Below are 1,153,433 nucleotides of genomic sequence, written 5' to 3' on the forward strand. Positions count from 1 at the left end.
GGTTGGCGTCTATGTAATTTTAATGTAATTTACACTGAGAAGTTAGAGTGGAATGTGCATTCCCAGATGAAAAGATGACAGCTAATCCCCGCTACCAAAACCCGAACCGGTTGCAATTGATTCCAATTCATAGCAACCCTGTAAGAACAGAGTAGAACTCCCCCATAGGGTTTCCAAGGCTGGTAGCCTCTTATAATCATATGTCCTATTTTTCAGTTCTTTCCGACGTCTTTCTATTGTAGTTGATCAATACACACAACCGAAAAACAAACACGTCGCCCTCCGGTGGATTCGGATCTCATTGCTACCCTATGGGATAGAGTAGAGCTGCCCCATAGGGTTTCCAAGGAGAGGCTGGTGGATTTGAACTGCCGACCTTTTGATTAATAGCCAAGATCTTGACCGTTGAGCAACCAGGGCTCCTATACTCAACACCTGCAAAAGAAAAATAGTTTTTGGAGCTTTTATGTCCAATGAGCTGTGTTAGTAAAAACTTTGGATTATAATAGACATCTAGAGTCGTGGATATTGTCTTTTACCAACTTTGGACTCCTTCCCCCAAAAGTTCGTAAGTGATGTGTTTAGTTCTTCACTGCTCAGTTTCTTTTTTCTTAACTCTACCAAAAACCAAACCAAACCCATTGCTGTAGAGTCGATTCTGCCTCATAGCGACCACATAGTACTCAGTAAATGTTAGTTATTATTTTCCTCACTTCTTTATTTAAATCTCTTCATTTTTTAGGAAAAATTGTGTTTAGTTTATAATCTAATGTTCTAATCTGTATTATTCTGCTTGGTGTGGAAACTCTTGTTTATGTGTGTGTCCAGCTTGTCCCCTCCATTACATACTCTTGTATTCAAGAATTTTCTACCGCACTTAATCAGGAGACTTCCTGTCATACTGATGAATCTCAAAGGAACTTTACCCCAATCCTAATAAGAATTATTACCTACTTTTATCTTCTCTACTTGTATCTAAAATCTAGTACCTTAAGTCTTTCTTTTTCTCCCTCTTTCTTTCGGAACTTCTTTGTCTTGATTGTTTTGTGGTTTCACAGTGATTAAATCTAGGTCTGGATTTCTTCTTTTTTGTTGTTTTTGGGTTTTATTTTGTTTAACTATGCTTGGGATTTAAAGGGATTCCTGAATGTCAGGATTAATGTCCTCCAACAATTATAGAAAATTCTAAGCCATTATTTTCTTCAATGTTGCTTATTCCCCATTTTCTCTCTTCTCTCCTAGAACATATACAGACTTTCTCACTGTCTTAGGCTGGCTTCGCTAGAGAAGCAAAGCCAGTAAAGCATTTTATATATATATGTATATATAAAACAAACAACAACAACAACGAAACTGTTGCCGTTGAGTTGATTCTGACTCAGAGGACTCTATAGGACAGAGTAGAACTGCCCCATATGGCTTCCAAGGAGCGGCTGGTGTATTCGAACTGCCAACCTTTTGGTTAGCAGCCAAACGCTTAACCTTATTAAAAAAAAAAAAAAAACCCATTGCTGTCGAGTGGATTCCGACTCATAGCGACCCTATAGGACAGAGTAGAACTGCCCCGTATAGAGAGATTTATATCAAGGAAATGGCTCACATGGTTATAGAGGCTGGAAAATCCCATCCTCTACATAGTATTTTTGGCGATATCAGCTGTTACTATAAGAAATAAGGCTTTCTTTCAAGGATTAGCTGTGTCATCTTTACTACTGGAAGCAGAGCCATCAACATCTTTAAGACTAACCAGATTTGAAAACCAATTTAGAAAACTCACCCTTAGCGTTTTGTTTCTCTGGAACTACCCCCGGTTCCAAATGTCTTAGGCTGGGTTCTCTAGAGAAGCAAAACCAGTAAAGCATATACATATATATATGGAGAGATTTATATTAAGGAAAAGATTCACACAGTTGTAGAGGCTGGAAATGTGGGTCAGGCTGGAGGCTTCTCCTGACTCATGTAGCTGAAGGGGCTGGCGAGCCCAAAATCTGCTGGTTAGATGGCAGGGCTCTGGCTCACAGGCTGCCCAACAAATCCCAAGATTGGCGAGCAAGATAGCAGTAAGCTGCTAACTCAAATCCCAAGAACCAGAGGCCAGACAAATAGGATCCAGGGTGCGAGCAAAAGCTCACAAGCCTTGCCAGAATATCCACTTATATTTGATGCAGGGTGTGTGCCCAAGGAAACTGCCTTTCAACTGATTGGTTACTCACAGCATATCCCATTATGGAGGTGATTGTAATGGAGAGGAAAACCTGGACACACATATATAGAAGAGTTTTCTGATTAATGTGGGCCTACTGGATGCACTCTCCTGGGATTTGAAATTGGAATGTAGAGACACTGAGACTGAAGGAATGTTGACAAAATTACATTAATTGCAGCTCAATAGATATATGGTCCACAAGCTGCTGTTGCTGAGACCCCCAGAGCTGCTTTACTTTTTTCCTTGCCTTTTATTCCTTTCTCTGCCTAGAGTTGGATTTTTTTTTGCCAAAAGAGCCTGATTTACAAGTCTACATTGTCATAATACAAAAAAAAAAAAAGTAGAATTCTAGCTATTAATCACTCAGCTGATTATACATTATGAACTGCTTTTTATACTAGCGTGACTCAAGTATCTGTCTTCCCTCACCCCACCTGTATGGTTGACCTTTTTTAAAAATTTATTTGGGAAACAGGAGGCAGGATGGTTGCAGTGTTTCAGTGCAGGATCTACAGTTAAATTGCATGGGTTCACTTCCCTACTCTAACACTGTTGTGTGATCTTGGCCAAAGTTATTTTAATTCTCTGTGTCATTTCCTGGTCTACAAAATGGAAATAGTAAAAATAGCTAAATCATAGTGCTATATGATCGTAATGATATTATCTATGCAAAGCACTTAGTGTAATGATTCAATTGTTGTTGTTACATGCTTTCGAGTCAGTTCTGATTCATAGCAACCCTAAGTGCAACAACGAAACACTGTCCAGTCCTGTGCCATCCTCACAATCATTGTTATGCGTGAGCCCGTTGTTGCAGCCACTGTGTCAATCCATCTTGTTGAGGGTCTTCCGCTTTTTTGCTGACCCTCTACCAAGCATGGTGCCCTTCTCCAGGGACTGATCCCTCTTGATAACATGCCCAAAGTATGTGAGTGACATATCCTTACCATCCTTGTTTCTAAGGAGCATTCTGGCTGTACTTCTTGCAAGATAGATTTATTCCTTCTTTTGGCAGTTCACAGTATATTCAATGTTCTTTGCCAACACTATAAATCAAAGGCATCAGTTCTTCTTTGGTCTTCCTTATTCATCTCCAGCTTTCCCATGCATGTGAAGCGACTGAAAGCACCATAGCTTGTTAGTCCTCAAAGTGACATCTTTGCTTTTCAACACTTTAAAGAGGTCTTTTGCAGCAGATTTGCCCGATGCAATGCATCTTTTGATTTCCTGACTGCCGCTTTCATGGGTGTTGATTGTGGATCCAAGTAAAATAAAATCCTTGACAACTTCAGTCTTTTATCCATTTATCATGACATCGCTTATTGGTCCCAAAAACCCACCCAAAAAAACCCATTGCCGTAGAGTCAATTCTGACTCATAACGACACTATAGGACAGCGTAGAACTGCCCCTAGGGTTTCCAAGGAGCGCCTGGTGGATTTGAATTGCTGACCTTCTGGTTAGCAGCCATAGCACTTAACCACTATGCCACCAGGGTTTCCTACTTATTGGTCCAGTTGTGAAGATTTTTGTCTTCTTTATGTTGAGGTGTCTTTGATGTCATTCCAGAACTCGTCTCATCTTCAGTCATTAGTGTTCAAGGCATCAAATCTAATCTTGAGATCGTCTCTAAATTCAGGTGGGATATATTCAAGGTCATACTTTAGCTCTTGCAGACTTGTTCTAATTTTCTTCAGTTTCAACTTGAACTTGCTTATGAGCAGTTGATGGTCTGTTCCCGCATTGGCCCCCAGCCTTGTTCTGACTGGTGATATTGAGCTTTTTCATCATCTCTTTCCACAGATGTAGTTGATTTGATTCCTGTGTGTCCCGCCTGGCAAGGTCCATGTGTATAGTCACTGTTTATGTTGGCAGAAAAAGAGTTTGCAATGAAGAAGTCATTGGTCTTGGCAAAATTCTGTCACTCAATCACCAGCATCGTTTCTATCACCAAGGCCACATTTTCCAACTTCTGATCTTTCTTCTTTGTTTCTAAATTCCAATCACCAGTAATTATCAGTGCATCCTGAGTGTATGTTCCATTAATTTTAGACTGCAGAAGTTGGTAAAAATCTCCAATTTCTTCATCTTCAGCCTTAGTGGTTGGTGCATAAATTTGAATAATAGTCATATAAACTGGTCTTCCTTGTAGGCATAGGGATATTATTCTATCACTGACAGTGTTGTACTCCGGGATAGATTTTGAAATGTTCCTTTTGACAGTGAATGTGACTGACGCCATTCATCTGCAAAAGTTGTTATTCCCAGCATAATAGTCCATATGATCATCCGATTCAAAATGGCCAATACCAGTCCATTTCAGCTCACTAATGCCTAGGATATCGGTCTTTATGCATTCCATTTCATTTTTGACAGTTTCCAATTTTTCTAGAGACATACTTTGTACATTCCAGGTTCCGATTATTAATGGATGTTTGCAGCTGTTTCTTCTCATTTTGACTCGTGCCACATCAGCACAGAAAAGTCCAGAAAGCTGGCTCTCTCCATATCATTAAAGTCGACTCTACTTCGACGAGGCACCTCTTTCCCAGTCGTACGTAGTTTGAGTGCGTTCCCACCTGCAGGGCTCATCTTCTGGCACTATGTCAAACAATGTTCCGCTGCTATTCGTAAGGTTTTCATTGACTAAATCTTTTCAGAAGTAGACCACTGGGTTCTTCATCCTAGTCTGTCTTAGTCTGGAAGCTCAGCTGAAACCTGTCCACCATGGGTAACACTGCTGGTATTTGAATACCGGAGGCATAGCTTCCAACATCACAGCAAGATGCAAGCCCCCACAATACGACAGACTGACAGACTGACAGACTGACAGACATGTAGGGATCATAAATGGTAATACCATAATAAACAAAGAAAATATTGAAGATGTTTAGGATTTCATTTTACTTGGATCTACAATCAATGCCCATGGAATCAGTAGTCAAGAAATAAAAAATGCATTGCATTGGGCAATTCCGCAAAAAAAAAAAAACTGTTGCCATCGAGTCGATTCCAACACATAGGACAGAGTAGAATTGCCCTATAGAGTTTCAAAGGAGTGCCTGGTGGATTCAAACTGCTGACCTTTTGGTTAACTGCTACACCACCAGACCTTTTTAGTGTTAAAAAGCAAAAATGTCACTTTGAGGACTAAGGTGCGCCTGACCCAAGCCATGGTATTTCAGTCACCTCACGTGCATGAGAATGCTGGACAATAAATAAGGAAGACGGAAGAAGAATTGATGCCTTTGAATTATGATGTTGGTGAATATGCCATGAACTGTCAGAAGAACGAACAAATGTGTCTTGGAAGAAATATAGCCAGAGTACTCCTTAGAAGCAAAGATGGTGAGACTACATCTTGCAGACTTTGGGTATGTTATCAGGAGGAATCAGTCCCTGGAAAAAGACATCATGCTTGGTAGAGGGTCAGGAAAAAAGAGGAAGATCCTTGATGAGATGGATTGACACAGTGGCTGCAACAACAGGCTCAAATATAGCAATGATTCTAAGAGTGGTGCAGGACTGGGCAGTGTTTCGTTCTGTTGTACATAGGATAATTATGCGACGGAATCGACTCGATGGCACCTAGCAACAACAACCGTTATCATTAATATTGTTATGACCCTCCTAAGTTTTTCCACTTTCAGCTGCTTCTTTTGCTACTCTTAGCTCTGCCTTGTGCCTCTGCTTATTTGAGGACTGGACACCATCTAGAACTCCAGGATTATCACACCTCCAGGTGTGATACTGCCACTGCTAGCCTTACTTCAAAGGAGAGGTGAGGCACGGAAGCATGAGTAACAAACTGCACTGGAGCCTATTGGCTAAGTAGAAGGAATTAGAATATAGGAAAGGATTCAAAACATGATGTAAAACATGGCTGTTAGCAGAGTTCAAGTGATAGGAAAACTTAAGTTCTTCGTATAGCATCTCTTCAGAGGGACTTTGCTTGATGTCTTGCAGTTTTGCCATCTCTCTATTTTACAAAGATACCCACCATCTTGAAATCTTCCTACTAAAGCTCCGAAATGAAATCTTTACTTTGCTCCAGGCAGTGTATCCTCCCTCTATAGTATGGGAAGAAACCAAAATAAAGTGTTGTTTTTACATGAGTCTCTATAATTTTACATCTTTAAAATCCACTGGGTCCCTTGCTGGATCAGTTATAAGCATCTTTGGGTAATAGTCTTCACTTTGCACATCTCCGAATGGTTCCAGCCTTTTTCACTCCCAAGTTACCCAGTGTTATGGATCAGGTTGTGTCTTTCCAAATTGTGTGTTGGAATCCTAACCCCTATACCTGTGGATGTAATCCCATTTGAGAGTAAGATTTTCTTTGTTATGTTAATGTTGCCATATCAGTGTAGGGTGTGTTTTAAACCAATCACTGTTGAGATATATAAGAGCAGAGTAGTAGTAGTGTTGCCCAGTTAGGGTCCGTGCCCTGGAGCAGTCGAGCCAATGAAACATACTCCAAGTTAGAAAGAGTGAGAAAGTTTATTCAGGAGGTGTATATGTCACCGGAGACCTCAGCAGCACAGACTGTCTCTGTGGAGTCCCAAAGAGCAATTTTACATTAAAGCTTATATAGAATTTTTACAAGGGTTAGAATTGTCTTTGTAGCCTGCAGATGGCATGGCTGGAGGAGTTATTCATTATAAGATAATGCCAAAAGACTAAAGAGATACATGCCCAACATCACCTTACCAGGCTAAAGATATACAGGTCAGACATCAGGTCTCTGATTTTTCTGTTGGTGGTTGGACAGAACAAAACAAAGTAATTTGCATCAGATCAAAGAAAGAAAGAAATCATTAGCATTAGGTCAAAACAAAGTCATTAGCAAAGGTATGCAAAGGAGGAGGCAGGCAAAGGAAGGAGAAAAACTTAAATGTTCATCATGGCCTTAGTTACATCGAGCTGTCGGTCGCCCATTTTGAAAAGGAGAAAACACACTGGGGTGTATTAGGGTCACGGAAGGCATAGAAGAAAGTGGGTACAGGGGGAAGACTGACACTGTCTGAAGAAAGCCGAGGTAGACCAGTCTACAAGACCTAGAACTCCAAGGATGGCCACCAGCTAGAGAAGCTGAAATAAGAATTTTCCTCCAGAACAGAAAGTGCTCCCCTAGAGTATGTGCTCTGAATTCAAACTTCTAGACTCCTAAACTGAGAAAATAAATTTCTGTTTGTTAAAGCCACCCACTTGTGCTATTAAGAAACTAAGATACCTAGTATTCCTAAGATTGTTTCTTCATCCATTAAATGAGGGTAAGGAGGGTTACTCACACTCAAGGATTGAGAGGGACTCAAATGAGATATTGTATGTGGTTACATACCACAGGGCCCAGCACATAAAATGTAATCATGAGATAATATTGTAGAATTAACAGTTGTTGTGTGCTGTTGAGTCGATTCTGACTCATAGTGATCCAATATGACAGAGCAGAACTGCCCCATAGCATTTCCTAGGCTGGAATCACTACAGAAGAAATTGTCACACCTTTCTCCCTCGGAGAAGCTGGTGGGTTAGAACTACTTGGGTAGCAAGGAGCGCTTAACCATTGCAACACCAGGGTTCCTTAAGAATTAACAACCATAGGTAAATGGTCTAGTAAGTGCTATACAAAGGGCATTGTCACGGGAATGGTTGCCTCAGTGCAGGTAATAAGGGGTGTATTGTATTTAGAGGGTTTAAGAACAATCATAAGTGATCCATATTTATGCGTATTCCCAAGAAAGGTGATCCAACCAAATGTGGAAATTATAGAACAATATCATTAATATCATAAGCAAGCAAAATTTTGCTGACAATCATTCAAAAACGGCTGCAGCAGTATATCGACAGGGAACTACCAGAGATTCAGGCCAGTTTCAGAAGAGGATGTGGAACCAGGGATATCATTGCCGATGTCAGATGGATCCTGGCTGAAAGCAGAGAATACCAGAAGGATGTTTTAAAAACCAAAAAACCAAATCCAGTGCCGTCGAGTCGATTCCGACTCATAGCGACCCTATAGGACAGAGTAGAACTGCCCCACAGTTTCCAAGGAGCGCCTGGCAGATTCAAACTGCCGACACTTTGGTTAGCAGCCGTAGCACTTAACCACTACGCCACCAGAGTTACCTGTGTTTTGTTGACTATGCAAAGGCATTCAACTGTGTGGACCATAACAAACTATGGATAACACTGCGAAGAATGGGAATTCCAGAACACTTAATTGTGCTCATGAGGAACCTTTACATAGATCAGGAGGCGGTTGTTCAGACAGAACAAGGGGATACTGATTGGTTTAAAGTCAGAAAAGGTGTGCATACCTATTCAATCTGTATGCTGAGCAAATAATACGAGAAGCTGGACTATATGAAGAAGAACGGGGCATCAAGATTGGAGGAAGACTCATTAACAACCTGCGTTATGCAGATGACACAACCTTGCTTGCCGAAAGTGAAGAGGACTTGAAGCACTTACTAATGAAGATCAAAGACCACAGCCTTCAGTATGGATTGCACCTCAACATAAAGAAATAAAAAATCCTCACAACTGGACTAATAAGCAACATCATGATAAACGGAGAAAAGATTGAAGTTGTCAAGGATTTCATTTTACTTGGATCCACAATCAGCAGCCGTGGAAGCAGCAGTCAAGAAATCAAGAGACGCATTGCATTGGGTAAATCTGCTGCAAAGGACCTCTTTAAAGTATTGAAGAGCAAAGATGTCACCCCGAAGACTAAGGTGCGCCTTACCCAAGCCATGGTATTTTCAATCGCATCATATGCATGTGAAAGCTGGACAATGAATAAGGAAGACCGAAGAAGAATTGACCCCTTTGAATTGTGGTGTTGATGAAGAATATTGAATATACCATGGACTGCCAAAAGAACAAACAAATCTGTCTTAGAAGTAGTGCAGCCAGAATGCTTCTTAGAGGCAAGGATGGCGAGACTGCGTCTTACATACTCTGGACATGTTGCCAGGAGGCATCAGTCCCTGGAGAAGGACATCATGCTTGGCAGAGTGCAGGGTCAGAGGAAAAGAGGAAGACCCTCAACGAGGTGGATTGACACAGTGGCTTTAACAATGAGCTCAAGCATAACAACGATTGCAAGGATGGCTCAGGACCGGGCAGTGTTTCATTCTGTTGTGCATAGGGTCGCTATGAGTCAGAATCAACTCGACGGCACCTAACAGCAACAACAAAGAACAATCATTAGGCCAACTTTTACAGTCTGCTTTTTACTATCACTATGTGCCAGCGATTCTAAACAATGTCAGTGATAAAGTGTTTCTCCCTGAAAAATATTTTGTTGGTGTAAATTCTAAACAATTGCTGTAGTTGCTGTTGAATTTTGATAACCACAGCACTACATATTCTGGTTAAATAGTGGCTTGGAATAAACCATGAAAATGCAGTGATTATAAAGACAAAACACAGAACTTCAGTTATTTCAATTATATCACACCATGAGTCTAAAATCAATTCCACAGCACCTAACAATGACAACAACAGCAATGATCACTTGGAGTTTTTATCGTGTTTTAAATTTAAAAGAGTAAAACTGACTGCCAACAGCTAGGCATAATATTTTTGTTTATTAAGTGCAAATTTTGGTGCATACATGAAATAGGCTACTGAATTTGACAATCTTTAAAATTAAAATATCTTTTAAAATATTTATCCTTGCTTCTTATTTAATTGCTGTTCATTTTTAATGTGCTATTCGTTAATGCAGTAGACTAATGTATTTCCCTTTAATAAAAATATTTAAATACAATTTAAAATGACTAATCCATTATTTCTCTCCTTTTCTCTTCACTGTAAAATTAATTTATTAATTACTCTTTACTAGCATGATTATAAGGAGCTCTGATGGTGCAGTGGTTAAGGTGCTCGACTGGTGACTGAAAGGCTGGTGGTTCAAAACCACTAGAGGCTCTGAGGGAGAAAGATGTGGCAGTCTGGTGTTGTAGAGATTTATAGCCGTGGCAACCTTATGGGGTGGCTATGAGTAGGAATCAACCACCTCAATAGCAGTGGGTTTTAGCATGACTATAAAGTTCAGTAAAAGACAATCTTCAACGTCTGAATTCACTTCTGGCCATTACTATTTATTTTATTTCATGAGTATTTTTGAAAAGAATATTGTTGTAGAGAGAAGGAGTATGTTAAGAAAATGACCTGCTCCAGGTGTCAGATATGCTAGGTAAGGTTGTATAAATGCCTCTCACAAAAAAAAAAAAAAAAAAACACGAGCATAAGTTCATTTATACACAATGTTGTCATAGTCTGTAACTATTACTCTGGGTTTGATTTTGAAAGCCTTAGGCTTGCTCATGTTCATTTTCCTGAGACTGGTAATGTAAATTACCAAACATCTCCATGTAATGCAGTATGGAAATATTTCAGTAACTTTGAGGATTTTTAACACTGCTGGAAATTCTGCAAAGTTTCCACTTTTCCATTTCTTGTCTGCTTTGTCACCCAGGTGTTTTAAGGTAGTGAAAAGTAGTAGTGTTGGGAAAATTCAGACTTTTTTCTTATTTTTTTTTCTTTCTGTTTTTAATGAATCCAAATCATTAGAGGCTTAGAAAGCCTGTTTTTGCTAGTAGGGATACATGTATTTTTCTAAGGTTGGTTAAAATATTCTTACCATGAGGAAAAAGAGTGTGCAACCATGACAATACAGTGCTTTAACTATACAGTCTCTATATAAATTTCTCATATGAGACTTACTACATTGTAGTGTAGAGCCTCACCCAGTAATTGGGAATTCCTCAAGGGTAGAGATCATATTTTATTCATCTGTTGATGCACAAGTTCTGGCAGGTAATATGAGTTCAATAGAGATGTAATGAATTATTGAATGAATGAATGAATGAGCATCGAGCACAAGTTCACAGGTTTCCAAGTTCACACCACAGAGGACAAGATGAAGTTATCATGATTGTTCAAATATTGAAGCTCTGTGAAGAAACTAGAATTCCAGTGGTGGTTTAAATAGCTAGACTAGAATGCTGATAAAATTTTCTAAATATAAGTCTTTGAAGGATTCTCAAATATAGGAGTAGGTTGACTTCCATAGTGATTTTTAATTAGGGTTCCCTGAGAGAATAGACAAAGGGAAAATAAAAATAATAATGTAATTTATGATGCTCTATATTTTAAAAAATCCTTTGAAGTTCTAAGTATTAATCAAGCAGAACAAATAAGAGTTCTAGGGAAAATGAGAAAGAATATTCCTACAGTTCCTTTCAGTAAACACTGATTGAACAGCAAACATCAGTAATGTGAAACATGACCAAGACACAGTCCCTGTTTTTGCAGGACATACAGCGTGATATGTGTAAAAACAGCAGGGCGAGGGCATCTGACCTCCTCTAACTTCACAATGAAGAAGGAAAGTCAAGATCAACAGCCCAAGAAGGATCGCTATGAGGCGGAGATCAGACATGCCTCTACTACCATCCCACCTTTTTTTTTTTTTACCAACTCTGACACCAACCATCTCTTCCACGGCACTCCCTACCTCTCTGCTGAGTTTGATAATTCTTTGCAATGGCCACATAGACCCCACAGACAATACTCACAATTACAAGGCTTATTAGAGAAATAACAGGTTACAATTCAGATTCAGGATACAGTTCTTCCATCAGACCAGCTTCTTTTCAGCTGTGCCCACAGGCAGGTCTCTCTCTGGCCCCTCAGCCTCTGCTCAGGCCAAGTGTTACAAGCCTTGGCCTGAAGGCGATCAGGTCTAGCTCTGTAAGTTGGCAAACCTAGTTCCACCAAGTGTCCAGAGCCACCCTACTCCACCAGCAAGTCCCCTGCTCCAAGGCACTCAGGTTTCTTGCTCCGTGGGCCAGGAAGCCCACTGTGCCATCTAACTGCTGGTCTCCTAGTTCTCCTGCCACCATTTCTTTGCCACTGCTTCCACCACCTTCCGGTGTTACAGCTCTCACTCTCTGTCTTCCGTGTTATGGCTCTGCCCTCTCCCTCTCTCAGTGTTTCCCTTTAAGCCTGGAGGGATGGCAAAACTGACCAGTCCCCTTGTTAAAGTTCCATATACCTCATTTGCATAGTCCTACCTAGTCATTTATGAAGATGCGGCATCAGGATTGGAGAAAGACCCATTAACAACCTGTGATATGCAAATGACAGAACCTCGCTTGCAGAAAGTGAAGAGAACTTGAAGCACTTTCTGATGATGGTCAAAGACTATATACCCTTCAGTATGGATTACATTTCACATAAAGAAAACAAAAATCTTCACAACTGTACCAATAAGCAACATCATGACAACTGGAGAAAAGATTGAAGTTCTCAAGGATTTCATTTTACTTGGAGCCATAATCAATGCCCATGGAAATAGCAGTCAAGAAATCAAACCACCTATTTTGTTTAGCAAATCTGCTGCAAAAGATCTCTTTAAAGTATTAAAAAGCAAGGACGTCGCTTTGAGGACTGAGGTGTGCCTGACCCAAGCCATGGTGCTTTCAATCACCTCACATTCATGCAAAACCTGAACCACGAATAAGGAAGACCAAAGAAGAATTGACGCCTTTGAATTTTGGTGTTGGCAGAGAATATTGAATATACTATGGGCTGCCAGAAAAACAAACAAATCTGTCTTGGAAGAAGTACAACCAGAATGCTCCTTAGAAGCAAGGATGGCGAAACCATTTCACAGACTTTGGACATGTTATCAAGGGGAACCAGTCCCTAGAGAAGAACATCATGCATGGTAAAGTAGAGGGTCAGCAAAAAAGAGGGAAGACTCTCAGTGAGATGGATTGAGACAGTGGCTGTAACAAGAGCCTCAAACATAGCAAAGATTGTGAGGATGGCACAGGACTGGGCAGTGTTTCATCCTGTTGTACGTAGGGTGGCTGTGAGTCAAAACTGACTTGACAGCACCTAACAATAAACCAGTTATTTGGTGGGAGTTACAAAGACTGTGGCTAGAAGGACTGTATTAGGTAATTCACTACATTGTAGTAGGGGAAGCAGATGGCTAAGGAGGTAATTTAAAAACAGTATCATAGGTATTATAATAATATGGTTAAATTTTGAGAAAGAAATTGAGATTAGAGATGATTCAATAAGAGGAATTTATATAAATTCAATGAAGAAATTATAGTTTACATTATGGTATTATTTACAATAGCAAAAAGATGGAAGCAACCTAAGTGTCCATCAACAGATAATTGGATAAACAAACTGTGGTACATACACATAATGGAATACTACGCAACAATAAAGAGCAATGATGAATCTTCGAAACAGCTCACAACATGAATGAATCTGGAGGGCATTATGCTGAGAGAAATAAGGCAATCACAAAAGGACAAATATTGTATGAGACTACTGTTATAAAAATTCATGAAAAGGTTTACACACAAAAAGAAACAATCTCTGATGATTACAAGGGAAGGGAGGGGTGGAGAGGGAAGAACACTAACTAGACAATACCCGTTGCCGTCAAGCTGATTCCGACTCATAGCAACCCTATAGGACAGAGTAGAACTGCCCCATAGAGTTTCCAAGGAGTGCCTGGTGGATTCCAACTGCCGACCTTTTGGATAGCAGCTGTAGCTCTCAACCACTATGCGACCAGTGTTTCCAAACCCATTGCTGTCGAGTAGATTCCAACTCATAGCAACCTTGCAAGACAGAGAAGAACTGCCCCATAGGGTTTCCAAGGGGCAGCTGGTGGATTCAAACTGCCGACCTTTTGGTTAGCAGAGTAGTTCTTAACCACTATGCCACCAGGGCTCCCATCTAGACAATAGATAAGAAATAGTAAATTTGGTGAAGGTTAAGACAGTACACAATACTGGGGAAGCCAACACAACTTGACCAAGGCAAGGTCATGGAAGCTCCATAGATACATCCAAACTCTCTGAGGGACCAAATTACTGGGCCGAGGGCTGGGGACCATGGTCACAGGGAACATCTAGCTCAATTGGCATAACATAGTTTATAAAGAAAATATTTTACATCCTACTTGGGTGAGTAGAGTCTGGGGTCTTAAAAGCTTGTGAGGGCCATCTAAAATACTCCACTGGTCTCATCCCCTCTGGAACAAGGGAGAATGAAGAAAACCAAAGACACAAGGGAAAGATTAGTCCAAAGGACTAATGGACAACAATTACCACAGCCTCCACCAGGCTGAGTCCAGCATAACTAGATGGTGCCCAGCTACCACCACTGACTGCTCTGACAGGAATCACAATAGAGGGTCCTGGACAGAACTAGAGAAAAATGTAGAAAAAAATTCTAACGCACTCACACACACAAAAAAAAACCAGGGTTGGTGGTCTGACAGAGACTGGAGAAGCCCCAAGAGTATGGCTCCCCACACTCTTTTAACTCAGTACTGAAGTCATTGCAGAAGTTCACCCTTCAACCAAAGATTAGACAGGCCCATAAGACGAAAAGAGACTAAATGGGCACACGAGGCCAGCGGCAAGGACGAGAAGGCAGGAGGGGACAGGAAAGTTGATAATGGGGAAACCAAGGTAGAGAAGGGAAGAGTGTTGCCATGTTGTGAGGTTGGCAGCCAGTGTCACACAACAGTATGTGTATTAATTGTTTAATGAGAAACTAATTTGCTCTGTAAACTTTTATCTAAAGTACAATTAAAAAAAAAAGATCATAAAGCACAGTCAACATAGCCAGTTATTTATATTTGAATATTCAAACGTTTTCAAAGATTTTCTTCTTCAAAACATCCTTGCCTGGGGTCAAAAGCTAGACGTAAGCCATATTCTACTTTTTTATTCAAAAGAGGTATTTACTCGAGCACAATTATTTGGGAGAGCAAAAAGTAAAATAAAGCAAGAGTTGAAATTTAAAAAAATATAGTTTATTTGATGAACGATGAACCTGAGTATCAATAAAAAGATAAAGTTCTGGAGATCAATATAAAGATGCAGAGCATAGTATACTCAGATTTAAATACTTTGCAGCCATTAAATACCATGTTTTGGATCACTATCTAACTATATGGTAAAATACAATATATGCGAGGCTGCTAATCAGCTGATTCAAAGTCCCTGGGTGGCCCAAATGGTTTGGCACTTAACTACTAGCCAAAAGGTTGGTAGTTCAAATCCATCCAGTGGCACCTTGGAAAACAGGCCCGGTAATCTGCCAGTCACATCCTTGAAAACCCTATGGAGCAGTTTTACTCTTCATATGTGGGGCCACCATGAGCTGAAATCAACTTGAGGGCAAAGAACAATAACAACAATCAGCTAATTCACACTGATGTGTTCCTAAATAGTTGTTAAAATGTTGAGATACTTCTTGTTGGTTAATAACAGCTACTCTGAGCCCCCAGAGTGTCCCATACCACCCCGGCCCTTCCTCTGACACACTGGGCCTCTCTCACCATGTGTTATGGATTGAAATGTGTTCTCCAGAAATGTGTGTCAACTTGGCTAGGCCGTGATTCCCAGTATTGTGTGATTGTCTACCATTTTGTCATTTGATGTGGTTTTCCTAGGTGTTATAAATCCTACCTCTATGAAATTAATGAGGCAGGATTAGTGGTAGTTATATTAATGAGGCAGGACTCGTAATCTAGAAATTTAGGTTGTGTCTTAAGTAAATCTTTTTTGAGACATAAAACAGAGAAGTGAGCAGAGACACCTGAGGACCTCATACCACCAAGAAAGCAGTGCTGGGAGCAGAGCGTGTCCTTTGGATCCGGGATTCCTGTGCAGAGAAGCTCCTCAACCAGGGAAGACTGATGATAAGCACCCTCCCCCAGAGCCAACGGAGAGAAGAAAGCCTTGCCCTAGAGCTGGCACCCTGAATTCAGAGTTCTAGCCTCCTAGGCTGTGAGAGAATAAATTTCTCTTTGTTGAAGCCATCCACTTGGGGTATTTCTGTTACAGCAGCACTAGGTAACTAAGGCACCATGTATTTAGCTATAGAGTCATCATCTGGAGCCCTGGGACTCTGCTTCAGTGAGGCCAGCCTGTGCCATATGGGTTCTTAATTATTTTCAGTATCTCTTCCTGGATATATTAAAAGGTAAAAAAGTGGGCTACAAAACACTGTGTAGAATACGATACCACTTTTGTAAAATAAAAAGTGTATGTGAATAGATACATAGTTATTTCTGAACAATGGTGTATTTACAGGTGATTACATTTTGCTTATAATATTTCTATATATTCTGAATTTTAAAGCATTTTTATACTATTTTATAATTGGAAATATATACACACATAAATACATATAGGTGTGTATATATATAGATATACCTAGAGAGAGGGACATAAAAGCTATCAGATTAGTAACCTACGTAGTGTGCTATGTCTGTATCCAAATATTATTCCAAGTTCTAAAAAAATGGGCAAACATCTCAACTATTCTGGCAATCATCAATTTTATTCTCAAAGCCTTCCTGTTGAACTGATATTGTTTTTAGGGTCAAGGTGGTGTCCAAGTATCAGAACACCAAACCAAGTCATTACGCAAAGGGAGTATTTAGGATTCTGAGTTCTATTACTGGCCTGGGAAAAATGTATTAAAGGTCAGGATCTGGGGGAAACAGATACACAGATAGGAAATGAGGTCAAGAACACATGGAGGAAAGAATTTCTTGCCAAGTCAAATTCCAGAACACAGGGCAACATTCAAAATGCTAAGTTGAGGTCGGCTGAGGTAGTAGAAACAACATAATTCAGGTTTTGGAATTTCATTAATCGTAGAGAGAAGATTTGGTTCTGGATCTCAGGTTAAGTCCTGTGATGGTTGTGTGATGATTGCTGGAGGGATTGATCCTGAGAGAAATATCAATAGCAGTATGATGTCCCTTGAGTTGCATTCTCTCCTTGCTCAACATATGAGTGTGTTTTTAGGACTGAATTAATGGAGAATCAAATAAGTCAATATATCATCTAGCTATAGACTATTTTTTTTTTTTTTATAGACTATAAGTGGATTAATGGAAACAGAAAGCATTGTTCAACACTCATGGTCTTGACTCATAATGAGACCACTTTAAAGATATTGCTAACCTGAGCGGTCCTCAACGGGGAGCGATTTTGCCCTCTCACCCCCAGGGGACATTTGACAATGTCTGGAGGCATTTTTAGTTGTCAGAACTTGGGGAAGAGCTGCTGGCGTATAGTGGGTACAGACCAGGGATGTTGCTGAACATTTTATAATGTATAGGACAGCCCTCCCCCTACTTTGCACCTGTAAAAAAGAATTATTTGGCCCAAAATGTCAATAGTGCTGAGCCTGAGAAACTTTGCTGCAGACGAATGCTATAGTTGAAGGGTGCTCAGCATTCTTGGGTCATGTTCCATGCCTAACAATAACATTGCCATGTCCTTAAACAAACAGTGTTGGTTTGAGAAAACCGTACAGTAGAGGGCAGTGATAAACAAAATTTTTTGTTATATTATCATTTGTCCTCCAGAGTTTTCTTCCCTTTTTCTAATCTTCTTAAACCCCTAAAACAAAAATAATAATAAAAGCAAAACATTAAAGCTAAAGAAAAATTTTTTTTCTGTATTTTTGAGAGAAAACACCATATTTTACACTACGGCATATTCAAGATTTGAGAATAGAAGTCTTGTATATAGGGACCATGATTTTTTTAATCTTCTTATATGCCCTGAGCACTGACATCTGCAACATACTACTATTTAGAAAAAAAAAAAAAAACTTACCATTTGGATCTAAATACTGAAAAGCTGAAATATATCATCTAATACTTCTTTGTATAATTGATCATACTAGCCTGGTCTAGGATTTAATAACCTTATTTTTGGGAATTGCTGAACCCAGCAATCTTTAGTTTAAGCATATGTTCCTTTCTGATTGATTCAATGGAATTCAGAGACATCGATTCTCCTTGCATTAGTACTCTCTATGCTCAAGAAAGTTTTAAATTATATCCTTAGTCTTTTTCCAAATCAACTAATTTCAATAACATGAATCTTAGAATATCTGCTCTGCAACCTATGTATTATACACAAAAATTAGTTACCTCACTGTGCATAAAGGACCACTGTTAACATTTGTTACGGCTTGAAGAAAGAGACCCAGGTCCTCTTTGTTTACTGTATCTGAAATAAGAAAATACTGAACTTGCTACTTGCATTTTACAATGTTAGGTTACTATTTATGTACCACTTCAAGTCATCCTCTGGATGGAGTTTGTGTTATCTATAACAGTGAACATGCTTGGCTGCTAACCAAAAGGTTGAAGGTTTGAGTCCACCCAGAGGTACCTCAGAAGAAAGGCCTGGTGATCTAAAAAACTTCCAAAAAATTAACCACAAAACCTCTTATGCACAGTTCTGCTTTGACACTCATTGGGTCACCATGATTCAGAGTTAACTCGATGACAACTGGTTTTTCTGAGTGCTTGCTTCTAGCATTTGATATAGAAATCAAAAATTTTCCCACTTTGGTTAAATTTGTAACATTAATTATACACTTATAGCGTATAACCCTAACCTTAGTGCTAACCCTAACTCAGTTATCGTATGACAGCATTTTTGACTCTTCTCATCCTTCGGAAGATGAACATATTGGAATCTCTAAGTTTGTTATTTTGGTTAAGTATTTCCATATTTATTTTCATGCATTTGTGTAAAGTCTGTGTATAAAGTTAAAATTTTCTTTAAACCTTGCTTTATTTTTTCCTTGTCATTGCTTTGCATTCTAAATATTCTAAAATTTTGTTTTGATATTTTTTGCCCTAAAGTTATTTTACTAAAGAATTTTTAATTTCTGGGTGGTTGTGGGAATTTTCTTTCCATTTTTGTTGATTTCTAATTTTGTCGTTGTGATCAGGTAATACATTCTGTGTTGTTTCTGTATTTTAGAATTTATAACTTTTTTTGTGGCCTAGCATACAGTAAAATTCTGTAAATGCTTAAAGGAATTGAAAACTTGTTTTTGTTTTGAGGATATAGATTTCAATATCTGCCTATAAGCTCTACCATACTGTTACTTTATATTCTTACATTTCTATCTGTTTAATTTTTGTGTTCTGAGCTACGTATTGCTGCCATTGTTTTTCTGTTGTATTTTTAACAACTGTGGGCTTCCGAATTTTGAAGCTGTTATTTGTTGCATAAAGATCCTTGAGAGAAATTTATGATAAATTAAATCCTTCATCATTTTGAAGTATCCATTTTTTGTTTCCCTTTAATTGTTTTCACTTGGACTTCTTAATTGTCTAATCCTAATACTGCCAAAGGATCCCTGATGGTGTCATTGTTAAGCACTGGGCTGCTAACTGAGGGATCAGTGGTTGGAACCCACAAGTGGTTTCACATGAGAGAAGACCTAGAGATCTGTTCCTGTAAAAATTTATAGCCTAGGAAACCCTATCAGGGCAGTTCTGTTCTGTCCTATAGGGCCACTGAGAGTCAGAATCAACTTGAAGGCACACCACCACCATAATACTGTAAACCCTAATTTTCCCCATAGGATCAGTATTTCTTTGCCCTTCCTTTTACTTTCAACCTTTCTGAGTCGTATTATTTTAGGTATATCTCTTGTGTCTAGTATTTGATAGCTACTATTTTATATCCAATCTAACAGATGAATATATTCCATTTCACTTATGAAAGTACACATGTTGACATTTAGTTCTGATTTCATATTATTTTCTGCTTTTAGTGTTTCCTTTGTTTCCCACGATTTCCAAGCAAAGGAACATTTTTAGAGCAAAATTTAAAGCCTAAAATATTGAAAAAAAATTCTTCCTAATCATCAGTTGCAACACTTCTGCTCAGCCTAATGCTGGTGTTCTATTTTAAATTAAGGATAACATTAGCCACGATCTTTATCCTTCATCATAACCAAAAAAAACCCGTTGCCATCGAGCCAATTCCAACTTATAGCGACCCTGTAGAGCAGAACAGAATTGCCCCGTAGAGTTTCCAAGGAGCACCTGGTGGGTTCGAACTGCCAGTCTTTTGGTTAGCAACCGTAGCTCTTAACCACCAGGCCCTCAGGGTTTCCCAGATCATCATACCCATGTATAATCTTCTTGGCTTTCTAGCTTTGATTTTGATTGAGCATTTTGGACAATTAGCCACTTGATTAGAATGTGCCAAATATAAGACATTATTTTGTCCTGTGGATGTTCCCAACTATTCTGCATTGGGAAGAAACTGCTTTCTTTCTCTCTCCCACTCACCACACTTTCTATAGTAAAGGCACATAGGACAATCTGGGAGAAAAACAGTTCACGACTATCTACTTGTGTCTAAACATTCATAAATTTTAGAGCTATCTTTCCCAGTTATTATTATTACTACTTTTATAGTGAGTTCTTTGTTTAAATGAGCTTTCCCTCTCAATCTTTTAAAGTTCAAGGTTTTAAAGCCAAGGTTCATTGAAATATTTAAGAAAATATTTTAACCCCTTATGATCCTACCACCGATATAAACTTACTTCCAATAGGAACCATGCTCCTCTTTTCTCCTCATACCTCTCCTTCCCAGTCCACATTAGAGACACACAATATATAGACATACACAGCTTTATTTTTAAGATTGAGCAACTATATGTTGCCTTCTCTACAGTCAGCTTCAGCGTTATCCATCTTCATTGTAAATTCTTAGATAGATATGTTAATAAATGCAACTGGATGATGATAAACATTGAACAAATGGTGCTTTTACCATGAACATTTCATTCTTATGGAAAATTTTCAACTGGAGAAAAGAATTATGGATGGTAACACATTTATTTCAAGATTACAATCATTAATTGACTTGATTTATCAACAGGAAAATAGAATTTCCGCATATCTTCAAGCTTGACTTTTAGCCCAGAGTGAGGCAAATACACACCTCTTTGAGTTAATTTTGTTTGCAGCTGGATTAGTCATAGTTTCCTTATACTCTGCAAAGATATCATCAGCTATTAACCGTTTAATTTCCATTTTCTCAAAGATTTGTTTGAATTAATTCACATATTTATTATTTACCCTTAACACAAAAATCTAACGACTTCAGAAGTGATTAACACTTAGAAAAGTGAAAGTTAAAAAGATCAATTTTAGCTGAACAGCTTATTACTGTATGTAGAAACAAAAGCAAGTTTTGAAGGCCCAACTTTGCAATTGGGTCATATAAATGAAAAATATAATGTAGTTTTGAAAGGTTGTTTGGGGTCATTAAAATATTGAAATGTCTCCAAAAAATGATTTCTTATGCAATGCTGTTGATTAAATATTGTTTATTGCTTTTACTACTATGGCAATACCAGAGATAAATTTTGACTTTAATTTCTCTTAAAACTTTCTACAGTGTAAAAAAAAATAAATTTTTTTTTCTATAGTGTAGTAGCTTCAAAATACACTGTGCTTTTTTTGTTGTTGTTGTTCTTTTTAACTTTTATTGGTGTATTGATTAGTAGCATGCACCTAGGAGCATGGGGTCAGTGCCTCTCTTTTGGCTGTTACTGGACTCCTCTTTGCCTCAGCTTCCTAGGGATAATAATAATTCCTACTTCATAGGATTGCTGTGAGAATTAAAAGTACATATGTAAAGTTGTTGAAGAGGTCCTGATGTTTTTAGGCACTATAATAATGTTGTGGAGCCCTGCTGTTGCAGTGGTTAACAGCTCGGCTGCTAATCAAAAGTTGGCAGTTCAAATTCACCAGCTGCTCCTTGGAAACCCTATGGGGCAGTTCTGCTCTGTTCTATAGGGTTGCTATGATTTGGAATCAACTCTATGGCAATGGGTTAATAACAATGGTAGCTATTTTTTCTCCAATTAAAAAAAAAAAAAAAAACCTGTTCCATAGGGTTCCAAGGAGCACCTGGGGGATTCAAACTGCCAACTTTTTGGTTAGCAGCTATAGCTCTTAACCACTACTCCACCAAGGTGTCTCCAATATACACCCTTATGGTTAAAACCGTGGGTCCTGGAGTTCAGCAGGCCTGTGTACTAAACTCATTTCTGCCATGTATTGCCAATGGGACCTGGCAAGTAACTTATTCACTCTCCTCTCCCCTCCCAGCTCCTATCTTTCCATCTGTTACATGAAGGTAATAATAAATACTCTCCTAATATGGTCTGAATTGAGTACAGTAGAGCCCATTGGATGAAATGCTGAACATAACACTTGCCACGTGGTAAGCCACCAGTGGTACCCAGAACTTCCAAATATGTTTTAGCAAGTCTTTTCAATGTTTTTGAAAGGGCAGATTTTCAGGTGAACAGAAGTGAGGAAATAACAAGAAATGTAGTCTATGCTCAATGGTATTTTTAGGTGTACAAAGACTATGACTTCCTTAAGTGCCTATCTGTTGGGGGTCGACAGGAATAAAAATTGCTTTGACTTGAATTAATACAGCTCTGTGTCACTCTTTCCTTACTCCAAAGACCCTTCGATTCAAAGTGTCCTCATTCATTCACATGCTGATTCTGTGCCCATCCTCAGACCCAGGACTGACAACTACCAGGGCCGGCAAATGTCTACATGGGAAGGCTCTCCTTCCAAAAGTAGTTTCTCCACCAACAAGCCACCATTACAAATATCATTCCTTATAAAAACTGTCTTTCATAGGAGTTTTCAAAAATCACTATATTTGTGAATTGGTTTATTCATTATCTCTTAACAGCTAAGAGCAGCGGATCAATATAGGGTAAAATTTTAACCAGGAACAGAATAAAGAGGATTTCAAAAGTCTGGTTTCTTTTATGGGGTGCACAATCTGGTTAGCAGACTGAGAAGCTTAGTAATCTTCTTTAAATTTAAAACACAAAAGAAGAAATTATTCTTTTTTTATATATTTCAAAAATATAGCAGCTTTAAAAATAATGGACCATACTTTTAGAATTATTATAAATTTTTGTTAATAATTTATAGATCAAGAAATCATCTCTTTAAAATAGTTCCTGTTTACATTGGCTAAAAATAACCCCTTGGAAAAAAAGCTCAATTCAGGATTAGAGGTCAGTGCAAAGAGGAACATGACTCACAGAAATCGCATGAAATTATAGTTCCATCTGAAAAGGCAAAAGAGAGTTATTTGTATTAAAATTTATACTACACATACATTCAGAACTTTCTCCCAGCTGTGCCTAATTCAAGGCGTTAGGTTTCATCTCCCTGCATAAATTGGGCCACTAGTCTCTCGAAAAGTCTCACTTTGCCTCCAACACCCAGGACAAAGCACAACCTTTTCCATGGGAAGTGTTTAAACATTTCTTTCCAAAGAATTTGCTGCTAATGTAACTTTGACCCTGTGTACATATCTAAGTCGCTGTCATAGTAACACTTGTGCTTCAAATATTGAATGTTCCTGATTTACTCTCATTGTTGTGCTTAGCTCTGTACTGTCTTAACAGTTCTGCAACATGGATTATTTATCTATTTCTTCACAACAAATTAAAACTTAGAGGCTTACAGCAGTAATAATCATTTATTATCTCTTGCAATTTCTGTGGTCAGGAATTTGGGAGCTAATTGTCTAGGCAGCATTTCTGGCTCAGGGACTCAAATGAGGTTGTAGTCAAGATGTCGTTCAGGGCTAGTCCAGGGCAACAGTTATCTGAAGGCTTTTCTAGAGCCGGAAAATCTTCTTCCAAGGTGGCTCTTTTGCGTGGATAGTAATTGGTTCCAGTTGTGGAAATAAGCCTCAGTTCCTCTCCACATGGACCTCTTGGTAGACCTGGTTGAGTGACCGCATCTCTCGGTGGCTGGCTTCCTCCAATGTGAGCAATCCAAGATAGCAAGGCAGAGGCATCAGGAGCCTTTATGACTTAACCTCAGGAGGCATACACTGTCACCTCCGCCGTTCCCTAAGAACAGCCCAGATTTATTGTGGGAGGAGAATTCATAAGGGTGTAAATACTGGGAGGCGAGATCATTGGGGACCATACTGGAGATTGCCTACCATGCAGTGTAAAGCTATGTTCTGTTCTCCAGGACTAGGCACTGTTTCATGTCTCCTAACTGGGCTTTTCTATTTTCTGAGAACTCTAACTGGGCCCATCCCTGTCTTTTCTGCCTTAGTGGTTTATTATAAATCTAGGTTCTGGCTACTCCTACTCTTCACTATTTAGCTAACTGAAAAACAAACAAAACCCAAACCCCTTGCCATCAAGTCAATTCTGGCTCATGACAACCCCATATGTTACAGAATAGAACTGTTCTGTAGGGTTTTCTTGGCTGTAATCTTTATGGAAGCAGATTGCCAGATCTTTCTTCCACTGCACTGCTGGGTGGATTGGAACAGCCAGCCTTTTGGTTAGTAGTCTAGCACATACCTTTAGCATCACCCAGGGAACGTTAGTTAAACTAGGACCTGGGAAATCCAAGCCTTACTTGAAATTTACTTCTCAATTAAGTCCTTCAGAAAGTAGTGACCAGTTTTAACCCCCAGTGAATAATTAGCTGGTGAACTTAGACCATGCCTTTGGCTTTTCAAACTTAATCCCATTACATTCGTCAGTGTAATACTTTTTACAGTCATTTGGAATTTTATACAATTCCTTCTTTTGGATAAAAAATATGTATTGGGACAGAAGAAAGAATATTAACTTCATTGAAGTGCACATTGTCTGGTTAACCATAACGATGGAACTTTTTCCCTAAGCTGCATACCTAAGCTTGTCATCTTCAAAATTGTCATTTATTTGGATTGTAGATCATGATTGTATATTCTAGGTCTACTCTAGAAAACAAGTCTGACGTGGAGGAGATTATCGTTTACTGTTCTTAAAAGTAGGTTTGGATTAGTCTTTTTGATTCAAAGAGGAGTTTTCCTTGATAAGAAACACTTTTCCATAACAGCAGAGTGATGAATGGTGTAGTACACTATAAGCCAGGGTACTTATACAAGAATGTGGTAAAATGGTAATTCTATAACTGATTCGACCAAAAGATTTCAGGATTAATGATGTAGGAATCTCTAAGAAGAGGTGCTTATACAAAAAAAAAAATTTTTTTTTTTAAGAAAGTGGTAATATACCACTTTTAGAACAAAACATGGATTTTAAGAATTTATAAATCTCTAAAACGAAAACTAAAAGTCAATTTAGGTAAATATTGGATCTGTAGACTTGTTTACTAGATAATAAATTTTACAACCTGACTAAATAATAATTCATGACTTAAAATTGTTCCAAAAGTATATTTTGGAGTAAATGTGCTGTAAAAAATAATTCTTTCTTGTAATTCATTTTTTTTTTTACTATATTTGCTATAATTTAGGTTTAAATCCATCAATATACACTACAGTATGGCAAAACATCTTTATAGGAAATATGTCCCTGCTTTAAAGCTGAAATCCTTAGATGATATTAATAAACTATGTATCGGTGACATTTACAGGAGATATCATTTCCCAATAAAAATTGCTGCAACTGCCTCTTTGGGCTAGCTATAGGAGTTTATTTCTAGAAATCTCCAGTAAAATACTCTTGAAGCTTTAAAAATCAAAAATACTGGGAAGGTGTACTGAAATATTTCCTCCTTCTCTTCCACAAGTCCTAAATTTCTCAGTCAGCATCTTGTTTGTCTTTTACTCATTTGCTCCTTAGAATTACCTCAAAACCAAACCTGTTGCTGTCAAGTTGATTCCAACTCATAGTGACCCTGTAGGACAGAGTAGAACTGCCTTAGAAACCCTATGGGGCAGTTCTACTCTGTCCTATAGGATCGCTAGGATTTGGAATCGAGTCAACGGCAGTAGGTTTTTCGGGTTTAATCTTGATGAGTGGCAGACTGCCACATCTTTCTCCTGCAGAGCAGCTGGTGGGTTTGAACTGCTGACCATTTTGTTAGCAGCTGAACAGTTAACCACTGTGCCACCAGGAATCACTTCTTAAGAGTTAGGAAGATAAAATCAAAGAAAAGATCATATGAAAAGACAAAAGATCGCAGGAAGTAAAGAAGAAGGCAAGAGGTCTGCCTGGAAAATTGGAACTGCTTAGAACTTGGAAACTAAAATTTAGTTGCCAAGATCTTCCTCCATATTTTTTCTTTCTCTGTCTTTCCAAATCATATTTGCCATGATATAGATTAAGTTTTTTGAGACTGCAAAATGACTCAGAGGAAGGATGTTTACTGAAAGCATTCAGGGGGAAGTAGAGAAATGTAGAAACTACATTTCCTGGAGATATCATTTCCCATTATACATTCCTGAAACAGCTCATAGTCAGTCCCCCAGAACCAGGATGGTATCCTACTGTTTACTACTCATTCATTCATTCAACTGAATGCCAGGCACTGTTCTAGGTACTGGATATACAGAATGAGCAAAATACTTGTCCTCATGTAGCAGACTTTACAAAATATAGTACATATGGTGGTGCTAAGTGGATGGAAATAGTCGGGTGAGTGGGGGTTGCTACTTTAATTTGGATAGGCAGGGAAGACATGACAGAGAAGGTGACCATTATGTAAAGGGCTGAAGGAGTTATACATGTCAGTCAGGCCAATACTGGGGGAAAGATATCTCTAGGTAGACAAGACAGATAGTAAAAAGCCCTGAGGGAGAAACATATGTGATGTGTTATAAGAGTAACAAGGAGCCTGGTATGGATGGAGCAATGTGGGAAAAGGGAGCGTATAAGAACCAATAAAATTTCCTTAAAGCTATTTGTTCAGAGTGATGTCATTAGAACTTCCGCTAACCCAATAGGTTTATTAGAAATCTATCATCAAGCAAGGATGTAGCTATCACTCTGAGGGCAGGAGATTATGGAATTATCAGAGAACCTCATTTGTACCATTCCAGGATACTTCCTAGAGGTCATTTTATCTTAAACATCTTCAATGATTGTACCTTAAGTATCCCTTTTTATATTGTGTCTGGATCATTGTAATGGCTCCGCTTCCCTTTTTTTCTTTAGAAAAAGAGACCAACCTCCATAATAGTCCAAACTATGTGGTCACGCATGTAGTTACTGGCTCAGCAAACTGATAAGACCCTTGTGTTTTACTTTCTCTGGACAAATGTACTATTACTTTAAAATATGCTACTATCACTGTTAAATAACTCTCAAAGTTTGCTAAACTATTGCTGGGTAGGATTTTATCTTAGAAAATTAATAGAGACATACTCAGGTTTGTCATGCATAAACTCATTTAGTGTATTGTAAGGCAGTCGTTTTTTTAAGGCAGTCGTGGTAAAGCACGCAAGTAAGTCCTCAGGACATTCATCTAGAGCTGAAGACTCAGAATGAACAGTTACAATTACGATGTTAATTCAATGGTTAGAGTCCATATCTTTAGGCTTCAGGTTTACTTTTTAAAGAGAGGTCTCGGGAGGAAGGCTTAAGCATGGCTTGAGTTAAGCAGAGGTCCCTCGTAGCTACGCGTCCAAGGTCAGTGGCAGTGGACAGAATCTCAGGTCCAACTCTGCCTTCTCTCAGTGAGTGGACAGAAATTTAGGGTTTATATGTAAATTTGTCACCTCGGCTCCACACAAGGGCCAATGGGACTTCAAAGACTAGTATGTCTTTTCTCCAAGGTTAGAGAGTAGCCAAAAGATACATCTTCTTTTCAAGGTTAGAGATTAGGAAGTTGTTTAGATTTTTGTTATGTTTTCTTATTTCACAGCATGCTGGGTCAAAGTGAACCTAAGTTTCTTTATGTTCTTTATATGCTTCTATGCCAAAATTCAGAAAATTTCTGAATAATTTTTTATGACATAGGTTACTAATGACTCACAGTTAATGTTAGAGAGTCTCACAAAGGTATACATATTTCTATTTCTATGTGCATATTATGAGTGGTTATATATGTGTGTATTCTAAAAGCATAATAGTGGCTTACACCTTTTGGGATTTGGGATCATTATATAAACTTACAGAATATTTATCATAAGTAAACACTACAGGCAATGACCAGTTTGCCTTATAACTTAGTGTACTAAAGAAAATTTTTTGACTCTTTTTGGATATGAATTACAAATCTAGCAAGTCCCATTAAGGAACTAAGAAGTGGGTCAGGAGCCGTAATGAACTTGGTCTCTCTCCTTCTTGCCAACTTGCAATTGACGAAGGCCAACTGTAAAATCTGAGTCTGTTACCTTATTTTCCACCACAATTTGGTGAAGTCTTGGGAGGATCATCAGATCCTGAGAACAGCAGAGGGGATAGCAGGCTGAGGAATAGGTGTACATGTAAGACCTCCACTATCTTACTTTCATTTCTGATCCCTAATTTTCGCTTTAGTGTTCAGGGTTGTTAGAGCTGTTCATACCAGATCTGGTTTTGATTCAGAACACTTTGTTGTTTCAGGGAGATTATAAACCGATTCTGTCTGATTCTAACCTCCAAGAGACCAGGTCATCCCTAACAATCTCATATCTTTTCTATTGTTGTTAGGTGTTATTGAGTCAGTTCCAACTCGTAGTGACCCTATGTACAACAGAACAAAACACTGACCAGTCCTGCAGCAGCCTCACAATCATTGCTCTGTTTGAGCCCATTGTTGCAGCCACTGTGTCTAACCCATCTCGTTGAGGGTATTCCTCTTTTTAGCTGACCCTCTCCCTTACCAAGCATGATGTCCTTCTCCAGGGACTCATCCCGCCTCCTACTGCACCTTGTAAAAAGTGTAAGGTGTACTGTGTGATTCCAACTATATGACATTCTGGAAAAGGCAAAACTCTAGAGACAGTAAACAGATCAGTGGTTGGCAAGGGCTCAGAGGGAAGAGGGGCAAGAATGAATAGGTGAAGCACCGTACATTTTAAGAACACTAAAATTATTCAGTATGATACTGCAATGGTGGATATATGACATTGTGCATTTGTTAAAACACATAGAACTGTACAACACCAATAGTGGACCCTGATGTAAACTATAGGCTTTAGTTAATAATAATGTATCAATGTTGTTCATCAATTGTAAAAAATGTAAGATGTTAATAATAGGAGAGAGGGTATGTGGAAAGTCTCTGTACTTTCTGTACAATTCTTCTGTAAACCTAAAACTGCTCTAAAAAATGAAGTGTATATAAATATTTTGTAATGTAAAATGTCCTTAGGAATCAATTTGAAGGGGTTGTTACTGGTCAAAACTGGGACAGATAAATGATGGAGAAGGAAAAACTATTCCTTAAGTAGAATGTCAGCTAATAAATGTTGAAGGAATGATAAGGTTTGAAAATTATCATTTGGTAACAATCATGGTAATAATTCCGGCAAGAATAATTAATGGATGCTAATTTTTTAAAAAAAAACAAGTAGATAAAAGTGTGATGAGATATAGGCTTACTTAGATAGTCTCAAAGGATCCCCTAACAAAATACATATTTAATTAAAAGGGAAACAGAGTAATTTTACAGTGGAGAAACTTGGCAGGAGTGACCATAACAAATAATTAATGTTAATACCAACAGAAACAGAGAAAACCGGTATCACATGCTTCGTGATATGATGGTCTGGAAGAACACATTACTTCTGCAGTATATTTGACAAAATGTATAATCTGAATGCAACATGGGGAAATATCAGGAAAATCCAGATTGAGGTGTCTTCTACAAAATAACTCACCTATAATCTTCAAAATTGTCAAAGTCATGAAAGACAAGAAAGGCAGGGGAAAGGTTCCGGATCAAAAGAGACTGAAGAGACATGGCTACTAAACGCAACATATGACCCTGGATTCCATTATGGACCAGTTTTTTTTGTTTGTTTGTTTTGCTTCCTTTCTTTAAAGATATTATTGGGAAAATTGGGAAAAAATTGTAAAGTCTTTAAATCAGTAGTTTGAATCAGTGTTAATTTTCTTATTTTCATAATTGTACTATAGTCATATAGGAGAATTTTTTACCCACTAACGGCACTGGTTTTTGAGGAAATACCCACTGAAGTATTTGGCGCAGAGAGTCATCATGTCTGTAAATAATCTTAAATTGTTCAATATAGATACGTTCATAATATATATACATATACATATACGCATATGTAAAGGAAGCCTGTGAGAGTTGGAACTCAATGGGACTGCTTTGTCTTTCTGGGTCTCACAAGTTTTCCACCTTTGATAGGGTGCAGTTCTACCACTTTTCTGTTGCTCTTTTAGCCACCCAATAGGACAGGGTGGAACTGCCCCAAAGGGTTTCCAAGGAGCGGCTGGTGGATTCAAACTGCTGATCTTTTAGTTGGCAGCCAAACTTTTATTGGTTGTTGTCATTAGATGCCACCGAGTTGGTTCCCACTCACAGCCACTCAAAATACAACAGAATAAAACATTGCCCAATCCTGTGGGATCGGTCCCTTCTAAAGATATGTCCAAAGTATGAGGCATAGTCTCACCATCCTTGCTTCTAAGGAGCATTCTGGCTGTACTTCTTTGAAGACAGATTTGTTGGCTTTTCTGGCAGTCCATATTCTTCGCTAACACCAAAATTCAAAGGCGTCAATTCTTCTGTTGTCCTTATTCATTGTCCAGCTTTCACATGCATGTGATGCAACTGAAAACACCTTGGCTGGGGTCAGGCTCACCTTCCTTCAAGAAATGACTTCTTTGTTTTCTTAAAACTTTAAAGAGATCTTTTGCAGCAGGTTTGCCTAATGCAATTCATCCTTTGATTTCTTGACTGCTGTTTCCATGGGCATTCATTATGAAGTCAAGTAAAATGAAATCCTTGAAATTTCATTATTTTCTCTGTTTGTCATGGTGTTGCTTATTGGTCCAGTTGTAAGGATTTTTGTTCTTTTATGTTAAGGTGTAATCTATAATGAAGGCTGTAGTCTTTGATCTCTGTTGGTAAGTGCTTCAAGTCCCGTTCGGTTTCTGAAAACAAGGTTGCGTCATCTGCGTATTGCAGATTGTTAATGAGTTTTTTCCTCCAATCCTGATGCCATGTTTTTCTTCATATAGTCCAGGTTCTATGATTATTTGCTCATTATATGGATTGAATATGTGTGGTGAGAGAATACAACCCTGACACACACCTTTCCTGAATTTAAACCACACGGTATCCACTTGCTTGGTTTGAATGACTGTCTCTTGGTCTATGTACATGTTCTGCATGAACACAATTAAGTATTCTGGAATTCCCATTCTTCAAAATGTTATCCATAATTTGTTATGATCCATACAGTCAAATACCTTTGCATAGTCAATACAACACAGGTAAGCCTCTTTCTAGTATTCTTTGCTTTCAGCCTAGATCCATCCAACATCAGCAATTATATCCCTCTTTCCAAGTCCTCTTCTGAATCCACCTTGAATTTCTGGCAGTTCCCTGTCAATGTATTGCTGCAATCACTCTTGAATGATCTTCATCAAAATTTTACTTGCATGTGATATTAATGATATTGTTCAACAATTTCCATATTCTCTTGGATCACCTTTCTTTGAAATGAGCACAAATATGCATCTCTTCCATTCAGTTGGCCAGGTAGCTGTCTTCCAAATTTCTTGGCATAGACAAGTGAGCGGTTCCAGTGCTGTATTCATTTGTTGAAATACCTGATTTGGTATTTCATCAATTCCTGGAGCCTTGTTTTTTGCCAATGCCTTCAGTGCAGCTTGGACTTCTTCTTTTAGTACCATTGGTTCTTGATCATATGCTACCCCCTAAAATGGTTGAACATAGACCAATTCTTTTTGGTATAGTGACTCTGTGTATTCCTTCCATCTTCTTTTGATGCTTCCTGCATTGTTTAATATTTCCTCATAGAAGCCTTCAATATTGCAACTTGAGGCTTAAATTTTCTCTTCAGTTCTTCTTGAAAAATGCCATGTGTGTTCTTCCCTTTTGGTTTTCTAACTCTATATCTTTGCATATTTCATTATAATACTTTACTTTGTCTTCTGGAGCCACCCTTTGAAATCTTCTGTTCAGCTCTTTTACTTCATTTCTTCCATTGACTTTAGCTACTCAAATCTCAAGAGAAAGTTACAGAGTCTCTTCTGAAATTTGTTTTGGTCTTTTCTTTCTTTCCTATCTTTTCAATAACCTCATGCCGTCTTCATGTATGATGCCCTGGATGTCATTCCACAACTTGTCTCGTCTTCAGTTATTAGAGTTTAATGAGTCAAATCTGTTCTTGAGATGGTCTTTAAACTCAGGTGGAGTATACTCAAGGTCATACTTTGGTTCTCATGGACTTGTAGTTTTCTCCACCTTCATCTTGAACTTGCATAGGAACAATTGATGGCCAGTTCCAGTGTTGGCCCCTGGCTTTGTTCTGACTGATGATATTGAGCTTTTCCAACATCTCTTTCTACAGATGTAGTCAGTTTGATTCTTGTGTATTCCGCCTGGCAAGGCCCACCTGTATAGTCACCATTTATGTTGTTGAAAAGAAATATTTGCATTGAAGAAGTGTTTGGTCTTACAAAATTCTATTATGCGTTCTCCAGTGCTATTTCTCTCACCAAGGCCACATTTTTTAACTATCAACCTTTCTTCGTTGTTTTCAATTTTTGCATTCCAATCAGCAATAATTATTAGTGCATCTTGATTGCATGTTGGATCAATTTCAGACTGTAAAAGTTTGTAAAAATCTTCAATTTCCTCATCTTCAGCATTAATGGTTAGTGCATAAATCTGAATAATAGTCATATTAACTGGTCTTCCTTGCAGACGTAAAAATGTTATCTTATCACTGACAACGTTGTACTTTAGGATAGATCTTGAAATGTTCTTTTTGACAATGAATGAAACACCATTCCTCCTCAAGTTATCATTCCTAGCATAGTATAACAAATGATTGTCTGATTTAAAAAGGCCAATACCAGTCCATTTCAGCTCACTAATGCCTAGGATATCCATGTTTATGCATTCCATTTCGTTTTTGATGATTTCCAGTTTTCCTCGATTCATATTTCATGCATTCCACTTTCCTGCTATTATTGGATGTTTGCACCTATTTCTTCAAATTTTGCGTTGTGCCACGTCACCAGATGAAGGTCCCAAAAGCTTGACTCCACCCACTTCGTTAATATTGACTCTACTTTGAGTGCCTTTCAACCTGAAGTGCTCATCTTCTGGCACTTTATCAGTGTTCTGTTGCTATTCATAAGGTTTGCACTGGCTAAATCTTTTCAGAAGTAGACTGCTGGGTCCTTCTTCCTAGTCTGTCTCAGTCTGGAAGCTCAGCTGAAACCTGTCCACCATGGGTGACCCTTCTGCTGTTGAAAATACCAGTGGTATAGCTTCTAGCATCACAGCATCAAGCAAACCACCACAAAATGATAAACTGACAGAAGTGTGGTGAAGTGGTCTTGTAGTCCCAACATAATCAGCATGAAAAACTACTTTGATCTCCGTGAAATAACTTTAAAAACTAGTTCTAGTGACAAAACTCCTACCCATATGCATTAATAAGTCAGTTTGCATAGTATCAGTGTGATTAGATCACACAGTGATATACCAAAAACCAAAAACCCAGTGCCGTCGAGTTGATTCCGACTCATAGCAACCCTATAGGACAGAGTAGAATGGCCCCATAGAGTTTCCAAAGAGTGTCTGGTGGATTCAACCTGCCGACCTATTGCTTAGCAGCCATAGCACTTAACCGTTATGCCACCAGAGTTACCCACACATAGCTTAGTATAAAGTAGTAGCTATTTTTAAAATATTTTTTAATTGCCATGGACATGCCTTAATTTGGGATTAACCTTATTTTTTTCCCAGAATTATTGATCTCACCAAAATTCAAATATGACTGGCAGCAAGTATTCTAACCCCAACCCTACTGCCGTTGACTAGTTAAAGTAAAAAAGGAAATGCAAACCGAAACAAGAATGGAAAGGCTTTAAAATGTCGAAAACTCATTTATTATCTCGTAGGAAAAAATTCGATAGCCTACGTGATCAAGAAAAGGAAAAGAATCAAGATATCCAAGAAAGTATGCAAAATGGAAATGCCATAGCACCGAAAGAGAAAATCATGAGACTCAGTAAATTCACAAATAAGAAATAAAAAAAAAAACTGACCTGAGCAATAGTGAAGAAGAATACAATATGCATAAGGAAATCAATGACAAACTAGTTAAAGAGTTTATCCATTTAAAGAACATTTCAGATGAGGAACAGCACGAGAAAATTTGATCTGCCTTGAAATTGTATAGTCTGTGTAAGAAATCAGAGGCTTGATAGAGGTTTTCTTAAATCGGCAAAAATCTTAAACATTTACATGATATTAACAATGAAGAGCTGTGAAGCTGCAAGAAGCTTGTCCATGATATTAATAATGAAAACAAATTTTCCACATATAGATTTCTCTCTACAGAAAATAATACTACAAAGTCATTGTCATGTAAAGAGCCAATCAAAAGAGGTACAGCCAAAAATATAGTGAAAAAGGAGTAGTTCAGAGATGGGTCAGGCAGCTAATTAATAAAAAATTAAGCTGTCTTTCTCTATTTTGTAATATTTGTGACATTTGTCACTTTTTAAAATTGTAAATTTGTGATTTGTTTTTCATTCTAAATACATATTTACATTTGTGCTTAATTTTGTTATTTATTTATTTTTTCTTAAAGGAGACCTCAAAACTGTATGTTTCAGGGTTTATCGCACTAGTCAAGAAGAGTTATTGAACAGACACTGAAATTTCAATGTATAAATATTAGTGATTGCATTTTAACAAATGATATTATCTTTATTTTACAGATGTAGGATTTATTCTCTCAAAAGAGCCCTGAGCACTGTGATTCATAAAAACATAGTTTTTAAAAAATTAAAATGGTGTTCAGAGATCTCAAGTTCTCCAATTATGATTGATTATTGCATTTTTAGGCAAATATCACATACTTTCTACATTTGTTTGCCGACAGTTCCCTTCCACCCAAAGGTGTTTTTATAAGCACACTATGCTGATTTGTTTTACAGCAACTTGTAAAAAAAATTAGCATAGCGGCACTTATGAAAACACCTCTGGGGGGAGGGCCGGGTTGGCAAACAAACATCAAACAAACTTAGAAGGTGTGTGATATTTGCGTAAAATATGGTACTTGGAAAGGTGCCCAATCAATTAATCCAATCAAACAATTAAAAAAACACTTGATTAAAATATGAAGATGAAATGCCTGTTGGTAAAAATATAAGGAACCTGAATTTGAAATTTTTTCCTGAATGAATTTTGTGTTTATAGCCACAAAGACAAAATGACTATATGTATGTGCTTGTATGTTGCTCCTTAGAAGCAAGGATGGCCAGACTATGTCTCACATACTTTGGACATGTTATCAGGAGGGATCAGTCCCTGGAGAAGGACATCATGCTTGGTAAAGGAAAGGGTCATCGAAAAAGAGGAAGACCATCAATGAGATGGATTGACACAATGGCTGCGACAATGGGCTCAAGCACAATGATTGTGAGGATGGCTCAGGACCTGGCAGTGTTTCGTTTGGTTGTGCATAGGGTATCTGTGAGTCATAATCAACTCCATGGCACCTACGAAAAACATACTTAGTAATCACAAATATGGTATTTAATGGCTACAAGGTATTTGAATCTGTGGGTAGATTATCCCCTGCATCTTTATATTGGTCTACAGAATTTTATCTTTTTGTTGATACTACATGTTCATCATTCATCTAATAAAACTATGGAGCCCTGATGTCACAGTGCTTAAAGGCTTGGCTGCTAACCAAAAAGTCAGCAATTTGAATCCACCAGCGCTCCTTGGAAATCCAAAGGGGCAGTTCTATTCTTACTGGGTCGCTATGAATTGTAAATGACTTGACCACAATGGGTTTGGTTTTTTTTCTTTTTTTAAAACTTGCATATGAATTAAACTGTTTTAAACAACTATAATTTCCAGCATAGTCATAGGTTCAAAAACATTTTTAGCTCAAGGGTTGATGAGAGCAGGCCCCAGGCCAAGTCATAGGTGGCTTAATTACCACAAGTCTTTTTCTTAAAAGGTGGCAGTTTTTAATCTTGCCTAATTTTTTTTTTAATAGCAAAAGTCCTGGTTATAAAATAATAAAAATTATGGGACAGAAGGTTATCTAAACCAACCTTGTCCCCCTCTGTACTGCCCCACTTTAGTAAAAAGATAAATAAAAATAATAATTTGTAAACAACTTATAAATATTTTCTTTTAAACACTTGTTAGAGGTTTTCCTAACCTTTTTATTTTTATTTTCGGAAAAAACAACTTTTCATAAGTCGACACCACAAATTTTCCCATGCTCAAAGCGATTCGTGATGTAAAATTTGGATAGAAACTGCAATCCCTACCTTGGCTAGTGAAAGAACTCCAGCTTGTGGCTGACTCCTTACTCTATCCCGCAGGTTGTTGTTCCTCGGTGCCTTGGAGTTGGTTCCGACTCCTAGCGACCCTATGCACAACAGAACGAAACACTGCCCGGTCCTGAACCATCCTTACAATTGTTGCTATGCTTGAGCTCATTGTTGCAGCCACTGTGTCAATCCACCTCGTTGAGGGTCTTCCTCTTTTCCGCTGATCCTGTACTCTGCCCAGCATAGTGTCCTTCTCCAGGGACTGATCCCTCCTGACAACATGTCCAAAGTATGTAAGACGCAGTCTCCCCATCCTTGCCTCTAAGGAGCATTCTGGTTGTACTTCTTCTAAGATTTGTTCGTTCTTTTGGCCGTCCATGATATATTCAATATTCTTCACCAACACCACAATTCAAAGGCGTCAGTTCTTCTTCAGTCTTCCTTATTCATTGTCCAGCTTTCACATGCATATGATGCAATTGAAAATACTATGGCATGGGTCAGCTGCACCTTAGTCTTCAAGGTGACGTCTTTGCTCTTCAACACTTTAAAGAGGTCCTTTGCAGCAGATTACCCAATGCAATGCGTCTCTTGATTTCTTGGCTGCTGCTTCCATGGCTGTTGCTTGTGGATCCAAGTAAAATGAAATCCTTGACAACTTCAATCTTTTCTCCGTTTACCATGATGTTGCTCATTGGTCCAGTTGTGAGGATTTTTGTTTTCTTTATGTTGAGGTACAATCTATACCGAAGGCTGTGGTCTTTGATCTTCACCAGTAAGTACTTCAAGCCCTCTACATCTTCAACAAGCAAGGTTGTGTCATCTGCATAATGCAGGTTGTTAATGAGTCTTCCTCCAACCCTGATTGCCTGTTCTTCTTCATATAGTCCAGCTTCTCAGATTATTTGTTCAGCATACAGATCGTATAGGTATGGTAAAAACATACAACCCTGACGCACACCTTTCCTGTCAGTATCCCCTTGATCCTCTTGATCTATGTAAAGGTTCCTCATGAGCACAATTAAGTGTTCTGGAATTCCCATTCTTCACAGTGTTATCCACAGTTTGTTATGATCCGCCCAGTCAAATGCCTTTGCATAGTCAATAAAACACAGGTAAACATCCTTCTGGTATTCTCTGCTTTCAGCCAGGATCCATCTGACACCAGCAATGATATCCCTGGTTCCACGTCCTCTTCTGAAACCAGCCTGAATTTCTGGCAGTTCTCTGTCGATATGCTGCTTCAGCCATTTCTGGATGATCTTCAGCAAAATTTTGCTTGCGTGTGATATTAATGATATTGTTCTGTAATTTCCACATTCGGTTGGATCACCTTTCTTGGGAATAGGCATAAATATGGATCTCTTTCAGGTAGATCTGGTAAATGACAAAGTCTTTATCTGAACTTTGACTCTGTGGCCTCATTCTCCTCAATGTTCTGTCTCCATTATGTCCACTGCAAGGATGTCTGTTTCTATTATTTTTCACTAACTGTAGACTCTTTCTTTGTTACATTCACAATCTTAAAAAGAGAGTCACAGGATCACAGCTGGTGCCTACCAAAACCACAGCATTTCTAACGAGCAGAGTTCTTAGAAGCTGCTGGGCCAGGTCTTCTGTGCATGATCCAAGATGTTTTGGCCAGATTTCCACAGACATGTGACAGAAAACAAGGCAGCATTCAGGCAAAATACTAGTTATAACTATATAATTTAGCCTTAAACAATCACTTTAATAGATTGACACAGATTTTTGGAGATTATGCTAAGGGTATATTGTATGTATTAAACATTTATGCATACCAAATTAAAATTAAGGCGATGACTATACACACATGCCTAGGCAGCACATATTGTGAAATAATGAAGTAACTGAAACGGAAAATCAAAACCAGCTAGGCTGGAATGCAGAGTAGGCTGTGATATTGACTTCAGACTCCTAACCAAACATTGTAATTACTACATTTTATTCATAATATATTTCATTACCATACTTCATCTGAAATGACCAGATAATATCACCGCTGCTAAGACCCTGGACCACAGCCAGTCTTCCAGCATTTCCGAGATCTTTAATGCAACCCAACACCACTGTGAACAGGATGTGGAAGCAGCTGTTGCACTAAGCTGAAAGGGGGCATCTGCAACCGTTAGGCAGAGGAAACAGCAAACTCTACAAACCAATTAACAAGTAATGCAATCACGCCTTCGACACAACATAATCTTTCTAGTCAAGAATTTACTTCTTTAAGCTAAGACAGACTTGGAAATGAAGTCATCATTTCCCAATAACAAACTCTCCTTCGATAAAATTTGAGAATTGTTCATTTATTCATACATTTGTGTCAGTTGCCTAAGTTTTAGTCCCAGTATATGCGATTTCTGAAATCACTCTTGTTGGTAATTACAGAAGAAGGAGCCAGGGTTAAGAATATAAAAGGGAAGTAAATCAAATAGAAGACAAAGAGTACTTTCTTTTACAACTAAGGTCTGGAAAAGATAAAGGATATTAAAGAGAAGCGTATTCAGTTCTTATAAAATGTGAAAGTGAGCTGAGTTAGGTACAAAAGAAGCTGGTGGAGATGAACTAGGGGTTCAGGAACACAGGACCAGAGAGGAACAGATTGGCGTGTAGATGTCAGCATCTCAAAGTCATCAAATCAGAAAGTCGCTAAACATTTAGATAAAGGGCTAGAAACAGAAAAAAAAAAAAAGGTATTTTTAATTGGAGATGGGAAATGTATTAACTAATGAATGATACTGATCTTTCTCCCTGTCTTCTAAAACCAATCTGAGCTTCATCTGGTCAGGTTCTTCCCCTACAATGAACCTCAAAATGTGTCTGGTCTCCTAGACTGGTCTTTGGGGGCTTTCATGATGCACTATTAGAAGGCAGGATGTGGGAAGAAAGAGAAATAATTCGAGGACTTTTTTTTTTTTTTTTATAGTGATGAGGACTAAAACTTTCATGGAAGTTTTTCAGAGTTTCCAGAAGAGAGGCACAGGAGTTACCGTATGAGAAAGACACTGATGAGACAGAGAAAGAAGATTTTATGTATTGCAATAGATTATATGCCCCTTCATGGAATTCAAGAAATATACGTGAAAAGCTTAAATTATTTTAAAATTACTTCTTTCATTGTTGTATTCTTTCATCTGCATTGCTGGTCTAAGGCTGGACCTCATGGATTACAAATCTATAAGCATTACAGTAACTGGTACATAACCTTCAATGTGGTCGAACAGATAGGCACGTCTTGTTGAAACTTCAGGGAAGAGAGAGAGCCTAAATAGTGAGCTAGGTAGTAAATAAAAAAATAATAGTACAAAATCAATTGTTACTTGCTTTTATTAATCATCATTGACCTTGTCTTTAGTGAGAATAGTTTCTTTTCTGCTTTGTGTAGGGAACATAAAAGTTAACAGCTTTTACAAATTAATTTCTGATTTCAGCGAATCTATTCTCTTTTTCTCAACTACAAACTCTCCTACACAAGAATTTTCAAGGACACGACCTCTAAAGTTCAGGAACTACTATTGTAGTTTCCAAAATTTGTATTACTCACCTCAAATTTGTCTTGGAAGAAGTACAGGCAGTGTGCTCTTTAGAAATGAGAATGGCGAGACTTCATCTCACATACTTTGAACATATTATCGGGAGAGAGCGGTCCCTGAAGAAGAACATCATTGTTGCTGTTTGTTACGTGCTGTCGAGGTGATTCTGACTCATAGTGACCCTATGCACAACAGAGCGAAACACTGTCGGGTCCTGCGCCATCCTCACAATTGTTGCTATGCTTGAGCCCATTGTTGCAGCTACTGTGTCAATGCATCTGGTTGAGGGCCTTCCTCTTTTTTGATGGCCCTCTACCAAGCATGATGTCCTTTTCCAAGGACTGATTCCTCTTGACGACATGTCCAAAGTATGTGAGATGCAGCCTCACCATCCTTGCTTCCCAGGAGCATTCTAGTTGTATTTCTTCCAAGACAGATTTGTTCATTCTTCTGGCAGTCCACGGTATATTCAATATTCTTTGCCAACATCACAATTCAAAGGTGCCAATTCTTCTCTGGTCGTCCTTATTCATTTTCTAGCTTTCACATGCATATGAGGTGATTGAAAACACCATGGCCTGGGTTAGGTACACCTTAGTTCTCAAGGTGACATCTTTGCTTTTTAACACTTTAAAGAGATCTCTTGCAGCCGATTTGCCCAATGCAATGCATCTTTTGATTTCTTGACTGCTGCTTCCATGGGTGTTGATCGTGGATCCAAGTAAAATGAAATCCTTGACAACTTCAATCTTTTCTCCATTTATCATGTTGTTTCTTATTGGTCCAGTTGTGAGGATTTTTGTTTTCTTTATGTTGAGGTGTAATCCATACTGAAGGCTATGGTCTTTGATCTTCATTATTAAGTGCTTCAAGTCCTCTTCACTTTCAGCCAGGAAGGTTGTGTCATCTACATAATGCAAGTTGTTACTGAGTTTTCCTCCAATCCTGATGCCCCATTCTCCTTCATGTAGTTCAGCTTCTTGGATTATTTGCTCAGCATACAGATTGAATAAATATGGTGAAAGAATACAACCCTGAAACACATCTTTCCTGACTTTAAGCCATGCGGTATCCCCTTGTTCTGTTGGAATGACTGCCTCTTGATCCATGTACAGATTCCTCATGAGCACAATTAAGTGTTCCAAAATTCCCATTCTCTGCAAAGGACATCATGCTTGGTAAAGTAGAGGGTCAGCAAAAAAGAGGAAGACCCTCAATGAGATGGATTGACACAGTGGCTGCAACAATGGGCTCAAACAGAACAACAGTTTTGAGGATGGTGCAGGACCAGGCAGTGTTTCATTCTGTTGTACATGAGGCCGCTATGAGTTGGAACCCACTTGACTGCACCTAACAACAACACCTCAAGTACACAGCTTCCTTTCTCTTTCCACATATTTTAAAAACATAAAATACCAACACACAAATAGCCAGACAGTGTACAGATAGACATATACAGTTGCCCCTCCTCCCACACAAACTTACATACTTCTTTGGTTATTGGCACAACTAAAAAAAAGTGGAAATAAGGAAGATTAATAGTTCATTTCCCTTGGCCAAAGCCAAAGATTTAATGGCAGTTCTTCTTTAAGCCTCATGATTTTAGCCATTATGAGAAGGATTCTGCAGCTCAAAATATAGTTAATGAAGGTCTAGATGTCTGGACAAAATGGAACTTCAGTATTGTCACAGCCTGAGCTGAGTAAGTGTGGTAAGAGATCTGAGTATGGCTAAAGAGCCCAGCTTCCAATGGGTATTATTTGTGGCCACTTGGATCTCAAGCATATAAAGACTAAAGGCACAAGGGAGCCATCATATTGAATTAGCAGTGGTTGAGCCCTGCTGGAGAAGCAACTATTTGGAAGGCATGCCTGATTAGGCCAAACACAGGCTTATATGTCAGATTGGTTTTCCAACAACAATATCTGGTTTTAGGAAGCCTTCCCATAAGATGGGTAATCTTATCAGAGATGCCACTGAACCCATGCCCTGTGGCTCACATGTGTGGTTCAAATGGAGTAAATATCAAAGACAGGTCCAAACTTTGCCCTTTGCATTAGTCCCAAAACTAAAGTGAACTTCTATTAAGTTTTCTTTCAACTTTAAATAATGAATATACAAGAGTTTCCCAAATTCTGTCTAATTGTATTTTCTGAACAAATAGTTTTCTGTGGGAAATTTCTTTTTTTGTGTGTTCTCTTATGTAATTGAGCCTTTCTGAAGATGGTGAGGCCAACTGATCTACACTATGAGAAATACTGAAGAAACTTGTTCCCCTGCCACCCCGTGCCTGCTTTCCTACAAACATGAACTAGTCAATCAAGATGAATTCCTTACTTCCCCTGACTGGAGTCTTCTTTCAACTGAAATTCCTAATTCTCTCTGGGAAGTTCCGTGGTAGCTTCTGACCTATCTGCTACTTCAGTTCAATTTTACTTATCACCACACCCTTAAAAATACTATCTTTTATCTCAGCTCTAATTGTAATTAAAAATCTTCAGAAAGATGTTTTTCTATCTTTAGAATTAAGAATTAGTTGAATAGCTTTAGCTATATTTCTATTCCTTTTTTTCAAGATTGGGAAGAGGCAGGAAACTGACTCTTGTATGTGCTTGAAGTCCCTCTCCAGCACCACCACCACAGCTCCTTTGGAACCAGTGCCATAAAGGATTCTCTTCTTTCCTCCTGAGAGTGTACAGTTCAAACCCAGGTGCCTTAGTTACCTAATAGAAATACCCTAAGTGGTTGAGTTTTAAGAGGAGAAATTTGTTTTCTCACAGTTTTGGAGGCTGGAAGTTTAAACGTAGGGTGTGGCTCTAGGGAGAGGTTCTTCCTTGTGTATTTCAGCTTCTGGTAGCTGCCAGCAATTCTTGTAGATGCATCTGTCTCATCATCTGTCTTTCTCTTCTCCCTGTGTGTGTATCTCTGTGCCTAATCTGCTTTTTGTAACTCAGAATTGATTAGATTTAGAACCCACCCTAATTGGGTGTAATATAATTAACAGAAAAGAAAGCCCTGTTTCCAAACAGGATTACATCTATAAGAATAGGTGTTAGGATTCCAACACATATTTTGGGGAGACACAATTCAATTCAAAACACCACGGATATTAGGTTTTCCCAACAGGACACTTGTTGGGTTGGAGACAATTTTGTCCTGGTGAATCAGGTGTATAATCTTTCATTCTGTGAACACACCTATAGTGAGAGTGCGTCTGTCTGCCTTTGCTATCCAAAGCATCTTCATCTTTCTATTGGCCTTCTCATTCCCCACTCCACCCCTCATTCTGAATTTCCCGGGTATATAGGATATGTCTAAGAAAAGTAAATGGCACCAGTACATTTGAAGTTGTTGTTGTTAGGTGCCATTGACTCGGTTCCAACTCATAACAACCCTATGCACAACAGAACGAAACACTGCCTGGTCCTGAGCCATCCTTACAATCGTTGTTATGCTTGAGCTCATTGTTGCAGCCACTGTGTCAATCCACCTCTTTGAGGATCTTCCTCTTTTCCGCTGACCTTGTACTCTGCCCAGCATGATGTCCTTCTCCAGGGACTGATCCCTCCTGACAACATGTCCAAAGTATGTAAGATGCAGTCGGGCCTTCCTTGCTTCTAAGGAGCATCCTGGTTGTACTTCTTCCAAGACAGATTTGTTTGTTCTTTTGGCAGTCCACGGTATATTCAATATTCTTTGCCAACACCACAATTCAAAGGCATTAATTCTTCTTTGGTCTTCTGTATTCATTGTCCAGCTTTCACATGCATATGATGCGATTGAAAATACCTTGGCTTGGTTCAGGTACACCTCAGTCTTCAAGGTGACATCTTTGCTCTTCAACACTTTAAAGAGGTCCTTTGTAGCAGATCTACCCAATGCAACGCATCTTTTGATTTCTTGACTGCTGCTTCCGTGGCTGTTGATTGTGGATCCAAGTAAAATGAAATCCTTGACAACTTCAATCTTTTCTCCATTTATCATGATGTTGCTCATTGGTCCAGTTGTGAGGATTTTTGTTTTCTTTCTGTTGAGGTGTAATCCATACTGAAGGCTGTGGTTTTTGATCTTCATCAGGAAATGCTTCAAGTCCTCTTCACTTTCAGCAAGCAAGGTTGTGTCATCTGCATAACACAGGTTGTTAAAGAGTCTTCCTCCAATCCTGATACCCTGTTCTTCTTCGTATAGTCCAGCTTCTCATATTATTTGCAGATAGTGACTGCCATACCTTTTTCCAGCATGGAGATACACCACTCAGAAGTTCATAGTGCATGTAACGTTGGATTTTGCTGGCTCATATCAGTCATTTCCACCTCTTGCAAGGATTTGAGGCCATGGCATTCTGCTTAAGTTGAGAGAGGCTTGAGAAAGTGTGAGGGATAACTCTGATGGATGGCAGATATTTGCTGTATGTACATCCTCCCCTTACTTCCTGTATTGAGGAAAAGGCCTCCAGACTTTCACTACTGTGTTAGGACTTACATAGCCTGAGACACTCCATTCCTTCCACTTACTAAGTGAGCCATAAGTTACTCAGCCTAATTTCCAGTAACCACTGAAGAAGAGACAAACCCTCTTCTCTATGATTAACATGCAATTGATGAGTCACTTATTTATTCACTTCCTTACAGGCTAATTTTACTATGTTATTGAACTTAAACTGTTGCACAGAACATCTATATTAGATAACTTTCCCTACTGTCTCCTCAAGTCTTATTCCCTAATACTTTATATATCATGTTCTCTGTTAAAAGATTGATGCTAAACAAAGATAACTAAAAGAAAACTTAAAAAGTCATAAAATGACATTTTTTATAGAAATTGAAAAATTCATAAATTAGCTCAATGTCTATAAGAAAATGCTTATCTATCACATACCTTAGGTTTTGGTATAGCTTGCTTAGAAACAATTTTCTAACAGAAAATCAGATTCATGGTATTTTAAATGGACCTATAGTCATTTGTGATAAGTTCTGAAAGTCTTAAAGGTCACAGTTAGAAATAATAAATAAATCTACATGCTGTCAACATTTTCTTTTATTTAACCAAGCTAATTCACTGATGTCCTTCTTAAGACCATGCTAAGAAACATATTAGTGTGTTTATGCATGATTTTTAATAATGTTACTTGAGAGATTATTTAAGCATTTTTATGGGTGCTTAGGTAGAGCACAAAACTATTATGCAGGATGGGATTAGCTATGACTTGCTCCATATTTTTACAGCTTGAGGCCCCGGCTGGCAAAGGATCATAAAGGAGGGGAAAGGGTAAAAAATTCCAGAAATCTAATGAATGTCTATTCTAGATGGCCTTATTCCATGTTCTCTCTTCTTTGTGAAATGATGCTTCTATTTTCCAAACAAATTTATAAAACAAGTGCCTTTTTTGTTCATATACTTTCATAGCAATTATTTGTATTGTAAGGATTCAAAGGTCCAATCCTTATCCTTAAGTCAGTGATATTGTCATGTTTGCTTAGCTTCCAAACAATTATTAATTCCTTTGTTTTAAAAAGCATGACACAATTTTGCTTGTTTTTTTTCAGTTTGAAAAATGTTATTTAAGCTAGTCATTTAATGAAAATGGAACCCTCTTGCTATCTCTGGTAGAAGAATAAATTTTATTTCCCATGTGCGTCAAATGATGACAACTGAGCAAATGTTAACAGCTGCCAAGCCATCCACTCAACTTTCTGCTTATGCCATACAAAGAAATCATTTTCAAGATGCAGACTTAAGGACCTTATATTGTGTTCACATTGACATTTGTGAATTAAATGCTAAAGAATGTTCTACCCCAGACTCTAGTTATACCTTTCATCCCTGGGAAACCCATAAAAATTAATGCATTAAGTTTTGAGAGAGCTAATGTATTTCGTTTAACTGCAATGTGTTTTGTAGATACTAGAAAGCATTTTTTGTTGGTGGTAATGGTGTTTGTTTTTTTATTGAGGTATAATTTACATACTGCTCTGAGTTTTGAGAAATGCATTCACAATCAAGATATCGAACAGTTCTATCATCCTCCCAAATTCTCTCATGTCTCTCTGTCATCATCATTGGCTCTCTCCAAATCCAGCCTCTGGCAACTGTTTTATGCCCCTATTGTTTTGCCATGTTCAGAATAGCATATAAATGGAATCAGACGTTGTGTAGCTTTTTGAGTCTGGTTAAAAATTAGCATAATATATTTGAGATTCATTAATGCTTTTGTGTGTATCAGAAGTGTATTTCTTTCAATGGCCAAGTAGTTTTCCATTGAGGGATATACCACAGTTTGTTAATTTATTTACCAGTTGAAGGTCATGTAAGTTTTCTCCAACTTCTGGCAATTACAGGGAAAGCAGCTATAAACATTTTATAGCTGTACTTGAGTCAAAATAAATTTTCATAAAAACAAAATCCCTAGTAATGAGATAATTGGGATTTATGGTGACTATGTGTCTTTTTTTTTTTTTTATGTGTCTAACTTCATAAAAAACTGCCAACATATTTTTCAAAGCGACTGTACCATTTGTATTTCCTCCAGCAATGCATGAGAGCTCCAGTCACTATGTGAACTGGGGTGAATTGTGTCCCACAAACATACATGTTCAAGCCCTAACCACCAAACTGAATGAGATCTTATTTGGAAATAGGGTCTTTGCAGATGTAATCAAGTTAAGATGAGGTCATACTGGATTAGGATGGACCCTAAACCCAAAGACTGGTATCCTTAGAAGAGGAGCAGAAAACACATAGAGACACAAATGCAGAGAATAAGCCATGTCAAGATGGAGACAGAGATTGGAGTGATGTGGCTAGAAGCCAAGAAATGCTTGCCGGGAGCCACCAGAAGCTAGGAGAGAGGCATAGGATGATATCTCCCTCAGAGCCTCCAGAAGGAACCAACTCTGAGGACACCTTGATTTTGAACTTCTAGCCCTCTAAACTGTGAAAGGATAAATTTATGTTTTTTTAAAACACCTAGTTTGTATTTCACATCCTGGCCAACACCTGGTATAATAATTACTTATTTTTAGTCTTTGTAATAAATGGGCAGGGTGATCTCATTGTGGTTTTAATTTGCATGTCTCTAGTAGGGTCGCTATGAGTCGGAATAGACTTGATGGCACTGGGTTTGGTTTGGTTTTTGCTTAAAGACTAATACCATCAATAAGTGTGATAAATGGAGGAAAGATTGAAGTTGTCAAGGATTTCTTTTTACTTGGATCCACAATCAAAGCCCTTGGAAGCAGAAGTCAAGAAATCAAACGACATATTACACTGGGCAAGTCTGCTGCAAAAAGACCTCTTTAAACTATTAAAAATCAAAGATGTCACCTTGAGGACTAAGATACTCCAGATCCAAGCCATGTTATTTTCAATTGCGTCATATGAATTGAAAGCTGGACAATGAATAAGGAAGATGAAAGAAGAATTGACGCCTTTGAATAACGGCCTTGGGGAAGAAAATTGAATATTACCTTGGACTGCCAAAAGAATGAAGAAGTCTGTCCTGGAAGAAACACAGCCAGAGTGCTCCTGGGAAGAGAGAATGGTGAGTCTTTGTCTCATGTACTTTGGACATGTTATCAGGAGGAGCTAGTCTCTGGAGAAGGACCTCATGCTTGGTAAAGTGAGGGTCTTTCTGAAAAAGAGGAAGGCTTTCAATGAGATAGATTGACACAGTGGCAGCAACAATTGGCTCAAACATAGCAACAGTTTTGAGGATGGTGCAGGACTGGGCAGTATTTTGTTCTTTTGTACATAGGGTTGCTATGCATAGCACCTAACAATAATGGAGACTAGGTAATGATGTAGGATATAGCTTATGAGTTTATTTGCCCCCCCATATGTCTTCCTTGGTGAAATTATTCTCATTAAAAGGTTAATTTATTTCCTTATTATTGAGTCTTGTGAGTTTGTAATATATTTCTTTTTTTTTAATTTGCTTTTCTTTTTTTTTTTTTTGGTAATATATTCCTGGTACAACTTCTTCGTAAGATACGTGTTTTGCAAATATTCAGTTCCATTTTTTGGCTTTTATTTTCATTTTCTTAAGAGTGTCTTTCAAAGAGCAGAATTTTTTTTTTAATTTGATGAAGTTCAATTTAACTTTTTTTTCTTTTATGTGTCATGCCTTAATGCTATTGTTGTTAGTTCCCATTGAGTTGACTATGACTCATGGTGACCTTATGTATAACAGAACGAAATGTTGCTGGCCTGTGTCACCTTCATGATCGTTGGTATGTTTGAGTCCGCTGTTGCAGCTCTTGTGTCATTCCATCTCACTGAAGGTTCCTTTATTTTCACTGACATTTCACTTTACCAAATATGATGTCCTTTTCTAGTGATTAGTCTTTCTTGATGTTGTGTCCAAAGTAAGTGAGCTGAAGTCTTGCCATCCTCCACCCTAAGGAGCATTCTGATTGTATTTCTTCTAAGACTGTTTTGTTGGTTCTACTGGAAGTCCAGGCTATATTCAATATTCTTTTTCAAAACCACAATTTGAACGTATCCATTCCTCTTCTTCCTTCCTTTTTCATTGTTCGGCTTCTGCACGCTTATGAGGTGATTAAAAAGACCATGACTTGGGTCAGGCACACCTTTGTCATCAGTGACATCTTTGTTTTATAGAACTTTAAAGAGGTCTTTTGCAGCAGATTTTCTAGTGAAATACATCATTTGATTTCTTGACTGCTGTTTCCATGGGCATTGAGGTTGGATACAAGTAGAATGAAATTATTGATGACTTCAATCTAGTTTCTAATTAAATAGTTAATACACAAATTATTTTGCGACATTCATTGCCAACCATGCGATGTGTCAATACTCTCTCCTTCTTCACCTTAGTTTTCCTGTTTCCATTCATCCAGTTTTCCTGTCCCTTCTTGTCTTCTCATCTTTGCTTTTGGGCTGGTGTGCCTATTAGTCTCATATACACGATTGGAATATGAAGCATGACCCTCATGTGTGTTATTGTTGGCCCTATAGACCTATCTAATCTTTGGCTAAAGGGTGAACCTCAGGAGTGACTACAGTACTGAGTTAAAAGGGCTTCCAGGGGCCATACTCTTGGGATTTCTCCAGTCTCTGTGAGACCACCAAGCCTGGATTTTGTTCCATTGGTCATGAGTCTGTCATTGTACCAGTACCAGGCTGTTTTGACTACTGTAGCTCTATAGAAGGTTCTAAGGTCAGGTAGCACAAGGTCTTCTACTTTGTTTTATTCTTTAACTATTCTTTACCTAACTGGAGCCTCTTTCCTTTTCATATAAAACTAATGATTAGTTTTCCCATCTCATTAAATAATGCTGTTAGTATTTGGATTGGGATTGCATGTATTACTTTTATAATTTAACAAAATTAAAATTTAAAATTGCTGCCTGAGGAAACTTCAGCTTACTTATCCCTCCATCTCTAGGTCTTCTCCTGTAGCAAATTCATGGTCAATCAAGTAAAACTTCTCAGGTAACTATCTTTGATAATTTATGGACTTCTGTACCTGGAGGCAAGGTATGATCTCAATGCCTTCAAGTTCTTTTTGACTCTGTACATATACTCATATGAACCTATATTCCTACATACTAAATGGTATAAAAATTTATGGCACTTTTTAGTCCCTAATATTTCTCTCCCATGTGTGACTATCTCTGTAGAATTAAAGAGTATTTTAGAATACAGCCTTGAGTAAATGGCAATCATTCAAATAATTTTGGTATTGAAAATTCTCATGAACACAGAAGAAACTAGTATGTACAAATTGTAGTAAAAATAAAGATGATGGGGAAAATAGTGAGCTAATTGTCATGTCAAAGCAATATTGCTTGCTAACCTGGAAAACTCCATTTATAGCTTATTCATTAATTTCTTGATCCATGGGGCCCTGGTGGCATAGTAGTTAAGTACTGTGGCTGCTAACCAAAAGCTCAGAAGTTCAAATCTACCAACTGTCCCTTAGAAATCCTATGGGGCAGTTCACTCTATCCTATAGCATTGATGTGAGTAGGAATTGACTCGACAGCAATGGGTTTTTTATATCTCTGCTTTCTCAGTTCATTATATGTAATATTTCCTTTCTATCTCAGAATATCTGAAGTACTCTAGCAGTCTCCTTATGCTTAAAAATTAAAGTTGAGGAAATAGGAAAAGTAATGAATGCCTTCTATTTCCTTTTATCTTCAGAATTTTTTAGAACAAGAACTAAAGGCACTAGAGGTAATGTTTCCATAGAAGTTTAATTAATTTAAATGTGGAATGAAATTTAAGTATTCTACAAAGATAACTAGAGCTATATTATTCCTTCACCTGTCACAACAGGTGACCGCAGCCACATGGCCCAAAAATAAATAAATAAACTTGATACACATTTGAGCCACTTCACCTTCTGAAGCTGAACTTCAGCAGGAAGAATCAGAGCTCTGTGTTTCATAAATATTCTTCTACAGTGCCTTCTATACAACCATATTCAATATTGCAGTAAATATGGTTTGAAAACATTGCCTTGTATATTTTTGGTAAATACCCCAAGAGTACAATGAACTAATTATCACTACCTGAGGCCTGAATAGCAAAGAGAAAAATAACAACACCCTCTTCATCCTGCCTTTGAGCTTCAGGAAATTTAAAGATAAAAATACCCTTCTTCCTGTACGTGGGGAATGTGGTCCAGTTACCCAGTGACAGTTAAAAATAAGGCTTAGTCTATAAGGAACGTATTTAGTATGATCTGCTCATATAAGTTTAGCCATATGACTTGATAACTTACAAAATGGCTGTGAGGACAGCCTCTAATCAAATGGTGCTGGTACTGGGAAATGGTTGAGAGTATGGGCTCTGGAATTAGACTGCTGGGGCCCTTGTCTCTCCTCCACTATTACTAGTTAGGAACATCGGTGAGTTAGTTTCTTTAAAGTCAGCTTCATCAGACTTAAATGCAGTACCTACTTCATAGGATTGCAGAGAGGATGAAAGAAAGGGTTGCTTGTAAAGTGCTTAGCGTAGTGCCTAGCACATAGTGGTTTATATTTATTAGACATGGTGATATTAAATACGTTCAGGGCCCGTTTCTAGCATTCACTGAAACTGGAAAAGTCTTTTTTTATTTTAATTTCCATATGCTTCCGCGTTACAGGCTTACAGTAACTTAAAAAAAAAAAAAAATCCCATTGAAGACCAAGAGTAGTTAGACAGAAATGTAACTAATTGTCAGACTAACTAGATCAAAGAAAATTGTGGCTCTGAAGTAAACATAATTGAAAGTAGTTTTTATAACTGCCATGGTTTCTGGGAAGTAGTCAAAGGTCCTAACGTCAGTGGTAGATAATCCAGAGTGGACTACTTTTACAGTTTCTGATGACCCTTCGGCAATTCCAGGCAGTTAGAGCCTACCTTTCACTTCTTTCTGGAGACTGCCACTCTGAAGAATGAGGAAACAGTCATGAAGCTCCCCTCCCACCTCTAGCCATAATAGTTGGTGGCTGGGAGCTAGGCAAGCGGGGGAAGTACAAAGGTAAGAGGAAAGGATATGGAGGGTGAGAAGAAAATTTTATGAACTCTATATTATTGTGAGATTATATAACAGCAGACTTGCTTTTTTTTTTTTTAATGCCCGAGACTTAAGGGAGAAAAGGAAGGAAAAGAACTAGCATTTATTAATCAACTAACAGGTGCTTTGTTTACATAATTTCACTTAATTTTTTATGACTCCTACAAGGATGTACCAGTCAGGATGGGTAGGCCATCCTGTGGTAACAAATCTCCGTGGCGTACAACAGCAAGGTCTGCAAGTCCTGGGGATTCTCAAAGGCAGCCGTTGTCCAGGCAGTGGCTTAGCCTTGCCACCCTGTGTCATATCAACACATGCTGGTCCCAGAAGAGGAAAAGACTTCTGTAATGTTTCACAATGCCAATAAATACTCATTCCAAGAAGTGATATATTACTTCTACTCACATTTCATTAGTCAAAGTGAGTTACATCACCGTGTATAATCTCAGAGGGGCAGAGAGAATCAGATAATGGTAAGCAACACTCACGTCTACAACCAAAAGTGACTCCCTATTTTGAAAATGAAGAGCCTGGAATTCAGAGAGAGGTTGACAACTTTGGCAAACTCACACTGGTCATATACGGTGTATTAGAATGTAAAACTTCAAAATCTATATTCTTTCAAAATCTATATTCACAGATAATAATTTTCACATTTATATTACTGTAACACTCAGAACAAATATATTTTCCACTTAAATCAGTGTAGATGTGAGCATTATAAGTTATTCCATTGCCAGATAAGTACAGATAGGTAGGAGAATTATTGTAAAAAAGACTAATCTAATAATGTACTTTGGAGTGAGCTATTCTTATCTGTTATTGATATAAATGAGATAAAACAGTTTCATTTTTGCAGGGTAAGTTGTCTTTTTAAAATTTCTTTCGGTTTGTTGTTTACTCAAGTATTTTAGCATGCGTGTGTCTGGAAGAAACCTCCACCATGCCCTTACGGCAGAGTAAAGCCATGGCATAGTTCAAAGAAAGTGCACCAATTAGACTAAGAACATTTTCCAGACGCAAGGGATCCTTCTCCACATTTCGAGCATGGTCTATGGATCAGTGAAGATAGGAGTTCAAAGGGACTAGTCAGTTCAGTGAAGTCAGTACCTTGGTTACCCATTAAATTTGCCTTTGTAAATAAAATACAGTGAGTTTCCCTTTGATCTTATGAAGATAGTCCAACACGCTATACATAGCACAGAGATGAAAGTAGGCGAGTCTGCTTAAAATGAAAATGTGCCACCTAGGGATAAAAAGTGTTCAAACTCTTTGGAGCAAAAGCGGAAGTAATCTTGCAAGAAATGTTCTTGTTTTGCAATATTTTCTGAAGGCATTTGTTACTAATTTCAGGTTATTTTTGATTAATATAAATAAACCTGTTGGGTACGGCAAAGAAAACGTTATATAACATCAAGCCACACGTAAGATCAATGATTTATGATTGGGTATATGTATCTGTTTTTATCTTGTTTTTAAAAGTATATCTAGCTTTTCTATTATTTCACCAAGAATTCTTCCTCAACTTCTTCTCTGGTCAGGACATTTAATTTTTTTAATTTAATAAAATATCTCCATATCCTTCTATTTTATCTCACCCTGGCTAGTTGACATGCCCTGCTTTATTACTGGTAGATGGTGTTGTATTAAAACATAGAAAATAGGAAAAGTTAGATCATCACTGTCCATGTCACTAAGCCTCTCCTCGCTGATGGTAGCTTTCTTCTGGTACACTTTCCTCTTCACATGTCAAGTTTGGCTCCCAGTTTTTAACAAATCCTAGACAATTTGACACTTAGTTGATATTCTGGGGACTGGCATTTTGCTACAGAATTTCTAAAGGTCAGAATCCTTCCAGGGCCTAAAGGAATGAATTATTATTAAGGGAACTGTCAACCTAGGTAACAGGTGAAAAAAAGTGGACTGAATGGTGGACAGCAACTGGCTCCACCTGCATTCGTTTCACCTGTTTGGAAAACTGACCCTGGTTGAGGAAGATAGATGTACAATAATTCCTGTACCTCTTTGTGGCACACAGCTGGCCATTTTATATTCTTTTTAGGTTTGTTGTGGAGGGGGAACCCTATGTTTTTAAAACACTGAATTATCCATCGAATCGAGTTTGGGCTTTCAGTATTTACATGACTGCATTTTTTTTTTTTTTTTTTCCTGACAATTCTAAAGTGTAGGCATTTTTCAACTGGGCACCCTTGTTTTCAGCTATCATAAACAATGTTTTTCCTTTTCTATTTAGAAATTATTTTGACTAAATTAAGCTCCGATGTGACAATGTGTTTCCTGAAAGTTAAAATAGATTCCTACATTTTTTTTTAATTACTTTAACAACAACAAAAAAAAATAGACAAATGCAGAAATACAATTCTGTATCTATAAACCAGGTATGGTAGGCAGAATAATGACCCCTAAAGACATCCAAGTCCTAATCTCTGGAACCTGTGATTATGTCAACTTACATGGATAAAGTGACTTTTCAGATATGATTAAGGTCCAGGTAGGCCCAACCCAATTGCATGAGTCCTTAAAAGAATCTTCCCAGCTAAGGAGAGGATCAGAAGGAGATGTGACTATATAAGAATGATCAGAGAGATGGGAGGAGGGGACCACTAACTAGCCAAGGAATGCTGGCACCCTTTAAGCTGAAATAGGGAAAGAAATGGGTTGCCCTGTAGAGTCTCCAGAATGGAATACAACTCTGCCAATACATTAATTTAAACCCAGTAAGACTCATGTAGGCCTCTGATCTATAGAACTTTAAATTCGTTTTGTTTTAAGTCACTAAATTTGTGGTAACTTGTTACAGCAGCAATAAAAAAGTAATATAGGTTTTGCAAAGGCATTCGACTGTGTGAATCACAGCAAATTATGGATAACATCTCAAAGAACGGGAATTCCAGAACACTTAATTGTGCTCATAAGGAACATGGACATAAACCAAGAAGCAGGCATTCAGACAGAACAAGGGGATACTGAGTGTTTTAAAGTCAACAAAGGTATGCGTCAGGGTTGCATTCTTTTATCACACTCATTCAATTTGAATGCTGAGAAAATAACCCAAGAAGCTGGACTATATGAAGAAGGACACAGCAGTGGGATTGGTGGAAGACTCACTGACAAAGTGCGATACGCAGGTGACACAACCTTTCTTGCTGCAAGTCAAAAGAACTTGAAGCTCTTAATGAAAACCAAAAAAAAAAAAAAAAAAAAAAACCCACTGCCGTTGAGTTGATTCCCACTCATAGCGACCCTGTAGGCACTTACTGATTAAGATCAAACACTACACCTTCAGTATGGATTACGCTTCAACATAAAGAAAATAAAAATCCTCGTAACAGGACCAATAAGCAACATCATGATAAATGGAGAAAAGATTGAAGTTGTCAAGGATTTCATTTTACTTGGATCCACAATTAACACCCATGGAAGCGACAGTCAAGAAAACAAACCATGCATTGCATTGGGCAAACCTGCTGCAAAAGACCTCTTTAAAGTGTTAAAAAACAAAGATGTTGCCTTGAAGACTAAGGTGTGCCAGATCCAAGCCCTGGTGTTTTCAATTGCCTCATATGCATGGGAAAGCTGGACAATGAATAAGGAAGACCAAAGAATTAATGATTTGAATTATGATGTTGGCGAAGAATATTGAATACACCATGAACTACCAGAAGAATGAACAAATTTGTCTTGGAAGAAGTACAGTCAGAATGCTCCTCAGAAGCAAGGATGGGAAGAGTTCGTCTCACATACTTTGGGCTTATTATCAGGAGGGACCAGTCCTTGGAGAAGGACATCATGCCTGGTGAAGTACAGAGTCAGTGAAAAAGAGGAAGACAGTCAACAAGATGGGTTGACACAATGCCTGCAATAATGGACTCAAGCATAACAATGGCCGTGAGGATGACAGGACCTGGCAGGGTTTCGTTCTGTTATACATAAGGTCACTATGAGTTGGAACCAACTTGGTGATACCCTACAATAACAACATAGATCTTGGTACCAGGCATGTCCATGTAGACATACAATATGCTAAGTATTGACTTTTCCTTTTACTAGAGAAAAAGAAAGTTCTAGGATTGTGATTTAATTATAATAAATTTGAAAAATAAAGCCACATACAAAATTTTTAAAATAACTTTTTATGTTCAGGAGTTATATTTCTTTTTTTGTTTGATAGTGAATACAGCTATGGATTTTTCTAATAATAAAAATAACACAAAATGTTAATGCAATACAGAAAATATAAGTAAACAAAAAAAAAATCCATTTGAAACCTTTCCATCCTTAAATATCTGCCATTAACATTTTGGTGATCTTCATTTCACACATCTCTTTATTTGTATACATGCACTCACATTGATAAAATTTTTATAAATGGAATTATGCCACACTTAATCATGGGTAACTTTTTTTATTTTGAAGTATATAATTCATACAGCCCCCATGTGTCTGTCAGTTTGTCATACTGTGGGGGCTTATGTGTTGCTGTGATGCTGGAAGCTATGCCACCGGTATTCAGATACCAGCAGGGTCACCCGTGGACAAGAGGTTTCAGCTGAGCTTCCAGACTAAGACAGACTAGGAAGAAGGACCCGGCAATCTACTTCTGAAAAGCATTAGCCAGTGAAAACCTTATGAATAGCAGCAGAACATTGTCTGATATAGTGCTGGAAGATGAGCCCCCAAGGTTGGAAGGCACTCAAAAGATGACTGAGGAAGAGCTGCCTTCTTAAAGTAGAGTTGACCTTAACCACGTGGATGGAATAAAGCTTTTGGGACCTTCATTTGCTGATGTGGCACGACTCAAAATGAGAAGAAACAGCTGAAATCATCCATTAATAATCGGAACCTGGGATGTATGAAGTATGAATCTAGGAAAATTGGAAATCATCAAAAATGAAATGGAATGCATAAACATTGATATCCTAGGCATTAGTGAGCTGAAGTGGACTGGTATTGGCCATTTTGAATCAGACAATCATATAGTCTGCCATGCTGGGAATGACAACTCAAAGACAAATGGTGTTGCATTCATCATCAAAAAGAACGTTTCAAGATCTATCCTGAAGTACAATGCTGTCAGTGATAGGATAATATCCATACGCCTACAAGGAAGACCAGTTGATACGACTATTATTCAAATTTACACACCAGCCACTAGGGCCAAAGATGAAGAAATAGAAGATATTTATCAGCTGCTGCAGTCTGAAATTGATTGAACATGCAATCAAGATGCATTGATAATTACTGGCAATTGGAATGCGAAAGTTGGAAACAAAGAAGAAGGATCAGTAGTTGGAAAATATGGCCTTGGTGATAGAAACAATGCTGGAGATCGAATGATAGAATTTTGCAAGACCAATGACTTCTTCATTGCAAATACCTTCTTTCACCAACATAAACAGCAACTATACACATGGACCTCGCCAGATGGAACACACAGAAATCAAATTGACTACATCTGTGGAAAGAGACGATGGAAAAGCTCAATATCATCAGTCAGAACAAGGCCAGGGGCCGACTGTGGAACAGACCATCAATTGCTCATATGCAAGTTCAAGCTGAAACTGAAGAAAATCAGAGCAAGTCCACGAGATCCAAAATATGACCTTGAGTATATCCCACCTGAATTTAGAGACCATCTCAAGAATAGATTTGATGCATTGAACACTAGTGACTGAAAACCAGACGAGTTGTGGAATGACATCAAGGACATCATACATGAAGAAAGCAAGAGGTCACTGAAAAGACAAGAAAGAAAGAAAAGACCAAGGTGGATGTCAGAGGAGACTCTGAAACTTGCTCATGACCGTCGAGCAGCTAAAGCAAAAAGAAGAATTCATGAAGTAAAAGAACTGAACAAAAGATTTCAAAGGGCCTCTCAAGAAGACAAAATAAAGTATTATAATGACATGTGCAAAGAGCTGGAGATGGAAAACCAAAAGGGAAGAACACGCTTGGTGTTTCTCAAGCTGAAAGAACTGAAGAAAAATTCAAGCCTTGAGTTGCAATAGTGAAGGATTCCGTGGGGAAAATATTAAATGATGCAGGAAGCATCAAAAGAAGATGGAAGGAATACACTGAGTCATTATACCAAAAAGAATTAGTCGATATTCAACCATTTCAAGAGGTGGCATATGATCAGGAACCGATGGTACTAAAGGAAGAAGTCCAAGCTGCTCTGAAGGCATTGGTGAAAAACAGTGCTCCAGGAATTGATGGAATATCACTTGAAATGTTTCAAGAAACGGATGCAATGCTGGAAGTGCTCACTCCTCTATGCCGAGAAATTTGGAAGACACCTGCCTGGCCAACTGACTGGAAGAGATCCATATTTATGCCTATTCCCAAGAAAGGTGATCCAACCGAATGTGGAAATTATAGAACAATATCATCAATACCACACGCAAGCAAAATTCTGCTGAAGATCATTCAAAAATGGCTGCAGCAGTATATCAACAGGGAACTGCCAGAAATTTAGGCCAGTTTCAGAAGAGGACGTGGAACCAGGGCTGTCGTTGGTGATGTCAGATGGATCCTGGCTGAAAGCAGAGAATACCAGAAGGATGTTTACCTGTGTTTTATTGACTATGCAAAGGCATTCCACTGTGTGGATCATAACAAGCTATGGATAACACTGCGAAGAATGGGAATTCCAGAACACTTAATTGTGCTCATGAGGAACCTTTACATAGATCAAGAGGCAGTTGTTTGGACAGAACAAGGGGATACTGATTGGTTTAAAGTCAGGAAAGGTGTGCCTCAGGGTTGTATTCTTTCACCATACCTATTTAATCTGTATGCTGAACAAATAATCCAGAAGCTGGACTATATGAAGAAGAATGGGGCATCAGGACTGGAGGAAGACTCATTAACAACCTGCGTTATGCAGATGACACAACCTTGCTTGCCAAAAGTGAAGAGGACTTGAAGCACTTACTAATGAAGCTCAAAGACCACAGCCTTCGGTATGGATTACACCTCAACATAAAGAAAACAAAAATCCTCACAACTGGACCAATGAGCAACATCATGATAAACGGAGAAAAAATTGGAGTTGTCAAGGATTTCATTTTACTTGGATCCACAATCAACAGCCATGGAAGCAGCAGTCAAGAAATCAAAAGACGCATTGCAACGGGCAAATCTGCTGCAAAGGACCTCTTCAAAGTGTTGAAGAGCAAAGATGTCACCTTGAAGACTAAGGTGTGCCTGACCCGAGCCATGGTATTTTCAATTGCATCATATGCATGTGAAAGCTGGACAATGAATAAGGAAGACCAAAGAAGACGCCTTTGAATTGTGGTGTTGGCGAAAAATATTGAATATACCATGGACTGCCAAAAGAATGAAGAAATCTGTCTTAGAAGAAGTACAGTCAGAATGCTCCTTAGAAGCAAGGATGAGGAGACTGGGTCTTACATACTTTGGACATGTTGTCAGAAGGGATCAGTCCCTGGGGAAGGACATCACGCTTGGCAGAGTACAGGGTCAGTGGAAAAGAGGAAGACCCTCAACGAGGTGGATTGACACAGTGGCTGCAACCATGAGCTGAAGCATAACAAAGATTGTAAGGTTGGTGCAGGACCGGGCAGTGTTTCATTCTGTTGTGCATAGGGTCGCTATGAGTCAGAACCGACTCAACGGCACCTAACAACAACAACAATTCATACAGAAAAATATTAATGTGTAGATAATAATAATAAACACCTGTGCATCCACCCCTGAGGTTCAGAAATATAACATTAACAGCACTGTGAAAAATGGTGTTAGGGCATCTGACCTCCTCTAACTTTACTACGGAGAGGAGAGAGAATCAAGATCAACAGCCCAAAGCTGATTTCTATGAGCTAGAGGTCAAACATACCTCCTCTCTCCCACCATTCTACCAGTTCTTACACCAACCATCCTTCCTATGGCACTGTCTACTTCACTGCTGAGTTTATTAATTTGTTGCAATGGCCACACGGAACTCACAGACAATACTCATGATTATAGAGTTTATTAGAGATTTAACAGGTTACATCTCAGGATCAGGATCAGGAAGGCACAGTGTTATGACTGAATTATGCCTTCCCAAAACATGTATTGTAATTTCTAACTTCTATGCGTGTGGTTATAATCACATTTGGGAATGGGTTGTCTTGGTTATGTTAATGAGACAAGACTAGTATAGTGTGTATCTCAAGTCACTCTCTTTTGAGATACAAAAGAGATTAAACAAGGGAGCAGAGCAGAGATGGGAGAAGACATATGCCAAGCCGCATGAAGACTGTCCAGGAACAGAAGCTCAAAGAGACAAAGACCTTCCTCTAGAGCCAAAGGAGAGATAAAGCCTTCCCCTAGAGCCAGCACCCTGAATTCGGATTTCTATCTCCTAAGCTGTGAGAAAATAAATTTGTTTGTTGAAGTCACCCGTTTGTGGCATTTTTGTTATAGTAGCACTAGATAACTAAGACACAAAGGCTCTCTTCTTCAGTGTGGGACAGCTCACTCTGCTCCTCTCAGCTGTGCAGGGCTCCTCTCATCCCCCTGAGGACAGGCTTCTCTTGGCTACCTCAGAACATGCCTTCTGTCTTGGTCCTTGGCCTCCACTCAGGCCTGCCCTGTGCCTTGCTTGGACAAGTGTTACAAAGCTCTTTAGCTCCACCAGTAAGTGCCCAGTGGCACCCCACCCTGCCAGGAAGCCTTTTGCCTGAAGACACTCAGCTCTCTTGCTCCATGGGTAGGCAAGCCTAGCTCTGCCAACAACTGCTCAGAGGCACCCCACTCCGCCAGAAAGCATCCTACCCGAAGGCTTTCAACTCTTTCGCTCTGTGGGTCAGCATGCCCATTGTAGCTGTCTTGCTCTGTGGGCTGGGAAGTCCACCATGGCATCTCACACTGGTATCCTGATTCTGCTGCTGCTGTTTCTCTGCCACTGATTCTTGCTGTCTCCAGTGTTACAGCTCCGTCTATCTCCTGGGTCTAGAATGTTCTCAGCACAGGGATCCTGGGTCCAAAGGATGTGCTCCACTATTGGATCTTCTTTGTTATTTGTAGTGAAGTCCCTCCTTCCTGCCTCTGGGATGGCTCACTTTAAGTGGCGCATGATGGTAAAACCAACCAATCCTCTCGTTAGAGTCCTATACCCCTTATTTACATGATCTCACCATCACAAGTGTGCCACGCACCTTATCTGCATTATTAGCAAGACATCCAATTCCCTTGGTGGGCCACAAGCACCTTATTAGCATAGTCCTTTCCATCATTTTGTGGAGAGTTACAAATCTATGCATGCCTAAAAGGTCCATATTAAGGAATTCACTGCACCCCAAGTACTCAGAGAGCCCTGCCTTCTGTGTTTTCCCAATCGCATTTTCTCCCCTTTCCCCCAAGAAATAACCACTCACTTGATTTTTGTATTACTCTTTTTCTCATTTATTTTAACAATAATTTTACCACTTATGTATTTATTCCTAAACAATTATATTTTTACTTTTGAAAAACTGAGCAGAAAGCCAGACTTATCTGTGAAAAGAGTAATATTACTGCTATTAAATGAAGGTTCCAAAATCTCTACGTCTCATATTGCAGCTTTAGCTTCCACTTAGTCTGTTCTGAAAAAGTCAGTGGGCAAGTCTTGGTTAAGGCCTAGGATCGTAAGACTCATCAACCTTAGGACATTGGACATGGATATACTGTGGCTCGGGACTAAACGTTCAACAGAAATATGGTCAAAGGAGTTACTCTATAATTTTTGCTTCTAAGTCACTCATGGCCTGTGCAACCCTCAAGAGTGCTGTTATGTGGGGTAAAATGAGTCTTTCTTAAATGACCCAGGCTAAGGGCACAGAGGAGAGAGCAGATACCTGACCAGTATGTGAACAGGAAAAGTCAAGCACAGATACAAACTTGGGCCAGGCTCATCCAGACATTGTCTTCTGCCTAAATATTTGTTACAGTGGCTTCATGAGTCTTGGTGATGAGACCCTTCAGCCTGTCTGACTCTTGCTCCGAACCGGCTGCCCTCTAGTCAGGTGCACAGGTGTCATCCTAGCATCTCCATGCACCATTACCCTGGACATCTCTTCTTTCTCTTGTGCTGAGTGTTGGATTCCCTGTTGTCTAAGTTCCATGCCTTCCTCTTTCATTTTTTGGTAGAACACATCCTCTAATGCAGAAAGGTAAGTGAGAAGTAAATATGTTGAGATCTTACAAGACTAAAAATATCTTTGTTCTATCTTCATACTTAATATTTCAGTGGGGTATAGAATACTAGACTGGCAATAAATTTTCATCAAGATTTTGATGCCATTGCTCTATTTTTCCATTTCTTTTTGTCTCTATCTTCCACATTAAAGGTATTCCTTGGATGCAGTGTATGTAGTGTCAGATAGGACACCCAGTTAAATTTGAATCTCCAATAAAGAGCGAATACTTTTTAGTGTAAGTATATTCCAAATATTACGTGGGACATACTATACTAAAAATATTATTTGTCATTTATCTGAAATTCAAATTTAACTGGGTGTACAGTATTTTTATTTGCTAATTTTGACATAGGGTTGCTGTGAGTCAGAATCAACTCAAGGGCAATGAGTTGTTATTAATTCTGACAATCCTCCCTGTATACCTTGGTTACTTTATTATGATTTGGGGATTTAAAAAGTAGTTGGAAACTCTGAGCATGTAGGTGGGTTTGTTGATATTGGGCTTTAGCAGGGTGAACTGGACAGGCTGTTGTTGTGGAATCCCTGATGATAGTATCTTTAGTCTTTTTTCTTGGTGGGACAGATTTCCTAGAGAAGAATCTTCCAATGGCCTTTCTAAGCTGTCTGTTCTGAGAGCTCATTAGGGAAGTGGGGACAGGGGAGCTCCTGTATTCAGGACTCAACGGCATTATGGACTTTTAATCATCCTGCTTTTGGTAGGAAGCCCACTCTGACCATGGAAACTCTCCAGGGAATAACTCTTTAGCTAGGATGTAAAGGGGCAGCTTTCCAGTGCGGGACAGAGAAGAGAACTAGGATTGAAACTGTAGCCTATGAACCCTTATTTTAGCCAGGTCACTTCATCAGAGGTTCCTGGTGTTGCTAGGTTCAGTATTTTTCAATACTATCCAAAGTAAGTCGAGGAATTCTTACAGCTTTTATCACTACTTGAAATTCGGCTTTCTTCAGTCTACTAAATCAGTTCCCACTCATTCATTTGCTTTTCTAACTTTTTTTTTGGTGGGGGGCGGGGAGGCAGGGAGAGAGCTATAACCTTTTTTGTCCTTTTTATTCTTGTAGATTTATGTCTTTAAAAACCTTTTTCCTTTAGTTTCGGTGAGATTTGGGGAGCATAGCAAAATTAGATGCCTCTGCCTGTCATCTTGGAACTCAATGGTCAACTTGGAACTCAATGGTCTCTTAAAAATTTACTTTTTAAGATTGTTTACTCTTATAAGGCATGGAAAAAATAGATAGATCATCATTAGGTTCCTCCCATAAACCTTGGGTATGTGTCAGATAAGCCAAACTATTCTGCGATAGAGGAATTAAAAATCATTTATAGTCACTTAAGTGATATGTTAAATCATGTCCAGATGTAAATAGACACAGAGGGAAGAAGGCTGTGAATATACTAAATCTTAATAGTAATTGTCTCTGGGGTTAGATTATGGGTGGATATTTTTCTGCTTTCTACTTTTCTCAACTTTCCAAATTTTATATCATTTGTGCATTTATAAATAACAGCACATATCAGAAAGACTTTTGCAAATTCTGAAACACTCTACCAACATTTTCCTGAATTTCTTGTGTGAAACATTACTCATGAGAGAGAATCCCAATGGTTAAATATGTTTGGGAAATGCCAAAAATTCTATCAGAGGCTTTGTTTTGTTCACTTCTGTGCTCCTCTAGCACTCAGGAAAATGCCTGGCAAAGAGTGGGTGCTTGGTATACAGCATATTTTATTAATTCTAAGGCACACTTTTTTTTTCATGTTTTAACACCATTGCTTATATCCATTGGCATTATTCAATCACGGTTGGCTGAGTGGCAGTTAGGACTTACCTTTCATTAGGTATATATGCTTGAACATGCTTGTTATTTCTGGTGGAATTACACTTGAAACCCGTCAGTATTTCAGCCAGTGAACCATTCAAGGACCATTGGAGGAAGAACTGAGTCCTGACTGCCATCTGAAAACATACCTTTGACATATTTTAGTAAGATCAAGGAGGTGCCAGCATCAAAACTTGGAGAAAAGATGTCACAGGGGCTTGGAAGAAAATCCCAGACCACTTCTCAGAAATGCTGCAATCTCAATGTTGTTGTTGTTGATGGCACAGCAAACACTATTTGTGGAATAACATGGATATCCATGACTCTGAGTAAAAAACCATCCTGTGTATGTAAAATTTAAATGTGAAATAGCGGTAGGAATATCTTATATGATTTATTTTCCTTTTAATGTATGTGTAAGAAAATATCATATGATGAAAATCATTGTCTAAATAAGTCTAAGAGGGTGCTTTTAGTGCCATCATATACACACTCATGTTCATCGCAGCATTGTTCACAACAGCAAAAAGATGGAAACAGCCTAGATGCCCATCAATAGATGAATGGATAAACAAACAATGGTACATACACATAATGGAATACTACACAACCATAAATAACATTGATGAATCTGCAAAACATCTCACAACATGGATGAATCTGGAGGGCATTTTGCTAAGTGAAATAAGTCAGTCATGAAAGGACAAATATTGTATAAGACCACTACTAAAAAAAGTCATGAAAAGATTTACACACAGAAAAGAAACAATTCTTGATGTTATGAGGGAGGGGAGGGGAGGGAAGGGAGGGAGGGGAGGAAGGAGAGGGAAAAACACCAAGTAGATAATAGGTAAGTGGAAACTTTGGTGAAGAGTAAGACAGTACACAATACTGGGGAAGTCAGCACACGTTGACCAAGGCAAGATCATGGAAGCATCATAGACACATCCAAACTCCCTGAGGGACCAAATTACTGGGCTGAGGGCTCTGGGGACCATGGTCTCAGGGAACATCTAGCTCAATTGGCATAAAACAGTTCATAAAGAAAATGTTCTATCTTCTACTTGGGCAAGTAGTGTCTGGGGTCTTAAAAGCTTGTTAGTGGCCATTTAAGATACACCACTGGTCTCACTCCATCTGGAGCAAGGGAGAAAGAAGAAAACCAAAGACACAAGGGAAAGGTTAGTCCAAAGGACTAAGGGACCACAATTACCACAGCCTCCATCAGACCCAGTCCAGTACAACCAGATGGTGCCTGGCTACCAACACTGACTGCTCTGACAGGGATCACAAAAGAGGGTCCCAGGCAGAACTGGAGAAAAATGCAAAACAAAATTCTAACTCACAAACACACACACAAAAGACCATACTTACTGGTCTGACAGACTGGAGAAACTTCGAGAATACGGCCCCTAGACACCCTTATAGCTCAGTAATGAAGTCACTCCTGAGATTCACTCTTTAGCCAAAGATTAGAAAAAAAAAAAAAAAGATTAGACCGCCCCCCCCCCCCAAATGAGACTAACTGGGTACACCAGCACAGGGGCAAGGACAAGAAGGCAGGAGGGATCAGCAAGGCCGGTAATGAGGAATACAAGGTCAAGAAGAGGAGGGTGTTGACATGTCATGCAGTCGGCAATCAACGTCACAAAACAATATGTTTACTAATTGTTTAATGAGAAACTTGTCTGCTCTAAAGTACAATTAAAAAAAAACTTAAAAGAACCAGCGGAATTTAAAAAACAAGTGTGCACAGTAAAAAGGATGTAGGAAAGACATAAAATTAGGCGATTACCTCTTGGTGATTAGCTGTTGCTACTGTTAGATGCTGCCGAGATGTTTCAATTCATAGTGACCCCATGAGACAAGGTAGAATTGCCCCAGAGGGTTTCCTAGGCTGTAATCTTTTCTGGAGTAGGTCACCAGATCTTTGTCCCTTGGAGCCACTGGACGGGTTTGAACTGCCAACTTTCATTAGCTGAGGCCTTAACTGTTTGCGCCGTCGCGGTTCCAGTAGCTGACCATATTTTCACTCTCCTCTGATATATTATTTTCTATATAAAAACTTTCAGTACTTATTGTGAGTTTTTGACTGGGCTCAGTGAGTCCTGCATGAATTTGGAATTGAGGAAATAAAGATTGAGATATGGATAATGGATCAGAGCAGAGACATGCAAGGAGTGTTTAGAGACCTAGAAGCCAACAAAACTTGATATCAGCCTGATTTAATATGTTAACAGAAGTTAAAAAAACAACTGCAAATGAACGAAGGGATTAGTCAGCGTTAGAAGGATGGAAGCACGAGAATCAGAGGCATGTATTTTCTGATTCCATCCAGGGTGGTAGTAAGTACACAACCCTTTTCTTGCCCCTTGGCAGATAAATTCTTCATGTGGACTGATGTCGCCAGAGTTTGGGAAAACTTATTCCCCAGTCCTGATGTGACGGGTTCCCTAAAAGAAACACTTCTCGCCTCTCTTTCCCCTATTCACTACTTCCCATAGGAAGAGAAGCGTTTTGTCTAATAAATGAAGTTTGGAAGAGAAAGATGACATTCTCTGTTTCCTGTCCTTCTCTACTTCTTTCTGTCTTTCTCTCTCTCCTCTTCAGAAGCCAGTCTTCCCATAGGACATATGCATCTTGGTCTTCCCTACTGCCCTGTGGTAAGGTGCCTGGCTGTGGAGATGACTAGGTCTGAATAGCTGTGCCAGTGACGGGTTGGTTGGTCTAACTCAGTGGAGAGACATAGCTAAAGCTGTGTTTTCAATCTAGCCTCATTAGTAATAAAGTGACATTTTGAGCTCCATCTGTTTGACTCCCATATTTGCCTTCTAGTTGGCTCCAAACTTGGCGGGGAAAGAAAGGATGCTATCTGCTAGCCATTGCTAAGGCCTGGCAGACATATCAGATTGTCTCATGCTGATGTCATTAGATCTTCAAATTGTATATCTAACTCCCCTTGTTCTGATTCCCTGCTCATCAAGACAAGCAGCCTTCAGATAATAATCTGTCTGTTTATGAGCCTGTCAATAGAAAAATAATGTGATCACCATAAGATTTTAAGTGTCTGGTCTCCTCAGCAGTTCTATTTCTCCTTGTAAATTAAGACATTGGCATTTTCTTTGATACTTTAGTTTTCAGAGCTTGAGTTAAAGTGCATCTGCCCTGAAGAGATGGATCTGTTGATAGAATGACCTTGGAAGTTGTGAGCAAAATAGTCAGGCAAAGCTGTGAGTGATGCCGGAATTCAATCCGATATTCTTTTAATAACAGGAAGAGTAGTGTAGTTTGATTCATGTCGGAAAGTGCAGGATTGCCTTAGGTTCAAAGGCTTTTAGACCTACCTCTGAGAACATGTACTTGTCTTAAGAACTAAGGAAAGCAAAATCCAATTAAGAGATGTGGCTCCCTCCATAGGAGACTCTAATCTGACTTGAAACTTAGATAATGATGTGATTCACAGCTAACGGATTTGAGCCACGTGAAGTTTTTATCTTTCAGGTTTGAAGCCCTTGTTATCACCTATTCTGACCTAGAGGGCTCAGTATGTTCCATCCATGTCACAATGTCACAGATATTGTCAGGCCCCGGAACTATCCTCATGTTACTGAAAAGCTAAGAAGGCAGCTCCAACAATTATGTGGGGACCACTAACCCAAATGTTGGTTGTTCGAACCCACTCAGTGGCACCATGAAAGAAAGGCCTGGCAATCTGCTTCTGTAAAAGATGACAGCCAAGAAAACCCCATGGAGCAGTTCTACTCTATAACACATGAGGTCGCCATGAGTTGGAATTGACTCCATGGCAATAGGTCTGTTTGTTTGTTTTATACCTCCTACAATTCTCTGAGGTGATATAAATATTTCCTTTTGTGGAAAGGCATCTTTCAGACCTGAGAAATTTTTTAATTAATTGTAGAAATGTTTAAAAGAACCAAAATGTAATATTAATATTTTTACATTAATAAAGGCCTACATATTTGCTATTTTAACAATCCGTAACGAACAAGAGATTTAATCCATTAGAAAAACAGGTCAGCCTTGTTAACACTATTTTCAATTGTCTAATGAGAACTGATTTATAATTGTATGTTTAATCTGAATATGATTAGGTTTACATATGGTATGTGAACATTTAAGAAAACTTAAAGGTCACCTTTTCCGAAGTTTCATTTATTAATTTTATAAGTATTGCTTAAATATTTTAAGTTTGTTAGATAATTTACATACGGATAGAAAGAAATTGAGTCTATTACATATATTAACACAGATTAAAATGTTACAAGGAATTTAATTCACAAGGTTTGTAACTGGTTCTAAATAGTAATCAAAACCAAAAACCAAACCCACTGCCATCAAGTCGATTCTGACTCATAGTGACCCTATAGGACAGAGTAGAACTGCCCCATAGGATTTCCAGGCTGTAAATCTTTACAGAAGCAGACGGCCACATCTTTCTCTGTGGAGCCACTGCTGGTTTTGAACCGCCATCCTATTGGTTAGCTACCAAGCACTTTAACCACTGTGCAACTACGGCTCCTTCTGTAAACACTACAGCCTAGAAAACCCTATGGGGTAGTTCTACTCTGTCACATGGGGTCACTATGAGTTGAAATTGATTTGACGGCATTTACCAACAACGATACCTACCATGGGCTGTTGTAAAGCTTAGAAGTATTATATGAAAAGACCTGGTACAAAATTGGCCCTGAATGAATAGTATCTATGATTCTTAAGGTAGTGGGAACAAAGGGTATGTGTGTGTTTAGGTGAGAAGAGATTAGTTTCTGCAGTGGATTGAGCACGTGTGTATATGAACACTGCCTTGACAACATGCCGCTGCAGTGACTCATGGCTGGCTGCCAAACAGAGGCTGTAAAGGACCTGGTGCAAAGTCAGACGGTGATCTGTGTGGTGTACGTGATACCCAAGGAGACTTATAGCTTCAGACTTCCTGGGAAGTGGAAGCTCTGGCTTCATACAATCTTTTGGAGATCATATACCCTATATCCCATTGGGACAAAAACTCCCAGGAGAAAAATCGGAAAACCCAACAAACGTCCACATAGATTTTGAGCTGCCTACCTAATTCCTTAAGACTCCCTTCATTTACCTGCCACATGCCCAGTGGGTACCTGTCTTTTTTCCCATGATTACTTGAGGCAAAGTATCAGACTTTGAACTCTTTTATGGGGACTATAAAAAAAGGTGAGAAGGCATTGGTGTTTCAGAGGCAGAATTTTTGCCTTGCATGCAGAAGACTTGGGTTTGATTCCTGGACGAAGCACCTCACGCAGAGCCACCACTTAGCTGTCAGTGGAGGCTGGAGTGTTCTAATGCTAAACAGGTTTCAGCAGAGCTTTCAGACCAAGAAGGACTAGGAAGAAAGGCCTGGTGATCTACTGCTGAAAATCGGTCAGTGAAAACCATATGAATCACTAATGGTACAATCTACAACCGATCACGGGGCTAGAGCAGGACTGGGTATGGGATGGCCATGAGTTGGGGGTCTTCTCCACATCAGCTAACGACAAATAAAGTTATCTAATATATACTGTTGTGGTTGATGAAGTTCTGAAACAGGCATTTTATATCAGGCCCCCAAACTAAATATAGCATTCAAAGAATCAAATAGAATGATCTAGAATTTACCTAGTAGCCACAACAATGGACTCAAACATACCAGCAATCATGAATACGGCACAGAACCCAGCAACATTTTCTTCTGTGACACATAAGGTCACCATCCATTGGAGCCAACTCAATGGCAACTAACAACAACACAACAGAATTTACCTGAAAAGACAGAGAAATCAAATGTGCTGACAAGATTTGGAAGCAAAAGAGTGCGGTTATTTAGAGACCTCACCTTTTTGCTTCCAAACGTTGAAAGCCGTATGAAAGGAAAATGATATCTCTTTCATTCACAGTCTTACTGAAATTCACGGGTTTTCAGTGAAGTCTTTGTACCTCTAACAGAGATAGGGTCTAACGAATAGAAAGAAACTGACACCAATTCCATGAAGTAAATAACACCAAAATCAAATACTTTACCATCATCCCAAAGATACTTTGTTGGTATTTTCGGTTTGGTGTGCCAAAAAATCCCAAATTTTCCAGTTTTTTGATAAAGTATTCCATCGAACTTTTTCCAACCTGGCCTAGAGAAACTCAATCTTTTAAACATCAAGTATACGTTGATTGTCTCTAAGAGTTAATGACACTTCTTATCATGATTAAATTAGGATTCAATTGTAGTTTTGGTTAGGTGAAACTTATTTTTTTTATTATATTATTTTAGAGAAATTTTTTAAACTGAAAACTATGGTTATGGAGTACCTTCTATTTACCAGAACATTGCTAGATACTAGGGTATTTGCAGAAAGTAGGCTACCCTGGTGGCCTAGTGGTTAAATGCTACAGCTGCTAAACAAAAGGTCGGCAGTTTGAATCCACGAGGCAGTCCTTGAAAGCTCGATGGGGCAGTTCTACTCTGTCTCATAGGGTCACTATGAGTCGGAGTCGACTCGACGGCAATGGGTTTAGTTTGGTTTTTTTTAGTCTACAGTCTAGTGGGAAATATATACAAACAAATAATTAGAGAGGTTTACACAGGATGTTATGGGAGCATCAGTGAGGCACACTAAATTCAGCCTGTGACCAACCAAGAGTTAAACTTTAGGCCTACTGTGTTGAACATGAGCCCTTGGGTAGTGCAAATGGTGAACATGCTTGGCTGCTAAGTAAAAGGCTGGAGGTTTGAGGCCACCCGGAAGTGTCTTGGAAGAAAGGCCTGGTGATCCACTTCTGAAAAATCAGCTAATGAAAACCCCATGGAGCGCTGTTCTACTCACACACACACGTAGGGTTACCATGAGTTACAATGGACTCAGCGGCAACTGGTGCTGAGCAGGCCAGCAGATTGCCAGGAGGAAGCGGGATGTGCGGCCCTGGAAGTTCAGAGCAAGCTAGAGGCTGGAGCTGTAGCTCCAGGGACTACTCACAATTATGAAAAAGTCTAATGGCTCTGAGAAGCGTTTGTCATTCATGTAAATGCTACACTATTCTTCATGATTAATTTCAAGTGTACACAGAAATGCAGCATTACATATAAAATGATTTTTAGAGTGGCTTAGGATTTAGTTTAAAAAAGGCTTTTAATAATGGGTTTGGCCAGGAAAATATGCAGAGGAAGCCAAGTTCTAAAACACGATAGTTTCTAGTCTCAGTTGTATAGAGGCCTTGGACTAACCCTATAACACAATCCATGAAATTAGTGAAAAATCAATGACTTTAATGAAAATTGTGAAATGAAAAATTAGTCACAAAAAAAAGGGTGAAATGTTTCAGTTTTAACTTAGTTCATTTAAATATATTTTAGTTTTTTACAGACCTATTTAAAATTGTGATTTTCTGATTATAATGGGTATACATTTTTAGTAGAAAATTTGGAAAAATGTAGAATATTATGTAGAAAATAGTAAAATTACTCATAATTCTACCTTAATATTTTGATATTTTCTACACTATATGTATACACATGCATGTGTGTCTGTGTGTGTGTTTTCTTGTCCATTTTAATTGGGAGACATGAAAAATATCCTCTGGTCATTATTCCTTTAAAAACAGGGTAGCACCATAGTTTAGTAAAAAAAAAAACAAAACTCATAATGTGAACAGCCAGTAAGTTGCTTAACCTCTGAGCCTGGTTTACCTGGTTTAACATTCCAGTCTTATTGTTTATGGACGTATTATTTGGACAAAGTTATTTACTGTCAGTAAACAGTTTCCTTGTCTGTGAAATGGTGACAGTAATACATATTGTACATGGTAGTTAGGATGATTCAATGAGATAATGCATGTAAAATCAGTAAAAATTGTGTATTAGGAAAAAATAGACAAGGACAGAGATAAAAGATAGCTGTGGAAGTCAGTTGGGAATAGGATGGGGACCTAATTTAGGTAGGGTCAGCATGCCTGATATCTTGGAGGAACTCTTGAAGATGAGAAAGAGGTGGTCATGAGAAGATCAGGAGCAAGGATGTTCCAGGCAAAACGCACAGCACATGCAAAGGCCCGGGGCAGGAAAGAGCTGGATGTGTTTGAGAAATCAAGCCTTGACTAGTGGGGCTCTAGCACAATGACTGAGGGAAAGAGGTTGGCAATACATGTAGGGGCAATAGTAAGGAGTTTGCATTTTATTCTAAATGCGTTGGGAAGGCATTTCAGGATTTAAGTGTATGGATTACCTGATCTTATTTATATTTTATGGATCTCATCCTACTTTTTCATGGAAAATGGGTTAGGGGGGAGCAAATATGGATCTGGTGAAGGCTGTGGGAACAGTCCAGGTGAGGGAGGAATTTGAGATATACGAGGGTAAGTCAAAAAGTATTGCTACAAAATCGTACACAAAAAACAAAATGTGACGCTATTGCTTCTGGATATATCCTCCATCTAGTTCTATACACTTCTGAAGGCAGTGTTTCCATCTTTCTAACCCTTCCCTGAAGAATTCTGTGCTCTTTGACTTATACCAGGTCAAAATGGCAGTTTTGGTATCCTTGAGGGACTCAAATTATGTTCCTTTTAAATGTTCTTTGAGTTTTGGGAATAAAAAGAAATCTGAAGGGGCAAAATCATGGCTGTAGGGTGGATGGCGTAAAGTTTCTCAACAAGATTCTGGTAGGACAGGCCTTGCTACCCTCAAAGAATGAGCAGGTGCATTGTCCTGATAGAAAAAATCCCTCCGTGCAAGTTTCCTGGCCTTTTTCTCACCACTGTAGTTTTAAGTTTTCTTAAAACTTCTTCATCATAAGCCCCCGTGATCATCCTGTGTCCTTCACGAAAATCTATCAAGACTACCCCTTCCTTTCTCTCAGTGCCGTCGAGTCCATTCCGACTCATAGCGACCCTATAGGACAGAGTAGAACTGCCCCCTAGAGCTTCCAAGGAGCGCCTGGCGGATTCAAACTGCTGACCCTTTGGTTAGCAGCTACCCCTACCCCTTAAAAAAACCCCTTAGGAATCCTAAAAAACAGTTGCCATAATCTTCTGAGCAGTCTTCCCTTTCTTGGCTCATCTTTGAGGTCTTCCTAAAATGTTTGGTCCATGTAAAAACTGTTGTTTTATGTTGGGCAGCATTCCCATAAAATTGTTGCAAAGCTCCAATGATTTGCAGAGATGTCCACTTGATTTTTGTTAAAAATTTGATATTAGCCCTGATCTCAAAATCATTTTTTTCCATGGCACAAAAAGTACCCATTTTTTTTTTAGAAGGCACCCTAACGAGACCAAGACAAATGTACTATTGAGAGAACTTGTCTGTAGCCATCCACTGATCACAGAGACACGTTCAAACATGTTTTGTTTGGAATAAACCCGTGCATGTATGCACTGGAATCCTAGTAGCGATACATTTTTGACTTACCCTCGTATTTTGCAGTAGAATTTATAGAGTTTTCTGTTAGAGTGAATACAGCGTGGGGTAAGAGAAAAGGAAGAACAAAGAATAATGTCTAGTCTTCTGGTTGAAAAACAGTTTGAATGAATGGTGATGCCATTTACTACTTACTGCAAAGGGGTGAGAGCCTTCCTCTCCTGAGAATTCCATTTCGTACATGTTCAGCTTGAGACATCCTGTAGCTGGTTGGATACTAGAGCCTGGAGTTCCTAGGAGAGGAAGCCTGGGCTAGAGATGTACATGTAGGAGTCATCAGGATGTAAACGGAACTTAAAGCTTGGGAGCTGAATGAGATTGTATAAGAGAAGGGCGAGACTGTGGAGGAAAAGAAAAGGAAGGAACAAAACTGGAAGGAATGAAATGGCTTAGGAAATGCAGCTGCTCCCCATCCGTTATCTCGTGGTGACCTGCAGGGAGAAAGGGCTCTTGAAATTAATCCTGCTGTCTCTTTCTTGGGTTAATTTGGCGGAGTAGCGGGGAGACAGTAGGGGCGTATACTGTAGCCTTAAATAGAAGCAGCTGCTGGCTCTTCCGCGTAGTAATTTGAAGACTAGCTTTAGCGGAATAATTTTGTTAAATAGGTGAAATAGTTTAAAATATTCTTATGGTGAAATGTGTATAACTTTAGGCCCTACCAATATGGCTTTTAAAAAAGTTGAATAAGTATGGGAAACTAATTTGTTCTGTGAACTGTCGCCTAATGCACAACAAAAATTAATAAAATAAAAAATTGAATAAAGTAGGTTTACAGAGGGTAGTTTCTAGTAGAATTGAAATGTTTCTAGGGTATAAAAATCTTGAATATTCTAGCTTCTTCTGTCTGAGTTCAAACAATAAGCAAATGCTATTATTCAAATTCTAAAGTACTATACACTCATTAATTATAAATGACCATTTCAATTTGTGCTTTCCACATTGCTATAAAATAAAGTAAAATTTATATTGGCAGTTTCTATATATACTATGTGTCTGACAGTAAGTGATTTGCTTTGGTTTACATTTCAAAAAAAAAAATCTTTTTTTTTTTCCTAGAAAGAAATAATTTCATAAGCCAACAATACCTTAAAAATGATTTACTGTGAACTAGGAAACTTTTCTTTTCTCTCCTTCTTCAGCCTATAAGCTGGGGAACTGTTTTTTCTTTTTTTTTCCCCTTAAGGAATGAAAGAGATGAGAATCTAAAGCACCCCTGTTATGGTCAGCACTGAAGTTCCTGGGGTAAAAAACAAGTTCAGCAAGTTTTAAAGAAAAGACCTGTTCGTGAAGTAAAAAAAAAAAAAAGAAAAGTAGAAGGCAAATATTTCCCTTAGTGCTCAGTGGAAAAAGGAAAGTTTCAAGTGACACATCAATGTTCCATCACTTCTCACCTGAAGTGCTTTTAACTCAGAGAAGAGGGAGACAACAAAGAAAATAGATTTGAAATGGGTACTGGCTTGAGTTTACATCAGCAATTTTTTTTTTTCACAAAATAAATTAAGAATTTTATTTTATTCAGCATTTCTGTTCTTTTGCCATATAAAATATAAACTCATACAATCATTTTGGATATGTTTTACAGTGGTATACAAGAGTTAGGAATAATAACTAAAAAAGAAGATATTAAAAGTGTAGTAAAGATGATTGGGAGAGAAGCACATTCTTATAGCCAGACCCGTTGTGTGTTTGCAGTGAAGACTGAATCTCTTCATCTCTCGGACATCTTTTTCACAATGCAGTGGTGCCTCTGAAGGCTTCATTTACCTCCCGGAAGAAAAGAGAGGTCTGGACGTGTTGGAATTGACACAGGCTTTTGGGATGAGCCTCTAGAGCAGAGGGATTTTCTCAGCAGTGGTCCTGGTCTCTAGGGCATTCGTTTTGAAGAGGGAGTAAAGGCGATCAGTTTTAGGTCTGTGAAAGTAACTGTGAGAAAGGTTGATTTCTGCTAGTCATGGTCCTTCCAACCCAGCTCCAAAGGAAACTACAGGTGTCCCCAGTTCTGTTCCAATGACTCTGTCCTAAATTGGTTCTGACGTAAGTTAAATACCTCATTTTTTTTCTAGTTTTCATTATTGTTGCCTTTTATTATCAGTATCTTCATAAATCTGATTTTTATTTGTCTTCAGGGGTTGGAAACATTACATATAAACTTACAGATACATTTTAATACGTATAACCCACTGCTGTCGAGTCGATTCTGACTCATAGCGACCCTATAGGACAGAGTAGAACTGCCCCATAGAGTTTCCAAGGAGCTCCTGGCGGATTAGAACTGCTGACCTTTTGGTTAGCAGCTGTAGCTCTTATCCACTACGCCACCAGGGTTTCCTTAATACATATATACATACATAAAAATATACACAAATCATAAAAGTTTACTCCAACAATGAAGAGTTGGATAAGGTCTGCATTTTGTCCGTTGTGGTAATAACGTCACTCGTGGAAGGTTCTGGATCATCTGGATTTTCCCTGGGAATGGGGATGGTGTTTCTTGTCAGAAAATTAGTGAGAGTTGTCTGTATGGTCCTTTTCTTTGTTTTTTTCATGTATTTTGCAGTAACATCTCACTGCTTCTGAAATCTGCATAACAACTTTAGCAAAGCCATCAGTGTTTGGGTCCATGTTTTCAAGTAACTGAAGCCCCTGATTTAGTTTAGAAAATTAAATCTATACAGCAGTGTTTTCAACAGCAAATTATAAAATTGGATTTCTGTGAATGAACATCTGAGAAAGATAACCTCAGCAAATTACATACTGCAACATTGTATGTAGTACATATTACAACAAGATTTTTAAAAAAATGAACGGTTGTTAAGTGTGGTTAGTTGTAACTCGAATATATCATAAGTCGAGGACTACTTGTAAATAAAAACTCACGTAAAAATAATTTCTAACATTAAAGTACAGGGAGACCAAAGTTCGGGGAGACCAACCACTCTGATCATGAACCTACGAAAAGAGTGCTGTGCTGACTAGATGAGGACCTTGTCACCCCTATACATACACATCCTTCTACCTCTTTAACTAAAGAAGAAATGGAAAAGTCCATGGGAAAGTAACAACAATGAAGATGAACCACGATTTGCCTAGATTTCCAAGAGCACCATGGGTCCTGAAATGGAGGCCAACAATGGCAACAAAAGCTGAGTTGGTATAATGGAACCTGTGTCTGTAGAACAAAGTACTGGCAATACTCTGAGATTGGGTGAGGTGAGCTGGGATCTTGATGACAGGAAGGATGGTATAAAAGCTTGCAGTTCAAATGAGGAAGCAACAACAGTGCTTGTTATTATATCACGCCTTTCCTCCTGCAATCGTATTCTCTCATGATGGTGTGGCCGCACAGTTTTCATTCAGGGGTTATATTAAAAACATTTGATACTATTATGGTCCAGGCACCTTAGAACGGATATTTTCGGAAGCCTTGGAGCAGATCCTGGGGGACGTGTGCTGCCCTGACATTAATGCTTCGTTTTCTAGCTAATGCAAAGGTTTGGGGAGGGCACAGGGTGGCTGGGGAGGCAAGGGGGTTCAGAACTAGCTGTTGAGCCAATTCCCACTTACAGTGACCCATATGTCCCAGAGTAGAAGTGTGCTTCATAGGGTTTTCAATGACTGATTTTTCTGGAAGTAGATCACCATGCCTTTTTTCCCAGGTGCCACTGGGTGGACCCGAACCACCAGCAGCAGAAGACATTAACCATTTGTACCACCTGGGGGGCTCCGAGTGGAAGCTATTTACCAACTAGTTCAGAAGGATTCAATACTTGGATGACCAGCACGGCCGTGTCAATGCTTGCTAGATGAATATAAGCTCTGATGAAATTAGACAGCAGGTCCCAAACGTTCCCTCTGGAAAACTTGAATCAATGGTGTGCAGCATATTTTTTATGTTTTAGTTCAGTCAATATAGCTGAGCATGCTTTCTTGATTATTCACCAGGTATTTATTTTACTAAGCATTAAGCTTGATAGTAGGAAACATTTTAGAACTACTTACTTTGAAACGTTCTTTATACGTCAGATCTATAAACAAAACTGAATCATCATCAATGGGCTTGTATAGCTCAGAACTGAGGTTTCATTTATGCCTTGAAGCACTTTAATGTATACATGCAGTTGAAGTATTTCGGGGTCATTATACATAAAGATTGGGATCGTACTGATTTGGCACAGCCTTTCCAAGCATGGTTTGTAAAAAGATAATCACAATTAGCAAATTAACTGTGTTGATCATAAAGTATAAACGTTACTAATTTGAAAGACTGATTTTTTTTTTTTCTTTTTGCCATTGATGCAAGTGGGAGAATAAAGTGAGTTAGGTGTACTGGCTCCTAAAGTGAACCTCAGTTATGGTCCTGGCCACCATGTTCAGGTGGATGGCTATCCTGACCACCCAAAATGGAGCATGCGCACAAGGCTGTTTGCCTACACTCAGGTGGAGTTACTTTCTAACCTCCTAACAGTGCCCTGATGACTAAGGGCCACATTTTTGGCGGGGGGAGGGGGGGTGGGAGGGGTGGGAAGGGCGGGGATAAGGACTTGCAGTCTTCAGAAACAAGACTCACTCTCTCAGTCCAAATGGGTGGCCCAAAGCTTCCTTGATTACTGAAAGAAGGAAAAAAATTATTAATGAACTTGGAAGAATTTTCTGTTTTTGAGAATTAAAGGTGGAATTTAGTCCTCTCTCGGGTGCTTTTCCGCAGAGATAGAAGGATAATTTAAAAACAAAACAACTGAAAAAACCAAGTTATCTAGTACTGCTGTAACAGAAATACCATAAGTGGGTGGCTTTAAAAAACAAATTTATTCTCTCACAGTTCAGGAATTCAGGGTACCAGCTATAGGGAAAGGCTGTCTCTCTGTAGGCTCTGGGGAAGATCCTTGTCTCTTGTCGATCTTCACATGGGTAGCAACTACCTTCCTTCCTTTTGTGTTTGCTCGGCTCTGTGTCTATACTAGGGCCCTGGTGGCAAAGTCGTTAAGAGCTCTGCTACTAACCACTAAGTCCAGCAGTTTGAATCCACGTGCCACTCCTTGGAAACCCTATGGGGCAGTTCTACCCTGTCCTATAGGGTCCTTATGAGTCGGAATTGACTCTATGGCAGTAGTTTTTTTTGTTGTTGTTGTTATGCCTCAGAACTGATAAGATTTAGGCCACACCCTATAATGATCCCTGGTGGTGTAGTGGTTAAGTGCTACGGCTGCTAACCAAAGGGTCAGCAGTTTGAATCCGCCAGGCGCTTCTTGGAAACTGTGGGGCAGTTCTACTCTGTCCTATAGGGTCGCTATGAGTTGGAATCGACTAGAGGGCACTGGGCTTTTTGGTCTCCTATAACGATAGGGCCTCATTAACATAACAAAGAAAACCTTCTTTTCAGACAGAGTTACCTCCATAGGTATACAAACAACCAACCCATTGCCTTAAACAGTAGATTCTGAATCATAGTTGACCCTAAAGGACAGAGTAGAACTGCCCCCATAGAGGCTCCAAGGAGCGCCTGGTGGATTTGAACTGCTGACGTTTTGGTAAGCAGCCATAGCACTTAACTGCTATGGCACCAGGGTTTCCTCTACATTTTTGGGGAGGGGGGGACAATACAATGCATAACAATGTATTTCACATTTTCTCCCCTCAAAGAATGCATTCCTGATGGATTGTTGAGTGCTTCCACCTAAGTTCTCTGGTTTTTAAGGTAATAATACAGAAAGGAAAACCCTGGTGGCATAGTGGTTAAGTGCTGCAGCTGCAAACCAAGAGGTCGGCAGTTCGAATGCACCAGGTGCTCCTTGGAAACTCTATGGGGCAGTTCTACTCTGTCCTATAGGGTCACTATGAGTCGGAATCGACTCGATGGCAGTAGGTTTGTGGTTAATGCAGAAAGTCCAGATTTAGGTCACCAGTGAGGGATGCAGATGCAAAAGAATCTTCTGGTTCCCACTTTTCTCCGTTCCAGCCACCCCATTCACCCTTTCCTTCTGATTTCTCCTCCTTTTCTTATTTTGATCTCCACTTCTCTCTTCTCTTCTTTCCTCTTCTTTTCCCTTCCCTTCCTTTCCCTTCCTTTTCAATCTCAATTTCATTTTTCTCTCTCTCTCCCTCGCTTCCCCCCTCTTTTTCCTGTTCCTTCTCCTTCCCTCTCCCTTTCCGTCTCTTTTCCCTCCCTCCTTTCCTGCTGTAACCCCTATCCCACAATACTTTCTTAATCTTTTCCCTTCTATTTAGTGGCTTCCCCACATACAATTGAGCACAATAATGAAAACTTTTTTTTGAGAGTCTGTGTGGGTATAGGAGATAGGGTGTTTAAGAAAGGTTTTATGATGCAGATACTGTAAAAGATTTAAAATATTAAAATATCCAGCTTTTCTATAGATTATTAGAAATGTAAATATGTATGTATATACGTGTGTGTACACACATAAAAAAAACACACATGGATTAGATTAAATAAAATGTGCCTTTGAGCTGCTAAGTAATTAAACTAAGTGAACACTCATGATTTGTTTTATCATTTTTACATTAAGATAATTCCTCAGATGGAGGATAATTACAGAAGAAGCCTAATTAGCTGCTCACAGACCATACTCGTCTGTTCTGATGCATTAATTTCTTTTTTGTTACAGTTGTTGTATTCATCAGGGGTTGTTAAGTGTTTCTTTTACAGTACTCTTGTGGAGGATGCATATGGCAAAGTCAGGAGGTTAACTCATGAGAATGAGTCAGTTACTTGAAATGAGTTTGATATTTCTAGTCCAATTCATTGCAGTTTTATTACCTGCATTGCAAAAATTTCTAAAAGATCTGACACTCCTGTTAGTTTTAGCAGAAAACATGTCTTTTGGAAATCATGCCTTTCTTTAGGTCTATTCAACTGAAAGTCTTAAGAGTACTTGTACTAAGCTGCTATTGATTACTGATGTACTAATTGTTTTCTGATGGCTGTCCAGTCATAAAAATCATAGTGTCGTTACTTTTATAAATGAAAGAATAGGTTAAATGTATCATGATTTATGGGCTTGAGTCTGAATTAACAGAGAACATTAGCAGCTACTAATTAGCACAGATTTATAAAGTACAACGGCTCCTTGATGAATCTTCAGTGTACCCCCCCAAAAATTACAAGCCTAAGTGTGAATGTAGACTCATAACCACTCTTAACCACTACACCACCAGGGCTCCTAGGTACACTCAGAGAAGTGAGTATGTGATTTATGGAACAGTGAAGGTGCTGTGGTTAAGCATTCGGTTGCTAACCCTAAGGCCGACAGTTATAACCCACCAGCCGCTCCTTGGAAACCCTATGGGGGCAATTCTACTCTGCCCTATAGGGTCGTTAGGAGTTGGAATCCACTCGACAGACAGCAACGGGTTTTGGTTTGGGGACTAGTTCTAAAGCTCTCTTAAACACAGAAGGCATTTAGTTTTCTTTTTAATTTTTAAAAAAATTTAAACAAATGTAATATAAACTAATATTGTAAACCTAGCTTTGACCCTTAAAAATTGAGATGTGACTTGTCATTATCAAAACACTGAATTGTTATAATACAGTTGAAGGACATTTCCCCATATAAGTACTTAATGTTGTGTTTAGATTTAAGAAAAGGATGTTGGGTCATAAATTTACCTCTAAAAATTGTTACGAGTAGCAATTTCTGTCAGAACTAGAAAGGACAAAAGTTTAAGTAAGGAATATACTTGCTCAAAGTTGGAACTACCCAGACCCACCCATTGCCGTTGAGCCGACTCTGACTCATAGCGACCCTATACGACAGAGTAGATCTGCCCCATAGAGTTTCCAAGGAGCGCTTGGCGGATTCGAACTGCTGACCCTTTGGTTAGCAGCTGTAGCACTTAACCACTACGCCACCAGGGTTTCCGTGAGTTGGAACTATCATATTAAAATTAAAGAAGCTATATCGACTCAACAGCACTGGGTTGGGTAATAGAATATTAAGGATAAAAAGTTCTTTCTTACCCTCCAGGTGAATAGCCATTGTTGTTGTTATTGTTGTTGTTAGGTGTCGTCAAGTTGGCTCCAACTCATAGCGACCCTATGCACAGCAGAACAAAACACAGCCCTGTTCTGCGCCATCTTCGAATTGTTGTTATGCTTGAGCTCATTGTTGCAGCCACTGTGCCAATCCATCTTGTTGAGAGCCTTCCTCTCTTTTCTGGCCCTCAACTTTTTACCAAGCATGATGTCCTTCTCCAGGGACTGATCCCTCCTGATCACATGTCCAAAGTATGTTAGACTAGCCTCACCATCCTTGCTTCTAAGGAACATTCTGGTTGTTCTTCCAAGTCAGGTTTGTTCATTCTTTTCACAGCCCATGGTATATTCAATATTCTTTACTAACACCACAATTCAAAGGCATTAATTCTTCTTCAGTCTTCCTTATTCATTGTCCAGCTTTCACATGCATATGAGGCTATTGAAAACTTCATGGCTTGGGGTCAGTTGCACCTTAGTCCTTTGCTTTTCAACACTTTAATAGGTCTTTTGTAGCAGACTTGCCCAATACAACACATCTTTTGATTTCTTGACTGCTGCTTCCAAGGGTGTTGATTCTGGATCCAAGTAAAATGAAATCCTTGACAACCTCAATCTTTTCTCCATTTATCATGATGTTGCTTATTGGTCCAGTTGTGAGGATTTTTGTTTTCTTTATGCTGAGGTGTAATCCATACTGAAGGCTGTGGTCTTTGATCTTTACCAGTAAGTGCTTCAAGTCCTCTTTATTTTCAGCAAGCAACGTTGTGTCATCTGCATAGTGCAGGTTGTTAATGAGTCTTCCTCCAATCCTGATGCCCCGTTCTTCTTCATATAGTCTAACTTCTCGAATTATTTCCTCAGCATACAGATTGAATGGGCATGGTGAAAGTATACAACCCCGACACACACCTTTCCTGACTTAAACCACGCAGTATCCCCTTGCTCTGTTCGAACCACTACCTCTTGATCCATGTACAGATTCCTCATGAGCACAATTAAGTGTTTTGGAATTCCCATTCTCCATAATATGATCCATAATTTGTTATGATCCACACAGTTGAATGTCTTAGCATAGTCAATAAAACACAGGTAAACATCTTTCTGGTATTCTCTGCTTCCTGCCAGGGTCCTTATGACATCAGCAATGATATCCCTGTTCCACATCCTCTTCTAAATCCACCTTGAATTTCTGGCAGTTCCCTGTCAGTACACTGTTGCAGCTGCTTTTGAATGATCTTCAGGAAAATTTTGCTTGCATGTGATATTAATGATATTGTTTGATAATTTCTGCATTTGGTTGAATCACCTTTCTTGGGAATAAGCATAAATACGGATCTCTTACAGCCGGTTGGTCAGGTAGCTGTCTTCCATATTTCTTGGCATAAGTGAGTAAGCACTTCTAGCACTGCATCCATTTGTTGATACATCTCAATTGGTATTCTGCCAATTCCTGGAGCCTTGTTTTTCACCAATGCCTTCAGTGCAGCTTGGACTTCTTCCTTCATTACCATCGGTTCCTGATCGTATGTTATCTCCTGAAATGGTTGAACGTCGACCAATTCTGTTTGGTATAGTGACTCTGTGTATTCCTTCCATCTTCTTTTGATGCTTCCTACATGGTTTAATACTTTCCCCATAGAATCCTTCAGTATCGCAACTTGAAGCTTGGATTTTTTCTTCAGTTATTTCAGCTTGAGAAATGCTGAGCGTGTTCTTCCCTTTTGGTTTTCCATCTCCAGGTCTTTGCGCATGTCATTCTGATCCTTTGTCTTCTCGAGAGGCCCTTTGAAATCTTCTGTTCAGATCTTTTACTTCATCATTTTTTCCTTTTGCTTTAGCTACTCACCATTCAAGAGCAAGTTTCAGAGACTCTTCTGACATCCTAAATTGGAATGTTATTCAGGGAAAACAGAAGCAGGAGCCCAGTAATTGGTACTAGGCCAACAAAGTGGGGCAAATAGGGACAGGCTGCAACTGGGGGACAAAGGGGCTTGAGGAAGCCCTGGGTGCAAGTAGGTTGATCCTTCCAGTTAGACCATCTGCAATGTCAGGGTTGTTTCAGGATCAGAGCGAGTTGAGACTGTGGGGTTGGGGGGGAGCATCAAGAACTTAGCAAGTGACTATTAAGGAAGATAGGGGCTGGATCACTATCTTTGATAGGGCAAGGACATGGGGAATTCTTTCCTCAAATTCTTTTAAAGGACTCACTAATAGGAGCCATACCAATAGTCTTGTCTTGATAGAATAATGCCAATGTTAGCATTACCACCGTAACCTATTTTAGTTAGAACTACAGAAGATTAAATCACTCAAATATTGACTGTTAAAATTAGGAGTCTATTAATAGCTATTTATTGGCCACCTATTTTTTGCTCAGTATTGTTCCAGGAAGATACATAACTGTACAAAGACAAAATATATAGTCCTTGTCCTCAAGGACCTTACAATTTGGATTACCACAGGATTTTAACACATGTGACATTAGACAAATGGTGGCTGTCTTGTCAACTATTTGACAGCCAGCACTTAGCATAGGGTCTGGCACTTAGTTGGCATTCAATTACTAATTGGTCAATGAATGAATAAAGAGTATAATACTAAACATTAGTTAGTTATATCATAAATGGGGTGGTATCTACTACATTCTATGAGTATTTGAAGAATATGGTAATTCACGTTGTTCATATTGTAGAAGAGACCTGATAGTCTAGGAAAAACTTACACGGAGCCTTGATGGATTTGTAGATGTCTGGGAAGACAGAAGAAGATAGACATTTCAGAAAAGGAGAATAACATAAGTAAATAATGTACATTGTCTACTTCATTTCTGGCCCCCAGCAGCAGAGTAACCCTGAGCTGGAGCTTCTACTCTTCCATCCATACACTTATTCCTGCTTTAAATTCTGGGCTGATTTCTGTTCTTGGTCAGGGAAACTCAAGGAGTCTTAGATTAGTAACTTCGGTGACATTTTTTAGCCTCTCCTTAATAATTATGTACGAATTTGATGTCCCACTTGTAGTATCTGGACTGAAACTTTTGTAACCCTAGCTATGAAGAGAGGTAGGGACTGGGATTCACAAGGACTCACCATTAGTGAAGTATCGCTACTGGTTGCAGCATTCTGGAAAAAGCACCCTGGGTGGATGAGCCTGAGGAGGAAGAGAAATGTAAGATGTCATTTGTATGGAGCAGGAGAAGGTAGCTTCGGGAATAAAGAGGAAAAAAAATGTTTTGTTTTTTAATTAGCTTTATTTTCTGCTAGGCATCTAAGCCACTGGGAAAGCGGGTTGTTTTTTAAAGAAGAAATCTGTTGGGAAGAGGCAGCAATCTGGCCACATATAGAGCAGAAATCCTCCTGTCCTCCCTATTCCCTTTCTCCTTAGTGCTTCTGACATTTGTGAAGCTACTCTTAAGTCCAGCAAAGCTTTTTATGAGATCTTTAGCCTTGCCAAAGTAGATGGAAGGTTTGTTATGTATTTTTCTCTCTTAGTTAAGTCTCATTCTGTAAGCTTCCATTATACTTGTGCAAATAGAGTGTATTTCCTTGGTTGTGCGGCTTTGCCCTGTGATTTTGTCACATTAACTGATGAGTCTGACAGGACTGTGCAGGATAGTGCTGGGGACTGCTGAGCCGGGAAGGTTTGGGGGATGGCCCAAACTGGGAAAGTTGGTCACTTAGGATGGCTGGAGGACATCAGTAAACACAATAACTGAAGAGACAGTAGAGCTTGTTGTCAGAGAGATGGCCACCATAACAAAACATACCACAAGGGGGTGGCTTCAAAGAACAGAAACTTATTGTCTCACCTTTTGGGAAGCTAGAAGTCTGAATTCAGGGCATGGCTCTAGGGGAAGGTCCTTTGTTTATTTCAGCTTCAAGTAGCTGCCTTCAATCCTTGGGGTTCCTGGGCTTGTGGATGCATCTGTCCTGTGTGTGTCTGCATGTGGCATCTTCCCCTGTGTGTGTCTCTATTTCTATTCTGCTCCTTTTATAACTCAGAAGCCATTAGGTTTAAGATTCACCCTACTCTGATATGACCTTATTAACATAACAAAAGAAAACTCCTACTTCCAGACAGGGCCATCTTTAAAGGTACAGGGATTACAATTTTAACACATATTTTGAGGGGGAACACAATTCTACCCATACCGTGACCTAGTGTGAAGTTCAAAATCAAAATGAGGATGAGAAAGAAAGACAAATAACAAAGACAGAGGTAGGGAAACTGAATATTGAAGAGCATCAGATGTGAAGAGCTGATTACAAAAGCTATTCAGAGCTAATGCAAAAGTCTGGTAAAATGCCTGTCTTTCTTCAAGTTTGCTGTGAAATGTAGAAATGAGGACAGTGGCTTGAAGTAGATATGGACTATTCAGGCTTTGATAAAGAGCACTGAATTCTCCAAATGAATGACCTCGGATGCTGGGTTAGGTCAGAGCAGATATGAGGAGGATACTTCAGTGCTGTGATCAAATTCAGGTTCCTTTAGTTTCCTCGTCTTTCTATCCCTTTGCTCCTCACCTCTACTTAGCTGCCAAGTCCTTTGAAATGGCGCAGTATTTCTCTATAGAGACTGGTATTTCTCAAAGTGTGTTCATTCAAATATTAGATCTATGCAATGTTGATAGGAGATTTTCTCTCTGTCTTTCACACACATGCACATACACACACAGATTACTTAATCAAATATATTTAGGAACTACTGGGTTATACAAAGTAAAAGAAATTTCTTTCCTACACAAATTTCTTAAAAAATTCTAATATGCTGATGAGACTGCAAATTTCCTAGGAGGGGAAAATAACAGTATTTCCTAAATGCATTTGCCTATAGAACACTCCCCCAGAACTTTGTTTAAATCTGGCAAATCATTTTCTCTTTACTGAGCTCCGTTCTATATGCTTCTATGAGAGCAATCTTTAAACATTTATTTCTAGGCACTGTGTTGGTGTTTTTAGCTACTGTAGACTCTGAAGCCAAACTACCCAGTACTGAGTTTAGGCTCTGTACCTTACTTAACAACTGTGTGTCCTGGGATATGTTACATGACCTACCTCAGTTTCCTTTTATAGAAAATGGGTTGTTTTGAGGATTAAATTGTCAACATTTGGCCAATACTTAAAATAGGTTCTCACATATAGTTGTTGTTGTTGTATGCCATTGAGTAGATTCTAACTCACTGCAACCCTATAGGACAGAATTTCTAAGCCTAAGTCTTTAGGGAAGCAGGCTGACACATCTTTCTCCTGAGTGGCTGGTGGGTTCAAACTGCTGACCATTTGATTAGCAGCCAAGTGCTTAGCCACTGTGCCACCAAGGGTCCTAGTCACATATAGTAAGCAGTATAAAAAAAAATCTGCTTTTCATATTAAAAAAAAAAAAAAAAAGCACCGGAATTTCTCTTAGGGAGAGAATAGGAGAATTGTGTGAAAGCTGAGACCTCTAGGTCATAGTCTGGCAGAACACCATAAAACAAAAAGGGATGGCTATGTCGGCAGCATGAGAAGTTACCACGAATTTGAGGTTGGGGTGTAAGCAGTAGGAAGGAAGAATGGAGAGCGGGGCCCGGCGAACGTGGAAACTGCAGGGAAAGGTGACTGGGAAGACATAGCACTAGAGTAGCCAGAGAACATTGCTAATATTAGCTTTTGTGGTGGTGCTGGAGAAATCCTTCAGGTTCCCTGACACCAGTCAAAGGTAACTATGAAGGTAGGTTTGTGCTGGTGGTAGTACTTTGAGAGGGGAGGAATCTTTTTCTAAAAACTTCAGAGAAAAGAATAGTATGCATGGGGTGACGAGATGATCGATATACTGACTTAATTCAGGACTCTAGAAGTGTTCCCCTTCTTGCCCTATCCCAAGAATCACTAGAGGGATTGCAAGGGGAAAATGAGTTACCCACTGCTTACCGGAAGGAAGCTCAGGATTCTATTTAAATCTCAAAGGGCAGTGTGACCCCAGCTAAATTTAGGTCACTCGCATATAATAATACTTCAGGAGGTAGGTAGACAGATAAGGAAACTTAGGCTTATGAAGTTGAGGTCATCAGCTCATGACCACATTACTCTCAAGTGGTGGAGCCAGAATTCAAATCCAGGTCTTACTTCAAAACTGCTGTTGGTCCTTATGTTTTCCTTCTACTCTTGTCTAAACCCTTCCTTGGCTGCCATTGCCCCTGAATAAAGTGAGAGCTCCTCATCCTAGCATTTAGGATGTTATTTATTCTGGAATCCACAGATTTCCCACATCTTAACATTTATGAATCTGGATGTTATGGTCTAGGGGAATTTCTCTGGGACTGTAGTTTTTCTGTTTTGTTCTTGATTTGCTTTTGTAGGGACCAGAGTTCATTTCCCTGGACCAGCCTCACAGACTGGGCCTCCTCGGGGAGTGGCTCAATCCCCTCGACATGGAGGGGGTCTTTTCTTGCTTGTGTGAAGCTTTCCATGTTTTCTGCTGCCCAACCCCTGAGCCACTGAGTTCTGACCATCTGCCAGGGCACCTGCTTATTACCATTTGCTGGGCCTCTCTGATGCTGCCATCTGTCTTCCTGCCAAGATTTCCACCTAGCGCTGGCCAACACATTCTCCTCATACTTGGTTCCGCTAGACTGCCTGCATTTACATTGCTTTTTGATGGATCTTCCCGCAAGTTCCAGTCACACCCTAATTGATTGCTCTAGTTTTTAGGTTCTGGCCCTCCATGCTTGCTCCCATAACCGAATATGTTTGGGAAACCTTGCACATATAGCAAACGTGGTAAGTTCATGGGATAATTGGGAACACTGACCTGAATAGAGTGAAGGTTGTAGAGGGGAGGAGGAAGAGGAGGTGATTTATATTATCATTCGTATACTTGCAAGTTGGTGACAGTAAAAGCAAGAAAGCAAGAAAAGATTGAGAAGGAGAGTCCACTTAAGTAACATAAGTTTTCAGCTGCTTTGTTTTCAGTTTTTATATCTGATCTGAGGAATGGCTGCTGGGACCCAATTAAACAATTCAACATATGGCCAGTCCTGCAGCCCAAGCTGGCTGGTACCACCTTTTAGACTAAGGACTCAGCTACTATGGAAAGGTTGATGGTTCGAATTCACCCACAGTCACCATGGAAGACAGGCCTGGTGATCCACTTCTGAAAGGTCAAAACCACTGAAAACCCTGTGAGTAGTTCTACTCTGAAACTCATGGGGTTGTTATGAGTTGGAATTGATGCTATTTGATGGCAACTGGTTTGTTTATTTGCTTTCCCCCAAAGTGAGAACCAGCTCATTTCCACATGGGCAGACTTAGAATGACTCCTCTCTGGGCCAAGTGCTAAGGTGACAAAGACTCACAACAGTATTAAAAAAAAAAAAAACTCATACACACAAAACAAAACAAAAAATCCAGATAATTTAACTGCTACCAGTTACTTTGGAAATAGCAAAGATGCCACTCTGAGGACTAAAGTGTACCTGACCCAAGCCATGATATTCTCAATTGCCTCATATGCATGAGAAAGCTGGACAATGAATAAGGAAGACCGAAGAGCAATTGATGCCTTTGAATTATGGTGTTGGTGAACAATATTCAGTATACCATGGACTGCCAGAGAACAAACAAGTGAGTTTTAGAAGTAATACAGAATGTTCCTTGGAATCAAGAATGGCGAGACTTCATCTCATGTACTTTGGACATGTTATCAGGAGGGACCAGTCCCTGGAGAGGGACATCATGCTTTCTAAAGCAGAGAGTCAGTGAAAAAGAGGAAGACTCTCAAGGAGATGGATTGACACAGTGACTGCAAAAACGGGCTCAAACCTAACAACGATTGTAAGGATGGCTCAGGACAGGGCAGTGTTTCATTCTGTTATTTATGGCATTGCTATGAGTCAGAACCAACTCAACAGCACCTAACAACAACAATCAATTTTGGAAAATATTTGTTAAATTTTCTAAATAAAAAATATTACACTCCAAGTTTTTTCTCTAGTCAGTTACAGTGAATACTATTACTGATAAAGCGAAGAAATGTATTAAAGAACTAGAAGCACTTGGAAGTTCTACGTCCCTGATGAGATACTTCTTCCCTTGTTACTATGAATAACCCAGTAGCTTCTGAGTCAATTCTGACTTATGGAGACACAATGTGTCTCAGAGTAGAACTGTGTTCTATAGTGTCTTCAATTGCTGATTTTTCAAAAGTAGATCACCAGGCCCTTCTTCTGAGGTACCTCTGAGTGGACTCAAACCTCCAACCTTTTGGTTAGCACCCAAGCATGTTAACTGTTTGTACCACCTAAGGACTCCATTATTGTAAATAGTAATCAGTTAATATTGCCTTCAAAGAAAGAAAACTGACAATACACAGATAGTAGAACATAATAGCAATTGTTAGAAATGATCTTCTTTGTCGTGAAAACAAGTGCAGTGTCATCACTAAAAGATATCAAGGTACTAAATTTCTTCGTTATTCATCAGTCAATCATTTATGCATTCATACTATGAAATACGAAATGAAAATTCACTGTATCTCTAGTTTGCCTTACATGGTTATGGCTAATACACACCCCAAGGCAAAACTAAACCCACTGCCATTAAGTTGATTCTGACTCATAGCAACCCTATAGGACAGAGTAGAACTGCCCCATAGAGTTTCCAAGGAGCATCTGGAGGATCTGAACTGCCCATCTCTTGGTTAGCAGCCATAGCACTTAACTGCTATGACACCAGGGTTTCCAACACACACCCACACAAATAGTAATTTAGGAATACAAAGTCTAAGTTTCAACAATAAAGCTTTTGAAAAGGCTGCATTATAATCACAACATCACAATTATTTTTGTTACATAATATGGTTAGTTTATATTTAGTGGGGTGAGAACACTTGTAAAGTGAGTTTTCATTAGCTAACTTAAAAATCATCTTAAGAATGGCATGTTTTATCTAGTACAAATAAGTAAATGTTTTATTTGTACAGTGGAGTAATCTAAAGGCTTTAACACACAGCAACGGAACTGAAGAGGCCACTGATGAAGACAGCCATCTAATATTCATGATAACTATTTGTTTATCATTCCCCTCGTTGTTTTATTGTAAGCATGTCAAGAAGCTGAAGTAGTAGTATAATAGACTAATTCCTGAGTGATCTTTCTTAGAAAAGCAGGGTTTGGCAGCTGTTTGTAAACGGAGCCTGTATTCTTTCCTTTTCTTTACAATTTGTTTCAGAGAACTGTAAATTAAGACTGCTTACAAAGGGAAAAGAGTTCTTAAGTTGTATAAATTTCACTGTCTGAAGAGGAAGTATGCTAATGAAATTATAAATCCTTTGAAAGTTGAAATTATGTCAAAACTTTTGGTATTTCCTAGCACAGTTCTGAGTTTGTAGCAGCAATTCAACAATATTTATTGACTAGGATTGGATTATTTTAACAAAGTCAGCTGGTGAAATGAGTCCAAATCTCTGAACTTTAGACAGAGGCTGGGTTTGGGTAAACTTTAAGCAGGGAGTGCTGTAAGGATTTATAGTAGGGGGCTGATTTGGGCAATCCTCTAACCAAGTGTGGTGTACAAATGCAAATGTAGGTAAGGAGGGTTATACATTTACGGCATGGGGTAGAAAGGATGTGATTGGAGTTTTCCTCATGGTCTGTTGCTTCTGCAAGCAGGATCCTGCTTCTTTGGCTCTCTTGGCAACTGAGCACCATTGCTAAGTGGTGCCACAGAACTTGACTAAAAGCTGGGTTGTTTTATAAGGAGCCCTGGTAGCACACAGTTAAGTGCTTGACTGCTAACTGAAAGTTGGCTGTCTGAACCCACCCAGTGCTCCTCAACAGAAAGACTTGACAATCTGTTCCCATAAAGTTTACAGCCTAGAAAACCCTATGGGACAGTTTATACTCTGTCACATGGGGTCACTATGAGTTGGAATCAACTCAGTGGCACCCAACACCAGCATCCACTCAACATCCTTAGGTGGTACAAGCAGTTTGTAGTTGGCTGCTAACCTACAGGTTGGTGGTTCAAACCTAGCAGCTCCTCGCAAGAAAGTCCTGGTAAACTATTTTCATAGAGATTACAGCCAAGAAAACTCTATGGCGAAGTTCTACTCTGTAGCACATGGGATTGTCATGAGTCGGAATTAACTTGACGGCAATGGGTTTGGTTTTTGCGAGCATCCATTCCTTTCCTCACTCCCCTACCACTAACGCTTCAAACAGAAATCTGTGTTCAGTTATTCTCTTCTTCTGTTTGGCATTTTGCTTCAGAGAAAACTGGCCCAAGGCACAAGGAATGCACCTTGACTACTTTTAATCAGTCCTGGTAGACCCACAACCCATTGCCAATTTCCAGTGCTTAACCACTATGTTACTAGGGCTCCTGTTAGACCCATACTCCTTGCCAGTAACTAGTTCATATGTGGGTTATGTGATCTGGACCTAGCCAGTGAATCATAAGGGACAGCCTGCTGCAAAGCTCCTGGGAAAGGTTTCCCTGATCCTATAAGAGACTCACAGAAGGAAATGGCTTCTTCATTCTCTGGATCTGCTAGCAATTGGATGTGATGTCTGGATTTGCACAGCTGTCTTGTGATTATGAGGCGAGCTAGACCAAAGCACTAGCTGATACATTATAGACATCAGAGAAGTAAGGTGGAAAAAGAACTAAGGCCTTGACAGCATTACTGAGTGAACGAATCACTACTTCTGGACTTATTGCTATGGGAAATAGTATATTGACTTATTCACTTTTTGTGTGGCACTTTGAGTTTTCTGGTTTGCATAGGGTCGCCAAATTTAACAAGTAAAAATAAAGGATGCTGAGTTAAATTTGAATTTCAGATAAACGGTGAATAGTTTTTAGCATACCATAAGATGTCCAACAAGATATTTGTCCTATGCGGTATATGGACATAAAAAAAAAAAAAAATTTTTTTTTTTGGCTGTTATGTGAAATTTCAATTCAAATTTAACAGGTAATCCTTTATTTTATCTGGCAACTCTATACTTTCAGTTAAAAGCAGTCTACTTAATTCAGTGATGAAAAGCTTTTCTCAGGTCCTATAGGGTTGCTATGAGTCAGAATTGACTCCACGGCAGCGGGTTTGGTTTTTGGATACTTCCTTCAGAAGAAAAGGTTAAGGTATATATATACTTCTACCCGTTACAGTTTGAATATACACATGTGAAACACAACCTCACATTCTCAAAAATTAATCGAAAATGCCTAAAATATTTTTCTTCCTAAGGCTTGTCAATAAATTCCTGCTCAGATTTGAAATTTTATCATAACACATATTAACAGTGGAAGAAGTCAGACAGACCTTAGATAGAATCTCAGCTTCCTTACTTATTAGCTATACAGCTCTGGACAAATTTCACTGTGTTTCACTGTATACATGAGATCATGTATCTCACGTAGGATGAGATGCATTGTATAAAGCATTTATTAAGTCAGGCACATATTATTTGTTCGATGCATACTAGTCCTCTTTCCAGTACCGATTGTGAGAAACCATCTTAGGTATAATTTTAAGATCCTTTACTAAGAAGTGGAGCCCTGGTAGCACAGCAGTTAAGAGCTCAGCTGCTTACCAAAAGGTCGGCAGTTTGAATCTACCAGCTGCCCCTTGGAAATCCGTGGGGCAGTTCTACTGAGTCCTGTAGGGTCGCTATGAGTTGGAATCAACTCGACAGCAACAGGCATACTAAGAAGCAATAGAAACTCATTCATCCATTCAAACCCCTACACTGTTCCTTCCCCCGTCCATACTTTTCGAAGAATGAGTGGAATAAGATATGGTCAAATAAGGTGCCTTGTGGGGTGAGGGACTTGTATTACCTTACTGCATAGATGAAATTTTTCTCCTGAGTCTGGGGCTGACACATATGAGATTGTTCAGTAAATGGTAGATATTATTAATAATACAATAATAATTATTATAAAGAATATTATTATCTAAATGAAAAAGAATCATTTTGCCTTCTCCTGGAGTGCAGGGACTATCTTATTTTTAGTATCTTCAGCAACTGGCAGAATGGGTGCCACACACTCAAATGACACACATTCCACAGAATTGACTTCCTCCCTCATGGGCAATGAATAGACCCTACGGTCCTCCTAATGTGCTTTCCCACATTCAAACCATCATGTTCATACTGTGATTTTTCTACCCTCAGAAATGACAGCTGTGATGTCAGAATGACAGCTGTGGTGTGGGTCTTACTGTTCTTCTATAATCCTGGAGAAGAGAAGAACTGGAGAGGGAGGGAATGACAGCTGCCCTCAAGGAGCCGGAGGGCTGTCAGATGGGAGAGGGGCTTGCTCACACTATAAACTCCAAAGGGCAGAACTAGGAACAAGCAGTAGAAGTCAAGGGGAGGCATGACCAGGTTTGAATAATCAAAGTTGCCCAGCACTACAATGCCTCAAATGTGGTGAGGTCTCCTCTACAGAACGTGTTGACTCACAGACTCTAATGAACATTATAGCAGTAACTGCAGCTTTGTTTTCTTCCTAACTTCTAAAACGGGGCTATTAACCCCAATTCATCAACTCTCAGGTGAGGGATCTGATCCAGCTAAACCTGAAGAGACTGCTGTGTTAGTTTTCAGGCAGCTATAAAGAGCTAGTCACAGTGGTCTTCAAATTTTGCTGCAGATTAGAATTACCTAGGGAACTTTGAAAAATCCCAGTGCCTGGCCACACCTGCAGTGATTCTGATTTAATTGGTGTGGGACATGGCCTGAGCATACAGGTTTTTTCCAAAGCTCCTCAAGTGATTCTAAGGTGCAGCAAATTTGAGAACCACTAAACTAGTTTGAAAGTCGTGCTTCTGGACTTCAGTTTGGAATCTGATTTAAATAAAGACATAATATTGAACAACTCCTTTAACTTCTATTAGTCCCATTAAAAAAACAAAGCAAAACATTGCCCTCGAGTCGATGCTGACTCATAGGAACCCTAGAGGACAGAGTAGAACTGCCATGTCGGGTTTCCAAGGACCGACTGGTGGATTCGAACTGCCAACCTTTTGGTTAGCAACCAAGCTCTTAACCACTACAGTCCCATAGCTCTTATTTATGAAAAAGAGAAGGACCTCTAAAGCATCTTCCTCTAAAACTTTATTATTCTAGGGCAGCTGGCTCTTAAAGATTCATAAAGTGAAGACCGGGCACTTCACCGCCTTCTAGAAATAGTAGAGGATCTCTGTTCAGAGACATGGGGATCATTTGTACTGCTCCGGCATGTTTTGGTCTGTTTTCATGGTAGCCATAGACTCCTCTCACCGGTGTGAGTAAAGTACGGCACCAACAGCATTCGAATGGCCCTTGTTTTACCATTAAACCAGGCTTACACTTCAATTTGAGAAGAAAATCATAGAGGATAAAAGAAAGTGGCTTTCTCTTCTCCATGATACCAGAGGATGCTTGGTTATCACAGTTGTAATCATCCAGTGGATGAGTGGCTGTATTTCTTTGTACTCTTTCCCCTTGTAGTTTTTTTTCCCCCTGAAGGTGTTGCCTGCCTTTCAGTTAACTCGTATCTGTTAATGAAGTTTAAAACATGAGGCATAACACTTCAAAATTTCAGGGGGAGAAAATGATCCAGTGATTTTTATTTTTATGGGAAAGCACTTTTGGAAGGATAACCTATTATTATTTTAATATTTCCTGAAACTCTAATATAAAAAAATTCAGTTTTCCAAAGATCCACTACTATTCATACATTTCAAGATAAATAACCCAGTTAAAACTCGAGTCACCTTATTGGGAGAAATTTTAAAAACTTGGCATTACTTGTGCAAGTGTTAAAAAAGTTCTCTTCCTCTTGTTGATGTCAGTCCTGGACACGCATACTCTTTGATATTTAAGTATATGCCATTAGTGCCTTATGGAAATGAGAAAGAAGTGTTTTTTAAAATCCAGGAGGGGTACAAAGCAGAAGGATCACTGGGCACCATGGCAGTGACAAATCACAGGAGGTGGTTTCACAAAGGTTGTGAAAACTAGTTCCTCATTGCAGGAATTGGGCTGGGCCACTCCTTCACCCCCCTTCTGAAACACAAATATTTTCATATAATAAAAGCCTGTTTCCCTATGGTTATAACCCAGCCTCCCCTCCTCCGACACTACCATTTTAAAGGGGTTTACTGCGCGTACGTTTCCAAAGTTCCTAGGCTTTATCTCTTTCCGGACGGTGTCTAGGAGAGGTGAGGCGCCCCTTTGGGGACTCACGCCGGGTGCGGGGACAAGAAACACCCACTAGGACCCAACCCCGGCAGACAGCGGCCCGAGCATGCGCTGAGAGTTTGTGCAGCTGGCCCCGGCTGCCGCCGCTGCCTCGTCCGGACTTGGCGAGGACTTGGGAGGGACAGCGGCGCTGGGAGGTGGCTTAGCAGAGACTTTCCAGCAACTGCTGCCCGAGACTTTTTTTTTTCTCCCCTTTTTCCCAGGAGGCGACGGCGGCGTGGGGAGAGGAAGAGAAAAAAGCGTCTTAAGTTGGAGCCAATGCAGCCCCTCGGCTCTTCAGGAGGAGCGTCCTTTCTCCAGTGAGCCCCCGCCGTGCGTCCCCGACTGTCCCCGGGCGGGAGTGGGGCGCGGGGCCCACTGCCGACGGTGAGTGCCGCGCGTCTCCCGTTCTTCCTGCCGCAGTCCCGCCAGGCGCTGGCAGCTCTCGGCGCCGTGTGCTAAAGCACTTAGAGGTGGCTCGGGGCTCCGCGCCGCGCGCTCGGCCGCCGCGCTTCCCCTTGCGCCCTGCCGGGGGCGCGCGCGGCGACGCGGGCCGGCGGGCGGCAGCGCTGGGCTTTGTGCTCGCCGGCCGCTCCGAGCACGGGGTCGCGGCCCGGCCGGGGGTCGGGGGGTGGGGGTTGGGAGCGCGCAAGCCCCGCGTCTGCACCGCTGCGCCGACCCTCATTCCCCAGCGCCCCGCCCGCCCCCCGCCCCAGGCTAATCCACCATCCCCACCCGAAAACCTCATTTCTCACGTTCTTCCAAAGAAATCCAAATCGCCGGGCGGAATCCCAGCTCGGCGCGGCGCCCCCTCCGGCCCCGCGCGTTCACACCAAGCTGCGGGACGGGGTGAGGGGCGCGGGACTTGGGGGCCGGGAACTGCCCTTTTCCGGAGGGCACTCGGGCTTTCGGGCTCGCCGGCGGCGCCTATGACGTGTCCGGGGTGGGGTGGGGGGGCAGTCTGGTTTCTAACCTTTGGGACAGTTCCGAGCAGAGCTGTCCCAGAGTAGGGAGGTTTTTAAAGAGCGTCTCATCAGAATGCAGAGGGCACTGCCGCATGTCCCCTGAGAACCGAGTCCATGTGCGTCTTCCATTCATCCCGGGAGTCGATCTTTTCTCTTCCCAGCAGGTGTTATCTGGAGTCTGTCTGTACTTTTGGGGGAGTTTCGATCACTATTTTGACTTTAACAAATGATTTTTGATGAAGCGATGTCTCGGGTGAACTAGATTTCGTACCCTCTGGACGCAGCTGAGGGCTGGCCAAGGAGGGCTGGGCCGGGGGTGGGGAGCGCGGTGGTGTGAGATCTCCCGTTGTCCCTTGCAGATCGCTGCTGCCGTTTTGCCCGCGGGGGTAGGATGTGGTGAAAGGATGGGGCTTCTCCCTCCCCGAACTCACAATGGCCAGAGAAGATTCCGTGAAGTGCCTGCGCTGTCTGCTCTACGCCCTCAATCTGCTGTTTTGGGTAAGTCAAACAGTTCCACTGCAGCAACAGGTGGGGACGGCTGGACCCGGTTTTTTACAGTCACCAGACAATGCGCCAAAGGGCATGGCTAAGCATTAATTAATTACATGGGATCACACCCTCCATTTTTCAGAGAAGTCAGTTTTGACCTTCTTAAAATGCCTTTGATCTAGCGCAAGTTCCATTTGTAATTAGAAAAAAGAAATCCGCCACTGGAACCTAGTAGCAGTAAAATTAGACTTGGAGTTAATCTGGGGATATAAATAAATGCACGTGCTTGTGCTTGTAGATAAAAAAATCATGACATACTACTTAGGGAACCGCGCGTTTTCAGGAATTTCAGATAACTGTGCAAGCCATAAATTTTTTCTTTACGTCATTTTAGCCAATAAAACCTGGTTGGAGCAAGCAGTCTCAGCATGTTTTTGTAGGAATCCATACCCAGATATCCTATCAAGATTGAGCAGATTTTTCTTGGGATTCCATACAGTCTGAAAAGGTGGTTTTCATGTAACTGTTTCCAGGCTGGCAAAGTGTTAGGGAATTTTCTGTATGCTTTTGGAAAAATCCCATAACCATTTAAGGAAATAAAATACCTAAAATTTAACAAGCTTGTGGAAATCTTTATGCTGTATGAGCTAGTGACTTTTTATGCTGTATGTCTGGGCATAAATTTTTATAAAGTGTTATTAATAATCACATTAATATTTATAAAATTTATAAGGAAAATCTAAAAATTGAAACTTTCAAAGTTGCTTTAGGAAGCTGTCCTGCTTGAATAGATTCTTTTTGCCATATTTGTGTTCTTTTAATGATTTATATTTAAAATGTTCTGATAGAAATTTTAATGTGCAATTTATTTATTTGGCTAGCTCGTTCACATTGACCAACCTTTTTTCATAGGACTGCTACATGTAATCTGTGTTATTGTTGTTGTTGTTAGGTGCCGGGGAGTCGGTTCCGACTCATAGCGACCCTATGTACAGCAGAATGAAACACTGCCCGGTCCTGTGCCATCCTCACTATCGTTATGCTTGAGCCCTTTGTTGCAGCCACTCTGTCAGTCCATCTCATTGATGGCCTTCCTCTTTTTCATTGCCCCTCCACTTTACCAAGCATGATGTCCTTCTCCAGGAACTGATCCCTTCTGATACCATGTCCAAAGTATGTGAGACATAGTCTCACCATCCTTGTTTCTAAGAAGCATTCTGGTTGTACTTCTTCCAAGACAGATTCGTTCATTCTTTTGGTAGTCCGTGGTATATTCAATATAGGATGACATTTTGGTAAAGCTGCTCCTTATGGATGGCATCATTTTAGGGTGACAAATTAAGCCTTACTACAGTGACTGATGGAAAAAATATCTGAAATTCCAGCATTTTCTTTTCTTAACATGAAAATTAAAATACTGGGTAATTAAATTTACCATTTGGAAATGTAAAATCACTTTATTGAGCTACCTTAAGAGGCACATTTTGAAGTGGGTTGTTAAATTACCTGCTTAGCTATAAGGCATGCAGATTTGGATGTCTTTCTTTAAAATGTGTAATTATCACTCCTACTTGCTAGTTTATCCCTTTTCCACATTATATTTTCTAGTTATAGAATTATCACATTTTATAACTGAAAGAAGCTTTAAAGATGACCTGGTCAAACTTCCTTCCAGTGTGGATGAGGAAACTAAATATAGGTGGAGTGCCTTGCTCAAGGCCAGATTGCCCGCTGGTGACAGTACCAGGAACGGAACTCTGGTGTTTTGCCCCAGGCAGTGTCTTTAACATGCAGCTGTACGGAGTTTTGCATCTTGGATTTACTAAGATTTTTTTGTTCAAGAAAGAATAATGCTTTGGAAAGTTTCTTAATAGTCTGTATTATGAGTGTGTGTGGGGGGGTGTGGGTGGAGATAAATAAAAATGTTTAAGAAAAATGTTGCTCTGCTGAGAAATAAAATTTGCTTAACATCTACTCTTTACATTCTTCCAATGCTCTTTGTGCCTCGGAAGAATTTAAAATGCTCTTTTATTGTTGTTATCGTGTATTTCCACTTTGTAGGTGTGTGTGTTCTGTAACCTATCTGTCTATTTTGGCTGCTTCCCCCTTTCGCCAGTTTTGAGTGCCTTCCCCTTTTGCCTATTCTCCCAACATCGCCCCTCCTCTCCTCCAGCAAAGTAGCCCATGTTAACAACCTAGTAGGTATCACTTGGTCTTTTTCTTTGTTTCATACAAAGTTACATTGCTCATACCTATCCATATATGGAGCCCTGATGGCCCGGTGGTTGAGAGCTCGGCTGCTAACCAAAAGGTCAGCAGTTTGAACCCACCAGCCACTCCTTGGAAACCCTGTGGGGCCCTTCTACTCTGTCCTGTAGGGTCACTATGAGTTGGAAACGTCTGGACGGCAACAGGTTTGATTTTCTGGTTTTTTTTCTTTTGGTCCATATATATTCATTCAAATACATGTAGACTCACAATTTTTTGTTAATTGTTTTTGTCATTTGGGTTAGATTCCCAGGAGTGGAATTGCTATGTCAAGGGGTATGTCGTAACGCCACCAACAAAATAGTTAACATTTATTTAGTTCCTACTCTGCAAGAGGCCGTAAAAAAATGTGTTTAATATATTTTGTCCTCAATGGTTTGTCTGTTGATTTCATGTGTGGTATCTCTTGCTACACAATAGTTAAAAATGTTATAACCTTACATACATCCTTCTGTTCTCTTAAAGCACCTGCATTTCTCGTCTTGTTTAAGGATTCTTTTTCCATATGAACTTTAAGATTATTTTATCCGATTAGAAATTTTGCTGGGATTGTATGAGATGTGTATGCTCATGTTGAGAACACTGGTGTTATGCTTTTGATGGTAAAACAGTTTTTGTGGCTCCCATGTTTAATTACCGAGTCAGAGGCATTTTGGAGCCTGAGCCGATAACGTTCTTAGGCTCTCCCTTCCATTACCCCCCATCTAATTCACAAAACAGCCCTACAAAATTGTGTCCCTTTTTTTTTTTTAATTCCAATTTTATAGATAAAAAAAACCCTTGTACCCACAGAAGTTCAGGAACTTGTTAGTACGTACCAGAACAGGGATTCAGAGCCCAGTTTTCCCCCCTAAGTGCAGCAAAAGCTATACTACCGGCAACGGGAGTGAATTTATTTGCAGCTGAGGAGTAACGTAAACATCCTCAGTACGAAGGGATTAGTTGTGCACCTGCCCATTCCAAGTCCTCTGAGCAGTGCTTCTCAAACCTCAATGTGTGCAGGAATTGCCTGAGCATCTCGTAAAACTGCAGATTCTATTTTATAGGACCAGGTTTGCTCCTGAGTCTGCATTTCTAGAAAGCTCTTCTGTGATGCTGCTGCTCCTGGTTCCCCACGTTGAAGATTAGTACTTGTTTTTGTTCTTACTGGAATTAGAAGTAGAACAAACCCATGTAAACTATGAACCCACTTCTTAAACCAGACTTCACATCCTGGGTGTGGAGAGGGTGATCGTTTTTCCCTTTGCTTTTGCAAGATTGAGAAACCTGCCCTCGTTACCTGTGGGCTCAAAAGCTGTAGCCTTTTTCTCCTCCCTCAGCATTTTTGACAGACCCGTTCATATCTGTTTCTACTGTGTCGAGACTCTCTTCCCTTCTCTATCACGCAAAGATTTTAGGGAAAAGGAAAGTAGTTCTTAATTGGGAAAACACTGAGAACCTATACTACTTTGTTTTGTGTTCTGGGGGTTGAAAATCAAATTGAGTGATTTTGTTTTTAAAGTAAGTAAATACTTAAATATCTTGAATATTTAATTTTTTGATAACTGTGAGACATCAATGTGTCTAAAAGTAACAATTCTCAGCACATTCAAGATCTCTTCATTGCTATGGATTCAGTCATCGTGATTTGCCATGTTGAGTGGCTCTCCCATGTTATGTCGAAGCATGATCTCAGTACAGCTGTATTGGGATTGGTAGAGGGGTAATAGGGTTTCTAGGTTTGTCATGAATGTTGTGGACTTGTAATAGGAGGGGGATTATAGGGCACATAGGGGGCGTAGGACATAGTACACATGAGTAAACTGTCCATTGAGCTCCTTTGAGACCATGATTCACATTCTGTCCATGATGGAGCAAGGAAATGAGTTACCGTTTCTCCAAAAATTCTAAACTTTTACTATTTTAATGGCATGTAATTTGAATCAATGAATACTTTCCTCCAATTTTAAAGACAATGTCTGTGGCTTTATGAGTGCTTATTGTTCTTAGATGATAATTTTCTGCTATTACAAATATGAGCAAAGATTCTCTTTGAAAATTCCTAAAATTGGTTAACACATCATACTTCAAATATGTGTACTTTATTATTTTCTAAAAGGATAATATACCACCTGTAGTTTTTAGCTCCCATTTCTCACAGTCAAATAAGAACTGTTCTTTTTTTCTTACTGTTAGGATACTAGCAATAGGGAGGAACTACCCTGTTTAACAAGTCCCTGTTGGGTACATATGGTTAATGCACTCTCTACTCACTGAAAAGTTGGTGGTTCCAGTTCACCCAGAATTACCTCAGAAGAAAAGGTCTGGTGATCTACTTCTGAAAAATCAGTGACTGAAAACCCTGTGGAGCTCAGTTCTACTCTCACACACATGGGGTCACTACCAGTTAGAATCAATTCGACAGCAGCTGGTATTGGTAAACCCAGAACCACCAGTATTGGTACCCTGATTAAATGTGAAAATAAACTTATAAATAAAAGCCTAAGAAGTAGACAGGAAATCTAGTTTACACTTTTAGAGGGTGTCTCAGTTATCTAGCACTGCTATAACAGAAATATCATGAGAAATTAATAAGCAGAAGTTTATTCTCTCGCAGTTTAGGAGGCCAGAAGTCTGAATTCAGGGTGCCATCTCCAGGGAGCTCTGGGGGAAGGTTCTTGTCATCAGTCTTCCCCTTGTCGAGGCGCTTCTCCTTGCAGGGACCCTGGGTCCAAAGGACTGCTCCTCCGCCCAGTGCTTCACGAGCTAGCATGAGGTCCCTCTCCTCTCTATTAGCTTCTTTCTTTTATATCTCAAGAGACATTAACTCAAAATACAACCCAACCCTGCAGATTGAGTCCCACCTCATTAACATAATTGTCTCTAATCCTGCTTTGTTAGCATCAAAGAGTTTAGGATTTACAACACATAAGAAAATTACATCAGATGACAAAATGGAGGCTAGCCACACAATACTGGAATCCATAGCAAGGGGATGTGCTAGGCAGATGAAAGAACAGAAGGCTCAGTCCTGGGCTTCTTTTTCTCTGGCCACTTCTAGTGAACCTCACATGTTTGACCCGTGTAGGCCCTGAAGAGTTATCTTCAGATAAATCATAGCCACCCTCCCTGTAGAAAAGAGTAGAATGCCCCTTTATAAGGTTTCCAGAGCTGTAATCTTTACAGAAGCAGACTGCCACATCTTTCTCCTGTGAAGCGAGCGGCTGGTGGGTTCTAATTGCAGACCTTTCGGTTGGCAGCCAAGTGCTTAACCACCGTGCCGCCGGGGCTCCTGGCATTTCTATAGTCATACATTAAAAAAAAAAAAGGACTACTTTTAAAATTGTTGCTCCCCAGCTTTACACTATGAATGGCATAAATGTTTTCTTTAACTCACCCTGAGGATTAATGAAGAGCCCGCCAACGAACAACCATTGCTTTTTAAAAATAAACTTCATTCTCAGTGGAATTGTGATGTCACCATCAAAACTTAACTTGATTTTTAACCATGGTGAATTCCTTTAGTCTCGGGGGCAAAGCTGATACACTTTTTTGTACAGTGTGGCTCCGCTGAGCAAAGACTGGAGCCATTGCATGCTTCCTAAGGAATGCTTTTTAAGAACAAGTGCAGGGATGATTCTTTGGCGTGCATCCCCGCTGCAGCCGGGAACAGTAGGCCCCTCACTCACCCGCCTCCACCCGGAGACTAATCACAGGCTGGGCAGTTGGGAGAGTGGAGGTTACTGCAGTTGGATTGCTCTGAAGCTTCAGGGTGCAGGGCGGCATTTTCCCCTTCTCTTATCTGCCGGGCCTGCAGGGTGGCCATATAACTTAGCACCTAAACCCGACCATGTTCAGAGTGAACTGATGGGAATGCCTTCGCTAATAACAATTGCACCAGGACAACAGAAGCTTAGTGTGGAGCTCTCCTGGTCAGACTAGAATGCATGGTTACCCTAGCTGTAGGGCAACTTGGCGCTCTAGAACACTGTCAGTAGAATAGGTAATGAGTTAGTTCCCGGGTACCACAGATCATTCAGCTCTAATCAGTGCAGGCTTATGCCTAAGTGATACCCACAATCAGCAGACCTCATTTCAGCTGTTATTTACATTGCCTGTTTTTTCCTAGAATTAGCAAATAGTGTTACCTGTTTTCCTTCTTTTCTGCTGGTCATACTCTGGTGAGGCATGAACTGAGAAAAAGGCAGTGGGGAGCAGGCATGGAAACGTAAAGGAGACCTGTGTCTTGGCAGCGCTTACACTGGGCTGCCCACCTCTGAATCAGGGATTGATCTTACTTTTAGATAGATTAGATAGATAGATAGATAGATAGACAGACAGACAGATAGACAGATAGATAGATGGATGGATGCTGTCACATCAGCTCTGACTTACCGTGACCTTATGTACAACAGAATGGAGTGTTGTCATACCTGCATCATCCTCACAATTGCTGACATATTAGAGTCCGTCTTTGCAGCTATTGTGCCGATTCGTCTCAGCCTCTCCCTCCTTGGCTGTTTATGTCACCAAAATGATGTCTTCCTCTAGTGATTGATCCCTCCTGGTGACATGTCGAAAGCGAGTGAATCAGACAGTGTTCTGGTGTGATCTGTAGGTTTTTATTGGCCAGTTTTTGGAAGCAGATCACCAGGCCTTTCTTCCTAGTCTGTCTTAGTCTGGAAGCTGCACTGAAACCTGTCCACCATGGGCGACCCAGCTGGTATTGGAGTACCAGTGACACACCTTCCAGCATCATAGCAACGGGCAAGTCACCTTAGTACAGCAAGCTGATAGACTGGTGGTAGATCTTATCTTTACCTTCTAATAAAGAACTAATTGAATCCTCGAGAAAAATTAAAGTGCTTCTAGTCCAGTTTCTCCATTTTCAGGATGATGAAACAAGTTCTGAAAGTTTGAATTACTTGCCCAAGTTTTCTTTGTAGAGACAGACCTGTAAGACAGACCTAAGATCCAGATCTCTCTTTCGAATCCTGCTTTTTAGTACCAGATTTTACATAAAAAGAAAGGTGCTTTTAGAGATCTATCATCCTTGAACAGAAATTCTTTTGTGTCACTGTCACCTTATGTGAGACTATGTTATGTATGGCAGACATTTGAAGTATTTAAAAGTTTGTGTTTTGACTATTTTGTGCAAACTGTAAGTATACATTTGATAGTAGATTGAAGGAATTTTCATACATATACAATTCTGATTTAGAAAACAACTTGATCCAAGACTTGTTTTTGCATAATTAGATTCAAGCAAACCCAGAATATGGGCCCAACACAGCAGATTTCATATTTCTAAATTTGTTGAGAGCTAGCAGTTCCTAAGTGCTTTGCAAGACAGAATGTAGCAAGAGCCCTGTAAGTAGTGTATTAAATACATTTCTGTATTTAATACTTGTATTTAACACTTATGTTATTTTCTCAGTGGTCCCTTAAACTTAAAGTACTATTTTGTAATATGGGCATAAACATAAGGAGGAGTAAGCCTAGTTACATATGTTAATTACAATGTCCCTAATAAGTTAGTCATCATGAGTCAGAGGTGAAGAATTATTTTTGTAACTAATTTGGAAAATTAGCAGAAAATGCTGTTATCCATAAGGAGTCCTGAATTGCTCACATAAATTGGGCCACTAGATTTAATAACATCAGGATTAGCTATTGAGGTGGCCTGTTCTCATTTTTTGGAACCCCAGTGGCATCGTGGTTAAAAGCTACGACAGCTAACCAAAAGGTCAGCAGTTCGAATCCACCAGCAGCGCCTTGGGGACCCTATGGGGCAGTTCTGCTCTGTTCTGTGGGTCCCTGTGAGTCAGAATCAACTTGATGACAACGAGTTTGGTTTTTTTGGTTTCGGTTTTGATTTTAGTTAAGCTTTTTGCTGTGGGCACGCACTCTAATTGTTGTTACTGCTATCTCTTTCTCAACCCAGTGAGTGAAATCACTTTTTGAGAATGAAACTGTGCTCATCCATTTAATGCTGCTGGAATTGATACCATAAGAAAAAGCAGTTGATTCTAAGACTTGCTTGTTGACTGTGGGATAAGGCTTTGTGTTGATATTATTTATTTTGACTAATGTTCTATGCACAGCTGCAATACTTGGATATGCTCCTATAAAAAAAAAAAAAAAAAAAGGCAGCAGGGCAGAGGAGAATCCAAAGTTTGTAGTTTAAAGAATTGTTGAGAACACCTAAGCCAGCTTCTAACCCGATGGATAAATCTTTGAGCCAGTCATTCTGTAAGCATCTCTCTACTGAAACACTTCCAGTGGTAGAAACTTCATTCTTATTAAAGCATGTCCCAGTTTTGTTAAAGATCTTTAATAGTTAGCTTATCTACTCTTTTAAAATCATTGCCCTTTAATTATTCTTTCGTTTACTCATCTAAAATGTATTAGGCTACACTGCTGTGGCTGGCAGTCTACTACCTGATGGGAATATAAAGATGAGTAAGCAATGACCTGTGCCTGCAAGGAGCTTACGGTTCTCGTAGGATGAAGTCAAGTCAAACCAAAGCAAACCCATTGCTACACAGTCGGTTTTGACTCTGGTCAACCCCAAGTATTGTAAGTGGAACTGCTCCATAGAAATTTTTTTGCTGTAATCTTTATGGAAGCACATTGCCAGGCCTTTCTTTCACAGTACCCTGGGTAAGTGCAAACTGCCAACCTTTGGGTTAGTAGTTGAGCGCAAACTGTTTGAGCCAACCAGGGACCTAATGGAGTGAGATGTAACTGGGTGCTGTCTAGTCAATTTCAACTCATAGCAACCCCATGTGACAGAGTAGAACTGCCCCGTAGGGTTTTCTAGGCTGAATCTTTATGGGAGCAGATTACCATGTCTTTTTCCCGTGGAGCCACTGGTTGGGTTTGAACCACCAACCTTTTGGTTGGATGAAAATGGGAAACAATGTGATAACTGCTCTATGAGATCTGTACAAATGGTATTGAGAAGGAGGAGGCCAGTGGGCAAGGAGGGAGTTGGGAGATAGCCTTACACTACAGCTGATGTTTGAGTTGGCCTTCAAGGATAAGTAGAGGTTGCTTGGTGATGAGGGTGAGAGGGTGGGAAGGCTGAGGCAGAATGGCGTTCCAGGCAGAGGGAACTGCACTGAGGCACTGAGCGAAGGCAAAGAGGCATTGGGAGATCTGTAATGGTGCACTCTCCATTTGGAGAAATGGAAGTAGTTGTTTGTGGTTCAAGTACAGAATGTGTGTGGGAAGGAGCTGGCAGGAAACAGTGTTGAAGAGAGGTTAAAGGATGACTGCAAAGGGCCCTGCTAAAGAGTTTAGACTTTATTGTCTAGGAGGGAGCTGGGGAAGAGAGAGTAGGTGTTGGGGAAGAGTGATAAGGGGCAGTGATTGAATTCTCCCTTTCTACCTGGGAGACCTGGGCTTGAATCCTGGCCAATGTATCTCATGAACAGCCACCACCTGTCTGTCAGTGGAAGCTTGTGTGTTGTTATGCTGAACAGGTTTCAGCAGAGCTTCCAGACCAAGTCAGAGTAGAAAGAAAGGCCTGGCAATCTACTTTTGAAAAGCAGCCAGTAAAAACCTGATGGATCACAATGGTCTGATCCACAAACAATCATGGGGATGGTGCAAGACCGGGCAGCATTTTGTTCTGTTGTGTGTGGGGTTGCCATGAGTCATGAGCCAACTCCGTGGCAGCTAACAAGAACACATTATAGCATTATAAGCAGAAGAGTAATGTGATCTATGTTTTACAACGGTAACTGAAGGATGAATTCGAGGTGGAATGTGTGAGATGGAAGTTTCTATTACAGGGTGATTGTGGAGGAATTCACCAGAGGCATTGCAGGAACAATTGGTGGGACTTGAAAGGAATTCGAAGTAAGGCTGAGGAAGAGGGAGGGGGTCAGGTTTCCTGCCAGATTGTCAGTTTGTGTGACTAAGGAGTTGATTATGCCATTTATTGAGATAGGAAAAAAGGGTGGGAAGGACAGGCAGGCTTTGAAGGGGGATGGAGAGGGGTTCAGTTTTAGAGATCTTGATACCAAGAATGGAGCCCTGGTAGCGCAGTGGTTAAGAGATAGGCTGCTAACCATAAAGGTTGGCAGTCCAATCAACCAGCTGCCCCTTGGAACCCTATGGGGCAGTTCTAGTCTGTCCTATAGGGTTGCTGTGAGTTGGAATCGACAACAACCGGTTTTGATACTGAGAATGGCCGTGGTGGTTCAGGAGGTAGAGAGGTCACAGTTTGATCCCTCTGCCATTTGGTAGACCTTCAAATATCTGACGCTTCCATTTCTGAACTGATTTCAGAGTAGTATAGTCTCCTAAGCTGACTGAGAAAGATTAGGAGATAACTCTAGGTTAAGTGACTTGAGGTAATAAAAGGTAATATGTATAGAACGCTTCTTTTTTTTAGTCACAGAAATTTTCTATGAAGTAGGTATGGTTATTACAACATACTATAGATGAGGAAACTAAGGCTTAGGAAAGATTGAATGGCATGCCCAGTGTCAGCTGGAATTCAGACCCAAAGCTTTTCTATTCGGTGGCTTCCCATTGTCAGTACGATCAAGACCGGCCGTTTAAAATGGCCTCTCAGCTTCTGGTCTGATTGGCCCTGCTAACCTTTTCATTCTCATCATGTGCTACTTTCCCTTCCTTGAACGCATCATGTTGCCTTCCTCTCACCTTGGGATTTGCTGCTTTTTCTAATTAGAATGTTCTTTTTCATCCCCCTCCTAACCCCTGCTAATTAATTGGATAATTATCCTTTAGATTTCAGCTCTCTTGGAGAAAATCCCTTTCACTCTTGGAGTAGGTTAGGCATCCCTGAAATGGGTTTTCATGGCACCTTGTGCTGTTCCTTCCCGCCACTTACCACAGTATGCAGTTACATATTTATTTCTCTGCGTTGATTAACGTGTGTCATCTTCACCAGGTTCATTGCACCATAGAGTAGAGATGGTGGCTCTTTTGCTCATCAGTGTATCTCTAGCACATTGCACCAAAAAACCCAAACCTGATTCCAACTCATGGCGATCCCATGTGTTTCAGAGTAGAACTGTGCTCCATAGGTTTTTCAATGGCTGTGATCTTATGGAAGTAGGTCACCAGGCCTTTCTGTCCTGGCATTGCCAACCTTTCCATTAGTAGTTGAGCACAAACCATTTGTGCCAACCAGGAACCTAGCACAGCGCACAGAACCTGGCAAAGAACAAGGATCAATACCTGTTTTTTGAATGGAAGAATGACGTCAAAGCCCCAGACTTTTAACCATTTTATCGTACAAGAAATGCCTTGGACTAGTCTAATAGAAATACTCATTTTCATTGTGATGGAAGAACTATGGACAATGACAGCGATTGAAAATATATCATACGAAATGAAGAATGAGATAATTCATTGACACTAGACTTAGGGCTTTGACGTTGAAAACTGGCTAAATAGACTTTAAGAAATTAGAAGATGGAGAAACCAAGAATGGCCATTTCTTTGAAAAGTGATAAAGATAGGCGAGAATTATTACAGGTCGAAAGAATTCAAGGTAATTTAAGTAAAATAGCAGGTCACTAGATTTCCTGTCCCTGTGACAGACTAGGAAGAAAGGCCTGGCAGTCTACATATAGCCAAACCAAAAAAAAAACAAGCCCAGTGCCATCGAGTCGATTCCAACTCATAGCGACCCTACAGGGCAGAGTAGAATTGCCCCATAGAGTTTCTAAGGAGCGCCTGGCGAATTCGAACTGCCGAACCTTTGGTTAGCAGCCGTAGCACTTAACCACTACGCCACCAGGGTTTCCACATGTAGCCAGGTAGAAAGAAAACAGCCTCAGATCTAATCAAAGAGTCCAGGGATCTCTGCTAGCCCTATGTCTGACCTACTTGGTAACTTTTATTAGGTTTATAATGTATTCTTGACTCACGACAAATGAGAATAATAATAAACCCATTGCTGTTGAGTTGATTCTGACTCATAGTGACCCTATAGGACAGTGTAGAACTGCCCCATAGGATTTCCAAGAAGCAGCTGTTGAATTCGAACCATTGACCTTTTGGTTAGCAGCCAAGCTGTTAACCACTGCACCACCAGTACCCCTAGAATAATAACTAGTCTAATTTTACTCTAAACTGTAGTTCCAGGTTCCTAACTTATTTTAGGCCATGGACTTCCTTGACAGTGTTGTGAAGCGTATGGACCCATTTTCAGAATAATTTTTTTTTTTAACACACACAATAAAACAGTGGATTACAAAGGAAATTAATTACCTATCCACAGATTAAGAGCCACCGAGCCCGCAATGGTCAAAGAGTATAGTTCAGACATTCAGAGAAACCTCACTGTTAAAAACTTTTCTCCCATTTTTGGCAGCCCTTGAAGATCTCTGCCTGGAGACCCGTTATTTCTATAGGGTTGTTAAGTGGTGGTACTCTATCATGCCTTCTGTTTTTATTAGCAGAAATTCTTTTACGGGAAATGTTCTGTCCTTAAGTCTTTGTTTCATGCTTTAGTGTATATAGGAAAGATAGGGTAGATACTGGATTATCAGTTTTCTGACTAATGAGCTGAGTATCCAGTATCCTACAAAAGTGACCAATGAGTTTCATTTAAATGTTATTATGAGTTTTTAGATTTTATCATATTTGATATGGTTCAAATCATTAGTTATTGTTTGATTCTCAAAAGCCCTTTCAAGTTAGCCCTGTGTCTTTTTGACCACCTCAGCAGTATTTGATTGCTTCGCTGCTTTCGAGTATGACAACATGTTCTAAGTTCGTTTTAGGTATTTGATAATCTACCTGTTTTCTGGCCTCCTTGTCTTGAGTAATTCCTGTCCTGAACCTGGAATCAGCCATTTAATAGTGTACTTTTTCTGCATCCTGTTGAGTGGTGTTCTATTTAGTAGCTATGGCATGACTACAAAATGAAATGGCAGATATTTATAGCAATAATAAATTTTAACAGTTGGTAAAGGGTGATTAGGAAAAAGCATAAAGATTATGTAATGAAAATTATTGAAGTTTGATCATTAATCCTGAGCTAATGTTGCATAAATCCTTGGTAACCAACCAGTTTGTATTTTTTTCTCCCCAGTTAATGTCCATCAGTGTGTTGGCAGTTTCTGCATGGATGAGGGACTACCTAAATAATGTTCTGACTTTAACTGCAGAAACAAGGTAGGCGTCGTAACTAATGATTAACTTCTTCCATCAGGCTTTTTCCGATGCTGGTTTTTAAGTAACTTTGTCATCAGCTGTTTAGGTGATAGTGCTGTCCCATAATCATTCGGTAAGTTGTTCTTGCCCCTGGGTACCTTTGTTGTGGACACTTGCGTTTTTAACATTCTCATTAAGGTGTGCCAGTGGTCCTAGAGAGGGTCAGGGGGCAGCAGGTTTCTAAGGGTATTTCAGCATATGGTAACACCAGCCACCTGCACTCTTGACTGTGTGTTGGTCACATCATATTTGCATATAAACCCCAACCAAACCTGTTGCAGTCCAGTCAATTCTGACTCATAGCAACCCTACCGGACAGAGTAGAACTGCTCCTCATAGAGTTTCCAAGGAGTGGCTGGTGAATTCGAACTGCCAACCTTTTGGTTAGCAGCCAAGCTCTTAACGACTGTACCACCAGTTGACTGTGTCTTGCATATAAAGGACAGTTACTTATTTCTGCATATTTCTGCTGTTTTTCTCTAGAAAATCACCCTCGACTTCTCCTTACCTTCGTGATCCTGACTTAATGAAAACCAAACACTATAAGGGCATTCTTTTACCTAGTTTCAAGGGTTGGCCCATTGACATCATAAGCGGCATATTACTTAACTTCTTGCAGCCTCAATTTGTTTGTCTCTGATTGGCAATTGTAACTTACAGCTCTAAATTGTCATAAGGATTAAATGAAGTACGGTTTTGTAAAGTCCTTAACATAATGGGGAAACCCTGGTGGTGGAGTAGTTGAGTACTACTGCTGCTAACCAAGAGGTCGGCAGTTGGAATCCACCAGGCAACTCCTTGGAAACTCTATGGGAGGGTTCTACTCTGTCCTATAGGGTCGCTATAAGTCAGAATCGACTCGATGGCAGTGGGTTTGGTTTTGGTTTTTTAGCAATTAGGAAGCCTCTGATAATGGGATTTTTTGTTATTATCACTCCTACGTTCATGGCTCTTATTAATAGATTTTCCATAGTGTTCTAGCAGAAATCATCTCTTTCCTTCCTTCTTCCTTTTAATATAAACAGCTTTTCATCTGCATAGCAGCCTCCCACATTTTGGGGGGAGGACTAGTTGTCAGGCAGAAGTAAAGGGTTACATGTGGAGTCCCAGGTCAGAGAAGAGAAGGGACATTTCTCCCAACTGGGAAACAGCAAAGGGTCCCAGGTTTTACTCAGGTTTCAGAGCTAACAGTAGATCCACTTCTTGTGGGAGCCTACCAGCAGCTCCTCAGGAGAAAGATGATGGCAGTTTGCTTCTGTAAAGATTTACAGCCTTGGATACCCTATGGGACAGTTGTGTTCTGCCCTATAGGGTTACTGTGAGTCGGACTTGACGGCAATAGGTTTGGATTTTTTTGGTTATCTTATAATTGAAATGAGTTGCTAGGGTTGTGTAGGGAGTTCAAGGGAGTTCAGAGCTGATCATGGAAAAACATATGACCCAGAGATAACAGCTTTGTACAATAAGCAATTTATTGGGGCCAATGCATTTATTGACAACTACACGTAGGGGGCAGTCCCCCAAAGCAGGAGGTCTTCCAGAGGGAAAGAAGCTCCCAGGGTAAAGGAGAAGGGAGATAGGGAGAGGCTTACATATGCCTAAGGAACGTCCTTCTGCAGCAAGGCGTAGAGTCTGTGTCATAGAGCCCCAAGGACAGCAACAACTTGGGCATCCTTGCAACTACAGGATTTTATCTCACCTAAAAAATAAAAATAAAAATAAATTTTTTTTTTTTGTTTTTTAAAGCTAGCTAGCAGATGTCGAGTGCAGTTTCATGGGGTACGTAAAGCCCACAGGCTCTAATTGGTCAAAATCTGCTTTTGGGGGCTATTTTTAAAAGAACTGGATGTGTGAAAATTTGAGTTTGGCACTGGTCGGCTTTTTTGGGCTAATAAGCCCAGCCTGTTTGGAAGAAATAACCTGGAGTCAGTACATAGAGGGCATCTTTGGCTCATTTATATAACAGAATGCTACCACTTGTACGCAAAATCAGCCAAACAGAAACAACAGTAAGACGAGCAAGCAAATAAAGACACAGTGGTGCAGTTGTTTTGGAAACAGCAAGCCCAGCTTTGAGGGGTTATCTTTAAATGATGATTTAAAGAGTTACCAATAAAAATCACGATTTTGTCTTGTGCTGTGTCTTGCTTGTATTTTGATGATATTTTTGTTTATAATATGATGTTCTTCTTTCAGGGTAGAGGAGGCGGTCATCTTGACTTACTTTCCTGTGGTGCACCCAGTTCTAATTGCCGTTTGCTGTTTCCTGATCATTGTGGGAATGTTAGGGTACTGTGGAACGGTGAAAAGAAATTTGTTGCTTCTTGCATGGGTACGGTGTTTATATCTTCCCTTTATTATTGTTAGAAAACCCAACCAGTAACGTGTTCTTTTCTAATCATTCCACGAGATACGGGGGTAGGGGACTGTGATAGCAGTACTCTAATCTGGGGTAATTGTTCAGCATCATGTGACAGGAGACGTTCTTTCCATGAGAGATGATTTCAATGCAAGCATTTTCTGTACTCAGACTGCGAGGTGTGGAAATGTGTATGTTACTTAATTATTTCACTCAGGCTCCGTGTTAAAATTTCCATTTGAAAGCCTGAGCTCTTTCCAGGCTCAGGGGCCTTATTACCGTTCAGAAAGACCCTCAGGACTCGAGTTTAGAAGTCACAATGGAACTGTGTTTCTTTTTTCTTTTTTTCAAAACAAACCCACCGTATAAATGCATGTAAAAATCCAGGTGGTTAACATAGCAGACATAGATTATAATCCTGCTACTCTCTCTACACGATTTGGCGGATATAAAAAATATTATTATTATTTTTTAATTCTGAAAGAGTTAGACTAAGTTACTTCTTAAATTCCCTTTGGCCCTCAAATTCTGACTCTAAAACCTATGATTAGACTTTTCATTCAGAAAATTGGCAAACGTTTTAACAGTCAAAATTTGAGTCAATTGAAAACATAGCTTTTTAGAAGAGGATATGATACACTGCATGCTAGTGGTCCCAGGTAGTGAGGCTAACACATTATTGCAGACACATGTTGTTGTTGTTGTGTACAGTCGAGTCAATTCCAACATGTAGTGACCTTATAGGACAGAGTAGAACTGCCCCATAGGGTTTCCTAGGCTGTAATCTTTACGGGAGCAGATTGCTAGGTCTTTGCTCCCATGGGGAGGCTGGTGGGTTCAAACCGCCAACCTTTTCGTTAGCAGCCAAGTGCTTAACCATTGCGCTACCAGGGCTGTTTTGCAGACACATGAGACTCCCGGAAAATTAATTCTGTAAGTATATTCCTTTCTGTAGTGTACTTGTAAACTGGAGCTCTGAAGGGAGAAAAAGCCCTAATTGTTATATCTAAGGAATTCCATGAGGTAAATACTCCCAGTGTGGTCGATTTCAAGCTACCAACGGAACATCACTGAATGTGGGTTGGAGTTGGGAAGAGATGAGCATAAATTATCTCTCAGGAGCTGGCTCCCGCACACGAGTGCTTGATGGCTCCCACCTCAAGCCAGTTAAAACACAGTCTTAGTGTGAGGTCAAACTAAAGCTTTGAATTTCACAGCAGCAGCCTGCGTCGATGTACTACTAGGCTTCTTGGAGCATAGCTCTTCAGGCCCATGAGTGGAAAACGAAAATTCTGTAGAAAACAAACGGCACTCAGAAAAGGGGACCATGCCTGCTGTCGTATTTCTCTCCATGTGGGTATACTGTGCAGTGGAAAGGAGAATGGTAGAAGGGTTTGAAATCTTATTTTCCAACTTAAGATATTAGGGCAATAATTTCTTTATTTATTTTTTAATTGTGCTTTAAGTAAAAGTTTGCGATCAAGTCAGTCTCTCATACAAAAAGTTATATACACCTTGACGATGTACCCCTAGTTGCTCTAATGAGACAGCACACTCTTCTCTACCCTGTATTCCTCATGTCCATTCAGCCAGCTCCTGTCCCCCTCTGCCTTCTCATGTCCCTTCCAGACGGGAGCTGCCCACATAGTCTCATGTGTCTACTTGAGCCAAGAAGCTCACTCCTCACCAGTATCATTTTCTGTCCTATAGTCCAATCCAATCCCTGTCTGAAGGATTGGCTTTGGGAATGGTTCAGTCTTGAGCTAACAGAAGGTCTGGGGACCATGACCTCTGGGGTGGGGCAATAATTCAAATAAACACTAAGGGACTTTCTATGAAACTTCTGTAATTTGACGGACAGAAAATTGATTTCAAACTTATTAAAAAATCTCAGAATCTTTTCTTAAAACGACAGTCTTGCAATACAATGATGTCCCACTTATATAACTGATTTAAATGTGGCTGCTTTTCTGTTCCCTTCCTACAACTTGTGCTGTTCTGGATGGATCCTGGTCAGGGGACTAGGATGAGGGTGGGAGTGGAGGCATTTGATGTAATCACAAAGGCTTTTTTAGGAAAACCATTTAAAAACGATTGATGCATTCCATTAGACTGCTTAAATGCTAATAGAGTAAGTAGACAAAGTAATTTGGGCTGCTACTTCAGGACAGGACGGGTCATAGACACTCATGAATGAAGTCCAGCTTGTGCTGCTGGAAGGAGCCTTATGATGCAAAGGTGACAGGCAACTGCGTTCTAAGGGATACTAACTTATTCATTCTTCAAACACCTATTGAGCACATATGTGCTACTAGCTATTGCCCTCAGACTAGTGCGTATTACAGGCAATTCAACTACTCTTTGCTAAGACCTATAATAGGGTGTATATAGCTCCAGTGAGGCCAGAAATGAGGAGATCCAACCTCAGCTCCAAGGTCAGTGCCAGCCTCTGGGAGGATAATGAGTGTAGATTGACACTGCTTTTCCCCATCATTCCCTTTGCTTGTTGAGTCTATTTCACAAACCTTTTGTCCCATCCTGTTTTGTGTGCCCATGGTCGCTGTCTACATCTTGTTTGCTCCTTAGGTTGACAGCCTGTGGAAGCTCATTCCCTATTCCTATTTGGCTGCCTCTCTGCTTCTGGTAAGTTTCTAGGTCTTACTCAGTCTAGCCTCAACTCAGCTTCTCTGCTGCTACAGAATGGTCTGTGGTCTCTACTCTCAGTTACCCGTCACTCAACCAATATACATTTGGTTGGCTTCTCGGGCCATTTCTTCTCTGACTTCCTTTCTAAAGCCCTTGCCTCTAAACAGTTGCCAAGTCCTGTAGGTTCTGGTTCTATAATCTTGGGATTCTGTCCCCTCTTTTCTGTTCTCATTTGGAATGCCCAAGTTCAGGCTGTTCTTGATGACTTGCTCAAATGGGTGCAGAGTACCTTAACTAATCTTACTGCCTCTCTTGTCTCCCTCTAGTATACCCAAAAACAGTGGTGCTAGGTTAATCTAATGCAACCATGATCATATAACTCCTCTGTTCTAAGACTTTGAAAGACTCCCTAATGGATAATGAAGTATTTATAGATACCTCAGCCTTGCATCAAGACCTTCTACATAAAACCTTCATCTGCCATTTTTACCTTCCTTACCTACTTCATTATTCTTTGGTCAAACTGTATTTTCTGATCCCTAACCAGACTTCCTTGCCCCTTTTTTCCCTGTTTTTATCTTTCTGTCTGCTTAAACCAAACTAAACCCATTTTCATTGAGTCGAATTCTAACTCGTCGCAACCCGTATAGGACAGAGTAGGACTACACCGTAGGGTTTCCAAGGCTGTAAATCTTTACAGAAGCAGAGTGCAGCGTCTTTCTCCTGAGGAGTGGCTGGTGGGTTCAAACTGCCAACCTTTTGGTTAGCAGGCAAGTCCTTAACCCCTGTGCCACCAGGGCTCCTTTTCTGTCCACTTATCAGGAAATTTCTCCTTAATACTTTTTATCAAAATATTACCAGCTCATTAAGACTTGTCTGAAATGCCACCTCTTGAACTAATGATAATGATGATGATAAAAAATAGTTAACGTTTCTCTGGTCCTTACTGTGTGCTAGACACTGTTCTGAGAGCTTTATATGAATTAACTAATTTTATCCTTTTCACGATTCTAATGAGATAGGTACTATTGTTATTCCCATAATAGAGATGAGGAAATGAGGCATAGGATGGTTAATTGACTTGCCTAAGTGTGCATAGCTAAGAGATAGAAGATTTGGAATTCAGAGCATGGCAGTTCAGTTCCAGACAATGTATGTGTAACAACTTCACTTTTTTTTTTAACCTGTGTAATTGTTGCCTTTTGTTGCCTTGTCCTCAGTGCCTATAGATAAGTCTGCCATTATGTAAAGCATTTTACATGTGATCTTCATTTTAAACCTGACAGCAGTCCTCTGAGATAGGTAATTATAAATAAAGCTCAGAGAGGTTCAGTAATTTGCCCAAGGTCACTCAGCAATAAGTGGTAGAGCTCAGATTCAGACCTTAGCGTTTCTGAGTGCCAAGCTCATGCTCACTGTGCCTTTACTGATGTCTCTAATAGACTCTTCTCAACCTTTGAAGTCAAGTATGTTGTCCTTAGTATACACTTCCTATTTTTATAATCAGCCCAAACTACCAGAGTCTAAACAGCTTGATGATATGAACCATTCGCCTTGTCCATTGTTTTAATAAATGGTTATTAAACTGAATAATGGTCAGGAAATTGAATAGTAAGAGTAGGGGTAAACTAGCGCATCAGATTGAGGATGGTGCCTGAAGTCATTGAAGAGAGTGAGGTTTTAAAGGAGGAGTCTGGCTGTGAGATAGGCTTAGGCTCACAGGTTTAGGCTTGCTAAGGCTTGTTAGGCTTGTTAAAGGGGGAAACTAATGCAAAATGTGACATACTGTTAGGCCTTCGGCAAATGTTTGCAAGGCAACTCCATGGCTTTTCCCTTTGTGCCTTTAGTTTTTTATTCTGATTTAAAAAAAAAAAAAAAACTTAGAAGGTTCTTTATTTAAATTTTGGATGTAGATACTTAAACAAGCAGAATGCATTCAACCCAGCTTGTCCATTTCCCTGTATTCAGAGCCTTGTTTCACTTTCAAAACCGGTAAAGATTAGGGTAGTGAAGCTTTTTTTTTTTAAGACAACCAGTATCTCTGAAGGCTGCCACATCTCAAAGAGTTCCTAAAAAAAAAAATGCTTGCAGCTGGGCTGTGGTGGCATTCAAGCAAGAGTTCAAATGCCGTTATTTATCAGATTGATTGAGAAAAAATGAGAGAGCCTCAAACCAGATTTTTATAACTATTATACCAACCCCCGCACCCCCCCAAAAAAAACAAAAAACAAAACACTTTAAGAGGCCACCTTTTGGAAAACAGAAAGCATTTTTGGTGAACTTTGGTCATGAATTTGACCTTTTTACGGAATTATTGATAGGAGCCATTAAGCAAAAATCCATTGCAGTCAAATCAATTCCGACTCATAGCAACCCTATAGGACAGAGTAGAACTGCCCAATAGGGTTTCCAAGGAGCAGATGGTGGATTTGAACTGCTGACCTTTTGGTTAGCAGTCAAGCTCGTAAGCACTGACAAGCCATTAAAACATTCTAATTTAGGGCTTCCAAATAAAGTAAGGAAATCCAATTAAATTTGCATTTCAGATAAATGACAAATAATGTTTAGTATAAGTATATCCCATGCAGTATTTAGGACATACTTACACTAAAACATTATTTGTTGTTTATCTGAAATGAAAATTTAATTGGGCATCCTGTATTTTTATTTGCTAAATCTGACGACCTTACTGTAATTATATTTGTGCTTAATAAACGTGAAGCTGTCATAGAACAAAAAGTTTTCTATATGTCTCTGGGGAGATTAAGAAGAATTTGATTCTAATTTTATTGGAGAGGCAAGCCAAAATAACTAGACAAATAAACCTGAATATGCCATGACTTTCAAGGTAATTTCAGTAGCAGGAATTCCTTCTCTCCTTAAAAGACATATTGAAGCTAAATGGAAATTGGTTTTAAGCCTTAGATGGGTACTTCCAAAGGCTTTTAGCTGTAGACTAAATGAAGTTCATTTGTTATTGCAATTCTGCCTTGCTATTAACACAGGCATTAGGAGAGCAGTGGCAGCTCAGGGGGAATGTAAACAGATTGAACAGACGTGTTTACACTGTCGACAACAGCTGCGTATCACCATCAGGAGATCATCATTTGTCAGAGTGTGATGCTGATACATGTTCAACTGCTGGGAAACTGGAAACCCTGGTGGAGTAGTGGTTAAGAGCTGTGTCTGCTAACCACAAGGTCGGCAGTTTGAATCCAGCAGCTGCTCCTTGGAAACTCTCTCGGGCAGCTCTACCCTGTCCTATAGGATTGCTATGAGTTGGAATCTATGCAATGGGTTTGTTTAGGGTTTTGCCAGCAAACTAATTAGGCAAGTGCTGGTCAGAAAATTCAGTTGGAAGCACCTGTACATGTTGAAGACTAGCAGGCTATATTTAATGGGGTAAATTTTTTTTTTTTTCAGTTTTATTACTCGAGGGATTTTGCATATGTCTCTTAATTGTGTGGTGGCGCGGTGGATAAGCCCTTGGCTGGGAGAAAGATGAGGCAGTCTGCTTCCATAAAGATTACAGCTGCAGAAACCCTCTGGGGCTGTCCTGTTCTGCTCCATAGGGTTGTTATGAGTCAGAATTGACTCGATGGCAATGAGTTTTTTTTTTTTTAATTGATTGTGTGGAAGCATTTTTAAAGCTTTTTAAAAATATCAAGTGATTGAACCAGATCTGAAATCATCCTCTTAGTGGAAATCAAGTAGATGTTCAATGGCCATGAAGAAATTTCTCCTTCTCAACTTCTTGTTTAAAATTGTAATGCAAAACTGGAGTATCTTCAGATAGTATAACAATTTTCTAAAAATTCTCTGTTTAAGGACTTCTCTTATGTAGTAAACATTTTAAAATTATATCGATAGTCATAAGTCATTAAGTTAAGTTAAACTGTTAAGTTTAACATCTTTGCTTATTTTCTGTTTATTTATTTTTTTTGGCTGATAGCCTAGCGACTTCATTTCCACATTACGGTCCATATCACTTACTGCGTTTTTAGCACCTGCCCAGCATTTTACCTTTGTTTTCTCAGAAAATACTCAAAGCAACTGTATGTGGTTAGAACGATTTTACAGATGAGGGAAGGTAACATGCCCAAGGCTGTACAGCTAGTAGTTTTCGAGGGTTTGAGTATAGTCTACGCTCAAAGCTCGTGCTTGTTTGCCTACACTGCACCGCTGTTACAATACATTTAATTAAATACTAGAATATTTCTGTAAGACTTAAATACACTTCATTTATAAAACCAAGGCATTCCGTTGTGATTTCACTTTAAGGAAAACAAAAACAAAAACAAAACCTTTTAGTATTCTTATTATAAAAGGAACTCTAAAATTCAACCGTAGTTGTCATTCTCTCACAGAAATTTTATTGGGCATTATTCTGCCAAAGAACCTGGCAGTTTTTCCATTTTCTTCTCTCTTTTCCAGACTCCTCTATTCCCCTATTCTTTACTTTTCTTATTAAACATCTACTGAGTACCCAGTCTGTGACAGACACTTGAGATACACAGATGAAAGGGGAGAATAGAAAGAAACCAACAAAGCAAAATACAGTATTCAAGTTATAAATAAATTACTGTGTGAACACAGAATGAAGAGTGATTGGAGACTTCCAGAAGGTTTCATAGGAGCGTCATTTAAGCTGGATGTTGAAAACGCATAGAAGTTTTCAAGTGGTGAAGGGGAGGGAAGGGGATTTAAAGCAGCATGAAAAATGTGTGCAAAGATAGGTATGAAGGGAATGGCAAGTTTAGGCAAAACTTAGAAGTTCGGCGTGGCTGTGGTGTTTGGTGCTTGATGAGAAGAGGAGGAAGTAGGTAGACTTGCAAAGACCTTTGTGGGAAAGTCTGATGTCATCCCTTGGGCTATAGAGAGCCAAGGAGCCCCGATGGCACAATGGTTAAACACTTGACTGCTAATTGAAAGGTTGGCAGTTCAAACCTACCAGTGACTCTGCAGGAGAAAACACCAGGAGAAAAGACCTGGCAATCTGCTGTGGTAAAGATTACAGCCTACGAAACCCTATGGGGCAGTTCTACTGTGTCATGTTGTTGTTGTTACGTGGTAGTGTTAGGCAACTCATACCCACTGCCGTCGAGTTGATTCCAACTCATAGCTACCCCACAGAACAGAGTAAAACTGCCCCATAGGGTTTCCAAGGAGCACCTGGCGGATTCAAACTGTTGACCTCTTGGTTAGCAGCTGTAGCACTTAACCACTACACCACCAGTGTTTCCTAGGCAACTCATAGCGACCATATGTATAACAGAACAAAACGTTGCCCAGTCCTGCGCCATCCTCGCAATCTTTGCTATGTGTCAGCCCATTGTTGCAGCTGCTGTGTCAGTCCATGTCGCTGAGGGTCTTCCTCTTTTTTGCTGACCCTGTAACAAGCATGATGTTCTTCATGATAGTAAATCCAAAGTAGGCAAGACGAGGTCTGGCCGTCTTAGCTTCTCTGTCATATAGGGTCTCTATGAGTCGGAATCAAATCAAATTGAGGACAGACAGCAACAACAACATAGAGAGGCAATGGATGTTGTCACTGTGGGATGAAATGATAATTAAGGCACTGGCAGGCCAGTTAGAAGTTACACTGTAGCCTTAGCAAGCCATGACAGGGATATGAACTAAGTAGTCTTTGCTGAGGTAGAGTGATGTATAAAGAATTACACATGGTAATAATGTTTCTGCTACTTCGTATCAGGAAATAAAGTATTCTTCTACACGTATTTGTACATTTTTTCATGAAATAAAATATCCTTTCAAGACATACATTTTGTTTTGACTGGTTAAGTACAATTGTTTAAAAGCTAGAGTTTTAAAACTTAGCTGCTGAATTCCTAAAATCTCAAACACAGGAAGCTGAGTAAGTAGTTAGGGATTTCTTGATTCAGATTCTTAGTTTGCACAGCTAGTTTTTGTATGCGATAGAGGGCCCCCCCACTTCCGGGCTAGTAGGTGCTCAAAGCCTGTGCTTGTAGCCACTTCTCTTTCTTAGTATTACTGTTTTGACTGCTTCTGCCGTGCATCAGAAAAGCATGTAAGCAGATGTCTTTGAAAGTAAGCGCTATGTCAGAGCCTAGGGTTCAGGACGATTGTGTAATATCCATGGCCTTAGTGTTAGGTCATCGTGATAGTTATTTTGGGTGCTCGTTGGACATTTTTGCTTATTTCAGTGGTGGCACAGTGGTCAAGCGATCAGCTGCTAACTGAAAGGTCTGCGCTTCAAACCGTTGTAGGGTAAAAAACATCACAGAGTTTAGTAAAGCAAAAAGAAAGTTCTATTCGGCATATATTCAAAAAGGCAAAGGTGGGAAACAGACAAGCATGCTGCCAGAGCCGTGTCTGCCCAAGCCAGGGAGTCATCAGAACTATCAGTATGTATTAACGTTAGAGATGGGCAAAATCATTGAAAACTTCACCTTTTCCCAGATGGCTAGAAACTGTGATCTAACATTTCGAATCGTCTTCCTTAATGATCATTGGTACAGGTTTCAGTAACAACAGGCAGGAGGGTCTTCATTGGTCCAACAAATTCTCTATTCACTAAATACTAATAGATAAAGATGAGAGTAGAAAGTCTTTTGTGTTCCATCTGATTGGTTTATGTGAGAGGTTCCCTAAAAGATATTTTCCAAGATATCCTAGCTATTGTCTTTATCTCGGGGCCCAGTTGATGAGTCATCCTGTGAGCTCAGCTTCAGCCAGGTCACATTCTCTATGCTCAAGGACAGGGCATAACTTTAATATTATTTCCGAAATCAAAACCCACCAGCCGCTCCATGGGAGAGATGTGGCAGTCTGCTTCCATAAAGAGTACAGCCTTGGAAACCCTGTGGGGCAGTTCTCCTCTGTCCTGTAGGGCTGCTATGGGTTGGAATCGACTCGACGGCAACAGGTTTTTTTTTTGGCAAAGTTTTCATTTTCTCATCTACTTCCACAGTGTCTGTTTACTGACTTCCTTTGGGAAACATAAAATAATAGACACTCATTTAAAATGATTCAGATGTTTAAATGACTCAGGAAACAGTATCCCTAACTGTAGAGAAAGTCATAATAAGAGAAGGACAAATAACACCTTTTGAGGAGGAGAGAATTAAAACGCTGAAGCCAAAGAGGAAAATAGCTTTCAGATAAACTTTTTAGAAAAATAATATTTAGTGCTTACTTTGTGTGGTATGTCCAATGCAATGGATGGCTAAATAACAAATTTCGATTCAAAGTAAAGCAAGCTTTTTTCATTAAATTTCATACATTTAAAAAACTAACTTTTTCAGAATTGTGATCTATATATCCTTCCCCTTTGGTAATTGGCCCTGCTTATATGCTCAGATTAAGATGAATCTTCTCAGCTCAGATAACAGAAACAATTATTTAAATTTTATTTAACATATATAAACACTATAGGTGTATCACTTAGTATTACTGTTAAGTAATAACACTGAATTATTCTAAAATAAGTGGTTATTGAATTTTCTTTAGATTAACTGATTTTAGTTTTAAAACTTTAAAATTTGGAGACTACACATTTCCTCAAAATAATTACATTTTTATAGCCATTTCAGAAACGTATCTATAAGAAGATGTGAATTTCATTAGGTGATATTTGTCAATGTAAGAATTTTTCTTAAGTAAAAAATTTAATAGCTTCAGTGTCTTCTCTGTGAAACAAGCATTTAAAATATTTAAAAATTTCGTATCCTGTGCAGGATTTATACAACTGAGTTGAAGGCATGGACTGGTAACTGTTAACAGGACAGTTAGAGGTTTGCGTCTTATAATGAAAACATTTCAATTCTAAAATTTCTCTTTTCGTTATGAAACATACTTTAAAAGAACTCTAAGGAAAAATAGACCGTGTCACTGAAAACATTTAATAATAGGACGTGGGGAAGTGTTACCTGAGCTGAGACTTGATGGGGAAGGAAGAGAGTGGGGGAGAGGAAAAGATGAGTGAGGGGTGAATGGGGGCGAGGGAAAGAGCAAAGGGGTATGAAAGGCCCTTGCTGGGGGCAGGGAACAGGGCTAGGGGATAGGGTGAGGTGGGGTGGGGCAGCAAGGTATCGTGAGGAACCGTGAGGAACCGAAAGGCTAGTGGACGAAGTGTTGGCAGTAAGATTGGGAAGCTCAAGGTGTCCTTAGAGAAGGGCACATGAATGCCATTGGGTGGGTGTGTGCCAGGTGTAACAGGGCCGAGAGTTGGCTGCATGAGCTGGGGCCAATTTAGGAAGGGTTTTGAATGTCATTATCTGCAGCTCGAAGTTTTGTGAGTCAAAGAGCGACAGGATCTGATGTGTCTTTTGCTCCATAACCCTGGTGGCAGTGAATGTCCTTGGCAACTTCTAAGCCTTTTGCTTACTTACCTGGGAGAAAAAGATTACCTGGTCCTGCTACTTTGGGTCAAAGAGGCATCACATATAGAAAACCCTTTTTAATGGTACAGAAGAGAAAATACAAGAGGTACATTTATATGAACAGTGCGCCTTTCCTGATTAAAGGTGTTCATGATGCGAAGCCCATCAAACGTTTTAGATTGCTTTTCCCAGATACACATTATAAGTAAAATTATGTAATCTGGATGGTTTAAATTCAGATTTGATAGCAAACATATGATCAGAAAGCTAAGCTAGGATCTGGGAAGCTTTGCATTAGGGAGACAAGCCAGAGGCAAGGATCATTGTTGAAAGGTTAAAACAGTAGTTCTTTGGAATGCCACAGTAATTTTCCAGCCTGGGAGAGGGGGACTTCCGTAAACAAATGACTATTATGGGAGGATTGTGGAGAACTGCTTAACTTGTTTGAGAACAAACTTTGCAAGCATGTTAGAGGCCAACAGTTACCTGCAGGTAATGGATATGCTCCTTCCAAATCATCAAGATCTGTTTATAAAAGCAGGGCTTCTAGAGGCTTTACTTTTCAACATTGTTATAATTTAAATATTTGTTGTAACGTAAGTGCATTCTTTTTAAACAAAAAAATCATTCCGCAATTCCTGCTATTTAATTCACGTTGGTCTATTAATTAGACTGCATATCTGATGTTTTAGCAATTTTGTTGAGAATTTAATGATTTTATCATCATTCATGCATAGTTTTCTTTCCCTGAACCTTGACCATGTCCGTGAATCACGTAGCAACCTGTTTCAAAAAGAGCAGTGAAGAGAATATATTTTTGGGTTACAAAAAGATATTATTTGCCTGACTAACAAAACAAAATAAAAACAACTGTCCACTTGTAATAAATATTGGTGTATGTAGATTTATAAAATTTAGAGGAAACATTTCCTCTAATACTCTTTTTAACAAATAGAGTTTGTGGTTTTTCTGGAGAATATAGAAACGAGTTAAAATGAATACCTTGTGTCTGAAAAAGGTTAAATAAAAGAATATGATTTAGAAAAAGATACTTTCATAGATATCCGAGTTATTCCGTTGCCGTTGAGTCGTTTCCTACTCAGAGACCCTGTGGGACAGAGTAGCACTGCCCCACAGGGTTTCCAAAGCTGTAATCTTTACGGAAGCAGACTACCACATCCTTCTCCCCTAGGAGAGGCTGGTGGGTTTGAACTGCCAATTTTTTGGTTAGTATCTGAGCGCTTAACCGCTGTGCCCCCAGGGCTCCATCAGAATTATAGATAGATTAAAAAATTATTGGCAGATAGTAAAAGTTTTCTCTCTGCCTAATCAGACATCATCTTTTCAAATTTCCAGTTTCCTAACCTCTTATCTTGTAAAGGTGTTATAAAGGTGACTGATCGTGAACTCATGCTCCTCTTGGGTTTGGGAGGGGTCTAGCCATTTGGTTGGGTGGCACAACATTTAAGCCCTCAACCACTAACTGAAAGGTTGGCAGTTCGGACCATTCAGTGGCTCCACAGGACAAAGACCTGGCGATCTGCTCCCATAAAGATCACAGTCTAGAAAACACTGTGATGCAGTTCTACTTTGTCAAGTGAGGGTCACTGTGAGTGGAAACTGACTCGATGGCACCTGACAACAACAGCAACCATGGAGACACAACCTAGGTCAGAATTGAGTCTGGTATTATTTTGGCGACATTGTTTAGGATATTTATTTCCAAGGCACCTTCCTACTTGCGCCTTCATGCCTGGGTTCTGGAGATGAGGGCTTTGTGTCACATTCTGAGGAACGACATAACGATATGCAGAGACAGCCTCTTCAGAGACCAGTAATACCTTGTAAATCTTTTGAGATCTGGCTGAACATACAGACTTGAGCCGATCTAGCTTACAAAACAACAGAAGCTATATCCGTGGTGACCTTTCTAGCGTATCCAGCTATTTCATTGCCTCACCCTTAACTTATTTTATTTTAATGGTTTAGCTCTCCTGATACAGCTCATTGACCTGGGAACTCGTAGCCCTTGGTTCGTTTCTCGGATCCTGGCATAACACATTTCTGTCCGTAGTTTAAATAGCTTACTAATTTGAATTTCACCAACATCTTTGATAATTAACTAAGCAGTGACCAGTGTAAATACAGTTGAAAAAAGGGGTATGTAAGCTAACTGGGTTAAGCTAATATACGCTTTAAAAGATGAGAAATATTCTTCTGTATTTGTTCACGTAAAATCATGAACAAAGCTTACCGTTGTTATTGTTAGTGGCTGTTGGGTATGCTCCAACCAACCCGTGGCAACATTACGTATGACAGAATGAAATGTTGCCCGTTCCTGCACCATCTATGTGATTCTTGGTATGTTTGAGCCCATTGTTGTGCCTCTTGTGTCAACAGCTTACCATTATTTTCTTACCTTAGTTTGAATTTCCACATGTACTTAGGAGTTACAAGACTTTATTTCTTTAAAAACTGGTGTATAGTTCTAGGCTTTTTCTAAATTTGGCTGACTTCATTCCAATTATGATTCTTAAAAAGAGAGGCTCTTTAATGTTGCCTTTTCTTTGAAAATTGGTAAATGATTGGCCTTCAGAAAGGACCAGACCTGGGCCTGCTATTACATCTTTGTGAGAATTGGCTAAACAGAGGCTCCGTGTGCGTGTGTTTTAAGCAGCAGGTACTCTCCTGTGTTAGTATTTTAGTCTCAGTGAACTCTTAACAGAATGTCGGCTGTTCCATTATCTTGTACAAATATTTGGCACTGGAATTCCCTTATTTACTAACTATAAGTAATATAATATTTTTAAACCTCCTACAACCGGGAAAGGAAAAATAAACAGCTGACAGAGAGATACTTAGCACTGAAAGCTTGCAGAGTTTAGTATTTGACAGGATAGAGACTGGAGTTTATCATTTATCATTTGGTGAACGCAGGCCTTTCATTGTGCTTTTTGTTTATTAACAGTGTTGGTTGTTCAGTATGTAGTTAGGAGTCAGAAGGTACCCTGTTTTGAAATATGAAAATGTCTAGTAAAGAATGTTTTATTTTGAAATAGTTTTTTTATTTGAGGGTGAGGTGAATCTACGGTTGTACTGATTTTCCAAGATAAAGCAAATCTGACTTTTCTGGTTTTAAATTACGTTGAATGTTTCTTAGGAAAAAACTGAGTTTTCAGTTATAAATTAAGAGAGAAAAAAGCAATTTAAAAGAACTTTTATAGGGTTTACAGTTTTTACCTTTCTCACAGTGAAATATATTCTTACTGAGGGTGTTCTGATACTTAGTTGTCTGCCTGCCTGCACAAGGAAACTTACGCATAAGTGTTCAGAGAAAATATGAGAATTTTGTTGTACTAGGCAAAAGTCATTTTCCAGGTAGCATTTATAGGAAAACAGTTTGAAAAACCACTGCATGTCCATTAGTCTTTGTGGCGAGTTGGATGTAGGTTTTTTTTTTGGGTTTCCTTTAGATATATCTCTCTCTGAGGCCCCTCTCAGTAACCCTGGATGAAATGAGGATGTAAAGGTTTACATCCGTAGGATATATTTTCTCCAAAAATGCTCTTAGGAATCAAAAACATTTTTTTCCTACATGTCTCACGTGCTTACCGAGTTTAATACTCCAACAAATAGACATTCAATTAATTGACTTTTTAGGGTGGATTATTTTTTGTTTTCATTAGATTCATAAAAGTTAGAAATGAAAATTTAAAAACCAATCTAATTCCCCCAAAGTGAAACTTATTTGAGTTTATGTAAATGCAACTATTACGATCTTTGCAATTTTGTTAATAATCAATTATTAGCAATGAAAATGTAAATAAAAATCAGTTAGTTATTATTTTTAGTGCCATTATAAATGCTCAATTTAATGGATCTTTTTAAGCATTCACTGGCAACATGCCACTATACTTCATCATAAAAATTGTAAAATGTGAATAGGAACAAAAATTAATTTTACTAGTGGAAAGAAAATGATATGAGTGCCTTGATATAAGTTTAATATAAGTTTAAAGTATAAAAAGAGAAGAGGGCGTCATTATCTGTTGTAATTTGTCAAGGATTTTGACCTGGCATTTAAAGCAGCATTTGTGCCTTGAATAGCAGTAATAACCCCTGCTGTTGTTGAGTCGATTCCAACTCATAGTGACCCTATAGGACAGAGTGGAACTGCCCCATAGGGTTTCCAAGGAACACCTGGTGGATTCGAACTGCTGACCCTTTTGGGTAATAGCTGTAGCTCTTAACTACTGTGCCACCAAGGTTTCCTGAATAGCAATAGTAGGTGGGAAAAAAGAATTTTTTGCCATCCTTAAAATTTTCATATTTTGATAAGTCATTTTGTTCTCAACTGAAGCTCAAGTATTTAAGGTCAAAGACGAGCACATAGGGTTTTTAGGTTATTCCTCTTTAGCTATGAACCCTGGTGGCACAGTGGTTAAGCACTTGGGTGCTAACCGAAAGGTCAGTGGTTGGAACCCACCAGCCACTCCATGGGAGAAAGATGTGGCTGTCTGCTTCGGTCAAGATTTACAGCCTTGGAAACCCTATCGGGCAGTTCAGCTCTGTCCTGTAGGGTTGCTATGAGTCAGAATCGACTCGATGGCAATGGGTTTGGTTCCCTCTCTAGTTAAAGACAAGAAGGGCTTTGTACAATGCATGTGGACAGGCACTTGTGTGCATGTGTGCTCTGTGGACACAGAAGTTGGATTATTATGATGCTAACAGTTTTTTAACAGTAACAGCAGCAGCAACAATGTCACTAATGTAATATATACTATGTGCCAGGCACTACGTGCATTCCATGTATTAACTCATTAAATCCTCCCAACTATATTAAAAGGTGGGCGCTATTGTTGTCACCCTTTTACAAACCAGAACACTGAGGCACAGAGAGGTTAAATGACTTGCACAACTACGAAGTGGGAGAGCTGGGGTCTGAATCCAGGAAGCCTGGTTGCAGAGCCTGTCCTCTGAAAAATTTAGTGCTCTGTTGCCTGTCAGTCATTGGTGAATTGCGCCCGGCTCCATTTTCTTTTTTTTTTTAATGGAGATAATGATATTTTTTGTAATTTTTTTGAGAATAAATGATATTGTATATGTAAATCTTTGGCACAATAAATGATTTGTGTGTGTGTGTGTGTATATATATATGCACACACATACACATTTACATATACAGGTATATACATGTTATTGGTATATACAGGTGTATACATGTTTTTGTTAGATGCTGTCAAGTCGGTTCCAACTCATAGCAACTCTGTGGGACAGGGTAGAACTGCCCCACAGGGTTTCCAAGGAGTGGCTGGTGGATTTGAACTGCCGACCTTTTGGTTAGCAGCTGAGCTCTTAACCACTATGCCTCCAGGGCTCTGAGACACAGATATATACATAGAAGTATATTTTATTGTTATATACTTGTTATTTTATATACATGCAATACTTTCTTACACACACACGTATCTCATCAGAAATAAATTCAGACTTCCTTCATTGAATGAAATTGTGAAGATAGAATTCTAAGCTCCGTAATTTTATGACTGAAATGAACTGTCATGGAAAATAACAACCTACACTGATTTGAGCAGACCCAATAGATAGTTTTAATGAGCAATATTTCTGGAGAGACCAGGAGCCCTGGTGGCTCAGTGCTTAAGAACTCAGGCTGCTAACCAAAAGGTTGGCAGTTCGAGTCCACCAGCAGCTCCTTGGGAGCCCTATGGGGCAGCTCTACTCTGTCCTATAGGGTTGCTAGGAGTCGGAGTAGACTCGATGGCAGGAGGTTTGGTTTTCAATGGATAGTTTTAATGAGCGATATTTCAGGAGAGACCTAAATTTATAGGCAGGGCCTGGCAAAAGAGGCCTCTGGGTAGAGTCCATAAACCACATTCAAGTATACACTTTTTGTATTTTTTACAGCACTCCTATTTTGAGCTACTGAGGGTATATTTAGCAAAAGGAGAAAGGTACCTGTGCGTAATTGCTACCCACTCACTTTAGCTTGAGTCACCCTCAAGTATAATTGGGCTACTTAAAAGTTTTAGCCTTATTGAATTACTTTTTCTATATAAAAAAGTATTTTAAATTCCTAGCTACTAAGTTTTTTTGCTTTGGTGTCAAGGTTTCAGGGCAGCTATTGTTTGTCTTAATTTTTCTTTTTTTTTTTTAAGAGTGCTTCATACACATAATTTGAAGGGTTAATTTAGTTCTAAAAGGCTTATTATGAAAAACAGCAGTGCTTCATCCCTACCATTTCCATCTCCCAAGGCCAGCCACTTTCAATTTGTTTTAGCTGATTTCTTTGATATTTATTTCCGTATCTCTAAATCGCATGTAACTCTTCTTACTCTTTTAGTTTTAGGCGCTATCCATTGGCTTCCCCTTATGGAAAATGAGAAACTGGCACTCCTTCCTGCCCTTGATCCTCCTCTCCCCCAGACACACATACATACTTCCCATCTCGACTCAACACGGACAGATGGTTTTGGTTAGATCATTATTCAGTGTTTATATCATTATGATTATGTAAATGGTGTTCACAGCTGGGCCAGGTAACTTTGCCCTCCTTTCCTTCTTTCCTACCTTCTTTCCATTCCTTCCATTCTTTCTGGAATACTTTGTTTTTCTCAGAATTAATAAATTGTGTTGTTTTTTTTTTTTTTTTGATATTTCTATGTATGTATGGCTAATTCAACTTTAAATTCCCTCTGATGTTAATTTTCTTTTTGTGTATTCAAATACATTGGGCATTCTATCAATGATCTTTTTTAGAAGAAATCTATCTCAGAACATTCTAGACCTACTCCAGTCTAGGTCGGCTGGGATTATCTCCATTGTTAGTTATCTCCTCACTACCATTCTGGATTTCCTTTGCTTCTCTTGTGTCAGATCCCCTGTTTCCTGGATTCCAAGTTAGTGTGTTTTCCTGTTTATTCTCTCATTTTAGAGAGCACATCTGCCAGTAGCTTCCAGAGAAAACATTCATAGGAGATAAATTTTTAAACGCCTGATGCCTGAGTATGGCTTTATGTGTACTCTTAGATGTTAATTTTGATGGTTATAGAGTTATAGTTTGGAAATCATTTTGTCACAGAATTTTGAAGGCACTGTTCCACTGTTTTCTCTCTCCCAACATTCTGTTATTTTGGTTATTTGTTTTGAGCCTTTGTAGGAAAGGTATGTGAATTTGGACTTCAACTCTCCGTGTCCAGTACTGTACTTTATCCTCTGCTGTGCCTAGTGTTCCCCCAGTCCTGAGACTCTTTGTTTTAATGTCTCCACTGGATAAACCCCCAAACCTCTGTATTTGTGGGGTGGGGTAGCTACCCAGCTTCATAGTGTGGGAGAGGAGAACTGAGGGTCTAACTTCTTAAACATATTTTCAAGAGTCCCTCTCTTTTTCGTAGTGCCTCCGTGCGCTTCCGGAGATAGCCGGAATCATCAATTCCGCAGCATTTTGAGGGCTCCGTGATATGAATCAGGTTGTTGCCCAGCTTACCCCACTGCTGGGTTACTAGTAACCAGTTGCCTTCAGATCATCTCCCATGTGTGTCAGAACTGTGTTCCACAGGGTTTGCAATGATATATTTTTCAAAAGTAGATCACCAGGCCTTTCTTCCAAGGATCCCCTAGGTGGATTCAATCCTCTAACCTTCAAGTTAGCAGCAAGTACGTTAAGATTATTATTCAGCTTTTTGGGGACTTCTGAGTCGTTTGTTCCGCTTCTATCTACTTTGCACTTTCTAAAATGTTCCTAGGAAGCTCTTGACTCCTTTTCCTTCTTTGTCTTATGGGTTTTCGTCTTTTAAAATATCCCTTTAATGTTGCTTTAGTGACATTTCAGCAGCCCTGATGGCACAATGAGTAAACCCTTGACTGCTAACTGAAAGGTTGGCAGTATGAACCCCCCCAGCGGCTCCATGGGAGAAAGACCTGGGGATCTGCTTCAGTAACGATTACAGCCAAGAAAACTCTATGGAGCAGTTCTCTGTCATATGGGGTTGCTGTGAGTTGGAATCAACTCAGCGGCACCCAGCAACAACAGCGGTGACATTTCAAGAGGGAAAAGGTATAAGTCATGTGTTCAGTCTGTCTTCTTTAAGGGGAACCCCAGGGGTGATGGTGTCAGGGAACCAGATCGTTTTAAAAAATAAATATTTCATTAAGAAAAGGACCTCTTTGAGACTTGACTGTTTTGTCTATATGCTTGTAATGAGGTGAAATAATCTTTAATAGGGAGAATGAGTCTGCTTTGTTTCTATCGGGGGATGCCGTTGCCCACAACTCACCAGGGCTTTCATAGGAAGGTGGGATTTCATGCCCCTCCCCCTTCCAATGGACAAAGGGACTAATAACCTATGCCATTCTTGCCAATCTGTGGCCCAGTTTTAGTTAGTTTAGAATAACAGACCAATTGGTTTCTGTACTTCAAAAAAAAAAAGTTAGGTTCTCCACCCCCCACACCCTTTCTGCCTTAGTTTCCTAGTGAATAAGAGGTTTTCAACATGTTTTGAAAAACACCAATTATATTCTCACTGAACATGGTTTTTACTAGAAATTTTACCAAATAGTTTAGGGGATTAGAAACAATGGTAGCACAAAAAGTAAGCGCTCAGCTGCTAACTGAAAGGTTGGTGGTTTGAACCCACCCAGAGGCTGTATGGGAGAAAGATGTAGCAAACTGCTTCTGTAAAGGTTACAGCCAAGAAAACCCTGTGGAGCAGTTCTGCTCTGTCACGGGGTCGCTATGAGTCAGAATTGACTTGATGGCACCCAACAACAACAATAACAACAGATTATGGGGTTAAATGTACTTTATTGGGGGTGGGATTGATAATTTCAGGAGGATGAACAATTTTACTCACCTTCATCCTCTAATTTTAGTTATACCTTATTCAAATATGTATTGGGTACCTTCTGTGTACCAGGTAGTATGTTAGGTATTGAAAACATATGGTACTTTTGCTCATAGAGTTTATGGTTTAATAATAATGGCCAACATTTGGGGGAGTGGTTACATGGAAACCCTGGTGGCGTAGTGGTTAAGAGCTCGGCTTCTAACCAAAAGGTTGGGAGTTCAAATCCACCAGGTGCTCCTTGGAAACCCTACGGGGCAGTTCTACTGTGTCCTGTAGGGTTGCTATGACTCAATGGTAACAGGTTTTGTTTTGTTTTTTACATGCTGCAGCTCTGTGCTTGGCACTTTACTTCATTGAATCCTTAGCACAACCCTGCACAGTAGTTTGAGTTTATTAAATCTCATTTCGTAGATGAGAAAACTGATGCCTGGTAGTTTGTCCAAGATCATCCAGATGGTATGTAAAGAGCTAGAATCTGAAACCAGGTCTATTTTGTCTCAAAGCCCACATTCTTTCATTTGTATTGCTTAAAAAAAAACTTTGACATACCTTGTCCTACCTAATCCCCTGATCTTTTGTCTAACCCAGTGAGGGCACTCAATTTTTAACTGAAAGGTGATTATTCTCAGTTTTTGAGGTTTGGTGAAAATTGCTAATTAATTAACATCATTTTGGGAATGTTTCCCGTTATCAGTGTCTCTTACTTGATGCGGTTTTTTTTCCAAGAACATATGTTTAGGGTATAAAACTTCTTTGTAGAACACAAATTTTAGTTTCTTTAGAATAGAGAAACTTAGCTATTTCAAGGAACTCTGTATTGAATAATTTTTAAAGGACATAAAATACTTTGTAATGCAAACAATTACATTCTATTTTCCTTGTATAAACACACTTTTTTTCCCGTATGTTTAGTTGATTGTAGTTCAGGAGAGAAGAGGAATGTCTATATATTGAGTCTTTTATTTAGCTAGGTAAATTGTCTTAAATGATTAAAGGCATGGTGGAGTCTCATAATATAATCCACAAAAAGACTCATAGTGAAACAGAGGGACAGAGTTATAAATAGTAAATTTGTAGGCAGAAGTCAAGGAAGTTGAATGTTAACAAGAAACTCAGAGTTCAAATGAGTCAGAGAAACCCAAGGAAATGCTGAAATTGTTTTTTTGATTGGTAACCGATCATTATTGCCACCAACATTTATTGAATACCTGCTGTGTGACAGGTACTGCTGGGCTTTGGGGATAAAAAATGTTTAAGGACAAGATCCCTGCCAGCCAAAACTGACCGACTGGCGATTAAAGTGAACACTGTGACTTGTTGGTAAAGCAGCCAAGTGATTTAAAAGTGGAAGCCTCTGAAGCCTGAAATACAGCATATGGGAAACTCTACTACGCAGAAGGAAGGAGAAAAGTAAAATGGTAAAGACCAAGCAGTGAAATACTAGAAAACAATTACGAGGAAGAAACTGTGGCAAACTGCAGGGAATGAAGGAAGGCCAGGTACAGGAGAAAAAGAAAAGTTAATATGGGATTGTATTTCACAAACCAGAAAAAAAGAACATTTCTATAATGCTGTACATTTTCCAAAGCATCTTCACATGTATGAGATCAATCATGACAACAGTGAGGAAGACTTTATTTTTATCTTTATTTTATACTGGTAAACTGAAGCCAGAGCAGTTAATGATTGACCAAAGATCCCATAGTCTATTTCAGAGCTGGGTTTGAGCTTTGATCTTTTGACTCCAAATTCAGAGGTCTTTCCACCATTCCAGAAGGAAAGCACACAAGGAGAAGAGGGGGGCACGTTGCTTTGCGAGCTGGACTGGCAGGGGCCATTTTTTCAAGCCATGTGTAGTGGAAAAGTGAGACGTGCTGATACCAAGCCTATCTTAGTCATCTAGTGCTACCATAACAGACATACCACAAGTGGATGGCTTTAACAAAGAGAAATTTATTCTCTCACAGTCTAGTAGGTTATAAATCCAAATTCAGGGTGTCAGCTCCAGGGGAAGGCTTTTTCTCTCTTTTAGCTCTGGAGCAAGATTCCTTGTCATCAATCTTCCCCTGGTTAAAGAGCTCCTCAGGTGCAGGGACCCCAGGTCCAAAGCATGCACTCTGCTCCTGGTGCTACTTTCTTGGTGGTATGAGGTCCCCAACTCTCTGCTTGCTTCCCTTTCCTTTTATCTCTTGAGAGATAAAAAGTGGTGCAGGCCACACCCCAGGGAATCTCCCTTTTCCTTGGATCGGGGAGGTGACCTGAGTGAGGGTGGTGGTACAATCCCCCCCTCATCCTCTTGACATAAAATTACAATCACAAAATGGGAGACAACCACACAATACTGGGAATCCTGGCCTAACCAAGTTGATACACACATTTTTGGGGGGACATAATTCAATCCGTGACAAAGCCAGCGAACCAAAGAGTTGCTGTCAGGTTGATTCTGACTCATGGTGATCCCATGTCTGCAGAGTAGAACTGCTCTGTAGGGTTTTCAAGGTTTTTGAAAGCAAAAGCCCAGGCCTTTCTTCTGAGGTGCCTCTTGGTGTGTTCTAACCGCCAACCTTTCAGTTAGCAGTTGAGTACTTAGGCCATTTTACTACCCTACCAGTGAACACCGCTGGGGGAGATAAATGCATGCGTCCAGTGATGTTGAGGACAGCAAACAATTTTGTAGTGAAATGTGATGTGAGATATACTTTATACCATAACAGAGCTCAGCTGGAGATACTGCTTAATTCCTTGCTAGTTTCGTTTTGTTTGAAACTATGGCTTAACACCATGCTTTACAGATGTCTCAAATCCAGCCCTTAAGTTAAATACTGGTTGAGTGACTCTGCGCATGCAGTAATCAAGAGGATGACTTTATCCAGGACCCAGGGCTCACCGATAAAGAGATTTTAGTTTGACCTAAAATGCAGTTGACCTTCGTATGTTGTATTATGTATGGATTTGACATTTCACGTTTTCCTTGGAGTTAGAAGACTGAATGTGTCAGGCTGAAGCAATAACAACAAAACAAAGGGAGATGACCAGGAAGCTGCAGCAAAATATATAGAAAAAGTTTTGACTTTAATTTGTTCCATGAAAGTTTTATAATGTTGGTGAAACTGATACTTTCAACCCCAAGGCCAAATAAATGTGCTCCTGAGTGTTAGCAGAATAAAGACAAAGAAACTTTTACATGAGAGAACTTGCCTCAAATGAATCCACTAGAAATCTGAAAGATACAATCATTTTGGATCTTCTTCAGAATTAGGAGGATTCAGCTCATGTGGACCAGTCCCTCTCTCCCCATCCGCAATGACTGGTCCAGTCTTGTTTTTCAGTTTGAAGTGAGAGATGCTTTGGATACACATGCTTTACATTTGCTTTCCTGCCTGTGTATAAGTTATGGTATTACTAGCCCATTGTAAAGCTCGCTTTGAGGAACCAAAGACTCTTGTCACCCTGCTGTTATGACACTGTTGTTTTGATCCATAGACCTAGGAGAGTTGCTCAGGCATTATACACATCTGGGCACTTCCAGATGGCTCTGTTTTGGGGCCTTCCTGTTGGTTCTGCTGCCTTTGTAACCTGGGCAGTGACTCCAGGAGGTAGGTAATGAGGTGACTCAAAAGGAATTTTGTTATCTAGTGCCGTCTAGTCAATTGCAACTCACGGCGACCCCGCGTGTGACAGAGTAGAACTGTTCCGTAGGGTTTTCTTGGCTATAATCTTTACGGAAATAGAGCGCCAGGGCTGTCTTTCCACAGTGTCACTAGGTGGGTTCAAACCACCAACCTTTCAGTTACCAGATGAGTCCAAAACATTTGCACCACCTGGTGACCTCAAAAGAGGTTTGAACGGTTATAAAATCACTCCACAACACCCTCCTTACGTGATTATCCCCAAGGCAATGTCAGGGTATCCCTTAATCCCTTTCTATCAGCAGTACACACAACTACCATCCATGTCCATGTTTTATCTTTAGAGATATCTTGTTATTTCAGGGCTGCTTTGATTTTCATCGTAACCTGATGTCAATTTTGAGAAGAATTTAGGTTAGGAACAGAAGAGGAGAGCAAAGGTATCCCATAATGTTATTCTTTCCCAGAATCTCATATTCTCCTAGGATCTCTTTCGATCTCATTAAAGAAGATTGATCTGGCATATAGTTACAGCATCTTTGGTCACTTTGCAGTTTTAATACTATTTTTGTCTAGTAATCTCTTAAGTAAAGCATTAAAGAGAGTTTGGAGAAAAACTGACTTAGAGTTTACAAAAGTTCTTCTAATCGTTATATCAAGGCTGAAATCTTTAAAGTAAGGCCTAGAAATAGTAACACTTGGAAATGAGCTCTGAGGAGATTGAAGCTGAACATGAGTATTACATATGCTGAAAATAAAAGTAGCTGGTAAAATGGTATTCACTCAAGGAAATATTGTTTTATTTTTGAACCAATTTTTTTAAGCCATGTTATTATCTATGAGATTATGTAGTTATATATTCTGCATGTTATATTTGAAAGAAATAAATGAAAACTAATAGAAGGGATTTATTTTTTGAAATTATGAGGGACATATCATGGAAGTAGCAGAACATCCATCCAGTTTCTTCCATCCCTTTCTTTCTTTTTTTTTTTCGCAAAAATTACAGGCAAAGAAACTTAAAGTTCAAGTCCTGATGACTCAGAATCCTAAATCAGTCCACTTTTTTCCATTTTCTTGCTACCATCCTGGTCAGCAGTCTTTTATTTGGTCTTCCTAATCACAGCCTTGCTTTCCTACAGGATGTTTTTCACAAAACAGCTGGAATTATGTTTTTATAACTTACATTAGATCATGTCACCTGCCAGGGGATTTTTATTGCAGCTAGAATAATATCCAAAATCCTTTCCAGGGCCCATAAGCCCTCTCATGATCCGGGTTCTTGTACCTCTGAATGCCATGGTCATCTGCTTGAACTTCTGTACCCCTCCGCCCTGTCTGTGCTCCAGTTAGCACTGAGTCCTTAAGTAAATAACTCACCTTGTGGTGCTGTGTTGCACCTCATGTTTCCTCTTCCTGCATTGCTTTTCCACAAATCCTAGCAGGATTGACTCCTGTCATTACTGACTCTTCTGAAACATCACCTTCCTAAAGAGACATTTCTTGATCACTTAGTCCAAGATGGCTCCCCAGTCTTACTCTCATTCCACCTTGCTTTGATTTCATCCATTGTTTTTTGTGTCACACATTTATTGAGCACCCACTGTGTGCTGAAGAACACAATAAATTGCCTATCCTCATGGAGCTTTTATGCCAATAAAGAGAGATTATTGATTATCATCACTACCTGGTACCCCTGACCCTAAATGGAATGGAAGATTTATGAAAGCAGGGACGTTGTTGTATTCCTGTTGGAATTAGTGAAGAGAAGTTTCAGAGATCTCATTCTTTCCCGTACCTTTACTACTTGTCTCTGTATAGTTACCTCCACAGCTGGGGAGGTGGGAAGGAATAGCACAAAGAACACTGCCACAGAATATGCCAAAACTGACTATGCATATTTCTTGTGCAAATCACAGTATCTATTTTTGGTGTTAATTTTCTCGTCTGTAAAATAGGTTCTCTTGAGGAGCGGCTGGTGGATCCGAACTGCCAACCTTTTGGTTACCAGCTGAGCGCTTAACCATGGTGCCACCAGGGCTTCTTATTAATTATGAAAGTACTTGGTAAATAGAAAAGTATTTTTTGTTTGCAATAGTAATCATCATCATCATCCTAGTAATTTCCATTTACACCCATGAGCACCTGAGGTCCAGATCTACATTTCTAGTAGTTTAACAAACATTCCCATAAAACACATCTAAAATGAATGGTTCCTCTTCCCACAGGACTATTCTCTATTTGGTCAAATGTATCTTCCTCCCTCAGTACCTAGGTCCAATCAGTCAAAATGTGTTGTCAATTTTTCTCTGGTTACATCTCTTGAATCTATTCTTTCCCTTACATATTTGCAAGACTACCATCTAACAAAGTTCAGGTCCTCACCAAATGTCTCTCCTTTGCTGCCTTCTAAGGGACCCTTCAAGGAGCTCTGGTGGTGCAATGGTTATGTGCTCAGCTGCTAACCAAAAAGATCTGGTAGCTCTGAAGGAGAAAGACCTAGTGATTTACTTCCATAAAGATTACAGCCTAGGAAACCCTACGGGGCAGTTCTCTGTCACACAAGGTCAGTATAAGTCAAAAACCGCCTGGAAAGCACCAAACAACAAGGGACCGTTCATCCCCTGGTCTTTTCTTTCCAATCCATTTAGAACTGTGCAGTTATTTAATCTGAACTCAATATTTGTTTTATCTTCTCGTTCCCCTATTCAAAAACTTTAAAAAAGATGCCACCTCAAGACCTACAGGATAGATTTAGAACCCATTAGCTTTTTACTTAAAATTCTCCATAATCTGGCTCCAGTCTACTTTTCAAATTTGATCTTCTACCATTCCTCTTTATGACCACCCACTACAGCTAGGTAGATGTTTCCTGTTTCCTAAATATTTATTTTACTTTCCTGCCGCCTCTGCACAATTGTACATATTTGTTTGGAATTTTCTTGTCTCTCTTTTCCAGTCCTCTTCAATTTTCAGGCCTGGCACACATCTCTCACAGGACCCCTCTGAATTTTTATCTTCATTTCTGCTTTTGACATTGTATTCACCTTTGTTATTTCTTTGCCTACGTGTGCCTTATCAGAAGTTCTGATATTCTTTTATATATCCCAGGTGCCTTCCACATAATAACCAAAACCAAACTCATTGCCACTGTTTTGATTTCGATTCATAGTGACCTATAGGACAGAGTAGAACTGCCTCATAGGGTTTCCAAGGAGCACCTGGTGGATTTGAACTGCCGACCTTTTGGTTATAAGCTGTAGCTCTTAACCACTACACCACCAGGGTTTCCTTCCACATAATAGGAACTTCTTATGCTATTATACATATTAAAGCATGATCAGTAATTGAGATTTTGCTGTATATTGTAGTTTCCTAAGAATGGAAGGGAGGTCCCCTTGCCTGGAATGATTTAATATCTGCTCACCTCATCTCACCCACTTTGAAAAAAAATTAGGTCAGTTTTCTCAGCCACAGTATGGAGAACTTGATATATTCTATCAAACTATAACATACAAATTCTAGCTTAACCTAATGAAAGTATTGGCATTTATAAAATGTTTGTCCCAGAAGATGCATAATAAACCATGGTCCACTTAGGTGAGTATTGAATGTTGTCTGCAAGATGTTGCTGAAATTTCACCCATCTGTTCTTGAGGAAGGTTCATGAAAATGCGTCTCTGTTTACTTTTCCATCAGATAAACGTAACACTGAAGAATATTTAGCTTCCCTCTGATGACCGTGCTTTACTTGAATTCTAAACTAACAGCATAATTTTCTGTTCTCCTGCAGTACTTTGGAAGTTTACTTGTCATTTTCTGTGTAGAACTGGCTTGTGGTGTTTGGACATATGAACAGGAAATCATGGTGAGTTCAAGACGGGAGTAAACACAATCTAAAACAATACCCAGTTTAGCATTCTAAATCTGTTACTTTGGAGTAATTTAGACACATTATTACTAATTTGTGTATTTATCGCCATGAGTTGGAATGGACTGAAGGGCAGCTAACAACGGTAGCAACATGGTACATGATAACAGTGAATAGGCCCAGTACTTCTGAAAAATACCTTTCCTGTGTCTATTCTAGCTAAAGTACATTTCCAAACCATGATTTGTAACATTTCACGGGGTATCCTATGTGGTGTATGTCTTTGATTCCGTAGAGTTTTAAAACATGTATATAACTGAGTAAAAATACTGCTGTGTTCTAAAATGAATTTTACCAGTGTATAACAGGAAAGATTTCGCATTTGCAGCCAGATTTTCTGCGAGTACTTCAAAATCTATGCGAAAGCCTTATAAAATGCTGACTTCAGCAGTATACCAAGGAGGAAGCACGCTTCTCCTGTGTACCAGGAGCCAAAAAATCTTCCGCTTTTTAAGGAGTGTGTTTGAAGAGTTGCTGTATGTTAAGCCCAGTGTCGAAACACTCTCAGAATCTGAGACTTGATACTTGGAAACAACTCTTGAGCATTTTTTCTCTTTTCTTTTAGCAGTTGAAGCTGCTGGAACAACTTGTATAAATATGTTAGAGTGAATGAGGATAAGACTGTCTCAGTCTCAAAATGTTACCACAGTTTGGTTTAGCAGTTGCACTTCACATTGCTTGCACTGGGTAATATTACTTAATGCTTGCTCATTTAATTGGTGCATTTATCACTAATGAGGTCATACACCTTTCAGTGTCTGAATGCTGGCTGTCTTCCTGGAGGCAGGCCACAGTTTTCCAATGTAAGCGTCTGGAATAATTTTGTTTCGCAAGAGGTGTTTTTCAGTATATGGCCTTGAACCATCTGCATCAGGAGTCACCCAGGGAGATTCTTAAAACAAAAAGAAAAAGTATTTTCAGGCGGCAGCCTAGATCTGCTCAGTCAGAATGGAGGGGAAGACCAGGGAGGAAGGGGCAGGGGACTGGAGATTTGCATTTGTGACAAGTTTCCCCGATCCACTGCCAATGCCGACTCACAGCGACCCTATAGGACAGACTAGAACTCCCCCAAAGGGTTTCCAAGGCTGTAATCTTTCTTTACAGGAGCAAACTGCCACATCTTTCTCCCACCCAAGCTCCCTAAAAAAAAAAAAAAAAGCTCCCTAGGGACTCTTATATTGTAAAATTTGAAAACCGTTAAGAAGAGAGGGTGGTTATTTGTTTCAGAGGGAAGAGAGGCATTTTGGCAGCCGTATAATCAAACTGAAGTTGTATCTAGTACTGATTCAGTTATTAAAGACTCTTTGACAAATCTGCTACTCTCCTTTGAGACTGTTTTAAGTACTAAGTGATAATGAGACGTATAGATACGCTGTGTACTCCTGTTTACATGTGAACGATGTTTTGGCACCTCCACACATCTAAACCCCTGTAAAAATACTTGTGCTTCCACGGTATGACAGCTCTCAGTAGGAAGACAGGATTTATGATCGTTCTTCTCTCTATTAAAAAAACGAAAACTCAAGGCAGGTTCTAACTAGTTTAATATTAAAAAAAAAAAAAGAACTTTCTTCAAAATTAAATCTGCCATTAGAACAGGCATTTTATTGCTGTCTTTGAGAATCATATTTTCACTCCGTTCCTAGAAGTTTTATATCATTAACCACTGCTGTCGAGTCAATTCCAACTCGTAGCGACCCCATAGGGCTTCCAAGGCTGTGAATCTCTATGGAAGCAGACTGCCACATCTTTCTTTCTCCGAGCCCCTGGTAGTTTTGAACCGACAACCTTTTGGTTAGCAGTTGAGTGCTTTAACCACTGCACCACTAAGCTCCTTAATTACCCAAGTGAAAGAAATGGCTCCAGGGACTTAGTTTCTATGTGTTTTATGTAAAACGGTTGTCTCTATAATTTTTCTGTTTCCAAATGATAAATTTATCTCCTTGACATTCAAGCAAGGGACAATAAATCTTATAATTGATTCTTAATCCCCTTACCTTAGCTTTGATTTTAGAGATAAATTTACCTTCTGTAGATTTTTAAATGGATTTATAGAGTATGTGTAATATTAATGTTTGTGAAATCTTCTAAGTTATAACTAGTTCTAAATGAGTTCAAGTATTTGAAAGGAAATGTTTTAATTCTAATATAATTCTAAGAAACACGGGAAAACTGAAAGGAATTCGTCCTTTGTTTATTCTGTTGAGGGGCAGTCTGCAGATAGCTTTTCAGTATCGCAGAGGTACTAGATGGGTGGGTGCTGCCATTTTGGTTGAAGGCATATATAACTGTTTTGCTCGTGTGTGTCTGCCCCATTAAGTTACCAGGATAAAACAAGGGTTGTTTAAATGTGAACTGTGGAAAATAGGCCTTTAGAAAAGAAGTTTGTCAGATTTTTTTTTTTTTTTTGCTTTTACCCTAATAGCAGTGTGAATGAAAAGTGCCATTAAAGTTTATTATCTGCCAAATTTTGCAGAAGCCAGCCTTCACATAGAATGAGCTTTGTGCTTTTGGCTGTTCCAGGCAAGTAACTAATAAATGTGTGCTCTACTTTATGGCTAGATCCCAGTATTTTGTGCCAGAACCTCAGTGGTCTTCCCTGTTTCTTGCCATTTTTGGTCTCAGATCAATTGTGGTCACAGTGGGGAAACAACCTATATTTTATTTTGGAATGTAACATAAAAATGACTGTTCTAATAACTGAAATCAGACAGTCTGTTTCCCTATATTTCTGTTGTTTATACACATTCACCTCTTAAAAATATTCTTTCTTTAGATAAAATCTGTCAATAATATGAATTGTTTCTGATTATGAATTCCTAGGGAACTTATCTTCTGTCCATGTACTTTATGCCCAGAAATGTATGAGATAATACTGATTTACAGTCAGTAGTTTGAACTTTGGTTAATCCCTTGAATCAGGGTGTTTTCTTTGGTACTGTATGTTTCCAAGTCATAAAATGGACAAAGCGGAATTTCTATGGTCAGCCATTTTAAAACTACTTCTATTGCTAGTACTGTTTTTTTTAATTAATTGTACTTTAGATGAAGGTTTACAGAACAAACTAGGTTGTCATTAAACAGTACACGTATTGTTTTATGACATTGGTTAACAACCCCATGACATGTCAGCACTCTGCCTTCTCAACCTTGGGTTCCCTATTACCAGCTTTCCTACCCCCTCCTGCCTTGTAGTCTTTGCCCCTGGGCTGGTATGCTTCTTTAAGTCTCATTTTGTTTCATTTTTTTGTGTCTCATCTTTGGCTGAAGGGTGAACCTCAGGAGTGACTTAATTACTGAGCCAAAAGAGTGCCTGGGGCCATATTCTCAGGGTTTCTCCAGTCTCTGTCAGGCCAGTAAGTCTTGTCTTTTTTTGTGAGTTAGAATTTTGTTCTACATTTTTCTGCAGCTCTGTCCTGGACCCTCTGTTGTGATCCCTGACAGGGAAATAAGTGGTGGTAGCTGGGCGCCATCTAGTTGTACTGGACTCAGTCTGGTGGAGGACATGGTAGATGTGGTCCATTAGTCCTTTAGACTAATCTTTCCCTTATGTCTTTAGTTTTCTTCATTCTCCCTTGCTGTTGAAGGGATGAGACCAGTGGAGTATCTTAGATAGCCCCTCACAGGCTTTTAAGACCCCAGACGCAACTCACCAAAGTAGAATGTAGAACATTTTCTTTATAAACTATGATATGCCAATTAAGCTAGATATTCCCTGAGACCAAGGTCCCCACAGCATTCAACCCAGCAGTTCAGTCAATCTGGGAGCCTGGGTGTGTCTGTGGAGCTTCCATGACCCTGCCTTGGTTAGGTTGTGCTGGCTTCCTCAGTATTGTGTATTGTCTTACCCTTCACTGGAGTTACCACTTATCTCTTGTCTATTTAGTGTTTTTCCCTCCCCACACCTCCCCTCCCTTGTAACCATCAAAGATTGTTTCTTTTTGTACACAAACCTTCTCATGAGTTTTTACAGTAGTGGTCTCATATAATATTTGTCCTTTTGTGATTGACCTGTTTACTCAGCATAATGTCCTCCAGATTCATCCATGTTATGAGATGCTTCGCAGATTCATCATTGTTGTTTATTGTTGCATAATACTCCAGTGTGTGTACGTACCATAGTTTGTTTAACTAGTACTCTCTTTGAAGCAGCCCTAATCTTGAGTTTCATCTGGGCTGTATTGACTGAACCTCTTGTTTTTCTCCTTTTTACCTCTTCATCTTTACTTCATTTGTTAAGTGCTAAGCTTGCTTCACTAAGCCAGGTCTCTATTATTCCATGAAGCAAACGTGGATGTATGCCCAATTTCCCAAGAGTTGCTTTATTGCCACACAGGTAGTGAGACTAGGATTTGTATACCTCAGTTTCCGCTCTGGCCGTAGAGATGAACCATAGAATGATATGCTGATCCGATTTCTAGCCAGCTGCTGTATTGCACACCTGAAGGTCTGTCAAGATTAAACATGTTAATGGACATGGTGCTAGATGACTTCAAAATAGAAGCACAAAAATGCCTGAAGTTTTGAGAACTGTTCTTTCTAAAATTTTAGTATGCCCCTTAAATCCAATTAAAAAAAATTTTTTTTATTGTGCCTTAGGTGAAAGTTTACAGAGCGTATTAGTTTCCCATTCCATAGTTTGTACATAAAGTGTTCCCTGACGTTGGTTTCATTCCCCACAATGTGTCAGTGCTCTCCCCATTTCCGTCCTGGGTACCCCGTTTTCTCTTGTTCTGATTTTCTACCTCTTCCTGCTTTCTCATCTTTGCTTTTGAGCAAATGTTGCCCTTTTGATCTCGTATAATTGATTGGTGTAAAGGACACGTTCCTCTCGGGTGTTACTGTTTGTTTTATGGATCTGTCTGTGGTTTGGCTGAAAGATGGTCTCCGGGAATGGCTTCAGTACCAGTTCAGAAGGGTATCATAGGGCCATAGTCTCAGGAGTTCTTCCAGTCTTTTATCAGACCAGTAATTCTGGTCTTTTTTGTGAAATTGATTTTTTGTACTGTAATTTTTCTCCTGCTGTATCTGGACTCTCTACTGTGATCCCAGTCATAGTGGTCAGTAGTGGTAGCCGGGCACCATGTAGTTCTTCTAACCTTGGGGTCATGTAGGCTGTGGTTCATGTGGTCCATTAGTCATTTGAACTAATTGCTTCCTTGAGTCTTTAATTTTCTTTACTTTGCTCCAAACGGTAAGAGACCGATAGTTGTATCTTAGATGGCTGTTCACAAGCTTTTAAGGCCCCAGAAGCTACTCACCAGAGTAGGATGCAGGACTTTGTCTTTATGAACTATGTTGTGTCAATTGACTTAGATGTTCCCCGAGTCTTTGTTTCTTCACCTTCAAGCCTAGGAACTTCGTCCCGCGAGGTGTTTGATTATGTCTAAGAAGTTGCCCTGACTGTGGCCCTTATGTGCTCTATTGTCTATGTTAATATATAAGCAGCACCTACAGCTATGTACATAGAAATATCCACCACCAAACCTGTGTCTGCAGGTTGATGTGTTCCCTTACACCCTCCCATAACTCTTGGCATACCTATCTACCTATGCATCCATTCATAAATTACTGTTTGTTAATATTGCTGCAGAATTGTCTATGCTATTGTAATTACCGTTGTCACCCTTTTTTTTGCTGACATTTCCTATATTGTGCATTGCCTTCTTTGCCTTCACCAATGTTGACTCATGTCTTCTGTCTATTTGGTAGTTTTCCCACCCTGGTAACCATCAAAGAGTTTTTTCTTTTTCTGTGTGTGAACCTTTTATTATTATTATTTTCTATAACAGTGGTCTCATATAATATTGGTCCTTATATGGTTGACTTATTTCACTCAGCATAATGTCCTCCAAATTCATCTATGTTGTGAGATGTTTCGTGGATTCGTCATTATTCTTTATCATTGCATAGTATCCCATTGTGTATGTGCCACAGTTAATCTATTCATCTGCTGATCGGCACCTAGGTTGCTTCCATCTTTTTGCCGCCATGAACAGTGCTGCAACGAGCATCGGTGTACGTATATCTATTCATGCCACCGCTCTTGTTTCTTTAGGGTACATACCAGGGAGTGGGATTTCTGGGCCACATAATATTTCCATTTCTAGCCTCCTAAGGAAATGCCATACTGTCCTCCATAGTGGCTGCATCATTCCACACTCCCACAGTGTACAAGAGTTCCAATCTCCCCGGAACCTCTCCAACATTTGTTATTTTCTGTCTTCTCCATTAGTGCCAGTCATGTCGGGATGAGATCGTATCTCATTGTAGTTTTGATCTGCATCCGTCTAATGTCCAGTGATTACGAACACTTCTTCAGGTGCCTGTTAGCCACCCAAACATCCTTCCTGGTGAAGTGTCTGTTCATATCCCCTGCCCATTTTTTTTTGTTTGTTTTAATATAAAGACCAAAGTTTATTAGTGGTTTCCGGCAGTGGTCGGGAGGGAGGGGAAAAGGAGGACTCGTTGCTTAGGAAACACTGAGCTTCTGTTAAGGGTGATGAAAAAATTTGGGAATGGATGATGATGATGGTTGAACAACATGATGAATGCAATTAATGTCACTGAACTGTACATGTGAAAAATGTTGAAATGGCAAATGTTTTGTTACATATATATTTACCACAACAAAAAAATTAAAACATATTATCCTCGAAGGATGCCATCAAGGAAGTGAAAAGACAACCCACAGAATGGGTGGAAATGTTTGCAAATCATATATCTGATAAGGGGTTTGTACTTGGAATGTATGAAGAACTCTTACAGCAAAGGATATGGACAGACATGTCTCCAATGAAGACATGCAGATGACGAACAAGTACATGAAAAGATGCTCAACGTGGTCAGTCATCGGGGAAATACGGATCAAAACATAACAGGCTAACACTTGACACCCACTTAGATGGCTGTAATCAAAAAGATGATTACAACTGTTGACAACGATGTGGAGAAATTGATATCCTCACAACACTGATAGTGGGACTGCAGAATGGTGCAGCCACCTTAAACAATTGTCTGGTGGCTCCTCAGAAGGCTCAACACAGTTTGCATATGACCCAGCAATTCTCCTAGCCATATACTGTATTTTATGCAAATAACACCCCACCCATTCCTCCCCCCGTGAGGCAGCCCCGCCACAAGCATTTGATGCTAATTTTTTTTTTAAAGCTACATGTTAAAGAGGCTAAATCCAATTTTTGAAAAGTGTTTAGGAAATTACTCCAAAATGAAGCTTGACTGAAGCTAAGCTCTTTTTCTTTTTATTCTTCTCCCTTAGTTTTTGAGCCCTGGTGGTGCAGTGGCTAAGGGTGCAGCTGCTAACCAAGAAGTTGGCAGTTCCAATTCACCAGCCAATCTTTGGAAACCCTATGGAGCAGTTTTAGTCTGTCCTATAGGGTCTCTCTGAGTCAGAATCGACTCGATGGCAAGGGGTTTGGTTTTTTTGTTTGTTTATCTACAGTGATTCTAAAGAACAACATTATAGCAGTATGAAATCAAATCAGAGGTCATTTCTCTCAAGGGATCACTTGGTATGAGTAGCTTTTCAGGTGTTTGTATAGAATGCATAGATGACTACTTGTTTGGAATTTCCTTGAACTCAGTATTGGCACTACAATCATTTCTGATGATTTTGCTTAGTATAAAATGCTGTGCTTAAAATTCATCAATTGCAATATATTTCAAGTATGTGTGTGCGTGGTATGTGCGTATATCTCTGGGAGTGTGTGGGTGTTACAGTTGTTGATAATATGCTTTTTGTCTCCAGGTTCCAGTACAGTGGTCAGATATGGTCACTTTGAAAGCGAGAATGACAAATTATGGCTTACCTAGATACCGGTGGCTTACTCATGCTTGGAATTTTTTTCAGAGAGAGGTAAGTGCTCAGATTTCTGAGGTAGAGAGCATGGAACAAGTGGCACACTTTGAAAACAAATGTCCAAAACTTTGGCTCTGGTAATTTTCTCTGTGCTGAAAAGTTAAGCCTATGATTCAGTTACCAATGGTGCAATTCATTGTTGAGAAATCCCTCAAATAACTCTGTGCCCTACTTTCCTTCCCATCTATAACGTGGCCCCTTCATTTCACCTGATTGATTTATATTTTCCAATTTGTGAAAAGCCATTTTGCTAAACTGCTGTGAAGTTTCCATTTAAGGAGAGGTTACTTAGTAAATATTCAAGTTCTTTTTGAATTGATAATTTTTCATGACTTTTAAAGCATCTGTGATTTAAAAATCCTTTTAATTTTTTAAAAATAATGCTGCTCATTTCAGAATTTGAAATAAGGGCATGAGCTTTCTAGTCAGAAAGACCTTAGTTCAAATCCTGGCTCTGCTGCTTACTATAAAGTGAGCTTCTATAATTTACTTAACATCCCTAAGCCTCAGTTTCCTTACCTGTAAAATGGGGATAATAAAATAAAATTACTGGTCTCCTTTTGTTGTGGAGAAGATTAAATGAGATCATCAGTCTTTTTTCATTTTAGAATATGGTTATTAACAATAACTTTTACAAAGTATAGGCTCCTCTGGCTTTTCTTACCCAACTACAGTATAGCAAGGCAGTCATCTTCTCAAATGAGGATTGTATTTAGATGTGTAAAATCTAGTGGCTTGAACTTAACCATCAATTTTGCTTCAAATCAAGCTCTGATCCCAAATGAGTGTCAATGTCTCCAACCTTCCTTGGTTGGAGGGACGTTCCCACATGACCACATGTAGCGGTTTCCTTTAATTTCTCTTATACCTGGGTCATAAAACATTTGAGAATCAGTATATTATCCGATGGATATCCAGCTATCTGCTCAGTTATTCTTTCTTGTATATGAGCAGAGGTTCAAATCCAGGACAGTCTCCAAATCTGGCTCTTTGTTTTACAATTGTTGAGATGGTGAAAATTATCACTGTTAACACAGATTTCCTGTTTATTTGAATGCTTCCTGACTTTGTTTACTGGGCATTTGTCCTAAAAACAACATGAAGGTAAAATAACTGAAGCATTAGGGAATTTATAGTAAGCTCTGATCAGGGCAGGAGCTTCCAAGAGCTCTTTATTTGATTTGTGATGTAGACCGTGATAATCCCCATTAAAAAACAAAGTGTTTCTTTTCTTGGTGGGGCGCCGCCTAGATGGACAATGTACCAAAACCAAAAACTCACACCTAGTGCCGTCGAGTCGATTCCAACTCATAGCGACCCTATAGGACAGAGTAGAACTGCCCCATAGAGTTTCCAAGGAGTGCCTGGTAGATTTGAACTGCTGACCTCTTGGTTAGCAGCCGTAGCACTTAACCACTACACCACCAGCGTTTCTGACGATGTACAGGCATTGCAAATGGTAGCACACTTATTTTTAGATTTGTCATATGTGAAGTTCCCTCCTTCATGTCATAGGCCTCATTCACCCAAAAGAAAGTGGTGAAGAGTTTTAAAAGCCCCTTTTCTAAAATAATTAAATTTTAGAGCTGAAAGCAACCTTGGCCAAGCCCCAGTTTTCCTGACTCCTAATGCAGTGTCATTCTGTGTATGTGTATCAAGCTGGTGGAATCTCCTTTAAGCTCTGGTGGGATTTATTTTGTAACTTTCAGAAAACAAACCCCCCTTTTTTTTTTCCTTTTACGGAGAGAGTGGGTGGAGTATGTGCTTTGGAATAAATACGCCCTTCCACACGCTGGTCTGTGACCTGGGCAAGTAGCTTGACCTTTCAAAGCCTCCATTTCTTCAAATGTAAAATGGCACAATGTTAGCAAGAGTGGCACTGTCTCACAATAAAAGGAGGCAGAGATAGGACGGAGGAACTGTAGCCCATGGCATTGTTTGATGTAGTAATGGGTTTGCTTCAGGGAGCCCTGAGGAAGTTTCAGTACAAATTCAGTGTCTTCTGTTGAAGGAGAAAAACAATGATATAAAAAGAAAAAGCATTTCAGCGAGTTATTAAAATTACAAAAAAAAAAATGCTTTGGCATTGAAAGTAATATGCTTACGTTATTTGGAGAAGTCGTTCATGTGGAGCACCTCACTTCCAGACAAGGCCAGATAAATGGCTGTTGCACTGTGGATGGAGTTAGAGTGTTCCAAGAACTGTCCTTCTGTCATCAACATAGTAAGAACACATATCATCAGGAACTGAGAAAAATGGTTTTCTCTGGGTTCCAGTATTTAAAAAGGCAGACTCTGACACTAGTAGTTTATGATTTTAAGAAAGCGATGTCTTTTTGTTACACGTGTTTTCCATGGATAATCAATTTAAAAAATATGTAGTGTCAAATTGTATTTGTGTTAATTGGGGGTGTTTGCGATACGTTTGTGGCTTTTAGAGTGTTATAAAAGGGAAATACTAAAGATAAAAAAGAAAATATCTCAGAAAATCTTAGTATTACTCATAAAAAATAGCTTTCAGTAATTCATTTATAATACTGTTTAGAAGATTTTTTCTTTCTTTTTCTTTTTTTAAATTAGCTATTTAAGAAAGTGAAAAATGCAAAATCATTTATAGTGTTTTTGTTCTTTCACTTTGAGTGAGATGTTCAGAATTCTTCAGAGTTGATTTTAGGTAAACTTTGAAATGGTAGTGGGTTGTGATACCTTATGATGCAATGTTAATACTGGAGACGGACCTATCTGTTGAACTACATAATTTGCAGAGTCAGTCACTCTTGGCAAAATTCTTCTCAGTGACTGCCCATATTTCTTGCTTTTGACTGTCTGGAAGAGTAAACTCCTTCTGCCCAAGGACTGAAAATTATTCATCATAGTTAATTGTTCTGAATCCAATCTACATATATCCTTAAGCAGTGCTCCTAAACATGGAGCAGAGAAAATTTTTGCAAATCTTTGGTGAAATAAGAAAAAGTTGGATTTTTTTTTTTTATTCAACCCTTTTTTTTTTTTTCCGAGTTAAAGGCACATCCTTTCTTCTGAGATTATGGTGGTAAAAAGTGATAGTTTATTTTAAAACTCTCACTTGGTTGAATAGAAATTAGTTGGCCAAACCTGTGTTTATATCTCAAATATTTTTGCAAATTTCACTGGCTCGTGAATCCAAGTCTGGTGATCTTTGTGGTGCAGCCTTTGGTCAACAAATCTTTCTGCAGAGATATTGGAAACTTTTAATATAATGTCTGAATTTATTGAGCAATTAAACCAATACTAAATGATATATGGAGCCCTGGTGGCGCAGTGGTTAAGAGCTTGGCTGCGAACTGAAAGGTCATCAGTTTAAACCCAGCAGCCTCTTCAAGGGAGAAAGATGTGGCAGTCTACTTCCATAAAGATTTACAGCCTTGAAAACCCTGTGGGTTGCTATGAGTCAGAATCAACTCGATGGCAACGGGTTAGGTGATACATAAATAGATTGATCACCTACTCTTTAGTGGTTAGGAGCTTAATGATAAAGATATTTCAGCTTTTTTTTTTTTTAATTATAATGTGTATTAAATCTGTTGCTGTATGATCTTTTGTAGAGGATCTTGCAGTTAGAGAATGAGATTCAGTCTTGCCTGATCTGTATTATGTGTTAGGAGCATTACTGTTTAGACTTGTTCCATTATGGAGTGATTGGTTAGCCAGGGTGTTCCTTCACTGCATTTCAGTCAGCAACATAGACCGTACATATATCATTAGGTGATGACAGAAGTGGGTTTAGCTCTGGGTACAAAAATTTAAGAAATCTAACATTTAATCTCCTATAAGTTAAGAAAATATTTTTGTAGTAGAATGAGCCTGACCAGTCATTCTTTTTCAGTTTAAGTGCTGTGGAGTTGTGTATTTCACCGACTGGTTGGAAATGACAGAGATGGACTGGCCCCCAGATTCCTGCTGTGTTAGGGAATTCCCAGGATGTTCCAAACAGGCCCACCAGGAAGATCTCAGTGACCTGTATCAGGAGGTAAGGCTGTCTGGGGTTAAGTTGTCACAGATGAAAGTTTTCTTATAATAACTTTTAAGTGAAGACTCAGCACAGTGCCACTGAAATTTTTCCTTTTCCGTCTAAATATAAAGGGCCTTAATTTTTTTCTCTGATATGTGATAGAACAGATAAAGCCTAAAATATCCATGTAGAAATCTGGACGCTAATCACATTTTAACAAAGGAAAGCGACAAAGACCACGTTTTAGAATGGAATAGCTCATTACTTGGATTTTAAACTAGAACCAAATTATCTAGAACCAAATTCTGTTGCCACTCCCTTTGCAAACAGACACATGCAGAGTTTTTAGCTTACACTGAGTATTCAGGAAGACAGGGTTTGGAGTTTCTGGGTAGAATATGTTTAGGGCCTCCACATACCCTCAAATGTATGTGAAAAAATCAACAACAAAAAGTCACTGTCCAGAGAAAGTGCTGCTGGGCTGCTTTTCAGTTCTCCATGCTGGCTAGTGATTAGTGATGTTGTTTTTGGTGAGCTAGTTTGATGAAGTTTTATACTCAGTGGATTAAAACCAATCCTCGAGTACCCAAGAAACTAGCATATTTGTGTTTATTGGGAGAATTTGTCGCAATCATTAGTATTCCTTATAGGCAGAAATTTTCCTGTTCCTTCATTTTGAGTGGTGATTTTTAAACTTTTTTCTTAGCAATGGAATCCTGTTTTCAAATTAAAATCTAGAACTCCGCTGTTGAAATTATTAAATAAAACTAAGATTTCAGTGCTACATTTTAAGTGCTCAATAGCATGTGCGACCAGTGACTCCTGTGTTGGACAGTGTAGGTATAGGACATTCCCATCGCTGCAGATAGTCTTACTGAGCAGTGTTGATCTAGAATGGAAGCTCAAAATGTAGATCAGAGAAAAGTGAAGCTGCTCAGGGTGAGGGGGCTGGCAACCTCCTCCAGGTACATCTCCAGGGAAGTACCTGAGTACCACAGAGCCCTGTTGAGAACCTTTGGCTTAATATAAAGTTAACACCGTTATTCATAATACAACTCACATGTATAGTATGGTGTTAAGGAAATGAGGCATTAAAACAAAACACAGCAGGATTTATAAAAATACACATCTGAGATTCCAAGATATATAACCTTAATAGGTTACACATTTCCCCCCAGGAATACTATTATTGTTAAAACATCCCTTAAGCTCTCTTCCAAAGTAAAAATATACAAAAATTGGTTTCTTTAATTTATTATGTAAATTAACTACTTTGAAAAAGAAAGCTGTGTTTTACCTCTACACATGGTCCAGTCCATCTTATTCATGTATTTGATATCAGTAACTTTTGGCTGTTTAAAAAAAAAAAAAAATCATCTCCTCCTGAGGCTCACCCTTCAGCCAAAGATTGGACAGGCCCATAAAACAAAACGAGACTAATGGGGTACACCAGCCCTGGGGAAGGACTAGAAGGCAGGAGGGGACAGGAGAGCTGGTAATAGGGAACCTAAGGTTGAGAAGGGAGAGTGTTGACATGTTGAGGGGTTGTTACCCAATGTCATAAAACAGTATGTATAATAACTGTTTAGTGAGAAACTAGTTTGTTCTGTAAACCTTCAACTAAAGTACAATAAAAATAATTTTAAAAAAAGGAAAAAAAAATCATTTCCAAGGACAAAAGTATGTCACGTTTAAGGGTATTCAAAGTAAAGTGCTTTGGGTTCTGAAGGTATGCCCCCTCAAAAGAGTTTCAGATACATTGAAACAACTGAATAACTCAGGTTGTTTATTAATTTATTTATTTATTTTTTAATTTTTATTGTGCTTTAAGTGAAAGTTTACAAATCAAGTCAGCCTCTCATACAAAAACTTATATACACCTTCCTATATTTTTTATATACTCCTAGTTGCTCTTCCTCTAACGACACAGCACATTCCTTCCCTCTACTCTATATTTTCGTGTACATTTGGCTAGCTTCTGACCCCCTTTGCCTTCTCATCTCCTCTTCAGACAGGAGCTGCCCACATAGTCTCATGTGTCTACTTGATCCAAGAAGCTCACTCTTCACCAGTATCATTTTCTATCCCACAGTCCAGTCCAATCCCTGTCTGAAGAGTTGGCTTTTGGAATGGTTCCTGTCTTGGGCTAACAGAAGGTCTGGGGACCATGACGTCTCGGTCCTTCCAGTCTCAGTCAGACCACTAAGTCTGATCTTTTTACAAGAATTTGAGGTCTGTATCCCACTGCTTTCCTGCTCCCTCAGGGGTTCTCTGTTTTGTTCCCTGTCAGGGTAGTTAGTCATCGGCTGTAGCCGGGCACCACCTAGTTCTTCTGGTCTCAGGCTGATGTAGTTTCTGGTTTATGTGGCCCTTTCTGTCTCTTGGGCTCATAATTACCTTGTGTCTTTGGTGTTCTTCATTCTCCTTTGCTCCAGGTGGGTTGAGACAAATTGATGCATCTTAGATGGCCACTTGCCAGGCATTTAAGACCCCAGATGCCACTTGCCAAAGTGGGATGCAGAGTATTTTCTTAATAGATTTTTTTATGCCAGTTGACTTAGATGTCCCCTGAAACCATGGTCCCCAAACCCCTGCCCCTGCTGTGCTAGCCTTCGAAGCGTTCAGTTTATTTAGGAAACTTCTTTGCTTTTGGTTTAGTCCAGTTGTGCTGACCTCTCCTGTATTGTGTGTTGTCTTTGCCTTCACCTAAAATAGTTCTTATCTACAATCTAATTAGTGAAAACCCCTCTCTCTCCCTCCCTCCCCCCTCTCGTAACGATCAAAGTATATTTTCTTCTCTGTTTTAAAAAACTATTTTTCAAGTGGTCTCATATAATATTTGTCCTTTTGCAGCTAAGTTCATTCAGCATAGTGCCTTTCAGATTCCTGCATGTTATGAAATGTTTCATGGATTCATCATTGTTCTTTATTGATGTGTAGTATTCCATTGTATGAATATACCATAATTTATCCATTCACCCGTTGATGGGCACCTTGGTTGCTTCCATCTTTTTGCTATTGTAAACAGTGCTGCAGTGAACATGGGTGTGCATATATCTGTTTGTGTAAAGGCTCTTATTTCTCTAGCATATATTCCAAGGAGTGGGATTGCTGGATCGTATGGTAGTTCTATTTCTAGCTTTTTAAGGAAGCGCCAAATCGATTTCTGAAATGTTTGTACCATTTTACATTCCCATCACGTTGTTTATTTTAAAAAGTAGTCACAGTACTTTTAGACATGTCTCACAGTACTGAGAAGCATTGTTTTTGTATGTTATCATTTTAAACATATTATGTTTAGGAGCATTTGACTTTGAATGAAAAAGAATATACAATAGATAGATATTTAACAAAGGATTGCTGAGTCATTGTCTCTGGGCTCCTCAGTGATTATGCTGCACCTTTTTTTTTTTTTATCTGAGTGAAAGCTGAATTTGGCTAATGTCTATAGTAGGGATGGTCAGCTAACAAATGCAACAGTTAAACTCTTGTTTACATTTCTGTTGTGAAAGGTGTGTTTAAAAATGTAGTTTTGGTAAGACCATTTCATAACATAGAAAACAGTACTTAATATTTGTTAGACAACATTAAATGCAAACATCCTTGGGGATGTTCAGACACATTATAATTTACCATTAAGTGTTAAAAGAACAGATGGTTACTGTATAGATGTAAGTGTAGACACGTGAATTGAAATCCATCAACTCTCCTAGGGTGAACTTAATCTATTTGTTGGTCTTTAGCAAGAAGGAGCCCTGGTGGCTCAACAGTTAAGTGTGGGGCAGTTAACCAAAAGGTCAGAGGTTTGAACCCATCCTGTGGTTCCACAGGAGGAAGGCCTGGTGATTTGCTTCTGAAAAGGTGGTTGTTTTGTCCCATCAAATGATTCGGATTCATAGCAACATTATGGGACAGAGTAGAACTGCTCTATAGGGTTTCCTCAGCTGCCAAGAAAACCTTACGTCACATGGGGTTACAATGAGTCTAAATTAACTCAACAACACCTAACAGCAGCAGCAGCAATTCCTAGAAAATTATTGGACTTCAGTACCATGTCTAATAACTTCTACCTTCTTTAGTGATTAATACTGATATAATTATAACCAATTTTGATCATGAAATGGCACAACAGGAACCAATTTCTAAATCTTCCAAAAAAGTCCAAATATGGACAAATTTTCTTCAATTTTACTTTACCTTAGTTGAAAAGTGTTCAGTTTAATATTTAACAACTTTCTTGTAAAAATACAATTCTTTTTTACTGGTTTGTCTTAGATTATTTTCAACTGGTAATGTTTCTCATTCTCTAATAGCACCTTATAATGGGATGCTTTGCTTTTGGAATTCTTGTTCTTATGATTCCTTGTTCCATGATTTTTAAAATGGAAAGAAGCCACCTTATCGTGCATATGAAAATTGATGGCCCAAATTATCTTTAAAGTGTTTCATATTTTCATCAAAAGACCTTCAATAGCAAGCTGCCATTGTCATTTATGAGATGTCCTTTAGACACAAACTCCTTGCAAGATGGGGGTTCATTATATCAAAGTAATCTGCTTTTGCATTTTACAGCTAATAACAGATACTGGTATTGGTATAATGATATATGCATAATTATATGCATTATACGCGTAGTTGACTTACAAAAGTGGATCATTTAACAGCTTCATGGAACATGTACAATTAAAGTCATAATTAAAAATAAGACATAATTTCACTTTGCCCTAGAGAACATATGTTTCCTGATTGCACTGCATCCAGAGATCATCCACTAGGAAGACGAGAGTTCTAGAAGGAGAGACAAGTGAGAAATGGCTGTAGGTATTTTGGATATTTATTCTGCAGTAGAGAAAACTAAGGGGGGCTATTTTAGATGTCTTTAAGTATTTGCTAGTTCATAATTCAGCACAGGAACTAGACTTATTCTTTGTTGCTCCAAGAGCCAGAAGTTACAGGAAGGAAATTTTGAATCAATAGAAGGAAGACCTTGCTCATCGAAATCTGTCCAATTGTGAGACGAGTTATCTTGTAAAATAGTGGGCATCTCATCTCTCAAAATATTAAAGTCAAGGTCAGATAACCATGTCATTGGTGGTGTAGAATGGGTTTTTAAATTAAATATGAATCTGGATTAGATGAACTTCAAGGTCCCTTTTATCTTTCCTGTTCTGTGAGCTCAGAGATAAGAACTGGCTTTCCTTCTGCAATCTTTCTTAGTTCTCTGCCATCAAGGAAATAAATCATTCTCTACCATCTGGTGGCCTGCATGGTCCCTGACCCAATACTATTTTATGACACATTTTGACACCTGTAAAAAATGACAGAGCAGAAATACGGCAACAATTGTACATTTTAGAAAAAAATTCCATCAGCAATATTATTAGGTTTGGTATACAGTGCCTCAGAATATCCATAATAAGCTGCATACTTGTATAAAAGTATAGGTTTAAAACTTACAAATGAAAGTACCTCTTACCATCAGTTTGGTCCTGTCACATTCACTCATTCAAAATATTTGTTGAGTTCCTACTGGTTTCCTGGCGTTATTCTAAATGCTGGGGATAGAGTGGAAAGCATTGTGGATAAAATCTCTTCTCATGACACTTATATTCTAGTTACAGAATATAGACATTCAACAAGAAAAGAGAAGAACAAACAACACTAGAAGAGAATTGCAAGTGCTGATGAGCACTTCGAAGACTGAACAGGGTGATGTGACAGAGAGTGACTTTGTTGAAGAGGGAGCTACTTAAGATAGGATGGTTAGGAATAGCCATTCTTAGGAGGTGTGATGGTTAGTTTCATATGCCAACTTGAGTAGCCCAATTATATAGTCAAACGCCAATCTATATGTTGCTGTGAAGGTATTTTGTAGATATGGTTAACCTCTATAGTCAGTTGACTTTATTTAAAGGAGATAATCCTCCATAATGTGAATCGGCCTCATCCAATCAGAAAGCCTTAAGAGCAAACACTGAGCTTTCCCAGAGAAGACATCCTGCCTCAAGACTGTAGCATGTATAACACCTGCTGAGTTTCCAGTTTGCCAGCCTGCCCACAGATTTCAGAATCCAGTCTGCCACGTCAGCTCCTGCCTAAGTTCCCAGCCTGTGGCCCTGCCTTATGAATTTCAGACTTCCCAGTCCCCACACGTATGTGAGCCAGTTTTTAAAAATAAATATGTATCTCCTGTTGGTTCTGTTTTTGTGGAGAACCCTGACTGATACAGGAGATGACGTTTAAGCTGAGACTTTTCATGAAACCATACAAAGATCCGGTGAAGGGTATTCTTGGCCTGAGGAACTGCAGTACAAAAGCCCACCCTCAGGAGGCCTGGGTCAACAAATTACTGACTGCCTGTTAGCTTGCTCTTTTTTGGAATTGTTCCCATAGCCACACTTTCTGAATACTAGGTACAAGATTTGGACTCAGGAAAACAACAGATGTGGAATTTAAGTTGATAAAATACAGGTCTAGAATGTATCTCTTCCTTTTCTCACCTGCTGAGTTTTAAATCATCTCAGTTACTAAAGCGTTGTGTCTAGACATGTTTTGGCGAAGAAATGAAGAGAGAAAGAACAGATAAAAAGGAGGGAAGGTGAAAAAAAAGTCTTTATACAGCAGGGATTCCCAGTCTCTTCCCCATGGACCTGGGCTGTTTCTGGGTGATACTGCTGAAATTATTTTCGATATTTTATATGTGTTTTTCAGCATATGGGATCCATAGCTTTCAACAACTCTTTCTGAGTTTCCATGTTTACAATTGTGAGGAACAACAGTGGTAGAGGATATTCACAGTGCTCACCATCTCAGGTGTGCCGTGAAGCCTAAACAGTGCCATTCTGCTTCTTGGCTTTAAAAAAAATAAATGGAAGTAAATAGACTCACTATAGAATCTCTACTTCAATGGACCAACTAAAAATGTAGAATAAGGAGGGAAAGAGTAAATTAAAATGTGTCACCAAAGATACATTTCTTTCTTTTGTAGTTAGAAGAAAGACTGCTATTAAAATACATTGGCTCAGCTTCTCAGGGAAAAGTAGTCATCACAGATGTCCATGTAAGAGCCAGACGGGGAGATAGAAGTTCTCCAGGCAGCTGTGTGTCTTTGGACACAATTCCTTTAACTCCTTAGGCCTTGAGTGTTCCATGTGTTGAGTTTGAACGTCAAATGCTTTTAATTATTTCCTTAATAACAAAAAATTTTGCCCAAAACCATGTCTCCTTCTTTAGATGGCCATTTGTTTCTTCTCCCAACACCATAAAACGTCTACAAGTTTGAAAAAATCCAGTTGCCTTCAAGTCAGTTTCAACTTGTGGTGACTCCCATGTGTGTCAAAGTAGAGCTGAGCCCGTAGAGTTTACAATGGCTGATTTTTCAGACGTAGATTGCTAGGCCTTTCTTCTGGGTAGACTCGAACTGCCAACCTTTCAGCTAGCAGCCAAGGGCATTAACCATTTGCACTACCCAGCACTCGTCTACATTAGAGAAGGTAGAAATTCATGCTGTCAATCTTCAACCAGATTGCGGGACCTGTCTTTGACAAATAGTATTTATTTTATAACCTATATACATTTTTTCTGGCATTACCTCAGCCCTCAATACTCCTCTGCTGTTAACAACTTCCACCAGTTAGAAAGATGAATTGATGGTATATGTCTATTTGTTTTGACTAATAGAAACAGCTTTTTTAATTTTCACATTCAACAGAGTATACACATAAATAATATTTCCTCACACTTCTGAACCAGAGGTGGAGAAATTACAAAGTGATTTGGGCACAAAAGGGCAAGGCTGAAGACTTTCTCCATATCTTTTCTCTAACACATCCTAGTTACGAGGTTGACTGTTTTTCTCCCAGGGAACCCTGTTGTTAGGTTGATAACAAGATTCTTCTTAAAATTCTTTTAGAACCAAGTAAATTGCCATCCCCTCCCCACTTAAAACAAAACAAAATAAAAGTAGGGCAAGTGTTAAAAGAGAAGTCCAAGGCACAGGTATACAGCTCAGGCCCCAGCTGGGTTCTGGCCAGCCGCACCAACCAGAAGCTGGTCAGATCTGCATAGAACTGGTCCCTATGGCAGTGGCTGGAATAAGAGGTAGAAATAAGATGATCTGGAAGTGGTACAAGAGAGTGCCTGGCCTAGAGAGCTTGTCGTTAGTTGCCGTGGAGTCAGCTCTGACTCATGACCACCCTGTGTACAACTGAATATCTAGTCCTGCACCATCTTCAGGATCACTGGTGTGCTGGAGTCCATTGTTGTAGCCACTGTATATTTTGAGTGCTTTCCCACCTAGGGAGCTCATCTCCTAGTGTTATATCTGATGATATTCTGTTGTGATTCACAGAATTTTCATTGGCTAATTTTCAGAACTAGACTACCAGGACATTCTTCCCAGTCCGTCTTCATCTAGAAGCTCTGCTGAAACCTGTCTACCTTAGGTGACCTTGCTGGTATTTGAAATACTGGTGGCATAGCTTCCCCTATCACAGCAACATGCAGGTACAACAAATTGGCAGACAGGTGGTGGTGAACTGTAGTCCAGACCCAAGGCTGTCAAGTCAATTCTGACTCATAGTGACCCTGTAAGTCAGAGTAGAACTGCACCATAGGGTTTCCAAGGAGCAGCTGGTGGATTTGAACTACCAACCTTTTGGTTAGCAGCTGAATGCTTAGCCACTGCGCCACCAGGGTTCCTGAACTAAAGTAGGCGATCCTTAGTCATCGTGTTTCTGACTGAGATATGCAGTGGTAGCGCATTGTAGTGGTAGTAACTTATTAGGATTTCTGGAGCCTCTGAGCAATCTAAAGGATAAGTAAGTGCTAGCCAAGAGCAGGAAATATTTGGGTGGTATGAGGTTGAAAAGGACATTTCCTAGCAAAGAAGCTATGGTGCAAAATTAGAAATGGAAGCAAGAGAGCCCACAGGATGTGAGTAGGGGATGTTGACAGGGCTGGGCAGGGCAGGGCCTGTACCATGAAGGTCCTTGTCCTGCTAAGACATTCAGATTTCATACTGAAGCCTGGGAGTAGTTGCCAGATAAAAAGGCAAACATGTTCATAAGTGTGAAGCATTATCATGAAAGGAAGGTTCAAGGGCAGAGTAGACACAGATTGCCGATTTATTAAAAATGGAACTCCATCCTCCCAGAAACACACACAGCTGCCTACGGTTTACTATCTCAGCAGCTTTCGGGCTCAGTGGTTGTTTAGATGGAATATCCCCAAGAAGTTCCATTCACAGGGTTCTTTTCTATAAAGTCAAAGACATTCCCTCCCACCTCAATGCTTACGTCATTATCTCCTCAGCAACTGCTGGTGGATCAGGTTGACTCTGACTTGGGGTGATACCTGTTTTATCATCCAAAGCCCTGCAGGACCAGTGTGGGCGTGGTGGTGGTGAGGGGGCATTCTTTTATCTTCATGCTTTGCTCATGCACTCGTCTGCCTGTTGTGCTTCAGGAATACAAATGAATTCTTCTCTTTCGCTCTCTCTTGACGTGGTCAACTGTGAGTTTCCTGTTACCTATTCACTATTCAATCTGTGTTTCTTCTTGTGCTTTATTAATAGAGACTTGCAAATTTTGCCCTTAGAATTGACTGCTCTGAAAGCCATTATAATAGTTTGGCCTGAGAAAGTAACTCACAAGGTAGCAATTGGAGAGAATGTGTTTAAAAAGCATTATGTTACTATTGTAGAGAATGAGTTGAGGTGGGGGATTGAGTGAGGATCTGGTCTGGGAGCAGGGAAGGGAAGGATTGCAGGGAGTTCATGTGAGTGATTATAGGGCTGGAATTCAGGTGGCGGCCTTGAGGATAAAGAGAGTGAAGGAGTGTGAAAGATGATAATGAAGAGGCAGAATAAACAAGAGGAGGTAATGAATTAACTGTGGGGAATGAGTGGCAGGGAAACCACAAGGGTGCTGGACGGGTCTTGGATTTGGACGCTGGATAGATGAAGGAGCCATTTTTTGAGAGCAGAGGTTGGATTTGATTAGTTCCATTTTGGAAATGCTGCCAGGAACTCCACGTGCACAAGCCTAGTAGGCAATATGGGCTGACAAGACAGTTAGAGATAGGAATTTTGCATGTATTAACTAGGGAAAAGGTTAACCCAAAACACAATAGCTTGAATAAGGTGAGAGTTCAATTCTCTTATAGACCAGCCAGCTGGTCTGACTGCCAGGCAACTGTGTTGCACACATTCATCCGGAGACCCAGCATGGTGAGGCAACATCACCTTTTTTAATACCTGTCTTCCAAAGTTGCTTCTGGTAGTCCCCAATTGTATTCAGTGGTGAGAGGGAGAGGGAGTTGGAAGGAGCACATTCAATGCATTAAAGCCTGTGCCTATCACCTCTGCTCACATTCCATTGGTGGGAACTCACGAGTTTTGTTTAACTACAAGAGAAGCTGGGAAATGTGGTCCCTGGCTAGAAGGCTATGTTCCCATGGACAACATTTTTACTATGGAAGAAGTGGAGAATGGATTTGGGGGTGTGAGGACTAACAGTTTACACAGGTGTCATCATAGTATATATGTCAGATGAAGGCATGGTGGAGATAAGACCACACAAAGAGATGATGTCATATATGCAGCCAAGGATGGAGCTCTGGGGAATGACAACACTTAGGGGCAGAGAAGGACACACTACATTTTAGGAAGAGAAGAAACAGAAAGGTGTGTCCTGAAAGTCAGGGGAGGGAAGATTTTTAGAAATGAGTTTTTCTTTTGGTGAGGTAGCGTGTTTCAAAAGTTAAGATGGCTTTGAAACTGGACTCTCTGGGTTTAAGACTTGGATCTGCTCCTTACTAACTCTTAGTTCTTGGGCAAGTTTTTAGCCTCTTTGTGCTTCAGTATTCTCATCTGTGAAATGGAGATAATAACTCATGTCAGAGGGTTATTTGGAGAGTTAAATAAATGATCATATGGAAAGTTCTTAGAATAGTGCCCGTTTGCAGTATATACTACCATTAATTGCTGGGAGCTAAAGCAAATTGATGGAAAAGTACGCATTGGATTTTTCTTACAAGATACATATTTAGAGCTCAGCCGTATGAGGCCATACACTGTGGACTGCCAGAAGAATGAACAAGTCTGTCTTGGGAGAAATACAGCCAGAGTGCTCCTCGTAAATGAGGATGGTGAGACTGTGTCTCACATACTTTGGACATGTTATCAGGAGGGACCAGTCCCTGGAGAAGGACATCATGCTTGGTAAAGTAGAGGGTCAACGAAAAAGATGAGGACCCTCAACAAGATGGATTGACACAGTGGCTGCAACAACGGCCTCAAACATAACAACGATTGTGAGGATGTTGCAGGACTGGGCGGTGTTTTGTTCTGTTGTACGTGGGGTCACTATGAGTCAGAACTGGCTGGATGGCACCTAACAACAACAACAACATGAGCAACTATTTTACGTGCATGACCTCATTCAGACCTTAAAGCATTACTATGAAGAAGTTACAGTATTATTATGTCCATTTTACAGACGAGAAAAGAAAGGCATAAAGAGGTTAAGTGACTTGCCCAGTGTGATAGAGCTGATGAGTGGCTCAGCTCAGATCTATTTAATGCCAAAGCTCATGCTTTAGACACTAACCTTTTGAGATGTGGCATACATGGCCTGAACAAAGCTGAGTGTTGTATAGAGTTTTTTCACTTCCAAACTTCAATATTCTTATCTAATAAGGTAATGGTTATCTGCCCTGCTGGTACAAACAGTTAATCACTTGGCTACTGACCTGACCAGAAGGTTGGCAGTTCATACCCACCCAGCAGTTCTGTGAGAGCGTGCCCTGGCGGCCTGCTTCCGAAAAGATTAGCCTAAGAAACGCTATGGGGCACTTCTACTCTGTCACATGGGGTCGCTATGAGTCGAATTGATTTGACAGCACCCAGTAACAGCACCTTGTTGTTGTGTTACAAAGATAAATTGACGTACTGCAGGACAAACCCTTACACAACATGCAGCACATATTAAACACAAATCTCTGGTGAGCGGTGTCTGCTAATGATAATAATGACAGTGATAACAGCAGTTTAGTAAGGTATTTATTAAAGTCAATAAGAAAAGTAGTCATCTATGATTGGATTTTTAATAAGCTAATTTGCCTCTTGTTTTGCTTGTGATGACAGAAAAGTATGTATTTTTCGATTTTATATATTTGGTCTTGCCAAAGGTAGATTTTGTCAGGCCTAGATTTTTGGGATTGGATCTGGTTTTTCACACTGCTTGTTTGAACACCCTCCAGCTTGCTGTAGTCAAGCATTTAGGGTAGACGAAAACACCACCAGTGAGAGAAAATGTTGGAATGAGCACTTTGTGAATATTCTGTTCACTTGGGAGGGGGAAACCCGCTACTGCTGAACTGTCCTGGAGAGTGGCAGCGGCACTCACTGAGAAATGGTCAGCAAGCCCAGTCTTTTAAATCTGGTCACTCTGCCTATCTAATGAGGACATTGTGAGGACTAAATAAAAAAATGAAGGGCTGCCATGTATTTAGAAATAGTAAGAAGACTTTTTCTCCTGCATTTCCTATGTATGGGTTTAGTTAAAGCTGCTCTTAAGAGAATAGGCTATCCTCAGTGAATTTTACTACTTGCTGTTTAATGTTTTTATTTTTTTAAGGAAGGACTAATTTCCCTGAGGAGCTTAACATTAGCAGTAGAGAACTTTTGGCTCAACCTTGTTAAGAAGAATGTAGAGTGAACTCACGAACTGCTATCATCATTTACTTCTTCAGTTCTAGAAGAAATAAGGCTGAAGATTATGTATTTGTACTGTGATGAGTAACACAACAGTTTCAAACTAGAGAGTCATGTTTATTATAAAAATCAATTACAAAAATATCAATACTGGAATTATCGGCACCTAGATTTTATCTGGTGGATTCCAACTGCCGACCTTTGGTTAGCAGCCATAGCTCTTAACCACTACACCATCAGGGTTTCCAGATTTTATTTATACTTTATCTTCACAAGTACATTAAGAGCTGCTGAATTCTTTGATGTGGCCTGTGAATATTGAGAACTGAGACGCCATGGATGTACTTCCAATTTTAGAAAACTCATTTTGGAGATAGATCAGAGAATAATTTCAAAGTATATAATTTCCACATTGAAGCCGCAAGTGAAATGAGTCACCCTGACATGCCTTCAAATAGGTTCCCGGAAATGTAGGGATTAGTACCTTTGCTCTGAGGTAGCATTAATATTTACGGTTAATAGTTGACTAGAGTTTTAATATTACAGCAAGTGAAGTAAGTTAGCTAACTTGTCTTATACATTTGAATTATCTGAGGTTATTAACATAGAGCCAAAAACAAACAAACCAAACTTGTTGCCGTCCAGTTGATTCTGACTCATGGCAACCTTATAGGACAGAGTAGAACTGCCCCATAGGGTTTCCAGGCAGCTGGTGAATTTGAACTGCTGACCTTTTGACAAGCTTTTAACCACTGCACAGCATAGGGCTAAGATAACTGTATTTAGGTAGAAAACGTATTCAAGTAAAATCACCTCAGAGTATTTTTGTTTTGAGAGAAGCAAATGAGTACAATTTACTTCTTTCCTATTTGGAGTAAAATATCCTTTGTGGAATGGAATGCAGTTTTGAACTCTTAACATTTCTGTTTACTCTCTTGACCTCACTCAACAAAAGTGTTTGTTTATACAACTAAATATCTATAGTAGTACAATAGATTTTATATATATATATATATATATATGTTTTTAGAATTAGTGTCCTGCTTCTCAACAAAAAGTGTCCGAGTTGACACTAAAAAGTATAAACTTTATGCACAATTACTAGACTGGCTCAGAATAAACACAAGGCTTGCGCTCAATTGAATCACTTTAATAAAGATGATGCAGAATAACAGAAAACCTGGAGCTGTTTCTAAGAAGAAGGTAGAGTGGCTGAGGAGAAACCTGGGGAAATACTGTCTCCTCAAGAAGAGGAATATTCTTTTGGAAAGCTAACTCTTAAATTTAAGTAATTGATAATTCCATATGGTTTTCATAGGCCGATTTTTCAGCAGTAAATTGCCAGGCGTTTCCTCTGATGCATCTCTAGGTGGACCCGAACTTAAAACCTTTTGATTAGTATCGGAGCATGTTAATTGTTTGTACCACCTCAGGAATCTGGTCTAAATGTTAGATTGTTTTATAGCAGTGGTTCTCAACTTTAGGACTGTTGGTGTTGTATGTCAGACAGTCAATTTTGACTCGTAGCGACACTATAGGACAGAGTAGAACTGCCCCATAGGGTTTCCTATGCTGTAAGTCTTTACTGGAACAGATTGCCAGATCTTTACTCCTGCAGAGCAGCTGGCGGGTTTGAACCGCTGACCTTTTAGCATCCTAGTGCTCAACCATTGCGCCATGAGAAGGAATAGACTCATCATAATCACTTGGGCAGGATTTTCAAAAGGTGCACACCTTCATCTCTCCTCCAGCTTCTCGTAGGCTTTTCCTGTTGAGAGTCACTGTCTTAAACTTTATGAATCAAGTATTTTGATTCCATTAACTGATACAGATTGTTCGTTTTCACTAACTAATTTTGACTGTATGTAAGGCATCCAAAGTAATATTGACCGTCTTATTTTTTTTTATTTCTTTTACAGGGTTGTGGGAAGAAAATGTATTCCTTTTTGAGAGGAACCAAACAACTGCAGGTGCTAAGGTTTCTGGGAATCTCCATTGGAGTGACACAAATCCTGGCCATGATTCTCACCATTACTCTGCTCTGGGCTCTCTACTATGATAGAAGGGAGCCTGGGACAGACCAAATGATTTCCTTGAAGAATGACACGTCTCAGCACTTGTCCTGTCACTCGGTAGAGCTGTTGAAACCCAGCCTGTCAAGGATCTTTGAACACACATCCATGGCGAACAGCTTTAATACACACTTTGAGATGGAGGAATTATAGTGGATATCAAGGAAGGAAATCACAAGATTGTTTTTTTGGACTTGTGAATTTTCAAGCACACACTTATCTGCTTCAGAAATGTGTACAAATACAAATGTTGCCATCAAAGAATGCTTAAGCATATAGTTATCTACCCTTTAAAATGAAGAGGGAAAAGTTTCATATTGTAAGTCACCACCTGGACATACTGATAATACCCTTTATAATGTCGGGGACAGATCTAACACCAACTTTATTCACTGTGTAAGATTTTTACTGAGTAGAGTTATGCCTTGAGGTGGCATGATTTGACCAGTATTTCTACATCCATGAAAATGGGCCCTGCTATAGTGGTGTTGGAGCTAGAGTAAGGTTTGATTTACTTCCACAGTTAGTTTATAAAGTACCAATTAACTGCTAACATAGAAAGTTAGACAGTACTAATGACTTTTATTATTTGGTGATGTATTTTTTGGAGGGTGAATAGTTTATATATACATAAGAAAACTCTGAAGATTGGCGACTACCTAAATGTGATTTTTTTTTTTTTCTGGTCACTCAAATATTGTTACCACTTAAAAGAGAAACTAACGCATTGTCTTAGACTGATCAGGGATCTATGTGTATATAAGAGTCTGTGTGAAGTCTGTATAATTCAGTAGATTCCAGTTCTAATAACTACTAAGAATAACAATTGAGAAAAGCATAAACTTGTCCTGTATAGCACCATTTTTTAGCCTTTCCTGTTAAAAAGAGCTTTAAAATTCTGTCTTGGGTTTATATAACATACGTAACTGTTAATTTAAATACTTAACCACAAATTTTGAAAAATTACCAGTGTGATAAATAGGAAAAATTATCAGTGTGATAAATTACCAGTGTGATAAATCATTATTATTCAGAATGTAGTCTGGTCTCTAGGAAGTATTAACAAGAAACTTTATACGTAAGTTAATTCATTCAGTAAAGACTTTGATGCTAATTTTTTTCCAAAGCTGAGACTCTCTTTGACACTAAATGCTTTTTAAAGGAGCTTATCTTTGCCTTCCCAAAATAAGAAGAGTCTCCAAGTCTGAATTTAATTCTCAGAGAATAATGTCCCTTTTCTTCAGCAAAACGCTGTGGGAATCATTAAAGTAAGCGACGTTTTAACTTTAACTAGAGATTGTTTTTGCTTTATTTCACTGATGAAGATGCTGTGGTGAATTACACAGATTATTAAATTTTTTACAAGAGTAAAATATATTTATTTGAAATGGGAAGAGTGCATTTTACTGTATTTTGTGTATTGTGTTTATTTGTCAGATTATTGAAAGAAAATACAAGTGTCAATAAATATTTTTTAGAGCAATAATTTGTGGCTGATTTTTACATATTACAAGCATTGTCGTGGGAAGAAAAATATGAAAAATGAATTATTGTATGCACTATTCCTAATGATTTCAAACTGGAATGACTCTATAAGAGTGTGTATCTTCACCAAGAAAAGATACAAAGATGCCTATTTTCAGATTAATGAGTTGTGCCATATAATTTTAAAAATATGCCCATTTATATTAATTTATCTTCTCAGTGCTTTCATATCCCAGTTATTATAGCTATGTTATTATAGCTGTTAAAATAAAATGAGTCTAAGGAATATAATGGAAACCCTGGTGGTGTAGTGGTTAAGAGCTACGGCTGCTAAACAAAGGGTCAGCAGTTCGAATCTGCCAGGTACTTCTTGGAAACTCTAATGGCAGTTCTACTCTGTCCTATAGGGTCGCTATGAGTCAGAATTGACTGAACGGCACTGGGTTTGGTTTTGTTTTGTTAAGGAATACAATATTTGAAATTAAATAACAGACTTAAATCTCCATGGATTCAGATAAAAAAAAAAAATGAGAGAAACACACGATCAATCAGGATTAAAAGAATCCCTTTTTATAGTTTCGTTAACATTCAAATTCCTCATAATTTTACCTAAAATTAGCCACCTAATTGAGACAGTCATGACTCTTACTTGGATTATTTAAATAATGGCCAAATTTGGTTGCTTCTCTTTTGATGTGTCTCCCAGACACAAGAAGAACAAACACGTATTGAGCTCAAGAAAAAAATCCTCAAATTATAAAATACCAGTTGATTTCTACCTTTTTAGGCTTCAAATATTTTGATATATTACCTGATTTACTACCCTCTAGAATAGTCAACATAAATTTAGACAATCATATATGATATACTTGGCTTAATGGGAATAAATGACATTTATAGCAGTGGTCCACAAAGGCCTCTTATGGTAGCAATGCACCTGGAATAATAAAACTGAAGGACTAAAAAGTCTACTTAATGCAGTGGAGCTGAGGGAGTTCACTGGTTGGGTACATTGCAAATAAAGTTGTTAACTGTTTCTTGGGAAATTTTTAAGCTTTCTTTTGTAAAATCACTGTCTTTAAAATAAAAACTCAAGAAGATTATTTGTAGATTGGTTACCAGTCAATTCAAACTGCCCCAGAGACTCAGCAGTGGCAGTAAGATATGGTCTCTATACTCAAGCACTGAAATGTCTGGGTGAGAGACACTCAGGCTAACCACAGATAAAATAAATACAGGCAAATGCCATGAGTGGAGCCTGCTTAGGAATAAGAGCCAGATGAGTGGAATCAAGACTGCTACCCAAAGGAGATGACCTTCAAGCTTGGTCAGAAAGGAGGAGTGGAGAACATTCTACGAGCCATCACTGAGATTAAAAATTGTACATTATCTTAGAGGGCATGACAGACCAAGAATGCTTGAAGAGATACCATAGGAAAGGAAATGGGTGAACATTGGAATTTGGGGCCTCATTCCGTAGGCCGAAAGGAGAGTCACTGAAGGCTTTCAGAAAGCGAAGTGATTTGTGTTTCAGAAAATTAATGGCATTAGGCAAGTGAGAAACTGGAAGCAAGGAGGCAGGTATACCCCATTACACATCCCCCAAGAGTAGGACATCACTCATAACATACCTGTTGCCGACTCATAGCTACCCTATAGGACAGAGTAGAGCTGCCCCATGGAGTTTCCAAGGAACACCTCGTGCATTTGAACTGCTGACCTTTTGGTTAGCAGGCATAGCACTTAACCACTACTCCACCAGGGTTTTCCATATGTATAGTCTAGGTAAATGGGTCACCTGGAGTTGTAGACTACAGGGAACCCTGAGGGGAGACTAGCTCTATCGCCATTGCTGTGATCCTAAAAAGGATGATGGAAGTCAAAACAGAGTGGATAAAACATTACAACAGGGTGAATCCACAAAAACTGGCAGCAGATTGACCTTGGGAAGTGTGTGACAAGGAATAGAAGAACTGAAATTTCTAGATTTTGTACCTGGTAAATTGGCAATGGCGTTAACCTAGATAGAAGGCTCTGGAGGGGGAACAGGCATGTGGGAGGGTAATTAATTTGGTTTGGGACATAGTGAGTGGTGTTGCCTGCAGGACACGCAGATGGAGATGGCTACAGGCGGCTGTAAATTTCAGTCTGGAGCTCCGGAGAGTTCACTGTCGTGCCTGAGAATTTTTATGCATTGCTTTCCCATCTCAGGAAGCCTGACAGAAAATGGGCTGAGAACCAAATGTTATATGAGGAGAATCTTAAGCAGGATGTTAAAAGAGTTGCCTTTTGTCTGAGCTCCCACTCCTGCTGATGAGTCAAGGGAGGTAAAGCAATGAGAAACAAATACACAACTGAATCTTCTGTGGCAAAAGAAGCCACTCCCTTTAAAAAAATACTGCCAACTGCAATGCTGCTTCACTCAAGCCCCTTTCTTATTCTCATCCTGTGCTTCACAAATGGATTCTCTCTTATTAACTGAGTTCATTTTTCCTCACATGCAAACACATTCTAGAAACATGCATGGGCAAATCTTTGATTTCATCTTAAAAGCTTGTATTCATTTATTTTCCATTACACTATGCTGTTTCTGGAGTCCCTAGGTGTCACAAACAGTTAATGTGTTCCACTATGAACTGAAAGGTTGCAGGTTCCAGCCCACCCAGAGGCAGCTCAGAAGGAAGGACTGAAGAGCTCCATCTGGAAAGTCAGCCATTGGAAATTTCATGGCACACAGCTCTGCTCTGACACACGTGGGGTCGCCAGGAATTGGAGTCAACTCAATGGCACCTGTTGTTTTTAGGTTATTGCTATCATTTTTTATCTCGTACATTCATGGGTGCCTACTAAGTACCAGGCACATGGTGTTAGGTGCTTTACATGTGTTTTTTCTGCTCTTCACAACTCTTTGCCACCTGTGGGCATCATTAACTCAATTTTACAAAAGAGAAAGAGGAACTTGGAGAGATCAAGTAAATGTATTTAACTAGTAAGCAGCACTCTACCTGCCTCCTGCTCCATTTTGTGATATGGGCATCTTCAGCAGCCTGTGATGAAGCTCAGCTACATCCTTTCACAAATAAGACAGATTCTCCTCCATGTGAATCAGTGCCCTCCAGGCACAACTGGTCTCCAAATCCTGTTACTTCTTCCTTCAAAATGACTCTTCTCTATATCTAATTTTATTCCTCCTACTATTTATAAGAAGGAGCCTGGCTGGCACAACAGTTAAGTGCTTGGCTGCTCATTGAAAGGCTGGCTGCTGACGAAAGACCTGGTGATCTGCTCCCATAAAGATTTCAGCCAAGAAAACCCTATGGGGCATTTCTACTCTGTCACATGGGGGCCACCATGAGTCAGAGTCGACAGCACTCAACAATAACAACTATTTCCCAGGCCCCTGGGTAGTGCGAACGGTTTGCACTCAACTCGTAATCTAAAGGTTGGCAGTTTGAATCAGCCCAGCAGTAACATGGAAAAAAGTCCTGATGACCTACTTATGAAAGGTCAGAGCTATTGAAAATCCTAAGGAGCACACATCGGGACACCATGAGTCAGAATCCACTTGATGGCAAGTGGTGGCAGTATTTAGTAGCTAGTATTTTTGATGCAGGAAGCATCAAAAGAAGATGCAAGGAATACACAGAGCCACTATACCAAAGAGAACTGGTCAATGGTCAACCATTTCAGGAGGTAGCATATGATTTGGAGCTGATGGTACTGAAGGAAGAGGTCCAAGCTGCACTGAAGGCATTGGTAAAAAAGCTCCAGGAATTTACAGAATACAAACAGAGATGTTTTAAGAAACACATGTAGCTCTGGAAGTGCTCAGTTGTCTATGTCAAGAAATTTGGAAGACAGCTACCTGGCCAACTGACATGCCTATTCCAAAGAAGGCGATCCAACCCAACACTGAAATTATCGAACAGTATCATTAATATCACACACAAATAAAATTTTGCTGAAGATCATTCAAAAGCAGTTGCAGCAGTACATTGACAGGGAACTGCCAGAAATTCACGACACATTCAGAAGAGGACTTGGAACGAGGGTTATCACTGCTGGTTATCATTGCTGATGTCAGATGGATCCTGGCTGAAAGCAGAGAATATCAGAAAAATGTTTACCTGTGTTTTATGGACTGTACAAAAGTATTTGACTGTGTGGATCATAACAAATTATGGATAACTTTGGGAAGAATGAGAATTCCAGAACACTTAATTGTGCTCTTGAGGAACCTGTACACAGATCAAGAGGCAGTAGTTCTAACAGAACAAGAGGATACCGTGTGGCTGAAAGTCAGGAAAGGCATGTGTCAGGATTGTATCCTTTCACCATACTTATTCAATCTCTATGCTGTGTACATAATCCAAGAAGCTGAACTCTATGAAGAAGAATGAGGCATCAAGATTGGAGGAAGACCCATTAACAACCTGCATTATAAAGATGACACAACCTTGCTTGCTGAAAGTAAGGAGGACTTGAAGCACTTACTGATGAAGGTCAAAGACCACAACCTTCAGTATGTATTACACTTCAGCAAAAAGAAAACAAAAATCCTCACAACTGGACCAATGAGCAACATCATGATAAATGGAGAAACGACTGAAGTTCTCAAGGATTTCATTTTACTTGGATCCACAATCAACAGCCATGGAAGCGGCAGTTAAGAAATTAAAAAGCATTCCGTTGGGCAAATCTGCTGCAAAAGACCTCTTTAAAGTATTAAAACCAACAAAGTCACCTTGAAGACTAAGGTGCGCCTGGCCCAAGCCATGGTGTTTTCAATCTCCTCATATGCATGTGAAAGCTGGACAATGAATAAGGAAAACCTAAGAAAAATTGACACCTTTGAACTATGGTGTTGGTGAAGAATATTGAATATACCATGGACTGCCAAAAGAACGAGCCAATATGTCTTGAAAGAAGTACAGCCAGAATGCTCCTTAGAAGCAAGGATGGCAAGACTATGTCTCACATACTTTGGACATGTTATCAGGAAGGATCAGTCCCTGCAGAAGGACATCATGCTTGGCAAAGTAGAGGGTCAGTGAAAAAGAGGAAGACCCTCAATGAGATGGATTGACACAGTGGCTGCAACAATGGGCTCAAGCATAACAATGATTATGAGGATGGCACAGGACTGGGCAGTGTTTCATTCTGTTGTACATAGGGTGGCTATGACTTAGAACTGACTCAATGGCACCTAACAACAACTATAACATTTTATTAAGACTTAACTAAATTTTCCCTGTTTCAGTTTAAGTCAATTTCACCTGGACAGAGTTGAACAAATCAAATGCTGAGCCTGCTCATTGGCGTGATGCATTAAGGGCTTGCCATGATTTAGTAAGCTAGGCAGTCAGATGCAGTATCTCACCCATTCTTCAGCGATTTTCTTCTCCTCCCATTGACAGCAACTCTTCTGTGATCCCAGAACATTTTCCTTCTTATTCTTAAAAGAAGATTTAATAAAATAGGCCTACAAATAATTATCTTTGATCCACTAGGAAAGATAGAAAGCACCTGTTACTGTCCGGGGCAGGAGCAAGTTCTCTCTGTTTTGTAACTCATTGTTCACATGCTTGTCAAAGGGTAGGATCCTGTAACTATGACTGTTACAAGAAAAAAGAAATAGACGCAGTTTCCAGAGTTCGTAAGTAAGCCTTGGGCTATTACTTTTTATATATTATGGACTAAGTGTGTGAGAATTTAACTGCCCTTGTGTTGTTAAGTTCTCCACACCAGCACAGTTTAAAAATCTATTTCCCTCTGGAAAACTGTGCTCTGGCAAAATTTGAAAAAAGAGAATTGCTGTGGTGAAGACACAATGTGGTTCAACAGGAATAAATCTGACAATGAGATGTCTAATGATACCTCCTAATTCCCTTCTGTTCTCTCCTGGTTTTCCTTGGAATTCATCTTCTTATTTTCTCTTGCCGAGTTTGAGACCAATTCAATTCTATTCAGCAGAACGCATTGAGCATCTGCTATGTAGAATAAGTGGGGCTGGACACACTAAAGATCAGAAGAAAAACATAAAAAAAATAATCCCTGCCTCAAGGAACTCACAATTTAGTTGGAGAGATTGGGCAAATAGACATGGAGGAGTTAAGTAGTGCCTGGTACAGCTTCTGGCACACTAGTTGAACTCATTAAAGTGTGAGTTGAATTAAACAACACTGAAAAATAGTAAATGCAAAAGTAAGTAGTACAGAGATAGGATTTCAGAGAAAGTAAGAGAGCAAAGTGGGCATATCGTGGGAAGATTTTGATGAGAAAAAATGAGAGGGATATTTCAGGTCAGGCTAATTATAAACAAATCAAAGAGGTAAGTGTGTGCACAGCGTGTGTCCACTGTAAGGAGGAGACCATTCTGACTGGAGACCATGAAGAAGATAAAAGCACTTAGAGTGGGGTCAGATAACAATGGGCCTCATAAGAATTTTCGTCTTTATTCTGAGGACATGGAGAACACACGAGTGTTATCAGCAGAGCTGTGCTTTATGAAGTCTACACTTGAATAGCATGCAAAATCAGACTGGAAGGAAGATGCTCATAGGGAGACCTAAATGTTGAAATGTGGGAATTGGGTAATGACAACTTGAAGTGTTCTGGTTGCTGTGTGATTGAGAAGAAAGACATAAACAGTGTGAAGAAGCAGAAAACAATGGGAATGCAGATTATGAAGATGAACGAAGAAGAAGAAATAAAAATCGACTCCATGATTTAAACGTCAAAGACGCAGGAGAATGCGGTTCTACTGACAGTTAAGGAAATTAGAAGGCAGAACCAGTGTGAAGATTTTGTCTTTGACTTGAGTTGCAGAAAACTGTGGAAACTCAATCACACAGTTTTTAACAGGAGAGACTCGGGTTAAAAATGGGTATTCTTAGAGTGGTAAGCTTAGATCCTGGAAGATCACTGGATGTCTCCTGTCAACCGAGCAGTAACCTGCCCTTTTCTCGTTCTTCAGTGCTTCATAGGAGACACCCAGAACAAATTCCTTGGAATTCCTTTCTTGTAGGCATGGGCGGATTAATCGGTAAACACAGTATGTATTGGCTTACAGTGAGCGAGGTAGTCTCGGGCTTAATTATGCTTACTAATCTGCAGTGCACAATTTCACTTGGGTTTCTGTGGTGAAACTCGGGTGCAATTGTGCACTACAGATTAGTAAGTAAGCACAGTTAAGGCCATGCCTACCTTGCTTATTGGATAATCTGTCCCTGTTTGTGTCGTTTCAGAGTAGGTTATTCCAATGAGAAGCGCTTGTATGAAGTTTGGAAGGCTCAGTCCTCACTTTTTTTCCCTGTGTCATCTGTAGACAGGCAGCTGAGGTCATTGATGGCTGCACCCCTGTGAGCTCTCTCTTCTAGATTTCCTGCCACTTTTTGGGTCTACTTTTGCTTCCTCCAGCCCTACAATTATGTCAGCTTCTAGTTCCCTGTGTTAAATCCCTTTCTATTCAAAATTCCTAGGCTGGAGCACTTTTTCCTCATGATCCCTGAGACAAAAACACATTTAGTGTAAAGAGAAATGGCTGAAATGGAGCCACATTTTTTGTGTTGGGAAAGAAATAAATAGAACCAGTAAGAGACACAGAGAAGGAAAGTCCAAAAATTATGAAAATGAGCACATCATGTAATAAAACCTAAACAAGGAAATAAATTGTGAGGTAAGGGATGGCTTTTATGAGATAAATGGACAAAATAAAGAAAATAAGACTGCAAGCTGAGAAAAAGATATAATATTTGTCAAAGTAGAGGATAACTTGCAGGAATTCAGTTTAAACATAATGATGTCCCCACATTCTTAATTACAGGTAAAATTAGCATGATACTATCAAAATATTAGGTCAACATTATATCTGGTGGGATGGTATGATAATCAAGATCACTGGAACTAGATTGTGACACTGATAGAAACTCTGAATTATGTTTCCCCAAATTATGTGTTGTAAATCCTGACCTTTATGACCTGTTTGACTATACAAAGGCATTGGACTGTGTGGATCATAACAAATTATGGATAACCTTGTGAAGAATGGGAATTCCAGAACACTTAATTGTGCTCATGAAGAAATGGGACATAGATTGAGAGGCAGGCATTCGAACAAAACAAGGGGATATTGCAAGGTTTAAAGTCAGAAAAGATGTGTGTCAGAGTTGTATCCTTTCACTATACTTATTCAGTCTATACGCTGACCAAATAATCCAAAAAGCTGGACTATGTGAAGAAGAATAGGGCCCCAGAATTGGAGGAAGACTCATTAACAACCTGTGTTATGCAGATGACACGACCTTGCTTGCTGAAAGTGAAGAGGACTTACTGATGAAGGTCAAAGACCACAGCCATCAGTATGGATCACATTGCAACATAAAGAAAACAAAAATCTTCACAACTGGACCAATGAGCAACATCATGATAAAAGGAGAAAATACTGAAGTTGTGAAGGATTTCATTTTATTTGGATCCACAATAACACACATGGAAGCAGCAGTCAAGAAATCAAAAGACACATTGCATTGGGCAAATCTGCTGCAAAAGGCCTCTTTAAAGTATTAAAAAGGAAAGATGTCACTTTGAGGACTAAGGTGCTCCTGAATCATGCTATGGTACTTTCAATCACCTCATATGCATGTGAAAGCTGGACAATGAACAAGGAAGACCGAAGAATTGATGCCTTTGAATTATGGTGTTGGCGAAGAATTTTGAATATGCCATGGACTGCCAAAAAAATGAACAAACCTGTGTTGGAAGAAGGACAGCCACAATGCTCCTTAGAGGCAAGGGTGACAAGACTTCATCTCACATATTTTGGACATGTTATCAGGAGGGATCAGTCCTTGTAAAAGGACATTGTCATGAATTGAATTATTTCCCCCCAAAATATCTGTCAACTTGGCTAGGTCATGATTCCCTTGTATGATTGTCTACCATTTTATCATCTGACATGATTTCCTATGATGTAATAAGATGGATTAGCGGCAGTTATATTGATGAGGTCTACAAGATTAGGTAGTGTCTTAAGTCAATCTCTTTTGAGATATAAAATAGAGAAGCGAGCAGAGAGACATGGAGACCTCATACCACCAAGAAAGCAGCACCGGGAGAAGAGAGCATCTTTGAACCTGAGGTTAATGCACTGAGATGTTCCAAAACCAAGTGCAGACTGATGACAAAAACCTTCCTCCAGAGCGGACAGAGAGAAAGCCTTTTCCTGGAGCTGATACCCTGAATTTGGACTTGTAGCCTATTAGACAGTGAAAGAATAAATTTTTCTTTGTTAAAGCCATCCACTTGTGATATTTCTCCTATAGCAGCACAAGATGACTAAGACAGACATCATGTTTTGTAAAGTAGAAGGTCAGAGAAAAAGAGTAAGACCCTCAAGGAAATGGACTGGCACAGTGGCTGCAACAATGGACTCAAGCATAACACTGATCGTGAGGATGGCGCAGGACTGGGCAGTGTTAAGTTCTGTTGTACATAGTGTCACTATGATTCAGAACTGACTCAATGGCACCTAACAACAACAACATTCCTGTAGTTATAATCCCATTGGGAGATGGGTTGTCTTTGTTATGTTAATGATGCAGGATTGGTGTAGGGTGTATCTTGATTCAATCTCTTTCGAGATATAAAAGAGATTAAACAAGCAAGCAGAACAGAGATGAGGGAAGAGAGATGCCAAGGAACTAAGAAGCAGAAGTTGAAGAGATAAGGACCTTCTTCCAGAGCCAATAGACAGAATAAGCCTTCCCCTAGAGCTGGTGCTCTGAATTCAGACCTCTAGCCTCCTAAAACTGTGAGAAAATAAGTTTCTGTTCGTTAAAGCCATTCACTTGTGGTATTTCTCCTATAGTGCACAATAGAACTAAGAATTTGGTACTGGCAGAGTGGGGTGCTGCTCTAACAGATACCTAAAATGTGGAAGTGCTTTTGGAATTAGGAAATGAGCAGATGCTGGAAGAGTTTTAAGTTTTCAAATAGTAAAAGTCTAGATTGCCTTGAAATGACTGTTGGTAGAATTAGGACGTCAAAGACAATTCTGATGAGGGCTCAGAAGGAAGTGAAGAGCGCTACAGAGAAAGTCTCTATTGTCAGAGAATACATATGTTGTGAGCAAAAGAATGTTGCTGGAAACGTTGATGTTAAATGTGCTTCTGGTAAAGCTTTAAAAGAAAATGAAGAACATATGATTGGAAAATGGAGGAAGGGTAGTGCTTTTTATGCAGTGGCAAAGAACTTGTCTGAATTATGTTCAGATGTTTGGTGGAAGGTAAGTGATGTACTTGGATATCTGGCTGAGGATACTTCTAAGCAAGATCTTAAAGGTGCTGAGTGATTTCTCATTGCCACTTAAAAATTAACTGTGCAAAGTGAAAACAGAGCTTAACTTGGAAAATTCTAAGGACATGTGTCCTGGAATGTTCACCAAGGACGTTGCTACAAAATCTTTTGTTAAAGAGATTAGGCCTTTGACCTAACCATCTATGACAGCAGAAAACTCATCAGCTTAGACTGAAGGGGACAAAGAAAGAACGAAAGCGGGCTGTCTGCCTCTTGAAATTCTACAGGCAAGAAACAGGCCAAAGGAGTTACATCTGTTGTCCTCTAAGAAAAGGACCATCCCTGGAGCAGCTCAGAAATCAACAGAACTGTTGAAAGGAGCATGGGAAGTAGGTTCCTTCTCAGTTTTGAAAGGACAGAGCCTCCTAGGTTTAAAAGAGTTGAATCTTCACGAACTCAGTTCTGGAGTGTGGGGCTGCAACTAAAGTGTGCCAGGGGAATGGATCTGCTGCCCAAAGCTGAGGGATCAGGTCTGCCATGTCCAAGGGGCAGAAGAATGGGGCCTCCTGGGGTTGAGAGGGTGGGGTTACCACTAAGATAGACTAGGAGAATGGGGTTGCCTAAAGCTGAGGGGTAAACCCTGGTGGTGTAGTGGTTAAGTGCTACGGCTGCTAAACAAAAGATCGGCAGTTTGAATCTGCCAGGCGCTCCTTGGAAACTCTACGGGGCAGTTCTACTCTGTCCTATAGGGTCGCTATGAGTCGGAATTGACTTGACAGCAGTGGGTTTGTGTTTTGATAGCTGAGGGATCAAAGTTGCCATCGCAGAGGGCCTAGAAGATGGAGCTGAAGCCCAGGGCAGAGGGTCTTCCACCCAGAATCCAGAGGTTGTGGCCAACACCAAGAGTCTGGAGGGCAAGACCATTGCCCAGATGGTCTTAAAGAACAGAGGATTATTTTCAAGCCATGGGAGCTAATGTAAATTGTTCTGCTGGGTTTTGAACTTTCTTGGTGCCCATTATCCCTTCTTTCCTTCCAATGATCTCATTTCTGATGGAAATGTCTACCTTGTGCTTGCTCCACCATTGTACTTTGGAAATGGATAACTTGTAGTCTAGATTTCACAGGTTCACAGAAGAAGAGGAATTTGCCCCAGGATTGAATATACCTAAAGTCTCACCCGTATTTGATTTAGATGTTTCAGAAGATGAAATTTTGGACTTGGAGTTGATTCAAGACTTTTACGATAATGTGATGGGGTGAATGTGTTTTGCATGTGGCAAGGACATGAATTTTTGGAGTCCAAAGGGTGGAATGTTCTGTGTTGAATTATATCCCCGCCCCCAAAATATGTGTTGTAAATTCTAACCTCTATGCCTGTGGTTATAAGCCCGACTTGAATGAGTTGTCTTGTTATGTTAATGAGACTGAATTAGTGTAAGGTGTATCTTGAGTCAATCTCTTTTGGGATATAAAAGAAATTAAATAATGGAGCAGAGGAGAGATGGGAGAAGGTTGATGCTAAACCACATGGAGATACCCAAGGAACCAGGTAGCAGAAGCTGAAGATACAATAACATTTCTCCAGAACCATCAGAGAGAGAAAGCCTTCCCCAAAGCCAGTGCTCTGAATTCAGATTTTCTAGTCTCCTAAACTGTGAGAAAATAAATTTATGTTTGTTTAAAATCCTCACAACTGGACCAATGAGCAACATCATGATAAACGGAGAAAAGATTGAAGTTGTCAAGGATTTCATTTTACTTGGATCCACAATCAACAGCCATGGAAGCAGCAGTCAAGAAATCAAAAGACACATTGCATTGGGCAAATCTGCTGCAAAAGACCTCTTCAAAGTGTTGAAGAGCAAAGATATCACCTTGGAGACTAAGGTGCGCCTGACCCAAGCCATGGTATTTTCGATCACATCATATGCATGTGAAAGTTGGACAATGAATAAGGAAGACCAAAGAAGAGTTGAAGCCTTTGAATTGTGGTGTTGGCGAAGAATATTGAATATACCATGGACTGCCAAAAGAATGAACAAATCTGTCTCGGAAGAAGTGCGGCCAGAATGCCCCTTAGAGGCAAGGATGGCAAGACTGCATCTTACATACTTTGGACATGTTGTCAGGAGGGATCAGTCCCTGGAGAGGGACATCATGCTTGGCAGAGTACAGCATCAGCGGAAAAGAGGAAGACGCTCAATGAGGTGGATTGACACAGTGGCTGCAACAATGAGCTCAAGCATAACAACGATTGTAAGCATGGCGCAGAATCGGGTAGTGTTTCATTCTGTTGTGCATAGGGTCGCCATGAGTCGGAACCAACTCGACGGCACCTAACAACAACAACAACAACAACAACAAAAAGCCATCTACTTGTGGTATTTCTGTTATAACAGCACTAGATAACTAAAGACAGATGGAGAACCGAGGATTTGACAAAGTCCTGAATTAATACAGGGAATCTATAGTACTATTCTTACCACATAAAAGCAAATTGATTTTGGTGGTCTTTACTACTTGTTCTGGCAAGCGGTGGGGAGAAAGCCAGATTAATAGTGATATTCTAGATTTACAGGAGGAGAAAACATCTGAACAGTCGTGCAATGGCATCACCATTTGATTATGTTTATAATAGTCCACATAATTCAACAATGTTCATCTGTCTTTGGTATAGATGACATAGGTGAGCTAAATGAGGATGCGGAAGAAATATCCACTCTTTAATTTTTCAAGTTATATGGTGACAGTAATCTCTGGAATATCATTTGTGATTTTCTAGTGGCTTTCCAATGGCTTCCATTTGCCCCTTCCTACCTCGTTTTTTTTTTTTTTTTTTTTTACCTCGTAGTCCTTACTCTAAGATCAAGGAACTACAGCGGGGATTCTTGTTGCTGAGTGTAAGATTTGTGCCCAGAACCTGTGTAGTTAAACACAGGCGAATTCATGTACCCACTCATTTCACTGTGAGATGGACTCTGACTTTAAGAGTCCCTCCTCTTCATCATTATAACAAAGGATTTCTGAATCCTTTAATGTATGTTGCTGACCTGCCTAAGCCCCCATTTTGACTACCAGACCACAGTGACATCTTGAATCTACAGGACTTAGTGTTAGTATAGAGCCAATCCAATAATCTCTGAAAAGCCTGGGTTTTTCTCTTTCCCTAGTACAAAGCAACACGAGTGAATGACTACAGGTGCCTTTGGGGGAACTCAAGCAGGAAGATTTACAGAACCTACTTGTGACAGTATGGCAGGGGTATTTTTCCGGGAGTCTTGTTTCTCTTTCATTTAAGGGGCTCATGTCTGTGAATTGGCTCAACTCTGGGAATTGAGTAAGAGATTGTGACTCTCCATTATGTTGATTAAAGTCAAGACTCTGTTCACAAGAACCAAAGTGTTTTCTTTCTTACATTACAGCTTGTCCATTTATCCACATTTATTCTAATTAAAAAAAAAATTGTCAATTCCAACTCAAGGTCAGAGTAGAACTGTGACCCATAGGGTTTTTAATAGCTGTGATTTTTCTGAAGTAGGTCACTAGGCTTTTTTCCCACAGGGCCACTGGCCAGATTTGAACCATCAGCCTTTCAGTTTGCAGCCAAGTGTTTAACCAATTGCACCATCCAGAGTCTCCATATTTGTTCTTGGCATAATTAATTAACTACTATCAAAGATCTCTGTGGATCAACTATTTTGATTACTGTTCTGGTCATGCTCTCCATTCTGGTAACCAATTCCATCTGTTCCTTAAGATTAAGAATGAGGGAGTTCATTTCAATAGTAGCATCTCTCAACATCATTCTTGGCCTGAAGTGTACTAAGCTTTTCTAGGATGTTGGTCCTTTCCTGACCAATGTATTTCTCAATGAGGTGTTCTTAAGGAAGTGTTCTTTGACCACTCCCTTGGGACAGAATTAGTGGATGAGTGAGTTCGTCATACATAATAAATTCACTCCAAATTCCTGTCTCCCTAAGCTTTGAATTATTTCACCTATAATATACCAAAGATGTTTTGACATCTTGATTTCATTTAATTTGAATGCATGCATATACAGGATAAGTATTAAACATAAGTGGATAATGTAACACAAATTTTAGGGTCATATTTGAATGTGGAAAGGAAAGAAGAAAAATGAAATCTGCAAAGCTGCATCTATAATTATAGTGCTTCATTTCTTAAAAATAATAAAAATATCTGAAACAAACAAGGCAAAATATTAACATTTGTTGGCTCCTAGTGGTGTGAAGACAAGTGTTGTTTATTCTTTTTACTTTTCATTATTTTCAAAATATTTCATGTTAAATTTTTTTTTAAACAAACAATGCAGATGAAGCCAATGGTTGTAACTAAATATGTTTGCAGTACAGATCACATTTCAAAAAGATTGCAAAAGTTCAAAGAAGTGATATTTAAAATAAAGGCCATTAAAAGGAATTTATTACAAAAATTGACTTCTAAGAAGACAAAAAGGGATGAATAAATAAGTTTATGTTTTAATTTAATTTTTTTTTCAATGAAGAGTTTCTAATTCTGAATGCATTTTTACTAGTTTGGTAAATCAATTTGGCCATTATGAAGGTTTTTTTTTTTTTTTTTTTTTTTTTCCCATTTATTCCTGGAGACCAGCAGCTTTTCTAGGGATGCCTTTCTCTTCCTTTATGTTAAAAGACACTAAAGCTAAAAGCAATGACAAATTTAAGTCTGATCCTACAGTTATCTCAATAACCAACAACCAGCAAATACATTTTGTTTATGTGATTATTTGTAGAGTTCCTCAAAACAAGAGTTTTATGTGAGAAGGTAATCTTTAATTTGATCAAGTCAGCTTAGAATTGACTCATTAGTATTGTCCTTGTCAATGAATTCATTAGAGAGATATGAGGGTAGAAACTTATGCTTCGAATACTCATCTGACTGAGATTTTACAGATATTCCCTGAGATTTTTCTGTGTCTGTAATTCAGATATAAAAGGGCTCACACCAATAATAATAAAAGAGGAGAAAGATTAAGCTCTTAATAATCAATTAGAAAAGTAAAATATAAGAAAAGCTGAATCAGGCATATGGGACTATATAGAGACACATAGATAGAAATGGTGTCTTGGAATAAAATGTGGTGAGGTCATACAATATGTGAGCAAATTGAAAGCAGAACATTCAGGGTCACCTGAGTAGATGCATTCTGTCATCAACCTCAACCATTGATGTCTATTCACCTGTTCCCATCAACATACCAATAACAGAGTGAGTAAATAAGAATGGTTTGTGTCATAGTCCTAAACCAACCAAACCCACTGCTGTCTAGTTGACTCTGATTCATAGCAACCCAAAGAACAGAGTAGAACTGCTTCATAGGTTTCCAAGGTTGTAAATCTTTACGGAAGCAGACTGCCACATCTTTCTCCAGTAGAGCAGCTGGTGGGTTCAAACTACTGACCTTTGGTTAGCAGCCTAGCACTTTAAACATTGTGCCACCAGGGCTTCTCTGTGATACTCCTAAAATGATGTAATGTAAAAGTGTTTTTCACATGCTTTATTTTATTAATGCTCTCTTCCATCCATGGGGTGGGCAGACTTTAATTTAGAAATGAAGAAATTAAGTCTTAAAAGGCTGGATAAATTTCCAAGGATTCACTGCTAGGTAGTAGTACATCCTGATCTGCCTTTTTACATGTGTTCTCTTGGTTTTGACCTTACAGTTGCGGACTGATTGGGGAAGATTTAAATTAATCCTCTTTGGGAGTACTTTATGGAGCAGAGAGAATATTGGCACTGCCCCTAAGTTTCATGTTTCATTTTCAGAAATACTAATCAAAGTAGAAGGAGCGCTGGTGATGTACAGTTAAGCGCTCGTCTGCTAACCAAAATGTGGTTAGTTCAAACTCACCCAGAGGCTCTGTGGGAGAAAGACCTGGTGATTTGCTTTCATAAAGATTACAGCCAAGAAAACCCTATGGGACATTTCTATTCTGTTACATAGGGTGTTGATGGTTGGAACCGACTCAGTGACACCTACTAACAACAACAATCAAAACAGACAGAGCTTTGTCCAAAGTGGCTGAAGGTGGGAGATGTTAACCACACTTTTCCGTGTCACAAGATTTCATTTCTGTGTGAAGAGAAGATGATACCGATTCCATTCTTTCTTAATACATTTATCAGATTTGATTTTTTTTCTCTTAAAAATAAACAGTAAGAATATTGGGAAAGAAGCAAAGAAGTTTCCGGGATAAACTGAATGCTTCAAAGGTCAGCGGAGCAAGGGCAGGGGTTTGGGGACCATGGTTTAAGGGGACTTCTAAGTCAATTGGCAAAATAATTCTATTATGAAAACATTCTGCATCCCACTTTGAAATGTGGCGTCTGGGGTCTTAAATGCTAACAAGCGGCCATCTAAGATGCATCAATTGGTCTCAACCCACCTGGATCAAAGGAGAATGAAGAACACCAAGGTCACACGATAACTAAGAGCCCAAGAGACAGAAAGGGCCACATGAACCAGAGACTTACATCATCCTGAGACCGGAAGAACTAGATGGTGCCTGGCCACAACTGATGACTGCCCTGACAGGGAGCACAACAGAGAACCCCTGATGGAGCAGGAGATCAGTGGGATGCAGACCCCAAATTCTCATAAAAAGACCATACTTAATGGTCTGACTGAGACTAGAGGAATCCCGGCGGTCATGGTCCCCAAACCTTCTGTTGGCACAGGACAGGAACCATTCCCGAAGACAACTCATCAGACATGAAAGGGTCTGGACAGTGGGTAGGAGAGAGATGCTGATGAAGAGTGAGCTACTTGTATCAGGTGGACACTTGAGACTGTGTTGGCACCTCCTGTCTGGAGGGGGGATGGGAGGATAGAGAGAGTTGGAAGCTGGCAAAATTGTCATGAAAGGAGAGACTGGAAGGGCTGACTCATTAGGGGGAGAGCAAGTGGGAGTACGGAGTAAGGTGTATATAAACTTATACATGACAGTTTGACTTGATTTGTAAACGTTCACTTGAAGCTCAATAGAAGTTAATAAAAAAAAAAAAGAGAATTGAGCAGAGAGGAGAGGGACTTCATTACCACCAAGCAAGAGCCAGGACAGGAGCATATCCTTTGGACCTGGGGTCCCTGTCCTGAGAAGCTCCTAGGCCAGAGGAAGATTGATGACAAGGAGCTTCCCAAAGAGCCAACAGAGAGAGAAAGTCTTCCCCTGGAGCTGGCACCTTGAATTCAGACTTCTAATCTCCTAGATTGTGAGAGAATAAATTCCTGTTTGTTAAAGCCAAAAAAAAAAAAAAAAAAAGAATATTGGGAAAAAATGATTACACATGATATGAATGTGCACACAGCATTTTCTGTCTTCATTATGCAATCGTATTATCTATTGCTTCCTAATATAGTACTCCAAAATTGAGTGGCTTGAAACAACATACATGTATTATCTCAGTTTCTGAGGGATGCTAAGCTGGATGGTTCGGGCTCAGGGTCACTAATGAAGTTGCAGACAAAATGTTATCTGGAGGCTCAACTGGGGCTGGAGGATCTGCTAGAGTGACTTTGTTTACTCACACCACCGGCAAGTTGATACTGGTTGTTGGTTGGAGCCCTCAGTTCCTCTCCACATGGGCTACCTCATTACATGCCAACTGGCTTTCCCCAGAACAAGTGATCCAAGAGAGAATGAGAAAGCACAAGAGAGAACATTCAAGACGGCAGCTACAGTCTTGTTTATGACTTAATGTTGAAGTGACATCCCATCATGACTTCTAAATTTGATTCATTAGAAGTGAGTTAGTAAGTACAGCTCACTCTCAAGGGGAGAGGAGTTAAGCTCCACCTCTTGAAGGGAGGAATATCCAAGAAATTGTAGATATATCTTTAAAAGAACCACCATGCTTTGCCCAAATTCTTAGCTTTTGTAGAAGAAAGCACATAAAATAGATTTGCTTCTTTTCTGCTGGTTCGCATTCTGGTAAAACTGATAAAAACTCTCCTGTCGTTTCTCATTCTTTCCCGATAATTTCTTCTGTTCCCTATGCTGCCCCCTCCTCCTCAGCTGGCATTAGAATGTTGGAGGGCCACCAGCTGCTGTAGGCCTCTTCTTCATCTACGCTATCACCTTCCTAGCTTACTCGGTCAGTGGCCTTTTATATCGTCTCTAGTCTCAAAATTCTTATATTTCTATCTGCACCCCAACCTCTGCTTAGAAATCCAGTTTTATATATCCAGCTGCTCCTTGATATCTTCACACAGATCCCATGAATTTAAAATGTACCAAGCTAAAAGAGAACTCTTGATTTTTCCCTCTCTCCCAGCCTTCTTTTTCTTAGTAAATTGACCGAGCTTAAACTCTCTCTGTTTTATATCCCATGTCTAATCTCTTGGCAAGTCCTGTCTGTGCATACTTCAATATAGTAGCTTAATCTACCAACCTGTCTCCATCATCACCACCACCACTCTGGTCCACCTTACCTCTACCTCTCACCTGGACCCACTGTAATAACCTCCTAATGGGTCTCCTTACTTCTTCTCTGGTCCCTATACGTATTCTTTATATTGCAGCCAGAGTGCTGCTTTTAAAATGAAGTCTCCTCTTGATGCTCCTCTGTTAAAACTCTGAATGGTTTTCTGTCTCAGTGAAAATAATAAACCCAAACTCCTAGCTGTGACTTAGAATATTTTATATAGCCTTGTCCCTGCCCATTATCGAGTCACATTGGTCTTTATGAAGCCTGTATTTGCCTGAGAGCCTTTGAAAGGCTATTCCCTTGGCCTGGAAGGGTCTTTTCTCTTCCTGGCTGGCTCCCTCTATCATTGAGGTGTCAGCTAAATAACATCTCTTTGAAGAGATCTCTTCTGACCCACTCACTCAAAAGTAGTCACCCAGGCATTTTGTATCACGTTTTCTTGCTTTACTTTGCTACAGAATGCTTATCACTGCCTGACATTTTTCTTGTTTACTTTTGTCTCCTCTTACTAGAATGAAGACCTGGTGGTGCAGTGGTTAAGAGTTCTACTGCTAACCAAAAGGTCAGCAATTTGAATCCATCAGCTGCTCCTTGAAAAACCCAATGGAGCAGTTCTACTCTGTCCTGTAGGGTCACTGTGAGTTGGAATTGACTTGATAGCAACGCATTTGTTTTTTTTTTGCTAGGGTATAAGCCTCTCAAAATCACGGATCTTGTTTTTTTTTTTCCACTGCTCCTTCCCCACATGGCCTAAAACAGCACTGTCTTAGTTATCTAGTGCTGCTATAACAGAAATACCACAAGTGGACGGCTTTAACTAAGAGAAATTTATTTTCTCACAGTCTAGTAGACTAGAAGTCCAAATTCAGGGCATCAGCTTCAGGGGAAGGCTATCTCCCACTGTTGGCTCTGGAGGCAGGTCCTTTTTGTCTGTCTTCCCCTGGTCTGGGAGCATCTCAGTGCAGGGACCTCAGGTCCAAAGGATGCATTCCACTCCTGGCACAGCTGTCTTGGTGGTAGGAGATCCCCCTTCTTTGCTTGCTTCCCTTTCCTTTATCTCTTATAAGATAAAAAGTGGTTTTTTACAGCCCACACCCAGGGAAACTCCCTTTACATTGGATCAGGGATGTGACCTGAGAAAGGGTATTACATCCCACCCTAATCCTCTTTAACAACAGGCAGAGATTATGATTTATAACACATAGGAAAATCGCAACATGGAGGACAACCACACCATACTGGGAATCATGGCCTAACCAAGTTGACACATATTTTGGGGGGACACAATTCAATCCATGACAAGTAACTACCATATACAAGGCTCTTTTATAAACAGCTGTTGAATTCATTAAAGAATGAGTGAGGAGAAAAATTTTTTTCTCATATATAAAAAAGGGACAAGGATTATAAAAGGATAGCTAATATTTCAGGGAAACATTTGAGCTCCTGTAGGCCCTGGTGGAGCAACGGTTAAACACTTGGCTGCTAACCAAAAGGTTGGTGATTCGAACATACCCTGTAGGTCTGCAGGAGAAAGACCAAGACATCTGCTTCCATAAAGATTTCAGCCAAGAAAACCTTCTGGGACAGCTCTACTCTGTCTCATGTGGTCACAGTAAGTCACCTAACAAAAACAACAACAACGGCCCATACACAATACTTAGGTATATTAGCACAAACTGTGTGTGAGTGCATATCTGTGTATGTATGGTTATATGCATGTTTGTATGTGTGCATATAATGTGTGTGTGTGTGTGCATCTGTGTGTATCTTGTATGCCTCTGTGTATACAAGGCCATCCTGATTGATAGGCAGATTAGGCAGGCTGGGCAGAATAGACAGTTCCCTAGAGAATACTCAGGGCCACAGATACCTTCTTTCTCAATATTAATATCTCTCTAGAGATCCATTACGTTTAAGTGGGCTCTTTTCAATTGCAAATATCCTTGGAGTTTCATCAGTCATCTGTATCTTCTTATGAGTTACAATTAGATTGTGTTCCTTCTAGCACTTGCTGGCACCAACAAGAGATAAGCACTGAATGGAAGAAGCTCAGAAAAGGGAAACTGGAGAAACCTGAATCAGTGGTGGGTGGGTTGCTTGCTGAGGTGAAGTCTCCTGGATTATCTCTCTGGATCACAGGGATTCTCCCTCATCCATAGGATTGGGTGACACTGGAGAATGAGAGGAGAGTACAGAGAAGGAAGTAAGAGGAAACCAATGAAAAACTCACTTGTTCTCACATTTTGCTGAGTCATCCACGATATGGTTTAGTGAAACCCTGGTGGCACAGTGATTAAGCCTTCGTCTGCTAACCAAAAGGTCAGCAGTTGGAATCCATCAGTAGTTCCTTGGAAATCCTATAGGGCAGTTCTACTCTGTCGTATAGAGTAGCTATGAGCTGGAATCTACTTCATGGCAATGGATTCTTAAGAGCTAAGATCATTCCTCCTTTTATTCAGAACAATTAAAAGGCAAACTTGTTCCCAGGAGACACAATCACTCCATGTGTGCACAAGCCAAGGACAGCAAAGGGGCACATTCAGTGATTGTTTCAGGCTCTGTCACATGTAACCACACAGTGAACCCTTCAGAGAGGTGCCTGTATGTGCCACAGGGGTAGTGATGCTCCTCCTACCAAGGACCTTTTCCTTTCCATGCACTCTGATCTCATGCCCTCCCTTCCTCAGACTTCACTTCTTATATTTCTCCTCTCTTTCCTGCAACTACAACCTTGTCTTCCCTTCTAGACCTTTCTTACACAGATTTGAACACACCTCATTATAGCCTATTAAATTGAGAAAATAAGAAATCCACCCGCTTTCACCTCACGTGGCCCTTAGAAACCTCCTTACCCGTGAGTAACACTTCAGGGTCAAGCAGCTCAGGAAAGTTTTCTATACTCACTGCCTTTAACCCATTCGGGGTTTTGTGCCCATCATATTATATCATCTGCTTTTGATCAGTTGAACAAAATTCACTCTGGCTCTAAATCTCTCAAACTCTTTCAGTTCTCATCTTGCTGGACATTTCAGCAGCATTCAGTCAGCTGGCCCTTTCTTTCCACTTGAAACCCATTCAACACTCTCATGGGCTTCCTCCCTCTTTTCAGGCCACTCTTTCTCAGACTTTTCTGTAGTGCTTCTGGATCATTGTAGGAATCCTTCTACCCTTTCCTTGTTTCTCTTGGATTTAAATACCTCCTCTATGCTGCTGATTCTTAGATGAATAACTCTCACATCCTCTTCTGTGCTGTGTATCTTACTGCCTGCTTAAAGGTGGCTAAACTTGCATGTTTGGAGTTAGAGTAAGAAGCCTTGGTTTCAATCCCAGTCTTGCAACTTATTTGCTGTGTGACCCTAGGTAAGTTGTGTAACATTTCTGTGTCTTTATTTCTTGTTCTATAAACTAGAGCCAAAAAACAAACCGTTCCCATAGAGTCAATTCTGACTCATAGCGACCCTGTAGGACAGAGTAGAACTGCCCCATATGGTTTCCAAGGAGTGCCTGGTGGATTTGAACTGCTGATCTTTTGGTTAACAGCCATAGCTCTTAACCACTATACCACCAGGATTTCCATAAACTAGAGAAGCAAGTGGTATATAATTCATAAGATCTTTGTGATGATAAATGAATTAATACATTTAAAGAATTTAATTACAAGCATTTACTAAGTACTTACTAATTCTTCTTCTTACTGCTATTATTTGACTCCTCTTTTTGGATGATTCACGGATATGTTAAATAACAGAATGCCTGATCATCTCCTGAGCCACTAGCTACTAAAATCATAACCTTTCAACTTTCTTAGGTATCTCTCATTCTGAAACCTAGCATTACCAAGTCTCTTTGACTTTACCTCCAAAATGTCCCTTACATCTTCCAACTCTCTGCTACCACTACTTTAAGTCTCTCACTTGAGTTACTGCAATCGATTCTTAATTGGTCTCCTTGCTTCTCCTCCTGTCTTTTTTCCAACTCATTCTTTATTATGTAGCTACTGTAATGATCTTTATTAATTCTGGGTGAAAAAAATGGTTTTGTGCTTGGCTACTATTTGAAAGGTTGGCAGTTCGAACCCGCCCAGAGGCTCCTCAGAAGGCAGGCCTGGTGATCTGAAAGGTCACAGCATTAAAACCCTATGCAGCTGTTCTACTCTGCACACATGGGGTTGCCATGAATTGGGGAAATAACAACAACAACAACAAGAATGATTATTAAAAAGGGTATATTGGACCATGTAACTTTTCTGCTCAAAATTGTCCATGGTTTTCCATTGACAGAATTCAATACCCTTATGCTGACCTATGAGCCCATACATACATGTCCTCTGCCTGGTACACTCTTTAATTTCTAGCCTCTCCTCCCTTCATTCACTGTGTCTCAACCAAACAGGTCTTCTAACACTTTTCCAAAGGTTACAAGAGTTTTTCTATTTCATGGATTACAGTTTTGCTTCATGAGTCTGCCTGGAGTGTTTTTTTCTCCTTTTTGGTTAATTCTCGCTTCTCCTTTGTGTTCCACCTTAAATGTCACTTCCTCAAGGAGAACTTTTCTGAACCTTGAAACTTAACTCAGGGCCTATCTGTTATTCCTCTTGTAGTACCCTGCTATCTTCCACTATGGCACCACAATTTGCAATTATATGTTATCTGTGTATTTATTTGCTCCTTGGTAGCCTTCCCAACCAGATGCAAGCATTATAATGGCAGGGATCATGTCTGTCTTATTCACTGTTGCGTCTCAAATGTCCCAGCACAGCATCTGGCATATATAAGGGGCTGAATAAATATTCGTCAAATTAATAAAATCAATGAATTAAATGTGGTTGACATAAATAAAAAGTGATGAAAATACAATTAGTCCTGTAACTCAGATATAAGCAAGTCATAAAATATTCCTAAAGATTTTGCTTTTAAGTGATGGAGTCCAGAATTGTGTCTTGTACACAGCTTTAAATAATAACTAAACAATGCTTAATTTTATTGTTAAGAAAATGAAAGACTATTTTTAGAGGGTGAAATACATGGGCGTTACAGTCAGACTTCATTTAAATTCCATCCTAACTATTTACCAAGTGGTGTGAGGTCCAGCAAGTTGGCTCTTAGTTCCTTTGCTTGGAAAATGGTTATCTTAACACCAGCTTTGCAAGGTTGTTGCAGAGACTCAAATGGAAGTGAATGGTTCATGTGGGTTGCTTAATGAATACTAATTAGCTGTTATTTTTACTGAAAAACCTTTATTTTGGAACTAGGAGTATGAAAGGGAAAGAAATATAAATCAAGAGTAAGTCTGTTAATGTCTTTAAAATAGGTAGAAAAAAATTGACCAAAAAAGTCATGAAATAAGAAGTAATAGAAAGGAAAAAAATAAAACCCATGAATTTTACAGAAATCAAGTTGATTGATTCGTTACATTCCCAGCACAAACACAGACACTGCTTCCTAGGCCTAGAATTCTCTCTGCTTCTCCTTTAAGTTGACCTCAGCTTAAATGTCTTTTTCTAGCAGATGCTGAAGGAAAGAAATAAAAAATTTTTTTTTTTATTTCTTTCCTTCAGCATCATATTAAGCATCCCTCCCCTGCATCACTTCTTTGCTAATCTGAGAATCCTATATGTTTTGTCCTAAAACATAGTTCACTGAAAAAATTTCGTTTAATTAAATTTCTACTAGTTTTTTGGTCCAGGTCAAAAAGAAGACTCTAAATACCAAGGAGGGAGGTCTTATTATCGATCCATCCCTAGCATCTAGCATAGTGCCTTGAATGTAGAATGTTTTCTAAAAAGAAAAGGAATGAATAAATTAGCTACCTGCACAGCCTGTGTTTCATTACGTCCCTTTGGGAGACATTTTGAGTCATCACTGAAGTATGATGTGAGAGTCTTGCCTTAAGGAAATCTCTTTGTTGTTAAGAAAACCTCTTGAAATTTGTGTAATTTCAAGGTGTAGGCATTAGACTATGTAATGAGGGAGCTTAAAACAACTGTCTGTAGATTCATCTCATACTGTTTAATATTCAGGATGCGCTGAGGATTCCCTTTGAGGGAGGGGATTTTGCCTCCATCCTCTTGGCGAACTTCCAGTTCTCGGCATAGTGTCACATATTATGGTTAACATTGTTTGGAGGATGTGGGCATAGACATTCTTCTATGATCCTTATAAATTAAGGAGCCCTGATGGTGCAATGGCTCGGCTGCAAACCAAAAGGTTGGTGGTTTGAATCCACCCAGTGCCTCCGTGGGAGAAATACCTGGCGATATGTTCCCATAAAGATTACAGCCTAGGTTCAAAGTCACTTAACAAGGACAACCAAGAAAGTGACTCTGCTATTTTTTTCTTCACTACGGAGAAGACTAGGGCAGAAGCTCATAGATACATCTTGAGAACAAGGGTTTAATAACTCCTGGTGTCCTCTTTGATTTCACGGTAATAGACCAGAAGGATACTTTGCCTTTCACAATCCACTAGCAGATATAGTTAGCTTAAATTTTAAAACAAATTTACCTAAGGAATTTAGGGTTACATTTTTAAAAAACTATCTGTTGCTTTACTTAAGACAACCTGGAACAGCACGGGTTCTCAATATATTTGTAAGTTAATAAATGGTGAATTTCTCTTTTTCACGTGTGCATGAAAATCGTCGCTCTTCTAGTTCTTCCCTTTACTATTTACTGCAGGTTCAGGCTTTCTAACGCATTGAAGCTTTACAGGAAAGAAAATTGCTGCTTGGTAATCCTAGGAATGCTACTTTTGAGAGTTCTTTTCACTGAGATTCATTTAAAAGCGTAGACATTGCTACATTATAATTTTCTACAAGCAACAAAGGAAAAAAATTTAAAAAACTGAAGATGTAATGATTACTGCCAAGAAAAATTTCCTTCCACATTTCATTAAAATTCCTTTTTCATCAAGAGATAAAACAAATGGAACTTCACATTCTGCCTGTCACAATGTTTGTGTGTGTGTGCATGTTCACCCTTCCCTCTGATCTTTTCTTTCCTGAGTTTTACTGGAGACATGAAAGAGGTTTCATAACAAAATCTCTACATAAATGATATGGTTCCTCTATTATTAAGAACAGAAATGTACATAAAAGATATGTCCTAAGAATGGTATCAAATATTCTATTACTTTACGTGTTTCTATTATGAGGGATTTACTGGATGCTCAAGTTAACTTATTGGTATGACTTTCTCTTATGTTGCAATAAATCATTTATCAAGGTTGCGCTTTTATGGTACATTTTTGTTGTTGTATATGTTTTGCTGTCAATTATGAGAAGAAATGGAGAAGTACAGTTAATTAAAAAAATAATCATTCTAAAGTTCATTTACATTAGATTTCTGACTATAGAGATAATAAAAGGACATATGAATCAGAAACACAGGCACTCAGACACAGAAACTGAGGCGTTTATACCCTCAGACTTCTGGCTTTGGCCTTATTTTCCTAAGTCGAGCTTATTATACTCATTTTAGCATTCAATCTGAATTTTAGATTGAGATAATTATTGTAATTTGAGGACACAGGTGATGGGGGAACATCTTGAATTAATTTCATGTAGTCCTACAGAATACATAACCTATATGATAGTAAATAACTAGTAAAATCTAACTAAATTATTAAATTCTTTGCCAATAAACAAATTCTAGATAAGATAACCAAAGAACATTGGTACAGTGTTGCATGCATTGTATGTCTCTTTTCAAACTCCATGTCTCTCAGAGAGTATGTTGTTGTTGTTAGTTACTGTTGAGTCAGCTCTGACTCATGGCAAATTTACGTATAACAGAATGAAACATTGCCCAGTCCTGGGCCATCTTCATAATATCGGTTGTATCAAACCCCTGTTCCTCTAGTTACTTACGGATCCATTTTCCAATTATCTCTGAATGTTGGGCTCGTGCACACTTGGATGAACAAATGCACTTTGTTTAAGACCCTAGTGGGACTGCCTGATGTTACATATATGCTTCCTTTTCAATGGATAGTGTAATTTTAGATGAGAGTTTACCTGTTGTATATTCTGACTTTGAAAAAGCAGAAATGAGATACTTCATGCTTCTGTTAGACAATTTGATATATTTAAAATAAGAAAAAGAAGTTTCATTGGGGTAAAGTTTTACGATTTATCATCATCCTTAATAGGATTTGACAATGATAAATAATATGTAATATTGATTTTCCCATCCATTTAAAAATCTTAATTGCAACTTAAAATTTCATGTAAAAGAAGTGTTGGATGCTTACAATGAACAATGAATTTACTTTTGGAGAGGTAGGAGAGATTGAAATGGAAGGTAAAGGGATGTTATTAATAGGCTAGTGTTATTTTGGAACATAAAACAAGCAAATGATGAAAACCAAAGAAGTTTTATAGCAAGTAGTTACATCCCAAGTACCGTTTTAAAAGGTACATTAAATTTTCTACAGTTCTGTATAAATCAAATGTCTGTGTTTACACCTTTATTGAAGCTTCCTATTTTATTAGAAACAAATAAAACTATCAACGGCCTACAGAAATATTCTGGAATTCTTTGCGAGGATGGAAAAATCCAAGGGTATTTTTAAAGGCATCATTCTAATTTGGTATATTGAATTATGCAGTCATTTTGCCTATCTGAATCGCCCTTCATCTTATTTTTCAAGTGGTATTAAATGCCAAAAGGCAGTTCACAGTCATCCTTTGAAATTTTTGCCGCTAGAAGACCCTCAAAGAGGTGGATTGACACAGTGGCTGCAACAATGAGCTCAAGCATAACAACGATTGTAAGGACGGTGCAGGACCGGGCAGTGTTTCATTCCGTTGTGCATAGGGTCGCTATGAGTCGGAACCAACTCGACGGCACCTAACAACAACAACAACAGAATTTCAGGAAGATACGAAAGATGATGAAGGGTGGGAATTGTGGTTATTGACGTTAACTCCAAAATATTCCTGTCACATTAGTATCAGCCTCCAGGACTTGGACTGTGGGCCAATTAGAGGCTGCAGGCTATGTTTACAGCCCTGATCAACAAACTTGAAATTTTTTGGCAGGCCTTGTTCAAAAAGCAAAGTGAGACGTGGTGGATACTCCAACACATAATGCTTTCCGTTATTTCCCAGCTAGTTTTCGTTTTAATTTACTCATAGTCAATCAGGAAGCAGTTGTTGGCAGCACACTCTTTAAGATTAGAAATAAAGTTTAGACCAAAGAAAATGGGAAGAGCTATCGATTGCCTTGGATCAGACACTGCAACCAAGGCAAAAAAGGGCATGGATATAACCAAGCTTTTTTCTCCTTAATTTCTTTTTACTTATGTTTTTCTGTAAAAGAAGAAATAGCATTGTATTTCTACAAAAGAGAATTCTACCATAGAGATGCATGATCTGATATTTAAAATTAACATTCTCTAAACTAGGAAAATCAAGACCCACTTTTTTCAGTGTTAAAGTTTTCTCAACAGAGAACGTGGCTAGTAAAAAAAAGTTCCCTAAAAATTGATACATATAAACTGATTAGTACTGGTACCAGTTAAAACCAGATGCGGTCAAGTTGATTCCGACTCATGGTGACCTCATGTATGTCAGAGTAGAACTGTGCTCCATAGGCTATTCATTGTCTGATTTTTGGAAGTAGATTGTCAGGTCTGCCATCTGAGGCACCTCTGGGGTAACTTGAACCCCCAGCCTTTTGGTTAGCAGCCAAGTGCGTTAACCATTTGCACTGTCCAGGAACTCCATTAGCACAGCACCTGGCTTAAATTTAGGACTCAAGAAGTATTAGCAATGATTACTACTGTTGTTATTATTATGAGTATTTCAGGGTTGTTATTATCATCATTATTTAATGCTCACAGTAAATCTGTTGCAGAAACTGTATATTAAAATGAGGCATTAGGATTTTATTTCTGTGGGTTGTAAGTTGGTTTCTCACCAGGTCGGCTGTAAATAAAAATAACACGCATAAGTCCCGATTGAATCCTATGATGTTCGCAGGGCTTCGAACCAGTTTGTTCCAGTTGGAGCAGCTGCTGAGAATTTGCATTTCCACCCTCAGATATACTGAATCAGAACCTGTGTTTAACAAGATCCCCATGTGATTCTTACGTATAAGAAACTTTGAGAACTACTGCTCTACTTAGTGATTCTGTGAATTGGTCCCTAACCAGCAGTATTAACACAGCCTGGGGACTTGTTAGAAATGCAAATTCTCAGCAGGGGCTCGAAACAGAATGAAAATGGTTCTAAGCCCTGGATGCTCATGACATTGTTACTTTTGAAATTTTTATTCCAATGCCTCTAATTAGGAAATTTAATAGATTTCTCTGTTCAGAAGCAAGGCCTGTGCATCGGCTTTTTCAACTCTCCCATATCTCACTACCAATCCCTTATTCTGCTCCTTTAGGATTCTGCTCTCTGTTGTGCAGGGAGCATGACAGACTTCTGAACAATTTATCAGTGCTTGAGTGCTAAAAAACTGATAATAGGTTAAGATAAATACCCTTTGCTGCTGTAATGTATATGTTGAATAGGAGAATGGAATTGATCATCTAAACCAAACTCACAAATGCTGGATTGTCAATTAGAATAAAAGTCCAAGGATGGCTCCCTGGCACCCTGTAGCTCTTTGACTCTTGCCTTCCAGGGCTCCTTCAAATCTCTCCCACATCTTTGGTTCCCACTCCCCAGTATCCTTCAGCCAGTCCATGCTTTGGAAGTGACATAAGCCACCTGGGACTACACTTTTGGTGAGGGCTCCTGAATACGGGCTTATCTTTTCTTTCTAAACTTACACCTTTGTTGTCCCTTTCTCTCAGATATTTTGGTGGGTTTAATCAGATGAATTAAGAACCCCTGGTGGTGCGGTGGTTAAACATTCTGCTACTAACTGAAAAGTCAGTGGTTTGAACCCACCAGCTGGTCTGCAGGACAAAGATGTGGCAGTCTGCTTCAGTAAAGATTTACAGCCTTGGAAACCCTATGGGGCAGCTCTACTCTGTCCTATAGAGTCACTATGAATTGGAATCACTGGATAGCAAATGGCTTTATCAGATGAACTAATTTGAGCTGGGTATAAAGATTCATGGCAGCTGTGTGTTACCACTCTTGAAAAATTATTTTAATAGCTTTCTTCGTGTTCTCTGAATCTATGGTAGGCAAAGTAGAGTAGATACTTGAGGAAAGGCTTTCTTCCATGTTCAGATCATAAACCAGAAGCTCTCCCTCCCTTTTTGTTTTGTTTTATTTTCTATTCTTTCTCCATGAAGGAAAGGGTTTATGTGCCCTGTGTCTGGGTGGAGGGCTGGGGAGTGGCATAGAAAAAGGACCATTATTTAAGGGCTTTAAAGATGGATTTAAATATGTGATGGACAGAGTTTAGAAAGTACCTTGAAGAACAATCAGTTGATGTAACCTCTTCTGAAGAGACTTCTTCAGGAGATTAAAGCAGAAAAATGACTACCAGTATGGCAGGAGAATTCTTGTAGTATAAGAGTATGAAGAGCAGTGTGAGGCAGAAAGGACTTGGAGTTGTTATCTGGTATATACAACTCCTTGAGGAGAACTTGGTCTGGATTTTAATCTATATTTCTCCAGCATCCATTACAGTGTCCGGTCCATAGTATGCACTAGAGTTATATGAAGAAGGAATGATAGTTGCCTAATGCATTTCCATAGAAAACCAGAGAAAAAAAATAGAGAAAGGTGGAGAATAATCTACTAAATAATGTTTACAGCTTGAAGAGAAAGGAGAGGAAAAGCAAGGGGCAGTAAAGAGCGAAGACTCAGAGGTATAGTATGTACTTGATATTATTTTCAACTAAAATCCTTTTGCAGTAAATATATTTTATGATTGTCTTAAGCAAAATTTCTCTTTGAAAACAATAATTCCTTACAAGTTAAAAAACAAACAAACAAACAAACAAAAAACCTCTTTCGAAGTGTTTTACTATCTTGTAAGCCACCAGCTGAGGTGGATAGAATTTAAACTTCCATTTTTTAATATTATTATAGTGTGCTATACTACACTTGTGTTGAAAATTCTAATGATGTTTATGTAGTACAAAGCAATAACCGTTCTTGTACCTGTGAGTTAAAACAAACACCTTAATGACACTCTAGGGAAGGGGAGATATATTTTTTTTATGAAACTCTGAGGGCTCATCTATCCGATATCAAGACTCTTTTTCTTTTTTTTTTGATCAGTGTTGCTGGCAGACGTTGATATAACTCCCTGGGGGCTATTTTCAAGCCAACATTGTGACTAGAAGGAATAGGGTATAGGAATAAGGAAGTGTGTTGAACCTTTTTAAAGCAGAGTTGGCACCTCAGTGAATCAAGGGCTATGAAGGGAAAGAAACAAGGAAAAAAAGAAGTGATTATGCACCAGAGGAATTATGTCTATCACTAGTTAAAGTCACGTTCTTTACTAAATGATTTACTCTGTCTTTTTCTTCCTTTTTTTAGTAATATCGTAACATTTCCTTGCTTTTGCTGCCCTTCAAGATATTAAGGAAAAGCCATCAGTGTGTGCAAATTTAAAAAAATGAATAAAAAATATATATGTATGTTTACGTGGCTGTCCAGTCGGCTGTGATTGATGGTGATCCCATGCATGTCAGAGTAGAACCATGCTCCGTAGAGTTTTCGGTGGCTGATTTTTCAGAAGTAGATTGACAGATCTTTCTTCTTAGGCACCTCTGGGTGGACTCAAACTGCCAGACTTTTGGTTAGCAGCCAAGCACATCAACTGCCGATACAACCCAGGTACAATGTGTATGTATAAAATACATAAAGCAGCACATATATATGTATACACACACACACACACGAACACACACACACACGTAGTCAGACAAATAAACTACTCTGTTTTCCTAGAGAGAAAAGAGTCCTTGGCTAAAGACTTAATTGAATTCTGGCTACTCCTCTGTCAGTGTGTCGTACTGTGGTGGCTTGTGTGTTGCTGTGACACTGGAAGCTATGCCACCAGTATTTCAAATACCAGCAGGGTCACCCATGGTGGACAGGTTTCAGTGGAGCTTTCAGGCTAAGAGAGACTAGGAAGAAGGACCTGGCTATCTACTTCTAAAAAAACTGACCAGTGAAAGAAAACCTTATGGATAGCAGTGGAACACTGATGCAGTACCGGAAGATGAACCACTCAAAAGAAGATGGGGGAAGAGCTACCTCCTCAAAGTAAAGTCCACCTTAATGACGTGGATGGAGTCAAGCCTTTGGGGCTTTCATGTGCTGATGTGGCACAACTCAAAATGAGAAGGAACAGCTGAAAACATCCACTAATAATCAGAATGTGGAAGATACGAAGTATGAATCTAGAAAAACTGGAAGTAATCAAAAATGAAATGAAATGCATAAAGATTGATATCACAAGCATAAGTGAGCTGAAATGGATTGGTTTTGACCATTTTGAATCAGACAATTATATGTTTGCTATGCCTGGAATGACAAATTGAAGAGGAAGAGTGTTGCCTTCATCCTCAAAAAGAACATTTCAAGATCTATGCTGAAGTACGATGCCGTCAGTGATAGGATAACATCCAAACACCTACAAGGAAGACAAGTTAATATGACTATTATTCAAAATTACGCACCAACCACTAATGCCAAAGATGAAGAAACTGAAGATTTTTACCAACTTCTGCAGTCTGAAATTGACCAAACCTGCAATCAAGATGTGTTGATAACTACTGGTGATTGGAATGTGAAAGTTTGAAACAAAGAAGAAGGATCGGTAGTTGGAAACTTTGGCCTTGGTGATAGAAATGACTCTGCAGGTCTAATGATAGAATTTTGCAGGACCAACGACTTATTCTTTGCAAATATCTTTTTTCTACAATATAAACAGCTAAATGGAATACATGGGCACAAATTGAACGCATCTGTGGAAAGAGAATGGAGAAGCTCAGTATCATCAATCAGAAGACAGCCAGAGGCCAACTGCAGAAGAGTCCATCATATTCAAGTTCAAGTTGAAGCTGAAGAAAATTACAAGTCCATGAGAGCCAAAGTACCACTACAGCATATCCCAGCTGAAATTAGAGACTGTTGCAAGAATAGATTTGTCGCATTGAACACTAATGATGGAAGACCAGAGGAGTTGTGGAATGATGTCAAGAATATCATATATGAAGAAAAAAAGATGATTAAAAAGACATGAAAGAAAGAAAAGACAAAAAAGGATGTCAGAAGAGATTCTGCAACTTGCTTTTGAACATCAAGTAGATAAAGCAAATGGAAGAATGTTCAAGTAAAAGAGCTGAATGGAAGATTTCAAAGGGTGGCTTAAGAAGACAAACTAAATTATTACAATAAAATGTGCAAAGACTTGGAGTTAGAAAACAAAAAGGGAATTACATGTTCGCCATTTCTCAAGCTGAAAGAACTGAAAAAAAATTCAAGCCTTGAGTTGCAATTTTGAAGGAACCTACGGGGAAAATATTAAATGACACAGGAAGCATCAAAAGAAGATGGAAGGGATACAACACACTGTACCAAAAAGAAGTAGTCAATTTCAGGAGGTAGCATATGATCTAGGACCAATGGTAATGAGGAAGAAATGCAAGTTGTACTGAAGGCATTGGCAAAAAACAAGTCTCCAGGAACTGGTGAAAAACCAATTGAGGTATTTCAACAAATGGATGCAATTCTGGAAGTGCCCACTCTTCTATGTCAAGAAATTTGGAAGACAGCTTCCTGACCAACTGGCTGAAAGAGGTCTATATTTGTGCCCATTCTAAAGAAAGGTCATGCAACAGAATGTGGAAATTTCAAACACTATCATTAATAGTGTAAATTGTTGCTGAATATAATTAAAAAACATTTAAAACATTACATCAACAGGAAACTGCCAGAAATTCCAGCCAGATTCAGAAGAGGATATGGAACAAGGACATCATTGCTGATGTCAGATGGACCCTGACTGAAAGCAGACAACACCACAAAGATGTTTACCTGTGTTTTATTGACTATGCAAAGGCATTTGGCTGTGTGGATCATAACAAATTATGGATAACATTTTGAAGAATGGGAATTTCAGAACACTTAATTATGCTCATGAGAATTATGTACATAGGCCAATAGGCAGTCATTTAAACAGAACAAGGGGATACTGCATGGTTTAAAGTCAGGAAAGGTGTACGTCAGGGTTGTATCCTTTCACCATACCTATTCAATCTGTATGCTGAACAAATAATCCAAGAAGCCAGACTATATGAAGAAGAATGTGCCATCAGGACTGGAGGAAGACTCATTAACAACTTGCATTATGCAGATGACACAACCTTGCTTGCTGAAAGTGAAGAGGACTTGAAGCACTTACTGATGAAGATCAAAGGCTACTGCCTTCATTATGGATTATGCCTCAACATAAAGAAAAAAAAATCATCAGAGCTGGACCAATAAGAAACATCATGATAAATGGAGAAAAGGTTGAAGTTGTCAAGGATTTCATTTTACCTTGATCCACAATCAACAGCCATGGAAGCAGCAGTCAAGAAATCAAACAACATATTGCATTTGGCAAATCTGCTGCAAAAAAACTCTTTCAAGTTTTGAAAAACAAATGCGTCACTTTGAGGCCATGCATAGTATACTCAAATGCCTCATATGCATGTGACAGCTGTACGATGAATGAGGAAGACCAAAGAAAAATTGATGCCTTTGAATTATGGTGTTGGGGAAGAACATTGAATATGCAAAGGACTGCCAGAAGAAGGAACAAATTTGTCTTGGAAGAACTACAGCCAGAATGCTCCTTAGAAGCAAGAAGAGCGAGACTTTATCTCAAATATTTTGGACATGTTATCAGAAGGGACCAGTTCCTGGAGAAAGACGTCATTCTTGTTAAAGTATAGGATCAGTGAAAAAGAGGAAGACCCTCAACTAGATGGATTGACAGTGTCTGTAACAATGGGCTCAAACATAGTAATGATTTTGAGGATGGTACAGCCAGACAGTGTTTCATTTTGTTGTACAAAAGGTCATTATGAGTTGGAACCAACTTGAGTGTACCTAATAACAACAACAGAACTTCTCTTTGTTTAACACAAGGTGTGACCCTTAAGAATTACAGGGCTCATACAAACACTACAGAAAATGGCATGGTGCTTCCTCAAATGCTTGACATAGAAATACCTTGTGATTCAGAAATCGCACTCCTAGGTATTTATTCTAGAGATATGAGAGCAGTGACAGGAATAGATATATCTACACCCATGCTCATTGCAGCATTATTCACAATAGTAAAAAGATAGAAACATCCTAAGTGTCCATCAATGGATTAATGGAGAAAAGAAATTTGGTACATACATGGAATGAAATACTACACAACAATAAAGAATAAGATGAGTTTGCAAGAATCTTTTAACATGGATGAATCTGGAGGACATTATTCTAAGTCAAATAAATCAAACACAAAAGGACAAATATTGCATGATACCACTTTTATAAAAAGTCAAGAATAAGTATACTCGCAGAAAGCGACGTACTTCATTGTTACCAAAGATGGGAGGGGGAAGGAGGGGGAAAAAAAAAAAGATAGTAGGCGTATGATAATTCTGCTGATGGGAAAGGCAATACCCCGTGTAGGAAGTCAGCACAACTTGACCAAGATAAATGAAGACACTGAAAAGTATGCAAGAATAAAGGACAAGTATGGTAAATGGGGAAACCCTGGTGGCGTAGTGGTTTTGTGCTATGGCTGCTAACCAAAGGGTCGGCAGTTCAAATCCGCCAGGCGCTCCTTGGAAACTCTATGGGGCAGTTCTACTGTTTCCTATACGGTCTCTATGAGTCAGAATTGACTTGACGGCATTAGGTTTGGTTTTGGTATGGTAAATGGTATAACATATACTATCTTGCAACAACAGTAATAACAAGCAAAAAACCTATAAGTGGTTACATAGGTAGATATGTATGCTATATGAGTGTGGGAACGTGTATGGTTGTACGTGCATGTGCACATATACGTATATTTGTGGGCATATGTGTATACATGTTTGTATGTGCTGCATGTATACTCACATATACAGTAAAGCACATAGGATCAGTTAGGAATACTTCCTAAACCTATCTAAACACCTTATGGGACTGATTTATTGGGCTTGAAGGCTCAGGACCACACTCTCACAGGACAACTAGGTCAATTGGCGTAACTTAATTCACAAAGATAATTGTCATGGTTTGAACTACGTCCCCCCAAAATGTGTGTATCAACTTGGTTAGGCCATATGTGGTTGTCCTCCATTTTGTGATTGTAATTTTATATTGAGAGGATTAGGGTGGGATTGTAACACCACCTTTACTCAGGTTACGCCCCTGATCCAAGGTAAAGGGAGTTTCCCTGGAGCGTGGTCTGTACCACCCTTTATCTCTCAAGATATAAAAGGGAAGGGAAGCAAGCAGAGAGTTGGGGACCTCATACCACCAAGAAAGCAGCACCAGAAGCAGAACGCATCCTCTGGACACGGGGTCTCTGCACCTGAGAAGCTTCTCAACCAGGGGAAGATTGAGAACAAAGACCTTCCTCCAGAGCCGACAGAGAAAGAAGGCCTTCCCTAGAAGCCAACATTCTGAATTTGGACTTGTAACCTACTAGACTGTGAGAAAATAAATTTCTCTTTTTTAAAGCCATCTGCTTGTGGTATTTCTGTTATGGCAGCAGTAAATAACTAAGACAATAATGTTTTACGTCCTACTTTGGTGAGTAGCATCTGCAGTATTAAAAGTTTGTGAGCGACCATCTGAGATAGAATTATCGGCCTCTTTCTGTCTGGAGCAAAGGAGAGTGACAGAAACCAAAGACTCAAGAAAGAAATTAGGACACAGGATTAATGGCCCACATGAACCATAGCCTCTACTAGTTTGAGAACAGAAGAACTACGTAGTGCCAGGCTACCACCACTGACTCTTCTGACCAGAGACACAATAGAATGTCATGGTTATAATGGGTGAAAAATGTAGAACAAAACTCAAATTCACAAAAAAGACCAGACTTCCTGGTCTGATAGAGACTAGAGGAACCCTGAGACTATTGCCCTAATATACCCTTTTAACTTGGAATTGAGACTACTTCCAGAGGTCATCTTTCAGCCAAGCAATAGATTGGCCTATAAAATAAATAATACCACCTGTGAGGAATGTGCTCCTTTAAACAACTATATGAGAACAAACAGCCAATATGTATCCAGAAGCAAAGATGAAAAGGCAAGGAGGAACAGGGAAACTGGATAGATGGAAATGCGGAAGGCAGGGTGGAAACAATGAGAGTGCTAACCAATGTCAAGGAGCAATTTGTGTATGAATTGTTGAACAGAAATTCAGTTTGCTGTGTAAACTTTCACCTAAACCACAATAAAATATTAAAGAAAATAATAATAAAGAAGTGTACGGCTCAGGACCAGCTCTTACTTCTTTCTCCTTGTGAGCAACACTGTGCGTGGGGCAAGTGGCATGCAGTGTACAAGCTAATACACTGTGGGCCACATGCTGCTGGGAGCACTCTATTTGCAACGATTACAAAAATCAACTGATTTTAGCAGATTTTTTTTTTTATGACAAATAAAATCTTGCAATATATTTAAATTTTCAGTTGGTAGCTACGGAGTTGTCATCGTTGTTTGCAAAAATGACCATTTAAAGGAGTGGCACTTTTCTTTCTTTAAATGACACAAACACTTCTATTAAAGTCTCTGGCTAAATTTCCAGTTGTTAGCAGGAAGCTGCTGTCTGACCAGTTTAGACTAGATTTAAGTGTAACATGGAGACTCATCAAGTTCTTTGAGATTGTGTTATAGGGTGTGATGGTTAATTTTATGTGTCAACTTATCTAGGCTATGGTTCCCATGTTATCATATATACATAAAGTCACTTGTTCTGTTTCTCTAGACAAACCTTACTAAGACACAGGCTTCCTCAAAATATGTTTTATGCATATGGAGCTTCCTTGCTCCTTGATTTTAGAAAGGCAGGATGTCTGAGAAAAAAGGGCAACATACAGCCAACCATGTCATCCTGTTCAAGCATGCACATGATTTATTTAAGTATTCTCCAAAAGTCTATTTTTTCCAGCATAATGCAGATATTATGCTACCCTTTGAAATAATATATATGAATCTCAAACAAAATTGTCAAAAACAATGGCCTTGGTTACTCCATATGGTACACAGAAATAATTACATTTCACTTACAGTACACAGATGCACTTAACACAGTTGTCAATAATCAGTCACCACCAACACAGTATATTTGAAAATCACCTAAAACAGCAAAACGTTTTTTTTTTTTTCTTTTTCAAAATTCTAAAGAAAGTAATAGTTTTGGATAAACAATAAGTTGAAAGAGGAGGCAAAAATTGTTAATTGAAATAATCTAACTGCATTTCTTTTATTTAATATTAAGACCATGAAAAGAAAACTTCACATTGGGAAGCAAAACACCTAAATAGGTCTGCATTGTGGTTTTCTTAGTCTAGCTTTAAAAAGTTTTTCAATAAATGCCATCAAAGAAGTTTCACTATACATTTGCTCTAGAAGCGTACAGTGACATGAGGCAAGTGTTAATAATTGTTAATATTCACGCTGTTGGAAGATTAGTAACTTTTTAAAATACATACTAGGAATAAAGCCAGATCTTCCCAAGGGATAGTAAAGTTTATCTTACTTTCATTCAGCAAATATTTATTGAGCATCTACTGTGTGCATAGCACTGTTTTAGAAGCTATTCTAGAAATGGGAAGCAAGGTCAATTTCTGGCTTTACTTTAAAATGGTTCAATTAATTTCACTTTTATGATAAATTATGATAAGCATTTAAAAATCCCTATAATAGAGGGATAATTATTAACTCTTTCCACGTATGGAAGCTAAACTTTATTCCTTACAGTGGTGGTTTGGAGTGAACAAAACTTTTTATTTGATGTAAAACTTTTTTACACTGTCACGTGCGGATGTATCTGCAGATATATTTTTAGAGATGAAAAGGTAGAAAGAGTTTTCATTTAAATGTACATAGAGATCAACTTTGCATCATCAAACTCTTGTCCTCCTGATGCAGTGGAGAAAATTGCTCCTTGGAATATGCAGGAAACCTTCTGAGATTAATTTGTGCTGCCCTCCTGAATGGTGTGGAGATGGTTCTTTCATCAAATATTGCTACATAAAGCACTCCAGTTTATCCCTGCATTTCAATTCACATCAGTTATTCTCAAAATGTATTTGAGATCTAAAGCAAAATAAATAATATATCAAGTAAAATTCTGGGGTCATTGATCCTGTTCTATGAGTCCCAGCCAACTGTTTTCATGAAACATCTAGTAATATATCCAATATCTGGCTTTTCCATAACAACAAAGAGGCTAGAGATAATTCAGAGATGTCAACTCCTTTTTTTCCCAAAGCTTTGACAAGGGGATTGATGATAATTACTTGCAAAAGTATGAAAGTCATTTGAACTACAAAAGCTAGTCCAGTTGATGGTGATACACCCAATACAAAGGTGCTACAGAAATACAGGAACAGATAATGGACGTTATCACATGAATACAGCCGACCAAAGGATATTATTGAAAAACGTTTATGGCATAATAGTTTTGGATTTAAAAAGCTACCTCAAACTTGGCCACACCAGAACTTTTTCTATGAATGTAACTCATACTGTATCTATGAAGACCTGGAAAGTACAACAACAAAAAATCCTGATTCCTGATACAACAGGTATACAATGAATTATTGCAGTTGTAACAGTATCTAGGTGCAAGGTGAAACGATAATTAATACTAACTATCTGAACACTTTTTTTTTTTATCTGAACACTTTAGCTTTACTAATGAGCATCCCCGTGAGAAATACTGCAGCTCTAAAAGGAGTTTATTTGCACAGCCCACCATAGAACATGAATGATCGGCTTGTTTTAAGTGCACAGAAATTCCGCCTTTCTACAATTATAGTTTATCATGCCTATTCTGAAGACAACGCAAGGAAACTGAGATCACTGCTCCAAAGAATTCTAGCATGCATTATGATGGTATTTCCTTCAGTCAATACAAATGTATTACATGAGTCCTTTTTTTTTAAATATGTAATAATCTTCATCATAGCCAATGCTTATGGTTTTAACAGGAAAAAAAATTATCAAAATGTTTCCATTTTTTGTGGTGGCTGTCGTTTTGCATTCAACTGGAACATTATGTTCAAAGATTTATTTTATTAAAAAAGAGTTCTGGTCCTAAGAAGCATGGATAGGTGGCATTTCATTGTGCTCATTCACAAAGTCAAAGGGCCACAGAATATTTTGCTGTCTAACAGGTCGAAGTCTGTCTGGAAATGCCGTTTGGTGGTCTTGTTCACATCCTCAAGTTCAGGAGCTATGTTTTGGTCTCACTACCAACCTCCTTGCTTCACCGTTTTAATCTGAGAAAGGTTTAGCGTTTCTTCTTTCTTCCGCATTAAGGATTCTTTTCACAGCCCAGGCTCACATTCTCTTAGACTTTATTCCCATTTGTTTTACAAAGCAGACACTCGAACAATATTCCCTCCTGAGTATTCAGGAGATTCTGGCCTGTCATCTCCTTCTGGTGTGGTTACTGGAGGTGTTGGGATGCTTACTATTGCTGTAGTCACATAAGGTTGTTCACAGTTTAGTTTAACACACTCTTCCATTTTGGCATTTAAACTTGACCGGCTGATGAGAAAAAAAAAAAAAAAAAGATTTAAGAAAGTAAGTTGTTTCACTGAATTTTTTTTTTTCCATACAACTGAGGTATATGTTTTAAAGTTGATAAGTAAAGGAGACCTAGTTGTGCAGTGGTTAAGTGCTTGACTGCTAACTGAAAGGTCAGTGGTTTGAACCTACCAGTGGTTTCAAGGGAGAAAGATGTGGCAGTCTGCTTCAGTAAAGATTTACAGCCTTGGAAACACTATGGGGCAGTTCTGTTCTGTCCTACAGGGTCGCTATGAGTTGGAATTGACTGGACAGCAGTGGGTTTCGTTGGTTTGGTGAGGTGAACATTAATCAGGTCACTAACATTAAATAGATACCTAAAAGCCAGCTCAATTTGGTTCAAACAGTGTTTTTCAAACAAAGTATATAAAAAAAACCCTATTCCACAAAAATGCAAGAAAAAGGGTCAGGTAAGTTTTCGGGAGCCTGGGCTGAGCAAAAAATAGATAATTCTTTAAGACAGGACCTCTGAGAGGTTTGAGAAACCATTTTAAATGAGACATACTATCTAGGTCTTATGGATTGAATTGTGCTCCCCCAAAATACGTATTGTAAATCCTAATCCCTACACCTATGGTTGGAGCCCTGGTGGCATGGTTGTTGAGTGTAGCTGCTAACCAAAAAGGTTGGCAGGTCTGAATCCACCAGCTGCTTCTCAGAAATCCTATGAGGCAGTTCTACTCTGTCCTACAGGATCACTAGGAGACGAAATGCTTTTGGTTTTTCCGTGTACCTGTGGTTATAATCCCATTTGAGGGCGGGTTTTCTTTGTTATGTTAATGAGGCAGTATTAGTGTGGGAAGTGTTTTAAATCAATCTCTTTTGAGATTAAAGAAGAACAGACTAAGGAAGCAAGCAGGGGTGGGGAAGATAGATGCCATGCCACATGAAGATCATCAAGGGGCCAAGGAACAGAAGCTAAAAACAGACAAGGACCTTCCTTCAGATTGGACAAAGAGAGCCTTGCCTTAGAGACGGCACCCTAAATTCAAACTTCTAGCCTCCTAAACTGTGAGAAAATAAATTTCCGTTTGTTAAAATCACTCACTTGTGGTATTTCTGTTACAGTAGTACTAGATAGCTAAGACACTAAACTAGAAAAAGTAAACAAACAAACCCACTGCCGTTGAGTCAAGTCCGACTCATTGTGGCCCTATAAAACAGAATAGAATGGCTCCATAGGGTTTCCAAGGCTGCAATCTTTACGGAAGCAGACTGCCACATCTTTCTCCCACAGAGTGGCTGGTATGTTCTAATAGCAGACTTTTTGGTTAGCAGCCAACCACTTTAACCATTGTGCCACCAGGGCTCCTTGGCCACATGTTAAAACCCCCAAAAGTTAGTTATTACTATCTCATACTTCAAAGTGTTCCAAAGTGGCATTCTTGCATGAATTTTATACACTATGCAGGGAAGTGGGAGAAAGGAGAAGGGGCGAAAAGGTATAAACAGAAGCTTAAAAACATTTTTATTTTCACAGAAAACCATTAAAATGTTAATATATTAAGATTTTCTTTCCAAACTTCTCCACTTTCTACTTTGCTTTGTGATAATGTAAACTCAGGGGCAGAATATCTTAGCGATAGAAATCTTTCATTGCTCCCAATTTGAATGTGCTGGTCCCAGAGAATTCTGGATCCCATCCAAGTTTTCAACAAAGGTTGTTGAATGCTGGCAAAGAAGTAGGGCTGAATCAATAGACTGATATTCTAAAAACAGAAGCTATTTCATGTGATGAAAAAAGTAAAATTATTTTTAAAAATTTGTACCATTTAAATGTACTACTTACTATTACACATATATGTTTATGGTAAATACAAATAGTAAATAAAGAAAAACAAAGGGAAAATATAAATATCAAAATATCACTTACATTGTCCCTAAACCAGAGATAAAGTTTTAACATTTCACTACTTTTTTTTTTTTTCCATGTTGGATTGATTTTGTGTTTGCTATGGTCAAAAACACCTTTATGATCAAAATTGCCTGTTGATTCAAGAGTTTTGTGTAGGCATAGTTTTGATTTTCACTGGTACATGGAATGTGTTGATGTAGTTTTACGTGCTGCCGGATAATTTTCAATCATATCCATGCCAATTTTGTCTGTCTTTTTCAGTAGTGTTGACTATTATTTCAGGCTCCTCGAGTTTACATAAGGGACCCTTGAGTATATAGGTCCTGGCTCAAAAAGAAAAGAATGTGGTGTTGAAGAGGCAGAAACACATTTGTGTGTGTCCGACCGTCTTTTTCTTTCTACCCTCTTGATGCTGATACAACGGGTACTTCTGACCCTTAATGACTATGCCAGTACCCCAGTTTTCCTACCTGTTACAGCATCAGTTTTGTCTCATTCTAAACCCTGACAGCTAGAATTTAGGTGCTACAGAGATAGCAGCATGACTGACAAACAAACGCATAGCTGTGGAGTTGATTCTGGCTCATAGCGACCCTACAGGACAGAGTACAACTGCTGTATAGTTTCCAAGGAGAGGCTGGTGGCTTCAAACTGCCGACCTTTTGGTTAGTAGCCTTAGCTCGCCATAGCTCTTATCCACTCCGCCACCAGGGCATGACTGAAGGAGGAGCTATAACCTGTGAGCCAGCACAGGCGCGTATACACAACTCAGGTTCATTCCAACAGGTACCTGTTCGATAGTGGTGTTCTCTCCACACATCTGATCTGAATCGTACTGAGTTCCTGCACGCTGCCTCGGTGGCTCCCTGATACGTTGGCATTTGGGATGCGGAAAGTTTTTTTGTGTCGTCGTGAACAGCAAGTGCTAGTGACTCCTTGTGACGAGAGAGAGGGACTGTGACTTGAAGGGCGATTGACAGTTGAAACTTCCATGCAGCTTTCTTCAAAGACTTGTTCATCCACGAACTCGTGATTCTGCTCCACGTTTGTGAGAGCATGTAAAGAAAGCACAGAAACACAATTTTTTTAATTAACAGAAAAGGAAATGCATGGCAATGCTTTGAGAACTCAACTATGCTCCATGCATAGACTCTATCCAACAGATAACTAACACTGTCTTCATAAAGATTAGGATATCAAAGGCCCTTCTTTTTGCCATTTGTGTGGATGTAAAACCCATCCAGTTTGACCCTGAGATGGATACATGCAGGCTGATTTAGTCTATTAATTGACTGACTTAATCTTGAAATGTTATTTGCTAATGTCAACATAAAATCTAATCATTATAAACTAAAAACAAAAAAAACTAAAGATACCTTTAAAAACCCTTAAACTATTACAAACAAATACAGAAATTACCTCGAGGGAACTTACAGATTCACACTGACTTTATATTTTTAAATGGATTGAAGCAATGGAAAAGAGACCATTTTAAAAGAATGCCCCAAGTCAGATTGTCTGTTACATATTAGCAAATATTTTCACATGGAATTGAAAAGATTTTCTTATTAGAAAATGAGATACTTAACACACTTCTCATTTTCTTAGATTCTCCTCTAAAATCCCAAGCATATAGAAAAATAGGATTCATTAGTTAAATAAGTAAAATACATTTATCTGCAAAATGTGTCACTTTATCTTTGACGTGGAAAGAGTTAGCACTGAACTTTTGTGGTCTGGTATCTTATTTTTGGGATCCATCATTAACTCCACTCATGATCTATGCCTGCATGCAGAGTTCTTCCACCCGACCTTCTTGAATTCCATTCCAGAAACAAAGAGTGATGGTCCTCATTTCACATACACTGTTTTATAGAAATGAGGTATACATTTTGCTTTAAAAATTTTCAATGAAGAATTGCCTTCTAAAATGCCAAAGCAAGAATTTAACCTCAGAAATACAAGTGAAAACATTTTTGTTCTGACCTACTGGAGAATGATTTCAATCACTATTTTCCTTTCGTGTGGGTGGGAATAGTCTTATAATGGAAAGCTTTGCACATACCAAATTCCACTTAGCCATCTTTCATCCTAAAATACTAGTAAAACAATTGAAGCAATTCACTGCCTAATAGAAAATAGATTGTTTAGTTACTTGTTTGGTCGTTTCTTTGCTGAGACAAGCATTTTGAAAGAAATGAAATTTACCATTTTACTGTTTAAAGTTCAGAGAAAAATGTAATCAGAAAGGACAGAATTTCACATTAAATATTAAATTTCAGAGAAGAAATATAATGCACAAAGGATTCACAATTTGTTTTATTTTCTTGTAATGCACTTTTCACACACATAGCACAAGTTACAAGGCATGAGATACTAATGTCCTCACCAGGAATTAGAAGTGAAGAAGCCATTCTGTTGCTCGTTACCGTGATATCTTATATACAGCTCAATTTAAACTGTAGCAATTTATGTTAAGTAATTTTTTGCTTAAAAAATCCTAAATGATAAAATATTGGCTAAAAGCAAAGAAAAACTGGGATAAACATAAACATATGCTATTATTAACATATCACTTAATCTTTGGAGATTTAACATAATATTATAGATAGACATGTTCATAACTTTATTTAAAATGCAAATGTAATCATTTAACAACCCTGTTAAAACCCTTAAAAAACTTTTCATTTATAATGAAATAAAGTCCAAAATCCTTCACATTGCCTCGGAGGCCTGGATTATCTGGCACACCTGCCTTCACCTCTGCCTCCTCTTCTCCCATGCTAATAACCTCTCCTTCTGGCCAACCACAAACTTTTTCACATCCTCTTAGGCCAAGTTCTTGCCTTTCTTTAGGTAAGCCTATCACCTTGGCCCCTCCATTTCTTTGCCTAATTATCTCCTGGTCAGTCATCCTTTCGTTCTTGTTTTGGACTGAATTGTGTCCCCCACCTCGCCCCACCAAGAAAACAAAAATACATGTTGAAGTCCTAACCCCTGGGACATGTGAACATGACCTTGTTTGGAAATAGGGTCTTTGATGATGTTGTTGTTGTTGTTAGGTGCCGACTCACAGTGACGCTATGCACAATAGAATGAAACACTACCCGGTCATACACCATCCTCAAAACTGTTGCTATGCTTGAGCCCACTGTTGCAGCCACTGTGTCAATCCATCTCATTGAGGGCCTGTGTTATCAGTTAAATTAAGATGAGGTCATGCTAGAGTAGGGTGGGCACTAATCCTATCTGAGTGGTGTCCTGATAATAGACGAAAAGAGACAGACACACAGAGAGGAAGGACAGCCATGTGAAGACATGTCTGCAAGCTAAGGAGTGTCTAGGGTTACCAAAGCCAGGAAAGGCAAGAAAGAATCTTTCCCTGGAAACTTGGAGGGAGCTGGGAACTATGGACATGTTGATTTGGACTTCCAGCCTCCAGAATTGAGAGACAATATAATTTCTATTCTAATAAGCCACCTAGCTTGTGATCCTTTGTTATGCAGCCCCAGGAAGCTAATAGAGTTCTCAAGTTCTTCCAGGAAGCCTTGCCTGATCCCGTACCTTCATGACTCTGTTCTCTTTGCCTCATTCCACTGTGACCCCATCATTGCTTCTGTTGCCCACTGCCCTTCTCCAGTAAATCAGTGCTTTGTCCTATACATGGAAACTCCACGGCGGAAGGGGCCATGCCTGACTTCACGGTGTATCTTGAGTCTGGCTCACTGTCTGTCTTCACACAGTAGGTAAATAATACATATTTGTTGAATAACTAGATGACTAAATGAATAAATGGGTGGACAATATACTGGAATTCAGAATTGAAATATGCATCTCTGGTAAGTCAGTGAGCCAACCTGATTTAAATATGGTGAAAGTCTTTTCTGCTCTGTAGTCACAGACTGATTCCTACCAACAAGCTGGCTGAGGGGTGGGTGCTTTGTCAATTAGGAGGTCCTGGTAAATGCAGAAATGCCAACTCAGTCTTCAACCCCGAAGGGCATAGCACCAGTTAAATGTGTCATTTTTCTTATTAGAACATTTTTTATTATCTTTTTATCTCTATTCATTATGCCTGTGAAAGAAATGCTTATATTCAGTTCTTTTCTTTTTTTTTTTTTTTTTGTTACTGATATTAGTATTTTCTTCATCCAGGAATCAGTAACATTTGAACTATATTTTTTTGCCCTTGTTTTTTAATCACCATTTTAGGAATCAGGAAAAAAAGATATTTTGTAAGACTTGCAGTCAGCTGTTAGAAGACAACTTTCCAACAGCATTTAGCTGATATATATATATATTTTATTGTACTTTAGGTGAAAGTTTACAGAACAAGCTAGTTTCTTCTCACCAAACAGTACACACATGTCAGCACTCTCCCTTCCCAACCCTGTGTTCCCTATTACCAGCTTTCCTGTTCCCTCCTACCTTCCAGTCCCTGCCCCAGGGCTGGTACACCCTTTAGTCTTGTTTTGTTCCATGGGCCTGTTCAATTTTTGGCTGAAGGGTGAACCTTAGGAGTGACCCCATTACCGAGCTGAAAGGGTGTCTGGGGGCCATACTTTCAGGGTTTCTCTGTCCCCGTCAGAAATTCTAACTCAGAAAGACCAGACTTGCTGGCCTGATAGCTGATGTCTTAAAGAAAACAACTAAGGCTAATAATAATGCCTAAGTACGTATCTACAATGCCTTCTAAGATGAAATGGGCTCAAACATAGCCATAATTGTGAGGATGGCGCAGGACAGGGCAGTGCTTCATTCTGTTGTACATAGAGTTGCTGTGAGTTGGAACCAACTCAACAGCACCTAACATAACAACAAGTTGGAATGGCACTGTGGTCTTCCAAAGTCATTTCGAATATCGTTTTTTTTTTTTTCACTTTTTAGTATGTTTTCCAGTGATGCAGACAGTGGACTCACACTTGGAAGCATTAAGCAGTCACAAAACCAAATGGGATTACTGTCCTGTGACATGCGCAGCAGGCAGGCAGGCAGGCCGGCTCCTTACCGTGGTTTTTTCCAGGCAGTGAAGCAGGTGGTGGTGCTGGGTTTCAAAGCTGGAGCCGGATTTGCTCACAAAGGCTTGCTCTTCCTCTGAGGACTGTTAACACAGAGAAGACAAGGGTGCTTCCTGGTTTATTTTGCAAACAATGAGAACCTCAGTGATACATTTCCACAGGAGAGATCTGGCCTATTTTTTTTTTTAGATTAAAGGGCAGCTTTTTTTTTTTTTTTCTAAAGCAAAAGAGACAAATGTGTAGTTGCTTTTAAGTTTGAAGCTTGGTATTGACATTTCAGTCAAATTAGCAGTCTTGTCTTTTAGATACGCCTCCCCGAATTGAAAATTTAAATTGTTTTTACATTCAACTATCTTTGTAAGCCTGGAAGCCATTGTTTTTGGATAACAAAATTTAACCTAATACTTAGATAATCTCGAAACAACTACCTCAAGGCTACTTTGTAAGTAAAGATAATTGCAATCTTAAATATTAAAGCAAAGTTTTGAGGTAAAAGTAAAGTTTCTGAATTGTATTTTATACTGTGTGAACTTCATAACACAGAGTAGTGTGTTCTTCTCTATTAAACATAAAGGAAGTCATCACGTCATCCCCCAAAGAACTTTTAAGGAACATAAATATTTTTGAAATAAAAATAAATTAGGTGTTTGAGTTTCTGAGAATGTGTTGACTTCTCCCATGATAACATGAGTCACTGCAGAAATACTACCCAGTCATGAATGGGAATCTTGATTTGCTGCCAACATCCCACAGCGGGGTTTCAAACCTGCTAGAGCCAACTGGGGAGTCTCTGTGTGGTGAAAACAGTTAATGCGCTTCATTGCTAACTGAAAGCTTAGAGGTTTGAGTCCATTCAGAGTTACCTCATTAGGAAGCCCTGGTGATCTACTTCCAAAAAAACCTGTCATTGAAAACCCCATGGAGCACAGCTCTACCGATACGAGCGGGGTCTCCATGAGCCTGAATTGACTCAAGGGCAACTGGGTCAGAGCCAATTGTGATGCATAGCATGAAGCTATTTAAAAAAAAAAAGGATTCTTTTGTTGTTTCAGTAGCCTTTTTCATAATTACCCACAATAAAATTACATGGTTAAATAAAACTAAATCGATCTCACATCAATACATTGAACCTTTGAGAATACGGAGTGCTTGACTGTACCTGTAGCTGATTACTGAGTAAGCCATTCCGTTTGCTCTGCATGTAAGCGTTTGCACTGCCACTTTTGGCTGCCCGGATCCTAGCCAGTCTGGCTTTCTATGGAAGAAGAAAAATGAATGTCCCGTTAATACTTACGTATTGTATTTCTTAAACCAGAGAATGCACTCTTGGGTAAGTCCTAATGTCAGCATACATATTTTTAACAGTTGGTTAGATTTTCACATGTAACTATTGAGAATTAAATTTTCACTATTTTGAGGAACTCATTTTAGTATTTATCAGCAAAGTCAACTAACCCCGTTGGAGCTGGGTTATGCATTTAAGAACAGTAGTTAAGTCTTTACAGTCATTATCATTTCTGTCAATTGTGTGAAGAGAAAAATAGTGGTATTACTTTACTCATATTTTCACTTATCCCAATCTGAGTGCCTTAATGAAATGAAGACCAGTAACCAAGAGAAGCAGCTGCCAGCTCTTCTCTTTCATTTAAAACTAATGTTCTTTTTAAAATTACTACCTATGTTCCAGGAACCAACTGCCTGTTTTTTTTTTTTTTTTTTTAAGAACCATTACTCAGCTGTTCTCTACCCTCAACTGTAAAATTTTGTTTTTGCAATTATCTTGTAAAATTGGCCAATGTACACCCCATGCTGAACAATACGGGTCTCTAAAAATTCTAATGATTTATTTTGACTATTGGCATCGTGTCAATAGCGAATGTACGTAAAGAAGTAATTGGGATGGTTTGGACAAGAACTTTCCTGGAAACTTACCCAATAAAGTCTCCTTTTTGCTCCCTTTGTAAACAACCCAGATAAAAACCAACTTCAGGCTCCAGCCATGGAATGTTCTTTTTAATAATATTTTTAAAAAGTTTTTTTTTTTTTTTAAATGGAGGATGAATATATGCCTATGATAAAAATCTTAATAGTACAAAAGTACACAAGACAAGTAAGTCTTTCTTGGTCCTGGAGCTGCCCTATACCACAGAACTTACCTACCATCTATAGGTAACCCTGCTAGAATTTTTCAAAGCATATTAAAGCAAATATAAACAAACAAATAAATAAATCCACGAGTATACACACATATGTTTTTACTCAGCTGGGAGAATACTCCTCACATTTTCTTCACTTAGCTGTTTTCACTTAATACTTCTTAAGAGCTCCTTCCATATCTGCATGTATAGATCCACTTCTTTTGGTTACAGATGTGTGTAATAGACGACCAATTAAAATGTATCATTATTATTATTATTATTTTGGCATTTTGCCACTACAAGCAATGCTGCCTGCTTTGAACGTCATGGTGAGTTTATCTGCAAGACAAATACCTGGAAGCAGAATTACTCCCGGATTAAAGGGTATGTGGTCTGCGTGTGGGAAATCCTGGTGGCGTAGTGGTTAAGTGCTACGGCTTTTAACCAAAGAGTCAGCACTTCAAATCCGCCAGGCACTCCTTGGAAACTCTACGGGGCAGTTCTACTCTGTCCTATGGAGTTGCTATGAGTAGGAATCGACTGGACAGCACTGGGTTTGGTTTTTTGGTTGGGGTGCGTGTGTGTGTATGTGTGTGTGTGTATGTGTGTGTGTGTGTGAGAAAGAGAGAGAGAAATCTTGGTAGGTTTTACCAGATTTCCCTCCACCCAAGATGCTCTTCCACCCACAGCACCTGAAAGCAGCACGAAGATGTTCCAGTCCCTCTAAATAGCATTAAGATCTCATTTGGCTTCAACTCCGCCTCTTCCCCCTTCCTCCCTAAATTTATGCTTCCTGTTTGCTGATTCTAGGTTAAAATGATACTTTGTCCAAAGATCATATTTATAAGTGATGGGAAAAATAGACAACTTTTACCCTTTGGTGGCAATATAATGTTTCAATCACTCAAAACACTGAGACCATAGTAGAGAATGAAGTCAGAAGGCTGAAACTTTTCAGTGTCAAATGCTGTGCTGTGAAGCTAAGGTTCCAAGCCAGGCTCAATAAAACAATGGCTAGTGACAAAAACACTTGGAAATGACTTAGAATTGACCTACTAATTCAGAAATAAGCAATTTACATATGCATCTGGTTTCCAGAAAGGAGTCACTGTCAAAATTTCAGTTCCAAAGTTTCTTCGATTTCGTGGAACATCCATTGCTTTTTTGGTTCTTCTCTCAGTCTCTTTCCTTCCCTCCCGCTTTTTTTTTTGCAACTACTGTGCGTAATTATGTTGCCTAAGCTATAGTTACTAACTCAACTATGTCATTTTTTTCTCTCTATCTCCAAACATTTAGCAGCAGTATTAGGAAAGATTATTTGCATTCTTAATGACACATACACATTAAGAAAATTACTGCCCAGCAGAGGAAAAAGACGTAAATTTCTCACAACGGAAAGCCTACACTTGGTGCTAATCACTCCTATAGAAGTAATTTTAAGCTTAGGAAAAGAGTAGCATTTGTTTTAGAGACAGAAGAATAGCCATTTTGGCTAGCTCATGTACTGTGTTAGGAAAAGAATCTGCCATCGCAATTTCAATCCTGACTTTTCCTACACTTTACTACAACACTATATGAGTTAATTTGTTTAACTGGTCTTGTAGAGCACCACACCAAATGTCTGTTGAATGCTAGCTAGCCTTTATGATCTGTGATTACATCTTTGTTCCAGCAGGTAATTGAGGGAAGTTATTTTACAATGATATTTTAGAAAATTACTTTACTCCTGACCCACTCAGTGTGACAATGTTGGCAGCTCTGGCTGTGCAACTGGGAGGTTAAAAGAAAACCAACCACTGCTAAAAAGAAATGTATTCCTTTCTGCCTCCTTACTCTACTTTCATATTATGAAAATTAAAGTTAGGTTTTAGTAAATGTTTTAATGGGTTGGAATCGAGTCGAAGTCAATGGGTTATCTCTGTCTATACGGAAATCAGGAAGTCTTCCATAAATTTAATTAAAAATAAAGTTTATATTATCCGTGTACACATATAAAAATAGCCATGCAGAACTTGAGGTCTGCATCCCACTGCTCTCCTGCTCCTTCAGGGATTCTCTGGTGTGTTGGGATGCAGTCCTCAAATTCTCATAAAAAGACCAGACTTAAAGGCCTGACAGACTAGAAGGATCCCAAAGGTCACGGTTCCCAGGCTTTCTGTTAGGCCAAGACAGGAACCATTCCAAAAGCCAACTCTTCAGACAGGGATTGGACTGGACAGTGGGATAGAAAATGATACTTGTTAGGTGTGAGCTTCTTGGGTCAAGTAGACACATGAGACTATGTGGGCAGCTCCTGTCTGGAGGGGAGATGAGAAGGCAGGGGGAACAGTAGCTGGCTGAATGGACACGGAAATACAGGGTGGAGAGAAGGAGTGTGCTGTCTCATTAGGCAGAGAGCAACTAGGAGTATACAGTAAGGTGTATATAAGGTTTTGTATGAGAGACTGACTTGATTTGTAAACTATAACTTAAAGCACAATAAAAATTAAAAAAAAAAAGAATTACCATATGGCCACATGATCTAGCAATTCCACTCCAAGTTATATACCCCAAATAATTGAAAGTAGGTACTCAAACAAATGCATGTACACAAATGTTCATAGCAGCACTATTCACAATAGACAAAAGGTGGAAACAGACCAAATGCCCATTAATGGATGAATGGATAAACAGATTGTGGCCTATACATTTCATTTGTATGAAATATTTCAATGAGATCCAGAATAGGTAAATTCACAGAGATAGAAAGCAGATGGTTAAAAAAAAACGCTATGCAGCTATTTTCAAATTATTCATCTGTATTTTTATCTTCTTTGGGAAAAATTGTCTTATAAATGTATTCTCTCCCTGTACCTCAATTCTTCATAAATTCAGTTTTCCTAATCCGGTAAACTTATCAGTGTTTCTCAAAGTTGTTTCCACAGGACTAGTAAGTATTATAGGCAGAACCCAAACCAACCAAACCGAATAAATACTAACTAGTTCTGTGGTCAGGAAAAGGCTGGGAAATGATTGAGATATTACACCCATTTCTTTGCTGCTGGATTCCTCACAGTATTTCATATGTTGACCTCCACTGTGAAGACAAGATGGGGATGGATAGAGGGTCCAGATTTTCTCTAACTAATTCTACACAGAACACTTTTACTTTTGAGCAGTCAGAGGCCAGCATGCAGTGCTACGCAATGGTTTTCAGTAAGGTAGATTATTTTTTTTAACGACGCCAAACTTCGTTTTGTAAATGCTGCCATGTATCCTCTAAGAGTGGAAGCAGAGACCAGGAAGCCAATCAAAGAACGATCTCTAAGTCAAACACTAATGAGACAGTGAATTCTTTGAAGGAGCATCCATCTTCTAAACCAGGCGTGAGGCAGACTGGGGGAAGCTAAAAAACCAAAAAACCAAACCTGTTGCCATGGAGTGTATTCTGACTCATAGCGACCATATAGGCTTGAGTAGAAGTGACCCATATGGTTTCCAATGTTGCAATCTTTATGGAAGCAGAATGCCACTCTTTCCCCCCAGAGCAGATGGTGGTTTTAAACCACCGACTCTTCAGTTAGCAGCCCAGTGCTTAAGCACTGTGCCACCAGGGCTCAGCTACTGGACCATTTTGCTACCATATCAAAACATGTCTACAATACTTTGGGAAAATAAAGGTACCTTGGGTCAGTGGCATCACTAGGGTTGGTGTCATTCAGTATGGTAACTCATGGTGTCACATCCCCCACTCATGAGCAGGGCTGCCTGGCCCACCCTGTCCCTGCACAGGGTGGAGCGCTGCACCTGCCCCACCCCTTGTGGCCCTGCCTTTGCCCTTGGGGCTCCATGCAGCTCCTCACCTCTCCCATTGGCCAAGTAAGAGTCTCTCCTCTCCACCCAATGGCAGGCGCTGCAGCTTGGCCACCTGCACATTGACTGGTTGGTGATGGGGGGTAATGTGTGTGTGTGTGTGTGATGAATTATCGCGCTGGGTGATGGATGCCACTACCTTGGTGGCTCCTTCCTTGGTGGCCCTTTCCCTGGAGGCCCTACCTGCTGCCACTGCCACCACTGCTTCCACTGATCCTGATGTCACTTTGGTGTCACCCCCTCTGACAGTGTCAGGGGAAGTGGTCCACGCTCCCACACTCCCCTAGTAACCTTACTGCCTTGGGTAGCCTTAAAAATGAGGTAGAGAATGGCTCGTCTCTTTGTAATCTGAGAAAAGTCCTTATTCCTCAAATATTGGCCCAAGTATTCCCTATATTATTTAGTCAGGGAATTTTACTCTTAGTTGTTTCTTTCATTTATGGTTTATCAGCTTCTGAAAATTTAAGGAGTTTATTTGAGTCTTTCCATTCAGTAAAGAAAATAGCTCCTTCAGAAATGAGAAAACTCAGTGTCAAACAATGCTGAAGAGACAGAGAACAAGAAAGACAGTGGGAGATAGCCCAGAATTCTCAGCCCCAGAGCTTGGTTAATCCTGGAGATAGTACAGTGGGCAGAAACAGTGCTGGGAACTGTGGTAGTGGAAGGGACTTGGCTTTGAGAAAGCAACAAGAGGGCTAAGTAGAGAAGAGGTGGGACCTGACAGAGGGTCTAGGAGGCTACCAGAGACAAATGTATGCTTCTCAATATTGTTTTCACCTGGTCCTAGCAATGTCCACCAAGCCGTAGTAATGGAGGGCACTACCAAAGTGAACAAGACTTGTCATTCATGCATTCATTCTTTCACCCATTCTGAAAGTCTTAAGTGCCTGCCTATTTTGTGCCAGGGTATGACATTGTTGAGAATACGGGGTTATTTAAAACAAACAAAAAAAGAAGTCAGACAAACAAACAGGGGTTTAGGGTAGGAACTGGATTTTTTTTTTTTTTTTTTTTAGTAATGAATAATCTAAGAAAGATCATTCTCAGGCTCTAGCAAGGAGTTATTTCTCACCTTTTGATTATTCTAATATCCTGTAAAAAAATTCCTGAACGTACTCGACAACGATTCCTAAAGTGTGATCCCCGACCAACAGTATCAACATCACCTGGAAACTCACAGAAATGGAAATTCTCAGGCTCTAACCCCAAAACCATGAAAGAAGATCATCTGATTCAATCTAGCAACCTGTTTTAACATGCAAGCTCTCCAGATAATTCCAATGTATCAGAAGTTTAAGAACCACTACAGTAGGGTGTAAAAATGGACAGACTGAATATTGGTTAACTTACCTTTCTCTGTCAGTGTCAAAACCCTCAGGTGGAAAGTCAAAAATTTACTCACACTCAGCATTGGCTCTTTGGTTTGAAACTTCTCACTGTATAAAGAGACCTGGTGGTACAGTGGTTAAAGTGCTCCACTGCTAACCAAAGGGTTGGTGGTTCAAAACCACCAGCAGCTCCACTGGAGAAAGACACGGTAGTCTGCTTCTGTAGAGATTTACAGTCTTGGAAACCCTATGGAGTGGCTATGAGTCAGAATTGACTGGATAGAAGTGGGTTTGTAGGGTCACTACAAATCAGAATTGACTCAATGGCAATGGGTTTTATAGGCAACTCTGTAAAGATATATAGTTCTAGTAATCCAGAAGTTTTCTGTCTTAGACTTTAATCAATAGGTATGTGAGTATGAGGAGCCCTGGTGGTGCAATGGTTAAGAGCTTGGTTGTTGGAACCCACCCAGTGGCTCTGTGGGAAAAAGACCTGGCCATCTGCTTTTGTAAAGATTACAGCCTAGAAAACCCTATGGGGCAGTTCTACTCTGTCACATGGGATCACTGTGGTGACTCGCTGGCACCTAAAGACAAAAACTACATGTCAGCATGAGTAAGTTGTCTGTAAAATGGTAGTAACTTCCTTGGAAGTTGATTGTGAAGATTATAAATAACATATGTAAATCACCTGGGAGAGAATAAAATCTTCAGGGAGGGTTGTTTTTGCTGTTAGTATTATTAAGTTATGATATAATTACTATGATTATATACTAAATGCAATTTGTATTTTGAAGCAGGGTAAGCTCCTGTTTCAAAATATCGGCCTTCAATACAATTCGACAACATATCAAAAAAATAATTCACCATGACCAAGTGGGATTCATACCAGGTATGCAGGGATGGTTCAGCACTAGAAAAACAATTAATGTAATCCACCACATAAATAAAACAAAAGACAAGAATCACATGATTTTATCAATTGATGCAGAAAAGGCATTTGACAAAGTTCAACACGCATTCATGATGAAAACTCTCAGCAAAATAGGAATAGAAGGAAAATTCCTCAACATTATAAAGGGCATTTATACAAAGCCAATAGCCAACATCATCCTAAATGGAGAGAGCCTGAAAGCATTCCCCTTGAGATTGGGAGCCAGACAAGGATACCCTTTATCACCACTCTTATTCAACATTGTGCTGGAAGTCCTAGCCAGAGCAATTAGGCTAGATAAAGAAATAAAGAACATTCAAATCAGCAAGGAAGAAGCAAAAGTATCTCTATTTGTAGATGACATGATTTTATACACAGAAAACCCTAAGGAATCCTCAAGAAAACTACTGAAACTAATAGAAGAGTTCAGCAGAGTATCGAGGTACAAGATAAACATACAAAAATCAGTTGGATTCCTCTATACCAACAAAAAGAACATTGAAGAGGAAATCACCAAATCAATACCATTTACCGTAGCCCCCAAGAAGATAAAATACTTAGGAATAAATCTTACTAGAGATGTAAAAAACTTATACAAAGAAAACTACAAAACACTTCTGCAAGAAACCAAAAGAGACCTACATAATTGGAAAAATATACCTTGCTCATGGATAGGAAGACTTAACATTGGAAAAATATCTATTCTACCAAAAGTGATCTATAGATTTAATGCAATTCCAATCCAAATTACACCAACATTTTTTAATGAGATGGAGAAACAAATCACCAACTTCATATAGAAGGGAAAGAGGCCCAGGATAAGTAAAGCATTACTGAAAAAGAAGAACAAAGTGGGAGGCCTCACTCTGCCTGATTTTAGAACCTATTATGCCACCACAGTAGTCAAAACAGCCTGGTACTGGTACAACAACAGATACATAGGCCAATGGAACAGAATTGAGAATCCAGACATAAATCCATCCACATATGAGCAGTTGATATTTGACAAAGGCCCCAAATCAGTTAAATGGGGAAAAGACAGTTTTTTTTAAAAAATGGTGCTGGCATAACTGGATATCCATCTGCAAAAAATTGAAACAAGACTCATAACTCACACCATGCACAAAAATGAACTCAAAATGGATCAAAGACCTAGATATAAAAGCTAAAATGATAAAAATCATGGAAGAAAAAATAGGGACAACTTTAGGAGCCCTAATACATGGCATAAGCAGTATACAAAACATTACTAACAATGCAGAAGAAAAACTACATAACTGGGAGCTCCTAAAAATCAAACGCCTATGCGCATCCAGAAACTTCACCAAAAGAGTAAAAAGATTACCTACAGACTAGGAAAAAGTTTTTAGCTGTGACATTTCTGATCAGTGCCTGATCTCCAAAAGCTATATGATACTGCAGAAACTCAACTACAAAAAGACAAATAACCCAATTAAAAAATGGGCAAAAGATATGCACAGACACTTCACTAAAGAAGACATTCAGGTAGCTAACAGATATATGAGGAAATGCTCGTGATCATTAGCCATTAGAGAAATGCAAATCAAAACTACAATGAGATTCCATCTCACTCCAACGAGGCTGGCATTAATCCAAAAAACACAAAATAATAAACGTTGGAGAGGTTGTAGAGAGACTGAAACACTTATACACTGCTGGTGGGAATATAAAATGGTACAACCACTTTGGAAATCGATTTGGCGCTTCCTTAAAAAGCCAGAAATAGAACTGCCATATGACCCAGCAATCCCACTCCTTGGAATGTATCCTAGAGAAATAAGAGCCTTTACACAAACATATATATACACCCTTGCTCATTGCAGCACTCTTTACAATTGCAAAAAGATGGAAGCAACCAAGGTGCCCATCAATGGATGAATGGATAAATAAATTATGGTATATTCACACAATGGAATACTACGTATCGATAAAGAACAGTGATGAATCTGTGAAACATTTCATAACATGGAGAAACCTGGAAGGCATTATGCTGAGTGAAATTAGTCAGTTGCAAAAGGACAAATATTGTATAAGACCTCTATTATAAGAACTTGTGAAATAGTTTAAACAGAGAAGAAAATATTCTTTGATGGTTATGGGGGTGGGGGAAGAAAGGAGAGAGGGAGAGGGGTATTCACTAATTAGATAGTAGATAAGAACTACTTTAGGTGAAGGGACAGACAAGATACAACACAGGCGAGATCAGCACAACTGGACTAAACCAAAAGCAAAGAAGTGTCCTGAATAAACTGAATGCTTCGAAGGCTAGCATAGCAGGCGTGGGGGTTTGGGGACCATGGTTTCAGGGGACATCTAAGTCAATTGGCACAATAAAATCTATTAAGAAAACATTCTGCATCCCACTTTGGAGAGCAGCGTCTGGGGTCTTAAACGCTAGCAAGTGGCCATCTGAGATGCATCAATTGTTCTCAACCCACCTGGAGCAAAGGAGAATGAAGAACACCAAAGACACAAGGTAATTACAAGCCCAAGAGATAGAAAGGGCCACAAAAACCAGAGACTACATCAGCCTGAAACCAGAAGAACTAGATGGTGCCCGTCTACAACCGATGACAGCCCTGACAGGGAACACAACAGAGAACCCTTGAGGGAGCAGGACAGCAGTGGGATGCAGACCCCAAATTCTGGTAAAAAGATCAGACTTAATGGTCTGACTGAGACTAGAAGGACCCCGGTGATCATAGTCCCCAGACCGTCTATTAGCCCAAGACAGGAACCATTCCCAAAGCCAACTCTTCAGACAGGGATTGGACTGGACAATGGGATAGAAAAAGATGCTGGTGAAGAACGAGCTTCTTGGATCAAGTAGACATTTGAGACTATGTTGGCATTGCCTATCTGGAGGGGAGATGAGAGGAAAGAGGAGGTTAGAAGCTGGCATAATGGACAGGAAAAAAGAGAGTGGAGGGAAGGTGTGGGCTGTCTCTTCGGGGGAGAGCAATTAGGAGTCTATAGCAAGGTGTATATAAATTTTTGTATGAGAGACTGACTTGATTTGTAAACTTTCCCTTAAAGCTCAATAAAAATAATAATAATAATAAATCGGCCCTATCATCTGTCACTGCACAAATTTAGTTTTATTTTGGCAAATACATTCTACTTAGTACATCTGCTGAATGACTGAGTGCATGGAGAATTCTATTAAAGTACAGTTACCAATTGTGGGGGTAGAAGAGACATGTCATACTTTAAGCTTTATATTCACCCACACCTCAGTGATTAGTTAGGATTTATTAAGGGTTGATAGAAATGGGATTAATGATGTGTTCTCTTGGAAGGGGTGGGGTGCGTAGGGGAATCAGGAAGAGTATTTGGTAGGGAGACCAAAAAAAAAAACCAAACCCATTGACTGCCATGGAGTTGATTCTGACTCATAGCAATGCTATAGGATAGAGTAGAACTGCCCCATAGGGTCTCCAAGGTGGTAATCTTTGCGGAAGCCGACTGTCACATCTTTCTCCCACAGAGCAGCTGGTGGGTTCAAACCACAGACCTTTTGGTTAGCAGCTCAGCACTTTATCCACCAAGGCTCCTTGGCAGGGAGAAGAGCCTAGAAAAAGGAAAGGATCCTGAGAGTGGAGAAGGGAATATTCTCAAATGCGTACTGTGTTTATCGCAAGCTTTTGCTTGAGGCTGGAGTTGGCAATGGGATTAAACAGTGAAAAATCTGGTTAAATAAAAACAAAAACAAAAACATTTTGTAATATTACTTGAATGCACTCCACAGCAACTGACTACTCCGACAATGTTACTTATTAGTCAGCTTGGCTGATGTCTTTATGAATGAGCTGCTTGCTTGACTGAATTAGCTGTTTCCACACCACTTCAGTATTTTGCAAATCACCCAGCCCCAGATACGTGTAAAGTATCTTAGCCTGATTGGTGTTTATTCAGATTTTTAAAAATATCTTGGGAAGGAAAATAGGAACTATCCTTTGGTAACTTACTCAGTTCAGTCTCTACGGTTCTTTCTTAGATGATTATGCTCAGTTTACTGGTCACAGACTATTTACTGGACACATTAAACTAGCTATTACATACAGTTTTACTAAGTAAATTTTTCTAATAGTCATGATATGCAAAATTCATTGTATTATAGCAGAAACGTAGAATACAGCAGATGTGTTAAAGACACCAAAAGGCATTAATAAAACAGTTTCCAATTTAGTGTACTTTTACAACATCACATTTATTTCTTTTTGCATTCTAAATTCATTCAGGCAAAAGGCTTCAAAAATATTCTAAGATTTTCTGAATTGATTTGTTTGTTGTAGATGTTAGAGTTTGAAAAAAATACAGAAATTCTTGGGATTGTTTTATATGACAGCTTTGTACTTCCTGAGGTTTTCATATAGTTCCCTCTTATATTAGAGAGGGGGCCCTAGTGGCATAGTGGTTAAGAACTCGGCTGCTAACCACAAGGTCGAAGTTTGAATCCACCAGCTGCTCCTGGGAAACCTTGTGGGGGCAGTTCTACTCTGTCCTATAGGGTCTCAGTGAATTGGAATCTACTCGATGGCAAAGGGTTTATTAGAAAAGGAGTTTCTAGAACTAAGATAGACCAGTGGTGGGTAGCTTAGTTTTTCACAAACAATGTTTGTTTGTGTCCAGGAGAGGGATTACAGCTGTGAGCAGGGCCATCAGGTAGTATATGAAGGCCCCTGGTGGAGTGGCCAGTTGTGGCTGAAATCCTTCCAGCTCTGCTTGCCAAGTTGTGTAGCCTGCGTGTGACTGCAGCTGCCCAGCCGTTGTTAGGTGCCGTCAAGTCGACTTTACTCATACCCACCTCATGTGACAGGGTAGAACTGCCCCCATAGGGTTTTCTAAGATGTAATCTTTATCGGGGTAGATCGCCAGGTCTTTCTCGTGCAGAGCCACTGGGTGGGTTCAAATTGCCACTCTTTTGGTTAGCCAAGCCCTTAACTGTTATGCCATGAGGGCAACTGCTCAGAGTACCTTCTTCTAATCCTTGCAGCTCATTGGATAACCCGTTTTCTATATATCCACATTAACTAGACTATTATGACTCTTTCCTACAGTAAATGGTCTAAGACTAGGTATTTGTCCAAAGGTGGAGGTCTGTAAAAGTAATGACAAGGCTGATGGAGTGATTCTTTGCTAAAGGAAGAGGGTCTCTGACAATGGACACGAATGAGTTCTCTATATAATATGCGACATGACCATACAACACATGAACTTAGTAACAACCCCAGCGTTCACCTATGTGAATAACTTTAACTTTCCAAAGAATTATTTTATATGACTTGATGCTTTATTAAAGAGGCTGATACTGTTCAAAAGCGTATTTAAAACCTTGTTTTAGAACTTACCTACAAAGCCAGTTACAAACTGCATCAAAATCTCTCATGCTGTTTTATAGTCACCCCCCATTACCCAGCTTATACATCTGCTTGAGTCATTATTATATGTGGTTTTGGGATTTTTTTTTAAAAAATGAATCTATCCTTAAAGGAACAAATAGTGACCTTGAAGAATACTGGAAACATTGAATCATAAGCCCTGAAGAAACTATAAAAAAAATTTTCCAAAATTATTTCTAAGCAACAAGGGCTCTGTCTCCCAAGATGACTATTTGGCCAAAAATGGGCAGGCAGTGTGCTAAAGTCAAGTATTTCTGTGAGTCAGCCTATCATAGTGTCCAGGTGTGTGAACCTGGGAGCCAGACTGGCCTGGACTGAATAGTAGTAGCCCTCCTTCTTAGTAGGTATGTAACCTTAGAATTGCTCAATTTCTGAGTACCTTAGGATTCTCATCTACAAAATAGGAATAATAATGGGAACTGATTCCTACAGTTGTTGTGAAGATTATATGAATTTGTTTCCTGAAAACCGTTGGACCAATGCCTAGCACATAATAAGCCATCGGTAAATGTTAAGAAGGTCCCTGGGTGGCACAACAGTTTGTAAACAGTTTGTGCTTGAATGGTAACCTGAAGGGTGGCAGTTTGAACCCACCCATTGGGTGGGTTACAGCCAAGAAAACCTTATGGAGCAGTTCTACTCTGAAACACATGAGTTGCCATGAGTCACAATCAACTCCACGGCAACAGATCTTTTTGTTTAAATTTTTAAATATTAAATACTGTTAATATTATTATGTTACTTCATATTAATATGATGGATCTATACAGATGCACATATACATTTGCATTTAACCTAATCTTATTGTGAGGTAGGTATTGTTTTCCCCATTTTACAGAGGAGCGTGTACTATGCTTACTCTCGGAGGGACTAATTAACTGGCTCAAGGCTCAGAGAAGCAGTAAACTGCCCTTTAACAGTCCTCATCTGCTGGAACCAGCTTGACCCCTGATGGACGGAGGCTAAACAAATCAGATCTAGACATCTTAGTCTAATAAAACTTTCCAAGAAGCCATCTTTGATTTTACTACTGTCATTAGTGTTGTCTACCAATTCTTTTTTTTTCTTTTTACTTCTAGTAGGATTGCGTTTCTTTGAACCTAGACATGGCTATGTGACATGCTTTGGCTAATGCAATAGAGATGGAAGTGAGTCCACATCTAGATGAGGGCTGTAGTGTCATTTTACCCCTCCTTGAATGACTACAGAAGTACAGTGTTAAGATGGAGCATACATTACTGGACCTCTGATGGATCTGTAGCATGACTGAGAATTATTCCTTGTCGTTTTAAGTCACTGAGATTTTAAGTTTCTTCTTACTGTAATATAACTCAGCTTGTCCTTAGTGATGCAACTACTGAACAAACCAGGAACACTGAATAGCCAGTAAGGGATTATGAAGCTTATTATAAAAAGTAGTAGATGCTAAGTCATGGCGGCAGAGAGCTGAACACACACCTTCTGTGCCCTCCGTTTGTCTGCTCGTTGATTCTGGTGGTAGATCCGACTGAAGTTGGAGACAATCACTGGAACAGGTAGCGCAATGACCAAGACCCCACTTAGTGAACAGATGGAACCAAAAATCTTCCCTGCTATGGTTTTGGGTACCATGTCACCATACCTGGAATAGAAAAAAAAAAAAAGTATATATATATATATATATATTTTTTTTTTTTAAATCACAGAAAGACAATAAACTACTTGTATTGCTTTAAGTCAATTACTTTTTTAGATATATTGATTTCTATTTCATGATGGCAATATACATGACTTCAGACTTTCATAAGCTAGAAATTATGAATACCTGAATATAAAATCTGTCTTTCACCCTTGCAGAAATTGTTTCTAACAGAAATCTCTGACTGGAAAATATTTTAAGCCACATGGCTTAGTGATAGTGCTTCAATTTGTTCTTTATATAATATGACATGGCTCTTAATACTTATTTGATAGTCAATATTTCCTCGCTGAATTTTACACTCCAGATAACACACTTTCTAGTTAATTTTTTTTAAAACATTGGATTTGGTATGAAATTTAAGAGGAAAGATTAGTACATCACATTTCTTTCAAGAGATATAATCACTATAAAATAAACATTTCAAGGTCCACATGAATCTGTACTTGGAAATCCAATGGAGTTTCTCCACGCTAATCTTACTCTCTCATTTGCGTTTGGCATAATTGTCCACTCTCTCATTGAAACCTTCTCTGCTCTTGGCATCTATATGAGCAAATTCCCTTAGTGGTCCTCTTGCTTCATTGACTGCTTCATTTCCGTCTTCTATTCTGGCTCCTTTCCCTTATTTGGTTTTTACATCTTGGAGTAATTTAAGGCTGAGGCTTGAGTCCCCTTGTTTTCTCCATATAAACCCCCTCCCTCTGTGATTTCATCTCATCCTATAGCTTTAAAACTATCTAGATGCTGCCAATTCCCTGATTTATATTAACAGTCCTGATGTCTCCTCAAAAGTCACTCATCTCTCCTGTAGTCTTTTGTGATTATCCCTACACTGGGCATTTAAGAGGCAATTAAAACTTAGATCACCAAAATGGAACTCTTTATCTCATTTGTCCCTTTGGCCCATCTTCCCCCAAACTTTTTCCTCCCACAGTTGGCCACCTCTAAACAAATGGGGCTAGCAACCACCCAGTTGCTCAGGATCTTTGCTTCCAGTCTAGCCATCTGGGAAGCTGAAGCAGAATGTGCAGATTATGTTAATGAGGAAACAGTCAAATCTAAAGGAATTTAGAAGATGAATGAAAAAGGCATGAAGACTTTCTTACTATAGGGATACGTGAGTAGGATTGGAAAGTCATCTCCTTTTTCTAAAATGCTGTAAGCACATGAGCCAGTTTCTGACTGCCGTGGTTCACATCCACGCACAGCCATATATTATAAATATCTTTTCTCCCTTTAAGGAGGCCTAGTGGTGCAGTGGTTAAGCACGTGGCTACTAACCGAAAGGTTGGTGGTTGAAACCCACCAGCCGCTCAGCGGGACAAAGATATGGCAGTCTGCTTCCGTAAAGATTTACAGCCTTGGAAACCCTATAGGGCAGTCCTACTCTGTCCTATAGGGTCACTATGAGTTGGAATCGACTCCACAGTAATGTGTTTTTTCCCCTTTGCACTGATTATGCATTAGGTGCACACACACACACTCACACACACACACACACCACTTACAACACAGCTTAAAAACAAAAAAGAATTTGATTTTATGCCTATCAATTAAGATTTAGAAAGGGTTTCTCAAAAAAGGAAAGTAAACGAAAATTCAATTATTTGTTATAGCCAGAGGGGACAGGAAGTGAGTTCATGTTATTAAAACAAGCCTTGAATAGCTAAATAAATACCTCATGTAGTTTCTCCTGTTCCTGACAGATTTTTAAAAACCAGTGTTTATTAGGAGCCCTGGTGGTACAGCGGTTAAGACTCCGGCTGCTAACCAAAGAGGTCAGCAGTTCGAATCCACCAGCCACACCTTGGAAACCTACGGGGCAGTTCTACTGTGCCTTGGTAGGGTCACTGTGAGTTGAAATCGACTGGATGGCAATGGGTTTCGTTTTTTTTGAGTACTTATTAAATGCTTTTTGTATCCTAGTCTCACTACGTTATGGGGCAGAGAAGGTCAGTGCACTTGTGATTATTAGAGAAAAATTAAGGGCTACACTGTGTGGTATAGTTCAATGCTCAGTAAGAGTACAATAAGACAGAAGAGTGGTAAGTTTACACAGCAGGTAGGAGTTGGGGAATCCTGTACACAGAAAGCCTACGCCTAAAGGAAGCAGGGAGAAGATAGATTCAGGGGACTCGGTGACTCTGGACAAATTAATAAAGCATCTTTCATCTCATTACTCTTGGGAAGAGAGACAAGAGTTTTCCCACGTTACAGCAAACTAGGATGGTCCTGTTGTGAGGACAAGGCAGAGGGGGATGGTGACAGAGCACAAAGGGGCAGAACAGGCCGGGGTGTGAAGACAGTCCAGGTTTTCCTGTGATCATTCATGTGAGGGCAGCCTGAGACCTTGGCTGTTTCCCGAGGAGCACAAACTACCTCCTTTCACATCAGTTGCCATCAAGTTGACTCTGACTCATGACGAACCTGTGTGTGCCAGAATTCAACTGTGTGCCACAGGGGTTGCAATGGCTGATTTTTTGGAATCAGATTGCCAGGCCTTTCTTCCGAGGCACCTCTGGGTGGACTCAAACCTCCAATTTTTCAGTTAGCCAAGCACCACCCTTCCAAGTACCTCTTGGGAATGTATATATTACCCTTTGGGCTCTTCTCCCTGCTCCTCTTGCCTTTTCAAGATCGGACTGCTGTTGATATTTGTAATATTTTAAGCATATTTCACCAGTTTGAATATGTTGGAAAATAAAGAAAAATGCACAGTGTGATTTGTATCTCGTCTTATATTGTCCATTTTCGTGTCTTCTCATTTAGGAATGACCTTGAGAAATGAAAATGGAAATTTTCTCTGTAAACTTAGAATTGGGCACAGAATCTGCTGGGAATGAGAAGTAGTTCTCTGGTGAGACCAGCTTCTTTCCTTTGTTAAACAAAGGACCTTTAAACTAGCATTGAAACTCATACCCAGTACCCCAGTGCCGTCAAGTCGATTCCGACTCGTAGCGACCCTATATAGGACAGAGTAGAACTGCCCCGTAGAGTTTCTAAGGAGGTAGACGATGTTGTTGTTTTTTTTTTTTTTTTCAAACTCATAGCAAGGGGCAAAACAACATTATATACCTAAGTAATCCTACTTCTCTAAAGCTTGGTGGAAGAAAGCTTCCAGACAGAAAGCTTTGTAAAGAGAAGTGACACTTATACTGGCTAAATTATCATTTAAAGTTTAACTATTGCCTACAATAATGCCATATTTTCATGATTCTTTCTATCCTGGGCACCTTGTTTTCGGGTTGGTATTTTATTCTTTACATTCCATATAAATGCATACTTTCATTTTTCTGAGTCATTATCCTTAACTTTATGCTAAACAAAGCACTATTATACATTCCATTTGTTCTGCTTGTCTTCAGAATTGAATATTATTTCTCCAGTCTTCAAAAACCCATTTCCCTGCCCGGCCACAACCGATGACTGCGCTGACAGGGAACACAACAGAGAACCCCTGAGGGAGCAGGAGAACGGTGGGATACAGATCTCAAATTCTCACAAAAAGACCAGACTTATTGGTCTGACTGAGACTAGAAGGGCCCCAGCAGTCAGGGTCCCCAAACCTTCTGTTGGCCCAGGATAGGAACCATTCCTGAAGCCAACTCATCAGACATGGATTGGACTGGACAATGGGTTGGAGAGAGATGCTGATGAGGAGTGAGCTACTTGCACCATGTGGACACTTGAGACTATGTTGGCATCTTCTGTCTGGAGGGGAGGTGGGAGGGTAGAGGCGGTTAGAAACAGGAAAAATGGTCATGAAAGGAGAGACTGGAAGGAGGGAATGGGCTGACTCATTAGGGGGAGAGCAAATGGGAGTATGCAGTAAGGTGTATGTAAGTTTATATGTGAGAGACTGACTTGATTTGTAAACTTTCACTTAAAGCACAATAAAAATTATTAAAAAAAAAACCCATTTCCCAAAAAGAGTTACCCTAAAACATTGCATAGATGTGGTTTTATTTTCTTACAGACTCCCCCCATCCCATATTTAATAAAATTGATGAAAAAACTACTTAGGGCCCACAATGTCAAATTATGTAAATATAAAAACCAAAAAAAAAAAAAAAAGCCCGTTGCCATCAAGTTGATTCTGACTCATAGCGACCCAATAGGACAGAGTAGAACTGTCCCATAGAGTTTCCAAGGAGCGGCTGGTGGATTTGAACTGCCAACTTTTTGGTTGACAGTCAAGCTCTTAACCACTGCACCACCAGGGCTCCAATGTAAATATAGAATTCTTTTAAAAATACAAGAAAACAGAGGAGAAGATAGCATACTATAAGAGAATAATTATCAAGAGTTCTATATAACACAAATGAGCAGACTTGAAATTTGCTAGGTGATAGAAAGTTTTCTGCATATTTCTTCTCTTACTTTCTCCTGCTTCATCTGAGTTTCCCTTTTCCCTATAATCACCATGTTGTTAGTAGAGTCATGCAGTTTTCCTTCTGCTCCTTATTTGCCCTGGACATCTGCCAAGGCTTACATTGATGGCTCCCCTTTCTCCTCACGTCAGTTAAAAAGGTAAGATATGGATGTGTTATTCACACAAAAATATTCATTTTAAATTTGAACATATTGCCCCCAAATACTTGGTAAATTTTCTATCTTTTGCCACATGTTAAAGATCACATTGAACGGAGGACCAGTTCTCTAGAAGAGAGTCAATTTTTGGTTCTCAAAGCTTTTAATTTTAATCTGATCTATTACGTGAAAGATTCGTGCACAATCTTGGCAGTATGGCACTCATTCTGTTTTCTCAATGTCAGAATAGTGGTTAAATCTGGCTAATTTAGACAAAAGACCTAGAATGAAGACATGAGTTCTGAATTATCAAGTCATATTGGAATAGGTTGGAAAGTGTGCATAAATTTTAAACATAATACACTTTTAAGCCCAATTTTATTAATATCTACTCCATTTTTCCCTCTTTGGAATTTTTCCAGAAATTTTATGGCTAGAGGGTAGCTGCCTTTAGATTTCAATAGCAAAATATTTCCTTGAATTTTCTCCAACGCATTCTTTGAACGCAATCCTGTTACCTTACTAGTCCTATTCACTTCACTTCAATTTTTCTTTTTTTGTCTGCAGAGTGTAAATGTAATCTCCTTACAAAGGAGAAATGTTACAGAAGGCAAGCTTCTCCAGCTGAGACATGACTTCTCTCTGTGAAGCTATCTCCCAAGGAGACTGAGACAGAAAAAAAAAACCATGTATTTTAAAAACAGTCCTGAAGGTAGAGATTTTCATACCACAGGAAGAAAATGTTGATTTTAAAACAAACCTCAATGCTTATGTCATTCAATCTCTCTCTTTTTCTTTTTACAATAAAAAAAGTCTTAAATTGCTAGGTATGAAGAATTGAGTGAATGGAGTCTGACCAGCTGCACAGAAGTCCAGAAGCATCCTGTATGTTGTATAGGGCAGGTGCTGGCTCAAGGAAGACTTCAGCAATTTCAATCGTTAAAAACAAAACCTAAGATCTGTGTTTGGGGATGTAGGCATTCGAAAAATACGCATTTTTAAAAAGTTCGGTGAAAGTTAGTGGATGTGTATAATATTCTGGAGAAAACCACTAGCTGATTGTGTGTGTGTTTTCGTCACTGATTTTGTGTTTACATTTTCCTCATAGACCTGAGTGCTGATCAGGGAGGCTGAAGAAACAATTTCTTCTGACCTGGAAGCTGGGTCACTTCTCAACTAAAAATTCTACCCCTTAGGGTCTCAGGAGTGATGTTATCCATGGATTTTCTGCCATAAAGCTTGGGATTCTAGAAGGATCACAGTTTGATGGATAATTTTTATAGTAGCTGCAATGTTTGCAAATAGCAAACAACTTTTTTTTTGAGTGTTTCTATGTAACACCTGTTGTGTACAGAACTTGCTTGCCAAAGGGGCCCTGGTATTACTTCGACAAGAGTCAGATTTCTCTTTGACATTTTAAAATCAATGTTTGTCTAAAAATCTCCTTGATTTTGCCTCCTTTTCTCTATCTTACCTGTCACTAGACTACCCTGTCTCTGTTGGAAAGCTTGAGAATTTGTTGGACTCTCTCACATACATATTTATTTATTCTATTCTCTCGTCTAAGCCAGCTTATGAGCTACTATTCTTTTGGGAGCTCTGCTGGCGCAGTGGATAAGAGCTTGGTTGCTAACCAAAACGATGGGCAGTTTGAATCTACCAGGCAGTCCTTGGAAACCCTATGAGGCAGTTCTACTCTGTCCTATTGAGTCACTATGAGTTAGAATCGACTGGACGGCAACTGGTTTTTGGTTTATTCTTTTAATACACTACCCGTCTGTCAATTTGTACTGTGGTGGCTTGCATGATGCTATGATACTGGAAGCTATGCCACTGATATTTCAAATATCAGTATCAGTGGAGCCTCCAGACTAAAATAGACTAGGAAAAAAGGCCTAGCAATCTACTTATAAAAATTTGCCAATGACAACCCTGTGGATCATGACAGAATATTGTCTGTTATAGTGCTGGAAGGCGAGCCCCCTATGTTTAAAGGTACTAAGAATACACAGTGGCTGCAACAATGGACTCCAGCATACCAGTGACCTTGAAGATGAAACAGGACTGAGCAATGTCTCATTCTGTTCTACACAGGGTCACCATAGGTCAGAGTTGACTTGACAGCAACTAACAATTCTTTTAAACTATATAAGCGTATTTTTAATCTTTTCCATTGTTCATGACACTAATAATTTTAGCATAGAATAAATGAAAGGGGAAGTCAGGAGTCCCACTCAAACTGGAGATTCTTACCCAGGATCCATGGACATGTAGAGACTCCATTGATGGAATTCAGATGGGTCAAGGAACTAAACATAGTGTACGTTTTCACGAAAAGAATTCTCGCGGCTTTTATTAAACAATAAGCAGTGTTATGGCCCAAATAATGTTATAAATTTCTGATTTACACATCTAAGGAATATTAATATGTATATAGTTAATATACAAAGTCTGAAAACACATTTTACAAAGGGAATGCTATAAAAATACCACCATTATTTTACAACTGCAAGTATACAAGATACCCACTAGGGGGCATAAAAACCTAAACGAAAGTTCGGAAACTAGGCTCTGGTTTTCACACGCTGAGAGGAGAAAAGTATTTCCAGTAAATTGCTTGTACCAATTCCATATCTTTGCCTACACACATTCAATATTTAGGACATATTTTGGGCAACTTATTGCTCTGGAAATAGTTGAACAGGAAAAAAAAAAATCCCACCAATTTCATAAATTGCGAAGGTGTTTCCAGAAAGATGCAGAACAATTCTGACAGCATTTTGTGTTTCTGTTAGAAGGATAAGTCATTTTTGGTAGTGTGAGATCTTACTACAGCGTAATTTTAAACAAGGTACCCTTTAAGCAGGGCTCTTAGTGGGAAAATTAAGGGGAAATTAGAGGAATGGTTTTGTGTACAGAAAGAGGAAAATCCAGGAAAGGAGCTAACATGCTTTTAACTCATCTGCTCACATTTATACAATAAGCTCTCATTCAGCTAGATTTCAGCAGGGCTTACTGACTGTACCCCTTATTTAGCCTGTGCCTTTAAAAAAAAAAAATTCTTGCCAGTTTCATTTTTTTCTCCTGCTTTTAGTCTATTATATAATAAAATGAGGGCTTTAAAGGTTATAAATGCAATATTTGATTGTGACCTAATATTCTAACAAAATGTTTCTACCTAAATAAATACCATCAGTGAAAGTCTTTATAGTTGCTTTTAATGTTTTATTTTCAAAGTATGATTTTCAGAGTCCGTGTTTGTAACACTTATTTTAGCCTTTGATTTTTTAAAAGTTATGCAAATATTTGTACAATGGATTCTTATGAGGCACACATTAAAAAAACACTAGGGTCTGGCTTTCCCAGCTGTGGGACCAGCGGAAATATTTTCCCCTCTCTCCTGCCCTGGGATCCTAGTCTTTGTTGCGAAGGCTATCCTTTCACCCTCACGTATCTTTGAGTCTGATCATGTCATTCCCCCGCATAAAAGCCTTCGTTGTCTCTCCGTCACCTGCAGGAAAAAGACTAAGCTCCTTAGCATGATATACACAGCTCGTCATGACTTGGCCATCTCATCCCTCATCGCTCATTCAGACATACTCTGTGTTCCAATTGAAACAAATAACTCTCTATTACTGGACTGTACCATGTCCTTCCATTTTTCCATACCTTTGTAATACTGTTCTTTCTAGAATATCCCTTCCCATCCCCACTGCATAAATTCTTTGGATTGATTCAGCACAAACATCAATTCTTATCTGGAGAATTTCCTTAGTATTTTATCTCTGTCCCATAAGAGCAATGTACTCCCTCTTCTATACTTCCAATGCTGCTTGCGACTAGTAGAGTACGATTTGTTTTTTTACAGTTTTATCTTTCCCACTAAATTCTGAGGTCCATGAGGTCAAGGATCATGTCATCATTACAAACCTAAGACTAGCAGAGGCCTTCTCCAGTGCCTAACAAATAGTCGATAAACACTTATTGCTTAGATAAATCTTCCAGGGAGAGGCCTGACGATAAACAATAACTATGGGAGGGAGCAAATGGAGACACATATCTACCATTCTATTTCTCTTAACCAGAATTCCTATTACTTGCCCAGACCCAGTGTCATGGATTGAATTCTGTCCCCCCAAAATATCTGTCAACTTGGTTAGGCCATGGCTCCCAGTATTGTTTGACTGTCCACCATTCTGTCATCTGATGGGATTTCCCTATATTGTAAATTCCATCACTATGATGTTAATGAGATGAATTACTGGCAGTTACACTGATGAGATCTACAAGATTAGATCGTGTCTTAAGCCAATCTCTTTTAAGATATAAGAAAGAGAAGTGAGATAGAGACAGGGGGACCTCATACCACCAAGAAAATAGCTCCAGGAGCAGAGCGAGCCCTTTGTACCTGAGGTTCCTGCGCTGACATGCTCCCAGACCAAGGGAAGATGGATGAAAGGACCTTCCTCCAGAGCCAACAGAGAGAGAACGCCTTCCTCTGGCACTGACGCCCTGAATTTGGACTTCTAGACTATTAGACTGTGAGAGCATGAATTTCTCTTTGTTAAAGCCATCCACTTGTGGTTTTTCTGATAAAGCTAAGACATCCAGCATCATCTCATATTCTCAATTTTTCTCATCTCCACTTTTTCAGTAGTGACTGAATTTTTCTCCAGGTACTTAGATGAAATTCCCAGCGTTACCTGGTTCTGCACTGCCAATAAATCCTATTTTTTATACCCAGAAAAGTCATTTTTAACTTAGATTATTCTAAGTGGAAACAGAGAAATGGAGAAACCTGGCAGCTTCCAGTTTCTCCCTGCATTCCATTGTGGCATGCTTCACAAACATGCATCTGACCAGGATTTTGAAACACAAATCCCCCCAAAATATGACAGAATTTTCAATCTTCAAAAGCACAACAATTTGAACAAATGCTGATCCCTTGTTCTCTGAATCTCACTTATCCTGGGAAATTGCTGGATCCCTCATATCCCTCTATTCTTTGTAAGGCTGCTAAACTTAAAGAAGGGACAGTAGTAACTCTGAAAATCCCATTGGTGGGTATCCATTTCTTTTAACAAAGTCCTCTCTGGTTATACCCTGGGGGTATATCCATCAAGCAAATCCAGGGCCCAACAAATGGCTGGCCATTTTGGCTACAGGCTGATAGCACCACCTTCTATAAGATGCATGATTTGATTTTGTATCCCAAGGGGTTTCATCTGCAACATGGTCAGAGCTGCTATCACATTGGGGGTTTTCTTTGGTCGCTTGCTGCCGTTGCTTCCATGTCTTCCATCCTTTGGAAGGTAAAACTTTGCTGGATGAAGCTCCCCAGTGTGCATGGTTCCCAGTCACTGCTACTGCTCTGCAGGCTGTCACCCAAGGAGCCAAATCCTTATGCCATTTTGACAGTTCTGTTCATAAATCTGTTTCCTTATAACCAACTACTTCTTTCACTTGCTGACACCACTGGAATTGTGAAATTGTTCACTGCTTGATATCCATTCAAAGACTCTTAAGTGCTTTTGTCGTGAGAAGAAGGAGGAGCCGGTTGCCAGGTTTATGCCCACAGTGTCAGCCTTACAGAAGACTTTCAGTTAGGGAGCTTGAAGCAAGAAGTGCAGACATTAATACAGCATGTTTTCATTTTTTCTCACCTGAGTTTACACAGGCTAAAACCCATTAGCGATTATAGGCCTCATGACATCTATAAGATGTCTTTCATTATTTACCTATTTTATTTTGAACTGTACATTCTGAATTACTTATGGATTATCCAGTAATGACCTAATGCATCTCTTGTTTCTAATTCAGCCCAGGAAGGCCTGATAATTTTGCCATCTATTGTCTACTTCTTAAGTAATACTGAGAAAAGTGCAAAAAACAAACTGTACCAGAGATCATTGTAGTTGTGTTGCTGGGTCTGTTGATTCTGACACATAGCAACCCCATGTGACAGAGTAGAACTGCCCCATAGGGTTTTCTATGCTGTTATCTTTGTGGAAGCACATTGCCAGGTCCTTCTCCTGTGGAACTGCTGGGTGGATCTGAAACCCCAAATTTTCAGTTAGCATCCAAGCACTTAACCATTGAGCCATAAGAGCTCCTTACCAGAGATAGAGACTGGGCTATTTGGGCAAAAAATTAGACCCTGTTTTGGAAGTAGCAGTGTCTAAGATGTTGGTACAGCAAATACAAGTTGTGTCCTTCCTAGTCGACCTGGCCATGCCCACAGTATTCATATCCCCAAATACCAAAATGTGATCTAACAGCAATCCCATGACCAGCCTGGAGCCCCTCACTCAGGTGACAACCCCAGGCCAGGCCTGGGTTCAGCGCGTTCTGTGCGAGAGCCTTGGGGCCAGTTTGGAGTTAACCACCACAGGGCAGTTTTCCACTGATTATTCAGTCAGGCTACCTGCTTGCCTTGTTCCTTCCTCATCTACACATCGCTCTGCCTAGTCGCTGACCAGGAACTGCTTCCCTGCTAAAAATCCCCAAATTCTTTAAGCATAAATAACTTATTACATTCCTGTTTCATGTAAACCATCGCAGCTCTTCAAGTACAAAAAGAAAAGAGATCAGAGAAGGTGCAATTTAACCTCCCAAAGACAGCTGGAAATTTCCAGTCCAATCCCCGCCTTCAGTTGAACCTGGGAAAGATTTCATAGTCTTAAACAAAGTTTGATTTTGATGATAAAACAAGGGTCTATATTTACTTTTGAGATGATTTAGAACCATTCTATTCTGATCGATGAGAGACAATTTATCTCCTAAACGTGAATGAAGGTATTATATACACATTTTGTATTTAGGTCCTTTTGTTTCTTTTTAGGAGGTTAAAGCATTGATAGAATGGTTATTCTTTCTCTTAACTATGCAAATTAGGGTATATCCAGGAAAAATATAAGCAAAGGAGTTCTTAAATAAATTCATGGCTCTACCTCTATGCTTCTAATTTGTCAGATTTCTGTCTGAAAATGCTCTTGTGTTTGCATTCTGATTGTATCCAGTTAAAAACAACAAAAACAAACAAAAGACAGAACAAAATGGTACACCTCCTTAAACAATAAACCAACTTAAAAGAAAATTATATTAAAAAAAATTATCTAGTCTTCATTTTAAGAGGAAAAAGGAAACAAATCATATGAAAATTAGTTGACACTAGAAATTAAAAAAGAAAATTCCAGAAAATCTCACATTCCAAGTACATGTAATGCATAGCTATGTATATCTCTTTGTATATTGCTATCTATACTTAATTTGACTGGCAGTTATAGCAGATTATAAGCATAACACTTTGCTTATAAAATAATATTATTTGTATTCAGGATCTAACCAGGAACACTGCAACCATGTCAAGTAGCTACAACAGAATGGAGTTAATGGAGGGCATTTTTTGCACAGGTAATGGATGAGCTGGGAAACCAAACAAGGGTCTGGAAATTATTCCAGAAGTTAGTAGCAGTCTAAGCCCAAGGGTAGGGTCCCCTGATAAAAAATGGATCCTCACCAGGCCGTGATGGAAGGAGGTGGAGCCAAGGAGGAGGGTCAGCTGCTACAGGGTAAGATGCAAAGAAGGAGGAGAAATACCCTGGCTCCTCCCCTAATCTCCTGCCAATGCTTCCCGCTGTTGAACTGGCAGAAAACTAGCTGACAAGCCAGCCTGGAAAATGGAGCTTGCTGGGATCTCCATAGTTAGTAAGAAGAATAACCAAAATGGAACCCAAGGGCTTTTTTTTTCTCTAAAGATGTGCTCTGCCCACCTCATCGCCGCTCACTGCTAAGGTTCATTCCATTTCTAAGATGTTATGACCCAGATGCAGAGCTTTATTTTGCTGACTGACCCCAGCCTTCCCCTAAAAGTACCCAATTAAATGTTATGAAAATTAAAACCCCACCAGTGTGACTGTTAGGACCTCTCCAGATAGCACCACCCTGTGCCATGGCATCTATTTTTTGAAATACCACAAGCAAATCAGCCTTTCTACCTAACCTGTTGCCGTGGAGTTGATTCTGACTCACGGTGACCCTGTAGGACAGAGTAGAACTGCCCCATAGGGTTTCCAGGGAGCGGCTGGTGGATTTGAACTACTGATCTTCTGTTTAGCAGCTGAACTTTTAACCACTGCACCACCAGGGCTCCTTTCTACCTTCAGGAGTAAGGAAGAGTTGGACCTTCTACTAGAGCAGGCTCGAGGCATTTCAGTTTCTGTCAAGGTGTGCATTGGAATCCCTTGTAAATGAGAACGAGCTAAAGAACCCAAAAATCTGTGAGGAAAAAAATGCCAAACATGAAGCAACACTAAAAAGGTGTCCAATTAGATCTGACGATTGTAAAATGTTCTCCTTGTATGAAATGGGCACAATGAGTAATAAAAACTGGTCCCTGGGGCTTCCAAAGTGAGTGATGACTAAGTGCTGGCAAGAGGCTTTTAATTAGAATAAATCATTTCAGAGTTGCATCCTTTAGGAGATCACTGAAAATGCCATTAGTAATCAATTAAAAAATTAAAGTCATATTTTAAGGGCAGGTGAGTGTGTGTAAAACCAAGTTGCCTTTAAAAATGAACATGGTTCCACAATTAGTCCAGTTGCTCATGGCCTCTTTGCTGCAGGAGTTCTCATTTCTGTTGTTGTTGTTTATTATGGTAATGAAAATAGAAAGTCTATAGCTAAACATGTCAGAGCGTGGCTGTAAGTTATAAATTTAAATAAAGAAAAAATATTCTTATGCATAGAGGAGAATATAAGATTGTGGATGAAGGTTTTGGCAATAAAATGAAAATATATGATGTGTGCTTTAAATTAAAAACAAGAAAGAACATAGTGGTCCCATTTAGTCATCATTAACATGAGTAGCTAAAATACTCTGAAAATTTGTTTTATAATTTGAAGCTTCTGCTACTAATGAGGGTTTATGATAACGGTTTATTTACAGTGGTAGGGTAAAGCCTTTTGGGGGCTTTCTCTCCCTCTTAACCTGATGCCTTAACCTCAGACACCAGTCACTATGTGGTCAATGGTGGCTGATTTTCATAGTGCAAAACGAAGCTTAAAATTGAAAGAGCAGAAAGAAAAAAAAAAACTTAGAATGTTTGCTAGTGTTTTTATACGTACAAATAAAACTGTCTGCTTAGATCAAAGCACTTAAATTAGTGAACTCCATATATGAAAAAGGAAAAATATGTTAGAGCAAATAGTAAAGCCTAAAAGGAAATATCCTTTTCAAATATAATTTTCTTCTTGCCTTTCTGTCTCTTTTCCTTCTTTCCTCAAAAATTTATCTAGTTCCTGAGTGGGGTAGGTCCCTGGGTGGTATTAATGGTTTGTGTTCAACTACTAACCTAAAGGTTGGCGATTCGAACCCTCCTAATGTTTTTTTAGAGGCACAATGGAAGAAAGGCCTGGCAATCCGCTTCCATAAAGATTACAGCCAAGGAAGGCCTATGGAACAGTTCTATTCCATAACACGTTGGTTTACCATAAGTTGATATCTACTGGACAGTAACTGGTTTGGTTTTTTATTGTTGTTTGTTTGTTTGTTTATAATGTGTGGGGTACTTTAATGGTGATATTAAATTGAATTCTTGCTTCTTTTTTAAAGATCTCACAGTTAAGGAAGGAAGTTAGAGGAATCAAAAATAACTGAATTCTCATTATCTCAGATTTCTAAATATTTATGTATTTTTTCCTCCTACCTCTAACATGCCTAAGGTTATTGTTTGGATTTCTGGTTCTTTCTGATCTAACTTCTGCTGCCAACAGCTATTAATTATCTTGTTTCCACCTCCTGCTATTCACCCTAAGCAGGAAAACCCCAAGGGCTGACTCTACTCAAGCTGGAGACAATCCTGTTTCTCATTCTCAATTGTCTCTGAACTTTTTTTTTCAAAGAGATGTAAATAATGTCACTAGGTTGCCTACGTTGCTCCTAATACACTCATTTAGAGCTCTTTTTCTATAAAGGGCAAGATGGAAAATATTTTAGACTGTGTAGGTCACATGGTCTCTGTCCCAACTAGTCAACTCTGCCATTGTAGTGCAAAGTAGCCATGGATACTATATAAAGGGATAAGGGGGATTGTAATCCGATAAAACTTTATTTTGGACACTTGAAATTTGAATTTCATAAAATTTTAATGTATTATAAAATATTCTTTTGACTTTTTTTGTAACCATTTAAATATGCAAAAACCTTTCCTAGCTGAAGGGCAGTACAAAAACAGGTGATGGGCTGGCTTTGACCCATGGGCTGTAGTTTGCCAACCCCTGATTTAGAGGAATTGTTCTCTGTGCAATCAGCTCACTTTGGAAAGGCTAAATGTTGTTTTCCTCCAGACTAGCTTGAACCCTTTCAACAAAACATTATTTCAACACTGTTAAACGGATTTCTTCAAACATCTCATGCTTTCTTAACTTTAGGGAATGCACCTTTTGGGGAAAGAGAGAAGAGGCACCTCTGTATCCTGGCCCATCTACCCCTTTCCTATGACTGCCCTGTCCACCATTACAGGATACTTCTCTTGACAGGCTTATAACAGATGAAAGGGAGAATGAGCTGACTGCCCTGGCTGCTGTCTACCATTCATGTAATTTTGGGGTGGAGGTTGAGAGCTATTAAGGCCCCAAAACTCTACTAAGCGGTGGAAGTCAGAGAATAACAGCACTGGTTCTTGCACTTTAGAGACCTCTAATCGGAGAGAGGCAGCATAGGAAAAAACAATGAAATATTATAACTGCTGAAACAGAGGTAATCATGGAATTCCTTGGGAGCTGAGAGTACTTGGAAAATACTTCCAAAATAAGGCAAGATTTGAATTGAATCTAGAAGAATGAAAAGGAGTTAGTCAGGTGATAAGGCAGGGAAGTGCTACCCTTTTAGGCAACTCTTAGCAGCAGGGAGAGGCATATGGTTTTATGTCTATGGGGACACTGAGATGACTTCCTGACAACTACGTGTCTCTAAGCATCTTTGCTTACTTAAATTCTACAATTAGAGATTAATTCTGTTTAAGAATTCTTCTTTTTGCTAAAATGCAGTTATTGCTGAGAGTGGTCGCACGTTACGCCTCTGAACTCAATGCGTATCTCTTTGGGATTGAATATACATATTGAATTATTTTTTGAAGGTAGGCTTTAATGGCGAGAGCTAGGTGAGAAGTGACATCTAAAAAAGGGACAGGGCCCAGAAATGAAGGCTGGGACACTGAAATCCAGATTAGACTGCTTAAAAGTTTTACCCACGGCTGGTTGTGCCTAAGATTTTTCGTGGACTGACTTTTGAAAGGGTGTTTGTTTGTCTAGCAAGAGTGAACGGAGCCAGCCATTATGCCTTAGAGACCCTGTATTGATCTTCACAGACAAACCACTAAATAGGACTTGACTGCTACACAATGGAAGATTAATTCTCTCTTCCAAATAAGCCCACAGTGGGCATGTCAATATGCATTTATGATGCCTCCCTCTTTGCTGAGGAGAAGAGAGCATAAGATCTCATAAACAAATTAATGTCGGAAAGTTGTTTTTCATAAATGAAACTCTATTACATGAGGTAAGAAAAACAAATTTTTACCTAACTTCCTAACTTTATTCATGGCTTTTGAGTTACTGTTTACACATAAACCCCATTGCTGTTGTGTCGATTCTGACTCACAGTGACCCTATAGGACAGAAGAGAACTGCCCCATAGGGTTTCCAAGGAGCACCTGGTGGATTTGAACTGCTGACCTTTTGGTTAGCAGCCAAACTCTTAACCACTACACCACCAGGGTTTCCTGTGATTTTACATTTAGAAGGAATAAAATGTTAAAAATCCATTTTTTCTTAGCCTTAGTGAGGCTTCCTTATTGAAAAGTCCCAAGAGATTGTGAAAAATTTGAAATAGTAGTGAAACTAGGTAATTCCGAGTTTTTGCTAGCCTAAAAAACCCACTGCCATTGAGTCAATTCCAACTCATAGCGACCCTATAGGGCAGAGTAGAACTGTTCCATAGAGCTTCCAAGGAGCACGTGGCAGATTCGAACCGTTGGCCTTTTGTTTAGCAGCCATAGCACTTAACCGCTACACCACCAGGGTTGCTAGCCTAGGCATATGAAAATCTTGAGTGGAATTTTGCTTAGGCATGCTATGTCAGCGGAATAGTAAGGAAGTTCTGTTCATCAGCTAATTATTTCTCTGAGTGAGCTCAAAGAATTTCACATTTTTAAATGATTTCTTAACTGATCATGTATAGATACAAGCTTAGATCACTAATTTGTAATTAATGACAACATTCAAATGAGTCTACAAGTGGTTTTTGACAAAGATAGACAGTAGAAAACCCACAGGGAAAGTTACATGTTGTCTTTGATAGGAAGCCAGAAAATATTTTGGCTCCTTATGAGGAGTCATCACTGTATACCCTACTGTAGTATGGTACCATTAATAAATGAGAATATTGGACCACGGTGGTATGGGGTAATTTTAAGGTCTAAGATTTTTCTCATGGTATGTGCAATATGCTGTTTTAACAATCTCTCAGTTTTCCTACTGAAAAACAAAAAAAACCCAACCAAATCCATTGCCGTTGAGTCAATTCCAACTCATAGTGACCACATCGGCTGTAGTAGAACTACCCCATAGGGTTTCCAAAGAGCGGCTGGGGGATTTGAACCTTTGGCCTTACGGTTAGCAGCTGAGCTTTTAACCACTGCCACGCTAGTGTTCAAAAACAAAAGAAATCTTCAAGTAACTAATTCTAGTAAGTGACTAACAATAAAGTTAATGAGTTTGTTTTAGAGCTGTTTTTGTGTGTAGAACATCCACCTTTCACATTGTAATGTCCTCTTCTGAGAGCTGGGGCATCTCACTTTCATGGAGCGATGGATTAAGAAGAGTATTCAGCAGTTAAGAGTTATTAACTACAGGCAAAGAGATAAGTGAAGCAGTATTTTTTTTTTTTCCCCTCAAATTGGATATTTAAAGCCTAAGCAGTTTTAGAGGTGCACAATCACTCCTTAACAATTTTTTACGTTACTTGGTTATGCAACTACTAGTTTTCTTTTCCCTCAAAACCGATGTTAACATTAAAGGAGGCCTGGTGGTGCAACAGTTAAATGCTTGGCTGCTAACTGAAATGTTGGCAGTTTCAAACCCAACCAGAAGCTCCACAGAAGAAAGACCAGGCAATCTGCTCCCATAAAGATTACAGTCCAGAAAACCCTAGGGGTCGCTATGAATCAAAAATTGATCCAATGGCATCTAGAAACAACAACAGTGTTAACATCTCTAAACAAAACAAAACGGATGGAAACAATCTTATTCTAAACGCCTCTCCCAGCCCCTGCCCTGTGAAGCAGGGAGAAGAGAGTCATTCCCAGTAGCCACCTCCACCAACCAAGAGCTTCTTTAGTTAGTTAACCTTGATCGGTAAGAGTTGGGCTTTGTCTCTTATGCCCTAAAGGTGAGTGCCAAAGTCGGGTCAGAGAAATGAGTGAGAGGTATATTTGATCTGTGCTATCATCAAACTGTTTTTTTTTTTTTTTTAAATTATTATTACCAATCATTGATTTCTGATAACCCAATATGCCTTTAATCATCTCACGGGCTATTTAAAATTTCTGACATGTTGTTTATGACTTAACTCACTTGAAAACTATATATAAGGTATTTATACACACACACACACGCACACATGGCAGTTCCCACGTTACCAATGTCCAACCTATGGACAATTTGTTCTTGCCCTTTACTGTTCTGTAAATTTGCCCTCACTCTGAAACGATTGAACCAATCCCTACTCACAAGAAATTCTTTATCACATTCACCTTCACTTGCTGTACGTGCAGCTTTTAAATCACTAAAAATGCTTTGAGCCTTTTCTTCCGCTAAAGTAAGGCTAAATAAGAATATATGCACCTGTTCTGATTGACCTACCTACCAATCAACCTAAAGTCTTTAAGGCATGGTTAGGTACGGATCTTGTTCCTAAACCGGGGACTGCCTGTACATACATATAGATGGGTGTTGTAAAATCCAAACAAGAAAGGAAGGATGTCTCAATTACCAAAGGCTAGAAATGGCTACTGTAATGAGATCTTTCCTCTTTATGTTCTACTTCATTGTGCTGTGATCTTCCCAGGGGAAGGTAAATGTTATAAAAATTAGATGCGAGCAAACAGGAAGACCAGACAAAATAAAACTGAATATTGTTAATTTCTTATGACTTCAAATTAATATGCAGTTCTGGGAACAAGAGTTCAAAGATCAAAAATAACAACTGGTAAGCTACATCACTGTGATTAGTTGTCTCTGTGGGTAGATACTTGCAAGCACAATATTGGCTCATCGTGTGTTGCAGTACAAATCTATGAATTATATCTGAGCACTTTTAACATATTAATTGCACTATTTCTCTAATCAACAAATGTTTTAAGTCACACAATCAGATAAAAATTGTAATTAATTTTCTTTGTCAAAACTTTGTTATCATCTAAAGGAAGTTTTATCTGATCAACGGAAGTAGCTGGCAAATGAAAATTCTCAATAGCACCATTCTCAGTGGAAAACTGTAGGAAGGAAATAACATTTTTAGGAAGAAAATGAATAAAACAAGTGAGTTGTTGAGCGAGACTGAAGGCAGCATAGTTCTATACGACTCAGAATTGTACATCAAGTGTTGGATTTTCTTGTACTGGTTGTACATCTAATATCTATAGAGATTAAACAATGATTGATATGTTCAAGAGAGCATTGTAAGATAATACTATCCCCCAGATATGAGCAAAAGCCGTATTTTCCCTCATTAGCTCTCCAGGAATAAGCTATTATTCCAAGCAGAAAAATGTGTGTCATCAAGATGATACTCTTGCTGGACTTGTTCATATTTGCTTTGTCTGAATTTGCTTCTGATATTCCAGGAAAATTAAACAGAACCGAAGTAAGAATGGTATGTCATCACAATCCAGACCTTCTGAAGTCCTTACCCTCATGGTTAAGGCTGCAGCTCACATAACTGATACCATTACAGTCCAACCTCCTGGTGACAAGTTCTGCAATCCCCAGCTGAACACTTGTTTGAGGAAAAATGTGATACAAAAGATTTCTAATTAGGAATCTTTTCCAATTAGGATAAGGGAATCATTTGTATCAGGGTTTTACCTGGGGGCACTTGTCACTATTCATGTCCATCTCTGATGGCACGTTTGCCCAGACTTGTCCCTTGCAAGGACTTAGCTAAAAAAGAGCCTGATTGTCGAACACTGAAGTAGCATGCTCAATTGCCAGGCACTACAGTAGTATGCTCCTTGTTACTCCATTTTATCTGAAACAACATGACTTTGAGTTATTTCTTTTTAATCTTTGTAAGACCTGAAGTCAGAAGACCTGCAGTCAAGTTTGGCTCTGTCTCCTACTAGCCGTGTGACTTCCAGTAAATAACCTAACCTTTCTGAGACTGGTTCCTTATCTGTAAAATGTGGGGATGGGATAACAATAATAGCTCTTTCTATATCTCAATTTGTGATGAAGATCATTACTCTAAACTGTAATGTCTTTGTCCAGGCAGACTGTTTGCTGTTGGAGGCTGAGTTAGTGCATGCAGGCTGTATAGACTCTCAGGGAGCTTCGCTCAAGAAGGGATGAATTGCAGTAATACTGGCGAGTTTTAGTCTGGCATAAGTGATGTTTAGGAGCCCTGGTGGCACTACGGTTAAGTGATCAGCTGCTAAGCAAAAGGTTGGAGCTTCGAACCCACCAGTGCCTTTGTGGGAGAAAAGACCTGGTGATCTGCGCCTGTAAAGATAACAGCCTAGAAAATCCTATTGGGGAGTTCTACTCTGTCACATGGAGTTGAAATTGATTAGACAGCACCAAATAGCAATGAATAACCAGTTGACAGTGTCAGAAGGGGTAACACCAAGATGACTGTCTACAAAAATATCTCTGTAGTTAGTTATGAGTAGGAATCAACAGTAATGGGTTTGGTTTTTCTTTGGTTTGGTAGTTATAACAAAAACATTTTTTCTAAGCTCAGCTTACATGTATCAATATACCTATAAGGCTAAAACTCTATGCCGATTTACTTTTTGAACCTTCTAATGCAGTTTTTTTTTCTTTTTCTTTTTTAAATGCAATCTGGCCAGACCTATCACTATTACTTAATTACAGTGATGCTTGGAATCACCTGGTTTCGTCTGCACGCGCTGGAAGCATGTGGCCTTGTTTTCACTGATGCTGGTATTTTTTTGTTTTTTAAAAATTTTTATTGTGCTTTAAGTGAAAGTTTACAAATCAATTCAATCTCTTATACAAAAATTTACATACACCTTGCTATATACTCCTAACTGCTCTCCCCCTAATGAGATGGCACATTCCTTCCCTCTACTGTCTATTTTCGTGTCCATTCAGCCAGCTTCTGACCCCCTTTGCCCTCTCATCTCCCCTCCAGACAGGTGATGCCAACATAGTCTCATGTGTCTACTTGGTCCAAGAAGCTCACTCCTCACCAGTGTCATTTTCTATCCCATAGTCCAGGCCAATCCCTGTCTGAAGAGTTGGCTTTGGGACTGTTTCCTGTCTTGGGCTAACAGAAGGTTTGGGGACCATGACCTCCAGGGTCTTTCTAGTCTCAGTCAGACCATTAGGTCTGGCCTTTTTACAAGAATTTGGGGTCTGCATCCCACTGCTCTTCTGCTCCCTCAGGGGTTCTCTATTATGTTCCCTGTCAGGGTAGTTAGTCATCGGTTGTAGCAGGGCACCATCTAGTTCTTCTGGTCTCAGGCTGATGTAGTTTCTGGTTTATGTGGCCCTTTCTGTCTTTTGGGCTCATAATTACCTTGTGTCTTTGGTGTTCTTCATTCTCCTTTGCTCCAGGTGGGTTGAGACCTTTTGATGCATCTTAGATGATGCCAGTGTTTTTATAGTCACTGATTTTGTCAGGTTTTCTGATGTTTTAGCTACAATATTACAGCAATAAGTATTCGTGAACTTATATGAATAGCTTTTTTTAGAATGAAAAAAATGAAGTCGTAATTAAAGGAAAAAAAGGAGTGATATATGGGATTACAATTTATAAGTAACATTAGTATAAAAAACATCACTAAGGATTCTGTTTGGTCTGATACGTGGAGGAGTTTCATGGGATGTGACACCATGACTTACTACACTGGGTGACACCAAGCCTAGTGACACCATTTCCTGGTGGTGCAGTGGTTAAGTGCTCTGCTATAGTTTGAACCCACCAGCCACTCCACAGGAGAAAGATGTGGCAGTCTGCCTCCCTAAAGATTTACAGACTTAGAAACCTCATGGAGCAGTTCTACCCTGTTCTATAGGGTCATTATGAGTCAGAATCGACTGGATGACAATGGTTCTGGTTTGGGTTACAATATAAGGACTTTATATGGAAAAAGACATTTATAATAAACGCATTACCCCACAATGATGTGTTTACCCCACTTTTATAGGGAAGGGAAGGAGGCTTAGAAAGGCTAAGTGTCTGCAGGGAGGATTGCAGGATAGGCAAGAAGGGCTAGGTGGCTTTGGCCTTAGATTCTTAAAGGGCCTCAGCTTTTGTCTTTTGACCCTAGTTATAAATGTTGTTGTTGTTGTTAGGTGCTGTCGAGTGGGTTCCCACTCATAGTAACCCTGTGCACAACAAAATGGCCCAGTCCTGTGCCATCCTCACAGTTTTTGCTATGCTTGAGCGCATTGTTGCAGCCACTGTGTCAATCCTCTCGTTGAGGGTCTTCTTCTTTTTCGCTGAGCCTCTACTTAACCAAGCATGATATCCTTCTCCTGGGACTGATCACTCCTGACAACATGTCCAAAGAATGTGAGACGCAGTCTCGCTGTCCTTGATTCCAAGGAGCATTCTGGCTGTACTCCTAAGACAGATTTGTTCACTCTTTTGGCAGTCCACGGTATATTCAATATTCTTTGCCAATACCATAATTCAAAGGCATTAGTTCTTCTCTGGTGTTCCTTATTCATTGTCCAGCTTTTAAATGCATATGAAATGACTGAAAATACAATGGCTTGGGGCAGGCGCATCTTAGTCCTCGAGGTGACATCTTTGCTTTTTAACACTTTAGAGAGATTTTTTGCAGCAGATTTGCCCAATGCAATGTGATTTCTTGACTGTTGCTTCCATGGCTGTTGCTTGTGGATCCAAGTAAAATGAAATCTTTGACAACCTCAATCTTTTCTCCATTTATCATGATGTTGCTTATTGGTCCAGTTGTGAGAGTTTTTGTTTTCTTTCTGTTGAGGTGTAACCCATACTGAAGGCTGTGGTCTTCGATTTCATCAGTAAGTGCTTCAAGTCCTCTTCACTTTCAGCAAACAAGGTTGTGTCATCTGCATAATGCAGGCTGTTAGTCTTCCTCCAATCCTGATGCTCCATTCTTCTTCATATAGTCCAGTTTCTTGGACTATTTGCTCAGCATACAGATTCAATAGGTGTGGTGAAAGGTATGGGGCAGTTCTATTCTGTTCTATAGGGCCACTATGAGTCAGAATTGACTTGACAGCAATGGATTTTTGTTTTTTGGTAAAAGGTATGGTGACGCACACCTTTCCTAACTTTAAACCACTCAGTATCCCCTTGTTCTGTTCGAATGACTGCCTTTTGACTTATGTACAGAGTCCTCATGAGCACAATTAAGTGTTCTGGAATTCCCATTCTCCTGGATGTTATCAATAATTTGTTATGATCCACACAGTTGAATGCCTTAGCATAGTCAGTAGAAGACAGGTAAACATCTTTCTGGTATTCTCTGCATTCAGCCAGCTAGTTATAAATAACGCTATGCATATAGATATTGTGCATGCTCATTGGTGGCTGAGCTGGGATCTGGACCCAGGCATTCTGGACCTCACAGCTGAAATAAAAGCCTTTCGAAGAAGCAACTGGGATACATTCTGAATCCTTAAGGAAGTTTAGGCTCAGCTGTCACTCCAGGGACTTGTAGCTGGTTTTTGAATTTCCAATTTAAGATTACTATTTCTTTCACTGTTCTTCTAGTTTAAAATCAAACCAAATTTATTTTCTTAGGTGGAAATATTTTGTAATTTTCATTATGAGCTTTTGTTTGCTCTCCTTATCTAATATCCTTTTATTCATTTATATTCTTCCTAGGCTATAAAACTTTGTTTGAAAATACATTTCATAAATCCAAAATTCAAAGAAAATCTACAAAAGTGAAGTTTTTAAAAATTAAATGGGCTCCTTAGATACAGGTACAAATTAGACCTACCACGACAAAAATAAATAGCTTTCATATCTGGTCCTTTTTGATAGAAAATAGAGCAAATCAGCAACTGAATCAGATTTCATCAGTTTCTTTTAATCTTTTAAACTGAGAAAGCACCTGAGACATCAATCACAGAGTGGTATAAAAGCAGGAACAAACTGGCTCAACCCCCTGCTGAGAATTTGAATTTCTAATAAGTTCCCTGCTGAGAATTCGCATTTCCACCCCTAGATATACTGAATCAGAATCTACATTTTAACAAGATCCCCAGGTGATTCTTATGTATAACTTCCTAGGAATTTGTTAGAAATGCAAATTCTCAGCAGGGAACTTGTTAGAAATGCAAATTCTCAGCAGTGGTTTGAACCAGAATGAAGTGGTTTTAAGCCCTGTGCAAAAACACCCAGAATCTTCTTAATTTTCCAGAAAGGTATTTAGAGTCTTTGTTATACAGTAAAGGAGCCCCAGTGGTACAGTTGTTAAAGGGACCAACTGCTAACGAAACAGTCAGCAGTTGGAACCCAACAGCTGCTCCTTGGGAGAAAGATGTGGTAATCTGCTTCCATAGAGATTTACAGCCTTAGAAACCCTATGGGATTGCTATGAGTTGGAATCAACTCAGTGGCAGTGGGTTTTTGGTTTTGGTTATACAATAAACTCTTCTACTGTTCACTTGAGCTTGTGTATTTTGACTTATTCATTTATTGACTTGCCTGATTAAAACCAGGTATTTAAATAAACTGATCCTAACTATTACTTTTTTTTAAAACTATTACTACAGAATTTGGCGAGCCCTCACATTAAATGGAACCACAATAAAAAATAAAATCACCCCATTAATCAGTTATGGACTATTTTTGCACAGAAACCATACCCTCAAGGAATAGAACCAGAATGTTCTCTGAACTAAATCTGAACAGAACTTCTGTAAAATACGAAAACTATTTAAAGTCCTTTTACTTATTTCTAAAAAAAAAATACAAAGAATTTATGTCAAATCCTCAGTGGCAAGAAAGGCTATTTCCTTATGTGACCTGATGTAGGGAGCCCTATGGGCTCTTTTTCCTGGTGTGACATTCTCCACAGCCTATTTGGGCCCAGTTGTTTTCATAAGAGAATAGGATTTCTTTTAATGTGGGCTTTGGTGTTTCTTAAATTAAGTTTAGAAAAAGACAGCTTCATAGCTATCAGACATTGAACTGTTGTAGGCATCTTGGTAAAGCCAATACAAGTCACTGAAAATAAAATGTTGAATTCACTGCTTTGCATAACACTAACCTTCAGTTTTATTGAATAAATAATAAATGTTATTTAAGATGTGGAATATAAACTCAGAGATCTAAAAGTACATGCCTAAAAAAGATGAAATCAGTAACTTTGATCAAATGCTAAAATCAGTATCTTTGATGAAGACAGGAGATGACATTTCTCAGACAATTCACAACTCTACTTTGTTGTTTATTCATTTGTATGTATTAATCATTTTTATATTACACCTATAATATAAATTCATATAAAATATACTATATAATAATTTTTTTGTATCACATATATGACTAAGCAAAGGGTTTACTTCTAAGTTTTCTAATTGTTATATAGTTTAAGGAAATATACTTGTATATTTACAGTTCCAGAAAAGTAGCAAAAAAGTAGAAAATATGTGAGAAACAGTGTAGGCAGACTAACACTGTGTGCAGTAGTATATGAGGATATAGCAGAACTGATTGACTACTGTAAATTCAAATATGTATCAGACGGGTGAGGGGAAAGGGTAGAATAGCTCTAGTTTGGTAACAGCGTACAGATAATATCATTACTGTATCTCTGGTTTCAGGCCTTTTCAGGAGTCCTAGCGGCACAGTGGTTAAGTGCTTGGTCACTAACCGAAAGGTCAGCAGTTCGAATTCACCAGCTGCTCTGGAGAAGAAAGGTGTGGCAGTCTGCTTTTGTAAAGACTACAGTCTTGGAAACCCTATGGGCAGTTCTGCTCTGTTAAATGGGGTTGCTGTGAATCAGAATTAACTCGACGGTACACGACAAAATGACCTGAAACCTCAATTCGTTGTTTTCTTGGTACAGTCTAAGCACCAGCCTTAGAAAGGAATCCCAGGCTATGACAGTCCCAAGTGCGATGGTGGATAAGAAAAAGCCGCTGTAAGTATGATTGCTGTCCTCAGAACTGGAGTCTGTGTCAGGAGAAACTGGGAATAATAGTATAAAATCAACTTGGACCCAAACCACCATGAACGTAGTTGATCTTGCCTATGACTGTCCCTTTCGTCAAACGAAGCTGAAGAGTGAAGAGTACAACGTCTTGCTCCTCGCCATCTTTGCAATTGTATTATTGTTTAACTCTATTTTTTTTTTTCGATTTCACTAATGAAGCGGGGGAGAAATATTGCTGCTCTAAATCACCTGTTCCCTGCTCACATTTGAATATTAAATAGCTCAATGAATAGCATAGCAATTATACACATCTACAAATAAAAATAATTCCTTATTTCTGGTGTGCACACATATGTATCTGTCTGCTTTACCAGTTACAAGAGAAGTTTGAAAAGAGACTTAGGGACCATTTGTCACCCTTGGTTGTCCTCATGGTATAGTGAAATCAGGTATCTTTGTCTCATTATAATATGATTCATCACTATGTGAGTTTGGATATACTGTTACCAGGTACAAGGCAGGAACACACAGTAGATTAAAAGAGTAGGAAAGTCTGGCTCATGGGCATGTGACCCATGCTATTGCACAGGGCCTTGTCCTCACAAGGGTCCTGTACTTGATTTAATGTTCTATTGTAGCCATCTTCAAATTCTTTTCTTTTTAAATAATTTATTTCATTTTTGTTATTGTTGAGAATGTACACAGCAGAACATACACCAACAATTTCTACATGCACCATTCAGTGACATTGATTACATTTTTCGAGTTGTACAACCATTCTCATCCTTTTTTTCCAAGTTGTTCCTCCCATTAACATAAATTCATTACCGCAAGGTTCTTAAGTAAACTTTCGAGCTACGGTTGTCAATTTGATCCCATATAGATAAATCTTAAAAAAGCATAAATCTCAAGGCAGACATCTTTACTAATTAAGCTAAACTACTGACGGGTTTTAAGAAGACTTCATGGGATATTTTTGGTTTAAGGTTTAATGATTATCTCAAGGCAATAGTTTTGGGATAAATCCATCTGCCATGGCTTCAGAAAGTCTGGATTTTGTTAGAATTTGAAATTTTGTTCTTAATTTCTCCTCTTTTGATCAGGATTCTTCTATAGGATCTTTGATCAACATGCTCAGTAACGGTAGCCAGGCACCATTCAGTTCTACTGGTCTCATGGCAGAGGAGGCAGTTGTTCATGGAGACAATTAGATGCACATCCATTTCCTCCTCCTATTCCTCACTCTCCTTCCTTTGTTGCTCCAGACAAACAGAGACCACTTGTTGTGCCTTCGATCGCCACTTGCAAGTTTTTAAGACATCAGACACAACTAACAAATGAGGAGGTAGAACAGGAGCACTAAACATGTTAAGCCAATTAACTGGGATATCCCATAAAACCATGACCCTAAAGTTCCAAACTAAGGAACCAAATTCCATGAGGTGTCTTGAAATTCATATAATTTTGTTTTTGATCTCGTGTTTTGTAAGTGAGGTCTAGTGGGACAATGAAGTTTGTGCTTGAGCAGCGGATATACTCACAGTACGTGTGTCAGCTGTTCCTTGCTGTTGCAATTACATGTAGCTCCAGAGATGTCTCATGAGCACAGAATTCTGGTAGACTCACGATATGTTGGATTTCAGTGAAACTCAAAGTGAACATAAGATAAGCGTGATACATCTATGTCAGAGTAAGTGGGGTGGAGGGTGTTGACAGCTCTGAAAAATTCCACTTTGCCTTCAAACCAGAATGTGCTTTGAATGCAGAAAGAAGGAATGACATTCTAAGAAACACAGGCAACAAGGAACCTGACCACATCCTTTCTTACTCCTGTTACTTCCCTTTATTGGCCAACTACTCAGGATAAAATGATGACCTAGAAGGAAAGGGAAAGATAGGGCAGCCCATAATTCTTTTTCCTGAGAGTCTTTCCCTAGGAGACACTGAGCTTGTGCTAAAGGTGATGGAAAAAGTTGGAAATGGATAATAGTGATGGTTGCACAAAGTGATGAATATAATTAATGTCACTGAATCAACTCAATCACACTGGTGTCTGGGTTTTATATTGAATATGTACTGGGTATGTGAACAATGTTGAAATGACAAATGTTGCTATGTATGTATTTACCAGCCCAAGATAAAAAAATCTATATATAGCAAAAAACTTAAGAAAAAAAAAAAAGTAAGTTAGAGGAGGATGTGGAAACCTAACTTAGTTTGGGTTGTGAGAGGAGACTTGCCGAGGATATGAAATATTTAAACTGAGACATACAGGATGAGTAGGAGGTAACTGGACAAAGGATTGGGAAAGGGGAGAAATAAAAAATACCTGTCTAGGAAAGGTTAATTCCATAGGCCTGGGTTGCTCAAATCTTGTATATTCCAAAAAAAAGGCCTGTTTTCAGGACTGTCCCTTGACTGGCTCCTAGGAACTAAGCTATGAGCACTTGGAATGTTCTGCCTGCTAAAAGCATTTTGCATGACTGAGGCCTTGGGCCATGCTGCACCAGTTTGACCAAATAGTTCATGTTAACAATGCAATTTATGGCAAATACCTACTTTTGCTCTAGAGACCTGGAGTCTGAGCACTGCACACCTTGTGACTGATCCCCCAGTAGAAACCCTGGACACTGAGACTCAAGTAAGTTTCCTTGCCAACACTTTGTACATGCTGCCACACATCATTGCTGGGAGAATTATGTATATCCCATGAGACTCCATGGAAAGGAGGCACCTGGAAGCTTGCATCTGGTTTCTCCTGGACTTCCCTTTATGTGCCTTTTCCCTTTGCTGATTTCAATCTGTATCCTTTCTCTACAGTAAACCATGTTGTTGTGTGACGTCAAGTTGATTCCAACTTATAGCGGCCCTGTATAACAGAGTAGGAGCCCTGGTGGTCTAGTGGTTAAGAGTTTGGCTACTAACCAAAAGGTTGGTAGTTTAAATCCACGAGACACTCTTTGGAAACTCTATGGGAGAGTTCTACTCTTCCCTATAGGGTCACTATGAATCAGAATCTACTTGTGGCAATGGGTATGACAGAGTAGAACCGCCCCATAGGGTTTCCTAGTCTGTAATCTTTAATCTGTATGCTGAGCAAATAATCTGAGAAGCTGAAGAAGAACAGGACATCAGGATTGGAGGAAGACTCATTAACAATCTGCGTTATGCAGATGACACAAGCTTGCTTGCTGAAAGTGAAGAGGACTTGAAGCACTTAAGAATGAAGATCAAAGACCACAGTCTTCAGTATGGATTACACCTCAACATAAAGACAACAAAAATCCTCACAACTGGACCGATGAGCAACATCATGATAAATGGAGAAAAGATTGAAGTTGTCAAGGATTTCATTTTACTTGGATCCACAATCAACAGCCATAGAAGCAGCAGTCAAGAAATCAAGAGACGCATTGCATTGGGTAAATCTGCTGCAAAAGACCTCTTCAAAGTGTTGAAGAACAAAGATGTCACCCTGAAAACTAAGGTGCGCCTGACCCAAACCATGGTATTTTCAATCACATCATATGCATGTGAAAGCTGGACAGTGAATAAGGAAGACCAAAGAAGTAGTTGACGCCTTTGAATTGTGGTGTTGGCAAAGAATATTGAATATACCATGGACTGCCAAAAGAATGAACAAATCTGTCTTGGAAGAAGTGCGGCCAGAATGCTCCTTAGAGGCAAGGATGGCGAGACAGCGTCTTACATACTTTGGACATGTTGTCAGGAGGGATCAGTCCCTGGAGAAGGACATCATGCTTGGCAGGGTACAAGGTCAATGGAAAAGAGGAAGACCCTCAATGAGGTGGATTCACACAGTGGCTGTAACAAACAATGAGCTCAAGCATAACAATGATTGTAAGGATGGCTCAGGCCCGGGCAGTGTTTCTTTCTGTTGTGCATAGGGTCACTATGAGTCGGAACAGACTCGACGGCAGCTAACAACAACAGTCTTTACGGGGGCAGATGGCCACGTCTTTTTTCCTATGCAGCAGCTGGTGAGTTCAAACCACCGACCTTTTGGTTAGCAGCTGAGTGCTTTAACCTTCACTCTGCCAGGGCTTCTTCTAATAAACCATAACTATTTTTTTTTATGAGTATAACTCTGGTGGCATAGTGGTTAAGTGCTACAGCTGCTAACCAAAGGGTCGGCAGTTCAAATCTGCCAGGCGCTCCTTGGAAACTCTATGGTATGGGGCAGCTCTACTCTGTGCTATAGGGTCACTATGAGTCGGAATCGACTCGACGGCACTGGGTTTTTTTTTGGTTTTTATGAGTATAACAACAGCGTCTGAGTCCTATGAGCCCTTCTAATGAATCATTGAGCCTGAGGTTGGTTTTGGGTACCTCAGACACACCACATTTTCCATTAAATTTTTTTACAATTTATTTTATTGTATTTTAGATGAAAGTTTACAGAACAAACTAGTTTCTCATTAAACAGTTAGTACACATACTGTTTTATGACATTGGTTAACAACCCCACAACATGTCAATACTCTCCCTTCTCAAACTTAGTTTCCCTATTTCAAGCTTTCCTATCCCTCTCTGCTTTCTAGTCCTTCCCCAGAGCTGGTGTGCCTCTTTAGTCTCATTTTGTTTTATGGGCCTGTCCCATCTTTGGCTGAAGTGTGAACCTCAGGAGTGACATCATTACTGAACTGATAGGGTGTCCGGGGTCATACTCTCAGGGTTTCTCCAGTCTTTGTCAGGCCAGCAAGCCTGGTGTTTCTTTTTGAGTTAGAATTTTGTTCTACATTTTTCTCCAGCTCTGTCTGGGACCCTCTATTGTGATCCCTGTCTGAGCAGTCAGTGGTGGCATCTGGGCGCCACGTAGTTGTACTGGCCTCAGTTTGGTGAAGGCCATGGTAGATGTGGTCCATTAGTCCTTTGGACTAATCTTTCTCTTGTATCTTTAGTTTTTTTCATTCTTCCTTGCTCTCGAATTGGTGAGACCAGTGGAGTATCCTAGATGGCCTCTCATAGGTTTTAAGACCCCAGATACTACTTACCAAAGTAGAATGTAGAACATTTTCTTTATAAACTATGTTATGCCAACTGAGCTAGGTGTTCCCTGAGATCCATTCAATTTTATCCATTGTGGTATTGTGTGAGAATTCACGATATAACTTAATATTGCGTGTGCTTAAAAAACAAACAAAAAAACACAACTTACCTCTGGCAAATTCACATCTAATAATTCACATTTTTTTTTTTTTAACTCTAAAAGAGAACATCAATAGATTAAAGATTCCTCTAAAAAGGGATTTGGTTATATTTCACATGTTCATTCATTTCAAAGATATACTCTGTGTGATTTAGTTTATCAAACAAACAAACAAAAAAAACTAGAAAAATGACAATGGTTGTTACCATTTATCAAGTACCTGCTGTGTTTTACATACATTATTTCTAATCCAAGGATCCCTGGTGGTACAGTGATTAAAGTGCTAGGCTGCTAACCAAAAAGTCAGCGGTTCAAACCCACCAGACACTTTGCAGGAGAAAGATGCTGCAATCTGCTTTCATAAAGATTTATAGCCTTGGAAACCCTACGAGGCAGTTCTATTCTGTCCGAAGGTTGCTATGAGTCGGAATTGATTTTATGGCAATGGGTTTGATTTTTGGGTATTTCTAATACGTACTTACTATACATACATTGAAATGTAGATAAATGAAGTGACTTATGCAAGGTCTCACAAATGATAAGGGGTAACACAATATTTATATCCAGGTCTTGTTGGCTACAAGTACTAGGAAGTTTTCCAACTTTGCTGAAGTTTAAGAGATATAAAATTCAAAATGTGGGCATTTAAACATGGTTTATGTTAAACTTATGTTAAAAAAAAATTTTTTTATGTTGTGTCCTTGTTATTTTGTGTTCCTTTTCTTACTATCTGTGAAATGATTACAGCTTGCCATTGAAATCAATGATCTGGTCAACGGTTTTTAAAATATTCCTTGAACAGAAAGCTCAGTACATAAACACTCAGAGACTGTGAATTTTCTCATTGGGCAGGATAGCCTTTGAAAAAAAAGATATAAGAAAAGCAACTCAGATGACCAGATCTTTAAGAATTAACAATTATTTCTGTATTTTAAACTGAAGTTCAAGGATTTAGAAAATTTACACAAGCCTCGTTATTGGAAGACTGATGTAACATTGTTGTTGTTGTTGTTAGGTGCCATCTAGTTGGCTCCGACTCAGTGACACTACATACAACAGAATGAAACATTTCCCTGTCTTGTGCCGTCCTCACAATCTTTGTTACGTTTAAGCCCGTTGTTGCAGCCACTGTGTCAGTCCATCTCATTGAGGGTCTTTCTCTTTTTCGCTGAGCCTCTACTCTACCAAACATGGTGTCTTTCTCCAGGGACTGATCCCTCCTGATAACATGTCCGAAATTTGCAAGACATAGTCTCACTATCCTCGCTACTAAGGAGTGTTCTGGCTGTACTTCTTCTATAACATCATTACTCGGTCTACAAGGTGATTTTTCGCCATATCCTCACCAGCAATCCATATATTTTATGAAGTTTATCATCAATATAGTCAGTCATTTGATGTTATTTAATTTGATATTTTAGTAAATAGTACAATCTCATTCTCTTAGTTCTCTCTCCTTGCTATGGATAGCCCTTTCTCATACTCATATCAGTTTTCACTGAATTTACCTGGGAGGCCTACAGCACATAGTCTGAATTCAGATATTGTCTGACTCAGTTATGTTTCGTTAGATTATGAGAACACACTTACTTTTGGGCACAATAGCACTTCAAGTAAAGAAAGCTAGCTGAGATCTTTCCTTCCTGTCTTCAGTTTTCTTTCACTTGTCATTGATATTTAACAACTGCTACAAAAATGAAAAAAAAAAAAAGTATCTTTGAGTTGTCATATTTGTCTCTCACTTCCTATCAGTCATGGAATTTTTGTCTCCTTTGTGTCTCTTTTACCTGTAACAACCTCTTGTGCCATCATGCTTGATGGAGTCCTAGGCCTGAAGTCAGTTTCTGGCTGAAGCAGAGGTGTCTGGGAGATGGGGCAAATGTAGAGCTATCCCTCAGCAAAATATTGTAATAGGTGGAGTTGGCCTTTGCTGCCCCTTCATCTGCCTCATCAGTAGCTCTCTTGCAGCCTTTGTTGCTTGATGGGCTAGAACACTCAAGGTGGCCTTCAGGAAGAGTGTTCCTCTACTTCAGCCTGGCTGGCTATCCCTTAGCAGCATCCTGAGGGCTTGTCCTACTTTGACAGGCAGATTTACAGTAAAGTTAACAAAGCTTAAGTTTCAGGGCCCTGATAGGGGCTCTAGCAAGTATTCACAGTGGCATGGTTATATTTATTTAATTTCCCAAAGTAAGATTTTGTAACTAGAATAGGTTAGGGCTGGTTGCTGTCTCTGTTCACTTCCATTTCCCAATTATCATGGATTGAATTGTGTTCCCCAAAAGATATGCTGCAGTCCTAATCCCCAGTACCTCTGAACATGACCTTATTTGGAAATAGGCTCTTTGAAGATGTTATCAGTTAACATGAGACCATACTGGAGTACAGTGGGTCCTAATCCAATCTGAGTGGTGTCCTTACAAAAAGACAAGAGATATAAAGAGACAGACAGAGGGAAGACAGCCAAGTGAAGATGCATCTACAAGCCCAGGGATGGAAGAAATGCCTGGGGTTACCAAAAGCTGAAAGAGACAAGGGAGGATCTTCCCCTACACCAGACAGACAGAGCTTGGTGCTGCAGATGCCTTGAATTCAGGCACCTAGCCTTCAGAACTGTGAGGCAATAAATTTCAGTTGTTTAAATTCTAGGAAATGAATATATTCTCCTTCATATTATTCCCTCTGGTCAGAGAGTGTTGCAGCATTTTGGGACTTAGCTAAGGGCTTGAGTCGAGCATGTATTTAGGTTGAGTTTAGTGGATTATGTTTATGTAATACGAAGTCAATTCCATGAATAGTTATTATTGCTAACTATCCTGGTGTAGGGAGCCCCAGTGGCACAGTGGTTAAGAGCTACAACTGCTAACCAGAAAATCAGTAATTTGAATCCACTAGCCACTCCTTGGAAACCCTATGGGGCAGTTCTACTCTGTCCTATAGGGTCACTCTGAGTCAGAATTGACTTGACAATAAAGGGTATCCTGGTGTAGGGATTATTTCCAGGAATACATCTATTACCTCTGTACCTAGTCTCCCTGTGCCTGATACAAAAGTGCAGGGCTAGAGACTATATCACCATACCAATGTGTTCTAAAGCACTTGGCACTGAAAGTTTGGGGTTTCTTCCAGACTAGACAGAAGCCAGTCTGTGGAAAACTCTTCAAATCACCTGAAGTATAAAATGCTAAGCAAAAGATACAGCTCTCATTAATAGTACATCAAAGAGAACATCTCTCCTCGCAGGGATATAATTGATAATGCTGGATCCACAATTATAAATGTATCATACACTTTCTAGAAAGGTGATCTAACCACATGCAGAAATTATGGAACAATATCATTACATTAATATCACATACAAACAAAATTTTGTTGAAAATCATTCAAAAGCAGCTGCAGCAGTATATCCACAGGGAACTGTCAGAAAATCAGGCCAGATTCATGTGGAACCAGGGATATCATTGCTGACGTCAGATGGATCCTGGCTGAAATCAGAGAATACCAGAAGGATGTTTACCTGTGTTTTATTGATTATGCAAAGGCATCCAACTGTGTGGACCATAACAGATTATGGATAATGTTGTGAAGAATGGGAATTTCAGAACACTTAATTGTGCTCATGAAGAACCAGCACATAGATCAAGAAGCAGTTGTTCTGCCAGAATAAGGGGATACTGACGGTACTGGGTTTTGGTGTGTAGTTCAAGGTTTCAGGAAAAGTGTGCGTCAGGGTTGTATCCTTTCACCATAGTCCAAGAAGCTGGACTACATGAAGAAGAATGGGGCATCAGGATTGGAGGAAGATTCATTAACAACCTGCATTATGCAGATGACACAATCTTGCTTGTTGAGAGTGAAGAGGACTTGAAGCACTTATTGACAAAGATCAAAGACCACAGCCTTCAGCATGGATTGCACCACAACATAAAGAAAACAAAGATCCTCATAACCGGACTAATAGGCAACATTGTGATAAATGGAGAAAAAATTGAAGTTGTCAAGGATTTCATTTTACTTGGATCCACAATCAACAGCCATGGAAGCAGCAGTCAAGAAATCAAAAGACGCATTGCGTTGGGCAAGTGTGCTGCAAAAGACCTTTTTAAAGTGTTGAAAAGCAAAGATGTCACCTTGAAGACTATGGTGTGCCTGACCCAAGACGTGGTATTTTCAATTGCATTATATGCATGTGAAAGTTGGACAATGAATAAGGAAGGCCGAAGAATTGATGCCTTCGGCTGAAGAAGGATTGATGCCTTGGAATTGTGGTGTTGGTGAAGAATACTGAATATACCATGGATTGCCAAAAGAATGAACAAATCTGTCCTGGAAGAAGTACAACCAGAATGCTCCTTGGAAACAAAGATAGCAAGACTGCATCTTACATACTTTGGACATGTTGTCAGGAGGGGTCAGTCCCTGGAGAAGGACATCATGCTTGGTAAGTAGAGGGTCAGCAAAAAAGAGGAAGACCCTCAATGAGATGGACTGACACAGTGGCTGCAACAATGGGCTCAAGTATAACAGCGATTGTGAGCATGGAGCAGGACCAAGCAGTATTTCATCCTGTGGTACACAGGGTCGCTATGAGTAGGAACCGACTGGATGGCACCTAACAACAACACAACAACACTTTTTATGGGAATCATAAACTAGAACTATCAGAATTCTTATCTTTTTAGGAAACAAATCTGTAATAGTACTACAAACAGTAACTATGTCTGTTTTATTCATCTCAACTACGAACTAGATGAAAACAAATTATGATCACCCATGAAAGAGAAACAACTGTAATATAGAAAACATTACCCCAGACAAAACCCAGTGCTGTCAGATATTATTATTACACACAGAGGTGAGCAATGAGAGTGCATCCAAAGATGTAGGAAAAAAGTATTATAAATGCATGGTAAGTAATTCATGCAGATACTATTTCATGAATTTTGTAACATTTTTATTACCAAAATGATAAAGGGCAAAAGAGAATTTCTATCCAGGTCTTATTGACTACATATAGTAGGAATTTTTCTAGCTTTGATGAAGTTTAATATATATAAAATTCAAAATATGGGCATTTAAACACGGCTTATAGTATGTCCTGGTTATTTTGTGTTTCTTTTCTTACTGCCTGTGAAATGATTATGGTTTGCCATTGAAATCAACGATCTGGTCAATAAAAAAAAAAAAATTTTTTTTTTTTTTTAGCTTTTAAGTATTCCTTGAACAGAAACCTTGGTACAGAAATACTCAGGGATTATGAATTTTTTTACTGAGTAGGAGTAGCCTTTGAGAATATAAGAAAAACAACTTAGATGACCAGAACTTTTAAGATTTAAAGATCGTTTCTATATTTTAAACTGAACTTCAAGGATTTAGAAGACTTACTTAAGCCTCTAGAAAAAAATATATATATCCTGGAAATTTTACCATGCTGAATAATGTAATCATCCAACAATAAACCAGAATTTATTATGAAATTCTGATATTTTAGAAATGTCTCTTTCTAAAAATTGCTCCTTGACTATATCATGGTTGATTACACTGATATTGATTTTTGTTCTTGAATAAACAGAGGTTATGAAAGGTAATATCTTTATTTAGAATTTTTCACTCAGGATTCTGTTGGAAGGAAAGTAGACAGGACTGTATAATACTGGGCCAATAGCCATTATTACATGAGGTCAGATGAATACAAATTTGGTGCACTGCTCATACAGTAAACATCCAGTAAGTGTTATCAATTATTGCTATGGCCACAGAAAAATGCCAGGGAACCTGTCATACACGTGAATGACTCCCTAAAATGAACACAGCATTTTGTCAAGTGTTTCATGAGACATCCAATCATGCTAGGCTAGCGGTGAAATAAAGCAGCTTTATGTAGCTACAAGATGAGATTTGGTTCACATCTGGCTTTGCACCAGCCACGTCAGAGCCCTTGTCCATTACTGTGGAGGTTTTATCTGACCTGCTGATGTGACATTGCTGACGCTACAGTCCAGCTAGTGCCACCTGCAATGTATCAGCACTTTTCCTCCTGCAAGTGCCACATACCTCTAATAAATATCTGATTTCTCAGTCTGGGGATTCACTTTCTTTCCTCTTCTTCCTGAATTTAGGGACCCAATTTAGGTTCTAGTACTGTGTGACAATTATTCTTCTGCATGGTACAGCAGATGAATGGGCTCACACCACTAGCCACTTGTGGTTACCTAAAAAGGAGAAATTGTCAGCCAAGCACTTTACCTATATAACTCCCAATTATTTTAACAATAAAGGGTGAAAAAAATCAGTTCAATAGGCAGGTCATTATTCTCTGCTATAGTTCACAACCTTTGAAAAGCAGTTTGCCAAGGTCTTGAACTTTTACACTGGAAGGTGATGGCTATGTGCTGACTCCTGTCATTAGGCAGTAAGGAAGAACATTGACCTTGGGTAATTCCTGAAGGATGGTGCTGATGAAGGGTAGGACAGTTATAATTTTGTTGTTAATTTAATAAGGAGTTGGTCACATTGATGGCTGTATCCAATTCATGTGCCTGTGAAAATTGGCACATGAGAAAATTTGACAATCTTCAGATCCTTTTTTCTCTTTGTAGCACATTACACATTCAAAGCTAAGCTTTCTATTCTTATATACATATTAGAATTGTGTGAGCTGAACTAAGTCTATGAACAATCACAAAGGTGAGCTGATAAGAGTTCCCAGGCAACTAATTTAGAGAGATGAGCACTCCTTTTGAATATGGCCAACTCCAAACCAAAAAAACAAACCTGTTGCCATTGAGTCGATCCTGACTCGTAGTGACCCTAAAGGACAGAGTAGAACTGCCCTATAGAGTTTCCAAGGAGCACCTGGTGGATTCAAACTGCTGACCTTTTGCTTAGCAGCATAGCTCTTAACCACTATGCCACCAGGGTTTCCATGACCAGTTAACCATCACCATCCTAAATTCACCTCCTATCTCCTTCTTCCCTACTCTTTCCACCTGGGGGCGTGAGAACTTCGCAAACTTTAAAATTTTCATTGCAAATGGAACCATGTGGCAGAAATTGCTACTTACCTCCCAATATATCCAATATATATTTTCCTTAGCAACAGAACTAGAACCCTGATTTTTAGATGGACATTATTATAGCAATTTATCTAGGTTTTTGGACAGCTAGTTATGGCCATGAGACTAAGTTCTGGCCAGTGAAATACGATCAACAACATTGGAAAGAACTGTTGGGAAATCTTGTTAAAAGGGAAAGAGAACACTCTTATATCACCCTTCTATTTCCTACCTTTATTTTTCTATGTAACAGTCAACTGCATTTCTATCCAGTTTAAGCTCCATGGCTAAAACTAATCGATACAGATCATAATGGACTTTTTTCACCTTAAAGACCTTTTTTAACCTTACATTTAGTAGCTATCCCCCGATGACTTTGCAGAAGCCTACATGTATTTTGCATTCAATCAGTATTATTGAAAATATAAATCTTAAGCATCTAAGAACAACTTGATGGTACACCTACAGAAATGAAAAAAATTGATTTGTACTTTTGTTTGCTTCATTAAGGACCTTGCCAAGCTGATTAAAATTGTCATTTCAACCCTAATAAAATCAATTTTTCTATTTTCTTAAGTGCACAAAATGTTGCATGTTGACAGTGGCTTTAGTGTGTTAACTGTGATATATGTCATGGTTGTAAGGTCATATATAAATGGACTATTGACTTCAAACTAAGGAAAAACTAAGAGATAACCTATTCATCATGTCACACTTTCACATAATGACTACAAATTAAAATGTAGCTTTGTAAACTGAACAGGCTGTCACTCAGTTTGGGTCAAGGACTCTTTCCTGTTTTAATAAGAGATAGTGCTCCCTTGTGGGCAGAGTTAGAGACAACTTTTCAAGCGCTCATTTTAAAAAAAAAAAAAGTATAGTTAGCCCTGCGGAACACAGCCCTTCCTTCTGGCTCATTATTTGCAGTAAAATACAAATGCTCAAAATATTTCCATTAAAATAAAAACAAACAACTCTTCTTATCACTCATAATGTATGTCTATTTTAATGTTCTATTTCTCTGTTTTTATTTATAGGTAAACTTCATGAAAGATTGGTCTAAACACACTCTACATCCTGACTTTCATGATGTTTTTCTGACCTAATTTTTCTTGACTAACCTGTGGCATTGGTCACTATTTTCAACATCGTTCTTGAAGCTCTCTTAACTCTAAGCTTCCATAATATTTTTTGGCTCAATTCTTCTCTCAAGTTAGTGCCTACCTCTCATTCTCCTTTACTGGTGTCTCTTCTTCCAGCAGGCCTGAGATATTGTTTTTCCTGGGATTCTATCTTGAGCTCTCTTGTTCTCTCACTTTCATATGTAAATCAAAGCTTCATATACCCCCTATTTTCTGACGACTCATAATTGTACATTCTATTTCCTGAAATTCAGAGTTATTAAAAAAAAATTCCAAATATCTAAGACTGAACTCATTCAACTCAAATGTCAAGCTCTTGCCTCCTTTCCCTCCTCTCCTTCACCAGCAGTCTCTCTTTTGGATAGTGGCATCACCATGTCCCTTCTCTATCTCTCCTTGCCTTGGAAAACCCATTCATGCTTTAGGATTAATTTCAAGTTCCACCTCTGCTTCAAAATGTTCCTGACCTCTTTTACGGTTTTTCCTGTCCTGTGCTCCTGGTTTTTCTCCTATAACACCAAAGGTCGTATTTCTGTTTAATATTTCCATCTTAAACCAAAAATCCAAACCCATTGCTGCCGAGTCGATTCCTACTCATAGTGACCCTATAGAACAGAGTAGAACTGCCCCATAGGGTTCCCAAGGAGCACCTGGTGTGTTTGAACTGCTGACCTTTTTGTTAGCAGTTGTAGCACTTAACCACTACTCCACCAGGGTTTCTATTTCCATCTTATGTTGTCATTATTAACTTATATAACATGCTTACTCAATTATTAGTTCCTTTTGAGCAGAGCTTCCGGTTTGTAAATCTATGTCTTTAGGGCCTAGTACAGTGACATACAAATTAAGAGCTCAAGAATTATTTTTTGAATTAAGGAATGAATGTTTCCTCAGCTTTGCAAATATAGCCATTGTTTGGATATATTTGTCATTGGTCTCATTCTGCTTTTCATTTGCTAGACTTTAATCATCTCCCATCTCAACTAGTCATCTTTTTTCATAAGTTAAATTCCTATTAATTTTAAAGACATTCTGTACAGTAAACAAATATCTGAGAGTATATACAAGATTTCAAAAGAATCATAGTAGTATTTTATTGTCTTGTCTTTTGAACCCAAATAACACTACTGTTTTCTTAGTGGTGATAGAGAAACACATGTCAGAATGAAATATCAAATTTCTTTTATAGGTAAACGGGATTGGAAACAGGTCTACCTATTGAGTCTGATATTAGAATTTACTTTAAAGTCTACTCAACTAATAATACAGCCTGGTACAAGTAACACGTGTCTATCAAGTCGATACCAACTCATAGTGACCTCATAGAACAGAGTAGAACTGCTCCAGAAGGTTTCCAAGGCTATAAATCTTTATGAAAGCAGATTGCCACATCTTTCTCCCACGGAGTGGCTGGTGGGTTCGAACTGCCTTTCAGTTAGCAGCTGAGTGCTTAACCACTTCACAAAATATCTTTTGAATGATTTTAGGTATAAATGGCTCATACATCATTTCAAGTAAAGATGATGTGTGGACCAGCTCATAGCTTATAAAAAATTATAGTCATCATTAATGTACTTCCTTGGTGCAGTAACTAATCTCACTTACTGGGAACATAATGTATGCTAGGCACTGTTTTTTATGTGTTATAAGCGGGGTATATTTTAACACATTGGGAAACTGAGTCATAGAGAGGTTTAGTAACTTGTCTGGGATCTCATTGCTAGCAAGTAACAGAGCTGAAACTTGAGCCCAGCAGTCTGGCTACAGCCTGCACACTATTAACTAATCTGCTATTTTTATAGCTGTTCTTAGGAGCCCTGGTGGCACAACTCTTAAGAGCTCAGTGCTAACCAAAAGGTTCAAACTCACCCAGTGGCTTTGTGGGAGAAGGACTTGGCAGTTTGCTCCCATACAGCTCACAGCCAAGAAAAAAACCTATGGGGCAGTTCTACTCTGTCACATGGGGTTGCTATGAGTCAAAACGGAATGACTCGAAGGCACACAGCAACAACAGCTGCTCTGCCATAGACAAGGGGTCTTCAAATAACACCAAAACCAACCAATCAAACAGAAAAACAAGCCCATTGCCATCCGGTTGATTCTGACTCATAGCAACCCTAATAGGACAGAGTAGAACTGCCCCATAGGGCTTCCAAGGGGCGGCTAGTGGATCCCAACCGCTGACCTTTCGGATAGCAGCCTAGCTCTTACCCACTGCACCACCAGGGCTCCTCAAATAATAAACAATGTAAATTTATATAGCAAAATATATGTCCCTAAAATATGAGGGTTAGGAGTAATCTAAATAATCATTCTTTGTCAGTTTTTTTCAGGGTGTAAATATAATGACATTTAAAAATCCAGGACCACAATTGGGTGAACAATAAATAAAGCTTCTTTATTATTTTCTGAAGTATCTAGTGATTTTATTTCGGAGCAGGTGATACATGATGTTAAAAATAATTCTTCAGTCTCAGGCCCCTTGGACTCTATTTTATTGCTTAGTGCCAGGCTACTTCCACTTTAAGTATATCTCACAGCTTTGCTAATTGGCATTTTTACCATTATCCTGTCATTAGCCCCTCTGCTTCTACTTTTCATTCTCTTGCAGTTGGTCCATGGGGATAAACCTACAGCTCCCTTATTCTTTTGCATTTTATATACTCTCCCATTTTTATGAAACCTCTCAAAAGAATATATATCAATGCATGCATGGCTTTCATATTAGAAGTATACAGCAAAAATTTATTTTCTGCAAAAGCTGTTAAAGCCTGTTTAGCATATCAGACTAAGGGACTCCTTATTATGAGGTATCTTGGTGTTATTTTTAAATATCCTCGAGGTCTACTATAGCTTCTAAGACAAATAATTATAACAAAAAATTCCTCTTACACCCAGATAAATCTAAAAGGGAATCATTTTACCCAACTAGGCAGAAAAAAAATACTAACTTTTTAGAACTTGGCATTCAAGAAATCAACACTGGAAATATGCTTAGTTAAGTAATGCAAAAATTATTGGTTGCCGTATAAAAAGCTGCCCTCTGATTACCTCATAGTAAATTCATTTGAAAGGAGAAAAACACATAAACCACATCTGTAATTAGAATGCAAACTTGCTCATTTATCAGTGCTTAGGGAAGATTGATCCCCTCAATATGCTTTCTTCCTGGGTTAAAAAGGATAACACTTTCACTGATCCAGCAGTTCAAAAGCTGTGTGAAAACAGAATGTTCTCAAGACTTAAGAAAAGGATAATGTCATTGCTGGAAAATGTATGTTCTTGAGGTTTTTCAAATATTTAAGTTTTACTTACTGATCAAGCAGTACAATTTAGGGTTTAGGCTCAATCCACACAGTTTTGTAATATGGCCAACTTTAATATCGAAATACAATCCATGAGAATACGGTACGCTTTCACTAAAAGAATACATGTTGGGTGTGGTCTTTGCAGGCCACTCCTAATTAGCACTGGGAATGGCTAAATAAACTTGGCAAAATGCTAATTTAGATTTCACCTCTGTCCTTTTTTTTTTGCTGGGGAAAAAATTGTATTTTAATATAGTGAAATTACTTCCTTTTCTCATTGAATACCAACAAAGAATGCCTACATGGAAAATAATATCGTATCGGGTTGTTCAGGAAAAAATAAAACCAGGTTTTCTCAAAATAAATTATAGTTTGCGTTAGATAGCTTTATGCAGTAGAAATGGTGCCTGGGATAATGACATTTCTGGCTGGTTGCCTTCTCTGATGCTCCCAGAAGTGGTTTTCATTGAGACTATTGAATAAAAGGATTGATACAATATGGACCTTGAGTCTGTGGGGCCTCTTGTATAAGGATTAGTTGACTCTTTGATTTATTTTGGCATTTCATTTTCCACCCCTTTTTGAAAACAACTCATTGTAGTGTGGTCAATGAGCCTCCATCTAGAAACTGCTCTATACTTCTACTTTGAAGTATTTTATGTGTATTCTGTTTAGTCTTATAGCATCACAAACTTCCCTAAAAATAAATGAGTTAAAAGCTTTAAACGAAGAAGGAAAGAAGTGGAAGGCTCTGAGGATAAAGGAGGAAAATGAAATTAATGTCTATTACCACTGTAATCATCATCAACAAATACACTTACTAAGTTCACATATGCACTTAACATTTTCTGCTTTTTCTTCACTATAGTCTCACCCGAAAGCATATTCATTTAAGAATTATTAAAAACATACGAATTTCAATCTAGTCCAATGCTGTCCTACTTAGAGGGCAGCAGGCAATACGGTAGACTGCCAACTTATATGGCAATTCACAGACACTGTTTTACAAAATACGTCTGACCTAAAGTGGGAAATTACATTGTCTCATCAATGGAGAAAATATAAAACATCACACTTAACGTATTTTGTATTGCCAAATATTATTGTCTTTATAATTAGGGAGAAATACACTTTCTCTGTGTATGGTTGTTTTTTCTTAAAATGATAGTGGGCCAATACAGCAGAAAACTTCTGGGATATATATGGTTTGAACTGATCTGTTTATTTTGTTTTGATTGTTTTCAAAAACAAAATTGAACTTCATCATGTTTGCAGCATCACAGAGCACTCAGTAATAGGATAAGAACTAAACTCCTGAGGAACTTTAATTTTTTTTTTTTTTTTTTTGTGAAGTAAGAATCCTGTCATCAATCCAGTTTACAATAAATACCAAAATGTGGGGTGGAGAAGACCAAAAGTACTATAGAAATTCAGTGTAAGGAGATAAGATTCCAATCGGATCTTGAAGGCTAGGTAAAGTTTGAGAGAGATGACAGGGATACTAACATACTCCAGCCTGGAGGAAAATCTTGAATAAAGGTAGAGAACCAGAATAGAACATGGACGGATTGGTATAACTACGTGGACAGGTGGTAGGTTTGGGGAGTAGTGTTAGTTGAGGTCATATAATAAAATGAGGCTATATTTTTTTTTTTACATTTTAGTGAGTTTTTTTTTTTTAATTGGAAAGTATGTCAAGTGACTTCTAAGTATGTCCAAAGCTGAGGATTAACTTCATAGTAGTGAATCAATGCATAGGGCAAACAGAATCATCACAGAACGTTGTAGGTATCATCATGGGCAAGTAATGTCAACAAAAAATAGAATCATGGTGATACTTCTGGCTTTTTGAAAATTTAGTCTTTCTCCTAATTGGAGGCTGTACAATGTTATCTATTCTTCCACTGGAACAGAGGGCAGCTTAGTTTGGACTTGCATTGCATATGGCTTAGCTCGCAAAGCAAAGAACAGTTGTCTTCCAGCTTGAGTCTGCATCTAGCCTTTTCCAATGAAAAAAGGAGTTATAAGTCATATTTCATTATTTACGGATTGTGCTTGACTTCATTAAACCTAGGCACCAGACTGGACAGTTTATATGCACATGCCTGTACTTTGTAAAGATTACCTTGTGTGGACCTGGGTATAAGTGTCCAGCATGAAGGACCATTTCCTAATATATCAAGCTGTGGTGGGCCTGCACCACAAAAGTGTACAGATGAGCTTAGATGAGAGAAAACAGACCCAAAATTTCTCCGTGGGAAACAGCCAATTATTACATCGAGCTGGAGGCATTAGGCACAAATGGGCCAGAGAAAAAGAGGCATCCACAAGAGTTGTCAAGAGTTGGTTCTGGGCCTAATTCCCAGAAAGTAGACAGCAGTGATTATTTTTGGCCATTTTCAAATGTTTACATTTTTCATCTCCTTTCTGGCCTTTCTCGGCCGTGTCAATATCCTTGTTGTCCAGTATAGTAGAAAGGAGAGGGACAGATGGGTTAGAGAGTTAGAGAGAATGGTGTTCTAGCTGCCACTTACCAGCTGTGTGACCTTAACTTCACAGAGTCTCAGTGTTTTCTTCTGAAAATGAGAATGATATTTAAGTTTTTTTTTTTAAATAAGGATTAATCAATGTCAAAGATGTAAAATAATCCGTACAGAGCTGAACGTGCACAAATCACTCATTGGAAGCTATTTTCCCTCCCTACTTCTTTCCTTTCTTTTTATCCTGCCTTCTTTCTATCCCTCCTTTGTTTACCTCCTTCCTCTCATTTTTTATTCATTACCTATTTAAAAATATTTTTTGATCACTTCCAAGTATTGTGTTTGACACTGAGGATAAATTGTTGCTCTAAGGAGGGAAATTAATTTCTATCCTCATCAGGTTACCATCTAATAGGAGAGACAAACATTAATTAAAGAAGGAAATAAATGAATATTAAAATTTTACAACTATTAAGTACAAAGCAGGAAGACAGGTGCTGTGAGAATGAATAATAGGGTCTGTTGAACTCTTTTTCTTTTCCTCCTTCTATAAATAAAAAAATACAAACAATAAAATAGAAAAAAAATGTATGTTGGCATTGACTCAGAAGATCAATAGAAAATATACATGCATGTACTGTTGGGTTGAATTGAAATTGTTGGCAGTTAGTTATTTTGAGTTTTCTGGAAACTGGAGGTTGAGTAACAGGCATCACAACCTAATAGAGTTCTATTTCATGTTTTTTTGCCCACTTTTTTTTTTATACATATGTTTTAGTAAACTTTCATAGGTTTACTCTTCCCTTGCTTAAGTGAATAGGAATTTCTTTGTTCCTTTGGGAGAAAAACGTACTTTGGAGTTCAAAACAGTAAGCTGCCCAGGGACTCAAATCGTATTACAATCACTCGATAGAGAATAAAGAGTTTTCCCTCACAAGATGTCATCGTAATGAATAGAGCTGAGGCAGCTTCACAGTATGGAATCCCCTGTAGGGGCTGAAGCCTCTGCCATGCCCTGTGGCTTGGAGAGAATAGAGAACTCAAAGTTCCCATCTACATCGGAACCATAACCATGAAGTGACAGAAGTCAGCAGTCTCAAACAGCAAGACACTGTCTTATTGGGTAATAATTCTCTTCCCATTAATCCTAGAAGGGATGGGTCTTTTGTAGCAGGCCTTGGAATCTGGGATAAGGTTAATTTTTAATAAAGCATTCTACCTGAAAAGCCTCTTTTTCTCATAAGCCCTTTCTGCCCTAGCTAGGGAATTTGGGTCCTGTCAGAGTGTTCATGTCACTTAAACAATCCAGTGTAACATTACAGGAACTAATTACTTTAGGGGTATACCTGGAGGAAATACCTGGAGGAGAGAAAACAAAAAGCGAGCTACCAAATTCAAAATACAGAATTTAAATTTTATTGATTCGCAAAACACCATAGCCAATGAGCATCATTTCGGAAGTCATCATTGGTATAGGTACAAATTCAGCTATAGTACTCTTTGTTGCACTAGGAGTTAGCCTTCGTGTAATATAATACACACACACACATACATACTATTTCTCCTCTCACTACTCATCACTAAAGAAACAAAAAATTTCTCTTCATTCCACTTCCCTTCCCAGTCACCTCCTCATTTCTTTCCTTCCTTTTAGAGAAACATTCCTTGAAAGAATTGCCATCACTGGCCCATCTCCTTTCATTTTCTCTCAATCCCATTTCAGTCAGAACTTTTTCTTCACCATTTCACCAAAGCTGCTTCTAAGTCCTCCAAGTCACTAAATCTTAAGGTCAATTCAGTGTGTTCATCTTACCTGACCTGTTAGCAGCATTCGATACAGCTGAATACAAGCTCCTCCTTGAAATATTTTCTTCACTTGAGCTTTAGCACCCCACATTCTTCTAGTTTTCTCCCTACCTAACTGGCCTGTGTTTCCCAGTATCTTTCACTGCGTCCTCCTTATCTCCTTGACTCCTTTCACTGGTACCACTCCTTTTTTCTCTTCACATGTACTCTCTTGGTGATCTTATCCAGTCACTGGTTTTATGACAGTGATACTCGGATAATGTCCAAATTTATCTCTAAATACTGGACTCTTACTTGGATTTCAGACTCACATACCCAACTGCCTACATGTCATTTCAAAATTAACATGTCCAAAACTCAACTCAAAGTCCTCCCCTCCAATTTTGTTTCTCTCTCTCTCTTCCAGTTGATTTAACGATAATACCACCCCTCAAGTTTTCAGGCCCCAAACCACAGAGACATCCTGTGCTTCTTTCTCTTACCCACACTGTCCAACATGTCAGAACAGTCTGTCAGCTCAACTTCCAATCTCTTCTGTCCATTTGCCACCAAATCTGATTCAAGCCACAATCTTCTCTCTATGGGGTTATTGTAATAGCCTCTCAGTTGGTCTCCCTGCTTCTGCCTTGTCCCTCACAGTCCATCTTAATTCAGTAGTCAGAGAAATCTTATTAAATAAAAAATAGGAGTTGGAAATGTCTTATAGCTCTTACCTCTCCATTTAAAACCCTCCAAAGGCTTCCACTCTTTCTGTAGGTAAAACCAAAGTCATTGTAATGGCTATAGGGCCATCTCTATCTCTGATCTCATTTCCTTCTAGCGCCATTCCTTGGCCTCCTTGCTGTTGCTCATAGACCCCAGACATGCTCCTGCTTCAGGGCCTTTGCACTTTCCTGAGATCCTCTTTCCCTACATATCCAAGGCTCACCTCCTCGCTGCCTTTAGATCTTTTTTTTTTCATCTTCTCAGTGTGGATTTTCCTGATCACACTAGTTAAAATTTCAACCTCCACCCATCTCCCCAGTACTCTCCTCCTCTTTCCTGTTTTGCTTTTCTCTATAGGCTGCATCACGCTCTAACATATTATGTATTTTGCTTACTTATTTTGTCTATTATCGTCCCCCCTTGCCTCCAGAACATAAGTTCCTTGAAGGCAAAGATTTTGTCTGTTTTATTCAATGATGGATTCTCATGACTTAGAACAACGTTTGGCACGAAGAAGGTGGTAAATGAGTAAATAAATAAGTAAATAAATAATTCTCATTTGGATAAATGTTATAAATGGAAGTTGTATGCTACTCTAAAATACACCTTCACCCTCCTTGCTGTGTATCTACTTTGCTTCCTACTTCTATCTGCTTCTGTTGCATTGTCCCAGTGTCCTGGTCCTCTCCCGGCAGGTAGGTGGGCATGGATGATGGTGACAGTGATGCAGGCACGCGAACAGGATTATGTCCCTCGCTCTGGTGCATTTGCTAGCTCACCTCAGCATGTCCTTTCCAGCCCATATTTCTCCCGGTGCTTGTCCTGATCCCACCCATCGAGTGATATGTACAAGCAACTGCATACTGTCAGAAGCTCTTGTGGAGTTATTTGCGTGTTTTCCTTCTTTTATAAAGGAATAAGAAGTACATGAAAAAGTAATAGCACTATGTTTGTGTGTATGTACGTTCTTATTTATAAAAGAATAAAGTAAATTTGAAAGCCATTCTACAGAAGGTATTTATCTGAGTATCTTATACCTGCATGGTATATTAACTCCTCATGGACAAGAACTATGGCACATGGTTGTTTATTGAATGCCTGTCATTGCAAATAAATAATATCTTCACCTTTTGATAAAAATATGATTGAAAAGGAAATACTTTCTAATACCAGAATTCCATTGAAATATTTGGCTGTGATTTACAAGGTGCCAAGGTGAAGATCAGTAAGAGTCCAGGTGTGTTATTTTGAGCAGAACATCTACACACCTCTCTGTGGATGGTAGAAAAAGTTTAAGACATCGGTACCTGGAATTCCCTCCAAGCTCCTCCACCTCCAGCATTGGTAAAGAGATTGAGAATCCTACTACTTAGCCAAAGGACACTTTAAAGGATTACTTAATGGAGAATATTTCTAAAACAATAAGTTGTTTAGGTTCCTACCTTTCATTTTTTTTTTTTTTGCCTCTTCAGTAGGCATGATGACCTCATTTCAAAAGGAGAAAAAAGTGGGGATGCAAAATAAACTCAACTTACACAAATTCTATGCTAAAAAGAAGTACGTTATTACAATGTTTGAGTCCATTACCCAAGGAAATCTAGAAAGGAGGATAGCGATGATTTATGACTATGTTTTGAAATAAATCATAATTACTAAACCAGAATATTGATCCAAAAGTAAAATGAAGGGCAATCTATGTCATAAATTTTATGATTTAGAGTTTATCATGTATATTTCAAGTAAATATTAGGTCAAAATGATATAGATGGTGGCTTTAGAATCACACACCTCATAAGCAAAGATATAGCAAAAAACGATACCAGATTGTTAAGCTGGAAACGTTTTAGTTCAAAGACAAAATTCAATACTTATGTCAACAATTTCAAAGATAATAATTTTGAAGATTTAAAAAATGAAAATTACATTTTTATTGCAGTGTTATTCACTGAGATCCAGAATTAGCAACTAGCAAAAAGAAGACAATGTTTCTTGATAATCTGTATTGTACTTACTGAATATTTTTATTTTGTGTCCTGGGTTGCATTTTTCCTGTCCAAAAAGAGAAAATGCAATGTGATATCACGAGTGAATATCTGCATCAGGCCCATTTCTGTGTATTTTTCAGCTCAGAGCACCATTTCTCACAAGATAAAGCTCAACCTCATGACACTATGTGTGTATTATATCCATGGTGAGTTTCTCTACAGCATCTGGAAGAATGCTAAAACAGAAGGGCACCAGTTGGAAGAGAGGACTGATTATGCAGAATCTGCTTTCGAATCTATCACTGAGTTATCCCATCTGCGAAAAAAAAAAAATTTTTTTTTTTCACTTTTGGAGTCTGATTATTCATGTAGATGAGGTAAGGCTTCCTTTCCTAGTTCGCTGTCTTGTAAAAAAGGAGATTTTTTTGGAGGGTCTTAACACCAGGAAATACAGACGTAAGTGCATTTTTAGAGTGGTGCAGGTATCTCTGTTTTTGTAATCATAACCAGGCTTGATTCTTCCTCTTTGAATTCCTGTTTACTTTGAGGATTATATTATGGAATCAAAATGGAGCCTTGAAACAAATTTTTCTCTCCCAGCTCAACAGGCAAGATGGTGGTGGTCTACACTGATAAAACAGAGGGAGCTTCACTTGTTCAGATAAGAGAAGATGAGGACAACAAATTACTGATTATTATATGTAGTGTCTTCAGGGCCTGAGAAGACTCATGGATAGAGGAGGGGTCAGCAAATTATGGTCTGTGAGCCAAATTCAGCCCTCCTGATATTTTTGTACAGCCAGCAAGCTAAAAATTGTTTCAAACTTTTTAAGTGAATAGAAAAAAAAAAAAAAAACCAAAAGAAGAATATTTCATGAAACTTGAAAAAATGGAATTCACTTTTTTATCCATACATAAAGTTTTATTGTAACTCAGCCACATTCATTTTCACTCATTTTTGTGTTGTCTATGGCTGCTGTCATGCTACAGCAGCAGAACTGAGTAGTTGCGAGAGAGATTGTGTGGTAGGCAAGCCTAAAACATTTACTATCAGCCCTTTAAGAAAAAGTTTGCCGACCCCTGGCATAGAGCCTAATGCCCATAACTCTTCCCTAACATTGACATTTTGGTCATTTTCACTTATTTATACTAGCTGTAAGCTCTATGATAAATGAACGTGTGCAGGGTATAGCTTTAGTTTTGCAGCCCTTTATTCTAAGAAAGCCACACTCACCCATGTGCTTGACTGAACCTGAGGCTCAGGGATGTATTTCCCAGGTTGCAGTAGGGATCCATCCTCATAGTTCTAACTAGATGCTGAACACTTTAGAAACTTTAGGTACTTGTTATATTGATATGTCTAAACTTGTTTTACTGAAAAATATGATTAGATTGCTGAACTTCCACAACAAAAGAGATATGTTTCAAAGAGGGATCTGTTTTAAAAGGTATACTTTAATCCCTATTTCACTAAGTCTTTAGGAAACATCTGTTTATGTGACTATAATCTTATGAAGGGGAGTCTCTAGGTAGTACAAATGGTTAAAGCACTCAGCTGCTAACCAAAGGTTGGCAGATTGGGTCCAACCAGAGGACTTCAGAAGAAAGGCTTGGCTATCTACTTGTGAAAAATCAGCCACTGAAAACCGTATGGAGCCCAGTTGTACGTTGACACCCATGGGGTCACTATGAATTGGAATCGACTTGACAGCAACTGGTTTTAATCTTATGAAAACATCTTGAATAGAATATTGTTTGTAGGATTTACCAATTAATCTTCATTTAGAATCCAGATATTATGCAGCGCTCCAGAAATGTAAGCATGTTAGATATAAAAATTCTCCAGAATATAACTCTTGGGAACTAATGCCTTGATCTTTGCTAGTGAGAAAGTTATATAACTGTTTTCTACTTAGTATAACAGGTTTGTGTGTGTGTGTGGGGGGGGGCAGGGGTGAGGAGATGAGTTAACATTTTCAGTCTCTTGCATATGATCTTTGAGGTCTAGAAATTCTTGCTTCTCTCCCCTAGAAGAGACTCAGAGGAAAGGCAGAAAAAATTCCAATAAGGCAACCCCTGACCAACAGAATGGCATCGCTTCTCACAGTTTATTATTAGTAAAGAATTTTGAACAAATTGGTCTGGAGAGAACTTTCCTCAGAAACTTCTTTCTCAAAGAGCTTCCTTATGAAGAACACACCATATTTTATCAAGATTTAAATAAAGCTGTGCTGTAGAAATGTAACTGCTCTGGTGACAGCAGATATGGAGTTTACACTGCCATGCTGAATGAAAGCAGATTCCACAGTGACAAACAGCTCTTTGAGCAGGTGTTATCTATACTTAAATTTGAGTACTTCTGTCTTCAGCCATGTGATCGGACATTTATCTCTGAGTTCCAAATTCTGCCAGCTGACACTGTGGCATCTGATACCATCACGTCAACCTGCTAGTGCAGCGCTCCACTGCCATTGTCAGACAGATGGCCTATGGTCTAATCTGATGAAAAGGAAGTATTTGTAAGAGCCTGGAAAGACTCATGTATCAGTGTATATACTACACCTTGACAGGTCTAATGACACTGAAGAATCTTCCGTGCCTACATGTTCTTCGTGCTCAGGTAACTGTCAGATTTATAATGACCAAGGCTGGAAGGGTGATAATTCCTTCAGTGGGGAGAGCAAGTCTCGTCTTTCTCCTAGTCTCGGTGTAGATGTACAGAGATCCCTACTTTGGGGGCATTCATCTAACATTGCTATAACAGGGCCTTGCTGTAAACTGCTTTTGAGTCCCAGTTAAAGTTTATCCAGAAGATGTAAGTTCCCGTGTAACCTAAAGTCTGCTGGCATCAGAAAATCCTCGGACTTTTTAAATTGAAAGCCGGAGAGGATAGGATTGCAAATGTTAACCCATCTGTTAATGTTATCACTATCTAAGAAAATACTCAGGCTCTCTTAAAACACTGCAGGAGTTCTTCCTGTAATGCTTCTCTTTGATTCATCTTTTCCTCCTTCAAAATGCTTTCTACTTACATGTAGTTGCTTAAGCCATGAGGTCTGAGGCACTGAAACGCAGTGAAATTTATGAAACGTATTTTAGCCAAGGAAACCCTGGTGGTGTAGTGGTTGAGAGCTACAGCTGCTAACCAAGAGGTCGGCAGTTTGAAGCCACCAGGTGCTGCTTGGAAACTGGATGGACTTGTTATAATTGAAGGCTCAGGTTTAAGGCTACTCCATGGTTTTTTTTTTTTTTTATGGTAGCATGCGCGCAAAGGGTTCATTCCTTTGTACAGAATTAGACCTTGTTAGGACAGAGGCTTTCTGGTGAATTACAGTATTCCTTTAGTTTTTAGGTGATGGCAAAGTACTTCATTTTCTTATTGCAACTATTTTACTAAATAAAGGCACTGTTTCTAGATGGCCCTTATTATCCCAATATCTCAAGTAGGAAGCCAGAACATCATTAAATAAAACAAGGAACAAGGTTGTTTCATAAAAGCTGCAGTGGGATCACCTGTGTTTACTCCATCGTTCCTCCCATTACTCCATTCTCACTTAAGTTCTAAGACCTTGAGCGTGTTGAATCTCTGAAACGCTAGTTCCATTTCGAATTTCTTTTCCTCTTTAAAGAAAAATCAAAGCGTTCAACTCTTTCAATTTTTAGAGTTCATAGGGAATTCTCACGCTCTATTTTACTAAATTTTCTGTATTATAACTAGCTTTGGTCATAACTGTGCTAATTTGGTCTAGTCATTGATTGCAGTGCTATCCTGCAATTTCCATGGCTCTTAATCATCTTTTCTTTCCAAGCACAGCATTTTCTAATCGTGTTATACAAATTTAAATTGTACATACAGTAAATACTAGCTATCGTATTATTTAAATACTTTAAACAATGATTCTTTTTGCCAACTATCTTAGAAAAAGAATTGTTCACATTTTTTTAGATGTCTGGCTATGAAAAGGCTACAAGCTTCTTTCCAGTTAGTGCTCTGACTCTTAGCCTTTGCACAGAGGATAAAGCTCTTCTGTGTTCTAGTGACATTTTTCAACTGTACCTTACAGGGTCTCTAGGACACTCATCATTATTAGTGTAACCTCTTGTTGTCTCGTTTAAGAAATGCGAACTAGTAGGTTAGTACCTTCTCTGTCTCCCGTTTGTGATGTCATCGTCAGAGAAAGCAAATCAACAAGCCCCAGGGCTTCTTCATTTATTCTTCAAATATACATTGAGTGACAGGCACTATGCTGGTGCTTGATATAAAATGTTGCTCAAATTACTTGGGAGAGGGAATAATTTCCTTAGCTAGCTTTTCTACTTTCAAGATTGGTTAAAAGTTAGAATTTTATTGAATTTTTCAGGTGAAATTTTTAGTCATCTTCAATATTTATGGCAAATATTGGTGTTTTCTTTTTCTATAATCATACATCCTTCTTTTCCAAAGAAGTCCAATTTTGCTTAGGTATGAGCTAGCATTATTCTCTGAAAAAGTAGAATCCAATTAGTATTTCATAAGATAAACCAATATGTTGTCTCTGTTAGTCATGGCAATTCCATTCATCTTTGCCAGTGATTGGCTTAGGGATGGACTAGTCATAAGGAAAGGCCACTCTCTAGAAAAGAATATCATGTTTGGAAAAGAGTCAGCAAAAATGAGGGAAACCCTCAAGGAGATGGATTGACACAATAGCTTTGACAGTGGACCCAAGCATACTAATGATCATGAAGATGGCACAGGTCTGGGCAACCTTGTATTCTGTTACGTAAGAGTTTGCCTCAGTTGGCGTCAGCTTGACTGCATCTAACAAAACAAGAAAAGTGAAGCGGTTTTGGCCAATTGGGTACACGACGCATGAGGAGACTGCTCCTTTTTTAGTCATTTGGAAGTTACTGTATGAAGCCATGATATTTACAACTTCTGCAGTCATCTCAAAACCCTCTGTAGGGACATCACCAAACCACCAAATGCTGGCAGAGCAGCAACTGGAACAAACACGAATCTTTAAGGACTTTATTAAACTGCTGAATTATCCAACTCTGAAATTCTTGTTAAGAGAGACAATAAGTGATTTTATTGCTTAAAATACTTTTAGCTGGGTATTGTGCTACATACAGCTAAAGGATCTTAACTGATACGTGTTGCAACCATGTTTCCCATTCAAATACTCCTGAGTCACGGCTTAATTTCTGAAGTCTTCTCTTAGCTTTAGCTGTATAATGTTGCTGTGAAAGAAAGTGTGCTATGTCTTCCACTGAGCCTTAAAAATGACTGACCAGCAGGACCAGTTTATATATTATTAGTAGATAACTGGGATAATTTTTGGCTGGCTCAGTAGAATCTTTGTGCTTTGTTTGCATGTATAGGTATCTTCAGAAGGAACAGCACACTTGAAGTTTTAACCCATTTTACATTCCATATCAATGTCAATTAAAACTTTTAATTTATTCTATGTCCTATCAATTAAGAAATGTGACTATGATTGAATCTGTATCTGAAAGACTGCTGATTTTTAATGTTTCAATGTCCTGCTAATGTAATTTATTATCTGTAGCAACAGATGTGTTATTACTGTCATATTTGTTAAAATGATCTTTTGTTTCTCTGCAAATCTCTGAGGGAAATAATTGATATAATGAAAACAACCTTAACTCAGAGAAAAAACAAAAATCTCTTGAAATCATATCGATGTTCTTTAACTTAGTAAAAGGAAAACGAGGGAAGGTTACTATTATAGTGATGAAATGAGTCGCTTCAAGTTATGATAACTTACGTTCTAGCAGAGTTTCAGATTATGTTTTTGGAATCCAGAAAATAAACTACTACAATTAAAGCTAAATTATATTCATTATATTATGTAGGATTTTATCATTTGCTTTTTAACAGTATCTTTTCTCTTGCACTATTATCTACTTAAAATTTAACTGTGCCTTTTTGGGATTTTCATTTAATTATCTCCGAGTTGATATTAGCTGCTTAGTTAGCCTAATTATGTTATTATGAAATGAAAGAGAGCCTTTCATATAGATATTTGGCATAGGATATTTCCATGTATGGCATTAAAAAAGATCCACAATCTCTGCTATAAAACCAGTGTTCACATACTCTGCCTTTTTCTTCCCCTTATCTCGTCTGCTGATAAACAGACTTCCTGTCATTCAACAATGAAAGTGTAAACAGTTAGGACCAAAGGATAAAGAGAAACTAGGGAGCCCAAAACTCACTTACGTACGTATGATAGTTTGATAAAAATTGAGTAGAGACAACTGTAATAACTTTCTACTAAAATTATAATGCTTACTCTTTCATTTTACGGAGGCGGATATAGATCTTATTTATCTGTTACCGACACAGTTTAAATGTTTCTAACAGAGATGTCACCAGATGTCAGTGCAGGTAAAGAATGGCACTTCCAGTGGAAGTACCTAGTTAGAGCATAATCGCCCTGCTTCTTCCCCTCAGCTTCCCCATCCCTCTGACCACCAAAGTCTTCCTTCCTAACAGTAACCAAATCTAGAATCATTGCGGGTGGAGAGGGGCTTTATAATTAATCTACGCTGCGCCTAACCCTCATTTCAGTGAGGAGGAAATGGAGATGCTGACAAATCCAAGGCCCCTCTGTTATTTGGCAGCAGCAGAGGCCCTGGAACTCCTGATTTCCACTCAGCATCCTGAAATGAATTTTCCTGGGCAACCTCCATTTTTCAGGGGCCACTTATTCCATCCAAGTGTCAGTTTAAAACAAGTCTGCTTTGGAAACCTACTTGTTTATATAACACGAGAGGCACTATCCATGAATTCACCACTACCATTTGCCATTGGTCGCTATGAGTCGGAATCAACTCCATGGCAATGGGTTTGGTTTTTTGGTTTTTAGTTGCCGTGGAGTTGATTCCGACTTATGGAGACCCTGTGTGTGTCAGAGTAGAACTGTGCTCCACAGGGTTTTCAATGACTGATTTTTCAGAAGTAGATTGCCAGGCTTTTCTTCCGAGGTGCCTCTGAGTAGACTGGAGACTCCAACCTTTTGATTAGTAGCTGAGCAGTTTAATTGTACTACCCAGAGTCTCCCTATACATAAATAATTTGTTCAAAAGCTAAAATAACCTTAGCCTTTGGCTGTGGACTATAGGATTTTCCCCAGTGCACTAGCCAGCATGATACAACTACTAATCCAACCCCTACACCAACACACAGTACCATGTTAGTACATCAGCCAAGGGCCTCAAGACCCTAGGGAACCTGTTTCTTTCCATCTAGCATTTGGGTGTTAATTAAATAGATCTGGGTGACTTAGCAGTGCCTCAAACCCAACTTATCAATAATTACGCTTATGATTCCCTAAGACCTATTTCTTCATTTCTTTATTTAACAAATATTTATTGAACCCTACTGTGTCAAGCAGTGCTCTAAAATGAGGAGCCTTTTCACAGCAGTGGGTAAAACAGACAAATTTCCTTCTAAGAGCTTAGATACTATTTGGCGAGACTGAAAATAAACAAGTTAACATTAATGTAATGAAAGGCAGCAATAAGGACTCTGAGAGTGAAGCAGAGTGAGTGGTTAGACAGGTGGTGGGCTGGGACACAATATGGACAGGGTGGTCAGAGAAGGCCTCTCAAATACGACATTTGGTTAAAGACCCCATTTATATGGCACTTAGCCTGCTTTATTTTGTCATGTAATTGTAATTTGCTTAATTGATTCAGTTGTTGTTGGGTGTCGTCAAGTTGTTTTCTACTCACAGTGACCCCATGCGACAGAGTAGAATTGTCCCATAGGGTTTTCTAGGCTTGTCATGAACTGAATTGTGTTCCACAAAAATACGTGTATCAATTTGGCTATGCCATGATTCCCAGTATTGTGTGATTGTCCACCATTTTTTCATCTGATGTGATTTTCCTACTTGTTGTAAATTCTATCACTATGATGTTAACGAGCTGGATTAGTGGCAGTTATGTTGATGAGATCTACAAGATTAGATTGTGTTTTAAGCCAATCTCTTTTGAGATATAAAAGAGAGAAGCGAACAGAGAAACAGGGGGACCTCATACCAGCAAGAAAGCAACGCTGGGAGCAGAGCAAGTCCTTTGGACCCAGGGCCCTTGTGCCTGGGAAGCTCCTAGATCAGAGGAAGATTGATGACAGGGACCTTCCTCCAGAGCCAACAGAGAAAGCCTTCCCTTGGAGCTGACACCGTGAATTCGGACTTCTGACCTACCAGTCTATGAGAGAATAAACTTCTGTTTGTTAGCGCCATCTGCTTGTGGTATTGCTGTTACAGCAGCACTAGATGATTAAGATAAGGCTATAATCGTTACAGGAGCAAATCGCCAGGTCTTTCTCCCATGGAAGCACTGGGTGGATTTCAACCACCAACCTTTCAGTTAGTAACCAAGTGCTTAAATGTTTGCACCACCAGGGTTCAAACACTGGTAAGTATCTGTAACGTGTCCTCTGTTGTAAGGTACCAGGCCTGGTATTATACTTGGATGAACTAGTCAATACTTGTTGCCCTTATGGTGCTCTAACATTAGGGATATAACACAAATATGTGGAAATAACTATAAAACACAGCAGACAGTGGTAAGCGTAGAAGATAAATTTTGGTAAAGTGCCAGGGAGTTCAGAAGATGGAGAGAAAGTGAAGAGACTGATCTTACATACTCATCATGGCTCCCAGCCAGATACTAAGAAGGCATGCATGTCTTATGTATTTTTCCTATATGTCCTAGCACAGTGCTTGCCCTCTTTGCGCCCTGTCTGAACAATGCAACTTTGTTGTTTTTGAGGCTATCATACTCTGAGTACTGTTTCTTCCCTCAGTGACTGCTGTCTTTATATTGTCTAGCAGGAGACAACTATTCTCCAAATTAATCATTTCTGAAATCAAATGCAGCCTTCCCTCTTAACTGTCTTAAGAGTATCTACCCACGTCTACACGTTCTCTGACTTCTTCCTCTATCTTATCCTATCAGTACCCATAGTATGAACAGGCTACTGCCTCTCTATCAATCTCTGCAGTTACTAGGGGTCTGTGAGCAACATATGTTTAAATGAGCAAAGAAATAAATGCAAGGAGCCTTCCTGGGCATTGAATTTAATATTGTTAATCCAGTTATGAAATGAGCTTTTCATGACTAAAGGCAGCAAAGAAATTGAAAAGCTTTTGAGTTAAAAAAGAAGCTTTTAAAAGAAAGGTACAACTTGGACTCTGTGGTTATTCTCATTAGAACAAAAGAACTTCCACATCTAGTGCTTAGTTAGGCCTCCATTTTGCAGCAGGTAAAAGGAAATAATTAAAAGAACTAAAATAATTATGTGCATAAAACATGCTGTCTATGCATTAAACATTTAAATACATGGTGGAGTGTCTTCTTTTGTGATCCCTTTCAAATCCCAAATGTGTCACATTAAAAAGAATCATTTTGGTTCCTCTTTCAGTCAAAAGATTAAACCATTTTAATTTTCTGAGGGAAGAAGCCCCCAAAGCCACATAGAAGTTTTTAATCCTGCCCTAATGTAAGCTGAATTCTCCAAAATGCCTGCCCCTAAGGTAAACAGAATCCATTAAAAAGTAGTTATTAAGCCCTGTGAAGATAAAACAATATTAGAAGCTTAAAAATGAGAGCTCTGGGGCAATGGAAGTCACTGGAAGAGCAGAGAAGCCGGAACAGAAAGGGAAGAGGCAACCTTAGAATAATAATAAAAAAAAGATTATGATGAAAAATGTAACTAATTAGCATTTTCATTGTTTATTTCAATAACAATCTCAAGAGACTTTACGGGCCAAGCAGAGTGATAAAATGAAACCTGGAGGTAGGCTACCAGGTGGAATAGTCTATGTGTGATGAAAACAGATACAAATATGCAAACTTCACTGTTTATGTAAAGCTGTGTAACTGCCTGATCATATTATCTGTATATATTCTCTACTACTTTTAGTACTTTCAAAGGACTTAATGTTTAACAGTAATATAGACAAAACAAAACAAAAAAAAACACATATTGTTACCTTGCAAGCATAACTCTGAAGTGAAGTAAAACTGAGTCAAGTTTCAGAAGGTTTTATGTTGAGAATTAAAGCACACACACATATACACCACCAAAATTGGTCTTCTGTATTCATAATATGCCTTTGTTGAGAGGGAACAGTTGTATAGTATAAGAGCTCCAGGGAATAAAAACCATTTTTATAGTACCAAGCCCTATGCAGTCAGATGCATGCAAGGAATTGGAAATGTACGGTACTTATTTAGCTGCTGGTATAAATGTAAGTGATGTTCTTGCTAAGGTCAGATCCCCCTCACCATCTCAGAGTTAATATTCAAGAATCATAATAAAGTTTAAGTGTAACCCATGCTCACATAGTGCATGTGTTCTGTTCAGATAAGGCTTATTTTCAATAAATGGAGTAAAGGATCAGCTTCAGTCTCAATTCATTAAAGCCATCTATTGCACTGACAGTTCAACAAAAATGGCCTACAATTAGTGATTAAGTTTCTGGTAAAGGATATAGGTGGAACAACGATTAAATTATATGGACTACTGATTAGTTTCATGAACCCTAAAATAACACTTGCTATACATATTTTTACTGACCTAGGAAAAAGCTTGAATCCCCTCTTAAAACACCAGCCTACATTAGTTACCTTAGGTATTAAAGGACTCATTCGTATTACAATATTTTCCTACAGAATCTAATCTTTGAAGTATCTTAGTATTTGGAGCCCTGTGGCATAATGGTTAAGAGCTCAGCTGCTAACCAAAAGGTCTGCAGTTGAACTCCACCAGTCACTCCTTGGAAGCCCTATGGGGCAGTTATACTCTGTCCTGTAGGGTCGTTACTAGTCAGAATCAACTCGATGGTGACAGGTTTGGTTGTTTTTTTTGCTTTGGTTATATTCACAGGAGATGATCTCCTGAAGGCGGACAGACTTCATCTAACTGATGCTCCTTCTAGCGTCTGGAAGTAAGGGTTCTTATGTTCTGTTCTGGATATTCAGCCTTCTGTAATCTAGAGTAACATTTAGACCAGTATTAAATCTTTTATATATTGATAGTTCTCACAAGCACTTATAGATGGTCATGGAAACACATCTCAGCAGCAGATCCACCTCTGTCCACAACTATTTTACAAAAACCAGCTGGGTATGGAGGATCCCTGGGTGGCACAACTGGTTAAGTGTTCATCTACAACTGGAAAGGTTGGGGGTTTAAACCCACCCAGAGGTGACTCTAAGACAGCCCTGGTGATCTGCTCCCAAAGGTCACAGCCTTGAAAACTCTATGGAGCCGTTCTACTCTGCACACATGGGGTTGCCATGAGTTGTCATCAACTCTACGGCAATGAACAAGAAGCTGGATATGGTCTTTGGGCCTCACAAGTGACCAGTTCCTCATTTGTCATTGCTTGTCCCCGGTTCTCATCAGCTTCTCGGCTTATTGGCTTACTCTCCCTGGAACCCTGATTTGTTCCAAGGTGCTCCCAGACCCTCTGAGGTCAGACATGCAAATATCTGACATATCCATTTACTTAGAGATGACCTCCTGGTAACACTGTTTCACTTGTTACTGCATGCCAATTCTTCAAAATAAATTCTATTAGTCCCCATATCAATGATTACTGCTTTTATTCGGTTCCAAGCACCATGATATTCACCCTCTGCTCTTAAAATCCTGACAACTGGATTGCCACCAAGGTTCCCAAGGTAGAAGAGCAGTTTTTAACTCAGTGTGATTAAGCACTTTCTTGATTTTTCCATAGTGATTACTCATCAGATTTACAGAAGGCTTATTCTACTATGACTCAACTTCACTAGCTATGATTTTACGACCTAACACTTCAGACCTTGAAGGACACAACAAATCTGACTATTCAGATAAATCCTTTAAAAGAGCCACCTTTCTTATTTCTTATGCAGATCACGGCCACCCAGACTCCTCTTTTCTTCTTCCTATTTTGCATCATCAAACAGTCGTATTTGTAAGCACTTCAGTCATTTTATTTTGAAATGACCAGAGATGCAAGGGAAGGAAAAGTTGTAAGAAAACCAAAAACAAGTCTGGCTACCATAGCAAAGGTATGTACAGAATTTCCCAGGAGAAATGTAAATCATTGATCAGAATTTCTGCTCAATTCTAAACCTATCTTTGATGTCTTGAAAGTACATCTATCTGAAAATAAATCAGATTATATACATACATGTTTAATATATTATTAAAGAAATATAAGCTTATGGTTAATATGGAATTTCTATATTCTAAAAAGGTGCGAATATAGCGTTGATCCAGAGGGAAAAAATACAGGTAACTCTACAACGTAGAAAAATTAACAATCCATACAGTTTAAAGACAGCTATGAACTGAACTCGTTGGAGTTAAATTCAATGATGCAGATCATAGCACAGTGGGACCAAACAATGTCTAAACTGCAATTAAACAAAGTGAAATATATCCAAAATGGGTTTTCAGATGATGATAAAATTGCATTTAATTGCAAAAAGGAAAGAGAAGCATTTAAAAACAAAACTCCTCCAAAAAGTAAAGAAAAAAAAAAAAAAAACTCTTTTAGTGTTGGCAAGAGAAAAGCAGCTGGCCAAAACAATTCAGTACAACAAGCATTTATTGAGCATCTATAAATGCTAGGCTAATTTAGGTGCTGAGAGTAGAAAAATGAGTAAGAGGATGCTACACTCACAGAGCTTACGAACTAGTTAGGGGGACAAACAGCTATAGAGCTTATTATGATATGCTGACAAATGAGATCCTTGAGGAATAAGCAGTGTTAGGAGAGCACAATAACCTTTGAGGTCATTCTCACTCCTGACATTTACAGTTCTAGCTGCATCCATTTCGACCTGAGATGGAAATAGGTATGTGGCAGATGGGAAGTCTCTCTATGATTCATTTTACGTATTCCAGAGACTCAGGCATCTGTTAGACATATACATGTATTCATCATCTAAAAACTGTAGGAAATCAATAAAAAATCATAAAGTTAAACACCCAAGGAGTTGGCAAGCTGCAGCAGTGTGAACAGAGTTGAATAATTTGTAGTGATTCTAAATAACTAGATAGATGGAAAAGTTGAGTGATTCGATGAGAGACCTGTGAGAAAAAAAGATAGGCAAAGCAAGTCATAATTTCTAAAAAAAAAAACCCCACAAAACCTTAGGTAGGAAAGGAGTTTTTTTATTGTTGTTTTGTTTTGATAGCTTCTATTCAAGGCTAAGATAATGTTTTAAAGTAAATAGTAATTACAGAAATTTTGTGAAAATCAAGGAATTACTTTTTAAAAAGATGTACATTTAAGGCATATTTGTTATTAAATAAATTTTAGCATTATAAAGGCAAATTTTACTGTTTTACCTTTTTGGAAAAAGAAGAAACCTCCATCCCCTGGTGAAATATTAGTAAAATGGAGTAATATTATTTCTTTGGGCTTTGTGGGTACATGTTGTTGACCATGAAGCTAGATGGATTTTCTATATGTCAATAAATTACACTGGGGAAGTGGCTGTATTTTTTTTTTTTTTAATAGGAGTAGGAAAAATTTAATAACTGAAAGATTTAGGGAACATATCTGAAACTATTTATCCAGGAAAATTCTCAGACTCATAGACTATAACCATGTCTACCAATGGCTCATCCCCCAGGAAGTTCCATAGAGAATCGAATATGCCTAAACATATACTCATATATTCATTTATTCTTCCATCAATTTAAATTTATTAAACTCATACCAGACCTACAGGATGCAAAGACAATGGTTTGTCAAAGACTTTAAATCTAGTGCCTTGAGTTTATAGGTAGAGTCTATGGTAATACAAGTGTGATAAGGTAATATACATAAAATACTTTTGGTTCACGTGGGAGGACCACCTAGATCAACCTGGGAAGTACTGATCATTTAAGTAAGGCTTTTCATAAGTGACATCTGTGCTTACTGTTGAAAGAAAAATTAGACTTAGGCGGATAAAGAAGAGAAGATGTAAAAAGGCACGGAGGGAAGTGTGTTAAACATTCAAAAACCCCACATGGTTCAGGAAGCCTGGGGTATTGATTCACAGAGACAGATGATGTTAGATAACTAAGTCGTCACTAGGTCATGGAGGGCATTTTATGCCATAATGAGACTTGGATTTTATATTGTAGGCTATGAACCACTGAAAGATTTATAGCCAGGGAGTGACATAATAAGATTTGCATTTTGGTAAGCTGGCTGCAGTTTGAAGGATGATTAGAGCAAGGCAAGACGTGAAAAAGGAGACTAGAAGGAGGCTGATGAGGCATTTAAGTGAGAAACAATGATCCGGAGAAAGGGATGGATTTGCCATATGAAGAATTAACACTATTTCGTAACCAAACAACAATGGCGGCCAAAGGAGAAGAGTGTGCCAATGATGACCACCAGACTTCAGCTTTGGCCAGTTGGTTAGATGCTGATGTCTATCAACAATATGGGAATAAAAGAAGAGTAGATTTGGAGAGAAATAAAATGAATTTAATTTTGGACATATTAGGCTTTAAGAAATTGTGAGACATCCAGATTGAGATAACTGTAAGGTTATATTTGTGGATCTGGTGCTCAAGAGAAGGACCAGACCTGCAGGTAAATTTGGGACCCACTGCTTACAGGGGTAATTGAACATGTATAACAATAAATGATATCATCCAGAGAAGATATAAAAATTAGGGGATAATTTGGCTGAAATGTTTAGGGCGTTTAGAATGAAGCCCTGAGACATTACTGCAGAAACAGAGAGAATTAACAGAACAGTCTACTCTGAAAGGGCTAGGACTGTGAGATAATAAGTTATTACAGAAATTGCTATAGAAGCCAACAGAGCTATTTCAAGAGGTGAGAGTGGTCAATAGCTTTTATCACAAGTATCAAGTAGATATAAAATATCAAGTAGCATGATGTTTGAAATGTGTCCATTGGATTTAGCAACAAAGAATATATTGATGATTTCAGTGAAAACTTTTTCTATACAGTTTGGTATATTGAATGGAGAAGTGGAAACTTCTTTAAGGAGGAGTTAACTTTTCTTTTAAAAGTTTTTCCATGTCAGAAAGGAAAGGGAGGGATTTCATGGACTCAAAAGAAGGATTTTCTAAAATGGGCATTTGTACATTTGATCACGAAAAGACCGTGGAGAAAAAATGTTTTGAATATACTGTAGAAAAAGAGAATAATAGTGAAGCCCCTGAGAAGACAAGAGGATTTGGGAGTAAGTAAACAGGTGGGGATTAGGTTTGAAACAATAGGGACTGTTCTTTGAAGATAAAAACCCAAAAAACCAAACCCAGCGCCATCGAGTCAATTCCAACTCATAGCGACCCTATAGGACAGAGTAGAACTGCTCCACAGAGTTTCCAAGGAGCGCCTGGCGGATTCGAACTGCCCACCGTTTGATTAGCAGCTGTAGCACCTAACCACTATGCCACCAGGGTTTTCTCTTTGAAGATAGGAGGACAAAAAGTGAGAGAAGGTTTAGACACAGGTAAATTTGCAGATGGGGAGCAGGAGGCTGAGGAAGTTTTAGGAAATGTGTTCTGGGGAACTGAAAGAATCACCTGGATCATGAGACCATGCAGTGTTGTTATTATTATTATCTTTCTATCTGTGTTCAGTGGAACTGGAACAAAGAAGAGGCATGTTGGAATGACATGGTTTGAGGCCTGTAAGTGTAGCAGACAGATCAAGGAGTAGGAAGTACTGGCAAGATGGAGGTAAAAAGGGTGCAGGATGGGATATCTACTGAAGAGGAGTAAAAGTGAACCTTTCATGGGGATGACAGTCTGAAAGAAAAGGGTGAGTCAGGGGACTAGAGAGATTAATGAAGTCAAGGCAGGTACTTAGAGAGGAGAATAAAATACCTGGCATGATAGATGATTTTTCTCAGAGATTGGTAAATGGGAATTTAAAATATAAAAGGTATATATTTCCAAATGAAAAAAGGAATCAAGTTGAGTTCATGTTAGTGGGTGGCTGCAGAGGAGTGGAAGAAATGGCAGTCATAATTCAACAACTTTTAAGGTTGAATTATAGAATGGTTGAGACACTGGTATTGAAATCCTCTGAAATTATTATTATTTTCCTAGTTGCTGTGGAGTTGCTTCTGACGCTTGGTGACCCCATGCGTGTCATAGTAGATCTATGCTACATAGGGTTTTCGGTGGTTGATTTTTCAGAAGTAGATCACGAGGACTTTCTTCTGAGACATCACTGGGTGAATCTGAATTTCCAGCTTTTCAGTTAAAGGCCAGGTGTGTTAATCATTTGTATTGCCCAGGGGCACCAGAATGATGGTAATAGTTGGTATACAGAGGGAGATGTCACAGGCCAAATTCTCCTGTGCATGAGGGCTGACAAGGAGGCTGGAGAACGTTCATGGTTGACTGGCATGGTTGCCCAGGGAGTGATTTTGTTGCCGTTTTACAGTGAATTGGCCTGCTGATTTAGCACAAGACACCTGAGTGGCTCCTGTGCCTAGATCTCTTGTAGGTCTGCTTTTGGCATTCATGGAGAATTTCACGCTGAGCACACTTGGTAAGCCAAATTTAAAAGGAAACTATCCCAAATTCATGAAAAATTAACACATTTAAATACACAAATATGTAAGGAAATATAGGAAGTTGGAATGGATGAATGTTTATAGTTGTAAGGTGGATGAATATTTAGACATAGTTACAGTCTAGCACAGGGATTACCAATCTTTTCAGAAGTGATAAACAATATTCTGTACCTCCCTTCTAGAAAGGCAGGTAACAAGATAGTTGGTGGGAAGATGAGGGCATGGTTTCATGGTCAATTTTTAACTTGGGGGATAAATCAAAGACTCTTTGGGAGGCCACTGGTAGTTCTTGACAATGACAGGAACAGGAATCCAGTTAGCAACAAACCAACGGAGCCTACGGCAGGTTAAAGGTCAGCTCTTTTCCATTTTTGGGAAGTTGCCAATGTCTGATTTATATAATCCAATGAATGAGAAAAGTTAAAAATTGCCAATAATTAGCTGAAAATTTGACCAATAAGTATTAGTACATATTTGGCAGTTTTTTATCTGGCTTTCAGGATTGAGCTGGAAAATGAAGTTCAGGGAACTTTCCATAGGATTATGAAAAATGATACATTGGTTTGGATGGGAGAGTAAGTTGCAGAATTTTTATGTCAAAATTCAATATTATATCTGTGACTTTCTAAACTCAAGGAGACTTGGCCCTACTGAAAGCCTTATATATTGTTGACATATCTTTATTCTTCTAGGCGGTAGGCTCATCTTTTGAAACAGATGCCATTAGGAGTGGGTGTGAGCTTTTCCCCTCACCTCTTATTATTGTTGTTTTTATTACATGTGTTAGTGTATGTGAATTTAATGCTTAAAAATGTACCAGACTGGTTACTATGAAAAATCCTGACACACAGAAGCTTTAGATCTGAAATTTTTCTCTCAGCTTCTTATCACTGCCTCAGACTTTACAATTCATGGAAGCCACCAGTGAAATAACTTTGCCTCTGGCAGTTTCTGTATCGATAGTCTACAACTGAGACGCTTAGGGTTTTGGAATCAGTAAAATTTTTCTTGTCCTTTTCATGTTGGGGACAGCAATTGTATACAGTTTTCCAGTGAGGTATCTCTGTTGTATATAGGGTTGCTATGAGCACCTAATAACAACAGCAATTTATTCTGTATCTTAGTGTCTCCCTACCTGTGGAGAAGTCTGGTAACTGAGATATGAACCCAAATAGCTTTTGTTTTTTTTACATCCAGAGCACCAAGTCAGAAAATGGTAGAAACAAAATTTCACCACATCTATTATTTTTTTGGAAACCCTGGTAGCATACTGGTTAAGAGCTATGGCTGCTAACCAAAAGGTCAGCAGTTCAAATCCACCAGGTGCTCCTTGGAAACTGTATGGGGCAGTTCTACTCTGTCCTACAGGGTCGCTATGAGTCAAAATCGACTCGATGGCAATGGGTTTGGGGTTTGTATTACTTTCTTGCCTACTCTATCAATTTGTTTAAATTCCATTGGTGATAATATTCTAGCAGATTGAAAAAAATCATAGGGTTACTTCAGAAGCCAAATAAAAATAAGCTCTGTATCCCTGTTCGCATGATAATTTGGGTAACCTTGGTGAAGGATGCAGATGAAATTCAAGAGATTTATTTGTGCCCTATATGGACTTGCAAGCCTTCATTAAGATTACAGCCAAGAAAACTCTATAGAGCAGTTCTGCTCTGTAACACATGGGGTCACCATGAGTTGGAATCCAGTAGGCAGTAACTAACAACAACGTATAGATTTCTACTCTTGGACAATTACTAAAAACAAATGAACAAACAAACAAAAACCCATTGACGTTGAGTCGATTCCGACTCATAGTGACCCTGTGTTGTTGTTAGGTGCCGTCAAGTTGGTTCCCACTCATAGAGACCCTGCGTACAACAGAACAAAACGCTGCCCAGTCCTGCACCATGCCCACAATCGTTAGGCTTGAGCCTATTGTTGCAGCCACTGTGTCAATCCATCTTGTTTAGGGTCTTGCTCTTTTTTGTTTACCTTGTACTGTACCAAGCATGATGTCCTCTAGGGACTGATCTCTTCTGACAATATGTCCAAAGTATGTAAGACGTAGTCTCACCATCCTTGCTTCTAAGGAGTGTTCTGGTTGTGCTTCTTCCAAGACAGATTCATTTGTTCTTTTGGCAGTCCATGGCATATTCAATATTCTTCACCAATACCACAATTCAAAGGTATCAATTTTTCTTCTGTTCTTCCTTATTCATTGTCCAGGTTTTGCATGCATATGATGTTATTGAAAATACCATGGCTTGGGGCAGGTGCACCTTACTCTTCAAGGTGACATCTTTGCTTTTCAATACTTTAAAGAGGTCTTTTGCAGCCGATTTGCCCAATGCAATGCGTCTTTTGATTTCCTGACTGCTGCTTCCATGGGTGATGATTGTGGATACAAGTAAAATGAAATCCTTGACAATTTCAATCTTTTCTCCATTTATTATGATTTTGCTTATTGGTCCAGTAGTGAAGATTTTTGTTTTCTTTATGTTGAGGTATAATCAGTACTGAAGGCTGTGGTCTTTGATCGTCATCAGTAAGTGCTTCAAGTCTTCTTCATTTTCAGCAAGCAAGGTTGTATCATCTGCATAACGCAGGTTGTTAATGAGTCTTCCACGAATCCTGGTGCCTCGTTCTTCCTCATATAGTCCACCTTCTCAGATTATTTGCTCAGTATACAGATTGAATAATAGATATGGTGAAAAGATACAACCCTGACACACACCTTTCCTGACTTTAAACCACAGAGTATCCCCTTGTTCTGTCCAAAGAACTGCTTCTTGATCTCTGTACAGGTTCTTCATGAGCACAATTAAATGTTCTGGAGTTCTCATTCTTTGCAATGTTATCCGTAATTTGTTATGATCCGTACAGTCAAATGCCTTTGCATAGTCAATAAAACATAAGTAAACATCCTTCTGGTATTCTGTGCTTTCAGCCAAGATCCAACTGACATCAGCAGTGATATCCCTGGTTCCAAGTCCTCTTCTGAATCTGGCCTGAATTTCTGGCAGTTCCCTGTGGCTATACTGCTGCTGGTGGATTTGAACTGCTGACCATAAGGTCAACAGCCATAGCTTTTAACCACTGCAGTAGTTATTGCTATTAGAACCTCACTTTTATACATATGAGATAATGAGACTATCAAATCATTATTTTTTTCCTCTAGAAAAAAAGGAAGCTGACTAACTGTTTATTAAATCCTTTTTACTTGGTTCTGTTAAGATCTATTTGAATGATGCGCTAGTGATGCAGTGGTTAATTGCTACGTCTGCTAATGAAAAGGTAGGCAGTTTGAATCTACCAGCTGCTCTTTGCAAACCCTATGGGGCTGTTCTGCTCTGTCCTATGAGGTCACTATAAGTCAGAATCGACTTGATGGCAATATTTGTGTTTTTTTTTTTTTTTTTTTGGTGTAATACTTTTACAGTTATTATGCCTTCCCTAAAAGGAAAGAGCTTTACCAATCCATTCATACATTAAACTGGAAAAAATGGACTGTTAATGCCCTTCCCAGAGAAAAGATGTTTGGAAACAGGATCATCTATAAAACACGTTTAAAAAGGAACTGACCAAACTCTGCAACCAGTCCCAGATAACGAAGAAAAGTGCCAACGTAGTGAAAGATAAAAATGAAATGATTGGGTAGCTCTATCATCATAAATATCAATGAGCTCTGTACTTTTAATGCTGCTGAAATTGGCACTAAGACATTATTGATTTTCTCTACCATCTAACGGTTTCCTGCAAATATCTTTTATAAAAGTGCATTATATTTCTTCTTCATAATCTTTTCTTGAGTCATATACTATCAAATCCTGCAGAGTACTATTCATTCAGCAGTAAGTTAAAGTCATTAAACATAGTTTTCTATTAAAATTTTATTAGACTTGGACAAATATCTCAAAAGACACGCAATGTAATTTTACTATATTCTAACAACTACCTTGGTTGCTTCATGTCGAGAAACATTTAAAAAATCAGGAAAAAAAATTTTGTAAAAGGACTATTAGAATTTGTTAGAATTTTATTTGTTGGCATTTTTTAATGCAGGGTAATTCTTTTAATGATCTATTTGTTATAATGACTTTCTTTTTTCAGGAACCCCCCCTCCTATTTTTTTCTTCCAATGATTTTCACTTGGGCAAAAAGGATATTCTCAGCTCATGACCTATGTGAAATGTGTTTTTAATTTTGTTCAATTCCCAGCTGTTTTACAACTTGACATAGCAAAATTACTGCTTCACACAGTGTTAGAAAGAGAGTAGAGAGAGTGAAATTTTATGTTGCCATCGATGTGTGAATATTTTCAAGGAAGAAAATCCATTCATTTAGATAATATAGGCATGCCAATTTAATGCACAACCTTGTCCATGAAACATCTACTCATAAGCCATTTGTTTCTCCAGTAAGCCACTATTTCTGAGTGCTTCAGTGAATTTTTATTTTATTTTGGGGTTATCACACATATATTTAACATGTGCATGCTCCTTCTTGGTCACTCAGCATAGTAAGAAACCTTTTAGTTAACTGAAATCTTTAAAGGGCTCTTCATTTCTGCTTTCATTTGGGGTTGTCAGTGGGGTTACTTTGGTATTACATAACATTTTGAATGTCTCACACCTGAGAAGGCTATTTGTTTTCCTTGTGAGGAACAGAAGCTAAGGTCAGAGGAGAGCGATATATTTGGACCAGCTCTTGTCTTGCTTCCTTTTTATTTCTACACTCTCCTTCCCCCGAAAGCTCAACAAAGAGACAAGTTCGGAACTATTCATATCTGTGAGTAGAGACAGAGACTGGACTATTATGAGGAGGTTAGATATATTTGGTTGAACAACTCTAATGTTTTTAAATAAAAAAAGAATCATGAGGATTTCTCACACTCTGATTTTTTCTTAAGGCTACTTTTAGAAACTAAGTATGCAGCTGGAGCCTCAGCCATCTCACCCAGTATGGTGTTTCTTACTTTCATGTGACTTACAGTCAGCCCTCCTTATCCACGGGTTTCGCATCTGCGGATTCAACCAACCACAGACTGAAAATATTTGAAGAAGAAAAAAGAAAGTTCCAAAAAGCAGAACTTGAATTTGTCACACGCCGAGCACTGCTCTGAACCCAGGACAGTGAAGCGATGTGTAGGCAGCGCCTGCTGTAGCTGCCCGCCATGTCACAGATCCTCACTCTCTCTCCAGCACTGGTTATTTCAGCATTGTTTCCCTCGGGTCTTGTCATTATTCCCTCAGAAATACAGTATAACAACTATTTACCTAGCATTTACATTGTATCAGGTATTATAAGTAATCTAGAGATGATGTAATGTATACGGGAGGATGTGCATAGGTTATATGCAAATACTACGCCATTTTATATAAGGGGCTTGAACATCTTCCATTTGAGTATCTGAGGGGGTCCTGAAACCAATCTCCTGCACATACCAGCGGATGACTGTAAATGCATTAATCTGATTGAGTATGCTATTTCCTAGACTTTTATATACAAACAGTATAGCCTCTCCCTTCTTTCATTGCTAGAATTAGCTGGAGATACAGATAAGATAGGAACAACATGTTAACCCAAACCCGGTCCATGGACGGCTGTGTGGATTCTGAGCTAGAATTGAAAAAAAAAGACCGTTTATATACATGTGCATAAGCAGTTGTCTGGGGAGGTCCACAGTGTTTTACTAGAATTCTAAATGCCCCCTCTCTCCCCCCAAAATTAAAGAATCACTGTAAATTGAATTCATGGTTTGCACTAGCAGCCATTTCAGTTTTTCCTTGTCACACTTGAAATGAGAACTCAAAGCCTCCACATTGCTTTAGTAAGAGTCCTGTTCCATCAAAGGACAATGAAACTAAACTTAAAATTAGTCTGCTACTATACACAAGTAAATTACTGCTTCAAGTTCCACTTCTGTTCTATTTTCTCTTTATTAAGACTCCTGCCTAGCTTACATAGTCTTCTCTATTTCTCTATCTCTCTCTCTTTTTTCCTCTACTCTTTCCTCAGTTATTCCTTTTCTCTCCCTAAAAAAGAGCTAAGAAAGAATGAATTAGAGAGTTGAGACCTATTGAATAAATTTGGCCCTAAAATTTCATGACTCTTCATTTATGAAGTTTTAGCTTTTTCCCCCGTGTTACCTAGAGAACTGCATATGAGTGGCAAGTAAAAAGAGGCAGGTTGAAGCATCATCCTTTGTTGGAATTTTTTCTTTCAGTGAAGGACCTTGGTGTTGAGAAGTTAGGCTAGCTGTGCTGACTTAGCCAGCAAATTTTGAGGTTGATCTGGATGGTGGCATTGGGGATGCTCCAGTAAGGGCTTATGCACTTTGCACAATTTGGACATGGAACAAGCAAACAGGAACATTCCCACTTGCATATACATTGAGAACCGTATGTGCCACAGAACAAAACACTGCCTGGTTCTGTGCCATCTGCACAATCATTGCTATACTTCAGCCCATTATTGCAGCCACTGTGTCAATCCATCTTGTTGAGGGGCTTTCTGTTTTTCTTGCTGACCCTTTACTTTACCAGGCACGATGTCCTTCTTCAGGGACTATTCCCTCCGAAGAACATGTGCAAAGTATATGAGACGTAGTCTCGCCATCCTTGCTTCTAAGGAGCATTCTGGTTGTACTTCTTCCAAGACTGGTTTGTTCACTCTTTTGGCAGTCCATGGTATATTCAATATTCTTCGCCAACACCACATTTCAAAGGCATCAATTCTTCTGTCTTCCTTATTCATTGCCCAGCTTTTGCGTGCATATGAGGCGATTGAAAACACCATGGCTTGAGTCAGGCACACCTTAGACCTCAAGGTGACATCTTTGCTTTTCAATACTTTAAAGGGGTCTTTTGCAGCAGATTTACCCAGTGCAATGACTTTTTTGATTTCTTGACTGCTGTTTCCACGGGTGTTGATTGTGCACCCAAGTAAAATGAAATCCTTGACAACTTCAGTCTTTTCTCCAGTTATCATGCTGTTGCTTATTGGTCCAGTTGTGAGGATTTCTGTTTTCTTTATGTTGAGGTGTATCCTTACTGAAGGTTGTGGTCTTCGATCTTCATCACTAAGTGCTTCAAGTCCTCTTCACTTCAGCAAGCAAGGTTGCGTCATCTGCATAATGAAAATTGTAATGAGTCTTTCTCTAATCCTGATGCCTTGTTTTTCTTCACATGGTCCAGCTTCTCGAATTATTTGCTCAGCATACAGACTGAATAGGTATGGTGAAAGGATAAAACCCCGATGCACACCTTTCTTGACTTTAAACCACACAGTATCCCCTTGCTCTGTTCAAATGACGGCCTCTTGATCTATGTACAGGTTCCTCATGAACACAATCAAGTGTTCTGGAATTCCTACTCTTTGCAAGGTTTTCCATAATTTGTTATGATCCATACAGTTGAAGGCTTTTGCATAGTCAATAAAACAGAGGTAAACATCCTTCCGGTATTCTCTGCTTTAGACCAGGATCCATCTGACATCAGCTATGATATCCCTGGTTCCATGTCCTCTTCTGAATCTGGCTTGAATTTCTGGCTGTTCCCTATCTATATACTGCTGCAGCTGCTTTTGAATGATCTTTAGCAAAATTTTACTTGCCCGTGATATTAAATATATTATTTGATAATTTCTGCATTTGGCTGGATTACTTTTCTTGGGAATAGGCATAAATATGGATCTCTTCCAGTCAATTGGCCAGGTAGTTGTCTTCCAAATTTCTTGGCATAGATGAGTGAGTACATCCAGCACTGCATCTGTTTGTCGAAACATCTCAACTGATATTTCCTCAGTTGCTGGAGCCTTGTTTTTCACCAACGCCTTCAGTGCAGTTTGGACCTCCTCCTTCTGATACCATCAGTTCCTGATCACATGCTACCTCCTGAAATGGTTGAACGTTCACCGATTCTTTTTGGCATAGCAATTCTGTGTATTTCTTCCATCTTCTTTTGATGGTTCCTGAATCATTTAACATTTTCCCCGTAGAATACTTCAGTATTGCAACTCGAGGCTTGAATTTTTTCTTCAGTTCTTTCAGTTTGAGAAATGCTGAGCCTGTTCTTCCCTTTTGGTTTTCCAGGTCTTTGCACATGTCATTTTAATACTTTACTTTGTCTCCTTGAGCAACCCTTTGAAATCTTCTGTCCAGCTCTTTTACTTCATCATTTCTTCCTTTTGCTTTAGCTACTGGATGTTCAAGAGCAAGTTTCAGAGTCTCTTCTGACATACATTTTTTTTTCTTTCCTGTCTTTTTAATGATCTCTTGCTTTCTTTATGTGTGATGTCCTTGATGTTGTTCTACAGCTTGTCTGGTCTTTGGTCATTAGTATTTAATGAGTCAAATCTGTTCTTGGAATGCTCTCTAAATTCAGGTGGGATATACTCCAAGGTCATACTTTGGCTTCTGTGGACTTGTTCTAATTTTATTCAGTTTCAACTTGAACTTATGAGCAATTGATGGTCTGTTCTGCAGTCGGCCCCTAGACTTGTTCTGACTACTGATATTGAGCTTTTCCATTGTCTTTTTCCACAGTTGTGGTTGATTTGATTCCTGTGCATTCTATCTGGTGAGGCCCATGTCACCTTTTTTGTTGGTGAAAAAAGTAATTGCAATGAAGAAGTCGATGGTCTTGCAAAATTCTATCGTGCTATCTCCAGCATTATTTCTATCACCAAGACCATATTTTCCAACTACGGATCCTTATTCCTTGTTTCCAACTTTCCCATTCCAATCAACAGTAATTATCAATGCAACCTGATTACATGTTTGATCAATTTCAAACTGCAGAAGTTGGTAAAAATCCTCAACTTCTTCATCTTTGGCCTTAGTGATTGCTGCGTAAGTTTGAATAATAGTCGTATGAACTAGTCTTTCTTGTAGGCATGTGGATATTATCCTATCACTGACAGCATTGTACTTCAGGATAGATCTCGAAATGTTCTTTTTGATGATGAATGCAACACCATTCCTCTTCAATTTGTTATTCCCAGCATAGTAGACCACATGATTTTCTGATTCAAAATGGCCAATACCAGTCCATTTCAGCTCATCAATGCCTATGATATCGATCTTTATGCATTCCATTTCATTTTTGATGATTTCCAATTTTCCTAGATTCATATTTTATACATTCCAGGTTCTGATTATTAATAGATGCTTGCAGCTGTTTCTTTTCATTTTGAGTAAATAGGTGGGTAAAATTTAAATCAGAAGCTTCCAAGGGTGCTCTAAGATATTATTTACATTTTGTGGTCCTGTTTTACCAGAATAATATTATTTCCCTACTACTCTTTAAAATTCTTAAGTAAAATAGAGGTATCTTTTACATCACTCTCTTCAGAAACCGGCCAGTTACCTGGCACATAGTAGGTGTCTCAATCCTACATGGTAGGATTTGTTTTTTTCCTTAATGACAGTGGGCATTCTGTTCATCCTTGATCTTCAATGCCATGGGTACAATGCCCTTTAAATCTCAAGTCCCTCCCTCCCTGCAAAATGGTGTATTTAAAGAATTATGGCTAACAATTTACCAGATAGATTCAAGATTAAAAATATTTAATAATATAATGTTGGACTGGCATGATATACTCACATGTGAATAACTATCAAATCTGCTTGAACTTTTAATATAAAGTCTTTTGGAAACAACTGAAATGTCATCAACAGATGAATGGATAAACAAAATGTGGTATATACATACAATGGAATATTACTCAGCCTTAATAAAAAATGAAGTTCTGATGCAAGCCACAATATGGACGAACCTTGGAAACATTATGATGTCCAAAACAAGTTAGTCACAAAAGGGCAAATACATAACGATCTCACTTATATGAAGTAAGCAAATATACAGAAACCAAATATTACTAGTGGTTACCAGAAGTGAGAGGGAAGGAGGATTGAGGGAGCTTTTGCTTAGGGGGCATTGAGTTCATGTTAATGGTGGTAGGATAATTTGGAAAAGGATAGTAATAATGGTTATACAACATGAAGAATGTAATCAATGTCACTGACTTATACATGTAGAAATTGTTGAACTGGCTAATGTCTTTTGGGTATATTTTCACCATAATAAAAAAAAATTAAAATCCTTTCAATTTTCTGAAAGACTTGTACACAATAATAGTTTTCTTATTAATTCTGTCCTCCCCTCCTGTATATTATTTCTGGCTGATTTGAAAGTTTACTCGCCTAGTCAAGAACTTAATATTTAGCATATTAAGCTATCTGTAAAAATATGGACCACGTGTGAAGTATTATCTATGATCACTAACGTAGCAACTGCATATTTATACCTGATTGGGGGTGCATGCTTATAGATGATTTTCCCATTTGTTATTGGAATAATTGTGCTTGTAATAAACAGACACAACACAGAAAGATCCAATCTAGCCTGATCACTGTAGAACTATTTAAAGAAAAAGAGATGGGTTGTGTGAGTCAATTATCGTAAAGAGAATGGAAAGTAAATGACTCTAGTGATTTCTTTTAGATTAGTAAAAGTAGCACAGAAAATCTCCCAATTCCCCTTCTTCCTTCTTAACTAATTTTACGTTAGCTTTATTGCTAGCAAGTCCGCAGGCATACAACACCTTTCTTTCATACTCTGAAGGAAGAAAAGCTGTTAACAATATTTGGAAAAAAATAAAGGACTTGAATCTGTTTGCATGCTATATAAGAACGTAACTCAGTAAAATAAAGCTAGTTAATGAGTAATTAACTCATTTTAAGATAATGAAAAGTGCATTGATATATCAAGTAAAGTTGTATGAGTAAAACAAATTGAGTTTGAGTATTGCTTGGAGAGAGGTAGATGTGTCCATTCAACTGAAATATCTGGTGTGTTTTTAAATGTAGAACTATAGTAAAACAGATAATTATCAAAAATCTATTTGCCTAAGGCTCATGTCTACACTCCTGAACAAAATCAGATTATTTTAACAATTACTCAATAGTTTGTTTTGTTATGACATCGCAGAAAGATTATTTCTCTCTATTTCAACTTACCCGCAAATGTCACCTGGTTTGCACCATAATCTAAGTGTCAAAAAGTAATGAGCCTTATGAACTGGATTGCCACTGCTATCCATCCAAAACTCAACTTTTCTAGAAAAAGTATCGCATTTCAGATCCCCAGGTTTACATATTTGTCAAATTAAACCATGGCCTAATGGATCTTATCAAATAAAAGCAGTAAGCCAGAACAAATTATAAATATGATAGATAAATACGATAGAAGAGAGATATTCATATTTTTTTTTTTTCAGGGTGTGAACTTTCAGGGGGAAATTGGTAAATACAACTATTTGGCCGGAAAGTTATTGCAGAGTTTCCCTGCCTCCAAAGATCTCTGTTACAAATTTCTATGACTTAGAATACTCACAATAATTGCTGTAGCCCAGGTGTCTGGAAAACTGCAGCTGAAACATGTAATCAAAACTTTTAGGGCTGAAAGAAAAGCAGGGGTTCATAAATCCTGTTTTCTCACCCACTAACCATCCCTGGGACATGGCACTTGTGCTTCTGCTGGAAAACCTAGTGTGACAAGGAATTTTCTAGCTCAAAATAAGGGCAGGCAGCTCCGTTCTTGGGCAGTGCTAATTAGACAATTATTATCTTTTAAATATTAATGCTAAATATGCATTTCTCCTGGCTTACACATTCCTTTCTTTCATGCTCTGTCTTTCCTTCCTTCCTAATACAGAGATGCAAATTTGGATCTGTCTGATGAGTTTGTAAGGCAAATGCATAATGACCAAACTCAAAGCTGTTGATGGTTGGTTTATAAAGTATGTTGATCAAGGCAGGAGATTAAATAAATTGGTGTGTCAGGTAGGCAAAAGCAGTACTCCCAAACAGAAGACACTTATATGGTAAGAAGGCTCAAAAATCAACCAACCTATAAAAAAAATGAAACAACTAATTGTAATGGTGAAAATTGCTTAGAAATAACCACCTGGGATTCACGGTGTGTGTGGGGGGGTGGGGTACCTGCATTGAATGGAATTTGTTATTGAAAGGGAGGCCACACACTAGGTTATTAAAGGTCATGGAGAGTAACTGGCATGCCTAGATTTCTAATCTATGCAAATACCCTAGAAGTATAATTGGATTACTGAGCACAAGTGCTGTAAATTTTAAATTGTGGTGTATAATGGTTAGGAAACTAATTGATGATGCTTGAAAGTACAAAGAAGCAGCTGCACCTGAAGGCTTAGAGATTTTGCAAAGTGTATATTTTCACCACAGTCCATCTCTTGGCTGTATTGGCCTGGGATTTTATTTATGATATAGTATTAACATGTCCTATTACAGAAAAACAAGCACACACTTAAAATCACATGCATGTATCCAAACCCATTTGTATGAGCACAGAGAAAAATGGGGAAACACAAAGATAGATAAGTATTGGTTACCTCAGGAAGATGAAATTAGAGTAGAATGGTCAGGGTAAATGATTAATTTTTTTCTTTATACATTGTGTATTCGGTGTTTCACATAGTTTTTTGCTTTTATAATTCAAAAATTGAGTAAATTAAAAGAGCAACAGTTTTTTTTTTGTAGCTTTTAAAGTTTTGTCATAAATTACAAAATTATCATAAAAATGGAGGACTGTCACTAGGTTGTTATCTTTTTTCAAATGTTCCGTTATTTTATAAAATAAAAAAGCCCTTAAAGATCAAATAGGCAGAGAGGACGTAAAATTACTTTAGGAATATCACTGCAGTATTGTTCTCTTGTTCTTTTTTTACTGCAGATTGTTGACATATGACCATAAACTGAACTCCTTTGTAATTTCCTGTTTTAGTTAATTTGGTTATTAGATGTGGCGTGTAAGTGAATGCAAGCAGTAAAAAAAGTAATGTGATTATTTCTCTAAGACGCCAAACCAAAACCCATTGCTGTGGAGTCGAATTCAACTCACAGCGACTCTGTACCCTCCATAGGGTTTCTGAGGCTGTAAATCTTTATGGAAGCAGACTGCCACATCTTTCTCTAGCTGAGTGCATGTGGGTTCGAACCACCAACCCTTTGGTTAGCAGGCGAGCGCTTAAATACTGTGCTACCAGGGCTCCAGCTCCCTAAAATAAATATGGAGAAATTCCACCAGGAAATTAGAAGAGGAAGATATTAAATTTCTTTCAACTTACCATCAACCATCATGTTACAAATTTGTCTTTCCAGGTCATATTACACATTACATATTGGCGTAGAGAAACTTGCTTTATTCACAGGGCAAAAAAAAAAAAAAAGTTGCCGTCGGTCGTTTGCAACTCATAGTGACACTGTACGACAGAGTAGAACTTCCCCATAGAGTTTCCAGGGAGCTCCTGTGGATTTGAACTGCTGACCTTTTGGTTAGCAGTCATGGCTCTTAACCACTATGCCATTAGGGTTTCACACAGTGTAAAGTTTTCCTGATTATCAGTAAAATAGTCTGCTATATACCTGGTTGGTCATACTTGTAAAAAAAGTGGGACATCTGTTAAAACTTCTTCCCAGCCCAAACGCATTCAGATGAATCACTGTGTTGACAGCACTCAGTTAAGACTTTGAAATCCACTGAAGAAAATGAGTTGGTGTCAGAAATCAGAATCAGATACCAATCTTTATTCCACCCTTACCTTCTGCTTTTCCAAATCTTTTTGTGGTTCTTTTGTTTTGGTGGATGCTTTAGTGTGCAAGATGAATTTTATTTAGGTGTTGAATTACTTGAAGTAAAAATAATTAAGAGAATTTAAGGATAATATCATCTTCATTTAGGAACAGAAGAAAAAAGAGAAAGAAGTGTAATTTCTCTATGATATGTAAGCTCAGTTTGTCTCCATGCATTATAAATACTACGCACATTTTGTTTTCATTATAAATGGCTATTACAGGAACAAGAAATGGAGAAAGCCGTTGTATACTATTGTATTGTATAGAATAAAAGGCAATCAGATCATTGAGGCATTGTTTATTTGGGAGATAACTAAACAGATACAGTTTAGTTATCTGGCACTCTGATTATCAAAATGATACTTGTTGTAATGAGATTTTTATCTGGTTAAAACCAACAATATTCTAAATGCTCTGAGACATTTAGAAGACTATAAAACTTAATTAAGTTTTACAAAAAATGTATAGAGTATTTACTAAGCCTCTCTATAGCATGGAAATGCTGGTGGCATAGTGGTTAAGAGCTACGGCTGCTACTCAAAAAGGTCAGCAGTTGGAATCCACCAGGCGCTCTTCGGAAACCCGATGGGGCAGTTCCACTCTGTCCTATAGGGTTGCTATGAATCGGAATCAACTCGATGGTTTTTCGTTTTTCTCCATAGCATATGCTGTGTGGTAAGACAAGGATAAACACAAGCACAGCCCCAACAAGCTAAAGATCAGTTGCCGTGTATGCTGTCATTAAGAGATCCTTTACCGTATTATTTCATTTTCTCAGTTATTCGTTCAGTGTAATGACTCAAGGCGCCGTCTCTTTGAAGCTTAGGTAGACCTCATAGACCTGCTGCCCTCCTTTATTCTTCTCCTGCTGTTCATTCATCACTTTAAGCCTTCGAATCTGCGACCATGAATATCCTTACAAACAGCATGTTAGCATATTTTGTACTAAGAAAAAAATAACAGTTAAATTTCTCCTGGCTTGAAAATTTTTAGAAGAATAGAGGTTTTTCCTTGGCTTCTAGGAGTAATGCAGATGATCCATTTTGCAAGTTCAGAAGAGACAGTGTGCGGGGTGAAAACCCCAGGTTTTGCTCGGCGTAACTTGTTACAGCCAATAAACAAGAGGCTGAGGTGGGAGATCAGAAAGACACCTTTATTTCATCATACAAGGAAAGGAGTAATGGGGCTGCTGCCTCTAAGACTGCTTACAGGCAGCTTGGGGAGGTGGACTTTTACAGAGAGCAGATAAGAAAATGAAAGCTAATCATGAATATTCAGGATTGACCTTCATGCAGGCCCTCGGAGCTTGGGGATGGCTGTGCACTTTCTTTAGTCAAGGGTTCAATCACCCAAGATGGAGGAAGGGATGAATTTTTCTTCCTTAGGATATTAAGTCTCCATCCAGAGGCAGGGCAGGTTGAGGCCATCTATGGCCCGTTCTGTGGTTATCTTGTCAAGGATAATTTCAGAAGAGCAGCTTATTTTGCTCGGTGTCAAAGGATAAACCAGAGCAGGTGTCTCTTAGAAGGGCTGGGCTCTGAGGCTGCCTGCCTCAATGATCCTCTAGCCCACTATCCCCAACTTTAAAAATTAGGTTCAGATATTTTGAGCTCAAAGGTCTTTATAAACTACACTGAAGTTAAAAATCCTTACCTAGGTAACATTTGAGGAAGTTTTCCATATAAGATAATATTTAAAGAAAATAATACTTAACACCCTTTCTCTTGCCCCCAGTTTTCAACTTCTAGGAAAAGGCCTCTTGGATTTTTCCTTTTTAATTGCTGGGGGAAAAAGCATTATACCATGGGGACATATTTTTATAAATAAGTCATTGAGACAAATCCAAGAGCACTACATAGTCCTTGATTGAAACTAAAAAAAAAAAAAAATTCTTCCTAAGAATTGTTAATGACTTTATACTAATTCCATTGATGCTTTTGTATGCAAGCAAGCCTCAGTTCATATTATAATGATCTGTGTTTGCCCTTTTGCATATAATAGCTTTTCAAGGCCATGATGGCAGCCCTTCCCTAATCAATGATAATGACACAGTTTATGTTTTTATAGCAAATTAAAGCTAAACAAACTTAGCATAAAAGTTATTTCTATCGAAATCCAGCCAACTGAAAAGAAGTAGGAGGTCACAATATACAGGGAAAAGAAATGATCCGTTCTTAATTGAAGATTCCTTTTCAGGTTTACTCTTGCTTTATTTAGGGGAAAGATATTTTTCTTGATTAGAAGATTTTCTTCACATGATCAGTTATTGCTTCTCTTTTGAAAATTAAAAAATAAAGGATGAATGCATTTTACTCAGAAGACTGAATGTACAACGGTCACTGCTTTTAGTTGGAAGAAAGATTTCAGAACAGGTATTATACACACTCTCGGATTTTAGTTACCAAGTTTAAGAAAATCAGTGGAATATGAATACTGGGTTTAAAGCCACCAGTATGCCATTCCCATGTGCTGAAGCAGAGGAGAAATGTCTGTAACAAGTTAATATGTTCCTTGGAACATAATACATTGAGTATGTTGTTGTCAGGTGCCATTGAATTGATTTCAACGATCCCCTGTAACAGAGTAGAACCGTCTCATAGGGGTTTCCAGGCTCTAATCCTTATGGGAGCAGATCACCAAGTCTTTCTCCCTTGGAGCCTCTGAGTGCGTTTGAACCACCAAACTTTTGGTTAGCAGCCGAGCACTTAACCATTATGCCACCGGAGCTCCTATATTGAGCATAACCACCCATAGTATGGCGTTCATACCAAACTTACAGAAACTCTGGGGGCAGATGTTTTTTTCTACCTCTCCCTCCAGTAACTAGGAAGTCCAAAAAATAATCTTTCTTGCTATATTTGCCGTGTGGAAATTAGTTTTCTGGTTAAATATGAGTGATTTATTGGATTGACATACCAGGACAGTTGCAAATTCACCTACTATTTTTTCTTCATAGCATGTAATCAACAGTACAACATCCTAATTAAAGAAAAGTGTCACAATTGTGATGTAAATGTATGAGGCATTTTCATGCATTTTCTAGTTATTTTCCACTATTGTATATACAGACCTTAAAATTTTTTTTTTTTTTTTTGTATACGGACTTTAAATAGGTCACACAACTCCATGCACAAATACGTCTTTCCAGGTGGTACCTCTGATATTGCCATGTTTGCTGGATTAAGTTCCCTGATCCGGGAGACCACGTGGTTGTGTCATCTGCAGCAACATTTGTGACTCAGAGTCAAGGTTAATAAAGAGTCTGGAAGAGGAAGTTACCTCCCATAAGCTCTATTGTGAGATGCGTGATAGCCTGGATCCATTCATTCTAGAAGCATTGTCCAAAGACATACTGTCTACATATCTTTGCCCAGATGGAGACATTCCAGAGCCAGAGGGAAACTGAATTCTTCCACGTTTCAATGATCTTCTGTCTGTGTTCCCTGGCCCTCCATTGGGAGCATATTTGTTTCTTCTTGCTTTTGATCTTTTTCCCTTGAATTTTATGTATCCAAGACTTTCCTGTTTTCTAAATCCTTAACTCTAGCAAAAATCACTCATTTGGTAAGCTATATATTGAGGATTATTACATACATGGCTAGGAAGTTTCCAATTCCTGTATGTAGTTTACCTCTCTTACTGGTGTTTAAGTTTGAAGGAAGGATTCTGAATTGTTTTTTCATCTTTGTATTTTCTCAACGTTCAGCATTGTCCTGCTGCTTCAGACGCATACTACGATGCCTAGCACGTGCTTCATAACTGTTGAACGTGTAAGTGTATAAGGAGCACACCTTCAGTTAAAGCATTTTAGTAACTTGTAATAAAGTATTTTGATGTAAGGTAGTAATAGAGAAAAAGAAACGCCAGGTCTTGGCATGTTGACGCTTTGTCATTAGGTGCTGTTGAGTTGATATCTACTCACAGGGACCCCATATGACAGAGTACCGCTGCCCAATAGGGTTTTCTTGGCTGTAATATTTATGAAAGCAGGTTGCCAGGTTTTTCTCCCATGGAGCCACTGGGTGAGTTCGAATCACCAACCTTTCTCTTAGCACCTGAGGGCTTAACTATTTGTACCACCTCTGTAATGTGATCTGCGACTGCTTGGAAGTAAGGAACCTGGGCCTTCTTGTTTTAAAGTTTGAGTGTCAGAGTGTATGATGGTACCGCTGATGTGGATAATGACTGGCCAAATGAAGGGAGAAAAACAAACAGAAAACTGTTTTTTTTTTTTTTTTAAAGTAACACTAATTTCAATCACGTATTTGAACTGCTTAACAGTTATGCCTAAACCCCTAGTTACACAGTAGACATTATGTGTATCATAAGTATTTCCCAGATTAAATTTGTTTAATTACAACAATAAAATCACTCATCAGGTTTCATGTTTCGTGGCTCATTCTGCAAGGTTGTCTGCATCTGTGACATGAAAGGCTCCAAATGCAGAGACTATTCTAGATGTTGGGGCTGTAGCAAGGAAAGTGGCAGACTCAGCTCCTTGCTTGTTTGGAGATTGAAACTATCACTACTGATTGTTGGAAAAATTTTACCTCTTGTCTGAAATATCTAGAGCTATGTGCATTTTTCTTTAATGTGAGGTTGATTGGGTGCACTGATCAAATTATAGTGGAAATATGGATTAGGTACTAGGTTAACCAGTGTCCAAGTCAGTTAGGTTCTCTTAGTTCCATAACAACAGGTGTAAGCATGGAACTAGCAAAACACTTCAGAACGTGTTGTATTAGTCAAAAGGAGACTCAGGTAAATTAAGTACGCATATATCTGTCTCCCTGGAAACTGGTGGCATAGTAGTTAAGAGCTACAGCTGCTAACCAAAAGGTCAGCAGTTTGAAACCAACAGGCGCTCCTCGGAAACCCTGTGGGGCAGTTCTATTCTGTCCTATAGGGTTATTATAAGCCTGAATTGACTTAAGAGCAACGGGTTTTTGGTTTGGTTTATATCTATGTCCACTATTGACAACCAACCACAAGCCTAAAGAATAGAAATTAGGAATAAAATCTCCGTATTTACCAAGAGGCACGTTTCCATCCAAATGAGGGCCAATACCATAAGAGGAAAAAATATGATATATGGTATGCGTTTATCAATGTCTGTTTACACATCTGTTATGAGCAAAAATCATTTGCCTGCTTCTAATAACATATGGTCTGGGTTTTTTTTTTTTTTTTTTTTTGACAGATACCTGCTCAATTTTCAAAATGACTTTTGTACCCTAGAGATGAACAATCCTTCTGGAATGAGCACTAAGAATGCAAGGACCCGACTCCATTTCTATGCATACACGATCCAGTAAAAATGTCTCCTCTTGCCATATTCTTCTAGTTTATTTCTGCAACTTGAAGAACTCCGACAAAACAGAATGATGTTTTTCCTGAGTGAGCTCTGTTAAAGAGCTATTTCCCAAAAAAGGCAAAAAGAAGTTTTCTTGGGATGTGAGTTCCCTGCATTTACGTGTGTGGCCCCGAGGCCTCATACAGTCTCAACTGGATAGGTCCCTTGGAAAGAGAAAGAGCTAACATATCACATTTTACGATGAGGCTGCCAGATTGTTGTTCCCTTTTATATTCCTCCTAGTCGTTCTGCACGAGGGACTCCCTAGGGTGATGGGAGAGAGAAATGCGGTGTTGAGCGGAATGATTTCGTACAAGGTGGAAGAATAAAGAAAAAGTGAAAAACCCCTCCTGCTTAGCCACAGGATAAGTCATATTAATTAGTTTGCGGATGACACAATTCCACAAGTGGAAATGAAATTGATGAAAAGAGGATGGTAAAACGGATGTACCTCATAGATAAATATCACTTGAGTGCCACAGTTCACAGCTTTCCACGTTGCATAAAATTCCTTCATTATTCATGACCTTATTCAAACGTGATAGATAGACTTGGGTATGAATTCTAAATACTGCATATCAGGATGCTCTGTGTATTTAGAAATATAATGGAAGACCCATTTCCACCGTTTCAGATTTAGAAATTTGCTTTATAATGACAAATTATGAAATGAAATAGTTGCCTGTGAGTCAAGTCTAGTCCACGGGAATGTAAAGAGGCGATGCTGTGCATAATCTGAAAAGCACAAACACACGTTTGACTTTCGAATATATCCTTGGGTATTTTCTGCATGTTCGCCTTCTAAATTTTGCTCGGCTTAGAATATTAACAAAATATGTGTTTGTAAGTATACCCCAACTAATGGCACGGAAAACTAAGTCAGCCATAGAAAGCAATACATGCTAGTATGAAACTCCTCTTAGGATTAAATATGTCATATAAATGATCCATAAGTGGATAAAGGAGAGTTGCTAGAATATGAAAAGTTTTCCCTTTTTGTTAAAAAACTTCTCTATTTGAAAAAACATGAACTATATATAGTTTTAAACAGATGAAAAAATAGGAACTTTTGTAGTTTGGGTGTATGTAACTAAGGCATGGATTTTCTTTTTTAAAATTCTGGTTTGTATAGTTAGATATATTAGCTAGATAGATAGACTGATGGATAGATACATATTTCAGTTATGACTGTAGGCAAATAAGAGTGCTTGTGTATCAGGTGTTTTATAAATACTGACCAGCTGACATAAAGTTGACACCAACTCATGGTGACCCCATGTGTGTCAGAGTAGCATTGTGCTCCGCTGTGTTTTCAGTGGCTGACTTTTTGGAGGTAGATTGCCAGGCCTTTCTTCCAAGGCACTTTAGGTGAACTCAAACCTCCAACCTTTCAGTTAGCAGCAAGTGCATTAAATGTTTATGCCATCCTTTTACAACTGTTGTTGTTAGGTGCTGTCCAGTCGGTTTCGACTCATAGCAATCCTGTGTACAACAGAGAACTAAACACCGCCTCGTCCTGTGCCATCCTCATAATCATTATTATGCTTGAGCGCTTTGTTGCAGCCCTTGTGTCAATCCGTCTCATTGAGGGTCTTCCTCTTTTTCACTGGCCCTCTACTTTACCAAGCATGATGTTCTTCTCCAGGGACTGATCCTTCCTGACAACATGTCCAAAGTATGTGAGACATAGTCTTGCCATGCTTACTTCTAAGGAGCATTCTGGTTGTACTTCTTTTAAGATAGATTTGTTCATTCTTTTGATGGTCCTTGGTGTATTCAATATTCCTCGCCAACACCACAATCGAAAGGAGTCAATTCTTCTTTGGTCTTCCTTATTCATCGTCCAGCTTTTGCATGCATATTCACCCTAAAGGGGCAAATTTATCTTCCCCCTTTTATTTCTTCCTGACTCTCCATTAGTTTTTACAGGTGCATTAACACATGTCTGAGAGAAAAACAGTGGGTCATGAACAATCTAGAATCTAGTTTTAAATTGCCTTTTTTATGGACATTTTTCTAGAATTACTTGAACATGAGAGTTTGTGCGAAAGCTCAATGCCCCTTTAAGATATGTTTTTCTTATTAATATGTTCCCCTCAAAAATACCGCATATGAACAAGTTTATCAACAAACTAAAGTTATATTTAAGATATGCCTATATCAGCATTGTTTCTCTTGTGTGGTGAAAGGAGCAATCACTACAGTATAATAATTATCTTTTTTTTTTTTTTTTTCCTAAGGAGTAATTAGGAATGCAGCCCTGAATAAGTAATGGTGTGTAAATTACTGCTGGCATCCCAAGGATCCAGTAGCTCACAGTTCTTCCTTTGAAAAGTCTTCTTTGATTATTAGGCCTTGTTATGCTATCAAATATAGGATCCATCCCCCTCCCTTTTTTTTTTTTAATAGCTGACGCTGCCCTTTTTGGAGTAAAGTAATTGAAGTTTACTGACTTCCTGGGGGAAAACATAATTTAAAGAACTTAAAAACATATTCTTCCTCTAGAAAAAAAAATTCAGTCTTTTCCCTACATAAATATGAAAATGAGTGAACATTTATAACCTTTGTGAATTTACAGAAAAACTTTCTGACAAATAAATTACTATGAGTATGGTTGAGGAGAACATTCTGTGTTTTAGGTTTTTTATTATTTTTTCCTGTCACTGTTAATTCACTTAACGCATTTTTGAATAGGTAATATATATACATAACACCACGTTCAAAAAGAACAAAAGCAGGTACAATGATGAGGGCATGTTTCTATTTTATCTTCTTCCCCAGTAACCACTGTGACTATTTCTTATGTGCCCTTCCAGGGATAGTTTATTCATACACAAGATAATATGAATGTATGTATGTATATCCATAACCCATTGCCCTCGAGTTGTTTCTGACTCATGGCGGCCCCATGAATTTCAGAACAGAACTGTGCTTCATAGGGCTCAATGGAGGTAATTTTATGTGGCAGAGTTTTTTTCTGTGGCTGTGCCTAGTGGATTTGAACCATCAACCTTTTGTTTAGTAGCTGAGCACAAGCCATAACCATATATATACCAAACCAGCTGCCAACGAGTCGATTCTGACTCATAGCAACCCTATAGGACAGAGTAGAACTGCCTTATATGATTTCTAAGGCAGTAATTTTTATGGAAGCAAACTGCCTCATTCTTCTCCCAAGGAGCAGCCGGTGAGTTCTGACTGGAGACTTTTCAGTTAGCAGCCGAGCACTTAACCAGTGTGCCACCAGGGCCCCTTATTCATATATATATGTCCCACTAAGATTGTGCACTACACACATAATGGTGTGTGCTTTACTGTTTTACTTGGCACTGTGTCAGTGCAGTCTTTTTTTAACCATTGCATAGCTTGACAACTCAGTGCCATATTGTATTGCACATCTAGGTGGTTTCTAATCTTTTGCTATTACAGCTACTGCAATAAATATCTTCATACATAAGTCACTTCACAAATGGCCAATATGCCTGCAAGATACAATCATAGAATTATTATTGCTGGGTCAAAGAATCTGTGGATTATAAATTATGATTGATATTTCCAAATTGCTCTCCATAGAAATCGCACCACTTAATATTCCAACCAGCAATGGATACAAGCATCTATTACTCATCACATTCACAGGCAGAGTGTGTTTATTCTCTAAGCACTGTATCTCTCCAGTCAAATACCTGCTTAATTATACATGAATATGAATATGGTATTCAGCATCCTAGGAAACAAAGACAGCTTTTTCCTCACTGACAATATCAAATATCCTGCATTCTTGGACTCATCCCAGGATGTGAAAAAAACAACAAGCACAACTTGTTATTAACACTGGCTGAAGAATGGTGTGAGAGATTACAACCACCCCTGCCTTGTCTATAATAGAACAATAAAACTTCATGGAAAAGAGTGTATCATAATTGCTAATAATAAACATTTGTTGAGCACTAACAGTATATAAAGCAGTGTAGACAGAACTCAGAATTGAACAATTTCTGAGTGCATTTAGGCAACAATTTAAAGATAAGTGGAGAGAATAGACACATGCCTTCAATATACCCCATGGGGAGACAAACCTGCTGCTTGCTAACTTCCCTAGCCAAGGGAATGACACCTTCCTCCATACTCCCGTCATGCTCTGTTTATATTGTACCCTCACTCACTGTGTATTGTGTCGGCTCATTGACCCCTCAGCCACCCCTGGACTGTGATTCCTTCAGGTCAACCGTTTGAGTTTTTGTGTATCCTCAGTAGTATTTAGCAGAACACTTGCCCTGTGGTAGGTATTAACTATTGTTTGTTTTAGGAAGAAATGAATGATGAGTAACTTCTCTTTTTATCCCCCACAACAAATAATGTAAACAATATTGTTGTTACTCTGTTATGGATGTGTTAAGTGACGTAAAAAGGGTAACTTGTTCCAGGTCTCATGGCTAGTTAGTTGTATAGGCAGGATTCGTCTCTTAAACTTTTCTGATAACAGGTTGGACAGTCTGATACTGCCTCCTGAAGAACAAAAGAACTTATGAAGGCACCCCTCAGGCTCAGCCTAGATCATTGAGTGGCCCTTTTCTAAAGCCTGCAGAGTCCCTGAGATTTGGTTTCAAATCTCTCTTTTATTGAGTTGCTATTATTCCACTCTCCCATGGGATTCTTCTCCCTGAAAAAGGATTGTAGAAAGGGTCAGTTCCTTTAGCCATCTCTGTGCTTGGCGTCACCAAAAATATGTCCTTTACATACTAAAAGTTTTACTACTGCTAATTACCAAAAGAAAGAAGACAAGGATAAAGATTATAATAAGATGAGGAAACTACAAAGGTTCTTGAAAACTAATAAGTTGTGTTACCATTATGGAATCTAGATATCTCAGTTTCTTTCTCTCTCCAAAGTCAACCCTCACCTAGTTTCCTTTCTCCAGTAGAAAGAACTGAAATTGCAGTTGGTATGGACAATAGTTTTGAAGTGGCAACTATCCAAAGGCCAACCTTAAGAGGTAGCTCAAGGAACTCCATAGAAGTGGTTTATTTTCATTTACCTCAACTGCTATTCAAGTCAGACCATTTTCGGAAATGTCTTCATAGTTGCAAGGATCCTTCTCATGGATTGCACAGGTAAAACTAGCCTTCTGCTTAGTTATCTCTGTTATAATATTATGTGTTAACAATACATTCTTCAACTGTTTTTTGAATAATAGGGACATCTGAGGTCAAAGGGCATGAGGGCACCTAGGGAAGAATCACTTACTTTGTCTCTCCACCTTCTAGTTCTTCTTTTTCCTACTCTGACCCATGTCCCATTAGACTGCACTACCTAGGACAGGGGAAACCCTGGTGGCGTAGTGGGCTTTGAGGTAAATTGAGGGGAGGAGAGGCAATTTCTTTTAAACTAAAAGTAACTGATTCCCAATAGCATTTATTTCCTTGATTGAAGCATATGTTTCATCAAAAGTAGGTAGAGTCATGGGTACATCGATAAAATCAGAAATACACAGAGTATTCATATGGACCAACTGTTTCCCTTTTGGAAAGACTTAAAGATATTTATTTTAAGGTAGAAGAAAATGTGACTCAAAGAACTGATTGTCTTAAAATGATTTATGAGCTCTAACTTAAAATTTAGAAAAAAGAAACCGGATATCATCGAGAAACACATATATTTATTTATTCATTAATTCAACACAAACTTTTTGAATACCTAAAATGAAGCTGAGGAAAATTAAAACAAGTCTATAAGAACCAAAACACGTGACCTTGAGTATATTCCACCTGAATTTAGAGACCATTTCAAGAATAGATTTGACACATTGAACACTAATGACCAAAGACCAGATGAGTTGTGGGATGATATCAAGGACATCATACATGATGAAAGCAAAAGGTCATTAAAAACACAGGAAAGAAAGAAAAGATCAAAATGGATGTCAGAAGAGACTCTGAAAGTTGCTCTTGAACATCGAGTAGCTAAAGGACATGGAAGAAACGATGAAGTAAATGAGCTGAACGGAAGATTTTAAATGGTGACTAGAGAAGAAAAATTGAAGTATTATAATGAAATGTGCAAAGACCTGGAGTTAGAAAACCAGAGCGGAAGGACATGCTAGGCATTTCTCAAGCTGAAAAAACTAAAGAAAAAAATTTAAGGTTCGAGTTGCAATTTTTTTATGGGCTAAATATTGAACAACACAGGAAGCATCAAAAGAAAATGGAAGGAATACACACAGCCACTGTACCAAAAATAATTGGTCAATGTTCAACCATTTTAGGAGGTAGCATATGATCAAGAACTGATGATATTTAAGAAAGAAGTGCAAGCTGTGCTGAAGCCATTGGTGAAAAACAAGACTCTAGGAATTGATGGAATACCAATTAAGATGTTTCAACAAACAGATGCAGGGTGGGAGATGCTCAAATTTCCAAGAAATTTGGAAGACAGCTACCTAACCAGCTGACTGGGAGGGATCCATATTTGTGCCCATTCCAAAGAAAGGTGACCCAACGGAATGCAGAAATTATTGAACAATATCATTAATATCACAGATAAGTAAAATTTTGCTGAAGATCATTCAAAAGCAGCTGCAGCTGTACATTGACAGGCAATTGCCAGAAATTCAAGTTGGATTCAGAAGAGGACTTGGAACCAGGGATATCGTTGCTGATGTCAGATGGATGCTGGCTAAAAGCAGGGAATACCAGAAAGATGTTTACCTATGTTTTATTGACTATGCAAAGGCATCTCACTATGTGGATCATAACAAATTATGGATAACATTATGAAGAATAGGAATTCTAGAACACTTAATGGTGCTAATGCAGAACCTGTACATAGATTAAGAGGCAGTTGTTCAAACAGAACAAGGAGATACTACTCGGTTTAAAATCAGGAAAGGTGTGCCCCAGGGTTGTACCCTTTCACCAAACTTATTCAATCTGTATGGTGAGCAAATAATCTCAGAAATTGAACCATATGAAGAAGAACGGGGCATCAGGTTTGGTGAAAGACTCATCAACAACCTGCAATATGCAGGTGATACAACCTTGCTTGCTGAAACTGAATAGGACTTGAAGAACTTGCGGATGAAGAGCGAAGACTCCAACCTAAAGTACGGATTGCACCTCAACATAAGGAAAACAAAAATCCTCACAACTGGACCAATAAGCAACATCGTGATAAATGGAGAAAAGATTAAAGTTGTCAAGGATTTCATTTTACTTGGATGCACAATCAATGGCCATGGAAGCAGCAGTCAAGAAATCAAATGAATGGCATTAGGCAAATCTGCTGCAAATGACCTCTTTTAAGTGATAAAAAGCAAAAATATCACTTTGAGGACTAAGGTGTGCCTGACCCAAACCATGATATTTTCATTTGTCTCATATGCATGTGAAAGCTGGACAATGAATAAGGAAGACTGAAGAAGAATGGATGCCTTTGAATTATGGTATTGGTGAAGAATATTAAATATATCATGGACTGCCAGAAGAACGAATAAGTCAGTCTTGGAAGAAGTAGAGCCAGAGTGCTCCTTGGAAGCGAGGCTGGCTAGACTTCATCTCACATACTTTGGAAATGTTATCTGGAGGGACCATCCCAGGAGAGAGATTTCATGATTGGTAAGCTAGAAAAAAAAAAAAAAGCTAGAGGGTCAGCAAAAAAGATGGAGACCCTCAAGGAGTTGGATTGACACAGTGGCTGCAACAATGGGCTCAAACCTAGCAACGATTGTGACAATGGCACAGGAACATGCAGTTTTTCATTCTGTTGTACACAGAGTCACTATGAGTGGGCAGAAACTCAAAGGCACCTAACAGCAACAACAATACAGTCTTCCTAGCAGTTTGGTGGGGATATACCAGTAAACAAATCAGACAAAAATTCTTGTCTTCTTGGGGTTTATTTTCAGAATGGAAGAAGATCTAAGCTAGGAACTGGTGAACTGGATTCTGATCCTAACATTGATACTGACTCACCATATACATTTAGGCAAATCACTTAATCTATGCCTTTATACTTATTATTAAAGTCAAACCTGGGATTTATCCTACTTATCATACACAGCGTTTTCATAAAAAGATAGTGAGTATAAAAGCTCTATACAAAAACGTACCAAGGTAACAGAGTAATATTTATTTTTACTATCATTACTTACAGGTTGGTAGGTTGCAGCCCTATGAGGAATCTGAATTAACTATTGATTCTGAAATCTTACCCACATCAGTAATCTGTATTAAGATAGTTGTATCAAAACGTCAAGTTGAGTGGCCATTAAAATAACTGAGAAACCAGATCCATTCTGAAATGCATTGCTGTTTCCTCCCCAATAAAAGTGACATGGCCATAGATGAACTAGACCAGAATATCACAGAAAAAATCTTGAATAAGTTTTGTATGCAAGAACGTTTTAAAAATATTTATGACCAAAAGAAACCAGATGGCTTTCAGTGTTTTTTGTTTTTTTAATCACACTCAACATATGAAACCTTAGTCAAGTTGAGTTCTGGTGATTCGTTTTCCTTTATTTTATTTTTATGATTCATAAATATGAGGTATATTCAATCTAAGTTCAATGTAGATAAATTTCCTTTACTTTCCAATGAAATATCTTTGCCCTTTGGGGAAAAGATAGTTTATTAGGTGTGTGTGTCCCTCTCCTTACTTTTTTTAAAGTAGGCATTCTTGGAATACTCTGTTGTTTATCCTTTGAAAATTATTGTCTTACTCATTTTAGAAGTTTTTTTTTTTTTCTTCACTGCAATGGATTTCAATTTTGACTATGACCGCATTACAATAAATAGGATTAAAAAGAAAAAAAAAAACTAATCAGCACTAATTTGTGAGTAATGACGCATTTCTTAGAAAATAACAAAAACAAACAAACAAACAAAAAATCACAAGGCTACACATCTTGACTATAACAGAGAAAAGAAGTCTTATTTTGAGTTCTGGTCTTTAATTCTGCCGCTAATTACTTATGTGTCCTTGGGAATGAAAATCTCTTAACAATTCTCGGCTCACTTTACTCAGCATTTAAATGAGGAGTTAGCATTAGCCTATCTTTAAGATATTTTTTCCTGTGTCAATGAGTTTATGAATCTACTTGTTTTTACAATAGTTACAATTCAATTAGCTAAGCAAAATCTTCATTAATATGATTAGATGGCTTATTAATTTTGTAGTACATTCAAATCAAATCTGCTAATAAAAAATGACTTTTTACAGTGACTTTGTAGTTAAGTGCTGAAAGGTTGGAAGTTTGAACCTACCCAGAGCATCCTGAAAGAAAGGTCTGGCTATCTGTTTCTATAAGGTCACAGCCTTGAAAACCCTACGTAGCACATTTCTACTCTGACACACATGAGGTCACCATGAGTCGGAAGAGACTCAGTGGCAACTAACAACAGCACTAAGTATTACTACAGATGTTAAATTACAAGAAATACAGAGACGGTTAATAAGAAGTGCTACCCCAGTTGGAATACACAGGTGACACATTTTTGGGTTGCTGTAGGGGACTTTATATACAGTGCGTGTGTAAGTCAAATTCTTCAAGGTTTTCGGTTCTGCCACTCTATATAAATTTTGTTATTTTAAAATGTTTACAGGAAATATCAAATTTGAAATTCATAATCAAACAGAAGTCATTAATATACACTAAAAATCCATCACTGGATACTGGAAGCACAGAGCTAACCCGGTGACCCAACTCCCTCCCTCTTACACTGAAGTGACCTTTTCATTTTTGTGCCCTCATTTCTGTCTGCTTATTTGTGCCTGCTCCCTGGGCCACTGCTCTTCCTCTGTGCCTCTCTGGACACCCTTCTTTATCTCTCCATATTGCTATGACTATACCCTGGCTTTTTACCTGAGGATTTTTACTACAGGATTAAGAAAAAAAAAAAAAAAAAAACCTAATCAGTGCTAATGGGTGAGTACTGATGTATTTCTTAGAAAATAACAAAAACCAAAATTAAAAAAAAAAAAAATCACAAGGTTACATATCTTGACTGTAACTGAGAAAGGAAGTCATATTTTGAGTTCTGGTCTTTAATTCTGCCGCAAATTAGTGGCATTGTGAAGTCCTCCTGTTAACGTATGTTTCTTCACTTGATTCTCCTTTTCTTCCACTTACTACTTTGATTTGTTTTTCTGCCTCTGTTTCCATGGCGCCCTGTAGTTTGAGCCCCTATCCTTTTCTTAATTCCTCTTCTGTCTTCCTATCTTGATATACACAATACAATTCATACATACCAACCCATGATTATCTTTACCTTTACTTATTCACTGTTTTAATTGTAAATACACGTTGTGCCCCTAGCATGTGCCAAAAGGTTTTTCTAGTTATCTCCATAGGACTGAAATATTAGAGAACAAAACAGGTAGAAAACTAACTTAACATTTGATTGCATTAGTTGAGGAGAGAAAAAGAAGAGATTTTTATCATATTCCTTGTGAGAAGTACAAAACCACTCACCCACTTAATCAATAAAAAACAAAGACAAAACAAAACAAAAAAACTACCTGCCATTGCTAATATTACTGGATTTGGATGACTAGGCGGGAGAAGGTCTTATACACATCTATCCCGTTGCCATCAAGTTGATTCTGACCCATAGCCACCCTACAGGACAGAGTAGAATTGCTCCATAGAGTTTCCAAGGAACACCTGGTAGATTGAAACTTCCAGCCTTTTGGTTGGGGGCCGTAGCACTTAACCACTATGCCACCAGGGTTTCTGTATACATCTATAGGTATATACAAGAGAGCCATTTCCATATCTATGTGCATGCTTAAATATGGAGATACAGTGCATATAAAATCCTTATGTTCTTGTCAATGTTACCACTAAATTTATTAAAAGTTGTGAGTAGATTCCCATGTTATGTGAGCATAATACTATCAACACCATATCATACACACACACATGGACAGAGATAAGTGTTAAAACTAATGAAAATTTAGGATGAGGTTAATCTGACAAACATTTAAATAAAATACATTAGCAGCATTCTACTGAACAGTTATTAGGCATAAGTGGTAAGGTATTTACGTAAATTAAAATAATTACTGTTGTCCACAGCAAAATCTGTCAATAAACTCTTGTCTTCTCAACTCATCAAGTAACAAAAGGAGCTTTATTTTCAGTATGGAAAGAAAATGATCTCAGCCCTGCATTAATGGGTGTATTTGTAAAGGGAGAAAAGAGGGTGACAGGAATCTTGGTGTGCGAGGCGCACAGAAGACAAGCAGTTTGATCAGCTACAAAGTTAAAATGACGGCATGATGTTCCTGGGTTGTCACAGAGCAGAAGTGTAGACAGGGACAGTCCACATGGTGCTCCTTCCCCCACCTTTCCTAAAAGCCTTGCAGTTGTAATTTCATTCTTTGAAGTTGCTACCTTCCACTTCCAGCCAGTCACAGTGAACTGGGATGAAGGGCAGTCAGGCAGCTGGGGTGAAAGCAAACTCTATGCCCTGAAGGTTGATAGATGTGTTTAAGTTAATGCAGAATATGAACACAGGCCTTTGTATTCAGAGAGTCAATCAATGGAGAGAGTCACTGGGTACAAGAGAGGACTGAAAATAGAAAAGCTTAAATCATATTGGGAGACAAGTTTGAGACCTGGTAGTACAGAGACTATTACATCATATGTGATGCAAGCAGTCTTAAGAGTTCAGTTACTAATCCAAAGGCTGGCGATTCTAGTCCACCCAGGGGCGTCTTGGAAGAAAGATCAGGCGATCTACTGAAAAAACCAGCCATTGAAAACCACAGGGATTACAGTTCTACTCTGAAACACAAAGGGTCAGCATGAGTCAGAATAGACTTGACACCAACTGGCTAAATGGTTCAGGTGAAACAAATACTTTTCAACCTAATATATTGTCAGTGAACTCTTAATATTTAGGTTAAGTTGTTTAAAGCACTGTATATCTAAGAAAAAAGAAACAAAAAGCCCCTTTGCCATCAAGTAGATTCTGACTCCCAGTGACCCTACAGGACAGGGTAGAACTGCCCCGTAGGGTCCCCAAGGCTCTAATCTTCACAGAAGCAGACTGCCTTCTCTTTCTCCTGATACCTGAGAAACGGATCTGAAAACTGAAGGGAAAATGGCTCTTTAAGTTGTCTTTCCAGAAGTTCTAACACCTGAGTAAATAAAACCAAGAGGGAATGTTGAAAAACCCAAAATGAGGCTTGTATTTTGGTTCACAGAAAATGCAGTTTTCTTACTGATGCCTCTCTAACGGAACACAGTTTTTGCTAATTCAGTACTGAATCTCTTTGCTGAGACAAAAACACGTTTCATTCTGTTCCCCACTGGTGTAATATCTGTAAGTTCCCCTGCATTTGGTTTTAAATAGCTTCTTCATTTAGAAACAGATCTTTAGGCGAGGGCTTCTTTTATTTCAGTAAAATGGAAGCCATGTGAACACATGTATGATCCTGGAGTGGGAAAGACCTTTCACTGTACACTGGCATGGGCAAAAACCAGAAAGAGGGGCAGTGAGAGATCTGCATACATACAAATAAACGCATACATGACAGCTGATACAGAATACAAATCACTGTAGACAAAACTGAAGACAGGTCTCTAAGCTAAGTTAAAAAAAAAAAAAAAGTTTTTTTTTTTTTTAAGTTACGATCAATAAAATCGCAAATAGAGAAACTATTTTTTAAAAAGATGTTTTGGGGCATGATTGCATCTAGGAGTTGAGACAAGACTGAGTTGTACGGAAAAGGGAAAAGAAGGAGCTATCGATGTGGAAGAAGGGGAAGTAGGAAGGAGTCAGGCCATGCAGATCAAGTCTGGCCAGTTCCGTAGCATGGTGGTCTGTGGGGGAATGTTTTTCATTGCTCATTCAGAAATGCAGTCACTTACTGGGTCATGTTGTGTAAGTCACATACAGTTGTGGAAAGAAAACCTTGGGTCAGATTGTCATGCTGTAATATCTGGATCCCAAAATAATTCCAACAGACCTCAGTTCAATTTTCTAGGGCCGCATTTTCATCCTTCTGAATGTGAAGCAATTTCCTGACCCAGATCTGCACAAAAGGTAACAAAGCCACATCGTGGTGATAGATGCTTACGTGGTGGGATTTCTGTTCTCGCCTATTTAGCTAGGGCTTCCAATCCTTCCTAAAAGAGAGGGGAAAATAGAGCTTTTGCAGCATCCATGGAGTTCATGACTTTATCAGAATGAATGTTAAGATATCTTGCCAGTGGGCACATAACCCTATATTGCATGTTAGTTATCACATGGTCAGCTGATTGGCAGCAGTTCTCTTCAATCTCTTCATTTAGTTGTGAGGACTGGAACTACTTCTGAACTTATACCTGTTTTACTGAGCCCACTTCTGGAGTCATTTAACAACATATAACAAATGCCTCCTGAATCTGGATTGTTGCAATGGTACAGGGAGATTAAAGGCAGATATGGGACATATAAAATATTTACCAAAAGCAGAAAAGAACAACTTCAAAGGAAAAAAAAAAAAAAAAAACCATCAACACATAAAGTAAAATAAGTAACTGTGAATCCATTCAACAAATATTCATTGTCTATTATGGTTCAGATACTGTGTATATAAATGTGTCCAAAACAGAGTTATTACAAACTTTGATTATGGCCAGGACACATTTAGGCAGACCAAACCCCAGAGAGCAAACGAGCCAACTATCAGGGTTTCAAAAAATTATCAAAAGAATTTATTTCCATTTTGAGATTTATCGGGATGAGGGATAAATATTAGATACACAAATAACTTCTGTAGAAGGCTTTGAACTTAAATTAATAAAATGTGTTATTAAGAACCATTAGTAGTTCTTAACTGAAGTCCAAAGATAGGACATAGCATCTGACGGTAATGGGCATTTACAGTTAAAGCCATCAGAAAATTATTAAATGACTTTTTGTGATCTGCACATTCCTGATCTTTGTGGGAAAGACAAAAATTTCCGGACGTCAAGGAACATTGAAGCTAGCTGAAGAGATGAGACTGGTTGCTATCATCATGACCAGAGACAAAACCTATGCTAATGATCCCTTTGCTTGATTTAGTACTATAGAAATTAAATATGGTCATTTCCTGGTACTTTGTTCTCTTCTAAGGGTATGAAAATTGAATTTAAATCATTTATCCTAGCAGTTTCCTTGGTAAAGTGAACAGGCCTATCATTCATAGTATCCTGCTTTTCTAGAGTTGTCAAATTTTATTTGGGAGTATAGTCTGGCTGGACTTTCTGGGCCTCAGAAAAGAAACTGAGTTCTAGTATGTGACTAAGATATTTTCTGGGAGAAATGATAACATGGGTATCCCTGAAATAGATAACTGTCCCATATATATGGTCATCTGACAACTTCATCATGTTCTCTTTCTTTCTATATAAAGTTCTGGAATCCCCATCTTAGCTTTTTAAATATTACCCTAGATTCCCAAACCTGGTAGATTGTGTCTCTAAAGAGATTCCACCCAGCTTCTTAAGAACTAGGATACAAGTTAGCTAAGCTTTAAATATGGAGCCCTGGTGGTGCCGTAGTTAAAAGCTCAACTGCTAACCAAAAGTTTGGCAGTTTGAATCTACCAGCCGCTTTTGGAAACAGTATATGGCAGGTCTACTCTGTCCTATCGGGTCTCTATGAGTCTGAATTGATGGCAACTTTTTTTTTGTAAGCCTTAAATGTATCTCACTTAAAACATACATATAATCCCTTGAATTCACATCATTAAAGTATGCATATGTCATGTAAACATTCTTCATTTTTTGAGAGTAGGTAGCAATTATTTTTCCTGCTTCGCTCGTGATAAAAATATGTTAACTTCTTCTGTAAGATAATCTTGTATAACTATTTTGTAGTGCTGCTGTGTGTCTATAATATCAAATAGGCCATATATTTAAAATCAATTTTTGAAAAGTAGGTATCACAATTTTTATTTGTCAGTGTTCCAAGCAATGATTAGTCTTTAAAAGGACTTTGGCTTCTAATATGTTGAAATGATTTCCCCAAAGCCTACAGTGGTGTGAGTCATTTATTTTCCCAAAATCCCTCGTAGACATTTAAAATGAAATACTATGTAGTTTAAGATATAAAAATCTACTACTTTGATCAGATCAACAGAGTTTTGCTTTTGCAATTTGCTATTGTATATGTTTTAGCTTAAGTGTTTTGAGAAATATATGCTAGTTTTCAGTACTGGGTGATATTTCTTATTCTATGCCAAACTTCGGAAATTGCAACCTATCATCTGAAGCCCACTATATATTTTATTATTATTATCTTAATGTCACTTGCTGGATTAAGGCTACATTCTCTCCTGGTTAATATTCTTAGGTCCTTTCTTTGGCCCAAAGAAATACTTATATGTGAAATACCCGATGGCTTTAAAACATAGCATCGTATTCTATAAAAGATGTCAACATCTACAGCTCTGAATCTGTCATTCTTTGAGGCAGCAAACATGTTTTCACACTTACTATGTACAAAGCTCTGTAGTGTTGCACTTGGAAGAATTTTTGTGACAAATTTCATGGAATAACATACTCTGGAGCCGAGAGAGTGCCATGCAATGGACGTTATTATTATTGTATGGTCGAAAATTTATTATATAAATTTGAGTACACACTGTGGAATAAAACATGATATTTTGGTATCATAAAATATGGTTAGAGTCCTGCTTATTTTGTTTTCTAGCAGTGAGGTTTTGGCCAATCATTTAGCCTATCTGAGACCCAGTTTTTCCACCTGCCATATCTGTTTCATGGGAAGATAGTATTAAATGAGATAATGTAAATGAAAATGATTTGTAAACTCTGAGGTAATTTATAAATGTTTATTATTATTATTATAAAACATGGTTTCTGACCTTGAGATATAAACCAAACCAAAAAATCCAAACCTGTTGTCATCAAGTCAATTCTGACTCACAGCAACCATATAGGACACAGTAGAACTGCCCCATGGGGTTTCCAAGAAGCAGCTGGTAAATTCGAACTGTTGACTTTTTGGCTACCAGCCAAATGCTTAACCACTGCTCTACCAGGGCTCTCCTTGAGGTATAAATCCATAAACCCATTGCTGTCGAGTTGATTCCAACTCATATCGACCCTATAGGACAGAGTAGAACTGCCCCATAGGATTTCCAAGGAGCACCTGGTGGATTTGAACTGCCAACCTTTTGGTTTGTAGCTGTAGCTCTTAACCACTATGCCACCAAGGTTTCCGAATCTTGAGGTATAGCATCTAATAAAAGTGAGTGAGTGAGTGAGAGAAAGAGAAAGAGAAAATTGTTTCTAAATAACCATACTACATCATTTTTTCTCTTCAAAGTATTTAATTAAATCCACATAGGGTATTTTATACGGTGAAAAATTTGTCTACACATTGAACATAATGAAAAGGACCTATCTGGATGTCCATGACTCTATTAGGGCAAGACTAATACCTTTGATCCTGTGATGTATTTGAGATACGAACAGGGAAAGAGTAGAAAGAACTATTGATAGCTCTCCTAAGGCTAAGGAGAAAATGGAGCACTATAAAAGGAGGCTCTCACCAGCAAACATCTAGAAATATTTTAATTAGATTCTGATTCAATAACATTTTTGTTATATGAACTTAAACTAGGCATCAAAGTCCCAGCAACCAGAAGGACAAGGAAGTTCTTAGAGCTCCAATTTTGTTAGGAAATGACAATGGCTGGTTTTTCAGGCTACACGTTAGTAGGTGAGTATGAAAGTGCTGTGCTTTTCTTTCTTTTTCATTATCTTTTATGCTTTATGCTTCTTAACATAGAACACTGGTTATTCTTTCCAGGAATTTTTTATAATTGGGTTATTAAGTATCAAATGTGCAAAAAAAAAATTAAAATGCTCAGAAAAGTTTTAATAAGATTCTCACTTTAAAGGAGCATGCAATGTTTAAAAGCCCAATTTTGTGATGTAACAATGTCACTAATAGTGCCTGTATCTCACGTTCATGTCATTGTATGAATGTTAAGCAGTGATACTTTGAAGTTTTAGCCGTCAGCCCATTGTATTTGGGGGGCATTGCTCCTAGGGTGCTTCCCCAAGCCCATATGCGGAAGTCCAATTAAAGTCAGTGGAACCAGGCACCCAGAGGAAAAGAGAGGTAGATACTTGGAGAATAATGTCCATTATCGATGTGATTTACACAAGGTCACAGCGTAGTTAGGCTTCTGAAAGCTTGCTGGTGGGGAGAAAGCTTGGCTGGACATTGTCTTGCCTGCCTGTCTCCAGGGAATCTGGTGGGTACAAGGCCTTTTGGAGCAGCCATTCCAGAAAGGCCATCTCCTTTCAATTTCCCCGTGTTCTGCTTGGATTCAATATTAAACAATTAGCTGGGGTTGCCAAGATGACAGTCCCTGAAAGAGCTGATGCCAGATCTACGCAGGGTTAGGTAATTGGATCTGCTGGGTTAACTAAGCTGCTGGCCTAAACAAAAGCCCTGAGGACTTCAGTTGGATTCAATTTTAATTCTCTGGATAATTAGGTATCCTACATTAGTTGTAGAAATAGCATTCCTCAGCTCTCTCTTCTCCTTGCCTCTATTCTATACTCCTTCTATGAGAAATGTATCCCAAGTATTATGATTGAATTATGTCCCCCCAAAATATGTGTTGTAAATCCTAATCTCTATGCCTGTGTTTATAATCCCATTTGGGAACGGGTTGTCTTTGTTATGTTAATGAGGCAGGATTAGTGTAGGGCATATCTTGATTCAATCTCTTTTGAGATATAAAAGAGATTAAGTGAACAGAGCAGAGATGGGGGAAGAGAGATGCCAAGTCAAGCTCAGAAGAGACAAAGACCTTCCTCCAGAGGTGACTGAGAGAGAAGCCTTCCCCTGGAGCTGGCACCCTGAATTTGGACTTCTAGCCTCCTAAATTGTGAGAAAAATAAATTTCTGTTTGTTCAAGCTATCTGCTTGTGGTACTTCTATTATAGGAGCACTAGATAACTAAGACAACATGTAAGCAAAAAAGGCAAGTTTAGATCTCTACAATGGCTACACAGTATCTTTCAGAGTAAGAAACCAACTGAAGAACTGATACCTCGAACTATTAATAGTAATCAAATTCACAAATCAAACATGAAACTTTTTTTTAAAACATTTAAAAGGAATTTCCATTAGAACTTCAGCCTGTTCTCTATAGAAATATACATTTATGCAAATATAAATCATTTAGGTATATGGGACTAGGTAATGTTGACAAACAGGATTTACAATGCCTCTTACGTTTATGATGTATTTTCATGCAACACAACCGTTTAATGAAAGGGTTCAAGAAGCCTACTGACATTTACTTTTCCTCATACCATATATTTATGAAGCCCGAATATAACATTCACATTAACATCAAACACACGTAAAATATGAAATTGCTGGAGAGGAATGATGACATATTTTAGTACTTTGATGGTGGTGCCAACATTTCATTTAGGATATTTATATGTGTCATCTAAAAAGGACAATAAATTTCAGTGAAGGCTCAATATATTACCAGACTTTCATCAACACACTCCACAGGGTAAGCTAAAACCACAGTGGGAAGGAAGAAATACTGCTGAATAATCAATCTTTGAAAGCATTCAATGTTATTAAAAAAGCTACATTTAAGATATCCATAAGTCTAAAAAATGAATGTGCTAGAAGTGGTGTGATGTATATGTGTAGGTGTGAGAGTTATATGGGGCTTTTTTCTTTCCTTCTATCTAGCAGGATTAAGATGATTAAGCAAACAAAAAAATGTATTAAAAAATAGAGCGTAGTCTTAGCGATGGTATGGTTTTGATAAAAACTCCACCCCTGTAAGGTAGAAAAATCCCTGTGTGTGAAGCTTTTGTTAATTTTCAGCCACTGCACTTGCTAACTGGCCCGGGTCAGATCCCAACAAAGTCTAAACACACAACAAAACAAGGCAGACAAACTTATGAGTTCTAAGCATGAATGAATCGGATTAGGTATATTCATTACTCTGATCTACTACAAAATACTGGAATAAAGTTTTCTTACCAGCCTGGTTTTTTTTTTTTTTTTTTTTTTTAATTTTTATTGTAGTGAATATATATGTAACAAAAAAATTTGCCATTTCAAAATTTTTCACATGTAAAATTATTACGTCTGTTATGTTTTGCAACTAACACCATTATCCATTTCCAATTTTTTCTATCACCCTTACAGGAGCTCAGTGTCTCCTAAACAATGAGTCACCCTTTCCTCCTCCCTCTTGCCCACCCCTGATAACCACTAATAAACTTAGGTCTGTACACACTTGCCTATTCTGGATATTTCATATAACCCCCAACCTAAGCTTGAACTGACCTTATTACCTAATACTTCTGCATGATACACAAGCAGTGACATGAATCTATGAAACAAAAAAATAATAACAAAACAAACAAAGAAACCCAAAACACTATGCCTATTCTGCGGCAAGCAACAAGAATAGTGGGAGATGTCACTTTCTCCCCAGGGAATGGAGTTGTACTGCCCCCTGCTGGAGGTAGGAGTCCCATATTTTCAGGGAAGGGAAAGAGGTTCATGGTTGTGTACTTGGCATCATTTGGAAGTAATAATTTTATTCACTATAAAGATCAGGTTTTCAGTTTCCTAAGCTTTGTTCTCTGGCTTTCAAAAGTAAACCATATTGAAAGGAGAAGATTTTTAAGATCCCACAGTAAAAGAAGACCTGATTCAGTGTTCTTCCAGAGTTAGTCTTTTTAACTTTCATAATAAAGCCAGAAAATTTATAGAATATTCTATCTTCTACTGTCAAAAAGGATCCCTTCTTTCTGACATCAATGCCATCAAAGCTGTCATAGTACCTCTTTCTCCAGGCTTTATTCAAAAATTCCAGTGTGTGTGTGACGCCTCGCATATAAAGTTCCCTCAGGTCTGTGTATACATGTGGCTCCAAAGAAAAACTATGCAATAAAATTCACTCTGGGAAAATGTACTTTAAAACACTCTAAGCAGAATATTACTACAGAGGAATTTGGCAATGTAACAACCTGTGCCCTCTTGTATTTCACTTTTATAAATCTCTCTTCATACACGTGTACACGTGCACACATCCCTGCCCCCCGCCCCACAGTATACAAAGCCCTCCCTCTCAATGATAGGTATGACTCCAAATAATCTAGACATCCTTAATGCTCCAATGGTCTCTTCCATTTCCATACAATCCCAAAATATGTATGAAGCACCTCCCAGGTACAAGTGTTCTTTTGGTTTCCAGAGACAGTTTTCCATCTTGAGGTAGAAGCGAAGTGTTTTCCAAGGCCTCTTCAGTATGTAAGTACTGTTTACAAATGGGACCTATTATTCTCAAAATCTTAGGCAGGAAACTATTTGTCAATCAATTGAGACCCATACATACAGCATCTCTATCTCTCTCCTGAAGTAATATCATAGTATGTCCAAAGGGTTGTTTTGAGACACACATGAAATATAACCCTTGAGAGAATAAGCTTTTAAAGTCGACAAAGCAAATAGTTATCAGTTAGGCAGAGCATCTCAATCTCATCCCAAATGGCAGAGAGAAATCTCTTTGTGGCAAATTAGTTTTCTACCACATTTATCATAGAACTGACCACATCCCTAAAGATGTAGTACTTGGGGGTTATCTGAAATTTGTAATACCAAACACATCTGTCCCTCAGTTGACCTGTGGTTCAATGTGTCTTACAGATGGCCAAATCTCTGGAAGCCCAGATAGAGTGCTAGCTAGGAAAAGTCCACATTTGAAATATTTTACAACTCTCCATTATTTTGTTTTGGACCTTCACAGAGGCAGTAAAACGGCAAAGAGAAAAACAGCTCTTGAGCAGTGGGGAACGATTCTCTTCTCCAGCACACCTCTCAGAAATTCTCGGGGAAGATCCTAATCCTAAATTTCCCTGTCAAACTTCTTGCTCTGACCTAGACTTTACTGCAGCCACTTTATTTCCTCTCTACCATTTATGCCAATATAATCTAAGATCTCAATTTTTAATGCATTTTTTTTCCTGGTCCATTTTTACTGCTTCCTTTATCAGTTGTGTTTGTGTGGGGCTTTGTGTTTTGGCTTTTGCTTTTTTAAGAATGGTTTTCCTCCAGTGTCTTATTTTTTACACTTTATTGTAGCTTTGAGGCAGGAATTCTGCTGGGTCTTTGTTTTCAAATTGTCAGCAAAAACCACATAGGAGTTAATTTCTTAGAACGAGGTCCTAGAACTCTGTGATGGTTATCACAGTCTGTGGGTTATTAATACCGATTAAGATGCTTCAAGCTCTTAAATCATCTTAAGAAATTTGAAGAACTTATATCCCAAGTTTGACTTAGTAAAATAAACCCACAGATGGGTTTATTTTTCATGGTGATTAAATCAAGTTAATCCACTCGACCACTTACAAAATAGGCACTGGAGTGTTTAGAGATATTGTGGCCTCACCTTAATGCTTACATCAAAGTCAATTTAAACTAAATTTTTTCTGTCTCTTCAGAATAGTGTTAATGCCCAATGAATGAATTGCATTAGAGTTGTTTCTACCTCTTTACATGGATAATTGTCTTGAAATAGTTGACAAAAATGCAAATTTTCCAAAGGAAAAAAGGTAAATAAGAATAATACCCTACAAACACATTTCTTTATTTTGAGTCTGGTTTCAAAGCTACGTCTTGACAAGGCAAAGAACATAATCATTCACATATTTCAGACTCAAAGAGGACTTAAATTGAACCAGCAAGCAAGATGCAGAGATGGAACTTGAAGTCAGATCTTCAGACTTAATTCCTGGACTCTATACTACCTGTACTGATTTCTTATTTAATTCTACCCTTTTTTAAAGTCTATGGAAAAAAAATTCCAGATGGCAGGTTAAGGAGACTTAATTTGAGAACTCCTGAGACTCATCAAAATTCAGCAAGTATTTATTGGCCCTTATTATGTGTTTACCCACTTGGTCTAGACTGTATGTTTCTCAAGGGTAGACACCATTTTTTGTTCATCCTGAGTCAGGGAGTAGAGCATGGTCTTGGACCAGAGCAGGTACACAATTAGCGCCTGTTGAACTAAATTACACTGGTGGACCTTGGTGGAGTCCTGAAGTGCAGTGATTAAGACCTTGGCTGCTAACCTGAAGGTTGGCAATTCGAATCCACCAGCCACTCCTTGGAAACCCTATGGGGCAGCTCTACTCTGTCCTATAGGGTCACTATGAGCCAAAATTGACTGGATGGGAATGGGGTTTTTTTTTTTTTTTGGTGGACTTTGAGTCTGGATGAGTTACCTTCTCTCTCCATTTTGTCTACATAATGGATTCACCCAGTTGGAATTTAAAAGAGCCAGTTTCCTTGCTCATAGTACTGTAAGCTCATAAATATAAAGCACTTGGTTGTCAATTTGTCAGAGACTGTATAGGCAGAGAGTAAAAGAGCTGGAGAGCTGTAGTATTACTTGGTGGACTGTAGAGGAGTAAGCTATCAATTTAAGTATCTTGCTAAAGTGTTTATTCCTCAATATTTTCTTCCACTTAAATTATATTCTTAGTGATTTAATTCACAGGTCTTCACAGACAGCTCTTTAGTGCATATTTTTATGTCACTGAGACATTTTGCTAAACCTCATCTAGTTACATTATTTTATAGGCAAAGACATAAAGAAATGGGAGGCCAATTTCTTCATTGTGGAAAAAGTACAGCTTCATTTGGTACAAAGGAGAATATTGGCAAACAAAGCAAAAAATTCTAGCTAATCACAAATTTTAACCACTATTTAGTTGACATGTGCCTGCTGTGTTAATTGTTTCATTACTTAATTATGCAAAAAATAATAGCATCCACAGCAAACATAGCCCATGAAGCATTATTAAAATACAAAGAAACATGTTTTACACTCTTTAGTACAAACATAAATATTTCATAGTGAGGAAGAGCACTTACTTTATAATACTAACGAAGGTTTTGCAGTTAGCTTGAGCTCTTCATTTTTGTAAATGTCCATAACGCTCTTATGCACCATTCCATCTTCTGTGTGGTTATAGTTGTGGCTCTTTCCCTGACTCCCACCCCATAATGTAAGTTCTCTTAGGGTGATGTTATTTATTTCTTTTCTAACTGGTAATTTTGGATCACTATGGGGTTGCTATGAGTTAGAATCAACTCAACGGCATCAGGTTTTTAAAGCAGTCCTGGTGGCACAGTGGTTAAACAATTGGCTGCTAACCAAAATGTTGGTGGTTCGAACCCACCAGTGACTCCCTAGGAGGGAATACCTGGTGTTCTGCTCCCATAAAGGCTACAGCCTAAGAAGCCCTATAAAACCCTATGGAGCAGTTCTATTCTGTCCTACAGGGTCACTATGCATAGGAATCAACTTGATGGCACACAACAACAACAATGGATGACTCTACTACATATCACGCAACACAGAGGACACCAGGGCTACACTTTATGAACAAGACAGACCAGCTCATAAAATAAGTAAGTGTAAGTACTATGACAATTTTCTGAGGGAAAATAAAAGGAATTAGATTCCCACTAGCTAAAAATTCTAACCCAATTCAAAGGATCAGAGAAGGCCTTGCAGACAAAACCATGTGTATGCATATATTTGAAGGATCAGTAAAAAAAAATTTGAGTGAAGAAGAGGTAAGAATAGTCCATAAAAGGGGAAAAGCATGATGACTATTGAGACATGAGGAAGATGTGCTATGAGGCAGGATAAAGCAATTCCAAGGTTGCTGACATCGAGTATGTGAGGTGGGGATGTTGCCTGAGGTGAGAAGGGAGCGGAGAGTGGGGAAAAGCAGCCTCATCAAAGCCTCGAACTTTACCCTAATGACAGTGGGAAGCTCTCCCAGGGTTTTAGGTAAGCCAGTAAAATGGATTTCTTTAATAATTTTAAATTTTCAGTTGAATTCAATATGGACAATAGAATGGAGGGAAGCAAGAGAAAACATGATGGGTCTGTTAGGAACTTCTGCAGGTGTCAGGCAAGAGATGGTGGCCATCATAGTTGGTATGTAGAGAGCTATTGGTATGGCTTTGAGAGCTATTAAAAAAAAAAAAAAAACACCAAAAACCTGTTGCTGTTGAATCTATTCCAACTCATAGCAACCCTATAGACCAGAGTAGAACTGCCCATAGAGTTTCCAAGGAGCAGCTGGTGGATTTGAACTTATCACCTTTTCTTTAGCAGCCAAATGCTTAATCACTGTGCCACCAGGACTCCTTTCAGAGCTAAAGAGGGTATATTTAACAGACTTGTTGGTAGACAGGATGTGACAAGTGACTAGAAAAAACCCAGTACATGACTAGAGGAAGGTAGCAAATATAACTCTCAGGGTTCTGGATTGAGTTTTGAGTGTAGGGTTGCACTAGTTCTTAGAATTAAGGAACATAGGAACGTGATGAGTACAGCAGTCCAGGGTCAGACATGTTAACTTTGAAATGTGTTACAGACATTTTAGTAGAGATGCCAAGTAGCACTTAGTAAGAATCCCTGGAATTGTCAAATAATTCTATCTTGTCCTTGTATAGAATTTAGAATGTTTACAGCTTTTTTTCTCACTTAAACTTACAAATAAAATTTTGATATTGGAAGGTATTATGATAATTATTACTGTTCAGTGAATAATTGTTGCTTGTTGAATACCCCCATTTTCTAATGAAGCAACTGAGGATCAAAGAGTTGAAGTGCAAGTTTCTTGCCCAAAGGTTGGAACGCTGTTGTTGTTAGGTTCCCTCAAGAATGAAACATTGCCCTGTCCTGCACCATTCTCACAATCGTTGCTGTCTTTGAGCCCATTGTTGCAGTCACTGTGTCACTCCATATCATTGAGGGTCTTCCTCTTTTTCATTGACTCTGTACTTTACCATACGTGATGTTCTCCAGGGACTGGTCCTCCTGATAATACGTCCAAAGTAGGTGAGACAAAGTCTCACCATCCTTGCTTCTAAGGAACATTCTGCCTGTACTTCTTCTAAGACAGACAGATTTGTTTGTTCTTCTGGCAGTCAACGGTATATTCAGTATTCTTCAACAACACCATAGTTCTGATGCATCAATTCTTCTTTGGTCTTCCTTATTCATTGTACCGGAGTTGGAATACAACCTGGAATTTATAGCTCCAAATCAGGACTTTGAACTGGCTCATTCCTGTTCAACCCTCTGCTGAGAATTTACATTTACATTCCAGATATACTGAATCAGAATCTATATTTTAACAAGATCCCAAGGTGATTCTTACAGATCCCCAGGAGATTCTTAAGTACACGTAAGAATGAATCCATTCAAAATCCTACTCCAAATTTTATACTCTATTAATTAGATCAGTATCAGACTGTCTAAAATGAAAAGATACCACAAATGCCAAGAGGCTTATGGGATATTAGGTAGTACTCAGAACCTTTGACTTTATCTCCATTACCGTATCTTTCACTTGAACCACAGATTTGGTTTGGTTTTGGTTATATAAAAATATTCTCAAATTGCCAGATTTGAAATTCCATATTATCCTGTCTAATTTTAAACTTGATTTATTCTCTAAATGACATAAGGTTCTGGTTCTCTTGTAAGTTTACATGTTTACTTAATCCTAATGCAAAAATTTCCATGTTGTTAAAAAAAAAAAAAAACTATGAGTGACTACTTACCTTTCTCATCTATATATAATGGGATGGAGCCAGAGTAGCAAAATGGTTAAGAATGTGGGCTAAGGAACTAGATGCTTTGGGTTTCAATTTTGGGTCAACAGTTTACAAATAGTTTTGATAAAGTATTTAAACTTTCTTAACTCTAGTTTCTTCTTCTGTAAAATGGGAAATAATAACACTCTCACGACTTTTTGGTAAAATTAAATGAGAGAATACCAATAAGCATGTGCTTAGTGAAAGTTAGCTCTTATTACTATCTGGATGGATCAGCATTGATTATCATAGGAAATAGTGTCTTTTTTTTTTTTCTTTCTAAATGTCCATAATTCCTTCCTCACCATCCACTAAGTGCCAATCTTAGACTTGGTTTCCCTCTCTTATATACATTGGAGGTTGAAGGTGGAGCCAACATGGTGCTATAGATGGAAGCACCACATTCTCCCTCCACAGCAAAGACCTGAAAAGCTAAGTAAAACAGAGACAAATGCCAATCCTGGAACCCTAAGCATCAAATGAAGAGATAAAGAACTCAACGAAGCAACAAATGGAATAGGAAGCTGACAGAGAACAGAGAATGAGAGAGTGGAGATCCCCTATAAGCTAATATGGCAGAGATTCACCATCTTGGATTCCGTACCCCTGAGATCCGGGGACAGGGAGTACTGGAAGACAGCTCTTCAGCAGGAGAAAGAGCACCCGGTAACCAGTGACACACGCTTTCTCACTCCCACCTTTCTTCCCCTGTTCAGCCTCTACCACTTTTCAGCAGGCCAAGGTCATTCCACCAGGGAGACGCCAGCTCTGTGCTGCTTGGATTTGTCCTGCCCACACTGGCCGACTCCTTCAGTACCATTTGCTTGTTGCTTTTTTCAGCTTCTTTTGGTTTCTTCTCTCTCTCTCACCTCCTTCCCTTCCTTTGTCTGGAAACCTGGCTCCGTGTGCCATCTCTGCCTCTTCTTGACAGGCTGTGAAGCGTCACTCGGCTGGGGAACCACTTCCCCAGTCCACACTGCCACAGCAGTGGGATTCCTGCGGCATTTTTTTTTTTCTTTTTTCCTTTTTATTTTTCTTCATTTGCCAGTTTCTCATCTCTCTCTACTTTCCTTCTATTCCTGTTTCCTGAATACCTGGAGCTGTGTGCCATCTCCATCCCTCTAGACCGGCTGTGCAGTGCCTAGGGGCTTGGGAGTACTACACAATGATGAAGAACAATGATGAATCTGCAAAGTACCTCACAACATGGGTAAATCTGGAGGGCATTATGCTGAGTGAAATTGTTGTTGTTGTTAGGTGCCATTGAGTCGGTTCTGACTCATAGTGACCCTATGCATAACAGAACGAAACACTGCCCTGTCTTGCGTCATCCTTACAGTAGTTATACTTGAGCTCATTGTTGCAGCCACTGTGTCAATCCACCTCATTGAGGGTCTTCCTCTTTTCTGCTGACCCTGTATTTTGCCAAGCATGAGATCCTTCTCCAGGGACTGAGCCCTCCTGAAAACATGTCCAAAGTATGTAAGATGCAGTCTCGCCATCCTTGCTTCTAAGGAGCGTTCTGGTTGTACTTCTTCCAAGACACATTTGTTTGTTCTTTTCGCCGTCCATGGTATATTCAATATTCTTCACCAACACCACAGTTCAAAGGCCTCAATTCTTCTTTGGTCTTCCTTATTCATTGTCCAGCTTTCACATGCATATGATGCAATTGAAAATACCATGGCTTGGGTCAGGCACAGCTTAGTCTTCAAGGTAACGTCTTTGCTTTTCAAAACTTTAAAGAAGTCCTTTGCAGCAGATTTACCCAATGCAATGCATCATTTGATTTCTTGGCTGCTCCTTTCAGGGCTGTTGATAGTCAATCACAAAAGGACAAATACTGTATGAGACCATTACTATAAAAACTCATGAAAAGGTTTACACACAAAAAGAAAAATCTTAGATGTTTATGAGGGAGTGGAGGGATGGGGGTGGAAAAACACTAAATAGAAGGGTAAGACAGAGCACAATACTGGGAAGCCAGTACAAATTCTCCAAGTCCAGGCCATGGGAGCTCCACAAACACATCCAAACTCCCTGATGGAGCAAATTACTGAGCTGAGGGCTGTGGGGACCATGGTCTCAGGGAACATCTAGCTCAACTGGCATAACATAGTTTATAAAGAAAATGTCCTATGTTCTACTTTGGTGAGTAGCATCTGGGGTCTTAAAAGCTTGTGAGCAGCCATCAAAGATAGTCCACTGGGCTCACCCTATCAGGAGCAAGAGAGAATGAAGAACCCCAAAGACACAAGGGAAAAATGAGTCCAAAGGACTAATGGACCACAACTACCACAGCCTCCACCAGACTGAGTCTGCACAACTAAATGGTGCCTGGTTACCACCACTGACTGCTCTGACAGAGATCACAATAGAGGGTCCCAGACAGAGCTGGAGAAAAATGTAGAACAAAATTCTAACTCACAAAAGAAGACCAGAATTAATGCCCAGACAGAGATTGGAGAAACCCTGAGAGTATGGCCCCTGGACACCCTTATAGCTCAGTAATTAAGCCACTCCTGAGGTTCACCCTTCAGCCAAAGATTAGACAGGCCCATAAAACAAAATGACACTAAAGAGGCATACCAGCCAAGAGGCAAGGATAAGAAGGCAAGAGGGGACAGTAAAGCTGGTAATAGGGAACCCAAGGTCAAGAAAGGAGAGTGTTGACATGTCATAGGGTTGGTAATCAATGTCATAAAACAATATGTCTACTAATTGTTTAATGAGATGCTAGATTGTTTTGTAAACCTTCATCTAAAGTACAAAAATAATAATAGTAAAATAAAATACATCAGAGGTTCAGAGAAGTGCGTTTCTCTGCACTGACAAATAGCTTTTCCAAATGGACTAATCACTCTGGACCTACCTGCTAAGTTTGGCTAAACAGAAACAATCCTAATGAAAGAACAACCCATTATAAGAGCAGCAATGAAGAAAATGGCTGTTAATTTGAAATGAAGACATATCCTTAGCCCTTTCTCTTAATTCTCCTTTCCCTTGAAAAGGAAAATACATCTTTCTCTCCATATTTGAAAGGGTAATAACTCAGGGTTTTAAATGTGTCATTTACAACAAGTAATCAAGCCTGTGACTTTGCTCTTAGCAATGGAATTTGTTTTCTTGCAGCTTGACTAGCAGGGTATGAATTACTGCAGATTTTAAAGCCTTTCCTTATGCCAAGGCTGGGTATCACCCTAAACCAGATAGAGAAAGTGAGTCCTGGTCAGTCCTGGGAGATTCTCCATGCCTCTCTGCAAATTGACTCTAGGCACCCACATAGGTAGATGTCAGCCTAATACGGACTCCTTCTGAGACTTACAGGTATCAGAGCAGGATTTTAGCCCTAGCTTCTTGCTGGGTAATCATACATGAAACGGTAAATAACGTCTCTTGATGTTGTAAGGACTTAATGGGTTAATTAATGTAGAGTACATATGTATGTATGTATGTAGAGTTCATGGCATATAGAGGACAAGAAATAAATCATAGCTGTTATTATTATTTAGTAAAAGCCAATTAATAAAATGAAACATAGTGTGGGACATTTTGGGCAAGTGTGTATACATTTTCTCATCTTGTAAAAAGGAAAGACCTTCATATATCAGTAGTGAGAGACACATTCAGGGCAGTCCTCTCACTCTCCCAATAACTCCAGAGAGAGTCATTTTTCCTGTTCTGTTTGTTGTGCACTTCACCTCTCTGAGGAAAGGAGTAACTGTAATTTACAGGTTGTTGTCTCCGGCTTTAAAAATTCATTTATTTAACTACTTTCAATTTCTTAGATGCGAGGTATATACCAATGAAAGACAGAATTATTTATTTTCTGGAAGTATGCCCTTGTTTGCCACTCTTCAGAATGTGTGCATATATACTGCTGAAGTTACATTCTAATGATAGCAAATTGCAGAATTATGAGATATTCTGTACCATCTTTTTTTTTTTTTTGAAATAGAGAATTGAGAGACTTTAATAGCAGATGCTGCATTATGAATAGAATTTATTGGAATTGCTCTCCTCTAATCATATAGAAGCCATGTTATGTCCCAGAGAGGTTATAAAAATATATAGAAATCCATTTATCCTCCAAGGAAATTGAGGTCCGAGTTAGAGTAATGATAAGAACCTGAAGTCAACTTGGGAGCCATGACATCATGGATTGAGACAGTCTCCTAATAATTTCATTTTGTGAAGCTACAACTTACTGAATACATGAATAAAATGAGGACAATGCTTACCACATGGAGCATCTATCATTTTAAACTTTCCCTGTTATTTCTTAGTAAGAATTTTTCAAAATGGAGCTTGTACCTCTGTATGATGAAAAGTCTTTAATCCCCATTTCTAGATTAAGTTAGGAACAATGAACTATTTGTACTCAATGCTCACTTATGAGCTGTTAAAATAAATTATGCATATACAAAATTACTTTTCCATATTTTCTATTTACAGAGACAAAAGGCAATCCATTCAGCAGAACCCGCTGTCTAAACAATAGTCACTCTTCTCCTATATCTTCCAGAATCTAACTTCATAAAAGAGCTAAACATGCTGCTTTAGAAGGCATTGCATCAAGTAAAAGATGCACTTTTATTTCCTGCCAGAGGAAAATTCTGATGTTGATTTCTCTGCGTGTCTTCCTAAAAAGTAAAAAATGCTCATATAAAAGCTTGCATTTTTAAAAGTCCTTCACATTTGCATTACTTTTCAGTCTTTGCAAGACAATGAGTTTCAATAACTTTAGACAGTATTTTTGTTTTTAAAAATCACCAGGCCTCCACTTGAAATGCTGCAACTCTTCGAGTGCTGGGCTACTTCATATAATATACAGAAATTCAGAAAAAGAGGTAGTGTTTTTAGTTCTAGAAGAATACAGTGGCATCTCAGAAAAAGAATTGGATAGATTGTAACCTAGTAGTTAAAGACTGTAAGAATATTACTTAAACTTGCAAAAACAGTATTTTATGATGCCCTACTTTGATTTAGGAGTCCTGGTAGTACAATAGTTAAAGCACTTGGTGGCTAACCGAAAGGTTGGCAGTTCGAACCCACCAGCTACTCCACAGTAGAAAGATGTCGCAGTCTGCTCCCTTAAAGATTTACAGTCTTGGAATCCCTATGGGGAAGTTTTACCCTGTCCTATAGGGTCGCTATGAGTCCGAATTGACTCAATGGCTATGGGATTTTGGATGTTTGATTTAATGCTCTTTGAAAACTGAAAAAAAAAAAAAAATTTTTTTTTGTTTTAGTTTTAAAGTGAAAAAAGGACCAAAATATTGCCTTGATAAATTTTCAGACATTTCTCAAGATAGTAGATTTTACTTTCGTTTTCTATCAACAGCTTTGGAAGCAGTTGTTAGCAATACATCTAATCTCTTTTAAACTGCAGCTCCTTAAGGCTGATGTGATCACTAAACCAAAGATTCTCTAATTTACAGATTTAGTTAGCAGATGTAGTTAGCACTATTCTCATAACATTAGCAGGCACATACACCTAATTTCAATTTCTTCCTTAAAGGATTGTTGTAGTCTGCTTCTGGCAAGAATAAGTTTCATACTAACACAACAAATGAAAATGCAAAACTGGAACTTAGATATTTTAAGACTCATGTGATTTATCCTAGAAGACCATATTGTTAAAAGCATTGGTCTCAATAGCCATTAAGGGAGACACAACAATTCCCTTGTCCTTCCAACACTTTGGGGATTCCCTAATGATACAAGCAACAGGAAGGCAAGTTACTAGTATTGCGTGGATACATACTTTTATTTATGATGTTTTTCTAATAGTTCCCTTGTAAAAATATTTATAGCAAGTCATTATGACACAAAAGATCTGAGCTTTTTGGTATAACAGCTCCTTCCTATTCAAGCTTGAAGAAATGAACTTGGCTGAATCATAGCTGGATATTTCTATAACTAGAGCAATGGAAATTGGCAGCTGAGATTTTCGATAATTTGGAAAAAAAGAAAATTTTAGCACATTAAGGAAATGCAACAGCAACTTTAACTCTTTAAATCACTCTCTATGCCCTTTGAGATTCTGTCTCACATTTCTTTCTTTAAGATGCTACAGTACTTCATCCTTTGTAAAACGTTAATCAATGTGTATTGGCCAAGGAGTAATTGCTTCAGTGTGTTGGGGTCAGTACTGCTTGGGCCTGCCACATCATCATGAAAGTGGCTTGCTAATTGCCTATCTATGAATGGTTCTGAGCTGAACACTGCAAGACAACTGTTTAATGTCTTTAGAGACTTTATCCCTTAATGAGAGAAATGCCAAGATTGTATACTCTTCTTCATCTTGCCTAAAGGTTTGTCCCAGGACTTCTTCTTTTCTTTGGTGCACTCACTCCCATGGCTTTAATTATGACCTCTATACTGATGACTCCCAAATTTATAACTCCAGCTCCAACATCTCCATTAGCTCCAGGCTCATGTATCTAATTGTCTCTACTTATCATCTCCATTTAGACGTCTAATCGGCATCTCAACCTTTCTAAGTTCAAAACCAAGCTCTTAATTTCCCTCACCTATTTTTATTCCAGACTAACAGCTTCCACAATCATCCCATTGCAGTAAATGGCAACTCCATTTTTCTAGTTGCTCAGACTAAAACCTTTAGGATCATCCCTTACTCCTTTCTTGCATACCACAGCCAACCCAACAACTTCCAAATATATCCAGAATCTTATAGAGTATAACCACTCCAACTATTTTCCTAAAGTCAGCCAATACAACTCTCATCTGTCCTATTGCAATAGCTTTCTAAGAATGCAATTTCTCCCATCATCTGTTACAGATTAGTTAGAAGGCTACTGCAATAGTACCATTCAGCAGGTAAAAAGATTCACTTAAAACCCAGGTCTGATCAATGAATTCCCACACTCGAAGTAAAGTAAAAAGTGCTCACCATGACTTACAAGGTCTCAGCCATTTATGTCGTGCCCCACCTGCCAATTCATCCATTTCTCCTTGCTCACACCAGCCCAGCCACTTGAGCTTTCTTTCTGAAACTCAAATAGGCTGAGCAATTTCTTGCTTCAGGCACCTTGAACCTGTTCCCTCTGCCTTGAAAACCCTTCCCTCAGCTACGTGCACGGTTCTCTCTTTGAGTTTCTTCAAGTAGTTTCTGAAGTGACACTTTATCAGAGAGCTCTTCCATGATCCCCTATATCGCTTGCTCCCCATACACTACTGACTTTTCTTTATAGCATTTATCACAGTGTTCATTCATGTATTTATTGTCTTCATCTCCTGACCAGTATGTAAGCACCCCCTCACCCTGAGGTCAGTCTTTGTTTTTTCACTGTGGTTTCAGCAGCAAATAAGAACATTGCCTGGCACAAAATAGGAAGAGAGAAAAAAATTATTGAATTAATTCACAAAAGCTGTATGAGTAGTGGTATGGAGAATGTGGTAAATATGGATTTAATTATAGATGTTTCCTGGGGTGCTACCCATTTACGTGATGGCTGGAACTGGGCACTTGGGCTTAAGAAATATGCTCCTTCTATAGCCTCTAGAATTCCTAAGCACTTATGGGAAAGAATATTTTTCCCTTAGAGGCATAGCTAGTTCTCATTTCATTATAGTAATCTTAGTTATGACAGGTACACACCAAGGAAGATAGCATTCTTGGGCCCTTCATTTACAGATCTGTAGGCCCGCTTCCTCATGAATACTGACATGTTTACCTGGAAAAGCAGTCATCAAAAAAATTAGGATTACCTGAGAGATGATTTCCTGCTGGAACAGCTCCAGTTGGCTGGTAGCATCATAGCTAACTTTGTCTTGGTGTCTGTAATGTAGGCATTCTACAGGGATTTGCTGCCTCTGACTGAGCATTGGAGTAACTCTAATCGTGCCTGGGCTCCACTCCTAAGTGACCTGACTGCTCAGAAAACAGCATGGATTTGGTTTGTTGGTTTGTTTTGATTTTATACCGTTCTCTTTATACTCATTGTCTTCAGCTCACAAGAAGAAACTGAATCGGAATCTCAGCTTTCATTATTTTGGGTCTTTGTTCATTTCTTTATAATACATAAATGTCTTGTAATCTGTTTTTTCTGCTTTCTAGACTCTTGTATATTCTCTGGCCCCCAGTGCTTCTTAGGTTTAAAAATAAAAAATGCTGCTATATTTCCTCACGGCTCAAGATTTCCGAAACCAGTGTGTACATTTTCTATATTAAACTTTCTGACCTAGCAGAGTTTTTTTTTTAATGTTTCAAATTATTAATTATTGGATTCCTCAAGGTTTCCTTAGCAAAGGTGATGGAAATAGCAATTTTTATAGTGTGTCTGCAAATAAATGGATGTTTTCCTCACCTATTTATAATCAATTAATAGATGGCTTTTAATGTTACATATAATTCATTATAATGAATCTTCAGAGGAGCAATATACAGTTCTATAAGCATAAAATTCCTTGATGAAGCTATCTGGGCCACTGCCATATCTTCTTGCCTTAAGCTGTAGTGTAGACTAAAACACAGTGCTTTCATGCAGTAGAAAGGGTTAGCTCACAGAAAGACTTTTACATTTGACTGCTAGGACACTGTCAGGTGAATGAGATTAAAGAATGACTCTTACAAAACTGAAATAAACTCTAGCAGATAACTTTTAACAGGAACTTCTCGAAATAGACACTTACTTGAAAAATTACGTGTAAATCAACACTTTTGAGTGGAATCATACTATTAATTGTAGTTTCTTTAAAAAATTTTTTTTTAAATTGTACTTTAGATGAAAGTACAGGGCAAACTAGTTTTTCATTAAACAATTAATACACATATTGTTTTGTGACACTGGTTTCCAACCCCATGACATGGGCAAACCAGCTTTCCTATCCCCTCCTGCCTTCTTGTCCTTGCCCCTGGGCTGGTTTTATGGGCCTGACTAATCTTTGGCTGAAGGGTGAACCTCAGATGACTTCATTACTGAGCTACAAGGCTGTCTGGGGGCCATAATCTCAGGGCTTCTCTAGTCTGGTCTTTTTTGTGTGTGTGTGAGTTAGAATTTTGTTCTTCATTTTTCTCCAGCTCTGTCCAGGACCGTCTATTGTGATCCCTGTCAGAGCAGCTGGTGGTGGTAACAGGACACCATCTAGTTGTGCTGGAGGCTGTGGTAGTTGTGGTCCCTTAGTCCTTTGGACTTTATCTTCCCTTGTGTGTTTAGTTTTCTTCAGTCTCTCTTGCTCTTGACAGGGTGAGACCAGTGGATTATCTTAGATGGCTGTATTGTAGCTCCTTTTGATGAATCACATGGTAACCTTTTAAATCGAGTATTTCGTCTTTAATATAAATAAATAATCCTCATTTATCCATTTTTAAAATAATCATATTTAAAGTGGGGGTATTATTATATGTTCATTTGTGTCTTCAACTAGATGAAAGCTCCTGGAGGACAGACACTGTCTTTCCTGTCTGTGAGAAGCACAGCACTGGCCACATGGCAGGTGTTTAACTTAAGTTTGTGGAAATAGTGAATTCAATTTCCAGTTCCATCTAGATTCCTGCTGTACTAAGTATTTACTTGAAGTTACATTGAAATAGAATAGTCTTGTGGTGTATGATGAAAATCATACTGTATATACGGGGCTGATATTGACCAATTATAGGTAAAATAATAGACAGACTTCAAGAGACCAAGTTTTGTGTGTAGTACACATCAGAGCACTGGAAGGAAACTTAAGAACCACAAGAAAACAGACACAAGGGTTTTTTTTAGGAGTTTCTTGCAGTGATGTATTTCTTTAATGTACTATACTTCTCAGAGCATATTTACTGTGAAGTTCATTTGAACTTCCAAACAACTTTACGGTTGGATAGGGAAGAAACTATATTTTCCCTTTTAGAAATGAGAAGAAAATTCTACAAAAACAGGGGAATAATTTGCCCAAGGTTACGCAGTGGATCAGCTTTTGAATCTTGAATAGAATTGCATCTTATTACGTAGTTCAGAATACTGTAATGCCTGTTTTCAAATAATTGAAAACCCCAGGAGATTGGTGCCATGGATATGGGCTGATTTAGAGATGTGCCATTTTTTTCGTCACTATTGGTGGAGTCAAATAGTGTTGATTCACAGTGGCACTTATACTATCTCTACCTATCCATGCCTTTGATGAAAAACTCAGGAATCACTACCTAACCCACGTTGCAAGGGAGCCCTGGTGGTGCAGTCGTTAAGCACCCCATCACTAACTGAAAGTTCTGTGGTTTGAACCCGCCATAAGATTACAGCCTTGGAAACTTTATGGGGCAGTTTTACTCTGTCCAATAGGGTCTCTATGAGTAGGAATTGACTCACTGTGTAACTTACATGTTATAAAAATATATATACACAATGATAATTAGCATTTACTTTTATGAAACTTTGTTATATCACAAAGGATTTTGTGATATTTGAAAAAAAAGAGACTTTACCTTCTCTTTTATGTATTCGCCACTGTAATGCTTAGGGACAAAGTGAGTTTTCAATAAATCTTTTTGTTGAACATCTATAGCACTAACTTTTTGGTTATTCAGACTCTTCTTAGAGTCTGGTTTTCTCTATAGAAACAACAGACCAGGAATATTTATAAACTATGTATTTACAAAGTAATAAAACAAAAAACGCAAGGAAAGTAAATGATTAAATAGTAATTCAGACCACACATTCTTAATAGAGATCTTAAATTTAAAACAAAGTCTGTAACAAGTATAAACATGATTAGAATAATTGAAAATAGTTTCTTGTTTTAGATGGTAAAGTGTAGCAAAATTTAGAGTATACCACTGTCCTTTTGTATGTCTTTACCTGTGCATTTAAAACTATACCCTCATAAAGTAATTTATCAAAGGTAGTTTAAAGCACCTTTTTTCAATTTTCAAAATAACAAAATATTAGTAACTTTCATCATCATCAGTGATAGTAAAATGGAAAACTGAAACCACCAATGAAGCCAAAGTTTTTAAAGTTTCTTATATTTGTTCTTGATTTTGCCTGACACATCCATGATTCCCACAACTTTCTCATAAGCAAGTTATTCCCATGAATTTTTCAGTCTATTGCACAGCTCAAAAAGTTTAGATACACTTCTGAATAAGCCTTATTCCAATAATCCTATGAATTTTTCCATGATTCCTATTGTGTTTTCCACAAGTAAAATAATTTTTTGCTCCTGAATATATGGTATCAATCAATGGTACCTTGCCTTGGGACTTTTTTTTTTAATTAAGTGAATTACTGTTTCTCATTTTAACAAAGGAAGGGGGAGGAAATTGATTGGAATAGTTGATATTGTATATGGACCATGGTGACATGAGTATGAGCCCTATAATAAAGATCTAAAATATATTCTTATTTTACATTTGAATTAAATTAAATATTATGTGATAGTAGATAATATTTTTGTAAGGCTCAGAAAAATCCAGAGATGTGGAAACTGGAATGGAGTCTGTATGCGATGCCTTTAATGAGATCATCACATTTTTCTGTTAATGGCACTTGCCTTGCTTTGCTGTTTTACTATGTTTTTTTTTTTCCCCTGCCAATTACTTAATCTGCTTCATTGGTTCTAAGTGATGCAATACACTAAATCACTTGATCTTAGACATCTCTTATGAAGGCTACTCTTCGGTTAATTTTATAGCAGCTATATACTATAGTTAGATGTTAATAACACACAATACGGGCCAAGTCTCATTCTATTTCCCTCCTGGAAATGAATCACATAATAGGCAAAATTGTAATTAGATACTTTCAGATATACATTAGTGAGTGATTTTCTCAGCTGTGGACTTCATAAATTTGTGATAGAAACTCATGTTGATTCTTCTACAATATAATCAAAACTGCTTTCCAAAGACATGACTCTGCTCAATTTATCTTTAAATATATTATTAGACAATGCCATACTCAATTTTTACACTTTGATTTATTATGGAATATATATAATTGGTTTGCTTTTTACCCCCAAGGATTGCTAATATTTTTATGCACCATTAACTTTTTAACTGTAATATTAAGGAAATAATGATAATATGTCCTGAATATGAGCCTCTAAATAGAATGCAATCAGTTATTTTCATTGTTTTTCTCTCTAGAGGTAAAGGTGCTGGAGATCTCAAAAGTCTAGAGACGCCCAAATTCAGGAAAACTACACCATATTTATGTGTTCTGTGGGTAGAAGGACCTGTGAACACATTTATTTTGAGACCAAAAAACACCTATACTCCTATTTAATCATATTCAGACTTGGTAAGAATGTGACTTAAGATTGTAAAAGGAGGAATATGTAAAGATGTCTTATATTTGATGTCAAATTTAAATTCTAGAAGATTAATCAAATATTCAGTAAGAAGCTAAAATTACAACCTTATTGAACCTCATTCCTTTCATTTTCTCTTCACCATCATCCATCTTACACACCTCTACCCAGGATAACTTTCCTAAAGACATAATGATCACTTCACCGACTCAGCTCAAAAACTTGCAACATTTGCTCATTGCTTGTCAGATCGACATTTGTATCAATCAATATTTGCAAACTTCTCTTTTTAGCTTAGTCCACATCTTATGTTTTAGGCACACTGAACATTTCTTTGCTCCTTCAACAATTTCGCTCTGAGTCCCTGGTTGTTGCAAATGGTTATCACATTTGTCTACTACTGGAAATGTTAGAGGTTCAGTTCCACTCAGAGGCATCTGGCAAGAAAGGCTTGGTGTTCTACTTCTGAAAAATCAGACATTGAAAACTCTATGGAACACAGCTCTACTCTGACACACATGGGGTCGCCATGAGTCAGAATCAGTGTCGGATTACTCAATGAGCAAGGTAAACATGGGCTTACTTGAGCTTACTTACTAATCCATCTTGAAAAATTTTACATTTGTTTATATCAGAGATTCTGCTTCTAGGTATTGCTGGCATCTGTCTCTCTTCCAACCACATGGCACCTTCCTACAGAATCAAAGCCTCTTTTCAAATTTACAATCCCTGACAGGGATGGAGTACTCAGTAAGCAAGGTACACATGGGCTTACTCGTGTTTACTTACTAATCTGTAGTGAACAGTTTCACACATGGTGAAAAACATGTGAAACTGTTCACTACAGATCAGCAAGTAAGCACGAGTAATCTTGTGTTTACCTTGTTTATTGAGTAATCTGATCCTGGTCAGAAACAACTAGACAGCAACTGGAAACAAACAAACAAAAAAAATTGGCCCATTCTTTTCCACAAGCTTTGAACTGCTTTTCCTTTACTCTGACAATTTGCATTTTTTGTCATTCTTTAGGATCCCCATAAATTCTCCCTATTTGACAATATATCCTATAACTCCCCCCTCTGAACATCTTAAAAAGGTGGTTGTTTCTATATTTAATTTGACAATTTTAATTGTTTTATGTTTGATTTTAATTAAAAATGATATTCCTTTTTAATTCAAGAAATACTACTGAATACTTTCCAGATTTAAGGCAATGTACTAAATGCTGAAGGGCCTTGTTACTCAACGTGTGGTCAGGGAAATAACAGTATTGTTGAAAGCGCTGTCTGAGGACCCTGCCTAGACTTGCTGAGCCAGTATTGAATCTCCATGTTAACAAGATTCCCTGGTGATTACATTTGGAGAAAGACTGCTGATGAAGACACAAACATGAGCAAATCATACAGGGCCTGCCTTTGTACACTTCTCCGACTAATAGAGCATTAAATAATCAACGCAGAGTGAGAGTAAGGGTTGTAAGAGAATTACAAACAAAATTTGGTGGTGGGTGGAGGGGTTAAAGGGAGAGAAGATTACAACCAAGTACGATTATAAATATTAATGCCATGACATACATTAATAATCATAAATACTTATTTTGCTGACTCTAGTGTATGTGCTGAGCCCAATGCTAGGCATTTAACATGCCTCGCTTCCAGTCCCGACAAAGATTATGTTATGTAGTTGTTAGTATGTTCATTTCACACACACACAAAAATTAAGCTCCAGAGTGGTTAAATATTAGTCAGCTAATATCCGGGTCAGGATTTAAACCCATGTCTATTTTCTCTGTCCTTCCAATATTTTGATACTCCCTTGCCTAAACTTATCATTTAAATCATTATCCATGTATTACTTTTTCCAGTGACTATATGTTATTTCTCCCAGATTTGATTGCAAAGATGCTGTGAACAGTAACTCTACTTAATGGTTCTTTGATTCTCCTACATAACTGATTGAGGGCATTCAATAAATAATTGTTTTATATTTGAAAATTAAGAGTTCTTCAAAGGAGGCATATATTGGTTTGGTTTAGCAAGAAGTGTGTAGGTATAAAGGAAAGGGGTTTAAATTGTGAGTGTGTAAGGAAAAGGAAGAGTTACGTTAAAGCCTGATAGAATATGGTAATGACATTAGCTTTAGTGGTCCATGATTCTGTTATAATCACCTGAGAAGGATGGGAAGTTGGAATATGTTTTTATATACTTACTTACTTGTTTAATTATTAATGGAAAAGATGAAATGATGTTATGGATTGAATTATGTCCCCACAAAATATGTGTCAACTTGGCTGGGCCATGATTCCCGGTATTGTATGGTTGTTCTCCATTTTGTGATCTGATTATCCTGCATTTTGTGATGTGTTGTAAATCCTAGCCTCTATGCCTGCGATTCTCTGCTTTCAGCCAAGATCCATCTGATATCAGCAACAATATCCCTTGTTCCATGCCTTCTTCTGAATCCGGCTTGAATTTCTGGCAGTTCTCTGTTGATGTACTGATGCAGCAAAATTTTACTTTATGTCGTATTAAAGATATTGTTCAACAATTTCTGCATTCTGTTGGATCAACTTTGTTTGGAATGGGTGCAAATATAGATCTCTTCCAGTCAGTTGGCTAGGTAGCTGTTTTCCAAATTTCTTGGCATAGATGAGTAAGGACCTTTGGTACTGCATACATTTGTTGAAACATGTCAGTTGGTATTCAATCAATTCCTAGAGCCTTCCTTTTTGCCAATGACTTCAGGGCAGCTTGGACTTCTTCCTACAGTACCACTGGTTCTTGGTCACATAAATGCGTAGATATAAAGGATCTTGGCTGAAAGTAGGGAATACCAGAAAGATGTTTACCTGTGTTTTACTGACTATGCAAAAGCATTCGACTGTGTAGATCATAACAAATTATGGATAACATTGTGAAGAATAAGAATTTCAGAGCACTTTTTTTTAATTGTGCTCATGAGGAACCTGTACACAGACCAAGAAACAGTTGTACGAACAGAACAAGGGGATACTGAGTGGTTTAAAGTAAAAAAAGGTGTGTCAGGGTTGCATCCTTTCACCTCACTTATTCAATCTGTATGCTGAGTAAATAATTCGAGAAGCTTTACTATGTGAAGAAGAATGAGGCATCAGGATTGGCGGAAGACTCATTAACCACCAGCATTATGTAGATGACCAACCTTGCTTGCTGAAGGCGAAGAAGACTTGAAGCATTTACTAATGAAGATCAAAGACTACACCCTTTGGTGCGGACTACATCTCAACATAAAGAAAACAAAAATCCTCGCTATTGGACCAATAAGCAACATTATGTTAAATGGGGGGAAATATTGAAGCTGTCAAGGATTTCATTTAACTTGGATCCACAATCAATACTCATGGAAGCAGCAGTCAAGAAATCAAATGACACATTGCATTGGGCAAATCTGCTGCAAATGCTCTCTTTAAAGTGTTAAAAAACAAAGATGTTACTTTGAGGACTAAGGTGCACCTGACCCAAGCCATGGTGTTTTCAATCACCTCATATGCATGGGAAAGCTGGACAATGAATAAGGAAGGCTGAAGAAGAATTGATGCCTTTGAGTTATGGTGTTTGTGAAGAACGTTGAATATACCATGGACTTTCAAAAGAATGAATAAATCTGTCTTGGAAGAAGTGCAAGCAGAATGCTCCTGAGAAGCAACGATGGCAAGACTACATCTCACATGCTTTGGACATGTTATTAGGAGGAACAAATCCCTAGAGAAGGACATCATGCTTGGTAAAGTACAAGGTCAGCGGAAAAGGGAAAGACCCTCAATGAAATGGATGCATCATTGGGCTCAAGCATAATGACAATTGTGAGGATGGGACAGGACTGGGCAGTGTTCTGTTCTGTTGTACATAGGGTTGCTATGAGTCAGAAGTGACTTGATGGCACCTAACAACAACAACATGCCTGTGGTTATGGTGCCATTAGGAAGTGAGCTCTCCATTATGTTAATGAGGTAGAATTAGGTCACAGGAAAAATGTGCCATGAGCAGAGAATGTCCTTTGGACTCAGGGTCCCTGCTCTTAGAACCTCCTAGACCCAGGGGAAGATTGATGGCAAGATACACGTAGATCTCCAAGGATGGCTGGCGCCACAGATAGTGAAAGGAAACAAAGATCTTCCCCCACAGCCAGCAGGAAGAGAAAGCCTTCCTCTAGAGCTGGCACCTAAAGTTTGGATTTTTAGCCTTCTAAATTCTGAGAGAATAAATTTCTGTTTGTTAAAACCATGCACCTGTGGTATGTCAGTTACAGTAGCACTAGGTAACTAAGACAGACATTTGGTACCAGGACTGGGATGCTGCTCTAACAGATACCTAAAATGTTGAAGTGGCTTTGGAATTGGGTAGAGCGTAAAGACTGGAAGAGTTTTAACGTGCCTAAGAGTAATTTTTTAAGAGTAAAATCCTAGATTGCTTTGAAGAGACTGTTGGTGGAATTATGGATGTCAAAGGCAATTCTAGTGAGGGCTCAGGAGGAGTGAGAAGAGCTGTAAAACTGGAGATGGCACAGACAGCAAGAAGAGGCGGCATAGAAATGGCAGCAGCAGAGCCAGGAGACTGGTGTGAGATGGCATAGCAGCTGACTCATGGAGTGAGAAAGCTGAATGCCTTTGTGCAGGTGGCCTGGAGAAGTGGGGTATCTCCAGGTATTTACTGGTAGAGCTAAAGAGTTTGCAACACTTTCTGGAGTAGGGCAGATGTTGGGTCAGCCCCAGGGGCTGAGGAACAGAGAGGTCAAGGAACCAGGAGGCAGAAGCTGAAGAGACAAGGAGCATGGGGATCAGAGCTGCCTCAGTCTGTAAGGGTGGGGCCTCAACCTCCGGGATTTCAAAGAGTGGGACAGCAGCCTCCTAGGTTTCAAAGAGTGAGATCTTCACCAACTTGGTTCCAGAGTATGGGCCTGTGTGTATGTGTGTGAGGGGGATGGGGATAGATCCACTGCCCAAAGCTGAGGAGGTGGGGCTACCTTGCCTAAGGAATAGAAGAATGGAGCCTAACATAGTCAAGGGGGTGGGGTTGCCACTCAATTGGACTAGGAGAATGGGGTGTTCAAAGCTGAGGGAGCAGAGTTCCATCTCAGTGGGCTTGGAAGGTGGAGCTGAAGCCCAGGGCCGAGTTCCCTCCACCTAGAATCCAGAGAACATGGCCAACACCCAGAGTCTTCAGGGCAGGGCCACTACCTAGATAGTCTCAGAGAACAGAGGATTATTTTCAAGCCTTGAGAGATAATGTAAATTGTTCCACTGGGTTTTTGAATTGCTTGATGCCTGTTATTCCTTCTTTCCCTCCGATTTCTCCCATTTGTAATAGAAATGGCTACCTTGTGCCTGTTACATCATTGTACTTGTACTTTGAAAACAGGTAACTTGTATTCTAGATCCCAGGTTCATAGATGAAGAGGAATTTTGGTGCACCATGGAATTTGGATTTGGAGTTAACTTAAAATTTTTGGGATGATATGATAGGCAGAAAATGTTTCACATGTGGCAATGACATGAATTTTAGGTTTTTTTTTTTTTTAAGGGTAGAAAGTCATAGATTGAATTTTGTCCCCCAAAATATGTATCAACTTGGCTAGGCTATGATTCCCAGTATTGTGTGGTTGCCGTTCATTTTGTGACCTGATTATCTTCTATTTTGTGATGTGTTGTAAAGCCTAGCCTCTATGCCTCCATTTGGGAGTGAGCTGTCCATTATGTTAATGAGGCAGGATTAAAAAGGATTAGGTCATATTAATGAAGTTTAGGGTGAACTGCAACACCCTTACTCCGGTCACAGCCCTGATCCAAAGTCAGGGGAGTGTCCTTGTGGTGTGGCTTGCATCATCTTTTATCTCATGAGAGATAAAAGGAGAGAGAAGCAAGCAGAGAGAGAGACAGGGACCTGACTACCACCAAGAAAGAAGAACCAGGAGTGGAGTATGTCTTTTGAACCCAGGGTCCCTAAGCTGAGAACCTCCTAGGCCTTTGGGGAACACTGGTGCCAAGACACATGTAGATCTCCAAGGAACACTGGGCCTACAGATGTTGAAAGAAGACAAAGACCTTCCCCCAGAGCTGATATAGAGAAAAAGGCTTCTGACTTTAAACCATGCAGCCTCCCCTTGTTCTATTCAAACTATTGCCTCTTGATCTATGTACAGGTTCCTCACAAGCGCAATCAAGTGTTCTGAAATTCCCATCCTTCACAATGTTATCTGTAATGTTGTGACCCACACAGTCGAAAGCCTTTGCATAGTCAATAAAACACAGGTGAACATCTTTCTGGTATTCTCTGCTTTCAGCCAAGATCCATAATCTAACACAGAAATAAGCCATTTATTTAAATATGGGCTTATTTATTTTAAAATTAGAAGTATTTTTCTTTTATTTACAATCTAGCAAAATGTATATACCATATTGTAAGATGTTCTATCACAACTTGGTCATTTCAGAATGAATTAATAAAAAAGAAGAAAGAACTTTTCAAGAACAAGGCTAGATTCGTTCTGGGGAGAAAAAAGACATCCCTTTATTTGTCATATAGTTGAATGCCTTTCTTCGCAGAGGTATCAGGGTAGCTGGATTCATTCAGCAAAGGTGAATAAAAAGAGGAAGGAACCCCATTCACAGTAGTCCTAGACTTTCTGCCTTCACTGGTTAACACCCACTGGTTAATAGCAGTTGAAAATTGGGATACTAAAATTTACTCCTTTCATCTTGTTGTCTTCTTGCAGTAAGCCATCCAAAGTTTTCTATTTCCTTCTTTTTATTCAGTCTCAGAATGTGTGTTTTTCTATTACCTACTGTCTACATGTTTTAAATTATTTGTACTTGGTGACCACAAAGTTTATCAACTTTATTTTTTGTTAGAAAAAACAACCTAACAGTTAACCTGACCTTTAATTTACAAAAGAAAACAACAGTTTTGTAATGACGAACAGATCCTAAAATTGAAAAACATACTTTAATGAAAAGCTGACTACATTGTCCATATTGTTCATTTTTTTTTCTTCCATGGTAACTAAAACATTTATCAAAGACTTCACGGTGTATTGACGTGTATTTGGGAACCTCTGGGTTAAACAGCGCCTGTTGGTATCTCATACCCAGGGACAACTGCACAAATAGGCACCTCATCCTTTAACGAATTTAACAGAAACACAAATGAAAGGTGATGGGGTGGTGTGGACAAATTGGAGTGAGGGCCATGGTGACCAGATATCTTACGAGTATGTTAAAAAAAAAAAAATGCTTTGCTATTTTACCCAAGATGAGGCTAGGTTTTTCCAGGATCCAGTCCTTTGCATACCAGGGTTTTCACTTGCCTAACATCATCCATGAAGAAAGCAAGAGGTCACTGAAAAGGCAGGAAAGAAAGGAAAGACCAAGATGGATGTCAGAGGAGACTCTGAAACTTGCTCTTGAGCATCAAGCAGCTAAAGCAAAAGGAAGAATTCATGAAGTAAAAGAACTGAACAAAAGATTTCAAAGGGCCTCTTGAGAAGATGAAGTAAAGTATTATAATGACATGTGCAAAGAGCTGGAGATGGAAAACCAAAAGGGAAGAACACGTTCAGCGTTTCTCAAGCTGAAAGAACTGAAGAAAAAAATTCAAGCCTCGAGTTGCAACAGTGAAGGATTCCATGGGGGAAAATATTAAACGATGTAGGAAGCATCAAAAGAAGATGGAAGGAATACACTGAGTCATTATACCAAAAAGAATTAGTCGATATTCAACCATTTCAAGAGGTGGCATATGATCAGGAACCGATGGTACTGAAGGAAGAAGTCCAAGCTGCTCTGAAGGTGCTGGCGAAAAACAAGGCTCCAGGAATTGATGGAATATCAACTGAGATGTTTCAACAAACGGATGCAGCACTGGAGGTGCTCACTCTTCTATGCCAAGAAATATGGAAGACAGCTTCCTGGCCAACTGACTAGAAGAGATCCATATTTATGCCTATTCCCAAGAAAGGTGATCCAACCGAATGTGGAAATTATAGAACAATATCATTAATATCACAAGCAAGCAAAATTTTGCTGAAGATCATTCAAAAGCAGCTGCAGCAGTATATTGACAGAGAACTGCTAGAAATTCAGGCCGGTTTCAGAAGAGGACGTGGAACCAGGTTTATCATTGCTGATGTCAGATGGATCCTGGCTGAAAACAGAGAATAGCAGAAGGATGTTTCCCTGTGTTTTATTGACTATGCAAAAGCATTTGACTGTGCGGGTCATAACAAACTATGGATAACACTGCGGAGATTGGGAATTCCAGAACACTTAATTGTGCTCATGAGGAACCTTTACATAGATCAAGAGGCAGTTGTTCGGACAGAACAAGGGGATACTGATTGATACTGAAAGTCAGGAAAGATATGTGTCAGGGTTGTATTCTTTCACCATACCTATTTAATCTGTATGCTGAACAAATAATCCGAGAAGCTGGACTATATGAAGAAGAACAGGGCGTCAGGATTGGAGGAAGACTCATTAACAACCTGCGTTATGCAGATGACACAACCTTGCTTGCTGGAAGTGAAGAGGACTTGAAGCACTTACTAATGAAGATCAAAGACCACAGCCTTCAGTATGGATTACACCTCAACAGAAAGGAAACAAAAATCCTCACAACTGGACCAATGAGCAACATCATGATAAATGGAGAAAAGATTGAAGTTGTCAAGGATTTCATTTTACTTGGATTCACAATCAACAGCCATGGAAGCAGCAGTCAAGAAACCAAAAGACGCATTGCATTGGGCAAATCTGCTGCAAAGGACCTCTTCAAAGTGCTGAAGAGCAAAGACGTCACCTTGAAGACTAAGGTGTGCCTGACCCAAGCCATGGTATTTTCAATCACATCATATGCATGTGAAAGCTGGACAATGAATAAGGAAGGCCTAAGGAGTTGACACCTGTGAATTGTGGTGTTGGCAAAGAATATTGAATAAACCATGGAGTGCCAAAAGAATGAACAAATCTGTCTTGGAGGAAGTGCAGCCAGAATGCTCCTTAGAGGCAAGGATGGTGAGACTGGGTCTTACATTCTTTGGACATGTTGTCAGGAGGGATCAGTCCCTGGAGAAGGACATCATGCTTGGCAGAGTACAGGTTTAGTGTAAAAGAGGAAGACCCTCAACAAGGGGGATTGACACAGTTGCTGCAACAATGAGCTCAAGCATAATGACGAATGTAAGGATGGTTCGGGACCGGGCGGTGTTTCATTCTGTTGTGCATAGGGTGGCTATGAGTCGGAACCGACTTGACGGCACCTAACAACAACAAATAACAACATCATCCAATTTATATAGATCAAGACCATATAGTTTAGTGTATCAAGTTTCTCTCCTCCTATCAGTGGAGAGAAGTAGCCTGATTCTTAAAATCATGAGTCTTTCCAAGTTACTGGACAATAAATTGATAAAAATTTACTTAGTTTTCCCAAGAAATTTAGTCTTTTGTTTTAGAACCTTTTCAGAGGGCAAAATGTCTGGTAGGAATCTTTGCTCCTCTGTACTAAAACCACAAACACTTTTTATCATATTTCACTTTCCCAGGCTCAATTATTTTCTTTCAGTTATTCAATATATATTAACTGAATTCCTGCTACATGCTAGGTACTGTGCTAGAGATATAGCAGAGAACAAGATAAATAAAATCCCTGCTCTCAATGTTTGCCTCTAAACTCCAAATTACATTCTTTCATGGAGATGTTATAAATTGTAAATGAATGAAAATGACTTAGTGCCTCTTAAGAGAGAGATTTTGCAGTTAGGGTTCCGCCAGTTTTTCATATGAGAGAATGAACGACATCGTTTAAATGAATAACTCATGATACTCATTATTTACTTTTCATAATTAATAGACTTATTTCTATGCTTATTTTGAATTTTTTCTCAAGAAGCTCATCGTTTGTGAAAATATAAACAGGTTTTTCATGTATTTAAACAGAAATGTTCATTTTAAGACGTTAGTAGAAGCATAGTAATATTGGTTAAATATTAGCTTCATGAATAAAGCAACTACTTGGATATCTTTATTTGCAAAACAGGTCCTTTTCAGCTTCCTCTTTCCCCACATACTATTCTGAGCAAGGCAAGTGTGAATCTTGCTTTTGTATTTTTGTTTCACAAATTTATGATCTGAGGTCCAGTTTCCAAAAGATCACAACAACCCAAGAATAGTGATGGCAATAAGAAAAATACAATTAAGGCTTCCTTGCTGCCAGCCTAATGCTCTTTAAGGAACCATATCATACGACTGTATTCTGCTTGTTTAGTTTCTGTTACCATTGTTACAAATTCTATTTCATGCCAGTAAATTATATTTCCTAAGTTTTCATGCACACAAATACTATTTATTATATCAGCTGTCAGTTATCTGGTTTTGTAAATTCAGGCATGAACAGCTAGCCGCTGCATTTCACGTATTCATATCATGTGTATGAAGTTAGGAATCTTGAACATTTATGTTTCAAGCTTATAAACCCCCAAAACCCAAAGCTTATAAAAGACGTATATCTGCATTAAGCACCCCTACATCATTACTTAAAGGCCAGGTAATGTTAGAGAAAAGAGTTTAGTCATGTTGTTATTTTCTAACATAAGTTACTTGTTTTATTCTTCCTTCAGTCATTCAACAAATATTTAAGATAGGCCTACCTATGACCTAGGAAAAACCGAACCAAAATGAACTAGGAAAAGCTTCCTAAAACCAAACCCACTATTGTCAAGTCATTTCTGACTCATAGCGGCCTTATAGGACTGAGTAGAACCATCCCATAGGGTTTCCAAGGTTGAAATCTTTATAGAAACAGACTGCCAAGTCTTTCTCCCATAGAGCAGCTGGTGGATTCAAACCGCTGACATTTCAGTTAGCAGCCGAGCCTTTTAACCACTGCATCAACAGAACTCCTTCAATTGAGGTATAGATTAGTGAAAACTTTCAAACTTTTTATGGAAGAAAAAGTAAATACATGACTACTTTCCACTTCTGAGATTCTTTTGATAAATCTTTGTAAAATCTCTTATGTGAGAGCATAAGACAGCAAGAAGAAATAATTTGTGTATACGTTTTTTAAAAACTGCTGTCTCTAGCCTGAAATATAGCAAAATGTTGCTGACTAAAGTTAATTTTCACTAAATTAAACTGTAATTTAGAAAACTTTTCCTAGTTCAGTGTAAATCAATCACTAATGTGATAATTAGGAAAATTATACATGAAGTGGAAGACAATAAATGCTTGCATTTTTTCCTAAAAAAATTTTGTCTTTTCCTTGTAAAACAATGGCAGTCTTAAAAAAGCATTAATATTAACATGTTAGTGACTGAAAAAATTCTATACTAAATAAGACGTATTTATAATTAGAATCCATACAGTTAATGCAGCTGAAATTCGATTTAGAGACTCAGTAAGAAACTATCCTTCTTGAAAAGGCATTATTTTGGGAAGAAGATAATTAGATTAACGGTCATTGGGATAGACAGGTGAGGTGATATTCATGTCATCTACAAACTTTTTGGCTTTTGTAAACCTAACCTTTGGTATCTAGAAGTCAAATAGTATTTTAAATGTAAGTGCGGGATTATATATAGGAAGTCACTTGACTCATATTTAGATTCTGGGTTCTAGTTAAGTAAGCCTATAAATTGGGTTAAAGAGTTTTCACTGGGAAAATCTAGAACACCCATTCATTACAATTTCTTTGTTGTCAGGCATCACGCTGTAGGAGAGTTTGGCCTAGAACTGGTATTTTGGATGTTATCCAGAATAATTTAATTACTGGAAGTACCTTGCTATTCTTGTTTCATGTATAACATGCTCCAAGTCATAGTCTAAGGACAGTATGACAGTGCACCTCTGGAATACATCATCCACGTGGCACACTGAAATTTGGATGCATACGTCTTGTCTTCTGAACATGACATTTATGTTACGTTGGGGTTAATATGCAATGATTAGTGTGATCATTTGGGTTAGTTAACCTTTATTTTTATGACCATAACCCCTATGCTCAACTGTATGTGCAAATGTAGCTTTCACACTTAGAGGTTTGGGAAATCAAGCAAACAGGGTGGAACTAAAAAACAAACCAAAAACCAAACCTGTTGCTTTCAAGTTGATTCCAACTCTTGGCAACACTACAGGACAGAGTAAAACTGCCCTGTAGAGTTTCTAAGGTGCGCCTGGTAGGTTAGAACTGCCGACATTTTGGTTAGCAGCTATGGCGCTTAACCACTATGACACCAGGGTTTCCAAACTAAAAACAGGAAGCATTAACAAGACGATTAGCATTAGTGTTTGAAGGATTCTCAAGTGTGACCAATCTTGAGAAATGCATTTTACATTATAACCTATGGAATGACTCATGTGCCACACACACACACATACACACATATATTATATAACAGACACAAGGTTTCACAGTTTTACTTGTATTTACCCTCATTAAATGAGATTAAGGATGCATTCTATTCTACTCTATTTCATTCCATTCCATTCTCTTTTATTAAATATTACTGCTCCATACACAATAAATAGATTTTACTATTCACCAGTCTCAATGAGGAATTCTCAATAAATGGAGTACATGGATGGGTTTGAAGAGCTTGTTAATGCCATGAAATTAGTTGAGGAGATAGTCCATTTCCATCAGATTCTCAAATTGCATTTCCCCATATGATAAAACCTAAAATATAGAGAGCTCTTTAAAGTTAGACCACTTTTACATGTATTTTATATGTATATTGTCTTTTAAACCTCAAAACAACCTTTTTAAGTTGGTACAAATCATATCCCAGTTTTCTAGTTGAGGAAATTGATGCTCAATGGGACAAAATAATTTTCCCTTACATTACTGAGTTAGTAAGTGGCAAATGGTATATTAATACAGGCAGTTTGACTTTAGCACTTGTGTTTTCAAGCCTGTGAAACTCAGTAAATTCTCTCTGTCTCTCAACAAAAATAGTTACTTAGAATATACTCTGCCATTCACTGAGACAAAAGTAACTAAGACTGCACTGATGCCCTTCATAGCCTGCTATTGGATAAATGGAAGAAGTCGAGGGCAAAAGATAGTTCAAAGCCATGGTATGAATCAGAAAAGCAGAACCTAACATTAGTTGACCATAGAATTAAGGCGACTCCTTCCTTAGACAAGAAGTCTTTTATAAGTTTCATGATGGAACAGAAATCTGTGCTAGATTTTTGCAGGTTCAATATTTATAATCTAGGAATCTGCCACACGTTGCACATCTTGGAATTCTTGGCATTAAATTGGTACACAGCACTTTAGGTCACCCCAGAGTGCACTGCCTTGAATGTTCGCTTTAGCTCTAGGGCTTCTGTTCATATCAGATTAAGTGCTGGTTGATGCAGCCCATACAGAGATCTGCAGATTTCGTTATGGAAAAAAAAGGCTCAGGCGGTGGAGGGCTGGAGTTCTTTACCATGAAAATACCTTTAGCAAAGGTCAGGCTTTCCGGATCTAGGTGTAACTCATGAAATTCGTAACGTGCCTGCCAACCGCTATGACAATATGTCTAATGAAGGATCTGAACTACAGCAGAACAGAGAAGTCTTTACACAGAGTCATTCATGGCTAAATTACTTACTGCAATCGACAACAGAACTCAACATACTTGTCAAAGGGTATATTTTTCTTTCTATTTTGTATAAATTTAGATAGAAATATCTTAACAATAGATGGAGGATGACATCAGTTACAATCATTGAGAATATGTAGAATGTAGGTGTAGAATCTTAGTAATTGATTCAAATTTGTATTCTCTGCTAAAATGTTTAGTGTGATTTTAAAGTACTAAGGTTTTAAACATCCAAATAAGGATGTACTTCGGGAATTCTGTATTGAGTGCCAGGGCTTTGATGAAAGACAAAGGGCTTACTACCTTGGAAAGAAAGCTTTTTGGTATTCATTTGTACTTTAAGATTAGAGTCATACATTGGGCCCTTTCACTAGTATTACCTTCCCAGCCTAGATTAGGGAGCACTTTATATATAAGAATATCTTATGTTTACACATAAGACCTTTCCGAGCCACTCCCGATAGGGTTTACAAACTATCTGCCAACTCAGAGTCTGTTCATAAATGGTCTTGAAGCCAGGCTTCACTGGAGAACTGTCAGTGGCAATGCTATCTTCTAGCACTGATAATTGGGGTAAATCCTCCTCCGTTACAGATTTCTGAGGTGCAAACATAGCAAAGCAAATAGTTCCATCAAGCATTATGGTGTAGTTGGAAGAATGGGAATATGAGTCAAGATTATGAGTTTTCATCTTGTTACTGCAACTATTTAGGTGCGAGATCTTGATTTAAAAAATACCATTCAAGTCTTCAGGGACTCAATTTCTTCACCTAAAGGTGATTTAGATTATCTTACATGCCCCTACTTACTTTAAATCCTTTGAGTTTATGACAAATGCCTTTAAAATTTTAATGTATGTTGTTTGAAAAGAAAAGCTCAAGGTATAATACAGAAAGCCTAATACTTCCCAAACTTTTCCATTAAGTTTTCCCTTAGGCAGAGGATGGTAATATCTCCTCCTGGAAATTTCTTTGAAGTCTCTTGTTTAATCTTAAACATTATGCAAGTGTTTCATTTTGCTCCGTACGTTATCCTTGTTTATTTTAATACAAAATGATGTTTATAATTATCAAACATTAAAAAATGCAAATATAGAAATGATTGCTCCACATTTATCCTATGAAGGTGAATACCTCCTGGCACACATCAAGTTAATAAATAAAATTTAAATCCAATGCTCAGTGCATTTTAATTGGGTTAGCTAGGGAACATATAAAATATGACTGGGGAAGATGTGTGCATGGGGAGGGAAGCTGGGAAGTGAAATGCAGATGGTTGCTGGAAAATAAGTTGAATGAAGCAGCAGAGTTGTACAACTACAAATTAATCTAGGTGAGGAAGAATTTTAGTTCCACAGGCTTCATTCCAGCTGGAGAGGAGCTGAGGACATCGCAAGCAAACCTCCAAATGATTCCCTACTGGAGCTCTGTGTGCCAAATGTTTAAGGCGTTGAACTTTGAGTTTAATCTTTTAAAATTATTCTGACGAAGGTTAAGCATGGTTTATTGGAGAGCAGTGTATTGAAAAAATATTTGAAGTAAAAATAATTTTGTAGACCCCAACAACAACAGGAGCATATATTTTATAGTTTCTTCAAAACAATATCTAAGGTTTAGGCAAAAAGATAGCTAATATGTAAATATTCTAGAATATGAAATGTGGGATTCAACTTTGGTTAGTATCTTTTTAGGGAAGTAGGAGCTGTCTTTTAGGACTTTTATCAGTCAAGAAAGTATAGAGATAGAAAGACCTTCTACTACTCAATAACAAAAAGACAAACAACTTCAATTAAAAAAAAATGGGCAAAGGACTTGAATAGACATTTCTCCAAAGAAGATACACAAGTGACCAATAGGCACATGAAGATGCTCAACATCGTTAGTCATTAGGAAAATGCAAATCCAAACCACAATGAACTACCACTTCATACCTATCAGGATGGCTATTATCAGAAAAATGGAAAATAACAAGTGTTGACAAGGATGTGGAGAAACTGGAGCCCTCATCTAATGCTGGTGGGCATGTAAAATGGTACAGCCATTGTGGCAAATAGTTTAGCAGTTCCTCAAAAAATTAAATATAGAATTACCACATGATCCAGCATATGGTAATTCCACTACTAGGTATATACTGAAAAAAATCTAAAGCAAGGACTCAAGCAGGTGTTTGTATACCACTGTTTATTGCAGCATCGTTCACAGTAGCCAAAAGGTGGACGCCCAATTCTCCATCAATGGATGAATGGATAAAGAAAATGTGATGTATACATACAGTGGAATATTAGTCATAAATAGAAATGTTCTGATACATGCTACAACACGGATGAAACTTGAATATGGTATGCTCAGTGAAAGAATTCAAACAGGAAAGACAAATATTGAATGATCCCATTTCAGTGAAACATCTAGAATAGGCAAATACATAGAGACAGAAAGTAGATTAGTGGTTACCCGGGGCTGGGGGAGAGAGAGAATGGGACATTACTGCTTAATGGTACAGAACTTTTGTTTGGGGTGATGAAAAAGTTCTAGAAATATTTAGTGGTAATGGTTTCATAGAAAAAAAAGGAAAATATAGAGAGAACTGAAATTCTATTCCTGAAAAAGGCAAAGGATCTCATAAGGAAAATGAAGGAGAAAAATAGGTTTCAAAATTTCCCTGGTATATCAGAGACGTGTTACATAACGGCATAATATGAGGACCAATCCAAGGAGTCAGGTTTTGCTCAATTTGGAGAAAAAAAGGAACAAATGCTGAATAGTTAACTGTCTTTAACTGTGTAAATGTTATGATCTTCTCTCTTGAGTCTTTAGTTATCCAGCTGCTGCAGGCAGGGAGTTAGGCCAACTGACCTTTCGAGTTTCTGTAGTATGCTGTTTTTTTCTGAATCACTGTGTAATAGCTAGTAGACACCCCATAATCCAAGATCATTGCAGCAAAAAGAAATTGAAAATTAAGCTAGAAATCTGGACTTGCTACTGGACAAGGTACTGGCTACCTTTCCCCACTTCTGTGGCTGTCTTTGTGCCTTCCTGGGTTCCTATACACACTATTCTGTAATGAGCAATTCATTTCGAACTTCTTTTATTTTACAATTTGATTTATGAAAAAGTGTGGGAATAAAATACCTTGTTTCTAGTTAATCAATAGAAATTCAATCCTTCTAACATCTTTCTTCAAAAGCCGATAGAAGCAACTAGATAAGACCCATGTGATTTTTGTACTCATGAGTTTATCAAGTTTCTTAGTAGGCTGAAAAATTATAAAGCCTAATAACCAGAAATCATTAAACATGCATGAGGAAGAGTCTCTTTTAGAAACTAACCTTCATGACTGAAATGCACATTTCTTCAGACGTATGGTTTGCCACCAAATTATAAATGCATGGGGTCTTAGTGTGTACATGCTGTAAATAGTCTGAGTATTCCATACGACAGAGGCAAAACTTAATATTTGAAAAAAATAATGTAAAAAGGTTTGTGAAATGAATACGCATGGCTCATAAAATTCAGTAAAACAGACATAGATTTTTTTTTCTTTCACCACATTCCTTCATAACTTATTTAGTACATTAGCAGGACACCTTCTGTGTGACTTCCTTCGCTGCTGAATGATTCTTAATTGCCTTATTTAACGGGAAACACTACACAAAATTAAAGTGTTGTGAGGAGACAGAACTATGGAACCAAAGTGCAACGTTAGCTCTTTATTTCATGAACTATAAGTTTAAGTGTTTGGGCAGAGAGGATTTGAGAGACAGGTTATGGTGTTTTCCCAGACATAAATGCTTGTTCAAATTCATCCTAAGTTGTTTATCAGCCCTTTACATACAAATTCAGGGGCAAATTAGCAATGGTGCGATAGCTCTCTATCTGCTCATTAGTAGCGAGCAAGTCACAAAAGCCATATCTCGAAGTAGAGAGAGCTATTGCCTAAATGTTCTATCAGGTGGATTGGGAAAGCTGAGAGAACCAAATTCCTGCATTCATTTTTGGAGGAGGTACATTGCAGAGTTTGGGGAGCCCAGATCGGATGCGTGAAAACATAATTTTTCTGGTTACAGAAAATTCAACATAGATGTTATTGTTGAGTAGAACCCATGGAATCTCAACACCGGTGCCAAAGATTTACTCCTCTGGAACACCCTTTTCTCTTCTAGCCTCTGTTAATGGTTTTCCCAGAGAAGCACAGGCTAAAGGCCCATGACGATTCCAGAGCTGTGTGACTTTAAAGTGATTTTTAAGAATCGTTAAAAGGATGCCTTCACATGTCATTTTATCAGGAGACTCACCCTGGAACAAAGTTGCTTTTGCACTTCATTGTGGAGAGCAGAAAGTGAAATATGTTTTACCTCGGGATCTCTCAGCTTGTCACCTGTGCATCCTTATTCATCTGTTCCTTCCTCATCAACTCAGTCAGGATTTGCCGGGCACAGACTAGAGCTTTGAGAAAAAATCTCTACACCAGCCCTTTTGCATACCTCATGCCAACTCTAACCAAATAAAAATCACAATACCACTCACAACCTTTCAGCAAAAGCTCATTTCTATGGTAACCTGTTATTGTTGTTTCCCATCCAGTCAATTCCAACTCACAGTGATACTACAGGACAGAGTAGAAATGCCCCTTGGGTTTCCTAGGCTGTAATCTTTACTGGAGCAGATCACCAAGTCTTTTCTCCTACAGAGCCCCTGGTGGGTTCTAACCACAGAACTTTTGTTTAGCAGCCAAGTGCTTAACCATTGTGCTACCAGGGCCCCTCTACCATAAAGTAAACCAAAACAACAACAACAAAAACAAACAAACTCATTGCAGTCGAGTTGATTCCAAGTCATAGTGATTCTATAGGACAGAGTAGGCACCACATGGTATCCAAGGAGTGGTTGGTGGATTTGAACTGGCAACCTTTTGGAGCTCTTAATCACTGAGCCACCTGAGCTCCTACAGTAACCTACACCCCCTGAAATTATAGGGTACCAAATTACACTCTTCTATGTTTGGACCAGAGGAAGTCTATGGGCTTCTGTACAGTACCTTGAAAGGTCATGTTAAATTACCTGAGTTCCCTTTAAGATTTAGTTTCTTAATATGGATTTTTGAATTAATAACAGTACTATTTGTGGCTTCATATTTTAGAAAAGCAAAAGAAGAATACAACTCACAAATAAGGTGTATACTAGTTAAACAATATCTGCAAGCTGTTTGGAATTTATTAGGTAACAGAGTAGAGGAACCCAGGAATCTGTCATCAGGGTAGTCTTGTCTATTACCATCTTTTACTTAATGGCATAGTTTAATGCTTCAGTAGGGATGCTGTAGGCTATAGAGCATTGTATTCAGTAGGCAATTATTCTCCCCTAGCAAGAGGGACCAGTCCAGGGAGAAGGACATCATACTTGGTAAAGTAGAGGGTCAGTGAAAAAGAGGAAGACTCTCAACGAGATGGATTGACCCAGTGCCTGAACAATGCTCAAACCTTACAATGATTACAAGGATGGTGCAGGGCCAGGCAGTGTTTTGTTCTGTTGTAGATAGGGTTGCTATGAGTTGGAACTGACTTGACAGCACCAAACAACAATAGCAGTAGAAGTAAAACTTAGATGATTTGTGATTTTCGTGGGACAGAAGGATGAGCAGCTTCTGAACTCATGTGGGAAATGGCCTTTGGTAGATGTGAGGTTGGAATTGTTCTAAGAACATAGCTCAGTGGGTGAAGAGAATAAAAGGGCAGGCTGTGCTCATAATTCTGAAAACACACATTTGTCTACATAACCAAGCCATAAAAACAAGGTGAGCAGAAGAGCAGCATCCTGTTAATGTTCCCTTTCAGTATGAAGACTTGCTTTTTTTTCTGCAAAGAGAATGTAGCTTCTTTAAAATATAGCAGTATAATGACTATACCAAGCTCAGAAAGTAATTGTTTCCTCAGGAATAGTGATTGCATAGTATATCTACCCTGTGTTTATTTCAGGGCAGGTGACTGATTTGTGTCCTCAATGGCCTCACCTCTCAAGCATAGTCCAAGGACCAGCAGCACAAGCATCTCATGAAAGCTTGTTGGAAATTAAGAATCTCAAGTCCCATTCCAGACTGAAATGAGAATCTGAATTTTATTAAGATACCCAGAATAGCCAAAATAATCTTAAAGAAGAAAGTCGGAGGACTCAAGTCCCTGATTTCGATGCTTTTGATAGATATGGATAGATAAACAGAACAGAATTATGAGTCCAGAAATAATCTGTTACACTATCAATTGATTTTTGAAAAAGGTGGCAACACAATTTAATGGGGAAAGAATAATAGTCTTTTTAACAAGTGGTGCAGGTACAGCTGGATATCTACATGCAAAAGAATGAAGCTGGACCACTTCCTCACTATATGCAAAAATTACCATGAATCAAAGATCTAAATGCAGGAGTTAAAACTATAAAATCCTTAGAAGAAAACGTAGGCTAAATTGTCATGACCATAGATCTGGCCATTGTTTCATAAATTATGACACCAAAAGCACTAGTAACAACAACAACAAAAAATTGATTTCATCAAAATTAAAAAAAAAAAATTATCCTTCAAAAGACACTATCAAAAAAGTGAAAAGAGCCTGTGTTGCTGCTGTCCCTGGTGATGTATCCATCTCCTGAATAAACTTTCTCACTCTTTCAAAAAAAAGTGAAAAGGCAGGCTACAGAATGGGAAAAGATGTTTGATGTTTGCAAATCATCTATCTGGTAAGGGACATGTGTCTGGAATATGTAAAGAAAGCAATCATAAAAAGACAAATCATCCAATTAAAAATGAGCAAAGAATTTGAACACACATTTCTCCAAAGATGATACATAAGTAACCAATAAGCAAGCTAAAAGATGTTCAACATTGTTAGTCATTATGGAAATGCAAACCAAAATCACAATGAGGTGCTACTTCACATTCACCAGGATAGCTATAATAAAAAAAATGGAAAGTAACACATTGGTGTGGGTATGGAGGAATTGGAGCCCTTACACATTGCTTGTACCCAGTAGCCAGTGCCGTCGAGTGCTTGTAGGAATATAAAATGTTGCAGTCAGTTTAGAAAACAATTGGCAGTTCCTTAAAAAGTTAAACATAGAATTACCATGTTGTTGTTGTTGTTGTTAGGTGCCATTGAGTTGGTTCTGAATCATAGCAACCCTGTGTACAATAGAACAAAACACTGCCCGATCCTGTGCCATCCTCACAATCGTTATGCTTGAGCCCATTCCTGCAGCCACTGTGTCAATCCATCTCATCAAAGGTCTTCCTCTTTTTCACGAACTCTCTACTGGGTTACCATAAACCAAAAAAAAAAAAAACCAAACCCAGTGCCATGGAGTGGATTCCGACTCATAGCAACCCTATAGGACAGAGTAGAACTGCCCCATGCCCCACAGAGTTGCCAAGGAGAGCCTAGCAGATTTGAACTGCCAACCCTTTGGTTAGCAGCCGTAGCACTTAACCACTATTCCACCAGGACTGATCGATTCCACTCCTATGTATTTACCTAACTGAAAACATATGTTCACTCAAAAGCTTGTGTACAAATGTTCATAGCAGCATTATTCATAATAGCCAAAAAGTCCATTGATGGATTAATAGTTAAATAAAATGTGATTATACACATACAATGGCATATTATTGAGCCCTAAAAAGGAATGGTATACTACTAATACATGCTACAATATGGATGGACCTTGAAAACATCATGCTAGGTGAAAGTAGCCAGATAAAAAGCCACATATTCTATGATTTCATTTACGTGAAACATCAGAATAGACAAATTCATAGAGACAGAAAGTAGATTAGTGGCTTTCAGGGGACTGGGGAGGGGAGAGTCCCTACTAGTAAATATGGGGTTTCTATTTCTGGTGAAAGGAGCCCTGGTAGCGCAGTGGCTAAAGTGCTCGGCTGTGAACCAAAAGGTCAGTGGTTTGAACTCACCAGCCACTCCATGAGAAAAAGATGTGGCAGTCTGCTCCCATAAAGATTACAGCCTAGGAAACCCTATGGAGCAGGTCTGCTCTGTCCTAAAGTCACTAGGAGTCAGAATCTACCCGAAGGCGATGGGCCGATCTGTGGTGAAGGCGTTCTGGAACTGGATAGTGCTGATGGCTGTGCAACTTTACGAACGTACTGAAATCCACTGAATTGAACATCTTAAAAGGGTAAATTTTACAGTATGTGAATTATATCTCCATTTTAAAGACTACTATATGGTAAAAGAGATCATAAATAAAGTTAAAATACAAGCAGCAGCCCAACAAAAATGAGAACACATGTCCATGCAGAAATTTGTACAAGAATGTTTGTAGCAGCATCATTTATAATGGTGAAATGGTGGGCATAACCCAATGGTGAAATGGTGGGCATAACCCAATGGTGAAATGGTGGGCATAACCCAATGGTACAATGGTGGGCATAACCCAATGGTAAAATGGTGGGCATAACCCAATGGTAAAATGGTGGGCATAACCCAATGGTAAAATGGTGGGCATAACCCAATGGTAAAATGGTGAGCATAACCCAATGGTAAAATGGTGGGCATAACCCAAATGTCCAACAACAGACAGGGGGATAAACACATGTAGCAAATTCACAGACTGGGCTATTATTCAACCATATATATGAATGAAGTATTGATACATAGTACAACATAGATGAACCTTTAAAACATTATGCTTAGTGAAATAAGCCAGTCACAAAAGACCACATAAAAAATACCAGTGCTCATTAAATATATGAAAAGCTGTTCAACCTCACTATCAGACAAGAAAATGAAAATTAAATTAACACTAGATTTTGCTAATTTAATTAGGCAAAATTTAATATGGTGAGAATGTAACGAAGTAGATATTTTCACACTTGGTTGCTGGAAGTATAATTTGACAGCCTTTCAGAAAGACGATTTGGCATCAGCATTTAAAAGGCACTTTGCTTTTGTCCCAACCATTTCACTCCTACCCAGTGCCGTGGAATTAATAATTCAAAAATACTCACACATGTGCCTAAAGGCCTACACTAGAATGTTCAACCGTCCACCAATAGGAGAATAAACTATGGATATCCATAGGGCAACTGTGGAATACAGGGTCACAGTAAAACGTTTGATGTAGACCCGGGAGTCTTAACCTCAGCATTGCTGACATTTTACGACGGATATTCTTTGTTTTGGGGGGCCATCCTGTGCATTGTGGCATGTTTAGCAGCACCTTGGACTCTACTCATTAGATTCCAGGAACGACCTCCCAGTTGCGACAATCAAAAGTGTCTCCACATGTTGCTAAATATCACCTTGTAGTGGGGTGGGGGTGGGGGGGACAAAATTGCCTCTGATTAAGAACTCCTGATGTGGACTTATATGCATTGATGTGGCAAGATTTTGCAGTTACCATGAGTCAGAATTTACTCGACAGCAACCAGTTTGGTTTGGCTTTTCTGGAATGATCTTAAAGATGTATTTAAATAATAAAGATGCAGAAAAATAAAAAAAATTATGTTAATGTTCATTTCAAATATTGCTTGCAGTTCAGGAGATCAAATTGCAAATATATAGAGTAGAAATAATCTGCAACATAGTTTTCTTATATGAATAATAGGTAGTAATATTCTATCCACATTATCTGTATGCTAGAATGATTAAGAGGTCACATTTATGAATAATTTTCTTTTTATAATTCTTAGATGAAAGATGATGCACCATAAAAAAGATATTTTTCTTGTTACATTCTGTACTTAAGAGGGCACTGAAAAATATTCAGTCTGTTTCCCACAATGATTAAAGCATAATTATATAAATAAAAATAAATCAAACTTTTGCATATTCAAGACAAGAGAACGCAAGGAACACCTGTTTCCACTTTAACTGCCAGTGAGAACATTGCATCCAAATTGGATTCTCTAAAAGAAGAGACACCACTGAAGTTTAAAAATACCAAGTCAAAAAGACAGGAAAGGTAGGGCTCCCTTATAAAGGTATCACTTATGGAATAACTGCAATCACCAACATTTTGGAATATATGAAATGGGTCAGGCCTTGGACATGCTTTAGATTATATTTAATTCCTAATGACCTGGAAACTCTGGGATGTAGTGGTTAAGAGCTTGGCTGCTAACCTAAAGGTCGGCAGTTTGAAGCAACCAGGTGCTCCTTGAAAACACTATGGAGTAGTTCTACTCTGTCCTATATGGTCTCTGTGAGTCGCAATCAACTTGATGGTAATGGGTACTAATGATCCTATTAGGTAGTATTCCTGGGATCACTCCCATTTTACAGCTAAAGAAACTGTGGTTTAAAAAGATTCAGGACACACAGGTGATGAGGCTAGGTCTTGAATTTGGGTCTATTTAACTATGAAACCTATGTACTATACTAACCTTATGGTGTCCCTGGGTGGCACAAACGGTTAAGAACTTGGCTGCTAACCATAGGTTGGCAATTTGAGTCCACCCAGAGTTACCGCAGAAGAAAGTTCTACAATCTACTTTAGAAAAGTCAGTCACTGAAAACCCTATGGAGCACAGTTCTATTCAGACACACATGGGGTCACTATGAGTTGGAATTGACTTGATGGCAACTGGTTGGTTGATTATACTAACCTCCCACTAAATTAAAATAAATAGATAAATAAAAGTTCTTATGCCTTAATTGAACTAGTGTGGAACAATGGTTCTGACTTGGATCCCATTTCTTATAACACAGAACTCAGTTATCAATGCCATCTTTGCCAACAGAGATAAAAATCATTATGGTGAGCATCTTACATATATAGTTTCACATAGCGGGAACTTGTCAACACTGGAACCTGTAGTGTGTACAGAGAAGGTTGGGGTAGATGTCTGGATTTATAGAGGAGGAAATCAAAGTCAGAGATGCTTAACAAGTGTAGAGCCAAGATTTGAACCCACGGCTACCTTACCACTTACCCCTCGCTCTTTCTACAGCACCATGCTGCTTCTCAATATACTGCAAAGCATAGATAATACATATCAAACACGCTAGTCTCAGCGCTAGTCCCAGATTTTGACTGTATACACAGACTATGGGTATAGAACTTACAACCACTTCTACTCATTGCCCAGAAAACAAAGCTTGAGTCCTAGAAATGATCTGTTCTGTGGCTTCCTTAGGAGAAAATTTTCCTTCCTTAGATGAGGGCACCCACCATAGATTCCTTCCAGGATGAGGAGCTGTAAAATGTGATTTATGATTATATTTGAACTTCCTGGCAATCCATGAAATAGTAAGCCAGGTTCTACTATGTTTCAGTTAGATAAATGAAGAGAGGGAGATTCAGAGAATTTAAGTAATTTCTACTATTTGCATGTCAATGAGTGGGAAAACATAGGACTTTTAATTCCATATTTAGTGTCTTTCTATTATACCAGGATCCATATGTAGATAACATCATAACTATTTTCCAGGAAATTTTGTGTTCTATTAAAATGTTTCTGTCTAGTTTAATAATTCAACCCTTCACACAATTGTTGAGCTCAGTCTCATTTTTGTCCCAGAAATAGAGGGAAATATTTCAATAGATTTCTAAAAGCAATGTTTACTCTTACAAACTATTTCTGTATTTGAGTCTTTACTTCTATCTTCTCTGCTTTATTTCAAGAAACCCTTTAAAATGTTTCCATAGAAACAACTGGAGAAGAAAATGAGCTATGTATCATTCTCTGTGGATGTCTTTCTGAATTTTGGACATTCATTCCTTAAGAGCTTTAAGGTGGTTGTTTTTTGAGGAAGAATACATTTCTAAAAGGGATTCTTTTCACATTTCTCTTGAGTGTTTTTAGGTTACGATCTCATATAATTATGATGAAAAATTCTACAGACTATGGAACTGCCTAGCATTATTACTGTAGATGAAAGGGGGTAGCCTCATGTATGTTACCTGCATAAATCCCTCTCTGCTCACCATCTCCACAACTTCCTAATGTTGAGGTTGGGTCTCGATACCGGGAACTGCAGAGCTCAGTCCAGGCAGAGTGGACAGATTACAGAAGCTCATATAGTTGGAGTGGGGTGACAGAGAGGAGAACAACAACAAAAAAGTACACTGAAGCTCAGTGGTGTACTTGTGGAAGAAAAAAAAAAAAAAGAGGTAACAGAAGATCAATTCCGACACTGGGAATTTTACCACACTTAAATGATCATTGAAGCCCAACATTTTTCCATGATAACACCTTTAACACCCATGAATCCTCTAAAATGGGGAAATCTAATAAGTATAGAAGATGTTGAAATTTTCCCTTATGGCTATTTACATGACTTTATTATTTACATCTCTACCACAAAAGACTTGAAGTGGAGGCAATAATTCTGCCACTAGGTATGGAGCACTGCAGCTTTTGTTCAGTGCATAGGAAAAGCAATAAGTAATGCTATCTGCTGCTCCAGGTCCTAAATTATATGGTTTTATCTTCACTAGACAGTTTTATACTTAAAGATTTTCCTTATCCACCTCTTCAGGCTGATCAAATTGCAAAAATCACTGAACAGAGTTCCATATTGGCCTCATACATGAGCAGGTGGGCCTATAAATTAGCTAAGTGAGAAGGGGTTATGTATTCCAAATGATATTATAGTTCAGTGTTGGTGAGGTGTTCTGATGCTTTTAGTAGATGCTTATTTCAGGGGTTTTTGAGGGTGAAAAATAGAAGAGACTGGTCAGGGTGGCTTTGTAGTACTAAAGCACTGTTGAATCAGTACTGAAACACTCTTGAATCATATGTCATTTGAGTAATATGTTGTATGTTATACAGCTTAACATGGAGTTAGGCTTCCTTAGTGGTTGCCTGCTTCTCCTATAGAGAAGCAGATCTATGCAGGAAGGGTAAATCCCAGTTTTCTGTCCACAGATTAGGTCTTCTTAACTGTAGCCAGTTTCTGTAACCATTGTTCCACTTAGTAGGTTAGCTGTGTCTTGGAAATCCTTTTACTAGCACTGAAACACCTTTACTTGTGCTATTCTACTTTGAATGCCCTTCTTTCCCCCTTTTTTTCCTCCAACTGTTGGGATTCATGTCACATGTCATCTCCTCCATACAGACTTAACTAAGGAAGAATTGGTCATTGGCTCCTCTGTGTCCCGTCTCCATCAGACATGTAAGCACATGCTTTGTGGCAAGCGTTGTTTTAACAGGATGGCCACAAATATGACTAAATACAACACAGTTCTTACTCTGAGGGGATTTACAATATTGTAACTCTTATTTATGTATCTGATTCACCCATTAGAATAAAATATGGACTGGAGATCATAGATACAGTGTTTCATTTATCTTTGTATCCTCTGTACCTAGCACAGGGGTTTCCACAGAAAAAAAGAGAACTGCTTAAAGTGCTTATTGATTGATATATGGTACTACAAGCACATATCTGATTTATCAAACAAAAGGTGACCCTTAATAAAAACATACAAATATAAAAGCTTATAAAAATAAAATTGGACTAAAATTAAGGAATTATATATAATGGAACATTTTCTTTTTTCATTTTCAGTAAAAATGATACGGTCATTGATTTGTGCAGTTGTTCATTTAAAGAACATTCATTGATATAAGACATAAACCACATAAATGCAATTTTCACATTTCTGCATGTTTTGGATTGAACTGTGTCCCTACAAAATGTGTCAGCTTTGTTAAGGCATCATTCCCAGTATTCTGTGGTTGTTCTCCATTTCATGATTGATGTAATTTTCCCGTGTGTTATAATTCCTAATCTCTGTCTGTGGTTAATGAGGCAAGATTAGATTATGTTAAAGAGGATTAGGGTGGGATGTAACACACTTATTCAGGTCACATCCCTGATACAATGTAAAGAGAGTTTCCCTGGGGTGTGACCTGCATCACCTTTTATCTCACAAAAGATAAAAAGAAAGAGAAATGAGCAGAGAATTAGGGACCTCATACCACCAAGAAAGCAGAGCCAGGAGCAGAGCATGTCCTCTGGCCCTCTGAATTTGGACTTCTAAGCCTCCCAGATGGTGAGAGAATAAATTTTTGTTGTTGTTGTTAAAGCCATCCACTTGTGGCATTTCTGTTACAGTAGCACTAGATAACCAAGGCACTGCATATAAAACTAAATCCTGAAAATAAGGTATGATATGATTTAGAATTAAGGACAAAAGGAAATTAATAATTAATTGTCTTAAATCTCTAACAAATGATGGCAAATATGTTTTACTACAAGCAATGATGTTAGTCTGGTAATTAGACACATCACTATTAGTCCCCTCTATTTGGAAGCTGTGTGGGGCAAATCTACTCTGTCCTATAGGGTCGCTATGAGTTGGGATCGACTTCACAGCAATGAGTTTGGTTTTTGGTTTTGGTATTTTGAAAATTCAATTTACAATTTACTTTCACAGTCTTCTGGTTTTCATTTGAATGAACACTTAGTAGATTATCAAAAATTAATAGTTAATGAAGCTTGGGGTCCATTTGAAAATGTTGGGATTCTTAAATATCTCATACTCTGTCCATAGAAGTTGGATTTCAGTGGAACTAATTTCAATGGGAAACCCTGGTGGTGTCGTGATTAAGAGCTATGTCTGCTAACCAAAACGTCTGTAGTTCAAATCCACTAGGTGCTCCTTGGAAACTCTATGGGGCAGTTCTACTCTGTCCTATAGGGTCTCTATGAAACAAAGTTGCTTCAAAGACGATGGCTTTGTTTTTGGGTTTGTGTTGTTTCAATGAGATACATTTGAATATTTTATATACCGTAGAACTATAAGAGATGATAGGACTATGTTTAATTTTAAGTCTTGTAAATTTTGAACTTGAAAAGGCATAATTGAATTATTTTAAAAAAATTATGTTTGGATGTATTTCTTTAGGATTTACTGAAACTAAGAAGGTTTTCTGCTGCCTGTCTGCTCAGTGTATATAGGAGATGGTGTGGCATTGGATGGCTGAAGTCTAATTGCATAACAAATGTACATAATTTGTAAACCTCTGTAAAGAGGGCTCACCCTCTGGCATGACGCTTTCACCTTGTGATTATCAATATGGCCTCGCACAAAGTCCACTAAGTGAAAGAATCCAGTTTAAACAGACTGAAGAAGGCAAACTATATGATAATCTCAATAAATGCAAGGAAAAAAAAAAAACAGATAAAATTCAACATCCACTCATGACAAAAATCTTGCAACCATGTAGAAATAGGAAAGAATGTCCTCAACCCAGAAAAAGGGCTTCTGTAAGAAACCTAGAGCTAAGATCATATTTAGTTGTGAAAGACTAAATGTTTTCCCCATACAAACAGAAACAAGGGAAGGATATCTGTTCTCACCACTCTTATTCATCATTGTACTAGAGGTCAGTACAAAAAGACAAGGAGATAAAAGGCATACAGGTTGGAAACAAAGAAATAACATTGTTTCTTTTCACAGTACTATGATTATTTACATAGAAAATGTCAAAGAATCTACATAAAAGCAACTAAAACTAATAAGTGAGTTTAACCAAGTGGTAGGATACAAAGTCAATATACAAAAAATAATTTTACTTTTATGTACTAGCAACAAACAATTGAAAGTAGAGAAAAAGGACAATTTAAAATAGCACTAAGAAACATGAAAAATATGAGCTAATCTAGCAAAATGCACAAGGCCTATACACTGAAAACTACAAGGCATTGGTGAAAAAAATCAAAGAACACCTACATAAATAGAAAGATATACTAAATTTATCGATTTAAAGACTCAATATCGTTAAAATGCCAAGTCTTTCCAAACTTGTCTAGCGATTCAGCTTAATCCCCATGAAAGTCTCAGCATTTTGTGTGTGTGTAGAAATCAGTAGGTTTGTTCTAAAATTTATGTGGATAGGCAAAGCATTTAGAATAGCCAAAATGACTTTAAAGAAGAGCAAAATTAGAGGATTCATTGTCTACTTTTAAGACATACTATGAAACTACAGTAATTAAGACTGTGGTGTTGGCAAAAAGACAGACACATATATCAATAGATCTGAATAGCAAGTTCAGAAATAGACCTACATAATATGGCCAATTGATTTTCTTCAAAGGCACAAAGGCAATTTATGGGAGAAATTATAATCTTTTCAACAAATTGCATGGGAATATTTGGACAGCCACATTGAAAAAATATCCTTGATTCATACATTACATCATATGTAAATATTAACTCAAAGTGGATCAGAGACCTATATGTAAAACCAAAGACTATAAAACTTGCAGAACAAAGTATAGGGGAAAAAATCTTTATAACCTTGGATTAGGCAAATATTTAATAAATGTGACACTAAAAGCACAATACTTAATAGAAAAAAACTTACAAAATAGGTGTTGATAATTTTTTTTTGAATCTGCTATTTAAAAGGCATTGTAAAGAAAAATGAAAAGGTAAACAAGAGATTGGGAGAAAATATTTGCAAATATACTGTAAAAACTTTCGTCCAAAATATACAAAGATCTATCAAAATTCAATAATAAGATATATGCATCCAATGACAGGGCTTCAAAATACATAAAACAAACTCTATGAGTCAGAATCAACTCAATGGTAATGGGTTTTTGGCACTGAAAAGAGAAATTGACAGTTCCACAATTATAGCAAGAGACTTCAATACACTACTCTCAGTAAAGACAGAACATCTAGAAAGAAACTTAGCAAAGATACAGAAGACCTAAAGGCCACAATCAACCAACTTGACCTCATAGACATATACAGAACACTCCACTCAACAGCAGAAAAGTACACACTGTTATCTAATGTACATGGAATGTTCTCCAGAATAGACCACATCTTAGGCCACAAAGCAACCCTCAATAAAATCCAAAACGTTAAGATAATACAAACCATCTTCTCTGATCACAATGCCAGGAAAGTAGAAATTAATAATAGGAAGAGCAAAAAAAAAAAAAAAAAAAAAAAAAATCAAGTACATGGAAACTGAATAGCACCTTGCTTAAAAACCACTGGATAACAGAAGAACTCAAAGATGAGACCAAAAAATTCCTAGAATCAAATGAGAATGAAAAAACAGCACACCAAACCTTTGGGACATTGCAAAGGCAGTGCTCTAAGGTAAATTTATAGCAAAGGAGGCACACATCAAAAAAGAAGAAAGGAACAAAATAAAAAACATTAGCTATACAACTTGAATAAACAGAAAGAGAACAGCAAAAGAAGCTCACAGACACCAGAAAAAAGGAAATAATAAAGATCAGAGAAGAAATAAATGAAATAGAGAACAGAAAAACAATAGAAAGAATCAACAAAACCTAAAGTTGGTTTTTTGAAAGGATCAACAAAATTGACAAGCCATAGGCCAAATTGACAAAAGAAAAACAGGAGAGGATGCAAATAACCCACATCAGAAATTAAATGGGGGACATTATAACAGACCCAACTGAAATAAAAAGGTTCATAATAGAGTACTATGAAAAACTATACTCCAACAAATTTGAAAACCTAGAGGTAATAGACAAATTTCTAGAAACACACTAACTACCTAAACTATCACAAACTGCGGTCGAAAATCTGAACAGAACCATAACAAGAGACTGAAAAGGTAATTAAAAAAGAAAAAAAAAAAAACTCCCAACAACAACAACAGAAGCCCTGGCCCAGATGGCTTCACTGGAGAATTCTACCAAACATTCAGAGAAGAGCTTTCACCAGTACTACTCCAACTATTTCAGAACACAGAGAAGGGAGGGACACTTTTGAATTCATTTGGTGAAGCCAGTATAACCTTGATACAAAAACCAGGGAAAGACACCACAAAAAAAGAAAATTACAGCTAATATCTCTCATGAATAAAAAATAGAGATGCACAAATTCTCAACAAAATTCTTGCCAATGGAATTCAGCATCATATTAAAAAAAAAAAACTCCACGAAGTGGGATTCGTACTAGGTATGCAATGATGGTTCACATTAGAAAATCAGTCAATATAATCTACCATATAATAAAAGGAAAGAATCACATGATCATCTCAATTGATGCAGAAAAGGCATTCAATATAGTCCAACACTCATTCCTGATAAAGACTCTCAGTAAAATAGGTATAGAAGGGAAATTTCTGAACATGATAAAGAGCATCTATACAAAACCAACAGCTAATATCATTCTTAATGGAGAGAGGCTGAAAACATTCTCCCTGATAACAGGAACAAGACGAGGATGCCTTTTTATCACCACTCCTATTTAACATTGTGCTGGAAGTCCTAGCTAGAGCAATAAGGCAAGAAAAAGAAATAAACAACATCAAATTTGGTAAGAAGAAGTAAAACTGTCCCTATTTGATGATGATATGATACTACACACAGAGAATCCAAGAGAAAATTACTGGACTAATAGATTCATCTGAGTAGCAGGATACAAGATAAACACAAAAATCAGTTGGATTCCTATACACCAATAAAGAGAAATACAAAAAGGAAGTCGGGAAAGTAATACCATTTATAATAGTCCTTAAAAAAATAAAATACTTAGGAATAAACCTACCAAGGGATGTAAAAGGTCTATATAAAGAAAATTATAAAACATTACTGCAAGAAACAAAACAAGACCCACATAAATGGAAAAACATACCATACTCATGGACAGGTAGACTTAATCTTATGAAAACGTCAATTATACCCAAAGCAATCTACAAATACGACGTAATCCTGATCCAAATACCAACAGCACTCTTTAAAGAGATGGAAAAAGTAATCATTAACTTTATATGGAAAGGAAAGAGGCCTGGGATAAGTAAAGCACTACAGAAGACAAAAAATAAAGTAGAACTTACACTACCTGACCTTAGCACCTACTATACAGCTACGGTAGCCAAAACAGTCTGGTACTGGTACAATGATAGACACATTGATCAATGGAACTGAATCAAGAACCCAGATGTAAATCTATCCACCTACAGTCTCCTGATCTTTGACAAAGGCCCAAAGTCCATTAAATGGGGAAAAAACAGCCTTTTTAACAAATGGTGTTGGCAAAATTGGATATCCAACTGTAAAAAAATGAAACATGACCCATACCTCACACCATACACAAAAACTAACTCAAAATGGATCAAAGACCTAAATATAAAACCAAAAACTATGAAGATCATGGAGGAAAAAATAGGGTCAATGCTTGAGGCCCTATACATGACATTGGTAGGGTACAAATCATAACAAATAATACATAAATACCAAAAGATAAGCTAGATAACTGGGGTCTTCTAAAAATTAAACAGTTACTTTCATCAAAAGACTTCACTAAACAAGTAAAAAGAGAACCTACAGACTGGGAAAAAAAATTTTCATATGACAAGTCTGACAAAGGTCTAATCTCTAAAATCTATAGGAAAATCCAACACCTCTACAATAAAAAAGACAAGTAATTCAATTAAAAAATGGGCAAAGGATATGAACAGGCAATTCACCCAAGAAGACATTCAAGCAATAGACAGATGAAGGAATATCTGTGATCACTAGTTATTAGAAAAATAAAAATCACAACTACAATGAGGCACTATCTCGCCCTGACATTACTGGCAAGAATAAAAAAATAACAAATGCTGGAGAGGCTGCACAGAACTTGGAACTCTTATAAACTGCTGGTGAGGATGCAAAATGGTACAACCATCTTAGAAAATGATACGGTGCTTCCTTAGAAAGCTAGAAATAGAAATACCATATGATTCAGTTATTCTACTCCTGGGAGTATATCCTAGAGAAATAACAGCAGTCACAGGAATAGACATATATGCACACCCATGTTCATTGCAGCATTGTTCACAACAGCAAAACGATGGAAACAACCTAAGTGCCCATCAACAGATGAATGGATAAACAAACTATGGTGCATACACATAATGGAATAATACACAACCATAAAGAACAATGAGGAGCTGTGAAACGTTTCACGACATGGATGAATCTAGAGGGCATTATGCTGAGTGAAATAAGTCAATCACAAAAGGACAAATCCTGTATTAGACTCCTGTTATAAATACTCATGAAAAAGTTTACACATGGAAAGAAACAATCTTTGGTGGCTACAAGGGAGGGGAGGGAAGGAAAAAACACTAACTAGACAATAGATAAGTGGTTTTTTTTGGTCAGTGGTAAGACAGTACACAATTACTGGGAAAGTCAGCACAACTTGACCAAGGCGTAGAAGCTTCATAGGGACATCCAAACTCCCTAAGGGACCGAATTACTAGGCTGAGAGCTGGGGACCATGGTCTCAGGAGACATCTAGCTCAACTGGCATAACATAATTCATAAAGAAAATGTTCTACATCCTACTTGGGTGAGTAGCGTCTCAGGTCTTAAAAGCTTGTGAGCAGCCATCTAAGATACTCCACTGGTCTCACCTTGTCTGGAGCAAGGCAGAATGAAGAAACCAAAGATACAAGGGAAAGATTAGTCCACAGAACTAGTTGGACCACAACAGTTACAGCCTCCACCAGACGGAGTCCAGCACAACTAGATCGTTGCCAGCTGTTATCACTGACTGCTCTGACAAGGAACATAGTAGAAGGTCCTCGACAGTGCTGGATAAAAATCAGAACAAAATTCTAACTCACACACACACACACACACACACACACACACAAAAACCAGGCTTGGTGGTCTGACAGAGACTGAGGGAACCCCAAGAGTACGGCCCCAAATCCCCTTGTAACTTAGTACTGAAGACATTCCTGTGGTCCACCCTTTAGCCAAAGATTAGGCAAGCCCATAAAACAAAATGAGACTAAATGGCCACACCAACCCAGGGGCAGGCACAAGAAGGCAGGAGGGGATAGGAAAGCTGGCAATGGGGAATCCAAGGTTGAGAAGTAGAGAGGGTTGACACATTGTGGGGTTGGCAACCAATGTCACAAAACAATGTGTATTAATTGTTTAACGAGAAACTAATTTGTTCTGTAAATCTTCATCTAAAACACAATTTAAAAAAGAAAAAAAATCAGTAATAAGAAAACACAACAACCCAATAAAAATGAGCAAAATATCTAAATAGATATTAAAAAAAAAAAAAAAATAGATATTAGGCTGAATTAAAAAAAAAAAAGGAAAACAAGCTCCCCCAAACCTGACAATACCAAGTTCTAGCAAGGGAACAGAATAACTAGAATGCTCATACATTGATTGTGAGAATGTAAAATACAGATGCCCTTCGGAAAACAGTTTAGTGGCTTCTTATACTCGATGGCACTAGGTTACTAGGACTAGGTTATAGAGTTAAACATACAATTATCAAATGACCCAGCAATCACATTCCTAGATACTTATCTAAGTCAAATCAAAACACATGTTTCCAAAAAAAAACATGCAACTATTTATAGCAGTTCTACTAATAATTGCCACGAACTGGAAACAACCCAAATGTCCTTCAGTGGGTGAACAGCTAAGCAAACTTGGTGGTGGTGGTGTTTTTCCAACTCACAGTGACCCTCTGTACAAGAGAACGAAACACTGTCTGATCCTGCATGATTCTCACAATTGTTGTTATGTTTCAGCCCATTGTTGCAGTCACTATGAAATACTAGTCGGCAATAAAAAGAGGATTATGCTACTGATACATGCAACAGCATAGGTGAATCTCATGCATTATGTTAAATGAAAGAAGTCAGACTCCAAAGGGAGCATGTATTTGATTCCCTTTATATGACATTCTGGGAAAAGCAAAACTGAGGGCAGAAAACAGATTAATGAGTGGTGGCTGAGTACAAAGGGGCATAGGTGGGATGGAACTATTTTATAGTTTATGATGGTGGCTACATGACAATGTTTGTCAAAACTCATAGAGCCGTACACCACAAAGAGCAAGTTTTACTGTATGTGAATTATATCTCAGTTTTTTAAAATAGTATTTTATTGTGTTTTAGGTAAAAGTTTACACAGCAAATTAGGTTCACTTTTAACAATTTTTATACAAATCGTTCCGCGCCATTGGTTACAGTTTTTACAGTGTGTCAGCATGCTCATTATTTCCATTTTGTTTGTTCTGTTTCCGTTGATCTAGCTTCCCTTGCCTCCCTGTTTTTGGGTAAACGTTGACCTTTTGGTCTCATTTAGTCAATCATTTGATCTGTTCCGACTTATAGTGACCCTATGTACAACAGCACGAAACACTGTCCAGTTCTCTGTCATCCTCACAATTATTATGCTTGAGCCCATTGTTGCAGCCTCTGTGTCAATGCATCTCATTGAGAGTCTTCCCCTTTTTTGCTGACCCTCTTCTTTACCAAGCATGATGTCCTTCTCCAGGGACTGGTTCCTCCTGATGATATGTCCAAAGTATGTGAGATGAAGTCTTGCTATCCTCGCTTCTATTGAGCATTCCGGCTGTACTTCTTCCAGGACAGATTTGTTTGTTCTTCTGGCAGTCAACAGTATATTCAATATTCTTTGCCAAACCCATTATTCAAAGGCATTAATTCTTCTTTTGCCTCCCTTATTCATTGTCCAGCTTTCACATGCATATGAGGTGATTGAAAGTACCATGGCTTGGGTCAGGCGCACCTTAGTCTTCAAAGTGACATCTTTGTTTTTTAACACTGTAAAGAGGTCTTTTGCAAAAGATTTGCCAAATGCAACGCGTCATTTGATTTCTTGACTGCTGCTACCGTGGGTGTTGATTGTGGATCCAAGTAAAATGAAATACTTTGGGTTTGTCTACACATTATCTCTGTCTTCTAGGTCTTCTAAAACATTGCTTGTTTTGCCTCAAGATGATCACTCTGTACTGGGCTAGCTGGCAGGGTGCTGACAGCCTGTAATTCTCCTCATACACTGTTTTCATTGAGTTTCTTCTTCCCTTCAGTGTTTGGTCTAATTCTTTATCCTTCTGTTTGCTGTTCTGGGTTCTCAGATCATTACCTTTATCTGTTTCACTTGGTTTCTTCGTTCTTTGCTGTAGAGGGAAGTCATGGTGTGTGTGACTAAGCAGCCATCTTGGGCCATCTCCCATGTATTTCAATTTCTAAAAAGGTTGGATGGGACACTCAGTATTTATGTTTTATTTGTAAGTGTGTATGCAATGAGAAAAAGCAGAAAAGCTTCATTCATTGACACTCATTCTAAAACCACATAATAGTACTGACAAGGTTACTATACCCATTTACAAATATCATTAACAAGTTAAAGAATCATTCAGAATGAAACATGAACAGGTCCGATATGACTACCTGCAATACCAATTAATTCATGACAGTAAAATACCAAATCCATTTTTGAAGAAATAATCTGGAAATTGTATTTGTTTCATACATTATTATTTGTCAACAAAGCACAGATAAGTAACACTTAACAGGACATGGAACCACCACAAACATATCAGTCATCATATCCCTCCCAGTACTCTATTTGTCATATAAAAGAGAAATAGGTAAACCATGTTTCATCCCTGTATGAAATGATAATCAACCAATACAAATACAGGGCAGCTACATAAAATAAGTTCATTAAAATGATTGGGGAGCAGGTTATTCTCATTATCAGTGATAATGGAAGTACTGCTTAGTGTTAGAGTTAATATGCAAAAATAAATATTATTAAACTTCAAGTCATAAAGGAGAGATAAACTTTTCCTCACAGGAACAATTTAGATAGTTACTAAATGATATATATACATAAAGCATTTCACCCGCAGAACTGGAAGTGTCACCTCGATGGTTTGGGGACTGACGCACTCTGGAGAAAAACTCACATGTTCAGGGGAGGTTAAATGCTTTTGTGGAGGCAATTTTTAGCATCTGCAAAGAAATCTTCCACTTCAAGCCCAGATGGTCCTCCTGACTTAAAGAAGAGCTCCCTAGAGACAGAAGGCCAATGAGTCCTTACCTAAATCACAGTCTCTATAAATGTCGCACAGGTTGTCTCTAAAAGAACAAGTCAGCTCAGGAAACAAAACTGATCAGGCCCTGAGTCTGCTGAAATGTAAACGTATTTATATTTCTCAAATGACTTTCTTTAGCATGTTTGGGGACCGGTTCCCAGAGTCTTTAGGATATAAATCATTTAGGTTGTCTCACTTTCCCAAAAGATGGTTCTCAGTTCTTCTTGTCAGTCATGGAGTAACGAGAATTGTAGACTCCCTTAAATTCCAGGGGGTTCTGCATATACCAAGGTTGTAAGACCTTGGTGAGGACAAATAATTGGATGTGAAAGACTTTAGGAACCAGCCTTGCTAATTCTTTAAATTCCCACAATGCACTCTAATTGGTGAAGAAGAACTTCATACTAAACTAAATAACATGTGAGTCCTTCCACACAGAATAGATAGCATTTGATCAGCTAACTCCCTCACCCAAAGTCTTTCGGACCCTTTTAATTTCTGAGTCTTAATTGATTAGATATCTTATTGCATCTGTGAACTCTTACTTTTTTCATTTAAACTAAACATATTGAAAGTTAAACCCATCTATTCTCCCCACAAATTTCTCTTGATTCTGTATTTTCTATTTTTGTTAAGAATATACGATCCTGCTCTTCATTTGGGCTAGAGCCCTTGATCTTTGACTCTTCCCTGTGACTTATCAACACCCCTCCTGGCCTTCCCCGCATCCAAGCACAAATCAAGTGCTCTCGTTTCTCTCTCAAGTATCTCTTGTCTAATTCATTTCCAGTTCCATGGGCTGCCATTCTCCTCCAGGCCCTTAATCATCCTTCATGTAGATTATTGCAGTAACCTAACTGATCTTCCTTCTTCCAGTCTCTCCTTCGCTTTCTAACCTGGGAAGAAATATAGAATAGTAATTAAGTGTAGGAGTGCCAGAAACAGACTATCTGAGTTTGACCCATTGCTGTCAAGTTGACCCCGACTCATAATGACCCTACTGGACACAGTAGAACTACCCCATATGGTTTCCAAGTAGTGGCTGGTTTGAAATTAGTTGTGGCTAACTTACTTAGCCTAAGGCTCAGTTTTCTGAGTTCTTGTGAGGTTGGTATATGGTCCTCAGTACAATGCCTGGCACACAGAATTGGTTAACAAATGTTAACTAGGGTTATTTATTTTCCTCTCAGGTCTTAACACAGCAGGGTACAATCACATGTGCACTGGTTTTACCTTCCGTGGAGATCATGAGCTTCTTTATGGTAGACACTGGATCTCACTGATTTTTGAGTACCCAGGAACGATATAATAACTATTTAGCGCATAAGAGTTTTGTTGATTTTATGTACAAGGCATCTGAGAGTACTCTTCTCAGTCCTGATCCAGAGCCCTAATAAGACTTATCTGGAAACAGTATAAGCTTTGGAATCAAACATCAAAATGTAGCTTTGGCACAGACAGTTGGCGGCACCTTATGCAGATTCATAAACTTTACATGCCTCTTTCTTTTACCTAAAAAACTACAAAACAAAATCTATGTGACATGTCTTGTTCTAATTTTTACTAATATAAAATGTTAGTTTCTCCCTTAACATATAGCTTCCTATGACAAATATGTATACTGAGCCCTCTTTTTTCTGGAACTAATGCATTTCTGCTCTATTGCTTTCTCAGCATACGGTGCAGCGGATAAAAGCTGTGGCTGCTAACCAAAAGGTCAACAGTTCAAATCCACTACCTGCTCCTTGGAAACCCTATGGGGCAGTTCTACTCTGTTACTATGAGTCTTGATGGCAATGGGTATGGTTTTTTTTGGTTTTAGAAGTAAGTGTTTCAACCTCAGGGAGGGACTTAGGCAACATCTCTCCCTAGAAGTCCACTGTGTGTTTCCGACACACCAACCTCCACTCTATTACAGAATGTTTAAGGGCTTCTTTAACTGCCACAGTATGTTTGGGGCATACACAGAATGAAAACGGCTGTGGTATAAACTGTAGTTTCCAAATGCCAGTCTGTGTGCTGGTGTTGTAGTCTCTGCCTAGGAATTAATTCAACAATTATTTGTTTTCCTCTCACTTTGTGCCTTGTGGTACCATAGATCACTCTTGCGTGGCCTTTCTAGCCATGTGTTGTAATTCCCACCCAGGTAATTGGGTGGGACTGTGTGATAGCGTAATTGTGGCCCACCAAAGGAGTTGGTCAGTTTTGCCATCCTGCTGGGCTTGAAATGAGGCATCCCAGAGGCTGGAAAAGAGGAGATACCACCACCACCAGGGAAGAACAGCCAGGAGCCCATGCATCCTTTGGACCTGGAATCCCTGTGCCTGGGACCAGGGGGCAGAGAGAGAGAGCAAGCTGTAATACTGAAGATGGTGAGAAGCAGTGGCAGGAGAGAGCTGGGAGCAGAGACAGGCAGCAGAGACCTGGCAGTAGAGACCCAACAGCAGGAGACAGCATGGTGGTCTTCCCAGCCCAAGGAGAGAGAAAGTTAGGTGCCTTTAGACAGAGCCCTGGGGCAGAGAGAGGAGTGCCCGTGAGCATGGCTGGGAGGAGGCTGTCCTGATGGAAGAACTGTATCTTTGAGTGTTTCTGAGCCTGAATTGTAACCTGTTACTTCCCTAATAAACTCCATAATCGTGAGTATCATCTGTGAGTTCTGTGTGGCCATTGCAATGAACCATCGAACACAGCAGAGAAGCATAGAGTGTCGTGGGAGGGATGGTCAGTGTCAGAATTAGTAAAAATGGCAGAAAGAGGAGGCATGTATGACTGCTGCCTCATGGGACTCAGCCTTGGGCTGTTGATCTTGAGTCACTTTCCCCCTTGTGAAGTTAGAGGAAGTCAGACGCTGCCTCCAAGCCATTTTTACATGCCTTTATGGCGGAGAACTTGTTCAAAATACAGATTTTATGAGACCTGCTCCTACAACTTCACTTTGGGTAGGTTGGAGGTGAGAATCCCAAAGCTATTTTTACAAGGGTTTCCAAGATGATCCTGATGTGCAGTGAGGCTTGGAAACCCTAGGAAACAAACTCTTATGTATTAGGGCTCTAATAGCTCTGTCTTTTGAGTTATCTGTTATGAGGGGTAGATGTTCCTGTGAGTCACAGAAAAGAGCACCACGGCTAGCAGTTTGGTGGAGGCTGGTACTGGTGATGTCCAGAGGCAGCAGGAAGCAGTGGTCAATGGAGCATCCAAACAGGGGGACTCACTGCTTTGAGGATATACACAAAAATGCCCTACTCTCTCCCCAACCCCAAGGACTGCTAGAGGAATAACCAGAGAGGCAAACTGCAGCTAAAGGCTTGATTTCCTTCTAATGAAGTGGGCAAGGGATCAGAGAACTAACCCTTGGTCTCTGTGGTGTCACATTTGTACTTTGGGTGTGGTTAATGGTCTGGGTAGACCTTTGGCTTATTTGTGTCCGGTCATTTATAATCCTAAAATCCTCCCTTTTTGTGATTCAATAAATCTATTACTATTAAAAAAAAAAAAAAAAAAAAGATTCTGACTCATAGCGACCATATAGGACAGAGTAGAATTATCCCATAGAGTTTCCAAGGAGTGGCTGGTGAATTCAAACTGCCGGCCTTTTGGTTAGCAGCCGAGCTGTTAACCACTGTGCCATCAAGGTTCTAAAACATCTTTAACTAGGTCTCTGGTGGAAGATCTCTTGCTGCCAAAATTGTTTGGATGGATTTTTCTTGCCTGGTTATTGGCAGGGAGCTTTTGGGATAAGACGTAGCTTCCGTATCGCAATCAACTGCTTGGTTTTAATAACAGTGGGATGTGACAGGGAGTATATATTTGAAAGGATTCTATGACACTGTCTTCCAGTTTATAAAGGGGCAATGCCTATGGACCTCATTTGGTAGGGAAATTTACTTAGTTCCTTGATTGTGCATTTTGAAGTCATTTCTTTTTGGTGAATCAATCAGGAACTTGTCCTATTGAAAATCAAGTATTCCTTACAAACAACGAAGAGATAAATTAGTATGTGATTGGATCAGCTGTCACGTTCTGCATCTTATTTGGGGTCCAGTGTCTGCTCTGGGAGGGAATATTTACAGCTCAGGGCTTTTTTTTCCATTTCTTATCATTTCTCTGCTGAACGTAAGAGGATTTTTGAATAGAATCTATTCAAAATAACTTTATATTCCAACTTATATTTTATATAAAAACTCTTATAAAAACTTATGTAGAACATTTACAAAAATAATTTTATATTTTAAATAGTCAAACTTTTTTGGGGGGCTGGTATTTTAGATGGACATTTTATATGAATATGTTAACAAAGGTGTGTTTGCTTATAATATTTGATATTTCTCAGAGTGTATTGACAACAAGATATCTATCTCTCTAGTCTTCTAGAAAACATGAACATCAAGAGCGCTTAGCAGGATCATATTTTGACCTCCTTAGACATTTTATTTTCCTCTTAAAATTCTTAAATATATCCATAAAATACATTTATAAAATATAATACTAGTGCAGAACCTTTGAGTAGCAGTGTGAGTCTCTAGTTACTATGCATTTTGATATTCTTCATATCCAAAGGAATTAATTTTCACTAGACTAATATACACTAATATTTACTAGACTATACAATTTGTATAACTGTTTTGAACAAGAAGAGACTTGTAATAAGGGGATTTGTGAATATAGGCTGGAGTCTGCTTCCATAAAGACTACAGTCAAGAAAACCCTGTGGAGCAGCTCTACTCTGTCACCTGGGGTCACTATGTATTGGAATCAACTCGATGGCACCCAACAACAACAACATGCATATTGGAGCATGATGTTACAAACATGCCCTTTTGACTTTACAACAAACTTTCTTCACTTTTTCAAAAATTATGTATTAAAACTACTTGCTTACTTTGGACATGTCATCAGGAAAGACCAATTGCTAAAAAAAGGACATCACGTTTGGTAAAGTTGAGGGTTCAGAGAAAACAAGGGATACTGTCAATGAGATGGATTGATACAACAGTGGCAACAAGGGACTCAAACATACCGAGGATCATGAAGATGACAGAGAACTGGGCAACAATTTGTTCTGTTTTAAAGAAGGTAGACATGAGTGGGAGCCAATGCGATGGAAATTAATAACAACAACAACAACATGAAAGATTAACAAAGCATTCCCCTCCATTTTCTTCTTTAATTAGAGGACCACAACTGTTGTCACAGGAGTTTGTTTTGTTAAAGTTGTTGCAGAGAGCTGCTTGGTGACTAAATACACCTGACTGCACAATCACGCTAGCAGCTGCCTCATTACAGGCCTCAACTCCGTCCCTCTCCCTAAACCAAAACTGGGTGACTAGGATACTTTGAACAGCAATTTTTAAATTAAAGCTTTTTTTTCATTAAATTTTAATCAGTGCTTAAAATCTCATAAATTATTATTTATAAAATCTTGTCAGCCTCCAGTTGCTATTATATGAAACCGTTTACACTTAGTGTGTATGTTTTAGCTTAATGAAATAGGCTTTCATTTTGTAATGCCTATTAACTTTAAGGACAAGGCAGAGAAATTACATATTAATAATAATGGCTAAGATTTATTGATCTTCATGCACAGTGGTATCGTGCTGAGGATTTTACTGGCATTATCTCATTTATTCCTCTCAACAGCCCTGTGAGGAGACTGAGGGACTGGCAAGCTCCGAAACTTGCCCAAAATCCTTTAACTAATAAGTGGTGAAGGGAAACTGATTAAAGACTTAATAAATTTATATTACTTGAGCGATATTTAACCATAGGCTAAAACCATAAAGCTGAGCTTGCTTACGGTTCTGCATTAAGCAAGACATTTGATTGAATCTACTTATTCAAATTATGGGTTATATGAAGGCTGTATATTTCTATAGTGCTTTTCACTGTATTATTTTATTTATTCTAACATTTTTGTTTTTTAATCTTATTCGGTATACAGGCATAGTAGTATCATTCTTTTCTACTCATGGAGACGTTAAACATCTACCTGAGGCTTAAGAGCCTGGACTCGATTGCCTTTTCTGACTCTACAAGCAGGTCTTTTTCCATGGAACCACACTGTCTCCTTCTGTAAGACAATATATTATTTTGCTAACTATGGTATTTGGTGAACAATAATTTAGGATAACGCAAGCTATAAAAGAGTACATTTTAATACTGCTACATGTTATTTTAACCTAAAATCCCTGATTATCTCATAAGCATTTACTTAATTTGTAAAGAAGTATTTCATTTGTAACTCAGATTACATAGATGGAAAGTTGGGGCATAACTTTAGTGAAAGACATTGAACATGGGTAATGGTATATATTGGGGAAAAGACTACTCATTTTAGCATTGTACGAAGAAAATTTGTGGGAAATCCAGATGAAGGATTATAATGGTAGGAAAATAATCAACCCAGAATAAGTTTAACATGGAGAAACCTGCATATGAATTGCTGTACAGGTTTTCTAGCAGCTCAAGGAAAAAAAAAAAGTCACCTGTTTACAAGATAAAAACAAGACACCTTTTCAGAACTTTATTCTAGACACTAGTAAAATGTGTCTTAATAAGTCCTCATAATAAGATTATTGTAAAGGCTATCCTAGACAATGATCTATAAAATAAATACAACTATAACTAGATAATAATGGGATAACACCAAAGTAATTCAGTAAAAAATTCTAGAAAAGACCAAACCAGTACAGTCCAAATACATCATTTTCTGATGGCTTGGCTTCACCCAAGGATAAAATTAGAATATTCAGAAGATCTCATAAGAAGAATTGGCTTTGGAGCCACATACCCTTTTGAATATCAGATGAAATCTATGACTTAGAACTCTTCTCTCCAAAAATACAGAAACAAAATTATAATTACAATATATTTAATAAATTCTATGTATAGCCAAAGAACTAGTGGCATTTCTTATTCCCAGAACCCCAACCCTCACATTCAGAATCCCTCTAACAACGGGTTGGTACACCCAGGTTTTGGGGGATGAATTAACAGCAGGGAATTGAGGGCTGCAGTGGGCCCGTACTGTTTTGTGCCTAACTGAGAAGTGATCCATTTGCTCTGACAATCCCCTATGAAGATAATGGAGTTATGGCCTTTATAAAAATTAAGGAACACAACCAAGACATGAACTTTAGAGGTCTCTCTTTGCCTAGAAGTGGAATAAAATTGCAATGGCGTGATGGTTAAAGCACTCAGCTACTGACCGAAAGGTTGGCAGTTCGAATTCATCAGCTTCCTCATGGGAATCTGCTTCCGTAAAGATTACAGCCTTGGAAACCCTCTGGGGCAGTTCTACTCTATCCTATAGAGTCACTATGATTCAGAATCAACTTGAAGGCACACAACAACAGCTAGCATTTATTGAGCATTTACATATTCCCACTGAGGTTCCTACTCAACTCTGTGAAGTTAGCACTACCATTATCCCCATTTTATAGATGAGTAAACCAAGGCACAATGAGATTACTTACCTAAGGTCTGACTCCAGACATGACACCTTAATAAAGTTTATTTGGAAAGAAGATTTAAGTTCTCTACTTAAAAAAAAAAAAAATAGTAGCACTTATTTTTTCTAGAGAATAAATTAGTTAAAATAAATTGAACTTGTAAAAGTCCAACTTTTTATACTTTCAAAAAAAAATACTGTAAGATGTATTTGACTGTCTGCAGGCTAGTCCTAGCATATAAAGATTTTAGGCTCAATGAGCTAGAAAACATTTCAAGTGAATTTGAATGTCCTCTTGCCAATGCTCATACTTGTAACAAATTGTTGTCAAACACTCTTGATCCTGAGGTTTAATAAAAAATATACAGCCTTACCTCACAAAATGGTCTACCAAATTCTTCAGTAATGTTTACCTTAAATACATATTTTGGTGAGAGTGGTAAAATTGAATTTTGATGCCTAAACTTCCATTTACCCTTGTGCTATGCAGACTTACCATTCATTGCAGATATTTGTTTCACAACATGAATTTTTCTTATTCTAGTACACACTTACAGTCCTACTAGCCATTGTTTATGTTAACTTAAATTCTAGCTTTAGAAAGAAGATTCTCTATTTATTGCATGGCTGAGTTCAGTTTTGTAAAAGTAAAATGGACTGCACACATGTGCTAGTTTCTAGTTTTCAGCTAGATAATATTCACGAGCTTTGCCCTGCATCCTAAGGAGAATGCTTCTGGACTAGCTTATGAGAAGGTTATTTTGATTAATGTTTATTGCTTTGCTTCATGATAACACATATTTCCAAGGTAGAAAATAATTTTGGTTTTTCAAAGTTAGCACAAGAGATAATTCTCTGAAACCCCATGATGTTGTTACATGAAACATTGAATAAAATACTGTCAGACAGGCAGGTGGATAATTATATCCCAGACTTAAAGAAATCAGATAAGGCAGATTTAAAAATATACATTAGGCAATGGTATAAAATTAATTCAGTTCTCTTCCTGTTCCTGTCTATTTTGCCATTCCTTCCTCCACCCCCTTTTAAAGTTTGCATTGTAATTGGTGAGTGAATGTAGTTTTCTTCACAAGAGTGTGTTCCCTTAGCCCACAGATGTCAGAAGGAGGTGGGAGTGGATGCAGCTGTGAAATGAAACCGAATCGAGTTCCATCCCCCCAATAAATGGTGGGGTGAAGAATGAGCGCTCAGCTATGCTTTTACTAACAGCTCTATTTTAGATTTCATTGCAAGATTATGGGTCCCAAACTGGGTGGTCTCTAAGATTCTAGTCTAGGGGACACCCTCAGGAAAAAATAGGCTCACCATTGGTTCTATATGTCTCTGGATTCAAATCCTTGACATATCTTAGACCTAAACTAGACCCTGAGGGTTTCTCTCCTAATGGTGGAATCCACTGTCTCGCCATATTGGGCTCGCAGAATCATTTCAATTTTAACTTACTTGCTACAGATCAGGAATTCTGTTTGGTATTTATTTTGCATAGTAGCCTCCATCTATTATTATTCCTAACTGTAATATAAAACTATAATTACTACTTATGCCTTAAAAAAAAAAAGCATTTTAAGTCTGGAATTTAGGGTTATGATAAAAATATATAGTTTTGTTATTTACTAGGTGAAGAGGGTGTCTTTTTTTGTACTAGCATTTTAGCTCTTATAAGTCAACATGAACATAAGAATATTTTAAAAGTATATGCAATGAAGACCTGCCTTCTAAACATAGGTCCCAGCCTGTAAGGGGATTTAGAGTCTGCCACAAAATCTGTAGGAGGTGTTTGTAGACCTGACGCTGTTGTTAGTTGTCATCCAGTCGATTCTGACTCATGGCGACTCCATGGGTACAGAGTAGAACTGCTCCATAGATTTTTCATGGCTGTGACCTTTCAGAAGCAGATCACCAGGCCTGTCTTCTGAGGGACCTCTGGATGTGTTCGAACCACCAACATTTAGGCTGGTAGTTGAGCACTTAACTACATGCACCACCCAGGGACTCCGAGGTCTGTAGATCAAAATTTCTGAATTCTATTAAACTTACTTTCTTAATATTTGACACACTAATTAAAGAGATGAGAATAAATACAATAGCACACAGTGGGAGTGGTAGCATCGATCACGGGTATTATTATTAAGGCAGAGTAATGCCTTATGAAATGGGTCATTGTGAAGACAGGAGTTTTTATAAAACTGAAAGTGGTTGTTTTCATTACTATATGGGGAGAGCAGGATGACTGATCTTACAAAAGAAATGTTGAAGAGAAAGGTCAGCTCATCCCTGACTCACTTGATTCCCACCCCCCCACCCCCCCACTGGAAGGCATCACCTGTTGAGAAATCTATTCACCTGGAAAAAAATCCCGTAATTCATTATATTCCCCTGCCACTTATAACCACATGAATAAACCATTCTTACTCACTGTGCAACAGATCAAGAGGAATAATCTACAACTGCCTTCAGGCTAAAATTGTGAAAAATTATGATACCTTTCAGGAAATTAGTATTCTTGGTGTCTACTTGGCTAGGCTAGAAATGGGATTTGGGAAAGGTTACTGTCTTTGGTCTCCCTTTCTGAATTTCAGACTCAGTATGTTTCGGTGCTGGATTTGGTGCATTTTGGAGAAGTATTTGTGGATTGAATTAAAAATCTGGAAAGTTTAAAAAAAAAAAAAAAAAGACCCATACTCAACATTAGCCTGGTAGAACATGTTTAACTAAAGTTGCAAAAAAAAGGTGCCAGTACAAATGGATATTCTCTTTGCCCCTGTGGAGAATTTTCACAGCAGAAGCATCAAAGCTGCTTGATTTTTAGAACTAAAACGGCACATTACAACATATATATTTGGAGGTACCTCTTTGCCCCCTGAAGAAAAATAAAAACTTAAACTAAAAATCCACATTTTGATTTGAAGTAGAAATTTACAGTTAATTTATCCATGTGGTATTATACCAGATCTACTCCACAAATCAGAAAAGTAATCTATATTTGGGACTATGGGGGCTTTTTAGAAGGCCTTGCTTTATCCTTTAATAAAAACAAAGTGTTATTTCACCATGATAATGATCTTGAAGAGACTTGAAGAGTAAGAGTAGTCCCAGTCTAAATGAAACCATTCAAGCAGTGCTATGAATGTGCCTTTGGCAGAGATTTATAACATCTACTTAAGATGCTACCCTGGTAGGAAATGAGAAGAAGAAGAAGAAAGAAAGAAAAAAAGAAAAAGAAAATCCTCTGAAAGTCAGGAAACCATTGAGAAAGCAGTAAAACCCTTTACAATAAAATGTTGCAAATCACTACTAATACATTTTTGGCTATTTGACAGTCTAGTTGCATACAGACAGAGTGTAGAAAAGGGAGAATTACAATTTTTTTAAAGTGACAGAATGTTCTTTTTGTGCTTGCCAATTTCTGACACAGGTTTGATTTTTATTAATTTTGATACTAACACCCTATCTTACAATTTTAATTATGAACAAAGGTTTTGGCATATGTTAAGTGTAGTTAAATATCTTTTTGTCCTTTGGCAAGAACAAAGACAAAAAATAAAACAAAACTGGTGAGAATTTCAGCACTTAAATGGAGAAAAAGGGAATTGAAAAGACCTCAGAAAAAGAAAAAATAATGATCAAACACCACTATTTTACCAGGTTCAATTTTGATAGGAAAAAAGTGCAATGTCATTATTTTGCAACTATCTGGTCTTTACAGGCCTCTGTGTTTGTGGGTGTGTGCGTGTGTGTGTGTGTGTGTGTGTGTTTATAGCAATTGCATGTTTTATATGATATGTGAGATCTTTTAGAATCTGATCACACAAGCCTTATATGGGGGGAAGAAAAAGAACTCATAGAAATTAAGGGCAGTAGCCTTGGGCATATTTCTTGAGAAAAGATTATGAGAGTGAGCTCAGAATTTATAGATTGAACTAAGCTGAGCCATTATGACAGTTAAAAGATCAATCTTGAAGAGCTGTCGATTTTCCACAGTAAAACCTGGGGAATTTTCTCATGAATGTGGGCTAAATGAACAGCCAGCAATAGTTTGTAGACACCAGGAAAAATAATCTAAGTTAGATTATTTAATGAATATTTATGGGATTAAGATTCATTACCATTGCTAACAAATATTACTGTTGGTATAGGTCCCTGGTTCAAACAGCTGAGCACTGAGATGCTTCACTCACTAGACCATGTTTTGTCTTTATTCTCCTGGCCCAGGTTCCTAACTCCCTGTCCTGCTTCCTGGAGTTTCGTCTTTACCTATTCATTCTTATGGCACCCCTCCTTTACTTCTTTCCAACCATGCTTCCTAGTGTATGAACTCTGACCTCTAATGTATGGTACAAATCAGTCTTCCTCCTGTCTATTTGGCTTTCAGACACTGGCTTCTTTTAGAAAGTCCTACCATAATACTTTTCTCTGCATTCTTTACCTCCATTTATCCTGTCTGCCCAAGTCATGCCTACAGAGTGAGCAAATTAACAAGTTCCCTCTTCATGTGTTTTGGAAACCCTGGTGGTGTAGTGGTTAAGAGTTCGACTGGTAACTCAAAGGTCGGCAGTTGGCATCCACCAGGTACTCCTTGGAAACCCTACGGGGCAGTTCTACCCTGTCCTATAGGGTCGCTATGAACCATGTGTTTTGTGAATTTCATACCGGATCACATCAAACTTATGGCCAACTATGATGATTTTCCCTACCTCCAGTATCATCAGTTCCCCCTTTCTCCTCCTATGTTCTTCCATCCATGTTTCTTTGTGAGTCATCAAAGGGATGGATATTGATTAACTGAAGTAAATTATATTCTACTACAGTGTTCCCAGCATGGTTCCCCACCACAACATACACTCTTCATAGGTATATAAAACAGGGATTTGTACTGTCACTTATTACACTTCAGGGTTCCCAAGAAGAGGAGGCACATCTAAATGTGTATCAGAAACACAGAGGTACATATATGGTTTGATAAAGCCCTGCCTAGCCCAAATATTCCTATATGATGCCATCCTAAAGAGTGTGTGCACACTCAGTGAAAAAAATCACCACTCTAACAGATGCAAATATACTCAAAAATCCTCCCCATGCCTTTATTCTTTTTTCTACCATTCCATTTTTTCTCCTTTCAGTGTTGATCATGAGAATTAATAAGGTATTCTTTCCTGAAACTCCAATACGCTTGCACCTTTTTAGCAATTTTTTAGCCAATACTTTACTCTTCATCCAAAGTGTGGTGTCCGCGTGTATATGTGTGTGTGTGTGTGTATACCCATGTGCACAGACTCATGCACAGTCTGCAGAATGTCACATACAAATATGTGGAAGAAAATGGGTCTCTCTCAGGTCTGCTGAGAGTCATATTATGTGACAGCTCAAGGGCAGTTGGACAAGTCTTTCTGACATGAGGCTATGCTGCAGGGAGCTAATTCCTAAATGGGCCCCTTTACATTGTTCCAAACACTAAAATATTCAGTTTTTTTTTTTTTTCACTGATAGTTTAAAACAGCACTGAACATAAAATCCACCGTAGCTGAGTGAATGCTTTTCCTCTGACTGTTAAGAGAGTAAGTTTGGAAAACTACAGTATGAGTCACCTAAGAACAGCAAGGATGCCAACAAGGCCATTTTAGAATCTTCTGAAAGTGCCACCTGAATGTGAGTCTGAAAAAGATCAGTAACAGTCACAACTGAACATAATCAATAAGTGACCCAGGTCTAGAGACTGTTTTGGGAAATGGATCTGCACGGAATGTTAAACTGTTGATTCACAAGGGCAGCATATGTGCTATGAGGTAACTTAAAATGTAACTTATGCATCTGGAGAGGATAGAAAGCTGATTTATATTATTAAAGCATGCACGTGCATTCCAGATATTTACCACAGTTTCATGAGAATTTCTCAAGGGACTCAGAATTGATGTGATTAACACCCTCTGAAATTCCACTGGCTGTATTAGCTACTTCCTTTTCCTTACTGAAACAACAAAAACAACGGTGACCTCCTGATGTCCTGTGGTTGACACCTTTGCAGCTAAATTCTTCAGACATGGGCTGAGGGATTGATTAAATTTTTGTATACTTCTTTTTTCTAATCAAAGCTAATGTCTTCTCTTTCTATAGTGTCCTGTTTTTCACGAAATAATTTTTACTTGAATTTCTTTCACTGGTTTATGTATGTGTGTGATATAGTTTGAAAAACCCCTGGCTAATATACACATGCTCCTTAAAAGCAAGGATGGCAAGATTTCAGCTTGCTCACTTTGGACATGTTATCAGGAAAGACCAGTCACTAGAAAAGGACATCGTGTTTGGTAAAGTGGAGGGCCAGCGAAAACTAGGGAAACAGTGAGATGGAGCCACAACAATGGACTCAAACATACCAGCAATCATGAAGATGGTGCAAGACCAGGTAAACTTTTCCACCATGAGTTGAAGCTGACCCGACGGCACACAGATATTCTTATGTCCTGCTATCATATACACACATAGATATAAGTTTAGAAGAAGAAATGTACATACACACACACACACACACATGCACGCACACATCTAAATTAACACTTGTGTTTCAGATTTAAAATTGAATAACATTATATCAGTAGTATAGAACTCAGTTAGAAAAGATATCTTTGGAGAATAATTTAATACGTAATCAGCAAGAATTACGAAAATGGTGTTGAACATGGAGTGGGTTGTGTGGTGTGGAGAGCAGGGATCTGATATGAAGGAGAAAAGGCTACACTATGGTCCTCATTCACGCTTCTGATACTTAGTTCTTATCAACAATCTTCATAAATAGAAATATCTATTGAATATCAACTATGAATAAGACACTGTGCCAGAACTATAGCTTATACTGCAACTATATAATATATTTTCTGCCCTCCTGGGAGCTTACAGTGAAGTTGGGGAATGATGATGAGAACATATATATCTGGTACACACATATACTGTGTGTGTACACACATGTGCGAAAGACAAAGAGAAAAATGCAATGGCAAGCAGATATGATAAGTGGCTAATTAAAGTTAAAAGTTAACAGAACTGAAGGAAGCTATTTTGAGGGTCTCATAGGTTATGCAACAGTTGAAAGTGAGAATGGAAAGAAAGAAAAGGGAATGAATGACATGAAGAATAAACCACCTAGATTGGTTCCCTGCTGGACTAGGAGTGGGGCCAAGATGACCAACACTGATCAAGAGATGAAGAGATATCTTTGAGGGAAAATCACTTTTATTTACTTATTTATACATTTATATTTATATTATTTTTTAAAGATGATCTGGCATAGTGAGTTAACCCTTCATTGCTCAGGAGTGAATCAGACCCCAGAGGACAAAGGTGTAAAGAAAAAATGAGGGCAAAAGTCAATACCTTGAGAGGAAAGCCCACTTTTAGGCTTTTGGCATGGCAGAGGTAACTGGCAAAAAAGGCAGAGGGGGAGTAGCTGGAGCATCTGGAAGAGACCCAAGATGGTGCGTGTGACAGAATTCAAGGTGGGAGAAGCAGAGAGTGCCAATAATATACATAGAATAATGAATTTGTGTCCCTAAAACATTACAGGGTGAGGCAAAAGCCTCAATACAGAATATTAAAAATGAGGAGATAATGTAAAATGGTGAAAATAATGGAGAAGTTTAAATTTGTTAGAAAGAAGAAAAATAACAGATTAGGAGCCAACAAAAGGGTCAACTGATTTTCTTTTTTTAAGTAATATCAAGATAATATTAAGGAGCATATCTGGATCTTTGAAGGACAGTGAGGAAGGAGTGATTGATGTTGCTGCAGAATTGTGGCCAGGGAGGACATGGTCCAACGTTCTGAGAACTCCAAAGAGAAAATGTGGGGAAATTACACTGAATTTTCTGGATGAAGAGTGATATATATTATCCTTAGATATTAAGAGAATTGCAGGCTTTCCTTTTTCCTTTACAATTTGATAAATTGTTAAGATCTACTACTTTTGGATTCCAGGCAAGTAGCTCACCTATTACTCACCTTGCTTAATTCCCATTTGAAGATTAAGAATATTCAAGGTACAAACCACATTTTTATTCTGTAAGGAAAAACTGTAGGTGGAGGATTGCTGTGCCACCAGGGCCCCCTCCAAACAGAGAGGAACTCAATAGTTGCTATTTCTGTCCATTGGTGTTATATTTCATTCCTCCTTTATAATCTAATTCAGTTTTCCTCAGGACTTGTATTTCACCCTTCATCGAGAGATAAAACATTTAAAAATAGAATCGGATAAGGACTTTCTGTCCTAGTCTATTCATTTCATACACTTTTATGTAGTACCTACTGGGTTCAAGACACTGTCTGTGCTAAGGACTGCCTCTGATATAAAGCTTTTCCAGACTCAGAAACTAAATGTTTTCTATAAGGGCTTCTATAGGCAAGGGAGAAACAAACTATAAGATTGCTTTTAGAAGGAAGGATATTTAATTGACTTTAAAAATTACAGTCTGTTGACACTGGTCACACTTAAGTAAATTTGTTCAGAACAGTATGAATAAGCTTTGAGAATTCTGTCTATCCAAGTATCCTCTATTATTACATCTTCTATTAAGACATTGCATTAGGGATTATTTAATCCTAATTTCTTAGAAATTTTAGTTTCGATTTACATTGTAGCAGATTTATAGTATGCATTTTACTGTGTTGTTATTTGGTGTCCTTGAGTCAGTTCCGACTCACAGCTACCTTACGTATAACAGAACGAAATGTTGCCCAGTCTTGGCCATCCTCGAAGTCTTTGCTATGTTTGAGCCTATTCTTGCAGCCACTGTGTCAATTCATCTCACTGAGGGTCTTCCTGTTTTTCACTGACCCTCTCCTTTACCAGGCATGATGTCCTCCAGTGATTGGTCCCTTCTGACAACATGTCCATAGTAAGCAAGACAAAGTCTCACCATCCTAGTTTCTAAGAAGGATTCTGGTTGTACTTCTTCCAAGACAGATTTGTTCATTCTTCTGGAAGTCCACAGTACATTCAATATTCTTCGCCAACACCATAATTAAATTTGTGAATTCTTCTTTGGTCTTCCTTTTTCATTTAACTGTAAGTCCTCTCAAATAACTTTGGAAATAGGTGCCATATATGAATTTTTGGAGTTAACATAAAATGTAGAAATTCTTTAGTCCAGGCTTCCACTGAATTTAGGAATTCATGCTCAACTATCCTTACAAGAAGCTCATTCAGCCTCTTTAAGTGCTCTTATGAATAAGATGCTTACTACTTCTTGAAGTTGGTCATTGTGTCATGATAGAAAAGCCCATACATTTAAGTTATGAAAGTTATTTTTAATATTCCAGCTACATATGACAAAGCTAAATCAAGATATTAAAGTAGTTTTTCAGACATAAAAAAATCGCTTCTTTAATGTAAAAGAAAACTATGTCTTTTTTACTAACAGAGTACAAGTTATAAGGAAATGTCAATTGGAAATATGTTCAAGAATCTAAGGAGAACATTAGACATTTGGAGCAAGAGCAGGTGTTTGTAAACAACATAGGAATGTCTGAATAATTATCACTGAGTGGATGCAGTGTTCTGGATCTGGTTAAGTGGGTTCTTCTGGTTCTCAAATTTTCTACACGCTTTGCTGACTATTTGCTTGGGGAGCAGAAGCAAGATGGGGGCAAGGAGGAGGAAGAAGAGAGATAGTTCCAACTGACTCCCATATCAGCCCACCCTTTCCTTTCCTCCTCCATTTAGGTTTGTCTTGCCTACTGGGAAAAAGGTTATGCTCTACTGATACTCATACCTTGACAGAAATAGTCCAACTGGTTAGTGTCAGTGAGAGATGGTGAAGGTAGTGGGAATTGAAGGTGTAATGCTACCCACTGGCTTGGGTACAACCAAGGTGACTCAGGTATCTAAGGCCCAGTTCTTAAACACACACTTCTCAGTATCAGCAATGGAGCTAGGGTGTCCAGCCTTTGACCACTAAAGCTATTCCCAGATCCTGATGGATACCCTGTATCTAGCTTCCGAATTCGCTATTCTCTCAATGATTAGATGCTTTTTTTTTTTTGGCACAGAGGAAAATTGCCAAATTTTATACTACACTCTTAGTATAGTTTATTTCTGGTTTATTATGGTTAAAATAAATGTTCTTTATTCAACTTGAAGTAAAATTAGAAATAGATGGATTCTGTTTGTCTTTGGGAAGTATATTAAAGTGCTTGTTTTGGAGTGGATCTCTAGGGTTAGTTTTCATTTTATAAGAGAAAAAAATGAAGATTTTGTAAACTTTCATTCTTGTGTATTACATCTTCTCAATTACCTTGGTGAGGGACATACTTAAAAAGTAATTATTGGCTAATAGTGGGTTCATGGGGTAACCATAAGTGATAGAATTTAATGTACAAGACTAGCCTCTTTTCTAGCAAAATAAATGAGTTGACTTTTAAGTTTGGTGTTTCATTGTTTTGCAGGAGGATATTTTTTGAATGAATAAAACCTTATCCAGAAAACTTTTTCTTGAAAACACTCCTAAGTGTTCCTCTACCCTTCCCTTGGTCCAGAAAGGCCTAGTCAAGTTAGTGGTTTACATAGGCTGAAATGGTAGGCAAGTAGGTTTCATTTTTCCTCCAACATCCATGAGAAAGTCAGTTTAACAGAATTGTAGAAATGGTACATGTTCCAGGAAAAAAGTTTGTGATTGGTATATTCATATTAAGTTATGAACAAAAAAATGTATATGCAGCAGAAGAGAAAAATCAGAATGACCTTCTAGTCATATTATTTTTGTTCTTTTCTATCTTCCTCACATCTATCATGCAGTTCTTCTTAAAATATGAAATTGATAATTAAAAAATTTCCAAGGTTAAATTTTTTTTAAAAAAAAGTTTGTTATTTTACTTTTTTTTTTTTTGTATATTATTCTTGGTAAGAATCTTAGGGCCAAGATCCTTTTTTAATAGCTACAATGTTATGTGATAAGCATACTTGTCTTCATTAGGCTATAATTATCAGTGAATTCTCACCTTCTGTTACAGGCCTAAGAATGAAGGATAAGATTTCCTGGAAAAATGAGGAAATCAAGTTTAGAAGTAAAGCCTTCATTTAATTGTATAGTTGAAAAAAAAATGTATAGATACTCAATTTTGGTGAGCGTGTGGCTTCTGGGGCTTTTTCACATGCTGCTACAGGAAGTTTAAATTTGTAAAAGAACTTTTGAAAACCAGTGAGCAATGTGAATAAAGAGTTTCAAAAATGGTCATACTCTTAGAATTGTCATCCCATAGAAGCTAGCCCAAGGAAATAATTAGAGGTAATGAAAGGCACATACAAAATTGTTCCTCATAACATTATTTACGACTGCAAAAACACTGCAAATGACCTAAATGTTTAACACTAGGATATTGTACACTGATTAAAATATTTTATTTTAAAATTTTATGGTATTGGAAAATATTCTTGTTATGAATATTAATGAAGAAATAAGTCCTTCAAAATATTTATTAAATGCTGGTAGTAGGATTATTGGTGATATTTACTGATTCGTTCAATTTTTTTTCTTTTTTATCTAATTTTGCTGTCATGAATGTTACTTTTTTACATAATAGTTATTCTAAGTACAATCTGGATAACTCTTAGAAAAATGACTAGGAAAGAATATACTAAAATGTTGGGTGGTGAGACAAGTGTGATCATTCACTTTTTTGATTACTTTCTCTATTTTCTATTTTATGTACATGATGTTTTCCTAATCAGCCATAATATAAAGCTGTGAGAGAATTAGGATAGAAGGCTTTGAATATATCATGATCCCAGCTTTATAGCAGAACAATTTTTATCTATATATGAATGCATAAAAGAAAAGACATTCACTAAGATGTAAAAAAAATGAAGTATACAATCTGAGAATTGGAAAGAACTTTAAATGTGACTTTGTCAAGCTTATTTGTTTTAGAAATGAGGAAGCTGAGTTGCAGAGTTGCAGAGACAGAAAAACTTTATTCCAAGAGCATGTGAATTAACTGTGTGCTTAATCATACAGCGACACCAGAGTCACCCAGCTTGCTTCTGGTCCAACCAGCACAGCTAGGAATTCAAGGCTACATTAAAAGCGTGTACGTTTCATTTGTTGTGCGTCTCCAGAACTTAAATCAGTCAGTTAAGCACGTGTTTTTGTGTATTGTTACGGATTGAATTGTGTCCCCCTAAAATATGTGTTCAAATCCTAATCTCTATACTGGTGGAAGTAATTCTGCTTAGAAACAGGGTTTTCTTCATGAAGCCATAACAATGTAGGTGGGTTCTAAACCTAATTACTTCTGAGTTATTAAAACAGCAGATTAGACATAGACAAGGGCACATAGTGGGGAATACTGATGTCATTTGAAGATTGTCAAGCACCAAGGAATGTCCAGGGCTACCGACAAGGAAGGAATTGACCCTGAGACCATGAGAGGGACTTAAAGCCTCCAGAACTGTGAGAAAATAAATTTCTATTCCATAAAACCACTCACTTTGGTACTTCTGTTACAGCAGCTCTAGGAAACTAAGACAAGTATCAGACAGGAAGGAGGGCAGATTTTGAGGAACATGAATCATTTTGTAAGGTGACTCTATGAGGAGTGATTGACTAAGTATATATCTATATGAGAGTGAAGAAGGGAATCAGTTTCACAGTTTCCAAATCTTTAAGGCTTAGCTTTATTTATAAGTAAGGAAATTTTAGATACTTCAAAGAGCAAGTAAAGAAGAATAGCTACAGAAAACCATCTTAGCTAGCTACCCCAAAGATCAAACTATAGTCATTTGTTTTGGTGAAGTTGCAAAATCTGATTTGAAGAGAGGGAAAAAATGAGTCTAGCACAGTGATTTTTATCCCTGACTACACATTAGAATCATCTGAAAAGCCTTAAAAATTTCAACGTACAGGCTGTACCCTAGTCCAGTAAAAAACAACTTCTGAGAGCAGGACCCCAACCAAAACCAAACCCGTTGCCATCGAGTCGATTCCAACTCATAGCAATCCTGTAGGACAGAGTAAAACTGCCCCATAGGGTCTCCAAAGAGCAGCTAGTGGATTGGAACTGCCGACCTTTCGGTTAGCAGCCGAGGTCTTCATTCATATTTTTTTAGTGCTCACATGTTATTTCAAGAAAACCCTGGTGGCGTAGTGGTTAAGAGCTATGGCTGCTTACTAAAAGGTTGGCAGTTCGAATCCACCAGGAACTCCTTGGAAACCTTATGGGGCAGTTCCACTCTGTCCTATAGGGTCACTATGAGTCAGAATCGACTTGACAGCAGTGCGTTTTATGTGATTTCAAAGTACAGCCAAGTTTAAGAACCACCAATCTAGGGGGTTTTGAATATTTTTCTTGAAACTTTGTCCTTTGCTGCAAGTCTCTTACTGAATATTAAGGTTCTATCACTTTCTTTTAAATTCATAGGTCGTTTTACAGATATTGTAACCAGAGACATCATTGAGTATATTTACTGCTATTTTTGCTTTCACCTGTGCCTTCTCAAATATTGTCATTGCTATTTTCAATCATCTTTCATTTTTATTTTCACATATAAAATGCAAGACTTGGATGTTGACAAGTATTTCAGTTCATTTCGTGGTCACAAGATACTTGCCAGGGATGGGTTCAAGCCATCACGGTCAATTTACACCTACACCACCTCATTTTGGAAGCAATTAAAAGGGAGTCCCTTCAGTTTTTAAAATTGAATACACTTTCTCGCTTATAAACAGCTGTCAGAAATGACATTTTTATAACATTCTCTATTAAATTGTGTGATGGAAAAATGTGAACAATATCTTCTGCCTATCTAACGAAGGAATGAGAAAAAGCCAAGGGTCTTAAACCCTAAAGTTTTCTAAGATTCATTTAACTTAATTTTATTTTTTCTCTTTCTAAAGGGATCTATAACTTGGCCTTCCTTTAAGTGCTTCATCTAGCACAGGGACACAAAGGCAGAGATCAGCATTAAAACAACATACAAGTATTTTTAATGCCTGAATTTATGTTCTTCAAAGATGAGAATGGTGCACAAAAAGTTAAGATAGGATTTGTTACAAGGCTCTAAATTTTCTTGATTTAATTTCAGAGTAGCTTCTTGGCTATAATTTATCAAAGTGGGGTGTTTTGGAGTTGATGCTTTGTTCAATTTCTGGCATTTTGTTAGAATACCTATTAACATCAGCATTTTGGGACTGTATCCGGCATGCAAATGTCTCCCCTTTGATTTTTCTGACAAAGATGTTCACACTTGTAGGCTTCTTGTGTTTTCCAAACCCTTAAACTGGCAGCATCAAATGGCCTTTACTAATGAATGAAACTTTCCTCCAGATGCCAACTTTCCCAAGCCTTTCCCTTCATTTGTTATGACAAACAGGTGCCCCCAGACTGCTAGAAGAAGCAGCCACATTAGCTGCAGAGAGGACAGTAGTTGGTTGTAAATAAGCTCAAAGGGAAAAATGCAAATGGTAAAACTGTTGTTTTGGGAAGAGGCCTCATTGCAGTCTGCAGTTCTGTGTGAACCTTGGATAGGAAATCGTTGGAAAATTTTTCTTTCCCACATTTCTGGTAGGAACTCTAAAAGTCTTAGCCAAACCTTAAGGAAAATACTAGATTTTAGTTTCCAAAGTGCACTTTACAATTGCATCTGAAGTCTGATTGATAATATGTAATTTAGAACAAGAAGTGAAAAGTGACACAATGCCAAATAAATGATTTATAGTTTTTTTGCTCTTATGTACAAATTCAGGCACTGTAGGAGATAAAAATATTCCCATTTTGCTGCTTTAACAGAGATTTTAAAGATAGAATTTAAGGAACTATAATAGAGGGGGAAATACTAGACAGCAGACACGCTGTCTTGCTTTGAGGCCTCAGACCCTATAAAGAGGGCAGTGGTGGTTCAGTGGTAGAATTTCCCCCTTCCACGTGGCCGACATTGATTCGATTCCAGTCAATTCCCCTCAAGTGCGGTCACTACTCCTCCGTCGGGGGGCTTGTATATTGCTGTGATGCTGAACAGGTTGCAGAGGAGCTTCCAGACGAAGATGGGCTAGGAAGACAGGCCTGGTTAACTAACCTGTTGTCATCGAGTCCATTATGACTCATGGTGACCCTACATATCACATAGTAGAACTGCTTCATAGGATTTTCTTGGCTGTAATCGTTACGGAAGCAGGTCATCAGGTCTTTCTTCTGCAGCACCACTGGGTGGGTTCAAACTTCCAACCTGTAGCGTAGTAGCCAATCGCAAACTACTTGTGCCATCCAGGGACCTGCCTAGCTACCTACTTCTGAAAAACTTGCCCATAAAAACCCTATGGATCACAATAGTTGGATCCTGTTGTGCACGGTGTAGCCAAGACTTGGGGGCGACGCCAGGAGAGCTACCAACAACAACCTAATCTATACAATATTCTTAGACTATAACTAACAGAACATATCTTATCAAAACCAGAAAGCATTTCGTGTTAACATTTAAATGTTTCCTAAATCAAAAGGGCAATAATTTTTTTTAAATGGAAAATATTTTGTGTATTTGTGCACGTGTGTGTGTGTAATGGTTAATCTATATCTCAGTTTCCATTTGAAACTATTTTATTAAGCTGGTTATACAGATTATGTTCACACTTTCTTAAACTGACAAACTGTAACCGATCATCAATATGTCACACTGAATAAGGCAATGGATTGCCTGATCCATGCATAAGGAATTTGCTGAAGTCATAAACCATGTAAAAACTATGTATGTACAAACAATAGACTTCTGCATTGTTTTTACAAGCAGTAATAGCAGAGAACGAATTGTCTTTGAAATCCTCTCTCCAGTCCAGTACTACAAACTATGTCATCTTTGCATCTACTACTGTCATGTTAACAGAGGAAAATATTTTCTGAACAGATGGCTTTTGCCCATTGTTTAAGCAATCAATGGACTGTATTTTAATTTACTTGAAAAAAAAAAAAAAAAACAGTCATCGTTCTATGGGAAAACTCAAGCACTAGAGCCATCTTAGGCTTCCCCTTAAGCCTATATGGTAAAAATCAGTGGAATCATCCTTTTCATTTAACCAGATGAAAGTAAATCAGATAAATAACATCAATAAGGAACTGATCCCAAAGGTGAAACTGGAAAAATCCCAATTAGAGAGATCAGCATTTATGTTCACTATTGTTCCCTTTACTGTCACTATTTCTTCGTTTTGCTGCTCTAATCAGACTTTTGAGAATGGAGTTGAACAAAACGACATTATAGAAAAGAAAGAAGAAAATATTCTAGGTGGAAATGCAGCCAGTAAGCCCACACAACTGTGTTTGAAGTTCAAATATCTGATTTTGAGGAAGACTAGACTAGTGGATCATATTGTGGACAATTCAGTTTTAGTTTTAATAGCATAGTTGGCTTTACTTAGCCAGATGTTTAGGTGATGTACACCTTGGAAGATGGTTCATTGAGAAAGATTTATGCAGTTTTTAAAGAGGAGACAGATGGTGAACATGCAAAGGGCCCCTAAGGAGTAGTTTCTTGCCATGATGTTTTATGTAAAATAAAAACCTAAATTGTTTCCTGCCCATGTGTTTCTAGGTTGGGGAGAGAGAGGTATGGAAAGCTAGGCTGCCCTCAGTCCATAGCCTGATTCCAAAAAGATCTAGATTCTCTTACTTTCTGCCTTTTTGTTGCCTTCCTTCCCTTTCTTTCATTAACCCATATGAATAACTGCTATGAGCAAGGCACAGAGCTTAAAGAGCTGTGGCCAAATTAAGGCAAGCTTCCCTTCAGGTTACTTTTACTGATTTCAGTTTTAATTCCTTTGCTAAACCAAATAATATGCTCTCTCTATTCTTTTCTCTCTTGTTCGTATTTCAGCTTTTCTCTTCAATTCAAAGCTTTAGATAGGTTTATTAGTCACAAATAAAAGCTAAACATAGCCAATGCTGAGCTAGGAAAAAGTGTTTGGGGACACATAGTCTGGACATCAACTGCATCGTAAACATCAGGAAGTGAGGGGCAATGAAGGGGGACTTTTGGGATCTGTTTTGGCGAAGCTAACAGGTGGAGGCCCCGTTGGCGTAGTGCTTAAGTGCTACGGCTGCTAACCGAGAGATCAGCAGTTTGAAATCCGCCAGGTGATCCTGCAGCAGGCAGCCGCAGCAAGAGGTGGAGTGTGAACAAGGCTGCCGGGGGGTTATAGTCAGAGAAATGATAAGGTGATGGAGATACAAGCAGTGTGACGGAATTCCTAGAACAAAGTTGCACTGACACTTATATCATGGTGGCACTTTTATTTTTCAAAGCTTTTTAAACATTACTAACAGGAAGCATATTTAAGAAATACCAACTACATCTCCTGTCTGGAGGGAAGATGAAAAGGCAGAGGGGGAAAGAAGCGGCTAAATGGACACGGAGAATACAAGGTAGAGAGGAGAGATGTGCTGACTCATTAGAGGGAGAGCAACTAGGAGTACATAGCATGGTGTATATAAAGTTTTGTATGAGAGACTGACTTGATTTGTAAACTTTCACCTAAAGAACCTTAAAAATAAAACAAAGAAAGAAACAAAAAAAGATGTGTATTAGGAAAAAAGAAAGAAAGAAATACCAACTATACATACACTTTGGATATTAACCAGGAAAGGAAAGTCTATGTTTAGTTTTAAGAACAGGGCTGGTGGTGTTATAGTTGTGAAGAAATACTACATGATGATTGTTAACCAGGAAAGGAAAGTCTATGTTTAGTTTTAAGAACAGGGCTGGTGGTGTTATAGTTGTAAAGAAATACTACATGATGATTGGAATTTTAAGGAATCTGAAGACGGAAGTAACACTATGAGAAAGCTATAATATAAAGTATAATAAAAAATTAAAGGAATGGTTGGATCCTTAATTGAGAAGCACCTTCAGCAAGAAAGATAACATGTTATTTGTACATGGATATGAAGCTCCAAGGAAGTACACATGGTTAACGGTACTTGGCTGCTATCCCAAATGTTGGAGGTTCCAGGCCCCCAGGAGGCACCTCGGAAGAAGGGCCTGTTAATCTACTCCATGGAACACAGTTCTACTCTGATACACATGGGGTTGCTGAAAGTTGGAATTGATTTAACAGCAATTATGTTTTGCTTTTATATTTTAATGCATGGATATAGAAGTAAATACCATGAAATTTAGTGAAAATTAATTGCTATGGAAAGAGATTAAAAGAAAAAATGCAAGCACTATATACAAATGGAAAAATCAAAAGAAAGCGGAAATATCAAATATTACCAGTGTTGAATTGACAATTTTCAAATACCTGATTTCTTTCTACTACACTGATAGCCTGAAATTAGGGGCTAACAAACACAAATTATTTACAAAGCTTTAAGAGGTAGGAGGAACATCAATTAAAACACAAAGAAAGAGGCTGACACTTCTCTAAATATCCTTAATGTGTTACCTAACAGAGACAGTGCTTGGAGTGTTTCAGTTATCCTTTTCAGCCATTATTAGCATTTGTCAAATAAAGATCAATCCCTGTCTGAAAGGTCCCTGTCTCCATTCCAACTCAATCAACCGGTCACTCTTGAGGCCCTGCGTAGGCTGCGATTCAATTACAAATCGACAACAACTGTCCTCTATTTTAGAATCTCATTTTGTAAACAGAGTTTACAAAATCATCTTAGAGAGCTATTACACTTAAAAAAAATCTGGAAAGATAATTTAAGCAAAAATTATTTACTTGTTTTTCTGTTCACCACACTAGATTTTTTTAAAGTAACATCTCCTAGACAGATAGTTGGCAAATGTATGGGAAATTTTGTCTTATGAGGGTATTTTTTATTTTTCTATCCTAGGTTCATTTTGTTTTTTCAACTATTGATTTGTTTTTCCTGGTTGGTGTTGCAGGAGCAGAGTTGGGTAAGGAGAGGGGAGGAGATAGCAGGCAGGCTTGTGAACAGGTGAAAGGCTACAGGGTTCTCGACTCCGATCTCTTTTGACTTGGGTGATGATAACGCTCCCCAACGGAAGAGAAACAGTTCTGGAGATTACATTTTATTTATAAATAAAAGGAGACAATCAAGAAATCATTAGGTAAGCAGTTTTTAGAGACAACATCAAGAAAGTTTAAAACTAGAACGTTCGCTTATTTGTAAAGATTCTTCAGAAATACTGTGCTTAAAAAAAAGGAAGATACCAATTACAATATTCAATGTTCAACTCAGAAATATCTTTATACAGCAGGGAGGGGAGGGGTATAAAAAAAAAAAAGTCCTTATTATTCTAAACTTCCCCCTGGGTCCACCTGAATTCAGAACTGTCCCCAGAGTTAGCATTTTATTTTTTACTCTTGCCATACTTGTTTACCCTTTCCGTGCACTGGTGGCGCTTGTGAGAAATGGCATGGCCAGAAGTGAATGACTCATTCAACATTCAGCAAAACCTTATGGAGCACCAAGCCCAGGAATTGCCAGAGGAAAAAAAAAGAAAAGGATGGACATTCTCTTCCTTCATGGAGTTCACAATCTGGAGGTGACTGGGGAGTAGTTCAAGTCCTCAAATTAGATTTATAATCAATTATAAATTATCAAATAATTAATAATGCTCCTTACCAACTTTAGCACGGCAAACAATTACAGAAAAAAACAAAAAACAACCCACTCTCCTTGAGTCAATTCCTGCCCATAGTGACCCTGCAAGGCAAAGGAGAGCTGTCCCATAGGGTTTCCAAGGTTGTAATCTTTATGGAATCAGACTGTCACATCTACTATCTCCCACAGAGTGGCTCGTGGGTTTGAACTGCCAACCTTTCAGTCAGCAACCAAGCATTAACCAGCAGCCAAACAAATGTTACATAAACCAAACCAAACCTGTTGTCAACTAGTCAATTCTGACTTAGAGCGACTCTATGTGACAGAGTAGAACTGCCCTATAGGGTTTCCAAGGAGTGCCTGGTGGATTTGAAATGCTGGCTTTTCAGTTAGCAGTCATAGCTCTGAACCACGACACCTCCAGGGTTTCAAACAATTATATAGTGGGTATTAAACCAACTTATTTTTATCCTCCTATTTTTTTTTTTTAACTTACTTACAAGGCAGGTATTCTTAATACCTCCATTTCATTGATAAGGGGACTGAGACAGAGAGGTTTCAGAACTTCCTGAAAGTAACAAATTGAGAAAAGGCAGGAGCCAGGCAATCTGGCCCAAGAATTCATGTGCTAAACTGCCTCTCAGCACTAACTCTCAGTGTTTTAATTCTGGCTGTTAATTGTACTTTAAAGCAATTATTTTCGTGATTGAAACATTTGTCACATATCTTAAGTAACTTTTTTGCAAGTCCTCGGGTTTGATTTTAATAAAATCTTTGCCCTAAAACAAGATGTAAATGTACTTTAAAGGGAAATTTAATCCATTAATTTATCATTCATTTACAACCATTTGAATTATTTGAAGTTCCAGAAGACTTCTGTTCTTGATTAGTTTTTTTATCTTAATGCTGGGAATACACTTTTTGCTAACTATAAATAGCAATCACCAGAACATGGTCATATCATTACAAACTCAGTGGCTCTAGAGCCAAAATACAGAGTTTTAGGCCTCAGATTCTTAATTTAAGATAACAGCAGTCTTCATGAAACCCTGCTAAATTTACTACAATATTAATCTTCAGAGTTAGAAAAGGGCTTATTTTCTGCCTGCCTCAAAGTCATTAGACATATTTCTCCACTTATAAGTGAGCACTGGTCGGCGGTTTGAACTCACTCCACAGGAGAAAGACGTGGCAGTCGGCTTCCATAAAGATTACAGCCTTGGAAACCTATGGGGCAGCTCTACTGTTTTTTATAGTGTTGCTATGAGTCAGAATCGACTGGATGGCAATGGGTTTGGTTTTGGTTTGGCTCCACTTATATTGTGAAAGGAGCCCTGGTGGTGCAGTGGTTAAAACGCTATGGTGAGCTACAGCTGCTAACTAAAAGGTCAGCAGTGGAATCCACCAGACAGACGCTCCTTAGAAACCCTATGAAGCAGTCCTACTCTGTTCTACAGGGTCGCTATGAACTGAATCAACTTGACCACAACGGGTTTGTTTTTTGTTTTTGTTTATGTTGAGAAAAGAGTTATATAAACACTCCTGAATATTACTGCAATGCTTTAAACTGGAAGCTGGTTTGTGTCAACCATTTTTCTTGTAGGTCTATTACTAAGAACATACAGAGAGAAGGACTAAACGAATCCTTTATGTATATATTGGTTAATTAAAAAAAAAAACATACATTATTGATGCCAAGTACTGTATATCCAACTGGACAAGAAGATGAAAGGATTGAGTGTTTAACTGGTTTGATGCTACAGACTGTGGTCTTATCTACAAATATCTCATTTTATTCCATAAACCTTGGTTTTCTTTACTGGTATTCTGGCACCAATAATGCATAATGTTGATACGTAAGATTTAAAATCTGTATCTAGCTTTGCAGGCAGAAATATAAATCTTAATGGCAATGTTATATTGCAAAATTATCATGTCAGGAAGCAATTATAAGCAACGTTTGATACTGGGAGGAGAAAGGCACTCGTTCATTTGAAAAATTTGGTTTTCTCTGAAAACATTTACATACAAAGACAAGTGATTGCAGAGGTTTATGGGATGACCTCACCTTGGTAGCTAAAATTCTGAAAGTGTTCTACTGCATTGTTCTTTGAAAGAGAAATCTGCAGCTTCAGCTTTATAAGTCTACCTGAAAGAAAATTAACTTCTGAGTTCCAAATTGTAGGGAATTAATTTTTCTCTCAGATTCTGGGCTATTTTTCAGATACGAGATACATGGATTTCGAAGCAATAAATACACTTGAGGCAGTCATTTGTATCAAGTGGAGGGAGATGATGTAACAAATATAAACTGAATATTATCTATATTGAGATTTGGGATGGCTGGAAAATTATATTAAGTATATACAATTACATCTCTCTGTCCACAGACTGGGTGGCTAGAGCAGAGTGCAATAATATTTATTTGGGGGGTTTTATAAAGGAGAGCATTCAGATTCCCATGCAAGAACATAGCAATCATTTCGGTTGTTGAAGAGATAATAAAAGGGTTGGTTCAAATGATTTTTGAACACAGATAAGCACAACAGGAGCGTGAGAATTCATTTACAGTAATTTTTTTTTCCTTTAGAGAAATATAATAGATGTTCTGATGAAATATAATATCCTATTTTCTAAAAATGTACAACAGGATCACACACAAACAAAATGCTTAGTGTTTTCCAAGGTACTCATTAGTTAAGGCATAATCATACACTTCACAAACAGATCAACAATTTAGTCCATTGCCACAGGTTTAGGTATGAATGTAAATACATTCAAACTTATTTGTAGAAAGTTCCCCAAACCAACAGTAAAAACATAATGGGAATTATATATGGAAACTATATTGTTTCCAATGAAATTTGGTTTCCATATACCCATTATATTTTGTTGTTGTTTTGAATATGGATATTTCGTATGTACAAGATACATATGTGCATGTATATTGTAAATGTGTATTTTGTGTGTATATATATTTTATTGTAAATATGTTGCATGCATGTATATACATATATGGATGCACACATGTTATTTTGTATATATGTATGCATGTATGTCAAATAGGGTTGATATCAGTTGGAATAGACTCAATGAGATCCAACAACAACAATAAAGCTATACATATAAATATAGATGTGCTGTGCTGTCTGGCTGAGGGATTTGATTTCGCTGAGCCTTAGTGAACCTTATAAAAACAGCAATGCTAATTCTTGCTAAAGAGGGGACACAAGTATTTTAAAAGACATGTTAGTATCTAGACTATTTTAGCTCAAGTAATTCAGAAATAATGAGGAGAGCTATGTCCCTTTCCCTAATGACTCTCTTCTCTTCCCCCATCCATGCACCCAAAACCAAAGCCGTTGTCGTCAAGTCAATTCTGACTCATAGTGACCCTATAAGACAGAGTAGAACTGCCTCATAGAGTTTCCAAGAAGCACCTGGTAGATTCAAACTGCTGACCCTTTGGTTAGCAGCTGCAGCACTTAGCCACTACCCCACCAGGGTTTCCATCCATGCGCAGCTCTGCTTTATCAAGATGGAAGATTAATGGCAAATGGGTACCCAATGAATCAACATACACATGTAAGTAATAGAAAAACAGTTACAAGCCCCTGAGCAAGAGTATCTCTTTTCTGACCCAGAAGTTCCCAGGAGCCCTTTCTGTCCAGGATCACCATCAGCTAGTGGTGGAGGACAGGTGTGGTCTGCGAGTCCTCAATATTAATTTCCCTAAGGAATTAGAGAATAATTGTGGAACCCTGGTGTTATATGAAAGGAAAGTTGACTAATTATTCTCAGCTTGACTGGACTTCTGAAAGCTAAATGATTGTCAACCATTCAGACTTTGATTTTATAAGGCTAGGACAGCAGCAGAGTCTCGCAAATCCCTCCAGGTATTCTGCAAGAATATGCAATTTTTTTTTTTTTTTAATCATTGAAAGAAGGAACACTGCAGGAAAAGAATTCTCAAGGCTCTTTTATCCTGACTTAATAGACATACATTTCAGTTTAGATTAAGGAATCTCAGGAACCCTCTTTGTCGTCCAGATAATGGTCTGTGACTTCACACCTATGCAGGATGATAGAATTACATATAGAACTCCCCAAACCAAATGTGTTAGCACACACTGGATCCTAATGAGACTGTCCACAAAAAACCTGTTAACGCAGCTAGATTAATGACTGACAATTTTAGCTATAAGATAAGATGGATACTTGATAAAGCCTTGCCATCATTCCCTTTCCCGGTGATGCAGCCTGAGGGTCTGCCACAGTTCTGGAATGATCTTTTTGCCCCCCTAACAGTCTTGTTACCTCTTTTCTGTCATGGGCAGAACATAAGTAATACATAAGTTATGCAACACAAAGGTGCTTTTGAAAATAGACCACATTTCCTGCTTAGGTCCAAATCAGCAAACATAAAGTCAGATGTACAAAACTGGTTCTTACAAGTTAAAATGATTTAAAATTTATGGGGATTGCATAGCTTTCAAATTGGAAAGCATTTTAAAGAAGATTTAGTACAATTTCCTTGTACAGGTATGGACTTTGAGGTCCATGGCCATGAGGTGCCTTGTCCAAGGTCACAGAAGTAGTGGCAGAGTAGATGTCCTCAGGTCTCATCAGATCTCTCCACTCCCCCTTCTAATGTAATGCCAGTAACAGGAAACCAATCACATAAGAACAATATCATCTCTATATATTCTGTGGCTACCTGTTCCTACATGAATGAGAAAATACACTATTTATGTTCTTGAAACTTCAATTGAGCATGAGTGAATGGAATTTTAGAAAATGAGAACTCCCTCCTTACAAGTATCTAAAAATGTTACTCTACACAAAGAGGCATGTTCAGCAATATATTAAGTATGATGAAAAAAATACAGCGTTTTTTTGTAAGTAAATGAGAAACTAGTATGGACACATTTTGTAGAGAAAATTTCTGAAGAGTGAAACTGATTAAAATCTCTATCAGAATAATTTGAGGTTCTCATTAAAAGGCAAATTCCTCAGCCCTGAACCAGAGTAATGATACAGAATTTCTAGCAGTGTGAACATGAATTGTATATTTTTAATAAATCATAGGTAATTATTAGGCACAGAAAAATTGAGAGCCAGATGTTTAAGGCTTATATAACTTTTTAAGGACTATGTGAGACAATCCTTGGTATTTCTCATGCTTTTCATAGCATGTATATAAGAGATTATAAGCTAAAAATTTGAAACCACAAGTAACTCTGTGTGGAAATACCCGAAGAGTTAAATTAATTCTGAAGTTCTTGAGGTTAAGTCTAATTCTATTATACTCGATCTATTAAGAATTGTATTATAGAAGGTTATACATTTATATCCTTGCTAAGTAACATCTTTATTAATCAAATATCTCTAATCTATTGAAACAAACTCTTAATAACCAGTCATTAATTCATGGGCTACTGTTGTGGTCTCCTTCAGGGACTCCTCTCACTGATGGATGCTGTCAAAATGTGGACGGGAAAGCCCAGATCTGCAATATGGTACTCTCCATAAGGAGAATATCATGTTGCTGTCTCAGGCTGCTCATAAAACCACCTGTATCTGTGGCATCCATTTCACAAGGAATCACTGACAACTAAAACTACAGCACTAAAGTGTACATTATGTGTGTGCTTTATTATCATCAATGGGGTTTAGCTTAATTGTCTCTTTTGATCTTTTTCAGTAATCCTGTGCTTTTACAGATAAGAAATCAGAGGCTTGTAGAGCAAAAGTTATTTGTCCAAATTTATTGATATATTATATACAGAAATAAGGTTTTTTCATTCATTATTTTTTTTCTGCTAGGGTCGCCACTAGTCCGCATCGACTCAACGGTAACTAACAACAGGATATACCTAAAGGTAAAGAAGTACTGGTACCCATCTACGTTGAGTAGATGCCGACTCATGGCTACTCCATGTGTTACAGAGTAGAAATTAACTCCATAGGATTTTCTTGACTGTAACCTTTATGGAAGCAGATTGCCAGTCCTTTCTTCTGTGGCACTGCTGGGTGGGTTCAAACCACCAGCCTTAAGGTTAGTAGTTGTGTGCAAACTGTTTACACCACCCAGGGACCTCAAAGTAGAGACACTCTTTTTCCTTAAGGCACTTCAAGTAGAAACAGACAAACATAATTTGGATGTAGTTTATAAAAAGTACAGATGGCTTGGGGGCACACATAGGACAGAGATACCTAACTCAATTTGGGGGCATTGCAGGAGGATTCCTGGAGGGGAGACACCTATGTGGACAAATGAAGGAGGAATAGGAATAATGATAGGGAATTCCAGGCAGAGGGAACAATTTCTGGAAAGGCTGGGATGTAGGAATATGCCTGGAGTATTTGAAACACTGTAGGTAATTAAATTTAGCCTGAATCTAGAGGTGGAGGAATACATGGCTCAGAGATCACTAAGGATTTTCTACAGCATGTTAAGGAATTTGGGCTTCATCCTGAGGATGATTGCAAGACACTGAAGATATTACGTTTGTATATTAGGATGACCCATATGTTTTGGAGAATGGATTCAGGAGGAAAAGAACTGAGAGCAGTGTGACTAGTATGAAGGCTGAAAAAAATGTGAATAACAAAAGCCTAGCTAGGGACTCATTCTTCCAAGTTTTTTTTGTAATACAGTGCCCTCATGTTTTCTTCTCTTTCATTTCTGACTCCTCCATTTCAATCACTTTTACTGGTTTCTTTTCTTCTCTCTCCCCTAAGTATTGGTGTTTGTTCTTCAGGGAAACTCTCTTCTCACTCATTAAGCTGTACTCTGTCTCAGCAAACTTGGCCATGCCCATATGTTCAACTGCTACCTCTGTAGTGATAACTCCCAAAGAGATGTCTGCAGCCCTGACTTCTCATAAGGGATCTTGAGCCTGTCCAAATAGAGAAATGAACCATCTTCTCCCTGCCTCATAAACCTATTTCTACTCCTTCACACTCCATCCACTTTAGAAATACTGCCATCTGCTTAGGCCCTCAAGCCAAAAATATGAGCATTATCAGAGCAATTTGTATAAAAGCCAGGAAGCTTAGTGTTTAAGAATGTGGACTCTATAACTGAGCTGCCTGGGTTCAAATCCCAGCTCTGTGACTTTGGACAAGTTGTTCAGGCTTTCTAGGTCTCTGTTTCCTCATCTTTAAAATAAAGATAATAAACAATATACTCCATACCATTGGTTTGAGGGTTAGTTTTTATAAATGAACAATTCCTGACACAGTGTGTGTAGGTTGTCATTATTATCCTTCACCCTCTCTGTCTTCTACACAACTTGAACCCAGTCAATCTTTTGATTTTATTAGGATTGTATCTCCTACTTACCTCTCCTTTTCTCCATTTTCACTGCTAGTGCTATCCTTGAAACAAGGACATAGTGCCTTTCACCTTTATTTGCAGTGCCCATTGCAAAAGAATATTGAATATACCATGGATGGCCAAAAGAAAGAACAAATCTGTTCTGGAAGAAGTACAGCCAGAATGTTCCTTAGAAGCAAGGATGGCGAGACTTCGTCTCACTTACTTTGAACATGTCATGAGAAGGAACCAGCCCTTGGAGAAGGACATCATGCTTGGTCAACTAGAGGGTCAGGGAAAAGGAGAAAGACACTCAATGAAATGGATTGAGACAGTGGCAGCAACAATGGGCTTAAACATAGCAACAATTGCGAGGATGGCGAAAAACCACACAGTGTTTCATTCTGTAGTATATGGGGTCACTATGAACCAACTGGATGGCTCCTAACAATAACAGTGGTGAGTAGGCCCACAATCAATATTATATAATAAATGATGCATCAATGTCATAAAATCTGGCTCTGAAAAGGGGATTCTAAATCTCTTTTTTGGCAATCTCTGGATATTGTATATCCTCTTAAGGTAATTGTTTTGAAAGATAGATCATTTAAACGTAAACATGCTGGTGTATTTGTTAATCAGTCTTGCTGTGTGTGAACCTTATGTGACATGACCATAGTGATGGTTAGTTTACAGGCTGATCAGGATTTAGTGTAACAATGGATCATTTTGCCACCTCCTATTTTTGGAGAAAGGTGTGGCAGTCTGCTTCCGTAAAGATTACAACCTTGGAAACCCTATGGGGCAGTTCTACTCTGTCTTATAGGGTTGCTAACAGTTGGAATCAACTCTATGGCAGTGGGTTTGGTATTTTTGGGGGGAGGTATTTTTGTAGCCGTGAGCAAGTTACATACAGAGTCTCTGTGCCCCCATTTCACCTCCTCTGAAATTAGTAAGTTGGACTAGAATTATCTCAATTATCCTTTAACATTTATGATTCTAATAGAGTTGAACAATTATTCAACATTAAAATATGAGACACCTGAGAGGTACCCATCATGTAGAAATTTTCAGGCAGAGAGATATTAAACTAATAACCTTGGTTTCCCAGCCTGCGGCTTAGTGCAATAGACAGGCTGATAGACAGAATTTTTTAGAAGACAGCTTTTTAAATTTAATTCTGCAAGAATTTCCCTGTCTTTGAATTCATTTGCATCCATTTCAAATACTAAATCCTTCTCTCCAAAAACTGCAAATGATTTTAGCTTAAGCCGGTTACTACATTAAAGTTTTGACCTTGGGCCCAGAAAAGGCTCCATAGAAATGGAATCCCTATCATTTAAGATGATATTGGCTTTTAAAAATGACTAGTTCCAGCACTTTATTGTCACTTTTCCCCATGATTATTTGATTGGAGTTCTTTTAAAAGGCAAAATATTTTAAATCAAATTTGATTCATCTTTCCACTTCAAGTAGCAAGTCTTTTAAATGTAGCCTTTTAAAGCTACTGGATAGCTAAAATTTCTTCTGCTGATTAATCTATGGAAGCCTTTGTGTAATAGAAAATGGACTGCAAAAATGATTTCTGGGTCCTGGGAAAAAGACTTTCCCGTGAATATGAGCAGTGTTTATATCAATGATGAATTATTTATGAGTCAGCCATATTAATGCTAAATTTTAACTGAGAATGACCCAACAATTTTGGCCCACATGCACTATTTGCTTGAAATTATTATTTTTGTGAAAGACAGTCACATTGTGATTTGAGTAGAGAAATAGGAAAGACATTCTGTTTCTATCATGGCCTACAGAAAGTTATTTTGAATGCAGCGTTAAATTATTTATTTTACATTAGGGCTATCCTTCATTTGATAATTTTCTGCTCCAAAACGACTGTGGGTATTTCACGATGCATGCTTAGGTGATCAAGATTGCTATTTCTTAAGAGAGCAACCTTCATTAATTTTCTGGGATATAATTAGAAAATTTATGAATTCCCATTTTGATGGAGAAGCTTAACAGAATAAGTTTCAAAGATAACATTTAAATAAAGCCAAACCCCAGTGTATAGCAGCTTATTCTATTAGAATGTATTCCATGGAACGATCCAAAGTGTACACTATCACAACGGTGTGACTTTCTAACAGGGCCTCATTTTTTACCCTATTGTCCCACTTTCTCCTTAGTATAGTTTCTTTGTACCTATCAGGCCCAAATTACCCTGCTTGAAATTTTTGGTTCCAAAAATCTTTCCATGTCTAGACAAAAAATGATAAAAGGATAGCCTCTAGACTAAATCTCATCTTCAAGGGTCATGGCTAATACTCAGCACTGGGTTCCTGCTCTTCCACTTTCTACCTGTATGATCTGGAAGAGGTTTCCCAATCTGGTTAAACCTTTGTGTTCTCAGCTGTAGAATGGGAAGACCTGACTACTCTTCAAGAATAGTGGTGACTACTTGGGATTGTTGGCAGAGCATATGCGATGTAGTGTGTGCCTGGCAAATAGAGAGTAACTGGGTAATTCTACTTATTAGTGGTAGTAAACCTGTTGCCATTGAGTCGATCAGTAGTGTTATGGTTATCATCATGAAACTAAACTAAAAGTTACTAGAAAAACAGACTCTTGCTTATGGTAGCAGCATAATTATCACTTCATCAAGGAATAAAATTGTGCACCTAGAGATAATTATATTCTCATAAAAGGTGATTCAAATACTTTAATACTTTCGATGTTTTTATAGTATTTTATCTTTACATGACAGTAATGCAAAAAGTGTATTTACTCTGTGAACTCTGGCTATGTCACTTAGCAATTGTACATCTACTTAGATAATCTATAAGCCAAAGGGGCTTGGTGTGATGTTTTGGACTACCTACCTCCGTTTATGCCATTGTGCCCTTTTGGATATAATGATTTCCTAGATATTTGTGTTTGCTTCTTACCGGACTATGCCGAGTCTACACAGGCAGAGGGAGTAGATATTTCAAGGGTACAGACAACTATAAAAAAAATAAGAATTTAAGGCCCAAATTACCCTGCCTATAAAGTACAAATTCATCAACTTATTATCCCTTGAAAAGCTCAGAGAACAGCTGACTCAATTTGTTTCACCATAGGACATAGACGATTATTTTCAATGGAAAGAATCATTTACGTGAAGATATTATAAGAGACAGTGTGGCTAATTAGTTGTTCACGTATATCCTACAGATTCCATTTAGTTCTTCCTAGAATCCGGAGTTATGCACAGATAGATTAAATTAACTCTGAGCTGGAAATGCAGTGGTAATTGCAGTTCCTCCACTTCTGGGGGTAAACTATTAGGGTGAGGGTGTGTCTATGTGTAGGAGGAAGAGGTCTTCAGAGCTCTTTCTGTCACCAAGCATGCTATAATTTAAGGGTGTGATGGTTGTCCCTCTCTGGCTGTCTCATCCCAGTACCTATGATTGCAACGCCTCTCCTTTTGTGATTCACCAGGGCCATTTATATTCCTTCCCTTGCAGAGTTTTCTAGTTACTCGTGATGTTATGTAAGCCTGGAATAAAGTTTTACCTCGTAAGTATCAGATTTTAATTTCCTGGAGGTGAACTCTATTGTTGGGTGAGTTCCAAACTCTGTGAGAATACAACTAAACATGCCATGGAAATCTGTACAACAATTTTCTAAAGGCCTCTTAAAAAGTTGAAGGGTTCTGAAAAAAAAAGGTTCATAATAAAGGCATAAATGGGACATTTTTAATAAAATATAATTTTTTTTATAAGAGGTCTCTATTGTAAATTTTGTCAATCAGGTCGCAGGAAGATAGCCAATTATGGCAATTACGAATTTTCAGATCTTATACTTCCCCATGAGTTTGGTATTTAAAAAATACCAGTGCCTTTCAGTGCCTCTACAACTGCCACACAAACTAGGATTAAAGTAGGTGTTCACGTTACACTGAATGCAGGGTTTCTTACTGAGCACTTATTAAGTGTCAGCACTCTGTTAGTTGGAATTTAAGAGTAGCAGAATAAAAAGTTTCGAAGCTCTCAAGGAGTTTAGGGTGTAGGTGGGAAGTCACGAGAAACAATTAAAAATACAGATATAATTTAGTGGGAAATTTGGGTGCACAAATAGTAAGTGACATTGTTCTCGAAACAAGAAAAAGTGTTGAAAAATGAGGGCATGATCCCTGGGGAAGATGGGCCTTAACTTTGTTCTGGAAGAAGGAAATGAAAAGATATTTCCAGTGAGGCCAGCAGCATGATGTCTTTACAGGGAAACAAAACTGAGATATTATTTATACAAAGCACTTTATATCATCATTTTGTTTGTGATTTTTATTAGATCAATCTAATTTTCTTTTTCCAGAAAGTGACACAAAAAACCTCTTGTGTTTCTCATAGATAGGAAGAATAAAAACCAGCAGACAGCAAGCAAAACTCAGGAATAAAATCCAGGATTACAAACTTCAAGAGTTGAGAAGTTATAGATTAACACACTTGTTGATTTAAAATATGGACACTAACAATCTCAGTATCATCTCAAAATTTCCAACTGGGCTGAAGGTACTAAGAAATTTTCTACCCAAGGTAGCTTTGCTTCATGCAATGTTAATATGCCACAGACTCCCTAGAGTGATTTATATTTCATGTCTATCATCCAGGTAAATCTGTTTTATTAATATTGTAAGTCTAGGTCGTTTGCCCGCACATTTTTTTTTTCAGGTAATACTGTTTCTCTGTGCATGTGTGTAATAAATCCTCTCATTTCAAAATCTGTGCTTTACTAGCAAGTCCTCATTCTGTATCCCAATAAAGTAAAATATCATAGTGAATAAAGCACTTTAGCCACATAGCTGATGAGATCCTAGAAGAACCTGGCACAAAAAGTCTTTGAAATCATGATAAAAAGAAGCAAATTCCTGGCTAGTAATCCATTCATTCTAAGGGGAGATCTTTAAATGTTTAACCCATGTCCATATGTTCCAGTCTCTCTGCTCTCTTGAAGCCGAATTTCCTGTGTTCCTTGAGAAAACACTCCTCGTTGGGTCTGCTCTCTTCTGCTTTCTAACTATACATATAGAGTAGCTGGGGCACCTTCATTCATCAAAAATCGGAGTCTCTCTGTGTGTGCATTCCAGCAGCTAGAAGGGCAATGGTTTACCTGCTCCACTGTGGGGATGGGCCAACACTTGACACAAAGATTATTCAATGTGAAGAAGATTCCTTCTTTATGGCTCACTAGGATAATGTATTAATTTTCATGTTCTCTAGAGACATCACAGGGAAATCACTGGGTGGTACAGATGGTTGATGTCGTTTGCTACCTACCAAAAGGTTGCTATATGAGCCAGACACCAACTGAGGAAATGAACTCTCAAGGACTATCCAAAACCAAAACAATTATGACAGGGAGCCAGAAAGGTTAATCTGTAAGTGACAACCATGTCAGAACAATAAAAGAGGGAATACAGGGTATCGGTACAGAACTTTCTAATGGAGAGGAAGACAAGGCGATATCAAGTAATAATAGACTAGTTCAAACTTAGGAAGATAAAGGTAAATTTCAGTGCAACCACAAAAGAAGTTTACAAACATACTCATCAAAATAAAGAAGAAAAACATAAAGCCTCAAGAGGTTGCTGTTTGAATCCACCCATGGGCACCCCAGACTCAAGGCCTCGTGATCTACTTCTGAAAGATCACAGCCATTGAAATCCCTATAGAGCGCAGTTTTACTCTGACACACATGATGTCACCACGAGTTGGAATTGACACCATGGCAACTGCGTGTGTGTGTGTGTGCGTGCGTGTGTGTTAATACATGTCACTTTGGAGACACTGAGGGATGGGAGGGCAACAAGTAGTGTTGGAGGCATTTTTTAAATCACCATTTTTCACTTAATATCAATCTCTTTGAAATTATATGAAGTCCCTGTGTAGTGCAAATGGTTAAGCACTCAACTACTAACTGAAAGGCTGGTGGTTCGAATTCACCCAGAGATACCTCGGAAGAAAGGCCTGGTAATCTACTTCTGAAAGATCACAGCCTTGAAAGTGCTGCAGAGCACAGTTCCACTCTGCACATGTGGAGTTGTCATGAGTCAGGTCAGAATGGTCTTGATGGCAATTTGCTTAGTTTGGCTTGAAATCCTACACAAGGGGATGGTATAAAATAGTTTGTGTAAGTAATCAGAATTCTGCTGTAATTCCCATGTGTCAAGAATTCAGGTTTGCCTTTGATTCAAGAATGGCTGAAGTGCCAAGTGATTCTTTCCGCTGTTCTTCTCAGTTTCAAACTCCCCCTTTTTTCAAACATTAAAAATTATGAATATTTAATACCAGGAAAATGGTATATTTAATGCATTTTAGGCTATTTTCTTTGTATCATTTTTGTCCACGAGGAAAAATAAATTCTCTGGATTTTGTTTATGGGTGTGCCAATTTAATAACTATCAGCTATACTAAAGCCAGCACATTTTCTGTCAGATCTGTTCATATTCAGGGATATTGAGAAGCTCAATTGGAAACTTAATCTGACTTAAATGTTCTCTGAAATAACTGTCATTATCTTCACTGTTGATTTACGTTGCATACCTATTTAAATCTGCCTTTAAATTGCATTTCTTTGGAACCATACCAAACTTCCTTTTCACCCAGATTTTAATCCCTGTAGTTTTATGAAGCTAAATCCTGAGAGAACAGTTGGATTTTGTAGAAAATCCAACTGTCCTGAATTCGTAAGAAGTTGACCTGACAGATATGATAACCATGGAGCAGAAAAGCTTGGTCGACTGTTTACTTTCTACTGAGGAAATACCAACAAACAAAAAAACCATTGCCGTGGAGTAGATTCTGACTCATAGTGATAGCGACCCTACTGGAGAGAGTAGAACGCCCCTTAGGGTTTCCATGGGACAGCTGGTGGATTCGAACTGCCGACCTTTTGGTTAGCAGCCGAACTCTTCACCACTCTGCCACCAAGGTTCCAACAGGGACATAGTCATTGTTTTTTTCCTGCCGTATATTTTCTTGAAGCCCTGGTGGTGCAGTGGTTAAGCATCTGGCTGCTAACCAAAAGGCTGGCAGTTGGAATCTCACAGCCGCTACTTGGAAACCCTATGAGATAGTTCTACTCTGTCCTGTAGGGTCACTATGAGTTGGTATGGACTCGATGGCAACTTTTTTTTTTTTTTTAATGTCCATGTTAAGAAGCCCTGGTGGTGCAATGGTTAAACACTTGGCTGCTAACTGAAAGGCCGGTGGTTGGAACCCACCAGTGGCTCCACGGTAGAAAAGACCTAGGATCTGCTCCAAGAAAGAATTCAGTTTAGGAAACCCTATGGGGAAGTTCTGCTCTGTCCTGTCGGGTTGCTATGAGTCAGAATCAGCTTGAGGCACATAACATGTCCATGCCCCCACTCCCCCAAAATTGAGTATGATGGCCAATATCATGAAATATGCACTATTCCCATCCCACCCCCACCAAAATCCTGCTGAGTTTAGTTTGTAAAAATCAATATAGGAGTAGGGGGATGGCATCACCAGCCACTAGGGGTCAGCAGACACCAGGAATGTGAGACACCCCAGTAATCATCACCACCCTCCACCACCCCCCAACCCCCATAAGGGAATCAACAGATTTCTGGGTGGGTGTAGAACAACATTGTTCCCTAGCTCACACTTACATTACATTCAGATTATATAATGAAAGAAGAGTTCCACACAGCTAAGTGTGGGGACCAGTCAGGAGTTCACAGATTCTCAGTGATTCACTCTTAGTTCCACTGCATTTGAGTATGTGAATGGTGGAAGGGGATTAGAAGAAACTGAGAAAGCCCAGACAATGGCAAGGATTGATAGAATCAACTAGCTAGATTTTATCCACAGGCCCTAGGTTTTCTCAGTGTGTGGCCCCCAGATAGAAGCATCAGCATCTCCTGGGGGGAACCTGTTAGAAATGTAAATTCCCAGGCCTCACCCCACAAAAATCCCCAAACCAAACCCTTTGCCATCTAGTTGGTTCTGACTCATAGCGACCCTACAGTACAGAATAGGATGGCCTCATTGGGTTTCTAAGGCTGTAAATCTTTACAGAAGCAGACTGCCACCTCTATCCCCTATGGAGTAGCTGGTGGATTTGAACCACCGTCCTTCCGGTTAGCAGCCAAGTGCTTAACCACTGCACCACCAGGGCTCTGGGTAGCACTCATAAGTACTAAATTAGAAGCTTTAGGGATGGATCCCAGCAATCTGTGTTTAAAAAGCCCTTCAGGTGATTCAGGTTAATTTTGGAGAACTACAGCTCATTTTTACAGCTCTTTTTTTTTAACCTATAGTTGAAATGCTTTGACACTGGTCAGAAGTAGCAGGAAGGATGTTATTGATTTCCTCTAAAAGATCTAATTGAGTCAATTTTTTAAAACTACGAGTGTCATGGATTGAATTGTGTCCCCCCAAAATATGTGTCAACATGGTTAGGCCATGATTCCCAGTATTGTGTGGTTGTCCTCCATTTTGTGATTTTCCTACACATTATAAATCTTAATCTTTGCCAGTGGTTAAAGAGGATTATGGTGGGATGTAAAACCCTTGCTCAGGTCACATCCCTGATCCAATGTAAAGGGAGTTTCCCTGGGGTGTATCTTACACTATGTAAAAGGAAAGAGAAACAGACAGTGGGGGACCTCACACCACCAAGGAAGCAGTGCTGGGAGCAGAGTGTGTCCTTTGGACCCGGGGCTCCTGCGCTGAGAAGCTCCTGGTCCAGGGGAAGATTGATGAGAAGGACTTTCCTCTGGAGCCGACAGAGAGAAAGCTTTTTTTCTGGAGCTGATTCTCTGAACTTGGACTTGTAGCCTACTACACTGTGAGAGAATAAATTTCTTTTTGTTAAACCCATCCACTTGTGGTATTTCTGTTATAGCTGTACTAGATGACTAAGACAATATAGCTGTACTAGATGACTAAGCTACTGTTTAATATTTGGTACCTATTGTGGTCAAGTCTGATCTTTGAATCCTTTTGCAGCTCAGCAGGAAAGTAGGCTAACTCTGTTGGGAGCAATCACAAACACTAGCAATTCCCATGTGAAGCACATTAAATATATAGGCCCCATGAGAGCGTGCTTTGCTTACCAAGATCAACAAGACACAGGATGAGATGATCCCAGAAGACCTCCAAGCTTTTCCTAAGTGATTTGCACGATAAAGTTTTTCTTGAGGAAGAGAATGAAAATTAGCTATGCCCAGGATGGGAGCTGCTATGCCCAGGATGGGAGCTGCTACGCCCACCAGCGTCTGAGCCATGTGATGTGGATATAAGGAGCTGCTAGAAATCTCTTTTTCTCCTGTATGTAATTCCAATCCATCTCTTTAAAATTTTACTTTGGTCAATAGATATTACGAGAATCCTTTTAGTTTATTGAGTGACTGAATCTCTGTGCTCACAGGATGGCCTAAAATCACTCCCCGGCAGATGCAGGCCTTTCCTCTATTTGGAGATGGATCGAGACACTAATTTATCAACCTCTTCAGCAGCTGTCACAGCAGGAACAGTATATTGAGTAACCAGTACATACAGGGGATTGTAACTGGTACTAGAGTTACAATGTCAAGGGACCTACAACCTAGTTGTCTTAAAAAAATATTAAGACGCAAAAGGGTGAGGTGTTCGAAGGGGAAGAAAATGGCAGGAAAAGGTAGCATGAATTTTAGAAGGCTTTTCTCAGAACTAGTTATTCCTTCAAATCCAGTAAATAATACAAGACTTATTCTCTTACTACAATAGTAGGTAACTTTCCTGAATTCTTTTGGGGCAGTACCATTGAAATTTTAATATACTTGGATGCCACCATAATTCACTTATATGAGATTACAAGAACACATTGTATCCTGGGATTTGCATATCTTTCTAAGAAACTTTTCTTTTTCTGGGGTAGACATCTATTGCAGTCGATTTTCTCAGAGATATTCATTGTATTTCCCGTTTGGTTTCCTGTAATCCCTGGGTGGTACAAACGATTAATGCGCTAGGCTGCTAACCAAAAGGCTGGAAGTTTGAGTCCACCTAGAGGCACCTCAGAAGGAAGGCCTCTCTGAAAAATCAGTCATTGAAAATCCTGTGGAGCACAGTTCTGCTCTGACACACAAGAGGTCACGAGTCAGAAACGACTCGAAGGCAACTAGTTTGTTTTTTTTTTTATCTGTTGTCAAAGTGGGCTGCCATGATGTCTGAAGAGGGCAGAGGAAAGTGCAGGGTAACAATGAGTACTAGCCTTCTGTCTCCTGGTTATCTGATCATCTCCAGAAACTGCTATAACTTCAGAGGCTACTTGAGGGCAGGGTTTTTGTCTCATTCTTCATTTCTTCAGCACCTGAGCTCAGGGAGTGCCCGGCACGCAACACACATTCAATGAATGTGAGACAGATTGGAGGCTGCACCTACTATGCATTGTTCTCCTTTTTTAAAGTAGAGGGGGTTTTATAGGAAGAAAAGTAAGAATGCCCTAAAAAATCCAAACCTCTCCTGGTTTAGCTAATGAGAAATCATATGGCTTCTACAATAGTATTCTGTGGTAATCTTTTTTTTAAGCATGAAAGCTAACTTTCAGTGAAACAAGTATGATAGCATGTCTTTTGGCACCCTGAGAAAATCTGATGAGCTCTTTTCAATGAAAAGTCCTGACTTACGGGTACAGTGTTATTACTGGGTGGGAATCCAATTTCACATTCTCTCCACGCACTTTGTGTTATTTAACTTTACATCTATAATACCTAGTTCAGTGCCTGGCACCAGGTAGGTGCACAGTAACGACTGATGAATGAATAAATGTCTCTGAGCAAATAAATCATGTGAGCTATGTAGCCATATGCTGAGTTTTTCATGACTATGAGTTTTTATGAGTTCTTAGAGACCTGCTCTCAATAGATAACGATGGTTTAAAATTGTGTAGCAATTTATGCAAGTAGAAAATTCTTACATGGTAAAATTGCTGGAAATCAGTTTTTACTTAAATGGTTTAAATATTTCCAAGTTATCATTCTATTCCCTTTCTTTACTACAGTCTATCTTTTCAAAACAGCTATTTTTTTTTTTATAAAGCAGAGCTTTGCTAGAGTCCCTCCAAGTTTATTAAAAATTCTGAATGAATGGAAAAGAAACTTAAGCGTTTTATTGTACTTAAATGTTGATTGGCATTTTGCAGTCTTTGGTTCTCTATAATAAAAAAATATGCAAATTCGCTTTATTCTTTACTCCTGTTTAGTTACAGGCTCGCAATATTACACAATCTTATCCTCAGAGCTCGTCCACTGCTGATCAGAACACCCTGATTTGTAACCTTTAAAATGAGATATTTCCATGTGAGAAGGTCTATTTTAGGCTTGCTTTTCCAACGCCATTCATGTGTTTGTTTGAATGGAGAGTTCATGCGAGAATGGCTTGTGATTTTGCCTCTTTCCTCAGAATTTGTTCTCTTTCAAACTGATAAGAAGATTCCACAAACATAAAGGCAAATTGTTCTTACTTTAGAGGCAAGGAGTTATGAAGCCATCTTTTATCCTGAAAATGGCTCCCTGGAGATGCTGGAGAGCATGTGTGAATACAAACAGAGTTAGACTCCTGTGGTTGACTACAAAGTGCTTGGTTGCAAAACCACTTCCTTCCTATTTCTTAACATAAAATGGAATCAGGTACAGAAAATCTGCAGATAGATTAGCCCACAATGAGATCTAAGTGTAATTAATTCCACATCTTCAGGTTGATCGTACCCTGTGGACTTCCTGATTTGAAGCAAAATATGAAAGGGGGAGAGGAGGCAACTGTAAACATTTAATCTGATCACTGGGTTAAAAGGTAACAATCTCTGGTCAGGTTCTGACATGCTATCGAATCTTGGGCTAACTCAATTGTTTGCATTTGTTAGATGGGCATAGTAACCATATTTACTGTAAGCCTCACTAAACCATCTTGATAATATACTATGTTCTTCAAGGATATCTGAACTTTAAAAAAAAAAAAAGAGGAAATTATCTCCATTTTGAATACACATGCACAAACACACACACCAGGACAACAGGGCAAGGTGAACCACAGGTGTTGGTATGGGGGCCAAGGAGATGGGTGTCGATCAAACCTCAGATCCCTCTATAGTGGCAGCTTCCAATTCCAGCTATGTGTAAGATTGTTTCTGCACTTGGGGCACTGGAGTTCGGCTGCTAACCAAAAGGTCAGCAGTTCAAAGCCACCAGCCATTCCTTGGAAACCCTAAGGGGCAGTTCTACTCTGTCCTACAGGGTCGCTATGAGTTGGAATTGACTCGATGGCAACAGGTTTGCTTTTGGTGTTTTTGATCTATTCTTCCCAACTCTCCTTTATCTTTATGCCCTTTATTATAAGCATTTTTGATACAGCTATCTCTTTTCTGTTTTTCCAATACTATTAAAAAAAAAGAGAGAGACTGACAGTACAACAAATGGTGTGACACTTCTGACAGCTGAGGTTAAGGGAAGAATTCTCTGTGAAATAAAGCATTTCTCAAAAAAGCATCCTGAGAAGATCATATTTTCACTACTTCAAGGAGTCTTTGTTCAGGCAACTCCCATTAATGCTAATGGCAGCTAATTGGTGAGCGAATAAACACCTTAGAGAGCATTACATTTAAAACCCAGCATGAACCGAAAAACACTTATTTTACTCAGTTAGCAGGGTGGAGGCTTTTCGAGGAAAGGGAAAACCTGCTGGTGAGTTCACAATTCCTCTAGGTAGAAAGGAAAGAAATGATTTTAAATGCTATTTGTATCTGTAACCTGCTACAGTGTTGCAGCTATAATTTGCAGCAACATGTCAGTAAGTAATAATCGATGAAACCATGATCATACTAATCAACACACAAGCATTGAGTGTGCAAAGACAGAAACCCCAGCAGGCGTGGGTATTACGCTTAGACAGAGTGATTGCCTTCTCCGTTTGTTACCCTTCTCTCTGCTTTCTCTTACTTTCTCCGCCCATTTAATTTTTCTACATATTTCACCTTTGTCTTCCCTAGAAAATGGCTGATTTCGATAAATCATGGTGACCAATCTACAGAGCTGAAAGGGATGTTTTTATTAAATCCAATAACAGGATAGAGGTCTCCTTTAAAATGGCATGCTTTCAAATTTCTAACGTTGCTCAATTAAAATACAGTTTGACTGACCGTTCCGTACCGTCTTCATGTCTACAACTGATGTGCTGCCTCTGCTTTCACTTCAAATGGGTCAGCCCTTGTTTCTCTAGCTTCTGACACCTTCATGGGTGTGGGGTTAGTTTGCACTGGGATACCAACATTGTAGAAATTCAATTCCTGCCACAAAGTACTTCTTTTGAATCCAAAATCTAGTAAAAAGATTACATCTAAATGCCACAACTAAATAGAAATGGTCATTGAAACATAGTGCTGACACAGGTTCAATGAGGTACACACTCCCTTCTGGCCATTCCCCCAAGGTGTGTCCCTTGTCTTCTCCCACTATAGTGCTCAGCACCTGCCTGGCTGGCCTCTCTGGTCCAGTCCTCTTTACAGTCCTCATCAGCAATGTGAGCCAGTGGAACCTGCCACTGGGATAATCCCCTTTCTTTTCCCCCCACATGCTGAAATGTAACTCTTCTATACCACAGCCCCTTTATACAAAAAAAAAAAAATTTTCTTTATACAGCTCTGGTAAAATGATTGAATCTCATAACACACTTCCTGAGGGAAAGCTACAAGCCAGCATTCTCTCATTTCTTTTTAATTAATTCATTCAGCAAATAATTAAGGTAAGTACCTACTAATGTCCTGTGCTGCAACCATCCTATCCTATTGACAGTTTTTCAGAGGTAAACCCTTCCTTTGATCGGTACAGAAGAATTCATCTGTTTTAGGGTCCTGGGCTGGCCAGGAAGGGTGAGGCAGGGTGGAAGAGAAGGAGTTTTTGAAATGCAGGGCTTTCAGATTCTCCTGACTCACCCCATGTAGAGACTGACACCACCATTTAAACCAAAGAAGAACCCTGCTTGCTTCCTTAATAGAAGAAGGGGGAAAAGAAGACAGGTTTGAGCAGAACTTTTTTTATTAGCTCACCTTCAGAAACAAAAGACCCTGGGTGGTGCAAACAGTTAACATGCTCAGCTGTTAACAGAAAGATTGAAAGTTTGAGTCCATCCAGATGTGCCTCAGATAAAAAAAAAAAAAAGAAAAGGGCCTAGCAATCTACTTCTGAAAAGTCAGCCATTGAAAACCCTACAGAGCACAGTTCTACTCTGACACACGTGGAGTCGCCATGAGTAGAAATCAACTCAACAGTGACTGGTTAGTCAGAAATAAGATTATCTACCTCCTCCCTCTATTTCTTCTTCTCTACCCAATGCCATGATTTCAGTCAGTTTCAAAATAAGCCAGGCCAGGGAGTTCCACAGAAATGGGAGGGCTTGACTATTGTGAATAAAGCCTCCAGGGACTCCTCCTAGGCTCCTGCAGTGGGTCTTGATGACTGACATAAATGTATTCTCTCTGGAAAATGCTACCAGCCACTTGTTTGAGGCAATTCTCAGGACCACAGAGCTACCAGCTAGAGGAACTTCCTTTTTTCAATAACCAAGAAAGCTGGAAGACCCTGTGAAGATTCCAAAGTCAGAACAACAACATAGAGATGTGGAAACTGAGTCACCAGGAGTTTAGGTCTCTTGGCCACTGTAACATATATATTTGTGACAGAATCTGAGACCAAGGCTCTGCCTCTGAAATACTGAAAAGGACGGTATCTAGAAATCTCTAGGACACACAGAAGTGAACAAAGCTGACTGCTTCACATTCTTAATATATTACTCAGAACTCGAGTCAGTATTAATATAGCATCAATCAAGTGAGGACATCCTATACCACTGACAATACAAAGAACATTTAGGAAGCATCTGTTAGTCTTTTTTGCACGTAAACATGGAAGAACAGCATAATTCTTATTTGCCTAGAGTGATTTTGAGTACCTTTTTAAGATGAGTGAATGATTTATCCATGTCCTCAAGCTGACTGTGCAATCCATATCAGCCCTAGATGTACCAGACCCTTTAATAACAACAAAGGGAGAAAGCAGAAGCAGCTGAAAGCTCTAATAGCTTCAATGGGACCGCAACAAGCATATGTGCGAGTCTCTGCTTGTCATGTTGCCAGAGAAATAGGGATAGTGAAGATTCATTTGAAGTAATGACCCAAAGGAAAATGGAGGCTTAGGGACAACATGACCCACAAAAACCCACTCTCCTAGAAAGTGAAATCAGACCCAGAGCTTCTTCAGATAACAGAGTAGAATGATTACACTTATTGGACTTCTATTGACGTTAATAACGCAACCCCAACGAATTTAGGTCATGTAGCGTCAAGGCTGGCTAAATATGATTCATTTCCAATTTTCTTCCCTACTTTTGACCATTGAAGACTTATTTTAATTCAATAGAATGGAGACTTATATTTAAAACATAGAATTAACTGTGGAAAGAGCAGATGTATTTCTCCTAACTCCATGTATAATATTTTATACTTTATTTTCAATTAATTGTTTGATTCCAATGTCAGTGCTTATAATTTTATAGTGTTATTATAACTATATTGCTTAAGAACATTGGTTATAGGATGGCTTTTATAATTCCTGCTCTTGATAAATTAGAATCTAGATCTCATGGGAAGAATGATATAAAGAGGAAAAAATGGAAAAAATGAGTGATTTTTTATTTACTGAGAAGACAAAATATGAGAGTATAAGCAATTTTTAAAGACACGGTGTTTGTATTTAAGATTATATTGTAGCTGGTATGAAATATGTACTATACAGATGTTAATGCATAGAATGGATGCTTTCTCTCATGTACTAAATATAACTTAAAGTCTGTATTCTGTTTTGCATTCGTAGTCATAAAGAAAATCATCCTTTGAGTGCTTGATGGATTATTTATTGTCCAATAGTTTATAACTTAGCTCTCCAAATCATAATTTGAATACTATCAGGGTGAACTTGTGCAGGAGATGGGAGGCAGAGAAATTTAAAATAAAAGGACCTGCATCAGAAAAACCCAGAGTCCTCCAATTTTTCATCTTCTGCTTACTAGTTGTGTAACCCCGGAGAAACCACTTAAATGTTTTGCACCTTGGATCTCTAATTAAAAAATATATATATAAATAGGTAAACCTTCCCTCTGTTAACTCACAGGTTTATTACAAGGATCATGTGAAATGATGGATGTGAATCACTTTGAAAATTGCATATAACATGATTTTTCTCACATTACTAAACATCTCCCTTCTCTCAAATTCAAAGAGTTTTCTGCTGATGTTTCTATCCCACCCATTTCCTCCTTTCCACCTAATATTCACTGTTGCATTAAGAGGGCTAGAACTGTGCTCAGTTAACAAGTATTGAGACCCCACTAATACATTTGATTATTAAAAGTAGGGAGGATACATTATCTTACTGAACTATTGAGAGAAAGATGTGGCAGTCTGCTTCGGTAAAGATAACAGCCTTGGAAACCCTATGGGGCAGTTCTACTCTGTCCTGTGGGGACACTATGAGTCAGAATTTGTTTGATGGCAATGAGTTGTATGGGGAGGCAGAGACAGGGTCCAGATGATCACCATTTGATATAGATCTTGTTAAATTATTGGGCAGGAAATTAAATATTTATAGATATTATGGATATGTTAATTTGTATTTTAGTTTGCATGTTTTTATTTAAATTTTTGGACCAATCTCTCATGGTAGACCAGGAATTTTTTCCCCTTTTCTAAGCATATTTCTTGGTATATGATCAGGTCAGAGTCCAAGCTAAATCTGGATTCTGAAATCAATGCCCTTTGCTAGTCTCAGGAAGGTTTATTTCAAATTTGATGTTTTTGGTAACACCAGTTGCTGAATGAAAGGTTAGAATATGTTCTTCACTTATTTTCAGAATGATATTTCTGTAGCTCCTAGTATTACTTCCAAACTGCTTCAACACCAATAATTTCTCTCTTGTTTTCAAAGTCATGCTTGCTAAGCCCTAGATCTCCTTTCCTAGTGCATCAGTTCAATGCTGGTTGACCTGTTGTCTGCAAGTAGAGGCCCAAAGAGATTCTACAGAGACTAGGCCTGAACTTTAAAGGAGATCAGCGAGAAAAATTAAAAATGGAAAAAGATATTGCTGTTTATAAGTCTAGCTTATCACAGAAAATGTTGCAATTATTTCCCCTTAACAACTTTCACTGCTGACTTGGGAAATAGTTCATTTTAAAGGGTAAAGCTTTATAGATCAGAAAATGAGGTTTTACTCATGAATTTACATAATGAAAATGTTTTTCCAGATGTTTAATCCCTATTTCATATTTCTGTAACACCTATAAAGCACACTTTAACACTGAAATGTTGAAATAATCCCCTTTAAGTCAAGGCTCTCCAGTCTTTCCTACGGATCCTGGTTTAACTTCAACGAAGGCAGAGTAGGAAAACAAATATCCGTCTTGTTTGATTGTACTGTCTCAGTCTCAGTGCCCGGCTACTGTGTTTGGCAGGCACATAGAATTGCAGAGATCCATGGGTAGGAAATAGAAGTCGTTTTTGCACATAGTGACGGCATGAATCAAGTTACTTTTGTAAGGTGTTTTTCCTTTGAAGGAAATGTCTGATGCTTAGAATCTAAATATTGACACCTATGGCAATGTTTGCTTGGCTATGTTATGGAGGTGAATAGGAAAAGAGTTGATAGAAATGTGAAAAAAATCTCTAAAGAAGGTTAGAGGGAACTACTAAAATGTGAAAAAAATCTCTAAAGAAGGCTAGAGGGAACTACTAGTACTGAATGTTGTCAGAGGGCTTCTCTAAGTAGGAGTTATCTCCATTTTTAGATAGTCAGCCTTGCTCTTAATTCCAAGGTAACTTAAGGGAATTCTCAGCAGACTTAGATAGCTTTTTTCATCTCTTATCACTTGACTTCCTAAGAAAACTAGATGATTTTGAATTCCAACTTTGTTTAATGAATTAGCTTTTCAGTCATTGAAGCATAAAGGAGTGAGCAGAAGACACTGAGAATGAGTTTGTAGGAAAACAAGTAATTATTACCAAGGACAGAAATGCAGGAGGGCAATATTGGCCCAGAGAATTGGGTGCTGGGTGGTTAAGTGCTTGGCTGCTAACCAAAAAGTTGGCGGTTAGAACCCACTAGCCACTCCACAAGAAAAAAGACCTGGCAGTCCATTTCTGTAGAGACTACAGTCTAGGAAACCCTACATGGCAGTTCTACCCTGACCTACAGGGTTGCTATAAGTCTTAATCGACTGGAGGGCTATGGGTTTGGTTTTTTTGGGGGGTTTATTGTTGAATTGGAGCCCTGGTCACACAGTGGTTATGAGCTCAGCTGCTAACCAAAAGACAGGCAGTTGGAATCTACCAGCTGCTCTTTGGAAATCCTATGGGGCAGTTCTACTGTGTCCTATAGGGTCGCTATGAGTCAGCAATGGGTTTTCTTTTTTTGATTATTGTTGAATTGGTGTTGCAGGTTGGGCTATGATTTTGGGGCTTTTAAGGACCAACCAATCGTAAGGCCAAGGCCAAGAAACCGCTAACTTTAGGCTTATTTTAATTCTTTACGAAAATATTTCCAAGATCTTGAAGTTGAATAGTGATTAACCTATGAATGATTATGAATTTAAAAATCTTTCCTTGGATAAATTTTAATTTGAAATAAAATAAGATATTTTAACGATAATAATGCTTTTTTATAATTCTATTGTAGGGAAAATGGAAACCCTGGTGGCATAGGGGTTAAGTGCTATAGCTACTAACCAAAAGGTCAGCAGTTCAAATCTGCCAGGTGCTCCTTGGAAACCCTATGGGGTAGTTCTACTCTGTCCTATAGGGTCGCTATGAGTTGGAATTGAGTTGACGGCAATAGGTTTGGTTTTTGGGTAAGGAAAATATCTATAAGAATAGATCTCATTTAGATGACATCCTTCCTCATAATGGTGTACAAGATGAGGGTGTTCTCTCCATAATAGAATGAAAGTATGAAACATTCCTAAGAATTTTTGTTAATCCTCTTAGCCAGAATATTCTTGCTTTCCTGTTTCCTACTGCTCCTAACCTGCGATAAGCCTCCCTAACATGTAACATTATTTCTTTGAAGATTTTTATTTTCCACAATACGATCCTGCCTTAATCAAAACACCTCTCCCCTTTTTTGTAGCCAGTTCAGAGAGGAATAAACATTTCTAAAATAAATTTAGTATTTTTACTTATCAAACCCATAATTCAAATTGGTCATAGAAGTAGACAGTAATGAGCAATATTTGCTTTCTCAGGGGTCAAGTGGTTGTCACCTCCACGTCTCTTCTGTGTCACTTCTTCAGATTAGTCACTGAGGGTGGTGGCCTATTCCAACTGCACACATCATGAGATAGCTAATAGAAGGTGAGACATATTTTAGGAGATAACAATTGCCTAAAATGCAGGTTGTTATAAAAAATGGATAAGAGGCAATCATTTCCAATAATATCTATTATTCAGAAGGCAAATTATCTGAATAGAATTTTCCAAGCTTCTTTGAAATTCAGATGTTTGGATGGGCAGTGTAATCCTGGTTTAAAAGAAAGATAAAATAAAAGTGACAGATAAGAGTTTGAGAATCAGTAGGGATTTCACATAAAGGGTACATCTATGTATAAGACAACTGTCTTGGGTTTCTAAGGCTCATAGATTAAGGCATAATTTCTACCACAATGGGACAGTGATGCACAGTGTAAAAAACATGATTTTGGGAGTATAAATACCTTATTCAAGTTCTTGTTAAAATATTTAAAAGTACTTTAACTATTCAAGTAGCTGAACAAGCTGCTTCACCCATATAAGCCTTATTTTAAACTTCATTTTTAGAAAATAATTCTAAAATATAAGGTTTGCATTCTCTCCTTCTTCCCTATCTCCTTAAGAGTGCTTTGTTTATATTTCTAATAACAGGGATTTTTTTGAACTGAAAAAAGGATATGTATTAAAACACACACACACATACACACACGCATGCTGAACAGCCATAAAGATTTGATCTACCTGAGAAAAATGGGGAAACCCTTGAAAGAATGAAACTGAACTGAAAAGGAGGGGAGAGAAATGGCCAGAGAGGAGAGTGAAGGGATAGAGAAAAGCAAAGCCAGAAAGACTAACGTAGAGAGGGCAAAGACACTGACTAGACATTTTGGAGAGATAACGTTGCTCAGATTTTTTGAGAAGATTTTCCATAATGCATGCCATGGAACCCATGCTCATACTCCTCAAGAAAATTTAGAGAATATCTAGAGTACTTTCCAATACTTTTGGGGACCAACTGTGAATGGTATGTGCGTGTACGTGTGTGTGTGAGAGAGAGAGAGAGAGAGGCTGTGACAATTAGAATTGTTTATTACATTCCCTGACACAGAGTTAAGTGAGCAATAAAGAGTGTCTATGTTGCAACCTAAAGCAAGGGATTGTTAAAATGTATAATTTCCATATTGGCCATGCCTCTTAACCCATGTGCTCCAGCTTCTGAATTGCATCAGAAGGTATCAATAGCACACTGGAAAGGGGAAAGTGTCTCTACTATTATTTAGGAATAAAAGTATTCCACTGGCTCCCTGATAGTCAGACACTGAGAGGACACATTTCAACAAAGAGAAAATACGCTGAAGTGAACTGAATAGAATATGGGGGAATGGCTTTGGTGTTTCAATTAGAACAATTTAGCATTAGGTCTCATCCACTTAGTGCTGCTGTTCTCCTAGAAGTTGGGTGAATTGTCAGGGTAATTTTCTTATTTTACTTGGAACTACGCAGGATCACATACTTCAAAAATTCTGTGCTACTTAGGGAGAATTAAAATGGGTCAATTGCTTTTAAAACTGATTTACCCTAATAAGACACCATGATAATTAGCCAAGGGAATAGTGTCAAGTGTTGTGATTGTTTCTCCCAAAGCTGGTTATAAAGCTGATTTTAAAACACGTAAAAGGTGTTGACACAAATGAAATCAGATTAGCTAACATATGACCACGGATTACTGGAATGACTTTGAATCTAATCCAATATATTGATATTATTGTTTGGTAACTGTCTTTGATTTTATTGCCTGTCAAACTCCAGAGCTGAGCCCCAAGGATGTGAAACTTCAGGTTCTATTTCTAGCTCAATTAATTCACCACATCACATTAAGCAAATGCTTGACCCATGCCCTCGATGCTAAAGCATTTTAAAATATTTAATAAAATATGTGAAATACACATCACATTAAACTAACAGGTGATTGTAAAATGGTATATGCATTTAAGGTAAACATTCAGAAGATTATAATGATTTACTCCTTCACCATGAAGAAAGATGCTGAGTAGAAGACACAGCATGACATAGGTTATAAAATACTTTCAAATGAATTCTCCTGGATGCTTGTGAATTTATTGTACAAATCTTTGCATATGCATATACTTGGGATGATTAATGACATAATATAGTCCCTTTCTCTTTCCTCTTGACTGGAAGAATTCTCACACCATGCTTATGCAAGCCACTGAGCCTAAGATCCAACTCAGATCATCCGGTGGTCCCAGACATGCAGCCAGAGGCAGCCGAAAAGGACGCTGACCGTGGTCTGTCCTGGTGACAGCCAAGGAAGGGTCTTATGTGCTTAGAGCATGCAGCCTCGTGCATGAATTAAAAAAATTCTCTTCCAGACTGAGGACTCTGGAAGTTAGACTCTTAAGCTCTCTGATCTTTCTATCCTTCATGAGGTTCTCTTGTGGCTACTTTTAGTGGGGTCTTCGCATAGGTAGATGATGCTTTCCACACTCTAGTCTATATAAGAAATTATTCCTACCTTCTCCATCAGCTGAATAAACTTACTCAATTTATAAAGCTTCCTCTGTCCCCAATGGCGATTGTGATGATCAGCCAGGTTTGGGAACAAAGGATCTATTCTATAGCAGTGGTGCTCAAGAGTTGCAGGTTCAGAGATGTTTTTATTTTTTTCCCTTTTTAAGTTAAGGACAGAAATTGAGAGGAAAAGTTTGAAAAGTTTTAAAGCAATTTGATGAGTAATTTTATGACTTTTGAATCTAAAAATACATCAAATTTTACGTCTTTATTTCATTTTTATAGTAATTTCCAACTATATCTAATACAAGTATTGAGAGAAAAAACTGAAATGGAACATATGTTGGGGTGGGGAGAGAACAGATAAACATTTTTGGTCTGTGTTCTAACATTCCTAAATCTTTTTTTTTCAATGAAAAGAATAAAATAATGTCCAATGAATTGAGGAGAGATAAAAAGTGAATGTTGGAGAAATTTTAAAGTATTAAGTAGTAAGGTAACCATTTTGCTCTTACAAAATATTCCTGAGTTATATGTGCAGGAACTGTACAATTGAGCTATTAAAATAATTAAAATTGTTTCATTTCTTTTTTAGTGAAACAGTCAATCCCATTCAAGGAAATCAGTCAAGACAGTCAATGAATTGGTTGACTGATTTGGTTAGTATTTTGATTGACTTCTGTATCGCCATGGTTGAGAGCTGCCTGTGTAGACACAGTTGTCCTCCCAGGAAGCAGCTTCCTTGGGTACAACTTCTCTTGTAGTTGACCTGATTAGGAAGTGTGGGAAATTTGAGCATGGCTTCTTTCATGAATATTTATCTAAGCCTTTGGCATCATCCAAATGTCTAAGACTCTAATTAAGAAAAATTGTAATGTCACTCCTAAATTTTGGCATGTTTTAAAAACACAGTCAAAGCTAGTATATCAACAAGGTATGACAAAATGTTCCTATATATGGGTCCACTCGAACCATCTGGAGAATATTTAAGTAACTATATTAGGATATGAAACTTAAAGCCTAAATGAAAAATACATTCTAAAAAAATTTATAGTTCTTTCAAAGCCTATATACACATATCAAAATAGGGCAGCTTATGGAGATAACCTCAAAGATACTTTGACAATTTTGTATGATAAGATCAGCTTACATAGTGTTTTACTTATTATATAACACCTCCTGCCAAATCATTTTACAAGAATATTTTATTTAATTTGACTCCCTAGCTATTTTGTCTTCTAACCCCCAACCTATCAGGTTCACCATGATGGAGGCTTGCCCTTCCTGTAGTTAAAAAAAACAAAAATTCAAGTGAGAAAACTTCCCTATTTTCAGTCCTTCTTCCTCATCTCTGGAGTGCCACGTATTGAGAGTTCAGAGAGAACAGGGTTCTCTAGCTGTTCTACATGCTACCCCATGTTAAGACTTAACAGCCAAAGACTGATTTCTGGGTTTCCGTTAGAAAGCTCCATCTTGGGTGATGTTTGAGTCATATCCTCAGAAACTGTATGAGGGATGGCTGTCTGTGCTACTGAGGGCCTCGTTTTCCAAGATTCCTTCCATGGCTCTGCTGCCCTCACCTCACTGTTTATTCCTTGGCAGGCTCAAAGGGAGCTTCTTGTTTTTCTAACAAATGATTGCAGACATTGATGCCTATAAGGAATCAGGAAACTAGTCAGGACACCCAAAGCTCTCTTCAAAGTGAAGTTGGTTCCATGAATTTGGAGGCTATGGCAAACAAATCTAGAGAGATGCTATAGGTATCCCTGAATTCTCAAGGCAAATATGCACATCAGTTGAAACATACAGTGATGCTAAGATGTAGCTGTTCATAGAAAGTATAAAAATAAAACTGTATGTATATGTAATATCTATCCACTGCCTTATGTATTTATTTGAATTTTTGGTTATAATCTCTTCTCCTTGTATTTGTTTATATGTATAGTGTGTATTTACCTATTATTACATATGATTGATACATATTATGTATAATTGATATATATTATATGATTGACATATATAATATCCATTTCAAAATGACTTAAATGGATGACTTGCTTAACTAACAGCCATAGCATCTGGAGATTTCCAGACCAAGAAATGAATAAAAGACAAAAATTAGTGGCCTGTGTTTTCTTTGTAATAATTTCCTTGCAGCTGTGACACACACACACACACACACACACACACACACTGAAGCTATCCAGCATTAGGACCATGCTGAAGGGTCTTCTGGGGATCGTGGATGATCTCCAGCTGGATCTGTTCATTCTGCTATGGATAGCACATTCATTTATTTGCTATTCTCAGCCACAAATAACATTGAGGACAATTTTAGAACAGTTGCCCCATTTGTCAAAAGCATTAATAGCAACTTGTTGCTGTTAGAAGTTATGAGAACCAGAAATTTAGATGGCCTTATTAAAATCGAAAACAGTGGGAAAAGAGCTGTTGTAAATACTACTTTGGGAGAAGGATATCAGGGCATGGAAATAGAAGTCAGATTTCCAGCATCTGCTTTGCAGTTGGGTATGTACCCTAATGAAGATGTAGTGGTAGTAAAATCTATGCTACCTTCCAAATCCAAAATAAACTTTACAAGCAATAAATATGGGTTTTTTTGTTGTTGTTGTATACTCATCTAAATATTGCACAAACAAAATGCCTGTTAAATATGGGTCTTTAAGATAAATACCAAGTTATTTTTTTCAAAGAAGCCAGAAACTTTAATGGAATTGTAGAGAAGGAAATACTATTAAACCATTTATGAAGAAAAGTGTACAAATCTTCAAAGTAAACTTGCATTTTTGGACTATATGTGTCAGGTGAGCAAAGCACATAGGAAATATGTACATTGTTATTTGTGAGAAGGAAAATGGTGGCCATAAGTCATGATTTAGCCACAGTAGAATGAAGACATCCAAAGGATAAAGAACAGCCCATAATTCTCAAGAAGATTACTATAATAGTAAGGTTTTATTGGGATTCATTCAGTTTCCCTCTTATTTTTTGAGGCTTATATTTCAACTGTATTTGTAGCAGTTGCAACTCTTTAAAACCAAAGACATAAAAAAACAATCTTGCTGGAATGATAAAATGACTTTCTAGAATACACTTTTTTTTTTTTAGCCAGCATACTTTTCATATAAAGAAGTTATGTATCAAAGACAAAATAGTGATTACTTTTATCACTCTACTTGATGTGACATGTGCTATATTTCCTATAAATTTTAAACTGTATTTTCTAATGGACAGAACAAGAGGCATTTTAAGTTTAAATAATATTTTTATTTTAAAATAATTTTAGATTTACAGAAAAAGTTGCAAAGATAGTATAGAGAATTCCTGTATAGCCCTCACTAGGTTTTGCCTATTATTAACACCTTATATTACTATAGAGCCATAGTGGTGCAGTGGCTAAGAACTCAGCTGCTAACCAAAAGGTTGACAGTTCAAATCCACCAGCCGTTCCTTGAAAAACCTACAGGGCAATTATGCTCTGTCCTGTAGTATCGCTATGAGTCAGAATCAACTCAACGGCAGCGGGCTGTATTACTGTGGTACATTGTCACAACGAAGGAAGCAACACTAGTACATCACTATTATCTAAACCTCATACTTTATTCATATTTCATTAGTTTTCCCTTAATGTCCTTTTTCTGTTCCAGGATCCCATCCAGGATACCATATTATATTTAGTCATCATGTCCCCTTAGTCTCCTCCAGACAGGGTCAGTTTCTCAGACTTTCTTGTGTAGATAGTCTTGACAGTTTTGAGGACTATTTTATAGGATAGCCCTCAATCTGGATTCACTGATGTATTTCTTGTGATTGGATTGAGGTTATAAGTTTTTTTGGGGGGAAGACTACAGAGGTAAACTGGCATTCTGATCACATTATACATCGGTATATCCTATTAATGTGACTTATCAGTGATGATGTTAACCTTGATCCAGGAATGAGGTAGTGTTAGGCTGCTCATAGTATAGCTCTTTTTCCTCCCTTTCCAGGCTGTACTCTTTGGAAGCAAGTTGACAAGCACATCCTACATTCAAGGGGTAGGAGTTAAACTCCACCTCTGTGAGTGGGGGGTATCAACATAAATTATCTGGAATTTCTTCTGTAGCAGTTAGGAGATCCTAACTCTATAGGAGATTTTTATAAGGGAAATTTTGATATCCATTTTCTAGATTATCAGAAAATGTTGTCAATCAAAATGAAGATTTTTACAAAACCCCTGAGGTGCAGACTCCAATCAGGGAATTGGAGAATTTTTCTTGGCCTTACAATTCCACTTCTATGGCTAGAATAACTAAATCCTTATTTAAAATGGCTGCTTTCAAAAGGAGACCATTCTTATTCTGTGTTGTTGTTGTTAGGTGCCGTCGAATTGGTACTGACTCATAGCAACCCTATGCACAACAGAACGAAACTCTGCCTGGTCCTGCGCCATCATTACAATTGTTGTTATGCTTGAGCTCATTGTTGCAGCCACTGTGTCAATCCACCTCCTTGAGAGTCTTCCTCTTTTCCACTGACCCTGTACTCTGCCAAGCATGATGTCCTTCTCCAGGAACTGATCCCGCCTGACAACATGTCCAAAGTATGTAAGATACAGTCTCGCCACCCTTGCCTCTAAGAAGCATTCTGGCCGCACTTCTTCCAAGGTAGATTTGTTTGTTCTTTTGGCAGTCCATGGTATACTCAATATTCTTTGCCAACACCACAATTCAAAGGCGTCAACTCTTCTTTGGTCTTCCTTATTCATTGTCCAGCTTTTGCATGTATATGATGTGATTGAAAATACCATGGCTTGGGTCAGGGGCATCTTAGTCTTCAGGGTGACATCTTTGCTCTTCAACACTTTGAAGAGGTCCTTTGCAGCAGATTCACCCAATGCAATGGGTCTTTTGATTTCTTGACTGCTGCTTCCATGGCTGTTGATTGTGGATCCAAGTAAAATGAAATCCTTGACAACTTCAATCTTTTCTCCGTTTATCATGATGTTGCTCATTATTCTGTAGTACTAATTATTTAACCTCTTGTGGTGGTGGTGGAGTGCTGTTGAGTTGATTCTGATTCATAACTTCCCAGTAGGGTTTCCAAGGCTGTAATCTTTATGGAAGCAGACTGCCACATCTTCCTCTAGCAGAGCAGCTGGTGGATTCAAACTGCCAACCTTTCAGTTAGCAGCCAAGCACTAAACCATTGTGCCACCAGGGCTACTTTATTATTTAACCTAGATCATCTTATGGAATTGAGAATCAGGCTATTAACTCACCTTACTCAAAGTGTCTAAAGGCCTGCAAGGGGAGGTTTGTGAAAACATTTATATGTCAAGATGGAGCGGACCATGGAGCAATCTGAATAAGAAAAGTCAAGATGGTGAAGTGGGATGTAGTAGGCTCAGTTATCAAATTAATATGACCTACACTAGTTTGCCATATAATTAATGTATTTCATAGTTAGCTGAGATTAAGCATATGCATATCTTGGTTTAATTGAAATTACTTTCAAACATTAGGAATGGATTCATGTTAGCTCTCCTACATGTCATCATTATTAAGGGCAATACCAAAATTTGCTAAGGGCCTTTGTAGATAGAGCTCTCAGCTAGGCGTAGGGGATTTAATCTATTTCTTTAATCATATCCCTTATAATTAGGGCACATAATTACTAAAATAAATAACTATGCCAGATATCTTTTATCAAGTGCCAGATAACTGTGCAGAAAATACTATGAGAATTTACAGAGAGAATTATCTCCAAAGGTTATGACGGTCTCCAAGGCCTCATGGAGGGAATAAAATGTGAGCTGGACCTTTAAGGCATTATAGGTTTGGCTAAAGGTGAGAACATGCACAGTGTCTGGACATCAGAAGGTAGAACTTTTGGGTTGGATCAGCTTCCATGTAACAGAGAGGTCAGAAAAATGATTAGGACGGTAGAAAGTGGAGTAGATTTTAGAAGTCCTTGAATTCAAGGTGAACAAATTTGTAAATGGGTTGACATTGAAGGTTAAAATGAAGAATAACTATTGACAAAAATAGAGAAAAATTTAAAAAAAGAGAGAGTAAAATTATTTGTCAGCTCTCAGAGAACCACAATAAACATTTATTTTATGTTCTTTCAGGGGACTGGGTGTGTATTGTGTGCTATGTATGTTTACATATGCATTTATTCTTTTTAATATATTAAGATAATATCCTATATCATAGCTTATCCTATGCCTTCATTTTATATTACTCTATGAGCATGTACCTGTGTTGTGACTATTCATCAATAATTTAGAGTTATTTTGTCTTAGCTATGACTCATGTAAATTTTTTTATGACTCATGTAAATAGCATATAGATTTTTAAAATTTTATCCCTTTAAAGATTATTTACATAAATGATATACTGCATCTTTTTCATCATGTTTTTCCTCCTATCTTATACTTCTTTTCTGTATCATTATCTACCTAACTTTTAGTAATCTAGCTTATCTTTTGTTTCTGGAGTGATTTGAAGAAATAGGTGAGCTTTTTATTTCATCTAATGGGCACTTATTGATGAAGATCAAAGACTACAGCCTTCAGTATGGATTACACCTCAACATAAAGAAAACAAAAACCCTCACAACTGGACCAATAAGCAACGTCATGATAAATGGAGAAAAGATTGCAGTTGTTAAGGATTTCCTTTTACTTGGATCCACAATCAATGCCCATGGAAGCAGCAGTCAGGAAATCAAAGGATGTATTGCATTGGGCAAATATGCTGCAAAAGGCCTCTTTAAAGTGTTAAAAAGCAAAAATATCACTTTGAGACTAAGGTGATCCTGACCCAAGCCATGATATTTTCAATTGCCTCATATACACACAAAAGCTGGACAATGAATAAGGAAGACCAAAGGAGAATTTATGCATTTGAATTATGGCCTTGGTGAAGAATATTGAATACACCATGGACTGCCAGAAGAATGAACAAACCTATCTTGGAAGAAGTACAACCAGAATGCTCCTTAGAAGTGAGGAAACTTCATCTCAGGTACTTTGGACATGTTATCAGGAGGGACCAGACCCTGGAGAAGGACATCACAATTGATAAAGTAGAGGATCAATGAAAAAAAGGAAGATCCTTGAGAAGATGGATTGACATGTGGCTGCAATAAAGGGCTCAAACATAGCAACCACTGTGAGAATGGTGCCAGGACTGGGCAGTGTTTCCTTCTGTTGGGTCTCTAGGAGTAGGAACCAACTCAATGGCTTCTAACAACAACAATCATATTATATGTTTACATATGTTAATGTTTTATATTTTCAAAGAATGATAACATGGATTTAATTTTTTATTTAAAAGAAATAACAAGAATGCATTGAAATCATAGAGAAAATTTCAGAATATAATTGATATAGTATAATCACCTCACAGATTTTACAAGAATCATGATTTTTGCTGATTTGCTTCTGGTTTTTGAAAATAAAAATTTAAGTATATGACTCCACCCCCATATCTTATACTTCAATAATTCTGTCTGATACGCCTATCAGACAACCAAATGGAATTCAGGAGAATTTGAAGCTGGAGGCCTGAAAGTATGAGTAATATTTAAAGCCATGAGCCTGATAAGGATCATATAGAGAGTCAGTGTAGATTAAACAGAGAAGAGGTCCAAAGTCAGACAACTACAGACCTCCAGCATTACTTGGAAAGGGAAAGAGGGACCAATAAATGACACTGATGGAGTATATAGCCAAGTTAGATAAAACCCAGAAAAGTGTGGTGGCATGTAAGTCAAGTAGATAAAGTCTTTACAAAGGAGGTAGTGATTAACTGTGTTAAATGGAACTAAAATACCAAATAAGGTGACGACAAAGAACTGATCACTGAATTGAGAAGCGTTGATGTTACTGATGACACAGGAAAAACAACTTTCAGAAGCAGAGAGTGTATGAAAGCCTAATTGTAAGATATTTACACACACACATATACGCATGCACACACTATATGTCAAAGAGAGAATGATAGAAAAAAACTCCTTTAAAAAGTCTTTTTAAAAATATTTTTTAATGAAGGGTGGCAGCTGGAGAGGAATACTTTTTTTCCTAAGATAAGGGCATTGATTGGAGTAAGTATGCTGAGAGAATGATTGCTTGGTACTGGAGAAAGATGGAATAATTTCCATAACAAGAGCTTTGAGTGGATGAGAAGGAATGGAATGTAATATAAGTTGCTGGTTTTTAGAGCATTAAGGACCTTTCATCCATTGAAATAGGAGTGAGAGAAATAGATGGGAAAAGGTGAAGCAGGTTGCTAGATTTGGTGGCAGGAGAATTAGAAAGTTATCTGATTGCCTCTTTTTTAAAGGGATATAAAAATTAAGACAATCACTTACCAGTTAGGAAGGGGGAAGGAGCACTTGAGTTTTGAGAAGAGAAGGTATAAAAAGTTATCTCAGAGTACAGCAGTGTGAATTGACTAAGAAAATGTAGCACAATTTCTGGACAGTGCCAAGCCATAAATCTGTGGCCATAAATTTAACATCAGTCAGCTCGACTGTTGGTTTCCTCAAATGGTGTTCAGCTGCTCAGATGTAGGCTGATGTAGGAGGAGAGCTGGATTGAACTAAAGCTTTTTTAGGGTATGAGAGGTGAGTTTTAAAAGAAAGAAAACAAACAAACAAATAGGCAAAGAACATAAGGGAATAGCAAAGGGAGTACTAATTACAATGATGAACCATTTAACCTAAGCTCTTTAGGAGGGCAGTGAGTAAGGGTAAGTGGGGTGAGGGAAAGTAAAACATGGGTAAGGTTAATTAACTGCAGGTGACTTTGGGATCAAATAATGGTTGAAACCAGGCTAATAGAGAAAGCGAGGTGGAGAGACAATAAGTTGTGGTCAGAGGGTGGTATATTTGAAATCAAGATTTTGGAGATGTCTATAACTATCGTCATTGACCAGGTTTAGGTAGAGCCTTGGAATGGGTGCATGAGGTGGGATGAAAAACAAGCTCCTCAGAAGAGACCCAAGAATCCATGTGTTAGATGAAAGACCTTCATGGACTTATCAAATAACAGAGTATGTGTTAAGTTTGGAATAAATGATGCATTTGAGAGTGAAGAAGAAAATAGTATGTATGTTTGTTACACAGAAGGGTGGTGGATGTAGTAATCAGAAACCACATGCATTGAATTATCTGTTTCAGGAGAAGTAATAGACTTTTTATAGAAGCTGAAGTAATTTAGGATATATGATCAATCTCTAAAAAAGTACATCATGTTTGGTAGTGGGCCAATGAAAATAAGGGAAAGCCTCAATGAGACGGATTGACACATTAGCCACAATAGTGGACTCGAGCATGCCAGTGATCATGAAGATGACGCAGGACAGGGCAAAATTTCACACAGATGGAATATTCATACAATATTCATGCATTTTATACATATGGTCATCATGAGTCGGAGCCGACTCAACAGCGACTAATAGCAAGAACGGCATGACGAGTTTACTCCTGATCATCTCTTTAAAAACCAGACCTACTCCCGCGGATTTGATTCTAACTCATTGACTCTGTAGGACTGAATAGAGCTGCCACATACAGTTTCCAAGGTTGTAAATCTTTAGAGCAAGGGGACACTGCAAAGTTTAAAATCAAGAAAGATGTGCGTCAGGATTGCATCCTTTCACCATACTTATTCAACCTGTATGCTGAGCAAAAAATCCAAGTTGCTGGATTATAAAAAGAAGAATGTGGCATCAGGATTGGTGGAAGACTCATTAACAACCTGCAGATGACACAACCTTCCTTGCTGAAAGCGAGGAGGCCTTGAAGCACTCTCTGATGAAAATCAAATACTACAGCCTTCAGTATAGATTACACCTCAACACAAAGAAAACAAAAGTTCTCACAACTGGACCCATAAGCAACATCATGATAAATGGAGAAAAGATTGAAGTTGCCAAAGATTTCCTTTTACTTGGATCTACAGTCAATGCCCATGGAAGCAGCAGCTAAGAAATCAAAGGACATATTGCATTGGGCAAATCTGCTGCAAAAGATATTTTTAAAGTGTTAAAAAGCAAAAATGTCACCTTGAGAACTAAGGTGCACCTGACCCAAGCCACGATATTTTCAATTGCCTCATACATATGTAAAAGATGGACAGTGAATAAAGAAGACCGAAGAAGAATTGATGCCTCAATGAGATGGATTGTCACAGTGGCTGCAACAATGGGCTCAAAAATAACAATAATTGTGAGGATGGCACAGGACCAGATAGTGTTTCCCTCTGTTGTACACAGGGTTGCTGTGAATTGGAACTGCCTCGAAGGCACTGAACAACAGCAAACCTTTACAGAAGCTGACTGTCACATCTTTCTCCATGGAGCAGCTGGTGAATTTGAACCGCTGACCTTTTACCACCACTGACTTTTTGGTTAGCAGCCCAGAGGTTTAATGTCTACACCTCCAGGGCTCCAATCATCTCTTAACCTGTTGCCGTTGAGTCAGTTCCTACTCATAGTGACCCTATAGGACAGAGTAGAACTGCCTCATGGGGTTTCCAAGGAGCAGCTGGTGAATTCAAACTGCCTGCCTTTTGGTTAGCAGCCAAGCTCTTAACTGCTGAGCCACCAGGGCTCCGACTGTGTCTTAGGAGAACATAAGTAGCTTCCTTATAGAGGCTCATCTCTGGCTTTTTGTAATGGTGAGGCTGGTAGTATCAGTCATACTGGGAGTACAGGGAGTTCCTTAAGTGCTACTGTAAACTGTGCTCAGCACAGGAGACAGGCGGCTCATTTAAACTTAGTTTCAACTTGAGTTAAATATTTGAAAGCCTATGCACAGGGAAATGACTGTACTTATTAAAACTGACTGTGAAATAATCTTGGTGGCAGGGTGTCTTTTCATGTATTTGGGGGTCAGCAGTCTATTTATTTAGGAGAGGCACTTTTGGTGCTAGCTTGATTTGCTCTTTGAGATTTTACTGACATAGTTGAAATTTAGCCAAGGTAATAGAGCATTTCCAATTCAACTGGAAGAAAAGCAGCTGGAGTGCTGCCACGAAAAGCTTTCTAGAAGAGAACGGACTGAAGGTGAAATGGCGCATCTGAAATCCTGGCATCTCTTACATTCCAATAATTCAGAATACTCAGCTTCACTGCTGAATAAGCTACTAGGAGAATATTCTTCTCACTTAAGCTCAAACTGAGACAATGTCTAATCTCCAACCTTAATACCACCAAGACTGTGGGGATTATAAGAAAGACAGGCAAAACAAAGACAGAAAGTATGCCCTGGACTTAGTTTCCAAATGGGTCAATGTCCTCTAGATATGCAATTGTTGTACAAATTTGCTGTACATTAACTTCTCTAAAGTCCCTTGGTTGTAGTGAAAACTACCAACAGGCAAGGAGGAAAAATATTAAACACAACATTTGTCCAAATAATTTTAAGAGATACCAAAGAATAATATCTACCCTTCTAGAATTAAATTATGCTATGAGTTGGAATCCACCGATAGCAATGGGTTTGGGTTTTATTACCTGCTAACAGAAAAAAAAAAAAAAAGGAAGCAGTCAGCTACAGATGTTTACAAACAAGTTTGTTACTTTTGAGGTTCTGAAAATCTTACAGCTTCATTCTCTCCTATCTCTCATATGTCAATGTGTTGAAGTTAAGAGATAGTGAAGCTGAGAACACTGGTTAAACTGGGACAAAGGTTGTATTTATGTATTTCCGGGAAAAAGTGGACTCCTGCATGGAGTTGAAAATTTAGTAATGCTGTAGCCATGGTTTCATAGAAGGATATAATCCTTGAAAAGAAGATTGACTCATTTTTTTGTTTCGTCTACTGATAATGTTACCTTTATCAGGTTAGCCAATTTCTGCCCCATGTTCTAGAAGGTGCTGGCTAGTCTGAGTATATTAGGTGGAACAGAGTTCAAAAAATAGAAGATATTGGCATTTTTCTCAATTTAGTTTATTTTAAATGACATACAATACCTTGAGTGACCATGAATTAACACTTTATCCAAATTATATATTTAATTAGATGGATTCAATAATACTAAGCCAGAGTCTGTCAGTTCCCCCATGCATCTGTCAGTTTGTCATACTGTGGCGGTTTTTGTGTCACTGTGATGCTGGAAGCTATGCCACCAATATTCAAATACCAGCGGGGTTACCCATGGAGGACAGGTTTCAGCTGAGCTTCCAGACTAAGACAAACTAGGAAGAAGGACCTGAAAGTCTACTTCTGAAAATAATTAGTCAGTGAAAACCTTATGAATAGCAGTAGAACACTGTCTGATATAGCGCTAGAAGATGAGCCCCTCGGGCTGGAAGGCTCTCAAAAGACAACTGGGGATGAGATGCCTCCTCAAAGTAGAGTCGATCTTACGATGTGGATGGAGTCAAGCTTTTGGGACCTTCATTTGCTGATATGGCACAATTAAAAATGAGAAGAAACAGCTGCAAACATCCATTAATAATCAGAACCTGGAATGTATGGAGTATGAATCTAAGAAAATCGAAAATCGTCTAAAATGAACTGGGACACATAAGGATTGATATCCTAGGCATTAGTGAGCTGAAATTGGTCATTTTGAATCGGACAATCATGTGATCTACTATGCTGGGAATGACAACTTGAGGAATAGTGTTACATTCATCGTCAAAAAGAACATTTCAAGATCTATCCTGAAGTACAACGCTGTCAGTGATAGGATAATATTCATATGCCTACAAGGAAGATGAGTTAATATCACTATTATTCAAATTTATGCACCAACCACTAAGGCCAAAGATGAAGAAATTGAAGTTTTTTACCAACTTCCACAGTCTGAAATTGATCGAACATACAATCAGGATGCAGTAATAATTACTGGTGATTGGAATGTGAAAGTTGAAAACAAACAAGGATCGGTAGTTGGAAAATATGGCCTTGATGATAGAAATGGGCCAGATATCGCATGATTGAATTTTGCAAGACCAATGACTTCTTCATTGCAAATACCTTTTTTCATCAACATAAATGGCAACCATAAATGTGGACCTCACCAGATGGAGTACACCGGAATCAAATTGACTATATCTGTGGAAAGAGATGATGGAAAAGCTCAATATCATCAGTTAGAACAAGGCCAGGGGTCAACTGTAAATACGACCATCAATTACTCATATGCAAGTTCAAGTTGAAATTGAAGAAAATGTGAACAAGTCCAGGAGAGCCAAAGTACAACCTTCAGTATATCGTACCTGAATTTAGAAACCATCTCAAGAATACATTTGATGCATTGAACACTAATGACTGAAGGCTAGACGAGTTGTGGAATGAGATCAAGGACATCATACATGAAGAAAGCAAAGAGGTCATTAAAAAGACAGAAGAGGAAGAAAAGCCCTAAATGGATGGCAGAAGAGACTCTGAAACTTATTCTTGAATGTCGAGTAGCTAAAGCAAAATGGAGAAATGATCAAGTAAAAGAACTGAACAGAAGATTTCAAAGGGTGGCTCCAGAAAACAAAGTAAAGTATAACGACGACATGTGCAAAGACCTGGAGACAGAAAAGCAAAAGGGAAGAACACACTCAGCATGTCTCCAGCTGAAAGAGTGAAGAAAAGATTCAAACCTTGAGTTGCAATACTGAAGGATTCTATAGGGAAAATATTAAATGATGAAGGAAGCATCAAAAGAAGATGGAAGGACCACACAGAGTCACTATACCAAAAGAATTGGTCAAAATTCAACCATTTCAGGAGGTAACATAAGATCAGGAACCAATGGTACTGAAGGAAGAAGTCCAAGCTGCTCTGAAGGCATTGGTGAAAAACAAGGTTCCAGGAATTGACGGAATACCAATTGAGGTGTTTCAACAAATGGATGCAGAGCTGGAAGTGCTCACTCATCTATGCCAAGAAATTCAGAAGACAGCTACCTGGCCAACCAACTAGAAGAGATCCATATTTATGCCTATTCCCAAGAAAGGTGATCCAACCCAATGTGGAAATTATTGAAAAATATCATTAATATCACATGCAAGCAAAATTTTGTTGAAGATCATTCAAAGTGGCTGCAGCAGTATATCCACAGGGAACTGCCAGAAATTCAAGCCAGATTTAGAAGAGGATGTGGAACCAGGGGTATCATTGCTGATGTCAGATGGATCCTGGCTGAAAGCAGAGAATACCAGAAAGATGTTTACCTGGTTTTATTGACTATGCTAAGGCATTCAGCTGTGTGAACCACAAAAAATTATGGGTAACATTGAGGAGAATGGGAATTCTGGAACAACTTAATTGTGCTCCTTAGGCATCTGTACATGGATCAAGAGGCAGTTGTTCAGACAGAGCATGGGGATACTGCGTGGTTTAAAGTCAGGAAAGGTGTGTGTCAGGGTTGTATTCTTTCACCATACGTAATAATCTAAGAGTGCTGGACTATATGAAGAAGAATGGGGATTTAGGATTGGCGGAAGACTCATTAACAGCCTGTGCTATGCAGATGACATAATCTTTCTTGTTGAAAGTGAAGAGGACTTGAAGCACTTACTGATGAAGATCAAAGACCACAGCCTTCAGTGTAGATTACACCTCAACATAAAGAAAACAAAAATCCTCACAACTGGACCAATAAGCACTATCGTGATAAACAGAGAAAAGATTGAGGTTGTCAAGGATTTCCTTTTACTTGGATCCACAATCAACACTCAGGAAAGCAGCAGTTAAGAAACTGAAAGACACACTGCACTGGGCAAATTGGCCGCAGAAAACCTCTTTAAAGTGTTAAAAAGCAAAGATGTCACCTTGAGGACTAAAGTGCACCTGACCCAAGCCATGGTGTTTTCAATTGCCTCATATGCATGCGAAAGCTGGACAATGAATAAGGAAGATGGAAGAAGAATTGATGACTTTGAATTGTGGTATTGGGAAAGAATATTTAACATACCATGGACTGCCAAAAGAATGAACAAATCTGTCTTGGAAGAAGTACAACCAGAATGATCCCTAGAAGGGAGGATGGTGAGACTCTGTCTCACATACTTTGGACATGTTATCAGGAGAGATCAGTTCCTGGGAAGGACATCATGCTTGGTCACCGAAAAAGAGGAAGACCCTTAATGAGACGGATTGACACAATGGGTTCAAGCATAGCAACAATTGTGATGGTGCAGAACTGGGCAGTGTTACTTTCTGTTGTGCACATGGTCGCTATGAGTGGGAATTGACTCGATGGCACCTACCAACCACAAACCAGACAACATCTAGTTTGCTAAGTGACCTTCTCAAATGTGTCATCAATTTACTTTTTGTAATGAATCACCTTAAATACATCTTCTACAAATGTAACAGCTTCTTCTCAATCTAAGCTCTAAATCATTTCCCATAGCTAGAAATTACTGAAAATTCAATTTCATATTGCAATCGGGAGTCTAAATTCTGAGTGCTGCCATTTTTAAAGATGCTTTTCTGATCCAATTTAAAGAGCAGAGTTTGTATAAGCTACTGTGGAAATCATGCTTCCTCCCCTCAGGGTTTGAGAGTATTGGAACAATGTTTGTCTTTGCAGCAGAAAAGTAATGAAATCACAGAAAAAAAGTATGTATGAATTGTTGTAATACTTTATTGTGTAGCACAATAACAAAATTCGCAGCTACATTTAAAAAACATATTTATTTTATCACTTTCCACAGTTAGGTCATGGAAACACTTTGTGTTCAAGGCAGGTAAATATCCCTGTTCCACACATCTGCCTACCACTTACCCTATCTCACACAGATATGTATACATTCATCTTTTTCTTCATTTAAAAAATATTTCCATATGGTTTCTGTGATTGTGGTCATTAATACAAAGATGATTTTAGTCATGGAGGGGAGGCTGTGAAGAAAGGCATTATACTTGTATTTGTGCTTCATTTAAAATGTACGTCAATTTATGGGAACTATAAATACCTAATCATTTTAGAAAAGCTGAAAAAAAAATAGAAAATATATAAAAAGGAACTTGAAACCACCTCCATTCCCATAATCCTGAAAGAGAAGCAGAACCTGGATAGGTAAAAAATGGGTGAAGATCATTTCTAGTTAAGGAAGCTTGGGGTATTTAGGGAAAACAAAAAGCTTCCTGAGTTCTTACTTTCTGCATGCATTTCTCACAAATCATGTGTCCAATGCACATATCTCTTGCTGGGAAACTTTCTCAGGCCCAGTTCCATACATGGGCCTGATGCATACTTAACACCTTTCTTTTTTTTCTTAGTAGTATAGAGTACCTACCATCAGGGGTCCACGGGTTTTTTGGCAGTTTTAGGGATGCCCTTCAGCTGGGTCCAACTAACATGAAAGAAACTATAAGAATATGACCCTTGGGATGTTTTATCGATTTCCAGTAACTAGGCCTCCTAACGACCACTACACTCTGCTAGCAACATGTTTTATCGATGTTTTTTATTCAAGTTGATTTAATTTCCCTTAGTTCACGTGTTCTTATTAATTGAATCGTTCCCTCAGTTCCCAGAAGACCATAAAATAGAGAATTTATTATAAAATGTGCAACAATCTACATTAGGGTAAATATATCTGTGTCATTCCTCGGCCAGCACATTGTGCAAATCTGATAAAGCACCGCCACAATTACTCAATGAATCGGAGGCACTGCATCATACTATCACGAGCTCTAGTGCTTATGGAAGTTCAAATGATCCATTGTTGTTGTTATTGAATTAAAGTCAAACATCTGATGTGGACTCAGGTATAGGAAAAGCACATTACTTTCTTCTCAAAATTGATTCTGGATAAAGGGCAGTGAACTATGATACTGTAATGGTGGCTACCTGACATTAGGCATTTGTCAAAACCCACAGGACTCTGCAGCGCAGAGTGAACCCTAGTGTATGTAAGCTATGGGCATTAGTTAATAATGTACCAGTATGGGTTTATCAGTTGTAACGAATGTACCACACTAACGTAAGCTGTTACGAATAGGAGGAACGGTACTTAGCAGGGAGAGGGAGTGTATGGGAACTCTCTGAATTTTCTACATAATTGTTCTGTAAACCTAAAACTGCTCTAAAGAGTAAAATGTATTAAAACTTTGATTCTGGTGATTGTTTGGAAATTTCAGCTTATTGTCTTTCTGCCAATGTATGAAATGTCAATAGAAGCTGAAAGACTGAAAAAACTCAGAATTTCTTATGTGCGAAAGAAACTTGTTTAGCATGAATTCTATGGCATTTAAAAAGTAAGAATTAGGACAATTACAAATTTAGATAAACATATTTCTACAATAGATAATTATCAAAATTTTGTATTTAAGGATTAAATTACAGTTTTCCCTCTTACTCTAAATTATACTTGTGAGTCTGTTGGTTTACTGGATACCTGAAATGCAAAAAAATAAAAATAAAATAAACAAATCACAAAATATCAGGCTCTTTTTTTTTGTCAGGCTTCTCAAACTCATTCACTCTTTGTCCTTTGAGGGTGCATGGGGTGCTGAAAACTATATTTAGAGTCATGCATGGGCACAATCAGAACAAAAAAGAGAAAATAAGAAAACAACCTTAAGTTTATTATAAGGTAAAGTTTACACCTATACTTTTTTACCTTGAAATATAATCTTCCTTCTGTATGTGAGGAGACAACCTCAAGAGAGTTAAATGGAATTATTTTTCCCCAAAGCCGCATAAATTTCCTGGTTGGGATTCATCCCCAACATTTTGACTTAAGATCTATTTCTTCTTCTATAAAAAAAAAAAATACACTGCCATTATTCTGAGAGGCATAATCAAGATTGATTAGCTGAATTCTGAAGTGAGTCAGAATAAGAAGGTAATGGCTGGCAAATTGTACACAAAATTCATAACACAGAATTATAGATTGCACTCATATGTCAGCAAGTTAAGGAGTGTGATCTGGTGAGAGAATGTATTGAGTCAAGACAAAAGGTAGTGACTTCCTTTCTCCCGTGAAGGGGGCTTTCAGACTGCAGGAAATCCCAAGCTTAAGCTTATAGCAGATGATTATCATTTTTTAAGAAGAAAGGATAAAGAACAGCAAGTAAACTAAACTTCGCCAGCACACAGAATATTGGAAAAACACAGTAAACACAATCAGGTTACAATGAGACGTTATCAACACGGCAAAACTGAAAATATTTCCAAAGGAAAATCCCAACTAGATTGTGTGCTTAGAGACAAATAAAAGAAGCCTCAATTTGGCCTTGTCCGGGTAGTAAGAGTCAACTGGGCATTTATGGTAGGTTTTCTTTTTTCACTCTTTCGTCAAGCAAATAATATTTTGCAATGAATGAATAGCATTATGGTAGGCAAGTGGTGTTTGCTTGCAACAGGGAGTAAACAAATTGTATAATGTTAATGTTGTGGAGTTATACGAAGGGTGCAGAGAGATTTATTTGTCAATTCAAGCCTTGCAAAGGCATGTATTCACCCAGTGTGTGGCCACCTGGGGCAAAGACTGGGATTTCCTGCCAGATCCTTACTTATGCACTCAGAATTGTAAGCAGGAATTTTGAATTTATTTCACTTACTCCTGCCTATTTTATGCTGATTTAAAACTATATATTCATAGCATTCTGAATACAAGTTGCTGCCCTGAAATAAAATAAGAGCGTTCCCGGCAAGTAAGGTGAGGACTCAGAAACTAATTAAAATTCAGGGGGCTCAAAGTAGGTAAGTCTCATTCTTTGGTACACTTTATGACTCAAGCTCGGAGTCTAAAAAACTCTTCTTTCCATTTTGGAGCTCTAAATTTTAAAACTTGTTCCCCAAATCATAGCTTGAAAATAATTTTTAATATTTTTTAAGTGATTGACAACTTTAATTTGCACCGGGAAGGAAACAAACATTTGGGGACAGTAATGGTATTTTTTTTTTTTTTTTTTTAATGGTAGGTACCTCAGATTTGGGGATTTTATTTCATCATATCCAAAACACAGATAGTAACACTGACCAATCACAGATAGAAGTAGTTTAGCCTAAAACAAAGCTCAAGATAAATTATAATAATAACTACCAAAAAAAAAAAAAACAAAAACCCAAACCCAGTGCCGTGGAGTCAATTCCGACTCATAGCGACCCTATAAGACAGAGTAGAACTGCCCCATAGAGTTTCAAAGAAGTGCCCGGTGGATTCGAACTGCTGACCCTTTGGTTAGCAGCCATAGCATTTAACCACTACGCCACCACGGTTTCCAAATTATAATAATTCAGAATGATCGAAGGAAGCAAAATCTGAGTCAGGAATTAATGAAGCTTGTTAAATATTTAATACAAAATATAAGTTCCAAGTAACATCAGACTGTGAGAGCTTCAAAGACAGGTACACAGTACAACGGCTTTGTTACACCCATGTTGAATACATTCCCAAGAAAGTGAACCTTATTAATTATACCGTAGGATCATTCAGTATCCTAAGCTAGCTAACTCAAGCAATTCGTTGGCCAGGTTAGCATCCCTTGTGAGTATTTCATAAAATGTGCATTAGGGTATTGACTATTCCTAACATTATCAGAATAATTAAAGCTAAGCTAAAATTGCCAAAATAAATGAATACAGAATACCCTGATAAAATATCCATGACTTATTATATTTGTTCACATACTTCGTAATTGCCAAAATCCAGGGATTGTCTCCCTGTCATTAGCGTGAATTAACAAGGCTCTACGGTAATAGCAATTACGATGGCAATTATGGAAAATGAAAACACATTTCTAAACAAGCGAAGGCTATGTTCACGGTACTGCCTGAAGACAAAATACCAAAGAGAAAGCATTTAAACATATATGTTGAAAGCTAACATGAATTGAAGCAAAAACCTCTAAAAGCAGTGAAATTATTGCAAGTTGTATTTGTTACTGGGCTCTACACCCATTTCTCAGTTCCTATTACCTTATTATTCCTATTACATGTGTCTATTTCTCCCTGATCTTGGGCCTTTTTGAAACATTAACTGACTCTTTAATTATTGTGTATTCAAAAAAAAAAAGAAAAAACCAAACCCAGTGCCTTCGAGTTGATTCCGACTCATAGCGACCCCACAGGACAGAGTAGAACCGCCCCATAGAGTTTCCAAGGAGCGCCTGGCGGATTTGAGCTGCCAACCCTTTGGTTAGCAGCCGTAGCACTTAACCACTACATTACCAGGGTTTCCTATTCAAAAATATGTTTTTAAAATTTTCTCTTGAACTTCCCATAGCTTTTCATATTTCACTCTTCTTGATTCAATGCACATTTATTTTTTGGCTACCCGAAATAGCAATTTTTCCCTTAGCAATTAAATTAAAAATAAATAAGTAATTATTTATTTCTTAAAATAAGAAATTAATTGAGACATTTCAAAACTTTGAACAGGTGTGTTTTGGCTTGTGATTATTTTTACGTAAAAATTATGTCAGTTTTAAAAAGAAAAAAAAAAAACCTATATATATATAACCTAAGTAATGTTTCCAGCTCCTGAAAACACATACACACACACACACACACATAGACCACTACATACTCAAATAAAACCATTAGTATTTTTAAAACTTATTATCTTAATTAAAAACAGAATACTAATTTGTTCTGAAATGTCTGGAAATCCGTTTCATTATTAAGTACATACAGAACTTTATCTCCATGGATTTTTGCACAAAACTCTTTCATGGCAAGAAATCAAGTACAATTAGAATAAAGCAGTAATGTTAAAGAACATATCATCTAACCTACCTAAACATGGATAGTGGAAATAACACAATCACAACCTGGTTTGTTGTTACTGTGTGCTGTCCAGTCGATTCCAACTCATAGCGACCCTATAGGAGGAGAACTGCCCCGTAGGGTTTCTAGGCTGTAATCTTTATAGTGGTGCAGTGGTTAAAGCAATAGGCTGCTAACCAAAAGTCAGTGGTTTGAACCTATTAGCCACTCAGTGGAAGAAAGATGGCATTCTGCTTCTGTAAAGATTTCAGCCTTAGAAATCCTATGGGGCAGTTCTACTTTACCCTATGGTGTTGCTATGGGATCGACAGCAATAGGTTTTGTTTGGTAATCTTTATGGGAGCAGATCTCCAGATCAAACCACTGACCTTTTGCTTAGCAGCCGGGCGTTTAACAATTGTGCCACCAGGGCTCCTACAACATTGTTTACAACACCTGAAATAAAGTGGGCTCAATTTCATGAACTTGACACAGAAACAAATAAACTCTTTTAGGTGGCAACTCTCTACAACTATTTTATTGCTTATCTTTTAATAAATTATTAAATATTCCGATGAATCACGGTATAAGTACCAGGCACTTTTGAGAAATAAGATTTGAAGCCAGGTTTCATGTCATTTTATGTCCTAGTTCCAGTGTTAGAACTAGCAGGTAATATTTGGGTATAGTTTGGAATATAACTAATGTTTAAAATGATTCAACTGAACACTATAACTAATTTCATGCTTTCAGTATACCGATAACTTTGTTAGGAAAGGAAAACAAAAACAAAACCAAGATGATTAGGACCTAGACCCTGTCCCACAGGACTTATAGTAAGGTGGGTAGACAGACATTTACAGAAAAGATTGTAACAGTACATGGAGAACCATGGTCAATAGGGTAATTCTGCTCTGCACTCTCTGAGAATGGAAGAGGGTATTATGGAAAACTGCCGTTTTAGCCGCTACTCCCCTGTCAGTTTGTCATATTATGGTGGCTTACACTTTGCTGTGATGCTGGAAGCTATGCCACCGGTATTTCAAATACCATCAGGGTCACATACGGTGGACAGGTTTCAGCAGAGCTTCCAGGCTAAGACAGACTCCAAAGAAGGTCCTGGAGATCTTCTGAAAATTTGCTATGGATCGCCGAATATTGTCCAAGGCTTTGACTTGCTAACATACGATGTGTCATCAGGAGGCACCAATCGCTGGAGAAGGACAGCATGCTTGGTAAAGTGGAGGGCCAGCAAAGATGAAGAAAACCCTCCATGAGTGGATCGACACAGTGACTGAATAATGGACTCATGCCAATCATGAAGATGGCATAGGATCGGGTGGCATTTTGCCCTGTTACACGTAAATCTTAATTATCTAGCACTAAAAAAAAAAAGCACTACTATAACATAAATGCCACAAATGGGTGGTTTTAACAAACAGAAATTTATTTTCTTACAGTTTAGGAAGCTAGTAGTCCAAATTCAGGGTGCCAGCTCTAGGGGAAGCTTTCTGTCTGTGTCAGCTCTGGAGGTAGATCCTTGTCTCTTTTGAGCTTCTGCTCCTGAGTGATCTTCATGAGGCTCGGTATCTCTTTCCCCCCATCTGCTTGCTCGCTTGCTTGCTTAATCTCTTATATATCTCAAAAGAGATTGATTTATACTAATACTAATACCAATACCAACACCAACACCAATACCAATACCAATACTAATACTGATATTAATACTGTCTCCTTAACATAACAAAGAAAACCCATTCCAAATGGAATTATAACCACTACTTTTTTTTTTTTTACTATGGTTAGCATTTACAACACATATTTTTGCGGGACCCAGTTCAATACATAACAGACACTAGGAGTCAGAGCCAACTTGATGACAGTTAACAACAAGCCATTTCAGCTGAGTGTGATGCCTAAGGTCATAAAGCAGCTCTGTCAAACTGGGGATTTAGAACACACAGAACCTGAATATTCATGACCTGTATTTACCTTTTTTGTCTGTCAGGGATGATTCTCGGTATTGTTATTTAAATTTATGCTGAGCAATCACCTTTTTTTTCTAGGATTTGTAGCAGTGTTTGAAAGTGAACAATTTATATGGCAATCATACAAAGCTCAGTAGACTGACTCATTTCTAAAGGCAAGGAGAGGATGTGAAGAAGTATTTATTCCTTTGCTTCCTTCCAAAGACCACTTTACATATATTATCCCATTGATCTTTCAATCTCTCTCTCTTGGAGTTAGTAACTAAGACACTTCCCTTAGCTAAATGCAGTGAGATTAAGTGCTTCGCTCAGGGTCACACCATAAATCCTTGGTTGAGAAGTCAGCCTTTAAGCATTCTGTTCTAAACTGTACCCCGTGTCCAACTGGGGTAGATTAACTTGGATTTTTGAATAGTGCTCACCCAAGACCGCTTCCAAAAAGCCTCAATGACAGCTAACAAAGAAGACTGCAGCAGAAAGTCATCTCATTTCCTAACTGACTGAGGACAAGGAAGGGAGAGTGGACTGCAGAAGAAGGTGACTAGGAAGAGTGGCAGGAAAAAGGAAAACCGAAGGCCCAGAACCAACGTTAAAAATGCAAAACTCACTTTGAGGCTGTGAGCGACAAGTTGCGACTTGTGTGTGAAATGCAATTCCATACCATATTACTTCACTTTTTCATGGAATAGTAGAGGGGGACAGACCTTAAGAGATCATCTGTTCCAGGTGTTTGCCTTTAGGCAACTAAGCAGCTGATGATATAAGACCGAGGGATGTCAAAACTCTCATTAAAAAAAAAAAAGGCCGTTTTTCCACTTTGTTGTTGTATTAGCTGCTGTCCAGTCAGCTCCCGCATGGAAGGTGAGAATTCTGCCACTGAACCACCAATGCCTCCTCTTCTCCAATTTACTGCTATGCTTTGTTCCTGTAGATTGCTAGATGTACACATGAGATACGCATTGTGTATGTATGTGTGTGAATATACACATACATATTACACACAGAAAGATAACCAGGCATCCAGATTGATAGGGATGTACATACATATATTTATAAAAAACACATTTTACGTTACAACAACTTTGGCATCTTTTCCTTCATTCGAATGTCACAGCAGCCATATGAGGTGTGTAGGACATATATTATTAAGTACAATTTATAGATTGGGAAATGGATCCCTTGAAATGTTAATTGAATATATTTAAAAATCCAATTCTATCTCTTCTTTTGCTGAATGTGACTCTCTGTCTACATTTAAATATATTCACTATTTATTCAAAAACAGTACACTAAAGATTTTGAAAATCCAAGGAGAAATAAAATATTACACAAAGATGATCTGGTTAAGCCTGTAAAATAACTCTGACACAGATAAAACAGGCATGTTCACTGATTTCATAATTATGCCCGATTTTGTAACTCAGTGGTACAATTGAAAATTAAAGGAAATTTTTGGAATACGACACTAGAGATGATTGTTTTGAAATTGGCTATCGTATATCCCACTCTGAGGGCTTAGGCTTCATGCTTCCTAGAAACTGGAAATTATGTACTTTCAGGATAAAGTTATTTTAAACTAGAATTTATTTTTCCCTGCTACATTTACTATATTCTTATGTTAAGGCACTAAGTGTATACGTTTGGCTTCCAATACGCATCAAAACAACTTTCACAGAGCAGTATTTGCAGTGCTACAGGGAAACCCTGGTGGTGTAGTGGTTAAGAGCTACTACAGCTGGTAACCAGAAGGTCGGCAGTTCGAATCCACCGGGCACTCCTTGGAAACCTTATGGGGCTGTTCTACTCTGTCCTGAACTATAAATGAAAGTGTTTGAGCAGATTGCTGACGGACAAGTCAGTGTTAACATTATGAAAAGATTGGGGGAGGGGGAGGTGCAGAGAAAGGAGCATAAGCAAAAAAATCTTAGCATGACACATTTGGAACAGTAACTGAAGGCCAGGGTGGATAAACAGAAGAGTGTGAGATGGTGAGGGCCTCAAAAGGAAGCTGGAAAGTCTGGTGAGAGTAGGCCATGGTCAATCTTGTTGGCCAAGCTAAGAATTTTATCCTTTAATCTCTGACCTAAGGAAAGCCATTGGAAGGTTTAAACAGCGTGACGTGGTCAGATCTCCCATCGAAAATCATCATTCTGACTGCAGTGAGATATGAGAAATGGATGGAAGGAAGATTAGGTAGCTGCTGTGGGAGCTGAGCTGGATGGAGATGGGTTCATTAGATTATTTATATGAGCAGAATCTCAAGGTTCAGTTATATTCCCATCCCTTTCAAGTTTTTTTGTTTTTGTTTTTGGAGAGAGCCCTGATGGCACAGTGTCTTAGTCATCTAGTGTTGCTGCAACAGAAATACCACAAGTGGTGCCCCTGTGGGGCAGCTTTACTCTGTTCTATCGACTTGCTATGAATTGGAATCGACTGGATGGCAACAGGTTCACATACACATAACTATCCTTCGCATCATATTTCATTGATTCTGCTTCCTAGAATTTGGGTAACTCCCACATAAGCATTTTTGCCACCAGAAATGACACTGCTGCGAGTTGCCTTACGTATAACTTTTTTTCATATTTAGATGCATTTCATTAAAATAGATTCTTAGCATTAATAAAATTATGATATACTTTAACTACCATATCCTTTGCTAACACAAATGGCAGACAGAAACATTTACAGAAGGACTTTTTCTTCCATGTTGTAATTATTATTATCCCTATATTATATGGTTATTATTACTTATTCATTATAAAGAATGACTGTTAATGTATTCACTGTGAAAGGGTATTAAATTAATGAGAACAACCATTACTTCTGTAAAAATATTTTCTATATGCAAATATTGTGATCTTTAATGATTATGATAATTTTTAATTTATATTCATGGCTTACCTGATAAAATCATTATATGTCTTAACATTAACATTGATTGCATAAATATTACATTAACTTCAATCACATCAGAATTTTAGAAACTATTTTAAATAAATATGAAGGTATTGGATCAGACTTGAGTGTAAAAACCCCGACCATATAAGAATAAATCTTATTTTGTTTTAAAAGTTTTATTCTATCGGAAAACATCCTTTAAATTCTGATGGCTGTGTTGATGAAATAATAATTTCATCTCAAAGAGCATTTAAAAGAAAATATATATCAATTTTCTTTTGCTGCCATAACAAATTACCACAAATAGAGCAGCCTAACACAATATCGATGTATTATCTCAGAGTTCTCTATGTTAGAAGTCACTGCTCCTGGTCTCACAAAGCTGAAATCAAGGTGCGAGTCTGGCTGGGCTCTTGTGTAGAGGTTTTGGGGGAGAATCCATATTCAGTTCCTTGTGCTATTTGGGCTGAGATCCCTGTTCGCTTGCTGACTATTTGTTCCAAGTCTTTCTCAGCTCCTTAGCCATTGACACTGATTCTGACTCATAATGACCCTATAGGCTAGAGTAGAATTGCCCCATAGAGTTTCCAAAGAGCGTCCGGTGGATCCGAACCGCTGACCTTTTGGTTAGCAGTTAAGCTACCAGGGCTCCCTGAGCTCCTTAAGGTATTCCGTGCCACATTTCCTCTTCCATTTTCAAACCAGCAACAACACTCCCAGTCCTCCTTATGCTTGGAATCTCACTGGCTTTCCTTGTGTGGCACCCCTTCTTCTAGCCAGAGAAAGTTGTCTGCTTTTAAAAGCTCATATGATTAGATTGGCTTTACTCATATAATTCAAGATACGCTGTCTATATTGAGGCCCCTTTTTTAATCTGGTGGTACAGTAGTTAAAATGCTTGGCTGCTAACCAGAAAGATCGACAGTTCGAACCTATCAGCCCACTCCGAGGGGGAAAGATGTTGCAGTCTGCTTCGATAAAGATAGTTGTTGTTGTTGTTAGGTGCCATCTTGTTGGTTCTGACTCATAGCGACCCTATGTACCACAGAACAAAACACTGCCCGGTCCTGTGCCATTCTTACAGTCATTGTTATTCTTGAGCCCATTCTTGCAGCCACTCTGTCAATTCTTCTGGTTGAGGGTCCTCCTCTTTTCCGCTGACCCTGTACTTTACCGCCAAGCATGATGTCCTTCTCCAGGGACTGATCCCTCCTGACAACATTTCCAAAGAATGTGAGATGCAGTCTCACCATCCTTGCTTCTAAGGAACATTCTGGTTGTATCTCTTCCAAGACAGATTTGTTTGTCCTTTTGGTGGTCCATGATATACTCGATATTCTTTGCCAAGGCCACAATTCAAAGGCATCAGTTCTTTGGTCTTCCTTATTCATAGTCCAGCTTTCACATGCCTATGATGAGAGTGAAAATACCAGGGCTTGGGTTAGGCGTAGCTTAGTCTTAAGGTGACATTTTTGCTTTTCAACACTTTGAAGAGTTCTTTTGCAGATCTGCCCAACGTAAAGATTACAGCCTTGTAAACCCTATGAGGCAGTTCTACTCTGTCTTATCGAGGTGCTGTGAGTCAGAATCCACTTGATGGCAATGGGATTGATTTGAGTTTTTAATCTCAATTACATCTGCTAAGTCTCTTTTGCTGTGTAAAGTGGCATATCCACAAATTCCAGGGATTATGGCATGGACGTCTTTGAGGAACTGTTATTCAGCCTGGAACAAACTGCTTTGCTGCTCTAGAAACAAATTATTGTTTCAATGCTTATTTCTCTTTAATTATTTTGCTTAGATTCTGCATTTCTTACCTAAATAACAAGTATAATAAAATCTGGATTAATTCTAACACTATTTTTCTTTCATACACAACTATTTAAAGGGTTGTTGCTGTTGTTAGGTGCCAATGAATCAGTTTCAACTCAGAGTGACCGTACGTACAGCAAAACGAAACACTTGTCTGGTCCTACACCACCCTCACAATCATTTCTAAGTTTGAGCCCATCGTTGCAGTTATTGTGTCAATCCATCTCCTTGAGGGTCTTCCTCTTTTTCTCTGACCCTCTACTTTACTAGCCATGATGTCATTCTCCAGGGACTGGTCCCTCCTGATAACATGTCTAAAGTATGTGAGATGAAGTCTCACCATCCTCGCTTGTAAGGAACATTCTGGCTTTACTTCCAAGACAGATTTATTTGTTCTTTTGGAAGTCCATGGTATATTCAATATTCTTCACCAATACCATAATTCAAAGGCATCAATTCTTCTTTGGTCTTCCTTATCCACTGTCCAGCTTTTACATGCATATTAGGCAATTGAAAAAGCATGGCTTGGGTCAGGTGCACAATAGTCCTCAAAGTGACATCTTTGCTTTCTAACACTTTAAAGAGGTCTTTTGTGGCAGATTTGCCCAATGAAAATGTCATTTGATTTCTTGACTGCTGCTTCCATGGGTGTTGATTGTGGATCCAAGTAAAATGAAATCCTTAACAACTTTAATCTTTTCTCCATTTATCACGATGTGGCTTATTAGTCCAGTTGTGAGGATTTTTTGTTTTCTTTATGATAAAGTGCAATCCATGCGAAGGCTGTGGTCTTTGATCGTCATTTCAGTAAGTGCTTCAAGTCCTCTTCACTTTCAGCAAGTAAGGTTGTACCATCTGCAAATTACAGGTTGTTAATGAGTTTACCTCCAATTCTGATGCTTTGTTCTTCTTCATGTAGTCCAGCTTTTCAAATTATTTGCTCAGCATACAATTGAATAAGTACGGTAAAAGGATACAACCTGACACGTACTTTTCCTGATTTTAAATCATGCTGTATTCCCTTGTTTCTGTTCAAACAACTGCCTCTTGGCCTATGCATACCTTCTGTATGAGCACAATTAAGTGTCCTGGAATTTTCATTTTTCGCAGCATTATCCAGGAAGAAGGACCTGGCAATTTACTTCTAAAAAAATTGGCCAATAAAAACTTTATGAAGAGCAGCAGAACATTTAAAGGGTAAACTGATATAATTTGTACATACAACCTCATTCTTGAACTTCATTCTAGCAGATGGTTTACTGTTATAAACAATTTAACAAAAAATTTGAGATAAAATGAAGGAAAGAATTGCAGTAATTTTCCAGATGATTCAAGGGGAAAAACTATAAGAACTTGTTGATTGAACATTTTATTCTTTGTGTGATACTTGAAGTATTTGTTTTGATCGCTTTTTTAGATTATTTATATTTTTTAAGTGGCAGATATTTACCTCAATGACTCCACTGAGTTTTTTTCTAATTTCCCAGGCCTGATGCTCATCTATTGTAGAGACATGGTCACAAATACCCATCTAACAAACTCTTTCATCTGGCATATATAATTGTGTGCTTTCCAGCCATGCGAAGCCCATAACCCATTGCTGTCAAGGCAATTCCAACACATAGCAACCCCACAGAATAGACTACGAAGTAGAATGGCGCAGAGAAGAGAACTGTGTAGGGGATTAAGGGACAAAGCGCAGGCAGGCTTGGTCTTCTAGGACATGTAAGGCAGACTAGTATAAAATTATTCTAAATGTGCTATTTCATCAACACATTGAGGTTTCAGGGATGAAAAGCTGTATGAGATCAAATGCTGGTTATGAAATGCAAGAGGTTTTACGGACCCAAAATAAAAATCTAACAATTTATTCATGTACACTAATGAAGACAGATAAAAACAAATGGCTAAACTTGACAATAGCAGTGTATTCATAATAACTGAAAAAAACTCTGTTGATTCCAACTCATAGCTACCCTATAGGATAGAGCAGAGCTGCTCCAGAGGGTTTCCAAGGCTGTATATCTTTACAGAAGCAGACTGCCACACCTTTCTCCTGCAGTGGGCCTGGTGCATTCAATCAGCTGGCATTTGATTTTGGGGGATTCATATACTTATTTACTCAACAATATTAATTAACAGACCAGCACTTAAACACTGTGCCATCAGGACTCCTGGTTCTCATAACAGCTATCCTTTATTGAAGTTCATGTTAGGTGCTTGGCCACATAGCAAATTTAAGAGGTGAATATTATTTTGTGCATATGAAGGTTCAGATAAATAACTTATCTATAGTCACACAGTAAGTGAAGGAGATTATATTTTAACACAAATTCTGTGCTTTTCTTTTTCTTTACTTTTAACCACTACACCTTTTCTTTCTTTCTTTCTTTATCTTTTATAAGCTGGATACTAAATAACGACTTTGCCGGTACTGCACAGTTACTGATATCCATAACTTGAACTTCAGGTATGAATAGTATTTGTGAACAACAGTGACAGAAATAGAGAAGACACGATTATTACTCAACAATACACTGAGAATAACATTTTCCTTATTTTCTCCTAAAAGATACTGAATGTATTATTAAGAAAGTTTAACTTCCTGTTTTAACTATGATTGTGCCTTACGCAATGTAGATCAATTCACAAAACAAATCATTAAGTGTAAATTTGTGTGCAAATCCAATTTTGATAAATGGAATTGCTTTTTTAATATATAATGGGGATACTTTAATAAAAGTAATTGTGTAGTCAATAATTTGTAAAGTGAATAATCAATTCCTAGTTTACCACTGTTTTGTAGATTAGGTCTGACCTGCTGTTCATAAAATTATTTCACTGGAACAAATGGTTTCCTTTGGAGCAAATTAAATTTTGGCAACAGCTTATAATGCTGATTTCATACATCTTAGAACAAACTCAGGACCTCTACAGTTTTATGTTAATATCCATAATAATATTCACACATCAAACAGACACAACTGACACTCATTATATCATTAATTAAAAACTCTTAAGGCAATTTCTCATAAGGCAACTCTGCCTTAGGGCCTATTCAAGTTAGTTATTATGAAAGGACCTCATTATAAAACCTTTCCATCCATTAAATGGTCTTATTCTTGGTTTCTGAAGCTCTGAAGAGCAACATGTAAAGGCATATGTGTTTGAGTCTGTGTATTTTCCTGTATGTAGATGTATTTTTTTTTTTTTATATTTTTTGGTCTCATGGAGTAGTTTCTGTACTAAATTCAGGCTGTTCATGTTAATAGACTTCAGCCAATTCACTCCCATGTGATCAGGTTACAGTCCTTGGAGGATCAGGCAGTGTATTAGTTTCCTAGGGATGCCATAAGGAAGTACCACAAAGTAAGGGGCTTCAAGCCACACAGATTTATTGCCCCACAGTCCTGGAGGTTAGTAGTCTGTATTAAGAATGTCAGCAGAGCTATGTTCTCTCTAAAGTCTCCAGGAGAAGATCCTTTCTTGTCTCTGCTGGCTCCTGCTAGCTCCAGCAGTTAGTTTCTTGGTGTTATCTGACTTGTAGATCCATCTTTACACAGCCATCTTCCCCTGTGAGACTCTGTGCCTCTTCTCTAAAAACACCTCTCAGATGGAATTAGTACCCATTCCACTCCTGTATAATCTCATATAAGCTGATATATCTCCAAAGACCCTATATCCAAATAAGGTCACAGTCACAGGCTGGGATTTCAACAAATCTTTTTAAGGGACACAGGTGAATCCATAAAACCAGTTGCCTTCTAGTAGACTCTGACTTCTAATGACCCCATGTGAGTCAGAGTAGAACTGTGTTGCATAGGATTTTCAATTGTTGATTTTTCGGAAGTAGATAGCCAGGTCTTTCTTCCAAGCCACTCCTGGGTTTACTTAAACCTCAACCTTTCAGTAAGCAGCCAAGTGTGCTAACCATTTTTACTACCCAGGGACTCGACTGAATCCATACCTGTAGCCATTGAGTTGATTCCGACACAGAGTGACCCCACAGGACAGAGTAGAACTGCCCCATAGGGTTTCCACAGCTGTAATCTTTACTGAAGCAGACTGCCACATCTTTCTCCTGCAGAGCAGCTGGTGGGTTCAGACTGCCAAGCTTTTAGTTAGCCACCAAGAGCTTTACCACTGTGCAGCCAGGGCTCCTTCACTGAATCTATAACAAGCAGTATGTACATAAACTTGTGCCAGCATGCCATTTTGTATGTGGGTAGCATAAAGATCCTCATTTTGAATCTCAGTTTCATCCCAGGCTTTCCAACCTCTATTCCTAGTCTACACAGCCTCTTTGAAACATTATTATGACCTCTTTCTGGGATTCTGGGTCACTTTCCCTTAGTGGAGAAGAGATAAAGGAGTAGGACTGAACTGAGAAACAATAAGTCTTTTGAAGAACTGAAGCAATATTTGTGTAATTAGGTAGCCTCCAAAATATTAATTTTAAAAGAACGTTTTCTTTCGTATATTTGTTTGGATACATGTATTATAATAAGCATACTCAATAAAATCCTAGAAAAATTATTTGAATTTCAAATAAAAGAAAAAAATTAGTCTTCTGGTGATCTTGTTTTATAATAAAACATTCATTACTTATAATCAAAAAAGAATGGCCTTTAATTTCAGGGGATTTGTATACTCATTTACTCAACAGTAGTAAATGAAATGACAAAGTTCAAAATTTGAATCATATCCAGACATTCTCCTCAAGGATCTTAGAGACTGATAGGTTATAAGATAGTATGAATCGCTACCTTAGAAGAAAGAAAGTGCTAAGTGCCTGCAGAGAGGCGTAATTGAAGTGCTGTGATGCTCGTGGAAATCCTGGGCAGTGCAAAGGGTTAACTCGCTCAGCTGCTAACCAAAAGGTTGGAGGTTTGAGTTCACCCATAGGTGCCTCAGAAGAAAGGCCTAGAGATCTACTTCCGGAAAACCCTATGGTTGTCCATTGGAGCCAAACCCACCCTTCTAAACTCTGATATGTGATGCTAGAGCTGGCTTCTCCTTTGCCACCTGGCTCTCTGTGGTTTTCTTGAATCTAGAGACTAGATGGCTAAAGTAAGGAGAAAGGATATGATGCTTCACTCTTTTACTTCTTGCTCCTGTCAGCACCCCCTCCAGCAAAGGCTTTTTACCTTCACAGCATCAGCTTGTTCCATTTTTCATTTCTACCTCAGGTCCTGAAACAGATACAAGCCCCAGCCAGCTGGTTCAGTTCCTTCTTAGTGTTCCAAGTCCCAGTTCTGTGCCAGGCCTTCTCTGAGTTCCCGAGGTACCACCAGCAGCAGAACAGCATTTCATCCTAAAAGAATAGGACCTATCTCCATGGAGAGCTTCCCTTGATCTTCTAGGTTCCAATAATCCTAGTCTCTTCCCTAGAGGTGATAGATATCTCTCTTCTGAAATTATAGCTTCCTAGGAGTCCTGGTGGCCACCTGGAAGAGTTTATTTATTTATTTTTTTCCCTGGGGCAAGTTCTTTGAATTGAGCCCACTTCATTTCAGGTGTGGCAAACCATGTTGTAGAAGCCCTGGTGGTACAATGGTTAAGCTGCTAACAAAAAGGTTGGCAGTTTGAATCCATCAGCAGCTCTGTGGGAGAAAAGACCTGGCAATCTGCTCCAGGAAAGACTACAGTCTAGGAAAGGCTATGGGGCAGTTCTACTGTGTCACATGGGGTCCGATGGTTTGGAATCGACTGGAAAGGACACAACAATTATCTCTTCCTAACTTCAGGCTTTCCTTCTGCCTTTTTATCCTCAAATACCTGTTTAAACAATGTCTTATGTTCAATTCTCACTGTTGAAACAACTGGTGTGGTTTCTGTTTTTCTGATGGGATCCTGACTAATAACAGCAGTGAAAACTCAGAGAAAAGAATATTCACTTCTACACAGACAGATCAAGGATGGTTTCGCAACCAGCACATTTATTTCTACTGGGCCATAGAAGGTAACATTGTGAACTGAGGACAGAGGTCAGGACAAGGAAAGAGGACTGGACAGAAGCATATATGAAGAATGAGTAGGTCAGTTTGGCTGGAGCAATGGAAAACCAACAGGAACAGTGAGAACAGCTCAGAACTATTTGTCTTTTTTGGTGTGCAAAAATGCAAAATACAAGTTTGAAGCCTTTTAATCTTATGAAGTAATATTAAAGGGAAACCATAGATTTTAAAAAATTCTACGAGATAACAATGCGTTTAAGTGAGAATGAACTTCCTGACTTCAATAAGGAAATGCATTTTGGAAGCACACATTCACTATCTAATTTGGTGCAATAAAAATAAATGACAATTTACAAATAAGTAAAAACTTTGTATGATTTGATTGGGTGCTAGAATGTCCTGTTTAAACATACTTTCTGAAATTTACACTAGATAGAGATATAATTTATAATCACCTAAATGTAATTTTTGGTTGAATCCATAAAAATCTAGATATCGGCTCCCTAGACTTAGTGTGACATGTATTTGTTAGGTGCTTGTAGCATGGATATTTGCAATTTATGTGCTGTCTTTGAAAAAACTGAACCATGACTTTTGCTTCACAACTGATTTCATGTAGTTTTGACAGTTTTCACATCTTTTTGACAGTTACAAAGCCTCCTTTGCCTTCTAGGTATTTGGTGTGGACAGGTAAGAATCTGAGCTACACATTGGTCATGAGAAAAACTTTCGATCATACCAGCTTTTTATTGTGAAAATCAGGTTTAACTTATATTGTTTAGATTTACAATATCTTTTCCAGGGATGTATACCATTGTAAGTAAATTATAGATAAAAAAATAAATCATTGTATCAATTGCCTAGTACTTCTAGCACATGTCCTGCTGACCTCAATGGAAGCAACATATGAGCATCCAAGGGCAGAGTTTGGGCCATTATTGTTAATGAATTCACATTTAAATGTCCATTAGTATATTTAAATTGTTAGTAATAACACATTAAATGTTAGCCTGTGAGTTTTGCTAAAGTAGCAGCATGGTTTAAATCAAACTGTCTTTGAAAAAATTCCTGAAGCATACAGTAGTTTTGACTCATAGGAGCTTTGAATTGATATTTTTAGTCTCTTTATTGGTTTCTTAAAATACAAAAGGTACAGGGGAACTCAACTGCATGTTTATATATTAAATGAAAATTTTACCTTAATGATGTATTCTGCTATACTTACATATACAAATAAATAAACACAGGACTAGCAATTAGGGGAAAAAAACACAGTGCTGTAACTATTTAAAATAGAACAAGATTTCTCTATAGCCTTATAGTCATCTACTTATGCTACATCAACTTAAAGCAAAACAGTTAGTCAATTTAGTTAGTTTAATGAAATTGCTAGGTCATTGCAGTGAAACAAGCCAGTTCAATCATTGTTCTTAAAAATGAAGTATCTCAGTCTACAAAAATGTTAAATTCTGTAATCTCTCATAGATAAAACACAAAGCTGTATCACTTATGTTGTATTTATGACAAAGGGAATTAAAGAGCCAAATAAATTAAGATATTTTTGTGAGAAGAAAAATAGTGATATATTGTCATTATTGATTGCCTATATTGGTTGGCTTCAAAGCTTTGTTAAGGCAAAAATACTGCAAATATGCATTTCTCACAACATGAACAGGTATTAGAATGTTATGAGCTGCTGAGTTTAATTGATTAAGATATAAAAATTTGGGTTTCATCAGAAAATTGCTCCATTCTTCATTCACTTTGCCTATGAAGTCACCTTGTCAAAGACATTCCAAAACTATAATTCTTAGTTAGTTTAGACAGACTCTATCCTCCCTGTCTTTATGAAAAATGAGGGAAAAAAGAAAACCTTCACTAATTTGTTATGATTGATCCTAACATGCATGTATCATCTACAAATAACCTCATCAACATTCAGAAAGGATTACCTAAATGAACCTGTCTACATATTGCTGCTTATAATGAGCCTCCACAAGACTAATGACCTATTAGTGTCAAGGACACTGAATGATTAATTAGTTGGTTCTAGAGTGAATTGTTAAAGAGTATAATTGCTACCTTTTCCCAATTTCTGAAGGTTAGAGCAAATTAATTTGATGCTAATAGCTCGATAGATTCGATGAGATTTTTTTGTTTACTAACAAATTTTTTTAAAAAAAGGAGTTGAAAAAGCTGACCATAACATTTATTTAACAAATTTAAAAAAAAGGAGTTGAAAAAGCTGACCATAACATATACTGAATTTTAACATTTATATTTAGTTAATGTTTAACATTTCATATTTATAACAAAAATAAGCAACTATACATATATTGGAGCCCTGGTGGTATAGTGGTTAAGAGCTCGGCTGCTAACCACAGGATTGGCAGTTCAAATCCATCAGCCGATCCTTGGGAAACCTATGGGGGCAGTTCTACTTTGTCCGACCTGGTTGTATGAGTCGGAATAGACCTAATGGTAATGGGTTTGTTTTTGGGTATACATTTGTCCATAAATATTCCTTACTCACAATCCTGTTAAAGTCTATGTGATTTCATGGAAGCCCTGGTGGTGTAGTGGTTAAATGCTACTGCTGCTAACCAGTTCAAATTCACCAGGAGCTCCTTGGAAACTTTATGGGGCAGTTCTACTCTGTCCTCTAGGGTCGCTATGAGTGCTATGAGTCGGAATCGACTCGGCGGCAGTGGGTTTTTTTATGTGATTTCATTAATATCATTATCACTCTTCAGTGTAGATAAAAATTTTGCACTTGCATTGTATTTTTTGAAATGCATTCTTTCTTCTTTATTCTTTTGTAGGTTGGCAAGTTCTCTGCTTTTAAAAGTGAATTGGATCATGGGATTGTTGATCTTCCCAAACACAATCAACTCTCAATTATTCAATGTCAATGAAGGGAGGCACAAGTATGAATAAATAATACCAGTTGATAATTCACACATCTGGTTAGGGCAAAGGCAATTTATCTCAGGTTGCTCCAGTCATCTAAATAAAAAAGAAGCATAACTGGGGAAATTCCATTTGGGTCAGGTTTGAGAAGCAATGGGGAGCTGGGGCTCTTATTATACAATACAGATGGGCTGGTCTTGGATCCTATTTAGGGAGGGGCATAAATGTTCTCAATAATGAACAGCTATATATTAGACTGGCATTTCCATATACCTCTAATTTAATATCTCCTAGGTATTTTGTCTTCACTGACATCTGCAAGGTAAGTGTTATTATTCCCACATTATCACTGGGACAACAATCTCAAAGAGGTTTTAAAAAAAAAACTCATTCATAGTCCGAGTGATAAAAAGTGACAGTCAGAATTTAAATCCATATCTCTGGGATACGTAGAAAATGAGATACTAACAAGTTATTGTACTCAAATAGCACAGAAATCATTCTTGAGATGTAGAAAGCATCAAGAAAGAAAAATATTTTTAAGTGCATCCCACTATGCACTATATAAATTATGCAATGCATTTTTAGATTGTCATTCATTTATTCGTTCAGCTAACATTTATTGAATGGCTATTACTGGCTAGGTGTTGGAGATATACAACAAATGAAATTCTCTGCCCTCATAAAGGACACATTATTTGGAAAAGAGACAGACAAAAAAGCAAATCAACAACTAGTAATAGTGTATAGTAATGTTAAACGTTGATAAGACTTTTGGGGAAAAATGAAGCATTGCAATAAGGCTATGCGTCAGTAGAGGGAGGAAAGATTTGGGATGGTCTCCTTGATAAGATGATTATTGGGCGAAGATGTGAGAGTGAGGCACAGAGCTCCCTGGGTGAAAATAAAAAGCCCTAGGGAGAGGATTAGTAAAGCCCTGAGTTGGGGTCTTGTTGACATGTTCAAGAAAATGGAAGGAGACTAGAGTAGTTGGTAAGGATTATGCAAAGGAGTTGGTGGTTAGAAAGAAGCTCCAAGAAATGTGTGACCGTGCGTGTGTGCCACAGGTGGAGTGTCATATCACAAGAGACTAACAGGACATTTTAGGATTTCGGTTTAGGTTTTACTCTGAGTGGGAAGCCGTTGGAGGGTGTGAGCAAAGAAGTGACTTAGGTTTTCAAAGACTCACTGGCTGCTATGTAGAGAATTGATGGGAGTGGGGAGGGGAATGAAGGCTGAAGCAAACTAGTTAGTATGGCTAAATTTGTAATTTATGAAAGGTATGTCTGACATTTTAAAATGCTCTAGAAATCAGTGTATCTAGACACGTTGTTCTTGTTGTTAGGTGCCGTCGAGTCGGTTCCAACTCATAGCGACCCTATGCACAACAAAATGAAACACTGCCCAGTCCTGAGACATCCTTACAATCGTTGTTATCCTTGAGCTCATTGTTGCAGCCACTGTGTCAATCTACCTCGTTGAGGGTCTTCCTCTTTTCCGCTGACCCTGTACTCTGCCAAGCATGATGTCCTTCTCCAGGGACTGATCCCTCCTGACAACATGTCCAAAGTATGTAAGACACAGTCTCGCCATCCTTGCCTCTAAGGGGCATTCTGGCTGTACCTCTTCCAAGACAGATTTGTTCATTCTTTTGGCAGTCCATGGTATATTCAATATTCTTTGCCAACACTACAAATTCAAAGGCGTCAATTCTTCTTCAGTGTTCCTTATTCATTGTCCAGCTTTCACATGCATATGATGTGATCGAAAATACCACGGCTTGGGTCAGGCGCACCTTAGTCTCCAAGGTGACATCTTTGCTCTTCAACACTTTGAAGAGGTCTTTTGCAGCAGATTTACCCAATGCAGTGTGTCTTTTGATTTCTTGACTGCTGTTTCCATGGCTGTTGATTGTGGATCCAAGTAAAATGAAATCCTTGACAACTTCAATCTTTCCTCTGTTTATCATGATGTTGTTCATTGGCCCAGCTGTGAGGATTTTTGTGTTTTCTTTATGTTGAGGTGCAATCCATACTGAAGGCTGTGGTCTTTGATCTTCATCAGTAAATGCTTCAAGTCCTCTTCACTTTCAGCAAGCAAGGTTGTGTCATCTGCATAACGCAGGTTGTTATCTTGGATTATTTGCTCAGCATACAGATTAAATAGGTATGGTGAAAGAATACAACCCTGACACACACCTTTCCTGACTTTAAACAGTATCCCCTTGTTCTGTCCAAACAACTGCCTTTTGATCTGTGTAAAGTTTCCCCATGAGCACAATTAAGTGTCGGATGTGGGAAAGAATTTAGTGCTCATTAGGTATAGGATTTTTATGTTTACATAGGGTTGTTATTTTATGTTGCATTGCTAAAAGATATGATGTCAAACAACTCCTGCCCCCTACCACACTTTGGAAAGCTGACATCGAGTGAAGTTGTATAAATTATTAAATAGTAAGGTCCATTGAGATGAAGTGACTTAAGGATGGTTAGCTAAGGTTGGACTTGAGTTTAGGTCTTTAGGCTCCCCAGTGTTTTTTCTTTCATATTTTGAGGCACTGGTAAGATTCTGGGAGGCAGTGTGTGAAGTGAATTTGGAACCAGACTCTGGAATCAAAATCTACCTCCACCATTTACTAGCTGGTGATCTTGGGCTAGTCAGTAAACACTTCTGGCCACAGTTTACTTTTCTCTAAAATTAAGCTAATACTAGTTTCATCTTCGAAGAGTTTGTGAATCATGAACTTTAATACATGCAGAGTGGGTAGAACAGTACCTGGCTTGCTCTGACAGCTAGTACATGCTGCATTTGATATGCTACCATCGATCTAATTCACTGACAAGGGCATTTTTGATATTAGAAAGATTCAAGACCTCTCATCTGGAATGTTAGTGCTAGTGAGGTGCATACTAGGGGATTTTTGCTACATAGTAAAGAATGATTGCTAAAGTTCAAATATAAAAGTAGGAGAAATGATGAGGGTGGGAGACAAACCTGCTTATTGTAGCCTACAGGGTTTTATGGCTTTCTAGAAGGTCCAATGTTAGAAGGTCCAATGTAGGAGAGACGGTATTCTTACCCAGCAGCTGTTCTACAACACCTGCCATTTGGCTACTGTTTGGGTCAGAAGAAAGAACCAAAGCTTATCCTAGATGGTGTCAAACCATGGAGTCTGCAATAATGTATACATTATTGAAGGGACTGTAGAAATTACTCTCTTTGTAAGAGGCAAAATCATTTCTACATACTTGAACGTAACATGACAGATAATTTTGCAATTGGGAATTGTTTTTACAATGTATTGAGGTAAATGACATAAAATTAATGCCATTGCAACAACATATTATTAATATGTTAGTGCTGTTGTTGTTGTTAGGTGCCATCGAGTCAGTTCCGACTCATAGTGACCCTATGTACAACAGACTGAAATACTGCCCAGTCCTTGGCCATCCTTACAACCGTTGCTATGTTTGAGCCTACTGTTGCAGCCTCTGTGTCAGTCCACCTCACTGAGAGTCATCTTCAATTTTGCTGACCCTCTACATTGCCAAGCATGATAATCTTTCTCCAGGGGCTGGTCCCTCCTGATAACATGTTCAAAGTGCCTGAGACGAAATCTTGCCATCCTTGCTGCTAAGCAGCATTCTGGCTGTACTCCTTCCAAGACAGATTATGTTAGTACACACCCATTATTCCATGCAACAGATGTAATAAATGTCAATAAACAGAAAGAAAAAAATTAATGTGCCATTTGAGTGTTACTAAATCATGCAACTCTTCTGGTGTGTTGTTAAAGAAAGTAAAGAGTTTGGATCATTGAGGAGCTCGTAAATTGAAATGACAATTCCAACTCTGGATGAGAATTTACTTTTGAATACCTCTCTCTTGATAACATAATATTTTAATGTATTTTTTAAAATATGCTTTTCATTTGAGAAGAGCTTTAGACTTACAGCAAACTTCAAAGATAGTACAGAGGGCTGTCATAATACTCAACATCCAGTTTCCCCTATTATTAAGGACTTATATTAGTGTGGTGCATTTGTTACAGTTGATAAACCAATATTAATACATTATTATTAATTAAAGCCTATACTTTACTGCACCACCATTTGTCTTACTGCAGTGGTTTGTGTGTTGCTATTGTGCTGGAAACTAAGCCATATGGAATTTCAAGACCAGTAGGGTCACCCATGGTGGACAGGTTTCAGTGGGGTTTCCAGGTTAAGACAGACTAGGAAGAAAAGCCTGGGGATCATTAGCCAATGAAAATCTTATGGATCATGACAGAATATTGTCTCACATGATTGCTTTGAACACCTCATCAGAAGGGATCAATCACTGGAGGAGGGCATCATATTTGGTGAAGTAGAGGACCAGAGAGGGCAAGGGAGACTCTTAGTGAGATAGATTAGCATAGTGGCTGAAAAGATGGACTCAAACATGCTTGTGATTATGGGGATGACACAGGAGCAGGAGCACTTTGTTCTGCTATACATGGGTTCGCAATGAGTCGGAATCAACCCAACAGCAACTAACAACAACAATATTTTATTCAGATTTCTTTAGTTTTTACCTAATGTCCCTTTTCTATTCCAGGATTCCATCCAAGATACCACATTATATTTAACAGTCATTTCTCCTTATATTCCTCTACATGTGACAGTTAGCACAATATTTTTATATTACAAAAAGTAATTAAAAGCAAAATCAAAATTTTAATCGATACATTCCTTATGCTGATTTGGAAACTTCTTGCCAGAAACACCTTTTTCATGTTTATGTCACATGCATATTCACAAATGTGCTCTGTTTTTAATCTTTAAGTCAAGTGCCAGTCCCTGGGAACAGTGGGGCTAGCAACAAAGCACAGCAGGTTCACCACGTCTTTCCTTTACAGGGACCTACCTGCCTACCCACTAGTATCAAGTTGATTCTGGTTCATAGCAACACTATAGGACAGAGTAGAACTGCCCCATAGGGTTTCCAAGGAGCGCCTGGTGGATTCAAACTGCTGACCTTTTTGTTCGCAGCCTGTTCTCTTAACCAGTGTACTACTGGGGCAGGTGAAGGGAAAAAATAAATGACAGGAGGTAACTAAGTTCATTACACCCATGGAAACAGTCAAGAAATGCAAGCAAATCTGCTGCAAAAGACCTCTTTAAAGTGTTAAAAAGCAAAGATATTACTTTAATGGCTAAGGTGCACCTGACCCAAGCCATGGTATTTTCAATTGCCTCATACACACGTGAAAGCTGGACAATGAATAAGTAAGATAGAAGAAATGACGCCTTTGAATTATGGTGTTGGTGAAAAATATTAAATATATCATGGACTCCCAGAAGAATGAACAAATCTGTCTTGGAAGAAGTACAGCCAGAATGCTCCTTAGAAGCAAGGATGGCAAGATTTTGTCTCACGTACTTTGGACATGTTATCAGAAGGGAACAGTCCCTGGAGGACATTATGTTTGGTAAAGTAGAGGGTCATCGAAAAAGAGGAAGACCCTCGACTTGATGGATTGACACAGTGGCTACAACAATGCGCTCAAGAATAACAATGATTATGCGGACGACACAGGACCTGGCAGTATTTCTTTCTTTTCCACATAGGGCCCCTATGGGTCGGAACTGACTCAACATCACCTAACAACAATAACAACAAATCTTGTAAATGTGACTTAGTTTGCATGGCACCTAACAAGGAATGAAAACTCCAAAGCTTATTAAAATGTTCAAAGTAGCAAGATAAACTCTCAATAGCTCTTTACTACTCTGAAGAGAATTTTTGTTGCTGTTAGGTGCCATGGAGTTGGTTCCGACTCCTAGCGACCTATGTACATCAGATGTACATCAGAATGAAACATTGCCAGGTCCTGCCCCATCCTCACAGTCATTATTATGCTTAAGCCCATTGTTACAGCCATTGTGTCAATTCATCTTGTTGAGAACCCTCCACTTAACCAAGCATGATGTCCTTCTCCAGGGACTGGTCCCTCCTGATAACATGTCCAAAGTATGTAAGACGCAGTCTCACCATCCTTGCTTCTACGAAGCATTCTGGTTGTACTTCCTCCAAGACAGATTTGTTCATTCTTTTCATGGTCCTTGGTATGTTCAATATTCTTCTCCAACACCACAATTCAAAGGCATCAATCCTTCTTTGGCCTTCTTTATTCATCATCCATCTTTTACATACATAGTAGGTGATTGAAAACACCATGACTTCAGTCAGGTGCACCTTACTCTTCAAGGTGACATCTTTGCTTTTCAACACTTTAAAGAGGTTCTTTGCAGCAGATTTGCCCAATGCAATGCATCTTTTGATTTCTTGACTGCTTTTTCCATGGGTGTTGATTATGGATCCAAGTATAATGAAATTCTTGACAACTTCAATCTTTTCTCTGTTTATCATAATGTTGCTTATTGGTCCAGTTGTGAGGATTTTTGTTTTCTTTATGTTGAGGTGTAATCCATTCTGAAAGATGTGCTCTTTGATCTTTATCAGTAAGTGCTTCAAGTCCTCTTCAATCTCAGCAAGCAAGGTTGTGTCATCTGCATAAAGCAGGTGTTAATAAGTTTTCGTCCATTCCTAATGCCCCATTCTTCTTCATATTGTCCAGCTTCTCTGCTTATTTGCTCAGCATACAGACTGAATAGGTATGGTGAAAGGATACAACCCTGACACGCACCTTTCCTGACTTTAAACCACGCAGTATCCCCTTGTTCTGTTCAAATGACTGCCACTTGATCTATGTACAAGTTCCTTATAAGCACAATTAAGTGTTCTGGAATTTCCAGAATTCCCCACAGTACGACAAACTGACAGACACATGGGGGCTGAAGAGAATAAGCTTGTCAATTAATCAAAGTATATCTTATCTGAAAATGAACTTTCCAATATATTTACCCTTACTGAGATTATGTTTACAAAATGTTGCCATAAAAGTAAATTTAATCATATTATATAATACTGCCAAATTGTGTCAAAAATTATTTTCTTATATGTTGCTTAGATATGATTAGTTTTGAATGCAAGCATTGAATCACGGTCCTTCAAAAGATAACCCTGGAACTTGTGAATGTGACCTTATATAGAAAAATGGTCTTTGCAGATGTGATTAAAGTAAGGATATCAAGATGATCATCCTGGACCACACAGTCTGGCTCTATATCCAATCATAAGTATCCTCGTAAGAGGTAGAAGAAAAGACATGTAAGAAGAGAAGCCATATAAAGATGGAGGCAGAGATTGGAGTTATGCAGCCACAAGCTAAGGAACCCTTGAGACCACCAGAAGCTGGAGCAGGTAAGGATTCTCTCCTAGAGATTTTGAGGGAGCCAGGTCCTGCCAACATCTTCTGGCTTCCAGAGCTGTGAGAGAATAAGTTCTGTTGACTTAAGCCACTAAGTTTTTGATAATTTGTCATAGCAGCCCAACCTAAAACAAGAGAGGCTTAAATAAGTTAAAAATGTATTTTTTTCACCCCAAAGTCCAGAATTAGAAGATAGGGTACTGACACAGATCCTATCTTATCAGATATCCAGATACATTCTACCTTGATACTCCTTAATATGCAAACTTCTCTTCTCAAGGTCACCTCATACTCCAAGATAACTGTTGAAGTATTAGTTATCAGTTCTGCACTCCAGCCAGTGGAAACAAGGAAAGAGAATGGGTATGCCCCCATCCATAAGGGGTATTTTCTATAAACTGCACACTCAAGGCTTCTGCTTGTCTCAGATGTTGGCCAAAACCTCATCTGTTGCTCACACCTGACTTCATAGAAGGTTGCAAGACGTAGTCTCTTTGCCTTGTGGCCATATGCTTGGCTAAAATTCAGGGGCAGTATGAATAATATAGAGGACAGAAATTGAAAATAACCCAAAGTCTCTGCCACATATGTTAGCATAGAAAAATCAACAGACATGCCTATTCTCTACAAATTTGGCAAGGAACTATAAGTCCTATTCATAAAAGTATTTGTTATCGTATCCAACACCTACATCCTGCTATCCTTCAACTCCTTGCTTTCAAAGAACAAGACTAAGAAAAACTTTCTCTAGTCTCCTAAATGTACAATATGCTTGATTAAAAAATGAAGAATATGATCAACGATCATGTGTATCCTTCCTAAATCATTTTGAATAAACAGATTTAGTAAATACTAAACTAAACTGACTAAATCAACTAGTTAATTTGTTATTATATAGATGTAAAACAAGCAAACAGACAAAAAACCCAGTTGCCATTAAGTCAATTCTTACCCCAAGTATTTCAGAGTAGAACTGTGATGCATGGCATTTTTAATGGCTGTGATCTTTCTAAAACAGATTGCCAGGATTTTCTTCTGAAGTGTCTCGGGGGGACTTGAACCACCAACCTTGCCATTAGTACCAGGGTACTTAACTGGTTGTGCCACCTAAGGACTCCATTATATATATAAAAAAATATATATAGAGCCTATGAAATCTCATGAGAAATGTTGTCCTTAGCTCCTTCTTGTTTATGGGCTTAATTCACAAAAACAAATAAATAAATGATGTTGATTATCATTCTGATATCAATTAGAGACAAGCAAACAATGTTGATATAAATAAGAAAAAAAGTCAGAGGAGGTAACTGATAACTCTATTGGGGAAAATCTGTCTACAGATAGTTTATCAACAACTAAGAAATCTCTATTTTCAAATTACCATCTTTGTACAATTTATCTGTTATCCTAAATCCAGATTCTATATTTAAGGCTTCGTTCCTAGGAAATGAGCTAGAGAATTCTTAAATTTCTTTACACTATAAAAAAACATTTAAAATTAAAAATATTTTCCAGATAACAAAATTAATCCTGGAAACCCTGGTGGCGTAGTGGTTAAGAGCTACAGCTACTAACCGAAAGGTCAGCAGTTCAAATCCACCAGGCACTTCTTGGAAACTCTATGAGGCAGTTCTACTCTGTCCTATAGGGTCACTATAGTTAAGGCTTGGTTCCTTGTAAAAGAGTTTGAATATTCTTAAATTTCTTTATTCTATAAAAAAAAATTTTTTTAATTTAAGACATTTTCCAGATTACAAAATTAATCAGTACATTTTGGCTTCAGTGTGTTTCATAGGCTACAGCAGAAACACATTTTTTGCACGTTTGAATAGTCATGAAATATGGTCTCAAAAAGCCTTTTCTATTATCTTCCTTGAGTTTCTGTACTCTGTGTATCTTTGCTGTATGTTCTTTCAAATTCTTTTGGGCAAGAAATAGAGTACAAGTGCACAAACCCATGAAACTATCTAATCTGTATGCAATCTGTGGCCAAAGAACAAAGAGGAGCTAATTGGCCCGTAAGTGGAATCTATGATCTTGGCATCATTTGGTATGGTGCTCTAATCCAATTAACTGGCCACTCACTGCCCTTGTCTATATGCTGCTCAAGGGCATGAATCTTATTTATCTTTGTGTACTTAGCATCTAGCACATTTCCTGGCATATGGATTGAACTCAGTATTTATTAAATAAAACTATAATCCCATTCTATCAGTTTCTTTAAATATCTTCTCTCTTCATATATTAAAAACCCATTGCTGTAGTGAATTCCAGCTTGTAGCAACCCTATTGGGCAGAGTAGAAAATATATTCCAACGTCAAATGTGCTTTTTTCATACCAGGTCAATCAAGGGGTTACATGGATCAAGGGACAAGTACCATTCAGCCACTTATAAAAACCTGTTGCCATTTTGACTCTGACTCATGGCAACCCTATAGGACAGAGCAGAACTGCCCTGTAGGGTTCCCAAGGAGTTGCTGGTGGATTTGAACTACTGACTTTTGATTAGCAGCCAAGCTCTTAACCACTGCACCACCAGTAAAATGAGATAGAAATAAGCAGATTACTCCTTAGAAGCAAGGATGGCAAGGCTGTTTCACATACTTTGGACAAGTTATCAATCAGGAGGGACCAGTCTCTGGAGAATGATATCATGCTTGGTAAAGTAGATGGTCAGTGCAAAAGAAAAAGACCTTGGACTAGATGGATTCACACAGTGGCTGCAACAATGGGCTCAAGCATAACAAGGATCATGAGGATGGCGCAGGACCGGGCAGTGTTCCATTCTGTTGTACATACGGTTGCTGTGAGTCAGAACTGACTTGAAGGCACCTAACAACAATAAGCAGACTAGCCCTTATGATTCCACTGTTCACCAACAGTAATTTTCTCTGATGTATCTGTAGTATTGACTCTGAATCCAGAATTCTTGCCACGATTCCAGCTATCCAGAGATTATTCTGATATCTCTCTGGGTTTACTTAGGCCAAGGGATAATCTCCAGAATTGGAGAGTATGTAGGCTAACATAGGTCCATGGGGAAGGGGCTTTATTGAAGAGTCCCTGAAACCTTGAATTTTGATTGACATGAAAGAATTCAATTTTAGTGAAAACAAAAATATGTTTTCGTGTTGTTTTGTTATCAACATACAATTTCTATTTCCTAAATGTTACTATACGAGAATACAGCTTTGGCCCAACATTAAAATAGAGGGAAAAAAATGCTTGAGCTTTTCGGTTTTATTTGCAGCTGGTTCAGCAAATACAAGTTCTACTTCTCTGTCTGGTTTTGATTCCTTTGTATTCTGCCCTGATACTTGTTTTTGAAGGTTCCTCGGATAAATAGCAAGGGGCGGGGGGAGGGGAGGGGAGGAGAAGGAGGACTGTCTATTTATTTTCAGCTAGCTCATGTTCATCTCTGTCTGACATTTTCAGTGAGATAGAAAAATAAAATTATAAAACTAAAGTGGCTGTTTTATACCTCATGAGCATGAATTTTTAAATACTGCCTAACATATTTATTATTATTTTTTAAATTAGGCAAATTGTTATTTGTAACAATAGAAAATATTAACTTAAGCTCAAGTCCTTTATTTTAAAGCAAAAGTGTTCTGTATTTTGTAATGGGACAAGAGCTTCTTAGTGTCTCATCCAATACCCAGATGCCAGAAATATTTGCCCACCTACTCACCTACTAAAAAAGGGCATATCAATATTCATGAGTGACCCTAAAGTCTACCAGCAGAAGCAACATTCACCCAAGTCTTACCACAGGTACAAGAAGAGTATGCGTGTATTGCAACGTTATTTGGAATTAGCCCTTTGGCTGAACTCAAATCTTGGTAATACTTTGCAGAGCTTTCTATAATTTATAGAACCACCCCCTAAGCCTTAATTCAAACATGTATACTAATATTTTTCTAATTTTAATGACAATTGTATCACGTGGTCTTTAGTATGGCAGGCTGCCTAGAAAATGTTTCAGTAAATTACACACCACGATGATCTACTCTTTGGATTGTCTCCAGAACAAAGACTATGATGTATAATTAAAACCAACTAACAATTAAATGCCATCGAATATAACATGAGGGACAAGCGTAAATTTAGTTATTTATAATAAGAAGCAATATAAAGGTCCTTTTTTCAATGAATGATAAAAATAGATTTGTATCCTTGAGATTATAAAGGTTTATATAAAATAATCATGAAATAAAAGAAAGCTAACAGATCCGCGTTTCACTGTGTTGAAGTAATAGTGTTAGCATAATAAGGAACTAAGAACTCAAATTTCCTATTTACTGCATGTTTGGAACTAAAGAATTATTTTAAGAGACATAGTAATATTACTTTGGCATCATTATTAGTTATGTAAGTGTAAGGGTGTTGGATGAACCAAAATTATGTTTTTGTATACTGTAATATATTTGTGCATACCAAAAAAGTTTGCTTAATTACTGTGATGTAGCTTTTATATTTAACACCCACTATCTTGAAGATGTGAACTAGCAAGTTTCTTTCATTATTTATTCTTATATAACCTAGGGGAAAGACATAGGGAAGCAGCTATCTAATTATGACTGTTTTAGAAGGATAGAAGAAAGGAGCAAAAGTTTTTTCAAGGCTTTTTATTCAGGGATGAAGAGGCGGATTTGCTGTGCAGCTAATGAAGCTTCAGGCCCTCGCTTACAAGGGTCCCTTCCAAGGCCCTGAGCTGAATTTTATGTTCATTATTTTGTATTCTATTGCTTAAAGAAGACTCTCCCCAAATTTTTTAAGCTTCAGGGTTCATACAAAGTGGTTCCACCAGTGCGTACGTATAAACATCTATACACCTTCTTAGTGTTAAATAGATGGGGCCGACAGCATCAAGAATGGATATAGGGGACACTGAAGACTTAGGAAAGAGCCCTGGTGGCACAGTGGTTAAAGTACTTGGCTGCTAACTGGAAGGCTGGTGGTTCAAACCCACTAGCTGCTCCATGGGAAAAAGATTTGGCACTCTGATTCCATAAAGATTTCAGCCTTGGAAACCCTATGGGGGCAGTTCAGCTCTGTCCTTCAGGGTTGCTGTGAGTCAAAATTGACTCAATGGTAGTGAGTTTGGGTTTGTTTTTTGGGAGGACTTAGGAACAGAAATGTGGGGGAATTATACTCATCTTCAGAACATCTTCAGAAGTACATGAGGAAGAGTAACAAAGGACAGAATGCAGAAGGGAGAAGGGAAGAGGTAAGGAAAGATAGAGAAACGGAAGAGAGTATGAAGGAGGGAGATAGAACAAAGTTTGAAACCTTATGCTGAAACACATTTGAGTTTTATACAGTGACTGAAAAGATTACACAGACATATCACCATTTTGGTCCATACTTTCTTGGCCAGAGCTTTACAACTCTATGCCTCACATTAAAAAATTAATTTAGAATCTCAAGTTTTAAAACATAAACTCTGACCTATTAGCATGGATTATTGTTACTCTTATCCTCGCCATGGCATTTAATGGCAAATTTAAAGGCCGTTTCTTTTTTATTTCATATATTAAATATGATTTGGAGAATCATCATACAATGTGTGTTTTCCATATATGAACCTCCTCTTCCTCTTTCCTCTCTTTTGCTTTGGATTTTATCCATTTTAGTATGCTTGCAAAAAATTACTAAGTGTCTGAAGTGCAGTAGATTACACTTACTTTAACAAGATGTTAAAATGCATGTTTTGGCCTATACTCTAAGGAATTAGATAACAGGTAGGAGGACACATCTTGTAAGAATTTCAAAGTACATAAATAAAAACTGAAAAACCAGTTACTTCTTGCATACTTCAAGCACATAACATGGTTGCAAGAGTTAGCTATGTAGAGCAAATTTGCAGAGGAGATTTCCTGTGATGAGGGAGTATGCCTCCTATTTTACTGCATGTCCAGAAAGAAGGTATTAATGGGACCACTTGGAAAGCTTTTCTATGTATCCTTTGCAGTGAGTGGGTATAAAGTCTGACTTTCACCCAGAAATCTACAGGAAAGCAGCTCACTAAATGCTTTGGTGCTAGAGTGAAGGAGAGTAGTTGTTTTGCTGCAATTATCTTGCATTTCTACGGCTTGTTCACGAAAAGGAACACAGAGCCCTGTTTCATTGAGCCATATGAAGGGGCAATGGTCTCCCAGATGACCAAAGGTGGAAGTGGATCGCTGGATTCCTAGGAAATGCTGAACCAGTAAGCAGTTAGCTGGAATACAGAAATTTCCATCCAGACTGAGGGAACTTTAGGTGATGACCCCCATTTAAGAAGGGGCCTATGAGAAAGGAGAAATAAACAAATGAACAAGCCAATAAAAACAGTTGCTGTTATCAAGGCCATGGTAGCTTCAAAAAAAAAAAAAAAGACACATCCAAATTCCCTGAGGGATTGAATTGCTGGGCTGAGGGCTGTGGGTACCATGGTCTCGGTGAACATCTAGCTCAATTGGCATAATATAGTTTATAAAGAAAATGTTCTACATTCTACTTTGGTGAGTAGTATCTGGGGTCTTAAAAGCCTGTGAGCAGCCATCTAGGATACTCCACAGATCTCACCCCTTTGGAAGCAAGGACGAATGAAGAAAACTAAAAACACAAGGGAAAGATTAGTCCAAAGGACTAATGGACTACATCTACCACGGTCTCTACCAGACTGAGTCCAGTACATAGATGGTGCCCAGCTACCACCACTGACTGCTGTGACAGGGATCACAATAGAGGGTCCCGGACAGAGCTGGAGAAAAATGTAGAACAAAATTCTAACTCAAAAAGAAAAACCAGACTTGCTGGCCTGACAGAGACTGGAGAAACCCTGAGAGTATGGCCCCCAGACATCCTTTCAGCTCAGTAATGAGGTCAGTCCTAAGGTTCACCCTTAGTCAAAGATTAAATAGGCCCATTGAACAAAACAAGACTAAAGGAGAGCACCAGCCCTGGGGCAAAGACTGGAAGGTAGGAGGGGACAAGAAAGCGGGTATATAGGGAACCCAGGGTTGGAAGGGAGAGTATTGACATGTCGTGGGGTTGTTAACCAATGTCATACAACAATGTGTGTACTAACTGATGAGAAACTAGCTTGTTCTGTAAACCTTCATCTAAAGTTCAATAAAAAAAAAATTAAAACAAAAACAGTTGCAATCAAGATGATTGTGACCCATGGCAACCCCATGCATGTTAAAGTGGAGCTGGCCTCCATAGGGTTTTCAGTGGCTGATACTTCAGAAGTAGGAGCCCAGCCTTTCTTCCAAGGCATGTCTAGGTGCCTAGGTTAGCAGCCAAGTGTGTTAACCATTTACACTACCCAGGGAGTTTTATGAGAAAGGAATCACCTTTAAATATCTACCAGGCTCAGGGAGGGTGAAGTCATCTTACTAGTCAAGGAAGATCCCTCCTGCCTTTTCCCTCTCTTTATTCTCCCCTCTCTATTCCCCTTCAGCCAGTGGTGTCAGAATCTTCATTGATAAGACGTTGGAAGGGGGGTGTCTTAGTTATCTAGTGTGTCTATAACAGAAATACCACAAGGGGATGTCTTTAACAAACAGAAATTTATTCTCACAGTTTAGGAGATTGGAAGTCCAAATTCAGGGTGCCAGCTCCAGGGAAAGGCTTTCTCTCTATTGGCTCTGGGGTAAGATCCTTGTCATCAATCTTCCCCTGGTCTCAGTGCAGGGACCCTGGGTCCAAAGGATGCACTCTGCTCCAGGCTCTTCCTTCTTGGTGGTATGAGCTCCCTCTCTTCTCTGCTTGATTTTCTCTTTTGTATCTCAAAATAGACTTACTCAAGATACAACCTAATCATGTAGATTGAGTCCTGCCTCATTAACATAACTGCCTCTAATCCTGCTTCATTAACATCATAGAGGTTAGGATTTATAACACATAAGAAAATCACATCAGATGATAAAATGATAGACAGCCATCCAATACTGGGAATCATGCCTAGCCTAGTTGACACAGTTTTGGGGGACAAAATTTAATCCGTAACAGGGGGTAAAAGCTTGCAGTAGGGAAAGAGAGAAGAAAGACAATAATCTAGGCTAAACCAGTAGCCAGCCTTTAGTGGCCCCAGCTTGTGATGGTAAAAAAATTTTATACTTATATCAGGTTTTGATTGTTATATGGGACTGAATGTTATATGGGACTGAGGGTCCAATTTAAGCAAAGAAGCAAAAAAGTTATGTACTTTCTACATTTTCATCCCTGGGCTACAGAATTCCCTCCACTCAGTAAATTTCAAAGGGCAGTAGGGACAAAAATACAGTTGCTTTCTGATTATATCTCATTCACCTTGCCTATTCAAAGCATTGCTTACAAACACATTATAGATTGTTCTGTTGTGAATATACTTTATTGAACTGATTAGATGAAACCTTCTTTTTAAAGTATCTACTCCTCAAAAACTTTTACTTAGTCAAGACATTTTTCTTCTAGTCACCCAAAGTAAATATTTAGTGAAAAATTAAATTTTAAAAGCAAAGGTTTTTAAAAGTCTGCAGCACCCAGAGCAATACACAAAGCCATAGAAGGAAGTATGTTTTTGAGCTCCAAGAGTTGGAATTCTATAAACTAAGCAGGATTGGCAGCATAGACTAAATTATTTTTTTCTTGAGAAGGCAATCCCGATCTTATATTTTATGTGTCTATGAATTTCTGTAATTCCCAGACTGGAAATATTTCAGAGAACTTGTGGAGTTTAGAAGCTAAATAATTCGAGTAGATTTTGATTTTAAATTTATTCTTTACCTTTTCAAATAATTTTCAGATTATTACTTCTTGTAATCCACAATCCTACAAAGGTCACAGAAATCAAAGCAGCAATCTGAAAGGGTGGGAGACACTTATTTAAATGCCACTTGTTGCAACTGCCTTGGCAAATGTACAGTTTTTAGACTGAGCCTGGAAGAAATATGATAATTAAGTACATTGTTCAAGAACCTGAATCACAACTCTTTTCTTTTCTGCATGCAGTTATTCTCTCCTACAATTCTACAAAACCTTAAGGGACCTGTCATATAAATATTTCTATGGATCAGTCAATACTTGCAGGATTGCCATCTATCATTGCCGAACAAGTTCTGTTTTACACAGTAATCACATAAATCGAGTTACAAGAGATTATAATTCTTTAAGACACACCTCTCGGTCCTTGGCAAGGTCATTAGTTTGCTGTGAGTCTGTTCCCAAAGATGACATATGGCAAAATACAAAGATTGGTGCAACCAAGAAACAATGAACATAGTCTAATATTCTGGTATAAGTAAGCTTACTTTAAAGAAAAATACCTAAAACAATGCCTTAGGGTTTATATGCTAACATTTGCTGAATTCTCATGAAGCCTAGTGAATGTAGCATTCTATGTTTTCTATATTTGTGTAAGAATGAATTCTAGTCAGAAGTCAAATACAAGATTTAATGATTATTTGTGGTACGGTAAAATTGTACAATAGTAAAATGTATGCTGAGCAAATAATTAAAAAACTGGACTATATTAAGAAGAACGTGCAATCAGGATTGGAGGATGACTCATTAATAACCTGTGGCATGCAGATGATGCAACCTTGTTGCTGAAAGTGAAGAGGACTTAAAGTACTTACTGATGAACGTCAAAGACTACAGCCTTCCATATGGATTACACCTCTACATAAAGAAAACAAACAGACAAAAATCCTCACAACTGGACCAATAAACAACAACATCATGATAAAGGAAGTTATCAAGGATTTCATTTTACTTGGATCCACAATCAACACCCATGGAAGCAGTAGCCAAGAAACCAAATGACGTATCTCTTTGGGCAAATCTGCTGCAAAAGGCCTTTTTAGAGTGTTAAAAAGCAATGATGTCACTTTGAGGGCTAAGGTGCACCTGATCTAAGCCATGATATTTTCAACCACCTTATATGCATGCGAAAGCAGGACAATGAATAAGGAAGACCAAAGAAGAACTGATGGCTTTGAATTGTGGTGCTGGGAAGAATACTAAATATACTGCCAACTGCCAGAAGAATGAACAAATGTATCATGGAAGAATTACAGCCAGAATACTCTCTAGAAGCAAGGGTGGCAAGATTTCATCTCACATACTTTGGACATGTTATTAGGAGGGACCAGTCCCTGGAGCAGAACATGATGCTTGGCAAGGCAGAGGGTCAATGAAAGAGAGGAAGACTGTCAATGAGATGGATTGACACAGTGGTGCAAGGATGGGCTCAAGCATAGCAATGACTGTGAAGATAGCACAGTATGGGCAGTGTTCATCGTGTTGTATAAAGGGCTGCTATGAGTCCGAACCAACTTGACGGCATCTAACAACAACAAAATAAAAGTGATCCAAAGCATGTTTTTATCCACAGACTTGGGTATTACAAGTAGAATATTCTCAGTAATGATACTAAAGCCTGTATTCATCATTACTCCTAGACATACGTATGTTTTAGAAAAGCAAAGTTAATCTATGAAATGAGGCAAAATACATATCAAGTTATCTAACTTGCTTAAATCCTGCTTTCTTTGGAAAAGTTTTATAACTGAAACACAGTTTTATTTTTGTTGTTATTGTTTTTTGGTTTGGTTGGTTTGTTTCTGTTTTAGATTTAATGGCCCCCGGATATTTAAAGTTTTCTTTTTTTTTTTAAGTATCTGGTCAAAGCAGTGTTTCTCTGGAGGAATTTCAAAGAAATATAAGCACCTGGGAATTTAGATCTTATTCCAGAAATTGTGACAATTGTCACAGATTTTGTAGAAACGGTGCAATAAAAAAAAAATAGTGAGGTATAAAATCAAGTTAGATGACCCCAGAAAAGACTGTACTTTAATCACTCATCTGGTAAGAAAAGAATAAGCACTATTTAAACAGCTATGGGAATGCAAAGTTCTTATGGCAAAAGAACATTTACTTACGTGAAATTAAAGATGACCGGTGAATGTGCTGTGTCAAAATGGAGGTTCTATCTACCTCTGCCCTTCCTCACTGGGGTTTGATGAACTACAGAAAAACTGGTAACTTTTCACCTCTGAATTATGCCATTGGACCAAATAAAAATCTAAACTCACTGAATAATACCAGAAATTCAGGTTAGAGATCACCTCTGACCTTGGAGGGCAGTTTCCAAATTAGTGAAGTGATTACAATGGAACCCGAGAAGTCAAATCTTTGGATTTTTTTTTTTTTACATAAAAACACAATTTAATGAAAATGCAAATACAACGCATTATTTGTTTAAGTTTTGTATTTTTTACATACACTACTATTGCATTTTTTAAGTCTCCAACCCAGGGCTAAGTGGAGGCAGTGTTGGTACCAAAATTAATCAGATATGGATTTGATGCTCAAACTGGTCATCTAATAGGACAGATAAAAGATAAGATGACAGCAAAGTACTATAAACCAAATATATATACATATACTACATGAGAAATCAGATAAGTATGTTTAGAATGCAGAAGAGGCTGACATGGTTTCCAGGTGGGGACAACGTGGTTTTGCTGATACTATATGTGTCTTAAAAGTTAAATAGGATATACTTTAAAGGAAGGGTGTGTACAGGGGCAGAGGGGATTGGAGCGTATTGAAGAACATTCCAGATAAAAAGAACGATTTGACCAAAAGCCCCAAGTTACTTATAAGAATCTCTGTGATGAAAATACTTAGTTTAAAATTATTTTTAGTTCTTGAGAAACACAAGCTGCCCATCTTTTAATGTCCCTTGTACAGATCCCAAACAACATACAAAATTAGGAGTAAAAGTCTTTCCGTTAATGATGGTGAAAAGAAGTCAAATATATACGGCTTTCTCCTTTATTTTGGAACTTTAAATGTTAAATAAAATTCATGAGCTAATACAAATTATTTATTATTGTTTTTTTTAAATCAAGTTACAATTTATCTACAATAAAGCACACCAATATAGTTTTGAGCATTCATTAATTTCTGTAGGTGTATAAGAGCTGGCTTTGTAAAATTTCCCTTGTCAGAGAATACATTTAAATACAGCTCAGTATATAATGAGGTTTTCTTCCCCTTGCTTCAGCTGAATATTTAGCAATACAGAAACTTGACAGGTCAGGCAATTAGAATATAATTTATGATACAAGGCTCAGGTGAAGGAACTGCTTCCTGCCCATAATTTTGAATACAAGTCAAATTGCTGCTTTCTTATGCTCGTACCATAGAAAAATGTCCCTATGAGTAGAATAGTAAAATATATTAATAGTTTTACTTATATCTCCACGTGACCATGCTGGAAAATAGTATCTAGTACAATTCATTTGGCCTCTTTAGTAATGATTAAAAAGCCCACAAAAACATTGTACACTGGTCAGCCTAAGCCCCCTGACAGCTTTTATTTCCCTTGGATGCACATTAACATGCTCAGGTTTCCACAGTGCCTTTAGTACACTGCTGTCGTTTGGTTTATTAAATGCTCTTCTAATAGCCCCGGGGAGCCACCGTGCCACACAATGTGCTTATCTCAATGAGAGTGTTACCTGATAGTTAAAAAATGCTGGTAAACAGGCACATAGACCAATGGAACAGAATTGAGAACCCAGATATAAATCCATCCACGTATGAGCAGCTGATATTTGACAAAGGACCAGTGTCAGTCAATTGGGGAAATGATAGTCTTTTTAACAAATGGTGCTGGCATAACTGGATATCCATTTGCAAAAGAATGAAACAGGACCCATACTTCACACCATGCACAAAAACTAACTCCAAGTGAATCAAAGACCTAAACATAAAGACTAAAACGATAAAGATCATGGAAGAAAAAATAGGATCAACCCTAGGAGCCCTAATACAGGGCATAAACAGAATACAAAACATTACCAAAAATGATGAAGAGAAACCAGATAACTGGGAGCTCCTAAAAATCAAACACCTATGCTCATCTAAAGACTTCACCAAAAGAGTAAAAAGACCACCTACAGACTGGGAAAGAATATTCAGCTATGATCTCAGACCAGCGCCTGATCTCTAAAATCTACATGATTCTGTCAAAACTCAACCACAAAAAGACAAACAACCCAGTCAAGAAGTGGGCAAAGGATATGAACACACATTTCACTAAAGAAGATATTCAGGCAGCCAACAGATACATGAGAAAATGCTCTCGATCATTAGCCATTAGAGAAATGCAAATTAAAACTACGATGAGATTCCATCTCACACCAACAAGGCTGGCATTAATCCAAAAAACACAAAATAATAAATGTTGGAGAGGCTGCGGAGAGATTGGAACTCTCATACACTGCTGGTGGGAATGTAAAATGGTACAACCACTTTGGAAATCCATCTGGCGTTATCTTAAACAGTTAGAAATAGAACTACCATACAACCCAGAAATCCCACTCCTCTGAATATACCCTAAAGATACAAGAGCCTTCACACAAACAGATATATGCACACCCATGTTTATTGCAGCTCTGTTTACAATAGCAAAAAGCTGGAAGCAACCAAGATGTTCGTCAACAGATGAATGGGTAAATAAATTGTGGTATATTCACACAATGGAATACTACGCATCGATAAAGAACAGTGACGAATCTCTGAAACATTTCATAACATGGAGGAATCTGGAAGGCATTATGCTGAGCGAAATGAGCCAGAGGCAAAAGGACAAATATTGTATAAGACCACTATTATAAGATCTTGAGAAATAGAAAAAATGGAGAAGAACACATACTTTTGTGGTTACAAAGAGGGGAGGGAGGGAGGGAGGGAGAGGGTTTTTTATTGATCAACCTGTAGATAAGAACTGCTTTGGGTGAAGGGAAAGACAACACTCAATACAAGGAAGGTCAGCCTAATTGAACTGGACTAAAAGCAAAGAGGTTTCCGGGATAAAATGAAAGCTTCAAAGGTCAGCGGAGCAGGGGCTGGGGTCTGAGGAACTTGGTTTGAGGGGACTTCTAAGTCAATGGGCAAAATAATTCTATTATGAAAACATTCTGCATCCCACTTTGAATTGTGGCGCCGGGGGTCCTAAATGCCAACAAGCGGCCATCTAAGATACATCAATTGGTCTCAACCCACCTGGAGCAAAGGCAAAGGAAGAACACCAAGGTCACACGACAACTAAGAACCCAAGAGACAGAAAGGGCCACGTGAACCAGAGACCTACATTATCCTGAGACCAGAAGAACTAGTTGATGCCCGGCCACAATCGATGTCTGCCCTGTCAGGGAGCACAACAGACAACTCCTGAGGGAGCAGGAGACCAATGGGATACAGTCCCCAAATTCTCATGAAAAGACCATACCTAATGGTATGACTGCGACTAGACGAATCCCAGAGACAATGCTCCCCAGAACTTCTGATGGCACAGGACAGGAACCATCCCCGAAGACAAATCATCAGGCATGAAAAGGACTGGTCAGTGGTGGGGGGAGAGAGATGCTGATGAAGAGTGAGCTAATTAAATCAGGTTGACATTGGAGAGTGTGTTGGCAACTCTTGACTGGAGGGGGGATGGGAAGATAGAGAGAGAGGGAAGATGGCAAAATTGGCATGAAACGAGAGACTGAAAGGGCTGACTCAATAGGGGGAGAGCAAGTGGGAGAAGGGAGTAAGATGTATGTAAACCTACATGTGACAGACTGATTGGAATGGTAAATGTTCACTTGAAGCTTAGTAAAAATTAATTAAAAAAAAAAAAATGCTGGTAAGTGGGTATCTCCTAGCAGTAATATTAAATGAGGACCAGTAAGGCAAGCTGCAAAAATTATTAAGACCTTGTTGCTTTCTCTACTCTTTTTCAGTTAAATTTATTTCCTTAATCCCATCTTTAGAGTCTGTACCATTTTGTTGCAGAGGCTGCTGGATGTCCTCTAATATCCATACTCCTCTTCTTCCACAATAATAAAACACCTGAGTTTTACCTAAGTACATACATACATTCGAAGTCAAAGTTCTTTCCTAGGCTCCTTTGGTGCTAAGTGTGACCGTGTGAATAATTCTGGTCAATAAAATGTAACTGAAAGTGTCCTATGCCATCTTCTGGGATTCTCCCTTAAAACACGGGAGTGCTCTAATCTTTGCCTTCTTTTTTTTCCACTATCCTTTCCTCTATCCTGCTGAATGAAACTTGAGTGTGATTACTGGAGCTACAATTTCCATCTTGGAACATGAGAACAAGAAACACACCTAAAAAAAAAAAAAAAACAACCCAATTGCCATTGAGTCAATTCTGACTCCTAGCAGGCAGAGATGGCTAAATAGACAGCTAGAAGATGCCTGGGTCCCTGGGGACCTTATGGAGTAGAGCCACACTTACCACCTGACTTTTAAATGAGAGAAATATAAATATCTACTTTTTAGACCATAGTAATCTAATTTTAATGTAGAGAAACGGGTAGACCTAATCTTAACAAATTTGCTAACTCTTCACTTCTCTGACAGTCTCTTTTCAAACATTCTGAAGACTCTCCCAGAAAACTTTCCAAGACTAACAATACCACTTATATGCCCTTATGAATATTTCTTTTTTCAATTGTCGCCATACTGACCCTCCAAAGGGTTCTTAAGGGCAAGATGATCTCTTAAAATATACTTCACATAAAAGATACCTTGAGAGCTTGTTGGTAATTAATAATAATTCAATTAAAGAGCTCATGATGATAGAATTGGGTGTTCTTATATGGTTATTATTTTTATCTCTAAATGTTAGCAGTATCCTTTATTTTTACTTCACATTTCCATCTCGTTAACAAAGGGAATGATTAATCAACATTTCTACATGCTACACTTAGCACTTAGCAAAGAAGGCATATTATTACAGTCTCAGATATATGACTGTTCTTGTAAATTACCTTTATCTTAAAAAGAACCTAGGCAAATCCAAATGCAATCATCATCGCCATTAAGCCAGATTAATGTCTTTTCACGGGGGGAGGGGGGTACTAGAGAGTTCTAGTCAGCTCAAGAAACCTTTGTGGTAGGAACTACAGGGCTTGTATACAAATTACCCTTGATTCCTTTCCTTGGGGAGGCTATCAAATTATATAGAAAGTATGACAAAAACTATAATACAAACCTGAGTATGATACATGCCACGAAGGACAACAGAGACCTGGAAGAGAAAGGTCACAGCCAATAAACAGGATTTACAAAAAGCAGAGGGTAGTGGCATGCTGTACACCTCTGAGCCAGTTTAGAATACATTGCCTCCTCACCTGACACTAACTGCAGCCTCACTTAGACCAGAATGACACAAACAAGATACAGTTGGAGAGGGGTTAGAATCTACCAGATAAGACTCAGGGTTAAAGTTCTAAGTCCTCTAACCTCAGTGTCTACTGGGGCAACTTCTTCAGGAAGGAGTTTTCCAAGTTACAGAACCACTTTTGCCCAGTGAGATTTCTGAATCAGAATGGTTCCCTCTACCTCGTCTTACAAACAAATCCTTCCAACTGCCATTTGTCTTGCCCTCTTGATTTCAACAACTCTTGATAATGACTCATCTTACTGTTATTAATTCTGAAGCTACTTGTCTATGTTGACCTGTTCATTATTTGATTATGCCTGTTTCTTGTGTTTGTCTAACCCCCTTGCAGCATTTGCTTGACTGTGTCATGTGCCTGCTGGTCCTAGGTATGCAGCCTGTTAAACAACATGGTAGCTGGTTGTCTTACTTCTTCAAAGCCTAGGACATTCACATCCTTCCTACCACGTTAATGGCAGAATTACTATTTTCAAGACCTTATATTTGCCTAAAGCTGGGTAGATACCAACCCTAATAGTGTGGGCGTTAGACTATTTTGAAGCTTTTTTTCCTCACATTTCTTTCCAATTATCTACCTTATCCAGAATAAGTGAATTTACCTTCTGTGAGTGACTTTTTACTTTTTAGTGTTATGAAATGCTGGGAAAAAAATCTCGATTGAAGACCTAACCCGGACAAATCTAAAATTGTAATTTTCTACATTTTCTTTTCCTTCTTGGGGATGGGAAGAAGTTAATGGCATTAAAATGCATTAGGTTGATCAGCCATTATGCTAATGCCCAATCTGCATAGCTCTGGGTCAGTAACATTACAACTCCAGCTTTTTGGATTGAAAGGGACACAGTGACCTGGGCAAATGTGTTTGACAGGCTTGTTTCTTATCTCACAGTGATAAAGCGGGTCTCATCCAAGAGCCGGATCATTGTGAATTAGGGTAAAAAAGGTTGTCATTCTATGTCCTCCTTTAAAATATTCAAGAGTAGGTTGTTAATATCTTTGGTCTTTAATGGAATGTTTGATTTCATTCATTAATTTTTAAAATCATGCTGTGCTTAAAAACAAGCCAAATTATTTACTACTTGTAGTATAGGCCTAAATGTAAATTTTATAAAATGTAAACTTGAACTGTTTCCAGGATACTATGGCTTGAGAGAAAACAAAAACTAACGTTTCAAAGACTTGATTATATTTCTGAAGCATCTACTTATTTCAGTAGCTTTATTATTGCTAATGCACATGATTTCAGGGGGATAGAGAGAAACTGAATTTAAATAACTACTTGTGGCAACACAGCACCAATTATACACTCCACGGATATTTATGTCCTCTGGTGATCAACTAGCAGTGGGAAGTAAAATCGACAACACACTGATACAATCATAATTATGGGTCAAATTTCAACAAGCCTGTTCAGACGGTTCCATTAGGTTCTACTTGAAATACTAATTTACATATATTTTGACTATTTTCAGACATGTTATCCACTTTAATATGCAGTGACATAATCATTTCCTATAAGGATGAATTAGTCCAAAGCACTGATAAAGTAGCATGTTATGCATACACACTTCTGCAGACTTTAAATTGCATTAAAATATATCCCAAACCTTACCTAAGCTGGTTAAAGTATAATTTTGATTCCACGGCAGGGCTATTTAATAAAGAATTTGAATCTTTTTGGAATTGCATAAATGGGCTTTTCTTCAGAGCATTAATGTATTTTTAATGTAAACAAAGACCGTGTTCCTAAGACATCAGATACATGGACTCATGTGAACTAATTGTGACTATCTTATGTTGTTGTTGCCAGGTGCTATCATGGTTGCTCTGACTCATACGACTATGTACACAAGAACTAAACACTGCCTGGTCCTGTGCCATCCTCATTATCGTCGCTGTGTTTGAGCCCATTGTTGCAGCCACTGTGTTAGTCCATCTAGTTGAGGGTCTTTCTCTTTTTCGATGACTCTCTACTTTACCAAGCATGACGATCATCTACAGGGACTGATTGCTCCTGATAAAATGTCCAAAGTATGTGAGACAAAATCTTGCCATCCTTGCTTCTAAGATGCATTCTGGTTGTACTTCTTCCAAGACAGATTTGTTCATTCTTCTGGCAGTCCATGGTATATTCAATATTCTTCGCCAACACCATAATTCAAAGGCATCGATTCTTCTTCAGTCTTCCTTATTCATTGCACAGGTTTCACATGCATATGAGGGGACTGAAAATACCATGGCTTGGGTAGGTGCACCTTAATCATCAAAGTGACATCTTTGCTTTTTAACACAATAAAGAGATCTTTTGCGGCAGATTTGCCCATTGCAATAAATCCTTTGATTTCTTGAGCACTGCTTTGATGGGTGTTGATTGTGGATCCAAGTAAAATGAAATCCTAACAATGTCAATCCTTTCTCCATTTATCATGATGTTGCTCTTTGGTCCAGTTGTGAGGATTTTTGTTTTCTTCGTTGAGGTGTAATCCATACTGCAGGCTGCGGTCTTTGATTTCATCAGTAAGTGCTTCAAGTCCTCTTCACTTTCAGCAAGCACGGTTGTGTAATCTGCATATCGCAGGTTGTTAATGAGTCTTCCTCCAATACTGACATCCCATTCTTCTTCATATAGTCCATCTTCTTAGATTATTTGCTCAGAATACAGATTGAATAAGTATGGTGAAAAGGTGATACCCTGACACACACCCTTCCTGACTTTAAACCACACAGCATCCCCTTGTTCTCTTTGAATGACTGCCTTTTGGTCTATGTTCAGATTCCTCAGGAGCACAATTAAGTATTCTGGAATTCCCATTCCTTGCAATGCTATTTATAATTTGTTATGATCCACACAGTTGAATGCCTTCGAATAGTCAATAAAACACAGGTAAAAAACATCTTTCTGGTGTTCCCTGCTTTTGGCCAAGATCCATCTGACATCATCAATGATATCCCCCTTTCCATGTCCTCTTCTGAAACCTGCTTGAAATTTCTGGCAGTTTCCTGTAATGTTATATTAGTTTGACCTAGATATAGCATTTCCAGGTGCTTTCTCCACCCACTACAACCACGTCCCCTTTGTAACTTGTTCTAAATATTTTTCTTTTAGCTACTTGATTTATGGGACATACATATTTTATTTAAACTATTTGGTTTTAAACACGATGTCATAATATATACAAAACAACATGTATAACATATTACATTATGAAGCATAATGATAAAATGTTTACCTAAAAACCATCGATCAACTGGAAACCTAGGCATTATTGGTACTTTAAGTTACCTGATTGGTCTTTCTGGATTCCTTCTTCCATCTTCCCCACCAGAGGAAACAGCAATGCTAAGCTTTGTTATTTTTATCATCTTATTGCTTTAAAATATAGTTTTTAACATCCTACATGTATCTTTAAACATTATATATTTTGTCTTTATTTTTTAAAATTTACTAAAAGTATCATTCTAGAAGTGGTCAATTGCTACTTTTTGTTTATTTTTATGTTTTACTTTTTCTAAGATTCATCCATAAAACCAAACCAAACCCATTGTTGTCAAGTAGATTCTGACTCATAATGACCCTATAGGACAGAGTAGAACTGCCCCATATGGTTCCCAAGGCTGTAAATATTTAGGAAGCAAACTACCACATCTTCCACAGAGCAGCTGGTGGGTTCAAACCATGGACCTTTTGGTTAACAGCCAAGCACTTAACCACTGAGAAACCACGGCTCCTCTGATTCATCCACATTTACATATAACTAGCTGTAGATCAGTAATTTTTACTGCTTACTTAATATTTCATTGTACAAATACATTGTGATTTATTTGCTCTTTGGGTATTTGAGATGTTTCCAGTTTGATGCTATTCTGGACTATGCTGCTACGATCTCTCTTATCGTGTCTCCTGATACAAATACACAAGAGTTCCCACAAAATATATATCTTAGGATGTAACTGCTGGGTAGTAGAATACGGGCATGCACAGCTCTACAAGCCAATTCCAAGTTGTTTTTAAAAGTGATGGTGTGTATTTCCACTTCCATGAGCAATATATGAGTTTGCATTTCTCTGTATCTTCGATACTTGCCATTTTTAAATTTCTTAATCTTACGTGAATCTAGTGAGTTTGAAATGCTATCTACCTGTAGTTATTGTCCTAAATTGTACTTCCCTTATTACTGATAATGTTGAACATCTTTTCCTAAGTTTCTGGTATTTTTATTTTGCTTTTCTGTGAAAAGAAAATGCCTATTTATGTCCTTTGTTGATTTTTCTATTTGGTTATTTGTTTTCTTCTTATATATGTGCAATAATACTTTACACAATTTATTTTTTTCTTCACGTCTGGCTCCACCCTAACAAACTGTGAGTTTTTTGTGGGTAAGGACTGCATCTTGTTTACTGTCATATCCCTCACGACAAGCATTGTGACTCAATACATAATTTTCTCTTTTGCAGATAGTAGCCTGATCGCTTTGCTAAAATTTCTTCTTAAATTATGAAGGAAAGAATAGAAATATTAACCACTGATCTACAGGATGTTTATAGGATGCTGGAGTAGTTTCTGGGAAGTGTACTGAAGCTTCAGGATGAGAAGTGGCTCTCTAACTCTTTGGGAGTTTTATCTAGATTTCTCAATTTTTTTTAAGTATGCAAAAACCTCTCCAGCATTGTCCTCTTCCTCTCTTAATGTACTTTCTTCTTTCTTTTAATTGATTTTTCTCTAAATCCTTAAGCGTGTGAAGGTGGGGTAGATGGTGAATAACCAGAGATAGTAGATAATAATAATGACAACAATAAACTATGTATACATACATATAAATATATTCATATATATGCATGTGTATATATTTGGAGCCCTGGTGGCACAGTGGTTCAGAGCTACAGTGCGCTTTGGATGCTAACCAAAAAGTCAGCAGTTCAAATCCACCAGCCGCTCCTTGGAAAACCTATAGGGCAGTTCTACGCTGTCCTATAGGATCACTATGAGTCTGAATCAACTCAATGGCAACAGTGTATGTATATACTATGTGGAGTATATATATATGTGTGTGTGTGTGTGTGTGTGTATGTATATATAAAACAATGGTTCAATAGAAAGATGATACATAATTTTGCAACTTGGTGTGGTACACCCCAGCTCACCCATACAGTGACTTCAAGAAATCCACCAACCATAAGACTTTCTTTCTAAATCACACATTATTTTATGATTTTATATTATCACAGAGCAGATATGATGTGTGTGTGCATTTTGCTTTTTACTAGATTTTCATTCTGCAGGAATGAGTAGAGACAAGAGCTGAAGTTTTCTGAGATCCACAGAAATAAATTACTTCTTATTTGATTGATGGCCATGAAATAGCATGGTCTATCAAATACGGATGTCTGGAATAAATTTATGCAAGGCTTAAAGAAGACATTTTTTCATTTGAAAACATAAAATTACAACTGCTAGTTTGTATGTCACTGGTAATGAAAAGTTTGATTAAACTTAATTCAAATGGCCAAAGATTTAAATAAAGAAAAAACTACTGTTAAATGAACTCTCAAGGAATTATAGGTATTTTATTAAAACACAGTAAACCTTAATTGCTAGATTGTAACTATTAACATTAATTATATAATTGTACTAATCACATAAATAGGTAGTAGCACTTTCAAACATTCCCTAATTACATCTAAAATTTCAAATACATGAAATGAAAAATAAAACTAAAATAAAAATGAAGAGATGGCTGAGATCTGAGAATTCATTTTTTAAAAAGATGAGTTAATGTGTTTATAGCACTTAGAATAACTCACATATATTTTGCTAAGATTTGATATTACTTCTAGGCCTTTAACTCTTAAAGACATGACTCTATTTCCCATGCATGTTTATATGGAACTTGTTCTATCATGTACCAGCAATTTAGGCTACTATCCCCATATTCTAGGCTTTTTACCATAGTTCCACTAAACATGAAAACCTCACCTTTTACTTATGAATCATAGGTTAGCAATCATAATACAGTATCACTTCAAAAGAAGGAAAACCCTTCCATGATATGAGAAAACATTTTTAAAAAAAATACATAATACTTGAATTTCTGTAATCACACATCTACACTGTTGCTGCGGGAACAACACATTAGTGCCTTGCCAATAGTGGGCATCCAATAACTATTGGTAATTGATCAGTACACTTATATCGGGAATACAGTCTTGCCCAATTAGAATATTTTCTTGGTGCTCCATGGTGTCTTCAATCCAATGAACCCAGCACTTAAAATTATGAGATATGCGTTCATGTGTCTTAAATAGGATTCAGAATCCCTTTGTGAAAAACCCGTGTAATAAAAATTCTCTGTTCAGTTGTGTGGACTTGGGAGTATTTGATTACTCCTCTTTCAGAAGCATAAGGGGCAGATTTTTCTCTCCCATGTCTCAGTGTGAATGTGCAGCAAAGTTCTTCGTTGACTTATTCTTTAGCATTTACTAAGTCCCACTTTTTAGTTTGTAACTGTGTCCAATTGGGTGGGCACTTTATTCAATCACCCTCTGAAGCTCAGTATAACTTACAGTGATGAAGTGAGAGATTTACTTGCTTTAGCAAGAGTTTTGAGCCAGATGTTGATGACTAATGGTGAATATGATGAGAAATATTACTTCCTGACCTATCCATATCGGTTTTAGGTAAATAATTATTTCATTCAATCAATTGAAGTTCCTTGGTGGATATTAGCACTTTTGCAATCTCCTAGGGAGTGCTGAAGGTACAGACTAGAGGTACACAAGTGTAGCATAAAAATCACGCTACGCCTTAGGTTTCCTAAGATGCAATGTGTTGCTGCTGCATACTTTCTGGTCTGCATTCTGAGCAGCTCAACTATTTATGTGCTACAGACTCCTTTGGTATTCTGGTGAAATCTATGGGTTCATTCTCCGTGTAGGGTTTTAAATGCATAACATAAAATACATAGGACTATAACGAAACTAATAACACCAATGATCAGTTCGATTTATTAAAAATAAAAATCATGATATGATCTTTTATCAACAAATTAGGCAACAAGATCGAAGACTGGGTCTAATATCTACCCATCTCATACAGCACTGGTGAGTTTAAACGATGTTAGGTGATATGAGATATTGCAACTACTATAATACAATATGATAACAATGATATGGTATGGTGATAATAATGTGTTTGTTGCTTATATTCATAACTGAGGGAAATGCTAATATTCATAACTGAGGGAAATGCTAATATTAACAGGACATTGTGGAAAATAAAGTTGTAATTTTGTTTCACCCAAGTTCATGGACATCAGAGTATTACTGAACTCTGATTCTTGAGAGGAGTATGCTCCAGGCCAGATTTGCCTGTGGCCCAGAGTAGCTGTGGAGATAGAGCTATTCTGAGGTCTCTTCCAGGGATCAGGGTTCAGGGTTCCAGGCCTCTCTGAAAAGGCCTGAGTCTAGTATAATAAGGGTGCTTCTTTGTTTACAAAGAGATGCCAGAGTGACACAACAATTCACAGGTTCTGCATTTTCTTTTTAGTGCATTTCGCTGCCCCACACTAAAGGTGGGTGTTAGGCTGACTTACCACCTAAAATCTTGACAAAATTTCTCTGTGTTTATGCCAGAATTATCATATAGCATTCACCTTTGAAATATAAGTAATCATCACTAATTTATGGAATTTCCAGGACCCACCATTTTTCTTTCTTCAAACCACAAATCCTCCTTCCACATCCATTTGGGATGGGGCATCAAGCCTTGTGCTTTCTTTAGTTACATAAAATACCAATACTTCATGTTCAAGATTAATGCTGTCGTTGATAAGGGTATGATCAAGTGAGTAATATCCAACTGAAATAAGCATTTCCATCTCTACTGAAATTGCTGTAAATACAATATGGAAAAACAACATCACAGAATATGCTTCTGTAAGCAAATGGCATGATCTATCAGGGGTAAGGAGCCCTGGTGGCACAAAGGAGCCCTGGTGGTGCAGTGGTTAAAAGCTTGGCTACTAACCAAAAGGGTGGCAGTTCAAATCTACCAGCAGTTCCTTGGAAACCCTATGGGGCAGTTCTACTCTGTCCTACAGGGTCGCTATGAGGCAGAATCGACTCAATGGCAATGGGTTTGGTTTTGGGTTATCAGGGCTAAAGGGAGGAGATCATTGTAATGGACATGGAATTTCTGTGAAAGTCATTTATTTATGGCATATTATGATGATACTTTATTTCAATTTGGAGGTTTGTGGCTTAACTTGAATAACTGAATTAATTGCATGAATGTTTATTTCAGAAATAAAGGAAACAAACTCACTTATCAAATAAAGGAACTGATTTATTAACATTATTAATCTTTAACTCGTATATTATACTTTATACATTATAAATTTTCCCACTTGTCTGTCAGTTTGTCGTGCTACAAGGGCTCATGTGTTGCTGTGATGCTGGAAGCTCTGCCACCGGTATTCAGATAACAACAGGGTCACCCATGGTGGACAGGTTTCAGCTGAGCTTCCAGACTAAGACAGACTAGGAAGAAGGACCCAGCAGTCTACTTATGAAAAGAATTTGTCAATGAAAACCTTATGAATAGCAGTGGAACACTGTCTGAAGATGAGCCCTCCAGATTGGAAGCCACTCAAAATACGACTGGAGAAGAGCTGCCTTTTCAAAGTAGAGAAGTCCTTAATGATGTGGATGGAGTCAAGCTTTCTGGACCTTCATTTGCTGATGTGGCATGACTCAAAATGAGAAGAAACAGCTGAAAACATCCATTAATAATTGAAAGTGGAATGTACGAAGTATGAATCTAGGAAAATTGGAAATCATCAAAAATAAAACAGAACGCATAAACATCGATATCCTAGGCATTAGTGAGGTGAAAATGGACTGGTACTGGCCATTTTGAATTGGGCAATCATATGATCTGCTACGCTGGGAATGACAACTTGAACAGGAATGGCGTTGCATTCATCATCAAAAACAACGTTTCAAGATCTATCCTGAAGTACAAGGCTGTCAGTGATAGGATAATATCCATATGCCTACAAGGAAGACCAGTTAATACGACTATTATTCAAATTTATGCACCAACCACTTAGGCCAAAGATGAAGAAACTGAAGATTTTTACCAACCTCTGCAGTTTGAAATTGATAGAACATGTGGTCAGGATGCATTGATAATTACTGGTGATTGGAATGTGAAAGTTGGAAATGAAGAAGAAGAACAGGTAGTTTGAAAATATGGCCTTAGTGATAGAAACGATGTTGGAGATCACATGATAGAATTTTGCAAGACCAACGACTTCTTCATTGAAAATACCTTTTTTCACCAACATAAACAGCAACTATACACATGGACCTCACCAGACAGAATACACAGGAATCAAATTGACTACATCTGTGGAAAGAGACAATGGAAAAGCTCAATATCATCAGTCAGAACAAAGCCAGGGGCCGACTGCAGAACAGACCATCAATTGCTCATATGTAAGTTCAAGCTGAAACTGAAGAAAATTAGAATAAGTCCACGAGAGCCAAAGTATGATTTTGATTATATACCACTTGAATTTAGAGACCATATTAAAAATAGATTTGACACACTAAACACTAATGACTGAAGACCAGATGAGTTATGGAATGACATCAAGGATATCATACATGAAGAAAGCAAGAGGTCATTAAAAAGATAGGAGAGAAAGAAAAGACCTAAACGGATGTCAGAAGAGACTCTGAATCTTGTTCTTCAATGCTGAGTAGCTAAAGCAAATGGAAGAAATGATGAAGTAAAAGAATTGAACAGAAGATTTTAAAGGGTAGCTCGAGAAGGCAAAGTAAAGTATTATAATGACATGTGCAAAGAGCAGGAGATGGAAAACCAAAAGTGAAGAACACGCTTGGCGTTTCTCAAGATGAAAGAACTGAAGAAAAAATTCAAGCCTCAAGTTGCAATAGTGAAAGATTCTATGGGGAAAATATTAAATGACATAGGAAGCATCAAAAGAAGATGGAAGGAATACACGGAGTCATTATACCAAAAAGAATTGGTTGATGTTCAACCATTTCAAGAGGTAGTATATGATCAGGAACTGATGGTACTGAAGGAAGAAGTCCAAGCTGCACTGAAGGCATTGGTGAAAAACAAGGTTCCAAGAATTGATGGACTATCAGTTGAAATGTTTCAACAAACAGATGCAGTGCTGGAAGTGCTCACTCATCTATGCCAAGAAATTTGGAAGACAGCTACCTGGTCAACTGACTGGAAGAGATCCATATTTATGCCTATTCTCAAGAAAGGTGATCCAACCAAATGCAGAAATTATCAATGTCGTTAATATCACACACGAGAAAAATTTTGCTGAAGATCATTCAAAAGCAGCTGGAGCAGTATATCACAGGGAACTGCCAGAAATTCAGGCCAGATTCAGAAGAGGATTGTGGAACCAGGGATATCATTGCTGATGTCAGGTGGATCCTGGTTGAAAGCAGAGAATACCAGAAAGACGTTTACCTGTGTTTTATTGACTATGCTAAGGCACTTGACTGTGTGGCTCATAACAAATTGCGAAGAATGGGAATTCCAGAACACTTAATTGTGCTCATGAGGAACTTGTACATAGATCAAGAGGCGGTTATTCAAACAGAACAAGGAGATACTGTGTGGTTTAAAGTCAGGAAAGGTGTGAGTCAGGGTGGTATCCTTTTTCATCATCCCTATTTAATCTGTGTTGGAAACCCTGGTGGCGTAGTGGTTAAGAGCTATGGCTGCTAACCAAAAGGTCAGTAGGCTGGTCCTTGGAAACTGTATGGGGCAGCTCTACTCTGTCCTGTAGGGTCGCTATGAGTTGGAATTGACTCGATGGCAGTGGGTTTGGTTTTTTGGTTTATTCAATCTTTATGCTGAGCAAATAATCTGAGAAACTGGACTGTATGAAGAAGAACGTGGCATCAGGATTGGAGGAAGACTCATTAACAATCCGCATTATGCAGATGATACAACCTTGCTTGCTGAAAGTGAAGAGGACTTAAAGCACCTACTGATGAAGATCAAAGACCACAGCCTTCAGTATGGGTTATAGCTCAACATAAAGAAAACAAAAATCTTCACAACTGGACCAATAAGCAACATCATGATAAATGGAGAAAAGATTGAAATTGTCAAGGATTTCATTTTACTTGGATCCACAATCCATACCCATGGAAGCAGCAGTGAAGAAATCCAAGATGCATTGCATTGGGAAAACACACTGCAAAAGACCTGTTTAAAGCATTGAAAAGCAAAGATGGCCCCTTGAAGATTAAGGTGCACCTGCCCTAAGCCATGGTATTTTTCAATTGCACCATATGTATGTGAAAGCTGGACAATGAATAAAGACTGAAAAAGAGTTGTCACTTTGAATTGTCTTGTTGGCAAAGAATACTGACTATACCATGGACTGCCAAAAGAACGAACAAACTGTCTTGGAAGAAGGACAACCAGAATGCTCCTTAAAACTAAGGATGGTGAGACTGCATCTTACATACTTTGGGCATGTATCAGGAGGAATCAGCCCCTGCAGAAGGAAATCATGCTTGGTAAAGTAGAGGGTCAGTGAAAAAGAGAGACTCTCAACTAGGTGGACTGACACAGTGGCTGCAACAGTGGGCTCAAGCATAACAACAATTGTGAGCATGGGTAGGACTAGGCAATGTTTTGTTCTCTACTGCATAGGGTCACTATGAGGCGGAGCCAATTCTGTGGAACCTGAGACTGGCAGTACACCAGCCATGCTGAATAAACAAGAGGTTGTGCCAAGGGGCTGAGCCTGCCATCTTCAGTAACATAGAGGTTTAACTCCCAGCTTGGAAGTTATCCCCTTATTAGGCAAAACAAGAACTAACCTCTGCTTTTAGAGCATCTCCTCATTTAGGTATACTTCTGGTTCTGACTTAGCTAAAGAAAACAAGAGACTGGGGTCTTTAGTCCAGCTAAAACTGGTCTTGGATCAGCTCAGGCCCTCCTGAACTGCATAATACTGATGACCTTGCTCCTCAGACAACTTACTGACATCAGAGGCCAAAAAACACACACCCATCTACACCCCGGACATGGGCAAAATGCCATTCTTGTAGCACCCCTTTCAGACTGAACAGGTATAGAAGACTGGACAGCTCCAAGAATGCCCTCTCGTGTCAAACCGGTCTGCAAGCTGGCCCCACCCTGGGATGCTCCTGAGGACCCCAGACCCAATTTACTTTATCCATATAAACCCCTTGGGCTATTGTTCTGGGAGACACATTGGCAACCCAAGTCCATGTGTTCTCCTTTGCTTGGCCAACTAAATAAAGCTTCATCTTTCACTTCCACCAGCTCCCTCTGTCTTCACAGCCACGCCAAGCAGACCTTGGAGTGTCAGGATACATAACAACAACAACACATTATAAATTACATTTACACATCACAGTGGTTAAGAGCTACAGCTGCTGACCCAAAGGTTGGCAGTTCAAGTCTACCAGCTGCTCCTTGGAAACCCTATAGGACAGTTCTACTCTGTCCTATAGGGTTGCTATGAGTTGGAATGGACTGGATGGCAACGGATTTGGTTTGGTTTGGTTTTTATGCATGTATCTAATGCAAACATATATCAACTGAAGAGTGTTAACTTGTAATAAAGTTATAAAAATTACTTAAAATGACCTACATTTGTATTTTGTGTAATTCCTATTTATGCTAAATGTTTTAAATGAGATGTATTTGTTATACAAATATTAACTATTCTGGATGGGGGATACAGGATTTTTTTTGGTATGTGTTTAATATATGGCATATTAATATATATGCAAAAAGACTGAATTTATTTCTAGCAGAGTGGCAATTTTAATCAGGATACTTGTTAAAATTTAACTGTAATTGTGAATTTATCCTAATGATCTAACATTCCATACTTTCAAATAGTTTGGGGAAATTGGACAGATTACTTAGAAGAACTTATTGAATATGTGCTTAAGTTATCAATAGTCTAGAAAAAAGTATTTTGGTTCAATCAATATGCTAAACCAGTGCCGTCAAGTCGATTCCGACTCATAGCGACCCTATAGGACAGAGTAGAACTGCCCCACAGAGTTTCCAAGGAGCTCCTGGTGGATTCGAACTGCTGATCCTTTGATTATCAGCCATAGCACTTAATCACTACGCCACCAGGGTTTCCATCAATATGCTAGATGCCCAAAATAAGTCATAATTGATCACATTGGTTTTCTTAAGTAAATTAATTCTAAATAAAGAAAGAGAAGGGTTTTTTTTGTTTGTTTATTTGTTTTGGCAAATGCAGACAAAAGGATGAAAAAGACAAGTGATGCAAGAGGAAACAATTAGTAAATAAATATGAAATAATGTAAATAAAAATAACACCGATAATTTTTCCAAATAAAAAAATTATTTTACTTTAACAAATGATATTTTAAAATCTAATAACATAATCTTTTACAAACATTTAAGCAGTAAAATATACTCTTAGACCATCTACCAAAATAACACCACTATCTCTATTTTTCTGACTTTGTTACTGCTTGTCTTTTACATGGGTGCTTTCAAACTGAACATAAAATTTTGAATCTGTTTTCTTACTTGCTATGTAAAATCTTGGAAACCCTGGTGGTGTAGTCGTTAAGTGCTATGGCTGTTAACCAAAAAGTCGGCGTTTCAAATCCAGACGCTCCTTGGAAACTCTATGGGGCAATTCTACTCTGTCCTATAGGGTCATTAGGTGGAATCAACTGTAGAGCAACAGGTTTGGGTTTTTCTTATGCTATGTAAAATCTGAAAGAAATCCTCAGTTGAGGCGAAGTGTAGGCAGTGGAAAAAAAGGTGTGATTTTAGTACTTCATTCCCTTGCTCTTCCAGAAATGTCGAATATAGTGATGTGGATGTTGCTCAACTACAGAAATAGTCTTTCCACACAATCTACTGATTGCGGTGGAGGGGCCAGGCTGTGGAGACAACACGTGGTCATTGCAGTGGATCTCTCATTTATGTAGGCAGACAAGCAGAGAGAAGTAGAACAAAACCTAGGAGATCTTTATCTTTAAACCTTAAACCAAAAATATCCCTGAAGTCTTCTTTAAACCAAGCAGTAAATTCACTTACTTAGTAAAGAATGTTTGCTTTGAACATGATGACCTTCTGAAGCACTATCTATATGGGATCGAATTGACAACAGCAACTTGGAAGTTTACATAGGAAGCTCAGAGGGCAGAGAGTTCGTATTAATGGGGGAGGAACAACACAGAACAGGAGGGTGAGAAAAGTTTTGCATATTGAAGAATGCAGTCAATGTCAATGAATTGTACACGTGAAATTGTAGAATTGGTATATATTTTGTTGTGAATACTTTCAACAACAACCAAAACAACAACGACAAAAAACCCAAGACAACCTTGCTCATCGTCAGTTTGCTATTGGTCTTTATACATAGAAGGCAAAGGAAGTCTGTGGTTCTGTGAAATTTAGTTATACTGAAGATATTTTGGTGTCATTCTCTGTCTCTCAATCTCTTTTTAATTCTACCTTGTCTCTTCCACTTTCTTTATTTTTTCTGATACTTTACTTTTTAAATTGCTCATTCTCTCCTATCTTGGCCCTTGATGCTTAGTTGTACTCAGGAGAGTTATTCAACTCAGTTTCAGATAAGAAGAGTTAAATTTTTGCTTGCCCTAATAGTAAGGCTATCTTTCTTTTTTCCTTTACTTAGAGACCATGTCCTATTTCTTGTAAGAGCTGTAGGCCTATTGGGGAGAAAGCCAGACCTGTTGAAATTTAATTTATAGAACTCAGATGCCAGGCGTAGGTGGGAGCCAGGCCGGATCGCTAGAGTGCTCCGGCACTGTGCTTTCCACATTGGCTTCCAGTAGCTTAGCATATTGATTTTACAATTTATGGCTTTCAAAGCCATTTGCAGCCTTGATCCTTCTTATAGTTCCAATTTGCTTATGTCAGTCAAGAACATTAAAATCATTGCACGGCAGCATGTCTCCTTTGTAGCTCTGATTTTTTAATAGTTCAATTCATTTAAATCGGGGCTGAAAGTTAACATTGATTTTTCCTTTTTAATGTTTAGCATTCCTTAAGTTTTAGTTCCATATATTTTGGGCTTATTATATATATATGTTTGAAAAGACAGCACTGGTTGGTAGTAGTATTTTACAAATTCCCCAGGTATTGTCCCAATTCTTACAACTGACTCAGCTAATCTGTTGAGTTATCCAAGCCAGGAAAAAGACAATAAAGAGCTAGGCAAAGAAAGATGCCTGGGAATTCTCACCATTCTGCTTGGAAATTTTCACTGATTCCCTCTGTTTTCATTACGATGGCCTACCTGTGTCTGGGATTCCTGAGTATACAGGATTTCTATCTTTGTAGAAAGCAAACCTCTGGTCCTCTTCCCAGGAGACTGGTTGGCTAGCTAACTGTTCCTTAACTTAATTTGCAATCAATCTTCCTTATCTCCTTTAGAGGAATTTGGTACCTGCAATTCCTGAGTTTTTTAGGGGTCTGCAGCATTAATCACCTGGCGCCCTCTTGGCTCTACCTCCCCTATGATTATTTCATCGTTTTCTGGTCTGCTAAGTCAGTTACCACTCATCTATATGCTCTTGGGCTTCCCAGATGTCTATTAGATCTTTCATTCATTATTTTTCCTCCCATTCCCTTTGATCTCCCTGGTTATACTGTCTTATTTATTTTCCTATAACCTTGGTGGAGTTTCAGGATAGAGTGGAGCTAAATATATGTCTTCAATAATACCTAGAGTCTCTAGTGTTCATTTTCTCATTTTTATCACCTGGATCCCTGCCCTATTCAAAGTCTCCGTAACATTTCCTACCCCTGTTTTTGTCTTCCCCTGTTTATACCCTGATGACTCTGACACCACTTGATCCTGATCTTCCTCCTCTCACTCGGATGAAACAACAGCATCACCAGTGCTCCATTCTTATTTCAATCTGTTTCTAAACACAGAAATTTTTACTACAGCTGCTAACCAAAAGGTTAGCAGTTCGAATCCACCAGGTGTTCCTGGGAAACTCTATGGGGCAGTTCTACTCTCAACTATAGGGTCTCTATGAGTCGGTATCGACTTGATGGCAATGGTTTGGTTTTTTTTTTTTTTTTCCCCACCAGTCTTATTTTTTAGTGTTCTAATTACTGAGGTAATATCCAATCTTGAATACTTCTTCTGTTTTACCTATCATCACTTCCACGCAAATAAGTCACAGCTCTATATGTATAGCTCTGATCTTTTGAGAAGCAGAAGGATCTGGATTCATATTACAGTTGCCTGTTGAGTATTTTCTCATGGTTGTCATTCTGGCTTCCCAAGCTCCACATGTGCAAACTCTAAATCATCGTTTCCTTTTTTGAGTTTTCCTCCTCCTCACCCTTTCCCTTGTTGACAAGCACATACTTTCAAGACCTGGTGTGCAAATGCCACATTCTCTTAAAGTCTCTGACAGTGTCAGTCAAAAAGGCTTATGAACATTTTGTGAAGTTCAGTTCTTAATAAAGTATAACACCTTTATGTCAAAAGACCATATAGCACAGTTGTTAAGTGTCAAACTTTTCAAGTCAGCAGCTCTGAGTTTGAATCCCGGCCACGCCCCTTAGCAGCATTGTGAACTTTCTCAAGCCACTTAACCTTGTCAAGCCTTGGTTTTCTCACCTGTACAATGAAGGTAATAACAGTACCTCATTTATAGGATCATGAGAAATACGTGACACAATCAATCATAAAAAATTTATCACTGTTTTCAGAACATACTCAATAAGTTCTAGCAATAGTGTTTATTAGTAGAAATAAAACAAAATTCCTAGAGTGTACTCCAAAATGGCAATTTGAGCTGGAGACCCCATGTTCAACTTTAGGGCAAAAACCAACCCCATTGCCAGGGAGTCAATACTGACTCACAGTGACCCCATAGGACAGAGTAAAACCACCCCATAGGGTTTCCAAGGAATTGACTCGACAGCACTGGGATGGGACTGGGAATCTTCATGGAAGCAAATTCACACATCTTTCTCCCTTGGAGCAGCTGGTGGGCTTGAACCACCGATCACTCAGTTAACAGCTGAGGTCTTTAACCACTGAGCCACCAGGGCTCCTTAACTTCAGGAAAGCAGGAAGAAAATAAAGAGAAGGGCACTCTTCCTCCCTGTCTACGTTTTATTGCTCAAAACATAGTTTCCAGGGGATCTGTGAAATGTGTATTTTAATTGAGTATACATGTTAGGGAAGGCAACAAGATGCTCTGCCACAAGGATTATCAAGTTTCAAGGGTAGCAAGATTAATCAATTAGACTTAATTATTTCAGTTGTGTGGCTTAATTAATGCAATTAATTTATCCAGTGATTACCTCTACAAGAGAGAAGCATTTATAGATGAGCTTATAGATAAGCTCAATGAGATATGATGACAGTGTGATTCCAAGGCTCCCTAGATTCCCATTTAGAAACGATCTGAGTAGCGCATGGACCGCAAAGTTTAGATGCTATGTGGAATAGGAGACATTTGGGAATGGGGGAAAAAAATCAACTTATCCTTAAAAATTAAAAAGAAAACACTCTGGCTGATAGATTTTTGAGAGCTTTCTAGATACTATTTTTTTTTTTTTTTAGACACCTATAAAATGTCTGTTGTGCATAGGGTCGCTATGAGTCAGAACCGACTCGAAGGCACCTAACAACAATGATAAAATGTCACAAAAGGTTTATTTTAAGGACCAGAGAGAAGTCAAGACAAATTTTCCCCACATAATTCTAAAGCTAAGAATATTATGAATCACACAGTTAAGAGAATTAAATTTGATTTCAAAATCAGACAAATGCCTTGATATTACCAACTTATGAATATTAATGCTCACCTTAAGAGTTGTTTTTGTTAAAGATAGCATTACATCATTAATTGGAAAACAATGTGTCTGTACTAAATGTCTCCTGGAGACTTGGCAATGTACGTCAGAAGTGCTCAAATGCCACCTTTATTATAAAAAAGGAAGACTACTTTGCATTTACAAATGCTTTGTAATGTCTCCTAAGTAGCTTTTCCTATAGTGCAGCTATCTGCAGATTTAGTGTTAAAAGGCCATCAGTACAGTGGAGGTTGAGTAAGAACAATTTAGCATATGCATATTACAATTCATATTCTGTTTATTCATCTAGGAGCCCTGGTGGTGCGGTGGTTAAGAGCTACAGCTGCCAACCAAAAGATCAGCAGTTCAATCCACCAGCAGCTCCTTGGAAACCCTATGTGGGCAGTTCCACTCTGTCCTATAGTGTCGCTATGAGTAGGAATCCACTCGTCAGCAACAGGTTTTACTCATCTAATCGCCACATGAAAACTGATCGCTGTGGTCCAAGAATAATGTATTGTAAGACATGGTTTAAACAGTTTAAACTTTAAAGTCTTTTTTATGAATAAAATTCTTGATACTTGAACACAAAAGTTTATATTTTGGGCAGTTATCAACATCCATTGCCATCACATTACTTTTGTTGTTGTTAGGTGCCGTCGAGTTGGTTCCAACTCATAGCGACCCTATGCACAACAGAACGAAACACTGTCTGGTCCTGCGCCATCCTTACAATCGTTGTTGTGCTTGACCTCATTGTTGCAGCCACTGTGCCAATCCACCTCGTTGAGGGTCTTCTTCTTTTCCGCTGACCCTGTACTCTGCCAAGCATGATGTCCTTCTCCAGGGACTGATCCCTCCTGACAACATGTCCAAAGTATGTAAGACCCAGTCTCGCCATCCTTGCCTCTAAGAAGCATTCTGGCCACACTTCTTCCAAGACAGATTTGTTTGTTCTTTTGGCAGTCCATGGTATACTCAATATTCTTCGCCAACACCACAATTCAAAGGCGTCAATCCTTCTTCAGTCTTCCTTATTCATTGTCCAGCTTTCACATGCATATGATGTGATTGAAAATACCATGGCTTGGGTCAGGCGCACCTTAGTCTTCAGGGTGACATCTTTGCTCTTCAACACTTTGAAGAGGTCCTCTGCAGCAGATTTACCCAATGCAATGCGTCTTTTGATTTCTTGACTGCTGCTTCCATGGCTGTTGATTGTGGATCCAAGTAAAATGAAATCCTTGACAACTTCAATCTTTTCTCCATTTATCATGATGTTGCTCATTGGTCCAGTTGTGAGGATTTTTGTTTTCTTTCTGTTGAGGTATAATCCATACTGAAGGCTGTGGTCTTTGATATTCATTAGTAAATGCTTCACGTCCTCTTCACTTTCAGCAAGCAAGGTTGTGTCATCTGCATAACACAGGTTGTTAATGAGTCTTCCTCCAATCCTGATGCCCCGTTCTTCTTCATATAGTCCAGCTTCTCGGATTATTTGTTCAGCATACAGATTAAATAGGTATGGTGAAAGAATACAACCCTGACGCACACCTTTCCTGACTTTCAACCAATCAGTATCCCCTTGTTCTGTCCGAACAACTGCCTCTTGATCTATGTAAAGGTTCCTCATGAGCACAATGAAGTGTTCTGGAATTCCCATTCTTCTCAGTGTTATCCATAGTTTGTTATGATCCACACAGTTGAATGCTTTTGCATAGTCAATAAAACATAGGTAAACATCCTTCTGGTATTCTCTGCTGTCAGCCAGGATCCATCTGACATCAGCAATGATATCCCTGGTTCCACGTCCTCTTCTGAATCCAGCCTGAATTTCTGGTAGTTCCCTGTCAATATACTGCTGTGATGTAGTAATATCACATTACTAAAAAAAAATTACCTGTATATTCCTTCTAAGAAAGGTCTTGTGATTTCCTTCGGAACATCAACCAATGAAAACCCTATGTATCACAACAGGTCCAACCCACAATCGATCATGGGGATGGTACAGGACCAGAAAACTTTAGTTCTGTTGTGCATGGAGTTGTCATGAGTCAAGGGTGACTAGATGGCAGCTAACAACAACACATTCCTTCTCTATATGAATTATTTTGATTGTTTTTTTCATTAGAACAGTATCTAATCAAATGAAATAGAAAATTTAAACTGAGAATTATCAATATAAACATTGTAGGGATAAATGAAAAAAACAAAAACGTGTGTGTGTGTGTGTGTGTGTGTGTGTGTGTATATATAAAAAAAAAATGTGTATATATATATATATACGTTGTTAGGTGCCCTCAAGTCAGTTCTGACTCATAGCGACCCCACGTACAACACAAAGAAACACTGCCGGTCCTGAGCCATCCTTGCAATCATTGTTATGCTTGAGCCCATTGTTGCAGCCACTGTGCCAATCCATCTCCTTGAGGGTCTTCTTTTTCACTGAGCTGACCCTCTACTTTACAAAGCACGATGGTGTTCTCCAGGGACTGGTCCCTCCTGATAACACACCAAAGTATGTGAGATGTAGTCTCACCATCCTTCCATCCTTTCTTCTAAGGAGCATTCTTGTTGTACTTCTTCCAAGACAGATTTGTTCGTTCTTTTGGCAGTCCACGGTATATTCAAAATTCTTTGCCAACACCACTATATTTAAATCACTTGAATTTCCTCACCCATAAAAACAACTATTGCTGGAAATAACAATATATATTTTGAGGTTATAGGTTCATTTTAAAGAATAAAACTTTCTTTATAGTTAAATACAATCTTTTTAAGTTCCTTTATAATGTTATCTGTTTAACCTCTTTCTTGTCTTTTCAGTTCACAATCTCAGTAAAAGTAAAAAAGTAAAAAGTATTATAAAATCAAGCTAAGAAAAGTACCTTTTTTTTTTTTTTTTCCTGTGGGTTGATAGAAAACCAAAGATTTGGATGCTTGGTAATACGCCTATTTTTAAATTACTATCCTAATTTATAGGTATGCATTTTTTTTATAGAAGAAAGCTGAAATTAAATAAACTTCCATTAGAATTTTTACTTTAACATCATTATTATATAGATATGTAACATAGATATTCTAACTGAATACATATTTGGTTAAATTTGAGTAGAGACCAATGCTGTACTAAATCTGTAACAATGTCCTATATATGAAAACACACAGGGAACCTATAGCATGTATTTATGTTTTTCTTTTCTAACATACACCAACATACCTGTGTACTAAAAGGATGCATTTTAAGCTTCTTAGGAAAAAAGTTGAGGTTTTGCTTTTCCTTTGTTTCTAGTTGATAAAATCATGCACGGAACCTCACAACACATCTGCAACACTAAAACCTTGAATTTATTGCCTGTAGTCATGTGTGAGTCATGAATTTCAATATATTTATTTCAATCATTCCCTACAGCAAAGACGCAGAAAATACTTATTTCCCTGGTTAGTATCAAATTCAAATGAATTTTATCATTTGAATCAAGGAGAGGGCTCTAAGGTACTATATCCTTCCTATAAAAATGCATAATGAGGGAGAAAATATTAATGGTTTAATATATTATTCAATTAGAGAGGATCAAGTTTTCCTTCTATTTTACTTGAACATAATTATAAAATCTCCAATATGGTTATTCTCCCGGCTTGTCTAAGAAAGAGATAAAAGATCCTGTCTCTTGAGCCTGAGAGAAAACATTATAGCCAGAGGCCAGTACAAGAAATTGTTATAGAGTCAGTGATAGGAATTGTTAGTAAGGTTATTTTTTAAGCTCTTTTTTTTTATAGCTATAATTATATTATTCAAAAATATTTATGCACACCTTCACCCAGATCATTAGAAATTTTAATTTTTTTAAGTTCTTTATTTTTCATACTGCATCAGGAAAAGGAATCTTATTTCATGATCCATTATCTATGTTCAGGATAAATTAATTTCCACTCTTTCTAAAGGCCTCTGGCATAAAGAAAAGATGAAGAAAGTCACAAAAGTTGGTTCCAGTCACATCTTTACAGTAAAGTGAAAACACTACTTCACTGATTAGTTTTGTAACTAAAACTTGGCAGCACTTATTATTGATATTGACGGGGTAGCTAGTATGATGAAGTGATAATTTCTGTGTGATGTGAGGTCAATTTAAATGTGTGACATCAGTAAAACTTTATGGATGATAACAGAGCAGTTTAAAAGTGTCATACACAATATGATGATACCGTACCTTTTCTGTTTGCAGTACTTTTACTAGTGAAAATGTTTTAGGATATAGTTCTCATTTGGACCAGAAGATTTAGAGGAATCCTTTGAGCTAGCATAGAGGTTATACATATAATCCACTAGATAAAGTCTATTCCTTGTTTATTTTTTGCTCCAAATTGTTGACTTAATATGCAACACATGATGAATGAATGATTAGCAGAACTCTATTTTATTATTATTATATTGTTAACACTCACATGTATACGATAGAATCTACTCCAAGCATTTTGAAGGGAAAAGCTGGTAGGAGATAAATTGAGAGAAGTTTGTGACCAGAATTTTGAAAAAGAAAGCAACTCTTAATCAGTTTTCACCCTAATTTGTGTGTCTTGTAATCCATACTGATCCTCGTGCTGATCTCACCTTACGAGCAAAGAGGCCAAATGGGGCTGAATTTTCTTTAGCTGGCCCTCCGATTCTCTAATTTATTCACCTCCAGATCAATGCTGTCCATTTGTCCAGCATGCTTTACACAGGAGGCAGTCTGCCATCCATCTCCTAAAATTAAAGTTTAATGCTTAATGTTCAGAATGCCCCTCTAAGCTCCTCAGTACAGAGTATGTTAGTTGGCATATACTAAGCTAGTTAACTTATAGTAAGACAGCAGCATACATTGAAAACACTTCTAAACTGATTCAAGCTACTACATCACTGCTTTCACGCATATCTGCATTTTAAGATTCCTGCGCTAAAGGCAGGCCAGAGGAAAAAATATGCTAAGGTTGGAGAGCAAGCTAACCACTTCTCAAAATGTCTTGAGGTGATGGCTACCTAATTTACCCTGTTATTCACGAGAAAAGGCTAGCCCTTCTGCTGGCTTTGGGAAAGGTTGAGGGCTGTGCAAAAACAGTCAGATGGGATGCTCAAACACAGCAACTACTATTACGGTTTAGACATGTCTTTCTTTTTCTTTTATGAGTTGTAATTTTCTGTCACTGTTTCATTAGCTTGATTGTCCTCTGATATAAGTCAGCACAAATCTCTCTTGAAGAGAAATAAAAGTATAATGGATATTTTGAAGGAAGAGTAGGGATGAATTTAGTGAGGTTATGTATGAAAGCAATATTATCTACCAACCCCCCCACTCCCTGACACACACACACACACACACACACACCTGGACACACACAATATTGTGGAAAAACAACAATTTAATATGAATAAGAACAGGTCAAGTCTAAAGTATTAATTGCCTTAGAGGGTTCATGATATGGTAAAATGAGGTGGGCTGGTTAGCTCCACATCCTCTACTTCGCCTCTTTGGTTAAATAATAAACACTCATTTAGTTAACAAATACTTGAAAGAGCCTTACTAGGCTCAGCAACAGTAAACAAAACAGACAAGGATTTCTGTTCCAGGAGCTTACACTCTAGTGATAACTAAAAATTTCTTGCTGCGCTAGGGATTGTTTAAATTGACTTCTGTGTTTTTCAGCCTCACAATAACTCCATCAGATAGGAACTATTAATGGAGATGAGGAAACTGAGCTACTGGAAGGTTAAGTGACTTGCCTGTGGTCTTGCAACTAGAAAATGGTCATACTGGGATTTGAACCCAGGTAATTCCTCTCTAGGTTCTGTGCACCTCAACCTGGGGCCTCATGGGAGCTTTAAAATGGAAACATTTATAAAGCAAGTGTTTTATAAATGATGCATTCTTCTCTAATGAAATTGAGAAGCATTTTTTTTAGGCTTGCTTATGATGATGAGTATTCATCTTTGCCATTTGTAGCATTTTTCATCCTCTCATAACCATATCTTGACAATTGTCAGTATATGATTCAAGGCACAGGAGTTTGATTTCACGGGAACTTTATCATATTATGTTTCCTCTGTCTGTATTTTTAGCCAAATTTACTGAGTAACCTTCTGCTGTTGTATACAACAGCGGGAATACTATTTAAATGTGTGGGTAGCTTGGTCAGATTTGTTTCAAGAGTAACATGCAGCAGTCTTATATTGCCATAGCATTACACAATTAATAAATGAACACGCTAAGTTTTCTATTGCTTACCGTAATGCTATACAGCCATAGGATAACTGTTAACATGAGGATGCTTGGAAGAAAACAAAGAGACATTTCTTTCATGTGTTCTATTCACAGCTCCATCATGTTCTGTTATTTGACATTGGAGCTAGTCACTTAAGCTCCATGAACCACAGTTTGCACCTCTAAAAAAGAGAGCTACTCACAGCTTTGCTCTACATCAGCATGGCTGGTGTGAGGATCTGATACAGAAAATGTAAATAAAAAGGCTTTGACAATTTAAAAAGTTACTCATATTTTAATTTACAATTATTTTTAAAGAAAGGGATAGGGCATTCAGCCTACTATATAGCCAACACTGTGCAAGAGAGTTATAAAGGTCCTTACTTAAGGGAACCAAAAAAAAAAAAAAAAAAAGAACAAAAAACCTGTTGCCGTTGAGAAGATTCTGCCAAAGCGACCCTGTAGGACGGAGTAGAACTGCCTCATGAGGTTTGCAAGGAGGCTCGTGGATTTGAACTGCCAACCTTTTGGTAGCAGCTGTTGCTCTTAACCACTGTGCCACCAGGGCCCCAACTTAAGGGAAGATGAAATGAAATGATGAGTACAAGCACTGAGTACATAGCAGTCACACAACAAATGTTAACTTTCCTACCTTTTCCCCGATACATGTGCACTAGAGTATATCCCTCTGTATTTATGTGCAACTTCACGAACCAAGTAAAAGAAAATGTAGAGGAATATAATTACCTCTTATTTCTCAAGGACATATATTTAAAAACTATTGATCCTCTTTTTCTCCTTTACCTTCCTAAGCATAAGGCTTTTCTGAATAACAATGTCTGAAGGAGAGTAGGATTTCTTACAGCGACAATTCACAGAGAGTGAAACATACAATGCTTCATTTTGCTATCCAAAATCGGGTGCTTAATGATCAAGAGTGAAGGCCTCGAGGTAAGCAGATGATCGAGTTCATGCCTTAGTAAAAATCAGAATGAGAATATGTGGAGAAGCAAATGATCTTAAGACCTCCTCCCCTGGTCCCCTGGGGAAACTAGATAAAGTTCGTGAGGTGCGGAGATGAGTGAAATAGTAAGGGCAGACAATGCTCTTGCTTCTGGTCCTCATTTAGGGCTCAAAGGACGCCACCGCTTAGATGACCCTACACTCACCTCTGATTCCTTCATATCAACTTGGCAGAGAAGAATGGTCAGGCAGAGGAAGACCTGAGGTCCCCATGTGGCATTCAGAGGACCTTTCCAGAAGCTATGTCTGGGGAATTTTCTAGAAGAGGGCATTATAGAAGAGGGTGGTGGTAGGTGGCTTTGAAGAAATGGCTGTTCACTCCCCAAGCTGGGGCTGAAAAGGATGTACAGCAAGATGACACAGTGCTACAGTGAAGTGAGAGCTGAGGTCAAGTGGAACATGGGGAAGGCGCACCATTAAATCCCATCACAAGTTACACAACCACAAATTTCAGCCAAGAGTAACAATAGGACAAGCAGAAACTGGTTGGATAAATAAGAGCAAAGGACCCTTCCCAGGGATCCTGAATGTCCCTTCTCACTACAGGCCACAAAGTTTTCCTCCCTCTCCAGTACAATAGTCACTAGTTTAAGGAGGGAAGTGGGATTAGAGGAGAACATCTATGAGACTAAAAATTTCTATGTATGAAAACTATTACCTACCAACATTGTTACAATTATTGAATATAAAAAACAACTTTAAATTGGATTAGGTTAAAAGTTTATTTATTTATTTTTATTAACCAGTACATGAAGTACTGGTACTCTATGGGGCAGTTCTACTCTGTCCTATAGGGTCGCTATGAGTCGGAATTGACTCGATAGCACTGGGTTTTTGGGTTAGTACGTAGAGTGCTCAAGAAAAATCAAACCACCAGTTGCCATCAAGTTGACTCTGACTCATGGCAACCTGATGTGTGTCAGAGTATAACTGTGCTCCATGGGGTTTTCAATGGCTGCTTTTTTTTTTTTCAGATTATAGACAAAATAAGGAAATTACATTTGCTTTGTGCATGAGTTCATGTTAGAGTGAAATTTACTATCTCGTTACAAGAATGGAAACTCTGGTGGCCTAGTGCTTAAGAGTTATGGGTGCTAACCAAAAGGTTGGCAGTTTGAATCCACCAGGCATTAATTGGGGACAGAGGAGAAGAGTAGGTGGGGTGATTAGAGGAGGCCTTTTTTTTTTTTTTTTTTTTTGAGGAGATGACACTTGAGCTTGGTCTTGAATGACTAGAAAGCTTTGTCCAAACGATCATAAGGAGAATCTTCCAGGCAGAGAAAGCACAGAGCCCCTGACCCTGAAACATGACCTGGATCTCCTCCCATAATGATGCATTTTGTTGCCGTCATCAGATATATTGCATCCTTAGAGTGGCCATGAGCACAGAAGTTTAGTCCTTTAAATTGAGCATTAGTCAACGATGCATTGGATCACATACCACAAACCACCAGATCAATCCCAAGATACACATGTGCCACCTGATAACCATGGTTTTCTTGGGCCCTGGGTGTGAGCCAAGCCTTGGCATTGCTTCCATTGCTAAAGCCGGGTCTGCTTGCTGGCCTCAGCAGGCTCCCAGGCTGGAAAGCTCTACATTTGGGCATCGGCTTCTAGTACTTCTAACTGTCATTGCCTAAATTTGACAGTTGAATTCCATTTCGTTTTTTTTTTGTTTCTGTCATTGTTATTGTTAGGCGCTGTAGAGCAGGTTCCAACTCATAGTGACACTATGTACAAAAGAACAAAACACTGCCTGGTCCTACATCAACCTCACAATCATTGTTATACTTGAGCCCATTGTTGCAGCCACTGTGTCAACCCATCTCATTGAGGGTCTTCCTCGTTTTCACTGACCCTGTATTTTACCAAGCATGATGTCTTTCTCCAGGGACTGGTCTACCTTTACAACATGTCCAAAGTATGTGAGACACAGTCTCGCCATCCTTGCTTCTAAGGAACATTCTGGTTGTACTTCTTCCAAGACAGACTTGTTTGTTCTTTTGGCAGTCCATGGTAATTCAATATTCTTTTCCAACACCACAATTCAAAGGTGTCAATTCTTCTTTGGTCTTCCTTATTCACTGTCTAGCTTTTGCAAGCATGTGATGCGAATGAAAAATACCATGGCTTGGGTCTGGTTCACCTTAGTCTTCAGGGTGACTTCTTTGCTTTTTAACAGATTTGCCCAATGCAATGCATCTTTTGTTTTCCTGACTGCTGCTTCCATGGATGTTGATTGTGGATCCAAGTAAAAGGAAATCCTTAACAACTTCAATCTTTTCTCTGTTTATCATGATGTTGCTTATTGGTCCAGTTGTGAGGCTTTTTGTATTCTTTATGTTGAGGCGTAATCCATACTGAAGGCTGTGATCTTTGATCTTCATCAGTTTAAGTGCTTCACATCCTCTTCACTTTTAGCAAGCAATGTTGTGCCATCTGCATAACACAGGTTGTTAACTGTTCACAATTCTTTGTACTCTCTTCTCCTTGTGGACATCAGCCTCATGCTGAATCCCAGGTTTATGGCTGGAGCTTTTGCTGAATGTCTTCCCTAGAGTACCTGGGTGGTGCAAAAGGTTAACATGGTTGGCTGCTAACCTAAAGGTTGGAGAATGAAGCCCATTCAGAGATGCCTTGGAAGAAAAGCTTGACGATCTACTTCTGAAAAGCCATCCACTGAAAACCTTGTGGAAGCCAGTTCTAATTTGACACACATGGGGCCAACCATAAGTCAGAATCGACTCAATGGCAACTTGTTTGGTTAGCGTCATCACTTGTCTTCCTAAATTTATGATTAATGCCACTCCTGGATTCCCCATTTTTCATAGCATTTTGTATTCTGGTGATTTCTAAGTTTCAGAGTTACCACCACTGAATTGAGTTCTGGCTATTTCAAGATTATTCCATGATTTAAAATATATATATATATGTGTATATATATATATACACACACACATTTGTATATATGTGTGTGTAAAATATATATGTAATATATGTTTGTTTATGCATGTATTCCAAGCCTTACAACAATCTTATGAGGACAATATTATCATCCCTATTTGTCCCTATACAAAAAATGGAGGCTTGATAAATTAACTTGACCGTGATCACAAAGGAGGATCCTTGACGACAGGACTTCCCTTCTAGAGCAATGTCATTCTAAAGTCCAAGCACTGTCCACTAAACCACAGTGGGCTTTAACTCCAGGTACTTCCTCATCTGGCATTTTTTGTTGGCCTGTTATTCACTCATTCCCAACTACACACAATCCTGGAATATTCTTTTTAGCAACCAGTCTGGCCATTAGTAGCAGTACAAACTCAGGTAAATTATAGCACTTTCCTGTGTCTCATTTTCCTTATTTCCAAAACATGGATGATAATAATAGCAGTAGTTGTAGTGAGGGATAACTGAGGTAATACTTGACACAAAATAAATGTTTGTTCTTATAGTTTAGTTGTTTTGTTATTGGCCATGTTTTCTGCAACTTTTTACCATTTCTGGTCCAATCACCCCTCTTAAGGTATTTCTTAGTTATCCAGTGCTGCTGCAACTGAAATACCACAGTGGTTGGCTTTATCAAACAGAAATTTATTCTCTCCCAGTCTAGGAGGCTAGAAATCAGAATTCAGAGCACCAGCTCCAGAAGGCTTCTGTTGGCTCTGGAGGAAGGTCCTTGTCATCAATCTTGCTCTGGTCTAGGAACACAGACCCCAAGTCCAACGGATGCACTCTGCTCCTGGCACCACTTTCTTGGTGGTATGATGTCCCCCTACCCCACTTCCCTCTGCTGGCTTCTTTCTTTTTATATCTTGAGAGATTGATTTAAAACACAACCTAATCTTGTAAATTGAGTCCTGCCTCATTAACATAACTACCTCTAATCCTGCCTCATTAACATCACTTTGTTTTTGTTGCTGTCCTGTGCCCTGGAGTCAATTCCAACTCATAGCAACATAGGAAAATCACATCAGATGACAAAACGGTGGACAATCACACAATACTGGGAATCATGGCCTAGCGAAGCTGATACATATTTTTGGGGGACACAATTCAATCCATGACAAGGTAGATCATTTCTTTCTCTACATTTTGCTTTATCAAATATTACTATATTATTACAGTTTACTCCAATATTTTGCATATTTGAAGTTCACTTTAATATTTTATAATTGAGGGTAGAATTCAGTGTCCTAGCCAATAGGGATAGTTTTCAAAGGAATAATGCTATCTTGTTACCATCAGTCTCCTCATGGCATAGGCCCATGAGGTGATCGTAAATTAAAGTCTGAGAGAGAATTAGATAGCCTGACTATGAGTGAAGCAGACAGACAGTGACAATAAAGAGATCAAATTTCCGGACACCCATTATTGGAATGCTGCTAAAGTAAAAAAGGTATACCAGTTGGATCAAATGTATGTGATTCCAGATCTGGAGTGTCAGTATTTCATGCACACAGTTTCTATTTAGAGATAATTTGGAGATATATTTAAAAAGAATCATCTTCCTCCAAATACACATGTATAATTCGTATTCCAGTCAAGGCAAACACAAGTTGCTGCTATTTGTATATCTGCCACAGTGAATTATCTTTGCTTTAAGGATTAACATCTAATAAGAAAAAAAAAAATTAATGATATCTTCAGTTTGAGGACAGGTGGATGACAAAGATTATAAATTAAGTTTTCAGTTGATCATGAAGATGTACTAATAGAAAGAAGGGATACAGTCTATTCTAAGACACTAAAACATAGTAGCCCACTCAAAAATGTCCTTATATGGCAATAGATGAATTTGAAAAAAAAATTCAGTTATTTACATTGCATGTAACAGTTAAGTAGAGTTTGCCTATAAGTTCATGTAATAGTTTATAACATGGAATTTTTATCAGCATATTAACCAACCCTGGTGTATTCCATGTCCATTAATTGATCAGTCATTTGTAGTGTCTAACAGTTTTACTGTTTCTCTCTTTTTATTTCACACACACACATACACACTCTACATACATTTTTTCTTTTTTCTTAAGTTAATGGGATGTAGATCATGGCTTAGTAAATTCTATGATTAAATCACACACTGGCTTAACTGTGAGGCATTATCAAGAACGTTAATTCAATCTGTAAATGAAGACTGGGATGCATTTTACCTTTGTTGTATGTTACATAGGTAATATGATGAATTGAATTGTGCCCCCCAGAATGTGAACATGACATTGTTTGGAAATAGTGTCTTTGAAGATGTTATCAGTTCACATGAGATCACGCCAGAGCAGGGTGGCTACTAATCCAATCTGAGTGGTGTCATATAACAGAGGAGAAAAGACACAGACAGACAGACAGACAGACAGAGGAAGGCCAACAATGAGAAGATGCATCCACAAGTCAAGCAGTACCTGGGGCTACCAGAAGCTGGGAGAGAAAAGGCCTTTACCTAGAGACTTCAGAGGGAGCATACCTGGCGGACATGATTATTAAGACTCTAGCCTCTGAACTGTGAGCCAATAAATTCCATGATTATAAACCACACACTTTGTGGTACTTTGTTACTGCAGCCCTAGGAAACCAATGCAATGTAATATCAAATTATTATAACAATAAAGTGAGTTACCATGACAGCTATCCTTCTCTCATCCCCCTTGTGTACTATATGATAGTTCCCTTTTTATGCCTTTTCTAGACCAGCTGTTAATTCTTACAGAATCATAAATTCTCTATGCTTTGAAAGGGAAATTAAAGGTCATCTAGTTTCTTCCTTATTTCTATTTACCATTTTCTCTGAACTTTTGTGGAGAAAAAACAAAACACACACATATACATCCTCTAGTTAAAAGGTTTATGGAAACTTTAATAAGGAGGAGTCCTATAAATGGAAGAATATCTTTTGTATTGTTAAGTTTGAAAACATGTTATTATTGTGTAAGAAATAAAGAAATGAAATGTAGGATATAAACTACCTTAATCTGAATTAATTAAACAAACAAACAAATAAATAAGGTTCCCATTAGCTCACCCAGAGGAGGGATAAATAGGTAGGACACACACAACACCTATGGTAGAATGCTTGAGAGAGGAAAGAGAAGACGGAGCCTACAGGAATACATGTCCCAGAATTATGGGCACTGCTGTTGTGTGCTGACTCACAGGGATACATGTGACAGAGAACTGCGCTATAGTGTTTTCTAGGCTGTAATCTTTACAGGAGATCTCTGATTCTTTCTCTCACTAAGCCACAGGAGATCTCTGATTCCTTCTCTCGCTAAGCCACAGGAGATCTCTGATTCTTTCTCTCGCTAAGCCACTGGGTGAGGTCAAACTGTCAACCTTTCAGTTGGCAGCCAAGCACTTAATCATTGTGCTACCAGGGCTTATGAACATTACTAGGTTGCAAACATTTAACCCACCATTTCACTTGAATCTACAATCAACGCCCATGGAAGCAACAATCAAGAAATCAAATGACACACTGCATTTGGTAAATCTGCTACAAAAGACCTCTTTAAAGTGTTCAAAAGCAAATACGTCACTTTAAGGAGTAAGTTGCACCTAACCCAAGCCATGGTGTTTTCAATTGTTTCATATGCATGTGAAAGCTGGACAATGAATAAGGAAGGCCAAAGAAGAATGGATGCCTTTGAATTATGGTGTTGGTGAAGAATATTGGCTATACCATGGACTGCCAGGAGAATGAACAAATCTGTCTTAGAACAAGTACAGTCAGAATGCTCCTTGGAAGTGAGGATGGTGAGACTTCATCTCACATAATTTGGCCATGCTGTCAGGAGAGATCAGTCCCTGGAGAAGGACATCATGCCTGATAACGTAGAGGGTCAGCAAAAAAGAGGAAGGCCCTCAACAAGATAGATTGACACAATGGCTACAATGATAGGCTCAAGCATAACAACAACTGTAAGGATGGTACAGGACCAGCAGTATACAGTTCTGTGGTACACGGGGGTTGCTGTGAGTTGGAACTAACTCAGTGGCACCTAACAACAACAGCAGCAAACATTTAACAGTACATTTAACAGAGTGAACACATTTTATCCTTTTGTTTTGAGTAGATATAACTGGGTAGCTGGTAGTGGCGAAATTGTTATACATGAGGTCTGAGTTTTATTAATTTGTTAAGAGCATGAGTGTTTCTTAGGATAAGAGGAACTGTGTGTACCAATTTTCATACATAAATACAGAAGGAATATTAGTCTTGCTATCATTAAAAGGAAAACAATTTCAGATAATGTGCCATTCTAGGAAACTCTGCTCAATACTAAATAAGAAAATGAAATTACTTTCTACTACACACAGCCCCTCCACGTCAGAGATAAATTACTAGCCATAATGTCAAAGAAATACTCAACCTGTATTCTAATCTGTAAAATGAACCGACACACCAAGTGTGACATTTTTTACACTGCTAACTGGCCTTAAAAGTTCAGTGTTCTTTCATGAACCAGAAGATAGATTTTTAGCTTCTCATCTGAATAACACTGACACTAGTGTCATGCCGTTAGTTTTGTTGTTTTCGATTTCGCGGACTCATTTCAGATTTATAACTATTTCAATTAGAAAAACACTCACAATTGGCTTAACAGAGAAGAGAGGACAAATGTGTGCTGACGTACTTCGCCCCAGTTCATGGCTACAGTCCAGGGCTGCTAATTTGGTTTCTGATTTCTGTCATGTCCCACCGAACCATTCTGGGGAGATATCCAGGCATCTGGCAGATAAAAACAGACAGAAACTGAACTGGGACTTGAGAACTCCATCCTCTACTACTGAAACAGAGCGTTGACTAATGATGGTTTCTCTAAAGACATTAGTGTCCTTTGACTCTCCATATCCTTTTGTTGAAGTTTTCTGGCTCTGGGGAGCTAAGAAAGAACACACAAGACCTATTTAATGCTAAAAAGCTATGTATCCACTAAAGACATTTAAAATTCCACAATGAAATTAGATGTAGCACTTCACTGTGAATGGAATTTAAATATGCCACTCATGGACGGAATCATGAGTTCCATTTTACTTTCAAATACACATCTTTATAAAATTATATCCAGCTAATAACTAAACCTGTTTCATTACAGAGGTATGACAAAGATGAAGTGCTAGGCTTCACAAATGAGAGGATCCAATTCATCTATGTTTTGTGAATTACTCATGCTTGACATTTGAGGAATATATACCAATAAAATGCATAATGGGCAAAGCTTATTAAGTTTTCAATTTAATTTTAAGATATAAGGACTCTGCGTTAGTTTGCTAGGGCTGCCATAACAAAATACCACGAACTGTATGGCTTTAAAGAACAGAATTTTATTGTCTCACATTTCTGGAGGCTAAAAGTCCAAATCAGGGTGTTGGTCATGTGGATTCCTTCTGAGGACTTTGAGGGGGGAACTGTTCCATGCCTTCCTCCAGCTTCTACTGGCAATCCTTGGCGTTCCTTTGCTGTTTTCATCTCCACATGGTGCTTTCCCCCAGTGTGTGTGTCTATCTCCACGTCTGTTTTCTTCTTTTACAAGACACTACTCAAAGAGTCTCTAGGTGGTGCAAATGGTTTGCACTCACCTACAAGCTTGGCAGTTCAAACTAACCCAGAGGCATCTTGGAAGAAAGGCCTGGTGATCTGCTTCTGAAAAATCACAGCCGTGAAAACCCTATGGAGACCACCTCTATTCTGAAACACATTGGGTCAGCTATTTTTGTTGTTGTTTGTTTGTTTGCTCCCTTATGACCTGATGTTAGTCTAACTGATACCATCTTCAAAGACCCTACTTCCAAATAGGACCACATTTAGAGGTACAGAATTTAGGACTTGAAGATATCTTTTGAGGGGGACACAATTCAATCCATAACAGCCTCAGGAGGTGAAGTGGCGTTTCGAGGATGAGGAACACCATGTGTGCATATATGTAGGTATCCAATCCATTCAGATTTTTCCACAATCTTCTGTTATAGCCCAGGGGCCATATTTCCTAAATAAGCTCTAATATGGAAACAAGAGGGATTGGATGGTCATCAAACTGCCTCCCTGCTTTCAGTCAGGGATCAATGAGGAATAAGCTCGATGCTGGACCTATATCCTGTGCAATCTCATTATGACAGGTTTCTAGGAAATCAATCTGTCTGCTGTTTATTGCATGTTTCTCAGACAGATCACACTGAAATTCAGCCCTAAAGTTCTTCAACTCTCATTCCACAGAAAACAGCAAGAGTAGAGCCAATTCAATGTTAAAAACTACATAAATATGTAAATAAAATTGTAGCATATAGATAGGCTTGTTGCTGCTCTGACCTTTCCAATATTTATAAAATACAATTTTCTAAAAATATCTGATAGAAATTTAAGCTTCTAAATACAAGTCACTTAAATTTTTCCAAAAAGGAATGCCACATATAAAATTTGGGAGTTTTTGTGCAAATTATCAGTAGAAAGAACCATTATTACAGTACCGTCTGTGGGTGCCATAGGTCTGAATCATGGATAAGGTAATGACATTAAGGATACCCTTTATGATAGTGTTCAGACAAAGCCATCCTCATTTCCTGATCTGCTTTAGGCAAAATCATATTACGATACGAGAATCCATTTATTATTTATTCTAAAGCTGCAAATAAATGACTAATTCTTTCTCCTATTCATCTACCTATGAAATGAGAATGTAAGAGAGAATTAAGTAAAGTATTAATACCTGTGATGAGCTTAAATGGGAAAAAAAAGAAAAATGTCTTAATAGATGAATGTTGTTTTCTACACTTACATGGAATTAAAAATTTTCACATTCCAGTTACTAAGCCAGCTGCAAGCATCCTCCTAGAGACCAATTAGTTTACAATATACTTTCCCTTTAACAGATGCTCAAAGATTCCAGAGCCTACCTTGATGAATGCAAGTTTGAGTATATATGTATAATTATCATTTATCAACGCTAATGTTAACAGTGAACTTCATAAGTGGCCATTAAAAATCCTTAGTAAGACCTGATTTTTCATTGTAAAAATACCACAAAAGCACCTTTATGGATTTATGTTCCAGATGGCAGTACCATATGGGAGCTAACTTTCATTGTCTAATGGTTTCTTGTTACGTTTACATGTATTAGGCATCAACACCCACTTCTGGTTACGAGCGTCAGTGCTTAGTAGAATGCATTGTGTATAGCTTATTATGAATCTGATCTCAGGTGATAAAAAAGGAGTAAACAGACTGCAAATTTTATATGGCTAATAATAGCATGCAGAGCAATAGAATGACCTCTGTTGACCATTTTGAGACGAGAGACAGAAACGTTCGTGCCTAACCTGACACTATATCTCATGAATTGTGAATCCCAAGCAGGCTGAGTCTGCCACTCTGCTCCCTTGTGAATGTAGACTTGCCAAGTGGTCTTGATGAAACTTTATTTTCTTGAGAGGCTGCATTTAAAGAACACCTGATGGCCTTGAAATGCACAGAAATTGCACTGTGGGATATTCTAGTAGATAGATAAACATGAGAATGAAACAGAGTGAAGAGTGACCACCACACAGGGCATTATGCTTCTCTTAGTGACAATGACTCTATTATAGCTTAGTCTTGTAAACCCAGGAGTTGGCAGATAGGCCAGTCTCTTTTATTTATATACCAAGACCAAGGTCTGGCTTTTTGTTGTTGTTGTTCCCCAGTCAAAATGTCTACCAAATATAATTCTTCCTCTTCAATTCCATGTATCTAACCTACATCATTATCATCGGATTGCTGTAGTCTTCTGATTGCCATACAGTGGTAAACTTAATAATGCCCCTTCTCCCCCACCCCCCTGCCAAGATGTTCATGACTTAATTCTCAGAAACTTTGGGCTTGCCAAAGGTTTTTGAGATGGGGAGATTATTTTGGATTATTCAGGTGGGCCTAATGTAATCACACACAAAAAAAAAAATCACAGAGGTCTTTAAAATAGGAAGGCAAGAAAGTCAAAGTCAGAAGAAGGAGATAGGATGATGAAAGCAGGATATCTGACTGCTGAGGACTAAATTAAATGCCCTTCCTCTGTGTTCATTGTCTATGGTTCCACAGCATCCTCTAATATACCGGCTACACAATTTGCCATATGGTATTAAAAAAATGGAAAAGGTCTATGAGATTTCAGAGCATTTGGCCATAAGAACCCAAGGTGGGCATCACTTGCCCGTTTTCATCAGATTCTCTTCCCAGAATGTCCTTCACAGGCTACCAGCATATCATGAATCTCATTTTCGGAGATAGATAGATAGATACAGGTAGATACAGATATGTATATTGTGTGTGTGTTATGTGTACACACACGCACACACACATAATTTCCTCCTAAATAGCATTTAATTTTTGCTAGTAGTTGTTATTTCAACTCCGTTCATTATTCTTCCACTTGTATATAATTTAAAATGCGTATCTGAACACACAAAATCCCAGCTGAAAAGCCTTCCAGGATTTTTCATTCTCTTCAGAAGAGCCTGGAATCCTTTGTTAGAATTCAAAACCTTTTACAATGTAGCCACATCCTAAATGATTTGCTATCCCTTTCATTCCCCCTCAGCCCTGTATCAACTGAAGACTGCCATACAACCACACAAACTTTCATCAAAATATGACATGAACTTTCATGCTCCATTGTCTCTGCCTTTTTCTCTCTAAAATGCTGGAGTGAAACATTACCTCTGCGAAAAAGACCTCCAAAGTCTATTGCTATTGTTGTTAGGTGCCATCGAGTACATTTCAACCCGTGTGACAGAGTAGGACTACCTCATAGGGTTTACTTGGCTGTCATCTTTATGGAAGCAGATCGCCAGGTCTTTCTCTCATGGAGCTGCTGGGTGGGCTCGAAACTCCAACCTTTTGGTTAGCAGTTGAGCATTTAACTGTTGCAACACCAGGGCTTCTTTCTCCAATGGTAGTAAGCAAAATTTTAGAATGATCCCCATTATTTCTTCCTCTGATGTTACTCCCACCTGTTATTATGTTACCTTACATGGCAAAAGGGATTTTGCAGTTGTAATTAAGATTACTAATCGGTTGACTTTAAGACAGAGAGATTATCCAGGTGGGCTTAATATAATCACATGAGCCCTTTTAAAAAGCAGAGGATTTTTTCTGGCTGGTAGCAGAAGAGGAAGTCAGAGAGATTGAAAGTATAAGGATTTCACCTGCCATTGCTGGCTTTGAAGATGAAGGAGGCCACATGAGAAGGAAAATGGTCTCTAACAGCAGAAAGTGGACCTCCAGCTCAGCAACAAAACCAGGACTTCAGTCAGACAGCCACGAAGAACTGGATTCTGCCAACAATCTGAATGTGTTTAGACACAGATTCTTTCTAAGAGCCTCCAGACAAGAGCTCAACTTGGTTCTTGATTTCTCCCTCCTGAGGCCCAGAGTAAAGAACACATTCAGATCCTTTCAGACTTCTGACCTAAAGAACAGTGAGATAATAAATGGCTGCTGTTTTAAGATGTTAATTTTGTGATAATTTGTTAGGCTGCAATAAAAAAAAAAAAATAATACTCAACACAAAGCAAGCCTCAACAATTCCTCCATCTTAGCGAATGCATCACTTCTATTTCTACACTATTGTTCATATAACCACTATAATTTGTATATGTATTTGCTTCTTTTACCACTAGTTTTTGAACCCTTTAAAAGTAGGTATTGTGTATTATTCACACACTATATAAGAAATAAATAAGTCAAAGAAGATTCATGTGACAATGATACTTTTGGTTTGGTGCTCTGAAAAGGAATATTTTAGAACTTTAACCACTCAAAAAAAACCTTCCAACAAGCTTGCAAGGTTGGACTCAGCCACAGGCAGGACCCCTGACAACACAATTTAGTATAACAGTAGAGTCTAATTGACAGCTAGGGGAAAACCACATAGTTCTGTGATCTGCTATGGGGTGACTCAGTACCTGGTCTTCTTGAAAGAAAAAGGCTCAACTGCAAGAGAAAGAAATGAAAAATGTTTGCCATATCCAATGTACTCAGGGTATTCTAATATACATACATTAATGATGTATATATATAAATTCCTATTCTTAGAGAATGAACATTCATTGCTTTCTGTATTCAAAGATTTCACTTGTGTGGCAAAAACTCCAACCCATGACCAGCAGTCCTTTTCTAGACGTCGTATAACCAGCAATGTCACCTTCAATTCTGATAAACCAAGATACAAATAGTCAAAGATGTGGCAATCAAAGATGCCTCCTTTGTTTCTTTCTGCAAATCAAAAGATTTGATTTGGTAAAATGCAGCTTATAATTTATAACCCAAGAGTAAATGGAAAAGACTGACAGCTGAATCATCTTGGTTTAAATACACAGACTAGGTACTTATTTAAAAATTGTGTCTCTCATTTTTAGACGTTAGGTGCCGTCCTTTCTGACTTATAGTGACCCAATGTGACAGAGTAGAACTGCCCCATAGGGTTTCCTAGGCTTTAATATTACATAGGCAGATTGCCATTTCTTTTCTTGCTCAGAGCCACTGGGTGGGTTCAAACTGCCGACCTTTCAGTTAGCAGCTGTAGCTGAGTGCATTACCACCACATCACCAAGGCTCCTTTATTTTAGACTTAAAAAATAAAAAAACCTATCGGTGTCGAGTTGATTCTGACTCATAGTGACCCTATAGGACAGAGTAGAACTGCCCCATAGGGTTTCCAAAGAGTGGCTAGTGGATTCAAACTGCCAACCTTTTGGTTAGCAGCCCAGCTCTTAAACAATGGTATCAAAATAGATTGTGAATGAATCAGATGGAGTGACCTGCATGTATAGAAGACTTTTTTTTTTTTAACACAAGTATTACTTGCAATACTAAATATTCTGCAAAACAAAAATGTAAGTTTAATGCTCATTTGTACACCCATGTATGGGACTTTATAGATTACAAATGTAAAAAATAATACTTCTTAAAATAACTAATGGAGAAGACTTTGAGGTAAGGATAGTGTCTGTTAGATTTACTTTGAGAGATTTAATTATTGTGTTTTTCCAGACATTTCATTTAAAATAGGAAAAGAATAGCATAATTCCCCTGAGTTTTGAAGGATAAACTATATGTCAAAGTGTAAGATTAAGTCCTGATTTAATCAATTTAATCTGTTTAGGAAAGCGATTACATTAAAGAAGTGGATACTAAAAAATAAAAAGAGGACACTAGAACAAACTACTAAAATATATGCTCACCTTCACCAACCTCCATAAGTCTTCAAAAGAGAAGGAATAAGCTTATGTTGTGTAAGCCATGAGATTTCGTGATTTTATTTGTTACTGCAGCATAACCTATTCTAGCTTGATATACAAATGGGAAGAGAGTATGTTTGTGTGAATTAATATATGGAAATCAGGAGTAAAGCACAGCAAAGAAAGACTAGTTTTGTTTTCTACGTTCAATATTTGAATACATCATTAAAATACGAAAATCAATTACAGTGGATGGTTTTGTACTTATTCAAAAAGTTTATTTCTCATTGCTTGTGCCTTTCTAGCAGTTGTATTATTGTTTTATTTCTCTTCATGAAAATAAGCTGTAAATTGTATGATAAAATAGGGATTATTATCATTTAGTGCAAGATAAAGTACAAGGTAGGTGATTACTTCAGCCAACAAGGGAAATGGCTCATGGCAGACAGAATATGCTATCCCATTTTCCATAATGGCATATTTTCAAAAGAATGTTAGGGGTTTATATACTCATAAGTATTATTCTACTAAAAGAATATTACTAGAAATAGATTCCTTCCTGGCCAGAGACCATTACAATTACGGTTTCGCTGTCTCTGCTCTTTAAAATGCTCACTGTCACCTGCAACTTTATTTTCAACAAGGTAAAGCAGACTGAATCTCAGAATCTAGAATTTGTACAAAAGAGTAGCGCTGAGCATCCATGTTGGAATTTCCTCTTTTTAATAGGATGACACTCCATTTGCATTAGCTTTCTCAGGATTAGCAATCTTATTTGTGAGATTCCACTTCCGATATAAATTTTTAAATACCTGTTGAAGGCCTAATTCTTCAAATCACTATGTACCCCCCCAAATCCACTTTTTTCTTTTTCTGGGATATTTTTGGGCAAAAAATTTCAAAGCTTGTTAGGAAACGATGAAATTATTTGTAGAGAGAATACCAATAATAAAAATCAGTCAGCACCATGGCATTGTGAGAAGAATTTAATCTTATAATTTCATTTCTGACATTTCTTATCTCTGTCTCAGTTCCCATTCTGACTAACAAAAATAATTGTCTTTTTGGTTATTTACAAGGAGGAATGAATGTAAGAACTCAACTTTCTCAAGTAGATTTTAAAATTTCTTGAATGTACTAAGCGTACCCCCCGATTTGTGAGGTCTGCAATGGAAAACTACTAGTACAGGAGTGGGAAGATTGTGATTTTACAAAGGTGACAAGCGCAGAGTTAAGTGAGGGCAGAAATCTGTTTTTTTAAACAAAAATAGCATTCTATATTACAAAAATAACATGATTTCCATTAATCTACATAGGTATTTATAAAGTTCTTTTCAAAAGCCTCCTGCACCTCTTGGAAAACCCTGACAGTTAGTAGAAGTCTCTGTCAATTATCTCATTTCAAATCAGAGCTCAAATATATAGCAGCCTCCTCAAGTGTCTAAAATCATGCACATGATGGAAAATAATAACATGAATGAAAAGGAAACTCAAAAGCCGACACAGCCACATAGGTTTGAACGAGGCATGGACGCAAGAATTTGGACATCTAAAAATGAAACGGGGGAGTGAGGCAAAATACCCAAAAATACCAGTTGTAACTGGATGCTTGAAGACATGCCAGTAATGGAAGAAATATTTTATCGGGGGGGGGCGGGGGGAGTAATTATAATTTGTTCTAGGAACCCTAGTGAAAAAGTGGATATCTTCCACAAAGAGGACGGAGGCTGAATGACCTCAGTGACAGCTGACAAGCAACCAATGCTAATTAGTTGCTAATCTATCAATAGGTACATTTCATTGTAGGTGGGGGCTGCCACAGGAATTCTTTAAACTATTTGCCTGTGGCAGGAAGTGCTAATGACCCCACAGCCACTACTATTCTAAATGTATCCAGTGAATTTTGGCATCCAGGAACACTGAAGGCTCAGGGTGACAGCAGAATAAAAAGTCGGACATTAGGTTGAATAATAAAAGATGAAGTAAAAACAAGGACTCATTTCCTCTTTTCACCAAGTAATATATCAACGCAGCAAAAAAACGGTTCCCTTAACTATCTGGGGAAGGTATTATTTTTCTAATGGTCTATAAGAATTACTTTTCTTGGTTGAATTTCTAAAGGAGAGCGTCAAATCTCTAAAATCTTTTTTGTCTTCGATGTGTTTCTTTTTGTTTAGATTGAAAGAAAGTGGTCAGAGGCACGCTGAAGCCTCAAATTAGGAAGACTGCCTCACTTGAGTTTCTCTCTAGAAAAATACATCAGCATCAGTATGCAAATGACCCCTGATAATTCCCCAAGCTGTTTTTAGCTTTTTTTTTTTTTTTCGGTAACTTACCTCCTTACAATTTTTCTTTGGATAGATAATTGTTTCTGAGGTTCACATTCTCAATTCTAATTTCAAATATTGAAAAAAAGAAGAAGAAACCTGGTGATGAAATAAACCCTCTTAAGCTTTTCAGTACCTCTAAGAATGCTTTGGGGCGCTGAGAATAAAACTGGATTGAGGGAAGGCCACATGCAATTCATGAAGAGGTATTTGCAATCAGGACTAAGCAAAGTAGGAAAAGAACACTTTTGGGGGTTCAGACTGACATGAGCTTGCATAGTTTCACCCCTAGAGAACTGACCTTGGGCACATTGCCCATATTTGTCCAACTTCAGTTTTCTAAACTGTAATATGGGGATAATTATTTGTAGCTATAATATTGTTGTTTGAATTAAATTATATTACAGTTCTGAAAACTCCTAAAGACTGCTTGGTCAATAGTACACGTTTAATAAAAAGCAAATGGTCCACTCAGTTCTCTAAGGGGACTTCAACCAAATCTACACAGAAAAATTATGTTATGGCTGGGTATGGAGGAAATTAGTGGCCTAGCACACACCTAGGAAAATTATTTTGCTATTTCCAAGCCTGGACAGGGAAAAAATTTCCTTCAGCAGAAAGAAGCAAAAGGAAGGTGGTATTGAAAAAGAAAGAAGCAGCAGATGTAGTCTACTACATTGACTATTTTCTATGTTTCCTTGTTCTTTTCTCACAGATATTTTGAAAGACTAGAAAGGTGTCTTTATTCTGATATTTATTTTGGGAAGAAGGAGAAGGATTCCTGAGCTGTGAGTTTTCAGGGGTAAGGATGGAAATATGATCTTCAAATAATACGTGCAGAAATTACTTGGAAAAGAAATTCTGAGGCACAAGGAGAAAAAGTAAGGCAGAAAGAGAAATCTATATGTGTTTTTACTCTTTGATTGGGGTCTTTTCACAAAACCGGTGGATACCTATTATTCAATCATTTATTTGACAAGTATTTATTGAGTGCTTACTATATGCTAGGAACTTAACTGTTACAGCCATTGTGGATACAGCATTAAGCAGACAGTCAAAAACTCTTGCTCTTATGGAGTTTAAGAGCAACGGTTTTTGACTGCTTAATGCTGTATTCTTATGGAGTTTGTATTTTAGTGGGAGACAGACACAAACAGAACACACAACAATAAGTAAATGACATAAAACACCAGGAAGTGACAATTGCTATGTAACTCAAGGAAGTGACATGGGAAGGCTACCCTGGGGTAGCCATTTAAATTTTAAATAGGTATCCTGGAAAAAAAAAAAAAAAGGACTCACTAATAAACTACAATTGAGTAAAGACTAAAGGGGGTGAAGGAACAAAATACATAGATAATTAGAGGAAGAGTATTCTAGACAGAGGAAACAAAAAAAAAAAAAAAAAGGAAAGAAAGAATGAGCACTCTAAGGCAGAAATACATTCCTGTATTGGGAGAAAAGCAAGGAGACAAGTGGAGCTAGAGTGCAGGGAATGAAGGAGGGAATGGTAGAAGTAGAAGTGGTGGAGGTGAGCGAGGCTGGATTTTGTAGGGCCTTGAGGCCACTCTAAGTCCTTGGGCTTCTATTCTGGGAGAGATTGAGAGCCACTGAAAGGTTTTGAGGGACATACTCTGACTTCCGTTTTAAATGTCTCATTTTGGCTGCTTCGTTATTAAAACACAGTAGGAAGCAAGTTAGGAGGTAATAATAATAATTTTATGGATTCAAACTGAAGGAAGAGTCAACAGGATTTCCTGGTGGATCAGATGTAAGGTGTGAAAGAGAGGAGTTCAGGATGATTCCAAAGATTTTTAATGTAGAAAGAATCCTCCATTTTCTTGACTTAAAGTTAACAGTGACCCAAACCAAACCCATTGAGTTAATTCTGACTCACAGTGATCACATAGGACAGGGTAGAACTACCCCATAGGGTTTCCAACGATCAACTGGTAGGTTCAAATTGCCTGCCTTTCGGTTAGCAGCTGAGCTCTTAACCACTGTGCCACCAGGGCTCCAACACGGTGGCAATTCTCATATAATTCTGCCATATATATTTATCCTCCCAATCTGGGGCTCCCTTTTTATGCTCCCAAATCTTCTATCATAGAATCAAATTTTCCTTTTGATAATACCCTAAATTGACTGTTCTTTTGAAAACAAGGAATATGAATTACTTGTTTTCATATTCTCAAACTGCTACAGGACCTGACACACAGTTGTGGTTTCAGCGAGTGTAGAACAGTAGGCACGTTTAGTCATTTTGGCCATTTAGCATCTGAATCTTTTTCTAGATTATGAGCACTCACTCACCTAATGAGTCTTGCTAGACATGGCAGACTGCTTGACTTACAGAGGGTAAAAATATTAAGTATTTGCTTCCTTAACCTCCCCCATGTCTTGGGCACACACTTATGACCTGGGGTCTTCCTCGCAGAGAAATCCACAAAGAACATAGCCTAGAGAGTTAGCACACAAGAGGCAAGGGACAGTTACCATTTTCTTCTTTCTTTTGAGGCAACTGTGCTTTCTTTATCGGATTAGTTGTGAAATATGGTTTTGGGGTTTTTTCTTGGTTGATTAGGTTCATGCCTGGTTCTCCAACCTACTCAACTATTCTGTGATTTACTGAATATCCTTTCACAAACTTTCTTTCTGCTTAAATAAACCAATGTTGGTTAGCTTTGTTTCTTCAAATGAAGAACCCTAACTGAAGCAGTACTCAATAAAGAATCATTTAACAACAAAATGAATATGGCTGACCATTTTTAAAAATGTATACATGCTACCCTGAGACAGAACGCAAGATGGGGCTTGCAATTCCCACTTCCATTTTCATATTTATCACTTACAGAATATGGAAGAACACACTGAAGGGTAAAAACACAGGTAAGATGTCATTTGATTAGAAATAATGGGAATGGTTTCTGATTTTGAGGTCTCTAACAATTTAAGAATCTGATAAATGTATGAATTTTCTTCATACACAATTGGACATAAACAAAACCACAGACTTTTTTTCTTCATGAAATTTTAATCAGATCAAATTTTTATCTTTGGTAAAATTTGCTCCTAAATAGAAAGAAAATGATAAAAATTTTTATCTTGGATAAAATTTTGTGTACTTTACAATAACATATTCTAAGATGTGAAACACTAGATGAAATCTATTCTTACTGAGCTGCTTTATACATGTTATTAATATGGCTGGGATTTCAAATTTAGAGTTAATAATATAATCTGTTTTATTGTAATGAAATTGCATTTACTTATTGCGATAGTGTCAGGGAGCATACAGGTCAGAAAAATAGAAATCAGTAGTTGAAATTCTGCAAGTACTATACTGATATAGAGATATTAATATTATAAAAACTTAAAGATGAGTAAAATGAATTAAAGTTTGAAGTGCTACATCAATGCTAAATAACTATAGGCTAACTAAAGGGTAGATTTTGAGAGGTATACAGATTACTAAAGATCATACAAACTAATGCTACTATTTTATAGAAATGGGCTCAGAGTAGTAGAGAAGTTAGGTTAAGTACCCAGTTGCCCATCTAGTCATTAATTCTTTCACTAGAACTGTTTTAAAAAGAAAATATATTACCTCTTCATTCAAACCCATGTATGTGGATTGGATATACTCAGAGTTGAGGGGAAGACTTGAGGGGCCTGCAGACCTTCTCCCAGCAGAAGCATGGTTTGAAGCCTCTACACTATGTCACATCTGTCTCTCATTATCAGTATGCAATAATCCATAATAATAACCGCCTACATGTGTACAGGCCTCATGTCAAGTGCTTTTAAGTATGCTATCACACCCAATCTTTCCATCAAGCCTACGTCATGGGTTCTGTTGATTGTTAACTACAATGTACAGTTGAGGATGTTGAGGAGTAGACTGGTTATACAAGTTGTCCAAGGAAATAGAGGGAGTGAAAGAACCAAAACATGAAAACTGAGCTCTTTGACACAAAGTCTTGGCTCTAAGTCATGATGCTCAACAGCCCTTCAATTTAAAAACTTTATATAGTTTAATATACTTTATGTTTCTTTACATCCTGGTCTGTTCTATAGTCATGGATTAGCTGTCTCTCATAGTCTGTAATGATGAGTTCCTAAATAGAAAGAAAATGACAAAATTTTTTAAATTATCAGTACAATTTTTTTTTATTTCTGTTATAGTTTGAATAATCACAGATATAAATGCTATGAAAACAGTTTACAGAAGAGGAAACGTACTCAAAATGACTATGTGGACTCATTAGTACACATAAGGCTTAGCCTGTGACGTGATATTTGGGAAACTCTTCTAAGTGACTGAGTTTTTTAAAAAAAGTTTCAGTAATATCTAAGCATCAAGACTTTAGACCTTCCTGAGATATCAGCCATGACAGCACTAGATGACCAATAGGTTTCATCTCTATGGGTCAGTGTAGACTGACTGGTAGTGATTGTGCTGTGACTGATGGGCAAAGTGTAAAATGGTCCTGGAAGGAGAGGTGGCATCACTAGAGTCATATGTTTACTTATCATGTATAAGACCTTCTGATGTCACTAACTTGCCTTTACAGTTTATGGCAAAACTGAGGCATTATTTAGCAATAGACATTTATCTATCTGTGATTGAAGGTGTTCGAAATAATTGGTACATTGCATGGTGCAGTGCCTGGTCTATAACATATATTCAATCAGTGGTGACTATTATTATTTTAATTATTTATAAGAAATGTCTAAATAAGCTACAAGGCTCTAAGCTGCTGTAAAGTGCAGTACCATAAACTGGGTAGCTTAAAACAACAGACATTTGTTTTCTCACAGTTCTGGAGGCCGCAAGTCCAAAATATAGGTGTCAATAGGGCCATGCTGTCTCTGAAGTCTCTGTGGGAGGAATCCTTCCTTATCTCTTCTAGCTTCTTGTGGTCCCAAGCATTCTGCAGCCTGCAATAGAGTCACTCCAATCTCTGTGTTCCATCTTCACTTAGTCTTCTTCCTTCTGCATTTCTCTGTCTAGGTCTCGTCTTTTTACGAGAACACCAGTCATCCTGGATTACAGCCCAACCTACTCCAGTAAGTCCTTGCATTAACTAAATACATCTGCAAAGACCTTGTTTCCAAATAAGATCACATTCACAGATACCAGGGTTAGGACTTGAACATAATTTTGGGGGGAATATAAATTGATCTATAGCATTTGGTTTCTTCTTCTTTTGCAGAGTTATAAAATAACTGTCATTAAAAATCCTCATTCTGTCCAAAGTGGAGTTCTTCCAAATATATTTTTTCTTGATAGTTGAATTTAGATATTTATTGGAGACTAGGGCAAGCCTTGATGGTGCAGTGGTTAAGTGCTTGGCCCTTCACCAAGAGGTCAGGGGTTTGAACCCATGAGCCAGTCCATGGGATAAAGATGTGGCAGCCTGCTTGTAAAGATTTACAGCCTGGGAAACCCTATAGGGCAGTTTTACTTGTTCTATAGAGTCACTGAGTCAGAATCGACTCAAAAGCAATGGATTAGGGTAAGCCAAGTTGTTGACACTTTTCCTCCAGGAGATTCCAACCAGTTGTGAATAGACACAGAGAGCCATATAACAATTTATATAAAGCACTGATTTTGCTATTGGTAACAAATTTTTGTTTTATTTGTTAAATTCCACAATGAAAAACTCAGGTCACCTACCTGAAATCCCAAAAGGACCACTGCAGTGGAAAAGTTGTACCTGAGCTAAGCGCAGAGAGGAAGCAAATGCAGGGATAGGGGAGTGCTTTGCTTGAAGAAGAGGCAAGAAAGAGATGGCAGGCGAGTGACAGAGAAAGAAAGTGAGAGGAGAGAGAAGGAGAGTGAGAATGAGGGTGGGAATGAGGCTGAGAATTGCAGAGAGCTGCTTTACACTCTCAGTCAACAGAACCTTCACCATCTTTGGAGTAGGCCCAACGGAAGTCAGATTCCCCAATCTTGCCCATAGGAAATCCCACTGCCTACTAAGGGCAGGGCTGAGTAAAAGAGGTACCAGAAACAGTCACTGCAACATACACTCTAATCTCATTCTCTCCTGGGCAGTAGACCAGAAGTGTCATTTCCTTTACGGAAATGTGAGATGAAAGAAATGAGCCCTATCGTTTACAAGACCCACAGTGAACTACTTTAGATGTTTTTATACGTATCCCGAGCCAAATCATGTTTCCTTTGTCTTGTACTCCTAATACCTCTAAATGAGATCATGTGGCACGAACTGCAAGAATGCATACTGCGGTGGAATACAGAGTTCCAGTGTGTGTACACAAGTAGCTGTTTAGTGCCCGTCCCATATAAATTCCTGGAGGTCTTTTCTCCGTTGTCTATGATGGCCTTGTCATCTTTTTGCTTCTGTTTCTTCCCTTACACACTTTTCCTTCCCCACCTTCCCTCCTTATCCACTCCCTATACAATTCAAATCAAGAGGCTTTTATTGAACCTCCATTAAAGATAGGACAGTTGGCTTCCATAAATATTTACAGCCTTGAAACCCCTACGGGGCAGTTCTACTCTGACTCAGTTGCTATGGGTCAGAACCGACTCGACAGCAATAGATTTTGGTTTTTTATGTACTTAGATAGGTGGAGAGTAGGCACTTTCTTCATTTGAGTCAAAAAAACAAGTATTGAAGTGTGTTTCTAATATAATCTTCAGAGGACATTATATGATGTCTCACCTTAGGAATCCCTTAATGATTTGTTCTTTTCAAAATTTCATATTATTGAGTGATTGCAGTGATATAGCTCAACCTTCGAGCTTTGCTCAACGGTTTTTCTCACAAAAAGCTGAAACTAGCACTTTGCCAGTACAGATTTAGATTTGAAATTAGCTAAGCAAGTTGCAGTGTTATGTACTTTGACATCACAGGCAGTCAGGTACCGTAGGTGAATTATAGAGTGAGTGGCAGGCCTAGTTATGGACTTTTTTTTTTTTTTTTTCATTCTTCAATAGAAATTCTCCCAAAGGGATCATTTTCTTATCTTGATGGTTTAGAAATTGTACATCTGCTTCCATTAATGTTAATAAATCTAAGTGATCCCATCTCAGCTTACCACAATGAAGTTAAACTCTTTAAGTTTTAAATTAGGATGGGATTTTCGAGTATTAAAAATGTTTAGCTTCTAATGAACCAATGTTTTATAGAAACGATAAAAAAAAAACCCTCAAACTGGGAACATGACTTTCATCGTTTTTAATGGGAACTGTGCAGTAGTCCCTTTTTGTGTGCTCTGAACTGGAACCCCTTAACATACTTAAATACTAGTATATCTATCACATTTATAAGAAGGATAATAAACATTTGCTGTGCATTCGCTATGTGCTATACACTCCTAAAAGTACTTGAAATTTATTAACTCATTTTAACCTCACAAGAACCTTAGGTGGTAAGAACTCCACCATTTTTAATTAATCAGTAAGGAAACTGAGGCCCAGCAATGTTACAGGACTTGCCTACAGTGACAGAGCTGGTAACAGGGAGAGGAAAGATGTGAATATTCCGCTTCCGGAGCCTGTCCCCTTAACCCCTACCTTGTATTTGATTTATGAAAATTAAAATGAATATAGAAACCTAGTATTCAACTTTTCCAATGTCTACGTAGTTTATCCTGATACTTTCAAAATACGGAGGAACACAAATAACAGAATATTTTGCTGGTCAATAATGGCCTTTTGTATTTGTTTACTAAAATTTATTTTAAAATTTTCACATTCCTACTAAATTATTTTATAACTATGACCATAATTTGTGTCCAAATTCATATTTTCAAAGGTGAGTGAGCACATACTAAAGGATATTGCAGATATTGCCTATATTTGGTGCTATCAAGGATAACAGAATCAATTTCACCATAAATACGTGTGAAGAAAGATGTTCAACATCAATGCTCTAGTCACTCAGCCTGACATTTCTTTGTGAAGTGGGCAGAAAATTAAATTGCCTCAAATTAAAGGAGAAAATCACACTCCATGAAAAGTAACATGTCCAATGACAGTTGAGGTCATGCTTCCACTGAGGTGTATGCAGTTTACTACATGAGTTTCATTGATGTTAATGGAAACTGTGCAATTGTCTTTCTTTATGTGCTCTGAATTTTTACCCCTTAATACCCTCAAAATATCAAACTTTTCCTGGCATTTTATGTTCGTTTTACAGTATGACATTACCATGCATTTGTTTGAAAAGTGGAACTGAACGTCATTGTCTTTAGCTTTATTTTTTCAAGCTACTTTCCTACTTCCCTACCCCCTTCCTAATATTCTGATATTCTAGTCTTGATTCTTCTGAACTGCTCTGGGTTACATAAGCACTTAAAATTAGAATACATTAGTCATTTTTTAAGTATCCATGTTTTTACAGCAAACTTTTTTTGAGGCCAGTTCTGCTAGGTAGAAGAGTATCTGAGGAAACTCAGAGATAAATGAGGTAGAGATGTGGACTTCAGGGAGATACTGGTCCAATACAGAAGATGAGAAAAGAAAAGGGCATATGTAGGCAGCAACTGAGCCCAAATATCGTCTTTATGAAAATCAATAAAGGGGTTTCATACCTAGGGTAGAAACAACTAAACGGTTCTTGTTGTTACTTTTTGTTAAGTGTCATCAAGTTGTTTCTGACTCATAATGATCCCATGTACAACAGAACAAAACACTGCCTGGTCCTGTGCCATCCTCACAATTGTTGTTATACTTAAGCCTGTTGTTGTAGCCTCTGTGTCAATCCATCTCGTTGAGGGTCTTCCTCTTTTTCGCTGACCCTCTACTTTACCAAGCATGATGTCCTTCTCCGGGGACTGTGTCCTCCTGATAACATGTCCAAAGTATGTGAGATGTAGTCTCGCCATCCTTGCTTCCAAGGAGCACTCTGGTCGTGCTTTTTCCAAGATATTTGTTCGTTCTTTTGGCAGTCCCTGGTATATTCAATATTCTTAGCCAACACCACAATTCAAAGGCGTCAATTCTTCTTTTGTCTTTCTATTCACCATTCAGCTTTCACACGTATATGATGCGATTAAAAACACCAGAGCTTGGGTTAAGCGCACCTTAATCATCAAGGTGACATCTTTGCTTTTCAACACTTGAAAGAGGTCTTTTGCAGCAGTTTTGCCAATGCAACGTGTCTTTTGATTTCTTGACTGCTGCTTCCATGGCTGTTGATTGTGGATCCAAGTAAAATGAAATCCTTGACAATTTCAATCTTTTCTCTGTTTATCATGATGTTACTTATTGGTCCAGTTGTGAGGATTTTTGTTTTCTTTATGTTGAGGTGTAATGCATACTGAAGGCTGTGGTCTTTGATCTTCATCAGTAAGTGCTTTAAGTCCTCTTCACTTTCAGCAAGCAAGGTTGTGTCATCTGCACATTGCAGGTTGTTAACGAGTCTTCCTCCAACCCTGATGCCCCATTCTTCTTCATATTGTCCAGCTTCTTGTATTATTTGCTCAGCATACAGATTGAATAGGTACGGTGAAAGGATACAACCCTGATGCAAACCAAATGGTAAAGGTATAAAATTGGAGGACCTGGATTTCCCCTCTAACTTGCCCTCTGGTGGGAGGAAGATAGTAGAAGTTAGGAGGGGTGGCTCTTGTGAAGTGAATGTATTTCAATGTCACTATGAGCAAGGTTGCTATGAGTCAGGGCTGATTTGATGGCAATGGATTTGATTTTTGGTTTTTATGAGCAAGGAAGCACAATGTTAAGGGGAATTAATTTACATAAAAGCACCTAAAAAATTGCTTGGCATGTGGTAGGCATTCAAAAAAAAAAAAAAAAAAAAGGCATTCAGGCAATATTAATTGCTGTGGGAGTTCAGGAGGAAGGAAAAATAGGTTTGAACTAGCAATCAAGGCAACTTCATTATGGGGACACAGGATTAGGGTATAAAGACATGAGAGAGAGAAAGAGAAAGAATTTCAGGCCAAGGAAGCAGCAGAACAAAGAATGAAGACAGGAAGGCAAGTGAAGTTCCAGACCAGAAGATCTCAAAGGAGGAATAAAGCACTCCCACTGGGCATTTGAAAGAGGGTGAGGGCATTTTTGGTTGTCACAATGACTGAGGGGTGGTTTGGCATTTACTGCCCTGAAGCCAAGGATGCTATTAATTGTATAACTCAGTGCCACACAACAAAAAATTGTCCCTCCAAAAATGTCAAAAGCACCACAGTTGAGAAAAACTGGAGGATGCAGCTTATGAAAGGAAGCAGTATGAAATGAGGTGGAAAAAGTAGGCTCTAAGGTTAAAAGCTGTGGCTGCTAACCAAAAAGTCTGCAGTTCAAATCCACCAGCCCCTCCTTGGAAACTGTATGAGGCAGCTCTACACTCTCCTATAGGGTCACTATGAGTCAGAATTGACTTGATGGCAATGGGTTTGTTTTTTGGTTAATATCACACAGGACATCAAATATTATACAAAGAAAAGTTACTTTATTTGATAGGCAATGGGGAGTTATCAAAAGTTTTGGAAATGAGAAACAAAATGATTAGTCTTTAAAGGAGTTGAGAATAACTTTAAGGAAAGATACGATTCAAGAAGATGAATTTGGCGTTCACTGGCAGTGTTACTGACTTGCAGGAAAAACAGTGGGGAGAAGTCAGGAGGGGTTACAGGCAGCGAAAATGAATAGGAGGAAAACGATGGCAATGCCGGTTGCTCTATGGAAAGAGGCTGAGACACACTTCCCAATATCTTAAAAAAAAAAATATCTTAGGAACACTTTTTATTTTTATTATTATATTTTTAAGATTGTTAACCAGTCAAGCTTTCAAGTTTTTCTGAAGGTTTAGGATCTGAGGAAAAGGAAATCCTACCTAGTCTTTCAAAGCCAGATTTTCTTCTTCTAGTCTACTGTTTTTTTTTTTTTTTTTTTTATCCTACTCTTTAGTCGGTCACAATAACATTGCTTTGAGGGACACAGTGGGAAAGCAAGCATCAGAAATGCAATTTCAGCAGCACATCTCACCCTGATTAGCTGCAAAAATAAGTGCAGGAGCTGCTGGTTTGGGGCTACACCTGAGGTATTCTGTCAAAATTGACATGGTTCCACTTCTTCATGACGAAAAACCACTAGTCCAGGAATACTTGGAGGTACATGGGTCCCACTCACACACACACAATTACACGGTACATATACTCTTGTGTACTCACTCTCTCTGAGAACAAAGTAAAGTCATGTGGCCACTTAGAGATTAATTCTGAGAACATATAACCCAAAACCAAACCTATTGCCATCAAGTCAATTCCTACTCACAGCGACCCTATAGGACATTGTAATGGCTGGTGGATTCAACTGCCGACCTTTTGGTTACCAGCCAAGCTCTTAACCACTGAGAGCATACATAGCCCTAAAATTTCTTCTTTTAATTTAGCTTGTTGTTTTAAACTAAAAATTCAAATAGCTTAGGACTAATTCTTTCTCCCTGAGTTTGTCTGCGTTAGAGCAAGGGCTAGAAATGATGGTCACACATGCCAGCCACACTGGTCAGCTCTGTCTAAGGGGCAGCGATGGCCCCATAGAATGAACTGTTGGATCTAGTCAGAAAGCCACTTTGTGTTCTTAAAAGTGTTCTTTGTGTGATTTCTCAGAGAGGTGTCTATAAAAATCACTTTATATGTGCTATGTTAAACACACCCAGCAATTAATTGCTCTCCAACGATGTAAATCATGATGTTCAATAGGTTAATTATACGTTACCTTAAAAAAGATTTGCTGTTTTTTTTTCACACTGTTGACTTTTAAGTTCTCACTTACTTCTGCATGTAATTTTGTATTTTAGAGAATTCTATAAAGCCTCTACTTATTACTTTCCTTCTCAATTAAAGATGAGTTGTTCAACAACAGGAGTTACAAATGCAAATCTACAAACTTAAGATAATAGGTTGCAGAGGGGACTGTGGTAACCTAGGTGTAGCATGCCTCACAAAAGGAATTTACATTCAATGCTCTTAACAGTCACTAAGCTGGGTGTGCAAAACATACGTGCTGGTTGCATTTGATCCTTGGACTCCTAACTTGAGATCTGTGTCCATAAAGCTTCCCTCAAGTCTTTAGTTGTTAATGGGTGGCTCCATATAGCGCAGCCCTCGTGGGCTTCTCTTTGCTGTTTGAGAATTGAGCAATGTCCCCTGATACTGGAACTTCTGAACTTCCTCTGTAAAACCAAAACCAAACCCACTGCTGTCGAGTCGATTCTGACTCATAAAAAAAAATAGTGACCCTATAAGACAGAGTAGAACTGCCCCACATGGTTTCCAAGGCTGAAATCTTTCCGGAAGCAGAAAGACTTGTGGTGATTCAATCTTTCTTTCACTATGAAGCAAGTACACGCCAGTGTCTATGGAGTCCCTTGAGCCCTGGTGGCACAGTGGTTGAGGCCTTAGCTGCTAACCAAAAGGTTGGCAGTTTCCATCCACCAGCTGCTCCTGGGAAACCCTTTGGGGCAGCTCTACTCTGTCCTATAGGGTTGCTACTAGTTGGAATCAATTCGATGGCCATGGGCTTTTTTCTTATTCTCTTTGGTATGAAGTCCCTGGGCAGCGTAATAGTTAATGTCCTGGGCCGTTAATAGAAAGGTTAGAAGTTTGAGTCCACCTAGAGGTGCCTCAGAAGACAGGCTTGGTGATCTACTACTAAAAAATCAGCCTTTTCAGAATCCTGTGGAGGACAATTCTACTCTGACACACAAGTGGTCTCCATGAGTAGGAATTGACTTGATGGTAGTTGGTTTGTTGTGGGTTTTTTTTTCGTGGTACTTTTTACCAAGAATAAAACTTTGTTCTTGGTTCTGAAGGGAGATTTCTGGTTGTCAGTTAACCAAAGGGAATAGGTACAGAGTGGAGACCAAGAAGGCCTTTCTTGAACATTAGCTGGCTGCCAACTTACTGGCAGTTTATAGCTGACCCACAATAATAGCTCAGATGCCAGAAAGAAATTTACACTCATGGGCAGAGAATGGTAACCATAAATCTTGGGCACATATATTATTTTCTGTTCCCAACTGATAATAAGCTTATTTTCTAAAGTACAGTGATACTCCCCCTTAATTAATTTTAGTTCTGTACCTGGCCATTTGTTAAAACTCATTCAGTTAATTGTTGTCTAACTAGGTATAGGAAAATATTCTACAAGTTAATTACATGTTATATAAAAGAGAATTTTCAATGTTCCATTTTCACTGGGTTGCTTGTTAGATACTCATTTATTTTTATAAGCCCTTCATTATTTTATAGACTACTATAAAGTATATACTCATTCTTTACATAATGGAAAAGTAAACAAAGCCCATCCTGCCATTTTTTCAAAGCACTCAAAATAACCTCTGTCTTTGGTAACCAAGAATAGAAATTGAAGACTTATTTCCTGAAGAGTAAAATGAATACACCTGTGCTCAATGTTACTGTGATAAAGAAAACGTATATCAAAGTCCTAGTAAACCTCTGGGTGACACAAGGGTTTGTGCTCAATTACTAACCTAAAAGTTGGTTGTCTGAACCCACCAAGCGGCCCAGAGAAGAAAGGCCTGGCAATCTGCTTCTATAGAGATTACAGCCAAGAATCTCCTGTGTGGGGGGCAGTTCTACTCTGAAATTCATGGAGTTGCCATGCACTGGATTCAACTCCATGGCAGTTGGTTTGGTTTTTGGTTTTATGTGCCAAGTACTCAATATCTTTCCTCAATTTCACACTAATTTTGTTCTCCTAATAACCCTTAGATTTATTTTATTAACATAGTTGAACAAATTGTGTCACAGAGAAGTTAAATAATTTGCATGATTTCACAGAACTACAAATTGGAAGAGTTAGGATTCAAATGCAGGCCTCTGGGTCTACAAAACACTGCTCAATTTCAAATTTCTGTAAAATTATCTATTTTCTTCTCAACTAGTTGTTTTATCTTTCTGAAACTAGGCAACTGATTAAATATAATTCATTTTCCATGAAATTGCCAGCTGTAAAGTAATGTGACAGGCATCCCTGGGTGGTGTAAATGGTTAACATGCTCAGCTGCTAAATGAAAGGTTGGAGGTTTGAGTTCACCCACAGATGCCTTGGGAGAAGGCCTGGTGAACTACTTCCAAAAATCAGCCACTGAAATTGCTACAGAGCAGAGTTCTACTCTGACACACATGGGATCAATGACTTTTTTTTTAATGTCATGTGAGGCTTCCTTGCAGTGTTTTCTTTCCTTGTAGCCATTAATGTGGGCACCAGAAGCTGAATCAACAACAGTGAAGTCTGACTATTACTCATACAACTGATCATTACTACAGACAAAAAAAAAAGAGTAACCTCCAAATTTCAGCATTTGTGTTTACTTGTTATTGGAAAATGGTCCTTAGTATTAAAAAAAAAATTCCTTTGTAGGATAGAATAATGAGAAATATCTTCAGAGAAGAAAAATTTGGAAAGATATAAATCTCACCAGGATCACAGAGACCCTAGGATTCAGGAACTATTCATGGGCTCACTTCAGGGAGAGGTATATGTAAGCACAACTCAGTGTGTCAAAAGTTCAGGTAGGATTTGGTTTACACAAAGAAGCTCTGGAAGTGCCTCTTTGCTTGGGAAATGAATGAAAATAAATAAGATCTAGATGTTCTAAGTATCCATTTTAGGACAACTAGACAATTTGTTAGTTTCTCATTACCTGCCTTAATTCCCGAAGGCAATTTTTGTACAGCTAAGTGAACTCAATAATTTACAAATATCTAAAGGAGACCATGGTATCTAGATGAAGAAATTGAAATAAGTTCTTTCATTTTAAAAACTATTCATCATTCCTAATCTGAAAACACTAGCCGTCTGTTTTAATTTTGTAAACAGTATCATCTAAAAAGCAAAGATAAAATTGTATTTTTTTCTCGCTATTCTTTTTTCCTAAGAACATGAATATAAAATATTTGTTTTCAACAATTCGTTAAGGAGGGTATACTAAGGTCATAGAACTACTTTTAGAATTTATTTTTCTACACAGGATCCTGATTAATATCATCCTATACTAAAAGTAAACATAACTCAAGAAGTCTTAGAATGGAATTAAAATTACGTATGGCTTATTCGATAATATATCAAATGGGACTCCTCATCTAGCACTCAGTGTATCTAGAGGAGATTGAAAAGCAATGTTTTATAATAATGAAGTCATCACTATAAAATCCTCTGTGCTTTCTGAATCTTCAAAGATCATATTATATTTAAAATAGCTTGAATTATGAATGTTATTTATGGCCTTCTTCCACTTTTCTTTAGCTCCTGGTTGCTTGCTGAAAGTGACGAGGACTTGATGGACTTACTGATGAAGATCAAAGACCACAGCCTTTGGTATGGATTACACTTCAACATAAAGAAAACAAAAAACCTCACAACTGGGTCCATAAGCAATATCATGAAAAATGGAGAAATATTGAAGTTGCCAAGGGTTTCATTTTGCTTGGATCTACAATCAACGCGCATTGAAGTTGCAGTCAGGAAATCAAATGACATACTGCACTGGGCAAATCTGCTACAAAAGACCTCTTTACAGCGTTAAAAAGCAAAGGTGTCACCTCGAGGACTAAGGTGCTCCTGACCCAAGCCATGGTATTTTCAATCATGTTATATGCGTGTGAAAGCTGGATAATGAATAAGAAGACTGAAGAAGAATTGATGCCTTTGAATTATGGTGCTGGCAAAGAATATTGAATATATCATGGACTGCCAAAAGAATGAACAGATCTGTCTTGGAAGCCAGAATGCTCCTTGGAGGCCAGAATGCTCCTTGGAGGCAGAATGCTCCTTGGAGGCAAAAATGATAAGACTACATCTCATATACTTTGGACATGTTATCAGGAGGGACCAGTCCCTAGAGAAGGACATCATGCTTGTTAGAGGGTCAGTGAAAAAGAGGAAGACCCTCAACGAGATGGACTGACACATGGCACAACAATGGGTTCAAGCATAACAACAATTGTGAGGATGGCACAGGACTGGGCAGTGTTTCATTCTGTTGTACACAGGGTCTCTATGAGTCAAAACCAACTCAATGGCACCTAACAACAACAGCTCCTGGTCTGAATAGAGATTCCAAGAAATAAATAAGATCACCCCTACAGGCACACACACACATACCTTAATTTAGTCAAGGTAGCATGTAAGAGGCTATAGAAGAGGCTACCTAACAACTAAGTAAATTAAAATTTTATTACCAGGTTTGTATTTCCTCTGAAACTCTAAATTATAGTAAAAACTTGAAGAACCAATAGCAAAAATAAAGAATAAATTCAAGAGAGAGGTTGTGGGAAGCACAGGTCCATATATAAACTAAGACTACGCATTCTGAAGAAGTCTTGTCAGTTCAGTTTACTGCCATGCCCAGGCTTAGGACTATGACTAACACATAGTAGGAATCCAGTTACTATCTAGTATCTAGTGGTGATGAATTAAATGATTGACTAACTGATGTTGAGGACTGGGACTTCAACTATGTCTCAGAGATTTAGATTAACGCATCTACTTTTATAACACCAAGAAACCTCTGTGTTTCGGAGTCAATAATTCTTCCTAACATAATAATTCTGATTAAATATTTCAAATAAAATAAAACATCAAGGGAAGATTCTTCGACTCAAAAACTATCTAAATTTTAATTGCTAGCATCTAGATCAGGGAAAGGGGCGCCACTTCAATTAATTCCTTTAACATGATGTCGACAAAATCCATTTAGAAGCACCGTCTATCCCAGTATTCCCTAAAAGGTGATTCAAAGTTTAATCTCTTTTAGAACTTAATGACTGCTTTCTTTATGAAAAGAAGGCTCAAGTCTTCAGCCCGATATTTCACAGGGGCAAAGAAACTTCTGGAACAGCTATTCTACTATTGATCTTCTTGAACTAAGATCAAGACATGCTAAACAAGATTTAAGTTCCTAGAACATGGCTCTGACATGAAGAGGAAAGTTAATAAATATTTGTCAATTTAATAACGTAGGAGTGTTACAGAAAAAGCTGCTTAAAGCAATGTAAGACACTTTATAATTCAATAACCTTATAAAAATGAATTAAAAACGAACAGAAACAAGCTATGGGCTAGGCTGAATGAGTACAATAACATCTGATTTTTAATGTCACAAGAATCATCCCTTCAATATACTTTTATGTCTAACTTTATGATTTAAATCATTTTATATTTAAGTGCAGCACAGGAATTCTTGTAATACATATCGTATGGTTTTACTATTATTATTATGACCATGAACTGACCACAATAAAAAACTGGACTTAGTGCCTATCAAACTCATTCCAGAAAGTCTAGATCTCTTTTTCTCTCTCTACCTCTACAGGCATGTAGTGTAACTACATGTGGTATAACTATGCTCCATTATTACCGTGTTTATGTTTGACAAACGTAAATTCAAATTGACCTATATAAAATAATTCTACTTAAAGCTGAATAAAGTGAATGTTGAATAATAAACACATTATTAAGTATCAGTGGATACATCAAGAGTCTCACCAATGAGCATAACATGGTCCAGGAAAGCATCATAAAATTGTTCCATCATTATGGCTGACTCCTGATAACATCTGCCATTGTCTATGCTGTGAGATTCTGGGAATTACATTAGGCACTTGATCATGTGCTGGCACACAAAGAAAGTTGCTTCCTCAAGAAAATGTGGAGGTTACCTATGGGCACCTTTGGCTGAGATGGACTAGTGCTCCGTAAGTCTCCTCAGTTTCTTAATAGCTTGCCAAACGTGACAGCTGCTCATCTGGTTTCCAAAGCATATGCTTCCCCTTCTATGATCAAAATGAAAGCCAAACCCTCCAGGCCTTCATTACTTAGCACAAACCAGCAGCTCTGCTCTTCTGCTTCTGATTCTTTAGGTAAGAGGAGGAATTTTTAGGGAGAATCACCTAGGAAGCAGGTATTCCCAGAGGTACCCCATAATTTATTATTGAATAAAGTTGGACCACATTTGATTAGCCATTCAGAATTTTGGCTACACAGATTTGCATTCTAATGTCATGCCTTCAGTTTGTTTCCAATGGTTACTACAGGGAAAAAAAAAAAAATTTGAAGTCTACAACCACATTTACTACATCATCCAGTACCCCAAATGGAGATAGGTAAAATAAATGTGTCAATATATTGTTCAGTATTATATACGTAAACTCATAAAAGAAGTTTAATAAATTTTATCGTGATAACTTGAAAATTATATTAGCAATGTGACTTTTGTCCTTGGTATTTTCTTTTATCTGAAATCCTTTCTCTAATTCAGTTAGCAGCTAGAATCTTCTATGCTCACTGTCTCAAGTACTTTTGGAAGTTCCAAAACCTAAAAGAATTGGAAGGATGCCTAATGAGTAAAAGTAGTTGTTCCTGTACGTATCAGTCCCTTCTCCAGGGAAAAATCCCACGAGCTGGAAAGGGAGAAAATGAGAGGCAAAAAACAACAGAGTCTAGATATTTGAGAAAATTGAGAAAAGGGCCGTTTGATTGTTGGTACCCACAGAACAAACTTCAGTATGGTAAAAAAAAAAAAAAAAAAATAGAGACTGACAAAAACCTCACATTAATTGGGATTCTCTAAAAACAAGGCTTGACTAGGCATGTGAGATGAATGCAGCTCCCAGAGTCTTCCTTAGCCTTGAGCAGTACAGGAGAAGCAAAATGTCTCCTGTGAAAAATGCAGAGAGTGCCAGCAGGCCTAATGTGTCCTTGGAGTGAGGACAAGGAGGCTGCAGTGGCACCTGTAAGGACCAGTGACCACAGACCAGACTGGAAGGAGGAAGTCTCAGCAGGTGCCAAGAGGAATAGCTGATGACATTGAGGGCCAGATGGCCCCCCAACTGGCATTGTATAGACACAGTCCTGGAGGACAGCCGGTTAGGGCTGATTGAGATTGAGTTTCTGCCATTTGATGGAACTGGGGCCCAGAATACAAATCATATTCGGCTAGAGAAAAATAGAGAAAATGATGTTTCTTGCATATTGAACACCTGAGCATATGCACTGAGGTTTTTCTCTGATACGTCTGTGAATGACAAATAGTATAAAAAATTTTTTTAACTCTTATTAATTAAATATTACCTCCTAGTTATTTTATTTACATAATATACTTAATTACTCATGTATTTACTACCCCTACATACCAACTCTTTAACTACTGTATGGTGGTGGTGGTGTTGTTAGGTGACACCAAATCGGTTCCTAATCAGAAGAACCCTTTGTAAAACAAAAAGGAAACACTGCTCAGCCTGCACTATCTTCACAATTGTTGTTATGCTTCAGCCCATTGTTACACCCACTGTGTCAATCCATCGCATTAAGGGTCTACCTCTCTTTCACTGACCCTCTACTTTACCGAGCATGATCTCCTTCTCCAGGGACTGGCCCTTCCTAACATGTTCAAAGTACTTAAGATGAAGTCCTGCCATCCTCACTTCTAAGGATCTTTGTGGCTGTACTTCTTCCAAGACAGATTTGTTCATTCTTCAGGAAGTCCATGGTACATTCAATATTCTTTGCCAACATCATAATTCAAATGCATCAATTCTTCTTTAACCGTATTGATGGTCCAGGTTTCACATACATACATACATACAGTTGAAAATACCACGGCTTGGGTCAGGTAAACCTTAGTCATCAAAGTGACGTCTTTGCTTTCTAACACTTTAAAGAGGTCTTTTGCAATAGGAACACTGGTGGCGCAGTGGTTAAAGCTATCAACTGCTAATCAAAAGTCAGTGGTTTGAAACCACCAGCCACTGGGAGAAAGATGTGACATTCTGCTTCTGTAGAGATTTACAGCCTTGAAAACCCTACAGGATCACTATGAGTTGCAACTGATTTGATGGCAGTGGGTTTGTTTTATCTTATTTTATTTTGGTTTTTGCAGCAGATTTGCCCAGTGCAAGAAGTCATTTGATTCCTTGACTGCTACTTCCATGGGCTTTGATCGTGGATGCAAGTAAAATGAAATTCTTGACAGCTTTAATACTTTCTCCATTTATCACGATGTTGCTTATTGGTTCATTTGTGAGGGTTTCTGTTTTCTTTATATTGAGGCATAATCCATGCTGAAGGATGTAGTCTTTGATCTTTATCAGTAAGTGCTTCAAGTCCTCTTCACTTTCAGCAAGCAAGGTTGTGTGTCTTGGATTGAATTGTGCCCTCCCCTGCCCCCAAATCTGCAAACTTGGCTAGGCCAGGATTCCAGTATTGTGTGATTGTCCACCATTTTGTCATCTGATGTGATTTTCCTATGTGTTGTAAATCTCATCTCTATGATGTTAATAAGGCAGGGTTATAGGTGGTCATGTTAATGAGGCAGAATTCAATCTACAAGATTGAGTTGTGTCTTAAGTCAACTGCTTTTGAGATACAAAAGAGAGAACCCAGTAGAGAGATACAGGGACCTCATACCATCAAGAAACAAGAGCCAGGAGAATAGTGCATCCTTTGGATCTGGGGTTCCTGAGCTGAGAAGCTCCTTGGATGGGGAGGACTGATGATAACAAGGACCTTCTCCCAGAGCCAAAGGAGAGAAAAAGCCTTTCCCTGGAGGTGACACCCTGAATTTAGACTTCTAGCCTCCAAGACTGCGAGAGAATAAATTTCTCTTTGTTAAAGCCATCTGCTTGTGGTATTTCTCTTATAGCAGCACTAGATGACTAAGACATTGTGTCATCTGCACCTCGCAGGTTGTTAATGAGTCTCCCTCCAATCCTGATGCCCTGTTCTTCTTAACATAGTTCAGCTTCTCGGATTGTTTGCTCAGCACACAGACTGAAACTGAACAAGTATGGTGAAAGGATACAACCCTGACACACACCTTTCCTGATCTGAAATCACATAGTATCCCCTTGTTCTGTTCCAATGCCCGCCTCTTGGTCTATGTACAGGTTCCTCATTAGCACAATTAAGTGTTCTGGAATTCCCATTCTTCTTAATGTTATCTACAATTCGTTGTGATTTATAGAGTCAAATGCCTTTGCATAGTCAATAAAACACAGGTAAACACCTTTCTGGTGTTATTTGCCAGGATCCATCTGACACCAGCAATGATATCCTTTGTTCCAGGTCCTCTTCTGAATTTGGCTTTAATTTCTGGTAGTTCCCTGTCGATATATTGCTGTAGCCGTTTTTGAATGATCTTTAGCAAAGTTTTTCTGCATGTGATACTAATGATGTAGTTCAATAATTTCTGCATTCTGTTGGATCATCTTTCTTTGGCATGGGCTCAGATGTAGAACTTCATTTATACACTACCCTTCATTCCTCAATCATGGCATATATTAAATTCCATTGTAAGAATATTTGTCTGCTCTATCACGTGTTTCCCTTCCTCTTCTTTTTTCTTATTCTCCTCTCCAGCTTGCCAACAATAATGATGGTCAATATTTGTACTGGAATAGAAAGAATCCAGAAGATAGCAACAATAGTTTATCAATCCCAAAAGCAAAATAAAGTTTTATATTCCTCCCTTCTCTCATTGTTTGTGTGACTCTTTATTTTGGTCTCAAGCACTGTAATTCTTAAGTTGGTACTCATATTGCAATTAAACAGGTCAATCATTTAGCCTCCACATACTACTCTTAGATCAATTTCCTTTTTTTTTCATTTGATTAGACCAAGTAGCACATTGATACAGATTCAAAATTCTGGGCCATGCTTTTCCTTAACAGTGCATTAGCTCTCCTAGGGAAGATGGGAAAATACATCCATTGCCCAAACGAACAATCAGACATTATCCACTGGAACACGAGGATGGGAAGGGCAGAGAGGATGTGCTCCACTGAGGCTAGCTGTGCAGTTAGACATGCTGGAGGGAATTACAGTTCAGTTAAATGGTTTAAAAATCCCTTTTGAATTTTATTTATTTTTTCTTATTATTAATGTCTAATAAAAGGTTTGATTCTAAATTATATGAATATCTAATGAATTTTGTAATATTTTTTAAAATTTATTATAACTATCATTACTTTATGTTTTATAATATTTCCTGTTAAAAATGAGATAATGTTCTACCTGGTCATTGTTAAACTTTTAACAAACATAACTTTCTAAAACATAATATAAAGTACGAGTAGCTAAAGGTAGCTATCTAAATTTGTTTTTGATATTCTACATATGAATTTTAAAATTTGCAAGGTAAATTGTTCATGTTCCTCTCTGTTCCCACTGAGTGGAGGTGAATTGTTTTTTTACCATGCAAATATGTCACTTTCTTTTTTAAAAAAAAAACTGTCAGTCCTGTGAGTCTTAGATAGAAGACAATGTGTCCTCTGACATCTACTAATGGACAATGATCACAGACTAGTGCAGGTGGGAAATGCTATTTCAGGGTAATAGCTCACACCTGTAAAGGTCTATTTTTTCCTCTAGGATCTTTTTACACAGTGGTGAAAACGAGCTAATTAGGTCAAAGCAGCACATTGGGGCCCATGAGTTATGACGGTATCTCAGTTATATCCCCACAAGAGGCCCCCTCCAAAGGCAAGCCTGCAATAAACTTCAACCAGAATACGAGCTCTTGATTTAGCCACTTTTTTTTTTTTTTTTTTTCAGTGTAGATGCCACTGTGTTTCATTGCACTTGAATTCATGCAAATGTTCACAGGGGAGACAATTGGTATAGGGGCATAAGGGGAGGCAAAAAAGGAAAGAAAAACAAGGGAGAAATTGGGTTATCTAGAACCATAGCCTGTGCTCAGATCTTAGTGCCATGAGGCCCTGCTTAGGAGACAGAATCTCCAAAACCAGGGGTCATGAGCTCTAATCTTCAGCTGTCTTGAGCATGTGGAAGTTCAAAAAAGAAAAAAAAAAAAAGGAGATGGAAATTCCAGAAATGGGCATGTCTGCTTTTATTTTTTTGATCATTTCACCCCCAGCACTAAAGAAAAAAATCAAAAACAAAACCAAAAGAACTTGCTACCTTTCCCTTCTAGACCCTTCCTTGTGGTTTATTCAAACTCTCACAAGAAGTGTGATACAACCTCACTTAAGATACAAGGAAAGGGGTCTGAGGGAGTAAGACATCAGTCAGTATTGGAGTTCTTTCTAATTTCATCAGTGTTTCTTAATACAATGATATGAGTTTGGATATGACCACTGATGCCCCTTAACAGCTTATTTTCCATTGTTCATACAAAATATTTCTTCAAAGTTTCAGAATATTAGTTCAGTTAATATTACTTCAGTTAAACTTTTCATCCTTTTAGTGGGTGGTTATTGATCACATACAACATGCAAAATGAAGTGAGATGCAAAGATTTAGGGTATGCCCTGCCCTCTACAACAAGCAAGTAATATGACACATACTAACATATTTAATACATTTAATACAAGCTTAAAAATGCATTTCTTTTTAAAATATGAGGTAAAAAATAGCATAATTTTTAATTTAACAAGATCATCACAGCCTCATCACTCTAACACTTCCCTTATTTCATGTTTCTTTTCATGTCTCGACTCTTTTACACCACGCTCATATACTTTACGCGTGTTGTTATACTATAAGTACTATTCCACATCTACTCGTGTTATGAATACTGTATTTATCAATCACTGCAAAATATTATAATTCTACTATTGTTGAATGTTAGGTTTTAAATTTTTTCCACTAATATAAAATATAATAGTAAAATATTTTTTTCACTCATCGATTCATTCAATACTCATTTACTGAGCACCTTCTATATGCCTGGCAATAGTGCTGGTCATCAAGGATGCAATGTGATTTCTATGCTCAAGAGGTAACAGTCTAAGCAAAAGGCAGACTTATAAACAAAGGATTAAAAAAATTAAAACAGTGATATATGTCCTCATAGATCTGCTAGTAGACTGAACTATGTTACGTTGATTTTCTTGAGGGCTGATATGGCTAACCTAATACAGAGTGTTATGGAAACTCTGAAGATGAGAAGGGAGGGCTTCCAAGAAGACATTAATATTTAAGCAAAATTCTGAAAAGAGTATTTGGATTTCACAGAATGTGTGCAACGGCACTCCATTTTTACCTATTCTATTGCTAAGGGACAGGATAATCTCTCAGCGTTAATAATGACTCATCATATGACTCAAAACTTCCCTCATGATTAACAGAGCTCACCAACCCTGGTAGGGGCATTATCTCTAAGAAAGAGAAAGGGACATGTACAGTTTGTAGAAGGCTCCAGATGGTACTGATTATCCTTTTCTCACTCTCCCCAAATTGCCTTCCCACCATCTCTGAAAAGTTGCAGTTAGAGGCATGAGAACCACCCATCCCTGTGATTGAAGTTTGGCGAAGAGGTAAGAGATGAAACTGGAAATGCAGGCAGGATCCAGACTGTGAAAGGCCAAGACAGCCTGATTAAGGAGTTTAGATTTTGTCTTGCAATTGATAGGGAAACATGAAGAGTTTTGAAGTAGGGAAAAGAAGAGATTTGAGACCTAGAATGGAAGCTCCAACGGTAATGAGCTTTTTGTTTTAATGCCCTATGTTCAAATATTTAGAATATTGAAAGAGACAGACAGGCATCTTTCCCAATTATTAGATTAGTGTGGTTACCTCTACTAAGAAGGGTTTCATCAACAATGGAGTGAAAAATCACCCCAGTGGCAAACAAAACAATGGGAAAAAAAAAATCATCAACATGGTTTTTGAATTTTATGCTAGAATTAACAAATTCTTTGATATAAAATATCTCATGTGTATAGATATTTTCTCATATATCTTTCACATTCTTTCATTTTTATACTTATTTCATATATAAAATAATAAATATTTGCTGTCAGTTTTTAATAGTCCATTCACCCCTCATTGTACTTGATGTCAGAGCTTTGGCATTATTATATTTGTGGTTAAAATGTTGATTTGCCCAGCTGAGTCCTCTCCATTTGTTGGATGTTAATGATCTGAAGAGCTTTCTCATGTGGAAACTAAAGTGGTTAGTCCAAGGCTCAGGCTAAAATTCATCAAAATGTCCTGGTCTACTAAATTGTTTGAGTGGTGTAGTACAGCCCCGTGGGGGTGGACTGCCAAGGCTCTGCTTAGAAGGGCATGCTTGAACAGCGGCAGGGGACATGAGAAAAAGGGTAAGGGAAATGAACTCTTTCCTAAGTCCTGGGAATTTTGGGTTCTGATGCCATTTAAATTTGTATGGAAATACTAGCAGATGCTGATTTAGGATCAACTTTGTTTTTTTTTTAAGTAAATAGCCCTGGCTTAGGGGAAGTACATGAAACAAACTGTGAGAAAGGCACTGTAGAACTTGAATTGGGAGATTTGTTCCGAGACAACTCTGCAGATAAAATCAAACTTCAGCTTACAGCACCAATATGGTTTGTTCTGAATTCATTAGATGCACTTGACATTGAAGACTTTCCCCTTTTTTTCCACTAAAAAGTAATACTATAAATGGGAGGGAGACTTACAAATAAGGAGTAGATGTCCCTTATGATATTCTCTAAAGAGTAGTGGATTTTAAGGTGGCAGGAAATGTCTTCAAAATATTTTACTTTAACTTTGCTATTTAACTTTTAAGAGTCAAACTCAGAGTTAAATTTACCATCAACATTCTGGAAACTAAAAAAGGTAAATCGTTTTCTAATGTTAGACAAATTTCTTGGAACATGGGGAAATATTATGTTTCTTCTTTCTTTTGATCTATATTAAATGTACATCCCTATCTTTAAGACACAAGACAGTGTTATGAAATTTAAGTTTGAACAGCATTTTTTATCTTTGAGAGGTTCAAACTTCAGAATACCTTTTTCTGTTTAAGAAAATATTATGTAAAGAAGCAATAGAATTTAATTTTTATTATATTTCTTCCATTAATGAAGTGTTATAACTACATACAAATTTAATCATGTGCTCTTCCCATTTCAGACCTGAGCGATATTTTCTTATTCATTTTTAAAAATATCATCAATTATTGATACACCTAAGATAAATTTTATATACACAGAGAATTTAAAGAGTACTATTTTTAGAATACTGCTTTACTTCTAAAATAAAATTAGGAAGTGCTAAAAAATAAAAAGAGGACAAGAATGGGGAAATAATGTAGGGGAAAGAGGAAGGTAGATGCTGAAATATGGGAGGAAATAAAAAGAAAAAAAAAAGGTTGAAGTGATTGAGAAGGTCAGTTTGCTTACTCCCCACAGGCCAGGTGGAAACTTATGATCTAGCATGGCAATACTGCCAGGATTAATGTGTATCTATGAAAAGAATAATGCTACTTCGGTGAATGGTATGGTCTTGAATCAGAGAATGGGGCTTCACAGTGCACTCACAGCACAGGGTTGCCATACCAAGTAACAATGGGAAAATTTGAATAGAGTAGAGTTACAGAAAAAGCCTGCAAAAGAGCTTCAGAAGGGGAGTAATAAGGGTAAATTTTTATAGTACAACAGTAGCTGGGATGTTCAGCACTGGTACCTACAAATTAAATAAGTGATGTTGGCACTGGGATCATCCTGAAGACAGAATTCATGTGTCTATTTCGAATATTTTGTCAGTGTATATCACTTTTCTCAGAAACTAGTTGTTAATTGACTGACATTGAGGGTGATGTTTGCCTCAGGTAAGCATCACATATCTGAGGCTCTGGCAGTGTTATTGAAATGTCGGGGTGTGTGTGTGCGGGCATGTGCTTGTGTGTGTTATATTCATTTCAATCTCCCTTTGCTAAATGGCAAAACATTCTGTATAATGGGAGTAGGTAGAACAAGCTGCATTTCTAGTAACCTGGAAGGGGTGAGTCTACAAATAACTTCATTTCTGTATTTTTTACTCCCTTATATACACAGTTGGCACCTGTTACATAAATATAAACATAGCAGAGAAGAGCATAAGGAAGAGGAAAAGTAATATACAAATATATGCAATACAAAGAAAACTAATTATGTACACCTTGGAAAACGAACAAGGAAAGAGAAATGATTCTGAAGTTTCAGTACAAAAACGGAATCAGTTACCCTTCTAGCAAAGCTCTGCCTTGAGATATTTTTTTTAGGCTAACTCTGTGATAGTAGCAGATATTATTTCTGTGGAAATAAACTAGCAAAATGCATGTCACACTAAAGCACAAATATAGTTAGAGCTGCCTCTAAGCTGTGGAGAAAAAAATGCCCTTCACTAATTTGTCTTTAGATTAAGGGGTAGATTGAACTTGACTTCACATCTATTGTCAAGCAAGCTGGCAATTTATTTGTAACTTCATTTACTTTTATGCCTCCTATTATTTTCTGTAGTGTAGCTATGTTCAAATTTCTTACACTGGGCTGATTTGTGAACTCTGCTTATGAAGTTGAAGATGAGGTCAAATCCATTCTGTAGGAAAGGTTTGTTTATTAAGCAGGGAATCTATTTCAGGATACAATGTAAGAAACTGCATAGCTCCAGATTATATATATCTTTCTTCCTAAGGAGTCTTTTCTTGGCTTCCAAAGCTAGCCGTTATGACCATTAACAGAAGTGAATAAAAAAAAAAAAAAAAAATGCGACCAAAATATTCCACCATTTTATTTGTTGATTAATTTACATAGTAATGCTGATGTCACCATCTTAATTAGTTGCTGTGAATTGTACCTAACTAAACCTTAAACCACTAGATAACATATCAGCTCTTCCCACAGAAATTCTACATCCCTTATCTCATTTAGTCTTCATTCAGCTCTGCCAAGAGTTAATATGGAGATTATAACCTTAGAGACATTGTTAACGTGCCCAAGATCACAGATCAACAAAGTGGCAGTGTTGAGCTTGAACACCAGTGATCTGATTTCAAAACTCCTCTTCTTAGCCGAGAAGTCATCACCCACTTGATAGCCAAGTTTATGCTGAAATAGGTATACGCTTTGTCATCACTATTAGCACAAGCTATGACCGCCTGTTGAAGGCAGAGTTACAGCCAGGATTTAGAGATTCTATGGTAATCAAACTTTTGCTGGGTGGCCTATAGGCTAACCAACATTTTTTAATATTTTTGTCAAGGAGAAGAAGTAGGGAAAGTGCCTGATAGCTCACCCTAATGTGACATAAGCCTGTCTGCCTCATAAAAAAAAAAAAAAATTATATAACGAGAATTTTTATCTCTTATTTTGTTCAAGTTGGGCTAAAACATCCTGATGGAAAATAAAGAGCAAAATCACTAAATGAAGCAGTTTGGTTTTGATAGAAAGCCCATTTTTAAAATGCCAGTGGTGTGTACCAGAACAGGAAGGGTTAGTAAACAAGGCAATAAAATGTATCATTTTGTTGTAAGCACCAGTAATGCAGCATGAGTGTAATGGCTTCTTCCAGAGACAGAAATACTTCCTGTCTGTCATGGAGGGTAAAGGAAGACATGATAGTTCCGTTTCAGCTGGGCCGCATCTTAAATGGGGTGGGTTCTTGTGTTCAGACCAGATGGAGAGTCTGTAAGCAGCTTTATGGGGAGAGGTATAAACCTGGGCATCCACTGAGGTAAACCCTATGAGACTGCTCTTTAAAAGGGCAGTATGCTCTCACTTAAGTTAAACTGAATGTTTGATCTGACAATTTATTTCTGACATCTACAAAGCACACCCTTACCTGAAGATTCTTGCGTGAAGTCTAATGTAAAAGGAAAACCTTTTAAATAGTATTGAACCTACGAATCAATCATATTCACCTGCAAACCTCCCTATGTTTTGGCCCCAGGTTAAAAAGAAGGGAAATGCTACTTCAAAGGAAGAAGTGAATCAAATAGGGAGAATTTCATGAAATAGGATGGTCAAGTAAATGAAGGCTCTTCTGATCTAGAGAAGGTAGATGGGGACGGAGAAGAAGTGACATAAAAGGTCCTGGCTTTCCATTTGAGGTCCAAACAATAAGGTAATGAACACTGGTCAGTTAAGTTTGGTAAAGTCCCAACGCAGGGGATTTACTCTTTTCTACTCAAGGCGTAATCTACAACAATCACCAGCTGTTGAAACAAGTTCCATATTCAGCAAGGCACTAATACTACGTGACAGAAGTTTAGAAATATCTGAAGGCAGCATCCATGAAGAATAAGGGCTGGGACAAACTACCTTGCAGTGTGTTCTCTTGCAAACACGGAGCATCCCAAGCGTATGGAAAACGGCAGTATGGTAAATTTACTCAGAGACTCTATCTTAACTCCTGAAGTAGAAATTCTCCAAACCCTGAAGGCTCCCAGGGGGGACAGGGAAAGGTGCTGAGTTGAGGGCCACCAGGTTACCATGAACTACCTTAAAATTGAGGAGTAACTATGTAGCTGAGACTGTGAGGTAGGAAATCCAAGATGAGCAGCACCCATGAGAAAAAAGGAACAGTCCAGAGAACAGAGTGGAATGGATGGAATCATCATGGTTCTCCCCAGTGGATGGTTGAATAGGGGCTGCTAGCACAGAACCCACAGAAACCAAGGCAAGTCAACCATGATTCAGCAGGCACCACAGAAAAGATGAGACCAATCATACCACCTGAAGGTGGTGCCAGCATAAACCCAGAAGACAGCTCAAGGGGAACAGTCCCTTCTCCAATCTCAAGAGAATAACTGCATTGGTGAAGGGGAAGGAAAAAGGAGAAACAAGTCTAAGAATGATATGGTATTTGAACTGATTGCATATTTTATTGAGACTCTTTTGAAGTGGAACAATGACAACAATAAAAAGTTTTAAGCAAGAAAAGTTTGAGAGTCTTACATTCTTTTTCTGCCTTCCAGAATGATAAAGCTCATAAGGACGTTTAGATTACTTACAGAAAATAAGGAGGGTGCAGATTTTGCCATATCGACCTTAGTTACAGTATAAGTAAAATTCTAACCCTGCTACATATACCGGGCCCAGATGAGAGGATCCATCCCTTTACTCTTTTCTACATTTAGCATTTCATGAACTCAGTAATTTTCCTAAATATTTTGTGAGGAGGACGTATTGAACATCCTTCTGCTCTATTGTTGGATTCCTACACTGAAATTCCCAACAACCATGCTTCTGATGTAAGATTTCTCATCTTACAGAACTCCCTAAGAAGTGCTTGCTAGTCCACTGGGTCCTCTTACTTTTCCTAAGAGGAGACGTTGTGTTGAGTTAATCAATGGTGAGGTTGGGATTGCAGATATAGACTTTCTATTTTGCTATCTAGGCTGTAATTAGACTAGCCTGGCAATTGAAAGCTTGACACATCAATAAAGAAGGAGCAGTCTGAAGTGAGGACTGTTTGTGATATTAAAACAAACAAAAACTTCCTGTCAAATTGACTCCAACTCATAGCAACATCATGTGTGTTAGAGTAGAATTGTATTCTAGAGGGTATTCAATGGCTGATTTTTTGGAAGTAGATCTCCAGGACATTCTTTCAAGGCACCTCTGGGTAGACTCAAATCTCCAACCTTTTGGTTAGCAGCCAAAAACCATAACCATTTGCACTACCCAGGGAATGCTGGGCAAACAAAGATATAGGAGTATGTAGGGGAGATTGGTAGAAACATTTCAACCAGTGTTTCCAAATGGTGATCGCTAAACCTGGCTGAAAATTAACAACCACTTGTGGATCTTTGAAAGCAGATTCCTAGGTGTCATCTTAGACAGTCTGTTCCAATAATATGGTAAAACATTTAAAATATTTTCACATTGCTTTTCTCATTTAATCTTCAACATGGTGGTGTGATGAACACGTCCACATATCCATTCTTCAAAATAGAAACTTGAGTTTCAGAGAGGTTGCTATGTGTGCAGTGTCACGTGGTTGGTAAAGTGATTTTAAGTGTCCTGGCCACAGACAAGGGCCTTGTTCTGTACTTACATCTCTGGGAAACTTGCCTAACCTCTTTGGGCTGTAGGTTTCATCATCTCTAGAAAAACCAAGCCCACTGCTGACGAGTCAATTCCAACTCATAGCAACCCTATAGGACAGAGGAGAACCTCCTTATAGGGTTTCCAAGGCTGTGATCTTTACAGAATCAAGGTGCCACATCTTTCTCCCTTGGAGTGGCTGGTGGGTTCAGAGCTCTGACATTTTAATCAGCAATCAAGTGCTTTAACCACTGCACCACCAGGCCTCCTTCTCATCTCTAGAATGGAGGTTATTATCCACCTTTAGCATCACCACAATAGTAACAACAGTGCTAAAAACACATAGGAAAAACAGCCCACATTATTATTGTTGTTGAAAGCTGAGCATTGCTTCTGTTAGCCCTACCTGTAGTTAGTGGAAGTGGCAGGTACTTGAATTGCAGATGCTGTGAATAGGAAACCTAACAATGTCAAGTGATAATCTCATGATTTAAAATTTATTTCAGTGAAATAATCACTATTGCTATTGATAAATTTATTATTGATAGGATCAAATATCTGTCACAGTATTAACAATAATTGTTATTACAACAATTATATTGTTATTTTTATAACAATATCACTTAGCAGTACAATTTGTTCTCTGTAAATTTCTGCTGATGTTGCATAGAGCTCACGGTTTTATGTATGTCAAATTATATGTTAAATGCCTATGTTAACACTCTACAGAAGCATATTTTTTTCCAGCAATCGTCTTGAAGATGATGTTCTCTTCCATGGGCCCCTGTAATTTTTAAAATTTGAATCCATGTTTTTTTAATCTCTTATCTATATTCAGATAATGAAAATTTATCCAGCCTCCTTAGTCATCAAGAGACAAGATGGTAAGATTATGGATTTTGCTTCATTGTGTACTTGTAGGATTACCCCATGCCTTTCTGAGGTATCTCTCTCTTTCTCTCCCTCGCTTCACACTCCAGATGGATATTCTAAAGAAATCATTCTTGGCTATTAAACATCCAGTACCCTCCATTATACCAAGTTGTGAATATCTCCCAACTATGCAAATAATTGTTGAGCACCTTCCATCTGCCAGGCACTGTTCTGTTGAGTCTGTTCCTGTCTGCAGGAAGCAGTAGGTCCCTGTTTATAAATTCTTTGTTTCTCCCTGATTTCTGTAATTTTACTCTATAAATAGATGTAAAAAGAAGACAAGTATGGTGTCCTTCTTATAAAAAATCTTCAGTTCAATACAGTATTAATCATTAATAATTATAGAATAAATAATTATAGAATAAGTAGTCTATGTTAGGCCCTAAGTAAAAGCTTTGCATAAATTAATCTTACAGAGTTCTCATAACAAGATACTGTAAATGTCCTTTGTCATATTTTTTTAAAAGGGAACTGAGGTTTAGAGAGATTACAAAATTGCCTAACATCAAACTACAAGTAAGTAGCAAAGCCAGGACAAGAATTCAGAGCCTGTACTTATAATCATTATATAAAACTAGATGGCTCTTCAGTTTTTCTGGAATCATAAACTCTGGTGCTGTGCACCAGGTTCAATTAGTAGGGGGACAGGGAGAAAAATATATATGTTTACTTTTTTTCCCAGAGGGTGAGGGGCATTGGGAGTAAAGTTTATTAAGGATAGCAAATTTTATCTTTCCTAATCTGGTTCCCAAAGTCTGGTAACTAGTGGAAATAATTCTTAGATTCTGACCATAAACTGTGACAATTGGTTTTTACGGTGTTGTTGGTTATCATTTTCTGTGTCCTCACAAGAGAGGAAATATTTGGGCTATTGCCTGCCAGGTTTCAAATACACATCATACATATTGTATACATTTTTGAATTATGGCATTGGTGAAAAATATTGAATATACCATGGACTGCCAGAAGAACAAACAAATATGTCTTAGAAGAAGTACGGTGAGAATGCGCCTTAGAAGTGAGGATGGCAAGACTTAATCTCACATACTTTGGACATGTTATCAGGAGGGACCAGTCCCTGGAGAAGGACATCATGCTTGGTAAAGTAGAGGGTCAGTGAAAGAGAAAGACCCTCAATGAGATGGATTGATGCAGTGGCTGCAACAAGGGGCACAGGCATAGCAATGATTATGAGGATGGCATAGCACCAGGCAGTGTTTCATAATGTTGTATATAGGGTCACTATGAGCTGGAACTGACTTGATGGCACCTAACAACCACAACAATTATATATATATATATATATATATATATATATATATATATATAATCTCACCCCCACATTGTCAACTGAGATGATCCTATTATGAACTCACTTTGCATGAGTTTCAAGAAAGGCATCCTATTGGACCCTGCTGCTCAGTCAACTGAATTTAAGGGCGATTCCTTTGCAAATGTATGGATGCCTGTAACACATTACCAAGACAAATGGATTCAACTGTATTCTAAATTTTTTTTTAATTTTACATAAATCCTTACAGTAAATGGTTTTCATTTCTTTTTTTAAGTTTCTTGACCAATCATTTTAATTCTGTCTCCTAGAATATCCAGAAGCAATGGGAAATTCATGGGCAGCCCCTTCAGGAATGCATAGCAGATGGGAAGTATAAGCTTTGAGAGATGTAGAAGCTGCCCCTCCCTAGCAGTAGACCTTTTATTTCAGGATAGACAGTGATCCAGGTTTAAAAATGACTTGTGAGTGATATATATAGGAAGTACGATATGTTCCAATTTCACAACAGGAACAGTACTTTTTCAGAGGAAAATATAAATGCAGGGATTCACTCATATTCAATTATATCTTTTAAAAAAGCAGGGGGATTCAGTGGCACAGTGGTAGATTATTTCACCAACAAAGGATTTGGAGAAGGGCTGTTTGATGAATATTTAGCAGAGACCAAGCATTGATTTAGCCAAACAAGCGACTTAACTTCTGATTTTTCCCACTGAATTCCCTGCCTGTTCAAATAAATTAATGCTTTATTTTAGCAATAACTTTATGATATTAAAACAATGGATCTGTTTGGTGGAATAATGAAATGACAAAAGACAAAACCATGGTGAAGATTATGAGCAAGGGACTAAATGGCATTTTCAGAGGGAACTTCAGATGCTCTCAGTTGTTTCCTTAACTTCAAGGTTTCTCCTGACTTAATAGAGTGGTAGGCTGGGATCAAGCATTTAGGCAGTCAGTGGTTCCCAAACCTGGCAATCTGCTTCTGAAAGGTCGGGCATTCCTTGAAAGCCCTGTGGAGTAGTTCTCCTCTGCCACACATGGAGTCACCATGAGTCAGAATTGATTCACAGGCAGCTGGTAACTGGTCTTAAGCCTGGATGACTGTAAGCATCACCTGGGAACTAATCAAAAACTATCCTTGGTAGGGCCGCACCCCAGGTCAAAATCAAGATCAATTCAGGCTCTCTGTGTGTGGGCCTTCTTAGGCAGGAGTATTTCTAAAAGCCACCACCTTACCTAAGGTGGTTCTAGGTGGGTTGAGTTTTGGTGTATTGGATACCTATAAGCTAAGCTCAAAATGAACCCTGAAAGAAGCTCGTACTTGAATTACATTTTTTATCACAAAAGGATTTCTTCTTAAGTTTTCTTGCCTATCAGGTTAGGAAAATAATAAAAGGGGCTTAGAAATCTGCCCAAACACTCCATTTTGTAAAATCATAGCAATTAATGTATGAGCTCTTTCTCTGATTATCACAATGAAGATATAATGCCACTGAAAGGCATACATTCTTGTTTATATCTAGATAAACGCTTGCTGAGATCTTGTCATTATGATGATAAAGTTAAGCCTCTACTCTCTCTTAATAGGATTTAGCAAGAAATGGAGAGATTAATATCACAACTGAGGTAGAAAGTAGAATTGACCTTTAATATTAAATGAAGGACAATCTACAAAGTTTTTCTATCTTAAACAGGGAAAATGCTTCATGATACAACCAAAATCTTTTCTTGGATCAGCAGCACTTACCAAGTGGCTATTTAGTGGTTTCTTTGAACTGAATATTTTATCATATTTCGGAAATTTATAAAGGGCCATTAAAAGAAGTCTAGAATGCCTGGCGTTAAATCTGTACAGGTGGACCTAGACACCTGGTTCAAAGAAATTAAGTTTATATCCACCATAAGCCAGATCCTTTTTCTCTCTTTGAACTCTTGGTTCTGTGTTGTGCTGTTCCAACTGACACTGTAAATTAAAGGATAAAATGGTGAGTTTCAACTCTGCTTCCCATAATGATGTATTCTTAGCTGAGCTTAGGTGAGAAATTTGAATGTTTCAGAAAACCAGATTGCTTTCTTTCCTGCCTCAGGGACCAAACTGGTACAATACAGGATTGTATATCATTCCAAAAAATTTATACTTGCTTACAGTATTAGCTTTTTTTAGCCTTTTATTTCTTCTCAACAGATTTTTCACAGCCACAATACTGGAGGCTGTTTCTGAAAACTGCTAATTTTTAAAAATAGACCAGTCAACCAAATTAGCAGGATGACTGAGGGAGAACTTTATTAGGGAGTGAGCAGCCGGAAGGTCTCAATAAATCTTTTCAGTCATCTGAAAAAATGAAAAGCTTAGAGGGGTGAGGGGATGGGATGTGATTAGTTCAGATTTACTCCACTAACCAAGAAAAAGCAAATGTACGGGTTTGTATGAGTCCCTGTGAAATTTCATTTTCACGGACTAAACTTCTTCTTGCCTGAGGAACACAATTGTTTTCCATGATAACGCAGGTTTGGAAATGAGATATCCTATCTATTTCGGGATTATTTATTTTAAAATACTTCTCAGGTTTGCCCCAACCTTTCCCTCACCAGCAAGCTTTCTACATGCTGGCATCATGTATTGTTATCGTATGTCATTGAGTTGATTCCAACTCATAGTGGCCCTATAGTACAAAGTAGAACTGTCTCATAGGGTTTCTTAGGCTGAAATCTTTACTAGAACAGATTGCCAGGTCTTTTCTTCCATGGAGTGTCTTATGGGTTCAAACCTCCAACCTTGGTTAGCAGAAGAGTGTTTAACAATTGTGCACCAAGGGTCCTTACAATTAAAAAAAAATGTATCTGATTTCCCTGCTACACTATGAATCCTTCCTCAGAAGGGTTTATGTCTTTCCTTTGTGCCTGGTATATGGTAAATACTAAACATTCACTCAACTGAAACATGGACTATATTTCTTTGAAAGAGTAATTTTGCTTGCTTTTTTTCTTCTTTAAATGTGGCTAACATCTCTGAGAGATTGTGGGATATTCAAGCATATACACTAGGTCCAGCATATATTATGGACTCAGTAAATGTTTGTTTGATAGTAAATGTTTTTTTGATAGAACTGTTTATTTCTCATAAAACTGTATCATCAAATTAATATATACTTAGTTGTAAAGCCAGCTTTTATGGCAAATATCTATGGAATACCATGAAAGCCAAATATAGTGGGACTGATCTTATCTGGAGTGTCAAGAAGGATTTCAGGGAAGAAGTGATATTTGAGCTATGTTCATAAAAGTGAATAGGCAAAGGTGGTGGGAGTACATATGTGGGGGGGCATGTATGAAATAAAAGCAAAAGTATGCAAAGACCCTGAGACAGATAGGAGGTTAGCACATTAAAGAAACTAAGAAAAGGTCACATTCCTATTATTAGTGGATGTTTGCAGCTGCTTTTCATTTTGAGTCGTGCCACATCAGCTTCATTCACTGATGTGGCACAACTCAAAATGAGATCAGCTGCAAACATCCACTCATAATCAGAACATGGAATGTACCAAGTACAAATCTAGCAAAACTGGAAGTCATCAAAAATTAAATGGAATACATAAAGAACAATATCCTAGGCCCTGGTGAGCTGAAACAAACTGGTATTGGCCATTTTGAATCAGAAAATAATATGGTCTACAACGCTGGGAATGACAAATTGAAGAGGAATATGTCACATTCATCATCCAAAAGAACATTTCAAGATCTATCCTGAAATATAATGCTGTCAGTGAAAGTATAATATCCATACGCCTACAAGGAAGACCAGTTAATATAACTATTATTCAAATTTATGCACAAAGCCCTAACGCCAAAGATGAAAAAATTGAGGATTTTTACCAACTTCTGCAGTCTGAAATTGATCAAACATGCAATCTAGATGCAATTGATAATTACTGGTGATAGTGACGTGAAAGTTGGAAACAAAGAAGAAGGATCAGAAGTTGGAAAATATGGCCTTGGTGATAGAAATGATGCTGGAGATAGCATGATAGAATTTTGCAGGACCAGTGACTTATTCATTATAAATAATTTTTGTTAACAACATAAATGGTGACTATACACGTAGACCTCACCAGGTGGAATACACAGAAATCAAATCAACTACATCTGTGAAAAGAGACAATGGAGAAGCTCAATATCATCTGTCAGAACAAGGCCGGGGCTGACTGCAGAACAGGCCATCAGTTGGTCATATACAAATCTAAGTTGAAGATGAAGAAAATTAAAACAAGTCCACAAGAGCCAAAGTCCAACCTTGAGTATATCCCACCAGAATTTAGAGACCGTCCCAAAAATAGATTCAATGCATTGAAAACTAATGGCTGAAAGACCAGATGAGTTGTGGGAAGACATCAAGGACATCATATATGAATAAAGCAAAAGGTCATTAAAAGAAAGAAAAGAAAAAAAGGGGGGGGGCAAAATGAATGTCAGAAAAGACTCTGAAACTTGGTTTTGAACGTAGAGTAGCGAAAGAGAAAGGAAGAAATGAAGTAAAAGAACTGAACAGAAGATTCCAAAGGACTGCTCGCAAAGACAAAGTAAAGTATTATAATGAAATGTACAAAGACCTGGAGTTAGAAAACCGAAAGGAAAGGACATACTTGGCATTTCTCAAGCTGAAAGAACTGAATAAAAAATTCAAGCCTTGAGTTACAATACTGAAGAATTCTATGGGCAAAATACTTAACAACACAGGAAGCATTAAAAGAAGATGGAAGGAATACACAAAGTCACTGTACCAAAAAGAATTGGTTGCCATTCAGCCATTTAGGAGGTAGCTTTTTTTTTTTATATACAGTCAAGAACTAATGGTACTGAAGGAAGAAGTCCAAGCTGCACTGAAGGCATTGGTAAAAAACAAGACTCAAGGATTTCACAGAATATCAGTTGAGATGTTTTCACAAACAGATACAACTCTGGAAGCATTCACTTGTGTTTGCCAAGAAATTTGGTACCTGGCTAACTGACTGGAAGAGATCCATATTTATGCCCATTCTAAAGAAAGGCGGATCCAATGGAATATGGAAATTATTGAGCGATCTCATTAATGCAAGTAAAATTATGCTGAAGATAATTGCAAAATGATTGTAGCAGTACATCAACAAGGAGGTGCCAGAAATTCAAGCTGGATTCAGAAGAGAACATGGAACCAAGGGATATCATTGCTGATGTCAGATGGATCTTGGCTGAAAGCAGAGAATACCAGAAAGATGTTTATCTGTCTTTTATTGATTATGCCAAGGCAGTGGACTGTGTGGATCGTAAGAAATTATGGATAACATTGCAAAGAATGGGAATTCGGAACACTTAATTGTGCTCACGAGGAACCTGTACACAGACTAAGAGGCAATTGTTCGAACAGAACGAGGGGATACTGTGTGGTTTAAAATTAGGAAGGGTGGGTGTCAGGGTTGTATTCTTTCACCATGCTTATTCAATCTGTATGCTGAGCAAATAATCCAAGACCCAGAGTATACGAAGAAGGAGGGGGCATCAGGATTGGAGGAAGACTCATTAGCAACCTGTGATCGCAGATTACACAATTTTGCTTGCTGAAAGTGAAGCAAACTTGAAATACTTACTGATGAAGATCAAACACTATAGCCTTCAGTATGGATTACACCTCAACATAAAGAGATCAAAAAGCCTCACAACTGGGCCAAAAAGCAGCATCGTGATAAATGAAGAAAAGATTGAAATTGTCAAGGATTTCATTTTACTTGGATCAACAATTAACGCCATGGAAGTGGCAGTCAGGAAATCAAAAGATGTATTGCATTGAGCAAATCTGCTGCAAAAGACCCCTTTAAAGTGTTAAAAAGCAAAGATATCACCTTGAAGACTAAGGTGCACCTGGCCCAAACCATGGTATTTTCTATCGCCTGATATGCATGTGAAAGCTAGACAATGAATAATGAATTCAGAAGAAGAATCGATGCCTCTGAATTATGGTGTTGGTGAAGAATATTGATTATGCCATGGACTTCCAGAAGAATGGAACAATCCGTCTTGGAAGAAGTACAGCCAGAATGCTCCTTAGAAGTGAGGACAGTGAGACTTCGTCTCACCTACTTTGGAAATGTTATCAGGAAGGACCAGTCCTTGGAGGACATCATGCTTGGTAAAATGGAAGGTCAGTGAAAACAAGGAATACCCTCAAATGAGCTGGATTGACACTGTGGCTGCAACGATGCACTTAAGCATAGCTAGGATTGTGAAGACGATGCAGAAACAGGCAATGTTTCGTTCTGTGTACATAGACTCATTATGAATCGGAACTGACTGTACAGTACCTATCAACAACTACAACAAGGAAAGACCACATAAAGTGTATCAGAATGGTTTGAAAAGCCAAAAAGTTTAATGGTATTTGTCTATCAAACTTCTCTGTTATTGTTCCATAAAAAATTGAGAGTCATAAGAGAAGATGTAGGAAGGTCAGATAGGACACTTTGAAGCAGTTCAGGCAAGAGATTATGGTGGACTGCACTATGGTGTGAAACAGTGGACATATGGAGAAGTGGAGTGACCCAAAATATATTTGGAGGCAAAATCAACCATGGGTTGATAATGGTTTGGATAAAGGGTGAAATAAAGATGTCCAGAATGACTTCTAGGTTGCTGGCCTTTGCAAACAGGCAGATGATGATCCTTTCACTAATGAATAAAACACTGGAGTAAGGTAAGTATGTAATATTGGGTGTAACTTTGGCTATGTTTAATTTGATGTGCTTCTGAACATCCAAGTTTAGAAACTGAGAAGCAGGTGACATAGATTTTTGGAAGTCAGGAGAGGGCTTAGCTAGAGTTATTATCCAGCTCATTGGCATGAATAGGTGGTTTTAAGCTAAAGCCATTCACTGGGTAAGTTGGTCTGGAGTGGGATACAGAATAGAAAGGAAAGGAAGCCTTAAAACAGAACATGGAAAACCCCAACATTTAACAGAAAAGCAGAGGACAATGAGAAAAGAACATCAAGAAGGCAGCTATAGGGAGGTAGGAGAGAAACAGAAAATGTATGTTATTATGGAAATAAACATAATTGCAAGTAAGCAGAAGACTCAAAAACTTTTATTGGATTTAATAACATGGGGGGTAAGAAGGGGATGGTGTTAATGCAGGTGAGAGTATAGGTTTGATAGCAGCGCTTTGAGAACATTGCTAACAAATAGCTCCCTATAACTGTTTACTTCTCCATATTCCATGGCAAATTGAACATTTTTTTTATAAGAAAGCCTTTTTCCCTCCTTTTTCTGGCTAGGTCATCTACAAAGAATGAAGGATGCAATAGGGATGTTGGAGGTTTGTAGAGAATAGAGCAGGCTTGAAATCATCTTTTCACAAGATGAGAGAAATGAACTAGTAGGAATGCATGGCACTATTGATAGTCCAGCTGAAATTAATAAATATTAATTACTTACAGCAGTACTAGGAAACCCTGGTGGTGTAGTGGTTAAGTGCTACGGCTGCTAACCAAAAGGTCGGCAGTTTGAATTCGCCAGGCGCTCTTGGGAAACTCTATTGGGCAGTTTTACTCTGTCCTATGGGGTCGCTATGAGTCGGAATCGACTCGATGGCAGTGGCTTTGGTTTTTTGGTTATAGCAGTACTAGTTTGACCTACATTGTTATTGTTGCTAGCTAAGCTCAGCTGCACAGATACAGGCAGGACAAAGTAGATAGTTGGTTTCATCTGAGGTTGATGGTTTTCCTGATTGGGAAGTCAAAGACAGTGAAGCAACGAGATTTTGAGTATTGACATAAAGTTAGTAACATGGTGACCATGCAATCTAAGTGAATTAAGAAAGTTAAATGAAGACAAAAGGGAAAGGTGAAGGGAAGGTAATAAATAACAAGAGGACTATAATAGTGGTGTCAAGGCACTGGATGCCATGATGAAGTAGAATGATCACATGGGGGTACTTCAACAATCAAGCTGATGAATGAGGACAGGCTGATGATAATGGCATCAAGGAAGCAGAGGTGACAATGAAGTAGGAAATAATCACGTGAGGGTACTTTGAAAATCAAGGTTGTCTTCCCAAAGTAGGATGCTTAGTGATTGTTAAAGGTGATATGGTTTTGGGTGGTAAGTATAAAGTGTGGCTGTGAGACTGCCTGAAGCATAGCACCAACGCTTACAGGAGCCAAGGAGACCAAGAAACTGAAACACTAGGCCCTAGCAACTGTTTCCTAAGTGTCATTCACATGAATATTCACCTATGGCTGTGGCAGGAAGTGAGTTGCAGAGGAAGACTGAAGGAAGTGTACACAATAAATGTTAAGTAAATGACTGGCAATAAGAAAATAGTCAGATGGAGGTAATGCTCGTTGGACAACTGGCAACTATTTTGTGACCGCTGGCTGGAAATTTTCCAGAACAATCCTAGTGGTTTTTGATTTAGGTGAAAAAGTAGAGTAATCCATCTCACTAGTTAAATTAATCTCTTAACTTTAGGCCTGTAAAGCCACAATTAATTATTATAGAGATTCTTTTTGTTATTGTTACTTCTAACCACCCAGTGCCGTCGGTTTTCTTGTTACTTCTAAGCATAGCATAATTGGTTTTCAGCATAAAAGAAAAAACATCAATAATGATAAAGGGCGAAGAAGTTTTCCATAAATAGAGGCTTTTATTCTGTATTTTCTGTTTCTCTTCTGCTAGCAGAAGAGAATTATAACCTCATCATCAGATTTAGCACAGAGGAAAAAAACTGAACTTCGGTCTAATAGATTAACTTACTGTACATGTTCTGAAAAAAAAAGGAAATTGCCTTAGGAAATATCTGAAACATAATAAATCAGTTTAAGGAATAAAACAGGACCATATATTGTAATGCCAAAACAACATCCTGGAAACACTGATTCATCTGAACCTTCCATAGGGAAAAAAAAATCTTCAGCCAGCCAATGTTAATCACCTCAAATGAAGCATTTATTTTAAATATTCAGATAGAAAGTGGCAGCTCACAGACAGAACATGAATTTCCTTTTTCAACCAACTTGAAGGATTTTTTTTTTAGTGTTTTTATTATAAACTCTAATTCTGCTTCAGTATTTCAAGGATATCTTCCATGAAAAGGGATCAAACTGCTACTAAAATATGAGAATACAGAATTGGTATGGTTATTTAGATATGTCATACTGAAAGGTTTAAAATTATTCTTCCTTTGTTGTTAGTTGTCTTCAAGTCAGTTCTGGCTCCTGGAGACCCCACATGTGCAGAGTCGAACTGCTCCACAGAGTTTTCAAGACTGTGACCTCTCAGAAGCAGATCACCAGGCCAACCTTCTGAGGTGCCTCTGGCTGGGTTTGAACTGGCAACCTTTCCACTAGTTGTCAAGTGACCACTTAACTGTTTGCACCACCCAGGGACTCCATTCTTTCTCTACATGTGAGTATGTGTATGAATGAACGTGTGTATGTGATGGTGAAAAATGATAAAATGTAGTTGATTACAATGTAAAAATTCTGCTCTTAGAAAAACACTGTTAAGAAGATGAAAAGGCAAACCACAGACTGAGAGAAATTATTTACTGAACCAGCATCCAATAAAGAACTTGTATCTAGATTATACAATGAATTCATATATTCAAGTTCTAGAGTATACGAAGAACTCTTAAAACTCAGTAACTAGAAGACAATCAACCCAATCAAATTAACTGGCAAAATGTTTAACACCACTCAGGGCCAGATTACCAAATCAGCAAGGTACACATAGGCTCGATTATGCCTTCGCACCAATCTGCAGTGCACGATTTCACCTGACCCCCACCAGATGAAAGACAGTGGTGAAACTTGTGAAATTTGCTCACCACAGATTAGCAAGTAAATGCAATTAAACCACAGGTACCTTGTTCAATGCAAGCCGGGCATGCCGTACTTATTAAATCACTTCAGCAACAAGAAAAAAATATATAGGAATGGCAAAAGGTACATGAAAAGATGCTTAGGATGATTAGTCATTAGAGAAATGCAAATTAAAACAGTAATGAAATACCACTACACACCCTTTAGTTTGGTTCAATTAAGAAAGGCTGACAATGCCAAGTTTGGACAAGGATGTTAAGGCAACCGGAACTCCCAGCCACTGCAAAATGGGGCAAGGCTTTGGAAAGCAGTTTTACAGCCTCTTATGAAGTTAAACATAAAAAAATACGCTGATATTATCCAACAGTCTTTAACTTTGGCATTATCTGAAGAGAAGTGAAAACATATGTTTACACAAAATGTGTTTATAAATGTTCATAGCAGTTTTATCAATGATAGCCAAATGACCATCATCTGGTGAATGGATAATCAAATCATGGTATATCCATACAATAGGTACAGACTGCTGACAAACACCAGCAAACATGAATCTCAAAAGCATTATGCTAAGTCAAAGAAGTAAAGCACAAAAAACTACCTATTATAGGATTCTATTCACATGAAATTCCAGAAAAAGAAAAAACTATGACAGAAAAATCTATCAGAAATTGCCTAGATTTGAGTTGGTGGAAGGAGCACAAGGGAATTTTTGGAGGTAATGGAAATGATCTCTGTCATGATTGTGGTGGTGGTTACAGGATTGTATACACTTGTCAAAACTGAACAAATTTTACACTTAAAACGAGTGATTTTTTTTGTATATAATTCATACCTCAATAAAACTGACAAAAAAAAAATCTTAGAGCAGTGATAGGAACTAGCATAAGAGAATTAATTCCAATAAATTCTGTAATCCCAGCCACCAGAAGAACATGACAAGGATCGCTCTAAAAAGTATGACATTGAACACAGATGGAAATTATATTCATTGAGTACCTATACTATACCGGTACTGTACTATTTAAGTTATGATAACTTTTTATTATACCTTTTGGTTTTTCTAATCACAATTCTCACTTTTTTACGTTACAGCACAGATAGATAATAATAATTTTTGTATGTTCCAATGGGGTAAATGGACAAGGCTGTTCAAGCTGCTGGTAAATGGGTTGTGGGCTGCAGCCACTCAAAGCCTCACATGGACTTTTGCAAGGACTTTGAGGTTCCTAATTCAGCATGTTTGTACCCTCACTGCTACACACTGGTTGGACCACTATCATTTAACACAATATTTCATGGGTTATTCTAGGTGCTTTATCCATCTCCTTCAATCATCACAATTATCTCATGCGGTAGGTATTATTTTGTGCCACTTTGCAAATGAAGAAACAGAGGCTCATAGAGATTAAATACCTTGCCTAAAGTTCCTTACCAAGAAAGAGGCCACGTTATAAATCCAATTCAGAGATCTCTGTGACTCAACTACCCCATTCCACCATGCCACACTGTCTGCCAGCAGCTCCTTGTGTTCTAAATTGGAATAAATCAGATATGTTAGCTTGGTCTTGACTGAAATATGTAGCGCTGAATCTCAGAAGGACATAAACAAGGTGCATACATGTTTCTCTCAGCATGGCCCCTGGTTTCTCCCGCTCTTAGAAAACATACACTGTGTAGCTCTAGACATGTTATTATTGTCTCCTTTTTCTAATACTTTTTTTTTGCTCTTGTGTTTTTGTGCTCAGGTCGTGTGATCTAAAGAATCTACCTGTTGTGCATCAAAGATTGTGTGTTTGGTGGAGGGTGATCTTCAAATGCTTACTTGGAAATTATTTGGGAAAATGAACCCACATAATAATGTCAAGAAGGGCAAGAAGACAACAACCTGTATCTAACTCTGCTCCTCAGTGAATAAGAATACCAACGTCTGTGTTTGAGGGGAGTGATGAGTTGGAAGGTAGGTCACAAATGACTCCTGAAGGAAAGTTCCACCCTGAGTTTCACAGTATTAGATACAAGAATTTCTAAGCATCGCTTAGATCATCTTGGTTTCTTTTTGTTGTACATTCTTTCTTTTTCTCACATTAGGTCCTTAGGGATCCTTCTGTCTTCACTATACTGTCTGTCTAGGTGTTCTCATTATTTCCCTTGTCTTTAACAATACGGGAATGTATTGTGACACGGTAGACCCTTGTATATCTTTACCGCTAGCACAGATCGCTCTCCTGGACTCCAGACATGTTTGAATGCCTCTTAGATAGACCCCCCTGTATACACCATTGGAAACCCTGGTGGCATAGTGGTTAAGTTCTGTGGCTGCTAACCAAAGGGTTGGCAGTTTGAATCTGCCAGGAGCTCCTTGGAAACTCTATAGGGCAGTTCTACTCTGTCCTATAGAGTTGCTATGAGTCGGAATCGACTCGATGGCACTGGGTTTTTTTTTTTTTTTTTTTTTTTTTGGTATATACCATTGGGACCTCAAACCCAGAACAAGCACAATTTGGTCCCACTATTTATCTTCCTAGACTATTCTGACCCCTCATCTCATTCTGCTTTTTTTCTTTTGTTCTCTAAATTGCTACTAATCACTCGGCCTCTCAAGCAACAAACTCCGCATTCATTCTCAGCTCCTTTCTCTCCTTCACATTTCATCAATCATCAAATTCTTAGATTTATGCCCATTACATAACTCTTGATATAGACATTTTCTCTTCATTTCTACTTCCATTGACTTGGTTTGAGCACAAGCTTCTTAAGCATGTGATTACAGGAGTCTCTTGTCACTAGGATGATCTTTCAAAACTGTAAATCTGGTCTTGACAATTCTCTACCTATAACCCTTTCTTGGATCCAGATTACCTATATGATCAAGAACAAACTTCAGTAGGGCGCCTGCATGTCTCCAGCTTCATCTTTCCTCTCTTATCTCTTCACGCGGTGCCTGTCAACGATAGCAAATCACTGAAAATTCCTAGAATACATGAAGGTGCTTCACATACCTGTGCCTCTAGAAGTGTGGTTCCTTCTTCCTGGAGTGCCTTACTCCTTACACCTGCCTCAGTACCTCTCACTTAGTGAACTCCTGCACCTCTTCCCAAAGGCAGCTCGGGAGTCATTATGTTTTTATATTATCTGATAACTGTAAATGCTTACATGGTGCTTATTGTTGCCAGGCAAAGTTAAAATTCTTTATATGCGTTATGATTTAATCCTCATGATAGCCTTCTGAAGTTGGTATTATTTTTCTCCATTATACAGATGAAAACACTGAGCACAGAAAGGGCAAGGGCTTTATTCAAAGACACAGGACTGATAAGTGCTAGGGGCAGAATTCAAAGCTCAGTGGTGTGGGTCCAAAGTCCACATGTTTAACTATCAGTATTCCCACCTTCCCTTTGCATAGCCTGTTACTGCACTCATCAAAGGCTATTAGACTTCTTTGTTTGTTTCTGATCACACTGTGAGGTATTTTCTAATTTAGCAATACATTCTTCCTCTCTGATAAAATGTTGATACACAGTAGAGCTCAAAACTTTTGAGTTAATTAAATTTTATTTGCCCTCCTGTTCAACAATGATCAATGGTGATATTTCCTAAATTTTGTTCCATGTACAGCTATGCTGCGAGATGCTCCAAAAGAAAAGGATTTCACCGTCAAATGAGTTTGGTGATTAATCTGTTTTATACCCTCCTCTGGAAACCCCGGTGGCAGGCATAGTGGTTAAGTGCTACAGCTGCTAACCAAAAGGTTGGCAGTTCAAATCCACCAGGTGCTCCTTGGAAACTCTATGGGGGCAGTTCTACTCGGTCCTATAGGGTCGCTATGAGTTGGAATCGACTCGATGGCAACGGGTCTAATGAGTTATAACCTCCTCTTGGAGTCTCACGATGCACGTTAATATATTAAGGGCTCTATGAAAATCTATTATAATTTTACTGGACAATTTCCCAAATATATTTGAACTTCCAAATCTCACCCCATCCTTAGTCCACCCTCAGGAACAGCTATTATATCTCTGCATCTCATGGAATTACTGTTTTGAAGACTGTGCTCTGGGAAATTCTGATTTTAAGGATAAAGTCAAAATCACTTAGCCTGACATTAAAAAGCCATCATGCCCCAACTCTAAGCTAACTTTCTAATCTTTCAGCTCTCTACAGATCCCCTTCATGTATCCATACTCACTCTTATCACCTTAAAACAGTTCATTTTACTTTTTTCTCTCTTTGCAATAGCTGTGGGGGTTTCCTGCATTTCTTGAGCCTAGAATGACTTTCTGGCCCTGCCTCAGTGCCTCATTATCCAGCTCAATGCCTACCTTTGAAAGCATGTGTGCCTTAGCCTCCCCAGAGAAGTACTTCTTTTATGAACTCTGTCAACAATGACTGCCTAAGCCATTGATTTTGCTATTAATCATGTACTGCTTTGCAGCATATTTCTATTATTGACTAAAACTGTTATGTACATTTCTAACATGTGTATGTTTTGTTTTCAAAATAGTCTTCAAACTCTTGGACCCACACCTGAATGTTCTGCCTCCCCACGCAGGCAGTACACATAGTAGGCACATCACGGATGGCTGGTCTTTTGTTGCTGCTTCTAAGCCAGAGGGAAGGATTTGCCTGAAAATCACAAGCTTTATTGTACATAAATGCCATAAAGAAAATTTCAAATGATGGGGAGCTTATATCTTTTATATTGTACAAACTAGGTTGATTTCAGATTCCTAGAAGAAATAATGCATATTTTAAAGAAGCCACCTTTTATGTTACTTGAAATACTTCTCCTTTTGACAGAGGAAAAGAGCAGTAGTCAAGAAGCACACGTAAATTGCATCTATTAAGTTTAACTACTGGCAAACCAGGGTTACAAAAAAACCAAAACCATTACTGTCAAGTCAATTCTGAGTCACAGAACCCTAGAACCATGGTTACTTCACCTTTTATCTTATACCTCTCCTGTCCTACTGGGGAAAAATAAATTACATTAAAATATTTTGTCTGTGATTGAATTGAATTCTAAAGTAGTTCCTTTCTATTTCTTTCACAAGACAAATATACCTACCAGAAAGCACATAACTGAGAAATGAAAGCAACAAATAAATGAATTTTCCTTCTTTTTTTTATCACTAACCAATACTTACCATACCATGACAGAAACCAATAAACACTCAATGCAATTTATAGTCTCACTAGCATATGGTATTTCCCCAGGAGCTTTCCTGATGTCTAAACTGCTACCATGAAATGTATTCAATACTCCTACCTCCATTCTACATTTAATATCTGTCATGATTCTGCCTTTAGAAAGACAAATTAGTCGCATGATGACAAATAGTTCAGTAACCTACCTGACAAAATCAGATGGTTTTTTAAAAAATCTGTTCTCTTAATTTTGATTTTGAGGTGACATTTATTGTTATGAATTTGGCAGATATAACCATATAACTGAGTGCATGTGAATGATATATTTTAGTATTTATTTGCTCATTTTTACTTGAAGCATTTATGTAAATCTACATGGAAATGTGTTATTTTTTAATCGGACATAAAAATTATGCTGTATTTTCAGCGAGTCAATCAACAAAATAAGATGTCATCTTTTAGGTAGGTGCATTTTTCATCACTCTTTCTTGCTTCTAAACCTTGGTTGTATCAGCATCAATCTGCACTGTTTAGTACACTTGGACCTGCCCAACCATCAGTCACTCTTGAAGAAACGTCAGGAAGAGACATTAGGAACTCGACGGGGACTCACCACATCAGATATTAGCAATGACAGGCTTTGTAAAGTTGGCTCAAAGTAGCACATGGTAAATGTTAACTTCAAAATGGAAGATAACGAATGATGGACTGGACTTACTCTCATACAATCTTTATTACTTCTTAAGGTCTTTAAAATACTATAGTAAAAATAGCTATTTCTTTTTGAACTAATGTGGTTCTTTGTTTTCTTTAGAAAATTTAGAGAAGGCAGATAACAAAAAACCAAGCTTGTTGCTGTCAAGTTATTTCCCACTCATGGTGAGCCCGTGTCTTAGAGAGCAGGAATGCCCCAGAGGATTATCTTGGCTGTAATCTTTACGGAAGCAGGTAGCCAAGCCTTTATTCTGCAGTGCCACTGGGTGGGTTCAAATGGCCAAACTTTACATTAGCAGTTGAGCATAAACCCACAACTGTGGCACTTCTTTCTCCATTATCTGAACTGCAAATAAATAGCATCCAAACTTTTAAAATTTATTCCCAAAGGGGTTTTCTGTACTGCCAAATATGAGTTTAGGGTGAATGAATTTAATTGCATATAATAATACTATTTCATCTTTACACATACAGAATGAAGTACGCTATTTTATCTGCAGTGCCAATCACTTTGCCTGGCATTTATTATTTGCTCCATCAATTTGTGGGAGAGAAGTTGGAAGGGAGGGAAAGAAGAAGGAGAGTGTAGTCTTCTAGTCAATTCTCACTCACACATATGACCCCATATGTGTCAGAGTAGAACTGTGCTCCAGAGAGTTTTCAATGACTGATTTTTCAGAAGTAGGTCGCCAGGCCTTTCTTCTGAGGTGTCTCTGGGTGGACTCAAACCACCAACCGGTCAGTTAGCACCCAACGGTGTTAACCATTTTCACCACCCAGGGACTCCAAGAGAGTAGAAGAGCAGAGCAGTTCACAAAGAACCCTGAAAAAAAGCAATGCTAATGAAAAAGAACCCCAGAATCCTTTAATTATATCACACATGTCAAATATGTACCTAAGGGAGGTTAAGAGCAATACAAGTTATTTCTGGCACAGCTGGGTCTAGAACTCAGTAATCCTGACTTGCAGATTCTTGACCCATAGGACATTGCTTTCTTAGGGTACAAAAACCGACAGGACACAAGGATTATTTCTGGCTTAAGGTACTAGCATGCTGTTATGGATTGAATTGCATCCCCCCAAAATATGTGTTATAAATCCTAGCCTCTATGCCTATGGTTATAATTCCATTTGAGAATGGGTTGTCTTTGTTATGTAAATGAAGCAGGATTAGTGTAGGGTGTGCCTTCAATCAATCTTTTTTAAGATATAAGAGGTTAAACAAGCAAGCTAGAGGAGCAAAGATGGGAGAAGAGAGATGCCACGCTACATGAAGGTCACCCAGGAGCAGAAGTTCAAAGAGACAAGAACCTTCCTCCAGGGCTGACAGAGAGAGAGAAAGCCTTCCCTTCTAGCTGGCACCCTGAATTCAGACTTCTACCTTCCTAAACTGTGAGGAAATAAATTTCTGTTTGTTAAAGCCACCCACTTGTGATATTTCTGTTATAGCAACACTAGATAACAAAGGCACATACTTTATCTTTTCTTTTCACAAATTGTATGGGTTTTATCATTTTCCATGCTTTACACTGTTTCCTCATCTTTTAAACATGTGTAGAAAATCCAATGAGCCATAAACAGTTTTTCTTTTTTTTTACTAACAGATGTGACATTGAGATGTCACAAATGTAGAGGTATTCTGTATACGCTATAAGCAATGCTATAAAGGTTAGAAAAATGACATGTACTAATAAGACCTACGACACTAATGAGAGAATCTGGTGTCACATAGTATCTGAAAATCCTCCCCAGGGTTCATTACTATGCCATGTTGATCATGTCATTTTTAGTAAATTCAGAAATGACTCACTCCTGGCTGACAGGTAAGTGCAGAATTACCTATGAAGCTCCGTCAGTGAACTTTTCAGAAAGTAAAACAAAGCATCCTTATTAGGAAAACAAAAAGGTCCAAACTTTCCAGTTTTTTGTCTTAATATACTGAAATTTCTTCTATGCTGTCTTCTCAAATATTAATTTTCAAGCATGGTCTGAATATGTTTTAGGAAAAAAAATCACCTTTGTAGTTACACACAAAGATTCTATTACCTTTTTTTATCTTGGAAATAGAACATTTCTTTTTTTTAGCTTTAGTTTCAATGATGTGCAAAAAAAAAAAAAACCTTAGAGATTCTTTGAAATGATCTTGATATTTTAATTTTTTTAAATCCAGAAGAATTAAATTTTTATTTTGCTAAACAAACAAAAACAAACAGTCATCTTTTGTATCTGGACAAAACTGTTCTTAAAATGTCTCTTTGATAAACAAAATTTGAAATATGGGTGCTGATATATAGTTATATAAATGTATTTTGTTGCCAAAAATGACATGTTCTTAATTTGTTATTCTTTACAATTAAAATTTCACAAGTGGAATTGTTTTCATTCATAAATCTTACATTTTAATAAAAAACAGAATTCTCTTCTGTAGTGGTAACGAAGTGATTTAGCTAAACTGCTGAACCAATCTGGGCTGTCACCTCTTGGGACATCTTAAGTGGCATCAGATGCTCCCTCCACACACCCATGGTCAAAAATTCTCTCACCAAGGTCACTGAGAGCGGGATTAAGCTATTATAGTTTAGTTTGGGTTAATCTGTGGAAGAAAGAGCTTGTAAACTCGGGAGCTTTGGCTCCACCATCTTGCCATGTAGGCAATGTGTGTGAGAAAACCAGTGGACAGACAGACAGAACCATAGAAATGTAGAAGACAGGGCAGAGATGGAAGAAGGATAAATACTATCCCTGAATCCCTAACCATTTCTATTTCCTGCACTCAATCTCAAACCCATTCTGTACTCTGAGTTCTAGGAACCACCCTATGGGTTAATATTTAAGGAAAGTTAGTGATATTTGTTTTGATTTGTGATGCTCTTTTATTAGGTTCTCTCAAGTTGATTTCTGTTGTAAACAGAGTTTATTGAGGACTCAAACTTCAGGGCGGGTGTGTGTGTGTGTGAGAGAGAGAGAGAGAAAGTAAGAATAGGGATAGATAAGATTTTTGGGTTTTTTTTGTAATTTGACTTCTACAAATAAGATTCTGCTAGAATAGACCAAACAAGAGATTAACAGAACCAGAAAATGATGAGTATTTTTCAGCCTGGGCCAGTCAGTCAGAGAGGGTACCTCTAGCGGTCAATAGAGAAAATCTGGCAGGGAAGACTATTTCACCAAGAACACTTTGCAGATGTTTGCTCTATGAGAAGATGGAAGGGACAGAAGACAGTCTAACAATGTCATAGTAGGGACCTATCCATGGAGACCGAGGTCTAGGGAAAAAGTATTTAAATTCTGGGTCTTCTCTGAAGTAATTTGTAGTCATAAGTGCAGGAACTTTGAAAAGGGGATTAAAGACAGAGCCCAGCTACCAAAAGAGAATGATAAAATGGGGACTTGCAAAAAAGAGGTTAAGAGCTCAAATAACAAAATACAGTGGTTCTAAACCAGGGGTGATTTTCCTCCCTAACCCCAGCCCCCGAAATTCAGCAATATCTGGAAATATTTTGGGTTGTCACAAGTAGGGAGTAGGTGTAACTGGCATCTAATAGGCAGAGGCCAGTGATGCTTCTAAATATCCTGAAATGCATACAACAAAGAATTATCTGGCTCAAAATGTCAATAGTGCCCAGGTTAAGTTATGAAACCCTGCCTAACCAATAAATAAGCTCAAAGTGGATTCTTTAGAGACTTCACACTGAGTCTTCAAACTCTATTTCAGAGTCCTCGTGGTTCTCATTTGTTGAGATAAAACCAAAACCAAACCAAACCCGTTGCTGTTGAATCACTTCTGACTCACAGAAACCCTCTAGGACAGAGTAGAACTGCCCCATAGTTTCCAAGGAGCACCTGGTGGCTCCAAACTGCCAACCTTTTGGTTAGCAGCCATAGCACTTCACCACTATGCCACCAGGGTTTCCTTACAGAGATAAGGTAGTTTCAAAACATAAGTATGGGTTGGTGGGGAGAGGACCTTATCCTTGACTGGGTCAAAGTCCATTTCCCAAACGGCACACTGAGTCTCTCTACTTACATATTATTTTTCTTAGCATATGTCTAGTGTGCATACTTAGCACCCAACCTAACTCAAAAGCCTCAGAGTCTCATCAGTCATACAGTTCTTAAAGGACTGAAACAATTTCATCATGCTGCACTAAGCCAACATGCCACACCCATGGAGGACAGGTTTCAGATGAGCATCCAGATTAAGACAGAGTAGGAAGAAGGGCCCGGCAGTCTACTTCTGAAAAGCATTAGCCAGTGAAAACCTTATGAATAGCAGTGGAATATTGTGTGATATATTGCTGGAAGATGAGCCTTCCAGGTTGGAAGGCACTCAAAAGATGACTGGGGAAGAGCTGCCTCCTCAAAGTAGAGTCGACCTTAATGATGTGGATGAACTAAAGCTTTCGGGACCTTCATTTGCTGATGTGTCAGGACTCATAATGAGAAGAAACAGCTGTAAACATCCATTAATAATCAGAACCTGGAATGTAAGAAGTATGAATCTAGGAAAATTAGAAATTGTCAAAAATGAAATGGAACACATAAACATCAATATCCTAGGCATTAGTGAGCTGAAATGGACTAGTATTGCCCATTTTGAATCAGACACTCATATAGTCTACTATGCTGGTAATCACAACTCAAAGAGGAATGGTGTTGCATTCATCATCAAAAAGAATATTTCAAGATCTATCCTGAAGTACAACGCTGTCAGAGATAGGATAATATCCATACATCTACAAGGAAGACTAGTTAATACAACTATTATTCAAATTTACGCACCAACCACTAGGGCCAAAGATGAAGAAATAGATTTTTATCAGCTGCTGCAGTCTGAAATTGATCGAACATGCAATCAAGGTATATTGGTAATTACTGGTGATTGGAACGAGAAAGTTGGAAACAAAGCAGAAGGATCAGTAGTTGGAAAATATGGCCTTGGTGACAGAAACAATGCCAGAGATCGAATGATAGAATTTTTCAAGACCAACGACTTCTTCATGGCCAATAACTTCTTTCACCAACATAAACGGCAACTATACACATGGACCTCGCCAGATGGAACACACAGAGATCAAGATTGACTACATCTGTGGAAAAAGACAAGAAAAAGCTCAGTATCATCAGTCAGAACAAGGCCCGGGGCCGACTGTGGAACAGACCATCAATTGCTCATATACAAGTTCAGGCTGAAACTGAAGAAAATCAGAGCAAGTCCACGAGAGCCAAAATATGACCTTGAGTACATCTCACCTGAATTTAGAGACCATATGAAGAAAAGATTTGACACACTGAACACTAATGACTGAACACCAGACAAGTTGTGGAATGACATCAAGGACATCATACATGAAGAAAGCAAGAAGTCATTGAAAAGACAGGAAAGAAAGAAAAGACCCAGATGGATGTCAGAGGAGACTCTGAAACTTGCTCTCAAACATCGAGCAGCTAAAGCAAAAGGAAGAATTGATGATGTAAAAGAACTGACCAGAAGATTTCAAAGGGCATTTTGAGAAAACAAAATAAAGTATAATGATGACATGTGCAAAGAGCTGGAGATGGAAAACCAAAAGGGAAGAACACGCTCGGTGTTTCTCAAGCTGAAAGAACTGAAGAAAAAATTCAAGCCTCCAGTTGCAATAGTGAAGGACTCTATGGGGAAAATATTAAACAACGCAGAGAGCATCAAAGAAGATGGAAAGAATACACAGAGTCATTATACCAAAAAGAATTAGTCGAAGTTCAACCATTTCAAGAGGTGGCATGTGATCAGGAACTGATGGTACTGAAGGAAGAAGTCCAAGCTGCTCTGAAGGCATTGGTGAAAAACAAGGCTCCAGGAATTGATGGAATATCAATTGAGATGTTTCAACACTCGTCTATGCCAAGAAATATGGAAGACAGCTTCCTGGCCAACTGATTGGGAGAGATCCATATTTATGCCTATTCCCAAGAAAGGTGATCCAACTGAATGTGGAAATTATAGAACAATATCATTAATATCACACGCAAGCAAAATTTTGCTGAAGATCATTCAAAAACGGCTGCAGCAGTATATCGACAGGGGACTGGCAGAAATTCAGGCCAGTTTCAGGAGAGGATGTGGAACCAGGAATATCATTGCTGATGTCAGATGGATCCTGGCTGAAAGCAGAGAATACCAGAAGGATGTTCACCTGTACTGTATTGACTATGTGAAGGCATTCGACTGTGTGGATCATAACAAATTATGGATAACACTGCGAAGAATGGGAATTCCAGAACACTTAATTCCAGCACACTCGTGAGGAACCTTTACATAGATCAATGGGCAGTTGTTCAGACAGAACAAGGGGTTACTGATTGGTTTAAAGTCAGGAAAGGTGTGCATCAGGGTTGTATTCTTTCACCATGCCTTTTTAATCTTTATGCTGAACAAATAATCTGAGAAGCTGGACTATATGAAGAACGGGGCATCAGGATTGGAGGAAGACTCATTAACAACCTGTGTTATGCAGAGGACACAACCTTGCTTGCTGAAAGTGAAGAGGACTTGAAGCACTTACTAATGAAGATCAAAGACCACAGCCTTCAGTATGGATTACACCTCAACAGAAAGAAAACAAAAATCCTCACAACTGGACCAACGAGCAATATCATGATAAATGGAGAAAAGACTGAAGTTGTCAAGGATTTCATTTTACTTGGATGCACAATCAACAGCTATGGAAGCAGCAGTCAAGAAATCAAAAGACGCATTGCATTGGGTAAATTTGCTGCAAAGGACCTCTTTAAAGTGCTGAAGAGCGAAGATGTCACCTTGAAGACTAAGGTGTACCTGACCCAAGCCATGGTATTTTCAATCGCATCATATGCACGTGAAAGCTGGACAATGAATAAGGAAGGCCGAAGAAGAGCTGACGCCTTTGAACTGTGGTGTTGGCAAAGAATATTGAATATACCATGGACTGCCAAAGGAATGAACAAATCTGTCTTAGAAGAAGTACAACCAGGATGCCCCTTAGAAGCCAGGATGGCGAGACTGCGCCTTACATAGTTTGGACATGTTGTCAGAAGGGATCAGTCCCTGGAGAAGGACATCATGCTTGGCAGAGTACAGGGTCAGCAGAAAAGAGGAAGACCCTCAACGAGGTGGACTGACACAGTGGCTGCAACAATGAGCTCAAGCATAACAACGATCGTAAGGATGGCGCAGGACCGGGCAGTGTTTCGTTCTGGTCTGCATAGGGTCGTTATGAGTCGGAACCGACTCGACGGCACCTAACAACAACAGCAACACACTAAATCAAAGTACAGAATAGACAATGTGACCTATCTAACGGTAAACTGTAGCAGAAGAACTAAGCTAGGAGCACCTTATTATAAAAAGAATATTACCAAAGAATATTAATGTAAGACTGAAAAGTTTGTAACAATTGCTATTTGTTTTCTAATACCATGTAAAAAGTTAATACAAGCTGAAATAAAATGGATCTACATAATTTCACTTTTAAAAGGAGATCTAGGAATATGTTGATTTATCAATATAAAAGTATTTCATCTACCCTGTCTGCATTATACCTCAGGAATTGTAGTTACTTATATTTTCTGAAGATTCTAAATGATGTAAAATTTCAGATGAGCACCCTTGCAGACACTCACCTAAATATGGGAACTCGGCTGTATTCTTTGACTGACTCTCCATGTTTGACTGACACCATAAAAGTGCTCCTATCTTTGACTCCAATACTCACAGTATTAGTTTCCTATTGCTGCCTAGATTAATTACCACAAATGTATTGACTTAAAACAACACAGATTTACCATCTTATAGTTCTGGAGGTCAGAGGTCTGAAAAGGGTCTCACTGGGTGGCATTCCTTTGGAAGGTTCTAGGGGAGAAACCATTTTCTTGCATTTTCCAACTTCCAAAGTCTGTCTTCATTCCTTGATTCAGGCTCAAAGACCACCTATTACCAGTAGAGTCTTTCTCAGGATTTGATTGCTCTGGTCCTGAAATGTCTGCCTCTTTTCCTCTATTTAAGGTCCCATGTGCTTACACTGGAGTCCCTGGATGGCAAAAAAGGTTAATTTGCTTAGCTGCTAACTGAAAAGTTAGAAGCTTGAGTCCACAAAGAGGCACTTAGAAAGAATATCATGGTGATCTAGTTCCAAAAAATCAGCCATTGAAGACCCTATGAAGCACAATTCTACTCTGACACACGTGGGGTTGCCATGAGTTAGAAGCAACTCGAAGGCAACTGTTTGATTTTGTGTGTAAGGTCAGCCTATTAGCAACTTTAATTATCTGAAATCTTAATTCCCCCTTGCTATGTAACATAACATATTCACAGCTTCTGCGGATTAGGATGTGGACATCTTTGGAGAGTCATTATTCTGCCTACCATACTCACTGTTATTATTGTTGTCAGGTACAATCAAGTCAGTTTTCGACTCATAGCAACCCCATGTGACAGAGTGGAAATGCCCAGCTGGGCTTCCTAGGCTGTGATCTTTACTGAAGCAGACTGCCAGGTCTAAAACCAAAACCAAACCCAAACCCACTGCTAAAAGAGTGTATTACAAATAAGTAAATATGGTTTAAGTTGCAGTAGTCTTATAATCTAGCTTTCACATTTGAAAGGGACTGTGGTATACATTTAAACAAAGATAGCAAGCAAAACCTTGATGTTTCAGAAGAATTCCATGAATCTTGCAGAAGACTCACTTCTGACACAGTCTACCTCCTGGACTGTTCACAAAACAAATGAAACTGTAATTTAGGAATGAAGGAATCTCGTGAGGACACATTATCAAGTAGCTATTAATTTTATTGTTACCATAAGATTAAGTGATTTTTAAATTTTTTAACCTTTTGATGTTTCAGAAAAATCATCTCCACACTCCAGCTCCTAAAAATGCAACTCTTTATCAAAAAGTCTTCAAAGGATGAAAATACATCTCTTTCCTACACTGGGAACAAAATAAAAGCAAGTGAGCTAGAGAAGTGGGTGAGCTCTATAGGTGATCCTTCATGCTGGTGATGCAGAAATCAGAGTTGGCATTTCAAAAATACTGACAAACTCAAGATCACTGATAGCAACAAGAAAGTTGATGGTTTTTTATAGATTGAAATTACCCCTTGGAAGAAGTGTATTGTAGCCTTTGATTCGTTTATTAATTTGGGAGAAAGGCAAACCATTCCAGGGCATAGAAAAAACACATAACTGATTGACACCGTTTTCAGAAGAAAAAGCAAAACTAATATAAAAGTAGATCAATATTGCCCCCGCCCTTGTAGGGAACCGAGGGGCTTCTCACCATATCCACTCTATATTGAAAATCTTATTTTGAGAGTATTGCAAGTACTGCTGCATATAATGATGCCTCTGAATAGCAAAAAAGATAAAAATATACTCAACTTATTCTTTTTAAGAGGTCGAGGAAATAATGCCTATAAAATTCTTACATCCTAAAATAGTAATGATATTTATGATTAGGATTCTAATAAAATTTTTCAGCACTTCAAACAGTTTTACTTTAGTTATCCAAAAACCGAAGATGTTTTAGAAAACAAATTGGAAAAACTAGGAGACAAATTTTCTCTGAGGTTACAAATATATCAAGAATTTTAATAACAGTGTAAAGTTACGGGATAGGAGATGTCACATGGTATAAATATTGTCAGCTAAGTTGTGTAAAAAATAAGGGCTGTGAGATTTGTTACTGAAAATAAATGCCATGTATCTTAGCTATCCTTTTAGACATAAATTACTGTTCTGACCAAACACCTTTTGAGGTTGTGGAAGGATGAGAACATGTCTTATATTCCTTGTTCCCATACAATGCTTGTTACTTGATCTTAGCAGGCAACACTATTTTTTGTTTATTGCATCCTGCATAACCAAACATTGAATTCATCAGGTATTATAATAATAAAATAAAATGCGATAGAGCTCCAAGACAAACATTTTCAAATTTAAATCCATTGTTATCTAAGTCAGCTGTATTCTAGATCTCAAATTATGCTCCCCAGCTTTATTTATAAAGCTGGTTCAATTAAATACCTTTGACCTAGAGGAGCAGGTACTGATCCCATCACTCAGCATTAATTTATAAGGTTTTACAAAGCACTTCATTAAGATTATATCATCATCCACTGCAAGCTCATTAAGTCAAATCTATAATCTATGTAAGATATGTAAAAATTATATAAATAACTCTATAAAATGTTAATCTATACAAAATAAAGAAAATTTGTAGGTGTATTTTAAGTGCCTGGGAACATTTAAAAAAAAAAAAGTTTCTTCTGTTAAGCAACAAAATGAATCATCTTTAGATGGTAATGAAAAATTTCACTCTCAGGTACAGGAGCATGTGACTAATAGCCCTAAAATAGCAAGCAGCTTTGCAATACCCAAAGAAAGAAAGTACTGTGGTATTTATTAATCCACGTAATGTGATGGATTTTATATTGCCTTCTCCAATATCTCTCATATCTTAAAATAAAATCCCCTGTACCCTGATTCCATTGAGGAAAAAAAAAAAATCCTTAGTACATGGAGAACAAACCTGCGGTTCTCAAAAGCTTGGCGGCACTGGGTGACTATGGTCACCACGTTCTGCTCACTGTTGCTTGCTCTCTGTTCTAGTCAGCATCTTTTTTGTGGGGAAGGGATGCACACAGGAAGCTTCCTTAATTTAGTTCCTTTCATCTGAAGATTTCAAAAACTTTGCTGATGGCTTTTATTTACAGTAGTTGAGTAAACGGGAGTACTGAGCCAATGAGAGGCTATAACTATTCTATAAATGAATTAAAGAGCAGTAGAATCTTGTTAAAACAAGTCAGGATATAAAATGTCTTAACCCTCCTCCACTCTGAACCCATCTTCTATTTATTTTAAGTAACTTTCTCCATTTTCTCACCTTTTTCTTATATCCTTAATGATGGCCTTGCTCATGGGTGCAAACATAAGGAGTCCTTTAGAAATTTAGGCTAGCTGATGACTTACCTCTATGGATATGCTAAAGACAAGGGTGGGAAGTATGTCATGTAATTTGAATGTGCTTTAGGGTTTAAGTTGTACAGAGAGAAAAAAAAATAGAAATCTTTAGAATGAAAACTGATAGAAAAGGGAATAGAGGAACTTCCAACTACGGTTAGAGGGTTGTTGTTATTCCTTGTTGAGTCAGTTATGACTTATGGCGACCCTGTGTGTGCAGAGCAGGGTTTTTAAGGCTGTGACCTTTTGGATGCAGGTCACCAGGTCTGTTTCCTGAGGTGTCTCTAGGTGGTTTTGAACTGCCAACCTTTGGGCTAGCAGCTGAGGGCTTAACCATTTGTGTCACCCAGGGGCTCCTGTTAGAGGGTTAAAGTGTCCCCCCAAAAATCAAGGCCACACAAAATAATTTTGGAAAGGAGACTATTAAGAGACTAGATGAGGAGACGAGTTATGTGCAAGGGGTAGAGACTAGTGGCTAAAGATAGGGGACTATGACTCCTTAAAAATATAAACACTCTTCGTAAAGTCAATAATGAGATATCTGTGAAGGCATTTCAAAATCATGGCTCCCATATCTGGCAGGTCATCTCAATCACCTGAAGAGCTTACAAAAATAGATTTCCATTGTGTACCGCCTGCAGTAGTGATTTATTAGGTCTGGCTTAGAGTCCAAGGATCTGCACAGTAGTTTTAAAAGATCCTCTGATGAATCTGAAAAGTACAAATGCTTTAGAAGATCTAACCTCCATTATGGTCAGCACGTAGGAAACATGTCCCTTTCTAGGAAGCAGCACATACTTGGTTTGCTCCTTTGCACTCCCATGATAAAGGCCACTTAGCATGTCAACCGAGGAAAGATATCTTTACCAGGATTAGAATCCACACTCAGGATGTTCTCTGGTGTCAGTAGGCCTACATGGATCCTATCTTGAAATGTTATTCTATTACCTGCCCTAGATTTTGTTTTCTAATGTTTGAATCATTGGATAGTGACCCTAAAGCAACCCATCCAAATGCCAGGGTTTACCTAGATCCTTAGGCTGCCCTATGGTCTGTCCACATTGCCAAGTTTGTTCTCAGCTTTACCTTCTATTCATGCTGACCTTACAAATCTAACAGGCATAGAACAGGAGAATGTTAGAGAGAAGGCCTTCACCAGTGTGCCTCCACAACGACTTCAGGCCTTCCCTCACAGAAGGTCCAGTCCTTACTCACTTCGATCCTCTCGATTCAGAATCAGTGAACACTTGCCCAATTATTTTGCTAAGATTTACCTCAATCTCAAAGAGTCCTTAATCACATTCTATCAATGTTTTTAAAGAGCAATTCTTGCTTCTGCATCAGAAATATTGCTATATTTGTTAAAATACACCTCCCTAAACTCCATAAACCACTGAATTAGAATCTGCATTTTAAAAAGAACTCTGCAGGTAAGTTTTAAGGTTTAGGAATCAATGGGAAACACAGTAGTAGTTTATTTAATTAACCAATTATTTCCTTCCTCTATTGCTCCCATAAACACTAATTTCATGCTTTTCCACTAGTCAGATGTTTGATAGAGTCTGGGAGTGTAAGGCTGGTTTACAAAGAGTATATTCCATTCCAGTGGGGAAGACAGACGAGTAGATGATTGAAACAGAGGCTGAGAGGTGCTATGACAAATGAGTACAGGATTCTCGAAGCACATGGAAAGGCTGCCCCATTCAGTTCTGGCAATCCTGGGAAGTCACTGACAGCTGTACACCCTGATAGCATGTGTTTGCTTTATTGCAGTGTCAGTTGGTAATATATTGTTTGCTATTTGCTCTATACTAAAAAATTCACAAAATTTTCTTTTAATAAAGTTCCAATAAGCTCAAAGGGCACTTCGTTATTGAACAATCTTTTTGCATTTAAACATTCCAAAATGACATAATTGATCTATATAATTGTTGTGTTCAGAAGTAACTTTAAAAAAATAAACAAAAACAAAAGAGCCAAAATGCTTTAACCACTAATTTTGCTGTTGCATAGAGAGGTGCTATAAAACGTTTTGGAATAATATAATTGAGCTTTTGGTGTTTGATAGACAGAGCCTTGTTGACATTTTAATGTATAACTATGGATAAATTACATATTGACAAAATATATATGAAAACCATTATACAAAGAATAACATTTTTTAAAAATAAATCTTTGAATCATCTACACATTATATATTGCTAACTTTTTTTGATGTTCGAGTTACAGGAAGTTTAGTAAATATGGGATATATTTTAATACAACAATTACAATACTACATAAGATATTTAAGGTTCTATATCAAATTGGTGGCTGCTAACCAAAAGGTCAGCAGTTCAAATCTACCAGCTGCTCCTTAGAAAACCTATGGGGCAGTTCTACTCTGTCTGATAGGGTCGCTATGAGTCAGAATCTACTCAACAGCAATGAGTTTGGTTTTCTGTTTTCTGGTTTATCAGATTACCCTAAATGATAAAAAAAAAAAAAAACGATAAGATATCTAATACTTATTTTAAAAAGATTAAAAGTAATACCCAAGTTTTCTCAAATGCACAAAACCTATGGTCATTACTCAAACATTATTTATTGCTTCCATAATACACAGTAAACACCATGTATACACCATAAACACTGTCCACAGTGTCCACAGTGTTTTCTGAGAGACAAAGAAGTGGGCTATGCAATAGGATATGATAAATGCTATGATAGTTATGACTGAACTAAATGTGTTGTTTTAACTTAATAATCAAAAAACATAATGAACTTCTACGTAGTATGTATGATAGCTGTCTTAGGCTGGGTTCTCTAAAGAAGCAAAACCAGTAAACCATATAAATATATATAAAGAGAGAGATTTATATCAAGGAAATGGCTCACACAGTTGTAGAGGCTGGAATGTCCTAAGTCCACGGGTCACGATAGAGGCTTCTCCCGATTCATGTAGCCACAGGGCATGGCAATCCCAAGATCGGCAGGTCAGAGAGCAAGGCTCTTGCTCATAGGCTGTGAAGATCGATGAATTCCAAGACTGGCAGGCAAGACCACACCTAAGGTGTTAGCTCAAGTTCCAAGAATGGGAGCTCAGATGAACAGAAGCCAGCTACAGCAACCAGAGCAAGCAAAAGCTCCCGAGCCTTGCCAGAATACAGGCCAGATGACCAAGGAAACTCCCTTTCAACTGACTGGCTACTCACAGCAGACCCCATCATGGGGATGATCACCTATCAAATTTCAACAGGGAAGTGATTGCAACATTATACGACTGCCAAAACACTGAGAATCATGGCCCAGCCAAACTGACATACAATCTTAATCATCACAATAACCAATACCAAGGAGAATTTGAAGATGAATAAAGACCTTATTGAGTAGTAGGTTGTATGAGGCAAAGGCATATACACTATAATTTAAGTTAAAGTAAGGTAGGTGTCAAGAGGAAGTACATGCCATGAACTCAAAAGAGGGTGAGACCGAATTCATTTGGAGGGATAAGTAAAGAGTTCATGGAGGGGACAGAACTAAGACAAGTTTTAGAACTGCCATTTATTCATAGTAATGATAATAACAACATTTTCTACTCTTTCTGTCACTTACTGAGCACCTTTGGCTAAATACTACTAGGAGCTGGGCTATTAAGTTCTCATTTAATAATGACACATTTGAGCTACATAGCACCTTCCCTGTTTTATACACGAAGAAATTACAATTCAGAGAGGTTAAGCTATTTTCCCAAGGTCAAATAGCATTACCACAGAGCCAGGATGCCAACCCTGGTCTCTCTGATACAAAAACCCACATACTTTTTGCTATACTGCTTTGTAGTACTGCCCTGAAGACTGAACCTCCATACAAGCTGAGTTTTTTTTTTTAGATAGATCAGTAGTTCCTCAGCTATTTGTTGTTTTAATGTACCAAGAGGAATGATAAAAATTCTGGAGTCTCTCTGAGAAAAATGCATATAAGCATGTTGGTTTCCCATTTTAACTTTATTCATGAAACATGAGAATTTGATAAAACTATGGATCTTCGTGCCTCCAGATTAATTTCTGTACATTCAAGGCATTCACCGACCCTCTAGGTCTTGGGGATTCCTTCAAGATTGTGGTGCCAGAGGAAAATGGTGCGTCAGAGCAGAGACAGTAAATTGGGGAAAGAGCTTATTTGTATCAAGGTTTCCCTGACACCTCAGCCCTTTACTCCTTTCCCTCCTCTTCACGCAGCACATCCAGTAAGCACCATGACCTGGCTTCCCTCTATGTCCACTGCCACTGAGACTCTGGATCTATCATTTGACCTCTTTTAACAGGTCATTTTGCCAACAATTTCCTCTCCACTTTCCTCCATCCTCCATGAGGTCTAAAGAGTACTTTTCTTATAAAAAAATTGTCAGCCATCCCTCATTTAAAAACTTCTTTTTTCCATAGTTTTTGAACGAATACGGTTTAAAACTACTGAATTTCTTAGCATGGTATGGGCCACTCCACACTCCACAAGGTGGGCGTAAACCACATTCTGCCTACTTCTACTATTTTGTGAAAAAGCACCTTTTCATTATCTCCACTCTACACCTCTCCATTTGTTTATTTATTTTATTTTTTCCTTCACTTTTTGATAAACTCCCACTCATACTTCTACTGCTATTATCTCTTCTGTGAAGTCTCCACCAACTTCCCTACTCACTCCCTCTTTGTGCTCTTATAATACTTTCTTCAGACATCTCTTGCAGCCACATTTTACAGAAATGAACCTGTTTCATGCAAGTATATTCTGCAAAGGTACAAGGATGAGGTTAAGGCTCCTTACTCTTTGTACCCTGGTCATGCACCACAGGGCAGGTGTATAGCAAATAATTTTCTTAAATGAATGAATAATCATAGAAGAGAAGTTCACTTTCATATCATTTCCAGGACAATTCTCAATGTAATATTTTTCTGGCTTGCTTTTACAAAATGTATTAACACTAATTTTCAATTATGTCTCCTCATGGCTTCTATCAGGTCACCCTTAATTTATTATTAAAGGACATGTTATCAATCCTATTAATGCTACACATTCAGAAAATGTTCAACTTTACACTCAACTGGTTGAGATAAAATTAGCTATAACATATATTGCGGGCAAAAGAGCAATATATATAAAACTATTTCAAAACTGTGCAAGCCCTTAGAATGAGCATTTCAATTTTTAGAAATTTGTTCACAGGAAACAAGTATCTTCAGCTGTGTGGCATCTTCAGCTATTTAATGCTAATTGTGTTTACTACGGAAGTACTTTAATGTAGGTAAGCAGTTAATATATCTGAAATATCTAGCCAGCATAAGGATATACAGATATATTTAACCATATGGAGAAGACATTAACTGTTAAGTGAACAACAGGTTAAGGAAGAATATAGACACTAGAGTGGCAGACATCTAAGGTATATATGTAGTCAAGTTTAGGAAAACATTCAAAAGAAGGCAACAGTGAAAAACAAATTAAAAAAAGGCAAGAGAAACATTTCAAAAACTAAGCATTATGTCAAATCATTTAAAAATTCTAAATGTTAGCTATCATTTACGTATTTCATAATAAAACCAATTTATGACTACATAAAATAGATGTTATAAGAATCTATAAGGTATAAGCACCAAGACTTCTCCTGCACAAAAAACAATCCTTAGAAATCAAGGTTATGTTTCACATATTTTCCCTGATCTCAGACAAATGATTTAATTGTAAAAAAAAAAAAAAAAAAGGAGGGTAAAAAAAGTTTTTCATTCCCTCCTATAAATCCTATTTTAAGGTCAAAATACACCTGACACTTACAAAAGGAGGCACTATGAGTGAGCACTTAGGAATCATTGTCATGTGTAATAAGCATTGGGAAGAGTTAAAATCAGCCCCCATGTTTAAGATAATACATTTCTTTATATGTCACAAAGGAAATAATATCTTCCAATGAAATGGGAAAATATTTAAAACTGATTTTTTTTCCTCACCAAGCACTGGGTATAAAATCATATATACAAGTAAAGTTTTACTGAATATCGTTCAAAGCAGTTGCAGCAGTACATTGACACAGAACTGCCAGAAATTCAAGCAGGATTCAGAAGAAGGCTCAGAACGAGAGAGATAATTGATGATGCCAGATGGATGATGGCTAAAGCAGAGAATACCAGAAAGATGTTTACCCGTGTTTTATTGATTATATAAAGGCATTTGACTGTGTGGACCATAACAAATTATGGATAACATTGAGAAGAATAGGGATTCCAGAATACTTAACTGTGCTCGTGAGGAAATTGTACATAGACCAAGAGGCAGTTCTCCACAGAGAACAAAGGGATACGGCGTGGTTTAAAGCAGAAAAGGTGTGCATCAGGATGATATCAATTCACCATACTTATTCAATCTGTGAAAATCCTGGTGGTTTAATGGTTAAGAGTTTGGCTGCTAACCATAAAGGTCAGCAGTTTGAATCCACCAGGCGTTCCTTGGAAACCCTATGGAACAGTTCTACTCTATCCTATAGGGTCACTATGAGTCAGAATCCACTCAATGGCAATTTTTTTTTTTTTTTTTTTTATTCAATCTGTATGCTAAGCAAATAATCTGAGAAGCTGGACTATATGAAGAAGAACGGGGCATCGGGATTGGAGTGAGACTCATTAACAACCTATGTTAAGTACATGACACAACCCTGCTTGCTGAAAGTGAAGAGGACTGGAAACACTGATTAAGATCAAAGACTATAGCCTTCAGCATGGATTACACCACAACATAAAGAAAACAGTCCTCACAACTGGACCAATAAGCAACATCATGATCAATGGAAAAAAGATTGAAGTTATCAAGGGTTTCATTTTACTTGAATCTGCAATCAACACCCATGGAAGCAGCAGCCAAGAAATCAAAGGACATATTGCATTGGGCAAATGTGCTGCAAAAGACCTCTTTAAAGTGTTAAACAGCAAAAATGTCACTTTGAGGATGACCCAAGCCATGGTGTTTTCAATTGCCTCATATGTATGCGAAAGCTGAGCAATGAATAAGGAAGACCAAAGAAGAATTAACCCCTTTGAATTGTGGTGTTGGCAAAGAATATTGAATATACCATGGACTGCCAAAAGAATGAACAAATCTCTCTTGGAAACAGTACAGCCAGAATGTTCCTTAGAAGTGAGGATGGTGAGGTTTTGGCTCACATACTTTGGACATGCTATCAGAACGGATCAGTCCCTGGAGAAGGACATCATGCTTGGTAAAGTAAAGGGTCAGCAAAAAAGAGGAAGACCCTCAACAGGAAGGATTGACACAGTGGCTGTAATAATGGGTTTAAGCATAACAAGTTCGGGGGGATGGCGCAGTACCGGGAAGTGTTTTGTTCTGTTGTACATAGGGTTGCTATGAATCGGAACTGACTTGACAGTACATAACAACAACAAATATAAATATATGTATACAGACAATGTAGCATAAAATAATATATAATTATTGTGAACATATTTGATATATTAATGAAAATATACCCATATGCCCTATAAGATATATGATAATGTTGATATATGAGAGCCTACAATTAACTTAAAATTATTAATAAAATTTTGACCATTTTCACTCATTCATTCATTTTTATTCATTCAGTAACCTCTGAATGAGGACCTAATGTGTCAGCGTTGTGCTATATGAACACTAGTGATTAAAATGCTTGTACTGTTCTCACGGATCCTTAATTTGAACTGGTCAGCAGGGCCTAAGAAAATAGCCATATACATTTAGAAGGGTTTATGGAAATTTAGAAAAGGACAAAATTACTTATTACTGGAGGAAAAACCAAAAAGTTTAGGAAATTAAGAGTGAGGGAATTTGAATTTTACTTGAGCCTTGAATTTGAATTAGGTAGAGTTGAAGGAGAAGAAAACCACTGACCCTAAAGAACAGCGAGATCAGAGGCACAGGAGATGGAAAGGAGGGCTTGGATGAAAAGAGTGGAGTTTTTTGCATGTGGTTGAGTAAGCCTATATATTTAAAAGCATAGAGGAAACATATCCATTAAAATGGAAAAAGTCTTTGGGTGGTATAATGTTAGGGAATGTTTCAAGCCTTTTTTTCTTTCATAAGCCTGTATTGCTTTTAATAATCAATAGATGTGTTCTACATATGCAGTATCCTTCTAAATTTTGTAGTATATACAGTATTTGCCCATTAAAAAAAAAAAAAAAAACTACAGGAGACAGGAGATAATTCTTGAAAGGAAAAATGGTAAAAAGTGAACAAGATACACTAAAGAATTTTTATGTAACCCTGTATAGTGAAGACACAGAATGTCATTATTTGTATGTTTGCTTATATGTATGTTACATAGGTAGGTAGGCAGGTAAGTAGGTAGGTAGTATTTATGTTTGCTTATATGTATGTTACATAGGTAGGTAGGCAGGTAAGTAGGTAGGTACGTAGGTAGGTAGGTTGGTTGGTAAGGAGGTAGGTAGGTAGGCAGGTAAGTAGGTAAGTCAGTCGGTGGGTCGATTGTTTGCTTGATATAGCAGGGAAACAAAAAATTGAGAAGTTTTGGGAGGATAACCAGAAGCAATAATGAAAATGGACTGACCAAAACAACCATGAAAATCACTATGAGTATCAAGCAAACGCTTAATGAGGTTTTTTTTTCTTCTCTGTTTAGTACACAGTGAAGGTGTCAGCAATCGTATATGTTGCCACGTTTATTTGAAAAGGACTGTAAGATATTTTCTATGTGATGTCTTTTTCTCTCAATAAATCACTGTTTATAAGCAAATGTTTTCAAAGTCAATTTAATAATAGTATAGCTACTGGGCATTATGTGAAAGTTTACAAACCAAGTCAGTCGCTCATAAAAAAATATATATATATATATATATATACACCTGGCTATATAATCCTAGTTGCTCTCCCTCTAATGAGACAGCACACTCCTTCCCTCTACTCTGTATTTTTATGCCCATTTGGCCAGCTTCTGACCCGCTCTGCTCTCTCAATTCTTCTCCAGACAGGAGCTGCCCATATAGTCTCATGTGTCCCATTTCATTCTTAATAGCATCTCTCCAACTTAAAAGTATTTTAAAAATAATCAAATCTATATTTCTTTCTTCCATTCTCTCTTACCATCTTGATTTATTCAAAGTTTCCTCATATCAAATTAAAAAAAAAAATAGCTATAAGAGCACATTATACTTGTAATCTTACCAAGCCACTTTAATTATCTATATAAGGAAACACAGTTAACATATATATACTAAAGCTAAGGACATGAAGTTGGAAAATATGGCCTTGATGATAAAAACAATGCCGAAGATTGCATGACAGAATTTTGCAAGGAAAATGACCCATTCATTGTAAATATCCTTTTTCAACAACATACATGACAATTATACATGTGAACTTCACCGGGTGGAATACACAAGAATCAATCTGCTACATCTGTGGCAAGAAATGATGGAAAAGCTCAATATCATCAGTCAGAACAAGGTTGACTGCTGAACAGGCCTCAATTGCTCCTATGCAAGTTCGAATTGAAGCTGAAGAAATTAAAAGAAGTCCATGAGAGCCAAAATATGATCTTGACTGTATCCCACCTGAATTTGGAGGCCATTTCAGGAACAGATTTGATGTACTGAACACTAATGACCAAAGACCAGACAAGCTGTGGGATGACATCATGGACATCATACATGAAGAAAGCAAAAGGTCACTAAAAAGACAGGAAAGAAAAGACCAAAATGGATATTAGAAGAGACTCAGTAACTTGCTTTTGAATGTACAGTAGCTAAAGCAAATGGAAGAAATGATGAAGTAAAACAGCTAAACAGAAGATTTCAAAGAGCGGCTTGAGAAGACATAGTAAAGTATTACAATGACACGTGCAGGATCTACTGGTCTATGCCAAGAAATTGGAAGACAGCTACCTGGCCAATCGACTGGAAGAGACCTATATTTGTGTCCATTCCAAAGGAAGGTGATCCAACAGAATGCGGAAATTATCAAACGATATAATTAGTATCACACACACGTAAAATTTTGCTGAAGATCATTCAAAAATGGTTGCAGCAGTACATCAACATGGAACTGCCAGAAATTCAAGCCAGATTCACAAGATGGTGCAGAACGGAGTATATTATTGTTCATGTCGCATGCATCTTGGCTGAAAGCAGAGAATACAAGAAAGATGTTTACCCGTTTTATTGACTATGCAAAGGCATTCAACTGTGTGGACCATAACAAATTATGGGTAACATTGCGAAGAAAAAGAATCCAGAACACTTAATTGTGCTCATGAGGAACCTGTACATAGACCAAAGATGCAGTCATTTGAACAGAACAAAGGGATACTGCATGGTTTAAAATAAAGAAAGGTGTGTGTCAGGGTTGTATCCTTTCACCATACTTATTCGAGCTGCAGGCTGAGCAAATAATCTAAAAACCTGGACTATATGAAGAAGAACATGGCATCAGGACTGGAAGCAGACTCACCAACAACCTGCAATATGCAGATGACACAACTCTGATTGCTGAAAGTGAAGAGGACTTGAAGTACTTACTGATGAAGGTCAAACACTACAGTATGGATTATGCCTCAACATAATGAAAACAAAAATTCTTACAAATGGATTAATAAGCAACATCACGATAAGCAGAGAAAATAATGAAGTTGGCATGGATTTCATTTTACTTGGATCTGCAGTCAATGCCCATGGAAGCAGCAGTCAAGAAATCAAATGATGTATTGCGTTAGGCAAATCTACTGCAAAAGACCTCTTCAAAGTGTTAAACAGCAAAAATGTCACTTCGAGGACTAAGGTGCACGTGTCCTAAGCCATGGTATTTTCTGTCGCCTCATATATATTCAAAAACTGGACAATGAATAAGGAAGACTGAAGAAGAACTGATACCTTTGAATTATGGTGTTGGCCAAGAATATGGAATATACCATGGATTGTCAAAAGAATGAACAAATCTGTCGTGGAAGAAGTACAGCCAGAATGCTCCTTAGAAGTGAGGACTGTGAGGCTTTGTCTCAAGTACTTTGGACATGTTACCAGGAGGGACCAGTCCCTGGAGAAGGACAACTTGCTTGGTAGAGAATTGTCAAAAAAGAGGAGAATCCCTAACAAGATGGATTGATATAGTGGCTCCAACAATAGGCTCAAACATAGGAATGATTGTAGGGATGGCACAGGACCAGGCAGTGTTTTTTTCTGTTGTGTTATGAGTCAGAACTGACTCCTAACAACAACATCTTAATAGTAACATTGAGAGCTTTAAAGTCTATAAATTTTCCAGAATAATTATACAGAGAAAGAAACATCCTTCAAGATTTCTAACTCTTTACTCTCTATTTTGCATTTCTGGCCAAAAGACCTTAAATATATCCATGGAATAAGCTAAAGAAGCACAAACTACTAAAAAAAGAAGTAGAAAATCTGTTGAAAATATATAGTCACACTTACCAGGGTCCGTAGGTAATATTATTGAATATGTTTGCATATTATGAAAATAAGATTTTCTAATTTGGTGAATGAGTTTGATGAGAAGACTCAAAATTATGCTTAAATTTTGCCAAGATTAGCTGTAAACATGAGCGCTCCGCTACTGGCTGGTGTAGCTTCACTCAACCCAGTACAGGGTTAAGGTAATACTTCATTATTTATTCTGTGGTGAATGAAAGTTCTGCATAGATATAGGACCTTCATTGCTAGGAACATGTAGATAAAACAAAACAAAAATCAGATAAGCAGTGCAGCTACTCAAGAAGATTAACTTAAAGAAAATAGAAAATAATTAAATGTGGACAGCTTGACTTCCCAAAGCCTAGAGGGACATGCTAAATACTGATAAAATAAGACAGTAAAGTCATTTAGTAAGGCTCAAGCTATTCAATAAAATAACAACTACAGATAACAAAACACTGGTGTCTGCTCTGTTGTACAACATGGTCATAGTGCTCTGAGGTATGTAGGGCGTGAACTTAGAAGGCTTTTGCTTTTCCCATTATGTCATCCAACAACCAACAGCTCACATCTGTTAAACATACAGAAATCACTTAGGCTATAATGCCAACACACGCACACTCACATACGCGTGTGCATGCATACACACACACAATAAAGCTAAATTAAATGTAGGAATACTGAACATTGCACCTCTAGTTAACTGAATTGCCTATAAGTCACACTGCTTCCTGATTTTAATATGAACTCACAAACAATAATGAATCTACCCAGTGAAAAACACATATGAAGTGAAAAACACATTCAAGTCAGTTATCTAACGTTCTATTGAAAAAAGAATCATAAAGTCTTATCATTAGTGTTAAAATACAACTATTCTACCCAGTTCAAAAGAATAAATCATTTGGAGCTGTTCCAGGCTAAGTTAGGAGGGTGCCATGGACATTTAACATAAAATACAATTCTTGACCCTGAGGATATAAATCAGGGAACTATTAGCTGAACAACAACAGTTGATTTTGTGAGGCTCTTCAGAGAGTCTCACATAATGTCCTCAACAATTAGGAGAAAAACCAATTGATCTTATGATTAATTTGACCAATACTGAGTGTGCGTTGAGGTCAGAGTGAATACTGGGTTTGACATTGACCAACTTGGCTATTTATATGAATCAAATTAAACAAGTAATTGCCGGAGCATGGCAATAGCAGACTCTGGACACGGACCTCTTAACCTGACTTTGTTTGGAAGTTCAGTTATTATATTTGTGCAATCTATTTACCCAAATATATGGCTAATTCCTTGGGCTTTCCTCTGTTGTAAGTTCTAAGTGATCATAAAAGGTAGCCCCAAGCAAAACAGTTTACCTGAGAGTGGAGGCCTGGTGGCACTGTGGTTAAGAATTTGGCTGCTAGCCAAAACACTGGCAGTTCAAATCCACCAGCCACTTCTTGGAAGTCCTATGGAGCAGTTCTACTCTGTCCTATAGGGTCACTATGAGTCAGAATCGACTGATGGCAATGGGGCAGGAGGGTATATGGAGAGTATAAAAGTTTACTTAAATCATGGTGATTACTTAAATCTTGGTGAGCAAGGAAAATGAGGTGCAAGGCAAGAGTAACACTGGCTGTGATGGTTAAGGTTATGTGTCAAAAATTACTTCTTCAATACTTCAGCCAATGTTAATGTTCCTACCTTGAAAATGAAATAAGGAGATTGGAACAATTCAACTAGCTGATGTTTAATTACATTGAGTTACAATGAATTTGAAATAAAATATCAGATAATTTACTGAAAACTGTTTCAAATATGTGTACTGTGTACAGTGTAAAACTGTAACTAAGAACATGTGGTAATCTATTAGGACTTACCATATATTGAAGATTTTTAAAAGTCATAAACAAAGCCACATTTTTCAGAATATTGGTACCCCCATTGATGTGTAAAACTAGAAATCTTCGAGGATAAATCCCTGGGTAGCTGAACTTTCAGCATATAAATGTTTGGGGAGCTATCATAGTATACCTACTCCTCACTTATTGACAATCTCATTATCTGACATTTTTCATTAATGAAAATAGTAAAAAATTTACTACCTGACTATTTTGTACATTAATGACATACATCTGGGAGTAAAGAAAGTCGAGGTGTGAGGCAAGAGTAACACTGGCTGTGATGGCTTAAGGTTATGTGTCGACTTGGCTAGGCTACAAATTTCAGTGGTTTGGCAGTTATGTAATGATGTAGTCATCTTCCATTTTGTGATCTGAAGTGGTCATCCTCCATTTTCATATAACTCCAATTTTCACATAATGACCTGGCCTTTGGAACCTAATCATGTTAGTGAGGAGTGGCTGTAAGAGAGTTTCAATGACAGGGAATCTAAATTTGGCATCATTAATTAGTATGACATACAGCAGCATATTTCTGATAACTAACCAGAATCTATCTGCTCCCAGCAAAGTTAGAAGAAACTCCTTTTCTTCTCATTCATCCAAAGGCAGGTGAAAGCAACACTAATAATCTTAAAACATACGTGGACAGACATTTGATATAGTCGGTTTAAGTGGTTACCTCCTTCACAGCAGGAAGGCCAAGCAGATGATCACTAGAAGTCCCTTCCCTTTCTGATTATTTTTTACTAACTAAATTCATTATGGCATATATTTAAAACTATTATTTACTCCCTAGAAAAGGATAAATTACCTCCTTATGTTTTATCACATTTTCTCTCTTATGAAATAATATGTGCTTTGAAGCAGTTAAAAATTACTTCCCTTCTAAAAAGTTTACTGTTTTGAAGACAATAGTAATTGGCTTGGCTAGACACAATAGAATTGAAAGAAATTTTCTTAGGATAAATTTCAAAAGTTAAAAACTGAAATGAATGGGCCTTATTCACCACGTTGCTTGATGGTATTATCTGGAGACCTTTAAGTGAGGAACTGAGAAAATCATCCTGTGAAACAATTTTTAAGCAACCTAAGCACCAAAATAATCAGACTGAAATGTCTACATCTTAAATCTTCATACATTTCCATAATCAGATACCACAGGTTGCATTATGTTTAAATACGCTGTAGTTTATGAAGAATGCATTGATATGTGATAAAGAAGGAAAATAACACATATAACATTGCAAACTTCAGGTGAAACATTTGAATAGTGTAAGTGTATTTCACCTGCTAAAGGGAAATGAGAAGTCAATTCACTTCTAGATGACGCTAAGCAATTCTCTTTTCAAAAGTATCTAAGAGTTGAAGGTAAAGAATTTTTCATCAATTATTAGACACAAGAAGCTAATATTTACAGATGGTTTATATGAGCCCGGTACTGTGCTAGGCAATTTGCGTATTGGTATCTAATTTATCTCTCTCAACAAGCCTGACAGTTAAATACTATTATCCCTGTTGTTTTAACATATGTAGAAACTAAGGCTCACAGAAATTAAGTATTTTTTTGAAAACTGCACAGCTAGTAAGTGCCATTAGGTGGGAAATAAACCCAAGTCCACCAGCTCCAAAGGTCTGGACATTTCAGACAGCTTAAAACACAAAGTAGGAAAAATTGAGGCTATCACAATGTTCCCTGTGAACTCTCATTTTTCACATTCATTGTAAAACATCCCCATTACACTGCTTTGAGAAAAAAGCTGAACACTTCTTTGATATGCATGTTATTTTATACGATAAATAAGACTTGTTTCTAAATATGTATTCTTACCGCTAGACTCTATATACCATAAAGATGTCGGACTGGTAAATAGTTTAGGATTAATAAATTGCCCCAAAGTCTCTGATATTGGTATTTGTCAGTTTTAGTATAAGATCCAGTTAAGAGTTACAAAATCGTAGGGTATGCTTTGAGAGAAGTTGTGTACAAATGGCTTTGCTTATACAGAGGAAAGCATGTCTAAAGAGTAAAGATATCAAAGACTGTTAGCTGACCCTCGACATTCATTCTTCCTTTCTTCTGTAATAATAAAGTTTTGGTTAGGCACAAGGCTACCTTGTTTAAGACTACATTTCCAGCCTCCTTTGCAGCTAGGGGAAACCCTGGTGGTGTAGTGGTTAAGTGCTACGGCTGCTAACCAAAGGATCGGCAGTTCGAATTCGCCAGGCACTCCTTGGAAACTCTGTGGGGCAGTTCTACTCTGTCCTATAGGGTCGCTATGAGTCAGAATCGACTCGACGGCACTGGGTTGGGTTGCAGCTAGGTATGTCCATGTGATTAAGTTCTGACCAGTTGAATGCGAGTGGCAGTGATTGAACCGTTCTGGATTCTGCCCTAAAAATGGCTGGTAGTATGATTTTTATGGCTTCCTGAGGCTGAGAGGTGGCAAGAACTGAAGCAAGCAAGCTATCTTGAGTCCAAAAGCAGAAGCTACATGACGAAGGTAGCAGAGCTTGTTACTAGTCCTGGGCTGACCTGGCCACCCACCCAGACTATTCTGTTATGTAGAAATAAGCTTCTGTTTCATTTAATCCAATATATTTTGGGGTCTGTTTCTTAATATTATCATTGCCTCTACCTTAACTAAAATGAAAATTTCATAAGAAGGTTATAACACCATTAATAGTGTAAAGCATCAGAAGGTCTCTGTTTCCTAAATGCTATCCTCATCAGTGACTTAAATCCTCCCACATCATATCTTCTGATTATGGCAAAGATCTTGAAGACTCACAGAATTCAGTGTTTGAAAAATATAATTACATAACTCCCCATTATTAAAACCAGTGCATTGAATAACCACTCTCTAGTATCCACATGGAAACCCTCGTGGCGTAGTGGTTAAGGGCTATGGCTGCGAACAAAAAGGTCAGCAATTCGAATCCACCAGGTGCTCCTTGGAAACTCTATGGGGCAGTTCTACTCTGTCCTACAGGGTCACTATGTGTCAGAATCGACTAGACGGCAATGGGTTTTTTATTTTGTTTTTAGTATTCACATGTATTTATGGGAAATAACGTGGCAAGGATTCACTTAGTAGGCTACCTATATCTCGTATAATATCTACCCTAAGGAAAATCAATATTCTAGAAAGATTCTGTGTGAACTGTGTAAAAAATGCCTAGATCAAGTAATATAATGGATAGAAGATAAAGGTATGATGTTTCAAGTGGAAGGTAATATGCTGCATTATGATGAAATACTCCAAAAGTTAATTTTAAAACTACAGAACATATTACTCATACAAATAAGCTTAAGATGTCTGCTGAAAATATGGTGAGTAGTTTGTGTTGATGGGTCTAATATCATTTAAATATTGTTGGACAGTCTTTTACGTCTTGTTTAAATTTACATTAGGAAATTTATCAATGGATATCTAACTGAGAAGATAGATGGGATATACATAAACCTTGTTACATTTGCAACATATAAATTAATCAGAATGCCCCTCCTTTCTCCAACAGATAAGGCGGATAACTCTCCCCTCACTAATACAGCTTTCCTTACACATAAGCAAGTATAGCACCAGAGTAATCAGGAGTAAAAGATGAAGGGTGGTGTGTACTATGCCTTTTTTTTTTTCTTGTTGTTTTTGAGAATACACACAGCAAATCATTCACCAATTCAACCACTTCTACATGTATACTTTCCCTTGTTAATAACTAAATTTTACTTAATACTGCCAGAGAATGTTCTTTTAAGTAAGTCTTAGATTACTTATTTTTTTTTTTGAGTTAAAATATAACGGGATATTACAGGCACTTGTGTGTGTGTGTAAAATATGGAGTCAAGTGTTGCTTCTATAATTTTGTATATTCAACGATGTATTTCTAAAATCGTGTCTTGATCTTCATTCTGCCATCACATGTCAAAAATTATGTGATTTTTAACTAAGCTTTAGAGCATATCAGTGCTGGCCTTGGTGAGTGCATTGTGTGACTCCTAATAATTTTAAACAACCCCCAAATCCAGTAATTGCTATTTGCTAATTAAAAAGAAGGCAAGAATAAAAGTTTAATTTTAATATTATTCACAGATAGTATTTATTCTTCTTCATAAGTAAACTGATTGAAGAATTGTATGACCATAATGTGCTGAATGAAAATAAAACCATTCAGAACAAGTGCAAGTGCACAGGAAATCTCTGCAGCCTGGAATCTGTCTGGGGAAGCCACGTGGACAAGACAGAAGGAAAGAGAGGGGAAAAGGTAGAAGAGAATCGAAAGTGGAGAAGCAGTAGCCTAACATAAAAAAAAATAATAAAATAAAATAAGGCACCACATATATAAGGGAAAATGCCTTTATGGGATGGAGAGTGGGAGGTTATCGCTCAGAATTAATTCCAGAACAAATCTGTGTCATTGAAACTTAGAATGCTGTGTTTCACAGGTCAGAGTTGCAGACTTAGATGTGATTAGTTGTCCTTTGGGCACTATCATGGAAGACGGTAAGAGTGATGCAGACCGTGACAATAAACTCTGACAAATGCATCCATGGAGGGAAAATGGCTGTGAGTTTTCACACCCAGCACAAGAGGGAAAAGAAGAAAGAGTATGTGTTACATAAGACCAAAATATACTTTTTAAGAACCCAGGATGGTGATCTAAAAGCTCAGTTAAAGAGTAATTCTTGGAATTTCTCCACAGGATTGCTTTTTAAGAAGTACCTTCGAAGTCTTCACAATACTATTATATAATTCATTTTTGACTATTATTTAGCAAAGGATATATTTTAGTTATGTGAAATTTGGGATGAAAAATATTCTTCCCAAAAAAAGGTATTTAAATGATAAACATTTTGTTAATTCTGATAATTACTCTAAAGTAGCAAACGGTAAAAATTTAATAGGAAATACAAAACAGACAAAAAGACATTTGTATTTGAACTCTAATAGTGGTAAAAATTATCAGTTCATTTGAGTCAAAGATGTATTATAATTCCTCTAAGATGGATAGAATGTTTTCCTACATTTGCACTCTTCTAGCAATATAACAAAATTTACCTATTTCTTGTTAAAAACATGGAGCTCTATACTGTATAAAATTATTTCCATCTTTGTGCTCTTAAGTGCTCTTATCAATATTTAACTACTTAGGACCTTGTTCTCATACTCAGGCCTTAGGCAACGAAAAGACTGAAGAGAGTAGAAGGAAACAATTGGATAGCTTTAGATTTTAAAAACTCCCTACTTTCCTGAATTAAAAAAGAAAGAATAATAACTTTTTTTTCTCTGTTTGAATGTGCTTCATAATCAGCTACATATTCTTCAAACTCCTCAAGGAAAAATAAAATATGTTCAGCATGACAATGTGGATTGTATCCTGGAGAGAACCATCAAGTAAATAAATCATGTAAAACTACTCATCATGATAATTCCTTTCTTGAGAAATACAAAAATCATTCATTTAACTTTTGAGTTTTATCATTGTTTACTTCACCTTTGTACTTAATGAGAAAATACTAGTTTTCTCCTATCTCTTGAAAATGAGTGATATAAGTCAGATTTAAATACGAATTGCTTTTGCATACTTGGGAAACCCTGGTGGCATAGTGGTTAAGTGCTACAGCTGCTAACCAAGAGGCCAGCAGTTCAAATCTACCAGGCGCTCCTTGGAAACTCTCTCGGGCAGTTCTACTCTGTCCTATAGGGTCGCTATGAGTCAGACTCGGCTCGATGGCAGTGGGTTGGTGGGTATGAGTCAGAATCAACTCAACGGCAGTGGGTTTGGTTTCTGGTTTTGGTTGCATACTTGAAGATATCTTTTCTTTTTTTTTATTGGAAATACATTGTAGAAACAGTGTAGAAACCATTTGATTATAATTTTGTCACACTTTGTTTCTTCATAGATTTTTACCTAAATTTCTGGTTGATATTTAGCAGCATCTTATTGCTGAATAAGATAATAAATAAATAATTTTTTTTATGGGTTTTACTGCTGAATATAAAAGAATCTTCCTCAGGTTTATTGAAATTGTGAACGACATTTCTGCATATTATTGTTCTTTATTAACTTATTTATTTTTCCATTAGCACCAAACAGGCTTTCTTCCCATCCCTCCCATTACATCAAATTAAAAAGATAATTAAATATTTGGCAAAACCTAGCCCCAAATAAATCTGCCTTGTTTTATTTTTACTGTCTGCTACATTATTGTCAATAAAACTTAAAGCCCCTTCTTCCCTTAGCAAAAACTAATTATAGTACATAATTACCTTTTACAAAATATTAATTGTAGTATATGTAATATTTTGTTTCCTAATTTTGCTATTTAGCAATACATTGTGAGAATTTGCTCAAATCTTTTAGATTTCTGTGAAAAATATCTTTAAATCTTCTATAGTCTTAACCAGGCAGCGGTTAAGTGTTTGGCTGCTAACCAAAAGGTCAGCAGTTCGAATCCACCAGCCGCTCATTAGAAGCCCTATAGGACAGCTCTACTGTGGCCTACAGGGTCACTAAGCATTGGAATGGACTCAACAGCAATGGGTTTGAGTTATTTTTATTTTTAAGATACCATTGTGTGTGAATTTAAAATAATTTACTTAATTAATTTACTATGGTTGATTAGTTACCAATGTTAGTTATTAATTTACTATTGTTGGTTAGTTATCAACGCTCTTGAGCTGAAAATATCTAAAACAAATTTTGTATAACATATAAATATGCACACTTAAATTCTGCATCTCTGGCCATGTATGAGGAGCCCTGTTGATCCAGTGGTTAAAGGGCTGGGCTGCTAACCAAAAGGTTGGCAGTTGGAATCCACTAGCCACCTGCAGGAAAAAGATGTAGCAGTCTGCTTCCATAAAGATTTACAACCTTGGGAACTCTATGGGGCATTTCTACTCCGCCCTTTTATAGGGTCACTACAAGTCAGAATATGGATCCCTAGTGGTGCAGTGGTTAAAAGCACAGCTGTTAACCAAAAGGTCAGTAGTTCAAATCCACCAGCCACTCCTTGGAAATCCTAAACCGTAGTTCTACTCTGTGCTATAGGGTCCCTATGAGTCAGAATCAACTTGATGGCAATGGGTATGAGTCAGAATAGATTCAACAGCAGTGGGTTTGGTTTGCGGCCACTTATGTAGGGTATATCTACTCTCTCTGTTTGTATTTGGGGAAAGAACTTAGATCTTTCTTTCTTTGTCAGAGTTATCTTTTTACTTGTCTATATTTTTGGGCCATGATTTGTACCTATGTTGCCAACATATATATAACAACCGGATGTTTTCCTTACAAAAATACTTTTAATGTCAGATGACTATTAAGTTTGTAGCTCTAAAAGTTGATCATGGCAATTCTACAAAACAGAGTAATGTCATTTAAATATTGTCCACTCAATGATATGTTAGATTTAAAAATCTATTTCTTGGCTCTTTCGATTTTTATGTATTATCTTTGTTTTTAGTTTTGTCATTTTCTAAAATCATACTACTTGGGACTTTGTGCTATATCAGAAGCCACTGCAGGTCCTGAGCTGTCAGGCTCCAATTCATCATCTACACAATCCCTGACCTAAAGACCGTATTCACTTCAAAACAAACATATGGTTTATAAGTGGGAAGAGGAAAGGCATGGATGAATGGGCAAAGACAATGACAGTCTACAATGCACAGGTGATCACATAAATGCAGTCCTCATTGCATCTGTTTCTAGTATTAATGATGCTATGGTTAATGCAATTCTGGTAAGATTTTATAATATGCACATATAAAATATATTCCTTTATGCAGTAGGTATTTTTGAACGTTATGTGCAATTTGAAAGAGCATTATGGTGCTTACCTTAAGGTTTTTTTTTTTTCTTATAAATTCATATTTTCATGCATTAGATATAGTTCTCAAAAGGTTAAGCAGTCAAAAAGTTGGCAGCTCAAACCCACCCAGAGGCACCTCGGAAGATAGGCCTGGAGATCTGCTTCTGAAAGGTCACAACCTTAAAAACCCTATGGAGCAGTCCTACTCTGCACGCTTGGGGTCACCATGAGTTGGAACTGACTCAATGGTAACTAACAACAACAAGGTCTATTTACTTATTATAATTTTTGGATAAATGATCATTCTTTTAAAAAGAGGACATATAAATCAGAATAGGATAATATAGGCTATGATAATAAATCCCAAAGCTCAGTGTCTCACCATGGAGAAATTGATATTTTATTGAGATAGGTATGTTTTGGGTCCGAACACTCCAGGGCACCTATTCTACATGTGGTGACTCAGAGATCCAAGTCAACTTAACTTTGAGGCTCCATCATCTCAACTGGAGTCTTTTCAGTTTATTATAGCAGGGGCAGAGAAAGACTGGATAACAGTTCAAAGGCGTTTCCCTAACCCTGCCCAGAAGTTGCATGTATCTCCCCAAATCACATTCATTGGGCAGAACATGACATAGTCTAACTAACTCAAGATGTTTGGAAAGTCTAGTTTCATGTGTACTCAGCAAAGAGGAATAAAAAAAAAAAATCAGGGGAAGAAATAACATATCTGACACAAGGGTTAGATTGATTTTTCAATACTTATTATTGGATGAGAGGTATTCACTATGCATTAACAATCACTGGATAAAAATATTCTAATTAAATATTATTTCTTTTTAAATGGTTGCCTGACCACAGACAGAAATGAATTGGGAGATTTTAAGAATGACTTTAAGGAAGGGAAATTTGAAATTATTCTGGCCCAAACCAAAACCAAACCCACTGCCGTCAAGCCCATTCTGACTCATAGTGACCCTACTGGACAGAGCAGAACTGCCCATAGTGTTTCCAAGGAGCGGCTGGTGGATTCAAACCACGGACCTTTTGGTTAGCAGCCAAGCTCTTAACCAACGAGCCATCATTACTCTGACAGTTACCCACAAATTCTTCTGTGTGTTTTATTGTATGGAAATAAACAACATTTAACGTATCATTTTTCAAAGCAGTGTTGTCAAGTGGCAAGTAAGTCATGAAATTTAACTGATATTGATCAGTTTTGACCTTAAAGCATGGCACATTATCAAATTTTTCTGTGCCACCATTCCATCAGTGAAATATTAATAACCATACTAATTCAGTTGTTAATATTTCCCTGACATATGTTATTACATATGGATGAGGGACTTCTTCCATGGCTGCATGCCAATAACCACAACATTATCAGTGGCATTTTCAAATCCATTTTAAGTACATTACAGAGTTTGGAATTCCACAGTGCATAGAAAACACAATCTTATTTTTCTAGGCTATGCTATGCTTTGTGTGTCAAGATAATTTTATTCCATTCCTAAGAAAGGGTTAACCTTGAATAAAAAGCATATGAAACATTTCTTATATCAAAAATTTGCATGGGTGGAGATCTGCCTGCCTTTAAATAACTATTAAAATTTTCTGGCCACTTATTTCAGTTTTATTGTATTTTCAGTTACAAATGAGTTCTTCTCTTAAACATGCATATAAATTTCCAGCAGAGATTAAAGTAGAAGACATGAGCCATTTGCTACTGAGAAAAGTAATATTACAACTAAGATTTTATCACTGTCTCTAAGCACCTAGAACAGTTCCAGTGTATGAAATTCTACATTTAAAAAGAAAGAAGGAAAAAGTAAGAGTCTTAAACAAAAAAGCAAATTATCCAAGGAAACTTTCTATATTTTCTGCCACATTTTGAAATGTTGCCCTTTTTGAGCTGTTACTTAGCAATAACTTTTCAAAGTTATGTTGAAAGCAGAAATAATCCCTAAAGATTTATATGGCTAGGGAATCCAGTGATCAGATTTTTATGAAACTGTTTTGCATACAGTTTTGTTCTAGTAAAAATATCTAGTATGTCAAACATCTTGTAGAGCCAACAAAATAATTTTCTATAATTATTGCATTCTGTTACACATTCATTTAAAATCCTATGTATTATGTGTCATTGGAGAAAATATAGCTGGCACTGAGGGAATTCTGTAGCTGATTGCTAATTTCTACAAAGACGTTACTGGGGGTGCGGGTGGGGATGGGAGACTTCCAGTTCAATTGGCATAAGTTTAATCAATAAAACCAGTCAGGGGAGACTACAAACTTCGTGATTCCTGGTTTAAAGTTTTTGTTCCAAATGTCATTGTCAAAATCTGTACCTACTGAAACAAAGCAATATGTGTTTTTTTTTTTTTTAATTTCTGCCACTTTAATAAAAGTCATCTTTTTATCACTCTAAAATTTAACCATAGTGGTTAAGAGTCCAGCTGCTAACCAAAAGGTCAGCAGTTCGAATCTACCAGAGCTCCTTGGAAACCCTATGGGGGTAGTTCTACTCTGTCCTATAGGGTCACTATGAGTTGGAATCGACTCGATGGCAATGAGTAGATGGATGCAAATATTAATCAAGGTTGGCAGTTCGATCCCACCCAGCAGCTCTGCAGGAAAAAGACCTGGTGATCTGTTCATCTAAAGATTCCAGACTAGAAAACCTGACAGGGCAGTTCCATTCTGTCGCATGTGGTCGCTATGAGAAAAAAAAGCAGCTTGATAGCACCTAACAATGCCACCAACAAGTATTAATCATGGCAGGTGGCAAACATAAGGCAAATTTAGAAATACTGCATATATATAAATATTTTAAAATTACAAATTCTGTTACATATATTTGAATATATATGGCTGTATAAAGGGAAGGAAAAATATGAATAATTTTTGTTGGCCTTAAAGGCCAGCCTTAGGTGTTTTTCTATGTCACCATTCATTCATTCACTAAGTATGCAGTATTTTCTATGCACCCTTCCTTTTCCTCTTAAAGTATATATGTAACCAAGAGTAACCAAGCAAGTTATCAGTCAATAACTGATAACTTTAATGGGGGTTACATTGCACATGCAGTGTGAGCATACGAAGAGGAAAGCCTAAGGGGGCTTATTGTCTCATGCAAGGCTTTGTTGAGGAAATGCCTTCAGTGATAAAGATTTGAAGGAGGCAAAGTGGTTCTTCAGGGCAATGGATTGGGGAAGAGTAGGAGCCCTGGTGGCCCAGTGGTTAAGAGCTTGGCTGCTAAGCAAAGGGTATGCAGTTCGAATCTACCTTGGAAACCTTTTGGGGTAGTTATACTCTACCCTACATGGTCGCTATGAGTTGGAATCAACTTGATGGCAACAAATTATTCCATGCGGAAGGGACAGTATGTGCAAAGCCATGGAAATACGTTGGCACGTGGTAGGTTCCCAGAATACTTGCCATTTAAAAGGTAAGCACAAAGCAAATATACTGGCTCTCATTCTTACAAATAAAGATAAGGCTCAGAGAATTTAAACCTAACTGGTGGTCCCTGAATAGAAACTTATATCTGTTCAGTACCTTAAACCACTGCTTTGACACCATATGCTCTTTTCTTGGTGGGAAGAGGGTAGGTTATGAGACTTAGATATAGAATCAGTACATTTTAAAACATTTTGTCTCTAGAAAAACTTCTAATAACATACTTCTCATTGATTTTTAAAAAGTAAATGGAATAGCTTTGTAGAAAACTGCTCTAGGGTAAGGAAATCCAAAGCATAAATTCTTTCTGGGTGTAAAACCTTGAACCCAGCACAGCTTTTCGAGATGTTTGCTGTTTCTAGTTGTATTTTTCATCCATTAAATGAAGAATTAAAACAACATTCTGAGGTAAATGCTTTATAACAAAATTTACATTTACAATTAAATCTATATTCAATATTTCTCTGATCCATCTATGAATATCACAGGGAGGTAAATCAGCATTTTTATCTCCAGTTTTAGGGGGACAAATTAACTCAGAGAAGTCAAGTGACCTGTCTAAAATCACACAGCTGCTATATGGCTAGGCCAAATTTGAATTCAATTTTCCAGATTTCAACTTCAGCACTGTCTTCGTACCACATCTAATGCTAAGCAGATTACTGAATTCTAATTTGGAAACATCTTAACTTCAACCTGAGTCAAAATATTAACATATTGTGAAAAGAAGATGTTCACTAAAAAACCTTTGATTCCCATGTGAGACAAAAAAATCTGAGCTATACATTCTGCCTATACAAAAATGAGAAATTAGTAAGCCTTACCAACATCTTAAAAGGGAAGATAAACATGTAGAAATATGGAGAATACTCAGTATGAGTGAATTTTTAATGCTGGGACTTGAGAACCTAGTTGAGATAAAAATGACGAAGCCTACTTTTTTTGTGATTCTTGAAAAGTAGAATAAACTAATGCACTGAAATAAAGGGAATCAATGCACCGTGGCTAAAGCTAAAAATGATTGTTCAGTTCAATTATTTCAAAAAAGCACGAGTTTAGGTCTAGGTATTCTAATCCAATGTAAATATATTTGAGATAAAAGAAAGTAAGTGAAAGCCTTTTTTAGAAAATAATAGTAGAGGGGATATCAAATATAAGTAACTGAACATATTTGAGGTTTTACAATAATTCACCCTCTTAATAATGCAAAGAAAACCTAATATTGGTTCCTCAAAAGTTGCCGAAAGATTCTTACAAGGGTTGCCAATTTGTAATTGGGTTCTTGGTTCACAGTGTAAATACAACCAACTCCTGCCGCTAAAAGCGCTTTTCTTATGATACCTGAAATTCATTTAAAATTCAATGCATTTTAAGAAAGAGAGCAGAGGACGGATAAAAAGTCCCTGGGGATTTTGTATGATACTCTTACTAGTGTCTTGTTTGAAAGACAAAATGGGATATTGAATGTGAATGCACTTCTAGCAGACAAAGAGTAAGGGTGTGGCACAATTTGTGTCTGGTTGCAGCTAAATGATAAAAAAACAAACTCTGTTTTTACCCAAATATACAGTTCAGATTTCAGTAGAAATGTTTGCTATGACAACTAATTTTCCTTATCGGATTATTTTTCCCCTTTAAATCCTACATATCCTATTTTGATTAAATGAGTATGACTTCTTTCTTCTTGTAGGTCACATTGATTTTAATTAGGGACAGAAAGGGGTTATTTCATAATGTTGAGAAATAATTCCATGATCATTACAACGCCCACACAAACAGACTTAATTCATTTATAGACTTGAGCTACAGAAAAACGCTATGTTAACTGGCTTTTCAAATGCCAGAGAATGGTTCATTAGCTTCAAGCGTAATATCATGATGACAACTCATGTAATAGAACGGAGAGCCATATCTTTTTATCTACATAAAAATAATGCAGTCTCTGATAAATTTAGGATTTCTGACAGTTGAGTTATCAAGCCTTGATATAAATTAATGTAGCATATTGAAAAGGCATATTTCCATTTTTATGGTACATTTAAACTGACAAGGAATAGGGCTGAACAATTCCTTGATGTAAAAAGACTTTGTGTGGTATGTAATAAACATGCCACCTAAAGCATTTACATACAGAATATTGAAATGAATCTAAATTTCAAAGTGTATTCTGGCTAGACGTGGCATAGACAGAAGTCCTTAGTTAATAACTTTGGAATAAACTGATACTTCGTGAAACAAAAATGGTAGATGTTCTAAGTATTTCTGCAAAAATATACACTCAGCTGGAAACTAACAATATCTACACAAAACACAAATTCAGCAGTCTGAGAGACTTTAGAGATTTTACTTTGGTAGTCATGAAATATTTATTAAACAGCAACAAAATAAATAAATGAAAAACAAACAAACCAAAAAACCGCATCTACTGAGCATCAAATATACTCCTGGCACTATGCTAACTGCTGGGAAAGAGGCAAGTGACTTCCTTTCAGAAGCTTAGACTCCCACGTGAGAGATAACTGCATTACAGAGATAAGTTCCTTTACAGGAATGGAGGAAAACTCCCCGCCATCTGTTGGTTCTGACTCATATCGACTCTACAGGACAGAGTAGAATTGCTCCATAGAGTTCCAAGGCTGTAATCCTTACAGAAGCAGACTGCAACACCTTTGTCCAGAGGAGTGGCTGGTGGGTTCAAACAACCAGCCTTTTGTTAGCAGCCAAGCTCTCAACCACTGTGCCACCAGGGTTCCTTGGGAATGGACAGGGACTCTGTAAACCAGAAGAGAGCTGTCTTGGCCTGGATAGACAGAGGTTAGGAAAAGCCCACCAGAAAAAATATCATCAGATGTATTTCTTACAGCTGTGGGATACTGTTGTTGTTAGATGCCCTCAAGTGGATTCCGATTCATGGTGACTCCCATGTGTGCAGAGTAGAAGTGCTCTACAGGGTTTTCAAAGGTGGGTGGTCCTTCGGAAGCAGATCACCAGGACTGTCTTCCAAGGCACCTCTGGGTGGGTTCAGATCACCAACTTTTTGGCTAGTGGCCAAGCACTTAACTGTTTGCACCACTCAGGGACTCCTTCAGTCATACTCCTGCATGATTATTAAAATACAGCAGGACAGGTGAGGTGGGATATGTACACTCAAAGAAATGCAGTGTGTACAGGTACAGAAGGAGTCCCCGGATGGTCCGAACGGTTAAGCTCTTGGCCATCAACCTTTCAGTTGGCAGTTCAAGTCCACCCAGAGGCACCTCCGAAGAAAGTCCTGGCAATCTACTTCCAAAAGATCACAGCCATTGAAAACCCTATGGAGCACAGTTCTGTCCTGACACATATGCAGCTGCCTTCCATCAGAATAGACTCCGCAACAACTGGTTTTGTTATGGGTACAGAAACACCAAAGAATAAAGTGTGTTTGAGAAATGGAAATTGCTTTAGTAAGTTAGAACACATTATACAGGCTCTCAGTCCAAAAGAAAAGGCAGGGTCATATTGAGAAAAGACTTGGGTCACCTAGAAAGTTTCTCAATTTTATGTAAAATGCAATGGGAAGTATTTAAAGAAAGTCTCTTAATTAAGATCAAATTCATATGTTATTTAAGAAGCTTAAATTGGTGGTAATTTGGAAAATGAAATTGAGCCTAGACAGAGAAAGAGAACTGTAAGGAACAGTTGCAGTAATTCAACTAAGAATCTTAAATAGTCATATAGAATGCAATTAATTAACCAAACCCTAGGTCAAATCTACCTTTTTTTCTTTTCTTCCTAAACTAAGTTATAAAAGGAAGCAGGCCAATTAAGAATTGTAAATAAACACATACTTTTTTGTCCCCTTTGAAATTTTGTTTATTCATCTGTTAATTAAATATCTTCCATGGGGTAAAAATTGGGTAAGCATTAGGGTAAAAAAAAAATGCAAAGGTTAAAAAATTGTATGGTCCTTATGTGGATAAAAGCCAAAAATTACATTTAATGAAAATATAAGTCATGTTATTCCAGGTTAAAATAGAGAAGCTTTTCTTTAAGACAGCTAAAATAAGACCCCCCCCCCCCAAAAAAAAACCTGTGACCATTTTGTCAATTCCAACTCATAGTGACCCTATAGGACAGAGTAGAACTGCCCCTTAGAGTTTCCAAGGAGCACCTGGTGGATTCCAACTACCAAACTTTTAGTTAGCAGTTGTTGCTCTTAACCCCCACGTGACCAAACCCACTGCTGTTGAGTCAATTCCAACTTACAGGAACCCTATAGGTCAGAGTAGAACTACCCGATAAAGTTCCCAAGGAGCGCCTGGCGGATTTGAACTGCCGACCTCTTGGTTAGCAGCTGTAGCACTTAATCACTAGGCAACCAGGGTTTCCTACGTGACCAGGGTTTCCAAATAAGATATGACTTGTCCAAAAAAGGGAATTTTAGGTAATCTTTTGCAATATTTTCAATCTCACCTTCTACAAAATCATGCTAATTATGAAGTCAACTTTTAAACACAAATAAGTTAGCAGTAGGATTAAAAGCTTCAGTTGTTTATTAATTATCAGAAAATATAGAATTAATGCCTATACGTAATTATCATATGATTTCAAATTTTCTGAAAAACGTGGAATGGAGATAGATAACTTGAAAGTGGTTTGACTTGAATGACACTGCCTTAATTCTTCAGATCTAGGTAGGTAAAGCTGTGAGCCAATTTTCTATGGTATTTTCCTGAGAGAAAACCTGGTGGCGTAGTGGTTAAGTGTTACGGCTACTAACCAAAGGGTCAGCGGTTAAGTGTTATGGCTACTAACCAAAGGGTCAGCAGTTTGAATCCGCTAGGCGCTCCTTGGAAACTCTATGGGGCAGTTCTACTCTGTTCTATAGGGTCACTATGAGTCGGAATTGACTCGATGGCACTGGGTTTGGTTTGGTTTGGATTTTCCTGAGCTCAAACGTGATAGCCACATAAAAACACCAAGTTTTGAAGAAAAAAGTCAGCCAAACACATGTTTTTAATACATAGATATTCTAATTTTGTCTATGTCTACTACCCAGAGTATCCATGGATCTAAATGGGTCCATCTAAATGCTCAAATTACACAGGTGGTTTAAAGCTTTATGTATTTTCATGATCACTTTCTTCCCTGTGTGGAAATAGCTCCACCACATTCTAAAAGTATGGAAGGTCTGTCCTTGGAGTAGCATGGATATTCCAGAAAAACATGATTTAAGTTCATTATTATTCTTAAAAATGAAAAGCAACTCAAAGTTAAGTCAACTCTTAGGAGAGGTTAAGAAATTTACATATTTGCACATGAATTACTTCTTTTAAAAGATTTTCCTGTTTTCTAATATGAGAAGTTAAGTGTTCATTGATTATTCAGGAGTGAAATGTGCTTGTTAATCCCAACAGAAATGGGAGCAGGGTCTAGGTACATGTCTTATTTATGTAGTGCTGCTACTACAGAAAAACCGCAAGTGGATGACTTTAACAAAGAGAAATTTACTTTCTCACAGGTTAGGAGGCTAGAAGTCTGAATTCAGGTTGCCATCTCCAACTGTATGAAGTCTTTCTCTCTCTGTTGGCTCTTGGGGGAAGGTCCTTGTCTCTTCTCAGTGTCTGTAGATCTGGTGTTCCTTGGATCCTTGGTGATCTTCCTTTAGCATGACATTTATCTTCCCCAACTGTATTTCCTTCCTTCCTTGCATAATCTGTTTATTTTATATCTCAAAACAGATTGACTCAAGACACACCCTACGCTAATACTGTCTCATTAACATAACAAAGAAAAAAACATTCTCAAATGGGATTATGACCACAGGTATAAACCAAAAAAAAAAAAAAACCATTGCCGTTGAGTCTATTCTGACTCATAGCAATGCAGTAGGACAGAGTTAGAACTGCCCCACAGAGTTAACCACAGGTTAGGATTATAACGCATTTTTGCGGGGAACACAATTCAGTCTATAACACTACAGTAGTAAAATATAGATCTAATATGCAGCATCCATACAGTACTATTACCATAAAATAAGACAAACTTTTTATGACATTCTCTAATTACAAATTCTACCAGTAAAAAAATCAGGTTATTGTATTCTTCTACCTTCTTTATGCCAGAAAAAAGAAGTAAATCAATGCTATATTCAAAATTCGAGTCCTAGATCAGGTGAAAGCAAAAATAAGGTGTGAAAATGCAAGGGTAGGGGGGAAAAAAAGACTCTAAAAATCCGGTAAATTACATCTAGAATTTAATAATGAATTAGATGTGGAAGGAAGTACTAAAGCATTGGTAACTAATATGAAAATTCTGATAGGGCTCTGGCACAAGTCACTGAAAGGTATTATTTCCCAGAGAATATTCTAGTGAAGTTAAAGGATCCCTGAGGGGAAATAAAGCTAAGGGCACCAGTCTGAAGTAAAGCTTTAAATTAGAGAATTCAATTCACAGAGTTCTAACTTCAGTCCAAAAAAGTCCAGCTTCATAAAGACTTGTAGTTGAAAGGTTGGTGGCAGCTATTCCATTTTGGGGACTCTGTACAGAGCTTTGAACCTGGAGTATTTGACAGTGTTATATTTAGCAGCCCTGTTCCTCCATGGAAAAAGAAACTTATCAGGAAATAAAGGAGTTTATCAGTAAAATGAAAAGTTTTTTTTTAATAAAGTTAAATAGTTTTGACTATTTAGGCAAATGCTCTAGAATTGTAATGCTAAAAAAAGGGAAAGAAGGAAAATTGTTACCAGAAAAATGTGTCTGGGATTTTATAAGACAGATTTTTTCTTTGTAAAAAATAGAAAATCATTCCAAATTTTGTGATTTTTTTCAAAATCTATTAACTAAGAGGATGCTTGTATATTAAAGAGGAAAACAATTACAACTTTTTAGTTGCCAAATAAACTGAAATAAACTCTTCTGCAAAGAGAAAATATAGTACATTTGGATTTACAAAATGAATTTTTATTCATTTCCTAGTGGAATAAAAACAGTAATATTAAATTTGTGAAGCAATGTTCAAGATAGAATTTGTCTTAGTTATCTAGTGCTGCTGTAACCGAAATACCACAAGTGGATGGCTTTAACAAACAGAAGTTTATTTTCTCATAGTAAAGTACGCTAAACAGCTCCAGAGGAAGGCTTTCTCTCTCTCCCTCTTTCTCTCTCTCTCTCTGTTGGCCTTCTCATCAACCTTCCCCCAGACTAGGAGCTTTTCTGCACAGGGACCCCAGGACCAAAGGACGTGCTCTGCTCCCTGCACTGCTCTCTTGGCAGAATGAGGTCCCCAACTCTCTGCTTGTTTCCCTTTTCTTTTAATTCTGGAGAGATAAAAGGTGGTGCAGGACACACCCCAGGGAAACTCCCTTTACACTGGATCTAGAATGTGACCTGGGTAAGGGTGTTATAATCGCACCCTAATCCTCTTTAACATAAAATTACAATCACAAAATGGAGGACAACCATACAATACCGGAAATCATGGCCCAGCCAAATTGATAACATATGTTTTTGGGGGGACATAATTCAATCCATGACAGAATTCAACATTTTTTTTCTTTCCAGATCAATTTGATTTATAGCAATTCTAGACCTATCAGAAAAGATTCAAAAAGGAAGTAGTTTGAAAACCTTGGACTTGGAGAATCTTTATCAGAGCATGTAATTCAAGAAGTAAACAAGGTAAATTACTCTAGTAAGAGTATCATAAAAATTGTCCTAAAACTCAAGAAAATCTCTGCAGCATAGCTTTTTTCTTACAAGAGACTCTTTGGAGAAAGAACAAAGTAAACACAGGTGTGCGTGCGTGCGCGTGTGTGCGCACACGCGCGCGTGTGTGCGCACACGCGCGCGCACACACACACACATTTTCTCTGACTTACAGCGTCTAAGACTTTTATTTTTTATGTCATTCCAGAGGAGTTACTTTCCCTGACCAGCCTATTCCTATGGATATAAGGCCTTCCAGCATACATTCCTACTCTGATTGTAAACCTAAAAAATAAATAAATAAATAAAAAGGCAATCTGTTGATCCTTTCCTGAAGATTTGTCTGGAGTGAGGAACAAACAGGCTTTCAATGGGTTCATTCCAGTTCGACTCCCCACTGAGAGTTTGCATTTCTACCCCAAATATACTGAATCATAAGAATCATCTGCAGATCTTGTTAAAATGTAGATTCTGATTCAGTATATCTGGGGTGGAAATGGAAATTCTCAGCAAGGATTGAATCAGAAGGAACCAGCTTGAGGCCCTGGGCACAAAGAGCTAAAACTAAAATACAGAACTCACTGGCATACCACTTGCTTTCAGGACAGCCTTGATTAAATGAATTCACCTGTGTTCAAGTTAGGCATTCATTCAGGAATTTATTCTCAGAGCACCAGATTGATCTTTAAAATACAATTTACACGACATCAGTTCTCTGCTCAATAGACACCAGTCACTTCCAATTTCTCTCAGAATAAGCACTGGAATCCTCACAGTAGCCAGTGATGTCACCTATGATCTGCACCAGGCCACACCCCACCTGACCTTCTCCAATCTCATGTTCTACTCTCCTCTTTCTCACTTCAGGAACACGGGCCTCTTTGCTTCTTCTTCTACATACCGGATAATGATTCTGCTTTGGGGTCTCTGTTCTAGCTTTGCCCTCTGCCTGGCACACTCTTCCTCTAAATATTCCCACTGCTAAGTCCCTCACGAGAAGCCCTGGTGACATAAACTGGTAAGCCCTTGCCTGCTAACTGAAGGAATAGCGATTTGAACTCACACCGTGGTTCTGCAGGAGAAAGACCTGGTGATGTGCTCCTGTAAAGATTACAGTCAAGAGAACCCTTATGGGGCAGTTCTTCTCCATCACATGGGGCTGCTATGAGTAGGAATCTACTCCATGGCACCTAATAACAAGTCCCTCCTGGCTCCTGGAGTCCCTGGGTGGCACCAACAGTTAACGCACTCAGCTGTTAACCAAAAGGTTGGAAGTCTGAGTCCACCCAGTCGTGCTTTGGAAGAAAGACCTGGTGTTCTACTTCCAAAAAATCAGCCACTGTAAACCCTATAAGGAGCGCAGTGGTTAAAGTGATAGACTGCGAACCAAAAGTCCGGTGGTTCAAAACCACCAGCAGCTACGCGGGAGGAAGATGTGGCAGTGTGCTCCCGTAGAGATTTACAGCCTTGGAAACCCTACGGGGTTGCTATGAGTTGGAACTGACTTGATGGCAGTGGGTTTGGTTTTGGGGTAAAACCTGTGGAACACAGTTTACTCTGACACACCTGGGGCTGCCATGATACATGTTTATAACTAATATCTTTTATCTGTCCCCAAATCAAGGTAAATTCATGAGGGCAGGGTTCTTTGTTTTGGTCATTGATTCCAAGAAATTACAATAGTGCCTGGCACATTAAATAAATAAATAAAACATTGCTGTTAAGTAGATTCCGACTCATAGTGACCCTATAGGACAGAGTAGAACTGCCCCATAGGGTTCCCAAGGAGCAGCTGGTGGATTTAAACTGCCGACCTGAGCTTTTAACCACTACACCACCAGGGTACATGGTAGGTGGTAAATAAGTACTGTTGGCTCAATGAATGAACAAACTGAGCATATTGTGAAAGCTTGTTTTATAAATGAAACTGTTATTTAACAATTGACTATGCCATCATGGAAAGTTAACTTCTAAGAAACTGTGGCCATTAAAAGAGAAGAGTGCTAAAAACTAAATAAAGCCTCACTGGCAAGGTATAAGGAAGCCCTGGGGGCATAGTGGTTAAGTGCTACAGCTGCTAACCAAAAGGTCTGCAGTTCGAATCCACCAGGCGCTCCCTGGAAACTCTATGGGGCAGTTCTACTCTGTCCTCTCGGATCGCTATGAGTCAAAACTGACTCGACAGCAACGGGTAATGGGTGAGGTATAGAGACAGTAAGAGAGATTTCATATTCACACAGGTTCTACACTTGGATTTAGGAAGGTCAGTTATTTCAGGCTCATAAGGAAATCATGTCCTCAGAAGCCCTGAGACTGAGCACTGTTTAGATCTGTGCTTTAATATTTAATTTCATATATTTCCTGAAGGAAGCTGATTAATAATTGCAACCAGTGAAGCAGATACTTTAAAAGATTGACCCCTGCAAGCTGTTGTTTTTTGAAGATTAAAATAGTATCTTTTTTTCTTATAAAACGAGTCACTAGTGTGACATCTTCTTAACTTTACAGAGCTGAAAATAAACGAAGGCAAAGTATGAAAGATAACTAATTAGCCACATGTTCTGCTGTTTTTGTAGAGGCAACAACAAAGTTGATTGGTGCACATTTTAATATTTTTGAGTTGTCCCTAATAAAATATTAACTTGAAATTATTATGTTTTTCAAAACTTCTTTCTAATTTAGGCAGTTTACCTCAACCCAACAATACTGTCAACTCTCAAATTATACCTTACATATATTTATCGAAGATAACAAAACCAACACCAAGTGCCATCTCTACCACAGCAGGCCCATCAATATACCCAAGAATTCCAATCACTTTGGGAAATGGCAGCTGCAAGTTATCCACAGAAGGTAAAATCTTTCAAGAACAATGAATAACAAAATCTTGATTCAATAAAAATATTTTGAAAGTGAAACATACCAACCAAAAACCAAACCCATTGCCGTCAAGTCGATTCTGACTCTTTATTTTTATCCTTTATCTTCCACCAAAGCCTTCTTTCTCTTTATTATAATCTTTTCCTCTTGTCAACTTTTGAATTCTTTGTGGATGGCAGTAATTATTTCTGAGATATGTGGCTTATAGTCAAATTTCCTTTAAAAATCTCCATATTCAACCAAACTGAAAATGGTAAAGGAGAAATAGTAAAAATGAGTGCCCCTAAAAATTAAAATGGAATATACAGTGGGCTTATGCAATTTGGGATAAACTAAATTTGTATATTTTATTATAAATAAAAATTCTTTCAAATATTTTTTACTTTACAACCAGATTTCCACTGGCAAAAAAAAAAAAAAAAAATTCACTTTTAGAATAAAAAGAGATTACTGATCATTTCCATGTTTACTAAGAAATACTTTACTAGACTTTTAAGATTTATATCAAGGATCCATGTATTGATTTCTTTTAAGGTAGTAGTTTGGCTTCCACACAAAAACACTTAAACTGTCAAGAAATACCTTGAAAATCAAGAAATTTACATTAAAAATTAAACAAAAATTCTAACCTATTCTCTACGAGCAAATAGCAGTTGAGATTAAAGAAAATCTCAGTAAGAAAACTCATCTCTCAATTTTCAAGGAGAATCTGAAGAGCAATATAATGAAATATATTTTTAAATCCTTATTTTTAATTATTAAAGGATTCTTGGTCTTTTCATTCTGGAAATATCTTTGATTGGAGCCAGTGAGAGAAAAAAGCTGAAGCTGAAATGGTTTGGATCAAATGAACCTTGACACAGTGCTATAACCTAAGACCAATGAGGGAGGGAAGATGAGTAGTGTGTTCAAATTTTTATATGTGACACTCTTGGTTATGGCTTGCCCTGCTGAATTAGTATCAAATAGAGCAATATCTCAAGTCTTTTTATACTCTAGGAACAAAGGTCCCAAAGGACATTAAATCTTTATAAGCAGCTATTTCTCAGGGTGGACGCAGCCCTTCCCTAGTCTCCTTGATAGGGCAATAAAAGAGGAAGATCTGGTGGGTAACAGTCGTACCCTCATCACTACTTATTCCTTGTGAAAATGATTATGAAGTTAATTGGTCAGTATTTTCTGAAACTACAGTCTTAGATTTCTTTTGAGAAGCAAACCCATAGCTACCTAGTAATTAGAATTACACTTCTAAAATCTTATAATATTTTTTCACCCAAGAGTTTATAGAGTAGAGGTTCTCGTTGGAAGGAGGACCTGCTAAAATCATCTATGGAGCTTTTTCAAACTTGGGATTTCCTGAAATTCCCCATATAGGAGCTCTCTCCTCAATATCTACTTTCATAACATTTATAAAAACTCCAAGATTCTAGTAATGAGATATGCAAGGATGCAATATCTCAAGGATACAAATACCTCAAAATGATCTCCTTGTATTACCCCATACAGGCACCTAAATAGACCTCTTCCTCCTACCTCCCCAAAGGAAACAGACAAACAGCCATTACATTCAGTCAAGAGAGAACAGAGAAACCCCAGTTACCTTGATCTTTTGGCTCTCCAGGAAATCAGCTCAAGCAGAATGGTGTCAGGCATACCTAGGTTTAAATCCTAAACTCTGCTATTTATATTTTGACCTTAGACAAGCTAGTTTACCTCTATGAGCCCAAGAGTTCTCTTCTGTAACATGTGTATGACAACTGCAATACAGATTTGCTAAAAGACACAACGGGATAATGTATTATAAGCGGGTAGCTCAATGTTTGGCACATGTACTCACTAGCTGTCAGCCTACAGTTCCTTACAAATTATAAGGCCTTGTGGTTATACCCTACATTTTTCAATTTTAAAAGTGTTTTCATATGTATTATATTATGCACTTAATAGAAAGAACAAAAGAAAAAAAATAAAGAAGGAAACAACAGATTAACAACTATTAGTCTCAAGTAATTTAACAGATGAGGAAACCAAAACAAAGAGGTTGGTAATCTGTCCAAGGTCACACAGTAAATGACAAAGACTTACAAATTTTGCAAATAATTTGGTCCAAACTGCTCTTTTGACAATTGAGTAGACAAAAGCCCAGAGAAATTCAAAAACTCAAGTGAGAAAATCTGAACCAAACTAGTCTATTGTTTTCTAATACAGTTATCTGACTACATCCTATTGTTTTTCCACGTTGGGTTCCAGCAAGAAGCAATGGCAGCAGCGGCATATAAAGGATCTACCCCACCAAGAGCTTGGGAGAAATAATTGATGTAGGATCCTGGCTTAGTCAGGAGCTTCTCCAAAAACCCCAAAACTAGCTTACTTTCCACCTTCACACCCAGGGCTGTATTAAGACATATGAATAATCCTCACATAGAGATACCTTTTGTGATTCAGTATAACAAAACAGTACCAGACTATAAAATGATATAAGAGGATCAATACTGTATAACTTTACTCATGGTGACCCTTTTAAAACTTTTGAGATTTTAAATATGAAATTTATTAAAAAAAATTTTTTTTTTTTGTCCTATCTCTGCTTTGCTGTTGTCCACACACAAAACTACCTGACCAACCAGCTGGAAGAGATCCATATTTATGCCTATTTCCAAGAAGGGTGATTCAACCAAATGTGGAAATTATAGAACAATATCATTAATATCACACGCAAGCAAAATTTTGCTGAAGTTCATTCAAAAGCAACTGCAGCAGTATATTGACAGGAAAGTGCTGGTTTCAGAAATTCAGGCTGGTTTCAGAAATTCAGGCTGGTTTCAGAAGAGGATGTGGAACCAGGGATATCATTACTAATGTCAGATGGATCCTGGCTGAAAGCAGAGAATACCAGAAGGATGTTTACCTGTATTTTATTGACTATGCAAAGGCAATCAACTGTGTGGATCATGACAAACTATGGATAACGTTGTGAAGAATAGGAATTCCAGAACACTTAATTGTGCTCATGAGGAACCTGTACACAGATCAAGAGGCAGTTGTTTGGATAGAACAAGGGGATACTGAGTTGTTTCAAGTCAAGAAAGGTGTGTGTCTGGGTTGTATCCTTTCACCATACCTATTCAATCTGCATGCTGAGCAAATAATCCAAGAAGCTGGACTACATGAAGAATGGGGCATCAGGATTGAAGGAAGATTCATCAACATCGTGCGTTATGCAGATGACACAACCTTGCTCACTGAAAGTGAAGAGGACTTGAAGCACTTACTAATGAAGATCAAAGACCACAGCCTTCAGTCTGGATTACACCTCAACAGAAAGAAAACAGAAATCCTCACAACTGGACCATTAAGCCACATGATGATAAATGGAGAAAAGATTGAAGTTGTCGAAGATTTCATTTTACTTGGATCCACCATCAACAGCTGTGGAAACAGCAGTCAAGAAATCAAAAAATGCATTGCATTGGGAAAATCTGTTGCAAAGGATCTCTTTAAAGTGTTGAAAAGCAAAGAGGTCACCTTGAAGGCTAAGGTGTGCCTGACCCAAGCAATGGTATTTTCAATCACATCACATGCATGTGAAAGCTGAATAGCGAATAAGGAAGACCGAAGAAGAATTGATGCCTTTGAATCGTGGTGTTGACAAAGAATATTGAATATACCATGGACTGCCAAATAATGAACAAATATGTCTTGGAAAAAATACAACCAGAATGCTCCTTAGAAGCAAGGACGACGAGACTGTCTTACATACATACTTTGGGCATGTTGTCAGGAGGGACCAGTCCCTGTAGAAAGACATCATGCTTAGTAAAATACAGGGTCGGCAGAAAAGAGGAAGACCCTCAGTGAGATGGACTGACACAGCGGCTACAACAATTGGTTCAAGCATTACAAGGATTGTAAGGATGGCGCAGGACTGGGCAGTGTTTTGTTTTGTGGTACATAGGGTCTCTATGAGTCGGAACTGACTCGATGGCAGCTAACAACAACAACACACACCCAGTTGGCCCAGTGGATAACAGCACTACACAAACATTTGACCTCAACTCCTGAACACAGGACTGTATGCACAATAGGGACTAGGGCCAAGTCCCTTCACTAATTCCATTTCTTTCTGGAGTAAGCCCCACCCTTTGGCCTATTTACAATTTCTGCTTCTGTTTCCACAGAGATAAGAATACCTAGCCTTTCCATTCCTAGGGCTATATCCATATTGATGAACTTGCTGCCTCATGGAAAAAGGATTGTAAAAGATAAAATCCTGAAGCATAATGTTATCTACGGTGCACCAATACTGTGTCTGTAGCAACTGCATTGTAAAACCTTAGTAGCAGAGTATTAACTTCAGAACACCAAGGACCAAGAGAATTTTACAAGTTTGGATTCAGTGCAGAAAAAGTATTTGAGAAAGGACTGTAAGTCAGTTAGATGGTAGATACCTCTAGAAGACCATTATCCCACGGTTTTGTTCTCTCAAACATTTTTAGTGGAAATCTAAATACAAATCCTCTTGACACTTTGTCTAATGTTCTTTATACCCCATTACCCTGTTTGTGTTTCGTCATCACAACTCAGTGATTTCTCCTTCATCAAGATAAAGCGTACTTTTCCATAAGACTGTGTGATTCACTACCATGCTGCTTGTTATCTGGAATCTCTCTACTTTAATTCGTATTTGTCCAAAGTCACTTATAAACAAGGGGCACAGTAGTCAACTCACTACAAGCACTTTCACAGATCACCTCCTTTCTTAAAATAAAAATTTTAAATAAAATTTAAAATGATATCTTTAAACTTCTATCTAACATTTTTGTTTTATTCATATTTTCCTTAATACAAAGTTCTTACATTTTTTCCCAGTGATATTTACAAGTTATATTTGGCACATGTAAGATTCGTCATCAAACAATCCATCTTCCACACTTAAAGAAACTTATGTTACTAAACATGGAGTTTTTATTTAGAACATGCACATCCTGTTTGAACCATCTCATTTATCTTTTCTCACAGGTGTATTTTCCACCTCCTTCTTTTCTATAGCCTTAACCATACACATTAAAAAGTACTAAGTAATTGCGGATTGATATTCCAGTATTTTCTCGTCTCCATGTTCATTCCCCTCAGGCCTGGCACCTCTGACCTCACCTTTAACCAGGAGCAAGTAGGATTTTTCAGGGCATTGACTAAACCCTTGGCAATGTGTTCAAACACAAACCAGCATCCTCTGTCCTCTCTGAATAGGAACTGAAAAAGAGGAAAGGGAGCTCCAGCTGATTCTTTGGCTTTTAGACTTCTTAGCCCTTCAGGTGCTGGCTCTATGTGAAACCCGCTGGATCGTTTCTCTGTCAGGATTCCTGCTCTTCACTTTTGCCTAGCCGTGCACTCTTCCACACCCAAAAGTAACTCCTTAGCTCAAGACACATCTCAAAAGCAGACTTTGTTAATTAGTGCCCTTGATTTGCTTTCTTTTCTTCCTTTCTTTTCTCAAAGCAAAAAAAAAAAAAAAAGAGATAAATAAGTTACGAACTTTACCTTGGCTTTGTCATAACATCACCATCTTATTCTATCTTCAAATACTTCTTTCTATATCTTTGTCTGCAATATCAATTTTATATTCTAATATTTTCTTTGCATACTAAGTAACTTTTTAATTTTGCTTCTAAAAACCTTTCTTCTCCTCCTGCCATCTTCTCTGTTCACTCCATTCACAAGGTGTGCCTCCTAGTCTGTGAATGGTCTTTGCTTTGAAAGTTTTCCTACTCCCCTTTCCACTGCTTTCCTCCTAAATAAGTGAAATAAAAAATACCTCCATTTACTAACCCAGGATTCCTTCCAGAGAACACCTAGTACTGTGCCATTGATAGTACATAGGGCAATGCTTCCCAGAGAACTGCACAAATGAAGTACAAAGCTAACTTCAGGGTAAAATTTGCAACCTGGATGAGGTTTGCAATTGTGGATGAGATCAGCAACTGTAGAAGTAAGGCAAGTCCATGTGGTAGAAATATAGCATCTAAGATTCACCCATTCAACAAGTATTTACTGAGTATCTACAATATTCCAGAAACTGTTCCAGGTGCTTGGGGCATATCAGTGAACCAAACAGACACAGGTGCTAGATGTTATAACACAGTGATGCAGAAATTCAAAGGAGGTAAAGCAGTTAGCCAACTGATTATCTGGGAAAAGTGTTCCAGGCTAAGGGAACAGCCCATGCAAAGGTTCCTAGTGAGTTCCAGGAATAGTAAATCAGGGAGAAGTCCAGTGAGGCTGGCACAGAGTGATCAAGAGGAAGAGTCAGAGGAGACACTGGAGGGCCAGAAAGGGAAGGAATAGAAGGCAGTATGGGAAAAGTTCATGTTCGGCCATGTTGACTATTGTAAAGACTTTGGCGCTTACTCTGTGTAAAATGTGAAGCAATTGCGGGGTTCTGAGTAGAGAACTACCATGAACAAACTTAGGTTTTGATAAGATCACTCTGGCAAAGGGTTCTTAGAGTGAGTGAAGGGTAATGGTTGAAGTGGGGGTAAGGGTTGAAGCAGGGACCCTGGTTAGGAAGCTGGTGCAAAAACACAGGTGAGCAATGACAGTAGCTTTGATCAGTGCGGTAGCAGTGACAAGTGGATGCTCTCTAGATATATTTTGAACATAAATCCATAGATTAGATGTGGTATGTGAAAAAAGAGCTTAGGATCAAGGACGTCTCCAAGGTATTTTCCTTGGAAATTGTAAGATGGAGTTTCTATCAGCTGAGATAGCTAACGTGCACAGAGGAGGTTTTTGTTTAGAAAAGTTAAGTTTGGGCATATGGATTCTAAGAGGTTTATTAGACATAGAAGATGCGTACTGGAGTCACCCTAAAAGACAAAATTCTTTTCCCTTTTCAGCCTCCTCTTTTTCCAATTATTCTCCTTCCCTGTTTCTCAATTGATAATTTCCTAGGAAAATATTCTGCTTGACCTTCCAGGTTCTAATCACCCTTAGCCCAACCTATAGTCTAGCTCGATAGAAAAATAGAAAATATATTGGGTAATTTCTGAAGATAAAATATATTTCACTGTTAAACCAATTCTGATGTGAAGTCATAATGTATAGCCTATGTCATAGAAGTACTGACTTTTAGGAACCTTAGGCAGAATCTACGGCAAACTTCATATTTTATAGTTGAGGAAACTGAAGCCCAGGGAGTATAAATGACTTTCTAAAGGTCAGTCATCTAGTTATTATGGAGCCAGAGCTAGAACTCAGGGCTCCTGCAGGCTATTAGAACATGCTGCCTCTCATCTGGTTTCCTGCTTTTGCTGTCATTTTTATGCTGCAGCATTCACATTCTATTTCTATATTTTTATTTTGAAATACAATTCCACACCAGATATTTAGCATAGGGTCGCCCCTTTCCTGGACGTGAAAACAGAGCTCTTTGTTTTCCTTCCTTTTCAAACTGAATGCCTTTTGAAACCTTCACTGATCCTGAAGATGAAAGGGCTATGAATTGTAAAACGTCAAGGAGATAAATGAATTACACCAATAAGATGGTCTGGGATTTAAACCGGAGAAAATACTACTTTTGAAGGCATTTCAATGAATAGAGTTGGGATACATAAAAATGATGACATTACAACAGTTGTAAAAAATATTTATTGAGAGGATGCTGGACTATCACAATTTAGAAACATTTTCTTAAGACTTTCCAGAGGTACTTTGTTCTACTACTGGTTTAGTTATAAGTTCATACTGAAAGGTATGAGATCAAATGAGAACAATAAGAGATTCAGTTTCTCCCAGGTAGAAAATATTGAATAGCTTTATTTTATAACCTTCTATAGTTGTATAAAGTGGAATATTAGTGATTTGTTATAATTCGTTAGCTGTACTTTCTATATCTTCTTAAGGAAATCCTCACAAGGCCACAGTGTTTACTAGATCCACAAAGAAGGCACTAGATTCACTGGGAGCTGTAAATCTTTCTATTCAGCTGTGGTAGTATAGAAATAGAATCAGTTCTCTTAAAGTAATTAAATAGTCAGGTGCACAATAATCTTTAAATAGAATTAGAACTTACTTTGAAACCACTTTTCAACCAGGTTCTCTTATTACATTAATGAGCCAAATAGGGATTAATGGTGATTATAGGAAATCAGTATGTGAAACTGTCAAAGCCTTGTTTTTAAGTACTTTGACTTTGCCTTTCTGCTTCTCAGTCTTCTATCATGGGCTTCTCCTTTTCATACAACACACTTAACATGCAACTCACTCACCATATGGTGCCACTGCTCATTCTTCAACCCGCCCCAAACACTTCAAATCCCAACTCTCCATCCTCAAATCAATGGCTTTTTACAAATTGTCCTTCTAAGCACAGGAAGGTTATCTATTGAAAATTTAATGTAGCCAGATTATCTACTAAGAAATTAGTTTACATCTTATTTCCAAGCTGTATCTCTTTAGGAAAAAAAAAAGAGAGGAAATTGTCCTAGCTTCAAGGATACAGCAAGAATTTGTTCCTAAGGTTGCACTCCACATACACTGGGCGGGGAGAGGAAAGAGGTTCGCTGTTGTTTTCAGAGCTATAAAGGAGAATATTTATGCTAGGGTGGGCCAAGGACAATCACTAAGCAGCCTTTGGTTTGAGAGTTTAGGTCAGGCATTTTATACTTGGGCTACATAGTAAAAAAATTAACTTGTGTAAAATACAATAAAATATGAAGTTGGCTGTAGATTCTGCCTAATCCAAAAAAAAAAAACCAAACCCAGTGCTATCCGGTCGATTCTGACTCATAACGACCCTATAGGACAGAGTAGAACTGCCCCATAGAGTTTCTAAGAAGTGCCTGGTGGATTCGAACTGCCAACCCTTTGGTTAGCAGCTGCAGCACTTAACCACCACACCACCAGGGTTTCCAGATTCTCCCTAAGGTTCCTAAAATTGTATGAAATAAACCATATATTATCACTTCTCATCATAATCAGTTTAAAAATGAAATGTATTTTATCTTCAGAAATTACACAGTACATCCTTTATGAATCAAGGCTGCCATGACAGTCAAAACAGAGGGGCCACTTCTTGGGAATGTGTCAGTGCCCTAAACTTGTACACAGTCACACAAAGATAGATCTTCTCGCCAAGACAAATGGTCAATAGTGGAAGTCCTACCGTATCTGCGTGTACGGGGCAAAACGGATTCCAGCTAAACTTCATTTGAGTAAAACAAAGAAATTCAAGATTGCCTGAAGACATGTTTTAAAGGAATCTTACCTATTGTGTATGGCCAATACGTTCATAAGTCACACTTAGCAGAAAGCAAAAGCATAAAAGCCACATGATTGTATCATTTTAAGTCTTCAATAAACTAAAATGGGTAAATAGCCATTTCCATTTCTTTTGAAAGCTATGAATTTCTTTACGTGTCCTAGTCATTGTTTTCTTTTACCTAAAATTTTAGTTTTGGTGTGTTAAATTGAAATGCATGTATTAATGGCACCAAGATATATAGGTAAGGGCCAAATTATGCTTCTTTTAATGAAAAATAAAACAGAAACAGAGGTCAATGGCAGGAAAAAAAAAAAAAAAACTTCACTTTGGCCAAATCATCTAAATTAGATGTTTAATTAAAAATTTATTTAGAGCCACTCAGTCTACTTTCAAAGTATATACATTATAGAATCGAATAATATTGGCACAAAGGTTTCATATTTAAACAGAGTTTAGGTATAATTTGCTACAAGTTTTAGAGCTTTTAAATCTGATAGTTTTCCCAAGGCTTCCAAATGACAGATTTGAATTACTATGATATGAGAAAACCCTGGCACGTGCAAGAGATGAGGTAAGAGAGGATGAAGGATGGCTTTGATAAACTCTTATCAATGATAGAGATCATTGGAAATCTTTGGTCAGAAAAGTTACAGGACCAAAAGACAACCTTATAAAACTCTTTGATGTCAGAACACATGTCTTTGCCCTTTCTCTGTAAGACCTATCAATCTTGGTCAGTTATAAAGATTGGTAAAAATATATTGCATTGAATTGACTTAAATCCAAAACGAGCAGATAATAGCAATCATTAGCATCCTTATCAGTAGGTTAATCAGGATTTTGCATGGAGCGTTCTATTACCCCCAAAGGAAAATGGCCATATTTACACATTTTCCACATTTAAGGTCTCTCTGGTCAAAAGCTCCACGGGTTTTTCTGGGGTCAAAAGCTTTGACGATGCAGAAACTTGTTCCGATGTTGAACACTTTTTCAATATCACAAGGAGACATTCTAAAGTCCACCACCTTATAGTCGATCATTCTTCTTAAGGAAAAAATAAGAGAACTATGAGGGGTAAAATTTACTTTATCATTTATACAAAACATATGTAACTTGGGATTTCTGGATTGTATGAGTGCTTTTTTTTTTTTTTTATGAGTGCTATACATTGTAAGGACACATAAGATCTTAAAATATTATCAGGTCTCAGAATATCTGAAACACTGGGAGCTGTCAGGTATTGGTGGTAGTACAGGTCACAACCAAACCGAAAAACCAAACCCACTGCCGTCAAGTCAATTCCGACTCATAGCGACCCTATATGTCCAAAAGGTTAAGTGCCACCGGGGAGACAGATGTAAAACAATTTCCCCTCCTCCTGAATATTTTCTTAATAACTTTACTTGTAATATACAGAATGTGTGTTATTGTAGATAGAGAACGGACACTTTCTTTGGCAGAAAATTCTGGAAAATATTTATAGGATATAAAATCTTTCCCAAGGCTGTCATTGATAAGGTAGGCCTCAGGCAAAGCTCAGTAGGTTTCCATTATGGGAAGCACTGAACATCTAACGTGATTTACTTCAGTTTGTAAAATATCACTATTACTAATCACTCAAAAAGCAACAATGAGAAAGATTAGACACTAAGGATTAATGAATTTCACCTGTGGTTTGTGACGGTCTCTCTCTCTCTCTCTTTTGTTAAATAGCTGAGCTATGCCACAGAATAGCCCTGCTACTGTAGCCAATAAAATTTACTGTGTATCTACTGTATGCACAATGCAACGTCAAGTAGTATAGTCAAGTAGTATAGAAGGTAGAAATGAAAATGATATCCTTGCCTCTAGTTGTGAAGACAAAATTCACCTGCATGATTATCCAAAGATCAATGCACGATAGAGTATTTATTATCAAATCCTTTGCTGAAGAATACAGTCTGTAAGTGCTTTAGACATCTATTGGTTACAAACCTCAAGCAAGGCATATAAGTATGGAAGTTGGACTTGAAGGTAGCCTAGTTACAGCAATTGGATTAATGAAGAGGACTTGGGTAGGGCATTTCAAACAAGGTAAATTCATGAGCAAAGGCCTAAGAGTAGATTTAGGTATGATGTCTACGTGTTAGGGATAGTGTTGATGTTGAGCTGACAGAAACGTGGTTCATGCTGGATGAAAAGATGAGATAAGGTTGGATAAGAAAAAACCTTAAAAAGAAAACCTTAAATTGAAGTCATTAAAGCACCAAAATGAAAAGTTTGAACTCAATGCAATAAACAGTGGAAACTGTTTACCACCAGCAGATCACTTGAGCTTTGAATCAATCCAAAACAAAACTGTAAGTCTCGGCTAGATTTTGTTATTGGTGAGGAAGAAGAGAGAGATACATTCCTAACTCAAAGAGTATCCTAATGCAGATTTTGAGATGATTTTTCAAGGAATTCACTATCTCTGTTAACACATTTTCCCAACTTTATCACCTGTTACACACACATTGCTAATTCTTACATAAGTATCTTTGCTCCTATAGTTGATTTTCATCGTACGAAATTTTCTACCCCCTGTGCTAAATTTTTCCAGATTATACCCATCCATCAAGCTCTAGCTTATATCTCCTTCCCTCCAGGGTATGTGTCAGAATAACCTCCACCTATTTTTTTTTTTTTTTTTTCTGGTGCTGAAACAGTTAAGCACTAGGCTGCGAATCAAAAGGTTGGTGATTCAAACCTGCTCAGCAGCTCCCCAGGACGAAGACCTGGTGATCTGCTCTCATGAAGATTACAGCCTTTACGGGGCAGTTCTACTCTGTCAAACGGGGTCACTATGAATAGAAAATCGATGGCACATAACAACATACTATAATTAATTCTCAACTTTCTAATTTTTTTTTTTTTTTTTAACTCACTAGAGGACTATATGATGTCTGTGTTTACTCAGGACTCTTCTTATCTCTCTTATTTAACTCTGAGTCTCTGGAGGACAGGGCAGAAAGTTATTTCATTTTGTTTAAAAAAATCATAACGCTTGGAATATTTTATTTGTTGCAATAATGTTCGCTAACTAAGTGTATGCATACATGAATGAATTGATTTCAGATTGTCACAGAAGAAAGCACTCTTTAGGAAGATTAAACCACTATTAGGATAGAAGAAAGTAAAAATCACTTCAGCATACCAGTACAAAATAGGAAGAGGACAGTGTAACGGGATGATTTTGACTTTGGAGTCAAAGTTTGAATCCTGACTCCTCCAATTAATAACTGTGTAGCTAGGTCTTCAGTTTCATCATTTTAAATAGTGGATAATAATAACACTTAAATCTCAGTATTATTACAGTTAAAGAGACTGTTAAGCACTAACTCTAATTTCTGGTGATACTTGTTTAATAAATGTTAGCTATTTTGATAAGTTTAAGTAGTAAAATTAGAAAAAGAATAAATTACAGAAATACTAAACCTTAAAAAAAGGTAAATGTATTATGAGAGGTCTGAAAGGAGCCGGTAAAGTACAGAAGACAGAACAATGCACAGCTTATTTATTGGAGGAAAGAAAGGACTCCTAAGCAGCATGGAAAGATCTAGCTCAGCCTGGGACCCTAGCTTTGTAACGATACCTATTCATATGATCACATAAATTTTTCCAGCAATGTTAATTGGAGCTTGGCATTAGTCTGGAGGATATGGGCAAAAGAAAAGAATATCTAGAGAGAATGAGAGTGCTAGTGGAAATTTCCATGAAAAGTTAGGTCTTTGATCCATGCTGGATAAGAAAGTAAGACAAGCTAAGAAAGAGCTGATAGTAAGGGAGGACAGGGAAACGGAAGTTGTGATTATTTTCCTGCTTCGATTTCATTATTTCTCCACTCTACCAATCCTTACGGCTGCTCCAAATTCCATACTTGGTTATATACTAGCTCTGAGCCAGATTAGGGTCTCCTACTCTGATCAACCACATTTTCAATTAAGTCATGGCAATGTGACTTACCTTTCATGATAATCTCATTTACTACCTGCTGTGGTTTTTTGGGTCATGACATAGGGTTTCTATGTTTCGGAATTGACTCAACAGCAACAGGTTTTCTTGGTCATGATATACTACTGTAGGACCTGTGGTCATTCAAAATATTCATCTATGCTTTAGAATTCCTATTACAATGCCTTCAGATTTTATGTTTATAAAGAAGACCCTAATACTTGCTATTACCCTTAAAGTAGCTATACTTGCAGCAGTGTAATTCGAGTTTATATGCTGTTAAAGGCATACCTAAGGGAGCACACATTATTTTATGACTTTGTAAAAAGTTATAATTATAAAATCACCAGGGAAGGCATCCCTTCTGTTCAGGGAGCATACAACAGCTCAGTAGTTTTCCATTTGAATGTTAGTCATATGGGTTTGGCTTAAAGAATTAGGTGCCCTCCCTCAGTTCAAGGTTAATACAGAGGAATCACAGGATTCATACTCCCATTGAGACTGGTTTGTCCTTTCTCATAACTTTTCCTCTTCTAAATGAGTTATCTGGTATCCTAGCAACTCTTGATTCTAAAGTATAACACTTTAAATGCTCCCTACCATAAGAATTTAGGGAGAACAAATATCCACAAGACTACATGTTTTCAATGGTATGTACATGCATTTTCTCTGGTGATACAGATATTATAATTTATAAGGGATTTCCATGGGATTTTAGAAATATTATCAAGTGGAAGTTCCTCATAAATGGCAAGCAATAATAAAAATAAAAATCAATGAAGACAAATTGCAAGAATTTCTTGGCATAAGATACATGTATGGTAGGGAGCTTCAATCTAAAAAGCAGAGTTGGGGAGATCCTTTCTTGATTGTTTGGACAGATGTAGCTTAAGAAGAATGATTATTTTTTACCAGAATATTGACTTATTGGTTTTTTATTCCTTCTAAGAAAATGCTTCTTAGTATTGTTCATTTGAACATAAATATTTTTGAATACTTATTAAAGCTAGAGTATTATAGTAAAAAAAATTTTTTTTATATTATAGTTTATACAATTTATCTCATGTATAAACTGTTTGTTATGAGTTTTCCTTAAGAGAAAGTCTAATTAAAGTCACTAAAGCAAAAGAAAATTCCATAAAATGTATTTACCAATATCAGGTAAGATTCTCCCTAGTCACATAATTCTATATGTGTGTATTCATGCAATGCATGTCTTATGCAATGGACCCCAAGAGTATCTGAGGTAAACCTCAGTGAATGGCAGAGTTTCATTTCCCTCAGAATTGAGGCTCAAGACAGTTCCAAATCACCAAATACAATCTAATTTTCTAATGTAAACTTTTATATTATTTCATTTAAAAATAATAATCATAAACCCATTTCTTGTTAACCTAAATAACATAGCATCATCAACTCAAGAATTGTAATTGATTATCAACCATGTTTCCTCCTCTTCCCCTAAGCTGCTTCTTTTTCATTTTCTGTCTCAGATGTCATTATTTGCCACGTCACTGAAGTCAGAAACCTAGGAGTCATTCTTGATTCTCTTTCTCCTTAACCCCTTATACCTAATTAATCTCAAAGTACAATCTTTTAATTGTACTCTTTCCTGTCCAACCCCACCAAGAGTGAGTTAATTCAAGTCTTCAGCACCTAAGAAAACTGCCCGATTAGTAGTTTCCTTTCTCCTGTCTCTCTCTCCTCCTATTCATCCTCTGCTGTCCTCAGATGTTAGCTTTTGAAAAAACAAATCTAGATGGTACAATAGTTAGGGGCAGAGACTGTGTCACAAGGTTGTAGCCTCAATTCTTTCCTCTGCTGCTTCCTTGCTGAGTGACATTGGCAATTACTTAGGCTCTCTGTGCTATATTGTTTGCCTTTGTAAAATAGTTTTTTAGTAACAGTATTTATCACGAATGGTTGTAAAGCAAAGAATGAGATAATTCAATAGAAAAAAACGTCGAGTGCTGTGTAAATTCATATGGTGCTATCACAGTCTGGCATCTAACACGTTATTAATAAATATTAACTATTAAAATTTTTTTTTTATTATTATGTTTTCATTCCCTTCTTAACATTATCTCAATATTGTTGTAGGCATGAGCTTACATGTCTTTTTCCCTCCTAGACTATGATTTCCTTGAAGTTATAGACTATAACTTATTCTTCCTTTTATGCCCAGGGACTAGCAGAACATCCGAAATACAGCTGATGCTTAATAATTGTCAGTTAATGAATGCAAAGTTTTCTCTGAATTATCTACAAATGCAGACTTACTTAGGGAACTACTATTTGCATGTTCTCCAATTACATGTCTCAATTTCTCAAGACCCTACTAATTACCAGATAAAAATCCCGTAATAGGTTAAAACATATAAACTGTACAAAAAAATTAACCTGCAAACATATTGTCTCCAAACTGGCAAAATCCCTAAGCCTGTTCTTAAAGCATATTTCTTCTAAAGGCTCATAAAAGCAAAAATCTTAACCTTTTCATTTGTGGGCTTGAGGAAGGGTGGGGAAATTCCATCAAATTATGCACATTTTTTAGTGAAGGTCACGCACACATTTTGGAGGGAAAGTACATCAACTGCTTTCTTCAGATTCTCAAAAGAGGTGCGGGGCCAAGACAAGGTTAATGAGCCCTATTATAGAAGACGGCAGAGAATACAGTGCCAGGAGCTGGCAGGGTTCATGACAGAATGGTGCGGATATATTTTTCAGTAAGGAAATATTTTGGAACATACCAAATCACACAATGAAGGCAACTGCCTCCTAGGTCTACATTTATCTGAACTTTGAAAATAAATTATATGAAGTCCATGGCCCTGAATTCATATGCTGCCCCTGAAAAAGGGCCAATAAATAAAATTATTAAATCACAGTACCAATTTTACTACATACACACTTCTTCACAGTGTGAACTGGGTTTGTTGCCAATACTGTTGGGGTCTTAGACAGAACCCGTGATGATTACAACCTTGGATTTTGCTTTTGTCTGTGTGTGCAGTTTCCTTGATTTGTGAGGTGATCTAACTGATACTAATGAAAATGCATACACATGATACCAAAAAAAAAACAAAACTCAGTGCCATCGAGTCAATTTCGACTCATAGGGACCCTATAGGACAGAATAGAACTGCCCCATAGAGTTTCCAAGGAGCACCTGGCTGATTCGAACTGCCAGCCCTTTGGTTAGCAACCATAGCTCTTAACCACTACGCCACCAGTGTTTACACACATGATACAGGATACATAAATTAATATGCGATATAAACACACAATATAAAACAGAACTATGTAATATAAATATAAGGTATAATATGTAATATCAATATAGTTATATAGCATATGGTTGATAATATAGGATATATAACAATGCTTTCTATACAATATGGCTTTTTAGAGAAATAAACAGAATAATTTGCATATTTAATATTACACGAGATCTTTTCAAGGATTTACAAAAAATTTGATTAAAGTCATTACTATCTATTAATAATAAAAACACATTTGTATTTCCATAACTACATGTAAATTTCTTTACACCAACATTCAATAGGGAAATGGTAGTTCAAGGTAGATTCTTCTTTAGACTCATTTTTGTGTTGTTACAGTTTGTAAGTGATTTCAAGTTTGAATACATCTAGGATACCTGGAAGTATATTGCTTAAATGAGTACTTGTTGAAATAGAAGTATAATTGGAACCACAATTTAGGATTTGGGAACTGATTTTATTGCCTGTGGATACCAATGGGTGTTCCGTTACAGGCTATCATGTGAACAGAGATCTGGCCAGAGGATGAAAATTGACTAAGGAACTGAGATAGAAATAAAATGATTGCATTATATACATCAACATTTTGAAACCAAACACACTGATTAAAAATTCACAGAGTTGCCTCTAAATTCGCTAGTACTGAAATAATCGTTATCAACTTCCCGATCTTTATTATCTGTTCTTGTCCGCTTCATAAAAATTAGAAGATTAAATGCAAAAGCCTTCCATTAGTGCAATGTTAGAGCTGTAAATTTAAAAACAAATCAGAGAATATGAGAGTTAAGATCCTCTTAGTAACATTAACTTGTCCAACATTGATTATATATAATTCCTGGATTGCTGGTTACTGTTCTAAACGCACATTTTATTATAAGGCATGAGCAGCGTAGGGAAATTAATGCTGTTATGAAAATTCTAACTTTTCACTTTCTTGAGTAATGAAAGTTTAAATCTGCAATCCTAACACTGTATTAGCAAGGGATTCTGCAATTTAAGAAAATAAACTGGTTCAATAAATGAACTATGCTCACTTAACAAAAATGATGCCTGTTTTCTTGAATGGAACACTTGCAGCACCTGCATTTAAAGGTAGCAGAAGAAAACTTTATAACTTAGTAGTTTTTGCAAACATGGATGAAGTGTATATATCACATCATAAGATGATATTAAATATGCCTGAAAAATCTGCAAAAGCTTATTTATGTGACATCAAGTTATAAAAATGTTATTCACTAAGTAATGTGCAAAAGATACATTTATATACTAGATATATACATAAACCAAGAAAACCAAACCCATTGCTGTTGAGTCCATTCCAACTCATAGCCACCCTATAGGATAGAGTAGAACTGCCCCATAGGGTTCCCAAGGAGCAGCTGGTGGATTCGAACTGCTGACTTTTTGGTTAGCAGCTGAGCTCTTAACCACTGGTACTCTCTCTTTCTCTCTCTATATATATACACCATATAAAAAAAAATTATAAATAAATATAAAATAATTGTATTACTATTCACTGCATTTGTAAAGGAACTGAGAAGGCACTAGATAGAATGAGAGTTGTTGTTAGATGCCGTCGAGTCGGTTCCGACTCGTAGCGACCTTATGCACAACAGAATGAAACACTGCCCAGTCCTGCGCCACCCTTATGATTGTTGTTATGCTGGAGCTCATTGTTGCAGCCACTGTGTCAACGTCAAGGGTCTTCTTCTTTTCCGCTAACCCTGTACTCTGCCAAGCATGATGTCCTTCTCCAGGGACTGATCCCTCCTGACAACATGTCCAAAGTATGTAAGACGCAGTCTCGCCATCCTTGCTTCTAAGGAGCATTCTGGTTGTACTTCTTCCAAGACAGATTTGTTCGTTCTTTTGGCAGTCCATGGTATATTCAATATTCTTTGCCAACACCACAATTCAGAGTCAATTCTTCTTCAGTCTTCCTTATTCATTGTCCAGTTTTCACATGCATGTGATGCCATTGAAAATACCATGGCTTGGGTCAAAGGCACCTTAGTCTTCAAGGTGACATCTTTGCTTTTCAGCACTTTAAAGAGGTCCTTTGCATCAGATTTACCCAATGCAATGTGTCGTTTGATTTTTTTGATTGCTGCTCCCAATGCTGTTGATTGTGGATCCAGGTAAAATGAAATGCTTGACAACTTCAATCTTTTCTCTGTTTATCATGATGTTGCTCGTTGGTCCAGTTGTGAAGATTTTTGTTTTCATCCATATTGAAGGCTGTGGTCTTTGATATCATTAGTAAGTGCTTCAAGTCCCCTTCACTTTCAGCAAGCAAGGTTGTGTCATCTGCATAACACAGGTTGTTAATGAATCTTCCTCCAATCCTGATGCCCCGTTCTTCTTCATATAGTCCGGCTTCTTGGATTATTTGCTCAGCATACAGATTGAATAGGTATGATGAAAGAATACAACCCTGACGCACACCTTTTTTGACTTTAAACCAATCAGTAACCCCTTGTTCTGTCTGAACAACTGCCTCTTGATCTATGTAAAGGTTCCTCATGAGCACAATTAAGTGTTCTGGAGTTCCCATTCTTTGCAATGTTATCCATAATTTGTTATGATCCACACAGTGGAATGCCTTTGCGTAGTCAATATAGCACAGGTAAACATTCTTCTGGTATTCTCTGCTTTCAGCTAACATCCATCTGACACCAGCAATGATTTCCCTGGTTCCACGTCCTCTTCTGAAACCAGCCTGAATTTCTGGCAGTTCCCTGTCGACATATTGCTGCAGCCGTTTTTGAATGATCTTCAGCAAAATTTTGCTTATGTGTGATATTAATGATATTGTTCTATAATTTCCACATTCGGTTGGATCACCTTGCTTGGGAATAGGCATATAGATCTCTTCCAGTCAGTTGACCAGGTAGCTGTCTTCCATATTTCTTAGCATAGATGAGTGAGCACCTCCAGTGCTGCATCCGTTTGTTGAAACATCTCAATTGATATTCCCTCAATTCCTGGAGCTTTGTTTTTTGCCAGTGCCTTCAGAGCAGCTTGGACTTCTTCCTTCAGTACCATCGGTTCCTGATCATATGCCACCCCTTGAAATGGTTGAACATTGACTAATCCTTTTTGGTATAACGACTCTGTGTATTCCTTCCATCTTCTTTTGATGCTTCCTGCGTTGTTTAATATTTTCCCCATAGAATCCTTCACTACTGTAACTCGAGGCTTGAATTTTTTCTTCAGTTCTTTCAGCTTGAGAAACGTCAAGCATATTCTTCCCTTTTGGTTTTCTATCTCCAGTAGTAAATATCATTAAGATTTCATCATTCTTATGTTGTCTATAATGGACTATAGACCAAAAGGAGTAAAAGATAGCAAAAACAACAACACAAATGATAAGGAATAGTAAAATTAAATGCCAAGGCGACCAAGGACTTTGCTCGTTTTCATCACTGAAATATAAAAAGTATCTAGAACAGTAACTGGGCTATCATAGCTACTTGAAAAATATTTGTTGCATATTACTTGCATGATTATCTTCAATAGCATAAAGTTCAATGAAACCTCTTTATTGCTACTGAGGTTCCCCGATAGAGGTCTGACAGCAGAGCAAATCTGAGTCACTGGCGTACAGGCTACAGCAGGAAAAAAAATGCAAAGTCAAGTGCGTCTGCAATAAAAATCCATGCAAGGATAAATTCAGAGACTTTAGAGGCTGCACTTCAGGCCATCTTACTCATATTTACTTCTCTGGGTGAAACTACAAAGACAGGTGCATTCATTTCAGAAAGACATGGTTAAAATGTCCTCAGAGAGAGAGAGAGAGTGTGTTTGTGTGTGTATATGTGTAGTAGCTTAGCCATGGTGGTAGTGATCTCATACTTCTCTCATTACCCAAGATGTCCATATAATTAGGAGGCTGAGCATCAGGAAAGCCTGTTGAGCCTTTCTTAGGCGAACGCAGCATAATAAAAGTAAATTTCATCAGAAGATTGAGAAAAAGGCTATGTACAGCAGTATAAAACCAAAAAAAAAAAACCCAAACCCATTGCCATTGAGTCAATTCTGACTCATAGTGACCCTCTAGGACAGAGTAGAACTGCCCCATAGAGTTTCCAAGGAGTGCCTGGTGGATTCGAACTACCCACCTTTTGGTTAGTGGCTGTAGCACTTAACTACTACACCACCAGGGTTTCCCAAGCAGTTAAAACTCCCATAAATGGGAGACACTGTGAGATGTTAACAGAGTATAATGGTACCCATCCCAGAGTAGGTCAATGGAAATTATTCCTGTGAACTTGCCCCACAGATTTGTATATTCATTCATACACTAAAAATATATATATATATATATTATTTGATATATTACTATAGGCTCTGTAGTCAGGTTCTGACGCTCAAATCCCACTTTGCTGCTAGTAACAAGCTGATGAGGAAGATATGACTTCTGCCTTCTGAGGACAGCACAGTAAACTACAGGAATGAAGTAGCAAAAGTAAAACCAATACATATACATAAACTTAGAAATGTACAATCTTATTGCTAAAAATCAGATCTATGAATAATTCTCAAACATATCTTCACAACGGTTACAGCAGCCCCTCCTAAAGGGTGGCAGAGGGGTGGTGGCTTTCCTTCTGGTCTGTCATATCGTTTGTCAGAAAGAATGCTGGACTCAGGAGAATGAATTTACTCACAGTGAGGCTGTAAGCTGTGTTCACTCAGGTCTTGAGGAGGATACAGTAGGCTGGCTGCTCTGATCTCTGTTCCCAGCAGAACTATTTCTTAGCCATTGTGCACGTACAAAGGTAGTTTGTACCTCTGTCTCGGCTCTTTGATGAGAATACTTGGCCTTTGTTAAAGTATACACTATCTTTCTCAAGACAAATGTCCCTATTTTATTTGTTTGGCACTAAATTGACACTCTTTTCAATCTTTTAAATCATTTGACCAATAAAATAACCATGGGAAGCTTTATAATGCAATCATGAATGGCTTCTTAAAGTTCCATCTATGAAAGACCTCCAAAGGAAGTCAGCGTCCCTAGAAGCCAGCCTGTATTAGCCCTCTTGGGGAGGACAAATGGAGTGGACTGACTCATCTGTAATAGTCACTTTATTCTATTCAGTGATGCTTTGTGGGACATCTAAAAGAAATCGACACCACATATGAAACCAAGAAGGCAGCATTACAGTGTGTTCACTAATTCCATGTTTATCTGAATCTCCTTGGAAAGAAGACCCAGTGAACTGCCTCCATAACGATTAAAAATAGAGCCTAAAAAACCCTATGGAGCAATTTTACTCTGTAACACATGGGGTTACCAGGAGTCAGAATTGACCCTAGGGCAATATGTTTGGATTTTTTTTGTTGTTTTATCTTCGTCTAGAAAATAGCCTTTTTAGTGTCAAACACTAGAGCTTCCTTCCTGAGCTCACCTAGTCCCTCAGTGCAGGTGCCACTGGGTCTGCACACACACGTAGCAAAATGGCCAGATGTAGGTGTTAAGAAGCTGAGTCCTCTTTGTTGTGATAACTGGGTATATACAGGCTGAAACATGCTCTGGCTCCCTGTGTATTTAAGGGATGCTGTCCCTTATGATAACTATTTACTGGAAGACAAAAAACAGACTTGAAAAATCCTCAAGCAACAGCTTATATAGTTCTATGAAAGCAAGTTAACCTTTATTAACTTAAATCCTCTTAGAAATAATTTATACAAAAGAGTGGGAAGATTTGGGCTTAACCCTTAGGGTAAATGCTGCTCATACCTTGGCTGCAATCAAAAGTGCCTGGGGAACACTAAAGGCAGGCAAAACGCATTTCACCCAAGTTAATTGCCTCACTTTCCCCCATTAGACTGTAAGTCCCTAGAGGGAAAGAACAATGTGGTAATTAACCTCTCACATTCACCTTCCTTCCAGAGTAGAGCACAAAATAGTGCTTAGTATGTGGTAAGGAAATGACAGCTATTACGAATAATTCTGCTCATGTCAGTCTGGAATATCTTAAAGAAGGTTCTCAAATTTCTATTCAAGACACAGTGCTAGCTTACCTAATAGGGAGACCAAGGCACCAGTAAAGTGGGACCAATATAAGGGAATTTAAAAAAGAGAAGAGAAAACCAACCAAACTAAACCCAGTGCTGTCAAGTCGATTCTGACTCATAGCGACCCTATAGGACAGAGTAGAACTGCCCCATAGAGTTTCCAAGGAGCATCTGGCAGATTTGAACTGCCGACCCGTTGGTTAGCAGCTGTAGCACTTAATCACTACACCACCAGGGTTTCCCAAAGAAGAGACAGAAATGCAAAAATTTACAGAAACTACTCCATTTCAGCACACATATACAGGTAGTCCCCAGTTTGTGACTTATTTGAGGTATGATGAACCCTACTTATGACTGTCGTTTTTTAGTCTTTTCTTCTTTTTTTGTACATCTTATCCTTAGAACTACAGGCTATACACAATGTTGCAGTGCATAATTTGCCGATGTTCTCATTCTCAGATGTAATGTTTCCAACCCCAAAGACAAACATCGAATTTATAAAGGTACTGATAATAAAAGGCAGTAAGGATGAAATCTTAAAAAAAAAAAAAAAATGAGGTAATCGACTCACTTCAGAACTGACTTATGACAGAGTAACCATCCAAATGAAACCCTGCCACGAGGCGGGGCCCACCTGTACAGTGAAACCTGTGAGAGCTGGAACTCAATGGCACTGCCTTGTTTTTCCAGGTTTCACAAGCTTTCTGTCTTTGACAGGGTACAGTCTTACTACTTTTCTATCATTCGTTTTAGCAGAAAATATTTATGTTTTGTTTCTCTGACAGGTTTTTGCCTTACACAGGTTCCAATTTTCTCAGGTTTTACTGTGCAAAAGACCTCTTGAAAGCGTTAAAAAGCAAAGATGTCACTTTGAGGACTAAGGTGCACCTGACCCAAGCCATGGTATTTTCATTCGCCTCATATGCATGCGAAAACTGGACAATGAATAAAGAAGACCAAAGAACTGATGTCTCTGAGTTATGGTTTTGGTGAAGAATATTGAATATACCATGAACTTCCAGAAGAATGAACCAATCTGTCTTGGAAGAAGCATAGCCAGAATGCTCTTTAGAAGCAAGAATGGCAAGACTTCATCTCACGTACCTTGGATACGTTATAGGAGGGACCAGGCCCTGGAGAAGGAAATCATGCTTGGTAGACGGTCAGCAAAAAAGATCAAGACCCTCAATGAGATGGATTGATACAGTGTCTGCAACAATGGGCTCAAACAGCAATGATTGTGAGGATGGTGCAGGACCAGGCAGTGTTTCCTTCTGTTGAACATAGGGTCACTATGAGTTGGAATCGACTTGAGGGCACCTAACATAACCCCCCCCCCCACACACACACATGCACACACACTGTATATTTTTATCATGTTGGAAAGTTTAAATTTTATTTCACAGTTTATTTAACATTTCTTTTTATTCTTTAAAATATGCATGGGAAATATAATCTATTCTGAGATTGTGGGTTTAAAGATCATATTATCCTTATCAAGATGAACACTAATGACTAATCATTTAAAAGAGAAGGACATCAAAACAAATACTAACTCACACTCCCATTTTAGTCCAGGACAAAAATTCTCTACTCCATGAACCTAAACTACCAGATAGCATTGAACTGATTCAAGGGAAAACTTCTGAGAGAAATCTTAATCCTACTACTTATGTGATTTAAAAGCATAGCATCATGTCAAAACTAAATGATCAGCACCATATGTCATTGGGGCCCTGGCAGTACAGTGGTTAAGAGCTTGGCTGCTAACCAAAAGGTCAGTGGTTCAAATCCACCAGCCACTCTTTGGAAATCCTTGGGGCAGTTCTACTCTACCCTATAGGGTTGCTATGAGTCGGAATCCACTTGAAGGCAACAGGTATATGTCATTAGGGAACTTCGAATTAAGGTAACAGTGAGATAACTCTACACACCTACTAGAATGGCTATAATACAAAACACTGACAACACCAAATGCTGGGGGGGATGTGGGGCAACAGAATATCTTCATTCATTGGTGAGCTGAAGGCAAAATGGTACAGACACTTTGGAAAAGAGTCTGGTAGTGTTTACCATGTGACCTAGTAATTGTGCTCCTGGGTATTTATCCCAATGAATTGAAAACATATGTCCACACAAAAATCTGCACATGAATGTTTATGGCAGTTTTATTCATAATTGCCAAAAATTGGAAGCAACCAAAATATCCTTCAATAGGTGAATGGATAAACAAACTGAGGTACATCCGTACAATGCAGAATTACTCAGTGATAAAAAGAAATGAGCTATTAACTTAGGTAACTCATGACCAGTAATATTCAAATAGGGCCTAAGGGACCCATCAACCATTTACTCCTTAAATCTTGGAACTTATTATCAAATCAGTTCCCCTAAATTCTAGGCACCTGGACTATATTATTTTGGTTCTCCAATGGAAGGTTCTCACAAAGTATCTGCATAAAACTACACTCTCCCATTTTTAAAGTACTACTTTAAGAATCAACTCAATATTTCTTTCCCTTTGAGGTCTTCTCTTATTGACCACACTGACCACTCTCCTTTGGGCCACCATTGTGCTTAGCACTTATTTATTGCCTTTACTGCTCAATTAGATTTATACAAGCTGTGAGCTCCTTAAGTGAAAGGATGTTTCTTTCATCTACGTGTTCCAAGCACTCAGCAGAGTGCCAGGCAAGAAATAGAAGTTCAGTATTTATTTATGGGATGATGTTGAAGCCACATCTTGTAAAACTGTCTTATTAAATAATTGCAAAATAAGTTCCTCTAAGAGGTCAGTGTTATGAATTAAAAAATCTCTGCAGCTTCTTTTTATAAGAAAAGATATAGATACATACATATATATATTCTTTTTTGACTTACAAACCAAGAAGCTAAATGCCAGAAGGTTGTCCTAAATAAAATTCACCCTTAACGTAAGTGATCTAGTATGAGCAATCTGGTGTTATTCCACCATTACCCCATCCTGTCTTATTCTTGCGTCTGTGCTATTGTAACATTATCTTGTTAAAAACGTCCTCAAATCTATTTTGGAAGGAAGTGGGATATGATTAAAATATGTAAAATATGCAATATGAAGCTAAATATGAAGGTGCTGTTTTAAAGCTGTTCTCTTTAGTTTTCTTTCTTTATTCCCTGAATAATGTTCCCTACATTTCAGTAGAATTCCAAGCACCTGTGCTCTCATTACTGCAGTATCTGTTCTTACATACTTTATTTTGTCTGGTTCAGTTCTGAGTAGGTAGTGTAGTATGTTCTCCATAATTTGTTTTCTAATGTATATCCACTTTTGTGTCCTATTAGTTATTCTTTTATTCTTAGGCTAAAATAAGCTATTTTTTCAAAGTAATAAGACAATCTAGTCAAGGCCCTTTCTAAGTAGGATATGCACACTGTAGTTGGTATAATTAAGGCAATAGGAAATATGATTTGCCTCTAAACAATACTGAATTCAGAAAACCTGTATCTAGATTTAAGGAGCCCTAGTTTTTTTTAGTGGTGCAGTAACTCCATGGGGCAGTTCTACTCTATCCTATAGGGTCACTATGAGTCAGAATCAAGTCAACGGCAATGAGTTTGGTTTTTTTGGTTTAGTGGTGCAGTGGTTAAGTGGTTTGAACTAGCCAGCCACTCTTCGAGAGAAAGGGTTAAAGTGTTGGAAATCCTATGGGGCAGTCTTACTCTGTTCTATAGGGTCGGTCTGAGTTGGAATCAACACGACGGCAAGGAGTTTGCTTTCGATTTTTGGTATCTTTTTTAGATATAGATTTAGAATTAACAGTGATTCCTTGGAAAGCCATTTGACTGCCTGAGACTAGATTACCTCAGAACTTCTTTGTAACTCCGAAAATTTTATGGCTTCATCAGTGATACCGACAATGACAGTGAGGTACTAAACGCATGCACGGCGAGAGGGATACGTACTGATTTGCATGTGAAGATACATATGTTTATACATTGCTTTGTATAACAAGCAACAATAAATAACATGTGAAAATAATACTCCACTCAAATTACTATAAAATTTTAAAAAATCAGTATTATACACATTTTTGCTATTAACCTCTTAGTTAATGTATTGTCAATATTATATTATTTAGTTTTAAAATAACACAAATGAAAAATATGCCTTTCAAAGAATGACAAAATTTCCCAGCCTGGTATGCCATATGGACCATGGTCTGTGATCCTACTTTATCTATCTTACCTATAGGTAAGCGTTTCTTAACTCTCATGGGTTAAAGGCCATTTCAGACTCATTTCACTGTTGAAATATAATGCAGGTTCATTCCTACTCTCAGTTATTTGCTTCCTGAAAAATGTTCTCAATCTGTTCAGAAACTCGTGTATTTCTAGGCCTACCCACAAGGTCCACCCATTTTATGCCGAATTCCCCAGTTACCTGGATTCCCTGGATGATGCAAATGGTTAACATACTCAGCTACTAATTCAAAGGTTGGAGGCTGGAGTTCACCCAGAGGCACCTTGGGAGAAAGGCCTGCTGATTGACTTCAGAAAACTCAGCCACTGAAAACCCTGTGGAACATAGTTCTACTCTGACACACATAGTGTCATTTGACTACAACTGGAAAAAAAAAATCCGGCTCTCTGGCTCAAAACAATCTATCCATTTTTAGAATTTTTATAGTACCAGAAAGTCCATATTTAACTTTTAATTTAACACCTACTCACACATCACCTCTGGAATAGGCTAGCTGCCCACCCATAAGCATGCATTCTCTTCCTTGACACACATTTGGACTGTATTTCTCAGCCTCCTTGCATCTGGGCAGGCCATGACTGGTTCTGGCCAATGGAATGTAGGCAAATATGATGTTCACCACTTTGAGGCCTGACCCTTAAACCTCTTTCTCAATCCTATATGCACTCTCCTTTGTACTTTTCCACTGGCCAGCAAGGACTACAGGATTCTAGGGAATTGCAGAAGTCCAAGGTGGAAAGGACTTGGGTGCCTCAATGACTATGGAAGACAGCTCCTCCTCCTTCTGCTACTTTATATGGTATTCTTGTTGTTCATAATTTATTTTTTACTTTCCTCCTTGATCATAAAATGCTGGGGATATATCCCATCACTTTTAAAAATTCTCTAGATAAGCAACTACTTTTTTAAAGCATTCTATTTATTTTTGGTGGCAATATACAAAACCAAACATAAATCCGTTCACAATTTCTGCATGAACAGTTCAATAACATTGGTTACATATTTCACATTACATCACCAGTCTATCTCTACACATATTGTTAACACGGCATTAATTTAGGCTCTCTGCCCCTTAAAGTTCTCCTCTGTGCTTTAGATTAACTGTTGTCAGCTTACACTCATAAAAAAAAAACCAACAAAAAAACCCATTGCCATTAAGTCAATTCTGACTCATAGTGACCCTCTAGGACAGAGTAGAACTGCCCCACAGAGTTCCCAAGGAGCGCCTGGTGGATTTGAACCACTGACCTTTTGGTTAACAGCCATAGCTCTTAACCATTACACCACCAGGGTTTCCTAAACTCATATAGATAATTCTTCATAAAAGTGCTATGCTTGAGTCAAATATTCTTTAATAACTGGGCTAAACTGTTGTTTACTTTAACCGTGGCTTCACGGGATAGTTTTGGTTCAAGATTTAAAGATTATTTTTGGCATTAGATTGGGGTGTTTCCTCAGTTTCAATGGATCCAGTAAATCTGGTTTCCAAAGAATTTGAAGTTCTGTTCCATGCTTTTCCTCCTTTTGATCAGGGTCTGTTTATTAGGTCCTTGATCAAAACATTCAGTAATGGTAGCAGGGCATCATCCACATCTTAGGGTAATGGAAGTAGAAATCTACAGAGGTAATTAAGCCTGCAATTCATGTCCTTCTCTGATTCCTGGGTCTACTTCTTCCACTGCTGTTCCTAGTGAATGCAGACCAGCTATTGCATCTTTGGTGGCCACTTGCAAGTATTTACTGCCCCAGGCACTGATTGCCAAACTAGCAGAAACCACAATTTTTGATAGTTTTCATTCCACATGAGTGTACTTTTAACAGGAAATATGTATTGTCTTAAAACTTCTGCCATGTAATTATTCTTCAATTGTATGCCTCCAAATGTTCCTAAAGGAGTCTAAATCTTTAATTATTCTATATATTTACATGTTCTTTATTGATCATGCTAATATCTCTCCCTAGAATTAAAAAAGTAAAGCAAAAAATTAGTACTTGCTTGCTTAATATTCACTATGAAAGGAATGATAATATCCAGATTTTACTCTTCTGATTGTCACTATCTATCCACCAACCCCTCTTTGGAAGCCATGTAGGGCAGTTCTACTCTGTCCTACAGGGCCACTGAGTTGGAATTGACTGGACGGCAACAGGTTTAAAAAGCCCACAAGTACATTCTCAAGTTACTGAAATAACATTCATTTGGTGTAAGAAATGAGTTCATGGGTCATTTATCAGTGATGGTACCAAACCAAACCCGCTGCCACTGAGTCGATTCCAACTCAAAGCAACTCATAGGGCTTTCAAGGCTGTAATCTTTAAAAAAAAGCAGGCTGCCACATCTTTCTCCCATGGAGTGGCTGGTGGCTTCAAACTGCCGACCTTTTGGTTAGCAGCTGAAATCTTTTAACTACTGTGTCACCAGGGCTCCTTATCAGTGGTGATACAAATAGAAATTATTTACCTCAGAAATCTATCTTTGTTATAATACCCTATAAATACGTTCAATATTTGAATCTCTACTATGAGAGAGGAAATGAATATCAATTGAAAGCTTATTTTATGCCATTACTTTACATACATACTCTATATACATCATTGTACTTACTCCTTACAACCACCTTGTAAGGCAGTTATTTTTATCCCCATTTCAGAGATTAAACACCTTAATGAAGAATGCACTCATCAATGGTAGGGCCATGACTGAAACTCGAATTTGCCTTACTTCTTCTTTCATGCTCTTTCTCTCTGGCGTGTATTTCAAACGTGCTTTTTCATGACATCTTATTTGAAGCACTTCTCTTTTGTAAATATCAACATATAATACAAATAATTATTAATAAATTCCTACATTATGCTAGACATAATAAAGTTTTTTAAAATCACATGAAAATTTTCCTTTTATCAAAGAGGTCACATTCATCTATGGCGATTTCCATTGTCAAAATCATTTCTATAACATTCTCCTTTCCTCCACCCTGTAAATCTTTGCTTTCAGTCCTCTGTCATCAGATTATATTGCTCATTGCCTTCACTGTTGCAGTCATTTACTGATTTTACAATGACCTCCTCCTTGCCTCTCAACTATTTTAGTTCCCACCTCACTGTCACTGTCCCTAGCATGGCTCTTGATTTGATTATTAACAATTCCAATATATACATATATGGTCCTTTCTAAAATCTGACCTATTCATTCCTTGAACTCCTTTCCCTAAACATCTTGTCCTCTACATTATATCAGCCACTCAACTGCATGGCCATTTCTAGACCTAGGTATTACCAGTAACATACTTCCATAATTTCAGTTTCATGCATCCAATTCTTTGATCACCATATCTTATCTTTCCGGCTCATTCCCTCTAGGATCCAACTCAAACAATCATTTGATCTCACTAAGACCTTCAACCAGTTGATCCTACATGCTTTTCAATGTCCCTTAATCCTTGATGTCCTCTACTCTCTCTCTACAAAACGACAACAATAACAAAAATCCATTGCCGTCAAGTCGATTCCAACTCAGGGAGACCCTATAGGCAGAGTAGGACAGCCCCATATTTCCAAGGAGCAGCTGATGAATTCGAACTGCTGATCTTTCTGGTTAGCAGCCAAACTCTTAATCACCCTAACTTTCTCTCTACCCATATTAAATCCCAGGGCAAACCACTGCTTGCAATCACTGCTTTGCCTGCATACATAACCTTCTTCACTAGACAAAATTATAACCCTGGCTAAATCTAACTCTCTGCCTCCTCCACTCTAAACATGTCCAGAAAGAAAAGCACAACAACTTTGAATGATCTCACTTTGAATTCAACTTGAAAAACTGTCAGAACAACCCTAAACTTGCCAATAATCACACTACACATCCCTGGATCACCTACTTTTCCACCCTCCTGAATGACTATTTCATACCTTCTCCTTTCTTCTCATACTTCCAACGCCTCCATCCTAATACTCACTCTGAGCTGATGACTTTGCTTCTTTCTCCACTGTGAAAACTGAAGCAAACCACATCTTCGGAGAATCTCACAGCCACATATATCCACCTGCAACTGAACACATCTGCTCTTCTTTCTTGCATTTTTCTAGAGATAAATGGTATTTACACCTCTTTAAAACCTGCCCTTTCGTGTTAAATACGATTTCCTATCACCTAGTCAAGAACACAGAGCCCTGGTGGTGCCGTGGTTAAGTGTTTGGCTGCTTACCAAAGGGTCAGTTCAAATCCACTAGCCACTTCTTGGAAACCCTACGGGCAGCTCTACTCTATCCTATAGGGTCTCTGTGAGTCAGAATCAACTTGATGGCAGTGGTTTTGAGTATTCAAGAACACACTTTGTAATCTATTCCTTGTTCTTCTGTGAAATTAATTTATCCTTGCAGTGGAGAGAGATGATCACCACAAGGAAATAAAAATGCTATTCTTCTCCGATCTTAAAAAAAAAAAAAAAATTTTTAAACCTCATTACCCCCAGATTATCTTCTCCTTTTTGTAGCAAAACATCCTGAAATATTCAACTGTTCTCAGTAACACCAATTTCATTTTTCCTATTCTTTCTTTGGGAAACCCTGGTGGCTTAGTGGTTAAGTGCTATGGCTGCTAACCAAAGGGTCAGCAGTTCAAATCCACCAGGAGCTCCTTGGAAACTCCATGGGGCAGTTCTACTCTGTCCTGTAGGGTCGCTATGAGTCGGAATCAACTTGACGGCACTGGGTTTTTTTTTTTTTTTTTGTATTCTTTCTTTAGCCCCTTCAAACAGGTTTTTCCTCTAATCATCACACCAAAGCAATTCTAGTCAAGGACACCAATGACTTCCACATTGCCAAATTCAGTGATCATTTTTCAGTTTCTCTCTTACTGGGTTTAACAACATCTAGTATCTTGTCCTTGCTATACTTTCTCCACTTGGCTTCCAGGACACTATACTTTTGGTTTTCTTCTAACTACATTTTTCTTCCATCTCACCCTCCTTTTCCAGGCCTCTTAATGTTGGAGTTCATTAGAGCTCAGTCCTTTATTCTTTGTCTACCTCCACTCCCCTGTGACCTCAGTTGGTATATGACTGTTACTAATAGCTATATGCCCAAGTCTTCATGTGTATATTTCCTGCCCAGACATGTGTTCTGAACTTCAAAGCCATACATCCAACTGCCTGCCTGACATTCGCTAAGATGTCTAACAGATGCCGCCTACTGAACATGTCTAAAACTGAACTTTTCATTCCTCTTACCCGCCCCCCCACGCCCCAACACCCATACAAACCTATTCTCTTTCTCATTTCTCATTTAAGCAGATGGCAACTCCATCCCTTTAGTTCAAAATCTTGGTGACTTATTACAGATTTTCCCTTTTCCCATGCCCTATATCCAATTTGTTAGAAATACTGCTGTAATATCTCAAAATACATGTAAAATCCAACCACTTCTGAAAACTTCCATTGCTATCACCCTGGTACCAAGCCATCATCATCACTCACTAGGATTACTGTAGTAGTCTTTTAACTGGTGTTTCTGCTTCCATTCATGTGCAAACTATTTCTATTCAGAAGCCAGAGTGATCCTTGTAATATCTAAGTAAGATCACGTCTCTCTCTGCTCCAAATCCTCTAAAATCTCCTCATCTCAAAGTAAAGCCCAAGTCCTTACAAACACCAACAAGGCACTACAGTGACCATAGGATCTGGTCCCACTTCTTTTCAGAACTAACAGTCCCCTCACTCGCTCCTTTCCAGCCACCTGATATCCTTATTATTCAGCAAGCACACTACACATGCTCGACTTTAGGGCTGTCAGTAGTATAACTTCTTGGAGCATTATCCTGTCAGATACCTGGTTGGTTAATCTCCTGAATTCCATTTACTCCTTGCTCAGAGGCAACCTTCTCAATGAGGCCAACTCTGACTACCCACTTAAAAAATGGAATCTGACTTTCTTTCCTTCTCCTCTGCTCTGTGATTTCAATAATGGTTATCATTTTCTACCAACTACACAATTTGTGTGTTTGTGTATGTATATATATTCCAAGTAAAGTAATACAAATGCCTAAAACAGTGCCTCAATAAACATTTATTGAACAAATTAATGAAGCATAGGCTTGGTTAAACCTACATCCTACACACAATACACAACACACATATACATAAACACACAGCTCTAAAGAGAACTGGAAATTTGTCCTGGTTAATTCAAATATGATAATGATCTACACCTGAAGGATAGTTAATAATGCTGTATATAGGATAATAGGCTCTCAAAAAGAACCCTCAAGGTTATATAACCCAATCATGCATATAATGTTTATATTTCTTCTACCTTTTTTCCCATATTAATTTTCCAGCCTATGCTTGAATGCTGCAGTAATGGGGGACCTTTTACATGGCTTGAAGTGAGAAAATTGAAAGTCAAAGTTATTTAATGTTATCTGTCTGTCTTGGAAGAAATATAAGCAGAATGTTCCCTTAGAAGCAATGATTGTGAGACTTTGTCTCAGGCATTTTTGGACACGTTATCAGGAGGGGCCAGTCCCTGGAGAAAGACATTATGCTCGGTAAAGTGGAGCATCAGTGAAAGAAAGGCAGACCCTCAACAAAATAGACTGACACAGTGGCTGCAACAATAATGGGCTGAAGCATAGTAATGATTGTGCGGATGGCACAGGGCCGGGCAGTGTTTTTTTCTGTTGTGCATACAGTTGCTATGAGTTAGAAGCAACTCGAGGGCACCTAAGAACAACAACAATATTACATAGCAATTACAGAAAGTGGCAAGCCTAAAATCAGAAACCAGGTCGCTTGCCTACTAGACTGGTGCCCTTTGCTGTACTCAACACTATGCAGAAAACCTGACATGCATTTAAATATGTTGTGGTTGTTATTGTGTGTCATCAAAATAACTCCAACTCAGAGAGACCCCACAGATGTCTACTGCATAAACCAAATAACTACTTTATTAACTGACAATTAAAAAAATTATACACCTAAAGTCAATTCAAAAACATTGACAGTATATGTAGAAGAACCTCAAAAAAAAAAAAGGATGGGGAAGAGCTCACCCATGGTCTGGAGCTGTTATATTCTTCCCAACCTTCTGAGAGTGAGCTTTAGGTGAGGTCCATATGACAAAAAGACTGAGGTAGAGGGTCAGTGGGTAACTCTGAAACGCCATTTTACTGTGCTCTAAGAAATCCACGTTTGTATTAGAAAGATGAAAACAAGAACAAACAAAATTTAGACAAAATAAAACCCTATAAAAAGTCTCCCTCCCTAAATAATTGAAGAAAAGACTGACTAGATCACTTAGAAGTCACTATACTCTCTACTACCTGGTAAGTAGAAATCTCCCTATGCTCAGAAAGACACTAAATATCGACAAAATCTAAACACTGTCTTTGAATTGTGAAGGTCTTTCAAACTTTAATTACATTTTGGTCTTCTGCTCAATGTACCACACTGTGATATAAATGAATACCACAGTAATAAAATTATAAGAGACAATGAAATACTTATAATTAGGATGCCTAAAGACAGCACAGCAATCATGAAGAAGAGACTCAAGTGCTTGGTGAAATCATTAAGCTCTTCAAATTTCTAAAGATCTTTCTAGCATAGCTCTCCTGTGTAAAGATGTTATATTTAATGGATAAAAGGACAATTTTTATTACTGTGAGACTCAGAAATGTAAAACAGCTTGACATTTTTGATTTATCATGTAGGTATATTATGTTCAAATAGACTTTATTCTGTGCAGCTAAATAAAAACTTCAAGCTTCAAAAGAACACACTGTCTTAAAATCATTTCTCAGAAGAAGCATGTTCTTGATACTGTTTTAGAAAACAGAAAAAAAAATTTGTTTTCAAAACAATAAGCACACATCTTCAAAATTTGTATAAATCAGGGCTTCAAACTGGTTCATTCTGGCCCAAACCCCTGCTGAGAATTTGCATTTCTAACAAGTTTCCAGGTGATGCTAATGCTGGTTAGGACAAATTCTGAGAACCACTAACAGAGCAGTGGTTCTCAGGATTTACTGTACATAAGAATGACCTGGGGATCTTCTTAAACTGTAGGTTCTGATTCAGCATATCTGGGGTAGAAATGCAAATTCTCAGCAGGGGTTCAGACTGGAACAACCTGGTTCAAAGCCCTGGCGTAAACTTACTCTAATTGGGTCCTTTTCTTCCAAAAGACCTTAAACCCTTCAAATTTCTAAAGATCTTCCTGTCATCATATATATATATATATATATATATATATATATATATATATATAAAGCCATTGCCATCGAGTCAATTCTGACTCATAGCAACCCTATAGGACAGAGCAGAACTGCCTCACAGGGTTTCCAAGGAGCGCCTGGCAGATCCGAACTTCCAAACTTTTCGTTAGCAGCTATAGCTTTTAAACACTACACCACCAGGGTTTCCTCATTCTATATATACAATGACAAAAGAGCATAAGGTGTTTTGGAAGAAAAGGACCCAATATATATATTATATATATGCATATATAAACCAAAACTGAACCCATGGCCATGAAGTCAATTCTGACTCATAATGACTGCTCCATAGAGTTTCCAAGGAGCAAATGGTGGATTCAAACTGCTGATCTTTTGTTTCACAGCCAAACTCTTAACCACTGTACCAGGTGCTCTCTCTCTCCCTCTCTTTCTCTCTGTCCCTCTCTCTCGCTCTCCCTCTTTCCCTCTCTCCCTCTCCCTCTCTCTCTCCCAGTCCTCCTCTCTCCCTCTCTCCCAGTCCTCCTCTCTCCCTCTCTCTCTATATGTGTATATCGGCAGTTCCTGGATTATGAACAAGATCTCTTCCTAAGTCTGACTTTAAGTTAAAATTGTAGGTATCTTGAAACAGTTACATACGGTTCTTATTCAGCACTAGTTAGTCAAATGTTTGCCTTAGTATTTGGTGTGTATTTTACCTTTCTATGCATACAAATCACTTAAGAAACACTTGCACACTACACAATATTTTCATGAGTGTCACAAAGTAGTGTATGCGTTCATTATTACAAATCACTGTATTTAACTCAAAATTTTAAAATAATAGGCTTTATGGCAGTCCGTTCTTAAGTATGAGTTGTCTGTAAGTTGGACATTGGTAACCTGGGGACTGTCCGTATTATGTACATATGTGTGTTTATGTATACTCATATGTCTATGAACTTCTTAGGCTTAGAAAATTAAAACTAAGGAGATACAACTTTAGAATGGGAAGAAAATTTCCCGGTAATCAATTCCAAAGCACTGATTTTACTGATGGAGAAAGAGGAGTGAAAATCATTTAAAAACCTGCTCATCAACGGAAACCAGGTCTCCTGACTCTCACTGAGTGCTCTTTCCAGTATTCCACATTGCCTTACTGTGTACACCAAGCTGATGGAGCCTCAGGAAACAGTCTTTACTAGACCCTGATGCTTTATGTTATATATATGTTACATTGATGATCTTTGCTTGAATAAAAGATTTAAAAAGATTTCAATTTCAATTGCAAAAATTATGACCTGTATGCAAAGTTATTCAGAATACTCTTCATGTTTTAAAGTGCCTATTTTCAAAGGTAAATAAATAAAAGGAAATGAAGTTGGTTGGCCAGAAGAAAAATATTATATGTTTGCTCTTGACTAAAAAATAATATACAATTTGAAAACCATGAGTCACAAATGCTAACTATACTCCTTGCATAGTCAATCTTCCCACTTCAGGTGGGAATGTAGACCTTATAGTTACTATGGTGGAGTTGTAAACAAATCCTGGTAGTGAGAAAATGACTTCTCAGATCACCGTTTTTTTTTTTTTTTTTTTTTAAAGTTTTAGCGTTCATGAGATTTGCTTGGAGATCCTGTACAAACTACAGGTCTGGCTCCCCCTTTAACTCCTCCCTCCCCCACTTACTTGGAGGTTTTAACAAGTATCCCAGCCAATACTGATGCACTGTGCATTGAATGGCAGAATTGTTCCTCATCTTGTCTGTCTTCTACCAATAGTACAACTCATTGTTTCAGATAGGTACTCTATAGGTGAAGACCTGGAATAACTCTAACTGCCTCTCCAGGTAGATATATTATATATATCTAACTGTGATATATATATCTATATTTCATAGATATATATAACTACATATATGATATATATATAAAACATATATATATATATATATATATATAACTATGCTAATAATTTGTAGGAAATATACATCCCTACCTTACGTGGAATCTGCCTTCAAAGGACAGTATCTTCCTAGGAAAGGACTTATTTGCACAAACACAAGGAAGAATGTGTCAAGAGACCTGGGAAAAAGCCCAATCTAAAATACATGACTGAAAAAAAAAAGAGGTGGCACTTTCGTCTTAGATGACAATGTGGACAATGTGGGTGGAAATCTGAAGGTGAGGGGTGGGCAGTGGGAAAGCAGAGTGATGATTAACAGAATCATAGACTCTCACATTTGGAAATGTCTGTAGACATTATGGAAACCTCAGTGGCATAGTGGTTAAATGCTACAGCTGGTAACTAAGAGGTCAGCAGTTCAAATCTACCAGGTGCTCCTTGGAAACTCTATGGGGTAGTTCTACTCTGTCCTATAGGGTCACTATGAGTTGGAATCCACTCAATAGCAATAGGTTTGGTTTTTGGGTTTATTTGATAGACATTATTCAATCCAGCTCCCCATCTTGTCCTTAAGTAAATTCTGCAGTATTCTTCACTAGGGAGGTTGATTACTTCTGATTGACTGAATTCTGTCACAAAAGAATGAGATGGGAATTTTTTTTTAAAAAAGGTAACTATGTTTATCTCCTCTTAAATAATAAGAGTTAAAAAAATATTTAGGATGTTTGCTTTTGAATTTTTGCATTAGGAAATGTTTTTACTACTTACCAGATATTAGCTGTGATATTGCTTCTTGTGCTTCCTTGAATTTGATTAAGTACTTGGGCCAAATAGGGAAAATCTATGATTAAAATGAATGAAGTAATTAAATTGTGCCTCTAATGCAGTAACTTTGGGGAAGCTGTGCTATTAAAAGGCAATCTCGATACTACAGCTGCCAGTGAAGGGAGAAAAGAAGTAAATTAAAAAATAAAACAATCCTAGACATACCTTGGCCTGTCATCAGTGCCAATTATATGTCTCTCATATGGATGACTTATCTAGACCCAAAGGTAGTCTTTCAGCTTTTCCTGCTCAGTGGAGGGAGCAGGTGTCACTTGACTAAGAGTCAGCGGAGTCAAGCTATACTCTTCAAGAACCCATGTCTACATCTGTTACTTGTCACCTCCATCTTGGCATTATTCTACTCAGGGAAAGAGTTAGGAAAAAGGGGAAAGCTAGTCTTTCTTTGTTTACTGCAGCAAAATTAAAAGCTTATGCCTAAAGAGTTATATCTATGAAGACTCATGATTTTTTTTTTTTTTAACCATAGTGGGTCATGTGAGGGAATCCAAATAAACTTTCTTTTACTGAACTCACTGTTGTTTTAGACCCCAGTACTCTGTTAGAATTTTCCCTTGGTCTTATCTGAGAGCAAGTAACCACCGTGGACCCCTTACACACTTCTGCGTACAAGGTATGGTACTTAAACTCTTTGGACAAACATAGAACTTTGGAGGTGCAGCTTTACTGTGCGTTTTTGAGTGACTTATCTGTAGGCTCTTAGAAGATAGTTTTTGACACTGATTGAAATTTGTATCCTTCAAGCAAGAAACACTTAGGATCCCTCTATTAGGGACATATAAGTTACTAAAGAAGCTTAGAGGACTTACCTCAAGCAAGTGAAAATGATCAGAACAAAGACAACTAATTCTGTAGTTGTAAGAGTCAAATTATTAGAAAATCCATCATTTAATTGAAGAGGTATTAGTATCCCTGTAACTGCCACCAAGTGGTATGAGTTCTAGCCATTAAAATATATAAAGTACAGCACTCTTCGAATGGGCATCCACTCAAATATTTGAAAATTTCTATTTTGACCTTTGAATGTTCTATTCTTTAGGCTAAACAACAACAGTTATTTTATCCCTCTTGATCCTCATGTGACATTGATTAGTCCCCGTTTCTTCTAGACAGTCAGGTTTTCCTATATATTCCTCTTGAAGAGACTTCCATTGAAACAGAAAATCCCCCAAAAAGTGGCTTCAAATGTTAAACAAATGTATTATCTTAAGAACTCATTTTCTTTCCACCTTTATCCTGTAATAGACAAAATTCTGATTATAATCCATTCATATAAAAAAATGATTATATTTACATGGCACTTTAAAATACAAATGTTTTAAATACTGGCATGTTGCTAAGATCTAAAGTGCCAAAATACACTTTGGAAAATATTTTGGAAGCGTGTCCTCATAAATTGTCTGCAAATACATGAAATGAAGGAGAACTGTGGCAAGAATAATTTATTTTGTTTAATGTCAATAGCCATTTCTACTAAATCAAGCACCACAGTGTTTGTTATGGATGGAACTGGCTAGTTATACTATCTCTATTGATTAAAATAAAATAATAATTGCAATATGGTCAGTTAAATTTTGAAGCCAAAATATATGTAATCAGTGAACTCTATCCTAGAAAAGTATATTAAAATATTTTCACAAATGTTTTCTATTTTTCTTACTTTTCAAACTGTACCACAATGTTAGAGGTCCTTAGATGCTTTATTAGAAACAATATTTTCTGGTTTAAGCAAGTTTTGGGTTGCTTTTGCATGAATGGGGATGAATTACTAAGAATCTGCCCATGTTTTATCATATAATTCTTCTGATGATTGACAGCAACCAGTTGCAAAGGAATCAAGGCAAGCAGGAAAGACTCATTTAAATATAATCACATCACTTAATCTATAGCTATGATAACCCTTGATCATTATAAACTCTTTTCAGTCTGAAAGCAAACTATATTTGATTTGCTTCTTTCAATAAACCTATGAAGTAGCCAAGGAATGAATTATTAACACCTTTTTACAGATAACTTAATTCTGCTACACATCAGTTGTTTGTTTATTTGTTTGTTTTGTTTTTTTTTTTTAACAGATCAAGATAATATGATAAGTGGCTCAATCTGTACTTGACCATGGTCTCTAGACACCAGACACATGCCCTTCCGATTGTTCCTCAATGCTGTATGGAATGTTTGTCATGAAGATAAACTCTAAAACACACCAAAAAACACTGTCGAGTATACACAACAGATCTGGATGGGTGTATTGTTATTTTAAATGGTATGTGAGATGAACTGATACTGAATGTGTTAAATAATTGGTCTTTATTATTTTGGTTAAATTTTTGTTTGCTTAATTTCAAAATGCTTGTCTAGCTGTCTTTTCACTTGTTATAAAAACAATTTATATAACCTTTATATAAACTATTTAGGATCTATGAACTAGAAAGTAGGTCAGTGATTAACCCCAATTTTTTTTTTAAACAAAGAAGGAAAAGAGATATCTTAAGTAACCAAGTAACACTGAGCTCTTATAATTTGTTTCTCTTTTGTACAACTCTCCATGTGGGCCTCTAAAGCAGGTTTCTGCCCTCAAGTTTTATGAAAGACTCCTTTAAAAGAAGTTCTAAACTGGGATGCCAGAGTATTAAACCTTCAATGATGCATTTGAGAAAAAAGTACAGAATATAAAGGCTTCAATAGCCGTTCATTTATACTGGAAATACTTCTTGATTAGATGAAAAGCTAACTGCATTTGGGTTTCTTACATTTAAAAAATAACCTTCCAAGAAATGTCAGCCACATATACCTAGGTTTTCTTATGTGACATAATTAGTCCTCTGCAACCTAACTGGTAAACGTATCATTGATTTTTAAAGCAAGAATAAAATAGATGTGGAATGTTGCTTAATGTCTCACATTTGTGCTGAAAAGTCAGCTATTATGTACTGCCACAGGAACTGATAATTGGCTTAACATTTAGGAAAACTTTAAAGATGATTCCACACGTGGATATTTGCCTTTTTCTGTTTTTTTTTTTTTTTAATTAGGTGGAAGAGATAAAGAGCTGCTTCTGACGTTAACTCTTGTTTGATATACATTCTACTAAGCACTGGGCTACTAACCTAAAGGTTGGCCATTGCAATCTGCCCACTCAGCTGCTCTGTGGGAGCTAGACCTGCAGAACTGTTTCTGTAAAGCTTACAACCAGGAAGGGTCTATGGGGCAGTTCTATACTCTGTCACATGGGGTTGATAAGAGTCAGAATCAACTCAAGAGCACCCAACAAGAACAAGTACCATTGCAATTGTTGCTGTTGTTAGTTGCCATTGAATACATTCAGATCCACAGTGACCCCAAGTAGGTGCTGGAGATAAAAAAAAAAAAAAAAAAAAAACAGAAAGGGAGTTGTGGCTAGAGAGTAAGGGATAAAATCAAGGTATTTTAAAACATCAGGATGTGGCTCTTAACGTGGAGCCAAAGAAAGCATCAAGGTGATTTTTGAGTTTTTGTATGTTTTCACTTACTTCAGGTGGGCTGCAAGATAATTCATAAGGTGACGTTTCTCTTTTAATATGACAAATTATTAAATGTTGCTCCAGAATAACCCATTGCCATTGAGTCAATTCGGACTCTTAGCAACTCTATAGGACACAGTAGAATTACCCCATAGGGTTTTCAAGCAGCAGCTGTTAGATTTGAACTTCTGACCTTTTGGTTAGCAGCTTAACTCTTAACCACTATGCCAGGGCTCTGCTCCAGAAGACATATTTATAAATATAACTCATACTTCATAATCATTGCGAATTTCCTCAATTTTGTATAGGATTATGAAAGCTAAAAGAAAACAAAAATACCCATCTGATCTTTCCTGCTACTATAGCTTACATCAGCAAGGTCTACCTTTCTCATTCCTCCCTCATCCACACAAACTTTTTGGGGGGGGGGGCACAGCTAATGAAAAAGCACTCCTGAGACCCTAGGCTCAGGACAAAATAATTTTGAAAATCTCTAAGATAAAGTGTCAAACCAAAGCAAACCATTGCCATGGAGTCGATTCCAACTCATAACAACACTACAGTCCACATTAGAACTGCCCCTTAGGGGTTTCCAAGGCTGTAAATCTTTTCGGAAGCAGACTGCCACATCTTTCTGCCAAAGAATGGCTGGTGCGTTTGAGCTGCTAACGTTTTGGTTAGCAGCTGAGTGCTTAACCACTTCCACCGGGGCTCCTCAGGTAAAGTGTACAACCAGTAAATATATAGAAAATAAAGTGTATGACCATTAAATATATAATGATTTTTTTATAAAGGAATAAGGAGGGAAAAAAAAGAAAAGCAAGGGGCCTACGCCTTGATTTTTTTCCTTTACAAATTAAAATAATTTTAAAATGACCAAATTATATTTGAAAATAATTTATTTATTTAAAATTTTCTGTTTCTAGTAATAATAACGAGCTAGTGCAAGGACACATATGATTAAAATACAAGCCTATAAAAATATTATTTCCTCAAATATTTCATGCTACTGTGGCTATTAAGGAGCCCTGGTGGCACAGCAGTTAAGAGTTTGGCTGCTAACCAAAAGGTCAGCAGTTCGAATCCACCAGCAGTTCCTTGGAAACCCTATGGAGCAGTTCTACTCTGTCCTATAGGGCTGCTATGAGTCAAAATCAACTCAACAGCAGTGGGTTTGGTTTTTAGTTTTTTGGGGTTTTTTGGTTGGTGGCTATTAAACTTTAATAGTGTAATAGGTTAAAACATAGGAAATAATATTGTTTCAAAATCTTAGAAAATGATTAAGAGAGGACAAAAAAGTCACACAAACCCAGTTTTCTTTTAAAAGGGTATTTCCAACCTAATTTTCTTCTCATTTGAATCCGCAGAGCAGTTCAAAACCTGCTTCATGTCTCATTTCAGTTTCAGTCAGGCGTATATGTGGATTTTACATTGTTAACAACACTGATATTTCATAACCTATATTTAAAGCTTGTTGAAGTGTTGAAAGCATCATGCTTTATTTAGAAACAGGAGCACAAATAAATATAATAGCCAAATATTTACATATATTAATTGTTCTGCACCTGCATGATTGTTTTATGATTTTTCACATCCTGAAATAGTATGCATCCACAACCTTTGGTATAAAAATGCAGAACTACAGCCTTTTTCTTATTTCAGCAGGCTTTGTGTTTGAATTTGACCCCCCCTCAAAAAAAATCTATATTGAGAATAGTAATTCTAGCTAATATGAACTGTTTTTTTTTTTTAATGTGCCAGGCACTCTTCTGAGTATTTAACGGAGATTAACTCAGCCCTCACAAGATCATTCCGGAGTAGGCATTTTATTAGCCCTAGGTGGCCTAGCGGTTAAGAGCTATGGCTGCGAACCAAAGGTCGGCAGCTCAACTCCACCAGGAGCTCCTTGGAGGCCCTATGGGGCAGTTCTATTCTGTCCTACAGGGGTGCTATGAGCAGAATCTACTCGACAGCAGTGGGGTTTGGGTAGTTTACAGATGAAGAAATTGGCAAACAAAGGTAAACAACTTGTCCAAGGGCTACATGTCTAGCGAATGCAGAGCTTCAACCCAGGCAATACCGCTGTAGAGAACAGACCCATTATTCTACAATTCCCCTACAGATCTTATTTTATTTATAACAAAACATAACTAACAAAAAACACTTCTCAGTGGTGAACCTCCTATTAACTGTCTGGTTCCAATGTGAACATGCTTAAGAGTTATGCTATGAATATATGGACATTTTGAATTACAACCAACTATTATCTGGAGCCAGGCAATTAATAGGAGGTTCACCACTGAGAAGTGCTTTCTAAAGTAATTGAGCACATCCATATATTATGTGCATTCTAATAATAATCTCCAGATGGAAACTAAATTGTAATAGATGCCACTTTTAAAGTCATGAATAATTAAACAACATGGATCTTGAACAAATTTGTAGCACAATCAACAAGCATTTTCTACATTTATCTAAATCCAGAAATTTACTGGATGCTAAAACTCTTACTTGTGTGGATAATAGCAGAAAGATCTTCTCTCAATGCCTAGACAGAATCAGTTATTTGGCATCTAGAGTGGTCACTTTAAGGAGAGTTTGAAAGATTATTTTCCAATAACTGCAAATTCTAGAGCTCAAAACAATTACTTCATTGTCAAAAAGGTCTTGAGAAAACAGAACTGTCACTTCAGAAGAGACAAATGACAGAAAAATATATACATGCCCTCATTTAGTAGACAAAAATCCTACATTTTCTACTGAGAAATGCAACAAGTCCTTCTTTTAAAATTAATTACATTTTTAATTTTCAGGAAAACAATCAGAATGAACTCTCAGGAGATTTAACTTAATTTTCAAATAGCAAGGAAAGTTCATATTAAGGTTCTGAATCAGAAAGTATGCATGGGTATAAATACACACTAAGCTAGTTATATTTTTATTATCTTGCATTTTCATCTTGCCACATTATATTATTTTATTTCCATGACAGTAGGCTGCAGTAGCTGCCCATTAGCTAGATTAAGAGTCTACACAATCCAATTAAGAGAGGGAAAATAAGTAACCAATTGAACAATTTATAGGATGATATTTTTTATGGCATTTCTCAGATGACTGTAGGGAGATAAAAACATGATGTGCTAAAAATCCCTGAAAACTACATTTCACAAGAATCAAATACATACTTATTAGAATATCATCTAACTCATAAAACTTCAATGTAAAAGAACATATAACTAAAACAATTTTTGAAAGTACGTTTAGACCCTTAATACCGAAGGGAAAACAAAGACTATAATATGCCTATTTTTCTTACACATAACCTCAGAAAATTATTTTCCTATTTCGCAGCTGAAAGCCAAAATGTAAATACAAAAGATAAAACATAAGTAACCTACAAATTAGAAATTTAACCACCATGTCTTCAGAGTTCTTTTTTTTTTTCCTTCGGCCTTTCTTTGGCATTGAGATACATTCTATATAATCATTCATTCATTCATTTTAAGATAAAATGCCTTCTCTTGAGATTGCAATTCAACAAGTCCATATATTTATACCACAGTCCTTAAGCATGTTTACATTGGAGCCAGATAATCCTAGGTGAGACTTACAGCCTTGCTATGTACTAGTTATGTAGCTGTAGGCAAGGTGCTTTATTTCTATAACCATCAAAAAAAAAAAAAAAAAAAACCCAAACTTGTTGCCATCAAGTGGATTCCCACTCATAGCGGCCCTATAGGATAGAGTAGAACTGCCCCATAGGGTTTCCAAGGAGCAGCTGGTGGATTTGAACTGCCAACCTTTTGGTTAGCAGCCAAGTCCTTAACTACTGTGCCACCAGGGCTCCCTATAACCACCAGTTTCCTCATATAAGAAATGAGAATAATAACAGTATCTACCCTAATAGGGTTGTTCTAAAATTTAAATGAAATAAGCGTGGTTTAAAATCAGAAAAAGTGTGCATCAGGGTTGTATCCTTTCATTATACTTATTCAATTTATATGCTGAGCAAATAATCTGAGAAGTAGGATTATATGAAGAAGAACTAGGCATCAAGATTGGAGGAAGACTTATTAACAACCTGTGATATGCAAAGGACACAACCTTGATTGCTGAAAGCAAGGAGGACTTGAAGCATTTATTGATTAAGATGAAAGACTACAGCCTTCAGTATGGATCACACCTTAACATAAAGAAAACAAAAATCCTCACAACTGGGCCAATAAGCAACGTCATGATAAATGGAGAAAAGGCTGAAGTTGTCAAGGATTTTATTTTACTTGGATATACAATCACTGCCCATGGAAGCAGCAGTCAAGAAATCAAACGACATATTGCACTGGGCAAATCTGCTGCAAAAGATCTCTTAAAAGTGTTTAAAAGCAAAGATATCACTTTGAGGACTTAAGTGCACCTGACCCAAGCCATGATGTTTTCAATCACTTCACATGCATGTGAAACCAAGACAATGAATAAAAAAGACCAAAGAAGAATTGATGCATTTGAATTATGGTGTTGAGAAAGAATACTGAATATGCTATGGGCTGCCAGAAGAAGGAACAAGTCTGTATTGGAAGAAATACAGCCAGAGTGCTCCTTGGAAGCAAGGATGACGAGACTTTGTCTCACATATTTTGGACATCTTATCAAGAGCGGCTAGTCCCTGGAGGACAATATGCTTGGTAAGGTGGAAGGTTAGCAAAAGAGAGGAAGACAGTCAATGAGATGGACTGACATAGTGGCTGCAACGACGGGTTTTAGCATAGCAAGGATTTTGAGGATGGCAGAGGACCGGGCAGTTTTTCCTTCTTTTGTATGTAGGATCTCTATGAGTCAGAGGCAATTTGCACCTAAGAACAATATCAACAACATACGTGTTATTATTCAAAATATATTATCAAATATTGAGAAAAAATTAATAATGAATTTGACTTCATAAGCTCTTCCAAACCCCACTGCCGTCGAGTTGATTCCGACTCATAGCGACCCTATAGGTTCTTATGAATCCTTTTAATAACAACACCTCATGAGAGCTGTGCAGTATTCTATAGAACTAAGCAATGGCCACTGAATCAAAAGACAAAGATATTGAAAATGCTACCACCAGATTCAGCTGGGATTGCTATGCTATTATACCATGAAATACAAGGACTGTAGTAGTCAGAATAATGACAAAAAGCAAATGGACAAAATTAAGATATAGATCTTGTAGGTTAACTATGTACTATCAATCTTTGTAGTTGGTTATGTGCTCAAGGAGATCAGGACAACACTGAATCTACAGATTCAGAGACTTAGTTACTATGGCCTGGTCTCAACCTTAACCAAAAAAGAAAGAGCTTAGTGAGAAGTGTCTCACTTTATGTGAAAGATATTGTCACAGATTTTTATATGTAACACAACTAAAAATAAATACCCAAAAAATTCAATGATCTGGACCATTTTGCTTTTTAAAAGAAGTTATGTTTAAAATTTTCTTAAGGTAGACACCTTCTGCATTGAATGTGATCATCTCTATAAGGCACTTCTTTTAAAAATTGGAGTTTGCATATTTTCCATTCCTCCATGTTGATTGAGCTGAATAAATATAGGAAGGGTTATAAAAGTGTCAAATAGCATATTATGTGCCTCATATTAGAATTGATTATTTCCTGTAATCTTATTAATTCATAAATTTCTTTAGTTGCTGAAATTCAGAATTGAGTTCTAGCAAAGTTGTGTCTCTAGCCTTGAAACAGTGAGGTTTCCTATTTACCGTTTAACTCAGTGCCGTCAAGTCGATTCTGACTCATAGCAACCCTATAGGACAGAGTGGAACTGCCCCATAGAGTTACCAAGGAGCGCCTGGAGGATTCGACCTGCTGACCCTTTGGTTAGTAGCCATAGCACTTAACCACTACGTCACCACGGTTTCCCCATTTACCGTTTAGGGAGAGTAATTCTTGACGCAGGTGGAGAAGGAGATAAAATTCCAAACGTTAATTAATCTATATAACAAGCGTTTTAGATAAATGCAGAGATAAAAACATTCACAAACACATTCTGAATTTAATGATCATTAAGGTTTTCTCCTAGGGTTGTGTGTGAATTCACGTTGGGACATGTACAGCTCAGAGGTTTAATGTAACTCCCGTGGAATATAAACTGCAATCTCTAAAGACCTTTTATGCTAATCGGTCACGACGGGTAACTGATTACAAACTCACACTCTTAATTCTCTACTGTAAATGCCAGAAAAGCTTTAGACTCCATTTTTCTTTATCTTTTCTCTTTTGAGCCCAAGTTTAATGTAGCAGGTTTTATGCATTCCATATTTTATAAAAATGTGTAAGAGAGATTTATTGTCAACAAAGGGTTGGAATACGAAAAACATGACACTTTTTTCTTCATATCACTTAATGTAATGTAATTAAATGTTTATTGACGTAAGTATTCGATTTTTTTTCCTCTCACTGACTACACATTAAGACCGCAGACCGTCCTTCTTTTGGTGTCCACCTTACACCTATCACATTGTTCGGTACCAGACATTCATTCCATCAGCAAAAGTTTATTGACTGCTTACTATGCGCCAGGCACTGTTAGTGAAGCAGGGTATAGAAGGAAAACCAAGTTGCTGCCTTCCTGCAGCTTACATTTCTGAATAAAATAGAAGATAAAAAAATATGGTCTCAATACATATTTGCAGAATACATGAAAGGAAAAAAAATTCATTTTATTATTTTATATCTATATCTGATTATAATTATCTGCACAACTTTCTTGAAGAGTTCCAAATTCTCCATTTCTAAGACAAAAAAAATACTTTTCCTTCAGTAATAGTCACCAAGTAGTCTTGATTTTACTCCTATATCTGTAAATAATCATGGATGTCCATGCATATTTATGCATATTATAATCAAACAGGTCACTTAAAGAAATATATTCATGTAAATACTATATGTAGTCATTTTTCCTTTTGAATTTTTTAGAATTAAGTTAGAAATGTCTGCTTTTGGGCGGGGGTAATATGTCAATAAAGCATAAAACAAGTATAATTTTCCTATTTCTTTCTCTGTCATAAAGTGATGGAACACTTTTACTAATGAACTGTTAAGAAGGCTACATTCAATTTAGCAGAGTGCTGTTTTCAAGTAGTCCCAAAGAAGAGTAAACACCAGCTGTTCACAGGTGCACTCCGCACCAATCCTTCTGAATCAAGTAAGTGCATATTTAATATATAAACAGTCATGTAGTACTCAATATAAATATTTAAACTTATACGCAAAGAATATTTTAGTAAAACAATAGCACAATAAGAAAATAGGTTCCACCCAGAAACGCTTTCATTTATGTTTTTGTGTGAACCAACCACATCATTTATCAAACTTGCGTCTTTAAAGAAATCAATTTGTACAATTAAGAAAAGCTTTGAAAACCTGGGTTACTAATTTTCCTTGTAATTGAACTATTATTCTCAGACTTTCCCTTTGATGTTGGCTTTCTTCTCTTTCTGTGAGTACTGGTTTCCTTCAGGACTGAAGATCGACCCCACATCACAGGACATGTCACTACCACTAACCTGAAACCAAACCCATTGCCTTCGAGTTGATTCCGACTCATAGTGACTGTATAGGACAGAGTGGAATTGCCCATAGAGTTTCCAAGGCTGTATTCTTTACGGAAGCAGATAAAGCTGTAAGCTTTATCTTTCTCCCACAGAGTAGCTGGTGGGTTTGAACGGCCAACCTTTCAGTTAGCAACCAAGTACTTAACCACTGCGCCACCAGGGCTCTTCACCACCATTGCATCAATAATAATTTTCCAGTGATGGCACCCTAAACTGGCACCATTACTTTCAATTAGTTGATTCTATTTTTAAATGGTGACCATTTTTCTTCCAGGTTGTTATTTTAAGCTATTCATTAAAGTCACTGTGCTGATCAATGACCTTGTTTCAGAACTATTTGTTTTTTATTATGAATCAGAAAATCACATTTACAGTAAGGGATTACTTTTAGTAATATCTAGGATTTATTTTGAAACATTCCATGGAATAGCACTAGATAAAAAGTCAAATATTCTTGATTCAGCACCTAAAAAGTCAATCATTGGAACACATTTTACATTTTCAAAAGACCAATCTATTATAAGTCATGCCAATAATACTATTGAGAGTTACTCAAGACATAGAAAATACCATCAACTAACCAGCTATCAAGACAGAAGTGTCATCTTTAATCCTTACATTGGCCTAACAGAAAACAAGGCAAGATGATGGCACTGGCACATTTAAAACAAATTTCCCCTTCTTAAATGGTTAAGTTGTCTGAAATATAACATAAAACCTTATTTAAGTTATGAAAGACTATGGAGTTACTATTCAACACAAAAAAGCAACATTATAAATAACTAGAAATTGTTTCGTTTTATGAACTTTCTTCTTTAAAATACTCTCAACATGAATATATGATTATATATGGCAATTCTGTGTAGCAGAAACAGTGCTGGACAAAGAAGGGGGGTTGGATTTTGTCCTAATTCTCTCACTGACTGGATGTGCAGCCTTATGTGAAGTGCTTAATGCCCCTGGGTCTCAGTTTCCTCACTACAAATAAGGGCTCTAGAACAACTGATGTTGCATTACTTGGATTTCTAAAATTTATAAACCTATTAAATAAAAAGAGCTTACATTTGACATTAAAAGTATTATGGACTAGGCCATTTTATGTACCCATTGACTTCAATTATGCCCTTTTTTTAAAAAGAATTGTTTTTTGAGGCAATACTAGATTTATTTGACCTGTGATTAAGTTTTCTTTACTTTCAGAATCTAATTTTAAAAATTTTACCACTCCTTATTTTGTTTTCAGATTTCTTCTCTAAATTACCTATCTTTATATCCTAAACTCCTATTATTTAGATAGATGGGTAAACATTCCTTTATCTCCAGAAATGCTGGCTTGAAAATCACTGACTTTACTATCAATGGGGGAAATAAACCAAGTGAAGATTAAAGGTTGTTTTTGCCATTTTTTAGCATATCTTATAAAGGTGGGGTTAGTAATAAAAATTAATTAAGGCAAAATGAGTATTTTAGATTGCTATTCACACAGGTCTACCAAAAAACTGAAGTTGGTTAACAAGAGGAGTAAGATTTCTTTCACTTGCCAAATTACTACTCTGTTAAGAAATTAAAGAATGATCAAATAAATAAAGGCAATTAATCATAGCTACCACCATCAAGGAGCCCTCATTGCTCAGTGGTTAAGAGCTCGACTGCTAACCAAAAGGTCGGCAGTTCAAATCCACCAGCTGCTCCTTGGAAACACTATGGATGCAGTTCTACTCTGTCCTATGGGGTCGCCATGAGTCAGAATTGACTCAACGGCAACAGGTTTGGCTTTTATTTTTTATCATCATCAACAACTTTCTCTGCCCATTTCTAACTTCTTTTTCAGTTAATAGTTAACTTCTTAGATACTTCAGATGTTTTATGACAGCCTCTCTTAGGGTCTTATAGCAACTTCGTACAATGAGTTAGGTCCCAAAACCTTCAGTGTGGATTAAGCCACTCCATCAGCCTAATATTTTCTTTCCACTTTCTTATTCAAACTGCCACTTTTCCATGTCTTAATCTGTTATTCCATATTCACATTTTTCTCTGAAAGATATTCTTAAAATGTCTTTAGTACTCATTTGTTCATATTCAACTTGTCATTTACAGTTCTGAAAATACATAGCTCACAAAAAGCATATTTGGCAAGCCTAAAATGAAAACATAAAATCCACAACTATTTGTACTACTTGACAAACTGTATTTGTTTTTTCTTTCATGTTTTATCTTTGTTGACTTTTAGATCTATAGCCCATGTGTACTTTATTAGTCCTGGTATGTTTCAATTTTTAAAACATACACTTCAGTGACATTTCACACCTATTTTCACTCATTTGACACAATCTTCTCCATGTTATTGGTAATTGCCTTTTGACTGCACTGATAATAATAGGGAAGGAAGGAAGGGAGGGGGCGATGGGGGGAAGGGGGGTTGTTAGAACAGAAGGACTGAATAATAGAGAAGAAAAACGTCTGAAATCTCCCCAGCGCCCTTCAGCAGATGTCCCTGGACTCAATGCTCAGTAACCATTTTCCATCAAAATGGAGAGTCATTAAACTGTCTAAATTCAATCTACTTTCTATAAAAGTGATGTATCTTTACTAGACACTCTTCCATGCCTCCTTACATAACACAAATACTCAACATGCAATTTTAAAAAATCTAACATGTACTTGCACACATGCATTTAAATAGAGTTTAATCCCTCAGTCCAGCATAGGCTCCCTATCGTTCCTCTTAAATCCGTCTTCTTTTCTATGAAAAAAAGCACCTTCCAAAATTTAAAATTGTGTCAATCTCATTCTTCTGATGAAAACCACTGATATCTCCTAGTGTCTAAATAAATGAACTAACAAATAAAAAAAAAACCTTAAATTTCTTAAACTCATTGCCATGGAGTTGATTTTGACTCATAGCAACCCTATAGGACAGAGCAGATTACAAGGTTTTAATCTTTACAGAAGCAGACTACCACATATTTATCTCTGGGAGCAGCTGTTGGGTTTGAACCGCTGACCTTTCCATTAGCAACTGAGCACTTAACCACTCAATCACCAAAGCTTCTTAAATTTCTTATTAAGGCATAATAAACCCTTCACCACAGATTGAAGTCTACCTATCCCACTCTATATCATTCTCTTCTATATGTGAACTTATCCAGTCACACAGAACCACCTGTCTTTACCTAAATATACTTTTCCTTTAGTATCTATGAATCTTTTAACTTGCTCATTTCTGTAATTATAATATCCTTACCCACTTTTTGCAGATATTTTCCAATTTCCTACCTATTTTCTCATTACTATAACTGTCACCTCTTCTGAGCTTCTGTAATGTGCTTGGAACATATTTTACGTATCTTAGCATCTCCTGCATCAATTCTTCTCAGGTCTTCCTTATTCATTGTCCAGTTTTCCCGCCCTGTCTGAAAATACCACGGCTTGGGTCAAGAACATTTTAGTCCTCAAGGTGAAGACTTGATGCATTTGAATCATAGTGTGGGCAAAAAATATTGAATATACCATGGACTGCCAGAATTAGAACTCATCTGTCTAGAAAGAAGACAGCCAGAATGCTTCTTAGGAGCCAGAATGGCAAGACTTCATCTCATGTACTTTAGATATATTATCAGGAGAGACCAGTCCCTGGAGAAGGGTATCACGCTTGGTAAGTAGAAGGTCAGTGAAAAAGAGGAAGACCCTCAAAAAGATGAACTGACACAGTGGCTGCAATAATGGGCTCTAGTGTGGCAACAACTCAAACATAGGATGGCACAGAACTGTGCAGTGTTTCTTCCTGTTGTACACAGGGTCACCAGGAGCTGGAACCAACTTAACAGCATCTCCTGAATGCTATCCTCTGTGTACTTAATAGATGTTTGTTGTGTGAATGGTTAACTATAATAGGGATTGGTGAGGAGAGAAAGCCTTCCAAAATTTGGTTTCTTCTTTCAAAGGCTTAATGGTGAAGTATGGAGGATATTGGCTATAACTAGAACATTACGCAGTAAATGTGAAGAAAAGCATTAAAAAAGGAAAGTCAAAAAAAAAGAAGAAAAAAATTGTTGATTGTATGCATATTTTCTATGAGGCACAATGCAAAGTACTTTCAGGTATATACTCTCTATCTTTATCTAACATATTTTAATATAAAATTTAAAATACATTATTGTAGTTTTTAATAGTTAAAAAACAATATTCAAATATAAAGTAAAAAAGTGGAAAATAAAATTTTAAATAAACAAAGGTTGATAATCTCCAAAAATATAAAGACCTTGGACAAATTATGATTAAAATAATTTTCCAACAAATAAATGGTTCAGATGTACATAGAAAAATCAGATAGCAATACCATGTAATTACCATTTAAACTTACTAATAATCAAATAAGGACAAATTAAACAATAAACAACCATTTTTAAATGTAGTAAATCTGCACTTGTCAGACAGCATTGTGACTGTCAGTTTACTTCTTGAATTTTTCCTGCTAAATTAAACTGGTAGAGTGCCAGAATTACATTCCTCACTGACGCATTCACAGTGCCTATCTAGCAAAGTCTGTATACATCTCTTGAAAGAATGAATGAATTGAATACATGAATGAAAATGATAGTATGTAATGCTAGAAGGAGTCCCTAAAAATCGGCCCACTGATCATTGTTTTATTTCCTCATAAAGTACATATTTTGTTGTAGGTACCAGACATCTCCACAGGCCCTTGGGTTTAGTGTACTCAAAAATGAACTTGCCTTCTCACCAAAATCTGCTGTTTTCCTTGCATCTGTCTTGATGAATGATTCTACCCCTGACCATATCAACCAGGCTAGAAGCAGAGAAATCACCTTTCTCCCCCAACTTCCATTTTCACTTACTCAATGTCTTTGTTTCTGCTTTCTCAGCATAGCTCTCTCCTTTACTACATCTTCATTATCCTTTCTTTCCCTTCAGTAAACCCCTAATTGGCTTTTATGCTTTTGATTTCAACCCACTTCTATCAGTTTTTCAAAGCCCAGCCACATTGTTACTTCTTGACTTGAAATACTTCTTGACTTGACGCCTGTCTTTGATGGGATAAAATAAAAAGTCCTTTAGTAGAGTGAGGAGCCCTGGTGACACAGTGTTTAAGAGCTCTGCTGCTAACCAAAAGGTCGGCAGTTTGAATTCACAAGCCACTCCCTGGAAACCCTATGGGCAGTCAGAATCAACTTGACAACAACAGCTTTGGTTAGCAGAGTGGAGACGTCTTTCTCTAGTTTGTGTCTGACATGATTTCACCTTCTCTGCTTTATAAACTCCACACACACTAAATCACTTGCCATTCCTTAGGCATGCCATGTTTTCACACTTCTAGGTTTTGTATCTGTTAATTCCTGGATACTGTGTCCAATTTTGAACACCTGGCACTGTCATAGTCATTTTAATAGGCCAGATTACTAGAAGCCTTATATCCTCTGTGAGTCTTTCCTTAACTCCCCTGTATAGATCTGATCATGCTTTCCTTTAAACAGCCTTGTACTTTTTTCAAGTATTACTACACTTATCTTACTATATTACATGTCTGTCTCCCTGACTCAACATCTGCGTATCTCTAGTACCTGGCACATACTGACAGTCTGAAATTCTCTCAGTGTTTGTTATTATACAGAAGTGGCACCAACTGACAAAGGAGCTCAGAGTGGGAGAGGATCACTCAGGTAAACCGAATGATTCTATATGAATTTTAGTTTAAGTGTATTTCTTGTCAAATTAAAAAAAAGGCATCTTTTTACTTTTGTACTTACATAAACTATATTTATAAACTAATAAATGTCCTTTAACATTTAATGCTTACCACTAAAATCTGCATATTAAGAAAATACTTCAGTCTTGAGGAACATCTAGCTCAACTGGCATAACAGAGTTTGTAAAGAAAACCTGCATTCTACTTTGGTGAGTAGTGTCTGGGCTTTTCAAAGCTTGTAAGAAGCTGACTAAGATACTCCACTGGTCTCACCCCGTCTGGAGCAAGGAAGAATGAAGAAAACCAAGGACACAAAGGAAAAATTAGTCCAAAGGACTGAAGGATCACAAGTACCACGGCCTGCACTAGACTGAGTTCAGTACAACTAGATGGTACCTGACTACCACCACTGACTGCTCTGACCAGGATCACAATAGAAGGTTCCAGACAGATTTGGAGAAAAATATAGAACAAAATTCTAACTCACAAAAAAAGACCAGACTTACTAGTCTGGCAGAGACTGGAGAAACCCTGAGAGTATGGCCCCCGACACCCTTTTAACTCAGTACTTGAAGTCACTCCTGAGGTTCACCCTTCAGCCAAAGATTAGACAGGCCCATAAAACAAAACGAGGGCATACCAGCCCGAGGGCAAGGACAAGAAGCCAGGAAGGGACAGGAAAGGTGGTAATGAGGAACCCAAAGTTGAGAAGGGGAAAGTGTTGACATGTCACGGAGTTAGCAATCAATGTCACAAAACAATATGTGTATTAACTTTTTATTAAACTAATCTGTTCTGTAAATCTTCATCCAAGGTACAATAAAAAAATAAGTAAATAAAGAAAAGTACTTCATTGACATTAAACAAAGCATGATAGTAATAAGAACATACCACATACATAAAAACATCCAAAAAACCAAACCCGTTGCCCTCTAGTCAATTCCAACTAATAGAGACCCTATAGAACAGAGTAGGACTGCCCCATAAGGTTTCCAAAGAGCAACTGGTAGATTAGAGCTGCCTACCTTTTGGTTAGCAGCCAAGCTCTTAACCACTGTGCCACTAGGGCTACATAGAAACATAGTGAATTATAATTTTGAATGACATATAATTTTATATACTTGACAGGAATTTATATATATATATATAAAAAAAAAATTTTTTTTTTATATATATATATATATAAATGAATATGTATAAATGAAGTATAATTTTGGTTATATGATTTACTCTGCTTAAAATGGAGGGCAAAATTGTCTATATCATAGGAGTAAATGCGATGAAGATTAAAAGTAATTTAAATCATATCTCTGGTATTTCATTTAGTTTCTTGAAACCCTTTAAAATTTTGACTTGGCCATATAGTTACGTTGAAGATATTTTTAAAACGATTCCCAAATTATTTTATTGTTTCTATGATGTAAGCAAGAATATGATACAAAAACGTGGTACATTTTGGAAAAATTATTTATTCTGATTTTACCGGTAGAAGCAGAGAAAAAAAAAAAAATGCTTCTGTATTTCTGTAATCCATTCTCCTTCTGTTTCATAGAAGGTATTTTGAAAAGTTTACCTACCTTATGAAGAAACTTAAATGCCCATAACTTTTGCGTAACGTTAATAAGAAAGTCTGTTGTAATACGTGAAGGATATTAAATAAAATAGTGAATGAAAAGCCGATGTCCTATTTTTGGCTTGAATTATTTGTTTAAAAAAGTGTAATTTGGTACATTGTATTACTATTCTACAAGTTACCCTTTAAAAATAAAAATAGGTCTAAAGCTACTCCCTTGTTAAGGCACCAGGATTTTGGAAGGATGCCTAAGTTTATATTTAAAGCCTTCAAAGAAATAAGAAAAAGATCATACAGCTAACTCAGGGTTCATTCAGGAAGAAAGGTATTCAAGTCATCTCTATTAACCAGGTTAATGGAAAGAAACCGTGGCTCAGGAAATATAAAACTAAATGCTCTGATGTTTCCATGTATTTAATGCTACTGGGAAACAGAAGGGTAAAGAATAGTTGGTAAACGAAAACTGAGCTTATTTGTTGAACAATAGTGATTGCAATAGCATAAAATTATCTCTAAATTACAGATAAATACTTTAGAACACAAATAATCTTTACAAAATTTGAGGTTTTCCACATATTGATGTAAGATTAGTTTTTCAGATTGCTATGAGATATATTAATGGTGTTCTAAAAATATATATATTATTTATTTATTTAGGAAAGCATAAGGCATTGTCTCAAAGAGTAATATGAATTTGCTTCCACGCAAAAGCTGTCTTTTAAATCTGTTATGCTAGCATGTAGTATGAGTTTTGTGGTTTTGATTCATCAGAAGTGTTCCCTTGTACTTCATGATTGTGTAGCTTGAAAGAGAGTCTTGAAGCTGTAAAAATGCTATATATATACACTGTGGATTGAATTGTGTCCCCCCAAGGAATGTTTTGGAATCTTAAACCCCACACCTCGGCTGATAACTGAAAAATTGGTTGTTTGAGCCCACCCAGCTGTCCCACTGGAGAAAGAACTGATGATCTGCTCCAGTAAAGATTCAAACAACAACAAAAAAAACCCCGTTGCTGTCCAGTAGATTCCGAATCATAGCGACCCTGTAGGACAGAACAGAACTGCTCCATAGAGTTTCCAAGGAGCGCCTGGTGGATTCGAACTGCTGACTTTTTGGTTAGCAGCCACCATAGCTCTTAACCACTATGCTACCAGGGTCTCCCTCATAAAGATTATAGCCTAGAAAACCCTATGCGGTAGGTCACTATGAGTCAAAATAGAATGGCTGGCACCTAACAACAACAACATACCTGTGAATGTGAGCCCATTTGGGAACTAGGTTTTATTTGTTATGTTAATGAGGCTACATCAGTATAGGGCGTGTCCTAAACCTAATCACTTCTGAGATATACAAAGAGCAGACAGGGCCAGAGGGAGATAGATGCCATATGAAGATTACCAAGGAACAGAGGAACACTGGGGCTACAGAAGCTGAGAGAAACAAGGATCTTCTCCTAAAGCTGACAGAGAGCAAGCCTTCCCCTAGAGCCACTTCCCTGAATTTGGAATCCTAGCCTCCTAAAATGTGAGAAAATAAATTTCTATTCTTTAAAGCCACCTACTTGCAGTATTTCTGTTACAGCAGTACTAGATAAGTAAGACAGTATACCATTGACTAAAGAACCTTCCTATCGGCTTTTACTTGGTTCCCAACCTACGGTTCGCAGCCCTGGTGGTACAGTGGTTAAGAGCTTGGCTCCTAACCAAAAAGTTTGCAGTGCAAATCGACCAGCCACTACTTGGAAATCCTATAAGGCAGTTCTACTCTTTCCTATAAAGTCGGAAACCTGGACTACAAGCGGGCTTTGATGTTGCTAACCTAGGTGTCAGACCACCAATTTCAAAACATTGCCAAAGCCAAATGAGCAGTAAACATTGTCTTTAGAGGAAATAAATACATTGCATGAACATGAGAGTTGTGATTGATGCTATCATTAATTAAATTAAAATTATTGTAAAATATTAATTCAGCCCATGTTTTGGTCATTATGAATGGCCTTAATCAACCAAAAATTCCATGAAGTTGTTTGACATTATTTCTGAAAAAGATGGGGATTGTTATCTACACATAATGATGTACAATCAAGTTTTATATTTAATCATTCCTTGACTTTCCTTCCTATGACACGGCTTTGTAATTTGTACAGTTTACACTTTACTATCTTTAGTCTACCCAACACCTACTCTGGGCTCTCAGGTTCACTCGTTTTAATTTTGTTTTCCCTTGTAAGTCTAATTCTAGTGCTGACTCTAATTTTAAATGTGTGAACTTAATTAAGTCCCTTGCATTTTCTAGGTCTCAACAATAAAGAAAGGAAATTGGACTAAGATGCTTTCTAAAATTCTTCCTGACATTAACATTCTCATAACTTTCTTACATCCTTCATTGAAGCCCTCACAAGGTGGTAAATACACAGCAGGTGCTTAATGAATGCTTGTTTAATTAATATGGCATAGCTTTTGCTACTTTGTCCCATCTAGGGTGACTGCAGGAAGATTGCCTACCTTAAAGTTTTTCACAAAACTAATGGTTGGAACATTTTAGAGCTCTCTCCAACTGATTGATTTGAAATCATTGGCTTTATACTCTTCCCATAAAACTGCGGGTTTTTACAGCTTTATAGACAATAATGAGTATACTTAATTACACATGCACAGTAGCAATAATCTCTAAAGACAATTTAATTTCTGAAGCCATGTACTGTAATCTCAGCCAGATCATAGTTTCACACAAATCAAATTGGGATGAAGTTTAAGGATGAAAAGCAATTTGTTTCACTTTGCAGTCCTCTAAACTTATCTTTAAATCCCTGGCAACTTGTAACTCTAAGTCATGTTAGAACCAAATATATTAAATGGGTGTTTTTTAATTAGAGTGAGATGTTCTTAGTAAAAGATACATAATTCACATTATGTACAACTGAATGCAGAAAGAAAACACAATGTATTCCCTTTTTTCAAAAAAAGCATATAATTACAATTAAGGACATTAACTTGCTATTATGTATAAGATAGGTACAACATGTATATACATTTTGGTTAAAATATAGGGTCACTATGAGTCAGAATCAACCTGACAGCAATGGCTTTGTTTTTGGTTTATCTTGAAAGTTAATTCGATATTAAACAATATAAAAGTTCACTAGTTTCCAATTAATGTCTGTGTTAAAGGACTTGATCCTATTGTTCTGATGCTACCTTTTCTCAGAGCAGTTGTCATTTATCAGATAGAAGGGAAACAGAAGCGAAAACGTATTCCAAAGGATTTCTTGCAGAAGTTTGAGACATATATTTTTACTCAATAAATCACTGAATACATAAATTATTTATGTAAAAGGTCTGCATTTAGGATATCATAATTTGATTCTTTAGTCCTGATCATCAAGCTCAATAATTCAGTACAATAAAAAACTATACTATTTCTTTGCTAAATGCAAAGCTTTACCAATAGACATTTCTGAGAGAACTTATTTAAAGGTTTCGTTCTTCATCACAGTAACCAGACTCAATAGCCAATATATCAACATGATTTGAAAATATATTGGCTATTGAGTCTGATAAAAATGCAAGCCTAAAATTCACTACGATTACTTTGGCTAAGGCTTAATAAACACATTGTGAAGAATATCTTTATACTAAACTTCACATGTAGAAATAGGAGCGTCATCTACACAGGATGCAGAAAGCTTCAAAAGTCTAGTAGAAATGAATTATTTCAAAATTTAGTTTTGATTTAAAAATGTAAGATAGAGGTAGTTATGGAAAAACATTAGGGGAAATTGAAAAGACCTTGTTAAAATAATTGAACATACAGAAACAATGATAAGAAGGTGCATCTGAAAATTGCCTCTGCATCACACAGCTAGATAAATAATCCTAGAAGTGGAATAATTTTTCTTTATCTTATGGTAAAATTGGAATTTTAATAGGTGCAAAGAAAAGTACTATAGAAACCAGAAGCACCTGGCTTTCAGTCTCTTGTAAGACACATCAAGGCAGATGTAAAATAATATGGTTTTATCCTTGAGGTTTCCAAAACTGAAGGTAAACGCTAACTTTGAGTTTTCTTTAGTAACCTATTATGACTTTATCAACCACAAATGTATTTAAATTTTCAAAATAAACAAACATTTCCAACTTTTTCCCTTTTGAACTCCATAAACCAATTTTGATATATTCAAGCATTTATTTTTGTATACACTCCTTTTTTTGTGTTTCAAGGTGGGATGTCTGGAATTTTGATGCATCTACAAAAACTCTGCTTCAATCACCTTCAATTTTCTTCATCTTCCAATGGGTACATTTCTTAGTCTGATGCTCTACAATTGATATTACAGACCAATTATTATAACTGTGAACAAATGTGTTAATCACCATGCTGGATGAGTGCCAAACATTACCCTCTGATTAGTACTTTGCCAAGAGGTCCTATTGATGCAGAGATATGTTCATACCCTAATGCACTTTCTTATCTTTGATCGACTAGTAGTTTAATGGATTCTCTAGTTTGTTTTCATCTCATAAACTATTGACATGGTAGTCTCAAATCTATTTTTTTTGTCCAGTACTTGTTGAACCCATCTAATCTCCAACATGTTGAGGAAAGCTTCAGTAATCCATGGATTTATTTTTATGAAAATCCCAACATTTGCTCATCTATCATGCCTCCAGAACTCTACATTAACACCTAGAGCCTAGCATAATACTGCTAAAGTTCCCTTCAGGAAATTAAAAAAAAAAAAAAATTGCTATATATGATTTGTGTCCTCAATTCACATAATTCATTTTCTCCAAAGATGAGAGATCAAAAGTTTCTCTACAGTCCGGTCACTTTTCATAAATGTTTTGGCAAAGAAGGTAGTTCTGTTCAAATGGTAAGTTCATGCCTAGGGTTCTGGCATACTTTCTGCAATCCCATCCAAACACTTCTTTTAACATCAAAAGTCAAAATTAGATCCAAAGTGCAGCCATTTTAAAAAGGGCAATGATGTAGCATCAATGAGAAGGTAAATTTTTTCTGTTTCATTTTGAAAAGCCATGTTTCTGAAGATTGTAGATGTCCTCATAACTGTTCTCTCTCATAGTGTTTGATTTTTACTTTTTGGGATAAAAGTTTACTTCTCTAGGGATATATATCAGCATTACCTCTCTCCATAGTCATTTTTCTTAGATATGTAATATCTGAATTAATTATTCTGAGAATCTTTTTTGCCCAATTACTTGGGAAGAGAGCATCATGAAAATCAACACTACAGAGTCATCTGGTCATAAAGAACCAACAGAATGAAATAACCTCGTCTATGTCTCTCCATCTATATTTGCTGTTTTTCAGTATGCTACATATTTTGGTATAGGATATTGGTGGTTCTAAAGATCACTTAAGCACTTAAGTGGTGAACAACTTACAGAGATAAGATGTAAGAGCTCTCAGAGGATCTAAAAGATTAAAAAAAATAGTTTTGATTGATGAATCCATTTGCCTACTACATAATATAAGTAAGAGCTGTAAACTTATTCTAAAATGTTTTTCATACCTCTCAAATTGTGGAGGGTTACATACCATTATGTTCCTTACTATAATAAAAACCTAAGAACTACGGCTTTAGAAGAAAATTCAGGTTGTATTCATTCTTTGTTTTAATCATAATTAAAGTATAATTTTTAAGCAATCACTAATAAGATTATTTAGTCTTGAAAATTCACCCAGAAGATTTTAGTTTAAAACTGTGGACAATGTCATTAAATCCGCAAACTTGGAGAGAAAAAAGGAAATTATATCTATTATACTAAATATAGTATTTGCCATTTAAAATATACTCAAAATTACATCTTATAATTTATAATGGATCTTCAAATCTAGAAATACATTTTTCAATACTTACACACTATATGTTTAAAAATATAAATAACAAACACACGAAAGCTATTGGCTCAAATAAAAAAAACTAAACAGCTTATGGAATGCCCCACAGTTTATTACATGCATTTTCCTTTGATTTAAAGATTTGTGAGCTTCACAATGTATACCATGATTGGAATTTAGAAATCTGCTTACTCCTAAATTGAGGAAAGTCACTAAATCTTAAGTCTTAAAAAAAAAAAAAGTGTTTATGAAAAGCCATAAGGCACTCTGTGTTTCACTGCTTTATTTTCCCCGCATGTTCAACAATTGTTTATGTCCTTGAAATTTACAACATGTTTTTCTAGGGGGCAGATTTTGGACAGACTGACATTCTGAGAGCCTCAGGGACTATCTCCAAGAGTGGCATCTGCATTTGTCAAATATTTCACAGGCAATAAGTGTGTTTTTTCCTATGTCTATCTAGGTTATCAAAATGATTGATACCAAAATTTTTGAAGAATAGACAATATTAGGTGTCATTCTGCTAATGGAAAGGTTGGTGGTTGGAACTCCCCAGTGACACCACAGGAGAAAAGACCTGACAATCTGCTCTAGTAAAGATTAACCAAATCAAACCTGTTGCTGTCCAGTTGATTCCAACTCAAAGTGACCCTATAGGACAGAGTAGAACTGCCCCATAGGGTTTCCAAGGAGTGGCTGGTGGATTCAAACTGCCAGCCTTTTGGTTAGCAGCCGAGTTCTGAACCATTGCACCACTAGGACTCCAAGTAAAGAATTCACCCTAGGAAATCTTATGGGGGCAGTTCTACTCTGTCTTACAGGGTCGCTATGAGTCAGAATCAACTAGATGGCACACAGCAACTGCTTGCAAGGCTCCCACTTTGCATGGAAAATTCAAGTATCACAGGTTTGTATTGTTTCTGGTTCCACTGTGTTGCCCTAAATACACCCTGTAATAGTTTAAACTCCTAAAGACTCAGAAAAGCATCCCATCCTATGTGTAAAAATGGATTTTTCTGATGAAAGTATGGTAACTTGTTCATAAAACTGTTCCTGCAAATACACCAATTTCCACAGGAAATCCTGGTTGGCTCAAACTGAAGCCTGTGTAAGTGGTGGTGGTATTGGGAAAGGCAGGAGGCAGCAGAAGCCCAGAAGAAATGCTAAGGTTCAACTCTTTCAAACTTGTATGGATTTTAAATAAATCATATTAATAGATTTTTTTTCCTTTACGATATATAAACATACTGCCCACATTACTCATGGTCTGATTTCACAAAAACAATTAAAAAAAAAAATAAGAATTTCACAAAATCTGAATAATTCTCTTTCCCCTCTGCATTTTGTTTATTTTTTCCTAGTGTAGGGTCCTTTCTGAAGTGAGTAGAAGCTCAAATTATGTTGTTTTGTATTTATACAGAAGAAATGAAAGCATCCCTAGAGAGCCTTAAAATAGAGGCCTAAATTCCTAGGATTATTTATTATTCAACATTCTGGACAGGGATGTGTAAACTGTTGGATTATGTCTTAGAGTAGAATATCACAGGATTCTAAAAATATTGCATGTTTCCAAAGCAGGACATTGTTCGTTAAAGTTACAAAAAGAACCTCTAGAGACAACTTGTGCAGAGTTTTCTAGAAAACAACAAAACACAGATACTCCGCTAGCAGAAGTGACAGTGTCAGACCTAAAAGCAAGCTGGACACCACCAACAAGGCAGGCTATGGCATCAAAGACCCAGCTGCTACCACTTCCAGAAGTCCTCCTACCCTTGCCATCCAGCTCTTCTAATTACTACTGAAAGGAAAAGACAGAAAATGTCTTTTGAGTTACATCAGCTGTAACTTTGATTTCCACATTTAAAATGATTAAACTAATGTCTCTTTTCACAAGAAAAGATTGAACAGCAAATGCCTTCCTTCCCAAAAACTCTTTAACTCAGTAATGACACAAGCAGCTCATTATTTAATTTCATGTGTACACTTATCTACACATTTTTTACTACTCTACTACACATACAATAGGAATATTGTATCTGTTAGGATAATAAGATAAAAAGCTGGTCTTTATCAGTGTATATGTTTAGGATAATTTTCCTAGTCAGTAGTAACAGAAGTTAAATTTATATTCCACAAGCACCTATTGATGTTATGTTTCATTTCCCTTTTTGTGCTAAACCAAAGAAAGAAAATTCACAATGACATTTTAAAATGATTACAAAGAAGAATGGAAGTGTGGAATTAAGCAGTGTTTGGCCTCATGGATTAGTTTTAAAAGTGGCTAAACAAACTTGTTGTTAGGTGTTGTCAAGTCGATTTTCAACTTGTAGCAAGCCCACGTAACAGAGTAGAACTGATCCATAGTGTTTTCTAGGCTGTAATCTTTATGGATTAAAGATCACTGGGTCTTTCTTCCACAGGGCCGCTGGGTGGGTTAGAACTGCCAGACTTTAGGTTAGCCGAGCACTTTAACCATTGTGTTAGCAGGGATCCATCTCAAAAAACTATCATAAATAAATTCACTTTTTTCAAATTTCTGCAGTAGACCAGTCCTCAGAATGTCTTTAACTGTACTGAGTCATGTTAGAAATGCTTCTAGACCAGGTAATGCTGATCATAGCTAGAAGCCTGAGATTTGTGAAAAAATATTGGGAAGGCTCTCATTAGCCTTTGTTTTAAATTACCAAAAAATGGTCTTTCTAATCTCTTTAAAATAGCTGCTAGGGATCCTTCATCTAATCCTTTAACCATCCATATATCCATTTACTCAAGTTTATTTCGTAGTTATTATCCTTCCTGTTGCTGTCCAGTCAATTCCGACTCATAGCGACCCTATAGGACAGAGTGGAACTGTCACATAGGGTTTCCTAGACTGTAATCTTTATAGAAGCAGCCTGCCACATCTTTCTCCCACAGAGCAGGTGGTGGATTCAAACCACCAACCTTTTGGTTTAGAGCCAAGCACTTAATCACTGCTCAACCAAGGCTCCTTTTATTATTTTTAGTGCTATCAATATCTAAGCAGCCCTGGTGGCAAAGTGGTTAAAGCAATTGACTGCTAATCGAAAGGTTGGTGGTTCAAAACCACTAGTAGCTCCTCAGAAGAAAGATGTGGCAGTCTGCTCTCACAGAGATTTATAGCCTTAGAAACCCTACGGGATCACTATGAGTCAGAACTGACCCAACGACAATGGGTTTGGGTTTTGGTTCAATAGCTATGTGTTTAAGAGTTAATTTTTTACAATCCAATGGCAATAATGCTTTTTTATGTTCACCTATTCAAGACTAAATTAGCACTATCATTAAAAATGTTAGGCAGTAACCAAGTTCTGGGAAAATTGGTGAAGAGTTTAAGGAATTCTTTTAAGGCTGGATGCATGGATGTTTGTTGCCATACATGTCAATTTTTAAACATCCAAAACTGAACCAAATATTATCTACATAAGGACTTTCTAGCTGCACGAACTTAGCAAGTTCTTTACAACTATGGGTCAGTTTCCATATTTAAAAGATGTAGATTAACACAGTAAGTTGCCCAGTATTCTGAGAATATAAGGCTATAATCCATTCAGAATAGTTACTGGAACACGGTAGGTGCTCCATAAACATGGGTTATGAGTAAGAATCAACTTGACAGCAATGGGTTTGTTTTCTGTTTTTGTTTTTTTCTGTATCCCTATCACTACAAGGGAGCAATTTAGAAAATTTGGACTCACTCTTAACTTTGCCTTCCTCAAATTAATGCCATTTCTTCAATGTCCAATTCTATCCCAATTTCCTCTATAATTAATTAAAACCCTTACTATCATTGCCATGGAAAATGCTGGCATATGTTTAAGACATTTTTATTGTTGTGTTTTTCTTTGATTTCTTGTTTTCCATTACAGTGGCCACCTGAATAATTATCTAAAAGACCATGCAAAAAATCTCCTTTAAAATATGCATTGTTATCGTGATGCCACTTAGCTTCTTGAGATTTCCATCAAGAATTCTGGATACGTCAGCAAAATTTCCCACACTGCTTTGCTAACAAGAAGACGTGGCATATTTCTATGCTCTATTTATCTGAAAACTAATTAAAGAAGAGGTCACTTTACATGCTACGAAAGTGAGAACCCAATAGGCCTAAGTTATTCACTAACTAATCAAAATATAATCTGCAGTATATACTTTACTGTTACATGTATGTACACGAGTACCTACACACACAATCTAAGCAACACATATAAGTAATATATAGCTTCCTACATGATATATATAAAAAAAAAAAAAGTTGCCATTGAGTCGATTCCAACTCATAGAGACCTTAGATGACAGAGTAGAATTTCCAAGGAGTGGTTGGTAGATTCAAACTGCCGACATTTGATTAGCAGTCAAGCTCTTAAAAACATAATTATATCATATTATTTAAACATAGTAGTAATTCTATAGCATGAAAGAAAGGCACAGAAACAGACCCAATCCTCTGACCGTGCCACTCTGTGTGTTGTCAGCTAGGTATGCATTTTGCAAATAGTATTTGACAGGTGTCAATTATCTTTGTGTAAGAAAACAGTTTCTTTAAAGAAAAACATAATGGAGGACAAATCAAGGTAAACTGTTCTTCACTGTCCTTAGAAACAGTGAAGAATATATGATGTGCTACTTAAAACCAAACCCAGAGCCATCAAGTCAATTCTGACTCACAGCGACCCTATAGGACAGAATAGCACTGCCCCATAGAGTTTCCAAGGAGTGCCTGGAGGATTCGAACTGCTGTCCCTTTGGTTAGCAGCTGTAGCAGTTAACCACTACACCACCAGGGTTTCCGATGTGATACTTACTAAGGTATAATTACAAGTTTTATGAATTTATTTATTTGTTGATATCATAAAAATGTGTGACTTTAAGACTTTTGGGTTGACACAAATGACAGTTTCTGACAGATCACTGAATTTATTTATTTATTTTTAATTGTACTTTAGAGGTAGGTTTACAGAACAAACTAGTTTCTCATTAAACAATATAAATATTGTTTTATGACATTGGTTAACAACCCCACAACATGTCAACACTTTCCCTTCTCAACTTTCAATTCTCTGTTACCAGCTTTCCTGTCCCCTCCGGCCTTCTAGTCCTTGACCCAGGGCTGGTGAGCCCCTTTAGCCTCGTTTTGTTTCATGGGCCTGTCCAGCCTTTGGCTGAAAAGTGAACCTCAAGAGTGACTTCATTACTGAGCTTAAAGGGTGTCCGGGGGCCACACTCTCAGGATTTCTTCAGTCTCTGTCAATCCAGCAAGTCTAGTCTTTTTTTGTGAGTTAGAATTTTGTTCTACAGTTTTTTCCAGCTCTGTCTGGGACCCTCTATTTTGATCCCTGTCACAGTAGTCAGTGGTGGTAGCCGGGCACCATCTAGTTGTGCTGGACTCCATCTGGTGGAGGCTGTGGTAGATGTGGTCCATTAGATCATTTATTTTTTATTTACCTACCTTTAAACATTTCTTAAACCTAAAATTCACACTGCATGTTAGTTATTCTCTTTGACTTTCTCTAACTCTTTTCTTTCCCTTTTTCCAGCAATGCTTCAATGTAGCGAGACGTACACATAAAGCACATGAGTACAGTGAGTAAGAGCCATCGCTACTATTCTAGGAAGATGTTCTGTGTGTTCTGCAAGGGACTCCTCGGGGGAGTCAGGACAGGTGTCACAGAAGCAACAACTGAAAGGAGAAGATTTTAAGAAACAGTAGAAGTCTGTCAAGTGCACAAGAATTTAAAAAGTCAGAGGCAGAAGGAGCAGTGTATGCGAAGACAAACCAATATGAAAGAATTGGTAAGGAATGGTAAGGAATTCCCCTGACTGGTGTGTAGGTAACGGAGGGTCTTATGTGGCAAAATAAAAAGGTTGTATTTTATTATATATACCAAACCCAGTGCCATCCAGTGAATTCTGACTCATAGGGTTTCCAAAGAGTGACTGGTGGATTTGAACTGCCAATTTTTGGTTAGCAGCTGTAGCTCTTAACTACTATGCCACCAGGGCTCCTTTATTGCATGTAGAGAGTCGTTATTAAATGGGTTTAAGCTGGGGAGTGACAAGATCAGAGAACAGATTGGAGGAGTTAGGTCAATCTGAATGTAGGAAACCAATCAGTACCACCACCTCATATGGTTGTGTTGGGGATTAAAATGCATTTTAATATCCGTAAAGTACTTAAAACAGAACCTAGCACGTAATAAACTGTGTAAGAATTTAAGAAATAAATATTTCATATTGTATTTTACTTATTCTCTAGGGAAACTCCATTATTCAAGTTATTTTTTTTTCTTCTAGCGATGTGTCCAGTTACATATAAAATATCACATAGACCTTCTCTAAATAGTATTATTTTTAATATGGTTTTCTGCTCTACCAAGCCTCTCTTTCTTCAAAGGTTTTCTGGTTTAATTTCCCAAAAGAATAAATGCTTTATCTTTTGCCAGGGTCACGAGGAGTACACTGGAATCAAAAGTCCTAACTATTCCTCACACATGTCTCCAAAATACCAGGTGTCTTCACTTCTTGAACCTTTCTGGTTTTCTTTACCACACATTGGCTAGTTTCATGTTAGTATTCCCTGTAAAAGACACTTGCCATTTACACAGCTGTTAAGTGCCCAAGCACAGAATTAATGAATTAATTGTAGATGTACCTGCCTCTCAGGCCGTTTTGTCCTATCCCACACTTCCTTGAACAATATAAATCTGACTTCTTGATGAAGAAACCAAACTGATCATATCTACAACATAGCTCCGCACTCAATAACAACTGAAAACAACACTTGAATCAGCAAATTATATAGACTGGTATAATTCAAGGTCTTTGTGATAGTAAAAAACAAATACAATGCCTACTGAAACCATTATTCTGTAATTTTATCTTGATGAGAGTTTTTGTTCGCTAACTGTTAAGAAATAATTGTAAAATCCTGCTAAGCCCTCAAAAGACAAGCTGAAAGAGCTCTCCTGCTGATAGGTGTAAGAATGGTAATGTGTCATCTTGGCATGGCACTGCTAGGGACAATTTCAGTAAACAGGATAAAGCCATGTTAGACTAGAAGAGCTGGTGCCCTCCTCCCACCTTTCTGGAAGCCATACAGTGATTATGAGAAACACAGGCAGAAAACTACCTTTATAATCATAAAAGGTTTTGCATCATTTGAAGCTGGACTATGGGTAAGGCTAAGGGAGAACTTTTTTTTTTTTCCCTCTATAGTGAAGTCCTTCAGCAAGTGGTATTACAGGAAAAATACAAGTTCATCACAGAATTTGAGATTGTCACACTTCAGCAGCTGCAATGTTAAATTGATAATTGTCCACATAAACAGCTCAAATATATCTGTTTACTTTACATGTACTCATGGAAAAAAAAAAAAAAGCTTGCATCATAAAATTCTAAAACCCACAAGTTTTAGCTCTTCTGTCACATCTCAGTGCGCTTAATATCCCTCTGCCATATTATTTACGACTTCACAAAGAAAGTAGTTATTTCCTATTATCTGTTCAATAAATAAGTAGAGGAAAGCATGCTGCAGAGATACAATTTGTTAATGAAATAGCCCAGAGAATCTTCACAGTGTCTAGTCTCAGACGCTTGTGCAGCATCTATTAAAGCTTGCCTTGGTTCTGAAGAGTAACTCCAACTTCTGTACATTGATATGTTCTACTCAGATGGCTAAGGCATGCTTTCTGAGTAGATTATGCAACATGAGTAATCCAGGCTGTGACACAACATGTATCTGGCCACACAAGCAAGGTCTAAACACGTTTTTCTTTTTCAATCTTTTTCTATTACTAGGAAGATTGGCTCATTTTAGAAATGGTAGAGGTAGGACTTTCAGTTCTTGGACATATTTTCAAGAAGAGAAAGAAGCCTTGCTTGATGCTGTGCTTACAAAATATCATGGCACTATAATTTCACAAGACTCTGGAGATAATACCATGTTGATCAAAGTTACCAGGAAACTATTAGCTAGGCAGAAGATAAGCAGGCACATCACTATTCCCATATTTTTGTGCTTTTATCATCTTGTAAAACAACATATTATCTTTTAAAAACACTCACCTTACACTGATAAATCCCCTTGTTGAAAGAAGATATGAATAGTAGACAAAAACTAGTTATAAAACTGTATACTTCCCTTATTTGCTGTGAAGGTTTTATTTTCCCTGTAATAATGAGCTATCCAAAGGGAGATATGCATATTTACTGGATAGTGTCAGATTTTGAAAAAAAAAAAAAAAAAACTAGAGGATTAAAGAATACATAAATACATAAAAAATCTATTTCTAATCATAAACACAGCATGGATTTTAAAAGCAGTCCTGTGATTAAGCTTTGACCTTAATCAAAACTTTAATGTGACCAAATGCTGCTTATTGTTGTTGCTGCATATTGTCGAGTAGATTCCAACTCAGGGTGACCCAATGAGACAGAGTAGAACTGCCCATTTTAGGTCTGATTATTCTTTCTTTTCCAGTTTATAAAATCTTGTAACAATCTGTATGACAGACTACAGTCCAAAACTCTGGGAATATTCAGTACAAACATGTTTCACTGATTTTAATTCTGAATATTATATTAATTAGTAATATTCCCTTGATTGTTTTGTCTTACTATTTGATTATTTTAATATGCAGTTAGGTAAGGTTTAAATCCCTAAAATAATTTATAGTCAATTATATGAGATACATATTTACCACACTTATTTGATTTAATAGTAGAAGACCTATATATATTTAAGCAGTTGTGAAAATATGTATTTCTTATCACTGGATATAATAATAGCCATTAACTTAAAGACTGTTTTGACTGAGACTTTCAAAAAAAGTGATAATTAATATTTCTATATAATCATTTCTTGCATAGAAATGGTTAGTAACATTTTACCTAATTTTGAAATTCAGCTAGTATTAAACCTAATGATTTTGTATTGAATGGCTTATAGATTATAACACATTATTTTATGTTCTTCAGAGAATCCCTAATTTAAATTAAGATCATTGACAGTTAAACATGACTAATTTCCCTTACTTGATGGTTGAAACAGTTGTCTTACAAAACAATTAGTGTCTTGCAAAATTCTGTCTTGCTTACTATCTATCTCAGGTATCTAGAAATACCAGGTGCTGTAAGGTTTCAGGGAGTCTCTGGGTGGTGCAAATGGTTAACAGGCTCCGCTGTTAGCTATGAGGTTGGAGGTTCGAGTCCACACAGAGATGCCTCTGAAGAAAGGCCTCGCAATCTATTTCCAAAAAATTAGCCATTAAAAGTTTTATGGAGCTCAGGTCTACTCTGACACACGTGAGATTGCCATGAGTCAGAACTGGCTGGATGGCAGCTAATTTATAAGGTTTTGGGGGTCTTAGTTTTGAGTCAGAAATACTTGAGAGTCTTTCAAAGTCCAAGAATCATCTGGAACTACTCCAATGTGCGCTTATGTGAGAGAAAGGTTTGTGCTTTTTATTGTCGAGTTTGGACTTCCCTATTTGTTGTAGATACCACCAATTTAACAAAAAAAAAACTAAGTTTATAAAATATGATTGTTTTAAATGTGTGTGTGATATATATACATACATATTCCCTGATTTTAATATTTGCCACTAATATATAATTTATGTTTTACTATTTTATCCATATTTGTGCAATATCCATTTTCTATTAACTTTTGTCATTCTGGAGGTTACTCCATGACAATACAATATCCTGGAAGTTACAACGTTAAACTACCAGTCTAAAAAACGTGGTAACTATTTTCTATTTTCTACTTTATCCTACTCCAAGATTTCTCTCTTTTCTTCTTTCCCCTGTCTCTAGCTATTCCAGATGATTTTGATGTCTCAATACATTTTTTTTTTTTCAGTTCCTGGAAGCAAAAACTGTTTGATCGAAGGAGAGAGGAAATATGGAGAAGATACAGTAATCAATATCTGAAAAAGTTCTATACGCATACTTCCACACACATGCACATAAACATAGAGTTTTGTGAAAGATTTTTTTGAGCAACGTGGCAATTATCAGTTGATTAAGAACATGCCCTCATAAAATAGAGATACTTTTATTGCAAATACGTATTTATTTTTGTAATAGTAAGAAGAAACATAACTTATGAAGTTATGCTAATACTATTTATAACAATAGTGACAAGAATTATTTGTGAAATGCCCCTACTTGTTTTACTTCATGTCTTAAATTTTGCTAAATATTTTCTTTTATTTATTAAAAAAAATTAAACCTTTGTTCAAGTCATCATTATTGCATATTTTCTATAAATAGGGCACCATGAAGAGCTCAAAACAATGACTAAAGCACCATTCAAAAATATTAATTTTTAACAAAAATTCATGGTTGGGCTTGAGAAAAATACACAATTGACTACTAATAATATAGAGTGAGGTGTGGTCATAAAGATTTACATTATTTTGTAAGGCAGAGCCTAAAAGACACTTTATGGAGGAGGCAGCATTGAAGATGGGCCTCAATGCAATATAGGATTTCAAACACTAAGGGAAGAGCCACAAAAGACTTGGTGGAGGAACCAGCAAAAGAAAGTCATGAATGTAGGAGATAACAATAGTTGCCACTTGGTGGTTCAGTGGTAGAATTCTTCCCTTTCATGCAGGGAATATGGGTTCAATTCCCAGCTCACATGCCTCATGTGCAGCCACCACCTATTGCATATTGTTACGATGCTGAACAGGTTTCAGGGGAGCTTCCAGACTAAGATGGACTAGGAAGAAAGGCTTGGATATCTACTTCCAAAAACCAGTCAATGAATACCCTATGAATCACAATGGTCCTGTCGTGAGGATGGAGCAGGACTGGGAAGTGTTTTGCTCTGTTGTGCATGAGCTCATCATATTTCAGGGTGACTCAACAGCAGCTAACAAGAACAAACAATAACCACTTAGTGTGGGCCTACTCTATGCTAACCACTTTACCTATATTACGGCCCTGGTGGTGCCGTAGTTAAGTGTTTGGCTGCTAACCAAATGGTAGGCAGTTTGAATCCACCAGCTGCTCCTTGGAAACCCTATGGGGAAGTTCTACGCTGTCCTGTAGGGTCACTATGAGTCAGAATCAACTCCATGGCAATGGGTTTGGTTTTGGGTTTTTTACCTACATTATCTCAACAAATCCTTAAACACTCTACTATAAAAGCATTTTTAGGCACATTTTAAGATTGTTGTTGTTAGGTTCTAACCCATAGCGACCGTATAGGACAGAGTAGAACTGCCCGATAGGGTTTCCATGGAGTGGATGGTGGATTTGAACTGCCAATCTTTTCGTAGCAGCCAAGCTCTTAACCACTATACCGCCCAACCCAAACACATTGCCATCAAGTAGATTCCGACTCATAGTGACCCTATAGGATAGAGTAGAACTGCCCCATAGAGTTTCCAAGGAGTGCCTCGTGAACTCGAACTGCTGGCCTTTTGGTTTGTAGCTGTAGCACTTAACCACTATGCCACCAGGGTTTCCATTTTAAGATTAGTATTCTTATAGCTATTAAGAAACTTGCCAAAGGTCAAACTTAGGTAAATTTGAGCAATCTCACAAACTACACTGCCACCAAGTATCAAAATGATTAGACCTTTAAAAGCATTCAAATTCAGAATTTTAAGGCATTTCTCACCAAATAAAGGTTCAGTTAGCAATAACAATATTGTAAAGAGAGTACAGACTCTGTAATTCTTCAGGATGCCTCCACGAAGACCTGGGCTACACTTGGGGCAGATTAATTTGGTCACATTTAGAAGAATAGTAGTATTTAAGAACAGAAAATGGGATGCAGGAAGGTGAGGGTATATTTTGGAGGGTTGTGGATTTTATGATGAGGAATCTGTAGATTCTGGAAAGTCACTGAGGATTTTGAGTAGGAAAATTCAAATGGAACTGTGCCTTGAGATAAAGGAGCTCAAGGTTGAGTATAATGGAGACTGAAATGGGAAACAAAAAATAGGTAAGGTTTTCCTATGCTTCATAAAGATAAGAAAAAAATTCCTCATTGTCTGTTATTCGAAGATATATCCCCTAATTAAATCTCTTTCATTGCAGGTTGTCTACTTTTTTTACTTAAACTTACATCTAACCATCTCCTCACAATGCTTTCAAGGTGAGTTAAAATGAGTCATAGCCACATCATAAGAGCCACAAGAAAGAAAAAAGAAAGGATGTGAATTTATGTCTGGCTTAACTTGGGCACATTTTCAACTGAATAGTTTGAACCTACAGCCTCATAATTTTCATGCTCTTGAAAAAGACACTTGGAAAATTATTTTCTTGCTACTTTTCAAAGCCTTGGTTCAGAAAATTACTACCCTTTTGATGTGAAGGCTGATGTAACTAATTATAGCTAGGAAGACACAATTCCTCTTTTAATAATAAAGAAATAGCAATCTTTCCACCTAGAATATAACACAGTTTCTGGATTTGAAGCATGAAAGATTAAATCAGTAAGCTTTGAAATTCTATTATATTCAGAGAGACAATGTCTCCAAGGACAATAATATTGACAATAGAAGGAGGTTTCTTCAAGAGCATTTCAACCTATTAGCAGACTGTGGTACAGTGAAAAGAAGCCTGGGCTGAAGGCAAGGAGATATGCACTCCTATCCAGGCTCTAAACAATCAGCTGAGTACTTCAGCCAAATTAGTTAACTCCTCCAGTTTGACAATGTCTTAATAACTGGCTTCAACCACAAATTCACAGTGGAGGGAGGAAAGAAGGGTAAAAAGGAAGGATGGAGGGAGAAGGAAGAGACTGGGGGAGAGAGAGGAGAGAGAAGTTTGACACTTTATGTATCTTTGGATTATAATCTTAATATACATCAGGAGAAGCTGGAGGGTTGTTACACCATAGACTGATGGACCGCATCCACGGAAGTCTTGTAGTATGTTCAGGGTTGGGGGAGGGTATAAGTGTGCATTTCTAATAATATCCCAGGTGATGTTGATGCTGCTGGTCTGGGGACCATGTTTTGAGAATCACTTTTATGGCCTTTGTCTATACAGACGCTTACCAAGAAAAGTGTAGTTAAGTTTGTCACTTACATTATTAATTGTCTCAATAGCCACCTTTCTAAAAGTTATCACCCTTTCTATGTGCTGTATTCTTTTATTTCAAATCATTGACCTTTTTACCTATATGGTTGTTAAAATCATTACTTATGTTTGTGTTGTAATTAAATACATATCAAAGGTAGGGAAAAAAAGCTTAATGGAGCATGAAAGCATCATATTTATGCTGATGGCACAGTGACAGACCGGCCCAGGAGATCATAAGATAAAATGGGCATTGTCACTCATGGCTGGTTCAAGTATGATTTGTTTTAGTTTCAGAACGCATTCTGGCACTATGTATCAAAAGCCTTATTAACACAACAGCTACAGGTACCACTACAACCACAATTACTAAAACAGTAATCGAGCACTTGCTCTGTGTTGGGATTTGGCTAAGGGCTCTGTATGTGTTGTGGTATTTAATTCCCCCAAGATTCACAAGAACAAGAAAAGGATCCCACTGTGATTTTTATTGGTTTGTACTTTTATTTACTTGTGCAGTCATCACTTTAAAAGAGACATTGACAAACAGTAGAAAGATGTATGACTATATATTCTGAATGAGAGTAGGGAGGGCCATTCTCCCTTTCACCCATCTAAGGATGCCTAGGCGGGTAGGGAGTAAACATATTTTCTGCTGTTCTGGATCAACATCCTTGAAAATCGTTTTAAATCTCGGATGTCCAAAGAGAGGCTGGGGTTGCAAGAGATATTTCCTTTAATCTGCTGCAATCAAGTCTGTCCTTGGCGGAATACTGAGAAGTAATACCCAAACTTATTTTTTAAACTTTATTTTAGAAGCTAAAAATGATTCAAGATGATAAAAACAGAAGAAAGCACATATGCTATATAATACCTCTTTTCAAAGTTTACAAGGACAGGTATTTAATGATTTTATCTTTAACCTCTTAAACCTCTTAATAAAAAAAAGAATAAGAAAATAATAAATCTGTTTGGAAATCCAGTTCCCTATTTCAACGGGAAAATACCACCAATTTGACGTTTCATAATCTATAGAGGTAAAACTAGTTTTGCTATGCTGTGCTTTTACAATTCCGGATGGGTTTGAGCATGTTTTTACTGTTGTTAGGTGCCATCAAGTCGATTCCCACTCATAGCAACCCCCATGACAGGGTAGAACTTCCCTACAGGGTTTTCAAGGTAGGGTCACTACGAGTCAGGATGGATTCGACAGCAGTGGGTAAGTAATCTTTATGGAAGCAGATCTCCAGATCTTTCTCTGGCAGAGCTGACAGGTGTATTCAAACAGCCGAGCACTTAGCAGTTGTTCCATCGGGGCTCCTTTGGGTATAGATCTCCGGGAATAAACTTCATAATCTACTCTTTCTTGAATACTGCAGTATCTTCCTTCATGAAGTAATTGTCTCATCTAAAGATGTTGCAATCTATGAAATATCATTGCCCAAAATCAGCTTTTATAATCATTTTTACTTGTAATACTCAGCTATCATATTTTCCTCAAAATGACTGCCCACGAGACAAAGTAAAGTCTATTAACAGTAGAGCTTTGAATTCTATAACATCTCGCACAGGTAACAAAATATAGTGTAAAGGATGGGAGTGAGGACACCTAGATTCTAATATCTTGCTTTTAGTTCCATTGCTGCCTCTCAACAACTATGTAACCTTGTAAGGATAACTTCACATTTATTCATCTCATTTTGCTCATATGTAGAATGAAAATGTTAGGATTGGTTACCACTAAAATCCACTCAAACTCTCCAGGTTGATATAGTCTGATAAACTGGCTCTGGTACCAGGCTGGCTGCAGGTTAAAACGTATGCCAGATGAGATCACTGGTGAAGTTCTTACTTCAGAAATAGCTTTTAAAAGCAGTTTGCACCTGAGTCTTAACAAGTAAAAAGTTATCTTCACTGGTAGAAATGAAATTAATAAGCTGTCTTTATTCTGCTCTTTTAATTCAAATGTTTCAACCATACATAAACATTTTTTCAGATCCCTTTTTAATGTTTAGAGTATTATTATTTAATGTTACTGCCCTCGAGATGGATTGATACAATGGCTACAACAATGGGCTCAGCAATGATCAAGAGGCTGCTGGCGCAGGACTGGGCAGTATTTCGTTCTGTGGAACACTGGATCGCCATGAGCCGGAACTGACTCGATAGCACCTAACAACAACAATCATGCGATGATACCCTCATTCTACTAGAGTAATAATGCCGCTAGATTAAGTGGTTACAGAACTGCTTTGAATATTTAGGAAGTCTTCACTAGTGATATTGATTACCTGAAGCACACACACATCTATATATCATATAATATATAATATCATAATTGTATATATACAACAACTTATCAAAATATTAACTGGTCTGTAGCTTGGTGTTACAACTTATAACAAGTAAACTAAAGCGATATTTAGACATGGAAAACACAATGCAGGGCTATTAAAAGTATACATATAATTTAGCAAGCATGCCTTTGGGTAAAAAATAATCATCTGGTGAACTGTTTCAGTTTTCCAAATCTCTTAAGTAGGCTTTATAAGGATTATGCAGACAATGATGGCAGCAAACGCTTTTTCATTTTTGTTATTTTAGATTATATTCAACTTATATTCTGGATTTGAATCTTACTTTATACAAATTTTAACTTGAGGTGCATAGCTTGAGCAATTTTTTTTTGAGCCACAAAAGCTCAAATACTCTTATCCAGCACAGATGATATCTGAATAATATGATTTCATAGGTTGCTGAAGAAAGTGGGCTGCCATGGAATTGAACTCAATGCGGTAGCAATTTTCATGATATTTAGTAACAAAGAAAGCAGACAATTAGAGGATTTACTAAATTGGAAAAAGCATTTCAACATTTCATGGAGATTAAAAAAAAAAAAAACTTTAAAGCTGTTAAAAGCGTTTGGACTGTGATGAACCAAAAAATAACTACATCTTTGATAACTGTTGCAGGAGAAATTCGAGAGACACCTGATGACTAACTCTGTTTGGTTTCCTTACTAAGGAGATAATACCAGTGTCGTAGCACTTTCATGTTTACTGCTCAGAAGCAAAAGTTAACATCTGCTAAGCAGGTTATTTTCAGGACCTTTCCTAAAAATGAAGAGTGGCAAGGACTGCCTAAAGGGGAATGATTATAACAACAGCACCTTCCTCACAGACTAGTTGTGAGGATTTAATGAGTTAATTTATATAAAGCACTTAGAACAGCATTTGTTCCATAGTTAATATTATAGAAGTTTTAGCTCTTGTTTGTTATGTTACTGTTTGTTATATATACCGAATGGAAGTCTTTCTTCAGATTCTCATCTGGCTATCCAGGGCTACATTATGACTTTGGTGGGTCCTTGGGACTTTTGGCTTTCTGTGCCTCATCTTCCATTAAAAAAAATCGAAATTATATTATACAACAGCATTGGCATAAATATTAACATATTAATATTAAAATATTTTTCAACCTGAACATTCATTTTCTTCCTATCTTAGACGAAAGTAAACACTTTTGTGTGTGTGTGTGCGTGTGTGTGTGCCCATACAAGTAATGGTGGCCGTAGGTACTTGCCTAATCTGCCAAACAGAGAAGTTGGTCCTGTGAATATCAGAATCTTCACGGACTTGGAGTATACGGGAGAGAAGAGTTGCTAAATTTATAGCTGGGGTACATGGGAGACACTAGTTATTAAATTTACAAAGACTTATACTATGATAATTGGTTTACATTTTATTAAATTTATGAGAATATTTTAAAACATATCAGTTACTATAAAATTAATTTAATCAAAAAAGAAAATATAATTTTAGCATATGTTCACCTCTTAATGTCATCCCCCCCCAGTAATATCCATGTTCACTATATATTTCATAGAAAAAACAATATGCTTTGGATAATCTTGAAATGAAAACAACATATACTCATATCCTTAAATAGGATTCTAAAAGCTATTAGTTTATTCTCTTAAGTCTTCTGCCAAGTCAACAATCAGATGCAAATCTAGTACTAAAGAATATATGCAGATTTATGATATGTTCACATGGCCAAAGCATTTAGTTCTTTTACCTCCTTACTGTGATGAGTTCATCTTGAGCACTGTATTAAGTCTTCTTTGCCACCTGACCCATATTTCCAAGACATAACACAATAGCATAATGGAAATATCCTACTCACAAGAAGTAATTCATTTGAAGTTGTCAGACTAGTAAAGGGAATCATTTCCAAACTGTTCAAAAAGAAGAGTTTGTCTCTTACATGGTATATTTTTGTGGGTGTCTGACTCACTACCCCACTCAATGGGACCAACCCATTTATACTGTGGATCTTTCTTAATACTGACATTGCTATGAAACAGGGCCTAGAGCCTTGGACTATTCTGAAATTTATTTGCAAGGCTCTGTATATCTCAGGAATAGTGATAATACATGCCAAAACAATAGTCTATTTCTATAGTGAGGCAGAAAAGCCATTTTTATTAAATATTATCTTCTAAAGGAAACTTTACTATCGGAATCTGTTTCATCCCTTCTGTCAGAAGCCCTTGTTTCTTATTTTTGGAGATTATTAGCATGAATACCAGAAATCTACGGCTGCAAAAGGAAGTACTCCCAATCATCCATCATCTAAATCACACTGAAAAGTCCCTTTAAAACCATTAAGTGACCAATAAGTAAATAGCGCCACGGAAAAGTTTAGGTGGCTGGAAAACTTCAGTCCGCTCACTGGAATATTTCATACTCTTGGTTGTTCCCAATGTGAAAAAAAATTTGATTTTTATGTTCAATACCAACATAGCATACTAATATGTTTGGGATAGTCTACTCAAATTATTTCCCTTTTTGGTGATTAGTCCAATTTTGCAATGAAACTACACAGGCAGAGGCTGCTCCACATACAGGGCTCTCATACGTGTAGACAGTTTTCTTTTGAGCCGAGCGCTAAGTTATCTCAATTATGCATATTTAGAAATATAGTAGTTTACTAGCCACAGTTAAAATATAATAACGAGAATGGCTCTATCCAATATCTACCACATGTGGCCATTTAAATTTAAAATAATTAATATTTAAATAATTAAAAAATTCAATTCCTCAGCCATATTTACCACATTTCAAGTGTTTAATAGCCACATGTGGCTAGTGGCTACTGTACTGAACAAAGCAGATATAAAACTCTGCCATGATGACAGAAACTTCTACTGGACTTTCATGCATCAACACCATTTGAAACAGTAATGATTTAAAAATGTAAAGTTAACATCTAAAATGAACTTAATTGAACAGAACAAACTTATAAAATACATTTTTTCTAAAATATTCCAGTAATAGAGCATGAAGCTGGAAAACCATGAGAAATGATAACCATTCACAAATCAGGCATGAGTAGAGATGTTTACAAAATAGAATTTCTGGACACAGAGAAGTTATTTTCAAAAAATCCAATTTAAAAGAGACATTAAGAAAAAAAAAATTTTTTTTTTTTTTTTGGACTATAAATGTCAAGTCAGAGCTTTCAACTCATAAAAAGAACAATGGAATACTATTTCCTTACATCAAAATTATAATTCTGAAAAACCAATAGCTTAAAAATTCTTAGAAAATAATTGCTAAATAGATGAAAAGCTTAGTGTTTGGGTGTCCTAATTGTTCATTCTTGGCTCATTTTATTGATATCTCATTTCCAGGTCTGGCTCTGGTTTCCTGTACCCTAGCCAATAGAGCCAAAGACTATTTCCAATATTTGCTCCTTCAATTCTCTAAGTATGTCTCTAAGCCGCTCAGTACAGTGCAGCATTGCGTTCTTCGGAATTTATGTAATGAAAACCACCCAGATAATTAGAATGGCTATAAAGGATTCATTCTTCGATCATTTCACTATGGACTAAAAGAGGCTTTTTCAAATAAACAATCAGTATTCCCATATGATCATACTATAGGTACAAAATGAAGGATAACATGAAGCTAATTATTAGTACTAAGTCTTTCTCAGGAGATTTCTTCAAAATAGGAAAGTCATTTCTTAAGAAAATAAATTGAAATAGAGCTTTCCTCTCTCCATGGTCCTAGGAATTAAATTTAATGAGATCTAGCATTTTGAATGTGACTTTTTGAAAATTTTGGGGGCAAAAGTCACAATTAGAAATATGACCTCAAACACTTTAGTTGGAGAACATGGTGTATAAAAGGCAGCTTTCCCAGAGTGGGAAGAAATGTCAGCCTCAAAGGCAACACTTCAATTTCTTATAGAGTGTTCATGAATACAATCCTGACTCTGCCAAAAGGAAACCAAATGACAACATAAATATAGTCCAGAACTAGAAACAGATAGGCCAACCTTTTCAATGAGTGAAAAACAGAATTAAATCTTATTAAATCTTTAGTACTCTGCAATAGGAAAATGTCCAAGTTTTTTTTTTTTTTCTATTTTATATTTGAGTATTCAGTGTTTAACTCTCACAAACACTTGCTACGGCATTCCAGCTCAATTGTCCCTGCTTCCTTCATTCCAGTCTAGTTCATAGCTGCTCTGAGTTGTTGGGAGTATCCTGATGCAGTGGAGCCCTGGTGGGGCAGTGGCTAGAAGTTATGACTGCCAACCAAAAGGTCAGCAGCTTGAATCCACCAGCAAAAAGGGGCAGTTCTACTCTGTCCTATAGGGTCACAATGAGTCAGAATCAATGTGATGGCAATGGGTTTGTGTGTTGTTTTTATCCTTATCCAAAATGGCAAACTTGTATGGGCTTAAGAATAGGGACTCTGGAGTCAGACTGCTTGTTTTAAAATCCTAGCTTCCCTGCATTTGAACTATGAATTTGAATCACCTAGTCTGCAAAATGGTATTAAACACATTTAGTCTGCAAAATGGTATTAAACACATAGTACCTATTATTTGTATTATTGTTAAAATATTTTACTTATCCCTTTGATTTAGCTATTCTTTCCATCTAGAATGCTCTTCCCACTTTAATTTCTCATTCCTCTTGATATCTACTAGTTCAGGACCCACCAGCAGCAAGCATTCCATGAGACTTCCAGCTAGATTAGGTGCCCCTCCTAAGGGATCCCATAGTTCCTTCACATAATTTTATTACTATGTTCTTTGCATTGTATTGTAGAATTATCTTTCGTGTGTGTGTGTGTGTGCGTGTGTCAGACTATTCTATGGCTTATTCCTTCAAGGCAGAAACTACGCCTCATTAATCTTTGTACACTTAACACTTCATGAGAGCCTGGCCCAGAGTAGGCACTCAAATATTTGCTGAATAAATGAAATAGCAGAATCTTTATATTTTCTAATAGTCACTGAGATAGAACATTATAATATTCTTGCAGCCAAAGCTGAACTAAACTGATGTTTTATTGAGTTTGCATCCTTGGCATCAATATGAATTCTCAGTGCTACATATTGAAAATCATTATCTCCAAGTCAAGTTAATCCTCCTTTCTAAATAGAATACTGCATATTATCATCAAAACCAATATAAAACCAGCAAAAGAATGTATTTAATGCACAGAGTATTAAAAAAAAAAAGTTAGATGCAAGTCCTGACCTCCAAAGGCTTATAATATAGGGGAGAGTACAAGATAAATAATAGATATCTTACAAATAGATTTGTGTTTATGTTGTGTATACAGGTCTATATACACATATATGTATGCCATATATACATACATAGCACAGAAATATAGAGAAGTTAGATGTACAATAACAGATGAAAGTATTTACTTAACAAGCATATCTTTATTACAAATCTTCCTCATATAAATGATTTTTAAAAATGCATTTATTATAGGAATGAATTTTAATCACGTCCCAATTAATGTTCAGTAAATTCTGCAACCGTGCTAAGATGTTTGCTATATACCCTGTACATATGTTCTACCTAAATTTTAAGTTAGGTAGAAAAAAGTCTTTATATATATGTATTTCATAATCATACATTTTTACTTTATATGGCACTAATTATCGAGCCCTGGTGGCACTGTGGTTAAAGTGCTTGGCTGCTAACCAGAAGGTCAGTGGTTTGAACCCACCAACTGCTCTGCAGAAGAAAGATGTGGCAGTCTGCTTCCATAAAGTTTTACAGCCTTAGAAACCCTATGGGGCAGTTCTACTCCATCCTATAGGATCATGATGAGTTGGAATTGACTGGACGGCAGTGGTTTTGGGGACACTATTATAATCAGATCAAGTGGTTTAATAAATGAGGATAATGTAATGAATAAAGTTACCTCCATTAGAGACAAAAAAAAAAGAATTGTTAAAAATATTGCTTGTGCATTTATCAAGAGTAAGCTGACATAATTTTCAGGCTTAATGTAAGTCTATTATTGTTAACATGACATACCAATAAGCAAGTCATGTAAGAGTCTGCAACTAACTTCTCCTTGTACTCAATATAAATTCTATTTCTGCCATTGTAACCCTATCAATCCTCCCAGATATAATGAATGTATATTTTACCCAGTCATGTATTATCTCAGTGATACCTGGAATGATAACTTCAAACAGAAGATGTTAGAAAACATTCTATAGGATTATTTCCGACTGCAGTAAGATAAAACAAACAACCCTTCACCATCTACCCAACTTTTCTCTAAACCATTTTAGAAAGGCCGTGTTGAGGATTGTTTTTCATCTTCAGTGACTCTAATTAGGAACCTTAAACTTTGCAAATCGAAAACCAACACATGCCTAGAATACTCTGTTATGATAAAAAAAAAATGATAGTCTTTATAAATACACTTCAAGAGCAGGCACTTTAGTTTTGCCATTGCTGCTCCTGACACACTTTAAACCAAACCTCTTCCTCAGCAATTCTATCTCCAGACTGAGAGTTTATATTACTAGTACTAATTATTTGGCAAATATAATTTCTGAAAGTTTATGCTTCTGTGGATAATTTACATGCTTTAGAGACAGAAAGACTTAACATCAGTCCTTTCTGAGTCACATTTTCTTTACCTGTGAAATGAAGGTAATACCTACGATGCAGAATCATATTGGATCAGAGGAAATATATGCAAACCAGAGCTGAGTACAGTGCCTGACCCAGGGCAATTACACATTAGGTGAGAGGTTCTGTCTTAAAGGTGAAGATGATGATGATGACATTGATGATTGTTATTTCATCCCTTAGCATTAATTTGATCAAATAAGGAGGAACAAGAAAGTTGCCTGTGCCTGATCCTTTTTCTCTGACTACCCAGCTGTCCTAACAGGCTCATCATTAATAATCCACCAAGAGAATAAAGGAAAAAGCCACCGGAGACCTGCGTAAAGCTCAGCCTGGGGTCAAAAGAGAACAGAAATAGCCCACTGGCACTGGAACAATACCACTACAATTTTTTTATATACTGCTTCCTTTTCTTCTCCCTCTCCTGTTGGATTTTTAAATGTTGATTGCACTAGAGAGTTTCTTTGCGGTATAATGGTTTGGATAAGCAATTCCATTGATGAGAAGGTTGCTCCTTTATAGATTTTCCAGAAGAACACTGTCTATTGTATGTTCCGTTTCATTTTTATAATACAATTAAACAGACTCACAGAGAAGTTTGGACCACGTAGCTAGGTAACACGCAAACAATGCAGTTTCATTAGCTCATAGAATGAAATTTAACAAGGATTAAAAACTATCTGGTTGCATCTATCCTTGAGGACCAAACAGTATGGAAAAAAAAAGGAGAAAAAAGATTTATTGCATTTCAAGTAAAAAAAAAAAAAAAAAAAGATGTTTAATGTTATTTTACCACAAGATCAATATGAGTCAATGCACTTAGGCTCTTGCCATAGGTTCACAGTGTTGGTGTCATAGTAAGTCAGCATGCCAGTGTGATCTCTTTCAATCATATCAACTTCAGAGGATCTGAAATCAAGGCAATGAAGGGCTCCAGAAATCACATAGTGAGGCAAAAGTCTGAATAGCCTAGGGTGGTTGACCTGAGCAAAGAAAAGCCTAAGGTTGGACATGATGGCACTCTTGAAGTTAGCACTCTACAAGAAGACATATTCTCTTTAACTTCATAAAAAATAACTTGGATAAATGGATGATGGAGAAAGGTATACATTTTCAGATTCAATTTTTAAAAATTTAAGCTGTGCTGCAAAGAAATGGCCTGCCTCAGAATATTCAAACAGCTTATAGAAGACCATGAAAATTCAAAAAATAAGCATAATAAATAAATACAGAGAATGTCAGAAGAGAGGCTTCCAATGGGTGGGAGTTTGAACTAGATGACCTACAAGGGAACTTATACTTTCATGATTCTATGATTCTATGAAATATAGAACAGTACTATTAAAGAATGTCATCCAAATGTCTATAGCTATGAAACGTATCACCAACAAATATAAGCATCTGGTAATATGATGGGCTTAAATATGCACGACTAAATTGAAAAAGATTTGGATACCATTGCAAATCAATGAAAATTAATTAGGACAAAGGAGCAGGAACACTATAAGAATTAGAAAGAAATATTTAAAGCAATTGCTTTCTTATCGTAGAAATGTGTCTTTCAAAATGTGACTAGCACGTTTATAGTGCTTAAAGACTCGTGTAAATATTTCAATGTAACTATATAAAACTACCAATCTATATTTAAGCAAATATTATGTACTCTCAAAGGTTTTACTCAAAGGTAACATTAAACCATTTATTAATTTTATCACATACTACCTAAAACTATAAAGAGTGGGGAATTTTAAACTGTATGGGGGAAAAAAAAAGTGATTACTTATATTTAAACAAAACAGAACAAGAGACAGGCAATAGGCATAGACAAAGGTCAGCTCAAAATGTCGTTTCCATGCATCCTAACTACATTTCCCCATTTGCCAGGATGGTCCTAAAAGGTGGCAAGGAGGCACTGGTAGAAGGAAAACTACGTTCAAATATCCATCTAATCCCATACGCTCCATGGGCTCTAACTCGACTAAGAATGGATGTCTCACTTTGGTTCTTCCCAACTCAATCCATCACTTTCAGAGCATTAAAAAGTTCCTCACACATTTTATATCATACAAATACAAATATATTTTGTAACTACATTCTGCCTCTGCAGAGTTAGCCAGTGCGAAAAGCCAGAAATTAAAGACTCAATCCTTTGGTTTAAAATCCCAGCTCTGCACAGCATTCGATCTCTCATATTTACATCTTCTGTTCACAGTGTCAAGTATATTGCCTAGCATAAACAGCCAATAAATTGAGTTAAATGAAATCTGGATTCTGTGTTTACTTGCAAAGTTTTGTATCTATGACTGTGTAAATTTTTTTTTTCCCTATTTCTGGACATCATATTTGTTTCTCTTAAAGAGCAGTGTTCATATATGTTGAGCTCTACACAATATTTAAATATGCATCATGTTCATCTGCTATTGATAAATTAAAAAAAAAAAAAGTTGTTTTCAAGTCAGTTCTGACTCATGGCAATCCCAAGTGTTGCAGAATAGAACTGTGCTCCAAAGGGTTTTCATGGCTGTGACCTTTTGGGAGCAGATTGCCAGGTCTTTCTTCCAAGGCACCTCTGGGTAGATTCAAACCAGCAACCTTTTGGTTACTTACCTCAGTACTTAATTTTCACCACCAATATTAATTTTAAAGTGAGGTGAGACATAAGTAAAGAGAGCTGTATTACACAGAAGTAAAATATTATATCATACATAACAGATTTGGTGGTGGACTTCAAGTGTAAGGAGTATTAGACAAGGCAAAAATGTCATCTGATTCAATCTCTATTCTTTCCTACTGCTACCATTAATTTCTCCAACTTTATAAATCCGTCATTTTTTAATGGCTGTAAAAAAAATTTCATTTATTCTTTCATTCATTCCATGAATATTTATTGAGTACTCACGAGAGACAAAATATATAATGAATATAAAAATACAAATATGAGAACCAACATAACCTTTAAGTAAATGTATACTTTTTGTGCTGCAATAATTACTTTCAAATCAACTCATACCAGAATTTATTAAGATTTAAAAGCGATAAGTGATACCAGAAATTTATTCAGTCAACATTCAAAAGATATTGAGCGTCAAATGAATGTACTTATGATCGACTTGATGGCAACAGGTTTGGTTTGAACCCTGGTGGTGTAGTGGTTAAAAGACCACTGCTAACCAACAGGTCTGCAGTTCAAATTCACCAGCTGCTCCTTGGAAACTGTATGGGGCAGCTCTACGCTGTTCTGTAGGGTCACTATGAGTTTGAATCCATTCAAAGGCAACAGGTTTTTTTTTTTTTTTTTCAATGTACCCAGAATACGCTCTGCATTTTTGGCCCCTGAAACTTTGCTTATCTCCAATAAAGGTCTCTCCTCTAACCCAAACAGTGGCGGGCATTACAAATTGGTCATGGCACCCATTATTAGTGACCCTGGACATGCCTCAGAACTCTGATTAGTCATACCAGCAAATGTCCAAACTCTGATTAGAGATGGCGTTCAAGAAAAAAAATATAGATATACATATTTCCATATATGTATAGCTCGTAATATATCAGATCTTGAGTAATGTGCTAACTAGACAGTATTTTATGTCTAATGGTTTTTCATTAGATTTGGAAATATTCTCCATATGCCATTTCTTATGCTGCTTGTCTCTAAAAGACAAGTGCATAGTATTTCCTGATGACATAAATCTGGAAATCATGGTTTGAAGTTCAGAAGAATGGTTCAGGACAGATACATGTAGCTATGAGCCAACAGCATAGAGATGAGAGAAGAAGCACAGAAATGTAGGGATTTCTTTCTGAGGTGAAGGATATTAATAAGAATTTGAAAAGCAGTTTTACAGAGGAATAAATGAACATATCAAAAAAGTATAAAAGTTCTTCTAGGAGTTTATGTATTTTTTTTTTTTAACATATGTTGAACTGACAGTGCTGAAGACTGCATCTGTGGAAATGTTATTTTTGTATGTTGATATTTGTGTGAGAGGATGTGAGGGTGGAAAAGAAGTAGCTAGAATGTACAGGGAGGATATAAGCTCCTAAAATTGAATGGACCTTTAACTCTACAGTAAAGAGAAGAACAAAATCTTTATTCAGAACCTATGGCTTGCAAAGCAGTGTTCTAGGCATTGTGAGAAAACCTGTGGGGAAGCTTTCAACTAGTCTGAGATTCTTTGAAGGTAGAACTGTTGTCAGCAGGTATACTGAGGCCCCTTAAACACAAGGCTCCAGGCAGAGATTTGTAGAATCATGGATTTCTTTCTTTCTTTTTTTTTCTTATTTGCTTCCTAAAAACCCAAAAAACCAAACCCAGTGCCGTCAAGTCGATTCTGACTCATATCGACCCTATAGGACAGAGTAGAGCTGCCCCATAGAGTTTCCAAGAAATGCCTGGTGGATTCGAACTGCCTACCCTTTGGTTAGCAGCCATAGCACTTAATCGCTATGCCACCAGGGTTTCCAAAGGATACTACAAATAAACAGACAATGTGGGCTTAGAAATAACTTATTAAAAATAAATTGTAGGGGCGGAGCCAAGATGGCGGACTAGGCAGACGCTACCTCGGATCCCTCTTACAACAAAGACACGGAAAAACAAGTGAATCGATCACGTACATAACAATCTACGAACCCTGAACAACAAACACAGATTTAGAGAAGGAGAACGAACTAATACAGGGAAGCAGCGATTGTTTCCAGAGCCTGGAGCCAGCGTACCAGTCAGGTACGGCACAAACGCAGAGAGCTGCTCCACCCCCCTGAACTAACCCCGGGAGGGAGACCAGCCGGTTCCGCGGGCGGCGTGGGACGCAGCCAGTAGGAGAAGTCCCCGGGAGGCAGTGACTGGTCTTGGAGCAGGAAGAGCAGCGTCCCAGCCGGGGAACCGTCTCGTCGGGATTTGGACTGGACGCAGGTACGGCATAAACACAGAGAGCTGCTCCACCCCCCTGAACTAACCCCAGGAAGGGGACCAGCCGGGTCGCGCGGGCGGCGTGGGACGCAGCCGATAGGAGAAGTCCCCGGGAGGCAGCGACTGGTATTGGAGCAGGGAGAACAGCGTCCCAGCCGGGACACTCGGTCACGGCACAAGCATGGGGAGCTGCTCCACCCATCTGAACTAACCCCGGGAGGGGGCCCAACTAGTTCGCGGAGGCGGCACGGCCTCGCAGCTGGAGGGACGAGAAGTCCCCGGGAGGCAGCGACTGATTTTGGAGTCGAGAGTGCACCATCCCAGTAGGGGAGCCTTGACGCTGGGCGTGGGGCTAGAAGCGGAGGATCTGACCGTGACTCCAGCAGGCTAGACCCCCCAGGGGCAATCTCCACACAGCCAGCACACATAGGCGACGCGCCCACAGGAATCTCAGATATAATAGTCATTCCAAGCAAGACAAGCAACTCTGGCTATATTCTGAGGTGCTACTCTCCTATCTCTCTGTTCCCTCCCCCACCCTCCCCAGGCGGCTTCATTAACATCCGAATAGCCTGAGCCAAAGGGAGAACTCTGATAGGGGTCTGACTGCATTTTTTTTTTAGCGGATTTTCTGGAAAAACTAGTTTCCCAGTGATGGCTCCGAGACAACAATCCATATCAAACCACTTAAAGAGGCAGACCATGACAGCTTCTCCAACCCCCCAAACAAAAGAATCAAAATCTTTCCCAAATGAAGATACAATCCTGGAATTATCAGATACAGAATATAAAAAACTAATTTACAGAATGCTTAAAGATATCACAAATGAAATTAGGATAACTGCAGAAAAAGCCAAAGAACACACCAATAAAATTGTTGAAGAACTCAAAAAGATTATTCAAGAACATAGTGGAAAAATTAATAAGTTGCAAGAATCCATAAAGAGACAGCATGTAGAAATCCAAAAGATTAACAATAAAATTACAGAATTAGACAACGCAATAGAAAGTCAGAGGAGCAGACTCGAGCAATTAGAATGCAGACTGGGACGTCTGGAGGACCAGGGAATCAACACCAACATAGCTGAAAAAAAATCAGATAAAAGAATTAAAAAAAATGAAGAAACCCTAAGAATTATGTGGGACTCTATCAAGAAGGATAACCTGCGGGTGATTGGAGTCCCAGAACAGGGAGGGGGGACAGAAAACACAGAGAAAATAGTTGAAGAACTCCTGACACAAAACTTCCCTGACATCATGAAAGACGAAAGGATATCTATCCAAGATGCTCATCGAACCCCATTTAAGACTGATCCAAAAAGAAAAACACCAAGACATATTATCATCAAACTCACCAAAACCAAAGATAAAGAGAAAATTTTAAAAGCAGCCAGGGAGAAAAGAAAGGTTACCTTCAAGGGAGAATCAATAAGAATATGTTCTGACTACTCAGCAGAAACCATGCAGGCAAGAAGGGAATGGGACGACATATACAGAACACTGAAGGAGAAAAACTGCCAGCCAAGGATCATATATCCAGCAAAACTCTCTCTGAAATATGAAGGCGAAATTAAGATATTTACAGACAAACACAAGTTTAGAGAATTTGCAAAAACCAAACCAAAGCTACAAGAAATACTAAAGGATATTGTTTGGTCAGAGAACCAATAATATCAGATATCAGCACAACACAAGGTCACAAAACAGAACGTCCTGATATCAACTCAAATAGGGAAATCACAAAAACAAACAAATTAAGATTAATTAAAAAAAAAATACATATAACAGGGAATCATGGAAGTCAACAGGTAAAAGATCACAATAATCAAAAAGAGGGACTAAATACAGGAGGCATTGAACTGCCATATGGAGAGTGATACAAGGCGATATAGAACAATACAAGTTAGGTTTTTACTTAGAAAAATAGGGGTAAATAATAAGGTAACCACAAAAAGGTATAACAACTCTATAACTCAAGATAAAAGCCAAGAAAAACGTAATGACTCAACTAACATAAAGTCAAACACTATGAAAATGAGGATCTCACAATTTACTAAGAAAAACGCCTCAGCACAAAAAAGTATGTGGAAAAATGAAATTGTCAACAACACACATAAAAAGGCATCAAAATGACAGCACTAAAAACTTATTTATCTATAATTACCCTGAATGTAAATGGACTAAATGCACCAATAAAGAGACAGAGAGTCACAGACTGGATAAAGAAACACGATCCATCTATATGCTGCCTACAAGAGACACACCTTAGACTTAGAGACACAAACAAACTAAAACTCAAAGGATGGAAAAAAGTATATCAAGCAAACAATAAGCAAAAAAGAAGAGGAGTAGCAATATTAATTTCTGACAAAATAGACTTTAGACTTAAACCCACCACAAAGGATAAAGAAGGACACTATATAATGATAAAAGGGACAATTGATCAGGAAGACATAACCATATTAAATATTTATGCACCCAATGACAGGGCTGCAAGATACATAAATCAAATTTTAGCAGAATTGAAAAGTGAGATAGATGCCTCCACAATTATAGTAGGAGACTTCAACACACCACTTTCGGAGAAGGACAGGACATCTAGTAAGAAGCTCAATAGAGACACGGAAGATCTAATTACAACAATCAACCAACTTGGCCTCATTGACTTATACAGAACTCTCCACCCAACTGCTGCAAAATATACTTTTTTTTCTAGCGCACATGGAACATTCTCTAGAATAGACCACATATTAGGTCATAAAACAAACCTTTGCAGAGTCCAAAACATCAAAATATTACTAAGCATCTTCTCAGACCACAAGGCAATAAAACTAGAGATCAATAACAGAAAAACTAGGGAAAAGAAATCAAATACTTGGAAAATGAACAATACCCTCCTGAAAAAAGACTGGGTTATAGAAGACATCAAGGAGGGAATAAGGAAATTCATAGAAAGCAACGAGAATGAAAATACTTCCTATCAAAACCTGTGGAACACAGCAAAAGCAGTGCTCAGAAGCCAATTTATATCGATAAATGCACACATACAAAAAGAAGAAAGAGCCAAAATCAGAGAACTGTCCCTACAACTTGAACAAATAGAAACTGAGCAACAAAAGAATCCATCAGGCACCAGAAGAAAACAAATAATAAAAATTAGAGCTGAACTAAATGAATTAGAGAACAGAAAAACAATTGAAAGAATTAACAAAGCCAAAAGCTGGTTCTTTGAAAAAATTAATAAAATTGATAAACCATTGGCTAGACTGACTAAAGAAATACAGGAAAGGAAACAAATAACCCGAATAAGAAACGAGAAGGACCACATCACAATAGAACCAAATGAAATTAAAAGAATCATTTCAGATTATTATGAAAAATTGTACTCTAACAAATTTGAAAACCTAGAAGAAATTGATGAATTCCTGGAAAAACACTACCTACCTAAACTAACACATTCAGAAATAGAACAACTAAATAGACCCATAACAAAAAAAGAGATTGAAATGGTAATCAAAAAACTCCCAACAAAAAAAAGCCCTGGCCCGGACGGCTTCACTGCAGAGTTCTACCAAACTTTCAGAGAAGAGTTAACACCACTATTTCTGAAGGTATTCCAAAGCATAGAAAATGACGGAATACTACCCAACTCATTCTATGAAGCCACCATCTCCCTGATACCAAAACCAGGTAAAGACATTACAAAAAAAGAAAATTATAGACCTATATCCCTCATGAACATTGATGCTAAAATCCTCAACAAAATTCTAGCCAATAGAATCCAACAACACATCAAAAAAATAATTCACCCTGATCAAGTGGGATTTGTACCAGGTATGCAAGGCTGGTTTAATATCAGAAAAACCATTAATGTAATCCACCACATAAATAAAACAAAAGACAAAAACCACATGATCTTATCAATTGATGCAGAAAAGGCATTTGACAAAGTCCAACACCCATTTATGATAAAAACTCTCACCAAAATAGGAATTGAAGGAAAATTCCTCAACATAATAAAGGGCATCTATGCAAAGCCAACAGCCAATATCACTCTAAATGGAGAGAACCTGAAAGCATTTCCCTTGAGAACGGGAACCAGACAAGGATGCCCTTTATCACCGCTCTTATTCAACATCGTGCTAGAAGTACTAGCCAGGGCAGTTAGGCTAGACAAAGAAATAAAAGGTATCCGGATTGGCAAGGAAGAAGTAAAGTTATCACTATTTGCAGATGACATGATTATATACACAGAAAACCCTAAGGAATCCTCCAAAAAACTACTGAAACTAATAGAAGAGTTTGGCAGAGTCTCAGGTTATAAAATAAACATACAAAAATCACTTGGATTCCTCTACATCAACAAAAAGAACACCGAAGAGGAAATAACCAAATCAATACCATTCACAGTAGCCCCCAAGAAGATAAAATACTTAGGAATAAATCTTACCAAGGATGTAAAAGACCTATACAAAGAAAACTACAAAGCTCTACTACAAGAAATTCAAAAGGACATACTTAAGTGGAAAAACATACCTTGTTCATGGATAGGAAGACTTAACATAGTAAAAATGTCTATTCTACCAAAAGCCATCTATACATTTAATGCACTTCTGATCCAAATTCCAATGTCATATTTTAAGGGGATAGAGAAACAAATCACCAATTTCATACGGAAGGGAAAGAAGCCCCGGATAAGTAAAGCATTACTGAAAAAGAAGAAGAAAGTGGGAGGCCTCACTCTACCTGATTTCAGAAGCTATTATACAGCCACAGTAGTCAAAACAGCCTGGTACTGGTACAACAACAGGCACATAGACCAATGGAACAGAATTGAGAACCCACACATAGATCCATCCACGTATGAGCAGCTGATATTTGACAAAGGACCAGTGTCAAATAATTGGGGAAAAGATAGCCTTTTTAACAAATGGTGCTGGCATAACTGGATATCCATTTGCAAAAAAATGAAACAGGACCCATACCTCACACCATGCACAAAAACTAACTCCAAGTGGATCAAAGACCTAAACATAAAGACTAAAACAATAAAGATCATGGAAGAAAATTTGGGACAACCCTAGGAGCCCTAATAAAAGGTATAAACAGAATACAAAATATTACCAAAAATGATGAAGAGAAACCCGATAACTGGGAGCCCCTAAAAATCAAACACCTATGCTCATCTAAAGACTTCTCCAAAAGAGTAAAAAGACCACCTACAGACTAGGAAAGAATTCTCAGCTATGACATCTCAGACCAGCGCCTGATCTCTAAAATCTACATGATTCTGTCAAAACTCAACCACAAAAAGACAAACAACCCAATCAAGAAGTGGGCAAAGGATATGAACACACATTTCACTAAAGAAGATATTCAGGCAGCCAACAGATACATGAGAAAATGCTCTCGATCATTAGCCATTAGAGAAATGCAAATTAAAACTACGATGAGATTCCATCTCACACCAACAAGGCTGGCATTAATCCAAAAAACACAAAATACTAAATGTTGGAGAGGCTGCGGAGAGATTGGAACTCTCATACACTGCTGGTGGGAATGTAAAATGGTACAACCACTTTGGAAATCTATCTGGCGTTATCTTAAACAGTTAGAAATAGAACTACCATACAACCCAGAAATCCCACTCCTCGGAATATACCCTAGAGATACAAGAGCCTTCATACAAACAGATATATGCACACCCATGTTTATTGCAGCTCTGTTTACAATAGCAAAAAGTTGGAAGCAACCAAGGTGTCCATCAACGGATGAATGGGTAAATAAATTGTGGTATGTTCACACAATGGAATACTACGCATCGATAAAGAACAGTGATGAATCTCTGAAACATTTCATAACATGGAGGAACCTGGAAGGCATTATGCTGAGCGAAATTAGTCAGAGGCAAAAGGACAAATATTGTATAAGACCACTAGTATAAGATCTTGAGAAATAGTAAACCTGAGAAGAACACATACTTTTGTGGTTACGAGGGGGGGAGGGAGGGAGGGTGGGAGAGGGTTTTTTATTGATTAATCAGTAGATAAGAACTGCTTTAGGTGAAGGGAAAGACAACACTCAATACATGGAAGGTCAGCTCAATTGGACTGGACCAAAAGCAGAGAAGTTTCCGGGATAAAATGAATGCTTCAAAGGTCAGCGGAGCAAGTGCGGGGGTCTGGGGAACATGGTTTGAGGGGACTTCTAAGTCAATTGGCAAAATAATTCTATTATGAAATCATTCTGCATCCCACTTTGAAATGTGGCGTCTGGGGTCTTAAATGCTAACAAGCGGCCATCTAAGATGCATCAATTGGTCTCAACCCACCTGGAGCAAAGGAAAATGAAGAACACCAAGGCCACACGACAACTAAGAGCCCAAGAGACAGAAAGGGCCACATGAACCAGAGACCTGCATCATCCTGAGACCAGAAGAACTAGTTGGTGCCCAGCCACAATCGATGACTGCCCTGACAGGGAGCACAGCAGAGGACCCCTGAGGGAGCAGGAGATCAGTGGGATACAGACCCCAAATTCTCATAAAAAGACCAAACTTAATGGTCTGACTGAGACTAGAGGAATCCCGGCGGCCATGCTCCCCAGATCTTCTGTTGGCACAGGACGGGAACCATCCCCGGAGACAACTCATCAGACATGAAAGGGACTGGTCAGCGGGTGGGAGAGAGAGGCTGATGAAGAGTGAGCTAATTATATCAGGTGGACACTTGAGATTGTGTTGGCAACTCTTGTCTGGAGCGGGGATGGGAGGATGGAGAGAGAGGGAAGCCGGCAAAATTGTCAAGAAAGGAGAGACTGAAAGGGCTGACTCAAGAGGGGGAGAGCAAGTGGCAGTAGGGAGTGAGATGTATGTAAACTTATATGTGACAGACTGATTGGATTTGTAAACGTTCACTTGAAGCTTAATAAAAGTTATTAAAAAAAATAAAAAATAAATTGTATATGTAGCTCTTCAATCAGAGCCCTCATAATGAACTAAAATAAATGTAAGCAAGAATCAAAGCCCAACCAAAATACATCTTAAATATTTGAAAGTCATTTGTTTACAATGTTCCAGGTTTAAATAGGAAGTCAGAACTTTGAAGCATGGCAAGCATGGTGTTTGGATGATGGATATGTCTGGCCTGAGATGCAGAGACACACCATCTGCTGGTTCTGCAAACCCATCGATCCTTTCTGCAGGAAGGTAAAAGGACTTGTTCACTTTGTGGCTTAAGGCTCCGGTCTTTGGTAGAAGCATAAGGTTCTTCTATCCGGACTCCTGATCAGGGACATGAGATTGAGTACATGAATTATTTGCTATGCCTACTCTGATATTCTCCCAGAAGAAGAATTTCATATATCATAAGTCAGACTTGCTGCTCACAGCATATTCTATTGTTTTGGGGTTGAATTTTTTTTTTTTTTAACTAAGAAGATTTGCTTGATATATTTTTTTTAATGTTAGCCCTAGCTATCTGAACATAAATATGTGTTTAGAGGAGTGGCCTTATTTTGATTTCACCTCTTCCATTTTCTTGAGTAATTATTTAGCTTCTTTTAATTGATCTCTCTTGCCAACGGAAATCAAAAAGTAGCAAAGCAGGAGGAACAGCTTGTGCGCTATATGGAAGTTAAATAACACTACTAATGTGTCATCAGTCTCTGGAGGAGGACATCACATGCTTAGTGAAGTAGAGGCTCAGTGAAAAAGAGGAGGACCCTCAATGAGGTGGACTGACACAGTGGCAGCAACAATGGGCTGAAACATAACAAGGATTGTAAGGATGGCACAGGACTGCGTGGTGTTTCATTCCGTTGTACTTGTGGTCACTATGAGTCAGAATCAACTCGAAGGCACCTAATAACAGCAACATGTGAAGGGTGATAACTGACACAGCACAGGGCCCACTAAATAGACTTTTTTCCTTGTCCCATTGTAAGAGTTACATTGCTTCCATACACCTTCCTCTCTGCGCATATATGTTCTGTTCAAGAAGTGAGGGCCTAGAGAGGGTTTATAAGACTCTCTTCCTGCTTATCTGAAGTCTAGGATAAATCAGCCTCATTGGACTAACCTCACTTCAAATCAAGATTTCAAGACCTTCATGTCAGGCCTCCTTCTTGATCTTAACACTAAGGAGCACCTGAGTTATCAGGACTTTTATGATTGGTGATTGCAGTATGTGTTACTTTTTTTTTTTTTTTAACCAAAGCTCATGTCCAAAAAATCTTGTAACCACAGATAATTAGACAGCATCCTCCAAGGCAGGGAAGTGGATTTCAGTTCCTGGCCATATAAATCATCAGTCTTTCACATGACAGTTCTCTTTGCACCTGGACTTCATGAGCAAAGATTTATTGCCTACTTCCCTATATCTACCTGGGAAAAATATGAAGCCATCTGGACAGGCCAATGGCTATGAAAAGCCAATTTAAAAGTTCAGCATTAAATCAGCCATTCAGTGAATTTTTACATAAAAAACTTCCTTTATGCTCAATTATAATCTGAGAATTCACCAGTAATTTGTTTCTATGTTTAGGTTTTCCACAATACAGTTGAAATCCCCAACCTGTAATAAAAGCAAATCTGTCCAAATCAACTTCCTGCTCACATAGAAGGAAAAAAGAGAGCAGGATCATAGAAAATCCTAGAGATTAAGACTACCCCCTTCACACTTGGTGCTGTCTCGTTTCTCATAAGCACATCCCCTCCGCAGAGGCTCCCATCTAAGACCACGTGTTCTTCATTTTTATAATGCTCTATGAGTCAATTGGAAACCCTGGTGGTATAGTGGTTAAGAGCTACAGCTGCTAACCAAGAGGTCGGCAGTTCAAATCTGCCAGGCGCTCCTTGGAAACTCTATGGGGTACTTCTACTCTGTCCTATAGGGTCACTATGAGTCTGAATTGACTCGACGGCAGTGGGTTTGGTTTTTGGTTTATCAGTCAATTGTCTATGCCTCCAGTAAGAAAAGCTCAGCCCACCCGTCCTTGATGGTGTTAGTAAATCAGTAACTCTAAAAACTCACATTTCCTAAATACCCAGAGAGAAGCGGTTGTGTTTTCTCTACTCTGGTTACTCTCCAGAACACTAGCTTATTATCCCTTAAACCTTATTCCTTAGCATATGATAGGTATTTGCAATAAATTAGTTTATCACCTATATTGAGAACTATTCAAGTATTTCTACCTATACACAGTAAACACTAAAAATTAGTATTTTAGTTACCCTATCTTTTTTTTTATCCATATCATAGTTTTAAATGATTTTTTTTTTTTTACCTCCTTTCAAAATTCCAGAGCCCTGGTGGCACAGTGGTTAAGAGTTACAGTGCAGTTTGAATCCACTGGCTGCTTCTTGGAAACCCTATGGGGCAGTTCTACTCTGTCCTGTAGGGTCACTATAAGTTGGAATTGACTCAACAGCAATGTTCCCCACCCCCCACCTCCAAATTTCAGCTGAGACCAATAATATTCCAGGATGGTAACATTAGAAATAGGCTGGGCATGTATTCTTCCAGATCACTGATTATCAAAATTTGATTTGAGAGGTGAAAATATAGATATCTTAGGTCCCACCTCTAGACCTATTTAAATTGCTTTAAGTGAACTCCAAGACTTTGCAGATGATTTATTTTCTGGTGGTCTTCAGTCTACGCTAAGAAACTTTACCCTAGATTTGCTCAACTCCATATCTGAGCCCTGGTGACACAGAGATTAAGAGCTTGGCTGCTAACCAAAAAGGTCATTAGTTTGAATCCACCAGCTACTCCTTGGAAACCCTATGGGGCAGTTCTGCTCAGTCCTATAGGGTCACTATGACCAAACCCGTAGCCATCGAGTAGATTTTGACTCATAGTGACCCTGCAGGACAGGGTAAAACTGCTGCAGAGGGTTTCCAAAGAGCTGCTGGTGGATCTGAACTCCCAACCTCTTCGTTAGCAGCCGTAGCTCTTAGAGTTTCCAAGTTTGCTATGAGGCAGAATCAACTCTAAGGCAGTGGGTTTTGGTTTGGATATCTGAATCTCATTATTATCTGGAAGTTATATATTTTTATCAAATTATTAATACTTTATTAAAATGCCTTTATATTCTTACAGTTAAATATGGTATACTTGCATTATAAACATTTATCTACAATATAGGCAAATCAAAAAATAGTTCAAACATCTAGGTCAATTGTCATAACAAAGTATATTAAGAAAACGCTCTACATCCCACTTTGGTGAGTAGCATCTGGGGTCTTAAAAGCTAGCAAGCAGCCATCTAAGATGCATCAATTGGTCTCAACCCACTTGGAGCAAAGGAAAATATGAGCCCGAGACACAGAGACTCCATACACCACAGACTCCATCAGCCTGAGACCAGAAGAACTAGATGGTGCCTGGCTACCACCAATGACCACCCTCACAGGGAACACAACAGAAAATCTCTGATGGAGCAGGAGAAAAGTAGGATGCAGACCACAAATTCTAGTAAAAACACCAAACTTAATGATCTGACTTAGACTAGAGGGACCCCAGAGGACATAGCCCCTGAACTCTCTGTTAGCCCACAACTAAAGCCAACCCTTCAGACAAAGATTAGATTGGCACTGTGATACACAGAATTATACTGGTGAGGCATGTGCTTTTTAGCTCAAGAAGACAAATGAGACTATGTGGGCAGCTCCAGTCTGGAGGCGAGATGAGAAGGCAGAGGGGACAGGAGCTGGTTGAATGGACACGGGAAATACAGGGTGGAGAGGAGAAGTGTGTTGTCACATTGTAGGGAGAGCAACTAGGGTCACATAACAATGTGTGTTTAAGTTTTTGTATAAGAAACTGACTTGAATTGTAAACTTTCACTTAAAGTACAATAAAAAAAATAGTTCTAAAGATTTTGTGAAACTACTGGTAAAGACACTACCCATTAAGTTATTAAATAACCTGTTTATAAAGATCCACATGACAAATCCCTTTTGTACATTCTTGTTATTGTTATTCTTAGGTACCATTGAGTTAATTTTGACTCATAGGGACCCCAAGTTGGAGTCAACTTTGAGTCATAGTACCCCATGTAACAGGGTTTCCTATGTTTAAATCTTTATGAGAGCAGATCACCGGGCCTTTTCTCCAAAAGGCTGGTGGTTTCCAACTAAAGGCCTTTTGGTTATTAGCTGAGCTCTTCACCATTGCATGACCGTGGCTCCTTTCTCAAACATTACTCTTCTAAAAAAATCTCTTCATGAAGTGCTATACTCCTTTTTCTTGGATAAATAGAGTTGTGAAACATGGTATATTTTCCTTGTTTTCTTTGGCTTCCAGGAAATTCAGGGTTAATTTTACGTTCAGCAATGCTTTATTTAACATATTTTTCCTCATTATTTTCCCTTTATCTTTAATTCCTGGCACTTGTTTACTTCTCCTTTTTTAGTTTATTTAATAGTTAAAGGTTTCAAATCCTGTTTGAAAATTGGTGGAGTAGGCTTCTGCCCAACATGGTGCCATAGACAGAAGCACTGTGCTGTCCCTCCACTGCAAAGACATCAAAAACTAAGCAAAACGGAGATAAATGTCATTCCTGAAACTTGAAGTGTCCAATGTAGAGATAAAGCACTCAGCCAAGCACTGAAGGGACTAAAAAACTGAAAGAGGACAGAGAAAGAGGAGAAATATGTGCTGGCAACCCCATCAGCTAATGCAGCATGGATCCGCCATCTTGGACTGCTGTCGGGAATGGGCAGACAGGGACCACGGGAAAGCAGCTTCGCAGAACTCCTAGCAGGAGACAAAGCACCTGCTAAGCAGCGAACATGTTTTCCCACCCTGCATTCTCTCCCTACTGCTCTACCTCTGAACTTCCTGGCCAACTGTGGTGGCTTGGCCAGCCAGGAAGTGCAGCATCAGTGCCTCTTGAATTTGTGCCACCCACCATCGGAGATCAGCAGACGGAGTACGGGAAAACAGCTTCATGAAGCTCCCAGCAGGAGGCAGAGCACCCGTAAGGACCAATGCACAGTTTCCTGGCCCCGCCCCCCCCCCCCCCCCCACGCCTTCTCTGCTTCCTGCCGGCTGCAGTCTCTTGGCCAAGAGGCAACTGCTTTGTTTGGGCTCAGGCTGCTTGGATTCACCCTGCCCACAATGGCCGGGCCCCTGAGCTGGTGTTGGTTCTTTTCATTTTTTCTGTGCCTCCTACCACCTCCCCATTCTTTACCTGGAACATCTAGCTCCATGTGCCATCTTTGCTTTTCTTGAAAGGCTGTGAAGCCATGCTCAACTGGGGAACCACATCCCCAGCCCGCAACACCACACTGGTGGGAGTCCTGGGGCTTCTTTTTTTTCTCTTTGTTTTGCTTTGTTATGTTTTGTTTTGTTTTCTTTTTTTTTTTTTTTCACAGCTTGGGTGCCCCTTCTGGCTGGGCTGCACTGCATGGCTCAGGAGCCACTCCCCGAATCTGCACAGCCACGTAGGTGGGATCCCTGGGGGCATTTCTTTTTTTTTCCTCTTACCTCTCTCTTTTTCCCTTTCTGTCTTTCTCCATTTCTCAGTTCTCCTCTCTACACTTATCTTCTTTTCCTGTCTCCTGAATACAGAGTGCTGTGTGACATCTGTACCCCCTCTAGCTAGGCTATACTGCACAGCCTGGAGCCACTTGCCCCAGTCTTAGCAGCCCCACCATGGGACTCTCTGGGGGTTTTTCTTTTCTTTTCCAAATTTTTATCTAGTTATTTTTTCTTTCCTTTTTTTTTTTTTCTTTATTCGTCAGTTTCTCCAATGGCAAGCTCCTTTAGCACTCTTTTTTTTCTTGTTTATTTTTGGTTGCTGTTTCTCACTTCTCTCTTTCCTCTTTCCCATACCCCTATTAGCTCCACACATCACAACCTCCCCTGCCCCATTCTTGCCTACCTGCACCATGCATTGAGCATCACACTCCCAAGCAGCACAGGCACAGCCTACTGGAACCTGCCCAGCACTGATTCCTGGCCTGCTCTGTTGGCCCTAGAACGTGCCACAAACAACCCAGCCCGACCCCCGCCCCTTCAGCTGGATCTGCCCTGCTGCAGCATAGCTGAATGACTGGCCCTGCCCATTGGACAAGGAGGTGAAAAGTACTGTGACTACACATGAGCAAACAACAAAGAATGCACAGCCTGCCTGCTCAAACATAACCAAATAAAACAAAAAGGCAGGATGAAACAAACAAATCCACAATCAAGAAACGAAGAATATAACTACTGAATGTCCCAAAGACAGCAGACAATATGAAAACATAAAAAAACAGGACAGAATTGTTCCAGTAGGCGTCCAAAATAAAACACCAGATAACTTTCCAGTAGAAGAAGAAGCACTAGAACTACCTGATAGAGAATTCAAATCTCTAATATTCAGAGCAATCCAAGTGTTAAAGCAAAAAGCAGATAAAAAATGAGGAAAAAACAGACAAAGTTATGGACAAGGTAGACAAATTCATGGAAAATACAGACCAAAAAAATGGAACAATTCAGGAAAATAATATAGGAACAATACACCAAAATAAATTCACAACTAGAAATCATTCAAAAACAACAATTAGAAATCCAAAAGATAAACAAGATTTCAGAAATGGACAGTGTCAGAGAAAGGCTGAGTAGCATGTCTGAAATGATGGAAGACAGAATCAGCGAAATTGAAAACAAACACATGGATACAACTCTGAGGAAAAATCAGAAAAAAGAACAATAAAAAATGAAGAAACCCTGAGAAATATGTGGACACAATCAGAAGCAAAAATCCACGAGTGATTGGAGTTCCAGAACAGGGAGAGAAAATAGAAAACACAGAGAAGATTGTTGAAGAATTGCTGGCAGAAAACTTCCCTAATATAAATGATGAAAAGCTGACGATCCAAGAAGCTCAACGAACTCCACATAGGATAAACCAAAAAAACCAAACCCAGTGCTGTTGAGTCGATTCTGACTCATAGCAACCCTATAGGACAGAGTAGAACTGCCCCATAAAGTTTCCAAGGAGCGTCTGGTGGATTCGAACTGCCGGCCCTTTGGTTAGCAGCTGTAGCACTTAACCACTACGCCACCAGAGTTCTCCCATATAGGATAAAAAAAAAAAAAAAACCCTAAATAAAAACACCAAGGCATATCATAATCACACTTGCTAAAACCAGACAAAGAAAAAACCCTGCAAGCAGCTTAAGAAAAACATAAAGTCACATACCGAGGAGAAACAATAAGACTAAGCTCTGATTATTCAGTAGAAACCATGCAAGCAAGAAGGCAACGGGATGGCATGTATAAAACTTTGAAAGAAAAAAACTGCCAACCAAGAATCATATATCCTACAAAACTTTCATTCAAATATGATGGTGAATTAGGACATTTCCAGATAAACAGAAATTCAGGGAGTAAGTCGAACCAAACCAAACTTACAAGAATTATTAAAGGGAGTCATTTGGTCTGAGAACAAACAACATCAGACCACAGCCTGAATCTAGGATGTAAGATTATACCAGCCAGGTACCAACCTAGGAAATGAACTCTCAAGGACGATCCAAAACCAAAACAATTGCAACAGGGAACCAGAGAGGTTAATCTGTAAATGACAACAATGTCAGAACAACAAAAGAGGGAATAAACCGGTATAGGTATAGAATTTTCTAATGGAGAAGAAGGAAAGGCGATACCAAGCAATATTAGCCTGGTTCAAACCTAGGAGGATAAGGGTAAATTTCAAGGTAACCACAAAGAAAGTTAACATACCTACTCATCAAAATAAAGAAGAAAAATATAAAGTCTCAATAAAAACAAAATCTACAAAAACAAAAGAAATCCACAAACAAAAGGAACTAAGCACAGGAGAGTAAGAGTAACAAACAAAATGTTAGCACCACCAAAAAAAAAAGCCCTACAAAATGACAGCAATAAACTCATATCTATCAATATTTACACTGAATGTAAATGGCCTAATCACACCCATAAAGAGACACAGAGCAATATAAAGGATTAAAAAAAAAAAACAAAAAAAACAGGATCCATCAATATGTTGTCTACAAGAGACACACCTTAGAAACAAAGACGTAAATTTAATAAAAATCAAAGGATGGAAAAAATATATCAAGTAAATAACTACCAAAAAAGACCAGGAGTAGCAATATTAATCTCAGATAAGACAGACTTTAAAACAAAATCTACCATAAAAGACAAAGAAGGGCACTATATAATGATTAAAGGGACGATTCGTCATGAAGACTTAACCATAATAAACATCTACGCACACAATGACAGGGTTCCAAAATAGATAAAACTTTTGCAATTTTCACTGTGTAGGTCTACCACATATTTTGTCAGATTTATCCCTAAGTATTTCGTATTTATTTTCATTTTAATTTCCAATTTTTCATTGCCAGTATACAAAAACATGATTGATTTTTGTATATTGATCTTATATCCTATAACCTTGCTAAACTTAGTTATTAGTTCTCCACTGTTTTGTAGATTCTATGGATTTTCTACACAGATAACATGTCTGCAAATAAAAACAGGTTTCCTTCCTTTCCAAAAAAAGAAAATTGGTGGAGTAAAAGTAATAAAGGAGTGGATTAAAAACATAATTTCAAAAAGAATTTGCCAGACATAGGGATTTATATTTTGGTAACCCAAACTCATTTAATTGTTGAATTTTTAACCAAAAAAAAAAAAAAAAAGTTCTTAAGGCAACTCAAAATTCCAGTTTCCCAACAGGAAATTACTCCGATGTGTTGCCAATCAACAACCCTTCAGTTATCATTCCCTGTCTAATTGTCTACCGCTGTGACCCACCAGAGACTTTCTCTTAGGCAGAGGAAATATGTACTCTAATACTATATTCAATAATAATAACATCGATCCCTCATATGGCATCTCTGTATAAGTACCAAACCCACCAAAACCAAACCCACTGCCATCAAGTCATTTCTGACTTATAGCAACCCTATAGGACAGAGAGGAACTGCACCATCGAGTTTCCAAGGAGCGTCTGGTGGATTCGAAGTGCAGACCTCTTGGTTAGCAGCTGTAGCACTTAACCACTACTCCACCAGTACACATTCTGAAAAAATTACATATTTACATTTTTTTTTCTTTAAAAATCCTATGAGGTAGATATTATTAATCCATTTTGACCTATGAGGAAACTCAGGCAATAAGAGGTTAAGCAAGCTGACCAACTTCATTGAGCTGGTGTTTTGGGGCACTGGTTTTAGAATCCAGGCAGCCTCTTTTCTATTATCCTGTATCTTTAATATATTTCAAGTGAATCATCAAAGAGTTATTGTAGGTGGTAGGTATCTATTTTTAAATAACATATGATAAGGTTTTTACATGGAAAAATACAAAGCAAATAGGTCTCAGATTTCACCAGAGACCCTCTTTTAACAAAAGTTTTATAGGCTAATGAAGTAAGTTTTATAGGCTTATTACCTCCTAGAAAAATAAGGGGGATTATGTAAATACGAGGAACCCTGGTGGTGCAATGGGTAAGAGCTGTTAACCAAAAGGTTGTCTTTTCAAACCCACCAGCCCACTGTGTAGGAGAAAGAGCTGCTCCCATAAAGATTTCAGCCTAGGAAACCCTATAAGATAGTTCTACTCTGTCCTATACGGTCACTATGGGTCAGAATTAACTTGATGGCACACAACATGTATGTACCAGCATATACATGTGTGTGTAATATTTGTTACATATCTATATATTTCATGTTATATTTATACGTGTTTTTATTTCATAAATGTATATTTGAGCATACATTATACACTCACATATATTTTAGTAATATTTGAAACAATACATGGAGGGCCAGAAACTGGGCACTTGAAAATGTGGGAAGTCATGAGCAGACAGAAGTAAAGAAATTAGTAGTCTGTAAAGTAATTTCTTAATTTATTCATAGTTTGGCTTAAAATAGTGTATTTCAAAACACACTGCCAACAATTGCTACTTGACTGAAAAATGCTTGCCTTTAATTTTTTTTAAGTAAAATAATCTTACCTTTTGATAAGAGGATTATGAAGGTATATGGACTCTTTACATGAAAATAATCAAGTGCTTTATGAAATCCATAGGCACTTCACTTTCATTTCTCTAGGACCTTGCAAACCTTGAATAAGGAAAGTGCCCTAGTTCCAGAGAGAGGAGTTTTATAGATATTTTCTAAATTGCTTTCATTTTCTTTTTTATTGGAATATTTACTGTGTTACCTGCTCATATGGATGTATCACATTCATATATTTTTTACAGTCAAAACCAGAAATGCTATGTTTGAAAATAAACAGTAGGTTAACATGTATATACTCCAAGTTAAATATGCTTTTCAAACATGAAAAAAAATTGCAAAGCTAACTACGAAGGGTTGGAAATAATATTCATCTCAATTTCCATAATGAAGAATTTCCTGAAATGAAAGTAATTTCCTTTCGACATTTATTCTTACATCCTATTTCACAATGATGTATCTCCTTCTGAATGCCTATGAGATGCTTTGAAATTAGCACTTTTTTTTTCTGGCTATAAGAATATCCTGATAAATTAGAAAATATGGATGGAAAAAATGTGAATAGTTTCTTGATTGTACCTATTTGCAAAAACTTATATAACCTTTTATAAAATACTATTTTATTGACTATCAACAGATTGAATATCAATTTCAATACTCTTGAATTTCATAAGAATAAATAAACCAAAGCCTCATGAGATATTTTCAGGTTTGATATTTTTTATATTATTAGCTTGGATTGAGTTATCTGCATTCAAATGTATAAGTGAAGTTTTAAAAAGTACACATTGTGAGCATATAAGTACAATGTTTATCAGAATAAATATTTTCAGGTTGAAAAATTCAGAAGAATCAGATTGCAAATCATGGAGCTGAATGAAATGCAAGTTATCACTGTTGTACTCATTTCTCATCTTAAAAACATCATGCAAAAGCAATACCAATGGAAACACTATTCTTAATTTCTTCATATTAAGTGCGTGCCTCATAGACTTCTTTTTGTTTTTTTGCTAGTGAGAGTGTCAGTTGATGAAACAACCTTGGAATAATTTAACATCATTCCTCGAAGCTCATCTTTTGTGCCTACGACCCAGCAATTTCACTCCAACATGTATACACAGGAGAAATAGTAGGACATGTCAACACTGTTCATATCATCATTTTTTCAGAAAAACCTGGAATCGATCCAAACATCATCATTAGGAGAGTAGATGAATAAACTGTGCTATGTTCACATTTAAAAAATCGGGATGGGTATGTCCACATAGCGGAATGGAGTATTATATAGCAGCCAAAACAAATGAGCTACATTGCATGGCAATGATATGGATAAACCTTAGTGATATCATCACACAGAAGAGTGCATGTGGCATGGTAACTTCTTATACAGTAAAAAAAAAAAACTCCCAATTAAAAATATATATTTTTAAGAACGATAACTATAGGACACAGGATGATGGTTACCTCCAGTAGAAAGAGACAGTGGGACGAGATGGGAAAGGAAGGCACATATGGTTAAACACAGATTATTAACAGTGACATGGCTTTAGTTTGGGTGGTGAGTTTATGTGTGCATATTCCATTAATGATATTACCAAATAAATTTTAAAAAATGATAAAGAGGGCCATCATTGGCTGAATGATAGAACAATGTCATGAAAAAGGGTAATTATTAGTTAAATTTTGTGTGCACATTATGAAACCAAAAGCAACGTTTCATGGCGTGCTTAGCTCTTCTAAATACAATCTGTTGCAATGTAAGACCCTTCCTTATAATTAATTAATTTAGCTTCATCTTGAATATGCATTTGAAGTATCTTTTTACGACCTAGTTTTCTAGAATATTAACTTTCAAAAAATTCAAGGAAATTATAGAAGAATTCCTCCTTTGTGATTCCAGAAATTAGAACAGCATTTTATGTTTTTCAAAGTAGAAACATACTCTTTAAATGAACTTGTGAATATTACCTCAAAATATATTTCATATCACAATGTTTAATTGTACATTCTCGTTGTGTGCTAAAAGAAAAATTGTTGTTGTTAGGTGCCATCAAGTTGATTCTGACTCAAAGCAAGCCTATAGGACAGATCAGAAGTGCCCCATAGGGTTTTCAAGGCTGTAAACTTCATGGAAGCAGATTGCCACAACTTTCTCCCATGGAGTACCTGGTGGGTTCGAATCACCCATCTTTCGGTTAGTAGCCAAGCACTTAATCACTGTACCACCAGGGCTCCTTTTAATTGTATACTATCTTGAAATCTTCTTTCATTTTAACCTTAACATGTATTTTCATTTAATGAAAGAAACATTAGATGTTTCATTGGATCAAATTATGAATGTACCTTATTTTCCAACTTTTGATTTTCAGTTTTTCAGACTACAGCAAGTCAACCAAGTGATTTGACACTGATTTTACAGCTTGTTTCCCACATTATTGATATTAGAACAAAACCATAACTTTGTCTAAAATATCTCATAAAATTGTCTAAAATTCAGAGTTGAAACCTTCAATTCAACAATTTCTTCTCTTTAGTTTCAACACAATTTAACAATTATCAGACGATCAAGGAAAAAATGATGAGATTTATTATGTGAATTTGCTTATTATGTTACTTATTTATAGTCCCCCACTAGAGAGAGATATATATATATATATATATATATATATATATATATATATATTTGCTGTGTGCCATAGAGTCTATTCTGACTCATAGCAACCCTATAGGACAAAGTAGAACTGCCCCATATGTACATATACATATACATATACATACACATACACATACACATATACATACACATACACATACACATACACATACACATATACATATACATAAATATATATGGAGCCTTCATGGGGTGATTAAGTGATTAGGCACTCAGCTGCCAACCGAAAGGTCGGAAGTTTGTACCCACTAGTCAGTCAGCAAGAGCAAGATGTGGCAGTCTGATTCCATAAAGATTAATTCATGGCTGTCGAGTCTATTCTGACTCATAGCAGCTCTATAGCACAGAGCAGAACTGCCCCATAAGATTTCCAAGGCTGTAAATCTTTATAGAAGCAGACTGCCAGATCTTTCTCCCATGGAGCAGCTGGTGGGTTCGAACAGCCGACCTTCTGGTTAGCAGCTGAACACTTTAACCGCTGCATCAGTAGGGCTCCTATACCTAGACATACATATAGCCATGCCTCGCTTAATATGCACTATACATTCTGTGAAATAGGACAGTATGTGATTTGGGCGTTATGCAGAACACCTGAATCTGCGGAGTGGGGCTCCCAGGCACATTAGAAGATATAGGTTTAGATGACCTCTTAGTTTCTAAAGCATCGTGAAAGAAAATCAGTTCCTCATTCAAAATAGACAATGAAGAGTAGTTATAAAAGTATAATTGTCACTACCAGCTTCATCACATACAAAGAACTGAGAACACCAGAACTTCTGTTGTGTTGGTCCTCATGAATCCTAGCTTGCCTCATCAGGAAACAAGTCTTTGGCTAGAACTTCTGAGTAGGATGCAGAATTATCTAGAGGACAGAAGTGTTAATGAAAACAGCATGTCAAAGAGAGATGCCACCCTGAATTTTCTTTAAATTCAGGAACTGTTTTCACCACTTGCTTCTCTGGAAAGCATACTTTTTTTTTTTTCATTTTATGATGTTAATCTACTTCTGGTTCTTCCAACCCCAAATCCGCTCCAATTATTCACTCACAAACATGTTTCACTATCCAGCATGGTGATTCTTACCAAAATACTGTCTGTGTAAAATTTTCACTATACACCTGCTACATGCATGGACCCAATTTAATTTGGGTTGAAAAATACATATACTATGACATCCTTCACAGATTTCAAGACATGTAAACCATTTTATTTTCAAACTCACAAAAATAACAAGACACCTGGAGAGAATACATATATGTACCTACTACAGAGTGAGAAAAAAGAAACTAAAATCCTTTAAATAGAAACCTAAGTATATCTGATATTCTTGAACACTATTAATAGAATTGACAACTGTAAGTCTTCAAATATATATTCAAAATAAGTATTTATCCTCAGTCATTTCCCAAATGGTTCCTTATCAACTGAGCACCAGTTTTATCTTTTCAACTAGAACATGAAATTAATTTCTTTTCAATTAAACATTTTATTTTAGTTAGTTTCAGGATGCAGGAATAAATTAATCACGTATTCTTTTAAAAAATTGGAAAATCTCTGGAATAATTGGATATAAAATATAAGTTAAGGTAGATATCATGACTCTAATAAAGAATGAAAACGTATACATGGTAAAGAAATGAATTTAAAAATGACCATTTGGATTTTTAAAAATGTTTAAGAGCTTGTGCTCTTTTTAATAAAGAAATCATATTCTATACCTACCCTGCTCAAAACTCTCTAATGTCTCCCCATCACATCTCCAATGAAAACAAATGTCTTTACTATGGTCTACAATGTCCTTAATCATCTCATCCCAACTATCTTTCCAATACCACTTGCTACTAACTCCCTCATTCCTTTTGCTTAAACCATCATTGTATTAGGTGGAAAACACCAAACCTGCTCCTACCTTGAGGTCTTTGTGCTTCTTTTCTCTCTTCCCCTAAAACTCTTCTTCCAGACAATCACAGGACTCACTGCATCTCTTCAGTTAGGCATCTGACCAAATGCCACTCCCTTGGAAAGGCCTTGTCTGTCCTCCCATCCAAAATAGCACACTCCTTTCTCTAATCTATTTATTTTGTTCATTGTAAACATCACTGTCTGGCATTATATTATGTGTTTATATCTATTTTCAGCCTCTCCCACTAGAATACATGGTTCTTCAGGGCAGGAATTTGGCAGTTACATTCACTGCTGTGGTCAATGACAGGTAGTAAGTAATCAAGAGAAATCTGTTAAACTGACTTGAACTCTGTGAGCACAATTTAGGTTTCCTGAGAGTATATGGTACTAGGATGACTTTGAATTTCCAAAAGGACTGTTACTGGTATTCTTAAAAGTGAAGAAAATGAGGAAGATGGAAGAGTTAAGCCCACATAAAACAAGATTTTACTTTAGAACCAAGCTTTCCCATCCTTTTTTACATTGTCTCTACTGCCATCCTATTCTATTTTTTTTTCACATTATTAACTTTTGCTAATTTATTCCCCATTCTCCTCACACTTTTTATTATTTGGATCCTTTTTCTTTTTACATAACAGACTTGTCAAAACTCCAAAGGCAAAATGGATTGTGCTGTGCCAGGATATGTACCTACATATCTGCTTATACTTTGTTCACTCGCCTTTTAAGCACATAGAATGCCAACTTATTCCTGACAAAGACTGCATCTATTTTATGTATCATTTACAGATAATAGTTCACTATTTTTAAATAATTACATTTTTATGCATAAATGAATGGTTCAGGATGGAAAAGAAAAAAAAAGTGCTAGCTTTCGTTTACTGGGCAGGGAAAGAAATGCAACTTTCTAGTGAGGAAATGACATCAAAGTATCTTTGGCCTGTAGGTTCCTTGGACTGTTCTTGGAAGAGAAGGCAGTATATTTCTGTACTGACTCACTTACATGCATGAGGTATCTCCATATGCTTCCCAGATGGATATGCAATTTACCCAGCCTTCACTAGAAAGCACATTTATTAAGAAAACAGCCACCGATAGTCATTAATTCTAATCTTTGCAGAATAATTAGTTATGTTTGAAAGAGTGAAGACACGTCATAGCCCTCTCCATCCACAAGAAAACTCCATTGCCGTCAGGTCAATTCCAACTCATAGTAACCCTATAGGACACAGTAGAACTGCCCCACAGGGTTTCCAGGAGCACCTGGTGGATTTGAACTGCTGACCTTTTGGTTAGCAGCTGTAGCTCTTAACCACTATACCACCAGGGTTTTCCATCCACAAGAGCACAATGAAAAAGGTGGACTGTAATTCATTCAAACAAAATGTTCAAATAATAAATGTAAAAATTTTAACACTGAACTAAGATAATTTTGCTCTGATTAGTAGATTCTTGGGAACTTTGAGATGGTATTGCTCCATGGCTAAGGATTTCTCCATAGCCTGCACAGATGCCATCTCACACCACGTTTAGCAACACATTAATATATATTCTTCTACATTCTGAGCACAGAACTACATAACAAGGCCCCAAAAGGTTTACATCACAAACCTCAGAAGCCTTTTAATCTAGTTAGAAAGACAAATAAAACCATAAATTATATATAACACTTAAATAATGTCAAGCATAATTCGAGCTATAGATGATATAGGCTTGGGAGGTTAAGAAGGCTTCATGGAGAAGGTCAGTGCAAAGGCTGGCCCTCAGAGGGCAAAACTAAAGGGCAGAGCATCGAAATGGAATCCACTAAAGCAGAGCACTACAAATGTACACAGAAATGTAGACAGTGAATCACCCCGGGTTTCTTTTCAGTACCAGACCTTATCTATCCCACACCATCAAACCTAGATGCCAAAGCTGATGGGAAAACAATGCTTGTTTCTGTACATACTATATTTGTGCTCAGAAAACTATAGGAGACATAAGGCGAGTGGGGAAAAAAAGAGTGAAGTCATTATTAGAGCTCTGAAAGAATGTCTTTCTTTTTGAGTGAATATTCTTTTCATTGTCTTTGTTCTTTCAGTGAAAGAGAGGTTAAAGTGTACAGCTTTAAGTAACCACAGGCCAATTCTTTTTAGATAACAGTGAAGGGATGCATAATCAGGCGAAATAATTATAATTTATTTTGCTCTCCATCCGGCCGGCCAGGTAAAATACTCTCCACCAAGTACTTTGTCTCTAAATGGCTTAATAAGTCATTGGATGAGAGCACAAGTTTGTATTCTATCAACTGGGCACCATCATGATGAACCCCAGTGCTGTGTGAATAAATGCCCAGCCAGCACTGATACTGAGCAATGTGGAGACAGCAAGTCACAGGGAGTAGAAGTAGGAGTGAAGTGCACCACAGTGATGGAATAAAGAGCCAATTTATTCCTTCTCTTATCTCGGTAGCATGCAGCAACTCTCAAATAGTCATTATAACACATTTCAAAGTCTTCAGACGAAACTAACATAAAACATGAAACTTCCAAAAATGTTCCTGCTGTTTAACTGTGGAACTCTGGGCAAGCCACAACAATCTTGCATGTGCAAAACGATGAATTTTAAATATTTAACAGTTAAATTTCCTTCCACCAGGAATTCAGAGATTAGCTAATAAGAAATTGGGACTTCAACAACTCATTTTGAACGATTAGTATAATTAGGAGGAATTTTTACACAAATACAACATGGAAAACACCAGAAGTAAAAAAAAAGTAACTATGCAAATAAAATAATACAAAGTCCATCAGTAGTCTAAAACGAAATCCTGAAAAGAAAAAAACAAATAGCATAACGAAACCAGTGAAACTTAGAAAATGGCCCCTTCTCTGGGGCACTGTGTTGAGAGGACATTAATTATCTTTTCCTGTCATATCTCTGTAGCTCAATCAAGGAATTGCTAAAGTTACAGATGCTGTATCAATACACAGTAAATGCATATACTTATACCATGCCAAATCCTGTCTTTAATTCAAATGATGGCTAAAACACAACCAAAATGCTTTAGATTTGGCTATCTGTGATGCTAAAAGATAAATATATATCAAATTTTTCTCCATACCTTTAAAAGCTCATTTTCAACTCCCATCAATTAACATGCTCTATAAAGAACTTTATAAAAATATGTTGTAGTATGCCGAAGTCAAAATGGATGTTACCCATAGCATGGCTCTTCATCAGAGAGTTAAATTTGGTACTTTCCACTTTGTAAGGATGTGTTAGATTAAGACTTCAGCAATATTTATGTCTAGATGCTGGCATAGCGGAAAATAATTCCATCCATTTTCAGTAATAGCTTGGTAAGCCAAAAGTCTCTACACAAATGATTCTGAATGATAGGCTTCCAACATTCGCCAAAGCTATGTAATCAGAGTAGTGACAGATAGCAGGAAGATGCTATTTAAAAGGTTATCCTTCTTTTTCTAAAACTCTATCTTTCTATCTGCCTATCTGTGTTTATGATAAATTTCTCTTGAATCATGCCATTCTAAAAAAGGAATTTCCCTGATACATTGTTAGGGAAATTGCAATGAAAAATTAGCTTGCCTTTTGTTTCTTAAAATAGTAATTCACCAAACCTACTAAAATTTAAATATCATAGATTTAATTTCTCAGGGTCATATAAATAGACAACTACACTGTTTTCTCAGAGCAAAGATGAAATTCTACCATATTTATTTCCGATGAATGTACAAGACAAATGAACTTTTTGTTTTCCAAGATTTATTCAGAGATCAGAATATGATGTAGTTAAAATCATAAAGTTTCATTACAAAGATGAATATACAAAAACGTTGTGTAGTAGCTGCCTTTCCTGTACTGAAAACTGATGAAAATAATGTTGTTTTAAAATTAAAGAAGTGGTATAGACCATAAAAATGACACTTCTCAAGTTCTTAACTTTGTTATAAGTTATGCAATCTCTGTTTTTTAAAAAGGGTCTAAGGGTTTAGTAATCAGGACCAAGAATGCAAATATTACCTAACATAATATAAATAAATAAATAAATAATAGCTCCTCAAATTAATTACTCTGCCACCCAGGACCATTTCTAACTCAGAAGTCTGAGCCTGAGATATAATCGGTAAGTTGAAACCGGACTGTGTTGAATGTATTTTTACAACATAGTTTTTGATTATTTGTGAACATCTGGAAATTTTCTAAATTTGGCAACATTTCAGTACGACTATTTGAATGAAAAATAAAAACGGGGTGTTATTTGCCAAAGGTCTTTAGGATAAAAAAGGATTAAGGTTCTTTTCTCCCAAGGCAGTCTATGGTAGTGAGTACAATTTACATCTGGAAGGGGGTGGGGGAGTAAAGGGGACTCAGGGCCCAGCAAAGGTCAACAAAGATGCTCATAAAGGGTGGAACGGGGGTACAGTTCTACGCAGCCACACAATCTAAACACTTATTTGTTCCGAAATCTTTCCAACACACTTTTATTTTTTTTCTTAAAATATGCTTTTGATGGTTCCTACCTTAAATAATAGGAAATAATGTAGTCTTAAAACAATATTTTAAGCATTTGTTTTATCAGAAAGTTAAATAATTACTTATGTAATAAGCATGGCCAATTTGTAGTATAATAATATGTTATATTTTAGGAAGCACAAAAATGATTAGATGAACATACTTTTAAGATAAAAACTACTCTTATTCAGAAAATAAAGCACAACTCAATATTGTCTAAAGTGGACTGGGAGGTAACAAATGGCAATGCTCTTGGTTAGTTCTTCTCATGTGGATAACATCTCTATGAGCTGAAACTTTTGATAACTACTGTTTGGGATTTCCTTTGCACTTCTATTATCATTATTGATGAATATTAACTCCATTAAAAATAATAGCCAACTAAATAGAGCTCAAAGAGTATAATGAAACATCTTGATCATTTATCAGACACAGCTTAGTATTAGTGCCAATTATTAGATATTTGACAGTAAGTTCATATCTTACACTTTATCCTCTAAGTATAAAACTGAAATGTAAAAAATAAAGTTAGGCAATGTCTTTTACTGAATATTTTCTATTCTTAAATAAAGCTGTTGAGTCACACTGCAACCAATGAATGATAAGATGCTAAAAAAGGCAGGGTTTAAAAATATATACATGTCTCCAGGAAATTAAAATCCATTGTAAATACATTTTGATGATAAACTGAGGACATTTTCCTTACAATCTCTGCCATATTATAAAGCCTATGCTTTGTTAAATGTCCATACAAAGTCTCTAATAAAGGGATTGAATTTTGACTGCATCAACATTTCTATATCTTAAAAGTATGACTGCTGTATTTCATCATGATCTTTAATTAGTTTTAATTTCCTGCAAATAAATTTCTCAACTTTGGTGGAATTTAGTCTTAAAAGTAACTCCCATTTTGCTTCCACATCCCCAGAAAGTATGCATTTAATTATTCTAATCCACTTACATATGGAACATGTGAACTAAATCGAATGCATACATTTTACTCAGGCATCGTGATTCAGTTTCTTAAATCATTTAAAAAAGTAGAATGTTACCAGCATTTTACACTTATGCAATAAAAACAAAAAGATCAATAGTTTTAACATTTCTTCATTCTTTTTCTGAAAGGGAAAATAATTTTCAAAATAAAATAAAAATTTGTAAGTCATATTAGGGAAAAAATGATACAAGCTTCTGGAGTCTAAGAGGAGAATTTCTAACAGGTGTAATTAGTATCTCATCAACATTCATTATAATAATAATACCTATATTAAATCATACAGACAATACATAGCATTAAAATGACTCACTAATACCTCAGGAAAATATTGTCATTTATGCCAAGTTTTTTAAAAGTAGATTTCCATTTAACACTTCTTCCTTTATTCACTCTTAAATGGAGTCCTCTGATATTGATGTTAACTTCTACTTTGAAGTCATAATAGTGTTCTGCGATATCCAGTTTTCCTTAACAGTGATTTCAAGTAACAGAAAAACAAAAAGCAAACAAACAAACAAAAAAAACTCTCTGACAAGGAATAAGCACCAAAACTGCTAAGGTATTCGGCATCATCTTCATAATGTCACAAAATTATCAAAAGAATTAAAGGGAAATAGCACCAAAACCAAACCAAACTCAGTGCCGTCGAGTCGATTCCGACTCACAGCAACCCTATAGGACAGAGTAGAACTGCCCCACAGAGTTTCCAAGGAGCGCCTGCAGGATTCAAACTGCTGACCTCTTGGTTAGCAGTCGTAGTACTTAACCACTACACCACCAGGGTTTCCAAGGGAAATAGAAACAGTAGAATATGGGTTTTCATTAGCTCAATTTTGAAAGTGCACCAGTAGGTCTTCAAAAAGTATGTAAAAGACTAAATCAAAATCATAAGTCATTGTATTTTACTTTACTATAACTACTTCGGAAATCCTTCATTAGTCAAAAATTTTTCACAAATAAAATATTCCATTATTTGGCCACATGATAACATGAGAAATTCTGTTCAATACAATATGTCTAACAAAATTAAGCTGCCTTTAACCACATTGTCATTTAAAGAAGCCAATTAGATTAGTCAGAAATACAAACCTTAAACAGCAGCTTTGGGAATAACTTTTATAGCCATTACCAAACTCATATTGAACTGATTACCTATGCAAGAAAAGTAGCATAAAGCTGAAGAAAGGGCAGTAACATCACTCCCTGGCTTATCTAAGAACTCATAAAAGTAAAAGGCTCTAACCATCTTATTTTATTAGATTCTCTAATACAAAAAATGCTGGTGCTTTTCTGCAGTTTGATTAACATTATTAATCATTCAATATCTTTCATTTTTTTCTGCCACCTAAAAAATCTTAACTCCAGCCCTAAAATTTTATTTGTAAAAGCACATTAATTCAGAGTATGTCCCTTTGGTTACAAAACATCAATACTCCAAAATAAAAAAAATACGCAAAAGAGTCTAGAATGAAATCTGAACCTAAAATTCTGTAATACAACCAGTCCTTGGTGACTATCGATCCCACCAGGTACTACTCTACCTTCTACTTTTATTTAGGGATATAGGCCCCTTGCCTGATGGGATCTGTACTTTCTCAAAACTGTGTGGATGGCAGTCATGTGCTTTTTAATTTGAAACTATGAACCTAAAGTTTAAAACATGCAAATATTATTCCACTACATTTTGTGGAGTTGAACAGTTTCAGCCCTCAAGTTCTAAGGCACTACATAACCTATCAGCCATAATGAAATGCAAATATATGAATATGCACATATATATTACAAAATCATTTGATAATGACATCTACAAAGATGTGTTTTACAATGATGTAAAACAAAAATTATGGTCCTTAGAGGAAAAATACTTTCCATAAGCATATATTTATATGAAAATAATATTTCAAATATATATAGAAACTTTTCTTTTGAATACATAGAAGCACTTTCTACACCTTTCAATATACATTGAGCATATTCGTATCTTTATTTGGGCACATATTTTGTGTTTTTCAGTCACTGTGTTTTATGTATTTATATACTACATATACTATACATATATATATATACTATATACATATACTATATACACATACTATATACATATACTACATACATATACTATGGTAAATCTTTTCCTATATTCAGGAATTCTCAAATTTATTTGTGTATTTATCACTTTCAGTCATCAATACTAAACATCTGCCAGCAACTTCTAAAGTACCACAACGTATGCAGCACACCCATTTCATAGATCAAAATACTCCTTCAAAGCCATTTAAATAATGCTTTCCAAAAAACATTTAGGAAACGGTAGCATTGTTTTCTCTAAATTACCAGACATCTTAACGGCTTCCTAATCACCTTCCCTCATACCCAACCTCCACCTCATTCCCCTTGAAGATACCTACCCTAGTGTTGTCATGGTGACAATGGTATACCAGAAGGCAGCAGGGATGCTGGTGAACTTGCTAGCTGAAGAACCTTTCTCTGCGTAGAACATAACTGTAGCAAAAATGATGATAGCCATGGTGAGCGAGAAGAGCAAGAAGCCCAGTTCTGAGGCACAGCTCTTCAGCGTGTATCCCAGTATGCGCAGGCCTTGAGAATGGCGGGAAAACTTAAAGATCCGGAAGACCCGAAAGACTCGGAGTGTGACAAAGGCTCCGCTGACATCCTCATTGTCCGTCATCACCAGCCCAATGTAATAAGGCAGGATGGCTACCACATCGATGATACTCATGACACTACGCACAAAACGGTAACGACTGGGGGCTGCAGCCAGGCGAAGCAAGTACTCGACTGTGAAGATCATGACGCAGGCTGTATCCAAGCAGAAGAAGGCCACTGCATACCGCTCTCCACAGGGCAGTTCTTTAATGTGACCTGGGCTAGACCCACATGGTACTGTTTCCACCACATTGGCAATGACTGAAACGGCAATGAAGAACCCCGTAACATAGTAGAACACCAAGGCCATTGTGCTGGTGTGGGGGTTCTCAAAGGCCCGCCAGACCCTCTGCCGAGCAGTCATGGTGGGCAGCGCGCTCTCGCCCGTGTTGTCAGTGTCAGCATCGTCCTGGAGACGCTCGGCGTTCTCCCGCCTGCGATCCTTGTACTCCTCATAACAACAGTCGCCAATAATTTCTGGGATGAGGCCAAAGAAGGCCAACTCTTCATCATAAGCAGAGATGCATTCATGGCGAGGATAGTGGAGCTTCCCAGTGCGGTAGAAATTCAGAATGTGGCGGAAGATGTCTGGGTCACGGTCAAAGAAATACTGCTGAGTCTCTGGATGGTAGAAAAAGTCCCTCTCAGAGCTTCCCAGCAGAGTGTCTGGGTAGCGTTCCAGGGTGTCCTGCCACGTCTGGAAACGGGTGCCACTAACATTCAGTACAATTAGAGCATCTTGAGTTCTTTTTCTTTCCTGTCTCGGAGGAGCTGGCATGGGCCCCGAGGCCACAGGCATCCACCCGATGGCTGCTGCCCTGGCAAAGGGCAGCCATGCTGCTACCCCCGCTGCCATGGTTCCTTGGGGGTGGAGGCGACGAGAGGGTAACCAGGCCTCTACAGTAAGCTGAAGTAGCTACAAACAAACCTGCTTTCTCCCTTCAAATAAAATATTGCCGAGAAAAGTGTTGCAGAGGTATCACTGATTTCAAGGTAGGGCTCCTGGTGAAGTTATAGTACTCAGAGACAAGTATTTAGGAGTAATAACAGAACAACTGCAATGTCCTAACAACCACCACCAAAAAAAAAAAAAAAAAAACCTTATTAAATCTCTTTCAGAAACAGAACCCAGCCACCCCCTGGCACAAATCAGCACACAGGTGACTTTAGGTGCAGCAGTTTCTTCAAACAGGTGTTTGCGATTTCTCCCACCCCACACACACAGTCTGGATAAGGAGGGGTCAATATGCCTCGTGTAGGATAGAGAAGAGGAGGAAGGACAGTCACCCAGTGATACTCTTTTGACGAATTAGGGAACCTTTCTCTCTTCTCTTTTCGCGCTTTCAAACCTTCCCTTTCCAAGTGCCCCTTCCCGCCAAAGGAGTCTCAAAAGGCGACCTGTTGTAGTTTCCGAGACACGGTCACGGCAGTTGCCCCACCTCTGTGTTTGGGAGTCCGGTCGCCGCTTCTACTCCACGGGCGGTATTTGCAGAAATGGAGGTGATGCGCGGTGGGCACAGTGGGGGGCGTTAATGCAGATCCTCCTCCCCCACGTCTACAAGCACCCCCTGTGTCTGCCAAAAGCGTACGCCCAATCGCCCCTTCACACTCTTTTCAAGTTCAGCTGAGGTGCAGTGTGACAGTTACAGAGCCCAAGAGCTGGCAGCCGCCGCCGCCAAGGCGGCAGCAGCATCTGCCACCGCGCAGAACGCGCCTCTCCCGCGGTACATACCTGGCCAAGTGCGCGCCGGGGCTGAGTTGCATAGAGACTTTCTCCTGGCTGTGCACCCGAAATGAGGAAAGCAGAGACAGCAGCTCCCGAGCCGCTGAATGCAATCCGCCCAGAGCGCATAAATAAAGCTCCAGCGAGCTCTTCTTCCCCTTCCCCCACCCTCCCAGGCGCCCTCCTCCTTTTCACCTTCCAAAAGCCTGGCGCAGGGGAGCCGAGCAGCAGCAACAAGTTCAAAAGGTGCGGGGGAGGCGAGAACCGAGGGGACCCGCTCCTGCCAACTTACTGCGCTGCCGCTGTCGCCGGGCCCGGGGCGGCGCGGCGCTGGGCTGCGGGGCCCCGGGGCTGCGGGGCGGCCAGGCGGGCGGCGGCGGCGCGGCGGGATCGGGGCCGGGGTCTGCGAGGACTCTTGCCAGTGCGCGGAGGCAGGATGCGCTCGGCAGCACGGGGGCGCGGGAGGGCGGCTGGCTGCTTCCCCGCCAGTGGGTGGTCCTGCATCTCCCCAGGCTCCCTGCGCCGTGCTGCTCCTACGATCAATAAATAAGGCGAAAATAAATAAATAACGGCGTGCACGCCCCGCCGAGCAGGTTAGCTGAGGCGTCTTCTGCCTTCGCCTCGGTTTGACCTTTCTCCGCCCCCGCCTCCTCGGGCTCCTTTTGCTCCACCCCAGCCACCCACTGGCCCCGGCGCAAAATGTCACCGAGGGAGAGCATCCAGGTGGATCTGCCTGGCGAGGAAAACGAGCCTCGGACGAACAAAAGGAAGAAGCTTCAGGCGCAGGGCTGCCACGGTTTGGTAGTGGAGAGGATGGAGGGGACCGGTGCCTGTTTCTGCATCCCTGAATCCCGGTTCGAGGCGAGCGTGGGAAAAAAAGGGGGGAAAAATGAGCGAGAGAGAGAAGCTGGGAAGGAGAGTGAGAGGAGCGGAACGCGAGGGAATTGGTCGTCTTCTGGGGACGACTGTGTGGCAAGACCTGCAAAGCTCCGCGGCGTAATTTTTAAGTGCTTTTCCCTCTTTCCCTTCTTTTTATTTGTAAAAACCAGCTGTTAACATTGCAGAGATTAATACGCAATCTATCCAACTTGCTCAAAAGTCAGACAGTCTCCTTGGTCTACGTTTTGCCACAACTCCTTTTCCCCTCCTTTGCGAATGACATGAGCGATTTAGAACCCACTCCTAAATGTCAGCGTCATGAGGCCTGTCTCTGTGAGTGCATGTCCCCTTCATTCTCTCTGCGCATCTCTAAAATGGTAAAAACAGTTCAAGGTGTCCGTGCGAGGGTAAGTGTTTTGTCGAGAGACCAGGAAATTGTTGCGGCCAACAGTTTCGTGTTTCTCGTACCCCGCCCCCCAGACATCAGGAAATCTTTTTAGAACCAAACATGTAACATATAACCACTAGATGGCGTGAATGGCGAGAAGTTAAATCTATACCACAGGCTTGGATGCTTTAGAAAGGCGAAGGATCAAAATTAGCTGACCCAACAGAGGATTGCGTCACATAAACATCTCCAAATCCCCTGGCCCCCCACCCACTTTTTAGTATTTATAGGAGATTTACTACCCAGACTTGAGTCTGCATGTTGATGGGTATCGGATGAATGTGGAGAGTTTCCTGCTGAAATGCCCTTGAATCAAGATTACTGAATAAAAGTAGTAGTAGAAATAATAGTAATTAAAAAAAAAATTAAGGCCCTAGGAAATAGCGAGTCTGCATCCATATATTAAGGAGATGAGCCTAATTTTTGCCTGAAAATTACCTTTTCCAGGCAAAGTCCGTGGACTGTGAGATGCAGCACAAAAATTGATTTTCAAGCCCTAGAGATCCCAGGCATGATGTGTCAACTTTGGAAATCTGATATAGATGGATGAAAAAAAGAGGATATATAGAAAGTTTTTTTTTTTTTATAGAAAGTTACCTGAGGAGGAGAAAAACAAACCTGACAGTACAGGATTTTATGTAGAAATGGAAAAGTAGTGATTTTTCATTGTTTGTTTACCTGTATAGAGATTTATGGAGTCCTACGAAGTGGTTGATGAAATCGGAACAAATGCAACATGTAACTTTGGGGACATTGAACTGAAGACACCTGCTGTATATCTGTTTATATTAAGTTGAGGTGAAGATGCTTGTTAACAAATCTATATAGCCTGCATAACTGAAGAAAAAAAAGACATTAACTAGAAAATAAAAAGGACAGGTCTACCTACCAATTAATGTAAGAAAATTAATTATTTTCTAATCTAGAGGATACGGTAATACTTTGATTATCTGGCTGTACAGAGTGCTGGGCAGGGCGTCTACAGAATGGAGAACAATGAATATTCAGTTGAGGCCAATACTGGTTACCCATCCCATAGAGATGTGTCAAGGGACCTAAATAGAGTCCTTGAAACTTCCCTCTAAGAGACTAAACACTTAAAACTATAAAAGTAGAAGCATACTACCACAAAAATTCCCAAATAAGGAAGAAGAGAAAATTTGTAGTTTTTAGGAAGGTAAGATCATCTTCCTTTCTCTACCCAGCACAATCTTCTCGGTATACTGGAAAGAATGTGGGGTTAAGAGTTAAACACATCTAGATTCAAATTCCAGCCCAAGAAATTATTTATTAGCTTTGTGTCACTATAGAGGTTTCTTAACTTCTCTGATCAGAAATTGTAGCTAATAAAACCTTAGCTTTTCAGGCTTATTGTGAGGATTAAACAGGATAACTCTTATGGACAACAACTTAGTAATTGTCACATGGCGTTTTATATTAATTCCTTTTTACTTTAATGCAAAATTGTAACGTGATTTATTTTATCCAGCCTGGATTTAAAACTCAGATACTTTTGTAAATTTACTCTTACCTCTGAGTCGAAACATCCCCTTGCCTGACATGCATATGACTCTGATATTTTAATATTTATTTATGCATTAAATGTTGTATTGAAAGGTATATATATACAAAATCCAGCAGAGCCCTGTATATGTTTCCCTTGCCCAGGGTTTCCTCTTCTGTCCTCTTGTAATCTCATTTTATATACATGCATTCTTTTTAGTTGATTACATGGAAAACAAACTGAGAAAGTTCAAAATCTGGTTCATCACTTTTCTTCTCCAGTCACCTGTACCTTTTCTCTTCTCTCTCTTCTGATGAATGAATCCCAATGAAGAATCCTGGAGCTTATCAAAGACCCTGGCCTGTTCTTCACTACTTTTCCCCAACAAACACATGTACTCATCCAACGAGCCACTAAGTCATGTATGTTCACCCACCATTACCAATCTAACCTTCACACTACAACTGGAGTGATTTAAAATATATGTATATATGTTGTTAGTTGCTGTTAGGTGTCTTTGAGTCAGTTCCAACTCATAGCAACCCTATGTACAACTGAACGAAAGACTGCCTGGTCCTGTGCCATCATCACAATCGTTGTTATGCTTGAGCCCATTGTTGCAGCCACTATGTCAGTCCATCTTGTTGAGGATCTTCCTCTTTTTCACTGGCCCTCACTTTACCAAGCTTGATGTCCTTCTCCAGGGACTGATCTCTCCTGATAACATGACCAAAGTGTGTGAGATGTAGTCTCTCCATCCATGCTTCTAAGGACACCATTCCGGTTTTACTTCTTCACAGATGGATTTGTTCATTCTTTTGGAAGTCCATGATATATTCAATATTCTTCTCCAACACCACAATTCAAAGGCGTCAATTCTTCTTCAGCCTTCCTTATTCATTGTCCAGCTTTCGCATGCAGATGAGGCAATTGAAAACACCATGGCATAGGTCCAGCACACCTTAGTCTTCAAGGTGACATCTTTACTTTTCAACACTTTAAAGAGGTCTTTTGCAGCAGATTTGCCCATTGAAATGCATCTTTTGATTTCTTGACTGCTGCTTCCATGGGTGTTGATTGTGGATCCAACTAAAACGAAATCCTTGACAACTTCAATCTTTACTCCATTTATCATGATGTTGCTTTTTGGTCCAGTTGTGAGGTTTTTCGTATGTTGAGGTGTAATCCATATTGAAGGCTGTGGTCTTTGATCTTCATCAGTAAGTGCTTCAAGTCCTCTTCACTTTCAGCAAGCAAGGTTGTGTCATCTGCACACTGAAGACTGTTAATGAATCTTCTTCCAATTCTGATGCCCTGTTCTTCTTCATATAGTCCAGCTTCTCAGATTATTTGTTCAACACACAGATTGAATAAGTATGGTGAAAGGATACAACCCTGAGGCACACCTTTCCTGAATTTAAATCATGCAGTATCCCCTTGTTCTGTTTGAATGACTCCCTCTTGATCTATGTATAGGTTCCTCATAAGCACAATTAAGTGTTCTGGAATTCCCATTCTTTGCAATGTTATCCATAATTAGTTATGATCCACACAGTTGAATGCCTTTGCATAGTCAATAAAGGACAGGTAAGCATCTTTCTGGTATTCTCTGCTTCCAGCCAAGATCCATATGACATCAGCAGTGATATCCCTGGTTCCATGTCCTCTTCTGAATCCGGCTTGAATTTCTGGTAGTTCTCTGTTGATATACTGCTGCTGCCACTTTTGAATGATTGTCAGCAAAATATTAATTGCTTGTGATATTAATGATATTGTTCGGTAATTTCTGCATTCAGTTGGATAACCTTTCTTGGGAATAGGCATGAATACGGATCTTCCAGTCAGCTGGTTATATGTATCTATATAAACCAAAAAAAAAAAAAAAAAAACCCAGTGCCGCCGAGTCAATTCTGACTCATAGTGACCCTATAGGACAGAGTAGAACTGCCCCATAGAGTTTCCAAGGAGTGCCTGGCAGATTCGAATTGCCGACACTTTGGTTAAGCAGCCATAGCACTTAACCACTATGCCACCAGGGTTTCCATGTATCTATATATATTAATTATAGATTTACATGCGGTTGTGAGAAATGATACAAAGAAGTCCCTTTATTCCAAGAGATACCCATCACCTAGTTTCCCACAAAGGAACACCTTGTATAATTGTAATACAATATCACAACATGGTGTTCTATATTAATTGCTTTTCACTTTAATGCAAAATTGTAATGTGATTTATTTTATTCGTGCCTATTCCAAAGAAAAGTGACCTATAGAATGCAGAAATTGACATTGATACAATTCACCAAACTTTTTCAGATTATACCAGCTTTACATGGACTAATTTTTGTGTGTTTATATTTAGTTGTACCCAGTTTTATCACACATATACTTTCATGTGACCACTATCACAGTAAAGATATAGAACATTTCCATCACAACGAACCCTCCTGCTACCCTTTTATAGCCACAGCCATTGCCCTCCCTCCCCCTTCGCTAACCCTGTTCTCCAACTCTATAATTTTTTTTTTCAATTTAAGAATGTTACATAAATAGACAATGAAAAAGAAAGACCAAAGTAGAATTGACCCATTCAAATTACGGTGTTGGTGAAGAATATTGAATATACCATGGACTTTCAAAACAAACAAATCAGTCTTGGAGGATGTACAGCCATAATGCTCCTTAGAAAAGAGAATGACGAGACTTCTTCTCATGTAGCCTGTCTCACTAACTTTGGACATATCATCAAGAGGGACCATTTGCTGGAGAAGGACATTTTGCTTGCTAAACTAGAGGGTCAGTGAAAAAGAGGAAGCCCCTCAATGAGATGAATTGACACAATGGCTGCAACAATGGGTTCAAAGATAGCAATGGTTGTGAGGATGGTACAGGAGTGGGCCACATTTCATTTGTTATACGTGGGGTCACTATGAGTCAGAGCTGAATCAATGGCACCTAAAAACAATATAAATGAAATGAGGCAGTAGGTAACCTTTTGAGATTACCTTTTTTTTACTCTGCAGAATTGCCTTGAAATGCATCCAAGTTGTTGCATGTATCAATAGTTTGTTCCTGTTTATTGTTGAGTAATATTCCATGGTAGGGATATACCAGACCACATTTTGTTTAACCACTCACTCATAGAAGGACATTTGGATTGGTCGCAGTTTTTGGCTACTATGAATAAAGCTGCTATGAACATTCATTTACCGGTTTTTGTATTAATGTGTTTTATTTCTTTGGGATAAATGCCGAAGAGTGCAATTGAGCATGTTAAGCATATGTTTAGGTTCTTGAGAAATTGCTATAATTTTTTCGAGAGTGGCTATATCATTTTACATCCCACCAGAAATGTATGAGTTGTCTGGTATCTCAACATCATCACCAGAGTTTGATGATAGCACTATTTTTTATTTTAGCAGTTCTTAATGTTGACTTTTGAGAATTCTTTATATATATATATTCTTGGGTGGGATTCTAAATAATTATGCCTTATCAGATATGTGGTTTGGTTTGCAAATACTGTCACCTAACCTGTGGCTTTTCTTTTCATCCTTTTAACAGTGCCTTTTGCAAAGCTGAAGTTTTTAATTTTGATGAGGTGCAATTTATCAAATTTTACTTTTATATATTGTGGTTTTGGTGTCAAGTCTAAGAACAATTTGCCTAGATAAAGATTTTCTTTTCTTTTTTTTCCTAAAAGTTTTATTGTTTTAAATTTAAGTCCATGATATCTTTTAAGTTAATTTTTGTAAAAATTGTGAAGTTTAGGTCAAGGTTTATTTTTTTGTCTATGGATGTCCAATTGTCCCAGCACCAATTGTCAAAAGACAGTGTTTTCTATATTGACTTACTTTTGTACCATCATCAAAATCATTTGGGAAAATTTTGGAGGGTCTGTTGCTATTTGCATAGCCCTGGTGGCTCAGTGATTAAGCACTCAGCTGCAAGCCAAAAGGCCAGCAGGTTGAAACCACCAGCGTGTCCCTGGAAATCCTACGGGGCAGTTCTGCTCTGACCTGTAGGGTTGCTGTAAGTCAGAATCAACCTGATGGTGACTTTTATTTTCCTACTTGCTTTTGAATATAAATTAACTAAAGCAAAAGGAAGAAATGATATAGTAAAAGAGCTGAACAGAAGATTTCAAAGGGCAGCTCAAGAAGACAAAGCAAAGTATTATAATGAAATGTGCAAAGAGTTAGAAAACCAAAAGGGAGAAAACAAAAAAACACTCTACATTTCTCAAGCTGAAAGAACTGAAGAAAAAAATCAAGCTTCAACTTGCAATTCTGAAGGATTCTATGGGCAAAATATTGAGTCACAAGAAGTGTCAAAAGAAGATGGAAGGAATATCTACAGTCACTGTACCAAAGAGAAGTGGCTGACGTTCAGTCATTTCAGGAGATCACACATGATCAAGAACCCATGGTACTAAAGGAAGAAGTCCAAGCTGCACTGAAAGCATTGGCAAAAAACAAGCCTCCAGGAAATGACAGGATGTCAGTCAAGCTGTTTCAACAAACAGATACAACACTGGAAGCACTCATGCGTCTATGCCAAGAAATTTGGAAGACAGCTACCTGGCCAACCTACTGGAAGAGATCCGTACTTGTGCCCATTTCAAAGAAAAGTGAGCTACCGAATGTGGAAATTATTGAACAATATCATTAATATCACATGCAAGTAAATTCTTCCTGAAGATCATTCAAATGCAGTTGCAGCATTATATCGACAGGGAACTGCCGTAAATTCAATCCATGTTCAGAAGAGGATGTAGAATGAGGGTTATCATTGCTGATGACACATGGATCCTGACTGAAAGCAGAGAATACCATAAAGATGTTTACCTTTGTTTTATTTTCTGTGCAAAGGCATTTGACTGTGTGGATCATAATAAACTATGGATGAAAAGAATGGAAATTCCAGAACACTCACTCATACTCATGTAAAACCTGTACATAGACCAAGAGGCAGTATTCAAACAGAACAAGGGAATACTGCATGTTTTAGAATCAGAAAAGGTGTGCATCAGGGTTTTATTCAGTCTGTATGATGAGCAAATAATCGGAGAAGCCAGACTATATGAAGAAGAACATGGTATCAGGATTGGAGGAAGTCTCATTTAACAGCCTGCAATATGCAGATGACACACTTAGCTTGCTGAACAGGAAGAGGACATGAAGCACTTACTGATGAAGATCAAAGACTACAGCCTTCAATATGGATTACACCTCATCATAAAGAAAACAAAAATCCTCACAACTGGACCAGTAAGCAACATGATAAAAGGGGAAAACATTGACGTTGTCAAGAATTTCATTTTACTTGGATCTATAATCAATGCCTATGGAAGCAGCAGTCAAAAAATTGAAGGACACATTGCATCGGGCAAATCTACTGCAAAAGACCTTTTTAAAGCGTTAAAAAGCAAAGATGGCACTTTGAGGACTAAGGTGCATCCGACACAAGCCAAACTATTTTCAACCCCCTTACATGCATGGGAAAGCTGGACAATGAATAAGAAAGACCAAAGAAGAATTGACGCATTTGAATTATGGTGTTGAAGAATATTGAATATACCATAGACTGCCAGAAGAATGTGCAAATGTATCTTGGAAGAAGCACAGCTAGAATGCTGCTTAGAAACGAGGATGGCAAGATTACATCTCAGGTACTTTGAACATGTTTTGAGGAGGAACCAGTCCCTGGAGAAGGACATCATGCTTGGTAAAGTAGAGGGTCAGTGAAAAAAGAGGAAGAACCTCAACAAGATGGATTGACACAGTGCCTGCAACAATGGGCTCAAACATAGCAACGATTGTGAGGATGGCACAGGACCAGGCAGTGTTTCATTCTGTTATACACAGGGTTGCTATGAGTCAGAACTGACTTAATGGCACCTAACAACAACAACATTTCCAGGTTGTCTATTTTAGTCTATTCATTTGTGTGTGTCTATACCTTCTCCAACAATACACTGTAGCTGTATAGAAAACCTTAACATCAAGTAGAGTTATTCTTTTACAAAATATTTTAACTATTTTAGCTCTTTGCCTTTCAATATATGTTTTAGAAATAGCTTGCCTATATATACAAAAAAAACTTTTCTGGGATTTTAATAGGAATTTCATTAAGCCTACAAATCAATTTGGGAAGAATTGATATGATCATGAACATGGTCTGTTTCTTCATTTATTTGGGTCTTGTTTGATTTCTTTCATCATCATTTTGTAATTTTCAGAATACAGATCCTGTACATGCTTTGTAGATCTAAATACTTCATTTCTTTTGGAACAATTGCAAATGATACCGTGTCTTTGTTGTTGTTGTTGTTTTGTTTTGCTTTTTGTTTTACTATGTCCATGCGTTCATTCTTAGTATATAGAACTTCAATTAGTTTCTGTGTAATGATCTTGTATCCTGTGACTTTGTGGACCTTTTCATTAGTTTTGGAAATTTTCTATTTACACAGTCATGTAATCTGTAAGTAGGATCAATTTTACTGCTTCCTTTGAAAACTACCTTTTATTTAGAGTGATTTTAAATGTATTTATAATCATGTCATTACCCCTTTTAGTAGCCTTCCATCTTTTTCAGAAACCAGTCCTTAGCAGAAAATATAGAACTCTGTAGGGTCTCAGCTTCCTGTACCATTTAACCCTTATTTCATGCTATTGCCTTACCATTAACCTACTTCATAGGCTTACTCATCTATTTTCAGTTTTGGATGTGTTTTACCTTGATTCAAGTATCTGTTTCCCAAAGTTATGTACTCAGCTCAAGGGTCACATCCTCCAGGAACCCTTGCCTAACCTCCTCAAAGTGGTGTTCAGTTCATGTGCGCTACCAGATTGACACAGTGGCTCCAACAATGGGCTCAAGCATAACGATTGTGAGGATGGCGCAAGACCAGTCAGTGTTTCGTTCTCTTGTGCATAAGGTCGCTGTGAGTCGGAGCTGACTTGACGGAACCTAACAACAACAACAACCAGAAACTTTAACAGCTTAGATGAAATTTGTGTGTTTCCTCCCTTTCTTAGATACTAGTCTGTGATCTCTTTGAGGGAAGACACTGGTCTTTTTTTCTCTGTATCCCTAATATCTACCATTGTACTTGGCACATAATAGAATTACAGTAAATGTTTGTTGAATTAGTGAATAAATACTCTAACTAAACATTAATATGCAGATTTTCCCCATTATAGATTATTATTGTAACTCTTCAAAAGGTTTATAGAAAATCAGGCTGATTTACTATCCTGATGTACAATGGGAAGGAAAAATTACCTTAACATTGAGATCAATGGCTCACATATCTATAGCTTTATAATAAGTGCTTTCTCAGTATACTTATTACTGTTGATTCTCACAAAGACCTTGTGGGGTGAGTATTATTCTTATGTTTATTTTACCCAAAAGGAAACAAAATTCAAAAAAAGGTGGGAGGAGGAGGAAAAATCACTAACTAGATAGTAGACAAGTGTCAACTTTGGTGAAGGGAAGGACAACACACAATATACGGGAATTCAGCACAACTGAACCAAAGCAAAAACACAAATGTTTCCTAGACACATCCTAACACTTTGAGGGGCTCAGTAGCTGGGGGTGGGACCTGGTGACCACAGTCTCAGGGACATCTAGGTCAATTGGCATAGGATAGTTCATAAAGAAAATGTTCTACATCCCGCTCTGGTGAGTAGCACCTGAGGTCTTAAAAGCTTTCGAGTAGCCATCTAAAAACATCTGTTGGTCCCATGCCAGCAAAGGATAATGAAGAAAACCAAAGACCCTAGGAAAATATTAACCTAAAGAACTAAAGGACCGCATGAACCAGAGACTCTACCAGCCTGAGACCAGAATTAGATGGTGCCTAGCTACTACCATCAATAGCCCAGACAGAGTGGGAGAAAAATGTGGAACAGAATTCAAATTCATGAAAAAAGACCAAACTTACTGGTCTAATAGACACTGGAAGAACTCCTGAGACTAAGGCACCCAGACACTCTGCTAAACCAGAACTGAAACTATTCCGGAACCCCACTTTTCAGACAAAGATTAGACAGGCCTATAAAATAAAAAGTAACACACGTGAGGAACATGGTTGTTGTTGTTTTTGTTATTAGGTTCCTTCAAGTCAATTTCGACTCATAGTGACCCTAGGTACAACAGGATGAAATACTGCCCTGTCCTGCACCAACCTCACAGTCATTGTTATGCTTGAGCCCTTCGTTGCAGCCACTTTATCAATCCATCTCATTGAGGGTCTTCCTCTTTTCTGCTGATCCAGGGTCTGGATCCCTCCCGATAACATATCCAAAGTATGTGAGACATAGTCTCTCCATCTTTGTTTCTAAGGAGCATGCTAACTGTACTTCTTCCAAGACAGATCTGTTTGTTCTTTGGCAGTCTATGATATATTCAGTATTCTTTGCCAACACCACAATTCAAAGGCATCAATTCTTCTGTCTTACTTATTCATAGTCCAGCTTTTGCATGCATATGAAAACACTATGGCTTGGGTCAGGCACACCTTAGTCTTCAAGGTGACATCTTTGAAGACTTTAAAGAGGTCTTTTCTACCCAATGCAATGCATCATTTGATTTCTTGACTGCTGCTTCCACATGCTTCTCCGTTCAATCAAATATAAAAGACCAACTGGGAAATTTCTGTCCAGAGCAAGATGAGAAGGCAGAAAGGGACAGGAACTGGAAGAATGGACACAGAGAACCCAGGGTGGAAAAGGGGAATATGCTCTCACATTGTGGGGATTGCCAACCAATGTCACAAAATTATATGTGTATAAATTTTTGAATGAGAAATTAAATTGAGCTGTAAACTTTCACCTAAAGCCCAATTTAAAATTAAAAAAAAAAAAAATTAAGTGATTTTCCAGGATTGTATTGTACAACGGAGTAGCAAAAGCTGACTCGGTCTCAGGTCTTCTGACCTTAAACTACATATTCTTTTAGCTGTGTAAACACACTGACATTTGCAATTTGTTGTTGTTTTTAGTACTCCAAAACTAATAAGTTCAACATCTGGTGATGTATTTGCACAGATAGGTACATACTGTCCTACTGATCCTGCGTGGCACATCTCTGTGAGATCTCTGGCCAAAGTGGTTGGTTAGTCTGGTCATAGGGAAGGGAGGCACCACACCTGTTCATCCCATACTTCAACCAGTTACACAAACTGCCCAGAGCAATGAACAAATTTTAGTATGTAGATGATACATTTCACATAAAACAAATTCAGTATATCTGACTATATTCTTAGAACCTCCTCTTAAACAACACTTTCTAAGAGTCTGAGATAGGTCAACATAGTATGACCTTTCTTAAAAAAAAAAAAAAACAGTCACTTGAGTTAAGAAAATTTAAACAACAAGTAAACTCAGCAAAATCTTTAGCTAGTAATTGAAATTAAGCGCTAGATTAAGGTCTAGCAACTTTTTTTTTTTTGCTACTACGCATTTTTATATTCCAAATTTCTTTTAAAGCACCACATGACTTATACTATTAAAACAAGAAAACATCAATATTTTCATCCTAAAATATTGATCACAAATTGCAAAAATTCCACAAAAAATATGATTCTGCAGAAAAAAATAGTTTATTTTTATTTTGTGCTCCATTTTCTTTTTGATAGTCTTTGTCAAATATGCTTGATTGGAGGTAACTTTGTTTTGGATAATTTATTCACTGAAAGAAGTATATAAGTCACCACTCTTTTTTTGCTTCTGTTTGCAGAAGAAATAAAATCTGGGGGAGGGGCATGTGAAAGTCACAGCACAGATTGTTGTTGTTAGTTGCCCTGGAGTTGGCCCCTACTCGTAGTGATTTTATGTATAACAGAACAAAACGTTGCCCTGTCCTGTGACATCTTTATGATCATTGGTGTGTTTGAGTCCATTGTTATGGATATTGTATCAAACCACTTCATTGAGAGTTTCCCTCATTTTCCTTGGCCCTCTACTTTACCAATCATGATGTCCTTGTCTAATGACTAGTCTTTCCTGATGATGTGTCCAAAGTAAGCAAGCTGAAATCTCACCACCCTCACTTCAAAGGAGCATTCTGGTTGTATCTCTTCTAAGACTGATTTGTTCATTCTTCTGGAAGTCCATAGTATATTCAATATTCTTCAACAACACCAGAATTCAAATGCATCAATTCTTCTTCATTTTCATTTTGCATGCAAAAGCTGAGCAATGGAAAAGGAAACAGAATAGGTAGGTCTAGTTAAATACTTAAAACATACTTGAGACTTCAAATACCTCAGGATCCCTAGAATATTATCATCAAGTAAAGGGCAATGACCCCATGACATAGAAATGTCTTTCTTTGGACCACTATTAAAAAGATGATTTGGCAACCAGAGATCAACTTTTTTTTTCCTTTAGTAATTCCATCAAAGTCCTTTTCAAAGTCCTCTTCAAAGAATCTTCCACTTTTCATGTTTTAGACCTTGACTGTCTCTTACTAAAAATAACTCATTTTCAAGGACTTTATTCCTCTTATTCAGAAAATCTTAAATATATTTTATGTAATGAAGTAGACTCTCCTGTCAAAGTTCCCACAATGCTGTCCTGAGACTGTCACATTCTATGGAATTAGAACTCTGTAAGGCAAATCAGTTTTGTAATTAGATCTAAAGAAATTTAACCATTATGTTACTGTGTCAGTTCTTCTCATGAGATGGCAGTCATTATAAAGGAATTCAGGTTTTGTTCGTTTTGCTGTTGTTGTTGTTACAATATTCATGGTCTCATGGGTGGTGACACCCATGTCGTTTACGTGACCTAAGAAAGCAGGGACAAATAGAAGGGGAATCAGGTTTTCACACATTGTTATTATTGATTACTGACAATGTGCAAGGCACAAAGTTAGGCAATAGAGTGGCCCAAGTTATTCAAGATGGATCTGCCTTCAGCTAGCGTGACATCCGAGATGGAACAAAAGACAACATGGAGATCTCTTTTAAGCCAAAAGTAACCTTAATTTATGAATTTCATTTTAGAGTCTTTTCCCTGAGTTTTCATTTTCTGAGGAACTGTTCAGTTGTTAGAATTAGAAAAAGAGAAGATAAGAGAGAATATATAAATTTGCTTCTTGGACTCATTATCATATTTATAACTTTGGGATTAATTGCTATGGAATAATTCCAGTGCCATAAACTGAGAATTGTGACTACAAATGAGAAAGAAGAACCAAGAGTTCTGAAGAGACAAAAGCCTTATATATCTAAAACTAGAGAAAAGCAAATTCTTGCATATGGTACTAACACTGGCAAAGAAGATAAATTACTTCCAAATAGTTTATGGGAGTTGAAGACCTTGAAGAAATCTTATACAATTTTCACCATTTAAGAAGCCACATTCTTTGAGGAAATTGGCAATTAACGTCCTTGTTTTTACTTCCTTTAAAACTACTTGATATGCTCTAACAAACCACTCAGATACACAAAATATATTTACTTTGTTATTTTTATACAAAACTATGTGGTCTGCTTTAGTAATCACTAAAAATAGTAGAGTTTAAAGAAAAGCAAACAATGTAACACGTAAAAAGATTTGGTTACTATGGCTCCCTGTACTACCCACTTTTAAAAATGCATATTATGTAAATCCTTTTGTTTACAACTTAGCATGAATTGAATTTCAAAATAAATAAAGATCATTCTTTAATGTTGTGTTTTTAGGTGCCATCGAGTTGGTTCCGACTTATAGCGGCCCCATGCACAACAGAACGAAACATTGCCTGGTCCTTCGCCATCCTCACAATCACTGTTATGCTTGAGCCTGTTCTTGCAGCCACCGTGTCAGTCTCATTGAGGGTCTTCCCCTTTTTTGTTGGCCCTCTACTTTACCAAGTATGATGTCCTTCTCCAGTGACTGGTCCTTCCTGATAACTTGTCCAAAGTGCCTTGACAGCCTCGCTTCTAAGGAACATTCTGGCTGTACTTCTACCAAGACAGATTTGTTTGTTCTTCTGGCAGTCCAAGGTATATACAGTATTCTTTGCCAACACCATAATTCAAAGGCATCAATTCTTCTTTGGTCTCCCTTATTCATTGTCCAGCTTTCACATGCATATCAGGCGATTAAAAGTACCATGGCTTGGGTCAGGAGCATCTTAGTCCTCAAGGTAACATCTTTGCTTTTTAGTACTTTAAAGAGGTCTTTTGTAGCAGATTTGATTTTTTGACTGCTGCTTCCATGGGCATGGATTGTGGACCCAAATAAAATGAAATCCTTGGCAATGTCAATATTTTTCCATTTATCATGATGTTGTTTATTGGTCCAGTTGTGAAGATTTTTGTTTTCTTTATGTTGAAGGCTGTAATCTTTGATCTTCATCAGTAAGTTTTTCAAGTCCTCTTCACTTGCAGCAAGCCAGGTTGTGTCATCTGCATATTGCAGGTTGTTAATAAGTCTTCCTCCAATCCTGATACCGTAGTCTTCTTCATATAGTCCAGCTTCTGGGATTATTTGTTCAGCATACAGATGGAGTAAGTAGGGTGAAATGATACACCCTGATGCACACGATTCCTGATTTCAAACAATGCAGTATCCCTTTGTTCTGTTTGAAAGACTGCCTCTTGTTCTATGAGCAGATGCAGAACCTGTACGTAGGTTAAGTGTTCTGGAATTCCCATTCTTTGCTATGTTATCCATAATTTGTTATGATCCACACAGTCAAATGTCTTTGCATAGTCAATAAAACACAGGTGAGCATCTTTCTGGTATTCTCTGCTTCCAGCCAGGATCCATCTGACATCAGCATTGATAACCCTTGTCCCATGTCCTCTTCTGAATCTGGCTTGAATTTCTGGCCCATCGAAGTACTGCTGCAACCATTTTTGAGTGATCCTCAGCAAAATTTTACTTGCATGTGATATCAATGATATTGTTTGATAATTTCTGCATTCCCCTGAATCACATTTCTTCAGAACGGGCACAAATATGGATCTCTCCCAGTCAGTTGGTCATTCTTTAATAGATAGTTATTAAACAGGTATTTACATTGCAGCTCATCCGGTCCTTCAGATAATGCTTATCGAGAGAGCTTATTAAAGTTTGTTCTAACTCTTTATGTTTAAATTCCTATTCTTTTCCCCTTGTGTGAAATCTTTGTATGGTAAAACTCTCACTGACTTTAAGAGGAGTCCTGTGCTTATAGATTTTGGGGAAGCAACAAACGCAGTGTTTATTAAGTGATTGCCTTGCATGTTCTCGGTCTATCCTTTCATGTTCTTGGTCTGTAGGTGTTCTAATTTCCAGTATTGTGCTGTTGTTGTTGTTGAAAACATGAATTGTACTCTGAATTAAGACATTTGGAAAGCTCTAATTTTCTATCCTAGCAAAACATTTCATAATAAAAAGAGGGCATAGAGGATTACTTAAATATTTTAAACATATTTAAAACACATTTAATAATATAATAACATATTTAGAACATTTGAAATACAAAAAGAGGAAGTTTGGACAACTTGTGATATGAGCAGAAGATACTATAGGGGAAGCAGGTATTGCTTGTGTTAAAAATGAAAATGTGAAGTTAGAATAGAAAGGAGTTAGGAGAGATATTCCAACACTGATCCTACTCTCTCTGTGTCTATTTCTGTAACTAATTTATATAACAAATTTAAAGAGAAAATAACAGATATGTTTTATTTCATTATAGCCTTGTGCAGGAGAAATCTAAGGGAGAAGAGACTGATAGGAAAAAAAAAACTAAAACAAGTCTACTCCAAATAATGAAGGTAATAAAAAAAGTAAATGAAGGATGGACATAAGATAAAGTATGAGAAAAAAAAAAAAAAGTGTATGATTGTTTGAATGAAAGGCTAAAGAGGAAAAGATAACCCAGATTCTGAGCTTGGTGACTGGGAGAATAAAGGTAAGAAACAAGGAAGTAGGGGGAAAAAAAAACATATTTGAGGAAACAATGATGCCACATTCTGTGTGGGCATGCTAACACAAGATGCAGTAGGCTTTATATGCAGGAGATAGAATGGTTTGATGAAAGATCTGAGCTTGCTGTCCTAAATTTTCAAAACATTTTTTTGACATTAAACATTTGCATATTAGTCTGCTGTTCTAAGTCCCCAACTTTGCCTCCAGTTCTCTTAGATGTAGTGCATTAATCTTGAAATAGGGGGAAAAAAAGCTTTAAAAATCAGTTAGAGATCAAGAGCAATAAAACATTTCATGAGTGCTTATATTCTGTATACTTAATAATGTATCTCCCCCAAATAGAGGAATATGTTCTCATTAAAATAACCAGTGGACTATTTTGTTAAAGAATATTAATTTTTTTTTACTATTATTTCTCTTGTACTCATATATAAGGAAAACAGAGAATAGAAACATATACATAACTTTTAAAATGTACAAGTATATAAAACCAAAACCACTGCTATTGAGTTGATTCTGACAATTTTGAAGCAATCTTAGAGAAACTTTACAAGTATAGGACAAAATCCGCTTTTCCAGAACCAGTTGAAACTAATTGCTGACACTCTGCCTTAACACCTCCAAATACATTGGTATTTTCTTACAAGCATGGATGTATAACCACAATAACTTGTTTCCATTTCCATCAAGTTGATTTTGATGCTTATTGATCCTACAGGACAGAGTGAAACTGCCCCACAGGGTTTCCAAGGCTGTATAGGGTTGCTATGAGTTGAAATAGACTCAATGGCAATGAGTTTTTGGGTTTGGAATCTATATGGAAGCAGATTGCCACATCTTTCTCCCACAGAGAGGATTGTGGGTTTGAACTACCAACCTTTTGGTTAGCAGCAGAGCATTGAGCCACTGCACCACCAGGCATCCTCCTTAAGCACAATATAACCTTAAAAATCAGGAAACGACATTTATGCTTTAATTCTCAGAAACACTGAAGTTTCTCCAACTGTTCCAGTAATGCCCTTTAAGCAAATAGATCTAGTTTGGAATCATACCTCGCATTGAGTGTAACAACGTCTCCTTCAATCTGGAACCCATCTACCATCTTTCCTTGATTTTCATGACATTGGCTGTTACCAGGAAGTTATTTGGTAGGACGCTTCTCAATTTGTGTTTCTGTGATGTTTCCTCATGACTTGATTTTGACGGTGCTTCTTTGGCAGCAGTATCACTTAAGTGATGTGGTATTCCTACTGTGTCTTGTCAGATGGCACACAATTTTGACTTGTTGCATTATGGATGGTGTTCATTCTGATTACTTGATTAAGTTGTCATCTGCTAGATTTCTCTACTGTAAAGTTAACCTTTTTCCCCCACAAAATTAAATAGTATTTGGGGGAGTGGTATTTTGGCACTATGTAAATATCTGTTACTCATTAAATTTTCGATGTATATATGTACATATATCAACATGGGCTCATGGTTTCCTATTTCATTCAGTGGATTATAAGCCACTACTAGTATTGTTGATTTTGATACTCATATAGTCCCATATTTGGTCAGTGGGAGATTCTTCAAGTTGGCTTCTGTTGACGTGTCCTTTTGACATGTCCCCAGGTTTCAAGTTCATCTTGTTCTTCCCCTGCCTCAACCCTGGAATTGGCCATTTCTCCAAGGAGTGCTAGTTCATTCTAATGAAGAATGTTATTTAAAAATAAGATTTGCATGTACATTAGGTATGTTCCTTGCCTTTGGGACATCACTTCTTCCAGGCCATCTCAGAGGATATAAAAAAAAGAATATATGCACATACAAATTCATTAGCTGTCTATCTATCTATCTGCTGAAACCCAGAGTTCACCCTGATACTTTCAACCCAAAATTCTTGTATTCTTTCTTTCTTAATTATAATGCTCCTTTCTGACAGTAAGAGCCCTACTTCTCATTATCTAAATATGTTTACTTATTTGATTGATCCTCCTTTAAGCAACCAATAACGCATTGTTGCCACTGCCCCTCCCCACTATATGCTGTCTTCCCCTCTTCCCCATGCTCATGCTCCAGTCATCTCTGCTGGGCCCTGCTGCCATGGCCCCACTCCTCTGTTAACATCATCCTCACCCTGCCCTCAAGTCCTGCCTTGGGCCTCACTCTGTTTGGGTGCCCTCCTCCTGCGAGACTCTCACACAACATGCTGGGTCACCTGCCTTGTAAACACCTCATCCAATTTAGGCTCTAGCATCCAAACCAGTCTGCCTCTACCCTGTGGAATTCCTCCTTACCCCTACTTAGCTCTAACACCCTATTTTTGGCCACTGCAACCCAAACCTGCCAACTCTCTTCCCCACGCGTAAACACTTAGTTTGCTCAGCCTTGTTTCATGTTAGCAGGACTCAATTTTTTTTTTTTTTAAGAGAAAGGGGTGAGCTATATATCCTTTAAACTAAGTAGAAAAGAGCCTTGCTGGTCTTTTTTTTTTTAATAATTTTTATAGTGCTTTAAGTGAAAGTTTACAAATCAAGTGTCTCTCACATAAAAACTTATATACACCTTGCTACATATTCCCAATTATTCTCCTCCCAGTGAGACAGCCTGCTCCCTCCTTCCATTCTCTCTTTTCATGTCCATTTTGCCAGCTTCTAACCCTGTCTACTCTCCCATCTACCCTCCAGGGAGGAGATGCCAACATAGTTGCAAGTGTCCACCTGATCCAAGTAGCTCACTCCTCACCAGCATCCCTCTCCAACCCATTGTCCAGTCCAATCCATGTCTGACGAGTTAGCTTTAGGAATGGTTCCTGTCCTGGGCCAACAGAAGGTCTGGGGGCCATGACCACTGGGGTCCTTCTAGTCTCAGTCAGGCCATTAAGTCTGGTCTTTTCAAGAGAATTTGGGGTCTGCATCCCACATTATTATGCTCCCTCAGGGGTTCTCTGTTGTGTTCCCTGTCAGGGCAGTCATCAATTGTAGCCAGGCACCAACTACTTATTCTGGTTTCGGGATGATATACTCTCTGGTTCATGTGGCCCTTTCTGTCTCTTGGGCTCGTAATTACCTTGTGTCCTTGGGTGTTCTTCATTCTCCTTTGATCCAGGTGGGTTGAGACTCATTCATGCATCTTACATGGCCGCTTGCTAGCGTTTAAGACCCCAGACGCCACTCTCCAAAGTGGGATGCAGGATGTTTTCTTAATAGATTATACTATGCCAGTTGACTTAGATGTCTCCTGAAACCATGGTCCCCAAACCCCTCCCCCTGCTGCACTGACCTTCGAAGCATTCAGTTTATTCAGGAAACTTCTTTTGGATTAGTCCAGTTGTGCTGACCTCCCCTGTATTGAGTGTTGTCCTTCCCTTCACCTAAAGTAGTTCTTATCTACTATCTAATTAGTAAATACCCCTCTCCCACCCTCCCTCCCTCCCCCATCTCATAACCACAAAAGAATGTTTTCTTCTCAGTTTAAACTATTTCTCAAGTTCTTATTAATAGTGGTCTTATGCAATATTTGTCCTTTTGCAACTGACTAATTTCACTCAGCATAATGCCTTCCAGGTTCCTCCGTGTTATGAAATGTTTCACAGATTCCTCACTGTTCTTTATCGATGCGTAGTATTCCATTGTGTGAATATACCATAATTTCTTTATCCATTCATCAGTTGATGGGCACCTTGGTTGCTTCCATCTTTTTGCTATTGTAACAGTGCTGGAATAAACATGAGTGTGCATATATCTGTTTGTGTAAAGGCTCTTATTTCTCTAGGACATATTCCAAGGAGTGGGGTTGCTTGGTCATATGGTAGTTCTATTTCTAGCTTTTTAAGGAAGCGTCAAATCAATTTCCAAAGTGGTTGTACCATTTTACATTCCCACCAGCAGTGTATAAGTGTTCCAATCTCTCCACAGCCTCTCCAACATTTATTATTTTGTGTTTTTTGGATTAGTGCCAGCCTTGCTGGAATGAGATGAAATCTCATTGTTGTTTTGATGTGCATTTCTCTAATGGCTAATGATCGAGAGCATTTCCTCATGTATCTGTTAGCTCCCTGAACGTCTTCTTTCGTGAAGATCCTGTTCATATCCTTTGCCCATTTTTTAATTGGGTTGTTTGTCTTTTTGTGGTTGAGTTTTAGCAGAATCACGTAGATTTTAGAGATCAGGCACTGGTCGGAGATGTCGTAGCTGAAAATTTTTTCCCAGTGTGTAGGTGGTCTTTTTACTCTTTCGGTGAAGTCTTTAGATGAACATACGTGTTTGATTTTTAGGAGCTCCCAGTTATGTGGTTTCTCTTTGGCATTTTTAGTAATGTTTTGTATTCTGTTTATGTCATGTCTTAGGGCTCCTAATGTTGTCCCTATTTTTTCTTCCATGATCTTTATCATTTTAGACTTTATGTTTAGGCTTTGAACCATTTGGAGTTAGTTTTTGTGCATGGTGTGAGGTATGGGTCCTGTTTCATTTTTCTGCAGATGGATATCCAGTTATGCCAGCACCATTTATTAAAAAGGCTATCTTTCCCCCAATTAACTGACACTGGGCCTTTGTCAAATATCAGCTGCTCATATGTGGATGGATTTATATGTGGATTCTCAATTCTGTTACATTGGTCTATGTGTCTGTTGTTGTACCAGTACCAGACTGTTTTGACTACTGTGGTGGTATAAAAAAAAACACCCAGTGACGTTGAGTCGATTCCGACTCATAGCGACCCTGTAGGACAGAGTAGAACTGCCCCATAGAGTTTCCAGGGAGCGCCTGGCGGATTCAAACTGCCGACCCTTTGCTTAGCAGCCATAGCACTTAACCATTATGCCAGGTGGTGGTATAATAGGTTCTAAAGTCTGGTGGAGTGAGACCTCCCATTTTGTTCTTCTTTTTCAGTAATGCTTTACTTATCCGGGGCTTCTTTCCCTTCCATATGAAGTTGGTGACTTGTTTCTCCATCTCATTAAAAAATGTCATTGGAATTTGGATCAGAATTGCAATGTATATACAGATGGCTTTTGGTAGAATAGACATTTTTACAATGTTAAGTCTTCCTATCCATGAACAAGGTATGTTTTTCCACTTATGTAGGTCCCTTTTGGTTTCTTGCAGTAGTACCTTGTAGTTTTCTTTGTATAGGTCTTTTATGCCTCTGGTTAGATTTATTCCTAAGTATTTTATCTTCTTGGGGCTACTGTGAATGGTATTTATTTGTTGATTTCCTCTTTGATGTTCTTTTTGTTGATGTAGAGGAATCCAACTGATTTTTTGTGTGTTTATCTTGCAACCTGATACTCTGCTGAACTCTTCTATTAGTTTCAGTAGTTTTTTTGAGGATTCTTTAGGGTTTTCTGTGTATGAGATCGTGTCATCTGCAAACAGGGATACTTTTACTTCTTCCTTACCAATCTGGATGCCCTTTATTTCTTTATCTAGCCTAACTGCTCCGGCTAGGACCTCCAACACAATGTTGGATAATAGTAGTGATAAGGGGTGTCCTTGTCTGGTTCCCGTTCTCAAGGGGAATGCTTTAGAATCTCTCCATTAAGGATGATGTTGGCTGTTGGCTTTGTATAAATGTCCTTAATTATGTTGAGGAATTTTCCTTCTATTCCTATTTTGCTGAGAATTTTTATCATGAATGGGTGTTGAACTTTGTCAAATGCCTTTTGTGCATCAATTGATAAAATCATGTGGTTCTTGTCTTTTGTTGTATTTATACAGTGGATTACATTAATTGTTTAATATTGAACCAACCTTGCATACCTGGTGTAAATCCCACTTGGTCATGGTGGATTATTTTTTTGATATGTTGTTGAATTTTGTTGAGGATTTTTGCATCAATGTTCATGAGGGATATAGGTCTATAATTTTCTTTTTTTGTAATGTCTTTACCTGGTTTTGGTATCAGGGAGATGGTGGCTTCATAGAATGAGTTGGGTAGTATTCCGTCATTTTCTATGCTTTGGAATACCTTTAGTAGTAGTGGTGTTAACTCTTCTCTGAAAGTTTGGTAGAACTCTGCTGTGAAGCCATCCAGGCCAGGGCTTTTTTTTTTGTTGGGAGTTTTTTGATTAACTTTTCAATCTTTTTTTTTTTTTTTTTTTTTTTTTATGGGTCTATTTAGTTGTTCTACTTCTGTTTGTGTTAGTTTAGGTAGGTAGTGTGTTTCTAGGAATTCATCCATTTCTTCTAGGTTTTCAAATTTGTTACAGTACAATTTTTCATAGTAATCTGATATGATTCTCTTAATTTCCGTTGGGTCTGTTGTGATATGCCCCCTCTCATTTCTTATTTGGGTTATTTGTTTCCTTTCCTGTATTTCTTTAGTTAGTCTGTCCAATGGTTTATCAATTTTGTTAATTTTTTCAAAGAACCAGCTTTTGGCCTTGTTAGCTCTTTCAATTGTTTTTCTGTTCTCTAATTCATTTAATTCTGCTCTAATTTTTATTATTTGTTTTCTTCTGGTCCCTACAGTTTCTTTTGCTCTCTTTCTATTTGTTCAAGTTGTAGGGGCAGTTCTTTGATTTTGGCTCTTTCTTCTTTATGTATGTGTGCATTTTTTAATATAAACTTACCTCTGAGCACTGCTTTCGCCGTGTCCCAAAGGTTTTGATAGGAAGTGTTTTCAGTCTCGTTGCAGTCTATGAATTTCTTAATTCCCTCCTTAACGTCTTCTATAACCCAGTCTTTTTTGAGCAGGGTATTGTTCAATTTCCAAGTGTCTGTTTTCTTTTCCCTGATTTTTCTGTTGTTTATTTCTACTTTTATGGCCTTATTGTCTGAGAAGATGCTTTGTAATATTTCGATGTTTTGGATTCTGCAAAGGCTTGTTTAATATTTGATCTATCCTAGAGAATGTTCCATGTGCACTAGAAAAGAAAGTATACTTTGCAGCTGTTGGGTGAAATGTTCTGTGTAAGTCTATGAGGTCAGGTTGGTTGATTGTAGCAATTAGATCTTCTGTGTCTCTATTGAGCTTCTTACTGGATGTTCTACCCTTCACCGAAAGTAGTGTGTCGAAGTCTCCTACTATAATTGTGGAGGTGTCTATCTCACTGTTCAATTCTGTTAGAGTTTATGTATCTTGCAGCCCTGTCATTGGGTGCATAAATATTTAATATGGCTATATCTTCCTGGCCAATTGTCACTTTAATCATTATGTAGTGTCCTTCTTTATCCTTTGCGGTGGATTTAACTTTAAAGTCTATTTTGTCAGAAATTAATATTGCCACTCCTGCTCTTTTTTGATTGTTGTTTGCTTGATATATATATTTTTTCCATCCTTTGAGTTTTTGTTTGTGTCTCTAAGTCTAAGGTGTGTCTCTTGTAGGCAGCATAGAGACGGATCGTGTTTTTTAACCCAATCTGCAACTCTCTGTCTCTTTATTGGTGCATCTAGTCCACTTACATTAAGTGTATTTATAGATAAGTATGAGTTTAGCGCTGTCATTTTGATGCCTTTTTTTGTGTGTTGTTGACAATTTCATTTTTCCACTTTTTTGTGCTGAGAAGTTTTTCTTTGTAAATTGTGTGCTCCTCATTTTCATAGTAGTTGAATTGTTTTTGCTGAGTTGTTATGTTTATCTTGGTTTTTATTCTGAAGTATGGACTTGTTGGACCTCTTTGTGGTTACCGTAATATTTGCCCCTATTTTTCTAAGTAAAAACCTAACTCGTATCACCCTATATCACCTTGGTTTCCTCTCTATATGGAAGATCTATGCCTCCTGTATTTAGTTCCTCTTTTTTGATTATTGTAATCTTTTACGTAATGAAATCAGTGAGTCCCTGTTTTGAGCATTCTTTTTTTAAATTAATCTTTTGTTTTTGTGATTTCCCTATCTGAGTTGATATTAGGATGTTCTGTTCTGTGACCTTGTGTTGTGTTGGTATCCGATATTATTGATTTTCTGACCAAAGAATTTCCTTTGGTAATTCTTGTAGCTTTGGTTTGGTTTTTGCAAATTCTCTAAGCTTGAGTTTATGTGTAAATATCTTAATTTCACCTTCATATTTGAGAGAGAGTTTTGCTGGATATATGATTCTTGGCTGGCAGTTTTTCTCCTTCAGTGCTCCATATATGTCATCCCATTGCCTTCTTGCCTGCAAGGTTTCTGCCAAGTAGGCTGAACTTATTCTTATTGATTCTCCTTTGTATGTGACTTTTCGTTTATCCCTGGCTGCTTTTAAAATTTTCTCTTTATCTTTGGCTTTGGCAAGTTTGATGATAATATGTCTGGTGATTTTCTTTTGTGATCTATCTCGTATGGGATCCAAGGAGCAAGCACCTTGGATAGATATACTTTTATCTTTCACAATGCCAGGGAAGTTTTCTGCCAACAAATCTTCAACTCTTCTCTCTGTATTTTCTGTCATCCCTGCCTGTTCTGGAACTCCAATGACACACAAGTTATTCTTCTTGATAGAGTCCCACATGATCCTTAGGAATCTTCATTTTTTAAAATTCTTTTATCGGATTTTTCTTCAACTACATCAGTGTCAATTGCCTTATCCTCCATCTCCCCAATTCTGCATTCCAGTTCCTCGATTCTGCTTCTCTTCCTATTGAGTTGTCTAATTCTGTAATTTTATTGTTAATCTTTTGAAGTTCTGAAAGCTGTCTCTGTATGGATTCTTGTAGCTTATTAAATTTTTCACTCTGTTCTTGAATAATCTTTTTGATTTTTTCCACTGTTTTATCAGTGTGTCCCTTGGCTTTTTCTGTAGATTGTCTTATTTCATTTCTGAGGTCATCCCTGATATCTTGAAGCATTCTGTATATTAGTTTTTTATATTCCACATCTGGCAATTCCTGGAATGTATCTTCATCTGGGAAAGATTTTGATTCTCTGATTCGGGGGTTTGTAGAAGCAATCATGGTCTGCTTCTTTATGTGACTCGATATCAACTGCTGTCTCCTAGCCATCTATAAGATATTGTAATCATTTATTTTACATTTGCTCACTGAGTCTTATCTTCTTGTCTTGTTTTGTTTCAATACACCCAGATGGGCTACTAGAGTGCGCTACCTTGATAGCCTTTGAATCATTTATGTCCTGTTACCAGCTGGTTTGAGCTGTTACCACATATATGAGCCTAAGAGTCCATTCACTATTCTTGAATAGAATCAGCTCAGGTGTCCTGATAGCAGGTCATGTAGTGTGTGGTAAAGGCTGTCACCTATTAACTTAGAGGAGTAGTGGTGATGGTGTATGCTCCAGTTTCTAGTATCAGCAGAGGATCACACTCTGAGGAGGGCAGGATGCTGACAGCCTTCCCCCAAGTGCCAGTGAGGTAGGAGTGTCTGTATTCTCTAGAGCACTCTGGTGGGTGGGTTCTGCATCTGTACCTTAGGCACCCAATGCTTGTACTTCTAAAGATTGGTAGGTGTCACTATCCTCAGACCCCTTTAGCAGGTGGCTAGATGGTATGGATGGAGACTCAGCCCTCAGTTCCCTGCTATGGATCAGTGAGGGCTCTGTTTAATAGGTAGAGAGGTATCTGACCTCCAAAACTTGCCTTTCCACTGCTTAGCTAAAACAATTACAGTCAGATCTCTATCAGAATTGCCTTTGCATTATAATAGCCACCTGGTTCCCTGTAGGGGTGAGAGCCAAAGACTGTGGATCTCTTATGCCTGGATGGAGCTGGTTCTGTATTGTTATTCCAGTTTAGGGAAGTCAGGGAAGGATTTTTCCCCTGATTGTTAATTCCTGCTTTTCTCAGGCCAGAAGAATGGGTTAGAAAAGAAAAGAAAAAAAAAAAAAAAGCTAAAAAACCCTGTGAAGCACTTCACTCTCTGGCCCAGGGAATTCCAATGTTATTGAAGCCGGCTGGGGCAGAGAGGGGAGGGATCAGATAGATAGGAGAGAGTAGCGTGGCAAAATAGACAAAGCTATTTATCTTGTTTGGTGAGGACTATTTTATATGAGATTCCAGAGAGCTATGCAGCCTGTGTGTGCTGGCTGGGTCCATGCTGAGATTGCTGCAGGGGGTTAGGGCTGTGTCCCGTGCTTGCCCAGTCTCAGGAAGCCGTGATCAGCCCCACTACACTTATTCCAAAGCCCAGCACCAAGGTCTCCTGGATGAGGCTCTGCACTGCAGGCTCTGAAACCAGTTGCTGCTTCCCTGTGGTTTCTCATTTCCATCAGCCGCGTCAGTGTGCAACATGCGTGCGCTGGCTGGGCCCCCGCCAAGGTTGCTCCAGTGGGTTAGAGCTGCGTCCCACGCTTTCCCCATCTCACTAAGCTGCAATCAGCCCCCACCACTCTGGCACCAAGGAACCGCAAGGGCTCAAGGCTGCGGTGTGAACACTGGCTCCAGAAGCAGTCGCTGCTTCAGAGCATGGCTTTTCACTCGCATCACTCAGGTCAACTCCTTAGTTCTGTGTTTGATGGTCAGCGTTGGTAGATTGTCATGCATGTAATCGTTTCACCTGTTTTTTCGAGTCTTTGTTGCAAGAGGGATCAGTGGAAGCTTCTACTTAGCCATCTTGGTCCCACTTTGATGGTCCATTTTTATAATTTTTCATAAACTCTTCCTATGTACTTATTTTTCCAAAGCTTATGTCTAGAAAATTCAATTGTAATGTAGCAGAGAAGGTTGAATATACTGGTAATTGCACTCTAGAGGAGGAAATACTATGAGGTACATCAGCATGGGAGTACTGAAGATCAGCAGCTGACTTTCCAGGAATCATAGCTAGAATGCTTTTTTTTTTTTTTCAATTGTGCTTTAAGTGAAAGTTTACAAACTAAGTCAGTCTCTCATATAAAAACTTATACACACCTTGCTATGTACTTCTAGCTGCTGTCCCCCTAATGAGACAGCACACTTCTCCTCTCCACCCTGCATTCCCTATGTCCATTCAACCTAGATAGAATTCTTAAGAGATTACTTATTGTGTGCAGAAGAGTTAAACTAGAAGACCTGAGACTGCTATCCTCAGAAAGGCCTGCTTGAAACATGGGCCCTTGGCTGGTACCTGGAAATTGGCTTTCAGAGTGTTCTAGTCAATAGTTAACTGGTGAGAGTGGTTCACTGTGCTTAGAATGTTTGTGCAAACAATACAGTGTGTGCTTTGCCTCTGGGGGTCTAGTAGTGTTTTGTTCTGTTATACTCAGGGTCGCTATGAGTTGCCAATGGTACATAACAGTAACAACAACAAGGTAGAGGGTTCCTATATGAACAGCCCCTAGCTAGATCTCTAATGGGCTTCCCTGGGCAGAAACATCACACATGTTGCTGCATTTTGCTACTGGGGGAAGAGTGTGCTCTGTGTTATGCCTCAGGGGATGGAGAAAGCAAATGAAAGCCTGCACATAGATCCCTCCAGATTTTGCCTCTGTTTTGTTCCAGCTATATATCCTTACTACATTGCTGTAATAAATCTTGACGGTAAGTATATTTATATGCCAAGCCCCATGAGTCCTTCTTGTGAATCTTCAAAAATGAGGATGGCCTTGGGGACACCTGTCACACTGCTGAACTGATTTTTAAAAGCTCGGTCAAATTTTGCCAAGTGGAGCTGGCATTAAGTGCATTTTTGAACCAAAAACATGGCATAAGCCAAAGCGTGGAAATGAGAATCCACACTATGTTAGGGGGATGTACAATTAATTCACTCCTTCTGAAGCAGTAAGTTTAAGGGAGACAGTGGCAGAAGGCAGCTCTCAGAGGTCCCTGTATTAAGCATTGCTTCTTAATACTATAGAAGTATTCAGGATGAGAAATAAGTACAATTTTGTGATTCAATGGATATTTGGGACAGTGAAAGAATAGTGCATTTTTATCCTTACTTGAACTCTTCAACAATTTGTGCTATTATTACTAAATTATTAATAGACTGAAGGTTTATTAATCAATTATCTACTAGGTATTCTTCCTTCCCCAAAGCAGAATTATATTGAATTTCTCTTAAGAGTTCCTTGCAAGAGACTACAGTACATTTTCCTTCTATTTACAAATTCTAATAAATATCAGAGGAGGTAATAAATTTGGCTTTCTTTACTCAGTGATATTAACATTTTATTTTATATGTTTCAGGGTGTTTATCTGTCAGTTTAAGAATCACATTCTAAGTCTCAAAATGTGATACATTTACAAAATGAAATTTATCACTATGTCTTATATGCGATATGAAATACTGTACCAACTTAAAATATAGTGTATATAAAATATAGTCTTTGTGTGGATGGAACTGTTGAGCACTTATCTTTGAAAAGCAAAGCTGTTTATCTTCATTCTTTGCTAGATCACCTTGGAAAAATATCTCAAGAGCAGTGGGTTAAAACTAAGTCCATATGCTGGGTTTTTTTTTTTTTAAGTCACATAGGGTCACTATGAGTTGAAATCGAATTGAGGGCACCTAACAACAACAACCATTGTTGTTTTGTATTGTTTTTAATTTTTAGTTTCAAGATCTACCCATAAAAGATCGTTTCAAAGTGAAACATTATCAACTCTGCAATTTAACCTTAACCATATGGAGTTTCTAGATTTTAAAAAATAAATTTTGTCTTCTGACAAATTTTGAGGCGTTTAACATAGCCAGATAATTTTTTGAATAAAAGAAAATACAAAATTTTATTCTAAAATAGATTTGTATAATGGCAAGAATGCTTATTTTTGTCTAAGGTGGTATTTCCCTAAATAGGAAGATGTTTCTGATACTTAAATAAATTTGTTTTAAAATTATTTAAATCATGGTGTTTCCTTGAACTTAAGTATTAGTGAGCCCATTGATAATAAATAACACTAAACAGTGAATATTTTTGCTGTATTCTGGAATATATTTAAGTATCTTTGTAGGAAGTTTTCAAAATTCATCAGAGATAAATTTATATTACATAAATATAATAATGGCTAATAATATCCTACTCAGTGATTTTTTTTTTTACTTTAAAATTTTCCTCAGGCTGATTTTTATATGCCAGTTTAGTCAATGTGCCTCTCTTGTCAATCACACTTGGAATGGGCTCTCCACCACAATTCAGAGTAAATAATAAGCCATTTTCCATAGTTAACAAAAATTTTCCCCAAAGCCCTATGTGTTGGTACAGAAAATATGCTTTACTTCAAGTCAATAAACTGGAAAAAAAAAAAAAAAAGGCTGAATCTCTGAATCATTGAACTGATAATGCCTGCAGGGACTTTTTCAACTAAGAAAAATACTTAAGAAAGACACAATTTACCTTTCTACCTATATTGCTAGTGAAGAAATCATAAAAAGTATTTGCTTTGAGAAGATAACTTAGCACATTTTAAACCAAAATTATAAGTATCACATGATATTTGAAAGAACAGAGAGAATTTTTTTCAAGATATTTGAAACAATTTCTATATCTCAGGTACCAATAAAATATTAAATGAATAATGTGAACAATTAAAGTAAAAATTGATATATAATTTTAGCTAATAGTATTGAGAGACAACATAAGTAATATATATTTGAAATTAAGCATGAATTTAATGTGAAATAAATGTGTATGTTATGTTTTGAAATTCTTGCAACTTTACCTATTCTTAAAAAATTGCTTTTTGCAAATTTTGTGTATACTAACAACTTCATAAATTTGTGTAACAATCTGAAAAATTTTGCATTGCAAATATTTAATTGCATACATTTTCCAAAAGCCTTTTATTATCCTTGATTTATCTTTAAACTCAAAAAATGCTTTTTGCTAATTTTTATTTATATCAACATTTTCATAAATTTCTGCAACAATCTGACAAATTGTGCATTGCAAAATTTTTAATTGCATATATTTTTTAAAGCTTATTATCCTTGATTTATATTGTCTATTTTATTTATTATTTTTATTTTTTTATTACCTTTTATGTACTGACTGTAATCTCTGGACCAGATTCCATTTTAGGCACTGAGAATATGGACGTCAACCAAACAGAGCAACTGCGATAGCCCATGAGGTCATATTCTCATTACAAGCAAATATTTTATAAAGCAGGATATGCAAATCTTTTATTTACTTTTATGCAGTTTACTATGGCCTTTTAACAAACCACTCCAATATTCTGTGGCCTAAAATAGACAGTCATTTTATCTTGCTCATAAATATATAAGGTAGTCAAAGCTTGGTGAGGAAGTAAGGCCTGCTGCTGAACCACGCTGACATTAAACTCACGTGGCTGACAGTTGGTGCTGGCTGCTGGAAGGGGGGTTCAGGCAGGACTGAGGGCCTGGGACATCATTTCCTTTCCATGTAGACCTCTCCATGGAGCTTCCTCACAGCACCATGTGAGTTGGATTTGAATCAATTATTTTTTCTTTTCAACCTACATTTATTTAGTGTTTATGATAAGCAAAGGAATCTGTGTCCCATTTTCAAACATGGCAGAATCCCTACCCTTAAGAATCTTATAATAAAATAAATTTAGCATAAAAACAAAACAAAACAAAACAAAAAAACCTAGCGCAATAAAAACTAGGGTAGAAGGTACAATCATAGAAGGGACAAAATGTAATGTGGAAACAAAGAAGGGTCAATAAATTCCCAATGAGGTGGGAAGAGGAAGAGAAGCATGGTGATGTGTTGGCACATTAGTGATCCTAACACCATGAGTCATTTTCAGAGAATGAGCTAGGAGTCTGGGATGAGGGGGAAAAAAAAAAAAACATGAAATTACTGCCTGAAGTAACAGCATGGGCACTAGACGTATCAGAAAGTTTAACTGAAGAGCAGAAAGTAAGAATTTAAGATGAAACACTTTCAATGTCTTCTATATTGAGAAATGAAAATTTTACTAGGTACTTTTGTAAAGTAAGATAAAGTGCTTATAAAAAGGTATAAATTTACTGTCAAATCTATCCATCTTTCTTCATTCCTATTCCTACAATAAGCCATGGTTTCTTCCCAAGTGTCCTATGGCCATAGCCTCTTAACTGGCCTCCTTGCAACAGTTTATCTTTCTCTAATGCAAAGTCTACAGTGTACAATGCTACAGCAAAAATGAAGAAAAAAAAAAAAAAGCCTGACTTCTTGATCAGTTTCTGGAAGAGCTCACCATTACTTGGAGCATAAAGTTACCAGCCCTTCTACTATGGTTTCAGGTCATTCTTGCAACTTGTGCACCTCTCTTCTCTCCCTCAACCCCAGCACCACTGCCAACATGCACTTACTGTAATATAGCCATATCAGAATACTTACAAATTCCAGGAATATTTTTTTTTTTCTCTTTGTCCATGCAGTGGCTGTTTCCTCTTATTTAAATGTTGTTTCCTCATTCTCTGGCAACTTGTTACTCAAACATATCTTGCTCTTTAAAGTTTATCTTCAAACCCCGAAGTTTCATGCTTCCTCCTCTTCATTCCCAGAAAGCTTTACCCCATTATATACTGTTTATCATGTTTTAAATTCTGTAAGGATGAGACGATGTTTATCTTTGCATCTCATATGACAGACACATAGTAGGCATTGTCTTCTGACCCTAAGAACAGAGCTTTTTACTGTTACATTGCATATTACCTTTTGAGAAAAGGAAGACATGAGAAGCATTTATCAAGTCCCTAAACATAAATTAAAACAAGCTAAGTTACAAAAAGATAATAAAACACCATATCAAAAGAACTTTGACTTAAGCATCATTTTAAAGACACATTTATTGGCATAGATATTAATAAGAGATTGAGGAAGGACCTAAAATGCACTGTAAAAATAGTTTACCCATCTAAGTTTGTAAAAAACATTGTATAAATGTCTGCTACATAATTAGCAATATTACTTAGAATTTGATATAAGGGTGGTAAATAACAATGCTATATATTTCCAAATTCATTTGACTGTTACAAGCCTTTTTTCCCTCAACACTTTGGCAGCATTCAGGGATGGATCACCCAGCAAGGAAGGTAAGCAGGTGCTTAGGGGATCAACAAAACAGAGGCATCGGTTGTTCAAAGCAAAGACCTATAGATGCCAAGAAGACAGGGCACAAGGAAAAGCAAGCGCTGCAGTGGAAGGTAAACGGCAGGGCGCTAAATGAAACTGATGCCAGCTCCAGTGCCTGAGAATGGCTGGTCAGAAATAAAGCTCACACAGCGTAACAAGGGCACCAGTTTACAAGGCTGTTTTAGCTATGAGACCCCTACCATTTCAACGCCTTCATTGACATCTGTCTCCTATGATTCCCTCTGGTGTAACTGAAACTTCTTATCTCGGTGGGTCTCTTGGGAGTGTAATATTTCTTTTTAATAAGCAAGAAATATAGGGGTGGGCTGTCGAGTCTAACTCTTGCTACATTCACCCAATCTGCAACTGGATCCAACGTGTGTGCTTACTGGCCAAGGATGAATATATTAATAGATAACTGGCCTCTGATCCATCTTGAGAGAACCATCTTGTACATCCACACTGGCTAACCCAGCAACTCCAGCCAAGAGGGCCAGTAATGCTCTTTGCCATGATATAAACACAAGGGTATGCTCTTGTGCACGTCCTGGTAAACTACCAATGGGAACTCTGGTCCCAGATGACATGTAAAAGTAAGGCAACTGGAATAAGTCAACCATTGCAATGAATTCAATCAAGTTACTTTTTAGCTATACAACATTTATGTACAGTTATGTCCTAAGTTTTGTAAACAATATTTATAACTTTAAAGTATGTTTGGCATACATGTGGATGCAATCTAGTATATATTTATATGATACTATTTTTTTTTAATATGTATAATAATTTAATACTAACCTAGCAAATGTCCAAAAATACTGGAAATATTAATATTTATCTAACAAGAAAAGTTTTAATTTATGTATCAAGTGAGTTTCATTTTTTATTGTCTGTTGTGTGAGTCACAGTGCTTGATATTACTCTTTATATGCTAATAAAGGAGGTATAAGTCACATTACGAGGACACAAAATTCAATATTTATTTATTGTGCAAAATGTTTCTGTCTTGCAACAATGAGTGTGCTTCCAAATTTGTCTTCCAAGAACGCAACAAAGGGTATTTATCAGAACATTACATTTATATTTTATCAGACTATTTATGTATTTGCATGCAAGAAAATTGAACAATTGCTCAAGGAAATAAATTAAATGAATATTTAGATAATAAGAATTATATAAATGTATTTTATTTTCCATTTCCCTTCAGACTTACTTTCTTTTATGAAATTGATTGATATTGTTATGACTCCCAAAGCAAATTTGCTTGTCGAGAAATGGTGCTATTATTACATCAATTATGTATGTATCTCCGAATATGGGAGTTGAACAATTCCACAAAGAAATAAAATATACGTTTTATAAATTTTGTATATGATTTCAATTATATTTGTATTTTCATTTTGGACTGATCATTTGTAACCTCACATTCAGTTCTCTTTCGTTGACCATGTAAGAACACACCATTGGCATTATAATCATGTGACTCATGACGTATCTGGCTCTGCCCCGTGCAAAGCTAACCAAAACGCCTCTTCAGATTGAGCATACCCTTGTACTTGTATTGTGCTCTCTGTGATTGCTTTCAGCCTCGTCAGGTATCAGCAGTATAGTCCAATGAACTGTGGAGGCACAGCATCAAAAGACAGAAAGTGAGTGCCAAAGATTTTGAATATTATTTCAAGACAAAAAACACTCATGGAGATCTGAGAAGGGCCTGCTAACAAACATCATCTGACAAACAAATGAAATTATTTCCGACTGCCTTGTAAGTACTATTTCTTTTGAATATCTCAGACCTAAAGAACAAAATTACATGTTCCAATTTTTTTTTTTTTTTTTTTTTGTTTACTAATTTTCAACCATTTGAGGAGGTAACATGATCAGGAACCAATGATACTAAAGAAAGAAGTATGAGCTGGACTGAAGGCACTGGCGAAAAACATGGCTCCGGGAATTGACAGAATACCTATTGAGATGTTTCAACAAATGGCTGCAGCTCTGGAAGTGCTCACTTGTCTATGCCAAGAAATGTGGAAGACTGCTACCTGGCCAACTGACTGGAACAGATTCATATTTATGCCTACTGCCAAGAAAAGTGATCCAACCTAATTTGGAAATTATCAAACAATATCATTAATAGCACATGTGAGGACTTGAAGCACTTACTGATGAAGGTCAAAGATCACAGCCTTCAGTTTGAGTTACACCTCAACATAAAGAAAACAAAAATCCTTACAACTGGACCAAGAAGCAACATCATGATTAATGAAGAAATGATTGAGGTTGTCAAGGATTTCATTTTACTTGGATCCACAATCAGCACCCATGGAAGCAGCAGTCAAGAAATCACAAGACACATTGCACTGGGCAAATCTGCTGCAAAAGACCTCTTTAAAGTTTTGAAAAGTAAAGATGTCACCTTGAGGATTAAGGTGTGCCTGACCCAAGCCATGGTGTTTTCAATTGCCTTATATGCATGCAAAAGCCGGAGAATTCATAAGGAAGACCAAAGAAGAATTGATGCCTTTGAATTGTGGTGCTGGAGGAGAATATTGAATATACTGTGGACTGCCAAAAGAATGAACAAATCTGCCTTGGAGGAAGTACAGCCAGAATGCTCCTTCGAAGCAAGAATGGTAAAACTAAGTGTTATATACTTGGGACATGTTATCAGGAGGGGTCAGTCCCTGGAGAAGGACATCTTGCTTGGTAAAACAGAGGTCAGCAAAATAGTGGAAGACCCCTCCAATGAGATGGATTGCCACAGTGGCTGCAACAATGGGCTCAAGCATAGCAACAATTGTGAGGAATGGCTCAGGACTGGGCAGTGTTTCGTTCTGTTGTGCATGTGATTGCTATGAGTTGGGACAGACTTGAGAGCACCTAACAATAACAACAACAATTTTAAAACATAAGTTTTTGTGTTAAAGTCCAAGTTTTTGTGTTAACACAAGTAATTGAGTTAACATCCAAAAGTGCAAATATATTGTAGGATTTTCATTGGACAATTCAAGCCCTCTAAGATGCAGAAGTAAATTTAAAGACATGCTCAAATCTCTATTAGTCATTAAAAGTGTGTTTATATAATTTAAGAGAAGATTTTGAAAATACAACAAAACAAATACTGTCCAATGCTGATTATCAAGCAGTTCACCACAGCAGAAGCATTAGAAAGAAATAAGTAAATGATGGGAGTGCTCCAGAGGTACTAAGTACCAGAGATCGATTTCGAATAACTACATACTACATCATTTCCAAACCAGAATCTTGCATGACACGATGGGAGAAAGTGTATGAAGTTCTTCCAAGTAGATTTTCCTTCTTAATGTGGACATACCTGACGAATAGTACATGAAGGCATCCAAGAAATGAGTACAGGATTATCCCAATGACTTAAATACACACCTTTACAGAGAAGTGTGACAATTTCATTATTACATAAGAGCTACATTTACAGATTCAGGAAAGACAAATTTTGTCTTGGAAGAAGTACAGCCAGAATGCTCCTTAAAAGCAAGGATGGAGAGACTTCGTCTCATACTTTGTATATGTCATCAGGAGGGATCAGTCCCTGGAGAAAGATATGCTTGGTAAAGTAGAGGGTCAGCGAAAAAGAGAAAGACCCTTTACAAGATGGATTGACACAGTGGCTGAAACAATGGGTTCAAACGTAGCAACAGTTGTGGGAATGACACAGGACTGGGTGGTGTTTCATTCTGTTGTGTGTAGGGCCACTATGAGTCAGAATTGGCTCGACAGCACCACCACCACAGCAACAACAGGCATTTATGATTCCATAATAGAAGATAAAATACAATGTATGTTTCCTAATATTGAAATTGCTTTACACATATTCCTAACTTTAATAATCACAAACTGCACAACAGAATGCTTATTTTCATCCTTAAAGAGAATCAAAAACCCTCAGCATACGATAATTCGGTGATTCATTATCCTTACTTTGTATGGAAGTAGATATTGTTTGGCAGCTTAATTGTGATGAAATCATTGAAGAATTTATAAGACCAAATAATAGAAGGAAATTTTCAAAATTATAATGTGTTAGAGATGAAAGCTCTACAGCTCTATCTAAAAAACAAAATATAGTGATTTGTTGTAATATTTGTTCTCTGATCATTAAATTTTGTTTTATGACATCTTTTCATTTTTTCATTTATAATTATAGCATAAAAATTGAAGTATGAGGCCTTTAAAGAAAATCGGTGAGAGTCAATTTCTTGTTGTGGAGATCAACAGTATTTTACATGGATTGTTGAAACAACTAAATTCCCTGACTCATTTTCTTTGTTGTAGAATATGTGGAATTTCTTTCTGTCAAAAATGTGGTATAGAGTAAAAATCTTAGTACCCCACATCCACTAAAAATTTTAAAATCCAGTTCATCTCATTCTTCTAAAATGGTATACACCAGTTTTGTGTTCAATTGCTATTATAGTCACATTTAAAAAGAAGTTACATCATGGATAGATAAGACACACATGCACATATATATATATTTATGTATAAAAAAATACAAACTCATTGCTGTTGAGTTGATTCTGACTCATATTGACCCTATAGGACAGACTAGAACTGCCCTATAGGTTGTCCAAGAAGCAGCTGGTGAATTCAAACTGCCTACCTTTTGATTAGCAGCCAAATGCTTAACCACTGAGCCACCAGGGCTTTGCATGTATGTGTGTATATGTATACACATATATGTTTCTCTCTCTATATATATACACACATATATATGTATTATGTGTGTGTGTGTGTGTGTATATCACATATCCTCATTCCAATACATGAGTAAGCAAGGGAGGGCACCACAGATTATCAGTGTTTAGGGCCCTCACGTGTCTTAATCCAGCCTTTGGTGCATTCCTCTGATCCATGAATATAATGTTGTTAGTGATTTGGTACTTAGAGTCAAAGAAATGTATCTTAGGAAAGGGAAAATATGATTTGACTTCAAGTCACAAGCTGCAGGGTCTAGCCTCTACATAGATCTATTCTCTCGCCAATTTCAATTTATGGAACATGTTTATTGTTGAATTTTTATGTCTAGGCAAACGCTTATAATCTTTACAAGGATTATATTGAGCTGTTGAGCTTGTTCATATGTACAGTCAGTAGGGATATGTTCAGCTGCACTAGATTTTATACTTATTTGAACAAAAAAATCTGCAGAAAATATACAATGCTCAAAACTGCATTACAACTGTAGTCGCATGAAGAATTGAACAAATAGATACTTTACTGAGTTACAAACATAAAAAAAAAACATAGATTTCAAAAATGTGTGACAAAAATAATCCATAATTAATCCTCAATTTACCAAATATTTTTTGATTGGATACATAAGCCAATAGAGCAGATGTAAGCCACCTAATCCAACAAGGACACAGTAATGTGTGTAATACTCAGCTGGGCACCACAATAAATGGTCTGAGTCAAAGGTGGAGGCAGCTAGTACCACCTACTATGTGGCTCTCACTTTTATGGAGTGAAAAACTGGAACACTCTAGTTTTTAAATCATTTTCTGATGAAGTGTCAGTAAAACTGGTCTAAGTTTTGACCTTTACAACAATGTACAAACACTTCTAATGAGAGCAAATGTGATCATTAAAAAATACTATGATATTTTTAATTTGATGGAACTAAAGTAAAATTTAATGTTTTCTAAAGAAACTTGTATAATAATTATTGACTTGTCAAGTCTAGACTATATCACCATAGTTACTGCCTCCTAATTAAAGCCAATGCTTATGGACCAACAAAGGAAGTAATTTCTTGGAGCAGAAGGAAGAAGAGGCAAACATTGGGAAGTATCTCAAATTTTAACTCATATTTTTGATAGAATTTCTTTAAAATCTCTGCAATTTCCTCTGAAAATATATTTTAGGTTGGATAGAATATAATCATAGGTCATTCACATTTACATTTACTCTAAGAATTGTTTAAGAATTTCATTTTCAAACAGATATTCTCATTTGAAATACAGTAGAATGCATGAATACTTTCAACAGTGTGTCTTCAAAGTTCACACTTTAATATCAGTAAATTTATTTCCAGAAGAAATATGACGTTGGAATGCTGAAGCATTTGAGGATGTGTTTTCTCTTTTGAAATGGAAGTTTGAGGCTTCCATTATGAGTCCTGGAGGTAGAGAGAAGGGTTGCTTTAGAATGGAACTAGGGAGACAGCTCAGTTTCAGGGCTGGGTAAGGTAGACTTTATACCACAGAACATAAAAGGATGTAGTAAATGTGGGGCTGCTTAGAGTTTACTTCATTTAAAACATATGGGTTGTACCTTCATATGAAGTAAAACATCTCCCAAAACCTTTTTAATCAAATTTATTGTCCCTCCCTCTCCCTGTCTTTGTCTCTGCCTTTCTCTTACAAGGTCACGTTCATGGGAGTGCATGTGTAGATTAATACTCTGGTTTAATGTTCTGCTATAACTGTCTTGATATTCTTAATAATTTTATCTTTGAGCTGGTGTTTTGTAAGTGGAGTCCAGTGACACCTTGAGCACATGCATGAGCAGCAAAGATAAGCAGAAGAAAGAAAGAAAAAAAAAAGCCTTGTATTTTAGTATCTTTTCCTGTTTTTTGAATGAGGTCCCCAGTTTTTTATTTTTTACTGGCCCTACAAATTATGTAGCCAATCCTGTTCACTTAACCTTACTTCCTAGCTTTTCCTCATTCATAGTATGAAGAATTAGATAAGGGCACTTTTAGCTGATGCTGTAAGGAACACAAAGAAATCATTGCTCCATTCAGGGCTTCCTTGGAAGTAGACTTCTACACTCCTTCATCAGACATCTCGGTAGAGTGAATACATGTGGCTCCAGAACCTGTACTCTTTTTTTTTTTTTTTTTTTTTAATTTTTATTAAGCTTCAAGTGAACATTTACCATTCCAATCAGTCTGTCACATGTAGGTTTACATACATCTTACTCCCTTCTCCCACTTGCTCTCCCCCTATTGAGTCAGCCCTTACAGTCTCTCGTTTCGTGCCAATTTTACCTTCTTCCCTCTCTCTCTATCTTCCCATCCCCCCTCCAGTCAAGAGTTGCCAACACACTCTCCAGTGTCCACCTGATTTAATTAGCTCACTCTTCATCAGTATCTCTCCCCCCCACTGACCAGTCCTTTTCATGCCTGATGATTTGTCTTCGGGGATGGTTCCTGTCCTGTGCCATCAGAAGTTCTGGGGAGCATTGTCTCTGGGATTCCTCTAGTCGCAATCATACCATTAGGTGTGGTCTTTTAATGAGAATTTGGGGTCTGCATCCCATTGGTCTCCTGCTCCCTCAGAAGTTGTCTGTTGTGTTCCCTGACAGGGCAGACATCGATTGTGGCCGGGCACCAACTAGTTCTTCTGGTCTCAGGATATTGTAGGTCTCTGGTTCAAGTGGCCCTTTCTGTCTCTTGGGTTCTTAGTTGTCGTGTGACCTTGGTGTTCTTCCTTTGCCTTTGCTCCCGGTGGGTTGAGACCAATTAATGTATTTTAGATGGCTGCTTGTTGGCATTTAGGACCCCAGGTGCCACAATTCAAAGTGGGATGCAGAGTGTTTTCATAATAGAATTGTTTTGCCCATTGATTTAGAAGTCCTCTCAAACCAAGTTCCCCAGACCCCAGCCCCTGCTTCGCTATCCTTTGAAGCTTTCATTTTATCTAGGAAACCTCTTTACTTTTAATCCTGTCCAATTAGGCTGACCTTCCTTGTTTTGAGTGTTGTCTTTCCCTTCACCCAAAGCAGTTCCCATCTACAGATTGATCAATAAAAAGCCCTCTCCCTCCCTCCCTCCCTCCCTCCCTCCCCCCTTTGTAACCACAAAAGTATGTGTTCTTTTCCGTTTTTTCTATTTCTCAAGATCTTATAATAGTGGTCTTATACAATATTTGTCCTTTTGCAACTGACTCATTTCGCTCAGCATAATGCCTTCCAGATTCCTCCATATTATGAAATGTTTCAGAGATTCGTCACTGTTCTTTATCGATGCGTAGTATTCCATTGTGTGAATATACCACAATTTATTTACCCATTCGTCCGTTGATGGACATCTTGGTTGCTTCCAGCTTTTTGCTATTGTAAACAGAGCTGCAATAAACATGGGTGTGCATATATCTGTTTGTGTGAAGGGTCTTGTATTTTTAGGGTATATTCCGAGGAGTGGGATTTCTGGGTTGTATGGTAGTTCTATTTCTAACTGTTTAAGATAACGCCAGATGGATTTCCAAAGTGGTTGTACCATTTTACAATCCCACCAGCAGTGTATGAGAGTTCCAGTCTCTCCGCAGCCTCTCCAACATTTATTATTTTGTGTTTTTTGAATTAATGCCAGTCTAGTTGGTGTCAGATGGAATCTCATCGTAGTTTTAATTTGCATTTCTCTAATGGCTAATGATCGAGAGCATTTTCTCATGTATCTGTTGGCTGCCTGAATATCTTCCTTAGTGAAATGTGTGTTCATATCCTTGGCCCACTTCTTGATTGGGTTGTTTGTCTTTTTGTGGTTAAGTTTTGACAGAATCATGTAGATTTTAGAGATCAGGTGCTGGTCTGAGATGTCATAGCTGAATATTCTTTCCCAGTCTGTAGGTGGTCTTTTTACTCTTTTGGTGAAGTCTTTAGATGAGCATAGGTGTTTGATTTTTAGGAGCTCCCAGTTATCTGGTTTCTCTTCATCATTTTTGGTAATGTTTTGTATTCTGTTTATGCCCTGTATTAGGGCTCCTAGGGTAGATCCTATTTTTTCTTCCATGATTTTTATCGTTTTAGTCTTTATGTTTAGGTCTTTGATCCACTTGGAGTTAGTTTTTGTGCATGGTGTGAGGTATGGGTCCTGTTTCATTCTTTTGCAAATGGATATCCAGGTATGCCAGCACCATTTGTTAAAAAGACTATTATTTCCCCAATTGACTGACACTGGTCCTTTGTCAAATATCAGCTGCTCATAAATGGATGGATTTATATCTGGATTCTCAATGCTGTTCCATTGGTCTATGTGCCTGTTGTTGTACCAGTACCAGGCTGTTTTGACTACTGTAGCTATATAATAGGTTCTGAAATCAGGTAGGGTGAGGCCTCCCACTTTCTTCTTCTTTTTCAGTAATGTTTTGCTTATCCGGAGGTTCTTTCCTTTCCATATGAAATTAGTGATTTGTTTCTCTATTCCCTTAAAGTATGACATTGGTATTTGGATTGGAAGTGTGTTGTATGTATAAATGGCTTTTGGTAGAATAGACATTTTTACTATGTTAAGTCTTCCTATCCATGAGCAGGGTATGTTTTTCCATTTAAGTGTGTCCTTTTGAATTTCTTGTAGCAGAGTTTTATAGTTTTCTTTGTATAGGTCTTTTACATCCTTGGTAAGATTTATTCCTAAGTATTTTATCTTCTTGGGGGCTACTGTGAATGGTATTGATTTGGTTATTTCCTCTTCGGTGTTCTTTTTGTTGATGTAGAGGAATCCAAGTGATTTTTGTATGTTTATTTTATATCCTGAGACTCTTCCAAACTCTTCTATTAGTTTCAGTAGTTTTCTGGAGGATTTCTTAGGGTTTTCCATGTATACGATCATGTCATCTGCAAATAGTGATAGCTTTACTTCCTCCTTACCAATCTGGATACCCTTTATTTCTTTGTCTAGCCTAATTGCCCTGGCTAGGACTTCAAGTACGATGTTGAATAAGAGCGGTGATAAAGGGCATCCTTGTCTGGTTCCCGTTCTCAAGGGAAATGCTTTCAGGTTCTCTCCATTTAGAGTGATATTGGCTGTTGGCTTTGCATAGATGCCCTTTATTATGTTGAGGAATTTTCCTTCAATTCCTATTTTGGTGAGAGTTTTTATCATAAATGGGTGTTGGACTTCGTCAAATGCCTTTTCTGCATCAATTGATAAGATCATGTGGTTTTTGTCTTTGGTTTTATTTATATGATGGATTACATTAATGGTTTTTCTGATATTAAACCAGCCTTGCATACCTGGTATAAATCCCACTTGATCAGGGTGAATTATTTTTTTGATGTGTTGTTGGATTCTATTGGCTAGAATTTTGTTAAGGATTTTTGCATCTATGTTCATGAGGGATATAGGTCTAAAATTTTCTTTTTTTGTAATGTCTTTACCTGGTTTTGGTATCAGGGAGATGGTAGCTTCACAGAATGAGTTGGGTAGTATTCCGTCTTTTTCTATACTTTGAAATACCTTCAATAGTAATGGTGTTAAGTCTTCTCTGAAGGTTTGGTAGAACTCTGCAGTGAAGCCATCTGGGCCAGGACTTTTTTTTGTTGGGAGTTTTTTGATTACCGTTTCAATCTCTTTTTTTGTTATGGGTCTATTTAGTTGTTCTACTTCTGAATGTGTTAGTTTAGGTAAGTAGTATTGTTCCAAGAATTTATCCATTTCTTCTAGGTTTTCAAATTTGTTAGAGTACAATTTTATGTAGTAATCTGATATGATTCTTTTGATTTCATTTGGTTCTGTTGTGATGTGGTCCTTCTCGTTTCTTATTCGGGTTATTTGTTTCCTTTCCTGTTTTTCTTTAGTCAGTCTAGCCAATGGTTTATCAATTTTGTTAATTTTTTCAAAGAACCAGCTTTTGGCTTTGTTAATTCTTTCAATTGTTTTTCTGTTCTCTAATTCATTTAGTTCAGCTCTAATTTTTATTATTTGTTTTCTTCTGGTGCCTGATGGATTCTTTTGTTGCTCACTTTCTATTTGTTCAAGTTGTCGGGACAGTTCTCTGATTTTGGCTCTTTCTTCTTTTTGTATGTGTGCATTTATCGATATAAATTGGCCTCTGAGCACTGCTTTTGCTGTGTCCCAGAGGTTTTGATAGGAAGTATTTTCATTCTCGTTGCTTTCTAAGAATTTCCTTATTCCCTCCTTGATGTCTTCTATAACCCAGTCTTTTTTCAGGAGGGTATTGTTCAGTTTCCAAGTATTTGATTTCTTTTCCCTAGTTTTTCTGTTATTGATTTCTAGCTTCATTGCCTTGTGGTCTGAGAAGATGCTCTGTAATATTTCGATGTTTTGGATTCTGGAAAGATTTGTTTTATGCCCTAATATGTGGTCTATTCTAGAGAATGTTCCATGTGCGCTAGAAAAAAAAGTATATTTTGCAGCAGTTGGGTGGAGAGTTCTGTATAAGTCAATGAGGTCAAGTTGGTTGATTGTTGTAAGTAGGTCTTCCGTGTCTCTATTGAGCTTCTTACTGGATGTCCTGTCCTTCTCCGAAAGTGGTGTGTTGAAGTCTCCTACTATATATGTGGAGGTGTCTATCTCACTTTTCAATTCTGTTAAAATTTGATTTATGTATCTTGCAGCCCTGTCATTAGGTGCGTAAATATTTAATATGGTTATGTCTTCCTGATCAATTGTCCCTTTTATCATTATATAGTGTCCTTCTTTATCCTTTGTGGCGGATTTAAGTCTAAAGTCTATTTTGTCAGAAATTAATATTGCTACTCCTCTTCTTTTTTGCTTATTGTTTGCTTGATATATTTTTTTCCATCCTTTGAGTTTTAGTTTGTTTGTGTCTCTAAGTCTAAGGTGTGTCTCTTGTAGGCAGCATATAGATGGATCGTGTTTTTTTATCCAGTCCGTGACTCTCTGTCTCTTTATTGGTGCATTTAGTCCATTTACATTCAGCGTAATTATAGATAAGTAAGTTTTTAGTGCTGTCATTTTGATGCCTTTTCATGTGTGTTGTTGGCCATTTCATTTTTCCACATGCTTTTTTGTGCTGAGACGTTTTTCTTAGTAGCTTGTGAGATCCTCATTTTCATAATGTTTAACTTTGTGTTTATTGAGTCGTTACGTTTTTCTTGGCTTTTTTCTTGAGTTATGGAATTGATATTCCTTTTTGTGGTTACCTTTTTGTTTACCCCTATTTTTCTAAGTAAAAACCTAACTTGTATCCTTCTATTTCGCCTTGTATCACTCTCCATCTGGCAGTTCAATGCCTCCTATATTTAGTCCCTCTTTTTGATTATTTTGATCGTTTATCTATTGATTTCCATGATTTCCTGTTGTGTGTATTATTTTGTTTATTTATTTATTTTTTAGAATTAGTCTTAATTTGTTTGTTTTTGTGCTTTCCCTGTTTGAGTTGCGTTGATATCAGGACGTTCTGTTTTGTGACCTTGTATTGTGCTGGTACCTGATCTTATTGGTCATCCGGCCAAACAATCTCCTTTAGCATTTCTTGCAGTCTTGGTTTAGTTTTTGCAAATTCTCTAAACTTGTGTTTATCTGTAAATATCTTAATTTCTCCTTCATATTTCAGAGAGAGTTTTGGTGGATATATGATCCTTGGCTGGCAGTTTTTCTCGTTTAGTGCTCTGTATATGTCGTCCCATTCCCTTCTTGCCTGCATGGTTTCTGCTGAGTAGTCTGAACTTATTCTTATTGATTCTCCCTTGAAGGAAACCTTTCTTTTCTCCCTGGCTGCTTTTAAAATTTTCTGTTTGTCTTTGGTTTTGGCAAGTTTGATGATGATATGTCTTGGTGTTTTTCTTTTTGGATCAATCTTAAATGGGGTTCGATGAGCATCTTGGATAGATATCCTTTCTTCTTTCATGATGTCAGGGAAGTTTTGTGTCAGGAGTTCTTCAACTATTTTCTCTGTGTTTTCTGTCCCCCGTCCCTGTTCTGGGACTCCAATCACTCGCAAGTTATCCTTCTTGATAGAGTCCCACATGATTCTTAGGGTTTCTTCATTTTTTTTAATTCTTTTATCTGATTTTTTTTCAGCTATGTTGGTGTTGTTTCCCTGGTCCTCCAGAAGTCCCAGTCTACATTCTAATTGCTCGAGTCTGCTCCTCTGACTTTCTATTGCATTGTCAAATTTTGTAATTTTATTGTTAATCTTTTGGATTTCTACATGCTGTCTCTCTATGGATTCTTGCAACTTGTTAATTTTTCCACTATGTTCTTGAATAATCTTTTTGAGTTCTTCAACAGTTTTATCAGTGTGTTCCTTGGCTTTTTCTGCATTTATCCTAATTTCATTTGTGATATCTTTAAGCATTCTGTAAATTAGTTTTTTATATTCTGTATCTGATAATTCCAGGATTGTATCTTCATTTGGGAAAGATTTTGATTCTTTTGTTTGGGGGGTTGGAGAAGCTGTCATGGTCTGTTTCTTTATGTGGTTTGATATGGACTGCTGTCTCCGAGCCATCACTGGGAAACTAGATTTTCCAAGTAGTCAGCTAAAAAAAAATGCAGTCAGATCCCTATCTGTATTCTCTCTCTGGCTCCGGGTATTCGGATGTTAATGGGGTCGCCTGGGGAGGGTGGGGGAGGGATCTGAGAGCTAGGAGTGTAGCACCACAGAATATAGAGCTGAACCCCACGTTCACGCTCTGCCCCCGTTCGCCAAAATCTGGGCTGGACGGGTCCCTGGCTAGGACACTGCTTTCCTTGCTCGGAAACCAGTCACTTCCTCCTGGGGACTTCCTCCGGTGCGCGGCACCGCTCGTGGGCACTGGGTGGGCGTTTCCCGCACGAACGGGTGGGCCCGCCCCCAGGGTCTATTCAGGCGATTATAATTAGGTCCCGCGGTCACGCCCCGCCTGTGCGCACGCCCAAATCCCAGCGGGATGACTTCCGGGTTGAGACGCTGCTTTCCCTGTTCGGGAACCAGTCACTTCCTACCCGGGACTTCTCCTTCCGGAGCGCCACACCTCTCGCGCGAACTGGTTTGGCGTCACCTGCACGGCTAGGTGGGCCCGCCCCCTGGGTCAATTCAGGGCAATAAAAATGGACTCCGCGCTCACGCCCCGCTCGTGCGCGCGCCCAAGCCCCGGCAGGACGGCACCCCGACTGGGACGCTACTTTCTGCACTTCGGGACCAATCAGTTCCTCCGCACGGCCAGGTGGGCCTGCCCCCTGGGTCAATTCAGGGCAATAAAAATGGACTCCGCGCTCACGCCCTGCTCGTGCGCGTGCCCAAGCCCCGGCAGGACGGCACCCCGTCTGGGACGCTACTTTCTGTGGTTCGGGACCAATCAGTTCCTCCCGGGGACTTCTCCTTCCGGTGTGCCCCACCTCTCGCGCAAACTGGGAGGGCGTCACTCGCACGACCAGGTGGTCCCGCGCCCTGGGTCAATTCAGGGTAATAAAAATGGACCCCGCGTTCATGCCCCGCCCGCGCGCGCGCCCAGATCCCAGCGGAATGGCTCCCCATCTGGGATGCTGCTTTCCCTGTTTTGAGACCAGACACTTCCGGGGATTTCTCCCTCTGGTGTGCCGTGCCACACGTGCGGGCTGGGTGTGCGTCCTCCCGCACGAACGTGTGGGCCCCGCCCTGGGGTCACTTTAGGGAAATATAGTTGACCCCCCCCCCGCTCGCGCCCCGTCGGCTTCTCGCCTAACTCCCGGCGGGACGGCACCCCAGCTGGGACGCTGTTCTCCCCCCTCCCAGATCAGTCACCGCCTCCCGGGTGCTTCTCCCTCCGGCGGCGCCCCTACGCCGCCCGTGCCAACCTGCTAGACTTCCTCCCGGGATGGGTTCTGGGGGGAAGGGGTGGGCCCCCTTTCTGTGCCGTCTGCCCCCCTGGGCTCTGCCCCAGATCGAGCTCCGAAGGTCACCTGCCTGGTGCGCTGGCTCCTAGTTCTGAAAACAGTCGCTGTCTGCCCGTATTTGTTCGTTTTCCATCTCTAAGTCTGTGCTTGTTGTTCAGAGTTCGTAGATTGTTATGTATGTGATCGATTCCCTTGTTTTTCCGAGTCTTTGTTGCAAGAGGGATCCGCGGTAGCGTCCACCTAGTCCGCCATCTTCCAGAACCTGTACTCTTAATCCTATTCTATAATAAACCATAAGAGAGCTAGAGATGCAATTCCATAAGAGTTCATAGGAGAGATAAGTTGGCTTCTGTGCTGATCTTAAAAACAAAAGTCAAACCTTGCCAGACATAATTATCACAGAATATAGGCAGAGGAATGCTATTTGTCCTTTTAGTGACTTAAATAACTTAGGAACTGAAAAGAAGTATAGTTGTTATCTAATGCAAGTCACTCTTTTAAATTAAGAACATGGTACACAGCAATGATAATTGATCATAAGAAGGTCATACAGCTAATTAGAGAGAAGTCTGGGGACAGAACCTAGGTTTCCTGATTTCTGGTTCAGAGCTTTTTCTACAAAACCTTCTACTTTGCATACATATGGTACAGATTTTTCTATTATGGTATCATTTGCATAAGCCTTGGTCTTGTCCAACAGGGCTATCCATGATTATGAGGGCAGGGACTACAGCATATAGACCATAGTTCTAAGAGCAAAGATAAACGCTACCTACCAAAGAAAAAAATATATATGATATGATATGATATGATATGATATATGATATGATATGATATGATATATGATTATGATATGATATAATATAATATGATATGATATGATATAATATAATATAATATGATATAATATGATATGATATGATATAATATAATAAATATAATATAATATAATAAATATACTATAATAAATATACTATAATAAATATACTATACTATAATAAATATACTATACTATAATAAATATACTATACTATAATATACTATACTATAATATACTATACTATAATATACTAAATATACTATACTATAATATAATATAATTATTAGAAACAGACATGTATGGGACATTCATTTCAATGAATGAAATGTAATAGGTTTTAAATTATGTTTTAATGACTACATAGTATGAACCAACACCTATCCCTGGTAATAAAAACACAGATATAAATAGAGAAAATATCATTAAACACACAATCATTAAACACACAGTTGTGAACATGTCACTCTGTCTCAATATTTGATGTATTTGCTTGGAATACTCTACATCCTAAAACCCTATCCATTTTAAGTGCCTCTTCCTCTGAGAAGGCTTCCTCAGGACATAGCTTAATGGAGTACAAAATTACACCCTGTATCCCCTGTCTGCCTTTATTATAGCACTTAACACAGCATATTGCGTACCGTTGGGTGAAAATTTATCATTCCAACTAGACTTTGAACAGTGGGAGGTCACATTTAAATTTTCTTATTCAGATTTGTATCCTTATCCAAGCACAACCAAACCTCAGCACAGTTATTGATACATAGTAGGTACTGATTGAATGAACTGAATGAATTAACTAATGTGAATAAATATTAGTATGCTTTTACCTTAACAGATACATGGACTTAATCATTAATTTAGGGAAAGTGTTTTCCAAACTTCATTTGAATTATACCGATGATGTAATAATAATAAAACATCTGACTGTTTACTTACTTGGTTCTTGTTTCTTCTTCTTCTACTTTCAGGTATCAATAAATCCTGATACTTATGTAGATTAAATTAATAGAATCAGGTTTTACCTTAATTTTAGGTTGAAAAATTTCCAACATTCATTTGTGAAAGCGTCATCGAGTGTGTGAAATCTATCATTTAGATAATATAACAAAAATTTCCTGAATTAGTTTCATGCTTGGTGAGCTGGGATTTGGATGACATGCAGATGAACCAGAATAGAGATAACAAGAAAGGAGATAAAGTGGAAACCTGAGAGATTCTTTAAAGGAAGAAATGGTAGGGCTGACAGGCAGATTAGATGAAGCAAAAAGATGAAGGATACAGGAAGAGACTCCTTCTAACCTCGGTAAACAGAAGAAAGATAGTTCCTTAAAAGAGCAATAAGGAAGGGATACATATCTTGGGGGTGAAGAAGAGTTCATGTGTAGACACGCTTATTTTGAAATAGCAGCTGATCTTTCATGTTGTGGCATCACATAGGCTATAGGAAATATAAGGTTGGATGATCAATGAGAGGGCAGGGATATAAAGTAAAGAAGTCATTACTATTTCAATGAAAAATGAATACAAAGAAGTGGCAATTTCTCAAAGAAAAAACTGTAGTGAGAGAAAGGCCAAGAAGCTGAGATCTTATGAGGCAGGGTGGGAGTGCAGAAGGACAGTTAGGGAATGGAAAGACGAAAAGGTACTAGCAAAAGAACTGAATTATTATTTATTTTTTCCAAAATTTAGATCAACAATTTTGAATCAGTGCAATATTGGCAAATATAACAAATGTATCTAGATTAGGAGTGGAGGAAAGGAAGAAGCAGAATGAGTTTAGAACCTTTTTAACCTATTTTTTTTTTTTTTAAGCTGTTCCTATCATGGAAACCCTGGTGGCATAGTGGTTAAGTGCTACGGCTGCTAACCAAGAGCTCAGCAGTTCGAATCCACCAGGTGCTCCTTGGAAACTCTATGGGGCAGTTCTACACTGTCCTATAGGGTCGCTATGAGTCGGAATCAACTTGACGGCAGTGAGTTTGGTTTTTTGGTTTATTTATATCATATATTAGTAACAAAATAGCAAATTGATTATAGCGGCTGCATGGGCTACAATATAATTTTAGCATATGCTAACTCTGAGTTAATTTAGTTCTTAAAAAAAAAGCAAGAAACACAGAGGACATTCAGATAAAAATGGCAGGTTGATCCCACATCTACTTTGGCTTCCTCTGGCAAACCCACTAAAATAATAATAAAGGGACATTTTTACTAAAACACAGATTCACAAGGTCAGGTGAACAGGAAATAAGACCTGAGTAACATAATTTTTGAAGCTGAAATGCAGAAAGACAAGTGGTAAATTACTTAGCATTCCTGTTAAAAGTGAATTTGAAGCCAGAAATGGGAAATGCCAAGAAGTAAACAAATTAATACTGCATGATCTCCAAAACTCTCAGGAATTGTCACTACCAGGTATCTCTGAAACAGTGCTATATAAGTGTATATAAAAAGGTGCGTTCCCAGAACCTAAAAGAGCTCTTGGGTATTAAATATCTGATAGCAATCCTTGATTGAAAAGTTGGAAAATAAGGTTAAAGAAATTTCTATAAAAGAACAAAAAGACAATAAGATGGAAAATAATGTAAACTTATAAGAAAATTAGAGGAGAAATTCAGAAGGTCCAATAAACAAATCAAGAGTTATGGTGAATACAGAGATTAGAGGAAATATACCATTTCCTCTTATACACAAACATACATATGCACATATATATGTTGTTGTCGTTGTTGTTAGGTGCCATCCAGCCGGTTCTGATTCATAGTGACCCTAGGTACAACAGAACGGAACACCAGCTGGTCCTACGCCATCCTCACAATTGTTGCTATGTTTCACCCCATTGTTGCAGCCACTGCGTCAGTCCTTCTCAATGCGGGTTTTCATCTTTTTTGCTGACCCTCTACCAAGCATGACGTCCTTCTCCAGGAACTGGCCCCTCCTGATAACATGTCCAAAGTACGTGATACAAAGTCTCGCCATCCCTGCTTCCAAGGAGCACTCCGGCTATATTTCTTCCAAGGCATACTTGTGTGTTCTTCTGGTAGTCCATGGTATAGTCAATATTCTTCACCAGCACCATAATTCAAAATCACCTATTCTTCTTTGGTCTCACTTATTCATTGTCAAGCTTTCACATGCATATGAGGTGACTGAAAATGTTAAGGCTTGGGTCAGGTGCACCTTAGTCCTCAAAGTGACATCTTTGCTTTTTAACACTTGAAAGGGGTCTTTTGCAGCAGATTTGCCCACTGCAATACATTGCTTGATTTCCTGACTGCTACGTTGATTGTAGATTCAAGTAAAATGAAATTCTTGACAACGTCAATCTTTTCTGCATTTATCATGATGTTGCTTTTTGGTCCAGTTGTGAGGATTTTTGTTTTCTTTCTTTATGTTGAGCTGTAATATATCTGTGTGTGTGAATATATATATGGAAATGGAGTGCTGGTGGCACAAGGACACTAAGTGTCAGAATTGACTCTAGGGCAATGGGTTTGGTTATATACATATTTTTTTTTTTTTTTTGCTTATATTATTCTTGGAAACTTAGGATGCTTTGAAATGGTGAGTCCCCAGAAAACTAAATTCCACCCTGGACATCATATCACATTGTATTAGATGAAACATAATAAAAAATGGGTCCGAACTCTCTAATAATACATGGAGATCAACAAATTCAGTGTCCATTTACAAACTGCTGTTATTGTTATTATTATCATTATGTTATTATGTTCAAGTAAAAGGAGAAAAAGTTAACTGTGGTGGTTGTGTTCCTTTTGCACCTCCAAATCTACAATTTACCTTCTCCTCCTGCTCTCACCCCTGGCAGGCTGAACTTTATTGATTATGTCAATGCAATTCCATGCCCTCTGGCCCTAGGTTGGGTACTGAAAATGAACAACCATAGCAGGATATCCAAGGTGGGCGGGGGGGCGGGGGAAGAGTAAGGTCAGAGTGCTTGTTCCTCTAGCTCTGTCCCTGCTAGGATACCTTGGGTTGGCTGTGTCCCTTGATTAAAGAATACTGCTCCTCTCAAAGCTATTGATTCTACTGGACTTTTTCCTCTCAGATCCTGGTAACTAGTCTTTCCCTTCCTCCCTTTGGTCTCCAGCTCACTACGAACTCCAGGTTACTGCACCATTCTTCTTGATCTTACTGCCAGTCTTTATAAATAACCTGTCTATAAACAAACACTCCTTGAAGTATCCTATTTTGAGTGTGCTAATGAATTTCTGTTGGAACTCTGATATGGTAGAGTATGGTTAAATATAAAAAAAAATATGGTTAAATATAGTAGAGGTTAAACTACAGCTTCCTTTTCTGCTATTATGGTTTATTTTAATATGGGTAGTAATTTCAAAGCCATGTTGAACTTTTAGTGTGTTTATTCAGATAACAAATAGTATTTTATTAGGTTATCAAGATTTGCCAACTATACAAAGGAGCAAAGGAACTGCAATAACTAAATGTATCTAAGTGTTAAGGTGAAACAGGAAACAGTCGGTCCCTTTAATATAGCTCATACAAAGTATCCCTGCATGGAAGGAGAATGCATATTATTCTCATTCACCAAGTTCATTTTATTATTTGCATATACCAACTGTTCTAAAATTGAAGGAAGTAGCTTTATCTATAACGTAGCTTTATCATTAGGATAGAAAATATATATGTGTACCAAAGTGATTTTCTTTATAACAAAGTGCTGATTCAGATCCTTATTTCCTCCTTGTTATACATCATAGTGGAGCATTAACGTCTTCTTAATTGAGAAACAGTGGGACAGATATTCATCTCAAGTGCTCAAAAAGTATTTTCTTAATAACTGCTATTTTAAAGTGGTAATTGTTGAAAATGGTTGAAAGTATTAGAACATTAAAATTTTGTTAATGGTCATTTCAAAGTTAGATGTTCTCATGGCACAGCATCAGTTCTTTGATTATATGAATTTATTTTCACCTCTCTCACGCTCTATATATATTTATACATATAGAAGAAGAAGGGAAGAAGAAAAGAACGAAGGAAGGAAATTCAGTCTTTGCTGAGAAGTTAATATGTGCTGTTAGACTAACTTCATTGTAGGCTTTTTTAAAGTCTCACCTTACAAAACGTTTCCATCCAGCTGTTCAGATCTTCTTCTGGCTGATCAAATCTACCTCCAACTTTTTTTGGGCAGATGTCTTCTCTCTTCCTTTCTTTCCAGGTCTAACACAAATTCTAAATGTCTCCTATATAAGTGGCTCAGGAGGGCTCTACCCACAACCCAAGGGACTTTATATAGCTATCATTCTGTTTAACCCAAGATGTAGGGTTATGGGTAAAAGAACAGTATCAACAGATTTCAGTTTTCAGGTTTACTGGGCCTCTAATGAGATCCACATGCCTGTCAGTCTGTCATACTCTGGGGGAGGGCCTGTTGCTGTGATGCTGGAAGCTATGCCACCAGTATTCAAATACTGGCGGGGCACTCAAGGTGGGCAGGTTTCATTATAACTTATCAGTGAGTGGTTCAAGTATGGACTATACCTCAACATAAAGAAAACAAAAATCCTCACTACTGAACCAATAAGTGACATCATGGTAGATGGATAAAAGACTCAAGTTGTCAAAGAATTCATTTTACTTGGATCCACAATCATCACCCATGAAAGCAGCAGTCAAGAAATCAAAAGACACGTTGCATTGGACAAATGTGCTGCAAAAAGACCTCTTTAAAGTGTTAAAAAGCAGAGATGTCACTTTAAGGACTAAGGTTCACCTGACCCAAGCCATGGTGTTTTCAATTGCCTCACACGTATGTGAAAACTGAACAATGAATAAGGAAGACCAAAGAAGAATTGATACCTTCAAATTTGTGTTCATGAAGAATATTGAATATACCAAGGACTGCCAAAGGAATGAACAAATCTGTCTGGGAAGAAGTATAGACAGAATCCTCCTTAGAAGCAAGATTGGAGAGACTATACCTTACAAAATTTGATTGTGTTATCAGGAGGTCTCAGTCCCTGGAGAAGGACATAATGCTTCATACAGTAGAGGGTCAGCAAAAAAGAGGAAGACCCTCAACAAGATGGAATGACACAGTGGCTGCAACAATGGGCTCACGCACAACAACAATTGTCAGGATGGCTCAGGATCAGGCAGTGTTTCTTTCTGTCATACACAGAGTGACTATGAGTTGGAACTGACCTCAATGGCACCTAACACCAACAACAAGGCCCATTCTGAATTCTCTTTTATTGTAATGGGAATATTTATGTCTATCTATACAATGCCTCATATTTATGATGCTGTTGTGGGTATATGATCAGAAAGGAAACCCTTGTGGCATGGTGGTTAAAAGCTATGGCTGCTAACCAAAGGTTGGCAGTTTGAATCCACCAGGCCATCCTAGGAAACTCTACGGGGCAGCTCTGCTCATAGTGATCACATAGGATCACTATGAGTCGAAATCGACTCAATGGCAATGGGTTTTTTTTTTTTTTTTTTTTATATAATCAGAAAAGAACAAAGTAAAGGTCCCATGGTCTCCATCAGTTTTATTTTGTCTATAGTTCTTTTTGAGTATAATTCTCCTATATGAGCAGTTTTTTCCTCCTAATTTGTATAAAGGAATAAAGAACATGCATTTTAGAATTTTTTTAGCTATGTTTCTTCTTTTTTTAATTGAAGAGGGTGTTGTTGGCAATGGGAGTGAGTTTGTAATGAGAGAGAAAAGAGAAAAAAAGAGTGTGGTAGTTGGTTCACTGACTCGTTCTTTGATTCCAATTTGCTCAACAGTACAATTTGGGACACTGTTAGGATAAACCAATATAGAAGAACTGTGAGGAGTGAGATTGAAAGAGGCAATATTAGGCTTCAGAAGCAATTTCTGCTCACATTTTACCTTGTATACTAACTTCTGTGTTTTATGTACATCCTAATGGACCTTGCTTTTTTCCTCAAGCAAATTTTGCTCCTTGGAGAACAACACTAATATTAATTTTGGAGAAATGTTATTTACTTCAATTCGCTTAGATATTACGGAAATATGCTTGATAAAGAAACACCGTTTCCAAAAATGTCTTCAGGATGTTTCAAGTCAGGTACATGAGAGTCCTTGGGTAGGGCTTTATATCCTTAATTTGTTTTTTATGCATTCTTTCTTGCTCCCTTATTCTTATTTTTGTCCTAAAATAGTTCTTAATTTCAGATTATAAAATTCTTAATTTACTTGAAAAATATAGAAAAGTATAAAGAAAGAAACATAGTGTGCCCCAAATTTTTAATATATTTATGGTTATTGTCTTGTGGCAAATGTTAACATCAGTGGAAACAAACAGTTTAATGAATCGTTCATGAGGTGAATAATGGAAATTTGGAGGGTCTGTGTCTGGTTTTGTCATAGGTAAATAGGGGCCATCCATAGATCTTATCTAAGTCAAATGGGCGAGGGTGGTTATTTGCAGTAAACCATCTCCTGAAACACAAAGAGTGGGGGATTTCTTTAACTATCATTGTTTTCTAGGATCACAGGGTTCAGGTAAAATTTCACATTGTCACTTTGAATTATAACAAAAGGGCAAAATCATAAATGTATACAGTTGTCTGTTTTAGAGCCTCCTTCCTCAGGAGGATGGAAAAGAATAAATTTGTGAGATTATAAATTTTTGAGATCACAAATATTACTACATACCCAAGGCCATGCTAATCTTTTTGAGCTAAAAACCCACAATTGGCATGGCAGCTGCAATGGAGGTACAACTTAGTGTTCACTGTCATCTCTAGCATACACCTCCTGTAATCTAGAGAATTACATGGGGATACCATAGGGACCACCGTTCCTGTAATCTTTAGGAATAGCTATAGCGAAGCAATCGACCTGACAGCGATGGGTTTTTTTTTTTTTTTTTTTTTTAATCTCTGCCATTCCCCCTAGGATGCAATAAGGTTTTTTATTTCCTCTCTTGAATTGGGGGAGAGGTGGCCATTTGAAAGTCTTTCATTTGTACTTCGTAACAATAATGAATCTTAATCCATGGGCAAGGTACCAATGTGGGGCTTTTGACAACTATCAAGCATGTCTATGCAAATATATACTTGGACAGCAGAGTGATCATTAGGTGGGTTCAAGGACTCACTGAGAGCTGGACCTGAGCTTGGCATATCCATGTACTTCTTGGCCTCCAAACAATTCTCACCCTACCAAGGAAGGCCGTAACTACATTTTCCCTCTCCCAACCACAAGGCCATGATACTGCTTCAAGTCCTTGATTAGCAATGCTAACTAAGACCCTGTATCCAATAGTCCTCCATGAAAAATTAAAAAAAAAAAACCAAACCCATTGTCATTGCCATCAAGTCAATTCTTACTCAAAGCGACCCTATAGGACAGAGTAGAACTGCCCCATAGAGTTCCAAGGAGCACCTGGTGGATTCAAACTGCTGATATTTTCGTTAGCAGCCATAGTGCTTAACCACTGTGACACCAGGGTTTGTGTATTCTCTTTTCCCCAACACATGGTTACCTGAGTAAATATATATATGTCCTTCTGGAGAAGAACTGGGGGAATCATTTTTTACAAGGATTTGCTGTGGTGTTTCAGGGTACTTCCTTATGACGACCTGGCATCTCCTTCAGTCAATGGGATCAGGACCTGAAAACAGGTTCAAATCCATAAACTTGGCAAAGGAGCATGACTTTTCTTGAGATAACAAGCTCAGGCTCAAAAATCATCCCTCCCTTTTGATTGTATAAAGTGAACAGTAACCTCTTTGACTGTCCAACTTTCTGGTCCATGGAGGGATGTGGCACCATGTTCTATTAACACATCCATTCTTCTTCGCAATCAGGCCTTCTCTGATTCCATTCCAACCTTTTCTCTCTTTAGGATAATTTTAACATGGCCAAATGCTTCTATCTGACTTCTCTTATGGGCGGGGAAGGTGTGTATGTGTGTGTGTGTGTATGTTAGTGCGCAATCTCTGTTGCTATCAGGGAGCTTAATTCTATAACAGCATTTACTACCGTCAGCCCTGATGTTCAGGGGACAGCCACCATTGAGGTTTACAATGATGCTCCTGTTACTAGTGCATTCTGTACCATTTTGGTAAATGGAATGCCCTTCAGGCCCTTCTGTAGAACTTAGGTAGCTAGTCAGTTTTCAAGCCTTATATACTATATCCACTTTAGTCTGTCTTCGCTAATCCTGCCATTCCCCCTGGGATGAAACCCTTTTTTTTTTTAATCTCTCAAATTTGAGGAAGGAATGCTTCTGTCCAGCATTAGCCAGTGTGGGCCATTATTTTCTCCATGCCTTCAAGAGCCATCTTAGCAGCAGTTAGTACTGTTTCCTGAGATCCTTGCCAAAGTGTTGTATCCTATATCCCAAGAAAGTACTCCCATGTCAATAACCTCTCCCGATCCAGCCTCATGAGCTCAAGCGTAACAACAATTGTGAGGATGCACAGGACCAGGCAGTGTTTCGTCTTGTTGTGCATAGTGTCGCTATGAGTTGGGACTGACTTTGACAGCACCTAACAACAACAACATCCAGCCTCATATTCCAGCCCTCTTGATTCAGCATACATAGGTTCCTGATTTATACATACCATCTGGTACATGATGGCTAGAGATCTTGCAGCTCCTTTGGAGTGTAGTCTTTTTTCTATCTTAGCATGCCTTCAACTTCCCCAGGCATGTTGTGAATTACTATTAGTAATTGGTAGTTGGCTATGAAAGGAGGTGTGGATTGATTCTGAAACTTACACACCAAGTAACCTAAACCTGGAGTTGCCCTGGAGTTGATTCTGACTCAAGGAGAAACTATAAGACAGAGTAAAACTGCCCCGTAGGATTTCCAAGGCTGTAAGTCATTACAGAAGCAGATTGCCACGTCTTTCTCCTGCAGAACAGCTACCCAGTGCTGTTGAGTCGATTCCGACTCACAGCGACCCTATAGAACAGAGTAGAACTGCCCCATAGAGTTTCCAAGCAGCACCTGGCGAATTCAAGCTGCCAACCCTTTGGTTAGCAGACATAGCACCTAACCACTACGCCACCAGGGTTTCCTAGTGGGTTGGAATTGCTGACCTTTTGGTTAGCAGCTGAGCGCTTAACCACTGCACCACCAGGACTCCTTTGCCTTGAAAGTCAGCAGCTTTTGCCTTAACTTTAAATAAGAGGGTAGCCCCATTCTCTAACAATAATGAGTGAGTCACTTCTGCAGGCTCTGAGAGAGTGCACTAGAGTAAGGTTTCAACCAGGGCTTTGACCAAGTTCATTCAGATTTGAACCCCTGCTGAGAATCTGGAGTTCTAACAAGTTCCCAGGTGATGCTAATACTGCTGTTTAGGGACCAATTCTGAGAACTACTTACAGTGATTCTCAAAATTTAATATACATAAGAATCACCTGGGGATTTTGTTAAACTGTAGATTCTGATTCATTATATCTGTAGTGGAAATGCAAATTCTCAGCAGCGGTTCAAATTGGTTGAAAGCCCCTGGTTTCAACATTTTTTTTTTTTTTTTAATGCATCCATCTAGATATCACCATGCCAAGACTCCATGTACCACTCTTTCCAAGTCTTGCTTGACATAGCATAACAAGACCGGGGGAGGGGGTGAGAATTCAACCTTCCTTGGACCTCTGATACTCATAAAATTAAATTCTGGTTCTATTTACTAGATTTCTCTGTCCTCTCTTCCCTGGAACTCTGCTACTTCTTGTAATTAAGTCCTGGGCCTCTTAGATTTTTCTGCCCTCTGGCTCTAGGAGATAGAGTCTCTCTATACACTGCCAAGGACGCCCTCTGCCTTTAACACTTCATTCTATGATTAATCACTTTCTGCTTTTTATTGTCTTTTTCCAGTGCATCAATGGCACCCAGCAAGAGCTATCAGGATCCCATTGTTCTTACAATTGTACTTCCAAGGAACCCCTAAAAAGCCTAAGATACTGTACCTGCCAGTGCATATCTATCTCATCTCAGTTCACTGGTAAACTTTAACAGTTTACCATATAGGATGAAAACCCAAATAGGGTCTTCTTTTGCACCTGGCTGGCAGGTGGTCCAGTTCCAAAATCCTATTTTAGATTCTGCTTCCTTTCACCACTCCAAGTACCAACTGTTTTATAGAGGTTTTCTTGGGAAATGAATTATGAGACATAGATTTATTCACATGCTAAAAACTTATTTGGCACTGACCTCGGGCTCAACACCTGCAGAGGAATGAAGGAAGCAGGACTGGACTGAAGGAGGAATTGAACCATGATGTAGTTATACCAAAGGTCTCAGTCTATCCTGGGGCAGCTCTAGAGACGAAGTATCCCTTCAGTATTTCTCCAACTTGAGGCAAGGTTGCCAAGTGTTTATTTTCTTACATCAACCACTGGATGCATGCTGGCCTCCATGAGGGAGACAAGACTGGGCAAGATGTTCTCTTCAGCTGAAGACAATTTCTTGAGAGGAATTATTATACATAATTTCAAAATTTGTCTATATTTGTAGCATAGTTTAACAATTGTTAGAATGTTTGCCTAAACTCTTTAACTACGTTTCTAACTACTTTTTGACCTTTCAAAAACCTTCACTTCCCATTTAGGCTAAGCAATATTAAATTTTGACAATACATCTAAAGATAAATTTTATGGAAATAAATATTTAAAAAGATGAAAGTGGATGCTCAGAAAGCCCTCTAAAATCTAAGTTTAGCATAAGCATATAGCAAATGGTAAGAACGCCAAATATCCAAAGAGACATATAAAGAGGGGCACAAACAACTGTCAACAAGGCTAACTCTAGAATCACTAGAACCAATTGAAAATGCTGAGGACAAAAGTGAAGGTTGTTCAGTTACATTCAAAACAAGGACAAATTCCAAAGGAGGATATATAGGTCTAAAATGTGAAACTGGAGAAACTGAAGCTAACTGACTTCCATGTTGGTTTGTTTTCTCAGCACTGGAGAATGATCCTCAAAGTCTAAGGGCTAAGAAAATATTAGTCACAAGAAATTGAACATGATGATCACTGAGGCTATAGTATGGACACAAGCACCTTCTCTAAAAAAAAAGCGTGTTCAATTCTTCGGGCTTAGCAAATGGCATTCTAGGGCACAGATGACATAAAGGAACCTCTCTTTGTAATCTCTGTGATATTGTGGAGAGGAAGAAAATTTCCAGAAGACTAACAGAGAAGTGCAAATGTCATTCTTTTTTAAAAAAGGTAAAGAAAGCAGATTCTATAGCCTCTAAACCATGTGTTTTACAATTCCAGGAGAGAAAATAAATAAATAAAGATTCGAAAGATCTCCAGATGTTAGCATGAATTGGTTAGAAATAGATAATGCTAGATCTTTATTTACCTTATTTACTGGGTCCCTGCACAACTGTAAAGAGCTCAACCATGAACTCAAATGTTGGTGGTTTGAACCCAACCACAGGAAGAAAGGCCTGGCAATATGCTTCTGAAGGATCACAGTCCTGAAAATCCAATAGAATGCAGTTCTACTCTGCGCACATGGAGTGGCCCTAAGTTGGAATCAACTTAATTGTAACAGATTTCATTTTTTTTCTACGAATTAACCACAAACATCATAGAAATCTAATGAATCTAAGTATCAGCAAACCCTTTTACTAATACTTTTTTGGTGTCTATGTGGATAAGTGTGGATAAGGTGAAATACTAGATTGAAGTCTAGTGATGATAGTGCCTTGCAGACTTTTAAAGAAATTGAGGGCTATGTTGAATATTTCATTGATACCTAGAAATTAACCCAGAGGTGATCATTATAGTGATGTCAGAAGGGTTCCATTTGAGTTCTATCATGTTAAACTCCACTCCAATAGATGACTTGGAAAATGTTCCATATAACATGTTATGACAATTTATTTTACATAAAGAAGCAATGAAAGGATTAATATCAACAATGATTTTTGCAGGTTAAAAGGATGGACTGAATCTGAAATAAAATATAATTAAGAGAAGTGCAAAGTGCTGCACCGTTTAAAAATTGCTAATGTTCTTCATTAGATCCAAAAGATGTGTCATAATCACAATGCGCAAAAGCTTAGTATTTTAGGTGACCACAGGATTATGCCATTGTCACAAAAGTCAAAGTCTGTGGTAGTCAGATTATGCTTGGAATCTCACATTCAATCTTGAGTGCTGTGTTTTTAAAAACTGCAAGAACACGTGAAGGGGAAGGGTCAATGAATGAATATAAGGGAATTCAAAGTTTTGACCTATGAAAACATCAGGAAGAATTACATGTTTAATATTAATGAAAATAAGATTAACACATATTTGTGTATTGTAATAGTCCAGGAACATTTTAATTTTTTATGCTAAAATAAGAGCATTTTTCAAGACTTAATAATTATTTTCAGATACATTAAGGTTTCTCTTATGTACAGAGTTATTCAGGGTAAAATTTCAGGGCAGGTGTCTTCATTATCTAGTGCTACTACAACAGAAATACCACAAGTGGATGGCTTTAACAGAAATTTATTTTCTGACAGTTTTAGTGGGCTCGATAGCTAAGACAGTAGGCTTTACTGAGTTGCTCACTCATGGTGACCATATGTGTGTACAACTGAGAAAACATTGCCCAGTCTTGCACCATCCTCACATTCTTTGGTATGTTTGTGCCCATTGTTGCGGCTACCATGTCAGTCCATTCCATGGAGGGTTTCCTTCATTTTTGCTGACCCTCTACTTTACCAACCATGACATCTTTCTCCAGTGATTGATCCCTCCTGAAGACATGTCCAAAGTAAGCAAGGCAAAGTCTCACTATCTTCACTTCTATGGACGGTTCTGGTTGTACTTCTTCCAAACCTGATTTGATCGTTCTTCTGGCAGGTCATAGTATAGTCAGTATTCTTCACCAATACTATAATTCAAGTGCATCAATTCTCCTTCGATCTTCCTTTGTTATTGTCCAGCTTTCACATGCATAAGAGGCAACTGAAAACACCATGGCTTGGATCAGGCACACCTTATTCATCAAAGTGGTATCTTTGCTTTTTAACACTATGATGAGGTCTTTTGAGAAGTGGAATGTATTGCTTTACTGGAAAATTTCTTACTAAGGCTGAACTGTGACACTTATGGAAGATGTTTGCATTTGGTGCATATATTAAATACTAATAAATATTAATAAAAAGATATATCTCAAATTTGAATGTATTCCCACTATTATCCAATCATCAGGTAGACATTCAATTTCAAATATTTTATACTCTTCCAAGTTTTTCAAGAACCTTTTTTAAAGAGGCCAAAGAGTTAATAGGACAGAAAAAAAAAATTTAATAATTGCCCTAAACACAATATAGTTTAAAAACAATTCCATTTCTAGACCCAAAGCCATTTCCCAGGGGAAGTGTGAAATTCTCTAGCTTTTCTAAGCTTTTAAATGTTTTATGTCTTTAGTCGTGTTTCTTCCTATGACTTTTTTGTTTTCCTTGTACGTACAGGGTGATGGTTGGTTTTAGCACTTAAGTGACTTCCTTCCATTAATCTTTAATTTTCTGGCATATATATATATATATATATATATATAATTTTTAACATATTCCTCTGAATAATACAATTTTGGTCTACAGAAACATGAATTATTCAACTAAATCTTGTTCTTCACCTTCCTTAACTGTACAATCTCACCCTTAAGGTCTTCTCCCATTCTACCAATATCTAATCCAGGTTTAGACGTAACCTATTATGGTTCTACCTATAGAACTGTATTTTGTCTTTCTTTTGCCTTCCCTTAGAGTCTTTTTTTTTTTAGAGTCTTAAATCTTTTTTGGCATGTATATATGAAAGTCCAAAGTGTCACTCTAAGGATACTCATTCATATGAGGATAAGAGGTAATTTAGAGTCTTTTTTTTTTTTTTTTTAGAGTCTTAAATCTTTTTTGGCATGTATATATGAAAGTCCAAAGTGTCCCTCTAAGGATACTCATTCATATGAGGATAAGAGGTAATTGTCTCCCAGCAAGAACTGTTTAAACCTAGTTCATGCTCTTTTCAGTATAATGTATAGCCTTCAAGAGCTATGATTCTTTCAAAATCAGGGCCAGTCCTAATGTTCTCTTTTGCATTTCACTTTATTAAATGATATTTCTTAGAAGGATTTTCCCTGTCTCTAAAGTACCCATGTATTTCAATTGTAAAGATATATCCACCACAAATTGGATAAGCCTTACATGTTTATGGAGCCCTGATGGTGCAGTGGTTAAGAGTTTGGTTGCTAACCAAAAGATCAGCAGTTCAAATCCACCAGCCGCTCCTTGGAAGCCCTCTAAGGCTGCTCTACTCTGTCCTATAAAGTCACTATGAGTTGGAATCAACTTGACAGCAATGGATTATAGGTTTACATATTATACAATTATGACAAATGATATTGGTTAAACTATTAGTACACTACTATAAAAAATCTGATTATGGTTCTGTTTGTTATAATAAAAGCTGATGTTAAAAATGAAAAGAAAGGGAAGAGGAAACTTAACAAAGACATGCTACGTTATTGTCGTTTTCATACCAAAAAGAAAAAAAAATCAGAAATAAGAACAAGAAAAAAAAAAAAAAAGCCAGAAATAATTCATGGTAGTCAAAGGCTTTGAAGAGAACAGAATTTTACAAATATATCTGGAGAAAAGGGAACACAAGATGTAAGGAAGGAACATTAATAAATAAAGACTAGGAAGTTAATGATGATCCCAAAGCACCTGAGCTATCGAGCTCATTTTTAAAAATTCATATTGCAAAGAAATAAAAAAAAGAAAAGCTTTGGACTATTTATCAATAACAATGCAAAGCTTGGAAATGTGTTTAATAAATGAAAAGGCAATATTGAAAATACCTCTTTTACAGAAGAAATGAAAGTTAATGTAAATAGAAATATTAATAACTAGTTTTAGGTCTCTGTCTCTCTCAGCTCTTGATTTTTTCCTGTGTTTCTAAAAATCTGTTTATCTGTATGGACAAAGCTCACCCTTATGTTGTTTCTTTTCAACATTGATTTTCACTCCTCTGAGTTGGAGGATATGGTTGTTCTCCTCAGACAAATGACTTTCTAATGAATCTTTCCCCTCGTAGGCAGCCTCACAGCCAAGTAGCCCACTACAAAAAATTAGTCATCTCTGTCTTCACAGATAACCTGTGTCTGCCCTGCCCTGGCGCTGTCTTCAGGCAAATAATAACACTAAGCAGTCCAGGAATATGAAGAGACACCTATGTAAACAATGTAACTTGATCTAGTAATTTTCTTTCGAGTCATCTTATCTGTTTGGAAAAGCCCAACGTTTTATGAAGTAAACCATCCTCTGTTAAGAGTTCAGTCTATTTTCCATTCTAAAATCAGAATTAAAGTAAAACAAAACTTTGCCTGAGGAAACAGTGAACTAGTCATACTCTTTTTAGCTAATATTCTCAGGTTCACAGAATAAGTGCTTTCAATTTTCCCTCTGCTCTCCAGTGAGATGGCCATTGCCTACTTTAACATATTTTACTACTACTAAGGTTTCACACATATTTTATGGGATTTTGAGACTCAGTAAGGCGTTCTGCAAGATTTACTTATTTTTATTACAAAATGTGACAGGGAAAATTTTAATTCATGACCGTTCTTATTTGTTCCCCTTCACCTCCCCAATAAGTACCCAATAAGGATTTCCTTTGTCTGAGTGACTCTTGGGCCATTTTTATGCCCCTTGACCCTCATAATAAAGAGAGATAAGCAAACTTGGTAAAGCCAGAAAGGCCAACAGGATTTACACTGGAAAGAACTGAGAGCATCTGGTAAATACTAGCTACAGGAACAAAGAAGGAACAATTCAAGAAGACTTACCGTAAGTTGTGTTCGGGGGTGTAGCCTGGGGAGCTTTGGAGAAGGAAGATTTGAACTTTAGGGACAGCTGGCTTGTGGCTTAGAGTTTAGGACAGGGTTGAAGAATGAAGACTGTGAAGTGGTTTGGCATGCATGGTTTGGCATTCATTCAAGATGTAAGTCCATTGACTTTTTTTTTTTTTTAAGAGAAAGGCTTCAACAAACTTTCATTTTGAAATTATTTTTGAATATAAGATGTGCTTCTTTGAATTGGACTGAGATTACAAAGGCACCAAGATACATATGGAACTACCAGAAAATACATAAGGAACTACCAGAAATTCAAGTTGGACTCAAAAGAGGATGTGGGATAAGAGATATCATTGCTGATGTCAGATGGACCTTGGCTGAAAGCAGTGAATACCAGAAAGATGTTTATCTGTTTTATTGACTTCCCAAAGGTATTTGGCATTCGACTGTGTGGATCGTAACAAATTATGAATAATGCTGTGAAGAATGGGATTTCCAGAGCACTTAATTGTGCTCATGAGGAACCTGTGCATAGACCAAGAGGCAGTGGCTCAAACAAAACAAGGGGATGCTGCATGGTTTTGAATCAAAAAGTATGTGTCAGGGTGTATCCTTTTACCATACTTATTTAATCTGTATGCTGAACAAATAATTTAAGAAGCTGGACTATAAGAAGAACAGGGCACCAGGATTGGAAGAAGATTCATTACCCTGCGATACCCAGATGACACAATGATGCTTGCCGAAAGTGAAGAGGATTTGAAGAACTTACTGATGAAGATCAAAGACTACAGCCTTCAGTATGGATTACACCTCAACATAAAACAAAAATCCTCACAATTAGACCAGTAAGCAACATCATGATAAATGGAGAAACTACTGATGTTGTCAAGGATTTCATTTGCATCCACAATGAACACCCACAGAAGCAGCAGTCAAGAAATCAAAAGATGTATTGCATTGCGCAAATTTGCTGAAAAAGACCACTTTAAAGTGTTAAAAAGCAAAGATATCACTTTGAGGACTAAGGTGTGCCTGACCCAAGCCATGGTATTTTCAATCACTTCACATTCATGTGAAAGCTGAATAATGAATAAAGAAGACCAAAGAAGAATCAACGCATTTGAATTATGGTGTTAGCTAAGAATAATGAATATACCCTGGACTGCCAGAAGAAGGAACAAATCTGTCTCGGAAGAAGTACAGTGAGAATGCTCCTTAGAAGTGAGAGTGGTGAGACTTCATCTTATGTACTTTGGGCATGCTATCTGGAGCGACCAGTCACTGGAGAAGGAAATCATGCTTGGTAAAGTAGAGGGTCTGAGAAAAAAGAGGAAGACCCTCAATGAGATGGCTTGACTCAGTGGCTGCAATGATGGGCTCAAACATAGCAACGATTGTGAGGAAGATGTAGGACTGGGCAAATTTTCATTCTGTTATACATAAGGTTGCTGTGAGTTGGAACCCACTGGACGGCACCTAAAACAATACTTCTTAACTATTTTGTGTACCTCACAAAGAAAGTAACAGATTATTATTCCTAGGTGGGTGGATGTCAAATAACTTGTCCAGGATAATCCAGAAATTAAATGCCAGAGCTAGAACTTGAATCTAGATTAGTTTGATACAACTGAGTTCTTTCTAGATTATACCATGCAGTTTCTCAAAGTGACTTCAAAAAACTTTTGAAAGTAGTTGGGGGTTGGTGAATTCCTAAGAACCCTTTACTGGATGGAGGGCATCCACCTCCCAGTTTCTGTGACCATTGGGTGCTAACAGTCACAGTTGCAGGGGAAGTCTTCTGAGAATTGCCCTAAGGGTGTGGGAGCCACTTTGCTGAAAGGTAGGACAACTCTGTGGACATTCGTGTGCAAGGACTATCTACAATATGAGACTTAGGCTAAATTTTACCTGCTTGCACATCTTTGCAAGCTTGTTCCCCTCTCCTATTTTATTTTGTTTACTTCACTCCCTTATACTTTTCACCTGAGAATAATACCTTAATGAGTCACTCGCACAAGAATCCCCATCCAGGGGCTAAGTTTACAGGAAATGTGATTTAAGATAGGGTTGTACTAACTAGATAAACAGGAACATGATTCAAGCTCAGGAAAGGTAAATTCTGATTTACGAATATACACACATACTCAGGATAGGTAAATCCTAATTTAAGAATACACACACACACACACGCACACGCACACAAACAAAAACTAGCACCCTTTTGATAAGCAGTTAAATATACATCATATTACAGAGAAATGATAGTTTAAAAGATATAATCTGAAAAATTGTTTATTAGAAATTAAAAAATGTATTTTTTTTTTTTAGCATAGACCTATGCAGCTGTTGCCGAAGTCATAGCATGGTACAGAAATTTCACAGGTTTTTATGTGTCACACTATTTTTTTTTGCAAGCGACAGAACCTTAATTCAAATGAGCTTAGTCAAAAGAAAATTCATTGACTTTTGTGTTTGTGAGACTGAAGGGTAAAGTTGACTTCAGACATAGTTGGACCTAGGAGTCTCAATTACTTATCTCTTGACTTAGCTTGGCTTTATTCGACACACATATGATGGATCTCTGTAAAGGTAACTTTTCTTTCCTAGTGTCCAAAAAATATTCTAATTGACGTTTCCTAGGTCATTTGATAGTCTTGAAATAATTACTGTGTTACAGAGGATGTGGAACTCTTACTGAACAGCATGTGCAGTGTGTCCAGCACTGCATCGGGGAGGTGGATATACTATTGATAGCACCACTCTGAAACAGTAGTAGGGAGGAGGAGTGTCTCAGTGAAGCCATTGAAAAAAGCATGTTATTATATATTGTTATTGTTGTTGCTGTGTGCCGTCAACTCGATTCTGACTCATAGAGACCCTATAAGAAAGAGCAGAACTGCCCCATAGGGTTTCCAAGGAGTGGCTGGTGGATTTGAACTGCCAGCCTTTTGATTAGCAACCTGACCTCTTAACCACTTCACTACCAGGGCTCCTAATATATATTAGGCAGACAAAAAAATACTTCTACAATAGTCTACTAGTGATGCTACTAGTAGAAGATGTAAAAGATAGTAAGGTACAATATTTTTTGGAAAATTCTGGATTAATCAAATTGGAATGCAATTCTCACTATGGGATTATTTAGGCCCTTGAAACGCTATTGGAAACTTTGAGTTTTCAAGATGGATATATATTCTACATTATTTTCCTGAACTTATTTGACCTTGAAACCCATTTTTAATGAAGTATTTTATGGAATCCAGACAGACTTGGGTTGTAAAGCAGATGCCTCTACTTGTTAGCTCTGTAACTTTGGAAAATTAGCTAAATCTCTGTGCCTCGATTTCTTCAGCTCTTCAACTGGAATAACTAAATCTACTAAACATGTTTTTATAAGGATTAAAGAAAATGTATGAAAGATGCCTGGCTCTATAAAAATAGTTGTCTTTGGGCCAAATAAAGTCAATCTGGAGATACCTGAATGCCTCCCAAAAGTGTTTGTTTTCTTAAAATAGGATTAAAATTTGTTTTTGTTTTTTAATAAGCTGATGTAAGATGAGTGTGGTATTTATGATGATTAATCCATGGACGGGATATAGATCGGACTGGATTTAGAGTAATAGGAAAGAAAGAAGCCAAAGACATTGAGGACAGTTGAGAGTTTATTGTAATGAATTGTGAATTGATGGGTACCTGAACCAACGGAACATAAGGCAATAATGGACCACTATTAAGAACAAACCATAAAATTGATCAGAAGACTTTCGGAATGACCTAATTCAGCAGTTTACATGAGAATTTTATTTTTCAAACAGTCTATTTAATTGAATAATGAATGACAGGTCCAGGTATGCAAACTGTCCCCTTTTCCTCTAGGTTAATAAAATAGCATACTGTGAAACCCAATAAAGTTTTAGAAGTTTAGTCATTACCAGTAAAATCTTCCCATATATATAATTGCTCATTTTGTACAGTCCACACATTTCTGCTAATAGAGTATGATATAAAGTAGGTATTATACTTTACATGGTGACCATTTAAGAAGAGCCCTATCTTAGCATATTGTCTTAGATAAAATGCCATGTGCAACAATGGTCATACTTGAGATAATGTGAAATTAAGCAGATAGTCTGTTTTCAAATATTTTGGCAAAGTAATAACCATATACAAAGTGAAGATTCCTCAAATATAGAAATGCATTTCTATGATTGGAAGTAGAAGTTATGAGAAACTGGATTTAACATCTGGAAAGCACTCCCATTAATTTGTTTAGTAGGCTTTAAAGAGATATGATTTTACCTTATTTGGATCACTTACATTTGCTATAAAAATACACTGGAAATAAATGAAGAAAACCCCATTCTCAGTGATGGACTGATGACTTGTAAAATAAAACAGTAATTAAGTATTTTCTTGAACTCATTCATGAGATTAAAAAAAAAAAGGAGTCTGAATTACCAAACATAATTGTTCCACATACAAATACCAAAACAAAACCTGTTGTCATCCAGTCAATTCCAACTCACAGCGGCCATATAGGACAGAGTAGAACTGCACCACAGAGTTTCCAGGGAGCGCCTGCTGAATTCGAACTGCTGATCTTTGGTTAGAAGCTGTAGCACTTAACCACTATGTTACCAGGGTTTTCACACACAAATAGTTTTTTAAATTATTGCTTTTTTAGGTAGGGTATTTTTGGTTGCAAAAGGAGGGTGTATGGCACTTAAGCTAACTAAACAAAGAAAGAGAACCTCACACAGTCCAAGAAAATATTGAAAAACAAAGGTTGCAGGATTGGCAGAAATATGAGCAGTTTTATAATTTGTGAAGCTCTACTATTAGTGTGACTGAGTTTCCATCTTCCACTCATTGTACCTATTTACTTTTTATATGTGATAGCTCATAAATTTGACTCAACTTGGGTCAAATATCAATCTTAATTCAATCATCCATGGTCAAGAGTCAGGGTTATGTCATAAAGGCATCCATCTCTCGTGATGGTGCAACTGTTCAGTGTTTGGGTGCTCACTGAAGGAGTGGCAGTTTGAATCCACCCAGAGGATCTACAGGAGAAAGACCTAGCAATCTGCCTCCATAAAGATTACAGTTTAAAAAGCCTAGGGGGAAGTCCTACTCCATCACATGTCAAGTCAAACATTGACTTGACAACAGCCAATAACAACTGCTCCTTTTCACAGAAGAATTCCAAGTCAGACCTCCTCAACAGGTGACCACTGCATCAGTAAATTAAGTACATCAGCTACCCTTTGATCTTTAAAGAAAGTTAGCAAGAAAAATATCTATATGCTACCATTAAAAAGATCCTGATCTTACAATTCCCATCTCTTCCTAGGTAAACTCGATAGGCTGATTTACTTAGGAATCACTTTGAGCACTCTCAGGAAAGCAAAGAATATATAGTACAATGGTTTGTATTGAAAGCCTGTTGTTGTTTGTGTTGTTTAGTTACTGGAAGTATTTTTTATTTTCAAACGTAATCTTACATTAAATCCCAATATAGACAACCAATAGAAATGGGTTACTTTGACTGAAGTAGGGGAGGATACAATTGCCATTTCCACTTGATTCTCCTCTTCTCCCCTTGTACCTTGTGGTGCCCCTGAGGTTCCTCTCTAGTCCTATATCATTGCAGAATGCAATCTGAAAATCATTCATGAAGTTAAAAAAAAAGAACATAGAATTTTGAATCAAAGGATCAGTTTCATAACGTTTCAATTAGGCACACACTAACTGTAAAAAAAAAAAAAAAAAAACTGTAAGACAGGTTAAATCATTTAAATTTTCCAAACCTTCTTCAGCTTAAAATTGTCAAGAATGTCTGTGTCATCTAACCTTCAAGGTTCTTACATCAAATGAAATGTCACTTACAGTAAACTGTACAATGCTATGCACTTGATACAATACCAATATTTATTTATTAATATTGTAATTGGGATCTAGTTCTCCAGTTTCTAAGGGAAACATTCAGGACATCTGTTCCTTTAAGTGGACCCCCAGTCCCCTATTGACGACATGCTCAATGATTTTACCAGTCTCTTTTCCTTTTGAACAATTATGTTGGCCTCAAAGGACAGTGGCAACCTATCTCCTAACAAAACACCAACCATTCTATTATTCTGACATCTCATTGTTATTGTTGGTTGACATTGAGTTGACTTCAACTTATGGAGACCCTATGTATAACTGAATGAAATGTTGACCAGCTCTGTGCCATCTTCAGTATCACTGGTCCATTTGTCTCCATCAGTGCAGCTGTTATGTAATACCTTTCACTCTAGGTGGCTCATCTTCCAGCACTATATCGCACAATATTCTGTTGTGATCCATAAGGTTTCATTGGCTAACTTTCTGAAGTAGATCATCAGGCCTTTCTTCCTAGTCTTTCTTATTCTGGAAACTACACTGACAGTAGTCCACCATGGATGATCTCACTGGTATTTCAAATAACAGTGGCATAGCTTCCAGCATTGTAGCAACATGCAAGACACCTAAGACAAACTGACAGATGGGTGATGGCTTACATTACATAACCAAAACCAAACACACTGCTCTCTAGTCGATTCCAACTCATAGCCAACCAACAAGACAGAGTAAAACTGCCCCATGGGGTTTCCAAGGAGGGGCTGGTGGATTCGAACTGCTTACCTTTTGGCTAGCAGCTGAACTCTTAACCACTGCGCCACCAGGGCTCCAATGCTGTTGTTGTTTGGTGCCATCGACTTGGTTCCGGCTCATAGCGACCCTACCGCAGAACGAAACATTGCAGGGCTCCAATAGCATACTCTAAACGTGCTAGTGTTTATTTAACTTTTTCTGTGTTCTTAGAAGAATGCGAAGGACAAGGATGAGCCAAGGGAAAATTACTTGTGGCTAAGTTACTGACTTGACTGCACACAGGACGTGGAGAATGGTTCCTGGCAGGGGCGAATCACATGGGTGAAATGTGAATTTCAGATTCAAAGATGTGAGAAACAGGTGAAATTGTGCACTACAGATTAGTAAGTAAGCACAAGGAAGCCCATGTGTACCTTGCTTATTGGGTAATGCGTCTCTGGTTCATGGATACTCAAAGGAGCACTCAGGAGAAATGGCGACAGAAGAGACCAAGGCATTTTTGATAATATTCACTTGAGAGTAATTATAAACCATGAAATGAGTGACAGACAAAAATGCTTATGCTAAAACATGCATTTTTACTCTATTTTGGATGCTGGTAGTCTGACAATGTATTTTAAGCTCATTTTAAAAATTATTCTCATTCGGTTGTGTGAAAGCTGTTCTTCTCAAGACTGCATCTTTTCTGTAGTAATGTTGTCTGTTCAGATTTGAAGCCACTAGGACCCTGGCTTATATGGCTGGAATCTTTTATTTTTAAAGCTATATTGTATCTGTTAATACAAAGGTCATGATATAGATTTTTGCACTTAGAATCAGCATGAGAAAGTGGGATTGCTCCTTGCAGATCTTGGCTCCATCAGCAAATAAATTAAAATAAACTGGAGGCTTGAAATAGATATACCCTCCTTCCAAGTGTTTCATTTAGAGAATGACATTCGGTTTTCTTCAGAATATCATGGGTAATTCTGCATATGAATGAATTTGGGGAGAGAAAAGGCCCAGCAAATGAAATACACAAAAATAATTTTGGAATTTTAGGCTTCAGTAATATGATATTTTTTTCGTTCAAAGTGTGAAGAGAAAAAGGTAACTTGAAACTTAGACAGTATAGTCCCCTCTTATCCACGGGGGATATGTTTCAAGACCCCTCCCCCATGGATTTCTGAAAGATAATACCGAACCCTATATATACTATATTTTGTCCTATACATACATACCTATGATAAAGTTTAATTTATAAACTAGGCACAGTAAGAAATTAACAATAATAAAAAATAGAATAATTATAATATACTGTAATAAAAGTTATTACTTTATCACATAAAGCACTCATTTAATAGACTACTATATATACTTTTAGAGTTTTATAACAATTTGTGACATTAATGGTGAGCTAAATTCTCCTTAAAAGAGAATCTTTAGAACAATTTACCATATATCTTATAAGGAAAAATCTGACAATTTGGTTATTAGCTATAGAAGTCAGACCAACTTTCTGATTGCAGTCATAAGTGAAAAGTTATATTTAAAAAATGCCTGGACTCAAGCTTCATCCACCTGGAAATACTTGGATTAGGTTCTCAACTAAGCCTGGAAGGGTTGTAACTGATCTACAAAGTTGTTGTTAATGTAATAGAAGGCCTTGGTTGTCAATGAAACCCATTATTATTTTATGTATTTCTATCCTAGTGGCATAGTGGTTAAGTGCTATAGCTGCTAACCAAAGGGTCAGCAGTTTGAATCCGCCAGGCTCTCCTTGGAAACTCTATGCGGCAGTTCCACTCTGTCCTATAGGGTCACTATGAGTCGGAATCGACTCGACAGCACTGGGCTTTTTTTTTTTTTTTCTTGGTTTATATATATATATATATATGTGTGTGTGTGTATATGCATGTGTGTATATATGTGTGTGTGTGTATATTTACATATATATACATATGTATATATATATGAAAACCCTGGGGGCATAGTGGTTAAGAGCTATGATTGCTAACCAAAAGATTGGCAGTTGGAATATCTACCAGGCGCTCCTTGGAAGCTCAACGGGGCAGTTCTACTCTGTCCTATAGGGTTGCTGTGAGTCGGAATCAACTGGATAGCAACCCTAGTGGACAGAGTAGAACTGCCCCATAGGGTTTCCAAGGAGTAGCTGGTGGATTTGAATTGCAGACCTTTTGGTTAGCAGCAGTATCACTTAACTACTGTACCAACAGGGATATATATATATATATATATATATATATATATATAACAGTGATATAACACATTAAATTGAAAAATACATTTTCAAATCAGAAATATGTACACTTATATATACAACAGGGAAAGAAAGAGAGAGGAGATTGTGGAGCAGCTCTCAAATGCCTCATATTAGAAATGGCACATCACTTCTACTCATATTTCATTGGTGGGAACCAGTCACCTGATCCTACATATAATTAAAAGGACTAAGAAACATAACTTTGCTCAGGAAGAGGAAAAAAAAAATTGATGAGTACCTGTACAATATTTGCCACATATTTCATGTAAACTCATGGGTTTTACAGACTCAGTTTGTTTCAAATAATTATTTTTTATCATTATTGTTATTATCTCCTTAATACAAAAATTATCACAACATCCCTAGCATTTCACACTGCTCCATGAAAGAATGTTAATCCTGATAATAGCATCTTTTTATCCTAGGCAATGACAAGATATAAAAGACTCCTCTTGATCTCTTCTTGACCCAAGACAAGAATGCAGCTAACCTTCTAATTCTTTTTAAATGGAGAATAGTAATAAAATTCAACACTAGGGCACTAGAGATATACATGGGCCAAGACTGATGCAACTATCGGGTCAAGTTTAGCAGTGACACAATGAAAGATATATATATATAAAATACGTACATACATTCTGTTGTTGTCACTGTTGTTAGGCAATATCAAGTTGTTTCTGACTAATAGTAACCCCATGCACGACAGAATGAAACATTGCTAAAAGTGAAGAGGATTGGAAGCACTTATTGATGAAGATCAAAGACTACGGCCTTCAGTATGGATTACACCTTACCATAAAGAAAACAAAAATCCTCACAACTGGGCCAGTAAGCAGCATCATGGTAAACAGAGAAAAGATTGAACTTGTCCAACAGATAAGTGGTAAATTTGGGGAAGGGTAAGGCGGTATACAATACTGGGGAAGTCAGCACAACTTGATAAAGGCAAAGTGATAGAAGCATCATAGACACATTCAAACTCCCTGACGGATCAGATTACTGGACTGAAGCCTGGGGACCATGGTCTTGGGGGACAACTAGCTCAACTGGCATAACATAGTTTATAAAGAAAATGTTCTACATCCTACTTTGGTAAGTAGCTTCTGGGGTCTTAAAAGCTGTGGGTGGCCATCTATGATATTCCACTGGTCCCACCCTGACTGGAGCAAGGGAGAATGAAGAAAACCAAAGACACAAGGGAAAGGTTAGTCCAAAGAGCTAATGGACCACAACTACCACAGCTTCCACCAGACTGAGTCCGCACAACTAGATGGTGCCTGGCTACGACCACTGACTGCTCTGACAGGAGTCACAATTGAGGGTCCCAGGCAGAGCTGGAGAAAAATGTAGAAAATTCAAACTCACAAAAGAGGGCCAGACTTACTGGTCTGACAGAAACTGGAGAAACCCTGAGAGTATGGACCCTGGACACACTTTTAACTCAGAACTGAGGTCACCCCTGAAGTCCACCCTTCAGCTAAAGATTAGACAGGCCCATAAAACAAACAATAAAACTCCTAGCTCTATGAGACTAAATGGGCACACCAGCCTAGGGGCAAGAATGAAAAGGCAGGAGGGGATGGGAAAGCTGGACAAATGGATATGGGAAAACCAAGGTCGAGAAGGGGAGACTGTTGACACGTTGTGAGGTTGACAACCAATGTCACAAAACAATATGTGTATTAATTGTTTAATGAGAAAGTAATTTGTTCTGTAAACTTTCATCTAAAGCACAATAAAAAGGAAAAGAAAAAAGATTCAAGTTGTCAAGGATTTCATTTTCCTTGGATCCACAATCAACAGTCATGAAATCATGAGTCAGGAAATCAAACAACACATTGCATTGGGCAAATCTGCTGCAAAAGACCTCTTTAAAGTGTTAAAAAGCAAAGTGCTCCTGACCCTAGCCATGGTGTTTTCAGTCGCCTTATATGCGTGCAAAAGTTGGACAATGAATAAAGAAGACAAAAGAGGAACTGATGCCTTTTAGTTGTGATGTTGGCAAAGAATATTGAATATACCATGGACTGCCAGAAGAACGAATAAATCTGTCTTGGGAGAAGTACAGCCAGAGTGTTCCTTGGAACCAAGGATGGTGAGACTTCATCTCACATACTTTGGTCATGTTATGAGGGACCAGTCCCTGGAGAAGGACATCTTGCTTGGTAAAATGGAGGGTCAGCAAAAAAGAGGAAGATCCTCAATGAGTGGCTAAAACAATACGCTCAAACATAACAATGATTGTGAGGATGGTGCAGGACCGGGCAGCGTTTCCTTCTGTTGTACATAGGGTCACTATGAGTCAGAACTGACTCGATGGCACCTCACAAAAACAATTACAGAGATTTTCAATCAATACACTTTGTAGTTAGCAATTAAATGCTTAGAAAAGCATTGGTTTTCAATGTTTCAGCCATCAGAAAATATGAGTAGCTGGTCTGAACTCTTACCTCAAGTCCAGGGAGATTGGGGTATATGACTGCATTTGCCTACTTATAAACTGTGCCTTCTGAAAAGTACTAAATTAAGATAAATGTGCAATGTTAATGGCTCATGCTGTACCAAGCAGATCGTACTCAGCTATCAGGATTATTTATTGTTGAATTACTGATTGGTGGGTTGCAGCTACACTAGAAGGGATACAGCTTGGCACCTCCTCCCAGAGGAGATACTTGGAATAGTATACAAATTAGCAGAGGAATGATAGGGGCAGCTTTCCTATATTGAAGTGGTCCACACTTGTCTCACCTTCATTTCTTACAACCAAATGTTCACCGTGAGGTAGAGAGCCTGAAAGTAGCACCTGAGATGTTTGGGGAACTCCCTACCCAATGACTGTTTTGCTGGATGCTATATTACCTTGTGTACAAGTGTCCTTCAAAGTTAACATGTTGTGTACTGTGCATCTCTCCAATTCCCAAACCAGGACAAACTGAAATTGATCTTGTGGTTGAGTAACATACAGGGTTTATATTTTAATACACTGAACATTAAACAAAGTGATAAAACACAGATGTGTTTCCTTACAGAAAAAAATCATTGGACATTAACAAATCTATTTATAACTGTATGCTATTTTCCCTATTAAAAAGTAATTCCAAGAGTTCTATTCTTGGAATGGTGAGGAGCATTGAGGTACAAGGGTGACTTGTTGCCAGTAACCCCTAATAAGGCATCTGGTCTCATGATTGACTGTGGTAGGTGTTATCTATTACATTTGTGCCTAATCATCATTCATCTTGATCTGTCTCCTCCTCATCCCCCTCCTCCTCTCCTCTCCTGTTTCATTTCTCTCTTGTTTCTTTTTTGCTTTCTCTGCCTGACTGTCTATCCAGGTCAGAAATAGAGGATTTAGTTAGACTTTTATCACAGACATATTGTATGTTTATCCCACTCTCTATATTCATAAATGCTGACTATATTTCACTCTACAGAGACTTCATAGTTCTGTGGGATGGAAGAGTCTGCCTCAATAGTAGTTCACTCATACTCATCTAAACTACTTGTAGAGTGTAAATTTCCCTGCTTCAGCAACAGAATTTAACATGAGCATCTAGAAATACAATAATAAAATGTAAAATATTCTAAAAAGGGGAAAGAAAATTACGTAAAATTATAGTCTAATGTGGTTTCATTTGATGAATATATTCTGTTTCCTGTATGTAAAACTAAAAAAAGGATACATGATAATCTTATTGCATGATGAAAGGAAGTATATATCCTTTCGTCAGGAGAGAGGTATTTTTTCCTGGCACTCAATTATAGAATTTATGATGTATATTTTTAGATAGGGGACATGCCTAGACAATTATCCTTAGTGCCCATTTCTTATACTGAGATATGTAAGTACTGAAATATAATTCAGAAAAATGTCAGGGTGCTAAATAATATGGTTCAGGCATAAATAAGGAAGCAAGAATAAGACTTAGGAAAAGGTAGAACAATATATGCTATCTTGTATTCTTTCTCAAATACTGATTGTTCCAATTGGGGTTTTGTCAAGAGCTACATACAGCAAACTCAAAATTTATGTCTTGGTTAATATTCCAAGTTATTTTTGTATTTTATTTTTTACAGTAAGCCTAAGAAGTATTAAAGCTATCAGCCCCTTTTGTAAAAATGAGGAAATTGAGGCTCTTAAGTAACTTGCCCAAAGTCACATGGCCAGGAAGGGGCAGGGTTGAAGTTTGACACCAGACAGTCTGGCTCTAGCATCACTGCCTAGGCATACTGTGCTGTAATGAATTATTAGGCAAGTTCATATTCTGGTTATTGATTGATGGGTGATCTCTGTGCTTTCACAGAAGTCTGCATTTTCTTCCTGGAATTGTTATCACCACTCAACTTGAAGGATTGTTTCAAGGGTACCTGTGGATGAGGTAAAGCTGTCTGTAAGTATTATCTTTGTATTTATTGAGGTAATTGGATGAAACCACCAATTTCCATGTCATAGATTGAATAGATAATTTAATCTCTAAAATTCTAAGGCTGTTATTGTTGTGTGGCTTTGAGTTGATTCTGACTCATAGTGTCCCTATAGGACGGAGTAGAACTGCCCAATAAGGTTTCCTAGGCTGTAATCTTTAAGGAAGCATACTGACAAATCTCTTCTTCCAAGGAGCTGCTGGTGGGTTCAAATTGCTGACCTTTCAGTTAGCAGCCAAGCATTTAACCATTGCAGTACCAAGGCTCCTTATTCTAAGACTAGGTATTAGGTATTTGTTACTTTAATTGCAATAGATATTTACTGAGCCTACAAATCTAGGGGCTATCAAGAAATGTTAGCTGCAAAGTGTTCCACCCCACTCCTAGGTTATTGAATGAATTGACTAATTTGAATGAAATTATTTATCATAGTCCTTCCCTTGACTCTAGTCAAAATTATTACATGGAGGTTTAGTACCAGTAATTATGCTATGCTAGGAATCAAGCAATTCCTAGATAAGCATTGTCAAGCATTCCTCATCAAGCAATTGTTTTAATCAATTTATTAAACAATCTGTAATCAGTAGACTACAAAAAGAAATGGTTTTAGTTTTCTCTAGTCATTGACTTTTACCATGCTGGAGAATCTCTTTTTCTCATTCCAAAATGGTATGTTTGGAAGATTCAGTCCTTTTCAATAATCATAAACTTCAGTCAAGTCTAGTTCACTTTAAAATGCCATCCTCTACCTAGTTCAAAGCTTTGTGACACCCTCCTTTTCCATTCATACCTGGTTAGACTTGTGCTTACATGACCTGGAATGGAAAGAGGTCTTGCTCCTGGGAAAATTAAATGCTCTCTTTCCTTCCTTCTTCTTATATTCCACTCGTCTGCTACACTGGGGTTGGTTTCCAAATACTGAGCTGCACATGTAATTCTTATGGGAGGACTGACAGGGAGCCTACACTACACAGTTCACTGTTGCTGTTGTTGTTATGTGCCATCAAGTTGGTTCCAACTCCTAGTGATGCTATGCACAACAGAACGAAACATGGCCAGGTCCTGGACCATCCTCACAATCATTGTTATGTTTGATCCCATTGTTGCAGCCACTGTGTCAATCCATCTTGTTGGGTCTTCCTCTTTTTCCCTGACCCTCTTCTTTACCAAGCATGATATCCTTTCCCGGGGCCTGACCCTTCCTGATAACATGTCCAAAGTATGTGAGACAAAGTTTTGCCATTCTTGCTTCAAAGGAGCACACTGGCTGTATTTCCTCCAAGACGGACTTGTTCATTCATCTGGCACTCCATGGTATATTCCATATTCTTCACCAGCACCATAATTCAAAGGCACAAATTATCCTTTGGTCTTCCTTATTCATTGTCCAGTTTCCACATGCATATAAGGTGATTGAAAATATCATGGATTGGGTCAGGCATACTTTAGTCCATAAAGTGTTATCTTTGCTTTTTAATACTTTAAAGAGGTCTTTTGCAGTAGATTTGCCCAAAGCAATGCTTAGTCTGATCTCTTGACTGCTGCTTCCATAGGCATTGATAATGGATCCAAGTAAAATGAAATCCTTGACAAAGTCATTCTTTTCGCCACTTATCATGATCTTGCTTACTGGTCCACTTGTAAGGATCTTTGTTTTCTCTATGGTGAGGTGTAATCCATACTCAAGACTCAAGTCTTCGATCTTCATCAGGAAGTGCTTCAAGTCCTCTTCACTTTCAGTAAGCAAGGTTGTGTCGTCTGCATATCGAAAGCTATTAATGAGTCTGCCACCAATCCTGATGCCACATTCTTCTTCATATAGTCCAGTTTCTTGGATTATTTGCTCAGCATACAGATTGAATAAGTATGGTGAAATGATACAACCATGACGTACACTTTTCTTGATTTTAAACCATGCAGTTTCCCCTCGCTTTGTTTGAACAACTGCCTCTTGGTCTATGTACAGACTCTGCATGAGCATAATTGTTCTGGAATTCCCATTCTTTGTAATGTTATCCATAATTTTTTATGATCCACACATTCAAATGCCTTTGCATAGTCAATAAAACACAGGTAAGCAACTTTCTGGTACTCTCTGCTTTCAACCAAGATTGATCTGACGTCAGCAATGATATCCCTCGTTCCACATCCTCTTCTCAATCTGGCTTGATTCTGGTAGTTCCCTGTCAATGTACTGCTGCAACCACTTCTGAGTGATCTTCAGCAAAATTTTACATTCATGTGATATTAGTGATATTGTTTGATAATTTCCACATTCTGTTGGATCACTTTTCTTTGGAACCGGTACGAATATGGATTTTTTCCAGTCAGTTGACCAGGTAGCTGTCTTCTAAATTTCTTGGCATAGATGAGTGAGCACCTCCATTGCTGCATCCCTTTGTTGAAACATCTGAATTGATATTGTATCAATTCTTGTAGCCTTGTATTTTGCCATTCCCTTCAGTGCAGCTTGGACCTCTTCCTTCAATACCATCAGTTCTCGATCATATGTTATCTCCTGAAATGACTGAACACCAACCAATTCTTTTTGGTACATTGACTCTATGTATTCCTTCCATCTGCTTTTGATGATTCCTGCTTCATTCATCTGCCAGGCGCTCCTTGGAAACTCTACGGGGCAGTTCTACTCTGTCCTATAGGGTCGCTATGAGTCGGAATCAGCTCGATGGCAGTGGGTTTTTTTTTGGGGGGGGGGGCTTCATTCACTATTTCGCCCATAGAATCCTTAAAAATTTCAAGTTGAGGCTTGAATTTTTCCTTCAGTTATTTCAGCTTGAGAAATGCTGTTCTTCCCATTTTGTTTTCTAATTGCAGGTCTTTGCACATTTCATTATAATACTTTATTTTTGTCTTCTTGAGCTATCCTTTAAAATTTTCTGTTTAGCTCTCTTATTTCATTTCTTCCATTCACTTTAGCTACTCTACATTCAGGAGCAAGTTTCAGAGTCTCTTCTGACATCCATTTTGGTCTTTTCCTTCCTGTCTTTTTAATGACCTTTTGCTTTCTTCATGCATGATGTCTTCTCACAACTCGTCTGGTCTTCAGTCAGTGATCAATGTGTTAAGTCTATTTCACAGTCACTATCTTTTTTTTTATCTTTGGAAATAATCTGACCAGACTTCTTCACCCTGCACTCCACCCCTCTCACTGCCCCAATACCCTATACTTGATCCACAGGAAACTCATGTATACTTGTCATTTAAAAAGGGGCACTATCATCTGTTCCATCCTGTCAGACTTGCTGTTTTTCTCTTCAACCATTGCTCAAATAAGCACAAGAGGCAATGCACAAACCAACATGTAGAAAGATGTTCAGTTCTGGAATAAGATGATGGTCTCTCTTTCCTGCATGCCTCCCCCAAATCTCTATGAATGGTTCTCGTGTATCCTTTTTATTTACCTTGAAGGGAGCTCTTTAACTGGTTCGAGCTTGGAAAGGGAAAAGTTTGAGTTGTCCTCTCATTGGTTAACACATTACTATATTTGTTCACATAAATGGTTTGGTGAGAAAGTAGATGAGTGGAAGCAGAAGTTTGTGACAATAGTTTGAGCCCAGCCATTTTTTAGTATTTTCTATAGAAAGCATTTGTTTCCCTTCTCTGCATCTATACCCACAAGCTGATTGAGATCTTATACATGTTTGGTCTCATATTAGCTTTCAGGCCCATTCACCAGTTTTGGACAAAAAGGTTCCATTTGGCATTTTATTACATTATATATATATATATATATATATATATATATATATATATCTACAATATAACCCTTTGAATAATATTGGGTCATACAGTTATACATTCTATTTTTAATTTAACATACAAGAATTTTCCATACCATTAAAAACAATTCCAAAACTTGATATCTAATATCTTCCTTGTAGTTTATTATATGGATACACCACAATAAATTGATTTTATAATGGTGTTTTATTGTTTAACATTACAAATTTACAATTAGAGTCTTTGAGAATAAATGTTTAAAGATACAATTTTAGGTCTTTAAATCAGGGCTTCAAACCAGTTTGAACTGATTCACTCAAGCCTACGAAGTGAAATCAGAACAGGCCCAAATTTTTAAAACTTGGGTGAAGTGGAACAATAAGCAGAATGGGGAAAATTATAGGTTGAAGTCCTGGAATAGGAGACTCGGAAGAGGTTAGTGAGACCTTTTAGGAGCCTGATGCAGTAGATTGGATTATTGGCAGGACTGTGGAGAGTGACACACATTCAAAGAGGCATGACTGACTGCCATCTTTGAGCAGAGCACTGCTGTTTCCAACTCTGCCAGTCAAGAGAGTTAGTTGCTTTGCAACGTGCATATTGCGCTTGTTTTCTAAGAAGAAGATTAAGTTAATAGCAGGGCTTTGACCTGTGATTTTTCCATTTCTGGTTATCATTCTGATTAACCCACATTTTAAAAATGTGGGTCTGTTTGGGTTTTATTTGTCAGCCATAACTGAACCAAACAGAACTGGTTCAAAGCCTTGCTTTAAATCCAGAGACAACTTATTTTCTTATCAATGCAAGGTGTTGCTCATCAAATTCCTTTCTCTAAATATATTATATTAGTTATAGGTATATTATTGTGGTACAAAAAAAATTTTTTTTTGTATTATACTAATTATACTGTATTTGCATTAATACAAATACACTATATACAAATATATTCTATTAATTATAAAATTAATAGCCCAGTCAATACCTTCTTTATGAAATCCAGAATATTTTTTCTAAGTTACACATGAATATTTAACATTAATAAAGTATCATTTGACTTGCTGACATTTCCTGGCTTTTTAATTAATGATCCATAAATGTTTGAAGAAGAAATGTGTGGTACTATTAGTCACCTTAAGAGGTAAGGGGGCAAGTCATAATCTTATTTCTGTGGCTTGTGAGGAAGATTTTCTCAAAAAGACCCTTGGAGTAGAGCGGTGAAATACTTGTTTACTTGACCCCACCTACCCAGTTATATATACTTAAATTCAAGAAAACAAATATTGATCATTAAAATAAATTTAAAGGCAAAGTTGCCTCCTGTGATCATTAAGGTTGTGTGTCAACTTGGCTGGGCCATGATTCTCAGTGGTTTGGCAGTTATGATGTGGTTTGGCAGTGCTATGATGATATGACTATTTCCCTGATTAGAACTGGTGTAATGTGATCACCTCCATGATGGGCTTGGCTGTGAGTAGCCAATCAGTTGAAAGGGAGTTTCCATGGGCTGTGGCCAATGGTTTGGCTGGAAGGAACATGATTGGAAAATTGGAGATAAGGAGGTATGGGGAAGAGGTATGTGGATAGATATCTCCAAATGGGCTAAAGCAGTGAAGCTATTTGTGCCTCATGTGGATGCTCAAAAAAGGGTGACCACAGCAGAGGAGGATTTTACCAATCAAATGAAGAGGATGACATGTTCTGCAGAAACCAGTCATCCTCTTCCTCTAGCCACTCCCATCACTGCCCAATGGGCCCATGAACAAAGTGGTCTGGTGGCAGGATGGAGGTTATGCATGGGCTCAGCAACATGGACTTCTACTCATCAAGGCTAACTTGGCTATGGCCACTGCTGAGTGCCTAGTCTGCCAGCAGCAGAGACCAACACTGAGTCTCCGATATGGCACCATTCCTTGAGGTGATCAGCCAGCAACCTGGTGGCAGGCTGATTACACTGGACCATTTCCATCATGGAAAGGGCAACGTTTTGTTCTTACAAGATTACTTACTCTGGATATGGATTTGCCTTGCACACAATGCTTCTGCCCAAACTACCATGCACACACTTACAGAATGCCTTATCTACCACCATGGTATCTCACAGAGCATCTCCTCAGATCGAGGAATTCATTTCACAGCAAATGGACTGCAGTAATGGGCCCATACTCACGGAATTCACTGGTCTTGCCATGTTCCACATCATCCTAAAGCAGCTGGCTTGATAGAACGATGGAATGGGCTTCTAAAGACACAATTACAGTGCCAATGAGGCGGCAATACCTTGCAGGGCTGGGGCAATATTCTCCAGAAGGCTGTATATGCTCTAAACCAGCATCCAATATATGGTGCTATTTCTCCCATAGCCAGAATTCATGGGTCCAGGAATCACGGGGTGGAAATGGGAGTGGCACCACTCACTATTACCCCTAGTGACCCACTTGCAATATTTTTGTTTCCTGTGCCCGTGACCTTATGCTCTGCAGGCCTGGAGATCTTAGTTCTAAAGGGAGGAATGCTTCTACTTGGAGACACATCAGTGATTCCACTGAACTGGAAGTTAAGCCACTTTGGGCTCCTTATGCCTCTGGATCAACAAGCAAAGAAGGGAGTTACCATATTGGCTGGTGTCATTGATCCTGATTACCAAGAGGAAATTGGATTGCTATTACATAATGGAGGTAAAGAAGAGTATGTCTGGAATGCCGATGATCCACTAGGGCATCTGTTAGTACTACCATGCCTTGTGATTAAGTCAATGGAAAACTACAGCAACCCAATTCTGACATGACCAATAATTGTCCAGACCCTTCAGAAATGAAGGTTTGGGTCACCCCACCAGGGAAAGAACTACGATCAGCTGAGGTGCTTGCTGAGGACAAAGGGAATCCGGAGTGGATGGTGGAAGAAGGTAGTTCTAAATACCAGTTACAAGCACATGGCCAGTTGTAAAAACAAGGACTGTAATTGTCACGAATATTTCTGCCTTGTATGTGTGTTTGTTGTATCATGTTAGGCACAAGAATGACTTTATAATTGTTTTTATTCAGAAATTATGTACGGTTTAAGATTAGTACAGGTACCAGGTTGACAAGGGGTGGACTGTGATCATTAAGGTTATGTATAATCTTGGCTGGGCCATGATTCTCAGTGGTTTAGAAGTTATGATGTAGTTTAGCAGTGGTATTATGATGTGATCACTTCCATGATGAGATTTGATATAATGTGATCACCTCCATGATAGGATCTGCTGTGAGTAGCTAATCAGTTGAAAGAGAGTTTCCTTGTGTGGCCTGCATTGAGAGAATAAATGGACATTCTGGCAAGGTTCGTGGGGTTTTGCTCTTTTTGGATCCTGCAGCTGGCTCCTGTTTACCTGACCCCTGGTTTTTAGAACTTGAGACAGCAGCTTGCCTGCAGTCTTGCTTGCTGATCCTGGGATTCATTGATCTTTGCAGCCTGTGCGCAAGAGCCCTGCTCTCTAACCTGTAAATCTTGGGTTCAACAGCCTCTCTGGTTACGTGAATCAGGAGAAGCCTCTATTCTGAACCATGGACTTGGGATGTTCAAGTCTCTACAACTACACTAACTATTTCCTTGATATAAATCTCTCTATATATATTTATATACTTTACTGGTTTTGCTTCTTTAGAAAACCCAGCCTAAGATAGTACCTTTAATAAAATGAAAAGCAACTTTTTCAGTATGAAGGTATAAAATAGCTAATATTTAAATAAGCAATTACACTGATGTCATGATTAATCCTGAATTCAGGTATCACATATTTTTAAAATCCTTTACTGATGTTACTATAGTAATACATCTATAATTTAAGATTTATGACAGGCAAATAAAGAAAAAAGACATTTTAAAGAAGATGGCAGGGACCTTCATTATAAGGCACTCACGGACCATCTAAAGACATAAAGACTAATGAAATTCTGGTAAGAGTACATAAGACACCTGGGTGTATTTTGCACCAATTTTACGTAAAATGTTCTCTCTGACAGTATATATTGGGGGAAAAAAATCTTCATTTGACTGAACTTTCTTTTTTATTCTCCATTTCCCTACTGTATAACACATACATTAAAATCAAAAATTATCCTATCTGCAGAGAGGAGAAAAATGCATTGAGTTATATAAGGGAGATTGTGGAGATTGTATTTTGTAGTGAGAATTCGAGATGTTAATTGTTTCTTTAGAGCCGTTGGAAGACAACTTCCACTTTTTTCCAAGGAAGAATAAAATTAAAGCTATTCATTACAGAAAGAAGAATTTTTGCCATCATTTTTTTATATTCTATAATACTTTCTTTTGAAGTACACTTTAAACAATTTTAATTTAGACTGAAAATTATTTTCATCAATGACTGCTAATACAATCTCAAATTATATAAAATATATTATAAACATAAAAATATGATCAGTGAAAAAAATTCAGATTATAGAATGATATAAGTATTACAGAAAGGATGCATTGTTTTGAACTGCATAGTATAAATAGCATAAAGAGGTGGTATGATTATGTTCTTTTTCCCAAAAAGTATCCCAGGGGAAAAAAAAAAAAATTATCCCAGAGACTAGAGTTATGGAACCAATAGTAAATCTAACAGGAGTCATTTTATAGATTGTGAAATTAAGGTTCAACGATGTCAGGATGGAAGGTCACAGAACAAATCAATGAATCAGAAAGGACAGGAACTTGGAAATTTCTCTTACTCTCACTATTGCTCAGTGAAAATGTGTTGAACATAAGGCTAAACGCTGATAGGTGTCTGGTGAGTTAAAATTGTGTAGACGTCAATATATAAAATTTTGGATGTGTACTTCTCTGTATTTTCTTTTTGATTTGGCGCTTTTTCCTGATTATATATTTATGTTTAGTTTCTATTTGACAATTTCCCACTTTCCTTAATTAATAGCCTAGGCACATAAACATCTTTGAGTTGGCTTTATTATTCAAATGAAGGAAGGAAAACAAACTATAGTCAGAGACAATTATCAGGAAGCAGGAAACAGGCCAACAATTTAGCAATTTAGCTAGAACTATTTCTTTGGAAACCCTGGTGGTGTAGTGGTTAAGAGCTACCTAGGGCTGCTAATCAAAAGGTCAGCTGTTCAAATCCACCAGATGCTCCTTGGAAACCCTATGAGGCAGTTCTACGTTTCTTCAGGGTCACTATGAGTCTGAATTGACTTGATAGCAATGAGTTTTTTTTTTTTTTTGGTTTTTGGCACTTTATGTTTTAAAGAGAAACAATAGTTTTATGACAAATAATCACATATTTCTGTTTAATTCAGAATATAATGTAAAATCTTTAAGTGCTCCCAGAGTTCTTTGTAAGCTTCTCTATATATGCATGCTTGTTTTATAAATTTTATTCTTCTAGTTTTAGTACACTTACAAAATATTACAGTTTGAGACTGTAGAAATGTGGGAAGTAACTGAAACTCTAGGTCTTCATGCAGAGATATTTCTACTTCTGCATGGGCCATTGTACCTCTTTGAAGTTTCTGGGGACCCTCAGGAAAAGATCATGGAAGTCCACCATCATGCAATGACCAAAGATTCTAATTGGAAACAGAATGTTAGTGTACTTCTCAATAGCAATATTGCATCCTAGAAGAGAGTGGAGTAATGACTTCAAATTCCTGAAGATATTTAATTTTTAATCTTGGGGAAAAAATTGATTAGAAGTAAAATTTAAACTGAAATACACTTAAAAAGTTCAACTTAAAGTAGTATTTTAGAAGTACACTAACAACTTGAAAGCGGAAAATAATGAGTTGCAATAAAAAATGGAACTCAAAGTACAAAGAATGGGGGAGGGGGTAAGACGGATTACATATAATACCAACTACGGTCTACAAATTCTAAAAATTAAGGAAAGGATGTTTTCTTTCTCTGAAAATATTTTAAAGATATAATAAGAAAGGACTACCTAGGCACAAGAAAAATATAACCTAAAACACCACTTCACTCAGCATATTATAATGCATCCTATTTTAAGCAGACTGATTTGGTCAGAAAAGTAAGGAGATGTATGGCCCTATCCTGAGGAAGATACTGGATGGAAAGTTAGTTGAATCAAAAACTGGGACCAAAAAAAAAGAACGATTTTTATATGTAAGTCCCAGCCTATTTGTTTGGGAACTTCTTGTTTCTTTCACTGGCTTGGAGACTAGAGAGTTTAAGTTCCTCAGTGTTAGAGCACAATTGCATTGCTTCATCTCTTCCACCTATCCGTATTCCTGCAAGAGCAGGTTTTAGGATAGCAGCCAGTCGAGTTCATGCCTTTGTCAGTGGAATCAGCACTGTAGTACAGCAGTCCACTGTTTCTTATGGCCTCTGAGGAGGGAGACTATCCACAGAAGTTAAAGACAAATCTATATTTGATCAAATTCATTCAAGTGGGAGGATATGATATGACATTTTCAAACATGCAAGGCATCAAAAAAAAGTTCATTTTTGTCCTTTTTTATGAAGCTCCTGGAAAATGTGATGTAGGAAGAAACATAAAAAAGAGATGGCATCCATGAAACAGGAGGTTTTCAAAGGAGAATCTTTGAAGAAATTCCTAGTACTGATATCTATTCAGTCCAGATTAGAATAGGAAGACGGAGAGCAATGGAAGGGAAGTCTCTAAGAGGAAAAACAAGCCAACACATCACCTGAGGTTCATGGGCATTTGCAACAATTTTTGTGCTTTGACAGATCTATGAAAGCACATTAATAAATAGCTAGAGACATAGAAAATCAAAGTAATTAATAATTTCAGATAAAAATGTGTTAAGAATGGAAACATAATCCTACTACATTACATAGTCAATAGTAATGTCACCATCCAACAATTTCAATATAGCTATCGGAAAAAAAAAAAAAAAAATTTTTTATTGATAAGAGCCCTGGTGGCACAATGGTTAAGCATTTAGCTGCTAAGTGAAAGGTTGGCAGCCTGAACCCACCCAGCAGCTCTGCAAGAGAAAGACCTGAACATTTGCTCCCATAAAGATTACAGCCTAGAAAACCTAATGGGGTAGTTCTGTCACATGGGGTTGCTATGAGTCAAAAATGGACTCAAAGGCACCTCACAACAACCGACAAGATGGGGAGAGCAAGAGGTTTAGGATATAGGGTTGAGTAGAAGATTCAAGGAAACCCTGGTGGAGTGGTGGTTAAGTGCTACAGCTGCTAACCAAAAGGTCGGCAGTTTAAGTCTACCAGGCGCTCCTTGGAAACTCTATGGGGCAGTTCTAATCTGTCCTATAGGGTCACTATGAGTCGGAATTGACTCGACGGCAGTGGGTTTGGTTTTTTTAGTAGAAGACTCAAAAGTGCTAAATCATTTATAAGGATATCAATAACTCGTATATTAAATTGATAAGTACAGAAATAATTTTATAAGCATATTATTCAGAAATATGGAGGTTAAAGGCAAAAGAAATACCCAAAGTTATTGAAAGTTGCTGACTATATGGAATAGAACTAGGAGATCAAAATTGTGGGGAAGGAGATAACTATTTTTGACATATGTCTTTCAATACTAGTTGATTTTTAAAAATATATGCTTGCTTTATTTTTTAAAAGTCAAAAGCACATAATTTTTAAACATAAAAATATTACTACTCTCTATATTTTAGAGATCTATTTATTTCACATACCTACTCCTCACTGGAAACCCTGGTGGCATAGTGGTTAAGTGCTACGGCTGCTAACCAAAGGGTCAACAGTTCAAATTCACCAGGCACTCCTTGGAAACTCTATGGGGCAGTTCTACTCTGTCCTATAGGGTTGCTATGAGTCGGAATCGACTCAACGGCACTGGGTTTGGTTTTTGGTTTTGGTACTCCTCACTTATCGACTATCTTACCTGATATTTCACATTTATGACAACAGTAAAAAAAATCTATTTTGCACATTAACAATGTATGTCTGGCAGTAATGAATGCCAAGGTGAGATGGTTTGATGGTTAAGGCTATGTGTCACCTTGGTTGGGCCATGATTCTTAGTGGTCTGGCAGTTATGTAATGATGTAATTTGGCAGTTATATAATGATGTAGTCATCCTGCATTTTGTGATCTGATGTGGTTATACTCCATTTTCACATAAGGCCAATTTTCACATAATAACCTGGTCTTTGGAACCTAACCATGTTGTTAAGTGAGAAGTGGGTGTACTGTTTATTATACGACCTATTCAATTCTTCTAAAAATGGTTATTAGTCTGTAACGTAAAGTAGGAAAAATCTTATTATCTGGATTTTACAGACTGGAAGTTAAGCTTCAATGAAATAACTTACTTAGTTATTTAACTTAGCACATAATTTTTAAAAACATAATGTGTGTACCACACATTTTCATAAGTGCTACAAGGAGTACAGCATGAGTCTTCTTACTTCTGGCATAGAGGCCTATTTATATACATTTCTGTTAATTAAGATTTTGGTTGCTATTTTAATATGTTTTCTGCACAAGGACATATTTCACTGGAACTGTCTAATATTTTATCTCCATTGTGGAAGTATTTGTACAATATGATATGTCCAAACAGATGAAAAAATTTACTTACTTAGTAATTCTTATTTAAATTGTCAGAACCACTGGGACTCTTGAATGAATCTAATCAAGTTCAATGAATTTGTAAGTACACTTTATATCAATTTTCAACAGCTGACAACTTAATATTGTTTTTTTTTAACACAGAGTTGTGGGGAAAAAATGTGTTTTATGGCAAGTTAGAAAGCAAAAGAAAATGAGCTGTCCCTGTGGAGATCTGCATGGTATACAAGAATAGATCTCCCTTGTCCTGTGGTGTTAACATCAAGCATGCTCTGGACACCCGTGAGACACATTCTCAACCATTCGCAGCAGCTCCAAGAATATAGCTCTTGGATTCAGAGGAGCAATGGGAATAAATAGTCTTAACAAAAGACAATATAGACTCTGTCTTAGCCTCTTGGATCATGCATCCAATTATGTTACAGTCCATTTATTCAAGCTGGATTAAAAGTGAAAAATTATGGGTTGCAAAATTGATGGCCACTGGATATGTTCAAAATATTAATGGAAAAGAGGATTTGATTTTTTTTTTTTTTTTAACAGAACACCAGGACCAACGAAATGAACAAAAGGCTTAAGAAGTCGATTTAGCTTATCTCTTTTCCCTGTGTTGTGAGTTGTCTTACTTCCTCTTGCCTGGAGAGAAAACAATTTCACCAACCACAGAAAAGATGTGTTATGAAAGACACACTATTTAAACAGATGACTTAAATGTAAATACAAATGACATATATGCAGAAAAAAAATACAGCATATTAATATGCCTAAACCATGCTTGTGGAATTAATTACCAAACCCTCCTCACTAAAGGAATTGGGGGTTTCTTCTATCTTGGTCCTGTCCAGGCCTCTTTTTTCTTTATACTGATGCACTTGCTAATTTTTGTTTAATAAACCAGTTCCAAATGAGTTTGCTTTTTGCCAGATAAATCCTTGGATAAGATATGATATCATAACTGCAAAGAATGCTGTCCTTTTGTAATTATGCAGGCTTCAGATACTAATATGCAGAAACTTTATCACCTTGTATTTGAATAGCTGTAGTTTTCCAGTTTGTATTGCTGTTAAGATTTTGGAGGTACTGAAGTCCCCTATTTTGTGGACAAATATTTCTGGTAATAACTTTTCTGAGTTGGGACAGACTGAGAGTTATTTTTCTCAAATTGTACATTTCATTTTGCAACTTTGGCAAATGCCCTTCAAGTGGCAGTAGCTGTGAGTAAAAATGATGGAGTTTTGACATTTAACCAATATATCACATTTTTATGTTTGTTGCATACTTAACAGGGAAAGGCAGTGACAAAGGTCACATATTTGCTGTAAATGTTGTGTCAAACATTTTATTAAGACTTTCTATTAGTCAACTCTTCCATATGTCTCCCTGAAAGTTTCAATAACGACTTCTGCCAACACTTCATTAAATCATCTGTCCAACAAATATTTGAACATTGATAGTATGCTGGGCTGAATGTGTGGGGTTGACTATATAGTGGTGAACAAGGCACTCAAGTGGGGCAATAGACTGTTCATAAATAAACCAATATGTAAATTGCTATTGCTAATTAGTGATTTGATTATAATTCTGAGGAAATACAAGATCCTTATGTGCACTCTGGAAACCCTGGTGGCATAGTGGTTAAGAGCTGTGGCTGCTAACCCAAAGGTCGGCAGTTTGAATCTACCAGGCACTCCTTGGAAACCATATATATGGGGCAGTTTTACTCTGACCTATAGGGTCTCTATGAGTTGGAATCTACTTGATGGCAATGGGTTTAGTTTGGTTTTTTTTATGTGCATTCTAAGTTGTAAGTTAAGGACAAGTTATAACTTAAAGAAAATTAATTGACCTTATTTATATGTTAAAGTGAGGAGCCTTGGTGGCACAGTGGCTAATCCCTCTGCTGCTAACCAAAAAGTTGGCAGTTCAAATCCATGAATCCCTCCACAAGAGAAAGATGTGACAGTCTGATTCTGTAAAGATTTACAGCCTTGGAAACTCTATGGGGCAGTTCTACTCTGTCCTATAGGCTCACTATGAGTAGAAATCAACTTGAGGGAACTTTTTTTTTTTTAAATATATTAGAGTACTGAGTCCATACTTTATTTTAGGAGACATTTTTGCTTATTTGAAAAAGAATGACCTTTGGAATCAGATAGACCTGGTTTCAAATTCCTTCCTTCCCTTTTGACCTTGGGCTAGTTAATGATCCAACATCCTCTGTAAAATCCATTTAATAGCTATCTCAGGTGATGTGAGATTAACCGAGTTATTTTAAAGGCAAGCACTGGCAAATAGATGTCATCTCCTCCCTTTCCTAAAGGAAGTGAGATTCTAACAAATCTACCCAGATATAAAGAAGTCATTCTAGTGTCAAGTTGAGCAAGGTAACACAACAACATAGTTATTTAGACTGAGTGTATATACTAGGAGAATGTGACTAACATATTTTTATGAAGGAAATAGTCTCTAAGAAAACCCCTTGTCTTCACAGTGGGAGAGTAATGGGCCATGACTGTTCTCCTAAGAATGGGCCTAAGACTTGAAGTTGTCAGCACACTGCTAACACTCCCCATTTCAGAGACCTTGTTCCCAACCTCCAGGGAAGAATCAAGCATCAATAACACAATTGGGATTCTTTTTTTTTTTTTTTGGTCTGGAATGAACGTATGATGGGACCTGGGAAGGGATTTTTATAGAAACAGTGAGTGCCTTGCTGATGGATGACTTACCAAGCGTATAGGCCTCCTTGGAGTAATGACCTAGTGGACTAAATTTGTTAGCCCATCTAGGAGTTACTGGGTGGTGCAGTTAAGTACCTGACTACTAGCAGAAAGGTTAGTGGTTCTAACCCACCCATTAGTTCCTACAGAGACAGACCTGGCAATATGCTTCCAGAAGGTCACTGCCTCGAAAACCCTATGGAACAGTTCTACTTTGCACACGTGAGGTAGCTATGAGTCAGTTCTGTACACATGGGATCCCTGTGAGTCAAAATCAACTCAGAGGCAATTAACAACTACTTTCCTTCTTTGATTTCTTTTTCCTAAACACATCTGAACAAAATTTCCACTGTCAACCCAGTCAGCCCCCATTGTATCTGGACTAATGAGGATTTTCTGCCTAGGTTCCTGCTCTTAACATTTTAGCCAGATCCACCCTAACTTCTGATGTCAAGTCGTTGAAATTGACCACATTCTTAGTAATGACCGCATTCTTGGTAATGCAGTATCAAGATTTATTCAGAACTTTTCTACTTTTGTTTACTTCTCTATGTGATTTTTTAAAACAAAGGTTTGTTTGACTTAGTAGAAAATCTTTCTACAATATTATTATCTTTACTTTTTAATTTCCTGTAAACTTGAATCTATTCCCTGAGCTATGTTTTTCAAAGCCTGGTCAAATACTGTAGTCAGCTGGAGAGAAGCCAGGGCTGACTAAGAAAGGAGGTATGACCAGGTGATGTGCACAAAAAGCTACTTATTAGGGCCAACCATTGATGGCCACATGCAATTCCCCTACAGCAGGACATCTGCCAGAAGCGAGCAGCACCGGAAGCCACCAAAGGGGAGGAGGGCATGAAAAAGCACTGGGAAGATGAGAAAAGGGGTGGTTTAGGTGCCTCCTGCTGCCATAAGGAGGGGAGTCTCTGGGCCAGTGAGCTTGGATGGACGGCATCAGGGTCCGTATAACTAAAGGGTTTTATCTTATATGGCTATTACACATTAGGTGGAGATTTGCAGGGTACGTACAGCAGCAGCAGGCTCCAAGTGGCTTAAAGTCTGCTTCTTTGGGCTATTTTTAAAACAATTGGGTGAGTGCAAATTTGAGTTTGGCTCCAGCAGGCTTTTTGGGGTAAAGAGCCTCAGCTTGTTATGAAAAAGAAGACAACTAGAGGCCAATACAAAGAAGCCATTTCTTATTCATTTACATAACAGATACACACATTGACAGCGAGAGAGGCAAGGTGTATGGATCTACCCTTCCCAATTCCTGAAGTCCTTTACTGAAGTGGGGGTGGGCTATACTGCATGACAACTTTTTAAATGTTAAATGCATTTTATTAAAATTTTTTTTGTAAGTGTTTACACACATGAAAAATAAACTAGCAACTAGGATATTCTATTTACCAAAATATATAATCAGATTACTACGGATACAAAAAGATACATTTTTAAGTATATGCTTAGCTTTTTTTTTTTTTTTTTAATGGAGGCCCTCATTTTTAATGTTCTGCTATTTGTGTTTTCAAATCTTAATTTATGATTTTGGTATCTGTAATCTGACTAAGGAAACCCTGGTATTGTAGTAGTTAAGAGCTATGGCTGCTAACCAACAGACCGGCAGTTTGAATCCACCAGGTGCTCATTGGAAACCCTATAGGGCAGCTCTGCTCTGTTCTATAGGGTCACTATGAGTCAGAATCAATGCTACAGCAATGAGTTTTTTTTTTGGTTAATCAGAGTAAATAAAACCCTGTACAAAAGTCCATGCCACAGTAATGTTATGGGCACAACAACATTTCCATCTGGTACTTTCAGTAATAAAACCCTTGAAGAACATCAAAAATAACTGCCTTTGTATGTTATGCCAAAGCTAGTTTGGCTATGGTCAGGTTCCAATATATGTATAATGAAATCATTACTTTAGTAGCTGCTGAGGTTTTTCACTAGGAAAAAAAATGTTCTATGTTCTTCGGATAATATTTCAGTAGCATAAACGGCTTTTCAGGGTAGTTCAAATAACCTGTGAGAAGTCTATCACTCTCAGAGTTATGGGGCATAGGATGTCCTTCTTTCAGAGATTAGCTATTAAATTATTTACATATATATAATATATATATAAGATTTGTCATTTGCTATATTATGGTTTTGTTTTACAATTAAAGAAAGAAGAAAAGCTATATTAATTGATTATGGAATTACAGTCCTATGTGTAATTTCCGTAATAGAAAATAGTATCTTTTCTAGAAGTATTAGAAATGCACTTAAATTTGAACTGGTTGAGAATAGTACATAAATAGAACAATGACATCTTGTTGTTCTAAATCATGTTTTTATGGCATATGTGTCATGTTATTAATTACTTTTCTACCTAAACATGGTAGATATATAACTGAATAACAGCAGCAGACATATAACTCGATGCCAGTTTATTACTGGACTACCATTTTCTTTGATGAGAATAACGTTAACTTAAAAAAAATAAACAAACCAGCCAGTTGCCCTGGAGTCGATTCTGACTCATTGTGACCCCACGTGTTTCACAGTAGAACTGTGCTCCATAGTGTTTGCAGTGTCCGATCTTTCGTAAGTAGATTGCCAGGCCTTTTTTCTGAAGTGCCACAGGTTGGATTTGAACTACCAACCTTCAGTTAGTAGTTAGCTCTTAATCGTTTGCACCACCCAGGAACTTCTTAATTAAAAAGGATAAAGTTTAATCATCATTATGAATATATTTTCATGTAACACATATTTTGTAAAATTAACAAAAATACAGCATCTTTATCCATTATTCAAATTATATTACTTGAACGCAAATGTGTTTGAATTACATTAACTGACTCACTGAACCTTCAAATAGTAATGTCTCTCATTTTTAACCATTTTCTGTAAGAAAGTGTTTTATGAATAATAGGGCTTTGGCAATTTGTTTTAAACTTGTAATAAGATAGTACTCTGAATATTATAACTATCACATGAGTTCTTAAAAAAATTATAGGAGCATAATGTTCAATATTGGGAGGAGCTTAGTAGAAATAACACATTTATTTCAATTAGTGAATCTATTATATTAAATGTACAGAATAAACATCTGTAGAGACAAAGAGATCAATTGTTGCCTAGGGCTGGGAGGAGAGGTATTGGGGAAGATGGGAATGACTGCTGACTGCTATGGGGTTTCTTTTTGGGGTTACAAAAATGTTCTAACATTGATTGTCATAATGGTTGTACAACTCTGTGAATATACTAAAAATCATTGTACTTTACACTTTAAATGAGTGAATTGTAGGGTATATAAGTCAAATCTCAATAAAGTGGTTTTACAAGAAAGGTCTCTGCTCTCATGAAACTTAAATTCTCATGTTATTACAGACAATAAACTAATAAATATAATATATATTGGGTAGAGATAAGTGCTATGGGTTAAAAAAAATAAAAATAAAAGTCAGGAAAGTAAAAAGAGCTGTAGAGTAACAAACGGACTCCTTTAGATAATGTAATCAGAGTGGTCATCTCAGAGAAAGTGATTTGTGAAGAGTCCTATTTGAAGTAAAGAAATGAGTCATGCACAATTAAGGGGATGGGGAAGGGCAGAAAAGAATGGAAACTTCCTCAGCTGAAATAGGAAAACACTAGGAGAGGAGCAGGTTTGAATAGAGGAGGGAAATAAGGAGTTTGATTTTTGCCTAACTATTTGATCAAAGGTTAATTTAGTCAAACTTCTTAATATTTTCCAGTTTGTTCTTTAGCACTGATGTTTAACACTGATGTAGCTAACCTTTATATAACTTGTTTCCGTTGAGTTGATCCTGACTCATGGTGACCCCATGTGTTACACAGTAGAATTGCTCTGTAGGGTTTTCTTAGATATAATCTTTAATGAAGCAGATTGCCAGGCCTTTCTTTCAAGGCATGCCTGAGTGTGTTTGAACCGCCAACCTTTCAGCTAGTAGTTCACTGCTTAACCATTTCTGCCACTCAGGGACTCCACTCACTCTAATTCCTCTCTGTCTACAACTTCTGGCGTATAAAACATTTTTTTTTTTTTTAACCTGGTGAAAGTTTGTAACACATCCTACAGCCCTCCTTGTTTCGAAATTGCAGTTCTATATTTATATGAATTCAAAGTATGATTACAGTCCTTCCACATGCTTCTCCATTTTTAAATTCTATATTTTGACTCTTTCTTGGTTAACTAAATGTCAACATTTACTTTTTTCAAACGGGGCACAGTTCTGAGTTTCCTTATTTTTTTAGGATATCTTATTTTGCTTTATACTTGCATACAAACTAGGCCGAATAAAATTATCAAGTACGAGCTTGGTAACAATACTTTCCTCAAGTACTTTTAAAAAATTATGCTATACTGTCTTTTGGTTTTGTGGAGACGTCTGAGACCAGCTTGATTATCCTTTTGTAGATGACTATCTTCTACCTAGACAAATGAAATAAGCTTTTTAAAAATATATATATTTGACCTTTTTAATGTCCAAGATATAACTCAGTGTTGATTTTTATCTTTTAATTCGTTTTGGTATATTGGCATATTTTTAACCTAGTGATGTCTTTTTTTCATTTAAGGGAAATTTAGCTGTGTCATTTCTCTGAATATATTTTCCAGGTTTCAGCTGAAACATTCATTTTAGGATCCTTCTGTGGGGTCATCAGTCTCTTTGTCCTATTATCTCCTTCTCATTGCATGAATCTCTTTTTCCTTTCTCGATGTGTAAAGTGACAATCTTAATTTCAGTGATGACTACTTTTTTCTTGCTGTTTCTAATCTATTTTACTAGCTAAGCCATTGTATTATTTCAGTTTGTAATATGTGTCCTTTTCTCTGCAACTTCTATCAATATATTAAACAAACACATGTGCCTATGAGTTTGTGCATGTGTATGGGTGAAGTTTTTAATATAAAAGTGTTTTCCTGAGTGGGTTTGGATTACAGATGCTTTTTTCCTTTTTACCTGTTTGTGTTTCCTAATGTTTTCTTGGAAATTCCAGTGGTGTTTTCTCATTTTTTTTTTTTTTGTAGTTTTTCTTTGCTAAAAAGTAAGATCAAAGAACAGGCTGAGTTGTTTGTCTTAGCAAGACAGTATGTATATTGACACTAGAATGTAAATAAATGTAAGTCTCCTTTTTTCCCAGTCTTGGTCTTATTTTACTCTATTATTTCCTTATATGGCATGTCACCTATAAACTTTGGGTCATTAAAGGTGCATAAACTTCCAGATATAATACTGTTCCTCAAATTTCCTCATTATAAAAAAAAAGCATTATAGTTTGTGAAAAATAGCTAAGTGGGCCATTAAACCTTCCGTTCTTCAGATTACTGCTTCTGTCTTAGACAAGAAAACTCGGTAGTAAATCAGTTAAAGTTTCTTCCTTCTTCTCCCTGGACTGATCTTGCTATTTTGTTTCAGAGATCAAAAAAACTATAAGCTATGGACAATAAATTTAAATAAGTATCATCCAAACTGTGGTAATTTCTTATATAAACCAAAAACCAAACCCACTGCCGTCAAGTCAATTCCGACTCATAGCGACCCTATAGGACAGAGTAGAACTGCCCCATAGAGTTTCCCAGGGAGCACCTGGTGGATTCCAACTGCCAGCCTTTTGTTTAGCAGCTGTAGCACTTACCCACTACGCCACCAGGGTTTCCATTTCTTATACACTTCCTTAAATATTCAGATTGCTGATTAATATACCTAGTATCCTTCCAAAAGAGGCCTTGGTGACTCAGTGGGTTAAGCGCTTGGCTGCTAACTAAAAGGTCAGTGGTTGGAATCCACCAGCAACTCTGTGGGAGGAAAAAACCCGGCAATCTTTCCTGTAAAGGTTAAAAAACAAACAAACAACAACAAAAAAAAACTGTCACTGTCAAATGGATGTCAACTTACAGTGATTTAGGAAACCCTATTTTTATGGGGCAGTTCTACTTTGTTCTATAGGGTCCCTATGAGTCAGTATTGACTCAAGGGCACTCCAATGACAACAAAAGTATCCTTCCAGTGCCATTGCAATACTGCATCACTTAGGGCTACTTCAAGGATATACGTATTGACACGTGGGGAGGAGGAAAGAGCCATGCAAGACAGGAGAAGCAGATGAACTACGAAGCTAGAAAAGCTTATACTTTAGGGCCCTAAGCTTGGATGAGTCTCTACAGAGAAAAAAAAAAAATTCTATTCTACGATCCGGAGCTCTAGCAATATGCTTTCCAGATCATATCTTTTTTGTCAAATTTTCAAAAATATTTCATAATTTTTCAAAACTTTGTTAAAAATGCCTGTTACACTAACTAGAAGATACTTGATTCTTAACCAGTCCCTCACACTTCCCCTGTGTCAAATGGTGTTGCAGTGGCTGCTAAGTGTTTTTTTTTTTTTTTTTGGATCTGGCTAAGGGAGTGTTGAGTTGGGGGTATATTTAGTTTGAGTTTAAATGAGATTTATTCATCAGGTTTGTAGTCACTTCTCTGAATAGTTATAACTTGCAAAGTGTCACAGGCTAGTAAGTGGTAGAGGATTCAAAAAAGTTTATCATCTATGGTGCTAATACCTCACCGTAATCTTGCATATTCTTTGTGAACCATCAACATGCATTTGATTACTTAATTGAAACCAAGATGATTTTACGTCACCACTGACGCATTTGGCCCCATTTTTTACCTCCCTAAAAATCAACTCAATGGCAGTGGGTTTGGTTTTTGTTTAAAAATGACTCATGTGATTTTTTTTTTTTTTTGGCTTGATGGCCACTGCTATCCTCCTTACCATCCACATAAGGCTTCTCGTATTATGAGCCCAGAGATTCTTCATTTTTGTTGCTGCCTTTTTTTTGGCCTGGAAATGGACTCACCCAACCCAGCTATAGACAGTCTTATTAATTTTTTACTGACGAAATTCTGACATAGCTGAAAAAAATATACATTTCATTATGAGCCACTGTAATGAGAACATCCACCAAACCAAACCACTTGCCATTGAGTCAATTCCGACTCAGAGCGACTCTTTAGGACAGAATAGAACTGCTCCCCAGGGTTTCCAAGACTTATGGAAGCCAACTACCACAGCTTTCTCCCATGGAGTGGCTGGTGGGTTCAAACCACCAACCTTTCAGTTAGCGGCCTAGCACTTAACCACTGAACAATCAGCAGCCAGGGCTCCTCAGGATATCAACAGCAACTATTAATGAGTGTCAGAAATTTGTACAGAATTTACCATTAATCAGTGTAAAAAAATTTTTAAATGCACTAAGACTTCATAGCTCATTTATGGAAGACATTTGATAAAGAGGTTAGATATACATTGCCAATAATAAAATACATTGTGAGGCTGAATAAACTGTTCTGAATTATGAATAATATATCTATCTACCTATCTATATCTATATCTATATCTATATCTATATCTATATCTATATCTATATCTATATCTATATCTATATCTATATCTATATCTATATCTATATCTATATCTATATCTATATCTATATCTATATCTATATATAGATTAACCATGTCAGAGTAAAGACTGGACTATCTCTTCTCTCAGTTAAAAAAAAGATATTATAACTGTTGTAATATTGAGGTAATCAGTGAATATGCAGGAAGAATTAGGAACATTAAAAATTCAGAGTTCTGCCAGTTATGAAAAATTTATTATTTTACTTTTTGTGGAGATTTTGCTATTTGTTATTTTTTAGCTTTTAATTTTTTATAATTTGTTGCGATTGTTCATTTTAGATTAATATTCACATTTTAAAATTACTTTTGTATTAGTAATTTTATGTTTTATGAAGAGGTCCCTTTCCTCCAAATTGCGTATGAAGAGGTCCCTTTCCTCCAAACTGCATAATCTTTAAGCCCACACAAAACCTGAATCAGCCCTTGCAAGGGTGTGTGGTGAATTAGACCAAAGAGCTTCTGAGTTTGTAAGTTTGTACTGCAAATTATGCATACTAAGGCCTGATATAGATGGCATGTTTCACTCAGAAGCCTATTTTCTACTCTAATTTTCTTCCTGGATCCATTAGGTTAAGCGATCAACACAACTGAATGATTTTTTTTTTTTTTTTTTTTAACAGCTAGATCTTTTCTTTCAATTTGAGAGCCTACCTATCATTAATAGGTAGTAAAGCCTTTTTAAGCAAGAACTCTATCATGACCATCTTTGAATTTTCCAAACCTAGCAGAATGTCTAGGGAGAGTCAACATTTAATTAAAGAAGCTAAATGAAGGAAAAAAGGAAGGAAGGAAGGAAGTCCTTAGGTTATGACTCACTTTCGATCTAACATTAAAAATACCTGCAACCTTCACCACAGGTTCAGCCACCTTATCTGGAGTAAGGAAAATATGTGTACTATTGTTTTCTGTGCAAACTGGGATCTTTCTGAATTTTGGATATTCACTTCCAGAAATTCAAGAGTGTTTTTGACATATACCTGACAAGAACTTCTGCAATCTATATCATGTATGGAACTTAGTGGCGCGGTGGTTAAGAACTACAGCTGCTAACCAAAAGGTCAGCTCAAATCTACCAGCTGCTCCTTAGAAGCCCTATGGGTAGTTCTACTCTGTCCTATACAGTTGCTGCAAGTTGCCAACAGATTTTTTTTTTTTTTTCCCTATACACATTCTCACAATATGCTCCAAATTCTCAAAATGTTGGTATTGGTAAACATACTGTAAAGCATTAAAGTACAGGGAGCATTGCATTTGCTCTTGCCAGAATCTTGGGGTACTACTTATCTGGGACCACTTTTGTCTCTTAAAAGTTCCAATAGAATGGTCTTACTCCATGCAGTCAAGACTTCATTTCCAGATTTTAGCTCTCTGATTGACATTTGCCCCAAAGCAATGCAATCATTTGCATTTGTTAGATCGGTTTTAGCTTTTTTTCATCTTGTTTATTTTCTTCTTTTAGGTAGTTTTTTATTCTCTGTCAGTCTAGAAATGCTTTAAAAAATGTTTGTGGTAATTCAGGGCTATTTGTGCTGTAGGAGGATGGTCCATTTCTATATATAGCCTTCTGGAATCAGGAGCTACTTAGCATTCAATACGTAGCACACATATTTAAACTTAGGTTTTCTAAAAATGGCATTCCTGGGTGGTGTAATTGGTTAACATCCTTGGCTGCTCATTGAAAGGTTGGAGGTTTGAGTCCACCCAGAGGCCCCTTGGAAGAAAGGCCTGGTGATCTACCTCCAAAAAATCATCCACTGAAAACCCTACGGAGCACAGTTCTACTCTACACACACTGTGTTGCCATGAGTTGGAGCTGACTTGATGGCAACTGGCTACTGGTTTCTAAATATGTGTACAATTAATCAGCATTTATATTCTATATCCAAGAAAAACAAATGTTTAATCATGCTTTTAATGCCCTGAGCTATCGTCTTTATCATCAGTTTTTATGTTCTCTGTTGATTCGGTCAGGTAATTTATTTAGAAATGTATTTATACTTAGTTACATTAAACATTTAGCTTTTCTAATTTCTTCACTCAACTTTTCTTCTTGCAACCTAATTTCACTTCTTGAATTAAATTTTCTTCTAGCTGAGTTTGTATATTCCAGAAATTCTTCCAGTAAGTACTTATAGGTGATACATTTTTAAAAATGCTTCGCTCAGTCGTATACGTACTTAAGTACAGAATCTTATTTGCCCTTTGAAAATGTTATTTCTTATTTCCTGGGTTCTACTGTTGTTGATGAAAATTCTGATGGCAACTTGATTTGGATTTATTACAAATCTAACATTTTTTTGTCTGAAAGTTTTCAGATTTTTTTTTTTAGCTGATATTCTCAATTTCACGATACAAAATTTTGTAACTATTTTATTTATTCTGTTTAGCACTTTAGGGGCCTTTCAATCTGCATATGCACAACTTTCCTTAGCTTTGTAATATTCTTTTATTTCATTAAAGAGAGCCATTCTTCCACTCTTTTTTCTCCTTCGTCACCATTAGAGGAGCTTAGAATTTCTGCTTCCCTTTTCTATTTTCCTTATCTTTTTTTTCCACACCTTTCACTATCAATTCCTTTGTACTGCTTTTTGAGAAGAGATTCCATGATTAGATCTTCTATAAAAGTAATATAGAAGGAAATGAAGTGAATAAGAAGCATTTAGCATGCAATTTACACTCCTCTCAGTTGTAGGTTGGTCTGTAACAGATTGAATTTACAGTCAACTGTTATATAAAATTTTCATTTTTATGCTTTTTTTTCAAATTCTTGTGTAGTTAATATAAAAATAAATATTCTTTAGCTCTGTTATTCTACAAATCCAGTATAACTACTATTTCTGTTTTAAATTTCAACAAGCATTTAAAATTATTTCAATGATGTTTAGTCTATTTTTTCACTGAAGAACTATCTCTTTCATCTTGATGAATAATTGTTTACAATTAATGTAAATTTTTGTTCATGTTAGAATCCTACAGGTCACTTTTATATCAAAACTGAAAGTTAGGAGTATTTATTTAGTTAAAAAATTTTTTCTGTAATGCCCTGGAGAGGCAAAGTAAATGCATGCATACTTTATTCTCTGCCTCTAGTTAGGGAGACAGAAGCAGACACACATGTTGTTGTTAGTTGTCATCGAGTTGATTCTGACTCATGGAGACCTCATGTGTTCAGAGTAGAACTGCTCCACAGAATTTTCATGGCTGTGATCTTTTAGAAGCAGATCACCAGGCTGTCTTTTGAGACACCTCTGGGTGCATTTGAACCACCAACCTTTCAACTAGTAGTGAAGCACTCAACTGTTTTTCCAAGACAGACTATAAAGGCCTGGTAATCTACTTCCAAAAATTAGCCAATGAAAACCCTGTGGCTCACAATAGAATATTGTCTGATATAATGCTGCAAGATAAGCCCCCTAGGTTGGGAGGCACTCACAATACACAATGGCTGCAACAATGGCTTTGAGCATACCAACGATCATGAAGATGGTACAAAAAATAGCAAAATTTTGTTCTGCTGTACATGAGGTCACCATGAGTCAGAGCCAACTCTATGGTCACTGACAACAAAAACAACTTCATGATCACTATAATTAACATAATTATTTTTCCTTCTTTGTATCAGACATTTACAAACTCTTCCTAATTGTTATACAAATTCTGACAATAATATTTAAGTAATAACATCTCCTTGGATTCATCATATTTTGCCTACTTTTGGATCTTGGACATTATTTACTCAGCTTTTCCTCTTGTGTGTATTTTAACTCCAAATCGTTTTTGGAATTAGGCAGGATATAAATAAATTAAGTAATACAAACATTAATTTAACACAGAAACCTAGGCTAGCAGACAACCTGCAATAAATGTCCCCAGGGACAACAAATTTCCTGTAAATCACATTTGGAGAACTATTAATCATGTTCGATACGTCTGTAAGGTTCTATGTCGTTTTATTCCTGTAGCATCTGTGATAACGTGCTTCAGTCCATCTCTGCCCTTTAAGGTATTATTACGTCTACCCGTAGAATACTATTTTATATCAGGCTTCACATGCTCTATGTTTTTGACCTTTTAAGCAGTATTAATAAATATCATAACTCTCTTTGACCTCATCATTTTTAAAAGAGACTTTTAAAAGCACTGCTGGGAGGCATAATTTTAACACAATTAAAAAATCTGTTAAAGATGAGCTTTTAGGGACGTAAAAAAAAAAAAAAAATTGAACAGTAGTTTTTTCAGTTCTGTTACCTGGAATCTCTGGGTTATTTAGAGATATTTCTGTGGCTACCGAGAAGGGAAAAGAAGCAGATGATTGGTTGGATGAATATTCCTTCCTTCCTTCCTTGGGATTCTTCTTCAGTCATACCATTCTCCTCTTAGAGGATTCGTGGTGGTGACTGGGGGTGGGGATTATGGAATAAAAAAAAAAAAATTACAGGACATGAGATCTATACACTTGTTTGTGATCTAGGCATTTTCATTTAATCAAGTATGTCGCCCAGTCTGCTGTTCCTTAGAAATGTTATTTTCATATACCCAGTTTCCTGATCCCAGCCTTTAATATTTTCATCTCTTACCCAAAGATGTCATTCAAATTATGTTGATGTTTGAGTTGATCTTGAATGAGTCTTAGTTTTTATCTAGATTTTATCAGGATTAATCAACCCATTCAAAAAATGTATTATTAATTTATCTGTAGAAATATCAGAACCTTGATATATAATTCTTAAAGAAATTATGTATTATTATTATGTCACAAACTTTACATGCGCTGACTAGAATTGCACCACATTAAAATCGAGTTACAGAGGGTAAATATTAAGCACACAAGAATTTGAAAAAGAAGGCATAAAAATAAAAATTTTATAACAGTTGACTCTAAATTCAACCTGTGTTGCAGATCAACCTAGAATTGAGAGAAGTATAAATTGCATGCTAAATATTCTGATTCACCTAATCAGGAAAACTTCAAGAAACAAACATCTCAGTATGAATTGGACTAGAGAACAGTTGTTTCCAAGCAGCTGACAAACTACCTGAAGCGGATTATTCTCATGAGCGAGGTTTTAAAAATCTGCACTTTTAAGACCACTAAATGCATGTAGTCTTAATCCTCATGATCACCGACCAATCTATTAGAAGATAAAATACAAGAACCAGTGTTTCCTAGACGAACCAGAACACTTTCAGAATGATAAAAAGTATTCCAGCCCACTGAGTATAAAATTAGATTGCTGAATGACTGTGGCTGCCTCAGATTCTGAGGTCATGATGACTCTTCCTTATGCTAAGCAGATGAAATGTCAGAATAAAATCATAGCCTGGCTGTAGTTATGAATCTTAAATTAGGTGAGATAAAAAACCTTTTGAAGTGTCATGTACTATGATTTAAGTTTGTCTCTCCTTATTCTTATCCAGGGTACCGGAAATCTTATTATACACCATGAAGACAACTTGCTAGCTAAGCTGACTTTAAATGAACTTGTACTCACCCTATGGGATCAGTGAAGCATCTTGTCAATGCAGTTCATTTACAATCATAAGCATGCTACTTGACTCCCATGTTGTTTTACTTTCATTCTTAATATTGTAATTAGTAGACAGCAACCGTAGACAGCCCAGTACATCATTTTGTACAAAATTAATCACAATTTTATTTCCTCTCACTTATCTCCCCGTGTGGGGGAACTCATTCAGTTTTGGGGGAGATGTATCAAAGCCTGGCAAGGACTGAATTTAAATTCTGTAAAGTATTTGGGAAACTTAAAGATTTCAATTGAATTTTGGAGGAGGGGAGGGGGAAAATTACTGTGTTACCTTCACATTTTTGATACTTGACTATTTTTTATCCTAACTTCCTAACTTGAGAAATGCCAGATAGGAAATGGTTCAATGTGTCAATATTAGGACACGTCTATAATGTTTTTTATAATGTTTTAGGCACACTACAGACGGCAAGATTCTCTAGAATTTTCACTCGGGGCTACTAACCAGATCATATGTCCTTATCATATATGTATACAACAAATTATCACTATTATGGAATTGTCCCGTGTTGCTAAAACTTTTCATTTTTTTTCTTTTAATGATGATGATTTATGAAAGGAAAAAAAAACTCCTCTTCCTTTCCCCCTCATGCCCTTGCAACCTCCATCCATGAATCCCCATTTTCATGTCTCCTGGACAAGGAATTCCGAACAGTCACATCTTCAAAGGTAGGAACTCTGGCCTTAGTCTGCACATCAGACGTGGCCATACCCAGTGCTGACACACTGCTCCTCTGCCTCAAAGTCCCAGTTACTTCTGCAGAGCTCTACGCAGGAGCCAGAATTTTCCAGGGTCTCACAGCAGCCTGAAGCTCCTGTACCTCTAGGCTGAGGGTCAGGAGGGCCACAAGGATGAGAAAGCCTCCCAACTTCATGTTGCTTTTGGAAGCCTTTGATTGCAAGCCCGGTGACACCATCTGTTGCTCAGATCTTTGAAACTTGGAAAACTAGTATTTTTAGTAACAGGAAACTTTTATTTTGATTTTTTATTATCTATTTCGAAGTATTGGGATAGATAACCTTCTCTACAAGACTAGGAACTTCAGAGCTCAAAGCACAAATTGTATCCTCCACATTTACCTCTCCCAGAGTCTTCACTTATATAGCTTTCTGTGTCTCTTTTATTTCTCTCTCATCATCCTCGATCCTTTTATTGTGATGAAAAATAAATATGTCAACATATGTGCTTGCACATAGGTGCACACATAAACACACATATTGCTTACACCAGTAAGCAAAACCTACATAAAAATTATGAGGCTTTAATACTTCCAAGTTCTGAGATAATAAATTTATTTCCTCAGAAACTCCAGGGCTGTATTTATATGTTTAGCTTTGCATTATATAGAGATAAGTCAAGTGTGCTCTCGGCTCTGAATTTTTTTTTTCCTACTAGAATATAAGTCATGATTCCCAAATTTTCTTCTCCATATCCAATTTTTCAATTCCAGCAAATATATCTTCGTAACTAATTTTAAACATGTTCTGCTATAGGATTTTAAATGTCTTTGGGTATTCCCTTCCCACCAATGATGTAAAAGAACTGCTGCTGTCTTTTTCAGAAACCTCATTAATGCTTCAGTGCATCATCTTTTGAAGGCCTTTTTGAGAATTTTAATAGGTACCTAGATTTCAGTCAAATGGGATTCAACCTGCTATCTTAGGCCTGAGACTGATGATAACGAAAAGTCTGGATATAGTATTCTGTGGGACCAAATCTTGAGGGAATATGGGGAATAGACTATTTAAGAATTTGTTAGCCTACTGTACTGGACTGAATTGTGTCCCCCCAAAATATCTGTCAACTTGGCTAGGTCATAATTTCCTTGTATGATTGTCTACCATTTTATCTTCTGATGTGATTTCCCTAAATGTTATAAATCCTATCACTATGATGTAATAAGATGGATTAGCAGCAATTATACTGATGAAGTCCACAAGATTAGATAGTGTCTTAAGCCAATCTCTTTTGAGATATAAAAGAGAGAAGTGAGCAGAGAGACATGGGGACCTCATACCACTAAGAAAGCAGCACCGGGAGCAGAGTAAGTCCTTTGGAACCGAGGTTCCTGTGCTGAGATACTCCCACCACAGGAAGACTGAGGACAAGGACCTTCCCTCAGAGCCAACAGAGAAAAAGCCTTCCCCTGGAGCTGGGCACCCTGAATTTGGACTTCTAGCCTACTGGACTGTGAGAGAATAAACTTCTCTTTGTTAAAGCCATCCACTTGTGGTATTTCTGTTACAGCAGCACTAGATGACTAAGACAGAATTTGGTACCAAGAGTGGGGTGCTGCTCTAACAGATACCTAAAATGTGGAAGCAGTTTTGAAACTGTGACTTGATAGAGGACTGGCAGCAGCAAAGGGCAAGCAGTGGCAGAGAAGTGGCAGCAGCAGAGAACCCACAGCGGCAGAACCAGAAGACCATCACCACACAGCACTGGGGCTGACCCACAGAGCAAGACAGCTGAATAGCTGTGACCAGGAGGCTTCCCGGTGGAGTGGGGTGCCTCCAGGCTCTTATTGGTGGAGCTAGGCTTCCTGACCCATGGAGCAAGAGAGCTGAGTGCTTGTGTGCAGGAGGCTTCCTGGCGGAGTGGGGTGCCTCCAACCACTAATTGAGCTACAGAGCTTTGGAACACTTGCCCCAGCAGGGCAGATGTGGGCATGAGGCCCCAGAAGCCTAGAGGCTAAGAAAACAGGAAGCAGAAGCTGAAGAAACAAGGAACACAGGAAACCAAGCTGCCTCAGCCTCAAAAGGTATGGCTACATTCTCTAGGGTTTCAAAGGGTGGAGCCATGGTCTCTGATATTTCTAAGGATGGAACTGCCACTCAGAATGACCAGGAAAATGGTGTGCCTAAAGCTGAGGGAGCAGAGTTGCTGTCCAATGGGCCTCGAAGGCTTTGCTGAAGCGCAGGGCCAAGGGGTCTCCACTCGTAATCCAGAGAGTCTGGCCAATATAGAGAGTCTGGAGAGCAGGGTGATTATGTAAGTTGTTTCAGAGAATAGAGGATTATTTTCAAGCCTTGACGTTTACTGTAATGTGTTCTGCTAAATTGCTTGGTGCCTGTTGTACCTTCTTTCGCTCCAATTTCTCCCATTTGTAATGCAAATGTCTAGCTGTGCTTGTTTTGCCACTGTACCTTTAGAAGTAGATCATTTGTATTCTAGATTTCACAGATGAGGAAGAATTTTTGGATTTTGGACTTGGAGTTGATTTAAGACTTTTGCTATAATATGATGAAGTGAATATGTTCTAAACGGGGCCAAAGGGTGGAATGTCATGGATTGAATTGTGACTCCCCAAAATATCTGTCAACTTGGCTAGGTCATGATTCCCACGTAAGATTATATGATTGGGTACCATTTTATCTTCTGATGTGATTTTCCTATATGTTGTAAGTCCTATTACTATGATGTAATAAGATGGATTAGTGGCAATTATACTGATGAAGTCTACAAGATTAGGTAGTATCTTAAGCCAATCTCTTTTGAGATGTAAAAGAAAGAAGCAAGCAGAGAGACATAGGGACCTCATACCACCAAGAAACCAGCACCAGAAACAGAGTGTGTCCTTTGGAACTGAAGTTCCTGAGCTAAGATGCTCCCAGACCACAAGAAGACTGAGGACAAGGACCTTCCTCTAGAGCTGACAGAGAGAGAAAGCCTTCCCCTGGAGTTGGCACCCTGAAATTGGACTTCTAGCCTACTGGACTATGAAAGAATAAGCTTCTCTTTATTGAAGCCATCTACTTGTGGTAATTGTGTTACAGCAGCACTAGATGACTAAGACACCTATAGAGGAGCAAGAATAAGAATTACAGTGAACTTCCCATCAGAAACCATGTAAGAAAGAAAAGAATGGAATGAAAAACTTAAATATATTTAAGTGTAAATATATTTAAAGTGTTAAAAAAAAAACCCACAAATATATAATTTTATAGCTAGTGAAATTACCATTCGAAAAACCAAAACCCATTGCGGTCAAGCCAATTCCACTCATAGTGACCCTATAGGACAGAGTAGAACTGCCCTATATGGTTCCCAAGGAATGCCTGGTAGACTTGAACTGCCGATGTTTTGCTTAGCAGCTGTAGCTCTTAACTACTATACCACCAGGGTTTCCACAATTCAAAAGTGAAGGAGAAATAAAGAATTCCTGAGAGAACAAAAACTGAGGCAATTCATTGCCATCAGAGCTTCTCAGCAAGAAATTAAAATATTTTGAACTAAATAAATAAGAATAGAACCTGCAAAAATTTCTGGGACAGAGCAAAAGCAGTGTTTAAAGGGAAATGCATAGCATTAAATGTATATGTTAGAAAAAAAAGTAAAATCTAAAGCCAATAATCTAAGTTTCCACTTTAGGAAGCTGGTAATTTAAGCCTAAAGAAAACAGAAAAAGATAATAATAAAAAAAAAAGCAGAAATAAATGAAGTTGAAAACAATAGAGAGAATCAACAAAACCAAAAGCTACTTATTCAAAAAGAACACTAAAACTGACAAAACTCCAACTAGACTAACAAGGAAAAAAAAAAAAAAGACTCAGCTTATCAAAAATGAAAGAGGGGTCATCAACTACCGACATTATAGACATTAAAAGGATAATAAATGAATAAAAGAATACATGTAAAATATCTATGCCCACATATTCGTGAGCTTGAATGAAATAGACCAATTCCCTGAAAGACACAATTTGTCAAAGCTCATACCAAGAGAAATTGGTGATCTGAATAGAACTATATCCATTAAATAAATTGCATCAACAATTAATATCCTTCTAAAACAAAAAGGAGCCGGCCCAGAGGTTTCACTGATGAATTTACCAATTCTCCAAAATCAATTCTCCAAAATCTTTCTTAGAAAGTAGAAACAAATAGAAAACTTCCTTATGCATTGTATGAAGCCAATATTACCCTAACACCAAAACTAGGTTATAAAACTACAAAAAAGAAAAACTAGAGAGTGATATCTCTTATCAATATACATGCAAAAATCCTCAACAAAATACAATAGAATTCAACAATTTATACAATGAATTACATATCATGCCCTATTGGGACTTATTCCAGTTATGCAAGGCTGGTTTAACACCGGAAATTCAATGAAAATAATTCAGTACTAGAAACTAGTAATAAACTAGAAATAAAGGGGAATTTATTCAACTTTATAAAGAATATTTATAACAAACTAACAGCTAATATTATATTTATTGGTTAGAAATGCCATTTTTTTCTCCAATATAAGGAATAAGCTATAACCACACCTTTTAGCACTATACTAAAATTCCTAGCCACTGCAATAAGACAAGAAAAAGAAAACTATAGAGATTATAAAGAAAGAAAGTTGCCTTTATTCACAAATGACAACATTGTCTATGTAGAAAATCCCAAGAATAGACTAAAAAAATTTCTGGAACTAATGCGTAAATATAGCAGGGTTGCAGAATACAGGGTTAATATACAGAATCAATTTTGTACACCAGAGATGAACATCTGTAATTTGAAATGAAAAACACTATACCATTCACAATAGCATAAAAACAGAAACACTTTCACCACCCAGGAACAATTAAAATACTAGCAAGTTAATATGCAGATATTGACAAATTGATTCTAAAATCTATATGGAAAGACAGAAGTTCAAGGGTTCATGAGGAGCATTATTCTTATATACAAGTATACTGGAATTTATCAATTAAGTAAATGGATGGCAATGATGGCAGTCAAGTTTCTCACTGTTGCAGTAGAATTTACAGATAAGAAAGAAGAGGGGGCTAAACTTTTCCACGTGATACATAGAGTTGGAAACACCTATATGAGCTAATGTCGATACACTTATGGTTATGAGTAAAAATATTTATAGATATGTGTATATACATAGATTAGTATACCAAAAACCAAACCAAACTAGTTACTGCCAAGTCGATTCCGGCTCATAGCAACCCTAAAGGACACAGTAGAACTGCCCCAAGGTGTTTCCAAGGAGCGCCTCGTGGATTTGAACTGCAGTCCTTTTGGTTAGCAGCCGAACGCTTAGCCACTATGCCACCAGGATTTCCAAAACCAAACTGGTTGCCCTCGAGTCAATTCTGACTCACAGCAACCCTATAGGACTGAGTAAAACTGCCCCATAAGGTTTCCAAGGAGTGGCTGATGGATTTGAACCACTGACCTTTTGGTTCGCAGCCGTCGCTCTTAACCACTGCACCACCAGGGATCCCTAGGAGACAGAGATGGATTAGTATACACACATATATTTCCTTCCTCTGTCACCTTAGAGGCCTTTGCACCAATGACACTCAAACAGCAATGAGCTATACGCACTCACACCACCCGGATCTTGGCTTCCAATACTACTGTGCAATTAAAAAAATCAGGTCTCATTGGAGAAATACCTAATTCTAGAACTGGGTCAGGAAATACACACGATGAACCTGGAATATCTTGTATTGTCAGAATGTAAGTGTCTTAGTTATCTAGTGCTGCTATAACACAAATACCACAAGTGAATGGCTATAACAAAGCGAAATTTATTCTCTCACAGTCTAGGAGGCTAAAAGTCCAAATTCAGGGTGCCAGCTCCAGGGGAAGGCTCTCTCTTTGTTGGCTCTGGGCGAAGGTCCTTGTCATCAATCTTCCCCTGGTTTAGGACTCAGCTCAGGGACCACGGGTCCAAAAGAAGCGCTCTGCTCCTGGCTCTTGTTTCTTGGTAGTATGAGGTCCCCCTGTCTCTCGGCTCAATTCTCTTTTTTATACCTCAAAAGAGACTGAATCAAGATACAACCTAATCTTGTAGATTGAGTCCTGCCTCGCTAATATAACTGCCTAATCTAGCCCTGGTGGCTCAGTGGTTAAGAGTTTGGCTGCTAAACAAAAGGTCGGCAGAAAACGTAAGGAAATCTGAATAAAGAATGTGTTTTAGGTAATAATAATGTACAACGTCGTTTCATTAATTGTAACAAAACGTACCAGACTAATGTGAGATGTTAACAATAGGAGAAAATGAATGTGGGATATATGGGAACTTTCTGTGCTGTCGGTGCAACTTTCCTGAAAATATAAATCTATTCAAAACTTTAAAATATTATTTAAAGGATAAAAAAAATAAAAACAATTAGAATTTATATAGCTGTTCTAGTTCTTGAATTAACCATTGCCGTACAGTTGATTCCAACTCACAGCAATCCTGTAGGACAGAGCAGAACTGCCCCATAGGGCTTCCAAGGCTGTAAATTTTTGTAGAAGCAGAGTTGCCACATCCTTCTCCCTCAGAGTGGCTGTTGGATTAAAATCTTTGACCTTTTGGATAGCAGCCAAGTGCTTAACCACTGAGCCTCCAGGGCTCCTCAGTTCTCACCTTTAAAAACCAAACCAAACCCATTGCCATCAAGTCAATTCCAACTCACAGCAATTCTCAGTCACCCTCATTTAGTCATCCTCAATATTGAAGAACAAATTTATGCTTTCACAAATACCTAGAAATATATATTTACTTTGATGTCTTCTCTATATTACTTATTTGGGTTCCTTCTTAGTTTGAGACTTCTGGCAAATGTAAAAATTTTAAGCACCCATATTTTTACTAAAAACTATATTTGAACTTGAAATTCAATTTTTAAAAATTAAGATACTCTTATAATTGAGAACGTTAAGCCAGAGACTGACCCTAGATATCACACCGTAAACTTTGTTTTAGAGTTTACAAAGCTGAAGACACAATAAGTAAAATTCCTTGAGAGAAAAACACAGCTAGTTTGTGGCAGAGCCCAGATTACAAGCGATACTGCTGGACCCTCCGTTCTGGGTTCTTTCTCTTTTACACCATGGAGAATTTTTCCTTTTCAATCTGTTCCTGTTCCCACAGCGCTAGGTATAAATTAGGATATTTATTCTAGTTCTGTACCCTCATCACTGGGAATAAATTAGAATAAAATTTGAGTAATCCATAAATATGTATCTTTCTAAAACTGTTACAACTGTTGAGAATACTTTTGAAATGTAATGCTTTTAAAAATATTTATAAATTGATTTTTCAAATATTTCATAAGTATCTTATTAAAACATGCCTGGATTTAATTTTTTATGGTAACATCCTTTTATAGTAAATCATTGAAATACAGGCTTCTTTTACAGTAAATCATTGTAATATTTTCTCTTTGAAATATTATAAACCATTTTAGCCAAGAGATGGCCCATACATAGTACCTGTACTGACCTAATAGACACTAATAGCTCATTTGTAAGTTTTATAACCATAAGGGGTTAATATTTTATCCCAAGACTCTAATAGGTTTTGGCATGGGAAAAATCTATGAAGGAGTCAGATGACTTTTTATAGATTATTAAGTACATAACACTCATTGAAAACAATATACATTTCAGTACTAGGAAGTTATATGTATGTTAAAGAATCTCCACCCCCCCCCCCAGCTGTTTGGATTTCTATCACATTTATACCTATCACATTTCTGGTTTATAAGAGGTTGTTAATTATCGTAAATGGTTGTTGAGCACATTTGCTTAAGAATACTGAGACCATTTAAACTCCATTTCCTCATCAGTTACAATCATTATTTTAACAAACTTTTCACACACAATACCCAGTGGGTGACTTAAACTATTGTTTTATCATCAACCAGTTGGCATCTAGTTGACTCCAACTCACAGCAACCCCATGTGTGTCAGAGCAGAACTGTGCTTCACAGGGTTTTCTTTTGTTTTTTAATATTAATAATTTGTTTTATTGAACATATGTCCTCCATTTTTACAAACTTTACCAAATCCATAGGGTTTTTAACAGCTGATTTTTCAAAAGGAGATTGCTAGGCTTGTCTTCTGAGGCACCTCTGGGTGGACTTCAACTTCCAACGTTTCAGTTGTCAGCCGAACTTGTTGACTGTCTGCAATACCCAGGGATTTCATTTTATAATTAGGATATTATAATTAGGGTATTTTATTTTTTCGAATTTTTGAATGAACTTGTTTTCTAATTAATTAGTTTGCCCGCTACCATTTATCAACACGTTTTCATATAAGTGATTTTTTTTATATATGTTTAGTATGAAGTTGCCCTATTCACAATTTTTTCAAGTATTTTTAATTTAGGATATTTCCTAAAATATTTTCTTATGCTCCTGCTGAGGAATGTTAAGCAATTCTGACATTGTTGTTGTTGTCTGGTATTTGGTGTTGTCCAGTTGGTTCTAACTCCTGGTGACCCTATGTTCAACAGAACCCAACACTGCCCAATTCCTGCACCATCCTCACAATCGTTTGAGCCCTGTGTCAATCCATCTCGTTGAGGACAGATTGGCCTTCTACTGACCCTCTGCTTTACCAAGCATGACAACCTCCAGGGTCTGGTCAATGTTAGTAAATGACTTACCTGTCACTGTGGAACTAATTTCTCCAAAGTGAGCAGAATGCCTTTACTGACAAACCTATCATGAGTTCTTTTTTTTTTTTTAACATTTTGTTGTGTTGTAGATGAAAGTTTACACAGCAGATTAGGTACTCAAAAAATGTGTACAAATTGTTCCTTGGCATTCGTTACAATTTTCCCAATGTGTCAGCATTTTCATTATTTCCATTTTGTTTGTTGTGTTTTCATTTATGGAGCTTCCCTGCCCCACCTTGCCTTCTCATCTTTGCTTTTGGGTAAATGTTGACTGATTGGTCTTGTAGAGTTGCTTGTTTAAGGGAACACATTCCTGGAAGGTGATATTGTTTATTATATAAACCAACTTATTATTTTACTGAAAGGAGACCTCCTGGAGTGACTTCAGTTCTAAGCTAAAAGGGTATCTTAGGGGTTCCTCTAGCCTCTATCAGTCCAGTAAGTCTGGTTGTTTTTAGGAATTTGAGTTTTGTTGTACATTTTTCTCCCATTCTAACCATTCTATCGTGTTCTTGATCAGAATGGTCAGTAGTGGTAGCCAGGCACCATCTAGTTCTTCTGGTCTCAGGTTAGAAGAGACCTTGGTTCGTGTGAGCTGTTAGTCCTATGGACTAGTTTCTTCTTTGAGTCTTTGGTTCTGTCCATTCTCTTTTGCTCCAGAGGGGAAGAGACCAATAGTTTTATCTTACACGGCTGCTTACAAGCTTTTAAGACCAGAGATACTACTTACTAAACCAGGACACGTAATATTATCTTAATGAACTACATTATAGCAATGGACTGAGTTGCCCCACGAGACTATGGTCCCAATACCCTTAACCAAGTAAATCAACCCTGAGAGATGTTTGAATATGTCTAGGAGGTCTCCCTAACTGTGCCTTCTAGTGTTACTATAGCAGAAATACCACAAGTGGGTCGCTTTAACAAACAAAATTTATTCTCTCACAGTTTAGGAGGATAGAAGTCCAAATTCAGGGTGCCAGCTCCAGGGAAAGGCTTTCTCTCTCTGTCAGCTCTGGAGGAAGGTCCTTGTCATTAATCTTCCCCTGGTCTAGGAACGTCTCAGCACAAGGACCCCTGGTTCAAGGAACACACTCTGTTCCTGGCACTACTTTCTCGGTGGTTTGAGGTACCAAAATGTCTTTCTTAATTTAGAATTTCAGTTATTGCTATGAAGCTTGCTTTGTGTTATCACTGATGTATTAGTATGCTTCCTTCAATGGAAAAACAAAGATGGGGGCAAAGTTACCAGTGTTATTTCTCAGCACTGCATACAAGCCCAGTATGTGTATGGATTATGCCAGGCATATGGCATCATCTCTAAGGTCATTCCTCGTTCTGCCATCCTGTGACTGTGAGATACAAATCTATTTTGAATTGAAGTGAATGGATGCTGAGACAGCTGAAACTGGATGATTATCAACATATTAATCATAATGATCATCATAATAGTTTTAAAGAACTATCAATTATCGAGTGCTTAGGAAGACTGAAGAACAATTGATGCATTTGAATTACGGTGTTGGTGAAGAATATTGAATATACCATGGACTGCCACATGAATTAACAAATTTGTACTTCTTGGAAGAAGTACAGCCAGAATGCTCTCCAGAAGGGAGGATGGTGAGACTTCGTCTCTTCTACCCTGGACATATTACCAGGAGGGGCCAGTCCCTGGAGAAGGACATCATGCTTGGCAAAATAGAGGGTTAGAGAAAAAAGCGGACGACCCCCAATGAGACAGATTGACATAGTGGCTGCAACAATGGACTCGAATATAGCAATGACTGTGAGGATGACTGAGGCCCGGGCAGCACTTTGTTCTGCTGTACGCAGTGTTGCTATGAGTCAGAACTGACTGGATGGCATCCAACAACAGTCTCTGCGAGGTACTATGCTGCACATAATATGTGTTTTATCCAATTAAACCCTTACAAATATTCCATCAGGGAGGTAAATTTTACAGATCAGGAAATCTAGTCTACAAGCTGTAAAGTGTCTTATCTTGGGTCATGGAGATACAATGTGAAATTACTAAGATTTGAACTCGAGTTTAAGTGACCTCAAAGTCCATGCTTTTATGGCCATAGAGGAGGTAGCTTGTGGCCATATGGACTGAAAGAGTTAGGAACAGGTACTGTGGAAACCACAATGATGAGATGAAAGCAGTGAATAAAGCTCTTGCTAATAGTAGTCCCTGGGTGGCACAAACATTTAAGCACTCCATTAGTAACTGAAAGGTAGGTGGTTTGAACCTTCGTAGAGTTGCTGCCTTAGGCTGGATTCTCTACAGAGGTAGCTGGATTCTCTACAGAGGTAAAACCAGTAAACTGTATAAATATATATAGAGAGAGATTTATACCAAGGAAATGCCTCATGGCATTGTAGAGGCTGGAACATGGGTCAGGCTGGAAGCTACTCCTGATTCACTTAGGCACAGGGGCTGGTGAACCCAAGATCAGTAAGTTAGATAGCAGATCTCTTCCTCATAGGCTGCAAAGACCAACAAATCCCAAGATAGGCAGGCAAGATGGCAGGTAAGCTACTAGCTCAAGTCTCAGGAACCGGGAGTCAGATGAACTGGAGCCAGCTTCAGTATCCAGAGTGAGCAAAAGTCCAGGAGACTTGCAAGAAAGTCCACATATATTCGATGCACACCACACCCCCAAGGAAACTCCCTTTCAACTGACTGGCTACTCACAGCAGATCCCATCATGGAGGTGATCACATTATATCAAATCTCATCATGGAAGTGATCACATCATCAAACAACTGTCAAACCGCATCAAAACTACCAAACCACTGAGAATCATGGCCCAGCCAAGCTGACACATAACTTTAGTAATCACAAGCACACCCAAACATGTATATACTTATGCCTATAAATCTACCTATACATACATGTGCATGTACTCACATACACCTTCCTATACACATGTAGCATACCTATCTCTGTAATCACATGCATGTTTTTTGGTTATTACTGTTCTTGCAAAATTGAATATAACATTTGCAATAATTGTCTTTTATTCTTGCATACCTCTCAGTGTCTTCATTTACCTTAGTGAAGTTGTACCGACTTACCCCATATTTCATATAACGATTGTCTATTTTTGTCCCCACCAAACAGGCATGTTTGAGTCTTACCCCCTGGTACCTGGAAAATGATCTTGCTTGGGAATAGGGTCTTTGAAGATGTTATCAATTAAGATAACATAAAGTCTGATAAAAGAAGAAAACCATCATGTACAAACTGAGTTTTCTTTCATTTGCAATCCAAGGAATGCCTGGGGCTACCGGAAGTTTAGCTAGACTTTGGACTACTAGTCTCCAGAACTGTGAGACAACCAACACATTTCTGTTCTTACAAACCACCCACTTTGTGGTACTTTGTTGTGACGGCCCTAGGAAATGAATAAACCTTCCTAAATGGAAGCATCAGGCCCATATGGTTTTACTGGTGAATTCTACCAAGCATTTAAGGAAGATATGAAACTAATCCTTCACAACCTTTTCCAGAAAACAGAAGCAGAGGGAACACTTACCAACTCATTCTATGAGGTCAGCATTACCCTAATATCCAAACCAGCTAATGACATCACAAAAAAGGAAACTGCAGATTAATATCTCTCATAAACATACATGCAAAAATCTTCAACAAAATAGTATTAAATAAAATCCAATGATGTATAAAAGGAATTACAGTGAAGCCTGTGAAAGCTGTAACTTGATGGGGCTGACTTGTTTTTCCAGGTCTCGCAAGTTTTCTGCCTTTGATAGGATGCAGTCTTACTTACTACTTTTCTCTTGCTCATTTTAATGGAAAATATTTGAGTTTTCCTTCTCTGACAGTTTTCTGCCTTACAAAGGCAGCTTTTGCAGGTTTTATTGTATATACTATATCCAAATGGGATTTCTCCAGGTGTGCAAGGCTGGTTCAGTATTTGAAAATCAGTTAATGAAATCTACCACCTCAATAGGCTAAGGAGGAAAATCATATTATCATATTTATTGATGCAGAAAAAATCATTTGAAAAATTTAACACCCATTCATGATAAAAACTCTCCACATACTAGGAATAGAGGGTATTTTATTATTTGAATTTGATTAAAAAAATAATAAAAGAACTAGCCAGTGTCAGGGCCTGAGCTGCCAAATGTCAAAATGTATGTGGGGGGTGTGTCAGAAGGTTGTCGGAGCTGAATATATCTGTTGGTGGCCTGGATCAGCAATGCAGACATACCGTTTGATTACGTTCTTAGAAGGAATAGAAAGATAGGAGCTGTTCTACTTTGCTGTTTTATAGTTTGACAATAATGCAGTTAAAAATGTTTATCAGAATTAAAATTTACATACTCTGACCCAGGGATTGTATTATTTCAAATAACAAAAAATTACACAATATGTAAATATGGTATAGCTTTACATATATGTTTATACATATATCTACATATACATCTGTTTAATGAATACAGAAGTTTCATACATAGCAAATCCACAAAAGCTGAAACCTATGTAAGGAGGAAATCTGTCAGAGAAGGAAAACTCAAATGTTTTTTCGCTGACAGAAAACTATCGAAAAGTGGTTTAAGACTGCACCCTGTCAAACCGGGAGAACTTGTGAGACCTGGAAAGACAAAGCAGTCCCATCAAGTTCCAGCTGTCACAGGTTTCACTGTATATTTACGTGAAAAATTTCAAGATATGCTTTTTTTTTAGTTGACTAATGCAATATAAAGAATATTTTATATAGTGGGCCATTTTTGTGTGTCTAAATGTGTGTATGTGCATAAAAGTATATACACATATGTTAATGTACGGCTAAACTATCTTTGAGAATGTTCGAAAGCAATTGCAAGCACTGGTAACAGTGGTTGCCTCTGGAAGGATAGGGAGCAGCTGAGAGTGGGGGTAAGGCTGAGGATTGCTTTTCATATTTTATCATGTGCATGTATTACCACTGGAAAAATAAAGTCCAATTAAATATAAAAATAATTAAAAAAACCCCAAACCTGTTGCCTTGAGTCGATTCCAACTCATAGCGGCCCTGTAGGGCAGAGTAGAACTGCACTATAGGGTTTCTAAGGAGTGCCTGGTGGATTCCAACTGCCGACCTTCTATTGCTATCACTATTAATTAACCTCTTCCATTTTCTTCCAAAGTATTATTGCTTTGTTTGTGTTTTGATAAATGCAGAATATATCTTAAAGGATGTTCCTCCATTTTGTATTTTAGGAGGAGAATATCTTTAAACTACCTTTGTCCTTTTTGTTGTTTTCCTATTTCCATGTTAGTGGGTTTAAATTTCACATTATTATGTTGCTCTCAGTTTAAATTGCCTATTTTTGTTCATTTTTAAATATTCTACAGACATTTAGAAAATGCATTTGGAATTATTTCTGCAAGTCACACTGTGACTTCCTGGATTCATTTACCTTTTGAACTTGCTTTCCTGAGAACATTCCTACTTATTATCATTAGCTAAAATCAATTTCTTGAAGCTTATTTCTTTAACAAAGTAATTTCCTTTTTTCCTCTCTGTTTTTATCTAGGAAATCCTCGTTCAAACTTGCCTCTCCCTTCACTCTTGAATAATGCATTGGGTATCTTTAATTAACACACACACACACGCCTATCTTCTATTTTAATTTTCCTGTATCCTTATTTGATTCATATGGAATGGTATCACTATCATTTCTATGTGACATCTTTGTAACTTATTATTCATCTAAAAAGTCAACATTGTATGAAGGTGTTGGCTCAAGGGAACAATTTCGTTGTTGTATTTGAAGGTTTTCGTTTTTGTTTCCCTGATATTTGGAAGAAGATTTAGTTATGTATGCATGACAAATATTCACAATTTTTAAAAACGCAATGGAGTTATTTTCAAAAAGATGATTGATCTTTCCTTTCTTTCTCAATTTTATGACATGTACCTTCATTTTATTTTTATTCCTATTATTTTCCTAGCTGACTTACCTGTTTTACATTTCCTACATATTTACCATAAAGTAACTGATTTCTTAAACACCCTTTTTGACTTATATGAAATACTAGCATGAAATGTATTTGATGAAAATTTTATCTTTCTTACTGTGATAGTTCTTTAGTTTGTTTATATATTAATAATTCTAATTTTAACAATTTTAGGACACAAAGTTATATTTGCAGATGAGAGTGCTGAAACAAAATCTGCTATTTCTAGAATTATTTCAAAGACATAGATTGCCTGTATTGATTTTTGATGGAATTAGAATTCAGATAATGAATACATTTCAGTGATGGCCTAAAATATTAGTAAGATATAGAAAATGGCCTTAAGAAGACTGGTAGAGACAATGCAGTATGCTCTCCACACCATTTTCTCCTCCTGGGTATAAAGAGTGATCATCTTTTCCAACATTCCTTGTAGTTAGGTTGGAGGCTGTGTACCTAAGTTCTGGCTCATGAAATGTGTGCTATAGTGATAAAAGATAATTCCAGCCCTGGCACTTAAAATCATCTTATATCATCTTATATCCCCTCCCAGGATGACCAGGATGACATGTGCTTCAGATCATGTAGCTACGAGAGAAGCATGTGTACCTGAATGGCTATTTGGAGAAGATATACCCAGGAGCACCACCTGACACCACTGGAATATAACACGTGTGAGAAATACTTTATTGTATTAAATTACTGAGACTTTTGTGTGGTTGTTTACAACAGTTAGTTTTAACTACCCTGACTAATAAGGCAAAGGTTAAAAAAAACTTATCTAATTTTTTTCTAAGTATAAATAATATGCAAGTTCTTATATTTTGATACATCAAACTTGAGACACCTCTTCTAAGACATCCCTTGCTGCCATTTCTGACCTCTTGGAATTTTGTGAAAATGTGTTTCACAAACAAATGAATCATGGAAAAATCATTTGTTTGAAGAACCAGCTCAATTTATTTTGGACCATCCTGACCCCCACGAAAAAGCAGTACATCTGCATCAATAGGTCCTGATGCAGATGATGTTGTTAGGTGCCATCAAGTCGATTCCAATCCACAGCCACCCTACGTACAACAGAATGAAATACTGTCAGGTCCTGTGCCATTTTCACAATCATTGCTAGCTTGACCCCATCATTGCAGCCACTGTCCCAATCTGTTTCATTGAGGTTCTTCCTCTTTTTGCTGACCCTCAAATTCACCAAGCATGAGGTCCCTTCTCTAGGGACTAGTCCTCCTTGGTAACATGTGCAAAGTACTTGCCATGAAGTCTTGCCATCCTTGCTTCTAAGAAGCATTCTGGCTGTATTCTGTATTCTCTGCTTTCATCCAGGATCCATCTGAGGTCAGCAATGATATCCCTTGTTCCATGTCTCCTTCTGGTTTGAATTTCTGGCAGCTCCCTTTTGATGTACTGCTGCAACTGTTTTTGAATGATCTTCAGCAAAATTTTACTTGCATGTGATATTGATATTGTTAGACAATTTCTACATTTGGTTGGGTCATCTTTCTTTGGAATAGGCATAAGTACGGATTTCTTCCAGTCATTTGGCCAGGTAGCTGTCTTCCAAATTTCTTGCCGTAGACAAGTGAGCACTTCCAGTGCTGCATCCGTTTGTGGAAACATCGCAATTGGTATTCCATCAGTTCCTGGAACCTTGTTTTTCCCAACATCTTCAGGGCAGCTTGTACCTCTTCCTTCAGTACCATCAGTTCTTAATCACATGCTGCCTGCTGAAATGATTGAACATTGACCAACTCCTTTTGGTACAGTGACTCTGTGTATTCCTTCCATTTTCTTTTGATGTTTCCTGCATTTTTCAGTATTTTGCCCATAGAATCCCTTTGCATTGCAACTCGAGGCTTGAATTTCTTCTTCAGTTCTTTCAACTTGAGAAATGCCAAGCGTGTTCTTCTCTTTTGGTTTTCTATCTCTAGCTCTTTGCACATGTCATTATAATACTTTACTTTGTCTTCTCAAGTCGCCCTTTGAGATCTTCTGTTCAGCTCTTTTACTTCATCATTTCTTTCTTTTGCTTTAGCTGCTAAACTTTCAAGAGCAAGTTTCAGAGTTTCTTCTAACATCGATTATTGCTTTTCTTTCTTACCTGTCTTTTTAATGACCTCTTGCTTTCTTCGTGTATGATGTCCTTAATGTCATTCCACAACTCGTCTGGCCTTTTGTCATTAGTGTTCAATGCATCAAATCTATTATTGAGATGGTCTCTAAATTCAAGTGGTTGCACTTTAGCTCTCGTGGCCTCGTTCTAATTTTCTTCAGCTTCGACTTGAACTTGCATATTAGCATTTGATGATCTGTTCTGCAGTTGGCTCCTGGCCTTGTTCTGACTGGTGAGCTTTTCCATTGTCTCTTTCCACATACTCAATTTGATTCCTGTGTATTCCATTCGAAGAGGTCCATGTGTATAGTGCTGTTTATGTTGTTGAAAAAAGGTACTTGCAGTGAAGAAATCATTGGTCTGACAAAATTGTATCATGTGATGCCCAGCACCATTTCTATCACCAAGACTATATTTTTCCAACTATCTATCCTTCTTATTTTTTTCCAACTTTTGCACTAAAATCATCAGCATTATCAATTCATCCTGATTGCATGTTTGATCAATTTCAGACCGCAGAAGTTGGTAAAAATCTTCAATTTCTTCATCTTTGGCCTTAGCGGTTGGTGCATAAGTTTGAATAATAGTCGTATCAACTGATGTTCCTTGTAGTGGTATGGATATTATCCTATTACTGACAGCATTGCACTTCAGCAGAGATTGTAAAATGTTCTTTTTGATGATGATTGTGAGGACATTCCTCTTCAATTTGCCATTCCTGGTATAGTAGGTCATAAGATGGTCTGATTCAAAATGGCCAATTCCAGTCCATTTCAGCTCATTAATGCCTAGAACATCAATGTTTATGTGTTCCAGTTCATTGTTGACGATTTCCAATTGTCCTAGATTCATACTTTGTACATTCCACATTCCGATTATTAATGGATGTTTGCAACTGTTTCTTCTTATTTTGAATTGTGCCACATCAGCAAATGAAGGTCCCAAAAGCTTGACTCCATCCATGTCATTAAGGCTGACTATACTTTGAGGAGGCAGCTCTTCCCCAGTCGTCTTTTGAGTTTCTTCCAAACTTAGGGGCTCATCTTCTAGCACTATATCAGACACTTGTTCCACAGCTATTCATACGGTTTTCACTGGCTAATTTTTCAGAAGTAGACAGCCAGGTCATTCTTCCCATTCTGTCTTAGTTTGGAAGCTTAGCTGAAACCTGTCCACCATGGGTAAACCTGCTGGTATTTGAATACCTGTGGCATAGCTTCTAGCATCACAGCAATACACAAGCCTCTGCAGTATGACAAATTGACAGACCCATGGGGAAATTTAGCACTTGATCATTACAATGAATTGAAGTCGTATAAGTAGTACCGTTTGTTTGTACTAATGTTTAGAAGCAGATTCTGTATCTGTATCATGTTTTTCTATATATTGTTGTTACTGTTGGGTGCTGTAGAGATGGTTCCAACTCATAGTGACCCAATGCACAATGGAAGGAAAAAATGCCCAGTCTTGTGCCATCCTCAGTAATCACTGTCATGTTTGAGCCCATTGTTTCAGTCACTGGGTCAATCCATCTTGTTGAGGTTCTTCCTCTTTTTCACTGACTCTCGACTTTACCAAGCCTGAGGTCCTTCTTCAGAGACTGATCCCTCTTGATAACATGTCCAAAGTATGTGAGATGAAGTCTCGCCATGCTTGCTTCTAAGGAGCGTTCTAGTTATACTTCTTCCAAGATACATTTGTTTGTTCTTTTGGAGGTCCATGGTATATTCAATATTCTTCATCAACACCACAGTTCAAAGGCATCAATTCATCTTCGACCTTTCTTACTCATTGTCCAACTTTCACATGTGTACAGGTGTTTGAAAACTCCATGGCTTAGGTCAAGCACACCTTAGCTTTTAAGGTGACATCTTTGCTTTTTAACATTTTAAAGAGGCCTTTTGCAGCAGATTTACTCAACGTATTGCTTCCTTTGATTTCTTGACTGTTGCTTCCAGGGGCATTGATTTTAGATCCACATACAATGAAATCTTTGATAACTTCAATCTTTTCTCTGTTTATCATGATGCTACTTATTGGCGTAGTTGTGAGGATTTTTGCTTTATGTTGAGATATAATCCCTACTGCAGACTGTGGTCTTTGATCTTTATCAGTAAGTGCTTCAAGTCCTCTTCACTTTCAGCAGCAAGATTGTGTCATCTGCATAATGCAAGTTGTTAATCAGTCTTCCTCCAATCCTGATGTCTTGTTCTTCTTCATATAGCCCAGCTTCTCAGATTATGTGTTTAGCATATAGATTGAAAGGATACAGACTGATGCACACCTTTCCTTACTTTAAACCATGCAGTATCCCCTTGTTCTGTTCGAACGACTGCCTCTTGATCTATGTACAGGTTCCTCATGAGAATAATTAAGTGTCCTGGAATTCCCATTCTTTGCAACGTTATCCATAATTTGTTATGATCCACACAGTCAAATGATATTCTAGGAATTAGTGAGCCAAAATGGACATTTTGAATTGTACAATCATATGTTCTACTTTTTTTTTTTTTATGTTCTACTACGCAGGGAATGACGTGAAGAATGGCATTGCACGAATCATCAAAAAAAATTTTTTTTTTCAAGATCTATCCTGAAGTACAACACTGTCAGTGATAGGATAATATCCATATGCCTACAAGGAAGACCAGTTAATATGACTATTACTCAAATTTATGTACCATCCACTGAGGCCAAAGATAAAGAAATTGAAGATTTTTACCAATTTCTGCAGTTTTTCTATATATATTCTATAAAGATAACAATCCTAGCAATAATATAAATAGTAATACATGTGGAAAACTTCCTAAATGTTAGTATCTTTTGCTAGCATACACTAAATATATGCTATTACATTTAATCATTAGAAAAAAAAACTTGGAGGCATTATAATTATTCCCATTTTAAAAACAAGAAATTAATGCTTGGTAAAGGTAGATGGCAAAGCTGGCAAGGAAAGAGAGACTTGCTTATGTTGATAATTGCAGCTTACCAAATGGATTTCTGTTAAGAATCTAAGTCTTAATCGTAATAAACTTGATTTAATTCCCTTACCCTTTGTGTATTTTCCATGTACCACTCTTAATTTTTTCTCTTCCACCATGCAGTTGATTATGCTTTAACATAAATTTTAGATTCAATCAAGACATATTTTAGAATGATGGCACACACTCATAAAGCAGAGTCCATCCTATTCACAAATATTCCTATTTATATTAAAAGGCATTACGCATTAAAAAAAAAAAAGCTCTTTGCAATAATTTTTGTATAAAAGCAAATACTGTCAGGAAATAATGTAATTGTTAGAAAAAAATGGTCAAAATAAAGTAAAAGTGATGACTATGCTAAAAATGTCATAGAAGTAAATCAGCAAGGACACCTGAGTATAATTTGTCAGGTGTTGATATAATATCACTGCATAATGAATAACTCTGAAACTTGTTGGGTTGTAGCCACTGACAGTTATTGATTGCTACTCCATCTATGCATTTTTGGCTGCTTCTCTACTTAACTATCGTGGGTTTTGCAGGGAATCAGCTCTGATGGATTTAGTAAAATTTGGCCCCAGCCTGAGAGTTAGAATTAGGTCTGTTTCACATCTTTTCATTGTGGGACACAGACTGAAGTTGCACCTCTCATCTAGGGAATGTGGTTTTCATGGAAGAAGAAAAAGTGCAAGAGGGGTGGACAGAAACATGCAATGCCTCTAAAAACTTCTGTTCAGGATTAGCACATACCACTTCACCTTAAGGGACCTCTGTGCCCTCAAATCAGGAATTTATTAGAATATTTCTACTTCAAGTTATTTCAGGTTACAATTTAAAAAAAAAAAACATTAAGCATGGGTTGAAAATTTTTAGTCTACAGAAATAGCATTCTCACTGATCATCATGATTTCCAATGCCAAATCCATATACTTTATGGTTTGTCATGGCAGTAGCCCACATCTGGTACCAATTTCTGTATTACTTTGGTTTTGTGATAATTCTACAAACCATTTAATTTCCAATTTCTGTGGTTTACAACATCTTACATTTATTCCTTGCTTTAGTGTCTAAGGGTCTCCTGTCGCTCTACAGAGCTCTAGTTGGCTCATTCAAGACTTTGCTGGACTTAGATCTAGGATGCAAGTTGGGTACAGGACTGTTCCACAAGTCTTCTCACTTTGGAAACCAGGACAAAGTATCATCTCTTCTCTGAGACATGTGTTCTCATGGTGGAAGAGAGGAAAAGAAGAATCATGCATAGGAACACTCAATGTCTCTGAAAACTCTGCCCGCATTTGTCTGATCAGGATAAGTTACCTGACCAAGGCCAAAGTCAGTGGGAATGCAGATTTTTTTTTCCTGCATTCAAGGCAAGAGTGAAGAAGAAAGGAAGAATCATGAATAAATAATACAGTCTGCATGCTGAATAAAGTAGATAAGGACCCTTACATTTTTCATGTCCTTGCCATGAGTCTATTTGAAAAATCAATAATATTGCAAAATTATTTCACTAAACTAGGTGAAACCATCAAGTCGAGTCACTTTGCTTTTTGTTTCATAAAATTAATTCTACAGTCCTGTACAAAGAACATCAATTTTAAATATATAGTTTTCAATCTCCACATAATAGAATAATGCAAAGAAGTTTAGTGTTTCTGAAACTGAAGGCTGGAGCAATTATTATTAGATAATAATTATAAATATTTAAAAACCACGATAAAGTCTAAATCAGGTGTTTCTAACAATATTGTTTATTTGGCTAATTAATTTCTCCAAAATATGTTATGTTAGTTTGTAGGATAAAATTGCTGCTATATTCAACTGTCTAAAGGGTAGGTATAGGACAAGGTCTTGGAATCTTTACTTTTCTTATGTTATTAATGTACACACACCAAACCAAACCAAACCCAGTGCCGTCGAGTCGATTCCGACTCATAGCGACCCTATAGGACAGAGTAGAACTGCCCCATAGAGTTTCCAAGGAGCGCCTGGCAGATTTGAACTACCGACCCTTTGGTTCGCAGCCGTAGCAGTTAACCACTACACCACCAGGGTTTCCATGTACACATAAGCTGACTAAAAAATGAAGCTGTCTTTGCCTATATGCTCAGTGCCATTCTTCCTATAATTTTATCACCAGGGAACAATGCATGCACTAATTGCAATTTGTAAACTTTAGCTTTTGTGAACATATAATAATATTATGAATCAGAATGATTCTACAATAATTCTGAAATGAATCTATGCTCAAGGAGTTAGGCATGCTACTTAAGATGTGTTGCTTCTAAACTTCTTTGAATATGATGCTTTATATCAATATTTTATTAAGGTATGTCATAAAATAGATTTGATTTATATATTAGAAAATATAATCCTGTTCAAAACACCTAGTCCACATTTGTTAAGAAAACACAATGGGAATTGACACTATCCTTGTCTTTTAAACTTAGGCCACTCTCAAGAATTTTAAAATTACATTAGATGTATGTATACTTATTAGTGAATAAGCACGAACTATTTGTTTGGGAAATAATCAGTGTTCCTCCAAAATATGTCTTTATTTCTTGGACCATGTTAGACCATATTTTGTACTTCTCTTGGAGTGAGGTGTGTCTATATGACTAAATGACTGTCAGTGGAATGCGAGTAGGTTATGTGCCCCACTTCTAGATGTAGTCCTTTAGAGAGTGGTTTTACTCTTCCTACTGGCAGAATATCTAGAGCCCAGCTGATCCAGCTCTGACCACTGAGACAGCGATAGTGCTTTGTGGGATGTGACTGCAATGCGATGGATGAAACCTGAGACTCTGAATGACCATGTAGAACAGAGTTGTCTTATAAACACTGACCAATTTATCTAGAACAAAAGGGGAATAAATTTCTATATTCTTTCAAATGCTGTATTGTGGGGTTTACATTAATACCACAAATGAACCTGTCATCTCTAGTCTCACTGTGATCATTTGATTTAGCAACAAGGCATAGTGGTTTTAATAATGCATTATTGTATAGGACATATATAGAAAGACATAAGAACAGAATCTTCTCTTCAAATGTAGAACTTCTCTTCTTTCACTTTCCATCACATGGGCTACCTAATAAAACACTTTGGATAATGGAAAGGATGGATCTCATTTTACATTATTTTTCAAATATCGCATAAAATAAATACATCCACCAGGAAAAAGTATCACTGATAAGTTATGCATACTGTATATAAATAAGTCAGTTTTTATATTCCTGACTTAAAATGAAAATGGATTATTCCCATTTTCTTTTTATCTTCGTTTTTAAAATTTACTTTTTCAAGAAGAAAGTCTTCAAAAATGGACTATAGTTGGAAATTAATTGGGAAACAAATAATATTCAGAATAATATTTGGAAAATATATACAAAGTATAAAAATTCTTGTTGCTAAGAAATATACAAGGTGAAAGATTTCATTATTCTATCATTTAACTATTCACCTTGAAATGTAATAAAATAATATGTTATTTGCCAAAGCCATAGTGATTAGTTAAGCCCTAATGAAGATAATTGTTAAATAAAAAATGGTATAATCTATGTCACTCATATGAAGGTTTCTGTTCTCCAATTTAAGCCGTGAAGGGCAATTAAGAATAGCAGGGTGATAAGCAATGACATAAAACATAAAGATAGTACCTATTTCATATTTGGCATCTATTTGCATGTTTTATTAAGTATTGAGTAAAGTTATTTTAATGTATAATTTGATGGCTCCAATTTTTGTTTCTAATTCAGACATTTAACAAAATATGCAAAATTATTATGCAATTTCTCATTAACTTCATCTTTATACAATTATAAGCATTGCTCAGGGGAAATATGATTGATAACTTAATATTATCACTTAATGGTGTCTAGTGGGCTACGACTCCAACTCTTAAGTCATAGTTTGGGTACCCACAAGGACAGTCTCTGAGAAAGTGACTTGGATGCAGTAGTTTATCTGGGAGGCGATCCAAAGAAGCACAGGTGAGGAAGTGGCGATAGCGGCACAGATAAAAGCCAATAAAAATGCATTAATGAGGCAGTTACACCTGAGAACAACTAGGGTTTAATCTTACTAGGTCCTCTGAGAAAGAGTGCAAAACACACCCCAGAATTGTCTCAAGAGAGGACAACCTGGCTCTAGTATTCACCTACTAACTCTCAAACCTCATTGTTTGAATGTTGTTCTCAGGGGTGGTTAACTCCACCATACTACATAATTCCATCTGCTAGTGGGAAATATGTGCCCTCAGGGCTAGAGAAATCCCTCAGGTAGAGAACAGAAACAGATACAGGGGCTTGAGGTAAGACTCTGTCAGTGTGTTCCCACCTGTCTGTAGGTAAGGGTGAACTCAGGTGCTCCAGGGCAACTGTGCTGGTTCACCAATAGCATCTGCCACACTCTGCTTCATATTTATTATACTGTATTTGTTCATCTATTTATCCATTATTTATGGGGCACCTATTATTTGGAACGATCTGTTCTAAGTGCTTGGAGAACACCAATTAACAATATAAATTTCTCGACCTTGCGGAAATCTTATTCTAAAAAGGCATTAAACAAAACGATCAAATAATTATATACTTAAATATCATAGATAGTAAATTTGCCAGGATGTAAATAGTAAAATTATCTGTTCTCCCAAAGCTGTTGGGAGTGACAATCAGCTGCTTTTGATTCATTATAAGTAAGATTTAGCTCCAAAGGGACCCTCAAACAATGAAAGGGACTGCCTCAGAATAGTTGAATTTTTATGTCTCAAGGATAATATATGGAGCCCTGGTGGTACAGTGGTTAAGGCACTCTGCTACTAACCTAAAGGTCAGTGGTTTGAATCCACCAGATGCTCCACAGGAGAAAGATGTGGCAGTCTGTTTCCGTAAAGATTACATCCTTGTAAGCCCCATTGGGCAGTTCTACTCTGACCTACAGGGTCGCTGTGAGAAGGAATCGTCTCGACAGCAAAGGGTTGGTTTGGAAGGATAATTTAGAATGATTAGTGGATTGTATGAGATGTTGGATTAAATGATAATTTAGATATCTTCTGAGTTTTGGGGACCCGGTGGTGTAGTGGTTAAGAGCTATGGCGTGCTATGGCTGCTAACCAAAACGTGGGCAGTTCAAATTCACCAGCCTTTCCTTGGAAACCCTGTAGGGAAGTTCTACTCTATCCTGTAGGGTCGCTATGAGTCAGAATTGACTCAACAGTAACGGGTTTGTTTTTTTCTGAGTTTCAGAAGAGTAGTGACATATTTTCTATAATTTATTTGTTATGATTCTTGATTTAACCTGCAAACATTCTTATCATGTTTTAGAATTAAAAAAAATAGCATCTGAAATATTTTGAGTATTTTCAAATTACAACGACATTCCGTTTCTCTCACACAAGTCTCAAAAACTGTGTGTACGGTCTATGTATTTGTTATTGAATCTCTAATGCCTAGCATAGCACCTGACATATTTATGAAAGGAATGATTAAAACACCACATTTAAATTTTTAATGCAAATTAACTGCAGAGGATTGAGTAGTTTAATGAAATGAAATAAAACAAATTTCATCCTAAAAATTAATTGAGAATATTCTGTAATGGAATCTATTTAAGTGAAGTTCAGAATACAGAGCTATTCAATCTCTTTTGAAATTAATAGTTGGTACTGGTAAACATTTTTTTCTTCATGCCTCAAGTTGAATTTCTGAAGGATTCTATGGGCAAAATATTGAACTACACAGGAAGTGTCAAAAGGAATACACGGAGTCACTGTACCAAAAAGAACTGGTCGGCATTCAACCATTTCAGGAGGTAGCATATGATCAAGAATTGATGGTACTGAAGGAAGAAATCCAAGCTGCACTGAAGACATCAGCAAAAAACAAGGGTCCAGGAATTGACTGGATACCAACTGAGATGTTTCCACACACGATGCATCACTGGAAGTGATTACTCGTCTATGCCAAGAAATGTGGAAGACATATACCTGGCCAACCGACTGGAAGAGATTCATACCTGTGCCCATTAAAAAGAAAGGTGATCCAGTGGAATGTAGAAATTATAGAGCAGTATCGTTAATGTCACATGCAAGTAAGATTTTGCTGAAAATAACTGAAAAACTGTTGCAGCAGTACATTCACAGGGAACTGCCAGAAATTTAAGCCAGATTCAGAAGAAGACATGGAATGAGGGATATCATTGCTGACATCAGATGGATCTTGACTGAAAGCAGAGAATACCAGAAAGATGGTTACCTGTGTTTAATTAACAGTGTAAAAGCATTTGACCATGTGGATCATAACAAATTATGGATAACATTGCAAAGAATGCTTAATTGTGCTCAGGTGGAACCTGTACATAGACCAAGAGGCAGTCTTGAACAGAACAAGGGGATATTGCTTGGTTTAAAATCAGGGAAGGCGTGCGTGGAAGTTGTATCATTTCACCATATTTTCAATCTGTATGCTGAGCAAATAACCTGAGAAGCTGGACTACGTGAAGAAGACACGGAATTAGGATTGGAAGAAGGCTCATTAACAATCTGCAATATGCAGGTGACACAACCTTGTTTGCTGAAAACCAAGAGGATTCAAAACTTTTATTGATGAAGATCGAAAGACTACAATCTTCAGTATGGATTACACCTAATCATAAAGAAAACAAAAATCCTCACAACTGTACCAGTAAACAACATGAGCACCAGTACCAGAGAATATGAGAGAAGATTAACTTAAGTGATACAAAAAAAAAAAATTTAAGTGATATATACATGATTAAAAAAGTTGCTATTTTATTTTGATCGTTTTTCTCTCAAGTAGAAAAACATATATTGAAAAATCAGAAGCTTCTAAATAAATAGTAAAGCTGAGACATTTTCTTCTAGGAATAACTGTAATAGAATAACAATGCACTTGGATATAAGGTTTATTTAAAATACTTATATCAAAATTATCAGGTGATTCCAGAAAGAAATCTAAAGATAAAATCACAGTCATGTGAGCATGATACCCACTTTCCATAGATGGTTTCTATTAGACAGCCATATTAATTTCTCAGCTGAATTTTTAGATTTTCCTAAATTTTTGATGTATATGTTCCTAAAATGTATACGATAAATTATATGATACATTATAATAGAAAATAATGTATAACTAGCTGTGCTTCATGGTGTTCAATTGAGGATGTCTTTGGAAAAAGTATAGGCTTGCGTTAATGACTTGAGATTCTGAGAATGACCTTCCTTATGACGACATTCCCATGCTAGATCCCTAAAACAGAGGCCTGGAAGCAAGTCACGATTTATGATACACAAATGGGTAGTGTTACGGTATATGGTGATGGTGGCTCGCTTTGCTTCAGAAGAATTGTGATGAATATGAGAAACCGCATTGTGAAAAAAAATGAGTAATTCTAAACATAACTGTGATATTCATGGAGTATGGCACAACGGTTAAAAGTCCGGCTGCTAACCAAAAAGTAGGCAGTTTGAATTCACCAGCTGCTCCTGGGAAACCCTATGGTGACTGTTCTACTCTGTCCTATAGCGTTACTACGAGTCAGGATAGAATTGCTGAATTTTTTATGTTAACTTACCTTTCTGTATTAGAAATACCCTCAGTGATGTCTGAATAAAATCAGTTCTCAAAAAAGTGAAAAGAACCTTTATGCCCATTCCCAAATATCTAATTGTTTTTATATTTTTTCATCTCTTTACTTGGGTGATGTCTTCAAAGCTGATGTAAAATGGTGCATTTAATGTAGCCAGAAAGCCAATACATATGATCCATTCATTATATCCCAACTTGATCTAATGTTCTAATTTAATTATTTTTCTTTCATTTAACGTGGATTTAATAAGTGCATCATTCTTGCGTAAAGTACTGAGAAGACTGCAAAATAAACAAACAACTATTTCCTCCTATTAGTTAACAATGAACTGCTTAAACTAATCTACCTGGGGATAACCACCACTACTATAACATTGATTTTGTGTTGCTGGATACTTGGTAGAAAAAATTAGTTGTGTCTGAGATGAAAATAATTGGGGTAAGTGTTGCCTCTTCCACTCCTTTTCTATTCTTTTTTCTTTTCCCTTATTCTTTTCCTCCCTCCCTCCCTCCCTTCCTCCCTCCCTCCCTCCCTCCCTTCCTTCCTTCTTAGGAAAAATCAGAGGATGGGCTAGGGAGTGGTTATGTTTCAATTATTAATCCATTGTAAAAATTTTTGTCATCTAGAATTCTAAAATAACACTGAGTAATCCCACTGATGAATATATGATTACTTATCCCTTAAAGTCTCCCAGGTAGAAGAAGTAATCTTTATCAACTCTTACCACATACTGTTTTAATATGCTTTGGAAACTCAGGATAAAAAAAAAAAAAAATCAGGATAGCTGCCTCAAATTCATTCTGTAACACAGATGATGTGGATAGATGATGATAGATAGATAGATAGATAGATAGATAGATAGATAGATAGATAGATAGATAGATAGATAGATAGATAGATAGATTGATTCATGGTGACTTGATTATACACACACACACAAACACACATGAGAATAGTAAATAAATGGTGGTTGTACTAGAGTATGAAATCCTATCTGTGAAATTCATCCTTGTATCAAAAAGTACAGTTGAGATGAGTACACACATAGCAACTAAACTGAAGGACAAAATGTTATGAACTATTGAAAGTAAGTGGTGCCCTGTGGTGGATAAAGGAATGACACAAATTCTTCAATTCTCCTCCCACTGAGAGGTGGGGTGTATTTCCCTGCCTCCTGATTCTGGGCTATCCTAAGACTACTTTGACCAATAGAAGTGATACTCCATGCTTACGGTTTAGTAAGATGAGAAGCTTCTATCTTAACCTGTTGGAATTTTAAGCCACCACATAAGATATCTAACTACCTTGCTGGGGAGACCATTTGAAGGGATCCTAAAGCTACACAGAGAAGTGGATGAGTCCAACAGAGTGCAGCCTTCAGCTTTTTCGGCCCAACATGCCAGATATATGAGTGAAGCCATCTTGAACCATCCAGAGGAGTCCAGTGTCCAGCTAAATAATATATAATGATTCCAGTTTATGACATAGGGGACAGAAGGATCACCCAGCCCAGGCCTATCCAAATTCCTGGCTCACAAAACAATGAGGCATACTGAAGTGGTTGTTGTTTTTAGCCACTAAATATTTGGGTAGTTTGTTGCTCGGCAATAGATAAAATGATCATACCCAATGATCATTACCATGGGTGTGGGTAAATCTCCTTAAATCTACTAATTCTTTCTATAAGTCCTGCATATTTTATAAGTTATTAAAAATGTTTTCATATTTATATTTGGAATTACAATTGTGGTTTTGACTTGCACGGGGTATGAGAGCTGAAGGAAGAGGAGAGAATAGTACTGCTGGTTGTTCTCACCACTGATCCTGAACCGTTCTCTGTTGCTCTTCCTCTGTTTAGATTTTAGACAGAGGAACAGGACTCCGGTAGGGATGCACATCTACAAGGAAGAGATCTCTCTTACAGGCAGGAGCCAAAACCTAACCAAGTTAACGTCAAACACCTGCAGAGCCGAGCTAAAGGGAAGACACTGCTCTGATTTGAATCTGAGGCTGCGATTCAGACCACGTATTTATTGCTGCTTATAACTCCCCAAAGCAGTCACTGGGAAAGTCAGGATCCAGCCAAAGGGACTGTCCGTAAGTCTGAGCACAATTTCCGTTTTTCAGCAGTTCTCAGCTCTGTGGCACAGTTTCAAACTGTGCTTCAGTTTTCCTTTGAAGCATTTTTTTGCTTTTTGTTTTTTTGCCTACTCTGCTTGTTCTAAAGGCCTTTTTTGAGCTTTTAAAAAGATGATAGGATGCATGGGAGTCAATTATTTTCAAAAGAATATGACAGAAAAACAATGATAGGAACTGAGAAGTTGGGTGAGAAATATCTTTGTGACTTGCTTAAAATAGGTCAAAACATTTGAGATTTTCTGATGTCAACTGCTCAAAACGAGTTTAATAACATGTCGTCTTCTAGTCCACATATGTACAGAATTCTGCTGATGTGGTTGGACTGCACTGGGAAAACATCACCAAAACAAGGCACAGTCTGTAGATACCCACATCATTACCTGTAAGGTTATACTGGTTTATTACTGACACATAACTATAAAGGACTTCTGTCCTAAGAAGTGTGACTAAATACAACAGAATTTCAAAAATACTTTTTTTTATGTCACTAAATAATTTGAAAAATATATGGAAGAATTAGCTGGCTTATTTGATGATCATGAAAATATGAAAATCAGAATTTAAAATATAAGACATTGCCTTGCCCAGTTTTTGCAAACTAATTAAGATATCTATAAAAATACAAGACAGTACAGAAATTTCATCCCCAAAAGGAAAGGCTGACAGCCAATATACTGCTGAAATCTTAGGTATTTTTTTTGCACCTATTGATGTGATGAAATATGTAGCCAAAAATAAACTTTATTGCAATTTGACATCATGGCTTTTCGCTGGCACTACTGCTTTCTAGTTACCTATGAAAACACAGAAAGAGACATACAGTTATAATACAAGCAAAAACTGTGAATACTAGTCAATGACTTGGCAGAAACCTGAAGAAACTGTCATTAATCACAGCAGAGATAGGACTCTCGAGCATCAAAATGAAAGGAGCCAAGAAGATGATGGCAGATTTCTAACCAATTCCAGAGAAAACATCTTTTCCCAGACTAGGAAAGGAATGATCTATTCCTTACTCTACCCAAATCTTACATGCACACATCTTACAAGAGCAGCTTTCTATTTTTCTCTGTTTCATACCTCTGTGATTACATGGGATCTCTAGTTTTCATTCATTGCCACTTCAAGGGCTGACTGAAAGTAGAACTGTTACATTCAGTGACCTGTTACACACTAGCATGTGTTATACACTGGTTCTTGGTAGGGAAGGACAGAGATAGAAACAACTGGAATGGTGGTGTGTTAGGGGTTGCAGTGGGTCATTTGCAGTTTCTAAAAGGGAAATAATTACAGCCAGCTTCAAATATTCCAGCAATGAAGTTGTGTCATTGAACAAAAGAAACCCCTTTAATTTCAGTAAAGTCATGTTAGATAAATGAACCTTAAATAACAGAGAGTAGGGTGTACACATGGTACAATCCAGATTAATGTCTAACTCAAAGAATTAGAAAGGCAGAAATAATTAGCTATTCTGCTTATGTCAAAGCCTAAATTAAGCTGGATCTCTCTCCATTTAAGGATTAGGAAAAGGCAGCTTAATTTTATAATAAAATCAATTAAAGATATGCAACATAAAAAGGGCAATAGCAAGAAAGATAAGTAAGAAAAATGTAACTATGTAGTTGCAAAAATTCAAGAACGTACTAATCATAAAAACAGATGAAAGCTGAGATAATAACCCAATAGATTAAAATGAAGTGTACATGGTAAAAAAAGAAGCACTGAGAGAGAGAGGAAGAGAAGAAGAAAGAGGAGGAAAATGAGGAGAGACGATACTGTGGTATAAAAGTATTATAAGGAAAATAAAGATATATCTTAAAACTTGGCATCCATTTTTAAAAGAAAACTATGTAAATGGAATTAGTGATGTAGATGAAACTTTAGGAATATACCTTACAATCTGATGAACAGAGAGAAATAATTAAAACGGGAACATTAGCATAGTAAATATGACTCATAGGTAACATAGCAACAAAAACTTTACTGATGTGGAAAATAGAGAATGAAATGCAAGAAAAGAATAATACATATCTTTGAAAAGAAAAGCATGTGGAAAAGTTGAAATAATCAAAGCTAATGTAATTTTTTTAATGTAAATATGCATACAAAGGGAATACAAACAATAAAAATAATTCTTGAAATAGTAGAAACATAACAAAAATATTCAATAATAATAATGTGATCTAAAAGTGAAGATTTTATCAATAAAACTGGAAAACAGAATAAGATATAGACATTTAAATGTGTTTTTAATAAAAATTCCAATGGTCTTTTACGTTTGATGAAATGAGAAAGGATAAATGATTGAGAATATCCAAGCACATATTTAAAAGGAACAGTGATATGAGAGAACATTTTATTCCAGATATTAACATATATACTGTAAATTTTTAATAAAAATATTTAATTCCAGTAAGATAATATAGTGAACAGGCTAATAATAACACTTCTGACTTAATTGGCACTTAATATTTTCTAGGCAGTATTACTTTTCTTTCACATTCATTAAATTGTTATATCAGAAAAAGGAATCGACTCGACGGCATTGGGTTGGATCAGAAACATACGGTAGAGATGGTTCTGGACTTGTTTTAAAGCTAAAAGGAGAGAACTGAAACTTAAAGAAAAAGTCTTCATGTAGGTCACCGGATTTGTTGTTGTTGTTGTTTAAAGCTTATGGAGATGTTACATGAGGTTTTAGAACAACAGGTTACTTCTATTAATATGTATGACATATATTTATAAAGCACTTACATTCATTATTTGAGTTGATTTTCACACTTGTAAGTGAATATTAAGACCAATGAAACTAATATACTAATATATTGTGTACTAATATTCAGAGGTTACATGACTTGCCCAAGGTCATCACTCATTTATTCACTTACAAATAGATATTGGGCCCCTGGTATATTCCTGGTATTGTTCTATATGCTGGGAATACAGCAATGAACAAGACAGATCTAGTCTGTGTGTCATGGGACTTCAGCACGGATGGGTCCAACTTCTCTGACTCCAAGCTCATGTTCTTTTCATTACACTAAATTGTCTCTTGAAAATATCAGTTTTTTGTAAATCTAATTTCAAGATTTATTTGTTTCTTTATAGTTTTTTGACAAAGTTATTTATCAAATCATCACCTAGTAAAAGCAATCCCAAACTTATATACATTATAAATAATTCAATTGAACCCTAAATTATCTGGTTGAAACATTTCTAAGTATCACTTTGTTGGTGGCCACCTGCTTTGACTGAACCTAGAAAGATGCTAAACAAATGTATCCTTTCCATTCAGTAATAGGAAACACTTTCCAGGCCATCACCTTCCACATTATCTTTCATCTTGGCATTAATTTTAATGAAATAATAATGTACTTGGCACCAGAATATCACCCACTATTCAAAGATGTCCGAGTATTAACAAACATTAATTAAGTAGCACAATTGCTCTGTAAGAGAAAACACCATTATCACAATTCTAGAAATGAATAGAGTGTTGAACAAAGAAAATAACAATGGGGAACTTTTTTAGACAAATTAGAAGGGAGTAGGTTGCCAACTTGAATGCTTTCAGTTTGTTACCTTACTCAGAAAAGTAGGAAAAGTGTTGTAGGATAGGTGGAGACTATTCAAAGGAGAAGGAAACACAAATTCTGAAATTATGGTGAAACAACTCACCTTTTTATTTACTTTAGTACATGAATACCCCATGCTAATGAATTTAAAATGTTTGATAATTTAAGAAACCTGTAAGCACTATATTTGACAATCATATAAAAACCCCTACCTCAAACCTGGCCCATAAAGAATGATGTTTTTAACAGAGGTGACTATTTGGAAGGCAGACACACAAAAATCAATTAGTAAAAAATCATTATGGCTACTTAAAATGACTCAAAATTCATGATCTCCTGAAGTGAGTTATGAGATATTTGTTTATGAAACACAGCACATCTATAATCTAATAGATGGAGCAAATTTTATATTGTCCTCACAGGTATTTATATATCTGTAAGTAAAAAAAAATTTTTTTTTGTATTCTATTGATAAAAAAATGAAATTTTTTTGTATTCTACTGATAAATAGGAAAAAACATAATTTTACATTCCAATGAAAAAAAACCCTGGGTTCTATGAGGTTCTTAATAACTGGCTAATGAAGTCAGTTTCATCAGCTTTCATTTACCATGGTACCATTTGGTTCTTCAATATTCTAAGGTCAATGATAGTCCCTACCCCAAACACAAAGTGTCAAAAACAGATACTCAGTGACATATCATCTGGACTCAATAGGTGGATTTATAAGAAACTGTGTCTCATTCTCTTTACCATGCAGCTTTGTTGTACTTAACTTTATCTAATTTTAACAATTGCTGGGTTTTTTGTATTTCCATTATAAGAAGATTTCACACATTTTGCTCATTTGAAATTGGCGATATCCTTCAAAGGCAAAGCTCTTAGGAAACATCAGAGTTAAGGCGCTTATGTTCTGCTCAGGTAATATATTACATTTGCATTTTTTACAGCTCTCATAATTCGGAGAGATATATTGTATGTGTATGAAAGATGGTTTTAAAATTACTTCTATCCATTTAAGCACAAGTGCTTGAAAAATGCTGAAGGGAGATGAGACTGGTCATTAAGCTGTGGAATATGTAGAGGATGGTTTAATGCATTTCTGCATTTGGATTATGTCATCAACAACAACAACAAAAAAACTTCCTCAGTTCTTTTGATTGCCTTTTCAAGAGCACTTGACAGTTGAATACTCTGCTAACATATGAGTTTTGGGGTATGTGTATGCTTGCTTAGTTATAAAGTAATAAAGTTAAGACCATCCTGTTAAATACTAATTTAAACAGTTTACTGGGGACTCTCACCTGTTTAATATGAGCCACCCTAATCTTCCAAAGGGCAGTGGTGATTCAGTGGTAGAATTCCCACCTTCCATGTAGGATTCAATTCCTGGCAAAAGCACCTCAAGTACAGCCACCACCCATCTGTCAGTGCAGGCTTGCATGTTGCTATAAGGCTAAACAGTTTTCAGACTCAGACAGACAAGGGAGAAAGGCCTGGTGAGATCTTTCCGAAAACCAGCCAATGAAAACCTGTGGATCATGATGGTTCGATACTGCCATGCATGAGGTTGCCCATGAGTTGGGGGGCTGAATGGACAACAATCTTCCAATAGTAGAACTATCAATGTTTTAAAGTCTTGTTCTTAAAAAGAGAAAAGCAAATTGGCTTTGTTAAAACGATAAATTACTTAAAATATGCCATGAAACTGCTTTCTTCTTGAAATTTTTTACGTGAAATTTTATTTTGTCTGTATTTACTCTTATTTCATCACTCTTACTTTAGCTAAAACATTACACACATAAATCTATTATTTTGGAGACTGTTATTTTGGACTCAGAAGTATGAGTTTTGTGGAAAGGATATTAGTAAAAAGAAATTAATAATTATTCTCTTTTACAATATTAATGTTAACTTTCATTGAGCATTAACTTTTTTTATCAGGCATGTGGTAACTCTTTGCAAGCATTTGCTCATTTAATCATCATAGAATTCTGTGAGGTAGGCACTGAACTATAGTTAACATCTTTATATGTATATATTTGGGGAATAGGTACAAAGTAAAAATGTAATTTGCCCAAAACAGCAATCACTTGATAGACCCTTGCGTTGAACAAAACACTACATTGCGTCTCGTTAAGTAAATGGAGTCCATGGGGTATTTCGGTCATGTGGAGAATAAGATAAGGGAGCATGGGGCTATGTCTAGCTTCTAGTAGCTGATGGCTTAGAATCTCTGGAAATATAGTTTTGATTGTCAGTATTAAACGATGACGGCTTAGGTCTGGACTTTAAGACACAGGGAATAGTGTTTGTATTTGAAAAGGACTTATGAATTTGTAAAGAATATTGACACTTTTTCTTAGTAATTATATTTTCTAATGTGATGTATATACTATTAGCCAAGTATCTTTGTTCTCAGGATAGAATATTTTCCACCTTTAGAGTGTCAAGTCAATATATACAGGGAGACCCCTGGTAAAGAAAGTCCAACTTAAGTACAATCTTTAGTTACAGACCAACCCCCATGAGGCCCAACATATTAAAAGTTTGAGGTAATAAGAAATGAGCACTACTTTACAATGCACATCAAAACATTATTATTATTATTACTATTGTTACTGTATTCTTATGTTAAAGATGTTTTAGTGTATCTGGAAGTGTTTCTTTAATGATTTGTATGCACAGAAAATTACACTATATACTATATATATACTAAGACAAGTATTTGACTAACATTAGATACAAACCATACCTAACTGTTCCAATTTAACATACAAATTTGATTTAAAGAAAGACTTAGGAATGGAACTTGTTCATAATCATGGGGACTGCCTGTATGCCTATATAGATATGTGTGTATATATACATATATGTATATACACAAATATATACATAACTTATTTGTATGTATATATTTATACCCACACATACAGAGAGAGACACTAAACTGATATCATAAGTTTTCAGCCATAATATGAAATGAAGTAGATGGTCACATATGTCTGTGTAATAACTATAACTCATCGTCTTGACTGAAAATTACAGTACAGAATAGTACTCTATAGAATGCAGGTTAAAAAAACTGTAGGCTACTAATGCTAAGTAAATTACATTGTAACTGATTTTCTGGTTATAATTATAATAGCCAAATTTTATACAGTATTGATGAATCTTGAGGAAAATTCTAGAGCATCTGAAAATGGTATCCAAATCTTCTACAGAATTGTACAGCATAAAACTGTAAACAAAGAGGCAATCTCTGCGGCAACCTGGGCAAGTTATGTCATGTGCCCATGTGTCAGAATAAAAAGGTATGTTAGAGCAGAGCTACTCTGCTATGGTTGGTGCCCAAAGCTGATTCTTTCTGGTTGCAACATAGTCTTTTAAGAGCTGTACATACCCATATTGCATTGGGCAAATCTGCTGGCAAGGCCTCTTGAGTGTTAAAAAGTAAATATGTCACTTCGGGGACTAAGGTACGCCTCACTCAAGCCATGGTATTTTCAATCACCTCGTATGCTTTTTTTTTTTTTTCGTATGCAGTAAAAGCTTGACAATGAATATGGAAGACCAAAGAAGAATTGATGCCTTTGAATTATGGTGTTGGCAAAGAATATTGCATATACCTTGGACTGCCAGAAGAATGAACAAACCTGTCTTGGAAGAAGTACATACAGAATCCTCCTCAGAAGCAAGGATGGCAAGACTTCATCTCAGGTACCTTGGACATATTATCAGGAGGGTCCAGTCCCTAGAGAAGGACATCATGCTTGGTAAAGTAGAGGGTCATCGAAAAAGAAGACCCTTAATGAGATGGATTGACAAGTGGCTGCAACAATGGGCTCAGGCATAACAACGATTGTGACAATGGCTCAGTACCGGCCTGTGTTTCATTCAGTTGTACTTGGGGTTGCTATGAGTTGGAGCTGACCCAACAGCACATATCTCACATATATTATTTCTTCTGGCTATTACCAAAGGTTGCTTTTCTTGTGTGATACTTGAGTTTCTTTTTCTTCCTTTTTTTTTTTTTTAAAGTTTCTTTGTTTGAAATATATTGTATTTTGCAAGTAACATCTACACATTTGATTCAAGTAGAACGGACCAGCATTTACTGGGAAAAACCTAAACTGCACAAAGCAAATTGTTGCTTGGCATTTTGTTTTTCTTCATTTGTGATTCTCTAACTATTCTTAGATATAATTAGTATTTTTCAACATTACTCCACTTGAAAGTGTAAGAATAAAGTCTTGATAAATAAAATATTTTTGGTTCTAAATTTTAGTTTCTATTGTTCCTGAGCCCAACAAATAAGGTAGCTTTTTAAAACACTTAAGTATGACATTGGTTTACTAGCCATCAACCCAAATCTTTTCTCCTTTTGTCACCTGAGCAACACAGCTGGACTAACCTTTCCAGCCTCCATGCAGTTAGATGAGGCCATAATTACAGTCATATTAATGTGAACAGAGTGTATGTTCTAGTTTCAGGAAAGCCCCTTAAAATTTGTCATGCAAACTCCTCTACTTCTTTCTTGTTGTCTAGAATGGCTATGACCAACATGATCTCAGAAGCCGTGTACGGAAGATGGAAGAGTTACTGTTAATCTGGGTCTCCAAATGACTCTTTGAAGCAGAGACCTCCTCCTCCTCCACGCCACCCCCCCCACCACTACCAGGCATACACAAGTTAACCATTCCCACAGATTTGGATTATTAAATGAGAGAGAAATATACTATTCCTTGCTTGAGTCTTCAAAATTTTGTGTATCTTTCTTACAACAGGTTAGCCTACCCTAACTAACACAGAATCTCTCTAAATTTTCACTCTAAGTTCATCAGACATATATTAGACTCCCTGTTAATATGATTCACTTGATTCTTGATTAACTAAACTCCTCTGATAAGATAAAAAAATTGATCCATTACATATTGATTTTTGCTTTATACCTAGTAATATTTTAAATGTGTACAAGTTTAACCTGTATTAGTAGTCTAGTATCCTTCTTAACCCAGTAAAATATGTTTTTATTTTAATGGAGAGTTCTTTTAAAGTATTACTTTTTGGTTGAAGTGCCCCATTACTCTTACTCATATATTTCAAACATATATAATCAAGTTCTTAAAAAATTTCTCTATTACCCTTAAAATAATAACTCTAAATGATAAGCCCTAAATTTGGGCCAGAAATTTTCTCTTTTATATTTCAGTATATTCTATATAAGGATGCTGGACTTTAGTGCTTTCTTCTGAAGCACAGTTATCAAAGTTTTCACATAAAAGTTTAAACATTTTAAAAATGTAAGACCTATTTATTAATAAGCCATCATGTTGTATATTACTAAAACATCTTTGCACCTAATTGGAAAATTATTACTATCAGTCATGATTCTAAAGTTACTAAAATTTCTCAAGATGTTTTAGAAGAGCTCTGACTTATCAAGCTGTATACATTATGCCATGGACTTTCAAGGTCAAGGTCCCCGGCAGTCTTTGGTCTAAAGCTCTGTGTCTGAATGAGTCCTGTGAGTTTCCATTATTTAAGTTGAGACAAACTGCTTCCCATTTTATTACTTTCCTTTTTGTACAGATAAACAACCAAAAAAATGCTAAAAAATTCTTTTAAGTAAAATTATACAGAAAAACTGAAGAAGAAGAAAGCTCATAAAAAAAAAAAAAAAGAACCTTGCCTTGGTTAGCCATGATCAAAATATTAAAGTACCCAGAGAAACAATCTATCAAAGAGAATTTTTATTAAGACTCAGTTCTTGCAAAAAGAGTTTCTGTATCATTTAACCTGAAATGGAATATAAAATTGGAAAAAAATGCCTCATACGAAGTAAATGGGAACCCTGGTGGTGTAGTGGTTAAGTGCTATAGCTGCTAACCAAAGTGTTGGCAGTTCGAATCTGCCAGGCGCCCTGTGGAAGCTCTACGGGGCAGTTCTACTCTCTCCTATAGGGTCGCTATGAGTCGGAATCGACTCAACGACACTGGGTTTGGTTTGTTTGGTTATGAAGTAAATTGTACTCTTTTTCCTCTCAAGTTAGTGGTTATTTATTTATTTAGTGTAACATGTTCTAAGTCATCTAAGCCAACTTTAATGGCATCCACACAAGTCAGCAATTTTTTCTTTGCATACCTGGAACCGAGAATAGGATCAAAATTGTCTTGGTGCCTATAGATTCTTTCTCAGAATCTGGAGACTACTTTTATTTATTTATTTATTTTTTATTCAGGAGAGGTAGCCATGGGAATCTCAGAAGAGAAGAAAGAGAAGGCAGTGTGGTTTTCAGATTTGTTGATATCAATCATCCATTATCAACTTTATGTGAATAACTCTGAATCAAGGACTATCTCAATTTGAAACTGCTCCCTGAACTCCAACAAATATATCTTCATTTAAACATTCATGCATAACCACGTATTGTTGTTGTTAGGTACCGTCAAGGGGGTTTCAACTCAATGCGACCCTATGTACAACAGAACAAAACGCTGTCTAGTTATTCACATATACACAACCAAAAATGCTCAGATACAAGAAGTAAGTGGATATAACCAAATAGTTAAAATCATATAATGCTGAGAATTTTATATTATTTTAAGTTTGCCTTCCTTTGTGTGCTAAAGATAAATTGTGAACAACAAGGTATAGTGATTAATTATTAGCTTTGGGAAGAGAATAAAGATGTGAGGAGATATTACTTACATACTATGGGCTAACCATAGTCACTGATGCTGCATAAGGGAATTGTGTTTTTTAGAAGCAGAATGGGGGTTCTGTTTCCAGGTGACGGCCTGTGTACATGCATTTATTTCTTCTCCCACCTACTCTTGATTCAATTACATTGAATTGGCAGAAAATATATTTTATTTAAATTTATAATAGTAATAAAAATAATTAGAAATAACAAAAATAGATAAAAATGGAGACTTTCTAGAAGATAGAAAACAAATGAGGTCATATGGGAAAAGACAAAAAAAAAAAAAAACTACCAAAAAGGCATAAAATTGGACAGTTGCAAGGGTAAGATGAAGTTTTGCTAAAGAAGTTACTGAGAAATTCCAAATTCAGAATGAACTAAAAGTAAGCTGTGGAAAGATCGTATAAGTAATCAAATGAAGGACTGCTTGAGAAAGAGATTAGCCAGGCATGCCTATAGAAGTGGCTGGATTGTTATGTTTACCTCCAGATGAACTCAAAAACTCAAAGAAGTGGGGACTTCTTTCATGCTAATTGGGGTTGGAGAGAGAAACAGAGCAGCAGAGTTTAATATATATCTAGATTTTCACAAGAGATATGGATGGGGAGGAGAAAAAGACAGTCCACTTGAGAATGAAATCTGCAAGGCTCATACCCCAAGTAAAGCCTTTATCAATTTGGTCTTTAAAAGCATTCCCCTCTAACTCCCCATCCTCACAATGTGAAGGAAAACATGCCTGTCATCAAAATCAATGAATTTCAAGGCAATTTGGCAATATTATTAAAAGTAAATATGTACATGCGCTTTGACTGAAACTTTGCACATCTGGGAATCTACTCTGGAGAAATACTTGTATGTGTGCATAAATATAAATGAACATGTGTATTCATTTTAATTTTTTAAAAAAGAGGAAATGGAAACAGTGCAAGTGTTTATCAATAAGACAACAATAAACAAATTACCATATATTCATAAAGCCAATACCATGCTGTTATTAAAATCGTATTGCATAGAGATGGAAATCAGAACAGTGGTCATCTCTAGGGAGGACTGATAGGAAGAAATAGGCAGAAACTGTCTGGGGTGATCATAGTATTATATATCTTGATTGGAGTGTTGTTTACAAGGGTGTGTATGTTTGTCCAAGGTCACTGAACTGTTCACTTATGATCTGTACATTTTACTATGTGTAAGTATATTTTAATAAAAAATATAAAAAAATATAGGGAAACAATAATTGCAGATATGTAAAATTCTTCACTGTTGTGGGAAACAAGCAAATTCCTGAACAATAATGCTATAAAAGAATCCAATTGGAATATATACATATATAAAACTTCTATGTATTTCTATAATTCTACACATAGACAATCATGCATATATATGCAAATGACAAACAAACCCCTTGCCATCAGGTTGATTCTGACTCATAGAGACCCTATAGGACTGAGTAGAACTGCCCCATAGGGTTTCCAAAGAATGGCTGGTGGATTTGAACAGCCAACCTTTTGTTGGCTCTTAACCACCAGGCCAACAGTCCTCCATATACGCACATAGGTGTGTGTATTTATAACTGTGGCTATAATTTCAATTCATATTGAATTCAGATTGTTATCAGAGGTTGTATCTCAGAAGGGAGTAAAACTTTTGAGGAGTGGATAGGAAGCCTTTGCTTCTTGATAGACACACGTCATTACAGTTAGAACTTTTCAAAAACATTCATTTACTAGGTATTTTTCAAAATCAACAATAACAACAACCACAAGGTAAGCTGAAGAAAAATGCTGAAATGAGAGCTGTCTTCAATATTCATTATGTGATAACTGATATTCACATCTCCGTGACACGTCTCTAATATTCCAAAAGCCAAACCCATTGCCATTGACTCAATTTTGGCTCATAGTGATCCTACAGGAAAGAGTGCAACCGCCCCATTGGATATCCACAGCTGTAATCTTTAGGGAGGCAGATTGCCACAACTTTCTGCCTTTGAGTGGCTGGTAGCTTCAAACCACCACCTTTTGGCTGGCAAACAGGTACTTCACCATTGCACCAGTAGGGCTCCTTTATGTGTCTAAGATTATGAACCCTCAAAACTGGTTGTGCCCCCACTTTACAACAGGAATGACTGTTGCTATTAATCTACATATATGATAAGAAAAAATGGAAGATAAAGGCTATTTTTTATTTCATCCTACTGGATGCCTCTACTGAATAGTATGTAGGAAATAAACATAAGTCATGGCAGGAAACAATATACATGAAAAGTTATACAGATGATATAAAACCTAAACATTGAGGCTTGAACACTGAGTACAGCAGAGCCCAGAAAATCTCTCTGTAACTTGTTTCACTGTATCGTATTATTTAAAGCTGACCCTCTGATGCACCCCTGTTACAAGGCCATGTGCACATTTCTATTACTGTGATTTGGACATCATTGTGAGGCTCAGCAGTTTCATTGGCAGCAAAAACAAGGAAGGGTCCCCCTAATATTCATAGCTAACAGAGAAACCATTATGATTTTTGTTGAAATACATTTAAGGAAAAAAAAAAAAAAAACCTATTGCCATAAGTGGATTCTGAGTCATGGTGACCCTCTGTGTGTTAGAGCAGAACTGTGCTCCATAGGTTTCAATGGGTGATTTTTTAGAAGTAGATTGCCAGGCCTTTCTTTCAAGGCATCTGAACACAAACCTCTAACCTTTAACTTAGCAGCTGAGCACGTTAACTACACCACCCAGTGACTCCTTGAGATATATTAGAGCATAGACAAATAGAATGAGATTTGAAGACAAAACACTTTGTAGACATTTAGATCTTAACAGAAAGGGGAGGAATGTGTAAGTAGGAGGGAACAGCAACAAACAAACAAAAATTTAAATACAAAAATTTAAATGCCAGAGATGAGCAAACAAATCAGAGATTTTGACTCTCCGAGTAAAGCAGAAAAGATGACTATTTCAATTTAGGCACTCGAGAGTGATTAGTTAATCACTGGTCCTCAAACTTGACAATCAGTGGAATCACCTGTGAGCATTAAATGCTATCCTGATGCCTGGAGCCGACTCCTAGAGAGTATGGTTTAATTGGTCTGGGCATCAGGAGTGTTAAAAGCCTCCAGGTGATACTAATATATAGCCCATAGTAGGAACAAATGATGAATCATTTTCAGGTTGAGAAGCATTGATATAGTATCCTTCCTTCAGATGAAGCCAGTGGAGTGAAATTCACTTACCTATAATTAACTACAAATTTAGAAGTGTTTGACAAATTCAAGATTTCTGAGTAAATGCCACTGACATAAATAAATGAGCCAAAGCACAAATGGTTAAAAGATGAGTGTGGGGAACCACCTTTTCATGCTGTTTAACGAAATGATCTAAGATTTACTAAAGAAGTTAAATTCCTTAAGATGAATGAAGATCACTACTTTTCTCAATCCACGGATTTGTCTTTCTTATATTATCTACTCCAGTGCAAAGATACATGACAGGGACATGAACTAAAAGAGAATGTGGGTTTTTAGACTCTGCTTCCAGATATACCAGCCTGGATCCCACATCATCCCTATACAAGTGGGGGAGAAGAATGCCTGTCGAACAGCTCTGAAACATTACTCTGATAATCTCACACGCTAACTTCAAAATATGAGGTCTCTCTGCGTATCTATCTGCAGAGTTCTGGCTGATAGGCACCATTAAGAAATTGTTCTTCATCCCCAGTTAACAAGTGGATATACAAACATGTTTCATGACCAGGTTCTCTAAATCTTTTCTTCCAGAGATGGGGGCTGATGCCAGTGAACAAGACAGAACGGGGCCCATTCTTGATTGTTCTAAAGTCAGCGCTGCTGTGTGTTGCTGTTTCTGTTGTTAGGTGCTATTGAATTGGTTCTAACTCATATCGACCCTATGTACAACAGAATGAAACACTGCCTGGTCCTGCACCATCTTCACAATTGTTGTTATGTTTGAGGCCATTGTTGCAGCCACTGTGTAGTGCCTTCGAACCTGAGGGGCTCATCTTCCAGCACCATATTAGATGATGTTCTGCTGTTATTCATAAGGTTTTCACTGGCCAATATTTTTAGAAGTACATAACCAGGTCCTTCTTCCTATTCTGTCTTAGTCTGGAAGTTCACACTGCTGCGTGCCCAGTCTCAATGATTCATATCCATGATGGAAGGACTAAACCCATGGGAATATAGATAATCTTACCGTGTCAATGCCAAATGCAGATAAGCTGATTATCATGGAGCGTTCCCGGCAAGAGAAACTGGAAAACAGAACACTAAACATCTCTTATTAGCAGCAAGTACGCACAGCAGCTGCTAGTAATCATCAATCAAAACAAGCAGATAAACAGAGAAGGGAAAAATATTGTGGATGCACCCACATTCCAAATTGTGGCTCCTAACTGAATTTAGCACAGAGTTTCAGCATGAATTCAAATATGTGTGAATCACAGTAATCATGAGAAGTGCTAAATCACACATTTCATGATATAGCCGAGTTACCAAAAACACCGTATTCAGTATACCACAAGTTCTACCAAACTTTTTAGGGTCAGATGTCTAAGGAGTCACATAAGCACACACTCACCTACCCACACACACACATACATCTTTACTAACAATCTACTGTATTACAGTATCATACAGCACTGACCATATTAAACCACTAAACATATTAAACTTTTGGATGTGTGAATCAAAGTTACTGACAATAACTTATGTCAAAAAAATTTTTAACAACATAGCAATGCAAACAAATATATGCATAGTGTATGTGTATTATATATGTATGCATACATACACACAATAATAACATTTAATATCCAATATTTATTAAAAACATCTATAGGCCCAATATCATAGAGTTTATTATGCAATTAGGATAGGCTAAAACACAGGGGGGATTAAGCACAATAAATGTAGCATATGATGTAGAAGATGGTAAGTATTACAGGATGTGAGAGGAGGGAGCACATGCAAATTGAAGGCCTAAAGGAAAGTCTCATGGAGCTTGTGGTCATGAAATGGATCATGAAAGATGAGTTAGATTTGGGTAGATGGAGACAAGATAAGAAATGTAGTGAAACTGGCAATTTCCAGAGTAATGGAATAGCGTAAGAAAAGACACGGAGATGACACAGAAGATTTATGGAGATAAGAGAAGGGCAAGACATAAAGTGATTCATAATTCAATTTGGTAGAACTAAAGACAGTGAACCAGAACTTCCTGTCCAAAGACTTTCTTTGTGGGTTTGAGGCTCACCTTGGGCAAGGATGAACGGAGCAGCATGTGCTAGACCTCTGGGTCCATATATAAGGACTAGCTGAAGGAGGTGATAGAAGCAATGGTTGCCATCAGTTTAAAAATATGCACAGTGGAGTGTTGGAGCATACCAGCTCGCCTCCTCCCCTTCAGATGGAAGTGAGCTTTGTCTCCCTTTCTCCCTCATTATTTAGACAGACCCTTGGGCCAAGATTTGTACCTTCTTCCCAGAACTGTGTGGTTATTCATGTTATAAGACTGCTAACCATCCCTTACGACTTGTCCTTGGGAGACCTTGGCCTGGGAAAGCATTAAAATCCATTCCTTCAGAGAGAAGCTACCCAGGCCCACGTAGAGGAGAAAATACTCAGTCCAATTTAATTGACTGGCACTTTGTTTCCAAGCAGGTTTTTAGTTTGGATATCATTATGAGTAAAAATAATAACAAAATATACGATAGGTTGTAAAGGAGTGAAGATGTTGTTGAAGTCTGGAGAGGAAAGCCAGTCAAGAAGATATCATGGATATCACGGATAAAAGCAAACACTATTACAAGTATCTATTTTACAGAGATAAATGAGATACAGTTCTTTCTATCAAGTTACCTACCATTAAGAGCTCAAAATCCAGTGGAGTGGAATTAAAAATAATTGAAATGCATTTTTTGTGTTATGTCTAAGAACTCTTTGTCTACCTCTAAAAAAAAAAAAAAAAAAATTTTTTTTTTTGGATCCCAAATTTTTCTATTTTTTCTAAAATTTTATTTTCTTACATTTTATACCTAAGTCCATGATCTATTTTGATTTTTTTTTTTTAGATTTAGATTCAGGTTCACTTTCTCGCCTGTGGATTTTCAAATGCTCCAACATCATTTGTTGAAAAAGTTGCCTTTCCTCCATCGAATTGATTTTTGCACCTTTGTCAGAAATCAGCTGGAAATATTTGTGTGAGTCTATTTTTGGTTTTCCATTCTGTTCTATTGGTCTATGTGTCTATCACTCTGCCATTACCATACTGTCTTGATTACTGTGGCTATATAAACCTGTTGCCACTGAGTCAATTCTGACTCAAAGAGACCCTATAGGGTGGAGTAGAACTTCTCCATAGGGTTTCCATAGAGTGGCTGGTGGATTCAAACTGCTGACATTTCAGCTAGCAGCCTGAGCTCTTAACCACTCACCATCAGGGCTCCACTGTACCTATATAGTAAGCCTTTATGTCAGGAAGAGTGATTCATCTCACTTTATTCTTTTTAAAAATAATTTTAACTATTCTAGGGCCAGTGACTTTCAATATACATTTTAGATAAGCTTATCTATGTCCACAAAAAAAAAAAAAAAAACTCCTTGGAATTTTATAGCAATGGCATTAAATCTATAGATCAATTTGGGTAAAATTGACATCTTTTCTATATTGAGTTTTCCAGTCTATAAACATGGTATGTCTCTCCATTTATATAGGCCTTCTTTTATTTCTTTCATTACTGAGTGAAAAAAGCCAATCCCAAAATGTTACATACTATATAATTCCATTTATATAGCGTTAATGAAATGAAAAAATATATATATATAAATGGAGAACAGAGTAGTGGTTGCTAAGTGTTAGCAACCAAGAGGGAAGTGGGTAGGTGTGGCTATAAAAGAACAACATGAGAGATCCTATGGCGAGAGAACAGTCCTGTATTTTGACTGTGCCGGATACATGAACCTACACATGTGTAAAAACTTAGTAGAACTTAATACACACACACACACACGAATCCTGGGAGATCTGAATAAAATCTGTGGATTGCATGAATGTCAATGTCTTCCCTGTGATACTGTATTACTGATTTCCCAGATGTTACCACTGGGAGTAAGTAGGCAAAGGGCACACAGGATCTCTCTGCATTATTTTTTACCACTGTATGTGAATTTACAATTATCTCAAAATAGAACATTTGATTAAATTAAAATTGAAATGCAATGCGATGTGTGCTAAGATAAAAGAAAGCACGGCTTGCTATGAGGGGAGTGCTATATAATTTAGACTGGTAGGCAAAGAATACTGAGCAAAAATTAGACAACCGGTAAAGTAAAAGTGGCTCAGGCACAGAGATCAGTTTATGCAAACAATGTAGTCTAGGCCATGCTATTTCTCAGCACTGTAAGAATTTAGAATGTTCTATAAGCAAGAAGGAGGAAATTCTATTGGGGAGGAAGTTAGTGGCCTATTCTTTAAAGGATATGTGTGACATTAATGTTTATGAACCAAACCTTAAAGCTAAGGGGAAGCATTAAAGACTAGACATTAAAATGATCCAAGGAGCCCTGGTGGCACAGTGGTTAAGTGCTTGCATGCTAACCAAAGAGGTCAGTGGTTTGAACCCACCAGCCGCTTCACTGGAGAAAGATGTGGCAGTGCTCCCGTAAAGATTACAGTCTTGTAAACTCTATGGTGCGGTTCTTCTCTGTCTTATAGGGTTGCTATGAGTTGGAATCGACTTGGTGATAATGGGTTTTTTGTTTATTTTTGTTTAACATGAGTTAATAATGACAATGCAGTAGATGCCATGGATGAGACTAAGATAGGAGGTATGCAAAACAAAAACAGTTGCAAAAATCCAGGTAAAATTCAAGCAAAGTGCCTGTCACAAAACAGGAACTAGACAAGTATCTGTTGAATGAGAAAGAAGACAGTGGGAGTAGAGATGGAAGTAGGGGATGAATGGCCTTGGGTACCCACTGGATATGCATGATGTGGAAGACAGAGTAATCAATATGACTCCCAGATTTCTTCTTGGGGAACTACAGGAAGAGATGACTCCAGTGTTATAGGTAGAGATCTCTCTCAAGTGTTTAATTGTGCCATTTATTTCCACATAAACACAAACAGATGCTAGCTTGTAACTTTCTTATTTTTCCTTCTTCCTCTCGAATGAGATTTTGTAGTCTACCTTGTGTTAGGAAAAATAGACAGCAAAGGTAACCAGAGGACAAGAGGCTTGATAAGAAATTTGAGTTGTTTTTGTTAATAGTGTCTCAAACCATTCCAAGTCCTTCAAAAATAGTATGGTTGTATTATATTTCTTTACTTCACTTTGGAAAGAATTCTACATGGCACTTTTTTTTTGGTGTCCAAATGTTCAAATGACATGTTCATACTGGAAATCATTAGTATAATATTCACCTAAAATATATAAGCAGTAACCCTCAATAACTTGCAGACTTTGAAGGCTGCCTAATAGGTGGCAAAAACACTAATTTTAACTTCAGGATAACATATTGTATTTCTTTTATGATATCCCTGCAGTGGTGCAAATGGAAATTATTGACTCCGGGAACCTGGCCTACAGTGCTGTTAATCACCGAATTGCTATTGATTGATTTCCTTAGGAGTGAGCCAGGAGATCCTAGGACACACTTATTAAACCTCTCTCCCACTCTGAATGCAGCTATTTTGATATCGCCCATAGAGGAGAGATTTTAGAGTGAAATGTTTGGTTTTCATCACAGAGATTCCTTTGCATAGATCAAATAAGAACAAAGCATTTTAAACTCTCCAGTGATAGGATGACTTTTGGAATGGGAGAGACTGGAATTTTTCTTCTTTCCTTCTTGTCTGTGTTGTCATAAATAAATAATTTGAGAGTATACATTAAAATATTTAGTTCAGCTACCTTGCAGATACATGCAGAAACCTCAAGGTCTTTCATTAATTTAACATAACATCTAGGGAGCTTGATAATTTGTCCAGTATACCTAGGAAAATCATTCTATTTTATCAAAAACAAAGCATTCCAAATTTCTAGAAGCTAGAAGCTAAAAGCCATGACTTTCTTTTTTATTCAAAATCTGTAACTGGCTATGGAAAGCATAAAATTTGATATTAAAACTATAATTCAAAAGAAAAAATTATAGTGATTTATTGTGATATATATTAAGTAACAGAATACCTATACTGACAGGAATGTGTGTAAAAATGTATTTAAACGATAGAGATATGTCTAACTGAACTAGACATAATTGGGGAACTATTATATAACACATTAGAAAATTTGATTGATTGATTATTTTGCCCTTTTTCTTAATAGACTATTACAGTAGTAGACAAAGGAAGAAATAAAGTGCCAAGCTAATCGATCTGTATCATATTGGAAAGGTCAAAACAGAATTATACATTACTACTGTCAGAAATATATAAAATGTTAACATTTCCATACCACATTTTCATCACAGAATTGTAATGGGGACTGAAAAAGACACAACATTCGTCTATTCTCATGATCAAAATAGCTATTACATTGGAAATGGAATGGGATAAATCTAATCTCAGGAGAGGTGAGAACTAAAAGAAAATACTATGAATTCATTACCTTCTCCTGCAGATCTTGAGTTCTCACTCAAGGCATCCTATGTAAGCGCTCAGATGTTTTCTCCACAACTAATCTCAAATTGACACATATAGACTCATGACTTACAAAATCATCTCTCTATTAGAACTAGGCCAAGGTATGGATGAATAACCAAATGATAATATAATAAATAATACAAATAATATAAAAAATTATACATAGCAATTTGAATAACAAAAGACAATTGTATTTTGCCTCTTGTTCAAGGATCAAGTTTAGGAAATGAAGGATCATACACAAATGTGAATATTATACAAAGAGCTTCACATTTGACAGATGAACATCGTAAACATTCCTGGTAACCCTGCAAGCTACAAAATGGTGTTATTCATAAAGAATTGTAAAAAATACAGTGTTTCTTATTAAACTTTGTATCAAAACAATACAAATTTTGTACTGTATCCAGTGGGATTTAAAAATAATCATAGTGTGTGCATGAGTTGCTCACACATGTGCACATGCACCAAACTTGTTAACTATCCTCTTAACTATTTCATAAGCGAAACAGAACTAGTGGCTTAACAGAGAGTATTTTCTGAGAGATGTAAATTCTAAGAAGCATGAAAAATTTGAGGCCTTTTTTAACTTTGAAGACAACTTATGCTCTTTTTTCTGTTCCTGGCATTTCAGCTTAAGTTGAAGTTTATGTGGCAAACCTCTTATCATAATTCCTACCACTGAAAACACCCAGTAATGATACTTGCACTGGAGGATTCATTGTTATTTTAAAATTCCCTCATTTTGAAAAATATATTCATATATTTAACTCAGTACAATTGCTGAAAACAGAATATTTATGAGAATGAAAACTCCATCAAAGTTTTTATTTAAAAAAATATAAGATTATATTATAAACCTGGCATTAAAAAATCAAACGTAAATCAATAAATATTTGCAATATTTGAATACCTATCAAGAACAGCAATTTGTTATAAAATACATAGATAATAAGAAACAGAGTCTGCTTCATGGAGTTTATAATCCATTATGGCCTTAATAAAAGGTAGACTACCATAAACACTACAAAAGACATAAAAAATGCAGTGGAGAAGGTTAGAGGGGGAAAAAAGATAATATGGATAAAAATATCAGAAAAAGCTTAATGAAGGAAGTGTGTAAGGACAAAAACGCAGAAATGTTAGAGAGGGAAACTTGAGGTGGACACCTAAAAGGAGAAAATAAAAAGGGGAGTGGCAGGGGGGATGTGTATATGAGCACACTGTGAGCAATCCAGGTCCATTAAAAATTGTTTAAGCACCAAAAGAGGTACTGGAAGATGAAGGCTGAAAAGTATGATGGGTCACATTGCCAACAGCCTGACTGTCAAGGTGAGAATATTAGACTTCACTTGAAAGGAAATGGGGAAATTTTGAACCCTTTTGAATAAGTACATAAATAAAGAAGTTTAATGTATTAATTGTACCCAGAATAAATTGTTAGCCACTTTTCCAACTCATTTTTTGTTCAAAAGCTTTTATGTAGATTAAAAAATAATCCTATCATGCAAGTAGAGTGACTCATGGGTTTGTGCTCCCCTATTTTATTCTGTACATACACCTGACATGAAACCTATAGTGCACTTATTTAAAGAGTTTGTCATAGTGCTTAACACTCAAAAGAGAAATAAAAATGGTTTCTGAATGTTTGAAAGAATAAAGTTTATAGAGATGACTGAACTTGTTTCACAACTATTATAATTCTCTGCTCTACAGATCTCTTGGCTGTAATCTTTACAGAAGAAGTTTGCCAGGCCTTTCTTCCTGGCTGATGCTGGGTCAGTTCAAATTGCCAACTTTTAAATTAGCAGCAGATGACAAACCACTTGCACCATCCAGGGACCCTTCTTTCACTTGGCAATATGCAAAGTTCCTTAATGTGTTTTCCTGACTTGATAGCTCATTTCTTTTTATCACTGAGAAACACTCCACTGTATGGATGTACCATAGTTTATCTGTTGACATCTTGGTATTGAAGGCCATCTTGGTAATTCCAGTTTTTGGTGATTATGAATAAAATTTTATAAATATTTTTATGTAGGTTTTCATGTGTACATAGTTTTTAACTCATTTAGGTAAATCCAAGGAACAAAACTGCCAGATTATATGGCAGGACTATGTTTAGCTTTGCAAGAAACTGCCCTCTGTCTTCCAAAGTGGCTGTAGCATGTTGCATTCACACCAGAGTTCCTGTTGCTCCACATTTTCCAGCATTTTGTGTTGTTGCTGTTTTGGATTTGGATTCAAATAGGCACGTAATGGTATCTCATTATTGTTTTGATTTGCGATTCCTAATGACATATGACTTAGAAGAAAGGCCTGGCAATCTACTTCTGAAAATAAAACCAAAAAACACCAAACCCACTGCCGTAGAGTCGATTCTGACTCATAGCAACCCTATAGGACAGAGTAGAACTGCCCCGTAGCGTTTCCAAGCAGTGCTTGGTGGATTCGAACTGCCAACCTTTTAGCTAACACCGTAGCACTTAACCATTACACCACCAGGGTCTCCTCTGAAAGAGAACAGTCACCAAAAACCCTATGGAATGCAGTTATACTCTAAAACACGTGGGGTCACCATGAGTTGGAATCAACTCAATTGGCAATTAGTTTTAGTGACATCTGAAGTTGAATATCATTTCATATGCCTATTTGCCATCTGTATATTTCTTTGGTAAGGTATCTGTTCAGATCCTTTGCTGATTTTTCAAATCAGTTTTTTTTTTTTTTTATTGTTGAGTTTCAAGCATTCTTGGAATATTATGGATACAAGACCTCTATCAGATATGTGATGTCATGAATTGAATCACTGAATTGAAATTGGGGAACTTCATACCACCAATGCATGTGAAAGCTGGACAATGAACAAGGAAGACCGAAGAAGAACTGACGCCTTTGAATTGTGGTGTAGGCAAAGAATATTGAATATACCACGGACTGCCAAAAGAACAAACAAATCTGTCTTAGAAGAAGTGCAGCCAGACTGCTCCTTAGAGGCAAGGATGGCGAGACTGCGTCTTACATACTTTGGACATGTTGTCAGGAGGGATCAGTCCCTGGAGAAGGACATCATGCTTGGCAGAGTACAGGGTCAGTGGAAAAGAGGAAGACCCTCAATGAGGTGGACTGACACAGTGGCTGCAACAATGAGCTCAAGCATAACAATGATTGTAAGGATGGCTCAGGGCCAGGCAGTGTTTCTTTCTGTTGTGCATAGGGTCGCTATGAGTTGGAACCAACTCGACGGCACCTAAGAACAACAACAACATACCACCAAGAAAGCGGTCCTAGGAGCAGACCATGTCCTTTGGACCTGGGGACCCTGTGCAGAGAAGCTCTCAGTCCGGGGGAAGATTAGTGAGAAGGCCAACAGAGAGAGAAAGGCTTCCCCTGGAGCTAAACCCCTGAATTTGGACTTTTAGCCTACTTTACTGTGAAGAAATATATTTCTCTTTGTCAAAGCCATTCACTTGTGGTACTTCTGTTATAGCAGTACTAGATGACTAAGACAGAATTTGGTACTGAGAGAGTGGGGTGCTGCTCTAACGGATACCTAAAATGTGGAAGCAGTTTTGCAGCTGTGAATAGACAGAGGAGCAGCAGCAACAGAGGACAAGCAGCAGCCGAGAACCGCCAGCAGCAGAGGGCCTGCAGTGGCAGAGAAGCAGCAGCAGCAGAGAACCAGAAACAGCAGAACAAGGAGGCCAGGCCAGACAGTGCTGGAGCTGACACACAGAGTGAGAGAGCTGAGCACCTGTGCACAGGGGCCCTCCTGGAGGAGCAGGGTGCCCCTGGGCTCTTGTCAGTGGAGCTAGGCTTACAAACCCATGGAGCAAGAGAGCTGAGTGCCTGTGCACAGAAGGCTTCCTGGTGGAGTGGGGTGCTTCCAGGCTCTTATTGGTAGAGCTACAGAGCTTTGGAACACTTGCCCCAGCAGGGCAGATGAGGGTGTGAGGCTTGAGGAACGAAGAGGCCAAGAAACCAGGAACCAGAAGCTGAAGATACAAAGGAACACAAGAAACCGAACTGCCTCAGTCCCAAAAGGTATGGCCATGACCTCTGGGGTTTCAAAGGATAGAGCCATGGCCTCTGCTGTTTCTAAAGGTGGAGTTGCTACTCAGATGGACTGGAGAATGGTGCACCTAAAGCCAAGGAGTCAGAGTTGCTGTCCCAGCGGTCCTGGAAGGTGGAGCTGAAACACAGAGCTGAGGGGCCTCTACTCTGAATCTGGAGAGTGTGGCCAATACATAGAGTCTGAAGGGCAGGAGCATGGTGTAAATTGTCTCAGAGAACAGATGATTATCTTCAAAGCCTTGAGGACTGGAGGCGGGGCCAAGATGGTAGAGTAGTCAGCTGCTTCCAGTGTTCCCTCTTACAAAAAAGACCCCAAAAAACAAGTGAATTGATTATATATGTGACAAGTTAGGAGCTGTGAACATCAAAGGCAAAGTTAAGAAATCGGACTGAATGACAGGTGGAGGTAGAGACAGTTCAGAAACCATGAGAAGTTGCCAGACTTGATTCAGTGGGAATGGCGCCTCTCAGGCCCAATCCTCTGGCATGATCAGCGGCGGGGCTGGTGGTAGCATTCGGAATGTGGTTTCCTCAGCCAGGGAGAGTTAGCGAGCAGCACAGAGTCTACTGACACCTCTGTCATCAGCAAAGAACAGCATTCTCAGCAAAAGATAAATGCTTGTGTCTAATTTACATGACGGACCAAAAGTACCTCTTACCAAAGAACTCTCATTTATCTGATTCCTCTTTCCTCTGCCCCAGCCCCCAAGCCAGCTTCAGCAGCTGTTGATTTCCCTGGGCCTGAGATAGGTTCTGCTGCATTTCCTGAGTCATTCTCCTGGCTTTGGAGAAGGAACAAATTAACAAATCAGGAAAAAATAATCTGTCAGCTCCCCTAAGCTGGCAACTCAGGGTGGAAACGGCTCTTGTCCAGGCACAAATATTCCATGGACTTTGAATGCCTCTCACCACTGCATGGACCTCTGTTTCAGCTATGTGGTGGAGAGGTGGGTTTTTGACATTCGACATAGCTCTGCCTATTAAGCAGGGTCCTCACCTACCCATATCAGGGGCCTAAGGACTGGTGGCTCCACCCTTGCCACCTAACCACTGCAACAGGGGTCCAAGGATAAGTGGTGCCTTCCAGTCCTTACAGCCAAAAGCACTGGGTGTGCATGGTCCAGCTGCAGAGCCCACTCACCTGTGCGCTCTAGGGAACAGGAATCTGCTTTCCTCACAGACACTCAGAGCACTGTTATCAATCAGCCCCCTGCCTTGCTCAGAGCATGATACCCTGCTGCAACCAGATACCTGTGCCTACAACAATCACCCCAACTCCTCTAAGACTGTACATGACAGCCTGCACGACATACTTGGTGACTGACTATCTGGATACCTGAGCAGAATCCATACAAGAAAAACAAATGGACTCCTAGGCCATATACCTGGTAACAGCTCTAGACATCTGCTGACAGGACAATAGAGCTTCAAAGGCACAAATAATCAAGTTAGTTCACTCAAACACCCTATTTGGGCATATCAAAAAAAAAAACAAAGCAAGAAGGTAGGACACAGTAAGCAAACATAAAATAAATTAGTACAATAACTTATAGATGGCTCCGAGAAAATAGTCAACACCAAATCACATAAAGAAGCAGACCATGAACACTTCAACAAGCTCCCAAAACAAAGAGTCAAGGAATCTCCTGGATGAAGATATATGCCTGGAATTACCAGAGGTAGAATACAAAAGATTAATATATAGAACTCTTCAAGAGATCAGGAAGGAGATCAGGCAAAATGCAGAACAAGCAAAGGAACACACAGGTAAAGGAGTTGAGGAAAATAAGAAGGTTATTCAAGAGCATAATGAAAAATTTAATAGGTTGCAAGAATCCAAAGAGAGCCAGCAATCAGGAATTCAGAAGATTAACAATAAAATTACAGAATTAGACAACTCAATATAAAGTCAGAGAGGAGCAGAACTGAGGAAATGTAAGTCAGAATTAGTGAGGTTAAAGATAAAACACTTGGCACCAATATATTTGAAGAAAAATCAGATAAAAGAATTAAAAAAAATTAAGAAACCCTAAGAATCATGTGAGACTCTATCAAGAGAAATAACCTATGAGTGACTGGAGTACCAGAACAGGGATGGTTAACAGAAAATACACAGAGAATTGTTGAAGATTTGTTGGCAGAAAACTTCCCTGATATCGTGAAAGATGAGAAGATATCTATCCAAGATGCTCATCGAACTCCACATAAGGCAGATCCAAAAAGAAGGTCATCAAGACCTATAATTAAACTTGCCAAGACCAAAGATAAAGAGAAAATCCTATGAGCGGCTAGGGATAAACGAAAAGTCTCCTACAAAGGAGAGTCAATAAGAATGAGCTCAGACTACTCGGCAGAAACCTTGCAGGTAAGAAGGCAATGGGATGACACATATAAAGCCTTGAAGGAAAAAAAAAACGCCAGCCAAGAATAACATATCCACCAGAACTGTCTCTCAAACATAAAGGAGAAATAAGGACATTTTCAGATAAACAGAAGTTCAGGGAATTTGCAAAAACCAAACCAAAACTACAAGAAATACTAAAGGGAGTCCTACTGTCAGAAAATGAATAATATCAGATATCAGCCCAAGACTAGAACACAGGACAGAGCAACCAGATATCAACCCAGATAGAGAAATCACAAAAATAAATCAAGATAATAAACTCTCAAAACAGGGAAACAGCAATTATGTAAAAGATGACAACATGAAATCAATAAAGAGAGACTAAGAAATGTAGTCATAGATCTTTCATATGGTGAGGAGGTCAAGGCAATATAAAGAGACAAAAGTTTGGTTTAAACTTAGAAAAACAGGGGTAAATATCAAGGTAACCATAAAGGAGACTAATAATCCTACACATCAAAATAAAATACAAGAAAAACATACAATATGTAAAGTAAAACTACTCAGCACAAAAAAATTAAGTGGAAAAAAGAAAGTGCCAACAACACACAGAAAAAACATCAAACTGACAGCACTAAACACATACCTATCCATAATTATACTGAAGGTAAATGGACTAAATGCACCAATAAAAAGACAGAGAGTGGCAGAATGGATAAAAAAACACGATCCATCTATATGTTGCCTAAAGAGACACACCTTAGACTTAAAGACACAAACTAAAACTCAAAGGCTAGAAAAAAATATATTAAGCAAAAAACAATAAAAAAAGAGCAGGAGTGGCAATATTAATTTCTGACAAAATAGACTTTAAAGTTATATTCACCACAAAGGATAAGCAACGACACTACATAATGATTAAAGGGACAATAAACCAGAAGGATATAACTGTATTAAATATTTACACACCCAATGACAGGGTGTCAAGATATATAAAGCAAAGCCTTGAGGACTACTGTAATGTGTTCTGCTGAACTGCTTGGTGCCACTTACACCTTCTTTTCCTCCAGTTTCTCCCATTTGTAATGGAAATGTCTAGCTTATGCTTGTTCTGCCACGGTACCTTTGGAAGCAGATAACTCATATACTAGATTTCACAGGTGAAGAGGAATTTTTGGATTTTGGACTTGGAGTTAAGACTTTTGCCATGATACGATAGGATGAATGTTTTGCATGTTGCAAGGATGTGATTCTGTGGGAGGCCAAAGGGTGGAATGTCATGGATTGAATTATGTTCCCCCAAAAATGTGTGCATCAATTTGGCTGTGCCATGATTTTCAGTACTGTGCAGTTGCCCTCCATTTTGTGATTGCAAATTTATGTTAAAGAGGATTAGGGTGGGATTGTAACACCCTTACCAAGGTCACATCCCTGATCCAATGTAAAGGGAATTTCCCTGGGGTGTGACCTGCACTGCCTTCTATCTTACAAGAGATGTAAGAAAAGGGAAGCAAGCAGCAGTGCCAGGAGCAGAGCACATTCTTTGGGCCAGGGACCCTGCACGGAGAAACTCCCTGTCTGGAAGAAGACTGATGTGAAGGCCAACAGAGAGAGAAAGCCTTCCCCTGGAGCTGAAGCTCCGAATTTGGACTTTCAGCCTACTTTACTGTGAAGAAATAGATTTCTCTTTGTCAAAGCTATCCACTTGTGGTACTTCTGTTACAGCAGCACTACATGACTAAGACATGTGATTTGCAAACATTTCCTCCAAGTCTGTGGCTTGTCTTTTCAGTTTCTTAGCAGCGTCTTTAATAGGGCTGAAGTTTTTAATTTTAATGAAGTTCATCAATTTTTTTTTAAATAAATTGTGCTTTTGGTGTTGAATCTAAAAAATCATGTCTTAACCCAACATCACCTAGATTTTTTACTATGTGATCTTGAAGAAGTTTTATATGTTGCATTTTACATTTAAGTCTATGATATTGAGTTAATTTTTCTAAAAGGTATAAGGTCTGCATCTAGGTTCATTTTTCACCTGTGGATGTTCAGTTGTTCCAGAACAATTTATTGAAATGACTATCTTTACTCCCTGAATCGCCTTTGCTCCTTTGTCAACGATCAACTTTATTTATTTGGGTCTATCTCTGGGGTCTCTAATTTGTTCCACTGATGTATTTGTCTGTACTTTTGCCCATGCCACACTGTATTGATTATAGTAAGCCTTGAAGTTGGGTAATGACAGTCCTATGACTTTGTTCTTCTTCTTCAATACTGTGTTCGTTATTCTGTGTCTTCTGCCTTACCATATAAACATTACAATCAGTTTGTCAAAATCCATAACTGGCTGAGATTTTGATTAAGACTGCATTGATAACAATACTGAATCTTCTAATCCATAAAATGGAATATCTCTCCATAACTTAGATCCTTTCTAATATGAATGAGGCAGATGGAAAAAAGATTACTTTTCCTCTTTAAAAGGAAATCCCCTTTCATTCTCACCTCCTCTTTCTCACCTCTGAACAAAGACGATTCAGCTACCCAACAGAACATGTATTAATAGCACAAGCTTGGAATTTGTGAAAATAAAGTCTTGGAATATAAGCGCTCCAGTTTTCCCATTTGCAGCCAGGCTTACAGTCACTGATGTAGTAGTTCCTGCACAAGGTTAGTCTTCATTGGTGGCTGCAGAGTTTCCTTTGCCCATCAAAAACAATCCAGGACTTTCTTTACTCACCATATAAGGATTATTAAAAGATAGAGTCCTGGATCAATAATGCTAAATCAAATCATTAAACACAGGAAGCACTCAGAGCTCAGGATTGGATTTAGCATTCTGGATTTTTATATATGTAAATTGGTAACTGGAAACAGAGTCAGCAACAAGGAAACAAACTCATGAACAGAAAAAGAGTTTTCAAAATACAGTTTCCAAATACAGTCTCATTGTCTCCTTTCTGACTTCATGTTTTAGAATGTCTCTATTAGGCATCTGAACAGTAATGACGTATGATGCAGTAAGTGATGTATTTTGTTAGATCAACACTCTGTTGCTGAAATAAAGAATACCAAAAAAACAAACCAGTCATCTAGTCCATTCCAACTCATGATGGCCCCAGGTGTTTCAGAGTAGAGCCACACTCCATAGGGTTTTTAATGACTGTGATCTTTTGGAAGTAGATTGCCAGGCCTTTTGGAAGTAGCTGCCACTGGGTGGACTCAAACCACCAAAATTTGGGTTAGTAGCTGAGCACTTAACTTTTTGTACCACTCAGGGACTCTGCGTATCCTGAAAATTGAGCTTGGAGATATCTTCTGAGAATACAGAAATAAAAGATTTTGGTTAAGACCAATGGTAAGGAAAGGTCTAGTAAATGGTTTGTATTTGATTCAAATAACCTTGGGGTGGGAAAAACCACATGTTTAAGATTCACTTGTTGGAACTTACTAGGATCAAAGGTTGTGACAAACTAGAACCAAATAAGCACTCCAATGGTAGAATAAAAAAATAGTGTATTATCAACATAACCACTTGTTTGCAAGCGATGCTGTCTTTTGCACACACCTATCATTCCTGACAGGTTATTCCTTGACCAACTTAACAGAGCCTTTTTAAGACCCTTAAAGGAAGTAACCTAAGAAGATAGAAGTTATAAGCTTATTTATACCTCATAAAAGGTATACGTACAAGTAGAAAAGTTTTGGCTTATATACTATTATCCATGGTAAGACTGAAATAGCTTTGTCAGCTAACTCCTTTTTTATCTTCTTTGGATTATGTCTTCTTCATATCAAAAGAAGAAAATAAACAGAAAACTAAACTTCTGAAACTCTTTGCTTAAATGAGTAGTACTTTAATGTCATAATAGGAATAATGAAAAGTGGTTCTGAGATCAAATACTTTTGGGGAAATATGAGCGGAAAGATTGCTAAGTTGAATTTATTTACTGCACAACTCAGCATCACTTATACTATGTGAGTATATATTTTCAATCTCTAAAAGTAGAATAAGGAGGTAAAAGCCTGCAAACATTTACCTCAGAAATATTTCTTCTCAAAGCATCACCAAGGTTAGTATTCTGCCAAGTAAAAAAAAAAATATTCTGCCAAGAAGATGCCAGGAAATGGGGCTTTATAATGTGGTTATGATGAAAGCATACCATAAATTCTTGGAACCCCTTATATTCATGAGAATGAGAGCCAGATATGAGAGCTAACAAATATGGAAATGCAGTTACAGGTTTGGCATTGTTGTTGTTAGGTGCCGTTGAGTCGGTTCCAACTCACAGCAACCCCATGTACAACAGAACAAAACACTGCCAGGTCCTGTGCCATCCTAACAGTTGTTGCTATGCTTGAGCCCACTGTTGCCGCCACTGTGTCAATCCACCTTGTTGAGGGTTTTCCTCTTCTTCACTGGCGCTCTACTTTACCAAGCATGATGATGTCCTTCTCCAGGGACTGATTCTTCCTGACAACATGTCCAATGTGTGTGAGTTGTAGTCTCGCCATCCTTGTTTCTAAGAAGCATTCTGGTTGTACTTCTCCCAAGACAGATTTGTTTGTTCTTTCGGTAGTCCACGGTATATTCAATGTTCTTCGCCAACACCACAATTCAAAGGCATCAATTCTTCTCTGATCTTCCTTATTCATTGCCCAGCTTTCACATGCATATGAGTGACTGAAAACACCATTGCTTGGGTCAGGGTACCTTAGTTCTCAAGGTGACATCTTTGCTTTTCAATACTTTAAAAAGGTCTTTTGCCGCAGATTTGCCCAATGCAAAGCATCTTTTGATTTCTTGGCTGCTGCTTCTATGGGTGTTGATTGCGGAACCAAGTAAAATGAAATCCTTGACAACCTCAATCTCCTCTCCATTATCATGATGTTGCTTATTGGTCCGGTTGTAAGGATTTTTGTTTTATGTTCAGGTGTAATTCATACTGAAGGCTGTGATCTTTGATCTTCATCAGTAAGTGCTTCAAGTCCTCTTCACTTTCAGCAAGCAAGGCTGTGCCATCTGCATAATGCAAGTTGTGAGTCTTTCTCCAATTCTGATGCCCAGTTCTTCTTCCTACAGTCCAGATTCTCGGGTTATTTGTTCAGCATACAGATTGAATTGGTATGGGGAAAGAATACAACCCGGACACACACCTTTCCTGACTTTAAACCATGCAGTATCCCCTTGTTCTGTTCAAGCGAATGCCTCTTGATCCACGTACAGGTTCCTCATGAGCACAATTAAGTGTTCCAGAATTCCCATTCTCCACAATGTTATCCGTAATTTGCAAAACACAGGTAAACATCTTTCTGGTATTCTCTGCTTTCAGCCAGGATTCATCTGACACCAGCAATGATATCCCTCATTCCACGTCTTCTTCTAAATCTGCCTTGAATTTCTGGCAGTTCCCTGTTCATATAGTGCTGCAGCCACTTGGTTTGGCATAGTCTGAGTCAAAGCATCCAGTATTTTTCCACTGCATTGGTGCATCCTGAGTATTATGTTCTATTCCATTGTTTTACAATTGTGAATATTGCTAATTACAAAAGGGAACAGAGTAATAAAGATACTGACTTTCAATATCAGGTTGCTTTTCACAACAATGACAAAAACTTTTATAAAATATATTTAAATTCCATTTTAAAGCTTACATGTGATCAAAGATACCCTGATTCTGTTCATAGAATTAACTTCTATGGTTGTACCATGTAGTCTATATCTCTTTGGTGTCTTAGTGACTCAAACTTCTTGCAACGGTCTAGAATGTATTGGCAACTCTGAAGAAATGTACTGATTTTGAGGTATCAGTGTCATGTTTTTCTTCAAAAACATTTTAAAAGGATTAAAAATAGGCTTTTAAAATACTTCACCATCTTTGTTATTCCTATAAAATTTCAAGTTGTATTGATTCTTAACAATCTACTTTTACTTTTGGGGAGTTTTAGATTCTCATCTCACACTGAGGTAGGTAGGACAGTGAGAAATGAAGGAGAGATGGTTCATTAAGGAGGTTTACATCACATTGATTAAAGGTAGGGTTGCACATCTATTATTGTAATTGTTGTCAATAAGTTGTATACCTGTAAAAAGTTGAATTGGCAAAAGTTGTGTGATAGATATATTTATAGCAATGAAAAAAAAAAAAGAAAAAGAGTAGCTGTTGCGGCTGCTCATGTACAACCAAACATCTCATGGGGTTTGATTTCTTCATTTGTAGGTTTAGGGTCATGGTTTCATGGGACATCCCAGTTAATTGATCAAAGAATGTGTTTAATGCTTCTATTTTGCCTCCTAGTTCATTGCATAGTCCTTGGGGTCTTAAAAGCTTGCAAGTAGCCATCCAGCATACAACAATTGGTGTCTGCTCGCCTGGAGCAACAGAGGTAGAGGGGAAGTCAGGAAGAGGAGGAGGAAATGGATTGTGTGGCTAATTGTTCCCATAGATAACTGCCTCCTTTGCCATAAGACCAGACGAACTGGGTGGTGCCCAGCTACTATTACTGAACATTTGGATCAAAGATTCTATAGAAGAATCCTGATCAGAAGGGGGAAAATGTAGAACATAATTTCAAATTCTCATGGACTCCAAAAATTCTGGAGCAAATCAGGCTGAATGAACACCTAGAACTATTGGCCTGAGATAATCTTTAAAACATAAACTACAAATATCCCCTGATGTCTTCTTAAAAACAAATGGCAGATTACCTTGACTAGTAAAGGATGCCTGCCTTGAGCATTATGCTCTTTTAAGATCTATCAATATGTAATCAAACTGACAATAGCAACTGGGAAGATTAGATAGAAAACTTAGGGGACAGTGAGTTTATGTGAATGGGAGAGGAACAACTCAGAAAAGGAGGATGAGAATGGTTGCAGCACTTGAAGAATGCAATCAATGTCACTGAATTATACATGTAGAGATAGCTGGTGTATGTTTTGCTGTGTGTATTCTCAACAACAAAAATAAATTATTTTTAAAATGTATTCAACATTTATGGAATAATAAAATTTAATGTGTGTCCAATCTTCTGGTTTTAGGATGGTGAAATAGAGATATTTCTTTCCAGTTCTCTAAAATAATTGTTTCCAAGTAGCATGATGTCAAGAAGTACTACTACAAAATATATGCTCCATAAAAGTAGGAGAAATCTGCAAACCTAACTACAATATTTGAATACATGAGGCAGAAGAACAAATAGTGTCTTAGCAAAAAAAAAAAAAAATGTCTCCCAGTTGGGTGGAGGAGAAGGAATGAGAGTGCTAATGAGAAGCCCTATAGAACCCTCGGAGAGCTCTGGGATCTAACACATTAGGTACTGTGGTAGTGTGGGGTGATGGTAGAAAAAACAGGGGTGCTGGTTGAAAGATGATAAAAACAAAAGGTCCTCCCAGACTTCTATCCAATGTAGTAGCACAATCAAGAAGTATATGGTCTGCATTGCTTAGTCTCTGATCTCAAGAACTTTAGGCACAGTAGATGTTAAGGGACAGGTGATGTTACAAAAATAGGGGGAATAACTTCAGTTTTGCATCTAAAAAGTAAGGCTACCCAAAGAGACTGAACAACAGCAGCCAGATATATACCACCCAGGCAAGGAGACCTGACTGTCCTGCAGTATATTCAATGCACACAGAACTTCTAATCCAATTTTTAGCGCCTCATTTGTAAATATAAATAGTCTGCCAACATTTAAGAAGGAATGATATAGAGAAAGTAAAACAAAACAAAAAACAGAAAAAAGGAAGTAGAGACAATGATAGAAGAAAAATTTATATGTATATAATATATATACATATATATAAGTAATATTTTTAGATAGATGGGAAAAGATGTTCTAACTATCAAGCAATACTTAAAAACCATTCAGAAAAAAAAGAGGTCTTGTAAATTCTAAACATAATGCCTATAAAACAGTAAAATAGTTGGAAAAGAAAAAGAAGACAAGATAACATACTATAAAAAAAAATATATAGGAGAGGTAAAAAAAAAAGAAAAGTAGGAAAGAAATTGAGAAAGCCCCAAATCTGGCAACTAGAACTTCAACAAAAGGAGAAATAAAGGAAAGTATGTTTTCAAAGCAATCATTCAGGAAAAAAAAAAAAAAAATCTCAGGACTAAAGCACATAGATTTGCAGAGTTAATGGGCTCATGAATTCTCAGAACAGGCAATTAAAAAAAAGTAGTTTTTAAAACATATTATGAATTTTAGAACACAGAAAGTAAGGAGCAGGTCCTAATATAACTCAAATAAAAAACAAGTCTAATGCATTGTAATTCACAATGACATCTGATTGCCAAAAGCAACAAGAGAAGCGACAAGAATATTGAAAAACATTTTCAAAATTTTGAGGAAAAATATATTTACAACCTAAAATTCTTTATTCAGTCAAACTTTCAAACACGAAGCAGAGTAGAATAAAAAGTATTTTTAGACTTTAAAAGTATAGAAAATTTGAGTCTTCTACCCTTTTTTTCAGGAGGCTGAAAATAGTTTCTGTTAAACAAAGGAAGAAATAAAAAGAACTGGGATCCAAGGAACAGAGCACCCAACACACTAGGAGGTGAAGACAATTCCCCAGATCATACCAAAAGGCAAGCATCCATGTGACAGTTGTATAGGAAGCCTAGAGTGCACAAAAAAAAACCAAACCAAACCAAAAACATTGCCGTTGAGTCAATTCCAACTTATAGTGACCCTACAGGATAGAGCAGAACTGCCCCATAGGGTTTCCAGGGAGCACCTGGTAAATTTGAACTGCTGACCTTTCAGTTAGCAGCCATAGCTCTTAACCACTATGCCACCAGGGTTATTTTATGTGAAGGTTAGATTTCGCCATTAGGTATTTCTGAAGAAAAATAAACATGCTTGAAAATTAGATGACGGGTTTGACGATATGGAAATTTTTATAATGAGGTCTATTACAGAGCTTCTGGATTATGTGGAGAGGCATATAAATACAAAGAAAAAAAATCAAAGGGGGCAATTTTTTGGCTCAGCAATGAACAGTATTTGAAAAGTCATCAGGGAAACATTAAATGTTTTCAAGCAAGAATTCAAACACTTATATTGAGAGCTGAATAGGGGGTGTGTAAGTGAATTAAAATAATACAACCTTGTAAGAGGCTGACAGCTAATGTTTAAAATGATTACAGATAATGTAGCAGTAAGTCCATGTTATTTAGATTTATGAATATAATTACCAGATAAAACAGCTGAACAGTTACATATGTTTACTTTTGAGGTGCTTGACAGGTCATGAAGAGACTAGAACATTTTTTTTTTTAAATAACCATTTCAACAATAGTTGACTTTTTAAAAATAATTTATACCCTTGTTGTTGAGACTATACACAGAAAAAACATACCAATTCAAGTTTCTACATGTACAATTCAGTGACATGGATTACATTCTTCGAGTTGTGCAACCATTCTCACTCTCCTTTTCTGAGTTGTTCCTCCCCCATTAACATACATTCTAAGTTTCCTACCTAATCTTTTGAGTTGCTGTTGTCAATTTGATTCCATATGAATAGATGTTAAAAGAGCATAATGCTCAAGGCAGACTTTCTTTACTAGTTTAATTAAATTATTGTTTGGTTTTAAGAAGACTTCAGGGAATAATTTTGATTTAAAGTTTAACATTATTTCAGGGCAATAGTTTCAGGAACTCATCCAGCCTCCACGACTCCAGAAAGTCTGGAGTCCATAAGAATATGAGATTCTGTTCTGCATTTTCCCTTTTGGTCAGGATTCGTCTATAGAATCTTGGATCAAAACGTTCAGTGATGGCAGCTGGGTGCCACCCAGTTCTTCTGGTCTCATGGCAAGGCAGGCAGTTGTTCATAGAGGCAGTTAGCCCATAGTCCATTTTCTCCTCCCGCTCCTCACTCCCCTTCTTCCTCTGTTGCTCCAGGTGAATAGAGACCAATTGTTGTATGTTGGATGGCCACTTGCAAGCTTTTAAGATTCCAGGGACTACACAACAAACTAGGAGTGAGAGCAGAAGCACTAAACACAATATTGGATCTATTAACTGAATGTCCCACAGAACTGTTACCGTAAACTTCCAAACCAAGGAACCAAATATTGCGAGATGTTTGATGGCACATAACCAGCCTTAGCAGTTACTCTTTTTTGTTTTTTGGTCATTGTTGTAAATGTCTCTATCACACAACTTTTGCCAATTCAACCTTTTATAGGTGTACAACTTACTGACAGCAATTACATTAATCAGCTGTGCAACACTCCCCCTGATCAATGAGATCTTTTCATTACTCTAAACCAAAACTCAGTACTCCATAAACAAGAGTTGATTTTTAACCTATTTTTAAACAAATTTTATCTAATATATTTGTCAATAATAAAGGTTAATTTTTTCATGTTATCATGTTCATGTTTGTGATTACTGAAAATGTGTCCCATAGGCACACTGACTATAACTCCCTTAGTGTTTTCCACTATTTTTCTGGTGAAAAGTAAGTAAAATTGTTCTCACTCTGATGATTTTCCTAATAGTAATTATAAATTTCCTTTTATTTTGCTTCATTTAGTCCTGCATTTTGGTGCTTCAATTCATTTCCCTCTAGCTCATACCATAAATTAATTGGAATCTTCTTAAGAATCATGATGCTCTCATTGAGATTACCTTTCAAGGTCAAATGATGTTGGAAATAAAACGATTCCTGAGGTCTAATTTACCTCTAGTTTATAGCAATTTGGAATCTAACTAATGTAATGCTGATCAGACTGAAATTCTGGGTCATGGATGGTGACCAGTGCCTAATCTTTCTTAGAATATCATATTTTTAAAGTTTCTAGTAATAAATTAAGACTTATAAACCAAGTTGAAGACTCATTAGAAATCAATAGCAAGGTTAAGTTAAAAAGCTACTTTGTAGAAAGCCTTTAAAAAAAAAATCTGATAATTCACTGTAGGTCTAAACAAAATGATATGAAGAATGGTCATATGATATAAAGAATTTCTTTGCATTTCTACATTCAGAAATGAAGCATTACCTGGGCTGGACACTGTAACCCGATTTGGATCCCGTCCAGAATTCAAATCCTTTCTCTTTTGACTATTTGAAGAAAATATGATTGTATGTAAAAAATCATTCCTATATTTATAAGAATATATATACTGCTGTTTGGTTCTAATATGTTGGTCACATAAAGATATACCCGAAAATAACCCATTGCCATCAATTCGATTCCAACTCATAGTGACCCTGTAGGAGAGAGTAGAACTGTCCCATAGGGTTTCCAAGGAGCTGCCGGTGGATTCAAACTGTTGACCTTTTGATTAGCACCCAAGGTCTTAACCACTGTGCCACCAGGGCTCCACACAGAGATATATATGTAAGTAAATTTGAGATTGTAGTTAAATCCCTACATATCTGACCGTTGACATTTAGTTTAGGAATGAGGAAGTCTATGTATAGCTGCACATATAGAGAAAACCTGTTGTAATCCACAGGGTTTTCACTGGCTAATTTTTAGAAATAGATCTCCAGGACTTTCTTCCTAGTCTCTCAGTTGGCAAGCTCTGCTGAAATCTGTCCACCATGGGTTACCCTGCTGGTATTTACTGGTGGCATAGTTTCTAGCATCATAACAACAAACAAGCCACCACAATACAACAAACTGACAGATGGCTGACCAAAAGATCAATCACTAGAAAAGGCTATTACGTTTGGTAAAGAAGAGGGCTAATGAAAATAAGGCAAAACCTTTAATGAGATAATTGACACAACTGCCAAAACAATGGACTCAAACATACCAATGATCATGAAGATGCGGCAGGGCTGGGCAATGTTTTCTTCTGTTATATATAATGGTGCCATCAGTCAGAGCCACTTCAATGAAACTAGCACTGCCACTATCACAGAGAAAACTGCTGGTGGAGAAATAGATGATGTCAAACTACAGATATCTGGTATAACATGGTATAAAAGAAAAATGGGTAGCTGAGCAGACACTGAGTAGTATAAAATATGTGTGCACACTTGAGTCCACACCAAGGTAACAAACATGTTAAAAGTGAATTCCTGAAATAACACCTCCCTTTATGCCAACCAACCAACCTACTGCCATTGAGTCGACTCCAACTCACAATGACCCTATAGGACAGGGTAGAACTGCCCCATAGCATTCCCTAGGCTGTAAATCTTACAGAAGCAGACTGCCCTATCTTTCTCTCACTGAGCGGCCAGCGCGTTTGAACTGCTGACCTTTCAGTTAGTAGCCAAATGCTTAGCCACTGCCCCACCTTTCACTTTATTCAAAGATTCATTTTTTTTGACAATTAAAATGGTTCTTCAAATTTAAAAAATCTAAAACAACGATTGTGAGAATGGTGCAAGCCTGGGTAATGTTTCATTCTGTTGTACACAGGGTCTCTATAAGTTGGAATTGGCACAGTGGCACCTAACAACAACAATGAAACATTTTATAAATTAGCAGAGCTATTAATTTAGTAGCGAACACTTGCATTTCAGCTATGGAAAAAATTCTCATTCATTTTTCAGAATAATATTGTTAAATTATGCTTTGGTTTTCTTTAATTCAGACAGATTAGACTGCAGAAAAAAAAACTGTTAGATCCTAGATGAACCTCCAGTCGGACAATTAGATGAAGTAAATAAATACGCAATAATTAAGATATTTGCTTCAGACTCGTTTTACCCTTGGAACAAGATGAACGTTTAAAAAAAATAATTCTAGGTACTACACCACCTGGCAGAACAACTTACAGAGAAATTTGAAAAAATATAGTACACAGATAAACTACATACAAATTAAGACATAAAATATTTATTGATTTATTTAAAATAATTAAAGTTCTAAAACCTGATGATAGAATCTGATACATTTGAAATGTAATTCTGGTTAAATATTAATAAAAGAAATGTCACAGTATACATATCAACTATTAACAGAATACATGCATCAAACAATTCCAAAACAGCAAATCGAACACACACACACACACACACACACACACAGAGACAGATATCAAGCCGTAGAGGGACAGCATCTAACACTAGTATACTGCATGCATTTTACAGTTATTTCAAATTATTTCAAGATCCATCCAATCTAGAAGGATACTTGTGTGGGCTTCTGTAATCTGTGTGGCAGCTCTTATCACTTCATATATGGCATTTAGGAACATATGTTTGGTTTTATAAATGCACATGTGTATTTTTCTTATAACCTAGGAGAAATGTGAATCCTCATTTCCAATTTCTCCTTGTTTAGTCTCATCGACCCTTCCATTCACCATTGCCATCAACCCTTAAGGTTACTAAATTCTAACAAGCTACAGTAAAAATGACTAGTGTCCTGCTATAGTAGATGGGAATATGTGTACAGGGAAAGCAGGTGATGTAAGGTGTCAGCTGAAATCTGAAGCTGATTTAGGAATCATCTTAAACTGACCAATTCTAAACCAAGGAAAGTGATAGAAATGACACCATATTTTTGTTTTTGCCTATTCCTTCTGCAATTTGCAAACTAATTGAATAAGGGTATTTTTCATATTCTTGTCTAGGACATGACAGTGTCCATCCAAGTATAATGAAGAGTAGAAGAAAGTCTTTCTGATTAAAAAAAACAATAATAATAAAACAAAACACCTTTATTTACAAAGCATGAAGGACTATATTTAATCAGATAAAAGAAAATGCAGCATTGAGGTCATTAGCCAGATAACTTGTTCATGATTTTTCATGATTGGAAATTGATAAGAAACCACGGAACATTCGTAGCTGCTTACATTGGTCCTCTGCTTTTCACATGGAGTAAGAAGAGGCTTTAGAAATGCAAGTCACTGGCATTATAACTAACAGAGAACGTGGCCTTCCTTGAAAAACTTAGCTCACCCTTTGCTTCCAAAAAAATGCATAACTCAGTTCTCTGCAGAGGCTCATGCCCACTGTGGCTGTCACCTCACTGCAGGAAGGTGCCAGTTTAGCTACTGGAGGAATGGATGCAGTACTTTTTGGTTTGCCCTCCTGACTCATCAATCACCAGCACTCAGAAAATGGGAATACAAAAATGTCAGAAAGCACTACCATGGCAAATTAATACATTCTGGCACTGTTACACTCTGTCCTGTACTTCCTACACTAAACAGCTCCCTATGAAGTTATATCTTAATTTTCTGTAGATAGAAAACTGTCTGTAAAATAAACCTATCTTGAACTAGCTTTCTATGAATAAGCATGAGATTTACTCATAGTTTAAATTGATGTGGTCTGTAGAGTTTTTGTGAACTGAATAATAAAGGGATACGTTAGTAAGGAGCACGGCATTTGAGCAGGCAGTATATCACAAAATCACCTTATTCATTTCAGACGAGTCTGTAGAAGTGGATTGTGTAAAGACAGACAGGGATGGCAGGTCCCTGAAAGAAAGTCTGAAAACTATGCCCAGCCAGGAAAGATCTTGAGCTCACTGGCATCCAAATGCTGATGAGATTAGTTTGTTTTACAATCTATCGCTGTCAGACAAACTCTGACACTCCTTGGAGAAGGGCACTCGGGAGGTGGTCAAAGGAAGAGGAGAGGAAAAGTTACACTATGAATTAATGTAGGTGGGAGGTAAAAAGAAGTACTCCAAATCTGATATTTATCCTAATGAATATCTTACCAGATTTTTCTTGAAATCTAAGTTTTTGAAATATGTACAATGATTTTTTTTCTTAAACTATGGTACCAAATCCCATTGTGCCTTACTAAATATCATCAGTAAGTTAAACTACCTTGTATTGTGTTATTAATGTGCACTTCAAAGGAGTCAAAACCTGTCTTGGTAATGGATTTTATTGAGCCATTCAAGCTAAAATCTAACCTGTCCTTTTTCTTAGTGATTTATGCTACCATTTTGATGGGGAACTAAACCTGGTGGATTTATCTTATTGCTCAAAAATGTGTAAACTTTCATACCCAAAAGGGAATTTAAATTTATGTGAGTGAAATTTCTAATTTCTCAGACGAGGTCATTTTAGCCCACGTGGGATGATGAACATGTCCAATGCCACAGGGCAACCTATTAATGTTAACTCTACTACTCCTTACGTATCGCTCTGTTCTGTGTATCACATGCCTATCCACGCTCAGGTGAGGCTTAGGCATGTCTCACATCATGTCATAAAACCAAACCAAACCTGTTGCTGTCAAGTTGATTCTGACTCATAGCAACCCTATAGGACAGAGGAGAACTGCCCCATGGTTTTCAAGGAGCATCTGGTGGATCTGAACTGCTGACCTTTTGGTTAGCAGATGTAGCTCTTAACCATTATACTACCAGGTTTCCCATATGATGTCATAAGACCTGGTAATATTAGAAATATGTACTTTGAAATATTGGGAAAAATACTATATTTAATTGTATCTGAATATCGGTTGCCAGATACACTTTATGCTTCTCCAAAGCACACAAAAGTAGTTCTTTATCAAATACGATATCTTATTTGCATCCTAGCGGACTTGCTTATGTGGCGTGTTTAGGTGAGGAAGATAAAAAGGCCACCATTTCAAAACAGTACAGTAGGGAATTGTGGTGATAAATAGCTTTTCAAAGGCATGATGGCAGATGCCATTAAAAGGCACAAGCTGTTAAATCTAGAGTCTCATATGTGCTTTGTTCTTGATTTCTAAATTTATCCCAGGTTGCTTTCGGAACTTAAAACACAGTCATGGAAGGCTGGTGATTAGAGAAACTCTTTGAAGTTTCACAATCAGAACAGCTGGTCCAGGGATGACTGAAGATGATGCTGAGTTTTATGAACCAAATGCAAAATAGTAATTGGGGAATGTTTTGGCAACTAATAGAAATCATCATAGACTTACTGCAGGTGTCAAATAACATTTAGATTATATATGTTTTTCAGACCTAACATATCAGTTGGACCTTGTTGCCTTTAGGTCAAAGGACTACACTATTATTTAAGAAATATAGACAGGTATATAGTTAATAAAATAAAAAACAACATAGAACTAATACATGGAATGAGCATTGAAGGGACAAGTCACACGTTCTATAGACACGAGATCATCAGGATCAACAACGATGCCTCCAGGACATTAGTTTTTCTCTATCTCACAGACCACCTGTCTGCTTTGTTGAATACTTCTTTTCACCTAACATGAGGTTATTGCAGTGCCATTGGTCTCAACTCTTGGGCTTTTCTTCTTTATCCATACTTACACTTACTTCCTGGGTAATAGAATCTAATCCCATGGGTTTAAATATGTTGTGACAATTCTGAAATTTATATCTTGACCCTTTGAAGTTTTAGAATGTATATCTCCACCCTCAAGAGTTGAATGTAAAACTGCCTATTCACCACCTCAAATGCTGTGTGCTGAAAATATAACTTGTCATTTCTCACTCTCAAATTTGGTTTTTCTACAATCTTTTTCATCTTAGAAAACAGCACACGCATTCCTCTTGTTGCCCTGTTATACACTTTAGAATTCATTCGATTTCTCTTTCTCTCATATCCCACATTTCATTTCGTAGTAAATTCTTCCAACTCTACCTTCCAAATACATTCAGAATTTGACCACTTTTTTTTTTTATTGTGGCAAATATATAGACATGACAAAGCAGTTGCCATTTTAACAATTTTTATATGTATAATTCAGCAACGTTAATTATGTTCATCAGGTTGTTCAACCATCACTGTTATCCAGAACTTGACCACTTTTAAATATCTCCACTGACAATAATCTAATCCAAGCCATTATCATCTCTCACATGCACTGCTATAATTGCCTCCTACCTGGTCTCCTTGTATAAATCTTGCTCCTTTAGAATTTACTCATCAGAGAGTATCCAGGGTGGCTGTTTTTTTTTGACTCAGGCCATCTCATTCTTCTACCCAAAAACTTCTGGAGGCTGTTCATCACACTTATAATGAAGTTCAATCCATTTATCTTTGCCTGAACAGACCTATATGATTTGGCTTCTGGCTACTTCTCTAATACTAAGCCTTGTGTGATGGTTAAGATTGTGTGACAGCTTGCCTAGGCCTTGATTCTCAGTGTTAATATGTGATCACCCTCATGATGGGATCTGCTGTGAGTAGCCAATCAGTTGAAAGGGAGTTTCCTCGGGCGTGTAGCCTGCATCCGAATATAAGCGGACGTTCTGGTTTTTGACCTCTCTGGATCCTGCAGCTGCCTCTTGTTCTTCGGACATCTGGTTCTTGGGACTTGAGCTAGCAGCTTACCTGCACAGCAAGCTCCCAAACGTCATTCAAGTTTATGTTCAAATGTCACCTCCTAGTCACAGTCACCCTATCTGAAATTGCAGTCCCAGTGGCTCTCTTCTTATCCTACCTTATTTTTTCTTCAGAGTATATAGAGTAGCTATGAGTCAGAATCAATTTAATGGCAATGGCTATGTTTTGTTGTGTTTTTTTTGGGGGGGGGGTTATATACCATTACTTCTCATTTCATTATGCATCTATTTTTTTTAAACTTATTTTCTCTCACATGCACTTGAATGTAAACACCAGTAGAGAAGTCTTTGTCATGTTCATGTTGTATCCTTATATTCAGTAAAATCATAAATAATGAATAATTGTATCTTTCGTGTTATATTATTGTCAAGTATTCCAGATGGTTTTGGAGTAGTTAGAGTAATTAAAGTTTAGCTTATCCAATTAAACTAGACCGTTTAAGAAAAAAAAAAAAAAATATATATATATATATATATATATATATATAATCTCCCCAGTTTTTTACCATGGCAGAATAAACTTATAGTGTAACATTTCTCCCTTGAATAGGGTGTGGCTCTGATCTATTGATATTAATGTCTGTCATTTATGTCTTCACTTGGACCATTATTTGGCTATACTGGAATCCCATTTTAATTCCATTCATTTCCCACAGTTTTTTGTGGGTGGCTATAGGATTGCTACGATGGCAGTAGGCTTTGTTTTTGGTTTTGGTTAATAGGTTGGGCCTCAAACATCATCTAAACAAATAAAATACACACACACCAGTCCACCTGTCCTCCATGACCTGGATGAAATCCCATTCATCTCTAGTGAAAATCGCCTACCACACCACCCCTCTGCCCTGACTTGAATGAAATCTCCAACTCTTGTCATGTAGAACAGAACAAATTCCCAACTGAATCAAGCTTCTCATTAGGTCAGAAATGGAGCTTCATTCTCATTCACTCCAAACAGCAGGAAATTAACTGATTATTAGCATAAAAAAAAAGGCTTTAATATATTTAGAATGACAAAATTTATTAGTATTCAGCAATTAAATATTTTTACTCCCTCAAGTCAATCTGTACAAAGCTATCTCACATTCATTGCATATTCTAAGCAACATCATGCTCAAATATAAACCAATGAATTCTATATGACACTTCTTTAAAAAGGAATTTATGTGACATGTTACAGGAACTTTCTCAGGTATTAATTTTCCAAGATGAAATAATCAGAAAGCAAGCTTTGAAAGTGTGACATTTCTCCTTATTTCAGGCCTTTTATGTGTTGCATCCTCTGTCTGGAATGTTCTCTCACCTCCTTCAATCAAAGGATTCTTATCGATCCTTAAGAATTTCTTTCAAGAAATCAGCTCTGACTCCCAAATATGATCAGTTCTCTTTGTTATATAATCCAATAGCATATTTTTTGTCCATATGACACATATTACAATTGTAATTAAATAATAAAGAATGAACTTGTTTGTTTAATGACTTTTTCCATTCTTGATTTTAAGTTCCATGAAGTGGGCCCTGTCTATCTTTTTAATCTATATTCTCACGTCTATTACAATTCTTGCATAGAGTTGATCAATAAACACTTACGTAATGATTTAACAAAGTCTCCTGTATTACTCATATAAGGCAAAAGAATAACCAAATTAAGCATTATTTGGGTCAATGGAAAAAAAAAAAAAAGTGGAGAGTAGTTCAATTAATGTCAATGTCAATTTTGTAAGGGATTTTGACCAGTAGCCAGTAGGAAACAATTTGAAGGGCAAACTTTCAGGAATTCCACTTGAGAAATAGATTAACTTGACACTACCTAAAACTTAATGGAAAAACCCATATCCAGGCCTAAAAAACAACTTATTACTGAAAAATCACTGGATTCAGCTAACTTTAATTAGAATTTTGACTCTCTTACTTAAAACTTGAAGACTAGGCAAGTCACTCATTTCCCCTCTCATTTTCCGAACACCCTTAAAAGCATAGTTTTAAAATGCTTAGTGTTTTTAAAAAGGTATTACACGTGGCACTACAATATTAACACACAAAAAAGCAGCCCCCATCACTATCACGTAAAAAAAAAAAAAAAAAAAAACACCCATTGCCATCAAGTAGGTTCGAACTCATACCAACCCTACAGGACAGCTGCCCATATGGTTTCCAAAGTTTCAGTCTTTCCAGGAGTGGACTGCCACATCTTTTTCCCATGGAGCAGCTGGTGGGATTGAACCACCAACCTTCTGATTAGCAGCTGAGTGCTTAACCATTGTGCAACCAGGCCTCCTGAGTATCACTTATCTATCTGTAAGTCCAATTTCCTGGAAATAACTACTTTAATTCTGGTTCCCTCTTGTAATTATGACTTATTCCTGAATACCATGCTCTACTTCTATTGCCCTGTTAATCAGCTTTAATTATTCTCTCTTGATTTCTTAATATATAATACAGTATCAACGATCTTACATCTATCCCTTCACGCCCAATACACAAACACACAATTCCCTCCCCCCCTCGCATCATACTGGGCATTTGACTGTGTGGATCATAACAAATTATGGGTAACATCACAAAGAATGTGAATTCCAGAAGGCTTATTTGTGCTCGGAAACCCTGGTGGCATAGTGGTTAAGTGCTGCGGCTGCTAACCAAGAGGTGGGTAGTTAGAATCCGCCAGACACTCCTTGGAAACTCTATCGGGCAGTTCTACTCTGTCTTATAGGGTTGCTATGAGTCGGAATCGACTCGACTGCAGTGGGTTTCTTTTTTTTTGGTTTTATTTGTACTCACGAGGAACTTGTGCAAAGACCAAGAGGCAGTTGTTCGAACAGAACAAGGGAATACAGCATGGTTTAAAGTCAGGAAAGGTGTGTGTCAGGGTTGCATCCTTTCACCATACTTACTCGATCTGTATGCTGAGTAAATAATCGGAGGAGCTGGACTATATGAAGAAGAACAGGGCATCAGGATTGGTGGAAGACTCATTAACAACCTGTGATATGCAGATGACACAACCTTGCTTGCTGATAGTGAAGAGGACTTGAAGTACTTTCTGATGAAGATCAAAGACTACAGCCTTCGGTATGGATTACACCTCAACACAAACAAAGAAAACAAAAATCCTCACAACTGTACCTAAAAGCAACATCATGATAAATGGAGAAAAGATTGAAGTTGTCAAGGATTTCATTTTACTTGGATCCACAATCAATGCCCATGGAAGCAGCAGTCAAGAAGTCAAAGGATGCATTGCATTGAGCAAATCTGCTGCAAAAGGCCTCTTTAAAGTGTTAAAAAACGAAGATGTCACTTTGAGGACTAAGGTGTGCCAGGCGCAAGCCATGGTGTTTTCAATTGCCTAAAATGCATGTGAAAGCTGGACAATGAATATGGAAGACCGAAGTCTAATTAAGGCCTTTGAATTATGGTGTTGACGAAGAATTTTGAATATACCACAGGTTGCTAAAAGAAGGAGCAAATCTGTCTTGGGAGAAGCACAGCCAGAATATTCCTTAGAAACAAGATGGTAAGACTTTGTCTCACATGCTTTGGACATGATATCAAGAGGGACCAGTTCCTGGAGAAGGATATCATTCTTAGTAGAGGGTCAGTGAAAAAAAAGAAGACCTTCAACAAGAAGGATTGACAGTGGCTGTAACAATGGGCTCAGAGGATGAAGCAAGACTGGACAATACTTCATTCTGTTGCACACAGGATCACTACGGATTGGAACCAACCTGACGGCTCCTAACACCATCATCATCCTGGGCAGGAGCTCTGGAGGCACAGTGGTTAAGCATTTGGCTGCCAACCAAAAGGTTGGTGGTTTGAATCCATCAGTGGCTCTGTGGGAGAAAAGACCTGGCAGTCTGCTCCCATAAAGATTACAGCCAAGAAAACCATATGGAGCAGTTCTACTCTGTCCTATGGGGTTGAATTGGAATCGACTTGATGGCACACAACAACAACAGAAAATATCACACTGAGAAGTGACAGTTATACGACTGTAGCAGTACAGTAGTATCATAATTTCAGGCTAAATTGGATATTGTGTTTCAATATTATGATTATTTAAATATTATTTAAACTGAATCAAGCAGTATAATCTGCTACCATATTTTTTTCTTGTAGAACTATTTTATTTTTCTGGAGCTACAATTGCCCTGTTTTGCTTGCTTAGCTTTACATATATTTATCTCTAATTATTTACAAATTCTCTGGCAGAAGTGTAAAATTTCTTTTACAATGGTCACACATAATAGGCAATGTACTCATTCCGTTTGTTTTTCTTGGAAACATCCCTCCTAGAAGCGTCTCTTCTATCACTTTAGTTTTTAATGGTTGCTTTCCATGCCCCTTGCATACCTGTCACCTTGAGATTACACTTTCTCATTATTCTGTCAGTTCCCTGCACCTTCATCCTGCATTAGACTTTGGGTTTCCTGAATTCCAGATCTATCCCCATTATGACTTACTTTTCACATTAGATAAAACACATTTCCAGGAAAGGTGTGTTTAAGATAATATTTTTAGATCCTTTGCATGTGTCAAGTGACTTTAGTCAACATTAGCTTTTCCTCAGAATTTTGGAGGCCTTAAACATTTAAGGAAACCCTGTGGTGTAGTGGTTAGGAGCTATGGCTGCTACCCAAAAGGTCGGCAGTTTGAATCCAGCAGGTACTCCTTGGAAATTGAATGGGGCAGTTCTACTCTGTCCTATAGGGTCACTATGAGTCAGAATCAACTTGAGAGAAATGGGTCCCCCCCCACCCACATTTAAGGTCATGGTTGGAGATGACTATAGGCTTACAATAGGAAATCTAGGTACTTAACTGCAGTCCACATAGTTTTCAAAACTTCTTCCTGACTTTTAGTTCCACCTCACTCTCCTAGTTGCTCTAAGACCTACTTGTTGGCTACAGTGTTTAGTCTTTCTGTAATTTCATGGCTTGCATAATACACAGTGATTGGGCTCTGGCTGTCCCTGTCTAGCATCCAGGTGCCAAGGTGGTCAGTTAGGATAAGGACCCAAACGGAAAGCAATAAAGCAAGCTTTTGTTGACTTACTGAGACAGTGCAAGCAAGAGGCCCAAAAGAGAGGCACCTGCCCAAAAGTGTTCCATTTTCTCCACAGAACTATATGAACTAAGGGTCAAATCAACAAAGCCCAGATGAGCGGAACTATTTCTCTGCTGAAGAGCCATGACAAAAGGTTCCTGCCTTTTGATGGACCCAGGGACCCAAGGAATTGGGGAAAGGGAGGAGGGAAGAGTTAGGGGTGGAAAACCACTGAGTCAGACTCAGCCAAGCTCCTCCCTCACCCCTCCCCAATCACCCATAATGAGGCCCCCAAATGAAGGCACCTGAGCTGGGAATGCAACTATGCCTATCAGCATGGCTGGCCTAGAGGGAGAGGGGGTTGAGTCATTGACTGTAACTCCCTCCAGAAAACTGCAACGCACTATCTGTGTACCAAGTCTGGTGTGGGAGGAGCAACTTGCCTCCATGAAGCCTGACAGGCAAAGCCCTATAATTGCCTATGGTCAAGCCTGAAAGATCAAACATAGGATTTTGGCCTAGAGCTGGACTCTGAAAGTGCTTAGGCTTCTGATTTCTTTGCAGTAATAAGTCTTCTACTACTCATTTTCCCACTTACACATTCCAGATATTTGTTGACATATTGTATAACTAAAAACAAAAAACCTAATCAGTTGCCGTCGAGTCGATTCCCACTCATGGTGACCCTTTAGGACAGAGTCAGACTGCCCATAGAGTTTCCCAGGTGCACCTGGTAGATCTGAACAGCTGACCTTTTGGTTAGCAGCTGTAGCTCTTAACCACTACACCTCCAGGGCTCCTATCATATCAGAGTGGCTGCCACTTCTTTTCTCCTTCCTATTCTTGGAGTTTTAAACTTTTTCATTCCTTTGCTATAGTTTTAGTAGGATTTTGGGAGGGAGTGTTCACTCTTTCATGTTTAATTGGATGGACATTAACTTTATTTAGTCCTTTCATCAAACTCGAATTTGGTTCCATAGTAATTTTCATCTTACCCTTAAGGGAACTGACGTGTAAAAAGTTAGGTAATTTGTTCATGATCACATGGTTTAGTTAGTATTACTCAGATCTGTCTGACACCTGTGCCAATGCTTACTTTTTTTTTTTTTATTATTGTTTTTCTATTTATTTGAAAACTGATATCACTTTGTTAGTTTCTTGGAGGATAAAAAATAAGCAATTTACAAACTGTTCCATGTTATACACCTTATAACCTATCATTTCCCGAAGATAATGATTAGAACTTGAAGAGCTATGTAATTATTTTCAGTTAACCTCACCTAATTATCTGATGCAAAAAAAAAGTGTTTTATTTAGGCACTTGTAGGATGTAGTTGAAGAGGGTGAATCTGCTGGTGTGCTCAGTATGTTTACATTTAAAAAAATCAGAGATGTTGCTGCTGCACCATCCTTCAAACAGTCCTTCTGCAACCAGTCTGACAGATGCCGCAGTTCCCAGGGCTGTAGGGGAGGATGTTAACCTGAGGCATGTGTAATAGATGACTGCCTCTCCCTGGGCAAATGTGCTGTGAGATCTCTGTAGGGCGCAAATTTTTATTTTCACATTATGTTTCTTGAAGGTTTCCTTTTGGGTGAAATAGAAGGCATGCTTAAATTGCCTGGCTCAGTTGTTAATCTATTTTTTTTTTAAAGGCTACTTTTCTTTTTCCTTCCCAGGATGGCTTGCCAAGAGGGCTAAATACAATGCAAAATCTTAAAGTTTACTTCTGGTTCAATAACAGCAATGTCTTTACCACCCTCTCTTCTTGATGAAACATTGGAAAGTATCTCAGAGAAGAAAAGTCAACAGTTAAGCCTGTCCCTTCTGAGGTTTCGCACTCATGCCAATCACCATTTGCCATGTTTCCTCCCCCCTCTTTCAGAGTGTCTGTACTAGATACATTTTGGTACTGCCCCCCTACCCCCCACCTCCATATATACTTTCTACCCTTCTACAACCTCTTCCATGCCCTGAGACTCTTACCTCTGTAGATTTCATCAATGGAATCCTTTGTGTTCTGGTTAGGACTAGACAATGAAGAGCACTGGTAGAACAAAGAAAGGAAGGAGAATGATCCTGACTCCCTTCCTGTGGGGTCTTCTCTGTCTGGCTGCTTCCCTTGACAGCTTTTTCACTCTGGGTTTTGCTAACTACTCCCTCTGCACACCCCTTGGACTAGGCTGAGTTATTACTAGTGGACTGTTTCTAGCCCTGGGATACTCTACTAACTTTTATAATTTTCTTATTGAGTTTCCTGCTCAAACCTTTATTAAATAGTATACTTATTAACCTCTCCTCCAATTACTCAATTTGAGGGTTCTACTGAAAACCTGACTGACATAGTTTCCAAGGTTACAGAAGTCACGGAGAGCAATAAAAGACAAGTCCTCTCCCTCCCATAGAGCTTTGACGGACCATTTCCAACCATAACTTCCCTCTGGAAGTCTACATTTGACTCAGAAACAGACCCATTTCTATATACATAACAAATATAAACTAGTATTAAGGAAATACAGACCAGTAACAAAGAGATAACAATACTGTTTAGCAAGATGTGTGCTGTGAAAGAAGTGGAGGGTATTACAAGAGCATTTAGCAAGGTCAACTCAAGTAGGCAAGCAAGGTGAGGGAATGGGCTTTGTAGCTATTTGTTGAGTGTAACCAAATGAAAATGGTGATATTTGAAGATGTTTAGGAGATTATGGAAGAGCCCTGGTGGCGCAGTGGTTAAGTGCTGTCTGCTAACTCAAAGTCCGGTGGATTGAACCCACCAGCCACCCTGCAGGACAAAGATGTGGCAGTCTGCTCCTGTAAAGGCTTACAGCCTTGGAAACTGTATGGGGCAGTTCTACTCTGTCCTGTAGGGTTGCTATGAGTCAGAATTGACTCGACGACAATGGTTTGGTTTTCTTTTTGGAGGTGATCAGCAAGTACTGATATTTTAATTTCTCCCATTATTTCTAAGGTCTTATTATTTGGTTAAGGCAGTAACCAAAAAATTGCCAAAGTAGAGTTCTATAGCCATCAATAAAAGCCTTCAAAAATGAAGATAAAATACTTTTGATGAAAAATACTGAAAATTCATAACTTAAATACTTCACTATAATAAAAAAAAAACAAACCAAAGTCTGAGGGTAAAAAAAAAATATTCATGCAGACACAGAAATTCTAGGAAAAAATGAAGAGCTTTGAGAACTGCAAATATGTTGATAAATATCATAGAATACTGTCCTTTCAAAAAAAATCATATATGATGTTCTTTTTCCTCATTCAGGGTATGGTCATGTTAGTGATTTAAGTAGAGTCAGTTCACTTTGTTCTATTTGTGTTCCATTTTAAGCATTTTCTTCATCCCTATTGATTTTATCCCTCCCCCCTTTGTTTTATATGTGAAACACTAACATGATTCCAGAAGTCAGAATAAGTAAGTCCAAAGTACAGGTAGTCTCCAGCTACAATGGAGTTCCATTTGATGACTCCAGCATAAGTCAGTTCTGATGTAAGTCAATGACCTCATTTTTTTTTTTTCATTATTATTGTTTTTTATCATCAGTATCTTTAGAAATTCAATCTATAGTTGTCTTTGGGGGTTGGAAACATTACATACAAACTTACAGATATATTTTAATAATACATAAAATATTTTTTTTTTTTTTTATATTCATTAGAGTAGAGAAATCATACAAATTTACTCTGACAATGAAAAAGAGTTGGTAGATGTTGGCATTTTGTCAGCTGCAGTAGTAACTCCACTTGTGGAAGGTTCTGCATCATCTGGGAATTCAGATGGCATTTTTAGCCAGAAAGTTAGTGAGAGTTGTCTGTATGATCCTTTTCTTTGTTTCTTCATATATTTTGTGGTAACGTCTCACTACTTTCCAAATTAGAGTTGTCTGTATGATCCTTTTCTTTGTTTCTTCATATATTTTGTGGTAACATCTCACTACTTTCCAAATTTGCCTATAGGCTTTAGCAAAGCATCAGTGTTAGTGTCCATGTTTTCAAGCAACTGGAATCCCTGAATTAGTTTAAAAAAACTCTAGCTATTCTTTCGCTGTAAAATTTTTGGAAAACTTCTCACCTTCCTCATTATTTCTTTCTCCTTCAGTGTTTCTTGCCTCTTCAAAATCCATTAAGTCCTGATCTGTCAATTCCACTTCTTTGTGGTCTATAAGAAGTTCCACATTGGTGATATCAAGTTCTAAATTCAGTGTTCTTGCCATATGGGCAATTTTCCCACAGATCTCTTCCATCATATTATCCTGATAGAATGCTTCGAGCATGTTCAGATAACTCAGCATTTTTTTTTTTTCCATATCCCCTGAATGCATTTTTTCTTAACTTCCTCCCAGGAAGATGCAATCTTCCAGATACACTGAAGAATATTATAATTCTCCAAGAAATTGCATAACATTACCACATCTCCATTTGTTGTAGCTATTGCCTGAGCAAACGTAGTCCACAGTACGTCCTGAAGTTAGCAATTATACCTTTATCCATAGGCTGAACCACAGCTGTTTTACTGGGAGGTAGATACACCCCTTTCGCACATCTTGAATTAGGTCATCCACATGAGCAGGATATCCTGGGGCGTTACCAAGTAGCAGCAGAATCTTGAAAGGAATATTTTTTTCAAAGAAGTAGGCTCCCACTTCGAGGATGAAACAATTTAAAAAAGTCTTCAGATAACACAATGCTCATCCAGGTCTTGGAGTTACTCCTGCAGTAGACCAGCAGCTTATTTTTGTCAATGTTTTTGAAAGCTCAGGGGTTTTCAGAAGAGCAAACAGAAAAAGGTTTTAATTTAAATCCAGCAGCATTTCCTCTAAACAGCAATGTGATTCTGTCTTTAAATGCCTTGAAATCAGGCATCAACTTCGCCTCTTTTGTGAATACAGGTTTGTTCTGGCATGATTTTCCAAAACAAGCCTGTATCATCCACATCAAAAATCTGCTCTGGTAGATATTCTTTATCTTGTATTACCTTGTCCAGCTCATCATTCAATTTTTTGGTAGTTTCAAAATCAGTGCTACCTGCTTCTCTGGTTTAAGCACATCATGTAAGCCAAATCTGCATTTGATGCAATGAAACCAGTCCTTACTGGGATTAAAGAACAGGCATACTTTGGAGATACTGCAGGCTGGATTCCAGACCACCACAATAAAGTGTGTATTGCAATAAAGCAAGTCACACGATTTTTTTGGTTTCCCAGTGCATATAAAGGTAATGTTTACACAATGCTGTAGTCTATTAACTGTGCAATAGCATTAAGTTAAAAAAAAAATGTATATGCCTTAATTAAAAAATATTTTATTGCTAAAAAATGCTAACAATCATCTGAGCCTTCAGTGAGTTGTGATCTTTTTGCTGGTGGAGGGTCTTGCCTCAGTGTTGATGGCTGTTGACTGCTCAGGATGGTGGTTGCTGAAGGTTTGGGTGGCTGTAGCGATTTCTTAAAATAAGACAATGAAGTTTGCTGCATCGACTGACTCTTCCTTTCATGAAAGATTTCTCTATAGCATGTGATGCTATTTGATAGCATTTTATCCACAGTAGAACTTCTTTCAAAACTGTAGTCAATCCTCTCAAACTCTGCTGCTGCTTTATCAGTGAAGTTTAGGTAATACTCTAAATCTTTCCTTGTCATTTCAATGATCTTCACAGCATCTTCACCAGGAGTGCATTTCATATCAAGAAACCACTTTCTCTGCTCATCCATAAGAAGCAGCTCCTCATCCATTAAAGTTTCATCATGAGATTGCAGCAACTGTCACATCTTCAGGCTCCACTTCTAATTCTAGTTCTCTTGATATTTGTACCGTAACTGCAGTTACTTGCTCCACCAAAGTCTTGAACCCCTCAAAGTCATCTATGAGGATTGCAATCAAATTCTCCCTAATTCCTTTTAATGCTAGTATTTTCACATCCTCCCCTGAATCACAAATGTTCATAATGGCATCTAGAATGGTGAATCCTTCCCAGGTTTTCAATTTACTTTGCCCAGACCCATCAGAAGAATCACTGTCTATGGCAGCTATAGTCTTACAAAATGTATTTCTAAAATAATGAGAGTTGAGGAGGCGGGGCCAAGACGGCAGAATAGACAGATGCTTTTTTTTAACAATCTTGCTTTGTTTTTTTGGATTTCCCTCTCTCGGTTGACTTCTTGTTGCTCTGCCCAGTGTTCTAGTCTTGGGTTGATACCTGATATTACTGATTTTCTAACCAAAGAACTCCCTTTAGTATTTCTTGTAGTTTTGGTTTGGTTTTTATGAATTCCCTAAACTTGTGTTTATCTGGAAATATCTTAATTTGACCTTCATATCTAAGAGACAGTTTTGGTGGATATATGATTCTTGGCAGGCAATTTTTTTCCTTCAGTTTTTTAAATATGTCATCCCATTGCCTTCTTGCCTGCATGGTTTCTGCCAAGTAGTCCGAGCTTATTCTTATTGGTGCTCCTTTGTAGGTGACTTTTTGTTTATCCCTTGCTGCTCTTATAATTCTCTCTTTATCTTTGGTTTTGGCAAGTTTAATTATAGTATGTCTTGGTGTCTTTCTTTTACTATCTACCTTATGTGGAGTTCGATGAGCATGACAGGGGTCCAGGGATAACTGGTACCTCCCAGTCCTTACAACCAAAAACTGTGGGTGTCCATGGTCCCTCTCCGGAGGACACCCACCAGCACGCTCTAGGGAACAGAGATGCGTTTTCCTCAGAGACACTTGGGGGTCGGTCCTCAGGCCCCTGCCTTGTTCAGAGCATGACCCCTGTTGCAATCAGATACCAGTATATACGCCAATCACCCCTGCCCCTCTAAGACTGTAGGACAGAGCCTATACCACGCACTTGATACCAGCTACCTGGAAACCTGAGCTGAATTCATACAAGAAAACTGAATGGACTCCTAGACTGATATACCTGATAACAGCTCTAGCCAGCTGGGGACAGGACACCAGAGCTCCAAAGGCCAAAATAATCAAGTTAGCTCACTCAAGCAACCCATAGGGGTATAGCAAAACAAAACAAAGCAAGCAGCTACGACACAGTAAGCATGCATAAACTAATACAATAACTTATAGATGGCTCAGAGACAACAGTCAATATCAAGTCAAATAAAGAAACAGACCATGATCACCTCAAAAGGCTCTCAAAACAAAGAATCCAGGGACCTTCTAGATGAAAGTGCATTCCTGGAATTACCAGATGCAGAACACAAAAGTTTAATACACAGAACCCTTTAAAAAAAAAAAAAAAAAAGCCCCAAACAGGGTATCAGTGATGTTATTATATAAATGAAGACAACATTAAAATAATGTAATCATACACCTCCCAAATGGAGAGGAAAATATAGCGATACAAAGAAATGTTAGTTTTAAATTTAGAAAAATAGGGGTGAAGAATAAGGTAACCGCAAAGGAGAAAAACTATTCTACTCATCAAAATAAAATACAAGGGAAAAATACAGACTAAGCAAAAACAAAATCAACAACAACAAATATGAAAAAAGGACAATATATAAAGAAAATCTACTTAGCACATAAAAGAAACTGTCAACACACACAAAAAAGACGTCAAAATGATAGCACTAAATTCATACCTATCCATAATTACCCTGAATGTAAATGGACTAAATGCACCAATAAAGAGACAGAGAGTGACAGAATGGATTAAAAAACAAGATCTGCCTATATGCTGCCTACAAGAGACACATCTTAGACTTAGGGACACAAACAAACTAAAACTCAGAGGATGGAAAAAAATATATCAAGCAAACAAAAAGCAAAAAAGAGCAGGAGTGGCAATATTAATTTCAGACAAAATAGACTTTAAAGGTAAATCCATCAGAAAGGTTAAGGAAGGACACTATATACTGATTAAATGGACAATACATTTTTGTACACCAAGAAGATATAACCATATTAAATATTTATGCATCCAATGACAGGGCTGCAAGATACATAAAACAAACTGTCAGCACTGAAAAGTGAGATAGACAGCTCCACAATAAGAGTAGGAGACTTCAACAGACCATTTACGGTGAAGGACAGGACATCCAGAAAGAAGCTCAATAAAGACATGGAAGATCTAAATGCCACAATCAACCAACTTGACTTCATAGACTTATACAGAACACTCCACCCAACAGCAACCAACTGTACTTTTTTTCTAGCACACATGGAACATGCTCTAGAATAGACCACATATTAGGTCATAAAGCAAGCCTTAGCAGAATCCAAAATACTGAAATATTACAAAGGATCTTCTCTGACCATGAGGCTATAAAAGTGGAAATCAATAACAGGAAAAGCAGGTAAAAGAATCAAACACTTGGAAACTAAAAAATACCCTGCTCAAAAAAGACTGGATTATAGAAGACATTCAGGATGGAATAAAGAAATTCATAGAATCCAATGAGAATGAAAACACTTCCTATCAGAACCTTTGGGACACAGCAAAAGCAGTGCTCAGAGGACAATTTGTATCAATAAATGCACACATCCAAAAAGAAGAAAGGGCCAAAATCAAAGAATTATCCCTAAAACTTGAACAAATAGAAAGAGAGCAACAAAAGAAAACCACAGGCACCAGAAGAAAACAAATAATAAAAATTAGAGCTGAACTAAATGAAATAGAAAACAGAAAAACAATCGAAAGAATTAACAAGACCAAAAGCTGGCTTTTTGAAAAAATCAACAAAATTGATAAATCACTGGCCAAACTGACAAAAGAAAAACAGGAGAGGAAGCAAATAACCTGAATAAGAAATGAGAGGGGCGATATTACAACAGACCCAACTGAAATTAAAAGAATCATATCAGATTACTATGAAAAACTATACTCAAACAAATTTGAAAACCCAGAAGAAATGGATGAATTCCTAGAAACACACAAACAGAGGTAGAACTACTAAATAGGCCCATAACAAAAAAAGAGATCGAAAAGTTAATCAAAAAACTCCCAACAACAACAAAAAAAAAGCCCTGGTCTGGATGGCTTCACTGCAGAGTTCTACCAAACTTTCACAGAAGAGTTAACACCACTACTACTAAAGGTAATTCAGAGCACGGAGAAGGACGGAATACTACCAAACTCATTCTATGAAGCCACCCGATCCCTGACACCAAAACCAGGTAAAGACACCACAAAAAAAGAAAATTACAGACCTATATCTCTCATGAACTTAGACGCAAAAATCCTCAACAAAATTCTAGTCAATAGAATTCAACAACATATCAAAAAAACAATTCACCATGACCAAGTGGGATTCATCCCAGGTATTCAGGGATGGTCAACATTACAAAAACAATTAATGTAATCTACCACATAAATAAAACAAAAGAACCACATGATTTTATCAATTGATAGAGAAAAGGCATTTGACAAAGTCTAACACCCATTCATGATAAAAACTCTCAGGAAAATAGGAATACAAGGAAAATTTCTGAACATAATAAAGGGCATTTATACAAAGCCAACAGCCAACATCACCCTAAATGGGAAAACATTCCCATTGGGATCGGGAACCAGACAAAGATGCCCTTTATCACCACTCTTATTTAACATAGCGTTGGAGGTCCTAGCCAGAGCAATTAGGCTAGATAAAGAAATAAAGGGCATTCAGATTGGCAAGGAAGTAGCAAAAGTATCTCTTTTTGCAGATGACATGATCTTATACACAGAAAACCCTAAGGAATCCTCCAGAAAACTACTGAAACTAATAGAAGAGTTCAGCAGAGTATCGGGATACGAGGTAAACATATAAAAATCAGTTGGATTCCTCTACGCCAACAAAAAGAACATCGAAGAGGAAATCACCAAATCAATGCCATTTATAGTAGCCCCCAAGAAGATAAAATACTTAGGAATAAATCTTACCAGAGATGTAAAAGACTTATACAAAGAAAACTACAGTACACTCCTGCAAGAAACCAAAAGAGACTTACATAAGTGGAAGAACATACCTCGCTCGTGGATAGGAAGACTTAACATTATAAAAATGGTGCTGGGTTATTCTACCAAAAGCAATTGATACATTTAATGCAATTCTGATCCAAATCCCAACAACATTTTTTAAGGGAAAGAGGCCCTGGATAAATAAGGCATTACTGAAAAAGAAGAACAAAGTGGGAGGCCTTACTTTGCCTGATTTTAGAATCTATTATACCGCCACAGTAGTCAAAACAGCCTGGTACTGGTACAACAACTGATACAGGGACCAATGGAACAGAATTGAGAATCCAGACATAAATCTATCCACATGTAAGCAGTTAATATTTGACAAAGACCCCAAAACAGTTAAATGGGGAAAAGACAGTCTTTTTAACAAATTGTGCTGGCATAACTGGATATCCATCTGCAAAAAAATGAAACAAGACCCATACCTCACTCCATGCACAAAAACTAACTCAAAATGGATCAAAGACCTAAATATAAAATCTAAAACGATAAAGATCCTGGAAGAAAAAATAGGGACAACGTTAGGAGCCCTAATACATAGCATAAACAGTAAACAAAACATTATAAAGAATGTAGAAGAAAAACTAGATAACTGGGAGCTCCTAAAAATCAAACACCTATGCTCATCCACAGACTTCACCAAAAGAGTAAAAAGATTACCTACAGACTAGGAAAAAGTCTTTAGCTATGACATTTCTGATCAGCATCTGATCTCTAAAATCTACATGATACTGCAAAAACTCAACTGCAAAAAGACAAATAACCCAATTTAAAAAATGGGCAAAACATATGAATAGACACTCACTAAAGAAGACATTCAGGTAGCTAACAGATATATGAGGAAATGTTCACGATCATTAGCCATTAGAGAAATGCAGATCAAAACTACAATGAGATTTCATCTCACTCCAACAAGGCTGGCATAAAAACACAAAAGAATAAATGTTGGAGAGGCTGTGGAGGGACTGGAACACTTATACACTGCTGGTGGGAATGGAAAATGGTACAACCACTTTGGAAATCGATTTGGCGCTTCCTTAAAAAGCTAGAAATAGAACTACCATATGATCCAGCAATCCCACTCCTTGGAATATATCCTAGAGAAATAAGAGCCTTTACGAAAACAGATATGCACACCCATGTTTATTGCAGCTCTGTTTACAATAGCAAAAAGATGGAAGCAACCAAGGTGCCCATCAACGGATGAATGGATAAATAAATTATGGTATATTCACAGAATGGAATAATACGAATTGATAAAGAACAGTGAGGAACCTGTGAAACATTTCATAACATGGAGGAACCTGGAAGGCATTATGCTGAGTGAAATTAGTCAGTTGCAAAAGGACAAATAGTGTATAAGACCACTATTATAAGAAATTGAGAAATAAGTTTAAACTGACAAGAAAACATTCTTTTGTGGTTACGAGAGGGGGGAGGGAGGGGTGGTGGGAGAGGGGTATTCACTAATTAGATAGCAGATAAGAACTACTTTAGGTGAAGGGAAAGACAACACACAATACAGGGGAGGTCAGCACAACTGGACTAAGCCAAAAGCAAAGAAGTTTCCTGAATAAACTGAATGCTCTTTGAAGGCCAGGATAGCAGGGGCAGGGGTCTGGGGACCATGGTTTCAGGGGACATCTAAGTCAATTGGCATAATAAAATCTATTAAGAAAACATTCTGCATCCCACTCTGAAGAGTGCCGTCTGGGGTCTTAAACGCTAGCAAGCAGCCATCTAAGATGCATCAATTGGTCTCAACCCACCTGGATCAAAGGAGAATGAAGAACACCAAGGACACAAGGTGATTACAAGCGCAAGGGACAGAAAGGGCCACATGAACCAGAGACTACATCAGCCTGAGACCAGAAGAACTAGATGGTGCCCAGCTACAACCGATGACTGCCCTGACAGGGAACACAACAGAGAACCCCTGAGGGAGCAGGAGAGCAGTGGGATGCAGACCCCAAATTCTCATAAGACCAGACTTAATGGTCTGACTGAGACTAGAAGGACCCCCATGGTCATGGCCCCCAGACCTTCTGTTGGCCCAGGACAGGAACCATTCCCAAAGCCAACTCTTCAGACATGGATTAGACTGGACAATGGGTTGGAGAGGGATGCTGGTGAGGAGCAAGCTGCTTGGATGAGGTGGACACTTGAGACTATGTTGGCATCTCCTGCCTGGAGAGGAGATGAGATAGTGGAGGGAGTTAGATGCTGGCGAAATGGACACAAAAAGAGAGAGTGGAGGGAGAGAGCAGGCTGTCTCACTAAAAAAGGGAGAGTAATTGGGAGTGTGTAGCAAGATATATATGGGTTTTTGTGAGAGAGACTGACTTGATTTGTAAACTTTCACTTAAAGCACAATAAAAAAAAAAAAAAAGAGCTTACACTCAAAATTACTCCTTGATCCATGGGCTGCAGAATGGATACTGCGTAAAAAAAAAAAAAAGTGTAGCAGGCATAAAAACAGCATTAATCTCCTTGTATGTTTCCATCAGAACTCTTGGGTGACCAGGTGCATTGTCAATAAGCAGGAATATTTTGAAAGAAATCTTTTTTTCTGAGCAGTAGGTCTAAACAGTTGGCTTTAAATATTCAGTCATACACACTTTGTTGTCATACACACTTTGTTGTTCCATTTTAGAGCACAGGTAGAGTAGATTTAGAAAAATTTTTGAGAGCCGGAGGATTTTCAGAATGGTAAATGAGCACTGGTTCCAACTTAAAGTCACCAGCTGCATCAGCCCCTAACAAGAGAGTCAGCCTGTCCTTTGAAGCTTTGAAGCCAGGCATTGATGTCTCCTCTCTAGCCATGAAAGTCCTAGGTGGTATATTCCAATATAAGTCTGTTTCATCTACTTGCAAATCTGTTATTTAGTGTTGCCACCTTCATCAATTATCTTAACTAGATCCTCTGGATAACTTGCTGCAGCTTCTACATCTGCAGCTGTTGCTGCACCTTGCACTTTTATGTTATGGAGATGGCTCCTTTCCTTAAACCTCCTGAACCAACCTCTGCCAGCTTCAAACTTTTATTTTGCAGCTCCCTCACCTTTCTCAGCCTCCATAGAATTGACGAGAGTTAGGGCCTTGCTCTGGATTAGGTTTTGGCTTCTTAAGGGAATGTTGTGGTTAGTTTGATCTTTTATTCAGACTACTAAAACTTTCTCCATATCAGCAATAAGGTTGTTTCGTTTTCTTATCAGTCATGTGCTCACTGGAGTAGCACTTCTAATTTCCTTTGCATTCACAACTTAACCACCAGTCTGGTGCAAAAGGCCTAGCTCTTGGCCTATCTTGGCTTTTGACATACCTCCCTCACTGAGTTTAACCATCTCTACCTTTTGATTTAACGTGAGAGACACGCGACTCTTCATTTCACTTGAACACTTAGAGGCCACTGTAGGGTTAGTACGTGGCCGCCTAATTTCAATATTGTCATGTCTCAGGGAATAGGGGGGCCCAAGGAGAGGGACAGAGATGGGGAATGGCCGGTTGGTGGAGCAGTTAGAACACACACAATATTTATTAAGTCTGCCATCTTATATGGGTGTAGTTACCGGCACTCCAGAACAATTATAATACTAACATCAAAGATCTCTGATCACAGATCACCATAACAGATATAATAATGAAAAATTTGAAATATTGTGAGAATTACAGAAATGTGACACAGAGACACAAAGTGAGCACATGCTGTTGGAAAATTGGCACCAACAAACTTGTTTGAGACAAGGTTGCCATAAACCTTCAATTTCTAAAAAACTCAGTATCTGTGAAGCTCAATAAAGCGAAGGACAATAAAACGTGATATGCCTGTACTCAAAGTAGTCTTGTTGCTGTTCCTTCAGATTTTCAAAAAGGGTGTGTGCTTTCGTTGTAATTACCAGTAAACTCATAAGAATTCTCTTTTGGATTTGGTCTTCCATCCAAATCATCAACGGGTTCTCCATCTCGTGGATTGGCCCTTGCCTCTTTTTTGTTAAAATTGTCAATTTTATGCCAATTGCTCCTTTAACTGCCTCCAAAATCTTATTCTTGTTCTTAATGATTGTCAAAACTGTTGAATGAAACAGTCTTTACGTGCTGTTGTGCTGTTTCTTTCCATAATCTTAGGCCTCAGTGATCTTCATCTTTATATCCATGTCTAGAGACCTCCTCACCTTCTTTTTTTGGATTAGAACTTTCAGTGGCATCACTTCTTTTGCTACACATTTTCTTGGGGTTATAACCTATGGAGTGTTACAATTAGAGAAATATGAACAACTTGGCTTCAAATTAACAACTAATGCTTCTTATGTTACAAAATGCTGAATAAGATCATGCTATAAACCGAGTCTACAATGAAGTCAGCTCCAGTGTCGTAACAATGAGGCTGGAGTCATAATGGCTGTCAGGCCCATGCACAGTTCAATTGTCATACGTCATTAGAGTTGAACATTGCTGAACTTTCTGTCCATTACAACTCCCAATACCAACAATGACTTCATTGTAGACCAGGCCATAGCTTGCTATGTGGCAAAGTTTTGAACAGTAAATCATAAAAATTGAACAACTGAGAATAACATCAGCAAATTTTGTACTGCAACATTGTATGTAGTACATATTACTAATGATGAGGTGCACAGAACCAAAGTAAAACAGATGGTCCTACGTGCTGGTCATCATAATTCGAATACGTCATAATTTGGGGACTACTTGCAGTGTCAATTCACCTCCCTCATTTCTTCTATCCTTTTCAGCCTGTTCTCTCCCAGCCTTTGTACAAATAAGCAAATTTTGACTTATACAAATAAACAAATCAACTATATTTTGTTATCTCCCAGTCTTCTTTACACAGCAGGTGGTATACTACGGATCTTCTTTTCTTAGTATTTTTTTCCCCCCCTTAACAATATACTTTGAAAAACACTCCACATCTGTTCATGCATCTCTTCTCATTTTTGTAGATGCATATGTTTGGCAATTGGTAGTTTGCAATTGACAAGAGGTAGTCCTTTGGATGGCCCAAACAGCTATAATTACCTCTATTTCTTCCCACTACTATCATCATTGGGCTTTGCAACAAACCATTGTACCTTCCCCTATGAAGCTTAATGGTTTGTCTGAGGAGCAGGGCTAACGAGATAAAACCCAGAACTATTCCAGGCCAGCACCCTCATGTCTAACTACCCCCCTCTTTGAGTTAGCAGATGGGAAAATACGCATTGCACGCTGTGCAGTGAAATATACAACCCCTGGAATATAAAACCAGGTGCGAGAAGATTCCCAGGGTCCTTCGTCCATGGTGCAAAGAGAAGGGGTACCTGTGGAAGTTTTTCATCCTGCCCAGACCACTTCTGAGCCGGGGAAGACTGCTTATGATGGAACTTTTCCTGTGTGCACTGTCTGCTGTCTGTGAGTAATTAGAACAACTTTCACTATTGCTAACACCATGTATGTGTCTCATGTGTATGACTTGCTCAGGATAAATGGACATAACACCCATGGAGTGGTGGGTATCACTCAGTAGAATTACTCTGGTGCGTAGTTGGGATCTGGAGACAACTTTTAAGGCAATGCAGCAATATTTTGAGATAATAATTTTATAATTAATAATTATGTACATACACATTTTGTATTGTTGGAGAATATAAATCTTAGTGGTGAAAAAGCTTGAAAAAGGTAAAAATATCCTCTATAACTAGTTTTCTTTACATTGTATTGGACTTCCTAGCCAATGCAACAAAGAGCAAAAACATATACAAAGACTAAAAAGAAGTAATAAGTGTCATTAGTCACAGATGATGTGACTGCGTTGTATCCATCTAAAAACATTAAAACTAGTCAATTAATTTAGTAAAGTTGCTAGATACAAGTTAATACACAAAAATCAATTGCATTTCTATAAACAATCACATCTACCGTAGTCTACAGTGTTCAACTCAAGAGGCCAAAGATAATTACGTATTTATCTCATGGATATTTTGGTTAAGTGTTCAGAGTCACTTACACACGGAACATCAGTACTTCATATATACCAAGATAAACACCAATATTTTGGGGGAAGGGGCTGAGTTATTAGTTTATGAATTGTAAGGACAGGACAGAAAAGAGCATAAGAGCTGTGAGACACAAAGCTGACGTTGTCTTCTGATTCTTTTGGAGGGAAAAGTGGAAAATAATATGATACATTAATACTGTTCTCTCCCAAGTTGCCTCAGTGAAAATGGCCTTTTAAAAATATTTTGAAATAATTTTAAATTTAAAGAAGAATTGCATGGATAATACTAAGAACTCTTGTAAACCATCACCCAGACTCACCAATTTTTGTTTCCTACAATGGCTCATATATGCACTCTCTCTCTATATATATGTAATTTATGTATATTTGCATATGGAATATGAACATAAATATCTACAAAAAAACTATAAAATTAGTTATTTGAACTTTTTGAGAGTTACAGACATTATGCTCTTTTACCTCTAAATATTTCAGCATGTATTTTGTAAGAGAAAAGATGTTCTCTAATTTGACCATAGTAAAAAAAAAAAAATTATCAAATCTAAGAAATTAATGGTATTATAAAACTACATTATATATATTAAAATTTAGCCAGTTGTCCCAGTAACTTCCACTATGGCAAATGTTTCCCTGATCCAAGATCTACTGTAGTATAAAACATTGTATTTATATATTTCTTTTGGTCTTCTTTAGCCTAGGACAATTCTCAGAAAAAAAATTTTTTTTTCTTTCATGATATTGATATTTTTGAAAAATAAAGGCCAGGTATTTTATAGAATACCTCTCAGTTTGGATTTGACTGATGTTTTCTCATGATTGGATGGATGACATCTATTTTTGGCAGATACATAGAAAAAATGATTTTGTGTCCTTTTCAATTCATCACAATAGGAGATACAGACGTCAGTTTCCTATTATTGAGATATTAATTTGATCACTTGATTAAAGTAGTAGCTGCTAGATTTCCCTGCTGAAATTTAGCATGTTTTCCTTTGTAAGCATTCTGTGGTGAGGTATTTTAAGATAATGTAAATACCCTGTTTCTCCTCAAATTTTCACCCAATAGTTTTAACATTCACTGATGATTCTTTTCTGAATCAACATGGTATTTTTATACAAGATTTCTATTTTCTTAGGTATTTTAACTGGCACTAGGGAAAATGGGAACAAATTTATTTAGCTTCTCAAATTGGTAAGAGTTCCTCAAAACACAAATCTAGACCTTAAACATCTGATAAAATCTTACAGATTATCCTTTTTATTCTGTAATATATTGATCTAGCAATGTATCGCCTACTTATTGATTTTGTGTTCCTCTTTTAAAATAACATGTGAAATTCATAATAAAACCCTGTCATTAAAACATCAAAATTACAGATTTTTCTATGCCGAATATCCAAATTCACTCTCCCGTCTTAGGGGGTAATCATTGCTAATTTGATGCCTATACTTCCAGATCTTTTTGCATGTAATCATGTATTTACTCATATATATGCATTCATAGAAATATGCAGTTTTGTGTTCGTTTCATATAAATTTGATCAACTGTATATATTGCTTTGCAACCTGATTTTTAAATAACATTTTGATGGAGACATTCAGTGGTTTATTGGGGAGGCAAGACACAATTTCCTGTATGTTTGTTTTCCCAAAGTCTAGGACCCTTAGGCAGAGAAGAAAAGAACTACTTGGTTCTGGAAGTGACTCCTTCTTGATGTGTCCAAAGCAGAGTAGTTATCGAATTAGAAACTATAGCTGTGGGCTGCATTTACTCCTAGGAACACAGACTTTCTGGTCAACATGATGAGATCCGCATTAATAGCTTTTATTGTTGTTATTTGCTATCCTCGGGCCTGTTCTTAATGGCAAGAGGAGCCAGTTTTATGTGATTATTTCCTTTTTCTTTAAATGTCTCTTTTCTTAATCCCTTTCTCCACTACCAAGTGTAACTGCCTTCTTTTTATACTTTTTTATTATTTTCTTTTATAGTTATCACTCTTTCCTATTGCAGTCCTTTGAGATTTCAGCAAATAAAACAATGAAGGAAGAAACCAGAAGATTGAAATTTCAATTTTTCGCTTTTCCATAATGTATGTTTTTACCTTTGTTCTCACTACTTTATTTAGCCTCAACTAATTTAAAAAAAAAAAAAATTTTTTTTTTTTTTTTTTAAATAGGAGACAGGAGAAATAACTAGGCTTTCTTCTTTCTGTTAGAAATGAGAGGTACACAGTTTGTGGAATAGCGAATATGAAATTTCTTCAGAACCCAGGAGGCAGAAAGAGCTACTCTTCATTGAGGTTTTCTTAGGTTTACCATCCAGTTCTCAAAATCATGGACTGCTACGTTCATAAGAAATGACTTCTCTCTGAGAACAAATAAACGTATAAAGGCTTAAGCTAAAGTCCTTTGCATAACGAAAATCCTAAAATTTCAATAGTTAATTAGGCAACTACTTACAAAACAAAAATTAGAAAAGATACATGACTTTATAACATCAATTAGAAAACAGAAGAATATACACCAGCAGAAATAGGCTACATGAATGACAAACCAGATAAGGTATTGTTCCTGCAAAGTCATGGTGCCAAACTCCAAAGTCAGCTGAAATATGAATGGCCAACTCCTGTACTCATTAGCCTGCTGTCTTAGTTACCTAGTGCTGCTCTAACAGAAGTACTATAAGCGGGTGGCTTTAACAAACAGAAATTTTCTTTCAGTTTGTTGTTGCTTTTAGGTAACATCTAGTTGGTTTTGACTCAAAACAACTCTATGTACAACTGCAAGAAACACTGCCTGGTCCTGTGCCATCCTCACAATCATTGCTATGGTTGAGCCATTGTTGCAGACTGTGTCAATCCACCTGGTTGAGGGTCTTCCTCTTTTTTGGTGACTCTCTACTTTACCAAGCATGATGTCCTTTTCCTGGTACTGGTTCCTCCCGATAACATGCCCAAATTATGTTAGATGAAGTCTTGCCATTCTCAAATTCAGGTGGCCAGCTCACAGAAAGGCTCTCTCTCTCAACCCTGCACTCTTGTCACCTGACCTCTGGTTCTTAGGAAATAAGCCTGCAAAAGTCTCTAGCCCGCTGCTGACCCGCAGATCTCAGATTCACCAGCCTGTTCAACCCCGTGAGCCAGCAGGTGTCCCCAGCCTGATGCCTGAGCAGCAGATTTTGGGTTCCTCAGCCACTACAGCCTCATGAGCTAGCAGAGCTCTCCAGCCTGCTGCTGGATCCAAGGATTTGGGACTTGTCAGCCCACGCAACTGGATGGGCCATTTCCTTGAAGTAAATCTCTATGTATATTTGTATATACATTTCACTGGTTTTGCCCCGCTAGAGAACCCAAAGTTGTTTTTAACAACAAAAAAGTGATGTAATACACTTATGTATAATTTTGAAATTTGCTTTTTTAAAATCCCTTTTGCTAGGGCATTATTTTAGATCTCTTAGCTCTTAGCAATTACATTTAATGACTTCATAACTTTCTTTTGTATGAGTGTAACTTTGTTTAACCATTCCCTAATAAGTAGACATTTATATTACTAGTATATTACCAGTATAAATAATATTGCAGTGAACATTCACATATATGCAAAAATATTTTGAATGTTTCTGTAGAAACAGATTTCTTAGATAATATATGAGAACTTAAAATATTAAAAGATATTGTAAACTAGCCTACTAAAATGAGTTTACTGCATACTGCTACTAACATTATAAAAGACAGCCATAGCACTACAATATCACTGTTGTCATTGTTGTTAGATGCTGTCAAGTTGATTCCAATTCACGGCAACTCCACATGTGCAGAGCAGAACTCCTCCACAGTGTTTTCAAAGTTGTGACCTTTCAGAAGATCACTGGGCTTGTCTCTGAGGTGCCTCTGGGTGACTTTGAACTGCCAATCTTTCGGTTAGCAGTCGAGTGCTTAACCATTTGCACCATGCTGGGACTTGTTGTTAGGTGCCATTCAGTAGGTTTCGACTCCTAGCAGCCCCATGAACAACAGAATGAAATACTGCCACCCTCACTATCATTGCTATGTTTGAGCCCATTGTTGCAGCCACTGTGTCAGTTCATCTAGTTGAGGACCTTCTTCTTTTTCACTGACTCTATATTTTACCAAGCATGATGTCCTTTTCCAGAGACTGATCCCTCCTGGTAACATGTCCAAAGTATGCGAGACAGAGTCTCACCATCGTTGCTTCTAAGGCGCATTCTGGCTGTATTTCCTCCAGGACAGATTTGTTTGTTCTTCTGGCTGCCCATGGTATATTCAATGTTCTTTGCCAAAACCACAATTCAAATGCATCAACTCTTTTTTGGTCTTCCTTATTCACCGTCCAGCTTTTGCATGCATATGAAGCAATTAAAAATACCATGGCTTGGATCAGGGGCACATTAGTCCTCAAAATGACATCTTTGCTTTGTAAACACTTAACAAGGTCTTTTGCAGCAGATCTGCTCAATGCAATAGTTTTTTGGTTTCTTGACTGCTGCTTCCATGGGCGTTTATTGTGGATCGAAGTAAAATGAAATCCTTGATAACTTCAATGTTTTCTCTGTTTATCTGTTGTTTATTGGTCAAGTTGTATGGATTTTTGTTTTCTTTACGTTGAGGTGTAAGTACTGCATATTAAAAATCTTATTTTTTAATAATCTAATGGGTGGACAATGGTGATTTTTTGTTTTAATTTTCATTAATACCTGTTGCTGTGTTTGAGCATCTTATGTTTGTTGACAAATTATAATTTATTTTTTTTAATCAATTGCTTCTACCTTCCCTTTGTCCATTATTCTAGTGATTAATTTTCTATATTTTAGAAAATTTTTATATATTAATCTTTTGCCTTTTCTATATATTGCAAATATTTTCCCTAGAATATTACTAGTATATTAACTAAGTTTATGATATTTTGTGTACAGAAGATCTTTATTTTTATGTAAGCAAATCTGTGGACCTTTTCCTTGATAGCTTCTGATTTTCATTTTCTTGGTTTTCCTAATCAAAATCAAGTTGGGTGACAGGAGCTCTGAATGAAATAACTCATCTGAGTGCTTTCACAAAGCAACTGCTAATCACTGGGATTAAAATTCTTGTGATATTAATATACTATCAAAGGCATATGACACAGCAAGGAAGGACATGTAGACTGAAGGCTGAGTTGTCATCACTGATTCAGACACTACTTTGATGATATGTCTATGCAAGTCCCATACCTGCTCTAATTCACCACTTTAGAATGTTGATACACACGTACTTTTCACATAAACCTTGGCGTGTTTCTTTTCATTTAAACTGATTAATCTGTTTATGTGTCAGTGTTTGCCAGAACTTTAAACAATCTACATTAAGAAAATACCTTAGTGTATTTTTTTTCTTAGAAGTATTGATTTACAAAAGATTGACGGGTAATTTTAAGACCAAACTTATTCATGCTTCTGGCTAATTACTCATACATTGTGCCAACACTAGGTCTACCCACCAGAAGGAAAACAAAAATAAATCTGGGGGATTGGTGACAGTAAAGAAACACTAGGTGCTATTAATAAATATGTATTCCTTCTTTACTTTAGTACATTGTTAATGTTTATGATCACAAGAGAAAATATAAGCCGAATACTTTAACAATTAGCAAACGAAAGAAATGAACTCAAATTTAGGCTATCTTATGCAAGATCATAGGCTTCTATTTGTTTTCCTTTGTTTTCCCATTGCGCAATAAAATAAGCCGAGATAAAGGTCCCTTCATAAAATTACTAAAATAATTTGAACATTGATTCAAACTCAAAAGCTCAAAGAAAATGTCCATCTTCGAAATGGTGCCACTTGTAACCTCTGCATGAGAATCAAACCCTGTGAGAGACGGTGATCAGACACGTTCAGAGATACCCACACTGAATTTCAGTAACTAGAAGAGCATAGATTTTTTTGATAGATTGGGTATATTTGCTAAAATTCCACCTTTCACAGAGTGTGGAACTAAATCATAAAAAATAATTTATCCTACACGACTGTTCTTGATTTTAAAAACTGTGTGAGCTGTTACTTGTATTTACTTAGAAAAACCAGGTGGCTATGGTGCTGGGTTTTTAATAATCTTCAACACTGAAGCCTATTTTTCCCCTTAAAATTGCTTTTTCAATTTTAAGTTATTTTATTGCCACAGAGATGTTAAAGTCTAACTCTTCATACCTTTTCACTAGATTATAATTTAGATGTGTGATATCAAGTTGCTAATTTTTCATTGATCATGGATCATTTAATAAAGAATGAATAACTGTAGAAATAATGTTTAATAGTAAATTTGGCATTTACTGGCGTATTTCTAGGGGATGCCATATCAAAAATAATGTGTTAGAAATGACACTTCTCTAGGGCATTGTTTAACAATATATTGAAAGTTCAAAGCACTCATTGAAGCAATCACCAAAATGATTGTACCTTTAAACACGTCTTCACTTGTAAATCTTTGGGCAATTAGCTTTAACAATGCCACAATATTTTTACCTATCATGCTCCAGCACATTTTTCTAGGCTATTATAAAACTGAAGTCCCTTACAGTGAAAAATACATTACACATAAAATTTCTAATTCAACTAGAAAGAATAGTAAGTAGATGCATTTATATCATGCAATGCAAAACAGAGATAGACAAAAACAATTATTTTAACTTAAATTTGAATTAAAAAAATGTTCATTATAATTGCACCGTATCTCATTCTCTTGACATTCCATGATGCCAATAAAACATTTTATTGAGCGATGTTCCCAATATTAATGCTAGCCACAGGACAACACGGTGGTTTTAGTTTATCGAGATGTCACTGCATCACATTCTCCAGTAACTTGGGTATATTTTCCTAAATTCCACTCCTTGTATAGTGAATATGTAACTAACAGGCTTTGCCTGTGGCTGACTGCTTACGTGTTTAAGTGCAATGATTGGCCAGAGTGAGTTGGAGAGCGGGTTCACATGGAAGAGCATGGTGGGAACACCAATTGGACCCATAACTTCGGCTCCTTTGTGTTACTGTCTAACCCAGAAAGCTGATTAAAACAAAAAGAAGAGATGTATTTTGTAGCTTTAAGCTTAGTGACAAAAAAGTTAGCAACTTGGATAGACATACCACAAACATTAGAATACCCCACATGTTAAACAGAGTAAAAGGAGGCATATACAGATCACAAAGAGAATATTGTTCTTTCATTTCACTGGGGAAGCTGGCTATTCAGTCAAGCTTTCAAAACAAAACAAAAAAATTCTAATGAATGCTCAGGCTCACCTCTTTCTATAATCTAAACTCACTACCGTCGAGTCGATTCCAACTCATAGCGAACCTATAGGACCGAGTAGAGCTGCCCCATAGAGTTTTCAAGGAGCGCCTGGCAAATCTGAACTGCTAACCTCTTGGTTAGCAGCCGTAGCACTTAACCACTACACCACCAGGGTTTCCATTTCTATAATCTAGGAGATATTAATACTGCACTTTGCCTAAGGAGGGAGAGAACCACATCTATGGATTGGCTTCTTAATAAATATGTTGCAAGTATGGTATAGAACACAAAGCCCCTAACACTTTACGTTACACAATACTCTGGATAAGAAGTAAATAGATTAAAAAAAAAAAAATGTTCCAAAAGAGAAATAAAACCAAACTTAGAAAAAAACCCAAGTAATTTACATAGCACCTAGTATGAGTCAAAGAGAGGGAGAGAAATAGAGCTGAAACAAGAGTTAACGATTAGGTGATTCAATTTTATGTATGTGTACATTGTTTAAGTTACATATATTTGAGCAGTTTTGAAGATTCTATTTAAATTTTACCGCTTTTTCATGATTGCCTTCAGTACACATAATAAGAATATGTGCTGTGCTTACCTAAGGAACAATGTGTTAGGAAATAACGCAAAACTGCTCATCTTTTTCCATTAGCAAAAAGATCAGTGGTGTAAAATTGCATTCAGCCAGTAGATGCTGATGTGGCCTCTCCCAACTACACAAAAATTGATGCGTTAAGCATAAAAAGGATGAAAATTGAAAATACCATCAAAATTGAAATTTGTAGTCAACCAATTGATAAAGTTTGGAGGAATTTCCACTAGTTCTAAGTTTGATGGACAGGTTTTTTGCCATCTTGAATTGCCAGTTATGAAAAGAACGACAGAATATACAAACAAATCAATGGACAAAAGAAAGGACCCAATATGATAGAACACTGTAGCCCTCTGTAGCCTTTTTAGTCAATCCCCCAACCTCTCTGGTTCTAATCATCCACTGATCTGCTTAATTTTACTACAGATTAGAGTTGTACGCTATAGAATCCCATATGGAATGGACTCAGATTATGAGCACTTATACGCCTGGTTCTTTTGCTAAGCATAATTTTTGTTTTCATTCATGCTGTTTCATGTGTTATAAGTGTGTTTCTTTTTTTGCTGAGTAGCATTCTATCGTATGATTTGGTTTCCAATTCATGTGTTGTTGGATATTTGAATTGTTTATAGTTATCAGCTCTTATAAATAAAGCTGCTATGAACATTTATGTACAAACTTGGTGTGGATATCTTTTCAATTTCCTTAGGTAAATACCTAGACTTGAAATTGGTAGATCGTTTAACAAGTATATATATAAGTGTGAAAAACTGCCAAGCTGTTTTCTAGAGTTCCTATGCCATTTTGTATTTTCACTAGCAATGTGTGCATGTTCCATTTGCTCCATATCCCTGCCAATATTTCAAATTTTCATTTTGCTGCTATTTGTCTGAAGTCTGAAAACTGTTGCTTCATACACTTTCTTCAGTTTGTCATTTATTTCTCATACTGGTTATTCCTTTATGAGGAAAAGCTGAAATCCTTCATAGCTATTTTGAAAACTGATCCCTTTTCCTATTAACGACTACAAAGTCTGAGTTGTAAGAAAGCAGATAATGTTATTGAAACTCATATACCCATGAGCCATAGGAGTAAATATAGGCCTGAAAATGTTTAATATTAGCTTTAAATAAGAAGAAAAACAAAATAAAATAAAATATGGCACTCTATCCTTATCTTACACGTATTGATAGGTGAGTTCTAGAAAGGGTTGCTTACATGCAATGGGTGGAACAACTTAAGGTACATTGTATTTTTGTTCTAGAACATTTCTTCCCTTTAAGAAAATACGCATCTCTTCCCATTGGCATTTTCAGCACCTCTCTGTGGATGGCATATACATATTCCTTTCTCAATATCAGGCTCAGCTGTGAGACCTGTGTGGGCTGAAAAAATGTGAATGAAAACAACAGTGTGTCAATTCCAAACAGCTTTATGTAGCATTGCATGTCTCTGCTAATTCTCTCTAACTGAAGTGTGAATTTCAAGGTATACCATGAGTCCGGGAAACAATCTGTAGCAGAAGCATAATAACCATCCAGTTATTTGACAGGCACTCTGGTCTAAGACATTTATCCATTATTTCATTCAATAAAAACTTATTGTGCATCTAAAATGTAGGTTATGTGGCAGTTATTGAGGAGACAACAGGGAACACAGAGGTTGCACATTTAAAATCATTACAGAAATAAAAGCAGAGCTCAAGTGTTCTAACAAAGATTAGAGACAGCCTCACTCTAGCTTTCTCCTTTACCTGTTATGCTTCCAGGCTACAAAAACATAAAATATAATATAACTAGCTATCAAACAGTAATGAAGCAGAGGAAACAAACAATATGGACATGGTAAGAACATGGTCAAGACATGACAAAGAGCAGAGATCTAGACAAAGCAACCCCAGCAGGACAAAAGTGAAAAATAAATGGCCACTACGCAAATCACACCACATAAATAAAAGATCATATATTACACAGTGTAGACCAGATTATATAATGCTAAAACACAAGCAAATTTTCCATAAATACTTTGAACGCTTAAAATAGTATATTAATTTAATTAAACAATACTTCTAAGACAGAATTATAAAACAACAACAGCAACAAGGTAGGATGACAACATAGTTTGTAGATCTGAAGAATCTGATCAAGGATCAAAACAATCTTTGAAAAACAAAGAAAATAAATTCAAAATATCAAGAAAAGAATAAGCAGGGTAGAAATAATCTAATACAGGCTATGTGCTATCCTCTATATTATATTACGGAGAAACATTACATATGTTCAAGTCTGAGGAAAAAATTATCTTAGCCGTGAAGTAGGGGAGGGTGGCATGGGAATCTCATAAAGGAGAAGCAACCAGTCAGCACAGCCTCAAACTTCTCTCTAACAACCTTAAATGCTTGAAAACACTGCAATGAGGACCGAAAAGCTCTGAGAGATGGAAAGTGTAACCTAAGGATATTATCCTCAAATTCAATACTTTCCAAGTACAAAATATAAACTAAAGACAGTGTCAGCTATGGGAAAACTCAGGGATGATAACACAAATAAGCCTTCCTTGATAAATCTATTTTGAGACAAAAAAACAACTAATTACAAAATTAGCTATGGAAAGAACTCAGGAAGAGAAAAGCGCTGGGATCTGAATCCATTTAAAATTGGATTAATACAAATGTTTACTTAACAGATAGAAAATGTTATAAAATGTGATGATATTACAACACAACTTAAAAAATAAAATATAAGAGAATTTAAAAGAAAAAAGCATCCTAATGATTTAGTTAAGTGATTTCTAAAATTAAAAAAGTTAAAAGAATAGACAGATGTACAAAATGTCAGAAACTTGTAATATGCATCCAAGGCATAGCAATTTTATTGTGAAGAACTTACCAGATTTCCCTTCATTTCACACTATGTTGTCTTTTTACTTCTCTCAATCTCTACCTTTATCATCATTTATCTGTTTATCATCATCTATTTTTTTTTAATCTATCTACCAGAACCCTGGTGGCGCAGAGGTTAAGAGCTCAGGCTGCTAACGAAAGGGTCAGCAGTTCAAATCCATCACCTGCTCCTTGAAAGCCCTACAGGGCAACTTTACTCTGCCCTTTGTGGTTGCTGGAAACCCTGGTGGTGTAGTGATTAAGAATTCGCTGCTAACCAAAAGGATGGCAGTTCAAATCCACGAAGTGCTCCTTGCAAACTCTATGGAGCAGTTCTACTCTCTCCTGTAGTGTCGCTATGAGTCAAAATGGACTCCACAGCAACGGATTTGGTTTGGTTTTACAGTTGCTATGAGTCAGAACCGACTCCGTGGCAATGGGTTTGGTTTTTGGTTTTGTCTGTCTGTCTGTCTATCTAATCTACCTACCTACCTATCCATCTATCTACCTTATTACACAGAGGCTGCCTGGGAAATAGTAGGAAGGTGCTTTAAATGTCTCTCACGATCTACTGAGTCAAAGAATCAGCCTTAAACAACCAAAAATTAAGCAGCCAAACCTAGTCTTGCTCTTTGCCGATTCTTTTTCTTCCAGATAAAGTACGGACCTTTCCGTTAGCGATCATTTTCACAGGCAGCAGAGGCAGTGATTCTCAGGAGAGGGCTAGAGGAGTCAGTGTATATGTGTGGGGTGGGGTGGGGGTGCTTAAAATGTCATTTGCGTTTCTAAAAAGTACAGTCCCCACAAATAAAGCACTAAGAATAAATAGCACAGGCAAAAAAAAAAAAAAAATAGTAGTTCATACTGGCTTTCAAAAAAAAAAATCTGTCCACATTTCAGAGTTACAGATAATCAAATACTGGTTTCAGAAGAGGCTGTTGCTCAGTAGACGAGAGATTTAAGTAAGGATTTGAGGAAATTTCTAAATTGTACCTGGAGCTCTAGCTGACAAATTGTCCTTTATACCAAAAAGGGAAATATACAAGTGGACAGAGAGAAAAGTGAGTAATAAAAATAAAAATAACAACAACTATATAAAAACAGGTAACATTTACTAAACATTACTCAATTCCAGTCATTGTTTTAAGGACCTTTTACATATTATATTATTTACTTCTAAAAATAACCAAGGAGCCAAAAAATAAACCTAACCCAGTGCCATTGAGTCGACTCCGACTCATAGCGACCCTATAGGACAGAACAGAAATGCCCCATAGAGTTTCTAAGGAGCGCCTGGCAGATTCGAACTGCTGACCCTTTGGTTAGCAGCCGTAACACTTAACCACTATGCCACCAGGGTTTCCTAACTAAGGAGCAGATAGTATTATTAACCTCATTTTATAGACCAAGAAACAGACACACAAATAGTTAAAGTAACTTGCCAAGTTCACACAAATGGTAAGCATCAGTATTTAAGATTCTAATATCACATATGAGAACCCAAATCTGTCACATATAGCAGTACTGGATTCTTAACAGAAGATGTGATTTTGATAAAAACTCATTGAATTAAATTTAAATAAAAATATTTATTAGGGGGAGCTGGAGCCAAGATGGCAGAATAGACAGACACTTCCGTTGAGCCCTCTTTACAACAAAGACCCGAAAAAACAAGTGAAACAAGTATATTTGTGACAAGCTGGGAGTCCTGAGCATTAAAGGCAAGTTTAGACAACGAACTGAGGGACAGGGGAAGGAAAAGACGGTTCAAAAGCAGAGAAGAGTTACCAGACCTGAATCATGGGAAACCCTTAGGCACCATTCCTGGGGCGGTGGCGGTGGCAGGCTGGTACTAGCTCAGGGAGAAGTAGCCAGCCACACAGCCCTCTCACAACTCCGGAACTGGAGAAGAACAGTGTGTTCTCGGCAAAAGCTAAGTACTTGAGTATATTTTACCACAACGCCCCCCCACCCCCAAGCCAGCTTCAGCGGCTGAATCCCTAGGCCTGAGATAGACCCTGGTGAACACCTAGAGCCGTCCTCCCAGCCTTGGGGAAGGAAAAAATTTGCAACCAAGAGGAAATCATAATTTGCTAGCTCCATTAACTGGGGGAGCTCAGGACAGAAGCGGCTCCTGTTTAGGCATAAACCGTCTGTGGACCTCGAACATCTTTCCCTTCTGCATGGACCTGTGCGGGCCTATTTCAGGAGAATAGGCCCTTGTTGGCAAACTCCAACCATTTCAGCAGTGCGGTGGAGAGGTGGGTGTTTAACATCTGACATTGCTTTGGTTATTAAACAAGGTCCTCACCTACCCACAACAGGGACCTAAGGACTGGTGGCTCCACTTGGGTCACCCAGCCACCCGCAACAGGGGTCCAGGGATAACTGATACCTCTCAGTCCTCACAACCAAAAACTTTGGGTGCCATGGTCCCTCTCCGGAGGACACCCACCAGCACGCTCTAGGGAAAAGAGACGCATTTTCCTCAGAGACACTTGGGGGTCAGTTCTCAGCCCCCTGCCTTGTTCAGAGCGTGACTCCTGCTGTGATCAGATACCGGTATATATGCCAATCACCCCTGCCCCTCTAAGACTGTAGGACAGAGCCTGTACCACACACTTGATACCAGCTACCTGGAAACCTGAGCTGAATTCATACAAGAAAACTGAATGGACTCCTAGACTGATATACCTGATAACAGCTCTAGCCAGCTGGGGACAGGACACCAGAGCTCCAAAGGCCAAAATAATCAAGCTAGCTCACTCGAGCAACCCATAGGGGTATACTAAAACAAAACAAAGCAAGCAGCTACAACACAGTAACTAGCAAGCATAAACTAAAACAATAACTTACAGATGGCTCAGAGACAACAGTCAATATCAAGTCACACAAAAAACTGGCCATGATCACCTCAAGAAGCTCTCAAAACAAAGAATCCAGGGATCTTTTAGATGAAAGTACATTCCTGGAATTACCAGATGCAGAATACAAAAGTTTAATATACAGAACCCTTCAAGACATCAGGAAGGAAATGATGCAATATCCAGAACAAGCCAAGGAACACAGAGATAAAGCAACTGAAGAAATCAGAAAGATTATTCAGGAACATAATGAAAAGTTTAATAAGCTGGAAAAATCCATAGACAGACAGCAATCAGAAATTCAGAAGATTAACAATAAAATTACAGAATTAGATAACTCAATAGAAAGTCAGAGGAACAGAACTTAGCAAATAGAAGCTAGAATTTCTGACCTCGAAGATAAATCACGTGGTACTAATATATTTGAAGAAAAACCAGATAAAAGAATTACAAAAAAATGAAGAAACCTTAAGGATCATGTGGGACTCTATCAAGAGAAATAACCTACGAGTGATTACAGTACCAGAACAGGGAGGGATAACAGAAAATACAGAGAAAATTGTTGAGGATTTGTTGGCAGAAAACTTCCCTAATATTGTGAAAGATGAGAAGATATCTATCCAAGATGCTCATGGAACTCCACATAAGGTAGATCTTAAAAGAAAGTCACCAAGACATATTATAATCAAGGTTGCCAAAACCAAGATAAAGAGACAATTATAAGAGCAGTGAGGGATAAAAGAAAAGTCACCTACAAGGGAGAGCCAATAAGAATAAACTTGGACTACTTGGCAGAAACCATGCAGACAAGAAGGCAATGGGATGACATATTTTAAAAATTGAAGGAAAAAAATTGCCTGCCTAGAATCATATATCCAGCAAAACTGTCTCTTAAATATGAAGGTGAAATTAAGACATTTCCAGATAATCACAAGTTGAGGGAATTCATAAAAACCAAACCAAAACTACAAGAAATACTAAAGGGAGTTCTTTGGTTAGAAAATCAATATCAGGTATCGATCCAAGACTAGAACACCGGGCAGAGCAACAGAAAGTCAACCGAGACAGGGAAATCCAAAAAAAAAAGCAAGATTTTAAAAAAAAAAGCCCAACACAGGGTAACGGCGATGTTATTACCTAAAAGAAGACAACATTAAAATAATAAAGAGGGACTAAGAAACGTAATCATACACCTTCCATATGGAGAGGAAGATACGGTGATACAAAGAAATAAAGGTTAGTTATAAATTTAGAAAAATAGGGGTGAAGAATAAGGTAACCAGAAGGAGAAAAACTATCCTACTCATCAAAATAAAATACAAGGGAAAAATACAGACTCAGCAGAAACAAAATCAACAATAACAAATATGAAGAAAGGACAATATATAAAGAAAATCTACTCAGCACATAAAATCAATGGGGAAAAAGAAGCTGTCAACACACAAAAATAGACATCAAAATAATAGCACTAAATTCATACCTATCCATAATTACCCTGAATGTAAATGGACTAAATGCACCAATAAAGAGAGAGTGGCAGAATGGATGAAAAAACAAGATCTGTCTATATGCTGCCTACAAGAGACACACCTTAGACTTGGAGACACAAACATATTAAACTCAAAGGATGGAAAAAAATTATATCAAGCGAACAACAATCAAAAAAGAGCAGGAGTGGCAATATTAATTTCAGACAAAATAGACTTTAAAGTTAAATGTGTCAGAAAGGATAAGCAAGGACATTACATAATGATTAAAGGGACAATACACTAAGAAGATATAACCATATTAAATATTTATGCACCCAATGACAGGGCTGCAAGACACATAAAACGAACTCTATCAGCATTGAAAAGTGAGATAGACAGCTCCACAATAAGAGTAGGAAACTTCAACACACCACTTTCGGTGAAGGACAGGACATCCAGAAAGAAGCTCAATAAAGACACGAAAGATCCAAATGCCACAATCAACCAACTTGACCTCATAGACATATACAGAACACTCCACCCAACAGCAACAAACTATACTTTCTTTACTGCACATGGAACATTCCTTAGAATAGACCACATATTAGGTCATAAAGCAAGCCTTAGCAGAATCCAAAATACTGAAAAATTACAAAGCATCTTCTCTGGCCATAAGGCCATAAAAATGGAAATCAATAACAGGAAAAGAAATCAAACACTTGGAAACTAAACAATACCCTGCTCAAAAAAGACTGGATTACAGAAGACATTAAGGATGGAATAAAGAAATTCATAGAATCCAATGAGAACGAGAACACTTCCTATCAGAACCTTTGGGACACTGCAAGAGTGATGCTCAGAGGCCAATTTATACCAGTAAATGCACACATCCAAAAAGAAGAAAGGGCCAAAATCAAAGATTTATCCCTACAACTTGAACAAATAGAAAAGAGAGAAACAAAAGAAACCCACAGGCACCAGAAGAAAACAAATAATAAAAATCAGAGCTGAACTAAATGAAACAGAAAACGGAAAAACAACTGAAAGAACTAACAAGACCAAAAGCTGGTTTTTTGAAAAACTCAACAAAATTGATAAACCATTGGCCAAACTGACAAAAGAAAAACAGGAGAGGAAGCAAATAACCTGAATAAGAAATGAGAGGGGCGATATTACAACTGACCCAACTGAAATTAAAAGAATCATTATCAGATTACCACGAAAAACTACACTCAAAAAATTTGAAAACCTAGAAGAAAAGGATGAATTCCTAGAAACACATTACCTACCTAAACTAACACAAACAGACGTAGAACAACTAAGTAGACCCATAAGAAAAGAAGACATTGAAAAGTTAATCAAAAAACTCCCAACAAAAAAAACCCTGGTCTGGACGGCTTCACTGCAGAGTTCTACTAAACTTTCAGAGAAGAGTTAACACCACTACTACTAAAGGTATTTCAGAGCATAGAAAAGGATGGAATACTACCAAACTCATTCTATGCAGCCACTATATCCCTGACACCAAAACCAGGTAACGACACCACAACAAAATAAAATTATAGGCCTATATCCCTCATGAATGTAGATGCAAAAATCCTCAACAAAATTCTAGCCAACAGAATTCAACAACATATCAAAAGAACAATTCACCAAGACCAAGTGGGATTCATACCAGGTATGCGGGGATGGTTCAACATTAGAAAAACAATTAATGTAATTCACCACATAAATAAAACAAAAGACATGAATCACATTATTTTATCAATTGATGCAGAAAAGGCATTTGACAAAAGTTCAACAATCATTTCATGATAAAAACTCTCAGCAAAATAGGAATACAAGGAAAATTTCTGAACATAATAAAGGGCATTTATACAAAGCCAAGAGCAAACATCACCCTAAATGGAGAGAGCCTGAAAACATTCCCATTGAGATCGGGAACCAAAGATGCCCTTTATCACCACTCCTATTTAACATTGTGTTGGAGGTCCTAGCCAGAGCAATTAGGCTTGATAAAGAAATAAAAGGCATTCAGATTGGCAAGGAAGTAGTAAAAGTATCTCTTTTTGCGGATGACATGATCTTATACACGGAAAACCCTAAAGAATCCTCCAGAAAACTACTGCAACTAATAGAAGGGTTCAACTAATAAACATAAAAAAAACTGTTGGATTCCTCTACACCAACAAAAAGAACATCGAAGAGGAAATCACCAAATCAATGCCATTTACAGTAGCCCCAAAGAAGATAAAATACGTTGGAATAAATCTTACCAGAGATGTAAAAGATTTATACAAAGAAAACTATAGTACACTTCTGCAAGAAATCAAGAGACCTACATAAGTGGAAGAACATACCTTGCTCGTGGATAGGAAGACTTAACATTATAAAAATGTCTATTCTACCAAAAGTGATCTATACTTTTAACGCAATTCCGATCCAAATCCCAAAGACATTCTTTAATGAGATGGAGAAACAAATCACCAATTTCATATGGAAGGAAAAGAGGTCCCGGATAAATAAGGCATTACTGAAAAAGAAAAACAAAGTGGGAGGCCTTACTTTGCCTGATTTTAGAATCTATTATACCGCCACAGTAGTCAAAACAGCCTGGTACTGGTACAACAACAGATACATGGACCAATGGAACAGAATTGAGAATCCAGACATAAATCCATCCACATATGAGCAGTTGATATTTGACAAAGGCTCCAAAACAGTTAAATGGGGAAAAGACAGTCTTTTTAACAAATTGTGCTGGCATAACTGGATATCCATCTGCAAAAAAATGAAACAAGACCCATACCTCACTCCATGCACAAAAACTAACTCAAAATGGATCAAAGACCTAAATATAAAACCTAAAACGATAAAGATCATAGAAGAAAAAATAGGGACAACGTTAGGAGCCCTACAACATGGCATGAACAGTATAGAAAACATGGTAAAGAATGTAGAAGAAAAACTAGATAGCTCCTAAAAATCAAACACTTATGCTTATCCAAAGACTTCACCAAAAGAGTAAAAAGACTACCTACAGACTGGGAAAAAGTTTTTAGCTATGACATTTCTGATCAGCGCCTGATCTCTAAAATCTACATGATACTGCAAAAACTCAACTTCAAAAAGACAACCCAATTAAAAAATAGGCAAAAGATATGAATAGACACTTCACTAGACATCCAGGTAGCTAACAGATACATGAGGAAATGTTCACGATCATTAGCCATTAGAGAAATGCAGATCAAAACTACAATGAGATTTCATCTCACTCCAACAAAGCTGGCATTAATCCAAAAACACAGAAGAATAAATGTTGGCGAGGCCGTAGAGAGACTGGAATACGTCTACATGGCTGGTGGGAATGTCAAATGGTACAACCACTTTGGAAATCGATTTGGTGCTTCCTTAAAAAGTTAGAAATAGGACTACCATACGATCCAGCAATCCCACTCCTTGGAATATATCCTAGGGAAATAAGAGCCTTTACACGAACAGATATATGCACACCCATGTTCACTGCAGCACTGTTTACAATAGTAAAAACATGGAAGCAATCAACATGCCCATCAACGGATGAATGGATAAATTATGGTATATTCACACAATGGAATACTATGCATCAATAAAGAACAATGAGGAATCTGTGAAACATTTCATAACATGGAGGAACCTGGAAGGCATTATGCTGAGTGAAATTAGACAGTTGCAAAAGGACAAATAGTGTATAAGACCACTATTATAAGAACTTGAGAAATAGTTTAAACTGACAAGAAAACATTCTTTTGTGGTTATGAGATGGGGGAGGGAGGGGTGGTAGGAGAGGGGTATTCACTAATTAGATAGTAGATAAGAACTACTTTAAGTGAAGGGAAAGGCAGCACACAATACAGGAGAGGTCAGCACAACTGGACTAAACCAAAAGCAAAGAAGTTTCCTGAATAAACTGAATGCTCTTTGAAGGCCAGCATAGCAGGGGCAGGGGTCTGGGGACCATGGTTTCAGGGGACCATGGTTTCAGGGGACCATGGTTTCAGGGGACATCTAAGTCAATTGGCATAATAAAATCTATTAAGAAAACATTCTGCATCCCACTTTGAAGAGTGGTGTCTGGGGTCTTAAACGCTAGCGAGCAGCCATCTAAGGTGCATCAATTGGTCTAAACCTACCCGGATCAAAGGAGAATAAAGAACACCCAAGAGACAGAAAGAGCCACGTGAACCAGAGACTGCATCATTCTGAGACCAGAAGAACTAGATGGTGCCTGGCTACAACCGATGACTGCCCTGACAGGGAACACAACAGAGAACCCCTGAGGGAGCAGAATAATGTGGGATGCAGGCGCCAAATTCTCTTGAAAAGACCAGACTTAATGGCCTGACTGAGACTAGATGGACCCTGGTGGTCATGGCCCCCAGACCTTCCTTTGGCCCAGGACAGGAACCATTCCTGAAGCCAACTCTTCAGACATGGATTGGACTGGACAATGGGTTGGAGAGGGATGCTGGTGAGGAGTGAGCTTCTTGGATTAGGTGGACACTTGAAACTATGTTGGCATCTCCTGCTTGGAGGGGAGATGAGATGGTGGAGGGGGTTGGAAGCTGGCGAAATGGACACAAAAAGAGAGAGTGGAGGGAGAGAGCAGACTGTCTCATTAGGGAGAGAGTAATTGGGAGTGTATAGCAAGGTGTATATGGGTTTTTTTGTGAGAGACTGACTTGATTTGTAAACTTTCACTTAAAGCACAATAAAAATTATTGAAAAAAATATTTATTAAGGATTATACTACGTAGGAGCCCTGGTGGCGCTGTGGTTAAGAGCTCGGCACTAAACAAAAGGTCAGCAGTTGGAATCCACCAGCCACTCTTTGGAAACGCTAAGGGGCAGTTGTGAGTTGGAATGTCACTATGAGTTAGAATGATTCGATGGCAACAAGTTATACTACATAGATGTGTGTTGTTTAAATATTAACTGTACTTCAGAAATTTGCTTCATCCTCTTTTTGGGAAAGATAAAATTCTTTGTTTTATTTCATAATGTCTTATTTAAAAATGTTCTAAGTGAGAGTCTAAATCTTTACAATCCTAGGTCTTAATTCATTTCATTTTTAAATAGGGAACAGTTAATGAGCCTTCTATGCCCTGAGGGTTTTCTAACCTGAAACCCAAGAATGCCATAACCTTTTCTGGAAGTGTTTCTAATTGATTAGCTATTACAAGTAATTCAATTAAATGAACTCATTTTTATTATTTTTTTTTTAATGAAGTTGTTACTATACCTGTAGTACTGATTTTCTGAGTACGGTACTACATATATCTAAACATATTTCTTCATTTGACTACATAATCCCTTGTAAATGCCTCTTTATTTCAAAACCTAATCTTTCTCTCCCCACAAAGGTACCAATAAAAAACCTTCTAATAACTTTCCAACACCCAGATACTGGCATGGTATTCTCAGAGAAAAACAATCATTTCATGGTCTTATTATATTAAGTCAAAATAGAACATTTAAACAGGGTTCAGGAGGATCATCATGGTTGTTATTTTCTTTTCCAATATTGAAATACTTGCTGTAACGATAATTCTAAACAGAGAAAAAAGAGCAGAGCTATTTAACTGAGATGTTAATTAGTATCCTTTTTTCCTATATAAATGTTCTGAGGAATTGAAGGACTGATGAAAAGCATGTCTTGAATGAAAGGAAAATAGGAATTGGAAAGAAAAATATGGGTGAATGAAAATTAGAATATTTGAAAGTTGCAAATGCGCAGTTAATAGTAGACCGACTCCTCATTTATCGACTGTCTCTATACATGATGCTTCTTACTGAGGACAACAGTAAAAAATTTACCATCTGACTACTTTGAGCATTAACGACCCCGGCAACCTACACAACCAACCCTCACACTGCTCCTCGAGGGTACGGCGGGGGAAGGCACAGTGCTGACAGGGGTATTTAAGCCCAGTTTGGAGCCTACCAGATGCTCTGACTCCTCCCAGGCCACACCTCCTTCCCTCTGGCTGGCTCTCGTCTAGTGCCTTTGGCCTATCATGCAGGCATTGGTTAGCAGGTGCCAGAAGCAGGGTGTGGGTGGTGGGCAGTGTTTACCTTTGCAGAGCCGCCCCCTACCGAGGCCACTGTGCACAGCCTTGCTGCTCTGCTTTCTGCATCAAGTGCCACAGAGAGCCCAAGCTGGGATAGCGGGTGGCTGAGGACATTTGGACAGCAGCCCACAGCATGGGTTCGGATTCCAGCCAGCAGAGCGAGGACAAGCCTGTGACCACCACAGGTACAGAGGGGCCATGACCACCCATGTGGGAGGGCCGTGGCTGGGAAAGAGGGAAGGCAGAACAGGAAATGGTTAAATATTTTTCATAACGCTGATTTTCGCACAAGTTGATCTTTGGAACCTAACCATGTCCATAAGTGAGGAGTGGGTGTAATTTATCTAATATATCTGTCTTCTTTGGGGGATGATTTCTAATCAAGGAGGAGAAATTAAGCAAATCTCTGTGAGTTAGAATGGAGCTTAGGTCTTTTAGAACATGTATAATAAGATCTACATGTATTTATATCTATAAAACACATAATCGTATGGAATACCAATAGTCATCATCAAAAAGAAAGTTTCAAGATCTATCCTGAAGCACAAGACTGTCAGTGATAGGACAATATCCATACGCCTACAAGGAAGACCAGTTAATACAACCATTATTCAAATTTATGCACCAACCACTAGGGACAAAGATGAAGAAACAGAAGATTTTTATCAGCTGCTACAGTCTGAAATTGATCGAACATGCAATCAAGATGCATTGATAATTACTGGCGATTGGAAGGCTAAAGTTGGAAACAAAGAAGGAGGATCAGTAGTTGGAAAATATGGCCTTGGTGATAGAAACAATGCCGGAGATCAAATGATAGAATTTTGCAAGACCAACGACTTCTTCACTACAAATACCTTCTTTCACCAACATAAACGGTGACTATACACATGGACCTCGCCACAAGGAACACACAGAAATCAAATTGATTACATCTGTGGAAAGAGACTATGGAAAAGCTCAATATCATCAGTCAGAACAAGGCCAGGGGCCGCCTGTGGAATAGACCATCCATTGCTCATATGCAAGTTCAAACTGAAACTGAAGAAAATCAGAGCAAGTCCATGAAAGCCAAGATATGACCATGAGTACATCCCACCTGAATTTAGAGACCATGTGAAGAATAGACTTGACGCATTGAACACTAGTAACTGAAGACCAGATGAGTTGTGGAATGACATCGAGAACATCATACATGAAGAAAGCAAGAGGTCATTGAAAAGACAGGAAAGAAAGAAAAGACCAACATGGATGTCAGAGGAGACTCTGCAACTTGCTCTTGAACGTTGAGAAGCTAAAGCAAAAGGAAGAATTGATGAAGTAAAAGAACTGAACAGAAGATTTCAAAGGGCCTCTCAAGAAGACAAAGTATTATAATGACACGTGCAAAGAGCTGGAGATGGAAAACCAAAAAGGAAGAACACACTTGGCATTTCTCAAGCTGAAAGAACTGAAGAAAAAATTCAAGCCTCGAGTTGCAATAGTGAAGGATTCTATGGGAAAAATATTAAACGATGCAGGAAGCATCAAAAGAAGATGGAAGGGATACACAGAGTCATTATACCAAAACTAATTACTCAATGTTCAACCATTTCAAAAGGTGGCATATGATCAGGAACCAATGGTACTGAAAGAAGAAGTCCAAGCTGCTCTGAAGGCACTGGTGAAAAACAAGGCTCCAGGAATTGATGGAATATCAATTGAGATATTTCAACAAACAGATGCAGCGCTGGAGGTGCTTACTCGTCTATGCCAAGAAATATGGAAGACAGCTTCCTGGCCAACTGACTGGAAGAGATCTATATGCCTATTCCCAAGAAAGGTGATTCAACCAAATGTGGAAATTATAGAACAATATCATTAATATCACACACAAGCAAAATTTTGCTGAAGATCATTCAAAAACTGCTGCAGCAGCATGTTGACAGGGAACTGCCAGAAATTCAGGCCGGTTTCAGAAGAGGATGTGGAACCAGGGATATCATTGCTGATGTCAGATGGATCCTGCCTGAAAGCAGAGAATACCAGAAGAATGTTTACCTGTGTTTTACCGACGATGCAAAGACATTCGACTGTGGGGATCAAAACAAATTATGGATAACATTGTGAAGGATGGGAATTCCAGAACACTTAATTGTGCTCATGAGGAACATTTACATAGATCAACAGGCAGTTGTTCGGACAGAACAAGGGGATACTGATTGCTTTAAAGTCAGGAAAAGTGTGCATCAGCGTTGTATCCTTTCACCATACCTATTCAATCTGTATGCTGAGCAAATAATATGAGAAGCTGGACTATATGAAGAAGAACGGGGCATCAGGATTGGAGGAAGACTCATTAATAACCTGCGTTATGCAGACGACACAACCTTGCTTGCTCAAAGTGAAGAGGACTTGAAGCACTTACTAATGAAGATCAAAGACCACACCCTTCAGTATGGATTACACCTCAACACGAAGAAAACAAAAATCCTCACAACTGGACCAATGAGCAAAAAAAAAAAAAAAATTTTTTTTTTTTTTTTTTTTAATAAGCAACATCACGGTAAATGGAGAAAAGATTGAAGTTGTCAAGGATTTCATTTTACTTGGATCCACAATCATCAGCCATGGAAGCAGCAGTCAAGAAATCAAAAAACGCACTGCATTGGGTAAATCTGCTGCAAACGACCTCTTTAAAGTGTTGAAGAGCAAAGATGTCACCTAGAAGACTAAGGTGAGGCTGACCAAGCCATGGTATTTTCAATTGCATCATATGCATGTGAAAGCTGGACAATGAGTAAGGAAGACTGAAGAACTGACACCTTTGAATTGTGGTGTTGGCGAAGAATATTGAATACACCATGGACTGCCAAAAGAACGAACAGATGTATCTCGGAAGAAGTACAACCAGAATGCTTCTTAGAAGCAAAGATGGCGAGACTGCGTCTTACATACTTTGGACATGTTGTTAGGAGGGATCAGTCCCTGGAGAAGCACATCATGCTTGGTAAAGTACAGGGTCAGAGGAAAAGAGGAAGACCCTCAACAAGGTGGACTGAAACAATGAACTCAAGCATAACAACTATTGTTAGGATGCCTCAGGACCAGGCAGTGTTTCATTCTGTTGTGCATAGGGTCGCTATGAGACGGAACTGACTCAACAGCACCTAACAACAACAACAAGCACAGCATTCTTTTGGATTAAAAAAAAAACACAAAACTCTCAAATACAGATAGATCAAACATATTAAAATAGTATGGGATTAATTAGATGCAAATAACTTGAATAAAAAAGCTTGTGTTAATTCATACAGGAAAACCAGTACTCAAGAAAATACATACATGGTATATTTTGTACATAACTTAGAAAAATTGATAGAGTAAATTGAAATAATAGAAAAATGATCCAAGCTACTAAATTCCCAATTGTGAGGTTAAATATTTAAATTCATTTCAAAGAGAATTAACGATATATCTCAAACTAAGCATAAAAACCAAAACCAAACCTGTTGCCATCGAGTTGATTAGAACTCTAAGAATAAAGAAAAACATTCCAGAGGGTTTCATGTTAAAAGCACAGATAACCTACTAAAAAAAATTAAAGACTAGTATCAGATTTTATACCAGCATCAGAAACTCAAAGATAATTAATAGCTTCATATTTTTCATGAAAAAGGTTTTCTACCTAGAATCCAGTATGGCTGAGGAAAGCAAGGGAGGTTGGATCAGGAGTAATGAAAAGGATGACGGAGAGGAAATCCTATAGGTTCTCATGGACAGTTTTAATAATACCATGACTTTAGCTTTTACCCTTCATGAAAAATGTCTGGGATCTTACTTAAAAGGTTGTGAGTGGTCATCTAAGATACTCCACTTGTCCTGCCCGGTCTGGAGCAAGGGAAAATGAAAAAAACAAAAGACTCAAGGGAAATATAAGTCAAAAGGATTAATGGACCACAACTACCACAACCTCCACCAGAATGAGTCCAGCACAACTAGATGGTGCCTGGCTACCACCACAGACAGCCCTGACAGGGATCACAGTAGAGGGTCCTGGACAGAGCTGGAGAAAAATGTAGAACAAAATTCTAACTCACAAAAAAAGATCAGACTTACTGGTCTGACAGAGACTGGAGAAACCCCAAGAGTATGGGCCCCAGATACCCTTTTAGTTGAGTACTGAAGCTACTCCTGAGGTTCACCCTTCAGCCCAAGATCAGATAGGCCCATATAAAAAACAATAATACACGCAGCTTAGTCATATATACAAGACTAAATGGGCACATGAGCCCAGGGGCAAGGATGAGAGGGTGGGGGGAGGGGGCAGGAAATTTGGATGAATGGAAAAGGGGAACTCGAGATCTGGAAGGGGAGAGTGTTGACTCGTCGCAGGGTTGGCAACCAATGTCACAAAACAATGTATGTATTAATTGTTTAATGAGAAATTAATTTGTTCTGTAAACCTTCATCTAAACCACAATTTCAAAAAAATCACATACGTTCAAGAGCAATCTGTTCTAGTATATGTAAAAAAAAAAAAAAGTATTACCATGTGCACGCATCATCACAATATTAGAAAAAAATCTTATTTTTTAAAGTAATTATGGCACATTTTTTAAATTGAATGTGACTCAATTGCACAGAATAAGATAAAGCCATAAATGATGACAAAGATGCCCAATATATTACTATATGGCAAAACTCTAGTTGTAGAAAATTGTCTATTAAATTCCATATACATTTGGGTATACTACTGAACTGCAGAATGGAAAAAAAGTCTCTGCAGGTTGGACTTTTTAAAACCCATGAATATGAATGACTCATAATAATCATATTCTTAACTTATAAGGATTAGTAACTAATAAAAATTCAAAAGTCAGGGGTTTCTGAGAAATATATGAATCACTGTAAGGATATCTGTCATATGGGAGGATAAAAAGTTTTATTCTTTTGATGCTGGAATAAGGTCATGGAGTGCCCATTAACTTACATCACTTTGATCACTTTTAGTGACATCAATTACTGACCACTGAGGAATAAGTACTTACCCTTTATTTAAAATATCTAAAGAGATGAGAAGAGTGTGCCAAATCTTACCTTTTCTGCATTCAGTCCCAGTACTGTATTTGCTATATCCTTGAATCCCTACCTGTGAATTTTGAGAACGGCTCGGATCATTTGAAAGGACCATCACATATGTTTAAGTTCCATTAGTCCTGTAAATAATGAAACTGTCCCACATTCTCATTTACCCTTGAATAACGATTATAAACAAAGTAGTATTTTGTCTTCTGCATTTCAAGCCTTCAGAGCCATCATCTTAACTATATGATTATATACAAATAGTTCCATACTCAACTATTTATTTGTTCAGTTGTAGTTATATATTTGTAGAGTGGCTCATATTGTATAGCTCATATAGCTCATATCAGATTCTTTTTTCTTAACATTGAATGTCCCAGGGTAATATCAGATCATGACTCTAATCATAAAAAAAACTATATGTTTGAGAATAATTGAAAGTTTTAAACTTGAAATAGCAGAACTGCCTCCTAGAGCAAGACCTGAAAACAGAAGAAAGAATGCTAATTTATCAGCCAGCAGGTTGTGAATGAGTATCTGTATTTCATAAAATCCCTTTGTTGTTTCAGTTGTATACGGCAATTCTTTTCAACCTTTTTCATTTCCCATTAATTTAAACCTATTTAATATGATTTATATGTTGTCATATGGTCTCATTATTTATTATGTACTAATTCTAACAAATTTCAACTCATAGTGACCCTATAGGACAGAGCAGAATTGCCCCATAGAGTTTCCAAGGTGAATTCGAATTGCCCACCTTTTGGTTTGCAGCTGAACTATTAACCACTGTGCCACCAGAGATCCTGAAACTATTCTAGCGGCTTGAAATACATCAATGAACAAAAAAAGGCAAAGATTCCTTTCCAAAAAAATAAACCTGAGGAAATTATGTATTTTTTAGCAACTGAATTGAAGAGGGAAACAGGTACTTGCTCTTATTTCACTCCAGAGTTCTTAATATTCTCAGAAAATTTATGGATATTATGAGTTCTTAGATTAAAATGCAAATCCAACTGGTAACTCTACCCTGCCTGCTGGAACTAGAGTATCAGGCTGTATTGGGAATTAGAGGCCCGGCAGTTGATGGATGGTGACAGCATGGTTTCACTTAATTAGGGGCCGTTGAAGCTTAAAATGCAGAAGACGACAAGAGGGAACGAGTACTTTCATCTTTAAAAGGAGAAAAAGGTTTGGGACATTACATCAAGGAGGACTGAACTCAATACTTCATTTTGAACTTCATGAGTCTTTTCGATGAAAATCTATCTTACTGTCAAGCAGCTTGATAGCCACATGGGGGAAATGCTTTGCTTCTTTGTAATGGAACTAATTCCCTTATTGTCTTGAGGCTCCAGTGATGTTCCAGATACACTAAGGAGACGAGCAACGCTCTGGAGAAACCAGCAAGATGTCAAAATAGTACATTTGGGATAGGCAAAACTTGTGCCCCATCGAACAATCTTTCTTTATTATTATGTTTCGGAGAAATGCAGCACAGAAAAGAGAAAGGGTGTTGCTGAGAATTTTCACAGGGAGATGTTTGAGTAAAAAGAGAAACTTTTAAAAATGGTCTTGTGAATATTTTCTATAGATTGATCTTAAGTTTAATAGCATAAAACTTAAGTGAAATAAAAAGGTTAAATGAAATATCACAATGAAAAATACTATTTATGAAAACTAATACCCCAAAAGCAGTCAAATAATTTCCCATTGCACAGTCCCAATTAATATCTATTTTTATACAAAGAAAAAAAGAAAACAACACATGTGAATTACCCAAGACACCTTCCTTTGGAAAATATTCAAAATTTAGCACTATTTCACTTTTTTTTTCACTGTTTTAATATTAAAACATGGACTTTGTATAGCAGAAAATCATTTTTTAAATAAGAACATTTAAGCAATAAAGAAACGCTGTTAAAATGACTATTTCATTAGTAATCATTTTTTTTTTTTCTTTTCAGAACCACTAGGGAAACAGTTTTTGTTTGTACTCAGTAGCCAGTTAAGTAAGTTTGGTATTCTAACATAGCTCCCTTGTCTTATCTTTCTTGGCCTTCACAATGCCTGATGTTTTGTCTTTGGGAGGATTGTATTTCCTTTAAATCACAGGTACTTACTTTCAGCCTCATTTTTCCCCTCATCGGTTCCTGCATCTGTGTGGTGGGTGGAACTGGCTCTATATCAGTTCCAACCCTTTAATGATAGAGATCACAGACTAAAAAAACATAGCCTAGAATGCCAAAGGCAGTGTGGGGGAGGCAGAAAATGAGGACAAAGTCTGCTGCTGGCCTAATACTTTGCCTTAAAAAATGTAGCGTGGTGTTCCTGAGGGTTATTTTTCTTCTAGGGCTGAAAAGAGAATTTAGAATTTCTGAGTTACCAGTTGTCTTTTATTGTCTTGATTTAAGCTCATACATAGAAAAGGCCAAAATAGAACATTAGTCACATCTGATTGTCAATGTGACTGTACAGAATAAATAAAAGAATGAGGGAGGGCTTTACAAATGAGAAATAAAAGAGAAAAACTGTTTTTATTTTTAAGTGTTAGCCATATTTTTTCCCAAGTGTTCTTTGAAACCTAACTGGCAGTAAGACTAACCCAGGATTTAGTTCCTTGGCTATTCACACAAGAACATAAATTATTAATTGCAGAATTTCAATTACAAATTCTTTCAAATCCAGTTTTTCTTTTGCTTTCATGCTTTTGTTAAATCAAGGTGAAAATACAGCTAACCGCACTGCTGACCCCTAGATCCAGGGACTTAAAAATTACGCAGATTTATCATGGGGATTAACCAGAAGTAACTTGTAAAGGGTTCCTATCTTATATCTTTTTTCCTTAAAACTTTATTATTGACACTTCAAAAAAAATATATGGAGGATTTCTATTTTCAGTTCTGACATGTAGAAAGCTTGGAAGTTGGTATTTGCATACTTACAAGACAAAGCTAGACAAATTAAAAATCAGTGACCCTTCTTGGCCCTATCAGAGAAATGAGTCTCCACAGACAAATTCAGAGTCACTTTGGTTTTTAGAGTTTACTAAGACTACTGAGATCTCCTATAGGGTTGCTATGAATCGGAATCAACTCTCGACGGCAGTGGGTTTGGTTTTTTTTTTTTTGGTACTCAGATCTGCGTATCTAGAGCAAAAGCCACTGGAGCCATAAACTGGTAAGAACCCTGATTCCAAGTCACAGTGACCCTATAGGACAGAGTAGAACTGCCCCATAGAGTTTCCAAGGCTGAAATCTTTACAGAAGCCCATTGTTCCATTGTTCTCCCACAGAACAGCTGGTGGGTTCAAAGTGCCAACCTTTCAGTTAGCAGCCAAGCACTTAACCACAGTGCCACCAGGGCCAGGAATACTTAAATGGTAATTTTGATGAATTGCTGGAGAAAGAGCATAGGTTAGCGTGACACTGAGAAGCACCTGGTTGTTCAGAATTAGGGAGGCCCTCACACTTTCATGGGCTTTACCTCTGGGAACCTTACCAGGTTGTCATGGTGAAGAACTGAGAAAAATCACCTGTGTCTCTGATGGGGGAGGGGAAGAGTAACCATTGTGAAATATCCCAGCACCGTCTCCATAGCAAAGGATTGTCCCAGAGCAAGGGGGAACTGCATTCCTCACACTCTAGTCCATACTAGCTTCAACTTCTCACTTGAGGGTGTGGAAAGCTACACATGAAGAAGAACTTATAAATGTCATAGGCTAGAACAAGAGTCAATAAAAGACTGAAATTTAATTGAAAGATTATTGAACATTTCCCTCCATTTAATTGGTGTACTTAAAGTATTCACGGAGCTCTGGTGTCTGGTGGCTCAGCTGCTAAAACAAAAGACTGGCAGTTCGAATCCACCAGCCGTTCCTTGGAAACCCTATGGAGCAATTTGGCTCCATCCTATAGGGTCTCTACGAGTCAGAATCAACTCAATGGCAACGGGTTTGGTTTTGGGCTTTAAAGTATTCGTATTTAAAGTGATAATTTATGTATTTGCATTAATAACAACCATGTTTGTATCTGTTTTCTGTTTGCCAACAGAGGCTTCTCTCATTTTGAGAACTTAATATGAATCCATTTATCTCTTAGCATATCAATTATATTTCATTAAAATAATTTTATTGGTTGTCCTAGAGTTTACAATATGCATTTCTAACTAACCTAAGTCCAACTTCAAATAACACTATTCCAGTTCATGTGTAGTGCAGGTACCTTATAAAAGAACATTCCAAATTTCTCCCACCTGGATCTTCTGACATTGCTATCATTCATTTCACTTATCCTGTAAAAATGGCATGACAGTGCTGGGGTGGGGGGAGCAGGTGTCTGACCTCCCCTAATTTCACACGGGGGAAGGAGAATCACAAACAACAGCCCAAGGCTGATTCCTACAAGACAGAGGTCAGACATACCTCATCTCTCCAACCTTTTTACCAATTCTGACACCAGCTGTCTCTCCCATGGCACGCTCTACTTCTCTGGTGGGTTAATAATAATTCATTGCAATGGCCACACAGAACTCACAGAGACCATACGCACAGTTATAGCATTTATTAGGAAAGTAACAGATTACAATTCAGGATCAGGAATGCTCAGGATACAGTTCTTTGATCACAGCAGCCTCTTCTCAGCTGTGCACAAAGGCAGGCCTCTGCCCTGGTTGGGCAAGTGTTACAAAGCTCTTTAGATCTGCCAATAAGTGCCCAGAGGCACCTACTGCACCAGGAAGCCTTGGCCAGAAGGCACTCAGCTCTCTTGCCCTGAGGGCCAGGAAGCCCACTAGGCTTTCTCCTATCAGTCTCCTGGTTCTGCTGTCTCTGTTGCTGCTATTCCCCTGCCGCTGCTTCTCACTGTCTCTCGTCTCTGGACTTACAGCTCTCTCTCTCTCTATCTCCTGGGACTAGAAGGTTCTCAGCACCGGGATCCTGGGTCCAAAGGACACACTCCACTTCTAGCTCTTCTTTCTTGATGTAGTGAGCGTCCCCCTTTTCACCTCTGAGATGACTCATTTTAAGCCTAGCAGGATGGCAAAACTGACCAATCCCCTCATTAGTGTTCTATACACCTTATTTGCATGGTCCCACCCCCACAAGGCTGCCATGTACCTTATTTGTATTATTAGTAAGCTGTCCAATCCCCTTGGTGGGCCACAAGCCTCTAATTTACATAGTCCCACCCAATCATTTGGTAGGAGTTACAAGACTATGGCGAGAAAGGCCTTATAAAAGCCATCTATCGCACCGCAGGCCACCCTCTGCCTTTTCTAGCCATGGTTCTTTCATACTCAGAGGAAAACTGCCCCCTCCCAATCATTTTACCAGTCCAATACAGTCATCAACAATTAGTTCTTAAGAAGAGTCCTCAGGGTGAGGTTACTTAGGAACTAGCCTGTCAGGTCTGCTGCAGGTATCCATCTGATCTGGCCAGGTTTTTCAAAAGCCACCTCAGCTTTATCCTCTCTAGCCTTCTGATAAAATTAAACTGAGAGAAGCTTATTCCCTTGCTCTGAGTCTCACTTGAGGTATCAGCATGATGTTAGATTTCCCCCACTGCATAACCCATTTACTCATATCTTTAGCTATTATTTCTCCTTTCTTCCATTTGTCATTTATTTTACCCAAACTTTTCTACCTTGGAAAGGGACATCATGTTCAGCTGCTGTGCCAGTCCAGATTGCTGATAGCAAGACCAGTCCAGCAAGTGCTTTCCCCTCAGTCCATTCTCACAGTTACTACTTCTACAATTACAGATTTTACAGTCACAATTAACCTGGTTAACAGTCAACATTCATGACTAGGGATGGATTACCCAGTAAACAAGGTGCATACATCATGTGGTGAAAAAAAGGTGAAATAGTGCACTATAGATTAGTAAGTAAACACAAACAAGCCTGTGCATACCTTGCTTAATGTAAGCCTGTGCATACCTGGCTCACCGGTTAATCTGTCCCTGCTCAACTGAATCATATAATCCTATCAGCATCTTCTCTCACCTTCTCTTCCCCGGACCTATTAGGAAAAGACGAATCTATTCAGTGGGGATAATCCCTTGTCCCCCTCATTTTTAGTGTAAGCACAACCACTAAAGCATGTAAGCCAGCCAATCCATGCCTTTATCTCCCTCCATTTTAGATAGCCTATGTTTAAATTGCCTGTCCTTATCAAACCAGTACTCTGAGGAGAAAGTATGTTCCTTGATCTGAAGAATTCTTTTGTATTGGTTGGAACTTTGAGCATAGACATCCATAAGCAAAGTCCAGTCCTGAGGAAGCCATTAAAGTCCGGCAATTTACACCAGGTCACAGTGTCAAACATCTTTCTCTCTCTTAATTTGGCTGGGTTCTGGTCAGCTCATCCCTAGCCCCCATGGGTTAGGTCAATGGGTGCCCACCTCAGCCCATGTCTTCATTGGTGCACCTCCCCAACTTCTACTAATCTCGTGGCCCCAAGTGGTCACCTCAAGCAAGCACACCAGGTTGTCTACTCCCTGGCTCCCTCTAACTTCCAGTCCTAGAAGGAGGTTCTTCTGATGGGCACTGACATTTCCAGCCTCAATGCTCCCAAGAGCAAACTGCTTACTCAAAATTCAAAAAGTCTTTTTTTTCTGCAGGTCCTTCCTTCAAATGCATATCTCTTGTTCTCTCAGGAGTTCTGGATAGGTCTGCCTGTCTTTTCAAAACTAAAAAGATTCTAAGCAGAGCTCACTTTTTTTATCTAAGCCCCCAAATCTCTATACACAGGTCTACTGCATTGATATGAACAGCTTATATTTCTTTCTGGCAAATCCTAGTTCTCCTTTCAGCATATCCAATCAAATATTAGCTGAAGGCAGAGTTACACATTCGCTATAATCTATAATACCCAATATACATTTCCATCATATATATTGGTCTGCTTTAAAACAATAAAAAAAAAAAATAGGTAGGAGAAACATTCAATATCCGTATACCCAAAAACTCTGTGCCATCGAGTCGATTCCGACTCGTAAGTATCCACAGTACATTAAAATAAACACATAACCCTTTTTAAAACATTCCATCTTCTCTTGTCCATCCCTTGACTATTTCCCATTTATATGCATATGGCCTTGGCCTCTGGCTGGGTGGAACCAGACTTGACCTTGGCCTTCTATCAATCATCTTGTTTAACCAGCCTGGATTTTGCTTTTAAGCCACTCCAGAAGAGGCTTTTCTCTACTCAGCTTCAGCATAATATTTCTTACCTTCCTTTTAGCTATTACATGTAACAACAACCAAAGTAGCCATCTAAGTAATCAAAAGTTTCACTTCCCATGCCCCTGTGTTCTTTCTCTCACAAAGTCCCATGCTTCCATGAATCTGAAGCCATTGTAATGAATTCCAGTTCTGACACCAACTGTAGAAAAGAATGGCATGGCATCAGTGTCAGACCTCCTCCTCTAATTTTACAAGGGGGGAGAGAGAATCATTATCAGCATTAACAGCCAAAGGCTGACAACTATGAAGTGGAAGTTAAATATACCTCCTCTCTCCAACCTTTTTTCCAATTCTGACACCATCTGTCCCTCCCATGGCACTATTTCTCTGCTGGGTTTGATAAAACGTTACAATGGCCACACAGAATTCACAGACCATACTAACAGTTATGAAGTTTATTAGGGAAGTAACAGGTTACAGATCAAGATCAGGATGGACTCAGGATACACTTCTTCTATGAGGACAGCCTCTTCTCAGCCGTGCCCGCAAGCAGGCCTCTCTCTGGCCCTCCATCCCTCAGCCCCTCACCCTGGCCTCTGCCCTGGTCAGGTAAGCATTACAAAGCTCATTAGCTCTGCCAATAAGTGCCCAGAAGCATCCTACTCCACCAGGAAGCCTCAGATCGAAGGCACTCAGCTATCTAGCTCTGTTGGTTGGTGAACCTAGTTCTGCCAACTGCCTAGAGGCATACCACTCTATAAGCAAGTTTTCTACCTGAAGTTGCTCAGCTTTCTCACTCTGTGGGCCGGGAAGCCCACCCTGCTGTTTCCTGCCAGCATCCTGGTTCTGCTGCCTCTGCTGCCGTTGTTTCTCTGCTTCTACTTCTCACCATCTTTTGCCGTCTCTGGTGTTACAGCTCTCTCTCTGTTTCCTGAATCTAGGAGGTCCTCAATGCAGGGATACTGGGTCCAAAGGATGCACTCCACTCCTAGCTTTTCTTTCTTGGTAGTACTGAGGACCCCCTTCCCACCTTTGGGATGGTTCATTTTAAGCCTAGTGGGATGGCAAAACTGACCCATCCCCTTGTTAGTGTTTTATATACCTTATTTGCACGGCCCCACCCCCACAAAGGTGCCATGCACCTTATTTGCATTATGAGCAAGCTGTCCAAATCCCTTGGTGTGCCACGAGCACCTTATTTGCATAGTCCCACCCAATTATTTGGTGGGAGTTACAAGACTACGGTGAGAAAGGCCATATAAAAGCAATCCATCATCGTGTACACCCATATGCTATAATTACAAATCCACTGCTATTATTATTAAAGAAACAATTTTACATCGATTAAGAATAAGAAGAGTAGTAGATTGTATTTTATTTTTATCTTGGACACTCTTTATGCAGACTGACGTTTCTGATCTATATAAATTTGTTTTTTTTTCTGCATCAGGAAAATATTTTAATGTTTCTTGCAGGACTAGTTTGCTGGCAATCAATTCCTTCAGTTTTTGTTTGAGAAAATCTATACTTCATTTTGAAGGCTATTTTGCTGGGTATAGAAATCTAAGTTTGTTTGTTTTTCTTTCAACTCCTTAAATATTTTATCCCACTCTCTTATTGCTTTCATGATTTCTGACGAGAAATCTGTTGTAATCCTTATTTGTGCTCCTTAGTAGATAAGGGAGGTTTTTTTTCCCCTCCATTCTGTCCTATTTTAAGGTTTTCTCTTTGTTTTGGTTTTCTGCAGTTTTAATATGCCTAAGTATAGTTTCTGTTATGCTTTGTTTTGTTTTTGATTTTATTCTGCTTGGTGATTCTGAGATTTATGGATCTGTTATGTGGTATTGGTCATTAAATTTGGAAATTTCTTGGCCATTATTCTTTCTATTATTCCTGCCAGTATTCCAATTTTGTGTATACTAAATCTTTTGGAATTATCATACAATTCTTAGATGTTCTGTTCTATTTTATTACTTTTTTCATTGTATTTCAGTTTTGGAAGTTTCTATTGACATATCCTATTGACAAACCTTCAGACTCTCTTACCGTTCCCTCAGCCATGCTGAGTCTACTAATGAACCCATCAAAGGCATTTTTCATTTTTACAGTGTTTTTTTCTTTTTTTGTCTAATATTTCCTTTTGATTGCTTCTTATGATTTCTATTTCCCTGCTTATTTTACCTGTCCGTTTTTGCACACTGTCCACTTTTTACATTGGAGCTCTTATTAATGGTAGCTATTTTTAATTCCATATCTGATAATTTCAGCATATTTGTTACACCTGAGTCTTGTCTACGCTTATTTTGTCTTTTCAGATTTTGTGTTTCCTTTCCTTTGGGCAAGAATGCAATTTTTTGTTCAAAGCTGGCCAGGCTGTTTCATGTAATGCGAATTGAGGTAAGTAAACTATTAGTGTGAGGATTTATGTTAATCTGTCTGTGAATTGGGCTTTGTTTAGTGTTTGCTGTTGCTATAGATTCCAGACATTTCCAGTCTCTCTAATGTTCTTGTTTTGTCTCCTCTCTTTAAATATGAATGCTCTAAATACACCACTTAAAAAATAGAGCTTGTCAAAGTGAATGAGTAAAAAACAAAATGTGACTGTGCACTGTCTATAAGAAACTCATTTTAAAAATAAAGACTCTGATATTTTAAAAGAAAAAGCATGGAGAAATATATGCCATGTTAATACTAATCAACGGAAAGTTGGAGTAGCTGTATTAATTTCTGATAAACTATACTTCAGAACAAGGTAAATTATTAGGGATAAAGAGGGGTCCTATGTAACAATAAAAGAATCATTCCTCCAAGAAGACATTACAGTCTTAAATGTGTATGCACCTAAAAACAGAATGTCAAAATACATGAGGCAAAACTGATGGAATCCAAAGGTGAAAAATCAACCATTATAGTTGGAAACTTTAACACTCCCATGTCAGTAATTGATAGATCAAGCAGGGAGAAAATCAATGATAACATATTTGACCTGAACATACCTTTCTACCAACTTAATTTAATTGGCATTTATAGAATACTGCATCCAAAAATGAGAAACTAAAACTTCCTTCTCAAGCTCACAGAGAATATTCAGCTAGACAGACTACCTTCTGGATAATAAAAAATACACCTTACTACAATTAAAGAATAGGAATCATACACGGTGTATTCTCAGACCACAATGGAATTACACTAGCAATCAATAACAGAAGGGTGGCTGGAAAATCCAAAACAATTAAAATTAAACCATACTCTTCTAAATAATACTTGGGTCTGAGAAATCAAACAAAAAATTAAAATATTTTGAATTAAATGAAATTGAAAATGCAGTTTATGGAAATGTGTGATATGCAGCAAAAGTGGTTCTTTGAAGGAAATTCATAGCATCGAATGCACATATTAGAAAAGATAAAAGATATGAAATTAAAAACCTGAGGGTTCACCCTAGGAAATTAAAGAAAGTAGAGCAATTTAAGCCAAAGAAGGATTATAATCCAAAAATCTGAGAACACTAACTGCTGGCAAGGATACAGGGCAACAGGAACTCTCTCACTCACTGCTGGCGAGAATCCAAATGTAAAGCTACTTAGGACGAGAATTTGGTAGTCTAGCAAACGAGTATCAGTTTACCATACACTACAGCCTTCATGCTCCTAGGTATTTACTCAGCTGATTAAAAACTTATTATCTACACCTTTACTCAAATGTTTATAGTAACTTTATTCATAATTGCCAAAAACTGGAAATAAGCAAGATGCCCTTCATTAGGTTGATGAAAAAAAAAAACAAATGTGCTACATAGACAATGGAGCCCTGGTGACAGAGTGGTTAAAGTGCTCAGCTGCTAACCAAAAGGTTGGCAGTTTGAAGCCACCAGCCACTCCATGGGAGAAAGATGTGGCAGCCTGATTCCATAAAGATTTACGGACTTGGAAACCCACTGGAGCAGTTCCATTCTGTCCTACAGGGTTATTATGACTGGGAATCAACTAAAAAAAAACTCTTCCTCTCAGGCATGCAATAAACTCCACATTGCATCTTTTTTCCATCAGTGATTCCTCCAGGAAAAATAGGGCCTACAGAAACCAGGAAATGCTTCCTATTACTTGATAAAAGGGCTAGAGTAGTACTTTTTAAGGTGTGAAAAGTGTCCCCAGAATGCAGAGTAGCCACTCAGGGATTATGCTTTCTTCTTTTTAGTAGCAGATACAAGATAAAGCAATGTATCTTTTACTTTGGAAGTGATGTCTTCTGACCACTGGGCGCTTACAAACTTTACTGAAGTGGCAGATTCTTAAATCTTCACAGGTTTTATGTTCCACCATCTGGAAAACATGTTGCATACTTATGCCTTCAGCATGCTGGCATGTTGCCATCAATGTGCTGGATCAATTTTATGATCTGTAACATGTCCAGGTGGAAACCCTCGTGGCGTAGTGGTTAAGTGCCATGGCTGCTAACCAAAGGGTCGGCAGTTTCAATCTGCCAGGCGCTCCTTGAAAACTCTATGGGGCAGTTCTACTCTGTCTTATAGGGTCTCTATGAGTCGTTATCGACTCAGCGGCACCGGGTTTGGTTTGGTTTTTTTGGTTAACATGTCCAGGCTTTCTGGATTTCTTCAGACTGTATTATGATTGTATGCGGGTGTAATTATAAATTTACATTGATTATTGTTAAACAGGGAACCCTGCTGACACAGCGGTTAAGCACTCGGCTGCCAACCAAAAGGTCAGTGGTTTAAATCCACAAGCTGCTCTGTGGGAGAAAGACGTGAATAAAATTTTTGTTTCAAGTTGTTTCTTAATGTCACTCAGTGCTTGTTCAAGGATGTTTAATTATGTTGAAAAGTCCCTGGGTGGCACAGTTAAGTGCTTAACTACTAACCAAAAGGTTAGTGGTTCAAACCTTAAATAAAATAAAGGCTTGGTGGTAAACTTCCAAAGGTCACAGCCTTGAAAATCCTATGGAACACAGTTCTACTCCACAACATGTAGGGTTGCCGTAAATTGAAATCGACTCGACAGCAGTTGGTTAATTATGTTGGGGTTTGGTGTTGTTACAGTTTTCCTCCATTGATGGTTCTGAGGGGTTACTTTCATCACCTGTAATGCTTTGGCATTTATTTTCTTTCTCTATTAGCTTTTTATGATATTGTCAGTTTTTATTTTGATCTTATTTTGAAATATCTACTATTTTCCTGAAACATCTGTTAGGTATTTCTGCGTAAGCAACCAAACCAAAAACCCATAGTCCTCAAGTTGAATCCAAACCATAGCAACCCTACAGGACAGAGGAGAAGTGCCCCATAGTGTTTCCGAGGAGCAGCTTAACTGCCGAATTTTTGGTTAGCAGCCAAATGCTTAAACCACAGCACCACCAGGGCTCCTCTATATAAGCAGTAATGAAGAATTTGGACATCTTTACCGGGTTTCTTAGACCAAATTGTGTTTTTTTGATTTTCTGTTGGTACAGGTAAGTGCAATGTCTTTAACATATTTTTAAGAGGGTGGAGGATTTTGGGGGAGCATACTGTGTTTTCTAACATTTTGATACTCTTCTGTTTCTATTTTTTTTTTTTTTCTATAGGACTTAAACTGATTTTCCCTTTGTTTTGCTTTTTTTCTTCACCACCAATACTCAGGGTGTTGCCTTTCTCTTTGAGGAGATCTCTCTTTCACCTGGAAGCAGTGTCTTCCTCAGATTCTACTTCTGGCCTTTCCTTTGTGATTCCCTGAAACAAATGCTCTCGTTTTCCAGAGATTTTCTTAGTGTTTGCCCCCTCAGAAGAGAACTGTCTCTCTCGGAGTGATTTTTATCTGTGTTTATCACCAACTGGCGCCCGTTGCTATCTCTTGTATCCCACACGGTCTCCTTCTAATGGTCTTGATGAGCTCTGACGCTTGTTCTATAGTTTTGGATACTTATTTCACCATGTGCTTATATATTTAATTCATGGTATTTTTTTTTTTTCTTGTAGGTGTGGATCATATGGTGTTTTATTTACTTCCTTTGTTAACTTATGTGGTTGAAGTGTACGTGTAAAGTTTTATATTTAGATGTTCATTATGTTAAAAAGGAAAACTGGAAATTCAGTGATTTAAATTTTAATTGATAATAGTCACCATTTTAATGCAAATAATGTGTGCTCTGTACGTTTGTTTGCCAACTGCATCCTCCTCCTGGGAGATGTTTTCATAAATACTGCATAATATGGAACTTATGAAAATACCTCACAGGGGAGGAGGCAGTTAGCAAACAAACGTAAAGGTGTGTGTTATCTGCATAAACCTTTACACTATGAGGGTGCATATTTTGGATGCCTTATTCCTTGGATATCTTCTGGACCATTCTTAAGACCCAGAGAGACATTTGTAATCAATTGGTCCAATGGCTTTGTGGTTGGTTTGCTATTTATTCATATTCTTGTCCTGTAGTTTGTATCAGTTTTCTATTGCTGCCACCATAGATTTTTCACAAATATAGCAGCTTAAATCAACACAAATTTATTATCTCACAGTTCTGTTGGTTCGATATCCAGGTTGGATCAACTGGTTTCTGTGCCCTGGTTTTCACAAGGCCAACATCAAAGTGTCTGTCTGCCTGACCCTTAGCAGGAGGCTCTGGGAAGAATCCACTTCCAGATTGTTGGAAGAATCCAGATTTTTTAAGACAACCTCAAGTCCTTTTTGAAGACTGAGATGCTCATTTTCTTGCTGGCTATCAGCTAAGGGCTGTACTTAGTTCCTAAGGGTCTGTTTCTGGTCACTGAATGTCCAAACAAAAAACCCACTGCTGCCGAGTTGATTCCCACTCATAGTGACCCTAAAGGACAGACTGGAACTGCTCTATAGGATCTCTAAGGAGCATCTGGTGGTTTCGAACTGCTGACCTTCTGGTTAGCAGCCATAGCTCTTAACCACTGCGCCAGGCTCCTACATATCAGAGAAGAAATGGTGTGCCAAATCCTTCTCATGCTTGAAGCTTCCTGGCTTCTCCTTTTGCCACATCTTTCTTCTGCTTCCAGCCAGAGAAAGTTCTCTGTTTTTAAGGGCTCATGTAATTATATTGCGCCTACCTGTATAAAAAGTTAATCTCCTTATTATAAGGTCTGTAACTTTAAATATATCCGCAAATTCCATTTTGCCATGCAACATAACATTCACAGGTTTACATCCCTGGGAAACCATTCTGCCTACCACATGCTTGATTTGATTTTAGGCTGCCCATTTTGGTAAATATCTCCCTATTTCCATCTTTGAATTCCTTTAGCATCCTTCAGTGGATGCTAATTGGTTGTAATGAATACTGCCAACTAAGCTGCACACTGTCTCCAATCTAGCAAGAGATAATTGCAGATGGAAAGTCCATTAGAAAAATCCTTTTTTACATAACTTTAGAATATTCATTTAGCTTGTCCATTATTACCTTTTCCATTTCTGAGTATTTGAAAACTAAGCTTCAATAATTATCTAGCTAACTCCTTATATATGAGAATCTGTTTTTTAATTGATTTAGAATCTCATTTAATATTCTTGTCAAAAAATTTTTTTTCACCTATCATGTTTCAGTTTACACCTAATCAGCTCTAATAACACTCTATATTTGTATATTGCTTTATAGTTCACAGGTGCTTAAAATATATAACCTGATTCAATCCTTGTGATGCAAATAATTGTGCCATTTTCGGGTAAAGAATAGCAGAAATTCAGAAATCTTTACTCTTACCTAAAATCACATGGCTTTTAAGAAACAGAGCTGAGGCTTAAATCCATGTTTCATTATGCTGAGTTCATTCATTATTCCATTAATCAATAGCTGCCATAAATATTTTGCTTTTCTGTTAACTTAAGCTGAATCCCTTCTTTTGCAAAACTTGTGTGTGTACCACGTTGTATAAAAACTAATGTCTGTACCTATTATATTTATAATTCAAAAATTAATATAGTTCATGTCATTTCTAATTTTATTTTTTATGAAAGGGTCATATTTTATCGCAGCTCTACTTTCTAAAATTAAATATATGTAATGCAGTTATTTGTATTCCCAATCTGACGCATTATTTATCTATCAGTCAAGATGAAGTACAGTACATTTCCTCACAAAAACGTTTCTTAAACAACTTATTAAAATACTACTGGTATTATGCTTCCCGCATGTCTGTCAGTTTGTCGTACTGTGGTGGCTTGAGTGTTGCTGTAATGCTGGAAGTTATGCCACCAGGATCAGCAGGGTCACCCATGGTAAACAGGTTTCAGCTGCGCTTCCAGATTAAGACAGACTAGGAAGATGGACCTGGTGGTCTACTTCTAAAAAAATTAGCCAGTGAAAACCTTATGAAGAGCAGTGGAACACTGATGTAGTACTGGAAGATGAGGCCCTCAGGTTGGAAGACACTCAAAAGATGACTGGGGAAGAGCTAGCTGCCTCCTGACGATGGAGTCAATCTTAATGACATGCATGGAGTCAAGCTTTTGGGACCTTTGTTTGCTGATGTGGCACAACTCAAAATGAGAAGAAACAGCTGCAAATATCCATTAATAATAGGAATGTGGAACGATGAAGTACGAATCTAGAAAAACTGGAAATCGTCAAAAATGAAATAGAACGGTTAAACATCAATATGCTAGGCATTAGTGAGCAAGAATGGACTGGTATTAGCTGCTATAAATCAGACAATCATTGGTACACTATCCCAGAAATGACAAATTGAAGAGGGATGAAGTCCCGTTCATCGTCAAAAAGAACGTTTCAAGGTCTATCCTAAAATAAAACCCTGCCAATGATACAATAATATCCATACGCCTACAAGGAAGACCAGATAATACGACTATGCCTGCACATATTATATTTAACCACTACCACTGAGGCCAAAGATAAGGCAATTGAAGATTTTTACCAACTTCTTCAGTCTGAAATTGATAAACATGCAATAAGGTACACTGATTATTACTGGCAATTGGAATGAGAAAGTTGGATACAAAGAAAAAGGAACAGTATTTTGAAAATATGGCCTTGGTGTTAGAAATGATACCAGAGACTGCATGATAGAATTTTGCAAGACCAACGACTTCTTCATTGCAAAAACTTTTTTTCACCAACATAAACGGCCACTATATACATGGACCTTGCCAGATGGAATACACAGGAATCAAATCAACTACATTTGTGGGAAGAGACAACGGATAATTTCAATATCATCAGTCAGAACAAGGCCAGGGGCTGACTATGGAAAAGACCACCAATTGCTCATATGGAAGTTTGAGCTGAAGCTGAAGAAAATTAGAACAAGTCCATGAGAATCAAAGTATAACCTTAAGTATGCTCCACCTGAATATAGAGACCATCTCAAAGATAGATTTGAGTCACTGAACACTAATGACCAAAGACGAGAGGAGCTGTGGAATGACATCAAAGATAGCATACGTGAAGAAAGCAAGAGGTCATTAAAAAAAACAGGAAATAAGGAAAAGATCAAAATGGATGTCAGAAGAGACTCTGAAACTTGCTCTTGAACGTAGAGTAGCTAAAGCAAAAAGAATAAATGGTGAAGTAAAAGAACTGAACAGAAGATTTCAAAGGGCAGCTCAAGAAGACAGAGTAAAGTCTTACAATGAGATATGCAAAGACCTACAGTTAGAAAACCAAAAGCAAAGAACACGCTTGGGTTTACTCAAGGTGAAAGAACTGAAAAGAAAACTCAAGCCTCGAGGTGCAATATTTAAGGGTTCTATGGGGAAAAGGAAACCCTGGCGGTGTAGTGGTTAAGTGCTACAGCTGCTAACCAAAGGGTCGGCAGTTCGCATCTGCCAGGCGCTCCCTGGAAACTCTATGGGGCAGTTCTACTCTCTCCTATAGGGTCGCTATGAGTTGGAATCGATTCCACAGCACTGGGTAAAATGGGGAAAATATTAAACAACACAGGAAACATCAAAAGAAGATGGAAAGAATACATAGTCAAAAAAAAAAAAAAAAAACAGTATACCAAAAAGAACTGGTGAATGTTCAACCATTTCAGGAGGTAGCATATGATCAAGAACCAATGGTACTAAAGGAAGAAGTCAGAGCTGCACTGAAGACACTGGAGAAAAACAAGGCTCCGGGAATTTACAGAATACCAATTGAAATGTTTCAACAAACAGATGCAGCACTGGAAGCACTAACTTGTCTATGCCAACAAATATAGAAGACAGCTAACTGATCAACCAACTGAAAGAGTTCCATATTTGTGTCCATTCCAAAAAAAGGTGATCCAACAGAAAGCAGAAATTATCCAACAGTATCATTAATATTACACACAAGTAAAATTTTGCTGAAGATCATTTTAAAAGGGTTTGCAACAGTACATCATCGACAGATACCTGCCAGAAATTCAAACCAGATTCAGAAGAGGACATGGAATGAGGGTTATCATTGCTGATGTCAGATGGATCTTGGCTGAAAGTAGAGAATACGAGAAAGATGTTTACTTGTGTTTCACAACAACGCAAAGGCATTCTATTGTGTGGATCATAACAAATTATGGATAACACTGCAAAGAATGAAAATTCCAGAACACTTAATTGTGCTCAGGGGGAAACTGTACACAGACCAAGAGGCAGTTGTTTGAATAGAACAAGGGGATATCGAGTGGTTTAAAATCAGGAAAGGTGTGCATCAGGGTTGTGATCTTTCTCCCTACTTCTTTACACTGTATGCTGTGCACATAATCCAAGAAGTTGGACTATATCATGAAGAATGGGTCATCAGGATTTGAGGAAAACTCATTAACAACCTGCAGTATGCAGATGACACAACCTTGCTTGCTGAAAGTGAAGAGGATTTGAGGCACTTGTTGATAAAGATCAAAGACCACATCCTTCAGCACGGATTATCCCTCAACATACAGAAAACAAAAATCCTCACCAATGGGCCTGTAAACAACATCACAATAAAAGGAAAAAAGACTGAAGTTGTCAAGGATTTCATTTTACTTGAATTCAAAATCAACACCCATTGAAGCAGCAGTCAAGAAATCAAAGGGCCCACTGCATGGGGTAAATCTGCTGCAAAAGACCTCTTTAAAGTGTTAAAAAGAGAGATGTCACTTTAAGGACTAAGGTGTGCCTGAGCCAAGCCATGGTGTTTTCAATCACCCCATATGCATGTGAAAGCTGGACAGTGACTAATGAAGACCAAAGATTTGATGCTTTTGAATAATGGTGTTGGTGAAGAGTATTGAATATATCACAGACTGCCAAAAGAACAAACAAATCCGACTTGGAAGAAGTACCACCAGAATGCTCCTTGGAAGCAAGGATGGCAAAATTTTATCTCAGATACTTTGGATGAGTCCCTGGAGAAGGACATCATGCTTGTAAATTAGGCAGTCACTAAGAAATAGGATGATCCTCAACAAGATGGGTTGACACAATGGCTGCAACAGTAGGCTTAAGCCTAACAACAATTGTGAGGATGGCACAGGATGGGGCAGTGTTTCGTTCTATTGTACACAGGATTCCCTATGAGTCAGAACCGACTCCCTGGCACCTAACAACAACAACAGTATTATGTTAAATCTTATGCTAAAATTGGGAGACTCAATGATGAGAAGGGCATGATTTCTGCTGTCAAAAATCCCTACTAAATTTTCAATGAACAGTTCATCTAATTTTACCCAAAATTTTGCAAAATATTATAAAAAGGAGCACTTACCATTTTATTCTATTTGCCTGGCCTTATTTGGGAAACAAAATTCAACCAAGACATTATAAGACAAGATAATTACAAGCCTATTTTCCTCATGAAATATCAGTGCAGAGGGAGCCAAGATGGCAGAATAGATAGACGCTTCTGGCAAGCCCTCTTTATAATAAAGACCCGAAAAAACAAGTGAAATGAGTATATTTATGACAAGCTAGGAGCCCTGAGTATCACAGGCAAGCTTAGAAAATGAACAGAGGGGCAGCGGGAGGAAGAGACAGTTCAGAAGCGGAGAGGAGTTACAGGACCTGAATTGCAGGGAGCCCTCAGGCACCATTCCTGGAGCGGTGACGGTGGGCTGGTACTAGCATTGGGCCACAGTTTCCTCAGGGAGAAGCACCCAGCCACACAGCCTACTCACACCTCCGGAACCAGAGAAAAACGGTGCTCTTGGCAAAAGCTAAGTACTTGTGTATATTTTACGTGCCCCCACACCCCCAAGCTGGCTTCAGTGGCTGAATTCCCTGGGCCTGAGATAGGCTCTGTTGAGCACCTAGAGCCATCCTCCCATCCTTGGAGAAGGAAAAAAAATTGCAATTGGAGGAAGAGGTAATTTGCCAGGTCCACTAACTGGAGGGAGCTCAGAACAGAAGTGGCTCCTAGCCAAGCACAAAAGGTCCACGGACTTTGAGCACCTCTCCCCCTTGAGTGGACCTGTGTGGGCCTACTTCAGGAGAATAGGCCCTTATTGGCGGACTCCAACCATTTTCAGCTGTGTGGTTGAGAAGTGGGTGTTTCAAGTTTAACATTCCTTTGCCTGTTAAACAGGGTCCTTACCTACCTACATCAGGGGCCTAAGGACATGTAGCTCCACCTAGGTCATCCAGCCACCTGCAACAGGGGTCCAAGGATAACTGGTACCTCCCAGTCCTTACAACCAAAAACCTTGGGTGCCCATGGTCTGTCTGCAGAACCTACCCGCCTGCACGCTCTAGGGAGCAGGGATGCGCTTTCCTCAGAGACACTCGGGTTGGTTCTCAGCCCCCTGACTTATTCAGAGCGTGACCCCCTGCTGCAATCAGATACTGGTACATACACCAATCACCCCTGCCCCTCTAAGACTGTAGGACAGGGCCTGTACCACACACTTGATGATAGCTACCTGGACAGCTGAGCTGAATTCATGCCAGAACAGTGAACAGACTCCAAGACTGATATACCTGATAATAGCTCTGGCCATTTGGGGACAGGACGTCAGAGCTCCAAAGGCGAAAATAATCAAGCTAGCTCACTCAAGCAACCCATTTGGGCATATCAAAACAAAACAAAGCATGAAGCTACAACACAGTAAGCAAGCATAAACTAACACAATAACTTATAGATGGCTCAGAGACGACAGTCAATATCAACTTCTGTAAAGAAAAAGACCATGATCACCTCAACAAGCTCTCAAAACAAAGAACCCAGGGATCTTCTAGATGAAAGCACATTCCTGAATTACCAGATGCAGAATACAAAAGTTTAATATACAGAAACCTTCAAGGTATCAAGAAAGAAATGAGGCAAAATGCAGAACAAGCCAAGGAACACACAGATAAAGCAATTGAAGAAATTAAAAAGATTATTCACGAACATAATGAAAAATTTAATAAGCTCGAAAAATCCATAGACAGACAGCAATCAGAAATTCAGAAGATTAACAATAAAATTACAAAATTAGACAACTCAATAGAAAGTCAGAGGAGGAGAACTGAGCAAGTAGAAGCCAGAATTTCTGAACTTGAAGATAAATCACTTGGCACTAATATATTTAAAGAAAAATCAGATAAAAGAATTAAAAAAAATGAAGAAACCTTAAGAGTCATGTGGGACTCAATCAAGAGAAATAACCTACGAGTGATTGGAGTACCAGAACAGGGAGGGATAACAAAAAATACAAGAGAATTGTTGAAGATTTGTCGGCAGAAAACTTCCCTGATATCATGAAAGATGAGAAGATACCTATCCAAGATGCTCATTGAACTCCACATAAGGTAGATGTTAAAAGGAGTCACCAAGACATATTATAATCAAATTTGCCAAAACCAAAGACAAAGAGAAAAATTTAAAAGCAGCTAGGGATAAACGAAAAGTCACCTACAAAGGAGAGCCAATAAGAATAAGCTCAGACTACTCAGCAGAAACCATGCAGGCAAGAAGGCAATGGGATGACTTATTTAAAAAATTGAAGGAAAAAAAATTGCCAGTCAAGAATCACATATCCAGCAAAACTATCTCTTAAAAATAAAGGTGAAATTGGGACATTTCCAGAGAAATAGGAGTTTAGGGAATTTGTAAAAACGAAATCCAAACTACAAGAAATACTAAAAGGAGTTCTTTGGTTAGAAAATCAATAATATCAGGTATCAACCCAGGACTAGAAAACTGGGCAGAGCAATCAGCAGACAGGGAAATAAAAAAAAACAAAGCAAGATTAAAAAAAAAAAGCTCAAAACAGGGTAACAGTGATGTTATTATGTAAAAGAAGACAACATTAAAACAATAAAGAAGAACTAAGAAATGCAATCATAGATTTCCATATGGAGAGTAAGATACGGCGATACAAAGAAATAAAGGTTAGGTTTAAATTTAGAAAAATAGGGGTAAATAATAAGGTAACCACAAAGAAGACAAACTATCCTACTCATCAAAATAAAATACAAGGGAAAAATACAGACTCAGCAGAAACAAAATCAACAACAATAAATATGAAGAAAGGACAATATATAAAGAAAATCTACTCAGTACATAAAATTAAGTGGGAAAAAGAAACTGTCAACAACACACAAAAAAAGACATCAAAATGATAGCACTAAATTCATACCTATCCATAACTACACTGAATGTTAATGGACTAAATGCACCAATAAAGTGACAGAGAGTGGCAGAATAGATTAAAAAACACAATCTGCTTATATGCTGCCTCTGAGAGACACACCTTAGACTTAGAGACACAAACTAAAACTCAAAAGTATGAAAAAAATATATCAAGCAAACAACAAGCAGAAAAGAGCAGGAGTGGCAATATTAATTTCTGACAAAACAGACTTTAAAGTTAAACCCATCATAAAGCATAAGGAAGGACACTATATAATGATTAAAAGGATAATACACCAAGAAGATATAACCATATTAAATATTTATGTACCCAAAGACAGGGCTGTAAAGTACATAAAACAAATTCTATAAGCACTGAAAAATGAGATAGACAGCTCCATAACAATAGTAGGAGACTTCAACACACCATTTACGGTGAAGGACAGGACATCCAGAAAGAAGCTCAACAAAGACATGGAAGATCTAAATGCCACAATCAACTAACTTGACCTCATAGACATATACAGGACACTCCACCCAACAGCAACCAAGTATACTTTCTTTTCTAGTGCACATGGAACATTCTCTAGAATAAACCACATATTAGGTCATAAAGCAAGCCGTAGCAGAATCCAAAACACTGAAATATTACAAAGGATCTTCTCTGACCATAAGGCCATAAAAGTGGAAATCAGTATCAGAAAAAGCAGGGAAATGAAATCAAACACTTGGAAATTGAACAATACCCTGCTCAAAAAGGACTGGATTATAGTAGACATTCAGGAAGGAATAAAGACATTCATAGAATCCAATGAGAATGAAAGCATTTCCTATCAGAACCTTCAGGACACAGCAAAAGCGATGCTCAGAGGACAATTTATATCAATAAATGCACACATCCAAAAAGAAGAAAGGGCCAAAATCAAAGAATTATCCCTACAACTTGAACAAACAGAAAGAGAGCAACAAAAGAAACCTACAGGCAGAAGAAAACAAAGAATAAAAATTAAAGTAGAACTAAATGAAATAGAACACAGAAAAATAATTAAAGGAATTAGCAAGATCAAAAACTGGTTCCTTGAAAAAAATCAACAAAATTGATAAACCCCTGGCCAAACTGACAAAAGAAAAACAGGAGAGGAAGCAAATAACCAGAATAAGAAATGTGATGGGCATTATTACAACAGACCAACTGAAATTAAAAGAATCATATCAGATTACTATGAAAAACTATACTCAAACAAATTTGAAAACCTAGAAGAAATGGATGAATTCCTAGAAACACACTACCTACCTAACCTAACACAAACTGAGGTAGAAGACCTAAATAGACCCATAACAAAAGAAGACATTGAAAAGGAAATAAAAAAGCTCCAAACAAAAAAAAAAGCCCTGGGTCAGATAGCTTCACTGCAGAGTTCTACCAAACTTTCAGAGAAGAGTTAACACCACTACTACTAAAGGTATTTCAGAACATAGAAAAGGATGCAGTACTACCAAATTCATTCTATGAAGCCACCATATCCCTGATACCCAAACTAAGTAAAGACACCACAAAAAAAGAAAAGTACAGACCTATATCTCCCATGAACTTAGATACAAAAATCCTCAACAAAATTCTAATCAACAGAATTCAACAACATATCAAAAAAATAATTCACCATGACCCAGTGGGATTCATACCAGGTATGTGGGGATGGTTCAACATTAGAAGAACAATTAATGTAATCCACCACATAAATAAAACAAAAGACAAGAATCACATGATTTTATCAATTGATGCAGAAAAAGGCATTTGACAAAGTTCAACACCCATTTATGATAAAAACGCTGAGCAAAATAGGAATAGAAAGAAAATTCCTCAACATAATAAAGGGCAATTATACAAAGCCAACAGCCAACATCATCCTAAATGGAGAGAACCTGAAAGCATTCCCTTTAAGATCAGGAACCAGACAAGGATGCCCTTTATCACCACTCTTATTCAACACTGTGCTGGAGGTCCTAGCCAGAGGAATAAGGCTAGATAAAGAAATAAAGAGCATCCAGATTGGCAAGGAAGAAGTAAAAGTATCCCTATTTGCAGAGGACATGATCTCATACACCGAAAACCCTAAGGAATCCTCAAGAAAACTACTGAAACTAACAGAAGAATTCAGCAGTGTATCGGCATACAAGGTAAACATACAAAAATCAGTTGGATTCCTCTACACCGACAAAAAGAACATTGAAGAGGAAATCACCAAATCAATACCATTTACAGTAGCCCCCAAGAAGATAAACTACTTTGGAATAAATCTTACCAGAGATGTAAAAACTTATACAAAGAAAACTACAATACACTTCTGCAAGAAACCAAAAGAGACCTACATAAGTGGAAAAACATACCTTGCTCATGGACAGGAAGACTTAACATTATAAAAATGTCTATTCTACCAAAAGCGATCTATACATTTAATGCAATTCTGATCCAAATTCCAAAGACATTCTTTAATGAGATGGAGAAACAAATCACCAACTTCATATGGAAGGGAAAGATGCCCCGGATAAGTAAAGCATTACTGAAAAAGAAGAACAAAGTGGGAGGCCTTACTGTACCTGATTTTAGAACCTATTATACCGCCACAGTAGTCAAAACAGCCTGGTACTGGTACAACAACAGATACATAGACCAATAGGACAGAATTGAGAATCCAGACATAAATCCATCCACATATGAGCAGCTGATATTTGACAAAGGCCCCAAAATAGTTAAATGGGGAAAAGACAGTCTTTTTAACAAATGGTGCTGGCATAACTGGATATCCATCTGCAAAAAAATGAAACAAGACCCATACCTCACTCCATCCACAGAAATGAGCTCAAAATGGATCAAAGACCTAAATATAAAATCTAAAATGATAAAGACGATGGAAGAAAAAATAGGGACAACGTTAGGAGCCCTAATACATGGCATAAACAGTATACAAAAAAACATTACTGACAGTGCAGAAGAAAAACTAGATAACTGGGAGCTTCTAAAAAATCAAACACCTATGCTCATCCAAAGACTTCACCAAAAGAGTAAAAGATTACCTATCTACAGACTGGGAAAAAGTTTTTAGCTATGACATTTCTGATCAGTGCCTGATCTCTAAAATCTACAGGATATTGCAAAAACACAAATAACTCAATTAAAAAATGGGCAAAAGATATGAACAGACACTTCACTAAAGAAGACATTCATGTAGCTAATGGATACATGAGGAAACGCTCAGGGTCATTAGCCACTAGAGAATTGCAAATCAAAACTACAATGAGATTTCATCTCATTCCAACGAGGGTGGCCTTAATCCAAAAAACACAAACCGGTAAATGTTGGAGAGGCTGTGGAGGGACTGGAACACTTATACGCTGCTTGTGGGAATGTCAAATGGTACAACCGCTTCGGAAATCGATTTGGTGCTTCCTTAAAAAGCTAGAAATAGACCTACCATAAGATCCAGCAATGCCACTCCTAGGAATATAGCCTACAGAAATAAGAGCCTTTACACGAACAGATATATGCACACCCATGTTTATTGCAGTACTGTTTACAAAAGCAAAAAGATGGAAGCAACCAAGGTGTCCCTCAATGCATGAATGGATAAATAAATTATGGTATATTCACACGATGGAATATTATGCATCGATAAAGAACAGTGATGAATCTTTAAACATTTCATAACATGGAAGAATCTGGAAAGCATTATGCTGAGTGAAATTAGTTGAAAATGGACAAATATTGTATAAGACCACTATTTAAGAACTCAAGAAATAGTTTAAACAGAGAAGAAAATATTCTTTGATAGCTACAAGGGGGGGAGGGAGGGAAGGTGAGAGAGGGGTGTTCACTAATTAGATAGTAGATAAGAACTACTTTAGGTGATGGGAAAGACAACACACAATACAGGTGAGGTGAGCAAAAATGGACTAAACCAAAAGCAAAGAAGTTTCCTGCATAAACTGAATGCTTTGAAGGCCAGTGTAGCAGGGGCAGGGGTTCGGAAAAAGTCAATAGGCATAATAAAATCTATTAAGAAAGCATTCTGCATCCTACTTTGAAGAGTGGTGTCTGGGGTCTTAAACGCTAGCAAGCGGCCATCTAAGATGCATCAATTGGTCTAAACCCACCTGGATCAAAGGAGAATGAAGAACACCAAGGACACAAGGTAATTATGAGCCCAAGAGACAGAAAGGGCCGCATAAATCAGAGACTACATCAGCCTGAGACCAGAAGTGCTAGATGGTGCCCAAGTACAATGGATGACTGCCCTGACAGGGAACACAACACAGAACCCCTGAGGGAGCAGGAGAGCAGTGGGATGCAGACCCCAAATTCTTGTAAAAAGATCAGACTTAATGGTCTGACTGAGACTAAAAGGACCCCAGTGGTCATGGCCCCCAGACCTTCTGTTGGCCCTGGACAGAACCATTCCCATAGCTAACTCTTCAGACAGGGATTGGACTGGACAATGGGTTGGAGAGGGATGCTGGTGAGGAGTGAGCTTCTTGGATCAGGTGGACACTTGAGACTATGTTGGCATCTCCTCCCTGGAGTGGAGATTAGAGGGTGGAGGGGGTTAGAAGCTGGCGAAATGGACACAAAAAGAGAGAATGGAGGGAGGGAGTGGGCTGTCTCATTAGGGGAAGAGCAATTGGGAGTACGTAGCAAGGTGTATATAGGTTTTTGTGTGAGAGACTGACTTGATTTCAAAACTTTCACTTAAAGCACAATAAAAATTAAAAAAGAAAAAAAAATCAATGCATAAATCCTAAGCAAAATAACAGCATAACAAAGTTAATATATCAAAGTTAATACATAAGAAATATTTGGTTAGTTTAAAGCAACTATATGCTGCTGTTACCGACTCGGATAGGTTGGTAACAGCAGCATATAGTTGCTTTAAACTAACCAAATATTTCTTATTTTTACTCACTGAATTATTACTGTTATCTATGATGATAATATCATTGCCACACATAAAGAGGTAAAAGTAGCCAACAACAAGGAAGAGTGAAGAAAACTAAAGATACAAGGAAAAGATTAGTCCAAAGGTCTAATGGACCACATCTACCACAGCCTCCACCAGACTGAGGCCAATACAACTAGGTGGTGCCCGGCTACCACCACGGACTGCTCTGACATGGATCACCATAGAGGGTCCTGGACAGAGCTGGAGAAAAACGTAGAACAAAATTCTAACTAAAAAGAAAGACCAGACTTGCCTGCCTGACAGAGGCTGGAGATACCCTGAGAGTATGGCCCCAGGACACCCTTTCAGCTCAGTAATGAGGTCACTCCTGAGGGTCAACCTTCAGCCAAAGACTGAACACGCCCATAGAATAAAACAAGACTAAAGGAATGCACCAGCCCTGGGGTGGGGACTGGAAGGCAGGAGGGAACAGGGAACCCAGGGTTGGGAAGGGGGAGTGTTGACATGTGGTGGGGTTTTTAACCAATGTCATAGAACAATGTGTGTACTGTTTGATGAGAAACTGGTTTGTTTTGTAAACCTTCATCTAAAGTACAATTAAAAAAAAAAATTAGCCAACAACTGTTATATGTATGCCCATAATAATTCATTTTATGCCATAGCACATAGGAAATCACAGTACTATAGGACTGATTTTTAAGAATCCTTATAAAGGCCATGGTGTCTCCAAGTAAAGGACTGCAAATTTTTTCTCATAGACTACTTCTTAAAGCTATCCCAAATCTTAGAGCAGAGACAGCAAATTGAATTAAATGGCAATTAATTGGTGATAACCTGCTGGAGTGTTGTGTTGAGGAGGTCACTGAGGAAAGATCCAGTATTATGACAAGAGTTCATGATTTATTAATGTAGGCCTAAAGGAGGGGTTGGTACATGCTACATTATCATAGTTATTGCTTCATACATGAATTATGAAGACACATCAAAAGTCCAAATCATGATGGGATATTTTATATAATATTTTTTGCAGAAAAAAGTGCAGTTTTATTATTGAATATTGTGAACCAATTGTAAGAAGCACAATTATGTCCAGAATTATAGAAGACCAATCTTACAAGACTGAGAGAGCGATCCTTCTTAGAAATAAAAAGGCAACTCAATCAACATTAAATACAAACCGATCCCAGGGCTCTTCGGTTCTAATCGAAGACTCGCTGCAGTCTAACAAAGCCCGTGGTGCACTGTTAGAGCCTTGTTTCTTTGGCATGAATCCTAGAGTCAGCCAACTAGTATTTCATGTTACCACTTACTGATTGGTTAGTATGGAGACTAAGGCCTAAAATGGTCAACTCCCAGATTGTGAAATCACGCAGGATTAGAGAGTACTTTTTTTCACAAACTGCCTGTGATATTAACTTGATTGATCATGACAGCTTTATAGTACTAAGTCTAGCAATGTCTAGCAAAATATAACATCTTATATTTTTACAGTTTATGTGGTTTAAATGTGTTGTTACATGCTAATATACTTCACATTAACCTAAGAGTAAGTTGCTCAAGAGTGGTTATTCCTCTTTTAGAACTGAGAAGAGAGGTTAAGTGATTTTCACGAAGTCTCACAGTTGGTAGAGTTCATAGTTAAGATTTCTGAATACAAACGCAATGACCTTTCATCTCTATGATACTGCCTCTTTACTGTAGCAAACTTTCTCTTGGATAGAGACAGGGGATAACCCTCTTTACTGATCAGGCTTATAACCTATTTAATTTTGTTTTAGCAGACACAGCTTCCAGTTCTTTGTTTATTCAGATTTCTACTTGAATGACACTCTATGGACTTACCCTGGTACATTACAGAAAAGAATGCTTTCTGCCCTATATTTATTGGATGCAATCTCCAAAAGTTGCTCTAGCTGGAAAGTACAATATATATGCAAAATATTATTAGTATTATTGTGTAAATATTCAATAGTTAATAAACACTTTAAATATTCTTCCTCCCTCACAAGGCAAGTATAATTCATAGCCTATAAGGTACTTACATAGCAGCTATTTTACCTGGTTTCATAATCCAGAGTAAATCTCTGTTCGTTCAAATAACTGCAGTAAATTGTTGTTGTTAGGTGCTGTCAAGCTGGTCCCGACTCATAGTGACCCTTCGTACCGCAGAACGAAACACTGCCTGGTCCTGTACCATCTCACAATCATTGCTATGATTGAGACCATAGTTGCAGCCACTGTGTCAGTCCATCTCTTTGAAGGTCTTCCTGTCTTTGCTGACCGTCTCTACTTTACCAAGCACGATGATCCCTCCTGATAACATGTCCGAAGTACGTGAGACAAAGTGCTGACATCCTTGCTTCTAAGGAGCATTCTGTTTGTACTTCTTACAATAAAGATTTTGTTCATTCTTCTGGCAGTCCATGGTATATTCAATATTCTTCACCTTGGTGACACAGTGGTTAAAGTGCTCAACCACTAATCAAAAGGTCCATGGTTCAAAATCATCAGCAGCTCCACGGGAGAAAGATGTGGCAGTCTGCTCCCAGAAAGATTAACCTGAAAAAAAAAATTGCTGTTGAGTTGATTCTGATCCATAGTGACCCTATAGAACAGAGAGAACTGCCCCATACGGTTTCCAAGGAGCAGCTGGTAGATTCAAATTGCCAACCTTTTCGCTAGCAGCCAAGCTCTTAACCACTGCACCACCAGGCTCTCTATAAAGATTACAGCCTTGGAAATTCTATGGGGGAGTTCTACTCTGTCGTACAGAGTTTCTGTGAGTCAGAATCGACTTAATGGTAGTGAGTTTTGCAACAAGAAAAAAGGAGATTTCATTAATTCTTGCTGTAAACATTGGAATTCTGTGGTGATGTGATCTGAGAGTTGGTTTACATATAACTTTTTTATTTCTTTAAAATAATAAAAAATAAATAAAGGTGTAAATAGATTTTACCAGTCATGTTTACCCCATTTAAAGACAAGCTCGTACCAAACGTTTATACTTTGTGGAGTATTTGGAAACCAAAATATGAAAATTTTCATTTTTAACTAAAATACATTACCAGGGTCTCAAATTAGAATCACTTTGCTACTGTGACTGCTGTGGAACTGGAATGTGATAAAATCCCATTTTCTGTAACAATTTTATACAGAAGACCTTCTACTTATTTAGTTTTGCTATTGATGAACTTCTATACTGTCTTCTATAGAGATCACAGCAACTCTGAATATTAATATGGCTAATTATTTGGGAGAAGGGAAGTAATGCTTTGAGGACTTGCAAATCTCTGTTAAAATCCTAGCTTTGCCACTTAATACAAGCATGACTTTAAGCTAGTTATTTCATCTTTCTGAACCTTTGTTCTTGATCTGTATTGAAGAAAAAATAAGGTTTAAGGGCCTAAAAATGTACATTAAAATATACAATGTATGCAACGTGTCCTTGACATAATAGGTATTCAATAAACAGCAGACTAATTATAGTATTTGCCTCTGCTGACTAGCTGTGTGACCTTTGAGAAACAAGATTATGTCTTCTGTTTCAATTTTCCTAACTATTCAATAAAAGTTGAAATACTACCTGCCTCATTTCTACCTTACAAGAAAGAAAAGATTCAGACAATGCTTATTGGCTTGCTGCCCAGGCCCTTTGCTTTAGTTTACCTGGGAATTCATAAACTTAATATAAAAAAAAAAAAAGAAAAAATTTTTTTTTTTTTTTTGCACTCTTTGCAAGGAAGGTGCTGTAGTACAATGAATGTATTAGTGCACACTGTTCTCACCTGCTCCTTACAAGTACCTCCCAAAACAAACCCATTTTATTTTGGTGCTGGCGCTATGATTTCAGTTGTTGTTGTTAGGTGCTGTTAAGTCGGTTCTAACTCATAGCAACCCTACGTACAACAGAAGAAATACTGCCTGGTCCTTTGCCATCCTCACAATTGTTGCTATGTTTGAGCCCGTTGTTACAGACACTGTGTCAACCCATCTCGTTGAATTACAGATATTTTTGATTATTTGGCCAAACTCTGGGTAATGTTGGACCTATATGATTCTATGAACATGCATTCTTTTTCATGAAACTGCTTGAATCAAACTTAAGAAACCACCTCCAACCCTGTATTATATGTAAATACTGGAGTTAAAATTGTTATCACCCTTTTTTCCCCCAACCCCAACAGTTTAGTCTACTGTATTTTATTTTGATAATGCTGAAACTCCTATTTTAATACCAGTATGTTATAATTCACCACTCCAGGTTAAGAAGGAAGATGATCCATATTTGACAATCATGTGAAAAAATAAATAAAAATATAAATCTCCTTTATGGAATATCTGTCCCTCATTTTATTGCTTAAACCCATAACACTTAAAAATTTGAAGTTACTTAGCTAAACTCATGCAGCTTGATATTGATATAATTGACTCCTGGTAAATTGCTTATTATACTACATCAAACAGCAAAGAAATTCCTGAAATCACCTTTGTTTATTTATCAGAAGAGAAATTGTACATTATAATAAGCTAAAGTCTTGAAGTAATAAGACATTTCAATATGATGATATCTAATAATATGGAGTTAAATAAAAATACACCAACTTTAATGCAGAATGATATAGGGCTGAGAGGGTGTACAATAGCTAAGAAAACAAATGTGAACAATCTGGAGACTTCTTTTTTCACTTTTAGAATAACAGATAAGAATGTAAGCATTCGGAGAACAGAATTGATTATTTAAAGTTTACGCACACTTAAATTACACAAAGAGCTGAATCCTGATTGCATATATTCATGGATGTTAGAGTGAGTGAGAAAATCTATCAGGAGATCGTTGAAGGCTTTTATGTTCCTATGGAGTTGCTCTGTTTTTTTTTTTTTTTTCTTGCCCATAGCAAGGACCCTGTTTCTATGAGTACTAAAAATAACACAATATCTCTGTGAATAGAGTTTTAAAAAAAAAATTCATCTATCATAAGTCCAGAGAACAGCAGATTTAAAAAAAAAAAAAATCATGAACAGTATGTGGTCATTTTAGGCTTATAAATCATTCATGCCCACATAGTTTAAAAGTATCAGTACCAAATATTCTTATAACTATTTCTTTCAATAGGTCTATTTCTTTTTGTTCTTTGCTGATACCAAAAATGTGCCGTCATCTTTTTGAGCATAATTGATAAATAATATAACACAATAGTAACTAACATTAAGAGCTTTAGTATGAGCCACACATAGCACTCAGCACTTGACATATATATTCATAATTAATACACTCAGCGAACCTGTCAGACAGGTACTATTGTTAACGCCAAATCACGAACTGAAAAAGTGAGGCTTTTAGGGTCTTAGTAATTTTTCTGAGGCCACACAATGATTAAGTTCTGGAATTAGGACTTGAACTCACTCAGAATAATTCCAAACGTGGGTCATTAAATTACTACGCTATATGTGAGTGTATTAATGACCAAAATCCGTTGCTGTGAAGTCCAATCCGACTTTTCATGCAAAACACATAACAAATAAGCTGTACCAGTAGCAGTTAGGTTTGGCTGCACACAAGAGCAAGCCCAGGAGAGACCTTAGGAAGAGTCGCCGCGGTTTCCAACACTGCTGGTGCAGAAACTCTTTCCGAGCGAGCAACAGCCACCACCTCACAAGCGCCGTGAACCCACTTCTAGGCCCCGCCTCCGACCCAGCGTTGCGCAGCCGCAGTTGCCACGGTTTTCGCAGTGGCCATCTCTCCTCAGCCTCCTACCATGAGGGTAAGTGCCCTTCACAGGTATTCCAGGGCTACAACTGGGACTGGGAGGCCGCCATTCACTGACAGATTACCTTTGGAGTTCTGTGTCCCCTATATCTATTTTCCTAGTTTAGTTCTCTGACCATGATGATGTGGCCTTGAAGAATTATTTATTATTATTATTTTAATTTTATGGCCTTGAAGAATTTTGCCAAATATTGTCTTCACCAATCCCATGAGGAGAGGAAGCATGCTGAGAAACTGGTACCTGAGCAGAACCAACAAGGTGGCAGAATCTCCCTTCAGCATTTCTTAACGTCAGGACGCCAGAGATGACGTCTGGAGAGCAGGCTGAATGCAATGGAGTGTGCATTACATTGGAAACAAGGCTGAATTGGTCGCTAATGGAACTGCACAAACTGGCCACTGACTAAAATGACCCATATTTGTGACTTTATTGACATGCAGTCTCTGAATGAATAGGTGAAAACCATCAAAGAATTGTGGGACTGTAACCACCTTGGGCTACATGGGGCTTGAAATCTGGCCTGGCAGAGTGTCCCTTTCACAAGCACACCCAGGAGACAGTGATGAAGAAAGGTAAGCATAAGGTTGGCTTCCCCATAGGCAGGAGGGTGACTTCAATTGTCACCATGACAGCGCCTGGAAGTTGGCTCTACCTTTCCTATAAATTGTATTGAAACATCCACTTAAGTTCTTTTATTTATACCAGTCTTTCTAATAAAGTAATTTGGTCCTTAAAAAAAAAAATTAAGGCCAGATTAATACTGATTCAAACAGTTCTCTCTTGTAAAAGACCAAGTCTAGGCATTGCATTGCAGGGGTGTTGTATTGTCTTTGCATTGTCCAAAATTCGGTGACTCCAGTGATTCATTACTCCTAAATGATGAGCCTTGTTCTCATTGTCCATGATGGCCTAATGTCAGCCATTACATCCACATTTTAAGAGACTGAATGGAATAGAGTGGAGATAAGGGGCATTTCCTCATCCTTCAAAGTCCTAGAAGTTGTAATAGCAATCTTATTATCTACAAATTAGTCAATGTCCAAATCCATTTAAAGAAAAGATGGAAAATGTCTTTTTTTCTGGGTAGACATAAATACTGCTAAAAACGAAATATTATATTAACTGTAGAAAAAGGGGACAAGAAATACTGCGTGGACAAAATCACTAGTTTTTGTCATACATGAGCACAGAAATGAATAAGCAAACCCCATAAAACCCATTGACATTGAGTCGATTCTGACTCATAGTGACCCTGTAGGACAGAGTAGGACTGCCCCATAGGGTTTCCAAGGAGAGGCTGGTGGATTTGAACTACCGACCTTTTGGATAGCAGCCCAGCTCTTAACCACTGTGCCACCAGGGTCCCAAATAAGCAAACACATTTAAAAAATATGAAAAACCCTAATCTCCAGTCTCCATAAAAAGGAATTAACAAAGAAATAAACAGGAATTAAAAGAATAAACAAAGTAGCATTATACTTTTAAACAAATACACTCTGTACAAATAATTATTATAAAAAATGTAAAACTAAACCTTCAGTGTTTAAGCTAAAATAATTTTCAAAATAAGTTTCCCAGAAAATAATGAAAATAACTTGTTTGACCATAAGTATAATAAAGGAAGAAAATCTACAAAGAAAACTGGTTTTCATGTTCATGAAGGACCAATTTCAGACTAACAGGTTGGGTGTGCCAGAAAGCCATTGTTGAGATGGATTTCGGGGGCCAAGATGTGTATCTCTTTAACATGCTATGGTTCCAGCTATATTTTTTGCCCCTGGAGGTTTATTGGCAGGGATTTGAACCAATTTAGTATGTTCTGGCATCATGGCAGATACTGGTACAACTGCCTGAAAAACAAAGAAGTTGGTCTGTGCCACATTTGAGTGTTGAGAGCCATTCATATGAGGGGATGCTTCCTAGAGGAGTGACTGTGTGAAACGTGTTTTTTGGCTTCTGTACAGGACGATAAGGCTTACAAGAATGGTTACTATTTCCTTTGTGTTATTGGGAAGATAAGGTTACTGGCATTTGGAAACATTGAAGTAAATGAGTTATTTTGGGGTTGAAAATAATTTGTGATTCACTACTTGGGCCATGGGACAAATATATACCACGTGTGTGATGTACTTCATGGAATATGGGACTGATATGACCCAGTTGCAATATTCACCTTCCTGATGACATTTTTATAAAATGCTCACCTCCCTGAAAACAGTTTGTGATATACTTCCATGGGACTGATATGTACCCTGTATATGATGTACTTCATGGAAAATGGGACCGATATGGCCTGCTTACAATTGGCACACCATTTTTTCAAACAATAAAAAACTCCCAACAAATAATGATTCAGCATCCGTTCCTTCAGTGAAAAAATAGGTCATCACCAAAAAATTCCAAATAAATGAATAATTTACCTATGAAAAGGCTTTTAGGGATCAATACTTTTGAAGGAACAAGGAAGAAGCAGCACTGAACAGAGAATGAAGTCAAGCTACTATGCAAATCCATTCACACTTTAGAGATTTGGGGCGAGTATCCCGTGGCACAGTTGTCTGGTGTTGATTTGAAATGTCCAAGTCTTTCTAGCCTACCGCACTTAGTCTCTAGATGCTGGCTGTCCCCAGAGGATTGGCACATCTTTATGTCTACCACATAGAAGTTCTGGATTAATAAAATTTTAGAACATTGTTGTGGAAAATCAAGTCTTTAGGATTGCTAGATTTAAAATGTCATGAAACCACAAAAAATCCTTAAGGTTTTTTTGTTGCTCAGTTTCATTGTTCTGTTGAATAAAATCATCTGTAGGTATAAATATGACAGAACACAGAAGTTATCAAACAATATCATTAATATCAGCCAAAAGTAAAATTTTCCTGAGGATAATTCATAATGGTGTGCAGAAGTACACCTACAGGGAACTGCCAGGAAATCTAGCTGGATTCAGAAGAGGACATGGAACACAGGGTATCATTGCTGAGGTCAGAAAGGTACATCGTTGGAGGTGCTCACTTGTCTATGTCAAAAAATTTGGAAGGCAGCTTCCTGGCCGACCTACTGGAAGAGATCCGTATTTGTGCCCATTCCAAAGAAAAGTGATCCAACAGAATGTGGAAATTATCAAACGATATCAGTAATATCACATGCAAGTCAGATTTTGCTAATGATCATTCAAAAGCAGTTGCAGGAGTACATTGACAGGGAACGGCCAAAGTTCAAGCCGAATTCAAAAGGGGACGTGGAACAAGAGATATCACTGCTAATGTCAGATGTCGTTGGCTTAAAGCAGAAAACACCAGAAAGAGGTTTACCTATGTTTTTTGACTATGCAGAGGCATGCCACTGTGTGGATCATAACAAGTTATGGATAACATTGTGAATAATGGGAATTCCAGAACACTGAATTGTGCTGGCAAGGAACCTGTACATAGACCAGGAGACCAGTTGTTTGAACAGAACAAGGGGATACTGCCTGGTTTAAAGTCAGGAAAGGTATGAGTCAGGGTTGTATCATTTTACCATACTTATTTAATCTGTATGCTGAGCAAATAATCTGAGAAACTGAGTTATATGAAGAAGGAGGCATCAGGATTGGAGTAGACTCATTAACAACCTGTATATGCAGATGACACAACCTTGCTGAAAGTAAAGAGGACTAGAAGCACTTACTGATGAAGATCAAAGACTACAGCCTTCAGATGGATTACACTTCAACATAAAGAAAATGAAAATCTTCACATCTGGACCAACAAGCAACACCATGATAAGCGGAGAAAAGATTGAAGTTGTCAAGGATCTCATTTTACTTGGATCCACAGTCAACACCCCTGGAAGCAGCAGTAAGAAATCAGAGGATGCATTAACTGTCTCACATTAGCTCCACTGATATTTTTGATAAGTGGCTTTGTTTTCTTAATGGACAACTGTGTTTCTTCTTTAGGTTGTAATATCTGAAAAGCATTCAGCTATTTAAAAAATTAAACCTTAAAGCTATTTGTCTAACATAACTAAAATATAATTTAGTACAAATTACAATCAATCATTATGCATTTAAACAGTCAATGAGTAGAGTCAGCTTTTTTAGTTGATACCTCTTACTTGGATAAATGGATTCTTCGAATTAGTAGTCATGTAAGACCTGTTCGGTAGTTAGTACAAGTGTTTTCTTCCTTTTTCAGATGCGGAATATAGGTCCTGGAAAATTAAATGATTTGCCCAAGGACAAGTATCTAGTCAAGGTTTTTATTAATTTCCAATTCAGGTACACATATAACAAGAATACATTTTGCAGGCCCTTTCTATTTTTTAGATTTTTTTTTAGTAGAAATTGCATCATTTTAAAATCATGCATTTTGACAAAATGCAACTTATTTTATTGTGGACTGTAATTTATGTAAATAATTTTATGTAAACTAGAAAAACGGTAGAATGTATGTATTGGCTATGAACATGCAAACTAACAGAAAATAATTGTATGCCTATTAAAGACATTGAATCCATTGATTAAAAATAAAGAAAGAAAAACACAAACGAAAATGAACTCACAGAGGAAATCGCAGGCTTCAATGCAGAATTCTTCTAAACCTATAAGGGAGAAAAAAATACACATCTTACACAAACTCATCTAGTGAACATAAAAAAAAACGCATCAAGAGACAACAATTTCTAACTTGTTTTATGAGGACAGCTTGATGCTACAACCTAATAAACAGAGGTGCAAAAATCCCAAACAAAATATCTTCAGTTAAAATCCAGTAATAAAGAATAATGCATTGAATCCAAATAATATCTGCTCCAGGAATTTAATCTTGGTTTAACATTTCAAACCAGTTTATTTCATCACATTAAAAAAAATGACATATAGTTTTCTAAATAGTTGCAGGAACAGCATTTGAGAAAAGTTCAACAATTATTTGTACTAAAGCATTTAGTAAATGAGAAGTTAAAGGAACTTCTTAAATCTGACAAGATGTTCATTGAGAAACTCCCCCACCCAACCTAGATTGGAACAGCGCAAAAATGCCCACTATCACATAGCGTTGCAACATATCCTGAAGTTCCTAATCAGTGAAATAAGGCAATAAAAATACATAGACAAAAAAGTGGGAAAGAAAAAACAAAACAGCTGTTATTGTATGTAAAAGTCATTTATATTTCTGTGCTTGCAGAAAATCCAAAAGTGTCTACAGATAAATGATTAGAAAGAAATAATAAGGTCATTGGATATGAGACAAATATAAAAAATAACTATACTTCAATATGCTTATTGTAAGCTCTTATAAAATATTTTAATACCATTTTCATTGGCACCAAAACCATCAAATACCTAATCGTAAATCTAACACAGTATTTGCAAAAAAAAAAAAATTATGCTTAAAACTCCAGAGCATCGCTGAGAGCAATTAAAAAAAAAAAACTGTAATAGAAGAGTATAACTTATTCAGATTTGAAGATATGATACTAAAATGACAGATATTCTCAAATTGATCTATAAGTTCAATATAATTTTAATCAAAACCCCCAGCAGTTTATGTGTTAGTGTGTGTATGAATTTATAAGCTGATTTTGAAATTTATATGGCAATGAAAGGGCACTAAATGGCAAAGGAAGAACAAACCTAGAGGACTTAAGCAATCAGATATTAAGACTTACATTATATATAATAAATAAGGGAATAGGGTTTTTGGTGCAATGATGGACAAATAAACTAATGAAATAGAATTATACTATCCCAAAACTGACCCTGATTTATAGCGACTTCTGATTTGTTAACCAGTGACCATGAAGGGCCATGAAGAAAGGAAGTGGTGCTGTATCAGTCATATAGCCAAATGAAAAAAATCTTAACCCTTAGCACACACCATACCAGAAAAAAAAAATTAAAAAAAAAAAAAAAAACAGTTTCATGGATTGTAGATATAAATGTGAGAAATAAAATAATAAATGTTTAAGAAGACATGAAAGAATATATATATGACATTAAGGTAGGCAAAGATTTCTTAAGCAAAACAGGAAATATGCATACCAGAAAGGAAAACAGGAATATATTAGATTGTATTAAAAGTATTTCGTGCAGCAAAGTCATCCTTAGTAGAGTGAGAACATATACTGGTAGAAATTATTTGCAAAATATATATAGTAAAAATCTGTACCTATAATATTGAAAGAACTTCCTCAAGTCAATAAAAGTCTAACTCAATAGAAAAATAGGCAAAACATTTGAATGGCGCTTCACAAAAGGGATTGGACAATAAACCTATAGAAAGGTATTCGATATCACTGGTAATCAAGAAGTTGCAATTAAAACCATATTCAGCAACACTCTACGCCACCAGAACTGGTAAACTTTTTAAAAAAGAAAGACAATACTATGTGTTTTTTTAGAAATGGAGCAGATGGATGTCTAACATACAGTGTGCTTGTGTGCACAATCACTTTGGAAAAATGGATTGTATTATTTTGTTTACTATAGCTAAACATACATATATGTAATATGTGTAAATGGGATGAAAGTGAGTAAAGGATAGCTCTCCCTGCTCCCCAAAAATGTGGACTTGTTTTTTTGGTAGTGTTTTCACCTTCCTTTGTGAAAGTGAGAACATGTTCGTAGGAAATGTGATAAATATGTTTATTTAAAACTCTTTTTTGAACATGTTTTTGAGAAAAGTTAAAAAGTACAAAACATGTTCTTACCTGAAAAGTGTATAATGTAAGCAAGATATTTGTATTTGTAAGAAAGCCTGGGGAAACAGTAATAAGAATTTATGCTGTGACTTCTGACTCCTATAATCCCCCAATCCCTTAGTAAAAAGTTTAACACTATGGCTTGCCCATCCATGTTGCCACTGAGCTTTGAGCACCAAACACCAATCTCTCTGAGTCTCTCATGGAGAATCAGATACACTGTGGATAGTGACACGCATACTGTGAAGCAATATCAATGTCTTGTACAGGCCAGAGGAGAAAAATCTTCCTAACAGAGGTTACTGATACTCTGGTTGAGACTCAAAGGTGATGGAGGCACTGAGAGGTTGACATACCCTTTCTCCTCCTCATTAATTCTCCTCCTCAGCTTGTTAAGAAAATAAACGTAAATACACTTAGCAAGAGCAGCTTGATGTCAGTGACATCTCTCCATATTGCCTACCTTCGGTGTCCTGAACCCAGGATTAGAGGTCTTGAGTGGTGTTGTTTACTAAACTATTAAAACTAGATAGCTACCAGTTGGTGACTCATGTGGCCCTAGTTCTACAAATCTTCCATTTAGGATAAAAGATATGATGATAATGGGCCTCTGGCAGCTAAAGCAATGATTAAAAAAAAAAAAGATCTAAAGCAGAAGGAATCCCACAAACAAAAGTCATGGAAACTAGAGAATATAACAGAGCAGACCAAGAAAATGTGAGGAAGAGATTCTGCTGTGAGTCAGGAAAATCAAAGAGCTTCATGGCTTCTACATAATATTTAAATGAAAAAAAAAAAATTACATGGGTTTGCTAGGAAGCCAAGAATAGAGATAACTGATACAATACCAGGTACCATTTCCATTGAGTCGATTCCGAACTGCCCCGTAGAGTTTCTGAGGAGCAGCTGGTGGATTCGGACTGCTGACCTTTTGGTTATAAGTGTAGCTTACTGTAGCTCTTAACCACTGTGCCATCAGGGCTCCAGAATTTAAATATTAATTCTGCATAAAAATAATATCAAGTCAGACATTCAAAGAAGAGAAATACTGAAAACTGGGTCGGATAAAGCCATGGAAACCATACAGCAGCCATTGAGTTAGTAAACAAATTGGAATGATATAATGAGTATACTCCCATTGCTGTCCAATCAATTCAGACTCATAGTGACCCTATAGGACAGAGTGGAACTGCTGCATAGTATTTCCAAGGCTGTAATCTTTACTGAGGAAACCCTGGTGGTGTAGTGGTTAGGTGCTAAGGCTGCTAACCAAGAGGTCGGCAGTTCGAATCTGCCAGGCACTCCTTGGAAACTCTATCGGGCAGTTCTACTCTGTCCTACAGGGTCGCTGAATGGGAATTGACTCTATGGCAGTGGGATTGGGTTTTTTTGGTTTGTAATCTTTACTGAAGCAGATTGCCACATCTTTCTCCCATGGAACAGCTGGTGGATTCGAACCACTGACCTTTTGGGTTAGCAGCCGAGCATTTAAACCATTGCACCACCAGGTCCCCTTGATGGGTATGTGAATACACTCAAAAAGGTATCATGGACTTTTTTTTTTTTTTTTACATAGAAGCAACATAACGAATTAAAAAGATATTAATGAGATCTGTAGCACAAAGAGAAAAAACTATATTAGGTAGCATTGTAGCTACTATAGAAAAGATTGAGGAATTGATAGATGCCTTGAGAAACTGAGGAAATGCCACAGGATAAATATTATAGTTGAAAAATAAAATACAAAAGAAACAATATATGTATGTATTTTTCTGTCTATCTGTACGCATACATATATACATACACAGGAGTGTGTATTTGTGTTCAGCTATTATCTATAAAGAAATGTACCAAAAAAATCTGGAAATCCCTAATAGATAGGGGTATCCCTAAAGACAAAATAGGTGTTTTATCTATAGATAGTATGAAAGAATTTTGAATGTAAAATGAAAATGGTAAATTCCAAAACACTACAGACAAATGATAAAGAGAGAACGAAAGCACAGAAATATTCGTATCTGAAAACACTTTGTAAATCACTATCACATAAACATTGGTATAATCCAGATAATCTGACAGACCTGTGAAAATCCGGGTAGAACAAAAATGTATAGTGCCTGGTCTGCGTTATCCTCACAATCTCATGTATGTTCTAGTCCATTGTTGTGGCTATTGTGCCGGTTCATTTCACCAAGAGTCGGCCTTGCCCTCACTGGCATGAGGGAATGCAAATAGTCTGATAATAACAAATAGTCTATATAGACAGAATATAAAGCAGACTTTAAAGAAAGAATTAATAGTAGACCGTTTTCTTGAATATCTTGATCAACTTCATGATCCAGGGAGACAATGGATCCCTGATTGGTTCAATTGGTTAATGTGCTCGGCAGCTAGCTGAGCTGCACTCAGAGGCAGCTTGGAAGACAGGCCTGGAGAATCTATTTCTGAAAAGTTAGCCATTGGAAACACTCTTGAGCACAGTTGTAGTCTGACACATGTAAGATCCATGAGTCTGAGGTGAAGCGACGGCAACTGGTTAACTGGTTAATTTAAAAACAAATTATATTGGTGGATTGTATAGGTCTGTTGATGTTTAGAGAAAATATTTTTGTGTTTCTGCAGAGCTTGGTCTCAATAAATTTTCCTGAAAACTGTGATCCTGGGCTAAGACCAAGTGTTGGTAAGTTAATTTACAACTGCATGGATAATGAGACTTGAGAACGTTCCTATATACTGACAATTTACCTAACTTGGAAGGCATGTGTTTAGATTTCAAGGGAAGGAGAGTCCAAGATCTACAATACATGTCCTGGCCATAAAGACTGGATACAGCAGGGTTTATTGTACCCTTGGAGAGATGTATTTATATTCCAAAAGGTTGGAATGAGAACCCAGGATCCTTTCCATTCTGTTTCTAGGGAACAAAGGTCTTTCTCCTCTTCCAGGAGAGGTATGGGAGGAAGCTGCCTCTTTCTCCTGTATATAAACAGAGAAAGTCCTGTTTTCCCTGTCCCTTGCCTCTGTATAGATTTTGTATGAGTAAGACATTTGATCTGGCTTTCATTGTGTCATCTCAGGGTTATGTTAGAATATAGAGATATGGGAACCACAAAGCCAATATTTTATTTTTAACTGAATAATAATAACCTGTCTCTGAAACAGATTACCTTGTATACATATTCATGTTAAAATTAATAAAAATAAATGTTAAAAATCCAAGAAGCCTCTTACTAAAATCTAAGTGAAAACTGTTGTTTTAATATAGTGAACATATTTTTAAGAGTAGGAATTGTTAATGGCAACAAGACTGAGTAGCTGAATGGCAGAAATAGGACCTTACTCGCTTTGACATAGATATGGGTAGGACCTGTGCTCTGTTATAATACTTCCAATAATCAATCAGAGAAAAGTGTTATTGATATGCTTTTGAAGTTACCACCTACAAGACTTACAGAAGGGAACTATAATTAGGATAGGCCCTACCCAAATGTAAAGAAAAAAGTATAGGTGGACCACTTATTGTTGATACCATTTGACAATTGAGCACAATCATTACACTTACAAATTAACAAACTATTTTTTTTTAATACCCAGTTTAACTCTGCCACACAAAAAGATGTTGAGATGGGCTCTTAAAGTGTTAGATAATGCAGATTATCAGAATGAGTAATATATAGATTTATAATCTCAGACAGAGTATCATTAGGAAAGGCTCCAATTCATCTGACTTTATAAGAAGTAACTGATGATCCTACATCCCTAGCAGAGTTGGGGAAACTAGCTACAGATGCTTTGTCCTCCTAGTGAAAAGACAATTAGAAATAACGTCTTCCATGTAGCCCACTGTACCTGGCACCATCAATGGAGCAAATACAGTATCACGAACACCCAATGAGTATGCCTTTTTTTTAATGCAGGTAAATCTCACAAACATAGTGTTGAATGAAAGAAGCCTGACGACAGTGTATCTAATGTATGGTTTCCTTTATATAAACTTCAAAAAAAAAAAAAAAGTAATCTATAGTGTTAGAAGTCAGAATTGTGGTTAACTGTTGGGGTGGTTAGTGACTGGAAGGGAGCGTGGGAGGTACTAGTTGTCTTCTGTTTCTTAATCTTCGGGCAAGTTAAATGGTTCTCTTCACTTTGTTTAAAAGAAACCATGGATTTCTATATTGATGACTTGTATACATGCACATGCATGCACCACACACATACAGATTCAGTAAAGGATTTGTTCAAATACCTGTCACTGATAATGTGACATTAATTATGCTGCTTCAATTGACATTTATGGAAGAGAGCCACAGTTTCTCTTATTAATATATATTATTTTCCATTGTCTATTAATAATTAAAAACTGTCATAATCAATTAATGTAAATATCAAGTGTTTTTATATAGGAACAATTGAAAGCATTTTGCTTTTCAACCACTTTTTTAAAAAAAATGATTTTTGTTGTTAAAAATATATACAGAACATATATCAATTCAACGATGTCTACATGTATAATTCAGTGACATTGATTACATTCTTCAAGCTGTACAATGAATCACTTTTGTTTATTATTCCTTTATTTGTTCGTCACTGGACTGTGAATTGTATTAAGGGAATGGCAGAGTCTTTTTTTAAAAATCACAGTATTTAGTAAAACCCCTGGCACAGAGTAGACATTTATTAGGTTCTAGCCTGATACAGTGCTAATTGTTTACTGTTAAGAGACTAATAGAAGATAATCTTATGCATGTATAAATGAGTATTGAAGAGCAGGTATAAAAATCTAATTTGGAGAGTAAGAAATGGTTTTATAGAGGAAATAATACTAGAAGTAGGTGTTGAATAGGTAGTATCAACATTTGAATTTTATTTTCAATAATCTTACATGAATATTCAGTTACCATTTAATTACTCCGCATTTATATGTCCTATTTAGGGGTTTATTTTAGTGCACAGTTTTTCTTAATGGCAATGAAGTAAGCCTTATTATCCAAAAGAAAGAAGGGCAAAAATTAGTCACTTAAAGTTACTTAACATTTACTTAGCAAAACAACTGTTTTCTAAGTTAGGCTTTATAAAGGTTCATATTTTAACTTGCACTTTATTAAATTTTAACGTTTTCATAGTTAACCGTTTAATAGTTACCAGTAGATAAATCTATCTAAAAGATAAATCTATCTATCTAATAGATAAATCTATCTATCTAATAGATAAATCTATCTATCCTAGGCCATGGTACCAATATGTACCATGTGTGTGATGTGCTTCATGGAACATGGTACCGAAATGGCCCACTCTAAATCAAACTGATAACAGTTTTATGTGTAGCAAGTGCAATGTTTATTGAGTATTTTCTGTGTATTTTTGGAAAGTTGAGAAAGATAGCTTATGGCAGAAGTGTACCCAGGAAGTGTGATGCATGTCCTGGGCCATGGTACTTATACGTACTGTGTTTGCGATGTTCTTAATGGAACATGGTACTGATATGGACCACTTGCAAATGGCACCCCATTTTTTCAAATAATAAAAAAAAAGCTACCCACAAACAATGATTCAGCATCCATTCCATTAGTGAAAAAAAGTGACAGCACCAAAAAAACCTACATATCTGTATATACATGTACATATAATTATGTATATATACCCATGAAAGGGTTAAACCAAACCAAGCCGAACCTACTACCATTGGGTGGATTCTGACTCATAGTGACCCTATAGGGACGGAGTAGAGCTGCCTGATAGAGTTTCCAAGGAGCACCTGGTGAATTCAAACTGCTGACCTCTTGGTTAGCAGTCATAGCATTTAACCACTACGTCACCAGGGTTTCCATGAAAGGGTTAGGAGCATGCTTAGATTTGAGATTAGAATTCAAAATACAACTGTTCTGCCTACCTGATCATAACTCTTTGATATGACTTTTTCCTCCTACTAGGCTACTGAAATAAACAAGCAAATAAATAAATAAATAAATGCTGTAAAACAGTATTTCTCGTGGTCTTAGAAACCAAATTCCTCAGCAAAATATCAGCAAACCAAATCCAACTATGAATAAAGATAATTATATAGTATCACTAAATGGAATTTACTTTTGGATATGCAATGCTGGCTCAATATTAAACAACATAATCAACATAAACAACATATATAAACAGGTAGAAACCTTGGTGGTGTAGTGATTAAGTGCTACGGCTGCTAACCAAAAGGTTGGCAGTTTAAATCCACCCGCTGCTCCTTGGAAACTCTATGGGGCAGTTCTACTCTGTCCTATAGGGTGGCTATGAGTAGAAATCAACTTGATGGCAGCAAGGTTCGGGTATATAAACAGGCTAAAGGAGAAAAACTCCAAGATCATATCAATTGATGCAAAAAATATTAAACTCAACAACCATTCATGACTAAATAAAAACTCTTAGAAAAATTAAAATATGGGGAATTAAATGAACTAGATATGAGCATAGATAAAAACAAAACAAACAAAAAACAAAAAAAGAATGTCAGAAAGGAATAAATAAAGTGTTTTAATAAAAACTAAAGGAATGGGGAAATATATATCATGTTAGTGGTAATAAAAAGAAGGCTGATAGCATTGTTAATTTCAGACAAAGAAGATTTCAGAGCAAGCAAAATTATAAGGGATAAAGAGACTATATATAATAGTAAAGGAGCCAGTTGTCCAAAAACACATCACAACCCTAAACATGTGTGTACCTATCAAAAGAGATTCAGAAATAGATAAAGCAAAAACTGACAGAACTAAAAGAAATAGACAAATATGTTATTATAGTTAGATACTTCGACACTCCATTTTCAGTAATTAATAGATTCAGGAGGCAGAAAATCAATAAGGATATAATTGACCTGAACAGTACTATTAATCAACTTGATCTAATTGACATTTTTAGAATAGTCAATCTGAGAACAGTGTAATACACATTCTTCTCAAGCTCACATGAGACATTTATCAAAATAGACTGCATTCTGGGCCATAACACAACTCAGCAAATTTAAAAGAATAGAAATCATGCAAAATACATTCTCAGACCACAGTGAAATTAAACAAAATATCAATAACAGTATGATTGCTAAAAAAAAAAAAAAAACAGCAAAAATTTAAAAACACACAAAGAGGGAGTCTCAAGAGAAACTTCTTTAAAAAATACATATATGGTTGTAAAATGAAAACACATTTTATCAAGGAGAAAATCTCAAAGGAAATTTGAAAATCCATAGAACTGAATGAAAATGGAAATGTTGTCAGTTGCCCTAGAGTTGATTTCAGCTCATAGCAACCCCATGTATGCAGAATAGGACTGCTGCACAGAGTTTTCAAGGCTGTGATCTTTTGGAAGCAGATTAGGCTTGTCTTCTGAGGTGCCTCTGAGGGGTTTTGAACCTCCAACCTTTTGGCTAGTAGTTACCTGTTTAACTATTTGCGCCACATAAGGACTCCAAAAATTGAAATAAAATATATCAAAATATTTGGAATGCATGAGATTTTCCTGTTGTCTACTTGTTCTTTAATTCTTTTAAAACTGTTGAGATTTGTTTCATGACATATGGTATCGTTTATCTTTATGAATTTTACATAAGCACTTGAAAAACATCTGTATTCTGATATTGTTGACATATATATTCTATGTCCATTAAATCCTATTCCCCTACATGTCTGTCAGTTTGTTGTACTGTGGGGGCTTGCATGTTACTGTGATGTTGGAAGTTGTATCAGTGATATTCAAACACCAGCAGGGTCACCCATGGCAGACAGGTTTCAGCTTAGTTTCCAGACTAAGACAGACTAGGAGGAAGGACGCGGCGGTCTGTTTCTGAAAAGAGTTACCCAGTGAAAACCTTATGAATAGCAGTGGGACATTGTCTGATGCAGTGCCAGAAGATGAGCCCTGGAGGTTGGAAGGCAATCAAAATAGCACTGGAGAAGAGCTGCCTCCTCAAAGTAGAGTTGACCTTAATGATATGGATGGAGTCAAGCTTTTGGGACCTTCATTTGCTGATGTGGCATGACTCAAAATGGGAAGAAATAGCTGCAAACATCCATTAATAATTGTAATGTGGAATATACAAAGTATGAATCTAAGAAAATTGGAAATCATCAAAAATGAAATGGAATGCATAAATATCCATATCCTAGGCATTAGTGAGCTGAAATGGACTGGTACTGGCCATTTTGAATCATATGATCTACTATGCAAGGAGTGACAACTTGAAGAGGAGTGGCATTGCATTCCTTTTCAAAAAGATCATTTCAAGATCTGTCCTGAGATAGAATAATATGCATACGCCTACAGGAAGACCAGTTAATACAACTCTTATTCAAATTTATACACCAACTACTAAGGCCAAAGATGAAAAAATTGAAGACTTTTACCAATTTCTGCAGTCTGAAATTGATCAAGCATGTAATCAAAATGCATTGATGATTACTGGTGATTGGAATGTGAAAGCTGAAAACAAAGAAGGACTGGTAGTTGGAAAATATGGCCTAGGTCATAGGAATGATGTTGGAGAAAACGTGATAGAATTTTGCAAGACCAACAACTTCTACATTGCAAATACCTTTTTTTCAACAACATAAACGGCAACTATAAATGTGGATCCCGTCAGTTGGAAGATACGGGAATCAAATTGACTACATCTGTGAAAGAGAACAATAGAAAAGCACAATACCCTCAGTCAGAACAAGGCCAGGGGCCAACCGTGGAACAGGCCATCAGTTGCTCATATGCAAGTTCAAGTAGAAACTGAAGTTAATTAGAACAAGTCGACGAGAGCCAAAGTACGACCTTGAATATATCTCACCTGAATTTAGAGACCACCTGAAGAATAGATTTGAGGCTTTGAACACTAGTGACTGAAGGCCAGACAAGTTATGGAATGACAACAAGGACATCATACATGCAAGAGTTCATTAAAAAGACGGGGAAGAAAGGAAAGACCAAAATGGATATCAGAAGAGACTCTGATACTTGCAAATGAAAAAAAAAAAAAATGATAAAGTAAAAGAGCTGAACAGAAGATTTCAAAGGTGGCTCAAGAAAACAAAGTATTGTAAGGAAATGTGCAAAGACCTGGAGATAGAAAACCAAAAGGGAAGAACATGCTAAGGATTTCTCAAGCTCAAAGGACTGAAGAAAAAATTCAAGCCTCGAGTTGCAATATTGAAGGATTCTAAGGGGAAAATCTTAAACAATGCAGAAAGCGTTAAAGAAGACGGAAGAAATACACAGTGTCACTCTTTCAAAAGGATTGGTTGATGTTCAGTCATTTCAGGAGGAAGCATGTGATCTGGAAGCAATGATGCTGGTGGAAGAAGTCTAAGCTGCATTGAAGGCATTGGTGAAAAACAAGGCTCCAGGAATTGACGGATTACCAATAAAGATATTTCAACAAATGAATGCAGCTCTGGAGGTGCTTACTCGTCTATGCGAAGAAATTTGGAAGAGGGCTACCTGGCCAATCGACTGAAAGAGATCCATCTTTATGCCTATTCTAAAAAAATGTGATCCAACCAAATGTGGAAATTATTGAACAATATCATTAATATCACACACAAGTCAGATTTTGCTGAAGATCATCAAAAGCAGCTGCAGCAGCACATCAACAGGGAACTGCCAGAAATTCAGGTCAGTTTCAGAAGAAGACGTGGAACCAGGGATATCATTGCTGATATCAGATGGATCCTGGCTGAAAGCAGAGAATACCAGAAAAATGTTTACCTGTGTCTTATTGACTATGCAAAGACATTCGACTGTGTAGTGTGGGTCATAACAAATTATGGATAACATTGTGAAGAATGGGAATTCCAGAACACTAAATTGTGCTCATGCAGAACCTGTACTTAGATCAAGAGGGAGCTGGTCGAACAGAACAAGGGGATACTGTGCATTTTAAAGTCAGGAAAGGTGTGTGTCATGGTTGTATCCTTTCAGCATACTTATTCAATCTGTATGCTGAGCAAATAATTTGAGAAGCTGGACTATATGAAGAAGAATGCAGCATCAGGATTGGAGGAAGACTTATAATCTACCTGAGTTATGCAGATGATACAACCTTGCTTGCTGAAAGTGAAAAGGACTTGAAGCATTTACTGATGAAGATCAAAGACCACGGCCTTCAATGTGTATTACACCTCAACATAAAGAAAAAAAAATCCTCACAACTGGACCAACAAGCAACATCATGATAAATGGAGAAAAGACTGAAGATGTCAAGGATTTCATATTTCTTGGATCCACAATCAACACCCATGAAAGCAGCAGTCAAGAAATCAAACAATGCATTGCATAGGGCAAATCTGCTGCAAAAGACCTCTTTAAAGTGTTAAAAAAACAAACACGTCACCTTTAAGACTAAGGTGCGCCTGTCCCAAGCTATGGTGTTTTCAATCACCTCGTACGCACGTGAAAGCTGGGCAATGAATAAAGAAGACCGAAGAAGAATTGATACCTTTGAATTGTGGTGTTGGGGAAGAACATTGAATATTGAATAAAGAATATTGAGTGGACTGTCAAAAAGAATGAACAAATCCATCTTGGGAGAAGCACAGCCAGAATGTTCCTTAGAAGCAAAGATGATGAGACTATGTCTCACCTGCTTTGGACATGTTATCAGGAGGGATCAGTCCCTGGAGAAGGACAGCATACATGGTAAAAACAAAGATCAGCGAAAAAGAGGAAGACCTGCAATGAGAAGCATTGACACAGTGACTGCAACAATGGGCTCAAGCATAACAAAGATTGTGAGGATGGCACAGGACTAGGGCCTGCTATACGTACGTAGGTTGCTATAAGTTGAAACTGACTGGACGATACCTAACAACCACAGATTCTATTGGTTGATTGTGTTGTTCAGATCATCTCTATCCCTGATGACTTTCTACTGAGTTCTTCTGTCAGTAACTAGGAGGAGAGGTTGAAGTCCCCAATTACAATTATGCATTTTTCAATTTCTCTTTTTAGACCTATAATTTTTTTTTGCTTCAGGTTTTTTGAGACTCTGTTGTTTTGTCCATGTATGTTTAAGATTGTTATGCATTACTGATGGATTATTAATTTTGTTATTTTGTAATGTCCCTCTTAAAAAAAACTAGTCTCTAGCTATTTTCTTTCCTCTGAAATTTACTTTATTGGATATTAATATAGTCATTCCTGCTTTTTATGATTAAAGTTTGCATGGTATATCTTTTTCCTTTTTCTTTTATTTTACTTTCAATTTACCTATGTCTTATTTTTTTGAATTTGAAGTGGGCCTCTTGGAAACAGTATTAGTTGCATCATGTTTTTTATTCTAAATTACTTTGACAGTTTCTTTCTTTTGATAGGTATGTTTATACCATTTACATTTGCAGTTATAATTGATATGTTAGTGATATTTTATTTTTTATTTCTATTCTCTTTGTTTCATGTGATTCTCATTTCTGCTTATCCTTTTTTTTTTTTCTCTTTTGGATTGCTTGAAGAATTTTTAAGATTCTACCTTGATTTATTCAGTATGTTTTTATTGTATTTCTTTCTTTAGCTTTTGTAGTGGTTCCATTGGGTATTACAATACACATATGTGACATATCAAAGCCTACAGGTCTCAGTATTTCACAACTTCAAGTGAAGTGTGGAAAACTTATTTAAAATCAGGTCCATTTGCCTACTTTTAAATATTGTCTTGAGTCTCAAATGGTGTTATAACTTTGGTTTCAATTATTAGTATAATTTATAAAACTCATAAGGAGAAGAAAATTTGTTCTGTGCACCCATATTTCTGCCCCTTTGCTTTCCTCTTTCATTATTTCCAGAGCTTATGGTTTTGCTTAGTGGAGAAGAACAGAGAGAAACAAGTCCATCTTGCCTGGACCTGAAGTTGGTGCATTCAGTTTTGAAAACAAGCCTGCCAATTTATTTTATTATTATCTACCCTTACCCTGTAATTTAACTTCCTGGTATTTACTCCAGAGAATGAGGACAAAATGTAGACAAAAATGCTCAAAACTTATGTATTCATAAAAGCCAAAAACTGGAAACAGCAGGAAGTCATTTAGTATGAAAAGAGATAAACAGAGTGCTATATACGATGGAATACTACTAGGCAACCAAAAAGAGTAAAATATTAATTTATGCAACAACAGGTATAATCTCAAAAACATTATGTGGAGTAAAAAAATCATTATATAAAAGAAAGCATTCTGCTCTATTACTACGAAATTCTGGAAAAAGCAAAACTGACCTGTGCTGGAGAAAAATTAAAAGAGTTGTTGTTGCCTCTGAGTTGATGAGAATGTGTTTGACTTTGAAGGAGCAAGAGGGACATTTTTCAAGTGACCATAAGGTTTTGCCTCTTGTTAAGTTTATGATTTTCACTTGTATGCATTGGGCAAAATGTCTTAGAACTATACCGTTAAAATTTGTGCATTTCATCAATATGCACATTTCACTTAAAACATTTACAAATATGATTTAGTTAATAAAATGCACGATTAAATGTTTAGAGGAAGTTTACTGATACCTGCAATTTACTTGAAAATACACACACGCAAAATAAAATAGATCAATGTATGATTATAGTGACGGAGATATGGAAAGGTTTGTAATAAAAGTATAAACATCTTAATGGCAGAATCTTAATAGTGGGTATTTTAATATTCAGTGTAAATCTTAAAAGTTTTTCAGATCTTATTCAAATTTCAGTAATAAAATTTTGGAAATAATAAATACTTGCTTCCCTTTGATAAACACTGAAAATTCCTGGCATGGATTAAATTGTGTTCCCCCAAAATATGTGCGTCAATTTGGCTGGGCCATGATTCCCGGTACTGTGTGATTGCCCACCATTTTGTCATCTGATGTGATTTTCCAGTGTGTTGTAAATCCCATCTCTATGATGTTAATGGATGGGGTTGTTGGCAGTTATGTTAATGAGGCAGGACTCAATCTACAAGATTAGATTATGTCTTAAACCAATCTCTTTTGAGATATAAAAGGGAGAAGACAGCTGAGAGACAGGGGGACCTCATATCACTGAGAAAGAAGCACCGGGAACATAGCGTAACCTTTGAACCCAGAGCCCCTGCCCTGAGAAAGTCTTCATCCAGGGAAAGATTGATGACAAGGACATTCCTCCAGAGCCAACAGAAAGAGAAAACCTTTCCTTGGAGCTAGCACCCTGAATTCAGACTTCTAGCTTCCTAGACTGTGAGAGAATAAATTTCTCTTTGTTAAAGCCATCTGCTTGTGGAATTTCTGTTATAGCAGCACTAGATAACTAAGACAATTCCTAATGTCATCATTTGGAATAATCATCTCTTTGTTCTAAGAATATTTTTTACTCTGTCTTTTTTTAGTTTTTTTCTCATGGTAATATATCCTATAACTATACTGGCTTTTTTGGGAAAGATAACATTGTCTATGTTAAATATGGCATGCATAAAAACATCTCTCCCAGTGAACAGGAGCCTTAGGACACACTTTTTTAATATACTTTTAACTTATGCTACTAAACATTTCCCCTGATTGCAGCTTCCTGGATGTTTGAGGCTTACCTATACCATACTTTGACTCACTAGGGAGTGGCATCACTAGGGAGGAGGGAAGGGGTGCAGACTGCACTGGGTGACAGTGTCAGAGGCGGTGACACCAGAATGACTGTCTCTAAAATTTTTGTGCAGTGTTTCAGCAGAAATTTATTATTTTTTATAAAAACATCCTTGTAGTTAATTATAACAACAAAAACATTTTTCATAAGTGCAGCTTACATGTACCAATATACCTACAAGGCTAAAACTCTATGGTGTCGTTATTATCCAATGACAATGACACTTCGAATCATGTTGTTTCATCTGAACGTGCTATAAGCACACACTGTTGTTTCCATTGCTTCCGGCTTTCTGGTGTTTTAGCTACAATATTGTGGTAAGTAGTATATGTGAACCTCTATTAATAACTTTTCTGCGAATGAGGTAGTAACTAAAGGAAAAGGAGAAAAATGAAGGGTTTCTGCTCAGTTACTAATGATGTTGTAATTCAGTGTAGAAAGATTTTATAAACAGTTTTGTTGTTAGTATTCATATAATCTAAAAAATGTATTTAAGCAAATTACACCTGTATTTATCCCATATTATTCTATGATTAAAATTGATAATTACTAAGGACTCTGTAAGGTTTGGTATGGGAGGAGGTTCAAGGGGGACGTGACACCATGAGTTACCACCCTGGGTGACACCACTCCTAGTGCTGCACTGCTCCGACTGGTAGTTTTAACCAGAACTTACTGAAAATGCTTTAACTCCAGGCGTTAATATTATACTTCCCATTTTAGCACAATGTGGGGGGGCTTCTGGGAGAAATGAGGAACCATAGAGAGGTTATCACATCGGATGGTGTGACAGAACACTGACATGCATACTGACTCTGCGTTTGGGCAGCCTTGAGGTTGATCAGTCAGTTGTTCTGAAAATGGAAACTTCTAATGTGCATTTCTTTTGGTAATAATAACCGTTCCAAATAGAGAGCTAAAGTAATTGAAGTTAAAAAAAAAAAAAAAAGACTACTTCTGGCAAGAAATCACAAAATATATTATGGCTTATTCAACAGAAATTATTCAAATTTCTGTAATTCAGTGCTGATATTAATGTAAAAAACATACTGATATATATTCCTGTTTTCTTTGGTAAGAAATACCTTTTACTGAAAGATATAAGTTTTTGCTTAATTTTTCTCCATAAATCAAGCTTTGCATTTTGAAATGTCCTATTAGCACATTCAAAGGTAATAAGAAACAGGTATTATTTGTACAATACTTAAAATACCAAGATTGGATTCCTATGAGTTTTGGTAACTTCTTAATAACTAGCGTTGCTGGCACTAGAAGAGTAATTAGCATCACCCAGATGTAGCTCTAACAACTATTAGGCTATTCTGTAGCAATCTATTTTTTTTTTTTTTTTTAATTTTGAGCAGATAGTTCACAATTAAAATCAGGCATTAAGGAAATAACACTTCAAATCTCGAAGCTACTTTACTACCCTTCTGCGTTTACAGCAACCTCTGCATTTTACATATTCATACATCTTAAAGTATCTTCTTTTGGTTGAAACCATATTCTCTTTTTACAAGCAATATTCTAAAGTTTTATGATAGTTAAAATCAAGAAGTGTTTTTAAAAGTCTGAGTAATTTACTTAATATGTAAAATGTCTAATTTCTATCTCATTCTAAAACTGGTTATAAAACAATCATGCAGAAATAAAATATAATTGATGTTTTATTAGAATGAGCTCTTAATTTTATCAAACAATTAAGAAATATATATGATAATAGTTATAGACTGGCATGTAAGCAATTAAGAGACTTACGAGTCTATGACAATCCTTTAGCATCAAATCATTTATGTTTATGCAGTTTACTAATGTTTTGGAACAATAAAACTGACAGTTACATAATGGAAATAACTTGCTTATTACTAAACACACTTCCTAGTATCATTAATTTTTAATCATTGTAATGGCAAGTTTGAATATTTTTAGTCAGTAAAAATATAGCAGAATATATTTCATTATTTTAAGTACTATGAAGCAACGATCCCTCTATGGATTAATTTCTGAAATACTGCCATCTTGTGGTGTTCCTCAGAGAACATTTAAGAGTCATTTGTTAGATGGACTTTTGGAGAAAATAAAAATCATTCCAGAAACAAAAAAGATGGATCATCCTAATTTCCTATACATTTCTTAATAGGAAAGAATTGAAGTACAACTTTGATGAAATACTGGGTAATATTCACTCTGGTGACAAAACCCTTTGTTTTACCTCAGTCAAATTTATTTAAATAAAACAAATACTTATTGAGTATATATTATGAAGTAATTACACATTACTTGGCAAACAGACGTGGAGCAGTGGCTACTCTCTTGTTTCCTCTTGGCTCCTGATGGATCCGGATCTCATTAACATTATGATTTCACACTAGCAAGGTCACTGGGGTATGTTCTTACTCTGACACTCAAACCTGCTGCCTTCAAGTAGATTGGAACTCATAGTTATGACTGTATAAGACAGAGTAGAACTGCCCCGTAGGGTTTCTAAGGTTGTAATCTTTATGGAAGCAGACTGCCACATCTTTCTCCCTCCAAGCAACTGGTGAGTTCAAACCACAGACCTTTCAGTTAGCAGCTGAGTGCTTAACCGCTAAACCACCAGGCCTCCTGATTACTCTGACACAGTTGAGTTGTTTGATGCTTGAGGATTATTTACTCTTATAAATCCTCTCTAACCAAACAACAACAGTGAGACTGAAACTCAAGAGAACCCTAAGTCTCGAGATGAAAAAATAGCAGAAAAGTTTATGAAATTAGTGGGACCAACGTGCCCAACAGCTAACAAAAATGATGAGAAAAACCATTAAGCTTCATCAAAGAATTTCACGTATCAGAGCACCATTTTCTTGGCTGAACACTGTTTATGTAGTACTAATTCACTACAATAAATGAAAACCCTTGAATGAGGTTATCGAATCACTTTTAGTGAATGATTGCCCAAAGCATGTAAATGAGAGTCTTTACAATGTAGGAAGTGGGAAGGAGTTAAGATTTTTTTGCTCTTTTCTCTATTCTTGTCCAGCAATTTCTCTCCTTTGATGTACTTTGAAACAATGAGTAGGAGAGATAAAACATCAGAGATGAAAAAAGAATCAAGTGTGTTTGGGATATGGTGAAAACATAAACCATAAGGGAAATTTTTACTCTTTCTCTTTTTAAATCCAAGTTGAAGATGAGTTTGTGAAGAAAGCAGGGAAGGAGTGAGTGGGGGCCAGCAGTGTTGTGATTGTAGAGAGTTAAGAAAACAATTTAATGAATTTTAATACTGCAAACCCCAGCTAAAAGTTGAAAGGATTTTCAAGAGGAAATGACTAAAGTCTTTACTCTGCAGCTACAGCAGACAGATAAAAAACTGATATATAGAGAGAGATTTAGGTTATTGCCTATTTCATTTCATCACCCAAAACTGATTATTGAGTTTGTGTACTTTATTCATTAGTTCCAAATTAAGATCAGGTGTTTGCAAATGATAACTATTTTCCACTGTCAAAGATAGGGAAAAGGATATTTGACATAATTTGATGACCACTTCAAAACTTTTTTCAGAAATTAGTGGCAAAATCACAATCTCCATTTGGATCTATAAATTCTTTTAAGTTAATTCAAATGGCCAGTCATACTCGGTTATTTTCTAAAGGTTCATTTCTCACATAAACATGAAATAAAAATAATAATATTATGAAACTTTAGCTTAGGGAAGAGAAGTTCCATGATCTTTTGCTCTAAGAGGATGCATAGATCTATAATAATTCTCCAAGAGCATTTGATAGATTGTGAACATAAGGACAATATAAACACTTTTAAGATCAGCTTAGGCTTCCTTTGGTAACTGAAGCAGAAGGCAGCATTTTCAAAGTGATTTCAGAGTACTAAAATGCCCTTAAGCTTTCAGGATTGAAGCAGTTTTCACACAGTGAAAGGAAAACTCTTTATGAGGCAACTTTACCCTTGCTCTCAAGCCACTCTTTTATTTTTCTGCAGCAGAAATTAATGTGAGCACTCTCAATGAACTCAACCTTGTAATAAGCTCTGCTTATGTCTATGCCGACTGTTTTGTGGTTCTCTGCATCCTCGTCCAAAGTATTCAAGTGCTTTTACTTTTCACTATGAAACATTAGCTATAAAGAAGCCTTAGTATTTTCCTTCAGGATTAAACCCTCGGCTTTGAGACATAATCAAGAACATGTACTGTTCTTCCTTTTCATATCTTCAAATGCTCAATTTCAAAGTAATAAATTTTAATAGGAAGAAAAGCAGAATAGTTTTGAATAAGTACCAATGTTGATATGGCGGAAAACCCAGAATAATCCCTTTTCTTCATAGGAGTGATAAGTCCTTCCTACATCCTCACTATGATTAATTTTTTGTTCAAAATAATTTTTGAATCTAATCCCTCATGTGAAAGAAAAATTTTTATAGGTAGAAATTTAAACTTATGATTAGGATGATGTGGTGAATAAAAAGCTTGACAAATAGGCCATCTTACAAAAATATAAGATTATTTTAAAAATAGAAATAAAACTGCTGTGCACATGGCATTCAATATATATTAATAATGCTATATTTTAAGTATAAAATCCATTTTTTAGGGTGAAGGAAGCATAAACAAAACATGGGAATAGAGACATGGAGCTTAGTTTTTTCCTGGGTGTATTTTCACAATTATCTATGCTACAGTTGTTAAAAAGAAACATGTATAATATGCATGAAAAACTTTTAGCATTCTAGATGTCATCTTAATTTACATAAGCTCAAAAAGGCCTAATAACTAGGGTAAACAGAAGTGATGTAGTAGTATTAAATTATAGAATTGGATGCTATACCATTTTTTCTAAAACATTTTGAATGGCAAATATTTTATCTAAAGTTATATACCCCAGAGTACTTAATAAATTATATGGTGAAAAAAAGTTTTGTCTTCTAGTACTCATTTAACTTCCCATTTACTTTCATTTAGTTCAATAAACATATTTAAAATAACTTATTTCAATGTAATGGTTATTTCCATTCTCTTAGACACACTCGTTCCTTTTAAAATACGGCCGTGGTTATAACAGCAGCTTGGTTTTTGTGGAAGAAGGAAGTTTTTTGGAAGGCAAGGGAAGACTGCTTATGAAGATGTAACTTTTGATCAATGATTGTGTTTGGTTTTGGCTCTGTTTAAATAGTCTGTCTTTCCCTGTTGAGGAATTTGAGATATGTTTAGCATTTTTGTCTTTATAGCGTACTAATTTTCATACTATTTAGCTGGGAGACATGGTATTTTAAACCCTAAGTATTTTAGGAAATAACTTATTTGGTATGCATTACTAACATAGTGTACATATTGCATCATTAATGACAAATTTCAGGTTTTATAGTGGTTTTCCACAGTTAAGAAAAGGAGTATTTTTATATATTCAGCTTATTTATAAAGAAAATGGCTATTGATTTTCTTGATGGCTGTTAATAAGACTCAAATATTAATGTGAAGAATATTTATTGTATAGCATAGCTTATGATGAACTAAATGGATTCACTCATGAATTGGGAATAATTGAAAGTGCAAATCACTCATCTAGCAGATAATAAAATAGCTTATGTTATTGGGGGACATATGACAAAAATAGGCATTTTTCCACTAATACTCTTTAATATGTTTTATAACTGAACAACAAATATAAATACCATGAAAACTGAGTTGAAATTTTGAAGATCCAATAAAATAGACCATAGTAATTTTTTCAACCCATTACTATTTGTCTAATTTAAATCTTTTCTCTCTTGAATATTTTCTCCATCAGCCTGGACGATGGCCTAAAATATACCAACATTCCAATAATTTTATAAATTAATTTGTATGACAAAATATGGCATGCTTTTATATTCATCTGTCCATCCATAATTAATCTTTCTCTCTCTCTGTGTATTTTGTGTATTTTTATTTATACAGTATCTGAGTAGCTTAAAACTGGCTATCAACATTATTCTTCTAATGAGGATCTATAACTCCAAAGCATAGGGAACATAGGAAGTTATAACAAAATAATTTAAAATGAAACTTAGACCATTCTTAAAATAACAAGAAACAAATTAAAAATAAGATGATAAAATAACAGATGAAGTTAAAATGGAAAAGACAAATTTGATCAGAGATGAAAAGGAAACTAAGGTGAGATGAGAAATTTGTGTTTTGAAATTACCTAATGATTTTAAATAGTAAATAGCATAATTTGCATTGGAGTAAATGAAGTCAGTAATATTGAAGTCAAAACTGAGAAAATTTACTACCATTAAAAGGTAAAACAAAATAAGAGAAAAAAAGTGAAAATAGGGAATCTAGTACATGATGTTAACCAATATGATGAACTTGATAGAGTAAAAAAAAATAAAGAAAAAACAAACCCATTACTATCCAGCTGACCCTATAGTGACCATATAGGACAGAGTAGAACTGCCCCATAGGGTTTCTAAGGAGTGGCTGGTGGGTTTGAACTGCTGCCCTTTTGGTTAACAGCTGAGATCTTCACCACTGTGCCAACTTTATAGATTAATCATCTTTAATTTTGCCATTTCCAAGAAGCTTTCTTGAATCTCCATTTCCTGTCTCTTGCTGATGTCCTGGGCTTATCCTACAGCTGTCTATTCATATTCACTAATAAGAAAATATCCCTCTAGTAATTAACATTCACTTTGTAATTAAAATGAGTTCACTCCAGTCTAAATCATCAGTTCTATCATACACCCACATACTTTCTTCCTCATTTTACCCAAGATGATTTGTGGCCAGATACACCAGCACTAAGAAGGAGGATTGGCTCTTCTTTTAACACTTATTTTTTACTCTTCCTCCCCACCTTATTGTGCTCCTTCATCCTCCAGGGCAAGAGCAAAGTGAAAGGAAATTAGAAAGAAAAGGCTGATTTTTTTTTTTTTTTTTTTCTTTCTGGCAGTCATTCCAGTATTGACTCTCTCATGCAGCATGTCGTATCTCCCCCTGGTGATCTTTTCCCATGAAGATTACAGCCTTGAAAACCTTCTGAGGCAGTTCTACTGTGTCCTTTAGGGTCACTATGAGTTGGAATCAACTCAGCAGCATACAATGAGAATAACAACATGGAGCACAAGTGTGTTTTCTTCTGGAGGATCTGTAGGAGCTTCTTCACTGAAGAGTTCCTGGATATGGGAGACCCCTCTGGTTGTGACTGCATACTAATCATGCTTTTCTGATCTCAGTCTCCACAGTACATACCACAGTTGTTTGCTGTGGGGGACCCATGCCTGGTGACCAACGCCTGGAATGGGGAATTAGCAAGAGAACACAAATTCAGCTGCTTTTTGTGGCATCCCCACAACCTGTGGTATAATTAGAGACCCTTGTCATGCCAGAAGGAGAGCAAGCTGTTCCATCTTTGGCCGCTCGCCACTTTTAATATTACTCAGGCTCCCAGGAATATGCATTAGGTTCTCTGAAGAATTCATTCACCACACTTATCTCCGTTGCAACCCCATAGTGTTTGGTCCTATGAGCCAGAGTGAGATGCTTGAAATTTTGTTGGCACCCTCAAAATCCATGAACAATTTTCATGGAGTCTTCCTGATTTGGCTTGAGAAGGAAACTTTCTTTCCTTCATTCAAGGGGAAGAAAGGAGAAGCAGAAAGAAGAAGAAAAATAATATTCCCAACTCTAATATACTTATTAATATTATAATTAATGAGCAAAACTATTTTGAGGGCTTCCTACTGCCTACTATGTTTTTACCTAGTACAATATTTTGCTCTCTCTGTTAGCACCTTTCGTTGGTATCAGCTCCCAGTCTACAAAGCATACTCTCATACATGGTTTCATGCCAGTTTCACAATAAATTCTAAGAAAGACATAAGGGAAGAAACTAAAGCTAAGGGTAGTTAAGTGATTTGCTAAGGCTACAAAGTAAATATGTCAGAAGACAGGCCCTCTGAATTTATGTCTGCTGTCAGTTCCAATTTCCCCCCTCAGCCCAAACTAGTTATAAGTGTGATTCATACAAATACAAAGTAATTAAATATTTTGTTCTTCATTGAATATTGAACTAACACAATGCTATCCTAAAATGTATATCCTGACACTTAGACCGTGAGATCATGTATAATTTTCTAAAGGCATGGAGGAAAAATAACAGCAATGTATACCCATTCTTGATAAAGACTTGAGGTAGCTTCCTGTATTATGCAAACAAAATATCATTGCTCCAATTAAATAGATGCATTTGCCAAATGTTTCAAGCAAGTGGCTCATTCTCTGCTTTACTTGCCATGTTTGAGGAAGAAAAACATTTAAATATATATGTCATATACATTATTTTGTTAATATTTTAAAACCGATATTTTATATGTTTATATTATATATATGCTATTTGGAAATATGCTATGTTTGGAAATATTTATTTTAATTAAAAATTCATCCTTCATTTAGACAATAAATGTTTAAAAACAAATCTGTCATTCAAGAGTAGACCCTCGTTCTTCTGGTTGGGCACGACCTACCACATTTAATTACATTCAGAAGGAATCACAAGTGTCTTTAATAAGTTAATGTTAGTAAAAGAAGTTTCACTATGTGTTCAAAATTCTCAAATAACATAAAAGTTATTTAGAATAATGCAGACATTCAGTTTTGTTTTTATCACATTTAATTTTTTTTATGGAGTGTGTATTACTGTGTCATGTCTTTGTAGATCATTCTCAGTATGAAGTGTTATTTAGCTGCCTGCAAATAGCTAATTTTATCAGGAGCTATGGCATTCATTATACATTGGATAAGTAAGCCTATGGGGAAAAAAAAAATCTGTTCCATATTAAGGGAAAAAATTCAAATGTGCTCATTGTTCAGACCATCCATATGTACTTTTTCCCCTAGAAAAAAAGAACAGATATAGCCAAATATCATTCTAATATTTGTCCATTCAGTAAATAAGCTTATATGTTTCTTTTACTTTGGAACAAATGTCCTCAAATACCAGTTGCTGTCAAGTTGATTCTGACTCAGGGTGACCACATGTGTATCAGAGTACAACTGTGCCCCCCAGGATTTTCAGTGGCTGACTTTTTGGACGTAGATTGCCAGGCCTTTCTTCCAGGATCCCTCTGGGTAGACTCAGAACTCTAACTTTTTGGTTAACAGCTGAGTATGTTAATCAATTGCACCACTCAGGGACTCCTGGTCCTCAAATGGTAGATGGTAATCTGATAATAGTTGACCTTCTGAAAACTGATAGGTCTATGAACTAGTTGCCAGTATAGAATTCTTACTTCTACAATACTTATCTCTTACTGTCTTACCAGATTTTTCAGTTGATAACAGGAATCTTGCCATTACCTCATAAAAGGTATGATATCAAAAGTTTAATCAAATATAATCAGGTCCTCACAGTACATCATGAGTAGATGGATTTTAGTGATATTGGTAACCATTAAAGTTATGAAACTTTTAGGAAACAACTCTGTGTGTGTGTGTGTGTGTGTGTGTAAAACCAGTGGACGTGCTCAAAACACTGAAATGAAATTCACATTCCTCCAGCTTTTCCAGAGAAGGCATCGGAAACCAGCGAGTCATTTAAATTCTTTGGTTTCCTCGCCCCAGGATCCTGTATTCTTTCTGATCATTTCCTATTTAATTACAATCCCCGGGGCTAGAAGACTGCCAAGAAGTACAGTATTTCTGGCTCACTGACTTAGGAAAATTCTTTAAAATGTAAAATGTATTGCAAGTTGTGTTTTGTAAACATAAAGACATTGAAACTCCATGCATTTTAAAACAAATTGAAATGCAGTGCATTTGAAGGTAAACTCAGCAGTTTCAGCTGCAGCCATCACCTCTCTGGAGTTGACACAGTTGGGATGACCACATTAGAAATAGCTGATCCTTGCTATTTTCTATTGGCTTTCAACAACTCCCATTTAGCAGACCCTTCTGTTTTTTTTTCTGTTTTATTGGGAAAAGTTATTGTTTTAATTTATTGAATATCCACATAAGCACATCATTGTCATACATCTTCTGTGAGAGTTAAAGAGAAAATTATATATAGGGTTTACTCTGTCTTCAGAGAGTATGTATTCTAGGTAATAAATGAAAAGCAAAACATCTTGGCCTTTAAATGGTAATTGAATGAATATATTAATTATATATTTTTTGGAGCCATGGTTTATACAAATTTACTACTGAGGTAGTGGATGAGACTAGGGTAAATCAGGATATTTCTAGATTATTGTAATACATTGCTTCTTAGGCATTTCAGTGAATAAAGAGATTAATTACCAACAAAGCAAGTAAATTTATACTTCACATATTTCTTCTTGTTTTCTTCTGTTAATTATATCTTTCTAGTTGCTAATAGGAGAACATCCAGCTGAAACAGAATGCAGTAACAGTAACATACCTTGCTTATTGAGAAATCTAGAGGTAATAATTGGTTCAAATAGGCCTGAATTTTTTGCTCAAACATTGTGCTTGGGATCGGTTTTCTGGATCTCTTGAGCTTTCTGTTCAATTAGTTTCACTCTCAAGTTCTACATGGTAGCCTCCATTTTCTATCCCTCAGTGAAGCTAGTAAAAAACGACAGGAGCTTTATCTTCTTTATTGGAGACCCTGACAAACAGCTTTGGGTGTGTTCTGATTGGTTGCATAGGTGTGGGGCCTAGAGCCACTTCTCTTTGCTGTAAGCTCTCCCCACCTCACGATGACTCTTCTTCCCATAAACCATACCCAATAAAAAAAGCAAAGCTATTACTGTCAAATCGATTATGACTCACTGTGACCCCATTGGACAGAATAGAACTGCCCCACAGGGTTTCCAAGGCTGTACTCTTTGCAGGAGCAGACTGCCACATCTTTCTCCCACAGAACAACTTGTAGGTTTGAACTGCCAATCTTTTGGTTAGCAGGAGAGTGCTTAACCACTGCACCACCAAGGCTCCTGCCATAAACCATAGCACTCTCCAAAACACACACTACTATTTTGAAGAATATTATTCAAATGAATGTTGCATCATTCAAGTACAGGCGTTTAAAATTACCCAAATATTGATAACCTTCAGAAATAGTTCTTAGTATTTTTCAATCTCAGTGCCCCAGTGTACTTTTGCCAATGTTTCCAAAACATTTATCAGAAACATTTCTGTATCTGATTCAGTATCTGAAGGTGCCACAATGTGAAAGCAATTGACCTAGAAGCCCAAACCATTTCAGGCCACACAGCTCTTTTAGATTACTGTCTGAGAGAAAAGAAAGAAAGAAGGAGGAGGATATAAACTGAGGTATTTTAAGTAATCAGAAAGAGTATGATTCTATAATCACTGAGATATATTTTGAGGTGTGTTAAAGGAACAGAGTTTGGCAGAGGAAGTGGAAAAATAGCAATAGAGCAAAGGGAATTATTTATAAGATCCTGGGAAGCTAGTGGGTGTTCATTTACAAATCCCTGCACCCTGAAGAAAATAATATAGAATCTGAGCTATAATAACAGTGAGGCTTTTGAATAGAGCAAGAGAAATGTTTGGTGACTTTGATGTACAAGAATATAAACTTCAACTGTATAAAAATGACCAAAAGTCATTGCACTCATTAGCAATATAAATAATTCTTATGGGGAAGATCATGTTTAAGTTTAAAGAGGCCTAAATAGAGAAAAGGTAGAATTGGTTCTATGCTTAAGATCATTTTAATTGTTGTTTAAAAATGACAAGGTTTTTGGCTTATAAGGGATGTTTGTACACAAATAATGAGGGGATTTCAAAACAGGGTTGAACAGCTCCTTGTATTATTTAATAGTTTTTTTTTAAATCTATGCCAAGCTCAATTTTTGTCTACTCTGTGGATAATAAACATTTTGTCATTCATTATTTTGGAGAAGAGAATATTTGAGATAAAAAAGCTATTTGTTCAAGGTGACAGAGCGAGAATAACTTGTTCAATGTCACAGAAAAAGATGTGTAGACAGGAAGATACCTTTAAAATTTCCCAAGATTTGAAAGAGAGTGGGAAAAGAGGAAACCCAGTCAAATGTGATGCAATTTAATTGAGATAAGATGCCAAATTCATTAAAAAAGAACAGATAAAATTTTCTGTTAATTGCTTGTGTTTATGTTTCACTCAGTAGTGAATATAGATTTTCTGGGAGCTGAAACCCACAATTTGGGGGAGAACTTTAAGGAAAAAAATGCATAATTATTTTAAAAAAAAGTTTACATGTCATAAGGCATGTTTATTTAGACGGACAAAATAGATCATATCTAATTTTCCAAAACCAATCCTAATAAAATCCAGAAAAGTAACGAAGTATTTATATTACTCAATCATGTAATATACTTTACAATATGTTTCTACATGTTTATTTCCATATTCTTATATCATATTTAATGCAATATTTTACAATACTATATTGTATAGAAACACGACAGCCTGTTTAGTCTTACCTCTATTAGGTTGATCAAAATTTGACTTTTAATAGTATTTATTTTTTAGAGCATTTTTAGATTTACAAAAAAATGTGCAAAAAGTACAGAAAATTCCCATATGCCCCCTCCCTTCTGTACACTGTTTATCCTATTATTAACGTCTTGCATTCCTGTGGTACTTTTGTTACAATTGATTCATTATTACTAACTAAAGTCCATAGTTTACATTGGGGTATTCAATTTATATTGTACAGTTCCTATGGGTTTTGGAAAATGAATAATGTCATGTGTCCACCACTATAGTAGCACACAAAATAGTTTCATTGTCCTAAAAATGCCCTATGCTGTACCAATTCATCCCTTCCCCTTCCACCTAAACCCCCAGAAACTACTCATCTCTAAACTGTCTCTGTAGTTTTGCCCTTTCCAAAATATCATATAGTTGTAATCATACAGTATTCAGCTTTTTCAGGCTGTCTTCTTTTGCTTAGCAATATGCATTTAAATTTTCTTCATGTCTTGTCCTGGCTTAATAGTGCATTTCTTTTTATTACTGAATAATACTCTATTAAATGGATGTACCACAGTTTGTTTATCTATTCACCTACTGAAGAACATTTTGTTTGCTTCCAATTTTTGGCAATTATGAAGAAAGTTACTGTCTTAGTTATCTAGTGCTGCTATAACCTAAATACCACGAGTGGATGGCTTTAACAAAGGGAAGTTTATTTTCTCACAGTAAAGTAGGCTAAAAGTCCAAATTCAGGCTGTCCACTCCAGGGGAAGGCTTTGACCTTCTCATCAATCTTACCCCAGACTTGGAGAGTCTCTGTGCAGGGATCCTGGGTCCAAAGGACACGCTCTGCTCCCAGCACTGCTTTCTTGGTGATATGAGTTCCCCAACTCTATGCTTGCTTCCCTTTCCTTTTTGTCTCTTGAGAGATAAAAGGTGGTGCAGGCTACACCCCAGGGAAACTCCCTTTACTTTGGATCAGGAATGTGACCTGGGTAAGGCTGTTACAACCCCACCCTAATCCTCTTTAAATTACAATCACAAAATGGAGTACAACCATACAATACTGGAAACCATGGCCCAGCCAAATTGATACACACATTTTTGGGGGGACATAATTCAACCCATGACAGTTACTATAAACATTCATGTTCAGGTTTTTATGCGGACATACATTTTCAACCTATTTGGATAGTTACTTAGGAATGTAATTACTGGATTATAGGTAGCCTACATTTGGCTTTGTAAGAAACTACCAGACTGTCTTCCAAAGTGACTGTATCATTTTGCATTCCCACCAGCAATGAATGAAAGTTCCTGTTGCTCGACATTGACATTCTCTCCAGCATTTGATGTTGTCATTGCTTTAAATTTTAGGCATATAATAGTTGTATGACTTGATTGCAGTGGGTTTTGGGTTAACAGTTGTGAGGTGGCCAAGTTTGATTTTTTATTATTGATAATATTTAAAAATTTATAAAAACATGTTTACTCCAAAACCTGTACAGAGATGTTTATAGAGTCTTTATACATAAAGGCACCGAAGTGGAAACAACCCACATGTCCTTGAAATAGTGTAAAAATAAATGACTGTGTTATACAATAAAACATTATGTAGCAAAGCAATAAATACACAGCATGGATGAGCACAACAGTATGGAATGCTTTATACATAATGACAGAAGACTAACTCAAAAGGATACGTTCTGCTTCTCTATGTCTATATCTATATTCCTTCTCCCCCTGAAAAGGAAAAACTAAAGGAATAAGAAAAAAAAAATCAGTTTTGCCAGATATTTGGGATTTAGAATAGAGGAGGAATTGACTTCAATGGAACAGCAGAAAACTTTTATTGTAATGGAAATGTCTCATATCTTTATTTGTATGGCTCTACATGCTTGTGAAAACTCATAGAACTATAAACTAAAATGGGTAAATTTTAAAACATGTAACTAATACAATAATAAAGTTGAGTTTTTTGATCATCAATAGACACTATTAAGAAAACGAAATTACAAGCTGCAGTCAGGGAGAAAATACTTTTCAAATTTATAATCCCCATAGAGCTTAACTAGAGAAAATTATGTGTATCCCCTTGCAACTTATTAATAAGAATATAAACAATTCCAAAAAATGTTATTCAATTTAAGCAGATACTTCACCAAAGAATATATACAAATAGCAATAACCATATGAAAATGTACTCAATATCATTATTCACTAGGGAAATGAAAAATGATACCATGGTGGGATACAACTCCACACCCTCTATAAAGTTAAAAAAAAAAAAAAGAAAGAAAGAAACAACATCAAAAACCACCCAACTGACCGTATAAAATATGGGTGAGGATGTGGAGCAACTGAGAAAGTAAAATGGTATAGTTACTTTGGTAAACAATTTGGCACTCTCTTAAAAAATTAAATGTACTTCTACAATATAATCCAACCAATGTAATTTATATAAGACATATGTAGGCATATTTCCACACAGAGAGTTGTACATGCATGTTCACAGCAACTTTTTTTTTTTTTGTAGTTATAAACTGGAAACAAATGTGTATTAACATGTGAACGAATAAATAAATTATGGTGTACTTGCTCACTTGCCTATCCCAAGAAATTTGGTAGACAGATACCTAGCCAACCAACTGAAAGAGATATATATTTGTGCCCATTCCAAAGAAAAGTGATCCAACAGAATGTGGAAATTATAGAACAGTAAAAAAAAAAAAAAAAAATTTTTTTTTTTTTATCATTAATATCACACACAAGTAAAATTTTGCTGGAGATAATTCAAAAACAGTTGCAACAGTACATCAACAGGGAACTTCCAGAAATTCAGGCCAAATTTAGAAGATGACTTCAGATGCATCTTGGCTGAAAGCATAGAATACCAGAAATATGTTTGCCTATGTTTTATTGACTGTGCAAAGGCTTCAACTGTGTGGATCATAACAAATTATGAATAAAATTGTGAAGAATAGAAATTCTAGAACACTTAACCCTGCTCATGAGGAACATGTACCTAGATGAAGAAGCAGTAGTTCAAACAGAACAAGGGGATACTGCTTGGTTTAAAGTCAGGAAACGTATACATCAGGGATGTATCGTTACACCATACTTACTCAACCTGTATGCTCAGCAAACAATCCAAAAAGGTGGACTATATGAAGTAAAACCGCAGCATCAGAACTGGAGACTCGTTAACAAACTGCGGTATGCAGATGACACAACCTTTCTCAGTGAAAGTGAAGAGGATTTGAAGCACTTACTGACGAAGACCAAAGACTACAGCCTTCAGTAGGATTACACCTCAAAATAAAGAAAACAAATATCTTCACAACTGGGACGATAAGCAACATCATGATCAGTGGAGAAAAGATTGAAGTTGTCAAGGATTTCATTTTACTTGGATCCACAATCAATGCCTGTGGAAGTAGCAACCAAAAAATCAAACAACATATTCCATTAGGCAAATCTGCAGCAAAGACCTCTTTAAAGTGTTAACAAGCAAAGATGTCGTTTTGGGGGCTAAGGTGCCCCTAACCCAAACCATGGTATTTTCAATAGCCTCACATGCATGAACATGGAAGACCAAAGAAAAATTGATGCCTTTGAATTATGGTGTTGGTGAAGAATATTGACTGTAACATGAACCACCCAAAGAACAAGCAAATATGTCTTGGAAGAAGTATGGCTGGAATGCCCCTTAGAAGTGAGGTTGGTAAGACTTCTCTCACATACTTCTGACATGTTATCAGGAGGGATTGGTCCCTAGAAAAGGACATCATGCTTGGTAAAGTAGAGGGTCAGAGAAAAAGAGGAAGACTGTCAACGAGGTGGATTGATGCAGTGGCTGCAAAAACGGGCTCAAGCATAACAACAATTGCAGCGATGGCGCAGGACTGGGCAGTGTTTCTTTCTCTTGTACATAGTGTAGCTATGAGTCAAAACTAACTTGCTGGCACCTAACAACAACAACATATGCATGCGAAAACTGGACAATAAATAAGAATGAAAAAAAATTGATGCATTTGAATTATGGTGTTGGCAAAGAATATTGAATATACTGTGGACTGCCAGAAGAATGAACAAATCTGTCTTGGAAAAAGTACAGCCAGAATGCTCCTCAGAACCAAGGATGGTGAGCTTTCATCTCACGTACTTTGGACATATTATCGGGAGGGACCACTCCCTGGAGGAGGACATCATGCTTGGTAAAGTAGAGGGTCAGTGAAAAAGAGGAAGACCCTCAGTAAGATGGACTGACACAGTGGCTGCAAAAATGAGCTCAAACAGCAATGATAGTAAGGATGGTTCAGGTCTGGGCAATGTTTTATTCCATTGTACATAGTGTTGCTATGAGTCGGAACTGACTCGCTGGCACCTAACAGCAACAATGACATACATATACAATGGAAGATTATACAGTAATAAAATAAATGAAATATCAGAATATATGTATATACAAGCATGAATCTCAAAGTAATTATGCTGAATTAAAGAAACCAGAAAAAAAAAAATACGTACCATACAAGTTCATAGAAAATGTAAGCCTATATAAAATGAAAAATGTAACAGAAAATAGATCAATAGTTACCTGGGGGTAGGTGGAGTATGGATGGATTATAAATGTGCATGAAAATTTGGAGATGATAGTTATGTCCATACTTTTATTATTCATATTTTATTTAACATGTATACACATTTTCAAATTCATGAAATTGTGAATTTAAACATATACACCTAACTGCTTGCCAATGATGTCCCAATAAATGTGTAAATTATATGAATAATTTAAAATAAAAGAAGAAAAGTGGAATATATAACTGATGGGACAAATCAAAAACAAATAGTAAGCTTTTAGATATAAAAATAATTAAATGATAAGACATAAATACTTAAAGAAAAACCCAATATCATCCAGTTAGATAAAACAATTTCCAAATATAGGTTGCTTAAAAGAGACATACTTTAAATAGATCACAGAAAATTTGAGAATAAAATATTTGAAAAGATAAACAATGCAAAGGAAAATTGTATAGCCATATTAAGATGAGACAATGTCATTAGAGGAGAAAGCTCTACCAGAGGGGAAAAAAGGGATTTTCCTATATTTAGAACAGTCAGTAAACAGGAAAATATCAGTATTCTATATTTGTACAAGGAGCCCTTGTAGGGTAGTAGTTAAGTGCTTGGTTGTTAACCAAAAGGTCAGTTGTTTGAACCCACCAGCTGCTCCATAGAAGAAAGATGTGGTGGTCTGATTCCATAAAGAGTACAGCCTTGGAAACCATATGGGGCATTTCTACCCTGTCCTACAGGGTTGCTATGTGACCTGTATAATGAATTTCTATTTGTACAGAGGAAAGCTGATACAATAAAAATGGTAGTAGACCAATTCGAAATCATAGTAGCAGAATTTAATATACCAATCTCAATAGCTAATAGAATAAGCAGATAAAAACACAAATCAGTAAGAATATTGAGAATTTGAAAAGCAAAATTACCAAATTTGATCTCAATGTCATAGACACTGCTCTCAAGAAATGACAGAGTTCACATTAATTTCAAGTGCAGTAAACTTTTCAAGTTCAGTAAATTTTTATCAAAATCAACCACATGACATTCACAAATTAAGGCTCAACTAGTTCAAAAAATTTAAATAATGCAGGGTTTATACTGTCACAATAAAATAACACTATAAATTAATTGCAAAAAGATAACTGGAAAAAATAAAATACATGTTAATTAAATGAAACATATATGAATAATACCTGTTTCAGTAAAAATCAAAATATAAACCAGACAATAGTTTGAACTGAGTGATAATGAAGATATGATATATTGAAATGTATATAATTCAGCTAAAGCAGTACTTAGAGGGAAATTCATAGCCTCAAAGGCATTATATTAGGAAAAAAATAATGTTTCTGTTTTAAAAGGCTAGAAAAAAATCAGTACAATACAGAGAAAATAAAACATATAAAGATAAAGGTGGAACTCATTAAAATAGAAAGTAAATGAAAAAGAAAAGAAAACAAAAGATTGGTCATGAAAAGGTAAGTAAAATTGAAACTTCAGCAATATTGAGCAATGAAAATAATGGAGGGAGAGATATATAAATTCTGTCTTGATAAAATAAATTCTTAAAAAGTGAAAACTACCAAAACAGAAGAAGAAATTGAAAATATGAATATCTTGATATCTACTTAAAAATGGAGTCCTGGTGGCAAAGTGGTTAAGAGCTCAGGCTGCTAAACAAAAGGTCAGCAGTTCAAATCTAGCAGCTGCTCCTGGAAACCCGTTGGGGCAGTTCTAGTCTGTCGTGTAGTGTCTCTGTGAGTTGAAATCGACTTGACAGCACACAACAACAACAATTTAAAAATACAAAACCAAAACCTAAAAACACACATATATGTAAAACTTGTATCCATAATATTTTTTTTAAACTCCCATAAATCAATAACTGAAAGGGAGGAAACCCAATAGAAAAATAAGTAAGTTGTTTGATTCTTAGAAATCCTTTTACACAAAAGGCTATCAAATGACCAAATAACATAAAAGGTGCTCAATTTCATGGGGCCATCAGAAAAAGACAGATTAGAACTTCATGGTGATACCACTACACACTCACCAGAATGTCTAACATAAAAAAAAAAAAAAAAGACTATATTGCAAATGTTGCTGATGATCTAAAGCAATGGAATTTCTCAGATGCTGTTGATAGAAGTGTAAATGCTCTGAATGACTGACAGTCAACGTGTACTAAAGTTAAACATATGTGTACTCTGTAACCTGGAAGCTCATGAGGTAAATTCTCAACAGAAGTGCAAACATAAAAAAAAAAAGAATCTACTAAAATCTCAGAATCCTCACAGCATATCCTATTTATAATAACCAGAAAGTCTATCAACAGTAGAATGGAAAATTACTTTGTGACATATTCACGTCAGAGACTGATATGAAGCAAATAGAATGAAAGAGCCACTATGCGCAGCTATAGAGTTAAATCTCATAAACTTAATGTTGAGCGAGAGAAGCCAGACACAAGAATATACCTTATGATTCTATTTAAATGAAGGGCAAAACCAGACAAAACTATCTATGTGGTGAGAAATTAGCTTAGTGGTTATCCTTGTGGGTGGTAGTGACAGAAGGAAGCACAAAGTGGGCTCCTTTGAGTGAGAGTAATGTTCTGTTTTGTAATGCATGGGCTGATTAAATGTGTTCAGTTGTGTAAATTCATCCTGCTCTGCATTTTTATTAGGGTTACTCTTCTATGTGTATATTATACTTCAAATGAAAGTTCTTAAAATGAAAATTAATACATAAATTAAGAGGGGTAGACTAGTCATCAGTAAATTGCCTTACAGCCTGGTTTCATCATTCACCTTTTAAATGAGCTTTGGCATGTTACAAACTTTTATTCATTTTTTTATGTGATGTCAAGGTATCAAAGTTAGTGATTGCTCAGTTACTTCTCAGTAAATAATAATAACGATGTTGATTCAGTGTGTACACATCAGTTGTGACTACGTAGAAATGCAAACACAGAGATCACCTCTTTAATGGTTTTGCATTCTTTAAGATAATTAAGAATTGTGCTTTACAATCAGAGCTTGGGAGAGTCATCATGAGAAAATTAAATGTATTTATCCTAAAGATCATAGTCTCATCTTCATTTTCATCTTCTTCTATTTCTAGCTGAAATGAAGTGTGGAATATAGAACAACCAAAATACTTAGCTTTTGTACAAAGCATTTAGATGTTAGGCACATTATTGTGTTATCTAGAGGATAATTGTTGGCCTGTGGTTGTACTGTTTGCCAATCCCTTGGAATATCTTCTTTGATTGTTTTCTGATGTAATTCAGATATTTTCCCAGACCACTGCTTTGATTAAAAAAAAAAAGTGACTGAATATTCCCAGACAGATTTTCAGAGACAGAGGAGTCCTTTTTAAAATTCTCAATTAAGTATCAACTTTGTTCTGGTATGTAGGATTAATTTTTTTCTCTATTAAAAGTGTTTCTTCAAGATAGTGTATTGAAAAGTAGTTAAATCATAAACAAATAAAACTTACAACTGACTATATACGGATATGAAGTACTGCAGTAAGGCATTCAACCACTTACTGGCTCAACAATTATATATCATCATTTCATTTATAAATCATTTAAGTTTTTTGTACAAAGTATTATCTCAGGTAGTTAAAAATAATTACACAAATCCACATAAGTAAGATAAAAAAAAAAAAGCAGTGGCCTATCTTATATGGAAACATGTTCTGATCCTCTATTTTATATTAGGTATACAACAGTAATACACACTTCAGAATCATCCTTCATTATTCTCTGAAGTGTGCATAGAAATTGATTGATTTTGAGCATCCAATAAATTTATCAATAAAAAATTGAGAGATATACTGCTATGGTAAGGAATTTCCTATTTAAATACTCATTAACTTGAGTTTTGGAGTAATGGACATTAGTCGGGTTCAAAGGCAAATCAATGTCAAGCAGAATGAGGTAATAAAATAGGGCCTATTAAGGTCTTTGTGAATATCAACCAAATCATGGATTATTTGGCAGAAATCCGAGGGTTTTCTTGCAGAATATAACTTCAGAATAGGAACACTGAATGTGCATATTGACAGAAAATTATGAAACTGTAGTAACTTTTCATTATTCTGATATTCAGAAGCCAGTTGCTATATGCTCCCGCAGTTTAAAATTTTTAGATTAGAAAACAAGTTGAATCTCTTAGAAACTAATTACATCAAGAGAAATCACTGATCACTTACATTGATATTTTACAGAACAAAATAAAAAAAGAAAGTAGAGAAAATATAAAAATATAGGGAGCAGGGTATACTGGGAAGAGTCAGTGTTTGGGGCTAAAAGATAATATCTTCATCCTAAGGCTACAGGATATCTCTAATGGTCTTGTCCTAAGAAGCTTGAATGGAATATAGAGGTCGCCCAAAACAGTGAATGCCCTGAAAGTGAGATAGTATAGAAGTGGAATTAAATGAGGTAGGTTGCAGTTATTATTTTAAAGAAAAGGATTATAATGGACTAAAACCTTAGAGTGTGTGTCTTAGCAGGGTTCTCTAGAGGAGCAAAACCAGTGAAGCATATATGCAAATATATAGAACCGAAGCAAAAACCAAACCCATTGCTGTCTCTCTATGTATTTGACTTTTTTTTTTTTTAATGAGTCAAATATATAGAGAGACGTTTATTTCATGGAAAGAGCTCATGCAATTGTGGAGGCTGGCAAGTCCCAAATCTGTGGGTCAGACAGCAGGCCAGAGACTTTTCCTGACTCATGTGGTTACAGGAGCTGAGGAACCCGACATCTGCATGTTAGGCAGCAGGCTACTGGCTCACAGGGCTGGGAGAGCTGGCAAATCCAAAATTTTTAAGTCAGGCAGTAGACTGAATTCTTCTGATGTTGTACCAAGAAATGGAGTTTGGAGGATAATGAGATGAATGCAGGGTGGAGAGAAAGTGTGAGCTTTGCTAGAACATCCATATATATCTGATACAGGCCACACTCTCAAGGAAAATACCCTTCAGTCTGATTGGCTGCTCCCATCAGATCACAAAATGGAAAGTGATTGCATAATGTTTGCCAAACCACTGAGAATCATGGCCTAGCCAAGCTGATACATAATATTAACCATCACAGTGTGTGAGGTAGATATTTTCAGCTTGAATCCTAATTCAAATTGGAAACTTATAAATGGTCAATCTAATGGTGTTTACTGAAAAAGCATTTTGGAAACCATTTTTCACATTTCTAAAATATATGCATTTATATTAATGTCTGTAAAGCTTAATAATTTAAAATATATTTTTGATAACATATTATTTTATACCTGTATTTTTATTTCATTGATTAAATTTAAATAACATCTAATGTATTCACAGTTCGTAATAGTGAATACATATTATACATTCTCTTCATTACTAAATTACTTATAAGAATAAAAATAGGATAAATGCACAGATATTTCTATTTGTGGGGTATGTATGTGTGTGTGTTTGTGTATTTTTTTTTATACCCACCCAAACCCGTTGCTGTCAAGTTGATTCCCACTCAAAGTGACCGTATAGGACAGGGTGGAACTGCCCCATAGAGTTTCCAAGGGGCGCCTGGTGGATTCAAGCTGCCGACCTTTTGGTTAGCAGCGTAGCTCGTAACCACTATGCCTCCAGGGTTTCCATTTGTTTTTATAAGAGGCCGTACAATCAAACTTCGTGTACGAATTTTCTGTACAGCCAATTTTGAAAGAAGTAATATAATTTCCCTCTATATACTTGTATCTCTGGTTCATTACGTGTCATAACGGATTTTTTTTTTTTATCTTGATTTACAAGCTATTCATCCCTCCCCCCCCCACACACTGGTTTTAAAAAATAATCTATTTTATTTTTATTGTTGTTTAAAATATACACAACAAAATACACACTAATGCAACAAGTTCTACTCATACTTGATTACATTCTTCAAGATATGCAACCATTTCTAACCCTCCTTTTCTGAATTATTCCTTCACCATTAACATAAACTTACTGCCCCCTAAGCTTCCTATCTAACCTTTTGACTTGTCAGTTTGATCCCATATAGATAATTCTTTAAAAGAATACAGTGCTCAAGGCAGACATTCTTTACTGTTGTTTGGTTTAAAGAAAACTTAATGGAATATTTTTGGTTTCCTTGTTTTAAAGGAAAATTACTCTGGAAGATTTAGTGTCTGTTTTATATTGCATTAATAATTTTTCCAAGCAGGCTCAGGTTTCATGCACATTCTATATAATCACCAGAATTTACTTATTTTTTGTATGTACTTTATAATTCACTTTCTCAGAAAAGCTCAGCAGAAGGTCAATAAAATAAAGCTAATACATGCTGGTGGCAGTGAAAGAATTTAGAATTACAAAGGGAATCCATAATATAGTGAATTTAAATGCAGTTATGGAAAACTCACCTAACTTACCTCTATACAATCTTACTGAAATTAAATAAACATAAACAAAAGGTATCAAGAATTATCAGCAGTACCTTAGGTTAAGGAGATTCTGAAACAATGAATTTAAGTGATAACCAAGGAAGTTTTCATAACACCTGCATCAATACAGATGGGTTCAATCTATGTAAGAGATAAGAGAAAACATTGGAAAATTGAACCATGGGAAGATATTAAGAGGAGCATATTGATTTATTTCTACCAAGGAAACTTCACAAAGATTTGTTCTAGGAAAATATTTGAGCCCAAGATATACATCACTGTAGAAAATTGAAAATACAAACAAATAAATACAAAACTTGGAAATCTTTATTGAACTTTCTAAATTAAGCATATGAACAAAAATAAAATATTTTGGCCTTGTCATTTTGAGATGATATCATTTAATTTCTCTGCAAAATTATGCTTTGCTAAATCATTTTGAAGGGCTATAAATAAGCCTTGCTCACTTTTAAGTTTTTACATTGGCCTACATGGTATCTCACATATCACTACTTTTCAAAAAAAAGAAGTTGAAATGAATATCTATTACCTGACCAGTTAAAAAAAAAAAAGATTTTAGAAATTTGTGTTTTCTTTATAAATATAATAGGGCAACAGATAAGAGTAGGAATTATGGATACAGAGAGTTTGTGTTCAAATTCCTACCTGTATGACCTTGAGTAACCACTTGTCTGTCAGTTTGTCATACTGTGGTGGCTTTTGTGTTGCTGTGATGCTGGAAGTTATGCCACCTCACCAGTATTTCAAATACCAGAAGGGTCATCCATGGTGGACAATTTTCAGCAGAGTCCAGACTAAGACAGACTAGGAAGAAAGACCTGGTGATCTACTTCTAAAAAAATTGACCAGTGAAAACCTTATGAATAGCAGCAGTTCATTGTCTAATATAGTGCTGGAAGATGAGCACCTCAGGTTGGAAAGTGCTCAGAATATGACTGGGGAAGAGCTGCCTCATGAAAGTAGAGTCGACCTTAATGACACAGATGGAGTAAAGTTTTCAGGGCCTTCATTTGCTGATGTGGCATAAAGTAGAAACAGCTGCAAACATGCATTAATAATTGGAACGTGGAATGTACAAAGAATGAATCAAGAAAAATTAGAAGTCATCAAAAATGAATGAAATGCATGAAAATCACTATCCCAGGCATTATTGTGCCAAACTGGACTGGTACTGGCCATTTTGAATCAGGTAATCATACGGGCTACTATGCAGGGAAGGGCAAATTGAGGAGAAATGGTGTCACATTCAGTGTCAAAAAAGAACATTTCTAGATTTCACGTTCATTGTCAAAAAGAAAAATTTTAGAATCTATACTGAAGTACAATACTGTCAGTAATAGGATAATACCTATACTCCTACGAGGAAGACCAATTAATACAACTGTTACTAAAATTTATGCACCAACTGCAAATGCCAAAGATGAAGAAATTGAAGATTTTTACCAATTTCTGCAGTCTGAAATTGATCATACATGCAATCAAGTTGTATTGATAATTACTGGTTATTGGAATGTGAAAGTTGGAAACAAAGAACAAGGGCAAGTACTTAGAAAATATGACCTTGGTGATAGAAACAATGCCAGAGATCACATGATAGAATTTTGGAAGACCAATGACTTATTCATTGCAAATACCTTTCTTCAAAAACATAAATGGTGACTTTACACACGGATCTTGTTGGATGGAATACGCCGGAATCAAATCAACTATATCTGTAGAATGATGGAAAAGCTCAATATCACCCGTCAGAACAAGGCCAGGGCCGACTGTGGAACAGACCATTAATTGCTCACACGCAAGTTCAAGTTGAAGCTGAGGGAAATTAAAACAGTTCTACGAAAGCCAAAGTATGACCTTGAATATATCCCACCTGAATTTAGAGACAATCTCAAGAATAGATTTGAAGCATTGAACACTAATGACCTAAGAGCAGATGAGCTGTGGAATGATATCAAGGACATCATACATGAAGAAAGCAAGAGGTCATTAAAAAGACAAGAAAGAAAGAAAATACCAAAATGAGTGTTAAAAGAGACTCTGAAACTTGCTCTTTAATGCTGAAGAAAGAAGAAAGCAAAAGGAATGTTGAAGAAAGAAGTAAGCAAAAGGAAGAAAAGATGAAGTAAAAGGGCTGAACAGAAGATTTCAAAGGGTGGTTTGAGAAGACAAAGAAAAGCATTATAAGGAAATGTGCAAAGACCTGAAGATAAAAAACCAAAACGGAAGAACAAGCTTGACATTTCTCAAGCTGAAAGAACCTAAGAAAAAATTCAAACCTAGATTTGCAATACTGGAGAATTTCATCAGGAAAATACTGAATGACATAGGAAGCATCAAAAGATGTAAGGAATACACTGGGTGAAAGTACCAAAAAGAATTGGTTTACAATCAGTCATTTAGATAGCATATGCTCAAGAACGGAAACCCTGGTGGTGTAGTGGTTAAGTGCTACGGCTGCTAACCAAAGGGTTGGCAGTTTGAATCCACCAGGCGCTCCTTGGAAACTCTATGGGGCAGTTCTACTCTGTCCTATAGGGTCTCTGTGACTCGGAATCAACTCGATGGCACTGGATATGCTCAAGAATTGATGGTACTGAATGAAGACATCCAAAAAACCTCCAGGAATTGATGGAATACCAGTTGAGATGTTTCATCAAACGGATGCAGCTCTGGAAGAGTTCAGTGTTTATGCCAAGAAATTTGGAAGATAAACACTTGTGTTCATCCAGAGACTTCACCAAAAGAGTAAAAAGAAGACCTACGGATTGGGGAAAAAAAATTGGCTGTCACAAATCTAACAAAGGTCTAATCTTTAAAATCTACAGGAAAATCCAATGCCTCTACAACAAAAAGACAAATAATCCAATTAAAAAATGGGCAAAGGTAATGAACAGACCTTTCATCAAAGAACACGTTAAAGTGGCTAACAGACACATGAGGAAATGCTCACTATCACCAGCCCTTAGAGAAATGCAAATGGAAACCACAATGAGATACCATCTCACCCCAGCATTACGGCACGAATCAAAAAACAGAAAATAACAAATGTTGGAGAGGCTGCAGGGAGCTTGGAACTCTCATGCACTGCTAGTGGGAATGCAAAATGCTACAACCATTTTGGAAAATGATATGGCATTTCCTTAGAAAGCTAGAAATAGAAATGCCATATGATCCTAAAGTCCTACTCCTAGGAATATCCTAGAGAAGCAAGAGCCATCACATGAATAGACATGTGCACACCCGTGTTCATTGCAGCATTGTTCACAATAGCAAAAAGATGGAAACAACCTAGATGCCCATCAAAAGATGAATGGATAAACAAACTGTGGTACATACACACAATGCAGTACTATGCAATAATAAAGTACAAGGATGAACCTGTGAAGCATCTCACAACATGGATGAATCTGGAGGACATTATGCTCAGTGAAATAAGTCAATCACAAAAGAACAAATATTGTATAAGACTACTAGTATAAAAATTCATGAAAAAGTTTACACACAAAAAGAAACAATCTTTGATGGTTATGAGGGAGGGGATAAGTGGGGATGGAAAAACACTAAATAGACAACAGGTAAGTGGTGACTTTGGTTAAAAAAAAGAAATTTGGAAGACAGCTGCCTGGCCAATCGACTGAAAGAGATCCATATTTGTGCCCATTCAGGAAAAGTGATCCAACAAAGTGTGAAAATTATCGAACGATATCATTAATATAGCACACAAGTAAAATTTTGCAGAATATCATTCAAAACGATTTCAGCAGTACATACACAGGAAACTTCCAAAAACTCAAGCAGGATTCAGAAGAGGACTTGGACGAAGGATATCATTGCTGATTTGAGATGGATCTTAGCTTAAAGCAGAGGACACCAGAAAAATGTTTCCCTATGTTTTATTGACTATGCAAAGGCATTTGACTATGTGTATCATAACAAATTATGGATAACATTGAAAAGAATGGGAATTTCAGAACACATAATTGTGCTCATGAAGAACCTGTACATAGACCAAGGGGCAGTCGTTGGAACAGAACAAGGGGATACTGGGTGGTTTACAGTCAGGAAAGGTGTGGGTCAGGGTTGTATCCTTTCACCATGCTTATTTAATTTGTATGCTGAGCAAATAATCAGAAAAGCTGAACTATATGAAGAAGACCAGGGCACCAGGGTTGGAAGAGACTCACTAACAATCAGGGATATGGAGATTACATACCTTGCTAGCAGAAAGTGAAGAGGACTTGAAGCACTTACTGTTGAAAATCAAAAACTACAGCCTTCAATATAAATATAGATTACACCTCAATATAAAGAAAACAAAAACCCTCACAACAGGACCAATAAGCAACATCATATAAATAAAGAAAAGATTGATGTCAAGGATATCATTTTACTTGGATCGCAACCAACACCCATGGAAGCAGTAATCAAGAAATCAAACAATGGACTGCATTAGACAAATCTGCAGTAAAAGACCTTTTTAAAGTGTTAAAAAGCAAAGATGTCACTTTAAGGAATGAAGTCAAGCCATGGAGTTTTCAATCATCTCATATGCATGCAAAAGCTGGACAATAAATAAAGAAGCCCAAAGAAGAATTGATGCCTTTGAATTATGGCATTGGTTAAGAATATGGAATATACCATGGACTGACAGAAGAATAAACAAATTTGTCTTAGAAGAAGTACAGCTAGAATGCTCCTTAGAAGCAAGGATGGCAAGACTTTGTCTCACGTACTTTGGGCATGTTATCAGGAGAGACCAGTCCTTGGAGAAGAAAATCATGCTTGGTAAAGTAGAAGGTCGGAGAAAAAGAGGAAGACCCTCAATGAGATGGATTTACATGATGCCTGAAACAATGAGCTTGAGCATAACAACAATTATGAGGATGGTGCAGAACTGGGGAGTGCTTCATTCTGTTGTACATAGGGTCCCTACAAGTCTGAACCAACTTGCTGGCACCTAACAACATTACAACAACAACAGTTGGGTATTATTAAAAATTATAAAATTAAAATACATGATAGCAGTAACATGAAGGTCAGGAGGAGAGAAATGAATGTATACTATATAAGATCTTTTTCTTAGTTATCTAGTGCTGCTGTAACGAAATAGACAAGTGGGTGGCTTCAACAAACAGAAGTTGATTCTCTCACAGTCTAGTAGGCTACAAGTCCAAATTCAGGAAGTCAGCTCCAGGGGTGGGCTTTCTCTCTCTTTTCTGGCTCTGAAAGAACGTCCTTATTGTCAGTCTTCACCTGGACTAGGAGCTTCTCAGTGCAGGGACCCAGGGTCTAAGGGACTTGCATTTCTCCTTCCACTACTTTCTTGGTGGTATGAGGTCCCTCTGTCTCTCCGCTGGCTTCTCTATTTTATATCTCGAAAGATATTGACTTAAAACACTATCTAATCTTGTAGACTGAGTCCTTCCTCATTAACATAAATTCCTTTAATCCTGCCTCATTAGCATCATAGAGGTAGGATTTACAACACATAGGAAAATCACACAGGTGGCAAAATGGAGGACAGTCACACAATACTGGGAATCATGGTCTAGTCAGGTTGACACACATTTTGGGGGGACACAATTCAAACCATAACAGTCTTATACTATTAGGTAAAGTTGCATAATATCACTTTAAAGAAAATTGTGATAAATTTAAGAATACTATTAAAAAACTAAAGCATCCACTAAAATTGGTGTAAAGATAAAGAATTATAGCTAATAAGCTAACAAAGGAGATAGAATTGAAGTATAATTACTCTTCAGTTAGTTCAGAAGGCAGAAAATGAGGAAAATAGACAAAGTACAGATGGGACAAATGAAAACAAAAACCACATTGTGATTTTGAAAGTATACATATCAATAATAGCAACATTAAATACACCTGATCTAAATTCCCCAATTAAATGTAGAATTTGTCAGAGTAGATAAAAGTAAGGACCTAACTACACACTGCCTGTAAGAAACACAGTTCAGATACAAGACTCAAATGGATTAAAAGTAAAAGACTGAAAAAAACAAAACACTTACCACACTAACACTAATCAAAAACAAAGCTAGAGTGGCTGTATCAATATCAGACAAAGGAGATTTTAAAGCAAAAAATATTGCCAGAGATAAAGAGAGTCATTTATGAATAACAGACACATCAAATTTATAGAAACAAAATGTTCTAACCAATTATTCTCCTAATAACTGCTCTAAAATGCATGAAGCAAAAACTGATATAACTAATAGAACAAAGAACAGATCTCTGATTTTAGTAGAAATTTTCAGTATCTCTCTCGGTATAACTGACAGACGAGTGAACAGAAGATCAGTGTAAGCATATAGATTTGAAAAATACTATCAACTACCTTGACCTAATTGATATTATTGAACTTGCTACTGAAAAAGCAGCAGATAAATTCTTTCCAAGTGCATATGGCACATTTACAAAGATAGACCATATTCTTGGCCATATGTCGTACAAAGTATTCTATTTTTCCACAGTGGAATTAAATTTGAAATCAATAACATAAAAAAAAAGTATGCACTAACCTCATACTAAATGGTGAAAGATTCATGATTTCCTCCTAAAGTCAGGAATAAGACAAGGAAATTCTCGCTGCTTTCGTTCCTCATTATACCGCAAGTAGTAGGCAGGGCAAAATAAAGGCAAGAAAACTAGAATAAGTAAATGGGAATTGAAGAGATAAAACTGTCTTTAGTTACAGATGACATCATTGCTTATTTAGAAAATCAGATGGTATATAAAAAAAAGTTTTATAAATATTGCAGGATACAAAATATATAAACAGCAATTATATTTCTATATACAGGCAAAGAATTTCAATCAGAATTTAGAATTAAAAAATACCTTTGACAAGAACATCAAAAATCATCGAATAAGGGGTAAACCTGGCAAAATTTGTGCAAGGCTTATAAACAGAAAACCAAAACCTTCGGTTAGGAAAATTAATCAAGAGCTATGTAGATGTAAGTGTACATAGATGAAGTATATGAAATTCATGTATCAGAAGACTTACTGTTGTTAAAATGGTTCTCTCCAAATTGGTTTATAGATGCAATGCAATTCTGATCAAAACTTCAGCAAGCTTTTTTTTTTGTAGAAGTTGACAAAGTAGTTTTAAAATTCATAAAAATGCAAAGGTCTTAGCATACCTGTAACAATTTTCAAAAAGAACAAAGAATAAAGCCTACTACCTAATTTCAATTTGTATTACAAAGGTACTGTAACCAAGACCGTGTGGTACTGGTGTAAAGATAGACAAATAGGTTGATTTAACAACTTAAATATACTAGTTTGGAAGAACACTTTAAAGTGTTAAAAGCAAAGATATCACTTTGAGCACTAAGGTGCCCCTGACCCAAGCCATAGTATTTCAATGGCTGCATATGCTTGGGAAAGCTGGACAATCAATAACGAAGACCAGAGAAGAATTGATGCCTCTGAATTATGGTGTTGGTGAAGAATGTTGAATTTACCATTGACTGCCAGAAGAACTAATAACATCTATCTTGGAAGAAGTGCAGCCAGAATGCTCCTTAGAAGTTAGGATGGTGAGACTTCATCTCATGTGCTGCAGGTATGTTAAGAGGAGAGACCAGTCCCTGGAGAAAGACATCCTGCTTTGTGAAGTAAAAGGTCAGAGAAAAAGAGGAAGGCCCTTAACCAGATGGATTTGACACATGGCTGCAACAATGGGCTCAAAAATAGCAACAATTTTGAGAATGGTGCAGGACCAGATACTATTTTGTTCTGTTGTGCAGGGGGTTGCTATGAGTCATAACTAACCTGCCAGCACCTAACAAAAACAATAACAACAGTTTGGTTGAAATTCATATGATGGTCTACTTTCAAACAGATGATAAGAGGCCTTCTTAGTAGAAGTGCATTTAAAATGAGGAATAAATATCGAGAAATCATTAATGCAAGAATCTACTAAATGGTTCTCAAACTTTAGCCTGTATCGTATTCACCTGGAGGGGTATTAAAACACAGATCAGCAGTTACCCAAACCCAGAGTTTCTGATTTGGTAGGTCTGGAGTGGGCCCCATGATATTGAATTTCTAACAAGTTCCCAAATGTTGCTGATATTGCTGGTCTTGAGAGCACTTTTACTGGCATTGTGATAAGTCCTGGAGCCCATGATGAGCTTAGCACATTTGACAGAATGTAGTGAGTCAATTTCATCGATACATATTTCGTAGGCAGGAGAATGGTGTAATATGAGTCAAAGATCAGATGTTGTTCTTATTAGGTGCAATCAAGTCAGTTCTGACTCAGAGCCCTCCTGTGTACATTAGAAGAAACACTGCCAGATCCTGTGCCATCTTCACAATCATTGCTATGTTCGAGACCATTGTTGCAACCACTGTGTCAACCCATCTCATTGAAGGTCTTCCTCTTTTACAGTGACCCTCTATTTTACCAAGCATGATGTCCTTCTCCAGTGACTGGTTCCTCCTATTAATGTGTCTGAAATATGTGAGATGAAGTCTTACCATCCTTGCCTCTAAGAAACATTCTGGCTGTGCTCTTCCAAGACAGATTTGTTCATTCTGTAGGCAGTCCATGGTATATTCAATATTCTTTGCCAACACCGTAATTCAAAGGCATCAATTCTTGTCTGGTCTTCCTTATTCGTCGTCCAGCTTTCACATGCAGATGAGGTGATTGAAAATACCATGGCTTGGGTCCGGTGCACCTTAATGATATCTTCGCTTTTTAAACGCTTTAAAGAGGTCTTATGCAACAGATTTGTCCAGAACAACGTATCATTTGATTTTTGACTGCCGTTTCCATGAGTGTCGATTTTTGATCCACGTAAAATGAAATCCTTGACAACTTCAATCTTTTCTCTGTTTATAATGATGTTGATTACTGGTCCAGTTGTGAGGATTTTTGTTTTCTTTATGTTGAGATATAATCCAAACTAAGAGGTGTAGTCTTTGATCTTTGATAGTAAGTGCTTCAAGTCTTCTTCACTTTCAGGAAGCAAGGTTGTGTCATCTGCATAACACAGATTATTAATGAATCCTCCTCCAACCCTGGTGCCAAGTTCTTCTTCATAGTCCTTCTCTGATTATTTGCTCAGCATACAGATTGAATGTTGTTTTTAGGTGCCATCGAGTTGGTTCCGACTCGTAGCGACCCTGTGCACAACAGAACGAAACACTGCCTGGTCCTAAGCCATCCTTACAATCGTTGTTATGCTTGAGCTCATTGTTGCAGCCACTGTGTCAGTCCACCTCGTTGAGGATCTACCTCTTTTCCGCTGACCCTGTACTTTGCGAAGCCTGATGTCCTTCTCCAGGGACTGATCCCTCCTGACAGCATGTCCAAATATGTAAGATGCAGTCTCACCATCCTTGTTTCTAAGGGGCATTCTGGTTGTACTTCTTTTGAGACAGATTTGTTCGTTCTTTTGGGAGTCCATGGTATATTCAATATTCTTCGCCAACACAACAATTCAAAGGCATCAATTCTTCTTCGGTCTTCCTTATTCCTTGTCCAGCTTTCACATGCATATGATGCGATTGAAAATACCATGGCTTGGGTCAGGTGCACCTTAGTCTTCAAGGTGACATCTTTGCTCTTCAACACTTTAAAGAGGTCCTTTGCAGCAGATTTACCCAATGCAATGCGTCTTTTGATTTCTTGACTGCTGCTTCCATAGCTGTGGATTGTGGATCCAAGTAAAATGAAATCCTTGACAACTTCAATCTTTTCTCTGTTTATCATGATGTTGCTCATTGGTCCAGTTGTGAGGTTTTTTGTTTTCTTTATGTTGAGGTGCAATCCATACTGAAGGGTATGGTCTTTGATCTTCATTAGTAAGTGCTTCAAGTCCTCTTCACTTCCAGCAAGCTAGGTTATGTCATCTGCATAACGCAGGTTGTTAATGAGTCTTCCTCCAGTCTTGATGCCCTGTTCTTCTTCATATAGTCCAGCTTCTTGTATTATTTGCTCAGCATACAGATTGAATAGGTATGCTAAAAGAATGCAACCCTGATGCACACCTTTCCTAACTGTAAACTAATCCGTATCCCCTTGTTCTGTCCGAACAACTGCCTCTTGACCTATGTAAAGGTTCCTCATAAGCATAATTAAGTGTTCTGGAATTCCCATTCTTCTCAACGTTATCCGTAATTTGTTATGATCCACACAGTCGAATGCCTTTGCATAGTCAATAAAACATAGGTAACCACCCTTCTGGTATTCTCTGCTTTCAGCCAGGATCCATCTGAATAGCAGCAGAAGATTTTCTACAGATTGAATAAGTATGGAGAAAGGATACAACCCTGATGCACACCTTACTGATTTGAAACCATTTGTTCTGTGCAAACAACTGCCTCTTGTTCTATGTAGAGATAGAGTACAGAAAGCTCAGATAGAATACAGAAAATCCATGATAAGTATTTTTAATTTTATTCTAAGTAGTATTGGAATGCAGTGGAGGATTTTAAGAAGGGAAATGATGATGGCCTGTTTTCCAATTTTACAGTTCACATGAGCGTCTCTGAGGAGAATGGATTATAGGCACAAAGGACAAGCAGTGAAAATGAGGAGATTTGTTAGGAGGCTTCTTCAGTAGTCCAGCTAAGGGTTAATAATGTTTTCAACTAGGATGTTAGTCATGATGGAAAAATGTGGACAGTTCTGCATAGTTTCTAAGGAAGGGAAATAGGACTTGCTTAAGGATTAGATGAAGGAAGGAAGGGCAAGAAGGGGAAGAAGGATGGCCTCTCAGTTTGGATCTGGGTAATTGAGTAGATGTGGTGCCATCAGTCAAAATGAAGGATAGCAGTGACTAGTACCAAGTGCTCATGGAAATCAAGTGTTCAGTTTTGGATACTAAGTTTATGATGACTGAGAGTCAAGTGGGAATACTGAAATGGTAACTGTATAGATAGGTCTGGAGCTCTAAGGACTGCTTAAGACTGTAGAAAAAATGTTGATTCATCAATAAGGAGATGATACTTTATGGCATTGAACTGCATAAGTCGCTTAGTAGCAGAACGTAAATAAATAAGAGAAAAAGATTCAGGAATGAACCCTTGGCATTCCAACATTTAGACACTGGGCAGAAAAGAAGTTGCCAAAAGAGAAACTGAGATGGTTACACTGAGTTGGGTGAAGAACTAAGACTGCTACTACATGAGGTAACAAATGACAGTTCCAAAATGAGAAGAATATAGTCAAATATGTTTAATGGTCCTGAAAAAATAAAATGATGACTATGTATATCGTAGAAGCCCTGGTGGCACAAGAGTTAAGTGCTTGGCTGGTAACCAAAAGACTGGCAATTTGAACCCACCCAGCAGTGCCATGGGAGAAAGACCTGGGACCTGCTCCCATAAAGATTACAGCCTATGAAAGCCTATGGGACAATTCTACTCTGTCATATTGGATTACTATGAGTGAGAATTGACCCAACAGCACCCAACAACAACAACACATCTACCATATCAGAGATTCTTGTAAAACCTAAAAAAAACAAATAAGACAAAACAAAGAAAATGCAAGTTTATTGCGTTATTAGTTCAGAAGCCCAGCAGCAGTATACTGAGAACTTAAGTTTGAGAAACAGAGGCAGAGAGAACAAACAACTCTCAATGTTTTCCTGAGGATAAAAGCTGAAAAATAAACATAACAGTAGTTGGATAGGAATGTGGGGGTCAAGGAATAATTTTTTTTTTTCATTTTAGAGATAGATGTGTAGACTGTTTTACACTGGTAAGGATCATCTAACTGAGGGAGAGAAATTGATGATGATTTATCTACAAATAATCAGTATCTGGAAACCCTGGTGGCATAGTGGTTAAGAGATGACTGCGAACCAAAAAGTCGGCAGTTCAAATCCACCAGGCGCTCCTTGGAAACTTTTTGGGGCAGTTCTACTCTGTCCTGTAGAGTCGCTATGAGTCGGAATCGACTCGACGGCAATGGGTTTTTGTTTTTTTGGTTTAATCAGTATCTAATTTTTTGCCCTTATTTCAGCAATGATAAGAAATATATCAGCCTCTACAAATATTCCCACTTTCTGTATTGATATTATTTAGTCCTCAACACTTATATTTGGACTTCAGTTTTGTTTTGTTTTTTTTTAACCTTTGGTCATCACTGCTTCTAGTATTGCATAACTCCCCCTTGAATTAATACTAATAATATTTGCTTCAATATAAAAGAGTAAGTACAGTGCGATTAATTACTTTTTTGTGTTGCCTTTCTAGCCACAGTCTTGTAACTTCCACCCAGGTGATTGGGTGGGACTGTGTGATAGGGTATTTGTGGCCTACCCAGGGAATTTGTCAGTTTTGCCTTAAAAGTGAGCCAATTCCAGAGGAGAGAGAAAAAGCCCACCACAACCAAGGAAGAAAAGACCAACAGGAGAGACTTGCAGCAGACTCGGCAGCAGAAGATGGCACAATGGGCTTCCCAGCCCACATAGAGAGAAAATTGAGTGCCTTGGGGGAGAGGCCTAGGACCAGGGAGAGGGGCGTCTGTGAGCATGGCTGGAAAGAGGCTCTCTTGTTGGAAGAACTCTATCCTGAGTGTCCCTGAGCCTGAATTGTAACTATTACTTCCCTAATAACTTCTTAGTTGTGAGTGTGGTCTGTGAGTTGTGTGTGGCCACTGCAGTGAATTATCGAACCCAGTAGAAAGTGCTGTGGGAGGGATGGTTGGTATCCAAATTGGTAAAGACGGCAGAGAGAGGAGGCGTATCTGACCTCCACCTCATAGGAATCAGCCTTGGGCTGTTGATCTTGGGTCTCCTTCCCCCTTGAGGGGTTGGAGGAAGTCAGACACCATCCTCAAGCCATTTTTCAGTGAGTCAAAAAGTATTGCTACTAGGGTTCCAGCTCACAAATGCACGGGCTGATTCCAAACAAACATGTTTAAATATGTCTCTGCAGTCAGTGGATGGCTGCAGATAAGTTCTCTCAGTAAGACATTCGTCTTAGTCTTGTTTTGGTGCCTTCAGAAAAAGGATACTTTTTGTGCCATGGAAAAAAATGATTTTGAGGTCAAGGCTACCCTCAGATTTTTAACAAAACTCAAGTGGACATCTTCTCAAATCATTGAAGTTTTCCAACAAGTTTATAGGAATGCTGCCCCACATAAAACAGCAGTTTTTAGATGGATCAAGTGTTTTAAGGAAGGTCGAAGACCTCAAAGATGGACCAAGAGAGGGAAGACTACTAGAAAATTAGGGGGACTCTTTTTTGGGATTCCAAAGGGGCAATCTTGATAGATTTTCTCAAAAGACAGAGGATGATCACAGGGCCTTATGAAGAAGTTTAAAGAAATTGAAAACTGCATTGGTGAGCAAAAAAAGCCAGGAAAGTTGCCCAAGGAAGTTTTTCTTTTTTCCATCACGACAGTGCACTTGCTCTTTCTCCAAGGGTAGCAAGGGCTGTCCTATAAGAATTTCATCGGGAAACCTTACCCAAGCCACACTACAGTCCTGATCTTGCCCCTTCAGACTTCTTTTTGTTCCCAAAACTCTAAGAACATTTAAAAAGTACAAAATTTGACTACCTCAAGTATGCCCAAACTGCCATGTTAATCAAAGAGCACAGAATTCTTTGGGGAAGGGTTGGAGAGATGGAAACACCGCCTTCAGAAGGGTATGGACCTAGGTAGAGGCTATGTTGAGAAACAGTAGCTTCACATTTTGATATTTTTGTCTAATAAAGGTCTCTATCATTTTGTAGCAATCCTTTTTGACTTACCCTTGTATTGTCTAATAATTCTCTCAAATATGAATCATAAATGGTAAGGTTTGCAGTCCTGCTGTATCAACAAATAAGTTTATCTCTTTGCTATTTTTTAACTTATAACTAAGAATCTGCATATCGGATAATTTTATTTCAGATCATCGAACATATCTTTCTCTATTCCTTGTGATGATTTTTTAAAAATCTTTGCCGGTTTTAAATATTATTATGATACATCTAAATATTGCATCTACACTCATCAATCCTGCTTAGCACTTAGCCGACCCTGATATTTCATTGCTTCTTTGTACTCTTTGATTTAATTTGCTCTCTTCCACTTTTTGACTTTCTTTTTTTTTCCAGGAGATTCTACTAGATTCCCCCAGAAAATTCCTTGTTTCCATATCAGTCCTTTATGCCCCTTGACTTTTCTTCCTTATATTTCATCTCTCACTTTTACACTCTGTGTTTAAGATTTTCAGTTGCAAGTGGCAGAGATTTCTCTTCAACAGCCTCATCTAAAAAAGGAATCCATAAGCTCTTCTAAGTGGAAAGTCAAGAGATGTACTGACTACTGATGAAGAGTGTCAGACAAACTCCCAGAACTGGGCTCTGTCTCTGATCTCAGCCATGATTTTCTGATGTATTGTCTTCCTTCCCAGAAAGTATTTCACCTTGTGATCTCAAGAGGGCAGCAGCCACAGGCAGCAACACCTTTGTGAGGTGTAAACTCCTCTCAAAGACCCAGAGGAACTGAGTGAAGGAGAAGTCAATTTTCAAAAGAAAATTAACGTGTTGTCATCACAAGAATTGGACAGACGGCATGGATGCTGTCTTTAAAACGATGACAAAACAGTAACAGCCACAGAATATATATCGCAACTTGAAGAAAGAATTTCTTTGTTCACTACTTTTTCTCTTTAGTTATCCACATTTTGCAATTTAGCTCATATTGCTAATCTAGAGTATACCAATAGCTACCCTCTTGGCTTAGAGTCTTCCCCACACGCCTCGATTCCGTCAACCATATAGCCATGTGTGCCTCTTTCCCAGGGTCTCACACTCACTGATTCTACCTAGGGGTAGGTATCTCTGATACCATGTTCCATATAACTATTAATATATGTTGATTTGCTTGATGGATTCTATAGAATTCTATAGATCAATTCAAACATTCATCCTGATGTTGACTGGCACCGTGAGCAACTCATACCTATTATCTTTTGCACTATTCATTACCTGTCCATTCAGAGTTAGGGTTTCCATCTTCATTCAAATCAATGTGTCTTTTCATGTAAATATAAGTTATATTTTATACTTTTCAGTTATTTCTAGGGTTTGAGGCGACATTGATTCAATTTACACCTACTTCTACTCTTAGCAACAAAATATACTCCCTATTTCATTACTATTCAATGCTCCTATATTTCTGCCACCTTATTCCTCTTGAAAAAATATTATGGGGTTTTCTGTGGAGAGATGAGACCTCTCTTTTCAAACACTTGCTAATAAGTGCTTATGTTACCGAAACATTGTTTCTTCCTGATAGCTTTCAATTTATGACCTTGTCTTAGTATATTTGCTTTTTTAGATGTGTGTGTTTTATTTTGAAATATGGCTTTCAATGATATTGTGGGGTAAAGTAATTTCTGTAGGACATTTTAATTTATAGTAAAGGTCAATGAAGGTTATATGAGCTTTAAATTGATATGCATATGAGTTTTCACCAAAGTAGTCATTTTTACAAGGAAAATGTGTTCAATAACATAAATGTAATTAATTGAAAATTTTCCAAGTTAGTTATTACTTACAATATCTATGTTTTAACAGCCATAAATGCCATTGAAATAATTGCATTTAAGCTGTTTTTGGAAGAGAGCAAATGAGTTTCCTTCAGTTCTTTTTCGCTGTTACTCTCTACCCTTTCCATGTTTGTTCATCTTTAGAATTCCAGAACAGCTTTCATATCTAGCATTGTGCTCGCACAGCAGGTGGGAGCTGTGGCTACTCACAGGCTACATTTGTATAGCACTTTTTAAAGCTCAGCTGGTATAATTTCCAGTGTTCCACCTGTAGTTTCTCTCTTTGGGTATAGCATAAAAGGTACTTATCAGGAAGACTTAATAATCACCTGAATTTAAAAAAGCTTGAGCAACTAACAATACCATTGCAAGGAATTATATAATTAACACATACTGACTAATCAACTTCTGAGAAATCATGAAAAATAGATAATTGGAGGTTCTGTTTACTATTTTTATTGCAGTAGGAAAAAATTAACAGAGTTATTGCTACATCATTAACTTCGTGCTTGATATCACAGCAAAATATGTAATTATAAAATCTGTTTTAAGGTTATTAAAATCTTGGGTAGATTGACCATTTGTTTTACTGAAGCTGCTGGTTAATTCAGGGTACAAACAGTATGAAAAGTATTTTATGCAAATCCCTGGTGGAGAATAATATTTAATGAACTCTTTTAATTTCTACGTGGAGTCCCTGGGTGGTGAAAACAGTTAACGCACTAGGCTGTTAACCAAAAGGGTGGAGGTTCGACTTTGCCCAGAAGTGCCTCTGAAGAAAGGCCTGGTGATCAATTTCCAAATAATCAACCATCGAAAACCCTGTGGAGCACAGTTCTACTCTGACACACATGAAGTCGCCATAAGTCAGGACTGACTGGACAGCACCTGGTTTTTTAAATTTCTATCTGCTGCTCAAATAACGAGAAGTTTTAAAGTAGCACATACCCTAGCTTTTGTCTGGGTGGCTTATTTACTGATTACCAAAACCAGCAAACAAATCCAAACCCTTTGCCATGCAGTCGATTTCAACTCATAGCGATCCTATAGGACAAAGCAGAACTGCCCCATATGATTTCCAAGGAGTAGCTGGTGGATTCGAACTGCTGACCTGTTGGTTAGCAGCCGAGTTCATAACCACTGCAATTACAATAGGTATCAAAGCATTGGAAGTTTACTTCCTCCTGTTAGTAAAATTTCCATTGTTACCGCATGTTTGTAGGGTAAGCAAGCCACAGTCCATCTGTCTTAGTACAGATACATTGCTGTGCTATAAAAGACATGTGACAGTCATAAGTGGTTCTTAATTATCTTCTAAAATGTTACTCTTTAGGCCTTTATGGTATTAAATATGCTTATTAACAAAAATGAGATCTTATAGGCAGTGATTCTGAGAGCTTATTGATACCAAATCCCAACATGCCCAGTTGATATTACCAGACTTTTATTTAGCTTGAACAAGGTTAAATAAGCTCAGCAGGATATTTGTTTGAAGGCTAGAATGGTGTTTTTCTTACTGCCCCTTGAGAAGAGGAAATTTGTAACATTTTAAAACCTAGGTTGCAGGTAAAAATGAATTTGTAGGCCAGCTTACATTTGAAGGTATTCATCTATAATTATCAAAATAAGTGAATTGGACTATGATAAAATAAAAATTTCCTATGTAATTTTATCTTTGTCATGATATATATGTGTGTATATATATATGTACATATATATATAAAATCAATGTAAACTGTAGATAATCTAATTACATCACTCTTGATTATCTGTCAGGAAACAACTGGGTTGGATCTATTCCTTTGATTTTCTTATTAGATTAACTAGGTGTTTTTGGAAAGGAAACCTTAAAGGGAGCATCATAAAAAAAAAAAAATTTTTTTTTTTTTTTGTGATGTGGAGATAAACTTTCTGAATGGAAAACTTAACTGAAGTTAAATGAAGGATAGGTGGCAGGAAAATCACTGAACTTCACAAAAACAAAATTTTGTGAACCCTAACAGGGAGTAATACTTAGCCATGGAAAGAAGTACTGATAAAATATCATGTAAGTAGAAACGCTGATTTATTTTGCTTGACAAATATTTTAGAGCAGCAGATGAAAATGTCTAAGAATCTAAATCCTTCTGTGTATTTACTTATTTTAGTGGAAGTGTGTTATTCCCATAGAAACCAGTAGAAGTACAGTTATCATTAAATATCACTCTGTGAATGAAGCCCAGAGGGAAGAAAGAACTGTACCTTTGCAGGATCCTTCTACAACTTTTGATGAAAGGCATGATGATCTAAAACCAATTAGACCCTAACTAAAATGCATCTCTTTATTATTGGCTAATGAAAGATAGGCAATTATAGCTGATTTGACTATGGGAATGGAACACTTTGCAGCCTTTTTGAAATGTTTCTCAACACTTCAGAGTGAACTTCTGCCAATAAACCATCTGCTTATAATTTACTTGAATCCTATTACCAGCAATTGGTACCAAATCAATACAATAAGCAAAAGGATTTATGTGCTCTGCCTACTGAGATATTGTACCTAGTATTTCTTAAACAAATCATCTTTTAATAATTGCACACCTTATTTTTATTGACTATGTAACTGTATTTTTAATCCTGAAAATAAATAGCACAGTACCATGAAACCATTATTTGGCAAATTATGTGGAAGTGGGCATTTTTTCCCCTCTATTTTTTTTATTCTCTGTATGTCCCACAAGTGTATTTGAGTTTTGTCAGCTGGACCATTCTGAACAAAGATGACAAACCCACTATCCCTCCCCTTTAAAAAAAATTCAGCCTCCTTTAGTTTAGTTGCTGTATTCAGATGTAATGAGTCTTTGGCCTTATCACTTGATATGGATTTTTGAAAGCAAGATACTATTTTGGTAAAAGCTATGCTTTTAGTTGTGACCGCAATGGAAATCTGTTTCATTTATCTTCATGAGACCATTGTTTCCCTATGAGTCAAATCGCTCATATGATACAAAGTGAGTACATGGGCAACTATATACAATTATTTGGACTTGACATTGCTTGGATTATTAAAGATGAAATGGGTAATATAGATGAGGTGAGGAAATTAGAATTTATTAAACATTTTTTAAATGTTTTGGCTCTAAATTCATACTTGGTGGTTAGCACACACACAAAAAAACATTGATACACACTCTTAATTATAGAAGGACACACCCTTAGTCATATACATACATAATCATAGAAGTAAACGTCTGAAAGAAACCTTTAGAGATCTCGTAGCTAGAGATTCCTAACGGTGTTTATAATTACAACACCTGGACAGGATTCTACTTTATTTGTATTTCTTTTTATGTTTTTGTTTTGTTTTACAAAGAAGAATTCTGGGGTCTTACTCGTAGAGATCTTGAGATCATGGATCAGTATATCTGTGGCAGGGTCTGAAAATCTATATTTTAAAAGCTCCTCAGGTGATCCTTGTGACTGTTCAGGTTTGAATCCATAATTTTCAAACAAGTTGTAACAAGTTAGAACATTCTGATGCCTTGGTTTTTCTCTTATATGTGTTTAATATTTAGAATATGCTAGTTTTTTTTTTCATTTGACAGAAATTTCCCTGTAATATGGTGTGTCAGTATAATTATAGCATGAGGTGGAGGAATAACTGTTTAATTTTATAAAGATGCAGTAATAAACACACGTGTGTGTGTTTTCGTTCAGTCAGTATATATTTTTTGAAAAATGTTCTCTGTTGTGTTTGATTTGGCATTTGTGTCTGAAAGAAGGACTTTGAGCTGTGTCTAATATAGCGTATTACATTGCCAGATTTTAACCGTTAATACTTTTCTATTAATTCATTTTCGATTCATTGACTTAAATGCTTTATATACCATTTACTATGTACCAAGCTATTTTCTAAGCACTTCACAAATATTGACTACATGAATCCTGAAAATTACTCTAAAAGTTAAGTGCAGTTTGTTTCCCCATTTCACGGATGGGGAAATTGGTACACATAGATGTGCTATTAAGAGTGTTTCCTAGCTCACCCAGTTTATAAATATTGAAAAAAAAAATGCCATTGAGTGGATTCCAACTTATAGTGACACTATAGGACAGAATAGAACTGTCCAATAGGGTTTCAAAGGAGTGCCTGGTGGATTTGAACTGCTGACCTTTGTTTAGCAGCCAAACTCTTAACCAGGACACCACCAGGGTTTCTTTTGAATATTAGAGCCCAAAAGCATTTAATTCTGGATCCTGAGTCTGTGGTTTTAATCACTGTGCTATACTACGCCCTGGTGGTGCAGTGGTTAAGAACTCGGCTCCTAACCAAAAAAAGGGTGGCAGTTCAAATCCACCAGCTGCTCCTTGAAAACCCTGTGGGGCAGTTCTTCTTGGTACTCTCATAGTGTTCCCGTGAGTTGGAATCTATTAGACGGCAACCGGCTCCTACTGCTTCAACCACTTGAAGAGGTACATGGGGCAGCTGTACAACGTTGCACTGATTAATACAAATTTAATTTGAAATGTTTAAAACATTTATCATATAAAATAAAAATTGCCAATTTATATTTAATTTTCACAAGATCCACCTGAATAGATGCACATTCTTATGCACTGATTTTTCACTGCATTCTCAGAGGTTAATATTCACATGGAAAATCCATTCATTATTTAGAACCTGATTCTGATTCACCTTTTGGCTGTCATTTTTTTAGACTGCATACTCATCGCTATCGATCTTTCTCTGGGCATCTCCATGTCTGTTTTTGACTGGATTCTTTACTGATGCCTATGCCATGAAATTGATCATGAGGAAGAATGCATAAATTCATCCAAGATACTAGAGTTTCATTTAGTCCACTAGAAAAGATAAACTATGACTATATTCAATCCCTTGAAGACCTGAAGATATTATCTGCTTTAAAAAGGAGGAAGAAAGACACCCTAAGCTGACACTGGATTTAGGCTTGGGAAGCCCTATGAACTCAGGATCATGTTTTCCAGCATCCTGCATGATGACAAAGAACAGATTATTATTATTATTCTTTTTAATGGGTGAAACAAACAAAAAAAAGAACAGGATAATGAACATGTAACTTACTTGGTATTCAACTGAGTATTTTCCTCAGTTGTTCATGTTATTGCTGCAAGTTATTGCTCCTGCATGTTCCCAGCCCTAGTAACAAACCTTCTGTAGATGTCACGCTAGTGACAGGGCATAACCCCTTGGCAAAGAGGAAGGGGAAACAGAAGCATCTTACACCCTGACTTCTTGACCTTCATTGTCATGCATCCAGGAATCAGTAAGTGCTTTGCTGTTTTCTCAGAGAATTCAAGTCTTTTGTATTAATACATCCTAAATACAAAAAAAATAAAAATTTTTTTTTAAATACCTGACAGTAGAATGACATCAGCTTGTTGTCAAAATTACATCTTCCCGTAGTCAAAATTACTCAACATTGAAAGATAAAAAAGAGGAACATTTAAGAAATTGAAAATATGAAGAGCATAATATGCAAAGTACATGTCCTTCTCTCAGGACTTTTGGCCTCTGATTTTGCTATTTATTATCGGGATGAGACGATATGCTTTCCAATAATTTCTTTCCAGAGTGAATACTGTTGTTTTTTTTCCACACCCCAAATTTCATGTCATTTTTTTTTTCTGAACTCTGATTTGGAGTCTAAATGTTTTTCTCTATGAATATGTGCATGCATGCATTGCTGTGTGAGACTGCCAAAAGTTTCCCAAGCTTTATTTACCATCCCTCAGACAGGTCACATGCTCAGAGAAAGGATGAAAAGGTGGTTGCTGTTACTTCTAACATAGGATCTCTCAGAACTTATCCAAAAGAATGTGGAACTACTCAAACTGAGCAATTATTAATAAATTGATTACATCCGTATTCTTTGAATCATAGAGGATAGTTGAGTCCTGCTTGCTTCCATATTTCTTGAGTGTATTTCAAACGCTGGAATGAATCCAGATCCAGATTATAACTCCCTATCTGGCTTAAGACTGCTGGGAACCAGAATGTAAACTACCAAATGGGCAATTAACCCATCCCAATTTGCCATATGAATACAAGTCAACTTCCAGAGCAAGGAAGAATGAAGAAAACTAAAGATACAAGGGAAAGATTAGTTGAAAGGACTAAAGTTAAAGGACTTGGCCTCCACCAGACCGAGTCCAGTACAACTAGAAGGTGCCCAGCTACCACTACTGACTGCTCTGACAGGGATCACAATAGAGGGTCCCAGACAGAGCTGGAGAAAAATGTAGAACAAAATTCTAACTACAAAAGAAAGACCAGGCTTGCTGGCCTGACAGAGACTGGAGAAACCCTGAGAGTATGGCCCCTGGACACCTTTCAGCTCAGTAATGAGGTCACTCCTGAGGTTCACCCTTCAGCCAAAGTTTGGACAGGCCCATAAAACAAAAGGCGATTAAAGGGCACACCAGCCCAGGGGAAAGGACTAGAAGGCAGGAAGGGACAGGAAAGCTGGTAATAGGGAACCCAAGGTCAAGAAGGGAGAGTGTTGACATGTGGGATTGTTAACCAATGTCATAAAACAATATGTGTACTAACTGTTTAATGAGAAACTAGTTTGTTCCGTAAACCCTCATCTAAAGTACAATAATAAAAAAAAAAAGAAACATGAATATAACAAGTCAAACACATTATTCCAAATTCAAATTCACTCATGGAGGGAAAATGCCTGAAGGCAAACATGGTTTGCCTACCCAAATTTGCACTCCACTTCTCACCAACCCTAAACCCTCTGCTAAGCCATTCTTAGCAAGGTCTCTGTGGTGATGTTTCTACAAAATGCAAATGTCATTCTGTTACTTCTCTGCTTAAATTTCTTTGCGCCTCACCATAGCCTTTTAATAAAATCCCAGTTCTTCAGCATATAAGATCTTTCATGATCTAAGTTGATTTCTTAAAAGCACTGTCTTTAAGTACTACATTATAGCAATCTCAAATAACTAGAAAGTTTCTGAATGCCTCACTTTTTCTTTCCCATATCTTTGTGCTTACTGATTTCTCTGCCTTGACTAAATTCTCAATCACCTTTTTTCAATCCTCCCAACCTAGTTTAAACTATTTGGTGAAAGTTCAACAATTTAAAATGAGATAGAATATACTGTGCACTTATTAATTTAGATGAGACAATAGAATACATTTTCCATAAGTTCACCTTAGAGAGTTACCTCCTAACTATAATTTATTTGAAAGAATCTTCTGAAATTTGGAAGAGTTAATGTGTTTTTACTGTTCCATAAAGATTTAACCAAAATTGGAATCAAGTTAATTCCTACTATAAGTTTTACAAATTTATTGAAATTATAAAAAATTAACTCAGTTTATTATGTGTTCTTTATATATTCTCGGTGGTACTTATTTAAATTTCATCTCCAGGGATTGTGGACTGAACGTGTTCATTATTATTATTAACTGGTTACTAGCAAATGATGTGTATTCTATTAAGACTGAGCTAAAGCCTATTTATGTAATCCTACAAAAAAAAAAGAAAAAGATGCACAAAGCATAAAATCTTAGTTGAAATGCTTGAGCTTTCCCTTGTATCACTCTGCATAATAATAATATTCATTAATTATTATTAAAAGTAATCTTATTTTTTTATTGAGGTAGACCCAGTAGGACTTCTACTAGGCCTCACTTGTATAGCAGTTAATCTTACTAAATGTTATTAGAAGGAAAACAATTTTATCTTTCTTTAATAATTAGTAGCTCATAGCTTCCATTAATTGGAATTGAGTCTCCTCCATCTTATTTAGACATGGGAGAAAAATATTATTTTTCAAAGCACAATGGTATGTTAAGGCGTTAGAGAAAGAGGCAATTGATTAATAAATTTTCATAGCCATGGAGCTAGTTATGCTGCTAAATATATAAAAGAGTTTTGGCCACCATATGTACTAAGGTCTGAAAAAAAAAATTCAGTAAATTAGTACCTCACATCCTATCATAAAGAATGGATATTCTGTCTTGTCATAAATCAGCCTAGGGGAGAAAAATATCACAAATGAAGGTCAGTATTAATAATAAAGAGGTGAGTATTGAACTGTCTTAAGAACATTCATGTTCAAAAGGCCTCTATTCAGCATGTCTCCTAATTCTGATCATGGTTTTACTTTGAATATGGAATTTGACACGCTCATTTAAAATATTTTCTATGGCTTTTAAAATATACTTGAAAGCTAAGTTAACTAATAAATGAAAAACAATGAGCCGTCTGAGGAACAAAAATAGGAAAATATAACATGTCAGTGGTATCCACAGTTCAATGATGTAAATGGAAATGTATTTCTAATTACATCTGGCAGTATTTTCACACTGTATCAAAAATACTCAAGTGTTTCACCAAATATGACTGTTGTTGCTGTTGTTGTTCGGTGCCATTGAGTTGCTTCCAACTCATGGCAACCCCACGCAAAACATAATGAAACACCGCCAGGTCCTCTGCCATCCTCACAATCATTGTTATACTTAAGCCCATTGTTGCAGCCACTGTGTCAGTCCATCTTGTTCAGGGTCTTCCTTTTCTTCACTGGCCCTCTATTTTTCCAAGCATGATGTCCTTCTCCAGGGACTGATCCCTCCTAATAACATGCCCAATGTATGTGAGACTTATTCTCGCCATCGTTGCTTCTAAGAAGCATTCTGGTTGTACTTCTTCCAAGACGGATTTGTTCATTCTTTTGGCAGTCCATGGTATATTCAATATTCTTAGCCAACACCACAATTCAGAGGTGTCAATTCTTCTTCAGCCTTCCTTATTCATTGTCCAGCTTTCCCATGCATATGAGGCAATTGAAAACACCACAGCTTGAGTGAGGCACACCTTAGTCTTCAGGGTGACATCTTTGCTTTTCAACACTTTAAAGAGGTTTTTTGCAGCAGATTTGCCCAGCGCAATGTGTCTTGATTTCTTGACTGCTGCTTCCATGGGTGTTGATTGTGGATCCAAGTAAAATGAAATCTTTGACAACTTCAGTCTTTTTTCTGTTTATCACGAAGTTGCTTATTGGTGCAGTTGTGAGAATTTTTTATTTCTTTACGTTGAGATGTAATACATACTGAAGGCTGTGGTGTTTGATCTTCGTCAGTAAGTGCTTCAAGTCCTCTTCACTTTCTGCAAGCAAAGTTGTGTCAACTGCATATGGCAGGTTGTTAATGAATCTTCCTCCAATCATGATGCCCTGTTCTTCTTCCTATATTTGAGTTTCTCAGATTTTTTTCTCAGCATACAGATTGAAAAAGTATGGTGAAAGGATACAACCCTGACGCACACCTTTCCTGACTTTAAGCCACGCAGTATCCCCTTGTTCTGTTTGAATGACTGTCTCTTGATCTATGTACAGGTTCCTCATGAGCACAAATTAGTGTTCTGGAATTCTTATTCTCCACAATGTTATCCATAATTTATTATGAGCCACACAGTTGAATGCCTTTGCACAGTCAGTAAAGCACAGGTAAACACCATTCTGCTATTCTCTGCTTCTAGCCAGGATCTGTCTGACATCAGCAATGATATCCCCAGTTCCACGTCCTTTTCTGAATCTGGCTTGAATTTCTGGCAGTTCTCCATCTACATACTGTTATAGCAGCTTTTGAATGATCTTCAGGAAATTTTACTTGTGTGTGATAGTAATGATATTGTGTGATAATTTCTGCATTCAATTGGATCACCTTTCTCGGGAATAGGCATAAATATGGATCTCTTCCAGTTGGTTGGCCAGATAGCTGTCTTCCATATTTCTTGACATAGACAAGTGAGCACCTCCAGCGCTGCATCCATTTGTTGAAACATCTCAATTGGTGTTCCATCAATTCCTGGAGCCTTGTTTTTTGCCACTGCCTTCAGTGCAACTTGAACTTCTTCTTCAGTACCATTGGTTCCTGATCATATGCTACCTCCTGAAATGGATGAACATCGACCAATTATTTTTGGTATACTGACTCTGTGTATTCCTTCCATCTTCTTTTAATGCTTCCTGCATCGTTTAATATTTTCCCCATAGAATCCTTCAGTATTGCAACTTGAGGCTTGAATTTTTTCTCCAGTTCTTTCAGCCTGAGAAATACAAAGCGTGTTCTTCCCTTTTGGTTTTCTACCTCAAAGTCTTTGCACGTGTCATTATAATATTTTACTTTGTCTTCTTGAGCCACCCTTTGAAATCTTCTGTTCAGCTCTTTTACGTCATCATTTCTTCCTTTTGCTTTAGCTACTCGATGTTTAAGAGCAAGTTTCAGAGTCTCTTCTGACTTCCATTTTGGTCTTTTTTTTTTTTTCCTGTCTTTTTAATTACCTCTTGCTTTCTTCATGTATGATGTCCTTGATGTCATTCCACAACTCGCCTGGTCTTCAGTCTTTAGTGTCAACATGTCAAATCTATTCTTGAGATGTTCTTTAAATTCAGGCGGGATATGCTCAAGGTCATACTTTGGCCCTCGTGGGCTTGTTCTAATTTTCTTTAGCTTCATCTTGAACTTGCATATGTGCAACTGATAATCTGTTCCACAGTCAGCCCCTAGCCTTGTTCTGACTGATGATACTGAGCTTTTCCATCATCTCTTTCCACAGCTGTAGTTGATTTGATTCCTGTATATTCCATCTGCTGAGGTCCACATGTGTAGTCATGAAAAAAGGTATTTGCAATGAAGAAGTCTTTGGTCTTGCAAAATTCTATCATGTGATCTCCAGCATCATTTCTATCACCAAAGCCATATTTTCCAACTACCAGTCCTTCTCAAAGCATCCTGATTGCAGGTTTTCAATTTCAGACTGCAGAAGTTGGTAAAAATCTTCAGTTTCTTCATATTTGGTCTTAGTGGCTGGCGCATAAACTTGAGTTATAGTCATATTAACTGGTCATCCCTTTAGGCATATGTATATTTTCCTGTCACTAACAACACTGTACTTCAGGATAGATCTTGAAATGTTCTTTTTTCATGATGAATGGAATGCCATTCCTCTTCAAGTTATCATTCCCAGCATAGTAGACCATATGACTGTCTCATTCAAAATGGCCAGTACCTGTCCATTTCAGCTCACTAATGCTCAGGACATCAATGTTTATGTGCTCCATTTCATTTTTGATGATTTCCAATTTTCCTAGTTTCGTACATCATACATTCCATGTTCTGATTATTAATGGATGTTTGCAGCTCTTTCATATCATTTTGAGTCATGCCACATCAGCAAATGAAGGTTCCAAAGGCTTGACTCCATCCACGTCATTAAGGTCAACTCTACTTTGAGGAGGCAGCTCTTCCCCAGTTGTATTTTGAGTACCTTCCAACCTGAGGGGCTCATCTTCCAGCACCATATAAGACAATGTTCCACTGCTATTCATAAGGTTTTCACTGGCTAACTCTTTTCAGAAGTAGACTGCCGGGTCTTTCTTCCTAGTCTGTCTTAGCTGGAGGCTCAGCTGAAACCTGTGCGCTGTGGGTGACCCTGCTGGTACTTGAATACTGGTGGCATAGCTTCCAGCATCACCACAACACGCAAGCCCCAACAGTACAACAAAATGACAGATGCATGGGGGAATATGACTGTGGTATCCTCATTTTCCATAGAAGACTCTCATTCTTATTTATGTTGTGTCGTATGTTTGGTGTCTCCGATATTAATTCTATTCCTGAATCCTTACAAGGAGAGTGCCTGCTGTAGTTTCCATTTGTTGTGTTAATTTAGTAGAAAATAGCTAAGCTGTTAGGGTTTGTCATGAATTATACCTATTTGCTGTTGTTCAATGTTTGAAGGAATTCACCAGGCAAAAATAATTTATAAACTGACAAACAATGCCCAGATACTCTTTCTGTAATATTGTCAACTTAATTCACTTTCATAGTTCTCCGTGTGCACTCAGTCTTTAACAATGCAAAGATAAATTAAGGATCATTTTCTCTCCAAATTATCAAAGAGGAATGAAACATAATACACTTTTAATCAGCACAGGAGTCTTTGTGATGGTCAGAAAGTGCTGACTAGGACTGACGCTCCAGACACTCTGAAGTTTAAAGTTGGTACTTCGCAGTCTGACCCTGAAGGAACAAGGCAAGGCCGTTCTGTAATGAGGCCCAAAGGGTTTGAGAGGGCTTGCATTCTGCAAAGGCAATCTTGAATTCTCAGGGAACTTCAACGTAGAAAGAGCATCTCAGGGCGAGTTCAAAATGAAAGAGCGTTTTATCTGATGTCAAGAAATCATACAGGTTTCAGAGGTAAGAACCATGAATTTAGAAGAAAAACTGTAAGAAAAGTTAACTTCTTGCTTCTTGGATCATCTGAGTTTAGTGTGTCAGTTATTCTGGAAGGAGCATTCTCGGTAAGGGTCTGTCTGATTGAACAGACAGGGAATACCGATTGAGGTGTGAGCAACAGAGATTCAAGGAATGTAGGTATGAAAATCTGATAGCAGAAGAGAGCAAGCTATTCTTTGTTATTTTGTACCAATTGAATCGGGAATGTAAAGTATATTTTGTATCACATAGGTAACATTCATTTACATTTACTTTACAGCATAGAGTATCTGCTGTTGTTTTTATTTGTTGTGGTTAATTTGGGAGAAATAATTTAAATATTTACAGAAATAATTTACAGAGGAGAGAGGATAGAGGGAGAGAAAATGCCCAAAATATGTATTTATGAAAGTTAGAAAAAGCTGTGGGAAACCCTGGTGGCGTAGTAGTTAAGTGCTACAGCTGCTAAGCAAAGGGTCGGCAGTTCGAATCCGCCAGGTGCTCCTTGGAAACTCTATGGGGCAGTTCTACTCTGTCCTACAGGGTCGCTATGAGTCGGAATCGACTCGACGGCTCTGGGTTTGGTTTTGGTTTTTTGGTTTCGGAAAAAGCTGTTTTTTAAAATCTAGAAAAAAATGCTTGCACTATAGTGATGGCTACATTTACCTGTTGGAAAGATAGCTTCTGTTGGGAAATGACCTAAGTCCCAGGTATGTCTCCGTCTATATTTCTCAATTGCAAAATAGAAAAAAATGCAGGATTTTTGCAAAAGTTAAATGACAAAAATAATATAGAATATTAGTCCCAACTTGGCATATAGTAGGAGGATAAACATGTCTTGAATTGCAATGTGAAAAATGAAGGTGTTGGAGAATTTTTTAATTGTCCAGATGATTGAATCCATCACAGAAAATTGGAAAATGTCAGTTGCAAGTTATTTTGCTGCTATTTAGGTAAGAACTAGAATGCTTTACTTAACTTTGCATATATTTTTATCATTAGACTGGTATTGAGTTATTTATGAAGGATGATTAAAATCAAAATCACAAATTCATGCAACTCCCTTTTTGAAATATTTTATATGTGTCACTTTCTTACCTTCAAAATATCTAGCCTTATCTCCAAACTCTTCTTTTCAGTCGTCCTTACAGCATCTGATGCCAGAGCCATACTAATAATATTCCTTTTTATGAGAGTGTATATAGAATGCAATGTTTTGTGTAACAGAAAAGACGAAGTTTTGTAAAAAAAAAGCAGGAGTAATAAGACAGAAATGAATGAAATTGATTACCAACAAAGGGGTGGGTGGAAATAGTGCAAATGGGCAGTGAAGACTGTAGAGTTCCTCTGAGGATACATTTTCATATTATTTTCCCTAATATTTCCATATTTTAAAAGAAAAATGCATAAAGTTGGAAAAACCTTAACACTGAATATAAAAAGGAAGACAATAAATATAACCTTATATAAAATTAACACACAAAGAAGAAGAAGAAAATCATTAATCCAAATATGTTTTCAACATGATATTCCGGAAGATGATACTTGGATCCACAATGAATTTCCATGGAAGCAGCAATCAAGAAATCAAATAACATTACATTAGACAAATCTGCTGCTAAAGACCTCTTTAAAATGTTAAAAAGCAAAGATGTCTCTTTGAGGACTGAAGTGTGCCTGACCCAAGCCATGGCATTTTCAGTTTCCTTGTATGCATGTGAAAACTGGACAGTGAATAAGGAAGCCTGAAGAAGAATGGATGCCTTTGAATTGTGGCATTGGCAAAGAATATTGAATATACCACGAAATGTCAGAAGAATGAACAAATCTGTCTTGAAAGTTGTACAGCCAGAATCTCTTTAGAAGCAAGGATGGCGAGACTTTGTCTCATATGCTTTGGACATGTTGTCAGGAGGGACCGATCCCTGGAGAAGGACATGATGCTTCATGAAGTGTAGGGTTAGTGATAAAGAAGAAGACCCTCAACGAGATGGATTGACACAGTGGCTGCAACAATGGGCTCAAACATAGCAAGGATTTGTGAAGATGGCACTGGACAGAGGGATGTCTTTTTCTGTTGCACACAGGGTCGCTATGAGTTGGAACCGACTGGATGGCACCTAACGACAACTTGGTAAAGTATAGTCTAAGGAAAAGAAGAGCTAAAAGAAAATCTTGAAGTTTATTTACTAGCTTTGTTGTTGGTAGTGGAATTGGAATGATAATAACAGAACTATTGGTTATTGAACAACTAAAGAAATAGGTAAATAGATTAGTGTTTGAGGGAATCAGGGTTCTTACCTTGGGGAAAATTAGATCATATGCTTTTGATGTGGTGCACTGAGAAGAACACAACTGTGTTTATTGTAGTGTCCCTGTCAAAAGTTTAACCTTAATGTAATCATGAAGAAACAATCACATAAATCCTAGTTAAGATTCACTGTTCAAAATAGTTAGCCTCAACTCTTCAAATATATCAATATCATGAAAAACAAAAAAGTGAGAGAACATTCGGGAATAATGGAGACTAAAGAGACCCGACAAATAAATGCAATCCATAATCCTTATTGCAATCTGGATTAATTTCCAGAAATTTGAATTTGTGCTATATATTACATACTAATAGTGGGTCAATGTTAAATTTCCAGAGGTGGTAACTTTATTGTGGTTATAAATGAAACTGTCCTTGTTCTTTGGAGATATGCACAGAAATATTTAGAGGTGTTGTGACATGATTGGCACAGTGATTAAGAGCTACAGCTGCTAACCAAAAGGTCAACAGCTCAAATCCACCAGCTGCTCTTTGGAAACCCTATGGGGCAGTTCTACTCTATTTTATAGGGGTCTCTATGAGTCGAAATGGACTCGAAGGCAATGGGTTTGGTTTGTTTTATGACATGGTTGTGTGTGTGTATGTGTGTGGGGTAGATAACTGATAAATTAGGTGAAGGTTATATACTTGAACTTTTTAAAGTAAAAAGTTGGAGTAAAATTATTCTCTTTGGACTCAAATCCAGAGTCACTTTTATTCTAGCTTTTTCCTTTCTAAAGGAATGTTTCTACAATAAAAAAGTTATCTAAGTAATCATTTTTAGACAAAATTTACATGAAGAACTATTAAAATGCCTTTTGGAAGTTCTAATGTAAATGTTGTAGGAAAACTATAGAAACAAAGTTAAATCATTGAAACACAGAGTCCACGCTTCTTTTTGAATTCACATTGAGCTGTAAAAATGATTCCTCTGACGTATCTGTCAAAGAGCAAGTAAAAACTGAAACATCATTTAGGAAATGGGGAGAGAAGTTAAGTATTTTGATTTCTGCAGAGAAAGACTTTCAATTTTGTTTTTAATGTGTAGGGTGGAAACAAAGAAGAATCTGGAATTGTTCATTTCCCAAATCATGTTCGTTGTCTCTAAATTGTCACAAAAGGAAGTAAGGAGAGACTAAAGTGTACCTTGAGGAGTAAATCCCACTCTTTTAGGGAAATTAAACACACAGACATACGATAAAACCATACAATAAAGTCAGTTGATTCTGACTTATGGCAACCCATGTATTATAGAGTAGAACCTCTTCTTAGGGTTGTCTTGACTGTAATCACTACAGAAGCAGATCACCAGGCCTTTCTTCCACAGTGTGACTGGGTGAGTCAAACTGCCATCCTTTAGGTTACTAGTCGAGAACAGACAGTTTGCATCACCCAGGAGCCTTCTAGGGAGATAGACTCAGACAATTAAATGTTTGCTTTTTCTTTCTCTTATTTGTGTGTATCTCTACTCTATTTTCCGTGCATTTCATTATGATCCACTATTACAGCCAAACCCAAAAAGAAACATAAAAGCAGTATCTGATACAGTATAGTTTATATTTCATAACACAGACCTTAACAGCTACAATAGTGAAAACATCAAAATGAGCAAGTTTGGAAGTAGATGGAAATGGCAAACAAAGAAAATTGATTTAAGTGAGTCGTAGGGAGATGCTTCACTGCAGTTGCAACTAAAATTGTTTTATAGCTTGTGGATGGAATCTATCCACCTGATATGAACATCTAGTCTATTTAATCTATTACAAATAGTTTTCAGGAACATGGCTATACTGGCCTTTCAGAGACATGGGTGTATGGTACAAGACCCTTATCCTAGATAGAATGAAGCTAATGAGTTTTCATACAAGGGAGTATTACAGAACCTCTCCAACACATTAACATCAAGAAAATAAGTAACCTCACATCTGAATGAAGGTGTGGAAAGGTCTTCACAGGATTTCCTAATATTGTACTGGTATGTATTTGACCCTACCATTCATAGATTCTTTATTTCAGGTCAAAATCACTAAGCAAAAGGGGTGGTCTAATTCAAATGACTATATTTCTTATGTTCCAACATAGATCCATTATATGAGGGGATAGAATATACATTATAAATAAATGCATGATTCTGTCAGTTAAGCTTTTTCTACAAACACGTAAGTAAATAACACCACCTATCAATAAAGTGCATTTCATCTGTATATTCTAATGGGTCTTCTTCCTATAATAGATTAATGGATGTTAATCACATCTTGAATATTTAGAGCAAATAGAGTAAATATAAAAAATACCTTCAGTTTATTTATAAACTGTCACAGTTTATCCTTGTTCCCAGTGCCCCATTCAATTAACATATCCTTTACTCTCAAAATCATCCGAGTTTGGACAATGACTTATATGATCACCAGTGGTTTCACTAAAGGGGTGTGGTGGGGGGTGCGGACTGCACGGGGTGACACTGTCAGAGGGGGTGACACCAAAATGACTGTCTATAAAAACATCCCTGTAGTTAGTTATACAATAAAAACATTTTTCATAAGCCTAGCTTACATGTATCAATATACCTACAAAGCTAAAACTCTATGCTAATTTACTTTTTGAACCTTCTAATAGCTGCCATTATTACCCAATTGTAATGACACCTCGAATCACATGGTTTCATCTGCACATACTACAAGCATGGGCTGTTGTTTTCATTTGGTGTTTTTATAGTCACTGATTTTGTCAATTTTTCTGATGTTTTAGCTACAATATTGTGGTAATTAGTATTTATCAAACTATTATCAATAACTTTTTTGAGAATGAAGTACTAATTAAAGGAAAAGGAGTTATATATGGGAATTAAAATTTAGGAGTAACATTAGTACAAAAAACATTACTAAGGATTCCACATGGTCTGGTAGGGAGGAGGTCCACGGTAGGGGGGTGGCACCAACCCTAGTGACTGCACTGATGATCACTCAGCTAATAAGCTACTCTCTGATATGCCCATCCACTTATTAAGAATGATATCTGTTTCATGACTATTTTAGGTATACTTACTGAAATCGTATTCTTTAAATAAGGAGTACATTAACTAGAAAATATGAGTAAAGAAAAAAGAATGAGTTCTTATTTCAGTGAAAACTTGGTTGAGTGATTAATCAGACTGAATAATTTGCTAAAACTTTTGCTCTTGGAAGCCCTGGTTGCACAACAGTTAAGTTCTCAGCTGCTAATGAAAGTTGACAGTTCAAACCCACCCAGCAGCAACATGGAAGAAAGACCAGACGATCAGCTTCCGTAAAGATTGCAGCCAAGAAAACCCTGGGGCGGTTCTACTCTGTCACATGGGGTGCTGTGAGTTAGAATCGACTTGATGGCAAACAACAACAAAACTCTTGCTGTTAAGTACGGATGAGAATACTATAAAATTCATTTTTAATTTAAAAAGTTGATACTATATGTTTACATCAGAGGGCTTTCCCATCATTTTATATTTTACATTTAAAATATTTAAGACATGCATATTTATCAGTTGCTACTTGAACAGACTGTAACTGACCAGAATGATCTACACTATTTAAAACTGCTAACACGCTTAGCATATTTTGTAATTAATAAAGACAAACAAAACCTGATTTAAGTTAGTACAAATAACATTGTATAGCCTAGGCTCTTTTCATTATTTCAGTTGTTGTTATTTGGTAGCATTGTAATCTTCCTACTTTTTCCCCTTCTTCTATCAAAAATACATTTTAACACTTTTATCCCTTAAAGTCTGTAAGTTTTGAAAATGCCTGAGTCTGTTGCACACTTTTTTCTGCTAAGGTTTTATTTGAGAGTCTTTAGATGGCATTGCATTTTTATTCTGCACTGATGTGCTCAACTCTCACTAGCTACCCAGCCTCAATTTCTCAGCACAGAAGAAAAATTGGCTTCTAGTTCCACACATCTTGGCTTACAGGAGAAGAGAAAAATATCTCTAACCACACTATATTTGCATGTCCTGTCATTTTTCAATAAGATATGCTCTACTTCTGAGGAAAAAAAAAAACTGCCCCTGTATTTAATTATCTAAAATTAGAGAATATTTTGTTTATTTATAAAATGTAGCCAATAACTCACAGATTTCTGACACAAACTATTTCTAACAAATTGAAAATATCAAACTTTATATCCCTTTATGAATTGTAAAATGACGGTAAGTAAAATCAATTTTTATCAAAATTAATCAGTGATTTTCCTCAGTTGTGCCAAATTGTGTAAACTGGTTAAAATGAACAAATGATTAATGAGAGTTGTCCTCAATTGTACCACGAATCAATCAGGAATGTGCTCCGCTGCCAGTAATAGAATACCTAACCTTCATGAGTTAAATAAATTGGATTTCATTTTCCTCACACACAGACGTCTGGAGGAGGCAATTGTTGATGTTGGATCGGCTGTTCCATGATGCCATTAAAGACTGAGGTTCTTTCTGGCTTTAAGTTTTGCCTGTTGTGACTTCATAGTCACAAGGTGCTCTTGCAGTTCTGGTACTCATATCCTATTTCAAAGCAAAAAAAAAGGACAGTCACAGACAATCAAAATGATAACCTCAGCTGCATCTCTGACCTTTTTGTTGGGAAAGAAAACCTTCCCCAGAACTTACCAAAGAAGGCATTCATTTATGTCACATTACTGAAAAGTATGTCATATGTCCATCCTTAGATGCAAAGCAAAGCTGAGAAATTAGGTGCTTTTTTTCCCAGCTGCCAAGTAGAAAAAAAAAAGGGAAGAAGAAGAGAAAGAGTTTGGAATTGGAGCCAGCCTGCAGGATATACCACACAGCTGGACAAAAGCTTGACACACTCACATACATGGAGGATAAAAAATAATCTCTCCAATCACCATGGCCATAGTATTCCTACCTCAGTGAGTCCTTAAACGGCATCACAGAGCTCTTGTAACTGAACAAGGAAGAATTCACAAAGTCTGCAGGATGTAAATGTTTGCATCACACTTTACTTCAACTGCCATAGAATTAGCTCATAGTAGGCATTGAGTAATGAAAGATTACCCTCATAGAAATGTCTAACAGGATGTAACTATTTAACAGAATGCACAACTAACAGGATATAACTATTTAAGAAGATGTAACAGCTTATATCTATTCTTAAACAGAGATGTCTTTTTTTTTTTTAATGTGGATTCACTAATTTATTAATTCAAGAGATTTTAGTAGCTAACATGTAAAAGATAATTTTTATAGGTGTTGTGAGAGATGAACATACATGTCTGAACCTAATTACAGTTCCGAGGATGGAGTTAAAAATAAAAGGAGCTTATATATATTACACACCTTGTTAGCATTAACATAAGGAGCCCTGGTGGGACAGTGGTTAAAGAGCTTGGCTGCTAACTGAAAGGTTGGTGGTTTGAACCCACCACAGAAGAAGGATGAGGCAGAATGAGACAGAATGCTTCTGTAAATATTTACAGCCTTGGAAACCATATGCAGCAGTTCTACTCTGTCCTATAGGGTCGCTATGAGTTGGCATTGACTTGATGGTAGTGAGTTTTTTTTGTTGTTGTTGTTGTTAACATTACTGAGTAAACAATCATTTTTTTTTTTTTTTAAGAGACACACAAAAAAAGTATTCTTCAAAACAAAAATAAATGAGGAGATAGGAGTTTGAGGGAGAATTTACTCATGGTGGGGCATCAGGAAAGCCTTTATGGAAATTGTGACCCCCTAGATCATTTCAGATCCGTTAATAGAACTGCACATCCCTCCTGAAAAGCTGGCAATATTCTATTCATTCTTACAAGTAGATACTCTGGCTGTGATTTTATACTGCTCTAAGTTTCAAAAACGTGAAGAAAGGCTAAGGAAATCAGAATTTATGGAGTGAGATTATAGAGAACAAGAATGAATGTGCATGTTCACTCAAATGAATTGCATCTCTCTAAAGAGCTTACATTGCTAACAGTTTTAACAATGAAAGAGTGAACATAATGCATGGCCATAAAGATTAAAAGCCATAAGTAGTGATAATGGATTGCTAATTAGAACATAGAAGATAGGAGATGAGATTTAATATTTGGTATAGGATTATGAAAACTTTGTTTCAGGAGACCATTTTCCTAGCTTCAGCAGAAACACTTTCAAAAGACTGAGGCAGAATGAGCAATTGAACTATACCTACCTGAAAATGGATGCTATAGGAAGCAAATGACTATTTAAATGAGCAATATTTCTGGTTTTGTAATATGGAAATTGGTCTTGATTTTCAAAATGTTTCATGAAAACCATTGTTTATAAGTATCGTGACCCTAAAACTTTTCATGCACATCAAATTTGTATAAAAGAAACTTTTCCTCCATTGATTTACAGTGTCTTTCAACTGTAAAATTAATGGTTCTCTTACTCTGCTTTCTAAGGAGCTTTATCTTTATTGTCCATCCTTCTTCAGTCTAATTTCACCACCATTCTGCCTTTTCCTTTTATTCATTCACAACATATTTATTATTAATATTTATTCAGCACCAGTTATGGGTCAGGCACAGTTCTAAGTATTTAGTTCATGTTTATTTGCCATTCTGTCTATTTTACTTCCAGTCAATGACTATTTGGAATAATACTTTGTTGTTGTTTCTGTTGGGTGCTCTCAAGTCGATTTCGACTTACATCGATTCCATGTGGTAGAGTACAACTGCCCTATAGGGTTTTCTAGGCTGTAATCTTTACAAGAGCAGATTGCTATGTCTTTCTACCTGGGAGCTGCAGTGTGTGTTGGGACTGCCAACATGTTGGTTAGTAGCCAAGTGCTTAACTGCTTAGCCACCAGGGCTCCTTGATATTGTAATAACATACGCAAACCAAAAAAAAAACAAACCCATTGCCGTTGAGTTGATTCAAACTCATAGCAACCCTATAGGACTGAGTAGAACTGCCCCATAGAGTTTCCAAGGAGCAGCTGGTGGATTTGAATTGCCGGCATTTTGATTAGCAGCCAAATGCCTAACCACTGCGACACTAGGGCTCTGACATACAAAAGAGATGGTAAAAAAATGTAGTAAAAGATAGTCACTACTTATGATTTTTTTTTTTTTTTTACTTACACAAAATATAGTAAAAATCATAATTGGTGACTATGGAAATGAAGGGAGTAAGAAACCCAGAGGGGACTGAGCAGTTTATGAGATGATGTAGTCTTAGTTATCTAGTGCTGCTATAAAAGAAATACCACAAGTGGATGGCTTCAGCAAACAGAAATTTATTCTCTCACAGTCTAGGAGACTAAACCACAAAAAAAAAACCAAACCCAGTGCCGTTGAGTGGATTCTGACTCACAGCAACCCTATAGATTAGAACTGCCCCATAGAGTTTCCAAGGGGCACCTGGCAGACTTGAACTGCTGACCGTTTGGTTAGCAGCTGTAGCACTTAACCACTATGCACTAGGGTTTCCGTCTGAGAGACTAGAAGTCCGAATTTAGAACACCACCTCCAGGGAAAGGCTTTCTCTCTGTGTCAGATCAGGGAGTAAGTCCTTGTCATCAATCTTCTTCAGGTCTAGGAACTTCTTGGCTCAGGGACCCAGGGTCCAAAGGACACCTCCACTTCCAGCTCTTCCATCTTGATGATATGAGGTCCCTTCCGCTCTACTTGATTCTCTCTTTTATATCTCAAAACAGACTGACTGAAGATAAAAGCTAATCCTGTAGATTGAGTCCTGCCTCATTAATATAACTGCCTTTAATCCTACCTCATTAACATCATAGAGGTTAGGATTTATAACACATAGAATAATTGCATCAGATGACAAAATGGTAGACAGCCCACAATACTGGGAATCATGGCCTAGCCAAGTTGATACACATTTTGGGGGGATACAATTCAATCCATAGCATTCTACCCTTTGCCCTCCAAAATTCATGTCCTTGCCACATGTAAAACACATTCACCCCATCATATCATCCCAAAAGTCTTAAATCAACTCCAAGTCCAGAATCTCATCTTCGGCAAAATTCCTCTTCATCTGTGAAATCAAAAGACAAATTATCTGCATCCAGATACAATGGTGGAACAGGAACAAGCTAGATAATTCCATTACAAATGGGAGAAATTAGAGGGAAAGAAGGAATAACAGGTACCAGGCAGGTCAGCAGAACATATTGCATTAACTCTCAAGGCTTGAAAATAATTCTCTCTTCTCTGAGACCATTTAGGCAATGACCCTGTCCTCCAGACTCTTGGTGTTGGTCACACTCACACTCTCTGGATTCTGAGTAGAGGTCCCTTGACCCTGGGCTTCATCTCCACCTTTTAGGCCCACTGGAATGGCAACTCTGCTCCCTTGCATTTGGGTAACCCCATTCTCCCAGTCCATCTGAGTGGTGACCCTACCCCCTTGGCCCTGGCAGGCCCCATTCTTCTGCACCTTGGGCATGGCAGCTCTGCCTCCTCAGCTTTGGACAGTGGATCTGGCCTCAGCCTGCTGGCACTCATGAAAGGCAGCCCCACACTCTGGAACTGAGTTGGTGAAGATCTGACTCTTTGAAACTTAGGAGATTGTGGCTCGAGCCTTTGAAACCCCAGAAGCCATGGTCCCACCCTTTGAGATTGCAGAGGTCATAGCCCTACCCTTTGAGACTGAGGCATCCTGTGTTCCTTGTCTCTTCAATTTCTGCTAACTGGTTCCTTGGCCTCCCAGCCTCTCAGACCTTCAGGCTGGCCTAGCATCTGTTCTGCTCAACAAAGTGTACCAAAGCTCTTTAGCTCTACCAATAGATGCCTGGAGGTACCCTACTCCACCAGGAAACATCTTGTCCAAAAGCTCTCAGATGTCTTCTTCCATGTGTTGGCTCCTGTACAGTCTCATGTCAGTCTCCCTGTTCTGCTGCTGCCATTTCTCTGCTGCTGCTTCTCACCGTGTGTGCCATGTCCAGTGTTACAGCTCTCCTCACTTCCTTCTGAGCCCTCACTAGGATTGTCTTTGATGTGCATAATTCCACCAACAGTCTCTTCAAGCACCGTAAAACGCTTCCTCTACCCATTCACAGGTTCAAAACCACTTCCACATTTAAGGTATCTGTTAGAACAGCACCCCACTGTCCTGGTACCAAATTATATCTTAGTTATTTAGTGCGACTACAACAGAAATACCACAAGTGGATGGCTTTAGCAAACAGAAACTTATTCCCTCCCAGTCTGGGAGGCTGGGAGGCTAGAAGTCTGAATTCAGGGCTCCAGCTCCAGGGAAAGGCTTTCTCTCTCTGTGTCAGCTCAGGGAGAAGGCTCTTGTCATCAGTCTTTCTCTGGTCTAGGAGCCTCTCAGCACAGGGACCCCAGGTCCAAATGATACCTCTGCTCCCAGCTTTTCTTTCTTGATGGTATGAGGCCCCTCTCCTCTCTATTCTCTTTTATATCTCAAAAGAGATAAACTCAAGATAAAAGCTAATCCTGTAGATTGGGTCCTCCTCATTAACACTATAGAGGTTAAGATTTACAACACATGGGATAATCACATTATATCACAAAATGGTGGACAACCACACAACACTGGGAGTCATGGCCTAGCCAAGTTGGTACACATTTTTGGGAAACACAATGCAATCCATAACAATGATGAAGAGAATAAACTAGTGAGTTGGAGAGAATAAAGATCTTTCTCAGTATGGAGAGAGAGATCTTAGAACATTAATCTAGTTTGTGTTTTTTTTTTTTTTTTTGGTATTTCCCTACTCCTTTTATTATCTACCACTTGTATCTCAGGGACTTTTCTGGTATATCACAGCAGACTGCCACATTTTTCTCCCACAGGGCATTGCTGGTGGGTTTGAACCACTAACCTTTTAGTTAGCAGAGCACTTTAATCACTGTGCCATCAGGGCTATATCACTGCAGGGCGAAAGAATTATTCAAAGAAACTAATGCACTTTTTTTGGGGGGGGGCAATATCTAAAGCATTTGTATATATCTGGCAACTTTTAATTGTATGTGAGGCCCTTATGCTAATAGAGACAACACAGTAATAGTTTTTCTACATCTGTAAGAAAACATGGAATCAAAAAGGGTGAAATTGATTTAGAAGAACAGTCGTTTGATTTAAATGTAAAGTAATGCTTCACAGAGTGATATGTAATTGAACCTCCTGCACTGCACACGTTAAATTGTCTTCTTAAAATGACTACAGACTTATGAAGTAGATGCTGGTGCTTTTTAGGAAGACTTGTAGCATCTGGCTCTCATGAATCATTCTCCCATGGAGAATGGTGAATGTTAACAAGTGCTAGTTATACGGTCATTCTCAAACGTCTTTTGTATCTGAATTTAGTGTTTAAATCTATATTTAACATGACTTTCCTGTGTTTGGGGTAATTGCTTTAAAGGAGATTATTGCAAGTAAAAATGTTTCCAAATAATAAATTGAAAGTAGACTTACTATACATAAAACATTAAAAAAAAAATGTAGCAAGAACATTCAGACAACTAACAGCCTAATTCCTGCACATATTTTATACATACTTAAACCTATTATTTATTATGTTTTTTACTAAACATACCAACTGGCTATGTGGAAGATTGGATAGAAATCTGTCCTGGTGTGGTGCAACCAGCTGGTATACCAAATAACTGGTAGAGACTGCAACATCAAATAATGCCTGCCCACCACTACCACCTAAGATTGGAAACTGTCTCTGGCTATTTGGGTGCAAGATAATTCATTTATTCAGCCAGCACTTTGCATGTTTAACTTAAAAAGTAGCTATCAGTAACCCTATGCTTGTAGAGAATATGAAAAAAAGAGACAACTACTTGCCAGCCATCTTTCAGAGAACACTTTTATTGTACATTTCACTAACTACTAGAACAGACCATAGCAAAGGAAGCAAATTCATTTTAACACAAGTGTTAATAATAATAGTTAACAAAATCTTAACAAATGCTAAACTAGATGCTAAGTTGGCATAATAGTTCTAAACTATTGTTTAAATCTGTACATGTCATCACCCTAATTACACCTGTTTAAAGAGTACTAAATCTTTCTTCAGTGCTTGTCTTCATTATTATTCATTTTTTTTTTTTATGGATGGACAGACTGCACTAAAATAGCTTTAAATCTTTTCCTTAAAAAGTTGAAGTTAAATGGACAAATATATCCTCAAAAACAAAGAGGAGAATTAAATTACTAAGGTAGAAGGAGCAGTTTTAAAATACTGTCATTGGGAGGAGATAATCAGCAGTTAAGCTTCAGGTCTCAGAACTGTAAAATGGTTACTGTAGGTATTGATGACTCAGGGGCATTGGCTGAACAATAAGCAGAGGAGCAGACAGACAGAGGGGGCTGCTCAGGAGAACTTGCTTTCAGTCCCTCTTATCTGAGGACCGTGGTTTTTTTCTTTTTAACTTTTGTAACAGTGCCTGGCATAGTTTATGGTCTGAATAAATGTTTGGTGAATGAAGTTAAATTGAATTTGAAGAAAGGTTATATAATTTGTGTGACTGCACCAATGGGGGTCGAATCAGGAAAATAGAAACCACTATAGGAATTCAACGGAGGGGGCTTTTCATAGGAAACTGGACAGTAAGGTGTTGGAGGGCTGACAGGGCAAAACAGATCCCAGAGATAACTCAGAGATTGTAATTTCAGGAAGCAACTAGCCTTCCTAGGGCTTGAGGGAACAACAGGGAAGAGGTTGGGGTTAGCAGAACCTAGAACTCAGAGGAAAGACCCCCACAAAGCTAGGTAATGTTGGTTCTCTCCTATTTCCGTGACTATTGGGAGTGTTACATGATAGACAAGTAAATTAAATGTATTTAAATGCCTCCCAGAGCCCCTTGGTGTGGCTATGTTATCACCATTATCATTATCATCATGGAGAGCGCCTAGCAGAAGGTACAGTATCGGGTGGGTAGCGAACATTCACTCAAGATTCGAAACCTTCCTTAAATGCAGTGTAGAATGTGAAAATACACCGCAGAACGCTAGGCAGATACCAGTTACTATTACTCCCCCGCCCCCACTGCCGTCTATTACTACACCGCATTAATTTAGGATGATGGCTCATATCTCATAAGGGAATTTAAAATCTAGAGTTCATTTTTATCTCTCGTTATGAGATATTGTTATTTTATTTTTAGCTTTTCTAATTTGGAGAGTAAGTTTGAATACGGTCCCCAGAAGGTGTAATGCAAGATTGAACCTCTGGTGAATGTAAGTGTGCCTCCACGTCTTCTGTTCTTTTCAGCGTACTCACTGGTGCATGCTGTGTTTCTGCTTTTTACAAGGACAATAAATCTTACGCTTTTCAGTGTGTCTATTTCCCATGTCACGGACGTCTGCAGCAGTAACACTTTATATTGATATAAAATCCACTTACACTGTAAACAAGGGGCTGTTGAGAAGAAAATCATACAAACAGGTATATGTCTTCTCGGCACAGATGGTGCTTTCATTTCATTGAGTTAGCTCTTGTCAGCACTACAACAGTTGCATTTTTAGTTGTCGTATAAGATAAACCTGCTCACTACATTAGAGTGGAATGTCATTCTTGCTATTCTTTAATTAATTAAATGATTAACAATGCACTGTTATTGCCTAACTGTTATAAGCCACACACCCAGAATTTATTAACATTAAGCCAGCTATGTAGTTTCATGGATAGATAGCTGATAGTGAAGCCATTTATGTACTGACAACCAATAACACAGCTAAACTAAAAATTTTAGTTTTTATATAAATTCAGCAATTATAAACACAGTTAGAAGCCCTGTCCCTTTGTGTTCTTCATTACTCAATAGATACCCTCTCCATACGTTTTCTAGACCAATCATCCAGAAATCTTAGATTTGTAAAATATTTTTAATAGAAAGCCTGAAACTGTAGGGTGCTTTCTATTTAAGTAAGATAATACTGACCAAAATTCATTTTAAAAGAGTTTTGTTATTGCTGTTGCTGTTGTTTCAGTAATAGTAGACCCATTACCGTCGAGTTGATTCCAACTCGTAGCGACCCTACTGTTGTTGTTAGATGCTGTCCAGTCAGTTCAACTCATAGCGACCCTATGTACCACAGAACGAAACACTGCCTGGTGCCGCGCCATCCTCACAGTCGTTGTTATGCTTGAGCCTATCGTTGCAGCCACTATGTCAATCCATCTCTTTGAGGGTCTTCCTCTCTTTCGCTGACCCTGTACTTTACCAAGCATGTTATCCTTCTCCAGGGACTGATCCCTCCTGACAACATGTCCAAAGTATATAAGATGCTGTCTTGCCATCATTGCTTCTAAGGGGCATTATGGTTGTACATCTTCCAAGACAGATTTGTTCTTGGAAGTGGCTATTCCATAAACATTTCTATTTGCCTCAAAAGAACACTTACTTAATAAATATTCCTAAGTGTTAGTATTAAACACTTATTAAAAAAAAAAAAACCTGTTGCCATCGAGCTGATTCCAACTCATAGTGACCCTCTAGGACAGGGTAGGACTGCCCCATAGGGTTTCCAAGGAGCGCCTGGTGGATTTGAACTGCCGGCCTTTTGGCTAGCAGCTGTAGCACCTAACCACTACACTACCAGGGTTTCCACTTGTTTAATAAGTGTTTTAAACATATTGATTATTTTAATTCTCAAATAAATCTGAGGTAGATACTAATATTAGTTTTATTTCACAGAGCTTTAATCAAGGACTGTCTCCCACAACCTACCAGTAGTTCAGTGATTCATTGGAATAACTCACACAACTCAGCATAAATGTATACGCATGACTAAGATTTATTACTACGAAGAATACAGTGCAGGAAAAGCAGAGCAAAGATACACATAGACAAAGGCCAGAGGGTCAAAAGCAGGGTTTCTTATTCTCTCTCCGCAGGGTTTATGTGGACATGCATCTCACCAGCTGTAATCTGCAGGGATGTTGTGAGATGTCTTTGCCCAGTCTTGTGCTCCAAAGCCAGCCATGGTGAGAAATCCAAACCAGGCACCAGGTGCACCTAATGAGCCTTCGTGTTTTAGTTAACACATGCTAACAGCCTGGTTCATCTTGGCCCACTGCTTTGGGTGCATAGTAAAACATCATTACTGAGAAATTTTGTGAACATTCCAGTAGTTTAGTTTTCAGAGCTGACCAAGGGCCATCACCATGACTACAGAGATAAGCAAGAACTTAGGATACAGACGTGCTGTGTTAGCTCTTTCCTCTCAAGGGCACATATTGATTGAATAACTTACCTAAGCTTACATAGCTAGTAAATGTCAGAGCCATGTTTCAAACCTCAATAACATAGCCCAAGATTTCATGCTTTTAATTCTTAAATAGTGGTTCCTTTCTAATATCACATGGAAACCCTGGTGGCATAGTGGTTAAGAGCTATGGCTGCTAATCAAAAGGCCGGCAGTTGGAACCCACCAGGTGCTCCTTGGAAACCCTATGGGGCAGTTCTACTCTGTCCTATAGGGTCACTATGAGTTGGAATTGACTTGCCAGCAACGGATTTGGTTTTTGGTTATTCTAGTACCATATAGCTGTAAATTAGGAAGCATAAGTTTAAAGGTTGTTCAAGGGTCAGTGATGTCATCAAGGACATGGGCACTTTCCAATTTTCTGTCCTGCCACTCTGAGTTGCCAGCAATTATTTTGTCATGTCACAAGAAGGTTGTACACAAAGGCAGGAAGGAAAGGATAGTACTTTCTTGTGCATCTATTTTTATTATCAAAGATAAAACATCATCAAAAACAACAAAAAATTTGCAAAGAAATTCATCTTTGTATTTTTTTTCCCTACATTTCACTTTACAAATCCAGTCACTTTAATCATTGGCAACGAGAAATGGGATTACAGTGATTAATTCAGAGTAGACACAATTTACCTTGTTGCTGTGCTCACTCATAAGTATATTTCCAAAGGGTACCTAAACCAAATCATAGTTCTGAGAGTAAAGAAGCTGGTGATGGAATGAAAGGCGGGAAAAGAGTAGGATGACTACTGGGAAACCATTGTGACTGTATTGAACTCTTATCTGAGTAACTTCACAAAATCAATCACATTTAGAATTTTTAATTTTCAGCTGTTTAATTAAACTTGATGCCTGGTTTGAGTAGTAATCAAATTACATGCAAAGGATTTTTACAACATGTAGATTTTCACAACATTGTAGATTACCAATGTTATTTTCAGAGCTCTGTTCCGTAAAGTCACATTTTATTGACTTTATGCTGAACGAACAAATCATGTCTTTAAACAAGTTATTATGCCTTTCTGAGATGGGTGGTATCTCAGAGAAATGTGAAAGTTATATGTCAACAATATACTCATTGGCCAATTACAGCGAATTATTTTGTTAACCCATGTTTCACTAACCGCAAAAAAAATATAGAGTTGCAGTAAGATAGAAGATAAGAAAAAATGCCTGAAGCCTGTGACAGTCTAATAATGAAATTGTTTTTTAGTTAGTAAGAACCCTTTCTCACACCCTGTCCCTAAATCTCCAGATAAATTGCTAGCTGTTTTCCTAAACAATTAAATCAGCCTTTTACATATAAGGCACGTTTGCAAGGATTCAGCATCCTTTCCACACCATATTTCAAACTTTTGATAACCACCTCCTCCCTATGCTCAGTCTTATCCTTAAAACAGGAATCGAAGTTAATGAGTTTATCAAGACCAGTAATCTGTTTAGTAGTCAGATTGCACACATGCATGTAATAATCAACGCATCTACATCATGTATAACTGGAATCAAAACAGGTATTACATATTTGCATTACCTTCTGTTTGGGGACGAGGTTTACATTCTTTGATAAAAAATCTAATCACTAAACTGATGTGTATGGTAGCTTTTTGTATTTCTACACATTAGCTTGGAAATACATATTCTCAGAGCAATGCCAATTGATTATTAGTAATTCAAGGGATTTAAAAAATTATAATTTTCACAAAACGTTCTTTATTTCACCATGCCTATTCAATCTGTATGCTCATTTTATGATGTTAACAAGAATAACTGTTCTATCTAAAGCCATTTCTAAGTTGCTATATTTTATAATTAACAAATAAATTGTCGTTATGACAGGTGTCAACAGTATGTACAGCAGCCAATCACAGTGAATCCCATTATGTAATCTATTTCATTATCAGTCTGACTCCTGTATTAATTAAACACAGAATTGGTTTTTAATGTGTTTTGTAATGTGGTAATTTTGACGTACTCTTTGTTGCAATTAATAATTGATGCAACTTAAAGGAAAAAGAAAACTCTCCATTTTCTAAGTAGAGAAACAAGTCTATAAAGTGGAAGAAATAATTGGACTTTCACGTGTCATCAGTATAACCCTGAGGATTCCAAATGTCCGAATTCTACTTGATTTCTTCAATTGCTTTTTTCCTTAAGGATCTTCAACAAAGTCTGTTGCAAACGTTGCTATCTCAGGGTCATTCAGTTCCTATATTTAAGTAAGAAACATTTTCAACAAATCAAATCTTACACGTTAAAAATGGAAAAGAAAAACACTCAAAAAAAGAAGAAAAATATTTTGCTACAACATTCAATATATGAACTTTGACTATATGCTCTGGATGTCTAAAGTAAAATAGTGAAGTCATTTTCAAAATAAGGCAAGATAGGAAAATTTGAATTTATTATATAGTTTTGTTATTGAAGCCATTGCTTACTGTGATTCATTACAAATTTGAGGTGTCTTTCTCGGAAAAAAGTGGACCCACCTCTGAACTTAAAATTACGAACTGAAGCCTTAACCTTATATTTGGCCTCACGCTAGGAACTATAGAAGCATACTACAAGATGAGAAATATTCACTAACTTCAAGGAGTTTACAAAATGCTTTCAGAAAAGAACACTTAATAATGAACTCTACATAAAGATATTTATTAAGATGATTAATATAGACATTGTTGACCTTCATCTGCACATACTGACTCCTTTCAACAGTAACTGGCAAATCTCATAACATCTGTCTCTTAGGTGATTCTTAATGTTTTTCTTTTTATTCATTTCTCCAGGTCCTTTCTTTCTTACTGCTAAATTATCAATATTATCTAATTGTTTACATGTTATTTGAATCTAGGTTTCAGTCTTACCTACCCTGTTTTCCGTATCGTGATTTATTCATTTATATAGGCATTCATGTTTAATAGGCATTCATGATCTATTGGAAGCCTGCTATGGTCTAGATGTTCCAACTGGACCTGGGAGAGCAATGCTAAGTAACATATCTCTCCCTATTCTTAGGGACACCACTCATCTGTCAGTTTGGAGGACACTACCTGGCCAGCTGACAGGAAGAGATCCATATTTGTGCTCATTCCAAAGAAAGGTGATCCAATGGGATGTGGCAATTATCGAACAGTATTATTAAAATCACACACAAGTAAAATTTTGCTGGAGATAAAAAAATGGTTGCAGCAGTACATTGACAAGGAACTGCCAGAAATTCAGGCCAGATTCAGAAGAGTACATGGAACTAGGGATATCATTGCTGATGTAAGATGGGTCTGGGATAAAAACAGAGAATACCAGAAATATGTTTAACTGTGTATTGTTGACTATGCAAAGGCATTCAACTATGTGGATGATAAAAAATTATGGAAAACCTTTGGAAGAAATGTGTACACAGACCAAGAGGTAGTCCTTTGAACAGAACAAGGAGATGCAATGTTGTTTAAAATCAAAAAAGTGTGTGTCAGGTTTGTATCCTTTCACCGTACTTCTTCAGTCTTTATAAAAAAAAAAAGTATATAGTGAGCAAATAATCATAGACACTGGGCTGTATGAAGAAGAACGAGGCATCAGGGTTGGAGGAGAACTCATAAACAGCCTGCACTGTGCAGATGATACAACATTACTTTCTGAAAGTGAAAAGGATTTTAAGCATTTACTAATGAAGATACAAAATTACAGCCTTCAGTATATGTTACATCAAAAAAAATTTTTTTTTTAACATAAAGAAAAGAAAAATCCTCACAAATGGACCAATATGCAACGTCATGATAAACAGAGAAAATATTGAAGTTGTTGAGGATTTCGTTTTACTTGGATTCACAATCAATGCCCATGGAAGCAGCAGTCAGGAAATTAAACCATGTATTACATTGGGCAAATCTTTTGCAAAAGACCACTTTAAAATGTTAAAAAACAAAAATGTCACTTTGAGGACTAAGGTGCACCTGACCTAAGCCATGGTATTTTCAATCACCTCATATGCATGTGAAAGCTGGACAATGAATAAGGACGACCAAAGCAGAATTAATGCCTTTGAATTATGGTGCTGGCAAAGAACATTGAATATACTGTGGACTGCTGGAAGAATGAACAAATCTGTCTTGGAAGAAGTACAGCCATCATGCTCCTTAGAAAGGAGAACGGTGAGACTTCGTCTCATATACTTTGGGCGTGTTATTAGGAGGGACCAATACCTGGAGAAGGACATCATGGTTAGTAAAGTAGAGGGTCAACAAAAAAGAGGAAGTCCTTCAACGAGATGAATTGACGCAGTGGTTGCAACAATGGGCTCAAATATAGCAAAGATTATAAGGGTCATGCAGAACCGAACAGTGCTTTGTTCTGTTTTACATAGAGTTGCTACGAGTCAAAACCCGACTCGATGGGACCTAACTACAACAACATTCTTTGGAAGTCAGAGTCTTATAGGTGAGAAGGAGAAGTAGGCTATTAACAACAATATAATGCTTAAGTGCTGAATATAAAGTATAGGCTCAGAGAAAATATTAAAAACTCTTGTCTGAGGACTTTAGGAAAAGGTTCACTTTAACTGAATCTAAAAAGGAATGAAGATTTCACTTGTAGAATGGGATTGTGAGAAAGTGTCATGTGTGGAATTTGGGGAAGGTGATAGAGGTGGGAGTCGGGGTTGCAAGTTGGAGAAATAGGAGCATATTTCAGGTAGAGAGCACAGGATGTCAGAATGATTGCCCAGTAAAGTCCTGGAAGCAGAAAGGAGTTTGACCTGGAATGAGAATAGAACACATATAGGAAAGCTTGAGAGATGAAGTTAGAGAGGAAGAGTGTATCCACACCTTTGTTGGACCTTGGATGTTCTTTGGCCCCAAATTTTAGCTTCAGTCTATTGAAAAGGAACGTGAATATGACCTACAAAATGTTCCTACATCAAAGTTCCTTTTGGTTGCTTTAGATTCTTATAGTATTAAAGAATACCTGAACAAAGAGAAAGGTAAAAAGTAACTTTTTTTTTTTTTCAAAGGGACTCAATTTATTCTGGTTTATCTCAGAGGTTAAATTAATGCAGTAATTGCAACTGCTATTCTGTTCCTACATTTCTGTTCTTAGAAACAATTTCAATAAATGGTTCAAGAAACTGTTTCATCAAAATTGCATAGCATATCCCAGATTTTAGGTAATATGAAGACTTAAATATAATGGAAAACAAATGTAAAATCATTTCTGAAAGGCAAATAAAAATGTATATATCATTGTATTTTTTTTCTCAAATACTATTATTATTGAATGAAATATGCTGGGTGTTTGGGTTTTGTTCTAGATTTTCAAATATCTCATTGTAATATATTTGGTGAGACATGTTCCAAGTCTGTGTGACTTAAATTGGGTGCAGCTGTACTTGCCTGTAGTTAAAAAAAAAAAAAAAAAAAAAGCCTCCAAAAAGGCCTATATTAAGTAACGTGAACCTGTTCAACAAGTGTTTATTGAACAATTTGTATGTACCCGTTTCCAGGCACTGAGAATACAAATGCTATTAAGATAAGGGTGTTGCCTTCTAGGAATTTTCTATGGTCTGCTGGGGAAGACAGGTACATAAATAGATTATTGTAATATAATGGAGCAAGTCCATAAAGAATCTGTTCAATTGTTTTATTTTATGTATTATCTTTCAGTACTTTATTTCTGCGGTGTGGCCTTTCACCTGCCATGTCCTCTGCATATGTATTCTTGTTTATCTTTCGTTCTTTCAGTAACAGAGCTACAGGAAGTGTCGGAGTGTGTTTAAAAACTGGGGGAGTGTCATCTAGGCATAATGAAAATGGAATAAAAATACTGAAAAGGGTTGATTACAGCAAATGATTCCTTAAAGCTAAAACACTGTAGAATGTGTTTTATAAACACAGAAGAGGAAGGATTCTGTTAGTGCACGTGTACTTCCTTTTTTGCTATCACATTTTCTCAGTGACAGTCAACTACTAGTGACAGATTATGGTGCATCATCTATGATATCGAGGCTCCAACAGTAAAACTAAATCACTGGGTGGAGCAAACAGGTAATGTGCTTAGCTGCTAACCAAAAGATTAGAAGTTCAAGTCTGCCCAGAGGTGCCTTGGAAGAGAGGCCTGGGGATCTACTTCCAAAAAATCAGCAAATGAAAACTCTGTGGGGCACAGTTCTACTCTGACACACATGGGGTCCCCATGACTTGGAATCGACTCCACAGCAACTGGTGCGGTGAACAGTAAAACACTGCAAATGACAGAGGTGACTGTCGTATCCCTGATCCATATTACCTGACTCCTTTCTATCCCCACTCCTTCATCAAACTGAGCTCTTCTTCTAGCTTCCAAAGACAAATAATCATACCAAGGCTATCTCATGAGCTCACACAGAAAAATTGACCAGGATTCAATTCCCCATTAAATCCCCATTAAATATCCCTCTTCTTGTTCTCTCCTCAAGTTCTTCCAGCCCCACGTTTGTTCTTTCCGAAGCCCCTCCCCACTGAAAGGCTCAGTTCCCTCTTTTTCACTTCCTTTTCTTTAAATTGCTTCCCCCCCAAAAAAAAAAAAATTATTAAGGTTAAGATACAAAAAAGAGTACATGAATGTAGCAAAAATATATAAACTGTACAAAAGATGCCATTTCATTGAAGGTTTTGAAAACCCCCAGTGATAAATACCCAATAAATAATCATCTATCCCAGATCCCAGGGGAAGCACATCATAACCACATTGCCCATCATTTCTAAACTGACAAACATAAACAGCCATTTATATGAGTAAACAATATATTAAACATATATAAATAAGAACTTAAACCAAAACCCAAAAACCCATTGCTGTCAAGTTGATGCCGACTCATAGTGGCCCTGTAGTATTAATTCTTCTCTACACTTCTAATTCTAAATTTATACATGCAACTGGGAGTTCTTTCCATATCAACTCACATAACTCAGTTATTCACTTTAATGGCTTCTTAGTGTTCCATTGTGTGGCTGTAACACAGAATTTTTCAAATTAGTCCCTTTTTTTGATGGACAATTGGAACACTTAGTCACTGTGTCTGCATAAAGCTTGAATACCAGGTTCTTGACTGGCTTCTATCTATGAAGAACTGACAAATCACCTCCATAATCCTTGTATCTCAAAGCACATACTGATAGTGCAAAAACCAATATATAATAATATAATGCTTTCAAATACATCATCTAATATTAATTACACAAACAACTTATCAGTTAATTGAAAATGAAGTAGCTCCATTTTCTAGACAAGACAACTGAGGCACTGAAGTTCAAAGAGCTATTAGGGCAGAATGCGATGGGAATGAAGATCACTTGTTTCACAGACCAGTGCTCTTCTTGTTAGGCCACATTCATCCAACTAAGAGAATTTAGGAGGATTATATTCATCGGTGGTAGGTCATCCAAAGTCCTTGCAACACAGGACAGCTCTCTTGGCACTGGAAATGCACATGCTGAGTCCTCACAGGGACAGATGGATTTGATGACAGCAATACTACACAACGGCTTTTATTAATAGCCTTTATTTTTAGCCTAACATATGCTATTCTTGTATAAATGTTTAATCGTTTTTGGAAGCTTACTAAGTATTTTATCTCTTATAATATCCTTTTGGAAAAAATTCCAGTTTAATTATATATTGCTCTATGAAAGTTCACAATGGCATATTGACTTCTGAGTATCCCAGATGAAAGAAGAGTGTGAGCTTTTATGTGAGCCTTAGTGTTCCTAATCCTGTTACAGAAACCATGGTTTATAGTAGAAGAGGAAGCAATAGAAAGAAAATTAACTCTGTAAATTTATCAATGGAGTATATATAAAATTAGATTACACGTAACCCATAAACATTAAAAAAAAAAAATGAACTTTCAACACCAGGTACTTTATTTCCTTCAGAAAGCTCAATAAATTGGTAAAGTCACCTAAACTTCAGAATATAATTCATAATCATGACATCAGTCGATGACAAATGGCACTATAGCCCTTCATAACTGCTTTATAATACCATAGCAGCCAAAGAAGTAAAAATATTTCCAGATCATAAAGAATATAACAATTATGAAAACTAAATTATAATGAGGTTTCAACAACTTTAATCAATTAATCATTAGAGACTTTGTATCTTATCTCAGTTTTCATTTATCTTATTTAAAATGACTCTTCAGTTGTTTGCCCAAGCAAGTTAATATGTAGAATGACCTAGATGTTATTTTTAAATACATCAAAAGAGAATATTTTTCAGTAAGCTAGTTTCTAATTCTAGTTCCTCTACTAATTAGCTCTGTAATCTTTTATAAGTCTCATTTGCTCTTTTATATAGTTTGGGGGTTGAAATAGATAATTCTAGTGCTTTCCATTTTCAAATTCTACTGATACATGAACCAAATATAATTGTCTCTATTAATATCCAGAAGAAAAGCTTTACATTTTAAACATGATAACAATACTATTTACAAACTTCAAAATCCTTGCAAGTGAAAGGTTTTATTGTATGATTTACAGATCACCTCAGGAATATTTTTTAGTAAATTTTATTGAAGAATAGCAGGAATGCATAAAATAGACAAATCTTAATTGTACAGCTTGGTGAATTTTTACAAAGTTTCAAAGAATAATGCCACAAAACAATCTCCCAGATAAAGAAAATGGGCATTAACAGCACCAATCCACCTTTGTGCCTATGTAGAGTTATTTATCCCCCACTTATTCCTATAATAGGAGTCCTTCTATGACATGAACAGTTAAGTGCTCAGCTACTGTCTGAGAGGGTCGTGGTTCTAATCCATTCGGAGTGCCTCCTAAAGCCATTGAGAACCCTGTGGATCACAGTTCTACTCCGAAATACATGGAACTACCATAAATTGGAATCGACTCAACAGCAACTGTGTTTTTTTTTTAATTCCTCTAATAATAGATTGAAAAACAATTTTTCACCTTATAGATTTTAAAATGTAGAAAAAGGAAGGAAAATATAAAATTCCTTTCTACTAAAATACTATTAAGATAGATTAACAATCATAGTTACACAGGTGGAAATTCATGGAGTTAGGACCACGGTTTAGATGTACACGGTTTGTATTAAGTTAACATCATGAAATCAGTTCAATTGCTGACGTTAATATATTTTTATAAATAAATCAACAAAAGTAAACAAAAAAAATAATATTTGAAATATAATGAAAATCTAAACATAAAACAAGTGTTGTAGTTATAAGGACTTGACTACAAGTTAGGTAATCCTCTTGTTTTAGGGAATGAGAAAAAAATTATGCATTAAAAGTTAAAAACAGGGAAATAAGTCTTATGGAATTTGAATAACTTCCATTCTAAGGCTATAACTACCTTAGGAATTGTAGTATATTCAGTTGTATATGTATTTGTTTAGAGGAGAGAGATTTTCTATCAGTGTACATGAGAAAAGGAGTTTATAAAGGCACATTTAATATTCTTTCATATAATTGCAATGCTTTGAGTTAATAATGCAAACCAAGTATAACTCTGATCTTAGTTCCCCATGTATCTTGTTGACAAGGAGAGGATGTTCAGGGCCAGTCAAGTGACCTACTTGATTGTATGTCCCATTATAAATTAATGCATGTTCTTTCTAGATTATGTATGTGTTCAATAAAGTTTTTAAGTCTAACCATCATCAATATCAGAACATTAAAAAAACTGACTTTTTAGACCTTCAAAGATGGTTGATAAACCTTGGACCCTGTTGACATCTCAAACTAAGTGCACATTGTTGGACAATTCTGGCTTATCATCTACCTATCCAAAGTCCCCTCTAGCACCTCAAATTCATATTCAGATCTCTGACTGTATGAACTGGGAAGTGAAGGAGAAAAGGAAGTGTTTAAAAGCAGAAAAATATTAGAAAAGAATATTAAAAATAAAGACATACATAACACAACAAAAATTATCTTTTTCATATGAATGATTTTTAAGTTAAATTAAGTAGAAGGTTAGACAAGCAAAAGTATAAGAAGAAAATAAAATGAAGGGAAATGAATGTCTTTGGGTCACAATACATAAGAGGAGAGAGGCATTTAAGGTCAAAATGTGGGTACAATATAATAGTGAGAGAAAAAATAATTAGACGTTAGTAAAGAAGAAAACTAGTTAAGGAAGTAGAAAAGTTGCTGTATTACATTGGAGTTATCAAAAATTTCTTTATAATTCTTAATCACTAATTCTTTTAAGGCATTAATTGATAATTTAAGGTAATGACTAGTAATAAAATTATCTGAGTCCTTAAAATACCCACTACCTGAAAAAGTGGATTATAAGGGAAGGAGGTCTATTTTTACATTAAATCAGTAAATTTATTATAATGCAAGGATTGCTTCTTCCCTGTGTCTCCCTTCCATCTAATTTCTTTGATCCCGTGATTCGTTCCTCTACCCCTAATATCCTTAAACTCTTTTCAATAATTTTAAAGTTTCAGAGCCTGGGTATTTTATCTGCACTTTAATTTTATACAGTAAGTCAGAAATTTCACATTATTATTTTTATTGTGTGTATATTTTGAGCTCGGTTGTTTGAAATTTCAGTTTATTATAAAAATAATCAGCAATTTCAATTTAACAAACATGAGTAGAGTATCTGCTACTACATGCCAAGTATTATGCTACTCACAGCAATAGGTTGGGGTATTGAGGAAGGAGCTACTCCCCAAAATAAGGTTTGAATACTGCGCTTACTCACAATCTAGTGACACGTACGGAAACTCACACGCATATATAAACACACATACTTTACAGGTTTGAAATTATAATTTTAATTATCTTAATGTTTGACTTAATAGTGCTATGCTGTAAATTGGATATCACCATTAATGTTCACAAAAATTTGTGGAAGAGAAGTAATACTGATACTATTTTTCTTCTTTGTGTTAGTGGTGTGTGGGAGATTTATTTCTGTACAGACCAAAATTAACTACCAGAATTTGTCTATAATTCAGAGTAATAAGTATAATGACAACTAGAAAGTTTCAATACATATATTGTAGGTATAATATGTATAAAGAAAGCATACACACACATATATGAATTTCAATGAACCCCTAAAGCTAGGGGAATACAAATGCATTCATCCATTCAAAGCATATATTAAAAAAGGGAACAACAAATGATATTCAGCTAATAAACAACAGAATGGCACAAAAGGAGAAAGGCAATGAGAAAGAAGAGTAAGGAGTCTTTGATATTTTTAAGAGAAAAGAAGTAATACTCTTGTAATCAGGCATTTTCCCAAACACTGGAGGAGCTCAATTCTGTGAAACAGGTGGTGAAAGATTTAATGGTAAAGGTAATTGCAGTGCTATGTCCAAATTTCTATATACCTTATCATTGCATCCGCGTTGAAATCGACTTGACACCAAAAGGTCTTTTTTTTTTTTTTTTTTAAATCAGTGTTTCTTTATAATGCTTGAGTTTATGCATATGCACCTTAGTTGTAAAATTGCCCCCATAGGTTTCTGAGGAGCAGCTGGTGGATTCAAACTGCTAACTTTTTGGTTAGCAGCCAAGCTCTTAACCACTATACCACCAGGGTGCCATTTTATGTACAGAAAGGTATTACTGACATACAGCTTAGAAGGAAGATTGCAGAACAACGGGAAGCACCATAATAAAAATAAAAAAAAAATTTTTTTTTTTTTTTTTAGGGTGGGACTAAAAAGAGTTCTGGGGCAAATGATTGGGGCTGACCTCTTGGATCTGTTCCTTATTAACTGTGAAATTGAGAAAACCTCCTAACTTTTCTGAGTGCTAGTTTTATCATCTAGAAATGGGCATAATATTCCTTCCTCAATCACATGTAGTGATTATCAAAATAAAATAACATAGCACCTTATAATACAAAACACTATGCGGGTTTTTGCTAGTGGTCTAAAAAAATGTTTTCCCTCTATTCACACACACACACAGGCATGCATATATACCCACTCATACACACACAAAAAGGCACAACAGATCTTTGGCAAAATAATAGGTCATTTTAATTTCTCTGTGAGTACCAGAGTTAGAGATAATTCCTTCTAAAAAATCTTTAATTACTCCAAACATATCCCTTCCTCTGGAACACACCTTTCTTGGGAAAACATTTCCTGGTTATCAATGCTTTGATTTCCTTACATATTTAGGTCTGTACTCAAAAGTCAACTTCTCTGTGAGGCCTTTCTGGACTCCTTTATCTGAAGTCATAAAAACCATATATACTTTCTAGCGTTTTCTTCCCTTTTACAAGCTAACATATTACTTATTTTACTCATTTTTGTTTATTTTCTGTTTCTTCTCTTCCAAAATGTATGTTCTAGTTGAGAAGAGATTTTTTTTTTTTTTTTTTTTGCTATTCCTTACGGGTACCCATAACAGTACATGACACAGGGTAGGTGCTAAATAAATATATATTGAATGCATCAGTAATGAATTATTCTTAATATACTGAACCATGAAGAAAAATGGCAATTTAGAAGATATTCCAAAGCCTAATAACTATCATTTGATTCAAAATGGAGAAATTTTTATGATTTTCATAAACAGTCTGTTTCAGGTATAGAGAGAGTATAGGGAAGATAGGAGTCCCTGGGTGGTGCAAACGGTTAAACCCCTGAGCTGCTAATCAAAAGGTTGAAGGTTCAAGCCCACTCAGAGGCACCTTGGAAGAAAGACCTAGTGATCTATTTATGACATGTCAGCCATTTAAAACCTATGGATCACAGTTCTGCTCTGACGCACATAGAGTTACCACGAGTGGAATCGACTCCACGGCTACTGGCTGTTTTTACAGAGAAGACAGAGACCCAGAGAAGCATAAAAAGAGTGCCCGGACCTTGGTTTCTGAACAAGATGGATTTATAGGGACTGAATTTACTCCCCTTCCTGAAAGAACCATAAAACAGACAAAATAAATGAAGCAATAGTGTGTAAGACACTGGGCATCAGGCAATGAAGGACAGAGATCGCTGAAAGGAAGTAAATGAGGTAAGTCCTACAATTGCCGTAGCTAATTGCCTTGTGACATTTTCCTGTCTACAGCACTAGTAGAGGGAGCTGAGCAGAATCCTTGACTTTAGGAGAGACAGCTAAGAGTCCTGGAGGATTAAGACAACAACCTTAAGCAGGAAAGAGTTGCACAGAGAACGTCTGTGGATATCTGCAGAGTGAACCTCTGTCGTATTCAACTGAGTATTCATCAGCACGTGCATGTATGGAAATTACTGAGGCCAGGGAAAGAATTAGCTAAACAGATCAGAAGGAACAATTCTTGGTACTTTTACAGAGCACGGGAAGAGAGACTTCCCACCACCTAGACTAGAAAATCCCAAGATTTGCTGGCTATTATGAAGTGTACACAAGAGAGTTTTGCTTCAGCAGTGGCCGATAATTATCCCTAGAATGAGCACTGTTCTTGTTCTTCCAAAAACTATTGTAAAACCAAGACACAACAAGATCAATCTGTCTCCAAGTAACTGAATTTTGTGCAGAACAAAATTCAAGAACATTTATAGGAATACAAAAATATCTGACACCCAGCAAGGTACAATTCACAATATCTGGCATCCAATCAAAATTTACTAGTCATGTAAAGTGGCAGCAAAATATGATTAATAACAGGGAGAAAAGTCAATCAATCAAAAGCAACCCAGATTTGACACAGATGTTAGAATTAGCAGACAAAGACATGAAAACAATTATTATAATTGAATTTCATGTGTTTAGATAATTAGAGATAAGGAAGATATAAAAAAGAACAAACTTGGACTTCTAGACATGAACATTGCAATTTCTCCAGTGGAAAATTCACTGTATGCAGTCAATGACAGATTAGAAATTTCAGAAGAAAAGATTAATGGACTTGAAGACATAATAATAGACATTATCTAACGTGAAACACAAAGAGAAAGAGAATAAACAGACACACACACACAAAGAAATTAATAGAGCATCTGTGAACTGTGGAATCACCATGGCTTAAAATCTCTATAATGGGAGTCTTCAGTGAACAGGAAATAGAAGAGGGGAGATATAAAAAAAATATTGAAAAATAATGCCTGAAGTTTTTCAAAATTTTATGAAAAATATATACCCATATTAGTTTTAGCAGCATCCCAGACATTTTAAAAAGTTATTTTCATTTTAACTTAGGTCAAAATACTTTTCAATTTCTTTTTTGATTTTTTCTTTGACCCATGAGTTATTTAGAAGTTTGTTATTTAGCTTCCAAATATTCAGGGATATTCCTGAGATCCTTGTGTTACTTTTATTAATTTAATTCCAATGAGGTCAGAGAATATACTTTATATGACCTGAATTGCTAAATGTATTGAGATTTTTTTTATGACCCAGAATATGGTCTTTCTTGGTAATTGTTTCATGTGTAATTGCAAATAATATATATTCTCATGAAGCAAAAACTGACAGAAATGCAAAGACAGACAATACAAAATCATAGCAAAACATTTCAGTATCTCTTTCAGTAAGTGACAGAACATGTAGAGAGGAAACCCTGCTTAACAACCAACTTACCATGATTGACCTTCATAAGGCATCTCAACCAACAATCACAGAGTACACATTCTTTCAACAAAATTTATAAACCTCTAACCACATGGGCCATAAAAAATTGTGTTACAATAGCATATATTTCAGGAGGGGAGAAAGTTGTAAGATTGTTATACTATACACTGAATTGTATAATTTTACTTCAAAGCAGACTGTGACAAGTTAAAGCAAAAAATTGGCATGAAGAAACTTTTGAAGTTGGATATGTTAATGTTCTTTATTTATGGCCATGACTTCAAAGGTATATGCATATGTAAAAACATCCAGTTGGCCACTTTGCCCCCACTATTGCCCAGATCAGAAGCTTCGTCCAGCCCCACTACGCCCAGCCATGGTCAACCCCACCATGTATTTTGACATTGCCCTGAACTCCTAACTCCTGGGGATGTGTCTCCTTCAAGCTGTTTTCAAAGTCTCAAAGACAGCAGAGAGCTTTCACGCTCTGAGCATTGGGGAGAAAGATTTGGTTATAAAGATTTCTGCTTTCACAGAAATGTTGGTTAAATACTCATCCGCTAATGAGAAGGCCGGCAATTCTAACCCACCAGCTGCTCAGTAGGAGAAAGATGTGGCAGTATCCTTCCATAAAAATTACAGCCTTGGAAACCCTATGAGGCAGTCTTACTTTGTCCTACAAGGTTGCTGTGAGTTGGAATTGACTCAACAGCAATGGTTTGTTTGTTTTTTTCCAATATGCCAGGGTGGTGACTTCACATGCTGTAAAGACACTGGTGGCAAGTCCATCTACAGGGAGAAATTTGATGATGAAAACTTTATCCTGATGCGTATGAGTCCTGGCATCTTGCCCGTGGTGAATGCTGGGCCCAATAAAATGGTTGCCAGTTTTTTATCTGCACTGCCAAGACTGGGTGGTTGAATGGCAAGCATGTGGCCTTTGGCAAGGTGAAAGAAGGTTGAACATTAAGGAGTGTTTTGGGTATAGGAAAGGTAAGACCAGCAAGAGGATCACCATTGCCAACTGTGGACAACTCTAATAATTTGCATCAGTATTTCATGTTTGTCTTAACCATCAGACCGTTTCTCCTATAGCTGGGGAAAGCACCCTTCCACACCCAGACTACTTGCAATATCCTGTAATCTTTGTGTTCTTGCTGCAGTTTTTTAGGTTCCATATTTTTACTTATCCTCCTCCAAGTATAGCTGGATTGCATAGTTAAGTTTATGATAATTAAATAAAAATTAAACAAACAAAAAAAATCAAATCATTCAATTTAATTACGTACAGTTTATTGCATGATGTTATACTTAAATAAAGCTGTTTTTAAACGTGTCTCTTTTAAACTTACGTGGCATAATCAAACGTTTTTATATGGGCATGTTTTCTTGTTATTAAGTTAGTTTAACTTGAGACTCCACTCTACTCTTTGGGCATAGAATAAATTGTTAGAATTAAAGGCACATTAACTGAGTAGATTTTAGATATTTTCACTTCAGATAAGGGGATTCCCTGGACTTATTCCCAGAGGCCTTTACAAAAAAGGTGACTTTCATGCTGAGATTGATTTTGGAATTTACAATCAGGCATTAAACTAAAATGAAATAACAACAAACAGTTGACTTTCCAAGTTACAAAAAATTTGGATTGTAAAATCTTCTTCAGCAAGTTAGATTGCACTTGCTAAAGAGAATTATTTACATGAATTATTTCTCCAAAGAGAGATGTATTTGTCGACTATGACCACCGAATCAACATACAAACATGCTCATATGTAATATGTGTACGTAGTGTTTTCACATCTTGGATCTTGGCTGAAAACAGAGAATACCAGAAAAATGTTTACCTATGTTTTATTGACTATGCAAAGGCATTCGATTGTGTGGATCATAACAAATTATGGATAACATTGCAAAGAATAGAAATTTTAGAACACTGAATTGTGCTCATGTGGACTGGGCCGTATTTTGTTCTGTTATACGTAAATAGGGTTGTTACTAGTTACAACTGACTCGATGACACCTAACAACAACAAACATAGTGTATAGAAATAGATGTACATATATGTGTATGTATTTGTATATACATTTCATTTTCTACATATATATGCATAGTATATGTTTGATAGATTAAAGAGATGTGAACTGGGATGAATAGCCCAGGCTTGCCCCATCTCCCTCCTCTGATACTGAAAATCAGACTACATTGGCTATAGTGGCTGTGGTCATGTTCTGCCCAGATCTCACTTCTGAACTCACAGTCGTTCCTCCAGCTGCCAGGAGTGTTGTCCACTGATGGTTTACTCTTGAATCCCTCCAAGAATTACTCTCATCAGAAGGAAGCTGCCTTTCCCAAGGTTATACTATCTAGGGTAGGCTATGTCCAATGACTGATTAATGTGACACAACCCTGGATGCCACCATTCAGTTAAGGGGGTCTCTGAGGGTCATTCCTGGCTCAGAACTTCTCTTGGGATCCTGTGAGGCTGCTGTTGTCACTACATTGTAGTTCAACTTCTTTCTTTAACCCACCATTCTTCCCTTATTCCTGCCAGGTGTTCATCCTGAGATTACTCTCCTGTTCACTTCCTGCAGACAAATCTCCATTTCATAGCATGTTTTTCAGAACTAGCTTAAGAAAATGCTACGATTTATTATCTCATCAGTTATGTCTAATATGTTTTAGGCCAATCATACCAAAAAAACACCTTTGCCGTTGAATCAATTCTGACTCATAGTGATGAATTTTAGTTCAAACTATTATATTTTGATATCTAAAAGATATTTTTTATTCTACCTTATCACTTTAGCATCACTTATTCTTTGATTAAGTTTTCAATTTCCATTAGTATTTGACAGCATTTAGGATTTCTGGGACACGTAAGCATTCTAAGTTAAATGAAAACACAAGAAGTACAGCCTGTGAAGATTTAGTCTCAGGCAAGTTTCTATCTTTTTTTTCTCACTTGCTTTTTAATCCCAGCAAGTCTGTAAGAGAGATTTTCTTTTTTTCTTCCCTAACCATAATTTCAATGTGATTTTTAGTTCCTCTGGAATTCTGGTTTTATGTGGTACTCTCAGTCAAAATACCCCAAATTGTACTATTACAAGACATTGTCTTGATTGTTCTATGTTCGGCTTTTAGTAGTAGTAGGTCACTGTCTGTCTCTCTCCTCACTCCTCTCTATCTCACCCTCTTACACCCCACCATTCTTCCTTACTTTTGTGTGTTCATAGCTGAGCATGTAAAATGAATGTTATATTGTACATAATATTCCTGGTGCTGATTACAAAAGGATTTTAAGCATATGTGTTCTAAGATATTACAAAAAAAAAAAAAAAAACTTTGACAGAGACTAATGATTTTGAAGTTAAACGAGAAAAAATGTTTACATGCTACAAAGCTAAAGAGATTGATAACAGCACATTTTTACTTATAAATATACAATTGGTTATTTTACATGAGAAATACTGATTTAAAAAAATATGTACCCTCCATTAAAGACAATGTATGCACAAAGGTTCTTATTTTAATGTTTCTTGCAGATGATAGATTTTTTCCCGAGATTAAATGATTATCTTTTTCCTTTTTTTTTTGCACTTCCAGATATTTTAGTAACTTAGCTCTTAAAATGATTAAATTGTGATATCATTTCTAAAAGAATGATTCAGCTATTTCAGTATCTCTCATTACTTCCTTTGGATATATTACTCTTATTGTTGTTGTTAGGTGCTGTCCCGACTCATACCGACCCAATGCACAACAGAATAAAACACTGCCCAGTCCTGCGCCATCCTTACAATCGTCGTTATGCTTGAGCTTATTGTTGCAGCCACTGCGTCAATCCACCTTGTTGAGGGTCTTCCGCTTTTCCGCTGACCCTGTACTTTGCCAAGCATGATGTCCTTCTCCAGGGACTGATCCCTCCTGACAACATGTCCAAAGTATGTAAGATGCAGTCTTGCCAACCTTGATTCTAAGGAGCATTCTGGTTGTACTTCTAAGACAGATTTGTTCACTCTTTTGGCAGTCCATGGTATATTCAATATTCTTCGCCAACACCACAATTCAAAAGCGTCAACTGTTCTCCGGTCTTCCTTATTCATTGTCCAGCTTTCACATGCATACGATGTGATTGAAAATACCATGGCTTGGGTTAGGTGCACCTTAGTCTTCAAGGTGACATCTTTGCTCTTCAACACTTTAAAGAGATCCTTTGCAGCAGATTACCCAATGCAACGCGTCTTTTGATTTCTTGTTCTGACTGATGATATTGAGCTTTTCCATTGTCTCTTTCCACAAACATAGTCAATTTGATTTCTGTGCACTGCATCTGGCAAGGCCCATGTGTATAGTCACCGTTTATGTTGGTGAAAGAAGGTATTTGCAATGAAAAAGTCATTGGTCTTGCAAAATTGTATCATTCGATTTCCGGCATTGTTTCTATTCTAGGACATATTACTAGAATTGTAAAAACCAGTTCAGAGTATATGAACTTGTTGATAGGCTAGAGTAATATAGCCTTGGGAATTTGGGTTCTGGAGTCTTGAGGAACTGGATTTGAAGCCCAGCTTTGTCAATTGCTGTGAACTAGACTTTTCTAACCCTCAGTTTGTTAATCTATGAAATCTGGATAATCTGCACAGGACCTATGCAGTAGAATTATTATAAGGATTACATGACATAATGCAAGTATTATTTAGCAGGTAAGAATGCAATACATGTTATCTTTATTACTTCAATATGTCCTCTTGGTGGATTGATGTAGGCATAGAGATAATAAGGCGGGGCTTCAACCAGTTCATTCTGGTCTAACCCCCTGGTGAGAATTTGCATTTCACTCCAGATATACTGAATTAGAATCTACATTTTAATCAAGATCCACAGGTGATTCCTTTAATATCCTTTAATAATGCCAAAGAGGTAATATGTATGAAACAATGGCTGAGGTTCATCATGAAGCTTTTTGAGTGATGGGAGTAATATGTTACTAATGATACTGGCAGCAGAGGGGAAGGAAATTAGCTAGGCTAAGCCAAAGCAGCTGATTAATAGACATGAATTAATAGAACCAAACCCTGCTCACAACAAATTCTTTATCACAATCACCTTCCCTTACTTCATGTGCAGCTTTTAAATCATTAAAAGGTCTTCAAGCCTTTTCTTGCACTAAAAAGAAAGCCCCCCAAATGATTCTGACTCTTAGTGACCCTATAGGACAGAGTAGGACTACCCCATATGTTTTCCAAGGAGCAGTGGTGGATTTGTACTGAAAATCCTTTGCTTAGCAGTCAGGCTTTTCACCACTGCACCAAAAGTAAGGCTAAACAAGAACCATAGGCACCCGTTCCAACTTACCTACACATTTGACTTAAAGACACATTTATGTATTCTTATGCATTCGTGGGAATCCATAAGAATTACCTGGGGATCTTGTTAAAACATAGATTCTGATTCAGTATATATGGGGTTGAAATGCAAATTCTCAGCAGGGTGTTGAACCAGAATGAACGAGTTCAAAGGCCTGGATTGAAGCAACCTCTGCTTACAACAAATTCTTCATTACAATCACCTTCGCTTCCTGCAGGTGCAGCTTTTGGATCACTGAAAAGGCTTTGAGCCTTTTTCTCACACTAAAAGTAAGGCTAAATAAGGACCTTGTGCACCTATTCCAACTTACCTACAAATTCATCTTAAAGACACACTTAGGAACGAATCTCATTCATAACCAAGAGACTGCCTGTATTAGTTTTCTAGGGATTCTGTAACAAACTGTCAAAAACTGAGTGGCTTATAATACTTTACCCACTGCCGTCGAGTCGATTCCAACTCATAGCGACACTATTGGATAGAGTAGAGCTGCCCCATAGAGTTTCCAAGGAGCGCCTGGAGGATTCGAACTGTGGACCTTTTGGTTAGCAGCCGTAGCACTTAACCACTACACCACCGGGGTTTCCTTATAAGTGGCTTATAAGAACACAAATTTATTGTCCCACAGTTCTGAAGGCTAGAAGTGCAAATCAAAATATTGGTTGTGTTCAGGGGTGGAACTACCCGTAAGCACAGTATTCATTAGCTTACAGTAAGGAAGGTATGCACAGGCTTAGTTGTGCTTGTGTACTAATCTGTAATGCACAATTAAGCCCACGCATACCTGGCTTATTGGGTAATCCGTCCCTGGTCATGTTGATACCTCCTGAGGGCTCTGAAAGAGAAACAGTCCCGTGTTTCTGTCTTCACTTCTCCTAGTTTCCAGGCAGTCCTTGGCTTGAAGCTGTGATGCCATGTGACCGTCCTTCCTCTGTCTCCCTGTCTCTGTGTATCTTCTCTTTCGTAGGACACCAAACCAAAAATGAAACCTGTTGCTGTTGAGTTGATTTTGACCCATAGCAACCCTACAGAACAGAGTAGACCTGCCCCACAAGTTTTCCAAGGAGTGGCCGGTGAATTCAAATTGCTGACCTTATGGTTAGCCGCCATATCACTTAACCATTGTGCCACCAGGGCTCCAGTAAGGACACGAGTCATATAAATTAGGACCACTTTACTCCAGTAGGAACTTTGGTGGCACAGTGGGTAAGAGCTGGGCTGCTAACCTAAAGGTCATCAGTTTGCTCCTTGAAAACTCTATGAGGCAGTTATGTCCTATAGGGTTGCTTTTAGTCAGAATTGACTGGATGGCTATTGATTTAGTTTTGAGTGTTTTTACTCCAGTGTGACCTCATGTTAACTGAGACTGTCTTCAAATATCTTATTTACAAACAAAATCATTTTTACAGGTATAGGGATTAGGACTTAACACATCTTCTTGGGAGCCACAATTCAATCTATAACTGGTTAAAAAAAAAAAAACGGTTATGATATGACTTTTATGGTGATCATGTTTAAGGTGTTTATTTTTTAAATTTATTTAGAGTGTCTTAGTTACTTCCACATTTGTCTATAAACTATACCCCCAGAATACTGCCATTCAGTTAAAAAAAAAACTTCGACTTTCACATATTTTCAATTTTTCAGTTAAAAAAAAAACCTTGACTTTCACATATTTTCAATTTTGAATTACAGTAGAATATTTTTCTTTGTATTTATGGATGCCACTATTTTTCAACTTTCTTTCCTTCCCTCTATTAAGCCTGCCTTCATCAGTTTTAAAGAAGTGTAGGAAATATGCCAAACATGTAGAGCAGTAGCATTCAATCACTCTCTGTTAATAGTCCTGGAAGATCAAATTTTTAATTCTAATATGGGATTTTGATTTGATATTTTCCCTACCCTCATCCAGAATACAGAACACAGGCTTCGTTAAACCTTTACCCACTCACAGACATGGTTCTCAGAATAATCAGGTTATAGATTCCTTCAAATTATTTGTGAGTTATTTGTCACTTCATAGCTTTACCATCTTAATGCTCCTAGTTGAAAAACAGGTTGCATATATAAAAATCAAAACAATATCCTTTAATAATGCTAAGGAGGTAACATGTATGAAACAATGGCTGAGGTTCATCATGAAGCTTTTTGAGTGATGGGAGTAATATGTTACTAATGATACTGGCAGCAGAGGGGAAGGAAATTAGCTAGGCTAAGCCAAAGCAGCTGATTAATAGACATGAATTAATAGACGTGAATAATGCCTTCATTTGATACTCATGTGGTTTAATGGATGTCATTATATAAATGATTGACTTGTTATCAGCCACAACCATTAATGTTCTCAACTTGTGGGTAAAGGTCAAAAAGCCCATTTAGTTTGATTCATTTTATTAACCAAAAGAATTTGTATTTTATATAGGTCTTCCCATCTGATACTATTCTTCTGAAATTTCTTACAAATAACACACTTGAAAATTAGAAGCTTCTCAAACATACATTTCTCCAGAGTTCTTGGCCTCTCTGCATGTTTCAACCACAAGAATCAAGCCTAATTTTTCATCTTAAAACCATGTTAAAAATTGTGAAATTAAAGAGGAGAAATCATGAGATTATACCAAAAAAAAAAAAAATTTTTTTTTTTTTAATTTGAGAATAGATTCCCTTTTCCTCCAAAGATTGAGAATTTTAAAAATACAGATGAAATATGTTTGAAAGTTTAACTTTAATTAAGATTATAAAATATTTTAAACTTAAATCTATGGAAACTAAAACAGGTATCTATTGATGAAATTAAACAATGCTATACAAGTAAAAATTGCACAGATATAATTGCGTAGTAATTATTTTAGCAGACAAAAGACCTTCTTTATAAGAGTTCCCTCTTTATTCATAGCAGTAGTCTCCCAGAAGACACGCTTATAATGAACTATCAATCCACAATTGATTTTGCAAAGAGTAAATCTATTTTGAAAAGATTATCTGAAAATTTGGGAAGGGGACCAAAAGACAATTCTTTGTAACTCTTCCGTCTCTCTTCTACGGGGTTTTATTAAGCATTCATATTATTGCATACTCATTTTTATATAGTTTAACCAAAAAATCAAACCCATTGTCATCGAGTTGATTGCAACTCATAGTGGCCCAACAAGGAGAGAGTAGAACTGCGTCATAGGATTTCCAAGGCTGTAAATCTTTATGGAAGCAGACTGCCACGTCTTTTCTCCCACTGATATGGTTCAGTTATCTATTATTAAAACGTCCTAGATAACCATTTAGATATTTGTTTGTTTGTTTGAGTTTTTTCGGATAAATCCAAGTTAGTGGTCACCTGGGAATTTCAGGCCACAAAATTTAACACAGTGTATCCCTTTGAATGGAGATGTGGTGTCACAGTGGTTAAGAGCACAGCCTGCTAACCGAAAGATCAGCAGTTCAAATCCACCAGGGGCTCTTTGGAAACCCTATGGCATAGTTCTACTCTGTCCTGTAGGGTCGCTATGTGTCAGAATAGACTCCATAGCAATGAGCTTGGTTTTGGTATCCCTTTGAATAGGAGCCCTGGTGGTGCAGTTTGCTTCCATAAAGATTTATAGTCTTGGAAACCCTATGGGGCGGTTCTACTCTGTCCTTTAGGGTTGCTGTGAATCGGAATCAACCTGACAGCAATGGGTTTTTAGTATCCCTCTGAAATGATGTGTAGAATCCAATCAACTGTGATCCCCAAGTACAAGGGCTAATGGGAAGGCAAATTGTCTTTTCCAGGCAAACGGTTGTTAGTTCTGTATAGAAAACTGTTTTAGATTTTTGGCTTTACTGATCTATGACTCTGTTTACATATTGACTAGATTATTCAAAACTTGCTGAATGTTCATGGAAATATTTTTGTTTGTTTATGTTAGATAATGTACTACTGAGAAAATCTGTAAGGTCCGCTGTAAAAATTGGATATGCTAATTATTAAGAATTGTTCTAAATTCCAAGTCTGATTACAAATGGAGCCCTGGTGGTGCAGTGCTTAAGAGCTCAGCTGCTAACTAAAAGGTCAGCAGTTCAAATCCACCAGACACTCCTGTACTATAAGGTTGCTATGAGTCAGAATCAATCCAGCAGCAATGGGTTTGGTTTGGTTCGGATTGCAAAATAAATAAAATCAAATATGGAATGTTTTAATGTGCTTGCTTCAGAAAATGTACATATTTTAAATAGGTTATTTAGGTCAATATACTGAAAAATTATTTTCAAATAAGATATCACGTAAAACAGTTCAGAGGTCCTGCTGCTGGTTAAAAAGTTTGTATACGATTAAGTATTCTTTATTACAAGTTACCCTTAATATTATTAGATGAAAATGTTTTTACCTTATATTAATAGTTTGTTAGTGTTGAGAAATATAATTCTAGTTAGTAAATATATCTATGTAAGAAATCACATAGGATTGAGTATAGAAGAAAATAAAACGATTACCATTAGAGACATTATTTTGTAAACAGGACCAGTAGAAGACACCTAGCAGTGGGATAAAAAAATAATATAAGATCTATTCATTAATATAATGCTCTTAATGGGCATTTATTACCATCTATGTTTCCTCTAAGATGTGGCAGTTTCTAATTTTTGATGGGAGGTACTACTCATTTATCAAATTGCTAGTGACTGTGCTTCTTTTATTTGAGATTTGCATCTTAGGGATGTAACAGCTGACCCTCAAAGCTCCCAAGGAGATCATTTAAGTACTTTTATTTTTTTTACATTTTCTTTGAGCGTCAGAGAGATGGACACTGAAGCTTAATTTTTCCATATACTCACAGGCCAGATGAAGTTTTCTTTGATTTAAAAAAAAAAAAAAAAAAACTGACAGGAAAATTCACTTATGCATTGACTTCCCTATGCTATGACTGTTCAAATTCCAAATTTCCAAGGGCCTATTTCATAATATGGTAAGAATAGGAAGGGGAAAGTAATGAGTAAATATGGGGAATCCTTCAAAATTATGAAAGCATAATTCAGATCTTCTGCTGTTGAAGGCAGCAGATATTTTCTGAATACCTAAGAATGCCAGATGGACAGAAACATGTTGCATGTTCTCGACACCACTTGTATATGAATGTGCAAGGGTTGAATGCAAAGTTATTGAACAATATCATTAATATCACAAGCAAGTCAAATTTTGCTGAAGATTATTCAAAAGCGGCTGTAACAGTACAAGGAACTGCCAGAAATTTAAGCCAGATTCAGAAGAGGATGTGGAACCAAGAATATCATTGCTGATGTTCACGGAACCTGACTGAAAGCAGAGAATATCAGAAAGATGTTTACCTGTGTTTTATTGACTTTGAAAAGGCATTTCACCGTGTGGATCATAACAAATTATGGATAACATTGGGAAGGATGGGAATTCCAGAACACTTAATTGTGTTCATGAGGAACCTGTGCATAGAAAAAGAGGCAGTCATTTAAATAGAACAAGGGAATACTGCATGATTTAAAGTCAGGAAAGGTGTGCGTCAGGGTTGTATGAATTCATCATACCTAGTCGATTGGATTTTTTTAGTCGATCTGCATGCTGAGCAAATAATCTGAGAAGCTGGACTATATGAAGAAGAACGGGGCATCAGGGTTGAGGAAGACTCGTTAACAATTTGCGTTATGCAGATAACACAACTTTGCTTGCTGAAAGTGAAGAGGACTTGAAGCACTTACTGGTAAAGATCAAAGACCACAGCCTTCAGTATGGATTACACCTCAACAGAAAGAAAACAAAAGTTCTCACAACTGGACCAATAAGCCACATCATGATAAACCGAGAAAAGATTGAAGTTGTTGAGGATTTCATTTTACTTGGATCCACAATCGAACCTCGTGGAAACAGCAGTCAAGAAATAAAGAGGAGCCCTGGTGGCACAGTGGTTGAGAGCTCTGCTGCTAATCATAGGCTGGCAGTTTGAATTCACCAGCCACTCCTTGGAAACATACGGGGCAGTTCTACTCTGTCCTATAAGGTTTTCTCTGTCCTATAAAGTCACCATGAGTCAGAATTAACTGAAAGGCAACTTTTTTTTTTTTCCAACAAAATTAGACTAAAGGGCACACCAGCCCAAGGGCAAGCACTAGAATGCAGGAGCGGACAGAAAAACTGGCATTAGGGAACTCAAAGCCGAGAAGGGAGAGTGTTGACATGTTGTGGGGTTGTTAACCAATGTCAAAACAATATGTGTACTGTTTAATGAGAAGCTAGCTTGTTCTGTAAACCTTCATCTAAAGTACAATAAAAAAAAAAAATCAAGAAGCATTGCATTGCACAAATCTGCTCCGAAAGACCTCTTTAAAGTGCTAAAAAAAGCAAAGATGTCACCTTGAAGACTAAGAAGCTCCTGACCCAAAACATGGTGTTTTCACCATGGTGCTGTCTTACTTCAACCTTCACACAGGACCTAAAAATGAATTTTACATTAAACTTCTTGTAGTTGAGCAGAATACATAAGGCTGAAAATGTTTGTCTCAACTGAATAGCTAGACCACATCCAATTTTTATTGTTCACTTGTTATGATATCTAGAATGGAATAATGTTTTTGTGTCAGTTCCATTTCTTAGTAATTGGTTAATTGTTTACTACCGGAAATGAAGACTCCTTTTACCGTTTATGTTCTCATATGAAGACAGAGGGTGGAATTTTAGGTTATAATTCTGCTCTTTTGTGATTTTCATTCAAGGGTCTTTAGGAAAACTGAGGCAGTATTGATCCACTTAAAACTGAAGAATATAGAGAAAAATAAAAAACTGTTAGAATATGAAATACCACTGTGGTGTAAAAATCACAATTGTTATGTATCACAAAAATACATCTTAATGTCTCCCACAGCTCTGTATCCTTTTAAGTAGATTGTGCAAATAACCAAGGCTTTAAAATCATCCTACTGATCAATAAAAATGAATTTGTGTGTCTTGGAAAATAATATGGTTGAATCTTAATTTAATAAACTAATGTGGCTCTCTTAACCACTTACAATAATTCATTTAACAGTTGAGCTATAGAAAGCCACTCTTACAGTCTTAGAAATGTGTAGAAGTTTATGTTAACCCCAAAATCTTAACTTGGGAGTTTATTTGGCATTTAGCTTGTTGTCCTAAGAACTCATTAATAGGCTTTTTATCTGCATTCCATACCATTACTTTTCTTTCTTGGAGAAAAGGAAAAGAAGAAAATCCTTATCAATGTTTAAATAGTCCATGAATAACTTAAGATATACCTTAATAACATAAATTAGGCAGGTAAGAAGCTAATCAGTAGGATTTGCCATGGCTTTTTCTTCAACCTCCTCTAAGCAGTCTTGTGCCAAAGTAAATGAGTTAAACTGAGAAAAATTTTACTGCTCTGCTCAGTAAGATATTGGGGAAATTTCAAAAGAAACTAACATGAAGTTCTAAATATAAGTGAAAATTAGTACAAAGGCACCTAAATAGTGGTACATCCTTATGTTCTTTAGGCCAGATAATAGAACATTTGATATAGATAGACTGATTCCAGTCGCCTACTTCAGACCAGCCTCAGTCCAAGTGTGGCTTATGGTGGCTTCCTCATCTCAAGATCTGGATAGTTACTAAACTGGTAACTACTTCCTTCTGGCTTCAACTTGAGTAATGAAAGTAATTTAGTCATTTTTGGTGTGTTTCCTCCATTCACCAGCCAATGCCTTCAGTACATTTCAAGCTACCTGGTACAATCTCTGAAAACTTAGGCAGAAACTTCAAAAATTTTGAGAGTTAACATATCACCTAAACTGTGATGTTGTCCTAATTGGTTTCTCTGATCTCTTTGGAACATCAGACATTTAATTCATCAGGCACTTAATTCATGATACATTCCAAATGCAATATTTTTGAATGACTATTCTTCCAGCACCTTTGTTTTTTAGGTCATGTAACTAAAATTATTTTTCCAAAGTCTACATGGACTCAAAAATTACATTTCTTAATTGTTATATGCTATTTTTTTTTTTTATAAGGAGGCAACTTACTTTAAAATATTTTAGCATAAGTGGTATGGTATTATGTATTCATTGGTTAGCTTAAGTTATACCCTAGGATTGCTTAGTTACCTAAATCAGAAACTCGAATCTGAGAGATGTTTAGCTAGCATTCTAAGGGGAGAGCTTATACTTTATTAAGTGTCTTCCTTCCAGAAGTGCTGCATTTATCTTTATATCTGATCAACACCAGAGACACTTTGATTAGAATAATAGATGTTGGAAATATATTGTTTGCTTGCTTTAAACAAGTACCGTACAAAGATATGAATTTTCAAATACAAGTAGTTCCCAACTTACAGTGTATTCAAGTTATGATGAACAGCACTTTTGACCATCTGGGTTTTTTTTTTTTTTGTATATTTTATGGTTAGTAACATCGTGATAAATGGAGAAAATATTGAAGTTGTAAAGGATTTCATTTTATTTGGATCCACAATCAATGCCCATGGAAGCAGCACTCAGGAAACCAAATGACACATTGCATTGGTCAAATCTCCTGCAAAAGACATCTTAAGTGTTAAAAAGCAAAGATGTCACTTTAAGGATTAAGGTGGGCCTGACCCAAGCCATGGTGTTTTTGATTGTCTCATATTCATGTGAAAGCTGGACTATGAATAAGGAATACTGAAGAAGAATTGATGCCTTTGAATTATGGTGCTGGTGAAGAATATTGAATATGCCATAGACTTCCAGTAGAACCAATGAATCTGTCTTGGAAGAAGTGCTCCTTAGAGCCAGAATGCTCCTTAGAGGCAAGAATGGCAAGACTTCATCTCACATACTTTGGACATGTTATCTGGAGGGACCAATCCCCGGAGAAGGACATAATGCTTGGTAAAGTAGAGGGTCAGCAAAAAAGAGGAAGACCCTCAATGAGACGAAATTACACAGTGGCTGCAACAAGGGGCTTAAGCATAACTGTGGTCATGAGGATGGTGCAGGACTGGGCAGTGTTTCGTTGTATTGTATATAGGGTCGGAACTGACTGGACAGCACCTAATAGCCACATCCTTATTAGTAATATGTACTACATATAATGTTGCAGTGAGTAATTTTCTGATGTTATCATTCTCAGATGTTCAGTTGCAGATGTTCAAAGATCCAATTTGTAAAGACACTAATGATATAAGGCAATAATATGAAAACTAAAAAATAAAAGAGGTATTCAGCTTTAGTCAGAACCTAACTTACAACAAAGTCATCTGAATGGAACTCTATTATAAGTCAGAGACTACCTGCATATCTTTGAGACACTTTTTGCCTTTCCCAGAACAGGGTATATGTATCTTGAATACAATGTATTTTGTAATCTTAGAGATAGCACAATGGGCTTGTATCTTAGAGGTCCTGGTTTATCTTTAATTGGAGGATTCTGGTTGCCTAAAGCCAATGATTAGGTTAACTGAATCTGCCTGTAGCATCTGGTCTTGTTTACTTCAAAAAAATTATGCATAGAAAATGTGGTCACAACAGTTGAACAATAGGCGGATGTTTATAGAACAATATAAATAATTATTTTTGTGCTCACTTGATAATTGATATTTAGACCTATATTAGAAAATTTGCCATCAAGATATTTGGAGTTTGGAAAGGATAGCTGATTCTAATACTTCATGCAACATAACTACTTTCCAAGGACACTTCAGCCAGCTACTTATACTCTCTGATCATACCTGGAATATCAATGATATTGTGATCAAACTAAGAGTTATGAACATACTTGGCATGGTTTCTGCACTACAGTGGTGGAAACTGCATTTGGAGACTAATGACTCATTCCTCACTGGAATCGTGATTAGAAAGCAGAATCATCCCAGAGGAGATAAAGGGTGGGATTACCTTGAGAAAAGCATCGTCACTCTGCTTGAATGATTCATCTTTCTGATTGAAACACAGAATTAATTGAGAGCAAGTAGTGTAGTGTGAGCCACTTATTTCTTTGACCTCTCTCTGCACATAAGTTGTCTCCTGGAAGAACTAGGTGTTCTTTGGTTGGTGACTGTGATATTGCTATTGTATTAAAATCATTACCTGACTGTCAAGAAGACACTCATTGTACAAGATGTGGTACAGTGAATTTCTTTATAGATTAATTAATTATTTTTGAACTTTAATTAAGAATGCTGGACTTCAGTGTGTTTGGAATTTTAATACTGGATTTTTAATTTTCCAAGGTAATTCACAGTGGCATAGAGTTTATATATAAATTTCAAGTATCTCTACATTTAAAAAAAACTTTTTGAATTATTTTCAATTATTTCCATTGCATTATCTCTGATGAGAACTAAATGTTCATTAATTATAGGATCAAGTATGAACTTTTGACCTAGGGCACGTTATGGCCTTTTGGGGGCAAACTCAACACCGTCCACCAATGGTTTCAAAAAGAAGTAGTTGTTGGTATTAAATGAATGGTCCCAGGAAGGAAGAGCATTGGCTTAATATTTAATTGAAATTTTTAAGAGACCAAATACCTGGGAGATAGTCGGGAAAATATTTATCCCCGACCCATTCTTGTTTTTCCAAGGAGAGATTTTTGCACTAACAGTCTTAGTATCCTGCCGCTTCATTCATATGCCATCTACTGGAGATGGAATGAGCCACCTTGTTGTGGGGAACGTTTCCCAACTGGTTGTCCTTAAGGCAAGTATTTATCTTTCCTTCCTTCTCCATCCTGGACTAGAGTGAGACAATGATATGGGTAAGAGTTCTTGCTGCTCTAGACATCCAAACTTTGTCTCAGATGAGATATTCCTAGAATCTTAATGAGGTTTAGTGATAATTTGACTATTACATTAAGTCAACTTGCAATGCCAGCAGAAATAACATTCAAAATTTTATTTCAGTTGCTTTTGGTTCTTATATTGGAAAGGAGGGAAGGGGATTTTGTTTATTTGTCCTCTCAAATCATATAAACAAGAAATATTAGCATCAAATATCTAACTTAAAGTTTAAGCTACTGTTTGTCAGTGCAGCATTGCTGTGATACCTATTTCGTGTTCTGTTGTTTTTCAATCAATTGTTTAAAAGTCTGTCTCCCTTATTAGACTATACGCTTTTTGAGGGCTGGTCTAAGTCTTGGTCTTGTTTGATATTTTTGTACCTCACAGCACAATACCGCGTATTGTAGAAAACAAATATTTCTTGGAATGATTTGTATACAAGTTGGTTTGAATCGAATTGAGTTTTTGAATTTCTCATTTTTTTTTTTTTAGTAATCAAAGAGGTGATCAGTTTTTTTCATAATTTTATTTAAATAGATTTTGTTATTTTAAATTAATCAGTTTATAGCAAAGTATCATTTTGATCATGAAATATTTGTTTTCTTTAAAAGCAAGGTTATTTAAAATTCTTCAAAAACAGATTGTAAGCAAATGGTCATATTCAAAGTGGTTTTTGTTTTGGTTTGTCGTTTTGTTCTAACCTAATAGGGCACATTCTGTTGGGTAAAGGCAGGAGAAATGCCACGTTTTTTTTTTTTTTTCCTGCTGTCTGTGTGTGGGTGGACGGAGCTGAGGAGAAAGATCTTGTTTTTGTTTGTTTCATGTTCTTGTAATAATTGGGCTACAACATTGTTTCACACTTCCTGTAGTAGAACTGGGTAGAATGTATTGGAGGTTGCAAAGCACAGTTCAAAGTATTTCTATGAGATTTTATTTCCTATTTTATTTCAGCTTATCCTAGCCATGCTTCCATGTACTTCCAGGGCTCAGAAACTAAGGCTAATGTTCTGTTTAGCCTGATTTTATGAGAAGAATTAATGCGTGAATAAAGAGACACATTTGTTTACCACTTCCCTCTTTTCTCCACACAATATCTGTTTAGGGCTCCAAGAACTTTTATGAATATCAATCAACCAATTAAAATGGATGGCGTTCTGAAATCCAAGTAATGCCCAGTGCGTAGAGTCTGCCTTTAACAAGATAAAACAATCCAGTTTCTGTTCTGTGCCTTTTTGTATTCCTCTCTATAACTACAGTTTCTGAGTTTACACTTCAAATAACAAACAAATAGGCTGAAAAGTGTAACTGTGCCTTTTCTGCTTTCTTCAATGTGAGATGAATTCTAACATTTCACTCCCTTCAAATAGTGTGAAAAATTGGTCATTGAAAACCCTGAGTATGTTTGTGGTACACTCACCAGGTCCAATGCTTCATTCATCCCTACCTTGCTTTAAATTGAATTTCAACTCACAGGGAAAAAAAAAAGGAAAAAAGAAAAAAAAAAAAGGATGACTGGGAAGCAATAAAAAGTGTAGAGAACATAAATATAAATCTGCCTTCTTTCGTTCTGCTACAAAATACCAGAAATCAGCTTGAGTTTTTTTTTTTTTTTTCCTTGCAGTTAAGTGCTTGCAGGGAAAGTCACAATCAATCTGTGCTTTTTTGTTTGCTTGCAACCTAGACTGTCTTCTTGATTAAAAAAAAATACATGTATTTAAGATTAGGTTTCATTTCTCTGAAATGTGTTGGAAGCAGTTTTGAAAATACTGAGAAAGTAAAAGTATCCTAGGTCAGTGCTTAAAGGGAGTTTTATTTTTTTTGAAAGGTGTGGATGGACATTTTGATGTTATTAATTATATGACCATTTGGTTACATACTTTTGACCACTCCCACATTCCGAAATCATGTTTTCCTCTTGGTGCCCATTTTACTAACTTCTCTAGGTTCTCCTTACGCTTTACTGGCTTCTACTTCCTTTCAGGCCTCCAGACCTCAGCTTATATAATAAAAAAAAAAAAAAGTATTCCTCAGGTTTCTACCCTATGTCTTCAGATATTCTCACTGTATATACACTCACAAGGCATCTTATCTACTTCACTGGCTTCATTTCCCATCTATGCCTGATGACTTCCAAATTTATTTCTACCGACTAGACCTGCCTCTCATATATCTGATTGCTATTCGACATCTCCCCTTGACTGAATCTCATCAACTTCATCCAAACCCTGACTTGTCAACTTGCTTCTCCTGCATGCCTTCTCAATGAAAGTACTGAATCTTCCTGATAGAGTTCTGGGAATAATAATTTATTCTCTCGATTACTCCTCACACTCAATCAATAAACAGACCCTGCTGATTCTATTTTCTTAGCTTTTGTTTTTTTTTTGGTCTTAAGTCTCTTTACTTTTCTCAGTTCTACCCTAGTCAGTACCATAGTTACACATTTATGGCCGAATGCCTTCTAACTTGCCCCTCCACCTCCGTTTTTTCATAGAACACTACATAGTAGTATTTCTAAAGTGCAAACCTAATTATGCTACGCTTTGTCTTAAGTCTCATCATTACCTTCCCATTGTTACTGGGCTAGATTTCAAACCCACATCTGTTGCCTCTCCAATCACTTCTCTCAGTCTTCTTATATCACATTCTGTGATCCTTCCACACTAACATTTACTTGCCTTTTTTCTTGAAATTTTATCTTCATGTTTTATATTACAATCAAATTTCAGCTCTTTCCCATGCACCCTTTATATCTCAAATTAGACATAGTTGTTGCTGTTGGCTGCCTCTGAGTCAGTGTCTGTTGGTCCAATGCATTGTGATCCACAGGGTTTTTATTGGCTGATTTTTTTAATAAGTAGATCCCCAGGCCTTTCTTCCTAGTCTGTCAGTTTGAAAGCTTCACTGAAACCTGCTCAGCATCATAGCAACATGCAAGCCTTCACTGACAGATGGGAGATGTTCGTGCTTGTGGTGCATTACCTGGGAATACAAACCAGGACTCCCACATGGAAGGCAGGAACTCTACCACTGTACCGCCATTGCCCCCAAATTAGACATTACCACCTCTAAAATGCTCTTTGTTATTTCTCCCACCTGACTGGATTGGTTACCTTTCCTATGTGGACCCAGAGACTACTTCCTTATTATACCACTTATCACATTTATAATTATTGTCCTGTCTTCTAACTGGAGTTCCCATTGCATAAGAAATTGGTCTATCTTGTTTACTGTTGTGTTTAAACTAAATGAATAAATGGTATTATTTTCAAAATGTAATGTGCCAGAAGGAAGATAGTAAATATTATATTAAGGAGCACTAAGGAGATTGGCACACTTTCCCCTTATGCCCTTTAATCTTGCTAGAATGGTTCTAAAAGCATTATAACCTTCATCTTGCCTTTTAAGGCATATAAAGAAGAGGACAAAGCTGAGATGAATTTGCCTGGATGGTCCCCAGCCTTGCTGAAGAACACCACACCCTAAGTATAATAATAATGATATAAAGCTACCAGATACTGTGGCATCATGTGGTGTGGGAGTGAGGGCTCTGTTGATAACCAGCAATGGTAATGCAGAGAGAGTTTATCACCGATGTTTGGACATTAACTAGATGCTTGACTGACTGAGTTTGAATGATCACCAATCTGTAATGTTATTGGGGGCATGCTGGGACAGATTTAAAACTTGTAGCCTGTGATTCACACCTGATAATTATCTAAAAGAAAAGCATCCACTTCCTTTCATTAAGCATGCTATCCATTGAAAAATATTTTTCAAAGCTTAATATGTACCAAGAAACTGAAAATCTAAAGATGCATAAGATACAGTCCTTCCTGATATAGTAGGGAAGACAGACATAAAAACAAATAATCACAATAAAATAGTCTAAGTGCAATATCATCAGTACGTACAAGTTATGGCTATGGCACAAGATATTAACTCTTCTTGAACCATCAAAGGAAAATTCATAAAGAATAAATTGAATTTTGAGTAAACAGAAGGGAATTGCAGAGCATGAAAGGTGAGAGAGGACACTAAGGGCAAAGGGAACACATATGCATAATTTTAAACAGCAAGTAGTTTTTAGAGAATGGCAAGGGTCAGTTCTCCATCGACAGACGTAGTCGATTTGATTCCTGTGTATTTCATCCAGTAAGGTCCACGTGTATATTTGTCGTTTATGTTGTTGAAAAGGGATATTTACAATGAGTAAGTGGTTGGTCTTGCAAAATTCTATCATGCCATCTTGGCATTGCTTCTATCACCAAAGCCATATTTTCCAACTATTGTTCCTTCTTCTTTGTTTCCAACTTTCGAATTCCAATCACCAGCAATTATCAATGCATTTGATTGTATGTTTGATCAATTTCAGACTGCAGAAGTTGGTAAAAATCTTGCATTTCTGCATCTTTGGCATTACTGGTTGGTATGTACATTTGAATAATAATCATACTAACTAATCTTTCTTGTAGGCTTATGGATATTAACTTATCACTAACAGCATTGTACTACAGGATACATCTTGAAGCTCAATATCATCAGTCAGACCAAGGCCAGGGGTCGACTGAGGAACAGTTGATTAATTGCTCATATATAAGTTCAAGTTGAAGCTGAAGAAAATTAGAACAAGTCCACAAGAGTGAAAGTGTGACCTTGAGTATATCCCACCTAAATTTAGAGACCATCTCAAAAATAGATTTGACACATTGAACACTAATGATCGAAGACCAGGTGAGTTGTAGGATGACATCAAGGACATCATACATGAAGAAAGGAAAAGATCATTAAAAAGACTGGAAAGAAAGAAAAGGATAAAATGGATGTCAGAATAGATGCTGAAACTTGCTCTTGAATGTAAAGTAGCTAAAATAAATGGAAGAAATGATGAAGTAAAAGAACTGAACAGAATATTTCATAGAGGAGCTCCAGAAGACAAAGGAAAGTATTATAATGAAAATGTGCAAAGACCTGGAAGTAGAAAATCAAAAGGGAAGAATACTCTTGGCATTTCTCAAGCTGAAAGAACTGAAGAAAAATTCAAGCCTTGAGTTGCAGTAGTGAAGGATTCTATGGGCAAAATATTGAATGATGCAGGAAGCATCAAAAAAAGACGGAAGGAATACACAGAGTCCCCGCCAGGAAGGATTTGTCGACATGCAGCCATTTAAGGAGATAGCATAAGATCAAGAATCAGTGGTAGTGAGGGAAGAAGTTCCAGCTGTAATGAAGGCATTGGTGAAAAACAAGGCTCCAGGAATCGAAAGAATACCAATTGAGATGTTTCAACAAATGAGTGCAACACTGGAAGCACTCATTTATCTTTGCTAAGAAATTTGGAAGACAGCTTCCTGGCCAACCAACTAGAAGAGATCCATATACATGCCCATTCTAAAGAAAGGTGATCCAATGGAATGCAGAAATTATAAAACAATATCATCAATATCACACGCAAGTCAAAGTTTGATGAAGGTAATTCAAAAACAGTGATAACAGTACATCAGCAGGGAACTGCCAGAAATTCAAGCAGGATTCAGAAGACATGGAATGAAGGATATCATTGCTGATGTCAGATGAATCTTGGCTGAAAGCAAAGAATACCAGAAAGATATTTACTTGTATTTTACTAACTATGCAAAGGCGTTCGACTGTATGGACCGTAACAAATTATGGATAACATTTCAAAGAATGGGAATTCTAGAACACTTAATTGTGCTCATGCTGAACCTCTACATAGAATAAAAAAGTCATTCAAACAGAACAAGGGGATACAGCGTGGTTTAAAATTCGAAAGGTATGTGTCAGGGTTGTTTGTATCCTTTCACCACATTTACTCAATCTGTATGCTAAGCAAATAATCCGAGAAGCTGGACTATATGGGGAAGAATGGGGCATCAGGATTCGAGGGAGACTCATGAACAAACTGCAGTATGCAGATGACATGACTTGCTTGCTGAAAGTGAAGAGGACTTAAGCACTTACTAATGAAGATCAAAGACCACAGCCTTCAGTATGGATTACACCTCAACATAAAGAAAACAAAAATCCTCACAAGTGAACCAATAAGCAAACATCATGATAAATGGAAAAAATGATTGAAGTTGTCAAAGATTTCATTTTACTTGGATCCACAATCAACGCTCATGGAAGCAGCAGTCAAGAAATCAAACGACGTGTTGCACTTGGCAAATCTGCTACAGAAGTCCTTCTTTCAAGCGTTTAAAAGAAAGATGTAACTTTGAGGACCAGGGGTGTACCTGATGGTATTTTCAATTGCCTCACATGCATGAGAAAGCTGGGCAACGTATGAGGAAGTCTGAAGAAGAATTGATACCTTTGAATTATGGTGTTGGGGAAGAATGTTGAATATACCATGGACTGCCAAAAGAATGAACGAATCTGTCTTGGAAGAAGCATACCCAGAATGCTCCTTAGAAGTAAGGATGGCAAGACTTTGTTTGACTTACTTTCGATTTATTAGGAGGGACCGACCAGTCCCTGGAGAAGGACATCATGTTTGATAAAGTAGAGGGTCAACAAAAAACAGAAAGACCCTCAACAAGACGGATTGACACAGTGGCTGCAACAATGGGTTCAAACATAAGAACTATGGCGAGGATGACCGAGGACTGGAAGCATTTCATTCTGTTGTACATAGTGTCACTATGAGTTGGAACTCAACTGGACAGCACCTAACAACAAGAGGCAGCTCTGCTCTGTTATAGGGTCATTATGAGTCAAAATTGATTTGATGGCACACAACAGCAACAAAGGGTTCTTACTGCCTATTTTCCTTGACTTAAAAACAACAGTTGTTCTCTGTGTGAACATTTACATGAATGATTTTTTTTATGGAATAATTAAAAAAAAAAAAACAACTCTGCCCTCTTCCTAGTATGATGGTAATATTTCATGGAAATTTATGGCAAACTGCTGTTTTTACTTTGAAGGATATTAGAGGAGATTTCTTTTCTGGTGGCAACATATTCTTCCATATCTTATAATGAATAACTTTACAGTAATAGTATATTAGATCTAGAATTGGCTACTAATCATTAACGTACAGAAAAACAATTAGGTTTTCTTTGTTCCATTTAGTTGGTAGTGGTTTCCTAGATCCTTGAGTTGTTGAGTTGAAGATCTCACCCAGCCAGCCAATGTGAGTATATTCTGAATGACTCCAAGGTCCTAGAAAATGCAAACTAATTTACAGTGATGAAAAGCATATCAATGGTGACCTGGGACTGGAGTGAATGAAGAAATATGTTACAATTAGCCAGAAATAATTTTGGGTGTGATAGAAATGTTTGCTATCTTGATTGTATTAAGGATTTCATGGGAGTATATATATGAAAAACTCATTAAAGTATATAATTTAAATATGTGATAATTTTTCTGTAATTATGTATCACTAAAGCTGTGAAAACATGATGGTAAAAATACAGATACTTGTGAACGAAGAATAACTGAGAGAATTCACTGCCAAGTCTCAGCTGCATTAAAAAAGTACCATAGTGGTTTTTTCAAGCATAAGAAAATGATCCCATGTGAATGAAAGAAGAAATAAAGAGCTACATATGTATGGAAATCCAGGTATATAAAATCAATATTCACTTTAGAAAACTGTAAAAATAATGTCCTCTGGACCACAGAATAAATGTAGGATAAATATGCTCAACAACAATTACACGACAGTCGGGTAGTGAATGGAGGTAAATTCTGTGAAGTCCCAGCATTGTCTGTCAAGTCGTAAAAGTCATAACTTACATTGGGTTGTGATAAATCAAGGATACATATTTTGTTCTTTAGTGCAGCCATCAAATGAATAGTGTGTGTACCTATGCCTGTGTGTATACATAGCTCAAGTCAATCAGTGGGAACAGTAGCACCCCCCTTTACACCCAAATCATCATCCAAAATCCAGAAAGTATAGACTCCACTATAGAAAATAAAAGGGGATATTGATCACTCAGCACACTTCTGAAGATATCTCCCATCCCTGGAATTGTAGTCCATTTAGAATTTATTGTTTCCGTGCCTCTCTGGATGCCTTTGAATATATGACATTTTTTAAAAAGTTCCATGCTTTTCCTAGTTCTCAGTCTTAGTGTCAAAATGTTAGAAACTAATATGTTCTGTCTTTAAGCAGAGGTTTCTTATATGTATTTTAAAGTAAAAAAGCAGAAACAGGTAAAGTCATATACATATGACATATGTATATGTTATATTACATATAGCACAGCTAATGTATGTTTCAGTATAGGGGTATGGGTGAACTCATGTATTTTGAAACCAAATCGAATTCTGTTTCCAGCCCAGAATGATGTGAGGGAAATTCCGTACCTTGCTGCTTCATAATTATTATTTGGCAGCATGGTAATTGCATTTGACTTTATATGTGGAGAAAACTCTACAGATTGGAAAAGATTGAAATTTTATTCAAAAAGATGAAAATTTTATGCTAATTTTAATAACTTTATCCATATTTCAAAACAATTATTTACTGTCAGTTTATTTAAAATATACTGTAGAATTTCATTCCTTAATCATTAAAGACGAAATACTATATCACCCATCTTTAAAAAATAATTTTGATACTCATCTGAATCACCAGATTAAGTATATATATGGAATCGACTCAATGGCACTGGGTTTTTCTGGGTATATGTATATATATAACATAAATATAAAATTGGCTTTATTATACCTTGCAAGACATGAATATCTCTGTCAAATCATCTGCGATGCTTATCTATTCATTAACGACATTGTGGGGACAAAAGAACTGACCAAAATTGTAAGGATGAAATCTGAGGAAATAAAAGAGTTATATATCATAACAAAACAAAAACGTACAGAAAATAAAATTGGAAACACATTGCCAAAACCAAAGTGTTCTATCAAAAAACTATTTGTCTCATCATGGGATAGAGAGTATATTGATTTTATCCCAAGTTTTTCATCCCATTCTTCCTGAATGGAAGCTCAGTTAGAAATTGAGAGCAATAAAGAAATTAGAGAAGTAGTCAACTGGCAAACGGCTGACATACAGGAGGTTTTGTTTTGTTTTGCTCATTATGTATGCTACCAAAAAAAATAATAATAATTGAATTGTTTGGCTAAAGGTTGGCAGTTCCCACCCACCAGCCGCTTTGTAGGAGAAATATGTCACAGTTTGCTTCCATAAAGATTTAGCCTTGGAAACCCTATGAGGCAGTTCTACTCTGTCCTATAAGGTCACTATGAGTCAAAATCGACTAGACGGGAATGGGTTTGTTTTTGGTATATATAAGAAAGTGGGAATAATGACAACATGAACAATCTGAGAGCCACAGAAATCCATGTCCAACCGTAATAAATTGGAGTAGCAACAGTTTGCAAAATTTTGTAGGGACCTAAAATTTAAACTTATCTTCAAGTCAATGAACATTGATTTACTGAATGATTATAAGTAAGGAAAAGTTACTCTTCTACATTGAGTTGCCTTAATATTTGTTTCACCTCCCTGGGTGGCACAAATGGTTGGTGCTCGACTATTAATGTAAAGGTTGGTGGTTCTCCATGAGACGCTGTAAGTCTCCATGAGTCAGAATCGACTGGAAGACAATGTTTCTAATTCAAGATGTACAGTTGGACCTCCTTACCCTGGGTTTTGCATCAGTGTATTCAACCAACCATGGATTGAAAATATTCAGGAAAAAAATGTGCCAAAAAGCAAAACTTGCATTTGCCGTGTACAGAACACTATGCCGAATGCACTCCAATGAAGGGATGTGTAGGCATCCCCTGCTGTAGCTCCCCCACCATTTCATAGCTCCTCAGTCTCTTCTCAGCACTCCTTTGAGCATTACCCCCTCACGTCTAGTTTCTTCGCTATTTGCTTTGTGTGCACCCTTTGTTTCTGTGAAAAAAATGGCTCCTAAAAATCAGCGAAGGGGTAAAAGCACTCCCTCAGAGGCTAAGTATGAGGGGGTTGAGGAGGGAGAGGAAGGAGTTTCAGGCTAGTAAGGGATGGCTGGCTAGCTCTATAAAGAACTACAGCCTCAAGAACTTCAGATTACAGAGGAATCAGCATTGGCTGAGGCCCAGGTAGCATCAGGGTTCCCAGAAGAACTCAAGGAACTCAGAGAAAGGCTTCTTTCCAGGGCAAGTCTTTAATTGTGAGGAAACAACTATTAATGTAGCATTACATTGCATTAGGTATTATAAGTAATCTAGAGATGATTTGAAGGTATCCAGGATTTCATTTTACCTGGATTCATAATCAATGCCCTTGGAAGCAATAGTCAAGAAATCAAACCAAATATTGCATTAGGCAAATCTGCTGCAAAAGACCTATTTAAAGTATTGAAAAGCAAAGATGTTACTCTGACAACTAAGGTGTGCCTGACTCAAGCCACGATATTTTTAATGGCCTCATATGCTTTTGAAATCTGGGCAATGAATAAGGAAGACCAAAGAACTGACACCTTTGAATTATGGTGTTGGTGAAGAATATTGAATATACCATGGACTGCCAGAAGTATGAACAAATCTGTCTTGGTAGTAGTACAGCCAGAATGCTCCTTAGAAGCAAGGATGGCGAGACGTCTTCTCAAGTACTTTGGACATGTTTTCAGGAGGAACCATTGCCTGGAGA

General features: G+C 37.6%; 2 protein-coding genes and 1 pseudogene across 3 annotated transcripts; 2 read left to right on the forward strand and 1 right to left on the reverse strand.

Annotated features, from left to right (window-relative positions):
* The first annotated feature begins 95,174 nt into the window (after window positions 1-95,174).
* On the forward strand, window positions 95,175-168,270 carry TSPAN12 (tetraspanin 12). Of its 2 annotated transcripts, XM_003407236.4 has the most exons (8): window positions 95,177-95,534; window positions 96,472-96,610; window positions 109,929-110,011; window positions 112,247-112,382; window positions 139,705-139,779; window positions 147,611-147,718; window positions 151,587-151,730; window positions 166,347-168,268. In XM_003407236.4, exons 2-8 carry the CDS (start codon window positions 96,545-96,547, stop codon window positions 166,650-166,652), a joined length of 918 nt encoding a protein of 305 aa, XP_003407284.1. In that variant the 5' UTR covers window positions 95,177-95,534; window positions 96,472-96,544; the 3' UTR covers window positions 166,653-168,268. The 2 variants fall into 2 exon arrangements, with proteins under 2 accessions (XP_010585683.1, XP_003407284.1); XM_010587381.3 differs by lacking the exon at window positions 139,705-139,779 and having other exon boundaries at window positions 95,175-95,534; window positions 166,347-168,270.
* Window positions 168,271-208,010: 39,740 nt separating this feature from the next.
* Window positions 208,011-764,120, reverse strand: KCND2 (potassium voltage-gated channel subfamily D member 2). The gene is made up of 6 exons (XM_003407235.3): window positions 762,298-764,120; window positions 230,483-230,645; window positions 216,509-216,604; window positions 215,340-215,432; window positions 211,122-211,366; window positions 208,011-208,437 (listed from the first exon to the last, which is right to left on the reverse strand). Exons 1-6 carry the CDS (start codon window positions 763,410-763,412, stop codon window positions 208,260-208,262), a joined length of 1,890 nt encoding a protein of 629 aa, XP_003407283.1. The 5' UTR covers window positions 763,413-764,120; the 3' UTR covers window positions 208,011-208,259.
* Window positions 764,121-1,126,080: 361,960 nt separating this feature from the next.
* On the forward strand, window positions 1,126,081-1,127,847 carry LOC135232293 (peptidyl-prolyl cis-trans isomerase A-like; annotated as a pseudogene).
* The last annotated feature ends 25,586 nt before the right edge of the window (window positions 1,127,848-1,153,433 follow it).

The sequence above is a fragment of the Loxodonta africana genome, chromosome 8 (genome assembly GCF_030014295.1).
Source record: "Loxodonta africana isolate mLoxAfr1 chromosome 8, mLoxAfr1.hap2, whole genome shotgun sequence".
In the NCBI taxonomy this organism is placed as follows: Eukaryota; Metazoa; Chordata; class Mammalia; order Proboscidea; family Elephantidae; genus Loxodonta; species Loxodonta africana.

What these genes read in the sequence shown, in the direction of transcription:
- KCND2 (XM_003407235.3), bottom strand. Translation starts at nt 763,412, where the DNA reads ATGGCAGCGGGGGTAGCAGCATGGCTGCCCTTTGCCAGGGCAGCAGCC. An exon ending in GTCACCATGACAACACTAGG is followed by an intron (nt 230,646 to 762,297) that starts GTAGGTATCTTC and finishes TTTCTATTCCAG; the next exon opens with GTATGGTGACATGGTACCCA. An exon ending in TACTCAGTAATCAGCTACAG is followed by an intron (nt 215,433 to 216,508) that starts GTACAGTCAAGC and finishes CTGTGTTAACAG; the next exon opens with TCCTCAGAGGAAGAGCAAGC.
- TSPAN12 (XM_003407236.4), top strand. Translation starts at nt 96,545, where the DNA reads ATGGCCAGAGAAGATTCCGTGAAGTGCCTGCGCTGTCTGCTCTACGCC. An exon ending in ATTTGTTGCTTCTTGCATGG is followed by an intron (nt 112,383 to 139,704) that starts GTACGGTGTTTA and finishes GTTCTCCTGCAG; the next exon opens with TACTTTGGAAGTTTACTTGT. An exon ending in GGAATTTTTTTCAGAGAGAG is followed by an intron (nt 147,719 to 151,586) that starts GTAAGTGCTCAG and finishes ATTCTTTTTCAG; the next exon opens with TTTAAGTGCTGTGGAGTTGT.